This window comes from Falco cherrug, chromosome 10 (assembly GCF_023634085.1).
Source record: "Falco cherrug isolate bFalChe1 chromosome 10, bFalChe1.pri, whole genome shotgun sequence".
Taxonomy (NCBI): Eukaryota; Metazoa; Chordata; class Aves; order Falconiformes; family Falconidae; genus Falco; species Falco cherrug.
Window position 1 is genome coordinate 28067943 of NC_073706.1, and position 998776 is coordinate 29066718.

The 998776-nt window shown below is 39.2% G+C and overlaps 7 protein-coding genes, 1 long non-coding RNA gene and 1 other non-coding gene across 43 annotated transcripts; 4 read left to right on the plus strand and 5 right to left on the minus strand.

Annotated features, from left to right (window-relative positions):
* Window positions 1–7483: 7483 nt before the first annotated feature.
* Window positions 7484–76215, minus strand: PARVA (parvin alpha). Of its 4 annotated transcripts, XM_055722568.1 has the most exons (14): window positions 76080–76215; window positions 75641–75855; window positions 32334–32423; window positions 32165–32235; window positions 31449–31551; window positions 29357–29497; window positions 27275–27390; window positions 21884–21942; window positions 20815–20834; window positions 19353–19414; window positions 18583–18651; window positions 16837–16938; window positions 15966–16038; window positions 7484–12514 (listed from the first exon to the last, which is right to left on the minus strand). In XM_055722568.1, exons 2-14 carry the CDS (start codon window positions 75774–75776, stop codon window positions 12438–12440), a joined length of 1119 nt encoding a protein of 372 aa, XP_055578543.1. In that variant the 5' UTR covers window positions 75777–75855; window positions 76080–76215; the 3' UTR covers window positions 7484–12437. The 4 variants fall into 4 exon arrangements, with proteins under 4 accessions (XP_055578543.1, XP_055578542.1, XP_055578544.1 ...); XM_055722567.1 differs by lacking the exon at window positions 76080–76215 and having other exon boundaries at window positions 75641–75910; XM_055722569.1 differs by lacking the exons at window positions 75641–75855; window positions 76080–76215 and adding an exon at window positions 66763–66848 and having other exon boundaries at window positions 10803–12514.
* Window positions 76216–82014: 5799 nt separating this feature from the next.
* On the minus strand, window positions 82015–215053 carry MICAL2 (microtubule associated monooxygenase, calponin and LIM domain containing 2). 6 transcript variants are annotated; one of them, XM_055722141.1, is made up of 34 exons: window positions 214622–215053; window positions 190446–190801; window positions 170198–170405; window positions 169443–169559; window positions 168183–168284; window positions 166233–166388; window positions 165162–165262; window positions 163324–163581; window positions 162394–162509; window positions 161333–161459; window positions 161027–161117; window positions 160784–160931; window positions 157306–157505; window positions 156712–156824; window positions 152363–152434; window positions 151620–151769; window positions 150377–150481; window positions 148239–148340; window positions 147492–147623; window positions 140476–140583; window positions 138352–138538; window positions 137158–137246; window positions 136730–136829; window positions 116960–117152; window positions 113006–113178; window positions 111698–111772; window positions 107612–107709; window positions 104060–105422; window positions 95890–95984; window positions 93728–93820; window positions 92935–93028; window positions 87584–87683; window positions 86277–86350; window positions 82015–85354 (listed from the first exon to the last, which is right to left on the minus strand). In XM_055722141.1, exons 2-34 carry the CDS (start codon window positions 190707–190709, stop codon window positions 85170–85172), a joined length of 5589 nt encoding a protein of 1862 aa, XP_055578116.1. In that variant the 5' UTR covers window positions 190710–190801; window positions 214622–215053; the 3' UTR covers window positions 82015–85169. The 6 variants fall into 6 exon arrangements, with proteins under 6 accessions (XP_055578116.1, XP_055578111.1, XP_055578113.1 ...); XM_055722136.1 differs by lacking the exon at window positions 140476–140583 and having other exon boundaries at window positions 82016–85354; window positions 214622–215052; XM_055722138.1 differs by lacking the exons at window positions 140476–140583; window positions 214622–215053 and adding an exon at window positions 214243–214443 and having other exon boundaries at window positions 82016–85354.
* A 45034-nt stretch (window positions 215054–260087) lies between these two features.
* DKK3 (dickkopf WNT signaling pathway inhibitor 3) lies at window positions 260088–286077 on the plus strand. The gene is made up of 7 exons (XM_055723138.1): window positions 260088–260414; window positions 262410–262547; window positions 263057–263140; window positions 279200–279292; window positions 281309–281453; window positions 283829–283985; window positions 285524–286077. Exons 1-7 carry the CDS (start codon window positions 260226–260228, stop codon window positions 285765–285767), a joined length of 1050 nt encoding a protein of 349 aa, XP_055579113.1. The 5' UTR covers window positions 260088–260225; the 3' UTR covers window positions 285768–286077.
* Window positions 286078–288770: 2693 nt separating this feature from the next.
* On the minus strand, window positions 288771–347409 carry USP47 (ubiquitin specific peptidase 47). Of its 5 annotated transcripts, none has more exons than XM_055723126.1 (29): window positions 347226–347409; window positions 331683–331742; window positions 328403–328606; window positions 327286–327402; window positions 326014–326152; window positions 324280–324376; window positions 323548–323693; window positions 322661–322740; window positions 321659–321808; window positions 315380–315475; window positions 315144–315296; window positions 313575–313739; window positions 311187–311318; window positions 310441–310517; window positions 310026–310081; window positions 307100–307212; window positions 306079–306183; window positions 304918–305125; window positions 304335–304450; window positions 303242–303361; window positions 301161–301938; window positions 298796–298971; window positions 298530–298610; window positions 297408–297523; window positions 295781–295899; window positions 293596–293726; window positions 291416–291463; window positions 291193–291323; window positions 288771–290190 (listed from the first exon to the last, which is right to left on the minus strand). In XM_055723126.1, exons 1-29 carry the CDS (start codon window positions 347262–347264, stop codon window positions 290016–290018), a joined length of 4128 nt encoding a protein of 1375 aa, XP_055579101.1. In that variant the 5' UTR covers window positions 347265–347409; the 3' UTR covers window positions 288771–290015. The 5 variants fall into 5 exon arrangements, with proteins under 5 accessions (XP_055579101.1, XP_055579099.1, XP_055579100.1 ...); XM_055723124.1 differs by having other exon boundaries at window positions 313575–313742; XM_055723125.1 differs by having other exon boundaries at window positions 313575–313742; window positions 327286–327399; window positions 347226–347408.
* Window positions 347410–347539: 130 nt separating this feature from the next.
* Window positions 347540–676215, plus strand: GALNT18 (polypeptide N-acetylgalactosaminyltransferase 18). Of its 7 annotated transcripts, none has more exons than XM_055723132.1 (12): window positions 347540–347852; window positions 441863–442128; window positions 557235–557427; window positions 565966–566132; window positions 599515–599698; window positions 600619–600816; window positions 603271–603385; window positions 617672–617857; window positions 623144–623281; window positions 625604–625699; window positions 655932–656096; window positions 675721–676215. In XM_055723132.1, exons 2-12 carry the CDS (start codon window positions 441894–441896, stop codon window positions 675865–675867), a joined length of 1824 nt encoding a protein of 607 aa, XP_055579107.1. In that variant the 5' UTR covers window positions 347540–347852; window positions 441863–441893; the 3' UTR covers window positions 675868–676215. The 7 variants fall into 7 exon arrangements, with proteins under 7 accessions (XP_055579107.1, XP_055579109.1, XP_055579106.1 ...); XM_055723134.1 differs by lacking the exon at window positions 347540–347852 and adding an exon at window positions 412618–412940; XM_055723131.1 differs by lacking the exon at window positions 347540–347852 and adding an exon at window positions 413274–413431.
* Window positions 608481–925066, minus strand: LOC106631402 (uncharacterized). 16 transcript variants are annotated; one of them, XR_008734344.1, is made up of 23 exons: window positions 924439–925066; window positions 916149–916201; window positions 914601–914683; window positions 912179–912219; window positions 901946–902145; window positions 899861–899953; window positions 897039–897194; window positions 896077–896186; window positions 895226–895357; window positions 828505–828640; window positions 824900–825068; window positions 822688–822757; window positions 820381–821686; window positions 816952–817022; window positions 816002–816138; window positions 814902–815069; window positions 811447–811591; window positions 775847–776150; window positions 775263–775578; window positions 720564–720669; window positions 666149–666261; window positions 663692–663781; window positions 608481–609242 (listed from the first exon to the last, which is right to left on the minus strand). It is a non-coding gene; the product is annotated as an uncharacterized LOC106631402 (long non-coding RNA). The 16 variants fall into 16 exon arrangements; XR_008734338.1 differs by lacking the exon at window positions 916149–916201; XR_008734340.1 differs by lacking the exon at window positions 912179–912219.
* Window positions 925067–926579: 1513 nt separating this feature from the next.
* Window positions 926580–936561, plus strand: EIF4G2 (eukaryotic translation initiation factor 4 gamma 2). Of its 2 annotated transcripts, XM_027810434.2 has the most exons (22): window positions 926580–926620; window positions 926881–926991; window positions 927198–927263; window positions 927666–927791; window positions 928183–928285; window positions 928965–929096; window positions 929186–929252; window positions 929336–929487; window positions 929914–930024; window positions 930602–930685; window positions 930769–930867; window positions 931098–931239; window positions 931331–931491; window positions 931926–932039; window positions 932830–932955; window positions 933198–933302; window positions 933392–933607; window positions 933838–934096; window positions 934318–934522; window positions 934995–935206; window positions 935326–935447; window positions 935733–936561. In XM_027810434.2, exons 1-22 carry the CDS (start codon window positions 926595–926597, stop codon window positions 935796–935798), a joined length of 2805 nt encoding a protein of 934 aa, XP_027666235.2. In that variant the 5' UTR covers window positions 926580–926594; the 3' UTR covers window positions 935799–936561. The 2 variants fall into 2 exon arrangements, with proteins under 2 accessions (XP_027666235.2, XP_055579105.1); XM_055723130.1 differs by lacking the exon at window positions 931926–932039.
* On the plus strand, window positions 932081–932243 carry LOC114016814 (small nucleolar RNA SNORD97). Its single transcript, XR_003561513.1, has one exon. It is a non-coding gene; the product is annotated as a small nucleolar RNA SNORD97 (small nucleolar RNA).
* Window positions 936562–953102: 16541 nt separating the features above from the next.
* Window positions 953103–974966, minus strand: CTR9 (CTR9 homolog, Paf1/RNA polymerase II complex component). The gene is made up of 25 exons (XM_055723129.1): window positions 974816–974966; window positions 972630–972728; window positions 971774–972013; window positions 971225–971342; window positions 970505–970594; window positions 969040–969188; window positions 966401–966508; window positions 965804–965911; window positions 965448–965684; window positions 964594–964683; window positions 964369–964497; window positions 964081–964264; window positions 962987–963075; window positions 962549–962734; window positions 962285–962372; window positions 961901–962049; window positions 959710–959826; window positions 959376–959521; window positions 957824–957895; window positions 956518–956653; window positions 955842–955988; window positions 955273–955430; window positions 954900–954996; window positions 954452–954564; window positions 953103–954182 (listed from the first exon to the last, which is right to left on the minus strand). The coding sequence occupies exons 1-25, from the start codon at window positions 974858–974860 to the stop codon at window positions 953774–953776; spliced, it is 3504 nt and encodes a 1167-aa protein (XP_055579104.1). The 5' UTR covers window positions 974861–974966; the 3' UTR covers window positions 953103–953773.
* Between the last annotated feature and the right edge of the window lie 23810 nt (window positions 974967–998776).

Consider the following 998776-nt stretch of genomic DNA (forward strand, 5'->3'; position numbering starts at 1 on the left):
TACTCTTCATATTGTGCAGTTGCTAAATTGCAGTCTGGGTGAACAGACACATACTTGACAAACCATGCAAGAAGCAGTGGCCACAGGCTGTTTTCCGAGGCAGAACTTGTCTTTCTTTCTTAGAATAATCCTTAGGGGAGAAGAAGAAGGTATTGCAAATTACGCTGCAGAATGGGCTGGACTGTGGCAAAACCTAATTGATAGATGCTCTTTCAGTCCTACCTTTTAAAATTATAGCAGGGGGATGAGTGCAGAAGTGTTATGAGTGTGTCCATAGAACATGAGAGGCTGATGATAGAAATAAGAAGCTCTATTAGTTGTTATGTGCAGCAAGATAATAAAGAAACCGGTCAAAGCTTTTAATGTTGCTTGGAGAAAAGGAACAGGAATGACATAGTGCTTAAGACCGGTTGGCAAAAAACCAAGGTTTTGGTGAGACAACGGCATGATCAGCTGCATGATTTTGATTGATTGGATGTTGGGTTGATCAACAGACACCTAGAAGATGAGGTGGGTCATAAAGTATGATCCGATGAAGGGGGGTTTGGGAGCCAGGAGTTTTTATTCAGTTAAAGTAAGTAGGAAAAGGAGGAAATAACCAATGGAGGGGGCAAGACACCCAGAAAAGTATCTGTTGTTCTTGGATGGTGATGGGAGAGCTGATGTAGCTCTTTTAGCACTGGAATGAGAATACTCACCTGCAGTGTTGCAAGGGTTAAAAGCAGTGCAGAGACAGCACATATGTAATTTGCCATTTGGAATGAGCATTCCCAATTTAGCTTTCAACTGGTGGCAAAGCCTAGTCATAGCAGTGAGATGCCAAATATTAATTTAGGCAAAGCTATGCTGCTATATACTCTTGGAAGCTGTATGATTAGAAGAAGTCAATAGAGTATAACTGACCTAATTTCTTATTTCTATTTCATAACTAAAAGCAACTCAAGGGAACCCTGAACACAGAGACTTGCTCAACCCACACCATAATTGGACTGGCTGATTGAACTAGCTGGTTGGCTAAAATTGTATTCTGATTAAATTGTAAGACCTTTTTTCCAAATGGCAAAGCTCTCCTCCCTGAAATTCCCGAGAGCCCCATCCGAGAATCGCAATGTAAAGAGAAAGAGAGCGCATAGTGTCAGACAGCCTCTGTTGTTCCCCCCAACAAGTTATAAATAAATACAGGATACTTACAGTACTCTGTACTACAGAAAGGCAAGTGTATCAAGGCCAAGTGTCACAGTCCTCCCTGAAAATAATTGCAGCGTGCAACATAATCCTACATACTCTAGCAATATGTAGTCTAAATAGAAACTAACAGGATAGCACTGGATTGTGGGTGGTGGAATTGTACCAGACCCTGGGAATTTTATGTTAATTAAGAAACGCTGATTAATAGAGAAAGTTAAGTTTTAATATGCCAGTAATAAAAGAGCAATTGCATTTAAATAACAGGCATGTCTTGATTCCCTGGAACAAATCTTCTGATTTTTAATCAGGGGAATTCACCTAGTGGAAAATTTTGCCTGACTTAAGACAGCAGCAGTTTTCTGTTGGTGTTACTCACCGCGGTTTAATTCCTTATCCCAGAGGTCTGCCTGGGTAACTGAGCCATTGGAAAAGAGGTCTTAGAAGCAGCAGAAGTTACAGTATTGATACCAAAATTACTGGGCAAGGTTGTGTCATACTAGAGGAGGGAACAGAAGGTCACAAGACTTCTGGGGTTACAGTGTTAATGTACGTGCAAAAGACCCAGCACACAAGATAGTTCAGCTTATTTCCTGAAAGTGCTCAAAAAGCAAGTTACAGCTCTGCTAGGAAAGAGATTAATAAAGTGCCGGGACTGTGCTGCCATCCTCTATCTCACATCAGAGTACAACTGCTTCTTCCCCCTTCTTGTAGTACAACTACACACGACTTCCTTAACCACAAAGTGAAGGAGAGCCTTGGATCTTTATGGGCACCCTGAGGTCTGCTGCAGGTTTCCTTGTACTTGCATCCCAATAGGAGGCAGAGCTGACTCAGAGAAATTTGCCCATTTTATCCTACCTCCACATCACGTTCTGCACCCTGGTGCAGAACACAGTACATCGTGGATTATATAAAGGAGCTCTGTTCAATGGAGGGACATTATTGTAAGCATAAAACAGGAATCCAGACGGTTTTGGTAATCTAACCTCAAACAATGTAGGCATAGAAAATCTACTGTGGCTAATAAAAAATGAAAAGCAAGGTCTAGTTATCAACAACGGAATTTCAGAAATCAACACTCAAAACTTCCAACTGAGGAACACGTATGTTCCTGAAAAGCAGTGTAACCGTTCACAATATCCGTAGATAAATCCATGCCCTAAGTCTGCTTCCTACCAACTTGGTAACTTTCCACAGTGACTGGGAAGCGCATACTGCAGCAAATACATTGCTAGACTATCTTTCTTGCGTGGGAGGACAATGTCCCTCCAAGACAGAAAAATCTCTGAACCTGGACACAGAGCTCCGGCTAAATGAAACTGAGTCTGCTACGTGCCTTTAATTTCTTTGCTTTGATGAAAGCCATAATGTCACCACTTAGGCAATGAGAAGGCGAGTTAGGGCTTTATCAGGACTAACTGGTGGCAGGCAGAGTTGAAGGCAGATCTCGATTAAGTGCTCTAAGCAACTGGAATTAAACTGTGCGACTGCAGAGTCTGGGAAGTAGTGGTCCACACACCAGTTTTCATTTCAGAGCCCCTCAAACTAAGCCCCTTTTAAAACCTGACCTTTTTCCTCCTGCTCTCCTCTTCATGCTACAAGTAAACTCATGGAACCTGCCAAAGTAGAAAACTAACTTATTAGTCACAGGACAGTTGGTGGCACACAGAGCCTACTCCTGATTATCAGTCTAGGTTATTTTACAGCCAGCTGGCCCACCCTCATTGTGTTACATGAGCATGTTGCAAACTATAAAGTGTTCACACAAAGATACATTTCTCTCTCTTCCCCTCACCCTCCACTTTTATTCTGCGCTTGCTTCTTTGGAGATCAGGGTGCTGTGGGAAGGCTCCACCAAGCATCTGTAGGCCTGCTTCTCATTTGCATTAAGAGTCCCTAAGGTGCCATGAAGAAAGTTTAGTGTTAAGTAAGATTCAGGCCTTGATTTCTGTGAGGGTCAGAAAGGGGTGGTTTTGTTTTCTTCCATTTTTTTTAAAATTGTGTAAACACAATTAGTATTGCTTCCGTTTTGACAGGCTACACTCAGTAGTGGCTCAGATTACCCTCTCTGCAATTTATATTTGAGGACTTTATTTGATTTTGGTATTGCTTCATTAAGAGAAAGCACAGTGACCCAATTAGAAATACTGATATGGATCCTGACTAATTCCACCTTGACTTTTTTTTTTTAGGTTCCCAGATAGCAAAATTATGAAAATCACAAAGGCAGTTGCCACCTAAGACTGTATTTCTATTGAAAAATGTTACCACCACAAACTTGATTTCCACTTATCTGAATCAAGACCGGGACCAATTTCCCAGTATGTTAGAATTGTGCATTTCTTTTTTTGTTCTCTTATAGCTTGCAAGGCAAACAACCAAACAAGATTAATTACCCTACTTCAACAGTCTGTCAAATAAGGCAGTTGTGTTGCTTACTTTTTAAGCTAGTGCATTCATGGGAATCTTTTTTTTTCTTCATCATTCTCATAAAAATACACATGTAAGTTTAGCACAAGCCATAAAAATGTATTGTAGACTTCAGCTAATCTAGTGTCTTTCATTTGTAAGGAGGATTTGGGTGGAGGCCAAGTTAATTAAAACCAGAACAGAAATGTGTTCTATTCATATGAGTCATATACCTCTGACTCACAATGGAGCCTGTGCAGCTAATGGGTTAATTTGTCCCGATAACATAGAAAAAAAGAAGCTAGAGGTTATGACACTGTTTGAACCGAGTGCTGGTTTCAAACAGTAGATGTACAAGTTTTTTATGCAATTAAGAATACAGATCTGCTCTAATGATGTCCTTTCTGCCTATTTAGGTGCTGTTACAAACAGTTCAGAAAGATCTGGAGGTACAGAAGGCTTAGAAATCCAGGACTGACACCTTCAGTACTCTTATTATTGTAACAATATGCACATGAAAGTCTGTTTAAGCTACTGTCGCACAGAGGAAAGTCTAAATCACGTGCATGTAACTTGCAGTGCTGACAATTTCCTAATAGCCGATGGCCCTGTACCACTTTGATGGGAAAAATTCCTCCCCAAGCGACCTAACCAACCCACACACTCAGTTGCCTCCGTGGCCTGATGCTGAGCACCTACATCTTTACCACAGGACACGTGGTAATCTTTTAAACTAACAGCCTTTGTAATTCCCCTGGTGCCTCTTCCCTTGGGGACTGGTATTCCTCACAAGCCTCACTGGTAACTTTCTAGTTCCCTGTTTTACACCACAACTTAAAGGCATAGATAGGGGACGGAAAGGGGAACTTGGCTCCTAATCCATACCTACCTATCACGATCATCTGTGTAAAGTTGGAGAAGTTCACTTACAGCTTTCCTCCTCCCACATTCCTGCAAAACTACGAGCCTTTCAAGACCAGGACTGTATCATAGCATGCACTCATGGAACTGCTGGTACAACAAACCCTGTAGGCATGGACAGAAACCAAACAGCAATAATAAGCACACCTGAGTTGTATCTGCCTAAAACTTAGTGCCAAGGTTAAAAGCAGGCAGCAGCATTCTGCTACTCTGCAGTTAATTTAGTTATCTGATCTCCAAGGGCCTCACAAGAGAAGACATAAATTATCCTGGTTTTTCAACTGTCATGCAGGTGAAACTCTTAATGGATCCAAGAGTGGACAAGAAGCTTGTATCTTTATGAGCTAATTTACAAAGCAGCTATAAGGGATCCTTTGAGGAAAGCATGCCTTAAAAGTAATGGGTTTGTGGGTGTAATTACATAGGGTTGTGCTAGGATGTGAAAACAACACAACGCAAGCCTCCGTAAATGTGACTGAGGCTTCCCACGGCGATACAAATATTTATCCATTTCTAGGTAAAACAGACTCAAAGAAACCGCAAGTACTTTCCTCACATGTTTAAAGTTAATTCAGTATTTTGCTGAATCGAAGCTGAAGTCCTCAGCACCCTGCAGGTTTCAGACTGTGCACAGGAATATAAGTACTCTCTCCTTACCTAAGTGTTGCCACCACCACCAAAAAAAAAAAAAAAAAAAAAAGTAAGTTCTGGTTGTCGCAATTTCCCCCCACCCCCCTGCATGTAATTTAATAACTCTCATCTGTTCATCTAATATAACAGTTATAAATTTGGCATGTGATCCAATGAACTAATCATTCAGAGACATGACTGCAAGTCAGCACCATTCATTCCTCCCAGCATCAAAAGCCCTAAGCAGTGGATGGTGCTGATTAGTCACAGCTGAAGGCTTTAGAGCCTCAACATGCTAGTTTAGTAGTAATTTTCACCTAACTGGTACAGTGCAAACATCCAGGAGAGGGAAGAATAGTTAAAGCATGTTTTCAGGGTTATTCCCAATAAAATTAAGCTGAGCCAAGTAGGAAACAGTCTGTGCAGTCTGCCACAACACGGAGATCTCTGAAGGGAAGCAGAATATGCTCTTCCTGGTTTCCCTCCCCAGCCCAAGTGAGGGGCATAGCCCCAGGAAGATTTTCTGCTTTTCACACAGCATATAGGCACCAAGGTCGAAATCCTGGAAAAACTGTTGGAGCACCACCTCCCCCTGAAGCCATCTGAATTTTTTGATTTTCAATTGAAAAATCCCCAGAATTTTATGCCTGCACGTGTTCGAAGCTGACCCAGTCTCAATGTGGGACTCAGCAGTTCTAGTTTTAACCCAGCTGGGATTCAAAAGTCAGCTGTAGCACTCAGCCCAGCACTTGTGTTCAGAGAACGCCCAAGAAACCTCAACTGGCTTTACAGACGGAAGGCCGTCGTGCCTGCCATTTCCCTAAAACACAGCTCGTAGATGACGTAATGCTCACCCTCCCGCAGGAGCTCACCGAATGTCGAGAGGGCAGGTAGGAAGCAGGGGCTGAAACTGGTACTTGCTTTGCCTGAGGAAATGCAAACCTAACTCAGGCTGCAGGCTGTGCGGGGTAGGAATACCTTCTCTTGGGGCTGATTTGACAGCAGAGCCCTGGAAGAGAGAAGTGACAGTGACCAAAGCTCAGCAGGAGCTCTGCATTGAAATAGAGGTGACATTATCCTGGTTCCTCTTCAAAACACGTTTGTGTATTTTAGCACCCTTTGATTAACTAAAATACATAAGCAGGCCTTACAGGAGGGCCGGAAGACAGGTCCTTCACCCAAATCCTTTTCCACCTTTACAGCAACCTAACCACCAGTTATGCTCCCTCTTCTGCTCTCTTTGTTGGTTAATGTGGAATTACTTTATACACAGAGTTGCAACTTCAGCCTATGAACCAACAGTGCCCCTCCAAAAAAAAACCCTAAAAAAAGCATATCACCTTAAATTCATACTGCAGGTTACAGCACTCTTCTAAGGAGGAGAAATAATTCCCACAGGTGCAGGAGGGCATTAAACCCAGATCTTTTACTTTCTGAGTGAAAAGCATCAAAGAAATTGAGGTAGCCAGACCATGACCATTTTGTTGTACTGCAACGTTTGAAGAAGAGCAAGTCTGCTTGCTCTTCAGGACAAAATCCTTGAAATTCAGGACAAAACCCATAAGTATATATGACGGGGCTTAAGACTGTGGGTCCTAAGCAGAGAGAAGTACTTCTTTCCAGCCCTGAGTAATAGGCTGGGATTGAAGAATGGCATTAAAACTCACCCTGTCCTTAGTGTTCCCTGTTGATTAGGCAGATCTGCTTGGTGGTTTCAGCTTTACAAGCAGACCTAAAGATCAAGCACCTGCTCCTGGATTAATTCCAGTAATTCAGTAGCTAAAAATGTCCATCTGTAGCACTTTAGATGCCTATATTTTTGACTGGTTCCAAGTTCTGCACTGAAGTTCCTGCATTAAAGGGTCACAACAAAAACAAGTTTATAAAAAAATAAATGCAGTTATTTTCTGAAATGGACAGTATAATTTCACTCATCTTAACATTTCACTAACATTCTGTTAAATTTCAAATTAACAAAATTACTGTGCAGAAAATTGCATTATACCCAGCTGCAATATCAACACTAAAGTGTTCAGCTCAGTAATATTAAAGCAAAGGTATACTTTGCTGTTTTGAGTCAAATATGGCATTTTCCTGACCTGCTGTTCTTAATCATTTCAAGCACATGTTTACACGGCTGTTTTTGCCAACCCACTTTCAGCTGTTACCAGCCCCCACAGAAAACAATAATAAACACCTAGTACACCCACAAAGAGGTAACTGAAAATGGGCTAGATGCATAGCGAGGTCTGGAAGCTCCGAGAAAATAAACCATTTAGCCTTCCTAATTTTTTGTTATACATCTCATACTTTGACCCAACAGCAACATACAGTGTTGATTTTCAGGTGCAGATTTTATTGTGGTTCATAACAAAGGTTTCAGAAAAAGCACAGGAAAAAAATCAGCAACAGAGTGTCTCTTACAGAGTACATAAAGTATATCCTGTGAAAGCTACCAACTCTGCAGTTGAAGTCAATGCAGTTTAATTTAAACAATTCTTCTCAGATACACACATTAAGAAGCAAATTTTGCAAATATTCTTTTTTCTCAGTTAGTTTGATATTGAAATTGAGAACCAAATATTTCAGTGATACTAACATTGTTGCAGAGTGTGTATTATTAAACTGTTAGAAAAGAAAATCTCATTATTGCAAAAAGAAACAGTTACATGGAAAATATTGTCAAAATACATAAAATCAGCCCTAGTAAACATCAAATGACTCAAAACCCCCTTGGAAAATCTGTGGATGCTGAGGTATGCATAATTTTGGTGGTGCTATCTCAATTTTTCACGTGAAGCATCAAAACAAAATATCTTACTTTAAATTCATTGTAACTTTCTACAAAGGATTTCTTCAGCCTTTGATTATACTTTAACTGTAAAGAGAAAGCCCACACTAATTCTTATAGGAAAATGACAAAGGACTATTAGGGAACAGGGTAGAAAATCTTGCAAGTGGTCTTCAAGGCACTGTTTTCTCTTTGGGTGCCTGGCACACACAGAGGCCATTCATGAAGGCTGTTTTGATAGGAAGACAAGAATAACAAAAACTAGACCTAAAGCTAGTATCTAGTATATTAAATATCATATATACCTTTCTCTAATGAAATAAAATCCACTACTTTTCAAAGCCATTCTGCTTTACAACACTGTGGATTGCAGTAAGGTATCCGCTAAATTAATCTGAAACATGAATTTAAAAACATACTTTAAGAAAATAATTAAGAACAAAAGTCAACCAAGTAGCATTTATCTCAATCAATATAGTCTGCCTGCGTGTAGAACCTCCCCAAGTACTGTAACCCTCTGTAAAAGAGAATGGACCAAATGCCCTGTTGATTTAATGCCACTGGTTTACATGGAGACATGCTAATCAGCAACTTGGTCCAGAGTCCGTGGAAGCAGATCAGGACCTTACCCAGAACTCGCTCGTCCACCTGAATTCCTGAACTACGTAGCTGCAAGGGCTGCTGCCCCCCTATAACAGGAGATATCTACTAAGAAATGCCAAGAACTAGATATTCTGCAGTCAGCTCATTTAATAAGAAACTTAGTGCATCTGGACTCCACTGGAAATATAAAGTAATACACTCCTGGACTTGATGTGTTTGTCTCAAGTAAAATTATGCAGAGATTCCTTCAATACCTTTTTTCTAGAGCCTGTTCTTTATGGCAACTAAATGCCAGTCCGCTGGGAAAGGAATTTGAAAGGAGTTGACCTCAAGATGTTAGGATTTTGGGTAATTATTTAAGAATTTGTAGCTCCTCTTTGAAAAAAGTAAGTTTTTTGTGGTTGACAATGCATGCCAGGATCCATCAACAGGGAAAGGATGCCTATCTCCAACCACAAAACAAATCTGGACAACCATATTGCTGGATGCAATGGACGGATTAGAAGTCAGAGAAGCACAGAAAACTCTGTTCTTTTGGCAGTTTCATAAAGCAGCAGAAATGCTTCCTGTTTGTTACTCAAGGCAGGCTAATAATCTGATGGTTTTCAGCGGACTCAGCTCCCTGTGGGCCTTCATGGGACAGGGCATGACAGACAAGCGCCTCAGTCTGGTGGATGTGATCCAAATACACCCCTGAGATCTTAAGGCACTGGCTTGGATTCGTACCACCTGGCTTTAGGAACTAGCCAAAGCACTGAGACAGCAGCCTCCAGACCAGAGGCTCCCTCTGGGACCAGCAGAGAAACTGGCCTCCCCCCAGTGACTGTTCATCTCTTACCTGGGCTAAGTCCATTGATTTGGATCTATTTCATCATTGGAAGTCATTATAAATAAACCCAGGACTGACCTAAAACTTAAACAACTTCTATCTTAATATAAAGAGCAAGGAAAACTCTGCATTGAGCTGCACGTCAGTACACACAGCTGTGTATCAATAAAAGCATTGTAGGTGTCAGCAGAATTTGGCCCGGCTAACTTAACATTTCACTTCCCCAAAGGAAGGTGCTGGCCTACACTGATTGCTGAAGAGCAAACTGTCTACAGTAGTATTCTATATTTCTATAATATTCTGTATCAAAGCAATAAATATTAGATATAATCTGTATATTAGTTTTCATATTCATCTGATAGCTATTTAAATCTACACTGTCAAAAATATAAGCAGTGACCCAATTCCTACATGGCAGCATACACTATTTGTGTGAATGTGTTAAAACTATCACATGGGTCTATACTTAGATAGGATACTCTTGTTTATATAGCAGACTTTAATTTACATAAATTCTTACCATAGGATAGATAATTGTGTAAGGGTTGGTTATTGTTGAAATGTTTCTATGGTTCTGCATAATTGCATTTCAGCATGAGGATTTGATCATTCTGTCTCAGTTCCATGTTTTTTAAAGATGGAAAATGGAGTCTGACAGACTTGAAAATCTCCAATACTGTTACACCAATATAGCACAGGAATAGTAATTTTCAAGTCTGGGCAAAAACCAGTTTCACTGTTCCTAACCTTTTTCCCTTGACATATATAAATCTCCTCTTTAAAGAAAGTGCACTCCTGAAAACAAGGGCAATCAAAATGTTTTGGCATTGTTGAGATGTAAAAGGGTGTTTCAGCTGAGTAAGACCTGCAGAAAAACTATCATATATTTTTTAATTAACTATTAAAAAGACTACAATCTAGCTGTGCAAATGAAAAAACTGCACGTTAAACATTAAAATAAGCTGAAGTTGCTGCTGGTATATACGTGAGAAGTTCTGTCTCAGTTTGCCCAAAAAGTGCTGGGTTAATTCCTATTGTTTAGCTTCTCAGATACTAAAGGTATAATGAAAACATGTTAATTTTCATCAAGGTCAAAATGTCCAGCTATTTCCCCCTGTAAAAAGCAAATAATAGTTCTTTTCTGTACCTCTAATTTCAGAAGCTCAATTATAAATACAGAGGTAACAATATGCTTTAATAAAGATATTTAGAACTCTTATAACAATCAGATAACAACTTTTGAGTTCAGAGAACGGCCAGGTATTGTCCTTTGAATTAAATACTGACTTCCCTTTGCAAAGTTGATACTTACTTCTCAGGAGAATAATTTCTGTAGCCCCCCAGCAGAAGTCAGTATCATCTTGTTATTAAACATCAGCTAGTGTTTATCAAAGACAGAACATAATTGCTTGTCTTCCCTTTATGCTACATTAAAAAAAAGAAAAAAAAAAAGAAAAGCCCTGGAAAATGGAAAAATAGGTAATGCTTTATAAAATAAGTAACATACAGCTGTTAATAACTGTTCTTGCCAGCACTGCGTTTCTTCAGATGAACAGACTCAACAGCTGACAGACTGCTTTCCCTTTTACCTATACCAGTTCTGCCATAATTGGATGACTGTTAACAAGTCTCCCTCCTGCACTAAGAGGTCCAAAGATTTCTGAACAGTTGTCCAGTAATTTCTGCCTAAGGATTTTTTTCTCCTTACTGTCTAACCCCGGATCCCAAGATCCTGTGATTGCACTGGAACGCTTAATTTAGAAAGTTATCTAATACTAACATCAAGACTTCCAGCAAGTGATTAGTTTACTCTTCAGCTTATGCCAGTGCAGTTTTTGATGATTCAGGCAGTCTCTATCAGCTTCTTTATGGAAACATAACTGGTGCTTGACATGAGTCTTAAGGAAAGAATCAACTCTCATTTCTCTTTTGTGTCTTTGTTATAGCTAAAACCAAACAGGTAACAGCTTATAATTGGTGATGATTAGATAAAAGTATTCTTTACAGCCATGTAAAATGGCCAAAGAACCTTACGCTGTAACAGAGTCTGCAGATGGGAGTAGCTGTGACCAAAAAGCCGTGCTTTTGGATCTGAAACTCTACAAGAATGTTTCTAGAAAATGAGTCTCATGTTTTTGTGTTGGACATTATGCAGCAAAATACATTCATCATAAAAACAAAGGGATGAATTCTAAATCCTCTTTAGCAATAAATCCAAACTTGCAACCTGGTAATCCTGTGTTTAAACTAGTAAAAGAAAAGCAAGCCATTCTTTTACTTTCTAATACTATGTAATAATACAAATATTATAGGGAAACTGTGTACAGGTGTGTGTTCCTGAAATGTGTACTTTGCAAAAAAGATATCTTCCTTGAACAAAACCAAGTGACAAGCTGCAAAGTGTGCTTATGTGGAATGCTCAATAACATGTATTTAAATCAGAGTATCACATTACAGTAAGTCTGAAGGAATGAGTAGCCACTTCAGTTTGTGCCCATAAAATTCAAGCCTAATAGCACTGGAAATATAAATTAATCAGGTTAAGTGCTTGAGAAAGTGTCTTCTTTTTAGCTGTGATATGAACAAGAGTATTTAACCCTTTCTCCCCCTGCATGTTTCTCATAATTAGAATGCAACCATCTTATCATGTATAGAACATGTCCTTCCCCTCCCCAGATTAGAAAAGATATATGTAAAAAAAAATAAAATACTCAGTACACATTCTTCCTATGATCAGCTTCAAAGAATGATTTGAATTAATGTTACTAAATCTTTTTTTTCCATTCTTGCTCTACCTACTACGAAACAGTATGAAGACAGTCATTATTGAAACATTAATCCTCCCAGAATATACCCAAATACCTCCCTCCAAACCTTTTATCTTCGTAAGTAATATTAGCTTTAAATCTACTATGAAAATAGTAGTGCATGAATAACCAATGAAAAAATTCTTCAGATAAGTGGTTTAGTTCCTTTTAGGATAAAGATGCAGAGGAATACCGATGAAAAAGATGCCAGTTATGATGCTTTCTTTGTTAACACTCCTGCAGGACCCAGATCAATTCTTCACTCCACATTCCTGTACTTGGTAAACAAATTGTACAGTACTCTCAGTGTAGACTTCAAGTCACAATTTACAATATCTAGAAAAAAGACAAGGGAAAATCAATGAGTAACTTGATTAGCTCGTAATCATTTTCAGAAGAAGTGCCCATTCTCCACTCTCTTTCCTTGCCGAGATCCATATCCATGAACGTTAGAACCACAAGGATAGTAAGAAAGAGTAGAAATATAAATAAATGAATAGTAGAAATATAAATGACGTTTTTTAAACTGGCAACTCAAAAATCAGTATTTCAACCACTTTTAGTTAGGGCTACAAAAGGCTAAGGATACTGATACAGAAATGTAACCAACGTTCAGATGGCCATGAGACAAACCGTGCCTAAGATTACACATATTTATATGATTGAATCTTCAGTCAGTTGCAGCTGAAAAGTAATGATTTGGGAAAAATCATCAGGCAGGTACCAATGGAACTCTTCTCTCATATAAGAGTCGTAGGACTTGGCCCATTCTGGGCTGCAACATCCTTTATTAGGCCTAATTTCAGCAAGATAGCTAAAGCTAAGCTTAAATTTTCTAAAGGATCTAAAGAAAGTAGGTATACAAGTGCTCCTTGACACTTCTGAAAATGCTTTGAGTTAGCTGATGTACATGGCTGACCCAGTCCTTAGAAACTCAACGTCTACGGTAAAGGATTTATATGAAACAAAAAGCTAATGAATACCTTCTGTTTCGAAGAGAAGTTCTTGAGAAAGTCAATATTATTTCACAAGAAATCTATAAAACAAACTGACAAGTACTACTGCAGCAGTCTACGCTAGTGCTTCAAGGAATATTCAATCTCAAACAAGGACTCAAAATTGCCCTCAAAGAATAGAACAGGATTAGAATTGTCCTCTTTCTGTTGACTGTATAGGAACTCAATCTCCTGACTTTGGTATTTGAACTGGCCATGAAGGTGTAGAGGAGATGGTGTACATACATACTCCTATTACCTTCAAAATGTCCAAGGAAGCCTAGTAAATTGTGTATGTAATCATCAGATAGTTTTTCCATTATAATTATCTACACTGATGTTTCTCATTGATTGCAAAGGGGTTATACTCTTTTGAATTAATTCAATCGAAACTACACATGGTGTCCCAAAGTATGCAGACTTTGAAGGGCTAAAGATAATAGCTGCATGGCAAACTGACATCCACAGACAAAGGGTGAAAACACTTAAACCCAGGTTTTACGCTGAGCCTATGCACGGTTGTGAAACCACAGCCACATGGTTTTGTGGCTCTTAATAAATCAGATCAAAAATGCTTGGTATAAAACAAAGAAAAAATGCCAAAAACTACAGGAATGGCACATTGCTCCCACAACATCATGTCACACTCTGCAATACTGTTTACATATAACTCGGGACGTTTCCTCTTTCAGGCCAGCAGCAAGCTGCGTAACACCTTCCCTTCCTAATACAGAACTTCAAATGAATAAAGGGACAACTTGGACAGGCCTTTGCAAAGTTACCAGAAGACTCCACCACAACAACAGAATTCCACAGAAAGGTCCAAACTAAAAAGCAGCATGCTCCCAGAGAAACATGAAGTATTTCCATTGCTACATGTGTTTGACCAATATGCATAATGTTTTACTGGTTGCAATTTTCAAAGAGAAACTTGAATTTGGCTTTGATGCACACAATTTAAGTAATTTGAAATTACTTAATCTGAAAAAGCTTAAACTGCAAATGAATTCGTTATAGACTCAGTAGATTAATGTTCCGGCCATTTTTAAAGTAAAAGGTCAGGGAAAGCTTTTTAATACCTTTTCAATTATATTGCAAATAACCCAAATAAACTGTTGACCCCATAAAAATCACTGGTTTTCATACTCATTTAACCACATTCTTTTTTCCACTAAATATGTTTTTCATATTCTAAAGCACTTTTCAGCATATTTTTTCCTCAAGAACCTCAAAGAAACAGCGTAGGAATTTAAAGAGTATTTAGTATACACATTTAGGATAAGATCCTTTTCAATACTCTTTTGCTCACTGGAAATTTTAAGTACGGGCATTGTGCCCAATGTAACAACACATAAAACAGATGTGTTTTTCCATTCACATTGGGCAGGAAGTTTCATATTAAGCATTTCAATAATTGCACAAGAAATGGCTTATATATGCTGAAATATCCTTATGGCTTGATTTATACTGGAAAAATTAGCTGTCCCCTAGAGCAATAAATACCTGAAAAATTAAATGTCATAAGAATTTTAAACCTCCATGGGGAGTAAGGGATCACAGATACTCTCTGTTTTACTTGGATCCCTAGATTTCACAATTTCCCCCTTCTCTCTTTGACTATTTCAAACATAAAAGTGTGTGATATAGTCACAACTGGTTTAGTCAAGCATGATTGTGGATAAGAGTTCAAGCAATTAAAATAAGTGAAAAAATAGGCTGGGTAGGTCCAGGTTAAATGCATAGGCAGCATAGGCTCAATCCTGAGACCTTTTTTTGCGTGTGTGCATATGTCTGCTGCTATTATGATCTGGAAGTTGGGAGGGACGGAAAATAAGCAGAACGGAGCAGAACTTGATTCAGTGATGTGTGCCTGAATCTCCAGAAAGCCCTCACTATTGGAAGTAAAACTCTAAGCATCAGCTTGTATCACCTCCTCAGGGGATGACAATCCCATACTACAACAGGAGAAGACTGTTTACACCACAGAATGTAAATCTGCAATGGGTCTTGAAAACACATATATATTGATTACTGTAGTAAGTAACCAGCAGAAGCCCAGCTACCACCCCTGTTTGGAAGAGTATATGTCCAGCTCCTGTACAGTAAGAAGTGGTAACTTCTCACGGGACGAACAAGAAGAGTACTCTGTAACATGGTGATATCAAGGGCTCTATATCCTGCCTAAAAAGCTGGATTTAAACCCTGTATTTATACAAGCAAAGAGGAGTGGAATCCTGGTCCTACCAAAGTCAGCAGCAAAACCTTCATCTTCCCTGAAGACACATTTTACTTTCAGTTTCTAGCTCTAAATCTAATTTAAATATGGCATGATTAGGTCCTGCATTCAAAGGCAGTTATGTGAACATCTAAAATTTTTCTTCCACAACATCTACTTCTTTTGTGAAAATCTTGCAAATCACACTGCAATACTTGATGTTTAGTATGCAGATATAGGATGGGGGGAAATGGAACAATTGGAGCAATTCACATCTGCCAGTGACACCATTCACAATCGTATTCTTTTTCTTTCAGTGAATACCTGAGTATTACCGCATGTTTGGTCACACAGCTCTTACCCTGGCCATTCAAGAAAGGAAGCCTTCTAACATTTGAAAAAAAGCATGACTATCAACCGCTTAAAATACAGTTACCTGAGCACTTCAAAAACGTATCTTGCCTTTCACTCTTAGATTAACATTTTAACCTTCATTTAGCTATACCACAATCCTATGAGATATGATGTGGATCCAATGCAAATTTTTAAGGCGATACAAAAGAAGTATAATAGATACCTTCTGGTCTTGGCTTTGGCTTTTCCAATCCACCATCCTGCATTAGCTCAAATGCAAAGGATACATTGAGGACCTAGTAATATAATAATGGTAGTCATTACTGTGAACTACATACAGTATAGTATAAATGGTCAAATCAAGATGTATTTAAAGCTGCAGACTCGGATGCTCAGAAGGAAAAACTAGTCAGGGGTCCATATATCAATGGAAGAACTGGTCCATGGAATGCAGACAATCCATTGGTGTGTTTTTTCTGGGTGGTGATGGTGGTTTCAGAAATACAAAAGTATTGCAAAATAACATGTGACCTAGTATCACCCACAGAAAAATTACTTAGGAGTAAGAATAGCCCACCTCCCACAAGTTCAAAAATTGGAACATGATGGCCCATTAAGTGCTCGGCTTGAATAGACAGATGAATTGCCTGGATAGCAACAGGCAGTAAGGCAACAGTTGGTCTTAAAGTGATACATTGTACATATATGTCTTCATGCTTCCAAAAACATGAAACCTTTCAGATGTTGAATTCTTGGATTTTGGACACAAAAATATCAGTTCTGTCATCAATTCCTGTGAATAATTCCTTACACACTTAATGAACAGTAAGTCTGATTCAATGACAGCATCACACAATGGCTGCCAAAATCAGTTAATACTTGCTAACCACCCCGTTATTAATATATATTCCCTTTTATTCCAGGTAAACATGATACTAAGACCTTGAAAATGCTTGGAAATTGTTACCAGCACAGTCCTCTCTTGATTTCAGCTATTTACATCAAATTTAAGCAGGAAAGTTTATGACATCCTTGTACTACTAAATATGTTTATATGTTTATTTGTCTGTCACACAAAAATGAAATCTAATTACCTTTTGTTCAAAACTATCAGGAGTCAAGAAAAAGCTGTGCAGAGGAACAAAATAGCCTTCTAGGAGACCCATGAGCAGAACTAAGTACACACCATCTGCAAACTGTAAAAAAGACATTCCTCAGTACATTTTCTGAAGAATAACTCATTGCTTTGCTTAATGAACAAGATATATATTGTCTAATGCAAAATTGTCATCAAACTACTAACACAAATATTTTAAATTGCAACTAAAAGATCTCATCTCCCTTCTTTGATTCCTTTTATTTAGTTAGTACTTTCTGTTATGTCTTCTGCAAAACTGACATAATGCCAAAATACACACGCAGAGTAAAATCCCTGGAAAGACAGGTGGTCAGTGGCTTTGATCTAATGCCTTTGCTTTCTGTTACTAGTTGTGGGGAATCAGAACAGCCACCTTTCAAGCTCTCAAATGGCATGCATTCCCTGAGCAGAGAAACACAGAATGGAGGTGCAATCCCATGACTGCCCCAAAATTCAGTATATTGGAGGAAATGAAGGAAAAAAGAATCATCTTTGTCCACGTTCTGCAAGTCTGTGTCAATCCAATTTTAAGTGTATGTAATTACTGGGGGAAGACATCTAATTGCTATGATATATGTTCATCCTATCTAAAAAAAATAGCAACATCCATAAGATTTTGTTAAAGGCCCATCACTCTTACCCCTGTGGCATCAGGTCTATCAGTGCTCTGAGATATCCTTGCAATCAAACTGAGTTACTTGAAGCAGCCCATCACCTTCCCAAGGTCGGTAATTTCGTTCAACTGATAGAAATACAGCCTCTCATCTTAGGGAATACTGTTTCAGATAAATGCTTAAGGGGTTTCTAGGTACATTTGAATAATAAGTTTTCTCCAGAAGTAAACAAAGCAGTAAGCAGGCATAGGGAACGCCCTTCTGAAAGCCCTCACACATTACTTCCATCTAAACCTTAATTTTACCATTGAAAAATCTTTACCAGATTGATAGCTATTTAAATAAACCAGAGACTGTTAATAATATGTATCAAGACATAAAACAAAACCTGTCCTAAGACACCTGGGTTTTTTTGATAGTGCAGATACCATCCTTCCTGCCTGACCTTGTAATTTTCTTAGGATAACTGCTGCAATTGTTCACATGGGGAGGTATTAATACAGCAGGATTAAGCTTTTCTTTTAGCTTCTTTTCAGCCAATTTAGCAGCTGAGAACAAGAAAGAAGACCATGTATCACATTATTTCTGTGGTGCAATCAAGCCTGCAGCCCAACTGTACAGCTGCCTATACACTTGAGTAGCTTTACTTTTAAGAACGTATCTCACTGAATGGAGTCATTGTAATCCCATGGAATTGCCTGCTTGTGTAAAGGTAGGCAGGAAACAACTGTTCAGCTTGACATTGGAACAAACCAAGAGGGCAGAGTTCTTTCCTCATCAAAACAAGCACAGGTTCTGCTTACAGCACTTGGCAGTGCCCGAGAGGTAGCATCTGTTAATTAATTTTTATTCTAATGGAAGCACAAAACTGTTTTAGAGAAATTTAGCTGCCCTCATGATTTCTTTGCTGAATTGGTGAGGATCGTCTTCATAAAACATATTTAGAATTGAAGAGTTTCCCATCGAAATAACAATTTAGAGCTCTATGAATAATAATAATTCAATTACATTTCTGCATAAAGTTGGGGGCACTGCGCATAACACAGCACAACTATCCCTCCTCTTTAAGAAAGGCTATAAAATACTACCTGGGTCTCCAGTTCAGTCACCTCCAAATTCAATTTATTCAGATGCTTGTTCACAAAGGTGATGAGAGTCTGAAATAGGAAAACAATGTAACGAAGGCCTATTCAGTAAGGCAGCAGTTCAACTCATGCAGTATGAACTCTACCCAGAAAAGAATCTGCAGGAGTGAAGAGACTGCAACACAAATTTTAAGTTTTAAAAGTGAAATGTAGCATGAACAAAAACAGTATCTTTTTTTTTTCCCCAAGAATGAAGAACAGAAATAAAATGAACACAATGTATATAAATAAAAATACACTGTTAAAACATAGTAATACTTAAAAAAACCCTTGTAGCAGACTTACTGTAAGGAAGTGGGTAATAGGACTCCACTCATGTCTGACAGCAGCCAAAACACTCTAGGTCAGACCCTTGCCAGCTGTAAACTGGATACCTCTTTGGCATCAATCAGTACATTCAATCTACCAGTTGGGTTCTACTCAACATACGCTTTGTGGGATGGAAATTCTTTTTGATTCCATTCTTTTTGATAGAAATGTTGATAACTACGTGTTGTTCTGTGTTCCAAAGTTAAGTTCATGCTGCTAAATATTGTAAAAAGTAACATTATAATGATGAATTTGTATATTTAAGCATAAGGCTTAATTGTATTTAATGTGTGTAAACTATGCCAATTATAGATTATGTACATACACACGACATATGTACAAACAGATTCACACAAGCATGCACACAAACACATTATGTATTTCAAAAATAAAAATGTTCCAACCTTTTTCACTACATTGAGCTTGTCTGGAGCATGGTCAAATAAAGTGTCAAATGCATCTCTTTCTGAAAAACATTCAGAGATGTTAATACACTGAGCAGCAGTTGTCCAAATGCAAAATAAACACTTATAAAGGCACATACCCATTTGAGACATCACAGTCAGCAAAAGGTTTCAACATATTCTCTTTATATTCCAAATACCATGTATTTTGCATACTGCTCTCTTGCTATAAGCTGCTAGTAACTTATTCTCTATGGTTTATAAAAAGCATCGTTTTCAAGTAGGATTTGGATTACCTAATAATCCTGTTTTTCATAAATAAAGAATGATACATTTATGCATAAAAGCTTAAACAGCCAGATACAAGGAGCTAAGTAACGAAATCATTTTGTGTAGAAGACCACGAGTTTGCGTCTAGAGTCACTACACCTGCAGAGGAAGATTTTCCCCATGGGCCACTGACTGCTTTGCGGTGCGCTATATTATTAACCTCCTCAAGCAAGCTTATGATTACACAGCTGCAATATGATTCTTTGTATAGATGTTTTGGGCCATTCTGATATGCAATTTTGGACATTATCAACAGGACGGACAACCTAGGGTAGCATGGCTGGAGGGCTACTGGAGCCACCTTCTGAAGAAAACAGAAAGAAAAATACAAAAAGGTACCAGAGCCTTTTCTAGAGGAATTTCCATTTTGACAATCTCCTGAATGATAGTTAATGACTCCATAAAAAGCTGCATTCATATTCCTCAAAAAAAAAAAAAAAAAAAAAAAGAGAAGCTAGAGTAGACCCAAATGCATTTGTAGAAGGCAGACTTTATACAAAGTACGACTGCGCAGGGATACGACTGGGAGAAGTCGTCACACATGAGGCCTTTTAAATCAGCTGTAAGGCAACCACTGAAATACTGCAAGAAGCAAATGCTAAATTCTTGGTGGAACTCCACCTAAGCTCCTCAGATGAGTGTTTTCTGTTGGCCAGGCATTTGGCCAGTCTCAACACTAGCAGTAAGACATACCAGGCACAGGAACTTGCATGGTGTTTAGGCCTGCTGAATAATGACTCAAAGCCATTAAAGTGTAAGCAGGTTACATATGCAAGAATGCCAACAAGTTCACTAGCTGGTTTATGATAAGACATCATTTCATATTATGCTGGGAACTTATGACCATTAATACTATTACAGTAATGTTCTGGAGGTTAAACCACAAAGCACCTGCAAATTAACACGTGCTGAAAAGCAATGAAATGTGTTTTAAAGACAGTCAAACTGATTTTAATGCTTTTTTCCTTTTGGTAACTGCCACAACAGCTTGTGGTGCATATATTTATATATCTGCCAGGGCAACTGGAAATCCTCTACTTCCTTACAGTTTGATCAAAGTGACCACCCATTGCAGAACTAATATATATACTTTGGCTACTTCAAGAAAAAGATAATAATCAAATGAGCTTACCATGCCTTCCAGATAATGCCCTATGAAAAAAAAAAAAAAAAGAAAAAAAGAACAAACCATAGTTACATATCATTCACTTGCAGATGCTGTGCTGCAAAAGAAAACAGCATATACAGCCAAATCTTCAGCTTGGTGAATACTGGAGAATATCCATGGAATTAAGAAAACCTTCATCAAGTTACTCCTACTGAGAATCTGGATTATTCTGGAGTCCATCAGTATAATATCTCCTTGCTTGACTAAAGTCTCACGGGAGGCCAGATCTCAGATTTCCTACTATTGAACCAAATCAACGCACCTTGCCCAAGTAAAGAAGGCTTCCTCGTGTTGATTTTGTGAAATTTTTTCCCCTTTGCTTTAAAGATGCACTTTCCACATCAACTACAATACAATTCCAGCCAAAACAATGCTTGGATTGGGTTCTCAAGGACTGCAGCATTTTGCTCCAGTTGATACTTCATATAACTATTACACATAAGCAAATCGATAAAGATTAATAAGTCGTCTATGGTCTGGCTTCTCTCCATTCTATTTGAAACGAAGATATTCTACTATTGCTCTCTGTTGGTTTGGAATAACTTTTCGGTCATGAACTGTTCGGTGAGATGACATGTACAGGACTCACTACCGTCATTTTACATTCACAAAGTCCAAACACCTAAAACCAGTCTATCACACTCCTGTTTGAAAGAATCTAGTTCTCCATCAAATAAATACCAACATTAAAGAATGAAGCATTTTTGCTTGAAGGACTTTTGAATAAAATAAATAAGAAATATAATAAATACAGAAATAAATTAATAGTAGATAAAATAGAGATTATGTGTATTTTCACTCTCTTTTGTCCTGGCCTCCTTCTTTTAGATCCTCAGCTCTCTATTTCCTCACCCTTTTGTATTTTTTTGATGCATGTTTGCAGGTCTTGAAAAGGCTAAAATACAGTGACTGGCTGATGCATCGTCTTCCCTGGAACCCCAATACCAAAATCTAAATATCAGCAAATGTTTGAATTTCTGAGACGCATCTGTGTTCAATTACTGAACTGCTGGCAAAAGTGGTGTTGACATACTCAGTGTTACCAGTTATTTCCTCTTGGATTTGTCGAGACTGGAGGATTCCTTCTCGTTTCTGGGGAGAAAAAAAAAAAAAAAAAAAAAAGAGAGAGAAAAAAAAAAGTAATGTTTAATGCTTAAGGTACAGTAAAAAATTATTTGTGATCCACAAACATAATTAGATGAGAAACCTGCAAAATAAGAACTTATTTTAAACAAACTTACAGTAATATATTATTTCACCTTGCAAGTATTTCAGAAAACTCTTTTCTACATTAATAAGAAACTTGAAACTCCACCTGTAGAAGGAAGTATTTCTTTTCCTTTCTCCATTGTTCTTAATTCACTTTTCTTTTAAAAGCCCCAATTCAGCAACACATTTGAAACACCCTAACACATATGCAAGTATTTTAGTAGAGGTATGTCTAGGTGAGTTGAATTGACCGTATTTCAATGAACAGCTTGGCAGATGGTGCCCATGTTTCTCTTCTGAAAAAACGTTGCTCCCAGGCTATCCGTCCTTTCTGCCCTGTTCGTGCACTTTCTTTTTTGCCTTGGTGTTTTCCTTTTCTGATTTCTCTGCACACAAAGAGCTCTATTTGCTTGTGATGGAAAACGAAAATGGTCTGTTCCAGACCCTAGTCACCTCCGTGTTAATCCACGCATTGATTCCAATGTCCTTCAGACGCGAGAAGCCCTTCGTACATGGTGCTGAGTGGCCTGTGTCTAGAAGCTGTACACAAAATGGCAGAAGCCAACTCAAATGGTTGCTATTTCAGTCAGTTGGAAAATGAAGGAGTTTAAAAATTTGACATTGTTTCCAGTATGCTGATCAGTCATCTGGTGGCAGTGTAAATACCACACATATGTTTTGCCTCTTTTTGTGTTCTCTCTGTTAGTTCTATTCACTGGAATTAGTAAAATTTTGCAATACAGAAAGAAAAGTCAGGCAAACGCTGACGACTGCATGTACAGTCTAGACATTAGACTATTATTCATGATTCTTTACTCCCTGTCATACAAGGAAATGAGAAAAATAAATTTATGCTACTCCTAGACTTGTCTCTTATGTGGAAAAGAGAAAAGGAGAATAATCTTTTGGAAAAGTCCTTCCTGGCATGTGAACTGAGGCTGCTGCTTTTCCCTGCCTTGGAGATGATAGCACTTGAGGCAGCCCTTGGTGCATGAAGTGCTGAGGATTTGGCTAGGCTTCAGTCTATTACTTCTATACTGCATTACTAAAATATATGAGGATCAAACTTACTTTCTGCAAGAAAGTCATACATGGTACCCCCTGGGTCACTCCAGCCTGGCACTTGGAATAATCTCAACTGTACTTTTAGCCAGGCGATAGTTTCAGGAATTCCCCGTTACATTTTTCAATATATTTTACTAAATACCTTGCACATGGTTAAAAATGCATTCATGGAGGATTTAAAAATGCATTAAAAAGAGTGGAGTCCAGTGTGTTACATGCTGAAAGAGGGGGCACAGAACGGCTGCCAAGACATCTTCTGACACATACCTTGAAAGTCTGAAGAAAAACTACATCATTTAGGGCTATCTTCATTTCCAGCTTGTGCAGAAAGCAGTAAGTATTTGCACTTGAAGTTACAATCTAGTTCATGCTAGCTCAACTTAGAATTCCACTCTGAGACTTTTGTTTATTTTTCCCTTTGCTGCAGGGTGAAAGGAAACATTTACTTCCTCCTGATGATGACTCTGACAAGCCAATGATTGCCTTCTGGAGCAAAAGCCCTATCACTCTTGTCTCCTGGAGGAGTTGAGCATCATAGCAACAGCAACTGTACTTCTCGATGGCCAACCGAGTGATCTGGGAAAAGAAAAAGCTTCTGGTACTCTGCCTTCCCTCTGCAACCTTAATCCTATTGTTGATGAAAAAAAGGCAGGCCATCAAGCCCTAGTTTTGTGCCTGGCATCTGATCACTAATATTACTGGAATTTCCACACTGCCCAAACATGACACGCATCTGCTGGATGCTTATTTGACCAGCACATGTCATGATAGATTTTCCAATACTTTTGATTTGTAAAAAGACTGGTGAAAAAGTCCCAATGGCAACAATCAGAACCGACCCTAGAAACACTACTCTAAGCGCTTTCTCTGTGAAGGCTGCTTCCCACACATCTTTTGCACTTTAAAAACCCAAAATTGACCCTAACACTGATGTCACCTGTTGTAAAGCTTGTTTTATACTAGACAGAGAACGACATAATATTCTTAAAAAAACAAAGAAGTGCTACTGAGGACTGAAACATTGTCCAGTAATGTTCCTTAAAGACAACAGTGGCTATAACTGAAATAACAAATGATAAAAATGAGTATCTATTATCTGAAAGTCACTGAGAAATGAGGCATGAATTAAGATTCCCCATTGCAAAGAAAAGCTGGATGCACATTCTAGCAACCACAGAAGACTTTATTTGGACAGGCTTGACGTTTTCTTCCCTCACAGCTGAAAGACTCCAGTAAGGGCCATGAAAGATCTTCCTAATCATATTTATCCTTTTAAATTGGCGACTACCAACATAGTGACTATACATCTGAAATTTGGGAATATGTCTAGAAATGGAAAGAGTGTCTTCATCTCTCTCCATGTCAGCTGTATGTTAGCAGTTTTACGTAACTGAGGGCCAACTGCCTAATTTCCCACACAAAGTCCCACTGTGAAAACCCTCCCATTACTTGAAAGGGTTTTGCCTATGTATTGTTGCTATCCATTTCACCTGGAGGATCATGCTTTATAATTGCCCTACCAAAATGAAATGTACCACTATTCTGGAGCTTAAAAGAACAAATACATTTATCACAGGTTCAAAAAAAAGACTTCTTGGGAACCTGGAGGCAATGCTGGGCAGAAACATTTCAGACCTTCCCAGGCAGTGGAACCAATGATCTCAGATTAAGCTTGCGATGTACGCGTTCTTCTAATCTCATTAATACCCTACAATAGTTATGTACCCAAGAATTGCTGTCCCAGTATCCAGAACATGCTAAAGCCATTCTGGCTGCTCTGCCAATGCATTCTTATACTAAATTACATCTCTTGCACACAAACAATCTGTCATTTAACTATTTGTGAATGGCATAAATAAATAAAAAGAGGCAAAATGATGGCAAGATCCAGCTCTCCACAAAAGCTCTCTCTTGTTCCAGTAGAAATTATCAAACAAAGCCTGGGCTTTCTTCAAACGTATTCATGCTATCAGTATGGAAGGAAAAGAAAATAATATAACAAAATAGCTACAAAAGATCCAACTATCACATTTTTTCCCAAATCAGCTTGTAACCCAGATTTCACATTACTCTCATTGCTAACAGCTTTTGTACAAAACAGCCAAGGGAAACAACCTTTCTTAATAACTGTGCTGATTACCTGTTGGGCAGGGGCACATATTTTGTTTCAGAAACATCTTTGTTTCTATTTCAATAAACTACGCCCAGCTAACACAGCAACCCTCCCATTTTATGTGTTTCTAAACCTAACAAAATCATGAAATGAATTCACAGTCTTCCTTAAAGAGTTCATAGAAGTTCTTAGTTCTTTTATTTTTCTCTTCTCTACTATTCCCTTTATCAAACTGTATAGAGCAGAATTTAAAACCAGCTACCACATAGTCTGTTAAGTTTCCCTAGGCATGACCTTATTTTACAGAACGTATGATGGTTTAGAACATGAGGCGTGCAAGTTTAAACACTAAATTAGGCTTTAGGATCTGCTGATTGTTGATTAAAACTTTCACTGAGTTCAAAGAGCAAACGATAAATTATACAGAACCGATCCCACAGGACACAAACGTCAGATTTAAAAAATAAAAAAACCCAGACCCCCACCATAAAATTAAAATGAAAAATGTCTCCAACACAATTACAGTAAGGATACTGGCCCCCACCCTCTGCTAACAGGAATCAGCATAACTCTGGAGTTACACTGATTTGCTTTCACCACGGATGGGGTCTGCAGGACTAAATCTTCTGCAACATAACTTGGATTTTATTCTGGAGCAACTGCTTTCTCTGCAATTCACTGGCGCCTGAGCTACAGTGGTGTAGCTAAGAGGCAAAGCAGTGAGCCAGATTCTCCCACTACTTATTGTTTTTAAATTGGTTTATCTGTGCCGACTTCAGTGGATTTGCTATTGTACTACATTAGCCTATTAAACAAGGGGACAATTGCATCCATTGATTTCAATGGGAATTTTGTCTGGACATAAGGAGTGACAGCAGAATGCAGGATCTGGTTCTTTATTTTAGGACTATGCTCTTTTTCCAGTTTAGTTTCTCATCCCAAAGCTGCCCTGACTGCTGCACTCCTGATTTCTTAAGCTGTGTTTGGTAGAACTTTGAGATAAACCAAATTTATAATAGCCAAAGAAAAGTGCTTGAAAATTGTATTCCTCTGACATCTTAGACATGCAAGTGCAGATTTGCTGGGGTTCTCTTTCATGATCTGCAGAGAAAACTATGAAGCAGAATCTGAGAGTCAATGAATCATTATCAAGTGTCAGTGATATATCTTACCGGAGACTCTCCTTCAGATTCCTCCCTAAATTATGAAACTTTTCTGATATGAACAGTGGAAAAAGGAGTGGTTACTTTCTCAGATCTGTCCCAAAGATTTTCAGCCACATAAAACTCGAGCAATAGCTCTTTGCACCAGATACTTCATGGTAACATCAGTTAAAATGTATAAATAAAGACAGCTACAATGCTAAAAATAAAGGCAAAGTTAATTGGAAAGAAAGAAAAGCATATTCATCGGGAAAAGGCCAAATAAGATAGAGCAAGCACAAGTCCAACTGCAAGAAAAATGATGAGCAGAATAACATGAAGAGTTTGGATGGCTGAGGCTCTAGCAAGACTGACTGACACAAAAGATTTAGTTGACAGGGCGTTTTTTTGCATGCTTATGATAAAGCCAACGTTGTAATCAGACTAAATTAGCACACACAAGGCTGAAAAAGAATATTGTCACCTAACATGAATCTGAATGTAATAAACAGTGACAATTCATCATTCAGTGCCAAGAATGATTTGAATCTCTACACAAGTGAGAAGACCGTCAAAAATGGGAAAAAAAATAATTCTAGAGATCATATTGGGTGATAAACACATTCCAACAGTAATAATGCTTCATATATTTTTAATGTCAGAGTCTGGCCACTTCACAATCAAAATAAGATATTCTGAGCCACAGCTCAATCTGGGAAAGCACTTCTGCATTTTTCTGGTTGAAGCATTGTCAGCAGGGAAGACGCATGTGTGTTTCTTGTCAGCCAAAGAGACACACACATGCCCACCCAAACAGAAACTCTAGATGTATTTTTCAAGAAACCCATCCAGCAATTTCACAACACTACCAAGAGCTATTTAACACCTCTCTTACCTGCACAACAACCACCTGAATGGACACATGATCTGGGAGTCTGATGGGTGCTCGAAAATACTGTGATAATGCAACCAGAAGATGAAGTATTGCCACAAGACTTTTAGCATGAACAGCTGAAATAGATATTAAAAGCACAAGTTACAAACTGCAAAGTAACTAGAGCACATATTTTTACTTTTTAGGATGCAGGGATTATGGGACTCTTCTCCTCTTGCCACCTGGAGCCAGAGGGCACTTTTAAGACACCTCACCCTTACTGGTCTCCCCCTGTTCAACTGGTCATGCGAACGCAGCCCCGTCAGTAGTATGTGTCAGCACCAAAGCATTACTTTTTGCAACATGTCTGGATGCCACAGGCTTGTGTAGATGGAAATCCAAAGCTAATCCAAAAGCCAGATTTCATGTTCGGCAGTTTAAGTGCTGTCTCTGCATTCTCCTTGCCTTTCCTTTATTCCCTTTATTTCAATAAGGATTTATAGACTATCAGAAAGATATTTTTGTACTCATAACATGCACTTATTCATTTTTAAGTGTCACAATGTCTGCAGGATGATAAACGAGCCTATTTTGGCAGAAGCCTTAAGCAATAACTTACTAAACTCAATGACTCAAACATTCCTCATGAAGTTGTTATAGTTCTTGTTATTGAAGCTTTTTCACAGCAGGTTTCATATGGGTAGTTAACACTAACACAACTTACAAGATATCAAAAGCCATACTGTAGGAAATCCTTAATCAAGTATCAAACCATTGGCATGAAAGTGAATAATTTCTAGTTCTTATTATTGCCTTTCTTCTTCTTCTGTTTTGTTTTTGCATTTATAGTCTTCCCCAGAGCACTATTCCTAAATGATATTTGATAGCTACATTACAGTGCACTTAGTTTTTTGTACTTGAACTACCCAATAACGACTACTTTACTTCCCTGGTAAAGCAGGATCCAATGCATTAAAAAAATCCTTCTTCATTATCTTCCAATGCAAGTCTCAACTATGCCGTGGAGATACCCGCTCATATAAAATGCAGCACTGCTGACAAATTTTGCTGGGGTGCCAGTGGTCATGGATGAGGTGCTTTAGCAGAATACTAAAAAGACGTCTGTCTGCCTAGCACCAGCATGTGCTACAGCTGGCTCCAGCTGCTGCTGTCTATCTTTACTTTAGCTCTAAAACACATGTAAAACATTAAATTAAAACTAGAAGTTAAATTGTCAGGCCACTCTAAACACCCTGCCTCCAGCTGCATTACAGAGAATGGAAAAAACCTGAGGGGAGGTTGAAAAGAGATGGGGACAGAAAACTCAGCGGGACCACACGAAGGGGAAAGTCAGAGATGCCTCATGTTCACCCTTCCTCCCTCGAGCTATTTCTCTCCCTCTCACTAATTTGTTGGATGGAATGGGAAACAAAACAGCTCAGCTCAAGGCAGGTATAGGAGACAGGGAAACTGCTAGATACTGGTCAAGGCATTCACCCGTGTGAAATGATTCGGGTTACCAAATTTAAAACAGATTAAAAGAGGCCTAATTTTCTACAACTGATGATAACCTGCTTTCTGCAACACTTATGTACTAAAATGACTTTTGTTGGGCCACTGAGGGCATTTCTATTAGTTATTACTATATTCATTTTTAATACAGTAGAACAAGGAAGGGTACAGTCCTAGTCTAGATGACAGTTTTGTAATCCAAATCAGTGGTTCAGATTTAGCCTTAAACAGAAACATTATTCATCTCTATGTTGCAAATTTTACACAACCTAGGGCCTAACCTTCCTTCTGCCCATTTATGCAAGTACTTGCCCATTGCAACAAACCAATTTAGTAACAGAAAACTTCAGTCCATATGCATACCAGTATAAGAGCAGAAACACCATACTTCGACAGACTCTGAAAAGACAGTTTATTTAAATTGGAGGATGAGCACCAGTAAAGGGATCTGGAAGTGCCCTGCAGACCAGCTCCTGCCATAAAACCAGGTTTCAGCCTTCCCTTATCATTGGGTATTCCAGAATTCCAGATAGCAGCTACAAACTCTCGCCTGTCAACAAATGAGAACAGCACAGAAAACACACAACTTACAGTCAACGTTCCATTTAATGCTTCTTGGAGGGAGTTTAAGGGTTTCATTGATCTTTTCAAGCACTGTCTGTAGCTTCTGTTTCTGAGCAATTTCAGACTGAGTAACTTCAGCAACATTCAGCTTTTCACTTTCAAGTTTCTCTGAAGAGGTAATAGAAGAAAAAACAGAAGAAAAACCATTGTCAGCTCCACAAAGAACATAAAGACATTCCATGCACCCAAGTGTACATTCAAGAGATATTAGAATTCCTAGTTTTAAAATTATCTGGTTTTCCTTCCAGAGCCACTTTCCTCCACACTTCTGAGCTCCTGAAGATACAGCTCACATTTTCTTTTTATTTACCTATTGCCAAGGGGAAGCCAAGTATTAATGAAAACCACACTACTGGCTAACAAATACTTGCTGCAACTCCCTTCAGGGAACATCAGACTCGGAGGTAAGGCCCATTACTTCTATTGCTACTGCATAAAGGGTATTCAGTACGCAAGTGGCTTGTACAGCAGATCATCAAACCTAGGAAACAAGGTATCAACTTTAAGGAGACTTGTTTCATCAGCCTCAGCCTCCTGGCTTCTCTCTCAGACTCAGGACATACAAAAAATGTTACTTGGCCCGTTTGTGATAAAAGTGAAGTAACACCACACTCACAGAGATGGAGAATGCACCCAAGAAATGAGAACAAGTATTTCGAGAGGTATGAAAACAACTAAAAAACCCTGGGTAATTTCTTTCTATGAAACCACAGCCCATTTCTGCACTCAACACTTGCAATAGATTTTAAAATACTCTACGAATTGGATTGTTAATAATTAGTACAGATTGCTAGGTATACACAAACATGGCTTAATGCTTACCATTAAATAATAAGCAAAGAAAATTTAACAGTGAAAGCTCCCTGATAACCAGAAACAAAATGCTTGGTTGCCTATCCATTTACTTCTATGAAAGAAAATCTTCTTAAGAGGTAACTTCTTAAGCTATATCTTATTTGGTAACAGCTGATCTTGTTCTCATCAAAGCCAACCAAGGCTCTTCCCAAAGAGAGTGAGCCTGAGCTACCAGCCTACGAATCCTGCCATGGAGAGACTGCTATCTCCATGAGTTTCTTGTGCCTCCACAGAAAATCAGTCTGTGCATAGTCTCACAACAAGACCAAAGTCTTCAGTTAGCATAAAAGTGATCCACAGGGAATTAAGAGTAATGGAAAAGATTCCACTGAAATCAATAAGTGCTGGATCAGTATATGCATATTTAGAGTCAGGCTGTATCTGATATGCATTTCTGGGGTTTGGGTAAAGTCACTGGAGGGCTGCCCATGAGAATCAAATTGCTCAGTCTGGAGCATATCCAGTCCATCACCATATAGTCAATAGCTTAACCATTCATAGAGAGGAATAACCTGTGTAGTCTTATTAGAAGTGCTCACATGATGTTTCAAGATTCATTTAAGATACTGAAAAGAAATTTACTGGAGACTTTATGAGCTGTAATAACTAAGTAAATGGCTTCCAAGCCAACAGTTAAAAAAGCACATGCCAGCTCTGCATTAGCAGTTTCTTTTCTCTATCTGTTTCTCAGCTGAAGCTCAGTTTGCAATCCACTGGGTACCATTACCTCAGTAACATTAAAAGCCAGACATCAAATCAGAAAGAAATTCCAACTTTCCAGAGGAACTCTGCGATGTGAAGAAACTATAGTATGGAACCAGCAGAGATTAAAAACATCCACCGTTGTACTGAAAATACCCTTGCCTTCAAACTTACTTTCCACTTGTAACACGGTTAAGTTTGTACAGCACATATGCGGATAATAAATTTAAACGGAGTGAATACTGTTGCCAAGACAAGAACCCTCCCTCTCTAGCACCCCAGGTAGGCTTTATGCTGTTCTCATCAACTACAGAACACTACACATTGCACTGTAGCTATAAGGATTGTGTGTACAGCCTATTGCTCAAGGGTCTCATAACACACTGCTATTTTTATATCACTTAGTGGCATATGTAAGATGATACTAAGGCTCCTAAGTAGGAACCAGTGATCCACTTACTTACAAAGTGCCCCAACAGCATGCACATACATTTTTTCTTACCAAATAATTTCTGCAATACTTGTCCATCATACAGGTCTTCAGCCAAGTCTTTCACAATAATCCTCTCTCCAACCAACACATCATTAATCCAGTCAATTAATACCTATATGGGAAACACAAATTTGGCAGTATTATACACTATTCATTTGCAATTTAAAACACATGTCATTTTGTACAATGATGAAAATAGTTAGCAGAAAGAATACCAAATTTGCAATGGCTCAAAATATAATCAGTCTGAAATACCATCAGAAGAGAACAGGAAGGACTCTTCTAAAGGTGGCTGTGTCAGTGCACCGTAAGATCTAGACAAATACCTGATTGATGCAGTGCCTTCTGGAGTGTAATCCGTCCTTTGCTTTCGGTAGTATTTTAACATTTTATTGTGAAGCAAAAGGTGTTGAGGTTGATTCTAATGAAGCTTCCCGCTACAGTTCCAACCCCAAGAATCACAAAGACTATGAGGGAAGTCAGTGTGATCTTGGATTGGGAGTAAGAATCTGGACTCAAGATTTTAATCCAGATTCTTAAGACTCTCTGTGCCATACCTAGAAAGAGATACTGCAACAAATGACCTGCCCATTTCACTGAGATGTACACACAATGTAGTTTAATTAATATCTAAACAGTGCTTTGAGATGTTCAAATGAAAGAAGTGGGGAAAGCATTAAAAAATAGTTTCGCTTTCCTGAAAGTGTTTACATGCTTTTTATTACCTTCATTAGTTCTTGTAATTTTGGGTCATTTCTTGAATTTGGATCAACCATTGTTCGAACTTCATTTTCCTCTGGAAGGTTTAAAAAAAGATGTTAGAAACTATTACAGACATGACATTTTATTTTACATCAAGCTTTTATGTTGAGATGTAAAATTGTTGTGAATTACCTAGCATAGTGTCCTCAGGGTCTAGTTCAAATGGAATTGGACTGAGAGGTAAGTTAATGGCATTTATTCCTTCTTCCTGTAATTCAGATACTAGGAAATAAAAAAAAAGAGCTTGGTCAAATTTCAATTCAATTTTACTTACTATTTCACTCTTGCTAAAAGTAGCATTAATTGTCTTAATTTCTTTACAAGAACATGACTCTATTAGATAAGCCACTAGGTGGAATTACAGCAATAAAATACAGCTCACAAAAAAGGGAGGCCTAGCTAACAAACCTTTATTTGTACGAGTAGATTTTTCATGGACAATGATACTGGAATCAATGCAACTTCCTCAAATCTTTTGCAGGGTAAGGCCCATTTGTCCTCAAACTTTAAAAAGCTCACTTGCATTTTAATGGTCCTGACATTTTAACACTAATGAATCATTTTAGTGGAGGGAAACTATTATTGCTCTCAGCTATGTCATCCTTGCTCTGGACATGCTTCAAGTTTAGCTAATTGGGAAGAGCTGGGCCTGGCTGTACATTCACGCAGGAGCTGTCAGAAGGATAAACTGTTTAGAACTGGAGGTGCAGTTGCAGCACATGGCTACCTCCATCATTCAAGTCAGAGACCAGCTGGAGCAGACTGTGGGACGCTTCTGGCCTCTGTTCTTGGCCTTTCTTTAGCAGAAACTACAGCAGCAGGACGCAGGTGAAAGACAATGAACCCTCAAAGGTACTGCCTTAGTGTAGAGTTCAGACCAGGTTGAGGAAGAACTTGGACACAGGAATGGGGAAGTAGTCCAAAATCCCATAGTTTGGAGATGCCCACAGCTGTCAGGAAATATGGACAAGTTCTTACTCAGCCAGAGTCCCCTAACGCTGCAAAAATCAACGTTCTTGTCATACACGCTCTGAGAGCATAGGAACAAAGATATCCCGAGAAGTGTAAAAGCAGTCCTGCCGCTAGTGCTGTACCAGGTGCAGCTCAGAGCAACTTCATTCATTCCTCTGGGTGACCCAAACTTTAACAGATTGCAAAGACAACTTCCTTCACTGCCCCAAAATGCCTCTGTAACAGAAGAGAATAAACACAAACGAGCCGATACAATAATCCAACCACTGTGGGAGAACACACAGCACTGCCCAGGGAGGGTACCCCCTCTGATGATCAGCCAAGTTTGTCTCTTGCTCTATCATCAATAAATCAGTACACACCTGACTTACCGAACCAGGCAAGAGCCTGACCATCTTACGAACAACAAGTAATGCTGTTCTGACTGCTCGTTTTCCAGTGTACAGACCTTTAGCAGAACTGGTTGTTAGCACTACCTGTTCCAGTCGGAGTTTAAACTTAAATAATTTAATTCAATCATCCTACATGTGTCCTAAAGATTCAGGTAGCTGTATACACCTTCTGACATGAACTAAAACATATGGGTTTTGTGCAGATACAGATCCACCATCTAACGTTTCAGATTTATTACCTGAAGCTTTCCTCAGTTTATTTTGAAAATTATAGAAACAATTTAGGTTCAGAGAAAACAGAAAAGTACAGAATGACAGTAGAGATCTTGTGTTTTGTCCCTGGCCCTGTGACTGTCTCTGAGTTAGCTTTTGAAAAACAATTTTACCTCTCTGCCTTAACTTCCTGGCTGAAATAAACAGCTAAGTTTCACATGAACACTGTGATAATTAGTCAGTTGGTGTGATAACAGTACTTAAAACTTTCCAGGTATTTTCTATGCCTTGTGAGATGTTTTGTGCTCTGCCAGATGAAATGCCTGTGCATGTTTCAAGAATCTGTGTAGCTGTATTCAGGCATCTATGTAAGGTTCATAGCAATAACTGCTGTTAGAATGCTTGTTACTTTTAATTGTACAAAAATAACTGAAAAATCCACTCCCTTAAATACTGAAACACTAACTTTGCTCCATACACTCACCCTGCTTGTGTATCTGTAAAATACAAATACTGAACAGCTCTAAAGAGTCATAAAATAATGTTGACAATAATAGTTCCCTCGATTGTTGTATATCCTCTAAAACTGATGGCTGAGAGCAATGGACCAAGTTAATCCCTCGTGTAACTCCACTGAGTTCTGAGGAGTTATAGCAAGGATGAATTTGGACTAGCATATACAATCTCAGGAACTGTTTACACTTAATGGCAATTTTTTGAACAGCTAGCACTCCTTAGGGAAAATCACTGTTGGTTTTATTAACCTCTTTGATTTTTATTTTTTCCCCCATTTCAGTTCAAAACGGTTATGGGCATAAAAACATTAGTGGATAGAAAATTTCCATGCAGAGGTCTTTCTGATCTGAAATGTTTAGTTCATGGAGAACTTCTGCACAAAGGTTCCTGGGCAGAAAACGTTTTTTTCACATCAGTCCCAAGAGGGAGCACAGTAAATGAAAACTGTTCAAGCAAACTTGCTCCACGGAGCTCTCCTATCCTGAAGGGCTGGATGCTCTGCTTGGGCAAGACACACCAGAAGAAGCAGTCTGCTTATTTTCCTAGAGAAAGACAGTGGGAAAAGCCTTTGGCTCCTCTCTCCAGGGAGCGACCCACTGGCAGAGCTCATGACACTTCTCCAGCAAGACACGGGTAGACCTTTCCAGGCTGAATGTTCTGCAAGGCATTCTTTACAAGGCCCACTGAATGTCCCCATATTTGTCCTCCAATGCGCACCGCTATTACATTCTACTTTTAATAACCTGACCATCATATCATCAGAGTTTCTGAAAATAAAGCAAACAAAAATCCACCATATCTTTGCACGGAAAAGAAACAAAAATACAAATAAAATAATAATAAATATACAGGAGAAACTAATACATTGATCTGTTCTAGAATACATTGCAAGTGTTGTATTAATTGTACAGCTGGAGCTAAGTCCTGCTTTGCTGTACACAGATATACACGAGTGGTGGTCTTGTTTCCCCCAGGCAGCTCACCCAAATCGCATACATTTCTCACACCTGCCCGAGCCATTCGCAGAACCTACCCAACACGCCTCCAGATGACCCAAAGATCCCAGATGGATCCAGTTTGCCAGAGAGGACAGCTCCTCCTCAGCCACTGCATTCTGCAGTGCGCAACCAATGCCCAAGGTTGGTATTAGTCCCATAATAAAGATTCCTCCTGCCCTCCCATCCCCTACAAACTGAAAACACGATGGAGAAACCCTGAGCCTGACAGCATCTTTTTCATTTTTTCCCCAATACTCAAAAGATTTAACTACAGATTAATACCACTGCTAAAAGGAGCAGGTAAGAACATGCATTGTATCAAGTTGTATGGAAAGAGAAAGAAAATGTATTATGTAGTATAGCCTCACTCTCTAAGAATTTCCATCAAAAAAGTTCCATGACAAACCACTATTATATCCTTAGGTGTTTATAGAAGAACCACAAAAATGTGATTGAGGTTAAGAGTTTGCATACCACAGTTTCAGCAGAGGAATCCATTTTCCAGCTGCTTTTCATTAATTTGTTTTAATTAATTTTCATGAAAATCACTCTGGCAATTTAAGATTTTAGTAAAAACAAATCACACAGCTTTGGGACAATTTTTGCAGCAGCTGAAATGAAAATAAAATCATCTAAGTTCTTAAAATACTTTGAGGAATGACTTGGCGCATCAGTAGCACCTCCACTCAGAGTCTCAGTGTGTAAAGACCCAGGAAGGTATGAGGGGGGACACAGCTGCAGTTCAGCTGTACCACACCAGTCGCCAGGAGCCAGACCAGTGCACTGTGACCTGTGGCAGCATCCTCTGATGCTTAACATGAGGCATGCTTGGCCCCTAGACAACACCAGCAAGCAGAGTTAAGAGCACCTTTCTGTTCTCACCCTCTGCTGTGGCCCAGATACAGCCCCGTGCATCAGCTGCCACAAGGCTTGTTCTCGTTGTGCTTACATTGGCATGATTAGGGACTTTATCCTTTTGGATGTAAGAGGAAAATCCAGTCCTTCTGTTTTTTACAGTCACCATGCTGAGTGGAACTGGGGGTTGAATGCACTTCTAAAGCAAGACCCTTAAAAGCCACAGGGTTACACATGGGCCAGATAAATCTCTGTGGATTGGCAATGTGAAAGTCCCAGTTTTAACTCTGGATAAGGAACGGACGCTTCAGCTCTGACTTCTGATTCAGCTCCACATGCCAAATTTGTTATGATGTAATCAAGCGCAACTCCACTGCTATCAGCTGTCAACAGACTTCCTCCTATCGTGCCAGCACCAAATTTGGCCCCCCGAGCTGGGGAGCCCACAGGCTTGTACCAACAGCAACTACAGCAGCTATTTTAAGCTGGATGGAGTTCTTACTGTTTTAGATGCTCTAGGATTACAAGGTCATAAACCTATGCTATCAAATCCACGCGGGTGCTCTGAGCCAGGCTTCACCCTTTGATGCATGCATCCAACTGCCATTGAAACCGTTGGACGCTGAGCACATCTGAAAGTGGAGTACTGCCCATACGGTTTAAATTGGCTTAATTCCTCTAGTACATGCAGCCTGTTGCTCCACATTGTATTTATTAGACAGTTTCATTTGGGTTTTTTACTTGTTTATTTTGTGCGCTGAAGGCTTTTTGCTGCTCTGTTTAGTATTCAGGGCTTAATGTTATTCTGATTTGAATAAAACACATCTTATTATTTGACTGAGCTCAGAAATGCCACATCACCCAACGCACTCTCTGTGGTTTAGACGTATTTTAGCATATCTATCCAAAGAATCATAAAATAAATACAGCAAGATGTAGTGTTAAATGGTCTCTCCTCTGAGTGCTAGAGCCATGTCTTTCCATATAATTGACTCCATACTTGCAAAACTAAAATTACTCAAGTGCTACAACACTAATGGGTCTATTCTGAAAGTTTGTGATTAACTAGAACCGAACCCTAATGCTGGAGGAGCACAGCGACAACACAATGCTTCTAACCTCAATCTTTCAAAACCAGGAGATTTAAATATATGCATATACACCTGCATAAATATATATACATACACACTTCTGCAGTTCTTGAACTGCCTGCCTTTCTTTAATGTATGGGGTTTCCATTCAAGGTCATCTCTGCCATTTTTAAGGTTGCAAATATTTTGTTTTGGAATTTTTTTGGGGGGGTGTTGGGTGGGCTATTTTTTTTTTTTTTCCAGAAACTGAGATTGGTTGCCATTCACATGACTCCAGGAGTTTAAAGTCAAAGGACAAACTACCTGATATTGTAAACTACCATGGCAGACAGCAGCTTTACGTGCCGTGTCTCTATCTGAAGCTACTCTTTCTTGGAACAAGCACCGCTTGGAAGGCTAGCTGCAGACACATTGCTGGAGTAACACTGCGTATTTGTATATACACCCACATGCAAACATGCATGCTTATACAACGTATGTTTACGTATGTAGCCAGAAATCACAGCCAGTTTAGAAAAATGCTGGTTTTCAATAAGAAATGTCTTTACTGTTTTGTATAGGCCAGAGATATTGACTCAATTAGAGCTGAGCCAAATTTAGATGAATCGCTTTTGGTTTCGTATTCCTCTTACTGGGTGCAAATTTCTGATAAATGCTTACGACCTTGATGGCTGGATTTTATAACCACTCGTGCACAAAAGGTGCTTTACTTTTACTGCCTTCATAGTCTACAATGCAGACTTCAGCGTCAATGAGTGTACCTGCACCAATTTAAGTGGATTTATGATGATTTATACTAGCTCACTGGCTCAGAGTGATTCCTATTCCCCCTCACATACTCCAGTTTCATATCCTGATGTAATTCCAGTGGAGTAATTCTGAATTTGTACTGGCAAATGTGAAGAGATCCAAATTACCTAAGATAGTCAGAGAATGACAGAAAAAACAGCAAAAGCATTTTCAAAAAGTCCTAGTTCAAGCTTTTACAGAATGATGCTATTTAATCAAGCAAACTTACACAATTGCTTTCTGGGCCATCCATCCAAAATGTTATTTTCTAATGCTTATGTGTGCGCATCTTGTAAGTCCACAAAGGGAAAAGAAAATATTAATCTAAAATGGTACTGCCTAATTTTCTTGAATACATAATTCATCCAATATGGATTCTGGCAACTCAGCTTTAACTCTGAAACAAAAGAAATCCACACAAAAGACAATAAATCTGCATTACACATGGTACTAAAATGATCCAATGGATTTATAGATGTTTACAAGTTTGCAGAGTGTGACACAGCGTCCACCAGAAATTTGATATTCACAGCACAAAACATCATAAACACATGTCTGCAACTACAAAGGGGCCTTTTTATGTGGGGATCATTGTTAAAATTGTCTTCAGAACATAAACCTTAAGTTGTAAATGCTACTTCCCATTTATTCTCCAAGACATAACAAATGAGGAAAGAAAAGCAGAGATATGTTTGTAATTGAAAATGTTTCTCAGGAAATGATCTGTACAGGAACATCATTCTCATTCCATTAACTACTGACTCCAAGCCAACCATTTGTAAAAGTAAATAAATATGCAAACTGGCTGACAACAATGTGCCTGCCTTTAATGTCACTGCATTAGTACCCAGTCTCCAAAAAATAATCTATTTTCTTCTCTCATTTCTCCACTAAACCAAACATGGCATACACACAAAAAGGAGAAATGCTGTTCACAAAAGAAAAGGAAAAAAAAAAAAAAGAAATGCTATACTTTTTTCATGTATGCAGTACTCATTAAATGCTTACTGCCTTAAACATTCTTTAAAGTCCAAAATTACTCCAAAGTACCTCAGTGACTAGCTTGCTGTTGCTTTCTTTTTTGCAATTAGCAGGGAAAACACCCTCCACTGACTGACATCTCTGGTCCAAGTAGGTAAAAAGACAACAAAACAGGGAGCAAGTTCAAATCCATTTAAAGAGTAAATGTGATTTTCTTTGCCATGTCATGAGTAGCTTCATTAAGTCTTACATGCTTTCACATTTAATTTGGGATGAAGGCTCTTCCGCAGATTTTCCCTGTAGTTTCTAAGAGGTAACAAGTGGTGCCGTGTCAAGCTAACACAGATGCCAGTCATTCCATTCATTCCTTCAACACATCCTCTCAACGCATCTTTTAAAATACATAAGCAGTATCTGCAGATGTTTTAAAATGCAGGTCACCCTACAGGAGTGTCTAAAATATCACTAGGAAAAAAAAAAAAAAAAGAGAACAAATACAGACAGCAGTTCAAACTACACTGATATTTTTTCCCCCACTTAAGAAGAAATGAGGCATATGAGAAATGCTGCGACCATTCCAAGTCCCTATCAAAAGGTGCTGCACTGGATTTGATCCCAGCCTGAAAACTCCTCAGACAGTCTCAGATATGCTGGTAGCATCTTTGTGCGAAAGATACCTAGAGGTTCTTAGCTGGTCCACATGTGGTATCCCTAAAGCTAAATATCTTATTAAAACAAATCCTTTGGCAGCTAAGATTTCCAATTTATTGAGATATTTATTGAGAAATCTCAGAACTGATTTATTAAGACATCTCAGAAACACATCAAGTGCCTGGGGCTATATGGAGACCGAAGGGAGAGCACTTGTATCCTCCTCACTGCTATTTCCGTATTTCTCGAATTATAACGAAACTGCAGGTAGCAACATCCAGAAGAGAGTCAGACAGACCTCATGATATAGTCTTAACCCAAAGCAAGTGGAGGCAGTTGTTCATCCTATATGCTCACCAGCTTGCTGCAACAGTTTTTTCCCAAATATTCTGGAGTGGAGAAGATGACTTTGTAGGACTGACTTGCCTCACTCCCTGAATCACCAACCAGCTAATAGTAGCTATTCCAACATCAACAAGAGGCATTCATGCAGAAAAGACAAAACCAAAGATCTGTTCCAAGAAGTCTTTCCCAGCTCAATAAGTTCTAGCTATTCCTAAGAGAAAACCCAAAAATAGCTCTTAGGAATGTGAGGGCACAGTAGTAGCAAGCTAAGGATTTCCTGAGTTTCTTGCTCTTTTCTTCTTGTGTATCAAAGCTTTGGTTTTGAAGGAGAAAATATTAAATGTCGGACTCACTGCATCTCAATAATCTAGATTACTACTTCTTCTTGGAAGAATTAGGAAGATGACTACATTTACTGGAAAGTTAAAGTTCTTTTTCAGGGACTGCAACACGGTTTATAACATGGCCACTGTTTTCAAACTGTAATTCCTACAGCTACTTCTGTTTTAATATAAGCATCTGGTCATCTTCAAGGATGACTTTGTGACGAAGGATCAAAAGATCTGTAGTAAGTGGCCAAGTGTCTCTCCATCCCAGAAGGGAAAACCAAAACCAAAACCACCTTAACATCTGAGAGCTCCTCATGCTTCAAGACCTTTCTTTAGTATCAAAGTCAACCAAGATAAAGTTTGAGGGTGACATCAAGGCTGGACAAGTAGTAAACACAAAGAAGATGTGGTAAGAGTGACCCGAAGAAATAAAATAATTACGGATACAAATATGCAGATGTATTACTTATTTGCCTAACTGGTAGCTTGCAGTCCGTGCCTTGGTACCTTCTGCATCAATCCTGAGCACCTAACCACAGTTCTCAGATTCAGTACAACAAATGAGAATTGACTTGTGACTTCGAATTCTTTTTTGTTCCCTCCATTGTAAAGATTTTTGATTACTTGCTACATTTAGCATTTGTGCCTAACACACAGATGGTTTCTAAAAGTCTCTGCAGTGTGTCCTAGGGAACTGAAGTTTCTTGTTAAGAAATCAAAATCAGGATCTAATTTGGGAATTGGGATCTAAACACAGGCCTTCAACATGGAAAAACTAGACTGTGGCTTTGGCTGGATCAACAGAAACCCAGCTACACTCTTAAAGAAAATGGGCTGGATTTGGTGAAGGGCAGAAAAATGAAAACTTAAAATGGTAGAAAAGTATCTTTTAGCATACTGAAGAGCAAACTACCCTTTGGGGTTCTCTTGACCAACATGGAGGTTAATGTACATTTGACAGCAGAAAAACTTCAGGCTTGAGCTGTTACAGAAAGGACTACACAAAAGGTGACCTTGCTTCCCCACCCTTATTTCATAGAGTGCAGAAGCCCTCCTGTTCTTACCAAGCCATACAGCATGAAGGGTCATTTCAGGGATGGGAAGGAATATATTAGGGCTGTGGCAATCCCTGACTAGTGGGAGGCCTTTGGTTAGCTGGCATAAATCACAGTGTGGTGTGATCAATAGTATGGCTGTGGTATTCTCCTAAAACACATTTACGCAAATGTGCAAGATGATGATGCAAGACAGGACTTTGGTAGCACAGACTGGAAACTATGTCTGGCTTGGGAAAGCAGAGTTCATTCTCAATTTGCACAAGAAATAAATCAACGCTTTTGAGTCTCGGTTCTCAAATCTCTTAATCAGAATTATTTCGTTTAGCATCCCATCAACAGAAGAAAAGAGCATTAACCCCATTCTGCAGCACAGAAAGTGATGCACTTCTAGATTAAGGGACACATTTACGTATTTCCTTTCTGGAGACACAAACTGTATTTGTAAAATGGGAGCTAGGCTCTTAAAAATACAGCCTTAAAAACCCATCTATGTTATACTTAGCCTGACGTAGAATGGACAGGAATATCTGTACTTCTTGTTTCCCAAACCCATATCACAGCACAGAGAACACCCTTCTTTTCATATAACCAGTAGTAATGATTTTCATTGAGCCCTGTGCCTTGCCCTTCACAGGCACTGCCTGGTACCCTCCTGTGCATTCTCAATCTTGCTCATTTCCTTATAAAACTCAAACAGCTGCTCCAACTTCCAAATGCCCTGTCTCAAAAAAATTACCTTACTGAACTGTTCATCTGATTATGGTGCTCATATGTTTCTTATCAGGAAACAAGTTGCAAGCAATAGAAGCAGCAGCACTGTAAGGGTACACCCACAGCTCTGAACTGCGTATGCATTGCAACCGTCTTTTTCAAGAGATTTCCAGCGGGGTGTAAGTTCAGAGCAGCACTTGCTGCTTACCACCTGTCAACAGCTGTCAGACAAGGGAAACACCACCTGTGTAAACCCCTACCTGTTAAATGCATTTCATGGGTTGCTGTCATTACCAATGTATCAATTTCAGCGTGCAAAACATACCAATAGCACGGTGGCTGTTTCCTACTTCACAGGTGAATACACCAAAACCTGCAATTCAATCATCCAAGTAAATAACCTTAAATGGGTTTTACTTCATAGCACTAACAATCATAGGTTCCCAGAAATAATCTGCAGCCTTCGGGTGTTGATGTTATAAATGAGTTTATGTTAATATTCCTATTAGAAAGGGTTCAGTACTACAAAATTTTCATTTTAATAAGCATGAATATTAAAACTTACCTAATGCATGATAAACAGCCCATTTGAAAACTGCTATCACAAGCGTGTTTTTGCCTACAAATGACAATTTTCCCTGAGTGGAAATTCAGCTGATAAAAATCACTGGTTTTGCACCGGATCTAGTATTACTTAAGGACTGAATTTGTACCAAACTGAAGTCAATAGAAACACATACTTTTATGAAATAACACTAAGATGAAACAGCTAATTCTGTCTCACTCCTATTGCAGAAATATTTTCATGGAACAGCATTCAAAATTAACAAACTACTGTATTTTCTTCCTCTTACCCAGGAAAAACAAAGCCTGACAAAGGCAAGAAGAAAGCAACACTCACATCCTTATCTTCAAAATATTACAAAACAAAAAAACCAACCATTGCAAAAATATAAGGTAGAAAACAATACTTCTAAAGTATCACAGAAACGAAGATGAAAAATAACTAAATGAGTCCATCTAGTCTCCTACCTTTAGGGCAAAATGCTCCACAGCCCATCATAGGGTCGGGGGGCCACCCTCATAGTGCATCACAGGGAGAACTGCAGCCTTGAAGCTGTTTGAAGCCCCTTGCTCTGCAGGCCCCTTCGCTGCTGCCCTTCAGAGGAGCTGTATTAGCTTTAGAGCCTGTTTTCCAACAGAATGGTCCAAGCACATCACAACTCTCAGCTCTGAGCATCGCTTCAGAACAAGTGACTGACTGCCTATATAATTTAATATGATGCCACATGAGACTCATAGACCATCTGCAAAAGAAACTAAATCTGCTTTTTGCAGCTTGGTGAGTTGCATTCTCAGTGCTGGGATACGGTTTTGACTGTGCTTTTGTTATCAGTCGTATAACTGAACAAAATGCTCAAACTGCAAGCGTAAAGCACGTGTTTACCAGTCCCAGTCTGCTTCTGCTGTAGTAACTTGCACCTTTCCCCCTTACAACTGAATAAAGTCACAACTAGGCACAGACATGGTAATATTGGCAGTGAAATTTCTCAGATTTTTTTTGTTTGGTTGTTGTGGTGTTTTTTTTCTGTGAAAAAAAGGCTGGTTAACAAGAACTACAGAATGTTTGAATCCTGTTGCCAGAATTGAGATACACAGGTGATATTACCAAATTCAGGTCCTGATCACAGTACTTCTTTCTCTCTAAATACTTCCCTAATGAAGTAATTAGCAAAACTCACATGGAAGGAGGATTAAGCTCTAAACCAGGCAAAAGCATACAAAAACTAAAAAGTGGAGGAAAGGAGAGGTATGAGCCATCAAAAGAGTAATAAACTACTGGTAAGAAATGAACTAGTTTTATGGCCTATGGGTCCTTCCAGAGAGGGACATTAATGAAAAGATAATCTAAAGCAATTACTTACTCAGGCTAAAAATCAAATTGCTATGAAGTTTTCTACAGACTAAAACTTTTCAGAAGCTGTAAAATGTTTAAGTGTCTGTTTCAGCTTGGAGCAGGATGAGGTAACTGACACATCCCTGGCTCGCTGCTAGGTCGTGGAAAGTGGTTACCTTTCCAGTTTCCAATTGAACTTCATTTAAAATACCAGTGCCAAAAGGCAAGTGTGGAGAACTGAGAGGTATTTATTGTTTAGGGTTATTCAGCTACATAACATTCCTCCCCCAGGTTTTGTATCAGATGCAATTCCTTACAGAAAAAGGCACAGAGCTCTCATGACTGTTGTGAAACCACATTCTTTGCCAGTTCTAAGGAGTCTGTGACACACACTGCTCTGCAGCTACCGGGTCGCTCCTAAAAGCAGCTTTCCCTCACCAACAGTCCCATTTCATGCTGTACTCACAAGTACTAATGGGGCTCCCCATTCTGACTCCTGAAGCCCCATTGCTTTCTGGCACTGGGAAACTGGATTGCTGAACTGCTAAGTAACAGCATTCTATTACAGGACAATACTGAGCTGGCAGGTTTTTACCAATCTTTCCTTTCCTTAATTTTTGAATAGAACCATAAGCGTCCCAGATACTTTATTACGTCAATCCTGTTTGGGAGACAAGTACAGCTCAAGGAAACCCATGCTGCACTTGAAACACCAAGGAGGATGCTGCAGATAATTGTATGTTAAGAAAATCCACAATGTCTGAAGACACAGAAACCTGCATCCTCAATTCAACCTATAAGTGATTATTTATACCTATCCATAAAGTGGCACTTTTTTTGCATGCTCAAAAATAACTGTTTTACAAAAATAGTAAATTAAAGTTGTTTGGTTTGGGTTTTATGTTGGGTTTTTGTACCTACAGTAGTAGCCACAAGGTCATGCCCAGGTAAACTGTTCTAATAGGTGCAGTTACAGTACAGCAAGAGAGCTGCAAATTAGCTGAAGCAGAGCTGCTTTTTCAGAGGGTGTAACATGGCAAGAAGTTGACAAAAGCAGGTCTGAAGTGCACAGCTTGGGGACCAAGTAGAGGAATTTCTAATCATACTCTCCGTAATCCATTTTCACATGCCACGAACATCAATTCAAGTAGGACTTAATTTTTAATTCCTGTAATCTAACTCCATCACCACCATCATTCAAAAAGCCTGCGCACTTCTCCCTTCTCTTAGCAGAGGATCACTGCAGGGAAAAAACAGCACACTGTTAAGACGCTTCGGGCCTAGAGTTTCCCAAACTGTTCCTAAGGGTTCACGTTCAATCCTGCAATTTTCAGCTTTGTAAAAACAGAATTATAGCCAGGGAGGACTAAAGTCTTTCTCAAGCGGTTTTGGCCATCAATACAGGAAACAATTCAAAGGCAACATGACACTGATAGCTTAATTTGTGAAAATGGATAAATACCGTATCTGCCACATAGCACATTAACCCATGTAACAAATAAATACAGAAATAGCACTGCAATACTTGGTTAAAAGGTTTTGGTTCACAGAGGAGGAAATTTAATTAAAGCATGTAATGTCAATTACTGTCATTTGTAATTTTATTTTGCTTCCCTAGAAACAATACAGATGCAGGATTCTAAAGTTACCTGCATGTTTGATGCAAATGGGATAAAATTATCTAGGTTCTGAGAAAATCCAGATAGTAGTAGGAAAAAAAATGCATTTTTACCTAACCTCATTCACGGATCTTCTTCAAAGTGTTGATTACATGAGGACTGACATGCCTCCAATTTAAACATATAAGCCAACAACCCAGACCCGAAAGAAGGCTTTTATGTTTAAAAAATTGTGTTAAGTCATCAGAAAGGTTGTGGGGGGAGCAACAGCCTAATTCTCAGCTACTGCAAATGGGCAGCCTTACTGAAGCCAACAGAAGAGCATTGAGTGATATCAGAAGAGAATTTGGCTTACTGTTTATACTGATTGATTTCATTTGGAAAATTACAGGGCCAGGTCCTTAATACTCCTGTCTCCTTTGCTCTGCTCTGTGCAAAGTGACAGAGACCTAGCAGCCATGTAGAAGACTCCAAGAATCTCACCACCACAGTAATAAATGTGACCAAATCTCGTCAGTCCTTCTACTTCACCGTACGCAATGCACTGCAGTATCAGCATCTGTTCCTGCTTTTACACAAACTGCTTTTCAGCAGTAGAACTCAGTGCTGCACAGAAGCATCCTAGCCATATCGCATTCTGTTGAAGTCAGGAAATGGATGAATTAAACTCACTGTCAGTGAAATATGTGTCGGATACATTTCTACCTTGCAAACTATGATCTGAGCTACCACTAGAATCAGTAGGAGAAAATCTGCTGTACAGACCTCTGAGCAATTCTCCTTTAAGTACCACCATTTCTAAATATGGCGAGCATTCTGCCTTCGAAAAAAATCATACTTTCCTCAATAGTGTAATGCTACAGTAAAACCATGATTAGAATTATAGGAAAGAGCTAACAAAAGAAAGACTAAACCAATCAGATGCCTTCTTAGGTCTCTAAATGATACACATAAATTGTGTCTATCAGGTTCCCCCAGGCTATTTCAGGAGTATGCAGAACACAAAACGATGCAGATTCATTACAAAAAGTCTAAATCTAATCTACCTGAATTTAAAATGCCAGGAATCACATAAATGGAAGATAAGAAGAGAGAACTTGTATGTTATACATAAGCAGAAACAAGAGTCAAACCGGGAGTCGCGTAAAATGCTCAGTTAGCATGAAATTATAGGTCTGATCTCCAGCAGTGCCAAAGCCTACGGGTGTATAACAGCACAGAGGAAAGAGGTGCCTACCAGCTGCCTTCGTGCATTTCCCAGTTCTCGAAAGGACGACACGAGGCTGGCATCTGGGATTTCAGTGACACGTTTGAGGGGGTATGAGTGACACTTAATCTCCCCTCCCCATTCACCAGGGCTAAAATCCAGAAGTGAAGAATTCCAAAACAGACTGTGTACTGCAAAGGGAGGAAGTAGATACCAGAGTTATGTTTTCAGATGTCCAAATTATCAAACTATCCTTCCTAAATAATGCAGGTGAATGTTGACAAATGTCATTCAAAAGGGGGCATTCCAACTAGACCTAGGTGGCAAATGTAAAAAATTAAGACTGTTGACAAGAAATAAAATACCATTGACATGACACAGTTCACCTATAGTATAACTGACAAACAGCTAAAAATATGTTCACATGATCCTGATGGGATGACAGTCCCCCCGGTGTGTTACTATTATTTTAGTGCCTCTTGCAAGGTCCAAGTGTTACTAAACACAGGCAGGCCCATTACCTTTTTCCCTAAGCACACAGGAGAAAGTTAATGATGTTATACCTATACACACACTCTTCTGTGCTTTATACCATAAACAAAATCTTTCATACAACCGTACGCACCCACAAAATCAGATCATTTGAAACCATCAATAATACGCCCTTTTCTCCTCTCCTAACAAGCAAGTCTCGTTCCGTGCCATTAAATCAAGACACGCTCAGGTCTGAAACTTTCACCTAGAGCCAGGCTTGTTGACTTGTTATGCGCTGACATTTTAAACTAAAGGCAGGAATTACTCTCCTCTCATTTTCTAAGTAAGTTATACTGGATTGAAATCTAAACATCAGCAATGCTACTGAAAATACAGAAACAACCTCGAAGTCAGCAGAATCTCAGTGGCATGAAACTGGTATGCAGATCAGACCTAAATCATAACTCCTGCTGATTTCTCTTGTGCCACAAAAGTATTACTCAGCAAGCGTAAAGGCAGCACAATTGGTTACCAAATAGCTTACTCGGTGTTATGATATTGTTTCTCAAGCGGAAAACTACAGTGTACTGATTTACAAGGATGCCCAAAATCAGCTCAAAGTTTGTGCTAGAGGAAGGGGAAAGCCCCCTTGATTTATAGACCTGTGCATTAACAAGCCCCCCGTTCTTGCTCCTTTCTCTCTGCCTTCCAGTTAGTCTTCACGTTACTCGAGTTGGATTTTAGGCCTGGGTCCTATTCACTAAACCGCACTAATATACCAATTCCATCTTGAGATCTCCTTTGCTAGAATACTGCCAAGCTGGCAATATGGTTCCTGAGAGACTACTTTCCCTGACATGCAGTAAGCTATTTATTGACACACCACTGTTCCCATGCAGTTTTGCACCTAAGCAGTGAACTGGATAGCAGTTCCATATGTTGGAGCTGTTACACTTCTCTGGAAAATTGTATTACTTTGGGTAAATAAAAAGCTAAGAGCAGCAGGAAAAATATCATAAAAATGCAGCCGAATTTGTTTCATCCTGCCTCCATCAGCAAATTTGGTCTATGACCTCTGCATATGACTCATGCAAGTGCTTTAAAACTTGCAGTGATTTATACTTTCAGGATAGGAAGTTCAAGGCTTATATTTCTATTCCCCAACCATACATTATTTTTCTCCATACACAATTTCTTGATAATTATCTATGAACTAAAATATATAGGCATCTTTTTTTCTACTTTGTGGTGCATATTAACCAAAACCATTCATCTCAATAACCAGCCTCTGCGTTCTTGGCAGAGTATAGCTGATGTGTAGGTTATTCCTGGAACCATACTAGGTTGATGCTCTCATCATAGTTTTAGTCATGGAACCTGGCTTCTACCAAGACAGGCATTGTTTGTGCAAAAGGAAATTCCCAGTGTATCTGTCAGAAACAAGAAGTAGTAGGATACACCACTTCAAAAATAAAACTATATAATATCTACATAGTGTTGTTCATCAGAAGACCTTAGACTGTTCCACAAATCAAGGAAAGCTTGTTAGAGCTTAGGGCTCATACCCCACTGAGAAAGCACGCTCTGTATGTGTAGTCCCTCTGCAGCACAGCTTCACCCTTTGACTCCTATGTTTATAATCAGATGAAGAATGACAAGTCTAAATACCACACAGGCACCAGAAAAAGAGATCTTCTCACCATCACATGCACACAGACTATATCTGATTCTATGTGTAGTAACCTTACTTTCAGTTAGTTTTTCAGATAAAATCGTTAGTAAATATACTACTGTGTTGCTGTCATCCTGCTAATCAGAACCAGTGACTAACTCCCACTGAGGCAACTCCAAACCAAACCAAATCATTTCTGGACTTCTGTAGTCTGCTACAGAATTGCATGAAAGCCTTCAGTGACCTGGACAGCCTGTTTCCAAGAGTTTACAGCACTTCTATTATGTGGCACACTCTGGAACAGTGAGATAAAAGGTAACTCTACAACCTATGGTGTAAACCTGATACTTACTCTACATCTTTGAGATCTAGATTTTAATCCCAGAAATGGTGCTGCCAGGATTCAAAGCACATGGTCCACTCAAGAAGCAATGGGATGGTCAGCATCCAGGTGACCTAACACTTCCCTGCACATCTTACAGGGCTCTACCTAAATTAATATTCTACTTTGAAGAGAGCTAGAAGAGGAGACTACTTTACAGCTTCTCTAAATGTTATTAATTGGGGGTTTGGGTCCACAAGCCTGTGTTTTCCATGGTCTGTTTGACCTGTACCACAACACTTGAAAGATCACGTTTCCTTTGTGATGCACATCTAAAAGAACCACGGTCCAGATCCAGATATGTTGGCTTTACCACCCAGGGACCAAGTTAGGAACTAATGTATTGGTTAGCTACAACCAATTACGCACTCTGCATTCTTCCTATAAAATTTAAAAAATAATCCCTTAATTGAGTAAAGATATAAAAACGTATCTCCACAGCTAAATTCTGTAGGGCACACTGTCTCCAACACATGCCTCTGTAGGATACTTTATGACAGCAAAAGCAAAGCATCGCACACATCTGTCTTGCCTGTATGGTGTGGCACTGTTGTTCTTCCCGTGTGCTCTCTTCAACTGGTCCTGCCCAGATAATAAGAACTCTGGAGTGCTAACAGTGAGCAACAGTTCTGCTTTATCTAATGGGCAATCTCTGGGGTCCTGTGAATCATGTGTTGGCAGTTTAATCTAGATGGAAATCGGTGTTCATCCTTGAAAAGCCTTGCTTTAAATCTATATTCTGAAACATTCAGACTTTAATAGACCTTAGTATTTATTTCTAGTCTGAATGAGTTAAGACACAGGTGAGGCTCCCCTGCTGAACGATCAGCTCAAGCATAAAACCTGATCTCTCTGACAGATCTGGATCTGTTTTAGAACTCAGCTGCAAAATGTTACATCTATGAACATGATAATCCTAGTTTTTCTGTTAGGTCTCTGGATGTAACCAAGGACCTGAAAGGTTCTGTTTTTCTTCAAATGTTTCCATTTTCATTAGTACTACAACAGGGCATGTCAGGCAAATCCTGCCCTTTGTTACTTGTGCAGCCCAATTGCATTAATTTAACAAGTCTGTTGTAGTAGCCAAGATGGTGTCCAAACCCTTTTTTTTTCTTAGCTGTGGTTGCTCTGTAGTGTTAACAGGAAAGAGAAAGAAAAACCTTAATTTGTGACTGAGGTAAGCATGTGTGGGCACAAAGGTCAACACATCTCTGCTGTTTAAAAACCACAGTGGCACTTCAAGCCTCATGATACCACTTTGATGCAGATAATGGTCATTATCACTATTTTATGGATAAGAAACTGACAAAAAAGTAGAATTTGCATACCTCAGAACAGAACGACGGTTAGCACTCTGAGGCTGCTGGCTCCCTGACATAGGCTTAGTCCACTTCAGCATCAGTTCCCTGCCCTGCCTAAGCTTCATCATCCCAGTGCAGTATCACTCTCCTCGCACCCACTTCATCCTGATTCGAGCTGGTCACCTCCTGCACACTCCTGCTACCTTGTCCATGCCCCCCGCAAGGCCCCTGTTTGCCCACACTCTCACTCTGGTGCTGCTGCTGCCACTTCCCCCCCACCTGCACTTCCATGGCTTCCCCCTTCCCCACCCCACGACTGCAGGCACAGAGCTAGAGCTGTTACGTCCAATAAACCTGTTCTCCAGATCCTGCAGGGAGCAGAACCAGAAGTTAAACAATTAAAAACAGTGCCCCGTGCTGCCAATACAATTTATCATATTTCGAATGCAGGTATTAAAAATATGAAAAGGAATATTAACTCGCTTTTGCACCATTCACCAGCACCTTTAAATGACTCTTTGAGCTTTGCCTTAGAAGTCTGATTCCAGTGTTAATTGTTGATTTTACATTACATCCTAGACTGCGTAGTTCTCAGCATAATCTCCAACCTCCTGCAATTCCTGTAAAACACTTTTCCTGACAATCTTTTAAAGAGTCTTTAAAAAAATAACAGGAAGAGAATCCGATAGCCTATGCTTCTAGAAACCAATGCTGTCAGAATTAAAAGCACTGCATGGGCAAAAGAAAACACCCTGGATCAATCAAGGCTCAGTGTAGTAAAGGGAAGATGTTGCCTTTAACAGTCAAAGGAATCTACCACCTTGTTAAAAGAGTACCACCCTGCCAACCCACGTTGATAAACAAACAGGAGATTTTCAGTTTCTGGGCCCTCACACGCTAAACCTGTTGGTTTATAATTACAGCTTTCTTTGCCTTGCCAGGGCAGGGGGAAAAGGGCAGGCGAGAGGCTGTGCTCCACCACAGTAGCACCTGCATGCAAATGCAGCTATATCAGCTTAGGGGCTCCAAAGGGAACCACTTCCCATAAGTAAATGCAGTTTGACAGCAGCTCCTAATAAGAGGAAGGAAATGAGGGAGAAAAAGAAAAGTGATAGGAGACAAAAGGACTTTATAAAACAGGGCTTTATTGCTTTCATTTGTAGCATTTTCTCTTTGTTCTGCTTAAGCACAGAGCCTTCCAATTCCAGATACTGCACAAAAGAGATACCTGTCTAAAAAAGTTTATTTCAATCTGGAACTGTCTTGCAAGATGCTTCACAAACTCAGCAGCCCATTATCAGGAGTAACAATGAGCTACCTCTAATTAATCTGTTACAGCCTTTGCTTCTGATACCAATCAAATCTATATTAATGGGGAGCTTGTGCTCTCTTGTTACAGCATAAAACGGGCACCGATCTTCTCATGAAGACTTTTGGACCATAAACTGTGTTTGAGGTCAGCGTAGTTGGCTTCTTCCCACTCCCCTTTTTTCAACCAGGATGGAAAAAATATATAATGACGTGCTATTTAGTACCTGGATAAAAATCTACATTCAGGCTGCCTACACCAAGAGACTGAAACCAGTTCAATATGCAGAAATCTCAGTCTAAGGAAATAAAGATTTTAGTAGCTCACAGAGCTCAAATTAAACACTTAAATAGGTAACACTAGATATTTCTCATGCTGCCTCACATTTCTCTATTTATTTTTATCTGCAGGATCAGGCGTGTTAGAGAGGGAGGCCTGGTAAGAATTGCCTCAGCCATCATTCTTGGTTACTTACATCTGTGGTCAATTTTCCACACTTTCTTCCATAAAAGGTAAACGAGGCACTGTATTTGCAACAGGATAATCTAAACAATATGAACAATGTTACTGTTAAAGACCATCTGGCTCATCAAGCACAGCCCCAGACTTTTAACTCCTTGAATAAAAGTGTGGAACCCCGCAGTCTGGTTTTGGTTGTTGTTTTTTTTATCCAAAATTCATTTTTGAAGAGGGTAAAAGTAGAGTTCTTGGAGACACAAGGGATTCTGAGTGCGAGGAAATTAATTTTTTGTTTTTTATCCCTCTTGTATCTTACACAATCCTGCCTAGAGACAAACACAGACGTCACATTTTTCTACAAAAAAAAGCCCTCTAAAATTTGCTGCAAGAAGCCTCTGTGCGTAAGCAGTTTGTGTGGGGTGGCGTTTCAGAGGGAAGACAAGAGGGTTAAGTATTTCATAACTCACTTCAGCTTAATGGCCTGATCATGTCACTTCTTAAAAGGTAATAAAAGTCAAAGAAGGGTCACCAGGAATTAGAAGCAAAAAAATGGGGAGGGGTAAAGATGATACAACCAAAGAAGGCTTTTGTTAATTTTAGCGACAATTTCTTATCTGTTACATAAATCAACAAGTGGCTGGGCTCCGGGAGAAAAATGTTAAAGCAACGCAGGAACAAAATAACCTGGAAGAGGGCAAGCCGGTAGGGAGAAAACAGAGTGATCCAGAAAGTCCAAAGAGCAGAGGAAGCACTGGAGCTGGCTGTACTCTGCACCAGAAGTCAGATCATGGCTCTGTGCCTCAGTTTCCCCACCCACCCACTCACAGGGGGATTGCTGCCCACAGACAGCACTGCCAGGATCCACTGCAGCTCTCTGAAGCACTATGAAATAATAATGCGGCAGCATGCCCTGTGCCTTGCAGCAAAACTGCTCCACAGACGTACAGAAGTTAAATATCTCATACATTTAAAAGGCTATGGACTTCAAAACACACTTGCTTTTGAACTGAGCAACAGATAGAATTAAATCTTGTCACTGGTCTTTGTTCAGTTGTCTCTCAGCTCTGACTCTATGATTATTGTGCACAGCGCGGGTTAAACAGCTCCGTGGTCCCATAAGTGCTGGCTGTAGCAGAGGGCAGGGTTTTGGTCCTCAAGAGGTTTGTTTTATTCTCCAAATAAGTTTTAATGGCATTATAAAAAAAAAAAAACCACACACACCAAAAAAACCAGCCAACTGTTTTGTTGAAATACTTCAATGCTTTTTATTTAATTTCTAAAAATACTTTTGGAAGGCGAAGCAAAGAAAATGAATTAGAGCATAGTTGGAGTTTTTTCTTTTTGGGTAAACACAAAAATTAATTTTCATATTCATTGGTTCCTTGCTTGAAATTCTGCATCTTGATTTAACCAGAAACATCATCCTAACTGGTTTCTAGGTAGAGCACACACATGACTGAACCTTCCCCTACAGTAAGTTCTTCCAGCCACTCCCAGAAACATGTGCCCACAACCCTTTTTCAAAGTCTACTCTAATTTGGATCTAGTTTTCATTGAAGCTGTTATATCATAAGCCCACTGCAATATGTATCGACATACATATGCTAAATTCTTAGCTTACAAAATCTTTAAGATGCAAGCAGGGCTTTTTTTTAAAAAAAGAAATTGCATTTAATACATGCTCATGACTCATCAATTAAAAAAAAGCAGTGTTACAGTAAGCAAGATAGGTCAGGCAGTTTTATGATTAATGGGGTCAACAAGTTAGAATTCATATTTAAAGCTTCAGCTGCTCACACTGAAACAATTAACCCTATCTACCAAGCACTAACTATACACCAGCCAAAAAAAAACCATGGAAAATTTCAGAAAGAATTTTCTTTCTGATAATTATGCAATATCATATCACAAAACACTTATTTTGGTGTGTGTTCCTCCCCCTCAAAAAAAACCCAAAAACTTTCTCCAATTTATCAAGAGATTTTCTGGGTGTAACTTTTCCACAACAGATCTAGATTTTAAGTATGAGATGTCAGAGTACAATGTGTAAACTAAACGTGCCCCAGTGGCTATTTTGCTGCAGAAGCGTCCTGTTTTCTGCTGTACCAACTTAAACTCCCTTTCCTCATACTAAAGCTAATATTAGGATTTTGAAAATGAAAACAGAAGTCATTTGATCAACAAGGAGTCTCTTGCCGAAACCTCCTGTATGTTAATGACAACATCAGTTATGAAAGCATCTGCCAATTACACTGTAACTCCAAGAATAATCATTCATATTTTAAAATTATTTTTCTGCTAACTTGACTGAGTGCTCATGATAGCAAGCATCAAATGCTCTGTAAGCAACTCTTGGATTTTAATTAAGAGCATTCCACAGGAATAATACTAACACGTGCTGAGTGATAAGCGTATCTGTGCTAACACTGTTCTGTAAAGCCTTAAATTACATGCTTCAGTGCGTTAGATTTAAATCCTAGAAGACATTGGCACCAATTGCTGGGATTACAACTTTCAATTAAACCTAGAACTAAATTACTGGATTTCAAACCAGTTCTTTAAGCCACACCTGTCTGCTAAGCCTTTCACCACATTCACACTTAATAATCCTTCACATTTTTCATCTAGAAAGCTCAAATAGTCTTTCAAATTGATTCCCTGACACGGCTCCATTTCACATATCTGGAAACTGAGGCACACAATAATTAAATATCCAAACCTAACACAGGAACCTGTGCCATGTCCACCGCTTTTGAAAAGGGTGATTGCACTTTCTTCCCAAAGTTGTTGCTCATTCTTACTCCCACATGATCATCATCTCTTGCACAAACATTCACATGGCCTTATGATAAATCACATCAGGAAAGAGTTTCGGATTAAAACCAACCAACCAGTCAACAAAACAAGGCTAGTTTTAACCTGTGCCAGCTCCCAATCTCATTCCCTCCACAGCTGCGCAAATTCTTGAATTGTCTCAAGGCAGGAGACACCCCAGGGGTTACAATCAGAGTTGGACTCCCACCTTTCAGTCTGCTTGTAAGATTCATGAAACTACAGCATTAATGCTAGAACTTTCTAAAATCCTGCTGTGCACATGAAAACACGCCCACTCCGGATCACAGGATCACTCAGCAGAGAAGGTGAAGAGGGAGTGTGCACTCAGAAAACCAGAAAATACAACCGCTCTAATGGATGGGTCTTCAGAAAGCTCATGGTAAAACTGAGAAACTCCTAATGTAGCATACTGAAGGTACCAAAAACTTCACATGGTCAGAGGCCAAACAGGAAAATTCACCCAAGGAAATACTTGGAGACAGGTTTAACAAACGTACATAAAAAGAGTTGCCAATGACAAATCGTTGGAGGCTGGCAGAGCATTCTGAGAAGCCATCATATGCGTCTCATACTTGTCTACAGCTGTACATCTCTGGCCAGCAAGTGCTTGCCTGTTTCTAGGTTAACCAGCAGATAGAAGAGAGATAGTTGCTATTTATAAAAAAAAAAAGCTTATGAAGTGAAATACTAAATTAAAAAAAGAAATAAAAATCTATCATTCCTATTTAGATTACAAACATTAGAAAACTGTCAGATACTTATACCCACTGGTGTAATTCAGCTTTTCTTTCAAGACCTGAAATGGTAAGATATACCTGGAACCTTTAGATGGTCTTCTCCAATGAAACACCCAGAGGAAATACCTACCCTTTTGGGGGCAAAGGGAACAGAAATTGCACTCTGGTCCATACATGTAAATTAATACATTTGAGTCTGTAGCCATTATTTAGGAGGCATGCTCTTAGGTGGGCACATTCCAGGTTGGGATTTTCAAAGCTAAATAGTAGACTTGGCAACAGAATGTCATATTGAGTCAACACAGCCAAATTCCCTAGCTGGCTTTGAAAACCTCAGTCATGTTTCCATCTAACTGAAGAAAAAAGAAAGAAGGAAGAAAAAAAAAATCCCAAAAATACAAATGCTTTCCTCCTGATCCAGGACTATTCTCTGTTTGCAAAAGTGGTTAATTGCTTTTCTAAATAATGTTAAGCTTACTCAGACAAAATCTCACCAAGAAACATTTGGCCAACTTCATATGAATTTCATATGGCAACATACTCAAATTTTCTTAAAACCTCATGCCCCTACCCTTGGCCAAGCCACAGCTGAAGAGCTGCATGGATGCTGTGCGTGGTGGAAAAGCAGCAGAGACACAGGGGAGAGCTCTGCACACGCACTTTCACACCTGGAGTACTGTGCCCAGTTCTGGAGTCTCCCATCCATATGTCAAGAGACATATGGAGCTACTGAAGAGAGTCCAGTGAAGGGCCACAAAGGTGATTAATGGCCTGGAGCATCTCTCATGAGAGGCTGAGCAAGCTGGGACTGTTTAGCCTAGAGAAGAGAAGGCTCAGGGGGATCGTATCAATGTGCACAAGTAACGGAGGGGAGGCTGTAAGAAAGGCAGAGCCAGCCTTTCCTCAGCAGTACCCGGTGACGGGACCAGAAGTAATGGGCACAAACCAAAACAACAGGAACTTCTGTCTGAGCATCAGGAAAAACATTTTTACTGTGAGTGTGACCAAGCATCGGCATAGGCTGCCAGTTTGTAGTGTTCATCCTTGGAGATATTTAAAATCCATCTGGACACACTAGCTCTAGGCCCTGCTTGGGCAGGGGGGTTGGACCAGGTGACCTCCAGAGGCCCCTTCCAACCTCAGCCATCCCGTAGTTCTGACTCCAGGCACATTGATCTTTGTGGCTCAGCAACGACACTGCCACGAGCAATTGCGAGTGGATGGAGACACACCACCCACCTCCCATCACACTGCCTGTATGAACCCAAAGTCCCAAGGCCAAGGCTCTAGTACACATAGTGATCCTCCAACTCAGAAATGCTCAGAAGGTTCAACCATTGATACAAATCAGAGAAGACCTGCTCACTGCAATAGCACAGGATTGAGCAGAGAATCCAGCAGGCCATGCATGCCCTCAACCACTCTTTACACAAACAGACATCAAGTAACTCACGTTAAGGAAATCTAAGCCATGTGCATATACAGGAACGTCTCACTCTTTTCTTGAATTTCTACAAAGAGTTAGGTTCATCCTGTAACCTGGTAAAAAGTGGTATTGCACAAATATGCTCTGGGCACAGGATCTGTTACAAAGCAAAACTGTTGAGAATTATTTTGTCTTTTCTCTTATCTGATGTTTGATGTATTAATTAAGTACATTGAAATCCTTGTGCACACCAGAAAGTAAATTGCTTGTGTACTTTGAGATGAAACTGTGAAGCTAACATGTATAACTTCTGAATAAAGAAACGATCTTCTCCTTTTCTGGAGACTTACATCACAAAAGTGGGTGGTTGCTTTCTGCAGATGAAATCCCTGAAACTGCACATTCTAGCCCATACTCTGTAGTAACTGATGTGAAGCAAAAATAAAAACACTTGGGCTGCTGCTTCTTCTGCAAAGATTTCAACGACAGTCATGACAATGTATGCTAACACTTTTAAAGGCTGACGAACTGAAAGACAAGGAGGACTCTCCTAAACATAGAATCCTCTACAGTGCCTGGATGAAACAACTGAAGAGAACTGCTGCAGCTGATTGTACTGTCTCTAGGTTTTGGCATTCATTATTTAAGTTCAGTGGAAACTGTTCAGCCTTGAAGTAGACTGACTCATGCACTTTTAACTTCCAATTTCCTGCAAACGATCCATTAGTTTTTGGCAGGTTTCACACTGCACAGTACTTCCATGAAAAGGGCAGCTCCCAAACTCTTTCGATTTCAACAGTGTTTTTTGTAACAGAGTTTAATGAACGTAGAATTTGTATTCATGCCCATACAAAGCTGAATGTGATCCCTACCCGAAGATATACAACACACTTATCGAAGGTAAATGAATGACTTTGTTCCTAAATGTTCTCTTCAAATGTACTTGTTGGGACAAATCCTACTGGGCTATACTATACTCTCCGTATGAAGCAGTGGGCATTTATCAGAAAACAGAAGCTGGGTTTAGATGTACAATTTTAAGTTTTTTCTGACAAGTAAAAAAAAAAAATAATTTCATATTACCTACACTTCTCCCAAGAGTGCACTACCTACTCCTATGCTTCTCTGGGTTTACAACAGCTGAAGTGAGCCACTTGATAACTAAATACTAATTCCATGGTCTGCAACTACAATTGTTTTTAAATGTAACATTCCCTTCAAATATTTTGTCACCAAGTGGTATCTGAAATATGTCAGTAACTCAAAATGGAAAATAACTGTGGTCACTCCAACGCCACCATTTGGTAACTGTAGATAAAAGTGGTCTAGTAAATGGTGGACAGTAAAATTACTTTTCTTCCATCCCCAGGATATAATTATTTAAAAATATGAAAAGAAACGAAAGCATCAACATATATGTGAATACAGCTTTCAAAGTACTTGGTTGGATTCCAAATCAGTATGTGCTCCAATTCAACTGAGATAGTAGAAAAGCTTTCCCCCCTAGATTTATTTTTTTTAAAATTTGTGCACCTTGCAGAGTGTGGGGCTGAAGTCTTGCATTTATCCACGCTCTAAGAATGCTACAGTAAACAGCCACACAGATTTCCTCACCTCACCATGTAGATCAAAACTCGATCTACACAAGGCAACCACAGCTTGCAGAGTTTTCATGTTCATTCAGTTCCCCAGCCCTCTCTCCTGGGACTGTCAGCAAGCACAGATTATTAACAGAGATTTTCAAGATACTCTAATCTTTGTAAGAACTGACCCAATCTCATTCAAATAATTTTACTTAAGTGATACAGCCATCAAATGGCAGTGAATTTTTGGCCACTATGGGAAAGTTTAGATCTGACAAAGTAGGCAAGATGGTCTAGTTGCAAAAGAGTTTTGCAAAATAGAAGCAAGCCCGATTCAAAAAGCAGGTGCTGATTTCCCAGACTCCTTTCCAAAGGAGGTTATAATAATAATTACCTACTGCAGAGGGTTACTTTACTTTCGGCACAAGCAATGTGGCATTTGATGTTTCATGGTAACGCTAAGTTTGCCTTATTTTCTTGGTATGTAAGTTATTCTCCACTTCAGAAAGAACTCTCCTACCTTGCTGAAACCACTAGGAAGTATCCCCAAGGACCGGTTAAATGCTCAAACTAGCATAACCTAACCTCTTTCCTTCTTTCTTTAATGGATTCTAATTTCCCTATTTTTTTTAAATGTGTGATTTCTTGCAGCTATGCCTAAGGTTCAGTCTGACAGATCCTGTTCATGCTTTCGACTACATTTTCAAGCCTTAACGTAGTATGTGCCTGATTTAGTCCTTAAGCTCTGCACACTCTGACTTGATCCATGTATGCACCTCTTTGAGCACATGAATGGTTTCTTGACTTGTCTACTTGACTTGTCTACTTGCATGCTTATTGTTAAGCAAGGCATTAAGTGGTTTGTCAGCCTGATCCCAAGTGCTTAGCATCTGAACAGCATGAATTTTTACTCGGTTGAGTAAGAAAACCTTTCCCAGAGCTTCATCTCTCTATCCATGCTAACTGCCTACAGATGACTCTACTTCCCTGACAAAAGAATAAAATTTACAGACATTCTTATCTCTCTGGGATTTATTACTGAAACTAGAGACCAATGGTTTGAACGGGGGAAAGAAATGAACCAGAGCTGGTATACTAGTCATCTAGGGGTTAAGCTAATTTGTTAGTGCCCTTGCTGTTTCTTGCTGTTTCTTGCCATCGGCCACTATGCATCCAGTCTTCAAATTCTGAAAAGAACACCGACCTTTAATCTGTGGTATTAGTTCCTTTGACAAAATGGAAGATTATGTCTTTTTCCCACAAGCCTTCATGCGAAGCTTAGCCAGCTTCCATCTGGTCTGGCTAATTAAATGTAAGTTAACATTAAGTTAAGAGCCAGCTCCAGCCCACAGATCTTCTACTCTGCAACTGCAGATTTATTAATTGGCCAAACTATTTGAGTATTTAATTCCAATTTTTGATTACTTCTATTTTCTTCACATTCTCATGAAAACAGGGAAATGTTTTTGAAGACATATTTGCATAATTTCAGCTCAGAAATACAAAACAATAAGACATGCTAATAAGATTCTGAGCAGCCATAAAATTGTCAGGTTTTTTTCTTCTGTATTTGACATGTTAATAAAGCGCCATCATAACAGGGCGAAGGATCTGCCTATTATGCACAAGATGTGGAATCACTGGAGCTGTACACTTTTGAGCTGGCCGTGACCCACAATCTGGCCCTATATGTACTAAAACTTGAGCCAGTTGTTGTATTCCTTATTCAGTCAAAACCTTCTTTGACCTTAATGGGCTTTCTGTCTGAATGAAGAACAAAGGCATGAGATCTAATACGGGGAGTTCCTAATTGTAATCACGCCCACAGCTAACTTCTGATAAAATTTGTTTGTAAAACTGAAAATACAGATGATCTACTAAGTCAAAATGGTACTTTGCACTATTTTATTTTTAATACTAACTCTGTGTAGTTCTTGTACCTAATCTGTTTTGCTGTATTTAACATTAGAGAGGAAAACTATAAGCTTCAAGACTTTTAAAATAAATAATGTGGAAAAGTTAGATTTATGAATTTAACACCTGACATTGAGAAAGATTGTTATTAAGCAAAACAGCTTAAACCTCTTAACGAAATCCTTCTTCTCTGGGACAGACGTTAAAATCACATTAAGAAATGCTGGTTTTTCATATATTTATCTAATATAATGCCTGCTGCAACAGTATGTAAAGCATATTTAAAAATGCAAACCCCAGAAAGCTTCTGCCTAGTTCACACAAAAATATTAAAACACCAGATAAGCTGCTGTTAAAAAAAACAACACCCCCCCATGCCCCCCCCAAAAAAAAAAACCAACAAAAAAAAAACCAAAACAAAAAAAAAAACCAAACAGGCCAGTTACCAATTTGTTTCATACAAAAATCTAAACTGTATCAAGACATGAAACAGAGTTAAAAAACCAACAAAAACTGCGAACGGCACAAAGTGCTATCTAATGGACCAAGACTAAACAGTGAAATTAGGAGAACGCTGCTGGTTTCTACTTCTTACCCTACAGAAGTTCATGTAAGTAAATCAACTCAATTCACCTTTTTCTGCCTCAGTTGCCCCAAGCAGATGGTACTGACAAAACAAACATTTCTCCTTTTCTGTCCTCACTCAAAAACTCTCAGGTGTTTAGAAACGCTCAGATGAAGATGTTCTGTGTAATGGCAGACTAATAGCAGCTGTTATTATGTTGGAAATAGAAATGGACAAGTAATTCACTTCTAAGAGACTGAAAACAAAAATGCTTTTGTTACAGAGCGAAAGACCAACAATAGACACAAAGCATTTTTGATTAAGCCTGGTTATAATACAGGGTTTTCTTATCAACTAATTCTGTTCTCTCCTCTATCCATTAAATTTGAATGACCTGCTTGATAAAAACCTTTCTCATAAACCTCTGAATCTCTGTTTTATCCGTTGCCTAGCTTACTTTACATTTCTTCTCTTACTGCACACACCAACTCTTGTTTTCTCCGTAGCTTACCCCGGGAGTGCTGTTCTGTACATGAAGCTGTTACCTTTTACTCGGACAAAAGCAACATAGCTCAGAAGATCTGATAAGATCCACTAGGGTAACTCCTTCAAAAATTAAATGAGACATGCAAAATGCAATCTAAATTTACTAGGTCCTACCCTAAGACTAGGCAGAGTCTTCTCCCAAAGACCCATTAAGATTCAGTTCATATTCAAAATGCCAGACCTGCAACACAGCGAAATGCTGCACTCCATTCTGACACACTTCTAGTTGATTCCTGTGAACCAGTTCCTGGCACTTACTCCACTCACACCAGCTTTCCTCGTGAACTGGAGCCACCTTGTGCCCTATAGAGCACCTGCACCCTGCTGTCCTGTTAAGGAGAAATTTTCTTTACAAAGCACACTGGCATCCTGTGCATGAGACAACTACTCCTAAAAAATATTTATTCGGATCTATGTAAATTGTTTCATTTGTGAGTAACTATTTCAAGTCAGTTAAACATGAAGAAAATAGTAAAGATGCAAGCCAACAGGATGTTGACTATTTTTTTCCAATCCAACCCACCACTGCCATGAGTTTTTAGGAAGTATGGAAGATACTAAGTCACTCTGAACACTCGTGGTATAAGGAGGAACACCACCACTATCTTCCAGCTTATTATCTCTTCTTACCTATAACTGAGAATTATATCAAAGCAGTTATATCAGAATCCAAGACCACAAGCGGCTTCGCTGCATGTTTTATTTTGCAGTAAAACAGTAAAATCTCTTCCTCTTCAGAAATGAATTTGAGTGCACAGCACACGGTCTTAAAAAGGTCAGGCGCTACAGTTCAGATTTGGACTCTAGCCATAAAATTCAAATCCAGCTTTGAAACATCCCCAAAACTCAGAGTTGAATTTTTTTTTGTCTTGTAATAAAATAGGGATTCACATGTATCACATAGATCTGGACATTATTTCCAGAGGCTACTGGGGCAAATTCTGACTCTGAGCCAAATCTACCATATTCATGTCCTTTTATTCTAACAGGATCAGTATCAAATGTGCTGAGGGTATGACAGTACTGAGCCAATACATATCTCCTTCTCAAAGCAAGGGTGATTTTCTTTATTCCAAGTGGGGAGGAGAGATGTGATCACACCTTCTAGTAAAATTAATACATACCATTTAAACACAGGACCTGACATTTCTTCTCAAGCCTGAAAAGAGGCCACACAAAAAAACAAGACAAAAAAACCAAACAAAAAACCCCCACCCAAACCCCCCAAAAACACAACACAAAACACCAAACCCTGAACTACATAGTTACAACAAAAACTGTTCTGGGCTTTTACCATTCTTCTTCTTCATGCACCCTGACGACAAGTTAGGCATATCATCTTTTGAATCCAGCACTGCAATACATTATACTGCATTTATTCTGAGCACTCTGACATTATCATTACCTTCTTTTGTGCCCGACAGCAACTGCAGCTCCTATAATGCCATTATTGTAATTAAGAACAATCTGAGCCATTGACAGCATTGCCTCGTTTGCTCTAGAATCCCCTGTGCATTAGTGTTCTTCTAAACCAATATTTCACTATTAATAGTTTGCTGCTTTAGAACTGCCTACAGTTAAAAGAAAAAAAATTATTAGGCCCCAGCCTAACTCAATGGCCAAAGAAGAAACTTGTTAAGAAAAAACAAATTAAAGGCTGTACACTGGCAAACTGTTACGCTTTTCTTTACACACATTGAAAATGGACTCACAGCCTGCCAACCTATTCAGGCCGTTGCCCAGGTGAGGAAGCTTATTTTGGCTTCCTTCAAAAGGACCACCTGTACAGATACAAAAGAAAACATCTCTCTCTTCTCCCACTAAATGTACCCAAGGTACTTCTCTGTCTAAACTCTCCCTTTCATTAATCCAGCTCACAGTTGGATAAGTAGGGCACAGCAATTTCGACATTCTTGTCTGAGAAATTCTGACCTTAACATCCACCCTTGCTGCACACATGCTCTCTAGGCTGCCTGTACCTCTGTCCATCTGTTTGCAAAGCACGATGCCTGCTTGTTTGTCGAGCCAGGAAGGTGGTCCACCATAGCCCTACGATTGCTTAATGCCCAAGTCTTTGACTGGCTGTAATTCCAGGGAAACAATCACGAGCTAAAAAAGTGCAGGTACAACTGGCAGGACAGCGCCAGTGACGTGCATCTCTCAGAAGGTAGGGCCAGAAAGCCCTTGGCCAGACCATGAGAAGCAGCTTACCTTTTCCCTCTGCAGTAACTGAGAAGCCGGAGCATTAAGTTCTAACGTAAAAGAAAGCAGCAGTCATCACCTGCACACTATCTGAAAAGGACGATGTTCAAGTATACCTATTAAACATCACTATAGGAAAATGACCAAAGAAACATGGCTATTGGAGAAAGCTGGTATCTCCAAGTATAATACAGAAAAACACGTATGAAAAAAATTATTTCCCAACTCCCTTTCTCCATCGCATTTTCAGCATAGTTAACTTCACCTGAATTGTTTGGTTGTGCACTGCTGCAGCCACCAAAGCCGAGAGGCCAGCTCTAATTAGAGCACTTAAAAGTTGTCTTACTGCATTGAAAGCCAGGCAAAAGAGATTTGAGTACTACAGTACAAATACCAAAGATGTAGTGATGGATTTTTCTTTCTTGTGAACACACATTCCATTAAGAAATTATGAACCCTATATTAAAGAAATACTTAGGAAGGTATAATGTTTAGGCTACGTTTGGGATTTTTGATGCTTTCCAAGCTGTTGCAGTATGAGACTGTATTTTCATGTCTGGAAAACCTTTACCAGCCTGGAGATGAACCGCTCTACCACTCTTTTCAGTCCCTGCTCAGAGCTTTTGAAGGGGAAAGTGGTTGCTGACAGTTGTTGCAACCCCTCTCCTACCACCCAGACTGAAATCCCTCTTTTCCAAGCGGAATTTCCTAGGTTTCACTATGAATAATCTCACCCACCACTGCGTCAGTGCCACAGACTGCTCTTCAGTCCACAGGAAGGGAAAAGAACAGAATCAGCTCTATACTAAGCAGAAATCAGAGAGGCAAAAAAATCTTAGCCATGACTACAAATACCGAAAACTACTCACAGAAATATATATTCCAGCTGTCTTCTTTTGCAAAAATAATTATCTGAGAAGAACAAGATGAGTAAGGTACTTCATCAAGCATGGTCCACTACGTGGTACTTAACACAAACATCACTAAAGTAGTCAGAAAGGGAAGCGCAAAGACTAAAAGAAAAGCACAGACCAATGTGGTCCCTTTAATTTTTATATTAAATCCACACACATGATAAGAACATTTTATAGTACCACATGCAATTATTTCACAGGGATTATTACAAAACTAAAAGGAAAGCAGAACATTTGGGAGACTGCAGAGCCTTATTACTTAACCCTGCAATTCTTTAATATTTTGAGTAAGCTCATCACTTGGTTGAACAGTGGCACAGTCTAGAGCCAGGTGCAGGATTCGGGTGAACAGATGGTGGCTAATCTTCCTAACACAGCTCTGCCAACACAACTCACTCTTGACCAGTCACATCCTTGTTTTTCTTTATTTTTCTGGCCCATGGTTTTCTCTGGCCTGAGCACAGGTTGTCAAGGGGTAGTTGCATGGTAGGCTAAAGAGTCACATGAGGCTGCTGATCTGATTTTGCTTTTGGTCCAAGACATCTTCTGTTTGTACTTCAGTCTGGTCACCAAAGTGAATTAATTCACTGGTGCACTCAACACACACACACACACACACCCCCAATCCCAAGAGGGACAAGGGTATTCAAACCAAGTAATGTTACCTATTAATAAGTATTAGCACGCTAAACAGAGAATGTATGACAACACGTATAAAGAGCAAGGGTCTGAGTGCCTTGCTACTCAGTGCTCTGAGTACAGCTAAATACTCAAAAGAAGCACAGGAACTACTATGAGCTGGAAAAGGCACGAGGAATACACAGAGAGCAAGCTAAGCCTGCAGCCCCACCCCAGCCCTGCAGCTGGAAGAGCTGCAAGTGATAATATGAATCACTGCAAAGTATCCTGCCTTCCAGCTCATCCTCTCTCACGCAAAAAATGGCATCACACTGCTTTCAGCACAGCACTGACTGCACCTAGTGCAGCGTGAACTCTCCTTTCAAGGGTCACTGCATTTTGGTTTTGGCTGCAGTTTAGCTAAAACAGACCCCATCATTACAGATACAAGTCAACAGCACCTTCTATTTTAACAGTAACTGGTGCAGGGAGAAAAGGGAAGAGGACAGAAGCAGCAGGTGGAAAACCAACAATATTTTAGGGACACCACAACCACTGCTTTTCTGAAGTTCCACTTTGGAAAGAACTGTGCCCCTACAACTGCTGATTTCACCTTCAGTAACATCAGTATTCTGCTGAAAAAGAATGCAGAATCCTGGATTAACAGGAAGCACTGTATCCCAGACACAGTAAAGTAACAGAAGAACTGGACTGTCCTTATCTTCATCTCAGCGAGACAGAGTGCCCAGTATTAAACTATTCAGCAAGGAGGGCATGGTTTAATGGTTGCAGAAAGCATTAAAGAGAGAAAAGAAGAAGTAGGATATATCCTAGAGATTCCGTCCAAAACGGATTCACAGAAGCACAGACCTATACCTACAGGAAGCTGCCTTTAAGGTGAGGGGTTTCAGAAGATGTGCTTGATGATTACAAGCAGTAATCAAACCCAGTGAGAACTTTTCTTCTTGGTCAGAGTCTTGGTCTCTTGGTCTTTTCTTACCTTCAGGGCAGATTCCTTAAATGCTCAGGGAAATGTTAGGAGTTCTAAAATTACAGATTCTCTTGACAGCATGCTCACTTTTACTGAAGATAAAAATGTGAACTTCATATTTACTTTCTTCTACAGCTTCACTTGGTCATATCCACCTTCATGCTGAAAACTGGATGCATGTTTTTATGAGCCTGATATCAGGGAGAGCATGTTTTAAATCTGGAGATGTAAAGAAAAAATTAACATTGAAAAAAGGGTACATCAGTCTGAGCTGCTCTCTAGCTGTTCTCTTCTTCTTTCCACAGCTCTGTCCTGTAATTTGGAAGCACTGGAGGCTCTTCAACCACTTGTTTAATGTTGATTTTATTCCACCACTTTAATCTTTTTTACCTTTCATCTAGATAATTGCTATGCATCTAGCCAACTACAGCAGATACAGAAAAGAACTGACAGAGAATGCTGCCACCATGCCTTCATCACACCTGGCCAGTCACCAGCACAAGCTTGGTGGGCCTGACCAGTCCATCCTCCCTCAGCTGAGATCCTGAACCATCAGACACCCAAATTTTTAGATGATCCCCAGAGGTCCCCTCCCAACCAACCATTAACTATTCCATAATTGTACAGCCCAAGCTTGTCAGCCCCTATGACAGCACGGTCCAGCTGGCAGCTGGTGGCCACCACCCCTTCCCCACAGGTGGGGAACAGCTGCTGTAGCAACAAGCACTGCCAGACCACCAAGCACCCTCATCCTTGCCTGCTCACAGCACCCTAAGGAGCTCAGCAGGGACCACTGCAACCAAGGCAGCACACGGAGAGTGGGGGAGCAGCTGCTGCTCAAGGGGAGAGGAAGGGATGGCCACAGCCTTACCTTGCCAGCAGCCATTCTTCCTCCCCCTGCTCTCCAGCCCTGTCCCTCCTCTCAGCCCAGCAGCACTGGGAAAGCAGCTCCTTTCTGCAGCCAGACCCCTTGCTCTGCTTCTCTGCTCCTCTTCACCGCCCCTTCCTTTAACCCGTGCCACACAAGGTCAGTTTTATCTTGTGTGAAACCTACAGGCTCAGACGATGAAGAAACCGCTCAAATGGGAAAATCACAGGAAATAAAAGGCATGTTTCTGTAGCAGCTGACTTGGCCACATAATCTAAGGCTGCTTTTGGAAGTCAAATGTAAAGAGCGAGTTCAGCGGCTCTATGCCCACACACAGGTAGTCAGAGAATAACAGAATTAATGGCTGTACCAGGTCAGAACAGCAGATCAAAGTTCAGGGTCCTGGCCCCTGGCAGAAATGCATTCTTAACAATAAAAACAAACAGAATTTTCTCCCTTGGTATAAACTTCCTAATAATCGTGAATTTCATAATAGCTATTTCGTGATTTCTGAATCTGAAACGTCTATGATGGCCCACATGATTTGCATGTGGGCTACTACTCTTGTTTTCTTTTTTTTTCATCTAGAATCCACCCTGACCCACCTTTAGTGCCCCCCCCCCCCTTAAAATATGTTTCTGGCAGCCAAAACATCCTATAGAGGTAAGTTTCAGAATTTAATCACGCATAGTTAAAAAAAAAAATTCTCATTCTGTATCACTTTAGTTAGTTCAAAAGCAACTGGATATACTTAATGATTGGGGGTGCTCTTGTGGGAACCGGCAGGAGAGCCTGGCTGTATGTCCTCTTCATAGACATCCCGGCTACTGCATGCCTGGGTCCTCCTGCCTCCAGTGAAACGCCACCACGCATAGGCTCCTTTGCCTCCTTGCTGGCAGCGCTGGTTTCTGCTATTCTCAACACTGTCAGCGCATTTTATGTAGCCTGTATTTTATGATCCCATATGATCTAACTCCTTCACGTATGTATACACATGCTAGGCGACAGGCACATTAAAGCAGGCACTGATATGCTCAGCTCTACCGTGACAGGACACCTCTGGACAGGGACTCAATAACCTGTCCACCAAAAATGCAGGTTATCTGGGATTCTCATGTTCCTACACATTTGATGGCTGCAGGTGAAACACACAGACCAGGCATAACTGTGACTGGGCTCTATATGAATAGTTGGTTAAAACAATTCATTTTTCAAAATAATTTTGGGATTATCTGTGACTTCTGAGATTCAGAAATGCATTCACAGGCAATATTTTCATATCTTCCTCTGAACCAACCAGAGCCAGAGCCTATTGAAAAAGAAAAAAAAAGTCTCTTGAAAGCAAACCCAAAATGCACTAGATAAAATTCCAAACGAGATCATGAGTCTTAGCAAAACTGAAATGCCAGAAATAATGTTAAAATACAGATTACAGGAGGAAAAAAGCCAGAAAAGTATACAAGACATATAGAAAAAGAGTCCTAGGTCACAAACTATTGCATGCAGGGGCTCTTCACACTGTTTGTGAAAGTACAGTGCCTAGCATAACAGGACCTGGCCCTCAATTTAGTCACATATAAACAATAACAGATGCTTAACAGTGTCTTACAGATAACACCTAACAGTGCAGATTAATCAGAATAATAACAGAATAATCAGAGTAACAGAAACTTGTTTATTGCAGAGAGCAGCACTTGTGGCAAGAGGAGGCAGAGGCAAGAAGGCAAGAGACAGACAGACCGAAGAGCCATCAAAGGCTACAGCAGTTACCACCTCACCCGTGCAAACCCAGCGCGGCGTGGCTTGACAACTGACAAACACCTTCAAGCACGCTGGAGCTGTGATTTACACATATGCCTGCCCGAGGGTTGCACCTGGAGGGCTACTGCCATCACAGCACAAGCAACAGTTGGGCGTTCCATCTACACTGACAGAAGCATTTCAGAGGCAATTATCTTTCTTTCGACCAAGCAATCCCTTCAACTGTCAGAGCAGAAAGGCCTCCCCAGATATCCCCTGACAATTTGTATTCAAAGCACAGAAATAAAACCCCAGTGCTCTCCTCTTGAGTAGCTCCCCTCCTTTTCATACACTGCAGATGTGCTCAGAAGGCTCACAGCAATGAAATAACAAAGCAGGTGAGCCCTTCCCTCTATTTTTCTTTTCGCTTCCACATTCCTTCCACTTAACAGAAGTATTTTATCTACTTAACAGAACTTGCTCCAAGGTAATAATTATTTCAGTGGTGGTACTAACAGGTTTTGCCCAGCGTCGGCTATGCAGCTGTCTGTGATATGCCTGTGGCAGTACATCAGGGACATGTGAACATGTATATAGGGAAAGATCATATGCACGTTTCAGTTGCTATGCACTAAGATTGGCGGTAAAGAGCATTATGTCAGACATCAAAACCAGCTGTTCAGCTATTCTGATGGCAGAAGGCAGCCCAGGGTCAATGTACGGATACGCTGCAGCAAAAGACAGAAATTCAAAAGTACAGATAGGAGTGACAATAAAGCCTTCCCCATGACATTTCCTTTTCATAGAAAACACTGTATGCCATCTATTGAAGCACCAGTATGAAATTAGCATTCAGTGGCCCATTTTCATTGTTTGCACTACATACTGGCAAACATGATGCAGGAAATATACCAGTTCTTCCTTCAGCTTCATCTGCATTTTAAATACAAGAGCACCAGGTGAGAGCAGTAGAAAAGAAAAAGCCTGCAAAGTATTAAAGGTAGTCTAGAATCTCTTACATGAGAAACAGAGAAGCAAAAAATTCAAAAAGAAGTTGCAGAAACTCCAAAGAAAGTAACTCAAACATGTCAATTAAACTTCAGCAGAACCAAGAAATACACATTTCTTGCATAGTGAAATGCCCACAGCCAGACCAAGGCATGACCTCCCTGTCAGTGATTCACACAGCAAGGTATGTTAGTCGTGGATTCCAGAGAGACAAAATATTTTACTTTAAACACCTGACAAGCCCTCATCACCCTACACTTACTCTTAACTTGTATTTTAATTTATTCTAATTTCATATTATTCTGTGAAATGCATGATGGCCACAAAATAAAGATGAAGAAATTTAAGGTTATTATCAAGAAATAGCAGAATCTATAGTATTTTACACTGTTAACATACTCTTCCCTTATGCATACAGAGAATACAGCCTACTGTGACAAGACATACCAAAATTAAATCAAAACAAGACATACAAAAGAAATAGAAGAAATACTATGAGTGGAAGCTAGAAGAAAATTCATTCCTCCTCCTGCCCACCAATACCAAGTAAACTAGGCAGAGGAGCATTCAAATTAGTGAAATTGATGTCATATCAATCGGAAAAACAACCGAGCCTGTACAATTGCTCTGTACCAAATTCATGGGTCCAAGCTGTCTGTTTCCCACCTGCCCCTTCACAATTTAAGCAATTCTGAACTTTGCTCTCTGCTCCCACGTGTCACAGATTTATTAGCATGTCAGGACCAATTCTTAAGATTCTCCGCTAAGGTAAGCTATTAGGAGAAGAGAGAAATTTCTGTGTCTATATCAATAATTGCCAGGCCAGGAAAATTCAAGGAGGACAATCACCCATGACCTTACTGAACCCACCATGAAAAATTCATAAGATAACACCCCACAACCCCTTTCATCTAAAATAAGATGTCATTCGGTTCTCTCCTTGCACATACATAAAGACATGTTTAGGTCACGATGCAGACTACTATAAGGAGCTAACAAAAAAATCTAATTTGTGGTTGGTTTTTGCTAACACAATGAGCTCCACCATGCACCTTGACTCCTGCTAGATAAGGACTGGAATCCTCCAGTAGCATATATGGGGTGGCTCAGACTTTGAATGCTTTTCAGAAATGAACGGGATGGAATCTTACTATAAACTACAAATAATTTTTACATACAACAGTTCTGTTGTAAACAGGTCGTCAAATTTTAGTATTATATCACAATTTTCTCATTAGATAAAAAGCTAATTAATTCCAAACATATTTAACGATTTGTGATTTTTGTGACCTTAACAGGATTTACACAGTATTTAAAGATGCAGCTGCTCACGCCCTCACAGGAAAGACTGAAGTACAATGTTCTAATCCTTGAATTACATCAATGCTGATGAGATACTGTAAATGAAAACCAGGCTAAGACCCTATGTGACACATGACAACGCACAAAAAACTGGGCTCCAAATTTCAGATTTTATGAAATATCCTCTAACATTTAATGAAAATGTATTTTCCAGATTAACGTATGCCTTAACGTATGACTAATCCCTGCTTACATCATGTGTAGTATCTCAAGTAACAGTATCTCAGGTTACTCTGTTTTTGTCAACAGCTTGTAGCGTGATGTTAAGAGAACTAATTTAACTTGTCTAGACTATTCTCATCTTTAACATGGGTGGAAGGTATACTTACCAATGCCAAGAACTCTGAAGGTCATAAGGAAAGGCTTGCTACATATTTTCATATGTATTTATATATATAAATTAATGTTGTTACAGAAAATCCATTTTATATTGTATTACAAACTATTTCTGCTACATCTAAAGCTACATAGGCTTTACTCTCTTTATAAATAATCTACATTACTTTCCACCATAACACCACTTTAGATCCTAATGGATTTTCATTTGGTGGAGCATTGGCACCGACTCTATTGCTGCAATATATAAAAACATCCTTTTGACAACAATCAAAATGCATGTGGATGGCATAAATACAGTAAGTATAATCACTTATCATCTACAACAGTTACTACACACGTAACACAGACAGTACTGAAACATAATTAGCATACTCCCTACAAGAGATAAAACATTTTTGCATTATTTAACACCACCAATTCTTAGACCCTGTGGTAAAATACCGAAGTGGATCAGTAAGTTTCTGTACTCCATGTAAGAGCAAAAGTTATACCAACTGAAGACAGGGAAATTTTCAGTGTTCCCTCACTTATCATAAGCGCAGCAAGCCCCACTGACTTTCTTGACCTATCACTAAGCTGCAAGACCCAGATATGCTCCTGAGTTTTTGATTCCAGGTGTGCACCCTGAGCATGGCCTGGCTTAACACAAACAGAGGGGCATGCAGCAGAGGAACAAAACAGGACTGTGTGTGCTCTAGTAGCCCCTTGGTAGCCCCTGAGGGCATGCAGGCTGGAAAAAAACACCCCACAGTAGCTCTAGCCATGTCTATAACACTTGATCAGGAGACTGGGATGACAGAGGCTACTTCTGCATAGCCTACATGTATCTAGAAGAATACTTTTTCTACTGCCCATACATTAAAGCTAACAATAAATTGGAATAACCAGACTTGCTGCCTCATGAAGAAATACTGACGTAAGTGATATCCAGAAGGTGGATTTACTCTACTGGAAGATTAAAATCGCAAAGCACAAGACTAAGAAGGTAAAAGGGGAAATGAATACCCTGAACAGAAAAAAAAACAGTTTTATTTCTGAAGAGTTACTAACAGTGCATTGTATTTATAGAGACCATACGTGATTAGAGAGCAACATCCACAACAAAACAGGGTAGACATCTATATCAGACTAACAAACTGGATTAGAGAACAGATCTTGATGTTCGACAAAAAATACGAAGCAAGAGTGAAGGTGCCATCCAAGAGTACTTCATTCTAGTTTACAAAAGCTGAAGGTCTAAACATGGCCAGTAGAAAAACCAGTATTTTTTTTCAAATGCCTATGGCTTATACTTGAACATTTTCTAATATATTATGTTGTGTTACAGTTGAGTAACTGTCTGCACTCCTACGACCAAGACCTGTCTCTACAGAACACTTGCTACCAGATAGGTTGATTAAAGCAAGGGGGGGCGGGTCAAGGAACAGAGCCTAGATGAAGAAGCAACCTGACCTCCTATGAGAATTTCCCAGCTGGACTTCAAATACACCTGGAGCCCCACAAACTGTGGCAGCACAACTTAAGATGGAACCCATGTGTGTCACAGCCTGCAAGAAACAAGGTGGCTCATTAATAGTTTGCAAGCCCATATTTATTTGCAGTGGAGGAAAGATTAGGAAGTGTGAAGAGGACAGGTTTCACATAAGGATTTAGCAGCTTTGAAGCCATCTGAATCTGCCAAAAGTAAACAAACAAAAAAGGAAAAGAGTGTAGGAACAATCTTGCCTCTATACTGCTTCCACTAAAGAAACATGACAAATACACACAGAAGTATGAAGGATGTTAAGGTGAATTTAATAAAATACTTTTTCTTCCATCAGCAAATAACAAACTCCTCACAAACTTAAAAATTTCTCCAAACCACTGTTCTTATTTAAATAACTTTAGAAAATTGGGAAACACAAAAGACAGGGTCAACACTAATGTTACTACAAAATTTCAAAAGGGTAAATATCAACATGATGAGACAATGAAACGGCAGTCGCAAGCTTTAGTCAATAAATTTAATACAGACATACAAGTAATGAGAAGAAATATGATTTCACAGAATATACATTTCTGTAAGATTAGAAGATTGTGGACAAAAGTAGCTGTTGTCTCTAACAGTTTGCTGGAGATTTCTGACTTAATGTCTGTCGCTAAGGAAAACAGCATTGTTTAATAATAATAAATAATAACAATGGACATACAAATCCACTACAAATAAGATAAACTCAAGATCTCTAAACACACCTACAACAGACTCATCACAGAAAATTGTTGCTAGTTCAATGCTGCCTCAATGCACAAATACCCTAACAGAATAATATAACAAAGTGGGTAACTAATAATGTCTGCCGTTAATGTACTATTTCACCAATTTCTGGGCCATCTCCAATGACCAGAAAAAGCCAAATAAAGTGAGCACAATCCTGCAACGTGTTTTAATTGAAAAGCATGACCATGCACCTCAGAAAAATGACATAACAGCTACAGAATGAGGGGCCATACTCGCCAAGGGTGTGTGATCCTTGCCATCCACACTGGTGCTATGCTGAAATACCATGCTGGGTTTTGTTACCCACATATACATTCAATGCCAGGGTCTGCTGAACGCAACACCCTTCTTAGCACTTGCAAGCAATGAATGGTGCCTGGAAAAGTGTCGTGAAGCGACTGTTACTTTTGCTCTATTTGCACTGTACTTAAATTAACATCAGCCATGAAAACAACGGGTGAGCGAGGTTAAATTCCAATTCTCTGTCTCATGGGATTTTAAATAGGCAAATTCAGTAAGGGGTGGCCATTAGTTCGCGTGTATGAACAAAGAACCAGACTGTCCCTCGGTATCCTACAAAGGTCGACTGTCACGCGGCGAAGGGTGTTGCTCGGTATGAGAATAACCGAGCTCGGTTTTAAGCCTCTGAGGAACGATCGCCATTGCAAGCAGCACACCGGCTGCGTGCATTACGCCGGTCTCTCGGAGCAACGCGCGCACCGACACAAAGCAACACATCACGGGTCCAAGAGGCTTCGAGCGCCAAGCGCCGGGGGCTTCGCACCGCGTCCCCCGAGGCGGCAGCTCCCGCCGGGCCGCCAGGCGGGCCCGCCCCGGGCCGCTGAGGCGCTGGGGCCCGCAGGCCGCCGCCGCCCTCTCCCGCCCAGCGCCTCACTACCGCGGGGACGCGCCGCCGCCCGGCCGGGCCCGCCGCTCCGCGCCGCCCTGCCCCTCCGGGCCCGGCCCCGGCCCGCCGCGACGCGCCGGCTGGGCGCCGCCCGCCACACGGGGGGCACCGCGCCGCCGGCCCCAGCCCCGCGGCTCCCCCGCCCGTCGCCGCCGGCACAGCCCGCCCCGGCGGGGCCCTTGGCAGCGGGGCGGGGGGAGCGGCGGCGGGGCCCCCGCCCGGTCCCGGGACGCCGCGGGGACACGGCGGCGCGCTCCTCCCTCGCCGCCCGCCTGCCCACCCCACCCCGCGCCCTTCCCCTGTCAGCCCCTTCCTCCCGCTCCCCGGAGCCTTTCCCGCTCCCCCTGTCTCCTCCCCCCCCATTTCAAGGTAACTCCCAGGAAACGAGCAAACCTGCAATTTTTACCTTCTTTGGCTTTTTTCCTCCTCGCCAGCGTGCCGCCCAGCTTGCCCAGGAAGGAGTCATCTTTCTTTCTGGACGGGGGCGACTTAGGGGTGGGGGACTTGGGGGAAGAGGGGGACTTCTGAGGGGAGGTCGCCATGATGGCCCAGCCGCCGCCGGCGCTCGGGGATGGAGGAGCCGGTCCGAGGCCCCGGTGCCGTGGGAGGCTGCTCCCGGCTCTGAACGGAAGCGGAATTATTTCAGGCATTTGAGGCAGCTCCCGCTCCGCTCTCCCGGCTCCCCCGCTCCTTCCCTCCCTCCCGCCCGCCCTCCCGCCGGGGAGGGCCCGCTCCCGCGCACGGCTCCCGCCGGCCCCCCCCGCCGCCTCAGCCCCTTCCCCAGCCCGCTGCCGCCCCCCCCCCCCGCTCAGCGCCCCCCTCCTCAGCCCGGCGTTCGCCCCTACCTGCCCGCCTCGGGGGTCCCGCCGCGGGTGCCCCGTTCCACCTGCCCGCGGCACCCGGCGCCTCAGGCTCGGGGCAGGGCGGCGGGGCCCGCGCTGAGGGGCAGGGCAGGGCAGGGCAGGCCTCGCCCGCGGCCCCTCCGCCCGCCTCGGGCCGGGGCTCACCCGCACCGCTGTGGGTGACCACAGGCAGGAGGGTGCTGGCTGGCGGCACACGCGGGTACCACCACAAGGTAAAGGCGCGTATAGAAAGGCAGGACCGGGGCTCAGGCAGCTCGGTGCATCCGTGACTGCTGGTGCATGAAGGCTCCCGGCGGATTTGAGGGTGCTCAGGCGGCGGGGGAGGCTCAGGGGGACCTTACTGCTCCCTGCATCTCCCTGACAGGGGCTGTAGGCGGGTGGGGGTCGGTCTCTTCTCCCAGGTAACAAGCGACAGGACAAGAGGAAACAGCCTCAGTCTATACAAGGGGAGGTTTAGGTTGGATATCAGGAAAAATCTCTTCACGGAAAGGGCGGTGAGCACTGGAACAGGCTGCCCAGGGAGGTGGTGGAATTGCCATCCCTGGAAATGCCTAAAGAAACACATAGACGTGGTGCTTAGGGGTGTGCTTTAGTGATGGGACTCGGCAGTCCTGGGTTAACAGCTGGAGTTGATCTTAAAGGTCTTTTCCAACCTAAATGATTCTATGATAGAAAAGAACTAATGCTGTAGTAAAGTGTAACTAAGTAAGTATTGTGCAAGTTAAAGTTCAGGCTTACTACATACGTTTCAATCTTGAGCAGGTTTTGCCAAAGCAGCTCTTCCGCTGTAGGTTTCAGCTACATCTGCAGTCAGAGGCGGCAGGCACCGTCATACCTGCTTCTACAAAAAAACTCAACAGTCGTAGTCAGACCAGTATAAAAACCAGTGGGAAAGAAAGGTGACTTAGCACGATAGATTGCCTACACCAACTCTGCTTTGATTTGCAGATGAGTAGCTTGAGAGAGTAGTATGCTTAAAACAGATAATTTGCTGTGACTGGTTCAGGAGGCATCCAGGACTGGAACGGCATTAATGTCATCTGGATGCACTGCTTGCACTTACCACTTAATCACTCGATTAACAATTCAGGCAAAAAGCCACACACACTTCATGCAAATATCTAGCTATCCATTAGGCATAATAAGTGAAATGAAATTACCATGAGGATATTTCTAAATCGGCTAATAATTGTTGTGTTTTTACAAGCTGGTAACATTGGTTAGCTGATGAGGGGTAGACATCAATGTGTATTTGTTGCATGCAGTTAGTATATGCCCTGGAGAAAAAGCTTTATTCATCCATACTGCCATCAGTTAAAAGCAGGAATGAGCCCAAGTCGTTAGCACAATCTCTCCTTTCCTTAGGTTTTCTCTCCTGGCTAGATTGTGTCTCGAGGCAGTTCTCTACAGAACAGTCTGAATTTCACACATTACTCTTTTTACAGAAGTACTATTCACACAGTGTATGGATTAGGAGATAAACAGTTTTAAGTAATTTTTAAGAACACAATTATTTCAAAAGAAGAAATAAACCCATCGAGCCCTTTTTTATATGCATGTGAATCTGTGGCATTTACAGACAGATCAATGACCAAGCTAAATCTCTGTTTGGACCCAAATGACTATGCATAGATGTCAACACAGGATTTTGTGGGCACAGCAGAAGAGACAGCATTTTGGCAAGCACACTTGTGTACTTTCGTACACCTTTGTACTGCTACGTTTGTGTTAAAGACAGAACGAACAAGCCAGATACCTCACGGACAGTAACGGGTGCTGGGTTGTGCGGTACGGGAAGGTCAGAATTCAGCATGCATTTGCCAAGTCTCACACAAAATAGTTGAAAAGACTTAGTATCTTTCTTTCCTATTTCGCTATACTCGGCATATGTAAACTAATGACAAATGCAATATTACTTATTTAATAGCCTCATGTGCTGTGAGTGTTATATATCACAAGGAAAAAATACATTTTAAATGAAACTTAATGTGTTTAAAATCAACCTTATCAGATCTGGAAACACAAATACTCTGTGCTTTAATTAATAATGCTAAAGCAACAGACAGACTTAAGTCTACTGGCTTTTTTAATGGGTTTCTTCCAGAATTTATTTGCAGTTCTTTGGGTATAGCATTATCACAATGTTTCTCTACTTACGACATTTATTTTTGAGGATAGTTACAACAATTTTCCCCCCTGGGTCTCAAACTACATAAGCTACTTTCTTTCTTTTGATCTGGGAATATATATAGCCATATGACCTTAAATTAATATTGTATTCAGCACTAAAGGCCTTATAGATACACACAAAGTCTAAGTTATGGCAGATAGAGAAATGATTTTTGCTCTGCTTTATATTTGATAATGGAATACTTTCACGATCATGCTGCATGATCCCCACACAGGACACAATAGTCAGCAGTCCACCGTTCAGGCTGGCCCAGCTGCATCTGGCGTATAGAAATCTGGAGCAGACCATGGGAACTCTCACCATGCTCCCTGTCAGCACCTTGTTCTTGCAGATGAGCCAACCAGTAGCTCAAATTAATTGTATCCTGATCACATCTATACTTTTGGCAGGCAATAAAAGAAAGCTAAATACACATACTTCAAATAATTCTTATTCACCTGCATATCTGTCCATGCACACCTGGTTTTTATTTCTTTTAATGTGGGACTCAAAATGATCACAAACAGCCTTACTTTCCAAATGAGGTGGAAGAGGCAGGGTATGTAATATACCAACCATGGATGAGGCTAGTAAAAAAGCACTGTGGCAGCCAAGCTGGTGTAATAAACTATCGATTTCTCTTAGCATTTTCTCCCAACATTTTTCTTCTAGGTGAACCTCTGCTGTAGCCTTTTGACCATTAGGTCATTTGAAAGAACAGAGGCAGATTTTTCAAAAATGCTCTATTGTGCTACTGCTACTGCCATGATTGCCTTCAATAACACCTTTCACTGACTTCAGGCAGACCAAAGCCTACCCTTTTCATTTTTCCAAGTACGTGCAGTCAGCCTTCTACCGACCTGCCCATTCCCTGTGGTTAGCTGCTGAACTGCCCGCCCCACCCTGACTAATAGTTAACAGCACATGAAAAGAGCCTGCTTAGGAAAGACAGCATTTTCTTACAGGTTACTTTGTGGATGTTTAACATCTATTTCTTGATTGGGATCTTCCTGAGAGTGCCCCAAAGTACCTGGGGATAAGATCTCTGGCAGCAGCTGGCACTCCTGCATGTGTCCATGAGCAAGACACACCGGGCACCTGCTCCCTAAGGTGAGGTAAGGCCATGGCCAGCGCTGGCACCCCAGGAGGCTGGGAAGCAGGAGCTGCCTCCAGCTCTGTCCTGCAGGAGAGTATTTGAATTTGACGAGGAAGCCCGGCTCCTCTTTGCATGGCTGCGGCCAGTGGCCGCCTCTGCACAGTGCTGAGAGCAGGCTAAAGCCTGCCATACCTGCCATACACTGCCATACCTGGCTGGCATTTGTACGTGGGATCACAGGATAGTTTGGGTTGGAAGGGACCTTTGTAGATCATCCTCATCTCTCATTGCATACCTCCACAAAAAAAGTTGATACATCCCAAAGGACTTAGCTGCAGGTGATTTCAGACCCTGTAAGACAGGCCCAGGGCTGACAGATCATCCCAATGCGAATGTACACTGTAACAGCAGAAAACAGCAGTATCGGGGGTAGAAGGGCTCCAAATTTCCATTGCCACCATCATCTAAAACTCACACGTGAGGATAAATTTGTTTTCAGTTCACAAGGTGAATTTAAGATTGAGCGTACACATACGCTTCAATTTAAAACAGAGCTATGCTTTCTGCTCAACTTTTAATTTCTTTGGGATAAGAATCTTCTCTTTAAATAAATAACAAATAATAAATTAACATAGTTTCGTAAAAGTATCAGAGTATTCCCAACCAGATTCTTAAGAAGTACACCTATATTTTGCTGCACATTAAGGAGCACAGGTCATAGACTAACATGCAATGAGGGAGAACGTACATGAAAGATAAAAAATAACATGTTGTATACAGTCACACAGAATACTTATTTAGAAAGTTTTGAAGGAAAGAAAGTGGGTTTTAAACTTAGTAAGATGAGAACATCACCCTGGTATTTAATGCTTCTGATAACTTGTTCTTTCATCAGTCAGTTATTAATACATACTGGGCCAAATCTACTTGCATTTACATCTGGCCTTCTTGAGATAGCTTTAGGAGAAAAAAAAAAATCAATATTATGATTTTTTTCTTAATAAGCTTCACATGTGCCTGTAATTTTGTACAACTGTGTTAACATGAATATTCCAGCACACGCATTGCTGGCACACAGGGCCACGAGGGTCTTTTTTGGTTCATTAGAACCAACAGAAGAAACCACAACTTGTTCATAAATATTACGCAAAGAGATTTAGGTGAAATCCAGCAAATACCTCATGCATCACAAAGCATTTGCCAGGATCTAGGTTCATGAGATATGGCTGCCATGAAGACTGCAGGGATAGTATTTGCAAGCTAATGTGGCAAACCCATCGTGCTAAACTGTGCAAAAACTGTATGGTCCATGCAAAACCCAGCAAGGACAGCTTTGGAGCTTAACAGTAGCAAAGTCTTAAAAGTGTACAGAATCTCCAATCTGTTAAGCCACATCGTGTTCCTTGCTCAAGCAAGAAAGAGAACAAGAGTATGTCTTTCTGGCAAGAGACTGCTAAACTAAAGTGAAATTCTTAGTTGAAGTCAGATATGCATTGAGCTAAAAAGTGGAGGTTTCAAAGCACAAGACCTCTACATCTGTTGCCTGTTCCCAGAGAAACCTGGTCAAATACCTTAAAAATCAGTGAAGCATTCCTTTACTTTGGGGGCAAATGGATTGATCGTGAGTCAATGGCTTACAAAATCCTTTCCCTGAACTTCTCATCCAGTTGAGTTGCTTTAGACCTACGATCTTTTGAAGAGGGGACAAGGGTGTCGGTATGTGCTGTGAATAGGTGCGGAACCGCAGTATGGTGGTATTTCTACCTACACTCTGCTCCTGAGCCAGCCAAGTCCTCCAGCTGTTGACCAGGTGGCTGAGAAGTCAACGTGGCTGCAAGGTTGCCGTGTTCACATGGATAAAAGTTTGACATATTACTTCCAATAAACCCAGCAGGCAGGTAATTCCTGTGCAGTCCGAGAACTTACATGTGGTATTAATAGAGGCATCACCACCACGGCCGTTTGCCTTTGAGGCACACAAGATGGAAGGGAAAGGACATGACAATAGAAGAAAACCGTCAGTTCAAATGTGCCAAAAATTACCTTGACCTCTGAAGAGAAGCAGCTGTCCATCTGTCCTCTGCAGAAGAGAGAGCTGTCAACGAGTTCATCACCGAGCAGGGGATGACGGTGCAGACGCTAACATAAGCCCAAATCTTGGTTATCTACTTCTCCCATCTCAAGCAGCACGTTCTCTTGCTCTGTAACGCTCTCCCACTGGTAGAAAGCAACCAAATGAGATCACCTGAAAGAGGTAAAGTTGGTAAAATTTGAAAATTGGCAGTTAAGGTTTTGATCACCCGTTCTTAGTGGCCCATGCAGTGACACTTACCCTTCAAGTGTTCAAGGAGCTGTTACAATCTGTATGCCATGCCTAAGGAAATCAGGTGGTGAATTCCTGTGTAGGAATGTGAGGATGTTGTTGATCTCATGGAGTCTGCAACCTCTTGTGTTAAAAGCCGAGCTGAATAGTCTCTAACTTCAGGTTGTCATTATTCCTAAACTATAAAATGAATCTGTGAACTGCAAGACGGTGTGATTGAGTTACCAGTATATGAATTAAGAAACTGATATGATTTCTTATTATAGATCTTTCCTAGACACACATTATTACGTTGCAGATATTGTTGGAGAGAAATTGCTATGAAAATTATTCAGGGACTTCAGGGAGTGAGATATAATTTTATTTGTTGAAATAGAAAATTGCTCATATCTAGTCCATTTAGGCATAGTCAATACGTTCCAGCACATCACATAATACCCAAAAATGACAGCACCAAGGACTTAAAAATGAACAAATTATTATAAGTTAGTGAGTCAATTTACAGAAAAGATTGAGCAGCAGGAAGACTCATAACCAAACCAATGTTTAAATACATTTCTAATACAAGCCAACCACATTGAATTGACCTGTGAACAGTGCACACAGCTTCTGGGGGTTTTTCCCCTCCTCTACTGTCATAATACATGAAGACCTGCTTTAAATGACATAAGTAAGAGTTTACTATTTTTCTAAGTCACTTGCGCCGATCAATTCTGGATCTAATCTTGTGAGGTACTTAGTATCAGCCAGGGTAACAGTAGCCTGCCAGGTTTTCCCACCCAAGAGCAGACCCACAGCTTTGGGCGGAGCGTGTGTTAACAATCACATGGCATCCAGAAAAGTATCTTTTTAGCAAAGAATATTTTTGAGGTCCCTAAAATGCTGATGGTGCTCAGCTTCTGTTGACTCGAATACTTCCAGGAACTCAAATCTCTGAAGCTAAAAGGAAAACAGCCTTTCGCATTTGGTTTTACAGTTGAATAGGTATCTGCTGTAAATCTCAGGGCTTATGTAAAATTCAGAGCAACCTTAACTGGCCTGACTGCAGCACGTGCATCTCCCCGGGGTGAGCAGGCCAGACTTGGGCAGAGGAAAGTGATCTCCGCCTCAGGACTAGGGGCATCTTGTTTCTCCGAGGCTGCCCTTCCTCTTTGTACAGCAGCAACATTAAGGTGAACAGGCCTTTCTAGATCATAAAAGTGAGGTGAAAAAAATCTTTCACTGATCTAACTGAAGGTTTCTGCTGAATTCCCCTTCTATGCAAAGCACTAATAAGCTTGCTTTAAAACTTCTAAAAAAGACATTGAAACCGTTATGACTCTCCATTTTCTAAAGAAAACTGTGATAGATGGTCCTGACAGTGATGTTCTATGGGATTACAGGAGGTTTCTGATTCTGATAAAATCCAGAAATTTTCTCCACTAAACTGGAAATACCAGCAGATCTCAACAGAGAAAATGAAAATATTTATTGCTGCCCTGCCTGCTCCTACTTTGTGTCAATCTTAAGGAACTGAGCTCATTTCAAAACCAATTGCCACAATCCATCTCAATAAATATTTAATCTGAAGATCAGGTATGCTTAGCCTATGAATGGCAGGTAAAAATATCTGATGGTAATTCTGGAACACATTCAAGGATTCTGCTGTCTTTCCACTGTGATGAAAGACAAATTATATCTTGCTATGTTTTAAGGGTGTCCCTTCAAGTTATGGTAACTGAGAACATTGTTTATAAATCTTAACTCGTATTTTATTACTAATTATTTACCAAACCAATAAAGCTACCTACTCTACAACGCACAGCTTTACCTATACATAGCTGTTAGAAATACACATTTATCAATGAAAATCAGAGATAGCATCCGAACTGTAAAATTTAAACAGACATTCTTATCCTTTTTAAACAGTCTAATAAATAAATATAAATAGATAAATATCACAGAACCTTGCACCAATAGAGCTATATTGTTTACCTGTGGTCAGTAGTAGTAGAATCTTGCTTTTATCTTTAGAAAGGGTATTTTAAATTTCTTACAATACAGCAAAACCTTAAGATAATTCATAAATTATTGTGACAGGATCCAGTGCATCTGTTACCCTTCAGGTACTTACAAAAAGGGGTTTTTAATTTAAAGCTTTTGTAACAAGAATGCTTCTAGCTTTGCTGTACCATAAACAACTGCTGCAAACTAGCACCATTCATGAAATAATGAGAATACAGAATTTTCTCAGAGCATGAGGTAAAAGGATATAAAAAAAAAAACAAAACCCAAAACAAACAGTCTTTCAGTTTCTCCTTGTTTTTCCAGTTTGAAGATCTAGTGCATCATACATACAGTTGGGAATACTACTAATCTTAAATTGCAGTTATCTCAGATTGAAGAAAGTACTTAAATTACACTGAATAATAAGGAGAATTTCTACACTTCTGCTTTGCCAGTATCTACAAATGCATGTAAAAAAAGGATAGGAGACAGTTCCTTTAAACAAAAAATATGCATATATTCTTAAGCAGCAAGATAAACGTAGTTTAAATAAACCCTCAATATTTTCTATCAAACATTGACATTACAAACTTAAGATTTTTTGCAATCCTTTTGAGGAATTATTCTCAGGGAGATCTTTAACTGCTACACTGCACATCACAGCCTATAATACAATATATTTGTGAAGTATTTTATCAAGCAACTGTAAAGCTTACCCTATAAATATTAATTGGGTCTGGATTACTATTTTTAAATTATCATTTAGCATATTTTAAATACCTTAATCTGTGACATACAAAAGCTTTTTTTAGCATGTAATAGTTTTAAAGGTAGTCACCTCTTTGATAATCCCTTACAATTTTACAAAATATAGGGATTTAATATTGCTTTAATTTCTTGCTCAAAAACACATGGCACACTAAAACTTACAAATACATGGAAAATTAATTTCTGACATTGCATTTACAGCAGTTTTAATAAGTGCTTATAAGTAGTTATTAGTCAAATGACCCTTCCTTCACCACAAATAAAAACTAGCCTTATTTTTATATAAGATGCTTGCTTTCTGACCTTTAAATAGGTCACCATGGGTTGGCTGTGCCCCGATATTAACAAACCCACACACAGATTCAGACAAAGAGATGGAAAGTAGTGTCATCTCAAAAAAATTAAATTATGTCATCATGGTTCTCAGAAACTCTCTTCGCAGCATAAAAATAAAATTCCAAGAAAACAGCAGAGCTCTGATTTCCCTTTCGCAGATTCTGATGCCCACCAGACAGGTGAATTCAGTCCCATCCTGTATTCCGGTGACCCTTTTTTAAGCTGATAGTGAAACAGCTCACTCCGGTATGAGCAAAAGAACTGCTTAACAGCTTTTGATAACAAAACAACATGTTTCCCAAATAAACTGATCTTATATTTGAGTTCCTTCATTTTTCAGAAGACCATATGTCCATGATTCCGGATATTGCTGAAATCATGTATATTTGCTGTTTAAATCCTGCTCAGCTGATAGCCTCTAGATAATATAATGCTTTCAAAGTGCTGGTCTTCTGCCTTTTCTTTCACTCTCTGCTCCTCTAAGGTAGACACAAGTTTGTCCCTTTCTTCAACCACTTTCATCATCTCAGTAAAAATTTCATTCTCCTCATTCAGATCCATCTCATCTTTAAGGCTGTCTAAAAGATGAAAAAATAAGAAGTTAAAATCCAAATCACTCTGTTGTCACACTTTGCATTCTAATTGTTGTACAGCTTGCATTAATATTATAGTCCATGACAAATGAAGTCAATGGCAATTAATATTTTTCATGTTACAATTCAGGGAAAATTTCTCCTGCACTTAGGATGTTTAAGGTTGGCCATTAATGCTCCTGATATCTAGAGTAGATCTTTTAGCAAAACTTAGACTGAAAGGGGTAGGAAGAGCACTACTAGTTTACAAAACATTTAAGATGGAGATTAAATTTAGTTTATAAAGTTAAAAGCCCAATCATTAAATGTAGTATCTGTAAGAAAATGGAAAGTGTTTTTCAGAAAATTTATTGAAAACTGCTGTCACTTATGATCCACATACTTAGAATACAACAGAATATTTTGGGACTCAGTGCTATGTAATCCTCCTTCTGCCTGCATTCCTCCTCCCCATGCTCTCTTTTCTAATACCAAATGAAAGGACAAGCCCAAACTGTAAACCCAAGTACCTAAAAGCAGTTCCAAAACACTGCAGTAACCAGTAATGCATACAGTTAACATAAAAGCAGATAACCCCTTTTGTGTTCAGTTGGCTGAAGAAATTGGTTTCTGTTGCTGCCCATCACTGCATGTTAGCTGGACATTGCTGCCTGCACAGCACAGTGAGTGGGACTACATGTGCAAGCGCTTCTGATCCAGTTCCATGTTAACTAGGTAGGTTAGCTTAGCTGTCTTCAGAAGTCGTATGAGAAGATCTCACGGGCTGCATTTTGCTGGCTGAGCTGCGCTTGCAGAAGAGCACAGGAGGCAGAGCCTCAGCCACTCTCATCCTTTTTGAGGCAAACAGCGATGCATACAGGCACGGTCTGTCACTGTGGGCTGGAGCTTACTCTCCCCTTTGACTTACCATCAATGGCCATTTTCTCTCTCAGCTTTTGTTCCAACCTGCTTTGGTGGTCCTCCAGTTCTAGCTCTTGCGCTCTAGGTACAATAAGAAGTACAGTAAAGACTGAGATTTTTTCAATAAAGACTTATATGTTAATATTATTTCAGCCAAGAGATTCTGTGTTCGTTTTATCCAGTATTTTCTCCTTATGGGCAGTCAAGGTTAAAAGGCTTGCCCGTCCCTACCTTGCCACACCAACGGCGAAGTACCCCTACCACCTTTTGCATACGTACCAGATTAAGCTCCCTTATACACAGCAACGCTTCAGGCTTTAAGCAGCTGTGCTTTGTTGGTGGCACCCACAATGTAATTCTGGATAGGACTGAACGCTCCCACAGACAAAGGGCCCTGCCAGGCTCTCTGCACAGGAACGGGTCCTGCGGCACAGGTACTAACACACAGGAACACATCCAGACAACAACAGTCTATGTCCTGCAGTGATACAAGCAGCCTGCTTTTGCTTTTTTAACTCTGCTTTGGAGAATGTGAGCAGGAAGCATTGCCACCACAACCCCCAATGACAGTCGAAGAGGAAAGAAAAGTATTGGCTTCTGGCAGCATCAGCACAGCCGGGAAGAAATTGGGGTGCAGCTGGAGCTACTGGCTGGGCTGCAGCTCTGCACGCAGCACGGAAGGCTGAGTGATAGGGATAAATGATAAATGGCAACAAGCAGCCTGCACTGGTGTGAAATCCAGGGGTGAGTAATGACTGCTGCAGCTCTCATCGCCTTCCCACGTTGCCCGGAAATAGTGGAGAAAATAGCTGAGAGTCACCTCTGCCTATCTGTTGAGTGAGTTTCCAAGGAGGTGAGGTGAGGGAGCTAAAGCCAATATTGTTTCCATCAACCACAAACAGTGGTATCTGAGGCAGTTTTTATTTGCTTTGTGTATCTGCTTGTTTCATCGCTGTAGTGAATTCCTAGACCTTTTCTCCTATGTCCAATAAGAACAGAGATAGATTTGTCAGACTATTTTTCTTCTACAGGAGAAGGCACCCCAGTGTTCATTAGACCCACAATACGTAAAGGCAGAGCATCTATATGCTCTGCTGGTTTAGAGTATCATATGGGATTGAAACAATTGAACCGCTGTGAGAGGGAATGACCAGGAAGGCTCAACTGAAAGATCTGTCTTCAAAACAGATTGTAGCTACTCTGAGTACGTTTATTCCACGACAGTCTCAAACTGCAGCAAGCAGCACAGTGTTTAGCTGTACTGTGAGTACACTTTTCCCCTATCTTTAGTACTAATGCTTGTTTCTTACTTACATAATCAGGAGCTCAGACTCATAACGCATTAATTTATTCTTCTCCAGGACCAGCTCAAACCATTCATGTAGCATCTGAGTTTCATCCTTTGTGCCTGAATCTGTTTAAAATAGGAGATGTAACTGTGCGTTACCAGCTTTCCTTCCAATGCTCTTGCCACTTCACTTTAAATAGTCCTCATTCGTAAGCCTAGGTAAGTTCAAATGTACATTCCTTTGATGTATGTAACTTACATCAGTAATGTCTGGTTATAACAGGTATAACATTCTTGGCTACATTTGGTTGAATGCTGTAGTTTATTGCAGCTAAAGATGCATCAGATTTAAACACATTTTGTTTAGGCAGTTAAGTTTTTCCTTTCAAATAATGACACAGACTTGCTTTTTTTAATAAGTATCAGCTTAGTCCCTGCTTCCAGTGGGCATCAGACGCATCCTCTACAAATTTCCATACATGTGCTTTGAATGATGGGAAAGGCTGTGAGACAGGACAAACTTATTATTACTGGGTGGTTTCGTAACACTTTGGGCCAGGGCATTGCTGGTAGGCACTATACAGACACCAAACACGAGATGGTCTCTCTACCAAAGAGCTCGCAGCTTGGCTTGGCCTTGCTGAAGAGGAGGATGGATTTCTCTTTCACCAGGTGAGGGCCTTTACTGCTCTTAAAATGCCGTTTGTACAAAAATCTTTGGCAATGAAGAACCTGTAGGTGTTTTCAAGCAGCAAGTCAGAGCACATTTGTATTTATTTTCCTTGCTGTCCTTTAAGATGCTCATCATGTCACATTTTCCATTTTCTTCACAAAACCAAACCACCCCACCACTCTTTGATGCAGAATTACAGCAGCAGCAACAGCACTACAAACACATCTCCCATGTCTGCTCTTCCCATTCACCGTCTGCTGCCACAAAACAGCAATCACCTCTAGGAAGCAAGTATCTTGCACTGCTCCAGGCTGAGGCAACAATTTAGGTGACATGCTGACCCCTTCAGAAGCATAAAACCAACAGTCTGACCATGCTCCTGCCTCAGCACGTGGGAGTTGCACACCCCACCACGCTGCTGCTGCGTCTTGGAGGCAGGGACAGCCTGACCTGGGGCAAAGCAAAAGGAGGTGCTGCCAAGCAGGCAGGGGAACACAGCGCTTTCCTCCTCAATCCTTCCATCACACTGCTGGATAACCAGCATAAAATCCTCATAGATCAGCCTGGCTGTTTCTGTGGGTGTAGACTTATGTGATTCCTCCTACTTTAAGAGGACTGAACCTTTACTTCAGATGACAGAGTGCTGAAATTTAAGACCAAAGGTCTCAGGTCCAAGATTGAGAGATGGCAATTACAAGGGTATCATTAAAATAGGTTACCAAGTGGAGATAGCCAGAGTCCTGGAGAGTTCGGCAGTGTTTCATATGCCTTTCTGTTGTTGTCTTGAAATGTGCTTTGTTCTTGGCCCCAGAAATTACCATCTTGCCTGTAATTGCTTCAGCTGTCCCTCACTTTAACGTCAAAGCCAGGATTTGACTCAAGAACAGCAAGCCCATCTCCTTTGGATAGTAATGATCTCGCCCAATGCAGCCCTTCAACAATATTCCTGAGCAGGAGGGAAATTGTTGAGTGTTTGGGATCACCAGCCCATTTTCATGCCTTCACCAAGCACTGCCATCCCAGAAAGCCCGGGTCACATCCTGCCAGCATCAGAGGAATTACATGGGCCCTCACACCGAGGACAGGCCTCATGCTGGCTTGGGTGCGGTTCTGTGACTTCTCATCAGAATGTGACCCAAATTTGAAGTTACCATGAAACGGGAAGATAAAGCAGCAGGAGAGGGCAGAGCAATCTTGGTCTGGTTTCTGCCCAGTTCTGTTAAAACTTAACAGTAATGGATGTGTTCCTGTGAGACCTTCCAGATCAGCAAGCAGTGATAAAAAAATATCTTCTCCAAGCAACTGGTGGAGCAGTTCTCGCTGGGACGTGCCGACAGTGGCTTCTCACAGACCAATGCAGCCATGCAGCCGTAGTATTCAGAGCCTTAGGTCTTCATATGCCACCATCAGAAGTTATCATCACAATCTGATCTATCTTACCATCAGTAAAAACATTGCAATTGCAGGTATGTGTATGTCCTGCACACAAACAGAAGGTTACTATTCCCTCTTTGCTGTTTTCTTGATTAAGTAAAAATATTTTTTAACATTTCCTCTTTACATTTTAAAATCTCTGTATCTCCAATAAAAGACTGTGTATCATAGGTTGAGGTAAGCAAACAGTAACACACTTTGCAAAAATGCCACTCGTTTCACCAAAATCCTCAGTGCAAGCTGAAACAAAATATGTTTTTCCTCCTTCTCCATCCTGCAGAACACCCTCCAAGTGTCCCCAGGGGCATTTTTTCCCCTGAGCTTTTCAGATGTTTGTTACAAATAATGTTAACAGTTATTTAAGTCTGATGGAGTGCTTGATGGCTTCCAAGAGCAGAACAAGCCAATGAAGTCTTTCGCATAACGCAGTACAAGGGATCTGTACTGCATAATGCAAAAAGAATTTGTGAGTCTGTTTTGTGAGCCATGCTGGCTTTTTCTTACAGCCTTGCTAAAGCAAAACTTTCCTCCTGGTTTACCCAAGTCTCCTTGAAGCTAGGTCCTGTTTGAAAGTCAGATATTCTTCCAATTACATTGCAGCTATTTCTATTTTCATCGCTTTTGAGGGAATGACAGGCTACAGAGGAGTATTTACTGAACACTGTTCTCAAAACCTCAACCTTCTGTTCTCCAGAATGATGCTATGTTGTCCTTCCATACAGCAGTCACATGGTAAAGGAGTCTTGGCCCGCTTGTACCTTTTTAGGAACAACAAAACCTCATATTCCTTATTTCTACAGATTTTCAACTGATTTCTTTTGATTGTGCTGAAAGTTCTGAGAAACCCTGGATATGCTCCTTATGAAATCAAAACCTAGCTGCATCCTGCACAGATATTTGTTCACCTTCTAAAGCAATTTCTTAACATTCTCTCTACATGCATTTTTCTTTTTTACCATCATTCTTCATGATGTGTTTAGTCAACTGATCACTTATGCTAATTTCAGTGGAAAACATGTTCTGAGATTTTTATTTCTGTATTTTCTTGTAGGCAGAAGATCTCCATAAGCCTCCACAAATGTCAGTAGAAAACAAAGCGATGGTACCTCAGTGATTTATTATTTGGTATTTTGAACCAGAATAAAGGGAATAACGGGCATGAAAAATTATTCGTAGGACTGATACTATTTCTCTCTTTTTTTTTTTTTTTTAATTCATGAATTGTTGTCACTACAATTAGAAGATCATCAAAGCCTCATTTTGCTCATCAGTCTTCATGGCAGTTGTTTCGCACCCACGCATGTTCTCTTCTAATTCAGTTGAGGAGGTAATGAATAACTCCCTCTAACAAAGGGGCCATTCATCCCAGGCTTACAGAATTATTAAAGGAGAGTTGCATAAATGTCACTGAAGACTAGTGTTTGCAGGCCTGTCTCTAAATTTGGTTATTCACAACCTTTGCAGCTCAATATTATTGCTGAACTGTGATTGGTTTCTAATTACCTTAATAATACCTATTAAATCACTTGAATTGCATAAGCACAGACCTGCTTAAATACAACTTAACATAATAAACACCGGTCATTCATTAAACAATAATGCTCATTATTTTTAAGAAGGTTGAACACAATATTAAACTCACCAATTCCTGCATCATTACACGTGTGTTATTACAAGTAACAAAGCACCCACATTTTGTTTGGGAAACTTATGGCTTCATGCTTTCGCACCCGAAGAGTTGCTGAGAGACAGTAACATCCTACGTTTCAATATCTGCCCTATTTGTAACTGGCCACCTACACACAAACAATAAACAGGGAGAAAAAAAATAGTACTTTCACCTTAATGAGGGCAATCCAATTACTAAGGATGGGAAAAGAATGAGAAGCATCAATCTCTTGGCAGACAGCCTTCTTTAGGAAATGTGATTGTCAAAACAGCAAAAACAAGAGGCAGCTCTAGGCCATTTATCCTGGCATTCAGTGTCTATCCCAAGAGCTAGAAGCCTCTTGTCTCTCTGTATTTTTGAGGTTTCCAAAAAAACACCACCCTTACACAACTCAGCAGTGAAGGAAAAAAGCTAACACTCCAAATCCTCAAAGTCCCTCCAGCAGACTTTCTCACAGGTGGTAAAGGTGTGTGCCATTTGATAAAAGGTTATGTTTTTGTTTAAGAAAAAAAGACGCTAGCCTTTTAATTAACATTTCAAGTGGGTTGGCACTATCAATTATAGGAAATTAGCTAATAAATATAAAAGGCTGGGCAAATGCTCTCTTGCTGAACCAATTAGTTCAGTGTTAGGATAGGGGCAGTAACTGCTAAGAAATATGGCGTTAAAAAAGCCAGCATGCAGAGATTGTGCTGGGTTGCCTAACTAAGACAACATCAAGAGCAGGTGCCAAAATATATCTAGGTTTTCAGTGTTATGCAACTGCCTGTCATGAAAGCACGAGCTTCAGCTTTCTAAACCAGAGGTAAAGACAGACATGTTTGCAGCCAGGCTGTCAGCTCCCCAGAGTCCTTCCAGCATGGAACTGCAGTCCCCTCCGAAGTCCCTTACACACACGGCTCACATTCACATCCCCATTTTTGGCCTTGCGGGAGCCCACTGATGTTCTGTTCCTCTGCAGGAGATCTCCCCAGCTTCACCCCACGCGTGGTGGTCGTGGTGGTAGGACACCACAGTCCTGGGTGCTTGGGACTGTCAGTTCAGGCAAGGGAAAACCTTGTCTCCGACTGGGGCCAAGACAATGTCCCTGTTATCTCCTACCCACTGGGGGAAAAGCTGTGTGGTTCGGGTCTGTGTGCCTGCATGCTGCTGTTGCTATAGCATGGCCACCGGCTCTAATCGTATTAATGGCATTTCACACTCCGGGAGAAGTCATTAAGGACTCTGTTACTAGGCACAGGCTGCTGCTGGCTTGGTAACTGAGATACAGCTCCCAGATACCTCACTGGTTCCCTCCATATGATTAAATTAAGGTGAGGGTGAGATTTTAAAAAAAATGGGTGGAAAAAGTGTAGATTCAGGTTCAACAGCAAGGCAAGTAATTCCAAATCTATGATAACCAACAGAAAATTCATAGCATTCAACATGAAGGTGCTTTGGCTAACAGAATTTGAGGAAAAGACTTAGCAATTATTTTTGTCCTTCCAGTTGTTTTCATTTCAGATTTCACACTAAACTCTATTTCTGTGACAATCATTAAAACCCCTCTGCTTGGAAAAAGCTTAAAGAAACCATCACCAAACAAACACTGCTTCATTTACCTGATTCTCCTCTTAGTTCTCTCTCCAGTTTGACACCAAATATCTCCAGAGCTCTTTGTCTTTCCTCCAATTCTTCCAGTTGACGTTGGACTGCCTACAAAATTGTAATGATACAAAAGCTACAAACATAGCTTCAACATTCAGAGACAATAGGTGGCCTCAGTGGTTAGAGAAACAGCTTGAAAAGGTCTTGGAGGGGTGGGATCTGCAAATTCATTGAGAGTATTAGGTGCCTAAGCAATTCAATAATTCCACTAAGTATCTATGCACTTTTTTATGTGGGTAAGTATTATAGTATCATTTTCTGAAAAGCAGGGCCTGTTTATACATAAAGTGAAATGACTTTGCATCATTAAGAAAGAATACGGTTCTTTTCCATTGTTATGGCAGAGAGAGAACAAAAACCATCACTGTATTTTCATCCCCTCCTGTAGTACGTAGAGGTAATAGCCGAGTTTCTTACATTCTCAGGGGCTGATTTTATTTCCCCTTTCTTTCTCTTTCCCTTTCCAGTGTATTCTGCCCTCACTGCCAGTCACTCTTCCCTCTTGTTCTTCACACACAATTACAAAATTATGATGACCCTCTGGGGCACACGTGGATTTGTCACATACAGAGATGCAAGGCCCCACCACATACATCTTCCTGCTCCTGATGGCTGGGGGAGATTTCAACACAGAAGGCAGCGAGCCACCGTGAGGAGTGAGGGTGGGTGCAGAGCCCACATCAGGTACTCCCTATCCTCACTAGTCACTCTTGGGAGACAAATAGGACATGTGAGCTACGTTTTCACCTGTGCTTTGTGAAGCCTCTTCAGCTCCTCTTGTTTAATCAATTGCTTTGTCTCCTTCTCCAGCTTCCTTCTCCTTCTGAGAGCCCTTTTTGCCTTCAAAAAAGAGGGAGAAAAATGGTAATCAAAGCATAAGTACGTCATTATGTGTTTCCTCAAACCTTCCCCAGAATCACAGAACCATTGATGTTGGGAGAGACCTCTGAAGATTGTCTAACCCAACTGCCCTGCTCAAAGCAAGGTGACCTACTGCAGGGTGCTTGGGACAACCTAACTGAAATGAAAATATTCTCGTAGGAATATTTTCATGCACTTGCATACATTAACTTTAAATCATTACATGCACCTATTGCAACCCTAAGTCAGTGTGAACTGTGCCTGTCAATAAAAAAATGTCCAAATCACAAAGCTGACTATATACAACATACCACTATACATGGCTTCTGCAGACACCATCATGGCCAGGGAAGAAGCCAGGCACAGGTAGGGGGAAGCTCTAGTTTAAGGAAACTCAACCCATATCTGTTGCTGTAGCTGCTAAGTAGCAAAATTTACTTTGGATTGCTTTGAACATGGCAAGAGGGGTGTATCCAAAAGAAACAGCCACCACAGGACACTACCTGAAGCCCTGCGAAACCTTCCCCGATGCCATTTCTCTGCTGCATTACAGAGGGGGGGTTCCTTTCCCTGGGGCACCTCTCACTGCTGGATAGCACATGTTGCTGGGCTGGCCGAGGGGATCGCCTCTGCCTGCTCCATCTTGCCCTTGACACAAGCTATCTGGAAGTGCTTTGAGGCTGTGGTTTTCCCATTTTGGAGGGGACAGAATATATGAGCGCTGTAGACCAGACAACTGAAAAACTAACAAGGCAGAAAGCCACCAAAATTTTTCCCACCAAGTTTTACCAGAGACCAGCGGTGGTACTGGCGAAATAGCACTCAGAACTGGCACGAAAAGAGGTACTAGGAAGTAGCTGAGAGAAACAAGCTGAGTGGGGAATGTGCATCAAAACTGAATCACTGTTAACACCTGCATGCGACAGCTGTTCGTTCACCCCGTTTCTGTCAGCTGCCCTGGCAGCGCTGCCTTCCCCGCTGCCTGGCCCTGCCTGTCCCTGCAGCTGCCTGAAGTGTTGGGAGTTGCTCCTATCCAGTTTTCTCCCATGTCTCCCTTCTTTTCTCTATTTTGTTTAAACTTTATTTAATTCACCATAATATTATCTTACTACAGATTGTCTTTCCTGTAACAGGAAAGATGAATTCTGACATCTCAGTGCATCCTGACGGACAGCCACTGGCGGGACGTGCCGCCACATGTTGCTGCAGTTCCGCCTCACGGCACTTCAGTTCTTCTGGAGCTGTGCAACTGGATACTTAGCTTTCAGCTTGGCTCTTTTTTCAGCATACTGGGCAGCCTCTTGCTTTGCTTTCTTTCCCCCTGCTCCCCGCAAAGCAACAAATCAAAAGGCCACCTCATACTATTAATTCCACTTACTGATATTCTGCACAGGAAAGAGGTAAACACATTTCTGATGAGCTATTCAGGCAATAAAAGCTCTGTTTCTTCACATCAGAGCCGGGTATTAAGAGTTCATTGGTGCTTTAAGCCCATCGTTTCTGCTAGCCACAGGAACTGAGTTAGGGCTCAAAGACCCCGGTGTGCAGCTGGTCCTTTCAGTGTACGGGGTCTGGGTGTGACTTCATGGCACACGCAGTTGTGCTGATTAGGATAAAACCAGCATTTTCCACGCAACCTGCCTGTAGCGCTTCTCAAATGAAGTTGTATTTCCCCAAGGGAAATCTGCATCTGCTTGGTTTAATTTTTTCGACAGTTTGCTAGTTGGGCTACATATTAAGGCCACTTAAAAATGCAGCTTCAAAGTGGTTTCAGTGAAACATGTCTGTTTGTCAAATCAAGACCTCCTCTGTCAATGCTGGTGTAACCCGGGTGAATTAAAGTTCCAATGAGGAAAAAGAAATTTTTATGTTCATCTGCCTTACAGAATTTTAATGTATTTTCTCTCCTTGACACATAACCTCTCCACTGATAAAACGTTCCAATCCCCACTTAGAAAAACTGCCATGTGTTTTAGATCAAAATCATATATGAATCTTAAATACAGTCCAACTGAGGAAATATCTGTCTGTTCCCAAGTCAAGATTACCTTGTGTGTAAATGACGGCTTGGATTCAAATTCATCATCAGAGGAAGAACTAGAATACTCGGTAGCTTGTTTTCTGACAGGTAGGTGTTCGCATCCTAAAACACAGGAACAGAAGAGTCAGTGAAGCAAAAAAATATTGTTCTTCAACTTAGACACTTTGCACCTGCCCTGAGTTCTAACCAGCAGTACCTAGCACAATTTGGAAATTCGGCTGATAACAGTGTTGACAGGGATCAAAAATTTAATTAATGCTATTTGATTTTTTTCAGGTATTACAAACAAATAAATTAATTCCTTGAGCACCCTGCATGTAGCATGCTGTTCTGAACACACTCAAGATTCATTAAAATGTATATCTGAAGTTAGCCATATCACCCAAATGATTGTATAAGGCTCACTATACAGTGTAATTGAATGCAAAAAGTCTGAGCCAGCTCTTAAACAAATTACCCTTATGTGGCTTGTAGCATCTGGCACCCATTTTTACTACATGACATCTGCTCAGTGTAAAATAGTTGGCGTCAGAATGTCTGGTCATATAAAAAAATCACAAATGTAATCAGAAGCAAATGGACTAAGAGAACAAGGCTTTATCACACAGCCGCATGCAACATAAATATTTCATTAATTATGTCTAAACAAACGTCACTTATTTTCCTGCTTTAGGAATATTATCACATCATTGAACCGTTGATTAAAATGCCATAATAAGTCAGGAAAATCCATACATCACAACAATGCACTCCATAAGGAAACCTCAAAGGCTGCCTTTGGAAGAAGCATGCTTTCAGAATTATAAATTAAATTACATTTAATTGTAGCAATTTTATCATGCCTGTTTTTCCAGCATCTCATTTCAACTGGGTGTAAATATTTGAATTTCTTCTTAATTTGTCTAATTCATAGCTTCGTTCTCTTTATTTCAGAAAATAAAACCGCTTTTGGAACATCTGTCACTATGCTTCAACCTGCTACAGGGTTAATGATTAACAGCTGGGCAACATCTTGGAAATGTACATTATTTAAAGCTAACAGTGCCATTTTTCATTGTATCTGCAAGGTAACAGTTGGCTCTCTATGTGCAAGTTGTATTCAGACTGAAATAACTTCCCATTCTCCCAGTGTAAATGTTTCTTCTTTGCCTCGTCCTGGATCACAGTCCTGAAGTAGGGCATCTGTCTCAAGCCCTAATTTAAAATCAGGATCCATGAAACCTGTTTGTCCTGGATGATAAAGCAATAAAAGCAAATCCAAGTAATCTGAGGCACAAATCCTGATTTTCCTGAGCAATCTCCATTATAGAAGCACCCAGTCCTAGTGTTCGATGAAGCTGTAAGCTCAGAGGGTCCACTGGAGCAGATCTGGGTCCTGCCATCCTTTTTTGCAGGACAAGTCCTTGGGCAGCAGATGCCTTTGAGGGAAAGCCGGGAGGTGCAACAGCCCTCCAGGTGGGTCTCCAGCCTGCCAGGTGATTCCACTGCTCCGGAATTGCCCAGGCTGCCACCCCACACCTCTCCGCCTCACCTCATGGCACTTGGAGGAGGGACACAGCTCCTGCTCACTGACCTGCCGGGGATTCTCCGATGACTCATTATTGTTGGGGTGACACTGGTGCCACACACTGCCCCACGCTCTGCAGACAGGAGCGCAAATCCAGCTGCACCCCCCCACCTCTGCTCCCAGCGGTGGGGAGCTATCAGCCATAAAGCCCTTCCCAGTGCACATGATGAAGGCAGGCATGGGGAGCTATCCACCACTACTACTTTGGAGACGTAAATTCACCTACCTTGCTTCTCCCTGTGCAACCAAAAGTTTGCAGTAACTACCCTGCACTCAGACCACTAGCGAAATGAAATTCTGTAATATTCAAAGGGCAAGCTTTACAGCCCACCAGGGCTGGAAACACAAGCAATTACACACTCCCTTTCTTCTCTCAGCTGTGGGAATAAGTGACTGCTTCCCCCGTCCTCCGCTTTGAGTGATATCAATAATTTAAAAAGCATTACAAGGTCTACAGAAAAAGCAGCCTGCTATAAGACATGGGCACCTTCCTCCTCCTCAAGGGTGTGACTTGGGAGCTCTTTGCCCTTCTGGGACAGAGAGAGGGTCAATGACTTCCAAGGGCCATCTCATGAGCATAAGGAAGGCAATGTCTGCACATGGAATAGATTCATAACAGCCACAGTCCTCCCAGTGCCTATCTGCTATGGAGAGTCGGGTATTTGCACCTTGCTCTGCAGAGAAAAGCCATTTTTAGATTGCTCCAAAAGAGCTGAGCTTTTCAAGGGATGCAGTACCTAAACCTCTGTGAGATGACAGCCACCTGACTGCAATCAGCAACATCCTTTATCATCTCCACCTGAGAATCCTACAGGATGAAGGACTATGTGAAGCCACTCAGTGATGAGGCAGCTGATGGATCTACCCGTTTGCATTGACAATTAAGGTCTCTTGTCACATTTATTGCATATAAGTTTCACAGCACTGAGGCTCTCTGCTAATATAATGTGGATAATCAAAGCATGGGCTGCTCCAAGGAGGTGCCCAGAAACACACAGCAAAGAATGACAGAACTGGGATGAGAATACAGGGCTTTGGCTTCCAGATGGGTGGTCCTGCCACATTTCAGGGATACAGAAGCAGTGGGACAGTGCACTTCTTTCAACACTAGAAGGGCAGCCACTCAGTGCTCTGCTCAGCTATTTTTCTTTGGCTATTTCCTTGTGGGAGAGACTAGAAATATGCTCTAAAATGTACCCCAGATGCAAATTTCAACTTCAAAACAACTATAACAAGCACAGTAAGAAATTACCTCATGGAATGAACTTTCTTTATGCAGAGCTAGAGAAAGAATATACCACAAGTTTATTCTTTTTTTTTTTTTTTGGGGGGGTGGTGGGGTGGTGGTGGTGGTGAACAACAACAACAACAACACATGAAAAACCAAACCAAACCACACTTCTGTATTACAGCATCTGTATGTTCTACTACAGATGACTGAGCATTAATCTTTCCCATCTCCAAAGGGAATGAAACAGACAGAATTTAGCTGCCAGGTGTGAGGATCTGGACAAGAAGTTCACACCTAAAAATGTTCAACTTGGGGACTTCTACACTTACTGGATCATTTAAATCTGAAACTCAGAACTACAATAGTAAAGTTGGATAATAATAATTTGTCTACTCCAAATATATCAAGCCTTAATGCTCAATAGCTACAGAAAAGATCTCAAAAACGTATGTTTTTTCCAAATATTAACTCAAATTTTTTGGACTTGGCCTTTCTCTTTCTGGCCATCTAATTCCTTCAAAATTGGAGTTATTTATTTTTTATTTCTTAAGTACTCTAGTGTCTCCCTATCTTCCAAATTAACCTGTTACACTAGAGCTTTTTCTCCCCAGCTAACATGACTTTGGATCATGAGGAACGGTCAGCCATAGTTTTAGTTCTTAATTATAAAGGGGAAAGGAACAAATATTTCTGAAATCTTTATTAATCTAATCTTGATTTCCACCTCACAGTGGCTACTAGGAGTTTGGTCAAGAAACCTTTCCAGCTTACCTGATTTACAGCTGTCAAATCACATGAAACTGAGTATTAATTACTATTTTTATTAATTGTTATTGAATCTGACAGTGTCACACAACACACTTCAAAGTGCAAAGCTGGAGGAAACCTCCAATTCTTGATATTGGTACTTGGTATCCATGTATGTGTATGTCATAAGAGATAAGAAAAATGGCATCCATAAAATTAAAACTCCTTCCTATGACAGTGTGTTACAGCCTGGTAATCCAAAGGTGAGTCTCAAAGACACTTTGCTTCGGCCTAAGCATGCTGCCATTGAATGTCATCAGTGGTAAAACCCTCACTGTACTCAGAGGGATCAAATGACCGAAGTCCAGCACTTTTGAGAACCCCTCTTATCATGTAAATCTAACGGACTGGCTTTCCTAGGAAACTTGAGGTCCTCTGCACAAAGAGGGAGATGTCACATGAAGAGATTAAGAAGGTAATACCTTCTGTTTCATGTGGGAACACTGCTGGTTATCCTGGAGATCTATAGGGGAAAAAAACCCACCAAACCACCGCTACTGTCACTCCGCATGTCACAGCTCACCTCCCTTTCCTGGGGTGTTTTTGTGCCACGGTAATGACTGCAGTCTAAATACACGGAAAGCCTTGGAGCAGGAACTGGTTTTATAACATAATGTTATGTTAATCTGTTGGCTTCCTCTCTAAGTGTCCAAGATTGTGTGGTTTTATAAAGTCATCGGAGTTAATCATGACCACTTTAAGTATTTCAGTGTTTTACAAAAGAAAGAGGCAAAGCTACACATATCTCCTAGGACACTGATGTCCCAAATCAGATGGGACTTGGCATGAAGTAGGAGATTAAATGAAAGGACGGAAGAAATCAAGAGTGGGCTTGGCTCTTTGGCTTCACCTCTCTGCTTCTCCATAGATTTCTCATGTGCTTTTAGGTATGTAATTTAATCTTATAGTGCCTCAGTTCCCCTTCTAAAACATGTAATCACTGAGATAAGTGTCCTAGCTGACAAGAACATCACAAACACAGACTTTCAGTGGTACAAAGGTGCAGCAGTGGGAACACATATGAACCTGAAATATTTAAAACAATCTCTTTTCAATCTAAAAAGTGCACAAAACGAGCAAAGTGAGTTCATAACATATCTACTTTTCTCATCAGCTGAGCTGGTTGTCCTGCTTAATGAAGGGAGCCATGTAAAGCCAGTCACAAACTTGAGTTATAACGACTCTCATCTAAGGGGTGATTCTAGGAATGTTTTTCACATGACCCCTACTCTGTCAGGGTACATTGTACAATCTTCATTGTACAAGAAGCAAACCCAGAGCCACAAACATCTGCCAATACCCAACCACATTTACGGACTGGTCTGTAGAAGGTCTGTAAGTCAAGAGTAACCTAACCCCTGGATCCACTACTGAGTCTCATTACAAACACTGCTGACTGCAGCTCTCTCAAACAGCCTGGCTTAGCTCTCTTCTTACTGTTGTTTTTCTGTGGTATTAATGATTTTTAGTATCTATAACTAACATGGTGCTTTGGCATTTTTCTAAATTTCAAAAGGGCAAGTAGGGTTAGGAGAGAACAGTTAACCACGTGATCAATCAGTTTTATTGATCAAGTTTTTTAGGTTTCTTTAATTGCAGGTTGGAACACAAAGGAGGAATTAAAGGACAAAGATATTCGTGTAGTCAATAAAAAATCTGGATCTGCACTTAAAAACACCAGTGTGGCTATTTGGGGACATTTGTATATTTTACAAGAAAACTTAGACAGGAGTTTGGGATTTTTTAAAACCAATCTCTCACTGAAAACAGTACACGAACCCCTATTACTTCAGTAAAATTTGTCTAGGTCCCACACAGGTAGTCTGTGCAGCCAGATCTCTGCACAACCCCAGATTTCCAAGTGTCTCTGAGGAACAGCTCATATGAAACAGAAAGAAAGCGTTAGCCAGAAAGCCTTTAGACCAGGTCTGCATTTCAGAAGCTGGAATGACCTGTATGGAAGGTATAACTGCAGGTGTAAGTTTGACCAACAGGCAATCAATCTGCTGCTGAGCAATTAAGATCTCTGCTTCCCTATGCTGAGCTTCAGCTAGTGGCTGAACACTCGGCAGGAAACAACAAAAGGACAGAATATAGTTTTAGTTTGGACAGACATCTGGGTCTGAAATGCAGAAGTCATCAGCATAGGAAAGACATCTTGACGTGTATTTGCAGAAAGACGAGCAACATAACGTAGAAGTATATGTGTAGGGTGAGGCTGAAGGTCCTTCCAGCCTGTCTCCAGCAATGGATGTCTAAAAGGAATGCTATAGGTACCGGGCAGTCATATGTGATTCCTTCCCTTAACACTCACGCAGCCTCCAAGCATTTTTCAGTTCAGGAGCTTTCTAAATAGGAAGTGGTTTCTAAGCATTTGGTTACTCCTCAGTGGATTTCTCTTCAATGAACTTGCCCAGTCTCATCTCAAGCCCACGGACTTTTACCACCCAGCTCATTATTTGGCTCCACATGCCAACAGCCCATCGAGGGAGAAAACATCAGCATAATGTAAGATCAACCATACTTGCAGAGAACAAGTCTGTCTGGCCTCAAATAGGATAGAAAACCCCTACTGCAGCAAGCCAACAGGAGTAGGAGAAAAAGCCTCATTAAACTAGTTTCTGCAAGATCCTGGGAGTATTTTCATTTTTTTTTTTTTAGAAAAGAAATTTTTCGAGATTCATGATAAATTTCAAGAAAGAAAAATAATGACATGTAATGTGGGCTAAAGCTTGTCATCAGTTCATGACTGGAGTTTGCCAAGCCTGGGCCTCAGACGAATGCCAACATGAGACAGAAATGCCATTTCAGAAAGCCAGGCAGGACTTGGCTCTTTACCAGCTTGATTTACTCAAATATGAATGTTTGGAAAAGTTCAGGAAGCTGCAATGTTGAAACACTGAAGACAGCAGATTACTGGGCAAATAGCTAGATCAAAGCTGCATTTTTTTGCTTCTGAACAGACTTCGCAATGCCTATATTCAATAATTATAATAATTTAATAATTCCTCTTTTGGCTTGCACAGCAGAGGAATGCAACACATATTAAACCAGCATGGGTTTTTTCCCCCAAATATTTAAAATACAAATAAAGTATAGCATTATTCAAACCTAACAAAAACTTTTCCCATTTTAGTAGGAACACAACATACCAATTATTGTAATATATTTAGTTAAGAGCAAGTCAGCTTGGCTTAGTTGATGGGTCATGACTAAGTAAAGACTCAGAAAAAGCCTCCCATTTAAGACCACAGCATGACAAGTGTAAACTCTAGCAACTCCCTGTGGTTTCAGTGCAGTCCTTCGCATCCTCTGCCTCGATGGGGATGCCTTGTTTTGCAAGTTGTTAGATAAAGGATGCTCCAAGAATCCAACCAAAAAATTCAGGAATGAGGGCAGGAGTTATTCTGTGGATTTTAATGAGCTTCAGATCAAGGCTCTTACACCTACTGTGTATCTTCCTCACAGAATGCAGTAATTCTGAAGCAGGAAGGATGCAAAAAGGATCTGGCAGCTCACTGGGAACATTTCTGTGACTTGGTATTTTAACATACATATTGTTATTCTAATGCAGCAATTTTGAGGTTACAGTTTGGATTGCAATTTAATAGAGTAAGAAACAAACAGGTATGTCAATAAAATTCAGTAGATTATGTAGTTAAATAACTGTGACTTTCTGCAGTGGGCTAGTGGAAAGATGGATCACGGTGAAAGACAGGTGGTTGCAGCTCTCATACCTCATATTTCATGCCTGAAACTGTGCTACACTTAATTCTTTCTGAGCCTATGCTCAGATTACTCAGATTGCTCTTTGTCTGACATCAATATTTCTTAGGCTCGTCTGCAGTTTTAATACTAACCTTGTTCTTGCCAGCAAGCAAACATGAAAATTGATGCCTTTTAATCACTGCCCAAATAGACTCACAAGTAGGTCAGAGTAGGTCAAGAAGGTCCTATCTCCTTTCAAATAAAAGAACAAGGGGATATTAATGACACCGCAAAGCTCCCAAAAGTATGTCTACAGTTCAGTCACTGCAACAGCAGACAGAGCTGAAGAGACACCTGCTGAGAAAGCACATACACAAAGCAAAGCTTGCTACCGCAACCATATTGCTTCAGTCTCTGAGCTCCTTATGGAAAGGGTAGCAAACGTGCTCTATGCTGCACTGGAGTTTTCAGTGCTCATCCTCAAGCTTGCCTGCTGTACTATCCCTTCCGTAATACACTCAGTGTCACAGCAGCAGCTGCTCTGCACACCATCCCACTCTGCCTCACTGCTTCTTCCACCTTGGTGAGTATATTTTCCTGACCCAAACACATCTGAACAGCAGTAAGCAGCAAACTTGGGTCCAGTGTGCTGCGCGCTGCTTGCAGATCTGCTCTGCTCCCCTAAACCAGAAGCAACTCCTAAACCTTAAGCAGAATACGTATTAAGTCTTCCTATGTAGAAAGTAGCTATAAAGTAAACATACAACAGATATGTGTTTGCATGATCACACACAGGTCTTTTAAATTTTAAGTGCTATTACATAACAATAATAACAAGAATAATAATTCCACTCAGGTCCTCACCTGTGGAAGGATAACATAGCCTGTCTTCTGGAGAATGGTTCTTCATGAAAGGCAGGGATGACACAAGGGAGCCCCCTTCTCTGTCATGAACTTTACCTCTCAGTCTATCGAAGAGTGACCCTATACTACCCTTCTGTTCAGAGTCATCCAGATTGTCCTTGGAGGTGTTCTTGGGCTCTGGAGATGAAAGAAGGAAGTACTTTTCATTACATATAATCACGTCATCCATAGGAGCCCCTGGAGGAGTCTCTTTGAAGGTAAACTTTTCTAGGAGTCCTGGGACATCCTCCATCCTAGTGCAAGACGATGTCTGAGGTATACTGGTTCTCTGGGAAGGCCTGGTGTGAGGACTGTAGACTGGGAAGGATACCTCCTCACTGTAATCCCTTAGCAATTTCTTTTCAGAGCCGACAGAAAAATTAGATGAATTTGAGAAACAGCTCCCATTTCCTAAATATTGTCCTGCCCACTCCCCTACTTTAAGCTCCTGTGGCTGAGTGTTACTTGCTCTATTGTTGTTACTGTTCATTTGGCTTAGGGAATAGCCAGGAGCACTGGGGAAGCTGAAGAAAGCTTGTTCTGAAGAGGCTTTGACTTTGCTGTCTAAGTCCTGCTTTAGTCCTTCTGGAGACATGGTTAGAGGCTCCAAAATGGACCTTTTGATAGCATTGGCTATGAGCCTCAGTGGTGATTTGGGCCGGCCCGCTGCGTGCTCCCTGGCAACTGCATCTGGACTCCTCAGAACATCTTTAGTATCAACTGGCAAAGCTGGTGGAGCATCATCTGCAAATAAGTGAGGCACAGGACAACCAGATTGTTTGAACACGTCTTTTCTCCAGTCAGCATCCTTTTCCTCTGAAGTCCGCAGCGCTCCTTTGTTTGGACAGCCTGGACTGGTTCTGCCCAAGTCTTTCCTTTTTGAATCACACGACGAGGGTCGCTGTTGAGTACAAAGCACTAGCCTCTTTTTGGCCTCCTTTAATTCTTGCTCAAGCTTTTCTTCTGGGTGCCTTGTATTTTTGCCATCTTTCTCTTTCAAACCCAGAGATGACAGCGCTTTTGTCTTCCTATTAAAATCTTCTGGTTCAGAGGTATATTTCTGGGTTTTTTCCTTCCAGCCCTGGACTCTGTATGTCTTAATGTCACTATCCATATCTTCAGGCTCAGAAAGATCAGTAGCCAGTGTCCCATTCCCAGGAGGGGTCCATGGAGAACCTCTGGTGCTGCTCTGAGAAGGACAATGGGGCACATAGAGACAGATGTCTTCGGGCATCTCTCTGGCTTTTTCTTTTCTTTGAAATACTGGGCTGTAGGGTTTGAAATGTCCTCTTGTAACTTCTGGTGGTTTCTTGTAAGAAGCCAACTGTGAAGTGCATGAAAAAAAAGATTATTTTAGCGGTAGAAAAACACAGTTTAGTATATCTTTCACTTCATATAATGTTTTAATCAATTTTAATCTTAATTTAATACTAATAAACATAATATTTAATTTATATACATATACATACACACGTATAGATGATAATGCAATAAGAAGAAAAGCATTTCTCCCTAAAGAGTTAGTATTTCTCTAGGAGTGGAGATCTAATACTACTTGAAATGTTAATAGTCTAAAAATAATGCTATTCATGCTAAGAATCTGTCATATCTTTATGAACTGCCTTTAATATTTTCCTTTGAAAGAAACAGTCCTATCTAAAGGAGAATAAACAAGAGCAGATCTGCTTTGTTCTCCTGCATGTGTTCCAGTTGCACTACCTTAGAGTTTCCAGCAAGCACAAGAGACTATCATCCACCCTCTCTAACTGCTTTTATAATACTACATGCTTACATAGCACACTTAGGATTGAATGATGTGACCCAGAAAAGACTGTAAATGCCAAGATGGTACTTTTAAACAATTCAATTAGTTCTCTCCTATGATTATTTTTCCTTTGGTGAAGATTTAAATTCCTTACTCTAGCCACCAAAATCTTCTGCTGTAGATAGTAACAAGGATAAATGTCTACATTATCTAGCCAGTAGGCTAAAACTAGTGTATTTTCCTTCTTAAGAGGGAGGCGTTTTATCCTCAATGCTGCAGGATAATGGATGGTGTGAATATTCAATTCCTGTTTCCACTTATGTGCCAGATTCCCAAATTCACACAGGTGAAGCCATTAATCTGACTGACTTCTCATTCCCCAGAAGCATCAGGAGTAAGGCAATAATAATTATTCCCTGTTCCACAGTTGCATTTGATGACCAAAATAAATATTGGCCAGGATCTCAGATAGAAAAACATGAGAAAAACCAATAAACAAATAAACAAACACATGCCCTCTTAATCCTCTCTCTTTAGAGTAAGAAAAAGGTCAGTAAGCACTGCTTATAGAGTGGAGCTGCACAAAATCACCTCTCCTCATGCACAGTGTGGCCAGGCAGCATTGTGCAGCTTCGCTCCCCTGGGACATTGCCTTCCTGGCCCTATTGTCCTGGACCGGATTTCAACTACCACCATGGACATGGGAGACTTGATTTTTTTTCTAACACAGACCCTGAGGTCAAGGAGTTTTAATCACGTTTAACCCAAGGGTGAGGACAACAGGCTAGGACATGGAGGCCATGGACTGGTTCCTGTTCCGCCCAGCTCTGAGTCCAGGGGATGTGCTGCCCTTTGCTCGGGATGATTGGTCACGACTCCTGCTTCAGCGCTGCACTTATGGCAGGCTCACCCTTCCTCAGCCTTAAAAAAGATATACTAATTAGAAAAAAGCAGAAAATACAGTGGAAATCCTAGGTCCTGAAGGAAGCTGAAGATGCTGCTGAGCTGTGGGAGGTGTGGAGCCAAGGGCCTGCTGCAAATTAAGAAAAGTAGTCTTCTGCCCACTGGATGCAAGGGGTAAACATTAGACAGGGGCACACCTACATTTAAAGGCTGTAACAGCCTGAAATCCCCCCACCTCTTTGCCAGATTTCCTATGTGAGCTCTTACCTCAGCTCCCACATTTGCTCTCCAAGGTCAGTGCTGGCACTTGCCTTTTGTCCAGCGATACACAACGATCAAGTGGCACTTAAACCACTCAAATGTGATACCCTTTCACCCTGCCACTGCTTGTACATGTCCTTGCCCAACATGCCTCATGTTTCTACCTAGCCCTAGGAGCATGTGGGCAGACCAACAGCCAGCTTGGAAGCAGCAGGGGGCAGAGGTTTTGGGGGATTCCCACCCCTTTGGACAGAAAGTGTAACACAAAGGATATTTCAGCAAGGGCAGGGCAGAGTGGTGGTGCCTACATGCTGACTGATGCAACAGATTAGTGCCTAATTCTCAATGTGATCAAGGTCGGAGTCCCATAGCACATGGGACTTAGCTGCATGTTTTGGGGATGTTTATATCAGAACATCAAAGTCTCTTCCCTGCGTACATCACAGGCATAACTCCAACTTCAGCGGTTACTGCGAAGACCAAAACTATTTGAAAGAGCAGAGGATGCTCAGACAGCCTGCTGAGAGCAGACATGCCCCAACAGTAGCTACACTTGTTTTGCTCTGCACAATTTTCCTTCATACCTGTGTTTGGGAGTGATCCTCCCCAGGACCAGTTTGACAGCTGGCTGAGCTGTCCTTCCAGTGTAGCCCTGGTTTCTTGCTGGACAGTAGAGGGAAGCCTGCCAAAGACACAAATTTTGCTGTCACACTGGTATTGGTTTTGTCTTAAATAAAGTTTGCAATTGAAGAATGAGAGTAGAAAATTAAACAGTCATCTGGATACAGTTGTACCCGAGGAGCTGACCTACACTAATGAAGTTTATGGCCTCATGCACATGTGTGTGCATGCTGTGCCAAACATGTTGATATTTTCAGCAGCAGACCTGAACTGCTTCTACTTTTTGGCTGGATGTAGTGAAGCAGCTTTTGAGTTCCAGGAAACTTTCTGGAAAACCAGCCCTTTTCAGAGGGCTTTCTGGACTTAAAAGCAGAGGCAGTCAAAACAACTAGTGACTTTCGAAGCTTTGGGTAGTTCCGAGAAATGAAGAAAACTAATGACTTCTGAGAGGGCTGTCCAGCAGAATGGGGAAAAAATGGAAAATGCAACCACCTGCAGGCAGTAAGGACAGAAATAATCCTGTGGTCTCCCAAGCCAGGCCAACGCACCGCATGCTGGGGGCTCTCCTAGGATCAGGCAAAGTAACTAATTGCTAAAGGCCTTGAACCAAAACCAGCACAGACAGACAGACCTGCTGGAAGCAAAAGTAGGGAGGTAACTTGCACCTGAAAGGAGTCAGGAGAGCTCTCTAGTATTTGTGCCTATGGCAATTTTACATAATCAATAATCTTTGGACAGAACAAAAGTAACACTGAGCCAAGATATTACCATGTCAAGGTATAACATGACAAGTATATTTATATCTGAATTGTTAACTCCCAAACCCAGTTATTAGTTCTGAAACCCACAAAGGTTCCCAAAGCAAACTTCCATTCTTCTACACAGGGATTAAAAGCTGCATAAGGACAAAAGCCACACCAGAGAGAGAGAAGACAGTTCCTGCATATGGACTTCAGAAAAGACAAGCCAGGGAGAAAGGCCAACTTTCCTTTCCTCTCAGTGCCTCACCTATTCGTTCCCAATCTTGATGTAATTTGTTACATTTGGTCAAGAATGGAGGGAAACAATGCGCTGGTGTTTGTTAAGGAACTCCCACAGGGACTAGCAACCCGGGGCTGACCTTTATATTCTGTGAATTGAGCTATAGGAAAACATAGGAGTCCAGAATTCAAATTAAAAAATCCCACCATCATCTGTACAAGTGAACCAGGGAGGTTTAGCCTGATCTGCTAAAGCCCTGAGTCTTCTGACACAGCCCAGCACATCGAGGGGAAACGCAACTACTGGAGCACCAACAGCTGAAACACTGATGAGGGCATAAAACCCACAGCCCAGGGGTCTGCAGGGTAATGGCATGTGCTCGTGGGGAGAAGCACTTCCCATGACAGCTCTTGTGGATGTGCATTAGCTCACATGGACAGGGCCTGCACATGCGAGAACATTGCTTTGCACAAAGCCACAGCTTGCTCTCTTTCACAGAGTTAATGGATTTATTCCCACCAAGACACTGAAAACAAATTTGCAGCTTCACATTCAAAATAGGATTTAAGAGGGAAAAAAAAAAAAAGTTCCCTAGGGCACTGTTCATGAGCTACTTGGCCCAAAAGCTATTCCAAATGACCAAGAGAAATTAAGAGCACCGCATTCCCTGTAGCTGTGTGACAGGGATTAAAGATTTTGAAAGGTAATATCCTGCTCTGAGCCTTTCAGCCAATATAACCATGACACTGATTTCATTTCCTTGGCTGCGTACCTTGTGCTGTTTATGAAACATATGTGTTTTGGGAAATAAATCTGAAAAGGAGACAGATTTTTCTTTCATGTGACTGATGATCATATGAATTCTTGTAACCAAATATTAAGTATATTAAATATAGAAACTAAGATTTACTGTGTTCCTCCAGAGAGTAGAAAAAGCCTTTATTCTGTTCCCAGTATATGCTGAATGCGCTTTACACCTCGTTTTAGCAGCATGCTTGAGGTTCAAACAAATTCATGTAGCAGTCACTTCCCTCTCAAAGGCCTTTAGCTCCCTCTAGAGCCCTCTGGAGACACACGGGAGAGTTTAATAAAATTATGGGGAAATTAATTTGCAACGATTAAGTCATGCACTTGCTGAGAACAAGCTGATAATGAGTCAAAATTAAGAGTGATCCTTGGTCTTCTCTTCTTTCCCCTCTCAAAGTCTTTCTTTCCTCCTCCCCCCGCCAAACCTGGAATAAGCATCATTTTTGTTCGATCTTTTAAAAACAGATCAATTAAGGCAAGATTTTAAATCCAAGCCTTTGGTGAAGCCAACCACACAGATGCCACGAGACTTTCTGAAGGCACCCTGCCCTGCCTCCCCATCCTGGGCATGGTACAGCCTTCCCCTGGGTGGGACACCCCGTGCAGCTGCTCCACAGAGGCTCTTGGAGCATGGCAAGTCCCCACGCCTTGGAGGTGTGGTGAATCCCAGGGAGCACAGTCCCATCGTGGCTCATCTCCCTGTCCACCTGCCACAGCTGCCTCTCTGGGGATAGCCCATGGCAGGGGGTGGTTTGCTGTAGTTGAGCTTGGTGGGAGCATCCTTTCAGGACCGTGAAATAGCCCTGTGCATCCGCTATGGAAATTTACTGAGTTATCCCAGATGTGTGGCACTGGGGGTTCCAAGGGACCATGGGGTCAGTAGGGACAGCGTTCATGCACACTGGCAGGCAACTGACTGGGAGGCGAGCCCAGTGCCAGGAAGGAGAGGTGCAGCTTGGCTGCTCTGTTGAGATATAAAATTTCATCCCACAGTGGGTTCTTGCAAATGATCTTGCAGCTTGTTTGTGCATTCAAACCAAGCAAGCTGAGATGCCTCTGCTTGAATGCTGGGCCCATAACAGACACAGGGATCCTCCTTGTTTCAGGAGCAGAGCCTTAACTCCTCTGAAGGCAACCAGGACTCTGAGCAGCAGCAGAAATCCCCCTCATTGCAGAGGGCAGCTGAGGGCAAGAAAGCGGCTGTCACCACCATTCCCAAAAACACGCTGTCTCCATGCCCAGAAACTGTGGCACTTGGTCACATGCACAAATCCCTTCTTTCCACTGCTGCAGATTAGTGTTTTATACATCAGGCTGTCAACATCCCAGTCTAACAGATATGACTGCATTTCTAACAGAGTTTTGAGAGGGTTTGGGATGCTGGTAAGCTCACCCAGCTCCCATACTGGTATGATCAATCCTGGCAGCAGGTACCTGCAAGCAGGGACTGGGCAGGCACTGCACTGCAGAGGGGCTGTGCCAAGGCAGGCGGGCAACCCTGTTAGGAGCAGCAGAGGTGTAACTGAGGATGACTGGTTTGTTTTGGGACCGCAGCCCAGGAGGAAGATTACCTAGATGCAGTCTCAGCTGCGAGGGGTGAATGCCCTGTGTTTTGGAAGTGAATTGGGCACAGACCTGATCACTATTGAAATCACTGCATTCCTGTGCAATTCCCACAGGCAGAGACAGGTCAGCCCAGACCAAGTAAAACTGCTAGAGAACAAGAACTCTAACACTTATTTTCACCAGCTCACCTCGTGGGATGGCTGCTAGTACTCTCTCCCTTTCAGCAACCCAGAAACACCACCCGGGTTTCTCCAACAAAAAAAAAAAAAAAAAAAAAAAAGGTGATAGAGCAGCGGTAGATGGGTATAAATAGGCACCTCCAGGAGCATTTCTAATAAGTGATGGTCACCATGTTATACCCAGCATTGCACCTAATAAAAAACAATCAGTGCAGGCAGGGCTAGAGACAGAATACACAGATCTGGTATAGGGGTGCATGTTCTCAGCTGGAGAATTACAGCGGACACTGCTTGCTGGTGGGTGTACTCACATAGGGAACAGTCACACAGAAAGGGAATTTCATCTTTTGAGGACAAGAAAATGCAAAAGAAATATTTGGTGCATTTTAGATCTCTGTTTTCTCACCTAGTGACTCAGAAAAATTTTAAAGGAAAGAAGGAGAAACACATTTAAGAGATAGGAAAACAGAAGACAGCACACATAGAAGACACAATCACTTCTTGGGCTTTACTCACTTGTTTGGAGTTTTCTCCTCCAATTCTGATACTTATTTAATGCTGTGGTGTGAAAACTGTTGGCTCTCTGTAACGCTGAACAGAAACAGAAAAGTCACATGGTCACCTAAGGTAGCAAAAGTCAGAGAGCGAAGACAGAGATAGGAAAAAAAGAAAAGGGGGGGGGGAGAAGGCCCCCGGTGGAGAGGGGTCAGTTTCCCAGCCAGCCCCCCCCCCCCGTGCCCGTGCCGCTGGCCGGGAGGGGGCAGCGCGCACCCACCGCCCGCCCCACTGCAGGGAGAGGCTCCAAGGAGGCGGCTCCGGCAGCCCTCCGCGCTCACCCCCACACCCCGCTGCCGGCAGGAGAGGGGACAGGATGAAACGGTAAAACCGGAGGGATGCTGTAATGCAGCTGGGTGAGGATGCAGGGCTGAGAGACAGGCTGCTCATGAAGATATAGATAACCCCGGCTGGCACAGTGGGGAGGAAGGTGATGGTGCAGAGGGAGGTGACCTTAGCAGCCAGGAGTAGGGGAGAACATGACATTGAGGAGGAAAAGGGATAAAATCCTCCGGTAACTGCATGGGGTCACATGCTGCTGGGCGTGCTTTGGGGTTTGCTGCTGTCCTTTTTTTGCCCTAAACTAGGGCTTTGTTCTTCAAGAGTCAACTTAAATTACTGTATGAAGTCCCCTCTTCCCTGTTTGGATTAAAAATGCATATATGGATGTGGGGGTAGTGGGGGAAGGGAAGAAATGAATGCTGATGGCCTTTTATTTTCTGCAAAACGATTGCTTTTGCTGTTTTAGCACATCTCTTAGTTCTGACCTTCAACTCCAGAAAGGAGATCCCATTTGGAAGCAGACTGTTCTTAAACCTCTCCCCACCTCCCTGCTAGCTATATGCTTTCCTCCTTGTGTTTCACTGGAAAGAAAAACTTTAAGCAGCTACTGATAGAAATACAACTTGAACGAAGCAGAGCTCTCTAGTGCTTCCCAACATCACCCTTGCTTAGGCAATACCGCAGCTATTGCATTGACTACTAATCACTTCCAAACTTTCACTAGTGGGAAAATATTTATCCCACCCCTGCAAGCTAAGCACAAGGCACAGTTACTCCAGGTTACCCTGCATCACAGAAATGCTGTTTCAGCAGCTACAGCACCCAAATGGCTGTAACTTTGTTTACAGCCAAACAAAGACACTGTTAAAGGGTAGAACCTGGCTACACTGCCGGCAACACCCTCTGCTTTGAAACCTCTCCCCCCAGCTCTGACTTCAGCCCTGAGGAGAGGCTGCTGGAGCATCCCCAGGCTGTGCTGTTGCTTACCATCAGCAACTTTGGATGTTTTGGGGCTTTCCTCCAGTGCCACAGGGCTCCTGGCAAGTGGTGCCCACCTCTGGACAGAGCTCGGGCAGGCAGGGGGCTCCGGCAGCAAGGTCCGTCCTTCACTCACTTCAGAGTTTGGTAAGTCACCATTAAAATCAGACTCCAGCTCAGAGCTAGAGGGGAAAAAGGGAAAGATGGAAAGAAAGTGGGACATTTCAGAAGACAAACAGCATGGTGGTATTCATTCCACTTCAGTGCAACGAGCACTGGCATCAGCACTGACAGCAGTGGGGGTCACAGAGAAATAGATGTTTTGCAGCCAGAGATGACATCTTCATTTTGCTTTTTCTCATCGTCACCATTACAGGACTGTAATTTGCTGTAGGTGCTACACAGCTGAGATACCCCTATTCCCAGCAGACTTCTGCTGCCAAGACTTGCACTCACAACCACTACATTCAGCACCTGGAATCAAACTGCTGCTGAGAGAAACTTGGGGTGAAACACCACACTGCTCGGTTAGCAGGGATGAGCCCTTCTGTCTGCAAGGCTGTACACCAAGATGAAAGAAGGAAAACAACATTTGTGATACTCTAATTGGCCTAGAAGCAAGACACAAGGGTCAAAGCTACACTTTCCACTTTTTCCCCCACATATTTTTGAAATAAGAGGCATGCCATAGGGAACTGGCAGGAGGCCAAGCACAGGGCAGCCCTAATCTGTCAGGGCAGCCTGCTCCAACTGCAAGGAGGGCTTCACCCATGAATTAAATGTGGCTGTTGCCAAACGTCGCCTCATCGCCCATTTGGGACCTGGAACCAGCTCCCCTCTCCGGGCAGCAGTGGCTGCTGAGCACCCATCACCTGGCAAGTAGCAGGGAAGCTGCAGCCCCCTCCTGCAACTCAGATGCCTCTGCGCTGGCACTGCCAGCAGAAGATAAGGCCAAGGAGGGTAAGGAAATGCCTTCAGCAATTTGGAGGAACCCATGGTGGAAATCACGCAGCATCAGCTGTTTCAACCCCAAGGTGACAGATGCACTGGCACCGGGCTGAGAACCTTCTATGCTTATTTTGGTGGTTTCTAAATCAAAACATCAAGCATGATAAAAAAGCACCTTTCAAAATTAAATCTGTGCAGATATATCTGAAAATTAAGAAAATGCATAAGAACGTATTCAATTCAGCATGCAGAAGGACAGACAGCTGTAAACCTGGGGTATTTTGTTCTTTGTATTGCAATGGCATCCTTTCTCACTGCACACTGGGCACCACACAGAGCCACAGGGAGGGTTTTGAACCACAGCAATAGGCTGTGCTTGATCTTGATCCCAATTCTGAGTGCTGCAGTTCCAGAGGAGAAGGGAGCCTGGAGGAGGGGAGTGAAAATGGCCATCGGCCCGGCAAACAGGGCTTAAGCAAGTTGGAGAAAACTGTAAGCATTAATCTAGGGAGGAGAAGACTGAGTGAAGCTACATAAGCAACCTTCAAACATGCAAAAGGCATCTACAGGAAACAAGGAAACAAACTCTCCTCATTCCCAGGAGCTACTGGGACAGCCCATGCAATCATGAGTGCAATGAGGCACCTGAGCTGATGACAGAGTCAGATTTTGGCATCCCCTTCCTTAAAGGTAATTAAAAATATGCCACACAAGCATGTGTGAATGATGCACACACCGTGACCTTGCCTCTGGGCAGGAGAATGACCATTTGAGGTGATTATTAAACCTTTTTTCAATAATCATAGGATTTCTAAAGTCCACACTGTAGGGAACAGACACATCCATGCCTTCTGATGTGACCACATTCCCACTGCCATAAATAAGCATGCTGCTATCCCACTCAGCCTATTTTTAATGCAAACAATAATGCTAACCTAATTAATAGATTTATTGTGAAGATTCATAGTTCTACCTCAAAAAAAAAAGAGGAGGTTACACTGTGAGTTGTCCTGTTGGTGCAGCAGGAGAAAGCTGTTTTGTGTTTATATAGCACTGCCTTGTACCAAGTAAAGATTTATTGCAACAGCCCCAGGCATAGCCCAGTAGGCAGAAGGAAGAAGAGCTAAAGGAAAGGCTGCAGACCATATAAAGCCAGGGTAAATGCCTTATGGGTAGCGCCTGCCAGTCCTGCACGCCTGCTTTGCCCAGATCAAACCACCAGCGCTGGGAGGCCGGGGCCAGCACGGCAGCAAGGATCGCAGCACAGCTCCAGGTGCTTTGCTGTCTTGGTAGGCTGAATCAGAGTGGCCTTAAATTTCACCACTAACACATACTTTTTAGGTGTCTTTCAAGCTGCGTCAAACATACATACATACATACATATATATATATATAATGTAAATATATGAAGTCTTTGATAGTTGAGATCCTGTGTGGACAGAGAGATACCACACTGAGATTGGGCAAAGCGCCACACAAAAGGAAAAGAAAAAGACCTGCCATTAACATTGATTGATGTATTTCTGTTTTAAAGAGCAAAATGGTTATTTTCCTTGGCTGGGAAGGAGGTAAGTGCTATAGTATGAGGCTTCGCCTCTGATCTCTGCTTGATAGGTGGTCATTATTCCCGAGTACCTAAAGCCTGAACTGCAAAGCGGTGTCACCCAGCTGGTTGTTTTCCCTGTTCCACCAAGTGCCTCGCAGCCAGTGCAGCAGTGCCATTTGTCACTTGTTATTTCTCTCAGCCCCCCCGGCCCCCTTTTTAGGTAAGGACTGGCCTGCCAGAGCTGTGCGAGGCGAAGGGCACCTGAGCTGCCACAGTAGCAGGAGGCTGACCTCAGAACTGCTGGCACCAGCCACCCCAGTGACAGATGTGGTGTCGCCCCTCGCGCCACATCCCGCTGGCAGGGAACCAGGGGCCTCGCTGTCCAGCCGCGGGTCTGCCGCAGGGAAGGGAGTTGATCCCTCAGATCAGGGGGATTAGCCAACTCTCATCGCTGCCAGGGCGCCACGGGGGCACCATGAGCCAGAGGGTATTAGTGAGGGATACAAGCACACTCTCCACAGGGGGGTCTGTCAAACAGGTAGGAAACCCTTCCCTGAGCTCTTTGTCCCCCATGGGAGAGGAAGCCCGGAGAGGTTCATGCTTCCCCAGACAAGCCCCCAGACCCATGCAGCAAAGCATAAACACTATTTAAAACCACTGCAGGGAACAGCAGAAAGTTGCATTTCTAAAAGCACTGCTCTCCACAGTCTACACACAGCACCACAAAGAGGCATTGAAAGGACTTTAAACATTTGAACAAACTTCTTTACAGAGCAAAAACTTAGTGTTTGCAACAATTGGCTTTAGGTTCACATTTTTTTTCTTTTCTCTTATTTTCCCCTCCCCCTCTTTTTTAGTTCCAGTAAGGAAAACTGCTTTTCTTGGGAGATACCAATCTAACCTTTAGATAGATTAAACTCCCACAGAATCTTGCCCATAAAGCCAACATATTCCAATTTGTACACAGAAATCTGGCTTCCTCTGACAGTTCCTCAAAGATCATCCAATTTCAGATTTCTCAGGGGTGGGCAAGCCCTCAGACACCTGGAGAGAGACCCAGGGTGCAGAGCTGCAGGATGATGCCCAAAGTGGGAGGTGGTCACATCACAGGATGCACCTTTTACCACAACACACCCACTGCCCTAATCCCTGAACAAACATTTTTGGTACACGAAGAGTTGAACCCAGGCTGAGGGCTGATCAGGGCAATGTTTTTCTCTCTGATTCAGGCCCCTATGTGGGATGCAAATGTTTGAAGATTTCCTGCGAAGTGAGTCATGTGTCTGGGGGATTTATGGCTGTGGTAAAGAACAATTGTTATTCTGAGCGGTTTATCTTTTTCTTCCCCATGCCCCCCCAGTTGTCAGTACATTCAGTACTATATTTTGTTATATTTTTCCTTAGTGTTACAGAGAAAACCAAGCTGCTTTCACGGGTTTTTTAATAGGCTTACTTGTATTTTAAAGTACCTGCTTGCATCACTGGTGACCATGACTCGGATAGCAAGAAGGTTGTGCTCAGTCATCTCCTCCTCAGGGATGACCCTCACGGTGGCCCACTCCGGGGAAGGGGGTGAGAACCAGCTCTCCAAGTCGCAGCGCTCGGGGATGCTCTTCGCCTTCTTTGGAGAGGTGGGCTCATCAGTTGTGGGCAGGCAGCAGCCTGGGAAAGCACAAAGGCAATAGCAGGGTGTTAGGAGAGGAGGGAGTCCACAGGGAGGGACCTCATCCCTGAGTCCATACGGTCCTTGGCCATTGCTGGTGGTTTCCGTGTGAGGCCCAATGCTGTCCCCACAAGCACAGGCGAGGTGCACGGACAGTCAGCCTGGCACAGCAAAAACATCCCTTCAACCCCGTACAGCCCTGCTGGGGTTTGTCAGCTCGGATGCAGAGAGAAGGAAACTTCAGGGGCAGCCTCAGCTTTGCAGCTGCAGGTCCTCACTCTGCTCTGGGGGACAGCCATCAGGCTGAATGCCTGGTGGCAGCAGCAAGACATGTACCAGCCACACAAGTAGGGATTTACAGTCTTTTTTCAGGCCCCCAATGTACACGTGTGTGTGGCAGGAGGCAGATGGACCGGCCTTGCTTAGGTGGCTAAACCTTCGGCCTTTTGTTGCAACTTCAGGTCAATTTAGAACAGTGGGAGTGAGCAAGCAAAATAAACACAGGGTCTTCAGGTTATTTTTGAGTGTGTACAGCAAATACAGACACTGATTTGCAAGAAGCATCATCATCACAGCAGTTAAACAGCACCATCCCTGAACTTCACATTCAGGCAGGAGGAATAAAGAACAAAGCCAAGCTACCCCTGCTCAGGGGGGATGCCAGGTGGAGCCAAAAAAGGGAGATCATCTCTCCCTGTGAAAACCTTGAATTCTGAGCAACCTCACCTATCCACAATCTCCTGCACACACAAATACAAATGTATCAGCTGCGCAAGTTCCCCTGGGGCTCAGTGCAGAAGGGACAAATGACAAGCTCTGGGAGAGTGGCTTTGCTCGGTTCACCTCCCAGGCGTGATGCTTTCACCACATTTAATTCAACACTGTTACTTCTAATTTACACCTGTATAAGCAGAAAAAAAAATCAGACCTGTGACATGGCTTATTTTCTCATGTATTAGAGCACACTATCTAGTAAACAACAATTAAATTCCTCTTTAACTTGCAGCTCCTCCATTTATTGGAGGAGTGCACTCACCCCTGTCCTTCACCTCACAAGGGTTTTTAACTCAAACACCAGGCACTTGCATGGGTTGAACACGGAAAACAAACTCGCCGGGAATAAGAGTGCTACAGGCAAATCCCAGATGCACCAGGAGGATTACATCCACTGCAGAGCCTGAGCGCTGGCCCACAGGCCCCTCCGGAGCAGCGATTCCCCAGCTGCAGCCCCTGCATCTGTCCCAGCCCGTCACACATGGCTGTTCATGGTGCCTGAGAGGCAGCAGCCGCCAGGCACTACTGCTGCTGGGAGCAGACGCAGCAGGTACTGCAGGTGCACAACCTGCACTGCGCTCAGATCACTCAGTCCATCTACTGCTGTCCCCTCCCGCTGTTACCATTTCTGTGGAGCTGTGAAACAAGGTCCTCAAAACAAGCTGGGACAGCAGAGCTACGCCTTTATTTCACATGATTCAGGTAGCTCCCAGCCTCCCCCAGGAAAAGAAAACTGGTGTTCTGAGCTTCTGTACCTCTCCCAATTATTGTTTGTGCTCACCCCCTTTCTATGTTTGCAAATAAGCACCACCGAGGAAAGCTCAGCTGCTGGTAGCAGGGTTGACTGCTCTGCAGATACAATGCTTGTGCTAGCCAGGTGAAGTTCCTTTACTTGTGCTCACAGACCGAATAACATGGATTAAGCAGCTGGGTGGGTTTTTTTAGTTTGACTGATTACACTTTTCCCCAGTGTCACAGATCATTGCACTTCCCAAGAGGCTGTGGTGAGCTCTGGCTTTTCATCCTTCATAAAAGTCAATGTATTTTCTTGGCTTGAAAACTCCTCAAGACCTCACTACTCACAACAGCTTCGTGGGTTTGGGGTTTTTTTTTCCCAGTTCTTCTACTTTCTATGTACAAAAAGCCAAGGAGGATGAAGGAGTGGCTTGCTCCTTCTCCAGAGCAAGATTCTCCCACGTGAAAACACGTGCTCAGGCTCTTTGTCCAGCTCACTAGCACTGCAGCAGCCACGTGTTTCTTGACTGCAGAGATTTTATTTCCTTTGGGAGATGGAGGAAATTCATCCCTCTCTGATTTTTATGTCTGACTTCTACTTTGGCCCAGCCAGGCCACCCACTCCAAAGCTGCTCGTGGGCAGTGCACAGCAAGCCCAGCAGTGTTCGGGTGTGCAGCGTGGGAGTCCAGAGGTCAGTGGAGCACAACTGCCCTTTCTCACACAAACCCTCCTGGAAATGGCCCTCTCCCCCCCGAGTTGGGCTGGACCACAAACGTGCCATTTCTACTCTCCAGAAGCAAAGTAGAAAGCAGCATTGTAAGCCAACTTGTAAAACCCAAATCCTTCAACTCAACTTTCTCATTAAAAGATGCTGCATTTTATATGAAAATCACAGCAAGCAAAACTAAAGGTTTGCCAGCTCTGTCTATAAACTTTGTACCCATGCTGGCAACAAAGCGCTGCCCAAGGTCACTGCAAGCAGCTGATAAAGTCAGTTTTGCCATTTGCTTGCATGCTCAGTATGTATTCTCTTCCCATGCCGCACGTTAATGCCTTCCCTGCCACGTTAACAGGAAAGAGGAGAAAACATGTTTATGACTAACAGACACACAGCTGGAGAGCATCGAAACCCACAGACAGACTACCTAAAATGATTCCCAGCATGGTTTCTGAACGCAAACAGCTTTTTAGTCAAGTTCCTCTGCAACAGTCTGTTTCACACGCAGTTTTCAATCATTACAGACATAACAGTCAGAGCTAGTGAAGGACATCAGGATGTCATCCAGGCCACTGCATGAAGGTGATGGATGGCACCGTCACCTCTCTGTGAGTAGTTACATTTCTGTGTGGGGTTTTTTGGGGGGTGTTTTTTTGGTATCATGGTATCTCTCCTTCTTGAATTCTGCACTTAGCAGCTGACCCTCTCAGTAATCTGTTCAACAGCTGAGCCCTTTCTGAACAAGTTTGCATTCATAACAATGCTAATTGGGTTTAAGATCAGCATCCTGCATTAGCATCCACCTCTATGTAGTGAAAGATATTCCTGCCCATGGCAGGGGAGGTTGGACTAAATCTTTAAAGGTCCCTTCCAACCCAAACCACTCCAGGATTAGAAAGCAAACCCACTCCTTACTAATATATTCAATCAATATTTGTATTGTGACCTATAAGGTTGATTAAACTACATTGCACTCAACTCCATAAAAGCAGAAACTGGACCACCTCAGTGTTTCAGTGCATGGGACAACCACATGTGCACATTAATTTAAACACTGGCTTACACATTCTGCAGGACATTTGAAAAGATTAAAGTTAGTACTGCTGTTTCTCATTGCAGGGCTGCACCTTAAGTAACAGGCTCAAACAAAAGGCAAAGACCTTCCAAACAGCTATGTGTCAGGGTTTTTTGGGAGGCTCTGATGATGTTACACAATTTGATTGGTGTCTCCTAAAAAGCAGCCTTTCCTGCAGCTCTACACTGAACCGCCCTGCTCTGCAGGTGGACACTGCATGGTGAAACACAGGCTGGCAGGGCACTGTGGGCTCCTGCAAGAGATTTCATCCACTGAGAACAAGGGTACAGACCAAGCACACAGAGCAGGGACAAGCTGCTGCTGGATTCATGTAAACACTGCAGAGGAAGAGTGTGGCCAATTCAAACAAAAGCCTGGAGGCTCCGCAGGCCTGCAGTCCACCTGGCAATTATTACCTGCCTCTCCACTGCAGTGCAAACAAACCCAACCAGCCATCAGCCGTGACTCCACCACTGGCCATCGCTGCTGTTAATTTCAAAGGACTGTTAAAAAGGAGAAATATGATCTGATCTAAACAAGGACTTTGAAAAGAAAGCTGTGACTTCTTTAAAGCTCATATTTTGCACAAAAAGATGAGAATGGCTGTCTGAACTAATTTTTCCTAAATCAGCCCAAAGGCTGATTACACAAAGGTGAGGCATACATTTATGCTCCCAGACAGATGCTAGGCTAAATAAGAAGCAGCTCTCGTACCTCTCCATTCCAGCTAGAAGCCTCACAGTTCTCCCTGCATCCTGGACAGCCACCCATCCCTGCAGTACCAGCAGCCAGGTCCTTAGCAAGATGTCAGCACAGCGAGGCTGAGCAGGAGAGCACCAATTTTTTGGAAATCTGACTCCAGGGTGGAAACCAGGCTCTAAACCTCAGTGCCCTGTTTCCCATCACACTGCAGGTTGAGATTTAAGACCCTCTAGTGACCACTGCAATTAACTGGTCATGCACCAGCCTGGCTGACAAACCGGCCCTTGGGGACGAGACAGACGGAGCCTTGCTGCAGGCTGAGCTGTGCTCAGGCAGGGGATCAGCCCAAGTTGTTTGGCACTTCTGGCCACATTCAGCAGCCACCCCCACCACCTCTGCTCTCTGGGGAAACTCAAGGTGCTGCAGAAGGATTGAGGGGGACACTCAGCTGCTACATCCAAGGTGACAATTCCCACATAAACTGCAAGATATCCAATTTTGCTAGTGCTTGAGTTCTTTCATAAGTCTGTGCCTGGCTGTACTTACCACGTTATCCCACGTCTTCACCAGAGGACACAAAAGTGGCCCTACTGCTGTTCCCAAAGGGGAAGGCGTATGTGGGTAGACCAAGCCACTCATCTGGAATTACCCAGGCAGCCTCTGCTGCAGCCAGCACTCTCGTTCCTCATCAGGTTTCCTCCCCAGGACAAGAGATTTTCTACTAGAAGCTAAGAGGCTGAGTCAGAGGAATTGAACTTTATAAGATAAACACATACAATGTAAAAGCTAAAGAGACATCCGCCCTGTGGGACAGATAAGGGCACAGCCCCATTTCCTGCTGATGTAAACTGGTGCCATGCCACTGACCTCCGTGGGGCAGCACCAGATGTTATCAGAGGAGAACTCAGTCCTCAGGAAACAGTCCCTCTAAATAGCATTTGCGTAAGATCTTACTTCACTTCCATCATGCTCACTTCAGATTTTGTACTATCTATGTCTCAGCATGCTGAAGACCTGTGAGTATGCCAGATCCATAGCACAGTTTGGACTGGAGTCATTACTAATCCTTTGCCAAAACGTTCAAATAATTTACCCAGGCGGGCATGGACAAGCCCCGCATGGGAAGGCGTTAATCTTAGGTCACAGTCAGCCGACCAGATCTGTCACATGAGTACGGCTGCAGGGACAGGCAGCACACGTCACAACTATCTCACAGCACACTGCTGGCAAGCTTACATAGAAAGGTCTTAACAACAACCTACTTCTGTTTTTTAGCTGCTGAAGTTTCCTAAGCTAGTCACAGTATGAACAAACCAAAGAGCCAATGTGTTCATTTCCAATTCCTCCATGTTCTTTGGTGCTTTCCTGCACAAGGGTGAGGGGAAGTGAGCAGGCAGGGCAGCCCTCCTGGCTCTGCTCAGCAAGGAACAGCAGGTCCTCCACATAACCCGGCGTTTATGCTGTCTGTTTTATGGACTACATTTACACAACTGTAACTTGCTGTCTGAAGGTCTGGAGGGATTGAGAATGTAAGTTTTCCACTCCTTAAATTGTCATTAACCTCCTCCTTACCCTGTTTTCATCCACATATGATGCTCCTTCCTCATCAGTCACACTGCCCAGTGTTTTGTTTTGGCCACACCATTACCTTTTTCATTAATCTCCCAAATTTCCTCTCTCCTCCCCCCTGCCAAGCACACTGTGCCTTGCCTAACTGATCCCCTACCTCCTGGCTGCCTTTTCCCAGCAGCCCTTCTCAGGGTGATGTCACTACTACCATCAGGCTCCTGGGTGCTCTCTTCCAGCCTCAAACCTTGGCAGCCCTCACCCAGCTACAGCCTGGCTCTGGTATTGAGCTAGGCGGTTCCTGGGGCTGGGGACATCTTGCTGGCTCCACAGCAGGTGGACCTTGGTCTGAGGTGAGGGCTTCGGGGGGTCTCTGCTTGTCAAAGCAATGAGAATACCTCTGCGGTACCACAAAACCAGCCTCATGTTTCTTCTCCCTAAACCACATGAAAACAACGCAGGTTCCAAATGGAGAGTGGAGTCAGGCTGGGTTGAAGCACACCAGCCAGTGGCTGCACTTCACCACTGGGCACACCATGGGCACGAGTAGGTGAGGGTCTTCTCACCCTTGCTAGCCCAAGGACACTGACCACACCGACGAAGGGTACACTGCACCACGGCGTGGCATGGGCAACCAGCCTTTGGAGAATGAGCTGCCCTCCCAGCCAAAGCCCGGCGCGAGTTCATTCGCTTTAGTAACAGACTGGCAGCAGCACGTCCAACACACAGGCTCTACCACCCGTCTCCTTAGTGCAAGTGTCTGTCCTCAGTCAGAGTAATCCTGATCACAGTCCTTGAATGACTTGTACCGAGAGCAAATAACATTGTTTTAGGGTTTTTTTTAGCTTGGGGTTTTTTTTGGTGTGATTTTTTTTGTTTTGTTTGGTTTTTTTTTTTTTTAAGTAATCAGTGGAGCTTAGCTGCCTTCACTTATTTAAACAGCAGCAATACAGTCAGTGATTTCACCAGAACAATCTGTATTCATCTGGCTCTCCCACTCAAATACGATGAAAAATTTGGATAAACAATTTCTCCTTTGTCTGTATTTCAAAACCCACTTCATTCTCCACACACAGGGAGAGAAACGACTGTTTTCCTTGCAGGGCAAGGACTTAGCTAAACTGTGGTAACTGGGAAGTATTCCTAAAGCTTCATCTGCAACGCTCGCATCTGAGTCTGCACTCACCCAGAGGTCAGGACCGTTCAAAACTCACCCCAACATACGGGTCTGCAGGAGCTGTTTGTCCGAGCCCCACAGGCAGATGCAAACCTCTTTCCAGCAAAATACACTTTTATTCCCCATTAAGCATCATGCCAAGTTTTGATTCAATATTGTGCCAGCTCATCCTTACATTTGAAGCAGCAATTTTTGCACTGGTTCGAATGAGTCAGAGACACAGCCAGTGAGGGACAAAGACATTGTAAGATTTCTGCAACGCTAGGAAGGTTTACAAAACTTGGAGGTGGGCCTTATTGCAGCTGCACAGATGTGGTCAAGGAGCACAAATACTCAGTTTTCCCCCATAGCATCAATAATTCAAACAACATGGTCATTTACTTACTGAAAGTAAATTACTAAGAGCATTTGGACAGCAAGACCATCCTCATTCAGCCAGTTTGTGGCCTCTGGGTGGACTTGCAGAAATTCACCCATCAGACCCAGCAGAGATCGTGGCTGAGCAGACCAGACCACTCAGGGAAGTTTGTACCAAGGAGCAGAGAAGGCAACAAAGCAACCCAAGCCTTTGGGACAACACAGCAAGGCCCCACGCTGGACTGCCAGCCTGCACCCAGAGCCCCAGCCCTTCCAAATCCTTCACTCCACTGTCGGGGAGCACAGGCTGTATGAAGATACTCCCCCATCCCAGCACAGCCGCCGAGCAGGAGCCAGGCACGGCTGGTACCTTGGCAGGGGCTTGTTTCAAGCCGATTATCAAATCTGAGAAACAAACTGCAGTTTGTTTATGGCTCAGCAAAGTAGCAGCCTCTAATTAGGAATATAATGATGGTATTTGGAGGTCCCTGTATATACAAGTCCAGCAGCAGCCCTCCTGCAGGAGTTTTTAAGTGGCCTTTCCCTTCATCTCTCTGGAGACTCTCAGAGCCCTGCAGGCTTAAGGCAGCTTCATCCTAGCAAAAAGCATGCAAATTCAGTATGGTCTTCTGCTCACTGAAAGATCACTGCAATTGTGATTCTTTTAATGACAGACTTGTAAAATTCATGCACTTAGAGAATAACACACAGTGATGATCCACCATAACCTAAAAAAGCATTTGTGCCTTGCCTCTTTTTTTCTTTTTTTAATAACTTTTTGTATGAGCATCCTCCGTGGTCTGGATGCATTTCAGCATCTATGAAGGCCTTCAAGCAGCACTGCTTTTCTGCAAAGGCTCTGTGCCCAGCAGGAACGGCCATGGAGGGAGCATGGCAGTAAGATCCCCACAGGCATGCAGAGCCCCACAAGCCATCCTGAAGCCCAGAAACAAGGATGGAGAAATCTCTGGGCATGCAAAACCAGGGACTCAGGGGCCTCAAGTGCTTGCTTGAATGCCTTGGCTCACCTTCCTCCCTCAAGCACAAGGGCAAAGCTGACAACCAAGCAAAGCAGTGGAGAGGCCTTTCTTGTCTGTAATATGCTGCACATTACAGACATGAGCTACGTGAATATCCTTAAAGCCCTGAAAGCCTGCAATTAGTTTTGTTAGTAATTTTCTCCTGGAGTGATTTTAGGGTAGTTTATTCCAATGGAAATACAGGGCAGGTCTCCCCCACAGCTATCAGGCTCCTGTGCTGGTTCTGCTTAAGGAGAGCATGGCTGCATTGTCCCGTCTGCCTCGTGCTGGGAGAGCAAACTTCTCCCTGTGTCACAGGGTGTCACTGCCAGCCCCTGTGGGGACCAAGGGAGGGTTTGCATGAGGCACTGAGCTGTGCAGACCCAAATCCAGGACTGATGCTGTCTCACGGTCTCAGCACCACCATGCATTGCTCGGCGTGGTGGGGCCATGCCAGCTCTACTAGACCACTCTGCCAAAAAGCTCAAGCTCAGAGTTTTGAAAGCTCAAATCTCAGAGCTGTTTACTGGCCCTCCGTGACTAACAAGCCACCAAATGCAGTCTACCAGCAGGCAAGGTCCCTCTGCTACTGCAAGATGGATAAAACACATCATTGCACCCCTCCTCCTGGTCCCAGAGGCTTTGCCAACACATCAGCCCAGTGGAATAAGGGAAAGGTGCTGAGTTACGCACTGGCATCACACCCACACCATGACAGTTCAGTGCTGCACAGAGAAGCACTGAAACCTATTTCCATGTTATGCCGTGCTCAGCAGTGCAATTGCAATGGGGTTTGCTTAGCTGATGAAAACACCACAGTCCTGTGACAGCTCCTGGCATGGGTTCCCTTCAGAAACCTGCTGGGGAGCAGCGTGCCACCGCACACATGGCAAAGGAGAGGCCCTTTCCAAAAGCAGCTTAGCATCCACCCACCAAGGCTTCGCAGACAGCTCTCAGCACCTTCTATGATTACCATTTATAAGGCGTTGATTGCTCCAGCGCTTGAGCGTCCCCACTGATAACACTCATGCTAACGAACAGACTAAGCAGGAGACGTTATTCATACTGGCAAGTCCTACTTGACAAGGCAGCTTGACTTTATGGGCTGCCACAGCTCCTGAGTCATCTGTCAAACCAGTGTCAGGCAAATCACGTTACTGTGACCTGGCAAGGAGATGACAAGGGCTCGGGAACCAGCCAAATTTGGGCAGAGCCAAGCCCCCGCTGGGACAGCTGGACCGGGTTGGCCATTTCCCCCCACCTTGGGCAAAGCATGTGCTGCTCACAACAGCGCAAAGCCTGAACTCTGCCAAGCAATGTCTCCCACCCCACCAGAAGCACTGGGCCAAGTGCCTCGGACACCAGCTGCCTCAGGGCAGCTGTGCTTTATCAGCTTTGCCCAGGAGTGGCTGCTCTGTGCATGCTCTGCCCGTCTTGGACAAAAATGGTCAAAGATGCTCCACTGAAAAAAACCCAACCAAGCCAGCTGCAGCAGCCTCCCCATCAACACCACTATGCCGTAAACAGCCAGAAGCATTCATGCTTATCCTCCCTCCTCCTCTTCAGCTAGTTTTAAGTCATGAGAGGAGAATTAATTTCTAAGCAATGTACAGTTAGAGCTCCCATGGTATTTCTTGGCTAAGGCAAGTCAGACCAAATGGGAGCCCTGCACAAGCAGAAAGGGGAGCTAGTCTTGCAGAGCTAGCCAAGGTACGAAAACTTAAACTAATACAAAACCAGAGAACATCCCTGAAGGCAGATAAAAAACAGAAACAGAGCCAGGAAACAACAAATTTTAAAGCATCAACCTTTCTGCTTTGGGCCACAACACTCCAGGGTGCTGGTGGTCAGCAATAAAGTTCCTGCAGGGAGGCTGGTCCAGAAAACTCTGCAGAGAGCACCCTGATCTGCCCAGCTAGGGGTCCGTCCCCCCCAAACACAAGGTCTGAGGGCTGACTGGGTAGAGACCCCCTGGCCAGGGTCTTGGAGTGGGTAAGGAATTGTTCATACCTGCTGCTGGCGGCGAGAGGGGACCCTGCCACAGCTGCCCTGCCCCAAGGGCCGGCAGCTTGGCACCCCTCTGCAGCTCAGGAAAAGCAGACAAGAAACCCCTGATTTCTTCCAGCCCTGCCCACGCTGCATACCTGCATGCAGGCGTTGTTTGGGGGTGGGTGGGAGAAAGTAAACGTGATGGTATGGTATTAGGTGTCACAGCCTGCACTGGGGATGTGATGCTTTGGTACCTCTGACACCTCCCTGTGCCTCCCTGACGCTGCGAGGCAGCAGCAGTACTTACCCAAAGCTGCCCCAGCTGCTCGGGCCTGGCCAAGGGCTTTTAGCTCCTCAGGTGAAAAGCACCACTGACAGCCCCAGCGCTGCACCTGCCGGTGGGTACCCCGGGCAGGCTGGCTCACCTTCCCCGCCAGGCCACCGTGGTGCCGTCCCCGGCCAAGCTGGCGGCCTGCTCTCAAGGCTGGCAGCCCCGAGGGCCCTGGCCTGCCATTAGGCTGTGTCACCCCATAACTCATTCCGAGGGCTAGTGGACTCTGCCTGGCCTTGTATGGAGCTGCTGACTAAGGCAAGGACAGGAGCGAACGACTTTAAAGCAGGGTTACTCATCAGCGTAGGCAGCTCTGATGGTGAAAGCAAACACCGGCTGGGATCGAAAGCTAACGTGAAGAAATTCAGTCAGCAGACCACAAATAGACTTGCAGCACACCCAGCACACTGCACTGTCCCTCCGACTTCTTCTACTGTATGATAAACCAAAAAAAGCAATGTATAAGCCCTGCCGATAGCGCGGCAGTGCCGTAAGAACGCGGCGGGGGCAGCAGGCGGCACCTTCCCCTCAGCGCGGGGGAGGATCGGCTGGGAGGGCGGTGGCGCCGAGGGGAAGCGGCCCGCCACAGGCGGCGGGGCAGCCCGGCCCCGCTGGGAGCCCGCTACGGCTCCGGCTTCAGCGGCGCCCTGAAACGGGCGCCTCCAACACGGGGGGGGGCTCGCCCGCGGCAGTGTGAAACCGAAGACGTCGCGTTACGGGTTTCACCGATCCGCCCGAGGAGGCCGCAGGGCCCCCCCAGCCCCCCACAACTGACCTGCCCTGGCTCGGACTTTTCACCCCACCGGCCAATTTGTCCTTGGGAAAGGCCTCCTCTGAAAGATACCGCGCCTGACCTCCCGCAGATCTCCGTTCTGGCCACATTCCTCCTCCCTTCTCCTCATGCTTGCCTCAAACGCCTAACAGAAGCCACTTCCAGGCGATGGCAGCTAGCAAATGGCAGAGGGTAAGGGCAGCAGGGCCAGGCAGCCCCCAGCCCCGCCACCTGTGCCCACGGCCCCACCGCCCCTTCCCCAGCTCCTGACCCTCATCTGCTCCCACCCCACAGGGGCCCACGCCAGCACCCGCGCCGGTTCTCCAGCAGCAGAACGCTTTTTTCCAAGTATCCATCCCTTATTCCATACACAGGAACTTCTGGATTCTGGCACGACATACAAGTGGGGAATTTGGAAGTGGCGAAGCAAGGCAGAACCCAAAGCACCTGACATCTGGATGCATCCGGTACAGGGCTCATTAACACTCTTAACACTCATTTAATAATTAACACTCTAATACAAAAATTAATAAAGGAAAAAGCAACTCTGTGAAAACCTGCTGGATAAACTGAGTGTATACCTTTATGGCAAACCGCTTCTCAAACAAAACCTATGATAACAACACAATTTCTATAATTTTAGAGTGAATACATATTTTATCAGAGCAATCTGTGTTAGTCTGGTATATTAATGCATGTAGTAATTGCAAATTTGGAGTGCAGCAACAACAGTTTCAGTCTCTAGAGTGATCAGTGCCTGTCAAAATACTATTTTTTGCATACAGACTCGAAGCACCAAAAACTGTAAAGCAAAGACGTGAATGAATACCTGCAGAATAAACGCCAAAAGAGCAAATTTAAGACTACAGAAACATGCAAATTTCTTCGTAATTTCACATTTCAAAAAAAACACATCAGAAATTCCATCCATATCAAAGAAATTTGGAGCCCACCACCTGATGAGATGAGATCAAAGCCTCCCTTCTTTTTATGTTAACACAGTTCATGAAGAAAAGGAAAGAGACTTGGGGAAATATTTACATGACTAATATGGATACTCAGATCAAGCATTAACACATAATGCCTTCTGATCGTCAGCAACATAATCTTTCATGGAAAAAAAAATATCAAGTCATCTGCAAACATGTCATGCCTTCAAAAACATAAATATTAATGCAGAATTCAGTGCATTTCAGAACTCCTTTTTTTGATTGGAATGTGAGGAATAAGTGAGCCAGAAGTGAATTAAAGCCAATTATAGTAACTAATTGCCATAATGTTGTGGGAAAACGCAGACCATAGCCCTTGCTTGAGGTTGGAATACATACGGAAGCAACTTTCACTGGCATTTTATAGCTGTAGCAGTCTAGAAGAAACTGAGAGGAACAGAAATTGCTCTTCTTACTAGAGTTGGTGAAAGACTGATTTTTTAATGTGAGCAGTTTAAAGAAGTTTTGTCTGTACTCTGTTTTTCAAATCAAGTATGTTTAAAAACGGCAAGATCTTTTTTATTTTAAAGCATTAGCATAATTATAATAAAGGAAGATTACCTTCACAGAATCCCAGCACGCTTGATTTTCATTAAAAGACATCTAGGCAGGTAATGCTGCTTTGCTTTAAGATTAAATGATTACCCTGTTTTGTTTTGTTTTTTTAAAAAAGAAAGCACATCTACGTACATATTTTCAATCCAAATGGCCCTAATGGCAACAGACAAGTTCAGAACCCATTTGAACCAGTATAAAGAGGATAGAGAGAGCAGCTCCTGAGCCCACCAGACACAGCAAACACGGCAGTAGAGGTGCAAATGTGACAACGGCATTGATAACATCAAGTAGCTTTCAAATCTTAGAAAGTGTTAACTATGTAGAGGCATTAGTATCATCTGCTCTAAACCCACGATTTTCAGAAGGCACCCAGTTCAGCGTCAGCTCGAGACCTTTCAAACAAGCACTGCTGCCAATTCCAACTATGTGAAGGGACAAAGTGTTACTGCTTTGGGGTGCATTTATAACAGTGCGTGCTTGCTGGAGACTTGAGAGTGCTGGAACTTTTGGAGGGAGCGGTGGCAGGGTTCAGAGAGGTCTGCTCACATGGCCAGAGGAGGACAGGAGTCCTAAAGTAGGCTTGCTAAATTCACACAGACCTTAACCCACTAGTCTCTTCTTTTGGTAACATTTCTGGGAGCAAAACAAGGAATATTTAGTTTTATTGTGTAATCATTTTGACTGAGAGTGAGGGGACTAACACAGACTTGCTCCCCTCACATTGCTTATTTTGTCTCTTTTATTTGTTTTTCCGTACACTGTGTCCTGTCTTGCCCATGAGTGTTCCAGCGCATGGACTGTTTACTGTGAAGTATATCCCTCCAGTGATAGGATTTGCTAGTGATTTGACTTTTTGGGCCTTCTGCACCACCACAAGAAACACAATTACAACGAATTTAGACTCTAACATAATCCCGATTTCAAGTTATTGTACTGGTATTTTAGCAGGAGTAAGTGAAACTTTATGGGAACAGCATGAACATCTGATGCCTTTCAAAGCTTCAGTGCCAAACAAATCATCACCTTCTGCAGACACAAAAACCCATTCTGATGTTTCCATGCCACTGCCTAAAATGATCAAGTAACGATGGCAGAAATGAGCCTGCTTTGAAACTGTAAATTGTGCAAAGAGCAAATTTCATTTTACCCAAATTACTTTGTCCGTTGCAGTTATGGAAGAGCCAAGCATTGTCTTAAATGGTATTTTTTCCCCTATGTTTTCATCATTATGTAAATCATCTCCCCCTCAGACACCAAACTTTTGACTGTGCATGGTGGCTTTTTCTTTGGCAGGGAAGATGAAATAGTTCATCAGGAATAACATTTGCTGGTTTTTAGCAATGTTGACTTTAGCAACACTTTCAAAAAATTCATTTCTGCCATCCAAACAACCCTAGTGAGGCTCAGTTTTAATTAACTTTATAAAATTGTATCACAGAATCTTTCTGTTAAATTATTGGGACTATTCCTCCGGGGATTTTTTTTTTCTTGAAATACAAAGGAAGAGATAATAGCTTAAGCTCTGCAGAGCAAGCAAAAAAAGATCATGAAGGGGAGGGAAGACTTAGGAAAGCTCTTTTGAAGAACTTGCTGAAGAACCACACCACCAGCTTTAATAACAAATGAAAATTTAAAAAAGCTATGACAGAGCTTAGGAAGGCTAAAATAAATAAATAAATGAATGAAGTAAGGCCATTGTTAACAGATAATAGGTCACCACTAGCTGCAGCTTCCAGCGGTCCAGAACATACAGGGAACGTGCAAATAGCACTGCAGAGCCAGCAGCAAAGGTAAAGCTTTACCCACAGTTATCATCTGCTTTTGCTGTACACAATATAAAATCCCGAACACGTTAATTTAGCATGACCCTTACCACATTTGTTAATATGTAAAATCAAATCATAAGGAAAGGTAACAGAAGTCAAAGAGAAGAGGACAGGTGCCATTTGTGTATGCAATAGAAGCAACCCCCATGCTCACCAACACCAACTTATGATTCCCAGGAAGGATGAATCCCAACACCAGGCGCCTCCTGATCTGCAGCAGATGGGATAACTTGTCAAGGATCCGGGCATATATCCCTTTCAAATGGGACACAGATGTGATTTATACCAGCACAGTGAAACTCTCTGGCCTTTGGATCAGGCCATAACAAAGATAACACAACAGCATCCACCAGAAAAGGAATATGCAAAATTAGTATGAAGTCACTATTAAGTCTCTGTCCTCAGGAAATACTTTTAAAAGGAAGAGATGAAACAAGGAGACTTACGAAGAACTACATTTATTTTTGTTTACAGTAGATGTCATAAATAAAGCTAAAACAATTTTCACTGTGTGCAAAATACAGAATTTCCATGTGAAAATTTAAATACAGCGTTAAAAACTACTTAATAAAAATATTCAGTTAAGATTATAAAGTAAAATGAAGACAGAAGATTGAGGAGGAGAAGGACAGAATCCTCACTGGCCAGGAAAAGCTAGGAAGACTCTGCAACAGAGGGTGAAAAACACAGTAATGGGAAGTAATTTGAAATGGCAGACCTTTATGCCACAACCCTTATCTCAAAGCATGCTGAGCTTTGCCACAAAACACAGTAGCCCTGAAATACATAGGAAGTCACGTCCTAACCATTTGTGCAGGAAGCAACACTTAAAATACAGAGAGGTTTCTTCGTGGGCACAGCGTGGGGGCTTTCAAAGCCATCAAGACATTTTAGGATAACCACATAAATAAATTACATTGCTCTTGTCACGCAAACATACAGGTCAGCAAGATAAGGAGTGTGGGGCTCTGACCCTGCAGCCTTCTGTGTTTGTGGCTGAGGTGTGTGAAATGGGGCGAGTGGCAGAGGACGTTTGGCCCCTCCTGAAAGCTACTGCTTAATTAGATCAGTTCCTGAAAGCCCTTCCCTTTGAAAGGGATCCTCACCAGGGAAGGCTAGGTAATGACCATATCAACCAAAGCCTTAGTGCCCTTGCTTGTCAGACAGCCCTCGGTTCTTTCTTTAGATTCGTTTCCCCTTCTAGATTATCAGTGTGATCACACATACTGGAACTTATGTAAAAAATACATACAAAATAAACGCACAAATTTGTCGAGAAGAGTAGTAGCGATGGCTCATGCAGCAAGACAAATCCATTCATAGGCAAACAAGGCCTAGTTAACAAAACAATTCAAACCAAACCACTCAGGAGATATAAACTTGGCATTTTGATATTATAGACTAAAAATAGCATGCAACAGGTATTGCTGTTAGGCCTGCCTACTACATTACTTGAAGTGGAAGACAAATTTGCATCACTTTGGCTACTTTTTCAACAGAATCCTTTTACATTGTACTTTTCCAGTATGAAAGCAAGGAGGTGCTTAGAAAGCGCCACAGTGCTCCAATGTTGCTTGCTCAGTATCTGTTTGAGCTCAATGGAAATAGGTGCTCACACTAACCTGGAGAATCAGCTGGCTAACCTTGTCCTGACCTTATTTTAAATCTTTCCTTCAATACTTTGAAAGAAATAAGGCTTTAACTAGTTCTTTCAAGAAAGAATTTACTTGCCTAACTTACCTTAAAGGCACAAGGAATATACATGCACAGACACAGAGAGAAAAACATTCTCTACAGAGCGTGCAGGCATTACCTTTTCTACAACTATGAACTCAGCAACAGGTTAAATGTTCATGCCAAAGCTTGCATCCATTAACATACCAGACACACACAGTTTGCTTCAAAAGTCTTAAAAAAAAACAAACAAAACACACAACGAAGTGCTGTCAAACAACTGTGTTAGTCACACAATTTTGGAACTGGCAAGCGGAAAAAGTCACCTGAGAGCAGAAAGGCTTCAGCCAGTGAGCGGGTGCAGCACTGGAAAGATGAATTGGGCTAAAAGCAACGAGGGAGATTGACAGAGAAGACAGTAGGAAAAAAAACATAGGACTTAACTTGGTTGCATAGGAAAGCATCAGAAAGAATGTGTAGGCACAAAGCAGAACTGGCTAAAATGAAACTGCCTTTTTTTTCATTAAATCATGAATGAGGACAAATAGGTATGAATCTTAATAGCAGAATATTAAGATGAAGGGATTAAAAAAAACCCAAAATTGACCGATTATATTGATGTCAATAAAAAACCTTCCCAACAGAAACACCTGCAAAATCCCAGTGGAATACGTAGTGTAATTAAAATTCCTCAGAAAAATGTTTTCATTATGCAAGTTTCTGAATTCTGTTGTGGGAATGCAGGGATTTTATTCCCCACTTATAAATCTGCGTAAAGCTAATACCATCTTTCAATTTTTTTTGTTTATTTTTAGATTTTCTACTAGACAGACTCATTTGCTTTAAACTCATTGGACATCAGAGATTTCCAGGTTTCTTATTATATTACCTTTTTCTGTAAGTTTACCATTATGCTCACTCTACTGAAAAGCAGAAGATTTCCTAACAGCAGGAGAAAATTTCAGGAAAAAGTATTCCTAAAGACTGTGCTGTCAACAAACTATATTCAAAATTGATGGCAAGCCAGATTTTAAAACTTTACCACTTAGCAGTTTGCTGTGTTGAAGGAGTAACATGGTAAATCGCACTGCAGATTTTTTTTTCCTTTTCAGTGTGAAACAATTGCTATCATTAGCAAGTAACTAAAAAGTATACAGTGTTCCAAAGAAGTTTTTTTTAAATGCTATAAAAAAAAGGTAAAGGTGCATTTCTTTACATATATACAGATGCCCACCATGCTACTATAAAACTGTTGCTGCATCCAGTCAATATTCGAGAAAAGTTTTGCTGAATAAATGTTTGAGCATTAATGGCAATTTATTGCAGATGAATACTACCTTATACCAAAACAATTTTCTCGAGCGCTTTTTCAAGTTGCGTGTATATACTTAATTTTTTTCCCCAAAGTACAGAATGATTCTAAAATGTGAAAAGCTTTATCCTCACAGTTAAAATAGTCAAACTATCTAAAAGAAAAATCCAATTCGTGATTTATTTTAAACAGAAGACACATTTCCTTTTAATGCCTAAGAAACAATTCAGATGATCTTTTGCCACGTTATGTTAAAAAAATTTTAAAACTGCCAGCCCATAAGCAGCGCAGTCATTTAAGACCACTGGAAGGTGATCCTCAATTTGGTACTAACTGAATGCAACGTTATTTCCTACCATTTAAACCACATTCTTCTGGCTAGTAATAAACACTACAGATGCCTTTAATTGTAGGCTATACATATTACCATGTTTATGCATTTACCTATTTCCTGGTTAACTTCTGAATTTAAACATTTAAGTATTTGAGAGGCAGGGAGCATGCTTACCTCACTGGCTAACTAGGCTGAAACTAACCAGAATTTGGGATGCTGGTGTCTCCTTGCAGTTAAATAGCTTATTTAACCTGTCCTGACACCTTCTGATTAAAGTAGACCTTGTTGGGAGACATCTGAAAGACATTTACATAAATCTGCTCCAGATAACAGTATTTCACCTTTTTGCCATCAGCTTTACCCATTGAAATGAATTAAATACCGAACTAAAAAGTGATCTTCTTACAATTTGTTTGTAGGTTTTTGTTGTTTGTTCTAAAGTTGTATTTTTAAAAAATTCCAAAAGACCATAGGAGCAGTGCCTGCCCAAAGGCACAACAGCAGTGATTTCAGTTATGGATAAGTGCTCCATAAATTGGTATTCCTCAAATCAGCCACCTAGTGAGGAAGCCTCAACTTGAGGAATACATCAGATTTAATTACACTACCAGTTCCTTTGACTTACAGTTTCAGTCAAGCCTTCCCTCAACTAAGTGTTGCTCTTCAAATTTATTTCAAAACTTTAAATAAATTAGTAGTACAGATTATACCCACTATCAACAAAGGGTATCTATCACATGTCAGAAATGTAAAAGGCATGATTAGGAGCAATGTGCATTAAGTACATGTTTGTTTGCTGGTTTTTTTTTTTTTAAACATATTCATGCAAGTTATACACCTCATAAACCAAAGCAAAGATGGAAGCAAGGAAATAATAATAAAAAAAGGTATGCGCCATATTCAGGTTTCAAAACCCAGTCATTTGTCATAAATATTCCCCAAACATCTGAAAGAACACATATTCTTTCTTGGTCTAATAAAAAAAAAAAAACCACCAACAAAAAACCACCAACAACAAAAAAGTGGGTGGGGGTCGGGGACAGGGAGAAGAATGGTTTTAAAATGTACCACTCCCTCAACGGTCCAGTCACAGGATAAAACAAGAGCGGGGGAATCACAAAATATCCTTCATCCGTCTCCATGTTCTGGAAATGTATCTGGACACTGCCCTTCATGCTCTAACATACAGTTCATTTTATATTGAAAATTGTGATTGCATCTTGTCTGTATCAGAAGGAATCCATCATTCATTCAAGTCATACATTAAATTGCATGAAAAGTAAAAAAAAAAAAAAAAAGGGAGAAAACCCTCAAGAAAATAGTGAGGCGGTTAATTTTGAAAATCTGAAAGGCACAACTGAGCAAGACACATAGAAGAACTTAAACCCTGTAGAATCTTTTCACCCATTCAAGCACATTTTCAAGTGATAGCTCTGCTTCCCGGTACATATGAATAAGTACCTCTAGAAGAGCACAGAGGAATGGCACACCAAGGCTCAAGAGTTCGTACAAGTAGGTATAGTTATATGCATTGTCCCTGAAATGAAGATTGGTAGCGTGCAGAAAACCATGCATCCAGTTAGACAGGCGTCTGGGAATGTCAAGCAGATCCCTTGTCACCCGAAGGGGCCAGCTTAGCGTGCCCCTAAAGAAGGAAGTCAGGATACCTGGGGACCTGTCCTCTGGACTGCTATCAGTAGACAAAGTGTTTTCTGTGGTGGTCTCTGCGGTCTTGGGCTCCTCTTTCTTCCATGCTTCTGTTGCCTCCTTATATAAAGCATTAAAAAAAAATGTTAAACGTACTTCTAAAATATGGGAAATCCAGTTTCTGTTACTGCTTTCAAGTCTTTATATATATTTTGATTTCAAATTGCTCTGAAGTTCAACTTTGTACAAGAAAAGCTAAATTCTATCGAGAACAAGACTATAAATTTGCCAAACTCACAGAATCGGGAAGTTTTATCTTAGTATTGATATTACTACCTCTGGACATTAGGTAGAAAACACTCAGGCACACATGTACACACACAAGTATTGCACCTTGCTCCAGATAAAGCTGCCTCACCATTCCATTAGTAATACAATCAATTCATACCTTTCCTTGGATCTGTAACGTTGCTCTTCTCTTTCTGTGTTTAGTACTGATTTTGCAGTGCGTAAAATGAGGTTTACAGTAAAATTTGCCTACAAGAAAAAACATAAATTTATATATTTTAGCTGTATGTATATGAACTGAAAACCCACTGTTGTGTCTATAAAAAGATGAAATCAGGATAATTAATGGTTGGGCAGCAAAAGGAATGGGAAATTAGTCATCAACTGAGTAGCTCACAACTCTGAATGGGTTTCTTCTACAGTACACAGATTTGCACCTCTGTTAAATAAGGCAAGATGATTTATCTACCCCACAGATTTAAGACTAATAAATAGCAGAAAACAAGAGTCTGTCAATAGCAAGTCACAAACCAACACAGAACCATCAAGCAGCAAAAAGTCAAAGAATCAGTTCAAAAAAGCCTTTGCAGTCCAGAGAATCTTCTGCAAAAGAACCACCTTTGGCCTTGAGTCTTTAATCCTTTTGTAGAAGGAGATCAGCTTATAATACTCTCGCCTACTTAAATCATTTGGAAGTGGCAAGGAAATTTCAATTCAGTTTAATAATTTCCCTCTAAACTAAAAAACAAACAAACAAAAAACCCCTCAAAAATCCCAGGCAAAAGATAATTCCTCAGCCCAAACCCCAGGCTGTAGGGGGGGCCTGAGTGCCCAAGATCTTAACCTCCCATTCTACATCAGACTAGGAGACTGGAGTAAATTACACTGCTGCTTGGCCAGTGCTACTGCTTTCAACTCCTGAGCCATAACATCTTGAAAGAAATAACCTATATTCCCCCATCCATGTAAATCTGCCACTATCATGGCTTACCCTTACAGATCATGTTATTTACTGACTGGTTATAAGTAAGAGATGAGAATAATTCCGTATTGCTGGAGAAAAATCACCTCCCCCACCCCAGCTTTGACCTGTGATCGGACAAACTGCATTTTGGTCACTCAACATATTTTCTACTGAGGATTTCTTCATTTAAAGCTCAGGTCTGTCATAACTCCATTCTTTTGAAAGACAAGAACTGCAAATACAAGGACTCAAAGATCAGCATGGATGCAAACAACATGCTTGGCAGACCTCCTCCTGACCGAGCTACTCAGCCAGGTCTTTTTCTTTAGTTCCATTAAAAGCATCAATACTCAGACATTTTTAAATATTCTTAAATAGCTCCTATATTACCTTCTTCAACATCAAAGGCATAAATTCCTAAACGGAGTGTTGTAGAACATATTTCACACTTGAAGCACTCCCTGTGAAAGAAGTGGCCTTCTGCACTCAGCCGCTCCATAACATATACCCGTTTTTTGCAAAAATAACAAATGTCACTGCCCCCGATAGAGTGAGGAAATTCTTTTCGCAGAGATCCCTGTTAAGAGATAAAAAAAGAAATGTACATAAAGCCGTTGCACTACACCCAGATATAAATTCTTATTAAGTGGACAGCTGCTTTAGCTGCTTGAAGTTTTACACAGCACCCTCTACACACAATTAAAATAAGCATCAGTCAGCCGCTTTATTACTCATTTGCTGCAGTTCTGTAGGTTTATGCAGCAATTCACAAATCGGACATCACAAGGACTTTAAGGGGGGTGCGTTTTGGACTTTAAGCTGGTTTGCTTCCCTCTGGGAGTTCACCAGCATTTTGTGTTTACTCAGGTACAAACGCAGCAGCAGCCCCAAATGCTCATCCATCACCCTGCACTGCGCTGGCTCAGGCATTTGCGTCTCACGCTGCAGGCGTTGGTTTTTCTCAAAAGAGGTCAAAGGCAGGCAGACCTCACCGGCCTTGAACAACAGATGCACATTTGGGGCTAAGAAAAGACACCCTGAAGACTCAGTTTGTACATAACTCTGGAGGAAAATGTGGGCTTGTGCTGTAAGGTCCAGGAAGAAAAACTGACAACCTTCGATGCTGGTGTCTGAACTACTATTTACATCCCGCAGATGTGCTGCCCCTCTCAGCCATGTTCTTCCCGAGACTACAGCCCAAACTGAAGCTTGGTTTGTTTTAAAAATCAATTTAAGTCCTACCGTAGACATTCAGAATATTTTTAACTCATTTGACTTCACAATATGATCCATGTTAACAACTTGAAACTGTTTTGAAAGATTTTGTTGATTTTGGGCTGGCAGTTAGCATTAATTGCCACAAATCTCATCCTCTGTAGATATACATGCAAAAGGTACAGAAAAAGAAATTGTAAGTGGATTAGATGCCACTGAGCTTCCCTTTTCTTATTCGAGGCAGGTATGAGGATGTTACTTTGTCTTACTGTGTTATGCTTTGTTATAGGTCAGTACAGACGAGCATCCTGTCTCTACCACAGCCATCACCAACCATCTCCCTCCCCCTTCCACCATCCCCAACGCCACTGGAGAGGTACCACACATGGGACAGAGGTGGCACAGGCTTGGCAGAGCCCAGGCACATTCAGACAGCAGCACACGGTCCACACAACTCATCTTTAATTTGCCAGCAAAAGGTGGCCTTGGAACAGTTTTTTAATGTTAAGTGCAAGTCACAATTGTTACTGTCACATTGTCTTGTGCTTAGAAGTTAAGAATCCTATTCCAAATCTGCCATTAGCACACCATTTTACTGTGATGGATCATTTCAAAGCATGAAATTTTCCAACCAACCAACCATGCAAATGGGAAAATATACAAATGCATTTTAAAAAAAAAGATGTTAATAGAGCAGACAGTTATAATGAAGCAGAAGCAACTGAGTTTAGTGCTGGCTAATAAGTGTCATCACCACAACACAACACCCTGATTCTCTTCCCAATACCTGACAGCTCTGAGCAGCAGAGGCAGGAGATGGAGAATGAGGAATGGGGAAAGAATCTGTAGCTCTGTCCACAGACTGCTTCTGAATTCAACACAGAACAGTGTCAGAGTTTAAAAACAGCTCTCTTCAAAATGAAGCACGGTGATTCAGCATTTGTGCATTAAAAATAACAGCATAAATATGTACTATACAAAACTTTCTTTAGGCGCCACCCTGATTAATAATTGTCTTCTGTTACTAATTGTACCAGTAATTACATTTAATAAAAGCCTCCTGAAGTTTTAATTCATACAGAAAAGTAATAAAAATATAAATAGATGACATGGTGAGCAACATTTCCAGCATATCCACACATCAGCTCATTTTGCCAATATGCACTTGATTGCTTAATAAATGTTAGGCTAAGACCTTCCGTAACACTTAAAGTGCTCCCACGATCAGGGTCTTAAGTCAGGATGACATTCTGGAAACACCACTCTGAAGTTACTGTTTCTTTGTGGGTTTATTCTTACCAGTTCAAGGGGGTTAAGCTGTGGCTTGCGTCTGTGATCATTCACATACAGATTGACAAGAACTTCAGCCACAGCTCCAATTGCACATGAGACCTTTCCTACAGTCATCTAACCACAAAAGGGGAGAAGATGAAGAATAGAAGGAAGAGCTTTAGTTATTCTTGAAAAATAATTTAATGAGAAAAGGACAAGAATGATTTGAAAACATGCAAACAATTTTAAAGAGAGGCTAGGAGAAAGGAGCAGTGGCAAAGCCCAGCAGAGCACAAGCATGTTCATGCATGATCAGCATGGTCCAGCTGGTGACCCCAGAAGGCCCCCATGCACCCCTCATGCTTCTCCCTACGGATGATGGAGAAATAGCTGCTGGGAGCAAATACTGCTCCCACAGCACAAGGCCTCGCGCTGTGTCTGCAAAAGGCTGAGCTGGGAGCTACTGCCTGGCTATCAGGTGGGACCATTCTGATAGACCAAAAAGAAAACAACCTTATTGTTCACTTTGACTTCTCGGGACTTTGTTGTTATATTTCAGAATGGTGGTGGGGTCTAAATTTCACATTAATGGACCACAAACAGTGGCATTTCAGGAAATATTCTATGAAAATGTCCTAGAATTCCTGCACAGAAATCTTTTGCTGATGCTCACAGAGCAACCATTCTCCTGTCCCCCAGTGACTCATCTTAACGCCAAGGAAAACTGGAAAACTACGCTTATGAAAGGAAGACATCTTCTTTAATCTGCTCCATCCCACTATCGCAGCCACGAATGTTAGGGTGTTTCTAACCAAATTCATCAAATAGGCAGGCTTGCAAGGAGACTGCAGTTCCTTAGGCTGTGGCTGCAAATGCACTGTAGCCAGACCACTGACTGCATGGTCCAGGCTTCCTCGCCAAAACACGCGCCTGGGGACTGCAAAAGAAGAAAGGTGTGTGGGTGGGTGTGCCGGCGGCGGGTAGGCACTCTAGTTCCCGTGTTCCTAGAAAAAAAGGCTGTGGAGACTTCATAGATTTACAGAAATATTTTCTACCCTAAACCAAATTTCCTGTAGTGATTTTGATTTTAGTTTTATAGTCAATATAAGATCCCACAATGTCTCTGGTAGCAAAGGCAGCAAGGGCCATCCTGATATGGCAATCTTATACTCAGCTTCTGAAGTCTTTGTTTTTTTCTCTTCTTTTTTTTTCCCTAGAGGATCCTAATCTCATATCTTACACTCAAATTACCTCCTACAGAGCCCACATTTTAAGTCTCACACTTCTTCATGTAGTGATTTTCCTACTGCCACCACACCAAGTCTTGCTAATGGAAAGGTTTTAAAATATCAGAAAGTTACCACGAAGGATGCGATGGTACTCATGATACTTTAAAATAATTTTAAAGCATTTTCTATCAAGTTTAAAACCAACTATAAAGCAATGTGGATATGTTTTTAAAAATTATGATGGATAAAAATATTCTTACTAATAAAAAAACCTCAAGGGAACACATCCAACTCCTTACAGCTCCCCTTATCTTTTGAGAGTTATCCCATAATTAACTTAATATCCAGGCAGATACAAAATATGTATGTTAAGACAACAAAGGCCATTCAAGGGACAAATTTTTGTCCTGTTTGTTGTTTAATAGAAAAAGACTTTTAAATATTTTCCAATATCTGCACAACTCATGGGGTAACAACAGCAAAGTAAACTGTTAATTACATATCACAATGATGTCCTAAGCAGTACATTAAATTATAAACCAATACAAGAAGTACTACTTGCTACTACAGGAAAGCTACATTCCTTTGTATTCTTTAAGATCATGGAAGACAAAATTTTCACCCAAATTGTGCACCTCTGAATATGCTGAGCAACTTTTAGGCCACATAAAACTTATTACCAATGAGGTCCTGGGAAAAAAAAATAATTCCAAGTCAATTGTAGCAGAAAGTTTACCTTGAACTGGTTAAACACTGGAGCAGTCAGTTAAACAATAAGGCTATGCTTACAATGCAAGTAGTTGAATTTCAGGAAAAGTATCCTTGAGCCTGAACTACACCTTGAAATTCATCAGGTTGGTTGATTTCTGTTCTCCACCCATTGAAGCAATCTATGTCAACCTTAAAGCAGTCAAAACAAGAAAATGGCATGTTTATACATACTTTTAAAAATGTTATTAAAAGGAAATGCTCTTGTAATGAATGTGAATCCACATTCCATGTAAAAGCAAATGGGATTTCAATTTAATATAGCAACCAAAAGATTGCTGACTGCTGTCCTCTCCTGTCAACAACTAATGCACACAGAGTAGGAGGGATGGGCTGTGCAGGAGCAGTGCTGCCCTGCAAGGCTAGTGACTTCTGCCCTCCTACGACAACAGCACAACCTCTGAGCAACCCCCTGTACCTGCGTATGGACAAAGACTCCAATAACATCTTCACCCATTTAATCGTGTAAGTCTAATAAACTCCAGTTGCAGGAAAGAGGCTCTGACCCCAAATCGACACACATTTCTTTAGAGAACCTGTCAGCTCTTACATGGCTTAGCTTTGCTCGACAGCACACAGATCTCTGCCTGCCTGATGCTGCTCATGTACCCTAGAAACTCAGTATACACATAACAGGTCTTACATTTTCCTCATGCACTTACTACCCTTGAGGCTACTGGTGTATGTGAAGGCCCACACGTGCATGTGATTTTGTAGTAGTGGGGGCACTATCAATATGTGACAGGCTACTGCTCACAATTCAGGCAGGTTTATACCAGTAGCTTTAAATCCTTTGTTGGAAAGGAATCTTAAATAGTTACCTTACATGGTGAATTTCAGGAAACAACCAAGAAAACACTTTAAAATCCCAAGTGTTTGTGATTTACTAAGTCTATTGACCCGTTAATGACATGTTGCCAAAGGTTTTCAGCAGGTTGATCAGGGTGGTTATTCGTGTGGGAAGAGAAAGCTGCCTTCTGTATTTCCCTGTGCTATTATTTATAACACCACAGCCAACCAACAAGGAAGCCTCAGTAGTATTTTCATAAAACAAAGGAAATATGCTCTCGGCCTCCAAAAGCATACAACAAATCCCCTTTGTTGTTTCATATCCTTAGTGATTTTCCTGGTCTTATTTTGCTTTGAGGGTGATTTATTTACTTCCTGTACCACCTGCTACTTATATTCTACCTCGGAGATAAACAACATTTGAGTAGTAAGTTACTGTGTGTAGGAAACACCCAAGCCCTGCTTACTGCTGGTAATTAGAGTCACAGAAGGGAAGTAGTTGGTCCAAACTCTGCAGGCAGCAAAGCCTACTGATTGCAACATCTTCATAGTTCTTATGATGTGTTGTGTGGATTCACTCATGCAAAGCTCAGATGAACACAGTTTTCTGAAGGTCAATCCAACTTTAAATAGAAAACAGGAATAACCAAAGCCCAGCCTGTAATAAAATATTTGCTAATTCAAAGTTCTACTTACATGAATTTTGACAGCTGATTGAAGCTAGAAGGTAGTTTTTATTATTACTGGCAACTTGCATATAAGGTCATATAAAAGTTAATTCTTAAGAAGTTGTAATGACTGCATGTCTTGAAAAGAACCAATATGCTTCCATAGCCTTCCTTTCAAGTGCCCCTTTCAGGACTGAGGCTTAATAACAGGTTTCTGTAATAACGCAGTATGATTTCTTAGACACCATTTCCAATAAATAAGCCACCATAACTAATACTGTTCCAATGAAAGTTCAACAAATGTAAAGGATCACCATGGCTGATAATCTCAGTACTCACTTGAAATTAAAATGACAGTGCTAACTATTTAAAGGATGGGAGGTTGTTGATATTTTTAGGTCATCTCATGAAGTCTTACAAAACTCAAAAGACTTATATTATCTTCTGTTCTTCTGCTGGGAAAAAGCAGAAACACTGAGACAACGTGAGGGAGCTCTCTCTGTTGGCTTACCCATCCTGAAGCCCTTTCTCATACCGAAAGCTAGACTCACCTAGTGTTACCTCTCAGAACACAGACCAGAAATACAAATTCTGAGTCCTATAACCCCACTTGCAAGATAACACAAACACAGGCAATTACTGGTAGATATTAATAGCAGAGAGGTCTATTACTCACAGTACATGCACAGTACTTGAAAAATACACAGTATGCACCTGAAATATTATCAAGTTTTATTTATATAGTGCTGCACATTTAGTCAGTGTTTTATAGACTATGATAAAATTTTCATGTTCCAATAAGTGTGCAATCTTAAAAGATAAAACACAGACACAACAATTCAACCATGGAAGGGCCCGGACAGACTGCTTCTTCTGAAATTAAGGCTGCAGCAGGTATTCCCCCAAGATTTAATACTCTTAAAGTAAAAACAGCAGCAAGAAATCTGCTTCTGGAAGAATTTTGCTTGAGAAACAACAAAAGATAAGCCAAAACATGGCCTGTGTAACTCAAAGACGAACAGAACTGAAGTTGCTGAAGAGAGCTAAAGCTTAACTAACAGGGGTATCACAGGGCTGAATCAACTTCACAGCACATGAATAGTATGGAGAACAAAGGTCTTGCACATGGACACCTCACCAGCACATCACCAACGCAAGTAATGGTCCTGGACATAGGTCCAAAGGGCCACTGAGTCCATACCCTGGCCGCAGAGCAGGATCCACTTTGCCTGTGTAAAGTAAGCGCACATTGGCATAACCTGCTCCAAAAGGTGTCTACTACCTTTCCCACTGAAACATCTACAGTAATCCATCGTCACTTGGGGTTCATTTGGATCAGCTTTCAATTACCGCATCTGCCTCAAAGGGGAGGAAAGTAAAAGTCTACCTGTTCATTATCAGACCTGCAATTTAAAAATTTTCAAACAGCTGTGCCAAATGCACCATATTTAGACATATGTATTGCATATAGTGTACAAGAGGACCTGAGCCTTTAGAAGCCTAAGAGCAGTATAGCAGGCATCAAGATATTCATGCATGTAGAACTGCCAAAGAACACGTGTAGTCCTACCTAATCAGCCAAATATTTACCAGACGAGATGAACGTATATTTACTGTGCTTGTGAGAGAACAAGATTTTCTTGCCTCAGCTGAGCTGCATTCTGCCATTACCTCTGCAGAGAGCATTTTTCAATTGAAGTAAACTCAGCCTGGGTGAAATGAGGTCACAACAAACTATTGTTACACCATTTAAATACAATGGAAAACTGATAAAAAGTCTGTGAGTGCACTTTACAAAATGCGGTTGAATTAAAACATCAAAAAATGATTGCTCAGGCCAGACTTTCTCTTAAGAAAAAGTTCTAAAATCCCCGTAAAATTACTGCTCATAGAGCCTAGTTCTCATATTCTGAAGAGTTGTTCACATATTTTGTTGGTTGGGGTTTTTTGGGTTTTGTTTTGGGTTGGGAATTTGTTTGGTTTTTTGTTTATTTTCTTTGCAGTGTCACAATAGCTCTCCAAATCAAAAAAGCAACAGACCTCAATATTTTGGAAATCATTACTTAGCTTAAAACTCATCACACACTATACCTCCTAGGTCATAAAAAAATAAGAGGTAAATCGCGGCAAAGGAATTATTTTGAAGCTGAAGGGAATTAGGGGATTATCGCAGTAAGGCACCTGCTGGGTTTGCAGTGTCCTTGAAGGGCTGTGGTAGGCTGTGTTTTCCTGGGGAAGGAGAGGAAGGGAGTCTTTTCAACACAGCTCTGTATCAACTGAGGAATGTGCCTTTGCAAACTGCCAGTTGGTTCAGTATCTACCTGCCGAGTTACTGCTGAGGCTGTAAGCTCGATTTGCAACCAGCATTAACAATATAGTGCAAAATAACCTAAAAAGATCTAGACCAATTCCACTAAATGCTCCTGCTGAATGCCCAGCAGATGGGAAATTACCTTCAGCCGGGGGCTTACGCAAGGTTGGGCAATACTCACTGGTGTTCCTTAAGACTACTGTTATTTAAATACGACAAAAGCAGGCAGAATGCTTTGCTCCCCCTCACAGCAAACGGAGAGGGTACCCAGTTTTGTCAACTAGCACTTCCTTCATGTGTCAGGCAGCAGAGCCGCCAGCTCCAGCAGCACCTGCATTGGGTCACAACAGTCACGTTCTTGATGTTTCCACCTTCATTTCCACACCAAACCTATTCAATACTGCAGTGTTCCCAGGCTGCTGCTACACAATCTGTGAGTGAAGTAAAGAGAACCTGGGCCTTTACCTGCCCTGAAAAGCTGAAAAACGTCAAACTTTCTTCAATTAAAGTCCTTCTAAGACAAGGGGAGTTAGAAGCCAGCGTCACCTTCGCTTCCCCAGAAAAAAGCACAGCCCACCGTAACATCAGCACAAGCAGTAAGAGCTGACTATCTCCCATCCCAGTGTTACCTAACCACTTTCATTAAGAGTATGCATGTTTCTTCTTTGTAAAGTTTGCTGTTACAAAGTACTGCATTCTAGCAATTAATGCGCAGAAGCAAGTTTAAAGTACAAATAAGTAAACAAACAAAACAATAAAATCTGTCTGTATTGACAAGTGCTCAAACTATTCTAAGACATGTCCTCTAGTCAAAATAACCGTTCTTGTGCAGGTTCTCCCCTGCAGTCCAGATGGATATTCTGATTCATAGTTAGAGGGATACAAGAAAAACTACAAATGCTTCCCAAGAACAACTAACCAATCCCATAACATCCAGTTAACTATACAATGTGACTCTTTCTCTGCTAGGTACGTCTGTGGTATTACCCAACAACAGAACATTTAAAATAAGGAGCAATGCAAAATTTTCAGAATTGAAGCAAAAATTCAGTTACCTATTCACTTTATTCTTCAGCTTTATACCTGGAATTATTTTTAATGATGACTTTCTTCTTACAAACATGCAGAATTAACAACAGTAAACGAAGTAAAGCTTGATTCAAATGTGAAATACAACCTATACAACAAATCTGCTGGCAGCACCTTCCATCCAAGCCATTTCTCAAGCAGCTTTAGTGCAAGTTAGGATTTTACAGGAGAAATTTGTTAATAGAGTACCTGTCTAGAAGGAACAGCAGGGGAAGCTGAACCGGCAGATGATGGAGAAGAGGTAGCAGCTGAATCATGAGGTGGAGGGCAAGAGAGAGTTGGGGGCTGAGAATGGGATAAGCCTTTAGTAGGTAGCTTATTCTGTGTAGAGCAGAAACAGGAGAGTTATCCAAGAGACAGTGACATTAGCACAGGTTAAGAGAATAATTTCACAGTCATGCATCAAAAAAAAAAATAGAAAGATATTAGAATTCTTTCATTTTCTTTATTTCTGCACAGTGAGGAGCCATGGAAATAACCACAGCAAAACCTTCACAGCAGATGGTATTATTGTACTCAGTTTTCTTACCAAAAATATTTACAGTGGGCAGTAAGGTAAGAGAGTGCTGGGAGAAAGTGTAACGAAACATAAGAAATGCCAGACTACGCTAAGAGCTACTGCTCACAAATTCATTAGAAACTGTGAGCTACCCGTGTTTACTTAAGCACAAGACAGGGTTTATTCTAAAACATTTCTCTCATGCTCAAGTACTCTGACTGAACTTCTGATTTAGACTGGTTTTTATCTTAAATTATGCAACAACATTTAAACAAAGCTTTTTACCAGTTTCAGTGGAATCCACATAACTTTTCAGATCCACCCAGCACAAAAGGAGAGTTAAAAACAAAACCACTGCAATTTCCCAGCGCCCCCCATGAATTTTTATATATATTTTCTAACTCAGCACTTCTTTAGGTGCAAAACCTAACATTCACCTTTGGAAACTCCATGTATCCAAACATTGAGGCAAGATGCGCTGCTTTCTCTTTAATGTTCTTTTTATGGAATTCCCTATTTGCTATGGTCTGAGCTCTTTTCTGCAATAAAAGCCAGGGAAGGAATGCCAAGAAAGGAAAAAGAGAGAGAGAGATTTCGGTTAATGTCACGTACATCATCAGAACATGGCAAGTTTGTAGAAAGACTTTTTGTTGTGTTAATATAATGTAAAGTCAACAGAGAAAAAGCCAGCGTATCCAGGGAAAATACAGTATACAGATTAACATATGCAGCTAAGAGACAGAAAGGAAAATAAATCACTTGTCACCTGTTTCATTTTTTCCTCCAGGTGCTGAAGACGCTCAAGCACTCCAGAAAGTACAAATGCAGCAGAACAGGCAGATGCGAGATTTTCAGAGGTTTCTGACAGACTGGGATGGGTATCTGGTTTTTGTACAGTCTTTGCTCTCCTGGCCATATGATCAGAACCATTCAAAGACTGTTTGGATTCCCTGACCTCGTGTTCACTCCTAGCTACCACCTGAAACTGGGAAACACTCGAAGTGAAAAAAATCTGCTTTCTGCACTACCATGCATTATATGCAGCTTTTAAGGATGCTTCCGAAAGCGCAGCACAGTCATGCACATAACTAGAAATAAAATGTTCTCACATCACTCTTTGCATACTGTCTATGCCTCTCTGATTCTTGTGTACATGCACTGAAATATATCAGTCCTACGTAACTTAGGCAGGTCTTGACATCCTTCTCTAGGTTTGTGTCAGTTTTTACAAATAAGCCCAGAGAGCATCAGTACAGAAGAACATGACACTACATGGCCTTCTAGGGTTTCCAGCACAGGTCTGGGGTGTTTTGGTGTTTGTTCTTTTTTTTTTTTTTTTTTTTTTGCATCACATCTGCCTGAAACTTAACTTAGAATCAAATTGTAACAATATCAACAGTGTTTCTTGGCATAATTCTAGATCTAGTTCATAGATCATAATTCATAGATCTAGTCTGACTCAAGTCAAACTGTAATGTATTTCAGATTTGAAGCATTTTTCTGAGGAGTTTAGAATAGGTCTCTGAATTTGAATCTTGATATAAAATAGCTTTTGAAGTAAATTAAACATTTGATCCAGAACAGCTTTATCAAATTCAGGTCTTAAAAATCACCTTCCAGCTGGTCTTTTCATGACAGTTTTCTACTTAATCCTAACTGTCCAATTCAAATAAATACACAAACTTTCCAAATTTCTCAGAATTAAAATTAAAAACCCTAACACAAATCAACTTGCAGTGTGCTTCTGATGTTTCAAGGTAGCGTGCCTGCCTTTAAAGCAATTCTCAACCAGTTTATAAAACTGCATTTTTCATCAAGTTAATCTGCAGATCTCCACACACTATGCAGATCTCATTTCACTGCTGACTGCTCTTGAAATGACACTACAGGATATTTACTTCCATTTAAAAATCTAATGTAAAAAATGCATGTCAATAGTATTTGATATGAGATAGCTTTAATTGCACATACTAAGAGGAAAATTTGGACAATGTATTCAAAAATTTTGCCCCATGTATAAGATGCTGCAAAAGACCTTTCAGCAGAAATTCTTATAACAAGTTCTACTTTAAAAAAAATAAGAAAAACTTGGGCATCAGTATCAGTTTTTCAATGTAGCTTTTATTTTAGATGTTTTTGCCACATTTCTCAAGGTGGAAAACTCCCTTTGCCTTATCATTACAACAGCCCAAAGAGCCAAGTACGTGCACAGACAAATTTTCAGGCACTGCTGCAGTTTTCTCCCATGTTAAATGTAGCCATGTAATTATATTTATACAATTTGGAGTCTAGATGTGGTAACACAGAATGTTTTCACATTACACACCTATGTTTTTAGGGCTTTTTCCACACAATTACTAATTCTTTCAAATAGTTTTCTCATTGGTCAAGCAGGTGTAAAATAACCTTAAACTTTAATGGGGTTTTCACAGTTCTCAGGTAAATATATCTGTTAACTCTGCAGATTAGATTCAAATAGTGTTTTAAATATTTTCTGTAGTTACACAATAAGATTGAGTTCCCAGCGGTGAGAGGAATAGTGTGCTTGTCAGGTGTTACCCATATGAGTTCCTACCTGCCTTTTTGGTTGAGGTGGAAGAAGACTTGGATCCTTAGGTTTAGCAAAGCGAGGATTAACAGGAGGGTCAGAAGAAGGCAGGGCTGGTCTATCTATCAGCTCCTTGTGAAGCATTTTTAAAATTATAAAGACAGAATGGGGAGAAAAAAGGAAAACAGTATATAGGATTCAAAGATCTTCTGAGGCAGAAAGAAAAAAAGCTGCTTTTAAAGACTATGGAGCTTAACAACATGTTTTACAGATTTTGTTACCTACCCATTTCATTAACTACTTCTACCATCAAAGACATACTTAAAATTCAGCACATTCAGTATTCTTTAAGAGAGGTTATGATCAAAACGTAATGCATAAAGGCTTCCTTCAACATGGCCAAGCAAACCTCTGTACACATATTGCAAGCAGAAAGCTCAGGGCACTGACAAGTATCCAGGCAGAGGGCAAACAACAGTAGTTCACAAACTGATAAAGTCACTTAACATCTATAAAGCCTACACTTCTGGAGGACTTACATATCTAAATAAACAAATGGATACAAGCACAAAGAATTAAGAAAGTCACAGAACCTTGACACCTTGCTCATCCTTCCTTCAGCTTTTTTAGGTAACATACCCAAACTCAGCTGACTCAAGCCATCTCACTGGCTAAAGTGTGATTTTGAGCTTATCATGCCTATGTTGACAGCACGGGATTATTTTACAATCACCACTAGTCACACTAAGAACACACCATGAAAACACTGTAGAACATACAAATTATGTCTACTTCAAGAATGGAAATGGCAGCTGGACACATCTTGTAAAAGATTATGTTCCCTTCTTACGCTTTCTAAATTTTCCACAAAGAAAGATTCCACTGGATATGTAGTGTCATATATTCATAGAATATAGGAAAAAGAAGTCCTCCTGCCATACTATATGCAGCCAGCTTAGACTTCCACACAAAGCAAAAATTCTACAGACTGGCTTACAAGAGATTTCTAGACACTGCAATTCCCCTAAGCATCATTAATATAATAGATATTAATACAGTATATTAATATGCATTGGTCAGTCTGTATTAGTCATATTTGTTCGCTAAATATCGAGAGGAATACCTTTAATTTGCATTAAGTATTAAAAAAAGACAACCCACTTCAAATGCCTAACAAGTCCATTTTTTCCCTTGGAAATCTGCATTATGTTCAGAAGGAGGGACTAGAGTTTGATTTCAGGGATTACTTTTATGTTTGTCTATGACCTACCTGCCTCCGAAAAATTGTATTTGGAGCGTTCTCTTCAAACTTTGCCAACAGTTGAGTCGCCATTGATTTAACTTTATTCTGGTTTGTTCCTTCTCTGACATCACTCTGTTCTTTCCCAGTATTTGTCCCTTGGCTTGAAAAGCCTGAAGCCTGCAAGGAAACAAAAACTGTATTTTTCTTGAGCTTGCCTATGACTCTCATGAAGAGAGAAAATCCTTACCAGCAGAGGGTGAAAGGAAATATAGTTTACGGTATATTAAAAATTACACTGTTCAGCATGCAGAAGTCACCAAAAAAATATTTTCTTTGGTCCCAAAGTTCAGTAAAAAGGGAACATTAAGCAGCGCTGGTGATGATAAAGCAGAATCACAAGGTCTAATCACAGGGGAGCAAGGAAACAAGCTGCAACACAAACTCTTCAAACAAAAACTTGTTTAAACAACTGAGTTGGGGAAAGGAAACAAAATTAAATGAAACCAAACCCCAATACCTTAAATGGTCTTGGGTCAGAAAGAAAACTATTGCAATTGAGGTAACGGTCCCCTCCCTACCAAACGATTTCAATAAATTTAGCTCCTCTTTAGTGCACACTATAGTCAATTCAAGGTTTTAAGGGGAGAGTGAGAGTTTTTTGTTCCCACCAAGCATTAGAGGCCAAGCCCTGCCCTCCCGACTCCTGCTGCTTCCTCAGCTCTGATGCAGCTCAAGGAGCTGGATATGTGTGGACACCACTGAACACCAACCTCCTCAAAGACACCAAAAAGACCTTTTCGACGTCTTTTGTTAGTCTCATTTTCTTCCGTTTTCCCTTCAACCTGAAACGGTAAAGCCAAAACAAGTTCTGTGGGTTACCGCAGCAGTTACCAGATTTACCCAAGCAGTCCCTCCCAGGACATCAACTTTCCTAACCAGGCAAGTGTGATCTGGCCTGTGTTAAACCGGGCAAATGGGTAAGCAGCACCAGCACGTGGGGGTCTTCACTACACTGGCGCACCTCGTTAGCCCCCAGCCCCGGCTCAGCAGGATCATACCTTATGTGAGGAGCCTGGTGGCCCACGAGGCGGTTACCACGTATGTAAAAGCTGCCTGTAACCCCTGACTGGGAGCTCTCGCTGGACCCATGGATGAAAATACACGCTCGTGCACTTTGTGGAACACAGGCCCTACTACAACGCTGGTACTTGCTTTTTCCTCTTTCAGTACTGAATAGTTTATAATCCATAAAGCACTAACACATCCTTGAAGAAAAAGGCATTACAGCAGCAGCTATTCTGTGAATTTTTATCTAGACTACACTGGTTTCCAGATGAGTAACGAAATCCAGAAACCCCTCACTCTTTCACTATAGCCTCATCTCTTTCAACCTAGACATCTTCATGCAGATCATGTGTTCGTGGTGCAGACATATCTCCTTTCTTGGAGCAATTATTGTCTGCCTTAAAGGTCTGTCTCCCTTGCAACATTCATCTCCCTGACTATGGTTTTACGTTACAGTACTTAAGCAACCAAATTGCCTATTTTGTACTGAAGCCATGCACATACTTAATTTACTTCATACTCAGTTTGCACAAACCTGCACAGTAGTCAATGCTTAAAAATTTGTATCAGTTCTTATTAAATTCAGTCTTGAAGATTTGGTACAATGGAGAGAGTTTTTTTGTGTGATAAATGTCATGTTACGTTATACTTTATGAACAGTAAATTACATTCCACTTATTTGCTTTTGCCCACGCTGTAAGTTAGTGATTGTTCAGCCAACTTTAAAAAAAAAAAAAAAGAAAAAAAAAAAGAATAAAGAGAGAAAGATCAAAGAAAACAGGCTTCCTTTTTACATATAGACTGTTTGTAATAAATCATTATGCAGTGAATAGAAGTAATCCCAAACAACTTCTGGGCAAACACCAAAAGAATCAGATGACAGTATTTTGGTTACTTTGTATGCTTTGGTACATTGTCTTTCAAGCACCAGCTCTCAGTAACCTAACTTTTCACTACCTATAGTCATTAGTCTACCAAGGAAGAGTGAACAACATAACAGCACAATGTATTCTGCATAATAATCTGTACCACATAAAAGCAGAATTGCCTAAGTGAATGGAGCAAACAAGATGCTGCTTTTCAAAAAAAAAATCTTACATAAAGAACTTTCATTAACATATTTACAAAGAAGTGAAAGACAAAGCAATTTAATTGCCTAGCAAAATGCCAAGAAAAAAAGACTGTGCCCTTTATTGTGTAAACACCTCCATTCATTTATTAGTCTGGAGCACAGGAAATCTCAGTTCCTCTCCAGCCTGGCTGACACTTGCAGGAGAATGGAAAAAATTATCCAGCCCAGCACAGGCTGCCAGAACAGCCACTGCCACAACAGCACCTGGCCCCCGCGTTCTGGTCTCCCACAGCCTGAACCTGGATAAGGATCCCTCTTCCAGCCGAACAAAAGGACAAACTAGACGATATGGGAAGTTCACTGAGTGACACTCTGTTACCCTGGCTGGTTTTTGACTCTGATATTTGAGTGCTTTCCTACAGTCATACCTTGATAATGCTCTGCACACTTTTTGCAGGGGAAAGAACCATAAAACTGAAGCCACAGTCAAACTCTTAAGCAGTTGCTTTCCAAGGAGCTTCATTTCCCAGCTAGTTTCAGACAGGTCAAGCACTTGCAAGTCTCTGTCCTAACCCAAGTACTGTGTTTCTTGCTTAGCTTCATGCCCCATCCACAACAAGGCTGCAAAAAGCCTCATACAGAATAAGGTTTTGACAGAGCCGCTCCCCTAGCTGATTTGGAAAATATCACTTCCACTTCTCATGTCAAACAAACTCCTGTAGTGTGAAACCAAAGGGGCCCATCAAGCAAATCACTTCATGCTTTCATGTCATGCCAAGAACTATGCCTCCTGTTATGACAGAAGGCTTGTTTCATGATAGGAGGTTAGTCAGAGGGCTGCATGGCTTCGTAATGGAAAGCTCTCCTCACTACTAAAACTCTGTTTACTTCTGCAAATAACCCATGGAAAAACAACAACATTGTGGTGATGAAAAAAGATTTTTCTTCTAAAGAAGTCACCCGCAAGAAAAAGCAATGTTTATTTTGCCTATTTGGTGTCTCACTGCTTGCTTAGCTGGGAAACATGTCACTTGGTTTTGTTTAGATGTGGGTGGCAGGGAAAAGTTATTTTCTAACAAGGATGTATGAGTTACTGGGCAATTATATGTCCACAGGTTTTTGGATGTGTTTGGGGATGGAAAATATTCAAGATGCAAGTCAGTCTAGGAAATATCTGGACATTCTGGAGTAATTCTTCAGATGAAAAATAAAAAAAAAAAAAAAAAAAAAATCACATTTCTACCAAATCTGAGAAGATAGCAAAAAATTTTAAAAGCAACATATTAAAATACTGAGAAATGCAAGACATACATGTACATCAAAACTTCTACTAAGGATATCTAATTCCAAAAGAAGTAGGAATATGTACTTTTGCAGGCAAAACTTAAGAGTCTTTGCATAGGTGTAAATGAAGCAATGCAGTTAAGCATTAAGGAAGTCTGTTAAAACAAACAAACAAACAAACAAAAACAACAGAGAAAGAACTTGAGAAGCTTTGTAGTGGATATACAGTTTCTGGCTAGCCCATGAAACTCAAAACCTGAAACAGTTTTGCATTAAGCCGTGTTTCAGAAAATGCAGAATTTTATTTTATTTTGGTGGAATACATGCTGCAGTCTAACTTGTACTGGTTAATCTGCAACATTGAACTTGAGACACTGCTGCCTCTAAGGCAGGTTGTGCAGACACTCCCCACTTAAAATGAAGGGAAGCTTGGCTGTGAAAGCAAAGCCCCTCCTCCAGGTGTCTTTTCAGAAGAGGACCAAGTTAATGAATAGGCAGAAGGTGAAATAGTTTATTAGTCAATAATTTCATTAGAGTAACTTTTGAATTAAATCATATAAAACCTTTGAAGTTACAATCCCTTCAGAAGCACAGACAATACTCTCACTGCTCCCAGTCCTATGCCAGGCAGCATTAACTCAGGTCTCCGTAACCCTTCAAGGCCCTGGAGTCTTTAATCACAACGTGTATGGGCATGGATGTGTTTTATACAGGGACATAAACAAAGCATGTCAATAAGTTTTCATTATTGAGAACCAAGAGAGAAAAGTATATGGGTATGACCAAGAGATCATTATCTGAGAGTCATGCTGGTCAGCCTGCCCACTGTTTGTTACCATTGCAAGCTTTACACGTCTGTAATAGTTTCAAAGCTTCCCTCCAGAACCTTGACAGCATCCACAAACTGTTCAAAATCACTGCTTCCATTAAAGGGATCACCAGCACTCCCTCCCAATCAATAAGCATTTTAGCCTACCAGTGATTATTTAAACCAATATATAATATTATGGCTGCATATCTAATTCTAGGAGTACAAAACTACAGAACTATTTTTCTTAAAGGTAGAAATACCCCAGAAAAATTCTAGACTTTCCAGTCTCAAAATAAATAACAAAAAAAAACCAAAACCAAAACAAAACCACAAAACAAAGGTCCCCAAAATAAAAAACTTAGCACCTAGCATCGCACAAAACCTCCTAAAAACACCTTTTGAAAAATCTCCAAAAATAAAACATAAAAAGACAATACATGTAACTGAGCCAAGATGTAAAATATTTCAAGTTGAAAATGGCAACTTATAAACACACCAAATAAAACACCCTCCTCCTTTTACTTCTACCTGCTCTGAAGATTGACATGGGCAATGGATATGAATTTTCCCAATCACACCCAAATTTTCACTATGATCTGAAATTCTGCATTTACAGAGAATGCTTAACTGGGACTACTAATGCTTCAGCAATTTAACACTGACAGTGCTTCTGTTTTATCCCTACAAACATACTGGAGTGTGCATGTGTGTGTCAGCTTTGTTTACTGTGAAATCTTACTTAACTTTCTCAATATGTTCAAAAATCTCCTTCTACAAGTCTTCTAATAGTAGGATATACATAAAACCCTTATTTCTGAGCCTGACTGTCTTTTTTCATCTTTTTAAGAAAGAAAGATTTGTAGAGCAAGTCTTCCTTCACAACTTACCTTTGGTACTCGTTTTCTTGGTAAAGTTAAATTGATATAATTATTAAAGATGAAGTTTGATGATTTTGCTGAACAAAGATCATTATTTTCTCCATTTTGCTTGTCATCAGCATCTGTTCAAAAAACAACTGCTTAGGATATTTATTCAGATCTATTCTTTTTAATACTTTGACTAAGCCAGAACTTTCTTACATAAGTGAAATAAAAGTGAAAACATACAATGTAGGGTGGCTTTTTAAAAAAGGAAGAGAACCACCCAGGAATGAACATGCCATATGCAGTCATCCTTACCAGAGAATCACTCTAATGACCTGATACATGAACTTCATGATGTCAAGCAGCAGTTATCCAGCTGCTCCTGTTCTCTGAAACCAGCAAGGACCCACAAAAGCTTAGTCTTTCATCAAGTTTTTCCCCCTTTCCCTTTTTAAGCACAAGGTAACTATTGCAGACAGAATCAAGCATGCTCACATGCCAGAACGGCTCAGCTGGGAAAGGACTCTTGGCTCAAGAGCGGTGCTTGTAAGCAGCCTGGATGAAGTGCTTCCACTCCCCAAACTTGCACAAATTAAGAGCAGCCAGGGTTCACCTTACCTACTGCCTGCAGAGGTGTGCCCCTGAACAGTTCATAAAACTTGGAGAGGTACATGACCATGCTGAGCTTGTCGGGCTCCCCGGCCGACCCCACCTCCTTCCCCGTGGTCACAGGGGGGATCCCAAACTCCTGCTCAGCAACGTCAAATGCCAGCTGGTTGTTTTTGACAACGTCCTCTTCGTTCAGAGCATCAAAGTCGCTGTGGGGACAACACACTGGCATCAGCGGTGGTTTGCTCTCTGCTCCTCCTGGAAACACACAGTGCTCACTTGCCCTTGGAGAGGTGCAGAACAGCACCATGAATGAGGGCACAAGCATTTCACTGGGTCAAAGCTACAGAGCCTACATAATGCCAAAGGTAAGAGTCCCATACAAAGCCTGTTATTACAAATCCTGGCTTTGCCAGAAATGTAATTTAAAAGCTATATCACTGAACTGGATTTTGATGTAGTCCCATGAAAAAGGATTCTCTTACTTATGCAGAAATGCAATTCCTCCTCAGAAGTGCTAAGAAATGTTTTTGCTCTCCAAATACAGCTGTACTACTACAGATTTCACCTGTTAGTAACTGACATTTTAGTTTCAATTAGTTCTATAAATCACAGCCAGAAGGGGTAAATTTAGGCTAGCATTTTAGGAAACAAACATGTTGTATGTGTGCACACACACATGCACAGGCACTACCTTTCTTTCTAAGGTGTTACACACACAGTTTGAGTGAGGACCTCCTGTCCACGCCATAACTGAATTTAGCAGTGCACAGAAGTACATCACACATCTGGAACTGCGTTATCCATTCTCTAATCCATTTTCTATGGGACCTATTCTAAGACTCTGATCTCTTGAAAAGCTTCCAAAATTCATGATTAAAATAAACATGTGAATAAATTACAAAGCTGCAGGCAGGGTAGTTTGTTTCTCCTCATAAGGAATGTGAGGTTTTGATCCCCCAAAGAATTTCTCTCCCCCCGAACCCCACCCACCCACTCACCCTATTTCTGGAGCCAGGGGGCTGCAGGCAGCCCTCCACCCCAGCCCTGCCTGCACCTCACAGGCAGCTGCCTCTCTTGCCTGCCCAGCTTTCATCTGGTCAAGTCCTTCAGCAGTCCCATTTAATACAAAAAGCCAACAAGATCTGAACACAATGTTAATTAAACAGCAGGAGGTCTGTTAGCTCAGGAAGATAAATCTATCAACTTTCTAGAGACAGCAATGCTTAAGAGACATGCTTTCCACAGACAGCAAAGGTTACTTTGCCTTCTACACTCTCTTTCTCTCCCTCATACCCACAAAACCATCCATTATTCCCTTTTGGTTTTTTTTCGAAACTAACCCAAGGCAAAAAAAAGTATCTTATTCTTTCAATCTGGCAAACTCTTCCTCTGCAAAGCTGTACAAACAAGCACCCTGGGTATCACTCCTATTTTTTGCAACTTATCACACCTCATAAGGGAGCTCAATCATTTCTTTCATTTATCCACAATAAAGAGAAGCTGACAATAATTCATATGTGACTCCTAAGTCTGTGTAGGAAGGCAAGAGAATGCATCCACTGCATTTTGGAGACTGGTGAGAGGACAGATGAGTCACTACTGCATCAAGCATCTCCCACTGCAGTCTCCTGGAGAAACTGGCTGCGCCTGGCTGGGACAGGTGTATTTTACGCTGCGTTAAAAGCTGGCTGGCTGGCCAAGCCCAAAGAGAGGTAGTAAATGGAGTAAAAAGCAGCTGGCAGCCGGTCACAAGTGGTGATCCCCAGAGCTCAGTACTGGGGCCAGTCCTGTTTAATATCTTTATTGATGATCTGGATGAGGGGATTGAGTGCACTCTCAGTAAGTTTGCAGAGGATGCCAATCTGGGCAGGAGTGTTGATGTGCTGGAGGGCAGGAAGGCTCTGCAGAGGGATCTGGACAGGCTGGACCGATGGGGTGAGGCCAGTTGTGTGAGGTTCAACAAGGAGAAGTGCCAGATCCTGCCCTTGGGTCACACCAGCCCCACGCAGCGCTACAGGCTGGGGGCAGAGTAGCTGGAAAGCTGCCCAGAGGTAAAGGACCTGGGGCTGCTGCTTGATGGCTGGCTGACCATGACCAGCAGTGTGCCCAGGTGGCCAAGGTGGCCAACAGCATCCTGGCTTGTATATGAAACAGCGTGGCCAGCAGGACAAGGGCAGTGATCATCCCCCTGTACTCAGCACTGGTGAGGCCACACCTCAAATCCTGTGTTCAGTTTTGGGCCTTTCACTTCAAGGGGACATAGAGGTCCTGGAGCGTGTCCAGAGAAGGGCAGTGAGGCTGGTGAAGGGTCTGAAGCACAGCTCTTACAAGGAGTGGCTGAGGGAACTGAGGGTGTTCAGCCTGGAGAGGAGACTCAGGGGGACCTTATCGCTCCCTATAACTCCCTGACAGGGGCTGTAGGCGGGTGGGGGTCGGTCTCTTCTCCCAGGTAACAAGCAACAGGACAAGACGAAACAGCTTCAGTCTATACCAGGGAAGCATCAGGATGGATATTAGGAAAAATGTCCTCACTGAAAGTGTGGTGAAGCACTGGAACAGGCTGCCCAGGGAGGTGGTGGAATTGCCATCCCTGGAGGTGTTTAAAAAACATGTAGATACGGTGCTTGGCAACATGCTTTAGTGGCAGACTTGGCTGTCCTGGGTTACCCGTTGGACTTGAGGATCTTAATGATCTTTTCCAACCTAAATGAGCCTATGACTCTAAGTAGGCCCAGCAATTGCCATTTCCTTACGCCTGTTTCCTGACACACTGATCCTCTGATATCTAGCCAAGGAACCTCACAAATCAGGTCTTGTAGGGTTAAAGACCCCAGAAACACTATCAAAAGGGGAATGCTGGCTTACATTCAATCCCTAAAGCAGTTAATTTTCAAGAGCCACCCCTTGTTGCAAAGCCCACGTGCAAGGGCACTGCGCTCTTCTGGACAATGAGTTGTGCAAAACCACCATCTCCTGTGCACCTCCATGGCCCAGCATTTCCCTACATGACTGTCACAGCAACCACTACAACACACAGAAGATGGCTCATTTAAGGCTCATCCAGGTATTTCTGTAACTCAGGACTGTGCCATTATGGCTGTGGTTTTAAACATACACTAAAAACCTGTCTCCAGGGACTTGGGAATGTAACTCTCACATTCTTCAAGCACTGCAATTTTTGTTTTAAATAGCTATATGACTCCCACAAACATGATCATAAGTCATAAGGTTCAAAGCCTTCCTAGCTCTTTGAAAGCATATATATTTCATTTTAAATGGCATGCAAGGACATAAAGAAAAAACAAAGCAAAACCAACCCCACCCTCTCCATCCCCCAAACCTGGCAATGGTGTGCACCTCCATGTAAAAACCAGCAATAGAAGGGGACTGTAGAGTATCAGCGTTGTGCTAGTTGGTCTTACACTATACTTTGGTAAATGCTTAATATATCCAACACTCAACAAGATCTACAGATGCCACTTACATGAGGTCAGGTCTGAAGCGATGGATAATTGCACACAACGCAAGGCCACTTTTCCAGGAGGTAGTCAGGTCTGTGACGTTAACGTTACGGTACCCTTCTGTCTGTTTCTGACACCAGGTCAAAAGCTTGTTAGGTCGAATATCTGACTCTGCAGTTACAGTGGAGAGCAAGCATTTCAGTCAGTTTTCATATGTTCAGAAAAGACCAAACATTAAGCCACAGCCAACATGAGATGTCGCATACCATGCCTTGAGAGATTCACTGATCTTCTGATGGAGCTTACTCTTTCAAGAGGACATTGTTGTAACTCATTGGTAACGTACAACTGTCTCACCTACAAGTAAGAGCAATTAGCAGCATAATGTTAGAATTGCTTGGAGATTTAAAAAAAAAAAAAAGTTCTATTTTTAGGTTAACTTTACCAACAGCTGGTTCTAAATTAAGGAGTGTCCTGCAGATTTTGCTTATGCACTACTTGCAGCCCTATTTCTCCTGGACAAAAAAGAAGAAAGAACTGTGATTTCACAAGCAAGCCTTATAAGTACTAACCTGGTGAGGTCGAACACAGCTTGAGTTCAAGTTTGGATATCTTGTTCCTGGGTCAATTGTATACTGGTCAAAATTCTTGTTAATATTTTCAGGGGTAGTCTGAGGCAAGAGTCGATAAATGCTCTCTCTTATAGAGAAAAAAAAAAAAGATACAAGAGAGATTGATTAAAGTAAATATTTATTATAAAAAGAGTTTGGAGGATTTTGCAGCTGCCTCCACCTTATTTTGATTCTGCCAGGACAAGTGTTATGCAGTAAATGCATAATGCAGCCATTTCTTATCGCCACTCAGCAAAAGAAGGATGCCAGACAGAAAAAGGACAACAAAAAGACTGACTCTTAGAAGTTATGTCCATATTTTCCTGAGGCAGGAAGTGAGCAAGAAAAAGAAGGGGGGAAGAAGAAAGAAAAAAAAAAAAAAAAAAAAAAGGAGGTTACATCATTCAGTCATCTGGTTTTGCTTTAACATCCACCCAAAGAGTAACTTCTTTACCACATAACAGCACTAAATCCTGTCATTCTGCAATTCCTATAACCACCACAGCCTTTTTTATTATGCTGTTCAATTTTCCATTTGGGAATATGCTGTGTTTGAGTCATACCACAGGCTTCTATCTTAAAACTTCTGAAAGCACTGTACTGAGTAATCCTTCTACTTGCATTACCACAGCCATGACTATTTCTATTATATATCTGCCCCGAAACAGTCTGGGCAGCTGTAGCAGAGCAGGGGTAATTGCCATCAGGACCAAAGTCAGCAACTTCAACCATAAGACCATGGTGACACCAGGATTGCTGGTGTATTTAACAACAGATTTTTTGCTCTGGTCAAAGAGAGTTACATACAGAAGCTTATGATGCAGCATTATAGCAATTCTCCTTTGCTACACATTTATCAGTCTCAATGATGAGGGCATCATCATTTACTAAGCTAAAATGCAGTGTTAAAAATCAGGTATCAACTATGAAAGCTGTTAGTGCTAAAGTATTTATTTAGACTTGTTTCAGGATTTGGCTTTAAAGCAACTAGAAACTATGGAGAAGACAAAAGCAGCACTCACCGTTCAGCAAGAATTTCTAACGGGGGTTTTCCTTGAGCCCAGCTCCGCACCATCCATGCAGTATCAAAAGCAGCTAAGAAGCCTCTTGCACAGCCAGTACCCATTGGCCAGAAGGGCTGTAAAGAAGCATTTACATTGTAATTCCTTGTATTTCTTAAGGTCTTATTACAAAAGTAACTTGCAATGTGAATTTGGAGTCCAGAGTTCCATACTGACTTAGCAAAGTAGCCCAGAAAGAGTTAAAAAACACAGTCAACTCTAGCAGTTTTCAGACGTTTCTGTCCTCCAGCTCTTAGGTAATGAAAAAGACTGGTTTCACTTTTTCTCTTTTTAACTTCTACATTTGAAAGTAAATTTCTTAACCTCAAAAGTTAAAATCTGAGAAAAAAAAAAAAAAGACTCAATACTCAAGAATTTGTCAAGCAAAAAAAGGGACAAAAGATGCCTTTCTCTCATCTCCTAATTTTGCTTTGGATTGATCTTTTCAAACACTTCAGGCTGTCAGCGTGAGGTTAGAAAAAAAAAAAAAAACAACCCTACCAAATTTGTTGCCACATACATTTTTCACTTCAGAAAGAGAAAATATTAAGGCAAAGAGACTGCAATAAAAATGTGGACCAAGTTTTTCTCTATAATGGAAAAATTATGCCATGCACCCAAGCTGAGGACACAGCTCAGTTTTCAGACAGAAATACAACTTGCATCAAGCAAAACAGGATCTCAGCCAGAGACTGCCAGCCAAGCGCTAGTTATGACATGAACTATGGCACACACCAAAAAAAAGGAGAGAGAGGGAAAAAAAATATTCTAAAGAGGGTACCATTGTTTCAGGACATTTAAGAGAGGATGGTTTGTTTTGGTGGGTAGACTGAACGTCTGGATTAAGAAAAAAATAAAGACAGACTACTTGAAAGACATTCCAAGATATACCTCAAGCAAACTATCTCCAACAAGTGCCACCAGGAGCTGATGTCTGTGCCTCTCTCTCACTAGTGCAGCATTTTCAGATGCATACATGGAAGTGAAATCAAACATTGCTACGTCTGGTTGCCCATAGTGGTTAATTGCAAAATCCAAGGAAGGCAGCTGGTAATTGGTGGCAAAGTCAGCAGCTTCTCTGGCGTAGGACAGCAAATTGCTCTGGTTCACGTTTTCCCCACAGAGGAGAAACTCAGTATCAATATAGTCCTGCAAGGAGAGAAGCATGTAGGATTATATATGCCAACTATCCTCTCTGGATTGGAAGGTTGCAGTTCCATAGCATGAGTGGCAACCACATATCTCACAGCATAATGAACCACATGAGACTTGTCACCTCCTCCAGAAAGTTAATACACAAATGTAGATTACTGTACCATCCCAAAACAGGAACCCTCTATGCCAACACTAAATAAGCAGCTTTATTTACAATAGAGTATTATAGTGCCTCCCAGTTCCTCAGTTATGTGTTATTTGCATAACATTACTTCCCTCCCATCAAAAGATGTTATCAACATCACTGTAATGATTTTTTGTATGTGTGGACCCCACATCTGAAACCACACGAGAGCACAAATACCAACATACTGATGATATAACTTGCAGGTCTCAGCCTGAAGGTTTAACTCAACATCTCAATAACAACACATTCAAACTGGGGTCATAGAAGCTTTTCTATTGTTCTGGTTTGGGCTTTTTTTGGCCGGTGTGGTGAAGAACCCTGCCTTTACAGGTCACCCTACTTAAAGCCAGTGAAGAGGCAGTATCTATTTACAGCTTAAGCATGGATGAGACCCCTAATCACAGGGATGATTCCACAGAAATGCTGTTAGCCCAGCTGTTTTAAACTTTTATTCGACTCAGACATGAGCAGGTCAGAAAAACAGCTCTGACAGGCCACAGCTGCAGCTGCTTTTCTCCAAACTGCTCACCCACTTCTTGGGACTGCCCCCACCTACAAACACCAGCTCCTCAAGTCCAGCTGCTCTGCCCTGGGAGCCCATCCTCCAAAAGGGCAGCAAACTGTGGCACTGAGCTTAGTGGTCCCATCAGAAAGCCAAAAAGCCATCTAATAGCTCCTCAAAAGTACTTCCTTAGGGAAATTATACTTGACTGTTTTGGCACTGCCTTACTTCATACAGAAAACCTGACCTTTCTTGGGTTTCCAGGAAGAGAAATTTAAAACAGTGCCAAAATACTTTCTAGAAACAAATAAAAAAAAAAATAATACCCCTACACCTTGCAGAAGGAGGAAAAAACCAAAAAAATCAAAGAAAACAAAGTAATACTAATTAAAAAAAGGCCTCAAAGTCCCAAGTACCTTTAAAGTTCAGGCCACCATGTTTATAGCCACCTTCTACCATGTTTCACCCACTTTAGAGAATTTGCAATTTAGCCTAAGGTAGGTTTTAATGCTTCCTTATTTGCCTGATAAAACTGGACATAGCTGTGCTAAGTTCAACTTTAGATAAATGAGGTTTTTATTTTCTGGTGTAATGACCACACCATGTACTGCTAAGGTGAGTCAAGATCCCATTTCAGCCAGTTTCATAATCACAAATTTAGGAAGTATTGTTTTCAGTTCTCTGCAGAAACTTTGTGCTGACTGGAGAAAAAACCAAAACAACAAAAAAAACCTCAGAATAAGATCTAAGTGATCTGAGCCTTAATGAAGTGGTCTAGTAAGTCTATAAACACCCTCTATAACATGGAACAACATTTATGCAGATGTTCACACTTATTCTGTGCCAAGTAAATAAAATAGGGGTTTAGCCAGCATTTTTACATACATTAATAATCACTCCTTTGTCCAGAAGACTCTGCTTTTTTGCTGTCATCACAAAATAATGAGTGCTATCTTTATAGTAAACAATATTCTCCAGGTCAATTCCTGAAAAGAGATAATACATTTGTTACTAAGTACAGCCCATTGCCTGTATCATTTACTAACAACATGTGATTGATCCCCACAGGTGCATTTTCTTCTTGGTACAAATTCACTTTCCCAGCTGGGATGAAGCATTAGTGGACAATATGCTATAAAACCAAACAAAAGAAGAGACTGGCATTACCCCACCAGAGTTTGCCTCAGCATAATTTAAAATTATTTAGCACCCTTTTAAGGAACAGCTAGTTAAGGACAGCCTTAATCTTCCAAGGTAGAAAAGGGGAACCAAGGGAACAAAGTGCTTTTTAGGTTGCTAGGGCTCTGGCATTGACTCTAACCAGGAGTTGTGGTTGATATTATAATAATAAAAATAAGTTAAAAAAATAAAAGAAACTCAGCTGTAAATCAAGAACGGAATTGCTTGTACTGACAGTGGATGCAACTATTCTGAAACCTCTTTCCATAAAAATGTATTTCACAGTTTATATTTTAAGTATTTGAGGCAGATTTCCTGTCTAGTTCTTTTCAGTTTATCAGATCTACATATCAAAAAGCAAGAATAAAGTCCTCCCAGAAGGGCAGAGCCTTTTTCACAGAGTGTAAGCTGTTCAGTATGTGAATGGATACAAACAAAACAAACCATGTCTTAAGGGAAATCTCTGGGCACTGAGAACACTTCTAAATTAGTTCAACATAGCAGACATTTTTACAGTTAGGAAAAAATTAAACATTATAACAAGTCATGATGTGGCAGTGTCCAAGCTAAAAAAAAAAAAATAATAATCCCACTGTACCATAAATGGACACCTCCATCTGCAAGACTCTTGACATCAACAGCATTTAATCACTTGGGGTTTTTATACAGTATGTTTAAATCAATGTTAATAGGAATAGGAAGGTGGTCTAGCACATAAAGAGTTCCTCTACTACCTCTTATATTTGGTTGTGGAAAAAAAAATGAGGATGCACCCACCCGTTTCTTCTTTAAGATCCTGGAAGAACTTCTGATTGAAGATGAAAGCAACACCACTAATTTCTTCTACCTTGGCTTCTGCAGTTGTATTTCTGTTTATAAAATTGGCAGTGATAGCTATAGCCAGCTTTCCACGAAACTCCTTCCTCCTGAAACCTGTCAAGCAAAGTAAAACATTAAGAACACTGGAAACTTCATGATGGACTTTCAGGGAGGGTCAGCTCAAGGCAGCTCAGTATTACATTTCAAACAACAAACCATCAGCAGATTCCATCATTCCTCCAATGCAAAGAGTCATTTCTCCCCAGTTCCAGCTGCAAAACTGGAGCTGTACTGCATTCAAGATGAAGTCTCATTAAAAAAAAAAAAAAAAAAAAGTCTGGAGGGGAACTATGGAAGGCTGTTGAGCATGGAAAGAAGTTAAGGACAAATGATGACTGAAGAAAATCAGATTGGAAATAAAGCAGATCAAATTTAATGGAGGAAAACATTTTTAACAGGCTAAATAGCAAGTAAGAATTTTGTTCTATAGGTGGTAAACAAAAAAATATGCAAGAGATCAGCAGACAAAAGCAGCAGAGAAAGATCTGAAAAACAGAAACCCCTATAACAGTGCTTAGGTGCAGACACTACCAGCTAATGAGGTTCTTCAAAGACATTAGAGGTTGAAAAATATTCAAGGGCTTAACTGTTTCTACTTCCAAAGTGAGACTGACCGCAAAGTTACTTGCTCTCTCGCTCCACCCTAGCTTCCTCTTTACACAAAAAAAAGCCCGCTAAGCCACAATCTTGCAATCACACTTTTTTTTTTTCCCTCTTTGCCTTCTCTTTAAGTAAATTCTGAAGTAGGACAGAGGGTCTTTAGAGTATTTTTAGCCAATTACAGATGATCTTTCATAGAATACCTGTATTTTCTAAGAAATAAATCACCTATGAATTTTTGTCTCTGTGCTTCTTGATATGCTCTTGTTACTTCATTGGGATAGATCTAATACAACAACACCAGCTTCTGTATGTAAACAATCTTCAGTGCACCAAATATTCCCTTAGATCCTGGTACGACAATAACCATTAACTTCCCAGTAGAGTCTGCAGCTGAGGTAAGAATAATTTTGCTTTGCTGATACCTGATTATTTAAAGTCTTTTATGGGAGATAGGTGGAAAATAGCGTGAGGAATTTTCTAATAGAACATTATAAGGAATTAACTTTAAGCATATTGTGGCTGGCAGATACAAGAATAAACAGACAAACTATGAAGCAAATAATAAAAAAGGAAACGGTGTACTTAGTGAACTGAAACTAACACAGATATAATTAAAGCTACAAGGGGAATATATAATTAACACGTTTGTTCACGTGGTACAGGAGCAGCTTAGCTAGTGTCTTGCTAAGAGCGAGCTCAGGTGGTCTGAATTCTCCACAGTGACTCAAGTTCATGAAGCATTCCTGTCCTCTTCCCCCACACCTTGGAGTTACTTACTATCTTTTGGTAACCAAAAGTAACTGGTTCTAAAGTTAAGTCACCTCTATAAAGGAGCGATACCTCTGATGCCTTCATTAAATACCTGGCAGTCACATTTTAGTCATTATTTCAAACACAATAGTGCACATTTATGGCACAATAGCAAAGACTATGCAATTCCTGACATGTATCTTGTCAGCCTCCTTAAAGTTAAATCGTCATAGCATTACTTAACCTTGAAGCAAGCCCAACGGCATCATGATGCATTTTATAGGTAACGCAGATACACAGTGTATCTGCAGTATATCAGTAATTATATTAAATGTCTTTATTTTGAGCTACAAATTCACAACAAAAGCAGAAGATAACAGAATAAATAGTTCCCACACAGACTTGGGTAGATTGCTTTGTGTTCTCCTTTGACTTTCAGGCCTTCCAATATACTCTAAAGACCATTAATAAGGATAAAAGCAGGTATTCACCTACCTTCTAACGTGTTCCTGCGGCCATCTGCACCAATAATAACATCAAACTCATACTCTGACAAAGGGTGATCCATGGGGAGAAATTCAGCCCTCCAACCAATCTCTAAGAACGCAAAGAAGAATATTTATTCATTCTTCAGTCATACAATGGAGATGTGATTTCAGAGTCTGAAGAAAGGGCAATAAGATAAATGGTCCGTTTCTCATTCAAAGAGCTGAATTCTGCTTTGGTCTGATGGAGGGAAGTTCTGCTGCAGTCCAAGCTACATTCAGGCTGTATTACAGGGTGTCAGGCTTGTAAACTGACAATAAAAGAAATGGAAGGCTTCATTTGGATCACCTAATGCACTAAGCTTCCACTCAGACCCATATCACAAGAATACACTTAAGCACTTCATTCTCATAGAAATAGCCCCACAGTTACTTTATCAGGACAGTACATATATGCAGTTACAGCAAGGAAGGGCTACGTATTAAAAGAAGAAACATAGCATTTCATCGTCAATACTTTTAATTGTCTTCTAAACAGAAATTAAATGGAAGCATACTCACAAAGCTCAATTAGATCTTTGCGTTAACACAATGCTAAATGAGATCTTTGCATTAACACAAAGATGGTTATGTGAAAATGTTTTTATTGTCCATATAAAAATTAGATATGCTTAAACTACTTAAAACTATATTTATCCTACTGACACTATATGACCCTTTCAAGAGATAGCCCAGCATTTTAGTCACAGTAAAATTTTAAAATACTCTATCTGCTGCTACACCCTAAGTGCTAATCTTAGAAAAAGAAACAGAAAAAAAGAATGACAAATCTTTCTCTATTTTGTTTAAAAATCCTGCATAAGATGGCTGATAAGATTCTGTGTGCCAGTGGGAGTTATATCAAATGTGAATGCAAAATGAGGCCCAGAAAGCTTAATCCATCCTCAATATTTATATTATCAATCAAAAATTGTTTTTGCAAGAAGATACCAAAAAGCCACACCAGACTCCCTACAAAGCCTCAAACGCATGCCAGAAGGCATAGCGCAAAACCTCAACATCTCAGACTGGGTCGTATTTTAAGAATTATCAGTGCTCTGTCACAATGATACTTATCATCCTTACGACTGCATGTAGCAAACCTAGCTGAGTAAGAAGGGCAAAACCTCCCATTTCTTTCACCAAAATTCAACTACCCTGAATGATTTCATATAATGTCTGTCATGAAAAGAAGTTACTGTGAACAGAACTACTTTATGATAAACAATACTTTGGTTTTCTTGGTCTTCAGGAGGTTCCAGGACTTTCGTGAATTCTAGATTCACATGGATTTCAACTCCTAGTATAAGTGCAACTTTGAAGAGGATAAGTTGAAGCTGTCGAATACCTGTAGACAACAAGAAACAAAGTTGCATTTAATATGCAAGTAATCACAGCTGCTACTGGCATGCCACCGAACTGATATTCGTTGTCAACATAAGCATGCAGTATTATTTCTCATAGTGTGACAAATGCAAATGTAGCAGCCACCACAGGATGCTGTTCTCTTCCATCTCATTTTCCTCTTGCAGCACAGTCTCATAGGTAATGAAACTAATTTTAGTGGGTTTCTTAGAATATTTTTTTAGAGTTTTCCTTCTTAATGATATTTAAAGGATCTGCTACCCATATATTGACCATATTAGGATGGAAAATTTTAGAGCGTATTGCCCTGTAAAATAGCCCATTTTTGTATATTTTCTCATTAGATTAAGGGTTGCGTCTACCTTCAACATACCAGAATCAATATCAATATCCTTCATACTCTGTAATAAAAACTTACTGTTTAACAAAACCAGACCAAGAGAAAAGCTGCTCCATAAGACTGTCATTTGTTCAATTGTCATTTTGGATAAATGAGAGCATTTTTCTTCATCTGTGTGTGTGTGTGTGCATGCACTTGTGCATGCCAAATAAAGTCTCCACTAATCTTCTGACCTCAGCACACCTCTTATCTGAACAGTGCCCATGCCTTGAGATACTTACTGATGTGATCAATAGATCCTGCACAGAATTTTCCATAAAATTTCTTTGCTCCCAGTCCCCGGAGGTCGTGAATTGTAAAAGGCCAGAGATGCAATACATTGTTTCTTGAAAAAGTGTCCCGCTTCTCCACGACAACGACTTTGGCTCCCAAGAAAGCAAGTTCTATGGCAGTCCGCAAGCCACATGGGCCACCTCCAATAATTAAACACTAGCAGAGAAAAGAAGGAGTCTTACATGGAGTTTTGTTTTGACTTCCACACGGTTTCCAACTTACTCTATTAGTACGACCTGATAGTCAGACAGACTTACTCTACTGAGAGTGTGTTCATCTACTTAAATCAATAAACATTCAGATTTTTTCACATGTGGTGTTCAGTCAGTTTATACAAGAGGACCATCTGCTTCGTGCAGACATAAAAGCATCTGACAAAAAGCTGTAATAGAAGAAACAGCAAAAAGCCAAACACTTTTGAGCATCTCCTTGTACCTAATTCACACTTTGTGTTTCAAAAGCACTCGCAGTAAGCAGGATTACAGCTACATAAAAGGGAGGGGAAAGGAAGTAAGTGGTCTTGGTGTAGGCTTTTTTTTGTTTTAAAGGGGAAATCGGTGCACAGTGTTAGACAAATCTATGACAAGCCAGTAGCTTTACAGTATTAGCTATTCTCTCTCTCAGGCAAGGGCTTTTCCTGAATATAGCAGCCTAGTTTACCTACTGCTGTAAAGCTGGGCATGTCAAGAGCAGTCAACAGGCCTGTCGGGCTTCACCAGAGCCAGGGAACTTAGCTTTCCTATTCCATGTCACCCAGTGATCAACATTCTCGCCTTCAGGTCAATCACATTTAAATTTGGGTATCCTCAGGGAAATGGCTTCAGAAATTATTACAGAGAATTCTCCCCCAAATTTTAGTTGACAGCTGTAAGTTTTCACAGACTAATGAGCAAAGGATTTCCAGGAAGCAAACTCATTAAAACCTAAACATATCTAATGCTTATGTTTTCCTGACTGCTTACTAAAAACTAATTAGAAACAGTCTTATAGCTGGACAACATTGCTGTTCTGCACCTCCCCCAGGCACCCCCCATGGCCCCGAGACCCCAAAACCCCACACAGATTCACAAACTCTATGCCATCGGTTCAAGCACTGGGCTGGGGCAGGGAGAAACGAGGTGGCCTGAGCCGAGGGGAGAGCTGCCAGGCTGAGCTGCGCCGCGTTGCAAATCCAAACCCATTATCTCACACACCAGACATGCTCCTGTGCGTCCCGCACACATAGCCAGACAGTGATTACAGTTTCAAAGCAAGAACGGACTCTATCTGGAGGCTCGTTGGATACGAGTCTGGTTCCCATTACATTTCAATTTCATAAAATAGAGTCATTTATTCTGGTTTGTTCGTCATTTGTTTACAAATTTAACAACTTAAGCAAAAATTATCTGGTGCTGACTTTTGCCCATGACTTTTTTGTCCGACCCAACTGTAAAAGTGCAAAAAAAATTTTTTAATTTAATAAATAATTCCAAGAAATCCCACTGAAAGAAAAGTTCCTGTGAGGTGCTTTTGCTTTAGGCAAGTGTTCTGTTCACCAGAGATCTTAAATAAGTTAAAGTTAGGCTGTTGCATTAGCCACTTGGCTTTATTCCTCTTAAAAGAACATATTTAATTCATAATTTGAGAAGAACTCTCCTCTCTGCATGCTAAGTATTAAGAAAACCTCAACAGATGTAATTATATAAAAGAAGAAAATGGAGTGCAGATGTTATCCTGACTGAAGAGGATCACTGGTGGAGTCTGGGTCAGCTCTTTCCTTACACATGGTTGTTGTGATTAACATGGGAGCTCTGAGCTCTGACAACTATGTGACTGCCTTCACAGCTACACAGTTTTCCAGCAACGTTTAGCAAGCAGAAATATTTTACAAATAAAGACCATACATGGTTTGATAAGGTGAGGTTGTTTTTTTTGGCTAACAAACTGTAATGTATATAAATACAGGCAACTTTTTTTTAAAAAAAGCAGTCTTTTGAGATTAGTCATAGTAGATCCTGCCAAGTAATAAAACCCACACAGAAAATGCTGTTAGTTCCTCCTGGTGCTCTGCAACACAGTAAGTTACCATTCTAAGGAGGATTATTCCCTTTCCCCTCCTCCTACCACCACTGACAAAATATCTTCCTAATTGCCCAGAGACACTGAAAATGGTTGTATATTTGTCATCATACACGCTTACTGTCCATAAACACCCTTATCTACGTCTCAGAGCTATTTGTTCTTTGATTTAATAAGGACACTTCCTGCTGGTGTAGAGCTTACTTTTGACACTTTGTCAGCTTTTTTGAAACTTTTGGGGTCAAAACCAGCACAAAACCCTTGCAAAGGCCATTCTTACTGTGTTTGTGTTCCTACCTTTATTAAGTAAGCGAAGCAAGCATACCACTGTCTTGTTCCTGCCCTTCCTCCCCAGCTCTCTACTTGCAAAGTCACAGGAAAAACCTTCTTGTAGTCAGTCAGCCTAGAACAAACCTTGAATGGCTTTCTGTTTTCACCTCCTGCTACCTGGCTCATCAGGGCCTGCTTCTGAAATTAATTCCTTGCAATTTAACAGCGATCACAACAACTGACAGTAGGTAGGGAAGTCTCCAACATCCTGAAATGTAACAAACAGGGCTGGACAAATGCCAAGAGCTCTTGACATCCACATGGCCATTCACAGCTCAACTGCCTTTTAATGATGCCAAATCATCTCCTAAAAAGGTAAAGGGTAACTTGACTTTTCAAAGCATCTTCCGCAAATTATTCAAAGTAACAGTTGCTGAAGAGGACTGTCAAGGAGCTTTTGCATTTCTTGTTCAGGCTGGAAATGAAGGGAGAAGGACTTGTATAGATTACAGGGCAGCTTATCCAAGAATAAGATCATGACTAGACTTCTGTGATCTGCCTGAAAATCAGTATCCCACTGGATATTACAGTACCACATTGGATGTTTTACTACTGACAGTATACCACATCAGTGCAAGATAGCCATAATGAGAGAAGGCAATTTTCTTAGTCAAAACCTCATAGTATAAAGGGCTGATTTTCTGCCTGCAGATGTATGTAAATAGTTCCTGTCAAATGAGAAGCTTCATTAAATTTAATACACTCCCCAAGAACAGCACCTGTGTTACAAGACAGGAGCAAGCAGAAGTACAGAAAGAATAAATGAGGATGGAGAAAACAACAGTTTTGCATTCATGCGGCAGATTAAAGCACATGGTTTTAAAATGCTAAGTTTCCGCCTTTATCCTTTATGAAAATAACTTATCTTTGGATATATTCCATCCAAAAACCTTACAGATGTTTAAGATCTTGAGCACAAATCCCCTAGGAAGAGGGAATGCACACACTGAGAAAGGGAGTTGTGACAAGGACTCCGACCGGGCTGCTCCCCGTCCCTGTCCCTCACCGCAGCCCAGTGCTGTGCCCTCGAGTCCCGCAGCCAAGGAGGGCAAAGCTGGGCACCACGATCATGCTGCACACACCCAGACAGCGGCTTGACCCACATGGGCACGCCTGCACTCATCACCTTGTCAGCAACAGGACCATGTAGGGTTACATACATCAAATTTCTTGCACCAAACTCCAGCTACACAGTAACCAGCAGCACTGAAGAGACTGCTCATTAAGACAAACTCCTACAAGCAACAGTCACCATAAGTACTTTTCTTCAGAATTTTATGTGAGCTACATTCACCTATTCTTCCTACAAATACTGTGGATATGAATGATATTAATTACTGATTACAATAAAGGCAACAATGAAAATTTCACACTTATGATGTAAATTATCATAATTTACGCTGGTTTGAACTGAACTTCTGCAAGAGCATTTTTAGAATACCACTTACAGAATTCCCATTGAAGAGGGCTAATGCCAGTTTACAGGCCAGTAATAGTTGCCTAGTGACAAACTTAGGATTATTTCAGTTTAAAATTATAAATATTAAGTAAAGCATGGAAATTTTTGTACTTCAGAATAAAACATTAATAAGCCCATGCATATTTTATAAAAGTTGTCTACTTCAGCTGCTGAGCAAATACTACATTCCTACGGCATTGTTAAAAAGTACTGTACTTTTTCCTAAAAGATAATTACTTGTTTCTGTATAAATCTTGTGCCACACTATAATCAAGGACACTACTCACTGCATTATTTATCTTCAGACTGAAATAGAGCAGAACCTTCATGTGTTTTTTTTCCCGGTACAATTAAAAGATATCAGAAAGTTTCACTTGTAATAATATAAACATACGCAGCATTTGGTAAGTCTCATAAGCTTGATTCACTCAAAGGTCGATCTGACTGTAAGAGATGCCACTTTCTATCAGTGCATTTAAGAACAGCAGTGCCTTGAAAATCTCCAGAAAATGTTTTTATGCTGAATAAGAGCACTTAGTGCTGAGCTAAATGGCAGCACAAGTAACCTCTCTAAAAGCAGAAAAACTTTTGTGCCAGGCACAGGTTTTCAGTATGATCTCCAGTATATAATGTACAAACATATGACTTAAAAAATAGTAGGGGAGGAAAGGGAGAGGGGGACGTGACATAGAGGCCTCTTGCAACCCCTCCCACCCCCCACTATTAAATCGGCAGCCTGTGAATCCAGGCACCTATATCCCATTCTGGAAAAACCATATGCAGTTTAACAGCTGAGAATTTGCAGAACGCCTCCATTGGTTTTCATGCAGTACCATAAGCTTACAGAAACAACTGAGGTTTTAAGAGAAAGGAGGGAGAGAGCAAGAATACCAGCACTATCTTTAACAAAAAAACATTCCACAATGACCTAGTCAGAAAAATCTCATCCACTTCAACAACCGAAAGGCAGAATCTACACATTGATTTGAAGAATGTAAAAAAAAAAAATGTTCGCTCTCAGCTTTTACATGCTCACAGTCAAGGAATCTACCAGTTGGTAGTAACATGTGGGTGGGGGATGCAACTAAACAGCATCTCTTTGCACAGTTAATAATAGACAAATCCTGTTGTAGCTCAGTGCATTACACTGTATTGTCCAACTCTAAATCCCTTGTTCTCCTGCCCAAGGTACACAACCATTAAATTAGTCTGGGAACATAAAAGTGTGTTCAATTATGATCCACGCCCCATAAGTTCTTGGGATGAAGAAAGAAGCTACACTCAATCCAGGAATTCAATATTTTCTCATCTCTCTCTGCCTTTCAGTTGTTCCCAAGGTGAAAGACAGGAGATTAATTTTAGACTCCAGCTCAACAGCAACTGGATAGACACAGAGACACACTTTGTTGTCCTTTGGCACACCAAGTCAGAAGTACCACTTCTATTCTTCAGTGGAAATGTGCACATATACTAGTGAAAAAAAATAGTGAAAACCAACTGCCTAAATTACCTAGCTTCTTTTAGCTTTATATGCAATATTTACCCAAATCACCAACTGGAAACTAAAACCTATAGGAATGGATCATACTGCTAGAAACATCCACTGAAAGGTGGCTTTCCCCACATGCTGTGGGCCTCCCCATGCAGTGACAGGAGGCTCTGCCCGTGCCCAGACAGCCTGCTTGACACAGAGCGACAGAGTGCTTTGCATTTCCATGGCAAACCCTCTTCCATCATTTGCTCTGAGCCTCAGCTGCATTAATTTCCACTGCCACCAGATCTGGGACTTCACACCAGCCCTGGCCTTTGTGCAACATCCAAAGTGACAGGGAAGCACCAAGGATTCATTAGACTAACTCCACAGGATTACATCCTACATGGATTTGGGATAAATATTCCAAGTGTTTATTCGTGACAGAGCTAGATGTGATGTAACATGAGACAGGCACGAAATGTAATGAAACAATACATTTTCTGGATCAGCAATAACTGTTTCTCTGGAAAGGCTCTAAAGAGAAACAGCTGCATAAGCATCTAAGGCAGACGGCTACCAGAAGCTGCAGCAGGAAGCACTCTCCACCACAATGTTTTTCACTTCATCCCCTCTACTAGACCTGAAAACGCATCTGGCAAGAATAGGACTGCTCAGTAGGACATTCCTGACTTACAACTTACAGTTCATCTCCCATTTGTAGTCTCAGATTTTATCACAAATTCATTGACAGCTGGTGGATACAACAGTGCAGTCAAACGTACCCTGAATCCACCGAATAGCCAATATAGTTTTTATATAAGTTTGAAACATTATAATTGAAGTCACCGAAAAATAAAATTCTATATGCCACTTCAGACAACATCAAAACTGGCAAGAGCTAAAGCTTTATTTAAAAAAAATATTATGGAAAAGAAAAAAAAAAGGTTAAGCTCACAATAGGCATGACAAGGTTTGTCAATGTGGGATGTGAGACCAGTCTTGCTAGAGTCCTGGTCTACCACAGCACTTCAATATATGGTTGCTCCGCTCAACTCAACAACCCTTTCAGGTACTTGTTGCTTCTCTAGGTGAAGACCCCTGTACAAAGTGCTTGTCATCTCCTTTTCTACAAACCAGCTCAGCCACTGGCACCAAGAAGGATGTGTCACTATAAAATAACTCAGTTACCAGGCACATTAGAGCTACACGAGTATAGCACTCTCTTGACTGTAACATGCCCTGCATTGCACAAGATGCTTGTACTCGTTGCCTGTTGCCTGACTTGTTGAACGCTGCCATACCTATACAACTAGTTTTACTAAAAGGCAATACAAGATGACCCTGCCAAGAAAAGTGATAACAGCAGCTAAACATGACAGTCATTTGGAAGGTGTCCATTTGACTACATACATATATAGAAAAGGGACAATGCCAACCTAAACTAAGAATTCTTTTCTTCATTTTTACAAAGAGGTCAGATATCTAAACACATGCCCAAAATTTCTGTGATTAACAGATCTATACTATAAGCAAACATTAAAAGGAAAAAAGAAAATTAATTCTTCCATCAAAGGAAGGGGGAGGAGAAGTTATGTAAGCTAATTAAACTTTCCCTACAAAAACTAAGTAATCTTTAAAACATATTTTCCTCTATTATACTATGCTTTATGAACTCCTTATAAAATTAGAGAGGTTAAATATGTTTCATTTGACAAACACAATATTCAGTCAAATGTATTCTAATGAGAGGTCCTAACTCTCCAGAGCATTATGTGAACACTATTTAAATGCACTACAGATAGTTCCAAAATTTACCTTACAATATTATTAAGGCTAGCTGGATCGTGCTGAAGGGACATTTATGGAGCGTGAACACCACAAATATCACTGTTGGGGAAGTTCAAAGGCAGCTGGGAACAGCAAGGCTCATGCACCCCTCACTGCCCACCAACCACAGCCACAAAACCCTGTCCCGGAGCAGGAAGCGCAACCCAAGTCCACTTCTGCTTTCAATCCCACCAATATTTCACCCTTTCTACACCCAGCTGAGCACCTCAGAAATGTGCAGTTTTGCCATCTCCTGCCAAAAGCGCCCATATCAGCAACTGGCAAAAACAGAGATGTTGCTATTTTTCTTCTTAAAAGACTGTAAACATGGATTTGAGGCTACCTAATCTAGGCTGATTTTGGACAGAGCTCTTACCCCAGCACTGCACTCTGCAGTTGCTGCACTCACAGCTGGACGCAGCACAATCCAGAGATCAGAAGGTCTATCTTTATTGCCCTCCTGTTTTATTAGGTCAAAATGCCAAAAGTGAAACATTAGTACATTTATTGCATTCATCTGGCTCATCTTTACTGGGATTTTTTTCTCTCTTTTGGAAGATAAGCTTCTGCATGGAAAAAAACACGTGCCTTCATTCTTCCTGGATGAATTTGGACACACTTGTCCATCCATCCTCTCTGTCTCCTGGATATATGTACTAATATTAGATTTGCGTATAAAAACCTTTCCATAGTTTGAAATTAAAACAATGGTATGAAAGTCATCTGAAATTTATAGTCTGCTATGCAACACATCAAAGAGAGGCTGTATGCATTCAGTGCTCTAGAAGGTCAAGAGTTCCTTTGTTGATACACCAAAGCTGTCAGGACTTTGGAACTTTTCTGAAGAGCTCTCTCAGGTGGCACTGGTCATATTTAAATATGTTCACCTGATCTCAGAGCTTTTATAATAACATACAAAAATATTTTTTTTTAAATTGCAATTTTTAGACATAATAGACATATACAGAAAAGTATCTCTAGAAACCTTCTGTATCCCTGCACCAGTTACAATTATCTGAAGAAAAAATGCACATCATCTGAACAAGAAATGTAATATTTTTAACAAACAGATTGTCCACCAGAAAAAATAAAGGCAAGCCCTTTAATCCAAAACTCTCCTCAAATAATCTCCTCAAACATCCTTTGGAATTAAGAGCATATTTGCTGGTTTTTTACCTGTCTTTCACTGTAATCATAACAGGGGTAAAAAGAACCCACACCCAAAACCCAGAAGAGTTTGCTTTCTTTTCTTTCTTTTTTGGCCAGTTGCTCGAACAATCAAAAAGAAAACAAGATAAACCTTGCAGAAAGAATGTTGCCTGACTATCCCGGTCATGAATATGGTTGGCAGCATTTAAGTACCTTGTCTGTTTTTTGTAGACTTATGCCTGTCATACTGAGATAACGCTTTAAGGCTATCCTTTAAAACTTAGGAAAAAAAACAACCAACAAAAAACCTTAAAAAAAGCATGCATGAAGCAAAATAATTCATCCAGAAACAGAGAACCGGTGAACAGAGATGAAGAAACAAAGGCACTAAGAGCCTCACCTCCGAGCACAGCAAAGACTAAGCCGTGAGTCTTGTGATTAGTGACACTCATGAGATTGCAATTGCAAGAAAATAGTTAATTCTTTACATGGTTTTAGGGTTACACAGCGACCAGCCAGTAGAGGACTTGTCTACAGACACAGAGGAAGAGAATTCTCATGCTTTATGGCATTCAAGGCATGCGGGCAAGTTGGCCAACAACCATGGCTGTGCTACACAAAGAAGTTGGTAGTATGGTTTAAAAAACCCCGACAAATAGCACTGTTGCTACAGCCTGGCCTGTCTACAGAGATTAAATACTACACTGAAGCCAATTTTTTTAGCTAAAACCCGACAATTACAACTATCTAATAAGTCAGGTAAGCTTCCACTTAGAAACTGGCTTTTTAAAGTAAGTGGTGAGTCAAGTTATTTCAAGGTCATTTCACAGAATATTTTAAAATACATTCTAAAATATATTTTTATATTAGGTGAATTATTAACCAACACCCAACGAAGACTTGGCTTTTTGAAGCCACTACTGCGTAAATGAGCTGATACAGAACTAGCCACGAGGTCTGAGTCAGAATCCAGATTTTTTGTTCATTTTTGAAGAGCTGAAACATTTAATCCCACCATTTCTAACTTTCCTAAGTAGAATGACTGTGCAGTATTTTATGGCAGCTATAGCTGAGCTCAAAATGCGATTCTGTATAAGGTGGCAGCAATTCTGGGCTCCTGGGATCTATTTCCCTCCAGTTCATCAAGTAATCTTCAAAGCCACTGCACTTTCCATTGCTAGCATTCACAACCACTTAACTAGTAAAGCCAAATTTAGCTCCAAAGCATGATAACCTATTTTTTTCCCCAATTTATTTAACTGGTCATTCACACATACCAGTTTACCATGGGTAGACAATGCTTCTACTTTTTACATTTTTATTCACCATTTGAAAACACTATGAATTGGCCAGCCTGCATCCCATAGCAATATGGCATCCAGTGGTGTCAACAAGCAAAATAGACCTGAACAGTTCAAACAACTAAAATTAGAAAATGTATCTTTAGCATACCATGTTTTAAAAAGGTTTCTGGTAGCAGGGAAAGTTAACAGCACTCTTAAAGAACCAACAAACCAAGCTACTGGCAGCATATTGCACAGCAAAAATTAGATTTCAGCACCTCTAGTTCTTACTTCCAAAATCTTTTTGGTTGAAAACAAAGAAGGTACATAATAGCAGTTATTACTGAAGGAAAGAGTCTGGGAAAATAAAAGTAAAGATAAAAAAGGTGAGAAAAAAATGAAAAGGAGCATGCTTCAAAGAGACAGGCAGACAGTTGAAAAAATAAGTTTTGGCAGCAAATTACACATCACGAAGTGTAAAAGTCTATTTTACACCAACATCCAATGCAACAGAAGGGAGATAAACATACATAGAAGATCAGTGTTTATTTACATGGCCATGTATTAATGGCTCTGTTTTCACATTCCAGCCAGGGTGAAATTCAGATGTAGGCACCTGCCTCAACAGCACTGGCTGTGCTTGTTCTGCCACTGTCAGGGCTGTATCTGAGCTGACAGGCAGCGAGCTTCCTACTCCAGGTGCCCACGGCCAAGCAGGAGATAGAGCAGCCAGCCCAGCCCTTGCAGCCCTGTGGCCAGCCAGGTGGGCAGCAAGCTGACCCACCAGTCCCAACAGCCCTCACCTCTCAGGAAAGCCTTCCTACCCTATGCGCAATTATTTCCTACCTCGATAAAAACCAAACAAACTAGAGAAAAAGGGGGTGGGTGGGAGGTGGGGGTAGGAATCTGAGAGAAATGCCTTTGCCTGCCACCGAGCACTTGCTGATCAGCATAACTTGTTATTAATGATCTGGGCGTGTAGTCCTTGGCAGGAAGCTCACTGCCATCTCTTGCAATGTTTTATAATCTGAGTTGCAATTCACCCTGGGGCAGTTGTTTTATCTGAACTGTAAATCCAGCAAGGATGGCAGAGATGGGGAGGTGGACACCACTTAGAAAGGAGCATTCGTTGTTGCACAGGTCATTTTAAAGCCACTCTTGTGACTCATTCAAAGGGGCAGTGGAAGTAAGCAACACAAGACTAATTCAGTGTGACACAACCACACGGTTCCTTCCAAGTTACTATCTTAGTCAAACGAACAAATCCAGAGTGATGCAAGAGAAGCAAGGCAGTATCTCTGAGCTGGTTTCTTAAGCAGAAACAGCATGACCCTGGGAAACACAAGCTGTTCTTCAAGGCTGAAATAGGATCAGCAAACGTCCAAGGCAAAATGCAACCTTTGAGAAACTAATCAGAATCTGATCTAGCAGTATTAGCCAGACTATTAGAGAGAAAAGGTGAAGCGAATAACAGTTCTGGTTGTTCTCCAAGTAACCATGCAGTGTGCCTCTTTGGGTCTTTAACACAGATTAGGTGAAGGTATTTAACCCTCTCCTACAGGTCACATTCTCTAAAGCTCTGACCATTCTTGCTGCTCTGCTCTGGACTTGCTCTGGCTTATCTGCCTCTTGTCTCTAACACCTGCTTCAAGCTGGGCAAAATATTTTAGCTGGGGTTTTGCCTGCACCAACTAGATGAAAAGGAAACCACTCCAGTCACCAACACACCCCAGGCCTCCTTAGACAGGCTCCCAGGATCAGGTCCCCTTGCATCAGCACTACACCCAGTGGACTCAGGCTTGGCGTGTGGTCCATTATAAGCACCAGATCATTTTCCACAGCATATTCCCAATTTTCTCTGGGTGTTGCGCTCCATTAGAAGGGTCATAATTTTTAGTAGCTTTTGAACATTTTATCCTCTTGATCTCGGACCATTTTTTCCACTTTTCAAGATATATATATTATTATTTTTTTTTATTCTAGTCCTGTGTTTCAAAGCACTTGCAGCTTATTCCAGTTTGGTTACACCTGCACCTCCTCAATACAGCTCCCAGATTTTTAATAAGCATGACAAATACCAGTCTACAACAGGTATCACTGAAATCTCACTTAATGCATTTCTTCAGTCTGGCAGCAAACTATTGTTAGGATCACTGTAAGCAGAGTTCTTCAGCTGCCCAGGTGACATAATTTAATGTGATCCATAATCGCAAGTTTGCTCATTAAAGCAAGGGCTCTAAGAAGGTCAAGGCTGAATTGCAGCTTCTGCTTCCCTCAGACACTCTGGGCCAATTTCTTTTAAAGGAGGACCTGTACCTGGCTGTAGCATTCTCAGTCATCACCGCTACCCCACTTCATCCTTCATCTCCCAAGTGGTTTAGCATAAGTCTCACAGCTCTACAGAAGGTTCACGTTAGAAATACATGAGACGTGAAGTGTAACTCTTCTTCTGTTAGCTGAGTAATGCCTGTCCTCTCTGCCATCACCCAGGTCCCAGAACAAAACCAAGGCACATTCAGGTTCCTGCCAAACTCTTACAGTCCTGGAATAGTTGAAGCAAAACGTGACCAGCTTCCAGGACAACAGCTGTACTTGCAAAAGCTTTTTCGCCACAGAAATACTTAGGTCTCATCGTGACCCCCTCATCAGGCATTGTTTCAAAAAACAGCTTAAATTCACCAACATTCCCTGACTTGAGGAAAAGGCTAAAAGACTGAAGAATTAGAAAACTGTAACAATGTCACATTATGGTATAAACTGAGATTTTTCTTCAAGAAGCATTTTTCATCAGACAGCTCAAGACGCAAATATCCTAGAGACCTGAAATGGCAAACAGGTGTCTAAGACGGAAGAAACAGATTTTTTGTAAATGTAGACATATTAGGGAATGTGGGAATTTTGAGGACCAACTGACACAAAATAATCCACCTTTAAACACTGTAGCAGAGAAAGTAAAGCAAATTAACCCAATTTCAAGGGCATGAAAAGAGAATTCCTGCTTTGTCTTTACAACAGATCCCAGTTACACTGTTTTTTCACTACAAACTCCATCACTGTTAAGGCTTTTTAGAAAGAAAATTAAATGGAAAATATGTTGTTTGCTTAAGAAAAGCAAACTTCTACTAAAATATTTTGCATTTTCCCTTCTTATACAGTATCTCTTAGAACTACCAAAAGGATATTAAGAGCTACCTGCACAGATGCCTAAACCAGAAAATAACGTGGAATTAGATTTGTTCACAGAAAGAGGAAAGAGAGCAATCACATCCCCCAAACCCATTCTCAAGACAGACATGGGAACCTTGGGAAAGACCTGAACTGTAGGAGACAGGAAATTGCCTTATTGTCTGAAATCTGCTTTTTAGCAGCCAAGCGTTTAATCACTTCTTCATAGCAAAAGTTATGTATTTCCTCACTTATCAGTACACAAACATTACCAGAGCCAAGCTGGAAATGTAGCTAACAACAAACACCTAACAACCACATCTGGCATCGCTGGGGTCTCTCTGAAGCCAGGAGAGGTGCTGGACCCCAGTAGACCAGGGGCACGGGCTGCATAGAGGCCCACACAGGAGCACCCCACACCCACCGGTGGGCTGCCAGACCGACACACCACCACCCAGCTGCTTCACACAGCCAAACCCAGAAGCACTACAAAACCAGTTACTGGAACACGCCCTGTCGTAAACTTTTGTTTCATTCAAGCTTCATTAAGCCACTTGTGGTGACAATAGTAGTGTTTTTTGTGAAAGTAACTGGGTACCACTCCCTGTGGGAGTCTGTATGAAATATCTAGGAAAACAGGTCAGGGTGGGACAGTTCCCTTCTGTCTACTTGCAAAGCCATTAAGCAAGGCACAGAAAAACAGCACAAGGCTGTTAAAGCACAGATGTAAAACTACTGTTATATTGCAAGCCAAAAAATGTTAAATTCCCAAGTGCCTAAAACAGTCTTATTTAGGCTGTCTGATTACGTTACTGTGGCCAGGCTTCATTGCTTTTCATGACTGATAAAGCTGAAAAATGTTTGTGGAAATGTCTATAGGATAATAAAAATAAAGTGATTTAATTACCAAATCACATGCCAAACATTTGCTTTTGCTGACGCAATTTGGCCCAATCTCAGTTTAAAACACAACTCAAAGAGTCAAATACTTCGTTTTGTTTTCAAAGAACCCTGTTTGCTGTGTGTCCTGTCATCACCCAAGCTTCTCCCCATCCCCTCCTCTAAAATTCCTTAGGGAAACGAATGCATTGACAGTGTTAAACAACTGTGGTTTCACTGCATGTTCATAGGTGATTTGCTGCTCCCCCCTCGTCTCAAACACGTCTCCCTTACCACTCATTCCCCATTAGTTCCATATTTTCTACTACTTAAAAATAACTCTGTAAAAGTTACTTATTAAAATTGTTAAAAATAAATTTACAATGTAAATCCAGTGCAAGGCTTTAGGTGCCTTGTTCTGAAAAGCAAAAGCAAAGAAGCATAGATATCAAAATAAACAGCTTGTCTTCCAAGTATGCCAAACACAAGTAGGTGCCACTTAAAAAAAACAGTAGAATACATGGGCCTTAATAGCCCCAACAGCTCAGTAGCTTCTGGATTCTGCTATCAAAGCACTGTGTGTTTGGATTAAAAAAAAACCCAAACAAACGAAAGCAAAAAAACCCCAACAAATAAAAAAATAGAAGCTAAATGTCTTTTTGAGAAAACTCATCACCTTTTATTCACTAAACTTCCTATAAACATGGCAGTCAACTTCTAGCTTCAAGTTTTATGACCTTCACAGGAATGTATTTTCATTATAATAAACAAGTTAGCAATGCTATCTGATATATCCAAGACAAACTTGCTGTGTTAGTTATAAACCCTGATTATCAAGTTTGGAAATCTCCCCATTTCAATTATTATTTTGAAGAGATTAGTAAATCCAGCAAAAGGGATGTGCCATCTGGTTACTCACTCTTTATAGAACAAACAGGTTGAAGTTTTCATTATAATAAGGATATTTTTGAGTTGGAGCACAACTGGCATTCCCTTCTTTCACCTTACAATTCAATTACTCTCTTAAAACCCCAAATATTTGTCTCAAGGGACACAATCAGTCATGACATGTGAACACACAAACTCACTGGCTTCTCTACCAGTATATACAGCACAGGAGAAACCTGGCTGCAAATCCAAGTTGCCTCTGAAGCATCAACAAACACCAGTGCTTCAGGAGGAAATTCAGCCCCAGTATCAGCAGGTTTATACATGCTGGATGATTTGCTTAATTAAGAGACAAGTATTTGTTTAGCACTACAGAGGAAAGTGGAGAGGAGAGGAAGACACCTAGGACCCAACCTTTCTCACTCATCATGAGGAGCAAGACTGCAGGTTAGGATGTTTGTAAACAACTGAGGACTGGTAGGAAGCCAACTTCTACCTAATAACAAGGAGAGTGAGCTGGTATCCACTCCTCATCCTGCTGATTACCCTAGGGCTACATAACGTGGCAGCACCTAGCATGGCCCAGGAAGACCTCTCCCTTTCTCAACTCTGTGGGAAGAAGACCAGGTGAAGTAGGTTTTAACTCCCAAAGCATGCATTTGACAGTCTTTGGGGAATGAAAACAACATGAAAAGGAGCGGGAAGGGTTTGGCAGATAAACACCATCCCATTTTATCATTCGCAGGTACGCCAGTGTGGTTAGTACAGGGAGACGAGGCTCAGAGCCAGTGCTGAGTCAGTCGCAAAACCTCCAGCCTCTACCCCCATTGCTGACACAGGCCGCCTCCTCACCTCAGCTGACTCACACCCTGGCCCTCCCCCCCAATTCCACCGCCACCCCCCCATAAGCCATGTGCTCCCTGTAATGCTGCCTCAGCTAAAGCATCACCCCACCAGAGGAGCCTGTGGAGCCCTCCCTACAGCAGAGATACCAATGCCACCGAGCCCAGGCATGACTGACAGCACACGACGCTACCAAAAAGAGCCACTGTGCTTTTACACAAGTCCTGGAAACATGGTCATTAATAACTTCGGAGTCATTCTCTTGCAGTAAGTTTCCCAACAGGAGTTTTTGGAAGGGAACCTAATCTATTCTAAAACAAGCTTTGAAAGGCCAAGTCCAGGAACAAGGAAAACTAGAGAGGCCAACAGGGACAGAGTTCAAGATAAATTCCTGAAAAACAAATGAAGTTATATGGATCTGTATGCGCATATACCTACAAATGCACACACGTAGGTATTTATACACACAGCACTCAAAATTTCTTCGCTCAAGTTTATTTACTTGCTTTACGCTAACTTTCTTTAGTTCAGCCTGGAAACCACAGCTCAGACTGTACAAGCCCCCCTCCCAGGAACTGTGCCCAAGGTGGGCTCTACAATAGAGACAATGCTCAGAAGACCAAAGCTGTGACCAGGAATTTGCCACTGCCACCCTTCCAATGCGCAACACCATCACCTGAAACTCCAGAGAGAAATGGCAGCTACCAAGGCAGCTGATAATTACACATTAGCACTTCAAACAAAGTTTCCTTAGTTCTGAAGTGTAAGCACGCATTTTGAAAAAAACAACAGCATACACATTTGAGGGGGAAGACAACACCACATCTGCATGCTCTAGAGAATCAACACCTCCCTCAAGAGTAAATCTGGGATGTTTTCATGTGCAGTGATCTTTATTCTCCTCAAGCATAAATCTATAGTCATGGGAGAGCCAGAATTTCAGGTGTGCAGCATAGGACAGGTCCTACCCTCTGATATGTACACATAAATCTCTCAAACATCAGTGGGAGCCTCACTTATGCATACATGCACATATCTGTATCATTTACACAGGTAAACTGCCAGTAAACCAAGTGCAAGTAAAGGATTGCTCCACACAGAGAGGTTCAAATAAATGTTTATAGAGACACTCACATATGCCTTAAAAAGGCTATTGAATACACTCTGCAATGAAATGGATGAATTCTTGTTCATCATTGCATTAAATACTGCATGTTCAAAAAATCAGAGAGACATTCAAACTGCTAACATGGTGAACAACATGTGTTAAACCTTTTATCTTCAGTTGTCCAGCTGTGCTTCATTCCCTGAAGAAACAATCATTACAGATGCTGAACATGCTACTCTGCATTGATTAGTAAAAGATGAAAATAAGAGAGAAACTTTGCCAGGATCACAAATCTGTGCTCTTTTTCTAGACATATTTGGAAAAAATAAAATAAAATCAGAGTATGATTTCTAGAGTTTTGCCTACTTCGGACAGACTTCTGTTTCTCTCTAATACTGGTGAACTGTGCAAATGCCAGCTGCAGAAACAGCAGTTCTGAACAGTATTCTTTCCCATTTTATAAGTCCATGATGGAAGAAAGTATATGTTTCATACAGATTTAACATACATACAGGTAGACTCCTACAGTTTCAGAAAAAGTTGGTTTCTGCCCCAATTTTGTGCATGTCTTTCTACAGCACTTTGATTTTATTTTGGGGTGGGTTTTTTTTCCTTCTACAAAGAGTTAAAGGGAAAATAATGTCCACAGTAAGGCAACTCTGAAATAGTAGTTTGAACTTCTTGAAAATTGTTCAACTGGTTTTATTCATCCAGCTTAAAATTGTATCATTGTAGAAACTTTAAAAGCCATATTTGGCAATGTTCTTCAAGAGCAGTTAAGACACAGGATCATTGTTATTTAGTTGGAGTGGAATGTTCTGTATGTATAAAACTTGTGTATATTGTAATGAGTAACTTAAGTGTGGCCGAAGAGTTTACAAGCACAAAAATCAACAAGTACACCATTCAGCTCTTAAACAGTGTGCAAAAAAATGAACATTTTTTGGGTGAGGCAGCAGACTCTCAGTTTAAAAAAAAAAGAAAAAAAGAGAGAGACCACGAATACTTCAGATCCCAATTGCATTTTATCTCCTACACAGATTGGGATGATCACAAGAAGCCAGACAGATTGCAAAGCCAAAGAACTGTGAGATGCAGACTCAGCTACAGAGCACATGGCCACGACTTCATATAAAGCCTTGAAGTCATATTTTTTTAAGTTATGCCTACTAGCAATCCTGGCTCTGCTTACAGAACTTAAACTGCAAAAATCCACTTAGCTCATTTTGTGATCCTGCTGTAACAAGTAAGATTTTTACTCTGGGCTGATTGACTGGTCCCCAGGGGACTCCACAGAGGTGAGCACTGGGGACCACTGTCAGGATTCAGCCTGCTAACTTCTGTTTGCCTGCTTCACTACTAAAAATGGTAGTTGGCATGACATGCAAGAAACTTAAAATCCCCAGTTGGACCCAAAGGAAAATCGTGGTAGGTATATTGTAGCCTAATCTCTCTGCACTGGCATTTTGGTTGGACTGCCAGCATTTCTGGGAATTCCTTATCTCTAAGTGGGGCTGTCAGAGTACACCACCACAATGATCAGGGAGTCCATAGACTTCTTGCAACATGCCTCCCCTCATTCATGTTGCAGAGATAGGCTTTCACAGCACACTGTGATTCACGTGTGAGGAATGTTTGGTAGATATCCCCACAGAGCCCGCTGACTGTGGTTGCTGCTTTCCTTTCCAGCAATCTGAAGATTCCGCTCCTTAAATCAGTGATGACACAGTGAAGTGCATGTCTGGGCATGGTCCAGGTTCATAATGAACATCTACAAGTATTTCACAGAATATCTACACACACACCATTCACATACAGACATTCTATATTCATGTGTGATTTGATCACATGTGTGATTTGATCACACGTGCATCATAGACGTGTCCATTAATTTCTGCAAACAACTTAGACCATGCCACTAAAAATAAATCTTTATTCTCAAAGAGTAGTAATACCATACTTTCAACGTTGCGGAAGGTGTTCATTAGCCTCCTGCTCGGCAACTTTGTAAAGCATTACACAGGCTGTATTTTATGTACCAACCGCTTTCCATGTGTCTTCTCACCATATATAAAAATTAATCACTTTTCTTAAGAACTTTGCAGAACCAGGCTCTGGCTTTGTAATGTCACAATTGAGAGAGGACTACTTCATTTTTGTATTTCACATGGGTCTTAAAACCACTTAAAAAAGTGCTGTGAATACTTCCTCAAACTAACCATGGACATTTAGACCCGGGTCTGTATATGTAGGTGAGACACATGTGGAGTATCTCCTATAATTTGTTAATCATCAGACACTTTCTCATTCCTTCCCTTTCCTGTCTGTTTTCATCACAAAGACACTCAATGACATACATTCAAGGACTTTTCAAAAGAACAAAAGGGAGGAAGGAAGCACAGGTCAAAAAGGAAAAAAGGAAAATGAAAAACAGGCTGTCAGGAAAACAGTGCAAATAGCTGTAATGGCACTCTTCATTTTCTAAATAAAACTGTAGTACAGTAAGGACATTTATTACCTTAGAAAATGTTAATAATCATTGGGCGCTTATTAAAAAAGAATAAATAAAACTAGAGGCCTCTATATGTACCGAAAGTAACATGGTGTCCTTCTCCCTAATGCTTTTGAGAAGTTTCAATGCAATGATGCAAACAAGAAGAGACTTTCAACACTGCCTGTCTACTGAGTCCACAAAATAACACCTCAGTGACAGTTTTTTGATTAAGATGTCCTCCACGGCTTGGTGTCTAGTTACCCTGCAGCGTGCCCTCCCTGCTCTGTTCTACCTCTAAATGGTCAAGCAGCTTCTTAAAACTTACCCTTCTTGGGGCAACTTTTCACTGTCACTTGGCAGTAAATAAGTGAATTGCTCTGAGACAAAGCTATTAAAAACACTCTGTGATAGCTAGATGAAACAAGTGGCATGAAGTAGAATATTTTGTACAATGTTGTCAACAAGATTTATATCAGTGTTCAGTGGTTTGCTCTACCAAAATATGGTATTGCATGCTCTGCTGAAGAGAAGATAATTTCCTGTCCTTTCCACAATCAAGCAGACCATCTCCTTCAGTAACTACCACATAGCAATTACCCGCATTCTGCTTGCAGAAAAGCAGTTACAGGAAACTATTTAAATCCATAAGTAGTGCAGGATTTTCTTTTGCTGTTGTTAAGCAACTAGAGCCAATGCTAGGTGACAAAGACAGATCTCCAGACCTCCCCAAGCAGCACTTCCCACAGAACAGTTTAGGAACTGCTGTCGAAACACGTTTGGCCAGCCCCGCTCTCTTACAGGATGTACCAAGCAGCAAACTGAGGAGCCTGCTGTAGATGCTACGATTTGCACCTTGCAAAAACCTGTTTAATAAAGCAAGTAGTTATTGTGAGCCTGGAATAAATGAAGCCTAGTGCCTCATGAGTTTACATCTTATGTGTGATTGACACTGACATCTAAAGAGGGCAAAAAACGTTTCTGCCATGATGGAGGCAGATTGTAAAGCAGGGTGCTTTTAGGATCACTCTTACATGCTGTGTGTTTCCACAAAGCTTGCAGAACAAAAATACCTGAAAATTTGTCAGAATCAGTTGATATCAGCCATAGTTTCCAAAATGTATATTAAAGGGAAGGTTACATGAATGGACATATTGCATATGATGGTAGAAACCTTGCTTCTGTAGAAAAACAAGTTTAAAAGATTCTAAGCTATGAAATCCAAAAGTGAACTCCACTTACCTTAGTGTTCATACAGGATTTTCCGCGTTTATATTCTTTATGACTCGCTCTTTTATCAAGCTTGTTCCACAAAGCTTTGGCCTTCCATGTGGTCACTCTTGACTTCAGTTTGGTGTAGAAGTTTCTATTGTCCAAAGGATCTAATTCAAGTTGGCGAGTGAGAATATTAAAGGCCTGAATGGTACCTTTGCATGTTGACGCTTGTACAAAGTTTTCAAATATCTGGCCAGCTTGACTGTATTTCTCATCATCGTTTTCCCCCATGTTCCGAGAAGTGTTTGACAGGTATTAAACTGGAGCTCTCGTGCTGGGGTACAGGTGATCCACCCTACCAAGTACTTCCAAGCATGTTACTCCTAGAAAAGACAAAGACAGGTCATGTTAAAGCAGGTTCTGCCTAATGAAATCAAACCCACAAACTGCATATCCAATATGAATATAAAAACACAGCATATGGCAACTGGACAACCAGGTACAAAAACTTCATAGTGGCATCCAAGTGTTACAAACAAACAAGACTTGTGCTGTCATGGTATGTACTTCACAAAAACTGTTATAAAACCCCTATAAACTGAAAGCTACTGCTTCTAAAACAACCATCTTCACTGACAGCCTGAGGATTTCTTTAATTTTTATTCAGTGGTAAGTACGAGATAATAGATGAAGGAAAACCAGATGTCCAGATGCTCTTCACAAGCAGAGTTTATTGTCACAGCAAGTACACCTCTGGTAACGTTTTGGTCTTAAGAATTCTTAGAAACCTGCAGCCAAAAGTCAACACTATTTGAGGGAATTTTCCCCCATTGCACAAGCTAGGGCCAAGAGTGCAGCTTAGCCAGAGCAATTTAGAACTGGCACAGTCACTTGCCACAAGCAAATGCACAAAACAGGCTAAGCAGAAACATTATCACACATTACACCAGAACTGAAAAAAAAAAAATCAACAGAAAACAAGTAACCACAGAGCTCCCCTTTTTCTAACTCTCTTGCCAAAATGAGAAAGGGTTTGATGCTTTAGTGCATAGAAAGGAATCTTATCTCCATGTCTCCACATGTTAAACGCTAAAGTTATGTGTTTGGAGTCTTACTTGTCATGTGCTAATGATATAAAGAAATTATGTTTGGCCCACTAAGCCCCATTGGCTTTTCCTAGTAACATGATCGTTGTCAAACTGTGCCTGATATCCCAGATAACTACCCTTACATTCTGTAAAAGCAACGCTATTCTACATTAACTTAAGTTTGAAAGAACTAAAATACTTTTCTTGTGGCACTCCCTTATCCTTCCTTAACCTTGCTCTCAATCTCTAATGGGGAGCGTCTCAGAGTCAGCCAAGGTCCACAGAAAAGATCCAAGTGGCTTTCACATCTTCCAAGAAAATTCTAACAGGTTATGTATGAACTTGTCCTCAGAAGAGGGTCTATGTGGACAAAAGTCCAGATATTTAAGTCATGTATTCTTTCTCTTGTTATTAAAGAATTATCTACCAGTCCAAGAAACCAAAAACTAAATCAATGCTTGCCTAACCTCCCACATAATTAGTTATTTTGCTTGGAACATCATCTGTTGGCTGATAGTTTTAGAATAAATTGTTAGAAAGGCCTTTGAAGTTAGGCTTTTTAATTTAAAACTGTTCACAAACTATTCATTCTCTGCTTCCATTTCCTTCAAAGAAGAAAAGAGAAAACAACCAGTGTATTTAAGTGAAGAGACTTACCGTGTCTATCTTACAATCCTCTAATACAGAAAAATATTACGCAACTTATTAAAGAGATCCCATGGGGAGATACAAGGAAGCATTTGGAATACTTACATTCCCTGGCTGCACTCAAAATAAATAACCTTTGTGTGCATATCATCAGTCTGTTGTTGGTTTGTGGGTAAAATAAATTGGCAATGTTGAGAGTTTGTACATTTTCTTAGACCAAATGTCATGATTAAATATTTGGTGCCAAGAATAAGTCAGGAAATTTTTGTTTTCCCCTCTGAATACTTCATTTATAGTATGCTCTGTGCCCTTTTCTGAAGAGCTTTGTGGCTTTGTGAGGTAAAAGCACAAACATTTTATATGCCCCGACTTCCAGAAGGTCTAATTTGTCAAGAAACTGAGTGCCATGAACTCCCATTGACTCAAAAGGAGTTCAGGAGATCCAGCACCTTTCCAGGTTCAAGTCCTCAGGGATTAATGAGCAAACCAACACTTATATGCCAGGAGAAGGAAGCCTGGCCACCTCTGGTTACCCTGGTATGGGTGCAAGGGGGGCCCAGCATTACCCTCACCAGTCCCAGCTCTGGGAACGCAGAACCACACAGCAGGCTTTGGGTCAGTCTAAAACTGGCCAATAGATCCAGAAGTTCCTGGGGGAAGGGGAAAGGCAGGAGGCTGCCACACTGAGGGGCTGACGTATGTCTGGGCTTAAGCTTCACATATGAGTGCTATTGCAAGGGGAAGGCAACACAGGGCGACCAAAGATAGCACCAGCACACTGTGAGATGCTATAATATGGCTTAAACAGCTTGAGATACAGGCACCCCAGGATTTGAGACCCATTGGAAAAAGAAATTAAAATCAAGGATAAACACTTACTTTACCTGACTTCCATACCCACCTGAGCTATTTTTTATAATAAAAGAAAAATACTTTGGCTTTTCTATCTCAAAATAATTATGAATAGCTGCTCAGGGAGTGGGGAAGTGTCAGTGAAACGTTGCACTTTGGACATTTCAGCTAAGGGAGTGGCAGCCAAATCGGGTTTTCTTAATCGCTATGAACTCAGATTGCTACTGCTTCAGTGCTACCAAAGACTTTGACCGACTTAATAGCTATAAACCAAAACTTCCTCTCCATTGTTTTCATTAGCTCACCACAAGACTGTTATCATGTTCATGTAACACAAATATCCTTAAAAGTTAACTCCAGCATAATTGATAACTAGGTCTAATTGCAAGCTCTTTAATTTAATATCTTTTCTGCTCACAGATAGGAGATTTTTATAGCCTCAGCTGTTTCCATCCAGGAAGGAAGGGAGGCAGGGTGGAGGGGTGGGAAGAGAAAAGCTGAAAGAGTAGAGCCATATCTGAACCAACCAAAGAGGAATAGCAGCACGTGCCAGGGCTGATAACGGTGAGAATACAGAAGAGATGGTCAGCAGAAGCCACTGCAGGCAAAGGGAAGGGCAGAAAGACATTTTTAGCATGATGCTAAACCAGTGGAAGCAGGTGTTGCACACATATGCACACACACACAGCAGGCCTAGGCTTCCTCTGCCTGTCTTGCTTCTTTGGCGAAGAAAGCAGCTGGGAAGGACAACTTCCCCAGCCTTAGAACTTCCCTCCTCCAACACCACAAAGCCAGGATTGAGACTATTCTTTCCGGGCACAAAATCTACTCATGGACTTCCAAAACACTGCTACCTTGTTCACACCAAAAAGCTGTGGAATGGCATCTCAGAAGAGACATTTGCTCACTTATGAAGCATTTCTCCTTGCTGTGCCAGAGGTCATGTTCTCCAAGAAAGCCACATTTTGTGGTCAAAAAGGCAGGATGAGACAGGAGACTTTGGTTACTGGGGTTTCTGGCTTGCTGGAAACACCAGGGTTTTTTTTTTTCTCTTTTTTTTGGCATGAACATTGTGTTGACAGATGACAGAGAGGAAGGAGGTGCTCTAAGTATATGCGGCTCATGGAAAAGCATGTGGTTTTTTCTGAGGAGGCACCAATATTTCACTGCATTATTGTACACAGCTCACTAGAAAATGCAATAAACCGGACAAAAAGTTGAATAGAGTAATTCGTAACTATAATCCAAGTTTCCTGTTCTGTAACTATGTCAAAGACTTAAGAGGCAACACGAACTGCTTACCTGTAGCAGAAAAAAAACACCCCACAAACAAAAAAACCCCGGTGTTTGGGGAAATACTTGAGCTCTTAGAGTGCTACCATTTACCCTTTTTCTTCCTTCACCATCTAGAACACTCTAGGGATGAAATACACATTCAAAAGTCTCATCAAGTCAAGTATTGATGCTGAAACTGCAAACTATGTTTTTCAAAGTGACCATTGAACTTCCTCTGGAAGCACAATCCAAAAATATAATGAAATTTATTTGAAACTTTACTGAAGTGCCACAGAGCCCAATAAAATTTTGGGCTACAGAAAGCAAGAGAATTAGAGAGGAGGAAATAGTCTGGAGAAACAGTTCTTTTAAGTCAAAACTGAAGCATCCATGGGTTAGATTCACAGCTCACAAGAGCTCTCATTTTAGGTCCCACACACGATGTATTACAAGAATTTGGCCTTCCACACAGCTTCCCATGGTATTATAGGAGTCTCTGAAGGGGTCCCAGATGCAAAGTGCAGAGACTGGGAAGAAGAAGGGTTGCATTTGGATGATCTCTTCTGCTGTAGTAAGTTAGCCCAGCCTCCTTTCTGCCTCCCGTCAGGGGCAAATAAGTATGTCAGATAAGAAAATCTGAGAAGTGGTGTTCGTGCCTGGTAGCTACCCAAGGAGAAAGTGAAAATCTTATTACAACTTAAAGGAAAGCAGTGGAAAAGGGACAGGGAGAAAGCAGAAATTAAAGCAGCGGTGCAGGTACAGATGTATACATGTGAACGCAAATGTCTTCTGTTTCAGCTGATATTTCCTGTCCGTGAAACAAGCTCTGTTACTGCAGATCATTTTGAGAATACTGAAAAAAGTGTCTCCACTGTCAGGGTAATTCCGTTAATTATCTCTAGCTAAATGAATGTATGGAGCTGGTTCACATTTGCACATGAAGTCTTTCAGCATAATAGAGCAAGCAATAAAGTTGATATATAGGAGTCATTAAATGAAAATAACTTAAATTTTTGACAGCAGTACCATGTAAATTGCTTGTCAGTGGTGTTTTGAGGTAGTATACTCAAAAGCTAAAGATGTTTTTTGGTTTAGTTGCCCCACTGGAGAGAGAACAAACCTAATTTTAATTCAAACTTGCAGGACCTAAGCCCATCCTTAGCCTCGTAATGCTTCGATTCTAATATTTGAGAACATGCTCCTCGGGGAGATCGGAAAAGAATTAAATTCCTTGCATTTCAATACTACTAATCCTGATTCCATTTTCAGTACAGCTCTAATTCTGCCATGTTTACAGAGAATAAATTCTTTTATTGAGACTTCAGTCTGGCACACAGGATACAATACATCTATTGTTTGCTTAAGGTTAGAAATATCAACAGAAATAAAAGACTGGATTCTGCAGCATGTGTAATAATCATTTACTTTGGCCCTTCCTCTTCACCAGTAGTAAAAGTATTTCTGCTGTCTCTTCCCTGACATAAGTGTCTAAAATCTTAATACCATTAAAATAAGTGAAATTTGCAAGTGAGATTGGCTGCGTTACAGGACCTTCTAGGTTTTTCAACTTAGTTTCTACTCACATTAGGCACTGTTTTCATAGTGACCATTGTAAATATAAATATTTCTATCTGGAGGAAACATAGGGGTTTCGTGGTGTGGGTTTTTTGCATGTTTTCCTAGAAGTGACATAAAAGAAAAAAAAATTTAAATGTGATTCTGGTAACAACTGAAGCTCTCCCTTCCTTTGCTTTTAAAAGTAGTTAAAAAACACAAGAGCACATTTGCCTAAAATACTTGTTTTCTATTTGTCACCAATAAAACCTATATTTCTTAAGATGCACAATCCTAACAGCAACATCAATGAACAGAAATCGCTTCTGAACAAAGCCTTGCAAACAGTCCCTTTATAAACAGCCAGATTACTCTTCTGTATTTTTATAAAAAGCTGACTTCCACAGAACTCCTGCAAAATAACTTTTCAGGCCAAGTATGGAATTCAAAACAGTTCCTACTGAGACACTCTGTGCCTATGAACTTACAAGGTTACCGTACATGCTATCAGCTTGTTTTGCCAAAGTTATATGAGACATTTCAAACATAAGCCTTCCAACAAGTGCTGCTCTGCCAATTTAACCTGCTACATCTGGAATCACCCTACAATAAAATATAGCTGGAAGCATGTACATGAGTACACTAACAGTTTACAGTGAATATTTTAGATATATTCACAGGAAGGAAAAAATAAAATCCTACGGATAGCTCATTGTATCTACCACACAGACTATTTCACATTCCACACATTTTAAAGTCAAAAGCTTTAAAAATATTCCAGTTTGTTTCTTGATGTTATTGGTCTGTGCTTTTCAGTTTTACTGCGGAAATACACTAAGACACTGACAAGTAAAATGAGATCAACCGCATAAGCCAGCAGTTTGCCTATGTCTCCATTCATGCACACATACAGCGCTGGTGTGGGTAAAGCAGGGATGGGATGCTGCCCAAGGATCCACATGCATAAACCCCAGAGATGGGGGCTCAAACATCTGCCCCTGCCACAGCTGCCAGCAGGCCCAAGGCATGCTGTGCTAGCTTTGCCTTATGGCTGCTCTTGCAACCCAGATTTCAGATAACACAGAACAGAAAACTGGCAATGACAGGGTTCACACCATCCTGCCGCCTGCACAGGAAGCCCTGCCCTGTGAGCATCACTGACACCCCTGGATGCTCATTTTGCAAAGCACAGGCACAAGTATTTCAAATGAATGACAATACATAGTTTTCCAGGCGTCTGTATGCAGCATATACTTAAACTACCATCAGAGCAATACTGATTCATTTCTGAGCAGTTGTAAAATAAAGACATTTTCCTTTTTTAAAGTAATGGTGTTGTACCTTTACCACTGGAAATTGTAACTCTAAACTTTTAAGGCCAGTGTTTTTAAGGAAAAATCTCTCTAGCCCAATTATTATTCTGTGCAGGTTACAGTGGGTATTTAAAACTTATTATTTCTAACAAGGGTGTTAAAAGCTCTATTAGATATTAGAAAGTCCCAAGTTTCCTTATAGTCTGCAGCTTCGAAGCTACCTGTAGACGAGTAGGCCACAGTCATTAGGGGTTAATGTTACATATAAACAAGATATTAAAACCTGACTCTTGTTTAGACTGGTTACAAGAAAGAACATTTTTCAGCTCTGTTAAAGTAGATTAGAAGCACAATATAAACAACACTAGAAAGTTTATGCTGATGTTTTCCTAGGTTAGGATCACAAGAGCAAAGGAAAAAAAAGTATACCATAATGATAACATCAACCAGCAAGTAAGTACTTTTTAAGAAAAGGCACCTGTTATTTAAGTTAGAAAGATGTTATGAAAATACTGTCAGTGAAAACAAAAGGGCCAACTTTAAGCTCTTTGAAAATCCTGCCTTGCTTTTCCTATAGTGACACTTGCAATTTCAAGCTCACAAACTGGAACAGCAGAGATATAAAAGTTAATCACAGAACAGGCAGCGAGTTGGTTGTTTTTTGATCAGCATTAGATTTTCTACTTTAATAGGATGTTAGGACATTGGGCCAGACTAATTCAGAGAGCAAGTAATATCCTATTTACAATTACCAAAATCACATCCAGCAAAGAGGCAGCAGGGAGGGTGCATCAAGCAGGGGTGGACGACATGAGAAGATGATGGAGAGGAAGCTCAGCACCACTCCTGCCTGGCTGCCAGCAGGAGCTTTGACATCCCACTCCCTTCTCACTGTCCTGCATCCTCCTCTCTGCTCCACACCCCAGGTCACAGGGAAAACTTAGCTGGCATAACTGTGGCTGTGAGGAACATGAAAAAAATGCATACCCACTAGCTGACAGAGCCATGTCAGCAAAATCCCTGGTATAGATGCAGCTATACCAACAAAATTGAGCCACATTTGGCAGCAGCAGTTCCTCTAGTACAGCTTTCCCTTTGTATGCATGGGGACATAATTATGGAGGTAAATACACCATGAAAAAAGAACAAATGCATGAACCAGGAAAAAGCAGACTCTCCTAGTCAGCAATCATAGGAATAATGTTGATTCATGACACTTTGCGAATAGGGATAATCCAGAAGGATGGAGCGGCAAGACAGGCTGTGAACTGACACAGCAACGTGAGCCTGCCAAGGCCTCTGGCAGTGCCACCACATTTCCAGGCAGCTGGAGGCCCCCCGCAGGGACCACGGGGTAACCAGGGCCACCGGTACCGGTGCCTTGTGCTCTTTCCAGCTGGGAGCCACCCTATGCCCAGATAGAGCCTGTTCCCCCGCTGCGGCCGCTCTTGACCCAGAGGGGCTATGGAGCAGAGAACCGTGGCCAGCACTGCTGCTACTCAAACTGAAAACTACCCAAAGACATCAGCTGGAGACACCAGAAAGTGCCTTGCAGTGAGGGACCAGAGAACAGAGAATACCAAAATAGACCGTCTTTTTCCCGTCAGGATTTCTGTGAGAAAGGAAATTAATATTTGTTTGAAATTTTTTAAGCAAAAATATGAAATTATGGCTGTACTGAAGTAAACTGCCCAGGATGTGTCTGTGGGGAAGAAAAAGAACAGCACCAGTGTTAGCTTTCACAGAATACTCTGTAGAACTTTTGGCATGTAGGTTTCAGATTATCTTTCCAAGAGTGGATTTCTGGTTACATGTCTTCTCTCCAGTATGTTTCCCTCTCGTTATTTGGGCTGTGGCAATTACCCAAGAACTGAACGGGTGGAATAAACAGCCAGCACGAGGGCTGCAAGACCCCAAGGGCTTCAGGTCACAGTAATTCACTTGGCAGAGCTCATGATGGCCCTCATCTGTAGACATCAGACTTCCAGATCAGTAACCAGGATTAATCCACTGAAAACACAGACGGTACCGCGTTGCCAGTATCAAAGAAATAAAACATTCTGGGCAATATTTCATATGCATATACACATGCTTTTAGGAATCAACACATTCCACTGTTATGATTTTTTTAATGCAAGCTAGCACACGATACTTCCTGAGGCTTACTGGGGTATTAATGTTATTAGTCACACTGAAATCCATGGGAACCACAAATAAGTTAAAGGAAGAGAAAAGGAATATTTTAAAAAAAAAAAAAACCAACAGTTTTGAGTCATGAATGATGGGCTCCTTTGTCAGAGTAATGTCAATTCACTGTCAAAAACCAGCCATTAAGTGACAGTGGAGAACTGTGAAGCCGCAACCAGACAAGTCAGCCAGAGGGTGGTGGAAAACCAGAAAATTTAGGTTAAACATCTAACTCTGCTCCAGGGAACATTTACATGGGAAGACAAAAAGAAAGCTACAGGGATTGCTTTATATCTGTTTCCCTTTTTTTTTTTTTTTTTTTTTTGTCCTTGTAAACTGGACCCATAGTTACCAGAAGAAACTAGAAAAAATTGCTGCTGACAGTATTTTTGGAAGAAAACGTGCAGCACAATTTCTACCCTCTCTCAGCCTTGACTTCCCAAAAAATGAAGAAAAACAACCCAAAAAAAGATTCCCGGAGAGTTACAAAAACATCATCCATTTCTGCTGCAGAAAAATCCTCTCAAACAACAAAATAAATCTTGAAACATTAGTTTTGGGAAATCCATTAAAAAAAAACCCAAAACAAACAAACCAACAGTTGGAACACCATTAACCAATAATAGGAGAGATGACAAACACATCACTGTTTTCACAAGGCAAGCTGAGGTATAGTCAAAATTCAATTGTGATTCATCTTTTCCAGCACAGAAAAGTTTACTAGAAAATGTGAAACACCAAAAAAAGCACTTCTTAATAGTAATTGCTCATCACACAGGCTGGTTCTAAAAGCCTGAGTTTTAAACCCTCTACGTCAGACCTGTCAACAACATTGAAGTTCAGAGGTGGATGCGCCTTCTCACATTAAAGTCTTTATGCAACACTGGCCATTTGCTTCCATGAGGCAAAATGACCTATGCTTAAATATGTAGAAGATGTTACCATCAGGCTTTTCATTAGTCATTCTTTCATCTGGAAAATTTATTTTTCCACATACCTGTATTTCACTGTAAGCAGCAGACACTGCAGGAATGCAGGCAATTCTAAAGTGCCAAGGCAAAGAACCATGTGCATTTTTCTAAGAACTTACTTTTCTCACTGTCATCTAGTCCTAATATTTGCTTTACTACATAGAAGATTCAAAATTTCTTAAAGAAAATTGCTATGGCCATGGCCAACATTAACACATACATATCTGAAAGTCCACAATAGCAGTGCTTTTAGGGAGTTGAGCATGTGTTAGTGCAAAAACATCACTGCTATGTTAGACATACCAAGAACATTTTAAGACACTGCTACCATTTCATTCCCATATACTAACATGAGTTTACATGTAACAGCTACGGCTGTTTGGGAATCCTGAAATGATGCCATGTGGTGACTACATGTTGCTTACTTGAACATAAAGTTTGCAGTACCAGAATAGATTAAAAGGCACCACATTTCTTTCAGCTGTGTCTTTCTGCAACTGCAGGAAGGGAAGCTGCTTCAGCGCCTCAACTCTCAAACAGTCTGTAATTTTCAGATAGAGAAAGGATGAACTAGTTCTGGGTTTTAGAGCGCCTGGTACAACGAAGTCCTGTTTAGAGCTGGCTTTGTTAAAGAAAACAACAATTTAGGAAAGTAAGTGGTTTACAGAAACATCTTGGGTCAATTTGGTTTTGCTTTAGCATAGCCCAGCCTCCACCACCCATTTGGATGCCCGCCGGCCAGTGCCTTAGTGCTGCCAGACCCCCAGGGCCACGCTAGGGAAGCCGTGGGTTGGCTGTGCCCTCACCCCAGCTGCCACATGCTGCCCATGGCCCCTGCGTGGTCCCTGTGGCTGAGCTCACACAGCCCAACACCCCAGCACTGTGCTCATCCCTCACCGTGCCAGCACTGGGAAGAGCAGGAACTGGTGAAAGGGAACTGTCAGGATACTGAAAGTTTTTACTCAACTTCTGATCGGAAGAAAACTCAAATTCCATTCATCCAATGTACTTACATAAAGCAAACTAAGTGAAAACATGAAGATGTGTTCCTTTATTACAGTTCCTTCATATGTAGTTCGAACAATTTTAATATCCACAGCTTACAGAGATGAAGAAGGAAAACAGAGAATTGACTATCAGAAAAAGGATGAAGAGAAAGATTTGTGGATGCAAGCTATTCACAAAGGAAATATTGTTAAGTTTTCCACTTTACAAATATGATTTAAAAAAAAAAAAGCTGCTTTACTGTGCCCAAGACCTTGTATTATCTTGGATTTCTCCCAGTTCTATATCAGCACAAGTTTCTCCCTCTGTTTTGCATACAGCTAAACAGTACTGGTTTTATTTCACTGAAATGTGCAACCAGATCTTTATCTACACCTCAGTTATCAAGCTTTAGTTTACTTGGAATAGAGAGTTAGCTAATGCCCTAATACAGTGGCTGTATTACCACTGTGACTAAATATCAATGCAGCCAGTGCCCCAAAAGCTATATGCACAAAACAGCATAGGCTTTGTTGCAGCATCTCTCAAAAGCGGGATGTCCTTGGAGCTCATGACATGGGGCCCTGAGTGGTCATAAACCCATGATAACAGTGCAACTCAAGTAAAGGCTGGTTCTGTGCTTTCTCAGCTATTTCATTACAGACCTTAGCAATCTGCATGTGGCACTTCGCTCTGCCATTGCCAAGCTGAGCCTGACTTTTGGCCTAGGTGTCAGCACCGTGATGGCTGGTGATGGACAAACAGACAGAGGCAGAAGGATTTGTGTTGGGACCTGGACATCTGTGTTTGGACCAAACCGCATCCTGGCACTGCCTCCATCACAGCACAATGACAGATGCTGGTTCAGGATGAGCAGTTGAAGGACCCTCATGCTCCATTCACTCCTCTGCTGCAAAGAAAACCCAAAGTGGCAGAACACCACTAAAGATCATGTAGTACTTCTCAGCCTTGTAAAGCACTGGGGTGGGGGCAGAGAAAAGAAAAAAAAAGTATTTCAAAGGTACCATTGTACAGTTTTTCCTCCTCAGCTTTTATTTCCAGCTCAGACTTCTTTTTTCTTAAAGACACATGATTTTTTTTTTTCTCCACCCAAACAGTTGCTTGGAACTGCTACTCCAATTACCAAAGCAAATAAACAAGTGATACACTACACAAAGCAAAGAAAAACAGTGATATTTTCTGAAGTAAAAGCTGAATTACGATGCATTTAAATTGCAGTATTTCCCCTTTCAATTTTGAACTGAAGTTAAAAACAGGTTCTTCAGTACATGCTGCACCCACAGGCATGTGATCACAATTGAGTTTCAGGTATTGTGCAGTTATTGTATGGAGAGAAGAAAAAAAATGAAGGAGAAAAAGGCTTACACCAGAAATTTTGGACAGTTAGCACACCAGGTCCAAACAGATAAAATTTGTGTAGTATGAGCTCAACCCCGTGGGAAGAAAAAAAAAAAAATAAAAGGCGAGTCAACATACAAACTAAACCTCAGATGAAATAATCTGGTGAGGAAGAAGTATAGCACAAGTTTATAGCATATTTATATCAGCTCTGGAAGCAAAATTTTCAAGCAGCAGCGCTTCCTTTTTCATGCAAGTCACAGGACAGCCAGATAATACTTAAAACAAACTCAAACCAGCAGCCAAAGAAAAAAAAATGACAGAAAAGGCACAGTACCATAAAAAAAATTCATATGCGAGTCAAAACATTTCCATAATGCATTTCTAAATCAGAAATCCTGACTTAGAAATCAGAAAGGGAGCCGGGGGTGACTGCAACAGTCACAGAATCAGCCCAGTTCTTCAAGGTACAACACGAGAGTTTTTACCCCCACCCTCATTCCTGCCAAGCACAGATCACCATGAAATAGATTAAGTTCAAATAGTCCAGAATCTCCCCTGTGTGTAGCACAGATTATCACAGCAAAGGCTTTGAACATCAATGTCTATTTGGTGCCTGGTGCAGTTAGGCAGGGTGAGGGCTGTCAGATCTTGTGTTTCTATCAAAACCAGACTGAGCATGACTTTTTCACTGATGCTATCAACTTCAGGGAATTCCTTTCAAAGGAGGTCCATCAGACATACCACTGTCTGCATCTAGGGAAAATGGGCTTCTATCCAGCCAGATTAACCTGCTACCTTAAAATGCCACATTTAAAACCACACACACATCTCCAAGGATATATTACACTCATTTGGCTTGTGAGCACATACCTCAGGGCTCCTGCCACCACTAACGATGTGGAGCCTTTCATGAAAAACTCTTTTGTTGTATTTCATATGACAGCTTATTTGTGCTCCACGATCCAAAGCCTTCCTCGCCCCACAACATATAGCTGGGATTCTTCCACCTCCACCCATTGCTGACCACCCATCCTGCCACTGAACATGACCAGCACGCTGCCTCTGGGGGAGCAACACCAGCACACAGAAAAATTCAGAAGCCTTACTAGCAGAGTGTTTGCTTACCAGATGTCCTAGTGCAGCAAGTCAACAACATTCAGAACATTTTATTCATAGCTTTCTGATTGACATGATAGGATTCTTCAATTAATAGTTTATTTTTTTCACTGCAACAAAAGATGCCATAAAAGGAGACTAAAAAGAGGTGTAAGAGGTGTAGAGGTGTAAGTTACAGATGCTGAGTTACACGAGTGGCCACTACAGTCTCTTCTGTTGCTGCCCATAAGATGTGCACATGAAATGGTGCTTTGAATATATAAACTGGATCTAAGGGAGATTACCAGAAAAAAAGAGCAGAAGGCAGCACTTCACTGGATTCCTAATATCTAGCGTATCAACTAATTATGAATCAACTTTTTGCAGAGCATATTTCCCCAAGGCATCTTGGCAGGCAGCGTATGGTAATGCATGAACAGTTCACCTTGGTATTTTCAGGTCAGACTATATCCTAACTGACTCAGTGCAACATCAGGCAGAAAGCACCCTTCCTTTCTAAAAACAGAAGCTGACAGCTTTGCACAGGCCTCTTACAGCCCATCTTCTTGCAGCTGGGGCAGCTGCACTTACGTTATTACTCCTTTTACCTCGTGGCAGACCTTTACTGGCAGGGCCACTCCAGAGTAACCAGGTCTCATAGCGCTCCGGCAGAGGTCTATTAATCATCAGCAGGTCAAAAGGTCAGATTAGTAAATCTGCTTAAGGCGTATGCCTGACAGGCAGGGGCAAGGATTTCAACCAAGGACATTCAGCGCAGCCACTGCTAACGTGACTCCTCTTCCCTGGATCTACAAAATGCCCAAGCAAGCCGAAGTGCACTGCACTTGCAGGCACTACCTTCCCTGAGCAGTCTGTCCAGGCTCTGACAGCCTGCTGTAACTTTACAGGCACAGATACTTCACGTGTTAAGAAGTACAATAAATCCAACATGTTTATATTTCCAAGACAGAAGACCCAGATCATTAGCAACAGTTACCAACACAATTACCAAAGTTCTCAAATGGATTTCTCTGCATTACTGCCCACATCCTATTTTTCTGATCCCTATGAGGCTGCACACCAGGGCATCTCACAACTTAAAGTTGAAAATTTTACTGCTAGAATTGTAATCAAAAGCAACAGAAACATAAGCTAGAATATAGGCTTAGAGGAGAGGGAAAAAAAGGTAAAGTAAAAACACAACCTGAATGAGCAACTAATACACAATTTTGGTGGAAGAAAGAAGAAAGAACCTTTGGCTCAAGTCTCACTGCCACTTGACACTGTCTTACAGAAGTTCACAACAGTTTTGTGACACTGACCAAAACATTCAGGTCACAGTACCTTGAGTGAGATTTTTTGAACGTGCTATACAAGCAAAAAGTTCAGCTGTTTCCACCTCTCCTTAGCATTGGCAAGGTTATCATTACACTGTGTCACTGCTGTAAACCAAATCCAGTCATCTACAATTGCACCACTGAGAAGATGGCTCTGTTGAAAACAGGGGAGGGACTGCATCTGCTGGGGTGTGCCAAGCGAAACTCATCAGCATCACAGCACATGACTAAGCATGTATTCGGGTATGTCAATACTCAACCACTCATTTGAAAATAAAGGTAATTTCTTCTATCTCCCCCCTCCCACTGATCTGTAAATACAGGTAAAGACAGAACATTGCAAATAAAGTTTAAGAAGTCTTAACAAGAAAAAAGCAACACACCACAAGACATGAAACAAGTGTTCACACAGGACAATGACTGTTAATATTCTATTCAAGATTAAATGGATTGGATAAGGAATACTAGAAATTTGGATCCTTTTTCAAAAAATAAAAAGGTGACTGCAAATACACTTGACAGACTATTCATGTGAATACAGGACTGCAAGGTAAATAAATAATTAATGTAAATGTTGCCTTTTTTGCTTAATTCTAATTGTGGAGGTAATACTTATGTTGTCTATATTAGTTTCTAATGACTAGGTCCAGAACAACCAATTAATTTTAATTTTAAATTCCCCAGACCTGGCAGAAAAGAGAAAAGCTCTCTCTTCTGGTTATCTTCACCCAAGAAAGCAGAATAATCCTTAAAATCCTAATGAAATCATAAGTCAAAGGAAGAAAACACTGTTTGGCTTCACCTTCTCCTCCAAAATTAAAAAACATATTAATTTCAGCCCTGTATCTGGCATAATATCCCAGCAAAATATTAGACAACAGACAAAACTCATAGGGAAAGTAAAAAACTTGGATTCAAAACATAAGCTGCTTCTCAGCATGACAAAGGTGTATTTTTCTTATTAGAGAAACAGTCATTAAAATTAAATGTAATGAAGGCTTCCATGAACTCATCAGAAGTGCTGATCACAACCCCACAAAGTCTGTTGATACCTAGTGGGGAAGTCAAACAAAGTAATGAAGTAAGCTTGCATTTTACTTTTTAGAAGTACCAGTAATTCTCTCTCACACATTTTCAATAAATTTTGCACATGTGTTGGCATATTGGCTGCACAACAGCCAGTTAGGCAGATAGACAAGGAAAACCTTGCCATTCTTTGCTTCTCTGTATGTTACTTCAGTAGAGCAAATAAAACTGAAAAGTAGTGGTTCACAGTCTCTTTGTGCTCTAGAACTATTAGAGTAAAACACTTGTGATGTATCTACATCATTATTTACTTCTAAATTAGATCTTGTATGCAAATGCAGACTTGCTATACTATATATGCCATTCCTTTAGTTATCTTAGAAATCAGTGAACTAAGAGACAAATAATTATACAGCTATTTTCCAGAAGCCAGTGTTTACAGTTCTATTGGCTCGAGATTTCAAATGAGCCAGATTGCCTTACAAACTTGTATCCTATTAAGTTCTGGGTCAGTTATGTCTTGTTGAATGTTTTACTTCTCAAAGAACCCACAAAGCTTTACCTCAAAGAGCAGAGTTTCATATTGACATTGCTTTGTAGAGCTACCTGCTTTACCTGACCATCAGAAGGATGCATATAAATGCTCCGTTAGAAAAAGCTGAGTCAAGAAACTCTGTCAGTGTTTAGTCATTTGAGTCATTTTATTGAATGTCAGGCTGAACCTTGGACTTACCTTTGTAAGAGGAAAGTATTGTGAACAACGTGCAAGAATGCCTCACCTTGTTCTGAAATAGCCATGTAATTCCTTTTGTTCTCTATTAATGCATGATGAACATACAATAAATGGGGGACAAACATTTTGACTCTGTAACTGAGCTTGAAGATGCTTCTATGCACAAGTTACTAATAACACCAATCCATTCGCTGTCAGCAGCTAAAGAAATACCTATATACAGGCTCAGTGGTATATATTTAAAATGCATGCATAAAGAAGGCCTTAAGACGTTATCAAGCTTCTGAATTTGTCATGAAATAGCAGTAGAAATATTGCTGGAGCCCTCTACCTGCATGCATTCAGGAAACAATCACAGCTTCTTCCTCAGTAAAAAAGAAAATGGAGAGAAAGAATATAACCCCCCCCTCAGCATTTTTGCATAGGCAAGTGTAAGATAAAGGCGTTGTGTATCTCCTTTCCCACATAAATACACAGAGGAAAACTCCCCATTGTGGAGCTTCATTCCCAGATGACAAGGCAAGCCAGACAGAAACCATCTTCTCTGAGCAAGGGGCCAGCATCTACCTCTGCCACCTACACCCAGGCCTCTGCCCAGCTCCTGGTGCACAGCACAGATCCTCCTTCCCATGCCAGCACCTGCTGCTTTGCACCTCCCAAAGCCATCTCCCTCACAGGCCCAGGATACCTTAAGCACAAAAGCAAAAGTATTGAGGCACAAAACTGCCCGAGGTCAGCATTCCCCCAAGTCCACCTCCAAGGGAGAAGTGATGCTTCCACAGGAATAAAGCCATTCCCCTCTGTACGCTATTCTACGTTTATCTTGAAAATTGGTATGTGAAGTATTCACTAAAATTACCCCACAGAGGATACTAAAGGCAATGTTTTCCCCCTCAACATGCACAAAGCAGGTTGGCCTAGTGTATATTAACCTATTTTCCTGTCCACTTATCTAAGCATCAAAGTTACAAATAAGATGCAGCTGACCTGTAGCACTGGTTGTGTCTTACTGCACCGTACACAGTAGCTCTGCAGTATGTGCTGGGGAGTATTACATTACTCATCACCTCTCTGCTGCACTTTCAGCTCAGATACCTATTCCCAAATATATACCAGGTACCAGGACAAGACCCAGTGCTTCATTAAATATTTGGCACATTGTCTCAAATTACCTTTGACACACAGGGTTATTTATACATCACAGCACATTGCATGCCTCTGCGACAAGATAGCATCACACAATACCGTATGTCAGGAATGCAGGCAACAGATTTAAACCAATCCCCACTTCAAGACCCTTTTACTAGGAAGCAGGTCACCAACTGAGTAATATCCGTTTTATGCACTGAAAAATATATGCTATTCATTTCCAGGAAATAAAGTCAACCACCCTAATCCTACTTCCTTCTCACATACACCCCCCATCAGAACAACTGAAAGACAGTGTCTTAACAGGTTTGCTGTTGGGATGTATTTTGGTTTTTATGTAAGTCGTACTCTCCATAATGCATTTGTTAGGACACCGAATATTGACTTGGTGCAAGGGCAGAGTTTCAGAGAGTAATTACAGCAAAGGGTATATTATTCAGTATCCACTGAACTCCACTTTGAATATGCACCAATAGCTCATATTTATGGAGCTTGTTTCCAAGCCTTAAACATGCACATTTCTGATATTCATACAACCACATTAATGTTCTGAACACAAATACAGAGGAGTGTCAGCTGTTACTTTTAAAAAATCTATAGATAGAAATGGGAGGAACCTACACTCTACATTCATCCTATGAAGCAAAACTGAAATCAGAAAAATCGCTCCAGGCTTCAATATTCTTCTGTTCCTACAGCTGTGCAATTACTTAATTTTCTGAACTGATAGAAACAGTTGGCTGCATAGGTGGCAGCCATAGGAATTTGTAGCACCTTGAATTTGAACCCCTGTGAAAGAGGAAAACCAAATACTGAGCAGAAGGCTAGGAGTCTGGATCTGAAAGAGAACTCATTCACATAAATTATCCAAACCCAAATATCACATTCCATCAGCTGTTCCTTCAGTCCAGCTAGGATGGAAGTGAGACCTGGAGAAGTCAGTTCTATTCTCAGGATGCTCACTCCTTTACAGCCTCCAACAGGAGAAGAGCAATGGTGATTCAAGCATACAAGTACATACCGTGCCAGATCCACAGCTGGAGTAAAACAGCGATGACAAGATTTTTAATGAATAAATAGAAATCACCACTGACTACACGCTACGATGAAGTCAAGCCCAAGTACTTCCCACAACACAAGCCCTGAGTTTTCTACTAATCAGCTCAGACTGCTAGTTAAAATTATTCCCCAGCTCAACACAAGGTGACACAGCACAATGAAAATCCATAATAAACAGCCTGATCACAAGCATATACAATAGATGATCCCGTACAAAAGAAAGCTGATCTCATGGGCAAGCAGAAACCAAAAACTACCCGGTATCTTGCAAAGTTCATTAAGGCTAACGTTTAACCAGAGGGGGTTTGCAGCTGGAAAGGGTGTCCGCAGAGAACACTGTGCTGCGTTATGAATTTCTCCCTTGCTTTTAGCAACTGCCTTCGGAGACTGCATTTGTTTCTCTAAATCCTTCTGTGCTGCTCCCTGTGAGCTCAAGTTTAGAGGCCAAGGGTACTGGAGATCCCTAACACCACTAACAGATGGGACTCACCTCAGCCAATAACACAGATTACAGTCACTACAGTACACTCTTATCTGATTACACACAAAAAACCAATTCCACTATCTGCCCAACCTAAGCCTTCTCAAAGAGGGGGGGAAATTTGTCTTTTGTTCCTCCTGCTTTGCTTTTTTCAAAACCGTTGATTTTTTTCTGACCTTCATCATACGCAATTTACACATGATAGACTAGGAAAAAACATCTTGGAACATTCAAAAGCCTTCCAATTGGCTATTGGAGTTGCCCATTCACGTAAGAAAATAGCAAAATATGTTATCTGAACTGAGCCTTTTAATGTACTCCTTCAGAAGTGATACTATATTAAAAAAAAAAAACAAAAAAACAAACCAACAAAAACACCACACCATGAAATATGCAGAAGAGTTAAGATAAGCAATTTAATTACCATAAGACTATTTAAAGTTGATTACAAAACATCCCCACATAGTCCCAACAAAATTTTCACATGGCTTTGGAAATTCTATTTTGATGCTTGGCTATGGCAGTTACATGGAAGGATGAGCACTAACACCCCCTTGGGCACTGCCTCAGCCTACACAGGCAAGAAGCTGCAAGCTTAAAAGGTCTGAGAAGGATTTACCATGAACTAATGGACCCAATGAACCTGCTTTTTACAAAGACAAAACTCCGTAACACACACTTACGGTGCCAGGCACAGTCATTTTAAAAACCAAAGTGGTAACATCCACTTGGTTGAATGCAACAAGTGGAGAAGCCACTGGCATTGTTCGTCTAGACCAATGCAGATGAGATGCCAGTGACAAGAACAAAAGTTTAAATCTAATCCACATATTCCCATCACACAATTCAATAAATTATCTGCCTGAAGGAGTCAGGCCCCAGACAGAAAGTTTTTGGCGACAAGTTAACAAAATGTAGCAAAGTGTCCAAAACCAGACAGGCAGGTGATCTCTGAACCCATGGCTTGTCTTCATAACTATTCCCTCCTCACCAGCTCTTACCATCACAGCTCTAGGATGGAAGAAAAAGCATGAAGAAATGAATGCAAGTTTCCTTCTAGTTATATCAGTTTGACTGGGACAGAGAAATGAAAATAATTAGAACTTGAACTACATATAAGCTAGGGCATTAGTGTCTATTATAAATTGTGTTGCGGTAGAGTCTACCTTTCCCAAGACAGAATGGGGCTTCTCTTGCCCCCACCCTGCACAGTAAACTGGCGACAAAAATCTGGGGGAGATTATAAAATGAAACAAACCCCCCCAAAACATAAGCCCTCACTGAACAAGGGTTTATGAGCTCAGAGCAGGAAGAGGGCTTGATAGCACATGCAGCTCAGATTTAAGCACAAGTCTGAATTTTTTTCCTTTCATGGAACTGAGACTCTAAATATGACTAAAGATCATTTTGGGGAAGTTTTGATTTGCTTGTAAATGTAACTATGCATAGATGAAAGAGTTATTCTTAGTCATCTTCTCCATGTCAAAAATAAACCCAGCAATTTCCAGAATGTGTCACAATACAATATTAACTATGTATCTGCATGGTCACTGAATCAGTGGGACACTTAATAGCCTTAATTTAGAATATATATCTTTTCTGGAAACAGTCTAATGTACCGTGCTGGAATACCTCGAACTACTAATACCGCTTCTGAAGGAGTCTATTTGCAGTATAAACACCTCTAAACCTGGTCCTAGCGATGAGCAAAGCAAACAGTGTGCCACCCCTTAGCAGCCAGGCTGCCAGACACAGAGTAGCAGCTGCATTTTTCAAATTAATGGACTCCTCACACAGAAAGAGCTTGAAAAGAAAGAGGTGCATCAAAGAAACAATTTGCTCATACACGAAGTGCACACGTTAAACAGGTACACACATATTATACAGATAATGCATGCCAGGCTGCCGCTATAGACTACAAACCAACTCCTCAGCCTTCCCATAGTTTGTTGGCTCCACAATACACCACGCAAGCAAGCTGAGAAAACAGCAGGACCATACAGGGAGGCAGGCCTCAGTTTCAGTCATCTGAAATTGTCTTCGTTTTAAGGGAAGCAAAACACACTGTGCTCCTAAGAAGCAAAGCCTCTTCCACTAGAAAACAGAGGGTTTCTGCTGATGCCAGGGGAATCAGAGACGAGGGACTCCTGAGGAACAGATACACGTTACCAAGGACTCACAACAAATGTTACAGCCACGTGGAAGAGCCCCAATGGGAAGTATCTAGCATTTGAAAGTTTTCCCTTGAGTTTTCAAGATACTAATTATAAAATACCAGAGCAGTGACACAGCTGGAGCAGATACAAGGTACGTGCTAAAAGAGGTGAAAGACTTAAAGTATACTCATGGAGAAGCCGGATAGTGATCACCTCTCTTGTTTTATGGTTTCTTACACTTAAAGAACATCTCCAGACAAAAAACAGGCTCTCTCATCTCCGCAAGCAACAGGACATGGACACCAGGCAAGAAAACTCTGCTTCAGACTATCTTAGAAAAACCAAAATCTTTCAAGATCATATTTACTTCTAGATTCTAGACAAAACAGAAGGAAATCTCAACCCCCCCACAAACAGCAGCACAACACCACCATCAGGGATACTGCACTGCCACACATCTTTAGAACAACATTAAGGCAACTAAGAACGAACAAACAAACAAACAAGAAGCTCAGAGTTTCAAACAGAGATGGCTTCTCATTTCTGTACAATTTTCTGTAAGTTTCTGTATACTGGTTTGCTAACAATTCACCTAGTTTCACAGACAGGGCAGGAAAAGTCACATCACTTGCTACAGACCACATAGGAAGAAGAATTTGAATGCAGCAACCTTCAGTTTTCCATCAGAACTTCATTTCTCCACCACAGAGAATAAGCTGCATCTCCAATACCTTTTTCTAGCACTATGAAGAGAACAGCAGTCACCAATGTCAAGCAGCATTTTAAAACCTTCATTTGTCAGATATCAACTTGACAGCTCTGTTTAACATTTTTTGCCGCAACAGTCTTGAAAAGAACTGAATAAAACGCATGAGTGAATGCGCTGGTACCTGGCTAGCCGGCCCCATCAGAAAGCAGCCTCCCAGCACACAGCCTGGCAGCATGGAGAACCCAAGACGCAGGAAGAGGACAGAGAATTTCTCAGCTCAAGGCTTTAGCTGAAAAAGACCATTCTGCCCGTGCAGTAAGTAGGTATGTCCACTTACACCAGCTGATTTATGGAATACTGATGTCTTCTAACATATGTCACTGGTGACCCCACCACCCCAGCCCTGTACTATTGCCACTGCAGGCTCTGCTATCTGCCCGAGGGGGGAGGCAGCGAGGTGGAGCCAGATTCAAGTCAGGGGAGTAAAGTGGCTAATTACTGCTTTGGTCAGCAAGTGAAATGGTTACAAAGACAAATACAGCACTTGTATTTTAAAGACAACTTCTGTTTTCAGGCAGAGAACTGTAAAATTGTTGCAGACTTTCTCAGTTTCTAAAGAAGCGAAACATGACAAAAACCCAGACTGAACACAAGATTCAGTCTGAGTAAGACTAACATCAAGGATGTGTTGAGTCAACTTAATTCTAAGTCTTAAAATGTACTATGACCTCATAATGCACAGAGAAAAACTGTATAATATCTCCAGAGTCAGAAGCAAAAGTTTGCTGATGCTTCAGTACAGTATTTTAGAAGCACATTTTTCAGATGCATCCTCCAGAAAGGATAAAACCCTCTGTATTTAGAGGAAGACCCAGATACTTCAAACTAAGCATATGGACATACACTTCTTTAGAAGGCTTGTGCAAATGATAACAGACATGAATTCCAGTTTGGCTGATGGAAATCTGTTTTCCACCCTTGTAATATAATTAGCAATCAATACAGAGTGGCAAAAGAAGGAAGCAAGATGCCCTCTTTTCTCCCAGATCAAGGCACTTGGTGAACATCAATTAGATGTTAATATCCCTGGGAGGCAAGCGTGACAAGTCTTATTAAACCATTTTAAAGATTAGGACACTGAGTCACAGAGAGATTAAGAACTTCCTCAAAACCAACAGCAGAGTCAGAGAATGGGCAGCTGCACCCCAGCTGGGCCTGGCAACAAACTGCACTGCTCCACCTTATTGCAGGATTTAGAGTCTCTAAGGAGATGAAAAAAGAAAAGAAGGAAAAAAAAAGAAAAGAAATCCACACTCATATGAAGGTTCCTGGCCATACCAACATGCCTTAGTTTTGACCTGCAGGGTGATACAAGAATGCAGTTTGGTTTCCACAGTCAGTTTGGCTTAAAGTACCGGCAAGGTTGCCAATTGTAAACGATTTTTAAAGTCGACAGAGACCTCCAGATCTTTTCCGATAAGCTTGAGAGAGAGCTTACAACTTTTTGATACTGGTTCAACCGTATAAGCCTAGGTGCAAATAAATCTCCAGCCCCCGGTGTTCCAGCCAGCCCATGGCCAGCTGATCTGAATTCGAGTCACATGCTGGATTTACACACTGAAAACGCAGTGAAAATGGCAAGACAATTACTGTCACAGGCTAACGCGTACTTCAAAGCACAAAGAAAAACCCAACAGATGCCACATTCAATCAGCTCAAAAGGTGAGCAGAGGAGGATGTTACGCTGATTAACACACTCGTTAAGACGCGTCCGAACTAATAGCCCACTTCGGTGTTGTAACACATTCAGAAAGCATTTTGCTGCCTTAATCGCAGGGTACTCACAGAGCCGAGGATTATTCCCACTTTTCCCGCGTCGCCCTCCGCCGCAGCCCGAGGCGACCCGCCGTCACCCCGCGTTACTACAGACGCGCAGGGGGCTGGGACTGCTCGCAGCTGCGAAACGGCCACGGCCGCCCCAGACCCCAACCCGCCGGGTCGAGCCCAGCCTGCCGGGCGCGGGCACCGGTCCCGCCAAGGGCACCGGCTCCGCCGCTCCGCCACGGGCACCGGCCGCCCGCGCCCTGCCAAGGGACAGCGCGGCCCCGAACGCCACCGCCCGCGGAAGCCGAGCCCGGCCCCGGGTACCGCCACCCGCGGGGAGCCCCGGTCCCACCGCACCTGCTCCGCCGGCAGCAGCGCGCCCCCCGCCCCGTGGACCTACCGGTACTGACGGCACTCCGCATGCTGCCCGCCGCTCGGCTCGGCACGGCGCCGGGCGGCTCGGGGCGGGGCCGGCGGGCCGGGGCGGGCCAGGGCGGGCCGGGCGCCCCAGCCCCGTGCGAGCCGCCGCCGGGCGCCCCTGTGCCGGGAGCCGCGGGCCCGGGCCCGGCGGGAGGCAGGGGCTCACCTGCGGGCCGGGCCGCCGCGCTCCCCGCCGGGCACCCCGGGCAGGCGGCACCTGGGTATGGGGCAGCGGCGGGCGTGCCCGCACCCCCGGCAGCCCCTAAAGGGGGAAGTCGGAAACGGTTGCTTCTCGTCCGTTTAGGCTCTAAGTTTGAGGAAGCTCAAAGGCTGTCATATTCGGGAGCTTTAAAAAGATTTCAGACGGCAAGCACACGGAAAGCTGCCGGAAAGAAAGTTCAGGACTGACAGCTAACATCACTAACAGCGCTTGCGCTACACCTGCTCGACTTCTACCCACAATAACAACGTCTTGCTAACGGTAGAAATGAAGTTTTATGAAAAAAAAAGTAAAGAAACGGGTTTGAATTGAAGTGCTGCAACAGGGAGGGTAAAACGATCCGCAGTTAAAGCCCGTATCTGCTAACCTCAAGGTTTGATAAAAACCTCAGCAGGCCTACTTTATAGATAACTTGAAACCATTCATAAGTATTTTGACATATGCCACACAGACACTATACCTTAACCGATTCTGAGGAAGGCTGTGGCAGAACGAGGGAGCAGGACCCCAGTCTGCCACCATGACATGAGCTACCCAACTTTTTTCACACCTGCCTGCTATGCGGCAATTTTAAAGCTGCTTTGGATAACGTGGAGAGAAAACCAGTGTGAATGTGGCCCTATTTATCCATGCACGGCTGAATGTAACACAATCTCTAATGAGCCAAGCATTTAACCAAGTCTCAAAAGTAATTTGTTGACCTTGAGGTAAGAATTTTGTTGTGGAAAATGCCTCTTGTTTGGGTTGAAATTTGTCTTCTAGCTCCTTGCATCGTGCTTGGCTGAACCAAAGGTTTACTCAATCATTAACTTTTGAGTTGCAACATGTTTATCTGCTTATTTAACCTTGGGAGTAGTAAATGTACTTTTTCCTCAAAGTGATAGAAGATAGAAATAATGGTGCATACCATTTCCCTGTTATCTAAAAGACTATCTTCTTTAGCAGCCTTGAGGAAGGCAAAACCAGGGAATGAGAAAATGCTCTTGGCAAACTTCCAGTAGAAGTGATCTGTAGTTAGCAAAGGGGGTTGTGCATATGAAAGAAATGATATCTATATGATTTGCACAAAGTCTTCCTAGTTTCAGTCCAGCATTGAGAGCCACATGAAAGCAACATTCCTCCACAGAGAACCTGGAAAATACAGTAAAAAAGAATTTAACCCCTCCTGGGAAATACTCCAAAACTTCTTTAGGAAAGATGTTCCTCCTTGGCTAGGAAAGATGCTTACAGCACTGACCTCCCATATATCTCTTCACCTTTACCAGCTGTCCTCTTCCCTCCACTCCTCTCAGAAAAAGTTAGTAAGTCCATAAAAAGATAACCCTCTGTTGCCAAGTCCTTCCAAAATTTTTACGTGCTCCCTAGGGAGACATGTCAGGGGCTCCATGCAGACCACAAGGGAACTTGCTGTTCTAATAACTACAATTAGTTTATTTACTGATTATCCTTAAATATTTGAACTTTGAGCACGGCCAAAAGATGAATGTATAGTTTGTAGTCACTAATCTTAACTATTATCATAATGATCTTTTAAAATTATGTTTCATTAAATGCTACCTAAACAGAATTAAGAAAGTCTTTATTCACAGTCACACCTACCTCTCTCCAAAGGACAACATACCTAAGATACAGTCTAATCACTCTGGGGTAGAGATGAACACACTTCAGTAATGATTAGATTAATAAACACTAATCAAACCCCATGAATTTGGTATTACATGTGGCTCTGTCGGCTACCCTAGCCCACCTTCTGCTGTGTGAAGTGCAGGACATGCAACCATCAAGGGAAACAGCAACTTCCCTGGGTGCTGCGCAGCCCCCCTTCCAGTGAGACCATTCCAGTTCCTAACCCATTATTTTTAACAGTGCAGCTGCTTCGTACATTTTTTTGTTCAGTCCTAGCCTGTTCTCCCCCATTGAAAGGGATAGGAAAAAGGAATAAGAATAGCCCTTATGAAAAACAATCCAGCCTTATCGACTAGTATAAAGCCATGCCTGCTAACTCTGCTGTAGGATGTTCATCCCCTCACTGTGGCTGATTATGTAAAGCACTCCCTTTCCTGACATGTGCAGGCCTATCTATTCAAATTCTTGTAAATGTAATACTATCTACATATCCAACACAATAAAAGCCCTTCTTGTGGTATTTAAACAACCTGTCTGATCTTTCCTGATTAATTGTGGATTTCTTCAAAGTTAACTGAACGTTTTTATACAAAAGAGATGGTCTGGTTGTTATGCACAGGTCTTGGGAGACCATGCTGAACTCCCTCCTTCACCACTCATCTCCTTTATGACCTTGAGAATTCACACATACATGATATGTATCAGTTCACGATCTACAGGGTGAAGGTAACAAGACTTCCTTAACTTATGGGGGCTTATAAGGGTTTCACCTCACTCATATGAGGGTAAAAACTTGACAATCTAATACATCACATGAGAGGCCATTAGTAGCACAGGTATTCTGCTCTTGTTTTGAAGTTTTTCATCATATTCATCTCCAGTGAGAATCAGTAGTTAAATACAAATTTTTATATTCTCTTCCTTTGGTAATGCTTTTTGTTTTAAATTAACATATAAAGCCATTACAGTGGTTCTTTTAAAGGAATTTTGCTTTATAGATTGAGAAAAAGAAAATAGATCTAAGGAACGGAAGCTGAATTCTTTATGTGGGAGCATATAATTTTCTTGGAGCCTGGAATAGCTGGATTTTCTTACCACATGTGCAGGAAATAGCCCTTCCTACCCAATCCTGAATGTATCGGATAATACCCTGAGCATATAATGGAACTATTCTAGCGTGAGACCTTCTAAGCAACATTTCTGTTCAAGTTTCTAAACACATCAACAGATTTATATATGTGTACTCAAGAACAGTTCAAAACACTTTGGTTCATTGGTAAATAATGAATATTTAAACTATTCCACAGGATCCTTTTTTTTAATTAAAAAAATAAAAGTACCAACAGAACACACCTAGCTAATTTTCTAGCCCTCTTCCCACAGATGACTACAGGTTAGTTCATTTGTTAGGGAAGTTTGGGGATAGGTCCTTCATCACCCTAACTTCCGCATATCAGCTGTTTTTCATACGCCCGCTGCTTCTGCTGCAGTAACAGTAGTAGGGCACTCCCACATCACCATGGAAGTGCCAGGATTTGTATTTGCCTTGTGTTGCCTCTGTCCTTTAAGAGGACAAGCTCTAAAAAAACTATCCCACAGCACACAGATGGCCAGTAACACATTCTCAGGCTGGTAACATTAGTCTTCCTCTCTTCCACACAAATATTCTGTTATTTGGGGTTTGAACATGTGCGTGGGTGTGTAGCTGGGTTTTTTTTAGGTTGTTTCCACCCCCCCACCCCACCCCCCATCCCCCCCATATGTGAATATTTTCTCTGATATTTTGACAAAAAGGGGATAAAGCTTGTCAGATGGAGGTTACTGACACAAATCTAGGAAATTTCATTCTTTGGATCACATGTCTCTGCTGGTTAAATCTCCCTGAAGCTAAAAATTATTTTACTGATGCAGTATTTCTAATAATACACCAAATATGAGCACAGGACAATCTTTTGCTTCTAGTATCATTCAATACTAACTGATTAATTTTCTAAGCGACCTGGATAAATGCAGTCTCATAGAGACAGTAGCCAGCACCAGCCTCTTAAAAATCTTCAGTTCATCAATCCAAAAATTCCTTCTTTGAAGGCAGAAGAAATGAGCCTCACACTCTCTAGGATAACTCTCATTTTGGTAAGGCATAAAATTATAATCCTATATTTCTTCCTACAACAGTCACATCTCAGTGTCATATCACTTCATGTGAGGGATAATGTCAGCTTTGGTGATGTAATTACAAATCATGGAAATGTTTTTTCAGTTATGAAAAGCAACAACCAGAACCTTAAGAAGTCTGAAACTTCTTTTGGGGCACATATAATTTTGTAAGGTATATTTGAATTTTGAGAAGATTTGACAGATAATAAAATAAGATGGACATTATGAAGGGTAGATTAAATCATTATTGTTAAGAGTTGCATTTTCTTTTTCAGTTATTGTTGCAGCCAGACTTTTAGTCAGCTGTTAAAAGATTTAGTCTTCCGCAGGGATATATTTGGATTTTTTCCCTAAGGAATATAACTAAAAGTCTTCATTTTATTAATGCTAAGTCCTCAGTGCCCTAAGGGCTTTATTCCACAGATATTTCATATTTTCATTTCTGACATTTGGGTTTGTGGGCTCAGATACAGTTTTGATTCTTCTTTGATCTGCAGAAGTCACTACTCTGAGAAATACATGAGAAAATATCAAAGGCATAGAGCTACTTCTGCTGTTGAAATAAATGTCAACATCTCACTGACTTCAGAGAGAAAAGGATCAAGTAATTAAACATTGTTTTGCATGGATTCCAACAGGCTTTGGATCAGGCCTCATTTTCCTAGCTAGTACTTGCAGCTTTGCTGCTTTGGATTCTGCTAACAAACGACTCCATAAAACTAACCAACCAGGCTCAACAAAGCCGATAAGATTTCCTTCCTGCACTGCTGTGCTAACACCTTCCCTGAAAATGTACTCTGAATTTGGTCACACTTGACTCCAGATAAAGACTTAGCAGAGCAAAGTGAAACCTAAATGTCAGCTGAAGCGATAAAAAAATGTAAGGTAACACACAGTCTTTCAAGCCAAATGATTCCAGGCTGCATACAGCTGGTAAATAGATTCTTCTTCGTTAGGATGCTAAAACATCTACGCAAGCCAGTAAATGTCAGCCGCTTAAAGGAAGTCACATTGCAAAACAGCCATCTAGGTTGCTTCAGATTTTATCAGAAGAAAAAAATAGTGCTCTGTGATAGAGATGTTGGGGAAATTTTGTACAAAAAAACCCACCACAAAATAAAAACAACACAGAAGGCTTGTGCATTTAGCACACACCTGCATGAAAATGATTCCTAGGATATGACTGTCAGTGAATAGAGGGAATCTTCTGTAAATACATGCTTAATACAAATTAACTATTCTGTATGTGTTGTCAGCAACAACCTGAGATTATTTCTTGTCTGTGGGAAACCTCCTGTCAGAGACAAAGATCACTTTCCAGATGCTTTGATGTTAGCATATTAAATCTTAGCAGAGACTTTATTTAATTAAATGTTATTTATCTTTTCTGGGTGTTACTGAACAAAGTCTTCCTCGAGTGTCATTAATTGAAGAATGACAGAGAGTTTGAACCAGTGAGGACCATCATGATAAGCCTGAGTGCAGAGATAGTCTCTGGTGATATTTTAGGGAAATTACTGTTTCTCAGAGAGCTGAACACTCAGATGTACTTGCCTAGCTTGAGGATGAAACCACACCACTTTTTAACTGTCATGCTTCCAGTTTCACAGATTCTCATTCTTCATTTTTAAGTTAAACACTTCTACTTAGTCTGTGCTATTGTAATTGTTTCTTTAATGAATATGACTCTGTATGCACAAGCAAACTCATTGTAGAAGTTTAATGCTAAATCTTTTTTTTTTTTTACATTCCCAGGGAAGAAGGTACTTTCTTTGGCAATTCCAGAGTTTACTTTGGGAGATTCTAGTGACTGATCATTTACTGTGCTGCATTATGCTGTATTAGAGAACAGATGACCTCGCTTCTCATGCTTAGCCAGGAAGGAGCAGCTAGGAAGAAGATGTAGTGTTTTTAAAAAAATTATCGAACACAAATGTTTCTAACTTGCTCTATGGAGATAATAGAAAACAACCAGCAACTGCTGGGTATCAGTTTTGTCTGTTACACATTATTGTCTGTCTTGACAGCATAAAATAAATTACATTATTCAAACTCCCTTTGTTTAAAACATAAGGTTGCTAAGAAACAGGAGTTATGCATGTTTAATGCCATTTACAATCATAATTTATACAAAACCATGAAACATAGCCATGATGCACTTGAAGACTATTACAGTGCAACTAAAATGCAAACTTGTGGTCTCGGCAAAGAAGGAGAAGAAATGTGAATTTTAAAACTGTCATATCATAATTAGGACTCTGGCCAGTGTAAAATTACAACTTCTAAAGTTCCTTTCCATGTTCTGGATTCTGTAAGAAACGTCAATTAATGTCACTGACATTTCTACTCTCGTATTTACTCTTTCTTCAATATAAAGTTGACATGGATTTCCAAAGGATACTGTCATTAAGAGTGGAATAACTAAGGACCTATAAAAGTTCCAGAGAAACTGTACTTAGAGTGGTTATATATAGTTCAGCAAGAAACGTGTTGGTGCATATAAAAATCTGGTTTACCTGTAGGTTTGCATTTCAATCTGATTTATATGTGTTACAACTATTTGCATATGTAAACATTATTCAGAAATACTCAGTTGTTGTCATTATTCAGGAGGCAAGTGGTTATGCTCAATAAAATACGCATATTGACATTGTTCGCTAATATACTTATTGGTAAGAAAGAGAACTTCATCCAGGCTCCTACCTTTCACTGGAATCAATCCTATGCTCGTTTAAACCAATAACCAATTCTTCCTCTGGTCTCTCTCAACTGCAAAAACAACAAAAAAAGAGACTGAGACATCTGTTAAAAGCAAGGATTTTGCAGTCCTCCCTAGAAGCCAAATAGCAGCACAGCAACACAAATGCCAAAGATGTTGACAGCATTGATAGGCTACCCACGGTACAGACACAAAAGAGACTTTTTCCTAAACCTGGTGTTATAAAGTTATGAGTTGTAACTTAACCCTAGGAAATTATCCTTAAAACATTGGACTTCTTTCTGGCTAAAAATTACAATAGTGTTCTCAAACTGCTACTCAGAAATAAGTCTTGAAAGTTTAATTGCTTTTTAATTACCCAATGCAACTTCAGTTTTTTTATTTTGCATCCAGCTACAACAGAACTGAAGATTTCTCTTTCTTATCTGATCACAGAAAAAAACCACTTTATTCCTGTTTCCACCCTTTCATCCCTGGTTTCTTAAATGGGGCCTAAAGCCATTTATCTCTTTAACGTGATATGATAATTAAGTTGTTCTAGCTTAGTCAACTTTAGTTTTCCCAGTTAAATTGGCCCCTTTCCAGCATTGTCAGTTTTCCATAAATCTATAGGGAAGAGCTCAGCCTTACACAACACCTCTGTTCCCGGAGGAGCTCAGCACTGCCGTACAGATGACATCAGTGCTACAGAAACTGATTGCCAAATCCAGAGTGTCTCAGGAGGATGCAACTCTCTTTAACACTGCTTATGAGAGGGCAGACAAGTGCTATAGCCCACCTGGCAGAGTAAAAGAAGTTTTACAGCAAATACTTGACATGTTGAGACCACAGGTGGAATAAGGCTATGGTCATTCTCCTTCCTGCCAAAAATTTTGGAGATTTTAACGATGTCACAGGTAATTTAGCCTCTGCTGCAGCCTCTCCCTGAGACAGCAGACTCTGCAGCACCACATTTCCTACACCACTTGGCTGTTGGCTTAGTGCTTGACAGAGAGGTGTCATGAATTGCCACCAGCTCCCAGGGTAATACTAAGGCTTGTTGAACAGCCTCCTGTTGCTTGGGTTTTCTTAGCTCATGTAATCTCATTGGACCACAGCACAAGAAATATTGTTCTTGAAAACCTGTAAAATATTTTTATGAACTCCATAATTTAGTATTTAAACATGTAATGTTAATACTTCAAACAAGCATAGCTTAAAAAGCAATCTTTTCAGAGTTGCTCCATCTGCCAATAGCTTTCCAGTCTCAGTGCCAGCATAAAAAAAAAGGTATACTTTAATTTTTTTAAAAAAAAAAAAAAAGAAGGTCCTGTGCATCTGCACATTTGTCAACAGGGCAGCTGGCACCCCTCCACCCTTCCTGCTTGTGTATATCCAAAGTCTGAAATACCAGATTTCAGCTGGTGAAGGAGAAGGCTGAACACACTGAGAGCAAAACCACTTTAAACTCTCTGGAATGGTAACAGCAGCACTTGGGGAGAAAACAAAGCCTGGGCACAAGTGTGTTTTCACAACAGCTGAAATGAAGACATCTAACAACTGCCACATTCCCAGGGGAAATCCTGTTGAGCAGAAACTTAGTCCATCAGCTTGTTGTGTGATTGCTCCATGTTGCTCACAGAACTGGCATTTCTTTTAAGAGCCCTTTACAGGTTATTTAAAATTCATACGTAAGATTGGCCTGTGAAACTGCACAACTGAGAAGTCTTCTTTTGCCATTCAACGTTTCTGATTTAAAAAAACCCTTCTTTCTGCATGTGAAGTCCTTCTTTTGGCTATGTTGCATCCTTGCAATTTCTTAATAAGCAGCTATGCTGCTCTTTCAAGATATACATCTGGCATCACCCATTCACCAACATATTGTTTAACAATGTATGAGCTAAAGACTAAAAGGTATTTTCAGTATGAAAAAAAAGTCAATTTGAAATAACTTTACAGGATTTAAATCATTTATTTACAGTAGTGCGACACTTCATGGTGATCTAGAGATTATTATCTGGCCTTTCAACCACAGAGATGAATATTTATTGTCAGTAAACAAAAGTTTAGAAAAAGTTTAGAAATACATAGATCATTCATATTAAATTTCAATAAAATACAGTCACTATCTAACATACTGTTTCAGAGAATGGTTTACTGTGAAGCTTTATGGATTAAACTTATTTATTAAAAAAAAGTTCTACATTTCAAGCAGACATCTGTAATTAATTAATTGACTTAAATGGCTGGTATCCTTCATGAGCCTTGCCACTTCTCTTATAATTTATTCCAGGCAGTGACAGGGTTGGTTTTTTTAGTGTACAATAGTAGGATTTTTAGCTAGCACGTACATTTCAGTGTGTGCTCATGGAGAGAAAGCTTATATGTACTTTTTAATTTCACAAAACACCCAGATTTTGGAAACTCGCCTACTCGTGCCTTCTGTTTTGCATAAACATTAGTCTACAGAGCATCAATGAGCATCTTTAAACTAATGTCTGCATGTCATTATTTATAAATATGTAGGTGCTTGCCTGGAGGCAAAAGAACCCATTTGCTACTATTCACTGTTATTTATACTTAGCTTTGTATTTTTCAGTGAGGGGCTTCCTACAGCATTCCCCGCCCACCCACCCCCCCCAGTCCCACCCCCCACCCCCCCCCCAAGGTTTTAGTTTGGCCTGTCCTTGGTACTGTATGTAGTACCATTTTCACCCTATCAGCTCTGTACACTGGCCAAAGGTCAGCTGAGAGAACAAGGGGTTGGAGCATCTCCCAGGACCTGGCTGGGCTGTATTACTAGCACTTCCATGGACAAATACACAAAGTTTAATGAAGTCAATGGAAAGACACTTACTGGCTTTGGATAGCTTTGGATCCAGTTATAGACTAGGAAAGTTTGATTTTAGTTCCATTACTTGTCCACAATATTTTTTTCCTGTGTTAACAGCATAGGTCCTCTTTAAACAATGACATAACTGCTCTTTACAGTCAAATGGTCAATGTGTAAGTAAGTTACACTGTAATATGACCAGACAGGGATCCTAAGATTGATGCTAACGGGGGATGGGGAGGCAGGGGGAAGACACCCCATTCTGGTTTTGTGAACAAAGTCATTGACTTCAAGGGAATCACACAGTATCCTATTATGCTTTGTGTTCAGCATGTGGTAAAATACCATTGAGAAATGGGGAAGTAGCTGTTACCCTATCATTCCAGAAGAACAAAGTGAAGAGAAATTACAGTCCTAATTAAAACCAGGGAAATGATAGGAAAGCTTGTCAAAGGCAACTCACTAATTTAATAATTGCAGAAGCAGTAGTAATGCAGGAGTTCCTAGCTTCTGTGCCCCATTCCTTGCTCCCTCTGTATGTACGACATATGACATACACATACTATATCACAGAAGAAAGTACAAGGAAGTGCACAGTAAATCAGAATTTTGTCAGTTTAACAAGGGTAAGTTTAAAGAAATATGTGTTCTTGGAATCAAAAGCATAGGCCTTGAAAAAAAAAAAAAAAAGACAGCTATCAAGGCAGTTTATTTTGAAATTTAAAAGTGATTACTGTCCCTACACATTCAACTGAGTAAGATAAAGATGTAAAGAAATAGTAAATAAATGTGGGGGTTTTTTAAGAAATATTTTTTTCCATTAGAAAATACTGGTCTCGTACAACAGACAATGCCTATGCAGTCATGTATCAATAGAATTTGCTTTTTGAGTAATGATTTTTCTCCCTCAGAATCTTTTCTATTTATAAACCCCCTTAAGCCTTTTGCAGTGTGTTTCCTGTTCAGACACACCACTTAAGTCACTAGAAAATGACTCAGTCAATCAGTCCAGGCACTTCCCAAACACAGGACTCAAAACTAATGAGGAAATTATGAGTGTGCTCAAAACTTGACTGATGAGTCAAAATACTTTTTAAATCAATTCTTTTTTTCTGGGTCAGGAATATGTTAGAAATTGTTCACCTTGTCATTGGAAGCACTTAGGCACTTGTTCAGCAAGAATAAGAGTATTTTACTCATTCATTCACCATTAAATGCTTTCTATTTCCGTAATTTATCACAATATTATATTTCAAAAGCAAACAAACAGGCTTATGATTGAGATTGGTAACATGGGTAACTCTCCTGCTGCTCTTCTTTGGTCTGGGGTGACCATTGTTTTGAAGAAATGCTTGATCTTTTTAGCTTGCATAAGAAACTATCTTGTAAACACAGAGACATAACTGGCTAAAAATTGTTATTTCAACTTATTTACTAAATAAATGCCAATTTTCCAGCTCTAGAATATCAGAGATTTTGTTACATTTTCTATGCACAAAAATGAATGCTGTTTAAATATTCATCCATAAACATCATCCAGCATATTCATAAATTAGAGATCTAACTGGAATACTGAGCCCAAGCAATCTTAATTCTGCTTTCCAGAGCAGAAGCGTTATCAAAAATTAAGGATGGAGTTCCATCCTAAAACATCAACTCACGCATAACTACTATCTGCATTATTCATCATGGAAACAATTAATTTCTTCCACACTCCACACTGCAAAAGTATTCCTTTTGCCCAGATGTAAAAGCACCAAATTTCTGACATTTCAACCAGTTAACTTAAAGACAGTCTCACCTGCATGCATTGTCCTAATCCATATGCACCCACAAACCCCCAAAATATTCCTGACCCTCTCGAATTTCCTGAGGCACACAATCTACAAATACATCTCAGATCTATAACACCTTTGAAGCAGCACCACAGAGAAAACAGAATTTTCATTACAAAGGACAGTTTCTTATTTTAAGGACTCTTGAGTCTCACCCTGTTTTGCAGCTGTGGATGTTGTGGCTTAAGGAAATAGCTTGCTCACGGTGCAAACCAACTCCCAGGCTGCAAACGGAATTGACATATAGTCCAGCTTTCACCCTCAGACACTTGCCTCCATTATTTTCAATGCCCGCCCGCCCTGAGAGAATAACCAGTCTTTCTCAAATCCCAGTGGTTTCTTTCAAACAGACTTTTAAAACAGGTTGGAAGTGACAGAGGAACATGTTAAGTATCTAACACAAGAAGAGGCTTTCAAAATGAAACCTATTTCATATTAACTAAGCTAACTTCCTATTGAGTCTTAATATGCCATTTATGGGTAGATGTATGGCACAGCAATATATATCCCCATCTTGAACTGACCTGATTCCATGCCAAAAGTGGTTGGAAAAATAAGAACGCCATATCATCTGACAGACAATGTCATTCTGATAAATGTCTGAGGTTACATTCCAATGCTATCATTGCTGGCCTTTCATCTGCAGAAGCTGTTCTCTCACTTTCACAGCAGTACAGCAAAGTGGCTCAAAAGCAGCTGAAAAACATACAAGGATAACTACCACAGAAATAGAAAGGAAAAAAATTTAAAATACTAGAATATTTTCAGCTACAAATGCAGCTTCCAAGACATTAACAACTGTTTCTACTCCAAGTTTTGTTCAAAGTGTCTACCTTTCTACATCAATACAGGCCTACTGTGGGTTCAGTGTGGAAAACTGACAGAAGGTGTGAACAATGAACTAGCATTTACAAGAGCTTTGTATATCTCCATATCTGCAAAATGCCATGATTTCTCCCATCTCTGAATGGCATTTCAGATTCCACATTTCTCTGCCCCTGATGTCAAGTGATATTATTATGGTAGTAATGAAGCTGCTTGTCAACAATGCAAAATCTAGACATACTTTTATTTGTCTTTGCAGGAAAAAATATAAGTTTCTTAGGTAAGATATGCCTACCTTCCCTCTTTCTTTCGAGCCAAAATTCTTTCAACTGGTCCGATATGGGACAAGGTAACCTAAACTTCTCCTGAAAAATAACATTTATATAGCTCTACATTACGCATATATTTACTGGGAGAGGAGAGATGGGTCTGCAAAGTTGTAACAACTTTTCCTGCTGACCCAGGGAAAGTACATGTGACCCTCGCCCTATAGCTGTAAGACGTTTTGATGTTAAATTTTGTTTTAAAATAGATTTGGACAACTGCCTAAGTCTGAATGCCTGGGCCTGTGTTTTGCAGCAGAGGGGAAACAAGGAAAGAAAAAGGAAAGAAGAGGGAAAGAGGTAAGAAATTAGATTAAAACTTCCCAAGTAAACATAGGTGAAATAAGTAAACAGAGACCTTAGGCAACTTCATCTCCTTTAAAGTTATATAGGAGTTAAGGATTTGAAAATACATGCAAGTCAGCCAAAGTATAATTGAACAGTTCAACAGTGTACCTTTCATATAACAAAAATGCATTATGCAAATGCATTTTGTAGATTAAATGGAGTGAAATGAGATGTATACAGTGCAGAACAAAAAGTAAACTGATACCGGGCATCAGTATTTAATTTCCAAGGCCCCTGTTTGTATTCTGTTCTTAAACAACTCCTTCACCCTTTTCTGTGGAGGGTAACTTGCTTAGTTTCTCCTTTCCACATTCCCTGCTCCTCTGATATGGTAGGTTCAGAAGTGGATGCAATGAGAAAACCAACTAGAGTTCAGCTCAGTCACATCCCATCCATAGGTAATTCAATGTACCTTTCCAGCAAGGTCACAAAAGCAAACTTCATCAAGACAAGGCAGATCAAGAAACACAACAAACTGCTATTGATATATATCCTGTCAGATAGAACAATAAACACAAACACTCACCAAGGATTAATATATCAGTTGGTCTTTGGTTAAGAAATGCTCAAGAAGCAAGAATCTGTCAATTATAACAGAAATAGTTCCAAAAGAAGCACCAACACCACAGACTCAGAGGCTCTTACTTGGGTAAATTGGGAAATTCGTCACCGTAGGCTGCTGATATACTCAGGAGGGAGAGAAGACTTCCCAAAGCGACAAGTCAGATTACGGCTTCTTTCCTAACCTGGCCCTGAAAAAGTCTTGCTAGCCCCAGAGGGAACTCTGCCTCCTAACCTGATGGGATGCAGCATGGGCACATTTCTGCACATACAGGAAGCTGACAGGACTAACACACATTTAGCTTCATCCCATTTCCACTGACCTCAGTGATGCAGGATCAGATTTGTATCTGGGTAGTAAGAAAATAATTTCTTACAACAAATTATAACTATATTCTTCAATGATCTTTCAGGAAGTGCTCACAAAAAGGTAAGGCTGTAGATAGGATAGTTTAAGTGGTTTCTAAATTCAGTTACATCCTGTTGGCTAGGAGTTACTATTCCCAGAGGCAGCACCTCATCTGACAACAATGCCATTGTCATGCAAAGTTAATGGATAATCTTAAGTCATGCTTTTTACCAAAAGTTAACATTAAAGCACTCAGAGTATTGGCTTATTTTAAAACCTTTCACTGCTTTCACTGGTTCTGATAAACTTCCGTACGAATTGCTGTATGTGTATGTGGAAATAGAAAATAACAGGAATGCAGCCATGTCTTCTACTGTTTTGACATGTTGGATATACCCTTGATAGTAGAGGTTATTAATAATCAGAAGGAAAATAGGATTCAATGGAAGATACATACATAGATTAAGACCTGAGGAACTTTATCATCATTTAACTTGACTTCCTATCCAACACGGGCTATTAATTTTCAACTCTATACTTTCTGCTTGCATTATAATACTGATTTAAAAATCATTGTAGTCTTTATTAAAAAGCCTCAAGTATTAAAGAAGCTTCTGCACATCAGAGAAAATTGCAGCAAGAACTAGTTTGCCTCAGAATAAAAAACTTGCTGCTGCAGGTTATTTGTGGCTTGAAAGTATCTAGTTTCTGCTTCCAAATTTAGGGTGTTTCTTCTGCCTGATTATAGAACTGACAGTCACTTTTACTTGTGGGCTGGGCTGTGATAAATGCTAACTTTTGGATTAAACAAATAAATCAGGCTTTGTTAGACTCTTCCTCCATAAGCATTGGTTAATATTTGGAGATATATTACTCAACAATCAAATTATTCAGGTCAGGTTTTATAAGTGACTTGGAGCCTTCAGTATTTTCCATGTTGACTCTGATAAAAACAAGGTATTTCACCAGAGCAAGAACAAATTCTTGGGAGTAACAGAAATAATTCAAACTAACTTATCTTCTCTTATAATGACTTTTCCAGCCTATCAATTAACTAGCTATTTAATACTGCATTTCTGTCTCTCTCGCTCTCTTTAAAAATCAGAATGTCCAATGTCCTTAGGATGATTGAATCATATTAGATCAATATAGGTACGTTAGACACACTTAAAAATGTATATTACAAACCCATTGTCAAGCTGTATCACACATAAAACTATGTCAACTCTAATTAATTATGTTACCATAATTTTATTTTTCTTATAAACGTATCTCAGATTTTGTCTGATTTTGCCTCTAACAGTTTTAGAGTAACTACTCTGAAATTCATGATCCATACCTTTTCCCAGTCTAAGTACTGGTACATCATCTATTTGTAGTCTGTTGTAGCCTACAATCTGGCAAAAATGCTACTTGATAAAAAAATTCTTTAACCATCCCAGCTATATCCTCTGAATGATTGGACTGCAATCAAAGCTGTAAACATATCCTTGTATATACAACAAATTAAAAGCAGGCATCAAGAGGAACACAGTGCAAAGAATCAATAATAAAGTGATTTGAAAGTTTAAAAAGATGATAAAGTTCTGCTCTCAGTGTATTTACTCTAACAAACCTTTTAATAGCAATGTCTGGGCAGGAATTTTGGCAGGAATCACAGTAATCCACTCTGCAGCAAATAAAGGTGTGGGCAAGTTTCAAAACATCTTAGGGGGTGACAGGGTCAAAGCCTAGCACTCTTCTACAAATGGTAAAAAGAAAATGTTCAAATGCTTGAAATACTGTTCTCAAATGGGAAGATTCAAAAATAACAGCCTGATCCAAAAGGATACAGTAGCTGAAAAGTAATTCCATATAAAGAAAAAACCAAAATCAGTAAATTCAGTAAGTGGTTATATTTAGAAGACCTTAGTGCCAACTTTTTTTCTGGTAATGAATTGTTGCCAACCCTCCTCCTTCTAACAATAATATCAAACAGGCAGCTTTTTGGTCATAAAAACAAGATGGCTAAGACTTAACAGAAAAAGATAGTGAAAGGCTGCACTGGATCATACACAGTAGCTATGCAGGGGATCAAAGCCTGATATTGTGTATTTCTATGACAGAGTTAAATCAATCAGAAGAAACAACTTCATTAACAGCATTGACATCCTTGACTCTTGGACAGTAAATCCCAGTTTATACTGGCCCTAAGCCCATTCACCCTAGAACAAACAAATGTGACCCTAAACTAAAATCAGGGCGAAATCAGAACACAAAGCATGACAAAAAATGTTCGACTTCGAAAATTTGCAGCAATGTTTTGTCTTTTATGAAGCATCTAAATCTTCCAGAAACTTGCAGTTAATATTCTGAAAGCTTTTTCTGAGTTAAACTGTGTTCTTGTCCCATTGATAGATTTCTTTATACAGAGTGATTGAGTGGATTAGAAGTCACTACAGTTATTCATATGGGAGACTATTCATCTCGTTAAGTATTCCTCTCGTCCCAAACACTGCTGACCAATATGCCAGAATTGGTAATGCATATTGAACAAAATCCAGCTTGTGAAGAAAGCCATTTGTAAACGAAACAGACCAAACAGCTGTGATTACATGTATGACATGACAGATTTTTTTTTTCTCTATGAAGCAACAAAACAGACCTGTGTCAGCTGGAAATCCTAAATTTAAAGCAAGCAGCATCAGATTTCAGGTATGCACCAAAACCACCTATATCTCAATATTTATTGGGACTTTTGGATCTGTAGATGTATTTGAAAGGAAGAAAGATGCTTATGGAGAGCAGATGTACTGAGTTTTAATCCCAGTTCTTGTCTGGGTAAACTTGGCTTCTTCTCTCATATCCAACAGAACATAAAAGTATTTAGAATGCTGCTTCTCTGTGAGAAAGACCTTACTCATGTGATTACTGGGTTAAGAGGTACACATTAATGATTGTAAACTGCTTTGAAATCCTGAGATGAAAGGTATTATGCAAGAATGATGATTTTATACCATTTAATATCAGCTTGTTTGTGACGATGTCATGTAATGAGAAAGGAAATACTCTTAAGCTAGACACTCAGACATGGCAAGGGAATTTGTATTCTGGCTGCAACAAATTTTCCATGTCCATGTGGGGTAGCTACATCACAGACTTTCACCTTCTTCACCACAAAACAGAAGTGATAATACCTTTTTCCATTTTTTTGTCTCCCTAGTGTTCTTAAGCAGAACTGATGCCTGTTTGTGACAGATGTAAAGCTGCTTGGCTGGAATGGCCGTATAACATCTGATAACAGGACTACCATCATATCAAACAAGACAATATAATTTCTGTAGTCATGAAATAAGCCATAAACCATGTGGGGATTTTTTTTTTTTTGTTACATAAAATCTTCCAGTCTGCTTATTGCCTGCTTTTACTGGGCCTCCAGCCTTTCTGGTTCATCAGCAGATTTCTCACACACAGAAAACGGACTTACCACAAAAAATTTCTTTTTCTTTTCCTTTTTTCTTTTTTTGTCTAGTCTTCAATCAGCTGGTTCAGATTTCAGCAATACTCCACAGACATTCAGGGCACCCCTCTCCCATTGTAGGTCATCCTATACCTCCTGCCAGCTGGTGAAAGAAAAAAAAGTGACAGATACCTCCCTGCATCATTTCCCCGGTCCTGCTTGCCACATCTGTGAAATAAAGAGAAGTTTCTCCTGACACAGGGAAGGCAAAGATGTAAAATTAAAGGATACAACTGGGTGAAGGAAAAGAGAAGACCCCAGAATATTTCTGTATTAGCAGTCAAAAAATGTTCTAATATTTTCTTCCTTCATTTTTTACCAAAGCCTAATATATACAAGCTGCTGAAGCACTATAAAGTGTCACTCTACTTCTGCAATACTGCCCTCTCTAAAAAAAGTCTCAGACTCCTGGAGAGCTGCAGGCATGGCAAGGTCACTGGGACAGGTCCATGGCAGCCCGCCTATCACCTCCGTGTCGCTGCAGCAGGTAACCCACTCATCTCAGACAGACACCAGCAAAAATTTCACATTTCTCCATGATGTAGCCTCACATATCATATAAGTAAATACATCTCTCTGTGTGTAGCCATGCAGAGGAAATATTTACACTGCTGAGCATTTGGATTGTGAAAACATAAATAAAATGAAGGCTACTGGAGCCACTGTAAACCATCAGAGTTATGTTAGCCTAAGTATGGTGAGATACACTACTTAATGTGCACCGTTATATAACATCTGTAGATGTGTCAATACCAGGACACTGAACTGTGCTTTTAAGAAAACTGTATCTTCAGTAAGCGCTGGCAGTATCTTAATCCCTTTAGTATGGCTCTGATACACAGATCCCCAAAATCTAGGGCAGGCCTCTGAAGTAGTTGGATCAGACTCTAATACCCCTTTAGATCATAATCCTGCAAAGATTTAACATTTACAAATAACTTTATCATGTGAGTAGTTAAATGGGATGCTGGAGGATCAGGGTCAGTACTCAAACATTCAACAAATTCCAGCTTTGGTTATATCTATCAAGGATACAACAGAAACAAGAAAAAAGTTAGAGTGGATTCTGATAGAACCTGATTCTTAGTAATATACAGCATTTGAGGACATACATATCAGCTTAAATTCACCCACAACTATTCAGTCCTACCAGCTTCAAAGGATTTTAATCAGCATACCAAGTTAAGCAAAAGATAGAGACCTGGGCTGTAGCAGTCTTTCTTCTGACACAAATATTCTGTACTCTGTTGTGACCCAATGCCCTTTTTTTCAACCTTTATCCCCCAAACCATCAAACAGGATACCTACCTAGATAGCTCAGACTGCAAACGCTGTGAGACTTTTACCTGTAGCAACAATAACCAAAATAAGATTAGAAATCGGAGAGCTGAAAGAGAGAAGATACTCTTTAATTTAAAAGCTAAGCAATGAGTGTTTATAGTCCTCAGATGAGCTAGGCTACCCTGCCCTTGCCACCTCAAAAATTTTGGCTGTGGATTTGGCTTCTTACCTTCTGTGTAAAGCACTTGAAGTTTAATTTCAGGGAAAATAGTTGTATTTCTTGAACAAGTTTCATATGGTTTTGCACGGGGGGAGAAGAAACTGAGCAGAAAAAGAGGTGTCCAAACAAAATCTATTTTAAAACATCAGGCAGACAACAGATGTGTCAGGTAAGAAGTATTTTCTCACTCACTGCTAGGTTTGATACTGGATAATTAAAAAACATTATCTAATTCTCCACAAGTGTTTCTACCTTGGGATCTGCTATAGCCCTCCTGTGTTTAGCTTGGCATCTGTCATTGGAAAGCCTCTGCCCTGTTGCTTATGCATCTTCTCTCACAGAGATAAAGTCATATAATATTTTAGGAAAAAACACTCTTCGAAAAATGAAAAGTGTCCTGGAAATAAAAGAGAAGGAAAACAGAACTACTTGGACCTGGAATCTGGTTTACACTATTTATACATAAAGAATGAATGCCAGTAATTGCATATATTTTTTACTTTTTCATTATGAAGAAAATCAGACCAGAAAAAAACCAACAGTGATGACTGCTGGTTTTGTAGATCAGTGTATAATTAAGATTCAGATACTACTGGAAGAAAAAGTGGGCAAAAGCAGAATGTGAATGGCAAATCAAAAATTCCTGCCTATCTGAAAATTATGTATGTGTTCAAATACTGAACAGTGCAAGTATGAAATGTATAAAAGATTAATCTTTAGTATGTTATCAGGAATCTAATTTTCTGCAGAATCTGTCCTTTATTTATAAAATAAATCCATCTATTTTATAAATCACATGTAAAAAATACTTTCACTGGTAATAGAAACATTTGGTATGAATGTTTCTTTAGAAGTTATCATTTCCTATTATCCTTTACAGTTCATTTCTAACGGTTGCATAATGGAGCAACTTTTTTTTATACGCTGCAGTGATATGATGCCTGTAAAACTGAGGTTATGAAATGCAAACCATTTTACAACAGCATGTCCCTGCTATCAGAGAGTAGCTTCCACAACAAGTTCGCAGCTAAATATGTCTTCTGTGCTTGTATATTGATTTCACTCCTGATAAACAAATAAAAGTCCCTGTCTATCATTACAGGATATCTGCTGCAAAATTCAAAGTTTTGAACAAATCTTTCTTGAAAGTAATTTATTAAAAGCATTAATTTTAAGGTCTTGAAAAGCCACACAAGTCAGAAACACAGTAGCAGTGGCTAAACGCAGAAAATGTCATAGTATAATAAAAGAATGGTCATTTGTAAATAACATAGCTAGAGTTCGTCAAGATTCCTTATGTGCTTAAATTCTTTCAGATTGAAGGCCTATAGTAGTCTTTTTCCGATATTTTAAACAAGCTTCTAAAATATACTTTAGACCAAAAAAATCAAGGTACTAATTACAGTATCTTTCTATACTTTCTGATAGAAGAGTCAAAGGAAATGCTACCATTATTTACTACAGAAAACACTGTGTTAATTAGATTCAGACAGGAAATTTGAATACTAATTTATTTGTTTAAGTGACAAGGTACAAAACCAGGTTGCTGCTTCTAAGCCACACAATGGCCTGGAAGAAAAAAACTCCAGCCAAACAAAACCCTGAAATTCAGGGGTTTTTTACAATTCTATATCTAATAAAAATTTTTATCTTAGAAAAGTTTTACAACTTCTATTTTTTCTAGTCATTCTTTAAAATACAACATTCAGTGTAAGGGTTTCTTAGGAACTAAAGGCCACACCCATTAAGTAGCTCAGATATTCCTGGTTTAGAAAAACTCATAAACATGAGATCATCTGACCAGCCTGTAAAAAGAGGTTTTATTTTTATAGCAGTTGGCTAAATTATAAGTCACGTTTCTAGATGTGTTGAAAACTACCATGTGCCTTAAGACAGCACAGTCACTAAGTGTGACTAAATATTCATTAAAATTCCTAATCTGAAATTCTTCAGTACAGAAATGCAATCCTGTTGCTTATCTGCTAATAAACAACAAACAACTGTGTATGAAGTATCACCAGTCTCAAGCATTCTAAAATCATGGCTCAGCCCCCCCCAGTCAGAAGTTTTTTTCACAATAAATATGCTTTTAATCTGCTTTGCACAGACAACTGAGCAGGTTATTAAGTGCTTTTCTGCAACCACAAGAGCTTGATATATAAACTATTTTCATGTTTATTTTAGGGAAATAAATCCAGAAGTTGGAGCTTAACAAAAAGCACCAAAAATCATGACACTGATGATATTGAGAAATCTAGTGATGAGACATATAGAAAAATGAAGTGATACATTACGTTTTAAAAAGCTTACTTAGCTTACTTAGTTTCATCATGGTATGTCAAATAGACCTATCCAACAATTTTAGCATTCATGATAAAAGGGCTCTTTTATCAGAAGGAATTAAGGTAAGGCAGGCAAGCTAAAAAAAAATAAATTAAAAAAAAGAGAGGTCTGAGAGATCAAAAGGAAAAAAAATCAATTTGCTTGCCTGCAGGAAAGGGAAAGCCTCATTTAACTGAACACCCAGGAGAAAAGGCAGCATGTACATAGCTTGAGAAATTCCATCAATGGTACAATTTCTCCTCTTGATTTCATCAAATGGTAACTGTACATACACATAAGGACAATCAGCTACATTCTGTTCTTAGTTGTAGTCATGCAACCGAGGCGCAAGCGACTAGAGCTTAACCAGTGATTGCTTTTTTACCTCTCTGTGTTCCAACATGCTCATTGTTTATGTGGATGTAAAAGACAGCAGTATTTGTCCTATATTTCTTCTGCTGCATCTCAAGCCATTCTGGTGTGACAGATTCAAGGCACTGTGGAGGCCAGAACAACTGATACCATGGGGATTTTAAACGGGCTCCCCACTTCCCTGAAGAAATGCTGCAAATGTAAGCTGTAACCACTCAGCCAGTACAAACAGGCCATAGCCTAGCCCTGTCCTCACACATAGCCTCCATTCACTGCAGCAGGATTGCAGAAGGGCAACTGGGGGCAGAGTGCAGACGTTGTGTTTCAAAACACTTGCAGAATGTTTGGGTATAATTCTTTGAAGAGGATTTAATTTTCTTAATGAGTCTGAGTACATTATTAGCCTCCACGGTTGCACAGAGAATACCTGAGGTGATTTCATGAGGTATACTTTGGCAGAGCAGAACAACACAGACAAAGTCATACGTCTTGGACACAAAATTTCAGAACAGAGCGAGCTGTTCCTCTAATATTTCTACTACACAGTGTATTTTTAAAATACTGAACAAACCAATCCCACTGATTGATTTTACTGTACCAGAGACTATACATAATTTTTTCTTGACAATACAGTTAATATTCCTTCCCATATCATGATTTTACCATAAACGTGCATACTGAAGTGCCTTCATCCCTGAAACCAAATCAAGGAATTATTTTGATAAGTAGGAATGTGGAAAAGTGGAAATCTTAAGCAGATGCCTTTGGAGCCTAGTCCTTCTCCAGGTTCACTCAGCATATAACATTTATTTGTTTTCTTTTAGTGACCAAAGATCTAAACATTACGCTCTAGAAAACAACTGTCAAAGTGCCTGGATGAATTGCATTGGCCCTGAGTCCACCAATTCTGGAGTCCAAGTGAAGGAAGCATGATTTAGTTGTGCCATTCTTCACGTGCCTCCCTCTGCCTGACTCACCTTTCTGATACCTTCCCCGCCCCAACTGGTCATACTCGCACTCTTCCATCTGCTCAGCCTATCTCAGCAAAACCCATGTCTTGTGCAAGCAGCAGTCTGTTGCAATCTCTCAGTGGGAAGCAGGAGGCCCATGGGAACAGCAGGCACCCTCCAGAAGAGGGAAAAACACTTCCTAAAATAACCATATCTATGACCCTAAGTTGTAAAAACTGGCTTTCCTAGGGTTTATTCCTCGTTGCCTCTCGCCCGCCAGCAAAGAACCTGACCCTTTCAAATCAGCACCAATTTACGTGGCAGGGAGCCATAGGAAAGCTAGCACTTCAGGTTAGCACTCTCTTTCCCCTGCTTTAACCTTTAAAATCAAATATCAAAAAGAATGAAAACAGACTGTGGCTGCAGTCATTGGCACATTACATTTTCTGTTCTCACCAGCACATTTTATAGGTCACTGTTTGGCCAAAGAAACATAACATGGTGTTCCTTTACCACTTCCCCCTTGCCCTCCTTTTTAAATTTGAAAACAGGTATCTTCTTCCAAGCTAAATAATTTTAACTACTGAACTTCACAGAAAAAGAAGGTCACAAGCTGACTCATCAACAGTCGTAATACATGTGTTAAAAGATCCTGGACGGGACATCAGATCATAAAAGTTATATAAATGCCAGGTACAGAGATACTCACTACCCAAGAAAACAGGTGTATGTGTTCTTAAGGTTTACTATGATTTATGAAGTAATAAACATATTACTCCAGGCCAAAATGTCCTGGGCCTGATCTTCCACTGCTTATCATCCATGTACATTTATATACATCTACACTCATGCACAGAGTGAGCTTCCAAATAACTCAGAGGTGGTTTATCCCTTTGTTTGAGGCATAAACACACAACAGTTGACTTCTAGAAGCTGACATGCTAAATTCACTGAGAGAGAGAAGGACAGTTGTTAAAAAGTCTAAGAAACAACTGTAAAGCTGCCTTTATCCAAACAATTTGTATTTATATTCCAAGCATTCAAAATACAGAAAAAATGTCTTTTGCAGTTACTATTTGGCACCACCAGCTGGATGCTCTAAGGAACTAAGATACAGATTTTGACTGCTTAAAACTCAAAATACTGGCAATGGGATCTTATCGCTTATGGTTTTGTACACTATTTTGTCTTGCTAGTAAAGCGTCAATTGAAAATACCTTGTACCTTCTGCACAAAAGAATGATCCTGCTGAATTTTATTCATTGTGTTGAGCAGCAGTGTGGTGGGTTGACTCTAGCTAGACATCAGGTGCCCATCAAAATCGCTCTATCCCTCCTCCATAACTGGATAGGGGAAAGAAAATGGCACAAAAGGTTCATGGGTTGAGCTAAGGACAGAAAAACATCATTCACCAATTACCATCACAGGCAAAACAGATTCAACTTGGGCAAAATTACTTGAATTTACTACCAATCAAATCAGAGTAAGGTAATGAGAAATAAAAACTAATCTTAAAACACTTTCTCCCCACCTCTCCCTTCTTCCAGGGCTTAACTTTACTCGTGATTTCTCTACAGCCTCCCCCTGACAAGTGACAACCGAGGACAGGGAATAGGGCTTGTAGTCACACATTGTTTCTGCTGCTCCTTCCTCCTCAGAGGGAAGACTCATTACACTCTTACCCTGCTCCAGCTTGGGTTTTCTCCCACAGGAGACAGTTCTCCATGAACTCCTCTAAGGCGAATTCTTCAGACAGGCTGCAGTTCTTCACACCCTGCCCCAGCGTGGGTCCCTCCCAGGGGGTGCCGTCCTCCAGGCACAGCCTGCTCCAGCCTGGGTCCCCCGCAGGGTCACACGTCCTGCCAGCAAACCTGCTCCAGCCTGGGCTCCTCTCCCCATGGGGCCACAGGTCCTGCCTGGAGCTGCTCCAGCACAGGCTGCCCACGGGGTCACAGCCTCCTTTGGGCACCCACCTGCTCCAGCGGGGGGTCTCCATGAGCTGCAGGTGGGGATCTGCCCCACCGTTAACCTCCGTGGGCTGAGGGCACAGCCTGCCTCACCGTGGGCTTCACCATGGGCTGTCAGGGAATCTTTGCTACAGTGTCTGGAGCCCCTCCTGCCCCTCCTTCTGCACTGACCGGGGGGGCTGCAGGGTTGTTACTTTCACATAGTTTCACTCCTCTTTCCAGCTGCAGTTGCTGTTGCACTGGGCTTTTTTGCCCTTCTTAGATAGGTTATCCCAGAGGTGCTATCACCATTGCTAATGGGCTCTGCCTTGGCCAGCAGTGGGTCCATCTTAGAGCCAGCTGGCATTGGCTTTGTCGGGCATGGGGGAAGCTTCTGGCATCTTCTCAGAAAAGCCACTCTTGTAGCTTGCCCTGCTACCAAAACCTTGCTATGTAAACCCAATACAAGCAGTCAAGTGAAATGTTGGAAATACCGAAGAATGTCCAACTGTACGTTGTGTGCCTCTGGTGAGACCTCATGCCAGTGGATACAACATATACCAGGGTCCCACATGGAAAGGGATTGTCCACCTCACCTGCTTCCTCAACCCTATTGATGCAAGTGTTAGTGCAGAAGGAGCTTGGGCCATTGCTCCCAGCCATACCAGTAGCATGTTCTGGGCAAGCAGCTGAGCACCATGTACCAGGGCAGATGCTCCAGTGTTGAGAACATTTCACTTGGGCAGATTGCTGTAGCATGTTGGTGTTTCCTGCAGGGCTGTTTCTTGCATCTGAGCTAGTGGAGGGTGTTATCAGTAACACCAGGAAAGTAAGGAAAAGTGTTATAAATCCAGATATTACCTCACAGGGGTTTTTTTTGCAAAGCCCATCTTAGTCCAGTTGGAGTCTATGACAAATTTGCACTTTGTTACTGTCATAAGAACTTGGTATTTATCACTCCTTAGGAGGAGTACACAGCATGAGCTAAGTAGGAGCACAACATACCACTCACTCTCTTTTGCCTGCTGGCAGAAAAATCCTGAAAGGATTAAGTTCTGGGTAACAATATACTAGAAGTGTGTAACCTAAGTGATGCAAAAACATTACTTCTTAATACAGAGCAGCACAAACATGTCAATCGCTCAGCAGGGCTCTGCTGTCCTTATCCCTTTGCCAGGTGTGATGAACTGCATGAAAGGAAATAAAAATGACCTCCTGTAGATTCAGAATAGGTGTGGTGGTGGCAGGAGATTGTATCTCTACTTGCAATCCCGGAGGCAAAACTTCTGCACACAAACGTCCATTTTGTCTGAAACTGGAAACTCCTCTCTACCTAAAAGACAAAGTAGTTCTGTTGCAAACACAGGAAGGGAAAGGTGGATAACTGCCTGAGAGATGAAGTTTTATATCCAGTGAGTTTAAAGGCATCATCCCTTCCACCAACAACTTTTGGTCTGAGCAGGGTTGGCCCCTAAAGCTTTGAAAGAATCATTTCCCCTTCCCAGACTGGATTCCTGTGCCATGCATGGTGGAGGTACATAGTCCAGCCCTGAGGAAGCAGGTCAAGTGGCACAGTGACAAGGACTGAGGATAGAAAAGGATTAGAGACTGAGTCAGTCATAGTAAGCAATGATTAACTTCAGGGTTCTTTGCTGTTGACATTCAAATCATGTAAAATCATGGGATTACTTCAGTGCCGGTCAGCCCCATGTCTGGGCCTTCTGAACAGGCACCATGGACAAGACAGATCGTACCAGGAGACTAAAAAGCAAAAGTTGAAAACGAGTAAAAGGTATGCATAATAACTTCTGCTTCAGTGGAAACATTGCTATACCTATAAACAAATAAACTATAAAATTTGGCACAAGAGGGGACCAGGACTGGAATAGCAGGAATGTTGCAGATCAAGATTAATGTGCATTGGCAGAGCTACACGGAGAAACATGCACGGCACCTGTCTCCATGGTGCCTGTCTTGAGCTAATGACGTTAATCTCCTGGTTTCATAACCACAGTATTCAAACCTACATTTTAAAACAATACATTGTAAAATGTAATGTAAACTATTTTGAGGGAAATTTTGCTGAGAAGAAAAAACCATGCATACCTGTGACAAGCCAGCTGAGTAAGAAATTAATATATATCTACAAATGTGTTCATAGAGAATGCATTTACATATTCTTGGGAATATATATAAGTGCATATGTGTGTGTGTGTGCATGCGTGTCTGTGTGTCTATGTATGCTCTATACATGTTGATATTAGGATAAGCATTGAAAAGTGTGACAAAAGAGATAAGGGCTTTTTACAGTCCCAGTCACCTGAGGTGCTGCATAGTTCCTCAGAAACCCTTCTCATCTTCTACTTAAAATCCCAGAATGTGCTGAAGCCTGGATTTAAGACAGAAATTCCTAGCTTAGATGGGATGCTGGAGAATCTGAAGCCTTGCTTGCAAATATCAGCAATAGGCATCTGATTAGTTACATGCCATTACGTTATTCAACCATCCTTAAATAACTATTACACTATTTCAGCCACTAATCCTTTCTGAGAAAGACAAGTAAGAAAGCATTAATTGGGTGACCATTACATGAGTACTATACTTTCTTTAGGACTGAATGTACTGCAGGTTTTGCAATGCTGTATTCCTTCCTGAAATACTCCTCACTAAGCCCTAACTCTATTAATGTCAAAACTCCTACTAATTTTGGTGAGTCTAGGAACAAACTTTCTTTTTTCACCAGCTAAGAACAACTCCCTCAAAAAGATAGTGGAAACAGTAGATACAGGATTTTGTAGCCACGCCTCACATCAGGATAATACTGTTTTTTCACATTGCTCTTGCATGTTTTGTCTTAAAGACAATAATGAATATTGTCAAACATACCAGCTCTCAGATCCCAATGAACTCCTTCTCATGTAAAATATATCCTGAGAAAAGCAGTCCCTTTAACTATGGCAAGGGTACATCAAGCCTGAAAACTTTTCAGTATTTTTAATTTCTTTTAAAATTCATTCAGAAAATTTCTGGACAAATCATCAGAGATATTTTAGTTTATTTAAGCATAATGGACTCAGTACATGCTGTAGTAAATAAAGCAGAATAGTCTACCATTGAGAAACCATATTAAATATAGTACATGTTTTTAGAATACCCATGTAAAATCTGAAACAATTTTACAGATAATAGGAGGTTCCTAATTCTGCTGATTTCCCTCAGGAAAATATCAGATGTGGACCTGCTATAAAAACAGTGGACGGGCAGTGTCCTGGTCTGTGAGGATTCTCCTCAGCCCAATGACACCCACTAGATGGGGGTATTTCCATAGAACGCTCATGGATGGTGCCGGCCTTCCCAGCAGTGTTCAGTGTGCCACGACTGTATCAACAGCTCATATTCACACTTCAGATTCTCAAGGTTTGGATAAGACCAGTTAACTTGTCATAAATCCTAATTCAGAGAAATAACATGCAGTTTGGGAGAGCCTGGGGAGATTTTCTCTTTAAAGAGTAGCAGATCCAAATAATTTTTTCACATTAGAAAGAACAGATGAACATGTGCCTGTGTGCACACGTACTTGCACCCATAGATGTATTCAAGAGCCTAAATGGAGCACAGATCGCACTGCTTCTTAGCTGGAGTAAGCGCTTCTACAGCTTTTAACAATTAGGCAATTTAGACATGCAAGACTTTGAGCACAGACTAATTTTTCACTGTCTCTTATATGTTTGGTATTAGTTACACTCAGTTACAATTTTTTAAAATTATTTCATGCACGCTTGAAAATCAGATACTTTGATTTCGTTTATGTGTATGCTTATGCGTATGTGGTGTGCAAAAGACTGCACAATGTGAGAGACATCTAGTGTATTAAACAGTCATCAACTACAGTGAAAAAGCCACTAGAATGCATTAATGCTGTTTGCTTTTTGTAATTTCAATGGCCTGTTTTTCCAGGACTCCTTAGTACAAGTTAGAGAAATCAACTAACCATGGTGATTAACCATCCACAAGAAGCGATTAACCAGCCACAAGAAGCATCTTTTTCTGTCTGGTACTCCTAGCTCTTTAAAAACCAATATTCACCCCCATTTTAAACCTTCATGGCTCACTTACCCCTGTATGTGTTCAGCCAAGGCTGATATGACTATGTGTAAGATTGTTTCCTGCAGCCCAGTATTTTTTTCTGTCTGTAAGAATCTGATCTGTACTTCCTATGCAGTGGGATCCACAAAGACTAAGGAGTTACAGAAATGCTGAGCTTTATGAGGTCCTATTTTATATACAGGTGTTAACTTCAGAACTGGAAATATCCCTTAATTTCACCATACATTGCACAGGTTTGGAGAGCTTTGGGGATCTGCTAGATCCACTCACTTTCTGTTTGCAAGAATCATAGAATGATTTAGGTTGGAAAAGACCTTCAAGATTATCAAGTCCAACCATAAACCTAACACTACCAAGTCCACCACTAAACCACGTCCCTAAGCACCACATCTACACTTTTAAATACATCCAGGGGTAGTAATTCAATCACTTCCCTGGGCAGCCTGTTCCAATGCTTGACCACCCTTTTGGTGAAGAAATTTTTCCTTATATCCAACCTAAACACCTCCTGATGCAACTTGAGGCCATTTCCTCTCATCCTATGAGTTGTTACCTTGGAGAAGAGACCTACCCCCGCCTGCTTACAGCCTCCTTTCAAGTAGTTGTAGAGAGCAATAACGTCTCCCCTCAGCTTCCTTTTCTCCAGGCTAGACACCACAGAGTCATGATTCTGAAAAATTTCTATGGTTTTTTTAGCATTATTTCATCTGTGCTCCCTCCACCTCTCAACCTCTCTGTGTTAGCAATGTGTGATACCCAAAATAACTGAAGAACAAGTTGTTTGGTGTTTTTTTGAAATTACTTACAATTAAAATGATCTTTCCGTGAACCTCTGGCCATATATGAACTCCACAGGTCCTGTATGAATTTCATACACTCCACAGCACAAAACAGATTCCAGAGACCTAGGAAATCACACATACCACTGAGCTGAATCACTGTATACATGTTATCTTTGTTAACTATTTATTGTCTTACCCCTACAAGGGGGGGTAAGAGCACAGGAACCCACACCTCACTATCACCAGGGCCACACTGCTCTTTTTTTTTGTCTCATCCCTTTTCCATTACACTGATAACTGTGGATTTTTGCCAGCTGCAAGTGGTTCTTGGCTGGCATTTGAGAAATAACTCGGCTGGTGGCTGAGAAAAGTATGTAGGGATGGTCCACTAGAATAAATTAACTCCTTGATCTCTCCTATATTTCTTTGACACTGCTAGCTTTCCTTTAAGTATTAGGTGCTATTCAAATTCTCTGAAGCGCCTTCCTTTTTCTACCCTCATAATTTGTTTATTCAGAAGTATTTCAAATGGCAAATTAGAGGCATGCATTAAACTAGTGTATAACATACACAAAAACCAACTTACAGCCCCATGTCATTACTTGCCTACAACATGAGTAAGAAAACTGACAATTTATCCACAGCCTGCAGTTTTCCTGAAAATAAATCATCAGTCAGTAGTCAATGCAAACTTCATTCTGGACAACTTCCCAGCATCAGCAATATAATTCAATGGAACTGCCAGAAAAAGTTGTCCAAGACAAGCTAAATCAAATTTTAATTATAAGGCAAGATGCTCTTTGTAAAATCATGTTTTCAGACAAGTGTTTGCCCAGTTTCTTTGTTTATCAGCAAAATGATACTTCTTCAAACTGTAATATCCCATTAACTTTAAACACTGTGTATTCAAAACGTTGTGGACAACATCTTGTATCTCAGTTTGAGCACACACCATTGCAAGAAAACCATCAGAACCTCCATTTTAAAAGTTGTTGTTGATACTTACATGGTGTTACATGTCCTTTCAAAAAATGGCTACATTAACTTCATGCATGTGCAGTGTTGGGATCCTTTCTCAAACACGTGAAGTCTTCCAAAGACTGAAATACCATTGGTGAAAGCTTGCTATGAAGTAGTTAGACAGTATTAGATACAAACTACAAAACAGAACATTATGAACACAGTCCTGCAGCTGTGACCAAAGGAAAAAAGGCTAGCCCCATGGGAGAGACAGGATGGTAGTACCAGGAACACAGTTCAGTACTCTTTACATTAAAGTAATGGTGAGTCTGTGCATGGTGCAGACTCCTAGGTGCTGTACAGCCCTCTGAGACATGGTCAGGCATCAGGGAGCTCAGCCTTGCAGTTTGATGGATGTTACAGAATGCCTTAGAGTGAAAACCGCTTTTGTTTTCCAGTCCTGTAGAGCTGAAAAGTGATGCACAGGTGGTTGAGAATCTAGCCCAAATAAGCACATAACTTATACAGAGGTAACAGTAAAGGCAGGAATTTGTAATGATTAATTTTTTAACTCTCACCATCATTTACAACAAAATATTTGCCACTAGAAAATGCTTTTGTTGTGTTCCACACTGCAAGTGTGACTGTCTCTTGTCTTTTTATAAAAATGCTGGCAGTATCATGGTTTGTGCTGTTCAACAGCGATTCTCATTTTCACAGTTCCTTATCACACAAACACATCTCTATGCTTCCACATTTTTCCTACCACAGGGTGGGAGAAAGAGCTTTAATCAAACAAGTGCAGAGCCCATAACAACTGTTTTGACTGTCATTTCAAAGCCAGCCTCACCAGCTGAACAGCTGTAGAGATACTGATTATATCAAATCAATCAGATCCAGTTCTGACCCAGGCCTAGGTGCAGGAATGAGCTCAGTGTGCTTCACTGATCAGTCTTCAACCCACCCCTCCTACCTGAATTTCAGAGACACCTGTCCATGCCAGCCCAAGCTCTGAAAGGGAATCTCAAATGAAACAAGGAGGAGGATGTAACTGAGAGCAGCACCAAGAGTTTGCATGTTTCTTAGTTTTCATGTTAACTTCAGAATACCTCAGATAAAGAACTGATGCCACACTGGTGAAAATTAATTAATTAGGAGTAGTGTAGGTGTGCTACATTAATGTTACAGCTTCTAGTTTAATGGCATGCTTTTTGTGTCTAACCACAGGCTCCAAACGGAGCAGCCAAAAGAAAGAAAGGAGTGCTTATTCAACACAAACACATATAGGAATGACAGACTAGACCATGAAAACATCTCTATGCAAGTGCTGGCAAAAAAAGTATAGAATGATCATTGCTAAAAAAATTCAGAATAGATTAAATATAAAATAACTGCAAAAGTAAGTGACTTAGGGTGAAATCCTTTTCCTTCAAAGCTGACAGATGCATGTGCATACGCATGCAGCAAAAATATACAAACCCACCCACTTGTTTGAATTATGCTGGAAACATATGCATGTTAAAAAGTCATAGGAAAACCTGTGCTTTGCGTATAATTTTAGTGAAGTATAATATTAAAATCTTGAAAGAGATAGGTTATTAACCTATCTTTTGCCCTAAACAATGGCAATACTGTAGCCTCCTGGGAAATGAGGCACAAGACATGTCTGTTCCTTGCCACATCTGTATAACATAAATATATCATAGAAGGGATGGAGGATACAGCACAATCAGAAATTGTGCTTTGCTTTTGCAGAAGTTGACAGACCAATAACACTGTGGAAGTGACTGGAGGCTGGGGAGCAGTCAATTAGAAAGATAAGAAAGGATGCAGTCTTGTGAAAAATAGAAGCTGAAGTATAAAAATTTTATTCCAGCTAAGTAACAGTGACATCTTCCTAGTCAGCTCCTGGCCACAGGGCTGCCTGCCTCAGGCTGTGTGAGTCTAGAAAAAAAGTGAAAACTCAACTCACACGTAGCAAGGCAGTTGCCTTGAAATATGTAAGAATATAAAAATCATTGTTGTAAACCAGAGAAGATTCTTTCCATGGTCAGTGGACTGTCCTGATAAGGAGAAAACTGAAACTTCTTTCTGGGGCATTGGCTTTACTACTTGTTTTACTTCAGCAAGTACCTACAGCAAGATGTTTTCATGACACCAATAAAATAGAATTATCAGGCAATATGGTCCCGTTTAAAGGTTACCAAAACCCGTATAAACCAAACCTCTTTTTATTTCCTTGCACAATTTTGTTCCAAATAGAGATGTTAGCAAAATAAGTTCTCAACACAGAACAGAATTAACTGAAGTTCCTACAGGGCTGTGCCCTTTCTGTTTATTTACTGCACTGCAGGAATTTTGGAAGGACAATTAAAACCTGAAGTATTCACTCTAGTGAGCAAAAAACATTGCAGAAAATGCAAAAGTTCAAGATAAGTGTAGGAAATTGTTCCATCATCAGATGAAGCTGCATTAAAACAGAAATCACCTTTTAATATGCTGGAGTATAATAACAATGAGGTTCTGTAATATATGCCCTTTGAACATCCCATCAGTGCCATTGACAGGTGCCATTAGGAACAGGAGCATCCAATATAGCGCACATATGAAATGGCACACTAAAAGAAGAGAACAAAGCAGTTACTTTAATAATCTGTTTACCATAAGACACATGAAGAATGCTTAGGAAATTTGCTACTTTTATATTCATTTTATTGAAGGACTAATCATTCATGCTTTAAATAAATTTAAAATTATTAATGTGCTTTCAGCATATACCTACACACAAACACAGATACATCCATATATATATGTATATCTACTCCTTCACCCCAAGAATTACAGTTTTCTATTCCTCTTTGTCCAGCAATTCTTGCAAGGTATGAAACAAGTTATGTAAGGTTTTTAAAAGAATCCTGTACATTCTTTGGTTTTCAGTCAAAAGCAGAAACCTGTTCAAATTAGTAACCACAGTGGGTAGCATACTAAAATCAGTTGAAAAATACAGCCTACAGATTAATTAATTGAAAAAATTACACTTAAATACCGTAAAATACACACAAACTTTGGAAGTGAATGTCATTTCCATGATGAAATGGTATTAGAACTGAAAAGAATGATATTATCTAAACAAAACAGAACCAGGAATACATTTTGTTAAAATAAAAGTGATTAAACTTGAAATACAGAAAGGAAATATGTCTTCAAAGTCTAATCTTAAATCCCCAGGGAGCAGGAATGAAAGAAACTGCAAGCTGATTTTTAGGCAAGTCTGAAACAGAAGGCCAACTCTGGACCTGTTGACTAATGTCAGCAGAGATCTTCCCTGGGCACAGCCATAACGATGCCGAGGGAATAAAAGCAGAGATTTGCACAGGGGTGTTAGGGTGGGCACAAGAAAGAAAGCTTTGAAAGATGATGGTCTGTCCCTTACCCAACCTGGCTCCCAGGTGCAAGGCAGTCCGTTTTACCACAAGGAGAAGGATTTAGAAATAATGTGAAGAATTCAGAAGAATTCAGAAATCACAGAAGAATTCAGAAATCATGAAGAATTCTAGAAGAATTCTTGAAGAATTCAGAAATCTTATGAAATCTGGCCTCTACTACCTTGCATGGCATTGCCCTAAAAAAGGCCTTTCAACAATGCTGTCAGTACAAGGATTGTCTCCTAACCCCAAAGTATGGCACAAAAATCAAAGATCCTCAGCAACTGATATTCTCTGTAACGGACAAGGATATAACCTCTAGCCTATTTGCAGAAAGATGCTCAAAGGTGCTGAAATAACAAGTGTGCTCTTGGAAGACTAAGATACTTCCAAAAGCCAGAGAAGTCACAGTATTCAAAAACTGAAAGGTTTCGTAAGTGAAAAGAATGTGACTTGAGTCACTGGCCCAGTAAATTATTCACTCATCTTGGGCAAATCCCCAGTGCAGATGAGTCTTTCATTGCACTGTCTCTGCATAGTTATCTCACTTCTGCTCTGCACCCATCACCTCATCGCATTAGAGCATGATCTAGAAAGTTACCATGACTTATTTTGCTGACAACCATGCTGATTCATTAGTTTATTTTAAAATACAAGTGATAGTTGTATGTCTATGTTCAAATCAGTCATTGATTTGCTTTGCCAGACACTTTATTAATGTTCCCTCAGTTCCTCCAGATTCTGTCCTTGCTACTTTGCACAAATGGTAATTTTTTAAATCCATTCATTCATTTTGGGGAATTTATGGCTGTTTCTTCCTCTTTCGCATAAGATCATAGTAAAGTGGATATTGTTAATGCTTTTGAGAAGTTCTTGATGAATTTTAGTTGAAATCATTATATTCTTTTCTTTCAGTAATCGCTCTCTTTCCACAACTTGTACTTTTAATTCCAGTTGTTCCTATGGCTAATGAATACTCTGCTTTTCTGCAGTCACTGTGATTTTATTGTTTTTTCTTTGTTTAAAGCAGTCACTTCACCTTTTTTTATCCTTTCTGACAACCTGTTTTTGAATGATAAATTTGGTAAACTTCTTCCAACTATTCTTCCTTTTCTTTGCACAGTATAAGATCAGTGCAGGGCTCACAGCTTTCAGGCAAGCCATATTTTTGTAACTTTCAGACTAAGTGCAAAAGCTAAATGTTGTTTTAAACAGTCTGTGATCCTCTTCAACCGTTGCTGTGCTCCCACATATCTCCTGGTAACACTTAGGGCACCTGGAAACAATTGCAAATCACTCCTCCATCAGAGCTGCTTTGGTGTCACCACCCTGGCACTCATTCCTGCTGCAGCATTGCAATACCCACTGTTTGTAAAGCATCTCATTTTAAGTTTCTGGTGATCAGTTTAACAGCGTTTTATGGACAATGACAATCTTCATGTTCTGGGAGGTCTTGTCCTGATTGCTTTCATGGTACTACTTGTTTATTTTCATAGTTCTTGCAGCAATGCAGCAATTCTTGTTGCCATTGCTATCCATATGTCACTCTTTTACCTCTCCTTTGGGTCATTTGTCATGTTAATGTCACCTAGATTTTATTTTGTAGAGGGCAGGTGGATCCTGTTCCTAAAATGTGACCACAAAAATTTCTTTGCATTTTACAGCACCACTCTGGCCCACTCACATTTAAGTACTTGAAAATAACTTGCAAAACAAAGTACTTGCTGTAATTTTTGTAGTTTGGTCATTGCTTCTGCTCCCAGTTCCTTTCTGATTCTTAAATAACATAGGATTCAGGTCTCCATCAAAAGCACAATCTTTACTTGTATTGAAGTATACAGAAGTATTTGATTTTTTTAAAAAGCAAGATAGCTATGAAAACTTTTCCATGTAGATGACCCAGTCCCAATTCTGTTATTTTAGTAGGTTTATTTTTTAATACGTAAACAATTAAAATCTAGTTTCAAAATCTGCGAGAGATATCACAGTCCACTACTTTAAATTTTAAAAGATCCTGAATTCAAAAGAAAGCTGTTTAAAAATATTTTGTGTGCATAGGAATTCTGTATTAGAGCTAAATAATAACAAGAGCCCAAATACATTGCAGATAATGTATATTTACAGAGGGATATGCAATAATACTTTTTTCAAATGATATTCCATATGGATTATGAACGTTGCCCTTCATATTTCAATAGGAATTTAAGTATCTTGCGAGAAGAATATTGGAAAAATGCTGGAAAATAGCAGCTGAATATATGTTCAAGACAGTGAGAGTTCTTTTACATTATCCAGAAAGTATATCTCAGAATATTTATGAGAGTGTTGCCTGCAATTATTTGTTGCTGGTTTTGCAAGCGGGTTGGAACCAGTAATGCCAGAACGGATGTCTACTCCCAAAAGCCACTTTTTAGTGGAATCTTACTTAGACTTCTCGCATGCTTGCAGGTGAGCAGCAACTGAAATGCTTCAGGAAAGAGGCAGATCTCTCCAGGGTAGTAAGTAAGTGGAAGGTGAGGTAGGAGATGCAGGGAGGGACACAGAGAGAGTGTCTCCCAAATCTTTATGATCTGTGAGGGGGGTTACCAGGGTTTACCACCTTTTCCTTTCTCTGTGCACTTCCTGTGTCTTCAGATGTAAGAAATTGAGTCACCAGTGATCATTTCTTATCAGAAAAGGAAAACTGCAAGAGAAATTGAATGAATTGGTTGAATTGAATGAACCAGTTTCCACAGAGGAATCCTTGTTTTCTTGGCTTCAACAACAACCTTGAAAAACAGGTGATGTGGGGACATAATGTACTGAAGTAGAAAAACATACCATGAAGAAAATGGATCATGTAATGATTCACAAGCTCAAGTAAGGCAAGATGGAGGGAGCACCTATTTTTTCTTAATGAAATATATTTCTTTGTTCTGAAACATTTAATGGCTTTTTCTTGTGTACTTTAACAAGGATCATATATGCAAGTTAAATATCAGTGTATCAATGACTTTGTACTTGCACTAGCAACTCTGAGGATACTTAGTCAGCTGAGAATACTGGCTAGTCCTAGTTTCAGCAAATGGATTAGAGCATCTTTAATTTATGAGTTTTAAAAGTCAGATCTTTCCAAATGAAGGATTCATATGTTTTTGTAGCCTTGGGGAAGCAGCCAGCTGTGAATGGCTAACCTTTATTGTGGTATTTCTGTTCTCTTCTATTTAATACACAAACTTATTCACCATAACAACCACAAAAAACTGTGTGGCACGAAACTATTTTTTTTAAAAAGGCAGCAATACCCATCCTTGAAGTAATACTAATTAAAGCAAACAGCAATTTCATAATGGAAAGATGTACAAAATACCATAATTCAGGATGGCAGGCAATTTAAAAACTGGAAATACTAGAGCTGTTCCTCTTACATGGATACAAATAATGACAAATCTGCTAAAATTTGTGAAAGTAAAGTACAATGCCCAATTTTAGCTTAAATTCTGGTTTGCGTTTTGTGAAATAAATAAATCATAATGCCCTGTGAAGTTAGATACACAGGCACAGGGGAAATAGGTTCATACAATATATTTACAATAGGGAATGGAAAACTGGAATATAGGAATGACTGAGTTTCTTATAAGGTTTTATCACATTGTTTGCATTTTTCTTTATTTTGAAATGACAATGACACTAAACTAAGTTTTGACTACATACTAAACAAGAAGAATAACGATGCTCACTTACAATGTACTGTTTAGAGAGAGTGGAAATCTGGAAGAGAAAGGCTATATACGTTACAGAAGACAAATCCACAAGAGGGAAGATTGGATTGCTTGTATGATTAGGGCAAATCCTTAGACAACCTACTGGCTAGTGAGTCATCTAGGAAATTGTTGCTGTCATGCTGCAAACCTCGTGTATTTTGCCCTCACTTACTTGCTTATTGTTTTGAGAAAGGCTTGAGGAATAAATGACATTGTGCCCTTTGGGGTATTTCTTGAATGCCTAGAATCTGCAAAGGTTGAAGGGGATGGCTGATCCATGGCCTGTAATGTTCTCCTAACACAACTATTATCTCCGTGGCTTTTGGTAGCAGCAAGTGCAATTTATAACGTAAAAGAGGAGAAAACTGGTCAACGTATGACACACATTCATGGGCAAGGGATGAAAAAAATTTTATCCTCATACACAACCAAAGCATATTACACATTAGATTCCCTATGTTTTGTAAAGAAAAAAAAAAAAAAAAAAGTCAAGCAGTTTTTTCCTCAAATTAAATGTCTGTTTTTTTGTATTACATGTATGATAAAAGTTTTCCATTTCTCACTGTGCATTTGGTTCTTTCTTCTCCTATGTCCCTCATTCCATGCAAGCACATTTTCTATTTTCATTCTCCTTTAAACTAGCTTCAGGTTTTACTTCCTGCAGTCCTTTCCTCTTCTGAACTAGCTTTTTTGTTTCCCTGCTAAAGCTTCATTGTTTTGTCCATGTCACTTTCTTTCATACAATCACTCCCAAGCACTTTTTCGCCGCAGCATTTCCATCACACTGCTTCTCTCTTCCCACATCCCAAGCCAGTTTTCTGTCACTGCAGAAAATGCTCTAGGGGTTAGCTTTTCAATTCTTCTTGTATGAGTTCCTGTCTACCTTCAACCCACTTAATCTCTCCCTACGTTTGGTTCCTTCTCTTGCAGTTACATTCTTCATGAGTCACCGTTGACCTGATTTCACAGCAGCTCTTTGCCCATTTCTTGATTCTTTTGTCCCGACTTTCGTATATACATGTTATGTTTGCCTACAGTACAAATTCAAGAAGCAGAATAGGGGAACTGAGGCTAGGACATGAGACATGTACCAAGACTGAGGTCATACCTAACCTCATGTTACAAACTGCTGAAGCTAACAGGACTGCTCCCCAAGTAATGCCATGGAATAGACTAAAACATTTGAATCTAGGATAGCTTCTCTCTACATATATCACCTCTGAGCAAAAGGGGACCTGCTTCCCTATCCTATCCAGGCAACATGATTCAACAGTGGCCTGGAAGGATCCCCTCTGATAAGGAGAGAATGGCTTAATATTTGTTGATACCCAACCCTCTTGCTTTTTGGAAGTGGTATCAGCAAAGCTATCAACTATCTATCTACTGCAGACTGAGTGGAGATACTCATTCATTTAATATGAATCACTAAAAACTTTCAACTGTTACTTACTGTTCTGAAATATACTCTGAAAAAGATCAGAGATAGAGGTCCTGTATTTCACACCTTTTTCTTACCCACCAAGTCTTAAAAGCATGAAATACGACAGTCCTCACAAAAGTGTTTGTAGCTACGGACTGTCAGTTGACACCCTCTCCCTCCCTCAAAAAAATACATGTGCACACTTCTGTAAAAAGAATTTATATTTTCATTTATCAGATAATATTGCACTTCTCAGATACTTAGAATAATTTGGCATGCACAAGTTTTAAAGTGTAATTTGATTGTATAGAAGCAGAGAATCCTCTAGGTTGGAAAAGACCTTTAAGATCATTGGGTCCTACTGTAAACCTAACACTGCCAAGTCCAGCACTAAACCATGTCCCTAAGTGCCATGTCTACATGTCTGAATGCAGACACACAATACATTTGAGCAGCAGAAAGATTTCCATCCACTGCCATGGACTTACGCATTACAAATAGAACAAAATGCTTTCTTATAACTTTCAGAACCGTATTGCCACAGATCATTATTTTTAAACAGAGCCAATGGCTTGCAGTGGTATTTAAAGTGTCTAGGAAATGTACTAGAACACAGCTGTTTGCCTGTGTAGATAATTTATCCTTGTGATTGTAGAAAAGAGTCCTTACCAGGCTTTGCAGTTCACGTAAGTCAAAGCAAATTCAATATGCTATATTTCTGTGGTCTGGAAAGCAGATATTTTAGAGGTTTCATCCAGTTTCTTGTTGTCACAGCTCTAATAATGTCTGGTCAGTGACTCACTGCTCCATCTGCTCCTGTCATGACTAACTGAGACAATACAAGGCACACTAAAAAAATAGACATTGTTGATTAGTTAAGTCTTCACCAGTTAAAACCTGGAGTACCTGAAAAGGAAAATACTGTCTACAAAGCAATAAAAATTACATCAAAGCATGTTCATATTTCAAATGTGTAGCTGCTATCTTGCTCAATAATGTGCCAATAAAACTGAACAATATTTGTATTTGTATAATTCTATTTTTCCTGAGTGAAGTACAGCTGCCACACGATGACTGTGTTTGAAAAGACTGTAAAGGATTTACTGTGTGCTGATAGGTCAATATTTTGTAAGTCCTTCGCACATGACAACCTAACTTCTAGAAAATTTTAGTCATCCATGAGAAAACCAAATGGAGATAATAGAGCTTCACTCTAAACTCTGCAGATGTGAAAATAAAACTAATACAAGTCCCTTTGTTCTTTAAAGAAATAAAATTAAGCAAACCACAAATCTCTTCTTCAATCTGTTAAATTAAAGCCCACAAGGTGTTCACCTGAACCTTGATGTTACTCTGGTTCTGACATGGCGTGGAGTTAAATACAGTAACTTCATAATTAGATCTGTGTGTGATACTCTTGCATTTTTAAAATAAGGTCTTACTACTTTGTGTTTTAATTGACTTACAGAGCAAGTTAAACTAGAATGAGGCACAGTTATTCCCAAAAAGTATTAAATTAGGAATTTTTCAGCACCCATAATTCCAGGAAAACTCTTGTCTGTTAATATTCCTCTCACTGCAGTCAGATTTCTCCTAAACATATGTTAGCATTTCAGTGTCCTTAACACCTATTTACTTGAGCAAGACCTGACAAAACTTAGAATCATTAAATGATTCTGGTCTAATTGCTTTGAAATCCCTGATTCTTTCCTAAATCTTTCTTCAAGCTCCTAGATCTCAGATTGAGCTAAAAATTTTATATATGTTTAACATATAAAAATGGTCAGAAAGTTAAACACTGAGCTGACCCAGCAAAATAACTCTGTGGTTTTTTATAGTTACAGTTATTCAGTTCTGACATTTACAAGTTTCCACACTGTAAAACCCCATGTGAGTAGAAAAATATTTTTACTACAACTCGGAGCTTTGTAAATCTAAGCAATCTGACTAGTAAAAAGAGTAGACAATCAGTACTGTTATCACATCTTGATCTGTCTGGATATTCCCTCTCCCATGGAAAACTCCTAACTGATACCGCATTAATAACGCAATCAGTTTCACTGGGGAATGAAACTTACTGGTGACATGCTAAACAATATTTTTCAAGACTGTAGTATGGGTATATAAATTTACTGTAGACCAATAAGCATTTGGTTTGCCACTTGTTGTTATTTCACTTTGTCAGTTACCTACACTGAGTTTGATTTTCCCTTGGCTACTGTCACACCTGGTCTTTCCAGCTGCTGTTAGCAGGGACTCATTGGCACAACAGAGTCTCCTGCAGGACGTCAGCTATGATCCTCCACTGACCACCCATCGCTGAATTGGCCAGCTTTCCCATGAGACTCATACCAAAATCTTTATGGGCCAAGATTACCGAATGGGTACATTGGTGTAGGTGTCCTGCATACTTGGTGAGTAAGGGAAAGGAGCATTGCAGGGAGCAAGGGTAGTCAAGGCAAATTTGCTCTGCAGGTGACAGGGTCAGCCCAGCAGCAGGGTGATCCCGTGGCATTATCAGCCTCAGCAGCCCTCCTAGCCTGACTGCAGCTATTTGGTACAGCCTCTGCTGGGAAATTCACATGAATGTCTGCGACATCTATGGCTTAAAAGGGTAGAAACTGCAAACTTCATTGGTGTTAATTACCCCTCTTAATTCTGCTCTCCCTTTCTCATGCTCTCCTCCCCCTTCAGCAGGGAATTTAGGCTTTCAGTTTCTGGAATTTTTGCCTGCCGGTGATAGAGTTTCTCTTTGTTGTACAGATGTTTGATGTCATTTATATTTACATACTTCAGAAGGCTGCCTTTTCTTTTCATATTATAGGTTGTATATTAGCCAGACATCTTATTATTCTTTTTTTCTGCAGCTAATTGATTGATTGTTCCCAGTACAATTGTTGGAAAGGGAAAGAACTTGATTAACTGGCAAATGAACATGCAAAATAACAGATGTTTGAAACACAGAAAACAGAACATAATATACTGCCTTTAAATGAATAAACAAAGTGTGGGAAAAAATAAATCAAACATGCACAACTCCCTGCCCTGATGCTTTCAGGAACACGGTCTTTTGTCTCAAAACTCATCCAACCAGAAGGTGGTTTCTATTCTCCAGAATCACTGATTCACATGATGTCTGGCTTTGACAAGAATGCATTCACCATGATCGGGGGATGTTTTTGCCTCAAATCAACCTTAAGGGTCTCGTATTGAGGCTGACCTAAGTCTTAAAAATTCTTTTAATGTAATATCTCTGGGACATGCTTTTCCTACCTATGTTTCCAGCTAAAATTATTCCAGCTTATGATACCCTTTCTAAATTAATAAATTAATGTCTAAGAATGAATGATATCTTGGCAAAAAGATGATACACGGGTTTTGTGCAATGTAGGTTTTTCGTGTTATATATGTGTACAAGAAGAGATGCTCTTTAGCTGTGTTTCTCTTAGAAAAATAACAGCTTTCTGAAGGGCTGCACCTTAGCTATGAAATTTTGTTATAGACCAAAACATATTCTCTCTGATATCTCTTACCTAGCAATTTTAAACAAGACCTTGCACCAGTCCAACATTAAGAACATACTATTCAGTTAATCCTATGTCCTCAGAAGCATGCTTTTAAACAGAACAGTATTCTCAATAGATGTGACTTTCTTCCTGCTGTAAAAATGTAGTAGAGATAACCTGATTACAGGGTCCTGTTATATTAAATACAAGTGAATTTTTATCTTTTAAAATTGTGTTGTGTTTGTCACTGTTGTTTTAATCATACAAAATAAAAATGGTAGAACAAATGACCAGAAGAAGTGATCAATACTACAAGTTACTTCTGATCCTCAGTAATTCTGTTTAAAGACAGAGTGTAAGTCCCACTGAAATTTATGGGAATTTTCCTGCTATCCTCAGTGGGAGATAATCTAAGTTTAACATTCTCAGTATAAGCAATTAAAGTACCTAAGGCCCTGATCTAAGTTGTATGTCAGTATAATTACACAAGTGTAGCTATTTTTCTGTACTATTGAACACAGAGCTATAAAGGTGTAATTTTCTACATGGGCATTCAAATTCTGCTGCAAGAAAAATAAACCAGTAACAGCTCTCATGTTAGGCATGCTTTGCTATGACTTACCTGTAAATCAAAAATTATCCAGGTACTAGGAGTACATACTTCTGAGTTCATAGTAATGCAACTGTATTTGAATAAACGCGCACCTCCAAAATTTTCCATGTAGATAAATACTTTTTGTATAGGCACTGTGGACTGGGCCAAGAAGGAAGGTACAGATTAATCATTACAAAACCTAAGTTTAAGTGCTCTACCATTTATGACAATTTTTCCCTCTTAGTTTGCAACGTCCCTATATGCAGCAGACCAAGTGGTACTGAGGGGAAAAGAAGCCAGCTCCAAATGCAGGGAAGAACCTAATCATGCTGAGGATCATGTCAGGCTGCTAGCAAAGTACCACACCCTAATGTATATACCTGCCTTTCAGCAAGGTTAATGAGCTCAGTCACAACATGGGGTCACTGTGAACTAGACCTGGTTTGTGTCTTGCCAGCTCAACATATAAGCAAGGCATACCACTCCCATGCCCATGGCTCTCCTTGCAGACACAGTTGTGGGTGCAGGGGACTTCAGCAGCTCCATGGTGAAGTGCTAATCTAAGCAGGTGCTTTAGGATGCTGCAGGTTGAGCTTAGAAGACATCATCTGGCTCACTTGGCTATAACCATAGTCAGTCTAAAACCCTGTGTGCACAAGGAAGTTATTACAGAGTAAACCAAGGTGACAGTGGAAAACCAGACGAGCTATTCTGCACCGACTTCAGGTGCAGATCTTCCATTCTGGGATACAAATGCACCCTGACCACTCAGCCGAATCCCTGTCCAAAGAAAGCTCACTTGAAGGAGCTAGGAAAACTGAGTTCAAACCTGTGAAAACAGTTGGAGGAACCGTAATTGCATTGTAAGCTTATTCCACAGTAGTTTTCCATATTGAAAGATGAATGTAGTCTTAATTCACTGCAACAATACTGAATAAAGTGTATGCTGCAGCATGTTGTTAATTGGTCAAATGATGCTTGACTTTCTATCCCATCAGACCTGTCAATGTCAGGGTTGTTTTTTTTAAACCACATTTAGCAAAGGCAGCATGGGAGTGTCTTACCAAAGGGAGGGTTTGGGACTATGGCCCTCATCTCACTGTAAGAGAGGGAGATTTTAGCTTTTTTAGACCCACATCTTCCAAAGTACTTAGGCAATTGACACATATGTTTAGATTGTTTTGGTTTGAGGCCCAACGTTACAAAGATATTAAAAAGAACTGTCTAGCTTCTGTTCCATTTCCTTGGGAGTCTGATGACTAAACACCTTTGGGAATTTGGGCCTCAGGTATTTTTAAAAATGTTTTCATTCTATCTGATCTAATCTTCAGTTTCTCCTCAAAGCTAAGTTAGAATTCTAAATGTTACTTAAGTGTCACCTGTACAATGTCAATATTATTAAGCTGATTTGAGGCGGTGGATGAACGGAAAACCTAACTGTAAAGACAGAAGTGGAAAAGAGGAGTATGTTGTCTAAACATTTCTCTGGCAGTAGAGGATTGTTTCATATGCCATACTTCCTGCAGTGTGATGGAACACAGCTAAACTATTAATTCATTTCAGATAATTCCTAACATTCGTTATTACTTAAATTGTGTAGTCCAAGAGGTATATATTTTTAAAAAATCAAACGATTGTACCAATAAACTAAAATTTATGGTGCATCCAGTATGAAACCTTCTGTGGCACTGAACAGAAGTATGATGTGCTGTGGCTGGGAGACAGGGAAGGGCTTCCCTCTGGGGACACAGGGGCCTTCCCATCTCCACTGTTCCTTACTGCATTCCTGCTGGCATTCAAAGCTGACTGAAGCTGCCTTAGACGGCCAATAACACTGGATTTTGTACCGGTGATTATTGTAATAACGCACTTGCAGGAAATTTTAGGGACTGAAATAGTTTCTGCAGAAATACTTTACTCACTATTACCACTCGCCCAGGCTCCAAAATGAAATGAGACTTACAGGCCAGTTCTCTCATAGCACAACAATGTTGACCCAGAGCAGCAAGCTGACTGCAGCAAAAACTGTCCATGAAGTTCTTGGGGTGCAGCAGGAAGAAGAAAAATAGTGTGGAAATTGGGGAAGAGGCACATGGGTACAAAATGATGATATTGTCTGAATTCTTTTAGAAATAAATTTGAAAGGAAACAATCAGGGGAAGCAGGATGCTGGCCAGCCAGGTGCAGGGTATGTCACTTCGCAGAGACCGGGCTGGTTCTCAGAGCTTGAAAACATCTTTAGAAAACCTTTGCTGGAGACTGGAAAGCGAACGGCATAATGGAGACGTCTAGCAATTCCCACCATCCTCTTGGCATCAAACCTGTTAAATGAACAGAAGGCGGCCTCGGGTCTGACAGGGAAAGTCACACTGCTCCTGTCCCTCAGCACCGCTCCCCACAGCTCCCTCAGCCTCGCCCCGTTCCCGCCTTCCCGCTCCCCCGGGCCGAGGCTTCCCGCCCGGGTCTCGCGCCCTGCCTCGCCTGCTCTCCCGCCCGGGGCTGCGGCGGGGGGCGGTGGCGGGGGCCGGGCCAGGCCAATGTGGGCCGGCGCTGCGGAGCCGGCGGGAGGCTGCGGAGCCGGGCCGGCGCTGCGGAGCCGCCCGCTCCCGCCTCACCCCGCCCCACCTCCGCGCCGCCAGCCCGCACCGTTGAGGGGCAGCGGCGTGAGCGGCGGCACCGGGATGCGGCGGGGAGCGGGAGCGGGTCCGCGGCAGCGATGGCTACTGCTGGCGGCCCTGCTAGGGGCTCTGTGCAGCGCCGCGGCGGCCGGCGGCGGCCGGCGGCGGGCAGCCAGCCTGGGCGAGATGCTGCGGGAGGTGGAGGCGCTCATGGAAGACACGCAGCACAAGCTGCGCAACGCGGTGCAAGAGGTGAGGGGGCGGCGGAGGGGTCCGAGGGGCCCTGCGGGGTAGGGGGGCCCTTCCCTCCCTCACCCCCCGCGCCAGGCCGCACCTGCGGGCAGCGCCTCGGCCGCTAGCCTCTCGCCCGCTTTTGTCGATCCCTGTCAGCGGCCGCCTCGCCGCGTCCCCTGTGTGGGGCCGGGCCGATGCGTGCGATAAAGCAAGCCGGCGGCCGGCCCTCCCCGCGCCTCTCCGTGAGGAGCCGCTGCCTGAGGCGGCGACCTGCGCGCTCCGCGGCTGAGGGACCGTGAAAACCCTTCCCGCTCCGTGCCCGCCGCTGCTGCCGTCGCTCCCCTCGGGGGAGGCGGGGGTGCCGGCGCGGCCGCCCGCTGCGGCGGGAGGTCTGGCCGCCGGCGCTGGCGCGGTGCCGCTCAGGGCGGGCTTTCCCGCCCCGCTCCTCACATCGCGGCCGCGGGGCTCGCCGGGCGTGTGCGCGGCGGCGCTGGCAGCACGGCAGGCAGATCGTGAGGTAAAACCATAGGCGGATAGTCCGTCTGGATGCTCATGAGAGAGAACAATAGTCCGCGGCAAGGGGAGGAGTGAAGAGGAGTTAATTTATTGTCTTTGTACGGCAGGAGCTAAGACACGAGGCTCTCCCAAGCCAGGATTCAAAGGTGTAAGAGAGTCCCGAAAGCACGTATGGAGAAGCTGCTTATTTCTGATGCAGTTCTGTCCCTTCATCTCCTGTCGTTTGCCCAGCACTGCCCGGGACCAGTTTCCAAGCCAGGAGCTGAGCCTAGCTCCCAAGCTGTTGCCTCCTGTCGCTGTCAGGGACCTTGTTCCTGTGTTCCCCTTACTGCTGCACTTTTCTTCCCTCCGTGTGAAGAATCTTTCTTCTGAGTTCTCTTTTCCTCTCATTCAAAAATGCATAGCTCAAAAAACCCTTTTCTAACAACCCACTGGGGAAACAGGCCTCTGTTGACTATAATTAGATAAATTCTGAACTTGTACTCACCTGGACAGTTGTTGAAGTCTGCCTCTGTCATCTACTTCATTTAGACTGCAAACACATTGAGACTGCAAACACATTGAGACAGATCTTTTTTTTTTTTAGTGTCCTTTACAATGCCAGAAGTATGCTTAGTTATGAATAAGGATGTAGCAAAAAATTCTGCCTGTTTTCCTATAGTCGGTTCTGGCTTGAGGAGTGGTCTGTATACAACACAAAATGTGTGTTGTCTGAGCTGCCTCTTAGCAGAAAAATGCTTTACACTTAAAAAGGTTTGCAGCTGTCATTTAAAACAAACAGACACACCAGGAAGATAAATTCTGTCTTGGGAAAAATTCTGTTGTTCAGCCTGGCTGAACTTGTGACCTCCTAGCTCTGTTACGGCAGTTGCAAATAACAAAAGGACACAACTTCAAGAGTGTATGTGGTTCATGAGACTCATGCCCTTTTGCTGAGCTTACTCTTGTTTTCTGATTCAAAGAGCACTCATTTTCTGTGTTGAGCCTTCATCTGGCAAAGGAAGACAGTGGGAACTGAAACAGAGAATGAAATTTGGGATGTGTGCACCCTGATCTATAGGACTGCTTCTGCTGACTTCAGGGGGCTTTGGCTATGTCTCTCTGGCCTGCCAGAATATTTTCTGTTCTTTGTCAGATGGGAAAGCCTGTCTTAAGTGTTTAGTGGGAAAAATAGGAAGATGGGCTCTTGACTGGCATCAGCCTGTGCAGATACCAAATTGTCAGTAGTCTTTGCATACTTTTTCCTCCCAGGGACTGACTTTGGCTTAAACAGGCCAGAGCTCAAGGGTTTAGCTCTCCACTGTTTTTGTAGTCCATTAGAAGAGCTGCTGTGGCCACTGCCTCAAACAGCTGAGTAGGTGTTCCCATACAGGGGGATCTGTACCAACAGCATCATAGAATTAAACAGGGTGTTAATAAGGGCTGCACAAGAGCCATTGCTTGTTGTTTTCTGTGTAATTGTTGCTAATTTTCAGTTGGTTTATTTAAATTTGGCAGATGGAAGCTGAAGAGGAAGGGGCAAAAAAACTGTCGGAAGTAAACTTTGAAAACTTACCTCCCAACTACCATAACGAGTCCAACACAGAAACCAGAATTGGTAATAAAACTGTTCATACTCATCAAGAAATTGATAAGGTATGAGAAAGCATATATAGCAAACTGCTGGTTCTTAGACACCTTTTCTCAAAAACAAAAATGATTTTGCACATTTTGGGGAGAAGTAAGGTTATTTGGAGCACAAACTTTTATGATGGTAATTACTTTGGGGTTTTGTTGTGTCATATTTGCTTGCCTAATCACTGTGTAGGGGCACATGTCATAAAAGTTTACCATGAAATAATAATTTATTTTGAAAAAAGTGCCCGCTGAAAGTAGAACACAGGTACAGTTATTACAAGAAGCACCAAAAAGAATGATGATATCCTGCTCAGTTAGCTTCATTACAGTGACATTTTAAATAGACTAGGAGGTAGCCTTGTCATCTACTTTTCCCCACCAGATTAGGATTTTGTGTGAGTGACAGCAAAATGGGAAAAAAAGAGGGGGCTGAGGTGGGTTAATTATTGCAGAATGTACAACTGAGAGTGAAAAAGGACTAATAAGAAAATGTACTTTGATATTTTGTTCTTCTTTTGCTGTGTCAGGTTACTGATAACAAAACTGGATCAACAGTTTTTTCTGAGACAGTTATTACATCTATAAAAGGTGGAGAAAACAAAAGAAATCATGTAAGTGAACACATTTCTTCCTTTTGGAAATTAAACAAATGTTTTGGGTATCATTCAGAAGAAGGTGATACAGTTCACCTAGCTTATATCTGGATGCTTTAAAACACACAAAACCATTAGGGGTAAACGGTAAAAAATGTGTTTGTTTTGTTGGTTGTTTTTTTTAGTAATTTAACTTAGGAATAGTACATTATAAATTGGAAGCAGAGCTTCAATGTTGTGGTTAACTCAGGTGCTTGATATGAATATTCAATTTGTCTATCAAATGTAAATTGTTTACTCAAACAGCAAAGATAGTTACACAGCCCTTTCCAGTGAGTGTGAATAAACCTGTAGTATAACAGTGTTTCATACATGTTTTCTCTGTGCTCTTGGGTTTCATAAAAAAAAATGCTTTATAGACTTGTAAGTGTCATGTGACTTTGTGGGAAGTCGCAGTCACTTCCCAGACTGCAGGCTTCACAGACCACAGGATGGGGGAAGAATAATTCTGCTGTTTTGCTGCTTATTTTAAGTGTTAGCAATAAAGTAATACATGTATAGGCTTTGTATTCTCCAGGCAGTTAAAAATGGAAACCTTTTGAAGTCTATTTGGACATTATCTCAGTGGCTCTCTAAATACAGGCAGTATATGCTGTTCTGTAATATACATCCTTAATGCTCATAAGCGATTCGTCCTGCTGTGTAGTATAATGCAATAAGAGGTTTGTATAATTGTAGCTGTAAGTATTGACAGTCATTTGAAAAGGGCAATACTGACATTTGGTTCTGGAGATGGAGAATGGGGATGGAGCCAGCCACTAGGAACAGGACCTCTGTTCTGATGCTGCTCCGGTAGTCTTCATATTGGTGCCTCTTTAGAACGCTTTTGTTTTTCATTTCAGTCTGCCAAGTAAAAGAAATAGGCACATTGTGTCACACAAGCTCAGCTTTTATGCTTGTAGGGAAACTGAATGCTGAAAACTAAACCTATTTTACAGGTTCAGTTTATAGGCTTAGCTTATAAAAGTTAAAGATTCCCACAGCTCCTGCATTTTAGGTACAAAATTGGGTGCTAAATATAAGAATTCATCAAACAGCTTAGCAAACCATGTGCTCTGAAATGCAAGCTCTCTATAATTTATTACTACAGTAATTAGTAATAACAGGAACCCTATGACCCTCGCTTCACATTTATTCTCTGAGCTGAGTTATAAGCCACTGAAATCACTGAAAGTTTTTCCAGTGATGTTTTTGAGCTTTGAGACGTGACACAAAAGCCTCCCAGGTAGGCAAAGATGTGTCTTGGGACAGGTCTGTGTTGCAATAATAAATCCGTGCACTGGCTGGAATGAATTTCAGCACTGGAGAAGCAGCTTCATGGAAAATGGGTTGTGTCTGTTTTTTAAATCACAGCGCCTGTGCCACCCTGTGTCCTCCTGCAAACAGGTACAAATACACAGATATATAGTGCATGTAAAAATATGTTACTATGTACGCATAGGTGTAGTTCAGATACACTATTACAGAAACATAAGGCATAATCTTAACACACACACACTTTTCCCTCTCAGACAGTATGTCTTCTTGGCTTTCCATCACAGAAGTATTCTTTTAAGGCTGTGTTCTTTGTTACTGAATGGCTCACTTGACAGTATTTTGATGGCCAGAAGACTCAGTATTTTAAGTCTCCAGAAGAGTAATTGGGCTGTTTGCCATTTCTGGCAATGCTATCTAGTTCTTCAGAGGTGCTGCATAATTTGGAGGCGCCATTTACATTCCCAGACTAACATTCACTTTCTCAGATGTCAGTGAGGACTGGCAGTCACCAACATGCATGTCAGGCTTTGATCCAAAAGTCTTGTATCTTTAAAAAGGCCAGATACAGACAAGAGGTGGCTGGATGCACACATTTTGGTGTCTCTGGGGTTTTTTACATCCACTTGCTCCTGGATTTAAGTCTCAAATACTCCATAGTTTACTTCTTGGGGGAACATTGGTTAGCTTGCAGATTACTTGAGTATTTCCAGTAGTGAGCTCAAGTATAGAAGACAGGTAAAGTAACAGCTGTCTTTTATCACCATATGAAAAACAGATTTTTTTCTAGCTTGTTGACTAGTCCTATTTCAATTGTGATACATTATCCTAACTAATGAAAAGCAAGCATGAAAAATAAAAGGAAACAAAATTGCTACTGGTAGAATTTACTACACAAAGATTAGTTGCATTTCTTCTCAGTTGCATTCAGAGTAGTATTTTATAATAAGCTCTCTCTTGTAATTCAAAGCTAGCATACCTAAGATTTTTTTCTGTCTGTTTTAATTTATTTTTCCTGAACTGTAATAGAAGTACATCTGGTTGCTTTCAGTTCTCTTTCTTGGAAGAGATTTGTAAAGATGCTGATATCTAGGGAGAGTGTACTAGGGAACTGGAAGAGGATCATGCATTTCTCATTTGGCCCTGGCTCTATAAAAAACATTCCTTTCTTTTACCTGTCCTTGATGGTAGAGGATCTTGAGGGCATGACTGCACCTTCTCCTTAGTTACACAGCACAGGTCAAGTTTCCTTTGTGGGAGAGTGAGAAGTGCCTTCGGTGTGGCTCAGTGCAAGGTGCTTGCTTTCTCTGCAAAGGTGGGTGTGTGCCCGTGTGTGTACACATGTATTTGGCAGCCACCTTCCGCAAATACAGCAGCTGGTTACTAAGTAATTTTGAGCACTCTCAGGTCCTTAGGAGAAAGGCTCTGTGATACCAGGCCTTTATTTCCATGGTTAAGAGGCTGCTGTGTGGATCCGTGCAGCTCTTGGCAGGGAGGACTGTTACCACTGTGAAACTGCTTTTACAAGCTGACTTGGCAGGTTCTGGAAGTGACACAGTCAGGTCACTGGCTTATCAGCAGAGACAGAACAGATAGCATTGTCATTATAATGGGCTTATTTACAGTGTTTTTCAGTTTTTATCTTTAGTCTCACAGTAAAAGAATAAAAAGAAAGAAAATAGTGGAATAATTAAATCTCTGGGGTTCTATTTCCCCTTTTCTAAAGAAAAATCTCTTTTAAATGGTGTAGTTGTAGCACTTCATAACCAATCTTCCACTTCTCTGCAGATACCCAGAACTGATAAAATAACTGCTCGATTCCTATTTGAGAAACTTTTATATAATTTCATTAAGCATGTTCTCAGCAACATATACTGGAGTTGCTTCTTTGAGATTCATATTGCTCCAGGGAGAGGAGTTCCTCCCAGTGCTGAAGAGAAAAGGAGCTTTGAAAATTGAGAAAAAAGCATTCATAGGATGGAAATTGCATTTTTTTTCATCATTTTTTTCCATCAGCAACACTGCAGGAGAGCAGCTGATGGCAGAAATTTGAACATGCAGCATCTTAGTGTTGACTTCTGCTCCCTTTGGCCTGCTAGTGTCTCAGGGACAACACTTGTTTTCAGCATCCCAGTCCCACATTTGGGTCCTTTTTTTTGTTTGTTTCATTTTTCACAGAACATTTAGTCCCTGGTGACTTGCACTTAACAACCCTAAACTATCAATAGGCACACTTAAGTGCATTGCTGTGTTGAAATCCTGGGCTCTTTCTAGCCAAAAATCCTGTAATATCTCAATCTAGTAGTTGGTGTACACTAAAAAATTTGATTCATTAGCACTTTTATTTTGCTTTTCTGTTAACTGTCCAACCTGCTCTGTGACGTAACTTGTTACATGAATCATGTCTTGACTAGTACACCCCACCCTTTAGGTAGCAAATTGTACTTCTTAGCTAATGCTCCAGGAGAGAATTAAGAGGTCTGAATGAAGTGCATCACTGTTTTTCAAGTTTATATACTACACAGTATCTTGAATAGATTATTAATTACAGTTATAATTTGGGCTAAAGCTTTTGGGGGTGAGGAGGGAGCATGAATAGCTTACAATGGCAATCAGTTACAAAAGTGAACCATAGTTTCACTAGCCTTTTGTAAGCAGAATACCTGCATGCTCTTGCACTCTCTTTTGTCACATTCAATTGATTCTTTTTAAGTCTCAAGTGTGTGCAAGTCATAGCTTACATTTGAAAACAAAACAGTTCTTGTAGGCTAGGTTCCCATCCAGTCCAAATCAACCTAAATTCCTGCAGGAAAGCTATTTGGCATTTCTTTTATCTTGCCATGCATTGAAAAGTATTGCTTTTCATTAGAAAATCTACCCTCAGTTCTCTCAGTCTCTCCAAGGCAGTGTGATATGTGTTTTACCTTTCTAATGTTTGAAGTTTGCTAACTTGTCTGGTGCTAGGAATCTGTCTACAGTAATCTGTCTATATTAATCTGGTCTACACTTACTCCACTGGAAAGATATGAAGTAGCCACGCAGACTGAGGCTAGGTGTTGAGCTTGTTGAGTCCAGTTAGTGAAAGAGCATTCTGACAGTGATCCTGAGAGGTCTGAATACCTGTGTCTGGTTTTGAACCAAGCAAATCCATCCCCCAGGTTGTTTTAGAGAGCCAGGGCTCTTCAGCCAGGCAGGGTTCAGACATTCTGAGCATTTTACTGAAACCTTTTTTCCCCCTTTTCAGTTTCAGTCTTGGCAATGTAGAATATGAAGCTGAGGGGAGGGTGCAAATAGCTCATGAGGACGAGTAGCTTGTGTTTCTTAAGAGTAGAAAATTATGTGAAGGGCGCAAAGGAAAAGAGGATGTAGCCAAAGATGAGAAAAATTCTGCAATTACTGTTTTGGATTGCTCATACTAATCTGCAATACTTCTAGGTTATGAAGTTGTAGAGCACAGTGATGCAGCCTTCTTGTGTGAAAGGTGTGGTGGAGTGTGTGCATACCTTTTGAGTATTCAAATGTGATTCCATAAGCAGCAAATGCTTCTTAGCAATGCAAAAGCTATGAAGAGCTTGAATTTAGCTCATGGGTGATAGGATGGCCTTATTGCCAGTTGCAGTATATCTTTAAAACCAACATTTTTACTGGTCATCTGATGTTCACTGGACTATAGCCAAAAAAATCTGAATGTTAGCCTTAATGAATGGAAAGACCTGTCATAAGGAGTCACCTCTGATCCTGCACAAAGAAAATTCTCTGAGGAAGAAGGTGGGAAATCTCTGTAATTGCCGGCTGAGGTGAGTGTCATATAGCTCAGTGTACACATCTTTACTGAACTTTGTCCATTCTGAGCTGGCTTGTTTAATCAGAGAGAATGCTGTGTTGAAAGTAATGGATCCACACAGAGAGTCAGGAATGGATAGTGCATACAAACATCAGATGGTTTTGTAACACTATACTACTGCAATGGCTACAATGTGGAGAAAAGTGAGACTGCAGTTTCCATGGGCTCAGATAGCATGCTTGGTGACCCTGATCAAACAAGCAGGTGTAAACAGCTGCTAGACCTTATCAGGGTGAAGAGAAGCAAGGTGCCTTTTGCTGAGAGGTGGGGTAAACCGGGCAGGTGTTTTGGCTGAAAACAACCACCAAAGGTCAGAGAACACAGATCACTATCACCTTCCTTTTTGTCTTAAATAGTGGCTTGGATTTACAGGGAAATAACTGAGGCAACACAAAGAGACTACTCCTAATTAAAGGTATCACCTTCTGTTCTCGTTTCTATCAGTGGCAGTCTGAAGTAATTCAGATAACTTTGGTAAATTTACTTTGCTAGTGATGAGAAAAAAGTTGTGACTGGGATTTCTTTCATATTTCCTGTTGGTCTAGCTTAGCGTCTTTTTTCTGTTGTCAGGTAAACAAAACAGTGTAGAACTAGGACATCTTTTGAAAGCAATGTTCTTCATTAGTAATTCAGGTCTATGCCTGTGTTTAGGATTGTTTTAAAATTTGCCAGATCCTATAATGTGATATTTCCATTCCAGTTAAACTCCTAACAAAAATAATATTTTTAGGTAAAATCAAATTGGCTGAAGAGCTGCCTTACCATTTTTTAATCTATCTGGACTGTTACCCTTTGAGTGGCTAAATATTGAAAGGAGAAAGATTTTCCTGGAACAGATTTCTCCACACCAAATATAAGCTCTTCCTGTAACACAGTAACAGCGCCTAGAATTGATTCAGTGTTCTAGGTGATGGTCAGTAAAATCACAACGGTAAACCAGTAAGTTCTTCAGCTGGCTACAAAATGGACTTTTTCTTAGAGAGTCAGCGCCTACCCACTGCTTCATCAGTGTCCCTCTGAGAACCATGTACCACTTCTAAAGCTTACAGAATTCTTGTTAGTTGTGGAAATAAATTCTGGCTTGTCTGAAATTTTTCATTTGTGGGGAGGTATGCATCATGTGCAGTTATCTCCTCCTTCCTTGTTTGTATGTTGGTTGGTACAAGTCTGCAAACAAGCAGTGGTAAGGGAGTAACGTAAATCAAAGAGCAGTTGTTTACCTTTTCCCTGGTTTTAGTTTAACACGCTGAGTTTAGCGATCTAAGGCTGTCCAAATGCCTTTTATAGATCATGTCCAAGTTTCAGGCAGAAATAAAAACAAATCACCGTGAATGCTTATACTTTCTGCCTCTACTAGATCTACCTATTTATCCTAAGAGATACTAAATGTTTTTTTTATCTTCTCTGTAAGGTAGCATACAGTCAGGAGAGTGAATCTTTCATGTGGGCTGGTGACAATTCTGTTATCTACCGATGCCTGTTAAGAGATCATAGTATGAACTGTCTTTAGACAGCAGTGAAAGTTCATCAGCAATGTTTCTTTCCTCTGGTCAGACCCATATAGCAAAATTAATCACATGAGAGGAAAAGCTTTAAGGCAAAAGTGAATTTTTTTCCACTGATTTTGATTACATGGTTTAATTCATTGGCTCCAGCAGATGCTTATTTGAGATTTTAGGTGAAACCATGCTATCTAATTAAGCAGTAAGCTTTAGCTTCTAGGGCAGGGGTCCTCAAACTACGGCCCGCGGGCCAGATACAGCCCCCCAGGGTCCTCAATCCGGCCCCCGGTATTTACAGACACACACCCCCCCCCCCCCCGCCTCCGCCAGGGGTTGGGCGGGGGGAAACCAAGCAGCCGCCGATGACTGCCTGCCACTTCATGCGCATGCTGGTCCCCTGTTTAAAAAGTTTGAGGACCCCTGTGCTAGGGCAACAACAGTAGCAAAGGCTTCAGGATGTAAAGCTATGGTACTATGGATGTAAAGCATAAATGTTTTTGTCTTTTTATGTTTTATTTACGTCTGTTATAATCTTAGAATGATTGAGATAAAAAACATACGGATGAATGGATTAAATCTGCAGCTGGTTTACGTCTATATTGTAATCTGTAAGGTGGCAGAGTGATACCGGTTCACCATGGCGGGGAGGTTGGCCCAGTAACACATAGTTCCATATACGATAAGCCAAAGTCTTCTCTAACCTTTTCCTGGAGTGTAGGAGGGGTAGATTCACCAAAACCAGTAGAATGATACTTGTTTTACACCAGTGAGTAGGAGGAGACAGAATGAACATGATCTGTGATTGCTTGGCCTTCTGTGCAGTTGTTTATTGTTTGGAAGATGTGTGTGATGCTACTAGTCCAGCTTGATGGTGTTTTGTACTACGGTTTATTAAGGTAAACCACAGAAATTGAAGGAAAGTGGTGAACTGAAGTCTGTTGCTGTTTAGTTCTGTTTCATCAAAGATTTGGCAAATGTGAGGAAAAAAAGGCACTGTAGAATGGTAGCTTCAAATGTATTGCCTTGAGAAATGCATTTATATGTCAGCTGAGTAAATCTCACTTTGTCCTTCCTCCCATCTGATTCAAAACCAGCATTTGGACATCTTTTGTGGAGTGAGTGTCTGCCTGGCCTTTTGAGGGACTGAGTCAATATTGGATATTTAGCACTGAGCAATACCACATCAGTGAGTGCATTAGCTGTCAAATCCTGGTTGTTCATCACTGCAGCTTATAGAGAGAGCGCCCCTCCAACTTTTCTACTCATCCTGGTTCTTACCTTAATAACAAGTCCACTTCTCCCAGTTAGTAATATATCATAATATAGCATAATTGGTAAAAATATATACAGGGTGGGGTGGGAGTTTCAGATTTGTTTGCTTGTTATTCTGTCTGGAAATGACTCAGAGCCTGTTCTGTGAATTTATATCACATGAGGAATCCCTCAAACTTGTTCCTTTAGAAAGTCCACCCAGGAGGAGGAAGATGCGTCTTATGGCATGTAGAAAGGCTGACATCATGGTGTCAGGCAAAGGGGAACCTTAGTGGTGTTTCTCTGTCCAAGATATTTCATAGCCATAAGCAAGGGAAAGTTTTGGCCCCCTAGTAGGTGTTTGTCTTGGACTTCATACATAGTAAAAATCTGTAATACATTCACTTCTTATGTCCTTTGTGGAAGGACATAAAGAGCATGCTGAAGATCATTTTTTGTTTCTTCTTCACTGGAGTTTGTTTAGGAAATTGAATTAATATTCATGAATAGTCATCATCTCATGTTATTGATATCTTCTAGACACATGATTTCAGACAGAGAATTAAATTAAGGGGGTGTGTGTGTGTGTGTGCCGAAATGGCTCTATTGTGAAACCGACAAATGCCCGGAAGAGGAGGTCTGGAAGAAGCCTCAAGAAGTCAACACCTACCACCCAGATGCCTACTCTATCCTTAGGCAGACATTTATCTCATGTGTTCTCCAGATCCTCAAGTGCTGGGGATGATTTATTCCAATGCTTTTCTACACTCACTCTGAAGTCCCTATTGCTGTAATTTAAACCCCTTCTTCTTCCATCTATAACTCATGGAAAATAAATTATTCCCTTTCCTCTACAGTAACAGCTGTCTTCCACACTGTCAACTCTGCTACAGGCAAAATCCATTGCAGTTGAATTCTTACCTATTTATTTCTGTTCTGGTATTATTATTGTTGGCTGATGCCTTACACACAGTAAATAAGTCTGTTGAAACTGTAAACTACCAAAAGAGAATATCATATAAGAGCAAAGCACATACGATTCAGGGTTTGGAGTAAGGTCTGGGAGGGATTTGGCACAGGTTGGCATCTTACTCTCGGTGTGCTACTCTTAATTTAGTGATTAAGGTTAGGAAGCAGCTATTAAGTACAGAAATCTTGTTTTCAACTGTTTTTTTCTTTGCACAGCTGTTTCACATCCTTGCTGTGTACAGCTACACTGTGTTATTTTGCTTTTATAAATTTTCAAAATTTACATAGCTCAGTAGTGAATCATGGAAACTTTGTAGCTGCCAACTGTAGAAAGAAGACGCCTGCATTAAACTTCAGCCCCCCGGGCACACCACTACATGAAAGCTGTGTCTTTATATGATTACTGACTACTTAGAAAAAATGGCACTTTACTGCTTTGTAGCACAGTTTTACAGTGTTTTTGTTACTGTATCTCAAGACTTTTAGAATAAAAACCAAGATCTTTTAGACACATGGTTTTAGACACATCTGGTTACCAAAGGTAGAAGAATTGTAGTTCTTCAATCAACAGATCCACAGGTAGATGCATTTCTCTAGTAAGACAATTAATTGCAAAATCATGAGGAAAACTTTGTTTATAAACATGCATCAGTATTTTGACTTCATCTGATAATCTTATACTATGTGAAAAAAGTTTTCTTAATATGGAGCAATTAAACATGGAGCACATAACCATTGGTTTTCATTCTTGGATTGTCTAACTTCAGAATATTCCTTCTTTGTCTAATTATGGGTACAGAAGATTATAGAGTCTCTGTGTATTTAAAAATCAATGGACTGAATGTATAGCATGGCACCAAGTTTCCAGAAGGCCTAAGGGAAGATTTTATTGTCAGAATTTATACCATCCTGCTTTGCCCACAGTACACCTGACAAACAGGAGAAAAGAAGAGAAATTTCATCTTCTAACTTGTCCTGCCTACTCTAGGGCAAATGTGTGAGATGAGACGAGACTTCTGCTATTGCAGACAGTCACTGCAATATGCAGCCATATGTGTGTGTGTATATATATATATATATGCTGGGTTTGGTACCTAAAGCCAAGCTCAATTGCCTTTGGACCATCTTCAGTTATGCCATGTAGAGATATTTTGCGTACATTCATACTGCATCTTGTGGAGAGCCAGAAATGTTTTTCCAACTAAAATGTTTCTGTTTTCTTGTCAGGGGAAAAGGAAATGGATAAGATTTGTTTTATGGAGAAGTTCAAGACAAAACTGAGTGACTTGTATTTTCTTATTTATTAGTTTTGGGCTCAGAAGTTACATTCCTGCTGAACAGCCACACAAATAGCTGACTTTCCCACATAGTACTGGGATGTGACTAATACCATCGTTTGCAACTCACATGTCTGCTCTTTTTAGTATGACTTTTTTTAACAGTAGTCATTTTTATGAGTGCTGTGTACTTGGCAGGACAGCAGTAAGAGGTTTGCTCTGCTGGAAAGTATTACAGGGGTTTTGAGGTATTGCAAGGCAAATTAATTCATATCTCATTAAAGACATGCATTATGTGCCCTGTCTAGACAACTAAGAGAACAGAAACTGGAATGCTACTGCAATTCATACTATGGTAGTAGTTTCTATAAAACAATACTCCATTCTATGTAATTCTGCCTTTTTTCTAATACATTTAGTACATGTAGGATATAAAATAGGTTTTATGCTTTTTTTTTTCCTTACTACTCAGTGGTTTTTGCCGTCTGCTGCAGTAATGGAGACCAGACCTTGGTGAAATTGCTTGTAGAAATTAAAGCAAAACCTGGAAGGGGCTATGTAAACACAGAAGTAAATATTAACTCTTAGAAGTGCTCATTGCTAAGAAATGTCAGTTTCAGTGTGAACGAGTGATTTTCCTAGAGCAGTTCAGCTACGGCTGAAATTATTGTCATCTCACAGATACGGTTGGGTGAGCTCTGGAACTGTTTGTGAAGGATCTGTACCATGATCTACCATTTATGGAGGTTAACATTGAATTTTACCCAAGTTACAGGTTTTTGAAAAGGAAATTTCTTTATATAGAGAGTTTTTAAGAAACATGTAAGGGGGCTTTTTGTTCAGATAAGCTTTTGAAGCTGTGAGAGGTGCCCATCCCCATGCATTTCCAAGGTTGTTGCTGAAAATCATTTTCTAATTGTTGTACCACCTGGTTTTGTAGCATAGTTTCCCGTGTTGTATACCTGCTGGCAAAACTTCCTTACCTCTCTGAAATCAGTAAATTTTGCCTCTGTACTTTATAGTTTATGAACTTTGAAATCCATAGAGGGTTAGGAATGAACACTTTGGAATGGCTGTTTTGGCTTACAGCTGTACATGCAGTGCCAAGGCCAAAAAGATAGCCTGCCTCTCCTTCTGCTGTTAGGCAGTTCCAAAAGGTTTGTAGTCACAATAAGGTAGCAAACTGGGCCATATAGCTTACACAAGGAGGGGAAAAGTCGTTCTCCTATTTGAATCCCACTTACTGTTCTCATGTCAGAGCAGTCAGTGACCTTGGCCAACAACTTGCTACTGAGTTTCTCCACTACAGGTGCCCCTTACCTATGGGGCCATTTTTTGTTCCATATACCATCACCCTCTTAGTGTTTAGTGTCTGGCTTTGATACGTGTATTAATCATCATTGAAAAATTGTATATAATCAGCAGCGCCTTCCTCTGCTTTCTGGGGTTCTAAGCTAAGTGTAAAGAGCCTAGAAGGAAAGGAAAGCTCATTCTGGACAGTCATTTGCCTGTCCCTGACAAATACTGGCTGAAGATATGAATTTGAAGCAAGAGTTTTGCTTGAAGTTACCTTTGAAGAAGGACTTTTTGAGAATGTGGGAGGCAGGATGAGTGTGAGTGGGTAGAGGGAATAGACAAATGAAATGTCAATTTTAATTAATTAAATTAAAATTAAAATCAATGATTCCATTTTGAAATTCAGACTGTATCAGAATAGACTTGAGTGTATTTTCTAGTCTACACTTAGGGAGTTAATTAGCAATTAAGGGGAAAGAGAACAAAGCAAAATGAGCATGATTTCAGTACATACTTTATCACTAGCAAATTTAAATTTAAATATTACCATAGTGAGGTGCAGAAACCAGATGAACGCTGCAAACAAAAGTGGGTTTCTATGTGAAAGTGGGTTAACTCTGGCCTTGTAGTTCTGCCTTCATAACTTGAACTGAGAAGTTCTTTGCTCCTCCCTCTTTATCTGCAGTGTGTTATATGGGCAGAGGATAATCTGGTCCACACCGCAGCTGACTACATTAGACCAGTCAAGTACAGTTTGCCAGAATAGCGCATAGCACGTTCTAGGTCAAAGGCCATTGGCTGGAGTGTGAAGACTGTTGTATCACATTGAAAGAAAACTTTTTTCTTCTGTGCCTTTCATGTATATGTAAACATTCAGCCTGAAGGAAAGTACTCTTGTCAAAACCTGTTACAGCAGTTCTGACCTGTACACTCCTGTGCCATCTTGCACTCGGGCATCTGTTTCAGTTTTCTGGTAGTTGTGGTCCTACCAGACTTCATCGTCACTAACATCAGTCACATTTTTATTCTCAAGCGTGGAGACTAACCATTCTTTAGGAAAGCAAACAATAGCTCGACATAATCTGCCAAAGACGAGAAAATTGAAGTTTCTTTCAGCAGCAGTTGTTTTAGCAGTCTTGTAATTTCCATGGGTTTCAGTGTTTTGTTGGGTCCGTCTACTTACCCGCTGGTTCTGGAACAGAGCCGAACCCCCAGATTGCCTTCAGGTATTGCAGGATATTCGCTGCAGAGTATGATACCATAGTAAGAGCCCACAGGATGCTGAATATGTACTTATAGGTACATAGCATGCTCTTACTGGTCCTGGCTTCTGTTGTTTATGCGTCCTAGTACACCCATTCATAAATAGGCAATCCTGCTTTCATTCTGCATTATTCTTTAGCACTTCTCAAACAGCATACTCCTTTGCTGTTACGTTAAATTAACTGTTATAACATCATATTGGATTTCAGAGAGATGTACACCTTTATAAGTGTAGCTAATTCTGTCTTTAAGCTCAACTTGTATGTTTCTGCTGCATGTCAGAAGCCAGCACTGCCTCTCCTCATTTGACACAATTGCTCTGCAAAGACCAAATACTCTCAGAAATAATTTAGCTTGCAGGATTCCAGAAAAAAATGGATTGTTTAGTATTTGTTGCAGCTGAATGAAGATGTGTAGGTTTGCTCCTTGTCCAGCAACTGTTGTGTCTTAAGGTAGCCTGGTTAGAAAAGGTTTGTAGCTTGATTAAATAAATAAAAGAGAGAAGAAAAAAAAAAAAAAGATAAATGGTTACGTATCTGCATGTGTAAGTGTTCCTGAGCTCTGCTTTGAATATGGATTATAATATCTGGGTGAAGGAAGTTGGTTTGGAGTGTGGCACAAAATTTCACAGAGAGTATATGAAAGCAAGCTTTTTCCATGCCAGGAAAGAAAACAGTGAAGTGAATTTTTTCCCCAAATGAAAACCACCATAAAACTGAAAGTCTGAATTGGTGGGACACAATTCAGTAAGAGGGAGAAAAAAAGCTTTTTGGTGGAGGACTCATTAGTGTAGGAGAAAGCAGTGACTGAAGAATTGCAACTTTTGTATTAGGTGGTTTTAAAGCTAGAGAGAATTATTCCATGAGCTTAATAACAATTATGGCAAGATTTCTGCTTTGTGGAGAGGTACAATTGGAAAAACTGACTACGCTGAGACCTGGCTGTTTGCCTGAACGTGGATGGAGCAGGAATGAACAGTATAGTTTATTCTGAGTATGGTTTATACAGAGGGATTCATAAAAGAAGCTGACAAAGCTACAGACAGAAAATTGTCCAGAAATAGCATGGCTGCTGAAGAGAAGTGGCTAACTGCTAACTTGGAACCACAAAACCTCAAGCATACTGTATAACATCTGGATTTTGAACCACCTGATTGTGTAGCAACGCAAAAGCAAACAAGTGGAACACACACTGTACTGGAATAATGGAGCTGCAAAAACATTATGATAATTTATAGCAGCCTAGACCTGGTGATACTAATGTCTTAAAATAGCTGAAATGACTGCTTCTTAATCATAAACATATAACCTGAATATCATGTCACTGACTTGAAAAGAATCAGGCCCTAAACTGTGTTTTGCTTCTGTTCTGTGTGCTGGGTAATCTTAAATGTTTGAAAACATCTCAGGTGGCCCAAATATGTAACTTAGACAAGGCATTGCTCCTTACGCAGAGTAGCATTGTCTCACACAGGGCAGGAAGCTTCCATAAGGTTTCATATGGAGAAGGGCTGAAGACAGGATAGCTGTTTCACAATGTAATCTTTTCCTTTTTCGGTGATTATAGAGTCTAATTCCGCACATCACCATAACTCGAAAGTTATAAAGTAGGTATGTTTATTGCGCGCAGATGCACGGGGGATCGCTCCTCCACAAGCGTGCATGCCCGAAGTGACGAGCCATCTCACATTTATACAATAAAACAAATGAATATTCAATTAATGCCTATACATATTCGTTACCTAAACCCCGCTTCGTATGTTAATTAGCTTATCAGTCCTTTGCCTGGAATGTGGTGGTCTTGCAGGTTTGTAGGTGGTTCATGTTCTTGTGACCATCCAATCTTCTCCAGCAAGGAGACTAAGCACTCCCTCCGTCTAGATAGCATTGGAATATCTCTCATCCTTTTCTCATTCCTTTTAAATAGCCCCTTTGTTAGAGGAAGAAGGGCAGGCGGCTCCTCAAAACTGTAGTCGTCTCCTCAAAGCTGTGTGCCTATGTGACCAGACACCGCACCCATGACTAGTCACCATACCCACATCCCTGAGCAGACATATGCAATCACAGTCGGTGTCCATTGTCCCCATTTCACACTATTTCTCCATATCAATGGTAATTTAAGAGCTTCACTTAAACTTCTTGCTGAGCTAATTTTCAGGCCAGCTGAAACACAAACTCCAGCTGGGATGGGGTGGAAGAAGTCAGCAGTTTGGGGACAAATGATCTAAACCAGTAGAAATAGAAAATGAAAAGCTTATATAATAAAGTTTATATTAAATCTAAGTATATATATAAAAAATTATAATAACAACCCAATAAGGGTTGCACTTGATCTGCTCCAGCAAGTGAGCTTAATAACCTGCCAAAAAGCAGTCAAGTGGTTTCTTCAGAGAATTCAGGCCTTTTAGTAGAATTCCTTTTTTCTGGGGTTGGTTTTTTTTTCTTTGTCTGTTTGTTTGTTTTAATTGACTAATAGCAAAAAAATAGCATCAACCTTATGATGGTAAAAACCAGTGGTGGAGTACAAATGACTCAGAATGGTGCTATGATTTATTCTTCTGTTGGCTAGATTGTTTCCAGCTTGGAGAAAACACATTTTAGAGAACAGGGTTAATCACACCATTTTAAAGAGGAAACCCTTAGATGGGAAGAGGAAACATCTCCTCCCTGTGAATCAGACACATCAGGTGTACACAAACATATGCATTTACTCTTTGTATTATCCTCATTGCCATACCTGCAGAACTGTGTTTTGGCAAGAATTTCTGACCAGTTTGTACATTCAGCCTGTGCAGCGTGAGTGATAGGTGAGCCATCTCAACCACAGTGCTCGTAGGACCTCTGGGTGAAGGAACTTTAGTGTGAGTTTGTGATTCAGATGGGAACTCAGGTGTCCCTCTCACGTGAACATTTTTGTTAAGGCCATGGAATCATTCCAGGTTTGAAAAGCTGAACATGTGCTCGAGCACCTTGCTGACTTCAAGCCTACTCTAGTGTCTTAGCTGGGTAGGAAAGGCTGATGCGTTCGGGAACTGTGGGGCTTTTTTTCCCCTAGGATGTATGTGGCTCTTCAGTACTTGTTAGTACTGAACCCCAAAAGCCTGCAGAACAAGATAATTTATTTTCTAGAGGTTGGTGGTATTAATATTTATACAGGAAGTGAGGCCACAGTATTGCAGTATGCCAGGGAGATGGCATTGTTCTAATTACAGAACTGTGGTTGTATGAAGAACCAAAGCAAGCTTTTTTTCCCCTTGGTTCCCAATTAAGAAATATAATCAAACAAGACCTTCTGATATTTGAAGAAAAGGTATGGATTTCTGTGAAACAGTAGCAAATTACAGTTTTATCCTTTTCTTCAGGAGTGCATCATTGACGAAGACTGTGAAATGGGAAAATATTGCCAGTTCTCCACCTTTGAATACAAATGTCAGCTCTGTAAAAACCAGCACGCAGTAAGTCCTGAATGAGATGTGATTTTATGTAGTCCTTAGAAACTCAGTATGTTATTGTTACTAATGTCAGCAAGTCAAAACTGATAGAAAAGATGCAAAGCTTTTTGCATGAGGTTAAAAATGGATGTGTAGAGTGTTTTGGGTTGTTATTTTTTTTCTGTCTGTTAACACAATTAAGTTTTAAGGTTTCTGTTCTCACATGCTTCAAAACCTGCACTCTGCTCTTCCTGACTCAAGCTTTACTTGTTAAGTGGCCTAAGGACAGTGTAAACTAACATATTGTAGGTTGCCAGTGGGATGGGCAAAGAGGAGATACTGTGTCAGCTCCTAAGGCTCAGCTGATGGTCACTTCCAGTTCTTGATTCACAGAAAGATTTGCAGCAGCTTGCGCTCTTCCCTTCATTGACAGCTTGTGCGGTGGTGTGGTGCAACTGTTGTTGCAAATGTTCCTCTTACATGGATCATTTACATTACTTGAATCTGTGAACCTCAGGAAGCGGTAGATTCCCATCTTTTGAGCTAAAAGATAAATGTTCTTGATAGTAGCTATGGTTAGATTATCTTCTGTAGGTGACGGGTGCCTGAGGAGGGTGCCTGAGGAGTTCCGGCTTTTTCTGTGGTGAAAATCCGGTCTGTCAAAAAAGGCCTTTTATCTGACTATCCCTTTTCATTTAATGCTGATAGCCTTTTGTGAAACAAATTCATTCCTCAAAGCATTTGCAGACAGTGAAGTCTACAAGCAAGCAAACCTTGCTTAGTCATTAATCAATATGCTTATTATAATCTAAAAGCACTGGGCTGTTCATGAAATGATTTACCTGTTTACTTGGATAACTTCAGGGAGGTCTGTTCACTTCAGTGGACTGAATACTTGTTTAAACACAAGTCGTGAATATATGCTTAAGGGTCATTAAAAAAGCTTATTCTTCATATTTTAGAAAATGTTAAACTGTGCATTTTTCGTGTTGATCTACACCCCCCCCTTTTATTTTTCTTTGCAGTCCTCAGTAGAACATTTCTAAGCTAAAGAAAGAAAAAATGGGGTCCTAGCTAAACTCCTGTTGTAAAGTGAGCTCAGACAAAGTGGTGGGATCAATTCCCTGACCTAGAATTCCTACAATTGCAAAACATCTTTCTTTTTAATTAGCAGGTCTTAGTAGTGCTCGTGTAGTCCTACTTCTTGCCCTGTGTTAAGCACTTCCTGTGGGATCCACTGGAAAAGAAATTCTGAATATGTATGGCTGCCCAGACAGGGCTTTACACAGGCAGAAAAAAGCTGTTAAAATGCTGACCTACTAGGAATCTCTGAGATGTTACTCAAACTACCTAAAAAAAGAAACTAAGTGACACACCACTTTTGTTAGGCTGAATTATTAGGTGTGTATAGTTGAAACACTGCGGTAATTATTGCACAAAGCTATCTTTAGCTAGAGATTTGCATTTCTGATTTTCAAAGAGAATTTTTTTTCAGAGATTTTTTTTTTTTTTTTCCAAAAATGCTTGGTTACAAATGAGGTCTGCTTCTTATTACAGCTAAAAATTGGATTTTAGTAGGATTTTGTTGCTTTGCTCTTTGAAAGCAAGCCTTCTGAACAAATTGTAAATTTCTGACTGCATTTAACAATGGGAAAAAAACAGTAATGTTTTTCCATTGATAATATATTGTTTATTAATTTCTACCCCTTGATTGCAAAAGGCTGTCCTGAAATCCAATTACACTGAAGGATGTCTGGCTGCTCATCAGTTTTCATGTAAATGCTAAAATAAGAATTAGGTTTTGTAAGACTGGAAGTATAACGGTATAGGAGTGCCGTTACTCTACACAAGTTATGTATGCTTAAGTTGAGAACCTGAGCAGTTCTGTTTAATTAAGTTGTAATGTGACATGCATATATTTTAAGCACATATGTGCAGTTGTCTTCAGGACCAGGGCCTAACTCTGTGTTTAGCTGTCTGTTGATATATGCAGTTAGTGCTAGAGTGACAGTTTTGTTATGTGCTTTTTCCATTTGCAAGCACTGCTCACGGGATGTTGAATGCTGTGGAGACCAGCTTTGCGTTTGGGGTGAGTGCAGGAAATCCACATCAAAAGGAGAGAACGGCACCATTTGTGAGAATCAACACGACTGCAACCCTGGAATGTGCTGTGCTTTTCAGAAAGGTACAGGGGGTTTGCTTTTTATCCTACTCATTTTATCATACAAGAGTGTTAATATTTAGCACTTTTGGCCAGACAAAGCAATTACATCTCTACAGAATCAATATGTAATTCTCCCTTGGTCTGTGGAATGCACCATGTTAACTTCATTATAAAACTCTAATAGAATTGGGAGTGAGAAACAGTCTGACAGGGTGCACAATCCAAGAAAAGCATATTGGATGCTAAAGATGAGACCAGCATGCAAAGCACAAAAAAATATGTTTCTAAAGGAGAAGCTCAGACGTTTAAAAGTAGCAGAGCTCTGTGTCAATTTTTCACCCAATAGAGCAAAATTAATAGAATTAAAAATGTACAAAAGAAATCATTGAGATTACTGAAAGTGGCTTCTCCTTCATACCAGCCAGCAGACTATCAGAGTCAGACTGCAGATACATCTCATACTGTAGAGTTTTAGATGATCCTTCCAGGGCACCATGCTATGCAACACTGACCAGCCAGCCAAGATGCATAGAGGAATGATGTTCCACATTATGTTGTCAGTGCACACGGGAATGTGAAACTGGATTTACAGAAGGGAGGAGAGGAAAAGAAGGTATCAGGCCTGAAATCAGTCCCAAATCCTGTCTGGTGAGGGCCCAGCTTCTTCTGTTTTAACCCACTAGTTCCTTGCTACTTTTCTCATAGTTCACCTTAATTTTGTAGTGACAGGCTACAATTCCAACCATCTTCCCTACACCAGGTAGGTACTTCTCTAGCTTTTTTCCTGGCTCTTGCTGCGAGCAAGAGGTGACCTTGTGCCTTCACTGATAGATGCGCTGCCTGTCGGGCTGCTGGTGGATCAGGCTACTAGGGTGTTTCAGGAGAACAGAGGAGAAAGCTCCAACACCATTTAAAGACGAGTGGGTCCGCTCAGCTTTCCTGTTCTAATTTTGAGCACTACACAGCAGACCTTCAATATTAAGTAAGTTTGATTTCAGCAAGTTTTTGTTAGAGCAGGGTTCCCCCCACTCCCCCATCAGGTTTCTACCTAAAGCATTTACAGATTTTGCCAAGCTCTATCAGAGATTTCTTTGTACTTCGATTCTGAAATAAGACGCAAAGAGCACTTTTAATAAATGCCTGTTACTTTCACCATGCAGGACTTGGAATTTGCTTATGCTGCACGGGTGAATAAATTCGTAGTATCCACCCCGCAGGTGTTGGTAGCACTAGGCTAGTCTACTCTGAGGGTAGCACTGCTTCTGTAGCCCTGATTTCCTGTGGGATCCAAACAAGCTGCGTCTTCATGATGATTATTTCAGCTGCGTAAGACATTAACACTAATTTGAGTATAAGTTAGTGCTTGGCTTGAAATGAAATTCCATACAAACATGTAATAGAATACAATAGGTAAAAATATTAACTAAAACTGGAACTAAAACACGAAACTAAAAATGGAACATTTATTATTAAAGCTTTAAATAGAGCTGTGATTAATAGCATTGGATTTTTATTCTCTGTGGGTGTCTGCTTTAGCAACGCTTTAGGGTTTTTCAGGTGAAGCCTAACCTCAAGGCCCACCCCATCGCTGGAGTATTGCAAAAGGTTGTCCTAATAATGGTTGGACTCTTTACATGTATATTTTTTAATATAAAACTGTGGTAACCTATGGAGCATTTGCTGCTGAAGATAAAATCCATTTTGAAATTATGAACTGCAAAGTCATATACATGTATATGGGTATATACACACACATATATATACATAAGTATTTTGACTAAGCCTGTTTTAAATTCACATACTTTATTCTGCCATACCATATAAAAATGAGGTGAGTGAAGAGAAGAGGAAGGGAGGTGTGGTAGGAACATGTGGAAGAGCTGAATTAAAGACTGACACTGTAAGTTACTAGCATCAGGAAACCCAGACAACATATCCTTCCAAATAATATCTTACCTTGGTAGAAATTCACCCCTGTGCAGAACCAAGGGTGCTGAGCCCCAAATGCCATCAAGCTAGCTTTGCCTATTGCAGAATTAGTGTAACAAATTAAATGTCTGAGTAGTAGTTCTTGAAACCTTATTTAGTCTCTTGAACAGTTAGTTGTTCTGTATTTGTTACCTCTGCCGGGGAACGGAGTTGTGCATTACTACTGTATCAAACTCATTAAGCATAAACTTCAAAAGTCTTACTCCCACCTAGTGGAAAGAACATGAAGTTATGGCTTCCTAGTATGTAAGGGGACCTCGGAAGAGGTCAAATCTGCCTTGTTACATCTTGCATATAGACTTAAAGATGAGGTCATCTCAGTTCATTAATGACTTAATTATTCAATTTTATATTTATACGAAAAATATAATGACTTAATCGTAACATGAATTTACTCTGGCATGCAGAATTACTGTTTCCTGTGTGCACTCCATTACCTGAAGAAGGTGAACCCTGCCATGATCCTTCAAACAGACTTCTCAACCTGATCACCTGGGAACTGGAACCCGATGGAGTACTGGAGCAGTGCCCATGTGCAAGTGGCTTGATCTGCCAACCTCAGAGGTAAAGATCAAAACTGGGCAAGCAAGCTGCGTGAGGTTTTTGAGGGGTCTCTTTCTGTGGTAGGTGAGGTACAGAACTTGCAGATTCTTCCCGACTAGAAAGTGTTATGAGAGCTTTTCTCATCAGTAGCCTTGAACCTTTTTCAAACTTACTCCTTTGTGCTACACAGATGTGCCTAATTACATGTGGCAACACTTTAATCCAGTGTGAAGTAAGTTTCAGAATTAATCAGGTTTGTACTGCTTTTTAATCAATCAGAAAGTACTAACAGCTGTTGAGATGTAGCTTTCCAATTTAATTCTCTACATACAGCTCACGTCCACCAACTTTCTGTTAAATTTGGCTCGTTAGACCTTTTGCTTATTTTCATACATAAGGCATATTAAAGATACTGTAGTAGCAGTACAGGCATTTTCCTGTATGACTGATCAGCTTTACAGAAGGTTTTTTCTTTCAAAAGAAAAATAAAGGGTATCTTTGCTTGCACTTTCCTTCAGTTTTGAACTAACCTAAGAAGCCAGTTTGCCTACAACTCACTTAAGATCTGCTGTTCAGACTTGAGACATTTCATACTGTGCAGACCTCTTCAGTGTCATTGAGTTTCACAGAATAGGAAGCAGGCTGAATCCTTATTTTCTGCTGAAAGCTAAAACTTTTAGGATACCATGCCTTTAATCATTCTTTAAAAGGACAGTTATTGGCATTATCAGCGATTTCATCAGGAGAAAGTAAGGCTTCAGTTTTGCACTAGAAGTATTTTTAGAAATCTGACATACTATCTATGAAATAGGCTTTCCAAGTTTGTTCCTACACTACCACTTCCATTATATTAACTTCCAACATGACAGCGTGACTCTGACAGAGATGTAGATTAGTGTTTCTCTCATCTTCTGTGTCCAACTCTGTTACTCGATTATTTTTCATGCATGAAGAAAATGTAGAAACATTTTGTTTCCTAAATGTGATCTAAAGAAGCAAGCAGAGTTGATCCCATCCTTTCAGTACCAACATTTTAGTTGATGTGCAAGTACTACTAACCTCAGGGAAGACATGTCAGCAAATGTCATGTCTGCTAGGAAGACGCTTCAGATGAGGATACCGAAACACAGGAATAAATCAGGGTGTGAATATACCCAAACCATCCAGCTATAGACACAGGAATTTACATTTAGGCTTATCACAAATACAGTAGTACTGTGCATATCACCTTGGTATTATGACGTGAACAGAAAGGACTAGTCACCATGAGTGCCTGTAGGTAGCAGGGCCAGGTTGTGCTGAGGTCCACTGCCATCTTGTGTCCCAGTGTCAAACATTTTTTGCTATTAGGATCTTTGTTCTAGCTCTGTATGTGGAAACCTCATCTTTACCTCTCCAGCTGTCAAGCGTGTAAAAATCAGGTGACGTCTGCTATGCTCTGACAGCTTTATGCATTTAACATGCTTTCATGTGGGGAGGGAATGAAGAATTTTATTAAGGAACTAGCAAAAGAACATGAAAAGATGTACTCTATGACCAGATGTCTCTTTTTTCAACAGCCACAGCACTACATCTGTGTGCGAACTGTCCGCCAATGAAACCAGGAATAACGAAAAAGAAGATCCCTTAGTCATGGATGAGATGCTATTTCTCAGCTTGATACCCAGAGATACTCTTTCTGAATATGAAGAAAGCAGTGTCATTCAGGAAGTGCGTAAAGATTTAGAAAGTCTGGAGGACCAAGCAGGTTTGAAGCCTGAGCGTGACTCAGCTCGTGACCTGGTGCTGGGAGATGAAATTTAAAGTCCAAACACCAGTTTAGTTAGTGATTTCCCGAAATTTTGGTCTTGCTTATATAAACCCCAACCACACACTGCTGGATAGAAGTGCAATAAACAAGGTCTTCAATGAGCATCCTTTTCTGTGCACTAAACCTGCATGTTCAAATTGTCGCTGAATTCATTCTACCCTTGGATCAAATCCTCAGTCAAAACCAAGTGAGAAATAACCAGTGTTTCTTCTGATTCATACTCTCCCCTTGTACATGAGAAATCAACTCATCAGTACTTGTACTCATTAAAAAATACACATAAGCATAAACAATCTGAAGTTATTACTGACTGTAGAAGTGACTTCTGAGTATGTATGTTTAGAATTATTTTTTTAGGCTAAGAAGCGTCTCCTTTGGACAGACCTAGTCACTGATATTAAGCTATTTTTTAGTTTTTCTTTAGAAAATATGATCAGTGAAGCTGCAACATACAGATTCTGGGTGTCACGTCCCACCCCCTCTCCCCAGATTGGGGAAGGATAGAAAAGATGAAGGATGCTTACCCTTACAGATGAATATACCTAGAGCTGCTTTTTGTCTGCGTACAATGGATGCAGGCTGTCCTGCAGCAGCCTTCAGTGCAATTTGGGAACTGGTGTTTCCCCAGCCAGAGTATCCCTTGAGTTTTATACTTTCATTATACAATGATCATCAGCCTCCCTCGCTACACATAAGCGGCATACTATCAAAAATAAAAGCCCACAACGTTTCCCATATAAATAACAAATGGCGCATACATACTTACAGCCATGTAACACATTGGTTTCTATATAGGAGCTTTCTTTCAACTTGACTATTGAGGTATCTGTCTCTTAAGGTCAAACTGTACTATTTAAAATAGCAGGACAAACAGCTGAGCTGAATGCAAAGAATATAGATTCTCTGTTGTACCCCAAGTACGTAAAGTAGCAATATATAGGAGGGGAGTGCAGCTGCAGATACAAGGCCATGCTAAATACAGTGCCACACCAATGGCAGCGTTCTGCACTACGTGACCATACCTCCTTGGGCAATGGCGGCTGAAGGATGTTGCCTCTAGTCCATCACCTGCCCTTTCTGAGACAGTGAACATGAGGTCATTACTTCAGTCTAGCAGTAAGACAACCTGAGTAGCTTCTAGCATTTAGTGACTTGTGCTTCTACTACTCCTGTTACATCCAGAGATAATTATTTGAGAAATCGTATGTGCTTTTAATACACTTCATAGGCATAAATCTGTGTGTTACAAAATGCGGTTATCATTACCATCTTGATCACTGATTTCTTAAATCAGTAGCAAGAGTAAAATCCAGTTCATCAAACTCCCCAGGCTCCAGCTGTCTCAACAGTTTGCTACAATGGCTCTTCCACTATTCATAGGGTTTCAGGATCCAGATTACACCCCCTGTTACTGCATGGGGCAAAAGATGATATGAGGCTCCAGCCCAGTAACTTTTCGTAGAGTTTCTTCCCAAATAATACCCACCACTTATGTCAAATTTGGAACAGTGCAGCACCGCTAACAAAAGCGGCTACAAGACTGTGCTACTATAGCCTGCAAGTCTTTCACCACTTCTGGTGTAGGAAAGCTTTCCAGCAAATTCCTTGGGTATAAGAATTAATGTTAATAACCATTATCCTTATGAACAGGAAGGATATTTCATCAGAATGGTCTTTTAGTTTAAGGATTCATTTCCACCACCAATTCACATAGCAACACATGCACACATCATGCTCTCTGAGAGTTCACCGAATTGACCTTTCCTTGCTCTCCCTCATAAAATAACTGTGCTTTAGAGACAGGTCATCTATACAGAGTAGAAATTAGGTACCATTGCAATCTTCCTGTTAAAAAAAAAACATTTCATGAGAGCAGTAACTGTCCCTAAATACTGTCCTACATAAAGATGGTATTATCTACCCTTCAAGTTTCTTGGTGCCTCAATCCCGAAAGGTAAAAGTGTTAACAAACAACACGTTTTTACAACACTTTTTCAGTAATTTCAGTAAGATTTCTGCTGAACTAAGCAAATTAGAGACTCAAGGCTTTTTGTTTCTTTAAAATGCCCATGGCCAAACTCAAAAGATGTTTGACATGATGAGAAAGTAAAGCGGATGCTGAAAAACGTCTCCTGGAACAACCCAGAACATAGTCTAGCAGCACGCGGAAGGAAGCACACCATTGCACAGGAAGTCATCACGAGGATGCCCTTCAGTCCTCTATGCAGATTGCTGCCAAGACTCACAGGTTTAAAATTAACTTCTTCAAAGTTATCCTCAATGGAAGTTTCCCAGATAGGGCTAGAGATTAAGCAAGCAGTTTTTGGAATTCTTAACTCCACCTTATTCCATCTAGATTATTTTTTGCCTCTCCAAATGTCTGAATTGGGAGAAAATTCATGACCCATTTGATAGTAACTTTTATTCGCTCTTGCAAAACCCCCCAAGGATCCCTCAGCGGTCTATAGACATATGGCAATGGCAGTTTAACGAAGTACTCTACCTGCTGGCTGGTACTCGCTGTGCTTCCACCTCACCCGTGTTGGACAAGAGGTAGCACAGAGCAAACTGAAAAGGAAGAACAAGGGAATTCCTCTGTGCAGTGCCTGGTTCTCAAGCTGCCAGATTCCTCTGGATTTTTAGGTTGCTGTGGGTCAGCATGCAAGGAAGAACTGAACATTCAGTTTCTGACAATCTTTTTTCCTCTCTGGAGCAGAACTACGCTGCCAATCAGATCTGGAGCTCAGAAGTTTCACTGGTGAGGAATTCAATTCTGGAAAGGGAAACTTACGAGTTGAAGAAAAGTTTGGTGTAAACGTAGGTAAAGAGGAGCAGCAAATGGGAGTACAAACTCCTTCCTGAAACACCATGTACACACACTGGGTGTGTGTGTGCAGAGCCTGCCTGCCTTACCGTTCTGACACTGCCTTGGGAAAGTCTGTATTTCCATGAAGTAATTCCGTAATTTTTCAAATAAAGCCCACAGCATTTAATGATTAAAATAACACAACAGAATGAACAAATGTTTTATTGGCATGTTCATTGTTGTAAACAGCATCTGGCATGAAAAAGTTTACCAAAATCTTTTGATTGTTATAAATTAGGTGGTTTTCCAAAAACTACGGAGAATTGTTCTCTATTGATCTTTATGGACCGAAGCAAAAAATGGCTGTTCTATAGGCTTTGCAATGAAATCATGTTGACTGCATCAGTTTCTGCACCACAACCTGAACTACCAAGTCTGTATGTTGAGGTGTTAGAGGCTGCCCCAGTATTTGACTACACACAGCTACGGAATAGCTGGGAAAAACAAAATGACTTTCAGTGGGTGGAGAAGATGCGAACTTGTAATAGTCTCAAAAACAAAATGTACAAAAAGTAGCAGAACAAAACAAAAACTTCATTAACAACGGGAAATACAACCCTAACGTACCCAGCATTGTCAAACATAAAATGAATACAAATTTAAATAGGCAACTATACTTCCAAATGTACACAATGAATGTTGATATGTGAAAAGAAATACCATGGTAAATAGCTGGACTGCAGTTCTGTTAAATGGATAGGGCAGATATTATTTACACATTGAACGCAATAAAATAGAGCTGCTCATCGGCTTCCACAACCTATTAAAAACCAGTTTACCTTACAACAGCACTTCTGCAAAATGAACCGATGCTTGCTTTCTGCAGACACCTCTCAGACTACCTGTCTTATGGAAGAATATTCTAAAACCTTACACTTGCAGCGCTTCCATTTCTTCTTCGACGCTTTGCTGCTGCTTTTCTACATCCGATGTGTTGACATTTACTTCACTCTCTGATGAGGTAATGCGTGTATCAGTGAAACAAACAGAAAAAAGGATTCTTTCATGGCCTTTGCACAGCTTTTATTATTAAGCTATGAGTATCCTGTTTGAGGCTAGTTTCACTAGCTACTATGTGCACACTGTCCTCAAAAATTTCCACTCGTTTCCCCTCCCCGCCCACTTTTTAGTTCTAATCTTTTATTTGCACATCCCTTTTAGCTTTACAGTACATTTGACTATAGTGCACAACATGATTCCAAGTCAAACAGCGACCCAACGGGGCACTGTGCTTCTGGTTGGTAACAGCCCAACCAGTGCTGGTGTCAGCGCTTTACACCTAATGAATGTCCTGCCGTAACGGCACTACACAGTAGTAGTGAACCTTTTTATTTAAAACAAAAAAAATTCCCCAGGGAAAATGCTATAGCGAGTATCAGTCTTGAGTCAACTCTTTATTTGGTGCTCCATCCAGATAAATTTTTAGTGCTTTTTCTTTACGAGGAGAGTAGGTTACCCGGTGTCCAGTCTTCTGGAGTCTGCTGCTTTCTTTTTTCATCAGTTCATTTCTCTGCTCATCTGTTAATTCCATTAATTCTTCAGTTTTATCCCTAAAATGTAAGCATACGTTACAATCCAGATTAATACAATAACCATAATTAGAGTTCCGTAATTTTTTCACTTGCAGCAGCTTCACAAACAGCAGAGCACAACACTCCTTACAGATTATTTTCTTCTCCTCCAGAAACTAACGACGTCTAAACCTGCTTTTCTAACAGACACGTTCAGTATTCTGAGAGCAGACTCAAGGGCGAGCAGCAAGAACCAAGCTGATACTCCTCCATCTAACCTGGTAACTCCTAGGGTGTTCAGCCAGCTGTGACGCTGCTCTTTACCTGGTCACATGCCCACAGCTGGAAGCAGCGTGTCAGCCAGCCCCTCCCAGGAACTACCGGCTGCTCTTCCCTACCATTTGCTTCAAGGCCAGCCCGTCACCAGCCAGCTGTTTCCCCCAAGGTCCGAGTAACCATGAGTAGGAGCAATGTGAGCAATGTCATCTTGAGGTTGCCACACCCACCAAGTTTAGCAGAATTTACAACATTCAAGCTCTTAGTCCTGAAAGCCCATTGGTCTTCAGGCTACTGCTGCCAGCTGATGAAGGTTTGTCACATTTACAACATTTTCATCGTAACATCCTTTTTTCCAAAGCAGCCGTACTAGTTTCTCAAAGAAAGAAACTCAGAAAATAAAGCCCTTGCTCTCTAAAACCTACGACAAGACTCTCACGGACTCCACACGGGATATGGTTCTATTTTAAGAGGTGAAGCCCAGACACACACTCAAGCCTAGCAACTAGTTTTGCATTCAGCATTATTTTCAGTGGTTTGGGAGGAAGGACTAAGTAAAAGGGCACGATGTTTGTTTTCTTCAAAAATAAACGTAATTAATAGGTTTTTAGGAAACTGAGGAGCACAAACATTCCAGCTCAATGTTTAAAACTTCCTTTCCTCCGAGACAGCATGAGAGTATTTTTATGCTTCTGTTGATCACATCACCCCTCAAATCTTACACACAGATTTTTCCTCGTTATTATACCGTAATAAAATACATACCTATAAAATATTACTGCACCATCATCACAAATGTAGAGAGGCCAGACATTCAATGTAGATACTTTAGGATTCCAGTCCAAGTCTTGGTGAATCTCTAGTATGGAAATGTCACATGGAAACGTTCCTCTACCCTAAAAAGCAGCAATTACTTTGTGAATAAAATAACACTCGTAATTACCCACTCATGCTATTAAGAGATAAAAATAGACAAAATCATACTTACCTTTGCAAATTCTATGTTTTCTAAGGGTATTCCACTTATTTCACTCAGCTGCAAAGTGAAGAAAAATGGTTTAATTTTTCATTTCATTAATAGAGATTTAATACTATTTCACAACATTACGCAATGTCCACGTAGTCAACAGACCTGCCAAATCTAGAAGTCAATTAAAATACTTGAAGGTCCTCCAATGACCCACAAAGTATTAGTACAAAATTCCAGTGACAAGATACAAATTCTTACATTTCTGAAGTTACTCGTGTGTCACAAGTGACACTTGCCGAGATAATATTTCACCACACTTCTCAACAGTGAAGGAGTGACAGAATAAAGTTCACAGAAACAATTCATTAATAACATCCAATACACAGAGACCAAGTGCCTGATGTTAAACCCTCAGGTCCCTCAGCTAGCCCTCAGCAGCCTCCCTGTATGAAATGCAAGCCATCATCCAGGCAACCTGGGAGCAAGCAAAGCCGTAAAACACGCACAACTACAACCCATCTCCGTACACCTGCACTTCTGACCGTAACAACCCCACAATTCCCCCAGGAGCACCACCGGCTGCTCCTGCCGCTGCCCCTGGCACACAGCACGTACCACCCGCCCCCTAGTCCCCTGCTGCTGCTGCCCAGGCCCAGCGCCCATCACAGCGTCCCCCAGCTGCGCCTGTGGTGGAGCCCCCGCTCCGCTGAGCCGTCCCACGGCGCACACCAGTGCACCGCTGCCTCGCCGTAACTCCAGTGCAGGCTGCAGTCTCACCTCCGTGGCGATGCAGACACGTAACTGTGACTTGTGTTTATCTCTGGCCGCTTATTTTCCAAAAACTGAAAGGGATCTCCTCTCTAAGATTCTTGCCTCATTCAAATCCATTGTTAAAACAGACATGTTCAAATTAAACTTCATGGTGAGAAAAGACTTAACTGTCAGTGTAGTTTTCTAACTACTATAAATAAACACTGATTTATAAATCTTTAAACACTACATAATTTATATAAATCTATAAACACTATAAACCAAAAGCCAGACAAATTCTGAAATGTATTAGCCCCACAGTCTGCTCATAAAATGTGTCTGAAAGAGCTGGCTGAACACATCTGTTAATACACATGTGTCAAAATCAAGTTTCTCTTATTACTGGTGGGAGTACAAATATAAAAGCCTCTCAGAGAACACTGCTAAAATTGCTCCCTGCACGTTAATTCTTCAGACAAGAGCAGTGAGCTCTTTCCTCAGATAGACGTGAAGAGGAAATCCTGAAGACCACCTGCAAGAACCCGTAGTCATGACCTCATTTCTACCTGAAGAATACAAGAAACCCGTCTGTAGCTTCATCTCTGCATATATGCACATCCAAGGCTGTTACGTCCCATGGGAGCGAACAACGTTCCTCTTCCCAGCCTACGAAGTAACCCCTAACTTACACATGCCGAGTGTTTTAGTAAGGTAGGATTTTGGCAGACTCGACTCACAGCAGGATTTTCACTGGCCTCAACACCCAAGGCAGCCTTCTTACAGCTGCGTATTGCCACACAGAACTAACCATTTCTTTACGAGTGGGACACAGTGATACATGAATTAATAACACAGTCTCAACACGAGGCACAATTCCACTCTAGATTTCTGCTAGGATGGCACACGTCTGCTTACCTGTCAGAGGGTTCTGGCCTTCAGGAAAAAAAAAACCCAAAACACCAACACACCAAAGCTGTATTTCTTTCCACCCGAAATATAGTTCGCTCTACTTGGTACAGTTACACTCTCCCTGAGCAACAGCTCTCAAGTTCACGTATGAAGAGGCTGAAAGGTTTGGTACTTACGAACACCAAAATACTGGCTTGAAAAAACAAAGTGAAAATAGTTTAGCTTGTCTTTCATAAGTGTTTTTCAAGGATACGGGGCACAGGTAAAATTATGCTTCTTAAACTTCAAGATATGACTCTTTTTTTGCATGCATTCAGCTGAATACTTGGATACCAGACTGTTACATGAAACTCATAAGTAAAGCTAATAATTCGCATGGCTTTGGTAATAGTATGGGACAAGTTCTCAGTTCCTGGGAAGAAAACTAATCACCACACAACAAGATTTTTGTAGCTATGAGATCTCTGTGCTTCCCAACATAGGACAGCAACAAAGCTCTTAGATACCATAGGAAACCCGCATCATGTTACATGTTTTACCTTCTCCTTTAATTCCTCAACACTGCTACTTTCTAGTACTACTTCCTGGAAAGAATCTAGTTTCATTTCTGATGGCCTCCACCGTCTTGATAAAACAGCAAGCTGGGACATAGATTTCATCTTTTCTACTCCTAGGAAAGAAAGAGAAATTTATTATATTACCATCAGAAAAGATCCTATTTAAAATTAAGGATTTTCCATGGCATAAACACACTGAAATATGGAAGATTGCACTACATAAACATCCACAAACTAAGTAACCCAGTAAATGTGATGCAAGTAGTCAACTATTTAAAAAAAAAAAAAAAAAAGCAAGGGAGGGAACAACCAAAGGACCAAGATTTAGTTCAACTTTTCTTTGTTATCAAGTCCTTTCAAGGACTTTCTCATAGGCAGCATCTCTCAGAAGCCATGCCATTTATTATTCTTTAGGGCACATTTTTCCACCACCCCCAGCTCAGCTATACATACAGTATCTATCCACCTCCAGATCTTGTACTCGTGTAAGACCTTCCTCCGCAATCTGGTCTTTATTCACGCACTTCTCTCTCTCTAACAAAATAAACTTTCCATGTTTGACTTCAGGATTTCACACACTAACTACACACCTGTTACCAAAGCCTGCTTTACACCTGCTACCCTGAGGAGTTCTAGTACGTGCTGCCTCCAGCTTTTTTGTAATTGTTTCAGGTAACAGAGCTTTCTCTAGCTGACAAGGTAATACTGTTAGGGTTAAAATCAGATCATCTGAAGTGATATCAAAGGGCTGATTTTATTTTTATTTTAAACCAGTCTATAATTCTGTAATTTAGCATGCAGAACTTGTGGCTTAAACATTTACGTCTACCATTACATGCTTGATTTGCACAAAACGACCACCACTGTTTAAGCTTCTCCCTTCTACAGTCTTGCCTATGACTACGTTTGTGCCACCTTTCAACACCAAGCTATTGTCTGAAATAAAGATACAGCCACCTAACACTGCCTGGCATTTATTTCCAATCTGAAGCAGTTAGCTAAGTTTTCTTCAGAGAATAACCAATTTAAATGTGTCTGCAACAATGTGATGTAAAGTTGCTATGCTAAGAAACTGGACTGTAAATTATTCTAAGCTGATTATTTACCTGCCTAACGTTTTCAGTGTTTAGGTGAAGAAGAAGATGAAAGCCATGGTGATGGTGGAAGGTCTTACAAACCCTGACTTAAAGCAGTTGCCTTTACACTCTTCCAAAACCTCTCTGGTAGCAGTGAGTACACAAGACTTAATTTTCACAGAATATAGTGGGATCTAGCTGCATCTTCTACAACTGGATTAAAGCAGCGCCTTTGGGGCAGAGCTAGACAGTGACACAGAATATTACAGAACACTGGGAAGCCTGCTCTATAATATGGCATGGCTGGGAACTAGGTGGGCTGCAGCGATCTAAACACAGGTACCTCCAAGACCTACTCACTACAGAAATTAATCTAAAACTAACCCCAAAAATATTTAAAACCGTGACGTTTTAACTGAAGTGTGAGCTGATACATATGTCTATAGGCATCTACAGGCCTCCTGAACTTCCCATGTTCATTTCAAATTTTGGCACTTATGATGTCACAACTTTGTTAAAAATATAAAATACCAGGATTGAACACAGCTCCAAAATACTGGATTAACAGCTGAATGAGACTTCTCAAGCCAAGCATGCTGTCTGACCAGCTGTGCTGATTTAAAAACAAATTATATACCTATTACCTGTATATATATACACACACGTATTTTTTGGCTAACTCCAAACATCACCAATACCAGTCCAAAAATTAAATACAAATAAAAGTGTAACATATAGGCATTCCTACAGCTTTTATGTACAATGGAAACAGACATGTGCAAAAAGCCGCCTACAGTACTACAGTATGTCCAAAAGTTTCCAATAAACCTGCAAAAGAGCACTGCAATTAGACCTTCAGCACATCGCAGCCACAGGAAATCTGCGCTTGCACAATCCCCCCATCTTCATGCAGAGCTTTTATTATTTTTAATTCTTTTTGTTCTATTTTTTTTAATAAAATGTTATTAAAACGTCAGTAACAGTCTTCAAAAAAAAGGAAAAAGCTAAAGTACAATTTCCAATGTTCTCTAAATAAACCCCCCCAAAATCTCTGACGTTATCTTTGCTTTCCCTTGACACTGCACCATTACCATCAAGTATTTCTAGGAAGACCTCCCAATTGCTTGAAATATTGATATCTTCTTCATAGATATGATAATCCAGAAACACAGTGCCTGGGTTCTTCCAGGTTTTTTTTCGAAGGCGAAACCTGTAGATACATCATGAAGAAAACCGAGAGTTTTCATCTGCTAGTAAAACCACTGCCAGAGATCAAAACTGAGTATTTTCTGACAACACTGAACTACAACTCATTTATGCAAGGTTTGGTTAGGTTTATCAGGAATTCCTTTAACATTCTGAAATAGTCCTGACAGCAAGGTATCCACACTGGTTCCTAGTGCCAAATCATTCATAAACACAAGGAAAACACGGCTGTTTGATCGCTGTTCTGTACAAGAAATGTGAAGGGATTTAGAGGAAGAAAACAGTTTCCTACCTGGGACAAGAAAATTGGATATTTTCAGACACTTCTGAAAATTTTGCAGCTCTGCTCCGCCCCCCCTCCTTTTTTTTTTTTTTTTTTGAGGGGGGGGAAGGGGGAGAGGTGGAGGTTTAGAAGAGCATTGGTGTCTGATTGCTGTACTTAGCTCTACTGCATCAAACCAGTCACAATACAAAAGCTCGAGCTTTGATTTAGATACAGAGGTAAATAAAGGTACAAAAACCTAGAACGTGACTGAAAAATAAGCACATGAAACTTCAACTGTAGTGGTTTCTCCACACACAAAGGCAGGCATAAATTTTGTGAAATGCCCCATGATTATAGGGCACTAGAGAACATAACCCAAGCACGGCAGTCAAAAATCCTTGGACCCAGTCAGGGTGAGGAAAGGAGAAAAACTTGTTCAGGTTTAGGTTTCCACTCCATTTCCCAACAGAGAAAGGCCAAGACTTGTGCTCCAGTGTCCTGCTCCAGCTTGAATTGAGGCATACGCCAAGGCTCTACAGCTCGCTTACCACATCTTACAGGTTTTTCTTAATTCCGGTGGATACAGTGTCAGCTGTTCCACAGTAAATACCACGTTGATGGAACCAGCAGTAGGGAGGGTGTGCCATCAAGGCCCCAAAGCGCGCTCAGCCTTGAGAGCTGATGATGGGTAAAGGGACTGGCTTAGTGCTGTACGCGCCCCCCACGGTAACGCACAAGGCAGCTGCTGCAGTGACCTGCGCTGGGCCTGCACCCACATGGACATCTTACTTCTGTGCTGGGCCTGCAGCTGCGTTTAAAAAACATGTAGATGCGGTCCTTGAGGACACGGGTTAGTGATGGACTTGGTAGTCCTGGGTTAACAGTTGGTCTTGAGGATCTCAAAGGTCTTTTCCAACCTAAATGATTCTATGATCTAGAGAGAAGGTGGCTTTTTTGTGAACTGATTTCCTTAACGCTCTCCTTTCTGAAGGAGAGAAAAATACTTCTCAGATCTAAAGCCATAGACATGTTGCATACAGGCAATTATATATAAATATTATTCTCCGTATTATCCTACATGAAAGCCAAGAACTGCTAAACTAATGTTTGGATTCACAATGTCCTTCAGCGCCACAGTAACTTACTTCTGCTCCTTTCATAAACTCCTTTCTCCACAAGAGGCAGAAAACCCACATTTTGAAGTAACACTTAGTTCAAGTAACTTGAACAGCCTGCAGCCTCTTTACCTGTCAATTGTCAAGTCTAGGCCACACTGTTCTCGAAGCTGAGGAAGCAGCTCCTCTTTTGACTGTCGGACAGTCATTCCTTTAGCAAAAACTGCATCTAGAAGAAACTTGCATGGCTGTGAACATACATAGAAAGTGGTTAAAGACAAATTTTTTGAACAGAAGAACGCAGATTTGCCTACTGTTCATGTTTTGTGATCAGTCCCATTCACCTAGCAAAATGACCATTAGAAGAATGCTTTTCATGAACAAGGTAGGCAATTAACTGATTAAAATTAGGTTTAACGAATCTGTGTAGCAGCAGCCCTTTGACAGGTCGTTCAAGTACTCTGAATGCCACTGCAGAAATGGTGTCTTGTGTCTGCGTTACTAATTGCTACCGTTACATTAACATTCTAAAGAATCTGAAAGAAGCTTTTAGATTAAATAAGCCACATGATAATAAAAAAGCCACTTTCTTGGCTTTCACTGGTCATATAGACCAGAACTCCATGACTCCACTGAAGTTACTTTTAAATTTATCTTTATTCCCTGCTTTACCAGTTCAGCTTCAGACTCTTACCATTATCCATTATTAATATGTATTCTGCAGTTTGGTCTAAAAAATAAAATCAGAAATTAAGGTTCATGTCCCAAAAGATGTAACAAGGACGCGAGCTGCATTATTGCAAGGGAGGCATTTTTGTTCCACGCTTGTCTTATGCAGAAGAGGACTGCTCTCCAGCTAACCATTCTGATAAGCACTGTCTGCAGTGCACAAAATGCAACAAATTATATCACTACAATATTACTGAAAACTGCAGCCGTGAGCGTAACAAGTTTCTTATTTGGAAAGAATTCTACACGACAAAAAAGAAACAATTATTTTCTTTTGTACTCTATTTACACCGCAGAGATGGAGACACTTCAGAGAGATAACGTAGATCACATTCCAATTGTACACTTGGAACAAAATAAGCAGAAATAATCTCATGTTCGCTTTCTAAAGCCAAGAGAACTTAAAGGAAAATACAGAGAAAAGAGGATTTCCTTTTTACCCCCCCCAAGATTTCAGAGAAAAAACTCTGCCAAGGCACATACTAATGTTTTCACGAATCACTCTTGAAACATTCAACACCTTACCTCTGGCTCATTTACCAAAAGCTGATAGACTTTGACTCTGTATTCACCCTTCTTAAGGGCTCTTCCAAGTCTAATAGTTATCTAGAAGGAAAAAGGAGTATCTGTTAGAACTGACACCAAAATCAGAATTATATTTTCTAACACACTACCAAAACCAATGTAATTATTTCACTTGGCAAGTAACCAAAAAGTTGTAAAATACGTTCTCAAGTTTGTCTGTATGGTAACAATACTTTTTTAATGACTCAAAATAACTTCTGAATAACCTTATTGTCATCAGAAAATGATGAAAGTGTCTCATTCAGCCGAACACTCTCGAACTCTTGATTGCTGGCGTAGACTCTAAAGACTTTGAAGTGAGAAGACGGAACTCCAACAAAAGGCTCCAAATGTTGCTTGAAGGCAGACAGTGTAATTCTTTTATCAACATGCACCATCAGCCCTAAGCAAAAATAAAGAAATAAATGGCATGAAAAACTGCACTATCAAAAAACCCCTCACTCTAGAATATTATTCCCGTGTATTCACAGTTATCACTTGTAGTAAAACGCAACTGAAGAGTCAGAATTATAGTTAATGGCCACATTTACATTTTATCTGAAGCTCTACTCTAACCTCTAAGAGCTTTGCTGTATGTGCCTCCCCTGCCCCTGGAGTACTGCCTGTGTCCAGTTCTGGGGCCCCCAACATAAGGACATGGACCTGTTGGAGCAAGCCCAGAGGGCTGGAGCAGCTCTCCCACGAAGACGGGCTGGGGGAGCTGGCGTTGTTCAGCCTGGAGAGGAGAAGGCTCCAGGGAGACCTTACAGCCGCCTTCCAGCACCTAAAGGGGCCTCCAAGAAAGCTGGAGAGGGACTTTTTACAAGGGCGTGTAGTGATAGGACAAGGGTGAATGGCTTTAAGCTGAAAGGGGGCAGGTTTAGATTAGGGATTAGGAAGAAATTCTTCACTGTGAGGGTGGTGAGACACTGGGACAGGTCGGTTGGAACAAGATGATCTTTAAGGTCCCTTCCAACCCAAACCACTCCATGATTTTATGATTTTAAACATTTATGGGCAGATGCTCCTGGAAGACATAGCAGTTCCAAACGGCCCTATTTCTCAGTCAGTGAAGTAGTGGAGTAAAGCAGCACCTTCTCCATTCAGTAGACAATAAATGGAGAATCAGGTGGAACTTTTGCAGATAATTCGCCAACAGGTTTTCCTTGCCTCAAGGAAGAGACAGGAGGTGCTTCTGAATTGGGGCTAGCCAGGCACATGCCACCCAAACATTTTTATTTTTCCTCCTAGCTTTCAGGATTAAAAAGTTTCGTTAAGTGTGTTCTGGAAGGCCACAGGACATCACAAGGCAAGCTCGAATCTACATTAAGGGACTTTTTAATAGAGTAATTCTGTAATTACGGAAAAGCCACTGCAGTGGTATGAAATTCTGGAAAGTAAAGTAAATAGTTTATCTTTAGAAATTGTGTTTCTTAATATATGCAACTTGGACTACACTACAAAAAACAGTATGATTATATCGTGTTATGACTCATTAAAACAAAAAATGTTATTCAGAATATTTAACTGAACAAGTTATTTGAATTATAAATCCATTCATGATGTCCTACTAAAAATACATAAAAGCTTTCTCCTCAGGATAATAATTTATACAGTGTACTATGAAAGCATCAAAATTACCGTAAACAAATAACTCCTGCATACAACTAGTCCTACAAAAAAAACCAGGAAAAAATTCAAGTAGTTCAAGATTAGCCCCAAAGACAGATCCTCCCAGGCTAAAAGAGTAATTTTATTAAAATTTTAGTAGCTGCAATTAAACTTCTCTGTGGTTTTAAAAACGAAAATGTTTGTTCCAAAAACATTTCCAAACATGTTCCAAACAACAAAACAACCAAAAACCACCCCAAAAAATTTTGCTCTTTACCCATTATTAGTACAGCAGGATTTCCTGATTGATAGGAAAATCTTTGCCTTTCAAAATATTTATCTTATATCCTGCTATTCTTTAGTTATTCTTCTGTTGGTTATCAAACAGGTACTGTTCACTGATTAAATGATTTATCTTTATGGCAATTCATATACTACTTAAGACGCTTACACGCAACTGTTCAGGTATTTTCATGTCAGCCATGCACTTCATTGTACCGATTTGTACTTCAGTCAATGGAAAGCAAGTCTACTGGACTAAATGATTAACATCAAGTGCACGTGCATTTTATTTACAATCAGATGACTAGAAGTCTTCAGGTTAATCTAAATGTTAACAGAATTACTGCTCTGCGAACCATGGTAAATAACGGTGTTCTGAAAGAATCACCATCAGCAGACACAACTATTTCCCTTTCACTGGAAGACACCTCAGCCTGCCCTTCAGCAAACGCTTTCAATATAAGGAAATGGATGTATCCCAGAGACAGCTTTTCATTTTCTTAAAAACAAAAAAGCAAGACACTGTTCAAATATGTAGTCCCTTATTCCCACACCACATCCCATCTCTGGACTTCCATTAGCTCTTATTTGAATACAATCAAGTTTTTCAACACTGTCACTAGACTTTTTAACACAACATATGAATTAAATAGAAATAAAAGCTGGATTATTTTAAGGCACTTAAAAAAGAACACCTACATTTTTGCCCTTCTCCTGAACCTTCATCTGCAGTGTAGGGTTCCGACTTAAAGTACATATATTGTGCTTCTCCTCTGCTCTTGCCACTTTCATCGTATTCACTATCTGTTCCAGAATCTTCTTCTGCTGTGTCCCAGGTTTCTTTCTTCCCCTGATGTGCTTTTGATCGCCTACTACTTGTGATACTGTGAGAATCAAGTCCATTAGCCAAGGGAATTGGGGCATTGTCCACATTGCATAAAGTATCACTGCTATGACTTGAACTGAGGATATCACTGTCCACCGAACTTGTACTCCTGTCGTTATTTACATCTGAATCTGACCGTTCCTCAGACTGAAGATTTTCTGGATCGGAAATCTGAATTTGGTTTTCAAGTTCTCTGTTTTCTGCTGAAGCTGAAGAGTCTATTTCATTTAAAGGTGACTCAATGTTTTCAAAATCACTGGCTTCTGTGCTTTTGCTGCTGTCTCCATTATCTCCCTCCTGCTGCTGCTGCAGCGACAGGCTTTTAAGTTTTTCAGTGCTTTCTTCCAGAATTGCCTCTACAGATTTCATATTTACTACAGGTCCTTTAACTCTTTCACAGGCTTCATCCAAGTTGCCTGAATCTCCACTAGACTTCTGATAAACTGCTCTTCTAAACTGAGATCCAGGTGATTGCTCTGGTAGTGAAACATACAGTCTGATTGTATTTGCATGACGATCCAAAAGTTTCCATAAATGAGAATCTGTATATGCCACATGACGATCTGAAGACTCTGAGCTTTCAATAAATACCTGAATAGAAGATAACGGGTTTATCATGCAGTGTTATTTTAAATAAAAGTGACAATAGCAAACACAAAGGATTAAGCACACATTAGAAATTATGTCACTAAACCCATCGCTTTTTATAAGAAAATTAAAATACATGTTTAGAAAAGGACAGACTCAGGAGTCTGCAGTTTAATAACAATTTCACTTTTCCTTACTTTACTAATCATGTTAAGATCAAAGTGAACTGTAGCCAGAGTGACGAGCTGCAATAGACAATTATGTTGAGAAGCAGATTAATGTATCACTTGATGTGCACCCTGCACCTCTACGCTAACACTAGTTACGGCAGTAACGCGCCCCACAGCTACAGTTGCCTATTTTCTAGCATCCTAAATAAGAAATCTTTAAATGTATACATGGGTAAGCAATAGCATAAATCAGACCTCAAGGGAACGAATTTCTTTCCCCCCTTTGTCAAAGGCCACTGTGTTGCAGTGACAACGTGAACGGGCTTGAAGCAACTGAATAACAGGTCAATGCCATTGTTTGCTCAGCTATAAGCCATCAAAGCCTTCGCTAATCTTCCCTCGTGAAGGATAACGTGTTCTTGAGCTTACATTTCAGAGACAGGCGTGTAAAAGGTGCTTAAAGATGTGGTATTACTACTGTAGTAAAAAGGGCATTTTTTTGTTACGTTCCAGATGTTAAGTACCAAGTTACTCCTTTTCTGAATGCATTACACAAGTACTTACAGAAACATTATTAGAAGTCTTTTTGGAAAACCAATATAAATTTGGCTAGGGGGAATTTACATAGTAAAAGTTACTGAATTTAAGACAAAAACCCACCAAAAACTTGCTCTTAGTTTTGACATTTGTTTTTTTAATACCTTTAATACTGAGAGTAGGCGCAGCTGTTCGGAAGGTTTAAAAAACAATTAGGCAGGTTTCACAGTCATACGCCAACCTTTGTTCCCTAAGAAGGGTTGGCTTAAAAGTCTTCATTGCAAGACTGTTAACCTCACCACCACTTGAACCACTGAGTATCAACCAGATGTCTGACTCTGAATCTGCTTTACCTTGTTATGTACACTTGGTTTCATACATAGTATGTATGATATATCACATATATAGTATATATCTCTCCCACATATAGTATTCATGTGCACCACAGTATTTTCTAGTTAAAAACCCCCACAGAGTAGACAGTGAAATACATGACAAGTATCCATTACAAATTCTATGCAGACATACATACCTTTCACAAAACAACAGTGAAGTCTACAAATACATGAAACGAACAATTTAAAAACCAGAGCATGTACCTTGTTGCTTCTAAAAAAGCCTTCAGCTTTCAGCGTTTTGCTGGAAACGTTCAGAAGACGCAAGTCATTGTAGCAACGTTCTAATACTACCCGCATTGTTTCAGCAGGCAGGTGGGTAGCCTTAAAGTAAGACATTGACAGTAAGGTTAACATGCACATTATACGTTATTCAAAATACTGGAACAAGTATTTAATTTTTAAAGATCATTCATAGAGAAAGGAGAACATTTGTTTATTGACTTATAAATCACAAAAGAAACGTGGGGGAAAGCCTCTCAGACCTGCTCAGTCCCTGCTCCTTTCCTCCATCCTTTGATATGTAGCAAATTTTAGTTTTTCCAAAAGGTTAGCAGACTGAAATGGTTTGGCTTTGCACAGAACTGGTACATTGTCAATGACCAGTAATAAAAGGAATTGGTCTTTTTATTTAGGGTATGAAACTACTGAATATAAAAAAAATATTCTCGAGCATCAAGTTTTGCACACTGTTCACTTAGACTGAATTCAATTTACTGAAATCATATTTCATAACAAATACTACAAAGTTACACCAACCACTGAACTATTTTAGACAGAACTGAGTAAAAATTTTTCTTCCAATTCAATGGAAGCAGTAACATTTGCATGGTTTGAGACCATGTAAAAATCAATCTGTATCTTAATAAGAAGTGGCTACCGGGAAGAAAAGGAGGGTTTGTAGGGAGAACGTGGACAGCTTTGGATGTTAAATTTCAATTACTGAAGCCAATGGGGGAAGTTACGTATTGGTTCAGTTATACAGTAGTAGTTTGCTAGTTGTGCCACTGACTGGACCTTCAGTGCGCTGGTTCAACATTTTGGTAAGCTAGTAAGCAACATGGCCAGAGAGAGGCTAGGCTTGTGCGAAAGCCAGCGCAGAACTCTGGATGGAAGCAAAAAGCAGATCGCTGCTCGCAGCAGCAGCCAGATGAGCTCAGCCTAACCCTACTGGACAGGACACACAGTATGAACTACAAAAGGTGCAGGTACTTGCTTTAGATATTTAAATTATGATACATTTTCACAGTCAGAATGACTGAAACTGTAATACAAATCCTTAACAACTGTAAATTACCTTTGAAATCAGCTGTTTAAATTCTGAAACTGTTTGATTCAAATAAGCTCGTACACTAATTGGCGGAGCAACAGATTCAGTCTTCAGGTCAACTACGTGAACCTTTACCATGACCTCTGTGGAAAAGAGGAAAAAGAAAACAAAATCACTTTTTTTATATATATATATACACACACACATATATATATATATATATGAAAAAGAGAATTTAACAGGCAAAGAAAACACATGTACACTTGTCTGATGCATTAAGGGGTTGTACTAAAAACACATACACAGTAATGAATTTGTGCAATTTCAGAATTTCATTTTCAGACTAACTGTAATGCCAAAATGGCAAAAATGTTCCAGTTTGACAAATTTTAGAGTACCTTAGAACTGCTTCAATTAGAAACAAGTTGACAACACAGCACAGTATGTAGTTCTGAGTATTGACTTTGTGAAATTTAGTACAAAGTTTTTCTTCTTTCCTACACCATGACAAAGTTCTATGTTTTACAAGTTTTTACAAATTTTATTTTCACGTCTTCACGCAATACAGAATTTTAGTCTATCCTTGTCTCTACATAACTACATGTCTTACCGCCAGGTTTATAGCACTGGAATATTTGGTCAGGTCTTCTTGTTTCCAACAGTAAGTCAAACATGTACGTTGATTTGACACCTCCAAGTAATAAACCCATTGGTGTATCCTCTTCTCCTTCATAAGATCGTTCCAAGTAGTCATGAAACTCATCATATTTGACAAGACGGCAGCAATCCAAAGGAACAGCCTCTTCTAACTCCATTAGCTGAATCATGCACACACAAGAAACCCACCCCAAAACATTTAAATCATGGATTATTCGTGAGTTTAGTTTTCCCCTTTGTAAGCTAAAAATATCTCTGTACGTGTACATCCAGGAATCCTTTGAATTCACAATTTCAATTTGGTTTTAGAAAAAACATACACATACATTATAAATATATATACACACATTTAACATGTATACATGTTTTTAAAAACAGAAGAGAAGCCTGCATCAAAACACAGAGAAGAGGGAATGAAGACAGGTCCCAGAAGCATATTCAGAGGAATACACTACTTATCAGTTACACCAAACGGCACCTTAGAGGCCTGAGGAAGCCACACGGGCTAATTATCTTCTGTGCATCTCAAGGAGATGTTAACACATTCCAAAGGTGTAACTGCCTTGCTGGTACTCTGCCAGCCAGACACATATGGCAAGAACTAAGGAGTACAAGTAGGTAAGCAAGAATAGATGTCTTCAACTACTACCTGTTTGTGGAAGGCAAAGATTGACAGATGCTTCGGTGCTCGCTGATGTTACTGGATTAACTATGCAGGAAGTTTCTTGAAAGACTTCTCTTATTACATATTTAATACAACATTTTTACCACAATACAAATGTAAATCTTCAGAATGCTTTTAACTTACTGAGGTTGAGTCTAACAGAGCTCTCACTGTCTGATTTTAAAATAAGGGTACGTAAAATCATACTGCCTTTTAAAAGGACAGGCTATATAATTCCAATCAGAAATAATCTGATGGCTATTAACAGAAAACTCAGTCAAATAATTATCAACTAGACCATCTCTTAAAAAAACCCAAAAAACACCCAACCACCCCAAACAAACAACACACAAGAAACCCCACAGCATTCGAAATTTAAAAACTGAAGATGCACAAAGGCAGAAAAAGTTACATCTAACCATTCAGACTAGACTATGACACACAGCATACCTTGTACGCTATTTCCACAGCTTCCTGCAGTGTCCTGTCCTTATGAACCTCTAATTTGTTCTCCATCATTATTTGTTTTGTAGGATGCATGCAGAACAATTTAATCTATGAAATACAAAAGGAAGAAAAATGATCATGAAGGTATTTGCGAATTCCTTTCGTATTAGAGTACGTTTAAATGTACAACCCTATATTCAAACCATCATATAAAATACATCTTTAGCTCTACTTCAGCTATAGGACAGTTTCCTTTTCAGTCTACGGTTGTGTAACCAGCTGAAACATCAAAGGCTCAACAGATAGCATTAATGTGTATCTGTATCATCTTTCTGCCAGCTAGGATGCAACGCCTATAACCATATTTTATATGTATAACCATTATAATGCATAAATTCTAGGCACCGTGCAAATTGTCCAAACCAAAATGCACACAGGAGCAATGAATGTGAAATTCCTTTTTCCGTATACAGTTACATATTTCGCAACCACAGAGAACCTTCTAATAAAACAATCACTTGATTCATAGGTAGACAGCTGACTGTCATGCTTGTAAATCACAGATACCCTATTTTATTTGTTACTATTGAATCTACGATTGGAAAAAAGATTCCACTATTTCTGCCAAATTATTATTTTGAATCAGTTTAAGAAACATCATTTCACAACGCAAAGCATCCCTATATGACAAAATTTAACAGTACGAAGCACCTAACATACAGCGTTACATATACTTTGGAAAGCATTTAGCTGAAATCAAGTCATGTCAGATTAATTAGTTTTGTTTTGGTTTTAATATCAATTCAAATTCACACAGAAGACATGAACTCAACAAAAATCTCTGCTAACAGATGCCTCCACTGTGTACAGGCTTCCAACAGGTGTATACTTACTTTAGAAGAATTATTAATATAAATAAACTTATCACAAAAGAGTCCCTGTATTGTAGTAAAAAATTACTATTTACTGTAGAAACTTTTCATACTAGAAATGTATCATTACATCAATCAACACAAACTCTAACCTTGCAAGTGTTGCGCTCAATTTCACGCTGCCTCTTTTCTTGTTCTTCTAATTCTCTCTCTTTCTGTACCAGTTGTTTAATATGCTCTGGATACTCATGTGCCTCAAGAAACTCTGCCGGTAAAAACAAAGCAATAATTTTTCGAAATACATTTTTCCACAGTGGGCAACATCTTCAGGATTATGGGTATACTTAGCAGTTCTCTTTCCTGCCTTCTTCCTTGTTTCTTCTTTACCCATATTTCCCACTATACCATGACATGTTCTATTTATCATGATTTACACAAAATCAGAAAGTCAGCCTTTTATTCCCCCTAATTACACAGCAGCGTCGCAAGAAAATGCTATTAGCTCAAGATTAAGATTCCAGTATCAGTAAGGGAAGCTTTGCTGCTGTAAGAGATACACTAACTGATAACAGCACTTGAGCCTGGTTTTAAAAGAAAGGCAAATTCTGTTCTAAAAAGTGAACCAGCTAATAAAAGTCACAAGATACCATCTATATAAAGATAAAAACAAATATTGCACTTAATACAGATTAGTGTACTTCACGAGATTTTGTTTCATAAAGAGAAACAAAAACAGAACATGCAATACTTCATCAGGTTGGGTTTTTTAAATAAAATTAACTATTGCAAATACAGTAGTCTTCCAATCCTGGTGCCACTTCTATCGCAAGGAATTAGACAAATAATTTTTAAGATTTAAAAATAAGTTAGCATGTACAAGAAATTTGAAATAGCAGATTCAGTTTCTTTACTTGTTTGTTGAGGAATTAATAATCATAGCAATTACAGGAAAATCTATTTCCCAAGACAGCTCTTGACCCACAGACTTGAAGGCTGCTGCTAATTGTAAACTTCCTACAGTCTACACTCAGTTCTCGTTCAGAATGAGTAATATCGTTTCAATGATTCAAATATGGAAACAATGTTAATTTTTGTTGCTCTTAAGACTTCCTACTTTATCAATTTGTTAATAAAAGGCTTTACCAGTATCATCCTTGTGTTGAATCCACTTCCAAACTATATAAAGCATCTACTGCAGATACTGTTACTTTACAAATGTATTTTTTATAACTGCACCGTCCCCTGTATCATGAATTCTCAGAAATGAAGCCAGCAAAATTGATTGTGATACTCAGTTTTTCCCCTATTTCCTCAAAGAAAATACCATTGTTCAACTTCAAAGTGAAAACAGTAGAAAAGAAACAAGTAGAGAAGTAGAAAATAGTAACATGTCTAAAAGTACTCCATGTATTATGAAACAGACTGCAGCTAAAAATAAACACAGTTTGTGTTTATTAGGATGTTGGAAATGAGATGAAAAATTTGCTCCAAGTATCATAAAACACTTTTTAGAATATACTGATATAGAAGTAGTTGCAAGTCTAATTTTACTAATTTCAGGATTTCATAAAAAGTAAGATTTAGTGTAAGCTTAGGGGACTTCTTATTTTGTATTAAAAAATATTAAAGCTTGTTTTACTCATCTTTGCACTGTTAATTTCTTTCCTTGTTATTACTAATAGTCATCATCAGGTTCTTACAGTGGAATTCATTTTACCCCCCAAGAAAAAGGAGTTGAAGTATTCAACTCCCTCTTAAAATATTCACAGCAGCAGGGTAAGATGAACAAAGTGTTATTTTCAAAGATATTTTATTCCCCTCTCTACTGGGCCCATTAGAAACTAGTGTGTTAGAAACTCTCTCAAGTATACCATCTTTTTCTACGCTTGCATGCTCTTCAAAAAGAACAAGTATGCCCCAAAAGGAGCTACATATTGTGAAGTGCCAAAGGTTTCAGTTATGAGATTCTACTCTAAGTAATACGTAACTTCAGTTTAACAATTGAGAATGAAAGAAATCCAGCTATCAGAATATTCACCCTACAAAGGATGATTTTGAGAGCTTGAATCTATTCTTCAAGGCACCCAGCCTCTTGAGCATTCAATGAGAGTGGAGGGGAAGAAAAGAAAGAGAGAGGAATGCAGAGGTATTAGAGGGTTTTCACCTGCCTTTGAAAGTTTATGAGGCTTCTCATCTGCTCAAGCTATTAGGACAAATTATTCACTGGCTGGAATTTTTTTGTGCACTTCAGGGCATTGTAAGTTCTGGCAACTGGAGTATATACACCCCAAAAACAGCGTAGACTGTTCTACGTTTATCAGCTTAACTTCAACCAGGCTCCCAACTGACAAATTTCCCTTTATAAGGGCAGATTACTAAATTTTTCCTTTAAGAAAAAATAAATACAGATTTGATAATGCACGCAAATTAATCTTTGGCTCAACTCAACCATTGTAATATTAACAAAATACTTTTTTGAATCCAAACAGAATCTTCATTTTCCATGGCACTGTATCTTAAAGATCGATCAACCTGTCCACTATTACATGGAGCTGGCATCCTCTAAGCCCTAGTGAACTAAATCAATCAGAGATGAGGGAAGTAAAAGGTCACAAAAGCCCAGATTTGTTTCCGACTATGTAACTTTCAGTATATTGTCTACCTCCCAGCTGAAACACGAACAATGAGTGCTGGTTACAAACTGTAAAACTTTGTCATTATGCAGTTCTTACATAATCATTTTTAAGAAAATAGGTTTTTTACTTTACTACCAATCATGACACTATATAGCATATAGTTTATTGTGTCATCCAGTATATCTATTTTTATTTCCATATCCAAAATACTAAAATACTAGAAAATTCATTTTGTGATGACCTCCTACTGATCCATAAAGGTTTACTATAAAAAAACGTAACGAACAGCTGTAAAAGAAGGCTTCCTTTATTAAAGTCACTTTAGCTTACTCTAAAAACACCAATATCATCATCCTCACAAAAATTGATACTTATCACATGCAAACCATCTCCTTATTCTACAACAGAATCTTGTCAGTTAAGAACTGCAAAATATACTTACTTGCATTTCTTGTTGGATCCTTTAGTCTATATATCAGCATGTATGCATTTGTGGAGCTGGTGGAGAAAGAATAGTTATCTCAATTTATCAGAGAGCAGGACAACATTGATTTCAAAAGTTTTTGGTTTTGGTTTTTTTTTTTTTTTGTTTTGTTTTGTTTTTTTTAAGTAAGAAGCTATGCCATATATATCTTAACAATACACTAACCAAAAAGTATTTCATAAAAATAAATATCACATTATTTTAATGATCTGAAACAGCAGTCAGGATAGTTCTTACAAATATTTGAAGTGTTTAGTATTAATTTTGAGCTAACACATTAAGCATATGCATCTTAGCCACTCATTTGATTACACTAGACCACCACCAGAAAAAAAAAAAAAAAAAAAAAAAAAAGTATTACAGTACTACTAACCTAGCAAAAGCACTGGAATAATAGCCTCTGCTTCCAGAAGATCCACCATATGTTTTCTTAATATCTTCCTGAGTTATCTAACAGAAATACAATTAAATGATTATTTGAGAAACTTGCACTAAGCAAGAGGCATTTATTCTCATTAGGAAAAATGACATTACATAATCAACACACAATTTTAGTAATTCTGATTTTTAAAAATATTTCTGCTTATTTTCTGACTGAAAAAAACCCCCAACCTGTTTCAAAGCGATATGCCTTTCCATTTTACTATGAATGTAAACATTTTTTTAAAGCAGGCACTTCTTAGAAAAACAATGTTCAGGTTCTTGATTGCAATGATGTTTATGGATACATGTAACACCTGACATGAATTAGCAGGACAGGTTTAACAGCACTGTCTGAGTCTTCACACACATAGAAGGCAAAGTCTAAATCCAGCTCAGTCTGTACACACATAAAGGGTTCTTTATGAACCACTCCCCCTTCACCTTCAAGAAGAAACACTCCTCCCCTTCAGTGCACAAAACCCTATGAATAAATAAATCCCTAGAAATCAGTTAAGCTAACGAGTTAAACATATGTATATGGCAGGACATTAGGATGAGAAGATGAAAAAGTAAATGCTTGAAATATCTGCACCTAAACCCAGCTTCATTCTATGTTAAGTGAAAAATCACATGCAAAATAAAAATTTATTGGTTCATCTATTAATACACAAGATAACTAAAAGTATTATTTTTTACCTTGCTAACATGCTGATCATTAAAGCTGTACCAGTGGTCATCACTAAAAGATTTTATACAGGCGTAATAATGGCCACCAGCAGCACTTCCAGAATGAACCATAACGGAAAAGAGCTCATACAGTAAAGAACTCTGAGGACAGAAGAAAAAAGGTGTGATATATATTAAGGTAACCAAATGATCATTTTTAAAAGTTTTAAAACAACTACGCAAACCCAAATATATAGTTTTATGTTACAAACCAGACCTGTGTAACAGAAATGCATTACTGCAATAGCCACTGAACAACATCAGAGGTCTGACATGCTAAACGTCACACAAGAGCCTGTAATAATGGAAGTAAAGAGGGATTTTCCCTTTTGCTGGTAGGAATAGAGAGAAAAGACTAAACGACTTGGGAAAAAAATCATGGAAACATTTTTGAACTGAATGAATACATTTCTGTTGCTGCTTTTCTGTACAAGCTCTGAATTAGTGAATTCTTAGCTAGATAGACATTAAACATATCTCCACACAAGAAAAATTAATGGTCAGCTTGCCAAATAAACCTGAACTTTGTGGCAGCAGGCATCACCCTTGTCTGCATTCTCGAAGATTGCCTTCTGCCCCCTTAACGTATATCACAAACCGGCAACACACCATTCAATGCTCATCAGTACTCTACATAAATTTCTCTCACACCACTCAAGTTTGCTGTCATAAACCTTTCTTTTCACAGATAAAGGATAGAAAAGAAGGGTACTAACGGTGTTATCTTCAGTGTCATGTGTACTTTAAAACTGAACAATACCGGCTCACAGAAGTGTTGCAGGAATTGAATTTTTTTCGACTATACAGAGGAAATGCTCTGCAAATTCTTTGCATATACTGCATCCATAATTAAGATACCCAAACCAAAAAGCTATTAACAGGGCTTGACAGCTAGTTTGCCTTGAGAATAAGCAGTATGAATTAATTCGCAAAAGCTACTGTCAATATTAAGACATGACTTTGCATTGCAGATACATTACATACAGATACAATACTCCATCCCTGTTCCAGTCAATTTAACGTCTTTCTTTTTTCCAGCTCAGATTGACAGTATTCAGAACATCTACCAAAAACCCCTCTCAAATGGTTTAAGGTAAATGTAAACATTGACAGATGTGCAGATTAAAATGCAAGTCAGTCTTTAAATATTTATGAAAGTAACAGTTACAGCCAAACAGCTTCCCAGCATGTCTGTATAAAAGTTATTGGCCAAGTTTCAGATGAGTTCACTGAATTATGACACACGAAATACACATTGTAGACGTTACCACAAAACTCGAGTTTTTTGATGAATTTTGTATGGCCAAGAAAACTCCACCAGGTTTCTCTAAGATCTCTACTAATCTTTATGTCCCACAGAAGGATGACTGCTATCCTAGACTGACTGGCTGCTCAATTCATTTATATTAAACTCAAGATGACTGAATGAATATTTATCATTTAGACCCATGGCCTCATCTATATGACTGTTTTTATGAGGACCAGAAATGGATAGCTGAGACTGATCAAAACTTTCCAATATCCTCCTTAAGCTACAAGACATGTCTTGTCTGCAGCCAAAGCTGGCAGGCCTTTTGACAGTTGGCCTCAAATTAAAAACACTGCTCACAAAACAAAACAGTCTTTTAGTGTCTGCTGCCAAAACAAGTTATGTGGGAATTCTCCGTCTGAGACTGGGAAGATCATTATTCTCAGGTGACCCCCAAATTAGTTACACGTTTTCCTCAGCAGTAGTGTCAATTTTTGGAATTTGAATAAAAACATACACTTCAACGCCCTCACCCTACCCCCAATATCAGAATTTTTGTCATTTACATTTGTGGTGGGTTGATCCTGGCCAGCACTAAATATCCACCCAGTCACTCACTCCTCCCCTCAAGTAGGATGGTGGAGAGAATCAAAACAGCAAAAGTGAGAAAACTTGTGGTTGGAGATAATGACAGTTTAGTAAGTGAAGGAAACAGGAAAAAAGATACAACGAGGCAAAGGCATTACTCACCACCTCCCACCAGCAGACCAATGCCCAGCCAGTCTCTGCGAAACAGGTATTTTGGAAAGCCCCCAGGTTTTACTGCTGAGCATGGCATGACATGGCAGGGCAGGGATATGGCGTGGAATACCCCTGTGGTCAACACGTGAGCCATCCCAGCTATGTCCCACCCCTAGCCCTACTCATTAAAGGATCAGAATGAGAAATGGATTGCTTTGGTTGTGTGCCACACTCCAGCAACAGCTACCACACTGGTGTGCTATCAACACTGTTTCAGTCGCAAATCCAAAACAGAGCACCATACAGGCTGCTATGAAGAAACTCCATCCCAGTCAGACCCAGTACAACATTTTTTTTTAAAAACATACCTTTTCACTGCCAGCTTTAGAAATTCTTTCTGCTGCACTGTTGCTTTCAAGGCAGATTCCTTCATCAACTCCATCATCGTTAGAAAAATCATTGCTCATCTGATCACTGTGACAACTGCCTTCATTTTCAGCTCCACTGTCAGTGCAACTATCGGTCTGAGGAGACTTCTTAAAAAATAAGACACATGTAGTAACATTATATAACACTTAAACAGAACAAGAAGTAACAGTATGTTTGTGAAATGAAAAAATTCCAATCTGTAAAACAATGAAACTCCTCAAAAACCTAGAGACCTCTGCAATTCAGCATCAAGACCGGACTCATTTCTGCTAGTAACTGTCTTCAGTCCATCACCTAGATCAGTGCTGTCTGGACTTGTGTGCAACTGAATGGTAATTACCTGGTTTCATACCTGACAAAATTGTATCTGTTACTAACCTATTCCATTTACTAGTTAATTCAATTAAATACCTGTCTAATACCAGATAGCAAATGCTATTGTAACACGACCCTGTTAATCTGAGCTGATTTGACTGGAAATAAGTTTCATCCACAAAGATTTTTTTTTCCCCCATTTCGACTCACTGGACAGAGTCAAAGTATTACCGTAGTACTGACTGGCGTTCCATTAGCTTAAAAACGTGATGTCAACAATACTGTGAATGCAGTTCATTTAGCACAAGTCACTATATCCACCTCTTACCAGATCCTTTTTCTTCTGGATAATTCTTTTGATTTTCTGACAATTTTGTCTCAAGTTCTACTCTCACAGATGAATTTTCATTCTCATTCAGCCCCCCTAGTAACACTTTGAGAGATATCAAATTGCTTAAATGGGATACTTCATAAAACAAAGGTCTGTATGGAGTCAGAAAAGCCTCTCCATATGCCTATCAACACAGTATTTCTCTTATACCACCACAAGCTAGTTAAGTGACATAACATTTTCAGTAATGGAATTAGAGGAATAAATTTAGTCTTTAATACAGGAAGCACATTAAATACTTTTTTGGCGAATGTAATAGCACAACATGAATTTCTGCCAAACCCAGAAGAGTTAAAAGCCAGAAGATTATGGAAGTGAAAACCAAAATTTTAAAAATCTTATTTCTACAGCATACACAACACTGTGAGTCAGAGAGGAGGACTCAATCATCAGTGTTTTCTGGACTAACTTCAATATTCAGAGTTTCAAGACTTTACATCACCTCTTGTGACCAAAACAGATTCAGACACAAGTTTAAGACATATGTATACTAGATTTTCAGTACAGGTAGAAGCCCCAAGACCAACCCTTTCAAATCACTTGAAGATATGAGAAATCAGAAACAACTTCTTTATGGAAGTGTGGAAACTCTACAGTTATAAGAAAGCATGCTTCCTTCTCAGTGTAATGAAAATCCACACAGACAGATTTAAAAACTTCAAATTAAAACATTGCCATGACTAAAAAGCATTTTATGTAGATGAATAATGTTGTTAAAATGGGTTATCTGATCAACAATTAGATTTACTTAAGAAGAAACTTCAAGAAAGTTAAGACTTTTCTCTGAAACCAAACACTTTACCTCATCCTCGACATCAATGAAGACACTCATGTCTAACTCCTCAGGAAAAGTCATACGATCATTGAGTTTAATTCTGTGCATAGTGGTATAATCAAAGTCAAATCTCTTCAGCTGTAACGTCAGCAGATATGGAAAATGCAAGAACCGCAGACCCTAAATGAAGCGAAGACAAGATTATGCTACTAAGGACTGGTATTTGAAAAAAAATTATTTTCATAAATTTGTAAAGTTTTTACCTTCCTTGCATCACATTTCTTCTTACATCGTTCACAAAAATACTGATTGGGGCCATCAAGAATCTCAGGCTGAATGAAAGCATGCAGTGCTTCTTCCTAATAACAAAAAGATGTTACCTGATTTTTAAAGAATGTTTACTATGTAGGTATAAATCAGAACAATGTATTTACAATGAGATTGCAAGCACATACAAATCACTTCAATTAAATCTACAACCAACATCTGATTGATAAAAGTTTGATACAGACAGTCAGGAAAATAAAAGAAACCAACCTTTCTATCCAGTTCAGGGTTAAACAGTCAAACCACAATCACTGCTAACTCTATTTCATTCAGTATTCGATGAATCCAAATTGTCTTTGCTTTAATAAGCATCCCATATAAAATGACATTTACTCCTGTTAATCTTGCACACCACATTTAGTCACACCTGTTCAGTCAACTGCTGTGAAAATTAGCTTAGGTTTTTTACCCTGATTTGGTCGTGTTCTCCCACAATTTTGAGACAGTGGCTCTGCGTTTTCAAGAGGAGTTTTTCCAAACAGATACCATCCAATAATTACTGGAGGTGGGGGCAGGAAAAAGCATTACTCAGAGTCCTGCCTGAAGACAGCCTTAGTCCCATTCTATGGAAGCACTTTAGGAAACTATATTTGAAGATAATACTTTTAAAGTGAAAGGTGGGGAGAGGATAGAGGGAGAGTATTTGACTTCACTCCCAAGGAGTGAGAATCAGATGTGGCATCTCCTATAAAGACGGAACTAGCATCCCAGCATAAACCTATGAGGCAACTGACTGATAACTGGAATTTTGTCCTCTGACAGCTGCATAAAAGTTCTGTCACTAATGCTTCAGTCCAGGATTTTAATGATTTCTACTTTGCTCCTCTCTACAGCAAACAATATTCAAAATACAACCAAACTGATCGTAAGTCCTCCCCCTAACATAATTTGCAACAATACTGCACGCAAGTTGTATATACCTGAGAACAAACTTGTTCAAACAAAATTCACTAGAGAATACTGAGATAGGTTCAGTGAAGAATGTTACCAGGATTTTAAAAGTTAAAACCTTTAAGCCAGTCAGCTTCCAAGCCGATAGGCTCTGAGTTTCTGAACTCCAAGGGCAACCCAGAAGTTCTCTATTCACTTAAGGAGGTGAAAACAAATACAACTTGCACATGCAGACATTTAGTTTAAAGCAAAAATGATCAACAGAAACAATGTTTTTACAGTCATCATCTTTTACAATGAACTGTAGCTGCTCCCTAAGTCTGAATAAGTAAGAAGGTGAATTTACACTGCCAAGTTAAGCCCCAACTGTAACATGGCTGGCACAGAACTTAAGATTACTACCTAAATCCAAATCAGTTGTTTGGCAAGTCACACTTTGGGAGGAAATCAAAGATATGACAAATTCTTTGAAAAGCCTCCAATTCTTCCTTTCTCCCTTCTTTTTTTCTGAGAACTCAGGGAAGCAGCAAGAACAAAACAAACGTTTTACAAAAGCTCTGTTGCTGTTCTAGGAGAAAAGTATTTTGAAAATCAGTGACAACTACTGACACATGAAAAATATACCAAACTCAATAGAACATCTGTACATTGAAGGCAGTTGTCTCACTTCACCATTTTTGGATCCAGCCAGAAAAGTCTCTGAACAGCCCCGAAATCACAGCTGTTACACAGAGAGACTCTCTAGTCACATGAAAACATTTGAGAGTCTGAGCTGAACTGCTGTCTACATATTTACTTCTGAAAGGCTACAGAGGCTGAGTTGCCTTTTACTCAAGGGCAAAAAATAGATCATGTTTAGTAAGATTATGTACTGAAATGTGAGTAATCTCATTCTAAAACATCAGACAGCTACTAAGCAAATTATAACACTGCTTTAAAAGGGGAAGAAAAGGATTACTACAATTTTACTATTCTGTACACTAGTTAAGGATTAACATTCAAAACTATTTAAGTGAAAGCAAAAAATTTAATAACCAACACAGAAAACATGAAGCGTAGAAAACATCACAAGATGAGCACAGAACTCTTATCAAATCAAATACTAGTTAAGACAATAAAAATGTATTTTGATTGTAAGAAAAAGGTCGCAATCGATGCATCAGCATGCATATGAATGAATGGGAATATACAAATGATGGGACATAAATGATTACATAATGCTTACATAGATTCATGTGATGTGCAATTTAACAAGGAAACATACCATAAGTTTTTACGTATGGAAAAAAACGATGAACCTTCAGACTCCCAAAAACTGAATGAAGTATTATTACATTAGTCTTGTGGTTTCACTGCTTACCACACATAGTGAGCTGTGCTTTGAATAACCTGATTAAAATTCTTGAGAACTCCATTATTTTTGAGCTGTACAAATATCTGTATGTTTTTCAGTCCTCATATAAGGGAACGTTGGTGTTCCTCAGGTTTACTCATTTGTGTTTCCTCCACTTTTCTCCTATATAATCTTTATACCAAAGTTAATTCTGCTGATTAGGATGTTTCTTAATACAATTCCTGTTCTAATGCAGTTCACCATTTTCTACTCTGACAGTTTACTCAGCAAAACCAGTGACAAAGCTTCTACACTGCACAACCTGTCACATGACATTCCCCCATTTTTGTGCAACTCTACTTTTAGAGTAAACGTTACCTTTGAAGTTATCTTCAAAGAGGTAACTATTACGTAGCCTTAGAGCTACTAAGCATTTCCAACATTCCCAACACACACACACACACACACAAACTTCAAAACATACCATAAATGATCAAGCAATACATCAGTATGACAAAGGCTATTTCACAGAATCAAAAGAACAATATAGACTGAAAGAGACTTCTGGAGATCTCCTGATCCTAACTCCCTGCTCAAAGGAGGCCCAACTTAAAGCACGCTGCTCAGGGCCTTGTCCAGCCAAGTTCTGAGTATATCCAGCTTTTACTATTCTGATTACAACATTTATAACAATTAGCATACTAAAACACTGTAACTAACAGTTCAAACTAATTATTGTCTGGCTAAAGATAGATACTTTGGACATGCTCCTCTCCACAAAAACGCACTATGAGATAGTAGTTTGACAGGTATCTTACTGCAAGCATCTGTAAATGTGTAAACCTGTGAACAGGAGCTGTAGAATCTTTACGAAAAGTTACACAATAAATATCGATTAGGCAAAACTATTCTTCAAAAAACCAAGAAACTAACTGCCATCTCAGATTTTCATAACTCATCTAGTTTTCCCACGTTCAAAGAATATGCTCAACTAAAACCAGAAGACCTTGTTACCAACCCAGTTTAAGAACATAAAGTATCACTCCATCCACATTCTAACTGCCTTCACCAGTTTCAGTTTGGCAATGACACCTCAAAGTAAGTTCACACAGACATCCAAATTAATTTCTACCCAGAAAAAGTCTACTTGTATGCATACTTAAAACCTCAAAAGAAAAGCTAACACACAAAACATGGTGAAAACTACCACCACGTAGCAAAACAGAACTGTACTTGCTATTTTTATATTATTGTATATTATTACTATCTTCTGGTGTTCTAAAGCAAATTTCCACCATTTCCTAAAGCATAATTTCAGCATGCCAGCTAGCTCCCCATTGCATCAACTTCTCTCAGCTGTTCTTTACTCTGCAAATTTTATGTTTTGCAGTAAAAAATATTTTTAGATTCTGCCTAATGCCATTAAGTTCAGGCATCGACACAAAAGATACTAGTACCTACAAAAAATCAGTATGTCATTTGCTGCTCCTATTTACCTCCTCGAAACAAGCTATATATTTTTATGTCTATATTTCTACTAACCTCCAAAAAAGGCTGATTGAGGGTTTTTTTAAACCATGCCCTTGAACAGTGCAGATAGTTTCTGAAAAAGTACTTATGCTATCTTGACATACATACTGAGGAGACCTCAGTGCCTCAAGCTGCCCTAATGAGTTTGTAGCCATGTGGTCTTACTACATGAACTTGGGAGATGGAGCAGGGAATTAGAAAAAATTTCAAAATGCAAATCCCAAAAATATACAGAAGTATTTCAGAGTTAGTTCATATTAGGAAATAAAGAAAGCATAACGTTATCCTTCCCCGTTCTACAGTGTTCCCAATGTATTTAGAATTAATACAGGTATTTATAAATAAATGCAACATTTCAGGTATCTACATTTTTTGGTAGTACACAATGTCGAACAGTGGGATAATACAATTTATGTGGCATTCTACAGATTAACCTTACTTAAAGCTCATACATCCATTCTCTCTTATTAGAAAGTAATGGAAAATCACTTACCTCTAACTAGAGTTCTTTGAAGGTAGTATCCTCCTTAGATCCCCTATCTTGGGTTGTGTCGCCTGCTGCAAGTTCCCTCAGGAGCTGACTAGCAAGGTCTAAAACGTTTTACATTCCCTTCTATAAGCCCTATTAGCGCATGTGTGAAGTTTTTGATCTGTCACTTATACCCTTTTACCTACACCTACTAAATCATCGTCTATGGATCAATGGAGGATACTACCTTCAGAGAATTCCATTTAGAAACAGGCGATTTTTCCCTTCTCCAAAAGCAAGTATCCTCCATATCTCCCCACTGCTGAAGACTACAAAACTAAAAATTACATCTGCTATAAATAATACGCAGGGAGGAGAATCAACTGAATATAATCAGAATATGAATTAAAAAAAAAAATCTCAAAATTTGAAGCATCAAAACAAACTGCAACCATGTAACTGCATAACAAAAATCTTAGAACTATTTTCCTCACTGTAGTATACCCAGTAAATGCTGATTTACAGGAGAAATGTCAAACACTACCAAAAGTAATCAGATATTTAAGCTCTTACTTGTTCAAGCTTTCTGTGTTTTTACAAATATGCAAAGCTGTAGGGTTTGGGGTTTTTTTTTTTAGCATTCCGCTATAGACTTCTCTAAGAAAAAAAAAAAAAAATTCTATTTCAGACACATGTACAATGCATTGTTAAATGCGGAATACAACTATATGAACTGAGTAGTTTTCATTACTTCAACAGATCAGAAAAATCTCATTATCGAATAAAAATTACAACAAAAATTTTTGGTTTAGGGACTGTTTCTAGAAATTAGTTTTAAAACGTGAAAAGGGAAGCCATCTACATAAAACGTTAATCTGTATAATACAGCTTAAATTAGCTGGATAGTTCTAAAAAATTTTAATGCAAGCTTAAAAAGAATTAAAAGGACTTAACTAACTTGAATCCCTTTTGTGAGATTAACGTCCCTCATTTTTACTACTTCTCAAGGTTGGCATTTGAAGTATGAAGCACTTTGAACCTACACTGCAGTTTAACCTAATTCTAACAAATCTTTTCTTAACAGAATTACTGTTAAGAATTACGGACTGTTGGTGCTTTAAAAATATTGCCAGCATACTAAATACAAAAGGAAAAATACTTTATATATATATAATAAATAATCCTTGTAAGCCAATTACACAACAAGTGTTTGTTTGGAACAACCTTTACTGAAAGACTTGTTTGATTTATTCTTATCCTTTCTCACAACTTCACCCATAGGTACAGGTATTTTAGGCCACAAGAGTGGAATTTCACAGTCTGTAATCACTTCCTTCCAGGGGGGTGGAAAAAAATAAAACAAACTTCCACAGATTTACTGAACAATATATATGCTTGCCAACATCAGTAATGCTGGAGCAAAAGTGACCAAGAACACTGATGTATGATAGGATTTTTTAATTATCATCATTAAATCGCTTGTTAAAAGCATATGGTATTTGAGAAGTGAACTTTAAAAAGCACAGCAACAACATGGTAATTAAAACTAAGAAATTTAAGTCAACATTCTGTTCTTTCACTAAGACTTTCAACAATGCTATGAAAATTTAGCAGATGTGCCAATAAAGAGAACAACCCAAATAAAACTTTGTGATCTCATAAAAGTATCTCAAGTAAATGCTGAAGATTTTATCAGGAAGAAAATAATTGATTACTGCAGCCCTAAGGCAATAAAGTTGCATTTCCCCTCCCCTTATACATGCACCAGTAGGACTCATTGAAGGGCAAAAGAAAAAAAACCCAAAACCAAAAAATAAACCAAAAAGCCAAAAAAAATCTTCTAGAACTTGCTAGCTGGTTCACTGCACAAAGACGAACACCCCAAGATGGAGTATCTAGGATGATACTTACCATGTAACAAATTATACCACTGTCGCATTATGTATTCTATGTGTGTATGGATGCACTATTAGTCAGCATAATAGTACACACCACGCTAGCAAACGCCTGGTTGGAGCCATACGGCCTGATGACCAAAGGAATATCCAGGTAAGTGTCAATTCTCCAGCCTTCATAGCCACATTCTAGACATCTTACATAGTCCTTCAGCTTGCCTTGATACAGTTGATTTATGAGATCAGCCTGAAACAAACATATTAAACAGAGCTTTAAACAAATGAAATAGAACGTATTTCCCTTCTTTTGTTTAACAACGAAATGCCTTTTTTTAAATTAAGTCTTAATTGCACAGCTACACATTTACAATAGCATTCCGCAGCAGGACATACATTTCTTTGTTTCTTGATTTCCCTTGCCTCATCAGTGCGCAAAACATGTTATCAAATGACCTTCTCAAGCCACATTAGATGTGACCATCGAGTACACTGCAAACCTTAAGCGCAACTACAAAACTACCAAACCTGAAGTACATTTTTTTAACATCAAGCCTGATTTTGCAGATGTTATCAGATACTGCAGAGTCGCTCCCTATGTCTCCAGAGGCAGGTGCAGAAAGATAAAGTATTTGCCAGTCTACAAATCTGAAAACTGGCCTATAAGTTGGCCGCTTATCAGAATGTAGCATGTGATATGAATATATTCCATTCTCCTACACTGGAAGAGTGGGCTTGAGCTTCAAGAGCCCACAATGTAGCCCAGTAAACACTAACAGCGAGGAAGCTATCACAGGAATTAAACAATCACTTTCCAAGCTTCAAATAAAGACTAAGTATCCAGAGTTCAAAATACTCCACTTTTAACTTTTAACTTTTTAATGGGGAGGAAGACAGAAGCAACACACTCTTTAAAGTTATACATTATAGTAGCTTAACTGTTGCATCAAACAAGAAAACTGGCCACTACTGCAGACTTTCAACAACCTAGTATTTAAAATTCAGTTAACATTTTTCACAATCATCCTCAAAAAACCCCCAACAAAATGCCGTAAGAATACCACACTGCTGAATGAACGGAAGAAAGTCTTTATAAGCTTACCTGTTCTGTTTGCTTCCATTTCTGCTCCAAAGCATCAAACATGACTCTACAAAGCTCCTGTACATCATGTTGCTGCCAAGCTGTTAGAAATTGAAATTACTCTTAATTAAAACAAGAGATGTTATTAGCCCCAATACTAACTGTAGCCTGCAAATACTTTCTAAAAAGCTACTCCTTTACGTCTGTACCTATTACTTACTACACTCTTCACTACTGGGCCAGTGTTCAATTCCAGAAGCAGCTGCCTCTCAAGTTAAATTAGGAAAGTAAGCCATGAGCTCGCTCGCGATGTTCACACATAAACAAGAATTGCATACATTAGCAAGAATATGTAAAAAATACATAAATGCTAATATGTGCTGTTATAAAACTGGTTTTGACTTATTTCCCAATTTGTTTATTCTCTAAACCCCCATTTTCAACTCCATATAGTCATGTGATTACTCCATGGAAAAATCAGCAGGTTATGGGGCAAACTTACACTATACAAGTGTCAAAGACAACTACAGTGTTTGAATTTATGGAATTATCCATACCATTTTGTATGTATATGGAACGTGCATTAGACCTCTGTGATTCTAAACAGATGCAAGTTTCTCATAAAAAGCTAATCCTTTACAAACAATTAACAACCGTAATGGCAGCTTAACTACAAAAATATAAAGCTTTTTACTTTAACAGCCTAAAACTCAGATATAACTTCCTTAAAAATTAAATAGATACCACAACAAAATATCCATTTAGGATATTTTGTTTCCACTGAAACAAAGTGGATTCTAATAATTATTTTTAATTACTCTGGGGTTTTCTTCCCCATCAGCAGCAGTTCAGGCCCCTAACAGGCAGCTACTGAAGCAAATCACACAAGCTTAATAGCTGCATATTACCCTCACTACTATCCCATCCAAAACTCCGTGTAACATCTGTTGTTTCAATTGCTCTTTTTTTGCTGGTCTGCAGCAAAACAAACAGTCTTTGAAGCTGGTAGGGAATACTCGTCACAGGATCCTCTTCAGATTCTTCAAATTCCCATCTATTCACAACACAAGATATTTGACAATTAAAAATGCTCTGACAACGTTACTCAAAAAGGCATTTAAATTAGCATTTATTACATTTCAAGAGGTCTGACAGATTAGAGAAGTTAAGTGATGCTCTGTTTCTTGGGTAAAGTCAAATGAAATTGCTTTCCATTTCTGCAGTAAATAACAATACTATTCTTTAAATGTAAAAATCTAAACCAAATTAATTAAATAATTTCAAAACCATTCAGTGCACAAACACAGACATGAACTAAACTGAGTATCAAACTTGAATATAAGTTTGATGTTTTCAACATGGGGCAAATTCTTTAAAAAGGTGGTCCATACCACAAGCAGTAACATCTATTAGTATTTTACTAAAAAAAACCCACCACAAAACAAAACAAAAACCCAACAACCACCAAAAACAACAACAAAAATACATCTGCTTAAAAGCTTCTAAGTCTATCCAGGTTGCCTTCAAGTATGCTTTCCACTATCCAAAGAAGGAAATTTTGACAGCAGGAATTCAAAAGGGTCTCTGACCAATATATACCAACACAAATTTAAGAACAGGTTCTGATCCTATATACTCACTTATATAATGCATTTCTAAATTCAGGAGTCATGAAAAGTGTTTGTAGAAGGCTGTTCAAGTAGCAAGTCATTGCTTGATTTACTAGCCCCACATAACCTAAAAATGCAAGAATGAGATGGAAATAACGCAAATAGATGGGAAGTCACTTTAAGAGTTAAAACATATGACAAGAAAACTATTCTGTGGTGATGTTTACTTAAGAAATGTTGTCATTTATTGTTATTTTGCACTATAAAATTTGAGGGAATATTACAATTGCTCATTTCTGAGAGCAATGGAGAGTAATAGTTTACACAACGGAAATAATTTCCCTGAATGACACAAAGCTATTTCAGTGATAATCAATCATGTTTCACAATAACCCATATTTAGTGTTGAATACTGCACCAATAGGGACATAGGTAACTGAATATGTTAAGAGTAGATCTAAGTATTTTTACAGAAGAAACCAGAATTTGTTAACAACTACGTACTAGCTTGCTTATTGCCTGTTGTCAACTAAAAATATCCTAGTTATAATGTAAATATAATTTGTATCTGCACTGATTTGTAGTATCATCTCAGAACTATAAATTTAAAAAACCCAAACAAACAAAATCCCCCTCACTCTAAAGTGCCCGCACACATGTATATTCTAAAACCAGCTACTAAAAATCAGTGTCATTTTTATTAGCTGAAAAAGGATTTATTTACATTCATCTTACTGTAATTTTAAAATTTTCTCCAAAATATACAATATTAACAGCAATTGATAAGTAAGCAGCATATACTGAACCATAGTGTAATAAAGAAATTAAATATGCCTATTTATACTCTGAAGGTCTTAGTAGGTGTTAAAAAAAAATTCCATACTAGTAATGAAAAGGCAGCTACTCCAAACAAAACACAGACATTTTCTGTGAACACACTGTGAACCGAGTTAGAACATATATATTTTGTTACTCTATACAGATCAACTTTACAGTTACATTAAATGAAAAAGGTATGTGGCAGATGAAACTTTCTTTCTCTCAAAAGCATCTTGAACATGCATAAATTGGTGTAAAATGAATGTTGCCTTTGCGTCTGCTCAACAAACTTTCTATCAGGAGTTTGTCTCATTACCGAGCTACGATTTGCCATCCCCTCCTATCCCCCTGCGCAGCAAAGGTACCCAGACAGCCTCCCGGGATGTGCCCTGGCACTTGTCCACGAGGCAGAGCTGCACTTCCCTTCCAGAGAGTCTCCGCTCACTGGTGGGGAGCCAGGCAGCAGAGGACAAACCTCTTGGGGAATCATGGTGCAGGCAGAGAAACTGCAGCCAGGGGCTACAGCAAGAGGATTTTAGTTGACACACAGAGTGCTGAGATTTGGCAATAGCCCCTCTATAACACAGTATCGAGTGCTCATTAAGCTGTGAGTGAACACACAGCTTGAAGTGAATACTTTTGGTGATAGAATCCTGACCACTCAACTAGGGACACAGCAGTAGGTTAATACTGAAAAGGACAGGCCCTGACAGAGTTTGAAATGCACCGTCCCAAGAAAGAAAAGGATGGGCTACAGCTCTCCTGTTCCCAAAGCATACAAGAATATTGCAGAAAATATGATGTAAAAAGTAGTAGTGATGTGGGTGGTCTTAAAACAAATTTACAATTTCTTTCAAAGTTTCAAAATTATTTTGAATTGCTGGTATTTTAAAATATGTTAATATTTACAAATTAACATTGCCCTTACAAGAGAGATCACTATACCTGTCTCTGATTTGCTGAGGACTGAAGAATAAGAATAGTTCTGACTGACATAGTCATTGGTACAGCCAACAGAGCCTTCTCGTGGAAGAGGGCCTATAAATCTGTCTTGCACACTGTCATCTGTTGTACCAGACTCCTCCTGAAAACATAAATACACTAATTGTATGCAAAAGTTAGACAACAAAGTTTTACTTAAGCACCTAATAGTTTTACTTCTTTACCTTGTGGCTCAGAAATCAATTTTGCTAAGCACATCACGCAAGTTTGACAAAATTGCAGATACACAGTTGCTTGTGTAACTAATTCTGCCCTCCAAATTCTCAACCCCTTCACAAATCATGCTTCATATTAGCAGAAGCAAATACTCTTTTGAATACTGTATAATCAAATACAGTACTATAATGCATACAACAAGCAAATCTGCAATTTAGCATCTCCTATGTATCAAGTTTTTTCTGCACCGAAATAAGAGAGTCGGTTTTTTTTCCAGGTATAAAAAATGACAATTCAGTATTCCTTCAGAATCATACTCAAATTCTGATCCTGTGTACAATTATTTAACTGTGTGTGTAGGGGGGTCCCCTTTTCAGATAATTAAGTCCACAACAAAGGCTAAGTAGGCCAGCATTATGTTGACACAAGAGCTGAGTAATAAATTTTATACTATTCAACCCCCAATTTAAATATAAATAAACTGCAGCTGTGTTTATCTTTCATTGCATCACATATTTGAGAAATAGGGTATTTTCAAATATTTTATTGTGGCAGACAGTTACTTTAAGCAACACTGACAACTCTTCTTTTATATACATTTTTTTTTCCTTAAAGGTAAATTTGGAAGCAGATAGCTGCTGTTGATCCAGGACTGCAGTTTCTCAGACTTCTGTCAGTGTACAATACTGCTCTCAAACACCCAGAAGAAAAGGATTAAGTGTATGATTAAACCTGTATTGTTAAGACTTATCTCTAAACATGTCAAAGATTAATTAAATTATATAACTGTAGAAAATTACTCAAAGCATTACATAAATACTTGACAAGCATAAATAAAAACTGACAGCAAATCATCACTAATGGAATTGGTCCTACTCAGGAGAAACCTAGAAGTGCAAAATAGTAGTCTAAGTGTCTGTTGAGAATGTTCCTGAAAAAGCTTGTATGAAACATACAGTCCAATTTTATTTCATTTTCTGATCTCACAAGAGCAGTACACAATACATCTCTCTCCACCCAGCACTATAGCTTATGTACCTGAGTGAAAATTTTACTTACTGGCATTATATGAGGCTGCTCGCCATCTTTGTCTGTCAAATGCAGAAAGTTCTTTTTCCCTGGCTCAAAACCAGCATCAAGAATAGTTTTGTCACTGTTCTGATCTATTGGAGTCTGCTGAACCAAAAAACCCAAAAAACAAAAGAAACACCAAACAACACTTTTTTTGCTGTTAAAACAGATCTATCCACAATTACAGATTCCATCCAAGTGCATTGCTTGAAGTAGCTTCTGACATACTAAGATGAAATAAAAATAAGTAATTATCTAGTATAAACAAAACATATTCATTAGTAATACTGAAAGAACTTGGGAACAGTTTAAGAAACAGTGTAAATTAAGTATTACAGTGCAGTTTAATCCTTAGAAGTTGGTTAATCTCTTCAGGAGTCAAGACACTGGTCTACAAGTTTCTTGCAGAACATCAAGCCATGCAAACCATCTAGTGTCCTAGATAGCTTGTATACAGTTTGGTTTGTTTTAAAGAGGGGAAAAAAAAAAAAAAAAAAAAAAAAAAGAATTTCAGCAAGCATAAACGTGACCTGAAATAAACTAACATCTAGTTCTTAAGGAATCTTATCAAGTCTTCTAGGTACATCCGTAGAAATCATATTAACTAAAAACAACACTGATTTACAATAAAGCACAGAGATTATATTAATCGTATTTTTTTGGTATATAATCAATTCAAATAGGTGTAAGTAACATAGAATGCCGCTACACCAGATGCTTCTGTTAAGAAAATATTTCTCAAAGACGACCACAGAAAACAGAAAATAATTATAATGGGTATTATTATTAAAAATACATACTGATAATGAAAACTAGCATTACACCTGAATGATTGTATTAGTTTCTTGTGTTTACTGATTAAACACCTGTATCAATTAAGAGCACATTTTGAGATTAAAATGTAGATAGAATACAAAATAAAATTCAGCAAAATCAAAAAAGTGGTGTCAGTCTCTACAGACTTTTTACAGGAACTAAGTGAGAACAAATTTTTACAGGAATTTAATGAGTACTAACGCAATATGCAGTAGTGCTTCACATTCTTCTATAACGTGAAGATTTAAGTGTTTGCTATCAAAAGGAAATAAAAAGCACTCTGCCATACCGTATCAGTTACATTATCTCCATTTCCCCACATTAAATCAAAAGTTCCATTCACGTAGCCCACTTTTGATGCCACATCTTCAAACAGCCTTTTCAGTGGTGTGGAAGCTGGCAGGTTCAAGGTAACACGTTCATTCACTGTCTTGGAATTTGTGGTATCTTGTATTATACACAGGACCCTGGGTTCCTCAGCAGCACTTTCCACCTAAAATGACAAGCAGGCAACAATTCACGAGTAAAGGTAAGAACATATTTGAGTTTAATTGAAAAATCCAAACAAGACTTCACCAATAAAATGTAATACACTTCTACAAGCTAAGAAACCTAAAACTGTACTTTCATTTTTGAAAGCAGATGTACAAAAATTAAGAAGTTTCCAGTTTTGGAAAACATGTAAAAACAAGCTCCATTTTTCCAGAACAACAAGAAATCTTTGTGTGTGGATGACTGTAGAGAGATAAATTGCTCAAGTTCTGCACAGAATTTCAGCTAGTAAGCAGACAGAAGACTGCTTCAAATCAGGAACAGGCTTTTCAATCATCACTTCAAACTCCTATTTTGCTTTAATGCTATCATAAATCCTGCTGAGGCAGAAGAATACCTTTTGTGATTTTTAGGAATGCAAATGTGATTTTTAGATCTACAAGCTTCCAAATAATCTTGGAAGCTGACCATTAAATAAGAAGTTTCATAATCAAGCCACCAACTTTCTCCTACTAAATTCACTGCTGCATGAGTTACAGCAGAAAGTCTTCTGCCTGAATAAAAATTAACATTGCCAAATGGCTACTAGACAAAGTAGTCAGATTTAATCTAAACAGCAACTTCAATATACCTGAAATTAGAAAGTAACAATCTTGAATGAAGGTGACAAAGGAATAGTGATAAAATTTTACTGAGTCGAGTAAGCCAAGAAAATGGTACTTTCCAACACTGAAAATCCAGGAAGTTAAAGATCTAAGAACAATAAACTAATTCTTTTAACATTCCAAAGTTGTAGAACAGTAAAGAATAACTAATATTTAAAAACAGGTCATACAATAAAGCATCAGGTCAGTAAAAGGAGTAATTGGTCCCCAAGGACTCAGCCTTTTCAACTTGGAACCCACAGAAAGCCTAAGTAACGCATGACAGAGCACCCAAATCTCAGCCCATGGCTAAAGGGCACATCATCCAAAAGGGCAAAAAGATACACACAGTGTTACCCTGACTTTCAGTGGATGAAAACATAAATAGCATGAACTATGTTCATGCTGTAACTGTCAGCCATGTCATAAGCATCTTCTAGGGAATACAAAGAACATCTAAGCAACTTCAGCATCCCTTGTATTTCTACACAACCAGCCTCACAACATAGATGACCACCAAAGTGGCATAGTCCCTTACGATACGAACTCTTACAAACTTCTGAAAAAGGAACAGAAACATTCTAGGTGATGCTGCAACCCTTCATTTCACAAAAATTCAAGATGAGCTGACAAGTCTTCACACAACTATAACATAAAATGTTATCTGACTGCACCATCTATTCCCATCATCCTCAGGGAAAGGAAAATAAAACCACACCCTGGCCCAATCTGTGTTATGGTAGTTTGCTTCAGACTGATTTTTCTTAAGACTCTGAAGTCCAACTTATGTAAGTTCATCAAATGTAATGTCCTGTGTGGAGCTCTTCATTAACTGCATGCTCCAAAAAGATCCAAGGCACCTTTTCCAGCAAATCTGCAACTTAATCTTTACTGGAGAATTCTACATTTATGAACTATTTTCCAAGAAGACAGGCAAAACTGTTCCTGAAAGATTAACCACACATCAAGGAGAAAACACAATTGAGATAGTTGAAGTAATTTCAACATACTATATCCTCACTTTCACCCACAGCACCAACACAGCAGTACTTGAGTAGCCTAAAGTTAAATTTCAGCAGTGATTACTTCTCCTGGGTTCCTCCTTATAATTTCCCAGAACAGCTTCATTCTTCTTTTTTTGGGTAGGTGGGTGGTGGGTGTTTGTTTTGTTGGGTTTGGTTTTTTTTAGCTAAACAACAAGCACATAATTTGTCTCTTATCATGTGTTACAGCAGAGATGATGAAGGCTATTCAATGGTCTGCTTTCTTCATTTTCTGGAGAAAACAAGCAACAGCTAAAACCCAACAAAATCCTAAGATCAACCTACACTTATGACCCAGATTCCCCAGCAATGGCAGAGTCTTGCTCTGGCTGGAAGCCCACCCCTCCCTATAGAATAGTGTGGACAGGTGAAGAGGCATTTGCTACTATTCATACAGCTTCATCTAAGAAAATGTAAGTTAACTCAGATGTAATTATTCCCACAGTAATTTTGTACTGATGCTACAACTTGACCTGCTACCGAAGTTCTCCATTAGCGGCTCAATTCCTTGTCATACTGCCTTTACACAACCTTAAATCCCCTCCCCTCCTCTCTGCAGAAGATACCTATAAATTTAACTCCTCCTACTCACACTTTCTCCACTACCTTTGATAGTGGTCACTTATGACTTTTATTGGGAGTTGGTACTGAAAATAGTTAGACACACAGTATCTGATGAATAGAAGTAACATTAAGCAAACAAATTATAGAAGATTACAGAAGATTTGCTGGTTGGGTTGCTGGATGTTCCATGTCAGACAAATCCTCTCTTTCTTGTTCACAGATGTAATTCTGACAGACTGAACTGGTTTAATTCAGTATAGCAAAGGGTATTAAGCCATCACTCACACTGCCACTGCTCCAAGTTGTTCACAGCAAATAGGTAAAAGCAAAAACCACCTCAGTCCAAGTGTATTCATGGCAAGCATTCACATATACCATCTGAACCATCAGACAACAAAAAAATGCAAACATCTTGTTTGTGGCTACTTTACTATAAAAGTAGTGTAAAAGGCAATCCTGGCCAGCGATAGGCCTCCAAACTATTTTGACAGGCTGTTATCAAACTGAGTCCACAAAGTAAACACGAAACTTAGTTTTAGTCATTATATGATTTGATATATTATGACAGCTGCACAATTCCATTTTTTAATGAAAAGCTAGAGGGCCAAGAACCCATACACCAGTGTAAAAACATATGAACACATACTCAGTTTGAAGCTTCTTCTGTTAAGACAGCATTTAATACGTACATTATCTTTGTATTTAAGAACATGCACAAAAAATTCAACAGTTCATGCTCATGTTAAGAAATACACAAAAGCTTCAGCATCATGCTGTTACTATGTATCTGGGATATCATTTAATGAAGTTGATTTCATCTGTCTACCTGTGAAAATTTCTTCTTCATTTCAGCAAAGATACTTTGTCTGCAACTCCAAAACATATCCTATAGTATATAAAAACAAAATTAAGAAGTCATCATCTTTCAAAATGGTAAACTGACTTTTATTGTATAAAGTCAGTTTTATAGTCTAAGTATTATTACTGAGTTTCAAACCACCATTCACAGAATAACTAGAATAGCCCCCAAATACTTTAACAAGTCCTCTATTAACATGAAGTTCAGTACACAGTATTTTACCGTTTAAATTGTAAGAGCAGTGTTACATAAAAGGTTAGTTAAATTACAATGTAATACATTACATACTGCATTTCATAAAATAAAATAAGTGGATAAGAAAACATAAATAATTCAGGATATAAATCCATACCACCAAATTCCTTCATTACATTATAAAAAGCCCTCCAGACACAGGTAAACGTTTTACTTCAAATGGCTCAAGTACAAGATTAGCATGCAACTAATTCAGTTTACTATTACATTTATAAATTATGAAGCTATCCAGTTTGTATGAAACTGGTCCTTCATGTCTGAATTCTTTCCTGTAGAAAAGTTTTTATTAACATGAACCCATTTCGAAGTACACAGCTGAAGGTAATAAAGAAGCAAGTTATGATTTTTCTTACTCCTGATGCTCTTACAGAGAAAGCCTGCCTTAGTATCTCTGTTGTACCATTAAAAATGCAACAATAAACATGACCTGTAACAAAACTGTTTTCCGACTATGGACAAACATCAAGTTAACTAGTTTGCGAATCTGAAGCATTGCACTTTGTATTTTTCCAGAAAGGAAAAACAGGAAGTGAGGATGAAGATGCTAACAACATCATGCTCTTTTCCAAATTTCTTCAACTGCACCCTCAGTCAAGATTATCAAAACATAAAATACTGACATAATCTTTACTGACGTGCCCTATTTGCCCCACCAAATGACCTACAAAAATAGCCTAGACCGCTGCATTTAACTTCTCAGCAGGATGACAGAAGACAGGATTTCTTTCTTTGCACAAAGAGAGCTGAAGTTCCAGTTTTGAAGTTTCAATAATCCAAGATCAGTAATTGTATCTAGCATTTTTTTTCTTCACACACCAGCCTGTAATTTCAGATTTGGCAGAGGTTTTAAAAATAATTTAAAAAAACAAACTCCAAACACCAAAAAAACCCCAACCCCCTCCCCACTCCAAAAAAAACCCAACTGGAAAACAAACATCACAATTTAAATGTTTTGTTGCTTACCAGTTTTACCTGCTCTCAGTTGGAAGTTACATACATTTTGCTGAAGTGACTTAAAGGTTAATAGAGTCCTGGAAGCATAATTTTGAAACTGCTGATTTATAATATGACAATAGCCATCAAGTATATTGCCCTGTGCGGAAGAGCTAAGTCTTCCAATTTTCCTCTTAATCCATGTCTCCAAAGAACCCTTACTTTAGCCTGAATTCCTTCTCTCCAGAGACAGACAAGTTAAATCCAGTGTACACAGAAGCATGCATAATTTCTAATGTGCTATTTCATTTGGTGCATGTAGCAGAGGGTGGAAGAGGAAGACAGGCTCCAGACATCATCTGAACTAGACAAAAATATGTACTGGTTGCTTCCTTTACAAGAATGCTTTTATGCTGGTTTCTCAGCTCTTGATTTCTCAGTAAAGGACTGCTGAAAGATTTTCCATGAGTTATTTCACTTCATAAATTCTGAGTGGCAAAAGTTGTTTTTCAATATTCCACAGAATTCAAACAAATCAAGTTTACCAACTGTACTGCTTATATGTTGTTCAGGAATTTTAGAAGTAACTAAGAGACTTCAACTGCTCTGACAAGACATCACAAAACCACAGAGATGTGTCAACTTTCAAACGCAGCATTCCCTACTTTTCAATTAAAGCATTCACCCTATCACACTCTAAGAATATACTTTTTAACAACCACTAGTTCAACTCTACATTTTACAAAAAAGCCCCTTTCACCATGGAAATTTATGCTTTAAAGTATGATTAAGAGAACAAAGATTGTACTACACATAAAGTTGCCTAAGTTTTACTGTGATAAAAATGACACTGGAATTCACCAAACCATTTATTTATTACACCTCACAAAATAGATGAGCATATTAACTACATAGTTCAAGGGTTTCAAACTAACATACACATGGTATTCACAGGTATCTACAAAAATTTTCTACTGCCTTTTCCTCAGGAGAAATAAGGGCAACCACTCTGGCAGCAAGCCCATCTATCTATTCTGTACTTGTGAGAAGTCCTACAAAGAAATACTGTGACATTGGATGCACACCACCAGCAATAGTAAAATAAGTTGCAGACCCTCAACTGCATAAGCATCTGAAAAGGCAAATGCATACTGCCACTTAAGGTTACGATTTAGGAAACCATCCTATGATTATTTTATTACAGACATCTTTCCAAGCTAGTATTTTGGTAAATAAGTATTTGAAATCCTAACTTCAAACGTTAACCTTTTAAAAATATTAACACACTGACACCTTCACCCCAAGTCACTCCATCTTTTACACTTTTCCATTTCTAGAAAGGAGATTATGTTCCCAAATCTGCATGCAGAAGACTTCTGACTATGTATTAGACCAGACTTGCAAAAGATTAACACAAACATGCAATCCACGGAAGTCTGACACGGGTGGACATTCTAGAGCTCCACACTACATAAGTAGTTACCCCATGTACCTTTCTAAAAATATATTTCATCTTTTTTATGTTAAAGTTCTGCATCTGTAAGTTGCAGAGGATAAAATATATCGTAGTGCTTAAGTAATTCAAGCTGTAATTCTGTATATACTAACAAAGAAAGCATTGTTATTAGTGCCATCTGCAAGACTGACACTAGCTTTGATGATACATGTTCTGTATTTGTTGAAAATAGAGGAACAAAAAAATTAGTGTTACTAGATCTGTCAAAACTATATTCAAATGCTGAACTGTAGTGGTTTTAACACAGCATTTAGATGTGGCTTGCTATTTTTCAGCTCTGAATCACTGGATTAATTAAAATTCTATAGCAGCACTTGACTAACATTATGAGGACAAACCAATACAAACATTTTGGTTTTCAAATGACAGAAGATCCTCTCAAGACTAATTCCTGCTTCAGTTCTTTTATAAAATTATTATCAGAGATTGGAAGTGAAACCTATAGCTAAGCTCAGACTTCATGTAGATTCTACCCAACATTTCCAAATTCCAGTATTTCAAATAGGCAAAAATACTGACAGCATAAATCAGTAAGAAAAATCACAAGTTTCAGGTCAAGAGTTTAAATAACAGATGTGTAAAGTTTGACTGCCAAATGAAGTTAATGGCCTACTGAGACTTAAAATTATCACCAGTAGAAAAGTTCCTACATGTCCACACCCTATAAATAATTCTCACAAATCACTACAATAGAGGAAAGACAATGAGATCTGTAGCAAGTGGCAATAGCAGACATGATACTTACATTCACAAAGTGACTTGGATGATTAAGCCTAAAACAGCAATTCTCAGACTTCATGTAGCTTCAGCAACTTAAGACTACCACGTGAAATGCACACAAGTGACTAGCGCCTATCACATTACTGCTGGTCAAACTTTGGGGTGTACATTCCAAGTCTGTGTAACTGACCGGGTACACATTTCCAGCAATTACAAGTACAAAGTGAAATTTGTTAGCTTCAGTTACAAACACGTAGTTTGCACTTGTACATTTTACTTCTAAAGTATCATTGTATACAAATGTTCAGACATTAATTACAGTTCAACCAAACAGAAGCTTGTTTCAACTCTGTCAACAATAACAAATTGCTATCAAATCAGCTCCTTGAGAAACCACAACCATACTTCAAGAATTCCTTCACCTACTCCAAGAGGTCCAACCATTAAACACCACATTGGACACATACTGACAGCACTGCATTCTGCACAAAATGTGAAGACCGAAGACCTTTCAAATATACAGCAAGTAAGAGAAGAATAATCAGAGCTAGATTACCATCTCCACTCTAAAACCTTTCTCCTTACCCTGAGCATTTACAACTATGGACTTCAGAGAGTCTTACAGCCCACAACTCCCTTTTGCCCACAGCTGGGCTAGTCATGCTCTATGCTTTTTCCCAGCCCAACAAAACTCTCCTTACAGAGGCCAGCTTCCCCGATACAGCCAGATGAGCAGGTCACTCCTCTGGGAAGTAAACAAGGGGTGATAAAGTCCTTAGAATGAGTGAAGCATTGAGCAGGTGGTCTCCACTGCTTTGGACACTGCTGTAGTTACTCATCTACTGAAGAAAAGAGAAATCGGACTCACATTTGGCTTTATTTCTGAGGACAGATGCAACTTCTTAAAAGACAACTTACTAGACTAATTCTGTCAGAGCATTCTGAGTTGTTATTCAACAAAGGAGCCTCACGGCAGCTCAGTTTGAGTTAATGAGGGAACACCGCACTTAGAATTGTTACAAATGCCTGAACCAAAACATACTTCACGAAGAAGTATTTTACAGAAGGCTTGTGGCAAACTGAATACACTTTTTAAAAACACTGATCCCAGGAGGTCTCCATAAACAGAATCATTTTGAGCTGTTAACTTGATGTATCTTGTGTTGGAACATTTCCTGTGACAAAATAATTCTGAACAACCTTTAGACACAATCATTTGATTTGAATTTTACTAACTTTGTGGTATCAGTTTTGTGAGTACCTGAATAACATATTTTATCCTCAACTTCAAATTCATCATTATACTTGGAGAGACTTCAGGGAAAATCCTGAAGTGTGAAACTGAACAGAGGTCTTCTGTCCCATTACTGGTTGGGAAAAAAATGCCTCACACCAAGCCTGAAATACCATCCACATTCAAGAACACATATCCTGACTGACCACTGTCCTAATTACTGAACCTTTGACCCCTCACTTCCACCCCAACCCCCCCCACTGGGACGGGATATCAAGGATTCACCAGTCTTAGCAATGTCCTCTCTGTCTATCCTCTTGATTAGGAACAAGACTGGAAAACAGGAAAAAACTACCAAAAAGGTGTGTACCTGGCCAGGCCAGGATAGAGGTGATTTTCTTCACAGAAGCCCCTAAGGTGCTGTATATTAGATTTGTGACTAAAAAAATGCTGATAACACAATAATGTTTTAGCTCTCGCTGGGCAGTATTTTCATAGCATCAAGGCCTTCTACAATTCTTACCCTGCCCTCCCAGTGAACCAACTGGGTGGTTTGTAAGAGGCTGGGAAGGGACACAACCAAGCAGGTGACCCAAACTAACCAAAGAGATACTCCATACCACGTAACACCATGCTTTGTAACAAAAGGGAAAGGAGGAGGTTTAGCTATTTTCCATCTCTGCCTGGAAATTGGTGGGGCACTGGTCTACCCATAGGACACATGGTGAGTGACCGCCTTTGCATCCCTTGTTTTGTTTATTTGGGTTCCCCCACACACACAATTCTTTCACCTCTTCTTCAGTTAGACAATTTTATTTCAACACCAAAAGTTTTCTTGCTTTTCCTTTCCTCTTCCTCTGTCCTACAGGGGGTGGGAAGTGAGTGAGCAGTTGCATATTGCTTAGCTGCCTACTAGGGCTAACATACAACAGGGTGATTTTGCAAAATAATCTTGAAAGTGATATCTTTACATTTTAATTTTGCATAACTGAAATGAGACTTTCGTTTGTTCATGTTTTTATCACTACTGCTTATCAACTTTTAACACCCATTCACCTCTGCTGGATCACAAAGACTTCAGCCAACTTCCCCACCCCCACAATTACAGTTAGAAAGACTTCAGAGACAGTGCAAGGACAGTCAATAAAAACTGACAAAATATTGTTGAAAATTGTCAATAGAGTAAAAATCCAAGTGTCTTCAAAACGGGCTAGCCCAATCATGCTCCCCATTACAAAGCCTGAACTCCCAGTTTCAACCTCGTGAACCCTTATCTATGTCAGTTCAAACTGCTTCACTGTTTCACTTAAACACATCTGCAGCATAACATCCTTAGTTACACTGCTTCCCCTCTACTTCAATCTATGGTATTTATCTATGCTTTCCTCTCATAGTATCTGATACACTTCAAAGGAACAAAATTGATGCCTGAATAAGATAACTCATTAAGACCACCGCAATTAAAAATAATCATACACTTATACACTGATATGAACTGATATGTTCACAAACTTCTATTTTGGAAACTCAACCTGTAAGACGGTGATGAATTTACAGTGCACTAGTAACACTTCACACATACACAGCAGCTTAAAAACGTTGAACACGGCAATGCTTCAGTTACACAAGCAATTAAAGATTGAATATCAGCAACTGCTGCCAGAAGAAGCAGTCTTGCTCCCACCTGCTCATTTCCACCCCAACATTATCCCCTTTCTTGTGCTGGTCCTGGTCATGCAGCTACATGTTGAGCAGGCTCACATTGCTAATCCTTCTTAAAATTAAACACTTCTGGTTGGTTTTTCAGTGGGTTAGCTTTAACCTGAGTCAGCCCTCTAGCTTCTCAACAGAATCTGTAACTCTCCTGGAAAAGGACTGAGTGATAGATACAACAGTACCAGCATAGTAGCTGTAGTATTTTAAATGCATGTATTGTATGTAGTAGTACTTAGATTACTAAGTATCAACCACCCGGACATACTGCAACTTCCTTTGGTATCCTGAAAGATTGAAATACACCCTTCGTCCTTAGGTATGGGTCTCTGTAAACGTCAGTGCTGCTCACAGGGCAAGAGGAGTAACCCCAGAAAAGTGAAAAGTGCCATTACTGCAGCAATCCTATTGCTTTTACCCTCACACCACACTCACTATTTTCAGCCTGCTATAGATACACGGTAACTACGGGAGATCACAGAAGGTGGCTGGGGCCACACCGAGACTAACCACCTGGCTAAGTGAACCCTAAGAATGCTTTCCTATGGTGGATGACCTGATACAGAAAGGAGAAGAGGTACAAAATAGAATTCTGTAGCAGGGCCTCTGTGATCTTGTTCCTTTTGGAAACAGGGGTACAGAGAATCACAGAATGGTTTAGGTTGAAAGGGACCCTTGAAGATTATCATCTAGTTCCAACCGCCCCTGCCATGGGCATGTTTTAATCTCTGCCTCATGTAGATTATGGGTTCATTTGTTGTTTTCAAAGACTACCTCCTCAGAAATGCTTCTCTAGTAACAAAATTTTGTTTAAAAAAAATTAGCAAAAGTGTTTGCCACTGCACTGAAAAGAGTTGCATGCCAGCTGTTCACTGTCACTCCTGTAAAATGCATATGGACAGATTATTTTTATAATATATACACACTTCAAAGTCTAATACTTCCAACTTTCTGAACATGTGCAAAAATAACACTAAACCTCAGAAATAAAGAGTATGTTATGAGGATAGCATTTACCTTTGAGAGTGCGTTCCTACTATTGTGGATTGCTGGGTCATTTGTAAAAAGCATTTATAAAAACAGAAATGACAACCAGAAAAGGTTGGTATGGGACCACAGATAAGTACATGTATCCAGGGTGTTCAAAAGACTATGGAAAAGGATACGGCAACGGGGGCACATGTCTGGGGTCAGGTGAACTAGAGATCAAAACACGTGCTTTTCAGTTTTACAGAGGCTATTTTCCACTCAGGTTCTGTATTTTAGAAAACTTCAAATACATCTGTCTTAATGTCTTGTAGAACCAGTCTCCTTACACTTACCTCCTAATAGTCTTCTAAATACGGTAAATTAAGGTGATTCAGGATTAGTTACTTCCCTTAAAAATCAGATATAGCAACTGTCAATAACAAAAGCATACAGATATTTCCTGGTCATGCCTACAGATCACATAAGAACTCTTAAAGTTTGCTGTTATCAAATGAAGGAAATCAATAGGTAACAAAGAATACATTCACAGTAGTAACAGACTGAGTTTTAAAATCTAAATAGTGGTTTTTTAACCACTGGACATTTTGAGTATTTTGCTCTCTTATTCTTAAAGATTGTAATTTCAACTGATCATATCTTCTTTCATCCTATGACCCTGAATTGTTTAATTTCCAAGTTTTAGTAACCAGGCTAAAGTAATTGTGAAAACTAAATGAAGTTCTCTGTATCTGCAAACTGCCAGCCTCTGTACATTCATTACAGTACAAACTTTATATTCAGATCTGAAACAGCCTCATCGTCCTTCTGTTTGCATCTTCTCTCCACCTTCTTAATCACCATGCTCCTTGTTTTACCTTCAAAAAAAAATTATCTGAAAAACAGGGGACGCAAGAACATCACAATTACATGTTAATATATTAACCTATAACCACATCATTTGTTTCCTATGGACAGTCACACAAGTAGTGGAGATGCTTTCACACTTGCCCTCCATTCCTTCAAGGATGGAACTACCATGAGCTTTATTGAAACATTTTTCTATGCTGCTAATATTCTAAAGGACTTTTTGCTGGATTGAGTTACAAATGCAATATTAGTATAGAAACAAATTAAGAGTCCAGACAAAAATAATAAAAGACTTTTCTTTTTTTCTGGACAATTTTGAAATGAAGGTTTACTTGACTACAAAGCCACCAACAGACACGTATGCTAAAAAATTAAATTCTTGTACAGTTTAGAGATTAAAAAATGTGAATACAGTGGTAATTTTTAAGACTAATAACTCTAATTTTAAACCATCCACCTGCTGCTGAGGGAAGATGAAGAGAACCTGAAGAGCAAGATGGTCAGCAGGGATTCTTTGTGTAGTTCTCTAGCAATATTGCACAGAATAAAGGATAATAGTTAAGAACATAAGTACCCATGAAGCCTGGACAATATCTCTATCTGCTACCACTACCATAAAGGGCTCCAGAGAGAACATGCCTCCACAGAAGGTATGAATATAATAATGTATATATGAGGAAGGACCTAGATGATTTTTCCATATATTAACTGATGAAAATATTTTATTTACAAAAAACAAGTTAAAGTAGTACTTTCATCTGCTGGTTTTTTCTCTTCCTTCAGTCATTGTTACTGACCTCAACACAACACCTACACAAATCAGCAAACATAACTGCCTTCCTTTAGCTCCTGCAGTACTCTGCCAGACTTCTTCAAAAAATGCCATTTACATTACTCTGTTTGCAGACATTATTTACAGTGAAAACTGTCATATTATATCAAGTATATGTCTCCATACAGCTTCAAAACCAGAGCCTTCACCAATCCTATGGAATTCATGCATGCTTCCTCATGTTACTTAAAAAGGTTTTCATCACGTGATTATTGAAAAGATACACCTGAAACTGCAGCACAATAACCAATTTAAGCTATTCATAATACTGTCAATCTAAAAATAACGTGTTGTCATTTTTCAGAAGCACCTGAAGTATCCTTGTGGTTACAATTTCAAAGATTAAATTGAATGATGTGGTTGTTACCCATTAATTTTTTCAGAACATGGCCAAGACATCCTTTTTAGAAGTTACACCTGCTACTGCTGCGCTAAACCATTTCTTCAGCGCAAGCTGGTTACGTGCCAAACTTTGCAAAAATCCCGAAGAAAATACTACATATTTCACAGTGGCTGAAACTGTGATCAAGTTGGTTATTTTATCAGAAGTTTACAAAAAAATTCCAAGACTTACTAGCATTTTTCAATTATCAGTTCTTTGGTTACTAGTGGCATTATTTTGAGCATATTTTGTTCAAGGCAAGAAAAATAACATAATGATAAACAGGCAGCTTACCTGAAGGTACATCATATTAATTCTCAAAGGGATAAAGTGTTAAATATCAGCTTAAAGTTTTCAAAAAAGGAAACAAAAAATTTTTTCAAACTGAATAAGAAGGCTGAGTATGTATATTTAACTCAATCACCCAATTTTCTACAGACATAACTTTCACACAGTTTCTTCCATAAACCCCAATATATTTTCAAATACAATAGAGCAGGGGTCCTCAAACTTCTTAACCAGGGGGCCGGCGTGCAGATGAAGTGGCAGGCAGTCATCTTCGGCTGCTTGGTTTACCCCCCCAACCCCCGTGGAGGCAGTTGCGGGGGGTGGGGGTGGGGGGGGTGGGGGGGTGTGGCGGGTTTCTGTAAATACCGGGGCCAGATTGAGGACCCTGGGGGGCCGTATCCAGCCCACGGGCCATAGTTTGAGGACCCCTGCTATAGAGAGTAGAGCTGTGACCAGATATATCAACACCTGTACGTATTTTAGTCCATTACTGCATCAATTGTAATGTACTAGGGAAAAGGTTTAAAAGAACATCCACTCCAAGCTGAATTCTGACAGGACTAAAACACGTAAATGAAAGTTAACACAAACTCAGTCTCCACAAGTTTTAATCTTGTATTAATATCAATAAATTCTATCAGCAAAAGGAAGTTGGATAATAATGACTTTCATCAGTATTTGTGTAGTAGGACGATTTGTATTTTAAACTATGATGCAAGGCCACGTTGATCTAAATCCAGGGGTACTTGGGTTTTAAAAACAACAGAAAATAGTTGGTGGACTTCACCTAGTTAAAAATGGCAACAAACAAAACATCAGAAACTTCTGTGTTGTAGGCTGAAATTCTCAGCTCAAGGATAATAGTGTAGAATGTAATATCAACAAATCTTTGAAGTATTCTCTGCCTTCAGATAACTACTACATAGCTTAGGAAAAAGTTCATGACTAGTTTGAGAAACACTGTGTAGCTGCACAAAAAAAAGGGGGGGGGATTACATTTATACTACCGCACTCATTTGGTTTAGAAACTTGATTTAGAAGTCATCAGACACCCACAAAACACTAGAGAAAACTGTGTTTCTTGTTTGTGATGTTCAAAATGTATTACTGCAAAAAAAAAAGTAAAATCAAAGTGATAGGTCAGTTGTCAAGATTATTCTACTGCGTAGTAACTTTAGCCAGCAGCATTTAAAGACTGTGGCTACAGTACCACGTACTACCTAAGAAGCAGTTAGCACCTATTAGGCAAAAATTTTTCATCCAGTGATCTCGAGGTGCTATTAAATAATTTCCTGATCATCCTTCTCATACTATAGATTAAATACCCAGATGTATATAGCAAGGGGAACTAAACTCCGACTGGGAAACCCAGTGGCTGAACTAAGCAGTGAAAGATCTTGCATTCTACTCTCATGTCTTATTCACCAAACTGAAGTACTACTTGAATATCATTCAGAAGGCACCTGTTTGCAAGGAACAATGACTTGGTGGAATTCTGTGTGGATTTTCTGTCTCTCAAATTTGATTTTCAGAATATTTGTTCAGTCAATGAAGTAGTCAGTTTCTCAATTTGTCACAATCATACCTTTATGTTTTACAACAGAGTACATGAGAAGGAGAGCATGAAAAACTGATAAATTACACAAGCTGTAACCACTTGTAGAATCTCTTTGTACATAGGAATGAAAGAACAAGGATGTCACCAGCACTGAAAAGATCAGTACACCTTTACTAAATAGAACTGCAAAATACCTTAATCAGATTCCTGCACTTCTACTGAAGTTAGAGCGATACCCATCAAGAAACGTATTTTATTTGCTCAATGCGTAAGATTAAAATGGATTCATTACTGTAGGGGTGAAAAAACTTAAATTAGTTAGCTGAGAGAGAACTCTCACTATTTGATTTAATGGCAGCAAGTACAAAGCATATATATATATTTTGACAGGTGCACTTTGGATACTTCATGCTGGAACATGTTGAGAAAGTATCTGCACAGCATTTATTTAATTAGTGGCACAGACACTTCAAAAACCTCATGGCAGAACATACTTCTTATATTCTGACCAATTCCTTCCATATTCTGACCAATCCTGGGCAACATTCACCAAGTTCTGACATGTCTTGATTTTCAAGAAAAGTCTTAGTGAATTTCACTTACATTACCAGTAAACAAACATGCATCTAACTTCCTCACCAACTGTATTGATTAGAATATTTTATTATTTTCTATTTGAGGTATATTTGCCCAAAGTAAGTTTTAAGTCTACTTTTCCTATAAGTAACGCTGAAAGCCATAGAAGTATTTTCCCTTCTAATAGCACCATTTTTTAATTTTCATTATTATCTTACTATTCCCCCTCCCCCCCAAGGACTACTGTTTTGCTGGACTAATGGGGGAAAAATTATACCAAATAACAAGGCAATTTTTAAAGAACAAACCTAGCATTTACTACCAGGGTGCAGCAACGTCCTGTATGCTACTCAATGCCTTCTTTTTTATTGGATATAAAATACTACTAAATTAAATGACTTATCTTTTGGATGAAAAGAAGAAAGGAATTGAGGACTGGAAAAAAAAAGGAACATAGACCAGTTCACACTGAATCCCACATCTTATGAACAATTCTCATTGTCCTCACCATAAGGAATTACTGGTCACACAATTACAGAAAGTTGGGAAAGTGCTGGGCAGCTGTAGGGATGCAAGAACAAATTTACTAAATGCCTACATAACTTGGGCAAGTGTCAATATAAAAAGAAATCCCAATACTCTGTTATTAGAAACTGCATAAATACATCTGTTCCAAATGAAAAATAACTTTATGCCAAAGTTATGAGCAAGAGAAAATAACAAGGCCCAGATTACCTGTACTTCAGATACGCAGCTGATCCTATGCAGTGTCCAAAAGAAATTTTTTATAAAAGACTAATAAAAGATACTCCAAGTGAAATTACTAGTATTTTTTAATCCATAAAAACTATTAGGCTTTACAAGACCTAATAAAAAAAAAACATGCAATATACTTTAAAAACAGCAATCTGAACCATTTTTAGCATACACAGATACATATAAACAAAAACTAAAGACTTATAAACAGCCTAATACCTATCTTTCCATTCTTAAAACAGAGAAGCTGTTAATATTATAGATACCTACTACTACCATATCTACCATGGCATCATATAAACTCATAGGAAAGAACCAAAATCCTTTTCCCATCTACTCCTTCAGATGGTTAGTCATTCCCCAGACTGGCCTAAAGCAAACAACATTACATTTCTTCCTGCTCTTTTACACTGGAAGGCAAATAAAAATATGGTTGTGTACTCGTCTTTAGCAGCCATTGATTCACATCCCAGTTTAATCTTTGAAACAGCACAAGACAGTGAGCTATACAAGCAATACTACTCAGCCCATTGGGAAGGGACAAAACTCATGAACTGTAATCCTTTATCCAGCCCTAAAGGGCAGAAATGAAACTCCAAATGATCTGCTTAGCCTCCAGCTGCTGACAACGGCATAACAGGAATATTTAGAAGGCTGTTGAGAACTCGGTGACCTGGAGAATTCTGTTTACCTGTACCTCACAGTGTTCTCTGCTCATTATAAAAGTATTAATGAATAGAGTATTAATGAATCTCAGAAGGATTTAATGTGAATGCATTTATTAACTTCCTATCAATGGAATAAAAATGAGGGTATACTGAAAAACATTGGAAAAGTTGAAGATAAACTTCTATTAATATATATATATAGATGTATATATAACCAGATGGGCTTAATACAAATAGCTAATCTGTTTTCCCCATCAATTTTTCTTGTATTCTGTTCAGTGCCATTACTTACAACATGCATAGGTACAGAACAAAGAACTTGAGAAAGCCTGCTGAGAAAAAGCAACTTGCACTAGCATTATCAACGTACAAAGTTTATAGATTTCACACTGTGTGTTCAAGATATCCGTATCTATAACAACATTCATTTTCCTTCACCCGTACCTCCCCTCCCTACAGATGAAAGTGCATTCAAAATCCTAGTCCAATGAGTCAGTTAAAAATACACATCTGAATCATATGTATATTCTGAATACAACTTTAAAGCCAACAGGGATTCTATTAATACATTAACTGAAGAAACAGCCTCAGCTAGCTGCTTTTATTAATCACCTTGTCTGTTCCAGTTAACTACAACTAATACCACAAGGTTTCTCCTGCCAGTCTCCTTTATCTCTCTGTTTATTTTTAAGACAAAATATCTACGTATACTAGCTACTACCTTCTATCCCTGGTCTTCTGTTTTTGTAGGTGTTTGGGTTTTTTTTAAAGCAAATATTTAGGCATACTATCTACTACACTCCATCCTCTGTCTGAAGTTTCTGAAGGTCTCTCTTCCCTGCAAAAAAACTTAACACAGTCCTTGAAACCTTAGTATTTTATGAAAGCAAAGAAGCGGTGAAGTTACCTTTGCCCTACATACATTCTGTACTTCCCTGTACAACTGTATGCATGAAATTTGTTTCTAGAAGTCAGTGTTTGTTTCACAGTTCTGATCAAGGATACCATTTAAGGATCAGCACCTCATTTTGCTAAATTCTACAAAATTCAAGTCCTTGCCTCGCAAAGCTTCCCATATGAATACATGATGGCACAGGCAGATGCAACAAACCACACACATTTGACAAAAAACAAGAGGGATTGAATAATTTATCAGAACAGTAAAACTGTCAGAAAAGTTGGCTAAATCTGTAAGCGTACCTGCTCATGAAGTAAAGTTTCTGCTAATACTACTCTATGAATAACTGTTTCCAAACATTTAACGCCATCACTCAAAAGACTCCTTCCCCTGCACAGTATCGCTTTTACTTGACACGTGTCATCTGCCTATCGCTGCAGGACAGAGGCTTAGCCTTCCTCTTTCACGCAGGCTCTTATCTTTAGCCTATGGCCAAAAACAAGCCTTCTCCCTTCCTCCCGCAGCAGAGGAGAGATGAGGGGCCCACAATTAAGGAAACTCAACCCACTGCTGAGCCGGGCCACACTTTTTCCGGCACCCCCCGCAAGCACTACCGCCCGTTTATCCGCAGCGCTTCGCGGCGGCGCCGGGGAGGCACGGAGCTGCCCCACGAACGCGGCGGCCCCCCCGGCTGCCATTTCGCACGCCGGCCCCTTTCCCTCAACCGAGGACGTCCTCGGGCACCCAGAGACGCGCCCGGCCGCCGGGGCCTGCTCTCTCCTCTGCTCCCATCAGCTCAGGGCCGTCACCCGGCTGCCCTCCAGCCCGGGGCCGGGCTGCCCGCCCGCAGGGCTCCGCACAAGACCTCTGACACGGGGAGCGGCCCGGCCCGCGGCCAAGCGCAGGCGCCGCCGGCCCGGCCCGACCCCAGCCCCGCCGCACGCAGGCCGGCCTCCCCACATGCCGCGACACGGACAGGTGCAACTCCCCGGCCGCCTGCGGGGTCCTGCGCGGCCCGGCTCGGCCCCGGCCTCCTCCTCCCCACACCAGCCCACACGGAAAAGCCGCCCCTTCCCCCCGCGCACCCCCGGCCCGGGCCTCCGTAGGCCAAAGGCTGCCCGGCCCCCTCACAAAGACGGGCCTTCCCTCCCGCCGGGCCTCGCAGGAAGACAGCGAAGCCGAGCCAAGCCAGGCCAGGCCGGGCCGGGCCGGGCCAGGCCTCCTCCGCCCTCCCCGGCCGGCTCCGGCACCCCGGGCCTCCCGAACGCCGCAGGGGCCGCCGCCGCTACCTCCCCCGGCAGCGCCTAGTCCAAGGCTCTCCCGCCCCAACCCTGGTCCACCTCACCTCTTTGGGGACGAGCTGGTTCTCCTCACTGGGCACCATGGCCGGTGGCGCGACGCTAACCCCAACCCCGCAGCAGGCTGAGTTAAGCGTCGTCGTCAGCAGCGGGAGGCGGGGGGACGCCAGCGGCTCATCCTCCTCCGCCACCGCCCCAGCCGGCGAGTGCAGCGCCACAGCCTCCGCCCGCTCCGCCCCCGCCAATCAATGGGGAAAATGGCCGTCGGCGCTGCTCTCGCGAGAGCTGCCACAACGCTGCCGCGCCTGGGCGCGCCTGGCCGCCCTGTCCGCCTGCGGCCAGCCGGCTGCTGCGGGCCTGTGCTGTCGAGGTGCCTGCTTGTCGGCTAAGTACAAGGAGCGGTGTAGTACAAGTACAAGGAGCTAAATACAAAGAGCATAACCCCCAGAGGCGGCCACAGCAGAGCCGCACCGTCCCGTCCTTCCGCCCGCGGGCCGTAAATGGCGCTCGGTTGCCGCCACCCCCCGCACGTCTCCTTGCCCCAAAGAGCAGCGGCGGGAAGCACCGTCCGTGGGTGGGTGGCCGGCACGGGCCTCGGGGCAGGCGGGAGGGGCCGCGGCCGCGGCGCTTGCGGCGGGCGAGAGTAGCGAGTGATTAAAATGAAGTTGCGTTAGGTAAGTGAGGAGGCGTGTGTCCAGAGGTCGTGGCCTGTAGGTGGGGAAGAGCGCTTGGAAGGGCCTCCCATGAGTGAGCCGCTGCCCTGAGGTAACGGGGGGGAGGGAGGGAGGTGGAGCGCTGCTTCGCCTCACGCAGCTTTTCCCGCCCTGCTGTCTGTGAGGGAAACTTGCCGGAGTCAAGGGATTGTGCGCTGCTCTTCCAGTTTGTTTCACACAATTTTTTTTCCCCCTTGTGACTTTCTGGTGCCTGGCTGTGGGGTTAGGAGAGCAGCAGCAGGAGTCGACGAGTAAGCACAGCCTGATCCCACATGCTTGCTTCTCTGTAAATTTAGGTTTAATAGTTCATTTTCAAATGAAATAGAAGGCATCGCTTAGGTGTTGATTTTTGTCCATGACAATCTTAAATGTTGCTGGTTTTCATGGCACCTGAGGCCTGCTAAAAGCCAAATCCTAATCACTAGAACGACTAAAATACACATTACTAGAAAATTATTTCTATATTAACGTCTACTTCACTGCAAAATAATTTTTATGTGAAAAGCATTGTACTGAATGAAGAAGAATGGTATGTAGCAGTTGTACATTGTTGTACCACTATTTTTCTCATTATTTTAGTGTCCTCTTGTGGAAAAATGCAGAATTGAGGATTCTTTTTGGTTTTGTGTCCCAGAAACCTTGTGTTTTGGGGTAATTTTTGAAACCTGTTGTACTGAAGGTTACTGTGAAGATTTTGTAAAATTAAATGACCATTTTGCCGCTTTTATGTTTAAACTAAGTAACTTCTCGCTTTCCTCTCCCATCGCCCTGGTTTCTCAAAGGTGAGATAAGTAGCATATTTTGGAGTGAGGACATGTTATTAGTGTTTATATTAGTATAGTATCTAAACACTTTTTAAAAGGCTTCAGAGTGGTAAATTCTGTTAATAAAAACATCAGTACCTTTATATTTAAAGTGTGCTTTGGTAGGTGTTAAGTTTCCTCCCCCTCTCTTTTTTTTTCTTCCTCTTTTGCTTCTTGAACTAAGCACAGAAATCCCCTCATCGAAAATTTACTTAAAGCAGTTTTTAAGTGTATTTCAGACCAGATTTTTATTACATAACTTAATGGGATTTGTGTAGTAAAGGTTAGGAGGTTCTTTGAGACAGGAGCTCTTGCCACCCTAGTTTTAAAATACTCTGTACCTGAAAGCCCGTCACCTTAGACGTTTGAGTTCTAGTAAGACGAAATCAAGCATCAAGGCAGGAACCAGGGAGTCCTTTGCTTTTAATGATACTTCATGTTAAGCCCCGGGTTCTGTAGAGCTATCCCTCTACAAGAGGGAAAAGGGTGTTAAAAAAAAAAAAGTTGATATTTTAATAGGAAAGAGAGTATGGAATTAATGAACTTGGGTCTTTTAGAAGAGAGAGTTTTAATTAATGCTTATCAGCTGTGTTGTTCACTAAAAGGTTTGGGGTTTAGTTGGTGTTTTTGGGGGGGTACTTTTGTAAGCATCTTAGTGTGAGGAAAGATATCGCAGAAGTAATGAAAAATGGTGTCAACATTTATAGATACTTGAAGAAGTGCAGCTGCCTGGTGATCTGGTGTCCAGTGGTATCCAAAGATCTATGAGATTCACAAGCATTGAGTTGAAAAGCCAGAGCACAGACATAAGCTTGCAGTAGAAGGTGTTAACAATCGTCAGAGTAGTGGCTGGGAGCCTCCAGCAGTGGTATGTGACTGATAGGCCTGGTGTAATGTGCGCCCCCCTCCTTTTTTGGGGGGACTTGCACACCAAAGCCTCTGGAACGGGGGAGGGGGGGGGGGGGGGGGGCGGGGAATTCAGGAACAAGAAGCTTTCAGAGATGTTACTTTTGAAAATTCCTTTGACTTTTTAAAGTGTTATGTTTTTATGGGGCTTTTTTTTCCTGCTATTTGTGCTTGACAAAGGGCAAAGCTGTGGGATGCAGTGACTAATTAAAATGTATTGTTCTATTGGGATAAAGAGGTAGCTACCGCAGATAAGAATCTGAGGGTTTTTTTTTAAAGAAATAGTCTGTTAGATCCTCCTGCCAGCTTTTAAAACTGTGCAAACATCTAGTGTAGCATGTGTGCATGAAACATCTTTAATGAAGTAATAATCTGTAGTTAATAATTAAATCTCCAGGAGCTTTTGTAATTTGCGGATGCTACAGTATTTAATCTCTTTACATGAGACTTCTTAAAGAGGAATATTCAGAATTTGATTTTCATAAAAGGAATCCTAGCCTTATGTAAAGACTGATTTAACATACCACAGGTTTAACTTGTTATTAGTATGAAGAAGAAAAATTGATATCTCAAGCTAAAAATGATCCTGGATTTGCAGTTACAAGTAAATTTCTGAAGCTGTTGATTGTCAAACTGTTCAGAAATGCATTAATGAGAGCTGAAAGTGCTGAGGTATGTCAGTTCTCAGTCAGTGACACTTGACTAGTTTTAGTCAATTTGGTATTTACCACATTTATGTATGCATCGTATTAATGGAAATGTAGTTAAGCAACATCAGTGTGCTAGAGTAAATACCAGGCCTTCATTATAAGAGATTATGAACTTTTAAATTATTCTGTGGGAACAGGATAGCTCCCCCTTGCCCCCAGATTCTTGAAGCTTATGCTTTAATCATTTCTCCTGCTCTGTGAGAATTCACTCATTCCTGTCACAACAAACAAGGCTTGACAAACGATTTTTGAAAACTAAATGGAGGGAGTATTGCCACCTAGCTTTTTCATATGCACAGTTGTATGCTAAGAACTCTAGGGGTACAAAATCTTAAGAAAACATGTCAGAATACAAACTGTTGTATTTGGCAAAGTATTATTATCCTACCTGTTTGAAATAGAAAGAGGATTGCGTAGACTAGTACCATTAATTTGGGATGTCTTTTCTGCAACACTTCAGTTCTGATTTTTCAAATTGGCTCTTGGTGGGAGATCTATTTCTTGTTCCAGAGGTTGGTGGCTGTATTTGTAGAGTGCTTGTTTTCTTCTGTATTGTTCTGTTAAAAAAACAAACAAGAAACAAACAAAAAAACTCCACCCAAAACAAAAACTCCCCAAAAGCCCCAAACCTGAATTTTGTAATGCTTGGCAAGTTGCTGATGAATTATAAAAATGACATAGGTATTCCATATTTGCCAACAGTAGAAATGTAGCCAATGCTGATATTCTTTTAAAGCTCTTCTGCATTGTCAGCACTTCAAGGAAAAACAGCTGAAGGCCTCTCCTCTTTTCAATCTTTGGCAAGTCCACGTCTACTGATAAAAGAAGAGATGTGTGAAAGTTCAGGATATCACAGTCCAGCAGTTCATTGCACTGCTGATTACTTTGCTGTTTGAGCCTCAAGTAACTTTTCCAGAATTGCATGGGGAGTTTTGAAGCATTTCTCTGAAAATCTGCAGCTAGTGACTGCACCATCCAGCCCTTTCAATAAGGGGGGGCGTGGGGGTGCGGCAAATAAATCAGTAGATTTGGTCCTTACATGGATGGAGTGAAGGGGAGAACAGGGGAGAATTATTAAGGAGAACAAGGGAGAACAGGTAGATTTAGTACAAGGTAAAGAAGGGAAAATTATAGAAATCTGCATTTTTAAAGGTGTTTTTTGCTAGATTTCCATTTCTTTAATCTGGGTTCCCTAAATATGAAGCAGGCCAATAAAAGGCTGAAGAGTATATTAAGATCTTTAAAAAGACAACACTTATTATTTGTAATTCTTCTTTCATATTTTAGCATTTTGGACTGTTGTTGCTTGAGTGTGTTAAATACTGGAATCAAGGTATTAATTTAAAGATTAGGAATCATTAAATAATTTCCTATTATCTATATCTTTAAAAAAGATATTATAGTCTTCCATGTCTAAAGAAGTGTATGCAGAAACACATAAAAACATCGATTTCTAAGAGTTGAGAATGCTGTGGGAACTTAAAGCTTTTACATGGGAGAATTACTATGGAAAAAGTATTCTCTAGCTTTAGAAAGACCATTGTGGTAGGTCTTGTAGGTCTGTTAGGTAGGTAAGCAGCCCTCTGAAGTTAAACTTCATGAGATAAGAAAAAAAGTCAGTTTTAAGTTCAGTGCTAAACATCGTGTTCTGTTGTTCTTAAATAGTGTTTTGTGCTATAATCTATATGAGCGTGCAGCTGTCCTCTGACATGGTGATTCATGCCAAGACCTTTTCAATAAAAAAACAGTAGGGGATTATTTTAATTAATTATAAATCAGCAGCCAAGATTCATTGACATTTGTGTTAAATATTATTATCTTTTTTACTCTGGTTTCAAGGCACTGAGTGTTCAGGTAGGAAGTTAGTTTTCCATGATGGCATTAATCTTATGTATGAATTCCCAAAGGAGTTTGAGGCTGAAATTACACTTGTAAAGAGAAATGGAAATCATGCAGAGAGTTTTGCAGGACCATGGATTCCTTTATTAACAGTGAATTCTTTCATCAGCTTTACTTTGATTTTCAACATTGTGTACTTCAAACTACAGAGCAGCTTCTAGCATTAGTAGTCTTAACCAGGGGTCCTCAAACTTTTTAAACAGGGGGCCAGCGCACGGATTAAGTGGCAGGAAGTCATCTGCAGCTGCTTGGATTCCCCCCTTGACCCCCGGCGCGGGGGTTCTGTAAATACTGGGGGGCAGATTGAGGACCCTGGGGGGCCATATCTGGCCTGCAGGCTGTAGTTTGAGGACCCCTGGTCTAAACAAAATAAGATTTCAGAGTGTTTGACCTCTTGACGCACTTGTTGAAACCTTCCTGGTGTCATTGGGAGTAAAACACATGCACTAGCAGGACAACTTCCACTTGGTACGGTGGGAGTTTAGAAAGTAGTTGTGGGCTGGTATCATGTAGAGTTTATGACATCAAAGCAACTCTCACACAGAGTTTGCTGCCTTAGGCTCGTGGCCAGACTGTGACTTGTCTATCTAAAATGTGTGCAGGAGCGTGGAAATCTGCTGTCTTTTTAAATGTGCAGACTAGTAAAGTGTACTGGATGCATCCTTTCTGGAATATGAGCTAGTATGTTATCCAACCCCCTCGTCTAAGGCTTTGGGGTGGCTGGCAGGAAGCCATCTCTATGCACAGCAACATAGCAAAGGCTTACCTATGGGAAAGCAAGAAGAAAGAAGAGTTGCCTTGAACGCATACCAGGATGGTAATGTCAGTCGCCAAAACAGTTCAGTTATTTCAGGGGTTCAAAAAAAACTCACAGTGACATAGCCGGTATATTTAAAAACATTGAATTAACATTGAATTAACACTTACTGCACATGAGGAACTGCTGTTGAAAAGTCACTGTAAGAGTGCAAAGGCAGCATTAAGTAAGACTATGTAATGTACAAAAATAACAGAGTAGCTTAGCTTCATGTGGGACTGCTCTCAGTGTGGACGCTCAAAAGTATTTATAGCTGTCCTTGGGTCCAGGGGAGTTAAATATTCAGATTTGCATTAGGAGTTCCCAGTGACCCTTCAGAGTAAACCTGGTGAAGTTTAATACTATGAGCAAATGCTAATTATACTGCTTACAGGTCTTTAGGCAAGCAGGAAGTGGTTTCCCATACTCAGCAAGCCCTAGTACATAGGAAACATTCCTTCATCCCAGATTTAAGTTCCTAGATGGCCTTCCCCTGGATGAAACATGTTTTTTTCACCTTTTCCTTGTAAGGTGTCTTGATTATCAGTGTCAAGTGGTAGCTCTCAGCTGCCTGGGCTTCATCCCATCCCCTTACAGAGGGTCGGGTCGAAATTGCAGCAGTTGGCACTTCTCAGATGTGCTGGTTGCACAATTGAGTACAAGGGCAGTACTTGCAGCAGGATCTGTGCCCTGGACTGCCTTGTGGTGTGGTCTGCTTTTGGCCTCTGCAGTGCCCAGGAGTCGAGACCTGCCAGCCTTCTCTGCTGGGGCAGGAGTGGAAAGCAGGAGTGGGCTGTCACTTCTCTTCCCATTTCCCTGTGAATGCTGCTTACTGACAGTGCTTGACATCACTCTTTCTGTTTTGCTCTGTGCCTTCACTAATAATTTTCTTCCACTGGTGATGGGAAGAACTTTATATTTTGAGGAGTATCAGGGTGGTTTGAGTTATTTTATAAACTGTTCTAGGATTGCTGAGGGGAGAGGCATTGCTCTTTGCTGCGCCAGGGCTCCCTCCTGTGCATCACATGAGGTCTGTGTGTCTGTACAAGTAGCTTCCTGCTTGTGCAGACTGCATAGCATAGCAAACTTTGTGCCCCCACAATGGCAAGGGCTCAGAGTGCCCTGCACTGAGATATCTCTGAAGTAGCTTTTATGTAGTATGCGCATAGCTGTTGGGAGGCTTGGTCTAAAACCTGCTTCTGGCTCTGTGGTTCCATGTGCTCAACTGTGTCCTCATTTTGCAATAGGCTGTCCCCTGAACATCTGCAGCTTTTTTGGGCTTTAAGGGCTAGTCTGCTGTGGGTGTTGCTAAGCTCTTTCTTGCATGAATTAATGTAGCTTTACCTTTGGCAGCAGCAAAGGGAGCTGCCAGAGGTCTTGCATAGCATTTAAAATGTCAGCTGCCAGTCTAGAGCAGCTGCCAGCACTGGAGCTCTGGCAGGGGAAATGCTGTCACAGGGCAAGTGCATGGAATGTCAGTGTGGACACAGCATGAGTCAGGCTGGGCAGGGAATTGTGTACAGAGTATCCTGATGCTGGTAAAATGCCCTTTGAAATCTTCCAGCAAGTTGTCTCCTGTGTTACTTGGATCCTGTATAAGGAAATGCTACTGGCTCTTGACTCTCATGTTTTACAGTCAGACCTGACTGTAAGTAGCCATCAGAGCATGGTATCTACACTGATAAAGTAATCCTGCAAAACTGGTAGTCTGTCTTCTGACTGAAAGATTAAGGCAAAGCACTAGGTAGTGAGAGTCTTAAGAAAGAGTGTAGTTTCTAAAAATAATAATTTTGCGTAAGTGTATCTCAATTTTAAGGTTTTTTAAAATTTACTTTCTTTTAAGTGTTTGGAATTCATCTGTTGCTTGGACTGAATTAACATGGGAAAAATGATAAAACCAAAAATTTCTAACTACTGTCCTTGCTTGTCATCATTGGCTTTGTGAGAAGATGCCTCAGAAGAGCAGGTGTTTCCTCAGTGTTTTGATTAGAAAGCTTGGGTGCAGAGCTTTGAAATGTGTGCTATTTATGCTAATTTGAATCTCCTATTTACTGTTAGCATGGGAAGTAAACTTCTTTCTATACTGTTATTTCTTTGCAATGAATTGTGCCAGCTGTTATAAGATAGATTCATATCCATTTGCTTAGCACCTGTGATATAAACCAGGCTTGTTAATTGGACCTGTTAGATGTAAGCTTGTCGACCACAGATGCCCAGATAGGTGAAGACAAATTCCAGATCATTTGGATTAGATCCAAATCCATTAATGAGACTTAGTTCTTCAGCAGAAGGTTCTTTTATATGGCAATGTTAAAGGAAGAAGTCGTCTTTTTTGGGATTTTTTGTTTGGCTGGTTAGTAACTTAGGGTACATCCATGAAATACAAGGGGGTGTGAATTAAAGGGTCTCAATGCCATGCTCATAGATACAGTAACAGGTTGGGTACTGTAGTATTTACCAGTGTTTTACATATGGGATTAATCTATGCCCTTCCTTGAGCTGGAAATGTGTGCTTTTTATGCTATATGTCTTTGTATATATGCTGGTTTTGTGTTCTTATGGTAACAAAAGATTTACATTAAGCAGGCCAAACCAATTTTAAATACTAACAGGCATATGGAGCTGTGCTTTTTATACCACCACTTACTGGAAACCAGATGCCAGACTTGCTGATGGGAATGCTGTCTACTAGGGTAATAGTGAGCCAAAAGCACCCATGAAATTTTGATGTTCTAGGTTTATTTCTGTGTATAGGAAAACATTCATATACAGTAAAGCCTTCATTCTGTTCTGTGTCCAAGATCTGTGTCGTATTGCAGATTTTTAAGTCTAGGAGGGTTTCTGAAATAGGAAAATGCAAGCCTCCAGATCATCAGAGGGTTACCATCAAAACTGCTTGTGAAGCTATAAACCAAGATAAAGTCAGTCATATTTCTCTTGCCTGTTCTGACCACTGAATTCTAGGAAGAATAAAAGCCTGACTATAACATACTTTTCTAACTGCAAAACTGTTGCTAATACCCTGACCATCCTTCAGTTTGGTCTTCCCTATTTTATTGCTGCTTCTTCGGCCTATTCCTGTTCTTTCTGGTTCCAGATGTTTTCAGAGACAGGATAAAACTATAGTGGCCTGTCTTTTGTTAACCTGGTTTTTGTATTCCCATGTTGCTTATTTTCATGTCTTTGAATTTATCCATGGTGGCACTAATGTTTCAGGCATGAAGAGGTTAATGAAGCTGTAGCTACCTCATAAAAAAATTCATGTTCTTGGCAGCCTTGGGATGATAGTCATTGCCTGCAGTCACATACAAGGACTATTATCCTTTTTGATTGCCGCATTTCTATGTAGCCAAACTAGATTTAACAGAATCTGTAGGCTCTTTTTATATGTTTCTCAGCAGTAACAGCAATTTCATGGTGCCTTTTTTGAAAACAGAAAGGGCAACTTTTAGTAAACAGTTGATCAAAGCAAGAACTCCTATGGTAAAGTGAATAAAATAATGTTCCTTGAAAGGTGTTTTGAAGATGTGATTTAATTTTTATTTTTGGAAAGAAGAAATTCATGGCATAAGAAACAATTCTGAAATCCTCAGTACTAGTTGGATTCTGGTTCTTTGGCTGCTTAAACAGTGGTTTTACCTTAGGATAAAGTAACTAGCAATTTTTTTTTTTTTTAATATGAAGAAGGGGAAAAAGTGAAAGCAGTAAGAATTAAAGTGGACATGCTATTTTTTAAGATTTCCAATCAAAGTGACTATTTTGGAAAATTTCAGAGTAATTACTAGTTAGTTGTGCTATGGTGCCTATTTCAAATCACTTACGTCACTGAGAATGAGGTCACTCAATGCACTTGGCTTGCTTAATGACTTTTTTCTAGGTGATGTTAAGTTGTAAAGCAGTACTTGGGTAAGACGTTGAGTTTCAACCACACATTTAGTTTGGTACTAATAAGCAGAATGAGGAAATCTTGTTAAAACTGTAGTAGCTACGGGACATTCACAGGCAGAACTGAAGAGCTAGATACAAAGTAAAAAACCAAGGCAATATTTCATATACAGTACTCACTGCATCTGTATAGTCTTGAGGAGTGAGAAGTGTGATTTTTGAATACATGGTTCTGTTGTTTGGCCCTGTTGTTCCCATGACTATTTACTTGTGTATGTTTCAGGAGCCTGTAACTTGTTTTTGTTATATACAGAAGATGTTTAATGTATCTGAGTGTTTCTGCAGCCTTGAATCTTGGAAGTAGCTGAGATTTATGATTTTGAGCTATCAGCTTAAATTTAATCAGCTATTTTTCATATTCTTATGTGTTTAAGGGGGAGGTGGTGTACTTGTTATATGCTACTTTTTATTTATTAACATTAGCTAATACTACTTAGCAAACATATTCTGTCATAGCTGAAATATCTAAACTGTGTATCAAGTGTATTTGTATCAAGTGTGCCAATCCAGACATAGAGTATGGATGAGTGGTCCAATTTTGAAACCACAGAAGAAATAACTTGTTTTTAAAATTGAGAGTAACTGGCAATCTTTTCTACTGTAAATGAGATGTATCTATGCATTAAAAGAAACTAGGTGTTAGAATCCTGTTGTGAAATGGTTAACTGCAGCATAGTGTCCTTTTGTTTCTTTGAAGTTATAGCATGTCTTAATCATGCTTAAAACAAAAAAAACGAATGAAAGATTTTCTTGAGAACGCCATTAGACCTTCCTCTATCACTTTCCTAAGAGGCTCAATGTAAGAAGATTAACATCTCTCTGGGTATGCAGAGAGACACTTTTCATTTTAATAGTATGCCCTAACATCATATTAGCAATGTTTCCTTGTGCTTAAGCATGTGAAAAGAATATGGAAATTTCAGGTGTGGGAACAGCATGACATAGCTGCCTGTGAACACTGGAATTCACTATGCATGGTGTAAGTCATGACACTCAAAATTTTGCAAGTTACTTTATATACTAGATTTTTCTCACATTAATTTCAAGACTTTTCTCTTTTCCTAAGCTCTCACAGTTAACCCTGAAAGAAGGAACTAAACTTACTTATTTTATGTAAATTTGAAGCTTGGCTTAATGATAGAGAACCCTCCAGACATGGCAAAGTGAGAGGCAAATCCAAAAAGTTTGGACAAGAATGGGAAACTAAGGCAGAAGAAAATCTACTATCTATAAAATGAGAGAACCTGGATGCATAGATAGCTGTGATACTGATCATAAAAGGAATAAATATCTTTAAAAGAGCAAGCTTCCTTTTTTTGTTGTTGTTGTTTTGTTTCTGTATCCAAAGAGATTCTGGGATGAACCAAAGCACTTCTCCACAGGCATTTATAGGAAAGAAGAAAAAAGCAGTAACGCTACTTCCTGGTACCGCAGTAGATAGTGGTAATTAAGAAAGCTTTTGATAAGAAAACCTACTATAAAATAAAAATGTTAAAACGTTGTCGAGCAAAAGCATCTCTCTGCCTCCTTCATCACAACAATCTTTCGTTGATGAGAAAACTGAGCCTTATGTACTGAATCACTGAGGCAGTTCTAGGTGTCGGATACCTTGCAAACATGAGGTTTGTGATTCTGCTGTGAGCTGTTTTGGTGATGGAATCAGAGCATGGTTTGAGAAGAACAAAATTGCATAAGGACTTCTCTGTTGGTTGTTTACTAGTAGCCAATGCCACTGGAATAAACAGCTGTACTGGCAGTACAGTGTCTCTTTGTCATCTTGTCTAGCAGCGCTGGAGATGAAAACTTACAGCTTGGGTCTTGAATTGACTGAAGGAAGCCTAAGGGATAAGGGAGCTTGTCATATGACTTGGAAAACCGAAGCAATATGCAGTAGTTCACAGACAAGAGCTTTTTAAATCTAGAAGTTGTCTTTGCCAGTATCACTCTAAACAAAACTCTAATAGACAAACATAGAAGTTGAAACCCTTGTCCCACCCTACCTTCCCCAAAAAACATGTCCCTCCTCTCTCCCCCTATGCTGTAGAGAAAACTACAGTTTTCTTGGGTGTCTTTGCCAGAGTAACGTGTGATGGAGAGTCAGGTTTTTCAATGCAATGTAACAGAAAGGTGGGGAAAAAAAAATTCCTCAACAAGACAGTGACTGGACCTCAGTTTGCCTTGCGGAATTAGGACAAGCGATGATAATACAGGACTGCCTGTCGTCTTAGAAGCTACCGGTGCTGGTTTCACATTTTGTCAAAGTATATGTAAACATTTGGATCCACTGAATGTCTTCCTGCAGGTGTAGTTTTCACAGGAAAGGGAAAAATTGTGTTTTCATGAAGTCACAGATAATTAATAAACTATGTTCAGATACTGCTTAATTAATCTTGTTTCTTTACAGTGAAAGGTGATTCAGGTGCTGAGTTTTCTAGAATGCCACACATGAATCCAGTGCCAGAAAATAGGGGAAAAAAAACCCAACCAAAAAACAAACACACCACAAATTTAATAAGACTAAAACATCCTTGTAGTTCCGCTGCTGAGCAAGCTAAAAGGATTGTATTTACGTGGATTCGCTGGAGGTTGTTAAGGCTGAGTTATGATTTCAGTATAGTAGAATGTAGTGAGTGGGTTAGAAAGAAGTATGCTCTTATACTGAAATTATTGCACTTCTAACAGAGATAAAGAATGCTTGATTTACCTTACTGAGGTCTATATTGTCCCAAAGCCTTCTGCATAATAATGTCCAGAGATCTCTGTGCTCCATTCTGCGTCATCAGCTTTTTGATATATATACCTTTTTATAATTTCTGAGGTGGGAATAATTTAATTCCTGCTTACTTCCAGTATGCCAGCTTATGTGCCTGCCTGCTATTCTTGATCTACTTTTGGTAGTTCTTACATAGAGATAGTATTTTACATTTCTTATATAGCAACATTTTCAGAGTAGAAATTCTTCCTTTGTTCAGTTAGCACTTAACATACTGGAATTCGGATGTTTAGATAATCCTGTAATAAATTTAATAACTAAGAATTTATTCCTCTAATAGTTTTTGTAAGTAGCCATTAAATTATTCCTCAAAAGCTTGATGCCCCCACCTTGTAGGAAGGAATGCTTATTCATCCTTTTTATTTTTTACAGAGACTTTGCACTTAATTTGGAGCACTTTGAAATGAAAAGTCAGAAGGATGTGGTCTCATTTAAAAGCAAAGGATCGTCCAGATGGTCTCTTCAGTATAAAGTCACTAATGTGTCATATGGTCTTTTCAATACAAAGTCACTTACACGTTTCCACCTATCTGGTGGGACTGAAACAGATATGGGGCTGAACAAAAGTGCTGTAGAGACAGTTTCTTTCATCATCTCTTCCTATTCCCCAGTTTCTAAAGTTACAAAATATGCAGGATGCATGTACATTTTAGTTCAGAGCAGGAATATACTTAAAGAATAAATCTCCTTGTTATTACTATTTGCTGTTGCTTGGCTCACTTTGTCAGGCAGTCTCTTCAAAGGCATATAATCTGTGGATGCAAAGTCCTCCGTACCACTGATTTGTTCTGCAGACCTTCTGTTGGATGGGTTGCACTGTCTGCAAATTCCCTAATGTTATAGAGAAGTTCTACAAGCGATAACCTACATTCCCCAAAATTCAAAGTAATTGAGGATTCCTTTTCCCTTTGCTTCTATAGTAAAACCTTTCAACAGGTTTTGGCTCCTCTGTGATTATCTCTCTCTGTGTACTCAAAATATTTACTTGCTGTGGAGAAATACTGCAGCTAGGAATGGTAATCAAAGAAGAAATTAATAAAGAGAAAGTAGTTCTGTATGCAGTACAAGCCTAAGTATGAAGAATATTTCAAGTGAAAGTCATTTATTCTAGGAGTCAATGTTATTGAGCAGCCTAGTGGTCAAAAATAAAAATTGTCTTGATTTTTTTTAAACTTTTCTTTGTACTTCCGTGTCTTTAGAGTGTGTTGGGTTTTTTAAATCTCTTTTTGGGTAAATAATGTTCTTTTTAGCAGTGATACCGTTTGTGTGTAGCATTAATAATTGTGAACATGCTCAAAGGATCTGTAAGAAAATATCTTTTTAAAAACCTCAGTTTAGGGAAGTAGTCATGTTTTACTTGATGTTTGCAGTATATTAAACTATACCTGCAAGGTGAAATACTTAGTATTTTAATTTAATTCTTTGAATGAGGACCAGCTATACCCTGACTAGATCAGAATACTTAGCTTTTGATTCAGGAAATAATTTATTTTCAGAAACTCCCATGGAGATTCTTCTTAAAATTCTGCATTCTTTATCATACTCTTATAAATGACTAAAAATAATTTCAACATACACAGTACATCAGATAATAGATGTATGGAAAATTCTGACTACAGTTTTCTCAAAATGTACTCTGTGACTGTTGGAATAAGATGCATCATACTGAGTCATGGTTTTGGGTGAGCAAGGAGCTATATTTTAAATAATATGGATATTTTAAATTGCTGAATTACATTGCTGAAAAAACGCTTAGAAACACTCTCTTGCTACACAGTTTTGTGATAAGAATTCCTTCAGTTTTAGACAGTGATTTTTCATTTTGCTGATAGTAAAGAAGTCCAGTTAGAATAAGACCCAGCCAGTTAAAGTCTGAATATTCATTATAGTTGCTTCTCACTGCAGATGTGCTGGAGGTTTGGTTGAACACAGCCTGTAGATAATTTTTTAGATCCCACCAATGAACATGCAATTATAACTGACTCTCCTTCAAAAGAAGAAAAAAACCCCCCAAGGTTTTGAAGAAAAAAAAAGTCATGTAGAATTCTGTTACACTGGAACTTTCCACTTCAAGTGGAGTTGTGAATTTTCAACACTTGCAAAAAACCCTGTGGTTCCAACATGGGAATTGACATAGGAAGCTCAGGTCTGCTCAGAGGAGCTCAGGGACTCAGACCTCCCAGTTCTTGTTCTGATACAAAACATCTGGCACTGTTTGGAGCAGAGGTTGGGTTGTCTGGGTTCTAAGAGCTGTTAATGGCACTTCTGGGAGGCTTTTTGGGGCTGATGGCGAACCAAAGGCTGCAGAGGTGGGGTGGGGTGGCATAATGACAGCCAGACTCTACTAGTTGACTCCTCTGCTGGACATTTTCTGACTTTTGAGATGTTCTTAGTTGGTCAGTTAGATAAGGTTTATGGCTTTTCATTGTTTGAAGGAAGCGCAGTGTATATGTACCAGGAGCCATGTCTTGGGACTGTTGTAAAACCGATCTAACTACAAAGGCAGTGAATCTCTGACATTCTTAGTTTGGACTGCATCTTAATAGGTGTATTTTTTTTTTTTTAATGGGCCCTGTATAAACAGAAAATCTGCAAAAAATCAGAAAAGACAAATGCATTTCTTCTCACTTAATAACCTTTATTACTAAGTTCCTATTGCAATTATCCCTTCCTTTCAAGGGCTTTTCCAGATCCCAACCACTTCTAAAGATGTGATTCTCATTAGAAGGCTAATTGATTTACTCAGCTATGTGAATGTGTAGTGTAGCAGAAATCTTGCACTTTACAAAACACTTAACTGATGCAAACATGTCCTCTATACCCCACAGTTACAATGCTTCTGATTTTTTTAAGTTCAAGAAAGCAAAGTAAGCTCAGGAGTGTAGGAGAGGCAAAATATATGAGGGCAGATTAACATTCAGAGGTGAAACATACAGATAAAACATTAAAACCGAAGTCTCTTAACTGTAAAGGGACATTGTCAATACTGACAATATAAGGATGCTTTGCAAGTGCAATACATACATCTCCTGAGTCCATTTTTTTAAGAGCTCTCAGACTCCAGCAAATAAAAATATCTCAAATTGTCAACTGGATAACCAATGTGAGGGAATAGAACGAGTAATTTTTGTTTGCAAATGTGGGTAAACTCACACGTGCTTGTCACATCATCCTTCCTGTCTCCCCACACCTGCTCTTTTCTTAGGACAGAAGCATTCATATTTACAAGAATGAAAATGGTGATGCAGAGCATCACAGGATTGAGAGCCTATTATCCATGGATCCAAGACAACTTTGCAGAGGGAAAAGAAATGTAGCACATTCTAGTATCTCCTTAAATGTTTTGGGTTTTAGACTGAACAAATGAGTACAGGATTTAGAGACTCCAGATACCCTAAGTATATTGAATTAAAATAAAATTAGGGAGTATTGCTGTAGTAAATAGCAGGCAATGTGTTTTACAGAGAAATGGGTAGAAAGTGTTTCTGGATTCAGTATACTTCCAAGTAATTACTAAGAGCTGATCTTGCTGCTAATTCAAACAACAAAAGCATTTTCTAATTACATAGGGCCAGATTTTCTGGTTTACAGTTTCCCAGCACAGAGCTCTTCTTTGGGAATCCTAGGGTAGAATTTTCCCTCCTCTGCCTGTTCTTCTGCAGGAGCTGGGAAGTAAAAAAAGGTGTTCTTGGCTCACACAATGCATGCTGTGGTGGTGCTGCAAGCTAATAAACATTACACCTAGTTTTCAGCTAGGAAGTGCCAAAAGATCTGATAATTGAGGCTGTAGTGCCTTTCCTTCAGAGATATCCAAACATTTTACATTTGTGTAAATAGCTGTCTTACTCAAATATGCATGGCAAGATGGTGTTTTATTACTATTTTCCAAGGAATAAATGAAGACCCAGAGCTGTAATAGACGTGACATAGCAAGAATAAAATCGTAACATTATGCAGCAATGATGGAAACTAGTAGTCCTCTGTCTAGTAGCCAGTTGCTTCAACTGCAGAGTAACAGCTTCATATTAGTAACACCTGCAAGGAATTATTTTAATAACTCCTTGTAATATCTTAAAATGAATCTACATATTGGGAGAGCGGAGAAGTTACTGTCTATATCTACAACTGTAAAAACCGATAGCATGAAGCTGTTTGTGATATGAGAGGTTTGCAGGAAAACATGGATTTTGCTACCGAGAAGAGCAGGTGATTTTTTTTCTAGCTACACAGGAAATCTTTAGGCATACTAATAAAATTAATTTTGGAAGATTTTCTTTATTCCCAGGTGAAAGTTAAATATCCATGCAGACTCTGTGGCATATGGTCATTGTAACACTATAACTTTTCTTCTTACTTTCACTTTCAGAAAATGAAATATTTTAAAAAAATATTCTGCATTATACAGTTTAAACATGGAAATAGAAACAGTCCATTCACAAAGATGAAGTCAGAATATTTTGGTCTTACTAGAGTGACTTTATTTGTTTTCGAAACAGATTCCTGCTGAGGGTGTGTAACACTTGTTGAAGTGAGATTTTCAGCTGTAAAAACATCATTAGAAAATTTCGCTCTCGATTTCATAGCAGTTGGTGTTTCTTTAGCCCATGCTATTAAATTCAGTCCAACTGTAGGTGGTCATAGTTCTTGTCTTGAAATCTCTGTGTGTGCGTTAGAATTAGAAGATAGAGAATTAGAGAAATATAGACTACTATATTAGAATTAGAGACAGACTATAGAGGAAGGACGTCCTAACTTCCTGGAGAAAGCACAAGTGAAAACATCTCTCTGTACAATGGCCTGCTATTTGGTCAATGACTTAAGAAAAGGTTTTGTTCCCTTAAACTGCAGTCTGTCCCTTCATCCCTAATGGCAAGGATGTATGTATGTAACTTTAAGAAATGAGTTAAATATCTGACCTTGCAAAATCCATTTTTTAAATTGCTTGGATTTTCCAATCCAGTAATACAAGACACCAGCTGCATAGTGAAAGCTAAGAGAAAGAAACTGGAATTCACCAACTATTGGCATGAACTTTCTGTAGTTCCTTTGCTTTCGTTTTCACCTGAAATGCAAGTTCACTTAGTTTTGAGTTTACTATTGCAAAGTTGAATATTCTGCTTGCAACTTAAGATAGAGTTTATTTTTAAGAATTCTTAGTTCTTGGCCAGTATGGCTTATCAGACAAACGTTGGTGTTTTCAAAGACCTATTTACATGGAAGGAGAGTAAATGTCTAGTTTACATCCCTGTGGATTCCTTCCCTCTATGTCTCATATATCCCTAGTCACAGGATAAATCTAGAAAACTAAAATTTTGATCTAAGCATTTCCCTCGCAAGATGGCAGCATTGCTTCAGGGAACAAAATTGCCTGCACCATCGAGGAAATCTTGGAAGTTTTAAATATTTAAGTTCTGTCCAGTATGAGAGAGAAACTGTGACATATGCAGTCATTTGTGTTACCTGAATTTACATATCAACATCAGTCGTGGGACTGGATGAATTTCATTAGTTTGCTGCTATGTTTGCAGGCTTTGTGATGAAAAGTTACAGTTACCAGGACTATAATGAGTTTTGTGACTTGTATTAAAACTGTATCATTATTTTGATTCTTTGTTGTTGTTATAGAGACTCTAATTAATACTGTAGTTGCATTTCTGAGACTTCAGCTGCAAACTTTGAATTTGATTGCTTCAGTTGCACTAAGCAGAAATATCTTACAAGAATTTTAATTTCAGATTCATGTATATTTCCCTTCCTGTCCACTGTCTGCTTTAATTCTTTCAGGGCTTGATCCTACTCTATCGGAAGTCACTGAAAGATATTTTCAATGAATTTTCTTGTAGGTGACAAAACTGAGGTAAAACATTTGACAGTATCCTAACACTTTTGTAGAAGTAGGCTAAAAACCCAATGTAGTTTACAATGTCCTGGGGGCATTTTTCTCTTTGTTTCTTTCTCAAAATCCTGTGCAAGATTAAAAGCTGAAAAGCAGAAATTACTTGGAGTATTTGCACCAGGAGTGGTCAGCAGAAGGTGCACACAGAAGGAGCAGTCAGAAGAGAAAGGGATGTTTGTTTCTTGCACTTAAATATGGAGGGCTGTATTAGTTTCCACCACTGTCAATAGCAAGCTTAAATGGATAGAGCAGGGGTCCTCAAACTACAGCCCATGGGCCAGATACGGCCCCCCAGGTTTCTCAATCTGCCCTCCAGTATTTACAGACACACACACACACACCCTGCCAGGGGTTGAGGGGGGAAAACCAAGCAGCCGCAGATGACTGCCTGCCACTTCATCCGCGCGCTGGCCCCCTGTTTAAAAAGTTTGAGGACCCCTGGGATAGAGGTTTTTGAAAGTGAAGGGCATAAGTATTGCTATTCAGAGGCAGAGGGTACTAGAAATAGGTGCTGGAGAAAAATTAGAACAGTTTGGAATAGAAATAGGGTAACTAAGTGGTACCTGAACTGTTAAGGAATGATGAATTAGTAAATATGGGTAGGAGGCAAGAGGATGGGAATGGGAATCAGAAATTTGGTGGAAATGGAAAGAAAACTAGAATCGTCATGGAATGGTGACTGTCAATGAAAAGTGACTAGGAAGTTAAGCCATGGAAAGGAGACAATAAGCAAAGATGTTATAATCTCTGTAATCCCCAGGTCTGTCATGGAACATAGTGTGTGATGTCTCATGAAAATCCTGATTGTCTGCTCAAAGGAAAGCCTGCTAGGATTTCACATGATGAAGACTTTTACCTGCCTAAAGGAGAAGAGGTCAGATAAACCCAGAGAGTGTCCCTGGATTGAGGGGCACCTATAATAATGTACTGTCAAACAGTTCCAGACTGCATACTTTCCTTTGTACATTTGTAGATATCACTCCTGCTTCTGGCATCTTCTCCTGCTGTGTTTTGATTTCCAGGGAATCCATTCCTGCAGTGTAGCTGTAGGATGGCCCCTGTTTTTCCCCAGAACTAATTTCTGGTTTCTTATGGTTAACTCTGCTGTCCCAGCTTCTGTCCTCTGGAATTCTCCAGCTAGTATTTGTGTCTCAGGTACCTAACCGTGTGGTTGTGTGCACTTGGAAATGGAGGAAAGAGGTTGTTTTAGTACACAGAAATGGAGCTACCACAGAGAGCCACAGTTCTGACACAAGCTGAACACCTTTGTGTTTCAGTTATTCAACTCCCATTAGCATATTTAACTAAGCTAATGTTAATAAAGTTACTGAAATTAACACAAGATGTGGGTTCTGAAAACATCTCTGCAAGGTGGAGCTGTGTTACATACGCAGGAATATCTTTTGTAATTCCAGCCTCAGAGTGGGGAGAAACAGAGCTGCATACAACTGATGTATATTGATGCATGACCTTGATACTTGCACTGCCAACAACAAGAGTTTGTAGGCAGCATGTTTTGTGGCAAATATTTGAAGTAAGATTGAAAGAGCAATCAGCTGAGAAACAGAAACCTTGACTGTATTGTAATAAAAACAAGCTCTGACACCTACTGTGAGTCTAAAGCCTTTAATTGTGTTTTCCTGAAAGATAAAAAATCCCCAAACCATCCAGTATCATAAATAACTTTCAGTATAGTAGCAAAGAGTAAGCAGAACGCTGTATCTTTCATTTACAACTTGACTTCACATTTTGGAGAGACATTGCTCAAGAGTATCAGGTGCGTGATACAATATAGATTTGTAACAATCTGTGTAACAAGCTAATCCCTTGCTAAGAAATTATTTGGCTTAAGAAGACTGTAGCACCTTTATGATTTCTCTGAATGAGTAACACGTTGTGGTGAAAGGTCTGTATGTCACTAGCTCACAGATTGCTAGAGGCAATCTCAAATACCTTTTGCAATGGTGTTTGCATATAATAACCTGAAATCCTGTCTGAATACTGGCATACAGAGTTAAGCTTTACTGTCGAGGTCCTGACTTAAGACACCTGATACTTACATTGAATACGAAGTGGACTTTCCAAAACCATTTAATGTTTCTGGAGGCACAGTTTCCATGTGTTTTCCATGTTACTCAGTTCAGCTCTGCAATGTGCTGCTCAATGGAATTGAAGCATGTTGTTATGATTTGTTCCATTTGCAGGTGAGGAAATATACCTTCTAATTGACCAGCCAAAAGTTCAGTGCTGGAACCAAAAATAAAATTAGTCCTTTCTAATTTGTGTTGAGAGGAATAAAGAGTTTACAGACTGCATTCTGATTCCGTGGCAAATCTTGTCTTTGAACTGTAGATGAATGGGATGGTATTGTTAAGCATTTGAAATGAATGGTGAAGGTGCTCTGAAGAAAATGTTGTGTGGATTATATAGTTTACATTCCTAACGGTGGAGACAGTAGCTTAACAAAGATCATGTGAATATTTCTGTTTTGGTGCAGACCAGCTGCAGATGGGACACCATCAAATATATTGTTTAAACAGGCTATAAAACCAGCCTTGCTAAATCTGAGCATTGTGATGATTCCAGCGAGCTCACTGAAACAAGTTATTTTTGGCAGTAAAGAAAGAAGATAGGACTTGGGATCTGCACTGAGAACCTAATTTTCTGTTCATTTAGGGAAGAGGAAATGAGAAGCAACATTACTCATATAATGTTACTCAGGATAAAGCTAGTGTAAAACAATGAGGATGAAAAACTAAGATAAAACTGACCTCTCTTCAGGGGAAGAAATCAGGCTGATAGATGTGTCTGGTTGGCTTTGTGGAGAACAGATGATAGGAAGGTTTTATATTGGATTGGATTGCTGTCTGAAAACAGTAACCAGTGAGGTCCTTGGGGGAGTTTTGTTTAGTTCTCTTACCCATATTTTCTATATAATGTCTTGTACTTCCTGAGGTCCGTTTTTAAAGCATTGATCTAGGTAACATGTATAGTCCTGACACCTAGTGTTTGGAAGCCATGTGGAAAATTTTGATAGTAACTAAATGCCTCTTGTTAATTTAAAATACAATTATATGTTTATAGATTTCCAGTATTCTGTGCTATTGAATGTTCTTAAATTATAATCCATTAGTAAGGATGAAAGAACTGCGCTTCTGTGATCTGTGCAATGTTTTCACAGTTATTTCAGCACTGGTACTGAATTTGTAATCAGGAGAAATGAAGTTATGAAATAAACTTCAAATAGAGCAAAAGGCTAAGGAACATAGAATTTGAAAATGGATCTTGATGAGTTCAAGGAAGTTGTTATTTGACTGGCTGGGATGTTCGTGAATATTTTAGATGGATTAGGAATAGTTGTTCAATTTAGTGTCTTTTGGTTTTAATCAAGTATCTATCTATTAGTTGATGATTGCCACTAATCACCTCAAGGGTCCAAGAAGGATTCTTTCTCATATCTCTCCCTCATGCGTTATTTTTTTCATAATTACATTTGTTGTTTCTTTGTTTTCTTTGCTCAGAACTAATGATGGTAGTCTGAACATGCTATACAGTCATTCCTATGGGAAATTTTCAGGATCCTGTTTGTTTTCCGTCCATGCTTGGCAATGCCACCTGGTTTGCAGTTGACAGCTTTGAGAGAACTAAGGAACTCTCTTCTCCCCCAACCCTCTCATCCTTGTTTACGCTGGCAGAGGCTGTTGGGATTTTTATCTTTCCATGCTTTTCTGTTTTATGGAGTAAAGTTCAGTTCCTGGGCTTAGTTCAACTGCTTCACTGTAACTCCCTGACAGTGCAAGACCTATAGAGCTGCTAAACATGCTTGCTTTTTATTTCTGTGTGATGTCTGAAGGTTGGGGTTTTTTTTCATCTTTTATACTAAAGATATAACTGCTCTATATGTATGTATGGGCAGAATGGGTGTTGATGTTAAATTCTAATTTAACATCTACTATATATGTTTAGGACTTCGGTGAAAACTCAACTTGGTGATCAAGGCAGTCCCTCCCATCATTACACTCCTTTTCTGCTAGGAAATGTCTCCGCCGCAGTCATACAAGCAGCAAAATCAATATTGTGCTTTAATCCTGAATGCATTTAAAATTTTGCTTTGAAAAATCTGTTATTTTAGGCTATTTCTTTGCTATGCAATACTGTAGGCTGTACACCCTCAATCTGATTTATATGATTGCACTGGTAAAAGAAACGAACTACTTTGTCAGATTTCTTAGTAGAGGAACTAGACTTCCAGGGAGAAAATATATGAGGATGAATGATCTTAAAACTATTGTCCCAAAGGCTTTCAAAATCTAATAATCCTAACATTTTTACTTTTCAAGAAGATCAAAGCACTCCTAGCCTTTCAAATACCTTTCTGTATGGTTTAGAAAGCAAAGATTAATATGCAAATTGAGATATTTCAACACAAAGGGCATTGAACATTACATAATTGAAAAAAAAAAGGTTCATTAGTTAAAACAAGGGATTGTGTGACTATTGATGAACGGCTTAAAGTCACATTAATTTATTAATGGTCTCTGTCAGTATGGAGTTAATTTTTGAGATTTAAGGTGATATTGGGGTGTTGGACAGGAGGTTGCAGAGCACTGTGGTAGGGTAGTACCTCCTTTGCCAGTGTTGCTACATTGAAGCATAGTGCAATTAGGCAGGAGTGGGGGGGAAGCAAGTATGGTTTTGTGCTCTGCTTTCAGCAATTCTGTTTTTATACTTGCATTCATTCTCTTATAACATAAACAGTATGATCTGTTGTACTTCTAATGTGCAGATGTGCTTATTCAGGCAGTGTGCTGAGACAGTGAATAGGAGAGACCACTTTTGTCATGGAGCTTTGAACAGGACACAAAGATGCTGCATGACAGGAAATCCTAACTTTGCTCTGGCTTCGCACAGCCACCATGTGCGACCTGGAAGCTAAAGAGAACCTGTGGTGCAGCGCTAAAAATTTCTCAGTTCCCAAACATAAATTAGAGAATAAGACTCAGTTAACCACCAGCAAATAGAAGCCTTGTGCTTAGAAAAATGGGGTCTTTAGTGACTGTGATACTTGTTCACTAAAACCAATAAACATTGATATGTTTCCAGACTGAGGAAATAGGATAAAATGAGCAGGAAGAACCTATGTTGCAGATCAGGTATGACTGATTTCACTGCAGTTAAGTCAGAGTAATTTCTGTTGAAAGGGATGCCTGGAATCTGAGAATTAGCAAGTTCTTCTCTAAAGAACTGGCAAACTTAAGGAGGGAACTACAAATTGAATTGCAGTGTGATCTAGCATGAAGATAACTGCCAGCTACTGGCTAGCATGGAAGTAGCCCAGAGGGACCATCTTAATGTAAAACATATTTACACAGGATGCTTCAGAGCAGTAATATATTTGCAAACAGAAAACTATTACATCATGTGTCTGTTAGGTAAGTCAGAGACATTGGTGAGTTCGAGCATGAAAGAAAGGAACTAGGGATACTCAGGACCTGAGGAACCTGATGAGCAGCCGAAAGGGAAGAGCCCATTTATACAAGAAGCAGTAGCATAAACTAACGCCTGTGCTGACAGAAGTTTAGGACCAAATTCTTGGGCCTCGTGTGAGTGTGCAGGCATGCAGTATGGGAGCAGAGACAGCTGAAGCAGCAGTGTTGAATACTTGCTGAAATAGTGGAAGGGCAAAGCAGAACTGCAGTCCTGCTGCCTGGGAGCATGGAGCCCACCTGAGAGAGAGCACAGGGAGGTGGAAGTTGCTTTTTCCAGTCTTATTGGAGGAGATGGATTAGGGGCAGGAGAGAGTCAACTATTGCTCAGCCATTTCCCTGGCAACCTAGAGAAGTTGTTTTATTTGACTTACCTACAGAAAAACTATACTTGAACATTAATAGATGTATTACTTTAAACATGCTTGAACTAGAATCACTACAATGTGTTTTGCAACTACAGTTTGCAGCAAGTATAGATTCTGTGCATAGATGCAGAAAAGAATGCATTTCTTGAAACTTTTATTGCTTTCATCTTTGATGATGTGACATTAGAAAGACATGTGATAACACTGAAATACTTCTTGTAATAAATGACTACACCAAAAGTACACATATCATAGAGCTGAAAGATAAGCATGGACTCAGAGCAAGAAGACTCATCAGAGAAAATGATGTAGCAGATGTTTAATGCGTACTATGATGTGACAGACATTTTTCTTGTGTCCTAGTTCAAAATATATGAATAAAATAACATATGCTGAATCAGGTAAGAATAAACTGCTAGTGCTATACAGCTGTCCTTGCTGAAGGATAGCCTTTATCTCACATAATTACATTTACAGTTGTATTACAATGGAGCTGTATACTAATAGGATGATTTGGTCATAAATCCAAAAGCCATACTGAGACTGTTACAGTGTTGAGGGTGTCTTGTGTAAGTCTCCCTGGAGCACTTTCTGGTCACCGTCTGGAATGAAGCCAACTAGATGCAAATCCGCTTTTGTGGGAATAAGAGCCTAATCTGTGTAGTGGTCACACTCCAGTGTAAAATATGTATGGATTTATCAGGGGGAGTCCTTACCAACATACCTTACTACTTCTTTTTGCCTCATTTTATATACTAGCTCAAGTGGAAAATCAAGTGGCAGACTAATGCTATGTGTCTGCAATACCCCTTTGAGAGGAGCAGACACTGTTGCCCATAAATGTAAACCTTTGAAGAGGTTAAAATGGGTGAAGGTGAAACAAAGGTTACAGTGCTTACCAACACACGACTGCACTCTACAGGGCTTGATTCTTTTCCCCCTTGAAGTCAGTTGCAAGGCTTTTATTAACGTTAATGGGAGCAGGCTTGGCCTGTTTCTGATCTATAGAGGGGCTACACAGCTCTTCAGTGTTTCGGTTAAGTACAGAAAGAAAAATTAAAGGAAACCCCAAAACATCACAAACAACCTATGTGTTATTTCCAAACCATGGTACTGAAATCTGTTTTACAATTAAAGGGGACTAGGGGAAGGGTTGTTGATATCCTGTTTATTCCTGCAAAGTAAGCCATCTGGTGGGGAGGGGTGCATTTTGATAGCTGGCCTTGGTGCACTGTTACCATGGTGAATTGCAAACAATTCCTGTCTGGATTCTGGTGGTTTTGTGCACTTGCTAAAGTTAACACTGTTACTGAGTGAATTATTTAGTTCAGATTCCTTGGCTTATAACTTGTTGGTTGCAGAATTCTGGCACTGGAGTTTCAGTCTGAGAATGGTTGGCTCTTGATAAAGTAGTTTGAGATGATGTCCTATCCTTAAATAAGCATCCTCTGGAAGGTGTGAAATGTACCAAATACAGGAAATGAAAAAGAGCCTCTGGCACTGGATGAGATTTCTGAGTGTTCCTGACAGAGTGTTTGCCAAGACTTATTCAAAATAAATTGGATGGGTTACTTTTTAATAGCTCATGGGCAGTGACCCATATAAGAAAAACTTCTTAAGAAACCGTCAGTGTTTGGTTTTAAATTTAAGTACTTCACTTGTGTTACTCGCTCAAAAAATTTTTGGAAAGGGATCTGCTACAGTTTATTAAGCACACTGTAAGTTTATATTTGCTGCTGCCTTGCTATCAGTTTACTATTTCAACTGGGACGGACCAACCTGGTGAGGTTTGAGCTTCTGTTGTTGGAGAGAGGAACCAGGATATAAGCTAAAGGGCACTAGTCCACAAAGATGCAATTAAGTAGGAAAAACAGGAGCTCTTCATACAAGGACAAAAACTGGAAGCAATGAACTATAATGTTTATCTGTTCTAACACTGAAAGCAGACCAGCAGAACAAAAAAAATTTGAAAAATAGCTGGTCACATCTCGGATTCTGGGTTAATGTACAGACCTTAATCCCCAAGAGAAATCTGAAAGTCAGCCCAAAAGCCAGCTATCCAGGCTTGCTAGATATCCATCTTAAAAATGCAGGGGAGTTGCAAATAGTAGTGACCTTCATAGGGCTACTTAGTTTTGGTTTATTGTTGTGTGATTTTTTTTACTGTCCTTACAGATGAAAGAACAACGAATATGTCATCCTGTTTGTTATGCAGGACTTTGCATCACTTGGACTTGGAGAAATGTTGGATTTGAGACAGATCCGTGGAACGATGTACTTTGTCTTTCTGTGCTCCCTTTAGTCTCATCAGCCCCCAGGGCAGTGTGGAAAAAAATGAGTTCTGACTTTGAAGTTTGTAGGGCTCAGGTTGGAAATGGTTTAATGACAGGCTGCAGTAATTGGATCTTTAGGACTTGAAAGTGGGAAGAAAGCAACATTTTGTCACCAAAATTCATGGCTAGATAGGCTGTTGATACTGTGAGGAAGCACATGTGTAAGTGAAATAATACATCCTCATTGTATATAATGTTGTCTGGATAGATGGCTGTTTAATTGTATGTCCTACATTATTGTTGGCAAGGAAGTCCTGAATTCAAGTTCTCCTGTTTTTATATAATATAGAACGGGGTATTTTTTTTCTTACTTTTTTCCAGGCAAAAGTGCATGTTGTCTCAGAGTAAAATATTTAGGATACTATAAATAAGTTCTCAGCAATGCATAGTTGTTTGCATTACAATGGAACTATGCAAGTAATGAATGCTGATTTGGAATTGCAGCCAGTATGGTAATGAAATAAAGCCCCGTTAGATACAAGTAATTTGCAAATTGAGGTTGTTATCAATTATGATCTCCCTGGTTGATCTGAGGAAAGGGACGACATCAGTCAATCAAGTAGGAAGGAGGACTTTTAAATAAATGTATACTAACAAAATGTTAAATTATAGATTCATTCTGTACATACACAGCAGTAAATCCCCACTAGTAGACAGCTGTCAAGTCTGCCTTGAAAACTTTGGTTGCAAGGCAGTCTCTACAGGCTCAATTTCCTTTTTTGCGACAACATTTATTTTAAATGTGATCATTCTCCTCCTCTCGTTCTACTTTTGGGAATGCTATAAATAATTCTCTTTGTGTAAATTCCAGGAGCACCTCAGTTTATCACAATGCTTGTGTTAGTCAAATATACTTGTAATTAACTACAAGTTATTCAGGTGCTAAATAGGTACATGTATAAGGCAGCTTCTAGGTCGATTTTGACCTTTTTAACTACAGCCTTACAAAAGAGTAGGAGTAAGTCATATCTGAAAGAAGATTCATCCAGTGTATCACTAGAATTTTAGTAAATTACTTTTTTTACCTGAAGGAGATGTAAGTGAATCAAAATGTGTCACAAAGCTCTGTGAACCAAGGGAGTGTTTCGCCCCCCTGTATAATCCTGATTGTGTTCTGCAGTTGAGTTTTAAGCCGGAATTTTGTTGCCACTGGGTTTCCTCTGACAGAATAGTTGACCAGGGATCTGTACGTGACTATAGAGCATCTGGTTTGTTCTTTTACATCCCTTAGTTAAGATGAGATATATTTGTTAGAAAACATTGTGGAAAACCTAGAGGCACCAAACGGGAGTCTCCAATTCAGAAACTCTCTGCAACCCTGTGGAAACTTTGAGGCTCAAAACAATTTATATCTTTGCAGCTATCAAAGTGTATCAGTGTCACCCTGACAGGTCAGTAATTTGCAAGTAGGTATAAACAGAACCTGAGTTTTCTTACTGTGCCAGCTGAGTCCAGTAAAGGGTTTTATTTTCCAGGTAGAAGTTTATCCCATGACGTCACTGATCAAATATGCCAGTCAAATAGCTACTCAAACAGGAAGTACTTATCTATTCTTTTTCAGTAATTGTAGGTTTTGCAAAAATTCTGTTCTGTCTACGTTTTCCCCCAAGTATGACATCATATTAATGGTAAAAAAATTTTAGTTGAATGAGAGCACTATGAAACTGCCTTGAGTTTATGGTACGTGTTCTATTAGCCATTAGTGAACAGAGCATGAATTTGGCTTCCTGCTAAAACATACTAGTCTCTCCATAACTGTAGAAATACTGATAGAAGTTTGCTAGCCTTGACTTCTCACTGGCTCACTGTTTGTGGAGTCACTTATGCTTCCAAACAGAGTGTTTAAGATGCTACTAAATCAGAACACCTCATTGGCTACACCAGTGGTAGCATGAGGGTAAGTAACTTTATGAGTGTGATGATGGGGCACGGGGCTGTAATCCTTTTTTCAGTAAGGATACTACATTGTAGAATTGCCTATGAATTACTGAAAGGTGGCTCAATGTTAAATCTTCCTTTCACAATATCAAGTCAGACACCTGGCACTGGCTGGTGTCCCCTGCGAAGCTACTCTCCGTTCCAGTGGTTCTCCTGTGCAACTGGCTGTAAATAGTGTGATGTTTTTTCCAGCACACACCTTTTCTTTGGGCATTGAACACTATGGCTGAGAAGTGCAGCTGGAAGAGGAATTTGCTCATTGTCAGAGGAAGTTCCAAAATGGAAAAAGGCTGAGCTAGGAGATTCACAATGGGTTTTGTTTCTTTTCCCTAAATGGCTGCTGTCATCATGTGAGGGTCTGGGGTTAGAGTACTGAACCAGCTACTCCTGCTTGAGGTTGACCTAGCCTGGCATTACAGTGTTTTTGTGATAGTTTGAACTTACAGACTTATGGTTTATGTCAGTGTTTGGTCACTTCAGTTTGAAGCAACTGTAATATCACTGAGTATGATATAAATTGAGGTTGTGGCTGAACTGTGGAGAGTTAGGGAAAAATTCAGTTGAAGGACAAACATTTTTCCTCTCTGCATATGAGCATGTATATTCTTTAAATAGTAACCAAATGTTCCATATTATAATAGTTAAGGATGACTGTTGTTAACCACTCATCTTCTGCTTCCTTTCATGTAATATAAGAAAAAATAGCTAAAACTACATTTTAAATTTTTAATCTGAGACTACATGGCCAAACAGTTCTTTTTCCTCTCTCATGTCTGAGCTACATACCTTGACAGATACAGGTGGCCTAGAACTACTGTGATGAAGGAAGCATAATCAGGGGCGAGGGGTCAGTTACAGTGAAAGTAGATAGGCAAATAACCATGGGTTCAAATATATGCTTAAATGAACAGCATAGTTTGTGCTGTGTGTTGGCAGTTATTTTAAGATGCATAAAGCACTTGAGTTCACAATGTCCTAATTTTTCAGGGATAGATTGTATAACCATAAATCCCATGCACACTATTGAAAGGGGTCAGTATCTAATTTACAGGTCTGAAGCTTTCTGAGGTCAATGGAAATCTCTCTGTTAAGTTTCGTAGGGTTTGGATCATATCTTAAAAAAAAGTGCTGAGAGAGTGCTAAGAATAAATGAGAAGCGAAAGTTTTCCCAGGAAACATCCACTTTTTTTATATCTATCATTGAAACAGGGGAAAAAAACCTGTTTATGAGATTGATAGACTATCTCTTAGGGTTCCACTTTAACTTTATTTCAAAATACAATGAGCCTAATGAGTGAAGATGTGAAAGTATTCATTACCTGTGGTTACACAATAAATGAAGGTGCATGTTCACCCCATGGATCTGTAGTAATACATTTGGGAAGACATCCCCTGCAAGAATGTCCTTTCCAGTACAGAATGAACCAAAAGTACTGTCGGAATTGTTTAGCCCATTAAGTATACAATCCTGCAGCTATCCTCTGGCTAAAACCTTGGGATTACCTTTTCTGCTGATGAAAATGCATGCTGCTCCACTGACACTAGTGAGCTGTATCATGACATTCTGAAAAGAACTTGGCTGGTTTTGTTTGCTGCTTTGTTTAGTTGTAAAGGTCCCACTATGGACTTGGGCTTATTTGTCATACATGCTGAAGAAAACAAATGGTAAGATGAATGCAATGAAAGGCACTGTACCAAACAGTCATTGACGGTAGTCTGCATCAGCTTGCCTTGCAAAAGAAAAGTGGTCCTTAAATCAAGGACCAGAAATAAGATCCTTTTAAAAGAAGAAAAAATAGTCAACTTTGAGTGTGCTCTTTTGCAGCAAAATAGAAATTTTAATGCTTCCATAATCTCAGGCCAAGACAGACTTTGGTGAGCATAATGGGACATAAATGTATTGAGTTCTGCTGTTAGTAAGAGTAAATTGTATAGCTGTCAAGTTGTGGCATGTCTATGAAATGCTGAGTAAAACTATTGCTGGGAGTGATAAAAGTAGTTTGCCAAAGAAGAGCGAAGAATGCAGATCCATCAAGTGAACCTGTTAAAATTCTGAAGCAAGTTTAAAACAGTACAGATGCCTTGACCATCTGCTAAGTATTATGTGTGGACATAATTGCACAGAAAAACTGTCATTTCATTTTTTAAAAAATAATCTAATTTTACAGGAAGTATGCAACCAAAAGAAAGCAGCCTCTCCCTCCCTCCAAAGCCCATGCCCTTGAAATAGCTGTATGTTCTTTATTTAACACTCAGTTCCAAACAAACTGATTTATTTGTGGCTCTTCTGTTCTGTGTAAGGATTTACATCTAGCCTGTCCTTTAGAAGAAGTTGGAGCCTCTTGCAGTTTAGCATCCCTGAACATCAGAGTTTATCACAAAAGTACCAAGATACTCTTAACTGTTATGATGCTCCCAGGGCTTTGTTCTTGAGGTTGCTATTGCTAGAACCTTTGGCAGAATTATAACTTTGCATTACATGGCTGCTTGTCCATTACTTTTATTACAGAAAAAGAGAGTGTGAGCTTAGATCATGGGAATATTGCTATCCCTTTCAGTGCATCACAGAGCTGTAGAAGCCACAGAGATTATTTGCGAATACTTAAGATTTAACAGAACACAATGAAGGCAGTGGACATTTCTTACGCTCAAGTATACCTTAATGGACAATTTAAAGTATTTAAATTCACAAGTGGCCACAGTAAATTTCAACCACTGTTTTAAAGGAGGGAGTTTTCACTTCCACTTCCTAAGCACAGACACAGTTTTAGGTAGAAGCTCAGTTTTATGTGGTAGGAATAAAAAGTAAATATCCCATTGACAGACTGGCCTCTGATTAAATGTTTCTGAGCGTGGAGCATTTGCTGTCAATTGTTCTCAGTTGCTGGGTTTGTCATAGTGCCTTTGCTTATTTGTGATTTGTATGATGAAAAAACTAGAGAGATATGGGCAAGTAGGTAAAATAGTATTGTCTGTCTCACACTGACATTTTTGCATCTATGTTTTACATTTCTCTTACTTGGGTGATGACTTTGGTCTCTATTTTTTTTTTTAATAGAACATGTATTTGCAGAAACTGATGTTTTTCAAAAGCAGATCCATTGTAAGTGTAAGAAAACAATTTTAAAAATGTTTAGAGAAAAAAATGGTACTGCTGGAGAAAATGTCTGGGCTCACCCCAAGTGAGATGTTTTGGATTCTCTCTATTACTGTCTTAGCAGTTTTTGCTAGTGTTACTTTCACTTCAAGCCATATAGTTTTATCAATTTGAATTTAGCTTACTAAAATACAAATATATATAGATAAATTCTAAAATCACCAAACTGTTTCTCCCAAGATTCAAAAATGAGTCCTAAGGCTCCTGTTTTTCTAGTTTTCTTTTCCTTATGTCCTTTGTGTAGGCATTGTCTTTTTGCAGCTGGCTTTTAAGAAGTTGAATTGTTTCATTCCTTCAGAAACAGCAAAACCTGATTTAAATATTGTGCGTATAATATTATTATTGCTTTTTAAATCTCACTGAATTAATATTTCCTGTAGTGTGCTAAAGAAGGAGAAACAGTGAATGTCAAAAAAATTGTAGTCAGATTTGTTTTCCATGCAGATGTCTCATAACACCAGTGATACGGGCCTTTGTAACATGAGGCTAGTTCCAATATTTGAGCTTTCTGTTCAGAATTTTTTTTAATGACTGTGCTCTTCTACTAAGGAGAGGAGCAATGCTTGCTTCCTTTGCACCATATTTGTGTCTGTATTGCCAATATAAACTAGCAACAGCTCTAGTTTGGTGAGTTCTGCTGGCCTTTGTACTCAGATCTATGGGATGCAACAGGTAAGCTTTTAAAGTAATAGGCAGGGGTTTTACCACATGAATGAAGCTTTCTGTTTCTTCAAAATGCCTCCAACCATGACAACTTTCCAATAGGTATCTGGAAAGCCAAAGTAAGCAATTGTAATTCATACAGAAGGTAGTACAGAAATGAGAACAATACAAAAGAAAAATCACTACTGGCTCCCCAGTAAAACCAATATACATTGATTCAGCCACTTGGTATCTGACTGTCACTTTGTGCACCTTTGAACATGTAGATCTGCAGGCTCCACACTGAGCACTGCTTAACTGTGAGGATATGTTTTCCTTGTGACTGTTCCCAAGGCACTTGAAGTGCCTCAGAAGTGTTGGCGTGCTCACTCATGAGCTCTGGTCATTCCTGCTGGGGATATTTAAAAGGTTATTTTTCCCAGCTCTGTGAAGCATGGGCAGCTCAGGTGGCAAAAGGGCCATGTGTGGACTTCTGGGCTGCTGTAATTTCTAGCCTGAATAATGTGGACAACCACTGATGACATTATATATAAAAAATAGTGGCCTGGGAGCTGCAACAGTGGGGAGATCAAATTTTCACAGCCCCTGTGAAACTGAAGTGATGCAGGGATCACAGTTCCTAAACAACTTGACAGTCCTGGGCTAATGGTTGGACCCGATGATTTTAAAGGTCTTTTCCAACCTAAGTGATTCTATGATTCTGTGATTATGTCAGCTAAAACAGAAGGACTGCAGATTGGTGCCACAGATCAAAAAAGTTTCTTTTGAGTGTCAGAGCAAGATTCACAAAGAACTGCTCTCTGGAGGAAGTTCAGTCCACACATACTTAAGGAGACTGGGCTGCTGAGAACTAGGACTTTGCTACTTGAGGTATTATGCTGTACAAAGAGGCTGAAACGGGTACAAGTTTGGAGGTAGCGTGTGACTGCCCCTCCTTGAATTTTAGTAGAGCAACAGTAATCTGCCTTTCCTCCTCCTTTTTGTGTTAAACATGTAACTAACTGACTTGAATATTGTGATGGGGTTTTTTTGTTCTCTGAATTCTCTTGAGTTCAGAAGTTGGATTCAGTGGCACTGTTACTGCTGAAGAAATTAAAGAATGAGTAAAATGGAGAATCCTTAGTGATGTGATGCACAGAGCACTGTGGAAACAAAGGGTCGGTATGGGATGACCCATGTAATGCTTCCTCTGTGAACTTTCCCAAGGAAATGGAATTAGTATGAAACAGTTTTGGAAAAAAATATTTTATTTTTAATATTTTTATAACTTTATTATTAAATACTAATTTTATAAATTAATTGTAATGTGCATCATACTTGCAAATCAATGAAACAGAAAAACTTGCTTGTGGGGTCTGTGGTGTCATATTTACACATAGTAATGTGTTAGATGAAGCTAAAATAATCTACAAAGATGTCTGTGACAGATATTTAATCTTATTTAACATTAAGGAATATTGTAGAAGAAGTGCAGAAATCTCTTTTTGTATTAAAAATATTGAGGCAAATTTGCCTACATCTTGGGGGAGAAATAGTTTAAATCCTCCCTCTTTTCACTTTCTGCTTTATCCTCTCCATTCTTTTATTCTTATGTATATACTCATGCCTTAAAGATCATTTGTTTGCCATTTAAAACCGGTCATTTAGATGTAGGTGAATTGCTGTAGTACAGGGATATTTCGAATTTGTGCTAAGCCTTGAAAAAAGCTTGAGAAGGATCTCAATTTATCAGTTATATTGTCAATATTTTTTTATGAAAATGAGAATTTTTCAAAAGGTTTTACTAAAGTTTCCCAGTTCTTGAACAGCTCCAAATACCATATTTGTAATTCACGACATACTTAGGGTTATAAGGAAATGCATATTCCGTGTCACCATGTATAGAGCGAGATGCAGCCCTAGTCTAAATGGGGAAAAAATGTACCCACATGTGTATTGTATGCTGTGAGCACAGGCTGCACTTCTGGATGGGAAGGAAGAGGATGGAAAGTTTGCATCTAGCAGACTGTGGTAAGTTTCTGCCTGATGATATCACTCAGTCATGGGCCAAGTTAGATATACATCTTCATTTCTGACTTGCAGATTGTGTTTTGGTTTTTAAATAGTTAGGCACTTAGTTTGTATTTTGTAGCTTTTTTTCATTTACTGTCTTTCTGGAAACCCTTTCTGATGCCAAAATGGGCTCATTTATGCTTTCAGTCCTCCTTCTTTATATTTCTAGAATACTATCTTTATTTAAAACCAAAAAATACACTGTGGAAAGGTCTACTTTGATACTTAGCAGCAAAGATCTCTTATGCAGACTGTATGGGGCAACTGCTTAATAACGGCTTTTTATACTGACTCCAGAACATTATTTGATGGTCACCCTTGGAGATACTGCATGAGCTGGACTGTAAATCAAATATTGTACATAAACTGTGTTTCTTGTTCAAAGACACATCTTGTTAATTCATCCATTCCTGTACAGAAGCAGGGAGGAAGCCTTTGAGTCTGATCCAACATAATTTAAAAAAAAAAATAAAAATCTTTCACTAGTCACTGTTTAGAATTATTTCAGTTTTCTTTGTACTGCTGATGGTGACCAAAATCTGTGTCAAGACTTGCCCTTTTTTCCTCTTCTGGTTAAAACTGTATTTAAAGACCATGTTTAATACGTCAGCATGTTCTGTATTTATAGCTATTAATGATGGCATCATTCCGAGTTCTATTTTAGGACCACTGTTGTTGAGTTTCTTTGCAGTGCTTTATTCCCACGCCCTCCACCACCCCCCCATCCCAGTGTGATGGGGGCTTCTGTTCCTCTGCTGGTATTGTAAGTCCTATTTTAAGCTTCCTGCAAAAGCTCAGAAGATATATCTTTATCATTATGATGATTATCTGACATTGTTGAATAAATGCATCTTTTAATGTTTAGAAGCTAAAGCTGCTCATCAGACTTTTCGGTCTAAACCTTCCTCTTCTCATCTTTTGAGAAATGATACTTTGCTTCTCCATTTGTTTCTAGTATTTTGGTATTTCACTGGGTTGTTTGGTTTTTATTTTTTAACTCAAGATTTCCCAGGAGGTAAAGATGGCATATTTTTATCTAAAATATATACCAGGAGCTTGCTGATGAGGTTATGGTATGTATGTTTGTGCCTTCCCACAGGGATTATTTTTGAGCTAGAGGTTTCCAGATCAAGTTACAGAATAGGCTCCAGATGGTCTGGAATCCTTCTTTAACAATCTATAGCTAATTAAACATTCAGCAAACCTACTTTGTTTTTAAAACTGTGCACAGTCTTTCAGAAAAGCAGTATATTAATTTATAGCTTTACTTAATTTATATATTTTGTTTCATTACTTAGTGTTTTTCATTGCTGGTCCTTGCATCTATTTTAGTAGTCTCTTTTCTCCTATGGTGCAGGGGCTGCTAGGCACCTTGTATCTTACTTTTCAGTCAATTAAAGAAATAAATAATATCTTTGTGGGTTATAGCTTTTTGGGGGTTTTAAGTTCCTGTGAAGGGGAGAAGAATAAGATTGTGCTGTGGCTTGCACTTGGAGCAATCCCTACTTGCAAATCAGTATCATGGAACAAGAGAAAGAAAGGTAGATCTGTGCATCATGCTACAGAAGGTGAAGCAGATTGTGAGAATGGCATTAATTTACTTTTGTGGACCTGATTTTAGTGTAAAATATAATTGAGTTATATGCTGGCTTGAACTAAGCAGTGTCATTTTTGTATCTGAATGCAAACAGTACAGTACAGTTAGTACAGATAGTCTTTCTGACTACCTTTAGTCAGAATCATAGAATCATTTCGGGTGGAAAAGACCTTTAAGACCATGGAGTCCAACCATTAACGTAACACTGCCAAGTCCACCACTACTCCATATCCCTAAGCACTGCATCTACGTGTCTTTTAAATGCTTCCAGGGATGGTGACTCAACCGCTTCCCTGGGTAGCCTGTTCCAGTGCTTGACAACCATTTCAGTGAATAAATTTTTCCTGATACCCAGTCTGAACCTCGCCAGGTGTAACTTGAGGCCATTTTCTCTTGTCCTGTCACTTGTTACTTGGGAGAAGAGACCAACACCCACCTCACTTACAGCCTCCTTCCAGGTAGTTGTAGAGAGTGATAAGGTCTCCCCTGAGCCTCGTTTTCTGCAGGCTAAACAACCCCAATTCTCGCAGCTGCTGCTCATCAGACTTGGTCTCTAGCTTCGTTGCCCTTCTTTGGAGAGTTATTAAGGAATAAACATGTGCACTCACCTCTAAGGAGAGCAGATTCTGCTCCTTAATGAACAGGATCAAACCAGGGTTCCAAATAAGATTTTTCTGTAATACAGTCAAATCAGGATGAAGTGTTATGTATTATTTATTAAACAGTGGAAGTTATCAAACAATAAATATTATTTATTTCACTCTGGAAGCATTGTTATAGAAGTGCTTCCTCACTATTCTACAGCTGAGGGGCCACAACATTGTGGGAATATTTTTATAGTGCAAAAATAGGTAAATATTAGAAAAAGTTGTTAAACATTCTGCTTCTTACGTGCTCAAAGATTGTTCATAGCACTATCACTATTGTAACTCCTTGAACAAAGTTTGCCTCAGGTTAACTCTAGATCTGATTCAAGAGAACATTATCAGGCTTCTGTGACAAAGTTAGGACCATGCTGCTAATTTTGCTGATTAGAAGCTAGTGTATTCTTCAGTTCTTAAGATAAACTTTGGAAACAGATATTGGATCCACATAATTCTGCGGTTTTTCCATAGGAATCGTTAGTTGAGTTAAGAAAATAGCTACTGAATGTTTTTACAATTAAATACTAATACTACTAATATTCAAAAGCCTGGGGAGTGCTTGGTACATAGCATGCTGCTTCTGAAAACTCATGTCTCCTCATGATATCTTGCTGAACATTGAAACGTGGTATGCTCTGGGAATAACACTCTAGATTTGGAAAAAGTTAGGTATGTGAACATCCCTCTAAACATTACCTTAAGGCATTCTAACATTCAGGAATTCTCTTACTGCCAAGATTTCTGTTGAGAAAGTGTCTGGTACCAGTATGAACTATTTCTGCTGAACCAGTATCAGGTGTTGTGATGGAGTTAGAAAATGGTACAGAAGGACACCACCATGTCCAGAAAATCTTTGACACAAAGACAGTTTTGCATCACTGTCACTGATGTTAATGGTGGCATCAGCAGAGAGATACAGCCTTAAATGAAAATAAAGGATAGGAATTGTGAGGTTTAGCTCTTTCAGAAGGCAATGTTCCCAGGACATCCAAATAACTTCTAGAAATACCAATAGAGTCCCGCGGGACCTACCTTTTTGGAAAAGTGCTTAAACATGTATTTCATTCTGGACACAGTGTTACTGCTGACTTCCCTTATACTGCCTGCCTTTTTGAAGTTAAGCACGTGTATCTGTGTTGTAAAGATGTGAGGCTTAAATAAAAATCCTGTGGAAGTCATTGAGATAGTGTTGTCTTGAAAACACTTTTCCTTTGCAGTTGATGACTGGATATAAATTGACCACAGCAGTCCAAGGTGTAAAGATTTCACATTGTTACATGCATATTTACTCAGTTATCATCAGATAAATTGCATTTTAAAAATGTTTATTAATTACTTTTAAAATGCCTTAATATATGAAAAATTATATCCCTTATAAATGTGAAAATAAAGTTGTGTTGGGTTATTTTTTTAATGCTACTTTAGTTCTAGAGGCCTGTGGACCACTCTATGGCAATGAAAAATTGGCTATCAACAGTCTCTTATAGTGTTTAATTTAAAGTGTATTAAAGTCACTGAGAAGCCTTCTGTTGACTTGGGACTTCAGAAGCTGCATGTTGTTCTGGGACTTCTTTCAGGTTTGACCATGAAAGTGTATTTAACTGGAAGAAAAGAGAAGTTTGAGGGTAACTGGAGGCAAATTCAGAGATACATAGAAATGCAGAGTATTGTTTTCAGTGTAATTCAATGCAAGCTGGACTACATAAAGTTTCTGGACTGTTGAAATTATGAAATTGCAGTTGAGCTGCTTTTTAATTAAAAATTTAACGTACATAACATCTTAAAACTAGTTGGGTGAGATCTGAAAATTTATGACTCTCTAGCCTACAGCAAATTTTAATCACTGATCTCTGGAACAAATTCTGTTGTAAATAAAACATTGCAGTGATATATTATGAAGGCAGATTTTTTTTTTTTTTTTTTTTGCTGTGGCACTGCACCACTGAAAGTTAAATAATCTTTTGTTTTTAATAAAATGGGTGTTCTTTCTGCTCAAAGGAAATGCTTCACATTGGATCACAGAGTACAGTCAGTGAATGGCTCTCTGGGATATGAAGTGCTGGAAAAGCATTCTGGGTGCAGGCTAGCAAGGCAGGTTTCTCTGTTTATCTGTAACAATCAGTTGTATCATCTACCTGAACTGGAAGTGCAGTCTTGTCCTGGCTTACTACAGTGCTGCCAATGGCACTGTTTCCTTGCTGGTATCTTGGAGAAGATTATTCAGTTTAAATATTTCTGAGTCTTTCCTTTCTGATTCTGAACAACAGCCCTTGTTTTGCCCTTTATTATCCCAGAGTTAACCAAATGTCTCTTCTGACTTACTCTTTTTTTTATATTATATAAAAATATATTTACATAATGTACACTATGCAAATTATATACAAAACTATATAGTTGTATAATATTTACGTAATATTTAGAATATTTATATGATATAATATTTATATACTACCATGCTATAAATATATAATTATATATTTAACTATATAAACATAACACTATAAAATATTTATCTATTTATAAAAATATCTGTTTGTGTGCTACCAGTTATGAAAACAAATCAAATTCATATATATATTTAGGAGATTATCTGGAAGCTGAAGGAGAAAGTATGCTTTCTTTCTCTTACCTGAATGGCAAAACAAACCATATTCACACATGATTCTTTCTCAACTGTGTCATTGCTGCCGTAAGCCCAAGAAACTGCTGTCACTACAGACCACAAAATTCATATGGTCCCTTAACCCACAGCCAAGCCTATTCTATGCTGCAGGACCATGAGCCTCATCTGTGTTGTGTTCCAGGAAGAGCATGAGCAAGGCTGAAGCGTCATGAGTTGTTCTTGGTCTTTGCCATAGCCATGGTGAAACATCTTGGTGAAACTCCCAGAGAAGCTAACAGTAACTTGGGCTGCATCAGAAGAAGTGTGGCCAGCAGGTCAAGGGAGGCGATTCTGCCCCTCTACTCCGCTCTGGTGAACCTGCACCTGGAGTATTGCATCCAGATCCGGAGTCCTCAGCACAGGAAGGACATGGACCTGTTGGAGCGGGTCCAGAGGAGGGCCACAAAAATGATCAGAGGGCTGGAGCACCTCTGCTATGAGGAAAGGCTGAGAGAGTTGGGGTTGTTCAGCCTGGAGAAGAGAAGGCTCTGGGGAGACCTGGTGGCAGCCTTTCAGTACTTAAAGGGGGCTCGTAAGAAAGGTGGGGACAGACTTTTTAATAGGGCCTGTTGCAGTGAGACAAGGGGTAATGGTTTTAAAGTAAAAGAGGTAGATTCAGACCAGCTATAAGGAAGAAATCCTTTACAGTAAGGGTGGTGGAACACTGTCACAGGTTGCCCAGAGCGGTGGTAAATGCCCCAGTCCTGGAAACGTTCATTGTCAGGTTGGAGGGGGCTCTGAGCAACGCGACCTGATTGAAGACGTCCCCGTTCATTGCAGGGGGGTTGGACTAGATGACTTTTAAAGGACCCTTCCAACCCAAACTATTCTATGCCTCTGTGATTCTCACATGTAAACCCCACAGCAATACTTCAATGTGTGTAGTTGCCAGAAAAGTTGGTTGGCTATTCCTGCAATGTAAGTGCTTAGATATAAGTTAAAGATTTTAAGACTTGGGCCTGAACTGCTGCGAACCTGTAAGTCTTCTATGTAGTAAAATTTCTACTGTAGCATGAGTTTGCCAAACATTTGACTCCATAATACAATATATTTGTACAGAAATACCTACCGCTGTAACTCAGGTGACTTTCAATAAGGTAAGGGCATTCAAAAGGAATCAACAGAAAATCAAGTTCTTGGATAACTGCTAAAATAGTTTTGCTTGCCAGAAGTCATTAATTGCACTAGACCGTCCACATTTGCTTCTTGTTCATATTTGTACTGTTTATGTGTAACTGAAAAGGCTTGAGTATTACTTTTGCAGTGTGCAATGCTAATGAGTCTTGTGAGAAAAAAATACTGTGATTTACATCATGTTGTTTAATATGATTTTGAAGGCAGAAAAAGGTCTCAGAAGTTACTGGTAAAAATTGCAGACAGGAATGCTTTTTAGTAAAACTTCCCTTCCTGTGGGTGTTGAAATGTTACTGGGGTATTCCAGTAAATTGTAGTGAGTCTGAAAGTCCGAAGCTTGCTGTTGTGTGATGCACTTGCAATGAATCTTGTCATCTGTAAATCCAAGTTCTTTCTTTAAAGGTCAAAACTGCTAGGAAGCGCTCCTGCACCTGGTATTAACTTTCATTATTTCCATTGGCATTGAAAGAGGAGATACAAATCATCAAGTGTTTCCAAAATTAGATACAGTATTACAATCTCTCCTAGGTCCTTGAGTCTCTCCTATGAGTCATTTCTTCTTGTGTGCATTTCTGTTCACATGAGTGCGAATAGAGCCTGTACTTGTATCCCATTCCTGATGAGATTCAGAAATTGAATTAAGCAGAAAGGGTGTATTGCAGTCTGGGCACCTTTGTCATTTTAGTCCTGTTGTTAGGGGAGCAGTGTTTTTGTAGAACTCCCTCTGACAGATTATCAGATAAATGCTTCTCACACATAGCAGGGCTGAGCTGTTTTAACTTAACTGTAACTTAATCCCAGTGATTAAAATTATGTCCTACTCACTGAGCAGAAAAAGGCTTAATAACAGGTTGGTTTAAAACATTGTCCAGATAAAATGTACAGAAAGAACAGAAATGATAAATAAAATGAGGAATATTTCCTACTCTCCCTTCTTTTTATCTTTAGCTTCTTTAGTCATGTTGGGGAAATCTACCATCCTGTGCTACTGTTTGTGGAAACAGTCCCACATAAATCTGTGAAACTTGTATGGCTATTATTTTCAATGAGAGCGTTGGAGTAAGCACACTAACCAGAGACATTTGAACCACAGTTATCACATGGGTCATGCATTCTCTGTCCAAATTTTCTAAAAACGATGGTTTTACTGCTCTGAGTGGGACTCATAAGAGCTAGCTGCTACCAGACTGATGGAGTCTAAAGGTGGAAACCAGGAAGGCTCCACAATGTCTTTTCTCCTTTCTAGTTTTAATCATCAGTAAATTTCGCTCATGAATTAAGTTAAACTGTCATTGAAAATCCTAACTTTTTTCCTGCTTCAGTAGACTTCAACCTTTAATACTGTTCCTGTAGTTCTTGAACACCCAAAGACAAAGTTAACCTCTTTGGATAAATCCTTATGTAGTGTCTGATCCGGATCTGGTGTGGCACATGCCACTTGTGAAATCAGCAGTGTTGTCATTCACATGTGGATAGCAACTAATAGATAATTAATGTATTGTTTTAGTTGGGAGTTGTTATATTTTTAATAATTATTAAGTCAAAGCGTGATGACTATATATGAAAAGTAAAAGGAGCATCACCAGTGTTCTTTTGCAGGTTAATATCACACAGATCAGGAGAAAGTTTTTCATAAAGAAGTAATTTTATTTGCACACTATCCACAGGATTTTGTTTTGGTTTAATTGTGGGGTTTGGGGACTACACTAGCCAAAATTGGCTGTACATAATGGTCTTCATAATGTTACTGGCCTAAGAAGGCATAAGCACTCTGTTATTGATCCATGGAAACATATTGCTGTTCTGTATTTTTATTTAATACTTAGATGATTATGGTGTGTGGTGGGTTGCCAGGTATTTTAGGGCGAGTAGTAAACATCAGGAAAACACTACTGTAGAGAATATGAATGACAGTTTAGAAGTGGGTTGTCCTGTAACACCTATGACCATATGATTCTGAAAGATGTATGAAATACTCTTGTGAGGCTCATGGAATGGGAAGCTGATCAGCATTTGAACTATTTATATAGCCAGTAGAACTAGAATTGTTTTCTCTGGGCCATCTTAAATGTAGAAGCAACAGCTCTAGGAAATTACACTAGCAAGTAGAGTCACCCTGTATGCCTAGAACAACTATACAGTAAGAGAACAGTAAGCCCCAAAGGTTTCACAATTAATGAATATGGACATAGTATTATAACCAGAGCATGTGCTGTGGATGTCCAGGATCTCTGAGACACACGTTCTCCTCTGAGTATACTTCTTGTGTAGTACCCTCCAGACAACAGTCAAGCTTTAACTTGCCCAGAAACCTAGCAAAATACAGTAATTCCTCTCAGTCTGGATAAGACTGGGAAAAAAATCATATGTCTACTTTTCCCACAATATCCCTTCTGCAGTTAGAAAAAAAACAACCCCTCAACAAAATCCAACTGTATTTTTATAGCAGTTTCATATCACTTAATATCAACAATTCTTATTTCTCCCTACAGGCATTATTTCCTTTTATGAGCCAAATAGTTGAACATAAAACAGCTCAAGTTGTTTAACTTTGCCTGCCCCAAATCTGACTTCACTGATAATCATTGAGCTAGATGTTTTTCTGCTTCTGAGAATATTAAATTAGTTCTGAGCTTGCCCAAGCAGTGCTCACTGGGAAGGTTGCAGATATTTCAGTCTGAGTTCTTGCCTTCTTCCCAATTATATTTAGGGAAATGTTTCTAAAACTGGTTGCCTATGAGATGGAAAAAATCATGTATGTTTGCAAAGGTGATGCTTTACATGCAGTACTAGATTGAATCTCAAGAGTTTAGTTTCTGAGTGAAGTATTGTATGGTTTCATTCTGAACATAGGTCTATATGCAAAGAACTTTTCTCAGAGTTTTTTCTCTCTGTTTATGCATCCCAGGACTTCTTTCAGAGATCCTGAAATGTTGTATTCTCTGTAGGGCATTAAACTTCTGTAAAAGCTTTGGGTCACCTGTGTATGAAGAATGAAAGCTTGAGTTGCAGGAAAATCATAAGCTAGTTCTTTCAGTTAACCTTGTACTGGGTTTGCACGGCAAAGTTTTGGTTGCAGGGGGGCTACAGGGGTGGCTTTTGTAAGAAGCTGCTAGAAGCTTCCCCTATGTCCGACAGAGCCAATGCCAGCTGGCTCCAAGATGGAAAGATGGACCCACTGCTGGCCAAGGCAGAGCCCATCAGTGACAGTGGTAGTACCTCTTGGATAATGTATTTAAGAAGGGGGAAAAAAAACCCTGTGTGCAGGAAATTGCAGCCAGAGAGAGGAGTGAAACTATGTGAAAGCAACAACCCTGCAGCCCCCCAGGTCAGTACAGAAGGAGGGGCAGGAGGGGCTCCAGGCACCGGAGCAGAGATTCCCCGACAGCCCGTGGTGAAGCCCACAGTGAGGCAGGCTGTGCCCTCAGCCCACGGAGGTTAATGTGGGGCAGATCCCCACCTGCAGCTCATGGAGACCCCCCGCTGGAGCAGGTGGGTGCCCAAAGGAGGCTGTGACCCCGTGGGCAGCCTGTGCTGGAGCAGCTCCAGGCAGGACCTGTGGCCCCATGGGGAGAGGAGCCCAAGCTGGAGCAGGTTTGCTGGCAGGACGTGTGACCCTGCGGGGGACCCAGGCTGGAGCAGGCTGTGCCTGGAGGCTGGCACCCCCTGGGAGGGACCCACGCTGGGGCAGGGCAGAGTGTGGGGAGCCTCCCACTGAGGAGGAAGGAGCAGCAGAGACCATGTGTGATGGACTGACCACAACCCCTGTTCCCCATCCGCCTGTGCCACTCATGATGAGAACGTACAGAAACTGGGAGTAAAGTTAAGCCCTGGAAGAAGGGAGGGTTGGTGGGAAGGTGGTTTTAAGTTTTGATTTTATTTCTCATCATCATACTCTGATTTGATTGTTAATAAATTAAACTAATTTCCCCAAGTCGAGTCTGTTTTGCCTGTGACAGTAATTGGTGAGTGATCTCTCCCTGTCCTTATCTCAACCCATGAGCCTTTTGTGATATTTTTCTCTCCCTTGCCCAGTTGAGGAAGGGAGTGATAGAGCAGCTTTGGTGGGTACCTGGTGTCCAGCCAGGGTCAAACCACCACACCTTGCACTTTGGGTACAATCTAAGTATGCTCAGCCTTGTCCCTAAGCATACCTCTTAGTACCTGGCATACCTCTTTGAACTAGATTCTTGGGCTTGGTCTGTTAACCCTAGGTATGTATTCATATCTTAAGGTCAAATAACCTGTAAAATTTGTGCTGGCTTGAACAAACAGTCCAAATAACTTTAGCTGGTTGTTTTCCAGGCCTTGAAGAACTCCAAACTGTCAATATGTAGAGGTGCATTGATGCAGCACCCTGTCACATATCTCGCAGTATGGAACAGTAATACATTGATTATGTTACATCCTTTTGTATGGTCTGAAGTTGCACTTTAAGTTATGGCTCCTTAAAATGTGTGCTCATACATTATCTTAAAAATCTAAACCCTTGACCATGTAAAACTCACAGTTCCAGCATTTGGGGGGGGGGCAGGGTTTGGTGTTTTTTTTGTTTTGTTTTGTTTTTTCTAAATTTGGATTACCTTTCTCTTTCCTGCAGTTTAGATTATAAATCAGTCCCTGGTATTGGGAATAATCCTACAGTGGAAGGGGATTTTTTAAGGCACCTGTAATCTTAAATAGCTAAACAAAGCAGAAAAAAGTTGTAGTGAAAAAAATTATCCTTTAGCTGAGACCTTTTATACTGAGCTTTAGCCTGGAGCACATTCTTATAGCTGAGTTCTAAACCTGTAAAACAGTGTTTCTTGTAAAGGAGAAGCAATGATCTACAATAGCTGAAAGCAGACTTTATGGTCTAAAACATCCTAGAAATTGGTTTGAAATACTTGATGCATATTTTAAGCACATAAATTCTAGAGCTACGTGAAGTTTCATTGGCTGTTTGATTCTTTGGGGGACGTGTTTAGGGTGACTGGTGACTATTTGTGACAAAGTCAGCAAAAATTAATTCAGCTCATAAGAAACACATTTCTGGGGAGGTACTCCAGAGTCATCTTAAGAAGCATTATTTAAAACAAAAAGGGGGTCTCTTATTTAAAAGACATGCTAGTCATAAGTCACCATCTTAATATCGCATCACGGAAATTATGAACATGGAGAGGACCTTGTCTGTCATGAAGCTCCTATTCTTCCTCATTCAGCTGTTTTCTATATTTATTGCTAATATAACCATATATATATTATATAGATATCAACGTATATTGCTAATATAACTGCAATTTTTATTTAAAAGCTTCTGATATTTTAATCACTGTTAATTAAAAGGTAGCTTCAAATAAATAGGATGTGTAAAACAAGGGCTTATTCAACTTTAGCTTAGACAGTATTCTTCACTCAGGCAGAACTTCCACCAAAGTCGTTTCAGCTTAGCAGCGCTCAGATCCAGATGAGGTTAGCTTGCGTAGCGAGTGCAAAACCATGTCCTGCTGCTTCTGGGAAAGCTGCTTCACTGATCTGTACTAATGGCATTAAGTGGCAAAGACTATGAAGCCAAAATCCCATTTATGTTTTAGCTGGGAAAAAAAGAAGGAATAGGGAACCTTTCCTTCTACTTGCCTTTGCAAGACAGGAAGGAACACCTGGGACATCTCTTTCCACTGAATTTCTTAGCCTTTGTTCAGGTCTGTGACCCAAGCCAAGGAGGACAGGAGGAGACAGGCCAGCCCCATACCAAAATCCATCTGGTAACTGGCCCAAGCTGCGTGCTGACAGTCAGTCCAAAGACTGCCCCGGTCTTGCTGAGAGAGAGGAGCGGTCATTATCAGAGCATGGCCTGGAGCAGGAGCTGTGCAAGCCTGTGCTTAACCCCTGTGTTACAGCCTCTCACTGGGACTTACTCAAGGAAGGATGAACAGGCCTTAAATTCTACGTTTTGGCTTAATGTTGTGTTCTTATGAAGGGTTACTCGGAGGCAGCCAGGTGAAGCTGGAGAAGGAAGGGTATGGGCAGCAATTGTACAGTTTTTTCCTTAGAAAATTCTATCCAAATAAAGATGATTTCAGTATATCCCTAATGGACAGGGATTCAGGCTAAGATGGTGACAAGGAAGGGAATGATATTGTCAGTTACTTTTAATAAAACTTTTCTTCAGTGATAGTTTAGAGATATGAAACCATAAATGAGACTGTCGACTGACAAGGCTTCGCCTGCAAATGCAATATTATGAAGGTAAGCTTTCAGTGACATTACCTCAAGCTACTGGCAGATTAAGCAAGTCATTTCTATTGCTATTGACACTGATGCGGTATTGTTTCTTTCTCATATCCTTTATATGCCTTGTCAGTAAAAAATATGATAATTCCCTTCAGTCACCAGAGGTGGTTCTACAAGTGCATCAAAGGATGGTGAGTCACTTTCCTTGTTTGCAGCAGAGTGGGCACTCATGGCTAAACAACCCTATGTCCAGGATATCGCTGATGTTCTGCACTGATGACATGAAGGGCTGTTACAGGCTTCTGTTTAGGATGCACATAGCTAAAAGAATAGAGGATAGCAGACAACAATCAATCTTCTCATCTATAGTATTTACATTCAATATAATAATTAAATGGCCACAAGCTCATGACTTTTGTTTTAAAAATGCTCTTCTTTCCACTTTGTGATATATGAAGAGAAGCTTAAGTGAGGAGGATTTTTAAGCATTTTTAAAGAAGTTTTAGCAAGCAGTAGGGGAAAAATGGTATCTTGACATAATCAATGCCAAGGAACATTCTCTAGAAATTAAATAGAAAGGACTTGTATGCAAAATCCCCAGGTCTGGCTATATAAAAGGGCCCTTAGAGAGAAGAAATAGCTTAATAAATATCCTTGCCCATGGCTGTTTTTCAGACTAGAGAGGGTAACTCATGAAATGGCTCACACCAGCCCTACTTCTAGCCCTAACATAAGAAACATATGGCAGTATAGGAAAATTAATAGCCCAAGGGTGAGATGGGGATGTAGCTGAAGTATACTGTGCTGCAGCTGTTTCCCAGGGCCTGGAAAGGGGTTCTGAGAAACAAAGCGTAAGGTAGGGCTAACTAAGCCTCTGCCAGGGTCTAAGAGGAAACACAGCCTCACTCACAGCCTGAGAAACACAAAGGGGGGTTCAGAATCACTTTTTTCCTGCTTGGTTTCTGTCCTGAGCACCTCATTTGGAAGAGAAACAATTTCTTATCCAACTCTAATTGCCAAACAAATTGCTTGAAAGCTATCAAGTGTGTGTAGAGGACCTGAAAGCTTTATCTGACAGATGAAAACTAACTTTTGCTTATTTCTATGGGAAATGTAATGGTAGAAATGTAGAATCTTCAAGTTGTACAATATGCTATTTTGGTACTTTTTTTTTAAGATTTCTAGTTGCCTCCATGTTTCCAGTCTACTGCAGTCACTGTACTCTTCAGACAAAACTTGGGAAATTGAATCTGTCATAATGTGACAAGACAGGCCCATGACTGGACATGAACATTATTCTCTAGAAACGAGAAACAGTGCATTAAAGAAGCCTTGTTCATGTGGTATACCAATCACTCCCTGGCAGCCTCCCTCTTAGTTCATAAAGAGACTATTAGGGATGGTGATGAACCATGCTAGTCCATTTACTAGCATAACAGGAATTATTAACTCTAATAAATGTATTATTATGTAGACATTAGATATCAGTTATAAAACGGTTTAATGTTTGCATGATTACTTGTAAGTGGATTTGGAAAGGAGCTAAATTGGTTATTTATTGTCCATCCTGAACAGCATTATTTATTGACTTGGCTCAGTAAGTTTGATTTTTCAAGTCCAAATGAGATTGTAAGTTTGTAATGGTCTAGCCAGTGTGTAAGTTGATTCAGGAAAATGACATTTTTCTGAAAAACTGCTAAACTTATGGTAAATAGGGTTCTAGAATGAGCTGAGTTTCTTTTATCTTTCAAGTTCATTAACTGATTACTTTTAAATGTGCTCCCAAGACAAAAATATAAGAAACTAGAGAATTTCATACTAGCTACATTGAGATACTGCTTACAAGTAGCATGTGGTCCTATGAGTCAGCAGTAGCCAAGACTATCAGTTGTATGCAGCCTGTATCACTATAAAGCTATGGCACGCATCACTTTCATTTGGGCTGTCTGTTTGGCAGATCATTTCCTGTATCAATACCTTAAAATTTGCTGTTACAATGTTTTAAAAGACTGAAGCAAGTAAACAAGTTTAATTTCATGGGATGTAGTCTTCTCACTGAAGTTGATCATATTTTTCTCCACTATATAAAAACTAATTTTAGCCTGATTATTTTCTATAAAAGAAAGGCTGAGGGTACAGCCTACTGATTTAATTCTAACAGAGAAAGACAAGGCAAGAAAAACGCTGGGGCAAAGTCATCAAAGGCCAGAGTTCAGTGTTTGCTTCTTCAGTAATATTTAATACATGTTAAACATTTAGTGCATTTAATCCAGTAGGCAGACATTGCACATGCATATGCTTCTAGACTATCGGAAGAAGAAAGAGGCATTTCAGCACTCTTGAAATATGTTGAATTGCTTTCAAATGCAGAAGACTTCTGACTTTCATGGACATAATAGGGACTTGGAAGCTCTTGCATTTTGGGGATTGTGGGGTTCTGTTCAGTAGTAAAAAGAAGTTGTTCTTGTGAGGCAGATAGGTATTATTTGACTTCTATTTCTGGTGAGTACTGAGCTCAGACTTCTAATTAAACATCATGTAAAAATTTTTTACAAATTGTGGTAGGAAGGGATAGAGAGTTGACATCATAGTGAAAAGACCACACTTGATAAAGCTGAGCATATTAAAGACTTCCAAGAGGTTAGAGGGTATGTAAAAGCTAATGAAGGTCAATATTTAAATGGCATTGCAGAATTTAAACAAGCTGTTGGATGTAGTATGCTGGCAAGGTGCAGCTGCTTCCCCCTCACTACTCTTGCCTGCTCTTTTCTGTTTCCTTGCTTTTGCCTTGCAGCAGGAGATAGGGCAAAGGCCATACAGTGCTGTCTTCTTGACTGTTACAACAGCTGCAGTAAGGACAATTGCTTTAAAAGCAAAAGCAACCACAAGACCATATATTATGAAGCCAGTCCCATGTGACTGGTGTCTTTCTATTTCCCCTGGGCTGCAGACAAGGTTGCAGGTGTGTCTGAGCTGTTTCTAAAGCCACAGCTGCTGGGAAAGGATTTGAAGGCCTACAGTGATATTGCTGAATCTCTGTGAGTATTTGGCCTTTTCCTTGCCAGTATTCAGTGAAAGATGGAATAAAGTCTGCTGTTCTGGTTGTGAAAGACTTAAAAACAGTTGGAAATTTTTCAACTAAATGCTTTTTCTTTACAATGAAAGACTAAATATTTTACATGACATAGTTTCAACCACAACAAAGAAATTTATATTTTTAACAATGTTGATATTGAAATCCATCCCACCACCTCTTCTTGAAGGAAAACCTACTATTATTTACAATTTAAAAAAATGTATTTTCTTCAATGTTGAAACAAACTGGAGCAAAAAAATGCATCAAACCCAAGCTGAATATTTTCAGGTAATTGAAACAGAATGCTCATCTAAAGTTAGAGTCTCCCTACCCCAACTTCTATCTCCAAAATGCCTTGAGTTGCCCAATTTTAGTAACTCTTGAAAACAAAATCTCAAATACTTTTGTCATGGCTGATTATTCATGAGTGAGAACTGATTCTATCATTTGAAAACCTTTACTAGCTTACAGGTGTTTACAGGTTCAAGCCTGTGTGCAGCTGGCAATAGTCTGCTGCAGGCTGCTAGATAACATCTATCCTTTTCCAATGCAGTTTGCTTTCTCTGTTTCACAGTATAAAGGAGTTAACTAGCAAATGTCCTGTTGAATTTGCAGGGATGGGAAGAAGGAAGAAGAAACTCTAGACAGAAATAGCATGATATGCCAGGAACAGAGTCTTGCAAGGGAAAAAATAAAGGCGGGTAATATGACAGTGATGTATTTAGATGGAGCGAGAAAAGTACTTAAGAAATCTTGGTAATTGTGGAGGAGTTATGCATTTTACCAGCACTTTATATTTTTTACAAACAATTATAGACATTGGTAGCTTTCCGAATTCTGTAAACACAGAAGCACTAAGTGATAGCAAAGAATTATGGTTTTGCTATACATTGGGAGCATCCTTTCATGTTTTAGTGCAGTTGCACTGTTTTTAACTCCCTTGTACTGGCTTCTTTCTGTTTTAAGTTGAGCAAAATGTAATGCTCCCTGCAGACAAAAGCAAGGGCACCCAACGTTAATGTTGTAAGACTGTGTCACCAGAATTCAAGGACTGTGGCATGTAGCTAGAAATCATAGTGGTCAGATTTTCTCTGGCCTGCTGACAGGAAAAAGGAACATATGCTGTATTTTACAAGTACTTACATTTTCAATTCTGTGACAGAGCTTGTTGCCTATTATTTGCTTGTAGTTCGCTGTTAAGGTTTGAGGAACATTCTTCTCAATTTACAGCTCTATTAAACTGATAAATCAATCACTTGTGTGAGGGGAGGCAGTTTGCTGCCATTTGCTTTGCCAGCACACTGCCACCCACAACAGTATTCACAGGTCCTCAAGGATATGGTAAGAGGGAGGAAGCTTTCCCTGTAACTTCATTTTTAAAACATAAAACCTGGTGCTCTGAGCACCTTTAATGAGAGTATTTTTTAAGAACTGTCATCTGATAATCCAATATTAAACTTGCTTTGGTTTTACATTGCTGTTTAGTAAAACAGCTGCACTATAGTTTAAAAGGTAAAAGCCATTTTTTTTCTTTTTAAAAGTCCATATTAGGATTTTAAAATTCTAATTCCCAAAGGAGAGAAATCAAACCAAGTATTCTGGGGAGTTACACAGAATATTTTTGCCACTGTTTAAGTTGCCTTACCACTGTACTCTGGGATTTGCTTGTCTTTCCTTGAGTGTATGCTTACTTCTGGAACAGAAGTGTCAAGGCAATTCTTTTTAGCATTGTCTGTGGTGCTTAAGTTGCTCTATTGTATGGCCATCAGTTTAAGTAGTTGTAGACTTTTTTTTTTTTTTTTCTTAAACCGCACAGCAGTGAGGTTACCTGAGTCAAGTAGGTAAAGTTCACTGTACTGTGCAGAAGACTTCCAAGCTCTAGTTATAAGTTGCAGAACAACAGTGCTGGGGTCTGAAGTAGAGCAGAGGGGTGTCTGTTGGAAAGCAAAGTTCCTGTTGGAGCTTGTTTTCTGACAGTGGACAGAACAGATACAGCAAAGGAAAAGTCCCGTCTTATTAACTTAAACTGAACAAACACAGCCAGATTCCTTCTGTTAGCATACGCAATTTTGCATAGTCAAGTAGAAAGAATTATATATACTGTGCTGTCTGTTCTAAAACTAGTAGTCATTTCCTTAGACAATACAGATAAATTTGGTCTTAAATTTTATTATTCTGATGTACTAGTTTTGTCAAAATCAGCTTACTATTACATATTGCCTTTTAGTTAGAAATGATGAATTTATACAAGATTTATTGAAGTTGTTCTTCTTTTGCATGCGTGTAATTGATGGGAGACCTGGCTGAGTGTCTTGGAAAGACAGAATGTAAAAACATAAAATGAAGAAGCATGTACTCTGTCAGCAGGGTTTCTTATATAAATAAGTTTATGTTAATGTTATGTTTCATCATTTATCATAATGTCAGGATGAATCCTTTTGTGCCTACATAGGCTTTAAATAAAATTAGTAAGAACTTTTGTATAACTTCTGCAGAAACATCCTTCTCTATAAATTGGAGAGCTATGGGTTTGATTGATGGACTGTGGGGTGGAAAAGGAATTGCTGCATCGTTGCATCCAGAAAGTAATGGCCAATGGCTGAATGTCCGGATGGAGATCAGTGACAAGTGGTGTCCCTCAGCAGTTTGTATTGGGACCAATATTTAATATCTTCATCAGTGACATAGGCAGTGAGATCGAGTGTACCCTCAGCAAATTTGCAGATGACTCCAAGCTGTGTGGTGTGGTTGATATGACTAAGGGAAGGGATTCTGTCCAGAGGGACCCCGACAAGCTTGAGAAGTGGGCTCATGTGAATCTCGTGAGGTTCTACAAGGCCAAGTACAAGTTCCTGCACCTGGGTTGGGGCAGCCCCCAGTAACAAGACAGGCTGGGGATGAAGGGATTGAGAGCAGCCCTGTGGAGGACTTGGGGGTATTGATGGATGAAAAGTTGGGCATGAGCTGGCAACATGCACTCACAGCCCAGAAAGCCAACAGTAACTTGGGCTGCATCAGAAGAAGTGTGGCCAGCAGGTCAAGGGAGGCGATTCTGCCCCTCTACTCCGCTCTGGTGAACCTGCACCTGGAGTATTGCATCCAGATCCGGAGTCCTCAGCACAGGAAGGACATGGACCTGTTGGAGCGGGTCCAGAGGAGGGCCACAAAAATGATCAGAGGGCTGGAGCACCTCTGCTATGAGGAAAGGCTGAGAGAGTTGGGGTTGTTCAGCCTGGAGAAGAGAAGGCTCTGGGGAGACCTGGTGGCAGCCTTTCAGTACTTAAAGGGGGCTCGTAAGAAAGGTGGGGACAGACTTTTTAATAGGGCCTGTTGCAGTGAGACAAGGGGTAATGGTTTTAAAGTAAAAGAGGTAGATTCAGACCAGCTATAAGGAAGAAATCCTTTACAGTAAGGGTGGTGGAACACTGTCACAGGTTGCCCAGAGCGGTGGTAAATGCCCCAGTCCTGGAAACGTTCATTGTCAGGTTGGAGGGGGCTCTGAGCAATGCGACCTGATTGAAGACGTCCCCGTTCATTGCAGGGGGGTTGGACTAGATGACTTTTAAAGGACCCTTCCAACCCAAACTATCCTGTGATTCTACGATTATGAATTCTGAATGTTTCTCATTTCACTACATCAAAATGCATATTTAGAGAAAGATTTGTTTTGAAACCTTTTTCTGTTCTGCCTCTTCACTTGGCTGCTCTGTTTTTGTCTGTCCTAATCTGACTCTTTGTACACTGTGCAGTGAATTATATAATCATTCCTTTTCACTGAAGATTAAGCATGAGAAACCCTACTCTACTGATATTTTAAAAATCTGCCAGGTTCTGGTGTGCCTTTGCAACCATATCACCAGTGAAATTGTCCGAAGGCCATGGCGTGTGAAGACCTGTATGAGCTGCATCTTTGCCGTCTATTCTGCTACTAAACCAAAATCTTTTGCTTTCCTAACATTACTGGAGATACCATTTCCACAGGTGGAAACTCATAAACGGAGGTCTTGTTATTGGACAACATGATGTTATTTGCTCTGATTAAATACTTAGGCAGTGATGACCCGTCTCTTCAATAGAACTTCTCTGAGCTGTTGCTCAAAGGAGAATTTAGCCTTGACCACTTCGTTCTGTTACTTTCTTTGTGCTGGCATGAGCTTACATGCTATATATAGCTGCTGTGCAGAGTAATCAACAACCTGAAAAACAAGTTGAGAAATTAGGATATTTAATTGGCTTCAGCTCACCTCCGAGCCACATGAATACCAGAGCTTACACAGAGTAGGTGATGGGACTGAGTGGCTGTGCTGAAGGCAAAGGGCCCAGGTGACAAGATCTTACTTCTGGAAATTGTGTCATTGTGGCAGGAAAAATACCATGTTGGGCTGGGCAAGGAAAGGCATTGGGAAGAAATATGTGAAAATGCCCAGTGTATCAAGTATCACTGTTTCTTTATGTCACTAACAGTTTCAGGACAGACAGTATGCAACCGTGCTTGGATTTTGAGGGATATGCAAGAACTCTAAATCTGGATTGAAAGACTTAATTTTGAGAGAGTGAGAGTTGCTTATTGAGGATAAAATGAATGTTGCGGAAGGACTGAAAACTTCACTGAAACTTTCAGCTCATTAAACTCAAGAAAATCCTTCCTTTATGATATATGGGTATGATGCTGAAGTCAAAACACACATGCTCTATGCAGGCCATACAGAGATGAGAGATGGCAGACTCACCAAGATATTTGTTTTTATTAAATGTGTGGTGCTTGAAGGGAAGGGGCACAGATTATGATTATTTTCATTTTATGGCTCAGTAAGTATGTCTCTGTTGCACAACAGGCCCTTCAAAACTGATCAGTCTTCCTGCACTGTAGGCTTCATAGTCACCATTGCTTAAAGCACCCAGCTCTGCTGGCAGTTACCATCCTGGAAAATGTCACTTCTCAAATACATTGCCAGTTTGCAGGTCATACATGAATCAAAGCACACCTAATCCCTTAAACAGCCATGGTATTTTCTTGCAAAACTTTTTGAAATTATCCTTGGGCCATGAATGCAAACTGTGGCATTAAGACACAGACTTGCTTTCAAAGTTATAAATATCTTACTTTTTGTTGTCATGGAATCTGTGGCACATTCCTACAAGGAGTCACTGTCTGGTGCTTGTCACACCAGACAGTACAATCAATGTTTTGTTTAACCTTTCCCCATTCTGATTCTTAGTTTATAGCAATGCCTCCTCCAGGTGTCATGAGGGCTTTATGACATTTCTCTGACATGAAGATGAGACCATTAACTTTCACCTGTCTTTTAGAATGCTTTCTGCAGCTCTGACTTCCCTTACCTGTTTTCACTGATCTGATCTGACTGCTATGGAAATTCTTTTTATATTGCAGCAGATACTCCAAACCGCAAATTGTACCAATCTGGACCTGCAGTCATTCTAACATGCATCTGGTATTTTGTGGGTAATTGCCCTCAGAGGGCAGAAAAATCTTGAAAGACTGAAATTAGGGCTCCTAGTCAACATGATGTACTTAAACAAGACTCTCATGTGGCTCATCCTCATTAGTAAGTCACCCAGATTATATATACTACACTCCTGGGGCTTTGTGATATGATAAAATGATTGCATAGTTGATTCATATTTATACAGTTCTGACAAATTACCTCAGAGCTTTTAAGGTTTTTTAAATGTGGATGTACCTCAGACGTGTAGATGTGGCACTTAGGGACATGACTTAGTGGTGGACTTGGCAGTCCTGGGTTAACAGTTGTACTCAACAATCTTAAATGTTTTTTTCAACCTAAATGATTCTGTGATTCTGTGTATGTATTCATTCCTAGCATTCATCTAGCCCATGACAGTTACCATATGACTGAGCAACGCTGGGAAGTGATTGGATATTTTCAAATGATGTACTTTTTTTTGAATAAGATGATTTTTACCATGTATCTTTCACATTTTAAATCAGATATGCCATTGTATACAGTTTAATTAATAACTCCACAAGTTAAACTACAGAGACAAAATGAAGAAGGGGTGAAATAACTCGCCCATTCTAGTCATAGGAGCGGTAATTCTTTCAAGAGGTACAGAGATAGGATTTTGTTTATGGGTTGAACTGCTGTTGGCTACAAGCAATTACCATTTGTGGTATGCCTTTGTATAGAAGCTATACCTTTAACAGTTCTCCCTCAGCTGAAAGTGCCTGTGATTTCAGAAGTGAAGGTCCAAATGAGAACACAGATGTGCAGCCGGTTAAAATGTATCTGCTTGACTGTTAAGGAACCATTTCTGGGATGGGATACACTTTTTTCTCTTTTTTTTTTTTTTTTTTAATATTATTATTATTAACCAACTAACCTGAAGTTCCCCTTCTACGCGTGCTGGAGCGTGGTTGTCATCTTGTAAGGTGAAGCTGAAGGACCAGTGAATGTTTTTTGCCTGATATTTATCTGAACTTTGCAAACAGGCGCTAGTTATTTAACACCCTATTATTCCACAGGTTCTGGATGCTGCCCCACATCCTTTTCTCCTCTCTGAATCATTATCTGTAACAGCTTGGCATGAATGAGGCTTCACGGGACACATTACAATCCCTTTTCCCTATTGGAATTTCTCTTGGGCATGATGGAGATAAATTGATAAGAGTTGTATGGGAAAAGCTTGCACTACAGTGTTGATACTGTTATTGTCTGGATAAATAGGATACTTGAGCTGCCTGCTAATAATCTGGCAGCTGCCTGTTAATAGCCTTTCATAAAATTCAAATGTTTTAGAAATTCTGTGCTCTGGCAGCAGTCTAATCTGTGATAGATGGGGAGTTTTTAAGATGATGATGATCAATTGTTGTTCATGAACAGAAATTAACATAATATTCAGTTAGAAATCATTTAGTTTAGATATTAGGATAAGAGATTTGCATACATTAGGAACTGGGGAACATTTCAGAAGAGGAGGAACAGGAAGGAAGGGTTGAAACCTTGTTTAGAAATAAGCCAGGCTGCTGGCCCTGAAAAAGTGCTAAAAACTGGAGGGAATCTGACAGATGTAGAGGAGCACAGATGTCAGATGGCTGTGATCCCCCCAAACGGCTGTGGCTAATGTTCAGTGCATGTCTGAAAAGGCTGGGAAGAAAGCAGCACAACTGCAGTAAGTAGGGAAAGCAAATCAGGATCCTTCCTATGTCAGTTGACAATGTGTCCAATACAGTGGGCAAGAGACCAAGGGCAAAACTTGCCAGTGCTAGAAGCCTGGAAAATGAGAGAACTGGTTTCATATGATGAGCCTGACCGAGAGGCGGCTTGGAGACCTTGCAGAAAGAAGGTAATCGGTGGATGTGATGTTCCCAGGCTATCAACTTTACAGAAGTTGCCACGGGCATGTGGAGGGGTTGTGTTGGGGTTTGAGTCTAAAATGAAGCGTAACAGAATGAAACCATTGTTGAAAAAGAGAAAATTATATGAAATCCCTGTGATTGGAAGTATCATACTGTAACAATAAAAATGTAGTGTTAGGATTGTGTGATTACCCCCACCCTCAATCCAGATATAGATAGTGTTTAGAGGATGTGCAAGTTCAGGACAGGTAATTGGAATATTTCATCTACCAATAGAATTAATGCCTCATCATCTATACAGGACATAGAAATAATTTTTTTGGAGTTAGTAAATAGCTGCTTTCCTGAATATTGCACAGGAGCAGCTCAAGAAGCATGTGGGAGAACTGATCTGTCACTGCAATTACAATACAACTAGGTTTAACACTGCAGCAGGAGAGACTAAACAAAATAAATCCAGAACACCAGTGTTCACTTTAAAGAAAGGGAACTGCATACTAATGAGGCAACTGGTCAAAAGGAAGAGAAAGCATTAAGGGAGAAGCAGGCTAAAAAGCAAGAACCCTAGAGGTAGCCTAGGCACTTTTCAAAAATACTGTATTAGTATTCAAGACAAACTCTTGTGCTGAAATTTGAAAACACAGTGGTCCAGTAAAAACCCTACATGGCTCAATAGAAAATCAAGGTTATTATCATGTAGAAAGGACTGGCATTTATAACAGAAAGTTTGTCCTCCAGATGGAAACAGGGAAGACCATAACTCATGGCAGACCAAATGTAAACGGGAAATTAAGAAGGGTAAGAGAGAATTTGAGGAACAGCTTGCATAGGATGCAAAAAACCTCAAAACAACAAACCCACCCCCCCTCCAAAAACCCCCCAAAACCCCACCCCCAACCATAGTTTAAAGTGATTTCAATACCAGAAAAGCAGTAAGATTGCAGAAGTCTGTCCTGTCCACAAAACTACTCTAGAAAGTATGCCGGGAATGCTGGACCATGAGTCTGACTTTGATCCTTCGAGAGATGGTAAACTTGATAATAAAGAATAAGATTACTGATCATATAGATAAACTGGTGGGAAAAAAGTTCTCCATCAGAGCTGGATAAGCGTAAGAAATAAGAGAAATCTGAGTTTCCCAGCCACCCTTACAGTTGTCTGAATTGGCTCAAGGTCCCTGTGGTTACTGTACCAGGTTCTCGCACCTGCTACACCGTCTCACCCATGATGACTTTTGTCTGTCTTGTTTTCTTTAGTCTAAAGCAAGACAAAAATCTGTACTTTCAGGAGTCACTATGGAAATAAATTATGATATTTCTCCAGGAAGAAGGTCAAATAAAAAGAGAACAAATAGGAGAGTACCTGTAATGACACAGGGTGTGCATGTGGTTGGTGAGGAAGGACTGGGTGGGGCACAGACCAGATGTCAAAGGAATTTTGGAGAATGCACCCTGTACATAGGAAGCAGCAAAGCAGCTGGAAGGATGGATGGAGACAGAATTGTGTGTGTATGAAATGTCTGTGGCATATGCAGGAGTAAGAAGTACATGTAATATATGAAGGAAAGTAATTCTTTAGATGGGTATTTTCTTGTGTGGGGCTATCATGGCTGTCCTACATGTAGGTAGGCTGTCCTGTCCTGTCCTCCTAGGCTGTTACGTGTGGACCCCATGCCTGCTTCTTTCCCAGTTGGTGTAACTCTAGATCTGTATCTGTCATTATTGCATGCATGCAGGAGGCATGGATGATGGGTAAAAAGGATGGTGAACATAAAGCAGAGAATGAAGGTGGCTTTAAATGTATGGATGAGAAGGACTGGGTTCTTGGATCTTGGGTTTTGCCTGCTTTGGACTTGTAAATAACCTTTGACAACACCGAGCAGCTTCTTAAGAAAGAACGTTTTTACATTTGTAACTGCAGAGGCTGCTGCAGTAATTAAATATACAATGAGGTCATAAGGTCTAAACAGAGCTCAAGATCTTTGTGAAGTTGGTAAATTTAAAGCAAGCATATTTGTGAAGTATTTAGACAAATAAACCAAACACTAGACTGCAGTTATGGAATCGTCAAAGCTAGCATCTCTGGTATTCTAAACATGCTCTTCAAATAGCACATTTGTTACTCTCAGGAGGGTTAAACAGTGAATTCATTTGCAAATAATACCACAGGCCCATCAAGGAAGCATATATGTTTTTCAATCGTCTGAATTATCATTCTTATCTAAACGGATCTATTGATCATTAATGGTCTAGAAACCCTTAGGGCATGACAGGCGAGTGAGGAAAAAATCCAATAAGCTCTCCACCACTGCAGAATACCAAGAAGCAAAAATGCTGCTGTTGTGTCCTTATAGCATGTCTGTGAAACACTGCATGAATTAGTAAACAGGATCTTCTGGATGCTACAGGCTGACCTTCTGTTCTCTTAGCATATGCAGGGATCTACTGTCTGTAGCTTTTCATTCAAACAGTACCTATTTTCAAACAATATATTATAAATTATAATTGTATTTGTGAAGATAATGGAGTGTGTAACACATACAAGCATACTAATCTTTATTTAGGACCTTAGGAATACCTTTAACATGAACACAGCATTCCCAACACTTCTTTTTATTATTTAAAACAAACTCAGGCATTTTAGCAAAGTACTATGTTCACTTCTGTGAAATAAAGGCATTGCCAACAAAGACATGACTGAAAGTCACAGTTACCTTCTATGCCTTACCGAGTTAAAACTCCAGGTGTGTGACCCCCCTACTATGTGACAGTAAATGGGATGAGAAAAGCCTAATCTGATTCTTCCATCAGATGTCACCAAATACCACAATTTTCTATTGGCTTTCAGACATTAAAGCATGTTTATCTGTTTATTAAGAAGCAAGAAATTCCTGTTTTAAGGAACTGCCTTACTAAGAGTACCTCTTAGATTTACCAGTAAAAAAAAAAGTCTGGTATTATACCATAGGGTGTAATATCAAGAGGGATTGCTGTTCAAGGGCATCTGGAGGTGGTCACTCAAGGCCTGATTCAGGCAAAGAGTCTTATCTACTGCCCAGTGTCTATCCAGTAATTTTTACTGTGGTTTAGACCAATAAAAAAGTCTGTAGTTCTACAGCTCTACTGGAAAATCTCACCACTTCCACCAGAAATGCCATTTGGATTAAACCACATAAATGAAAGCATAGTAATTTTGATCTGTTCCTTAAATAATGCTTTTTTTTCTAAAATAATTTGCTTTGTAGGTGTCAACAGTGTCGAAGTTGATGCGTGGTCATAGAGTTTAAGGGATAAAACTTCCTGTAGATTTCATCCTCCCTATAATAACCAGGCTTGAGGCCAAGAGCCTGTCAGCCCTCTCATGTCAGTGCAGCACAGAAGACATTTCTCAGCCACGTTTGGCACTGCAAGGAAGACAGCATGTCAGCTCTGATTAGTTGTACTAGGAGTCAAGTGTTTTACTATGGGCATGGTGCTGCTCTAACCTGCCTTTGGTACCCAAGTTAGTCTGTCCTCTAATGTGGACAGCATGAGCTGTGTTTGCTGTGGAGTTACTGGAATAGTGCAATTAACTCTGCATTATGCTCCATTGCGTAGTACAGACATACCCTCTCTCTGCTATGAAATCATTTGTATGTAAGAGGAGAGGGAGGAAGATTCATACCCACTAATTGGCTATGTTGGTAAATTCCTCCTTTAAAGCAGTAATGGAATAGTGTGTGCTAAGTAGACTAGTGGCTTTTGCCCAGTGAACAAATAAGAACAAAATCAAATAGTGGATAGCAGTTCAATAAGACAGCAATCAATCTGCCTTAACTCTGAATAAGGCATGGGTCATGTAGAAGAAATAGTAGATGTACACGTAGTAAAGATGTATATCATAACAAAATATGCACAGTCTGAATCCTGGTATTTCCTAATTAATTAATTCTTTGCTATACTTTTCATATCCTTGTAAATTATTCTTATAAGTAATATATGAACATATTTAAGAAAGCTTAATGATACTGTATTCTTCATAATGGTTTACTTTTTTTTTAATTTTTTTAATAGTGATTTGCATGGTTTTTCTTGTCCTCAGGTACATGTGTGTCCTTATAATATACAGAACTGCAAATGAAATAAAGCTTTCTGATGTACTTTTTGCATACAGCTACATTCATCTTGGGTTACTTACTATTTTGTACAACATAAACCATGCTTTTTAGGATTATATGCCCCAAATAAACTTGACAGATTTTAGACAACAGACTGGAAAGAGGACCTAATCCTGCGAATGCAAATCAACCATGTTTTATTAAGCTATTCTACTATTAAATATAATATAGAATAAAGCAGTTCAAAAATCTGCCAGGTATGAAGCAAAACAGAAAAAGGGAACAGGTGCTACAGCACAACAAGCAGGAAATAAGGCTTGACACCAAGGTGCACGTGACAGAGTTCTTGGCTAGAGAAAGGAAATGGGTTCTGCACAGTAACTGGGAATCTTGAAGGAGTGAACAATGATAAGGGAGTGGAGTAGAAAGTGGAGCGAAGAAGATCCTGATCTAACAGCATCAGGAAACAACACAAGAACTTGGTCTGCCTGATTACTTACAGTAGCTGTTAAGTAACTTCAGGGTATCTTGTACTTTTGATAACTGTCACACAGTAATTGATGTGACACCTTACTCATTTTAGGGGCTCCAGACAAGCCAGGTCAGTGATTCACCCCAGTTATGATAACTCCTTTGCACACCTCCAAGAACCAGCTGGTGACTGGGACCAAAAATGTTCCCTCCACTGGGCATTCTCGTTGGTGAGTTTTCCCTTCTTCATCTGGCAAAGTTGGAGGGTGGTTGTGCTAATTATTTAGCATGCAACATAAGTCTAGAGAAGCCTCTTGTTTAATTTTGGATCACAAAACATTCTTTTTTATTAATGCAGTTGACTAATTCATTAATCCATACCCACTGTTTTAATTAAAGTGTGAAACATATAGATTTTTGCTTCTCAAAAAACCAAGCATTTTCTTGTTTTACTGTTTTTTGATAAATTAATAACAAGTATTTTGCTACCTCTTTGATGTTGCTGGAATCAGATTCTATGTGTGGCTTATACTCGGACCACTATATTTCAGGTAAGTTCATCTTGTTTTGACTGATTCTAATATAACTCAAATGTTTTCCTATTCTGTCTTCTGGTAAATTGTTATTGTCTTAGGCCAATATTTTTTTCCTGCTTACATGCAAGCATTAGGATAGACATGCTGCATTTGAAGAAGTCTACACCTTTCTGCAAGTATAGCTCACTATAGCATTACAATGCCTTATTAGTTCTGTACTTAGCAGATTAAGATAAATCACACACTGGGTATTATAATGAAGCTTTGGGATTTAAGGATGAAAAGGTGAGGCTGGCACCTCCTTAAGAGGCATTATGAGGCTAGGGAGAGTTTGCTACTAGAGATGTTCAAGGAGTTTTCTTGGGGCCAAACATGTAATGCTTTCATTAATGATATTTGTGCAGTAACAAAGAGTTTGCTAATGAAACCTGCTTTGGCATACAGCTGGGAAACATTGTTACTGTGCAAGAGAATTACAGTATGATAAAGAGGAACTGAATAACCTTGAGGACAGGCTAGTGATAAAAGAGTAGAAATTCAGTAGCTGAGAGAAGAGGTTCATGCACTTCAGACTGTTCGTAAGAGCTTTCTCCTATGAGACAATGTCAAGGTCAGGATCCACTAAGTTTTAGTTAGTATTCATGTGAAAAACTGCTTACACCTTGAATATCGTGGCACTTCTACCAAATCAAAGCTGATGCAGGTTTTTTTACAAGTTATATATTTTCCTGTCTTTCCTACTTGCACAGACCCCTGGAAACACAAGGGAGGTACCAACATCCAATAAACGCTGAATAGCACAAGCTTGTTTTACCTACTTAGCACAAGAAGAAGAGAGGCTTAATTCACTTGCCCATCCAATTTGAAGACAGAATCTGAGTCTCTCATGAGAGTATGTTAGCAAATAGGATCAAGAATACTCTGTTGCAAGTTTTCTGTATTCTCCAGTTGAAATACTTTCACTATATATAAAATAACTTAATACTAATTGCAACAGGAACTGCACTTGGTCTTACAAACTAATCATGCAGCTACCAAGCTGTGGGGTCATTTTCTCTTTCTGGCCCAAAGACTTATCAAACTTTTTGTTTGGTTGGTTTTGACAGGTAACTACCTTTCTCGGTGTTCAAGTGATTGGCAAATCCATTCCTCAGGAGGTATGTTTCTTGAAGAAGGGCTTGAGTGTTTGAACCTGCTAGTTTTTCTCCTAGCTGCATTAGGTCATCTCCTAAAAAGGTGTCATCTGCCTTGACAAACGTTGCTTCCTATTTTCTAGGCATGAGAAACGGCAGAGTCACAACTGGCTTCTGTGCTACTGCCAAAATCTGGGGCCTAGTTCTTACTCACCTCACATAGGCTAGTTCTATCATTTGTAGTGCTTTATGGTGAAACTTGACCAAAAAAAAAGTTATGTTACTGGCAGGTCAATTGACAAATGTTGATACTAAAACCAGAGAAGGGATGGAAATTTCTAGTTGGCAGAGTGGTACTGCCCCTTGGGCCAGCATTGGCCTCGTGGATGTAATGAAACTATGCCCAAAGGATCCTTCTTCATCATTAATGTGTTTGAAACACACGGTAACACAGTACTGTGCTGCTTATGTGCCTCTTGAATTCAGACCACAGTCTTTACAAACCAATTTTAATTTAGAAGGAAAGACCAATGAAAATGTATGAGATGTCTGTTGTAACAGCAACAGCAGTAACTCATAATCTCTGCCGACAGTAAGTACTGTATCAGTCCACAAGGATGGGACCCTGGGAACACAATGCTGCCCAAAAGATGGGTACTTATCTTTTCTGATACTTCCTTAAATATCTTCTGGCAGTGGTCCTGCAGTGTCACCTCTTTCTCATTATTTTTCACAATTCAAAGGCTTTCTCCCTTTCTCATGAAATCTTTTGTGCTGTACAATAGGTCTCAGGTTTACTGTTGTTTCAAGTTCCCTAGTGGATTTTTTCCTTTTCAGAGTTTCTAAGTAATCCTTCTTTACTGATCTTTCACAATCACTAAAACATGGAAGAGCATACAGACTGTGACAGCAAACAATAAAGTTAAAGCAATTCCCAGCTGAGGGTGATACGGCACCACAAGTCTATCACATACATTTAGGCGTTAGAGAGAAAATTAAGCAGCTTGTTAAAGTTGCAGCATTGTGCCTGGGTGTTGGCAGGACATACAACACTTTCCATCATTAAATGAGATTTTAGCATTTGGGGTACTCAAATGCTTTTAATTTTTTTTAAAACAAACCTTCATTATCATGTTTGTTTAAACAGTACAAACTGTCCTGTCCCTGCTGCAGAACAGTGGCTGTGAGGGTTTGGTTGCAGCTGCCAGTCTGTTGCAATAGGTGCTTGGACGTCATTTGCACAATGTGTCTGCTTTGCTTTGCACTGGGAAAATAAGATTTTTAGGAGGGTCAGATTACTGACTGGTGAAAACTGGAAACAGGTTTAGAAAACCAGTGGTAGTAGGTGCAAAACTGGGCCTCTGTTTTAGTTCTTTATTCGCTTTCTGCAGAGTTTTAATTTCTGCTTGCAGGACATTTTTATTCAAGGGTGGTAAGATTCTGGAAATCAGCGTTTGTAATGGAAATTGTGACCTGACTTTAATGTTCGTCTTGCTGACTGTCTGCTGAAAAAGTTGTACCTTAAGAAATACTATGACAAATCTGTCTGCAGTGAAACACACACAAAAAAGAAAACACATGTACAAGTAATTATTTATAGAGTCCAGTGTGGGACCAGAACAGCAAGAAACTTGTTGAGAAAAGCCTTAAAACTCTCCTGTGCCAGACCCTGGAAGTAACAAGCAATATTACCATGTCAATGACACTTAGTCTGTACAAACTCTGTTATTGCTACAGAACCATTTTGTGGCTTGCTCAAGGTTCTAACTTCAACAACTGCCCTAGAGAAAAAAGCAACTCTGTTTTTGCTTTGCATTCATCTGCAGTTAAGTTGTGTGCTTTGTGTTTGCTTAGGGATATCCAGCAAAATGCAGACACATGTGCATGGGGGAGCCTGAGGGTGCGCAGGTGGGCCTGCAGTGGCTGGCTGCTGGGCTAATGCTCAGGCCCACCTGGGCCCCGGCTGCTAGAACCTTCTGGGCTGCCCTGCACCTGTCACAAGGCAAACGCCTGAGGAAAGGCTCCTCTGCTTTTGCTCCAGAAGGGAGGGTAGCCTTGAGGAAGACAGTTGTCGGAAGTTCTGCTGCGTTGCCTGAAGCTGCAGAAGAATATTTTTGACCCAGAAAGATGGAGAAATGTGATTTCAGAAGAGAGAAAGCTGCTGCGTTGCCTTAAGCTCCAGAAGAACATTTTTGACCCAGAAAGATGGAGAAATGTGATTTCGGAAGAGAGAAAGCTGCTGCGTTGCCCGAAGCTCCAGAAGAACATTTTTGACCCAGAAAGATGGAGAAATGTGATTTCGGAAGAGAGAAAGCTGCTGCGTTGCCTGAAGCTCCAGAAGAACATTTTTGACCCAGAAAGATGGGAGAAATGTGATTTTGGAAGAGGAAGATATGCTGCCACACCACCTGAAAAAGTAGCTGGTAGGTGATGTGGCTAAATAATGGGGGGCAGGAAGATTTTAACCCTTAGCGTGGATGTGGAGTGTTTTGCTTTGACGTGTTGGCACTATTTTGCGGTCAGGAGGCCCCTGCGTGCAGTGGGCGACAGGCAGCGGGTGAGGCAGTTTCCCGCGCAGCGGCGCGCCAGGCGGGTTCGTGAGGCGGCACAGCCAGGCGCTGGGAGCGGGCCGCTGCCGTCGCTGTTGCACCTTCCCCGGGTACCGTGCCTGCACGGCCTGATCTGAGGGGCCTGGCAGCCTTCCGCAGGGGCCGGGCACCTCCGGCTCCGCACACCGGCGGCTCTGCGGGAAGGCCGCTGGCAATGGCTCCTCATACCGGCTCCGGTAAATCCGGATGAGGGCCGCAAGATGGCGCCGGCGGGCGGCCGCCCCGCCCCGCGCAGCCGCCTCCGGGAGCCGCCGGTCTCGCCGGGCAGCTCCGGCGGGAGGGACCTGCGTTGCCTGTTGAACTTCGTAAGTCTGACCTTCTGGAACGGTGCTTTTGTGCTTTTGCACCGTGTATGAGCACAGTCCGCGTTAAACTCAAAGAGCTGCGTATGGATGCTAGCCAGGGATTCTGCCTTCAGCTTCCATTTTTAATGCCCCTTTGCCTTAAAGCTGCAAGCAAGCTTCTTTTGAAGGGCTTGCCAAACATAAGTGCTTCAGTTTCTAAGAGCCATGAAAAGCACTTGATCACGGCTTTAAAGCCAGGCTTTCCTGTCTTGTTTGTCCTTACACTAAGACATGGTCGTATCAACGCGCCCCGGGGTGGTTTATGGAGTAGCTTGAATTTGTCTGTCGGGGAAAAGTGTTTCCTGGAGGAGAGAAGAACTTCCATCCTGTTTGCTCTTAGTTCTTTAACAGGTTTGAGAGAGGAGGAAGCTAGGTATGGAAGGTAAGGTTTTCCTTGCTCCCAAGAAGGGTTTGTTCCTCACAAGAAGAGACTCTGAGGGAACAGTTCTAATAGGTGGTTCAGCCTAAGCAGGGTGCTTATGGGGAACTGGCTGAATTCTGTCTCTACTGAGCACACTAAAGCAAAGCATCTCCATCTGTAGTAGTTTTATTCCTGTTCTTACCTTCTTAATTAATGCAGATATGGCCTATAAAGCAAATTAATGTTATGCCTTAGTCTTTATGAGGAATCTTGTCCTAATGTAGGGACCCACAGCAGAGTGGCAATGAGATTATGGAATTAATACATCTGAAGTAAAACCAACTTTAGAGCTGGATGGTAGGGCTAGGGAGGAGAGTGAGGATTTCTTTTGAGCCTGTTAAAAGAAACTGGTCTAAAGTGAGAATAGCTTAAAAAAAATAATCTTCAGTTATGACTGCCAGAGGAACATGTAAAGCAGCCTTCTGATGTGAGGAAAATGCCAAAAAATGCAGCTAGCTAATGGTGTCCAGTCAATTTAATCTGAGTTGCTGTCTGAACCAAGTTTCCTGTCATCCCTAGAGAATCTATTCCAACTCTAAAACCTCATTTTAAGAATTAACTCAACATTTCAAAACAAGCTGTTGGAATTTCAGTGGTGCTGCAATTGGCCATCTGCCTTTTTTCTAATTCTGTCTTATGTTGGAATAAATCTGGCTTATTTTCAGAAAACTATGTTCTAGGACTTCCATGTTCTGTCACTATGCGATCCTCTTGGTTTTATTCATAGTTTGTGTGGGTACCTCAGGATGAGATCTCAGAACAGAAAAGGTTTCTGAGTTCTGTTCTCACCCTTCCCTTTTCCCAAATTTCAGAAATAGTTCTAAGTAGCACATTTTAATATTCTGAAAGGGAAGTGAGAGGAGGATAAGTCATGGCAATCTCTGCCTGATTCTGTATGGCTTTTGGTGATTTGACTTCCAGAAAGAGTGCTCTGCTATCATAAACACTTAGACTGTTCCAGATAAAAGGATATGCTCCGGGTTTTCTTTCTCTCTCTTTTTTAGATGTTGTTGCTGTTAATGAATGCATGAGCTGCACAACTGATGGGCAGATTTCCAAAATGTATGAATGCTTAGCAAGGTTAATATGCCAGAGGAATAACAGTATGGAACACATCTTGATTCTGGTTAACCTAGCAGTTGTCAAGGGTTGGATCTTCTCTATGTTCCAGGTTACTGTAATAATTTCCTGTATTTCTTGCAGAATTGCACCTACCATCTTTTAAGTTGGTTTTCCTGTTACTGTATCCAAATAGATATGGATATTATGTTCTAATAGTTGCACTGAAGCTTCACAGAAAGAATAGCAATGTTTGGATCAGAGTCCTTCCCTGGTGTGTTATGCCCAGTTCTTTGGCATCTAGGTCCAGGTGATTCCTGTCCCCGTCTTCTGAATCACTTACTCTTGGAGTAACTTAAGCCTGTCGTAATATTACTTACAACTTTACCAAAGAGATAGCTTCATGAAATGTGGCAGGAAGGCCATGCTTTACTCTTTTACAGGCAGAACACCTAATCCTTTTTCCAGTCACACAGTTAATGTACTTACGGCTGCCTAAGAACAGAATCACAGCCATAAGAGAGCCAGAGCAGGATCTGTGTTTTAACTGTTGTACTATTAAACACTAGGCATATTATGTGTGAACGCTATAGTCAAAAAGCAATTTAATAGTAAGTTTTGTTGTGTAATGAAGCAAACCAAACATGTTTTCTTCTTCCCTTCCACAAAACCAAAGCCATCTATCTGGAAACTTCTAAAATGAGCTGGTATTAGGGAGCTCCTTGAAGACAAATTAAACGTGGGGTAACAGAGTTAACTGAAACTTAGGAAACTATATATTGTCCGTTTCCAAGCACAGTAAGCTGTAATATTTCATAAGAGAGCACTGAAGTTGCTTGACTGTTACAGACTTATGTGATAACTGTACATCATGAGTGCACTTCTTGTCTTGCTATAAACCCATAGCTGATGCTGTACCTGCAAACCCACACATTTTCACACTCAAAAAGGTAGACCATAGCTTTGTTTGTAAACTAGTACCTGAGATTGCAATGTAACTTATACTCATCCCCTGATGGGGGGAGCTTGTTTTCCTTGTGCCTGGTATATGAAGTAGTAGCCAGGTTACAGAGCAGTCAAATCCACACCATTCCATAGAATCTCAGCTTTTAATTGCTGTGGCTTTTGTTACTGCTTGTCACCATACAGTCTCACCCTGGCTGACTGCATCAGGTTGACTCTGAGAACTGTCTGCCAGAAATCCTCCTGAGCTCACTCATTGTTGGGTTAGACAGGTACCAGTTCTAGAAAAATTGCTGATACGCATACCCTGGGGTAGGCAGTTGCTACATTCAGACATGTGTTATCTGCCCTAGACACTGTCAAACAATGGTTAATCAGACTAAAATGGAAGAGAGGTGACTGAGATGGTCAATAAAGAGTGCTTGCTGACTATCCCCTAGTACAACTAGATGCATCAGGTGGTAGAAGGTTGGGAGAAAGAAACAACTAAGGAGGAAAGCTATTCTGTACATCTGCATTGAGCTCATTTGTCAAGGGTTGGGTCTTCTCTACATTCCAGGTTACTTTAATAATTTCCTGTAGTTCTGGGAGATTCAGGGTTGTAGGACACCAGAGCACCACCTTTGACTCGGGAACTCTGCCTACTGTAAACCTCTAGAGGCTGGAACAATATTTTAGAGAAAATATACTCTGTTGTGTGCTCCACATACTTTCTGGGCTATTTGCTGTTGGCTGCTGTAGAGGACAGGTACTAAGTCAAAGACTTGTTTGGACCCAAGTTGTTCAGACATGATGTGTTAAACACTTAGAGTTCCAGGAGTTCTGCCTTACTCATAGATGATCTCCTGTGGTAGGCTGGCTATATGCTAGTATGATGTAAGGGGTTCCTTTTGTACCCTGCTGCAGTTAACATCTGCTGGGGTTTAATCCTCTGAAGTGCTGTAGTGCACTTTATCTAGAGATGAGAAATCTCTGTACTTCAGGCATCTAAAATAAAGGAGGCTGTAGGTGCTACAAAGGAAGCAAACCATGGCTGCAAGAAGGAAATTGATTCAGCCTGTGTTTTCTTTCCCAATACCATGTTCCTTGTTTTTTTGAGGGTCATATGTAACAGTGCCTGTGCTTTATATACAGATATGTATACAGGCAGAATAAAATATTAAAATACATAAATTTGAAATGTACTTCTGAATAGTACTCAGTACCCAATTGGAGTAGTACAAAACCCAAAATCTTTGAGATAAATGAAGAGAAAAACATGAAACAAGAAGAGCAGCCTCCCAAATACTGCTCAGTTGTGCTTTTGGCAAGGTGATTTCTGTAGGTGTTGACCTTTTGCAAGGTGATTTCTGTAGGTGTTGACCTTTCAGAAGCTGTTTTGAAAGAAGCCAGCATTTGCTTAGCAAGGAGCACAGATACTTGCAGTCAGCAAATGGTTTGCAGTGTCAGGCTACCATGCAGAGGAGCAAAGAATGCATTGCTGTTTATATTCCTTTTCATTTGTGAATGTTTAAGTGCTTTGCATCATTTAAGTCAAAGTATTCCAGATGTTGAATATTTTCAACTATCAGTTGGATGTGAGGTCAGTTAAGACATAACGAGATGCTGAGCTCATAAGGTCAGTCCTATACTGACTCTTCAGAAGAAATTTTACTGAAATGCAACTGTGTTACTTTAGTTCTCATCTTCTCCAAAGTTTGTTAAAAAAGGCTACTACCTAAGCAGAGAAAATCTGTACAGGTAAATATTAGGCAAAGGAGAATGGTTATTAAAGAGCAGTTGTTGTTAGCATTGTCTTGGACACCAGTATAGTCTGGATTATCATAGTCATGTTGTGATTAATGGCCTTATCAAAACTCAGAAAAATTACAGAACTTACACAAAGGAATGCAACATCCGCTACCACCACAGAACAACGCAAAGCATGAAACTGTGTTTGATGGCATTAATAAAATATATCATGGGATGCAGAAAAGTATTTGCAACTGCATCAGTCCTTGAGGAAAAAGCAGATAAGACAGCTGTGGTGATAGAACAGATAATACATGAAAGAAAAATTAACATATCTTTGGGGATCTTTTAAGCAGGAGGTAAAGGGAAGCTTTTCTTCATGAGGGGAAACTGGAGTTGTCTGAAAGCATGGATAACGTCATGTTAAAAGTCTTCACTCTTAAAGCAAGCATTCTTAAAATAGACCTCCTTACAGGTGCCTGTGTTTTATGTAACTAATTGTTCAAATACCAGTTTCAGCTGCAGTTGTGTTTTTACCTTGGTGGCAGGTGTGACTCCTTATAAAGAATGCACTGTTTTCCTCTGTGTTTCAGCTAATAATATCCTATAGTAATGAAAATGTAGTGAGTGTTCAGGTCCTTAGTTTTAGCTAAACCATACCATAAAACTTCTTAAATCTTCAGGTCTTTGAGTCCTTGTGTGCATGTCTTGCCTAAATAGTTGTCTAGCTTTGCCTTTCCTTGAACACTGAAATCTGCAAGTTTGGGGGCCTCTTCATTCTGTATTGGCTTCATCCCTTTAAAGATTATTATGATTACATGATTGAACATACCTGTGAGATAGAAGACAATAGGCATACTGACCAAGTCATGCAAGTGCACAAGTGTCAAACAGTGCATCTAGGAATAGCCTAAGACCATCTCTGGAAGGAGGCTAATTTTAAGATCCTGCAGCTACAGTCACTTACTAGGTAAGTTGTACCCAAACTGGAAGAGAAAGAAGTCCATACTGCCTCTGGCATCAAATAAATATATATGGCATTGAGGTAGAAGCATGCCTTTCAATCACTTGAAATCTGGCACGGAATAGCAACACAGAGATTGTAGAAAAGGCACAATGGTTGTCTTGCAAAGGTAGGCAGTGCAAAAGTGAGAGAAGAAGGAGGGTCTACAGTATGCAAGATGTCTACAGATTTTTAACACCCCCTCCCAACACTGGTACAAAATATTAAGCATGAAAAAATTCAAGGATTCCCTATGAGAGGTTCATGCTGTTGTTCTCCTAGTTCTTAGTAACCTGACCACCATGTCTGGTAGTGCTGCTGATAATGATGGTTACCATGCATATAGTGTCCTTATCTTGAAGGAGTGAATCCACTTATGTCAGTTTGGCTAACAGTACAGGTACAATCAAGTCCTCCACTGGTTCAGGAAGTGAGTATGTTTGAGCCCAAATGGTCTGTTCAGTCTCATTGCTTTGAACATTCGTAAGATCACCTTGATCATGTTCAGAGGAGGCGCAGAGGTTGGTTTCCAGTGTTTCCCCTGTCAGTACATTGGTGATATTCTGTCCTTCCTAACACTGTAAACTGGCACTTAAACATCTAGTTCTTATCTTATTAATGAGGAGATATTTTCATTGCTGTAACTGAATGACTTAAAATAATTGAGAGCTTACTGGGCACATGGCCAAAGCTCTGAGCTGGAAAAATCAAATCATTTATGGATTTTTATCCTTATTCAGCCTACTTGAACCACCTACTGATGCAAGGCCTGGAGGTCACAGGTTGTCATAAAGCTGAATGTGAGATTATTTGAAATGAATGTCATCAAGTTGGCTTAGATTCATATGAGAAACTGTGGTATATTCCCTTAGCCCAGCTAAGCTCATGTTTCTTCAGAGCTTTCTAAGCTGTCTTTCTTTTTCCTACTTTCTGTTTCTGTCAGTTTGAACCATGAAGTTGCAGGGGACTTGCAGAAGGACCACACAATGAGTTGTATTTTGAACAAGATGCCTCACAACTAGTTGGTAACAGTCACACATACTGTATCAGAATGTGGGCTACATCTGTTGCTTCTTGAAACATTTCTTCAGCTGGGACCTGTTCACTGACTTCTGAAATGCTTGTCAGAAAAAAATGCCAAATGCTTCTAAGATCCTGAAGAATGCAAATTAGCTGCACGTGATAGGATTATTTCACTGCATGTCTGAAGGGGAAACGTGTCTGATAGTAACTGTATTCCTCCAAGGCAGTGAAGTCATGCATCTCAGTTGTTCTGGTTTAAATTGATCTCTGCAACCAGAAGCCAGGTTCTAGCTGGAGTAGTGAATGATACCAAGGTTGCTTCAACTCTTAGACTTACCGTTACGACAAGAAGGAGTGGAGTACAGGAGCTGTGTGCTGACCTGAAAATAGAATGTGTGGATGTTCTCACTTGATTTGCTTGCTCTGCCATTAAGTGTGGGTTGTAATGCTTTATTATTTTTTTTTTCAGTATGGCACTGTTCTTGGGCACTGTTAAACATATCACATATGCCCATCAGCTTAATTCTAGCTCTTTCTCTTCCAATTCTCTTGATTATTTTTCGGGAGGTTATAAAAAATAAAAATCTGAAAGGAAAACACACCTGCTAGATGAAGACAGATTATTCAAATGTCATGAGAGAACCTTCTCCATATGTACTGTAATAAAAGCAAAGAATCTTAAAATAGACTTCTGTGACTTGCATTATAATTGCAATACAGTTTACTAGGGAGCCATCATCAATGTAACTAAGAAACCCTCTTTGTTAGATGGCCCTGGATGAAGAAATGGTATATCAGAGTGCTTCAATTACTGCTTGAAAAGTATGATCTGTGTCAGTTGTATTAAGAATACTTTATGCACCCTCTTTCTCACCATCTGCCCAACAATCAGTTGAACTTAATCTGCAAGTGATAGAAAAGCAGCTTTCAGTAACTTGAGAACATGACATTTATCACATTTAATATCTGCTGAAGAAAATGTCTGTTAATAAAAGGGTGCCAAGTCTAACACTAAAATAATAATGGAGAAGTTCTTTGGGTTTCTGTCTTCATTTTTGTATAAAAACCATCAATGAAATGTGATCATCTTGCTTGTCAATGTGTAATTGTATTTAATTATTGGCTGCTAAGTATTCATTTTTTCACATTTGCTGGTTTCAAAGGCAAAATCTTTTCATAAGACTTTACCAGCCTGCAGGAAATGAAACTCTTTTGCTGTCTTAAATTGTAGATGTATCTATCTTAGGTGCATCTTGTGTTCACTGCAGTGAATTCATTGTTGAGGAATGAAGGTACATGCATAGACTTCAGCCATCACCATATTATAATGTCAAAACCTAGGTATTCCAGCGGATTAATTTGGAGTGGGAGGGAAGGATGAGGGAGGAGTCCGTGTTGATATTATAATTGTCAGCTGTGGCTATCTTGTAGAAGAGTTCAACTTGCCTGAAACCTTTGAGGTGAAGCAGCAGCACAACGCTGCAATGATGGTTCTTGTGAATAGAAGTCTTTGGGAAGCAGGGGTATGTTCTGTCTTTTGCCTTTCTAAAGACTGGTGTGGTAAGATCTGCTTTATGACAAAAAACAGATACGTATATTGATTTGGATTCTGAATGTTAGCAAGGAATAACTAAAGGCTATTAGCATGTGAGATGTGTTAATGGGGCAGCATTTGAAGACTTGATTTATCAGGCATTGGACGTTGGATGAATGAGGCACCTGCTCATTTCCCAAGAGGCTGGCTTCCTCATGCAAAGCTCACAGTGTGCTGCCATGGTTCTGTGATTGAACTGATGTATTATACAGGTCTGCACTCAGCATGGGATAGCATAGTGCGGTAACAGAAAGCAGATGGGAATTGATGGTAATACGAGCAGTCATCACGCTAAGTGGTGGGCATGCACTTCTGCTTTACAAGTGTGCTGTGTTACCTGTAGTATACTTGATGGTTAAAGCTATCCTGGGCTTAACTGAGGTTTTCCTTTATTTTGTTGCTTTAATTTCATTTTGGAGGATAAATGCCAAATAGTTTTCATTTGTGAAGCTGCCAAAATTAAAACTAGCTTACAGAAAATAAGTCTTGATGGCTAGGATCAGATTCCCTTAGACACCTAAACACAAAAATAAGATCCTAGAAGATGGCATAGTCTTGCTGTTCTATCCCATTACTGTGTGCAAGGAAGGTATTTAGAAGACTTTCTATTAAAATTTACTGAAGAAAAGTCAATTTTTTGCTGAAATCTTAATAAGGTAACAACACTAAGTAGTCAAATCCTGAAATTATTTTACTGAGAATTTAGCTGACCGTGAACAAACATTCCAGGTAATGATCAGTGCTTTTACAGGTCATTCACCAAGACCAGTTGTGGTGTTCTGCTGGTGCTGGATCCAACTGTAAACACTGCTATAAGCTTCAAGCTCTTAGGAGGCCAGGAACCCAAGACTTTCAGGGGACTTTCTTTCCTGGAGAGTGCTTGGACTCTCTTGATGAAACTGTTTTTTAAGGCATAATATTGAGGACAGGTTTAGCAACATTAAAAGCAATTGATTCTACTGGGAAAATTTCAGAACAGTATATGCTGTCAATTTTGAGCAAGCTATAAAATTTTCTTTAAAAAAAATTGCTAAATACTGTTCTTGCAAACTGGAACTTCATAATATTGACTCATGCTTCATCAGCTTCTCATTATTCAAGTGAACTTTGTGGCTAATGTTGGTTCATTTTTTTTTGTCTAGAACTGCATATGCAATGGTGAAAAGACGTCCACAATTGTAATAAAAATTCTGAAAGAAAGGGGGACTTCCAGCAGCTCATGTTAAAATGTGCCAAAGGGCTCATCAAACTTTAACTCTTAAGCCATTGTATCTGAAAAGTCTTAATTTGTTGTAGGCTGAAAACATAAAGCAACCTGGCTCTGTTGGATCTGAGACAGAACAACCACATAGTAGTGGGTCAGTTTTTCCCATATGCTGTGGCTACAGCAGCGCTGAAGTAATCTCAACATACTTGAATGGACATGCATGCAGTGCAAGTAACAAGAGTCTGCACTGTGGGTCTATGATGAGCACACATGTTAATTGGAACTAATGAAGTCTTCCCTGGCACAACGGAAAATTTTCTCTTACCGAGAGAAGTCCCTTTGCATTTTTTGCTTGTGTTATTATGGGTCATCTCTGTATCATAGTGACTTCACAATATGGAAAAACGACAGTCTTTTAGGGGTTTTTTTTGTGAAGCTGAGATTCTTATTAACAGTCTTCTGGGTTGTTTTGCCTATGATGCCTGTCAAAAACTGTAGAGGGAATGGAAAGGGGGGAGTCTTAAAACCAACACTGAGAGAAATCTAATTGATTGAAATCTGAGTGACATGTTAATTTTTCTGTTTCCTTTAAACAAGAAGGGTAAAGAAAACTAAGTTGAGCAATGCGGATTTGTCAGTTAGGGTCAGTCCTTACTGTGTGCATAAAATTAGTTCGAGGAACAAAGAGCTGCATACTCTGTATCTTTGGACCTGTTCTACAGTGTAAATGGGCACTCAAAACAGAAATAATCTTTGTGGCAAGTGGAAGTAAAAATGAGTGCTTTGTTGCCTGAATGAATAGGATACCAAATACAACAAACACTAGGGAAGCTACTTCTAATTTTGTAAGTAACTTTGATGTAGTCATGTGTTTTTCCTGTTCTAATTCCATGCAAGTTTTGTAAATTCATTGTTGTTTGAGGAGTAATAGCCACAGAAGGCAAGCTTCAGTGTCACAAAAGCAACATAGTATGTAAAAAGCTAAGAAAGTCATGGTTCAATCTGTGATGCTACAGGCTTGATCTGAAAGGGCATTCCATTAAAATAGGTTCTTCGGTGTTTCTGAGCAATCCTAGGTTTAATAGTACTGCAGTTCTCTAACTGTCAGACAAACTAGGAGAGAAAAGCAACAATGTTTACAGCCAGCATACATAGATTTTATGTTTACATGTAGTTAGCGGAAACTGCCCTCTGGGAAAGAAAATGCTACAAGATTAAGACTTTTCTTGTAAGCAGTGTAGGACAAACATGTAACCTTAGATTGCTGAGTAATTTTGCAGCTTAGTGATTGCAGAATCCCTTTCTTCATACTTGAGCTGTCAGCTAAACATGTTTGGATTTTTTTTTTTCTGAATAGATGTGATAAAATTTACTGTCTATTAAGTTTCTTGGTGAATGAACTCTGCTTCACTCGGAGAAAACTGTGTAAATATATACCCTCTAATTTCCAGTCTTACCAAATCTTTCATGTTCCAACCCAACCAGCTTCAACCAGTTAATGAAGTTATTGGTCTCTGATGCAGATTCATTGTGTTAGCCTACTGGAAAGAAAGCAGTCTAGTGAAATGCTCAGCAAAGTCCAACAGCAGTGATGCATGAATTGGTGGTGTTAAGCCTCCTTTAGACTCCATCTGTATCTTCTAGCTCTGCTAGATATTTATCTAGCAGGAAGAAAAAAAAATGCAGCTTTTGGCAATGGCATCTAGCAAAATTACAGTAGGGGTTCTAGATTTCTACTGCCAGTGACACAAGTAAGAAGATGGAAATCATAGCAGCTTCAGCGCTTCTTCTAATTAATGAATCAAAGTAGTGACATAATTGCAGTTGCAGGGTTTGAGAGGTTTTCCCTGGGTTTTTTGTTGTTGTTGTTGTCGTTTGGTTTGGGTTTTTTGTGTGTTTGTTTTGGTTTTTTTATGTCTCGACATAGTAATTGCTATAGTTAGGTTTTATCTGATTTAGCTGTCTGGCTGGAACTCATTAAAACTCCTAAAATATTGGGGGAATTCTTAATGGTAGTGGACAAACAGAGAGAGGAGCAGATCAAGAATTTTAAGGGAAATCCTCTTTTTGAAGAGTAAAGGGAAACAGAAACTCTGAGCTGGCAGATGTTACTGCTAAGCCACTCCATCATCTTTGAAAGCTGGTGGAGAACAAGAGAGGCGCTTGAGAACTGAAGCAAAGGCAATGCCAGTCCAGTCTTCAAAAAGAGCAGGAGGGAGGACCCAGGAAACTACAGGCTGGCCAGCCTCACCTCCATCCCTAGAAAGATGATGGAAGAGCTCATCCTGGAGGTCATCTCTAAGCCTGGGGAAGAAAAGAAGGTTATCAGGAGTAGTACTCGGCATTCGCCAAGGGGAAATCATGCCTGACCAATCTGATCACCTTCTATGATGGAGTGACTGGCTGCCTAGATGAAAGGAGAGCGGTGGATGTAGTCTACTTTGACCTCGGTGAGGCTTCGGACACTGTCTCCCACAACACCCTCACAGGTAAGCTCAGGCAGTGTGGGTTAGATGAGCAGACAGTGAGGTGGATTGAGAACTGGCTGAATGGCAGAGCTCAGAGGGCTGTGATCAGCGGGCAGAGCCTGGCTGGAGGCCTGTAGCTCGCGGTGCCCCCCAGGGTCAGTGCTGGGTCCAGGCCTGTTCCACTTACTCATCATGACCTGGGTGAAGGGGCAGAGCGTGCCCGCAGCGAGTTTGCTGATGATACAGACCTGGGAGGAGCGGCTGGTTCCCCAGAGGCTGCGCTGCCATTCAGCGGGACCAGGACAGGCTGGAGAGCTGGGCGGAGAGGGACCTCATGAGGTTCAGCAAAGGCAGGGTAAGGGCCTGCACCGAGGGAGGGACGACCCCGGGCACCAGCACGGGCCGGGGCTTGACCTGCTGGCGGCAGCTCTGCGGAGAGGGCCCTGTGTAAGTGGTGGCTGAGGCAGGATCATGAGCTGGGGCCGCTCATCCCTGTTACTCTCAATGAGTGCTCTCAGAATAGTGTCACAAATGTTAGAATACTGGGTGGCGTAATTGCTCTAAAATACTATGATCTCTACGGTTCGGGGTGTTTCTGCTGATGCTCCTTCCACCCTTCCATAAAAGCTCACACTCAGAGGGGGAACATGTCCACTAATTTAGGATCAGTATGGTCCATTCAGGTTAACAAGGCTGTGTCAGCCTTAAGAATCATTGTGTAAGAATTTTACCCTATGTAGTGTTCCACAATTTCTTGAAACCTATCCACCTAGCAGCATTGATGGACAATAGTAAACAATGCATAAAAGATTCTGTTCATGCCAATATTATGGATCTGCCAAGAGCAACAGCAGTTGCAATTTGTAGGGTTATTCCAATATGCCATGATTGCTGTCATAAAATAGCATGGTTTCTCCTTCCCCCTCAAAAAAAAATCAAACAAAAAACCCCCCAAAAACCCCACCAAAAACCAAACCAAAAAAAATCATTCACAACCCCTGCCCTTCTTTTCCCCCACTCAGTACAGTCAAGGCAAAACTTGTCTAGCTCTGTTCAAATAGTTATGCTCACTGGAGGATTCAAGCAAACTTCACTGCTTTGTTGCTCTGAATATTCCAGTGTGGACTGAATCTTGGCATAATGTGCACCTGCATGGTCTGTAAGAAGATCTTTTCTCTCCTCTGATCTTGATACTATCTCTCTCTCTAATTCTTGTAGTTGGTGCCTCTTAATTGCTCTCCCGTATATTAAAGAAAAAAAGGGGGGTGGGGGGGTGTTCTTTACTTTAATGAGAGTTTTGCTGTAGGAGTTCCTGATCTTGTCCCATGAACACCCTTTATACCTCTATAAATACTTCTGGGGTTTCTGCTGTTGCCTGTAGACCTCAATAAAGCCTTTCTCTATTGTAGGGATAATTTTTTTTCCTCAGCAGTTGTTGAGATAGGCCCATTTAACAAGGTTTTGTATATTTTCCTACTGCAGCATCAAACTTCAGTGCTCCCTAAAATCCTGTCTAAAATCAGGAGAAGCTTTGCCCTTTTTTTCTTTCTTCTAGCTGTAAGCTCTGTCTTAAGGAAGTCTTATCCTTGTGCCCTGAATGGCTATATAATGCTCCTTCTCTAAGTCAATAGCAGAAACTAAGCTGAGCTGTTTGAACCTCTGCTGCCTGAGGGAGAGGAGCCTACTTTGTTGATCAAAGCAGTAAGCAGGATCATTAATCTCTCTGTGAGGCAGTGCCATCTTTAGGGAAGAACAGACCAACACACAGGCTGGGGAGGGTTTTACTTTAGTTATTTGACCCAGGTGCCTTGCTTGGCAATCAAGTAACAATTAATAGGTATGGGGGAACATGTATTACCTAAGGTGACCCCTTCTGTGGATTGTGCGTGGCTGTATTGCTGTAAGAGTTGTAATTCAGCTCCTTGCCCAGTAAACAAACCCAGGAAATAAACTTTATGTAACCCAATTAAACTCCAGCTGCAGAACAAGAGGTATTCAACTTTGTAATGTTCTCCAACACAGAAACAGTGAAATAACTTTTTAGCCTATCTGATACAAAAGATACTCTATTTCTGGTTCATGAAGATGGGTATGAATCGCATGCCATCTTATGTCTTGATTTAGGATATCCATTAAAGATGGCTTAAAGTTTGGAAGTAAATGTTTAAGTTATTTTCTAAAAGCATTGGTTTTGAGATACAGGAAAGGAGTGGGTTTTTTTTCTTTTTTACTGCTGGTGTTGTTGTTTTGTTTTTTGTTTTTAAAAGTGTGATAGACTTACTACAGTTACAAGAAGCCTTGTTAGTATCCTACAGAGTTGTGAACCTGCTGTTGAACTAGCTTCTTTCTAAACTAGTCCATAGATTCTTTCTTCTTTATTGCAAACAAGTATGTTCTTTAACTGACTGATTTTTTTTTAATTCACTGTAAGAATGTCAAGCAGTTTAAAAGTAGTGTGGCTTAAAAGTATCACTTAACTGGAAAAAACCTGTAAGTTAACATGGTGGTAATAAATTATTATTATTATTTTTTTATTTAAAATGCCTTTTCCTACAGAAAGGAATGCTTTCTGTGGAAAAGCTTGAGGAAAAAAACCCAAAACACTAAATCCACACCTAGTTTTTAGGCAAAGGCTTTAAAATCAGATTTGAGACTAATGTTTTCTATCTTTGTTGAAATTGTCTCAGGGAAGTAATTAATAGTTCTCAATGAGCTATTAATTGTATTTGTGCTGCAGGTTGCCTGAAGTTAATGGCTTTAAAGAAATAATGTAGTTATTTGGGCCTCTTTTTTAATTCTTTTTTTTTTTCTAATTATTTGAATAAATATGTCTTCTTAACAGTAGACATGAATTAGTTTGAAATATTTCTGGCTCCCTGTTGTCCAGCTAGTAATATTCTCTAGCCTTGGATCAACAAAGTGATACTTTGTCTCCCTGTGACAGTGCTAATGATAAAATTTTTATCCGATAGCCAAGATGTAAGCTATTTCATTGCATATACCCACAAGTCAGAGGAGAAAGAGAACTTTTTCTTTCTTGTTGCTGGATTGATACATATTGCCTCATTTAAACAAAAATAATGAAGCAGTGTTGGCTTTGTAGAAATATTCTTGGGCTCTTTTACCGGACACAGAGAACTGGAAAACACGCTTTAGTGAAGGAAGCTTGTGGCACTCTGCTTTTACTCCTCCTTTTGCATTAGTCACAGCTATTAAGTTGTTTCGCTTTAAGGAAAAGAAGACAAAATAACAAGGAAAAAATACAGTAAAAGTTAAGTCCAGGAGGACTGGCTCACTTTTTTCAAAGTCTTCTGAGGGGCTTGGCATTTATATTGCCCTTGAAGAATTAAGGGCATTTAACTTCTATGGTCAGGCCGCCTAAAAAGGATGTTGCAATTGAACTTTCAAAATGGTAGAGCTATTATAGGCTGATGTCAGTTTTACTTTTCTGGAAAATGCAACAAATGGAAGTTGCTAACACCACAGAAGAAATACTGCCTGTCCCACAAGTTCTTCTCTTTGCTACAAACAAGCTTTAAAACATGTTACCAACATGTTATTACAAAACACCAAAGTCACCTTATTGCTGCACTCTGCAAGTTTTAAATGCCATTTGATTATCAGAATGGATCAGAATGCGTTTACAAGCATGAAAACAGATCTGCTGAGAGAAATGGATAATGATGAACTTGTGTTCAGATGCTGTGTAGTGAAGAGAAGGTCCTGCCTAAGAAAAACCCTAATGATGATAACTTCCAGATTATGGCTACCTATTTTTCTTATCATCAAAAATGGCAGCTAGAGTTATTACTGCTCTTCAGAGCTAGCCATGTATTCTGCAGTTTGACATCACTGAGTTCTGCAGATATTTTACAGAAATATTATTTGACTGATGAGTCATCCTCAGAACACAGCATTTTAATGAAATAATGCTTGACACGCAATAGATAAATCTAAGTTAAAACTGGTGGAAATAGCTTGAGCTGGGGGAAAAATTACATTGAAACATGATTGGGTTTTTTTCCCATGTCTTTTACAGCAGGAAGTAAAATAAATTAATATCACCAGAAAATAAACAGCAGATTAGATGCTTCTCTTTAGTCCTTCCAGTGGTCCTTCCTTTGAGGGAAAAAAACAAACAAAGCATGGAGTTGTATCTTGTGTCACTGGTGAACAGTTAATACTAAATATATTTTTTTTATTGCACCTTGGTTTTTTCCCTTTGCTTACAGGTTGAGGAGTTTTCCTAATTTTCTGATAATACTCCACCTTCTGTCTACCCTTGGCTCTTTACTTTCAACTGCAATAGCTTAAAATGTTCTTTGTATGGGTTGTTTACCATGCAAATCAGTATGTGAATCTTGATTATCACCTTGTTCTCAAGGGACTTCAGGTGAGAAGTCCCAGATGCAGGAGGAGGAAGGGCTGTTCTAAGTTAGGAAGTTACTAGTAGTGACGCTTTACACTACTTTTCCATGGCATTAGTGATTCACCAAGACTCAAAAAGAATTGACAATTCTCAGAGCTTTAACTTTATTTCTGAAGCATTTGCAGTGGAACCTTTCTAACACCCTGGTGAAAGAAACAGAAGCTTGCTGAGTCAGACCTTGGGGGAAAGTGTGAGGCTATTGTAAGTAACACATGACCCTTGAGCAGAATTTCTCTTCCTAAAATAATGATACTATTTACAAGCTACAGAGAAGCAGTGCCTACTGCAATTTCCACATTTTACAAATTGGAATTGATGGTCTATATTGCACCTCTTTATCAGCACCTAGGTAGAAGCAACATCCAAATTATTTAGCCTTAGTGAATAGTCCTCACCAGGTTTTCTAGTCTGTTCAGTAGTTGCCACTAGTTAAAAGGCTTATGGCAGGATTCAACTTTGTCGTCTTTTCTATCATTCTGATTGGAATCGTAATAAATTAAACTAATTTCTGCAAGTTGAGTCTGTTTTGCTCACGATGGTAATTGCTGAGTGATCTACTTGCCCTCACCTCAACCCACGAGCCTTTCGTTAGGTTTTCTCTCCCCTGTCTGGTTGAGAAGGGGAGTATTAGGGTGGTTTTGGTGGTTACCTGGCATTCAGCCAGGGTCAAACCACTACAACTGGGAACCTGTTTCTGCAATTCCTATACAACTGACTTTGCAATATCTTGTGGCTACCTCACCAGCTGGAAATGCAGCCAGCTTGGACACCTTACATTTATTAGGGACTTGTTACAGGATGCAATTTGTTTCTTTATGATTGAGACAATAACTACAACAAATTAGAAAATCTTTTAATGAACAGGACATTAAATAAAGGATCTCAGATTGCTAGCTGGTAGAAACTCATATTATTTTATGGTTTCAGCAGATCTATGCTGATTTATTTCAGCCGAAGTTCTTTGCCCTTCTCCCCATTGTGTAGAAAAAGGCTGTTGTGGTTAGCACTGTTTTATGGGTGAGGTTAACCTGAGTTCCTGCTGGGAAGATGGCATTAAACGCAACAGTTCATGCTTATGTTCATTACTGGTATAATGATATCTAAGTCTCAACGTGAAGCAGTATTTACAATTAGTGAAATCTGTGTGTTAGCACAGTGCTGTTTGTACATGTCACACTGCAGTTGCCTGGAGATAGGTCTGCTACACTGGTCTAATTGATGGTTGAAGATTTCAGCTTTCCTAGTCTGTTTTTGGCAAGAAGCCAATGGAATGTAATCTTATATAGGAAATTGTCTAACAAAACTGACATGATCAAACTGGGTAGCTGAAAATACACAACTAAGAGGTGCTAAGGACAAAGAGACATGGTATGATTTAAACAGATTGCACCTTACTCTTAAACCCATGTTACCTTGTAGCTTTTTTGAAACTCTGTAAATTGGCAAACATAAGCAACAGAAGCCTTTAAAGTGTTGGGATGCCATCTCAGTGGCTGAGAACTAATTATTTGGATATCTTCTAAGACTTTGTATAAGTAGTTGGTCAGGTTGTTGGATTTCAATAATTGCCATTTAATTCATTAAAGCTCTGGCAACCTAAAAAACTGAATCAATGTCTCTTACATGGACTATTTTGAGGTAACTAAAAAATAAAAATAGAATTTTTTTAAATCTGTGGAACTCTTATACCCCCTTCTGTTACGGATTGATGCTTTCTGATCCCATCCTTTGATTGGTACTACAGATCTACTGCATAAATTTATACTTCTGAATAAATTTTGCTCATGAAATTTCCATAGTAAAATCAATCTGTAGCTGACTTTATTCTTTAAACATGTGGTGCTTGGTATTTCAATAACAGGAAGGATTCCAATAGTTGCTTGAGCTCTCACTTTCTGTTCTGGACCCCAGGAGCCAGTAATGTTTTTAAGGAATTTCTCTGTAGGGCAGAAGGGGGTTTGGAAGAGACTGTTCCAGCATGTATGAAGCAAATAGTATAACAAACAGGAAGGTAAACTGGGATGCCTACATGGGAAAATTCAGCTGCTTGTTTCTTTAGAAGATCTTGTAGTGTTGCTGATTGGTGGTAACTTAATTTTGTGACTGGACATACTGTGAGCTGCATTAGCAGCAGAGGTGACTAGAAATTCATGCCCTTTCCTGTCTTGAGCTTTATAAAAGTAGGTGGTTTTATAAAACAACTATTTTTCTTAGTGTGCAGGCTATTGAAGACCAACTAAGGAATAAATAGCTTGATATTTTTCTGACATCCGGTATGAATTTAGCAACAAACAGAACTATTGCCATAATGACAATGTGAGTGCTGTTTACTGCTGAACTTGACTAGAAAAGACAATACAAGGAAGGGTGAAACCACTTGAACAAGTTTTTTTTTTAAAAAATTAAATAAATGTTCTTACTTGTAGCCTTCCGGTCAAAAAAGCCTAGGCATTTTTGTAATCCAGTCATGTGATCCTTAGAGTAAAAGCTGTATGACAGTGAACTGCTGGGCGCCAGTTACAAAATAAGTTTTGAAGCTTTTATTTGGCCTAAAGAGCCTGTGGATTGTGTGTGTTGTGCTGGTGAAAATTCAAGCTGTAAATTAAGCTTTAAATAATGTTACAACTGGAGGCTAGAATTGACTGTATCTGAAGCCAGCTTCTAGTCTGGAAATCTTCCAAATTATGTAAGAGCATTTTATTTCTACCTGTTGTACCATCAACCTACAGAAGTACAATGAAGCAATACTCTTCCTTGCTTCAAATAACTCACAATCATCTCAAGTTGTCATCCAGAGGTTTTTACACGGTTATGGCAATATTTCCAGCTGCATGTTAACTTTTCCCTTTCAAATCCTCATGTTGTTTGGTTTCACTCCAACTTTTGATGCTTACACCTTCAGTGGCCTGCTCCTTTTAATCTGAGCCAAATGTCAGTGAAACTGGTGGTCCATTTCCTTATGTCACAGGTACCAAAGTATTTTCCTTGCCTTTTTTCTTTTTGAACAGTTATAATTCTTTAGGCTCAAAGAGATACGGTAAGTCTTTATAAAAGTGAATGCTACTTTATGCTTCAACTTGCTTTGATTTGTTAAATCCCTTTGCTAGTGCCCAGTTGGTTTTGATTATCTCAGTAACTGAGAATTTGATTGTTTATATGGACCATCCAGAGATTTGGTTAACCCTAGGTCCCTCAGGCCTTTCTTCATTTATACAAGTAATTCTCACTTATGGTCTGTTTTTCATTTTTGAAACTAATGCCTGATGGGGCTGTGGTCACTGGTTTTATGTAAGATATCCAAATTGCATTGCAGACTTCAGGAAGCTTTTCAGTAGGTAGTTATTTTTTCTTCAGCCAGTGTTCGAAGGCTCCTTTTCCTTGGGCGTATTGTGGCTCTGCTGCTAGCTGTGCTGGATATGATGTAGAACGGAAGATTGATTTTTCAGGAACACAAAGACACTTAAGTTTCAGAAGTAACTGCAAAGGTTTTGGTGGTGTAGGTTTTATTTAAGTAAGAATTCAGATCTGTTGAATCTGAATTGTTCAGATTCATGAACTATTGCATCATGCTTGATCTTCCTGCTTGAAACATGAACTTATTTGTGCTTCATTTCAACGTGTTGAAGGATGTTTTTAATCTGTGCTGAACTTCTCAATGCCTGTATCAAACACTTGAGATCTTTTGATTTGTGGCTTCATGAAGGCATGGCAGAGGAAATATTTCTGTTCCCAGAGGAATGCAAGTTTTTAATTAAAGGTGTTTTTAAAGTGCTTTTTAGAGCCACGGATTCTGAAAATGTAAACTAGGAATTTGTATCTAACTGATGCAAACATATTGAAGCCAGGGGTTATATGGTAGCCTATTGCTCTTAATAATCTAATCATAAATCCTTTTTTGACCTGCTTTTTGAAAATGCAAGTGATATAAGCTTACCCAAGGATGATAGGTTAAGATAAGGGACTGCATTAAAAATGAACTTACTCCCATGTTGTAATTCAATACTTCCACACTTTTGAACAGTTCTAACATTGAAGGAGGTAAGCTTGATGTTTTTTTATGTTGAAGACCATAAAGCATATGTATTCCACTGTAAAAAAAAAAAAATGCAAGAGATGTGATTGTTACACATGAAAAGAGTATGTGCATATGACTCAAATGTATACCGTCTGGAATACTGTAATTTAGTAAGGAAAAAATCTGGTTGGAACTGCAGGTGAGATTCTTAATATTTTTTTATGAGTACGAGCCATTAGTTAAAAACAAAGAAAGGTTGTAAGTTGTCTGAAGTTTATTCTTTGAAATATTCTTTTCAGCAGTTCTAAAATCAGGAGTGCTACATGAGGGACTAAAGATGTATACATTCCTGAATCATACACTGGGTGAGCTGTATTAGCTGGTACTGTACTGGCTGTTGAAACAGCTCTTGGATCTAATCCATTTCTTCCTCTGTGGGCTTCCTTTTTGATTACTTAGCTAACTTTTATAAGTGTATGTCTCTTTAAACAGAAAGAAAAGTTTTTTGGAAGTATTAGTATGTTGCTTACTTTTGTTAGATGTTCTTGCTGCATAGACTAGTGTGATATTCCAGGCCCAACCAAATAAAACCTTTCTTTTCTTTTCATACTGTGAGAGTTGTTAAAATACCAAGCTGGACTGAAAGCTTTCTTGTGGAGTGAGTTTTGTTTAAAAGTGGCACAAGAATATTTTTGTTTGTTTCAAGGTGGCTGTTACTCCTCTTTATGCAGTGAATGGATCAGAGAAGTTTACTCCTGGACATCATTAAACCCCTGAAAAAACAAACCCACACCTAAATCTGAAGACTTTTTCATCTACAAAAAAAAAAGATAATGAGTTACCAACATACTCTAGGTATTTTAACATAGAGTGGTGGTTTGCTTAAGCTGTACCTGATGAAAGAAGGTGTTATCCAGAAAATTACTTCAACAGCCTCTAATTTGTAGGATCAGTCTTTCAGCAGAATTACATGCTTGGCCATGAATTTGGCAAAAGCACATCAGCAGAGGGTCCTATGCATTTACTCTGACCACTGGCTGAAAGGCATCTGGCCAAAACTTATATTGAAAAAGACTGGGATAATGTTGATTGGGAAATGGAAGAATTAAACCAACTGATTTCACCAGCATTGTCCTTCAAAGGGTGTCTGTCCTACCTTGCATTAAACCAGTAAAGCAGAATCATCCAGCTTCTTTGTAATTTCTGGTTGAACAATAAACTGAGCCTAAAGACATAATAATTTTTTTCTAACCATCAATTCAGATTAAAAAGGACAATTACTTTAATGTTCCATTCTCTCGAATCTCTGTTTTGGGTTTACAGTCACATATGAGGTTCCAACCCTTAACTCAGTAGTGGTTTTTATTACCTGTCTTTACTCTGACATAATGATCTTGAATGCCTCTGTATCCATTCCTCTGAAACAAAATGAAGTTCTAAGCCTCCAGAAAGAAAAAAAATAATTAAAAATAATCTTTGTAAGAAGCCTAAAAATCTGCAGTACTCTTTTTTTCTCCTGTACCTGTAAGACAGAGGATGATTATTTCTTCCATATTCTCTCTAGATAAATAGTTCTGTTAGGAGCAATTGAAGGAAATCACTTTACACCTATTTACTGATTTTTTTTTTGAGACCTGGGAGAACATATGAATAGTGGTGATACAGTTGATGCTGGATTTAATTGGCATTTGGGCTGCAAAGCCTTCCTAGGAGTTTGCTTTCCAAAGGCTCTTGATACCCATGCATAGGGAGAAACTCCACTCATGCAGTAAAAGCTGATCAAGACAGAAAGAACAAAGAATAGGAATAAGTCATTATTTTCCAAAAAGGAGAATCATGAATAGGGAGGGGAGGCTGGGATCTGCATTGTTAAGCATATGTAGACATGATTAGACAAGCACGTAAATAGTTAGGATACCATACTCACTATAGTAATTTCTAAGGCTAACTGCAAAAAGTTGGAGAAGCCATAATCCTGAATGACAAGTTGATGAAACAGCAAGATGTGAGGCAGCCTACACCTAGAAAGACCTGCAAAACTACATCTGGTTTATTACTGGGTTTTATATGTATACAGCTGAGGAGGAGATCTTTGTGACTAGTTCACTGAGGTTAACTTGAGTCTTGGTGACAGCTGAGAAAGCTGAACAGGAATAAGCTTGAGAACAAGATAGCTTACAAAATGATGCATCAGCCTGGGCTGCCGTGTCATCCCGTCTCAAAAAAGAAAGAAAAAAAAAAAAAAAAGGTGAAAGTAGAAAAGGACAAAAAGTAATTGAAGTATGGAGTTCCTGTCATGTGAGAAAGGGCTGCATATATGAGACCCAGATAAGCCAATAGCCATACATAGACCTATACAATCACAGATGGAAAGATGACTGCAAGGTGATAGTTCACGTTCCTTTGGAGTATGAGAAAGTACAGGTTCAAAAAGGGATTAATTTGTGAATTTGTAATTGCTTACATAGCCATTGTAGGCAATCGCTTGGTTGCAACCTCCAACACAGGAAGGGTTTAAGTCATTAAATGTGTTGAAGCTTTGCCAGGCAAAGCCTGTCAAAAGGACTAGTCTTGTCCCTCAGTGTTCAGAGCTAGATGGTATTTGGAAATAGGATATTCAGCTACATCAGTTTTTGGTTGACATAGTACAATGATTTGTATTATTATACAATATATTTACTTTAACTATAGTTAAAGATAGAAAAAACAGCACTGAGAACTGGGTTGAGAAAGCCAAGATTTTTAGATATCACAAATGATTTCGTGTTTACTAATTTTTTTGGTTCTGAACGTAAAAATATTCAGAGATTGAGTGGGCTGCAGTCTCTGGAAATCGACTTCGGCGTATCTGAGGTTTAACACAAAAAAAGGAAGATCCTTGAAGTTGCTTAGGGACAGAGTTGTCTTTTGGGGGGTGGGGTGGGTGGTGTAGACACATGACAGCTTTGTAAAGAACAGAACGTAATGGTTTTCTGAGTAACTGTAGACATGCCACTTGTAAAGGACCATATGTTGTGTCTTTTACTCATACTGGTGAATTGCTGGTCACACAATTCACTTGAGATGGATTAACTGAGAGCTTTGCGGCAAAGAGTGCAGTGTAATGGTGCCAGAAAAAAATGAATCACACCAGCACATAAAACTAATAAAACAGCATAGCAGAGATCAATTAAAGTATAAAGTGATTTTTGATGTTTTGGATAGAAAAACATTTTGGAAGGACAAATGGACAAGATAAGCCTGGCAAACACTGACAATGGAAAATGCCATCTGGAAATGAGACAGACATAAATTTTACAGCAACTGTATAAGGGGGATGGAAGATGTTTTCTAAGGCATGAATCTGATGATGAAGAAGACAACATGCACCCATGTGCCCCTATCTCTTGCAGGTTGCTTCTGTACATAGGTTCCATTAGATGTTTTAATGTTTCTGTTAGCTTTGTTCTGTTCCCTTTGCATGAGGTGTCTTCTCATTGCCTTACGCAGTGACAGCTCAGTGCAGAAGACAAGATCCAGTTCAGTTTTCAACTTGAAATAGTACACGCTCTCTTTCTTGTTTCTGTAGCGTCTATGCTGTTTAATTTCTTCCTTTCAATGCTAGGTGAATGATTTCGAAATGATGCTTCATGGATGTTAGCTATCTGAATGCCATTGAATGTCTGGGAGTTGGGCACCGCGTTACCTTTCCTCCTTAGGAGACTGCAGTATGATAATATGGGGCTGAATGTTGCTGTAGCTGATGCTTTGCTGAGCAGTCTTTGCCAAGCAGTGAAAAGTGAGGAGTCCTGCGTAACCTAAAGGAACTGATGGTTCATAAAAATGTCACAAAGGGTGATGTGTAGCACAACTAGTGTAAACTTAAAAGTGGTTATTTTTAAAGAGATGGGAAAGATGACAGGGAATAATAGGAAAGGAAGAGAGCAAATGTGGACCCAAAGAAGGCACACGAGAGAGTTAAAGTGCAGTGGGGAAGAGAGAGAACACCAGAGGAGTGAGGATTATGATAATGTATCCCAGCATAACAGTGAAAAAGCAATTTTAGTTTTCTCTTGTCTTCCTCCACTCCACTTTTCATTTCATAAGCCTTTTTTTCCTCCCAACCGCCTTTTTTTATGCATTCAGTTAATGTTCATAATCTACAACATCCATATAACAAATCCCTGCTACAAAACCCAGCTCCAGAATATGGAAAGGTATCTCTGCAATATCTGCATATGCCTTATGATTTAGTAAAAGTTTTGAGGTTTGTTTAAATTTAGTGAGAGGAGATGATTAGGGACAATAGATACCAAAGGTCATCAGATTGCTTTCCTGGGAACTGAGCTCATGACTTTTATCTCAAAATACAGAAAGCTGCCTCTTTGGGGGAGCTAAAAAAACAGCTTCATAACTTGAACTGTTGGGAAGAGCTTATCTGCAGAAGGGATAATCTCTGCTCAAGAGACAGATAGTTTTTGATTCATGTGTATGCAGACCCAGACATCAGAGCTTCAAAAATAATTACCTATTCAGGGTAATGCAGATTTTTCTACATGTATTTGGCCGTCTCTTCCCACAATATAAAATGCTGCGTTGCTTTTGAGTGCCTTTGGAATTTCCAAACAAAAAATGTGATCATTGTGGGTGACAGGGAAGGAATAATAGAAGAAAATCTACTTGTACTAGATAATAATGAAGATCATACCCTCACAACTACTAGGATTTCAGCTAAGAATCTGACTAGAATGCAATCAAAAATGTTAAAAAGTTAAGTTTTTCCATTGATTTCTAACCAGGTGTAAGAAACCTGTTCTTGTAAAATGGCGTGTAAATACTGTCGGTTCTGATGTTTTGCTACTGCTTTCTTGAAGGACCCTCTTACTACTAAAATATATTTTAGCCTGCATCAAAATGCACCAATAATAATGTAGTTCTTACACACATCTTTCTTTTGATTATTTCCATTCCCTAAACCTTAATGATAGGTAAGAAATACTAATTGAATTACTTTCCTTATGGGACATTTTAGTGCAAGATAAGTGGCAGTGGTATTTACTAGGTTATGAGGTTAATATTTCCTCAGCACTGGTTGATATAATGTCTTATTACAGTAATGTAGTTGGGAGCAATCCATATTGAAGCCTGTGATACATACAAATGTTAAGAAATTATTTTTTCCGTTATCTAGAGTGAAACAAGTGAAATAATTTGCATAGCATGACACAGCAGATCAGTATCAGCACAAGTATAAAATCGGACACTTATTTTAATGACCCATGCAGTAGATTGTAGTGCCTTAAGCTTAACTGCCTGAAGTAGAACTTTCAAAAACAGCACTGTGATTTAAGAGAACAAATATCATAGATCTTGTACTCCCCTGTAATTTAAGTATTCAAAAAAATAACCATTTAGGAATGTTATCACTTAATTTTCTCCCTGACTTTAATGTGAGGCTGGCGGTATTTCTGTTCTGTTGTTCCTTTTCCTGTTTTGTTCCAATTAAATTTTAAAAGTGGACTGCTTATGTATTTGTATAATACCTTGCACAAAGGGGTCTCATCTGGGTTATAGTATTATACAATAAATCAATGTGACAAAACCAACCAATTTCTAAACAGCATAAACTTGAATACCTCTAACTTTGTATAAACTTGTACAAGAAGACTTCTAAAGGGGATCAGTCTAGAATATTGTTACCAGAGACAAGAAAGCAAGTTTATTTTTCATGTATTAAAGCATCTGGGGTTTTTACTGTGAAGTCAGAGTTTTAACACTAGCTTCAGTAAAATCAAGGCTTAGATGAAGAGACAGGGAATTACTGTTCTACTGTTGAGGAGTGTAGCTTTGGTAGTAGGAGATTCTAGTTATAAATGAAATTTTATTTTAAACATGATCAGAAAACTGTTGGGAGCAAAGATCTAATGAACTATTAATAGTTACTGTAAAAAAAAAAAGTTAATCAATTATGTGCTGTTATAAGCAACCCATTAGGCCTGAGGCACATTAGCCATCTTTTTTTCAAACCTTTATATCACTTACAGATGTACTGACAGTCATTAGTAACAAGTACTGTTCATATTTGTTTATAAAAGCAGTTAGTTGTTTGTTAATATTTTATAAACTTCTATGGACAATATGACTTATTAATGGTTGTTACTCATCTCTTATCTGGATTGATTTCAGATAAGTTTTGCTTTAAATCAAGAAGTCTAAGGCTAAGTCCTGGATTTTGCCTAAATTGCCTGGGCTGAAGAATTGTATTTTGTGACTACAGGCAGAGTTTACAAAGATTAAAGCAAGTCTGGATAACACTATCATTAAAGACTTCAGCAATACATACTTAGTGCTGTCAGTTGCTACCACATGCAAAGCTGTAACACTTCAGTAAAAAGATAGGAAATAAATGGTGCTGTAGACAAACGTTCATTGCGGGCCAAGCAGGATAATTGACTGTTGTGATGGAGCTGTACTGGTGTATTCTGTCAATATTTTGTCTTTTATAAAGCTTGAAATTGTTTATTGACTGGTTTGTTGAGCAAACTTCCCTGTATTACTAAAAATATTTATTTTTCTTAAAACATAACTGTATACTCTTTTTTTCCATTCAAATACTTTGTTTTATATTTTCTAATTTCCAAATGAGTTCTCTCGGGATAGCCTCCTTTAGCGTTATCGCTAGGGAAATGGTTACAGTTTGACTGAAATGTCAGTGAATTGTCGGAGAGGCTTAGAAGACTAAGGAGGCAGGGTTTTTTTTGAGCTTCATTGGCAGAGTTTACTGCCACTTCTATTGGTGTTGGTTTTGTAAGTGTTTGAGTATCTGCAGTTTTTACTGTTTCTATGTGGTATCAACTGATGGAAAGGACAGTTGCCTGCCTTTTGTCTTGAATACTGGGTCTTGCTTATAATTAATTTAAAAATAACACCCCCAAACCCTAAGACAAATAATCTACTTGTATTTCTTTTAATATATTTAAATGTACGTTCAAGGTATCACAGGGTTTGAATGCTCATATGTGTTTGCTTCAGAGCAGTAGGTCCTGGTATCTGCTGTGCTTTCTGCACACACAGGATAACCCCAGTGTAATGGTCAGTTGTGGAGGGTGGCTACATACTATGGTATGGTCCACAACATTTGTTACTACTTGCTTTCAATGGATAAGTACTTAATTTAAGTATGTTAATTAACGGGTGCCTCATTGCTCCTAATACTGGTCATGCTAATGTTAGATTTCTGTCTTAAGACTATCAAAGTAAAATTACCTTATTTAGTACGAAAGTCCCTGTCTAATAGGAGTGGAAGAGTTTAATTTATTGTGTGCCTTCTCTCAAATCAATATGGCTTCATATTGAGAGGAGTTTGCCTTGTTAGTGTGTTTCCAAAAGTGTACGTAAAATTGAGGTGAAGAGAGGAAAGCAGCATGGATGTACTGAACTAGGTTGTGAGTTACCGATACTGCCCCTGACACTGGCGGGGTGTGCTCTGACGGAGCGTACGGCTGTGGAAGTGGAGGAGAGGGATGGATGGATATTGGGGAGCTTGCTGGTGTGGGTGCAAGCATCAGTTAAGCTATTAAGAATACAACCTCCTCGGGGAGGGGGGCACGCCAGCAGGCTGAAAGACAAACATACTCTAATAGTGGGTGGTCGCTGTATCTGGAGCTGTGGAACCGATAGCTCCGAAGAGCCAGAGGCACGTCTCCGGTTTCACCCCTCCAGGCAAATGGATGACTGTCCGTGTGAGCATCTATCTTGATGATACCGGCTGCTCCCTCCAGCCAAGCGTTCACCTAGCAGCAAAGGGGAACTGGCTGCTGCTGCTGCTTCTTCCTGTGTAGGCTGGAAATCCTTTGCAGCCAGCTACAGAAATAGCACGGAGGCCGCCGTCCCCGCCCTCCCAGCACGGCGGAGGGGCCCCGGCGCCCGTGTGTGTGCGGGGAGCAGGTGGGCCCCGCCGTAACCCCGCCCCGCGCGGCTCCCCGTCGGCCATACGGTGATGGCAGTAACCTCCGTGCCAGAGCAGGCGCTTTATTGGAGGAGGGGGCTGTCAATCGGCGGCCGAGCAAGCCCCGCTCTTCGGCAGGCTGCTCCCGGGGTCTGATTCTGGAGCTGTGGCCGGTTGCGATGGGAAGCGGCGTCGGAGGGAACAAAGTTTGCAACACTTGGGCACTGGGCTGCTCGCGTCCTTGATGCCCGTGGCAGGAGGCGGCGCCTAAAAGCAGCGGGCAGCCGGGCGGCTGGCACGCCTTGCCGGGCTGCTGCCGGCACTGCTATCGCAAAGTTTCAGCTATTTTAATGTACTAAAATCCAGGATTCTTAATTATCAGCCCTCCCCACCCCCACCTCTCCTTCTAGGTAGGCGACAAATATTTTTATTCTGTGGATTAGAGAACTTTTTGCATGGAAATTTACTGACTTCGGAGTGGTCTCCGTTTCGGGGAAAGGGGGGAACGGATTTATTTTCATCGCAGTTGATTTTTGTTTTTTTGGATCACAGGATTTTTGGAGCTATATGGAGGGATCTCAGGATGGTGTGCACCAGGAAAACCAAAACTTTAGTGTCCACTTGCGTGATTTTGAGTGGAATGACTAACATCGTCTGCCTGCTGTACGTGGGCTGGGTCACCAACTACATTGCCAGTGTTTATGTGAAAGTGCAGGAGCCGATCTCTGAAAAAAAGTTAGAGGAAGACAAAGGGGACACTTTAAGGATTATAGAAAGACTGGACCATTTGGAAAATGTCATCAAGCAGCACATCCAAGGTACCACCTTATCCCCGCTTGCCTTCCCTCCTCACCGCGCCCCGCCGATTGCCGTGTGCGGTCTCCATCCCCTCCCGCCGCGTTTGGTGTGTGTGTGTGTGTGACATTTCTGTCGCGACCGGGGAGAGCCATTCCTCAGCCCGGAAGAGCCGGGGGCTAAGCGGAGGCTGCGGTGCGTGTGGGAGTCCCCGGCGGTCCCCTCCCGGCGCCTGGCGAGAGGAGCGGCGGAGGCGGGCGGCGTGGGGGGGCCCTGCCCCGCTCCCCTCCCTCCCGCGGGGCGGCGTGCCGGGGCCGCTGGCTGCGGGAAGTCGCCCCCATGCCGCGGGGAGCCGGCCGTGGGCGGCGGGGCGCGGCGGAGGGCGCCGGGGCGGCTCGGCCCGGGCAGCCGGGCGCTGGGCAGCGGCGGCAGCCGCGCCGGGCTGGGCTCGGCCTGGTGCTGTAATAAACCTGACCTCAGCTCCGTGCCTGTTTGTGCCTTGCTGAAGTAGGGGTCCGCGGGGAGGGCTCGGCGCGAAGGGCACGGGAGCCTCTTTCCCTCTTGCTGTTATCGACATTGTTTTGTATTTGTTGTTTTTCTTTTCCAAAATGGGTTGCTGCGAGGGGATTTTTCGTTCTCCTCCCCCTGTAAACCTGACTCCGTTAATCTGTGCTGAGAGTCTGTGTGTGTCCGGGTGTGCTGAAGGTTTTCCCTTAGTGCTGCTATAATGCTGGGAGCCACTTGGGATTATAACTGGGGCAATCTCTCATTTGTGTAATGCTTTTTTAATTTGATCTGTTTTTGATGGGAGCTCTAGGAGAAGGGTTGAAGTGAGCAAACGGAGAGGAAGAATATGATTGTTTCCTGGGAGTTTGGGATTTCACATGACTTTGCTTTGCTGGGTGATCTTTAGTGTCTTCCTTTGTATTTTCATCATCTGCATGGCATCATACAGTCATTCCCACAGTCTGCTAAAGTGGGTTGGATAGTAAGGAGGCTGGGGGTGGGGGTAGGTGAGAGCTCTTACCAAATCTACAGGGACCATCTTTTCCTGCTTTCTATGTAACCTCTACTGAGTGTTCAAATCCCAAATCTAGTTTCTCCTGAATCTGAAAAGGGAGAGCAAGCTATCTGGCAAAGGATGCCTATCAGTGCAAAAAATCTCACTTGCTTCCATGCAGCTTTTGCCAGCTGGGCTTCTGGGAACATGAAGACATTTGGAGCAGGCGGGGTGGCTAATCCTGTGTGAATTGGGCTTCCCCTGCTTGTCAGTGCTTATAAATTTGCAGCACTATCAAAGCCCAGCTATTTTTCTATGACTTGTATTAATAATTTTTTAAATATGATGTATCACCGTTCAGTTTGTGTATGCCTTCGTTTCTTAGATAGTCTTGTCATCTTGAGTAGATCAGTGAAATACTACTGTTTTTTTTCCTGAAGGATGAGTTACAGCAGCTCCTTCAAGTTTTAGGTTCTCTTATGGAGTCCCTAAATTTCTCTTGATTCCTGAAATGGATTTTGAAAAGAAAATATATTCTTGTCTGTGTGCCAGTGGAGTGCACTGTGGAAGCATGTATGAAGGCAGGGATTTTCCACAAGGCGCTCTTAGGAGTTAGATATGTGAAATTAATTGGCTTTCCATATGAATTTGGAGCATAACTCCTTCAGGTTTGTTGTTGTGAAGCTCAGATGCTCTTACTTCTTTTCAAGGAAAATAACAATGTCCATATTGGCCTGTTTTTTGGTCGGTGGTTCTTCTCAGGGCAGTAGAGAAAAGATATACTTAAATCAGGGGAGACTGTAGCATGGCGTAGAGCATAAACTTTTTTTGTGACTTTTTGTGACTATGCATGAACCAAACCAGAAGATATTTTCTTTAAATAACATTGTGTGAAAGTTAAAAAGAATCTTCTAAAAATACTTGAGTGAATAGTTTGGCAATAAATACTAAAATATATTAAGGGGGGGAAAAATAAAGTTTACAAAGTTTTCATACCTTATTGAAACCACTTACTCTTTAAGGTAAATAAATAAATGAAATAAAAGGCACAGACCATTATCCCTAAGTGGATTTTCTATGCTTTACTTGCCATATCATAATAACTGGGGTTCACAAAGAATTCCTGTGGCAGATATTGCAGAATAAGATGTTATTTTAATCAGACTGTGCTTAGCACTGTGAAATGTTGTGAGTTCTGGGTCATGGTGCAAAACTCACTGAAGTCATTGGAAGGAATATCCCAAGCTTTACTGGGTTTGGGATGAGCTTGAAGGTCAGTTTTAAGAAATAAGTGTGAGATTCATTGCCATAAATTGGGTCAGCTGCCATAATGGCTCTGGACAAGGTTATAGGGGTTATCTGTAGTTTGTTGTTAAACTCTTCCTTGGACCACTTCTAGTTTTATGTTGGAGAGAGGTGTTAATAGCTCAGATGTTCTCCAGTGCTGCGCAGGCATGAAATTAGCATGGGTAATAGAATTGCATTCTGTAGGATATCCTGCAAATACCAGAGAGCTTTAACTGCCACATTTTACACATGGGGTTACGGTAATATTTCATTTTAATTTGTTTTCTGATTGAATTGTTTAGTTAGATGCCATCTGGGAATTCTTTTAGCATATAAATTGCAGTCTTGTAATATTTTATCAAGTGTCCTGGAAATGAGAAGGAGTAAAAGGTGCCCTCATATAAAACACTTTTTAAAGTATGTATTTTTAGATATGTTCATGGGAAGAAAAGTATCAGAGTGAAAAGAGATTTTCAGATATGAGAACTTTAGAGACAATGAAAGTATGCATGTCTCATGTTTGGAAAGAACAGTATGGAAAGGGAAATATTGGTACAATATCGGCTAAGAATAGAAAAGTTTGAATGCACATATATGTACCTGCCATATTGCACATCTTACACTGCTGTGTATTCATGCTGCTTCTGCAAACGTTGAAGGATAATAATTTCTCTGCACACTTTCGCTGGATGCTAGAAATGGAGTAAGAGCATGTATGTCTGCTCTGCCTGTGTGGTTCTTCTCTGCTTCCTTCTTTCCTCAATATGTGTTGTGTAGCCTATGGGTGTGCTGCACAAGAGTCATGCATCTGTATACTGACTTCTGTGGTAGGACACTTTGGGGCAGGACTGGCAGCACTGCAGTCTAGTTGGGCAATATGGACCCCAGGAAGAAATATTTGGTGGAGTGGAGGCATGATGCTGGAACTTGAGCTCAAGCCTGGAAATCATGAATTCTTGGCTTATGGCCTGCCACAGTTTACAAGATAGTTTTGGTCAAATCATTTTACCTTTTTACAATGATGATAACAACCTGCATGCTTTTCTGTGGCAGTGCGTGGTGGTGATTTGGTGTTAATTATATTTGAATGCTACCTTGCTAGTACTACAGAGATTCTTCTCTCCCACCCACTCCCCTATGTTTTATGCTCTGAGAACATATCTACTGAGAAACTCAGTTTCCAGTTCCTTTTGAGTTTGCCAACAAGGTGGTATATTTTTTTGAGATTAGTTTTATGTGTGTGTTTTGATGTGTGTGAAAGAAACCAAGGAAAAGAGCAGATGGATAGTTTTATGCAAAGTGCAGTCTTTTTTTATGTCTACCAAAGGTGTGTGGCACATGTATAATCTAGTTCTGTTGAGCTTTTTTACCAGAAAGAATACCTTAAAGGACTAAGGTTAATGAATATCGTGTAAAATGAAATATCTGTGGTTCCAACCTAGAATTCGAAATCAGTTTTTCTCAATTTCATTTGAAAATAGTATGTTATGTTGAGCTCACAAGAAACATACTGGTTCAAAAAAAACCAACCCCACACTCTCATTTTATTAAAATCAATACAAGAGTGCTCCAGACAGATCACAACACCTTGTTCATCTTAATAAGGCATCATGCATTGGCTCTGTCACTAAAAAACTGCCCTAAGTTGCATGTGCAGTTTGAAGCGCACATGAACAGGCAGGCTGCTTATAATCAGATACTTAGTTTGTAACAATGACAAGTCAAAAAACGCTAGCCATAAGGGAGCAATTTATTTTTTTCTGCAGCCTAGCTTTAGGCCATCGTAGGTGGTGAGTTTAACCTGTTTCTTGAAAAGCTATGCAATGGTTAAGCTGATATCACTTAAAACACCTCATGTGTACCATCCTGTTTGTTGTATTATGCAATGTCATGTTAACTTCCTAGTTCTAATAAATTACATGCAGTTAATAAATAGAGTAGATCTGAGTTAAATTTGAAAACACACAGTTTGTTTCTGGATGAATTGGATTCCTGGTTAAGATCAATGGATGATTACTAAGACATCTGTGTTGTACTAGGTTTTTGGTTGCTCATCTTTGCAAGCTCTTGCATCTGTTATAAATGGAATGTCAAGCACTGTGTGGACTTATTTGGTAAAATTTGTAAGAAGGGAAATGTATGTGTTATCTCTCAGCCTGCTGCTTAGAATGATTTGCTCTGTGGATTTACTTCAGCTAATGTTAGCTATCCCATAGCTGGATATGCAGTCACCCTCTGTGGTTTAGCTGGGGAAGAGAGAGATCTCCAGTGTGAGATAAATTCCCTGGTTCGTGTACAGGTGTTAGGGTGGAACAACTTGCTTTCAGAAGTTGCATATTTTGAGGTTTGGGAGAAAAGTCAACCCAGATTCTTAATTTTAGCCATCTAAAGGTTTGGGTAAGTAAATTCTGGTTTTGATATCTACCCTTTATTTTCTTCTTGATCTCAAACATGAGGAAAAATGTTGGTATATAAACCTCTGGTTTGTGATGGCTATCCTTTGCAGCCATCTAGATGGCTAGACAGCTTGGGTTCATTAAAGTCAAGCTCCCTAGGATTTGCATGGGCACTTCACCGTGTATCAGACTTGCGTTACTTTCCTTTTGGGAACGATTAATTGTTACCCCCCCCAGCTTATTTCCCTAAAGCTCAAAAGCAATTACGCATGTTTATCACTCACTGCAGTGTATTTATTCTACTGAGAAACACATCAGCAGTAGACAGTAGTCCTGGGAACACAGCTCTTGCTCTGCTACAGAGGGCACTATATTTACAGTCTCTGTAGAAGCAGAGAGACCTGCTGTCCCAATGTGACTAATTGTAAGAGAAGGAACTACTTGGATATGTAAGACATGCAGGATTAATCCCATTATTTTTTCTCCTTAGGCTGTGACTTCTGAAGTCACTCTAGATTGTTGCATGTCGGTACAGATTAATTTGAATTTAACTGTCATGTTCTTCCATGCTTAGGAATGGGTGCCTTAAAGAGAACCTTAATATAGTGATTTCAGCTGGAAGACTTAAATTGCTGTAAATTTGCAAGCATTGCTGGAGGTGCAGGTATTTCAAGGGCCATGTACTGAAGACTTAATGATGTTGCTTATGTTGACCACAACTTGGTAACATTATTACTATTTCTCATGGTTTTAATATCTTTAGTTCTTTTCTAATTATAGTCTTTCTTGGTGGCTCTTCCACCAAGGATGTATTTTGCTATGGTTAGGATGCAGTGACCGAAACTGGGGACTAGTAATCTGGCTTTATTGAAGTAACTGTATTTTATTACTGGAGATTTAATGATTCTTTTAATATTAAAGTTGTTTTTTCAGAGTGAGTTCTCTTGTCTTCTTGATTGTCAACTAGATTGCTCTATGAATTCTTCAGTTTTATACAATGGGAATAGCATGCCAGTTGCTTTTTTTTTTTTTTTTGAGATTGTGTCTTTTGAGCCAGAAACAAGAGAAGTTTTATTTGGCTACAAAGTGATGACGAGTGGTAGCTTTGTAATCGGAAAGGGGATTGACCTGGAATCTGTTTCCTTCAGTCTAGACAATTTCTGTAGTTCACATGAAAGTCTTCAATGAAAGGTTAAAAAATGAATTGGGAGCAGAGGCTGGAAACTGACTTCTCTGCCCTCCACAAGTTCTCTTATTGTGAAACTAGAGAATTTTGCCTTTTCTCTCTGAAAAAGTTCATTTTTGTTGACGTTTTTTATCTCTGCATAATGGCCCAGCTTCATTGGGAAGAGTGGATTGCATACTACAATCTTTGAGCGGATGATTTATGGCTGTGTGGAGATGGAGACAGCTATTCTGCTTAAGGTTCTGGAATCAGCTCAGTGCTTCATTTATGCTGGCTAGGTGTCACTTTGGAAAATGTTGCTCTGATTGACACAAGCAGCCTTCAGCTGTGCAGAAATTCAAACGTAGGTCTTTTGACTTTCTGCTAGACTGTTACGCCCATTTTGTTATTAACAAGTGATCTTATCTACATGACCAAACTATGGATAAATACATGTGAAAAAATAAATACACATGAATAAAGCAAGACCTATGCATAGCTGCTGGAAATTCTGTATTATACGTGAGATCAGCTCAGTCCCAGTATCACACTCTCTTACGGCAATATCTGCCTTAGCAGTCCAGTGTAAAAAACACTCTTCTACTTGGGCATACCATAGCCTGGGATTGATTTTGATCTGCCAATTAACTGTTCTGCACACAAGGGCAGGCAAAGAGAGCAGTGGGAGGTGTGACGTCTCTCAAGGCCTAAAACTCAAAAGAGCCTTTGCTTAGAGGAGCCTGGTGCTGAGGCCACCGTATGATGTGATACATCTCTTTGTTTACTGGGTGAGAAAAAGATGGCTGTATGTGTACACAAGGTACAGTGTCTGTATTTCTGAAACATATGCAAGAGTGTTACTGTACACGTTTTGAGAGGTGGCTCCGACACGCTAGTTATACTCTCAGTGTTTAAGGAACAGGACAGAACTCCAGAATCACATCTCAGTGTTTGTTTGTGGCTGAGGTAGTTTATTTTTTTCTCTTGCATGAGCTGAGTGCTGATGAAAGGGTCTAGCGCTCTGCAGCCAGTAGTACAGGATCTGGACCTACAAGTGCATGTGTGCAAAATACAGGGCTTTCTTTCCATTGTATTACAAAAGGAGACTACAAACACTTGTAGAGCTTGGCATGGGCTGTGTGGTTTCTCCATTGTCCATAGAGTCAATAGGTTGATGTCTCTACCTAACATTGCTCCCTTGCCTGGGACCAGCCACAGAAGCTGTTTAGTTTAAATCTGTGTTCAGCAGAAAGGTCTTGGTGTCAACATTACACTATGAAAGATGCATAAGCTGCAGTATGATGAGGCAAGCTAGTATTACCTATCTGGATGTTAAAGACATGATACATAAAGAAAATCTACTGTCATTTTAAAAAGTGAATGTTGGGCTCAGATCTTGAGACAGTGGTGGCAGTTGTGAAGGTGGCTTAGCTGCCTTCCCAAGGATGATGGGGAATCCTTGGTTGCCATTAGAACAGCCCAGGAACTTGATTATCAGCTCTTAGTGAATGGATTGTGGCAAGGGACGTAATGGGGCATTAGCTGGTTGATGGCTGTCCTCATTTATTGCAGCCATGGGATTATGTTGTTAGCTATGCTTGGCCTGGAGATTGGAGGCTGGACTTAGGGCAGCATGCTGTGGTGTTTTGGGATTGTCCCTGAGTCCAGAGTAGATGTTGTGTAGCTGCTTTTTATAAGTCAAGTAATTTATTGGTCCACAACTAGCAAAACTACTTCTTTAATGAAATTATTTTTTTGTCTAATGCAGAAGTGAAAACTAACTTCAGATCTTGTCATGCCCCCTGAGATGAATTCTTTTTTCTCTGTCTGCTATATTATTTTCCTTTTAAACCCCCCCCCCCCCCTTTTAAAAAATAAATATTTAAAAATGTTATAGTCTTCCTTATTTTGTTCACTAAGCCATATTATGACGAGAGTCCAATAGCACTTCCATCATCTGTGGAGGAATCTTTCTGTGCTGCCCTTCGCCTTCCAGTGTTCTGTAGCCTCTTCAAAAACTTCTGGGCTCCTTTATTTTAGGGACTTGAGAAGTAGCTCAGAAACAGGCTGTTTGGTGGGACAATGTGGACAGATACACTGAGTAGTCACTGAAATTGCCAGATAACCAGAAACTTAATGCTCTGTCTCCATGCTGCTGTTACCATTAAATCTGACTACAGTTGTCCAATGCAGGATGTTCTCTGTGTAACAACATTGTTTCCATTTTCTTTGTAAATTTCCTCTGCTCAACTGATGTTTTGTAACCAAGGTGCTATTTTTAACACCATATCTGAGTTTCCTGAGGCAAAGGCTGGTATCTTTAGGAGCCAAAACCATGACTGTAATTATTACAGCTCTCCAGCACCTTCTATACTTGGCTTTGAAAATGAACAAATGAGAATATTCTGATTTCTTTATAATAGGAAGATGGAAGTTCCAAGTTGCTACTTTGAAATGCCTTTAAAATGCCAGAATGTGTCTTCTGAAGTCCATAATGGATTCTTAGTATATTCTTCATTTAAATTATGTTTTTAAAAATTTATTATTTCTATGACAATAACACTGTGTGCAGGTAGCTGAAGTCCCAGCTGTCTTGTGATCAGTGCTGTAGAAATGTGTAGCAGAACCCTTGACTTGGAGATTTTTTTTTCTCCATGGATAACATTGGCCAGAGCTGGGCAGAGGAGAGGCATATAGAGGGATGATATGGGCAAATTTATACAGACTGTTGGTGGCAGTTTTGACTCATTGCTGGAGCTGCTCAGATGAATCAGACAGAAGGTCTCTTTTCCCATTAGTAACAGCCCAGAAAGACTGTGAGAATCCTGCAGTAGGCAACCGTCACCATGTTGTGTAGTAGCCATGTCTGTTCTCCCACTGTAGATCTTGGCTTCACTGATAAGGATGAGAGACTGATGTGAGCTCTGAAGTATGCAATTAGATATCCATGCATGTTATAATTGGCGTATCTTAAATACCACATAATTGCCAAATTCTCTGCCTGTATCTTGAAAATTTATGGTCTCAGTGACCTTGTCAGTAATGTCAGTGGGGGTGTAGAAATCCTATTGTATTTTCGTATTGCTATTTCCTTCCTCCTAAATGAAACCCCTTATTTTAAATGTGAATGTTTGAATTTTCCTTTTATTAGAGCTGTCACAGGTGATCTGTGAGAAAAGAGGATTTCTATAAGCAGCTTTCTGAAGAATGTAAGAAAAAGAGATAGTGTTTCTGTTTTTTTCTTCATAAATAGATGGTCATTCTAGGCTTCATTTTAGGGGGATGATACAGATTTTTAGGCTGTGTTACTTGTCTGTATGTAATTTGGATCTAGCTAGAGATGTTTCATGAATCGTGCAATTAATGCAGTGAATTACCTGTCCCTGCTTTCATGGTGGAGTCAAATTCCTTTGAAGCTTTTCTTTCTGCATCGAGTCATGACTTGCCAAAGGTTTTGCAAGAAGGTTTGGCATGCTGTAGGTGAAAGAAAAACTGTCAGATAAACTTTTCCAGCACAGCAGGCTCAGTGAGTCTGTACCCATCCATTACAGTATTATCAATGCAATAAAGTTATGGTTAGAGAAAACACCTTTTGGGATTTCTCTGTGCACAGAATAAATAGGTCTTGCAGAAGAGAGCACAGAATAGCTTTTAAAATAACTTTGTTCTATTTCTTTTTTTCTTTTTTTTTTCCTCTGAGGTATTTATAATTTTACCAGCTGTATATTGTATGATCACACGATGCCAGCATTTCCTTCTTCTACTTGTGCTAACAGGAATACTTTAAGTTGCCCAGATGAAGGATGAGGGAGTAGTATGCTGTAATTCTTAAGGTATTTCTGATTAGAAGACATGTTCACTTCACGTGTAGTTATTTGGAGGATGAGAAGAGTCAGGGAGGAGAGAAGTATAGGAAAAGCTAAAGGCTGCAGAAGTATACCTGAATGTTTTATCCCTTTTTAGTTAATATGAAACTACAGTTATTGACTGGAAAGTCTCAAGTTTCTACTAGTGTTTCTGAAACAGGTGGAACTAGTGTTACTGAGTTTCCATGGAGTGGAAAGAAGTGATGCACCATTTCTGATTCTATTCTGAAAGCTTTTTACTTTCTTGTTGCTCTTAAAACCAGTTTCATGTAATAGACTATTACAAATATTTGCTTGTTAAATGAACCAAATCTAGCATTCAAAAATGCAAGACATATGTATTTATTTAGTTTATATAGACCTTTTAAAACATATAGTATCTTTAATGAAGTAAGAAATATTTGGCTTGATTACAGTCAGAATATCATAAGCAAGGTACTGGTCTTGGCACCAAAACTGTACTGCTGTTGGTTTTGAAAATTTATAAACATGTGTTTTTCTTATGCCTCTGGTTTTTCAAGAGGCAGTAGAGTTAGTAGAGTTAGACTTTAGAACATGATGTCGGCCATAAAGGACTATGACATCATTAAACTTAGATGTAATTGAGATATTTCAAGCCTTTGTTTAGCTAATATTTTCACATTGTTGTAAAGCTGTGTAAGTTTAAAATTAATTTCAAACAGTTAGACACAAACCAAGAAAACCAACAGTAAAAAAGCCCCCACAAGTTCCAAAGGGATGTATAAAGCTATACATAATGCCGGGAAGACTAGTGAATTTATGCAGTCAAACTAGCAAGGCCAGAAAAAGCAGTAGCAGAATGATGACAGAAGACTTATGTTTGGATAGATCATTCCCACTTGCAGCTTTCATTTCTCTAAACGCAGGCATCGTAACAGGAATGCTTTTAGCATAGAAACATTTTAATCTCATTGATTTATTGTTATACTTCATAGAAGTGCAATTCTGGCAACATGCATGAGTTTTTCAGCACAGCTTATGTCTTTCTTACGTGAAAACTTTAAAAGCACCCTGATAGTACTAATTCTACTACTCTATTTTCATTTAAGTACTGAGAAAAAAATTGCATGCAAATGAATATGGAAATATATATACAAATATTTAATATATAAAAATATTCTCTTTATAATAATATCTCTCTATAAATGTATGTATGTTTTTTTAGTGGTTATGCTAAGGATCCATATGTCTCATCTTGAAGGTGGAAAGGGTGTTCACTATTGCCTGATACGGGCTGACATAGAAGAGTTTGTAAATGGTAATACAAGCACTGAAGCAAGAACATTATTAGAGAAAATAGGAGCATGTTTGCACAATATCTCAGTATGGTGGCAACAGGAACAGACCCCTGCAGTCTGGAAATGCAAAGGACAGACGTATTGCCTGAAGTGTGTTAGAATCAGGTTTTCAAACAGTTGTTAGTGCTCTCTGCAGTAAATGAGTAATAGCTTATGGCTAGAGTGAACCCTGCACATTTCCTGACTTATTAGTGGAGATTCTTTTCAGGATGACTGACTTCTGTAGAAGCAGGTAGAATACTGGGTCGTAGGGAGAACAGGGAGCCACACTATTGATTTCTCATTTGAAGAAGTAAGCAAAGGTAAAGCTTTTTACATTGCAACTTGTAGCTCTTGAGGGTAGATTTTAAATCATTCAACTCTGGATTCTTTTTCCATAATTAAGAAATAAGCTGCTGTTGGAGAACTTTAAAATTTGTGAAAGAGTAAAATCCCTTGTTATGAGGAAGCCTGGAGGCTTGAAAACACGTAAAAGAAAATTTCATGTTATAATGCATGAAACATTCTTTGGTTTCTTGCAGTTACATGTCAATAAGTTTTTGTCTGCATGACAATATGTAGGAAGTGCCTTTGATTTTGTAAAATGGCATATAATTTCTCAACATTCCTTTTGATTCTATTGATTAAAGCTTTTCTGCCTTGCCTAGGGACATTAAATAGCAAACCATCTGCTAAAAAATGCATTGGCAACATTCCTGAAAATTAACAATTTTAAAAAAAAGGTTAGTCTAAATATATTTCGAAGAATCTTCCTATTTGTGTTCTGAGATTGAAGAAGAAAACAAAATCTTCTGTTATAATCTGGCAAGAGCTTGCAGTACCTGGTCAAATACTGGTATTGTCTTCATACTGTGGAGAAAGAGGCATTGACCATGGCAAAAAAAGCACACAGGTTCCAGATGACATAGTGTAAAAGTGTCATTGCAAACACTGTCCCATATGGCCGCGTCTTTACCACCTGTATCAGCTATACAGGAATCGATGGGTAATCAGCCGTTCAGCCACAGTATTCTTTGTATGGCTGCCAGCAGTGAAACATGCTGATCACAGGTCACTAGCTCTGTGGACCCAAGTGTAGGTTACAGAGTAATCCCCATGTTTTGTTAATATAATGAGGTGGAAAATATAAGACTGGTATGATCATGGAGAGTGATTTTTCTTTAGTTATTCTTTGTTATACTCAGCAATGACTTTCTGATTACCCTTTGGTTTTATCTGTGTGAGCAGCTTTTAGGCTGTGAGTGGCTATGCTGAAGTTGAGAACATGCTTAGGTGAAAAAGAACTCTCAGTATGTTTGCAGTATTGGGACGATATAGGGAAGAAGTTTCTTGGCAGGTTAAGACAAAGAGTTTGTGCATTTAGCCTAGCTTTTGTGGCTAGTTTTGCCAGGTAGGAGTGCCATCTAGCTTCCATTAAAAAGTCGATTAGCTGTCCTAGGGAAAGAAGGTACAGCGAGGAAGAAGGATTACCCAAATACTGTGTGTGGCTCGGCACAGATTCAGTGGAAGATAATTCTGGACATTTGCTTCTCCAGCAATTAAATTATCATCTTCACTGTTCATTTAAGACAAACTTTAAATAATAAAGCCATTTATGCAGGTACTGCATTTGCACCCTGCCTGCTACTAAAAAGATATGAGGTCTTTATGTGAAAGTGAGAACAAGGAAGCCCTGGTAGGGGCTGTTCTATCCTGAGATTTTTCCTTACATTAAAAAAAATAAGATATTGATAGATATTGAATTATTTTTTTTTATTACATTCTTTCCACATAACAGAGGGTGCCTGGAATGAGTTCTCAACCAGTGAATGTACTCAAAGTTCTTGCTCTAAGTTCTTTCCTCTGTTGGACTCGCATAAATTGCTGTCATTGCCATGCTGCAGTAAGTCATACACCTGCGGTATTGCAGGGCTTGGAAGTGAGCGGAATGATCTGTCCAGAACCTTATAAAAAGCAATAACTTATTTTCTCTGTCCTATCTGCCACCTCAGACTTCTGCCCTGGGTACCCATAGGCCAGGTTGGGATCAAGAAGGGTGGCTCTTACTTGCCTCACAACTATGGGAGTTATCTTTCTTATATCACCATGTAAGTGACCACGTCTGAAGCTTAAAGAAGGGGATGGGAAAGAAGAATCAAAGTATCCACAAGTATAAAAGATAATGTAATTACTGAAGGGGTTATGTAAAACAGTGTGTCAAATTACAGGCAATGGTAAATACTTAGCAGTGCGTTCTCTATCTATTTTTAAGACTTGTGCTTAGCTAGCACCTAGCTACCCAGGCTGTTCTTGCATGTCAGTGTGTAGCCGTGTAATTGTCTGGCTGTTCTTACAGTGAGCATGGTGCAGAGAATGAGAGTTCTAGCCACAATGACAAATTGTGACAGTGCAAAGTATGGCAGAAAGAAATGATAAATTAACAATGTAGGCTGTATCAGCTTAGCTTTGCTACATTAAGCTAATAAAAAACCCACATATTTTCCTTTTTTTTAAAAAATAAATATATCTGTTTTACTGTCTATTTAATATTCATGCTACAGATTTATTAAGAGCGACTTTGAATATGGCTTTCTGCTATTTGATGAGAACAGATGTTATTTTCTCCCAACTTCTCGACACCTGGAACTGGCAAAATTCCCCAAGCTCATTCAATTATCATCCAAGAAGCAGGGTTTATTCAAGCAATTTACCTACAAGGGCCAATTCAACACAAGGTGGAAAAAAAATACTCTTTTCATGGAATTTAAAACAAACTCAAGAGAAATCTTACTTGTTTCATCAGAATGAGTAGCTGTGTCTTTTAGATTAAAAAAGAAAGGGGGAGGCAATTTTATGAAGTTGTACTCATGCCCTTGTTCAGTACGTGAAGTGTATGGAGCTGAATAATTTTCTCAAAGCTCAAATTTAAACATAATAAACCATAAATTTTTGTTGCTTCTTGGGATAAACAAAAGTTTCCTTTCTGTAGGGTGTTGCTTCTGACTGAACTGCACACCTGTATAAAAACAGTGCTTGAGTCATTTCCTGTTTACACCAGTGAACAGTGAAAGCAGAGACGGGAACTAGCCTTCTTGAGGTAGAATGATGGGATATTCAACAACTCTGGCATAGCTTTAATGCTGTTGGCACAGCCCCTCCTTCCTGCAGTGTCCGGAACCTGCAGCCACCTCAAACAGTATGAGTAACGCTGGGAGTAGAAGGCCCTGGCTGAATGAATGAATGAACTTGCACACGTTAATTTCACACCTTTCAGTTAAAAATTCTTAAGGGGAAGTCATATATTCTCCTTAAGTGGACAAATGACAGTAACAATCACAGTATTTAATTTTAGGAAAATTGAGACCTGAGTGTAGTGTTCCGTCCACACAACTTTTCCCAGCACTGTGCAGGCTATCTGTTTTCAAGATACCTCATGTGTAGCAGTGTTGCGTTACAGCTTGCTTTAGCACATCCAAAACCAAATTATAAGCTACAATATATATATATGAAATATACAAACAAGGTTGTAGTCAAACCATTAGGATTTGGGTGAAAATTTGTTTAAAAGACAGCAGCAGTACCATATGGCAGGATGCGCTTATGGCCTAGTGGAGAGCTTGGTGACATTTTTTTTTCTTCTTAATTTATTTATTTTGCCAGACTCTGTTAATATCTGTCTTTGTTTTCTAGGAGTGTTATTTTCACCTCTATATTAACCCTACTCTTTAAACATTGTGGACCCGTATTGTGATAAGTTAGGAGTTTTCAGCTAGTGGACTTTGGGAACCTGTAAAAGCAGTTAGGAAAAGGTAAGTTCAGCTATGGGATGTCTCTTACAAACATGTAGGAGTTCCCATACTGCCTGTCTGTTTGAAAAAAGATTAAAGAGATCTTTTAAAAAACACTAAGTGGCTGCTGAAAAGGTATGTTAAACTATGTAATCCATCAAATTTCAGTGAACACTTATATGGCAAATAGCATAAGTGGGAATGAAAATTCATTTTTCTCTATCAACTTCATCCACTTTATCAAAAACACAAACCAAAAAAGGACCCAGAAATAACAGTTAACCCTTGCAAGTGGTGGCAGATTTCCTCCGTGGTACTGGAGGCTCCAGTTGAAGAATCTTATGAAAGGGACAAGGATCTTGCTATAGCGTGAACTTCTAATAAATTATCTTTCTGTGAAACTTGTGTTCAGGTTAATTCTGCTTCTTCAACATACTTTCTTTCTTTAGGATTACCTTCAGATTGTGAGTTCTCCTTCCAAGATAGCTAAGTCCCTGTTCAGTTCATAGTTTCTATAGGACAAACAGGCTGTATGTATAGATAAGGTCTTCCTTGGTAGATTCTCTCACAGGCAAAATGTCTGAATACTCTAAAGCTTTTGTAACAGAAATGCCTGCCCCCTCGTACTTAGTCTACTGTTCTTTGCCAGCCAGAGTAACTGCATGCTGCTTAACCAGGAAACTCACTTGTATTCTAAAAAGGGAGAAAAGGACAGGGTGGACATGGGCTTGTTTGGGGCCTTACTCTGTGTGCCACAGTGCAGTTGCCCCTCTCCTGTATGTACCTTCATGGAGGATGGACTCATGCATGTATAAACAAATGGTTGGCTTTACTGCAATACTGTCAAATTATTCTGGTGCATGTGTGTATGGTTCTTTCCAGTTGTGCAAAATAAGCGCATAACTTGCATTATTCATGGATTGAATTAAAAATTTAAGCTCCTATTTCTTGTGTGTTTGAAGGTAATTTCTTGTGTGATTGTCTTTTGTTCTTGTTACAACTCCTTTTCCAGAAGTCTGGAAGCAGCCTCTTTGTCCAACACACTTCCTTTCTGCTTCCCGAAGAATGCCATTCTGTAAATGCCTCAGTCTTGAAGACCTGTGTAAACAACTACTTGCAACAAATACTCTGAGGTCGGAATGCAAAGTTGTTTTCCTAGTTGCTTGGTTTATGCAACTTCTTGAATGAAGTTGTTTGTTTATATATGCATTTTAAATTGGTTTTTGATTGTCTTGACATGTTTTAGCACTGCCTTTTACCTGACAGAAAAAGTGCAGTCAAATCAGTAGACAGTATGAGTAAACATCTTCAGATCAGAAATGATGACAAAACTCACAGCTGTCAGAGGAGCAGGCTTTCAGTATAATGTTTTTTAAAAACTTGTAAAACCCATTTCTATGAGTCTCTTAGATACATTTTGAATTTTTTTTCTGTGAGTTACTTTGAAGCCTCGACTGCTTAACATCCTTTAATGCATGTTACCTTTCCAAGAAAAAAATAATATTAATCTCTCGAATTACTTAAGGCATACCTCAGAATTTTTCCACATGCATTACTGGTGTTGCAGTTCAGATGAGAGAAACCCCCGTAGTTAAACCATTTACAGTACTCTTTTTCCCTATCTTACGTACGTGTATGTGTGTGTATACACGTGTGTATAGGTATATTTGTATATAGTCTGTAATATTAAAAAAAAATAAACAGAAGATTTAAAAATTACTGTAAGGATGTCGATGCTTCCTTGGACAACTGTGATGTAGTATACTAGATTCCACTGCTGTCCTAGTAACACAACGATGAACTTTCTGTTTACAGACAGATATTTGGTTTGTTTTGGACTAAATCATTCAGGAGTAAAGTGTCACTCCAACAGGAGAGGAGTGATTTCCCTATCCCAGTAGGTGGGCTTTTTGTCTATGAAGTTGGTGGCTATCAGTAGTCTAGTTAGCACGCAGTTAGCCAGCCTGTGTATTTTTCCTGCTTCAGCAGCTGCCTGAACTGTGACTCAGTAGTGATAAAATTTACATCGTTGCGTTTCTCTAGAGCGCAAGGGCTGACAGTTGTGCTAAATATTGTTGCTTTCGAGGACAAATTCAGAGCTTGTGTCAGCAGTATGGTATAATTCCATTGTGTCACTGGAGGTGCATCTGCCTATGGCCAGTTCACATTCAATGCTTGCTTATTTGCTGACTTCAGAGATAATCCTTTTATCTCAGATTTGAAAGTTGTAAATGCACTATATTGCCATGCTATGTAGCTATTCCTATTAAGAGAATTGCAGGTGGGAGACCAACTAATAGAAATTTAGAGGAATACACCCAATAACATTTGGTTAATATGTAATTGTTTAAAATCATTGAGTAATATTTGCATTAAAAGGAGGAATTGAATACCTACTGGGTTATGTCATAACCTCTTCATCTTCTACTTCTGAATCTGAATTAATAAGAAAATGTTTCGTTCATCAGTGCACCTTTCTACTAACTTTGGAATCTAGTAGTCAAATTGATGGGAAACAAATTTAAAATCTTGTCAATAATTATATCCATATGAGTTTCCTACAGATAATAGAGGGAGACTCTGTAGGTACTCTCCTTGTGCCAATGGAAAGCTTCCTTTATTACTATCTACCATCAGAGAACACCCACCTGCTCCCAATAATTTCATAAACATTGGAAAAATTTCAAAAGGGCTCAAATAACCCCAGAAGTAAGTCCAAAGGAAACCTGGTATTCTTATGCTCAGAGCTCTAATTTATTTAATTGTGTCCTAGGTCCTTTTTAAGCTTCTTGGACAGAATTCCTGTGCAGAAGAGGGACTATTCACTCTCGTAATATGACTGCAGCTTCCTGGTTTGTACTGCAGTATATTTGCTTTTTTATCAGCTAAAGTGAATTCTGATTGCAGATGGTCAAAATACTGGAACACAACAAAATTAGCAGTAGTATTAATAAATGAGACAGAAAGTGTATTTTGCTATCATCATATATTGTGTAGAACATCTTCTGATATGATTGTCCATTTACCTCAGCTTCAGGATTTCCTTTGATGAAGGGATCTTACAGTCTTTTAAAGGTCGTGATAGGAAGTACAGTGGCTGTTAGAGTCCAGCACTTCAGAGGGTGGGGTGGTGAATCATTAAGCTGGTTCTTTCATCATTCTAGTTGTAGTTTCAGGAGCCCACTGCCCCATTTGCAAGTATGAGAATGTAAAAATAAATGAAATCTGGATAGTAAATTGCTAGGCTGCATGCGCATACTTGCAGAGCTTGGGGGCATCAGTCAGTGCAAAGGGGTGTGCTTTTGACAGGTTTTGAGCTTAATTATTGTAAACTTGGAAATGTCAAAATATATATTGTCCCTATAGACAGATTATCTTCAAATTACTTGATTCTCTGTGTGGCCTTGCTGGGTACAGGCTGAGACATATGTATTGTTGCAGAATCTCACTGGTATTTGATGATCATGCTAGATATCTCTAGTGTATGTGTTGGTACGGACACATACAACCTGGAGGGAGGGAGGTTTTCAGAGTGGTAGGTAAGATGTATAAAACGCAAAGGATCATTTTATGCAGAAACTATCGTGAAGCCTTCATGAATATTTATATGTGTGAATATATGTATATATATAATAGCTATGTAAAAATCATACATTTAACAGATGTGAAACTTCAGAAGACCTGGTTTGAAAAAAAAATAATCTTCAGACATGATGTTCAGTGGTTTGCAGAATACTTTATATAGGATTTGTTTTGCTTTAGGAGTGTGTAGACCTATCACTTTAGAAGATAGAACAGCTACTATCACAATTAATTACTTTTCTTTGCGGTCTGCAAAGCCTCACATTGTGGTCTGAGGTGAGTCTGATAGATAAAAGTTTCAATGTCTGAATTCGTGGAGAGCAATTTCTTTCATCATCTGAAGATTTTTCCTGTTTGCCCAGGATGTATGATACCCTCCTGTAATAAATCAGCATTTTACAGCTGAGGATGGCATTTTGGCATGGTTCAGACCACTACTTCACCATTTAAGTTAGCCAGTTGATTTTTATGTAATCATTTGCCATTCTACAGGAACCTGAACTTGAGAACAGATCTTCAGTAATGTTCTTTGCCACTGGGCAGAAGAATGCAAGAATGTCAATAGGACCTGCTGATGGCCAATCTGCAGTTAAAAAGTTTGATGTACTATTACCTGACATCTAGTTTTTCTAATTATTCTTAAATTAAGGTTGGCTTTTTAGGACATAAGGATATTTTCAGTGTAGTCAACACTGTCTTCACTCTGTATTAAGGTGCAAATGCAGGCCCCTGGACCAGTTTGGAGGGGAATTATTAGCATCGGGATTTGCAGTTCTTCATTTGCAGAAAGCTGTTCCACATTTCAGTTTGGATCCCCACAGCCATTAGAAAAGGACCATTTTTGCTAATAGAGTGATCAGTTACAGGGAAGATGATTGGTGAAAGCTTGCCACGTTAAATAGCCGGGATCTGGATTAATTCTTTCAGTTAATGGTCCTGCCTCGGTTTGGTATTGCTGATGGCTGTTCTGCCAGCAGGTGGGAATGATTTTTTCTTTCATTTTGGCCCAGGTGACATGTTTGGCTTGCTAAGCTGATTAATATCCCTAAACAAAAGCTTCGGTGTTTACTGTTCTAGGAGGAGGCTTGTCAAATCCAATCAATCCTTATACTTATGTGGAAAAATATGTTTGGGTTATATTGCAATCATCCTGTGTATGAATATTTTTATGAAACAAAGCACAGAAACTTGATGCAGTTAGGGGCCCTCTGCAACGTATGGAATTGCTGAAAGAACGTTGGCAGCCGGAAGATACGTGTTGTTACGTTTTTAATAAGTACATTTTTTACTTCCGTAATAGAAATTCTGTCCCTGTTTTTTGTTAGGAATCCTCTTTGTCAGGGGATGTATTTTTCTTGTCTTGCTTAGGGTCAGATTATATGCTAACTGCTTTGGTAAAATGACAATTCACCTTGTGACCATTGTGAATATAGGCATTGGGACTGGGGCACTTTTGTTCTTTTCTGTCACTATGTTGGCTGAAGTTCCTTTTCTTGCTTTGCATTGTGCAGGAAATACTACCTTATACTTTTAAATTAGTAAATAACAAGGGTTTGCAAGAAAGGTGCTGCGTTTCTATTTGAGAGCAGCTTTTATGGTACAGAGGTAGTTTTATTCCATTTTTGAAATTGTGCTCTACACTTCAAGGTAGTTAAGGAGGCACACTTGCAGGGTAGTGTTACCATGTGTGGTTCAGAAAAAAAGTAGTAATCGTGAAGTATGGCATAGCAAGGAAAGCCCTGATAGGTGTTGTCAATTCTGCTACTTTGTCTTACATGGGCAAAATTTCAGCTAGCAAGCTTTTGTAGTGTTACGAATTGTCTTGACAATGACTGTAACTTCTAAAAAAACCTTACTTCATTTGCTGACTACACTGTGGTTGCTTTGTAAAGCATATGCTTTCTATGATTTCCTGCAATTTAATTTAGTGATATAGCAAAGGATTTATATCTTGTTAGGAGAACTTCCTCAAATGAAGTCTGAAAAATCACTGTAAAGGCCACAAAGCTATTAAGAATTGTAGTCATACCACACATGAACAAGAATTCCTGTTCTTCAGGGTAAGCTGATGCTTGTCACAGTAAATCCCAATTTAATTCATGCCTTAGCAAGAATAGCCTAGCAACTTATTGACAGAAGGCAATTGTGTTTCTTTTCAAAATTCACTTTAAAAAAGTCTTTACGTGTAGATCACAAAAACCCCCAAATCTTTGGCTAGAGGAACAAGAAAGAAAATTCTGGTATATAGCTAGGTATATTTGGTAAGTAACCACTATCTTTAAAGATAAAAGTGTAAGGAACTACAGTTTAAATTGTCTTGAGGTTAGCATTAATTTCACCTAGTAATGACAGATATGAGAGATGTAAATAGAAATTCTTATGTGTGAATAAATAACCTCTGAAATCCATGTTTGCCAAATTTTCAAGGAATGTCTTATCTTAATGTATATTATTGATTGTTTTTTTCAGCACAGAAGCTCTGTTCAATGAATAGTACATCTCTCTCCAGGAATCACTGATTTCTAATGTGTGCTTAAATGGAAAAATTTTCCTTCCTCCCACTGCCTCTGAAATCCCTGAAGCACTGACCCTTATGCCTTCATCTAAGATGTTGTTTTCTCTCAACTTCAGTATAACTTACAGAAGAGCTGGGTTACCATTTACTCTGTTATTATCTTAATTTGATTAAGCTTGTGCTGATGGCCTCAGCTCCTTGAACACTTTCGTTCTAATAGAACGATTCAAGCTATTGATTCTTCAGCTGACTTTATTGTATGCTATAATGTACAAAGTCAGGGGTGTCAGCTCTTTGTTCCATAGATTTACTCCAGAAACGCCTCTGTGAAGTTCAGAGTAATTATTTCAAGTCAAATGTGTCTACCCCCAAGTTTTACTAAGTTTTAGGTGCTCCAGGAGTTTAATAATTGCGCTTTACTGAGAAGGGAATTTAATTAATGAAAATGTTTATTCTGTGCATCCTTTTCATCTTCCACACATAGAGTTTCCCGTAATGACTCTCCAGAATATAAGCATCCCAGATTTGCATGTTTGATTTTTCTGATCTGGAAAATGTATGCTGCATTAGATTAACATCCTGTCAGTCACAGTTCCCTACTAAAAGTTACTTATTCCAATTTATTTTCCTTGTATTGGACCTGGAAGTTTTCAAGACAAAATATTTTCTTTTCTGTTTTGCATAGTACTTTACTCTTTCTTTAATTCTTTAAATTCCTCCAGTCCCTACTGCCTTGGTCAGTAAAGTAGTAGTCAGCATAAGGGAAACTAGTATAATCAGCTCCACTATACATTTTAATAGAAATTATTTCCACTCTAACCCTGTTGCTTTTCCAGAGCAATCTGTAGCCTCTTCCTTCACTAATTTTTGGAAAGGTGTGGCTGGAGAAGTCACTGGTGTTTTTATGAATATGGGAAAGCCTGGGTGGTTTATTCTGTATATTCCATATTACTATGAACATGTAGTATTTTCCTTCTTCTTACAAGTTTTCCTTTCTCAGTCATGTAAGAATAAGAAAACTAATGTGTGTACGGAACTAAGTTAAAATTTATTATGACAGTCGAATCGATGAGTTCAGCTTATCCGCCTGTGCCACTTAAGATGGAAAGGGCAAATGTTAGTCATTCACCTTGAGAAAAAGACATTTATTCCCTTGAAAAAACTCCACAGTAAACTTTGAAAAACATTTTTATGTAATAGCCATCTTAAGAGAGAATTCCAGTGCAGCATTTCTACATCTTTATTTACTTGTGCAGCTGAGAGGAAGAAGGAAAGAAAAATACCACACACAAATGTACTTGTATAACAGAATGGAGAAAAACACATACTAGGAGCTTATTTTCTTCCTAGTACATTTACAGAATCAAATCAATAGTTTTACTGTGATATCTTTTAGAATTTTGCTCTAGGTTTTTAAATCAACAACTTTAGACACTCCCCATCCCCCTAGTCCACAAATTTGGCCAAGAGTCTGTCTCGTCCTTTTGTTTTTTTTGTTTTGGTTCCCCCCCCCCCTTGATGAAGACCAGGATATTTTTTAAGAAGTCTGTTTAGCCTGGAGTTATCTTTAGAATTTAATTTCTTCTGCCTTGAATGCATGTTAAAGCCATTGTATGTAGCTTGGGAACAGTATATAGTTTTCTGGACGTGGCATGCATTTAACTTTTCTCACTTTTATTGCTTGCGTGTATGAGGTCCTTCATGATTTGCTGTTCTAGGCAAGTGTGGAATTAATATTATCAGTAGGAAAACAGTGTGTTTCTCTCCATTTCTATATTGTATGGTGTAGTCCAGTAAAAGTGAAAAGGAAGACAAGGAAGTCCCAGCGTGGCAAGGGTCTTCAGTTTCTCTGTCATCTCTTTCTTCCTGAAAGTTTCTGTGGACCGAGACCTACCTTAATGCAAAGTTTTGTTATAATACTCCAGTGACAAATGTACTTGGGTCTTTTGCTACTTCCTTGCACGAGTCTGCTGAATGCTACCCTAAATGGATTAATTTTGTGTGAAAACATAGAAGATAGGAAAGATCATGGAAATGAAAAAAACTCATTTCTTGTTTAAGCTCTTGGAGTTTCTTTTGGTTTTTTTTTAATTTTAGGAGGAAATATATACTTGTCCGCTTTAATTTTAATGTGGTTTTGGTTAGCAATTTGGGTGACTTTGCTTCTCGCTAACATTTAACTATCTTGTTTAGCTTGAGTAACTAATTATCTTGCTTGATAACTTTAAAATTACTCATTTTAAATCACTGCTTGATAGGAACTCTTCTGAAGCAGCAGCAGTCTTTATTCTGCAGAATGAAAAGGGGCAGAATCATGCCCAAAGTCGATACTTTTTAAAAGGGCCTCCACAGGTCTAGTGTGGGCTCTGCTTATCTTTCTTCATACTCAGAGATGTCTTTGTTCATAATGGAAAAGAAAGGGGAAAAGGCTATGCTTTGTATTAATTGTTTTGACTTAAACCCTAAATAGCACTCTGTGTTTCACTTCTGTTCCCCTTATTTGAATATTACGGAGAGTGGGAGAAGGATTTCGCTGACTGAAAGTTTGTGTCAAGACTCCCTGTAAACAAATAGGCTCAGCTCAACCCAAGGTAGAAGCATCTAGGTTTCTCCATAAAAGCATCAGCTTCTCTCCACAAACTCTAAAGGGGACTAAAGTTTACTAACCCGCATGTAGATATCTGCTCTAAAAGGAGCTTAAGCTGACAAACCCTCAGGTGCTTACCCACTTTGTAAATGTTTCAGAGGTGAATCCCACTTTAAAGGTTGTCAGTCTAAATCTTTTGAAATCAGTAGAACTAATTATATGAGTGAGGTTGGCCAGTTTTGCGCTGTATCCTCTATCAAGTGAACGAAGCTTGCTCTTTCTGCTCTGTATGAGCTAACCAATGTTTTGCAGCGTGTTACATTAGATGTAGCCTTTGTAGGTTGGCTCAACTGACCATATATAAGCTGTATTGTTGAAATAAATACAGTCCCAAGATGTTTATCTCAGTATTTCACTGGTAGTTAACAGTCTTCATTGTATTGAGCCTTTTACTTGGGACGCTATGGGTCATTATATATCCTCTTATAGGATGTGTTATGCACAGTTGCAGTAATGCTGCAGAATCTGGACCAAAAAATCATACATAAGACAGGAGGCTAGTAAGCAAACAAAATACTTCTGTGCAGATTAGAGATATTAAATTATATTATATGAGAACTACAGGAAATTATTTTTATTGCCATTTGGTATTTGGAATGACAAGCCATTATGAGTGCTAAAAAGCAATTTACAGTAATGCTTCTGTTCTAGCTTTTCCTTTAGGCTGCTGGTTCCACTGGGTAGTGGGAGTATTAAATTGGGTTCATTATTTTGTGTGGATTTCAGTGCAGCATCACAGAGATGACAGGTTGTGCACATAGCACACATTCTCTCTCACTTTTTTTGGTCTTTTTTCTTCTCTTTGATTTTGAATCCTAAAGCTGTTTTGGTGGTATTTAGCATGAGATTTATATATAAACAGGTGCATAGATCTTTATGGTGGGTATTATCCTTTGAAACCTAATGAGCTTTCAGTTAAAGTAGCAACACTTTGACAGCTTCCAACTTCATGCAAGAGGTGAGATGGAAAGGAGCCCAGTGGTGGGTTAGCAGGAGTGTTATGGTAGTCTCAGGGTCAGTTCAGCATATTGTTACAAGCTTACAGTTAGGTCACAGCTTAGTTAAAAAAAATCCCAGTATTATAAAGAACTAGTCATGAACATGAGGGATTTGTTGTGTTTCATTCCTTATTTTGGAAGTTACTAGGAATAGGAAGTCTTTAGTCTGTGAGACGGCAGGGATGGAGGCAGTGTGGGCTTCTGGTTTGTAGCTTAGAGCTGAAGCGCGCTTCTCTTACCAAGGTGATCATTTCTGCTGGTGAGTGGTGGCTATATGAAGTTACCATGTTATCCCTTCTCTGATAGTGTGGGAAAAGTGAAAATGCAAAGCACAAGGGATCAGGACCCTTGACTTCAGTGGGAAGCAGATTCTGGCTGTTGTGGGTAACCTCACTGCAGTTTGGGTGGTTGCCATCCTCTGTTTATGTAACGGAAAAAGGAAGTCGCACAATCTGAAAACAACTTAATTAGACTTGAGTCTCCAGGGCTACTGATCTGGTGCCTTTCACAAACACTAAATGATTTATTCCATTAAAAGATGAAAGCAGGAAAAATAAAAAAAGTGGCAGGAAAAAGAAAGCTTTTAAATGCTGCCATTTTGAAGGAGTTTGCAGTGTAAAGATTATGGATTTTTTTTTTTATTTTTAAAGTCTTTATCTTAAGTCCAAAGTGGGACAAAAGGCTTGAAGTATCAGCTGTTACACAGATAACTTGAACCTGTTTTAAGGTTGTTTTAGTATTTTGTGTGTTGTCTCTTACCCACTGGAGATCCAAAAGGGCAGCTGTTACTCAAGCGGATACCATATGCTGGCATTTGAATGTGCATATTGTTTTTAAGGAGGATAAAACCCCACAAAACCAAGATGAACTAGAAGCAGCTGATATGCTGTAATTAACGTATTTTAAAAGTCTTTAAATAGCCTCCAACTCTCTTGAGAGCAAGAGAAAAATAAATTTTAGTCTACACAGTTAAGAGTACATTATGCTTGGTATAAATCACTCTGCCTTTTTAATTTTCAGGTTTTTATATTACAGTCATCTAAGTGGTGGTAAATTGAAGCCTTAACTGGGTCAGGCCTCCTTGTTCTAGGCCTTCAGAAATCATACGATAAGTACCTGCTCCCAGAGAACTTAGGCTTTGCCCTCAGTTTGCAATGCAGTGGTGATAGAATACATGGGCTGGCTGTGCAGCTCTGATACCAAAGGAGAGGGACTCTGCTATGCTGCTGGACTAACCAGACCTACTCCTTGACAGGCTGCTTTCCTAAGGGGGGTGACACCCCTGCTTCTTGAGATCCAGCCTTGCCCTGTGCTATACCTGCAGACCAGCCTGTTCACAGCTAGCTTGGGCTTCTCTGTGTTAGGTTTTAAATACCCCTTTAAAATCAATGCAATCCAAGAAAGGTGGTTCCAGTAGTTACAATGCTAGCCTGCAATTTATGAAGCCTGAATTTAATTACATTCTGTAGGTGTGTATATATTTTTTTTTAATCTGCAGATAAAACAATCTAATGAGCTGGACTGGGTAAAGACAAGATGAATAAAAATAGGCCTGTGCTTTAGAATAGCATAACATTATGCACAGATGCCAGCTGGTTGTCGCAACTTGTTACCTGCTTTGGCAACATCAGATTACAGTTTTTGATGTGTTTATGACAGGAGAGAGCTGGAAGGTCATGCAAGTCTCACCTCAGTGCTTTTTTATTAAATATTTATCTTTCATATTTTTTTTTTATTTCCCTGAAGATCCATTTTAAAGGTTTTTCTTGTGTCAAATTAATTTTATTCAGAATGTTTGTTTAATTCTAGGATGGCTCCACATAAAATGGGAAGATTCAGGGCAGGAAAGAAAAAGAAAGCAAGCACACAGCGAGAAGCAAGATTTTTGCACATTGTACACATTCAGGCTAAATGGACACATAATTTGAGATATTGCGCAAACTGGAGTTGGTTCTATCCACTTAACTGTGGGTGTACACAAACAGTTAAACAGTTGCTGTTTGCTATACAAAAGATACTAATTAGGTGTGCTTAAATTATGGGGGAAAGAAAATAACACCTAAAGGAGTTTTTTCTCATCATAGGATTCATTTAATATTTAATAAGAACATTTAATTTATGGACATCACAGAATGATTTAATTTATATTAATTTTAAGAACGTTTTATATGTCGTCACTGCACAGGTGATTGTCCAGAGTTGCTGCCAAAATTTTAATCTAAAAGTTCTGTGAGCATGCAGCTTTTGATATCTTTCTTTTCTTCAGGACTTCCTCAGTACAGAATGAGTTTAGTTCATAGTGTTCCAAACTCTTAAGAGCATTAGGTACATCAATCATCAATGGAAAAAAAGTAAGTGATGATGTCTGCTGGTGTAAAATTAAGGCCATCCAAGAAATTGGTAACCAGTCCCATAGAAAACAATCAGCCTGTTTTTCAGGGACAGGTGTGACATCATGGCTTCATTTAATTTCAAAAGTTTTGTTGATTAGGTCAGATTATTAAATTCTGTCCCTTCTGTTTTCTGGTTAAGGCTTCCTGCCCCACCAGTCTGATATAGGAGGGGGAGGAAAGTATGTCTGTGGGCTAACTATGCATCTGTACTTTAGGCCACCAGGTTTTTTTGTTGGTGGTGTTTTTTTGTGGTTTGTGGGGTTTTTTTCTTTTTGTTTGTGTGTTAATTGGCTGCCTGTTCTTAGAAGATACAGCAAGATGCCATTTCAGAAATCAGGTTGGTTAGGAATGAACTATTGTTTAAATTCTACTTCTGATAAGGAATGTTTGTTGAATTTCATGGTTTGATGGGGCTGAAGAAACATGGGCCTTTCTGAGCTCTGTGTGGAAGAAAGTGGTGGTAAAAGGTTTTAAAGTGCAGAAACAGGTTACGCTCTTGGCATATGACATTAAGGAAGAGTAGCTACTTTTCACCTATGTACCCATATGTGACAAAACACAATTCTCCCTGAATGTGATGGGGATTCCTGAGAGTGTTGTGATACAAATAAACCAGTTTGTTTTAAGAAATTAATTCTGCACAGTTGGGGCTTTCCTATGAAAATCTTGTGGAATTGCCAAATTTTGGTAGATGTTTCAAGGCAAGGAGCTACTCTCTGGTTATTTTGAGGCTGGCAGCTGCAGTTGTCTGGGGCTTTCCAAGAGCTGCTTATCACAAAGTGTTCTGCCTTGTGCCCGCCATAAAAGTTGTTATTGAAATGAAAGATGTTACAAAGATTCATCAGGAGATTTGCTATGCTCTGACTTTATTGAATTTCTCACCTCAGACAGACAGTGACCGATGTACTGACCTTGCCTCATGGGATTTTCTGGAGATTAATGTCTTCTGCAATTTTTCTCCTTCTTTCGTCCTTCATCCTTCCTTTAAGTCCTGCCAGCTAACTGTCAGTGCACAGAGATATTCATAGATGACAAGCCCTTGAGATTTTTATCCCAGCAACACCTGAAAAACAAGTGTAAATTCTGAGTTTCAAATTGATGTAAAATATAATGTAGGCCTCTAAAGATGAAATAAAAAAAATGTGCTGTGGTTGATGTAGGGTTTCCTTTTGTTCACTTTGCTTTTGACTACTCTATGTTGATACTCACCTCACTGCTATACTCTTAGGTTAGGTAATTGGGCAGTGCTAGTTTGAAGCACCTGCCCATCTGGACTCCTGATGTAATTAAACAAATAACTTGCATTCACCTGCAAAAAGTTATGAATTCGCTAAGAAAATTAGTTTTAGTTTGATGCTACAGTTTTAGCAAACTGAAAAATCAAATCCTTCCCATTTGCAGAATGAGCTTGGGAAGGAAGTGGTTTCTCTAAGGAAATCATCCAAAGCTTCAGAGATGTTAGTATTTTTATGGTATTGATCATTAATAAAGTCAAGGGGGGGAAAAATGTATGACTAGATATTTGGTTTTAAAAGGAACTTCAGGTCGTTTGCAAAACATCACCATTATTACAGAATTGGCACTATCCTTCTGGCAGCTAAGAATACACAAAAATAAAACCTGGGTTCTAATCATGCTTGTAATAAAACAAACGTCCTCAGTTAGTGTCTGCCAATTTTTGGTATTTCTAGAGTGCAAATCAGTTAGAACTCTACATGCTGCAATATCTAGGTGAGTACATAAACCCCCAGGCCCTTAGTTTAGTAACAGCGACAGTTTTCTTTGAAACCTGCATTTCCCTTGTCTTTGTACGCAGTCTTCTCAGAGTCTGGTTTTGCAAGTCTTGCCATTGAAGTCTCACTGTGATCTGCCATGGAAGTTGTACACACAGAGAATGAGAGACTTGTCTTTCAGTTTGTGGTTTTAAAGCAGTCTGAATCCCTTTTTATAAAGTAAAAGAAAATTGCATATAAATATGAAGACCTTTTTATACAGTGGAGATGTTGTACAATGAATCTGACAAATGCTTCCTATTGTATAGAATATATTAATCTTATTTACGAGCATTCTAAACAGAATGATCTTGATTTCATTAAGCAGTCAACAATTAAAAAAAAATGAATTCCAGATTAAATGTAGGTGATTTGAACTGTAAAACAAAAGAAGAGAGAAATTCAAGGTGGTATAAAGTTTGAAAGTGTTGGCTTCTTCTTACTAGAATATCAGAAATCTTTTAGCAACCTACTTGAGGTTATCATGGCAACTGTTCTGCATGCTAGCCACTGATTACAGAACAGTTCTCTTAAAAGACAGTGTCAATAAGAATTAACTGGAAAATTAATTGTAAACCCAATTAAAATTAGGGACAATATTTTTAGTGATATCTGGCCCATCAGTCAGCATGTCCCTTTAGAAATCTTAATATTATTGTGACATTAGATTTCTTAAACTGTTTGTATGGTCCTACCACAGCATTATGGATGGAAACAAAATTGACAATAACATCTTTTGCTGAATGTGTAATGAAATTACTTTGTCAGAAAAGATAAATTCTACAAATACTTAATATATACATTATGGATTTATATATGAAACATGTAAGCATTTACCTATATTTATTATGCTGTATTAATATTTCTGTGTGACAAGATCAGTTTACTACTATGACCTTAGTCTGGTGCAAAATGATCTCATGGTTACAATACAGTGCTTTAGTAGTGATCTGCTTCAGAGGGACCTTTTGCAACTTAATTTATGGATGTTTGTAAAGGGCGTGGTTTGTCTAGGAATGGAACGTTAAAGAATAAACAGAAAACTTGAAAGAGGACCTGAGTTTGATTAAAACGTGCACTTTTTTTTAGCTCAGAGGGGAAAGCTTTTTACTTGAATACTTTCAGAACTCAGTTTTGTAAAGAAGTGCAAATTGACTTATTGAGGGTGGGACAAAAAAATAGACAAGCTTGCATGGATTGAACTTTGTAAAAAGCATGCTACTGATAAATGTGCAAAAGGTGGTGAGTATCAGAGCATAGGTAGTCCAGAAGAAATATTTTTAATGCAGGTAGAGGTTGTTTGAATATTAAAAAAGACATCTGAACTGGGTGTGCTGTATTTAGATATGTTTAGTGGTTCAGTCATAAACCTGCAGGTAAGAGTCTGCAGCTGTTGCGTGTTCCATGGGACCAAATTGTCATGTGTAGGTCTTGGGCTTCAGCAAAGTCACCCAAGCTCAGTCTCTGATTGTTTGGAGTCGAGTTCTGGAATGTTTTCTCCTGTGGAAGAGCTGCTTTTCCTTCATGACCTCTAACTCTGTTCATGTTTTGTAGCAAGTACTTGACCTGTTGGATCTTCTGTTGCCTAAGAGGGCTACGCTATTGGGCTGTTGCCTGCACTGGTACAGTATTTCTACTTTGAAATGCAGGGACTTGGTCATTCTGTGATTTTTCTTGTTTGCAAGCTTCGAGTAAAAATGTTTGCATTTTGCTTAACAGCTGTGAAAGTGTGGTGGTATTCTGGAATTGGTCAACATAGTTATTTCAGTATACTCTATTGGTAGACTGGGTTTTGAATGCTGTCTGTCTGTTCATTTGTACCATTTTGAGTTGAGGATCCCTTCCTCTTACATGCATACATTGAATTCAGGATCATTATATTCATACTCACATGTAAATTAATGCTGAGATTATACTGTCCTATCTGGCATCTGAATAATTGAGGTGGGGGAGTGGAATTACACAACAGAGCTTCTGTTTGGAGTTCCCTAAATTTAAATCTCTACTTCTGAATTTAGCACTGTACATTCAGCTGCATCTCAAGCCTCCTTACAAATCCTCTTACTTCTGGTCATCACCACATAAAATAAGTATTTTCACATAACCCTACTCTAAAGCAAATATAGCAAAATTGTCTTAAATTTAAATGCTTAGGAAATAATTTTGTTTCAACTGGGAACCACAGAGTAAGTTGAAGGGGGAAAAGTAAAAAACTAAGTTGTCTGTGTTGTATAGCATTAGCCCATGGAATTGTTTTAATTTTTACTGTGTGGTGCTGAAACTTGTTATTCAAAACACATTATCCATATAGGCATACACATTTTATTTTTATTTTAAAAAATTATTACAGCGCCCAGAGTGACAGGTATATGAATGAGGGCTGCACTTTGGGCTGAGTACTATTGCTTAGGTTGGAGGTTAGGCTGGAGGAGCAGGGAGTGGCTCCTTCCTAACAGCTCTTTGATGGCATCAGGTGGGACCCTTTTGGAAGCAGCCCAGCCTGGTGAGAAAATGGGCCTGTGATGTGACAGTCTGTCCTCCATGCAGCTCTTGAGTAGAGAGCATGAAGACTGTGCTTCCTGCTTAGGGCTTTGCAATAGTCATGATTCAAACCTTCAAGTAATCCAGCTCTCAGTGGGAGATTTTTCCCAGCTGCAGTCTAGCTTCAAATCTTATTATACCAAAAGTAAACTCTGAATCTCAGCAAAAGATGCTTGAAAGTAGAGCAAGCATCCTCCAGGTCTTAGGGGTCAGAACTGGAATAGTAATTTGAAAAAAAATCTACAGTGAACAGGAAGTATAGCACATCACACTTACTGCACGTGCACTCCATATTTTTTATATGAAACAATACTTTATTTTAAAAGTTCCCTTAATTTGACCAGAATAATCTTCTTAAAATAAAAACAGTTAAAGAATTAGGACTAGAGAAGCTTTTGCACCCCGGTGTTGTTTTTTCCTTGGACTGAATACTGCTCTGCATCATGGGAGTAGCTACTGACAGCTGTAGTGTCAAACATTTTTTGGTTCTTCATTCAACTATTCAGCCTTACAAGTCAACTCAGTCTGGCGTGAAAACAAATCTCATAAATCAAGTGTTTCCTGTGTGACAGACATCTGTAGTTTTACCAAATTCATTATATAGTACCAAGATCTTCAGTTAATTCTGTAAGTATAAACAGTGTTTACAGCGTAAACAATTACGCTATGAGCCATGTATTGTAGGTATTGGTACCTACCCCATTATATGAAAGAAAGAAAGAAAGATGCAGCTTACTTGAGAAGCTGCTGAATGTTTGGAAGAAATTTAACTTGCAAGATTCAGGTGTTTGGGGTTTGGATTCTTCTGGTAGGTCATACTAACAAACGGCAGGGGTTGCCTGTGAGAGATTCGGAAAGATTTTAGGAAAAAAAATCTTCTTTAGGTAGTAACACAGAATAAAATTTTAAAGTAATGATAGCTCTGGTTAAAGATGATACTTTTAACTGGTATTGGTTAGTTACAAGAGAGTATATATCTAATACACAAGAGAGTGTGTATTAGAGTTTGCTGATGCTATGAAGACTTTGTATTCAATTTCACAGATTCAGATGGCTAGAGAAAGTGTTAATTCAGTGTTATTTGTCAAAAATATGTACTGTGCCATTTTTTCAGGCCTGTCTTTGAATTTATTGTGATATTAGACACACATCTTGGGGGCAAATGAAAAATAAGGTTGAGAAGACTGCATGGTTAATTTTATGTAATTGAAATTCATTTAAGGCTCTACATTTGTTCAGCCAGATCTGGTAGAGATGTACCTTCTTTGCAGGGCATTGCAACTTAGAATAGTACCTGTTAAATCATTGAGATTTCTGTTCCTAACAAATGAGCAATGTGGCTTTAAAAAGAGAATTGCATTCAGAACTGCTGAGTAGTCTGTGCACAGGTCTTTCTGTTGGATGGTATTCTGCTCAAATTTCCTTTTACATTTTTTCACTTAGATTGGATTTCAGTCCTTAAGATTTTTTTTTCAAGACCATCAAAGCTGCTTATTTGCTAGTGATGGCTAGAAAATCTGCAGCATTAAAAATACAAATACATACACTTGAAACTAAACATTTCAAGTAGAAGTAGACACTTGATGAAGGCTGGAGGAAGAGCATTTGAAGAAACTGCACAGTTACACCATTTGTGGAGAACTCAAATAGTTAATAACAAAGAAAAACTCCACTTAAATATGGTGATAGCTGTAGCAGTATAAATAGAACAGTATATTAAAACATTCTTGCTTTTAAATAGTTAATTAGTGTTTGCACAGAGGTGACTGAACAAAATTTATGTAAACAGAGATTTTGATGAATAGAAGAGGTTTACTGGAGGATTATGATACTTAGGGCATGCTTTACAATTTTCTGCTGCCAGTCAGTGTGGATAGAGGTAAGATTATTAGTTGCAGCCACTTAGACTATTCTTGCAATCTGTGTCTAGCTCTAGTGGGAAAATCACTTAAGCTCTGTTCATTGCTGTGTTGTGCATGAAAAAGTAGAGAGAGGTTACTCTGCCTTTGGTTTAGTCAGCGTGGGATGGCTGGTTGGTAGGTTTGATTATTTGGGGCCCTTTTGAAAGTGCTGTTTCAGGACTCTGGAGTAAGACAGGTAACATGATTATGGATCTCCAATTTTTCTTCTGTGGAAGGCCTAGCAAAAAAGAAATATGTTCCTTGTATTGCTAGTAGAGAGTTCAGTTCTAGTAATAGTCTTTTTATCTTACATCCATTGGTATGATTCAAAGCATACTGAAAGAATGAAAACATTCCTTCTGTGTAGTTCAGGGAGTGCTGAACCAGATCTTAGATGTGTCACTTCAGCCAATGACTTCTGGTTTTGCTAACTATTAGAAAAATGTTTAAGTAAATTACTTTGGTGGAAAATTATAATTAAAAAAGTGTGCAACAATTCAGTTTATGAATCAAATCTATAAAATTATCTTCATTTATTCCTGTGGTGAAGCAGATCTTTCAGATTGATGTGGTTTAGTTATGAGGTACTTCTGAGGTAAATTGAGGTTCTGACTTTTGGAAGTGCTGCCATTCATACTCATCAGCAATCATTGCATTCAAACTTTTGCAAGCACTTGACTGAATTAATTGCTCACAGGAAGGTAAGACCTGGGGCAGAGCTGAGTTCCGGGGCTTCCAAAGAGCAGCCCTGTTAGTAAGGGTGTTTTAGGGTGCTACTGCTCTTCTGCGTCTATTTGCACTTTCATTTGCAAAGGTGCTTAGGTTCAGTGGATGGTGGGGTGACTGGTCTATGTAATTAGAATATAAGGTATATATTTTCCTAGTGGTTTTGATGTGAAGTGTGTTAAATATTACAAAAGCATCAATGTATTGCTTCTGATATCTATTGAAATGCATATTTAAATCTTGCACTTGTCTGTAGTAATTTGAAAAATAAATATTTGACTTTTCCGAAAGTATTGCTTCATCTTGAGCTCTGTTGAAATTTGAATAAGTGGTTCTCTTAATGTAGGCTTCCAATTTCTAATTAGAAAAGGCAGCTGAAAAAGGTGTTTAATATATTAGGCTTCATAGTAGCTATAGGAGCAGGTATCTGTGAGTCTGGCTTTTGAAAAGTCCGTAAGTTCCATAAGTAAACAGTGCAGTGTTTTTCTGATGTAGTTGGTGGGATTTTTTTTTCCATTTAAATCTTGGTAGTGCTCCATTATGTAATCATTTCACACCATCAAGGAAAGTAAATCTGGGGGGGGGGGGGGGGGGAAGAGTCATCAAAGCAAAATATCCTTCACTAGTAGGTAAAACAGGAACCTTGCAAAGGTATTTGACCATGTTCCTGTTGGGTAACTTCTAGAACATTGTAATAGGTATTAAATATGCACTTTCGTAAGTTTGCAGATCGACTAAGGGGCAATACATACAGATTAGTACCACTTCTGCGTGACAGCAGTAAGGGCAGCAGTGCTTGCTATGTCGTGTTCAGGTTAGCCCAAAGAAGACAGGGCCTACATTTTTGAAGAGCAGGCTTGGATGTGATAGATGAAGCAGTAATGGTCTCTTCCTGTTGTGGAGGTCACTGTGCTTTGAACAGGAATGGTGGAAGAGAAGGTGTATTCAGTGCTGAGAGACCATGGACTCTTTGAGGGTAACAAATGCTAGGAGAGGGACATGGAGAACAACAGGTTCTCTAACAATTTCGGCCATCTCAGAAATACTGTCTGTGAGTTTGGGTTATGTTCTTCTGTAGTGAAACCACCCAGATGAATTCAAGCGATGCTGGAAAGTTGGACAACATGAAATCATGCCCTATTTTTAGAGACACGGTGTCTCTCTGACACATGCTTAGATGTTTAGAAGTATAGGAAGGGAAAGGAGCACTGTATGTCCCAGTACAACACTTAACTGTTCTGCCTGTTCTAGGGCTGTGTTTATTCCTGCTATTGCGATGTCTGAATGCCTCACATGTTTGTAATGTATTTATCCTCACACCATTCATCCTGAAATAGGAAGATGTTGTTCATTGCCATTTTTCTGATAATGGAGTAGAGATTCCTGGATATAGATGTCGTATGCCTGAGGATGTCTATAAAAGTGCTGCAAATTGAATCCAAGTCTCTGGACTCTGAGATTGATACATTTAATTGCTGTCACATCTCTCCACCTTTGAGCTATCCTGTGTTGTTGTGAAATTGTAATCCTGCTGAAGCGGGCTTGTTTTTCTATTGCTTTCTAAACTTTCTGCATGCACCTGAGCATTGCTGAAGTACTTAGAGTCAAAAAAATGATTCATGCCAAGATATGTTATCTGATATTCCATTTTTCCCCTTAGATGTTTTTGAGAACCTAACCTTGAAATGCACATTTTACACTGAGCTTTTGTGAACTTAGTAGATTTCTACCAAACTGCAGAACTTCTCTGACTGATGAAATTCCACTTTTCTGGGTTGTAACTTATGTCTTTACCTGCTTTATCTTCCTAGTTGTCAATTTAGAATTATTTATTCATACTAACTTGTAACAGGGTTTTTTTTGTTGTTTAATGAGGGTCTCAGCTTGTTACCAACCTGTCAATGGAGAAAGCTTCTGAAAGTGAATCAAATTAATGACTGAGCAACCAATCTTCTGCTTGGGTGTGTGAAGCTACTTCGATATTACAGAAGGAAAAATATTTCCATAGCAACCTATTAAAAGCACAGAATGTTTTTGCGATGTAGGGGTTTTGTTGTTGTTACAGCCTTACAGCGGAGATTTTTGACTGCTGTAACTGAGCCATAAAAATCGCTAGTGATAGCACAGCAACATGAGTTTGTTTAATTAGGAGTTAGTACTCTATATATACTTTTAGAAATGAATGTAAACAGTTATTAATGAAATTAACTCATATTTCTAAACCACTAAATTTTGAGATAGCTACCTTTTTTCCACATTATTAATAATTTCTTTTGAGCCCTGATATGCTCACATCATCAAACTTGCAGAGCAGAAGATGGTAAAACAAAAAGATGTTCACCATCATGTAGATGTGTTCAAATAGCTGGATGAGCTACTCTCTGGTCTCCCAAAGCAGATCTGTGCTTCAGCATTTATTTTCACATATGGGGTGCATGTGCAGCTACTGTACCTGTGGTAGAGTACCTCAGGATAATGAAGTGAGCCTAAATGTTCACGTTCTACTTTGGTTAAATAAAGTAGTATTACATTCCTATTTAAGGCAGCCCTGTTGAGTCCTATTTTTCATGGTGTTCCAGGTCATTTGCTACAAAAATCATTATGGATGGGCAGTAATAACAAGTTAAGACTCTGGACTTTTCCAGTCATACGGAATGCTTTGATACATTGCCAGATTAAAGAAAATTGATCAACCCAGTTGCATTTGGCTACGTAAGCAGAGTAACAAAACAGTGCTGCTCATGTACTTCTTGTTCATGACCCTGTTGGTTAGGTCTGCTGTTGTGAGAGGAGCAGTTGCTTGCCTGATGGGTCTTCAGTTTCATGCCAATCAGCCTCTCTTTTTATTAATTTTTGCTGCCAAATTATACTATTATTAACATCCAGTTTATTTAAATGTCTGTATCAGGGACATTTTGGTTTTAAAACTTCTTTAACTTTTAAAACTTCTTTCCTGAGAAATTCTGTATCTGCTCTCTGTTGTCTCTTGCTTGTTACCATACTAACCAATCCTTTGTTTCCTATCTTACACCTCTTTACAGTATCCCAGATGCAGTAGCACTGCCCTCACTGGATTTACATCTCTCTGTATCAATATAGACATGGCTTAGCGGTGAACTTGGCAGTGGTTTACGGTTGGACTATGATCTTAAAGGTCTTTCCAATGTAAATTATTCTATGATATGGGAGAATAATGAAGACACAGAAAAGGCAGTGTGCAATTTAAAGGCTCCGTTTGTTTTAAAAGATACACAAATAGTATTAATTTGGCTTAAATAAATAGTTTCTTTGTGTATTGAGATTATTTTGGTAGTAATAACTGAAGTATGTGAGTTCTGCCCCAAAGTCTTGCAGATGACTTCTTTATGGAACTCTAACCCTTTGACCATTGCAAAACTTAATATCCTTGCATAAATTTCTAAGTAGGTAGTGATCTCAGAAAAGAGTTGATTGAAGAAGTGTGGCCTCATTTTACATGTGATGAAGTTAACTGATTTAACAAAGAATGTGAGAAGGCAGGGAGTGCTACACTAATCTCATAATTTCCCTGTTATGGTTATATGGAGGACTTGCTGATTTATTTCAAATTGAAAAACTTTTTTTTCCTTTAAATTGATGTCGGTGTTTGTTTAATTAAAAATGCTAAGGTGAAGTTCAGAATAGTTGGGTTCATTGACTGTGTATGTGACCATTTTGCAGCAAGTTACTCAGTATAACGAGAAGATGCTATTAATTTTGGTTTTGCACTTCTCTGTAGATTCATAGGCTGGTATATTTTGTGATCAATACAGAAAATAAATACTTGTCATTGCTCAGCTCGGCCGTAATACCACACCACTGGTATCAACCAAATGACATTACATTTGTTTCTCTGTTTAGCTTAGAAAAGTCATGGTGGTGGTTGATGCTGGTTATGTAGCAATAATACTGTTACATGTATGCTTGGCTGGTGTTTGTATACTGATATGACTGACAAATCAAGATGTTTGCATCAATTAAATTTTGGACATGATCTATAGATTCTTACTGAGTAATTAGTTTATATGAGAAATTATTTGCAAACTGCAGGAATTCGATCATATGTAATTGGCTTTTCTGAACCTTGTTGACAGTGAAGATTTAGGCTGAGAGAGGTAGCTGTCTGTATGTGCTGGGCTCTTCACGTGGTCCATTTGTGAGCCTCCAGCTTAACTCAGTTGCTATTAGCTTTTTTTTGGTATCAGTGTCCAGAGACATCTTTGTAGAGCTGTCACTTTAGCTGTCAGGTGTTTATGCTGCAGTGGCATTATCTCTGAGCAGTGCTGATCCTTATTTTTAAATAGCTGTGACACCAGAAAGCTCTTGGGCTAAATATTCTGAGAGTAAATTCAAATAGCTTGATCCTAAAGACTGCAGAATATCAAGGGAAAACTTGGCTTCTGGAGATCAACTGTTAGCTTAGTAAATGGCTAACATGGCCTAGTCTGATGTCTGCTTGAATTGAGACTCCATCCATAGTTCAGTGATCATCTCACACTTGTATGTAAGGCTTCTTCCACAGGAATCCTGGTACTCTGCTACTTCCATTCACATTGTGGGGTTCTGAGAAATGTATTTTCTCGTATCTGAAAAAGAGTTCACTCTCTTATCTTTTTAAGCTGAAGATTTATTTATTTTTCTTACAAACTCTTCTCTCATGGTTGTTTACTATTAACGAATCTCCTTTATTTTCCTTTATCCCATTGGGGGAGTTAGCTACTAATTAGCTGCATTTTATACCTGGAATATGTTTATGTAGCTGAAACCACTGAAAACACACGTAGGGTACGGGAAGTCACATTATGGAGAAGTAAGTGGATTTATGAAAACAAATACAGACATATTTAAACTAAAAATGCAGTCAGAGCTTTATTCTTCTCAAAAGATTACCCTGCTCATAGTGTTTTGAGCCCATTCGTTTTCAAGTTGATACTCTCCGTTCCTGCAAGCTTTCAAGGTGGTGAAAATGTGTTAAAATTAAATAGACAATGTTTTTGGCAGTACATACATAATGCCAAAAAAATGACATTGCTTTGTAGATTAAGCAGCTGAACTTCATCCCATGGTGAAATGCATGCGTAGTGTGCTTTGGTCTGTAGAGAAACCATGTTTCATGGCTGTACAGTCTAGTTAACATAGTTCTATTACAGTCACTAGGAACCCTCAGCCTTCTTTCCTTTGAGTTAAACACAGACTTTTCTAAGATTCAGAGTAATGTGTAATTTTTCTTATTTTATCTTTACTTTCAGTATCTGTTAATACTCCCACAGCTGCCTTACATGTCATTCTACTATTCTCAGAGGTATCCAGGCAATTCCACTTTTTTTTTTTCTCTTTTCTCCGAGGAATTTTAAAGATCCCAAACCAGAAACACAAAGATTGGTTCAAGTGATGACAGAGTCTGTCTGTATTCAGGTTTACATTAGTTCTCTTTTCTGCCACAGACTTTTAAAGGCCTTGATCTCTTTGCCTGCACTCTCCACATGTTAAATTTGTGCTTGTTTTCATGAGAGAATGCTGAATTCTTGTGTGATGTCCTAATGGGACTCACTAGTGTGCCTTTACTGTGGTTAGCTGCTGACTCTTCTCTCAGTTCTGTGTTTTCACATTGTCAATCAGACTCCCCAGGTGTTCTGACTGATCAGAAATCTATTAAATATGGTTCTGGTTGGAAAAGAATAGTAAAGTAGGAATGTAGTAATGATTGAACAGGAGACAGATTTCGGTGCATGCTACAGATCAATCTCTTTGTGGTCATCAAGAGCTGTTCTATGACCAGTACTGGAGAGCAAGAACGTTAATCAATTTAGAGTTTTAAAAGTATCGTATGTGAAATTTGAAAACTGTCTTCTACAGTCTGAGAAAGAATACTCAAGAAACCAATCATAAATTGCTAATGCATTTTTGTAAGAGTGTGTTCCCCCAGCTCATTCTAGGCCCCTAATGAGAGGCATGCCAGGCAGTTTTGCATGCATGACAATTGTTTGAATGTAGCAGATGTGAAAGTTAAAGGAAAACTGCTGTGAAGCAATTTCTCTGTTCTGACTAGCATTCTATGTCAGTTAATAATCTGCATCTTCCATGGGTGTATAAATATGTGTAGACCATCCAGGGCACTTGGAAGTATCACTAGAAATGGCAATGCTATGTGTTTCAAATATGCCAAAGGTTGGAGATACATTAATTCTGATTCAGCCCTTGTAATTGGGATTGATATATGTGATTTTTCAGGTATAATTTTTTTTTTCAAAGAACCTACTTGCAAAATTGTGCTCAGTACTCTCTTACATCAAGCAGACCTTGCTTGTATGAATCAATTGTATGTTTCCATAAAACAGTACAACTCCTCCTCTCCTAGTCAAAATAGCTTTTATATCATATGTGTGAGAGGGAACAGCATTATAGATTTGAATATATTTGAATACATATGAATAACATATTCAATATCAACGTTTTTTTGCTTGATAATTGCTTGGATGCTTTAGCAGCCGGTTGGACTAGACCTCCTGAAGTCCCTTCCAACCCTGATGGTTCTGGGATATTATATCTTAACTAATGCTGAAAGTTTTAACCAAAGCTTTTGCCTGTTTCCTTGTATGTGTAACCTGAGGCAGGCAGAGTCCAGCTCCTTCCTGATGTGGAATACACTGTGGACAGTGCCTTGAGTAAGTGAAAGATGGACAACTTAGGAGACATTTAGGTTTGGCTTTTAAGTCCAGTAACGTGCTGAAGTTGGGATCTATCCTTTCCGCACTCAGTGGTGATCAGACAGGTTTTCTTTGGGACAGTATGCTGCCTGCAGGTCCTGTGGGGCAGTATATATGTGTGTGTTAAGGTGTGTGGGCTGGCAGATCATACCGTGAAAGAAGAGTCTATGGCTGTTTCTTTGATGCCTTTTGCTTAGCTGCACACCTGAGGCATTCAAACCAATGAAAGCTGAGAATACCATAGGCTTCTGTTTTGTTCTTTGTGCTTTTTTAATCAATCAGTTTGCTTAAAACACTTTTATGGTTTAAGGTAAATGGCCAGTTACTCTAGGCTTTCATAGCAGCTTTTCTTTTCAAACTTTTGGTTTGTTTTTTTTTTTTCAAAGTTATATGCCGTAATCCCTGTATTTCAGTCAACAGAGTAAATGCTGAGAGCTCTTGTGGGAAAAAAAAACCATGCGTTTTTTCTTTTCCCCATTGTAAATTCAGTAGGGTTCACTTCCTCATCATTTGTGGTCTGTTAACATGAACCCAAACTCCTCTGCATCGCAGCATCTTTTTTTGGAAGCTTTGCCTACAAAGTTGGCATCATTCGTCTCTGTCCTAATTCCCTTCTGACTCTAAATGCAACAGGAACATTTGCAAAGAATAAATCTTTTCAGTGTACTGACAAAGCTTTTTCTGTAATTGTGTTAGTTGAACCAGACAGTGAGGCTGAAATCCTTTTTGAATTCGCGTTTATGTAACTCTAACCCAATTCCTAGCTAAGCCTTGTAGGCTGAGCCAGAACAGCGAGCACTGACCACTTGTGTTCTGCTGCAATCTGAAATGTGTAGCCTAACAGACTAAGTCTGGGGTTGTTCAGTCTGCTTTTACCAGCTTGGTTCTGCCCTGCTTTACAGTCATTTCCTTGTGACAATGTTACCTGGCAAAGAAGGAGAAAAGGCTCAGTTGTACCTGGGTGTGTAATCATTTCCAAGTGTAACAGCTGAGGATGCAGAGTGGAGGCTAGAGGAGCGTGGTTGACTGCTAGAACAACTGAGTTGTTGCTCTCCTGTTGCTCAGAAGATCTACATGGATAGAGCTAAGCTGACATAAGAAAGTACAGTCCACTCCATATACGCTTTTATCTGAAAGCGTTCTTTCTTGAAAGCAGGCTGAATGCTAACAGAGCATCTGTGATGCCATGTGAGAAACAGTGGCAGATCTCACATATCAGTGAGTGGACAGATCACTTACAGGCTTAGGAGTAAAGGCCTTCTGTGCTTTGCTCTCTTTAACCTCCTAGTGTTATGTTCCTTGACTGTTGTATTGTTTAGGAAATGGTGGTGACAAATAATGGAGCAGTGGCTAGGCAAAGGTGTAGTCAGGAGTGAATACATAACCAAGTTGAATGGAAACCATAAATACACCAGTGTTTCAAAACAAAGAGAAAACACAAAGAAAGAAGTCCCCCAGACCTGCATCCTGACTTTGCTGAAGCTCTAGAGTTTGGGATTTTTTTAGTTCAACCTTGCTTCTGTTTCCAAAATATCATTGTAATAGTGTGTTCCCTGGTTACACAGAATTACACAAAAGTCGGTTGCACAGTGAGTGAAATACCTGATGACAGGTATTAGGAAAGAGGAATGGGTTTGATGATACAGATATCTTAGTGGGACTGAAAACCAGTAGCACTCGTTAAACAAACAATTAGAGTTTCATGCTTGGTAAAGATAATAAAAAGAAAAAATGTTATGAAGAAGCTTCTGATGGTCTGCATTCTTTTCCATTTCATAGACTTAGGCATATGTATTTTTCTTAAAAAAGAAAACATTTCTAAATGGTCGGGCCATTTTTTAGTTTTCAACTTTTGCAAAAGAATAGTACTTAGAATATTGCAGTCTTTCTTATGGTATTTATTTGGAAATATTACAAAGTTAAAATGAAGTTATTGCAAAAATGAAACTTTGTGGACAAAAAGCGATGTTTTCTTGCCAGATGTTACTATTTAACTTTTTTAAATTCCTGAACATGAGAATTTCAGTACAAAATAAAAAATATAATTGATCTATTCAGCTTCTCTGAAAATGTTAGTACATATCCAGGGCAATAATTTTGGTACATGATTAGTAAGAAGAAAATCAGCCTACTTTTTCACTTGTTCAGTATTTGACTCTATACTTGGGAATTGTAAATAATCATAAAAATTTCAGAAAAATTGGAGAACTCCCAAAACTTCCACAGTCTGTATTTGAAAACTGAACTCCTTATTTGGTTATGACTGGTGGTTTTTCAGCTTCTGAGGAAAGAAGGGAGTAATTGGAAATGTCAGGCTGGGTTTGTTGGGGTTTCGATGGGAGGGTCGGAGTGGTGAAGGGGTTATTTTTCCTCCCACAGTTTCATAGATGAGAATCTTTCCAGTTATAAGTGTAAATTTGTAGCTGTGTTTAAACTGATTCTTGAGATTCACATACATAAAAGATTTTCACAGAAATCATTAAGAGATCTGTGAAATTGAATGACATTCTCATGGGAGTTAACCTGGCAGTGCCAGGCAGCACCTAGTGTCAAGATACTGCTTAGGAAGAAAATGGAATAGAAAACTCCATCTCGCATCTTAAGTTTACCATGTGGTAATCGATTCTGTAGTTTGAGGATGATGCTGATGATGTTTTTGTGATCAATATTAGCAAATTATTTGGAAGGTATATTACAGGTGTATATATTACAGGCTTGCAGGAGGGATGTGTGATTACTTTTTTTAATTGCACGTGATATTTATTAAATATTCTGACAAATTATTCTGTCATCCTTTTGCCTTGCTGAAAAGCTGACTTCCTCAGATTTTGAGTTACTAAAAGAGGTGCTGTAAGCATATTTCTCAAAGGTTTACAGTGGTGTTGGGTAAAATAACAGCCAGTCTTTGACAGTGCCGAGGAAAACAAGTCAATCCTTGTTTTCAGTGTCACTGGACACTGACAGCAGCATGTCTGAATTAATACACAGAGTTGCAGCTGTATTCCACAGGCCTGATAGTCTCTTCTTATTGTTTTGGCTGAGAATATTGTTTTCCACATTCAACCTTTTCTCTATTTGCAGTTGTTCACACTGCTAATCTAATGTGATGGTGTGAAAAAATGTACTGGAGCTTTTCTTTAAGATTTCTTGGGGCTTAATATCTTCTACCTGCTGGGTCTTTGCATAGAAAATGACTGCTTGTTGTACTGCAATTTTGCATCACTTTTCTTCATGTTACACACAGATTTCATATATATTTTGTATGTATAATATACATACACAATGTATCAGCATAAATTACATACATTTATTTAAAATACATTTACTACATTGCATGTATAGTATAACATGCATATAATATTAATATAAACATATATTTTCCTATATAATATAGGGTTTTGTAATTTATTTCTTCACATTTCTTTTAATCTGTGTATATATATACACACATAATTTCTATGAATAATGACATCTTTTATGTATCTTCACTCTTGAGTTGTTCTATAGAGAGTATTTCAGCAAAATTGTCATCTATATGGAGTATTTCCTTATAGTCATTTACTCTGTAATGTGTCACCTGCTGGGACTTCATTACGCAAATGTTAAATCGGCTGGCTCAACTCCATATTTTTTCTGAAACTGTTTTGTTCATTGCTTTGGAAAAAAAAAGTTCTGGCGGGGCCCGTATTCACTTCTTTCCTCAACTGTTGCCCCTCTCCTTCCATTAAGAAAAATGAAAGCAAATTACTTTCCCTTGGTTGGATAAATATGTCCTAATTACTGCGTTGCTTCATCTCAGTAAGGGCACTGAATGACCACATGCAGATAAAATCAAAAACCTGCTGTGAGGATGCAAAAAAACCCTGCAGAGGTAGCCCTGTATTTGAAAATACCTTTAGGGTTCTCATTATAAGGTCTAATGTTTCATTCCTGAGCAGCAGTCAGCTGGAGACAGAAACATCAGTAGCTGAGATGTAGTTAGATCCATGTCCAAAGACTGAATACTTTGGCTATGTGTACTTTTTTCTTTTGAGACGCTACAACACAAATACCTGGACTACAGTAGGAAATCTTGATGATGAAATGGGAGGCTAAGGAAAGTTACTATTTGCTAATATTTTTTGAATTACAAAATTTGTTGCATAACATTGCTTAAGAATATGCTGTAGGCAACGAGTCTTAAAATTACCCTATTCTAACACAGACATTTTCCTTCCTTAGTTTTATAATAATTTCTTGTTATCACTCTTTAATTTTAAGATCAAGATCTTGATAGCCGCTGTAACAAGTAAGTGCAGTTAGTGTGATCTTTGACTTTTCTTGTGGCTTTGTTATGGTCTGGATTAATTATTGATTTCTGTGTTATCATAGGGCTATGTAAAATACACTCTTTTCTCAATGTATCCACCCATAGAGCAAATGGATTTTGTTTTGTAAATTTTTAACTCCATAAAATGGGTACAATTCCTGTCTATGGAAGTGCTTTGTGTTATTTAAAAAAACTCTTGCCTTTTACACATCACTTACTGTCTGTCTGTATTTTTGTCAAAAGTATGACATCCAATCTGATCACTGGTGTGACTAGTGACAGACCAGCTATATGATTTGACAAGCATTATAGGTGTTAGACTTTTCATTATACATCATTAGCGCAAAACCTGCTGCGTGGTGTAAGGACAGCCAGGAATCACTGATCTGAAATAGAAACTCTCAGCTCAGGCCCATAGTAAGTACCTAAATGAGGTGAACCATACTACTATGCTAATCAGTAAGGATTCAGCACCCCGCTGCAATCGTTTTCTGGTGCTCTGACTGGATCCTTCATTTCAGATGCACTTCTGAATGAGACAGAACAGGTGGTGCCTATTGTTCTGCTCCCCCTGCCCCGGCAGATGATCCAGGCTGTATTGTAAGCTAAGCTTCCCCAGACCGTTCAGTGAAATAGAGGTGCAAATTCCATAGCTGTTCACTGGTCTGGCAGTCTGTGCTCATTTAGGGCATCTATCCCAACTTTCTGCCACCATAAGGAAACAAATCCATGTGAGTGTTTTGCCTGAGGCTTCAGAAATCAGTTTCGGTTACCACTTCGGCAAGCTTGGGGAGGGAGCCAGAGCTCTCTGTACAGAAGGGAGGGTGAGTGATGAAGAACAGAAGTTTAGTGCAGGGTTTGGTTTATTTATTTACTCCTTTTGGTGATGAATGTCACTAAATCAAGTGAGATGATACATTTTATTTTGGAAATATCGACAGCCTTCAAGTTGTCAGTGTTAATTATAATCCACTTTTTTGGGGTTTTTTTGTTTGTTTGTTTGTTTTTTATGCTTCTCCTTGCTGTCATTTTCCCTCTGATAGCATGAGGTATTGCTCAGCTTTAATAATATTGCTTTGAAAGCTTTTATTTTTGTCATTTTGTTCATGTGGTAACCAAGTCTTCTCGCTTCATTTGTCAATTGGCTGTTCATAAAATAATGTTTCTTAGTTTGACCCTATGGCGGCTGCTTCTTGCTGTCTAATTGCTTTCCAAAGGCAAACAGTAGCTCCCTGTATTTTTTGAATAAAAGTGATTTTTTCTTCAAAGTGTTACAAAAAGACTGTATAGCAGAGGGTAAATACTTGAGAGGTGACGAGGATCAAACTTTTTACCTCTCTGGTTGCTTGCACTTATTTCAGAGAGGTGTTACGGACAGTCTTCAGAATAGGAATAGAGAGTGAGTTAAAAACTGCTAATAACTAAGAGGCCATGTGATAGTCCCCTTTCTGCTCACTTTAAAAGTATGCTAAAAATGCCATGTATGAGAGAAGAAGATACACTACCTTTTATGCCACTGGAAAGAAAGCTTTGTAAGAAACTAGAGTAAGAATGAAGAAAAACAATAGCACATTTGTTAGGGAGACAAATCAGACAAGTTCTCTTTAGCCACGTTACTTTCAGACATTGTATATCAGAGGATTTGAGAATGGCTTTCTGAGGGATCATGTCCAAAAGATGACTTGTACACAAATCTTAGAGTTTAGGAATGGTGGGGAAGATGATATGGGTTTTGTTGAACTCCGACTGGGAGCTTAATTCCTCTCTGCTATGTAGCTCTTGTTTGATCTTACCTAGAGAATAAGGTCAGTAACACCAATTTCAAGAACATCTTGTGATGTTACATTAATATAAAGATGTTGGAATCTACTTCTGTTTGGTAACATGTAAGTGATACAGCACAGGGGGGATTTGAAGAATAATAAGGCCCAGAAACTTAATGAAATTTTGAAAATATTTGAAAGGAAAGCTGTTCAGAAATCTAAAAGCTCTATGAAAGAGCAGTGTTCAGTTGTAAACCAAAATTAGAGCTGATATGAATTGGTATAACTTCACAAAGATGGATGAAATTACATCAGTCCCTAATTTCTGCACTGGTATATGAGATTTGAAACTAATTCACATCATCTCTGATTCTCTAAGACAGAACAAGTAGGGATGTTACATCAACAGTGTTGTCAAAGCAGCCAAGCTTAAAAGTGTGTGGGTTTTTTTTATTTATTATTCTTATTTTTTTACATTATGATGTAAACCAGGATGTGCAGCAAGATTGTTTTGTTTGGTGATTTTGGTTTTGTTGTTGTTGTTGGGTTTTTTTTCCTTAAACACTGAAAACACAGTTTTCCTGTGATGTGCTTTAAAGAGAGACCATAGTGTTTCTTCTGTAAATTGTCTTTGAACATTCTGATCAGAGACAAAACAGTGTTCCCTGGCTAATTTTTGTACTTGCTTCTTGAGATGTAAGAATGCTAAACCAAACTGAGATCTGAGGAGGCACTAAACCTGGACTTTTCTATGAGCAGTAAAGAAAACTAGAATGATGAAGTTAGAAGCGCTGTGGATACAAGGCTAAAAACAAAAGCAAAACCCAAACAAACCAAACCAAACCACCACCACCACCAAGAACAAAAAAGAACCAAAAAAGAAAAAAAAAAATCTTTATTTGGAGTCAGTGGCAGGCAAGTTCTCTGTGTGTTACTGTGATGCCCAGTTACTGTACCAGTTCTATTGCCTTCTGTGCATTAACACGAATTAAAGCGAATTAAAAGTGGCTCAAGTCTTAAGTTTACCTTACAGGCAGAAATAGAATAGCCCTTTATTTTGTCTTCAGTTAGGCTGAAGACAAAATGGAGCAACAAGAGATGTGGAAGTGAGAAGCAATCAGGAGAGAAATTGGGATGTTGCTGGAGGTGATGAGCATTCAGTTAACAATAAAAACTAAACTTGGACTTTATTATGCAGCTGATTTTTTTAATATAGAGTAAGTGAAGTTGTGGAACATGAACACATTACCTTTCAGAAAAAGTGAGTTTTAAGAAAAGGCTAAAGTATGAGGCATGTATCCACATGTCAGAGGTAAAATGCCTTCTGCATTTGCTAGTCTTTCTGTTCTTCGCTTTAGCTCTAATGCTGCTTTCAGAGAGTTCAGAATAGCATCATGCGATTACCCTCAGCTGCTATCCTCTCTTATTTTCTATCATTCTTGTTTTGGTAGTGGCCAGAGGCTTCCACTGAATGCTGCCTACTGTGTGAAGCCCTCTTACAAGTATCAATGACAGTTACTGCCGTGAACAATTTACACTGCACAAACAAATCATAGTATGCAAATGAAACAAGAAAGTGGATGGGTGAAAGGACAGAAAAGAGTGCAGACAAGGTTATAGGGTGCTTTATTATTGACCTTGCTATGTGCACAATTCTTTTCAACAATCGTGTTAGCCCACAGAAGGCTACCTTACCTGTCTCTTCAGATGGTGATAGGATGAGGCATGTTAAGCTTTGTCAAATTGCCACCAACTTTCATTAGATTTGAAAGCCATTTTGAATCAAATGTTTGGTGACAGATTCTGTGAAATTTTGGAGACTTCCATCTGGATTTTATCTTTTGTAGGCAATGGTGTGATGCTCTTTGTAGTATCTCTATCCAGTCTGTTTACTGTTATACCATTTTTCATTACCTAAGAACATAAGAAAGGCGGTACCAGATCAGACAAAAAGATGTCCTGTCTTGAACAGCAGCTATAAACAAAAGGAAGAACAAGAACAGGGCAAGCATGCAAATAATGCCTTCCATTTCCTTCTGAGATGTCAACTGTGTTCAGCCCATGGATTTACTGAAATGAGCGTGGCGTATGTGTTTAATAACTGGTAGTTTTCCATGCCCTGAACTTGTCCAGCCTTGCCTTCAATCTGTGTAAACTTAGTCTCCTTTACCACACTGGACAATCCCCTCCAAAGCTAAGCTATAGCATAACATTTCTTCTGCCAGTTTTTTGGGGGGGAGGATCAGTGATATTTTATACAAATCTGATAGTCTGGCTAACAGACAATAAAAATGCATGTCACTGATCTTGTTCACATTAACCTGTGAAAATATCTAAGGTAGTAATAATTTTGTTTGGGGTTTTTCAGTTGCTGTTCCATCCCTGTGTCATATAAATCTGGCCTGTGCCTATTCACACTTGGCTCAAAAACTCTAATTTAAATGGATTTTTTAAAAATATTACATCTTGCTTTATATAGCTTATGCTAGCATTGACAGCTAAGGATGGCATGCAGAAGAGGGTGACTCACTGTTCAGTGTAGCTTTCTTGATGATGCTTTATATTACATAAAAATTATATTACTGACTCCTGAATATATATCACTAGGTACTCTGAATTTTTCTTAGTCAAAACTGTGTGGCTCAAATATCTCTAAAGCTTAGGATTGAAAAGTAAATGAAGTTAAGCTGTAGTCTCTCCTAGATGTTAGATTTTTATTTCAAATGGCTTTTTTATAGCTTTGATTTTTATTATTCTTTGTTTCTCAGAATTGCATTTCTTCACATATTCTTTTCATATAACCTGCTCTCTGCCACAAAGGATGAAAATATATTTGCTAAAAAGAAGATTAGCCAGAAAACTAACAAAACTTTTTGCTTTTTTGGTGAGATTTCACTACAGATGAGAAGATAAGGCTGTATACACCTGAAAAGTTCCTATAGAAGAGATAAATGCTTGCATGGAAACTCATCCTGCTCAAGATTTTGCTGTGTAATTACCTTGATACATATTTCATCTAAATGTACATTAAATTTTACAAAAGATAGCAAAAAAGGCTTAAGTAAGTAGTAATGTGATTGAGAAGCCAATGGTGTCTGCAGGAGAAAGCTGGTGATGCCATTCTGTTTGCCTTAGGCTGTTGTGCTGCCCTTCATTCCTGGAAGAAATGTAGAAGCCTTAATGCACTGAATGTATGTAATTCTGGGGCTGGTAGGTTGCAGTGGAGGCTTTTCATTGAGAGATAGTTCTCACTGCTCTTGTTGCAGTGCCATTTTTTCTTTCATCCTGCATATTTGGGCTCCATTTTTAAGTATGAGAACCTGTGAAGGAAGACACTGCAAAATGTTGATCTGTAGATTTGTGAGCTTGAAAGGATGTCACAGTTCTTTGAAAAAGCAAACATTATTGTGGCATTCTGGTGCCTGTCATTTGATACCCCAGATGAGATAAATGAAATGTTAGAAAACATGTAACATCTCCTTTTTAAAATAGAAGAGCGCTTTTGCTGGCTTTTAGCGTATGGGTGGCTGTGAAGTTAGGCTGATATTGAAGGGTTTTTTTGGACTGAGGCGCTGAAGACAGTGAACAAATAGCATACAGCTGGATAACTACTACTGTTTAGTTTTGCTAATGTACCCTTATGCCGTTTGCAGAAGGCTTTGTGCCTCTTCCCCCTATTTTAAAGAGGTGTAGCATTTTGAACAGATTTTCTGAGCAAGGCTAATTGCATCAGAGTGCACAATACTACGTGTTACTTTAAAACTGGCTTGTTGTATTAATGCAGGATTATTAGAATAATTATGCTTTGTTGAAATCTTTCTTGCATCTGTGAAGCCAAAAGAAAGAACATTAAGATCTTTTAGGATATCAAGATATGCCTTTCTTTTTCTGTCTGCATGTTTAGTTATCCTTTCTTGCTATTCCTTGTCAGTGATTTAGCAGCAGCATTATAAGTGGAAGAATCCACTCAGAAAGAATAATTGTCACTAAGCAAAAGCAGCTTGTGTACATGAAGTGCCTACTTAAAATAACCCTTTTTATTTTATTTTTTTAATATATATTTCAGATTTTTTTACTTCTCTAGCTTAGCATATTGCATGAAATGCAAACAGAGAAACTGAGTGGGCAGGTCATTAGCAAGTCATCAGAGGTATGTGAGCAGGACATACTGGGGAGGATGAGCCCCTGTATCATGCTCAAAAGTTGGAGAAGGTGGAGTACTTAAGTGTTATTCACAGCAGAAGCTGATGGACTAGATTTTCTGCATCATGCCCTTATTAAGGTCCTAGAAAATGTACTTGAGTGGGGGCCTAAGAGGGTCTTCAGGGTTTATTTATGAAGCCTTTTTACAGTATAACTTATTTTTAGCTTAAGAAAGAGCAGAGGCATCATGTCTCTGTTAGCATTAACTGTTTATATCCAGAATCTAGAGTAAAATAAGGATTAAACTAATCTCAAGGACCAAGAAAAAGTTAGCCAGACTGTTATCAGGAAGAATGACCTTTTTGTGCCTTGAATGTACACTTTTTCTCCTTGTTCTCTTTCTGAAATGTCAAATGTTGACAAGTAACAGAATACTCTGTTGGATCAAATCTGGTTTTGGGCTCTCCTGTTCATTTTGTTTGGTAACAGATTGGGTTGTGGCCTGATGATTGATAGATGTTCTCTGGGAGTGTTAGTAGGTACCTTCCCATGGAAGTTGAGCACCTGTTGGAAAAAATTAAGAAAGGTGTTATTAGCGTAAAAATGACCCTAATCTTTGCTGAAGTCTCTTAATGTTACTGTAAGGCCAACAAAGACAGGAACAATATGTTGGGCAGGCTGATACCAGACCAGTACTAGGTGTTAGCACCCTGAGAAAGCTTTATATGAAAAAATAGTGCTAAGGAGATGCAGGGAAGAAGGATGATTACTGGACAAGGGGTAAGAACCTGCTCTGAATATAGAGGACATCATGAAAAAAAAAGCAAAAGAAGACATTCGTGGAGGTACAAAGAGAAAGAATGGGTTTGAAGGCATTCAGAGAGCAAAAGCATCAAAGTTAAAAAACATCGGTTAACCGAGTTTTCTACCTTCAGCATCTTTTACACATGTAGAAAATTCTGTCATTACTAAGGATGGCACCTTAGTTACCTCAGGTGACTGGCTACTAAGAATTTAAAAGCTTGTAAGTGGGTAGCATTTGATAGAAAACAGAGATGGTAGCCACCTGTGTTCTTCTCAGCATCACTGATTGCAGTGAGGTGACTCCAGTAAATTGAAGGGGATATGAGCAATGAAGAATCTGTTCTTCCACCCATAATTAGCAGCACAGTATGGTCTTAAGTGGGAATACTTTTAATGTAACTGCCCAGTAATGACACATTTTGTTGGTAGGAATTCACTTGGCAGTTCTCTGGGTATGTTGCATGTCTAGGAGGTGCTCTGCTGTGATTAGCAGTTACTGATGTACCCCTGCGTGAATATACCTTTCTTAGCAAAAATGGCAAATTAAGGCCTAAAACATTGTAATGATGCTTCATGGTGGACTGTGGTACAGAGACCAAAGATAAACAGGAGTTGAAATTCAGAGTCAAGTGATGATCTAGCAGTAGCATGGCAAGTCAGACTACTAATGCAACTGTAGCAGTATTGTGGGAATATTTAAATTAGTGCATTAATGATACAAAAAATGAAATTTGAGTGTTCTATGTTGGTCTCTTTTATGGTTTTGGGGTTTTTTTGGAGAAGCTCTGATAGGTAGAAACAATGGCCTTGTGACTTTAATCAGGCAGCCATGCCAGTGTTGGTTGGATTGAGACAACATATGCAGAGGCAATTGGTCAGCCTCTCAGAGTTTGAGGCTAAAATTAATACTATAATTAATCCTCCAACTGGTTAAGATTTCTTGTTGCTTATTACTTTTATTCATAAGTAGATGTAAAAAACCTTGCGTGTATAATACTTGAGAATAATTTTTAAAGCCACAGTCATGTCTGAATGCCTCCTGGTAAAATGACTTCCTGAAGGTTGCCTTGTGAACTGCTCTGAACTTAGTATGGAACTGATGGAGTAGCATCATTGATTTAATGATGTGCAGTGAAAGCTGTGTTTGAGTGAAGTGTATGTTAGCTAAAACACAGGCTGAGTGATGGTGTGTTAAATCTTGCTTTTCCATTCTGTCTTAGCTTAGCGCTCTCTGGAAAAGGTTACTCCCTTATTTAAATCAGATCTGTTTGAGGACTGGTGTTTCTTTGGCTTCAAAATGTTGCCATGGGCCAAACTGTAGGGGCAGTTGCACTAGAAATTGTTTCTGGGCTGCAAACTCTCTTGCTACACTATGCTTTTGTTTCAAAGCTGCTAGGGAGTTACTAGTTTAGCAGAGGAACTGGTTGTCACAGGGGCAGCTGCAGTGATTCCAGGGCCAGCTTTTACAGGTATGTGGTATAAAGCCCTGCTCCATTCTATGTGACTTGTAGGCTCTTAGAGGCAGAGAGATAGCAGGCATGTGTTAGTGATACTGCTGTTACGATAGTACTGTGCCTTCTGATGTGGGCAATGACATGGTATCAGTGATGCACAGTGCTGCTGCTGCAGTACCAATAAATCTATGCTTCTGTGCCTCAGCCTAGGCCCCCAGCCTGGGTTTGTCTCTTACCCCTCTCTCAGCTGTTTTACACGGAGCTTGGTGGTGCATGCGTGGGGAGACCAGCTCAGCTGCTGAACAGAGCTGGGCTGCTGGAGAGCCAGTACAGTTCCCCTAACACACACCGGTCCATGTCCTTGACACTTTGAGTAGCTTTTGCCCTGGGAAAAAAATAATAATAATGCAGCAATAGTGCTGTTGCAATACTTTTGTTGTTAATTTAGAAAGATCAAACGGTTTCTTCTGTCACTCCTGTGTACAGAGTGGGTCGTTGATCTGGCGCACCAAAGCACTAGAAATACTAAAAAGCATACCGAGACTGTAAACTTACTGAAATGTTTCTTAAAGTCCATTATTGTTGCAGCTGAACATGTTTCCTGTCTTTAGTTACAGAAACTTGATGGTTTTGTTTTTAGCATTTCCTTTCATTCGTTTTTTCTTTGGAGAAAGCTGATTTGTTCTGAATTTCTGACTACAGTCTTTAGAGTCTGTTTTCTGTTTGCTTGACAGAATATAGTCTGAGGGGTGATAACGTGTGGGCTATGTGCTTTCAGACTGGAAGGCTAAATGTTCAGGGGCTTGCAGTGTTTTTGCAGTCTGCTATGTTTGCAGTTGACAGTCTTGAGTTTCCAGCTGTTGGTTTTGCAGTGTTCAATGCATGTGTTGCCAGTGGTGAAAAGCCTGGAAATAAGAGCCAGCAACACAGAGACAACTTGTTACAGCGCTTAAGATGTCTGAACATGAATCAGATCTCTCTGCAGAATGGCTTGTTATTTTCTGCAGGTTTAACTGTAAATGGCAAGCTTGTGGGCTGTTTTTGTTTGGTTTTTTCCCCTTCAGATTTGACTTGTTCTCACCTTTGTCTCAAGACCTTTTTATCCCTTTCTTAACTACTTCTATATGCTAGGGAAATGCAAATGTTATTGGTGTAGCTGGTAGGGGGTGTGGGAAAGAAGAGGAGACATTTACTTAACCTTCAGCTGTTCTTCACTTCTTCAAATTTCGTTACCAAGTACATTAACGTTTCCTGTTTCAAGGATGGCTGCTTAATATGTAAGTAGAGGACAGAGATATTTTCCTTCTCTTTATTTATATTTCAAAGTTTAAGAGGTGCAGACAGTGTCAACTGTTTTCATGAAGTCAGCCTGTAAAGATGATATTGCTGTAATTGCAAAGCATGTGATGTGATGGGAATGAAGATTAAAAAAAAGGGTGGAGAGTTTTTTCTATTTTTCACCATTATGGGAAAGTAGATAAAGTGCAATTTAATGTCCTGAAACTGTAACGTTGCCTATGGGTATAAGAACATGTGTTCATGTATAGAAGCTTTTGAACCTGGCTGGTTGATTTTGAGCTGAACTTTACAAAGGGCAGATTGCAAAGTTGCCAGGTTTTTACTGCTTTTTGGAAAATAGTTGTCCAGATGTAGAATGGCCTCCTGATGTTGTCCTGTTGCAGAAGGTGTTGTGGTGTGGGCTTGTACTGAGAACAAGAGTTTGAACACACATACACTCTTAACCAGTGCCTTAGCTAACAAGCAGGCTTAGCTAGAGATTGTATCTTATTAGAGAATCGAAATAGCAAACAGAAAGTGGTGGGAAACTAGGTGTCATTAGTTCTAGTCATTGTGGGCCCACTTACTTATGTTAACTTTTCATCCGTTTTGGCCTTCAGTTGACTTACCTTCTGAATTGCTGAGACAGAGTTGAATTTCTGTTAAATGTACCAGTTTTCAGGGTAGTGAAGAGTGGAACTGGTACCTTAGATTTGGCATATGGATTATTTAGTGCTTCATGTTTCTGTTTTGGTTTTGGCTGTTAGCATGAAACAGGCAGTCTTGTCTGTGAACTGTTCTTCAAAAGCATGTCTTCATTAGCAGTGCCACAGCAACCCAGAGAAAAAATAGATCTGAAGAGTAATATGCAAGTAGAATTTTATAAAGGGCAAAGGGCCTGGGATTGTATTACTAAAGATTTTAATAAACTGCTCTTCAGCAAGCGTCCTTGCTTTTTTTTGGGGGGGGTGGGTGGGTGTGTGTGTGTTTCTTTCAATTTGGTCTCTTCTCTAATAAATTATAAACAGTCTTGGATTTAGATTGTGCTGAGTACATACAAGAGTTACCATTGTACGTGCAGGACTAATGAATTTAACATGCATAGCTAGGTTTACTCATTTAATATTGAACCCTCAACTGCTGTTCCGTAAATACTCTTTAAAAATAGACAGTGATAGTATCTGGCAGGTCAAGCCATCTGCATATTTTTTTTCCCTAGTTTCACACACACTCTCTTTCATGTTCTGTGTACTACAGAATTAATTCATATAGGGGCTGCAATGGAATCTCTACTGCTCTTGTACAGACTGTCAACTTTGGATTGAAGATAGTATCAAATTGCCTTTTTAAAGTCAATAGAGAGTCCTGTCACTGGCAGGTATATAACTCTCCTGTTCCTCTGGGTTATTTGTACCTGTCTTTAGCAAATCTATTTGCTTCCTTTTGTACTTTACAGAGGGGAAGAAGTTTACTTTAGATTTTATTACATTGTTTTGTGTTCTCAGTAAGCTATTGTCAGCTCTGTGGCTGAGACCTTCAGTTTGTTGTGCAGGGTTACAGGTATAGTCTCACCAGCACTATACGAACGAGGAGACTAGCAGAAAACCTACTTTGTTACAAGAAAACTAGGTAGATGTAGGGGAAGGTGCATTGTAATCATTATTTTTGTGATATGCAGTCTCACCATAATAGTTGTAGTAACACTTAGTTACACTCATCTTTATTTCAAAATTTATATCAAAATGCTAGAGCTTTTCTTTAGCTTGGATTCCTCTTATTTTCCTTTCCAAAAGAGGTGTCACTAATCAGCTTTCCTTTCAGTGGCTTAGTCGTGTGCTTGTCTGTCTTTGAGGTTTCTGTCAGTGGGGTTACTCACATGATAAGCATTATACATATCCTCAGGCAGCCTACAGCCTGGAAAGATGTCTGTTAAGGCTGGAAAGGGGGGGTGGGGGGGAAGGTCTGCAATTGTAACGTTATTCCCATTAAAAGGATGTTATCAAAATAGTTCTTCAAAAATAGTTCCCCTTGATGGCTCTTCACATGAAAAAAATTATCTTGAGATTCCTGTGCACTGAACCAAATTCTAGTGTAATTATTCCCATGTGATACCACTGAAAGGAATATGACTGCAGAGATAAAACTTAAAAGCAAAATTTCTCTCCATATTTTTGGTCCAGAACTGAGGAAAGCGAGGGCAATTTAGTTGACCTAAAGAGGGTTTATGCACAGGCTGAATCTGGTTTGTGATGCTCATCTTCTTTACTGTTGCAAAACAGTTCTGAAACTCAATTCATTTGCAGCAGCAACCTATGAGCAGACTGGCATTCTTAAGGTTTGCTCATGAGAGCCCTTAGGGCTGCTTTTTTGCCCCTCCACCCCCAAGCTCACTAAGGAAAATCCTAAGATGAAGGCAGTGACATGGGCAGCCTTTCAAGATGCATCAGATTTTAAGTACTAGTAACTCAGACTCCTTTTAATGGAGTGACATCCTACCAGGTGACTGATGGTACTGCTGCCAAATGATCTTGGGTACGTGAAGGAGGTGCTGTAGAAAACAGTGGTTGAATTAATTATTTTTGCGATTTGAAGGCATTTGTGGTAATTAAAATAAAGAAGATTGTACAGGACTTCTTGAAGTGTAATTAATAGTTCACAAACAACATCTTGCTCCTTACAGGAGAAACACACACTCAGAGATGCAACATGGACCTCATGACCAGTGACCTGGGTCACTTCCAAATGTTTGACACTCGTGAGACCACCGTGGTTTTGTGCATAGTTTACAGTACTGTTCTTGTTTGTACTAGCGAATGCTGCTTGTGGAGAAGGCAGGCATTAAAAATATAGGTCTCTTTATTTTTAAAGAATATTTGACAATAAATGTAAAACAAAGATCTCTAAGCAGTTCCCACTGAGAACAATTAGTAAAGTTTCAACCTTGGTTTTGTTGTTTGTTTGTGAGATGTAAATGGGAGCAGGGGCATTGCTGAACCGCTTTTGAATGCATGCCTTCAGCAGGCCGATAAGAGTACAAGCTGGTTGGTGCCAACAGACAACCTGGAAATAAAGGTAATGCCCCTCCGTGTTCTTATTATTGTTTGCATTTTGAATATGGGAAATAAATGGCACTTCTCAATTATCTGTGTGCTATCTCCCTTTGTACGCAACTGCTACAAAGAATCTCACTCTTACTTTTTAAGACATACGAATTGGTAAAAGGTTATAGCTCTTACTACATAAGACTGATCTTTATAGAGGTTCCCCAGACACTTTCTATAGAAAAGAAATGTTGCCAAAAGGAAGGTATTTATGAAGGAGTTTCAGGGGGCTCATTAACTTGCAGAACATGGGTGAACTTCAAGTAAAATAAACATTAAAAGGGCAGCCTTGCATTTTAAGGGACAGGTGGCAAGAGTAATTTGTGTCTGCAGTTACATTTATAAACATGGCATTTAAGAAACATCAAAAGCTGTATAAAAATTTGTCATCACTGTATGGTTGCTTACTAAACAGGGGGAAAAATTGCTAATAAGGAAATTGTTAAAATAAGAGGTATGCGATGTCAAACCTAAGGAGCAGAAACAGGTAATTTGTTTCCAAGATTGCATTAAAAAGAATAACAGCAAATCAACATTTTTACTCGCCTTCCCTTGGTTTTGATTTTGATTTTCTCATACTTAGACTGGGTAATGCTACAAAGAAAGTGGAATATTTTTGAATTGTTAGGAAGAGATTTTGATGGGTCTCATTGCCAATGTTAGCTTTACAGCAATAGTACCCATATTCATGCAAAATGAAGAGCAAACTAGTGATATTGGGTTGCTTTTTTTATTTTTGCTCTAGCTATTTTTGCATCATCATATCTGTGACTTGAAAATAAGTACTGGATTAATACCTTTGCACATTTTGCAAATTGTTTCTTGTAGGAAGAGAAAGCCTCACTTGTTAACACTTAATGTCTTTAGCCAGTGTCTGTTGGAAGAGGCCGACAATCTGATTTGCCAAGTGAGGTGGTTCTCTATTTCTGGCTTTTATGTCTCCCGGTGTTGTTAAATGCTCAGTGATGAAAATCTAGTTAACAATTTTGTTGAAGAAATACTGGTCAGTAGAGAATTTGGTTTGTTTTTTCTTTCCAACACTGGCATTGGCTGTGGAATGCTAGCACAGAAAAATAAATCCAAGTCAGACTGTCATCTATTCTTGTTTTCTGTCAAGTCTGTAGCGTAAGAATAGCCACATATTTGCTATGCAAGGTGTTGTTTATAAAGCTTTTTTCTTTAGGATGTAGCTATGGTATCAAGGTTTATTTTTGTCCAATGTTTTTGCTTGCTGTGTTGGTATTATAGATTACCAAAGGCTTAGACATCATCACTTGCAATGTCTCTTGAAGTCAGAGACTTGAAATTAAGTCTATTTTTAAATTGAAAAACACAGTTTAAAGGATGACTTTATCGCCCTTTACCAGAGTGTTAAATGAGTGAGGGGTAATTGTTCATTAGGTAAAAAGTATAGCAAGATGCAAAGGTTTGAACCTTAGACTAAGTAAATTCATATCAGAGGCTAATTTTTGATGATCAATGACAGGAGTATTTTTTAAATCTAACTTCAGTCCTTAATTATTTTTGTCCTGAAGTAAAGACTGCCATATTTGAAACAGAGTTTGATGCAGAATTGACAGGGTAAGACCTGATCTGGATTAAGCTTTGGAAAGACTGTAAGATATACTGCAAGTTACTTGGGTCAGTGCAAACCCGGCTGAGACTGGAGAGCTTCTATGTGGGAGGTAGAATGTAATGAGCGGTGGGGCTTTCTGGCCTTAGCCTGTAAATATAAAGAACTCTTATAAAATTCCTTTGTGTGTGAAATTGAAGTATAATGTTTTGCAGATATAGGGGGTTTTGGGTCAGTATAAGGACATCGGTTACACTGTTCCAAATGAGTTAAATGTTAAAACAATGCCATAAATTAAAGGTTCTGGTTTTGTTGTCTTTGTCGCGAAGAAGCTGAGGTGTTACTTGTGGTGAATTTAATGTCTACCTAACCATCAGAACGGCTCTACTGCTGTAACTTTTGTAGGTCATAATTGTCTTGAAAAGTAAATAGTGTATACAAACAAAAACCTTGAGGGATATTACCGGAAGCATAATGGCTTCTTGAGATGCATGCCTTTGCATCGAGCTGTGCTTTTTTTTTTCTTCTTAAAAAAAAAAAAATCCAACACAATTAGATTGGTCTGTTAGTTATCTGTGAAACACCCCCCTCCATTGGAATCCAGCAAATTGAAAATGAGTGCTCATCCAGTCAGAGCAGCAGCAGCTGTTGATAACACATCTGAAGCACTATTTTCTAGTTCCAGATTGTTTTACCTAAGAGCAGATGAATGAGTCTGGTGGTGTATATATCAGAGAAATATTCTACAACATAAGACTGAAGAAATAGAGGCAGAATTTTCTGGCATTTGGAGTAGAGAAATGGAAACCAGCTATGCTTTGTTTTACTGCATGCCTGTGTACAAGCCACTGCCTCTTTCTGCCCCACTACCTTCCCGAGTTTCTCAGTCTTTAAGTGAAGTTAATGGTATCTAGTTTGTTAAGTGCTGGAAACCTCAGTGTTAAACAAGGCTGAAGAGGTTGTGGATAAGCATACATTAAACCAAACTTTCTGATGGGGAGACTGTGTAAAGGAGGCTGTGCAAAAAAACCCTTTCTTTTCATGGACAATAGAAGTTCAGATTTGTAAAATTCCTTCATGTAATCCCCATACCCTCATGGCCAGAATGTTGCTGTAAATATAGTGGTGGTAGTGTTTGTAGTGTTACTATCAGAATGTTCCAGTTTGAGGGAGGGGAGAAAGGTGTCTTCAAAGATATTATTTTCTTCCCTTCTTTTTAAAAAATAAGAAACCAAAAAAACCCCCCACCAAACAAACAGAAAAACCCCACCAAACAAAAAAAAAAACCAAAACGCCAAACCCAGGAGGTTAAATAAGAGTCATTCTCTGCCTGAAATTTTCTTTGGATTGTAATTAGAATTTAGAATAAAATGGAGAGCTGTGGTTAAAGAAGATGACTATCACCAGCTAAATTAGCTGAAGGGCCCTGCTCTTGTCATTCTTGAAGGCATCAGAATTGTTACTGGCTTTATCCCCACTGCAGGTGGTGATTTGGGGCATATGTAGCACTGAGTATTTTACAGAATTGGATGCAGTGAGCTATAGTTGCAAAAGATGTTCCCAGTGCGTGGTCTTCTCCAAATTCTTTTTCTCCTCTGTGCTCTTTTTTCTTTCTGCAATATGATTTATATCTCATTTCTCTTAACCACGTTCTTGTGTTTTCCTTTTGTTGTTCCATGCCACTTTTCCCCACATGCTGAGGGTTCTCCCAAATTTCTTCTGACCCATTGAACCTCACTTGCTGAAGTAGAATCATTTGTTTCCTGTCTTTCTGGGAGAAGATTATCCAGACAGCTGACATCTTGGAAGATGGGGTGCCTAAAACTTTTACCAACTACATAATTCAAAAGTAATCCTGTTACCTCAGTTGACAAAGACTTCTCTTGGATGACAGCGTAAGTGAGCAGGATCTGGCTGGGTACTGCTTCTAAACTTTTCTGTCAGTCTTAAACCAACCCTGATGATGTCCAGAGTCACAGCTATCCTTTTTTTGCAGAGCTATTTAATCTAAGAAGAGGGGGGATTAATTGTGCTTATACTATCTCTAAGCAGACAGACATGTTGCTCTCGGAGGACTTTTAGGATAGGATTTTTAGGGTCTGATTGTTCCCTGCTGTGGTGTAAAATATTCCAGGGGAATTGGATTATGTAGATAGCAATATATCATACACTGCATCCTCAAAAATGGTTATGGAACATAAGACCAAAAAGAGCTTGTACGTTATGATTTTTTCCCGGTTTTTGCTTTCTTGTGGCCTGCATCTAATCTTGCTCTGTGTGCTGTTAGCACATGCTTCATATTCCTTATAGCAGCAAATTCAGTTTGCTACAGGGGAATCATGGATATTCTTATAACAAAAAACAATGGGTAATAGACTGTAGAGGTTAGTGTAGAGAATTTGCCCCACTCCACACACCACCCACCCATTTGTGTGTTGACTGCTGTAAGAATATGAATATTCTATATGGATGTGTATGAAAATTTGTATGAATATATATATATATGCATCTCCCTAATCCATTCTTCAGTGTACATGGGAAAGAGGCCTTCAAATCTGGAGGTGAAATCCAAGGAAAGAGTGTATTAATTAGTTTCACACATACATGTAAGTTGGAGTGTAAGGATTGTTAACCATGTATCTGATCACTTTAAACTTCTAATTTTATTTGAGCCATTTCCATTCTCTGTGAAGCTGGAAAATTAAGTGGGCTCTCCCTGTGTAAAATCTGGGTGCTTAGAGAATTGTAGAAAGTTGTATGTAAATCCATTGCTGAAATAACATTTGTACAGGGCAGCTATAGGAGTGTCTTTTGAGATACCACCAGCTTACTATGAGATGCACAAGGAGATGATATAAATGATCACCGAACTGCAGTATGTAAAGTAAAGCTCTTCAGCCATTCTCTATTTCTACACCTATTGTGTTTCTCAGGGTAGTAACAGACATTCAGTGGGTTTTTGTGCTTAGGCCATTGGTGTTGGGAAACAAAGTGAAAGCAGTTCTCTTTAGCATCTTGTTACAGTTCTTTTGGTTCATTCTCATGTTATTAGAGTATGTCATGATTCACTCACGTATGGGGCAAACTTAAATTTTGCTGTACAGACTTTTCTGCAGGTTTACCCCAGGCTGTGTCCTAGGGAGAAGTGTGAGACTGAATGCAAGAAGCTTATGTACCACCTTTCTTTTCAGTCTGCAGTTTATACCTTCCGAGTAGTGTGGTGCGTCTAGCAGCACTGGGGTAAGAGCATTTGCTGATTCGCTGACATTTGAGATGAATGCAAGACTTGCAAATTACTGCAGCTAGTTCTTTGATCTTTTCTTGCTCTTGTTCGAACATTATTAAGTTATAATGTTTTTTAATGTGAAAAAGGGGAAAGCCACATAAAAATGTAGTGTAAATGAAGAAGAAAGAAAAGACTGCAAGATTTTAAGGATGCTTGCTGAATGCGTGGCAGCTGGCCTTAGAGGATTTACTGTATCTCATCAAGAGACTGCAAAGCAGTCTCTCGTATCTGTAAAGAGAGAACCATCAATGTTTGTTGTCTTACACAGAAGCTGGTAAGAAGCCAGATGCTCTGTATCTTCTATGTTTTTCAGGGGTGTCCTTGACTTTGTGTGAGAATCTGTTTCTAAACTGTGACCTGCACCAGTCTAGACTGATGGATGACTCGTGCTCTGTCAGGTAGCTGGGAGGAACAAAGCCAAGAAGCACTGCTCACTCTCTCTTTTTTTCTTTTTCTTTTTCTTTTTTTTTTTTTTTTTAGCACTAATAAGCATTGAATACGTGCTTACCTTCCTCATCATCTAGGGGATTCTGATTCCCAGCCACAGTGAGAATAACTTATAGTAACTTCAGGATACCGACAAAGTCACTCTGAGTTTATATTAGTTTGTGAAACCATGTTATTATAGTTTCATATCTTTACTGGATCCCAGTTCCTTTCTGTCAGATGAGAAGTGGGAAGGAGGAGTCTGAACAGTTGCTGCTCTGTTTTCTGAGGGTTTTCTGCCTGTCTCCTTTCTCTGTTGGGTGTTTTTCTGTGCCTGTTCAGTTGACTTTGCTGGGAGACATCTCAAGATAAAATTCTCTTAGTTCATGTTCTACAGAATTTATATTGTTCTGTATTTTATAAGCTATATAAATACCTCAATGTAAAGATGTTCTTAACTATATTAAGCTTTTTATATATTAAAACCTTTGGCAATTGTAATGATGACAGTTTAGAAACCACTTAATTTCTTGACAAGTCTACTTAAAAGTTTCAGCATTTCATTTCCATGAGGAACATAATATTACAATTAATAATATATGCACTATAGTTTAACTTTGGACAAAGTACATTATTCCCAGAGTTGAAATGGTAATTCATCTTCTAAGGAGTCAGTATGTCAAGTTTAAATCTTCGTAAATTCATAATGGAGATGGTTTAGCATCTGGTATCCTTAAGGCATGCCAAGAATCGAATGCATCTTCAAGATTTTGTCCAAGTTAATATTTGAAAATATTGTGACTTGGGTGGAATTGTTATGTAAGACTAGTGTTAAAATAACCCAAGTGTATTCTGAAGTAGCTAATTAATAGGTGTAACTTGCAAATTCAGATATATTAACAACCAAACCCAACAACCGCCACCCTTACAGGTCTGAGAGGTGGAGAAAGGGTTGTTTCCATAGGTTAAGATATCTTTTTAGTGATCATTTTTTCTTTCTCCTGTCAATACAGATTTTCAATAGGATAGCACTGAAAAAAATGGAACATTCCTATTTTCTTAGAAGCGCAGGTTGTATTTCTATCTTAATTCTCCTACTGGGCAAACTTACAGTATTTCCTTTAATAACTGTAATATTTCCATCTAATGAGTTCAATGAATGAAAATATTAAAAAAAAAAATCTGAGAGTCAGCAGTCCGTTTTGATCAGTTTTGGTTGGTCACAGTATTATGTAGAAGCTCATTAACTATCACTGTAACCAGATTTCGGATGGTATTCAGAGTTGTATACGGACATCAAGTCTATGGGAGTTCTGCTTACTCCTGATGAAGGACAATGGATGTCCTCTTCCATGCAAAAATAGATTTTTTTGTAAACATAAATCCATAATCATAAAGCCTGTGAACCACTTAACATAGTGTTTTCTTTCCAGTCAGCAGTCACATTTAAAACCACACTACTTAAAAACTTAAGACAACCCTTTTTCCTGATACAGATGTAAACAAAGTAAATGCTTATTTATTTGGTGTGCAGACAATAGAGAGGTCATGGAGAAAGAGAAGATGCATTTCTTAAGTGATTTTAACTTCAACATAATAGTGAAATAATTGACTTGTGCTGGGGATGGGGACTTCTGTGATCTGTTTGGGTTTGTAAATTTGAAACTTTAGACACACTAGGCAAAAACAGTGATATGCAATACTTCCCCCTTTGCAACACATGGAACCCTTCTATAGCTCCCCCCCCCCCACCTTCAGTAGAGGGTGCAGCAAACAACCTATGGAAAGCTCTTGCTTTTCTGTTGTCCTCTGTTGGTCTGAGGTTTTTTTGGATTAATGTAGCATGCTGAGAATCTGTGGCTGGACTTGTCTGAGGTATTTGCTATGTACCTACCCCCAGCCTCTCACACTGACTGACTTCCTTTGAAAAAGACTGCAAGTCAATCAGAATCCTCTGGTAAAGTTGATAATTTTACCATTTGTTACCAATGCTCATTTCTCCCCCCCCTTCAAACTGTTCTGTGCATCAGCTTCTGCAGTGCAAAAAGTGAGAGTTTAGTGATTCTCTTTATTCTATAGTTGAGCCATCATCTTGATGGACATCTTGGGTGGATACTGGCTTCCTGGCTGATGTTCTGTGAAAATAATATACTGCATTCAGCCTTGATTTGGCACAAGGTGTCCTTTAAGCAAGGTCAGCATTTTTTGCTTTTTGTTTTTTGTTTATTTTCATTTTGAAATGCTGACATTTGCATAGTATTTTTCCTTCCAGTTTTTTCCAGTTGTCTGTGGCTTCAAAATCATGGCACAGCCACAATGAGGCTCATCCTGTTCATGGTCTGTGAACCACTTAATAAACTGGTGATATTTTGCAATGCTAAATAATATTTACCATGAAAAGAGCAGACCTAATAATTTCTGAAAACGTACTTGTACAGCTTTGCCTCTCTGATATACTAAAATACATTTTACAGTGTAAAATAAAAGATTGCATTTCTTTCTGTCATACTAGTAACTTGCTTTTAGCCTTTTCATTTGTGAATGTATTGTACCAGTTTTAACCAGGTGTAGCTCATATGCCTAAGAGCATCATTGTTATTTTACAAGCATGCAGAAATTTCCCTGTGTTTCCATTTGGTCATTGGAATAGGTGACTTGGGGGAATCTTCTCTGGGTCAAATAGGCTGCCTGTTTTGGTTCTACAAAATACTGTACATGGGTAATATGTCATTGCTGTTTTATCTTGTGGACTATGTTGGCTTTGTACCTGTCTTCCATGGAAAGCACAAACTGGATTTTGATGCTGGTGTGCAGAAGGTCCTCTGTTATGTATTGGAAACATCAGGACCTCTTTAAACCTGCCAGCAGAGAGATTCATATGTGAATGTTGGCTGTTCTGCGTGGAAGGTATGTCAGGGGGCAGGGCAGGTTGTTAGGCATATGGCTGGCAAAGCACACTGGGCAGGACTGGGGTGGCCACAGCAGTGACCAGGCTGATCCTTTGTATCTGAGAGCAGACCAGCAGTAGGAGACTGTTTTGAGCAGCGGTTAAGAGAATTCTTGACAGGTATTGCAGTAATAAAATTGGAGAACAAGAATCCCATACTACAGTAGCAGTGACATAGTGTTTTTCTGTTGCTAGTGTCATCTTTGCTGCTAGAAAAACACAGCAGCACTAGACAGCTTAGGACATCCAGTCCACAGGCTCAAAAAGTGAACACTCCACCTCCTCAGCTGGTAGTGTGAGAGTCTTCTCAGTTTGGGGACACTTATCATTTGCCAGATTTAACAGAGATGTGCAATAGAGAGGACAAGGTAGTCCAGTCCCCCCTGTTGCTTCCCAGTTGCCTTTACACATCCTTTGGATTCAGTTGGTTTAATTTCTGAGACAGTGACTCCCATTAGCAGAGGCAGTAGTTCATTTAGTGTAGGAGTTACTTACAGTACAGCTGTGCTGCTTTGATGATGCCATCTGCCATCTGTGGGTAAAAGCCAGCTTCCCGCAGCCAGCACATTGCAAGAGAAACTTTTCTTAAGACACCCAAACATTCACGCATAGGGTGTGCATGCCTCATAAAACATAAGAGCAAAGTAAACTGGTGAGCTGTTGGGAATCACTTAGTTGAGATCTGTATCTTCAAACTGTGGTGTTAGGATCTGGAATAATTATGTCTAATTGAGGTGGAATCATCAGAAGCAACCCTGCTGGCCAATTTTAATTTCCCCACTTTTAGATTAGCTACCCAATTCAGCTTTGTAAGGTACAGCCAGCCGTGTCTGTCTGGGCATAGCTAGAAGAGCAAAATTACAAATTGCTATCTAAATATATCATCCTCTTAATTGCAGCAGGCCTTAATTCATGTTTGATGGGTGTATTTTTGCATTATTGCTTAATCAAAAAGCTGCCAGAACAAAATATTTTTGTGAATGTATCTGTGTCCCAGATCTCTCCTGGTGTTTGCTATACTGTCTTGTGTCAAGTAAGGGTTTCCAGTGCTTTTAAATGGATATGTTGCTGCCAGGGCCCAGTATCTGAGGAACTGGATGTGTGCAGCGCAAGCAAAGCTGTACCATTATTTGCCATTTTGTGGGCCAGATGAAGCTGATGAAGTGAAAGCACCTGCTGATTAGTTCAGCCGCTCAGCTTATGCTACCCTGTGCACTGGATAGTGACCAAAAGGACACTAGGACATTAGGACCAAAGGACAGAGCCAGTGAGAATCGTACATTACATTGGTCACAGACTAAAGCTGTTGATTGTTACATGCTTATTTTACGGTAGTATAGAAGATTATGTTCCAGAGTGTAGACTGAGAACTGTCTTGAGCTATACAAGTCAAGGGAGGAGGTTAGACATAATCTAATACTCATAACAAGTACTTAAAACTTGGTTGGTTTAATAAATGGGAAAATAAGTTTTGTGCAGTCTGTGTTTCAGAGAAATCTAGTGAATGCTTTTAATCAAACTTTTTCTTAAAGTCTTGCTTCAATTGATTCTTTATTTAAAAAGAAGATATTTTTTTTCCTCAGTTAGTGAGGGTACTGCTAATTTTCCTCGTGGTTTGGCAATGCTTACGTATTTTTTTTGTGTCAGCCAGAGCTTGCTGAGCTGAATTGAAATAGATATGAAAGTTTTGTCTGAAAAGAGTTGATTGATTGACCTTTGCTCTGAATACTGTTTGTTTGAATGCACTTTAGCTTCTTGGCAATAAAATTTACATTAGCCACTCTCCTCATATTTTGGCGTTAATCTGCCCCATCCCCAGCATGCAGGACTACAGTCCCTGGACTGAGGAAAGACTGTATGTTACTGCACTATAATCCTTCTTCAATATAGTGCAATTGCAGAGTTTTCCCAGTGGAATGAGGATCTGTTTGTGGAAAGACATCAGCATGGAGAGTAGTGAGTGGCGATTCAACTGGAGGCTGATTAGGTACATTGCAGACAAAAGCTGATTTTTCTCCCAAAGTGTAAGTTTCTTTGCTGTTGCTGGAGCCTATTGACAAAAAACCTCATCTGATATCATAACTTTTTTGTATTTTGTTTATAATACTGAATATTAGTCTTTGATGCTTGTGTGAGAGCAGTGTCAGTTTACAGTGATGATTTAAGTCATTAAGAAATGGCAGCTATTCCATCTGCCATTTATGACAGCCCAGAACCCATACACAACTTAGAGTTGGTTGAGTGGACTAATGTTCTCTTAATATTTTTTCAATAGCAAGCAACCGTTTGTCCCATTTCAGCTTTGGGATTATTTTTTTTTTTTCCTCCTCCAGATGTGGTTCTTGCCACTTTTGTGAGAAAAAAAGACACTGGGCATATGAGCTGTGTTGATGATTTCCATGGGACTTGTTCATCTTCCAAAGCAAATGCCTGTGTTTCTCCAAGAGGGTGAAGAAGGGACCAAATGAGGCTTCTATTTCCAGCAGCCAGGCAGTCGCAGAGCCTTGCTGTCCCATTTGCTAGTAAGATTCAGAATCCTACAAAACTTGTGTAGGATGGGGGCTATTGAGGTCACTTGCAGCTGAGTGATTCCAGGATGCCAATTCAGCTGTTATGGAACAGCTGTTGTGAATCTGAAAACAGCTTAAGGGTGTCAGACCATTAATTTCCATAGACTGAGTTCCTTAGTTCAGTGAACCAGCTTAGAGAATACCTATTTCTGATTAACTCTGTCTTGGGCGTTACAAGCCAACCTACTCTTTCTGGAGCTCTGTACCATTTCCAGAACTAATTAGGCTCTCCATCTCAGTAATGCGATTACAGTGGCTCAGGATTGATGGAAGAAGCATAGCTGAATCCCTATCAGAAAGTCAGCCATGAAAACACTGCACCCTGGGGTAACTGGGAGATGAGCTCAGCTGGCTTTGAAGTTGTTGCTCAGGTGCCTTACTCCCAGTAATCATTTCAAAGATAACTGATCTCTGGTGGCCACCCAGTAACGGCCTTCAATTGTGAACATCAGTCCAGCTTACTCAAAGTGTAGCTTCATGTCATTGTGAGTATACTCGGTACGGAAACACTGTTGCTTTCAGTAAGCATAAATGGATGTAAGAAGTGCTTACAGAGATAATTTGGAGTTATACTTAACTGGAATGGAGATAATTAAGGTGTGACCGTATTTACACATACATTTTTTTAGAAAGCAATATATTATTCGGTCTGCAAGGAATTCAGCCTGCACTGCTAGAGTTAGCTATTCTTCAGCTGCCCAAGAGCCTGGCATTGCTTAGGCTGGTTGTTTAATTTTGAGTAGCATCAACTAAAAGAGTTGCTGTCCTGGGTAACAATTCTAATAGATTTGTGTGAGAAATAGAAAGGAACAAACCCTCTGCTTAGCAAAAAAACTTGCCTAATTGCATAAGCACAAGGGACAAATTAATGATTTTTATGCAAAAAATATTGTAATATGTCAGCTCTGGTAGTAAGTTATTTAAATTATGCACCCCAGAAATAGAAAATAACCTAAGGTATGGTATTTCAGACTGGGAACCTATCTTAGATGGTTAAAAAAGGGCACAAAGTGATACTGTGTAGTTAGAATTTTGGACTCTAATGAGAAGTGAATTAAAAAAATGATTGTGGACTCCTATAGGCAGCTGTTAAGTATGTTTTTTAACACTTACAAAAACTTTGACTAGCAAAACCAGCACGCTGTATTAATAAGAGTTGCAATGTCAACCTTATGCGTGATTAGATGTATAGATATACTTCAATGGTATTTCTGAGGGTGGTTGTACTAACTGCCTTCATTAATGGTCTTTCAAAGCTAAGCGAAGGCATTATTTCAGGGGTTACATCATTCTCTAAACAGCACAAAGCTAAGAAGAAGGAATTTTCAGTTTAGAGGATTTTATGTTGGTGGTAGATTTGGAAGGCTGCTTTGTAAAGACAGCACCAAACTGTGGAAGTTCTTGGATATGGTTGCAAAATCTCTGTAGACTTAAAAGCCGGTTTCTACTGTGTCTGACTTTTCCAAGGAAATATAAATATCTTATTGAAATCAACCTTGCTGGAAGCAGGAGGATTAAAGTTAGTGGTGGAACTAATTCTTTAATATTTGTATAGTGTATTAGTGCTCCTAAGAAAGCAAATAATAACTAGAGAAAGTGGCCCAAATCTATCTCCTGTGAAAACTTTTTATCTTCCAAAATGAAAGCTGCAAGTAGCTTTTGATTGATTCCCACCCCCCACCCCCCCCCCACCGGGCCCACCGCCCCCACCTCCCCCACCGCCCCCACCTCCCCCACCTCCCCCACCGCCCCCACCGCCCCCACCTCCCCCACCGCCCCCACCTCACCTTGTTTGTTTTTGGTTTTTTTTAATCCCTTCTGTAAAATGAGAGACCTCTCTGGCCTCCACTGCCTTTGGTTGAAGTATAGCACCGGCACTTTATGTGACTGGCCTTTGGCCCATCCTTAGTATGTTGAGACATGAAGCATTTTAATTGGAAGTAACTAATGATGAGCCCCGTAATATGGCCACATAATAGTGCATGGAGGAAATGTTACCCACTCACCTTGCAAAGCAACTGCAGTTTAACCAAATTGGGACAAGGCATGGAGAGGGCCCAAATCTCTGATACTGATCTCTGTCTTTCTTCCACTAAATGTACACGGAGACCCTGAAACACGGAACATGCTATTGGTTCTATAACAGATGCAGTGCCACTAATAGCATCACACTATTAAACAGGGAGAGGACTTTTTTGTCCATGGATCTTTAGCTGTTGTATTTAATTGTGATTTAGGGGATAGATCAGGATAGTGTCTGACATCCCATAAATGCACATGAATTCAGCCATGGAACATGCTTCTAGGGAAATCAAATTAATTGCCCTGTAGATAACAACATTTCCTGATTTTGCAAAGTAACTTAGCACTCCTCTTTGATTTATCAAAGGGACTTAACCCACAAATTACATATTCCTGCTTTTTTAACAAGCATACTCTTCAGGCTGTGTTTGAGAAATAGTGAGGAAAAGGTAAATTTGAAAGTATGATAGTGTAGGTCACTATATAATTAAACTATTTAAAAGTTTACATTGAAATGAATAAAAAGTGAAGTAATTGTTTTTAAGAACACAGTCCATTTTGATTAGAACAGGTACTCTGTTATTCTTAGTTTTGATGGCATAGAAATGTATTGCTGTTTAGTAGGCAGTGCAAAACTGTTGAAATGTTTATGCTGTGACTCGAGTCCCCTGTGTTTTCAGTGAATGAAACCTGGGCAAATTTCCTGAACAACTTCAAGAGGGACATTAAGCCTTGTTGAAAGCAATGATGTTTGTAAATGTTGAAATTGTGAAATGCCCTAGGAGTGGATGTCTGCAATTTGTGTTGTGTTGTTTTCTTTCAAGTAAAAAATTACCACTGAAATACAATAATTGCACATTTTTAATTATAGAATTAGTCCTGTATTTTAGCTAATACTGCGAATACTTTCTAATGGGCTTAGTGCATTCAATTCAATCTTCTCAGGCACAATAAATGACAACACATGGTGTTAAGGACTTAGAGCAGGCAAGGGGTAAAAATCTCTGGGATGAGGCTTTGGTGTTTTTGCATCCAAGGCGCTTAAAGCCGATCATGAGTTATATACTTGATACTGTATCTAGATATGCTTAATGACATTGTAAGACTGAGGCCTTAATCTGTCAGTGTACCACAAGAGCTTTATCTTGATGTGAGTTTTCAGAATGTATTAATTAATTTGAGGCTTGTAACTCCATTAATTTTGAGTCTTTAAACTGAGGTCTAGGAAAAGCGCCAAGGGATTATATGCTGTTGGAGAGAGAGGCTTTTCAGTGTCGTAGTGTATTTTACTGCATTACCTCCTATTCCACTAGTGTAATGCTAGTGCCTTCAGTGTTTTAGAGAAGTTTAGTTATCGGGTGTGTGCATATTCAAGAGATCATAAACTACTACCGTAATAAGAAAGTATATGTTTTTATACATGTCTGTTGTCAGAGTAGTTATAGTTTTAATGTGGTCTGTGAAGTGTGGATTCCTTTTGCTTCATCTGTGTTGGTTTCAGAGCAAGAAAATGCAGTGAGATATGCTGCAGCATGAATTGAATTGTCAGGGCTGCTGTTTGTAGGGTTTCCTTGTTTTGTATCCCTTTCCTAAACAAAGATATCTAAGCTGTGTGGTTTGTGCTGATTCTCATTCCTGGTGGATCTCATTACCAGCCCTCAAACCAGCCTGTGATTGGGAAAGCATTCTACATATCTATTACATCTGAGAATAAATAAAAATAAAATTACACTTTGCCTCTCTGCTTCCTCCCCCCAGCAGTTAAGGTTTCATTCTAAAGGGAACTGATAAATTCAGGAATAGCTGGAGTGAAAATTATTTTGGAAGGAAGGACAAAACAGAGATTTTCAAAGCAGCACATACAGAGTTGCAATGTTTTTACAAGTACTACTGTAAAATGAGTATGAGCAAATAGCATGAAGATTTTTCCTGTATCAGTGACACACATTCTTAGTAAATACCAGGAAGGAGATCTTTGCCGGATGAAACTATTATGCTGAAGTTCACAGGCATTTACTTAAGTTCTGCTTTAATTATGGAGAGTTTGGGCTGTAAAGTTGCTTTTCAATTCTTACTAGATACATTTATGTAGATGGAATAATCCTGTCTTCTTGAAATAGAATTATTAAAAAATAACTGTTAGTAATGCAAAGTCATCATGGTTTTTAATTTAAGAATCTTGATGTGCAAATGTCTTTAATAAAAAGAAGAGCAAACTCCATGTAGAGCACTTAGTTTGCAAAGAATTCAGCATCAGAATTTAGTATTGCTCTTGAGTGCACTTATGTGGGAGTGAAATGTGTGAAAACAGTCAAATATGAATACAATACATTTTTATAGAGAAGTCAGACAACTTAAAATGGAAAATATTTTAATTAATTTTTTGCAAAATCATTCATTAAAATTTGTAAGTGCTTAACTAAACAAAACCTTAATTGAAAGTGTCAGAAGTGATCCATGGCTGCATTTCAATTTTCTTGTTCATGCATCGTTTCCTTTACCATTTAGTTGCATAACAACCACTACTTATCCAACCTACTCAGTCTGGACACAAAATGCTCATCCTGGTTTCTTTGTGCTCTTTAAGAAGAATTAACATAGGCTTGGATTGAAAAAGATAATGGGTTTATTGGCTATTTTTTTTTCGAAACCAAATTCAGTGTTCTGAAAAGATGGCCACGGGATGGTTTCACTGATGCAAAAGGTTTTATTCCATTTGTACTCTTTTTTTATGCATGAGTCTGATTTACAGTAAAACATTTTCTGCAAAAGGTGAGAGAAAGGTATTTTAACTCCTCTAACAATGGCTTTGTTAAATCCAGATGACTGTGGTAAAATGGATTATCTAAAAATCCTTAACTGCCATAGATAAAGATAGCAATCTAATAAACTATAATTGATTCTAATTAATTTTAGCCAGTATATCTTACTATTCCTGAATAGATTTTTTTTTGTGTACAGCATAAATTTTTCTCAAAAGAATGTTAATGGATACATTTTTTTAATGAGCATGCTACTCACTTTGTAAATTTATGAAGCAAGTCAGTTATAAAGCTCATTTTGAATACATATGTATAAAACCTTTATACTGCCCTATACTGTAAGTTATTTACTGCTTATTTAGATACAGTAGGTTCTCATCAGGCTCTCTGTGTAATTCTACACAGGTGGAATGATCCTGCTTTATGCCAGCTGAGAACCTAGACACATTGCAGTGTAGCAGTCACACAGTTCCAAGAGAAGGTTTTTTTCCTCAGGGATCTCAACCTCTGAGAACACTGACCTTGTGTGTCCCACTACGCTTGTGGAGAAACAGTACAATGAAATATAAGAAGCTGTTAAGTAACCCACTTTGTAATACGTTTTTGGGACTTTCCAGACTTTGATGCTTTCTTCTGAATTAGGTGTGTATCTTATAAATGTTTTGCAGCCTGTGTGGCCACACCAGGACAAACTTGTTAGGAATTTCTAACGGAATAAAATTTTTATGTGTTGGAAGCTGTCAGGCAAGTTTGCCCTGTGCTCACGTGCGCTACTTGGCTCTGTAATGGTTAAAATTAGCACAGAAAAGTTTTCTTTGAGATGTCAGCATGCAAGGCAGCCCTTCATAACCCAGGAGAGGAAATTTATCTGTTGTATCCTCACTCTGCTCTGCTTATCACAATATTTTCAAAGACTCATTCAGACATAAGAATATTTTAAAGGGAAATCGCCTGAGTCTTGGCCACAAACAGTCTTCCTCAGGGCAATATAGGATTCATCTGTCTTTTGAAGCTGACAGTTCTATCAATTTACATCTTCCATTTTACAGATGCTTTATATTTTAAAGAAGAAAATTCATGATCAGCTTTCACAGAAAAAAACCTTTGTGGTTGTCTGTGCAGTGAGATAAAGAATGAGTTTTGAAAATTGTAATCATGGGACACCAGGCTGGCAGGAAAGTTTGCACTATGCTATTTTGTTGGAAAGTGTGGAAATTGAAGGTTTGAACTTGAACGGAATAGGCATGAATTCCAACGCTTTTAACCCTAGGGTTCATTAGGCACCTGTTCTCACAAATTAATATAATTATTGTATTCTCAATATGCAGTTTCATAAAAATACTCTTAGGGCTTAATACGGTGAAGAAATCCAGTTTTTGTTGATGGCTGATAAATGCCGTGCCTTTGTTTCTGAAGTAGTCCTACACTGTCCACAGAAATGGTCCTGTACCATGCATATTCCTTAACTGTAAGCTTTACTGAGAAATGAATGCAAACTGTAGTAAACACTAGATCCAGGTCTCTGCATATTGTGACTCTTAGAACAAATGTCATTTGGACTAAAAGTAAATCCCAGCTGGAACATGAGATCTAAGGAAGTTGGATCCTAGAAAACACTGAATATGGAAAAGCATTGTATAGTTGGATCTGTTTCAGATGGAGGGTGGCGAGTGCAGAAAAAAAGAAAGCTTAAATCAGTAATTTCACATTCTGGCATGAAGATGCATGTAATAAAGTCCCTGGGTTATAAAGAGTTTGGCATGTGGAGTTCCATGAAGAAACTGATAATCATCTCTCTGTGTGCCTAAGAAAAAAACCTTTTATGTATAAAGCAAGTTTAAACCAGGAATTGAAGCACATTGCAGGTATATAAACTGTTCTTTATGACTATTTTAATGGCACTTGATGGAAAGCTATTTATACAAATCAAATAGCAGGCTTGTGAGTGTGACTGCCCTCCTTGGAGCTTTTTGGCTGTGTGTATTGCTTTGTTCATGGAGACAAGGAAAGGTTTACTGACATACCACCTCTGAAAGGTGCTTGCTGTTCATTCAGCAATGGCCTTGGGATTTCCACAACAAAATTTATTCATGAAAATCCTTAAGTGGGCCTCTACTCAAGAAGGAGGTGAAAGTTCCCTTTGAAAACAAAGGGTGTTTTAAATTTGCATCCTTAAGAGGCTGTTACTAAACTTGTCTTTAGAACCATGGAATGTTGTACCCAGAAAGGCATAAAAGCAAGTTGCTGTTGGCTTGCATTTGAATGCAAGTATGCCCAAGTGACATATAAATTCAGTAAGATGTACTTTGCTTGGAAATCTATCTTATTTATGCTGTCAGTTCCACTTTTTATGAGGTGATGAGTTGTGGTGAGTGCCTCTCGCCCCGCTTCCAGTGAAAACATTAATCTGCAGGAACTTGAGGTCTTCTTGTGACTCCCAGTGCTGACTGTTTTGTGTCACATGGTAGGAGTCACTGCAGGCAGGTCACACAGATTAATGTAATCTGTGTTGATCTGAAACACCACAGCACATACTGCAGATTAGTTCCTCACTTGCTGATTGCAGCTGACCCCTTTTTTTGACATATTCTTACATTTTACCTTCTAAAGAACGTAAGGAACAACCAAGCCTCATACTAATTACCCTCTTTAATGTCTTTAATACCTGTCATGCTTTGGCCTTTTGGTACAGCCTCACTAAGAAAGTAAAATACGGAGATTCAAAAGGATGTGTTTTGCAAAACTGGAAAATCATGTGGCACTCTGCTTGTTTTGATTCATAACTAAGGCTCTCATCAATGAATATCTCACTACTGTGAATAGTTAATACCTTCCCTCTCACTAAAGTGAGTAGTAACAGAAATACAGCTATATCATAACTCACTACTGTAACAAAACACATTAATAGCTCTCCCATTTAAGATAAAAAATGCATATACTTTCACTTTATTTAGCCTGTTTCAAGCCAGTACACAAGAGCAGAATGCTAATCTTCTGAATTAAGTCTCGGTAAATAACTACAACTAATGTGTTATATGCATTTATTTTGTGCATGACCAGCATTGCATGAGAAGCAAAGGGGCTTGTGTTTCTCTGGCCAGATATTCTGATGAAAATACAATTCTGGGACTTCAGCTACAGCTTTTGTGTATCTGACTCTTGGTGTCAAAAAAATGTTTTTTACCAATTAGAAGTAGATCAAGCTTCTATTCCCAATTTTCTTTTTATTTTTTAACTTTTAAGAAATGCCTAATCACGTGTGTTTCACAGAGTCAGAATTTGCTGCATGGATTTTGATTGGTAGGTTACTGATTGCATAGTTACTGGCTTCTGAAATTATTAGTGAGTTATATAATGTATGCATTGTGTAATGAGCGCTGCATTGTACAGTGCATAATACATTGTATAATGTTTGCATTATATAATGAATATAAAGCTAATCATATGAAGGTTTTTCTAGTGTGTTTCCCTGTTTCTGGCAGCAGCCAATTAATGTGGAGGAAAGAAAAAATATGTTAAGTGCTAGTTTCCCTGGAATATTCTTCTGGCTTTCAGCAATCAGTACTTCAGGGAATTGCTGAGGTGGATACCACACACGGTGAAAATAACCGCCTGATGAACCCGAAAGTATCTGTTTGCTTGTGAATTCATATATATTATTTGTCTAAACCAGCCTGTGATAATGAGCTGTATGATGTAGGTTACACTCTTTGTAGTACTGATACAGTTCAGTGGGCACTAAAGTAGCAATAAATTGGTAAAGTAGACACACTTGTTTCTTTATAGAATGACCCCACAGGGCAATGTTATCATGTCATGCTTTCATTGTATTTTTTTATATCACATGCAATATTTTAATTAGCATAGTGTAGAATCTGAAGCTTATGCCTGTTAATTTCTTCAAAATTACAGAGAAAATGGACAGAAAGTTTGGAAGATTTCTCATCCTTTGCATATTTTTGAGTTAGTTTTTGAAATACAAACAAATAAGCTTTAGTGTAGACTGTTTACTGCACCAAGTACTAGTAGGTGTATTTGCATGTGACATGCATGCTAGCCATTATAGTACCTTACAATCTTCCTCAAGTGGAGCTAGATAGTGGGCAGAAATACCTTATGTGAAAAAGAATCAGAATATCAGCTAGAAGAGAAAAAAGTGTGGATTTCTCCATTAAGTTTAATGGGTAAGTATAGAGGGATAAGTTTTTGTGCTGTTTATAAGAATCATGGAAGCACAGAATACCTCAAGACTGTTGAGGCCGACTCCCCTGCTCCTCACAGAACTACCTTAAACTAAATCACATGACTAAGAGCATCATCCAGACATGCTCCTTGACCTCTGGCAGGCTTGGTGCTGTGAACACTTCCCTGAGGAGCCTGTTCTAGTGACCTCTTAGTGGAGAACCAATCTGAACTGCCCCTGATGCAGCTTCATTCCATTTCCTTGTGACCTGTCACTGGTCACGAGAGAGAGGAGATCAGTGTCTGATTGCCCCTTGTCCTTCTCTTCTCCAAACTGAACAAACTGAGTGACCTCAGCTGTTCCTTGTAAGTCTTGCCCTTGAGACCTTTCAACATCCTGGTTGCCCTGCTCTAGACACACTGTAATACTGTGACATTCTTTTTAGATTGAGGTGCCCAAAGCAGCACATGGTACTCGAGGTGGGGCTGCACCAGTGCAGTGTAGAGCAGGGTAATCACTTCCCTTGACTGGCTAGCTGTGCGGTGCTTGGGGTGCCCCAGGATGTGGTTGGGCCTTTTGGCTGCCAGGGCACACTGCTGGCTCATATTCAACTTGCCGTTGACCCAAACCCCCAGATTTCTTTCCACAGTGCTGCTCTGCAGCTGTTTGTCTCCCAGTTTGCACCTATAACCAGGATTATCCCATGCCAGCTGCAGAATCCTGTTCTTACATTTCATACAGTTGGCAATTGCCCGGCTTTCTAGCCTATCCAGATCTCTCTGCAAGGCCCCTTTACCATCAAGGGAGTCCACAGCTGGTCATAGTTTAGTATCATCAAACTTCAGGTACATTCGATTTCTGCATCCAAATAATTTACAAAAGAGCACTGGCCCTAAAATTGATCCTTAAATTCCATCTTTTCTGTTGTGTTGCCTTGGTACTCATGAAAATAAACGGCAGTTTCTGATCTGTAATCTCAACACTACTGATGTCTTGGTACCCTGTCGTTCCAGGTGAATGGACAGTCAGAAAAAGAGAGCCTTACAGAGACCTCAGGCTTAAATAGATATTCCCTATTCCTTGCAGAAATTTAAAAGAAGGCAAGACTTCATATGTTTTATTTAAAATTAGGCAGACTCCTTCCATTGGATTTCTGCAGCAATAAACAAAGGAAAAAGCACAATGTCAGGCTTTTCAATTGGTAATATCAATTATCTGCTGAGGTTATGGGAAAACAAAATGAAGTAACTGTGTTTTCATTTTATCTTAGTTTGTGTTTTCCTTCTGTTTCAGCACACAAGATACTTTTCTTTTGCTTTTTAACATTTTATCTGGAAAATTGTCAAAGAAAATCTAAAAGTTTAATTTATGTTGTTAGGAGTTTATTCCTATATTGTTTCTTTTTCAAATATGAAAGAATGCTCTCCCTTTTGTTTTGAAAGCTCTGACCTACCATTTTGGAAGAAGAAGAAAGAAAAAAGATGCAATATGAAAGAAGAAAAAACACTAATGAAAGAATTATTTATTTTTGCAGAGAAACAAAAGCTATAGAAAAGAAAGTAACTTATGGAAATACCTGTCCCTCCAGAAACAGCTACTTTATCACAGAAGCAGTGTTTAGAAAATCTGTTCCTCTCTTCTTGTTCTGTAGATGGTTTCAGCTTAATCCATATGAAAGTATCTGCAGTGTTCAGACTGACTGAAAGAAAATGAATTGTGGGTTTTCTTTCTGAAACATTTTAAAAACTACTTTCTTTTCTGATTTCTTGAGGTTACAGATCACTTTGAAGCAAAACAGCCAAATATCAGAAGAACTGAATGCAGGCACTTGATTCACTTGAACATTTTCTACAAGTTTCTTCCTTTTTTCCTGTCTTGCTAGCTAGGATTTAAGGTCCGCCTAGTTCCTGTGATATGGCACAGTCTGTATAAGTTTCGGCAATGAGAGTGAAATTCCATTAGTTCTTTCCCAGTTGCTGTTCTTCAGAAGATTAATTTTGGTTCTGTCTGGGGATATTCTATCAGACTGCAGACTATGGGTTTGGTATATAACCGCGTGCAGTTGAATTTTGCTTTGGTAAAACAGTGTGTCAGGTGAAAGGGAATCTCTTGTAATTATTATTATGGCTGCAAGATAGAAATATTGCCCTACCCTTAAGAAGACTGTACTCATTGTAGCTCTGAATAATGGCAACATGGTCTAGATTAATTTCTTTGATCATGCAACTGTGAAGCTGGAAGAAAAAGTATATGTACATTCATAAAGCGGAAGAGGTGTTGTATTAAGCCAGTCAATAAAGGCAGCGGTAGGGCTGCCTGAATGGTAATGCATTTCTCAAGACTGAAATAAAGGTAACATTGAATAGAATCTTTTATTTGAGGGTGCTGGTTCTCAGTTGGACTGCAAGATGCAACTCAAAATTTGCCTGAGGAGCCTAGCTTTGTAGGGCATGTTCAATTCATTCTGCCTTGAGGTGTCAGCAAGATGTTAGCTGGTAATTGAGAGCATCCAAAGATGCTATGTAACTTCAGTGGTTGCCTCACCTGGTGGGTTTTTATTTTCAGAGTACTTAAGCATACACATCTTACACAGCTCTTAGTACTCAGCACCTCCTAAGAATTTTTCTGTTACTGTTAGTCGGATTTGCATTCAGTCATTCTCTTTGGTTCAATGTAATGATGTTCACGTCACAGACATTCTGACATCTGCAACCTTTTAGTAAGACAAAGGACTAAACCAATACATATCCAATACAAATTCTGAACAAAGACACCCATGAAAATACATATTTAGAGTTGTGTTACAGGGAAAGAATAAACCTGTGGTAGCATGCCTAGATGAATGTTAGTATACCTTTCAAGGAGGATATGTATTTCAAATTGTATGTTTAATACATTCTGTGTTGCATACAGTCTGATGCCAACACCAATGGTAGGTGCTGGCCTGCCACCCAGTAGTAAGCTGAAAATTTGCAAATTGCTTTTCCATTATTGCTCTAATGTGTGAGAATTCATGATTTAATTTAAGCCAGAGAATGTGACATTAGAGCTCTCTCAGTAACTGAGAAATATATGACATCCAAGTCTCAAGAATTGTATCCATTTTGCATGTCTTGTTCTATTTATTTCTTTAGCAATTGGTTGCATTTATGAAAAGCAGACATGTTTGGTTCATAGAAAGAATTTTCTTTGAGCTTTATTACCTTGAAAAAACCTGTAAAATAGGTAAGTTGGACCTTTAAAATAACATACATAAAAGTACAGAGCATTACTGCTTCTCTGGGGTAATAGGAAAGATGCTGCTGTTTAACAGACTTCATAAATTGATTCATGCTACTCATGTGTACCTTGTAGGAATGTTTTCAATACTTTGGAAAGTACATAATCATTTAAAAATTTAAGACGTTCTGTCAAATCTGATCTGGTGGGATCAGATTTTGTGTATTATCCTAAAGTGTACAGAAATTCTGCTTTGGGTCCTTGTAAATGTTGAGATTAGAAGAAAAGCAAGCTCTGAACAAGAGCTTTGTGAAACTACTGTGATTTGCCTTTTGTAACTATCTCATAAAGTTAGATAGTTCCCTCTCCTCAAGCAATTATAACTTAATTTCTTTGTATTAATTTTGATTCTTATTCAGAGTGTTTTATCTTTTCATTACATACTCTAGGTGTAATTTAGCTTTTAAAGCATTGCTGGTTAAGAAGAGATTTATTTCACTGAGTTCAACATTGTTTTAAAATCGATATAGAGGCATCTGTTAGCACGCCTCCCTCAATATTTTTCACTGGATGAGTAGAGCTATGCAGAAGTCAATTTTGTCATTACCAGAAGTTTTCAGGGATTGCAGAATTTTTCATTTAATGACTTTCAAGAGGTTTTTTACTTTTATCATTAAAAAGAGGCTTCAGGATAGCTTGATTCTTCAGGTGGTCATGTGGGATGTGATTTTGAATCTCTGGTGTTTTTTTTTCCCTTCCTTTCAGTTTAGGGTTTAAACATATTTTTGGTGTTGAAAATTTAGCTTCTAGAGTTAGAAAAATCATTCTTGATGGAGGATCATGACTGAATATATTTCAGCAAAAGTTTTAGTTTTTTCTGGTGATTTATTATTATTTTACAACAAATATTTTCTTGAAAATTTTCTGATAGGCTATAGTTACAGGCAAGATAGCAGCTCATATATTTATTAGACTGCTCTAAATATTTAGTGAAAAAATAAACTCCATGGATGTGCCTTTCATTTTGGGTATATTAATTGATTACTTGTAATTTATTTATTTATTTATTTTGTGGTGGATGAAATGCTCTTGTGTTTCATGTTCACGTTTTGGATAGAAACAAATTAATGAAAGACTTGGTATTTAGCAAAAGGAAAAGAGTAGCAACATATTTGTAGCCTGAATGTTTGTTTCACTTATGTAGTCCTTGGGGAAGATAGTCAAATCAGAAAATCAATCCAAACTGTATAGTCTGTAACAATTTATAAAATTAAAAAATAGAGGAATATTGTATTTCCATATGGAATCTGCCTTGGAAAACTGGGTGTGCAATATGAAATTCAGGGCACTCTCCTGTAAAGGGCATCAAAATTGAGTTAAAAGGAAATCTGAACTGCCTAGGTATGTAGCTGAAACTCCAGTGCTAGACTTTAATAGGGAAACTTCTTCTTTATTTGAGTATACCTAGTATCTTACTCTTTTGATAAAATGTTGGATTTTAGCATTAAGGAATCTACTTGAATGATAGCAAGACGGATCGGTAAAATAAGTAATGTTGATACGCATCAGGCATATGCCTCAAAAAGGATCCATTTGTATGTCATCTCCATTAATAGGATTCTTTAAAGTAAAAAAATCTAGTACAATGCCTTTGCTACGTGTACAGAAAAAAAATCCATGTAAAGGATGTTAATTAGAAATTTTGTCTTGCTGAAAGATTTATCTACAGACCATTTTTTATAAGGTGAAATTAAAAGTAATTAAAATCAATACCTAACTTCATTAATAGTATGCTATCATACTAATTTAGTATCTTCTGTTGTGTTTTAGGGTCAGTTCTGTCTTTGAAAATGAGCGAAGTGCCAGCATTTTATTGTACCTTGTGCTACCTGTTGGAGTTGTGTAATTGTAGATGATTCTGAATGAATCACACAACGACCACTTTGTTTTTACAATGTATCTCACAATGAAAGCATATTGTGTGGAAACCTAGTGAAAAATCTTAACACATTGAGTGCACACATGAATATGAATAACAGAAAGTGCAAGGTGAAATGTTGTCTTGTCTAGAGACTTGGTGTCCCTAGCGGAATACTTTTAGTACTGCTATCAGAAAGGCTATATAAAGGTTGTTGTTAAAGGCTATATAAAGGTAGCCTTTAATGTTGCGTTCTGCATCTTGGGCCAGGTGCTTACTTGCTTACATTGTTTGGATTGGAATGCCGTGAAATGACCAGCTATAGTATTGCAGGCTTTGAATTTGTGAAGTGGGTATAGAAGACCAGCAGACTAGTATTCTTCAGTCCTGGCCACTGGTGACAGTATATCACATCACATTACAGAAGTGCAAATAACTTAAACCAGAAACTGTGCCTAAAACCAGAGATATCTTTGTTTTACTTGCCAAGATATTGTATAAGCCACTAAAAGAATCTTATCTCCTTAAAGACAATCTATCCTTCTGTTTTAATAAGGAACAAGTTATGCTAATTATAAAATAATTAGTTATTGGCACTGATATTTTGTTGACCAATAATTTTGCTATCTATACCACTGGAAAGTAGGGGTACAGAGCCAGGTAGATACCTGGTTTATGCTGTGTTGTGTGCTGCAGATGATTGTTAACAAGTAATGTAGCATAACATAATTATTAGTATAGGAAGGAATTACTACAAGTACAGCAGGCCCCACAACTTTCAGATCACTGCTATTGTAGAGTGCTTTTTCTGGGTGAAAATCTGAGAAGGCTTTATTTAATGAATTTGCTGGTGATTGCAACATGACAACTTGTTTGCTCACAGTAGCATTTTCTTCTCTTACACAGTTGTGTATATCAAATCATAATAATTCCTTTTATATTAGACAGGTAACCGCTATATTTTAAGTTTCGCTAAATGCAGTGATAATATAATTGTGTTTGTGAGGCAGTTATGAAATTAAATAGAATGAAATCAAAGAATGCATTTGAAGCAGCAACACAGGGATGGTGAAACAGCCAGTGAATCTGCCTCTGGGCCTATTGGAGCAGGTATAATTTTAAATGTAAACAGTACTGATGGCTTTTCATGCAAGAGAGTAGGCTGAGACAGGTAGAAGGCTTGTCATTCGAGTAAGTAACTGGGTCTCTTGAGCACCTTCCCACAATGATTGTTGCATGGGCTAGGGTTAGGTTATGAGCCCTCTCCCGGGGACATTTTGAAATGGCTTTAGCTGTGTATGAAGAACTGCTTGTCCTCCTGCACCATAAATAACAAAGAACCCGGCAGAAAATCAGTGTGTTCTTGTCAAATATTTTGTGAGCTGCACAAATAGCTATTGACAAAAATGAGATGGGGACTGGCAGAGAGAGCAAAAAGACTGCAATAGTCTTGATACTGGCACAGGATGCCCGCAGCGTTTGTCCTTTGGTAAGAGGATGGTGGAAGAGAGACTGGGGGAGAGCAGACACAGCAAGGGACTGCTGTGGTTGGAGCAAGGAAGAAGATGCAGTTATGGAGACATCCTAAAGTTGGGAACCCTCTGTATGAAGGAAATCTGGCATGGGCAATGAATAGTCAAAAAGACAACAGACTAGTATGCAAAACTTCTCTGTTATGTTCATGCTCTTGTTTCAAAAAGTATAAGAGTTTCTCAGGAAGAAAGGGACTGCTTCGCATCTCAGTAATGGCATATTAATGATGTGCGTGGTACTAAAGGCTAAAAATGGCTTCTGAAGGCGGTATACTTTCATTTATTTACAACCTGGAGTCAACTTTGGTGTTAAAGTGTAAGCATGTTGTATGCCAAAATGAAATATTGTGATTAATAAGTATAGCATTATAAAATCTAAGCATTTTTAAGTCAAATACCTGAATCACAAGATTGACCTAAAAAGGTAGGATTTAAAAATACTGAGTTTCCATGGATGCATTTCAGTTTGTGAGCTCTCTCTGTTACACTTTCTAGGACTTGCAGATTAACTCTGCAATAAGTGCTAGAAATTGTCTTTTCTTAAGGAAAGCTGGTGTTGTCATAAATTTTAAGTGTTCGTGGCTAAAAGAAACATTACTGAGAAATAGAAAGCTCACAATAAAACAACTAGAATTGGTTTTCCTACATATCATACATTGCATGCATGTGAAGCACTGCATATGCTTCATTTCTGACTTGGAATGAAAGCTAACCCCGAGTACTTCGGCTGTCACATTTCACTCTTCATTCACTGTTGTCTGCTGTGTGAAGGGGTCACATCATCTGTGGACTTAGCAGGAATTAGGCTGTTTCTGGTGCTGGAGTAGTGCCAGTTTCCAACAGCTGAGAATCGAGAAGTGTGGTTTTCCAGTTTGTAACTGACAGAGAAGATGAGAGGTTGCAGCTTCTTGAAAACAAGCTATTGGTTCAGAATTAGCAGTAGAACATCTATGAAAGTCTTATTGAAAGTTTCTGTATTGTTTAATAAAATTAACTGAAGAGTTAGGATCCCTTCTGTGTCATTCAGTAATGATTGGGCCCTGTGATACGGTGTGATCCAGCCCATTTGACTCTGCAGGTGATCAACACACTTGTGTTGCTCCTAATTACTCACCATTGCACATGTCTTTGAAGAAGCTGACTCCTTGTCCTCCTCTGATTACATGCTTGGCCTTTTTTTTTTTTTTTTTTAATTATTTATAAAATTCTCTTTCAGTTCTCTTTCTTGTTGGAGCTTTCTTTTGGTCATTGTTCTAGGCCTGGATCCCAGGCTTGATACTCTTAATCCATGCTCTCTGTGGTTTGCTACCCCTGCTCCAAATCCTAAACTTGTGTGGGAAGTAAGCCCCCCCTCAGTGGGCTCATGTTCTCTTCCAGCGTGGTCCTCTGTAAACTAACAAGAATCCTCCTGCTTTGTGCTCTGTGAGGTACAGTAGGCAGCTTTCACCACCACTGTGTCTACTGACCTTTTGTATACCTGTCTTAAGGGTATCATTGAGATGGGATAGTTTGAACTCTGAAGGGGCCAGACCCTCTGTTGCAGACACCTATGCTCTTTGGCTTCTCTGAAAATCCACTATAGATCAAATCAACTGGATGTAACTAATATAGAAAAAAATTAAAAAAACACGGGAGGGGATTGCCTCAGTGGCTTAGTTCTTTCAACAGTTATCAATAACTTAATTAGGTGTTGAATAAAAAGTATTCTCAAATCATTTGTGTGCTCCCAGTTTAAGTGAGTGTCAACTAAGTTCTCCTTTTTGTAGTATTTCAGTGAATTCCAAGTGTTTAGCACTGAGTCCTGCTACAAAACCCTCCGTAGTGCACTTCCTGAGGGAGGGCTGCTGCCAGTTAAAACTGGAAACATTTCCCCTGGGGTCAAAGGGTTCTGAGCTGGAGCGTAAAAATCCTCTCTCTCAGGACCTTCCTAGCTGTTATGCATTGGTGCGCTGCCTTCCCTGCCTCACAGGGTTGCTTTTGCGCAGGAAATCTTACCTGAGTAGTTATGTCAGCCCATTTTGAGACAGATGGCCATCAATCAGCAGCATCCCCTGACCCTTCCCCATTGGGTCTCATGATGAACTTGCAGCAGAAGATGTAGCTGGGAGAGCTGTCAGTCTTCTCCATTCTGTTTGCAAGGACTACTGCTGGGGAAGTTACAAACTGTACCTGAATGGAATGGCACGCAATTTGATTGTGTGTTGAGAGAAAAACAGCTGTGAAATTTTGTGAAAGATACTTAGGACAATTTTTTCTTTGCCCCACCACTTTTTCTTGATTCACCTTTCCAGCTGGAAGGAGTGTATGCAATTGGCTTGCGCGATCATGAAGTTCCAGATATGGAACCAACTCCTGGTCCCTGGAAAACCTCAAGTATCAAAGGAAAAGCAGAAGTCTGAGTTTAACTATAAGGCAGAGCTCCACAGAAGGGCTGCAGATTTACTGAGTGCTAAATTTCAGTACCGATGTAATAAAGATGGCACACAGTGCGTGATGAGCACTTTTCTGAAGAAGAACCATTTTCAGTAAGTTGTCAACCTCTCTGGAGCTGTGAATTATTATTAAAAAACAAAAAGACAAACCCCCAAAAATAGGTGGGGGAGAGAATGGAAGCACCTTCTGAACTGCTCAGCTTTCAGAAGCATTTGTGCAAGCTTAGTCCTATGTCTGTTAGTGTGGAGTGTTGATCTGTTTTGATGATCCACTGCTTTGGGAAGGGGTCTGTTGTCAATCTGTCATGTTTCACAGGTATTTCTTTTCTTGACCAGAGGGGCATGGGAAAAGCACAGTATAGATTTTCAGTGGTCTAGGACCTAACTCTCCATTTGCTGGCCAAGGTAGGGGAATTTGGGATAGGATGGAGCTGGCAGATGCTGTGGTTGGGTCGTGGTCAATATTAGAGGAATCCATTTGTAAAAAGGCTTGCTGAGATGAGGCTGTCCATTACCATCTGTGGCTGTCAAAAAGCAGAGCCAGAGTTTCTGTTCCTTGCAGGGAAGGATTCTGATTGAGGTTATTCTTCATTGTGTGAAATCAAAAAAACACTGTATAACTTAAAACCTTCTCTACTCACAACTGTCTTTCAGTTTTGTAAACTCTCTGGACTGATAATAATATTTCTTGAGTTTTTTTAAACAAAAAAATTCCATTTGATCTTCTGAAAAGTGCAGGTGACTGCATGAAACAAACCTAGCATTTACAAAAAATGTATAAATACACATATTGGCTCAGCTAAAAATTTTATTTTCGAGTATGGAGGTAACTCTTGGATTTTTCATAAAAGATGCTAAATTTTGATTTGACAGCCTTGTAGAGTCCAACAGATTGAGAAGAGAGCTGTTAGGTAGGTACAGCTGCATAATGCTTGAGGCTCTTTCATTTCAGTTGCTGTATCTCATTTACTTTCCCAGCATTTCTTCTCTATTTCTAGTCCCAGGTTACTTTTTCAACATAAATATTAGGAGCAAGAAAAGCTAAATTAAAAAAATCCTTCTTATAGACCATATTAAAGACATTATTTCTTGAAATGGTTGAAATTTACTGCCTTGTCCACACCAGTACCACATACTAATTATTGGTTGTTTCAGCAGCAACAGCAGGCTTCTTTTTTGGAAGGCTCTGCCTACTGCTTGAGCCTGAAGACATTTCTGTGTTTTGATCACTTACACTCACATGCCAAACATACCTGTAGTTGTAGAAAATAGATCTCGAAAAGAAGAGCTCTTTTATTTACCTGAGCACCTGATAGATGATATTTTACCACTAAAGAACAAGCAAAGTATTCGAGAAATATAGAGCTTTCTGTTAAAAAGGAAAAACAAAGCAATATTTAATGTCGTGGAGTGGTGAGGTTAGTAGCTGTAGTGATAAAAACGTTTAGCTGAAGATGAAACTGGGCAGGAAACTGAGGCAACCTGCTGCTATTGCTTGAACTGGAAAAATCAATATATTTGTTTTGCTGTGGGGAATACTGGATGAGGCTCTGCATTTCCAGCTCCTGGTGGGTGTCATTAGGAGGCACGAGTACAGCTGAGCTGTACAGAGGTAGCTAGCGTGTATGTTTGATGAAGAGAAACCAAGGATGTTTGTCCTGATACTTGAGACTATGAGAGCACATTGGAATCTGTTGTTCCTTATAGCATTTGCCAAAATGCATTCTTAATCAAGTCACTGAACAGTGAGGATTTAGTAATGCTACAGTTAATAAGTGAACTCAGCTTTCTGTGTGGAAGTGGAAATGTTTGGGTACAGCACTAAACTTAATATTATGGTTGGATTACGGGTTGAAAGGATCAAACCTGAATCCAACCCAGCAAATCTGACTTAACAGAAGTTGCACTTATGTCAGTTAGTGTTCTCTGAAAACAAGGTTGCTTGTTAAATGCTTGGGTCAAGACCTGATGCTGCTGGTCAATATTAGAGCACTGCTGTTGCTCCCTGTAGGAGAGTTACCTAGCTATCAAAACACCTCAGGATCACTGTAGGTATTTGGTTGACCTTCATGATGCTTTGGAATAGTTAATACGTTATCTGTCTGCATCAGCTGCTTCTTCCACCCACCTGCCAAATTGATGTGTTTTTGTGGCACAGCTTCACAAGCCAGGTGTATCTCCTGGAAGATAACTTCGTTCTGCTGTCACTGTTTCTCACATTGTCAGTGTTTTTAGTTGGCCAGTACCTTTTTGAAAGCTATTTGTTCAAGTTCAAGTTCAAGTTTTGTTTGCTGGCAAGAGTGATGGCTATGCAAAAAAATGAGCAGATAATAAAATATGAACAATTTCCCATTCTCAATCAGTAGAAGGAATAAATTTAAAAATGTTTTGCAAGTAAGCACAATCAATAGCTGGTCCTATAAAAGGCATCCTAGTGCTCTTAACACTATTTTTTATACAGTACTGGGTCTTGTTCAGCATGTCTTGTGGGATTTGGGAGTATTTTAACAAGCTGCACAGAGTTTTCTGAATGGTACCCTTGCAAGTTCTGTCCATGTGTGAAGACAAGATGTTCTGGCAAGTTGGACAGAACTGGTATCCCAGGACCACATTGCACCTGTCCTTGTCCGCATGGCACAGTGGAAATTAAGGCACTTTTGCTCATGGAATGAGGAACTGCAGATGGCAGGGATCTGCACAAAAGCTGAACCCCCACCCCCACCCAGAGCTGTTTTCTCAGGTGGTTCCTTTAGGGGGTACAGCAGCTGCAGAAGACAGAGCCTGAAGGGAAAGAGAAGGCAATGTGTATGTCTCCCTTAATTTATGATCTGAGTCTGGGCTTCTCTCTGATCTAAAATGATTTCTTTAAGCTGGAGTAGTCTGAGGGTTCCTTTGTACTGGGAGCAAAGGATTTATCATCTTCCTGTGGTGTTTTTTGTGCCACTGGAAATCTCCTCCAACCCTTTTCAGATGTATTATAGCCACTATCTTTTGGAATGGTGTACAAAGCCGGTACACACACCAAAATAAGGTCCTGATCTCTTCAGGGGAGAACAGGCATGATTCCAAAGAAGACTGGAAACCTGACAAGTGAATCAAAGAAAAGAACCATGAGAAAGCCAGCCTAACTGGTGGTATAGGCTGCAGAGAAGACTATTGCAGAGAGCAGTATTTGTGAAGAGATGAGTTTCAGGTGGAGTACATAAGTTCAGGTTAGAGGATAAGGAAGTTTACAGTGTCTGCAAATGGAAGAGTAACTGGAAGAACAGTGGGATGAAGGTTCTGTAGTGCATATAAAACAGTAGGCATCCTAGTAACGTTGAATACTGGGGAGTAACATTGAATACTGGGGTGTAAAAAGGAGGTATGTCTGAAGGACAATAAAAGCAGCTTTTCTGCTTTTGGGAGGGAAATTTATTTGTTTCAAATTCTATAGGAAAGTATCAACATACCTTGTTTAGCAGAGCTTTGCTTACTTATTACCGTGTCAAACCTTTAAAATTATATGAAACTATTCCCCAGTAGGTATCAACTTTCCAAATTTAATGTCCATCAAGTAAAATTTTCAAGTCAGAGTTGGGCTTGGGTTATATAAATTAACAGTAATACTCTCCTGAAAGACTGTTGTCACAAATTGTCTTTGGCATAGTTAATAAATATGATAAAGGTTTAAACGGCATATTGAGAACATCACAGAGCTATAGAGATATTTCCGTTGTACAAAGACATTTAAAAGTAAGCAAAGCATAATTGCAGTTGCAGAGTATGTGCCAATTAGTAAGCTGATGCGTCAGCATCATCACCAAGTTGCTCAGTATGGGAGGCCATAGTTTCACAAGTTGCTTTATGGGCTTTTAAAAAGAGGCATAAATAGCATCATCAAACTCATGGAAAATGCTTTTAATACTTTTTTTATAGATTGCTTTAATTTTTCAAAGTACAGAATAGATAATTGCACTCTAACTACTAAAATCAAGTAATCTTTTCTTTTGTATTCTGGGGAGTACTCTGTACATCTGATAGTCTGACCTTGTAGATAAAATCTCCGGCTTTTGCGTGTTTTGCATCTCTTGTAGCCATTGACAGAAAAATCATCATCAGTAGTGTCACCAGAGACCATTCTTGACTTTAAAAGATATTTCTTCTGAGTTGCCAGTTGGTTTTACTGGCTAGATTGCCCTTGTTAAGTAATGAGCTTGAATGAGTTAGGAATGCAAACGGCTTTCTTGACTTGAAGACAGAATTCTCAAACCTAATCTAAGTTGTCATTCAACAGTTTCTCATTGGCTTTTCATGATGGCGTCCATTTATTAAGAGAAAAATCTGATATTTAATTTCCCAGAAAGAATAATGATCTTTCTAAAAGTTTTTGAATTTTCATCCAAATAATTAATCCCTTCTATGTGTAAGCTAAACACTTGCATAAATATATTTGCTTCCATGAATTTTAACTGATTAGAAAAATGTTTTCATTGTAGCTAGCTATGCCTACCCTTTTTTTCTATTCCAAATTACACTTTTAACATATAGGTAACAAAACTTTCTTAAATATTAGACTGTCATAAATGGATTATGATATACCTAATCAGTCAAGCATAAATTAATATGTACTTAAATTGCTATATGATAGATCTCCAATATATGTAGCTTTAAAAATGGCTATTTTTTTTTTTAAATAAACACCAATATTTTCTTGTGGCTCTCATCCAAATGTTTTTTTCCCTCAGTGTCTTTGGTTACAGTAGTTTCTTTGCTTAAAACAAGCTCTCTGAAACCTTTCTACCTGATGTCTCCTTTTTTCACACATTCAGAAGCAGCCACATTTCAATTTTGATGGAAACGTACATCGCCAAGAAACCAACATGCAGCAAGGTTGTAGGTCATGGCATTCTGTAGGATGTAGTAAAGACAGCCTAGTAGATTCAGACATACGTAGAAATAAAAGTTGCATTTTTGCCAAATCCATTTCTATAAAGTAAATGTAGTCATGGCCAGTCACTGGAACAGGCTACCCAGGGAAGTGGTCATGGTACCACGCCTGTCAGAGCCCAAGGAGTGTCTGGACAATGCACTTAGGTGACACTGCTGCTGCTTTTTCTGTCAATCGCTACAAGAGATGCAAAACATGCAAAAGCCAGAGATTTTATCTGCCAGGTCAGACTAGGTGGTCCTGCCAGGAGCAGGGAGTTGGACTCAATGATCTTTATGGGTACCTTCCAACGTGAGATATTCTGTGATTCTGTGAAATAGTTTTTAACAATAAAATGTATTCTAGGACTGCAATAGGAAAACATATCCAAGTCAATTTTGCATTAAATACTGAGTATAAAATAAGCTGTGAAAAGGGTAATTTTAGATATCAGAGAATATTTGTCTGAATGGAAACTGACCCCCCCCCAGGCCCTGACACACAGTTTTGGTTTTGCTGTTAAGATGAATTCTGGGGGTGAGGTTGTTCTTTGTGGTAACAGAAATTGAGGACAGCTATGGGTTTTTTTTTATCAGCTAGAGTCATTAGCTATCTTGATCTGAGGGAACAAATTCATAGATAGGACATTGTTTAAATAGGCATTAATCTTTAATAATAATGCAGACTGGCCTCCCTGACCTTGAAAGGAATCCTGAGTTTGCCTGGATTTATCATGGAGAATCAACAGCAATTACGATGAAATTGCAAACATCCTTGTGGGGCCCTCAGTCCTCTGGAGCTAGTTTTTCATGAAGTAGCATAGGAGAAGTATTTCAGCTTATTACAGTGACTTGTATGGAAGCTACTCTGAGGAAAGAGGGGAGTGAAAAATGAGGTGGGGTGCAGAAACCCCAGCTTGATTGCCTGGCCAAGGAATCCATATGTGTTTCCATGCTCAGTTAACTGTGCTTATAGTCTTGCCTTTGGATAAATACTTTTTTTATTTAATAGGTAGAGTGTAATTTGGGCAGCATCTGAGATAAAAGAAATAGTAATAATTTTAGATCCAAATGTAGACCTAATTCCCTTACAGGGAAAGGCATTCTAAGTATTTGAAAAGAGAAAAGCCCCAACAACTTAACCTATGTGGCTGTTTTTAAATGATGCACGTGGAGCCTAAAGTATTACTAAAAGCTGCATGGAAACCTATTTAGGATGGTTGGAAATATCACCCAAACATTTGGGGTGTCGGATGATACAGTACAAGTTTTCTACCCTGCTTTTTTAAGACCGTTAATACTTCCCCCTGACACTGACCAGCTGGAAGTGGCTCAGATGGAAGGTGGAAGGAACAAGACTGTAGCAAGTGAATGCTGGCAGGACCTGAAATATCATTACCAGCTATTTGAGATTCAGTGGCTGTAATATGATAATGAACTATTAAATTATGCAGATAGAAATCACTGAAAGAGGAATGACATCAAATAGAATTATATGACAAATATGACAAAATCTCATTCCTCATTCTCCTGTTCTTTTCTAATGGGATATATTAAATAAGAGATTTTAATTCTATGTTTATAAATGGACATTCCATGAAGAAAGTAGCATAAATCCAAACTACTTAATTTTGTTTGTCAAGTATGACTAGAAGACAAACAACTGATTGTGTTAAAAGATAGACCTTGGAAATCCTGTTAAGCATTGGGAAGACATGATCATCCATCAGTCAGTCACAAGTGAAACAAAGTTCTGGGTTATACCATAGTGTCCAGCACTGTTTTCTTCTGTCAGTATGTCTTGTTATCTCTCACGGAAGACATAATTGTATCTTATTTTGAGCCTTGTACTCTGAATATACTTTATGTAAAGACGTTCATTTAATTGATTTTCGTGAAAGAATAGCTCCTTTACCTTAAATGTTAGAACAACGTAGGAATTACTGTTCCAATATCCCTTTATGTTTTGTATTCTCCATTAAGGACTGTTTGCCTCAAAGGGTGTGGTTTAGAAATCAGTGTTTATCTACATTAAGAACTAGCAAGGCCTGAGTTGGTCCCCGGCAGGAGGATCTGAGTAGTCATCGCTGAAAACTCAAGGAGGAACAACGCTGTGGCATGTAGAGTGTCCTCTTACTCCAAGAGAAAACAGATTTATATTGACTTTTTCCCCTGCATAATTTACTACTTTCCATGAAGTAGCTCTGCTTTGCTGGCTAGTTGGTTAGTATATTAGAGGGAACGTAATGAAAGCACTTGCTTTTCTGCTCTTACCTGTCCCTCTGCTTCTACCATTGCCTACACTGGCACCAATGCATTGTAAGAGATATATTAAGAGATATCCTGATATTTAAGGTTAAGATGAGATTAAAATTATTAACAAGAAATGCAAGTTCAAAAGAAGTTACTGTCATAAAACATGGCTTTTCTTAAGGGTTGGAAGCTGTGAGCATTATTGTGTGCGTGCTGCCAAAAGAAAATGCATTTAATAAGAAGCTCCTCTTGAGTCTGTTGAGTATATTTAAATTAGATTTTTTTTTCTTCCCCCCAAACAAGGAAAAAAGGGCTCTTTTAATGAGACACATTTTAGCTTTGGTCTATGACTTTGCTCCAGTTGCAACATGTGTATTTTGTTGTAAAGCTGCAAGTCTTCTTTACCTGAGTAGTATTCAAAGTAAGGTTATGTCAGTGTTTCTCTTTTAGTAAAAATAGTCTTGTTTACTAAGGGCATGTTCTGGCTGGTGGTATGACTGTGTAAGTAACATATCACTTTAGGTATAGTATTTGTACCTTTATTAATTTAATTTAAAAAATAATATGAAGTATTTAATGTAAATTTCTAAACCAGATTCCCAAAATACAATCTAAGAGTTAACAGTTAAAAAACTTTCAATGATGACAGGCACTTGCAGAGGCTGTATAAACATGCTCTGTTTTTTTGTGGGCCAAGGATGTATTCTTTTGACCCTGTAATCTTCCTCTTCAGAGATGGAGAATGTAAATCCCTTGGAATTCCTTTAATTATCCTGAACGCTTAGATCTTACTAGGAAAAAAAAAAAATCAAAACAACAATCTGTAAAATTAAGCATATGTTTCTGTAGTATGCAAGTGTCATGAGAATAAAATCGAAGTATTTTTTCAGTAATTTTTCAGAAAAGTTTTTAGTGGTCTAGTATTACAACAACAAATCAAAACGCTTTTTATTAGTCTTTTTGAGATGAAGATTTTTCACTTCATCAATCAAGGGAAACAGTTATAAAAAAGTATTAGATATAGTTTGGTGGTGAGCTTGGCAGTGCTAGGTTTACAGTTGGACTTGATTTTGAAGGTCTTTTCCAACTGAAATGATTCTATGATTCTGTGATTAGCAAACTGCAACATATATGGAAAATATACGTACTGGGCAGTATATTAAGAATAAATGCCAATATTTCTATTTAAAATAGATTTTATTAAAGTCATTGGAAAAAACTGTTCTTCAGGAGTTCTCTCAGTAAGAGTCTGATATTTGCCGGACATTGTCTCAAAGAAATGAGAGATGTGAAATATGTTATTTTTATGTGTTATATATCTGTTAAATATGTGGAATATTGGCATTTAAACTCAATTACTATGCTGTGGTATAAAGAAAATAAAACAAAATAAAAATGTGCAGGTATGTTTGACCCAAGCAGAAGTGGGACCTGTAGTGTCTTAAGATATTTTCATGTGTTGCCTGAGTGGGGACAGACAGGGAGCGAGCAAATCGGAGACCTTGTGATGTGCAAGCCTGCACTCCTGCAAGCAGCTGGTATTATTTGGCCTTCCAGCTTTGGTAATGTCACTTTCAGGGAAACAGATTTGCAGATAGTTATTAGACCATGTTAGCTGCACAGATGGTTTGCATACCTCTGAGCAAGAAAAAAACCAAAAAGGGGGAATGGGAAAAGAGATTGGTAAAGCAGGCTGTGTAATTAAGCAAAGAAGTGCAGATTTTGTTGAGGCTAAGAGATATAATTTAAAGAAAGGATTTTGCCTGAACAAAATATTTGGGTGCAGTATATTCTAACTTGAAAATTAGAGGGTTTTGCTTCTTTCCATGCTGTACGATTAGGTCAGTTGGGAATGAACATCCTCTTGGTAACAATTTGTAGTTCTAAGAACCAAATTTTTATTAGGCTGTAAGACAATGAATATCAGGGTCCATGTGTCTCTTTGCAGGGAAGACAGTTCTACTGAAATATTAAATATTCCTCACAATCCAAACTCCAAAGAGGTTGGAAAATCTAGTTAATCTCCTTATGCACAAAACAAATCCACTGTTACCAGTTAAGGAAATGGAATTGTAGTAAACATCTGTTCCTTGTCATACAGAGAGTGTTAGAGGCAGGTGGCTTGGAAACTGTGAAACCAGCATCTTCAGTATTAACTTCTTGTGGGACAGGGACAAGAAGTAATTGAAGATCATTGGTGATGCAAACTGTCTGCTGATGCGGAGAAATTTGTGAAAAAATGGCTGCTTTTAACATCTTTGCTAATGAGAGGAGAGAGGATTTTTACTGTTTTTATAGGCATTTCAGTGATGGTTGATACCGAATAGCTCAAAAGTGTAGCTTTATTTTAATACTCCTGCAAGGCAGGGGAAGCAATGCTGTTGCTGTTTTACAATGGCAAGATGAGATCCATGGGGAGAATGTTCTGGCTTTTCTGTAAGTGTTCAGTTGTACAAAGATAATTAAGAAATTATTTTAGGCAGAAAATTAAATCCTCTTTTTCTTCTACCACTGTTGAAAGATACTATGAGCAGCAACAGGAGAAAAATTACCGTTAGTGTAAGTCCCTAGTGCAGCCGTCATCCTCTACAGGAGGCCAAAGAATGTGTTGTAGTTGAGGACAGTTTGGCTCCTAAGTTTCGCCATTTTCTCCTTTCTTTTCTGCTCTGAGGCAACAGGCTATCTTAGGAATAGCTCTTTGCATTGAAGGTTAGGTATGCTTTTTCACGTGGAGATGTTCTGGTGTTTAAGTAACCTGCCCAGTGTTACACAGCTTTGCACATTCCATGTGCCCATGGGTGGTTACTTTTTGCAGCAGTTTAAGGCAGGACAAAGCCAGGATGTAGAGATGTCAGGAGGAGCAGATGAAAAATACCAAGAATGTGTCATGAACACAAATAGAAAGTTCTGCTTATGAAGACCATGTAAAATTAGACGGGAGACTATATGGAAAAATCTTCCACTGACTGTAGGTGAAGCTGAGGACCTAAGTCAGTGGAAATCTGCTGTCTACAGTTCCATTTCTGAGAGCGTTGGGGAACTGGAGAACCTGGTGGTAGACAAAGCCAAAAAAGTGGTGATGGATAAACAGACATCTGTTCCTCCACAACTTGATAGGTCTTTGGCAGGAAGATACACAAACAAGAATGTTATCAGAGCAAATGTCTGAAGGGACAGAACCTTTTATAACAATATTCGCTGGAGAAGAAACCGTGCAAGATTATGCTCAGTTCGCTGATTCTGGTTAACCTACTCTCATGTAAATTATATGAGACAAGAAAGGTCTCATCAGTATTTCCTTGCGTGTATTTCTAAACTCCTGTATTGTCATAGGTACAGCTGCAGAGAGACGCTACAGTCAGAAGCACTCCTTCGCTGAACCTTTTAGCAGGCCACTATTCTGAAACTCAGAGTGAAAGTAGCATAGGAGTTTTCTTAGTGTTGGTTTCTACTTCTTTTCAGCAGCGCTTTGGTAAGCATTGGAAAGCTTACTGGCCCTGGGTAGCGTACCAAAAACTTGCTATCTGAGAGCATTAAGCTCTTGAAAAGGAGACATACATTTTTCTGGTAAATTACCTCAAAATGCAAAAGCAACCTCGGAGTTAAGTCTCCAACTCCCTTGTGTGTGTGCTGACCTCTTTCAGACAATGACTGTTGGCTAAACATCAGTATGGGGCAGAAAAGCAACCTTGACATAACTTTTGATCTCAAGATCACACTGAGAATGTCTGAGTCAATAGTATGGAGAGATGGATTCCATGTACATATTTTAGTCAGATGGAAAGAGAAGCAGGTTCATTACAGTGTTCCCAGCCACATTGTGGCTCGGTTCATGGAGAAAGCCATGCCTCCTTGGCAAGCTTACCAAATCACTCTTCCCCAGTGATACAACGAAACACTGTCGAGCTTCTTCAGGAAACTTTTCTGGCTAAGATTTGGAGATGATAAATTCAACAAGCTTTAGTTCTTCTGCCAGGAAAATTACCTCCTGCTTTCTATTTGGCTTAAATTTCTCTCATAATTATTCTCTTTTCAGAGATAGCACTTAGAAAACTACTGGGGTAAAACATAACATTGGATTAAAATGTCCCAGATTCCACTTTCCAGGTAAGAAATTTAATTCGCTGGCATTGCCTTGAGCTAGGATTTGTTTGCAAGATTCCTGGACCCTTTGCTGATTTCTGTCAATCTATGCCAACTGTGTTTAAAAACTCAAAGTATTAAAGGGCAGCTTTTTCCAGGAGTGAAGATTAATTGGAAACAAACTGTTAAGGATCTTCATTTGCTGTTAGAGAAAATTACTTCTACTGCAGATGCAGAAAAATCTTTAATTTCAGTAATGAATAGTTATTGCAAAGTAACATCAGCTCCTTTCAAGTCTTCTCTTCAGAGATGGCTGCTTCTAGAATTTCTTCCTTCACTACTATTCTGCAGCTTATGTCCTAACTCTTTTGGTAAAATAATTTGTTCATTCTTTTCTTTTTCAAAGAGAATTTAATTAGCCCATCCCACCCTAGTGACTCATCAGTAATTAACTTGCAAGCCCTGCAGATTTCAAACACCTGCTGGGCAGGTGGAGCAAATGGAAAAAACCACTGTCTTTCATTTTGGACATAACCTCAGGTTTAATGAAATCTGTTATCATGCGTAACAATTTCTAAAAGCATTATGTAAATTCAAAAGTGAATGTCTCAGAATTCTCTGGTGTTTTATCAGAATATATTCTTCAGCTATCTATTCTAATATTCTCTGCTAAAAGTAATGATAATAAATAATAAAGTCTCTGGTCCTCTATTATTAAAGGTGTTCTACAAAATTGGTGAACGCCTGTTTTTATTACCCAGGTTTTTAGGCATTTTGCTAACATTCCTGGATAATTCTGTTTCTACTTAGAACAGCTAGGTTTAGTAACCACAAGTCTGAGATTACATGTATATGAGAGATCTGCTAAATGCACTACTTTGTTTAATGCACAGACTGTAGGATCTGGGTACGTTTCTGCTCTCATACAGTGGAACAGAAGAATTGGTAGGAAATACTTCTGTGCAATTATATGAAGTATTACTGTGGTATGCTTCGGCAGCTTTTTGAATTTAAGCAAATTCTGCTCCTGTCTATTTTGCTGTAGCTGAGATGAGGATTTATCCTATAACAGACTATTTGAAGTGTTCTAGATCTTTATCTGGTATAAATCAGTAGGAGCACTGGTATTCTCATTCATTTAAGCAGCTTTGTGATGGGGCCCAGTACAGCCTTGATGTACATCAAATCACTTTATGCAGGAGAGAAGTAAATCTGAACGGTTTGTATCCTGAAGACATGCTCTTGCTGCGTAATACTGGGTAAAGAGGAAGACCTTTTTCTAAATTGTTTAGAGAGGAAGGTCAGGCCTAGGGGACTGTTTTAAAGAGGATGCGTGGACACTGTAAATCCATGGAAGCATTTGGAGCTGTAAATTGCAAGTGAAAGAAGGCACTTTCTTACAGCAGGAAGCCTGTGAGTCATTGCGGGAGACAGGATTCAAGGCAAGGCTCTCTGCCCTTTACATTTTCTCTTGTCTGCCTGAGAGGCTTCATAATGGGCATGTTAACATCTGAGTGTCACTTGTGTCCCACCTGAGGGGGGTGAGTGTGGTAAGATCATTAAGTGCCTAGAAATTAAGCTATTTCACAGTCACTATTAGTACTGCCTTTCCAGACTATTTTCTGTTATATGAGTGGGTTTTTTTTCTGGAAAACATAAGAGAATGTGAAATGTAATGTTTATCAGAGCACTGGCACCACTTCCCAGAGAAGCAACATGAGAGTAAAAATGCATTTGTTGCCAAGTGCAGTCTTCTGCTGTTTAAAACATACTGTAAATGTGATTAATTTAAGTAGCAGCAATCAAAATTATGCATTTCTTCCTTAACATTTCCAGCTGTGGTTTTTTTGTCAGTGTTTCTACAGTAAGTAGGTTTGGACCATACTGGTGATAAACATAATTTAAAGAACAGGCTTTCTGAAGAGGTACTGTGACTAAGTAAGTAACACACTTTCTGGTGTTGATGTTTTTGGAGGTGTATGCAGTGGGCACAGTACTTCTTTGCCTAGGCTTAAATTGGGGTGCAGTACTGGTGAGCAGCATTGAAAGGTCTGGAATAATTCTTATTAGAGAGTCTCAATTTTCATCTTAGACAAAATTATCAACTGTTAATCTTTAATTAACAATTGTATTTCCCTTCAAGATGTATGATACGCAGGGTTATTAGGAGAAAATATAAAAGTAGAAAATTCCTTGTATAACTTCAGAATATATGTCCGCTAAAGGGGGGGGGGGGGGGCTTTTTTTTCCCCTTGTCCTTTTTGGTTTGAGGATTACTGAAAGTTGATCTGCAGAATTGGAATGAGGACAGGAAGAAAAAAGATACAGCTGAATTTTGGGAAATTATAATTTTGTTTTATGTTGCAAGAAAGATAATAAAAATTTTCATAAGGTGTTTCTACTTATGTTCTTCTGTGTGGATTTAGCACATTTACAAGAGGTTGATTTGTGAATTTCAGCCCTTTTCAGTAACTCTTCTCACACTGAAGCCATAGAAGATCCACAGGGAAATCTGTAGTCCTATGATGAGAAATTACTAACTAAAGTGTCCATTGTATCTTGCATAATAGATTGAATTTTCCTTGATCTTTGCTTAGTTTCCTTTTTTTTTGTCAGCAATTTAAGTTTTTCCTGGCTTCCTCATTTTTTTGCTCATTTTTTCTGGTTAAAACTGAATTTCTAGCTATAAATTTGATACATACTCTAGCTGTATTTTTGGGGGTTACAATTCTGACAGGGCTGTGATGACTTTAAAAAAAAAAAGCACCCAACCACCTCCATATCTTTTAATTTCTAGTGTAAATGGTAGTGGAATTTGCCTGTCATTTTGTAGCAATCAGCAACTCTTTAAGTTCCTCCTATGTTCTGAGCTTTTAGATCTCTTTCAACAGTAATAATCATGTCGCTACACCCTTCCCAGCTCCCCCTCCCCCAGTGATGATTATTCATGGTTTCGTAACGCCATCCATAAAACTGCACATCTGCTCTGAGGAATCAACCTGGTGTATTGTAAAGAGCAGTATAAAACAGGTACAATTTTATCTCTGTAAACCGCTTAACAAATATTAACTAATTGAGCTTTGCTATTCTGCAGGGTTTATTAGTTTCATTGCCTTATTTTCTAAAGAAGGACCCAATTGTCAATGCAAAGATAAGACTTTTAAAACCTGTGTCTCTGTTCCTTTACTCTGAAGGTCATACTTTTTGTTGTGGAGTGACGCTCGGTGTCTAGTTCTTGCTTCATGTAATGGTCATCACAGTCCATGGGCAGTTGTATGCTTTGGTGAGAACTGAGTGCTGCTTTTTCCTCTTGTCTGGAGGGATCACAGTGCTTGTGGAGTTTTCCACTCTTGTTTTTTCTTCATTACAGTCCAATCTTTAGAGAAGTCTCTTGACTTTGACAATGGAGAACATGGGGTGAGATACCCTCTGCCTTAGTGGTTTTTTTTGATGTGTTTATCAAATTTTGGAAGTATTTGTGTAAACTCAGAAAAAATTAAAATTTTGCTAATGGAGCAGAACCCTGCAGAGCCAATGTTGGTCAGATGCTTCTATTCTTCACATGACTGAAGCAGAGGAAGAGTTGATGCAGCTTCCAAAAAAATATTTGTGAAAGTTAGACTTGTTTTTAAAGTTGCAAAGGAAATGCAGGATGTTGTAAGTTTTAAAGCCGTTATATCTGCAGTTCTTAAAATAAGACAGAAGAAAAAAAAAACAACCCTCAGGTAGTAAATATTTCTCAAAGTTCCCAGTTGTAGGATAGACTGTGCATACAGCTGAGAACACCAAACAAACCAAAGTACTTGCTGGGTATGATCTAGAAAATCCTCTTTGCCTTCTATTCATGCAGACTGCGGATTGTCTGCATGACTTATTGTCATCTTCTAACATGTTTTTCACTTACTATCCTTTTTCCAAAACTAAGTTCAAGATAAGGGGTCATATGGCATTTACCAAATACCTATTGAACCTGAAGACTTCATTTGATTGTGTCTTCTTTTAAGTTTTCTTACTATTTCAAGGAGAATTCATGATATCTTGACAGTCTCAATTCATTATTGCTGTTAAATTAACACAAATCTTGTACTCGGTATCAAAGATGGGAGGGTGTGTTTAACCTGTCATTCATGTTTTTCTGCAAAGAGGAGAAAGCTATATTATGCTCAGTTTTCTTTTCCTATTGCAGTGTACTTTGCAGATCTGTAAAACAGACTTACTCCATGCTACTGCATATGTGTATGTGTAGTGCTTTAAGCATGAAAAGAGCAATAGCAAATGGGGATGGAAGATACTTTTACAGAAGCGCACGCATACTCTTCTTCAAAACTGCCCTGCTTTTCAGATTCCTTCACGTTTCATTTTTTAACTGAAGCTCATCTCTGTCTCTTGGGGTAGCTTAGGAAAAATCTTGAAAGTGTGAACTAGCTCCAAGCATGTGCAATTACATCTGCAAGTGTTTGAAGGGTACTTTTGAAATAGGAGCCCTGTCGAGTGCAGGTCCACTTACCAAAATGGCTGTTTACTGAGATGCCAGTGATATACTTCTGTGGAAGTGGTAAAACAGCTTACAATGTTTATCATGTTGAAAGCATTTATGAAAAGCGAAAAGGCTGTCTTGAGTGGGGGAGCTGCTGCTCTCTTTCTGTGTTTGTGAAGAAGGGGCCAAAACAAAATTCCTCAGAGGAATGAATGGAAATTGGTGAAGGAGGACTAATCTGAGGAAGTTCAGTACAGCCCAGTAAGCAGAGAAAATCTCATTTTATGTAATTACTGAAAAAGGAAGCCTATTTTTGGTGCTTTGAGTTGAACGAGTGTAGAAGAGAGCTCGCTTCTGTTTCCTTATGTGAACTTTACTTTTGGTGTGACTACTCCGTTTTGTATAAAAGCTGTACATAGGACTAATTAGTGTCACAACCTGAAAGCTCTTGGCAAAATAAACTTTTCAAAATAGTTAAGTGCTTTCATGTTTACTTCAGGTGTCAAAGATTTGGGTTTCTGAGATAAAACACACTGAGCTTTTAAATCCTCTCAGCTGCACAGATGCAAACTGCACTAATCCCAAAGAAAAATGTGGTCTGCTATTCATTAAATGCAGATGAGATTCCTTTTTTAGTAAGCACATAAGCAGATGCCTAAATTTAGGAACGTGTACTGTTACAATCAGGGGAATATTCTGAATCTTTCTGTCTCCTTTCCTGTGCTGGAACTCACTGTGGTTTGTCTTTGAGAGGTCTCTGACCCTAAGCTTTACCGTGGAACCTGGTTTATTCTGTCACCTTTACAGAGTGCTCTTTATATGTAGCTTTTATTGACTGTACATCTGTACCCTTTGAGCTTGCTTTGTGAACCTTTCCATATTTGCTAAGAACTGAGGAATGCTAGTGCCTTGTATGTTCAAGTATTTGTTCAACTGTGATGACAGGAGGATGTAATGAACAGGAATTTTCATTATTTATTAACTGTGCTGAGAGGAATTGGTTGGGTGCTAGTGGGGGAAAGGAGAGCGGAGGAGGCTGGAAGTCAGCCCAGAATGGCCACTTCTTTCCCTGCCCACTCAGTCCAGGGAGTCCTGCTGCGGGGTCCATGGGCTTGCTACAGCTTCTCCTCCTCCTTTTCAAAATCCATTGTTTTCCTCTCCTTTCTGTCAGAGAACCTCTGCTCACCCTTTTGGCTTGCTGGGAAGAGGAGGGGAGAAGAAAGAGCCAGGATGGGGTCGGGTCAGGAAGCTGGAGGAAGGTCTGTGGCCGGAGCAGTAATTGCAGTAAGCTGTCACCGCACAATGGGCCATTAGTGGAGAAAGTAATCCCCTTCCTTTTGAGTAGGTGAAGTAAGGAGCCTGCCACCCTGGGCAGCTATCCACTCTGTTTAAATTTAAGCTGTCCTTAAACCATGGTAATTAAACACCTAAACCTCCACAAAAAAACAGCCCCAGTTATTTGTTTAAGTGATAAACTTTATTTTAGTTCTAAATAAAAAATACATTGCGTTTTAAAACAACCTTCACACTTGTTAACCATTCAACCAGTAATAATAAAATTACCTATTGATAAAATGCAGTTCATCTGTTTGGTGGAACAGAAGTTTAACAACGTGCAAGAACGGAGCAAAGCAAGTTGGGAAAACAGGAAATAGCATCCAGTGCCAATTGCAGGATGACTTTTGGCATGAAGAGTTTTCATTCTGTTGGAATTTGCTCAGAGCATTACATGACCAACATGTTAGCTCCTCAACAAAGAATAAAAGATAGGGATTTTAATGTTCACAGGAATGAAAATTTAAAATAACGTAGGAAGCCTCAACATTGATCATTTGACCCAGAATAAATAGTTGTGTATATTAAATGTAAAATATCTTCAGAATCTGAATGTCACCTTTTGAAATGATGTTTTTAGAGGACTCTGTGTCCACTGTTTGCTCATCCTACAGTGGTCAGTGATGAAGTTTCCACTGTCTTCTGTGACAGCAACAATTGCGGAGGAGTAAAGATGTGAAAGCCCTGCCTCAGTACTGTAATGAAAGGTCTTCTTCCATCTGGTGGCAAAAATGGTCTGCATTTTGAGCAAAAAATCTTTATACCTTTAATCCGGTGACCAGTGCTTAGTTACTGGTCTTACCCAAGAATGTTTGATAAATCCTACCTGACTCCACTTTAAACTGAGGTAAATCTCTGAATTGAAAATAACCAAACACCAAAGCAGAGTTCCACAATAATTCAGTTTTTACATCCATTTACAAATAAAAAATGCTTGTAAATGCAGTAGTGTAATTGCATAATACGAGGTCTTCTGTGTTTCTACTTATTTATTCCGCGGTGATGAGGAAGTAGTTTTTAGAAATTTCAGTTTTGCTACTGAGCATCAGGTAGAAGTAGTCTTTATTTCTGGTCCTCTCTGTTTCCGGATGCAAACTGGTGTCTCATCTGTGAATTTCTGTTCTCTTCAACTCCTGCCTGGAAAAAATACACAGTGTAATCAGCTTACTTAATGACAAATGGTTAGGCAAGCATGAAGTTGTAGACATGGAAGTAGTTTGCTCAAGTCCTCCTGAAGGCACCAAAGTCAGTGGAACTTCTTCTCTGTGAAGTTACTGAACATTTATCTGTTCGGTAAAATGTTTAATTTGTACATTGTTCTATTTTTTTTTTTTGTACAGTGCTCAGTGTAATGAAATTTGATGAGAATTTTGCAAAATATTATCACAAATAACTAAAAAATTGATCATTATATATGATAGCATGCTGTCTTTTTGATCCAAGACAGGAAATGATTTGACAGTCTGATCTAACTAGCGTGGGGGGAGTGGTATTCATGTGAACCAGAACCATGACTTGGAATGAGACAGTCATGCTGCTTACCTGAAAAATTAGATTGGTAGTAGTGCCCTTCTCATTCCTCTGGCCGTTACTCGTACCCCTGTGAGTTTCTAGCAGTTGCACTGCAGTTTGTGGTACACAGATCTCAATGTTACAAACAGAAATAAAGTTGCCAAATTAATTTTCAGGCAGTTTTTAGCAGATTATTATTCTGTCTTTAGCCTGTTATTCCAAAAACTGATGCATGTTTGCCTACAGATTAAGTTCAAGTTAGTGCTTTAAGTACAAAATTTTCTGAAATGAGAAAAATAATTTTGCTTTTTAAAATTTATTTCTTGTAATGAAGACAACAGTAGTCCTTTAAGTGATAGTAAATCAGTAATTCTTCTGACAACCCTTTATCTCAAAGGTCTTAGTTAATCAATTATGTGTTACTTTAAATAAATTGATGCTTTTTAAAAATCTGGTTTCCCAGTATGAAGAGCACAGAGAGGTATTGCTTTGGGCAATCTTAAAAATTTGCTTTAGAAAACCTGAAGGTTTGGAACTTGTTGTCCTTAGTCTTCAATATCCTTATAGTGTATTTTTAAAAAATCAGCCTTTTACCCACTTGAGAAGACAAAATTGGTCTTTGTCAAAATATTGGTGTCAATGGATAAAGACAGTCTTGAAAGTGCAGTATTGGTACCTGTCAGACAGCTCAGCTCTATGTCTTCATCTGGTAAGTAATATGAGAGGAAATTGATTGTACTTGAAAATACGTATTTCCTTGGATATTCTTTCCAGCAAGTGAAAAGCTTTTACCCTAGTTTCAGGTTGTCCAGGCCTGTAGTAACTTTGTTAACTTTGCCAGATTGATGCAGAGACCTGTCTAGCCTGATTCATATCCATGGCACAGTTATGGCTAGAGGGGAATTTAATAGGCTAGTAGTGAGAAGTTATGTAGTAGAAATAACAATGACCAGGATTTATAGCGTTTTCAGATCAGAGCAGGCTATTTCTAGTGTATACAGGAGAGATATAGAGCCCTTACCAAGACCTTGTTCCTATAAAGTGTTGTTTGCATGCACCTATACAATATAGTTCAGCATTTACTTGATGACCTAATAATAATTTTATTTTTCTCCTATGTGTTTTCTTACCCGTAGGAAATAACCACTATAATAGAATTTTCTGGTTAATTAGCGGTTTATAAGTTTGCTACTTGCAGTTCTGAGAGCTCTTTAACAAGTTCTGAAGAAGTTTTTAAAACTTCAGATTTCTCTTGGAAGACAAATATTCCTGTTTCTTATACTGCCCTCTAGTGCTGAGCGTATTTTGAGACTCATCTTCAAGTATCTTCAGTGTAAAGTAATTTTGTGCAGTGATTTTTTAGGAAGTGTTAGGAAATCAATGTCTGCCAAAGCAGGAGACGTCCACCTTCTCTGCATGAATGTCTGCCCTTTTTTGGATGAACATACTCACATATGTATATCATGTAGAACAGGTGGTTATGTACAAATGAGACAAACATCCCATTGTCCAAACCCAAAAGCTGCTGATGTTTTCAGCCTGACACCACTACCAGCCAACAGTCAAATAAAATTAAGTTCAGGACACATAGCCCGGGTAAGTAGAAGGTCTTGCAGTATTCTGTATGAGTGACTTGCAGCCTTCTGGGACCAGTGGCTTCCCCTATGTCTCCTCCGTGGGAGAAGCATCTGGCTCTCTTACATTTACAAGTGCCTTGATCCTGAGCAAAGTGAAGCCGAGTCTTAGGGGACTAGTTAGCAGAAGTGAGCTGCCTTCTGACGTTTTTGTGAGTGGATTCGTCACTGCAACAACTCACATATTGTTGCTGTTCTACCTGCATTACTTGAAAACCAAACTTGCTGAACCCAGACTGCCCATTTGCTGCATAAGACCTTGAATCACTGTCATCGGCTTTCAGTAAGTACATATTAGCATCCCTTTTTCAATCTCTTGTGATGTGTTAACTCCATTATTTCAGATCTCAGAAGACTCTGTAGTATGAATTTCTCAATCCAAATTCAAAGATCTCATGGATCTTTCTATCATCAAACATCTAATATACCCAGATATTTCTGATAAGAAGTGTCTGAAAGGACTTGACAAATTGGTACATTATTGAGAATATGTTGCACTGCTAATCCCTTTATGAACGCATGCTTGATAAATAGTTCGCTCCCACAGTCTCCTCCAGTGAACAGTTAATGGGAAAATCTAGGTGATGTAAATACAGGGGAGAATGCTATGGGGACACAATGTGTGGCACCCCTGCCCTGGGGAGCTGTTCAGGCTCTCTGTGCAGTGCTCATGAGCACTGGTGTCAGTGTGGCTCTGGGGGAGACCTGGCTGGATCTGTCCAAGGCTTCCCGAGGGCACAGGGTTCCAGGATGGCCTGTTTGGTGTGGGTACGAATCTGGATAAAGATTCCAAACAACTCTCTCTGGCTCTTAGTTTCTATCTACTTGCCTCATTCATATAGGGAAAATACAGTTTGATGGTTATGTCTCTAGAACTTGTAAGTGACTTCAGGGAGAGGAAGGGCTTCCGCTAAGCAGCAGAACCAGACTGGATTTCCACCTTAATACACACAGTAAGCATGAGATTATTTCTCATGAAAAAAACTAACCTGAATTTCTCTAAAATATTCTGGGTTTTTATAAACAAATGAAAAAAAAATTAGCAGCACTCCAGTAGCTTACCGTTATGCATGTATATTGGCTGCATTAAAATGCAATAGTGGTAACATACCAATTAATAATAATGAATTGTGTTTCAAGTTCTCAGAAATGTCAAAAAACTGTTGAGAGTTTTGGATGTTTCCTGCTGTATGTGCTATTATATACACTTTAAAGTACTGATTGTATACTACTCATAGGATAATTGTGGCTTCTTGGCAGTTAGCTTTACAGGAAAGATTCACCTCTTTTTTTTTTGGCATGTTTTTTCCCATCCCATCTCTCTAATCTTAGTTGTCAGTGTTTCTTTCATCACCCTGTACAAACAAGGAGGTAATGTAATTTCAGAGATTCATTTACCTCGTAGAGGATTTATAGCAGTGTCCTGCATGGCATCAGCCTTCCAAGGCAGGAATTGTCAGACTGTAATTATTAAGGATGCTGATAATGTGTTTGCATTAATTACAATAGACCTTGAAAGTGGGATCTTCCTCTGTATATCTTCCTGTGTGACAAAATTTAGGTGAAGTTTTCACACTTCTAAAAATTCTATCAAGGCTCTATGACCCAATGCAAATCTGGGATTTTTACCTGTCATGGGGAATAGCCTCTGGGTATGGAGGGTATATGTTGGCTAACAGGGGAAGGGCATATGTAGAGGAAAAGGATGAAAGGATCCTTACTTCCACAGTAAGCTGAAATGCTATTGCCTGCAGGAAATCAAATATAGATATTATTTTTTAATTTTTGAGTGCTGGGAGCCAGAGTCTGAGGCCATTAGGCCTATGAAAAAGTCAGTACTTTATATTCCTGAAACAATTCCCAAAGTACCAGCAGAAGCAATCTAACAGATAAAGTTGCTGTGCGCTTCTTCATGATTGACTCAAGAACCTGAAGGCTGCTGAGGTTGTGAAAGTCAGTTCCTTCACTTTCTTCAAACTATGGTACTCTTTCATAAAAGCATTTACTAGATTATCTTGACTTCCTAAAAATCTAGCTGCTGAACATCAAAGAGAGCTGAGGTTTCTTTTGTCTTTAATGATAGTTTTCTTAGATTCACATCATGAGTCCACCTTGTAAGGTAAGGCATATTTACTGCGTTACCCCTTTAATCATTGCATGCTCCTTCCTTTCTAGGCTGATAAATTAGCGTCATGCACTGGAGAACTCTGAAGAGCATGTGATCAAAGCCCTTCTGCCTACATCCTGGCATCATTTTTCTTTTGTAAGCCTTTTACACCTGAGTGTGTGTAGTTTTGCTCAGTTATTGATGCATTATACGTGTCTTCAGCTGACATAGGGGTATTTTTGCAGATAGGGTATTTTTGCTGACTGACTGTTTAACCCTTCTCGTTACTGGCACTTACTGAAATCAGCATATAAGGTTACCCTGCAGATTTTGTAAAGCACTTCTGATACAGTGGAAGCCATTTTTGCAGTGGTTAAGCTTTGATATGAAATACTACCGCTTTTGTGAGTAGAGCTGCAGTCAAATGAGGGGTAGAAGCAAACAGATCTTACAGACTAGTAACAACAAACAACATGTCTGAATCTGTCTCTGCAACTATATTTGCAGCCTTTTTCTGGCTTGATCCTTTCTCTTAACTGTAAACCTGTTCATAGTAACCTTTCTTAGGAAGCAAAGTTGAAATCTCAATGAAGCTGGAAAAAAAAGAGTATTTCTTAATGAGTTTGAAAAGTTTTCATGGAGATGGGAGTTTATGATGTCAGTGTGCCTTTCTGGTGAAGCTGGCTATTTTGTTAGTCCTGTCATTCTCAGCAATGTTGGTCTGAAGAGATTTTATTTTCTGAGGTATGCAATACAGATGTGAGGGTTGGTTTTTTTCCAAACCTTACTTTCAATTCTTACCATTTAATCTGCTAAATGCCAGCTGTTAATGTTATTACATGACTTCACAAACTTATTAGTTAAGGTGATCAGAAACTGGAAGCAGACACTGATTCTCTCATAGTTTTTCGTAATTCTTGATAAGGAAGTATGATTGGGCAGGATCAGCACGTGCATAGCAGATATGCAAGAAATATGTTGATGTAACATAAAATTATACTGGTGACAAAACTGAAGACAGTCTTTCAAGGAAGGTCACTGCTAGACCTTTGCATAGCTGATGCATCAGTGCTGTTAGAGGTGCCGTTCATGGTTCTGAAACAGATATAGGCATTTGTTCAGTAGAAAATATCCCTATTTTTATACATTATAATTATAATTTATACAGTATAGTTACATTATGCAGTGTTAATTAAATAATTGTATTTTGCCAAGATGCTTGAAGACTACTACAATAACAGTTGGATACAATACACTTCATTTCCTTCCTTTCACAACTTAAGAATGCTGTTGTAAATTAAGTGGTTGTCTTGTACTACCATGGAAATAATGGTTTTCATGGTGGGCACAATGATTCCTGTGCTATTATTAGCTGTTACCTCATGATGCTATAAATACGGTTGGTGGTAATCAAGAAAATCCCCGCACACAGAGAATCACACAGAATAATTCTTCCTTGAGCCCAGGTTCTGGCTTGCAGTGTCATTTGTGCCCACGTGAAAGAGTAGCAGAGGATACTGGTCCATGCTCTTGACAAGTTGTGGCACCCTCTCAGCCACATCCTGGCCCTTAGCTCCCAGAAGGCAGCACACCTCACATGGCTCCTTGTCAGGCTGGCAGACCGGTGCCTCAGTGCCTCTAACAGAGTCACCCACAACAACCACACAAGGTTTATTTTTGCAGTATCCACTGTGCGCTGCTGGTACGGTTTCTCCTTGCAGACCTTGCTTGTGGGTGCCTAGAGTTAAAACTTCATATCTGATTTTGGTTGTGATGCTGGAGGGTGGAGACTGAAGCAGGGTTCTGCTTTTGTGGGTCTGTGGGTCACAAGGATCCAAGTTGCCTCATTATCTGTGGAGTCCACTACAGGAACATGGTTCTGAAACCACCTATCTATCTCCATCTCTGCTCCTTTAATCCTGCGCAGCCTTTTAACTGTTTCTGCAAATCAGCCTCCTTACGTAACGCGTCAATAACCTGTGCCCACTCTATGGGTACTTTTCTTTTCTCCAGGAGGGCCTGGGCCCTTGTGACAACCTGCCACATGTATGGAATTCTCCTTCCTTACCAGTTCTGTCTGAGTGGAAGCATCAGGTATCTCAGGCGCTTGCTCTGCAGAAGCACTGGTTTTCACTCTGAGGCAAGTGTCCACCAGTATGGCAGAGACCTAGAGCACTTCCCTGGGCTGTGGGCTGGCAAGTGGGGTGCAGTGCCCTTTCCTGAATTGCTCCTCACTGTCTGGTCATTTTGTCTATCATGTTGTTCCTTGAGTACCAGTTGTATGAGTTGCCGTATGAAAACTGGGAGAGATAAATGTGTAGTGACAAAAAATAACAAAGTGCAAGTTATAAATAGATAGTGAAGGAAGGGAGAGGAAGGAAAGGGGTACACAGGTACACGTACAGCAGTTGAGATCAGTGAAAATAAATGCGTAACTTGATGGGATAGGGACTACCTTGAGTTTTCTTGTTGCTTCTAACACATCGCTTGTCTGTAGTTCCGTAGTAAGGGATAGAAATTTTGTTGCCTGTTTGCTGCTTGGTTGTACGACCTCTGAAGAAAACAAGTATTTAATTTATTATCAGTTAACACAGAAATTTAATTAATAATTTGGGTATTAGGAAATGAAGACAACGTGGGGCACCTCCTACTCTCCTGAAGTTGATCTTCTCTAATTTTCTTTTGCCTCTGTTGTTCTCTCTCTACCCTTGCTCTTTCTTTCTTGTAATTTTGTGCCCTTTCTGAAATACTTTTTCACATAAGTGCCACTAGTTTCACTGATGGGCTTAGCTTTGGGCAGCTGTGAGTCTGTTGGGGAAATGGCTACGTCTGGCACAGGGCAACACCTTACCTTCTCTAAGCTATTTCTACAGTCCCTCCACTACCCAAATCTTGCTATTTGTACCCAATACACTAGAAAAGGCTGTTGAAACCTCTGTGTGTGTGTGTTCCGTTCAAGAGCCATGTTAACGCAGGTTCATTCAGCTTCAATTGCTAATAGAAGTATCTTTTAGTACTAGGAGAGGATTGCTTTTGTGTCACGTACAACCTGGATTTCAGTGGCGCCTTCTGATTTGGTGTCTCTGACTTATTCTATATAACGAGCACTACAAAGAGGAATCAGTGAGATCAGATGAAGCGATAGATTTTATATGAAGATTAATTGCATAACTAGTACACATGATCCAGAAGGTATGAGGTAAAGATACACGGATGCTTTTAGAAAACAAACTTGAGGGTTTTTGACTCAGGTAAGCAGTGTGTGACCCACCCCGTGCTGATGCCATGAGCAGCCAGGCTTCTGGAAGGAGACTTCCTCAGCCCATGTGTACAACCAGCTGACAACTGTGCGATTTATCTCTGGTTCCAACTGATTTAACGTCAAAGTTTCAGTCTGCCAAGAGTTAACACCAGGCTCATGTCTGTGTACAGTGCTGCTCTTCATATTGTGTGAAAAGTTAATGTGGAGAAGACCCCATATTAACATTTGCGGCAATGTGCTGCAGATGGTAAGCTTTCTTCCCACAGGAAGAATGGAACTGATCTTTCGTGTTCGGTAATAACTGAGCAGATAAATGTGTCTACCTTTGTATTGCTTCAGGCAGTACTACTTACTGGCTCACCTTTGAGCCTTGGCTTCCCATGATCATTCTGCAACTGTAGAAGCAAGTGGTAAGAACAATGGGCTGTGAGACTTCAGGCCAAGATCTATTTACAGAGACTAAGGCATCAAATACACTTGTTGACTAGTTGAAGGGCAGATTATGGTCTTATAATAATTGATTTTATTTCTTGTGAGAGACTGCCAGAATAAAGTCACTTTCCCCAAGGCTTTTCAGCCAAATAAAAGGAAGAAAGACTTTGTCATCAGAGATATGTGCTTAATGCCATTGATTGTAATTGAAAGTTCTTGTTAATGCTTTTTTTCCTGTAGAAGAAAATATTGAAATAACATGTTTACTTAGTATGCAAAAAACAGCTGTGACAAGTGGTCTGTTAGAGCTTGTAAACTAAAATCACAGGTAGCCATTGCTGGAAAATCTTAGTCTTGCAGCTACAACATGGATTAATGAGTGCTTTTGCAATCGGAAAACAGCAAGAGATTCATAGATCACTTTAGGCAATATCTTGCCCTCAAAATCGGTGGATAGAATTCAATAGATGCCTGTGTGATTCAGTGAAGGTGGTTGTTCGTGGGATGGCTCTTCATCCATGGAAGATTACCCTTGGAACTGTCTTTATTTACAAATGCATATGCATGCACTACTCTTACCATGAGTCTTATTTTTTTTCAGATGTCTTCATCCATTGAGGTGCTGTTTGCATGTGGGTGGATCCTACAGTCTTCTGCCATGAGTGTAATAATAAATATAAATAATATTTTAAAATAAAAATTATTTTAAAAAATATCAGGGAAAGTGTACTTGATTTGGAGAAATCCAGATTAATGTAAGACACAACAGGCGGAACAAATACTTGCATAGTTTTCTTGATTAGCGTGAATGTAGATGTTCTTGAAAAGTGCCAAGCTACTGGCCAGGATCAGGAACGTACCTGATCTAAAGATCTCTTATATGTGAAGATAGTTTGTGAAATTCTTTGTGTAAATTCAAGTTGGTTTTTTGGAGTTCATGTAGCTGTCAAACAACAGAGATATCTGTGACTTTCCCCATTGCTGTGATTTTTGTACAGGTATTTAAACACTATTCTGCATTTTTCAAGTTAGGACTTTCTAAAATGATCTGAATTTATCAAACTTTCTTAATTTCCATTGCAGAGAGCTGACAATCTCCACTCTTTACATGTTCATCTGTGTGGTAGCCAGGCTTGTCAGAGTAGTTTCTTAATTTGACTGAGGGTTTAGCATGTCTTTCATCTTTGAAGAACATGAGCCGAATCCAGAATTCAGGCTGCAGGACAATGCTCTGACAAGTAAAGAAACAGTATGTATTCACAGAGGTTAGATTGTAGTGCAGGGAAGCAAGTGTCATTAGCTTCCTGTCAGTATTGTAAGGGGAAAAAGGAAAACATCTTGAATGAATGAAGCAACTTAGTTTTCTCAATTTATGTTTACACATTTTTGGGTTCTTTTTAGTAAAAGATCAAAGAATGTGCTTCCTGGCATTCTTTAGGAGTCAGGATTCTGGTGGTGTATACTATTAGTACATGAGCTGTTGTCTTTAGGTGTTTCCATGCAGCTAGCTTAAGCCACCTGTCAGATCCGTAGGTGACTGTGTGGGTGCTGAGGACGATTTGGACACAGTTGAAGTTTCTGTCTATTGGACACATTTGAAGACTTTTCAAAGATTTTATTTTAGTTTTATAAGTCTCTGATGAAAAAGTTATGGTTTGTGGGTACAGCTCGTCAGGAATGAGAGTTTTATTTAGCTGGTTAGTTGTTAATGTCTATGGAGACTGTTCTTAAGTAATTAGAACTTCCAGAGAGTTAAGATTTTTTTTTCTTTGTGAGGCTGTAGTTTATGGTGACAAATTGGGGTCGTCTTTCTTTATTAGTGTGCTGTATATCATAAAACATTTACATAGACAAGAGATTTTCCGGATTAGATTGTGTGGTCCAGTGCAGGAGGACAGAAGGGCTGACTGGAGGAGTGAGACGGTGCTGTTAGAGAGCGCCTTACAAGTCACCTTGAGCAGGCTTCTTCAACAACTAAATGTTGCGAACAAATTCTGTGTTTTCATTGTACTGGAGTGCTTCTTAATTTCAGTTCTACATGTATCATTTCCCATCTTCTCTATTTGTTCCAGCAGCCAGAGATGTGGCCTTGTGGAACAAGACAAACCAAGCAAACAAAAAAATTTATAATGACACAAATACCACAAAGTGATGATTCCAGTAGATCATTGCATGCACATAAATATGGACTAAAAATTTGAATAGGCTGGATTGGTAAACCGGACCATAAAATTATTGTGTGACTGAAACTGGTTTGCTATTTAAGCATGGATGCCATGTGCAGTGCATTTTTTGTCTGTTGAATCTGTAGTTTGAAATAACTTATTTTACACATAGACTTTGACAGCCATTTTGTGTGTTCTGTACAGACTCTTGTCTTCCTTCATCTTTGCTTTTTCTCTCCAAAACTTTAATCTTTTCCTAGCAAGATAATTCAGGCTGAAATTAAATAGTTCATCTTTGTGTATAAAAATAAAATAACATTCCTGTTGTCTGATAGGCCTTCTTTTGAAATTTAATTCATTTAGATTTATCAGTCCTTATCTTTAGTCTGATTGTGATGAAAAAGAATTGGTTTTAACTAACTGTATTTAGAATATTAAATTTTGAGCCTTAGGTCCTAATAGTTACATTGCCACAAGAGGTATGTGAGGGCATGTTATGTGAAGACTTACAGGCTGCTTTAAGATGACAGCATGTGCTGTTCTGTGTGCTGTTCTCCTAAAGTTAGGTTTTTTTAAAGTAACATACCCTAAATCCTGTTGGAATGAAAGTCTAAAATTGTTTCTTTTTGTCTTTTGTAGAAGCTCCACCAAAACTGGAAGAAAATCCTGCTGAAGCGTTCACTGACTCGTCTCTCTTTGCTCACTGGGGCCAGGATCTCAGCCCTGAAAACAGGCGTATCGCACTTAAACAGTTCCAGTATTACGGCTACAACGCTTACCTGAGCGATCGCTTGCCGCTGGACAGGCCCTTGCCTGACCTTAGGCCCAACGGGTGAGTGCTGTAGTTCAACATGGCATTGTAGGTCCTGAATTTGCAGAGTCTGTTAGCTCCTTTTCACCTGGGGGTTATGTTATGTGATCATGTAGAAGGTAGGTTACGTACGGCGGCCAGAATGAGTCATTTCTATGCAATATATGAAGGCTGGAAATTTCAAATGTATCCTGGAACACCAGTGTCGAAATTAAGTCCTGTTAAAATCCCACTAAGTATCCATTAAAATTTTCCCGAGATTCTTTGGAAGCTTAATTTCACCTACAATTTACATTAGATAGCAAGTGTTTGATTGCTAAAAGAATAACCTTTTTTATGTTAAATTTGAGTTTTATCGTAAGATCTGACTGAGATAGGAAGAAAATAAGAACTGCTCTTTCTGAAAGCCCCGAAGTTGAGCTCCAGTGGTGAAATACGCAAGCGTTTAGCAGCTGAAAGTCCATGGAGCCTTTTCACTGGGCTGTTCTCTGTTAGGATGCACGCATGTCAGGCAGGGTGAATGCATCCACTTTTACTCCGCGATGGCTTGGTGAGAGATGGGTAGGACCAAGGGAGTGAACAACCTTCCCTTCAGAGCGTCTGAGGCCTGTTCTGTTAGGACCGTTCAGAGACAGTTAATGCTCAGCTTCCTTCAGCCTTGGAGATACATCTGAGCCTTTGAACAAACAGCAGCTCTGGGGATGGGGAAATGGGTGAAGGGAAAACTACTTTTTTGCAGCTCATTGAAATAAACATGATGGGTGCTTACTGAATTGACCATGTGATATTATTAATTTATTTTAACCAAATGTTTTAGTAACTAAAGGAGCAAGCAGTGCATTTTGCCATATATTAAGTTGTCTGATATTAATGAAAATATATGAACACCATCCCAGGCAGCACTTCAGCAATCTTAAATATATATATGCTATATATTATTGTATGTTACATTTTAGAAGTGTTTATGTTGTAGATTTGTAGAAATAATGACTTTAAGGAAATCAAAGTCCATGCAATTATATTTGTAGATTGGTTAAATCAGTTTAGCACTGTCTGTAGGGACAATCTCTCTTTCTTTCTTTTTTTTTTTTAATAATAAACTAATTTAGAGGAAAAATAAATCTTCTGTCACTAAAAGACATCAATGACAGAAAAGTTTCTGTTCTTATGTCTCTTTTGAAATTACTCTCCTAAATTACTTCAATCTAAATTTTTTATAATTGTGGGGTTTAAAAATTAAAAAGACAGAGAAAATGAATGTTACTGTAGCTGAAAGAAATAAATTATGGTTGTGATTTTAAAAGAAACTCCAGTTAGAAATGAATCATGATCCTAATTTCTATGCAGTTTTTGATTCTTAGTTAACTATTTGCCAGAAACATGTTAGACATTGCAATATGTTTATGGATGCATGCATACAAAATAACAGCTTAGTAATGGTAGCTCAGGAAGATTCCCCCCCCCCCCCCCCCCCCCCCCTTTATTTTTGTTCAGGAGCAAGCAGTTATCTGACACTGAAATGCAGTAAATTCTGAGACTGAGGGAAATTAAGCGTGTTGTCAGGTAGTCTGTAAACTGTTTGCTATGTCTGGAGCACCCTGTGGAGTACAGAGCTACAGGGTATCCTGAAAGTCATGTTGCTGAAAAAAGAATTCCCACTCCTGATATGCAAATTCTCATTTGTGTGAGAGCACATGTGTGGCTATTGTGGGGAAAAAACCTACCTTGCAAGAGTATGTTTTCCACTATAATAATCAATTTTAGGCATTTGTAGCACCTGTTTTTAAAGCAGATTGCATTAGTCAGTTCTAGAGTCTATGTAGATGTGTTTAAATTATCCATGGGCAGATACTAGGCTCAAGCGGCATGGTATGAAAGCCAAGGATATCTTGGTCTGAAGAGAGCACGCAGCAAGTGGCATGGAGACCGAGTTAATGAGCTTTCCTGGACCTTAGTCAGTTGTGGTATTCCTGTTCTGACTAGAAATGCATGAAAGCACAGATACAGCAGAGGTACAATAGCTCTGGTCAAAGTTAGCCTAGGTCTAACCAAGCTCATTAGCCTGGATTTAGCAGTGGTTCTGCAAGAGTCAGCACGACATTCAAATCCCAGAAAGGCTTGTGGACACGTAGCTAAAGGAACAGAGTTCATATAGATATGTCTGGGCTCAGTTGTGGTCTATCATCTGTATTCATAACCTGTGATATGAAGTATGGGAAGTTGGAAAGATGACATAAATATATGTATAACTGAAGTCTAATGTAATTCATATATGGTTGGCCCCAGCTGATACTGGGAGAGTGATCTGCCAAGAGTGTATGGTGTTAGTAGCCCCTTTTATATCATACTGGTATGACTCAGCCTTGACCTTCTTTCTGCCTGCAGTGCTCTGAGAATTCACATCAAAATAACTTGGCAGAGGAGTTCAGCATTTCTTTGCAGCGTTCTGCAGTAAGAAAGGCAACTCCACATATAACCCTGTTTTATAGCATTGAGGATTTTCTAGGCTTGTTATTGTCAATATTTAATGCAATGAGAAAACCAAAGAACAATTAGAGATAGCTGAGCCACAAAACGTGTGAAGGAGAGGCAAATACTCGCCCTTGCCCAGTCGTCCAATGTGGGTGGCAGGCAGAGGTGGGAGACCACATTTAGTAGTTAGGGCAGTGCACTCTGCCCAAGCCCCTGAACTCTGGCTTCTCTTGAAAAAAATGGCCATCAGTCAGACAGAAGCATCCAGCAGACTGTAGATGCGTCAGGCTATGGCAGTTGTCACATCTTGCAGTGTGACCTTCTCGTGTTTTCAGTACTACAGAGTGGTTTCTAACCCTTTGCACAGCCATGGGCCTCATGTTCTGTCATAAAACGTAGAATTTTATTTACTTTTCACGGTGAATATTTGTGCTAGTGCAGTGGAGTCCCCAGCACAGCCAAAGTAATCTGTTACAATACTGACTGTAGTAAATAACTGCCCTGGATATCCCAGCTTCCTGAATTGGTGCTCACGTTCTGAGGTAGGCTCCCTTTTTGCAGTACTTAGTAGACAGTATAAGCAGTGTTGTGGAGTATTGCTTATACTTTCTCTCCCAAGGCCTTCATTTATTTTCTGCTGCTGAAATTGGGTGCTCTGCTGTTTACCACCCTTATGTGCATCTGTTAGCCCGTAAACTTATCTACATCACAGACTAACAAATAACTACTGGCTCTAATGAGCTTGGAAGCACTGAGGGAGGCAATGTTGCCCTTAATGCATGCAGGAACAGGATAATACTTCTGTGTTAGATATAATTCCATTGTGCTCATTATTTGAAGTACAGTAGGCAGTACCCACAAAGCTTCTTGTGAGTGAAATATTGAACAAGCTTACACATAAATACATTATTAAAAGGTAGGTTGTTTGGGAATCCTAAAGGTGTATACCAAATTTCCTTTCAAGTGGATGCACTTAGGATTCTATTTTGTTGGCTTGTAAATTTTTGTTGCCTAATCCAGTGTGCTGAAGCACATGTGAGAAGGAGAGATAACATTCTTTGCTTATGTGATGAGAGAGTGAGGGGTAGTGGAAAAAGAGGTGTGCAGCAGGAGCCCCGCAGAGGAACTATTTTGCAGTTTTGCTCCTGCATTGCCCGTATGATACAAAGAAGCTGACCAGTAGGTGTAGATCAACTTTTTCAGTCAGTATAACTGCAGTCAGCCAAAATTCTTTTGCATTGGTAAAAACACTAATTGTATGAAGAAGCAAAGTCAGCAAGCGTGGAAGGGGTAGAAGAAACATTTAAAGCTCAGATGTGTTTTCTTCTTTGGAGATCACTAAATAGTATGGTATAGCGTTTGGCTTGCACTAGGTTTGCCCTTTTCCTAGCTGAGTCAGTGTGCTGTTTGATGTCTAGACAAGTGCAGAGGAGATGTCCTGGTTCCTGTACAGAGAAAAGCTATGGCCATTTTTTAAGTGCTTCTTGTTTCAAATAATTCACAAGTCCCACATTGTATTACTTTGAAGCTTAATTTGCAAAGGACGATGGCAGAAGCCTTGAAGAACAGCAGAATGAGCTTTGTGGTGAAGTGGGCACAAACAGAGCAGGCAGGAAATCCACTGAATGCAAATATGACTACACAAAGGGGGGAAACTAAGCATTAGCTTGTTGAGTAGAGTGATGTGTTTCAAGACAAAAGTGTTTATGTGTGTGTATCTGTCCAAAATGTCCATCAGTGTTATGGTGGTATATGCAGTTCTGCATGTAGTGTGCAAGACACAAGACTTCTATGAACCTATAGGTTTTCCTTTATTAAAACTGATGGAAGAAAAACATGAGATCTCAAGTTGTGAGGCTCAGGCAGGGCAATTGCATGTTAGCTCTGCATCTCCACATGTGTCTGTGAAACAGTTCTGTTTTGCTTGCCTTATGTTAGTGCCAAAGATGGCTCCATATTCGTTTCTGACTCTGTTCTTTTGTTTCTGCTCATGAAAGAGAGCATAAATATTGCATGTTGTATTTGATGCTTGAAAGGACACCTTTAAAAAGAGCACAAAAGCCTGGTACTTCACCTATTCTACTGTTTTGGACAGAAGTCCTAAAATCACCAAATTATTCAGCATTCTTGTTAAAAAAATAATGTTTAATCCTGTCATATTTCCCACTCTCTTTTAGTCTCTACCTTTTGATTCTTCTTTTTCTTCTCTCACTTTTGCCTGCCTTCAAACTGACTCACAGCAGTGGTGTGTATTGTCTGAGTAGCCACCCTCTGTGATTCTGATCTGTGCTTCAGTTTGTTCTGTCTGGATGTATCTTCTCAAATGGCTGCTCTAGAATTATTTAATATCACTAGCAGTGATACTGAATCAGCTGCAGTCTTCAAGCTGGTATAATATCGTAAGTTACTAATGATACACACTTGGATTTGATCTTCCCCATCGTCTCCTTTTACTGAAGGAAGGTGCGATGCAGTAATCTGCACACTCTCTCGTTCTTAAACTGTCTCTTTTTAATGTGTCATAACAGATGAACGTTCTTTCACTTGGCATACTCAGAATAATCCCTGGCATAATACTGAGAGGCTAACAATTTTTGGCTAAATAGCTATGAAGAATTTTTCTCATGTTCATCCAAATATGAGTTTTATTAAGTTCATAAAGTCCCAGCTTACTGTTCTTATTGCTTTATTCAGAGAAAGATCTTGGGTTTAAGTACGAAGAAAAAAATGGACCTTTGTTGTATAATTTTATTGACATTAACAGCTTTTATTAAAAGGAGTAGGGAATCAATCTGATAAAATTAAACCTATGTTGTAAAATGCTTAGGAGACCAAGAACTAATCAGTCTTGTGTTACAATCTTGGAACTTACCTGCATATTTATCAAGTTGCCTGTCTGCTGTCCAATCTTTCCTTATTATAAAGTTGTTGTTTGTTCTTGAGGATTGTTGCCAGGAGAAAAAAAGTCAGCCACGTTTGCTTATAGTTATATATGCCAACTGTATATTCAAATTCATCATATGATTGTATGCCTGCCTTTGCTCCCTTGTAATAGCAGATGATGACCACAAACAAAGATTTCTAGATTTGCAGCAGAAGTGCTGTCTTGCTGACTGTAGTTCTGTAATAATAGATTGAATCCTCAAAGATCAGGAATAAAGCCATTTTTATGTTTTGTTCAATGCCAGCCTTGTTGGCACAGTTCAGTTAACACTTAAAATACTGGTAATAGTGAAAGGAAAAATGAAGACTGATGACAAAATGAAATTATAAACGTAAATAGTTGAGCTGGAATTCTTACAAGGCTCAGTTCTTTTGCAAGAGTTTTAGTGCTATTTATTCCACTTACGGCAGAATGGGATTTTTTTTCCTCTCATACATCCTGGACTTACATTTGCAATTTGGCTGATGACAAAATGTTACCAGATACTGAAAAAGGTACAATTCTGTTTATGCTTGTGCTTCTGAGAAATTCTTATTCTGTTAAAACTAAAACACCCTCCTGCGTATGTTCTTAAAACAATACTTCAACCTCAAATGTTTTAGTTATGTGCTTTATTGCATCCTGTTTTAGAAAAACAGGAATTTAGTGTTTAAACCAAAAATGTGTTCTGTTGCCATTGTCGGCTGCAATACCTGTGTAGCTCTTGGTGAAAGGTTCTCAAATCCTCTAGAACATAATTATTTTTCATTATCTATTTACATATTTGTAGAAGGACTCAGAGATAAGTCATTAATACAGGAAATCATTCTTGCTCTTTTTCTTACTGCATAGTTACGCTAAACTAATTTTAATGTGACTGGCTACATTGTCTTATCACAATGCATGTATTTTAGAGCAGTATTTTCTGGTGGACAAATATTTGAAAGAAGATTCATAATGTATGCTGTCCTCTGTTTACCAGAGTTGTGCTTGAAATAGAAACCAGGAGTTTCTCTAAATTTCTGGTAACCATGACAACTGTTACTTTAGGGTTATTAGCCCAATGTAATTTAGCGGAGTAGGTTGCTAGAGGTAATTTTGTAGCTACATTGGACTGATACTGATTATTTTAATTCTAAATAGTATTTAGAACTTATATTTAGAAATCACTTAGTCGTAATACTGAAATATGCTCTGTGCTTTGTGGATTTGTTTTTTTTAGCAAGAGCCTCGCTTTGTGGAGGGGCAGGTTAGGGGTCTTTTCTGAGGCCCCTGGGTGAGTCTGAGGCAGAGCTGTCAATGAAGCTCATATGTTTCTGGTTGCCACACAACCCTTCAATTCTTAGGGCTTAATGGATCTAAGGTTTTGATCCATACAATTTCTTCCTGTCTTCCCCCCTTTGGCCTGTTTTATACACATGTACACGTACCCTTTTTCTGTAGCTATTTCTTGTTCATTCCTAAAATTACGGATTTTTATTCCTTATAAAACTTGATATAAAGAAGACAGACATGTGAAACTGCGCAAGTGCTCTCTGTTCTGTGCGTGATCCAAGGTGTGTGGGTTTAATTCTGATTTGATGAAATTAAAAAAGTAGGTAATTTTTATTGTCATCATCTGATATGAAAAACAATGTAGGCAGGAAAATGCAATTTTGAAAAATTCTACACGTATTGAAAAAGAAGTTAATTCAAGCTCGAAGTAAAGATGATAAGTGAGTCTGAATGGAAAAAAGAAAACATGAACTCAATTTAGCAATGTACCCTCATTGAAGATGAGTCCATTTGAAAGGGCTAAAGAAATTAGAGACAACAGGAGCCTAATTCTATTTTCTTGTATATAGTTATCTTTTAATTTATGGTGGAGCAGAAAGAGAGTCAAATGACATTGACAGCACTAAATGCTTTGCTCCTGTCTGCGCAAGGTGCCAGACAATGGAAAATCTTGTCTGGTGTGATCTAATTTGAAAAGATGTAAATGAATGCAGGTGGGAAAACCAGTGCAAATAATTTCCCTTAAATGGATGGGAGACATGTTAGAAACAGAAATTTTGTTTGGATGTTTCAGTTTATGCATGGATTTATGGTAGGGCAGCAGTATTTTGGGAGCTGGTTTTGTCATCTGGAACTATTTGGAATATAGTTTGTCATTAATTTCTTGCAAAAGTATATTTTACATATATCTCAGCATTAGCTGAATTGGCAGAGGAGACAAAACCCCATTTTTTTCTGTTTTTTCAGAGAAGCGACTTTTTCAATCTATTTTCAATGTGTTTTTGTTGTCATTTAAAATACTTTCCAAAATCACTGTGTAGCTCTTTATCTGATTGGTGACATATCTTACCCTTTTTGCTAGAGTTTCACTTTTATCTTCTTTGTACATTGATACTGCAAGGACTACAAATATTACTGTGCCTAAGCTAGACAGCTAAAAGATAGATTGGCTGTAGCATTGTTTGCTGGACCATTTTATATCTCGATGCATTTTGGCTGCAAGTGAAGTGACTAAAATAGGCTTTGTAGGTTCTTTACAGGATAATACTGAAAATTATTTCAGTATATTTAAGCCTGTTAACTACTTTATAGGTTTTTTTGAATCCAAATTTTCAAAGCTTGGGTGAAATTTCAGTTAATTACATCAAACAGAAATGCACTAGCTTTATAAAGATGTACTAAGTTGAGAAAGAAGCCTCTGATTCTGACTGAGGTAGTGGATTCTGTAGCAGAAGTAATTAATGCGGCTATTAAGAAGATCCTTTTCAAAGTAAGGGGCTAACTCTGTTTATTCCTGTCTGCCATGTCCAGAAAGACATTGTGAAAAACTGCTGTTGGAAGTGGCATTTAAACAAGATTTTGTACCTGATTCACAGTGTTTTGGGCGTTGGGTAGAAAAGTGAGCTCACTCTAGGCCTTGGTTGCACAGACACATTCGGGAGGTTGTTCTCAGGGATTCCTCTTTTCAGGTTGTAATCCATCTGGTTCTTATATATATGTGCTTTGAACAGGTATAAGCACCTTCTGATCCATATCTACAAAAGCTCTTTTATCATTCTTATAGTCAGGGGTAGATTTTTCTGAAACTTTTTCTGTTGGCTTTATGAATTCCAAAAGCTTACATTTTTTTTCTTCTTCTTTTTTTTTTTTTTTTTAACCTTTTTCTTCAGGTGCAGAAACCTTACGTTTCCTGACAGTCTTCCTGAGGTCAGCATTGTATTCATATTTGTCAATGAAGCGCTCTCGGTGATTCTGCGCTCCATCCATTCAGCCATTGACCGGACTCCTGCTCATCTGCTCAAAGAGATTATTTTAGTTGATGATAACAGTAATAATGGTAAGAGGTTTTGGTTTGTTGTTGCTTTTTTTTGTTGTTGTTTTGTTTTGGGTTTTTTCGGGTTTTTTTTTGGTTGTGTGTCATTGTCATCGCCCCCACCCCTCTGAGGTTGGATCATACATGAGAATCCTTGAGTTTTGGCTCCTGCTCATCCCATTGGCATTTCAAATGTCAGTATATTTTCTCCCTTCTCATCCCACAGTCTTCCTGTGTTGCCTTCAAATACACACAAGCGGGGCATGTTAGTGCTGTTTCTGTTTGTTTAATGTGTCTGGTAGTCAGCATTTTGAGTGTAACAATAGGTTAGAGACCTAAGAAGTTTTACTCCTAGTGCTTCCGAGTGCCTTTGAGGTTATATGCTTTCTGTGCTCTTCCCGTTTCAGTTGTATGATTGCACATGTGTAGTCACTTGATATTTTGTATAAAAAAATCTTTGTGTTTCTTAGACACAACCTTTAGATTTCCAGTTCTCCTCTCCTCATTGGCAGCATTTACCTTGCTGCTTTTCTGCTCTATATACTCAGATTTTGTTCTCCATGATCTGAAGGACTGGACTGCCCATATCTGATTGTTCAGTACTTGCCTATGTGTTTGTCATTGAGTCTGTGCTGGGCATTTACGAGTCTTATATTCTGGCAACTTTAGTGATGAAATTTTAATAAGCACAGGATGCTGAACTTAAAATTTTTGCTCTGCTGGGGGGTTAATTCTGAACTCCTAAAATACAAGGAGAATCTGAATTTATCCTGTTGAAGGAAAATGCTGAACAAAGGGTTTCTTTTATCCTTGCCATCATTACATCTGTTATGTGATCCCTGTAGCTAGATTCTGTGACTTGCTGCTGATCATAAATGTATCTCAGATTTGTACAGAAAAGAAACTTATTGGGAAACAAGTAAATAAGTTTCACACCCCCGGGCTATGCACTTCATCATCGCCTCTTCTGCTGACTATCAATGAAGAAAAAGTAAAATCCTGACTAAATTTAAAGTACACACAAACTCCAACAACTTGATCTAGGCTTATGTCAAATATAATTCCAGTCCCAGTGAATAATATGATGTTTAGAGTTACCTAAGGCTGACCAAGCTTTTCTTGAAACACTCATGGAGCAATGTGGGTAAATTGACATACAAGATTTATGAGTTGCTGTTCTTAGTTTATGGCACAGTTTATGATGTAGCAATACAATGAAGTGAAAAATCATATGAAGCAGTAAACTATAAGCAAAGTAAATAAAAAAAATCAACATGTGTGCACACACGTACACATGATTCAGAAACATTTTGTAAGCTAAGGTAGACTTCTGATTTGCTTCAGTATGCAGTTCAGTCATTTGACATGTTGTTCTACTGATGTGCTCTTTGTGGCCTTAATTTTTGACCACTCCTTCATGCAATACATAGCAGTTTGATAGGAAAAAAAAAATTGAAATGCAGCTTTGACTGGCGGACTTGGGCTCTGGAATGTGTTTATAGAAATTCACTCCTGCATCCTTCAAACAGGAGCTCAGTGAATCTGAATGGCTATTGGTGCTGCAGGGCCTGAGGCCTCTGGACTCAGAGGAACTGGCCACAAGGCAGCCATAGAAGAAGAAAAATAATCTGGCTGAAAAATAGTAGTTTCTAGAGTTTTGAGTCTGATTTTTTTTTTTTTTTTTTTTTTTTTTTTTTTTGTAATTTACAGTCAGTTATTCCAGCTGGAACATTGCAGAGCAATGTCAGAAATATCAGTGTTCCTGAGAGCCTGTCATCACTATGACGAGCTCACTAATAAATACACTTTGCACTGTGCTCTACGGGCTTGTCAAAATTACTCATTTTCATTATTTCTTACCTGAAATAGATAAGAAATCACAGGAACCACTTCATCTTTCAGGAAGACCTGTTCAGACACATTTTTTATTAGTACCAACACTGACACTGTACAGTATCATATTTTTATGGTTGGCTGTGCCTTTTATTCGGGCTTGCCTTTTTTGCCCTTCGCTGCCTTCAATTCTTAGGTTCCTGGCCCCAAACAGGAGGACAGAAATTGAAAGAAAGGTAACCTTTGGCTTGGCTGTCTTGGCTTGGTGTTACATGTCGTTCTATACAAAATCACACTGTGCAGAGTGATACGTAGTCTCCTAGAAAAATTCAGCTCTTTCTAGGATTTTCTGCTACCCTTTCTCTAGCATCTCTTCCCTGTGGTAGTAAATTAGATTCCTACAGTCCTCTTTATCCCATAATGTATGCTGAAGACCTGGTAATAGGCATCCATTTGGAGAGGGTGGATGTTTAGCAGGAAAGGGAGCAACTGTGAAGATGATTTGTGGGCTTTTCTATTATTAGTTTAAATCCTGAAATATTTATTTTACAATTTACTTTTGCTTTTACAGTGTTATATTTTTCAATTTTTTTCTCCCTCCTAGCATTGCTGAAACGAATCCTTTATATTTAGTGTCATTCTATGTTTTTGTTAGTAGCTCTTTAGCTTGCAAGTGTTGCTGCTTGTGAGATAAGTGGGTTACTCTGGGTTTCCCTGTAATGTTACCTGAGGGGGCAAAAGCTTGTTGTGTGCTTGCATCTGGCTACAGACTCTGCTTCTCACAGGGCCCTGTCAGAATCTTAATTATAAAGCAGTATGTTTACTCTCAGGCTCTCGCCGAGGATGGCAACTTTTATAACTAGATGTAAGATATTTTTTTTTCCGGGATGCCACAGTCATGGATTTCACAGGCAATAAATGTTGCACTGTGGGAAGTGACTAGAAAGAAAAAGTGAGGACAGAGATCAGGCAGAGTGCAAATGAACACATATTTTATTTTGAGTCACTTGCATTATTTGTTTGGATTCACATAGCATAATGGTTTAAAATAAAAGCAGATAGGATGATTGGCCCTGGAGGAAGGCACCAGAATTTCCGGCTTCTGAGGGGAAGTGTTATACTGGAAAACTGTTATAAATTCTTATCATGGGCCAAATTCTGAATCCATTAATGAATGCCTGAAAAGAGCAATGGAAGAGGTAGTTGCTTTTTAAAATTCCAGAAGGCTGATTTCAGAAACAGTTCAAGTGTACGGCCAAAGTCTGTACATTTGTCTTGAACAACATAAGCTATAGTATTTTATTTCATGCACTTCAGGGTATGTCAAGCAAAGTATCTATGACTTTGTCTAAACCTCAGTGCAGTTTTTCAAGTTCCCAATTATGTTTCAGGAGACCTCAATTAATCTCTATCTGAAGCTTCCCTTTTTTAACATAAATGTTTCAAGTTAGGAAACTGAAAATGCCAGTGTGTGCCATTTAAAAGCAGAAAATATATTTAATAGGTCCCAACATTTTGAGCCTTTATTTTAATAAAGCTGTTTGCATGGCTTAATTTATGTATTTCACCATACCTTCTTTTCTGATGGAATTTTGACAAGCATAACACTGAAATGTTTCATATATGCTGTTAGGTACATTAGTATTACAATTTAATTTAATTGAAGGTTAAAAAAGAGTGCATTTCAGTGACTGTCTGTGTACTGGTATAATGAGAAGAAAAGATTTTTGTTAAAAAAGCAAACCAAGTATCAGTGTTGTTCATTTGGATCTCATTCAGGTCTCTGTCACATTGGTGTGAAATAGAGCAACTGTGCAGATTTCAGCTGTTTTACTGTAGTTTTAAGTGCTGTCTGTCAGACCAGAATCCTCTCATTCTCCTCAGGAGCGCTGTTTGCTTTTTGGAGATAATGTGCTCATTAGTTTATAACTTGGCAATAAAATAATTTATTCATTTTTGCCTTCAGAGGTAGCAAGAGTTTTCCAGCTGACTCAATGTGTGACTTGTGGAGAAGAGGCTTTAAAAAAACTTTTAAGTGACCGTGCCCATGACTGCTGGTAGTTAACCAGACATCAGAAATGTGTTTAGAAAAAACATTACCCGAGCTGGAGACTACCAGAGTAGTGTTCTAGTCACACAGTGGCTGCTTGTATCCTGCCCTCTGGGGACAGGGTGGTGACCTGCTGTGCCATTGGAGTTCTGCCTTGGCTTTTGAGTCTTTTTGCTGGCATTGAGTCCTGCTACATAATGAAGCACGTTTTGAAGGTATTTTAGGATGATATGACATCTCTCTAAAAAAGCTCATTGTGAGCCATGATGTGTTAAGTTTCATGGGGAGGCAGTATGCATTAATGTGTCCAGAGTATGCCTTACAACATTTTATATTATAGCAATAATTATCATCCTCTATGTCATTTTTTCATATTACAGTTAATAAATGTTGCAATAGAGGCTCAGATTTCATAATCTTCTTTTTCATAAAAAAAAATCATAATGTCTTCCTTTTTCTTTGAATCATTACTTATGAATGAAATATTCTAACACGTTCAGTTTAACAATTCTCATTTTGTCCTGAGATTTCTATGAATACAGCTATGGAATTGCAGTAATAATGCCAGATACATAATTTTATGACTTGTAATGTTGAAGAGACTACCTCAGAGTGGTAGAAAGTGGGTCAGATGCAACTGTATCACCCATGAGAGATTTGCAACATTGTCCTCAAAGCACTGAATAAAAAGAAACTTTTCAAAAAGCATCCACAGCTTTTCATTAGAAAGGTGTATTTCTTCTTGGGTTACTTTTTAAGACATACTTGGGAATAGAAGATTGTCTGATTTATTTTTTTTCTTACAAAAGCAGTGATGAATAAACCTCAGAAGTACTGTTCAAATGCATGCTAGATTTCATATTACAGCATGATTTGAAGATTGCTTACTTGTACACCAGACAGCTATGAATGTTGACTTTAAAAGCCTGTTAATAACAGTATGCTAGGGAAGACTTTAGGACTTGCTGTCCTTCTGTTTGGCTGCTTGTTCTTTTCTTACCTGAATGCCAGCAAAATTCAGACAAACAAAAACATTTAAAACTAAGGAAAGAGCCAGACTTTATTCAAACCTGCATTCACTTTTGGGCCATGGCTTATTCATTGTAAAGGCTTTGCTATACCTGCCTAGATTCATTCTCTCCATTAGTTAAAATTCTTGATGCTGAAGTCCTTATTGCAGCCTTTACACAAACAAGCTTTCAGGAGTGTTGTCAGGGATTGACATGGAAGAGGACTGTGTAATGCTAGTTAGGAATCAGATGCTAAAAAGCATAACTATAGACCAGGAAATATTTCTCTGTTTTAGATTTGAAAAAAATGCTACCTGTTGTTACAAACCATGCATTTTACTTGAATAGTAACATTTGGCACTGGAACTTGAATAAATAAAGACAATTCTTCGAGCATATGTTTACTGTTACATGTTCTGTGCTGATGCTAGGACTGCAATGAGGTGTGTTGTGGTTTGTGTGCCAGTGAATGCATCTGAAAATATGTAAGAAGAAAATAACCAGAAACAAACCATAGTCCACTGGCCATCTGTTTCAGCAGTCAGCAGAAGTTAGCAGAATGAGGAATGTTGTTATTCTGAGGTGTGTTATTCTGAGAGAGTGGAGTATATGAACACTTTGGTTCATGCCCCAGCGATACCTGGTCATGCAGCTCAAAACTCTTGTGGGAAAAAAGAGAAACACTAATGTAAATAGGACTGTGAGGAATGATGCCCTACAGTGGCTGCAGACTGTTCTCTCTTCTTACTTGTCAGTCCTTGTGACATTGTATTTGATTCCTGCTGTAAAGGGAGGAGATGGTGGAGCAGGATATCAAAAGGAAGTGAGCAACAGAGCAGAAGACGGACACTGCTGATGAAGGCCGTCTGTCCCAACTATTCGTTCCACTCCCTTTGATTTATCGCTCTTCACACCTTTTTCTTCTCCTCCTGTGTTCATTCCTTCTTTTTTCATCCAGGGGTGGTCTATATCCATGGTCTTTATTCCCTCATTCCACTTTCCTTGTCCTCATTCCACCCTGGTAGTCTGCTCTTTTTGGGCGTTCACTTCCTCACATCCATTCCGTATACCTTGTCCTTCTTTATATGAGTTTGGTTCCTTCAGCTGGGGTCTCCATTTCTCATGTTCTCAAATTCCAGTGTACGCAGGCCTCTTCTCATCTTGTATCTGTCCTGCGTGACTGATCCCTCCCTCCCTTCCTCCCCCACTCAGCAGTATTATGCTCCTTGATTTGTGGCATATTTTTTCTTTCATTTAAAAATAATTATGTAATATTCTTTTACTGCGTCAGACTCGAATGTTGCCTTGCATTCAGTCACAGATGGGGGCAGGGATAGCATCCCTTGCTGGAGGCAAGACTGATTTTTGTAGCATTGTAGTTACAGTGATATGAAAGCTGTTTGATAACCAGTATGCTGTGTGCTTTGCTTTATTATGGGAATTGTCACATTCTCCATTCTTTATAACTTATGTGGAAGGTCCTTAACCTTCATTTTCTGGAAGGATAGGAAAGTTCCAGCGCTGAGAGAGTGAGGTGGGGCTGAAGGACCACTGCAGCTTAGTGTGGCTCTTCTGGTGCATCCCAGAGAGCTCTCACATCTCTTGGGCCATTTGTCTCCGTGGAAGTGTGTGTTCAGCAAGTGTTTGCAGTGACAAAGTAGCCTTTCAAAAGAACAGTTGTTTTAATCATCTGCAATATAGTATAGTTCAGTCCTTTTGAATGGTTGGAAAAGCAAAATTTCAATGTGTGTGCAAGCGGATAGCATAACCTCTGTCCTCATTAGGGGTCAGCAGTGGGCAGCAGAGCTTTTATTGCAGTCTTCTGACATCAGAGGTTTTGATTCAAATGTTCATATAATACTGTGAACTGAATCTTCCCTAGCCAGCAGTTGTTAAAAGTTAATATATGGTCATCTTTTTTTCTGTCTACGAGGTAATTTAACTCATTCAGTCCTAATATGCTGCAGTGTTGCAGTCTAATACATACCTTTCCCTATGTCAGAATCATCACAGCATATCCAAGAGGACTGAAATTTTTTTCATAGTCGTTTTGTTTTAGCTCGAATCCTGGTATACCAATTAAAACTGTGTATCTGTTTCATATATGCTCTGTACCCTGTATATGTCAAGTAGCACAATGCACAGTGGGTATTTTCTTGTTCTTCATCCCTGCATGTGTTCTGCTGTTCTCTAATGACATAACCCGTAGTGTGAGCACAGTCATATGTGCTCTCAGGTTACTCATCATACCACAGACAATACAGCTGAAGTTTCTAGGCGATGATAAATAGCTGCACATTGGCACTTTGGAATCTTTTGGAAGAATGATTTCAGAAAATTGCATCACCTGTGTCAGGTGTGATTCAGAAACTTTATGTAGCCCACAGTGTTTAAGACCGCAGTCAAATACAGTAAAAGCAGGCTAATTTGAAGCTCTTCTGGTAGCAATGAGGAACTTGCCCCATGTGCATTGGAAGTGCTATGGGCTGGTGACATCCTGACTGAGAATGCCAGTGGATAAATGCTGCCTTGGTCCACTTCCCAGTACTGTCACTGTGATTTTAGTCTTAAAAGTAATTACTAGAGATCTGTGAGAAATTGCTTGATTGAACCCCCTGCCCTTCCCCCCCCCCCCCCCGCCCCCCGTTTGTGGGATTTTTTTGCCTTCAGGAATGCTTGAACAGTTTCCATTGATAATGTTCTCAAATGTACCTCGTTAAATTTAATATTTATATTATGGATATAAAATAATATATATATGTATATTATAAAATATACAAATATTATGTCTATAAAAATAAGACATATGTATAGATGTAGTATATACAACCCGAGGGAAGTGCTGGTATCTGTTGTCGGTAAGGTAACTCTGCTTTGATCAGATTATTTCCTTTTGACATCTTTTCCCATAAAGTAACCAGAGAATCTCTTTGAATCCGGTAGAACTTGTATTTGAGATACTCTGGTAATTTAAGCAGGTAAGAGCCTGAATGACTAGAAAAGGTTTTCTTCCTCTTTCCTTATCAAGAGAATGGTAGCGTTGGAAGGGCTTGACAGGGGGTCGGAAAATACTCTGTAGTGTTAGGCAGAGGAGTTGAAAGATCATATCCTATATAAAGTAAGAAAAACTAATTGCTTTTCAAATTAACATTATCAAAATTTACCTTTTCTTCCTAACCCAAGAACACTTTTCTTAAAAAGAAAAATTATTAAAAAATCTTTTCATAAAATTAATGCTGATTGCTTAAACTGGTGGTAAAACTTTCTGCCACCAGAGCTAATAATTTTAAAAACTTCAATGTGTTTGTGATAGAACCTGAAAATGCTTAATATGCTGAAGGGTCCAAGGCATGATGAGATATTTGCCTGAGGAAGTATTCAAGGGTGATTGAGTATATCACCAAATTATAAAATTCAGTTAGCAAGAATGTATGAATGATTACAGACTACTCTTGTGTTGACCCAGTAGACATACAGACAAAGGCACATGTATGGGCATTGCTAGACACTCTAAAGACATTGTGAAACCTACTGCAAGTCTGAAGTTCAAGTACAGAACCTTTAACAGGATATTTCAATTCTTGTGAATAAAAAAATCAGTTCATGTTGACTTTTCTTTTGGTATACTTTTTCTGTAGATATGCTTGGTATATAATTTTTGAAAGTGTTCTCCAAGTATATTGGATGACCAAATTTAAATTACTTTACTCGTTTACTTTTAGGTATTTATGGGGCCATTGCTCAAGTGGTGTGCTTTCCTTTTGCACTGGAAAAGTAACACTTTAAGCAGTATGGTTCAAGTAGCAACCTGGGAAGCTCTATTTAAAACTTTATGGAAACTGTGATGAAACTAGGTGTAAAAGCTAAAATTTCCATTTATAGTGAAGGAATTAACATGGGAAAAATTAAGACTTAGAAGTTAGGCCATGAGAGAGTTAAAATCTCTTGTCTGTTTTTCCTCACCCAGTTTATTTGGAAAAGATGTTTTGTTTTTCTTGGGCCTCTGTAATCAAAGTCCTTGTTAACACTACTTACTGGAAGTCTGTTTTGAGAGTCTGGGTAGAGAGAAATATAGAGGTGAGCCCCTATGGAAGGAGATACAGGTTATATATGAAAAATTCATCCTTTGTGTTCTTTATGATCTTCACAAATGTCTAGAAGTCTGTCTGTTCTTTGAGTTCAAGTTCTGCAACTGCCTTCCTACAGGACAGGGCATATCTTGCTCTCCTGGCAATCTGTTAAGCGAAGACTTCTGACCGAGGGGCCTGCATGGAGCTGTATTCCCCACTAGCCTCCTGCCACATCTCTGTGGCATTTTGCAATGGAATTTGTGAAGAAACTGATGATTTTTTTTTTTTTGTAATATTAGTTCCCCTTCAGGTGTAATCTGAGAGGACTGGTAGATGCTCCAAAGCTTTCTCACAGATGTTTTTGATGCCAACTCAAGGAACAATTTGCCTTTCATTAAATTTAACAAGGTTTTTCTGCACTGCAGTGTAAACTCTCCAATAAATGATTTAGAATCATGGTGAATGCTTAATAATATGGCAGCATAAATCACTGTTGTTTTCATTTGGCAGAAGAGAAAATCTTGATGGAATTGCTGAGTGCTCTCGGTTCTCTCAAGATAGCTTACTGTCAGCTGCTGTATTGTTCCTTTGCTCCCAACTGACACGCTCCTTTGGCCCAATGCCTCTCTAATCATTGTTTAAGGTTTCAAAAGCTGCCATCTCCTATCTGAGGCAATCTTTTCAAGGAGTAAAAATACCAGCAGATTTTGCATGCAGTAGAAATAATTGGAAAAATGAAGTAAAAAAACCCTAACCAACCAACAAAAACAAAAACAACTAAAACCCCAAGAAAATGAGATGCAAACAGCATTAATGTTTTATGAAGCTGGAAAATATATCATATACCTAATTGAATTACGGTAAAGTTTTAGAAAGCTTAAAGATATTTCTTTGGCTAAATACATGATCTACCAGTAATACATGCAATGGAATGATTATTCCTCCTTACCTGTTGCTCCTAAACTCAATCCTTGCTCATGTGCACGAAGTGGAAAGAGAACAACAAGGTCTTCTAAAATGGAAAACAAGTTGAGAACTCATTTGCCAGGAAATAAACAATGATTTCTCATTTTCATTACCATGAACAAGTGCAGTGTCAGTACCTAAAAAATGTACTTGCATCCCCATGTCAAACAAGTGACTATGTTCTCCCTGCCTTGTAGTATTGTTATTGCTGTATGAGGAACAAGTTTACAACATTTCCCTGCAGCCTGCTTCTTATATGAAATGTCTAGAATGACTTTTTAGTGATACTTGTGCCCTTGAAACTTTTTTGTGCTTTTGATAATCAGTTTTGAACATGCAAGCAAAACTGTGTAGCACTAGGTTCGAGTTTGTGTTCTCTCATCAAAACTCTCTCAATTTCCAAGGGAACGTTTCTTCTTTTTACTCATTTCCCACACATGCAAATAGATGAAGCTTATGGAATACTGTAGCAAAAGTTGTGTGAGTCTGTGTGTGGTTTATATCTCACAAGCTGGATCTTATGTACTGAGATTAGGCCTGATGTAAGACAAAATATATTCCACGAATAGCATTAATTTTTATTAAAGTTATTTGTGCTACGCAGTTTTATATAGAAGGGCAAGAACTGAACGTGGATGTGCCATAAGAACCTCTGGAATGCCTTGTGTCCAAAACAGATTCTTGCTGACACCACCAAATTGTCATCTCTGGGAACACTGTCTCCAAGATGTGGGAAGCTGGAGAACTGCTAGACGTTGAAGGTTCCCATTCAGCTAGGAATAAATCTTATCGCAGCTCAACTTAGAGCATTAGTCCGATGTTAGAAAAGGGATTTGAGGAAAGCTTTTTCACCAGAAATTGAGCAGAGGGGTTAGGAATTCATAATTCTTGTTTACCAGCTCCTCTAACAAACTGAAGAGATTGAAATGGACAAGAAGGCAGTAGGCAAAGCAATGCAGCATGCTTTCATATCAGAGGTGAATGATTTAGCTATAGCATAGGCAAGAAAAAAGGTAGGCTGTGTAAAAGAAAGGAAGAGTTTATGACTTAGAAACAAAGCCGTGTCCAGAATTCCATTCTCTGGGGGACCCCAAAGACTATAAGGGCAAGAAAACCACAGTGAGGGTTATTTAGCCTTTTCTTTTTTTTTTTTTTTTTTGTGTCTAGATCTGCACATTGCTAGAGCTATCTGAAGTAAGCAGGGTCTAATTTCTGAAATTTTCATCTAGTCTGTCTGCTTCAGCAATTGTGTCTTCCAGAAGAGAAGAACAACAGAAAATAATGAAGTTACAGGAAACCTCAGATGGCTTGGTAACAAGAGCATCATCACATGTGGACATAGATGGCATTCCAGGAGAATGATCACATAGGTCATAGGAAGAGAGTTGTGTTAAATGAAATAAGAGAATTTGTACTTTAGTTTTATCCTACAAGCCTGAGAAGATCAGTTGTTATACAGTGATACAGCAGTACTTTACAGGTTGCCTGGTATTGGGTTGACCCTGAGTCAGAGCAGCATTTTATGACACTGACTAGTCTTTCACTGATCCACTCTTCTCTTGACTTCACATATGAAATCTGAATAAGTGGCTCTGTTATTGTATGCCCCAGTAGCAGCTCCGGAAAGAGTTTGGTGACAGGAAATATTGGTAGTTCATATCCTTGAAAATACATTGAGCATATGAAGTACTTCAGGGTTTCTCCCTTAGATGGTCCTACAACTGCCTGGAATACTCTGCAGCGCTTCAGGCGTCATGCAGGCATGAGCACTTCAGCAGAAGACAGATCAGTAAATCCGGTTTAAGGCAGCCAAAATTACCATTTTACTGCACACTGTAGAACTGAATTTTCTGTTGGTTTTGCAGATGTATATTCATAGTCCCTGAGGTGAGAATAGTACAGTAATTGTAGAGTTCTAGCTTTCATCACAGACAGCTCTTTTTAAGTTCTGGTGGGCTTCCGTTGTCGAAATGATGCTGAGTTTAAACTAGGCATGATATCAAATCTAAAGAACAAGATTAGATACATGAAAGTTCCCAGTTGAAAATTATCCTTAAAAATGAAAGGGGCAAAAAGAGAGTATTCCCTTACTTTAAAAGTTTGTTGGGGTTTTTTTTAACCTTTTTTTGTTGTTGTTTTTGTTTTCCCTATAGGAAGAGCTTTTTTACAGTTTACTTATGTCAGCACTACACCTTTACCAAATGTCTAAAGCTTTTGGGTTTTGTTTTTTGTTTAAGAGCTGATCTTCAAAGGTGTTGACTGCCTCCTAGGACTTCCTTTTTCATTAATAGGTTGAGTTCTACAGTGTGATACAGGTGCTTTCTTGTGACATAGACAAATATTATCCATAAATTCATATAATTAGTCCAGAGAGTGTTAGAAAAGAATCAAGGAAATCCAATCCTTCAGTGATGTTAGGTCAGTATAGAAGCTCACATAGCCCACCTACTCAAATTAGAGATGGTTCATCACTAAAAGAAAGAATTTAATTCCCAAATGGATGTAACTGGAACCTCTGTGATCCTATCAGTTCTTATCAGAAGCTTCCACTCCTTGGAGCTCCTGTCTGAGGGAATGGCCTACAGAGACTACCAAGAAGATGAATGCAAAGCTAAGCCTCAGTCGCTTTCAATGATATGTAATTCTGACTGCACGACTGCTGACTGACTGCTCAGCATAGCTTGGCCATGTCCAATATTTGTTCTTTTTAGCGCTCTTTTAATAAGGTAGAAAAATTAGGAAGTCAGGGGTCTTTTAAAATATCTAAAAAGAAAAACCTCAGGGGAGACGAGTTAATAAAATGGTCTGTTAAACTAACCTTCATTTTATGGCCCTAAACTAGGAACACTGAGAGAGATGGCTTACAGTAAAATGGAAAAAAAGGTCTAATCAGCTTTCCTTATAATGTAAAGTACCCTAGAAGAATATGCCTGTTGCATCGGAATATATCAGCCTGAGTTTAATCAGCTGTGGATTACTGCACAATAGCTCAATCAACTTTAGGTCAGGAAGAAAGAAAGTAGAGAAGTTATTTAGTAGAACTGTGAAAAAAGATGTATGTTCAATAGTTCATTTGACTTCGTGGAATTGGTTAATATTATCAACGTAACATGAGAAACAGCAGTGTGTGATTTATGTCGCTCACACAGGATCTTATGTCCTGAGACTTAGCCTTGATATATGATGAAATATACTCCACAAATTGCATTCATTTTATGGTGCTGCACAGTGTTGTATACACCCCTTGGTTTAGAGTTCATATACAGTATTTTCTGGAAAACTGCAAAGCTCTCCAGATGGACTATCCTTTGGTACACTGCTATTCTGGCTGACTTTCCTCTTCTTTATTAGAGCAGTAATAGGGATGATTTATTTAATCCAGAGCAACGATCACTTGATTTATACCACATACAGCCTGAGTTAGCAAGTCTGTATGCTGGAGGTGGATTTTATTTCAAATAAGTTTCAGTCCACACTCAGAAACTTTTAATTGCAGCAGGTTACTTGGGTTATCAGGGCCAAGGTTTCTGCGGGCTTAACTTCCCCTACGTACCCATCCCCAGTTGAACTAAGTGAATTTCTGATTCTGGGAGTTACTAAAGGCTCCTATCAGTGTGAGAACTGCATTTCTGTTTGTGCCATGTGTGCCCATTGCAGTAGAAATTCCTGTGATTTATATAACTGGCTGTGATAAGGGAAACTGTTTTCTCTGCTTCTGTATTATATTTTTAAAGTTTGATACCACTTTCAGTATCACGTAGTTATCTGTGTAAATCAGTCATCTGTTCAGTAGTTTCCTGACTAAAAAAGGCTCATAAAAACATCAATAAATGTAAAATAAGTATGTTTATATTTTTTAAGGGATTATTTTAGAAATGCAAGAGCATTCTTTGTGAGTTTTGGATAATCGGCTTGAAGATATTGCTGAAATCGAGGGGTAAACTCTGTCTGCATTAGCCTATTAACAACAGAACCCTTGTTGACATAAGCTTCAGCCCAAGGCCTCAGCAGCATTCCAAAAGAGGCTTGACTAGTGACAGCTGAGAAATACACAAATTATATAGAATAAATAGCCAGTTTTTGAAGGGAGCATTGAACAGATTCTTGGCCTGGCACTTCATTTCTAAAAATTCCGCTATAGGTGCTGTACATTAATCCTGCGAGTACCTGCATATCTGCCTAATAGTCCTGTTTCTTTGGTAGTATGAGGCTCCACCTATGCTCTGTCTAGTATTCTTTTGGCAAAATTTAGTCAGATGTCTCTAAATATTCTGCAGCATGTACTTTAATACAATTCTGATTCCAGCTGTTCATCTCCCCTCGGAGACAAAACTTCACGTTATTTCTGTGGGTGGACTGCCTGGAGAGTGAAGTGTGTGCACAGGAGTATGCAGGACCAGGAGTGCTAGGGGATGGATCTGCAATGCACAAGCTGCTTGGAGTAGGTGAGCCTTCCCAAGGCAAGAAGGGATGATGAGTAGCTGTTGTGGCTGTGCAGGATATTCCTTCCTTTCTCCCTAGGAAATAAATGCCTCTCCAATATGTGCCAAATCACAGTTCTGCTGAAGAAGGCTTGAGGAATTATACTGCTTGCTCAGATCTGTCCCTGGAGTCAGGTTCCAGGCTCCTCAACATGTTTATTTGGTATTTCTGTCAGTAAACTCATTTGCTATTGTACTGTTTCTAGCACAGATGCAAAAATGGGAATGTCTGCTCAAGACAATCTCACTTAAAATTTACTCTTCTTTTGAAAAGTATCTAACCCTTTTAACTGTCCTGGTTTGTTCATCAAGGACTGAACACTATGCCACCCTAATCATAAAGCCTAACTAATTCCTGATAGCCAATGATGTATGTTTATAATAGATAGTAAGACTGATTTAGTTGTGTGACTGTGAGATATCACATGGAAACAGCAATGAGGTACTCCTTGGTTAAGGTGCTGTTTTAACAGTCAGACATAATGGTTCCCATCCTCTGTGATGCCATTGCATTCAATGAAAATATTTACATCATATGGTACCGTAAGTCCTGAATAGGAGCATCAGTGTCTTGGCTTCCATAAACACAGTGCAAGTTTACTACAGATTTGGTATGCACATGGGAAAAAAAAAATCCAAGGGACTGTAAGTACTGTGACAACTGCCTGGAATATTTATTAAACAAGCTACAGATTCTTGTCACCCTATTTCTTTTAACATAATGAGGAATAATTGAAATAACCAAATTATTTTTTTATCTGAAAGGGAAATCAATGTAAGTCACAAAGCAGCTGTAGACTTCTTGTCTGAGACAGTAGATCAGTTTAATTCTTAATCAGCTGATTTTAGTACATTTTGAGCAGTAGATTTTTTTATGAGCAGTAAAATAACTTTCCCTGAATCATTTATGTCTGTGGTGCAATTTGATGTATTTGATTTTTTCTGGTTTAACCTTTAAGTCGTAAATTAATTTATTTTCTCCTTTTTTAAAAAATTTTTGTATTGATAGCTTTATATCTTAACACTTTCCCTGTATTTCTCCTGCACTTAGTATTTGAAGTGTTTTTTCTCTAACTAGTTCTTTGCTTTTTTTGGTTGTCTTTGTAATTTGGCAGTGAGGAATTTTGGACTGTTTTTCCGTGTTCTGTATAAAAGCTGTTTTTTAAATGTTACTGATGACTGTGTAGTGTTTAGAGCCAGCTATGCATCTTGCCAAATAGTTAAAGCTATCATCCCTCTCACTGGCTGCTGGTGTGAGTATTCAGTATTGCTCATGGGAGGATTCTGCTTTTTCCAGTGAACTTCTGTTCAAAAAAAGATCTTCTAGCTTGGCGATGGGAGGTAATTGTCATTCCATTTCTTCCATTGAAGGGTGATCGTGAAATACCAACTCTAAAAGCAAAGTTGCTACAAGGAATTTTCCATCTGTAACATGTTAATATTTATGAATGCTCAAAAGGGCTTGTTACACAAGAGTTCTTCTCGGTCTTCAGATTTATGAGGAAAAAACATTCTTGTTAGTGGAGAGTTGCATAAAGAATTTTAGATCTTTTACTGCAGGTGTTTTGTTTTATGGCTCTTATAAGTAGTTAGTCTGCAGCAAATTATTTTTATGTTTTCAAACCCAAATATCTAGATTTAATCACTGTAAGTTTTGGGGTATTGTGATTTTTAACTGTACCAGACAAACTAACATGTACTGTTAATATATTTGTCTTTACTGTGTGCTTCATTTCATCCTTCTATAAAGAGCATGGGACAATATTTGCTGAGTAAACCTGAAAAGAGATGAGACAAGCTTCTGTCAGGATTAATTGAAAAATAGTTCCCTGTGTGTTGGGGCAAGAAGGGCTTCTCTTGAAGTCCATTCCATGCTGCAGTCTTTGATTGTCTAATTTGTCAAACTGTTTTTGGTCTGTAAATGGAAAAGCTCAAAGGTGCAGTTTATAGACACTCAGTGATTAGTCAGCATGTGGATTTTCAGGGTAGGGATTTCATATTCTAGGAAACCTGTTACAGTTGCTGATCATCATAAACAATATCTCAGGAGCTGTTCTCCCTGCTGAAGGGAAGGTGGAAAAGTTGCAACCAGTAGTAGAAAGTTTTCCCTGTATTTGACAGATTTATTCTACTATAAATAATTTCGACCACAAAATTTTGCAAGGCATAGACAAACTGAAAAACTAGATCCTCTGAAAGCCCCTAACAGTCCTGTGAATGTTCCTGTGCCAATAGGTGGAACCAGAGATATCTTTAGTATCTTCTATGTTGTAATATTCAAAGTAGTTAGTAAACATTGGCTACCAAATTTTCGTGAGATGTTCTTGTAAACAGAGATCACTATATGTGATAGAAAAACAATCAGTCAGGCTCTGTGATCCATTTTAATTGTATACGGAGATTATACGTAAAGAGGGTCACAGCTTGTGAGCATGAAATCACCATATTCCTTTGTATTAATGCTTTCTCATTTAACATCTGCAAACAAGTAATTGCATAGCTCAAATTCTTCAGCAAACTGTTGCTGTTGGAAGACTTGTGACACAGAACAACTCCAGTTTGATTTGTATTTATTAACTGTTGTATACACTTTGAAAATGGAAGGGATTTATGATTTTACTTAGTCACTGATACACAGTTTCATAAACCTGAAACAGGCTCAATCCTGTTATCTCACTACTGGTGAACCTGTGAATTCAGCTAAACGCTGTAGTGTTTAGCCTCTGTGCAGGTCTATGAGAATCAGAACACTTTTATTCAATCACCTAAACTTGGGCTTAGAGTCAAGCTTCAGATAACTATTACTAAAACCTGGACTCTACAGTTTGAGAAACATGCATTTAGTTTCTTGGCAAGGTTTTACTTTTTCTAAGAAATCGAAAAAGATGATTATTGTTGTTATTAAAATCAGGTTTGGTGACATTATGAGTGGATGTTGCAAACCCATAGAACTGTTCAAGGGCTAAATCATATGCATCCCGATTCCTGTATTGCTCTCAGACCATCTGTTCTGTGTTGTCATTTGTTCTATGACTGCTTGTTTGTTTTATCAGAAGATAGGTGTGCATCAAAAGAAATGAATGCATTCTTTCCAAGGCAGATGTGAACTCCATCACAGAATCACGGGATGACTGGGATAGGGAATGACCTCTAATGATCATCTAGTCCCACCCCTCTGCTCAGAGCTGGGTCAGCTAGAGCAAGTTGCCAAGACCATGTCCAGTTAGGTTTTCAAAATCTCCAACATCACTAATATCTTTGTAATACTAGCAAAAAAGTTTTACAATGACTGGAAATTTAAGCCAGAAATATGAAGTTAAAACATAAAAAAAAATTGACTGCATTTTGCATGTGGACATAGCCTCTTTTGATCTATGAGCCAGCTGAGCCCCACTGGCTATATTTGCTTAATTCAGACACCGAATAGTTCTCACCAAAGCTGCTCTTGTCATCTTAATTCACAGAAGTATTTCTGATGGCTAGATGCTAAGGAGTTGTGTAAGTGCCTTCTCTTCACCAGTTAAAAGGACAGAGCTTCACAGCTACGTCTCATATGACTAAAATAGTTAGTAAAAATACAGATTTGAAGAGAATGGTTAATAGTATTTTAAGAATGGCGTATTGGCATGAAAAATTAAAATGATACTGCACTTGTCAAGGACATGGGCCTGAGATAGCTGTGCATGAACCAACTCGGGTGGTTTTATACCATGCCTCGGGGTCTGGGTAAGTAAAGTCAGCGTGAAGGGTGTGCCCGGCCACAGGTAGGAGCTTTCCATCACTCCTTGGCTGGACAGCTGTACTGAGATAGGCAGGGGCCACATCTGAGGGAGCTGCCACTGATTCAGAGCACTGCCGAACGTTTCTTCAGCCACAGAGCTGTGTTATGTAGCAGCTGTATGTAGCAGCTTGTCCCATGTGCTCTGCATGAGCTTCTTTTAACAATTTGAAGTGGATCTAAGGTCTCAGCCTCTCTCCAAGGTGTGCTGCATGGCCTGGGTCCAGGATAATTATTTGTCTGGCATTCCAGGTGGAAGACCATAGCTGACAGGTCCTATCCTCTGGCATGACAGAGCTTTGTGCCAGAGCTCTAACACATGTCTGGCTGGAGTACAATCTTCCAAGGGAAACACAGTCAGAACCTATAGGGTGGATTCCTTTGTGAACTACTGCTATTACAAATGTTCTCTTATACTGGGAAGACCGTTTCTTTGTCATTGCCACCTTAAACATTAAACATCTACAGACTCTCTTCCCAATCCTGTACTGTAGGCTCAGTCTTGCAAGTAAATCAGTCAGGCTGCTCCTGGACCTGGAGGCAGTACATCTGCACAGCGCTCCATGTGCAGGCGTAGCAATTCATTAGTGCTAGCTCAGGTGGCTGCACGTGCTGTGAGCTGCACGAGCTGCACAGTGTAGCTGTGTCCTTGGATGCCGTGGTGCCCTGTCCTTATAGCCACCGCGTCTTCACTTGCTGAGTGGTAAATCTGGTCACGTATACTTGATTATACTGTGCTAGTGGATATTTTAGGCTTTCAAACACAGAGGTTTTAATGGTCATTTGTCATGCAGTAGTGAAATACAGAGTGTTTATGAAGAGAAAGAAATGACTGGATTTCAGTGAAGAGAACAGTGAAGAACCTTTAAGAGGTATGCCCTCGTGCTGCTGCTGATTTTGTTCAGTACCATGTAAATCAAAGGGAACAATGAGTTCCAACACCAAAGTAGCCGAAGGGTAGAAGACAGTTTGACAATTAAGATGTTATGTGTGGATACAGACAAGAGGAAACAAGAGACATAGTTCATCCAACTTCTCATAAATTTTACATTCATTTGATGCTAGCTAATTTCGGGGGCATTTGTGAGCGCTAGTATATATCAAATAACAGGTCTGTTTCCCATCATTAGGGAAGGATAGTCTTGATGAGCAAAAGGACAGGGAAGGCTAGTTCGTTAGCGAATGGTCACATGGAAGCAGTGATGGCATGGTTAGTATTGGAAGGATACACAAACCAGTTTTGTTTTGAGATGAGGAGCAACACTTTGTGTCAGTAGAGTATTTCAGAACCTGCCAGCTGTGTTTGAGGTGGCTGATCACACTGTAGCCACAGCTCATTTCCAAACTGTAACCAACCTACTTGTGTGGCTTCTGGCACACACTGATACCTTTCTGAAAGTGGCATTGCATGATCGTCTTCCCTGGGAATATGCTTTCCCAATGGTGATCTTGACATCCCTTTGTTTGCATTGTATGTATCTGGGAATAACTTGTACCAAGGCCACTAATTAATGGCTTTAGATTTAACTGTAAAGAAAGTCCTTTGCTTAACAGAGAATTGCCACTCCCTCTTTTGTTAAGGTACAAATGTTACATTCTTTGTTTATCTACCTGAAGGGATTAAACAAAGCATGTACAAGACAAATCTTTATTAGGTTTTGATACAAAAACCCTTTTCTGAAGCACGATTGCAGCACAGCAGTTTTAATTAGTTTTCGCAAATGCTTCCAGTTAGCACCCACAGTGTTTACTTTTTTAGCTACAGGGAAGATTCACTCACATAGCAAATAAAAAAAGGAACTGTGACATAAGTTTTCATGTGCAGCTTAGCGAAAAGACTGAGTAAGTTCTTGCGAGTTGGTGGTCTTCTTGCATTTCATAAGGTTATTTGCTTTTGCTGTGGAGTAGGTTTGGGGTATTTTGTTCTTCTGGACAGTCTAACATAGAAAAAAAACCATGTGCCAAGTTTTTCAAAGAGATGTTAGGAAACCTACTAGCTCTCTGTGTTTTTTTTTAATCACCCAGATTTGTCTGTGGTGAAAGACAGGAACATTGACTAGTCTCCAGTTTGTAGTATTTGAACGGTGACCACTTCTTGTCTACCTCTTAAGGCATTTTGTCGTCCTACGTTTATGGCATTTACTGGAGTTTCTTATTTTCCTGGTTTGAGTTCCCTAATTGGAATTGCAGCACATGCTTCAGGTTCTTCATGTGAGCTGCAGATGTACAGCTCTGGTAGCAAACCCTGCCGGTTCCTTTGACAACAGCTTTGCAAATAGCTCTTCTGAGAAGCATATAAACTTCTTTGGTGGAAACACAATGCAGAATGCAAGTGGTCAGGGACTGTCTAAAGCTGGGCCACTGGACAGAGATTTTGCATGGGGATAAATTAAGTGTAATTATACCCTGATTTTAGTAAGCAGATGTGTTATTGCATAGAAATTTTTTTGTGCTTTGTAGATGGAAGTAGCAGCTAGCCTGTGGTAGTAGATCAGTGGACATCAAGGCATCATCTCCTTTGGTTTGGTCAGATGAAATGTAACCTGCTGGTTCATGTCATGGGTGAAGTGACAGGGATCAAGGCAGAATCCAGAATGTCCATATTATTTTGATATTTTGATCTGTCTTGCCTTCTCTTAGTGTGGCATGGTGGCTACGATTGTTATCTCCAGTGTTGGTGACAGAGTGAGAACTTGGGGAAATGCATAGGCTGGCTGGCTGTGTGACACTCATATACATTTATTAGGTTGACTCACAAAACATCACAGAAATTCTATGTTAACCTGCAGTTTGTTTAGGCCGCTTGACTCTTTCCAGCATAGGTAGAATGGCCATGTTTGCTATGTAGAGTACAATTTACACATTTGTAACTTCTCATATCAGGGCAGATTTGGAAAGGGGGGTGATGTGAGGCCCTTGAAGATGGAAGTCACGTGCCTTGAGGAGCTTTTAGCTCTTCAGCTTTCAGAAGCATCCATGTCTGAGGCTTTTTGAGCTTTGGAAAGATCACCAGAACTTCTATGGAATAAATGCTGCTCAGGATTTAAAAGATTTGGATATTAATTATAACTTTTAGTTTACCTCCTGCAACAGTCTCCTCCTGTGACATAATAAGCATATAGCTGTATAATAACCCTCTAAGATTAACTAAGATGAATGCCATATAGGAAAATGAGATCATTACCCGGTCTGAAGTTGTCAGGTGGTCTTCGGTACAACATATTGCAATATGCAGACAAGGTGGAAATTTAATGCTCAGAGTTGGAAAGAATTTAATCATGGAATTTCATTATGAAATTTAACTATGCAAGAAGCATCCTTTTGAAGATGCTAAAAGGTTTAAATCTGAGAAGTCAGACAGTAACTATTCTGAAATATGTGGATATACTGCAAATCAGATTGCAAATCAAAATCCAGCCCAAGGAAATTACTCTGTATCTGTGCAAAATTATTATTAACAATGAAAAGTCAAACGGGTATACTGGAAGAACTGGATAGAGGGTGATGGGTTCAAGCCTTTGAATCGCTATAATAAATGGAGTCTTGCAGGTTTACAGTGCTACAGACCACATCGTGGCTAGCTAAGTGAGATACCAACAGTACTTAATGCTAACAGCTCTTCATAAAAAGATCTCCTGGTAAAGACCTTACAATTCCTAAGCAATATTTTACATAAATGTCAGGATTCAGAAGTATAATGTGTATAAGAAGTAATAATGTCTGTAAAAATTATGCTGGGAGGTCTTAATGAAGTCATTTAAATTTGCTGCATTTATTGAGAACATGAAGCTATTTGAAAAATGTGGTAGGGGAGGGCCTGGGTACAAATGCCTGTGTGCATGGTTTTCCACATGAACAATAAGTCTGACACATCCTGAGTTGCACTTACTGGGAAGTGGCTGATGGCTCCCGAGAGACTCTCTGCTTTGACCACAGGGGTAAAGTGTTGCTTTAAACAGTAAATTTTGAAGTAAACAGCTAAAATTAAGTTATAAAAAATAATGAGAAAGGAAACAAACTAAAATTATTGTAATCTTTCCTAGAATAAAAACACTGAACAACCAGTTGTAATATGTCTAAATATTAGTAGGAGAAACTGTAATTCAGGAATATTGTACTATACTCTTGTTTGCCTAATACTCAATGACAAAAAATGAAGTTAGAAGCTATTTAAATGTTTTTGTTAAATGTAGGCATTGTCTTCACCTACGGAAATCTTCTTCAGTGGGATCTCCCAAGATTTAGGTCATTTCAGTACCCAGTTTGTGCTTTTTTTTTGATTTCAGTCCATTTTCTGTGACCATTAATCCTTAGCATCTCATGAGCTGCTGTGCTCGGCAGCCTCAGGTGTTGATGCGTGACTGATTCGGGGAGAAGGACTGCTGTGCTGAATCTCAGGCAGCAGGTCCACAAGTGCTGTGTGCTTCCTCATGGGTTTTTCAGCCAGTGACCACCAGCTCTGCCTCTGCTGACAAGATGAGAGCTTGAACTGGTAGCCCAGCCTGCTTTTCTCGTGGTCTGGAGCAGGTACTGGCCTTCCCTGGCACTTGCAGCTCACTCGGGTGTAATTCCAGGAGGGAGTGCTGTGGTCAGTGGAGTTCTGTCCTGTCTCAACACAGCGATAAGACGTTTTTGCTGCTTATAATATCAAAAAATATTGACACTACTGCTGTTTTTTTCTGGGGGGCAGGAAAGACAATGCTAGTGTGTGTTCTTCTGTGTACGTGTTTTGTGCGAGCAAGGCTTCCACCCTGCTGGCAGGCATACTAATAGCCAGATTAACATATTTCAGTTTTAAAATAACATACTTCAAATTAATCAGGATTTAACTGAATCTTTGCCAGACTGCACTAGGATGCTAGTAATAATGCTGTTACTGTATTGTGAATTGAAAAGGTGTTATGAATTTTAGTTTCAAGTTAATGCTTGGGTTATTTTTAATGCTTTCAGAAAATGTAAGGGTTGCTGCTGCTGTCCCTTGCACATTTCTGATGCAAAAAGGTAGGACATGAGCAACATTTGCAATATAACAATTGAACCCCAAACATTTCTTTTAAATTGATGCATAGATTGTGCTTAGATGCCTTGGAATAATTTGTTGCGTGCTGATACATTTCATCTAAAGATACAAACTGTGATTGTGTTGTCTTAAGGCTTAGAGTCTGGGATTTTTAGGAAGGAGTGGATGATACACTTATTATACTAAGCAGTCCTCTACTTGGAGATCTTATGTGCCAGATTTAGAGTTTTTCCACAGCTACCAAATGGCACGGTCCCAGCACTGTGTTACTCCTAACGAGAAATCAAATATGCTGTGAAAGAAGCAAGACATAATTTGTTGCTTTAATTTGAAAATGTACATGGTTAATTCATCCAAAAAACCAGTTTCTATCTTTAGATAGAAACAAATCCTGCAGCTCTTATGGTATTCAAACCAAATAATTTCTGATTTGAATGGGTGCTTTACAGGAGTAAGAACTATTTGGGTTTTGTCCACATTTTTAGGAAGTTTCAAAAAGGAGAAGTTGTACCTTCCAAGTTATTAAAATGATGTAAATTAAGCCCCATGACTTGCATAGCATGGTACATACCTACCAGCCCCTCCCAAATGAACTTGGCAGTTATGTGAGGTGACACTCCTCCTAGGATTGTAGTGGAAGCACACACTGAAGGCTCTTTGCTTGCTTGGTAGGTGGTGGGATAGGTCCTGCTCCTTTTTTTTTATGCCATCTTAGCAGACTGATGGATGTGTGATATAATACATTGTGTTAGGCAGAATTTTTCAAGACTATGTGGTATAATATGAGGGCATGTGAGAGCTGGCTTTTAAAAGAGCTAATTATAAATTGCACTTGCTATGAGGTTATGTGTGATGTTGCATTCAGGGCCTGGACATCTAAGTTTTTTCTGAGAAGTTCTTATTGACTTCAGTGATACCAGTATTTCACCCTGTAAAATTTTTACTTGCAAGTGGTATTACTAAACCTATTCTTGTTTGCATTGCCAGCGTTGTATTAGCGTTGTATGTGGTTTTTTTCTTAACTGCAGTTTGATTTGTAGAGTAAGATCTCAAAAGGAGAAATACTGTCATTGCTGTCCTGACCCTCAAGGATGCTCTCACAGTATCATCAGGTTTGGTGCCTGGCAGCTACTGTTTTGCTCCCAAGGAAGTAATTCTGTGCAGTGGGTATAAAGTTGAGTTATAATTTCTGATATAAAGTAAGATTTTCATAAAAAACAATGTGGCATGCAATGTGAAGTCCTTTTTATTAAAACCAAACCCTATGTTTTAATGCACTCTGGCATTCTTTTAAATAACTTTTTAATAGTGAATGCTACTTAATATTATTTAATTGGACCTGCTTTGAGTCAAGGCTTAGATTGCAGAGGTCCCTTCCAACCAGAAATATTCTGATTACTTTGTTTCCTCTTCCTTTTATAGTCCTGTTCTCAACTTCCTTGCTGTTAGAGTTTTGATCCAAAGAGGAATACAAGCGGCTCTGTTCCATACATTTCTAACTGCATATTTGCATATTCCACTTTTAATGCAATTTATGCGACCGAACTCCAGAAATAAAGCAGTTACACTTGGACTAGGGTGTTTTAATTCGCAGTTTCCTTTTCCTTATGATTCTGTTATCATAACATGAACTGCAACACTGTTTCTTGGAGTCACAATTGTTTATCAAGTTTATGGTACAGCAAGAAGCTTGCTGCGTGTTATGGTTATAGAAATAACAGAGTATTTCTAATGTGCTCTTTCAGTTTTATTTTTCTGATTTTATATAGTCTGCTCTGGCTCTGTTCAGGCATTTATTTTCTTTTTCTGAATAGTGTTTTTTCTGTTCCATACACGTCCAAGAAATGGATTAGAATTAAATACTGTATATTGGGGGGGAAAAAAAGCCACCTGGATTACTGGAAACAGCTGCTACCCAGCTGGGACTAGAATGTATTTCTCAGGCACTTTGCTTTAACATTTAAAGGTCATTTTACAAATGAATCCAGGAACAAATGAAACCAAGAAATGAAATTACGAACTCAGAATTTTGGCAGTGGATATTTCAGCAGTGTATTATATTCACTGTGTCAGCTCTAATGCATGGTCTTGGTGGTTGTGTACTCGCTTTATGGCTGCTTTTTAAAACTATTCTATCTAAATAAACACCAGAAGTTGTTCTTGCATCAGCTGTGATATGAATGTCTGATTTCAGTGATAGCACTCATTCATGGCCGGGTTTAAGTATTGTTGTGTTCCCATTATTGTAGCCATAACATACCCAGTAGCAGTCCCTAAACAGGTAGCAGTCACATGCAGTGAACTGCTGTGGAGTAGCGTTCCTGCTGACAGTAATTCAAGCATCCAGCATCAGAAAGTTGAGTGGAACAATTAGGATTATATAATTACAGATCTGCATTTAAAGATACTTTGAAGATTTAAACACCTTTCTGTTGAAAGGGTTCTAGGTATTGCAATGAAGAGATGTGTAGCAGTGCAATTTGTATGGCAGTTGGTAACTATTGGCAGTGCTCGGTAGGTCTGCATTCTACTTTTAGCTTGTGTTTGCATGTTTGCTGGTATAAGCGCATACACACCCAGCTGGCTTTTATTGTAGTTGTGAACGTTCTAATTTGGGAATTTTGTAATCTAAGAAAAGATACTTTGTGCTTTTTTTATTAGTCCTGCCTTGCCACATAACTGTAAATTCATTAAAGAGCTGGAAGCCATGTTCACCTTAGAGCAGATTTATTTTCTTTTCCTCTCTTTATGTTAACACTTACCTTTAGTAAGCTCTACTCTGTACTTAGAGGTAAGCATGTGAGTTTCTCCCATTGTTAGAGGAACAGAAGGGCCGTGTTTAATTCCTTTGTTGCCATGCATTTCTGTGGACGTTAAGAGCTCCGGGTATCAGCTGCCTCTTAATCCTGACCCAGCAATGTGGATGAGCTCCTGCATCTGCACGGAGTTCTCAGGGCTCTGTATGAGCCATGGCTCAAACTGCGGAATCACAGCCTTGGCGAAATCATGCAGTGTTAATGTGCTGCCCTGGGATTTGGGAGACCCAGGTTCTATTCCTCCCCTTCTGCAACTTCTGGTGTGACCTTGCAAATTCATCTGGCGTCTCAATTTACCTCTCTGTTTCGTGAAGTGTTGCAAGACGCTCTACTGTTATAATGTGGGCTTGGTGATACTTATGACAGGATGCACTTAGGACAGAAATTGAGTACTGTCTTTAAACACTACTCAATAAATAACACAAGGAAAATAAAAGGGATTTACAGCTCTTATTATAAAAGCATTACTACAGGAGAATAGTGATGATAAAAAATAGCAGATGTAATATTTCTTTCTCCAGTATCCTTCTCCTCCATAATATAGCGTTCAGCTGTCACAGTTTCCAAAAGATGATTTTAATTTTTCTTCCCATACTATTGGGATTTATTAAGGTGCAGCAATATTGCTAGGTAGGGCTTAATGATCTGGAGGGTGGGATTAAAACTATGCATCATTTAGAAAAGAAGACAAAAGGAACCCAAGTAGTTTATATGCCTGTTAGATTGCTCAAGGAATAGTTGTTGGCACAGGTCTCTTCTGCAAAGGCCGTTTTGTGTAGGGATGTGTGCTATTTTTTTTTGAAGTGAAATTATTTGCTGGTATGTGGTTCCCGTGCTGTCGGATTCCCAGGACTTAGAACCAGCAAGAGGATTCAGTGAAGTGTCCACCTAAGCTCCTTCCATGCATAGACACGGTGTTTGTGAGAGGACCTGAGAATGGATCAAAGCAACCCTCATCAAACCCTTCGAAAGCAATCTGTGCTTCCCACTCCCCTGTACTGGATTCTCCTGGGCGATTGAAAGGGTGTGTAGGGGCTGAGATGGGAAATGTATTTTTTTTCCTCCTTTATTGTGAGCAAAGGGTACTGTTCATGTGCTAGACTAAAGAAATCCTTGGCTCGTGGTCTGAGGTACAAGCTGGAATGAATTGCTGTAGGCCTCATTTATCTTAATAGACGTGGTAAGATTTGACAGCAGCTGAGACTTTGGATTGCTGAATGCAAAGGTTGTGACTGTGAAAGTTCATTATGCTATCTGGCTTTACATGTGGATAGCCTGAACTTCCGAGATTAGATTATGCATCTCTGTCAACAATACAAGTTAGGTAAAGTAATGGAGGAAAAGGGCTATGCTGCTTTTTTGTTTCTGAGGTCTGTCCACATCAGTTCCTTGCATCACATTGGTAATTTCCCTTGGGTGGTTTATCTATTACCAGATAACAGGAGGTTATTAAATACGTGTGCACAGCAGGCCCTCGTTATCTGTTTGTGCATTGTTGCCCTCTGTTGCAAGCATTCTGTATACACATGTGCATTACAAATGGCATGCCTGTATCTGGTTATAAATATTTTCCATTTGGAATTATCTGCTTCTGCTACAGAGATGAGAGGTGATCACTTCAGCATGAAAGATAAGGGGCTAGAGAAAAGGAAAATAAAATTTATGAAGCACTGAGCTGCATACGCAATACGTGACATGATCCAATGTACAAGCCTATTAGATAAAGTGCAGGAAGCAGTTTTTCTTACATGCCTAGCTGCTGCCATGAATTCAAGTTATTACATGAATTCAGGTTGCATGCCTACAGAGTGACTGAGAGGGAAGAGAGGTTATGGGTTGGGATGTTTTGGTTTTTTTTTTTTTAGCAAACCTGGTATAACAGGCTTTCTTCGTTTGTCAGAAAGGAAGTTAGCTATGTTAATACATTCTGTTTTTCTAAAGGCTATAAAATTGTTATTGGAAGAGTGGAAAAGCAGCTTTTTCTGTTCCAAAGACTTTGAGTCACAAATAATCAAGAAAATGAAGATGGAAAAATCTTCATTTAAAATTAACTGGTTTGTGTGAATTCTGTCTTTTGACCATTTACTTGCCTTTAATGCAGAACCAAGATGTACCTGATGAGATGCTCCTTGTATGGCAGCAACTCTCATGGTGTTACTGACTTGTGCTCTGCCAGTTGGCTGGTTTGCCTCAATGCAAGGCAGTGGATCCCACTCTGACCTACTGCATGGGGCATTCAGGAAGGCCCAGGGATCCTTGCCAGGAGCGAACTGACCAGTGGTCTCTTGACAGGCAGAAGCTCTGCTGTATTCCTGCAGCTGCTGTGATGATTTGCCTTTAAAAGTGTCATTTATGATCCAAGAAAATATCCAACATGGTTCTTTACCTGGGGACCAGAGTGTGCCTTCTACTTAGCTCAATGAACACAAAGCAAGAGCATAAAAATAATGAATTGGCAGGATTTTATCCCTTTCATACAATGTGTCAATCCACAATTTCTGGCACAGGGAGGACAATTGTTACGTTAAAACCCATTCTGTACTGAAGAACAATTTCTTTCCCTTCACAGTAAAAGAAGCCATGTTTGTGCCAAGTGCTGAGGTTAAAGAGGGACATGGTAATTCCTGGGCCTTTGACATGGAAATAAATTCTTCCCTAAAGGTAAAAGTGCAAGGCTTGCAGGATTCTGCTGCACTGAAGTCAGCAGGGACTTCTAGGCTTTAGCAAATTATTTATTTATTTATCATTTTAGGTCTGTTGGCAAATCTACAGCTAAGAATGAGTTTTAAGAAGTCAGTAAAATTCATCTGTCTCAGCAAAGCCTGAGTGTCAGACTTCACAAATGTAATTGTTCTGAGAGCTGTGAGGACTCATTTAAGCACTCGGAATGAGAGTACAGTAAAGCATGAAAGTTATTGAAAGTGCGGCTTAATTGGCTGTTCTTTAAGCTACTTCTCTGTGAATTTGAGGCAGTAATTTATTATTTATGACAGTGCTGTATCAGTAATTTTAAAATCTGAGGCCTGTGGACGGACCCATAGCTGCTGTAGGGCGCTGAGGTAAGGGGCTGAGGCATCATCGAGCATCTGGCCTGGGAACTTCCCAGTTTCGGTAGGGTAGAGGCATTACGAAACCATAGCGTGCTTCCATGTGACTGGATGAAGAGGATGATCTGTAGATGGTTTTCCTTCTGAGAAACTCCCTGAGGTCTGAGAAGCCTTTTCCTTATTGTATGGCCTGCCACAACCCACCAGTGTTCCAAGAGGAGGCAGGACCGCAGTCCAGGTTGCCCCTCTGAGCAAGGACTGGCCACTCCCACAAGCCAAGCAAGCCACAGTATTGCAAGGGGAGCAGCTGCATTGCCAGGGCCTCCCTCAAGCCACCATTCTCTCAGACCATATCCGGAAAGCAAGATGGCTTGTGAAGGGATTTTCATGAACTAAATGATCCCTTCACATCCAGTTTCTGTAGGTGTGGGATGGCTGGCATCTTCTGACTGCTTATGCTCCCTGCCTCCATCCTGCCTTGCCTCTTGCTTCCTACGGAGGCAAAGTTGCACGAATTCTTTAGCGCTGCTTTGTCGTGCTGAATAAGGAAACTTGTAAAACAAAATCTTTTTGGATTTGTTAAAAACAAGCAAACAACCTCTTAGAAGTATTAGAACTTAATTATGTTAATATTAAACATAATTATGGCACATTAATTATGCATTTATGAGGAGAGTTGTGCTGTGCTGTACCGTATAGAGACAGGTGGTAGGCTGCAACATGTCCAAGCGCCAGATCGGCACTGTTTTCCTGTTCCATATACGGCTGCTCTTTCTCTTCAGTTGCAGATACTCATTCAGCTTAGTCCAATTGAGTCCTTTTTGAGAGATTCTGCACTGAAAGGCAAATGCATCTATCTTTATAGGCCTATTTGTTTCCATAATTAGAAACCAAATCAACAGTGTATTGAAGATGACACATTTGCTCATTCCCTTTCTTCTCCCTACGGTGGCATAAAGCAGTGAAGCACAATAATTAATGAAAAACACTGTTTGTTATTCAAGCAACATATCTAAAGTGGAAAAAAAAACGGAGGGTGGGTTAAAAATATATTGCTGAAGACCATCCAGTGCCATCACAAAGTGTACGATCAGTTCTAGGGTGAGAGTCCCATCATTCAGTCCAGTTGGACAGGGTGCTCTAAAACTGTCAAAGACAACTGAACTCAAAATTCCTCATGTAAAACTCAGCAAAATGTGGAATGCATGAAAAAACCTGACTTAAGCATCCTGCTAGGGCATCTTTAATGTTTTTCCCAAAATAGTGACTTTTTAAGCTTCATTTACATGTCTGCTGTATCCTGTGGCTAAGTGAAAATGTTACTTTTTTTTAGTAGACTTATCTTTTCTTCTGGGAGTCTGCCCAATAGGTTTTGTAAAACAAAGGGTGCACATAATGCTCTGCTCAGCACTCTGCCTTTGCAAAGCAAGGCTAATCTGTTTTGAATAACAAAGGCCAGAAAATGCCTGACTGCAAAATACTGCTTTGTCTCCTGTGGACATGCTACAGAGTAAGTCCCTGCTCCTAGGCCAGTATTGAAGATTAGGTAAAATGCAGCAGTTTTCTCTGCCTCCTGAGGCTGATACTGAAGTCCAGGGAAGGATTCCTCCATACTGACTGAGCATGAGTAAGCCTCCAAGGTTCCCCTGAGACTCTCTCAGGCCATTCACTTAATTTGCAAAAAGCTGCAGTGTAACCAGAAAATTAGAAGTGTGTACTGCCTAGTAAATGTCACAGCTATAATGTGCAGCTGAAGTCGTGCTGGTGGCAAGCCAAGATTTGGGTTCTCTTCCATTTCCACTTATTTCCATCTTACACCTTGCTATTGAAAAGATTTTGTGTTTACTCAAGCTTATAAAGTCAGTCCACATTAAGAAAAGTGCATGACAGGAGTAAGAATAGCCACTTGCTAAAAATGAAGGTGATTGAGAGAACAATGACTCTATCAAGGGTACTGATTTTCAAGTCCTTGATTAGAGCCTGCTTTCCTTTTATGTATTTAATACTCAGTGGTGATGCTGTATTGTTGTGGCAAATAAAGCTTCCTGGTATTGTAAAGCTATGAACAGCCACTTACACTGAGAACAAAGCTTTGATCATCGTGTTTTGATATTCACCCTCCACAATGTTACGTTTTGGGAATAGAGAACAGTTTTGCACTATTTTTAGGTGGGCACAATTTCATAATGTCTTCTTTTGAATTTAAAGTGCTGTTAGCTAGTGGTTGGTTTGATAGTTTTGTGCTTGCTACAAATTTCTTGTGTGTTAAGGGATGAACAATAAGAACACGTGGCATTGCATAAGCATTAGAAAACCTGAATGTGATTTTCTGCTTTATGAAGGAAAGTGTATTGATCAATATGCAGCAAATCTAATAGAAAGTAGAATAGTGCTCTGTGCTAGGTGTGTAAGTGCCTCGTATTGTTTATTCAAGGCAATGCAGTAATAGGTAAACAATTTGAATAGCTATTGGCAATATAACATAGCAAATTGTAGGAATATATTGAGTCCATTCCTAAAATATAGCTGCGGTTTAAGTACTGTGATGGACATGGTCATCAGATTATTTCTTTTTAATTCTTGTTCTTCATGAAAAACTGTAAGTATCAGCACTTTTTTTTGGTTTTTCTCTCCCTTCCGTGCAGAGTCATTTACACAAAGGTATGTGGCATGCACACTCCTGCAAAGCCAGTGGAAGCAGCTGCAGGAGCATCACGCCTGGTGGCTGTCTTTTTGAAGAGGGGTGAATTTAAGGAGTCTTTGCACTTGACCATCTTGTCCTTTCCTCCATATCCTCAGAGAAGTAGGTCCACTAAGGGCATGTCTTCAGGTTAGAGGACACCTTTTGAGACAGCTCTGTTCCTCTGTCAGTCTAAGAGAGGACACATCCATCTCCTTTCAAGGATGAACATTTACTGTGGCTAGTAAGGTGTGCCTGTTCTTAATTTTCTGTTACATTATCCATTCTAGTGTGAATGTTATCCAGATCTGTTTGAGGCAACCAGTTCCCAGAGCAGCTGGCTTATGTTGAGAAGCTACCTGTGCTCAGTGCAAAAATGCCCCCCTGACACATAGCTAGGAGCAGATTGCACAGCTAATGGTAGCAAAACAAAGGAAAAGGAAAGGAAGGTAGGTTTAAAAAAAAAGAACCATGTCGTATTTTACCAGGAGGCAATGTGGGCCAGCCAATGTGTCAGAAGCTGTACTCCCTCCCAGGGTGCTGACTTACAGGGTGCTGCTCCTTCCTCTGCTGGGCTCTGGTGCCACCCCCTGCCTGATGCAGCCTCCCCTCAGCTCAGTGCCCTGGGGCACTAGGCACTGGCCAAATGCAGAGAAAAAGAAAACTGCTGTTCTCTAGAGTTTTAAAGTCTAAATAAACTGAAAAGAAGAAACAGGCGTGGTGATCCCGTTTTGCAGGTGAGGAATTGAGTATGGAGAACTTAACTGGCTTGCTCCAGTTTTCACAGAAAGGGCTAGACAGAATTGAGCTTTTCACGCAGATTTTACGATACCCTGTTCAGCATTGTAACAACAGGAGCATTATTCTGCATGACAGCAAAGACATTTCTGGATTTGCAGAGATTTGGAAGAAAGGGAACTTAATAACACCAAGGGAATTCAGAGTGGTATCATGACATAGCAATGCTAATAAGGAATAGTAAACTGTTTCCAGTCAATAATAGTGAACAGCATATTTCAGCTCTACATATTGGAATTTCTCGTGGAAAGGTCTTTAAACCAGATATATGATAACTGCTTATTTAAAAGTGATCATATTTTAATTGGGAATTGTTCTCCTCCAGTACTTTTACTGGCCTTTGTTCTGCTGAGAACTTTTTAGTAGCAATAGAAAAGAGCTGTTGAAGTTTAGAAAGAGAAATGGAATAGGGATAAATAATTAATTTTATTATTATTTTTTTCTTGAAATATTGGTAAAGAAAGTTTGTGAACAATACTTGGGCATATATTTCTGGAAATGTAAGATAGTTATCTTGTTTGTTGCTACAGTAACATAGTATGCACTTAAGTAGCTGTGGTACTTTAACATGCCATAAAATAAAGCACTCAATCATAATGTTAAACAGTGGCAGGGTTCTGATGTCAGTCATGTAGGCTAAATAGTTACACCTAGAATTTTTTATTACTATACAATTTATGGTCCTAGTTTTTGTTTGCCTCCCTTTAGACTTGATACTTGAGAATTCTTACTAGTTAAATCAAGAGGGAGGATTTCCATGTATGAAGACTCCTGAAGGAGTTCTGCTGAAAGAACAGGTTTTTACATCTTGTCAAGCTGGCACTTCTTGCTAACAGTTAATTCTTTCTTTTCCACAGAAGAACTCAAGGAGAAACTGAAGAAGTATGTTGATGAAGTGAATGCCCGTAAGCCTGGTTTCATCAAGGTTGTTCGACACAGCAAACAAGAGGGGCTGATTCGATCTCGAGTTAGTGGATGGAGAGTAGCCACAGCACCAGTAGTTGCTCTCTTTGATGCCCATGTGGAATTCAATGTGGGATGGTATGTGTCTCCTTGAATATCTCTGACCAGGGGACCTTTTCTAAGCACTATTTATAAATTACTGAATGGCATTTCGCTTGCATATAGAGGGTGAGTTAGCGTTCTGATCTTTTTAATGAAGATTCAGACACAGTCATGGGCACAAGCATGAAAATATGTTTGTGCTGTGTAACATACCTAGATCCATTTTTATAGTATGAGTTATCTCCTGGTATAATTACAATGTATTTAAACTATATTGGAAAACTGCATGTTAAAACCCTCTGATAATGTAGCCCTTTACCCATAGGGGAAAATTAATCTTCTTTTAATTAAAAATATTATGTTTCTTTTATGTTCTACAGTGTAAACAAGGAAGTATAATTTTTGCACTGAGGCTGCTGCTCTGTGAAAAAGCACGTAACTAAACCCATGTATTTCACCTTGTTCAGTCTGGATTTAATATCTCTGTGCTTCTTGAGTAAAAAAGATGGTAAAAAGGCAGGAGCTTCTGTCCCTAGGATAGATCTATTATTAACTCTGATTTTGATGTCCTTGATAATATTGAGAGCCTGAAGTTATCATTATTTGGTAGCAAGGGTGTAAATGTTCTACGATAGGCAGATACTCATTTCTTCCATTCAGTAGGTCACATCAAGGTTAATAATAGGGCATCCTAGGTAAAATATTGCAGTGTGTTATTTTGGGGCAGAATCTTCTGTCAAAAATCCATCTCAAAGCGAAGGTAGCTCTGAATGGGTAACAGGTGTAGACTTTGCCCCTTCTGAAATATGCAGCTTAACCTGCTGTTTATTTGGGGGGTTAGACTAGATGGCATTTAAGAGTCCCTTCCAACCCAAACTATTCTATGAGTCTGTGATTTCCATCAGTGCTATACTTCTACTGTTAAAGACATAATCTTTAACACTTTTTTTTTTCAGGGCTGAACCGGTGCTCACTAGGATAAAAGAAAACAGAAAGAGAGTAATTTCTCCATCATTTGATAACATTAAGTATGATAATTTTGAAATAGAGGAGTATCCCCTCTCAGCACAGGGGTTTGACTGGGAGCTGTGGTGCCGATATCTGAACCCTCCTAAGTCATGGTGGAAACTGCAGAACACAACTGCTCCAATAAGGTAACATGCAGCTGTGACCTAGATTGGTGTGTCCCTGGCAATGCTCGTCTAGGTATCACAGATGGGGGGTGGTCTCAGCAGGTTTTCCTGACTGCAATGTTAAATTAGTTAAATGTCCTTGAACTGTCCTCTTCTGCTTTTGTCCTTGACCCCCACACATTCTTCAAGAAAACTGCTGTTTTCAGATCTTTTTTAAATAGGTTTCCTTGTTACTAGCTTGGGGCAAAACATAGCCACAGTGAAATGGTAGACTTGAATGCTCAGCAGCACTGCTTTCTCCAAGTGTCGTCTGCTGATTTAGTGGTAATAGGCCAGAAACAGAATTTGATTTACAAATGAACTGATCTGACAGTTGTATTCTTTATAATACTCATAGCTTTACAGCTGTGTTATGTCCTAGGAGTTAATGCTGGTCCGCTACAGTGTGTGAGCAATGGCTATATTAGATCCTTGCCTTGGTACAATCTCGCTCTGTACTTTCGTATCATGTCTAGAATATTGTTAGGCTGGTACAGAAGAAAACCCTTATCTTGGGGAGGAGAGTAGGTACCTCTGGATTCCCTCAGCAGCTCTGCTGAGATTCCAGACTGTTCTTACAGCTATGCATTCATACCAAGGAGGTCACTGGTACCTATACTCTCACTCTTTGCAAAAAGAAAGTGTGAAGACTGTTTTTACCACCTGCAAAGCAGAACCTTAGATAGTAGTAGAAGCTCAAGGGGGTAATCACCACCAGTCAGTTTCCACGCAGTCAGTGTAGGGGGTATCTTTCATCCAGTAGTTCAGTCTTTTCAGGCAGGCAGCTTTTTTCAGGCGTTGTCAGCTTAAACACTCTGAACTGTACTGACCAACATGTTGATCATTAGGACAGGCCCTAGAACTGAAAAGTAGGACATAAAAATTCACAGGTTTGCCACAGACATATATAACAGGGGGTGGTAATTGCCCCATCATTAGAAATGGTTATCGGTGTTAATGAACTCTGTTAAGATTATGAAAATGCTTTAACGTTTTCTACTAAGTCCTGGAGAGGCAAACCTTCTGTGTTAATTATGGTGACTTTTAAAATGAAAAGTGTTTAAACTCAGAATAAAGAGAAAATCCACTTTTCCATTTTACCCCAAAACTCTGTTCTATGTGAGGATTGTGGAGTGAACGTCCTTTATGAATATTGGATGTTTAGATTTGTTCCCCAGCTCTTTCCCTGGAGCCTTTTATTTAGTACAATACATTCCATGTGTGTACTGGATAATTAAAATGAAGAAAAATTGTACTGATTGATGGCTTCTATCATGCCTCCAATATGCTTCTGGAATTCTAACAAAGGGAAGCAGGTACTCTGAAAAATACTTCTAAAACAACACCAAAAGCAAAAGTACTTTGTCATAAAATAAGCACAATTTTTGAAGTGACGTTAACTGCTATTTTCTTCATTAATAAATACATCAGAAACAGCCTTTCATTGTTATAAAGTGGGTACTATAGCACTTCAAGTTAAAGGTTTAAATGTGTAGATTTCTGTAGAATTGTACAATTTGCGATTAAGACGTCTATAATCTCTTTGAAAGCAGATGTCTACACTTACTGCAGCTTGAATGTTCCCAGTAAGTGCAGGATGATTTTCCCTGTACTGCTAATTAATATCCTGTTGCTACCATAGTTCCCGTTACCAGCATAATAATCAGAAAAGACATTTTTATTTCTTGCCATTGTGGATTATAAGGTAGAAGAAAAATGAAAAGGCCAAATTCCTCTGTATTGTCCTCCACTGCATCTCATAGAGGTAAAATTGTACTCTTTGTGCCTGAATTCTTACCTTCGTAAGATTAGCTCTGCACAGTAGAAGTTGGTTGATTCGTGTCATGACATAAAACAAGCTTACCGATTGAGTAAAGATTTTTGACTTATTTAAATTTGGCTGAGGACAATGGGCTAATGTTGCAGTATGCTGGTAAGGGCAGACATTTCTTGATTTTGTATTACAAAACTTTATCTGGATGTTCCTGTTCAAGAAATAGTATCTTCTTTTACATAAGCTTACAGACAAGCATTCTTAGCTGTAGATGAACCTGACTTGCATCGTTGGGTATCCTTGTTAATAATTACAGACAGAAACCTGAGGACTTAGCAGGGACAGAGACTAGAATGGCTGGTGCCTCAGAAACAAATTTGAGGCTCCTGGCTCTAGTATTGTTAGCACTGAATTCTTAGCTGTCCTGGTGAATATGTATGTCAAATAATTTTGAGTCTGTTTTCCTTCAATGGTACTTATTTCACCATAGAATCAAGAACATTAGAAGACAAAGCTGAATAAATTTGTTTGAGAGACACCTCTGTAAGAATTTGCCCTGATGCACAATTTGAACCAGCAGTTATAAATATAATCTATGTCTGAATAGTAAAATTGTTCATATTCTATCTGCTAATTTTGTTGCTGCTGGTTTATTCTTCCAGAAGTCCTGCGTTGATTGGATGCTTTATAGTAGATAGAGAATATTTCCAAGAGATTGGCTTACTGGATGAAGGCATGGAAGTATATGGAGGAGAGAATGTGGAGCTGGGAATCAGGGTAAGGAACGTGACCAACCAACACTGGTGGCTTACATTTAAAAATACAGCTTACTTCTTTTTGCAGGGGGAAAAAACAGTCAAAAATGTATGGATGATGGCATGCAAAGGAGATCCACAGCTCTGCAGTAGTATAAATTGTATTTTGGTGGGGCGGTGGGGGGAAGAGCACAAACTCCTGTATCTTTTTAAAGAACTTACCTGGGACAAGAATAGAAATACAGAATTTGGTATTACTCATTCCTTCAAGTAACAGTGCTAGAATTCTGCAGAGATGGTACCTAAAACTCCCTGCTTACCTGTTATCCTAGATTCAGTAAAGGAGAATAGTTTCTCACAGGCATAATGGGAAAAGCCTTTCTAGATCGCTTGGTTAATTTGAATTTGGAAAATCATTATGGAGCAAACTGGAATATATAGGCAGTTATGCTACCTTCCCTCTGGAGGGAAATTAAGATATTTGTAAAGTGCGTAAGTGGACATACTTTCTTCTTCCATCATACAGTCTTCATCTGTTTACTATACGCAGTATTGGGTGTGATTTGTATACTACTTTCTGTGTCTCTTCACAGCTAAATACCATTCTGAAAATACAGTGCTTTTCTGTCTGAGGATCTTTCAGATTTTTGATCCAGGAGAAACTCTTAGATAGGTGGTAATGAAAAGTGGTATGATGTGTGTTATAAAATTAAATTCTGAACTCTGCTATGAAATGGTAGTGGAAGCTTGTATTTTGTGCTTTTTAGTTGCCAGAATAAAAGCATACTATTGTACAATATCAAAAAAACAAACAACAACAAAAAAGAATTTATTTTGAAAATACAGAATCCTCTGCTGAGACTGACAGATATAACAAAAAATACTCATTTTTACTCTGGGGTCCTGAAATTCTTTTTCTCCCACCTGTCAGAGATAAAGCGTTATTGCAGCAAGACTGAAGTGCAGATCCCCTCTCAGTTACATCAGATCATGGTTTTAAGGAAAGAGAGAGAGAAATGCAAGTCTGCTGCTTTTATTAACACCATTCTCCTCACTGTGAGGGCCAGAGAGAGCCGTCTTCTGTTCCTGAAACCTGATTTTGCAGCTCAATGTTGCGATGAGTTGAAAATTAGTATCACTTTGATTTTTTGTTTCTTTTTTCAACTGACAAAACTATTGTCTCCTTGTGTGAGCAAGAGGAGTTTTATCTAGTTTTGCATCATGAAATATGTGCTGTCCAGTCTGCTATACTTAGCCTTGCAGAAGTTGATTGGGAAGAGCACTTTGATAGGCAAGACCAAGAGAGATACAAATCTCTGCGTAATTGAAACTCTGGAGTAGACTGGATCACTGGAATAAGGCCCAACACTTCTCTGATTTCCTTATGGCTTTTTGTCTGTCTCCAGGGAAGCAGTGCCTGACCTACATAAAATACTTTCATCTGTAACAGATTGTAGTGTGCAAGGTAGCATAATGTATGCTGCCTCGTCTGACTTTATTCTGGCTTGGATCTGTGTTCCTGGCTATATCAGAACAAATTACTGAGAGGTAATGAACAGATTTTTCAGCAGTTTATTACCAACTCTTCTCACAATTCTCAGCATATCCCAGATAATACCAGGATGAATATAAATGTACAGTGCAGTATTAGAGCTTCTGGGAAGCACAATATTATGTCTACAGATGTTAAGCTTGAAAAGCAAGCTCCTTCCCGCAGCCACCTGCTTCTGGTGCACACATGGGGCCGTACACCGTGTCCTGGCAAAATCCAGGTGGCTGCTTCGAGTGTGCTCTTGTATGACAGTGGGCAGCCATGTCATTCCCCTGCATCCTAAGCACTCATCCCTAGAGGTGCAGCTCCAAGGGGTTGTCTTTCATTTCCTTTAGACAGGGCGATGTGGAAAGCTGTAGTCAGCAGGTGATTTCAGGCCAGATGGTCTGTCTCTGCTGCTGAACTACGTTTTTGTCTCTGCAGCACCAAACAGCCATCTCTAGATTACTTGCATTGTTTTCAGCTGCGAGGCCCTTGATGAATCACTTAATATAGTCATTGTTCTACAAAAACTACATTATAATTACAGTATTAGTGCAATAAATAATTTTTCCATTTTAAAACGGTGCTTTCCAACCCATGACTACGGATTGCTCACTGTGCTTCATCTTTCATTGCCATTTTCCTTTTTTAAGAAATATCTGGTTTCATCTAGCATTCTGCCGTGTGATATGCATTATCACATAGGGGTGAAGAAGCAGGCGCTGCATGCTGATATCCAGGCTAGCCAAGAAGTAGGATGTTGTGTATCACATTTTCTGATATGATGGAGCTGCTACCTAGTGAAATTTCCTTAATTTTCTTTCATAGCCTGAATTTCTAAGCAAATTTCACACAGCCTGTTTCCATTCTTTGCAGTATTTAGGCACTGGAAGTAAATTCTTTCATTGGGAAATTTTATGTAACAGCACGTAAGACCAGATATCTGCAGGAACAGGAGAGGTTACTTTCAACTACAGAAATAGCAACAAGAGTCAGGATCATTTGAGCTACCTGTTTATCTTAAACATGCTAAGCAGAGCCTGGTCCTGTGTCCTTATATTACTAATTTTGTTCCAGAGGATGTAAAACTACTGTGAGCCAAGCTCATATGCAGACCAGCTGCAGCAGCATGTGATGACAGGACTGGGTGAATTGCTGTCTGTGCCTGTGCACAAATTCTTGTTTTCGTTTTGTTAGCAGCTGCATCTTCAGTGATGTGAGATAAGATTTAATTTCCCAGCTTAGAGGCTTCTGAGAAGCAAAGTCTACCTATTTAGGATTTCTTTTCATTATAAAGGAGAAACCATTATAGTGTCTTCTAAAATTGTGAAATGGTTTGGTTTTGGCTGAACTGATGGAATTTTCACTGTGAAGGGACAGAAATTAGACCCTGATGAAATGGAGACTTATCCAACTATCCTGTCCCAGGAAGTATTTTTGTCATCTCATCATCTGCACAAATATTTAGTTATTTGTGTTACACGAGTGCAAGAAAATCCCCAACTATTGGAAACTGTATCTGAAGCGTCCATTGCTGGTAAACCGTACCAAGCTACAGAAAACAGGTCTTTGATTGGAGCATTATTCTCTGTGACTCTAGTGAATTAGTTTCTCTACTCAGTTCTATTTGTCTCTAATTTGGTGTATTATTTTAACTTTGAAGATTTTTTACCCTTGTCTGTGGCTTTGTAATAGCATTTGTAAAATATTAAACATATATTATTAAATAAATATTAATAGAGTTCTGTTGCCCTGAGCTAGAAGCTGACAGATGAGTTCAAAATATGAATGCATTTTGAATCTTAGAAGCAACACTGTATTTTCTCCTCAAGCAAATATTTTCTTGCAAAGCTATTTTATTTTTTGCCCCATAAGAAAATAAAGGCAGGCTGGTTGATGTAAGACTTGACAGCATCCTTTTTGAGCAGCTCAGTCACTTCATCTGAGATTTTTGAAAGATTCATTTACTGTGCCCCAGAACCATATTCTTAAACTCACTTTAGGATGAGTAATACTTCTTTGTGGTTTATGTTCAATCATTCCCAATTGAATGGACTTAAGCATGCTTTTAAGGGACCAGATCGCATTTGGAGGGCAAACTGGAATCACATTGCTTATCCAAGAGACCAAACAGGAGGTGTGTTGGCAACTGCGTTACAGCAGAAACAAAACGCAAGTGTAGATCTGTCGTTTCTCACTGTCATTTAGGCTCTGCTTCTGGGTAGTGCTTGCACAAGCAGTAGTTGTAGTTACAGTAGCCCCTACAAATCCATCGCAATCAACTGGGTGCAGTCAATTAGATCCTGCATTAGATTGTTCAAGTCTAGTTTTCAGCAGACTTAAAAGGCCTATGCCAATCATCACTGAAGTCAGCAGAATTTCAATCAAGGGCAAGCCTGTAGCAATCATTTTGTCTTTTAAAGCAGCCTACATGTTTGATAAAGCTTCCAAATATCTGTTACAACAAAGTTGTTTGTACCATTTTTAGGGATGCTTGAACAAATATTCAGTGATTTGCCTCAGGTCGCAGACTTAAGTCATCATCAGAGTCAAGGGAATGTAAGCCCAGGCTTTTACTTAGAGTAATTATGTATGTCACAAAGACTTTGTGCTTGCAGATGAATTAGTGTTCACAGGGATATAATGGCCCTGTTAAATGGGTAAGAGAAAATTTTGTTAGAAGGTAATAGCCCTTTAAGGGAAAAGGAATGGATCTTGTTCCCACTAAACAACATATCAAGACTTTACATCAGCTGACCCAGGAGGAAAATTGCATTTATAGTTCAGACTGAGTACAGCACACTACTTTTATACTGTATATTGCCATAGTGCAATTAGTTGTATTTGCAATAAAATAATATTGTAATAAATGTATCTGCTTCATTTCTGGTTAGCCTGGCAGCTTTCCTATAGAACTTACGTGTTGCTGATGCTTTTTCTGTTGGTGGAGAAATAGAGGAATGCATTTTTTGGACAGAGATGAGGAAATGAGTTACTGGACCAGAAAATTGTCCCAGCGTTCTTTGTGGTGTTGTTCATACAACAAGGTCCCTCTGTTGCAGAGCAAGCAGACATGAAGTCTGTCATGCCTCTCCCTGATCTATTTTTTCTCAAATTCCAGAGGTGACTTCCTTTTTGCTTGCTTGTTTGGGAGTGTGGGTTGTTTGTTTTTTTCCTGAAGGTGTGTGTGGTGCTAACTACCTGTCCTTTTATCTCTTTCTTTTTTAACTTCCCCCCACCCCAGCTGCTGGGATCATGATTCTTCATTGCTGACTAGTTAACCCAGTCTCTCCCATACGGTGCATGGAAGCTTGTTGCTGGCTTACATGTCCAGTCATTACCAGTCCAAAGTGTTTGTGTATCCTAAGTGTTTCTCACCCGAGATCCCTGTCTTATGCCCTTGCAAAAGTGTTCTTTTTGATAATCACAAGCAAGTGCAGATGTTTACATGTGCCCCAAATCTCTGTATTCATCTGAAAACATTTTGGACTTTTTCCTCTTTCCCTAGAAGCTTCCCGAAATTTACCTGCCAGTGTTTATAGTACAGTCCATAAATTATATGAAATCATGAATATATCACATGTAAATAGATGTCTGTTTTTATTAAGGAAAGCCTCTGTACAGTGTACAAGCTAGGGTGTAGTTTCACAACACATAGGCTTAAACAGCTACGCTGATTTGTGTTTTCTCCTTCCTCTCCTCCTCCTCCTTGCCATCCTCGTTAGCACTCTTGCAGCACACCGGTGCTTTGGCACTGCCAACGTAGCTGGCTGCAAGGCCACCCCGTACCCACTTTCTATGAACACCCCCCGTTCAGAAGTAAACCTTGACATTGTAATTTATTTTTTTTTCAAGCTGACAGGTTGATTTTAATATTAATCAGTTCATGGTTTACCAAGCTGCCTCACAAACTGTTGTGTTGGAAAAATTGAGTGGCTAGTGCACCAAGAGGTGGAAAGGACTGGGAGGGAACAAAGAAACCAAGAGGATTTTTCACCGAGCTGCTGTGCTGAGGAACTGTTTGCACAGAGAGCGAGCGGTGGGATATGCCGTGTGTGCATAGCATCCTCTTTTGTCCTTGCTGCCGGGTCCCCTTTCACGGCACTCCACTAAGCAATGTAGATATTCCCAAAATACCCTTCAGGAGAATGAATCTAGATGTCCCCCATTCTTGCACTGACAGCTATCGTCACTTGCTGCGGTCTTGAAGCCATGTTTTCACTTGATTTTATGAAGTGGGCCATAGCCCTTCCCACCGGGGAATGACTTGCTGTACAGAAAAATTCCTGAGTGTATGATCATGGTGCTGCTCAACAGTGCTGGGTTGATGTGCCAAGGGGAAGGCCTGAGAAGTACAAGAATAAGAATATTCTTAGTGTCTGCTTTTAGGTAAAATTTAAATACTGCTATTTAAGGTAGTGATTTCTTTTTAACTTTACATTAAAGCTTTAAATAGGAAGATGTCTATTTTATTTTTATCCATTTTGTGAATTAAGAAGAGACCCTTTCTAGACTGAACTCTGCAAGAAAAATTTGTAAAGATGGACCAAATGTTACTTCTTACAAGATGTAGCCAATGCTTTTCATAGCCCACACGTTCACCAAGATAAACCCAATTCTTCGACAGTGTCAGTATGGTGTAAGTACTTGCCTCACGCCCTGTATAACCTGTAGTGGCTTCTCAGCAGGGCCAGAATTATTGCTAAGGTTGATTTTGTTTTGGAAAGTACCTCACTGTGTTAACAACCTGAATCCCAAGATGACACAGACTAAAATTCTGTATTTACAGGGTTGTAATTCCAACAGGAAAAAAACCACCACAGCCTCTATTGAGAATAAAATAAGAAATGTCATGCCTCCAAACAGGTGCCAGTCATGACATCAACAGAAGCTGTCTTTCTCTGGCTTGTTCTGGTTTTGTGTCAAACCTACAGTGGAATAATTGGCTTTTCCCCCCCTGTTTTGCCCATGAATGCCTCAGCAGGTAACCTGCAGCTACAGCATGTGTAATTATACATACAGACAACATTACCAGTGAATCATTTTTGTGGTTTTGCTCTTTCTGGGGAGAGAACATTTTATTAGCTGCTCCCACAGGAAAGCAAATGATTGATACAGCACCAGCTAATGCACGGCATCCCTGTACCCTACAAGGAAGGAGGATGAGGCCTTGAAGATTTCTCACAGATATTTTTTCACTGGTTGTGCCTGTGTGGTTGCACATCACCAACTGGGCAGTAATACGCACATCTTGACGTTTTATGATAGAAAACTGTTTATACTGGTATGGAAAGAAATAAAACAGTTTCAGGCAACATGCATTCACAAATCAGTGGACCCAGGTGAGATGCAAATTAATTAGTGCATTATTATAAGACAGTCTCATGTTTAATATGTTTCTGCACTTCTAAGTCACGGCATGGTGGCAATGCCATTGTAGTTTCTGGTATAGCAATTATTCATGGCCTAGTCTGTGAAGATTCCGTATTTGTTTTAACATGATACTGAGGTGAGATCTCTCTAGAATTTGATTTCATGGAGAGTTTTTAGTACTCCAAGACTGATTTAGTAATCTAACAAAGATTAGAGGAAGACCAGTGAGGAAGAGGAAGGGATTGCTGTGGTGTAACAGAACTGACTGGATGACTGGGATGGATTCTATGATAAGGTCACCTGCGTAGTGGATGAAGGGAAGGCAGTGGATGTAGTTTTTTGGATTTTAGTAAGGCTTTTGATACTGTCTGTCACAGCACCCTTCTGGACAAGTTGTCGAGCTGTGGGATGAGCAGGTTCACGTTGTGCTGGGTGAGGAACTGGCTGAGGGGCAGGGCGCCAGGGCTTGTAGTGAATGGGGCTACGTCTGGGTGGCAGCCAGTCACTGGCGGTGTTCCTCAGGGTTCAGTTCTGTGCCCAGCCCTGTTCAATAGATTTATCGGTGCTCTGAGTGCAGGAGTTGAGTGCACCGTGAGCAAAATTGCTGGTAATGCCAAACTGGGAGGTGCTGTTGAGTTTCTTGAGGCACAGGGTACCTTGTAGAAGGATCTAGATGTCTAGGAGTATTGGGCAGTGATTAATGGGATGAAATGTAACAAGTCCAAATGGCAGACTCTGCACCTAGGACAGAGTGACGCCGGGCACAAGTACGAACTGGGAGAGGAGTGCTGGGGAGCAGCCCTGCAGGAAGGGACCCGGGGTGCTGGTCAGTCAGCAGCGTGCCCTGGCAGCCGGGAGGGCAAACCCCACGCTGGGGGGCATCGAACACAGCATCAAGAGCAGCGACTGTCCTGCTGTATTTGGCACCTGGAGTGCTGTGCGGTTCTGGGCCCCACAGTTTAAGAAGGATGTGAAGGTCCTTGAATGCGCCCAGAGGGGGGAACACAGCTGGTGAAGGGGCTGGAAAGCATGTCCTGTGAGGAGCAGCTAAGGACTTTGGGTTTGTCTAGTTTGGAGAAAAGGGGGCTGAGGGGTGACCTGACTGCTCGCTACAGCTTCCTGAGGAGGGGAGGTGGAGAGGGACGTGCCAGTCTCTTCTCCCTGTGTCTAGTGATAGGGCATGTGGGAAGGGTTCAAAGCTGCCCCAGGGGAGGTTCAGCCTGGACATCAGGAGGCATTTCTTTACCGAGAGGGTGGTCAGACACTGGAACAGGCTTCTTGGAGAGGTGGTCGATGCCCCAAGTCTGCGAGTGTTTAAGAGACATTTGGATAATGCCCTCAATACCATGCTTTAACTTTTGGGCAGCCCTGAACTGGTCAGGCAGCTGGACTAGATGATCGTTGTAGGTCCCTTCCAACTGAAAATACTGCGTTCCGTTGTGTTGTGTTCTGTTCCTGGTATTCTGGTACTACTGATCAAGTCTTTAAGATTAGTGCAAGATTAGATCAGGTGAAGTACAGCTGTGGTAAGGGAGAGAAAGCTAAAAACATAAAAGACGGGCAGTGCAGTAAGTTGCTCCATGAATACTAAACCAGTGGTGATGTGGTTATTCAGTTTGCTGCTTTTTTGCCTTTTAAGATGAAAAGCTGTTTCTTTTACTCTTCCTATTCATGACTTAAACTGGGCAGTGTAGTGATTTATATGTTGGTTATTGCTGTGCCTAGCAATGAGATAGACACGTTTGAAAGAGACCTGAATGAAGCACATGCCTTTAGTGACCCTTGAAGCCTATTATCTCCTAGTAACAAAAAGCACAGAGTCACTCCTGCAGTTGTAAACCAGCAACACAACATTGGGTTTGACAATACATTGTAAAAGTTTCGCAGCTCATGAAGACAGTGCAAAATTAATCCCTGCAGAACAAAACAATTTGAAAAGAACATAATAAAGCAATTAGCTAAAAGAGGAAGGAAACTACTGACAATTTAATATGGGAAGAATATTTGCATGTATTTTTCAATGAGTGTGTTTTATAAAGGCACAATTAATGCAAAATGAGGCCTATGAGGCAATTAATGATGACTTCAAAAGTAAGATTTAAGGGATAATTTACATTTAAAAAATTGAGAGCAGCTCCAGTTATGTTAAAGCCTTTTATTTCCTTTTTTAAAGTATTTTAGATTGTGGGGGTATATTTCTGTAGGTTGCTTAGAGTTTCACGTTAAGAGTATCAGCTCGATTATGGAAACAAGCTATTCTCGCGCACAAATAGATAAGTTTACCTGAAAAGGCTTATATGATGATAAGAAATAGAATAGTTTTCAAAAACCTCACAGGGCTTCAGTAAAACAGATGAAGGAATTTTAAAGATATCTCTCTCCAGTCTCTGATTTCTCTATGCCTACTGTTCTGAGCTGTGACTATAGGCAGTCCCTCCTTGAAACGAAGTTGTGCCTCGATTTCCCACCCCGCAGGCATACACACCAGTGACATGATGCTCTTTTCCAGCCCGTTCAGCACTGGGAACAGGCAGTAAACCAGAATCATGGCTTCAGTAAACAGTGTATTTTCTTTCTGTTTCTGTCCATCTATATTCTCATTTTTCTAATCCTGAATTTATGTGACTCAAGCCAGAACTCTGCATTTAATTCTATTGTTTGGGCAGGCTTCTTCAATGGGAGGAAGCTATTTGAGACCAGTGGAAAAAGCAAAGCTGTGCATGGCTTCTTGCTGAATTTGGGAAAGTTAGCCAAGTCCATCAGTACTTATTGTCGCTACTGCAATTATTTAGTGAAGATTATCTCACTTCGGTGGAGATATGACCTAAATAAAGATTAACATATATCCAGTAACATAAATATAAATAAAAAAATGCCCAGTACAATAAATATTTAGTAACATATATAAATAGTAATGTATTTCTAGTGAGTATAGTTTCTAGGTTGAGACAGACAGATACCTAAATGTACGTGACAATCCAAAGACTTTCAGGGTGCAATCCAAAACCCACTTATTGCTGCTGAGAACATGAACATTGATGTCAGTGGTCTTTGTATCTGACCATTCTCTCTGTACCTTCTGCAGTTACCTGTCAAGTTGCCAAAATAAAAATGCAGACCCGAAATAATCACAGACTTGGCTCATGGTATTGAATAAAAACAGTTCATTCATACTTGCCTGTAAAACATCAAGCTCATTACTGGTTATCAGTAAATGATTAATGGTAATGACAAAGGTTAACAAGATTCACAAATATTTTTGCTTTAAAGTGTTCCCCAAAATATATTTTAAAGATATTGGTGACTGTTTGTTTGTATCCACAGTAGTAATTAATTCACACTGACTGTTACTATCTTCAGGGCATCTTTAATGGGTTCTTCTAATTTTGTCATTTGCAGATTCCACAGAAGCTAGAAATTGCTTCAGCTTTTAGGGAACGCAATTATTAAAAAGTTTTGTTTGCAGTCCAAACGAAATGATGGTTTCAAACATGGTCACATCAGTTCTTGGAGAAACTGCGTGATCTGTGTAAATTTAATGAATGCAGTACATGCTAATAAAGTGCTCAGCATCATGTAGGGTTTATTTTTTTTATTAGATTTAGCTTCCACAACTTGAAATGAAGTCAGTCATTAAAGAGATAAAAAGAAACGCTTTTAATGGAGAAGTGTTCTATCATTTCTATAATGAAGTATAAATTAGATATTCAAGAGGGGATCAGATTCAGAGTTGTAATTGTTTTGATTAATTACGCAAATTCTAATATGTTTAAATGCAATAGAAGAGGATTTGGAATTAAAAATAAAACTAAATAAAAATGGAGACCCTTGGTCTAGTGAAGTAGATTTTCCAGATGTGAATGGAACTTGCTCTAAAAAAACTATAACCAGCTTTAGATGTTTCTAAGGATGTGTGAGTCACCCATCTCCACCGCACACTGAAGGCTGTACAAACGCTGTCGCTACTGCCCTCGTTTTGGTGGGAACGAGTGCGGGATGACAGCATAGCAGTATTAGGGCATACGCCTTCGCAGAATCCTTAAGGAAGCCATGTGGTGCGTCACTGCTTCAGTAGCTGCCTGGCTTGTGCCATCCCGACGGACCACCCAGTACTTGGGTCCTTTACTCTTTTAACAGAGCGAAAGTTACAGCGGATCTGTTGTGCCCCCACCTGTGTTCTCTCTGCAGTTTTAAGCATCTTCTGCTTTCCTGGCTCTTCCAGTGCAAAGAACATGTTTTCCGTTTGCTCTGTGGGGCTACTTTAACCTTGATGAATATAAACTCACACAGATGTAGGGCTGCAATTATAGTTTATGTGTAAATGTACTTTCAGTAAATTAACAGTAAGAAGTGCTTAGAGCCTGGACAAATTCTTCCCATGAGTCATAACAACTGAATATTTAAAAGGGAGGCATGTCCCTGCCCCTTTTTCTTTCTCCAAATAGATTATCAGTATTCATTTAATGTTCTTATCTCCCACTTGTTTTTCTTAGTTTAGGTGATAGGCTTTGCTGATTTTAGTCTTTCAGCTTTTTAAGTGTTAGAAGTTGCCTTGGCATTGCTACTGTCCCTCTCCACCTTGAATTTTTTAATGGAATTTTACTACCTTTTACTACTGATGAAGGAACCCTTTCAAGAAGAGGAAGCCCTCCAAGCCCTTCTTGGGACTATACCAAATGTATGTACCTCCTCAGGAAATTCAAGAATAAAGAGCCCTTTCTGAGGTCTCTTGGAAGGAAGCACTGAAAACACACTGAACTGGATTCTGAGAGCTGAATTCTGGACAGGGAACTCCAGTTGGTGTGTTCTTCACTTGATGTATGGAAACTGTTAGCATAGAGCTCTAGTCCAGCCTTGGCACATGCTAATCAGATTTTCATGAATTGCAGGACATTTTTGTTTAGAAATAATGGAATCTGTTTTGAAGCTGTTTAATACAATCCACCTGTTCTGTCAGTGTCTGTATTGACAGCTCCCTCTTAGCATCAAGTTTTTAAGTGAATCCATTGTTCTTGCAGAGTAATTAATTAGTGTTTGGAAATAGAACAAAGACTGACAGTGTCTGAGAGAAAGGAGTGGCCACCAGGTATGATTAATTGGTGTTTATTCAGGTAGTGGGTGTTATTTACAAACTATATTAAAGACTTTGTCATCTCAGGATGTTTTTTGAAAACACATATGACTTCATTATAAAGTCAAATTAGATTTTACTGATTACTGAATCAGTACTAAAATTATAGATGAGTCTGCTTTTCAGATTTTCAGATCCTAGAAAATTACTTGGAAATTCAGCTTATTATAGGTTGTGAATTTTTGGCTCAGCTTGTTGTCAAGATGGTATTCAGACCCAGCTCTAAAAATCCCACAAAAGATTTGGTGTTCACATGTTGGACTTGGATCAAGGCCATTCGTAGTTAAAATGAGCAAAGATGAGGCAGCACACGCAGTATGTGAATTGTCGTGTCCTAGGCTAAGTTATGACCATCTCTACATCTTCCTTGTCTTTTATGATACTAATTTAAACAGTGTGCAGTGAGTAACTCTGAATCAATTTATAGCTGGATGTCAATGCCGTGCTGAGAAACGGGCTGGACTGAAAGCAGGCATTGTGTGAGCAAAGCCTGGTGATATTTCACATTTAATCTTTATTAGGAAGTGTAGTCAAACCATTTAGAATTAGATGTTTGACAAACTATTATTTTTGTTAGATCATTAAACTGGATTGCTCACTGTATATGACATCTAGAAAGAAAGGACGCAAATGCTGTTTCCAGATTATTTATTTTTGTGCCAGATCAATTGCCTATTTGTTTAAAAATATTTATGATCATCTCAGTTTTGCTTGGATGTTGGTAGTGGTTATGTTTATTTATTCTTACGGGTTTCTAAGTTCTGAACACAGAGACATGCTGAAGTCTGTTCAGCTCCCTTCTCTACTGTGCAGCAGGTTTACGGGATAGCTCATCTTCCAGAGCGCTCTGAAAACCAAGGCTCTATCTCTTTTCCCAGCATATGCTGAATGCAATTAGGCACTTGTTCAGAAAAGGCTTTGTAAACACTGAACCCACGCCACATTTTCTGGTCTCAGGAGCTGCCAAATGCCTAAATGCTGTATTCAAGCCAGATGTCTAAATTTATAAAATGAATGACTGAACAAAGTGCCTCCTTAGTAGAGCATATGACTATAGGATGGACAGACCTGAGGGGTCTGAGATCAGCTCCAGAACATGGTGTTCTGCCAACCCACATCCCTGGCCACCAGGAGGGAGACCAGAATATAGTCTCTCCTGGATTAGTTGCATGAGGAAGGAGCACGCTTGGTGTCATATTTTGCTCTCTTGGTATGGGATACCAAGCCTCGGCAATCTCTGCTAGCAGGACTGTAAGGTAAATTCCGTCACTTCTCAGTGAGTACGCATGCCTCTGGGACACCGAGGTACTTGTTCAGCAGGATCAAACAGAGTACGTCTGGGTTTTCACCTGAGCTGCATCCACGTGACCATTATGAGCGGGACGCCTTGATCTTGTTAGGAAGTTTACAATAATACAAGATACACAGAAAAAGAGCTTCCATGTAAAATAATTCAAGTAAGTACTTCACTGATTGTCAAGACTGCCAAAGTAGTTGTCTCTTTTGCTAAAAGCAGAAAGAGACAAAAGCAGAAATAAACGTAAAACTTAGGTTCAACATTATGGATGTTAGCTCAGCTGTGGTAGTGGGCAAAACTGAAACGCACTGGAGCAGGTACAGTAACCTACATTATAAATGTATTATCATTTTTGAGAGTAGTCTGTGTTGAAGTTGTTCACAGTACATTTTCACCAGGCAGTCTTAATCACTCCCTCTCGAAAGAAATAAACCTGGTCCTTTCTGAGCTATGCTTAAAACAAAGCACAAGATGGATTTATATTCCTAGTCTTCCTAGAACCTGAAGCTTTAGTGATTTTAAAAAGTTTATTTGCTTAGTTTCCCTTTTACGTAAGGCTGCCTAGTTCAAGATTCTGAATAGAGCATGTACGCACTGAGATCGACTGTGCACAGTCTTAACAGAAATGCCTTCAAGGCATTAAAACTTGAACCCAGATGCTATTGTTTTGGATTCCCTATAAATGATTTTATTAATCTTGAGAACAGCTAAATTGATCCAGGATGACTGTGGTGAGAGGCTACTCGTAATGTAATGATTCTACCATAAGGTTAAGTAGTACTGATAATTCATGGTAAGGCAAGGTGTAATAACTCTCTCCTCTTACAACTGTCTAAAACCCCCCTCTATATAGTCAAATAAGTTCCGCATAGTTACTCTCCTTCATAACAATAAAACAATTTCAGTCTATTTATTAAAAGACAGCAGTGGTGTAGGGAGCTCTCACTAGCAGAATGTCTTTTTTTTCTCCTAGGTATGGCAATGTGGAGGAAGTGTTGAGGTTCTGCCTTGCTCCAGGATTGCCCACATTGAAAGAGCACATAAACCATACACAGAAGATCTAACTGCTCATGTCCGGAGAAATGCACTAAGGGTGGCTGAAGTCTGGATGGATGAATTTAAGAGCCATGTCTATATGGCATGGAACATACCCCAGGAGGTGAGTCCAGTGTTTGCAGTCTTTGGCTTTAGATCCTTTTAGGTTTGGTTCCTACTCTGAATTTTTATTTTTCTGCTAGGATTTTGTTATTTGCGTACACATATATATGTATTTATGTCTTATATATAGGTATAAGATATGCCTATACATACACACTTATATAAAAAAATATATTGTGTCTTATTCTAGAATAATTTCTTTATCTTCAAATTATCCTTACAAATTATCAAGTTCATCATTCTCGCTGATGACTCTTCATGGAGATTTTAATCTAGTAGCTGCAGAAATGTGGAAAACAGCAGCATCAAATCCATATTACACACCTTATTTTGAATTTGAATCTCTCATTTACTATCACAGAGAGCTATAATTCTGCCACATTTGTGAGGGGAATTCTGCCAGGGGCCAAAGGGTGTTAACATCTATTGATTCAAGTGTGAGTGTTTCACTCTTGAATCATTTCACATCAGAGTAAGGTGGACGTCATGACAAACTGTAGAATCTAGCTGCAACTCCCTTTTGGCCTTCTTGTCCAGATTTCTTTTCCACAGATGAGCAATGGCTGGTCCATTATATTGAAAAGATAATGTTGGACAGCTAACCTGAGAGTTCAGTTTGATATCTGACTGCAGTTGTTCCTCATCTCTGTAGTCAATGGTATTTTGGCTGTGAACTGTTAAGAGCTATAGTGATCTGAGAAAGGGCAACTGTACCTGTTCTGAAAAATTTGCAGGATCCATGCAGAATAGGTTGTTTCTTTGATTTAGAGTGCAGTTATCATCAGTATAGAAAAAGCAAGTATTCTAGACTTAAATGAACTTGGACAGTTTGTTTTTTCTTTTAAAATTTGTCTGAGTGATTTTGCAGCTGTTCAGAGAAACTCATTTTGCTGCCATTAAATAAAATGCCGTACTTCGCCTTTAATAAGGAAAAAAGGTTAGAAACCAAAACCTAGCTAGATATATGAATACTGATGTTGACTCAGCTGGTTTCAATAGTTTCCTTTATCTCTCATGGTTAAAAACTAGATCATTTTGGCAAAGTGGGGAAGTCATTGTCCTGTTTTTAGGTTGCAGAATTAGCCACATAATATACCATGGAAGTGCTAGGAAAAAAATCCTTTATGACCTCGTATAGGGAAAGGACCTTAGTCCCATGCTCACAGAATCCAAGCTACCCTTTAAGTGTCCCTGTTTTGAGTAGCTGCACAGCAGTGCATACAAGAATGAAGACATTTCTAGAAGATAGGGTCACTTTTTTACATCAAAACAATTTCAAATGAATTTTATTTGTGATTAGCCTGATAGATCTAAATTTCAGTTTCTATTTTTATTGTTATTTTCCTAAAGATTGGTTGATCTTCATTGATTGATTACATTTCATTTTTTGACTTGCAAACATAGCATTAGCACAAAACTCAGAAGTCCCTTTTGCTAGACAGGATATACAGTAGTATACACGTATTTGCATAATATTCATCCAGAAATTATGGTGGTGGTGCCTAATCTTGTGAAAAGTTGAGATCTCAATGCAATTTGGAAATCAGTTTCGTAAAGAATATGAAGATAAGTCATTATTATTATTTTTAAATGGAAATTTAACAATAATAACACAGTCTCGACTGTGCCGATAGATCAGAAAAAAATAAGCCTGTTATAATAAATTTTAAAACTCATTTATTAAAGGAAAAAAATACATGTTATTAAACAAAGGAAAAATAAATGCAGTGAGTGGATTGAACCAGTTTCTTCAGGTCACAAAGTGCATCAAGGTGTTTTCATGGTAGATGTTGTACTGCTAAAACTGATGTTTTGTATAGTCTTGAAGAGGAATAACGAGTTTTCTTACTACTTCAATCTCCAGTCATTTTCCCACCACAAATGTACTAATCATTGCACTGAACTGCTTGAATAAATTGCAATGTAGATTATACTCTCTTCATCTTCACAAAGGCTACTGCTGTCAAACCGTAGTGCAGAGTTAAAAGCTGGAAATGGCAAGCACTAAATCAGCTTTTAATGGTGGTAGCCTCTCCTGCAATGTAACGAGATGCCTCTGTTGTTGGGAGAAATCTATCAGTATGTATGTACAGAACCTGTAGCACAAAGAACCTTCATTTGTATTTCTCACCACTGCAGAAAACCAAATAAACACACACATGCCCTCATACTTATTTAAAATATACTGGGAAACAGCTTAGTTTTCACAGTTGTAACAGGCTTGTAAAGCTGGATTCTGGTCGTTGCCTAGTAATTGCTACAGGATGTTCAGAGACAGTGTGGCACCTATGTGACCATCAGAAGGTTTTCCTGTCAGATGGCGTCTGTGACTTACAGCTGGGTACATTCAAGTGTTCACCCAGCTTCTGTCTTTTGCCACGTGGAAAATAGGGAAGGACTTAACAGTGTTGGGGCTCTGTTTTGTCTGACAGCGTGACATGTGCTCGAGTATCCCCAATCAGTTGTGTAATTTGAAGCTGTTCTAAGCATCTTTGTGTTCATCATGCGAGGCCTGCTGCCGAGAATCAGGGGAAGAGCTCCAATGACCTGGGAATTCCTTTTTCTTTCCCATGCTAAACTTTGTTAAGTACTGAACTGACTCTAGAGCAGTAGGAAGCAGGTGCATGTTTAAGGAAAGCCTTTGACCTTTTTAAGGGAAAGAGGAAAACACAGTACAAAATTATAGTCCCAAGCATTGCCATTGAATTAGTCAGTCCAAGGAAAACCTACATCGTTAGTGGGAATCCTTTTTTATTTTTTTACATCAAAAGGTTAGAAGCAATGCAGGCTCTGCTTGGTATAGAAACATTAGCAGAAAGAGCGAGTATTCAGTGTAAAGCAGCAACCTAAAAAATAATTTAACCCTTGTGGGACACTTCCGATACAGACTTGCAGTAGGCAGGGAGCAAAGAAATGGTGGATGAGAAAGGCTGGGATGGATTAGATCAAACTTGGATATCAGATTGGACGGCAATATTCTGTTTCATCTTTGCTTACCTCAAAATCAAATGAAAGGTGAAAGACCAAAGAGGGGCAATTTTCAAATCAAACCTAGTTTCAGCTTAAGCAAAAAGACGTTGAGATGTCATTGTGAGAAACATGCGGAGAGGACAGACAGATAGCATGGCCAAATACTGGTACGCAAGTGGCTGACTGCAGGAGTAATTCTCTGTCTGGAAGCTGATGAACCAGTGCACTGGTAATGGGCTGTGTAGGTAATAGAAATGTATTCAGTTAAAACAGTCGGCCTTTCCATGAAATATGTTATTCTAAAATGTTAACCACAGGACCTGTTTTTTTCCGTGGAACAATTCCCAGATCTCTGAGAAGCCCCGTAGCCAGATGTTTCTAAAGGGTTTAGTCTTTGAGAGCTAATAATCTAAAGGAGTTAAGAGTCATTTGGCAGTGTGCTGTGACTGCCGCCTTGGGATCTCTGTGGGTGGATCTGAAATACCAAGGGTTTCAAACGGGGATCTCAGATACCAGGGTGATTCCTGCATCATAACTACTTAGATAAATAGATTCAGAAAAGCACTTAAAACCCAAAGGAAAGTTTTTTTCAAGTCTCAGAAGCAAGAACTGTGCTCTCCATGTATGCTCCCTTATGTTTTGGGGTTTGTTTTTCACTTTTTTCCCCTCCCAGCATGTTCTCAGCTTTGGGGAACACACTTTATTGTTGCTGGTGATAGAGCCAGTGTGCTACAAGCGAGCTGTTCTCCAGCTGCATGGGAGGATGTGATTACTGAGGCACCAGATGCTCACTCTTACCTTACACAGTAAACCGTGAGGAAACAAGCGTTGGTGCCTGTAGGGTTGCATGTGAAAGGAGCTGGGATGCACTGGACCAATTTAGTACCTGATCCTAGGAAGCCTGGTTAGTGCTGGCAGTGGAATGTCTGTGTGCTGGCATCCTCCTTTTCCCTCCTGTCCATGGGACGTGGACATGCAGGATTTGTCCATGGGATTGGTTGGTTGTCTTAGAGCAGCCTACAGCATGTTCCTCTGTCCAGTCACTTGCTAGGAGTGTCAGGAAAAAAGCATCACTTAAGGAGTAGTTCCACATAAAGTCTTATGAATGATGTAGGGCTTAAGGGGAGGAGAGCCATCATTTTTGAGGATTAATCTGAGTTATGCCTGTTTATGCCAGACCTCAGTTTCCTACTTTTTAGTATACTTTGCTAATGTGGAAATCAATTTTACTTTAGTTAGAAAATGCTTCCATAGTAAAATAGACTTGTTCCAGATTAATTCATTAATTCAGTACTTCAGGATGTAACAAGCAGTTGTTGCTTCAGCTGCTCAGAAACCTAGATACTTAGAAAGATACCTTTTTGATGTGTAACTAAGAATATTCAGTGCTTCCAATGCTATTTTTAAATCGTATCTGGTGGCTGACAAAGTCTTTCAGGCACTTATGGCCCAGTAAAGGCTGCTGTTTAAGTAGATAGATTATAGGATTTCCCTATGAAAATTATTTATCCTGTGTTTTGTTTGAGGCAGAAGTGCTAGAGCACAGTGTGGAGCAAAATGTCTCATTTTTACTTCCTGTCAAACACAGCCATGAATTTATGCTTAGATCCCTCTCTAAAAAATTCCACTGTGTGATTTTAACGTGATAAATTATTGATTTTTATATACAGGACCTTTACAAAACTCACGCTTTATCCTCTGCTCTTACAGTAAGTACAAATTAGGTTAGCTAGAAATTGTAAAGGAGAATAAAAATTAGGGGAGAAAATATTTTGCAATTGCTTTTAACAAAAATATCAACTTCTCTTTTTACATTACAAGAGAAATTTAGTAAGTGCTATTTCAGAAAGGTGAGCACGGCTTCTGCTCTTTGCAGGGAAGCAGTAAACCCAGGCTTCAGAACTGGCCAGAAAGTGTCATATATTAATGATTAGGCCGCAGTGGGACACAAGCAATAAAGTTGTTTCTAGGGCAACTTGCTACTTCCTGCCAATTACTGCTGGATCTGGAAAGTGCCAGGGAACTGGAGAACAGTGATCCTCCTTGCAAGTCAGCGCTGAACCCCACCAAAGTCAGCAGGAGTGGCTCCAATGACCAAAGCAGGCTCTGGAAGAGACCCCGCCATGGTGACCCCTGTCCGATTTAATGGGGCCCTTACGGCGTGCGTGTGGGGAGCAGACTCGCTCCACAACCAAAAGCTGATAATTATCATAGGTCATAATTGTCTTTGCAATGAGGGAGATGCTGGATGATAGTTTACACAGAAGTGTATCACTGATGTCTTTCCTGCTTCTTTTGTCCTTTGTTTTATGTGCAGGACTCCGGAATTGATATTGGTGATATTTCTGAGAGGAAGGCCTTGAGGAAAAAGCTCCAGTGCAAGACTTTCAGGTGGTATCTCGTCAGCGTGTATCCAGAAATGAGGATGTATTCAGATACTGTCGCCTATGGGGTGGTAAGGATCTTTTTTACACTTCCCATTCTTAAAAGGTGGGGGAGAAGGGTGTAATAGCGGAAGTAATTCACAAAGACAATGCATGGCTCTAAGTAGAAGAGTCAGATAATCTTCAAGTCCCTAGTTAAGTAATTTGTTAAGACTGGATAGTTGACAGAGACAGCTGCTCTGCTGTAGTTTATGCCAAGGTTATTCTGAATGTTACCCTCCTCCCTGATTTTTCATTTGTTTCGTGGATTGCATTCTACTCAGAGATACTCAAGGCATGATTTTTTAGACACACTGGAGCTGTCAGCTGGAAGGTTTGTGGCAGCAGCTGAATTAACAAAACAGGCTCAGTATTCCAGCTGCAAGCTTCTTAATACTGTAGCCAAACCTTAATTCATGACCTCAAATGCCTGTATTTTGGGATCATCATCATCATTACTTGGGTGACAGTAGTACACTTGTCTATGTCGAAAACACTCTTGAGTTGTTCTGTGCTAATTAAAGCGGGGGCAGTTCTGGCCTGTAGAAATGTCAGGCGTGCCTGACACGGAAGACGAGCGTGGCAAGTTAGTATGGACCCACAGGAAGCTAGTAGAGCTAGGACGTCCTTTTTACATTCTCTATCTGGCATCATATTCACAAAAATTGATTCCTGTAATTAAATTAGACTGTTTTCTGTAGGGGTCATTTCTCTACAGGTATTTTAAGTTATTGTAGAGTTGTGACTGGGGTAAGAGCTTGAGAAATTAAGTCCGAGGAGCTAGCTCATTTTACAAGGTTTGTAAGAAGAGGACTGGTGTGAAAAGGAACACACCGTTTCATCTCTTTTGCTTTAACACCTCATCACCACAGCTGCTGTTAGGGTTAAGGTCGGACTCTCAGATCTTTGTATCTATTTTACTGCTGGGTCAGCCCTCTCAGCTAAGTCACATGCTGATGTTGGTCAAGACAGATGATTTTTTTTTTTTTTTTGCTTCCTTTATTCTGGAGATGGTTGTGGAAAATGTTGTAACATTAGGACTAGTATTAGAATCTGAGTTGGTGAAAGAGGTTTTGAAAAGCTGAAGGCGGTGGTGGATCTAGGCATGAATTAATAAGGCTGGTATTTATCATTGTTTTGGGTAGAGGGTAATGCCTAACATCTGATTTTAGAGTCACGGTCATGGTTATGTTTATGCCTAAGAAATAACAAAGGTTTGAGAGAGGAAACTTTTAAACTTTTTAATTCTCGAGGCTTGCAGGTAAGAATAAGGCCAGTCCTGATACCTAATGCATGTTTTCCCTTTTATGTTGAGATTTGTCCTGTTTATTACTGAATTTAGAGTTACGTTTAGAGTTGGAAATCTTGTAGAGATGAGTTCACGGTTGTGATTTTATTCACTGCCTGGCTTCAGTCTCTGGCTTTTCCACACTTAGTACATAGTAGTGCACTTCTAGACTTCCTTTCTAAGCATATCGATTTGTCTTCCTCAAAGGAGCCCCCTGTACACAACTGACAGGGCTGCTCAGTTAATCACAGATGGTTGCAAACCACATCACCTCTTTGCTCCCTCCATCAGACAATTCTTTAATGTTCTCTGAACTTCCCTTATAGCACTGAGCACCTTTATGCATGCCCATGGGTATGCAGTCCACATCTTTGGCCTCACACTCAAAAAGACCTTCCAGCTATCTGTGCTCATTAATTTAGCACTTCACTTTAAGAAAATTCTGCCTCAGCATTGCAAAGCTTATATATAGGGCCCTGTGATGAACAGGGCCAAGTACTTTGCAGTCTGTTCATAGCTAGATTGCTGTTCGTGGCTTAGCCTGGAATAATGCAAAGTAGAGCTAGTGCATACCAATTGGCCAGAAGTCTCCAAGTGTCAGCAGAAAGGACTTTTTGGATTATTTCCAGAAATCAGAAGACTCTCCTGGAAAAAGCTGTTTCATTGCAGGGCTTTCTCCTGTGTTTGGAACTCCATCCATGCTGCTCAGCTAGCTGCACTCTTAAAAAAAATTGTCTTTTGTATATAGTGTATACCAGAGACTCATTAGACTTAGTATTTTTAAAATGTATAACAAGAATTATTGCTATCTCTGAAGGCTTTTTGAAATCTACCTTCCCTGAAACCTTTTATAACATTGTTGAAACCAGTGATGTCAAATTATTTACAAGGAAGAATTTATTCCAAGTGCTCTCTTTTCAATGTTTTCACTGCAACAAGTATTTATAATTTTGCTTATTTCCTTGCTCAACTACATATGATTTTATTGCAAAGAAAAGAAAGTAATCACACCGTCTTTTCCTCATGTAAGGCTTGTTTGATTTCTTTTTCTTTCTGTTTATTTTAGCTGCAGAATTCCCTGAAAAGTGATTTGTGCCTTGATCAAGGGCCAGACACGGAGAATATCCCGATCATGTATATCTGCCATGGAATGACACCACAGGTTAGTCTAATCTCTGATATTGATGCTGCTCTTGCTAGGCTGTGTAGGAGGAACCATCTTGTACCTGTCACTGTATTCTTGCAACAATACCTCCGTAAGCTTTTTGGTATCTCTTTTATAAAGCCAGAACATTGTTTCTGCAATACATTGAGAATCACTGGTATATTAGCACTTTGACAGTGAGGTTTGTTTATTCATTTTGGAAGAATTTAAGGAATACAAGAGTCAGCACTGACCCACATTTTCATTTTTCATCTGTAACTGTGCATGTCGTATGAATGAAAGTGCATTTTAAAACACATTGCATACATACATATGTATGCTCACAGTTTATATACACGTTATCTGAATGAACAGCTTTTTGACTTATGTACTGTCTCATTTTCACAAATCTGAAATGTACAGCCACCCTCTTCACGCCATACAGCTGTGTCAAATTTCAAACCCTGTTCTTTTGGAAGCCCTTCTTCTAAGGCTCCTTTTTCTTCTTTCTCTGCTGTTTTCTTGTTGCTCTGGTTAGTGCCAAAACCTTGAATTACCCCAACCTTTCTATTTCATTACACAGCAGCTGGTTTTATTAACTTGGCAGACAAGAGGGTTAAGACATTGTATCTCTCCAAAGTGGCTAAGTATAGGGGCACAGGTGAAAGTGTTTCTAGGCGAATCTTGATGGTAAAAACGTTATGCGGCCTAGAACATGCTTGTCAAAGACAGATGGGCAGATTACCGAACTCCGTAAAATAACATAAGCAAAAATGACACAAAGGAAATAGATGTTTGTGGGAGTGAGTGGAGAAACTGAAAAATCCCTCCAGTTTGAGTATTTTTTTTTCTCCAACTACCTTTTATATTTGCTTCCTCAAAAGGACCCTATTGTGTTCCACTTTTAAGTTATGGATGTGGTTTCAGCCATGGAATATAAACACGGAGAGACAAGGGAGTCTTGTCCTCTGTACATGCATCTCACAGTGAGCGGGACACGTGAGTCTGGTGAAATGCAGATAGTATTCTGTATTTCCTGGCCAAGTTACACATGCTGCAACTGTGTTCTGTGCTGGCTTCCTTCATGGAGGCCCTTTAATATTGATCACTAGTGCCATCATGCTTGAGTAAATTATGAATGATGAAGACAAAAAGATCTGAAAATCCCATCCATCAGACTTGCTCACTGCATGGGCTGTGGCTTATTTGTCACATAATTATGTGGTAACTACTGTTCGCCTCCAGGAGGTTTTTAAGCTAGTTCTCAGTGTTCGCTAAGGAACTGTGCAATCCGCCTGTGAGCCAGAGCCATTATTCTTCATTTTCTGGGAGAGCATCATAACTCTCTTCTGGCATATCATCTGTGATAACAACACACTACAGGCACGGCTGTAAATTCCAATTAGAAATTTTAATTATAGTTAAGATAGAAACAACAACAACAGCAAAAAAAGTCACTTCAATTAGCACAGTTCAGTATTCACCAGATCGAGAACTGCCTTTGAATGTCAGCTGAAGCTCTGTATAAATGAGATAGCAGCAAATACATGACAAAGGGAAAAGAGGCAAGTTTTCTTGACGAGATTCTGCTCCTTTCATAATTATAATGTTGTGTCTCCTTCCATTACTATGCATTTAATTTGGTAACTAATGGTGTTAAAAACAACCCCCAAAAAGGCCCATATTTAAGCAAGATCCCAGTAATGAGTGAGAACTTTCTTTAAAAGCTGAGTAGACTTGCTCTATATTAGGGATTAGGGTATTAACAGGGAAAGCACTAACAAACATTATCTGGCATACTTCAAGATTTCCATTGCATATGTTGCATCTCTTGCTTAAGCAGAGCTGCAGCCACTTACGTTTCCTCTAGCATATTGGAAATATTTGAAAAGATGACTCCTTTTAATCTTGGTGAATGTGCCAGTAACCACAAAAGATAACTAGCAAGATACTAATTTTATTCTAGTGGTGGTGAAATGCTCTATAAAGGGGGTTATTTTTCCCACCTGGCAGTCCTTGCCAAAACAGGTTAGTCAAAAAGATTAGTTCCCCAATTCAGGACTGCTTGTATGACCGAGGGTTTTGGCGATGCCATTCTTAGCTCTGGTGCAAAGTTTTACCATTGCAGTTACACCATTTACAGCGTTAGAGCTGCCAACATGGATGGCTTTGTACAGTTGCACCTAGATGTGCGTTAATATCTGGCTATCGGGAGGCATTCCCTTGTGCGCAGTTTAAGTTGCTGCTCTTAGTTACTGCTATAGCCTCTCTTCTAAATGGGGTAACAGCCTCCTCCCCCCGACTAACCTTTTTCAGATGTTTTTGATTTTTCATCTTTTTGCAAGGGAGATGGCTTAGATGAGGTGTTTGACATAAGGTAACAGTTTCAGAATTTATGTACGCCTACAGTTTCCTTTTAGCATATTTTATACAAGAAGGAAATCACTGAAGTCAACAGAAAGGGAATTGGGTACCTGACATTAAAAATCCATGCTCCATTTTTTACACACAATATTGAGAACATCATGTGTAGCTTCATAATTAAAAGCAATAGAAAATGGCAAGGAAATATCCTTAAATATTGCAATGACATTATCAGAAATAATTTTCCCTGCAGTGCTTCAGTTTAAATAGACATCACAATTAGTGATGGTAAGACTTCTAAGATTCAGATTCCTCAACCTTTCTGCAATCCACTCCATATGTCTACTGCAACTAACAACAGCATATTTGTAATTCATTCCTGCTAGTATCTTAGAGCTCTTTATAACTGTGGTTATTTTCTAGTACTGTACTAGAAATAGAGAAAATGATGCAAATCTTACATGTGGTTAAATACTAGGATGGAATGGAAAATCAGAGCATCATCTGTCTGTTTCCTTAGTCCTCTGATACTACTACTGAGAAAGAATTTCTCACAGCAGGGTATTTGGCTTGGTTTGAGAAGACAGGGCACTTGAAAAACTAGAATCTGCAATTGGTTTTTGTACCCTCCTGGCTTCAGACAGTGCTTCCCAAGGTAGATGTATTTTGTCCTGGTGCCCATGAGCCCGGACACTTCAGGGGTTTGATACCATCCACTGAGTAGAGCAACTCGCATGTTCAACCAGTGAAGAAAACAAAATGGGTGTTGTTCCCACAATGATGCGTTCCCATGAGTTTAAGGGAAGACTTGCTATTACTTTAGTAAGAATTGTTTCATTACAAAATGTTGCCCAGTTAATTATAGGTTCTGTTGTTAACTTCTTTGTCTTTCTAAGTGATAGCATCTGAACAGTGTAACTTTCTAAGTTGCTCATCCTTCCCCAGTTCTGCTGCCAGAGCATATTGCTTCCTAAGCATCACGTCCTTCCATTTCTGCCTTTAGTCACTGACTGTCCAAAATCAACACTGTTGTTATTAGTCCCAACAGCAACATACAGGGTGTGTTGGTGCAACTCCCCAGACTCGTCAGCAAGAACATCGGCGTCACATCTCAGCATCTGATACTACTTCTTGTAGTCACCGTGGGGACGGGCAGCTATTAGATATGCATGAATCAAGGCCATAAGGTGGTTTTGGTACTTTGGTGTGCTGGTGGTCAACTGCTTGGAAGGGGCTTTTAGCATATGTTTTAGCCTGTCGTATCAAGCCCCTTCTGCTGTGCATTGCTGCTGCTGCTTTGAAACAGCGGAACAAAACTGACTTCTGCAGCTCAACTATTAAAATTGCGACCATAGTAAATGCAATATGGTAAAATAGTTAACAACGGCAGTTAAAATAGGTTCCTACTACACCGTTCAGCGGTGGTAGAAATCACGTTGCTTTAATTGCATGAGGACAGCTCAGAGGCAAAGCACAACAGCCCACAGTTGGTTCTGGCCAAAGGGACTACGCTGGAGCCAGCTGGGGGGTGTGAGGAAGCAGCCCTCCTTCAGTGTGATGATAGAGGGAAACGGGAAAATTGGGACATGAGGTGGACTGGCAGTAAAGGAGAAAGTGGGAGGGCATAAATGTAAAGAAAAGAAGGGAAGACAGAAGAATAGTAGCAGCAAAACAGTACAAAACATAAAGTTCATGTGAGGTTGTGGGGGTTTTGCTTTTTTTAAGTGGTTCATGCAGAAAAGGATAAAGGTGCTGTTTTAATTCTTGAAGTTGTTGAAGCAAAGCTAGAATTAAGCCATCCATTTAGGCCTTAAAAGGTCCATTTTCAGCAGTGCCCCTATTCTGCATAGTAAAGACGGTTGCTTATAGCTGGAGTAAGTACATGCCCCAGGCCTGACTGCATTCTGTTCTTAATTCCGGCCCCACCTGGGCCTGGATGTTTGTTGCTGTTGAAGACTGCTGTTTAACCAGGCCTGTAATCTTGAAGGCAGACTGATGACAGCGTGTCACTTGCATTAAAACTACCCCCGAGTGATAATTTGGAAGATTCTTTGCTGAGAATGAAAGACCACGTTATTAGAGACTTTTAACTATTGTATAATAAGTGCCATCAGTCTATGAAGTGGTATTTTAAGTGCAGACTTACCTTGAAAAGTGCTTGTGATTGAGGGGATAATGGGCAGTTCTGTGTTCCCTTGTTCAATAGCTTCTGGCTCATATATTTCTCAATTTATAAGCAGTTAAGCCACAAAGCTCACCCAGGGATGTGAAAGTCAATACAAACCAGTTAGATTTTGAGGAATTCAAGTTGAGGACCAGGGTCAGAAGACTATACTGGGAGAATTACTAGAAAAGAAATGCAGGTGAGAAGGGACACCCATTCATATCCTTTCATATTCTTGCAAGAGACTGCAAGACTGACTCTCGGAAACCAATGACTACAGCCCTGTCTGGTGTGACTTACTGCATCTCCGCTGAAGGCAACGAAAGGAATTCATGCCAACAGGTAGAGCTATGCCAGGTTACGCTGTGTAATACTCTGACCTGAAAGCTTAATGTTGTATTCTAAGCACAGTGTGCAAAGTACTGGAAATGGCAGTTACAAAAACTTCCGTGAACTTCTAAAAACTCTTTGTACAAGTCATGAGTGCTCCTTTTAAAATGTTATTTATACGTATTTTTGTAAAAAACATTTTTTCTTCAGTGAAGCTTCTTAGCATGGTGGTTGTTCATAAACAATACTTGTTAATTTGTAACCAAGAATATATATGACTGAAAATGGCTATCACTGAGGGAATTCATGTTCCAGTAAAAAACTACTAGGTTGACCACAAACACCATATGGTTCTTAGTCCAATCTGTAAAACACAGGAGAGGAGAAATTCATAGATGTTCAGCAGACACTTATCAAAAGAAGTAAAACTACTTTGCAAATAATTGTGTGTGTGTGTGTGTGTGTGAGAATCTGTCTGTTTAGAGATGTCTAAATTACTCATGTACAATAGAACAGATTTAGTGTGATCTTATGGTTATCAAGACATTACAAATATAAACATCTCAAAATTATATTTTAACAGAGCCTTAATTTTAATAAATCTGTTGCAGTGTTAAAAATTTTCTCTAGATTTCTGTGCCTAATGAAATTAATGTTGTATTGGACCATTTTCAGTGCCAAGGAAGGCTGGGAAAAGGACCCCATGCTTTATCAGAATGAGAGTTAGGGGAATCTGGAAGCACAACAGGAGCCTTCTTAGGAGTGGCTTTCTGTCTGTGAAGTATGCTGACCAAGAAGCATTAGAGACCATTTTAGAAGGAGAAATTAACAGACAAAATGTGATTTTATCATTTATGACATATCAGTCTTTCCATGACAACTTCCCACTTGATTAAAAAAAAAAATAAAAAATCATGGAAATACTGAATACTGCAGCTGCTTTTCCTTGACAGTCTCACTGCTGCCAACAGAACACCACCATGCTGCTGTCCTGAAAAGTTTTTGATAAAAGGAGTTTCTGTCGCTCAAGAACAGTGTATAGCTGTGACACCTCAGATCCAGAACTGGCTTATGGATGAATACGTATCCTTCTTCTACAGCTGAAAACTGAACCTATAGTGAAATCATCATTGTTCTAGCCAAAAATACAGCATTCTAAGAAACTACTATGAAATATATACATTTCAGAAAACAAGAAGTCTTTTGTTATTTAGAAGTAGGACCGTGTTCTTAAGTATGTGTGTAAAACACGTAAGCATTGCAAACCGAGACTGTGCAAGGAAACAGTTAGACAGAAGGCCCCACGTCTAACAGCTGCTGTAGCAGCACGTTTCAGTGGTTGTCAGGGAATAAGGATGAACAGAACAAAACCTGCTGATGTGGATCAATGACTGACCCTTCAAACTTGAAAAATCGTTGCCCTGAAGATGAGATGTCTACAATAAACACTGTCATGGAGTCTTTTTTAAGCAATAAGAAGGAGCACAGCAGCTGTTTTAACAGCTGTCAGTCACGTGCAAACTCAGGGTTGATGTTCATGTTTGTCTTCAAGGTAAATGTTAGACACATTCGATGTCTGTGTAAAAGACAGTCTGATCTGACATCTGCTCTGTGTAGTGCCATTTCTTTCTAAGGACATGCTAACATATTGGTCTGAAGTTAGCAAGTGCCTGGTTTACGATGATTATTTAATGTATGCAGGCACATACAGAGTCCTGTACAGAAACTGAACTGTACAAACCACCCAATTACATGTTGGTCCAGATACTCTGCAGTGAAAAGTCACACCATGCGGCAGACAGTCGTCATTCCTGTCTTTGTACAGCCAAAGTGAGTGTGTCATTATTCATACAGAGTGAAACAGCTGCATCAAGTGAGCGGCAGCTTGGCCGGTTGGCCTGATTCTTGGTGTCCGTGCACAGGGGACAGGGGGCTGTGCTGATCTTCAGCTTCTTCAGAGGCTGCACCTGACATAGCACAGTCAGGCTTCTTGTTTTCCTTGGTCTTTTTCACTAAACCTTGTAGAATGATCTAAGCACCGGGCCTAACACAAACTGTATGTACATGCTTCCTGGGAATAAGGGTATTTCCACCATAAATGCTTCTGAAACTAGAATAGCTTGCTTTTTTTTTTTTTTTTTTTTTTTTTTTTTAAACCTAGGTTGCTCAGTTCAGTACAGGTCCAAGTGACAGAAGAGAGAAGTTACAGAGTAAGTGAAACTGCCTAGCAAGGATAGTTACAAGTATTAATGAATTCTGATTTTTTATTTTAAAAATATTCTGTAAAGGGCCTGCTTGCTGTGGCAATTAATGTCTTATATAAGACATCCCTGCTGAGTAGTTTGTGGAGGCTATTTATGTTTCTGTTAATTTTTTTCAGTGCATAAATCCTGATTTTGATCACTGTAAAGTTAATAGAAACTGTGACCTTGTTTGCAATGGAAGCAAAATCTGGTGTTAGTTTTTTGCAATCCCTTACAAATTAGAGAGTTTTTCTGATGTATGCCTGAGAAGCTACATCCAGCAAACACTTTTTCAAAGCTGCAGCCTCTTTAGAATATAAGTGTATCAGGGAGCTACAGAAATCTTTCAAAGGTTTCTAAAACCAACCAGTCCTTCCTTGGCCTAGCACGGGCAGCGCAACACTTTCTTCTTGGGGACCTATAGTGGATGAAGACTGTAATATATAATTTCAAATCGTATATATTTTTTTTTTAAAAAAAATTTTTTTAAACCCTCTTTTTCCTCAAGTTTGAATCTGGCCGAATTCACTTGAATTCAAAAGAATGAGCATAAACAGTCCTTCTTCAGGTTTCAGACCTAGGCTAGCTCTTTGGTGTGTTCCACTTCACTGATTAAAAACAAAAGCAAAGAACACAAGCTGCAGAACTGCATTATTCTGGATCAGAGGAAATATCTTCTGCATCCCTCAATTTGGAAATAATGGAATGGATATTGTTGTTTATTTATTTTTGCGTTTGAAACTATGTAGTGTAAAAACATTGTGTATACCTGTGAGAACTGATCACTTGGAATTGAAACTCCAACCATAGTGAAATGAAATAGTGGAAAAGCAATTTTTTATTTTTTTTTTTTCCTAAGAGTGACATTGATTTTCTCATTTGGAGCATATAGCTTTTATGTACTCTTGGAGAAATGTTTTTGTTTCAAAGTGATTTTTCCTTTGTTTTAGTAGGATGGCCTAGAATTAAAGACTTAGAAATGCCTTAGATGCTTTTGAAATCTTTATTCTTGCCTAGTGTACAGGATCACTGCTGAAGGTGAGCATGAATAAAGAAAAAGGAAAATACTAATATAAGCTGAAACAAGTGATTTGGCTGAAGTAGTAATCTCGACGTTCAGGTTCCAGGACGTGAGCTGAAGTTAAAAAGCAAGAATTCAAAAAGTAGCTCAATTCTTTTAAGAGTGTTATGAATATTCAGGACCAGAAGAAAGAACATTAACAACCTGAATTACTTGAAAACTTAAGAGCCAAAAGGTCTTTTTTAATTAATATCAGCTAATTTATAAGCATGTTTCTGACTGAGAAATAACTGCTTGTTTTGTGCAGATAGATGGAGAAGAAGAATCAAAGGTAACTTGGCTAGGGCTGCAAATGACGTGTTTGAAAAAGCAAGTAAAACCCCTAACCACAAAACATGACAGGAATAAAAGCAGTTGTCTGTAATGCACTGTATCTGTTCAGCCATTCTTGTAAATAAAAGGGAAATGCTCATCTCAGAGAATGGGTAAGAGTTCTTTTAAGGTACCTGTGCTATTTAATATTTTACAGCAAAGGTACTGGTGCAATTTTACGTAGATTACAAGATATGAGGAAAAGATAGAGAAGCATAAATTGACCTTTAATGGGAGGAAAGATTACTAATGCTGATCAGAAGTAATGTCAGAAGGGTACTCAGAAAATGCTGTCAAAGACATTCAGTTGTAAAGCTTTTGCCTAGTAAAGCAGGATTTCCATTGAGATAATAGAAACTTCCAACTGGCAAAAATTCTGATGTCAGGTCTAGGCAGGTTACAAACTTAGTTTTCATCGCATTACTGCAGAAAAGAATAAAGCATCATGTCAGCAAAAAATAGTAGTATGCAAACTTGTGGAGTGCACAGAGAATATGCTGGCGACCACAAAGAATGCTGGTGCACAGAAACAACAGGGTTAGTAAATTAACTCCTCTGTTCTTCTCTGTTGTACAACTCACAGATCTGGGGCTTTTTCAGTTTGGCTTTGTTTGCTTTTGTGTTTTGGGACTTTTGGGGAGTTATGGTGTTGGGTTTTTTTAAAGAAAAAATGGTTAGTTATTGCTGTACATTACAGAAAGTTCTTCTCAGAATTTTTTTTTTCAATAATTTATGAAGTATTTCCACTTCATGTTTTGTGCGTCATGTTATCATTACCATGCATGTTTTCTGCATTGCTTTCATTTTTGTGCTTGCCTCTCAGCCCTTGGATTACCCTCTTCATCTTGAATTCTGTTGCCTTTTTATATGATTAAATCCTACTTTAGCATCATTGTTATCTTTCCTGGTTATCTTGTCCACTGTTGGTATGCTTGTTACTGATGTAGGAGGAGAAGGACATATATCTGCTGTCTCTAGAGTTTGACTGGAAACACTTTAATCAGCATTATGTTAAATAGTGTTTACTCGCTGTGGGTATCAGAGCCACTGAAAGTAGTAGAGGACTGCTGCAGAGGGGCCATGTATCTTTGGAAAGGAGTCTGGCTTGTAGCTCAGCATCAGTGAAGTGGTAATCACTGGCTTGAGGCCATCAGACATGTTGCTACCAAGGCCGTAAACACCTTGCGATCTCTTCCTGCACTGCACTGCGTGGTGCTCGCACCCAGCAAGGCTCAGCAGAGCACCCAGCCTTGGGAGCCGGTTAACGGGCCGTAGGTAGTGTGCAGCCTGCGGCCGGCTTTACTCCATGCAGAGGCGTGCGTCTGGTGTCTGGGCAGAACCACTTGTCTTAGGTCTTGCTTGTACTAGAGCGTTGCTGCCAACAGCCCAGCCCTGGAGAGCTGGCTCTGGGCTTGGCCTGATGTGACTGGTGCAAAGTGTGCTCCATCGTATATGTTAATCGCTTCACTGGGCCTTCACAAGTGTCCGTGTATTTTTTTTCTTTTAACAAAAATGTATGAAGTGGCTGTCCTGAGGCCACATACTCACAGTACCCTGATATTCCATAGGCTACTTTAGTGTCAAGCTGAAATATTTTTTTAACTTGAAATTAACTTCCCATTGTATTCTACTAACAATCTTTCTCTGCTAGGTGGAATAGATATAAAAATTTCCATACTTCAGCTGACTTTATCAAAAATGTATAGTACAATCAAAAAGGAAGGACAGGGCTTTCTTTCCTTTGCTAAGTTGAAAACGTTTTTAATAAACGTGTTTGGAGAAATAAAGCAGCTGTACTGGGTACCTGCAGTGTCTCATAATCTAATATTATTTGAGCATTTCACATTTTGTAAGTGCATTAATTTCAAATAGATCAGAGTTGCATATTAGGTAGCAATTACTAGAGTTGTCTGTATTTAAAAGATGTCTCATTGCAAATTGGCATATCAGCGGGCAGTTTTTAAAACTGATCGTCGCTTGCAATAGAAATTCAGCGTAAATCCAGCAGTTATTCAGAACACACGTATAGCGCTTGGAGATATATGTTGTTGTAATTGTTGGATGGTTGTCAATTCAGTACAACATCGTTCAAAAGAACGTTTATCTCATTTGTTACTTCATCAGAGGTAAAGTTCTTAAGGTTGGATTTTTGTTTCTCAAATTCTTGACAGTATGTGAGTAACTGTTAGAGAAGGTAGTTAATACAGTAGATGGAAGAGTCACTTTATTCAGTTTTATTGATAATTTTATTATGCCATTCCATTAATTGAAGTCATCCTCTGGCTCATTTAGAATTCATGGACCAAATTTAGTCCCCATGAAAGCATATTTAACTCCCTCTGTAATTACATGAGCTGTATTACTTTCATTCAAATTCTGATCAGCAATTCAGTTTCAGCTTAGTTTCTCTCTAGTATTGTTCACGACTTGCAGAGTAGGGTTATTTGCAGAAATATTTACGGAATTATTCTATCCACAGTGTGTTTCTGTGAACCAGGGATTTTTTTTTTCTCCTGTTCATTAACCATCATTTGTCCAATCAGAAAGCAGAGAGAAAATGAGAAATTATTTGCTTACATAAGATCCTGATTGAATATTTATGAGTAACTGAAAAAAAAAGTGCATTGATTTGTAAGCCAAGAAAAGATCTGTTTATCAGATGATTTATTTGAAATCAGCAATCAAACTAGCTCTTAGCAAGACCTGAGTTCAATCTAAACCTGGTTGTATTTATAGACTAGAGGTTTTTTCCCCAACAGAAAATATGGGATACTAGAGACTTTTAATTTAACATTGTTTCAAGAACCAGTGGCTAGAAATTAAAGCCAGTTGGATACAAATTAGGAAAACGGTGCATATTCTTATCAGAGGAGATGACTAGCCATCATAAGAAGCAGCGATAGTAACTGTTGAAGTCATCAAAGCTGATAAAATTCTGGAAACTGCGATTTAATGTGAGACAAGTTACTGGACTTAAGAGGTAAGCAGGTGCAAGTATATAGCCTGTAGCATATGGAAGATCAAAGTAAAAAACCTAATGGTCCTCTTTGGCTCTTAAATCTACGAACCTGTCAACTAAGTGGCAATCACAGCTGGTACTTCTTTGAATATTAATTCACTTTAGAATGTACAGAAAAAACACTGATGGTTACACTATAGGAATAGGGGTGTATGCTTTTAATGAAATCGGTGATTTTTTTACATGTTTTTGTAAGGTAAAGAACCTTATAGCTTTAAAAAATACTTGCTAAATTTCGTGAATCATTTGCCCTCATTCTTTTTTTTTTTTTTCCTTTTCTCTTAAAGTGTGATTAAACTCATTATGCAGGGATAGCTCTGTTACGCCAGGCCTATCTTCTCAGCTGGCTGTCCATAAAGGCCTAGAGCAATCAAGTGAAAAAGCCGATGAATGCATTTAAGTCATTTAGATGTTACTGCAATATTAACTTTGTATTTGTTTAGCAGGGAACTGCACTGATTGCGAACCTTGGAGCTTTGTTGCTCTTGCTATGTTAAAGTTGTAGTGATTTATTCAGCATGCATTTTACATTTCAGCATGCATTTTTAGTGCTTTCAAACTCTGAAATTAGTCTCAAAACTGCATTGACTTACTCACTAATGGCATCACTTTGGGAAGGAAAAAATAATAGCACAGCTTATGAACTCCTAAGTTTAAATAAAAAACTGGAGAAAAAGATAGGTTACCACATTAAACCTGGAACCGTTACAGCTCATGCTGCTTTGCATTTAGTTTGGAGGTCTGTCACCAAAGGGCAGGGACAAAACTCGGTAAGAAGGAGATCATGCCAGTGATGGTAAATCAGAGCTCTGAATTCAGGTCAGGTTTAGGTTTTAGTCAGATCTATTTTATATTAACACAGAACCAAATCCTTAAATTTTTCTTTTGTCCTCAAGTGTGTTCAAATGAGGAAGTCTCCCACTGTTCAAACAGAAATTATCAAATACCATTGCATTAGCGTAGCACAATGTGATAAAAAAAATTTGTTATAATGTGCCTGCACAGTGTTTTCACGATATGGGCATACAGTGTGTGTACCACTTGCCTTCCAAATGTTGTGTGATGTCAGCATAATGTAAACATCATGTCATTACTTTGTGTTGCTGGACAGAATTATGACAGTGACTGAGTAACTGTGTTTTTATTTATTTGTGCCCAAGGTAGTCAAGACACTAAGTCCTTTCACCTACTGGATTGATTTAAACATGTCATCAAGTTTAACCTCTTTCTCATTAGTAAGTGAGAATTTGGCAATTTTAAGAATTTCTGGAGCAATCAGATTGCTTTTTTCCCAGATTGCATTTTTTAATTCAATATGGTGAGTAACGAGTAACTGTAAGTATGTGCATAATGATGATTGGGACCTTCTTGAGCACTCCAGGCAAATTTTAATGTGAACTGTCAAGCGAGCTAAATGTTATTCTGCCAAATGAGTGACATACGTGGTTAATACTCTGAAGTACCTAATTCCACACTTTCAACAGGAACCATGCTGAATAATTATGAATTAACTGTTTGCTGCAGAATGCCCATTTCTGGCTTCCAAATATGTTTCTAATACCCTATTGTAGGTTGTTTTCAAAATCTTCCCATTGTAGACTACTGCATTTATAACTGCACATAAATAATATGAAGGAATACTCTCATCTAAGCAATACTACCTGAGATGATAACTCTGTAGTTATGGTCACTAAGAGGAAAAAAAAACACCACCTACAGGAACTGTGGCAGGTTTGATGTTTATTTCTCTTTGACTGCCTTAGCACTCTCCAAACTTCTGAAAATCAATGCTAACTAACTTTTTTGGTTAATCAGATAAATATTACCTCTTAGAATTCTTCCTGTCCCTCCAACTTTGTTGCTCTCCAACTGTTTGCAGTCCTGTGCTTATGGGAAACTATTTCCCAGAGTCATGGAACACTTGAGGTGGGAAGGCACCTCTGGAGATCATCTAGTCCAACCCCCCTGCTCAAGCAGGGTCAGCCCTCGCAAGTTGCCAGGGAAGATAGCTCATGATACTTTCTTTTCCTGTTCTGTCTGTACAAAGCAGATGAAACCCAGCTCATCTTGGGTAAGTGAAGAGTCTCTTATATGAGCAAATATAAGTGGCATTGAAATTATTCTGTCTCTTCCTGAATTTGCTAACTCCAAGCCAAGGATTGTGCTTGGCCAGGGCTGCAGAAAAGTTCCTGTCAGGATAAAAGTACCATGGCCTCATGTAACCATCACTTCCACAAAGGCCAAACGTTCCCCAAGAACTGAGACAGATACAAAGGAAACTGCAGTATTTCTGACACCTGTTGTTACCTCTTGAAAGTGAGCAAGCCAAGCATTAAGGATTTAAGGTAACTTTAACCAAATGGAGTAACCCATCAAACTGTTTCACCTTCAGTACAGAGCAGGCTAACAGGACAATGACTAAAGCTCTGATTGCACTAAGCCTGGCCCAAGGATTTCAGTCACTGCCTAATGAAACGCTGTCTGGCTAACACCCATGAAATGTGGATCCGGCTTTAAGGGCAGAGCAGCTTCTGACAATTCAGAGATGCTTTGTGCAACCAGACGAGCAAATCTGGTGCCCCATGTGCAGTAGAGAATGTAGGGTCAGTAACAGTTTCATTAAGAGAGCGCAAATCACTTCATGTACTATTTTGAGATAATGAAATCTGAGGATGTTTGAGTTTGTGAGTATTAAGTTGATTGTTGAGGAACAGAGCATAAAAATACTGTAAATAAAGAGCAGTGCTCCTGTGAACAGGAAATGTTTTGTATCACAAGTGCAAATGGATGCAAGTCATCTGAGAAATGCTGATTAGTTAAGAGGGTTCCCTTGCAAAAACAGGCTTCGTGCAGGAGATTCAGGAGTGCTCATGAAGAGGTGCTTAGGGAGAGAAGTCAGAATTTGACCTCTGCTACTCAAAGGTACAACAGCTAAGTGAAAAACCTACATTAATGTAAATTAAAAGGCTGCTTAGGACTAAGGTCTGCATACATGAAGCTCTAATTTTATGAAATGGAAGAACTTTTTCTCCAGGTTTGTAAATTGAAAGCTGGAAAGCTGGGTCAGTTTCACTTCCCTTTGATGTAGTAACAGATGGACTCAGATTTTTTTTCTGCCCGCTCTTCAAAATATTTTTCTTCCCTTTAGTGAGTACAAGCACAAAATTACAATAAATCTCTACAGTGAGATCGTAACAGGTCAGATTGTGCTCAACATTATATTGGGATCAGGTACATTAGTCTGATCCAGCATCTCAGGTGAGGGTGTAGCCTGTTGCCTCAGGTTCCTATTCACCTCCTAAATTGTTCTTTGAACGTTGCAGGAACAAAATTTTCTGGTACCTGCTTTTAGGGCCAATGTGGTTTGGCTCAAAAGGAGAGGTCTCTGTGGGCTTGAAGCAGACCAGGAGATGTCACCTGGAATTTCCCAGAAGTTTGTAGTGTCATTTTTGACTCTCCAAGTTTCTTTCCTACTGTGAATCTGACAAATGCGAGTCACGGAGTGAGCTGCACTGGAGATTCTCTGACAAATTGCTCCCCTGTGATTCTGCTTATGAGGACAACAGCAGTGTCTTTGAAAGGTGCATGCTGGCCAAAGGAAATAACTTGTAGTTGGTTCTAGTTCTGTCCTCCAGATGCATACCAAGGCAGGGTCTGGACCAGCAGTTTGTTGACTGAAAAACAGACATTTTACTCCAGTCTGTTTTAGTCTGGGGGAAAAGTTAAATACAATTAATGTGGCTTTGAGTTAAACTTGGCTCTGCTCTTTTGTGGTTTTGCTACACTCAATGCAGGGTGCAGACCAACATAACGTGTACAATACAGAACAACCCACTCAGTGAAATGGATATTCCCATGCAGCAATCTTAAGGTAAGCAGAGGTTCAGTGTAGGAGAAATCTCCCTTTTGCTGAGAAATCCAAGAGCCCTGAATCAGCGTGAGGCCAGCACGTGCCTATGACAGGATGGCAAGGTTTCCAAAAGCCACAGCAAAGGAGTGTAGACTCTGCGATCTGCAGTTGCCTCCTCCATTGGGGTACTCGGGGGATCTGACGATATGGCTGCTGGTCACTGGATTACACTAGCTCTGTGGGCACAACAGCCCGGCTGTGGGTAAGGACGGTTTGTGAGTCTTGCATTCTCTCTTTCGTAAACTTCTACCTGGGCCTTGGAGCCCAGTGTCTAGGAATGGGGAGGGTCACTGCCCTCCTTCCCGGCAGTTTGGCGTGGGGGCGTGGGTCAGGACTGCAGTGGTGTGTCTCGCCTTGGCAGTTCCTCTGTCATGGCCATGGGCCATCGCCCCTGCGAAGGAGCAGGGAGGGCGCGGTAATCCCCAAACCGCTGTTTCCCTGGTGCACATCCCTGCTACCCCTGCACTTCTCATGGGGATCTGGTCCCAAAGGGCCCCTGCAGGGACACAGATTGGCACTTTGGGAAGAATCAGCTCTGCGAAATAGTACAAATGACTAAACAGTTTGTTGGACCATAGACAATTGTAATAATCCTTCTTGGTGTTTTTATTCATATGCAAATTTGGAAGCTGCTAACAATTGTAGTGTTGTTGTAGTGACACTCTGAGTGTCATTTCTGGTCACCCTGTGAACAGGGGAGCCACTACTTCAAGGTGTTTGGTTGTTGGATCTTGTAGAATTGATTACTTAAGAGCCCTGAAAGAACTGTACTATTTATATTGCAATTATTCAGTGACTTCTAATTATGAGTGACTGATGTGCCTGGTTTTTGTATTAATTCTAAACAGCGAGACAGAGGGCTTTTTCTTTACTTTAGGTCTGTGTCCTGCAGATACTGTTATAGGATAATCTACTTCAGATAATAAAATAAAGGCTGCTAAGACAGGCAGAAAACGCAGGGGAAAATCTGTGACATAATCTGCCTTTTGTGATGGAGGCAGCTTAGCCTCACAGCCTAGCCATACCTCAGCAGCCTGAAGCTTAGCATAGCTATTTAAGCTATTCACTGTTGGACTTGAAGGTCATTTAAACAACCTGGTTTTTTAGAGCTGTTGATTTTACTTTGCTGCCTTTCCACCTGATAATCTGTTACTCAGAAAAGCTGAGCCTTTTCTGCTTGGCCTGTGGATACATTTAAAGCCTAAGTTTATATGCGAGCCTTCACAGCATGATTGAAGGCCCCAGAAATCAAGTCCTAATTAATGAAAATGGGGGTGGGTATCATGCTATTTGCACGATTAAGCAATTTACTGTTTCATTTCTTGCCAAAGCTTACAGCCTGATTTGTGCAAGGGGCAAATTATGAAGCTAGCAGTGTTCTGAGTCATAGGAAAAATGAAGCTCACTTGGCCAAGCACAGTAAGGCTTCCCACACAGCCAGGACACTTGGATTGGTATTAATGTCCTGCTTGACATGAAAGCAATGTTCTGCTTTTTCAACAGCTTTATTCATTTATTTGTTCCTAGTCTAGAAAGACTTAAGTACTCATGGTAAGAAATCTTGGTGTGTGGTTATTTCTAATGTCCTTCCTCATTTCCATTCTTCCTTTAAAAAATGTCATTAGCACTAAAAGTACTTTCAGTGATGAACATGTATCCAGTGATGCTTTTCTTTGCCCTTTTCTTGGGGACCAGAAGAGCAGAAGAAAGGAGGAGTCTCTGGGACATGAGCACAGTATTCCAGCCTGAGACACATTTTATTTGCAGAGCTTTGTGAACTTTGCAATTTATTCATGAACACAGGCAGGACCGAGGTACAGGTTTTACATGAGGTTATAGTATACAGACTCTTCATTTAAATTCTAGATGCTGATTTTGTCTGAGTGTCGTTTGTGGTCACCCTGCAAACAGTGGAACCACTACTTCAAGACATTTGGTGGGCAGGAAAAATGCCATTTCTATTAAGGTACATACATTTCTCCACTTGCCTTGGAAAGCTTAAAAATGTTTCAGGAAAGAAATTTTCTTTTAGGATACAGTTGGGTTGGATGTAATTTCATAAGCTTCTGTCAGTCTCTACAGAGAAACCAACAATAAAGATTGAAACAAATCAGTTGAAGTGATAGACCTTATTGCTTGAAATACATCCTCTACAGCTAAGGAATAACCTTTTTACTTTTTGTAGGCTAGTGTTATTACGGATTTGCTTTGATTTTGATGTTGTCCATTTAAAATGCCAGAAATTCTTGTATCCAGCTTAATGCGTTTAACTTGGTTTAAGAGGCTAAATACTATTGAATGTGCCAGGATAGGAACACTGAAAGAAACTTTCCTTGTTCTCCATGGGACTGAAAGCTGCACCAGTCTGCATCTCCAACCCTATCCACTGAATAATCACCCCACAGGCTCTCATCTGTCAAAGCAATTAGCACAAACTTAAAGAGAAATTTAAATGATGCTTTGACCTTTCATAGAAAAGATAAAAACTTTAATGTTGATGGCAAAAATGACCAACAAAAAACGGTACAGGTCCTCCTTCTGTTCTTTGGTGGTTATCAGTCCTGTCTGCATCAGTGTTCAAACTAACTCATCCTCCATTAATGCACTGTTGTGAAGTTGGCTGTTGAGTCACATTAAGTCATTTAAAGAAAAAGAGATCACAGCATAGACATCAGATGTCTGAAATTTTATTCATGTTATGACAAAGTGCCACTGGTGCTTTTAAATCCTAAATGTATGGCTACTAAACCTGGCAGAGGTTTCATTTGCTATAGAATAGTTTATTAAAAATAATGCTACTGAGCATGAAAGTAGGGCATATATAGTATTTGCCTGTTCTGTAATTACAGACTGTATAAGACATGAAAACCTGAGGCAAAACCTCTGCAAACTTTAAAATAGTGCCAGGGTTTCCCTCTGAAAAATGACTAATTCTAACCTGGGAAAAGACTACAGAAGTTTCCACTGAGCAGCTCAAGTGGCAGAGCTTGGGAAGAGAACCGCCTACACTGAAACTGCAGCACTAAATGTTCCGTGTATGGAAATGCATGCTGTACCTGCAAGTAATGAGCCCTTAAGGTGGAGTTCCCAGATGGCAGTATGTCACAATCTCAGCTGTACGACAATTCCTGAAGCCATAGGAGAGACTAAAAACTGAAGAAAATTGTCTGTGTGAGTGCTGTGCATCTGTGCCGAGTTTCTCTCACACTTTTGCATTTAAACAAAATAAAAATCTTCTGCTCGTTTTGGTGTTTGAGGTCCTCTGCTGCACTGCAGAGGTTTTCCTAATTAGTCACTGTGCATTGATAGTACTCCGGATAGTTGGTGCTGCTCATCTCATGGGTCAACATATTGCATTCCTAACTAATTCACGAGTTTAATAACGCCCATAATAAGATGTTTAGAGTGTAATTATTTAACACCAAGCACTGAGAGGTTAGGAGGTCAAGTGGAGGTTAAATCTGCTGCTGAAGGAAACGCTGCTAATAAGACTAGGTGAAGCCTTCAGGGCTTCCTTTTTGTCAGAGAGCGGTGACAGACTGTGGGATGTCCTAGGCTATTATTTCAACTTTCATTTGCACATTATTTTCAGTGTATTCAGTCCATTGTAATATAAATCTCCAGATGGGTTCTTCATAGATCAGTACCAGCTGCTTTGCCAACACAGATTAAATGGAATGACAGGGAAGCCCAACTTCCCATAAAATCTGGGGTGATTTTAAAAATCTCAGTATGAAGTACCTTTCACTGTTCTACGTTCTGTGAGTCCTGCAGGATCTTCAGGTTCCAGCTTCACCTCAGTCTCAACAAGACGTCCCACTTACATTGTGACTGCAGCCTTTGTAGAGTTTTCATTTAGGTCAGTGTATTGATGTTGCATGTTATACATCATCTATAAACTTCATCACATGCAAAGGAATAGGGGGAGAAACTTGGATCCTGACAGTTTGTTCGGTTTCAGTGGACATACGTCAGACTTACTCTAGGTTTGCTGTGAATGAATCAAGCCCCATTTTTCTTGCTGTGGGATTTACTCCTTTGTATGTTGCAGAAACAGGCTAAAATACTACAAAGACTTTTAAAAGAGCAGTTTGTTTTGCATTTCAATTTGTTCTTCTCTCAAAGGTGCTGGCAAGGAGGTCACTTTACAAACTTAAGTTTGACTAATGAACTCTTATGGGTGATTCATTTTGTTTTGTGGGGAAAAATAAGTATGTCCCTGCTGGTAACCTAAACGAACAAAAGATAATCAGATTTTCACTGACCAGCAACGTGGTTCACATGTGCCGCCTATCTTTTTGTTATCATTTTCTGTACGTAATGCCTCACTTCCATGCAGATGTTTTAATGTCTGTATTTTATTGTCTTCAGCAACAAAATAATTAATTTTTAGACAGTTTTCTTGTATTTGCATATGTTGGTGTCAATGGAGTGCCTCTGGAAACCTTGTATCAAATGCATGCATGATCCTAAGAAGAATGGGTGAGATCTGGCTCACCTGAAATCAGAAACGGATGTTGTGATTGCTTTCAGTGAAGCCAGGAGAGCCAGTAGGTGTAGGAGTGAAGTAATGTATCTGTAGGGAGCTGGGAATTCTTCTCAAAGTTGTGCATGTAACTACCTACCTTTGTTCCCCTCAGAAAATCACACAAGTTCACAGCTCTTCTGGAACGCAAGAGGAGTTAAAGGGCCTCTGTATCCAGAGTCACTGGCTCACTACCACACAGGATTAAACATGATAGGACTGGATAAAAAAAAAATAATAACACCCCCAAACTCTCAAGATTAAGATATTACTAGAGTATCTTAATAAAGAAGGTGTGGCACTTGCTTGTAATTTGTTTGACCTGACTTACCACTTGCAGACACGTTTTATCAAATTCAATTTAGAAAAGGTAATAGTAGAAATAGCACAATTTATTTTAACAAATATTCAGAAGGTTATACTGCCAGAAAAAATACATTTTTCCTGAGAAGTGGTAAGCTACTTGTCTCATCCCTGGCACCAGATTTTTTTATTGTTATGATTAGAGTTCTAGGCATCCCAATAATGACCCAGAAATCTATTACATTAAGTGCTCTACAACCTCATAATAAAAAGTACACCCTTGATTTGAAGAGCTAAAGTCTGCAGATAGAATATTAGGAACAGGAGGTCGTGGCAGAGCGGAGAAGGGAATGCTATGAGGTACTGACACAGAACTCACTGCATTCTTGAGTAATGCTTTTGGTACATCAGCAAGTCTTTTTTTTTGTCTTTTTTTTTTTTCTGAGACATCTGAGCAAAAGTGCTATCCATGGAATGTGCAGAGGAAGGTAAGTTCCTTGGAAGATGCCAGCATTACTTCTAACTTCCAGGAATATTTGCTTGAAAGATGTGACCAATCCTGACCTAATTAGGAGCTGGAAGATAACCTATTGATACTTGCTAAGCTGATAAGCAATGAGAGGAAGGGTTAAGAAAGGTTTTGAAAATGAGGACAAGCAGTTTATGCAGCATGGAAAACAGAAGTGGAAGGATACTGCCTTCCTGAAAGGCAATCTGAAAACCAAGTTTTCAGAAGCATTCAGAATGGGTTTGAAAAGAGCATGAATTCTGACATCAGTGAGGAAGCCAGCAAGGTTCAGCTCTGAGTGGAAGAGCTGTATTTTAGAGATGTTTTGCAGGAAGAAAGGGCTGTATAAAAAGATCTGACGATTTTGGAAGAGGTTCAAGATGAAGCTGTGTGTTAACACACGTGTGTGATGTGTCTGTGCCCACAGCACTCTAAAGCACTTGGGTCTACTGTGAGAAGGTAAAAAATCTGCTTCTATACTTGTTGATGCTGAGCTACCAAATGCTTATACACAGTTGGCAGTGAGCTAGCTCAGATTCTGATTTGGCCGGGAGGAGTCAGCTCTGGTGTAAAGGATGGACCAGTGCATCAGCATATGGGGACGATGGGTAAGTCTGCAGGTGAGCAAGTGTTGAAGGAGAGAAAACGGGGTAAGATAGACATGGGATTCTGTAGGAGACCACAAAGAAAACTGTGAAGGGTAAAGAGGGATTGGTGGGAGAGGGAAAAGGAAAATTCAGATAGGACAAAGTCACAGGAGCCATAAGACAGCATGCTTTTTAAAAAAAGGACATAGCTGTCTATGCCAGAATTGTTCTGAGACAGATATATAGATATCTATATATACACACTGCCTTTTCTTTCTTTCCCATGGAAGAGTTGTAGAGATCTTGTGCAGACATAAAAGCAAAACCAAGAGAGGCTTTAGGAAGTGAATCAAGTAAAATTTTAACTTATCCAGGTCTTGTTAATTCTGTAGTTACCTTCATCAGGAAAAACATGGAAGTAAATGCTGAATGCATATATAAAACCAAGGATTGACAGTTCTGTTCAACTTAAAAAGTGGAGCTCAAGTAAGCAGATTTTTGTTTGCCGCTTTTAAGCAAAACTGAAGCAGAATACCAAAATAGGCAACAGCAGAATTTGGTATTCCGCTGCAATGTAGGTTCATGAATTTAAATTAAAAAGAAGTCTGACGTGGGGTTCCTGTTTTCTATTAAAATAATATGTTAACATTTTTGTGTCTCTAAGCCTGTATTTATAGCACCACACTGTATTATTTAAAGTTCCTGAACACCTTGGCTTTATTGCTGTCAAATGTTGTTGTTTAGAGTTCAGAAGTTAATTAGTGTATGGGCATGAAGAGGAGCAAGTAGGTCAGATAATCGGCATGCTGGTGAGTTAATTCAGTAGATACAAATCTAAGCACTGAAGTGAAATAGCAAATGGTTTCCTTCTTACACACTTTACAATTTAAGTCTAAATTATGGTGTTGCTACACTTGATACTAGCTGTTTGTCAGCTCATCTGTAAGCCAGGTTTCATAGTGAATAGATCCTCAACATAGATAAAATACAGTTATAATTGTTTTAAAGTTGTATCATCACTCTGCATCAGCTGAAAATCTACCTCAGAAAAATAACATCAATCTTCTAAGGGTTGACCTGTGGCTTAGGGGTAATATTCTGTAATTCTCAGCCTATGCTCTTATGCTTGCACTTCTTCAGCAGCAAATTTTGTAGGGCAGCACGGGATGCAGTGGTGCTGTTCATGGTGGCTGCAGGACAGCACACCCTCTCTCTCCTGTCACTTCCTACATGAATAGTAAATGGGGAAACACTTGATACTTATCTTGGTGATGTATTTGTTTGTGTTATTCGTAATGAACTTGGAATCTGTCGAGATTTTTCTTATCAGGTTTGGAAAGTTCTTTTGTTCAGATGTGTTTATGTAACAAATGCTGGAATAAAACGTCAGGAATAATATAAATAGCCAAGTAACAGCAAAGTTAGCTAAGTCTGAATTTATAGGAATCCATCAGACTGCTCTTTAGTTAGAGTTGTAGTCAAGTATGAATCTGCTGTGAGACTTTGGACCTAATAACTGACTTCATGGATTCATTTGAAGAAAAATACGGTTCAAAGATGGAGTAAAGTCATGGCGAATGAGGTTTATCCCTTGTAGTTACTATGCCAAAAGCAGGGTAGCAAATGAGTACTGCTGGTGGTGAGCATTAAGTTTGCTCATTATAAATGCAGAGTCATGTACCAGTCTCCAGCATGATTTCATCTGGGAACACTGCCATAAGGATTACAAATGGCTTTCAGCCTGCAAATTGGTGTGTATTGCTTTAAACTTCCAGTGGGGAGTTGGCAATTTATCCTTCAGATAATCATCTTGTGTTAAGTTGAACATCTTACTGTAACTTTTTGCTACATGATAAATCAGCTCCTATGAATAATTTACTGCAACTGGCAATCCACTTCAGCTCTGAAGTCTTTATCAACTCTGGCTTTTCAAAGTTTATTATTAAACTTGGAGCCAAAAATCTCATTGTACTTGAAGTCAGTGGAATTTCAGTGTTAACGGGAATCACAATTTGACCTCTCTCGGGGCAAACCTGTCGTGAATAGATAGAAACTCTACATCAGATTGTTGTGAGGACAAAGCTGTGTATTTGTGTCCAAGTAGGCAGAGCTCATTTACCTTCCCTTGTACTTTACATCATCACAGGGTTTTGTGCAGATTTTGTTTTGTGTAGGTGTTTGAAATATTTTCACTGGACAAAAATGCTGGCTGAATTACCTGGCCCTTCACTGCTCTCATGGCAGATTTAGGATGTGTTCTGTACTGCACTACTGCAGCACAGCACATAAGATGTGAGTATCCCACCAAAATTCTTGTTCTAGCCCTACAGCAGGAAACGTGCCATGGCAATCGAGTTGGTAATTTTCTGGAAAGTTCTTTCAGACTGCCAGGTCCTGACTGGCTCATCTGTACCAGTGATCCCAAGCTTCTGGTCTGCTCCGGCTGGGCTGGGCTGAGCCACCAGGAAGGAACCGAAGTACTCAACTGCAGATTTTGCGAATTGTGTTTGGCGTGATTCCCCCCCTGGAAAGCAAGGTAGCCAGATCCTGTCAGGGGATCTCTAACACCAGGGAGGAAGTACCTGCTGCGGGTATATGCCAGATTCAGTATGCGTGATCTCAGCTCTAACCTTTCATAAATCACAACAGGGTTGGTTTTTTTTTTCCGATTTTGAGCATTCTTGCACAGATCTGCTTTTCACTACACTCACTTTATGCCCCTGGCACTCGCATGTGCTGTACATGTGTTTTTCCCAGTGAGCACTAGCTTAGCAGAGGGTGAACTCTGGCAGTTAGATGGCTGGCTGTGCAAGTGGCATTTCAAGATTATAGCTGAAAGCAGAATTTGTCTCAGAGGAGACAGGTGGAACAGAAGGGCAAAAGGACCCTTTGTTCTGCATGCAGCAATGGAGATTTAGGGGAGACTGTGGCTCCAGGTTGAACTCCTCTTTTTCTCTTCCATGCAGACATGCCATGTGAGCTTGCATTAAGAGGGAAGGAGAGTCCCTGCATTCCCTGAGAAGGAGCAAGGCTATGGCCTGGTCCAGTGGCAAATAAAGGGTGAAGCTGTTTCTCCTTTATTCTGGAGTCAGTCTGAATAGCAGTACTGTACACAACTTTTGTTTTCATCGCAATATTGTACTGTGTGTTTTCCTGATACTCAAGCAGATTTTCAGGGAAAGTTATGCTTAGAATACTAAATAGAACAGCAAATTATTTCATCCAAAGTGCAGGCAGGGAAAACATTTAGGACACCAAATTTTCGCCAATAGTCCCTTGTCATCATGATTTCTTGAGAATCCTAGGCTATGCAGCTCTCAACTACCATTCATTTGTGTTTTCATCTTTTAGCTGTCTTGTTAGGAAAAATAAATTTTGTTCTTAAAAAAAATAATTGTTTAGAAAAAAATAACAAGTATTCCTTGACTAAATCTCACTGGTTTTCACTTTATAAAGATTTTGGGAACCATTTTATTGGTTTTATTAATGTGATACCAATCTCAGTTTGCTTGTCTTTTTGTCTTAATGTGAATAATCAGAGATGATTAGGCGGAGCAAACAGGAAATGAAGTCATGTGCTCAGACAGGACACTTCTAGGAAAATAAATTCAAGAAAGCTACAGAGTAATTGATCCTTTAGTTGGAAGATGCCATTTTACAGGCACAAGGCTATTTGCAGGCCGAGTTTCTCAGCAGGTATTAAAGAAACTGGTAACAGTTTATAAAACCGCCCACCTTTTATAGTCCAGAGGAAGATTAGCATGAAGGTGATTAGTTATGAGGCTGTTCTTCAAGAACACAAGAGAGACTGAAACAAAAGCCTTGTGGCAGAAGCCTGTGTCAAGTTTTGCAGGGAACCAATATGCTTTTCTTCAGACCCAGGTATGAAGCTTTTGTTAATTCAGTCATTTGCTTGCTGCAGATCTTTAGATTAATAACACCAGGTTTTGTTTTGAACAATTTCTTCTGCATCACTCTAATCTGCTGCAAGCCCCGGGCTTCCAGAGGAAGTTTCTTGAGGATACTGAGTGCAGCTTGACCTGTGGTAAGGGCAGGGAAGGCAGGCAGCCTCCAGAGCCAGCCTGTCAAGTGTGTGAACCGCACTCATCCACCCTTGAAAAGCACCTGGCGGGAGTGTGGTTGAAGGAAACGTGGAAGTGCCTAAGGCTCAGGCCCCTTGTTGACTCTGACACTTCTCAGATCATAAATCCTGTCTACATTTTTATAGTTTATAACCAACAGTAATGCTGAACCCTTGCAGTTTGACTTTTTGAGAAATGCCTTTTGTCCAGCCTAACTGATTCCTGAACAAAGGTGCTCCCTTTGTTGCCCAGGAGATGCAGTTGTACATCAATACTGTTACAGTTGGTGAAGTGCTGGGGGCTAGAACAGACTAATGAAATGTAAGGAGGCTTTTTTTTTTTTTTACAACATAAGGGAGATGAGTTTTGGGTTAGTTTTTGGGGGGTGGTGGTGGTGGTGATTTTCAGTTTTGTTGTTTGGGTTTTTGTTTTGGGTTGGGTTTTTTTTTTTACTTGTGTACTTCGATACGAGTATACTTGTAACAATATCGAAGCAAGACTCTTTCTGTGAAAATTCAGTAGCTCCTTAGGGAGTATGTACGAGATGGTGAGATGATAATATGTGGTTGTGTCTTTAATGAAAGTGCAAAGGCACTTTGAATGAATACTGTAAATCGGCATACAGCAAGTGTCTTGCCTTCAGTGGAACTAAGCAAATTTTTGGCTATTGAGTCTCCAGTCCCTTGAACAAGAACTGCTGTGACGTTCACTGCTGTAGCAGAAATTAAAGGTCCAAGTTCTGAGCAAAAAGTTACCCTGACAACTTGATAGTACATATTCAATATTCAGTCATTTGGAGTTCCAAGGCAGTACTGGAGTGATTGTTCAAATATCACTTTCTTAAATTACTGCAAAATTTCAGTCCTGGTGTGTTAGTCGGTGGTGGTGTTGCAATATTGTAGGAACAAATGTGATGGTAAAATGTGTTTTCCCTGTATCTTCTCAAGTGTTTTAAACAGAAGTGCCTCAGTCGTCCATTTTGTGCTGAAGTGGACTGTGGAACAGCAAGCGTACTTGTTGATGCTTGTTAAAAGCATCCTCTTGAAGTAATGCTGTGGGCATTTATCTATTTAGCAACTTATTTAAATCACAAGTTCAAACTTTTTTATAAGGCTACACATAAGGTGATAAAACATGAGTATGGTTTTAGTCTGTAAGATCATATTTTACCTGCAAGTCAGTTTAAAATACGATCAATAAAAAGTCATATATATGCATACCTAACAAGTACATTCTGAGAAGGTAATTCAGTTCATGTAACGCAGGTGGTTAATGTCCCACGGCCCACTCCAGTCAGGTAATTTGCAAACCATCTTTACACTAAAAAAACAGAACAAAACCGCAAAGAAAACCCCAAACCAAAACCAAAAAAGAAACTCCAAAAGTGTATTGGAAAATGAAAATAATCAAATAGAAACAGGGAAATACAGTGGAAAGCAGGGTGGGGTTTTTTTCTTAATATGTAAAATTATTTAAAGGGAGGCATTACCATGGTTTCATGTTTCATAGCTTTAGGTCTCAGGCTAGAAGAGCATTATTCAGTGGTGTCCATAGTTAATTCTATTTTACCAAATGGATGCCTCCCTTCATCCTGACATCACTGCTGTTATGCTGTCTCAGTGCAGGGACTGTTCCATTCTTGGGCTGGGGCAAAGGAGCCAGGGGCTGTTGATACGTTGTAAGAAAAGTTTCCTGGCCAAGTGCAACACAAACCACTACCTCGCTGTTTGCCAGCATGCTGCTCAAGGAGAATTTGTAGAGGTTATGTGCTTCTGATGTGATGCCTCCATTAGAAAAACATAGCAGTCAAATTACCAGGTTGTGCAATATTTTCAGTTCCGAAATAAGATAGGGTATTATTGGGTAAGATGCTAAAATATTTATGAAAATATATAGAATAATTAATGATATTCGTATTATCGGATACGCAAAACAACATCCCAAAGGAGCCCAGTTAGACAGACTAACTGCCCCTGTACCACAGCCTGTCTCAGCTGGAGCTTATTTTTACTTGCCACTTACAATCTGAAAGGTGCCTTTCCCAGTACTAAGTGAGAATCCCAGATTTCACACTTTTTTTTCTAAACTGGTCCACAATGAAAAATGAAGTGCTATTAGCAGGTAGGGTGAGCTGTCTAAAGATAAGCAACAACCTGCTAATTAAATCTATTAGGGATAATTGCATTTGATTGTTCCGTTTCGGTACAGTTTTGCCAACAAACAGAAGTGAATAATTCCCCCAGCCAGAGCCATCATTCTGCTTCTGCCCAGAAAGATGCTCAGACTGAACCGTTGCTGATTTGACATCAAAAAAAGCTGGTGGAGTTGCACTATGAATTGGGCTTGCTTTATCTGAGATGAAACGATTACCTGGCGCCTTCAGGCCACGCTGTGAAAGGCTGAGGAGACTGAGCTAATAAAAACAGCTCAGCCCTGAGGGTTTGTAGGTACACCACTTTTTTTTGCACAAGCAACCCTAAGCTATAGTGTATATTTCTCAGAGTTGCAGCCAGGCCTGCTCAGTTGTTTTCAATGACTGATGTGTATCTTTTAAAAAAAGGGGAAAAAATGCAGACTGTCTTGACTGTCCTCTACTATGTTTTCTGTGGTGACAATGTGCTGAAAAAAATGAAGTTAACAAATCACCACCTATTAGTAAGAAATGCAAGTAACTGACAATTTCCCTCTCATTTTTCTAGTAGTAATTTTAGGTAAGAGGCAAACAAGCTGCAACAAAATGTTCATCTGTAAAGTCAATGTGTCCTAACAATCGCCGTTAAAGATCTTCTTGATCTTACCGCCTTGCTATACCATTACCTCCATCTCTCTCTCTCACTCGCTCTCTCTCTCAAAAAAAAAAAAGCATCTGGATAGATCTTAAATGTACCTAAAATAGCTGCTGTTGGTCTGTCTAGAAAGGGCATTCTAAATGTTTATTGCTTTTCTGCAGCATCAGGTTTGTTTGCAGGAATATTAATTAACTAACTTGTGGAAGGAGTCTGTTGGGGTGTGGTCTTGTTAGTCTTTCCACAGTTCTTACAGTTTACTTAATTAGTAATAACCAAGCACTTTGGAAATGTGCTCCGCTAGATCCTTTTATTTACCCTCTCTCGGCCTGTAATGCACAACTGAAGTATTCAACTGTTCTCTGCTCAGACTCTTAAAACCTAGACTCACCTTGGCTCAGCCAGCTCAGATTTCTGATAGCATTTCTGTGGTGTAAAAAGAATGAAACTTGATAAGGGGATCAAACCTTTGATTCGTCTAAACAGTTAACAGCAACTTCATTAACTTTTATGCAACTATGTCAGTTTATATCTGATGTGGGTCTATCCTAAAGGCGTTACAGGAGGGTAAACAGAGGACATGGTGTTTTGGTGCAAGACTACCATTTGTTTTCATCTGCATTTAATCCCTGCATTGACTGATTTCAGCATTCTAATTTGGGTTTTGTTTCCTTTTTTTTTTTTTTACATGAAACACCCAAGTCTCCCCTCAGTCCTGTTTGCTTTGTTTCTCTGCTTTCTCCCCTATTCACAGTTAATATTTTACCAGAGTTTTCACAAATAAGAATACGCATGTACAAAACAAGCTACATCAACAATAAACAGATGCCAGGAGATAGTACCATCAACCTCTGGCAACAGAAGGGATTCCCAAATATACACAGCATAATTTCCAGCTCCTGTTTTGTTACAGACACATAGACTGGATACCATAAATGACCGGGATGTTAATTTGGAACTTCTGTCCAGCTCTTGTCACTTGTAACTCTGATAGCACTGGAGTTGTCAAAGCTTTATGCCTGCCTGCTGCTAAAGCACAATGTTGCCATTTCATCTTTCTCACAGTCCTCTGAAGAAAAAAGGTCTGATTTTAGCAACATAAATTCTATTTGGGATTAGCAAACAGACTTCCTGGGTTTATATGTAACCTGTTACCATTATCAACTGTCTGGCAAGCTCACCTTCCTTCCCCCTCTTTTTTTTTTTTTCTTCTAGAGAAACCTCACACCTGTCTTTGTAGTCAAACAGAGTGGAAACAATTTGTGTAATGTAACTGCCTCATGCCTTTGGTCGTAAGTGTAATCACTGAGGCCTGTGAGGGCGCTCCTTTGCTAGAAATTGAGAGCAGCTAGTATCTGGTCCCTTTTTCCAGTCTCTTGTGTCTGTGTGTATTGACATATAAAATGAGAACAGATAGCCCGAAACATGGCCATTCTGTTCTGTCTCCTGCCATGTGTCTGTCACCAACTGCTAATAACTTTTTATTGTATATACTGGATTCTGATTAGCCTGTCTCAAATTTGTTTTTTAGCATTTGTTTGTAGAAAACATTCATTTATCTTTCCATCTGTCATACAAAAGATTGAGATCCTTCCTGCTGAACTGCTGTGTTGCTGTTCTCTTTTCTCACCTCTCCAGTTAGGTATTATCCTCAGATGAAACAGCCTAATCAGAGTTGATGGCAGTACTCAAACTAATCCGACTTGCTGCTAGAAAGTGTATATCTCACTTTTTGAAGACCCACGGTGTATAACCATAGGAAACAGCAGTAAAAAGGGACACGACGATACAACAGTTTTGTTTGTGTATTTCCTATTAAGTAGTGCGCCAACATTTACTTGTTGGTACCAATTAATTGTTAATTTAGAACAACTTATATAATGTTGTGTTGCTTCCTGCATGAAAAGAAGTAATTTAAAAGTCACTATGGGGTCAGCCTACTGCTATTCAGCATGTTTATCTTTGCCACTAGCTTTGTGGTAGAAGTGCTGTTTCTGTCTAGAGGCCACAAATCTTGTTTGTGCTTCCTGTTGCAGAATGTTTATTACACAAGCAATCAGCAGCTCCATGTGGGTGTTCTGAGTCCCACTATCGACGATGATGACAACAGATGCCTGGTGGATGTGAACAGCAGGCCCAGGCTCATTGAATGCAATTATGCCAAAGCCAAGAGAATGAAGCTTTACTGGCAGTTTACTCAGGTAATTCTTACTCAGCAGATATTTCAGAAAGTTCAAAAGCTCCGTTTCTGTCTCTAAAGGGTAATCTGTTTACTAACAGAACAGAACCAGATTTATTCTTGCTTTCTTTGCATAGAGCCAGGAAGCTGTATTTACATTTGATCCCAATGTCAACTACCTCAGGAAGTTATAAAGCTTTATTATACTTTCTGAGTTCACAATAAATTACTTGTTTCTAAGACAGACTACTGTTACAGGATTATCTAAAAAAAAAAAAAAAAAAAAGTTATTTTAGTAGAGACAAATGCAAAGTAACCTATTTAGGAACAAGAAACAGAAAGCTGTTTGTTTAGAAGTAGCAACTCTGAAGAGGGGGTATTGGGTCATTGATGACACACGCAGCCTCACAATAAGTACTTCTGCAGTTCCTTGCTTTAAAAGGCTAATGCTTTGTGTGTGTGTGTGTGTGTGAGAGAGAAAGCACCTGCAAGTAAAGGCTGAGAAGTGATTTCACAGTGATGAGAATGCTGATAGGACTCTGAGTTCCAGGCCTAATGTCCCCACTTCATAACTGATTTAGGCACAGAAGAGAGAACTATAAAGAAGCCACAAAAGTTCTGGGGCTAGAAAACCTGCTCTGCAATATAATGCTTGTGGAGATCACTCTGTTCAGTTTGGCTAAGAGGAAGTAGCAAGGTGACTCCAAGCGTATCAGTGTTTCCACAGAGGGATGTAGGTTATCCTGAACACAAAACAGGTTCCAAAGGTTGAAAGCTAAAGATAGTCAAATTTGGTCTTTGAAAGGAAGGTAAGATTTTCCTAAGGTAAGAATTAAGACATTGGAAGCTTACCATGTCAGGTACTGATATGTGTGTTGCTTCAGATAAATAAAATGAAATTACAGTGCTTTCTAAAACAAGTCCCTGATTTAGCTTCTGGAAAGAATTTAAGAGTTAGTGTGAGTCTGACTGGTCACAGTTGCTCCTCTGGAGTTTTGCGTCTACAAATCTAGTTGTGTGCTCCAGCCCCGGGGCTGAGGCTTACCATTAAGGTGATTTTTTTATTCCTGCATTTAATTTTTCTGTAACATCCATGTGGATTTGCAAATATCTTTTCTGCCAACTCAGTTTCTTTTTCTTCCACCTCAACAGCCATGATCAGTATATTTTAGGACATTGGTAATACAGCTGAGCATCTATCTTAGAGAGCATTTGGACACTAATCAGTAAAGCATACTATTAACGTAATTTGTATTTGCACTAGAAAAATCCAGACCTTTGTCTTTAAAGGGTAACTCTCAAGCATCAGACCTTAAATCTCTAACCTGGATAGACATCCCAGCTTTCACTTTTAGTCTCTTCAAGGGACTTTTTTTTTATTTATTTTGTTTTAGTTATGTCTTCTCTCAAATTTTAACGATAGTCTTGTCAAGAGGGGGCCTCACTGTGGCCATCTCTGCACTTGATTTTTGGCACCATTTAAAAAAACTGTAATTAGCATATTTAAATAGTATTTCAGTAACATTTTACTATTGCCCACCTGTTCAGTGATTGCTCCATATAACCCAACCCTTTGGTGACAATTAAGTTCCTACTACTCCAGGATACTGCTGCTGTTTTGTAACATTGATTATGTTAGATCTGGTTTGGGGGGCAGCAGTAGAATGCATTGGTAATTTAACTATTAAAAGCTTCAGAAATGGTATTTAACTATATTAGGTTTGTTTTCTGTCTGCATTTCCATTCCATGTTGCAATTACAATCTCCCAGTGAAGGTGCAGTGTTGTTAAACTAGACTCTATGGACTGTATTTAAGTCTTACACAAAGGAACTTCTGCCCAGGAGAAGTGTAAGCTAATTAGTTGTTTCCTTATGATAAATTAAGAGACAAATGAAATAATTAAAAGCTTTCTGTTCAAAAAGGATTTTGTTAATACCCAATGTAATTAAAGTGCCATTATTTCTCAACATACAGCATGGTACACAGCTCCTTGTATGTTCTTTAAGCTAGAACAAAGCTGACAAAAGTAATCAAGGCTTGCCAAGTTCAGCTGGTGAACTCCATCTGAAATGCCCATTGAGGCTGGTAACAGGATGTGTTTCTGTGAATAAGCTGCAAGCTGTCCACCTGAAAAGAGCCTTTTTTTATTACTTTTTGAAAGCTCTGGTATTTTCTGTATTACGCTGTGAGCAGAACTACTGAAATAAGCAGGACTGTAAGTACTGATGCTTATGTAGTCTTGAAGTTTGTGAAGTATTAACTAAAATGTGGGTGCTGCTCATAGCTTTTCATAGCATCTTCCTTCGGCTGCAAGTATGCTTTGAATTCTCTGGATTCTCTAGCCATTCAACAAGAATGACTGATGATAGATAGATAAAGATACAGCAGTGCAAGTGGAGGATTGTCTTACAAAGGAAATGGGAAACTGACTTACCAACCAGAGTGGGGTAAACCAACTGAACTAGATTTCCCTGACCAGCACAAAAATCAGTATTTGCCCTTCATTCCAGACGTGCATCTTACAATTTGAATGAGGAAACTTTCTCGATTTTCCGCAAATCACACTACAGTCTGAGAGGCACCGTGATAGTCTGTGGTGGGACACTGGACTTCAGTCTGGTTGGTATAGGACTGTACGGCTTTTTGAACAAAGTACTCTTCAGATAACATTCACCTCCTCCCTTGTAATGATGCGAGAAATCAGTATAACAAAAGTAGAAAGTGGGGGTCATCCTCAGCTAGCAGTCTCCTGTAGATATATTACAGAATTATTTCATTCTTAATTTGCATCTCTGTATGATTAGAAGTGTATGTATACACATACGTAGATGTGTGTATATTTCTTTTTTTAAAATTTATCTTTTACTTTAGTTTTAAAATTTTCAAGTTCCATGGCTCCCTTCAATTGTAGGCAGCTGGAGTCAGACACGCAGATGTCCACTGCTACCCTGTGGACAAGAGAGTGGCTTAATGGGCGCTTAGACCGAGGGAACCACCACCATTACCTCAAACTATCTTCATCATACGTCATGCTGGAGGACCGGACAGAGGCCTTGGGAGACTACGGTATCCTCCTAACAGGACAAATTTGCACTGAGCATTCAAAGCTCGTATCATGTGTTAGTATAATCAGGATCTATCTGAGCACATTTCCACGCTCCACAGTTTTGTACAGCTGCCAAATGCAATGAGACCCAATAAAATGTAGGCTTCAGTGACATTCTTCCTTCCAAGGCTTCTACAGTGTTTATAACTGTAATTATGTCAAATTATGTAAATTAGCCCTGAAAAGACTCCCATCAACTGTGTAGTGTTCAAGAACTTTATTGTTCAGGTTGTTTGTCAAGTCTTCTCTTAGGGAATTGCTTATTTAGGGAATACTTTTATGCTGAAAAGTCTTAGGTGTTTGACAGTTCACCTAGTTCAGTCTGTCTCACCACTTTTTCATTTAATCAGAACAAAATTAGACCTTGTAGCAAAACAGTAAGCAGTTACCAGAAATGGCATAAGGCAGAGAGAGGACAGAGACAAGAATTACATTGTAGTAAAATGCTCAGAATTTTACGAAAATATTAATTTTAACATGGTGTCAAGGAAGCTGCTCTGGCATCATGAATTGTTAGGAATGCAAAACCTAACCTCAGTTGCTACTGGGTACCCCTTATTTATTAATAAAATGATTAATCCTGCTCTCACCCCGTGAGCTCTTTATGGCAAGGAGCAGGTGCACGTGCAGTGTGCTGGCAGCAGTCTGCTCCCCTGTGTAACGGAATGCTTGCAGGAAGCATCAGGTCAGCAGTACGTCTGTACCACTGTCCACGTGCTCGGTAAAGCTGCTGCCCTTGGGACTGCTGTAGTGATGACGTTACATGGTCTGGTGTGACAGAGAAGGGGCTCCGAGATGTAGGAGATGGACAGGTAACTGCTTGGGGCATCCTTCAACAGGAAGTATTTACAGCCAAACCCAGGCTCTTCCAAACTGACTGTCTGCTACTGCGTTTGTTCTGTCTGCTAAGAAGTACATTCTAAAGGCTTCAGTCAGGTTGTCTGGAGGGGGTGTATTGGTATGGGGTTTTTAAGAAGTTTCTCTGTCTCCAGTCTGCTTTCTCAGGTTTATTGCTAACAGAAAGGCAGTTGTGGTTTAACGCCTGCCCTGTAAGTAAAATGCATCTCTACAATGTCTGACCTGGTCATCTACAAAGTACACTCACGGCATGTTAGGACTCCTCCCGCAGCACAATGAAGGCAAAAGGAGGAAGGTTTTCTGTAATTACTCTTTATCTTAAAGTGTCTTCAACTTTATCTTTAGTCGGATAGGGATGTGACTGTTTCTGATGCTTCTGACTAGACTAGCTACAGTGTCACGATTTGCTGTTGTGCGAAAACGTGACTGGTGGAGGGATCTACGGAAAAAGAGGTCTAAGAAAGGCAGAGCTAAAAGCCCAAGAGATTAATATTTTTAAGGCTGTTCCATGTTGAATTCTTTTCAGTACAGCAAGCTCTGTTAATTTAAGTAATTAGACTTCCAGCGTGGTTGCCATGGAAAGGTAAGAAGAGTATGTGTCTCCAGGGATAGATAGTCATCGCAGGTCTCGTGGGAGGGAGAGGCTGGGCAGAGCCTATGCTCAGCACTGTCATGTACCCATGTCTACTAGTCGTTGCATCTGCCTGCGATGCTAACATAGCTTTTACATGTAACAGAGATTTGTGACTCTAGTCAGTGCTGGAGGTTTCCGCAGGAAATCTTCCAGTTCAGAAGTGTTCAGAGGGGGTGGTTTATTCTATCTTGAGAAGCTGTAAATAAAATTTGTTGCTGACAACTGCAGTTACCATATGTATAATTTCCCAAATAGCATAGTAGGAACTGATTTTGAAGGAAAAGGGAAGACAGATGAGAGCAAATGAATTAGTTGTTAACAGTATTCCACAAATAAACATGATGATTCAGATCTCATTTAAATAGGTATTGGATAATAGACAGATCGAATAGATATTCTGTGTAGCTATATAAAGAAAGAACAGACTTAAACTTACTGAAAGCATTACATCTTATTCCTCCTACAGATTTTGGCCTTTGCCAGACAGTCATTCTGAATTATTCTTACCTGCTTTTATCTTATGAAATTAAAGGATGTGCAAATCTACTCCTAGCTAGTACCATTGCCCACAACCACATCCCAAAGAAGTACGGGAATGCAGGGCGCAGACTGCAAGGCAGGATTAAACTGGAGGCCTGTGAAGCAAGCAGAGTCTCTACCAATTTCCTATCAATTTCATGTGCCCCCCTGCTGAGCACACATAGCGCAGAAGTGGAGGCTAACCCCATTAAACAGCAGTCAGTTTCGTTCTAATGCCCACTCTCAGTTTTCAACCCATACATTAGCCAAGGACATCAGTGTACAAAAGGGATTAATTTCGGTAGAGCTGTGTGTCTAAGGGAACAATGGTTGCCATTAACTTCTTCAGATTCTTCCATTATGAGAGCCATGGGGTAGAAAACTAGCATCATTAATTTATCAAGAATTTGAATTTGCACTGTACTTCTAACCCCAAAGGATGCAGATACACTCAATATGTATTTGTAGTATAAGACAAGCTGTACTGCTTGCTATACAGCTATATAATTATGCAGTGCTGTCTGCCTCGGCTCAGAGTAGAAAGTGATTGGTGATCCTGTTTAAGGAAATACAGATTTTGATCCTGCAGGAGAAATATAAAGAAAACCAGAACCTAATTATTCAATTAATTGAGCCAACAGGCAAGGCTAAGCCCCACATTTTTAGTGAGGCTATCCGATTTTTAAATAACCACTGTTGCCAAGTGTAAAGTTTTAAACCTCCACCGTGAAAGAGTTTTCACAAGCCCCAGGGGCCCCCGTGCAGTATTGGTGTACGGGCCCAGTATGTCAGCAGCACTTTTTTCTATAATTAGCTACACCTCTCTGGTCAAGTACTAGCCTAGCTTGCCTGTACTTAATATTTTAACTAAGTAGGTAACTGCACAAGGTGTTGTATTTGGCAGACAAGGAACCTGATCCGCTGTTCTGCTTAAACGTGAGGAAGCGATAGTTAATGTTCTAATTTTCTTTTTGCCCTAATAAATTTGTCCCTAAATAAATCTGTCCCTAATTCATGTGCAACTTTGTCACAAAATGAGTGCTTTGGTCACTTAGAGAATTGCCTAAGGTATAAGCAAAATAGTTTTAATATGAATTTGTGGAAGTACAACTTCACAAAGTTTGATAGCAAGGGTCACTATTACCTATTACATGGATAGAACACACAAAAATCAAATTAAAACTGAGTTAGAATTAAGTTGATACGATTTTACATAGGAATAAAAAATGTAAAAGTGTAAGAGTGATCCCTCCATTGAGTCACAAGGTTTAGAGTGGACCCCCTTGCTTTCTAAACTCTTAGGTGCAGCTAGATCCAATCTTAAACCCAGACTTCACCGATGGTTTACATCTAATGGAGGAGATACAAAGAGTAGGACGAAACTGGAAAGGGAGACCTTCCTGTTGAGTCATGAGGTTCAGAGTAGACCCCCTTGCTTTCTAAACTCTTAATAGAGCTTAGGTGCGGCTAGGTGCAATCTTAGTCTCAGACTTGGACAACAGTTTATATCTACAGGTTTACTCATAGGTTGATCATAAGATTTTAGCAGCGCTTAATCTATGACCACTTTAACACTTACAAAGAGAATCGAAAGGATTTACTTGAATTACGGAAGTGGTTTACTATGGATTCAAGATGGTAATACTTATGCTTACTATAAGATACCTAAAACAATTCACACACACATGCACACAAGGAAAAAAGAGATAGATAGGATTTAGGGATTTTATACTCCTTGAACTGTCTTACTATCAGCCTACAAACTCTTTCGTTCCACTTATGCAGAGTGAAATTGTTTAGAAGTACGAAAACCTGAAAGCATTCAGTCTTTCTCCATTTTTAATACTTGATTTAACTTAAATATGAAAAAGCATATGGAAAACATCCAGAAAAAATATTAAATACAAATATTGCTATATACTATTGTGTTTTAACAGCTAGTGTTAGAAGTTGTTTGCATTTACTGCTGTAGTTAGTGGTAACCAAAATTTCCTTGTGTCAGTTTAGTTATCTATTTGGAGTAATTTTCTAGCAGCAAGTTTTAATCTTTGCAAATTAGTGTAGAACTTGCCAGCTAGAAAGCCTGTGTGCAAATACAGCAGTACAATGAGCTTTCAGTGGGTGCATTTCAAGTCTTTTCCACCGTATCACATTATGCAGTGTTCGCTCTCCTGAGGACTACATTTAAGCTCCAAAGACACTTGTACTGAATTAATTTAGAAGGAAGTTAACACATACCCATGTTTTTCCTTCAAAACAGATACCCTATTTGCATATTTTAGCATATAATTTTAACCACCACATTTATTTACAAAGACATTATTTCTTCTGGTTCCACCTGATTTTTCCTAATTTCAGATGTCCAGGTAGGCTCCATCCAAAAATCGCAGATGACAGCTGCTGCTGCCAAGGTACTGCATGGCATTATAATGACAGGCGTGCAGCAGGATGGCCTAATCCAAAATGTTTTCTACAACTTGACTGACAACCAAAACTTACCAAATGAAGTTGCTGGGTTTCAGGAGATCTGTTCTCTGTTCCTCCTTTGCATTACTGGACCAGTCACTTCTTGGGTTCTGCGTTCCTCAGCTGCGAGAGATGGAAGAGAGTACTTTTACCTTTAGCATAGATGTTTTGTTATTTCTAAGTTCCCAGATGAAAACAAAACTCTGTCCTGATCAAGTCAGTAGAAGCTGCATCTTTAATTCCAATGGAGACAAGAACAATATGTATGTAAGCAAGGTCTGGCTACAGTAATATCCTGCAATCCAAGATGCAAATACTTGAGAAAAAAAGTTCACTTGGAAGGCAATTAAATCAGGATGCAATAATGATATAGATGACAAGAAGTCTGTTATTTAGTGAGATGATCAAGCCATCAGGTCTGGTATCCTGAATCTGACAGTGACGAAATCCAGTATAACAGATGAAAAATAGATGATTTCCATTACTGTCCAAGTAAACTGTGCAAGGTTTCTGCTGCAGCTGCGAGGACATTCCTTTCCTAATATCAATTATAATCAGCTAACAGATTTGTGTGGTTACTAGGGAAAAAGCCATTTTCAATAACTAGATATTCGTGACCAAAGTCCCAAAGAGCCCAACCCAAATTCCCATGTTAGATGTGCAGATCAATTGAAATACTAGTGCAAATTTGTTTCTTAATTTTCTTCAGTTGGCACTCAATTTACTTCTTAGTCTCTAGAGATCAGTTTAATCGTAAGCATATAATGCCAATGCAAGCAGTTCAGTTTCTGGGTTAAAATGAGTTAGGAAGCCTTCATATTGAGCACTCAGGTGAGAAAACCTAGACTAATTGAATATACCACAACACACCCAAGAAGTAAAATTGTCATTCAGTATTTTTGTTTTCCAAAGAGTTATATTTCAGTAAGAGTTACATCTCACAAAGAAATAGGAATGCATGTTTTGTCTCATCTAAAGCCCATAAATCTTTGGGAATCTGTTAAGATGTCTAGGCAAAATGTCTTGTCTTTCCTAGGGAAAATATAAAAATCTTGGGGTTTCTAATTGGGCTGAAAGGAGTTTCTTACTTGTCTGGCCGCAGATGAATAACTAGGGTATCCCCTATGCGCAGGTTGGTAAATAATAACAAACTTTTCTTCTTTACATTAGTTTTCTATGTATGCCATGTTAGCACAGTATTTTATTCCATAAGGAGAAAGCCAAAGAAGGAGGCAGTACAGTACTCTTAGGCATGATTTCAGGCGCATGCTGTCAATGCATTTTCATTAGCAAACTAATACTGCATCTTGTGCGTACTCAAAGTGGGGAGGGAAGACATGTTAACAAGAGTCTTGCACTGACATGCAACGCAGAACAAGGCTTAGAAAGCAACATATCGGGGCCACTCCTGTTTAATATCTTTATCAATTATCTGGGTGAGGGGATCAAGTGCACCCTCAGTAAGTGTGCAGACACCACCAAGCTGGGGGAAGCATTGCTATGCTGGAGGGCAGGAAGGCTCTGCAAGAGGGGTCTGCGCAGGCTGGGCCGATGGGCCAAGGCCAATCCAAAACAGTGTGGCCAGCAGGACCAGGGCAGTGACTGTCCCCTGCACTGGGCACTGGTGAGGCCGCACCTCGAACCCTGTGTTCCATTTTGGGCCCCTCACTGCAAGAGAGACACTGAGGTGCTGGAGCGTGTCCAGAGACAGACACCGGCTGGGGAAGGGTCTAGAGCACAAGTCTGATGAGGAGCAGCTGAGGGAACTGGGGTGGTTTAGCTGGGAGAAAGAGAGACTCGGGGGGACCTTATCGCGCTCTACAATGACCTGAAAGGAGGCTGTAGTGAGGTGGGTGTTGGTCTCTCTTCCTAAATAACAAGTGACAGGATGATTGGAAAAGGTCTAAAGTTGCACTGTGGAGGGGGTTAAACTGGAAATTAGGAAAAATTTCTTCACTGAAAGCATGGTGAAGCACTGGCACAGGCTGCCCAGGGAGGCGGCTGAGCTACCATCCCTGGAGGTATTGTGTTGATGTGGTACTTAGGGCAGAGGTCCTCATACTTTTTAACCAGGGGGCTGGCGCGCGGATGAAGTGGCAGGCAGTCATCTGCGGCTGCTTGGTTTCCCCCCCCCAACCCCCGGCAGGGTGTATGTATGTGTGTGTGTGGGGGGGTGTGTGTCTGTAAATACTGGGGACTGGATTGAGGATCCTGGGGGGCCGTATCTGGTGGGGAGCAGTATCTGGTGGGGGGCCGTATCTGGCCCACGGGCCGTAGTTTGAGGACCCCTGGCTTAGGGACATGGTTTATCAGTGGACTTGGCAGTGCTGGGTTAACGGTTAGACTCAGTCTTAAAGGTCTTTTCCAACCTAAATGATTCTATGATTCTATATACACAAGTGATGACTGCTTCAAAACCAAACAAAATGGCAAAACCAAGGAATACACAATTTGCCACAGATCAGAAAATTAATTAACTAGATGAATTACCTCATCTAGAAGACTGCCTCAGACAATGGTCAATGCTTGCTGTTGCACAGAAATGAGCTCTATTCTGAGCCAGCAGTTCACTGTAACACCAGGAGGAGGATTCCCTTCTTGACCTGCAACGTCAAGGCCGAGATTTGATTTTTCTGAATGATCATAACAGCATGCCTATAAAAAGCTGTTTTGTCAGCGCTCTTAAAATTCACCCAGCCCACTAAAAACATGTAGTCATCACTGAACATTGACGTGCATGACAATGAATTCAACAGGTTTCCTATAGCCAGATAAATCACAGTGGTTGCAAATTTCTAACTCTAAGCATCCTTTTATCCTCAGAAAGTTCATTTACCAGTTTCACACTGGTATTCACAGGTATTCATACTTTTGATCACTGAATTCAGATCCCACTAATTCTCATTTATATCCTAAGTAAAGTCCTATCTTTATTTCATTTTAGTATATTTTGTAATTCCCACCATCTGAATATTCCGTCAAGCTTTAAAGCATCTTTGTTGCCTTTCTCTGTCTTCTACTTTAAACATCTTGAAGCAAACCTAGATCAGGGCAGATAAATCAGGCCTGACCTGTTTGCAGAAGTCTTTTATATGTCATCTTGGAATGAAAGAGAAAAAGGTAACTTTTCTAAGCTTATCGCAAGAAGTATTTGTAAAACATGCAAAAGAAGCCAATAGATCCAGCATGCCCATCTTTTCCCTAGTTATGTTATAATGTTTCTCTACACAGGCAGCTACGTATGGCACAATCTATGAAAGAAAGACTGTATAAGAAAAAAATATCTATTTTTTAGTTAAAGCGAAATTACCCTGCAGAAAACACTGGTGTAGAGCATTACATTTGGATTTTTTTCTATAGGCCAGGTCTCACTCAAGACTCCAGAGATACTCAGAAACACAGGATTTACCTATATCTAACACTCCTGCTATAGAAGGAGGTATACAACATAGCATAGTATTTATTGTTGTTTGTCCTGGTTGCAGTTAACTTACATAGTGTAAAAGCACATCTTAAGCTCTAGTTCAGAACTTCAGGGTATCAAAGTTAGAGCACTGAGTAGCCAGTGACTACTCAGTACCGTGGGTTCTGTGTTTACAGTTTTCTGAATGCTGCCAAGTAGGACAGGAGGCAGTAACACTGGTAATGGTAAAAGGAGGATGCAGGAGAGCGACTTACAAACAGCATGCCCATTAATAGTGAGAAAAAAAACTTCAGAAAACATCAACCTGTGAATCATCTCTCACCAACATGCATTTTTGGAGCTTGTTCTTTTACAACTGTCAGTTCTCAGAAAGGCATTCCATTTATTTCTAAATGAATTATCCTGTTAACATGTTACACAGGACAGCAGCTGTAGTAAGAAAAGCCACGTGCATCATTATCAAGGCACAGCATAAAGCTAGTTTTTCCTTCTCTACAAAGGAATTGTTAGGTAATCCTAGCTATCAGAGATGAGCATAATACATCATCATCTGGATTTGTTGCCATAAGAAAACTAATGGACTTCCTCCCTACAACACCACCACCACCCTGGAAACAATGCTCAATAATTATTTTTTAAATTGCATCAAAATTACAGTAAAAAATATACATCTACATTGTATACCTAGAATATTTGTTTCTGCAGATGTTTTCCTAATATGTCAGAATGATTTCCTGGCCACCACTGATACAGTAATCATTTGTGTTTACCCTCTGAAAAATCCCTAATGATCCTTTCCAGTCTGGCTAATGTGTTCTACTACAAAGCCTCCTTCCATTTTCTTAGTTTTATCACCATTTTCTGTAGTAAAATGCCCTTTCACAGCTATCATATCCTGAAGAGCTTCTTTGTGTTTCAGTGAAGGTTTAAATTTATTTCTGTGCAAGATATTTTCTTAATCTTGCTATTAACACTGGGTCTTTGTAATATGCTAAAATCTGTGATAACACTTTATAGATATGTGGAAAATACTACTGACAGGATAAATCCATACATTCCTTGCCTGATTTTTATGCTGTTTCTCTATAATTTGTTTTCTATTCCAATTACATTCTCTAGGAAAACACACTTCCTTTTACCAGGTTTAATTGCTTTTATTTAAATTAAAATATTCTTACTTAAATTTAAATTAACACTATTGTGTATTTCCACATCCTGAAGACTTAACTATTATACCTTTAGAGGGCTTCACTCAGAATCTAGACTGCTTTACATTCATGTAGCCAATCCAGATTGAACAAAACATTAAATGATTGCACCGTCCACTAGTTACTAAAACCTAGTTTGGTCATAGAGCTAAGGCTGCATCGTTTGATTTTTCACAGCTGCAGTATTAAAAATCTGTTGCGGCAATACAAAAATTTAGCATTTATTATCATGTAAACTCTGAACGCTCACTCAGAAGTCTGGGTAGTGGAATGAGGCAAAACATGATGTAGACATTAAATTGTTGTAACTGTTGAATGATGCATCCAATTCCATTGTCAGAGGATGTTTCACGGTATTTACTCACTGGGTACGACTGAGTGAATGCAAGACCAGTGCTCAGATAGCTACCTGACAACAGAACCTGAGTGCAGGAGGAGAGGGAATATAAATAATTTTATCTTTTTCTTTAAGAAATGGTTTGGCTGATCCCTATTATAACTCCACCTAAGTTTATGTTGTACACAGCAATTAGTTTTGGTTAGTACTGAAAATATAAATTCCCATTTTAAAAGTGTCTGGTACAGATTCTCATTTGCCTATCTAATTGTAAATGGTGATATGATCAGCTGACAGACAACACCCTTTTAGTATATAACACTGCTATAGATAATCTTTCATACACGTAGCAGTTAATGCACCTATTTTTCACAGTAGTCATATCAAATATATTAGGAATCGAGTGCCTCTGAAGAAGAACAATGGCTAACAGTATACTTCACTGAGGAATATTTCAATTTAAATAGTTTTAACTATTTTTGAAATATGTGAACAACAAAGAGTATGCTATAGAGTCTGCTTTATTTACAGAGCATCTGTTCACCAAGAGTTGGAAAATCTGTCATACTTCTTTAGATATGAGAAGAAATTAATCTATTACCTATCTATACCTATATCCTTCATGCAACTATAAAGCAGAAATTCTAAAGTCAGTAACATCATCCAATATTTCCAAGCAATGGGCAATACTGAAAATACATTAATCACTGTATGGGCTAAATTATTCATTTTTTCTTATGAAGAGTCTTACTGCAGCAACATACAGAAGTGACCACGTAGAAGACAGAAGGACTTTTGTAGAAATTAAATGATTTCTTTAGGACTAAGTTTGGTGTACTGAAAGTCACTGAAAATTTGCCGCAGTATTCTGGGGAAACACATGAGAAGATCATGCATTCTGTTTGGAGATTATCTATGTTATGTATACCTCAGTGTAATTCTTTGATTCGAATTATCAAAACAATAGTGAAGATTAGAGTTTCTGCCTCAAAAGGAGAGTGAACATGTAAATATTTGAGGTCACTGATTGAGGTACAAATAGAAAAATAATAGCTAGTGAATGCAATGATCTATACAGCATGTGTGATATGAGATAGGATACACTTACTAACCTTGTAAGGCCTATTTCTGAAATAGCCGTGGTTAGGCAAGCTGGTAAGAGCACTCCTTTTATTTCCTCTTTCAGGTAGAATAACATGAGCTTTAAGTGACGAGCAAAAAGTAGATTTAATGTAACAAAAGTGTATGCTTTAGGGTAACTTACCAACAAGAGTAATCAGTCTGATTTTCAGTAATTCTGACATCCTCAAGCGTTCATTTAATATTCCTCATTTTTACAAGTGATCAAACCCTGTCTTAAGTTCTGTTCCCAAGCGCTTTTACTGGCTTATGGAGCCCTGGTTCTGTCTAAAGCAACAACCTCACTTCCCTGTGTTCTATTTCTACATTGCTTTTTCTGGGAAATTTGGAAACCCAGTGTAACAACTTGCAGCTCACAGAACCCAGCACACCTACCTAAATGACTGGAATGCCATAGATCACACCTAGCAGATATGCCAACTCCAATGACTAAATTGACCAAGTCACTCAAATCTTGTGAATTATTTTTTCAGTTTTAATAATGCCACATATGCATATTGAAATCCTTCCTTTAAAATACCTAAACTATTCTTTTCCTGCTGAGTGCTTTTTTGTTCATATATCAAACCACAACCTTGGCACTCTGACCTCAGAGTAACAAAGAACAGAGAAGTATTTGGTTCTTGCTGAAAAGAATTCTTATTGAAGAAAATTAAGAGAGTAAATATAATAGTAAATTTCCATTAAATACAGCCAGAAATAAAAATAAAAGATTTTGCATTGCAACCAATAAAATGCCATCTCATTAAAGGGCCTGTCATTCAGCACAAAAGGTAAGTAACTATAAGCTGAGATTTTTGGCAAGAAAACCCAGGAGCTGTTCAGAACATTTTTTCTAGGTGTATGTTCACAGGATCTTCTTATTGCATCTTTTGCCAAGTCAGAACATGCTTTTTTGTTGAAGGTAGTTTTTCTGAGGAGCACTACACTGTATACAACCCCAGTGCTGCAGCAGCAATGGTATGGAGGGGCAGGAGTTCCAGGTTACATGGTGTGTATACATTATACATAATTTCTTTAGAAAAATACTGTATTTACATCTCTGGTATTTGCAAAGAAAGCTGTACCAATGTTCTGTCCCATCTGCAGCGTTCTGCATAGGACACCTTCTAGACCTTAGAGAAGCTTTATGGCAGCTTTCAATTAATCCTGGCTCTGCAAGGACCAATAATCCAGAAAGGACTCATCCCACTGCAGTGCCTTGCAGAACAAATACGGGAAGGGGGAGGTTTGGGAACTATGCATCCACACACCACACTCCCCGCAATAAACCAAAACAGAAAACCACAGAACAGTTCAAAGACTAATTACTCTGCACAGCTTATTAGCAGCCCAGCTCTAACCTACAATATATAAGCATATACTTACAACATGCTGATCTTTCTAAAAGCAAGTTGGGTTTTATGCACAACAGACTGGCACGGGACTGCCCAATAAGCACGCTGGAGCATCCTTTACTGCAGTGGTTTGGAGGCACATCAAATGGTGTTCTCAGGTGCCATATTAGTGGATAAATTCTGCTTTAGTGAAAGACTTGAAAGGAAGCCTCTTACAAATGGCAGGTACACAGAAAGTACAGTAATTCTAAAGGAAGTAAAAAGTACACTTTCCAGTAGCTACTGGTCATAACCGGATGCGTGACTTGAGATAGAGTTAACATTAAAAGTACATTTATGAAGCACTCTATCAGTTTTATGTGCATCTAAGGCTACCAGCATGAGATCAGAGCATTTGTGCTTCTCACAGGAGGTGCCTCAATTTGCGTTGCAAAACACATCAAGTTTTCAGTCAAACGTTTTCGTACTGTCATTTTCAGTCTATTTTTATAAAATAGTTGACCTGGAAATTTATTTATCCTCTTGAGACTTCCACCACCATTGGGCTGCCGCCTCTCATCATCAGTGATCTTAATCATAATTCTGTTCAGCTGGGCAGAATTCCTCTTTACCTTGTTTCAGCAGCCTGTAGAATTATATTTTAGGTATCATGATGAAAGACATAACCCTAGGCAATCAACTTTTCACCTCTACATTTCAAGTAGAAGGCTTACCTAGGATAGGGAAAGGAAGCCAGAGAGCAAACTTGCCTTTCACTTAGCCTGAAGTGTTACTATTACAATAAACCATTTTGCTGAGCAAGCAGTAAACATGACTGTCAAGAGTTTTATATAAGTTTTACTAAATGGTTACGGGGGGGGAGGAAAAAAAAAAAAAAAAAGAATTAACTAAAAAGGACACCTTTGTCTGAATTTGGCTTTAGGGTTCCAAACGCTAACAATGACAGGCTGCAGAAACCATTCAGGAATACTGTAATTTGGAGGCCAAGGCCAAGCAGCAAACCACAGTTTTAGTTTTCAGTGCATCAGTCCTGCTTGTTTCTTTCAGTGGCATTACTCAGTTCACAGGCTTTAACAATTAAACAGCCCGCTAGTTCAGGCCTTGCAACATACAGTGGGTGCACTGTCAGCACCCTGGAGATAACAAACCAATACCACTGTCACGGGCTTGCATTGGAGGGGGGAAACAAACACAGGACACAATTAATTAGGCCAACAACAGGAAGTTTTAAGTGAGCACTATACAAACATTTCTCCCTGTACTTCAGAGCAATTTTTCATTTATGCACTTCCTGAAAGGAGCCAAAGCTGCACAGACTGCATCCTGAGGGATTAATCTGTGGTTCTGCACAGACCTCACATCTCTTAGAAGAGCTTGGCTCCTAACAGGACGTGAGCCTTTACATTTCTCTTTTGTGGGGGAAAAAAATGCATCCTGTTAAAAGCATCCCTGCTCTCTACAGCACTCAATTCACACATATTAGGCACTACTTAACTTGGGTGTCTCTCTTATGTTCCATACAGCACTCCAATGTACTCAGCAGGGTGATTTTCAGTAGCCACCGCAGAGTGCTCTGCAGCACATCAAAAAGAGCTTCCTTGGCTTTTTATCTCCCAAGTCACTTGTTTCTGTTAAATAAAAGCAGGATTCACATAAGGGCACATCAGGAAAAGAGAAGGAAGGGAGTGGGCTTTTTGAGTTGTTTTTTGGTTGCTTGCTTGTTTTGTTTTTCCTTAGAAGCAGTTTACACTTTGTTTATTTAGCTGCCTGTATTAAAATATTTCACCTGAATACATTTACTGTAACACCTATGTGTGCTCCACATGATGTAGAATAGAGGAAGAGCATTGTCCCCACTGTGAACATCCTCCTTCCTGTGCCCCGGAATCCTCAATGGGAATAGAAGGCGTTTGGGCCATTCAACTGACAGAAAGCCTTGACCACTGAAACAGATGGGAGTTCGGCAGAAAGCTCCAGCTCCGGATGGCAGTATTTAAGCTGTAGTGCTGTGGCTTCCTCTACCTAACAGAGCTCTGTTAGATGACTGGGCCCCATACATAGTCCTTGGGGAGAAAAAATAGGCACCAAAGAATGCAACTGACAGAGTGCACAAAGCACAGCCAGCAAACTAGGTGATTGCCCCAGCCCAGCAGCTGAAGCCAGCTAGACCTAAGCATCCTAGCTCATTCCTCTTCACGGGCATAAAAGCTGTTCTCAAGATGAATACCACAGAATTCATTTCAGAGTCTGGACAAGAAGAACTGTACCAGGGAAACACATGTTTTAGCTGTTAAGCTTTACATAAAACGGAGAGAATTAATTCTGTTCTTTCATTTACACTAATAAATTAGAAATGGCAGAAGTTCTTGAAGTACCATACCCAGATTCATATTCCAGGTCCAAAAATCAGCCAGGTAATGGAACTGAACTAGCCTTCCATAATGGGTTAGTTTTCTGACAAGACAGAAAGTGGGACAGCTTCTTTCTCCTGCTTCCTTAGTGCAACACCTGAGCTGAGGATGTCTTAGACACCAAAACTGAGACAAGGGCTAACTGGTAAGTGAAAGATACAGAACTAGTTTAACAACAGCAACACAAGCACCTCCATCATCAGTCGGAAGCCCAAGGAAGTTGATCCCAATTTTGGGTTTAAGCAGAAACATTTGTAGCAAATTCCCAACCTAAACCCAGGGAGCTGACCCTGGGTGCCATGCAACACTGAATCTATGCAGAGAAAAACCATAATCAACAGTTTTCATTAGGAATAGAAACCATTTGTTTTGCTAGAAGAAAAAACAAACAAACAAACAACAAAAAAAACCCCAGAGAGAACACAACTGTTTTTTCTGGCAACAAAGAAATATCCATTACCTTAGAGTTTTATAGCTTAAGGACCTAATTCAAAGCTCATTGAATTCAAGGGGGAGGGGGGGGCATACACAACACAGACATCTCACCACAGTGAGCTTTAGAGGGCGGGGGGTGTGTTTAGGATAAGGGAACAAGTAGCATATAATAAAGCTGTGACTGATTTTCCATCCTAGTTTCTTCAGATTTCTTGTATGTCAAGCAATTTTATTGCTTTTAGAGAGCTCAGAGTTTATGCTCCCACCAGACACCCAAATTTAACTAACTGTTATTAATATGAGTGTCAATAATGATTATACAGCAGTGGGAAAATACAGTTCACTCAGCATTTCGTTACAGAGGTATATTAAAATGCCTACTGTATGCCTGCCTGTCTAGGAAAGTAATCAGTGAAAATTGTACCTAGACTGCAAGCAGGCCTACCAAGGAGGATTTACGGGAGCCTCATGCTTTGAATTTTGCGGTTTATTCTAGAAATGGTCTCTCTCTTACCCAAAGCCGTATTTAAAACCTAAGGCTTTAAAACCTAATTCTGTGTTTCATTAGCCAAGTCCAAAAAACGTTTCTGAAAGTCACTTCTCAGAGAAAGTACTTACTGAGTACTACCGGTAGGATAGGAGGGGAGGAGACCCCCCGTCACCTCTCCGAACAAAGCACAACTTGTACTGAATGGCACGAGCTGCCCTTGTCAGAGGAACAGGCAAACTCAGCATCTCTATCGGATTTATGCCAATATCCTTGGGATTACAACAGAAATCTATCCCAGTTACTACTTCAATACTTTTTTTTTTAATAGCAACTATTTCTTTCCCATTGTACAATTAACTAATTTAAATGTGGCTGCTGTTTCCATACTTCAGCTGTACTAATCTGTACTGATTTACAGTCAGTTCTTTGATTTGCAGATGAAGCCAGTAATTCTCTACTATACAAGTCCAAGATACTGTAGAGAAAGTCAGACTTTTAGACTTCTGTGTGAATTACTCTGTGTATCTTGGAAGAAACTTCCCAGACACTAATGTGTACAAGTTACCTATTATCTTTATTAGGCAGGAGAGAGGGCAAAAGAACCAACTGAAACTAGAATTAAAAAATAATTTATGTTACCTACATGACAATTTAATTGTAATTTAGGTCTGTAGTTAACTGTGTCATAGCCCTAATGATTTAAGGTTGGCTACAACTCAATAGTGAAGGTAGGACTTTAATATGGCAGTATTAAGATGAGAAGTGAACAGTCAATACCATTAACAACATAAGATTCCAACAGACAGTTCATTTGGGAATTCAAAAAATAAACAAATTTTGCATTTTATTCTACAGCAGCTACATATAGGAACTCCCTGGCCATGGCACTGTTCCTCTTTTGCCTTTTTCTGATGTTTCAGGGGTGCAGCAGAGCCACTAAGCTAGGTAACTAAAGCAAACAGGAAAGCATTTGGCTCGTGGTTAAAAAGCATGGATAGAAACACAGCTTGAGTCGAAACCCCGATTGCTGAAACGGTAACCAGGCAATTGAGGCTATTCTAAACTGCACCAGAGATTAAACCAGCCCGTGACAAAGAGAACCTTCACTCCAAATCCAGCCTAGCGCTTATCTTGTCTCTAACTGAAACATTTTTCACAGTAGCAGTGGACTTCAGTAGACAGACATTGGAACATTCTCTAATCTGTATTACCACACAGTAGGAACGCAACAATTTCACAATGTGTAATCCAAACTCCTCTTTTTCTCCCCATCTTTAAAGGGAGGTCCAATCCAGAACCGAAAATCCAAGCGTTGCCTGGAATTGCAGGAAAACAATGAAAATGAATTTGGATTTCAACTCGTCCTTCAGAAATGCACTGGACAACGCTGGTCTATAACAAATGTCCTGAAAAGCTTGTCATCATAGCAGACTAAATTTTTTTTACCTGTTTCTTTTGCTACTGTGTAGCAAATATTGTATTGTTGCCTGCTGTACTGTATTCCTCTTGCCTACCCCCCCACCCCACCCCCCACCTTCCTTCTCTCCTCTTTTTTGTCCCTTTGATTTTATTTTGTGAGTGTGTGGAAATTGGGTTTGTGGTCTGAAAATAAGACTATGTTTTTATTTCACAATGATGTTTTCATGGCATTTATAGAGACATTGAATGACAGGTGATGGGTAGGCTATCCTAAAATATTTTACAACTGTAAATAGGAAACAAATGGAGAATATTTATAACTCAAACTTTTATTGAATAAAAAATTCCAAACACTATTACTGTTTAGCTGTCTCCATGGAAATCCATTTGGAAGTTAAGTGGCAGTTTCATTGTTTTCATTAACCCAAGCCTGATCTCGTCAAATCGTTGCCAAGTATCAGTATTCTCCAGACTTGTGGCACCAGCAGCTGCAACGATGGAAGATTTTTTCCTTTCTCCCTCTGGGAGACACCAGCAGCTGCAGTGATGGAAGATTTTTTCCTTTCTCTCTCTGGGAGACCTGTCCAGGTCACTGCAGCTAGCAGTGTGCAGATATGGGGGGGAGATGTGGCATGGCATGTGGAGGTGTACAACATGCACCCAGGTACTTTTTCCTCACCAGTACTACTAAAAAAAACCAGAGAGAGAACCGCAGGGCTCAACTGAGGTAGGGAAAAGAATTCATCAACAAGAGGGGAAAAAAAGCTACAAGAGAAAAGGAGCAGCTACTGGAAGAAAAATACAAAACCCCTGACGTTTCTCAGTGTGGTGGCCTCTGTTTCAATGACTGCACTTTCCTTCCAGTCATTCATAGTTGTTACAGCTTCTTTTTTCTTGTTCTGAATGCACTGTTCCCTGGCTACCACAGACTTGCATAAAAATGGCTCCATCCAAGAGCAACAGCAAGAAGTATGAATTCACTGCCTTTCTCCCTACCTTCAAGGAGGTGTGAATGCAATGCCGCATCACTTCGTCTCAGCTAAGCCTGGGAAGAGGAGGGGAAGAAAAAGGCCTACAAGATAAACCAGAACACTAGGATTACTGGCCTCTTTACTTCCAGCTGCTTTTATTTGTATGTAAATTCCCTCTCTTTTATTACTCTATTTGTTCTTTTTATTCTGTTGTTTGTTACGTTAAGTAACAGTCATAACCTCTTTTGGAGCACGTCATGTGCCAAATTGTCTTTTACAGACTGGCTTCACATTCAGGACCAGCTAACAGTATTGCTTCTTATGACTGTTAAACAAGTTGTGTGGCACGTTAATTGTATGTGTTCAACCTTCTGCTAGATATATTTACCACGCATCTGCTTCTCAGAGAGGAAAACGCTGAGCCAACAACAGGAAAACTCTTAACAGCCAATAAAGATGGGCTTAACACCTGCACTTTGACCGACTTCAGAGGTCCCTTGGGCCTGTTTGAGTGAAAACTCCCATTAAAATTAGAACCCTGAAAGAGCATCAATAACCTGTGCCAGGGTTCCACAGCTAGACAAGGTAAAGCAGCTTTAATTTTGCCTTGTAGAGAAAACAGGAGGGTGCTGCACAAGCAAGCCAAGCCTCCTGCACACTCAAGCATGTGCAACGTCCCGACAGGAGAAGGCTCGGCACACAGCATGCAGAGCCGTTCTGAGCCTTCCCAAGTTCTACCACTGCCCAGCTGGACTTATTTTTCACAGGCATTCCAGATGAATGAAGAGGAAACTGCACATTCAGACAGAAGAAGAGCAGAGCACTCATACAGAGTAGCATGAGACAAACTAAGCTTCCTTTCAGAAAAGATACCAAGATTTCAGTGCATGGAGACGAAGCCGTAAGGGAAAAACAAGTGGTATGGGTCAAACTGGTCTCCTCTTGATTCTTATGGGCCTACTGTACACTTCTGCGTTTCGGTTTTTGTTGGGATGGGATGTGGGGGTGGTATGAGTGCTAGAGGGAGGTATCTGGCAAAGACTCCACAGAAGTAAGAGGAAGGAGCTGAGCTCGGAACTGTTGTATTTCATACCATGTTGAATATTGAATGTCTAGCATCTGCCCGAAGGCGACTGCAGTTATTCCCAATTACACTGCAGCAGTGTGCGGATGTTCACCGCTAAGTAGAAAAACACCAACCCACTTCCATGAGCTGTGCAGTGTCACCATGTCACGTCTGGTGCTGTACAACCATACCTCCCCACTACACCCCCGATCTAAGGCTGCCGCTCCACTTGATTCCCGTGGGGCCTGCACTGAGGAACGGTCTTCAGCTTCTCTCTAGAACAGAACAACATTACTGGGAATCCCTCGGTGGTAAATGTGGGTTTAAATTTGATTGCACTGCAAGTCTAGTAACTACAGTGGAATTACCAAAATAAACATTGTGGGGGGAAAACCCGTAAATCCAGACTTCAAACATTACTTTATACTACACCAATTCAGCTATATGTAAAATACACACATTATAATATACTGTTATCTTTGTGTTTTATCATGGACTAATAATTTTTATGTGGTAACGTACAGAAAAAAGGAGATCGGCGGATAAACCTACTAAAATGGTAGAGTATAAATTATTAATGCACATAAGCAGTACCGTTATTCTGCACTTTCTGAGACCTTAGGTCTCAGAACAGATTTTCTTTGCCATGCCTCTTCTCCTGGAACAGAGAGAAAAACAGAGCAGAACAAGCAGAACTGAAGGAAACAGCCGTCTTTTGCTAGACATGCACTCGCTCTTAGTCATTAACTGCCTCATCGCCACTTTCTTTTTCAGATACAAAGGAATTACACAGATACAGCAGTAGTGCCTCGCACTTTAAAAGACAAATAATCACTATATTAAGTGAAAAACAAAACTCATCTTCACTTTCTGGAAAATTATAGAATAACATTCAATCATCGGTTGCCTCAATCAAAAACATTCCCAAGTCAGCCTTCGCAATAATTATTTTATTTTTAATTGTCTTAAAGAGGGAGAGCCAGCACTTAAGGATAAAAAAGAATACTGTTCTAGAAGTCATATACCTGCTCACCCAAGTATGGTCAGAGACGAAGATAACCAGAAAAGATCCAGTCAGCTCCTTCTTCCTCCTGCTGCTATAGAACTGTTCCCAATATATTTTGATGACTTTTTTCTTGACAAGTAACAACACTGTATTTACTAGCTGATAAGGATATTCTGACAATTAAATGAAAAAGAAAATTTCAAGCAACATGGACAACATATACTTGTTTTCCTCTATCTCCTCAACTATCATTCAGCCAAATTGTTCATACCAGGCTGTCACCCACAGTGGTTTCTCAAGGCTGTATGAATTCCACTATGTCTTCTCACAACCTCTGCACATGGGGCAAAGCACCAGCAACAAGAAGAGGAGCTGTGCTGACAACATGAGCACAACATGCAGAAAAGAATACTTTCATGTCCCTGGGGAGAAGATACTAGGGTTTGGCTTGTATCAGAGACCCCTAGGTAATACTTGTGGAGATGGGCTGTACAGTCTTCAAGGGAGATACAGGTTCTAGGAATTTATTCATTTATTTGTTTACATATTTATTTTTACGAAGCTAGAGGTATTCAGGAGCATGGAGTACCAAGACCATACCTGTTCATTCCCAGCTAGAACTCAGTCGAGAATTCAAGAGTGCCCTCACCTGCCTGGCCTTTCCAGGCTTGCTGACATCTGTTGGGAGTGACTATGCAGAGCACGGCTTAGCATTGTCCTCTTTTGCTATGGAAGAAGCAGCTATTTTTGGTTTCACCTTTCTGACAGGACAAAATTTATTCCTCCAGCATCAGGCCTTAGATGTACTACCTTCCGTGTCTTTGCTAAAAAGAAGTTCATCCATCAACACCCATCACTAGGCCTTTTAATACATGCTGATCAAGACGGAGTTGCAAAAGTGATAATTAAACAAGTAGCTGTCATGTGTCATTCTATACTGGGTAGCACTGAATACTCAGCTGGAGATACAGAGAAAGGGAAACATTGAGATTTCAAGGTCTGGCATCAATAGATGCACCATAATTTTGTTTACACCCTAGATTATGTGTATATATAGATCTACAGCACCATATATATATATATAAATAACATAAGCATGTATCTATAGACTCACATACTGTTTACTGGCCAAAAAAAAATATCACATTAAAGTGCACTCCATCCAACCACAATCTTAAAGACAGGGAAACAAGACACCAGGAGAAAGGTTTGAATCACAGTTTTATCACTGTGCTACCCAGAATCCCTTCAGCACTACTTCTGTTTTTAACACTGACAAAAAGGCAGAACATAATGTCAGCATATTTCGGCTTTTGTTCAAACAAACATTAAAGCTTTTCCACAGGGTTAAGTCAGAATAACTTCTCAAATTCAGAATACAAAATAGTTGTGCTAATGCAGAGGCTCAGGGGGTAATCATTAAGGCTTTTGAATAACTGCATTCTCTACTGATTTGCTGTAGTTATTTCCTGAATTACACACACCCCCACCCTTCGCCTTTATCATGAAAATACTTAAAAGTGCAGAACGTGATGATCAGTAATGTCATTCACTGATCATCATCTGTATTCTGAAACAGCAAAGCAATTTATTTTTGTTTATTGACCAACATTAGCTTTGCATTGTCAGGTGAAAATTATTTTACCCGAGTTCAGTCTTGTTATGCATAGTCTCAGAAGGGGATCTTTGTGATAAACGATCTGAAAACTTCTTGTAACACCACAGAAATACACTTTTTGTCATAATACAGTATTTCAGTGAAGTAGCCTCGTTTGAAGTACATATATGATAGAACAGAATTTTCCAATTAAAAGAATATATAGTTTCATCTTACAGTATGAAAACAACAAGCATATATTACTTGCAAAAGGCCAGAGGTAAATGCAATTTTCATTCAGCTTCTCAAAGGAAGAATAATTGTATGATTCTAAGGAAATTCTGAACCACAGTTTAAAAGATAATGACTGCTCAAATCTAAAAGAAAGATAATAGGTTAAGCCCATTCTTTAATCTCTGCTGACATCCTTGGTCAGTGGTCCTCTGTGTGGATGGTACAGATTTTTTATTAACAACAGTACAGAAATTGTTTAGAATACTGACATTTCTTACTACTAGAAAGCTCTCTAAAATCTTACCTCTTCTAACAGGTAAACTTGGTGTGTCCCATAACCCAAGTCCACAGCTATCCAACAATCTCTTGCTCACTCATTTATCCACCAGAGGGAAATCAGATTGTCCAGCTAAATCTAGGGGGATATTCACACCTCAGCTTTTGGGGACATAAAAACACATCTCCTTGGCCAAAGGCAGCAACTTGGTAAAGCTGTAGTATAGTGAATCTAGTCCCCAAGCCTCAAGCACAGCACAGAGCACGCTGGCTGCAGAAGTTTGCCACCTCTCAGCTAGGCCAGAAAATGAAGAAAAAGTTCTGGTTGGCACACACAAAGAACACGGTAAGCCTCAGCTTGTCATCTTGGCTGATATAGTTCCCTTAACCTCTCTCTCTGTTAACATCACTCGTATCTGTGTTGTATTTTCCCATGTTTAACACTTGCTCTAGTACTGGCACACTAACAGTTAACCTCAGAAAGACCTGTTCATTTACTGAAAACACAGACAGGAAACTAACTACTTGTATTTAAAGTACCGCTATGTGACAGTGATTCTCATACCAGTTGTGAGTATTTTGCTGCAGATGACATTGACAAGAGCGCACTCATTTCAGTTCACAACAAACCACCAAAGGTTACGATTCTTATCTTCAGCCTCTGTTAGTTAAGAGTTTGCTGTGCATTGTGGTTTTGTTATTTACCATTATAATTTTCTATATTCTCCTTGGCATTGTTCAGCTATACAGAGAGAAGTAAGGGGTTTACCACTCGAGTTCCAAATGCTCTGGAAATGCTCACAATTAAAGAGGAGATACTAAAAACAGGTCTCAAGCTTCTGCCCACAGTATGTCCACAGATCATCTTGAATAACCGGTGACAAATCACAAAATGAAAGCTCCTGCCACTTCCCACAGTGTGAAGATCACTAGGCAGTTCTTACTCAAATCCAGAGCCAAACATTAGCATGAAATTACTGAAATGCCGTGCAACCTGCTGTGCCAATACCTGCTAGCAACAGGCGTGAATCCTCACCTAGTACAAGTTAGCACACATACCTTGACTTTGAGGAACAGCATCAATTCTGTATCAAGAGGAGCTGGCCTGGAGCCCAAAGTACACCTCAGGACAGACTCATGCTGAATTCCACAAATAAACCCTGTTTATACATGCGTGTAAGTGGTGTTTCGAACTCACACATGCACTGTAAACCTATACAAAAAACTGATTTAACAGCCAAACTGATGCTGAGAATACCTTTCTAAAGAAGTACAACACAAGCACTGCAAACACAAGAATTAGAAGCCATCCTATGGACAGCAACTCTCCAAAGCAGATCTTGTATTCTTAAGGATCTATGCTCAACACATCTTGTCAGATTTGGCAGCCATTTGGAGAGAGCTTGTTTTATTAAGAGATGAAGAATGATGACCATCATGCTAGAGAAGTGAATCACTTGGATTTTTACTGTTCCTTACATGCTTTGCTACTGAGCACACTTTGTCTGGGTACACATCACACAAGAAAAAATCCCAAAGCACAAAAGCAATATCGGGAGTAACTTCAAATTTCAGGTATCACCTTTCTAATCTGTCACACTTTCCTATTCTAAAGAAGCAGACGCCAAACTTAGACTGAATTACTTCGAAGCCACACTGGCTGGTGATAAGATACCTAATCCTTCTGCCTGCAACTGAATGCAATGCATGCCACCTCCATTTTTCCAATCTGTATATTGTGCTTAGGCATCTTACTGTTGTGATTTCTGAGTGTTTAGCAGTCAACAAAGTTAAAGACAAAGCCTGTCTGCTCTCAAATTTGATAGCAGAGAGACAGAAATATTCAAGACGACACTTCAGACTTCAAACAGTTCATATGTAAACCATTGTCTTGTTCCATAGGATGACTTTGTCTACTTGGTTCAACAATCAGTAACTGTTATCAAGGATGGCAAATCTAAATAATTCTGCTTCTTAAAAGTCATGCTTTCAGGTATTAAATCCTTAACTGAAGTTTCCTGGGAGAAATTAAATCACACTGAACTTTCATCATCTAAAAAAAAAATCTGAAAAGAACATTGTGTATCATATCTAAGCTCACACAAGTCAAGGTTTACTGCTGTAGTTTCAGAAGCCTGTCTATTCACTTAGACTTCAGATTATAGCTTCTGCAGACAATTTACTTTATGGAAAACATTCCATGCCCTTTCATGAAAATTAATACTATCAGATAATCTGATTATCTAGAGAGAAACAGAAATATGTCTGTTTCTGTGGGGATATTTGAAGAGTCACATGCTTTCCAGAAGGAACATGGTTATTAAAACCTGACTATTATTAATTGAATTATGCCTATTGATCTATGTCTTTCTTATACCTCAACACAACGTCTAGCACTGTTAAAGGCACTGTAGAACCAGCAAGACTATGAAAGATGACTACATGAGTCAGAGGTACAGGACAATTGAGTTTTCCAGCAGATTTGCTGACAAGTCACACCTCACACTTCCCCACAGAGCCCTCTCTGATCCATACCTATCACTGAAGATTTTCAAAAGTATCAGCTGTGTCAGAGTTCAATGGTATCTTGAAATCACAGCTGCTAATTTGCCTTTTTGATAGTGGGACTGCTGGAAGGAAGCTGCAGGAGTATCACCTGCCAGCAAGTCCCTCTACATCCCAGCATGGTTGGGACTGCGTGAGGAGGGAACAGGACAGAGTATGGGAACACAGGTGCAGGTTGCTCCATGGTGCAACTTCGGAATCCCTGGATGCAACTACAGTTTCTTCCATGTGTGATTACATACTGCTGCACATCTTGCTCTCCAGTTTGATCAATTAATCTTTCCAAATCAAAGTAGGAGCACACTAGCCTTAATTAATTTTGTCCCACCTCTTGTGCTAAAGGAACATAAGTTTGTGCTTGACAGTTGTTTATTAAAACACTGAAGAACAAAAAAGTTAAAGTCTGCTGAAAACTACAGCCTACTCAAAAAGCCGAACTTTACAGCTCAGAATGCACTTTGCTTTTTTCCCCACCATACCCAAGAAGCTGTAACGTATATGACTGAGTGTTCCAAGATCTCTAGCTTCTTCAGTACATTACTTATGGGTTCTGTACATCTGGTCATAGCTTTTCTCCTTTACATTGAAGGGATGTTGTTACCATGGGTTGAACAAGGAGGTCTGCTCTCAGACTAGAGCTCACTTTTGCCTTCTAAAACATTCAAGGGAATGGCTTTCATGAATGCTAATTTGTGAAAAACTCTGCATGTGGCTCCCAAACTAGCGTGTATTACCAGAGATCACCCTCCAGTTCTTTGATCCAACAGAAAAGTTTGAATAATACACAGCATATGGCAAAACACACACACAGTTTATGTTTTATCATCTTTATAAAAGTGGTACTAGCATGATGGATGTGTCTTCAAAGTGGTCTGGAATTTCTCATCTACGCAAAGACAGAATGTAAAACTTGGAAGTCAGAGAGCAAACAAGAATACTTTCTTTTGTTATCACAAGTGTCCCTTGGAGCTCATAACCGAGGAAGCAAAGCACGGTTGTAGATACTGATTACTTAATATTTACTCTAGCAGAGAGGCAGTTATCTAAGTTAGAATGAAGGTGCAGAAAAACAGTATGGTAGAGAAGATGACAAGGCTGATCAGATAGTTAACACTTCCTAAAGCTAGTTTATTTCCTGACGTAAAAGTCAGCACAAAACTAGGTATGGCAAGAGAAACATGCGCTGGTATTTATATAGCTGCTGAACCTCTGCAACTTGGGCATTTTCCATCCTTCCTCCAGGCTTTTAGTGTTAAACTCCTTCTGATGCTAAAGGTAGAAATCCATCACAGTGCAGATGCTGACCCTAGCTGTTCTTCCACATTGCACCTTACAGGTGTCCAGTATTTAACTCTGAGATGGCATCTATATCACCTTTGCTTTTAAAAACTGAGCAGAAATCCCTCTGGCATGATATGTGCCAACAGTTGCCTGTGAAACAACTATGGTTTATACAAGACCCTTCTGACCTCTCCAGGTGCTCCACTGTTAAGAGTAATAACCACCACAAAAAAATAGTGCAAAACAAAGTTGACAACCACAAAAGGAAACAACCAACTTAAACAGAAAATTGAGGAAAAAATAGTCCAAGTCAAACCTTGAAGCCAAACAAGCACACACAGGTTTGCAGGTAAAGTGCAGACAAACATCCAAATGCCAAGCTAATTTCACAACTGGAAGGTATTGCACTTGAGGGACTACCCACAGAGGTAATACAAACACTGCTGCAGAGTATTCTTAAATTACCCATTAGGCACACAGGCAACAGTTTGTCTGACTCTTGTCAGATATTTGGATAGGACCTCTAGACAATAATGACACACATCACACTTCCCTGGGAGCTGCCCATAGAGATTTGGCTACCAAGACTGACTTGTGAAACCACCTGGCTATACCCTCAGCCAGGCCTTCTGGGTACCGCGAGGTTTGGAAATAGTGTTTTGATCGCATTGTCTATCTGTGTGTAACCTGCATTTATGGGCAGCCCTTGCTTCCCTATCCTTAGGGAGGGGGGAGGTTAACTTAAAAACACCAGAATCCTCATCTTACTACCTGGGAGCATCTCAGTCTCCCATTTTATCAGTCACATGCAGTTAGGCAAAAGAGATTTTTGCCTCTCCCAAACAGTACAGTAGAAATACTGATAAAGAGACTGCAATAGTTGCCATAACAACTGCTTTTAACTGCAATAGTAGTAAGGAATACAATTTCTTTTTTGTCCACAGACTAACAATATCTTTATTATTGCTAAGCAGACCTTTGTAAAAAGCTGAATTATTTTCAGACTGTTACTCTTCACCCTGTATTTTAGATTTGCAAGAATAAAAAGGGGGTGCCTTTTGCTCTTCAGAAAAGTAACAATTCTAATTAATACCTTTGGGTCTGGTACATGGTTCTCCAACTTGCAGCCCACATACATACATAACACCCAAGAGTTTTTCATCAGTTGAAATCTGGCTGTACTTAAACAGAGATAACATCCCTAAGCTTGTAGTAGGAAAACACTGCTTGTACTTCACAGGTAGCGGGAGTCCATTTTTGTCCTCTGCGTAAGTTCCAGTGATCAGTAAAAGTCCAAGGCGACACTGACCATCAGAAAGATCAAAATATTTTCCTTTATCTCTTTATCCACCAGACTATAAAAAGGGGGCAGGGGCTAAATCTCGCTTTATGTTGCCATTATTGAAGACTGCACTTTTCAGAGATTCAGTTATTCCCAATCCACTCTACAGAAACAGGGAATGCTACTGTGGCCGCTGGTTTGGCCCGAAACAGTTGCTACACACCAGGAGGGGAGAACCATGTACAATTACAGCTGCAGACACTCACTCCTCCTCCTTAGATAGGGTCAGAGAGAGAGAACCAAGAAGAAAAGCAGATTTGTTGGCAAAGGGTGCGAGACACACAGGGGTAAAAAATCTGTCCTCCAAAGTGCAACATCTTGCTGGAGAAAGATGAAGTGACAGCTTCATAGATCACAAAACACAAAATTATTCACAATTTTTAATGGCAGGAGGGATACTCAAATTGTTCAGCCTTACCTCACCACACATAAGACAGGGTGCCAAGGATGAAGTGATACGCGAAAGTAGTGGACACAAAGTGCGTGAGATATGAATTCCACTTTAAGGTGACTGAAAATTTTCTGTTAAGTGTGTGATGGAGAGAGGGACTGCACACAGATTTTTGTGAAGTCCTGGAAGAACAGAACACATTTAACAGCAGGTCACAGAGAAAATCCACTAACACAGCTTTCTGGTTATTTATTTTTTCATTTAAAGTCCCAAAGGCAATTATCTCTGTAATTATCTTGCAGATTCTTTTTAGGGCTGTGCTCTGTCTACTCATAGCACCTTAGAAAACAAATAATTCCTAAGTCCCTTAGAAACTGCAAGCACCATAGCCACTGGCTATACACAGCGGGGATCCAGTTGCGTTTTACAGCTGTTAGTAGAAGTAGCTAACATCACAGTTCTGCAAATAACCATTCTAACTTGGTAATTTGGGGCCAGCCCTGCTCTCCTCACTCCTGCAGGTACTCAGACAACTTCACAACAGTGCTGTCATTTCTTGTGCAACAGAAGACAATACCATTTTATTTTGTTAATGTATTTTGCAAACTTGTAATTTACCACAGCCTATGCATTCAAAACAACTTCGTCTGGGAGAAACTCCCCAACAAATCATCCCAAGGAACTGTTTCATGGCATCCCTTATATCTTATTGCTATATATATTTACATATAGCAATTAGCAACTGCTGTATACAGAATAGCATTTGCAAATGCATTTGAAGAGACAGCAATACAATATGTATGAATTATGAACTATTGTTTTCTACAAACCTTTTTTCCCAGTAGCCAACCTAATGGACACTGATAATCTAATAAGAGGTTCCTTAATTTGTCTATATTTAGTCTGTATGCTGTCCAATGTGCATTAACACGCCAGATCACTTATGCTACTGCCTTCTACATCAAGAACACTTCATAAATGCTCTTCTGTGACCTGTACCTACTAAACGTCCAAAATTATCTGCTCTATAGTGATGCATTCAGACCAGTTAAAGCAACATACCTAATTCCAGTTACTTGCTATTGAATGAGAACACCACATTTTTTGTAAATAAGCAAAATAGAAATAGTCATTCAGGGTCTTCCTAAAGACAGATTGGGCAAGAACCCTGGACAGATGTGAGGATTCAGCCTCCAACAATGCTATATAATTATGTCTCTAACAACGTTACATAAGACCAAGCACTATAGCTCCTTTCACTTAGCAATCATTTACCTTTTCAGAATTGATACCTTGTAATTGCTGAGCATTTTGGCAGCAATTCCACAGAAATACTGAACTTAATTTTATATTATTATAATGAAGTATTTACGATAGATTAAACAACAGAAAGGGCACATAGCAATGTTTAAACCTTGGGGTCAAGGAACTGGATATAATCAGTCGGGGGAAAAAAAAAGAAGAAAAGAATAAAAAAAAGCTTTTGATCTTTTTTCCCAAAATTCAGATTGTTGATAAACAGCAGTATTGTATGACATTATATGGTTTGGAGTATTTCTGGAGAATTACTAAACAGGCCTCACAATTTTAAAAAACTGAAGTACGTCTGAGTATCAAGCTGCATCGTTCTGAATTCCTTCTAAGACCTTAGCAAATACAGATGCTCAAGCCCACGTGAAGTATTTTCTCATTGAGGTTTTAGTCACTGTTATCTACTGGCCAACTGCGCTTTGCAGGCCTTCTGTGAAACCAAACAGAACACCTGCAGATTTTGGTACGCGCAAATTGTTAGTGTACAAGGAGTTTCAGAGAAATGCGTAAAGAAAAACTCAGTGAAAAAATTATGCTAAAACATTAGGAAAGGAAAATTTTCAACTAGTTTGAAGGAAATAAGGCGCTTTCAGTCATTAGTTGATTAAGCACTGAATCCTGCCCTGGCCCAGGTTTTGCTTAGTACATGCTCATCTTTTTACACAGAAAAAAGTCTCTGAGGCATCTGGTTCCTTTGTCAAGCCTCAGGTTCATCAAAACTTTATTAGGTACAGAACTATGGGATGTAGTTCCTGAAGATGTAACCGGGTATGTTCTCTGAACCCTCATAAAGGTATAGTCACTGCTCAAAAATAGCTGGAGAAGAAGAAGGTGTGCCTGTTTTCCCTTTTTATCAGCAGTTCAGGCCATCACAGTGAAGTGGCAGTTATATTAAATAGCCTTCTTTCTGGAGGAATAAAAGCCCATTTTCCCCAATTTGCAGGGGAGTGACTTTCCTAACAACACCTTTTCAAAACAGTCTTGCAAGTGTTTTCTCCTCTTCAGTGTATTTCATCACACTGTTTTTAAGTTATTGCAGTGGAACCATACCTCATGAAGAAAAATTAAATCTACTGCTGCCACCATCTCTGCTAACCCACAGATGTTTGGTGCAGCATTTTATCACAAGCCAAAGGTTTCAGGGGACCTAAGTTTTAAGAATACTGTCAGCATGTTCCTATTGTTAACATGCCAAAACATCCATTCATCAACATTATTGATATACTGTGAATAACACCGCTAGCTAACTGATACTGTGGAGCTAGCTGGCAGAGTGCGGTGCTAGAGATGCTGAAAGTTCTCTGATCATCTTTTTTCAAAGTCTAATGTTGGCCAGGAAAAATATCCATATGGAGGGAAGTTCTCCTCCTAATTACGCTACTGTTAATTTGACCCCCTTCTATTGACTCCAAGTGTTTTCAATTCTGAGAATCTGGACATCTTCTAAGGCATTTTGAACAACTGACCCCACAGTGTTCTTCAACCACTGTATTTAACTTTAGTCATGGTTGCAGCCAGATAACATCAGAGTAGTTACTATGTTGTGTGTAAAATGCATGTTAAATGAGCGTTTAAAATTTTTTTTTTCCCTCCCATTCGAGTAAGATGTTTAGCTTGGTTTTCTCATCTGAACATCTTGAAAGAAGAGTACCAGAATGCTTGATTTCATGGTTTCTTTACCATACAGAGGGTAGCCGTAACATAAGGATGTGAAAAATAAATCAATGTCACTTCTAAGACAAGTGTGGATCATATCCTCAGCACATGCCCAGTTCTCTGCCAAGTAACTTCAGAGTATAGCATAGGGTATGTTAATTAATTAGTAAATTTGGTATTTGGAAGAGAAAGCATCCTTATCACACAAGACGAAGCACAAGCCGAAACATTTTCAAAAAAGTCTCAGATGACTTACAACAACTCTAAAAAGCTCACTGATAGTGCCCCTCTCATCTAAGGATTTCAAAGCTCTTTGCAGATTAAATACCTTTGAGGTACATCATTAGTCTTCCCATTTGGCAGAGCAGTTAATAGCTTCCCCCAGGTCACATGCTATAGCAAATCACTACCACCAATAGCCAGGGGAAATTTTTCAGCAGCAGAAATGGCTGTTAAGTGTCCAAATGCCATTTGTGCATCTGAAGATCTTCACCATTAATACTCATCACTGACTTATATCAGTGCTTTGAAGTGCTGCCTAAATAATTTATTAGTCTTTTTAACATCCTCATGAAATAGGTAACTAATTTATCTCTACTGTATGAGTTAAAATGAGGCATAGAGAAGTTAAGCACTTCGTCCAGACCATTCAACAATCTGTGAACTAATCCATAGTAAGGAACAGTAGGCCATGATTTTTTAAGTTTACGCCACTGTAACGACCCTACTCTAATACTTTAATAATCCCTCCAAACATACAGATGCTGAGTTTCACCTACAAGCAGTGAACCAGAATTTTAAGAAAAAACCTGTCAGATAATACATACAACTACTGAAATACATGCATGCTGTATTATGCAGCTAAAAACATAAGTAAAATTACACTTTCCTAGGGTAAGAGACAGGCAAGCTCATCCAAATATATTTCACTGGAAAAAAGTAAAGCAGTACAGAATGATTTTATACTTCACTATTAATGGTAATTAGACTCAGAAAGAAGTACAGCACTAAAATTTGGCTCTCCTCCCTGAAAGCACAGAAATACATACCCTAAGCTTGTAAGTGACTGAAAACTACAAAAAAAGGGGGAAGAAGCAATAGCTTCTCACACCTGTCACATCAGGAGGCAGGTTTGTGGGGGTTGGTTTTGGGTTTTTTTTTCCAGGGGAGGGAGGTCTCCCAGTGGGGGATTAGAAAGAAGAAAGATACAAAATGACATGGTTATCTATTTCTTGCATGGCACTTCCCTCTGCCCTCTCCTAGAGCTAACACCATGGATTAAAGCTTTTACGATTACACAAGAAGTGCATGGAAACTTGGGCTGGATGTTTGTTGTAGGCATCTCAAATACTATGAAGCTCATACACTCACCCACTGCGTTCACGGCACTATAAGCCAGTGCTCCTTTGTCACAGAGGAGCTGCACGTAACTGACTGCACAGGCCTGCTGGGAAAGGGTTGCCAGTGGTATTTCAGCAAGAAATCCAGAACTGGAGAGTTCTGGTACGTTCCAGGGACGACAAAGTACATTATGCATTGAACTGACTCCTCTCAGGGCATTCGGTCTGAGAAGAAATGCTCCTAATACATATTATTGCAATAACACTTATACAATGCCCACCAATATATGAGGCGTCATCACCCTTGCCCTGAGGAACTCACAATTTGAAAGATAGGTAAAAGCAGAGAAAAAGAATACCGTGTGCACAAAGAATGAAGAGTGCTGGCTGGTCTCAGATGTTCTTTGCAGGCAGGCAGGCATACACGAGCACAGGCACAAACTATCCCTGCACTTACATTTCTAAGTGAGTGTTATTCACTTGGACAATGAAATAATAACAGAAGAGTACATCCAGCCAAGATGGTAACAAAGACAGAAATGGCATATGAACCTTTGGGAAGATGTTACAGATTTGAAAGAAAGCAAAAGATGACCATAGTAGCCTGCCAAGATCAAAAAGAAAGTAGTAGTGGTTATACTGAATGCAAGCAGGACTAGCAGAGAAAAAGCTGACAGTACCACCCTAACAGAATCTAAAAGTATTTTTAATGTACAACCCTTTATTCTGAGAAACTTGGCTCAAATACAAACACACTACCAGCACTAAACGAACAAGTCAAGCACTTGCATGATCAAGAGGAAATGCTATTACTCAGAGCAAGCCCTTGGAAGAAAATGTTATTTGTATCTGCTAAAAAAGGATGACAAGACAGAAGATGAAGTTAAAGAGAACTTAGATTAATGTTCTCTGGTGTCTACAGCTACAGGAGAAAGAAGAATAAAAAGCTGAAAGACAGAAGAAGAAAATTCATTAGTTCCAGACTGCTTTTGTTGGTTATTGGTTTTGGAGGTTTTGTTTTGTTTAAAAGAAGAATAACCGATGAGACACTACTAGTTCTAAAAACAAAATTACTCCGAATTCCCTCTGGTTAAATAAAAATGTATGGGCAATACATGTACAATATGTACACGTACAGTGTGTACCTTAATGTAGTACATGGTAGTACAGTTGCTGTGCTGCTGTCTCATGCCAATAGCAGGAGAAAATCTCACCAAAATTGCTGCCAAAGACTATATGTGACCTCAAGCAAAGTAAGTGGCTTATTTTACCCTCTATTTCTGCATCCTAGAAAAAAAGATTAAAAAGATTTCCCTCATGGTTTGGAAACTAATTAATTAAAATTCATATAGAATGATCACCACTATTCTGAACACCTCCAGGGATTAAACAGGGGACCTTCAGAACAGAATGCAAGTTTACTGACTGAACTAAGGGACATTTTCTATTACCAGGATCTTTAGTAGATCCATAATCCATGACTGAACTCTACGTATCAGTACGAACTGCAGATCTTATGCTTTATAGTAAATGCAGAGGAATGTTAATAAGACAGGGCCAGAAAAACTGACAGTGAATGTACACTGATTATTTTTTATTATTATTCATTGTTATGGGATGATGGCAATCCCCATGTGGAATTAATTTGGTCTTCTGCTGCATGTGCCATCTCCTAAGTAGCATGATCTTCCAGTTACCACCACTACTGTCTTCTTCAGAGCATTCTTTCTATGTGTAGAAATACACATTCCCCTCTGTAAAATCTAGTGTCTTCCAAGAACCACTGTTATCAGCACTTGTCATTCTGACTCAGCCTATTGACACCCAAGTTGGTCTGTCTGGATTTACAAGGAACCATTCTGTAAAGAAAGTATTTACTCTTGCTGTCCTCCACTGTTGAGGGAAGTGGGTATCTCATTCATAATTAGAGCTACTGATCTTTGAACTGCACCTTTTCAGAGCTCCCTGAATTCTGAAGATTAACCAAATGTTTCTTTGTTCCCTGAAGAACTCCAGTTTTGTCACTCAATGCAGTCCTAACTAGGAAAAGTTTCAACAACACAGACTTAAGACAAACCTGTAAAGCATTACAAACCTCCAAAGAAAACAGTATGTGTATGACTTACGGATGCAACATGAGGGAAATTGTCTTGGTTTAATCTAAGACTGTTCATAAATAACTTCATCCAGCACTTAAACACCCACTTCTAATGCTGCCAAAATGCCTCCTCCATCTGTGAGGTCCTGTTAAGCTGTAAGCCTCTAAACAGCAGTGTTCCAGTTTGACCTCAAGGCACAATACAACCTAACAGAGTAAATAATCGTAAGTATTTCCAGTGGTTCACTATGCTAAGCAAGCAAGCAAGCAAAACAAAGCACAGGGGATAAGTCCAGTAAAAGATCTGCCAGTGAGAAGAGGTAACAGTAAGGAGCACAAAGCATAAATAGCAACTTTGAGAACTCCATCCAGTTTCTTTCTCCAGCTTACAACAGCTCAAGAACAATTAGCACATCAGTAGGGTGCAAATGGAAATTGTTACCTGGAATTTCTTTAGCATGGATCCATAGGCAATGCCAGAACAGCAGCTCACTCGGCAACCTCAGTGCGTTGGACCATGCCCACTTAATGGAATTGTCCCTCTAACACAGTTCAGCCAAAAGCAATTCCAAATCAAGCAAAAAGGGTGGGAGAGCAAGCTTCCCCTCTCAACTTTTGTAGAGTGAATAATTTGGCATTAGACATCTATTACTTTGCTTAGGAAGTGATGCCTTCCTGACTAAATGATACTATAGGCAAAAGTGGATGAACTTCCAGACATGCAAGAACCTCACCAGGTTTCTTTGAGATGTTTGAGGTAAGAGACAATTAGAAAGTGAAAAACATGAGAACAAAAATGAAAGGAATAGAGAACTAACAAAAACGAGTTCAAGCCCTTGCAGATGCAGAAACAAACACCACAACTAGCTGACTCGAACACTAAGCTTGGTTCACTAACAGAGAAGAACTGAAGTCTGACATACCAACCAACTAAGAGCAGAGCAATTCTCACATCAGAATGGTACTTTTGGGCTCTGGTGGAGGAGTGAAGTGTTACACTGCAGAGAAGTTAGCTTACTTGTTGGAGCTGCTTTCAGCAGCTGATAGCAAATCAGCCCATTTCTTGTCCTTTTCCAAAAAATTCAGTACGTATGCTTGCAGAGAGGAATTCATGCCATGTGTTGTACTTTAGGCATTTCCTTCCTCTCTGAGAAAAGGAGAATAGCGAAAGGTGAACGTATTTCCCTTGCCATTTAGCACAGCTTAAAGCAGAACTGGTTATCACAGACTCTATAGGTTACTTCCACTTCACCCAGGAATTCTGTTATTACTATTGTTTGCAAAATTCCCGTATCGCTTCTTTTCATCTGACTTCATCAGTCTCTTTTGATTTGCCCATATATCAGATACTAAAACCTGCCTTTTATCCTTTGCAAAATATGGCTCACCTGCAAAGCTGTTTGAAGCCTCAGAATACAAAGACCCCGATATATGCATTGATGTTCTGTGCCCTTAGTAGAGAAGTAGACCTTTCCTGCATCAGTGTGATTTTCAGCTTGCTATTTTAACATGTTCAAAACTCTGCAGCTGGACTAATGACAATTAAAATCAATGCATTAATCATAGGAAGGTCTCATACCTCTCTTCTGCTACACCACACCACCTTCTTAGTTCCTCTGCATAAATATGGCACCAATTAGCCACTTTCATCCATGAGCAGACTCACTGATTTTAAATACAAACCATTATTCTGCACAGATACATAAGAAAATTAGGTGATCAATGTTTTCTCTTTAGTTTTCAGAAAAAGAATAGCAGTTACAATGCCATAAACTAATTTGACAGGATTCATCAATAACAACACTATTTCATATAGAGTATACATAGATTTTTGGTAGTTTTTCCCCTACAAATAAGAATTTAAAAGGAATATATCAAATAGGACAGCCTCATACTTCACTTGGATTTTGCTAGGGGAATCTTAAGGAACACAGTATTTTTACAGTGGTGTACAGGTGCTGCTGCTCCATAAACAGGTCGCAATTCCACCCCTCCACCTTTGAAATCTCAGGCTTTTCTTGCAGGGAATCTCTATCAAAAAAAGACAATTTAGATAGCACTCATTCCCAATCAAGTAAAAAGCTGTCAATATTATCAGTATGCATAGGACTTAAGCACACACTCTGGTGTACCTCACTGAGTTACATGGTGTACTTAGGTGTGCAGCCATTGGTGTCTAAGAATTATCTAGCCTTAAAACATTAGTTAATAATCTTTTAGGGAGATAAAAATCAGGGTTAATACTTCATCCATGAAGCTATGCATAGCTTAAGAAGAAAAAAAATGATGATTTGAGCTGGTTCCAGAACCTTTCAGAAGCACTCATAATCCGATGAATGTCAAAATTGTAAGTTTTTAATCATATGTATCTGTTCTCATAGCAGATTATTGCATATGTGCAGTAATATAAGAGAAACCCCCTTTTCTGTCTATGCCTCAAGACAATGTCTGGTTGCAGCACAAGTGTCTCCAGAGTGTCTATTAAGTTATTACAAAAGGGAAAAACCTTTTCCACTGCATACTGATCAGCTGGGAAAGTCTGTCTCCAAAAATCCTCCTGGCTACAGCAGAACTAGGGTATCATCCTGGCATCCATTATACCGGCTCACTGCACGCTAGTATATTGTGTATGTCTATAGTCAGCCTTTGAAATTAAACACCACTGAATAGATAAGTATCGTGCTTACCCAAAAAGCAGTAAACAAAAGCAAGCAACCATGAGAGATGCTGTAGATTGAGAAATCTGCAGTGCTGCAGCTCTGGGGTTTATGTTGCTCTAGAGACTATGATATCAGAGAATAATACTGTGGGTGTAGATTCAGGGGAGAAAACACAGTTAGATTAGACCCAGTAAAGGACAGGCAGATGATACTGCCATCCCCATCTGCAAGCTTTCTACATCACAACACTGATTTTAAACATGACAGGAAAAGCTATTCACTTGCATGAAGTCTCTGGCTTCTATACATTCTGATGAGGTTTTCCAAAGTACTTTGATTTTTTAAAATTTATTATTAAACACAAAATAATAAATAAGACAATATCCTTATGGAAGTTTGGTATTTCAGAGCTGAGACTAAACCAAAACCTTTTTCACCACAGGAAATCACAAAACCTGAAACATTAAGGGAAACCTACAGAGCAGAAAGCTTCTAGGGTTTCTGTTCTGCCTTATCCATGCTTTAGCAGCAGCTACTTGCATTCAAAGGTATATAGAAGATAGCTTGGGAAATAGTGGATGCATGGAAAGGCAGCAAAGCCAAAAGAATGTTTACTCATTCAGGAAAAATTGAGGCTAAGAGATCAATATTAATTTTCACGGTATTTTCTCATGTATATGTGTGTACATATACGTACATATGTTTTCAGTGTGTATTTCCAAATTAGTTGGGGGTATGGGGGGGGAGGCATGAAATACATTTAATCTTAAAACTTTGCTTATCTAAACTAACAAGATGCCAAGGGCTTTTTACTGAAGTTTCTTTCACTGACATTATTAACATCAGCTTTTTAAATTTTAAAATGATGTGCCTTGTTTCTATTCATTCTTCAGCCTGACCTTCCTAAAATGACCAAGCTGATATTGTGATTAATGAGCCAATTATTTTCATCTGAGACATGGAACAAAACAAATAGCCTATTCCCCTCCAATTTACTCTTCTAATAAATAGCTCTCCCCCCTTCTTTTTTTAACCACTGTGTTCATATCTGAAAGTTTATGATGGATTTCCTATGCAATTCATTTCCTAAATTAATAGGGCCTGCACAGAGCAGGCTCGAAAGGTATGCTTTTTACTTGCCCTTGGTATTAAAGCAAGATGTAAACACAACTTTACTATTTTTAAGTGAGAAATACTCAGAACAGAGGCTGACAGGAGTTCAAAAGGAAAAAAAACCCATGCACTGGAAGACAGTCTGCCTCCATACAATGCTCTAAGTTCTGAAGGTATCAGCCTTCTTTCCCTGTGATTCTGATGTCTATTTTCATAATTTATTCCAAGAAGTGCACTTGAAGAATTTAAGAAAAGTACAGTCGCCAAAAAAAAATAACATTTGAAAATTTTATAAATTAATTCTAAGCCATGTGGATGGAGACTGTACATTTAAAGGAGAAAGAAAAAAAGGGGAAGAAGGAAAAAAAACCCACCCAAACCTGTGGGAAAAGCTTTCGTCACCCAAGGAGCACTAAAGTTAAATAAATATCCTGGAATGGCATCAACGGAAATGTATTACATTATACGCTTGGGAGACTATTTAATAGCAATAATACAAACTGTACAAGGACCATGATTTCTAAGCTACAGGTCTTGAGAATCTCATGCACCCTTGAACAGCTGCAAAATACCAGTTCCTCCTTCCTCATTCAGCTATGAAGCCTTTGACAATTTGGTATCTGCTAGCGTTTACTGCAAAAGAACTTGACTTTTGATGAGTACAGACAGTTGTACAGACAGCACTGAGTCTGCCTGTTATAAGAAAGAGATGGATAAGCAGAGTTAACACATTGCTTTTCTTTAGCATTTCTGTTTCTTCTGGCTAGTAGTTTACTTTTTGACAACTTAGGAAAGACAGGAGAGAGACGCACCTTCTAGGAAGCTTCTCTTCAGTTCAGAAGAGTTCAGAAAAATTACTTATTATACTCTGTGTACTGCTCTGAGTACCAGGCCCTGGTACTTTCAGTGTCTAATAAAAGCCCAGGGTCCCTGTCCTGCAGCTTTTCATTTGAGGATCTAGTTCTCTGTTCTTGTGGTACCTTCCACTGGAAGCTTTCCCTTTCTTCTACAAACTACAATGACCTAATCTCCAATATATCTGTCAGACTGACAGTTATGAGTTTGACAAACATCCAACAAAAAAAAACAAACAACAAAACCCCAGCAAAGCACAGACTGGGGAAATACACTGCCAAAGGTCACTCATCAAGTCTGCCAGAGATAACAAAAATCAGACTCTGTTTAAACAAGAGACAGCCACAAAACTTCCTTTCCTCCTGAATCTTGGGTAGTTCATGTAAAACATAATCTGTTTGTGAAGTCAGTGCTGCTGTTTGCAACATGGCACAGGTGGGAGACCACCATTTTGAACAATTCCAGGTGGCTCAATAGTGGTGTCCTTGTTTCAGCTGGGACAGAGTTAATTTTCTCCTCAGTAGCTGGTACAATGCTGTGTTTTGGATTTGGTGTGAGAGTCATGCAGATAGCAACAACTAAAAACATCAGCGTGTTAAGTGATGTTTATACTCAGTCAAGGGCTTCCCAGTTTCTCAGGCCCTGCCAGGGGGAGGGCTGGAGGGGCACAAGACACGGGGAGGGGACACAGCCAGGGCAGCCGACCCGAACTGGCCAGAGGGATATTCCATACCGTGGAATGTTGTGCTCAGGGTATAAACTGGGGGTGGGGGTGGGCGAGGTGTGTTGGCCGGGGCCTGTGGATCGCTGCTGGGGGACTGGCTGGGCATCGGTCAGCGGGTGGGGAGCAACTGTGTTGTGCATCACGTGGGGGAGCGTTTCCTCCCTCCTCCCTCCCTTCCCTCTCCTTTTCATTATTATAGTATTTTTTATTTTCCTTCCATTATAAAATTGTTCTTACTTCAACCCTCAAGTTTTACTTCTCTTTTTTTTTTCCTTCAATTCTTCTCCTTATCCCACTGGGGAAGGGGAGGCTGTGAGCGAGTGAGCAGCTTAAACCTCAACAAGTGGATGCAAAATACTCAAGGCACAAACTTAAGAGTTCAGATTTAGAAATACCTTTGAATACAAAGGAAAACCTATTGCTTTCCCCATCTATTTCACAATCCAACAAATAATTTGTTCCTGTTCAGTGTTGCAGACTGCCTGGATAGCAAATTAAAATATCCATCACCTTTCTGTGAGCCCCTAATCAATTCCACCTCCCTCTAAGTGGGGGGGACAGATACACAGCACAGCAGTCAATCTCTTCCAGCTCTGAATGAACAAATACACAAAGAAGAAAAAAACCACCTCTGAAATCTTTCTTTTCCTATCTACTAAACATAGATCCTAGAAAGTACTGAGCATTTTAAGACTTTTGGTTCAGAATTACAGTTTGGATTGTGTATCAGCCCATAAGGTGTAAAGAATATGAAGTTACTGAAACTGTTTTAGAAAACTTGTATCTCACAGGAATAGTTTTGCTACTGACACATAAAACCCACCTGTCCTCTTTTATTCTTAGCACCCAGAAAGACTCCGATTTCATACCAGTGGCTACATAATCCCTAAGCAAAGCTTCGTAATGCATATTCGAGGAATTGTGCTGATTAATAATTTGTTCCTTGTCAATTAATAATCAATATGCGTGCTAAAGGCCAGCCTGTCTTCTTAATGTTTGCATTTGTCAGTGTACTAAGAGTTACACTTCTACATCAAAACTTGACAAGTGTTTTACACAGAAAACAGTAAGATTCTGAAAAGCACACAGACAGATGAGATCAGTACTTGGGCACTCAAGTGTCTTCCACTCAGCACTGGAGAAAAGAACTTTCTATAGAATACTAAACCATAAAGGAAAATCCTCCTGACCTTTCAAACACTTCAGCTGAAAGCAATTCAACTACTCTTTTTGATGAACTGCAAAATCCTATAGCTGAATTAAGTAAGCCATGCATAGTCTTTAGGAAATGAGAAAAGAACAGTTTGAACTTTGGAACTTCATTGAGAAATTAGTAGAAAACTCATCTTAATGGAAAGCTACTATTCAGGGTGATTCTGTTGTCTAAATTAACACTGACTCTTGAAGAGTCCTAGAGAAATACGTGCCACTTCAGCAAGCACTGATTGGTATCTAGAGTGCTGCTGCGTGGGGTTATGCACCATTTTCAACAGCTCCAAAAATCTGAGAGATAAATTGCAAGTTGAGGAAGCCTTCTCTTCTGTAGCTCCTTGATGTAAGTGAAGTTAAGGCTCTGAAATGGCTGCATTTTAAGAACTACAAAATTAACAGAAATACTAGTAACTGCCTACACCACCTCCATGGTGTAGACCACCTCAATGGTGAAGACTAACCCGTTTTAGAGGAAAAAGCAAGACGGTCTGCACCAAGCTGTTAAGAGACAACCTTTCCAAGTTTCCCACGTAACCACACAGGAGTAGTCTTTCCCTAAAACTTCAGATTTACCACCTAGCCTGAACCTGGCAACCAAAGTGACCCATTTTCAAAAGAAAAACTTAACGTCATTAGCAATTACTGAAAATTTTAACCACATACTTTAAATAAATAAATGGCCCGTTTAGGACACAATTACCATTTGCTAAAATGCTAAGAGATGCAGCCCTTCTCTTCATCCTTCCCCCTCACCACCTGAACACACTAGCTGGATCAGTATTATGTTAAACCTCTTATTTTCTGTGTTCAGCATCTTCATGTTTTAGCACTCTTCCAGTATTCAAAAAGCAACCATTTTCTTCTTAGACATTACGCCCCTAAAAGTAATAACACTGCTTTTATTTTGTTTGAAAGAACAAAACATAAGCCATTAATACCAAAAAAACAGAAACAAAACAAGAATGCCCAATTCTGAATCTCTATGCTCAATGACTTCTGGAAAACCTATGAACACATTCTGGCGACAAGCACATGATTTTAATACACAATATGGTTAGAGAAAGAAGTTGGAAAAAAGGGTATGACGTTCAAGTGTGAGATACATTAAAAGAAACAACATACGCAAAAGGTTTAGCTTATTCTATAAGGACATCACAAAAACAACTTTGACTTTTATCCATGGTGTGTTGTTCAAAACCAGCTCTGTTTCTATGTCACATGGCAGCACTGAAATGTTTTATAACAAAATCAATTACCACTATACTTTAAAAACCAAGGAAGGTTTTACATGTATGGAATGGTTCAGAGACTTCCCTCCGTAATTGTTTCCCCCCCTCATTTCTTTTTCTGTTGCTGCATATCTTAAAGCAAATAAAATGCTCCTCTGGATAAATGCTGGAAGTGAGATTTTTTTGAAAGTCCACACTTACTAGGATAGCTTTTTCACATTCTTGTTGGGAACTACCCTTCTTTAATCCTATGAACTGCAGTTAAAGGAAAAGACTCCAAAGCATAGCAAATAAAAACAAGTAGGGGCGACAGATCTTTAAAAGTAACACAAGGACATCAGATCAGCAGACTGGTTTTGATAACTATTGCCTTTTAGTCAAGTGCTGCTCCCACAATGAGGCAGGACATTTAAATGAGATGTGCAAACACTGCAAGATAGGAAAGCAAATTTTTCCAGTGCTCAGTAGTTTTTAGGAGGAATATTAGTAGCTGCCTGACAGCCTTAACAGTTTGACATAACTCTTGCATTAACAACAGAAAATACATACACACACACACACACCCTAAAGCCTACAGCTCATCACTGTGGTTCAGTACAGAACCCTAATTTATTCCAAATCTGACTTTCTGTATTAGAAGAGGAGAAAACAATGAGAGCTTGAACGCACGGCAGAGCACTGATAAGCAGAGACAAATGACATATAACACATCTTTTGAAATGAAGTCCCCAAAATACAGAAGTTAATTCTGCTACAAGGTAGCACAGAGTATTTAATTTGTTATAAACCAGGGTCTTTACCATGCTGGCTTATTATCTGAGATCTGCAAATCACTGCAGCCCAGTCTTCCCAGGGGTTTGAGCTACAGGCTCAGATCTTCAGAACCTGCTACATTCCTTATTTATGAATTGATAACACTTTGATCAGCCATGCCAGTTACTCTTTCCTCCTCCCCATTTTCATCTTTCATCAGTCCCTTGAGAAAATTCTGTTTCACACAAATGTATAGAGCAACGTTACATTCTGGTCAATACACTGAAGATTATTTTCTATGTTCATTTCAAACAGATAAAAATCAAATAGACCCCATTACCAAATTTTCCTGGCAGTCCCTTCCTTCTTACAAAAAAGCCACACCGCACTCCATAAAGATGAAACTCCTCCTTGCACCCACTTGTAGAAAATACACCTCGTCTTTGAACATGCTGAGGATGTAGCAAACAACATAAGCAAATTCAATACACAGTATAAACAGATAAATTTAGCTGCGTATTTAAGTACATTTCTTAACAAGAGCAGTAAAAGGCTTTTATAAGCAGTTGGCAGATTTTCTGGTTAATTTACTGTTTTCTGTGGTGATGGGGTTAACTAACAGCGTGACTGAGGCTTGATCAGATGGCAATCAATACTGCAACAAAATCAAAACATACAGAATACAGAAACTGTATGAAATGTACAGCCAAATGCAGTCGTGACTTCACAGCCTAACCCTCTGCATTTCGCATGACAGAAATGGCGCTCTGAGTCTCCAGGGCTTTTTTTTGCTTTTATTATTTTATAATACTGTGAGTTCCTTAGACAAAGAAAATGAGAAACTATGGAATTAAGTGCATTTCAGAGACATGGGGCTGAGAGAAATTTCCCATTTCCTAAAATGTTCCCCAGTTAGAGGCATCAGCTGTGCATAACCTTATCTCAAAGACCAAGAACAGACAGTTTTTTGTGGTTATCCTTTTCTAAATAACAGTATAACAAGTTGAATTTTAACTTAATCATAGAGAATCCGCTCATTATTCTACTGGCATTCAGATGTAAGGAGGTACAAAACAGATGCGAACTACAGTTGCTTCTACCTGTTGTTGCAGCTTTTGGTGTCTGATAAAAAAATATTTTTAAAAAGGCTTTCAATTTTGAGAAGAAATACTGTGGATCTCAGGTGTGAATTTTCAAGTTTCCAGCACCTTGTCACTATTTGGAGAGGAGGGGAGGAGAGAAAAAGTGTCTCATCTTTCTCTCTTGAAATGGGAAGACTGTTTCCTTCCCAGCTATAAATACAAGGGAAAAGTAGATTATAGATGTTTTGCGCTCTTTACCTCAATGCAGCTTCTGGGAGAGTAGGCACTGGCCCAAGAAAAATCAAGGCAAGACCATCTCCACTTCTTATATACAGAAATACCTTCTTACCTGCCTCATTTCCCTTTAGGTGTCGTAAAACTACACATCAAAAACCCATAGCTCCATAAGAAAACTGTATCTAAACTACCATAGACACCGATATGACTGCCATGTTATATGGATGCTACTGCCATCTTGACAAGGCATGACTGTCTTCACTACTTAAAGCTGGCAATTTAATTATACTGCCAGAATTTAGAGTGTGTTGTGGTTTAACACCAGCTGGCAACTGAGCACCACACAGCCACTCGCTCACTCCCCCCATGGTGGGATGGAAAAGAGAATATCAAGAGTAAAAGTGAGAAAGCTCACGGGTTGAGGTAAAGACAGTTTTAATAGGGATTAAGCAAAAACCATGCACACAAGCAAAGCAAAACAAGGAATTCCTTTAGCAGTTCCCATGGGCAGGCAGGTGTTCAGCCACCTCCAGGAAAGCAGGGCTCCATCACACATAATGGTTACTTGGGAAGGCAAACGCCATCACTACAAATGTTACCCACCTTCCTTATTCTTCCGCAAGCTTTATATGCCGAGTGTGATGTTGTATGATATGGAATATCCTTGGATCAGTGGGGCTCAGCTGTTCCAACTGTGTGTGTCCCTGACTCCTTGTCCACCCCCAGCCTCCTTGACTCTGTGTGAGCACTGCTCAGCAGTAAGGAAAAAACCTCTGTGTTACCAACACTGTTTCCAGCACAAATCGAAAACACAGCCGCATTCTAGCTACTATCTCAGCCAAAACCAGTGAATGTGTCCATTTCCCTCCTACAGATGATGGGCCTGTCAAAATCTTTAATCAAGGTTTCAGTTGTTATAGTCCTATTAGAGCTTCAGCAGCATGAAAGAGAGAAGAATAATGACACCGTTCCTAAGCTGCTTTTATTTTACCCTGAAGCATCATAAAAAGTCATCTAGCTCCAATTTCCCTGACAAGGCATCAAATAATGGCACAATCAGTGTCACACTGATTAGAGAAATCAGACAAACCAGTGGCCACTGTTGTGTTTCAGAAAGAATAAAGTTAATTCTACCATACGGCTACATTTGGGATTCTTTTGCCTTGTCCACACACAGTAATTACAATTCAAATTTGATATTTATTTTGCATCACAACTAACATGTTCGGATATGGGGGAGATGTGGGATCCCTTCTATCTCACTGAGACAATGACTGGCAAACATTGTGAATATCTACTTTTTCATCAATAAAAATATAAAGTGAAGTTTCCATGTGACAAGTTACACTGCTACGACTCTTCCTTGTTCATGCTCTCAGATAAAAGCTCACCACCAAAAAAAAACCCCAACCAATAAACCGAAGTACAGAGCCAGCTCCTTGTGGAAGAGTCAAGAGTTGGAGAGCAGGCAAGAGTCTAGCTGCTTATGAGTGCAAGACTTCAGCATCAGCCAGATCATGGAATAGTCTCTAATCTCCAAACACAAATTGTCATATTTATCACAGTAGATTATAACCCTAAATCTAAGATAAGATACCCTTTAAAATCTTTTTAAAGGTTTCATTGAGACGCTGTTAGCCCAGAAAACATGTAGTGTCTAATAAAAGCTTTCCAAGAACTGAAAATGAAATACCTATGTTTATTTACGTAAACATTTTGACCACAGCCTACAGGGACCTCAGCATACAATGCAGTTACTTGGAGACAGATGGGCACATCTGGTCCTGCAATAAATCACAACAGTTACTCTTGACCTTAAAATACAAGCTACAGTTTACAACAGTTTTTGAACCTGCATTAGTAGGGAAGAAAGCACCACTGCTGTTTTTCTGATAAAGAACCTTCTTGGTTTAAAAATGCATTTGTACATACAGGGCATTTGCTAGACCCGTGAAGCATTACATCTGTCTAGAATAGTTGGCACTGTTTATTTGCTCAATACATAAATATTAGAAGAGGAATATGGTACAAGTCCAAACACATGAAGACTCTCAAAAAAAAGTCCTTAAAGTATTAAATATATAGATAGATATATTGGTGTATCTGCCTCTGTTTTCCAATAAATAAAACTAAGCTCTTAAAAATAAATGTCTTTTGTGCTTATATATACATGTATATGTTTTATGCATTTATGTATGTTTATCAGACATATATACACATATATATAGATACAGACACACATATATATGTAAACCCCAAGCAAGAGCCTTAGCTGTCTGGAGCTATAAAAAGTGACATTCATTACTGATGTGTTACAGGAGAATAAGTCAATACACCATCTTGTTCAGTATCTCAGTTCCTTATTTCAGATGCTCCACAGAAAATGAGCTTTTATCCCATCATACCCGAAGTAGTATACGCTACAGTGGACTGACATTACACTGGAATCCAGTCCCTTAGGCTGACTAGATGTACTAATGCTCAGTGGTCAACATTCTCTGCAAACATGATCTTAAGAAAAAGATTTGCAATGGCATTACCACATTTCTACCAAAATTTCTTCCAAATGGTACCAGCTTGCTTCACTGAAGTTTCATGCCAGTGGTTAATTTTAAATTTTCTTAAATTGGTAAAAAGAAATATCGATACAATGTTCTCCCAATTCGGCTGGGCATTTTTTTTGAACTGTTCATTAAAATGAGGAGTTCTAGCTGCGTGGCTTCCATCCATTAAGCTACCTAAGCTTCTTAAGAAAGCAAGCCACCAACCATGACTTCTGAGAAAAGAGAAATAAGAGGGTAACTCAGGAGCCTAAATGGTTGAAAAAGCAGAGAGAAATTGATACAAAACTGAGCAGCTGATCCAGAGAAAAGAAGTTAAAGCCATTTCCTGCTGCAATGAAGTGGGACACTTTCCCAAGAGAAATACGTTAACATCAGAAAGTTGAAAGAACACCTTATATCAGTATAGAGATCAAGGCATGAATTCTGGTTTCTAATGTGTGGTGTTACAAGAAAAATAAAGAACACTGGCAATGCCAAAGTTTATATACTGTCTGAAGTATGTATGCTTCACATACAGAAATTAAGTCAGACTGCAAAATCCAGACTGTATTCTGAATATACCTGTGCCAGGTTTGCATCTAGCTCAATGTTTTTTGTTGCTTGACCTAATTTTTAGCCTTGTTGGATATAAAATCTATTACCCCATTAAAATAAATAAATAAAAACCTTTCATATAATCCAAAGTATTCACATGAGTACAAACCTCTGGACTCAAACTCTAAGGCTGCTTGAAGCAGCCCGCTCAGAAAACTCAACAATACTCATAAAATACAGTCTTTTTCAAAATACGTACACAGTCACTGTCAGCATGGATATGGGAATGTAGAGGAATACCTGCTTTGATAAATCCAACATACACGGCTCATGTTTTATAAAACCAATTTGTCATATTCTATTAAGCCATGAAGTGGCAGGATATCGCTTCTGCCCTATCAAGGTGTAAATCTGACTTCAGTGTATGTATTGAAATTGATCCTGTGCTTCAGAAAAAACCAGCCCTCTGCCATATATGCAAGTCATATTTTTCCTCTGAAACTTCCCACCATAGCTGTTTCTTTTTCATTTCAGAAGCATTTAGACAATACCACGGTTCTAAGATATCACCACATGATGGCTAAATAATGCTTTGTCATATTAAAACATGACATTAGTAGGAGTCAAACTAAAAGCTCTTCCACTGTATTTTCTAATGTCTCGTCATGATTTTTTTAAAAAAACAAACACCGCAACACAAGACGAAAAAACCCTAAGAATACACTGCCACGTAAACCAAGGTAGAGTTTCAAAGCTGTAAAAATAGAACAGGCACCAAGCTGTTTTCCCAAGCTGTAATTGAAAGCCAGCTTGGCAGGAGGCTGTGTTCTACATGACAACCCACACAGCTTGTTTAGTCTTTGCCATCACCAACACAACTCCCTATCACAAAGCTGGGGACTTCGGAGGCACCTGTGGTGCTTCTGCCACTGGATGTGCCTTACACCATCACAGAAGGAAAACAGCCATTTCCTTCTGAAGCAGCTTGGAATACTAGTATCTTCAAACAAAAGTGTGCTGCTTCCATTGGGGGTGGGGGGGTCTGGATTTTGGCTGGTCTCGTTTTAGTGTTGTGTTTTTGTTGGGGTTTTTTAATGCTTCAGGAATTGTTACTCATAGGCTTACTGCAACAGTCAAATAAAACCAGGACCCCAACTTGCTAAGCAATTAGCTTAATAAACCCAAGCTATTGCAACACTGCAGTCATTCTTCTATATTGCATGCTCCCATACTAAGAATACCTGCCCATGACAGTGCTAAAATCTGTTATTTATTTAAACAAGAATAAGAACGATAATGATGTGTAAATGGCATCCCTAGAAATGCCTAAATTTCACAGAAAGTGAACAGATTCATTGCGAAAAATACACCATTCGTGACTAGAGGAAGAACATCGCTTCCCATTTGTTGGTTGTTGACTACTTCACTAGTTAATACATTAAGCGCCAAATGCTCTCACAGCAGAGGATTAGTTCAAACACCCTCACTGGATGTTATTGCAAGTCTTTAAGGAATCTAAAAGATTGGCTAGTCAGATAGGATTTGAACCAAAATTCACTAAAAGCAGTTGAGATCTGGACACTTACTTCTAGGGAGCTGATAATGCTTCCAGCAAACAAAAACAAAACATTGCAATTGACAACTATGTTCAATAAGAAGAAAATTGTGTTTACTGCCCAAGAGGGAAACACCATATATTTTAACAATTTATAAACAGGATGTTAATCACCTCACTTAGCTTTCTCCATGCACTTTAGAGGAAAACCCATCCACTTCATTTTTGAACTCCAGCTTAAGAGTGAAATGAATTGCCCTTTCCAGTCAACAGAGAGAAGCAGATACAAGTGAGTCAAGAAAACTGGTTAAGTGCCTACATGTGAACCCATGAACGCTATTGATGAGCACCCTGAGGTAGCCCATAGCTCAAGAATACCTTTTCCTCTGTTAACTGCACAGCACGAGAAAAGACCAGATATAAAAGACGATACAATCTGTCTGGAGTTTCACTCTAAAAAACAAATAAATAACGAAGCTCAGTTTCATTGACAGTTTAATTTTTGTCTCTTTCTGCCTGTGGAAATTTTTTTAAACCTCCCAGATCATGTCTGGGGCAGCTTTTTGACCTTACAAGGACTCCTGCCATTCTTTTGCAAATACTAAACCAAAACAAAATTAGTCACAATCACATGCAAGAGAGCTATTCAGATCAGTATAAGTTAAGTTTGATGCATCCCAAATAAAGTAACACCACCCCAAAAATGTAATAATGATTTCCACTACATAAACTGTGACTTCACAAATGTAGTTCCCAGGACATGCTGAGCACATGCATGGATGCCTCTTGTCAGTCCCTTATAGAGGCCCTCAGTTCTGTAGTGCTGATACGAGAAATTGGTTTAATTAGTGATACAAGCCAAATAGACAAGGAACTGATTTCTCAGAACCCATGTACTGATCCATCACTGACAGCTGGGCCCAACAACATTGCAGTAGGGTAACCTGGGGCAAAAGACACTGGGAGAAAAGGGAATTTAATCCGTTATGTGCCCAGCTAAAGAAAGAATAACTCCATTTTCAGTGCAGATACCAATATAACTAGCCTAAAGTTTGCCACCACAATTCAAAAAGATATTTGAACTCACATGACATTTTAGGAGTGGTGGGAGTTTTTTGTTTGTTTTGTTTAGTTTTTTTAAATTCTATTTGTTAAGACCAAAAATGCTGACATGGTAGATCCTTCAAATTCAGGGCACATCAAAGTGAAAGGTTGCCTACAGAGCAACAGCACTTTCTTGACCTCCTCAGGACTTCCATGTGTCTAGCTGATCCTGCTTTCCCTTCACTGAATCACAGTTCTGTAGCAACCCGAAGTTAAGCTGACCTACATGCAAATCCTTACTCCTCAACCATCTCTCTCTACAGACAGGTACTTCCCACTGGAGAACAGAACCTTATCAACAAAAAGCCATTCTCTCTGCACTTGGATATATACTTCTCTGTATTGCACAGGGGTGAAGATCTCCAGAGAGCAAATCAAACAATCAAACACTCAACTTGCGGCAAGAGCCTACAAGTCTACAGTAAAGAAAGAACAGATTGCGATGTACACAATCTTGTGTTACTACACCGACACAGGAGACAAAAATTCAATTTTGGGGGTTTGTTGTTTGATTTTTCAACAGCATGTTCTTCCCCAACATAAATACAGTACTCCAACAAGCTTATACTGTATTATATTTACACACACACACACATATATATAGTCGAACTATGTTTTTTCATGATCCTGACAACTTTAACAGAACTGAATCTTATTAAAGAAATATTCCACATCCAACACAGGATCTTCCTCCCCTAATACTTCTATAAACACACTTACAAGTTAGAGAAGAACATGCTCATGTTGAACTACATATCATTTTCAACTGTTGCCTTCACTCATTTGATTTCCCACTATATTTGATTTTAAGTGCGTATTGCTTCCAGTGAATCTGCTAAGTACAGTTATCAAATGCTCTTACAGAATATTCCAAGTGCTATACAGCAGCAGTTTATTTCCATTTATTTAAGCACAGTAAAGTCATTCCAGTATTATTTGGTTCCCATTAAATATGCAGAATAGTAATCTTCAAATGCCATGCAGGTTAGTCAAAGAAAGGATACTGACAAACTTGGGAAACACCAGACTGTATTCAGAGTACTAAAACAAAACTAAAATACTAATAAAATTTAGCACTTATTTTAAGACTTTTCAGAATTAATCTAAATGATATTTCACAAAGGTAACAACTATGTTCATTTCAGAGACTGAGAAAGCTATCACTCAAATGGTACAACCAACAGCAGAGAAAACAGAGCACAAATCCTCAGACAGCACGTCTCTGCATATCCTCCACAGCTTTACAGCCAGGGACTTGAATATACCTGACAAATGCAGAATATTAACTTCTAGCTCCAGTCACACCACCTGTCAAATTAGTGAGCACATACCAGTGGGTGAGTCCATATTCTTCCTTCTCTAGAATTATCATCTTACTCTTTTACAGCTTATTGCACCACACCAACTCTGAGGTTCAGATTAATTAAAAATAAACCCCCCAAAAACCTAAAACCACCCAGACTCCTAACTCTTCCAATAGTATTTACAATTCATCTTTCTTAGCTCTGATTGGTATCATGATGCATATTTAGTCACGGTTTCTTGTAAGATTTACAAAACATGAAATCAAGAAAGAAGAGATAGATGGCATCTGTGCTTTTGAAAATGCACCTAGCAACAATCTCTACACAGTCATCAATAATAAACACCAAGTTACATGTCATTACTGAAGCTATAACAGAGATGGATCAGAAAAACCTTTGTCATGTCTGGAAAGGAAAGAAAAGACCATAACAAGCTTTTGATCCATGTGTTTTGTCCCATATTTTTATATATTTAGTTTCCTCATTCTGACCCCACTACTATCCTGCTATTTTGAAAACAGGTGCTGGTTTTAGTAGGCACAGTGTGACTATATAATATAATCTTGACTTTCTTTTAAAATGAGCATTAGGAAGGGAAAAAAAATTGTAAAGGCCCTTTGCAAGTCAAAGTCAGACAGTCTTAGTTGCACTTTTCACACATTCTGAATGTTATGTGTCTAAAAAAACCCAACCAACCAAGAAAATAACCCCCAAACATGCCCCCCAAATAGTCTCATCTTCACTTTTTCTACTTTAATCTACAGGCTGAGCATCTGTTTTTCTCGGAGCTCATTCCACATCAGTTTCTACTGTCTTTGACTACATACACTGAATTAGACTTTAAAATTTCTATCTGATCATTAACAAAGCCACCAAAAAAACCCAACGCTACTAAAGCAAGAGTAATATTCTAATTCAAGAACAAAACATTTAGGAAGCACTCCAGCCATAAAATGCTAATTCAGACCATTTGTGTGGAAAGAAATAATGAAAAGACTTTTCTCCCTATGAGGGAGGGCCCCATGTTATACAAAACTTTGTTGCATGTTCATCTCACGTAGCTTCTCTCCTAGCTACAACTATGCATGTCAGCAAGTCAGCTGGACTGATGCAGAGTTTGCAAGTGTGTGAAAATCTAACTCCCAAATTAAATGGTAAACAGAAAACCTTGAGGTAAAAGGTGGGCATAGGCTTCATTTTTGGTAGAAAAACAGGAGTTGCAGTTCTTCCTGAGAATCCACCTCCTTCCCTTTTCTTCTAACTCTTCAAATTGGGTCCAAAGCATGAGCCATACAAACAGCAGTGCTGATACCTTCCCGTCTCTTGGTGGCACCTCTGAAGGGTCACGACTGAAATGGATTTTATTTAAATGCATGACATTGCAGAGGTAAGAGACAAAGTGAGAAGGACTTACGCTCTCTTTGCAAATACCAACATGCATTTAATTGAACAGAGAAAATAACCAAGAAAACAAAATTGCTTGTACTTAGATTCTAGAAGATGTGCGGGTTTAGAGGTATTATTCATAATTATTTTTTCCCTGCCAGTGTGAATAACGGCCACCAACTTCTGTCATGGAACCCGAACGTATTTTTCCCTAGTTCATTTACTATTTGTATCCCTTATTCCAAACTGGTTTTCACACCAAAAATATATGGCTTATTTTCTGTGAACTGAAAGTACAAAGCACAATGTTCTCCAGACATTAACAAGACACTGATATCATGTGGTGGTGCACTTCTCCGGGCTGTCCTATGCCCCGGGAGCTGCCGGCTACCCCTCAGTAGTACTTGGGCAGTTAAGCACCCCTGACTGTATCAACAACTCTTGCCTAACTAAGGCAGAGAACAGCACTGCCCGTACCACGAACTGCGTGTAAGGCCTCAACACCTTGAGTGATGAGTTGGGTAGTTAAGCAACCCATTGACTGTATGAGTAACTACTACTCAACTGAGGCAGAGTGGCACTGCCTGTCTTGGAATTCCTGTTGACTGGTGAAAACAGGGAAGAAGAATGGAAAAGATGAGTTATTCCCTGACAACCCCAGAATGTTCTCACCAGTTCATAGCCCGAGTGGCAACCAAGTGGAACAACATAATGTTCCTGGAATTTTTGAGAAAATTACCAGCTCAGGTTGCAGTTGGGATGGAAATTTGCTGGTGAGTAAAACCAATCATCTCACAGCCTTATGAACAAGGGTTCTAATGTAAGGCCCTATGAGCTCTCCTGGACCACAGCGGGCTGCAGCCAGCATCTCCATCTGAGTGGGACACCACCCAGAGCTCACAAACCACTAAGTCTGCAATAACAGGGGAGACCATCATGGAAAGTAGATGACAGAGCCTGGGCTGATTCCCCTGCTCCTCGAGGGCCAACTGTTCACCCATTGAGGAATGTGACAGCATTCAACGTGACTATTTCACTGAACTTGAGGGCAAGTGTTTGGTAGGTATACCTTTGCTGTAACATACTGCAAGCTTGAAGTAGTTAGGTTATGTAACTTTGTGATCTAAACCAAACTGATTTGCTGCTAAAATCTTACGAAATGTGAGTAAACTTTCTTTTTTTTTTTTTCTCTCTCTCACCTTTAGATCTAATTGTTGTCCAAGTCTGAGACGAGGAATAGATCCAGCAACATCTAAATGCTGCAAGAGTTCAGAAAGGAAGGGGGACTATTCTGAACCCAATGATTTAGTGGAAGGGTCTCCCTTATTCTTTACCCCACTTTATGTATTTCTCCCTTTATAGTCTCAGGCTTGGTCAGTGGTCTAAGTTTGGAACCAGCCACACCTAAACTCTGTGAGAGTTTAGAAAACTAGGGCGCCCACTCTAAACCTCGTGACTCAACTGAAGGATCTCCCTTACCCATTTATACCTTTGATCTTTAGAAACTGTTTCTGCCTCTGTCCTAATTTGATTTCAAATTGATTTACCTCTGTCCCTTTACTCCATGTAAAAACTAATAGAGTGAATCTTGCCATCGAATCCTGTGTAGTCATGGTTCCATGTATTCATTTTAAGCCCATTTCATTTAAACTTTTTGGCGCTAATGCTTTAAGCGACCTGACCAACCGCTCATTTTGCCACATAGCTTGAGTCAATGGCACTGCCTGATCCCCACTGGAGGGACAGGTGCAAAGTTAGCTTATTTCCCTCTGTTAGATCATTCACAGAAAAGGAAAACCCAAACAGACACTCCCCTGCTGACAGAATTAATCACAAAGGATTTGTCCAGTCTGATGCTGAAGAAAATGAAGATATGAGATACTACTGTTAATAAAAGCAGTGACAAAAAAAGTTCCTAAAACTGAAACCAACAAGACTAAAGCATCTAAGCAATGAAATAGTTGGGTAAAGAAAAACAATGTAATCGCTTCCAGGATTATTTTAGCTTAACCATGTTTGCGACTAAACACAAGCATTACTGTTTGAAGAGTCAAGAGTCAATTTAACAACTAAACTACCTAACAGAAAGAACTATTTGACCACTACTAAGCATATTTCGATTGTGAAGGCTAATATTTATAAAATAGTAAAGAGAAGCTTAGACTCTTGCCACCATTTCAGCTCTAAAACACAAGCTCCTCAGTAGTCTTTACAACAAGAGTATGAGTACAAAATTAAAGCAGTATGTCTTGTCTGTATACAACTTTGTGTGGTATCTGTGCAAATTAAATAGAACATTTTTAAGCTATGCTCTAAAGGGTGGCCTACAAAGGATACATCCTTTCAGAAATAATCTGAGATGCTGTTCTGCAGGATAAACAGTCCGACTCACTGAATTAAAAGAAAGGGATACAATTGAGTCATTTGGCTCGTGTTTCTATCTGAAATAATTTTTTTATCACTTCAAATTACTCTATAACAACAGAATAAGGATTTCAAAGGAAAAAGGAAGACACTGATTCAGAAATGCAAGCTTTGCTTTTACATGGATTCCCTAGCAATACAAGACACAAGGGCATACATGAGAAGAAAGTTACATAGATGTCAAATTTTGTAAGCAGAAAATGTGTAGAAATAGAGTGTTTCTCAAATATTTCCACTAGACAACTGTAGTTCTTTAAGCATGTATCAGCTACTGTTACTGATACTTTTCACCATTAAGTTTTTATTTTGCTGGCTGTACAGAGCTTTAATTCTTGTCATCATTTCTGTAACTATTCACCTTTGTTACTCAGTTGAGTTTTTAAGTATTCTAGGTAAATGTATGCCACTTAATCTGCGGATATACTTGATTCAGAGAGATGGTCAGCACTATTTCAGTGTGGGGCGGGGGGGAAACAGGGAATGGAGAGAAACCAATCTGTTCTTCCTGACACCTACTTTGTTAGTGTTCCATCTGTCTGCCTTCGCTGCACAGTAATACCTACCCTGATTTTCACACAATTTACATACTTTGAATAGAGAATTACCCCAGTAACTTGCTACAATTCTGAAAAGAATAAGAGAACCTCAAATAGTCATTTATTGATTTTAGCACTGAAAATATTCCACCTCAGATTTTAACTTCAAGTCCATCTTATAATCACCCCTCCAAATACTAGAAATACTCTAAATAAAAACTAATGCTAAACAGTTAGAACTGAGCAGCAAAGATGCGTAAGAAGTCTGATTCACTCCTATTTTCCCCCCATGTGGAATTTATTTTTTTTTATGAAGTCCATTTTCCTAATAAGCTAAAGTACAGAGGTTATGTTTTTGACTGTTTCCAGAACATTTATCTTTTTCCCTGTGTTAAGCCAATCATCTTCTTTTTCCCAGTACTTCTACTCCTCATTTTTTTTCCTCCTTCCCAAAAAGATCACAGCCTGCCCTGGTCCCCTCCCACAAAAAGGCAGGGGCGGGGGGGGGGGTGGGGGGGTGGGGATGGAACATTGGGTTCTTAGTTCAAAGGTCAAGGATAGGAACACCAAGAGGGATTCTTGTCATCCAAAATCCAGAAATGCAGGCCACTGGAGCTTTTTTATTTGCTACCTGGCACACTGGGAGGAAAATTCATGGAATGCACAGGCTCTGCCTTGCTAAAACTCAGGCAAGTAAGGTGACAACGAGCTATCCCCTCCACAGCCGCTGGAAGGCCACTGCAAGGATGCACAGCTGCAATTCTTTCAAGTGTACCATACAGCTGGTGTGAAAGAATAGGATTAGACATTAATGGAGATGCTACAGAGAGCTTTGTTATTTCAGCAGTACAACAGACATTAAATTTATTCACCAATACAGAACTTTAGCTTAGAAGTTTATTAGAGGGAAGGAGAAGCAGCTGAAGGAATAGCTGCTGGAGATATTTCAGTCCTTCCACTCTAGGCTAGTAATTCACTGGCACTGACAGGCGGGTCCTTCTAAGATTATGGTGGCATCTACATCATCATAACACAGCATCTCTGCAGGATAAGCATTGGACAGATAAGTAAGTACATGGAAGTCATCCTGTCAAAATACCCAGGGCTGGGCTTATTATCTGAACCACTAACTAAGTTGATGAGTCTAGAGTGTTTTTCCCTTTAACCCTTTTTACCTTCACTTTTCCCCCCAGCTATTTCAAAACAACAACAAAAAAACCACACAAAACCAAAACACATAGAACTCCAAACCAACAAATACACACACTTCCACCATCTACTTCTGTGCCCAAATCTAGACTGGAGGTATTATCAATGAGCCATATCAGTTTAATTTGGATTGCAGACTCTAAGAGGCAAGAATAATATCTCTTATCATTATTGTAAGCTCCATACTCTCATACTGTTCATCTTCCTTATATTATTATTCATAAAATGTTGCAACTGCATGACTTAAAGGAGAGAAAGATCTGAACTTCCTTGTACTTCAAGGGAATTTAGCACTGAGTGCTCATTTTTTCATTGACATAAGTAAGCCATTCTCCAAATTGAGATCTAGAGATTAATTCAGCTAAAAGACACACTTTTAGAGTTCCTGAGTGGCTCTTTCATTGCCACTTACAGATATTAGCAGGTGCATATTTTCCAACTATTTCATGGCTTCAAACTTGCACACAAACAGAGATTTGCTGAGCTATACAAGAACTGGGGTGCCTCAATTGTGTGAGGTCTAAACAGTAATATCGAAAAAACACTTATTCTGAGAGACTTTTCTCTTTCTCCAGGAGTACCGCATCAGATGAAACACTTTTCTATAATCCTTTCATATCTCTGAACGGGTCCATTGCTTTTTCCTTACTCTTCTAGGAGGACTAATCTCATTGCCTCATCTACATTAATTCCTATTACTTCTCTGTTGCTGTGCTACTGCAGAACTACTTCCATTTGCAGTTACGTACCATGGCTAATGACATTCCCCATGCTTTGCTATATAGAGCTTCTGAAGAAATACCTAAAACTTATTTTAAATTGATATATCAGTATTTCATCTTTTGAGATTTTGTTTTCCCCGTTGAAAGATTTAATCGTCTTCATAGCAACACAAATTCAGACTTTGATGCCAGAAAGGGCCTAAGTAGCTGTTCTGCTAAACAGGATGTAGACTGCAGAGATTCTCCAGATGATTCTCGTAGCCAATCCATAACTTTCAGGCAAACAAAAGCATGTCTTCCAGAAAATTGCGTTTTTCTAATGCTTAAGAAAAAACACAATGCCAATCTGCAATGAGTTACCGACTTGCATGAGCACACAACAGTCACTTTCTGCCTTCCTACTTCACCCACTTCACTTGAAAACCAAGGAAAAAATACATCCCTCAAGGGAAGCAGATTTTGCATCCAAATTATCTTTTCAGGCACATAAAAAGACAAATCAAGAATTTAAGAGAAACCGAGTCAGCATATTTTCCAAGCAGTCTGCTTGAAATCTGGTCTGCAGATTTATATAACTACTTGCTTTCAGATACAAGGATAATGAGAAACCCCCTGAAGGAAGTCCCTTATGAATACCCCAGACATCATTATCCAGGGAAGAAGAACTGAAGCCACATGAGATATAATTATTGATGTTTTCTTGCAATTACAGAGAGCTGTAACTTATATTCAATAAGCTGAGTTTTGCAATGTCTTTCAAGTAGAGCATAAACAGTAATATTTCCAACAGTGAAAGCCATGCCAGTGATTAGCCATATTCTTTGTTTTAGAAAATACATTCCAGGTTCAGTAAAAACGTTTTGCATTCACTAGAAAAATTATAAAGTTTTCAGCCCAGAAGTTAATCTAATTTTTTTAACTTGACATGAGATCCCTTATGGCATTGATCTCGGTGAGGCTTTGAAAGACTTTACTGAGGTAACAATGAATTAAAAAGGACACCCGTAACTTCTGACATTGGAAAAGTGTTGGGTTTTTAATTAATCTAAAGGATTTGTGAATCTGGAAAAGTGGCCATGGTTCTTATGTTAATTCATTTAATGAACTTTGCTCAGAGTTTGTTTTAAGTGTTACCATTTAATATGAGTTAATATTGATTTTATTTTTTTAAAAATAAACACATTCACTGTCAGAACATAATACAGTTTCAGATTGAGAAAGTGGGGGGAAAACAATACATGAAGTGATTAAGTAGTTTTACATACTGGAGCACATGAACCCTTCTTTGTTGCCCAGCTTTTAGCATGACAAGTACATTTAACAATTTCACATGCAAAAATCTGTAATCAAAACAACAGGCAGAAGAAAAATTCAATACACTTATTCGTAAGTTTTTCCTTGAGGTTTACAAAGTCTGACAATATTGTATAAGACCACCAAGACTGGAATTTTACTTCTTTTCTTTGTATTCTGCACTCTACTTGGGCAGTGATTCTAGGTCAAGTCCTGCATTACTTGGTCAGGCAAAACTCCCCAGAAACTGGCAAACAGGTGTGTCTCACAGCTGTTCAATATTATAGTTAAGAAACAGATTTGTGCTTTAAATAACACAAGGGCACCTCTCACAGAATTCACCTACTACTTGGTGTGGAATACTGCTGTCATCTCATTTCATATTACAAGATTCATGTGTCAACTTTTCTACGTGAAAAAAGATATTTTCCTATGCTAAAGTTAGATAAAATGATAGTTTAGGATGCAAACTTTTCAAGGGTCAGAGAATTACAAAGGTATCATCCCTTGTTCAACAATAACTCTGTATATGTGTTAGATTTGCTCTCACAGAAGCCCAAACTCCTTAAGTTTCGCAGGCCAGACCATACACGAGGCAGTGGCTGTGCAGGACCAGTTCTCCAGGTCCATTACCACCTTCTTCTGCCTTAGATGGCATCTGTCAAATATAAACAGTCCTCCGTATAGAAAACAGTATAGTTCTCTATACAGAGGTGTATATATATATATATATGTAGAGAGAGGTATACTATAAAGTAGTATAGACTCTACTACTAAGAGCTATGTAGAGGACTCAGTCTTAATGAGCCTTATGGTATTCCTCAGATAATCCCCAAATTGTTGAGGCTGGTCATTGAACTTGTTACTGCAATTAACTATTTGATACTTCAATTCTTTCTTGGGGAAACCCAGATGTTTATGGAGAAATGCTTGTACGTTACTTAACTGCAACACACAGAAAATCAGAGACTCTAACTTAGCATCCAGATGTTTTACTGTAATTTCATCTTTTAATTTCTATAGCAAGTAAGACTTTAGGTTTATGTGAAAGAGGTACTCAAGAATGAAATGAAAATGCTCACACAACTCAATTCATTTCATTACACACCTACATACTTTGTATTACCCAGAGATTACAGAAAAGCATATATAGTTTAGTGTAGAAAAGACAAGGGAAACCTGTGAAAGAAAAGAAGAATAGATAGAAGGGACATGCTGAAATCACCAACAGAGAATCACATACCCTTTAACAGCCACCTAGAGAGAGGCTGCCAGAAAGCATTGACTGCCTGAATAGAAAAGGATTACTACCAAAACCTGCGCTTTCATATGTGACCAGGGTCAACATGAGGCCAAGGAACAGCTTCATGAGCTATCACATCAGGAGACTGTGGCATAATACATTTGGCCATATCATGCCTGTTTTCATTGGTATCAGACCCATTCTACCGCACTAGAATACTACAGCTTCACCAAGGCCTGAAGTTTCAAAAATTTGCTATGCTTCATTTATCCAGATACCGGCGCTGGGTTACATCACAGACACTGTTTCTAATACCTCTTGGCTTTCACAAAAATGTAACTTTCAAACAAGTAACTGCTGTTTAGTTCTCATATACTAATTATCATTGACTGAAACAACAATAACTTTTTAGACTTCTATCATTGATCTAAGGAGTCAGACTAATAAATCCGGGGTTTTTTAAAGATATTTCAGGGAAATAGATCTATTACTATGATTTCTTAACCCATCTCCAGAGCAGTATTTAAAAAAAAAAGCAATTATTCCTTCTCACACATTTTCATCACCATGTACATGACTGTTATTCAGCTGAGACAAAATGTAGAATAAAGGAGTAAGCGCATGTCACTACCAGATGTTACGTGAAGTAGGTTAAAAACCCTAAAACATGGTCATGACATGTTTAACTCCTTTCTTCTACATTTTGATTCAGCTGATGAAACCATGAAGTGGCCGTGAGAACACAGGTTAAGATAGTCTCCACTTTCTTTTAACCACTTGAAAACCTGAAGCAAACACCCTGGGGCAAGTTAGTAAATGGTTAATTTAACATATAGCAGCAGTATTAAGTCACTATCTCCAAAAAAGGTTCCTGTCTTATTTCACCTGAATAATGGCTCCAATTTCACAATTTATTTTATCATAAAAGCACCAATGCAGAAGCAGCAGTATAGAATTGTGACATAGTTTTATACACATATTAAATTTTATACAGCTTAAAACTCTATGTTGTACTACAGCAGTATTTCATTACTTCTAAATTAATTGCCCAACCAGGAAGTCATATATCCCCAACTAAGCTTTCATGACAAGTACAAAATAACAGTATCAACACTACAAGCCCACTAATGACAAGCAGCTGGCATCTGCAAAGATTAAAGAATCCTCACCCTCCTTGAGCCTTTTCTTTGGGAGTAGTCACAGAGTTTGAAGACAAATAAAATGACTTCATAGAGCTTATAAAAGAAAAAGAGAATGAGAGAAAGCTAGCCTTCTGGAAAGAAAAAGCAGGGAAAGATAAAGTTCCCTCTCACAACAGGGTAGCAAATTGAATGTACTTCTTTATCTTCAATTACTTAAATACTTAAATTCATCTTGCACTTCTGTTCTCATCAGAAACTCATGCAAAAGTCTAAACGGCTGTGGGCCAACATCTCCTATTTCTCTTACCTAGGATGAGACAACTAGAACCACAAATAAGGGGGCCATCACCCTATTAAGATCAGCAGCACAGCTCGCTGTCAGGGCAGCAATTCAGTAGATTACCGGGTGTAAACAAATGATAATAAAAAAACTAAGTGGAAAGTTGTGATAATTTTTTTGTCTTTTTGGGCACACAACAAATAGACAAGATTTTTTGATATATGATATAATGGCTACTTTATCCAGTAGTCGCAGTTTTCTAAATTACCTCAGCATATTTTTAGATTTTGTCAGTTATAACATTACTTAAGAAACAAGCTTCACTCATTGTGCACTCTGAAGCTCCTAGAATTATAAAGGCAATGTCTGAAAACACAGTCAAAAAACCAGATACTGATCAGTCACTAACCTTTTTATCTCTCTCCAGTCTCCTCACAAAGTGATGCCTTCTCAATAACTTAGCAGGGTCTCAACTTGCAAGGATGGGAAAAAAACGCCAGTGCAACCAACAGGTCCTAAAAAAATAAACAATCATCACTCAGTACTTAATGAAAATACCGCTTTCAAAAGGCTAGACGAAGGAGAGTGAGGAAAAAAAAAAAAAGACTACAAACAGAAGTGGAAAAGTACAGGCAATCACAAAAAGCGAAAAGGACTCTTAAGTAATAACTAGCCCATCACTATAAGGACACTTATCTTTTATATAGGTCTTGATCCTAGAGCAGGCTGAACTGGAGAGGATTTATGATTAAGCTAATTTTTCTGCCTGGTTCCCAGAGCAGAAGGATTTAGCTGTAGTCACTAGCACCAGCGTACAGAATCACCCAATGCCCTGCCAGGACAGGACAGCTAACAGTACAGATAATGCCAGACTACAACCTACTACCATACCACACTAACAGTAACAATGACAAATGAATCATTTGACAAACATTGGTCTGTCAAACACAATACAACACAACAGAACACAACACAAAAGCATACATACTACACCTTTTCCCTCAAAGTTCTACACCAGCTCTGCTCTCCAGTCCCCACAGCAATGCCCTGGCTCCTGCAGCTGTGCCTGCCGGCGGCCTCACCCCAGCTGCATGCCATGATACCTAACTCACTGCACCTGGGGCACTCCTTCACTCTCCTTCCCCCCACTGCTTCATAACCGACTTTTGGAGGTCTCTGCAGCTTGCAGTCTTTGTTGTTGATCTGAATTGGTTTACTGTAACAAAAGAGGTACACAGGGCAAGTTTTCCTGTGTTCAGACACAGCAGCGAGAGATACCTTACAAAACTTTTCCTTTGGGGAGATTAAGTACCTAAAATTTTTTTGTGTGCCTACTCTAACAAAGAACTTGCTGCTTTTAAGTATCTCATGAGTTCTGATTTTGAGTAGGTCAGTACAAGAAACCCCTTAAGGATTTATGTTCACGTTTCTGAGACTTTACCAAAAGGAAAAATTTTAAGTATGAAGGACAGACTCATTACAGTCTAAAGCTACGAAGGGGTGTAAAGCAAGAATGTGTTCTACGTGGATAGAATTGTTTTGGCTCTTAATTACTACTGCTTTCCCTAAAAGCTTTAAAAGAACCCTAATCATGTAACATTAAAATCTCTAGATTATTTTAAAAGAATTTTAATTTAGGCCTGCAGTTGAAAGATTAATGGGAAAGCTGGCTATAAAACACTACTGAACAGATGCTTTTTGTTTGTTTATGTATGATGATTTTCCTGGGACAATTATTTTTTCAAGGTTATTTAATGTTTACTGATACCTGCAGTTTAAAAAAATCAAGAGAAGGCACTGGTTTATATGTGATATTTTAGCTTGTGTTGGGTTTGCACGGCAAGGTTTCGGTAGCACGAGGGATGCAGGGGTGGCTTTTGTGAGAAGGTGCCAAAAGATTTCCCTATGTCAGATAGAGCCACTGGCCAAAGCTGAGCCAACTGGCGACAGTGGTAACACTTACATGATAATGGATTTAAGAAGCAGGGGAAGAAAACCCAGCCCAACAGCAACTGCAGCCAGAGAGGAATGAGAATCTGTGAGAGACACAACTTTGCAGCCCCCCAGGTTAATGCAGAAGGAGGGGCTCCAGGCACTGGAGCAGAGATTCCCTGGCAGCCCGTGGTGAAGACCGTGGTGAGACAGGGTGTCTCCCTTGGCCCATGGAGGCCAAAGGTAGAGCAGATATCCGCCTGCAGCTCGTGGAGACCCCATGTTGGAGCAGATGCCTGAAGGTGGCTCTGACCCCTGGGAAGCCCAGGCTGGAGCAGGTTTGCTGGCAGGACGTGTGACCCTGCGGGGGACCCAGGCTGCAGCAGGCTGTGCCTGAAGGACAGCACCCCCTGGGAGGGACCCACACTGGGGCAGTTTTTGAATAACTGTAGCCCATGGGAAGGACCTGTGTGGAGAAGTTCACAGAGGACTGCTGTCCCCACTCTGGAGCGGGGAAAGCATGTGAGGAGGAAGGAGCAGTAGAGACAATGTGATGGACTGACCATAACCCCCATTCCCTCTTGCCCTGAGCCCCTCGGGGGGAAGAGGCTGAGAAATCGGGAGTGAAGTTAAGCCCAGGAAGAAGAGAGGGGTGGGGGGAAGATGTTTCAAAATTTGGTTTTTCTTGTTACCCTACTCTAATTTAACTAGCAACAAATTAAATCAGTTTCTCCAATTTGAGTCTGTTTTGCCTGTGATGCTAATTGGCGAGTGATCTCTCCCTGTCCTTATCTCAACCCACGAGACTTTTATTGTATTTTTTCTCCCCCTGTCTATTTGAGGAGGGCAGTAACAGAGCAGTTGGGCACCTGGCTGCCAGCCAAGGTCAACCCACCACACAGTTGTTCAAGTACCTGCACTGGTTACCAGTGTTACGCGTGTCAGGGCTCCCACAGAACTAAACTGACTTGGGCGTGTTAAATGTGTGAAGTCTCTCCTTGTCTGGAATGAAAATTTGCCTCTAAATTTTTACGAGGCACAAATGCAAAAAATTTAACGATAAGCTACAATAGTGTAATTAATTCTCAGGCTGACAATGGAGTGAGAGCCAACGTGCTGTTTGGCTGACAAAATGATCAAATTATGATCTACTGGTGTGAATTCACTGTGCAGGCCAACAAAATATTAGTGGAATGTAAGGTTAAGGCAAGATTAATGTGTAGCGATATTTAGACAGACATATGCTGTTTGTTACTGTAAGTCTGAGCAATGATTTTCAAAATGAAAACATTCTTTATCTGTCATATTTTTTTATCAGAATTTCAAGAAGTTTTTAAGATGAACATGTATATTTTAACTTTAGTTGAACAGAAACTTTAAAAAATAAATAAAAATAAGGGAATACAAAGATTAACTGTTACCTCTATTCATACAATAAATGTGAGGAGATACATTCAGCACTAATGACATAACTTCTTGATTGAGTAATATATTTTTCCATTGTTCATTTTGATGACAATAATAAATGGGGGGAGGGGGGGCACTAAAGCTTCTATGACTTCCTCAGTTGTGTTGGCACCATGTTTATGTGCCTGTATTTCCTAGCTCAGCAGCTATGTGAACAGCAAGTCAAGGAAGGAATGTGTGTTGTAAGTTGAATAAAACATTACCTGGAAAAACAACATTAATAGAATACAAATGCTCACTGACAGGGTAGATAGTGGGTCAAATGTCATTATTAAACTAAAACTCCCTCAGAAAGAGGGATGGATAGTACTGAAGAGCAAAATCTATAGCTCAGTTTATTTTTCTATTACTGTCCGACACTTGTGGTCTTCCAATATTGTGGGAAAATGATTACGTCTGTCTTTTGTAATAACGTGTTCATTACATGCATATGAAAGATGTGTTCTCTGTTTTGCAGGTAGAATCCAGTGTCAGCCCTTCATCTCTTCTGAAGAAATTAAGAGGGTGCTGAATGTGTTGATTTAGCATAACTTCTCTTGATTCACTGCATTTCTCTTTTTGAAATGTCTGCTTTTTTTGCAGTTGCACAATGAAATGTCACTTTCTTGCTAGCTTTGAGATAAAACAGAAACACTTGTCCAATGATCAAAAAAATCCAACCTATACATTAGAACACAAGATCCATTTTCACACTTTTTAAACCAAAACCTCCCGTTCCTTTTTTTCCAGTTTTCAGTATTTAATAGGATGGGTTACTTCACGAGCCATATTCCCCACCTTATCTCTTAAGTGCATAATAATGTCAGAACATGTACAGCCAAGAGAAATTCAAGGGTTTCTCTTTAAGTGTGGCGAGATTTCAGAGATTTTCTTTATTATTCAGCCTGCATATTTTCTGCTACAAAGCTGTGTACCCTCAGAATGGTTTTCTGCAATATTTTTGAAAAGACATGAACAGTTTGCAAGTTGATATTTAAAGCAGACTTAAAAGAGCATAAAACTAATAATTGCCACATCTACATAGGGCTGTCAAACATGAATAGTGATCACTGTGGTATTAATATCAGTAATTCTTCTTGGAAGCATTTAAACTTGGCATTGCTATCATTACCAAATTTGTTTGTATCAGCTACTGTAGTATTTCTTCTATTGCTGTAAATTTCTTAATTTAATTATAAACAAACTGGCATACTTAATTAATGGGTCCTACTAATACTACGTATCTCAGATACGTGTGAATGATATCCAGTTACTAGCAGTGATGCAGCTCAATTAATGATGTCAAACACTAAAACCTTGTTAATACCAAAAGGCACACTAGTATTCCTAGAAAAGAAAATTAGGTGTCTTCAATATAGAAATAAAACAAGAGCGCACTGAGGGCAAAATGCTGCTGTCATGTTAAGTTTAAGTAACTCCAAACTTACCCAGTATAGCAGAGAAAAATCTTGCCTAATACTTCACTTCTCACAGAATAAACAAAATATACACTGACTGAAACAAAGTGTCATGTCACTTGTCAGCTCAATGGGAAATAAAACAGCTATGGCTTTGCTCCTGTGCAGAATGAAGAAACATAGGGAAAACTAGGCCTACAAAATTCCTTAATTCTGTTTAGCAGACCTTTGTTAATCAGGATTGATGAACAATCTGTTTCTAAAGCTATGGGGACACAGCTTCACAGGAACATTCCTGTCTGTCTAAGTTAGAACTCAAGGTTACACAGGTGGTTTCATGGGTGAGAGAGGTATCACAGGGCTTGTTCTTTGGTATGGTTTGATAGCAGGGCCTCATGAGTGGTAGGATTTGTACCGTTCAAGGGACAGAAGATTTCCACCCATACCAGTGGAGAAAATAGGGTGTCACCTACTAGGTCACTAAAGCTACCAGGCTGAGGCAAGTGACTTCAGGTAGCTATGAAGAAAACTATGAAGAAAAACTGAGAGAGATTTTGGTATAATAAAACATGCTTTTCTTCAAGATTCCATGACTAACTTTATTTTGAGAAGGTTTGATGATTTGACCCTTTGTATTTATTACTTCAGTGGCTAAAACAAAGAGGAAATCTGGTCTTGGTGCCTAATTCTGCCTGAGGGGTTTTTAAAATCACATTATTTCTCCAGCAAAGGGATTAAATGGTTATTGGCCCATTTAGGAGAGGAAAAAAGGAAGCATAGGGATGCTCTCATAATTCTTGATGGAATATTTCCATTTAAAACCACCAATTTTTATTACAAATTCTCTCTGTTTCCAAGTATAACCTTTACATACTGCTTAAACAAAGATAAAAGGAGTCTGGGTCTTGTTTTGCTGTCTTCCAAGTAAAGATCTCAGCCAACCGGTGCAAGAATTTTTTTCTGATGCCCCATCTTGACCTTCGGGCTTAGTGATACCTATCAGTAAGCACCACAACTCCATGAATAAGATACAATATATAAGCAACGAATTATGTATCCTTCTACAAAGGTCATCCTGCATTTTTCCTTTGTGTGCTAGCTCATACCATTTAAGACAATTCACCCAAACCTTATATGTTTAAAGGGCACAAAAGTCTCATCCTCCAACAGCCTCATCTAGTCTATTATGTTGCTTCTGAAAGACAGCAGCTTTTATTTTATTGCATTTTATGCAGTTCCTGGTTTTTTACAGTTCTGTATTTAACAGTATCAACTCACTGGTTTTCGCTAAATTCAAGCTAATTCATTACCGTAATGAGTAATGCACAAAAAATATGAAATGTCATTTTTGTAGCAAAAATTATCAATTTCAGGTACTTTCCCCAGAAAGAATAATCTGAACTTTACAAATTGCCCCAAGTGAAACACTACAAGACAAAAAACCTTGGGTTTCACATCTTCTGATAGTCATAGAAACTGTTCTGTAAACTTTATGCTGGTAGACCATAACTGTTTATACCCAAGTGCTTTCGGTTATCTATATTATCATTTAATCCTATATGTATCTGTGAAGTACCTAGCACATTTCTGAGTGCTATAAAAATTAATACTTGGAGGAGGACAATAAATGACTGACTTAGCAAAATTATTGCCTAGTTCATGAAAATTGCTTGCAACTTAGATCAGCCCTTTCCATTTAGAAGGCAAGGCCTTCCAAGTCCTTGTAATGACAAAATGTCATAAGATGTCTCTGCATCCATGCAATTACTCTAGTAGGCCTTTGACCAGTACCAATTTTTGACAGCCAAATGGATTTATTTCTCTCTGCTTGCAATTTATTAAGAAAAGCACAGTATTTCTGAACAGTAGCAACTATTGGTATTCTCAAAGGACGAGCTGTGTGTTGACATATATAAATCTAGTAATAAATTAGCAATAGTCATTAATTTGCAGAAAGCAAAATGAAATCAAGTTACCTTCTGCAAGCCACCCAGCCTGAAATTTATCATCTCTATGTATTTACGAAGAAATAAACATCAATGGCTTTCTTGCGCATCAGGTGCCACATAACTACACTGCGTGCTCAAACTGTCAGCCTGGAAGGTACCACTTGGAAAAATGGAACAATACGCAAAAGAAAATACTATTGAAACCATTCCTACACAGTCTCCATTCTGCCACGAATGTCATGTCAAGATGCGTCTACTGTGCCCTCCTCCTTCTAGCATGCATGTAAAATTACACTCTCCTATTCCAAATGGGAGCCCCAGAAACAATGTGAACTGTTTACAGCTGCTTTACATAGAGCATCCTACTGAACAGATCTTGTGCTAGCAATTTCTGCTACAAAGTCAAAACTATTTACATCATTAATAACTTTTCTTGTATTTTCTGTCTTGGGAGAGCTGAACGCATGACCAGGTGTTTGCCTTTAATTTGTCTATTTACCTCTCTCACTGGATATAGAAGAGTCAAAACAAAATTGCTATAGGCTAGGTCCACCTTGAATATTTCTGTCACTGCACAGAGATGCATTTTCTAAAATGTCTGGATCTAAGTTTCAGTAACAAAGGTAATTTATTTAGAGGTTTAAGAGCCAGTGGATTCTGGTATGTACCAGCCCGTTCAAAATTTTTAAACTTTGTTAACTTTAGCATTTATTCCACTCAGAACTGGTACAATTTCATCCTGTCTCAGCATTCTTAGAACAGTCAAGTTCATTATTAGGCTCAGAGATTTTCTGTCAAAAGTGGATGTGAGCCATGCACATCTGTCCTTATTCTCACCTGTTTTCAGTTCAGAAAATGTCAAGGTTTTTTGGCAGAAGCAGCTGTCAACCTTTCTCTATCATCCATTATCAATTATCAAGCTAATAGTTCTCATAGACAGATACCCTACACTTTAGTTTTTGAATCCTCAGGTCTAGAGCTACAGTCCCAATGCACTGATTCATTGCACTGTTTGTTACAGATCAGATACTGCTGTTGTCGTTTATTAATGAAGTCCACATGAATAACAGCTGCTTTCCCTGCCTTTTTGAAATTACAGACCTGACCCAGAACATCTCTTACTTTTATTCTCAGAAGAATAGAGAACTTTTTTACTAAAAAAGTACTGAAAAAGACAAAGCATTGGCCACAATCTACCCACAAACAATGTTTTATCACCACATTTGAACCTAAATTAAGTTCCAGGCCTAGTCATGTCAAACAGGTATGTAATATGAAACCCGGTTTATTTTGAAACAGATGTTCTCCAATCTCCTTTTAGTTTGCACTGATTCCACATTGCTCTTGCCTGACCTACTTTACACCAAGATTTACTCTGCTTCTCATGAACTGCACTCTTTGTCACCTCGTGGGATTCACCTGAGCCACAAGAACTGTTACATCAACAGGATGACTAATAAATAAGGGAGCTATTATATCAAATGAAGCACAAAGAATCTCAGTAATGCTGTAGAGATACAAGAGAGGTATGACCTTAGCAAGAAGTTTCCGTGTTTTCTTCACTTGGAGAGTAATCTGGGCTGAATGAGAATCCCCCTGAGTTTATGAATAGCTAGATCTCCCACTTCCTACCAGCAACAATTAGGTAGCATTTAACATTTTTAGAAGAAAAAAAAAAAAAAAAAAGGCATTTGAAAATAGAACAGTAAAACTTCCACAAAGTATCTTCATTAAAAGATATGCATAAACGTTTCACCATGCGATAACCTGCTTCACGTACATGAAAAGTAACATGCTTACTGCTTGTACCATCAGAACTGCCAGCAGCATCTATCTGTGAGCCACCAATTTATACTGACTCCATCGCTTCTTATCCTTCCTCTTCTTTTCTGCTTAACAATGCAAGAAACCTGCTGGTAAAAATATTACACAGCTTTAAATCACTAGGTTTACCATAGCAAATAATTCATGCAAACACTGACCTTCCTATAAGTTGTTTATATCACATACTGAGGGGGAAAGTCTTCCTGGCACAAAAGTAGACAGCAAGAAAGGAGCTTGACATACGGTGTAGATTTAAATAAGAAACAAGATTCAGTTCGCTACCTGTGCATAATTTCATATTTAGGGATTCAAGAGTGCCATCAGATCTGGTTTACGAGTACTGCAGACCATCCGATGACTCTGTTCTGGTGCGCTGCACAGTACTAGAACCTTCATCAGCTATGGCAAAGACTAAGCAAGGTGTCATTTAAAATAGCTAGTGTTGCAATGTCATACCTCTACATACTTCAATCAAAGCCAGAAGGGCAGCCTGCTTCTTGCATACTATCAGTCTATAATATAGCCTGTTTACTGTTTGCCTTCTGTGTAGCAACATCAACAGAGAAAGCAGTTGAAGGGGATTCATATTTACGTTTCTCAGCAGGGTAAACAAGAACAGGCACTGTGAATTGCATGTTTAGGGAGCTGTATTTGGGAATGCAGCACTACAGTCATAGCTGGTTTTCTTTTTCTGAATCTAGAAGTAATGCCTTGAAAACACCAACTATATTCTGTTCATACGTGTACAATATAAGGATTTAGAATGCAAGTTAAAAACGTTTAAGGCAACATAATGGTCGTTAGCGCCTCAGGCAGCATAAAGATCAAAATTTTACTGAACAACTAGCAGTGCGAAATATTGAGACACCAGATTGTAACTCCACGCAATCATCTGATCTAATATTTTTCATGAAAGGCTATCGTTTTATGCTCACTGGCAATTCTGCCTCAAAAACCTTAAATGCCAGAGGCTGTCGAATTTATACTGATTTAAACATTCTATTTTAAATCACTTGTGAAGTTATGTATAACAGAAATACATGCATCAGAATCAAGCCCTGGCACAAAATGGATCTTCAGACTCAAGTAGGTTGCTTATCTATTTCCTCACTACAGTAAGAATTTACTTCAAGTGATGAAAATTATCAAGTGATGACCAAGAAAGAAATTTAATTTTTAAGTCTGCAGACACTGAGGTTCAAACTAAAGATTAAAAGGTAAAATGCCTCAAACCTACTCATCACAGAGACTAACTGCTGATACCTTTACACATATGTGTTTATTAAATAAAGTTCTGTAGTTACTTGTCATAATTTAAAAGACTGGATACTAATTTATGACCTAGATTCTCCTGCTTTTGGACCCAATCCTTCATTATTATGACAACCTACTTGAAAAGTATCCAATGAGCATTACAGTATTGGTAAAAAGACATTAAAAAAGGGTAATCAGTACTGCCTCACAGTACAAAAAAGAACAAATACATGTGATGAAAGACGATATTACACACAGTCCATGATAGATAATTCCAATCTGCATAATTGATATCAAAGACAAGCATTTTCTTTTCACTGATGATCTGTCTGAAATCTTGAATTACTACGGTATCAAGAATAAAGATTTCAGGTTTTATACTAAATAGGTACTGGAATACTTTATCTCCTGTCATTACATAAACTCTGAGAACCTGGCCATAACTTGTCTGGTGATAAGCCTTAAATGCTTTTGCAGCTTTACAAACAACTGCATCCATGTAACAACAGGTATTTTGTGCTGCACAGATTTGTTCAGTGGATCAATGATTTGTGAAATAACAACTCAAATTCTTCCCGATATTAAAAGATAATAGCATCTTACTCAACATTTTGACATAACTTTCTTCATCAAACTAATCCTGCATACAGAGAAACCAGTTCATTCAAGTGGCATGAAAGCTTTACAGAAGCTTTTGATGGTGGAAGTTTATATTTTATTACTCCAAAAGTATTTGAGCTTGTATACTAAATATTTGATCATATAAGACCTCAGATGTCTAAAGTACTTCACTGAAAAGCTATTTTAGGAAAATTTTTCCATCCACTAATCATTTATGACTGTTCATTTATGACTTAGTTCCTCCTAGAATTTATCAGACCCAGAGTACTTTCTCAGTAATTTATTTCTATTTGTTTTTCTGTTGAATAGAGGACATGACCCTGATGAAAAATAAAGTTCTAGAGCAATCCTCCAGAATGGGCTATTCCCATTATGGTAAACACTGTTCCCTGGTCTGATGAGATTTTAGTTACTACAGGATTTACTCTTCCTCTTTTATTATTAGAAATATAATACAAAAATATATAGGGTATTTTATGTATTTAGTATGTATAAATACATAAAATATAAAACAAAAATATATTTATATAGTATTAAAATAACTTCTATCAGTATACAGAAGAGATTTTGAGCTTTACTTCTTAGCGATCAGGATGTACAAAAGAGATGGAGTAGGTTATGGTGGCTGCAGGTTCTAAGGGACTTTTTCTGCAATGCCATGGTTCTTTAGTTGATTTAGAAGCAGCTGAGGTGCCCAAGGCCTCCAACAGACTGAAGGCTAGGGTGTGCTTCTGGACCACTTGAGAGTTATGGATTAGGCCCTCAAATCTTTGGATTTCCTCTGCACCTTCTTCCTGTGGCCAGATAACAGACTTTTAGGGCATTTTTTACTATATGCTTGTATTCCTCAGCAAAGACAAAGAAGTAAGAAGTAATAATTACAAACAGCTCTCAGGAAGTCCATACAAGCAAAGTCAATTCTTTTTCTCACCTCTTCTCGTCCCTCTGTTCATTAGCTTGCTATTATGAATGTTTAAAACTCTGCTGTCCTTTTCTAATCGTTGCCCTTTTTTTAGATTAAACCATTTACAGAATCTCCTCACTAAGGAAAATGCTCCTCATCTCTCTTGCTTTGTCTATTTCAATAGCTGTGCACAGGAAATAATGAACAATATTTGTGCTTTGTTATCTTAACAGCTGTGCACAGGAAATAATGAACAATATTCCTGCTTTGTTATTTTAACAGCATGGAATAAAAGCCATTTTCGTCCCGTATCTTTTAATTGGACAAGTGGCAAAGTAAGGGATGAATCACTAGAAAAACGTTAAAAATTAACAAAAGGAAATACTTAGAAATTACTTTGTCTCAATAAAAAGGCAGTCACAAGACTGCAGATTAAATGTACACTTTAAAAAAACTCTTTATCAACAATAAAAGTCTTTGAAGTGTGAATAACATCCAGAAGAAAACTCTTTTTAATAATCGTGAATCTTTTGGAATCTAGTCACATAAGCTGATCTGTTCAAAAATGCAACATACTTGGATTTTAACCACCTTTGCAAACAAAAGAATCATTCACTTGTGCTTTGTCTACTTTTTGTCTCATGACACCATCAGTTCACACATTTCTGGCACCTCAGCTGTGTCTGGAGCTTAGAGTCCAGAAGTAAAAGAGGTCACTCCTCAGAGCAGACTGCCCCCTGGACTATAGCCCTTTTGTATGGACCTTCACCATCACGTGATCCGACAGAGCAGAGAAGATGTGTGACAGCCTTCAGGTGATACAGTGTGCACTCTTCACACACAAGACAATTAAATAGCTGGTCTGTCTTCAACCAGAGAAAACTTTTTATCATCAAAAAACATGATAAATGAAGACTTACCAAATGACAAATTCTAGTCACATCTTATAAAGCGTTTCTGAGGAAGGAAGGGTCTCAAAAAAGTCTTTTATTTAACTATTGTACTGGTGGCTTAAGGGCATGAGCTAAGAGTCAACCTAAACCTGCCCTATAACTGTCTCCCTCAGGTCTACTTGTTAGATACTTGCATAGTTCAGAGCCTGGCCCTGTGCCACAGCACTTCTCACAAAACAGCAATACCACTGATGTCTGAACAATGTCATACAAAGGTCAAGAAATTGCCAAGGCCTATCCACAATTACTTACTTACCCTTAAAAAACAATTTCCTGTTAATAGATGAAGGTAGTTTTGTAGACACATCCACACTGCTCTACCTTAAACATGCTTAAACTTAGAGTTTCCTCCCCCCCCCCCCCCCGTTTCAGTTATTACAAATACTGTAACATAGAGACTGTGACACAAGGCTATGATGAAAAAGAAAAGAGAGTACAGCTATACCATAGGTAACTGTGTAGAATAACAATAGTCAGAAGCTCAAAACCCCTCCAGTAAGAATATTAAAACATTATTTTGGACAAAGATGTAAAGAACATGAAGTCAAGACATGTATTAACACAAATTCATGTTACAGAACTGAATGACTGTCTTGGTTTAACCCTAGCCGGCAGCTAAGAACGACGCAGCTGCTCGCTTCCTCTGCACCCTACCCTGGCGGGATGGGGAGGACAATCAAGAAAAAAAAAGTAAAACTTGTGGGCTGAGATAAAAAAATCTAATAATTTAAATAAAATATAATAATAATATAGTAACAACAGCAATCATAATGAGAAGGAGAGAGAGGGACAGAGGAATAAAATCCAAAAGGGAAAAAACCCCACGTGATGCACAACACAGTTGCTCCCCACCCGCTGACCGATGCCCAGCCAGTCCCCCAGCAGCGATCCACAGGCCCCGGCCAACACACCTCGCCCACCCCCACCCCCAGTTTATACCCTGAGCACAACATTCCACGGTATGGAATATCCCTCTGGCCAGTTCTGGTCGGCTGCCCTGGCTGTGTCCCCTCCCCATGTCTTGTGCCCCTCCAGCCCTCCCCCTGGCAGGGCCTGAGAAACTGGGAAGCCCTTGACTGAGTATAAACATCACTTAGCAACAACTAAAAACATCAGTGTGTTATCTGCATGACTCTCACACCAAATCCAAAACACAGCATTGTACCAGCTACTGAGGAGAAAATTAACTCTGTCCCAGCCAAAAACAGGACAACGATGAACAGTACTCTCTTCTGAGTCACAGGTACTTGCAAGCATTGGGAAAAACGATTCACGAGAAACAGCACACCTACTTATTTCATGTGATCTCTCCCTAAAGGACCACCACCTATGACTGGTTCAGTTTCTTCTTCCATCACCAATCTCTTAGAAATTGCAAAACTGTTAACGAACAACAGTTTGAACAATTTTCCTTTGGAAACACTAAATAGTCTTATTTCAACCTTTTCAATGAAAACTAAACTTCCAGCAAGGGATCCACTTGATTTCAATCCTGTTAACTGTTAAGCTCCATTTTCTAGATGCAATATGTCACAACTGGAGATCTACTTAGGAAACTTCTTAAGTCTTTTTTTCCTATATAGACCAGGGTCCATGGACAGCTTACCTAGCTTATGATTAAAACATGCAATGACAGACTGCAGAAAGTAAAGGCAAAGAGAAATGCCCAGGTTGAGACATTTGAGGTTTGACAGATGTAAACTTGAATTTTGCCAACAGGGAAATTCCGATTCATCTGTTATTTAGTGGATTTGAAATGAAACATTTCAGGGTACTTCTACAAAATATAGTATTCAAATTTACCAGTAGGGAAAAAAAGAAGTGTGGTTTGTTAAAAATCTCAATTTTCACAGTGAACATTCTGATTATGTACTTCAGAGTACTAACTGGCATTCTGTTGCCTTTAAGCAGAGTGTTTCGTTTTCCTCTTTAGTTACGTCAGTTACTCACAGCTAAAGTTCATTTCTCTGGACACAAGAGTGCTGACTGAATAGAGGCATCCACCACTTTATCATATCTTCTTCCAAGTGGTGGAAGATCAGCCTCAGGAAAAAAACTGTAGGAACATACTGTAAATGACTGCTCCTTCTATTAAGAGTTTGCCACATCAGCAAATACTGTGTTGCTATCTTTACAATTGGGATAATCAGAGAGAGAGAACACAGGTGTTATCTTTTTCTTACAGAAAATCTTTAACAGCTGGAAGACATAGCCATGTACCTCAGCCCTCTGAACAGCATCACTATCTTTCCTTGATAGCAAATAAGGTTTACACTAGAAGTTTGGATTCACAGTAAGGAAACAAATAAAAAAAAGTGGAAAACTTCTAGTTTAATTCCTTACTTCAGTCAATCAGAACAAATGCATACACCTATTTTGCTAAATTATCACCTACCCATTATCATTTTAGTAGCCTCTTCAGAGATCATTCTCCCCTCAAACCAATTAGTTCCTTTCCTATATTGTGCAGTCAACAAACTTCCCTTTACTTATTACCTAAGTCAAGATTTCAACTCAGATCCAAGAAACTAAATATCAGCACTTATTGCACCATCCAGCTTCAAGAAGCAATTTTCACATAGCAAGATAATTAAAAGCTACCTTTCACAGCACAAAATTTCTGTGGAATAAGTATGGCAGAAAGAAAAAAAAATAATATTCAGGAAGTAGGGGTTTTTTTTTTATCAAAATAGCTTTCTGTGGTGGTTTGACCCTGGCTGAATGCCAGGCACCCACCAAAGACACTCTATCACTCCCCTCCTCAACCAGACAGGGGAGAGAAAATATCATGAAAGGCTTGTGGGTCGAGGTAAGGACAGGGAGATCACTCACCAGTTACCATCATGGGCAAAACAGACTGGACATGGGGAAATTAGTTGAATGTATTACCATTCAAAGCAGAAAAAAAGCACCTTCCCCCCACCCCTCCCTTCTTTCTGACCTTAACTTCACTCCTGATTTCTCTACCTCCTCCCCACTGAGCGGCTCAGGGCAATAGGGAATGGGGGTTACGGTCAGTCCATCACACATTGTCTCTGTTGCTCCTTCCTCCTCACACTCTTACCCTGCTCCACTGTGGGGTCCCTCCCACAGGAGATAGTTCTCCATGAACTTCTCCAACAGAAGTCCTTCCCAAGGGCTGCAGTTCTGCACAGCCTGCTGCAGCCTGGGTCCTGCCAGCAAACCTGCACCAGCCTGGGCTCTTCTCTCCATGGGGCCACAGGTCCTGCCTGGAGCTGCTCCAGCACAGGCTGCCCACGGGGTCACAGCCTCCTTTGGGCACCCCCCTGCTCCAGCGGGGGGTCTCCATGAGCTGCAGGTGGGGATCTGCTCCACCATTAACCTCCATGGGCTTCACGGGCTGCCAGGGAATCTCTGCTCCAGTGCCTGGAGCCCCTCCTGCCCCTCCTTCTGCACTGACCTGGGGGGCTGCAGGGTTGTTGCTCTCACATAATCTCATTCCTCTCTCTGGCTGCAAGCAGACTTTTCATGCTTCTTAAATACATTATCCCAGAGGTGCTACCACCATCACTGATGGGCTCGGCCTTGGCCAGTGGTGGGTCCATCCTGAAGCCAGGTGGCATTGTCTCTGTTAGACATGGGGGAAGCTTCTGGCATCTCACAGAAGCCACCCCTGTAGCAGCCCCACTACCAAAACCTTGCCATGCAAACCCACTACACTTTCCATTTAACAAAGAAGAAAGTTGTTCTAGAGTATGGCAAAGAAATATACTTTATCCCTTCATAATCTTTCACATATATACTCTTCCGTATACAAAAACCTGGGTTTTGTGTACAATTTTAAAATATAAAATATTTTAAAAGGAATATATACAACATAAAGGCTTCTATAGTGTGGGAAGAATTTCAAGTGTAATTGGTTTTAAAGAGTACAGACTCAGGCAGATGCAGACTGCTTTTGAAAAATCCCGTTGTACTTACACATAAAATGGTGAGAACTCCTGACATGACAAACGTCAGATACAAGTGTGGAATTACTCCCCCTCATTGTCTCTGTGTATCATTTGACACATAAAGATAAGCCTAATGACTCAGATGAGACTAAGAAAATGAACAAAGGGAGGCTTCAGTAAGAACAACCTGCAAAACAAAACACACAGAGGGCTCTGCTGCCTCTGTAAGCATCTAAACAGAACAGGAAAACACTGCCAGGCTAAGCAGGCAAAAATAAGTAAGAAAATCTCCAGAGCAAGTCTATAGCTGCATTTTTCTCAAAACTCTCTGGGACTAACCCTTTACAAACAGGTCAGTCAAGAAATCTGGGTTTGGATTCCAAACCAAATCCATGTACATCTTACATGAGCTCAAATACAGCATTCAGGCCTTTTCCAAGGATATTTTGGAACTTTTTACAGTATCACACTCACTGAAGCAACAAGTCACATACATCTTAGGATAATAATGTGATAAGGTTAGTTTGCCAGCTAGCTGGCTACCAAAGACAAGTCTTCAGTGATGTGCAGGGCTTGGCAGCTCATTCAATACTCATCACAACTTGAATTCATCACAGACAGCCATGACAGCTACTTCTTTCAACTATACTGGCTTTTTAAAACGAAAAGAGAAAGGGTTTTATTTTGAAAACATTAACATCTTTTCTCCCTGCACATTACAGTTGGCAGGATACCCTGTGCTGTCCTAATAATACCATACAAAAGACATCTTGAGGAGACAAAAGTACAAAATTAAGTAAGAACAAACATGGGATTCTGCTCTTCTGTCTGATAAGAGTCTCTAAACAGAGAGAAACCTGGGGTTCATAGGCTGCTGTTAAGATTGTTAGCTAAACCAGCTGACTGATGCAATTAGCTTATAAGGAAAAGGTCCTATACAAAAAGTGAGGAGTAGCAATGAAGAGAAGCTTTGCCTCAGCAGTACTGAACACTTACAGCCACTGCCACAAAAGATAACAAAAAATGTTTTAACAAATACACTGGAAACAAAAGGAGGGCCAAGGATAATCATCCTTTATTGGATGCAGCAAGGAACATTGCCACAAAGGATGAAAAGGCTGAGGTACATAATGCTTTCTTTGCCTCAGTCTTTTAATATTAAGACCAGTTACCTTCTGGGTACTCTGCCCCCTGAGCTGGAATACAGGGACAAGGAGCAGAATGAAGTCCCCACAGCCCAGGAGGAAACAGTTGGTGACCTGGTGCTCCACACAAGTCTATGGGGCTGGATGGGATCCACCCATGGGTACTGAGAGAGCTGGCAGAGAAGCTCGGCAAGCCACTTTCCATCGTTTATCAACAGTCCTGGCTAACCAGGGAACTCCCAGAAGACGGGAGGCTGGCCAAAGTGACGCCCATCTACAAGAAAGACAGGAAGGAGGATCTGGGGCATTATAGGCTGGTCAGCCTGACCTCGGTGCCAGGGAAGGTTATGGAGCAGAACATCCTGACCAACATCACGTGGCATGTGCAGGACAACCAGGCAATCAGGCCCAGCCAGCATGGGTTTAGGAAAGGCAAGTCCTGCATGATGAACCTGATCTCCTTCTATGACAAGAAGACCCACCTAGTGGATGAGGGAAAAGCTGTGGGTGTTGGACCTCAGCAAAGCCTTTGACACAGTCTCTCACAACGTTCTCCTAGAGGAACTGGCTGCTCATGGCTGGGATGGGTGTACTCTGCACCGTGTTAAAAGCTGGCTGCATGGCCGAGCCCAGAGCGTGATGATGAATGGAGTTACATCCAGCTGGTGACTGGTCACAAGTGGTGTTCCCCAGGGACCAGTCCTGTACAGGGGCCAGTCCTGTTTAACACCTTTACCAACGATCTGGATGAGGGGATCGAGCGCACCCTCAGTAAGTTTACAGATTACACCAAGCTGGGTGAGAGTGCTGATGTGCTTGAGGGTAGGAAGGCCCTGCAGAAGGATCCAGCCAGGCTGGACTGATGGGCCGAGGCCAACTGTATGAGGTTCAACAAGTCCTGCACTTGGATTACAACAACCCCATACAATGCTACAGGCTGGGGGCAGAGTGGCTGAAAAGCTGTCTGGCAGAAAAAGACCTAGAGGTGCTGGCTGACAGCTTGCTTAACATGAGCCAGAAGTGTACCGAGGTGGCCAAGAAGACCAATAGCGTCCTGGCTTGTATGCGAAGCAGTATGGCCAGGAGGACAAGGGAAGGGACGGGATTTGGAGGAGCAGACATTGCTCAGAGACTGGGTAAGCCTACTGTCTACTTGGGGGAGGTGGTTAGTGACAGACTTCACAACATTAGGTTGGGAGGGGGGGTGGGTGTCTTCCTTTTTCCTTTGTTTATTAAACGTCTATCTCAACACACAAGTCTTCTTACTGGGGCGGGGGGGGGGGAAGTGTGGTGTTTTGCTGCTGGCTGAGGTAAACCCATCACACAGATTAAAAAATAAATTCGTAACTACAGAGTGGAAGCTCCCACACCATATCAGTCTCCTGTAGCTACTAGGTTTGCAAGACCCCTTTCTGCCAATGCTTAAGATCTCCTTTCCTCCTTTAATCAGTCTGTAATAGTGAGACACTATGAGGCTGTGCTGTTTTGGGCTGGGAGAGAGTTAATTTTCTTCATAGTAGCTAGCATGGGGCTATGTTTTGGATTTGTGCTGGGAACTGTTGATAACAGAAGGATGTTTTCATTACTGCTCAGTGGTGTTTCCAAAGAAGTCAAGGCCTTTTCTGCTCCTTACCCCATCCTACCAGTGAGGAGGCTGGAGATGCACAATGAGTTGGGAGGGGACACAGCTGGGACAGCTGAGCCCCACTGACCTAAGGGATATTCCATACTATACAGCATCATGCTCAGCATACAAAGCTTGGGGAAGAAGGAAGGGGGGGGACATCTGGAGCGATGGTGTTTGTCTTCCCAAGTAACCATTATGTGTGATGGAGCCCTGCTTTCCTGGAGGTGGCTGAACACCTGCCTGCCCGTGGGAACTGCTAAAGGAATTCCTTGTTTTGCTTTGCTTGTGTGCATGGTTTTTGCTTAATCCCTATTAAAACTGTCTTTACCTCAACCCATGAGCTTTCTCACTTCTCTGATCCTCTCTCCCATTCCAACGCGGGGAGAGTGAGTGAGCAGCTGTGTGGTGCTTAGTTGCCAGCTAGGGTTAAATCACGGCCGAGGCCTAGGAAATAAGTGACTCCGAGACACATTAGGAACAGTATTGCCTTAGGTGGGACTTCAAAATAAGCAGAACTCCAAGTTCTCTCTGGAGAACAACTGATATGAACTAATCTTAGTGCCATTCATTGCTCCATCTCAAGTGGAAATACAGTGTGTTAATGAGACATTCACTGGAGGGCACCAACCACATGGTTTGATGGAAAATGAGTAAAACTACAGTTTGCAGGTGTCCAGTTGTTTTTCACACTGTCATTCCTCATATGACCACTCTGCTCAATGGAACCAGTCACACAAGACTTTCAGGAAGATGTCCAAACTGGCTAAGAAACAGCACAATTTTCAGTTTAAATCTCTTCAGAATGTCTCTAATTTTCAAAGATGTTTGCCCAAGATTTTCTCTTTCTACTATCATTTTACTGTGTAGATATTAGCTCAAGCTAAACATACTGCTTCACTTGCTGAACATAAAAACAAATAAAAGCAAACGCTCATTATGCATTTACCAGCCTTGAAGAAACAGCTATTTATTAACACTGGATCTTGGAAGCTGCACTTGAGTCTTGCTATTGGAATTCTTTGAAAGCTTTGCAAATATTTGTGATTTATTGTTGATATTTTACTTATTTAGTGCCAAAAAAAGCTCTAAATGCCTTTTTGCATTCCCATGTCAGCTTATAAATTAAATACAGAGCAATAAACGAGAAGATCAAATGATAGATCACAGGAGATATTAGTATTCCTATTGCATTAGCAGCAAGTTCAAAATAATGGGCCCCACGTACTAATGCGCTTTTGAAGCAGACAACATACTTCGCAATACTTGGGAATCTACTATGCAAGACAAAAAGCACCTAAGGGAGATCAATGGTAAGCATGAGAAAAAGCAACAACAGTCAATCACACAGTTTGGTTAATCAAATTAAAAATTTGTTCCATATATCTTTTAATTTAGTTTAGTTTATTGTTCCTCAGAAAATTGATTAGAAACATCAAATGCAAAAAGCTCTCAAAAAAGCTCTTAAGTATAAAACTACATCCTTTATTACATTCTTCTTTTAATTCTCTCTAATTTAAACCCCAAATTTGAACATACATCTGGGGAAAAAAAATCACATGGTCAGAGGTTTCTTTTCTCCTTCTGAAAAAAACAGATTTAGACTTCCTCTTCACCTTTCTGTGAACACTTTATTGTAAAGTTAAAGAAACTATTCAAAAAACAATCTATTCAAACCACAATTCACCTCCACAGTTTATATGTGAGATAGCCCATCCTCTTCAATGCTGTGGTTCATTAGCACATCATACCTGTCCCCCTCCATTTTTTTGTCAGCTTGCTGCTACATCACAGCCCTCTCCACTCTCCTTATACAAACAAGAGCAGACTCTGGAATTTGAAAAACCGTCCCTGAAGTTAGGAGATGCTTTGCAGAAATTGGTTTCCTCTGTAGAAAGCCCTCTAAATGCTGCTATAACAGAGACTCATCATGAAGGAACTGTGCAAAACTGAGAGTGTATCTATCTCTGAAATCACAATCTGTCCAATAAAGCCACCAAACCTGACAAACAGCTACAAGGAAGTCTCCACATAAACCAACTTTTAGCTTTGTGCCCAACATTATTCATGCACTGGATACTCATCTGAATTGAGTATGATACCACTCATCTACTGCCTATACATGAACATACTATCTGTGGAACACAGCTTCAGTGAGTAAAATGACCTGCGTATGAGAGATACAGCCTGAAAGGTTGACAGTCCAAGGAAATTCACCAAGGGTAATTTCTTCAGGGGATCCTTATGAGGGCAGTGAGCCTGAAGTCTCCCTTCCTATGAAAAAAACTAATCTAGTTAATGATACTGTCATGACTTTATGATGCTATTTATATTTTTATTGGAAATCCAACTCAGGTGACTGTTTTCTATTTTTTTTTTATTTTTCTATGCCATAATAAGAATCTTAAAAACATACACCCAAGAAAATAAACTGTTTAAAGACATATCCTCACAGAATGCCTGCCTGAAGGTGTATCTCCTACAACAAAAGGTGAAGATCCTTATAAATGTTCTACTTCTGATGATGATCCTGTGTCAAACCTCTTCAATCTTTCCTCACTAGAATCAGCTCCTAATCTGCTTGGTACTGTATATATACTCTGCATATCAACCACATACATGCCTTCTACATATAAATTGTAACAAGAAAGCAGAGACAGCATTTCAAAGGTTCTGATATTTTATTTAAAAATTGCAGCAATGGAGTGAAATTATTCTGGGTATGTAGCCAGTCATAGCTGGAGGCAGCAAGTTATATGACCTAAAGTGGCTAATGAAATGGTGAAGGACAGAAAAGAACCGGGAGATCAATGGATGTGCTACAGCTAGGTTGAAAAAATACATTTCTGGGCACACCATGCTGGGCTGTTGTCAAACATTCGTAAGGGAGCTAAACACTCAGGGCTTGATCCCATAAATGAGTCCAATACCCACACATTCAGAAAGCGAATAGGGAGCAAGCATATTTGCTGTACAGTGACAATAGCAGGAAGAGTTATCTATTGTGTGCCCAGAGAGCTAAAAAGTGTCCCGTGGAGCTCAGAGGAGATTCCTGATGGGCAGCACTGAAGCCTGAATCCATTCTCCACTGAACAGACACAGCAAGAGCAGCAGCACTGTAGGCATTCCCTGATGGCTCTTCTAAGGCACCTCTGTTCTGAGCTCCTGAATAAAGGCTAGGGCATGAGCCAGCTTTAAGAATGCTTAACTCCAGATTTTTTCTGCATTGCAACTTACATGTGAGACTGCAGTTCCTGCAAACATACCCACCATCTCTTAGAACTATCTAGATTAAGTGATCATAAATGAACCACTGTGGAAGCAGTGTCTACCACATGGAATAAACAAAACCTTTACGCAGGCATTGCAAGTTTTTAAAAGTACCTGAAAATGATCAAAACCTGCACTATTAGTGCTCTAGTGAAATTTGCAGTCTTAGACACATCTTTACAAGTAGCAGTTACACCTCTGGATTTTGGTGTACATGTGCCCACAACAGGCCATCTATATTAATGTTTTAGTTCAAATCAGTAGCATACTTTTGAAACAAATATCCCCATTATTACCACTTAAGGTGTTTTACTTTAAATTATGGATCAGTCTTTGAAACTCATAAAATGGATTTTTTCAGATTACAATAAAATGGAAGATGTGTTTCAGAAGGTCACCTAACTTATTAGAGGAGTAAACGGGCATTCAGCCACTAGAACCTGACTGAAGTTATTGGATATAAAAGAACTCCGCAATTTGTATGGTAGTATGTCAGGTCTGCAGCTCTGTTTTGCTCTAAACATCTGCTCCTTTTGGTTGAAACTGCTGCTTATTTATACAAATACAGAGACTAGAGGACAGGCATTCAGTTGCCATCAGGATTCTGCTCATTGACTAGCACTTATGACTCACCATTTTTTCCACGTTCCTTTGCACTCATTCGCTAAGAACAAAGTCCACAAATCCAAGTCCAAAAGTTATACAAACTGAGAATGGAAATATAAATAGCTCAAGAATTGTCACTACATTCTGTGCTGCCTTCCCTCCTCCCAAGTTCTGCATTAAAAGTTAAATTTATTCCTAAAAAGAGCTGAGTTTTATTTTCTCGAAGTATAGTACAATAAGAACATTGCAGGGCTGCAAGCAAAGACAGTGCAGAAGCACTCAGAAAAAAATCCAGTATATGAATACAACATATTTACAACAACCTGAGAGTAAACATTTGTAGAACTGAGAAGAATAAAATCACGTATCTTAGATATATATAGAGATTTAAATGGTGACTGGCTCATTATGTCGCCACCTGCAGCAGCAAAATTTTTATTCTTTGAGCATGGATTATGTAATCAAATACACAATTGGAAAGCTGGCTAGGATATTCCAATTTCAACACATATTAGATAAAACTCAGAATTGTGGAGGAATAGAAAGCAGCAGTATAAATGATGGAAGATATTAATACGTTAATAAAAAAAGGACACATGAAAATTAGCAGCATCATTGGAGAATTTGGATTAAGGTTGTAGATGGAACGGTAAAAAACAAAGATAATGGAAGTGGTTATAGACCTCTGGGGCATGACGAAAAATGTATCTGCCAATGTTTATACAGCTAACAGAGATTTTTAAAGAGACTGTATCATTGATCATAGGGGATTTCAATTACCCTGAAACTGACATTACAGATAATGGCGTAATATCTTAGGCAGGTTCATGTTTCTAAATGTGAAAAAACTGTTTTCCTGCACAGCCTGTTGAGCAGTCAGGAAGATCAGGTGTTATTTTTAATTCAGTTCTGGAGAAACAACATGGCATGATACCATGAGGACATGCATCAAGGAAAATCAGGGGTCCAGTCAGCGTCCAGATCATCACATTTTAAGTTACTTGCACACAAAGAATGGAGTTTGCCTTTCAAAAGGCAATTAGAAGAACAATTGGAAAACAGACACCGAAATACAGGAAATCTTTCAAAAGAAATGGTGAACATGGGTGAGAGAAGTGTGAGGTTACCTCCACAAGGAGTACCTGCTAGCCACAAAGTGATTTATTTTGATAATTTGCTCGAGGACTATTTTTCTGGGAAAGTACAAGTTCCTGCTTCCTGACCCTGCTAGGTACAGCTCCCATAAAGGAAAAATCTCAGTTTTGCAGTAAAAAGAAGTGAAGGGGGTATTACTAAGTATCTTGAGATGTTGGGTTTTTTTCACTTATTAAAGTGATCTCAATTTAAATGTACATTCCTTTACCAACTTTCGGTATTTGTCTATACTATAACTAGGGTGCCCACTCTTGGGAGATGCTAAGCATGTTCTAAGTCCTGTACCTGCATTCAAAGCCCTTTCTGTGTAGATTTAGGATAGTACAACTGCTCTAGAAAATGGTACAGAGTCAGAATCCTCTATTTCAAGTGTCTTCTGTGAACTAACAAAATGTTTGAAGTAAACCTGAAGGGTCAGTGGATACAGTAACAAATAATCCTCGGTTTTTGGTAGCCCTAAAACAACTGACAAAACTAGAATCTTGTTGTGCACAGGTCCTTATTATACAAAATAAAAGACAACTCTGCTGGATTTCTTGTGTGAAAAGAAAAAAACAAAACCAAACTGATAGGCTCATGAAAATGCAATCCAATATACAAAATACTAGGACCAGCAACGGAAGACACGCAACATAATCTGCAGTAAATTCTTCTATAAATGTAGACTGTTTCAGATCTGGATACTGGTTGGATTCCATAAAGGAGTATGAGATGCATGACCCAGCATGAAATTGCTTTTTACTTGTTCACACGTAACAAAAATACATATGATGGATTTTTTGTTTCCGTTCATACTTTTCAGACTGGCAGAAATACTACTGTATTATTTCAACCTCGTAAGTGTGTATTATTAATCAAAGTCTAACTGCTCTTTTGAAAATGAAGTGGACCTCTGATTGTCTAAACACAGAATTATCTAAACGATGTTCAGAGGGAAGACAACTTGACAGAACAGTATCAGCCCTAACTTTTGCTGAATCAATATGAACTTTGCTTAGAAACAGATATTCAGGTATGAAGATGTTTAGCCTTTAACAAAAGTCAAGTGTTTTCACAGAAAGCCATAAACCTCATGTAGCCAAAATAATCTGTATGAATAAATACCATCCCACATAAAAGCAAACATCAGGCAATGCAAAAGGCACTTTTAAAAGAAACATCCAGTTTCTTCTTGAAAAGCACGTCCAGCACATAGAACAGAATCACTTTGTCAGAGCTGACAAAAAGAAGCTAAATTCCAATAAAATTTTATTTACCCAGACTTGCAAGTACTCTTAAATTAGTTTAAGATAATCTGATCTGATGGATAGCTGCAATAAAATGAGGAAGGTTTCCACTTATTCCTCTTTCTCCTCCCACACTCCAACTCGTCTGCCTCACTGTTACACTATTTTCTCATTGACCTGGCTCTTCTGCTTCCAGAATCCTTCTCTGCACCAACTAAATTCACCAAAATGGCAGGAAACTGTCAATCTGTATTTTTTTTCCTATTACTTTTTTTGCTATGTAACGAATGAAGCCACATCACCAGCTACAAGTTATAGCTGTCCAGAAATGGATCCCTGAAATCTAGAGCTGACACATGGTAAATGCTTGGTGCATGAAGTGAGGAATAGGGGGAGAACGGGGTGAAAACACAGCAGGGATAAAAAAGCCCTTCCCTCTTCATGTGAATTAGCCGTTACATTGGTGGAACTGGTGTTACCAACAGGTGGCATTATCCTGATAGCTTAGGGTTAACCAAAAAGACCAGGAAAACAAGAACATAAGTAGCACTTGAAGCTGTGCCTCATGTTAGAAAGCGAAGATCTGATAGGCTCATGAAGCAAAAGAAGAAAAGAATTAATAGCATCTTTGCAACAGAGAGGGCTAAGTAGATTACAATGGGCTGTAACACAAATGCTTCTACTGCTGCCCTGGTTTTTCAGTAAGCAGGAGTTACAGATTTTACTTGCCAGACTTTAAAAGCACTTTGTGTATCTCCCTTGAAGACTGAGGTTTAGATTTGAGGAATGGGAGGTCTGACTTTCAATATATGTGAAAAAATGTTCTAATAAAGCTATCTATCCTTTACTGTTTATTTGTGTACCTACATTCAGGATTTTACCCATCTATTCCTATTCCCATCTGGATATATTTCAAGAAAGAAAACCAACACGCTTGGAAGGAATAAAGCATGTAGCAGTACAGAAGAATGGCAAATTTTCTCTCTTCTGCTGTAGCACCAACTACCATACTGAAGTTATGCAGCTAGTAAATTCTGTCTCATCTTTTATTACTATGCAAATAAGAAATAGGCCAGAAATACATGTACACTATTATTCCTGCAGGCTGATTTGAAACAAATGCTTTTTATTTAATTAAAAAAAAAAAGTTAAAGTAAGATTAACTTTTGAAGTTAATACTGTTATTAAGCCAGTAACATAAGGTAGGAATACTATGGTGTTCAGTCCAGATTATGTTGGAGAGCTCTGTATAATGCTGACACAGAACTGTCTAACGAAATCTTTCATGTGGTATACATTGCCTTTTGCTCTGCACATGGACGTATTTAAAAGTTCAGATACTTTAAATAAGCAATGAGATTCTATTTGACATCACATTCTGCTGAAGTTCCCCTAAATTATGAAAAGTAACCCTGTTTCTGCAGTGATACAAACCTATGTGTGATTGCTAAGACTTCCCAGATATTAAATACAGTTCCTTCAAGAGTCATATTAATTTACAGAAAACATAGAGATTGGGAAAATATTATGAATGAATTAATATTTTCATTTTCTTCAGGCCCTCTAACATTTAACCTAGTTAAATACTGCTTGAAGTTAAATGTGACCACTGAAATATGGTAAAAAGTGGCAGAGAGAACTCCAGATGAATGTTACCATTTGACATCAACTGTACTTTAAACACACTGTAATTTAATACAGTTCTGTACCTGGGATCAGTAAGTCAAAGTCCGAAAATACTGTAGCACACTAAGACAGTGACATGATAAAGAAATGTGCCAAAATTTAAATTGCTGACAACTCAGAAGCTCTTAGAACTATGTGGGAAGCGACTGGATGCCTGCTCTGAAAATCTATAGTTCATGAAATTATCTTCTACTCCATTCTACTATTCACAATGTTATCTTTATTTATATGACTTTCTAGTTTAGAAGAACATCTGTCCTGTCTTCCTACTATGTAGAAATAGAACCTACTAGGAGCAGCTCCTGGGTACATGCTGGAGTATCTGTGATTTAAATGTGTAAGTGCTGAATAACTGAAATGAAACATGGTAATGCAGTGTATCCTTATCAGTAAAAATTCATGATTTTGACTGACTAATTTGAAATACCCTTAAAAAGGCTTGATTTCCAAAGGTAGGTGCTTAACACTTTCTAATAAGAATCTCACCTCTGCCACGTTTTTCAATATGAACAATCACACACTGGAAAAAAAAGTCATTTCTGAAAGTCTTGAACATACTGTAAAGATGCAAGCCTCAAAAACATAATGTTCAAAATTTGTTCTGTTCTTCCTAGCAAATTACCACTCTGCAGACAGGCCTCAATTACATAACACTTCTGGGGGGATTCCTATCCTCTAACTTCAGGAATCACACTCACCCATAAGAACTGTCGGTGAGGAGTGATAGGTAAATTGAGGTGGCAATCCACCCCACAGATTCAGACTTCAGGGCAGGACAGATTATTCTCCCTAGGCATCTCTCAGCTAACTGAACTAGACAGAGAGAGATTACAGCTAGAAAAAAAAGATTTCAGACACACAAATCCTTTGCATTAAGTAAAAAACCAATTTCATCGTAAGTAAATAAAAGCACCACAGAATAAAGAAAGATGAAAATCAATAATTAACATATTTAATACATTCATTTGATAGTCAGACCTAATTTAAATTTCATTCAAGCAATGTTTCTTTAGTTTAATAGCACTGGTTAATAAGTATTAGTAAGAAAGTGGGGGTTTGGGGCTGGGGTTTTTTGAGGGTTGGGATTGGTTTTGTTGTTTGTTTGAGGGGGTTTGTTTTTTTCAATATAAAAGTCCTGAAAAATCATGAAACACCTCATAGAAGCACAATAGTTTTCAGGATACATTAGCTTTCACTACACAAGATTCATTAAAAAACACCACCTCCTTCACTGATTGTTAAAAGCTGCCTTGAACCTTTCAAGAAAGTGTCATTTCATGAATATCTGTGACTGTTTCACCTGAGTGCATCCAGCATCAATTTATGCTTGAAAAGATTTGCTTTATAAGGCAAAGCTTTTTTAAAATTATCTCCTTGAAGCTGGCATAGATGTGTGTAAGAAATACATTTAAATAATAAGACAATGACAGACAGTCACCTGCTTCACTTCGTTGTTAATGCAGAGAAGCAATAAACACAAAAAAATACCTGAAGATAAAAGGTCTCTACAGCATGCATGAGAAGGAGAAAAAGTCAGGACTGCAGTTCCTCTGGCCCCTCTCCTACTGGAGAGTAGGAAAAGGCCAGTTCTAGATGTCCCTTAGGGCTTCATGGCTTTAGACAGGAACATGTGGAACAGACTGTGCTCTCTGGCCTGAATTCAGGCAGCTGCTCTTTACAGTTAATGCCTCACACCATGCAGCAACCATGGTTTCTACAGAAAAAAGATCTCTAGGAACCTGTTCCTAAGATGGTTCACTAGCATAAAATCTATCCCTTTAAAGGTCACGTGGAAAGAGCAGATGTATGTTTTATCTGTCTCAGAGTTACCGTAAAGGTGACTGCGGAATATTGCCCGAGATAGCTATTTAGTCACAAAATTGACTGCAATAGTTTGAAGGGAAATCAATTCACACCAAGTAAACTGTACTGCTAACGGCAGCACGGAACCCACCCCGTGCTATTTTTTCCACTGTGATGGCATTAACAGCTTCTTAGCAGCCCTTGGTAAACAGGTTACCACTGAGAAAACACTACTAATAGGACTTCACCATTGAGTGAGTTTGAATGCCACAACAATACAAAACACAAAAACTTTGGTACTGAAGGGAGGGAAGAAGGCAGGGGGGCAGGGGGAATAAGTGAGGTGGTTTTCTATGTCCTTAAATTACTGCTCAGTTTTTCATGTTTCCTGTTAACACTTTCCTAGGATTTTGTATCTTCAGTAAGGCAGTGCGACTACAGCATTATAGATATATCAACCACACGAGTGGGATCTTGCTTGGCTCAGAAGAGAGAACAAAGGTGAGGAGAAACTTAACAAGAATCAACAGCTGGGTGTGTGGTCTGTAAAAATTTTTTATATTCTATGGATAAGCTTGGGTCTGTGTCTTGAAAAAAGGGGAAGTCCAACAAGCATTAACCGATACTGTTACCTGATTCTAATTCACTACAAGACACTTCTCCTTTTCCACACCTAAGAATAAACACGTGCTGAAACAATTGGTTTCATAAAGAAAATCATAAAGAAAGACTACTTTATAAGACTTCTGGATTATAACAGGCTACGATAACTGTTACCACAAATACAGTTTGCTTTCACGTGTCAGAAGGGCTCTTAAAGGTCCAAATGAAAACAAAGATCCCTTAGTTTCGTAGCTGTGCACACAGCAGTAGGACAAATGGATAAATGGATAGTGGAGGACACACAATTTCTCTTTCTTAGTGACTTTACTGTCCATTGTCAAAACTGCAATAGCTATTATGTGTGTACCAGTGTCCGCTTTGTAGATTTTAGCTCTTTATTTCCCCAGATGCGTGTCTTTAATCTCCAACTGCTGTACCAATGAATGTATTCTGAACAGAATTTAAACAAATAAAGTATTAATACATCATGATACAGGAGAATATAAGATTTGCTGTAAATGTTTGCTTATGAAGACGTTCCTCATAGGTATAGTAGTAGCATATTAACTGCCAAGATACTTGACAAATCAAGAGCTGTATTTACAGCTAGGGTAACATGTAAGAATAAGGATTAAACAAATCATAAGAATATGAGGCATAGGTAAAGCATGACTGAAAGGGAATGGTTAGCTGATCCCAAATGTTTTAAAGGTTTTCAGCTGGAAGGCATAACCAAACACGTAAGTTTAATGCATGCATGTACCTCTCAGAAAATAAATTACTCCTGTAGGCAAGATTTCAGCAGTGTACATAGCTTGCTATCTCTGAGCACAGTGCTTAGTACCACTTTCCTTTCTGCTCCCTTTGGTGCAAAATCAGCTGCCCAAAATGTTGAAAACCAATGTTAATTGAGATTCCACCAGTTACTATCCCCATGAGCCTCTAACACCACCTGTCCTTTAAAGAGGCAATAAAAATAAAATACAACAAAGTTCTTTATCTGTTACATAGTCCCGCTCTCAAGATTAGCATGCATGCAGAAGCAGATGCACAGGTGTCTCAGCCAGGATTTTTGAGGTAAGTGGTGAGCCAGCTACACAACAGCCCCAGTGCTAGAGAATGTGAATAGACCAAACAGTTTTCTGTAGCACAGCGTTGGAATAGTTTGCATCTGCCACCAGAGCAAACTCCGTGAACCAGTGCTACGTCTCCTGTTCTTCCTTTGATTCCCAGACATTTGCCATCCTAATGTTATGCATTTTTAAAGGCCTGCATGTCTTTCAGTCCTTTCCTCCTGTCTCCTGCTACACACACTTTGGGAAAAGTTAACATTGAAGTGAAAGAATGTTCTTGCATGCATTGGTAAGAAGTGAAATAGTTAACATCACCTTTTGCTGTACTGACACTGAGCAGCTCAGTTAGCACTCTTGAGCTTTAACATTATTTCCCACGTTCAGAAATGGATACGGGGGGGGATGGGGGACAGTTAAACCCAGGAAAGAACATCATCTATTTCTCAACCAGTATCCTTGTCTTGCCTCCTCCTTCACAAAAACAAAAAAACCAAAACAAAACAAAAACAATAAAAATATATCAGACTGGCATTAAGTTTCAAAGATGGAAAACAATGTCAGATTCTGACAGTACATAACATGATACTCTTAAGAAAAAATACACAGTGGAGAGAGAGATGAGAAAAAGACTGGCACCCATAGCTTCTGCTGCTCATGTTTTGTGGTCACATTCTAGTAGATTACAGATGTGCCTGGCCAAAACCCTGATTCATAATGCATTTGGTTCTACTTCAGCCAGGTTGATAAAATGCCTGATTCTCAAACTCTGAACGACATGTTCAAGACTTCATAAAAAAAAAAAAATAGAATAAAATCATTCTTTCTACACTCTTTTTAATAAAAAAAAATTACATTTTCATTCAAGTTTCCATTCTGCATAACCCTTACTTGGCATGGCTTACAATGGTAGTCTTCTAGGCCCAACCGTGGAAATCCTTCCTAAGTCAGGAACTTCAGAATTCAATTACATTCTCAAACACTGTAAACTGGGCAGACATCACAGTCCACTATTATGCCACCTGACAAGGTCATCTGTACAATATGGGGTGTGAGGTATATTATAATAACATGGTAGCCACTGTTAGAAAACCACAACCACTACTCTTAATGGAGACCCCAAAAGGTCAGTGTTTGACATCAAAAGTGTTACGGAGAAACCAGTCAGATCAATTTCTACTGACAGGTGTTTAAGCTTAAAGGAGGCACATAGCCTCCTTGAAAATCTAGATTTTCTGCCTGTTTTTAACTGCATTTGAGAAGATACCCAACCAAATTCATAAATATCCACTATTTTCTTCCCTGCAGTAGAAAAAGCGACAGGTTTTATTCCTCTCCCATCCCACCATACCTGCTGTGGTGAAGAAAGCATCACTGGAACTAGGCATCATGCCACACACAACCTTCTACCCAATATCACAGTCTGATCAGATGAAAGTTTGTCAGATCACATTCTGATGAAAAATAAAATCCTTGATTCAGCAAAGTGTTCCCTTCATGGTGCATTAGAATCCCACTGCAGGGGTTGAGCTCAGAAACCTGCTGTATACAGCTTTCCTCTGCAAGTGACTCTTGACTGGATTTCAGTGTAAATTTGTATGAGCTGCTTGCTCCTGCTTTACCACCATTTCACTTTTGCTATTCCTCTTGGTTTTTACTAGTATTGCACAACTCATTTTCCACTTTTCTTACACTGATCTTTGTCTTTGTCTTTTATGTCTGGTTCCCATCATCCTCCTAATCTGCAATCAAAATGCATGACCTCTGCTGCTTCTGACTTCTCATTCTGACAAGATACAAGGCTCCTGGTCCTTTATCTTCTTCCATCCCAGCTGCCTCACCCAAGTTAAAATAATGAGGACTTACTTACTAGACTTCCCAAGCTTCAGCTGGCCACAAATCTAACACACATTACCAAATACGTTTATATCACAATACTTACATACAGTGCCCAAGACACTGTACAGGTATCAGTAACAAACCAAAACCAAGCAAAACATAAGGTATATAGGTGAATAATTATAGTCTCCCTGAATACTACTGCTGTACACAGTTTACACACACAAGCTACAGTCTATTAAATGAATGAAAAGGCATTTTTCAAAATTACTTCTACCATACAACTTACATTTTTCATTTGGAGACCAATTCAACTCCTAATTTCCCTGCACAGAGGTTTTGCTTGATGTAGCAGCAGAATTTTGAGCATTTGCCATTCTTTCTTTCCAGATGTCTACCACATCTCAATTACTTTCACCACATGTGAATTAAATCATCTTTCTTTTCCAATTTCTCTAAATGTATTGAAAGCTTTTGCAGACTGTCATCCTCACTGTTCCTTGATGAAGGACTTTATAAAAAAAATCCTATTAGGTTCTTAGATTTTCTGTTTAATAGTTTGTTTTATAAAACTCACCGTATTTTTTGCAAAGTTCAACAACTTAATCGGCGAAGGTCCCAAAGAACATACCTGTGTAACTCTTCCCTGACAATCCTCTAGGTAAAATCATACTACAAACAAACTCAGTAAGAAACAGGTCTCTCTCATGGTTTTAACTGAAGAACAGAACTGTCATATTAATAAAATGCCACACTATAGCAAAGAAATTTCAATGAAACAGCCATCATTATCTTAAGCCTGCTTTGGACAGGAGCAACATATTATGGATCATCTCAAAATCAGAGTTAGAACACTCTGGGAATAATAGTAGCTGTTACGAACATACGACTCCCTCATAAGAAACTTGGTGAATTAAGAAAACTGGTTTATATTGTATATTTAAAGTTGACAGAAGAATTTAGTCTTCTAAGTTATAGTTACTAACTGCAGGGTACTACGTAATTAAAAGTCAGATTAGTACTTTGTCATGTTTTTATGAAAGACACTTCTTTCAAATCTTACTTTGATTTACTTGATTAAATATTTACTTGATTTCTGTGATTACTTGACTTAGTTCCTCTAATAGAGGACAGGAAAGAGATCTTGGCAGCATAAGGGAAAAAATCTCCTCTTACAACACTGAAAACTGCCATGACTTATGATTCACACACACACAGAACCATTCTGAAATGACCTGAACAACGACTGGAAAGGCTCACAGCTCTAACATCAAATGTTGAAATAGCATGATACTGTAAATTCCATGAAAGGATAGTACAATGCCATGTGCCACTCTACCACTTCTAAAAATGTTCAACATAAAAAAGTAACAAATGTTTTTTTCTTTTTTTTTTATTGTTTAAATATTGTATTATGATTGCCCATTGAGTAGGGGTTTTTTTAGATTTTAAAGACATACCTGTAATGCCAAAAATATTTAACTAAAATTGCTGTGGCAAACATGCAATGTAGGGGCTGACTGCAATTCTGTTCCTGGGTACAAATATGAATGCTTCCAAAGCTCAGAACTTGCTTTTGGGGTTGGAGGGGAGGGAGTGGTGGTGTTATTTCTTTTCTTCGCAACACAGCGGTTCACTGTTTCCATCTATAATAGATGTATCAGGATCTGCCACACATTTGGCTTCAAAGAAACTAAGAAAAAACTGCAGCTGAATGCTCCTTTATTTAATTTAAATTGCCATAGGACAATTTAAGAGTCCTATTGAATTTTCCATTTAATTTCCTTCAAAATGAAAGGATTTATCCTGGCAATGTACAGCTTTCAATACACTGCTTTTTCATAATGTTTGTTAGCTGACACTGCTGTTGAGATTCTCCAGCATCATTCTTACAATTCTTGATTACTACAGCATTTTTCATACTACCTTTTCCTCACATGTCAGTGTAAACTATTTAGAGCAGAAAAGGAAAACTCCTAATTTGCTTCCTCCTGTAAGCACTGAGATCTTTAGCTGGCATAAATCAGCTGATAAATACCTGCTGAAACCTTGGCCCATAGGGAGTTTGGGATTTAGCTGAGATAAGAGGGTTGTGGGGTTTTTTTTTAAGTATTTAAATATTTTTCAGTTACTTCCAATTCAATTAAAAAACCCACAACAACTCAATCCTGTAGTTTTCATTTATTTACTAGACACCAACTTAGACATTCTGGGTTTCAGATTACTAATAAGGCTACTAATTTCTGATGAAGGACACATGCTCCAGTAGGTGCTGATTTAAAATCCAGCTGAAAGATCTTTGGAGAAATCAATTTAAAAGAAGCATTTAAAGATATGATTTTGGCAGCTTCCTAAAAAGAAAACTGACAGATCACCATTAAGAACATTTGGTTTAATATTGATTACTGCTTGGACTGTTCAGTTAGGCTTCTAGTTAGGATTGATCTGTTGTATTCTTAGCAATGAAAACAAAGGTGGCACCTGAGAAAAATAAAAGGGTCAGTGTTGGTTTTTTTTTTAATTCATATGAACATGCATGCCATGTGAAGCAAGCAAGAATTTGTTATATCCTGCAGTTCTGTTCATGCACACATATACACAGCAAGCTATATCATCTGAAAACGGGCTGTATCAGATTCATGCCACATGTACATAACCAGCTGCATCTTAGTCAGAAACCTCTTAATGTGATTCTATCTGAACAGAAAGCACCAGGAGAATGCAATGCTTCTTTCTCATAGTGCCTGAAACGACACCTCACACATTTAGAGGGGAAAAGAGAGATTACCAGGCCCTTAACTCTCCTCACAACTGATCCCCATGACATTGTATACTATTCTTTTTCTGTTTTGTGTCCTGCTGCTATCAGCTACCTCATTAGAATTAAAATTCACATGCAAGAGGATTAAGATCCACAGTAGTTCCAAAAGAAATTTGTACTCTTCTTCCTCATTTCTGCACATGTATTTTGAAGCAACCATTTCTGCCTCAAGCGACTTACTTGCTCAGAAGAGGCACACAGGCTCTAGCCTTACTGTAAGCTCTATTACTTAGCTGAAAGCAGGGCCATTCACAGGACTTTGAATTGCCAGTCACTATCCAGATGAATTTCCAGTCACTATCCAGATGAAACCGTATACAGCACTCACTTCAGTCAGGTGCCACACTTCCCCCTCCCAAACTAGACATCATAATTATCCACACTGTCTTTACCTTAGCTTGACACCGTCTTCCAAGATCCTCTCTTCTCAATAGTTTTCCTTGGCCTCCTGCAATAATTTGCCAATTTCTTCAAGGTCTGGGGAATTGCAGAAGCCAAGTCCTGTCTCCAGCTCCCTGCACCACAATTATCCTGCTGCCTCACTGTCTTTGGTAATCCCACTATACTAACATTTATTAGCTTCCAGTTAGCTGGAGGCTGTGATCCTAGAAGCACCTCTTCATTTATATACTTCAAAACCAAGACCCCATAAACTTCAGACAACAGTGGATTCCTTCATCACCTTAACATAGCTTTCCTGGATTTGCACTGACATCATAAAACTTGACATACTACAACACTGCAGTAACATAAACCCATATAAAACTGATTTTGAATGCATAAAAATTTAAGCATTTGCTAATAACCACATTCATTTGGGTCCCTTCCAATTTTGAAGTATACTAGCATTACTGTGGTGACAGAAATTACTGCTATCTTGTGTTATCTTGAGAGCTGGTTAATTGACTTGGTACTGGCAGGTAAGTGTCATTAGCTTAGGATGAGGATGCACTAACTGTGCAAAGCAGTCAACTGCAGTAAGTAGCTTTTGCTTTCTGGAGTATTTAAAAGCAATTCAGGGATTTATTCTCATTAATGGCAGTAACATTTGTGCATTCAGAGTAGAAGCAGAACCTAACTCTGTCTATTTAACGTTATAATTGGATGAGGTAGGCTGTGATAAGCCACAGTTTATGAACCAACCTCAACTTGACTTAAAATTCAAAATCCAAAAAATGTCTCATTTTATATGCTAACTGAATCACATCTACAACAGTTACAGACAGATCCAAATAATTTCAGTAAACTTTGGAAATCTTTAGTATCTCTCACTAGAGCTGTAAACATTATTCTTCAAAGGCTAATTTCTATGTAACTGAGCATTAAGGGCTGACTGAACCACCGTAATACCAGACAAGGTTAATCTGTCCTATTATTTATGCTTTATGAACTATTCAGACTATGGAAAACTAGCAGTTTTTCACATCCAAGGACGGAGCAGATAAAGCTTTTTTTAATTTTTTTTATTTTTTTTTAATTTTAAAATTATTTCAACAGTGAAATTTGTTTATAAAATTTGGAATTAACTTGATAAATATTTCATAGGTAGAAGTTCAGTATGTAGTGTGTTATTAACCTGTGCTTCTCAGTGCTCACCAATTTGAGTAAAGTCAGAGTAAAGGTCTCAAAGGTCTTGAAAGTCTTTGGGTTTATACTGATTTGGACATCACCACCTACGTTTTCTATAGGAAACTGTAAAGTAATTTAACAAAACCTAGAGGACTTAAAAGTATTTTAAAAACACAAGCCCCCCTACGAAAAGTTCCACTCCGCAGTGACCTTTCATAGAGCCAGGTATGCAAATCACTGCAGGTGACTCTTCGAGAATTTAAGATATCAGCCTCAGAGTAAAACTTTCCCCTCAAACCCAGAAAGGATTTTTACTTGCCATTGGGTAGGCAAAGAAACATACATAAGGATCTGACTAAAATAATCCCTCCTGTAAACACTTAGAAATGCAAATTTACAGCATGTAGGAATAGAGAGGACAGGAGTAGCCAACAAGTGCTAGTGTAAATGAGAGATAACTCAGTTTCATATACACTAGCCGCTATCAGTTTTCACATCCACTGTCATCAATCCAGCTTCTTTTGCAGTAGGTAGCTCTTTCCTATCTGTAGCACTTTTGCAGTTGACTAGTCTGACATCTGCTAGTGACAACTTTGAAAATGATCCACAAAACCCACAGGTGGGTACTTGGCAGATTTACATTCACTGCTGCTGTTAAGCAACAGCCAGTAACAAAAATCAAAGAAGCAAGAAACAGAGTTATCACACTTTTGAAAATGTGTATAACTAGTTCCACAGAAATAAAAATGTTTTCCTCTATTAGCAATATTGCCTAAATGAAAGAAAACCTGAGCTCAGCTATATCTCGCTCAATTTTTGTTACAATATGGCTCAATCTGATGCACAATTCCATGTCAGTTGGTTGCTATGAATACTATGGCACAACATAGTAACACTGCACACCACTACCTGGAACTGCTTGAGCTGTAGATAAAAGATCAGCACTTCAAGAGACAGTGGTAAGTTGGAAGCTCAGAAGTACTACCCCAAAAAAGAACATATTTTAGGCTATCTGGCCATCTCGTAAAGCATGCTGTGTTGCCAGTACTCTGCATGCATGCATTTGGAAGTAGCTTAATACCAATGATACATGGGAACATTATTACATGACCAGTTTTAATGCATTGTTTACATAGACACAAATCTCCTACAAACACTCCAGCAGTAACTTGCATCTTGCAACTGAAGATCAATGAGCTGTCACACTGGCCAAGCCTCTCCCTTTTATCAGGATATACTGAGTGGCACTCTAGTGCTTCCACAGCTGATTTTTTCCATGGTAGTAAACAAGCTTTACGATAGTCAGATAGTATAGGGCTGAGAAAAAGATAGCTAGAGATGAAAGATTACACAGAAGTACTCACATTCTGGGTACAGCTATTTATATATATATATATATTCGTTTCTAATCCACTGAATATTCTACATCCATTCACTGCGATCCTCTATTATTACTGGAAGAGCCCATTACACATTATACAGCTTGATCTGATAGTAAATAGAGAAGCTGGGCCCCATTTTGCCACAGACTTACAATTTCATGGTGTATTTGCCCTTTCACATCTTTTTAAAAGACTTATCATTTTTTTTAGGTTTTCCAAAAAACCCCACAGGAAATAATTATTGTGAGGTATAAGTTGTGAAAATTGTCAAGTTGTCAAATTGATTTCATTCTGCAGACATTAAAGTCCCTAAATTGTTCTTTATTAACAATATTTTTCAGGCAGATCCATCAGGGATAAAACAGATAATGGCATGAAGAATTGACACCTACAGGTTCTGTGAGAAAAACCTGAAAGAACTAGCATTGTTCAGCCTACAGAAAACAGGTTTAAAGAATATACGATGACAATCATCAAATATATAAAACCTGCTGCAAAAATAAATTGTTTTCTAGCTATACAGTGGACACGACAAACAACAATGAGCTAAAATTTCTACATGAAAGATTGATATGGGACACTGGGGAAAAGATTTCTGATAGTAAGGCTAATGAAGCACTGAGCTATATTTCCTGCAGAAAATGGTAAGTCTGAAGAAGTACTGCTCTGTATTTTCTGCAGAAACTGTGGGGTGTCTAGTAACTATCAGAAAAGATGACAAACTTCTGTATGGAATTACACCAGTCCAGCTGGATTAAGTTTTTGGAGTGTCGCTATCACTATGTACCTTTGGTTGCAAGTAATGAGACAGTGAACAATGACAGAGACACTTGTTTTCTGATAGGCTTCAACTTTGATGATGAAAGTTTTTATGTACCTTCCTGATCCTGGCATTGAAAAAAAATAGTTTGTCTAATTAAGTTTTACTTATCAATCACACTTCCTTTTTTATGGGGTTTCTCTAATCACCCTCATTATAGGAGGCACCAGTGATGTGAAGACTATGTAAAAACATATAATACTCCTCTAGTGTCTTTCTTTTACGCTTGAGGTCATTCATCTTTCAGTTATCTTAGTTGTAAATGAATACAACAGAAGGACTCCAGTGTAAAGTTAACCAATATGCAAGATCACATTCGGGTTTTTTAACCTCCAGTAATAATTAAAGCGTTTTGATGACTACACTTCAATGTTAATTTATAATTAACTGCAGGTGCTTCTTTGATCTTGCCAATGTATTTTTTCCCCATTTTCTTATCAAGAGTCTCCATGTAGTCTGTAATTACGCTTTAGTGTGACAGCAACTTCTAGTAAGTAGATGCATTAATATATGCTTTGGGAAAATATCTGTTGAGCCAAAGCAAGCTCTTGCCACTGAGCTGGAGTATCATCTGAAGCACTGCTGATTAAAATCTTAGTATTACCTAAGTTTGTAATATGTTTGCCATAAAAATAAAACCATGATTCTCAATTTTAAGGTAATGGATGACAGAAACAGTAAAGCTAGCACCTTGCCAACAATACACACATCAAGGTATTCAGTGCATTAATATCAGAACACTACAAAATGCCAAGTGTCATGTTTATATCCATCTAGGCTCTTCCTCTAAAGTAGACAGTATTTCAAACTTTTTCTGAATAATGAAATATTAAGCCAAAAAGCGTTAAAAGCTATTATAACAACAGAATGATACAGCCTAACCTAGCTTAAGCAACAAATAAATACAAAACGCAAGGGAGCAGAGCAGTAAAACTCATCTCCTCAGCTAAAGGAATGATCTGCAGTTCTCAGAAGACAAACTCTAATTTCCTATTTTCAACATGTAAATATGACATGCACCAGGGACAACATTACTGAGATCCTCATATTAAACACTTTCTGAGAAACATTAAATGAAAATTGCAACAGAAGTGCTAGGGGCAGTTCTTCTGTAAAGACATCGGTCTACAGGTACAAATTGTGACTGGTATGACTTCTCTAGTCATGGAACTGATGCTTCACTGATATGCTACTCCAAAATAAAAAAATAGCCACAATTATGCAGGTTATAAAATATACTTTATACCATACATTTCTTTTCCCACGCAGAGAAAGCCTGACTGCTATAGAGTAGTTTTACGGTAACCACACTAACTTGCAGCACGGATGAGCATGCATGCACAAATGTATCTGGTTGGTTGGAGAGGACACAAGTGGGGAGGTTAGTATTACTCTTAACTGTAGTACAGTACAATCTTCTAGTGCATAGAAGTTTTAAGAAAACTAAACTTCCAGGTGTATTTTGTGATGTCATTTCACAAACTTATGTTTTTTAACTTATTGCTAAACATGTTAGCAGCACAGGTACATACTAATCCTAACATACTGCACAATTACTTTTTCAACTAGCACCACCTCCCCACTCTAGGACCACTTTCATTCACATCAGTAATTGTGACAACACTTGAAACATTCATGAATCAACTTTCTGGGCTCGGCTCTGACAAAAGGATAACTGCAAGGTGTGTATGACACTTGCGCGTTTGTACCAAACAGTACCAGTACCTACTCTGTCCTACCTCTCCTACCAGGTTCTGAGATGCATTGTAGAGACAGGACTGCACAGCATCAGCTATCGAGTCACCTTCTGAAAAGAAGAAACAAACGTCTGATGCAATAGCACTAGCTCCCTTCAGCTTCTGCCTCCTTGACCGCAGAAATGGAAGGCACCTAAACTAAAAATGGAGTCACAGCAAAATAGTTCAGTTTTCACTGCTTAATTATCATCTGGAGTACCCCACTGATTGTGCTTTCCAAAAACAGTCAGAGAATCATGGTCAGTAAGTATTGCTATATTGAAATGAAACACCAATACATCCATTTTGCAAGAGAGTAATGTTTTTGTGGAAACAAAGATGTTCCATAAAAGACAGAGAAAAAAAAAATTCTAGGATGTGAGAAATTCACAAACTGAAGCTTAGATAGATGGGTGACTAAACATGAAGCTACATCTTTCATTTTATTAATTTTTTCCTTCTGCACAGCTGAGATAAAACCAGACAAAGTAGCACAGAATTTTCTAACATTACAGATACAGCAGTCTTCCCATCATATATCATCAGATGAAAAGCATGTTGTGCTTATTTTACTGCGGATCCATTCATTATTCTACCTAGCAGCAACCTGGATTTTTTAAAATAAATATCCTTAGTAGTCTTACAGTCATGCCACACAACACAAACTGCAGATCTGCCAAGTGCAAATCCAGTGGTATGAAAAACTTTTTTCCTGTGCTGACAGAAGCAGCTGTCCATCTTCATAAAATCTATGTGAGCTATTATATTCTTCTGCTTAAGAGCCAGGATTTTGTTGTGTGCCTTTCAGATAAAAGGTTGAGTGTTGTCCATAATGGAGCTCCCTCTTCTGCAGAGCAGTACTCAAGTACCCCTACAAGAACACTTGAAATGACCGACCTTGCCAAAGGTATTTTGGGAGTGGGAATTTTTTGGTCTATTTAGAAAAAAAAAATAATGCATTTGTCCCTTTCTCAAGTGCTTTCAAAACCCTGTTCTGTTCAAAATTACTGCAAACCTTGAATTATCATGGCTTGCATTCTGACATGATCATAAACAGCTTTTATTAAGTGTTAAGAATATCCACACAGTAACCTATCTAGAACCATAGAACCATAGAATTGTTTAGGTTGGAAAAGACCAGCGTGCATGGCACGAAGCTGAGAGACAATGGTCAAAACACGACACATGGAAAAATAGTTCAGCTAGAGGACAGTCAAACACTAGAACACATTGCCCAGAGAGCTTGCAGAATTATCCGTCCTTCAAGGTTTTCAGATCTAAACTGGATAAAGCTCTGAGCAACCTGCTCTAAATACATTCATTACCCTGCCTTGAGGAAGAAGTTTTAGCTCTTAATTTGAAAAAAACAACACCAAAAAAACCCGAGTAAAGAAATATATATCAATCAATAACTGAAGCTAAGACAAATTCAAATGCGGTATCAGTCTCAAATTTGTTAACAGTGAGTGTGACCCTTACACTTTCTGAGTCTATTCACTACTCGATAAAATCTTTGAGGTGTTTTTTTGTTTGGGTTTTTCTTTTTCATAGGCTTTTCATTAGTTACTTGAGCTGAAAAATGTACAGTCACTGTCCATCACAAATATTTTTGTTGAAACTAATCATATGAATAAAACAATGTTTGAGCAGGATCTGCAGAAAGTGCTGCAATATAGAAAAAATCCTCCAGACTACCCAGAACCAGAATGGCTTGTTGCCTTGGGTAATTATAGAACAGCCTTTTATGACAGAAAATTTCAGCTTCTAATCTCTCAAAATAAATGCTTGTTTTCTTAAATGCATTCAGTAGTACAAAGCACAAACCAAGAAGCAGAACGAAAATTAAATACCAATTCAAATAACTGAATGGGTTAGATTCAGTATGGTAACAGTTGTATGATTCAGTAAGGATACGGTCACCTGAAAAAGTTACCACAAGCTAAGCAAAGGTATGAAAGTACAGCACCTCTGCTAGTTATTCACAGACATGCTGCTATTCTGTGCTAAGAAACATCATATTAATAATGAGGTGAAGCCAAGCACCAGAGAATAGCAGCACACTAGAAAATCCATACTTCATTATACTCATGAGGTAGGTTTTATATGCTAATAACTTACTGCATATTTTGGAAACAAAAGCTCCTAATTAAAGCCAGTTTCTTCTCAAAAGTAGTTGTAGCTCTGGATGCATGCACACATTATCATAATGAACCTCTGCCTCCTCTGAGGGAAGAAGTATACAAACAACAAGACTAGACAATCAGTGACAAAAAACAATGCAAGTTCCTTGCATGCATTGTATTAGCAACACATGTAAACGCCGCAGTGATCTTTTCAGGCATTTCTGCAGCTAAATACTTAAGGGAACAGATCAAACATTCTAGAACAAATTTTGCAGTGCCATAAAGAGGAGAAACGTAGACTGAATCCTTGTGACTAAAGTAAATGCCTCAATATAGACACATACAGGCTTACATAAACAGAGACAGATATCTGACCTGCACAAGTGGATTTAGGCTGACATCATCAGGGACCCAGTATCTTTAAACACATATGAACACACATTAAAATTAAGCCGTTCAGGAAAAAGTCTTTTGCCGGCAGCAAACGTTAAGGTAAACTGAGAATGAAAGAAAAAACTGATACATGGTGACAGTGTGCAGGAATGGATGTATGTGACTGCATCAAAATGTTGTTTGATACACATTAAAGAAAGATCAACCTAAGGCCCTGAAACATATATATATATATCTATAAAGTAACTGGCTTTTAATAGGAGTCCTCACAAAAATCTAGTTATCTTCCTCCAAAAGCAGTGCCATTGCTGATGAAATAATCCTGAGACAATAAAGCAAGGGTCAGGCTAGCTCTGAGGGCCTTCCACAAAACCCATGACAAAATTCCTGCTGAGTTCAACAGGGCTGCATGTTCATTTGTGCCTTTGCCTCAAGTCTGCATCACTGGGCATCTCTTTGGGCTACAACTTAAAAACATTTGCAAGCTAAAACCAGGGCAAAAGCAGCAGCCTAATCTGTGATCAGAATGCCTTGTTACAACGTACTCCTGCCTACTTCCTGAAGCCGCACTGGCTGCCTGAGAGCTCCCAGCTTGCAGCCTCTCTGTGAGAGGTCACTTTGCCATTCTGAGGTACTGACACAACAGAAATGCTGCAAAATGGCAGCACAAACCCACCCTCAGTTTAAAAGCTGGGAGAAGGGAGGTAATGCATGAAATACACTAAACTACAGGTTTATTTCCACTACAATAGACAGTGAATTGTTAGAGGCAGCACCTATAAACCGTAGTTTCCTTTATTCGGCGGAACTGTATGAAATATCTCATCCTACAACTGTGAGGGTAGCAATTGATCACTTTGCACTCCTACAAAAACAAATGGACCAGAGAAAACAACCAATACAACAAGAAGCACTGCAAAACATACATATTTCTTTGTAAAGGGGGAGAGAAAAGCACCACCGTCCAGCATCCCGTATTTTCATCATCAACCTTTTCCCCAATGTCCGTGAAATCCCTACTTAGCCATAAATCACCATGCATCCAAGAAGCAGTAAATATAGTTGTTTCTGCAGCTTTTCATCATCTTTGGGTAAGCAGGTGTGAAGGAACTACCATCAGAGAAAAAAAGACCTCTGTTTACAGGGCCACTGTCTCCCTGCACAGCTATGGTACATATGATGCTTCTATCTTTATTGTGCTTTCATGCTGCAGATAAAACTGAAAGAGGTCCCATGAATAAAAGCACATTCAAAGCAGATCTCAAATTTGAGGTTAAAATCAAATATTTATTCCAGAATAGAAATAATATTTTCAGCAACCCTATAGAGAACAATTCTACAACAATTATAGGAAAATTAGCAACAGCTCTAGTTCTTTACAAAAGAAGAAAAAAAAAAAAAAAGACCTTCTCTCACTATCACAGACATCTCTAGAGACAGCTTGGCCTCACAGCACCCTTCTCGTCAGAGACTATTCAACTGCAGGCCATTCCAGATGCTCACACCTTTAACTCGAATCCCAGCATGGCAATAGGTTACATCCAGCATGCCGCTATGTCACTCCACAAAGCCATTAACATAGCTCCACAGATATAACCAACCAGCATTTCTGCACTTCATATATGTAACCCCAATAGCATTAATGACAATAAAAAGGCAAATAACCTACCTACTACATACGACCATGTGGCAATTAGAGCCATACTGTACGCTGCAAAGGAGAAATGTAGACTAATTGACAGTCTTTGCTGTATAAAGAGGTATAAAAAAAAGGCTGTGATTACCAAAGGAATTGGCCTTTTCAAAGAAAAACGCATGGTGAGGCCTGGGGGTGGGGTAAGCAGTTTAACTTTTCTGGCCCATCCCGAGGGCAGAAGGCAGCCTGCGGCACCCAGCAGTGTGGAGCGCTGGCCCCGAGGGCTCTGAGGGGACACTGCCATCCTCTCAGAGGACCCCCAGCAATCACCTCTAACAGCCACACCAAAGAAGTTTCTAAGAATATGGCTATTTGCAACAAATGTGTTTTGAACCACAGCCTACCTCCAGCTTCCAATAACTGAGGGCAGGTAGGTGGCAGCATAATATAGTGGCGCACCACAGGTTTTTTTAAGGAAAAATTTATTAATGGGAAATCCTTTGTACCCACAGCCGGAGCACACAGAGTGCCACAGCCTCACTGCACCTCATGGTGTGCTGAAGGCTGCCTGTGAGGCACCTCAGCCACCTGTGTCCTGCTTTAACGCATTCCTACAGCAACCGTTTGTTCCTAGGGTGATTTCCCAAAGTGCTCTTGACACAAACGCCTACTTTACCTACCGGCTAGGCGCCATGCTCGCTTGCTTCTCAGATTAAAAACATCAGGAGGCTCGATCGCACTTCCCTGGGCTGTTCTCTGCCTTGCGAAAAGCTGACGCGCCACAACCGCCCGCCGGGGAGCGGCACAGGGCAGCCCGCCGCCGCCTGAGGGGGCGCTGCCGCTGCGCGAACCTTCGCGAACGTTCCGCAGGCGACCCGTCAGGGGAGGGCAGCGCCGAGCGCTGCTGCCCTCGGCTGGGCTCTGCGGCACGGCGGGTGGGCACCCGGCGGGGGGGTACCACAGAGCCGCTGCCTCCCGGTGTGCACTTGAATCTCTCTTTAAATGGCGTCTATGGGCCCAGTGGCAAAGGAGCGCTCAGCCCTCGGTGCTGCCCACACCCCTCTGCGCCACCTGCACCCCTCAGTGAGGTGGGCGGCAGCGAAGGACAGGAAGGGCGGCAGGGCAGCTGGAGCGGCATTCCTGCCCCTCTGTCTCCCCAAACCAGCAGAGATCTGTGCTGGCAGCTGCTCCTTTCCTGGAGGCTTGGATGCTGTGTGCATCCCACATCCAGCTGCAGCTTAAATCCCCAGCCATTTGTCTAAACTCCAGCAGGCCATGACAAAAATAAATGTGTCTAGGTAATCTTTATATCTAAATAGCGCCCATTTATAAAATATTTTTTATAAAGTCAGTGATACTATCAGTGATCTGTAATATGAGTTTAAGCAGTTATTGGTTTTGTTTGATGTTAGTATTCACCTCATTAAGTGCCTGGTTTTATTCACAATAAAAACTGGGAAGTCTTATTTGCAAAGACATTTAAATCTGTAGTAACCACTTTGCAAAAAGCCACTATAAAGCAAAATTTCTTTTTATTGGTTCTACAGTTTCAGTTTTGTTGAGAAAACACAGTTTTATGTGTACACGCTGGGGGATATTTGGATTCAGAGCTGTACCTCCTGCCTGCTGGAGGGCTTTCAGCCATCCGTTGGTTGTGAATTGGCCACCCCAACAACTATTTCATTTTACTACGGCCTGGGAAGGATTACCTGCTCGCCCCATGGCTTGCATGCCCTGTCCTGAGCCAGCTGACAATACACCCCACAGAGCCTGTCCCAGCACCTCAGCACCATGTCCCAGTAACCTCTCACGCCGGCCAGCCACGCTGCAGGAGCCAGGGAGCCAAATCCGCAGCGTAACCCGTCAGGTAAGGTTAGACTCTTGAAAGCGATCAGGCTTAATGCCCATAACTGAGGTTCACATTGAGCCTTATGCAGACACCACCTTAGAGATGAAAACTTTTCAATTAAGAGGTTTTTATACTCACTGACTGGCAATTCTCTGATTTTTCTGAGCCTTTCATTCAGCAAAAAGTTTTGATACTTGGACATTTTCGTTAGTTCAACACCGCTGAAGTAGATTTTCCCTCAGGAAAGATTATACTTTTCAGTCCTTTCTAGTTATTATTTTAATAATGACTTTTTCAAAAAGTTAAATGGCCTAGCTAAGCATCAAACAGGGAATTGTTAGAGAAAGTATGCTCTGACTAACTATTTCTCCATTTCTCAAAAATCCATTTATAGGGTTGCAAAGGTATTTGCTTTTATATGCAGCCAGTGTTTCTTTCTGCTCCCACCACAATTTTGCTCTATATCTGAACTAGCACTTTAGGAAAGAGAAAATGGAAATACTTACTTTCTGCCCTTAGATTTTAAACGTTGAAACATTCTCAGTCTTCTGTTTATAAACAAGAAATGTACTTGGTTCTTTACGGCCTGCTTTCATTTTACTGAGAATATCTTGTGTTCCTTTCAACTTTAGCTTTACTAAGAAAAAGCCCCTGAAATACTTTCATAATCAAATGCATTATAGTTCAGATACAACAAAATATTCAGCCTTTTACTCTGTTTGATATCAAGACTAAGTTAGAATCTACAGAGAAACTTGGAGCCAAAGTACTTCAATGAAGCTGAGCCCAGCTCAGCAAAACACTCAATAATGTATTTTTGCCTCACCAAGGACAATGAGAATCAAGCATAGACCTGAAGTACTATAGGTATGGATATACTTAACCACTCACAGCACGTAGCTAAGTACATTTTCCTGTAAGCTGCACAGGCTCATTTGCCATTCCTATCCAAAAATAGTTGTTCTCAGGAAACTGAAAGAAAAGTGGGTCCTTATATCTAGGTAATTTATAGAGTTTGAGTAGTTGCACTTCTAGCTCTGTTATGCAACTAGACCTAATAAAAATGGTTTCTTAATATATCTATGAAAGTAATCTCTGTAAAGAAATGCCATTTACAATGCAAGAAAAGAACAGCTAAAAACTTTCCTCTGTCCCAGTTATTCCAGATCAAAGCCATACAGCGAAAACCTGTTAAAAGAGAACCACTTAAAGAATAAACCTGTTAGGCAAATCAAACCAGCTAGTGGTAAGATGATAAAATACTGAAATAACTATTAAAAAAAATGCATCCCTAAAACTCTCAGCTAGATGAATACATATTTTAATACTGCTTGACGAAGTATGCCATCTCTCATTTTTCTTCTACCACATAGTATGTATGAAGAAATTCTTTTCAAGAATAAATCTGTTCACCAGCGTGTTCATTTTTCATTGGCATATGTATCCCCATCCTTCTGGTATGAAGGAAGTTTTATTCACAGATGTTTGGAGCTGGAACCTAACATTTTATTTACCCTCCATATCACAGAAGCAGTTTCCCCATCATTGTGTATACTGGCCCCTAATCCTGTTCCCAGAGAGAAATGTACCGGTGAGGGTAGACAGCAGCCCTCTTTATCATCCTACCATTTTTTTTTGTTCAGTAACTTTTCAAGTTTTGGAAACTTCTATATGTATTCTGAAAGCAGGTATACTGCCCAGGAAATTCTGCAATTAGAAATGCCCTTTTCCCAGAGTTTAATCAGAAATACCCTTTTAGAAGCTGTATGTGGTCATTACATAAATGCTATAGAACATATGTAATATTAATATCACTATATATATTAATAAACTATGATTTGCTAATCCCAGTAATTTTTAATAATTTAACTTTTTTAATTCTATTAATATAAATTTTTGTTTTCCATAAAATATGTTGGTTCCTTACTGGATGTGAACTGATTTGGTTTACTAGTTGATAGGCTAGGCCATAGCCTTCCTTCACAATTAGGTCTTAAATTTAAATGATTGAAGAAAGGAGAAGGGTGACCTCAAAGGCAGTTACTTTTAACGAATAGGTAAAGAGTGTGTATTTGAAGCAGTTTTATGATTCAACACAATGCCAAAAAGCTAAGTTCTGTCACATCCTGGTTCCCTTGTACATATGTACGTATGTTGTATTTCTGTGAGTGTGGGTATGATTTATTCTATGAAACGTGTACACAAGGTGGCCTTATTGCCTTTTATCGTTCTGCATCCAGAACTGCATATCTCCAGTGATTAGATACACAGACAGTTACAAATTACATCTAATTCACAAGATAAATGATTAGGCGGAAACTTAGAGACAAGGTAGTACTGAAAGATCGGAACCCTCTAATTCATTCCAGTATATACCCATTTTAATTCTATGACTTGGAATGCCTGCTTCCCCGAATAAGTAAGTCAGGATTAAAGATAGAATTGAATTATTAACTATTATTCATTAAGACTCCAGTTTACATGTTGTTGGGATACCATCTTTACTCGTCAATACATAAAAACTGTGTATATAAATTCAACATACTGCATATTTGCAAGTATTAGCGTACAAAAAAAATCATCGAGTTCTCTGGAGTTACCAACCTAATTTTGAGACAAGCTAATTGCTACCACTACTGCAACTGACATCAGTGGCAGGGGTTTATTAAGCTAGACTGAATGCAAACACGGGTTTTCTGTCCGTACCTGCACACAGACACATATTCACAGACAAACACACACACACAAATACAGCTTCAGGTAAAAACCATCTGTGTCCTCCATTCACCTCAAACACGAGCTATGTAAAAGAAAACAGGTTCTTGCCCTCTGCAAACAGAACAGAGAAAACTTAGTTCTCTTACTTCACTCTTCTATCTCATCTTCCTAACACAAACTCACATTCAGCTTCATCCAGTTTACACATGAATTTCAGTTAAAATTGTAGGTATTTTCACATGACTCTTAGGAAAATCAAACCTATAAAGACAATGTGTAATGTCCGCATTAATAAGCTAATGCACACATGTACTTCGCAAAAATAATATGAAGAATGATCACTCACACATCTGCTATTTGCAAGTCACCTATATTCGTCCATATGAAGTTGTTTTTCTTATCATTATTGCTATTCTTATGTTCCTTTTATCACCATAATAAACTGCCTCTGCCAGGAAAACTCTATCATTCTATGCTTGCTGGCCTTAGCAGAGAAACATTTCACTTCTATGGGATGGAAATATGTTTGTTTTCAGGTCAAGCAATCAGTTCTACTTCTTAAACATCATCTCTTCAACCTTCATCCATCACTGCTAGCCTTACAATATCTTGCTGTGCAGTGGACCAACCCCATTGGGCATTTTTATTATCATAAACCCATACTGTGCTTAGCATAAATATTGCCAACCACAGACCTAGTTTTCTAGTAACTTATTAGGTATGTCATGTTAGCTAATCTGCCATAAAATATTTATCCCCCTACAGGGATTAAAAGAATGACATGCTGCTGTTGTGAAAGTATGAACAAGAAAAGTGGTGATTTCCCTGACAGGCCTGGATGGCTTTTGTGAGTTCAGCAACATTAATGTGCGGAAAACAGAGCTTCTATGCTCTACTTTGTCTAGAACATGTCAGTCTATCATGTTAAAAATATCCACGACTTTAGTCAGCAAACATAAGTACCTTATCCTCCTGCCTCTGATCTTATAGCCATATTCCACTGGAGCTCATCTGGGGAAAGACTGGACAGAAAACTGAGTAAGCATAAAATTACTCAGAAACTCCTCTGAGTCTCTGTGTGTGGTATTTCTTCCACTACCATTAGCAAATCCCTCTTGTCTGTGTCAGCTATATAAGCATATTTTAATCTAGAAAATTCACTGAACACCATGGTATTGCCATTCCTTATACTATTAATAAGGATAGTAAGGGAACTGATGTATATAGCGCACATTCTTCTTCTTCTGGGAAAGTAAGACATTTTTTAATTATATGGGTATATGTACTGCTAGCTATTTTCACATTTTAGCTGTCAAAATTAGTAAACCAGATACTTTTGAAGAAGGAATTAGAGGTCCATTTGCTAAGCTGAAGGCACTTAGCATTCCTATCATATCATATCTTATTAGGGAAACCAGAAAGGATAACAATTGTTAGACACAGTTCTTATTTCAAACTTATGCTGTTAAAAATATTTTATATTACTTTTCTATCTCAAAAGACTCTGGAGTGACTGCCAGAGAGAATAATGAAATAACTTCTGATAAGTCAGTTTTCCTTTTCCATTCCTGTCACCACTGAACCTGAAAGGTAGAAAGTTACATGACATAGGAGGCTGACACCATATACGCTTCCTGCATAAAATACAGTTCCATTCTGGGTTGATTTTGTAAGCAAATAGTGCACTCAGGGTGATAATCTGTTACCACATCACCTGCTGCTTGAGTAACTACTTAGGAGACAACATTCTGTCCCCCACCATTCCAAGCAACCCTCAGTAAGGCATGGAGTAACTTGAACACTTACCAACTCTATTCCCTCAATTATAAAAACCTCACTCAAGATCTTTTACAGAGTTGGGTTTTTTTACTTACTTGTGAGGCCACTCATCCAGCCCACCTACCTTTAGCCATTTAACTGAAGCACCCATGTTGAGGATGCAGTCTAAGCTAAGACTATCCTGCAAGACCCAAAAGACTATCCTACAAGCACCAAAAAAAAGCCAAAAGAAAGTGTGTCTTGTAAGTCTGTTCCACTGGGTAGATTAGAATTATAGCTCTCATTGAAACTAAATGTCTGATAAGCCATGCAAATAATAATGCCGCTACTTCTTTCTCTCTCTTGAAAAAAAAAAAAATTACTTTTGTCATTTTGCAGATCTTGTGATGAAAAGCCATGCTTGAATCTTCTTCCTTGCAGGCAGGGCAGATGTGCAGAATGCTTGGGGAAAAGCAGAGGTCTTCTCTGCACAGTGTTATTCCTGGAGGTACGTGTTTCTGCCTTAGGATATCATTGCATGGCTCAGCCTCCTCTGTGCTTCTACTTGACTCTCCTCATATTTCAGACTCAGACATTTCTGGACTCTGCTATGTTTGATTGAGCCCCTTTTTGATCCTCTCTGTAGGCCACAGGGAGCACAGTCCATATATCACTCTTGTAAATTAATTAAGTTAATAGGTGAAGAGTGGAATCATATCAAAAAGTGTGCATGTACCTCTGAAATCACCTAAGCCAAAAGACTCTTTCCTTACAGAAATAGGGTCTCTGTTTGTGAGAAATCCCGAGGCAAAACCTGCAAGACTACTGGGGATACATCCCATTGGCTTCCTTATTCATTAAGTCATTTGAGAAATAGTAGCAGCTCGGTAGCACTGGGAACACCCCATACAGTCACTTTTTTTTATTAACGCTGCAGCTTCTGGTTCCATTGTCAGTGTTAGTGCTGTCATTATGTGTTTCTGCTTCCTTCCTGTCCCTTTACCTACACCACTAATCACCACATGCCAGACCATAGCATTTATTTTAAAATCCTTTCAAACCTTACTCACCTTGTAACAAATAATCGTGCTCTGGTCATTGAATAGCCACGCTGTTCTTTTTATACATGTGGCCCTGTAAAATGACTGGATTAGCTCAATCGGCAGATACTCAGCTGTGCTAAATTGAGATTGCATCTGGCCACTCCATTTCAGCAAACATCAGCATTTGTTATATGTAACTACTGTTTTAAGGGCCACTTCACAACATAGCTTCTGAAATTTAGTATTTTACTTTTTCCAGATACAAGGGTTTCCTTAGAGAAATGTGCCATTTCAAATGCACTTTCCTTTCAAGACACATTCCTGCATAACTTACCTTTGTAACAGCACTATTTACTTTTTCAGCATGCCAGGGAAACACAGAGGAAAGCGTAAGAAAGCTGGTGTAACTAATAAAACAAATAACAACAGTGTAGCACAGTTTATCTCCTTTGATAGGAGAAAGTGTCAGGAGAGATTTAATTCTTGGGGAGTGGTGATCGTTTTGCTCTTCATCCTAAGGCTTTTTTTACATCGAAAGAGATTTTTACAAGATGAGAATGAATCTTTAGTCGAACTTTAACTACAGGGCATCAAACTACAAGCGGAGGGAAATGAAGAAATAATGTGACAACACTGCCAGTTTTTTGTAAGAGACCTGCAGCATCTCATTGCAAATGAGATGTCAATCCTGTAATTAGCAATTCAGTCAGTATTAATTGTGTGTATGTTACTTCACATCAATCACTGTCATTTCCATATAGTCAGGATATATTATAGAACCTCATTTGTAAACAATGTGCAGAAGTTCAAGCCACTTTAAATTAAACTTGTCAGACATCTAGCATAACCTTCAGTGAATACAGATAGCTGTGTGCAATTGTGTTTTGGCTCCTAAGTAGGAAAAGGGAATGTTTTAGCTATTTGTTTTTATAAATAGACTTTTCAAATCCTAGTAGGTCCTAAGGGAAACACAAGCATGCATTAAAGACCATTAGTCCACATTCAAAGCTATTGTAACCAACCTGCAATACTCACATTCCTGTCAAGAATAACACAAAACTGAAAAAGCAGTGGTACTAAGTTGAGAGTCAAAGGCAAAACTCCTTCCAGCAATTCATATTTTATGAAGCAATATCTATTCTTGATTTAAGATGTGTCCAGGGAAGCATAATCCATGGCTTCCCTGGCAAATGGGTGTCCAATTATTAAAAAAATATTTAATGCTCTGATTATCAATTTGTCAATTTCAAACATCAAGACTTTATTTTCATCTGATAGATTTCAGAAAGCCCCCCATAGGAAAACTGTATTTCTCATATATTAAGAGAATATATAAATTATATTTCTCATATCATGAATACTATAACCAACCTTTCACCTTTAAAGTTGATATATCAAGTAGATTGGGCTCCTGGAATTCTTCCTCTTTAATACATTTTTTTCCTATGCTTTAATTATTCCACTGGCTCTTCTTACTGGTGATCAACAGCCTTGCTGAATTGTGAACATTAATCTTCTACTGGGAGACCTCCTAAAGTGCTAAATACAACAAAACTTCTACTTAATATTCTCAGGATTGCATTAAAAACTTTGTTGCAAATGACGTTCCTTCTCTCCTACACCATAACTACTTCTCACTCAAAATTAATTGCTTGTCCATTGCTTGTGAGCCACTTAGGTCCTATGCTTAATATGGGCAGCAGGTTCCTTAGGTATGTTTCTCACTGTGAGGATTCATAAACACTGAAGCACAAAAACAACCAGAATTTTTTTTTCATGTGGTTAAAAGAACATCATGAAATGAAATGAATCACAAACTGTGACTCTATCTTCAGTCTGTCTTCTCTGGAGAGCTCAGCCCAGACCACAAACTGTAACTCTTGTGTGAAGCTGCCAAAAATGCAAATTCCAAACTGGCTAGCAGCTTTTCATTCACTTAAAATCAAACTTAATCTAAAAATCATATACATTGTACAGTTTAGGCATGGTTTGCAAGGTTTTCAGGTTGACTACCTGTTTAAAAGTCAAACTTTTTAATAACCTATTACACTTGTGACAGAAAATACCAATGTATACAAGTTGTCAGAAACAGAGGGGAATCTTTTCATATTGAAACCTTAAGTCCACATACTTTCTAGGATGAAAAATAATATAGCATGAGATGAATAAAAGGTTTACTTACCTTCCCAACTAACAGACAGGAACATAGTAATTTTATTTATATCTTCTGTATTCTGATATGCATATATATTTTACACCCTTTTTTTACTGTTACTTATAAATAACATGATTTATCTATAAAACACTCTTGTAAGCTTTGGAATCTATTTTAAAATATGGATAAAATAATGGAGAAGATGGCTGGACTGAGGAATAAAATTGAAAAGTTAACAAAGTTTTGGTATTTCAGAGGCTTATGGACAGCATTCACGGGAAGCAACAAGATTTATGCGAATAGTAATTTACTGTGCTTTTTTTTTCCCACTAGAGGTACTACTACAGCAAAACAAAAGGGCCCCAAGGAAGCCTGAGCTGATGTTGTTCTAGAGTTGCTGTTTAGAAAGATACCTCATTATTTAGTTGGCTTCCAGCATGATTAATATTACTTTCAGTGGAACTATTCACATGCTTCAGTTAGGCTTCCTGAAGAGAGTATGTTTACACAAAGCAAAAGGGAGGGGAAAAAACAAACAAAACACTGCCTTCCAGAGCTTCAATTGCTCACAAAACTCATTAAACTAGTATGTTTCTGTTACAGCTTCTGCTCTTGGCTGGCCTCAAACAGCAATACAGCAATCTCATCCCCTGAGTTTAAAGCAAGCTATCATCACTCCTTTTCCATTATGACTGGATTCCTTGCATATACCCTACTTCTCACTTTGGCTTCTTCCACTTCAGAGGATGGACTGCCACTGAGAATTAGCCTTCTTATGATTCAAATGCAGAAGACATTTTACAGTGACACAGGAGAGCCTTTTCAGAAATAATAATATCTATCAACTACTTAGAATACAGTACCTTAAGGTCTCTAGGTCAGAATGTACAAGCAAAGAGGACATTCATGTCAATATCTGCAAGCATCAATTGTTCTTTTCCTGCAGAACAGTTTGTGATTTCTTCACTCAGTTTTGCTTGCCAGTCAACTCAGCTCTGCATTTCAGCCTGCTCTTGTAGAGATTTCTTATCTTCTGTATCACTTACAAGCAAATATCCAGTCATGGACATGTGTCTGTTGTATCTTCCATGGTAACATTGCTCATTTTAAGATCTTGAAAGTTCACTTGGATTTGCCTTTCTGACCAGCAGCTCAAGAGAGATATTACTACCGTCTGTCCTGTTGAGGCACAATGCAAAAGTAAATGATAACAGCATCAGGTACATCTTACATAAAAAAGAATGCAGGGATTGGCTGTTACCTCTACAGCTGTCATTTCCCCTTCAAGTAATTTCAATGTCTTTGAAAATATTATGGTGAAATTCTATCCTTCTGAAATTATGGGCACTTTGAAGCAGTCAAGACTTTATACATATTTGTTCCCTCCACCCCCATATATTGATGTCTGGCCACATATATGTTACTAAGTGAAAAGTCTGGTACACACCTGGGTTTTTGTTCTGGTACTTCAGGATCCAGCAGCAGAACTGTGATACCACCTCTGGATATCACCTCCATGCTTCCACCCCTCCTCCAAAATGAGAAAAGCGGGTTTTGTTTCTTTTGTGGCTTAGAACAAATGCTATTCCACAAGTGACAAAAATAGTCTCCAAATCGCTCATCTCAGAAAGAATATTAGAAATCCACTGGGCCAAATTCTTCCTTGAGTTCAGATTAAGTTGCAAGAGAGAGAAATGTTGACATTCTGCTCCAAGTGTAAAGACAGCTTTCCAAGGAACTAGAGTACTCACCTAGAACATAATAAAGTAGACCATAAGCTATGAAAGTGTCCTAGAATTTTGTAGCAACTACTTTACGTGAATGCTGTGATATTAATAATCCAGTTTTGCATATACAGTTAAGCAATATTCCACACTGCTTTGCAACATTTCTGCTTCAACAACCTCATCTGCATAAGCTAATATTGACACAGGAACTAACAAAAAACTCTTAAAGCAGAGGTTTGTGATTAGCTTTGGTATCCAGTTGCACACACAAATACAACAACAGATGGAAGATTACTAAAGTCTAGAAGAGAACAAATTTTCCATGTCATTATCTTTCAGAGACAAGAAGTACAAAACAACACCTATTCTGTTACACACCTGGTACAATGGGCTTCTGTCTTTGGGCCAGATGTGATGTGCTTTTTAAAGGAAAGTGGAAATCTAATTAGAACATACTGTGGAGAGACTGACCTTACATTCATCTGAGTTTTCATTAAAGTAGCTATATAAAGCACTTGATATGTTGCAGGCTGCAGCTGTCAGCTTCAAGAGCTACTTCTGAAAGCCCTAAAGAAGAATTAATTGCAAGGTAATGATTGCAGCACTATGGTTAGCGCAGCTTGCAGTTCCATTGCAAGAATAACCATTTAATTACCAACAGTTAAAAGAGGCCATTCCTACAGACTCTGGGTCAAATTCTAGGAAGTGGTAAGTATGCGCAATTCCCATTAATTTCAGAGGACTTTGCCAGCGTTTATCACCACCCAGGATTTCACCCAGCAATAGCAACTGGATTTTTTAAACCAATACTTCTGAAGTTTCAGATATCCAGCCATACCTGACCAGGTCATTTGTTTGAGTTTCGTTGGTTTGTTGTTTTTTTTTTTTTAAGGTGTATTGGCTTGTAAAAATATTTACTTTAAACAGCCTACAGGTCTTTTTTTACAAATGCACTATATTTTGGGATAATTATATCAATATATCTCATCTGCTGGTTTTGCCCTTCGTTATGCAAAATTATTTGAGAGGATGTCGCAAAAAGAACTGAGTACAGAGTAGTTGCCAGTTCATCTCATCTCCCAATTAAATTCATATTTTTCAGAATCTAGACCTTTTTGTTGATCTGACAGGTAGCAGAACAAAGCACTTGTATTTTAGGTGTTGTCTGTCATGTTTTATCTGAGGAAGACATTTACATACTTCAACAATGCCAAGAATACAGGCTTCCAAATTAATATACAAAAAGCTTTCATTAATCACCGATTAACTAGGCAGCAATCCAGAAGAGCAGCTTGCTCTAAGAGCTTGATACCAACGGAACATCCATCAACAGATTTCTAATATATCTGAGAACATTTTGTAGTTCCACTAAAAATTTCAGCAACAGAAATGTCAAGAAGAGATTGCAATAATGAATAATTATTTGTTATTACTGCCAACAAGTTAATATACTAATGGATCTCTACTTTATTCCCCACTTGTAAGCTAACTGACTGTTAATGCATGTTTTTATGTGGTAACATTACTCAGACTCCAAAACATGACATTACTCTTAGCAAGGAGATTCTGATACTTTGCTGACTAAAAACACTGTAGCGTAGAATAAATGCTACCCCATTGTTTTATTGCAACATTGCAGTTCTGCAGGTAGCTGTGTTAAAAGCTGGTGTCTCTTGGATACTGAGTTTCTAAATTAAGATCTATACTGAATGTAAAACCATGAGAAAAAAAAAAGGATTTATTTCTTCTATTTTGCACACAAAAAGGCTCAAAAGAGACTGAATAATGACCATTGTCACTGTAAGTCCTTTAGCATCAAGTACTGTGGCCCATAGTAGAGGTAGATAAGCCTAACTGAGAAATGCAAGATTGTCCATGTAGGTACAAGTGATGGAACACTTTCACCAGATACACAGTGATATTCACCTCTTGATCAGGTCTGTGGCTTCATTCTTCATCCAAGGCTTTTGCTTGGACAAACCAAGCCACTGCCATTGAAAAAGGTTTGTTATGCCATCTCTAACACTGGCACTTCACGGCTGCCTGTTGGTAGCTATAAGCACGAAATGTTAACCAGAAGTTTGCTGTCAATCTCTTTAATAGATAAAAAGCTGGCTGGATGGCCAAGCCCAAAGAGTGGTGATGAATGGACTTAAATCCAGTTGGCAGCTGGTCACAAGTGGTCAGTGCCGGCTCCTGCCCTTGTGTCACATCAGCCCCACGCAGCGCTACAGGCTGGGGACAGAGTGGCTGAAAAGCTGCCTGGTGGGAACGGATCTGTGGGTGCTGGATGATGGCCGGCTGACCATGAGCCAGCAGTGTGCCCAGGTGGCCAGGAAGGCCAACAGCGTCCTGGCTTGTACCCAAAACAGTGTGGCCAGCAGGACCAGAGCAGTGATTGTCCCTCTGTCCTCAGCACTGGTGAGGCTGCGCCTCAAATCCTGTGTTCAGTTTGTGGGACCTCTACAAGAGGAACATAGAGCTGCTGGACCATGTCCAGGGAAACGTGATCAAGCTGGTGAAGAGTCTGGACCTCAAGTCTTACAAGGAGCAGCTGAGAGAACTGGGGTTGTTCAGCCTGGTAAAGAGGAGGCTCAGGGGAGACCTTATCACTCTACAACCACCTGAATGGTTTCAGTCTCTTGTCTGTCTCACCTATACATGCTAGCATATTTTTCTGTACTATATTCTTCTGCACTGATACTTCATATTCTTCACTTCCATCAACCTGTGTCATAAACTTCAACTACCTCAAATTTAACACAAGCAACATTTATGTCTCTCAGAAAAATGAGGGTAAGTACATTCAAGTAGCCACCAATCCAGCCAGCATGGCCAGCTTGGTTGAGGTAATACAGGATCTGAGTCTGGCTTAGTGATGATGTGAAATGCCTCACAAAGATCATACAAGAGTTTTATAAATGAAAGAATAAGCACAAGCTTGTCTAGCACAGCCAAAAGCAGGAATTCTAGGGACGTAATATTTCACTTGGGTGGTAATTTTCTCCATTGCTTAAGAGGTGAGAGATATTTGCAAATCACTTTGGCTCTGATTATAACCTGGTCTAACTCTTAATGGAAAAAAACCAGCAACCTTTTTTTTTTTCCTTTAGCAAACATATGGAGCTTGCTCATGACTACAGGAATGGATAGATATGAACTGCTGCTTAACTCTCCCTCAAGAAATGACCAGTGGTCAGGAAAGGGAAGAGACTAGAGCTTTAACTTCATCTTCCCATTGCCCAAAATAGTACCGAAATGTCCTAATTTCTGATGTTACAGGGCAGGAGTGAACAGGTCATGTGGGGAGCCAGGAATGGTTCTTAGAACATGCAGTTGGTCTGGCAGACCTGCTGTACAGCACAACTCGTGCACCGCACTCCTGCTTTGGGTCAAGCCTCACAGGACAATCCAGCCCATCAAATAGTATGGAAATCCAACTTTTTCTCCAGTGAGCTGCAAATAATAAGTTTTTCAGCCCTGCTGCACCTTGCTAATGAAACCACAGACTCTGCAGGGGCAACTTTGTTCATTTTCAAAGCTTTTTGGAAACACTGAATAATCTTCATATTCCTTCTGTGGGCAGAAAAGTGTTAGTATCTGCCAATTAAAACTGTTACAGAAATAGAGGCACAGAGAAGCTGTAAGATGTTCTGAGGAAGACTGCCCACGCATTCTTGAGCTAGAGAACATTTTGCTTCATTTGAAGTTCTGCTTTTTTCCTTTGCTTTGCTAAGAGCCAGCAAAACTGGTATAAAGATGGGGTTCTTACTCTTCCCAATTCAGTTGATAGTAATAAATAGGTAGGGAGATAAAACAAAAGGCTTTGAGCAGCATTTGGAGCATCAGCTCTGTTTTACCATCTTCTAAAATTCACAGATAAAGATTGCCTGGCTGAATATCAAAGAGAAACTCAGCTGTGCCTTCTCTAGGAACACCATGAATCCACTGCAGCTCAAGAACAAAAAATAAAGAAGAAATGGGGCATGCTCACCTCTGAAAATTGTATCCATAAAGACGCCCTAACATACTGCTTCCTGCAATAAAGGACTTCGTCCTATTCCTTCTCACCTTCCACAGAGATAATTCAAAATGCATTTTAATAATTTGAAGTACATCAGTACTGAGGAAATACATGAGAATTCTTAAATCTGGCTGCAATATTTTGAAAGATAAAAAAATGAAGATAACTGCATGCCATTCACAGTTCTGAGAATCTATGGTCCATCACGCTAACCTGCTGTTCAGAAAAAGTAGTCATTAACACACAAATGTGAAATCTTGCCTACCAGTTGTAAGGGAAGGAGGGGAACAGGGAGAAGGGAATAATTTTTCACTGTTCTATCCTGAGTAACAGTCATTGCACAGATGGAAAAAAATCTGCATGTAGAAGCCAATTTTGCCTGCCTAAACTACGACTTCTGCCTCACAGCAGGAAGAAAAGAGTAAGAGCTGAGATTCACCTTCCTCTGCATATAGATGCTCAGTCAGAACTTCCATCACCAAACTACTGCGTTAGGGTAGTTATTTGTCAAATAATGCTATTAGCTATGCAAATCACTGTATTTAAAGATGTATCAGGTCTTACTATTTTCATGCCAAGTTAGGTTACTTAATTTTTTCTTGCTTGCTGTGTCACTACAATTTTCCCTGCTGTATTTTACCACCCAAACACATTCAGAATGCATAGCAGATCCAGGTATCATATACAATTTCATACATCACTGAAAAATTAAATGTATGATACTATAACGGAATCAGAGGAACAGCTGGAAGCTCCAACACTTATTTGAGCATACAGCTGGTAATGATCTGGTTTCCTAAGTTTCCTAAGTTGAGAAGAATGTATTTTACCTAACAATGGGAGGCAGTACCTTCCTAAGGAGCTTTGCCTCACATACCCATCAGCACTGACTGCCCAGGACACACAGCATTGGTTAGTTAAAAGTCTGGCATGAAGGAGATCTCTACCACCTAAAAGCTGACTTGGTATGCCCTTATTTTCAGTATTGTTTTCCAGCTTCTACCATCATCATGCTATAGTGAAAAAAAAATGGTACACTCCATTCTGATTTTCTGCCAGTGTGCTCTCTATGCTTTCCTATATCTGGATAACTCGATGCTGGCCCGAAAGAAAGAATGAATATTCAATCTTTCAAAATGAGAATGGAAGAAGGTAGGCACTGGGTGTGTGTGTCTATCACAGGATTCCTATTTATTCTGCCTTCTACATTTTGGGATATGTGTATTATGAACTCCATGTCAGTCATTTACATCTTTTCATTGAGCTAGTCCTCAGTGGATTCAAACTGAGAGCACTTATATACCAGTTAACTCTCCTGGCCAGCTCCTGTGCGTGTTCCAAGGACATCACCACATCCTAATCTATTCTTGCAGAGTCTGATAAATATATTAGTACTACGACCTAAGTCTTTAAGAAAGTATTCCTTTATTTTGTACAGCTAGATACTGTAGATACTGTAGAACTAGATACTACATTCACCAGCCATGTAGAACATAGTCCTACGTTTGCTTTCTACTGCACTTGGCTTAGCTCTTTGTGGTTTGGTCTTAAAATCAGCTAGAAAATAAATGTATTTGAAACTGCACAGGTAGAACTGGAACAACTCCATCAAGAATTCTTGAAACATGAAATTTCATAGGGCATTCTGCCCTGATGTACATCTGTCGGATTCTGAGAAATGGAGAACAGTAAACTGTAAAAACAGAAGAACTTGGCATAAACTGTAACCTATATTTTAAAATGGAGTTCACAGTAGCTCATTCCAGCCTTAATGGAAATGCTTGTATTCATTGTGCAAAGAATTCTGCCTAAGATGATATTTGTGGTAATGCCTGGTTCTTGCAGATAGTAGAGTCTACTGAACAGTGGCAACACTGCATTAATTTTTATGATTACTATAATAATGAGGACATTTTTACAGAAATGCAGCATGAAAAGGCATAATATTAGACTATTTTGTCAACATTTTTACTCAATTACTACACTAGTTAACATCTGTGGGCTTTCTGTCTTGAGTCACGAATTGTAAAATAATGTTCTCCTGTCTGGTCTACCCATTTTCCTTCCCTGAGTGTTTATTTTAAGGTGAAGATACATTCAAGTATCTATATTATATATGTCATAGGCCATCTAAATAATAAACTTTTAAACAACAGAAGCCAGGATCATCCAACAATCTGCAAGTCAAAGTTATAACAGACTTCAGTGCTTATCAGCCTTACTACACCTTGAGCATCTAACAAGTCACAACGATGGTCTGCCAAGTTTTACAGCATGATAATGACTAGAAAAAATAGCATTAGCAAGCGATCCTCTACTTTACTTAACTGGTAAATGGACAGATTAAATTGATTATTGTTTATTTTATTGCACTAAGGTCACAACCAAGATGAACATTGCCCTTTAGAAGATACGTGGCACATTAATACCTCACAGAAGAGAGTCCTCACTCTCCTTAATTAGCAAAAACAGCCACAATGTAGAAAAAAAGAGACTTACTGAAGCCAAACAGCAGATGAATGATTAAAAAGATCCCAAGACTCCTAAACTCTAATTCATCAGTGCAGCCCCCAGACTACAAGGTGCTCAAAGTATTTTTCTGTGACAATAAACTACCATCTCAAAACCTACTACTAACATTAATCAGTTAAAACCAACCAACCAAAATCAACCACCTAGAAATAAACTGAAAATGCATTGGGGAAATCTAGCAACATTTATTTACAAGCAGCCAAAGTAAATTCTTTATTTGGTTCCATCTGTAGCAAGATAGCATTGTCTTTTTCTGCATGATAGTTTGCACAGCTACAATAACACTTACAAAGTGAAATGTGAATTGCCTATGTACATTTAGGCTAATTTATTGCTGAGAAATGTGTGCTCTGTTTACTATGAATTCCATGCTATCCTTTGGCTTGCCAAATGCATTTCTTCTCAGGGAACCGTTTTGTTTGATACTGTGCTTTTGTTTGGTTAACAGACATGTCCTCATCCTGTTTCTTTTGATAAGAGTGATAGATTGCAATGTAATTAATGGATAAATACACAGTGAAGTTTGCGGACCTGCCCCAGTATGCTGCAATGTAGAGATGCCAAGAGTTTTACCATACAATTACTTTGAATGCTACTGGAATCCTAAGAACACACTTCACAGATCCTGTCTTTGCATCTCCCTGAATGGATAAAGTGCTGCAATTATCTTAAGAGTAAAGATTTAAAAAAGAAACCACCAACAAAACAACACTTTGAAATAGACATGTTTTCTTCCCTTAAAATTAGGAGGAACCCTCTGAAACCATTCCCAATATACCGAATGGGAAGAGCTTGATTCCTCCAGTCATTCTCTTCTGAATACCTGCCAGCATCCTGCAACTTTGGCAACCATGTATAGAAACAGAAGCATCTTCTATCGGTCCTTTCTGAAACACCAATTTAGTAGCCTGTCATGAGGTACAATGATCTCTGAAACCTCAACATCTACCCTCCATTATCACACAGCAGTAACTAAGATAACACAGGGGGAGAGATACTGCTGTGTACCTGCCTGCAATCACAGCAGCTTTTTGTGATGATAAAGATAGTGAAAAAAATTCTTATAAGTAAATCCATATATGAGAAGGAAAAAGAAGAAAGGAAGATGTGAGAGAGGAAGATTAGAGGAAGAAAAAAGTAGAGAAAATGGCAGCTGGAATAAATCATGGAATGACAAGATAAAAAGCCAAATACAGGAAAAAAGAAAGAAGGGGGTTGTGATAGGTAACTGCAGAAAGAGGCAGAGGCCGATGGAGGTTTCCGAGCTGGTCTGCAGATGGAGTATGTTACAGGAAGGAGGCTTTCTGTAGCCATACAGACAGTCATTCTGAACAGTCTGAACAGGTCTGGAGTGGTAAACTCCCTAATGTTTACCTAGCTCCACTGATTTGGAAAAAAAAAAAAGAAAAAACCAGAAGGGTGCGGGGGGGGGGGGGGGGGGGGGCAGGGCTTTTTCTCTTTCCTGGGTGGAAGTAACCGTACTGGGAAAAAGAACCTTTATACTGTCTGCAGTGAGGGTGATGGGAAGTAAAACTTTTGAGGGTGTACACCACTTTGCATATCACTTATCTTATACTATTAGAGCTCAAGAATCTTGCTTCCTTCAGAGGGATATCTAACTGTCTGTTTTCCTGAACTGAAAAGGAATCAGTAGAAGTATTTTCACTAAATGTGAGCTTTCATTGTGCATTCTCAGCTATCATCATCAGAATTGCTTCTTTTAAACAAGGGGTACAAAAGATAATCCTTAGACAGTTATCTCAGAACAAGAATATTAATTCCCAACATATATTTAGCCCTGAAGTAGCAGAGTATACAGTTGCAACAGCCGTGTTGTGCAGTTACCAGGTTTTTATGTGTTTCTTTGTGCTATTGGCACCTGGTTTCCCTGCTCCTGCTCCTTGCCTCTTTTCCTTTCTCTCACCCTGTAATTAGCATTTCATCTTTACTTCGACAAATCCATTACACAAAATGTCACTCAAAATAAGAGGACAGACCTCTACTATCTCCTACTAAATATCTAAACAATTAGCTCTGACCATTCTTGAAACTTTGAAAATAACATTAGAACTGAAACTTTCCTTGCTATTTTGTTTTAAGCATGCTGAATGTAGTCACTTTCCTTAAAAATATATTAACTGTACAGTAGCTTATTGTGTCTAACACAGGCTTTTAATTGATTCCATTTGATTTTTTATTATTTAACTCTAAAGTGCTATAAGCTACTGTCTTCATTAACAGGCTTATTGGACTAAATTCAAAGACTTATAAGGATAATGTTTAGAAAATGGCTACTTGTTTAGGCTGTCTATCCTCCCCTGATCTTGGATTCTGCTACATTAACGTCTCTTATCAGCCATGGAATGTTTTAGAGTAGCCAGTAATGGCCGTCAAGGGACTTAAATATCACATGAGGTGCATCCACATAACTGAGTGGAACACCCAAAGAGGGAAGGATCTGAGTTCATTTTGATGCAATTTATCACAATTGCAGGACAAAACATCCACGTTGCATATTTACTAGCAATGAGTGTAGACGGGATGCTGCCTGCCTGCCTGAGCGCACCCCATGCATGACAGCTAGCTGCTGGAGAACCCCACATCCAGATTTCAAGTGGGTATTCCCGGTGGCAACCAGACACACAGTTTCAATCTCAGTTCTACCATGAATGAACTCATTTTGAGGATGCCACCAAGACAGCTGAGTGCATATCCCAGGACTGACACAATGCAAAGTTGTACGAAAAAATATCCCTACTTCACCCCGAGTTACTAATGTAGATGTACATGTATACTGTGTGTACTCTCAGGTGTACACTTAATCTGTGTAAACCCTTCTTCTAAAAACAGTGCAATACATAGAATCATTACATTATTTGTTAGCTCCACATTGAAAACAGAGGTACTAAGTGGCATTACTCACAAATACTCTTAAAAATTCTGCAGGAGTGTCTGGTTTCTTCAAAACAGAACACAAACATGTTTCAGTTATGTGATCAAAATATAAATAAATTATCATCTCGTTTTGTGTATAATGTTACAAAAAGTTAATCTACTACCAGTAATTTCCTTAAGTGCCATATATATTTCCATTTGTATACAAATTAATTCACTGTTGTCTCTGATTATTTCCTCTGCCAGTTTACTTTCCTTTTCTTTAAACCCCAGAATAGTAAGACATATCCTTGCTATGTCAAAAGGCTTAAACTAGGATTTTCAGAAAGATGTGTATATCCAGGACCTGGAATTTCAGTAGAGCTAAGCTCCCCTTGAAGTACAAAGTAAAAGCAGGCAGCTCGCCACATAAATTCACTGCCAGGAGTCTGAGTACCTTGTAAGAATGTCAGATGGTGAGAGATGGACTCGTTAATATTTAGCCATCGAAAATCTGACCCTTTGGCAATAACATTGTTTGCTGTAGTACAGGGCTTTCCACGCGTTCCATATATACCACTAACTGTATGCGAGCTACACCGAAAGTTACACACTGCCTAAGTATCCAAAGCCTGCCTGAACAACCTACTGCTTTCTCCTGAGACTGCCCAGTAGCTAAAGCAAAGCTGAAAACTGGTACCTCAAAAGAGGATGGGTAAAGGCTCACATACTTTTTCTTACCCCTGCTCATCATTCTTCCCAGTCACAATACTGAGGAGCTTATGTTAGAGCACACAAAGTGCAGTAACCCTGATGAAATATGCTTGTAGAAAGTTCACTAGTAAACAACTGAAAAAAACACTGGATTTTAACTTGCAAGATGCCCAACAAAACTAGTCTTATATCTAATACAAACCAAAAATTTCAGACATATCACAGTTAATCCACATATCATTAGCCTCCTCCACAGCACACATCAGGGCAACAACTGCTTCAAAGTTCATCAGAATCCAAACTCCTTTTTTCCTCAGTTTAGCTCTAAATGAGTTTTCAAAAATTTACCTCCATGATTCAGAAGTGATTCAGGGTGTCCAGCTACTACGAACTGACAATAACAACATGCACTGCCAGCGTAATCAGCTGCATTTCAAAACATATGGCATATTTTTATGCTGCTATTCTGAATGTTTTATACCTCTGGGCAGGTTTAACTGTTGAGGAGCAGCTGGCACCTTTTAAAAGTCAATATCCTTTTAGATGAAATATCCTGGGTAAACCAACAAAATATGGAATCAAAATCTGGCTTCACACTTGTAATGCTGTGAAATACGATCATCTGAATAGGACCTTGTCATGGTTTTAACCCCAGCTGGCAATCAAGCACCACTCAGCTGCTTGCTCACTCGCTCCGACCCAGAGGGGTGGGAAAGAGGATCAGAAAGGAATGCAAAACTCAAGGGCTGAGATAAGAACAATTTAATTGGTAAAGCAAAAAGCCACGCATGCAAGCAAGGCAAAGTAAGAAATTCCTTCACCACTCCCCATGGGCAGGCAGGTGTTCAGCCATCCCCAGGACAGCAGGGGTCCGTCATGCGTAATGGTTACTTGGGAAGACAAACGCCATAATGCCAAATGTGTCCCTCCCCCTTACTTCTTCCCCCAGTTTATATACTCAGCATGCCGTCATAAGGTATGGAATACCTCTTTGGCTAGCTTGGGTCACCTGTCCTGCTGTGTCCCCTCCCATTTTCCTGTGCGCCCCCCCCAGCCCTCTCGCTGGCAGGGCCCAAGGAACTGGAAAGTCCTTGATTCAGTATAAACATCACCCAGCAACAACTAAAACCATCAATGCCTTATCAGCATTGTTCTCACATCATAGCCAAAACACAGCACTGTACTAGCTACTAAGAAGAAAATTAACTCTATCCCAGCTGAAACCAGGACAGACCTACATCACAAAAAGAAAGTGTGAGCCATGTCACAAAATAGGCTCCTACACTGTTAAAATGATGCTTCAAATTTGGTACAAGAAATGTACCTGAGAATACCCTTCTTGTCATTTTGCAGGTTGTTGAACATTTTACTCTGTGAGAATTTGACCTACAGTGGAACAATATAATGAAAGAAGCTTTTATTTCCCATCACAGCAGAGAAACAAGGTCATAGATGTTTTTTTATTCCTGATCCATCTTGTAACTCATAATGTGTTCCAGTAACAGGTGAGTCTATGGTTACAATACTGTCAGTAAGTCAGCATGAAATCATCTCGGTGGAAGGAGATTATTTGCTGACCTATCGTTCTTTTCTTAGCATGATTCATGTTGCTGGCATTGCAAACTATCTTTGGGCAAGCAATATTTCTGCTTTTATAACAACTTTGCCAAAAAAGGTGGTGTTCAATTTTTTGTTGATTAGAATACCAATATAGTTAGGCAAGAGTCATTAGAAGAGGCAGTATCTTCTCTTATACCAATTGGTAACTCCTGGAGAAAAGCAATACATTTTCAGAAACACACCCTTTCTCAGATTTGCTTCCTCACTCTGCCACTTTTCATCATGCCACTTAGAAAAGCACTTTTGACTCCTGGCTATCACCAAGAACAACCACCTTGATACACACTGTCATATTTGCACAGAGACTGTTGACCAAACTAGGCTGTGAGCAATGCAAAGAATGTAAAGAACACAGATGTTCTGACCCCTCCATACATACATTTATGTGGGAAGACTGCACAGAAGACCAATCCTTAGTGAGACTCCGAAGTCTTATTGCTAAGCTCAATGAAGATTTTCCATCTAACACCTTATTTGACAATTGTCCTTGGGCTTTAAATGCACACAGGGACCTTTTGTCTCACAAAAGAGCATACCATTGTGCCAAATGCTGCACATATGAAAGAGGCAGACCCTACACTGAAAAGCTTATAATTCATATGTGTGGAACAGATAAATTGTAAGAGAATCCTTGTACCCCCTTCATGGAAGGACATTGAGGCACCACAGAGTAAAAGATGTGCCTGAGGTCATGTAAGGAATTTCTACTCTGGTTGGGAATTTAATCTCAAGCATCTTGAGTCCTAAGCTTGTGCTTTAATCACCGTACCATTCTTCTGCTATACATCAGCAGGCAAAACTCAGGATCAGTGGTGCAGTGCCTCAGGACTGATACTGATTTTTGGCATATTTTGACTCTTGCTTCTTTCTGTAGAATTTCAAGGGGTTGCTAACACAGGTGATACTCTTTGTTTAGATCCTCTTTGTTTAGATCCTGAGGTTAAATTCTTTCACTGCCACACAAACAATAATGTAGCTGCATTGACCACTACACAGAAGCGAGTGCTCAGTGCCCTTATGGTAAATAGTGCATCTGCTTTAAGGTCCCACTCCCCTTACTTAGTGTATATACTTGCATAATTGTCCATATTTTACCATTTTCTCACTGTTTTGCACTTTGATCACTTCATTAACCTACATATTTTTATTTTCATGTCTAGAAAAATAACTGAAATGTTGATGAAAAATATAACCACTTACTACTTTCATCTTCAAAAAAAAATTATCAGAAGGAATCTTGAGATACATCCCTATGTCCTTGCAGAAGCGATTTAAATATATTTTTAGATCAATTCAGTCAAATGCTTCTTACAATTCCCTGATTAAAATAATCACTGTCTCTAACCAATGCAGAAAATTCAAATTATTCACAACCTAATGATTTTATTGTTTAACATAATCATCCTTGAGCTATTCCAGGAAACCAGAAGCCTGCTGCATAGTTATGTGTAATTTGACTCAAACCAGGTGTCCTGCTGAAAAATCCATATAGGAAGCTGGCATAAAAAATAAATTCCAAGAAAGTAACAACAACAATAAAAAAAGACAACATCTGGGGGGAAAACTGCATCTGGAAAAAGAGAGGAAGCTTCTGGAAAAGCCAAAGACATGCAGGGGGTGGTTTAAGACTGACAAGACAACTGAGTATGAGCATACACTCAAGCTGGCATGCCCCCTTCACAACTGAATTAGCCACAATCTATTGCAGGCGTCATGCTACACAAAACAATAGTACAAAATAACACAAAAAATCCAGAATTCTCATGACTCGTTGGAAAAAATTAAGTGTAACAGATGGAAAAATAATGTAAAGCATTATATAAGGTACTAACATATGAAGGAAATTACACTGACTGAAAGGAAGACTTGGTAGAGAATGGGGGGAAATTTTCAGTTTCAAAAAATCCCTAGAAAGCTCAATCTAGTACTTTGATAAATTCTTCAATGCTGAATTTGCTACAGGGCAAGAACAAATGGCTCTTTTTCAATTAATTATCTACAGGAAATGCAGCTTCAAAGAGATTCTAGTATGATCAGAAATAACAAAACCATCCATTTTTGACAGTGTTTCCACTGAATTGTTAAAAGCAATAATAAGAAGAAATAATACATAGTAATAATGAGGAGTAATAGGTAGAAAACTTTACAAATTAATTCTGGTGCCCTACACTTCAGAAATCAGGCCCAATACTACAAATACATCTTCTCCTTAAAGCAGCTTTTAAAATCCTAACTGAAAAAATAGGGTACGGAGTAAAGACAGAGGGAATCTCAGTCTGGACTACAGACATATTAGTACAGTGCGAAAAAAATGTTTTAAATTCATGATAATTCAATGAAGGAAAGGCACATGTCAGAATGCAGAGATTTTCAGGGAAAAACAGAAAAAAATAATATATTGTGAAATAGTCCTTATATCACTGCAGGGCATTAAAGAATCATTATTACATATTAAGACAGAACAACTGCTTGTATATAAAAATTGGTGTGTAAGAGTAAAAATTTATCTCATTTAATACCAGTATGAATGTAATGAGGAGAGATTCCCTATCATTGAAACTCTTTAACATGACCATGGAAAAAGTAATGACTTCACTCTGCCATTTTCAGAATGGGGTGATTACAAGTAGATTGAGCCAATACTTGCTGATCAACTGCCTGCTTTAGGAGTCTGAAAATACTACGCAGGCTCCAGGAAAGGGGGAAGAGAAGTATGACTTAAGATCAAGAGTAGAGCTGTTGACATGATGAAGAGATATTAATCAGATTACTAATCAATGAACAACCAAAAATATTAGCATGTTAGTTTAAATACCAAGAAGGAACGATTATTCTTAAGAGACTGGAAAGGAAGCTAAAGCAAAGGTTCAGACCAAGAGGGCCAATTATTTTGCTTTATATACAGGATGCAAGGCATAGACACTAAAATTGGAAGACATGTAAGGACTTTTATAAATAGTGTGCAAGGGTGTTAGGTTGAAGAGAAGTTCTGAGAGGACATGGCATAAAAATATACGAAGAACTAAGCCTAGAAAATGCATACAGTCCTATCGACTCCATGGGCAAGACTTACAATAAGGACAGCAGAAGGCTGGTGTCCTTGGAATCTTACATGACTCTGGCAAAAGCTTCAGAACCAACCAACCAAACACAAACTGCTCTTGAAAGTAAGAGCTTGCAAACAGGAAGACCTCCTACTTAGGTAGGCTTATATTCTTTGTGGTTTCTAAGGCAAGCCTAATAGACCAGAACTCATTGGACTACGTACCCAGATTTTGTTTCAGATGGATATATAGATGATAAAGCAATCAGAGAACACCTAAGGATTTGACACTTTTTTTGCTTCATTAAACTCAGTTTATGAGTTCAGCAGAAGATAATTCCTGATATCCTTATGTTTTAACTATAGACTTTAAGTAAGAGATTCTTTTGACCAATCTTTTGACACCTAGAATTTAGACATCTATCCTAAGCTGGATGTTACTGCTCAGGGAGGGAGATCTCCCTCTCCAGTCAATAGAGAGAGAAAAAAAAGAAAGACACTTCCATAGCAAGTCTAATGCCAGCTTTCTCTGACATTATTGTGTCTAGTTAAATATTCAATAATATAAGGCTACATATAAGTAAAAACTGGCTTATACGTATATTTATGCATGGCTTGCTTATAAAACAAGTGTGCCTACCCAGCCTTTCTTCCATTAGAACAGTATTCTGTATCTCCAGAAGAATTTCTTGGAAGCAATCACTTCCTAAATTGGGTTATTGCATATTTTTACAATATGTTGGCTCATCACTGAAATATCTGTCATTCTAATGTGATGCTATTTATCAGACAATGATTTACAGCTCTTTGATAATCTTAAATAATACATTCAGTAACAAAGTATTGTCACTAGTTCAGGCTTCTTTTTTTTTAAGAAACCTTTAACTTCAGCATGAATCCAGTATCCTGTGACAATATCTTACTACACTGAAAGAAACAGAACTGCAAATTCAGCTGGAAACAGACAGTCAGTTTCCCTTCCTGAACACAAGGTGACATTTTTCAGGTAAATCAAAAGCTAGTGCTAAAATTTTCCACAATCATTACTTTTTACAGTCAAAAGTCAGCAACTTGTGTTGGCACTGAGGACAAAGCAGCATTTTAAAATGTAAAACTAAAGGATGCTATTCAGCAAAAGGTGACATGTGAACTTTGGTTTAGCAGCTGAAGAGATGCTAGTTACCTACATTGAACATGCAATGCTGTTGTAGTCATAGACAGTGATATGTTAAGAACAGTGAATCCAATTAGTTTATGTCAAAATAAGCAGCTATTTCTGTTACTTGTTCTCTTCCTACACCTCCTTCCATCTGTTGTTTTAATTTATCTGCTCTGTCTCATTGTTTAGACTGTATCTGTTGAAGACTAAAAACTCTTCCTTATATATGTCTAGTGTGTAAGTATGCAGGCCCCCAACCTGGATGGAGTTCTGAGACATCCAGCTAAAAAAAATTAGAATACCAGTTAAAGGGTTAAAGTGGCTTCCCTTCTTGCAGCCTGTCTTTAGTTTTCCGTGCCAACTGACCCATGCAACCCTTGACACCTTCCCTCTAGGGCACAGGCTGCTTTCAAAAGAACTATCCTTTCTCAGGTCTAAAGTTATTCCTATTAAAGCTTTAATCTTTTTAGAAATTGAAATAACTTGAATCTCAAATACCTTGAATAAAAAAGTTTTTAACCTTTGGACCAAACCAGCCAGTGTGTTCAACAGATACAGCACATGTAAAAAGCTGTGTAACCAGGAAGCCAATAGCATTTGTCAGGAACATTCAGTATGACACTCAGCACAATGACAATGGAAATCTGAAAGGTTATAAAACGAAGTCAACATGGACATGGAAAATAAAATGTGTGGTCATCTGTTTGTTTTAAACACTCATGAAGATTTCAGGTTCTATCAGTGCCACCAAATACAATACACAAATTTAACTCCAGTAGGTCTAATACACTCCATTTCTACAGTGTTACTTGAAATATTAAATTACCAGTGTCCCTTGCGCATCTGAAAGATTTCAACAGAAGTTGACTCACATTATGCATTTCTAAAGTAGGACAGAGACTATATATTACCTTTGGAAAAACTGGGCTGTTGCTTTATTCTCTTAACATATACATGCTTCTAAATGGAAGCTACTTTCAACTACCTAGACCTGTGGGTTAACAGAAAAAATGCATTTTAATAAGCCTCTAGTCGAAAAAAAAAATACTATTATTTTAAGTCTATTCTTTCTGTTGATCAATAGTCTTGACTTTTGGAAATTAAAAAAAAAGGATAAACAACTGTATAGGCACTTATGTCCAGAAGTACCTCTATTTTATGGGATTAGCTATTGTAAAGAAAATAAAAACAAAAAACAAACCAAAAAACCCACCAAAACTCAAACATATCCTGCATCAGGCATAACATAATTTATAGTGTCTGATGATAAAGTGGTTAATTACTGCTCTAAATGAATTGGTTTTTTGCTTTAAATCACAAAGCCACATTGGTGATACAATACATAGTTTAGTAATATTAAATACCTCTTCAGAACAGAGCCTGTCTTTGATACTAGAACACAATGTGCCACCAGTCAAGATAAATGAGACTGTTTGACTGTGAAGAGGTGGCGGAATTTCTTGAGCATTATCTGTTGGGTACCCCTTGTGTTAATTCTGTCATCCACATAAATTCCAGAAACATTTGACACCTCCATAAGTATCTGCTGAAAAATCAAAGAAAACTTGAAAAGTAAAATAACACAGACAAGGAGTGAAATGTATACATCCTGTTCCAGCCTGTTAACATTTCCAATTTTCTTTTAATTCCAGGGTGACTGAAACAAAGATTAAAAATCAAGGAAGAAAGAAAATGTAATTTCTGCTATCTGAAAACCTGTGATTTCTGAAATGCTGTTCATCACAGAAACAGCTGTCCTCTCCACCTGAAGTTTGTTTTTCATGAACTCTAACACATATAAAGTTTCCTTTAGAAGTTGCAGAGTTGAGAGGTGAAAGCATTACCACAGATTGCTTAGCTAATTTTGAAACAATTAAAGACAATGCCAAAACAAAACATACTGACCTGCTGGGCTCTGAACGTAAAGGGAATTTTATTTCTTTCTCACTGTTTTATTGTAAGAAAAGAGCGAAGAGCTGGACTATACTTAGCTCTTGGGCAAACCTGTCCTTTGAACATTCTCCCGAGTGCAATGCCCACAGACCCATGGATGCAACAGGCTGAAATCATTCCTGAGACTGCTGTTGGCTCTTGTTCTGGCTGAATATGGTTTCTAGATTCTATTATGAATTCTGCCCAAGTAAAAATTAATAAAAAGGTCTCTACTTTGTTATAGCACTGCCATCAAGATAGAATGTGCAGGTGCACCCTGAATTATGACACTGCAGAAAATAATTACACATTCTATAAAAATCTTATGAAGTTACCAGACACCTGAACATTTCCTCAGTTGCATTGTTTCTGCATATTGTCAGAACTCCACAGAAGTGCTAACTTTATAGATGTGCTATTTTTCACAGTGATATCAATCTGCAAGCTTTCTTAAAGACTGGGGGGGAAGGAGCGGGTTTACATCCTTTGATATATGATTATTTGTCAAACACTTCAGCACATTTGCATTTTGTTTCCCCAGGTAATCTTACATACTTGCTTGTTAAGCTCAAACCTGAGAAAAAGCATATTCATTCTGATGTGAAGATTTTAAGAAACAAGTATGCAAGCTAAATGGAGGCACAGTGGTTCTGAAGCATTGTGAAGGCCTATCAAATCAATCTTTAATATCAAATAGTCTGGCTGGGGAGACACATTACACAGTAAAAATGCTTCCATAAGTTTGAGAAGAAAGAGGTGAGATTATGAGAGATTAAAAGGGACCAAAAGGGATTTGTTTTTAATACAAAGTACAAGGAGTTCATAATATTTAGAGTATCACACCAATAGGCACTTTTACATAGAAATAAAAGTAAAATGTTCAGATAAAAACTCAAAGAGTATTTCATTAGAATATCTAAAATAAAATATTCCATTTTTTAAAAAAATGGAAATCTCAAAACAATAGAAGCAACAAAACAGTGGAAAATGTGGTAAATAATCCAATAAAGGATGCAGCCACTTCAGACATATTTCCTTCACTAATCATTGTCCCAGCTATGGAATATACCCTACTAAATCTAATTTTATGCTGACCTTTATTGGAACACTGAACACAGTCAGATAAATCTACCAGCTGTTCACAGTAACGCGTCTCATTTGGAGAATCTTTAAAAAAATACAGATGGATGTCAGGACTGGAATCCTAAGAGGAGACAACGTGCACTGGACTTTCTATAGTCTAAACAGGAAAGGATGAGAGAAGACTTAAAATTTATGAAAAAACATTAACAAATCCCCATGTCCTTGCTTAGATAGACAGGAAAGCGTGTGTTCCAAATGCAAGAAGGGGGAAGGGGCTACATAAAAAACTTAGTAATAGAAAGAATAGGGAAGTACAAGATAACACTGCTCAGCAAGATTGTGATTCTCCATAGCCACAGGTTTTTACAGAGCAGACCAGATTTCTCACACAAATTCTGTAAGAATAGTTCATCTTACCCTAGAGAAAAGGAAAAGGCTATATGATTTATTGATGTCTTTTCTAGACATATTTCATCTAAGACTATACAATGCAGGGAAGCTTGTAATTTTTTACTACATTTCTGCAGAACTTTCCTAAGACAGGGTCTGACAGATTCAGCCAGCGTCGGGCCTGAGAAGGGACTGGCATTAAGGTTATATTAGACTACCCAAAATATTCAATAAATTACTTAACTCTTCACTTCCAGTCCCCCTGTAAGGGACATGATCACTAAAATTTTCCCTTTAATCTCTGAGGCATAGATTGTACTACAGGACACAGGAGACACAATGCGCTGTCAAGACAGTGCCCCCACACAGTACACATTTACTATTTCCTTTTGATTCAGGCAATTGTAAAACAAGAAAACCAGCCAGACCAAAATCTAGTCTCTCTTAGATGCTTAAGAAAATATAAACACTTCTAGTAATGCTTCATTATGTTAATTTTGAAAAGAGGTTATTTTACAGAGGGAGAGCCCCATGTTTTAAGCACTTAACAGAGCACCAAATGTACTAGCCCTGAACAATGCTCCACCTCCTGTCTCCACTAGTGTCACCCTTGATCAGGAAAAAAAAGTGTCTGAACTATAACTAATGCTTTCCTCACATATGGTAAGCATCCCACTGAGAGTCTGTCACCGGAATAGCAATCTTCCCATCAAAACAACATCTTACTTATCAATCCAGTTAGAAGATTTTTTTGCTAATCCTACTTAGTCTGTTCTTCCTCTCCCATTCTATACAAACCTTTTTTCAGTACCACAATGTGCAGTAGTGGGATTCAAGTTTCTTGTTAGCCTAATCTTTGTAATGGCTTTGGAATATATTTAATCCACCTAGAAGTGCATGGCCATTTGTGCATAACAAAAAAAAACACACTTGGAGAACAACATTGTTGTTTCATTCAGAATATAAAACTTTCAGATAGTTTATATACATCCAGATTTGATTATGACTTGAGTGTTGAAAATTTTGATGCAGTCAAATTCAGGATCATTCATTTCAGGTCAAATGGAATGTATCTACAATGAAGGGGAAATATCAGTCACTTACTGCAGTACTAGGGAACATAGGTGATTAATATGCCAGCTAAAGAGCTGAGAATATTGAAGAGACTTAAGGCTGGCTCAATGGATGTTCACGTTTGGAATCAGTACTACCGTCTCTCAGGTGAAAATAAATTACAGCATAAATATGATGCTGGAGCGGCTCATTTCTGCCAGCTTTGATGCAGAGACCAGAAGACACAGAGACACCTTATCCCCCTGCAGTTTATAAACACACTGTAAAAGATGCAGTGAAACTGAAGTTAAGATGTTATTTTTGTCTTGGTTCCCTGGATGTGCACACAACAGATGACGCTGCAGTTTTGTAAAAACATTTTAAAATGCGTGGATCTACTTTATACCACATCTTGCAAAGCACAAGCATGATCTGTTACAGTAACTTTCATGCTGCAGGCAATTTTAAAGGGAAGACATACACTCTGCTTATTGTTTTCAGCCTAAACATACATAAATAATCTGTCAGATAACCACATACATAAGAAAGAAGTATTTTTTGTATGCATAAAGCACCAGACTAGGACTAAGAATGTATATATGTACATGCACACAGATACATATGCACTGCTTCAACTGGTTGCACAAACTTTAGAATTAACAATGGCAAGTTCTGTCACATAGTAAAACTGTTAGGTTAAAATAATTGTTCATTGCTACTTCACCCAGTCAAACCTTCCAGACCCATGACAATGCAGATTGACATTCAAATAAATTAAAATTAAAAAGAAAGAAACCACTTTCCTGAAATTGATTGGAATTCTACCAAGAACTGTATATTCCTTAATGGTTGTTTAAGATTCAACTTTGGAAGATGACAACAAAGGTTGTATTGGGTGTATGTGTCTGCACTGGGGTGACAGTTGAATATTCAGCCTGTCTTTTTGGAGAATCAGAATAGTCAAGACAAGTACATACAGTACTTTGCTCCGATACCAAATTTATGTTATGCAAGAGACCTCGCCCTTCCTCTTCTCATCCCCACCACCCAGCTCCAGAGATACTGGGTAATTCGCACAGCACCAAACCCTGATACTTCTAAGCCAATGGCAAAACTCGCAGTAATTTGAACAGGACAAAGTTCGTTCCATTAACAAACTACAACTGTAAATAAATAAAATTAACATGTCCTCAAAGTCAGAAACATGACTCAGCTAACAAACCTCCTGGAGAAGATGAGTCAGTGGCAGACACTCCCATACTAATGTGAGGTTATCAAATGCTCCACAACTTGTTATTTTTCATTTCAGCAGGCAGTCATCTGTAGAAACTAAACTGGATTGTCTCAGTCTGCTACATAAACAAAAAGTTTTAAAACAATAATGCCATAATAGCCCTACATCCTTCAGGTTTGGAAAGTCAGAAGATTCTCTCCTGTAGCCAAGTGCTACTCAGCACCAGCTGGGACCAGAAAATCTTTGACAGCAGGTTGCTGATGGTGTATTGCCCAGCCCCAGCCAAAGTTAAAGCAGCTCTCAGTTGCTTTTAACCTAGCATCAGTAGGGGCACAGGTTCCAAAAATACATTGCCCTTGGCACCCTAGGGAAAGCTAGGATGTCAACTGACAGCACATCAACAACTTGACAGTAACAGTCTGTGTTCACATTCTAGTACCACAGAAAAAGTGAAGCAGATCAACCACAGTGATAGCGACATTGCATTTACCCAGAGGTCAGAGTATATATGTACATAGTTATCACAGAATCAAAGAATCATTTAGGTTGGAAAAGACCTTTGAGAACACCAATCCAACCATTAACCCAGGAGTGCCAAGTCCATCACTAAACCACGTCTCCAAGCACCACATCTACATGTCTTTTAAATACCTCCAAGGGTGGTGATTCCACCACCTCCCTGGGCAGCCTGTTCCAGTGCTTTATGGCCCTTTCAGTGAAAAGATTTTTCCTAATATCCAATCTATGTGTCCCCTAGTGTAGCCTGAGGCCATAAATTATCATGGACTAGTTGACACAGAATACATTTATCTATTGTATTGAAAGCTAAGGTGCATTTGTGTGCATGTAAGTCTTAAATCCTGAGGGGAAAATTGAGAGAAAGCTCTTATCAACCCATTTCCTACAAGTGTCAAAGCCAGAGTATTTCCTTTTTATCCAGTATGGCCCATATGTAGAGATGGAAAATGTGTAGAAAAGAAGTGACTTACAAGGGAAGCTGACTACCTCCAAAGGTAACATAATATAAACAAAATACTCTGAAGAATACAGCCCCACCACAGCAAGACTGAACAAAACAAATTTTAACCCATCCTGTTTTCCTTTGCCTAAACTGTAGATTGCATATTGCTAAAGAGTATCTGCTGTTTTAAACTTCTTAGAGTTGCCAGGCAGAAGAATGAAGAGTTACGGCAGAGTCTGATCCCTTATCTGAAAGGTTTTCTGGAAGTACCTTTGGAATTACTTAGTGCTGACCAATTTATTGGCTGCTTAGGGTGACCTTAGTGGGTCTGTTCCTGGATAGTATAAAGGTGCTTCAGGGCTTTTCAACAGGAAACAGTGAGTCAGTAAAGATCCCAAAATAGTATAAAATAATAAAAACTGGAATACTGAAAGAATTCTTCATTAAAAGCAGCACTGGATCATATGGTGATCATCAGATATCTAAATGTCATAACCGTCTACAGTAAATTTAAAGTTAGAATAGACAGATGCCTACAAAACAATTAAAAGGTACAAAGACATGCAGACTACATATACCTACCTTACAATAAGCGTTTTGCATAGATTTCATTGCAGAAACTATTACATAAATTTTCTAGAACAAATAATCTCCAACATCATGATGTGCCAGTATGCAGCGCAGTTTGAGGAAAATAAACAGAACCTTGTTGTACAAAGATATGTTTTGCCTTGCTGTGGCTGCATTTATATAATTTTCAAGGCATATTCTTCATATCTGAGTATGTTCTGTTGCTATATTAGCCATGTAGAAGGAAAAGGGAAGTTAATATAGAACAATTCTTATAGCTTTCTCTTACAGCTCTTCATCCTTTCACATTGCACAAAAAAAAGTCCAGTCCTTGGAACGAATTTGCAAGGATCTTAATATTGCCTTTTCCAGTGTTTTGGGAAAAACTACACTTTTTGGTAAATATTTCAGACTGCACTGAGTTTATAATTATTTATTCTGTGTGCATTCAGAATGTAAACTAATGAAATGTCTATTTTGGCACATCAGGTATTATATGCTTGCTCTATTGAAGAAATTAAATGCAACTAAGCTGAATGTCTGATGGTTGATTAGGCTCACATTTTGCAATTTATTGAAATAAACAGAATCAGAAGGAAAGTATAAACTAATTTTTCTTCAAAGACCAACAAGTCTATACCAATAAAGTGGTAAAGCTGTGGTAATATTAATAGCATAATTAAATTATAGTTGGAAAGTTTGATATTATTTTCACTTCTTTGCAGGTATACCAAGCCTGGAAAGGAGACTGTAATTTTGACAAGATTTGATACCAGTCATTTTCATTAATTATTCAGTAGCAAACCTCATTAGGCTTTCTGGAAAGTTGACCACTGTATGTTTCTAATTTCTAATTTTAATGTCATGGAAGAAAAAAATATAAGGAAAAAAGAAAAACAGGATTTACACCAAATCAAATTTTGCTTTTTGTAGCAAGATAGCTATGCTGTATCACTCTCTGCCTATTGTGATGGATTGATCCTGCATTTAGTCATTAAACTTTGTCACTAGTTTTCAATGAGATTGGTATAGAACTTTAATTCCCAAAGCAACAAACCCTGAATCTCTTCACAGGCAAGAATGAAATTTGCAAGGATGGGATTGGTTTTCCACAGCAGGAAGTTTTTAAATTCTTTACCAGAGGAGAGCCACAAGACTTACTGCATTCAGAACAAGACAGAAGACACATTTCAATAAACATAAAAAAAAAAAAAAAAAAAAAAAAAAGGAAACAGAAAGGAAACAAAAATGATGGGCACACTGAAAAAATGAAGACAAAAAGAGGTGAACAAATCAAAGAAGGGGAAAACCCAGAATTTTAAGTGGCCTGTGAAAAGCAGAGAGAACTGTACTACAGGATCAGCACTTACTTAGACATTGTTGCTTTGAGTACTCTGAAATAATTAATTGACTTTTCACAGAATCACTGAATGGCTGAGGTAGACTGACCTCTGGAAGTCATCTTGTCACATGCTTGCTTGAGCAGGGTCCCCTAGAAAAAAGTTGTCCAGGACCATGACCAGACAGTTTTTTAATATCTCCGAAGACGGAAAACTCTGGGAAACCTGTGCCAATTCTCAGTCATCCACTGTCTTTTCAAAAGAAATGTTTATTTTCGAATTAAAATAGAGGGGAGCCTTCCTTAATGGAGTGGAATATTCCTTACTGAAAGTATTGTTGAAATTGCTTCATGTGAATGAACAAGAAATGTTTCTTTTCAAAAGAAACAATTTTCAAAAAAAGGCGTGTTTTGAAACATTGCCACTGTAATTAATTTTTTGTGTGTTTATATGAAAATTGAGATCATAATTATGCCGTGAATTATTAAAGTCAGAAATTACATTAAAAAAACCTTTGACTGTCGTTGAATCATAGATTGTTGAGGTAATGACTATGAAATTTTGAATAATATTACATGAAAAAATAAAATGCTTAAAATGTTAAATATTACCTTTTTTCTTGAAAAGGCCACTGGCAAAGAAGAAAATAAGTTCACAGGAAACATTCTGACCCCTCTACAGCAAGTCAAGGAACCATTCTCTTTACAACTCAGGTCCTCATTATTTATTTTCAGACAGAAATGCACCTCTTTCTCCAGGAAGTGTACTACTGCCCTCACGTTCTACAGAAAGAACTTTTCAAGGCCTAAGAGCTGCCATGTATTCAATCTGGGTTTGTTTCCTTTTTTTATCGTAGTCATAGAGTCACTTCCACCATCTGAGTCTTCCTTAGTATCTCATTTCCTTTACCATATTGGAAAGGGTTTAATTCAATTGGTTTAGTCTTCATAGACAGCATCCATGAGGAACATCTACAGAGGTTTGGCTTTATCCTACAGCCTCTGGAAATTTTGCAAACTACTAGAAGACTATTGGGGGTGGCAGGGTGGGGGTGTCTCTTATCCCCACAGCTATAAAGAATATTTCAGTTCTTGTTCTTATTATCCTTTAGGTTAGCACGCTGAATATATTGGCTTCATTAGAATCCAAAACAGTAAGTGACAAATTCGTACTCACATCTAGTAGTATTTATGGAAAGCCACAGGATTATAAGCTAATTGTTGAAAATTAAGCATACTTATCACATTGCTATTTGACAGTCTATCCTTCTCAGCTTTGTTGGCTTTTGTCACATCAGAGTTCTTCCTGAGGAATATTTGCTGATCTTCATAGAAGATGGGTCTCAGAGACATGAATTACAAGGTTAGTCAAACTGCGCAATACTCTGACCGGAACAGGATGGGAGATAAATACCACTTTCTTAATGCAAGTGTTGTTGAAATTGCTTGATGAGAATGAACAAATTAAAGTGAACTCCTAATAAAGTTTGTTTTCAGGCAATTCTGCAAATTATTGCTGATGACTATGTAACTTGTTCCTGGCTACAGATTTAGTTAATAGCAATGTACATAAGAAACTAGGAGTGGTCCCACAAGACACCAAAGTCCAAACGAGGCTATGTGGCAAGTGACAAGAGTTCTTTTTTCCCCTTTCTCATTTACACAGCAATAGCTTTTATTCTAAGGCAACGTAACATTTTTGTTAGATGGTTAGGTATTAGTATGAAGTAGGGGGATTCAGAAAATAAATTATATGGATCTCTTATTGAATCCTTTTGACTGAAATGTATTAATATATTTCTTACTGTCATTCATCTCAAGGTTTAGAAAAAAAGAGCAGTGTGAAAAACCTGGACCCCTCCATACAAAAACCTCTGTAAAAGAAAAGAATAAATCTCTGGTTGATGTTAATAGACCTGACTTACTCTGATACACCAGTTTTATACAGATTTCACAAAACTAACATGTTGATTCCACACCACAAATATGTAGATTTAAACTTAAGATTTAATAAGATGTTGCTAAAAGACTGAACTCTCTTCTGCTCACAAACTGTCTATGGTCAATAGCAAATCTGTGAAATAAAACTTCAGCATGGTATTAGAAATAAGTGCTATGTTGATTACTCATGTATTTCATCAGCAAACAGAAACAAGGCTACAGTGATATCATGAAAACAGCTAAGCATATATTTAAAGTTTGAAATCTAACATTCATAATCGGGCCTGCCTTTTTAAAAATGCAGTCATATTAGCTCAGGGCCAAATACCATTCACCTGAGATCTTACAAGCAGACCCTTTTCTCCCTTTAACTTTGCTTTCCATGTGGTCCCACTTTTCACATAACACCGTGTCTATGCCAGTCAGGTGAATGAGACTGTTGGTTTTATTTGTCAGAAAATACTGGATTACACTGATTTTTAAGGAATTTTTACAATTTACTGAAGGCAAAAGTGAGTGAACGGCCCATGTGTGGTTATATAGAAAGATACCTATTTGAAGGAGTGGGGAGAAGAGAAAAGCACCTAGCTGGTACAACCAAGGCTGGTTCTAGGGGTGCACAAAGCAGGTGCTTGCCTGGTGCTACGGAATGACCACCCAGGGCCTAAGCACCCCCAACCACAGCCCTAGCTGATCCCCTCCCCACTCCTGCCTTTGCTGCCAGGGCGGGAAATGCTACACCGAGTGAAACAGGAGCTCATCAAGGAGTTGGGATTGAAAGAAAAGACTTCATCCACCAGTAAAAGTTACATTCCCGTTCCATCCCTCAGCACTAGCATGAATATGTCAGGCCCTATCTTTCCCTTTTCCCCCCTGACTCCCCCAGGGTAGCCAGGAAAAAAGTACTTTAAAAGTCTTGGTCTACCTTAGGGCAACCCCTCTTGAACCATGGAGCTCAAATCCACATTATGCCACATTCTCTCTTATATTGACGATCTCAGCCAGGTGTAGTATAAGAAATATTCTAACATCTTGAGCGTATGAGAAATATTTTTGTCTACTTTCATATACCAGTGGTCCTGCATTATTTCATCTCACTTCATTGCTTGTTTAATCTAACACAGCAAACCACATCTTACAGGATGGAATACACTAGACATTTCAAACAACCATTCACTGTAGCTTGAAAGTTTACATAAGGTAAGGACTGCATTCTCACAAGTCTTCTATTTAAGTTTCAGCATTTGTATGTTTGTTTATTCAAAATTCACGTGCAATTTCAAATGCATAAGTTTGTGGCGGACATTTTTTTTCCAGCTATGATAAGGAACAGCTTTTCTACTGACAATACAGTAAATAGAAAAAGCTTAATATTTTTTCCACTATTTCTCTGGCTTGCATCTCAAATTCAGAGTAACTGTCAAAAAATTATTTCACCACATGCAAAATCCCACTTAAGTTGCAGTAACTATCTCACTTTACTGTACTGCTTATCTGCTTACCTGCTGTTAAAAGAAAGGTTTGTTGAACCTAATCCTCTCATCTTTGAATCATGACAGAAAATCAAGCCTCAAACCAGTCAGCTGAAAACCTGGAATAATTTATAATTGGAAATGCTCCTCTGCATACATCATTTTCTCCTCAGAGATCAAGGAAAGACAGGAAGAAAACCAGCCTTATTTCTAAAAAATTATGCCCAAACTAACAGAACTCAAATGATCTCTCTGTGGAGCTCATACGTAGCTGTGTTGGTTCCCTTATAAACACTTCTGGAGCGAAGAAGACAGAAGATTTTGTAACAAGGAACTTAACATTTCCTAAAACATTGGTGCATGTTGTTGCAAAACAAAAAAAAAATGAAAATGGTGTAAAGATATCAACAGAAACACTGTCTAAAACAAGTTTATATTCAATTGTTGTCTCATTTTCTAAGATTAGGTGTGACAATAACAGAAGCTGTAAATAGTTATGCAGTTAAGAGAGATTTTCCCATAAAATTGGAAAATAAATAAAGGTTTTCCTTTAAGAAAAAAAAAAAGAGAAACAGATCAAATTTCTAAAGCTACTGCAATATATTTATATAAGCAGGTTTATTAAAATTATGTTTAACATTTCCCAAATATCTATCAACCTAAATATTCTCCTTGATCTGTTAAAATTCACAGAGGCTCCAGAGAAGACAGAGTTCCCAATTTGTTCAAAGCACACAGTGAAAGAAAGTCCTTCTCTAAGGAGATTACTGTCTGTAGGAAAGAGGGCAGGATATGGGTCAGGATCCTCACCCCATCCCACTTACATGTATTAAGGAAAACAGAGGTACCGTGTGAGGGCTGTGGCGTCTTGAGACATTGAGTTTGGGTTAAGAAGCCCTCGATATCGCTGGGCCTGAGCACTCATTCCTCCCGTTACACTTCAGCTCCCTCCTCTTAGCTGCAGTGACGAAGCCATTTCTGAAGCCACACTGTAAATCAGATGATTGAAATGATCCAGACTAACTATTAACCTGGTTTCCATTTGGAAAAGAACTGAAAGGTCTTTATAGCTTTAATGGTAGTGGAAAGGGAAGAAACAGCAGGAGAGGGAACTTCAGGTTTTGACTGGAAATGTTACCTATCTAAATTTTAACTGGGCAATTCACAACCACAATATTTCTGCATCCTACAGTTGTACTACAGTTCCCCTCCAGCCCTAAGCCTTTCTATAAAACAGAGGGAGGATAAGTAATTCAAGTGATCATCACCTCTCTATTCTGAACAGCCTAATCTGGTCTGACACAGCTACAATGGATGTCCTCAGACAAATGTCAATCTACTCTGTCACATTTTTAGTGTTCTTTCTGGTAGCAATATCATTTTTATACCCCTGACTATAAGAGCAACAGTAATGTCACACATTTTAGGCATAAAACATGCTAGAAATATATCTGTATTTTAGGCCAACAAACAGCTCTGCAGAACTCTTAGCACAGAACAGATACTACCTGGATGTTTTGGGTGTCGATCAGCAAGATCGGCAGGTCCCAATGAAATTCTAAAAATGCAAAATGGGAACACAGAAAAAACCTGAATCTACAATATCAGCAGTTACGTCCCTAGGAAGGGAGAATTTTTATATACTTCAACCAAAATGCATAAACTCAGAAAAATTATTCACCTGCTAATTCACAGCAAACTTCTTTAACTGAAATCCCGATCTTATAAGCCTCCCTTTCTAACCCAGGGAAGATTTCATAGCCTCCTGCTTCACTGGGTTAAAGATTCCCTTGGTTGTAAAGATTTCTCTAAGCTGCTTCCCTTCATGAGCAGTAGATTGCAGTGGAATAATTTCTCTGCAGTATTTTCTTAGTGAAAAGGTCCACAAATTGATTTTTCACCCTTCACCCTCCCTATCAAGATACAAATTCAAAATAAACAAGCCAGACTGTCACTGAATGTATGTACATCTTGTTCCTCAAGTGGCTTTATAACAAAGCAATATATATAAAGTATTAGACTTGCATTAATAATAAAACCGACATGAAGAGCTCACAGATGCATTGGGGTGTTTCATAAAATTTCAAATAAAGACCCTCAAAAATTTACAAAACCCCACACTTCACTAAACTGGGAAACCTAAGAAGATTGAATGTATTTCCTCCCCCTTAAACTAAAGGAAGGCATTAGATCTCTTGTCCAGTGGGAATGCCCAAACAAAATGTTTCACTATGATATTCTTAACACTGTAATATTTTTTACAAATCTGCTGGTGCTATGTATGCTCTGTAGTTAAAATATTTCATCCTGCAACTATGCCATAAGAAAGAGTGCATTCTCAGAGGAAATCAGGACTCAAACTATTAAAATGTTTCATACATTTAAAGAAATTTCTCAAATGACACCTTGAAATGAAGCCCACAGGTAGAATACATTCCCTCAAGAAAAAGTACCTATAACTGTCAGTTGCATTCTGCTGAACTTCCTGACTGCAGCCTGGAGAGTTGATAAAATCTGTTAACTAAATGCCTATTTTCAGGCTAAACAACTGTGACAACAAAATGCTCGGAGATATTTTCAATACACATGACATCTTTCTTCATAAATATCTGTTCGTACTCAAAAACAAAAAAAAAATCTAGTACTGGATGACTTTGCATCAGATACTTTATTTTAAAGAAAATGTAAAATGCAAATTAAATTTCTATGTTATTATGCATAAGATTTCCAAAAGATGTCCCAATTTTATATAGCTCTGAGCATTGTCCTACAGAAAGTGCACTGAAAATTGGTACTCTGTGCTACCACCCACTAGCCTAGCTCTCACTGTGATTTTGACCAAGTCATTCTACCTTTTTCTTTTTCAAAGACTGACTGAACCTTCCTACTTGCAAAAATGAGATTATAAAAAATATTTAACATCACAGAGAACTGATGTGACTTGTAGCATGTGGAAAGCCATTTGTAGTTCTAGAGCACTAGCGAATGCTAAGTCCCATCTTTTTCTTGCACAAAACATGAAGTAGTGACCTGCAGCACTTGAGAAATATGTGAGACCACAAGTGTGGGCACCCACTGTTTCAGAAGAATGATATGCCATAAATAACTGGCACTTTGCATCCTTATGACTTTTTTCACCTGATATTCAGAATGGTTGTTTGCCTCAAAAAGAGCACAAACATGTAACTTGTACTTTGCTGAAATAGCTTTTCAACTGCAACAGCCGTCAAGCAGTCTGAATTTGACAAGTTTTACAACATGACAACTTATTAAGTTGGAATACGCTAGTCATTTCAAACAAACATTCCATTGCATAAGCTAAGGATTGGATTCTTCCAAGTTTTCTATTTAAGATTGAGCATTTGCATATTTACTAATCTTAGACTAGCACTTAGAGCTCTGTCTGACCACAAAGCTGTATCCTTTGATACACAATAAAAAGCTCTTTAATCTCCTTCACTATTTGAACTGCAACAGCAAAACTGAAGATTTTGCTAGGATTATTCCTTCATCTCTTCTATAACATTAGAAAGTTATTTCAAAACTTGCCCCCCCCGCCCAAGAAAATCCTTATTCATCTATTAAGTTAAAATACATTTCATTAAAAGAATGTTGATTTCACTTGAAATACCTCTCCCAGTAAAGACTGATCCCTCTCTTGTCAGAGAAATTTTATACTAATAACATTTTATGGGTCTTTTTCAGTATTAATTAGGGAAATTGTTGCAACTATATCAATTGTCTTTAAAAAAAAAAAAAAAAAAAAAAAAAAAAAAAGCTATAGCTTGTGGGGATACATATACCTTCTGGCATATCCCAACCTGTTCTGGACTCAAAACAGTACTCTTACCTCAGCAGTAGAGACTACTTTTGTCAATAAACATTCAGCATTTTTCATAGTTCCAGCTGTACAGATCGAACTCTGCTCCCAGACCAGCATAAACAGGAGTCAAACCCCAATTTGACAACGTTGACAAATTTTAGACCATAAGAAGAAGCTAACTCCTGGCTGCATTTACACTGGGAAATTCAGGCATGCTTGATACATTATCATGTTGGTACAGAATTAGCACTAGTTTGCAATTAAAACTGTTCTAGATCAGTTTAAAAAGATTGTCAGGAACACATTTCTTCTAGCTAAATGACCTCTGAACTAAATAAATACAGAATTCCAAGATGAAAAGATTACAGAGGTCTCATTTCATGGAATATCAGAGTAAGGGAGAAATTAATGTCCTGCTACTTACTTGCCTATCACCAGATTTTATTTTGATGTATTTCCTGGTTATGAAAATCTGGCAAATAATCCAGACAGTAGTCCAAATTCCTGCAACTGCTATCAAAAGTTTAAGGACTCTGTACCATACTGCAAGGAGTTTCTCGAAAGGCAGTCCAAGTTTTACATTTCAAGCCTTCTGGAACAGAAATGTAATCCTTTACAATATTTAGTATTCTTCCAGTTTTGCCCCAAGGCAAATGAAGGACATAGCAAATACAGACGTGGAAGGGCCTTTAACACACCCTCCTTCACTTGCTAGTGAACCTTTTCATTTAGGTTACTCTTGTATTGACAAGCCCCAGTAGTCAACCCTATAACCTATTAATAAATTCACTGCAGTTTCTGCGATAGCATTAGATGCCAGTAATTGCCCAATTTATAGCAGTAGATGCCCTAAAATACTGTGAATCTTACTGGTATCTAATGATTTACCTGAAGCCAAATTCCACTGTTAAATCCATGAAAATATTTTTCCAGTACTAATTTTCACTGTAGGTATTTGCTATGGCAAATAACCAAGCTGCTGATCTTTAGTTTCCCTCCCAATAACCAATTATTTTGAGTCTCTAGGACATCAAAGGCTGTGACTTAGAGACAAGAGGAGCATATTAAATATATGCAGAAAAGCTTTTTTTAGAGCATGTACTCACACCTATAGTCTATAACCAAGCATTATTTTAATCAAGTGAGAAAAACAGAAAAAGGAGGAGGTTTGCGTGACCAATTAGAACTAGCCAACACTATTCAAATATTGAATGAGTAATAGTTACTCTGCACTGAAAAGTTTGCAAACCAGAACTTATTCCTTGATATTGGTAATTATTATGGAAAGACTGCTAATTTCAAGAGAATACTGCACTCCTACACAAATTGCAGAAAAGAAAAATGATGTTAAATTAATTAGCTATAGGATAAGGTATGAATTATTTACTAAGCTTGATTCACGTGCATAATTCTTCAGTCAAGCATGCAAATCAGATCAAGTAATTCCACACAATCATATGATTACTAATTTCATATGCAATTACTTCATCTGTGTCTGTAGTTGCAGTATTTAGAAGTACAAATGTGATATATTCTTGTTTACATATTTTACAGATGGCTAATTCATTTTTAGAGCCTATGAACATAGAGTTCCAATACCCAATTTTGATACTTCTGATATTAAGATAAGGCTGCATGTTCACAACAAAAGTTTTCATCTACACTGCAGAAGAGTACCTGCAACTCCTATCTTTCTTTGGTTTGTAAGGCATAAACAGTAGTGGGTTACATATCAGAGGGATTTTTGTTAGTGTCAGAAAACATATCGCAATTATTTGTTTGGGAGAGGGTAGAAAGAAATGCAGAGCAGCCTTTCACTTAAGTCCTAACAATTGCTACCATTAAGACTAATTGCTGCTACTACATTTGACAGACTGCTAACAGAGTTTACTTCTGAAATGTTCTTTTAGATTCCTACGTAGGTATGAACTTAGGAGAACTGTATTCAGTGTTCAGAATTTCTGCTGATGGTTATATTCAACAGTCTGTTCTTATTTTCAGTTTCTATGACTACTGGAGCAGCACTAATTTCTTGAAATTGAAAGGAAATAGAATCCAATTGGTATATTTAAACAAGACATGCAGAATTTTCTTGAAAGCTGTTCCAGCAGGGAGAGCGTATATATACACATATATCTCCATTTTAATGCAAGAACGCAAGCATGTATCTCCAATTTCAAAGATTTAACAAAGCAGAGAAAAGCACAATTTAAACTGCATACTTTTTATGTAATACTAAGAAATTTTAGCCAGTATTGAAAGATTTCTACTTTTACCTTTTCCAAATGTTCACTACAAGCCATGTGATTTATTTTTTTTAGTCAGATGAAATAACACAATAAAAAGAACAGCATAAATACTGTGTTTCTTTCTCAAAGGTTTTCCTATACATCCTATATGCTTTCAGCTTACACAGCTTAGGATCATTTTTTTTCCTGTATCACACCTGTTATTTACCTTGAAATCCCCGAATCTAACACAAGGAAGCACTAATATATATGCAGATGTTGTGAGATTATGACTCATTGTATCGATCTCAATGCTACTAGTCATATATTCGTGTAATGTCTTTCCTAGTAACTCCAGTTCCTTTAAATACATTGTGGTCTTAGCCACAAGAAGCCTAATGACACCAGAAAAGCACACTGCCAGAATAAGCAAAATTCATCACACCTACTGAAGGTATTTCTAATTGAAGAAACAAGTTATTTTTTTATGCTGTTCCTATATTTTTACTTGGCTTTAAGCTATCAGCTTTTAAAAATAGATTTAATTTTACTGCATTTTAAGCATGCACTTACTGGTTTCACATTCAAAAGAATCCCTCAGACACAGAAATTTTAGGTACAAAAAATTATCCCTATGATGAGCCTCATTGCTGTGCACTGGGCAGGCACACAGCTGCCACCAGCCAGGCAGCCAGCACATGAGACAACCTGCAGCACTGGACAGCCTGCACAGCTGCCAGTTAGGGAACTCGGAGTTCTGAATAACCACAACACCTCCCAGCCAACCAGCTTGACATCCTTCATTTCATGCCAGCTGGCTCACCTGTCCAGTTTCCCTTCAAATATTGATGAATTGACATGAAATACGTGTATGTTAAATCAACATTTTTCAAGGTACAGCTGTACTGCCAGAAAAATCATAACTGGATTTAAAATTAAGTACTGGAAAATAAATTAGGAGTTTTCTTATTTAAATCAAAACATGAGTGAATCCATCCTTTCTCCTCTAGTAATTCTCTCATCCCAGTTTTCCTTTGTGTCAAATTACTTCTTTTCTTTGAAAAGCCCTTCAGAGGGAGCAGACAATACAAAAAACATCTTCTAGGACACAGTGGCGGAATGTTCCTCAGTTCTAGTTTCTTTCAGTGAACATCCTATATTAAACATTATTCTGCAACCCTGAGCCTGACCATGTACTACCTTATAGAACTTCAGACACATAAAAAGCTTTCCTGGCTAACAGTGAAATATATTTTCTTCTTTATCAAACCCTCAGCTATCAATATCATGCATCAGTTGGGTAGCTCCATGGAGACAGTCTTTCTTACCTTTTGCTTGTCCTGAGGAAGAAAACGGTGAAGGCCAGTCATCTCAAGAAAAAAAAGTCATACCACATTTGGACTCACTGCTTGGCAGAATGGAACACCACGTTCAATCAGTTGTTCTGAAATGGCTTCTAACAGGTCTGGGAAGCTAAAACCAAATAAAAACCTGTATATTAAAATTCTAACAGATAGCAATCATCACATTAGTTGGGAAAAAAAGAAAAAGAAAAACCATGTATTTCACAAGCACTCATATGTGTGCATAAGTTAGATCACTAGGCTTCTCTCACCCTACAAAATTTAATTAATATGCTAACAAGTGCTTATCATCATCATTAGCTGAAGGCTGTGATATACATCCAGTCCTATGGCTTCCATCTACGTTAATGGAAAACAGTTCAGACCAAGCAGCCTAAAGTTTTATCTATTTTTATTTTTGGTAGAATGAAAATAAAATTCTGCTGCCTTCCATTGTTCTCCTTCTCCCACCTTCCCATCATTTAGCACCCAAAAACCTTGACAGGCTTTATGAATGCGGTCCACCTTTTCCTCTCATGTGCCACCTTCCACTTTGGGGATGGTGAGGTAACATTGGTCTGAATTTTTTTTAACTCTTTCTGCTCTGATGGACAGAAAACTTGGCGAGTGCTGCATGGCAGAAACCAGTGTTCTCTTCACTTTATTATGTCCATCCATCAGTCTTACTCCACCTGAGATGGAAAAGCAGTGTTTGATAAGAAGTGTCCATATACAGTCTTGCCATTTCTGTAAGTGCTCAGAGAAGAAACTCTCTATAACTGACATTTGTAACCACCTAGTTACAAATATACACTATAACATCTATAGACACTGAAGTGTTTTGTTTTTTTCTGACAAAAACAGAAATAAAAGCTTAAGCAATGAAATTTCCCTTTTTTACAGATTAGGTAGCAATATATTGTTATGCTGCTATCAAAACCAATCAAAATATGTAAATATAATATCTACACATGATGACCAAGTTAATATGCCCATTAGAACTTTAATATTAATCTTTCCCCCGCCCCCCCCCATATAATTCATACAAGTCAGAGTAAAATCCACAAGTTTCAAGATATTTAGCTTAAGCTTTTGAGCCCAAATCCAGCAAACAACATAGGAATTGTCCGTTTGTTTTAGTTATACATGTTAAACATCTTCTGTTGGATTGGAAACTTGGACTTGTAACTTTTGTCATCAACATCCCTTTCACTGGTTATCAAACAGCTCTTGAATTTGGCAACTCTTTGGAGAATCAATCAGATAAAGATAATCACTTGCTCTGAGGAAGAATAAGGCTACTGGGTTTACCTCTACCACATGTAATACGGGAACTCAGATAACACCATTCTGATATTATGTTTCCAAGATACATACAAACATTTTGCTAGCACAGGCTTATCTCTGGCTCAAGGCTTATATGTAATTATGGCTCTAGGGTAGAAATAGAGGAGCTTTCTTAAACAGTTGCAAAGGTAACAGGCTGCCAACTGAAAAGGAAGGTAGGAATCTTGACAGATATGAAATGCAAGAACTTATGCAATAATGGCATACCGTAAGCATGCCACGTGGTTTGTTTGTGTAACAGCTAACAGAAGATTTTACACAGCAAAGTCTCTCCCTCAGGAGACAAAAAGAATAAAGCCGACTACTGACTAGAATTTACCATCTTACTTCAAAATCTAAATAATAAGCTGTTGTGAAATGTACATGTCATTAATTACAGTTAAAAATAACTATGTATGTAATTTGCTTTTGAGATGCAAATAATTAAGGTGATGTTATGCTTTACTCTCACAAACCTTAACATTCTCCCCATTTCATTAAAAAATTTACTATTGGAATTTCAAAGACACGGAAACCTATGATTGTCCAGGAGAGGCAAAGAAACAAAATGAAAAGCAAAGAAAGAAACAGTAAAAGGAGTTGTGAAATTAATCAGTCAAATGGTTTATGTTAGGATAAATAATTTTGCTCAATGTGGACTCAAAATGGAAGATTAATTTAGTTGACACAAACATTGTTCTAAATGTATTTCAAGAGTAGTAGGTGTTTCATGTGAATCTTTGATTCCACATGATGGAACTTCATCTAAATCACAGCATGGCGGGCAAGTAGCCTGTGCTCCCTACTCCTATGGCTGAACCATATGTATTACATTATTTTTCCTGAGAGATGAATACCAGCAACAACTGCATCCCAAAATTTTTACATCCTGAAGATATGGAGGATTCTTCCTTCTGTCAGCCCTTGACCCACTTCGCCGACAGAGACACCAACAAAGGCATTTAACAGAGCTCTACACCACAAAAGCTGACTGTTTAGCTTTTAGGGAAATTAGACACTTTACCACATAGATTTATGGCTTTGTAAGTTTGTCATTATTCCACCACGTAGCTTTTACACAGCTACAGATGAGTTCTGGATCTCAGTGAAAGACAATGGGATACATGGTCATTGCCAATGTCACTTTGGAAAATGAGATTGAAATTACGTTACTTCAACACTTTAACATAACAGCTGGCAGTCACAGCATTCATAAAAATTAAGACAGAATTTTGTTGTAGACAGTTGACTCAAGACAGTTTATCATCATCTTGAAAGGGATAGAGAAGAAAACACAAAACATCCACAGAATTCCAGCTTTTTAATCTTATTAGGCTTTTCTTAAGAAGAAAGCCTGTTTTAATGTATTTACTTAAAAACATCTTAGCAAAGAAAAATAGGATGAAAACTAAATTATCTAGAGTGCTGTCATCGAATCTGGCTCCAGACAAATCCACCCAGCTTATCTAGTCCTATTGAAACATTTGTTATTGCTCTAAACATGAGAAAATGAATTCCTGATTAAAGAAACTCCAGGATAAAGTAGTACAGGAAGCAGAAAGATATTGAAAATCCAAAATACGGATTATAACCCTGCACAGTAAATTCATAAATTACTAGAGCCCATTACTACATGACTGTATTTCTCAATCCAGAGAGGCTGTCAACTGTATCTGACTAATTCAGTGTGCAAAACAATCTCATGAAATATGTTGGTGGCATTACGCCTTTTCAAATTATTGGGTGGGAGAATCCATGGTTTTACCCAACTGCAGTGGAGAATAATTATTGCTAGTGCATGTAGAACAAAATGTAATTAAAAATTTAAAAGTCATAAGACATTACAGCTACTACACCTCATCTAATTTCCGTAATCTCACAAGTTCTGCATACAGAGTAAACCTAGGCACAAGAAGGTTTCCTGCACCAAAGTTACAATCTGTTACAACCTTTTTATATTGTTTGGGTTTATGCTATGATTATGCTTACCACTTGTACTATTGTCTATATACTGAAGTCTGTGTCCTTTATGTTTTCAGAGACGTATGATTCAGTATTATTGACCTTCATGAGGCACAGAATAGAATGTTCACGAAATCACACATACTACTTACTGCTTGAGGCCAACAGGTTCACTCTTTAATGAATTATTCCAGCTCCAGTGATATATCAAAACCAATCTGTTTGCTATTTTCGGTTACAAAGACACCTCCCCTCAACTACCACAGTCACAGAGTGGCTAACGTGGAGCATGTTTGATGTTTAGATGATAAAGATGAAAACTGCAGTCAGGAAAACAGAAAACAAAATGGAACTTGAGTTAAAATGCTAGCTTTCATTTCCATTTCACATTATGATTATATTACTGGCCTTGAACATGTTTTTTCTACTTTTTTCACTCCTTTCTTCTTTCTTTTATTTTTTGGGGGCCTGATTGCCCAAATAACTATTTTTAATGAGACTTACTTGTTCTAGCTTCTCTTTCCAGGAGTCTGTTTTACAACATTAACAGTAATAAGCAAAAAGCAGTAGATGTTAAAATCATAATACGCACAGGGTGAGACAGAGATTAAGTCTGAATGATAAATCCTTGAACTGAAGAAATCCACAAATGGATGCCCAGGTTTCCTTCCTGGTATCATTATACACTAAAGTTATTAATAAAAATGAATTACGACTAAGTAAGAGAATTTCAGTCCCACCCAAAGACTCTCTTCACTAGGATATGATTGAGACATCTATAAAGTTTTGAAAGATTTCTTATTCTAAATCACAAAACATTTCATGAATCAACGTCTTCTGGTCATAAGACTTAAGATAGGACCAAATTAAATTTCTTTTCTCTTTTGCCATGAATAAGCATATTTTAAAATGCACTGCTCTTTCCAAATTAAGAATGAACATCAGTTTTGTTCTTATCTTTGTCCCAAATCCTATGGTTCATCTGTAACAAATGCAACAAGAACTAGGTAACTTGTATTTTCTGGGCTCCCAGAGAACTTTCCTAACATGGATCACATGCAATTAGTCACAGTCAGGTAGGTTTAACATTGAAAGCCATTTCTGTTTAGTTAATTTATATATTGGTAAGAGTATAGTAAAGTTAAACTGTGCAAAGGAATAAGAGGTACTGAATTTCTGATATTTTAAATATTGCTTGTTGTTGTTCACTGCTGAGCTACTATCCACCTTTCACAGGCATTTCTCAGCATACCTGTAAACCCAGCTTCTGCTGTGGTGCAGTTTGTATCCAAGATGATAACTATGTTTCACCTTTTTCAGATTGAATCAGGTAAGAAATAGTTTGATGTTCCAAAGGCCCTCTGACATGTAAGATGGTAAAGGACAGACCTGCAGCAAAAAACAAGAGAAGTGGTTTTCTTGTAATAATATAGTCAAGAAATTCCAGATTATCCCCTTAAGAAGTTTAGCACTACCACTTAGTTCATGAGAGACGAATACTTTGTGAATCACACCTTGTCTCTGGCTCTATTACAGATGGCACAATGGTGAAATGCCTCACTCAAAAAGGAAACCAGGACCACTCTTAAGAGAAATTAACCGAGGACTTCCAGGAGCTTACTTAAAACAGCATTCTCAAAAAAAGTGGTACTTAAAAATAGAATAGAAAATCACGGATCTAAAAAAGTTTTTTGCAACAATTCCCTTAAAATTTGTTTCAATCTCTCTCAGAGGAATTTCTAACATTTACTTGATTTGATAGTCTCTACTATTAATCATGAAAGGAGGTCCATCACATTTGTCAACATACCAGTTCCAGATCATGTAATTTATAGAAAGATCATATCATTCTGATGCCAGAAGTGGTTTCCTCATCTCAAAAATAAGTATTTTGGATGGTCTCTGTTTCTACCCAATCTTTTTTAAGGAAAGATCTCTATTTATGTAAGCAGGCACAGTACCAAATGTCACTGGAATCTTTTTCATTTATACCGCCAGTCCCACATAATGTCCTACTAATAACAAAGCTGTTAATTTTAGCAATTAGACTGCATATTACAGGTTCAAAACAAGGTTTACATGAGATTGGACAAACTCATGAAATGTAAAGCCACTGAAGATTACTGAAATTTACATAAATTTGGAAAATTGCTGAACACAGGGAGAGGAATTGGAAAAAGTTTTACTACAGCTTTTACTTACCCTTACAGCCTTCACTTTTGGTCACAGATGCTCATGTATGTGGTCTTTCGGTCTGGCATAACAGAGTCATCCTTGTTTTGTTAAATGACATGGAGAAAGAATGAAAACATCGCTCCTCTTTATCACCCCAGGAATCATCACTGCGTCACTGATTCAGTGTCTTACTCCCAGATTTCCCCAAATTCCAGTTTCAGTTCAATTTTTTTAAAAGGTTGACACTCTTAGTCAGGGTAAAAGAGATTCTAAATAGTTTTACTATTTAAGTTTAAAGCATTTGAAGCTTGCCTTATTGCTGCTTTCCATGCTTTATTTTCAGCTGCTGACTGCTAAATTAAAATACTCGGGCCTGTTGCGATTAAGTTAAATAGCTTTACACTCAGACTACTGGCAGCTGCAAAGTATGCAGCAAGATTATTTTTTTTTCTTTCTAATTAAGTTTCTTAGCATAAGTGCCATTTGTAGAATCAGAAAAGGAAACACTTAAAAAGACTGCATTTGCCAGGCTCCCTCTCCCCAAGGCAACTATGCATCTAGAGGTGAAGCTACATAAAGGAAAAGGACCTGGAGGTGCTGGTTGGCAGCCGGCTGACCATGACCAGCAGTGTGCCCAGGTGGCCAAGGCCGCCAACAGCGTCCTGGCTTGTACCCAAAACAGCGTGGCCAGCAGGACCAGGGCAGTGATCGTCCCCTGCATTCGGCACTGGTGAGGCCGCCCCTCAAATCCTGTGTTCAGCTTTGGGCCACTCACTTCAGGAGGGACGAAGAGGGGCTGGAGCGTGTCCAGAGAAGGGTGACGAGGCTGGGGAAGGGTCTGGAGCATAGCTCTTATGAGGAGCTGCTGAGGGAACTGGTTGTGTAGCCTAGAGAAAATGAGGCCCGGGGGAGACCTTACTCTCTACAACTGCCTGAAAAGGCCTGTAGGGAGGTGGGGGTTGGCCCCTCCTCCCAAGTAACAACTTGTAGAACAAGAGGAAACGGCTTCAAGTTGCAGCAGGAGAGGTTTAGGTTGGATATTAGGAAAAAAATCTTCGCTGAAAGGGTTGTAAAGCACTGGAACAGGCTGCCTGGGGAAGTGGTTGAATCACCATCCCTGGAGGTATTTAAAAGACGTGTAGCTGTGGCGCTTAGGGACATGGTTTAGTGGTGGACTTGGCAGTGTTATTTTAGTGGTTGGACTCAATAATGTTAAGGGTCTTTTCCAACTTAAATGATTCTATGATTCCATATCTGCCCATCTCCTAAATATTTCCTTGAGTTCTCACTAGCAAGCTCAATTGGAAAATGTCTGCAGGGAACAGAAAGTGGGTTTTGTCACTCAGAAATGTCCAAGTTGTTTATTTTAAAAATCTTCAGTTCAGTATGTCGTGCTTTTAAAGTCCTTTACTGATCATCCATAGAAGTTTATAAGAGTATTCACATTATTTTTTTCATTTCGTGCTAATTGCTATGCTTCAGTTTTGTACAGAAGTGCCTGACATAATGATGCCATTGTTCAGAGTAAGGATTTCATTTGAAAAAGCTGTATTTACTGAGGAAGAGGCATATTACCAAAACCTAGATAAAATGAAATGTGAATTCCATTGTTGATATCTATTTTTCTACAATCCAAAACATTATTATATCTGCAATTCTCAAATTATTTCAGAAAAAGTGCCAACATCATAAAATACAGGAAACAATAATGAGAAGCCCTGTTGCCTCTGTGGTGGCACCTTAAATTATTTTTGATGAACGAGGCAGTCTTCCAAAATTTCCTTTTCAGAAATCCAAGCCAGTACTCAGATTGAATAAAATACACTTGGCTCAGTGGCAGGCAGTTGCAGTCTGGGGGGAAAAATAAGCCTTCAGTTTCCCTTCCCTTTCCCAAGACACTTTCGCTTAATAGCACAAACCCACAGGACCCAGACTGTTAGCTCACAAAGCCATATGCTTTTTAATAATCTGTGGGAACCATATGAGTATTTAACTAAATGCTATTCTACTTTAGTCAGCTTCCTAGTCCCAGATTTCTTTAGCTTTTCCTTCATTAATATATTTAAATCTAAGCAGCTTTCCCTTTCTTTCTTGTCTTTACTTAGCAGTTTAATAGTTTGAAGGACAGACAGCTGAATGTCTTGTAACTGATTTTTCTTTTTAAAAGAGCCACCAATAAGTTTATGTTTATTCACTGAGAATAAAATAAGCTTGTGTTGCTCATGTCAAACAAACAAGAACAAGAAAGGGCACATACTACATTTTATTTCTATCTTTGCCATAAGAAAGAGAAGCCAGTATTTTAGTGCCTCATTTACCTCTGAAAGGATGGCAGTAAACTTTATTACTGTGACATTTTGTATGTTCCTTAACTTGAATTGCTTGTCATTCCCTGTTCTTCCCGTTTACAGCATTGGTAATCAGCACAGGGGCATGTGAGCCAAAAAATTACAAAATAGCCACTCAAAATACAGAATACTAATTCTTTAAAATTTATATTTACAGTTCTTTAAAACTTCATAGCTCTCCACTGGCTTTTTTAGACAGTAGCTTGCTTCTACATCACTTTTTGAAGCAAATCACCAGCAGGAAGAGTAAGCTATTTTGCTGTACCACTGCCCTGCAACATCCACATGAGCTGACATTCTGATTCACAGGAGTACAAGTTTCCAGTGCAGATCAACCACATCAATGGGACAGCAAAGGAGGTATACTTTGCAACATGTGCTAGAAACATAAATAAGTAAATGATATGATTTACCTCAATCTTTACTGTTCCTCTACCATTGTGACCTTGGTGTAATCATTAGATAATGAATTACAAGTTGTTGCATTCACTGTGTTTTGTTTCTTACTACCTGGTGACATTCAAATAAATTACGTTTTCCTTCATCTCACAAAGATTATATCCTGACTTTGTCCTTCATTTTTCTCCACATTGGTAAACTGCTAACATACTTGGAAACAGAGCTTATCTGCTCAGCCCTACATACCTCTAAAATTATAGCTGAAAAAATCTGAAAACAAAACTAAACAAAAAATGCCATGGTTTTGTCTACAAATAAGCATAGACTGATCTACAGTGATGAATGTATGAAATAAGATGTGCATCAAGACCAATGATTCACAAGTCAACAGAAGATGGCAAACATATACACCTTTTGAAACTGTATAAACTGGTTCAGTTCACCCAGCTACAGTTTCAGTTATACGCCATTCTATGGATCTGATCAAAGAGTAGAAAAGGATGAATTCTAAAAGCTTAGGGAAAAGCATAAGTAATATCTTGGATTATTCAGTTTGTGAAGAAGAAAAGTGTCAGAACTAAGTGGCTAAACTGCTTTCTCGGGTGAAACAACAAACCCATTTGTAGCATTAGCAAGGTTTAAATATAAATAATATTTCTTTGAATGATATACTGAGTTACAGCAAGCAGTGGTAAATAACAGTACTTACTCCTCCAGAACTGTCCAGATGTGCACTCCACACACCTAGGTTTCTTCCCTGTATTATCCTCTGTGTTCAGACAGGCCCATGGGCTATATCCTAAGATGTCAGCAACATGCAGGTAACTAAGCTGCCACATCAAATTTGAATATTTGCATTTCTTAGCACTGCCAGGAGCAAAATGAAAGGTTCCTGATTAGAGTAATACAGTGAAACTACACCAAGGTAAGACTGAAGGGACATTAACAGGTGTACAAGCAAGAAGGCGTAATCTGTCTCAGAAAAGGGCATGTTTCATCACTATCAACAAAATCACACATAACCAGATGACTCCTTTACACTTCCAAAATAATACTGAACAACCCTAGCAGGAACAACCATGTAAATGGCTTCCTGTTATGACTGTGACAGAAATGCATGTCATATATAGAATTTGGGACAGAAGCATTTCTAAATCCAATGGAAGGATGAAGATATACACTGTTTTTAAATATATCCCAAAAACTAGAAATGGCTGAGAACACAAAAACAAAATTCAGGGTTTTCAGAAAAGCTTTTTCATAGCTCTGTGGTTTCCTTGTACAAATTTACTGCACATAGGACCATATTCCAGACCTATCGCTTTGTTGTAATCTTCATCCAGCAAACAAGCAATAAATTCCAGTTCATGAAAATGGTAAGAAACAGTGCTCCTTTTGACCAGCTAGCTGTGTTCAACTACAGTTAGCACTGAAAAAAATCAAGTTGTGTCATCAGTAAAATATATTATAAAACCTTATCTGTTCCCACAGAATTAATTCAACAATAATTGTATTTGATTCTCATCCAATTCTATAAGATTTTTCCAGAGGCATTTAAAAGAAGTGTAATTATAATTTAGGATTAACTATAAATTTTAAGGAGAGGAAGGAAGGAGAATTCATGTTACCATGAAATAAAATAGAAATGTTATACCAAGAAAATAAATGAGTCTGAAATAATGCAGACAGAAAAGGCACATGTGCTTTTCCATTTTTCTCTGGTAATTGGTTGGTAACTTGGGAACTTTCTTCATTTCATTCATGCCAATTATTCTAAAATTTCTGCTGCCATTACTGACCATGAGCAGGGAGCTAGCTGGTGTGTCCAGACTGTCAACAGCTCACAGTAGCACGTTTCTAGAAAACAATTTCTAATACTTAATTTGAGTCTGGCTGCTACTTAGTTTGATAAGGAAATCTTCCCACTCAACTTGGTCTTATTTTATCTTCTCCAAGGAGCTAGGCATATGTGAATCTTTCTAGGTCTTGTATCTTCTTTAATAAGGAATGAGTCTCTATGGGGGAAAGAAACAGCATGAATTAGACAGGGACAAGAATAGGAAGAAATCCAAAGCCACTAGAAATTTGAAATTCAGAATAAAAATATCTCAGTTTGTATAGCTATATATCAAAAGGACATGTATAATTTGAAAGTCAGCTCATCATTAGATCTGTATTATACAATGAAGCATAAGCTTATTTTTATATAAAACACAGAGTATTGGTCCTTTTCCTCACAGATCACCAGAACTGAAAGATGTCTGGTTCAATTATTTCTCCAAGATTTTCTGCAGATATTTCATAATCCGTAAATGTCACTTACCAAACTGCAATTACATCGCCTCTTTGCCAGCATCAGCATTTGTCCTTATCAGCATCTTCTTTTCTGTCCCTCTCCAATTCTTTTTTCTTTTCCCCACTTTCTGTCTCTTATTCCTTATTAACCCATGAGACAGCAAGAGTGAATGCACAGAAAGCACGATGATACACTGTCACTTACATAAAAATTTTGCAAAGAGCTTTCCAGCTAAGCAACTGAAGTGGTTAAGTACCACTTTGAAAAGACATTAGGTTCCCAGCTGTCCATGTCACCCCTTTGCAAGGAATTACTGCCCCACACCAAAGCATAGCAGGGTACATGCATGCAACCCTGCTCCCCAAGTTCACCCTATAGCATATTAGTGCCAACCTAGCATAAACTGTAATACTAAGCTGTGAATGAGAGTGGCAGAGGCACTGGCACACAACTCACGCTTCTGAGGCAGGAACTTCTAGCAAGGACTGGAGAGTAGAAAGGTGACAGCAGAACTCCTAAGTGCTCCCACTAAATCACCCAAGTCCATCTGTCAAAGTCCCCAAATTGCCAAGTATGTCTCCAAAATGCTAGTGCAGGGTTTGGTAACAGAAGAGCCAACAACCATGACACACAAAGAAAGCTTCTCTTTAGAGTAGTTAGCTCATGCTGACACTGTGACTGCTACCAGCACAAAAGAAAGCTTTGAGCTAACTCTGGTACCTTTACAGGACAATGCACTGAAAAGCCTGAATGCCACCGTCCACTGAGATTTCAGTTCCTCACTGCCTACCTGAAAAACAAAGAAAGTTCATAAAATCACTGTGTGTTTTTGCCAGAATAAAATAGCCCTAGTGTACTAGGAAATACAGCTTTATGTGTCAACATTTCTTAATGAAGTGTTCTAATGTGCACTGTGGAGGCACAACTTTCAGTCTCATTCCTGTGAGGAGAGGGGGCATCTGTCAATCTCAGTGACAAGCCATTCAAAATTTTAAGCATTGCTCTGACACCAATCCCTTCTATGAGGTTTCACCAACAACTGCTTCAGCTTTTTCCTGGTAAAAAGTGAGGAATTCTCCCATAAGAAGGAATATGGGCTAGTAGGAAGTACATGCCAGAGTAATTACGTTATTTGATAGGTCTTGAGAAAACAGCAACTCTTTTCTGACTAGTTTTATAATACATCACACTTTGAACTCTCCATATGCAGAGGGACCCAGGGGCATCACTGCTGGTAGTATTTTCTCGTAGTGGCAAAAACATATGTACAGCAACCATAAAGAAGTCAAAACAAGATAAACTGTAGGGCTACATTGGAAGTTGTAACAAATTAGGACCCAAAGACCACAAGCCAGTGAGAGTCAAAAGCTTCTGAGGGTCATACGAGCCTGAAAGTTTAGTGAAGTACTGTCAAGTCTAAGCCCTCCTCTCACATTCTCTGAAGATTTCCTAAGAATACAATTTGACTGGTTTCCTGAGTCTCTACTTTTCAGTGCATACTACAATGCACGTTCAATTTAGATCAGCTACCTTCTTTGTTTTCCCTCTGGGACTATTAAGGATGTGCCAGTGGCTTCAAAATATTGCTTAAAAGACTTAAAGTAAATTCCTGGTCAAATATTAAGCTCCATTCATCTTCCTGTGTTTTTTAAGCAAAAGAGGGTTCTGGAAATATCATTTGGGAGACATAATAAAGACCATGCAAGCAATAACAGAGTTGATAAATCATTTATGAAAAAAGTAAAGGGAGAACATTCCCAATGCCAATGCAAGAAGCATTTCCACTAACATATGAAGCATAATAAAAACACTCCATTTTAAAAAGGACAATTAGATAACTGCCATACCCAAGCATGCGCTGAAGTGGGAAGACGTGAATTATGACAGAAAGCAAGCAATCCAGTTGTCATTCAGCCAGTTTCCTTAAGAGGCGAACTTCTCAGTGAGAAAATACGAGTATACTTATCTGATACGATACAACTCAGTGAATGAACTCGGGCTTCTTGAGAGACAGCCTCAAACGTTATTGCAAAGACTAATGTACTTTATGAAATAACAAACCGTGTACTTGTAGTCTTTCATCAAATGAGTAGACTGCTTTCATCAAATGAGTAGACTGCTGTTCATCTACAAATACTGTCTACCAATAGCAATCGGGAGACATGGGTTGTTATTTTTATTTTCAGAATTTCCTTTATCAATGAAGCATTTTTTCCACAGAAACTAAACAGAGTAATGACAGTGTCATAGGAATCTCATTCTTATGAGGCTCAGGTCTTGCAGTCTCAGATGGTATGCTTTAGCACACTCACACCTATTTCACCAGTCTTGCAAGTTCACTCCTATGAATGATCCCAGCCCATGGTGTTACGAGGTCACGTTAACTCCAGATAAAAGAACTGGCCTTTAAAAAGTTTTGGCTGCTTTCAGTTACAAAACGAAGCTTTCCAGGTTAAAACGTTACCACAAAAATTGAAGTGTTGTTACCATCTTTGAAACTTGTGCTCAGTGGACATTCAGGAATGAATTAATTGCAGGCTCAGCATCAATTCCTGACACCAACCAAGGAAAGACTCCATACAAATAACATTGGCAATATGTAGTAACAGCTACCTGATTTCCACGGACAATGTTACATGAATGGAACCCTTCCTGCCTTTATGTATGTGCTAAATGGTGATTTTTACCAAACACAAATCCTCTGTTGAGTACATTTAGGTTTGCATTATTTAAGAATCATTAAAATTCACTGAACTTTACGCAATTAGTCATGACATTGTATAATTATTTGCCCTTTGTCTTACCCACTGTCAGCCATTCCAAATTTGCACATATTAAAACATTCAAATAAATCGCAAGTGTATATGTAAATTTAAAGCAATTAAAGGGATTTTGTTTGACCTTCACTACTTCATAAAACAGGTTAACTCACCTAAGAAAACCACAGGAATCAGATGGCAATCTAGAATTGGGATTAGCACTTTGCTCATGTGTTCAAGTTCTGATGTTTGTTAGTAACAAGCTTGATCCAAGGTCTGCTTAAACCAACAAAAATAATGTCTTCTTCCTTTAGAAGCGTTTTGGATCTGACTTTACATTATCTGCGAAGAAAGAACAAGCCCATTTCTTACTTTAAAAAAGAAAAAACTATCTCTAAGCCAAACAAAATAGAGCAGTCCTCTACATTTATCAGTGAGAATTAACTTGACAGAAAGACATTAAGGATTTTATTAACAAAACAACTGTGATAACAAGATTGAACCAACAGCAGTGCTAGAAATCCTTCTACAATTATTTCCTGTAACGTGAATATCTGCATTGTACAACCATAAGGTCTGTTGACTGTCTGAATTGCTCAAAACTGAGCCTTGTTCCAGAAAAAAAACCCTCCCAGGAACCTAGTACAGAATCAGGGAAAAGATCACACAAACAGATGACCTCTTTCCTGCTTACAATTCATAATTTAGTTAGTGTCAAACAGCAAACCAGACTTAAATAATATTCTTCTTATGAAGATCAAACAAATGAGGAAGTATAATTAGTAAAACTATAATTATCAGTGCAATGTTCCCATTACAGCTATAAAGGGAAAGTGTCTGTAGAATAAAGTTTCATTTCCTTTCTTCCAGGATAACCTACCACTCCAAAAAATGACAAAACCATGAATAATGCAGGATTTCACTTGCTTTATGTAAAAAAGGTCCCTGCATGTAAATTTCAGATGAATCCCACAGTCACTGAAAAATCGACTCGTTTGGTTTCAGAATAGTAAATGGAGAAAATAATACTTTCCTTTTAGATGACTGCACTGTATGCCTATTTTGCATCCTGTTGAACACTCAGTGAAGAATTAACTGGCATAAACATCTCAGCCCCTTACCCTCAAGGTGCAAACAGCACTGCTAAGAGCCTTCTTCATTTTCAATTTCGCTATTTTATTCAATAAGCATACTTGCATTGACAAGATTGCCAAAAATTAGACAGCAAAACATTAAATAATAAACGAGGATAATTAGATCACATTTGAATACCACTTTTTGTAACTCCAGTGAGAGGAAAGGAATGGAGTGACAAGGTCTCTGATGCTTTTGTCCCTGAATCTAATTCTATTAAGTCATTTACTTGCTTTTGAACAGCCACCAAAAGGTAAGATGGAAGAGCATCCCACATGATGCAAAATTACCATAGTTTTACATTTGTCTTGGAAGAGAGTTTTACAGCACACACCAGGGAAAGCAGCAGAGAACTTGGTACCACATCCTGGTGTCTGTTTACAGCAATCACTAAACCAGACCAGGTCCGAGAATGATCTACTCTACACCGTCTCTGACAGCAGGTCTGGGCAGGTACAGCAGAGGCAAGCACAGAAGCCTGCCCAGTCAGGATACAGTATTTTTGCTGATGAATTCTTCAGTTCACATCTCTGCAGGACTTTACATTAAAAACAGGCATCCTGTGATGTGCCTTAGCTATTAAACCACTATGCAAAAGGTGGATGCAACTGGCAATATGAGAAGCTAAAGAATATTACGTGTCATCCGTGCAGTCCTAAGGAGTTAACCCTCATCTGACCACAGAAACCCTTGCAGGTTTTCTTCAGGATTAAGGCTGCATCATTCTCTTAGTCACAATGGAGATCTGTCTTCTCCATGTCTACAACTCAAGCTGATTCCAGCCATGTCCAACAGCCCTTACTTCCACCCCTAAAACCAGTCTTGCTTACAAATAGATGAGCCTTGTCACATCTGTTAATTCTAAGTGTGTTCAGGAGTACAATGTTGTTTGCAGACAGTCTGAATCAGTCTTAGCAACTAAAACCTAAACATTTTTAGCAACCTAGCATTGGTGATACAACCTCATATCTGTTGATGTAGCATTGGGATGCACACAGGATCCAAGATAACATGTATTTTAGCAGCACAGAGAGGCATTAGTTCAGTCATACTCTTAATTCCTATGGTTCCAGTTACTGCAGTTTAAGTTTTTCTTTACGACATTTAAAAATATCTGGATTTCGGACAAAATTTGAGTTTTCACAATCAAAATTTTAATTTCTTTTCCAAATATCTGTGCTCACATGAACATAAAGAGTCATTAAACATCTGAAATAGTTTCCTAGCCATGGGATTCTTTGATATAAAGTCTACTGTCTGCATCTTGAGACAAAAATGATACACAAATTTCATTCACAGGAGAGCATCTGAGAAGGCATCCCATCAGTGTGTTTTAACACAGGTCTCCAGCTGAGAAGGAGTAAAACCTAGACTATATTCATGGGCTTTCTTACTTGGAACTAAGCCATTCTACTCTGGAATGTAAATCCTCAGGTAGCATATCAAAGTGAGTATTTTGCTGGTTGCAAATTGACCACAAAGACCATTATGATAAATGGCTACGTCAGGTGAACGGCAAGTTGTAACAACAATCAACAGCACTTGTAAAGTTTGTATTTGTTGTTTAAAACCAAACAGAAGAAAAACTGTCTCCTGGCTGAGGACAGGGGCACCTGAAAGAAGGTCAAAGAATACTTTAATAAGTTAAGATGAAGGGCTCTCAACACCTTAATCTTCCTACCTGTGACGCTTTTGCATGAGGGGAGGAATTACAGGGGATTCCAGCACATGTGTATCAAGTACACAAGCCGTTTCACAGTCAGTATTTTATCTGCATCACAGACTTCTTCAAAATTCTAACATAGAGGTAACAAAGAAATGGTGGCTGCCAAGGAGAGCTTCCTGTTGTATACTGTCTGCAGCTGCCCATTTCTGCATCATCCTCTACTCATTGTCAAACGTTAATAGCCACCAAGCCATGGATAAAATAGAACTACTGAAAATTATCAACATATAGAAAGGTTCTAGACGCACTAAAATGCAGAAAAAGACCATTTAGGGGGAAAACACACAACATCCATTATCTTGTTTCTGTCACTTTTCCTTGTATGTGCTTAAAAGAAAAAAAAGTCATGCAGAGGCACACATGCCGGATATTTTTTCCTATAAACACTTCAGGCAGTCTCCAGAGCATAAATGGACTGTTACTCCATTTCACCCATAGAGCTAAACAAAAAGGCCAGGTGCTTATGGATTTGACTCACTGAACTCAAAAAACTGCAGTGAGTCATATGTTCCCTGCACTCACTGTCAGGTTGTCATAGTAATGATTTCTCCCCGTCGTTTTTCACTTTACAACATGACTCCATGGGATGGACTGTACTTAGCTCAGCACGGGTAAGTGTGTGTATGTATATAGATATATAGATATATTAGGCAAGGGAATGGCATTGCAACTTTTGCTTTTCCCCTCACTCCATTAAAAAGCATCCCTCCATTCAAACGGCAGCCTGTGAGAATAGTAGTAGTGTTCCTAAATGAAGTGAGGCAGCTACTATAGGCACATAAGCTGGCCCAAAGCAAAAGAGAAAACCCAGTTTACAGGGCCACAACCAATTCACACACCTCCAAGGAAGGTAAAATACCTAATTTATTCTCAGGTATGTTCTTACATACTCCAAAGTATAGGTGACTTGCTACTTACCTTTAGGCATAATTTCATGATTCTCTTCAGTCTTCTGGAGGAGGCATATCACCTTCACGAACTGCTGAGGATGGTGGTAGCTGGTACAGTTGCACCTTCACTGTGGTACAGGGTCTTGCGTTAGTTCACTTGTTAACTGAAAGGAAAACAGTGATACAGAGTCAAGATATTTTCTAGCATCACATTTTTCTTTACCCTGTACAGAGAGACTTAGAAGCAGCATGCAGACGCTCCTTGCAGAAGCCACAGTTACAGCATTAGCCCTTTCAGGCATTGTCAGACCTGGTTTAGCTCCTAACTTTCTCATCTTAGAAGTGCCCAGGCCGAAGTTACTCATCTTAAGGTATGTATCCTGGGCATAACTGTGCTTCAGAAAAAAAGGAACTTCAGGTAAATTTGCCTGGAGCCAGTGTCTGAATGAAGGAAAGCACTTAACTAACACAAATTCTCTCAGTGATCAGCAGCATACAATTCTTCTGTGGGTTCCTACATGTGAAGGTGACCAGGTTTAACACTAAAGTTCCACAGTGTTCACAGGTGTTTTTCTTTAAGACTGAGCATTTATTATGGTACTCATACAAAAAGTTTCACCTGCCCATTTAAAATAAATAAATAAACAAAGCATTATATTTTCTTTCACTAACTCTACTTGCTTTTAACCAAAACAGTTGTGAAAGTACTGTGTCAGAAAAGAAAACATCAGAGCAAAGTTAGAGAAACATAAGGAAAATGGGTTTAGTTACTGAAAGACAGAATCATACATTTCAGGAAATGAAAGGCCCTTCTGGGTCATATAGCTTATATCCCTGGAAAACAGTATGGCTGCTGCATGGTCTCTAAATGTTTTTTCATTGATTTTTAAAATATTATTATTATTTTTAATACTCTAGAGAGATGGCATCTCATCAAACCACCTATGATAAATTCCTCTTTGTCCACTTAATTTTCTGCAGAGCTGGAAACCATTTCTCAGCGTCTGCAAACTTTCCATTCATTTATAATGATATCTTTAAAATAATTTAAATAAAGTTCCTTTCTTTTCTGATTTTAAAGTATGTTCTGACTTCAATACGACAGTGGAAGCTGCGCCAAGTGGCTTTCACATTTCCCACAGGAGTATTTGTGATCTGGAGTTCATGGACTGTGCTGCAGTTTGATACAATAAACAGCACTTTGGAACATGCTTTTCAGAAGGACGAGCAATCACAGACTTACTTATTCAAGCATATTACTGAAACCAATTAATCCCAAAGTTACTTATGTAATTTTACATGACCATTTTCAAAATATTAGTTTGGAGTTTCCCTGTCATCCTCATTAAAAAATGCTTCCATAAATACCACATGTTGCAGACGTTGCAAAATTTAAAGAGTCGAAAGGCAGTATCCAAAGCCATTTTCAGATTTGGCTGTTCTGAAAGATTTAGAAGCTGCATACTGGCAGTTTACTTCACAAGTCATCACTGGTTCATAAACTGAAAGCTACAGTTTCATAGTCACCTACAGTCAGCAATTAATCCAGCATAACGATGACAACTATTACTAATAATGGTACCAGAAGTGGTAAAAATAGAAAAGGTGTCATTAGCAGGTTAAAGTAATCTATTCGGGCAGTAGAACACAGCTGCTGCCAAGTTTCTACCCTTAAGCAACCAAGTTTGAAATTTAGAGACTAAATGTAACTTTTAGATGTCTACATATTAAATTGTTATTGCATAAAGACAATAAATCAGGTTCTGCAATCCATCAGAATTTTCAGTGGAATTCACTGTAAATAAAATCAACCATTATTAATAAATTTAAAATTGGTAATATGCAGAAGGTCTAGAATAAAAAAAAAAAAAGCACAAGAAAAGAAAATACCACTGAATTATTCAAACTTACAGACTGAGTTGGTCATATTATGCTACGCTTTCTTAACATATAATACGAAAATCTTTGCCTCTAGCTATTAAATCAGGAGATACCATCTCCAGGATCTTGAGACGTCTCCTGCCATTCTAGTAACATAGTTGTTAACTAGAGTTACAAGAATCTTCCGACATTACTAAATCTTTGTGGATCTGGATCTCCAATACACATCACAAAATAGACAGCAAATACAGACAGACTTTACTTAAAGTCTTCAGGAATAGAAAGGAAAAAAAAAAAAAAAACCCACACACATACAGTTTACCACTTAGGTGCTTAAAAAACCACATCAGTTGCCTCTAAGAAAATCTGCTTAGAAAAGATTAAAGTATCAAGCTGTTTCTTAAACCAGACTTGAGAGAGGAGATGGAGCATCTGCCGTGCTTTGAGTGTTGCAGTCATTTTGCAGCACACCTCAACACCACTTGGTTCTTCCAATGACAGGAATGCAAGTGTCCTAAACCAATTCATGTGATCTAACCACCCTCACGGTGGCTACAATATTACTGAACAAGGTAATCTGGACACCAGATGAAAGCACAAACAAGAAGTAAACGTTTCCATTTCTAAGTCTGGGAAACTCAAGTGTGATGGGGAAAATTACTGAACACCAACGTGATGGGCTTTCTGTTCTGTTCTGAGATGTGCTCCCAGCAGATAGCAGTGTCTGAAGCAAGTAGTTTAAATTACAGCTTCATATTTTTGCTTATGAAGGACTTCATCTTTTTGGCCACATATTTCAAGCATTACTGTAAACTGAGTGCATATGCAAACGGTCTTAGAAACATTCTGACAGACTTCAGAGGGAAAAAACCCAACTTGTAGGTGTGCATTTATTGTATTTCAACATGCAAGTCGTATTGGTTTCTTTAATTGCTTATTTGCTTGAGGAACTTTTACTCAGTTTTGAAAATATTTGTGGGCTTCACGAATATTGCAGATCGCATGTCTGTAGCCCCCAGTGCAAAGCGTTCCTTCTCTGTTGACTGAAATTACTTTTTCTTTTCTTCCTACATTATTCAAACATCATAATTTAAACCTTACAAAACCTGGCACACTATTAAGACTCAGAAACAGTAAATGATGACCCAAAATGTTTTTGAGACATAAACCCCTGAAGGTAACTATTTCACATAAAGCCCCATATCCCAAATTTCAGGAGTAATTATTTTTGTCATTTTTGACAGGCATTATGAATCTGAGTTAATTATATAAGGAATGTCTGCACACAGAGTAACAGCTCAAAGGAAATGTATCTTTTTGATAAAGTTTGCCATGCATTTTTGATGCTGAAACACAGGGCCAGGTTGGGAAACTAAGCTAAATATACCAAGAAGATTAATTATATAATATTACCTACACTGGTTAATATGTTTAAAAGACTGGCTTGTAACACAGAGTCATGAGAAAAGTGACCTGTCTGATTGTCAACAGTACTACAATCAGTGCTGGTATCTTAATAAACATATGGCCTGCCGTCCCAGAGAAACTCAGGAACAACTGACAGTATTTATCAGCTTCAGGGCTGGCAAAACATCACAGTTTTCCTTGAGAAAGGATGCAAGTCTCCAAAATTCCTTCCGCCAGAACATAAGTATAGCAACCACTCTGACATACAGGAAATGAAGATTTATTCATACCTGTGTATTTAGACATCCTTCCATAGTAAAAGCATATGATGGCTAAGACTGTTCAAATAAGCATTTACAACAATTTCAGAAATCAGACATTGTCTCAAACTGTTCCATCAGTACATAATATTTTGTCTTGGACAAACATTTCAAGATCTGATTCCTTACAGCAAGCAGAGAATCCTACTTGAAACTGAGTAACTTAAGTGCAGTTACATTAAATTATTTATCAATCCTCACAGCAAATGTTTATTTTAGCAAGTATTTTAATTAGGTCCCATTTTAATTTATTTAGCAACTAACTCAGCTAACTGGTTTGGGGAGTTTGCCTGACCCTTTCCAAATATGCTGGAACTTTATGGTAAATTATAAATGCTTGAGTCTTCCAACAAAAGTTTGTGGAAACCACGTTAACTTTTACAAGCATATTAGTCAGATTAAGATCACAAACTCTGAGACGAAATATTAGATGCCCTAGATGGATCCAAAATGATGAAGCATCAAGGTTCATAGAGGTTCAGTGCCATCTATATGAGATAAAGATGGGGTGTTTAAGAGCCCAAGTACAAAACACCAGAAATGACAGAACAGATTCAGATTAACTTCCTTAACGTGAGACACTCAATACCAGCCCAACTGTGCAAGCCATGGTTACGTTCCACTATCCACAGAGATGTCACTGCCAGGTTTTAGATGTCCAGAATGTATAGGAAATAGCCGGAACTTTGAACTAATCATTGCTTTAAATTGTTCAGACTTCAGCAATGCCAGAGAGTGCACCAGTAAACTGCCAGTCCTCTTGCACAATATGAGACTCAAGGTAAATTAGTTCACTATCGTTCTAGATTGATTTATTTTAACTTTCTGCTATTGTACAGTATCTTTCCCTCATTTCCACCTTCCTTAAGCAGGAAATACACAATATTGAATAACGGCCACTAGTCAACCTGAGAGTAAACTAAATTTATTGGCTTCATTAAAACAAAATCCAAAGGTCATTTCTAAGAAATCAATGGAACAGTCAGATAATTTATTTTCTCATTTTTTTGACACTAATGTTTAAAATAAAACTACTCAGACCTTTTCAGGTGATGACCAAGACTTCAGTTGCTGTGACAATGTTAATGTTTCCATAATACAAATGGAACAGTCTCCTGAGTAGGAATCAGAAGGACATGGGGAACTTCAGAACAACATAAAATCATTATGGAATTTTTACATTAAATCCCAATTGCATGGTCCAGTGGCATCTGGTTGTCATAAAGTTTCTTCTGTCTTCTGCAAAAATGACTAGACTGTTACTATATGTCAAAAAGTTCCTACAAGATTGCTTATTTGTATAAAACAAAGTATTATCGATCCAAGTAAATGATTGTTACAAAAGTAACTCTTTCAAGTGATGCAAAACAATTGTATTAGATTACCATCAGAAAAAAACCTGAACATATTTTCTTAAAGTGCAGAATGTTACCAGCTTCTGTAACTTGTAACAGTCATTAAGGTTTTGTCTCTTTTGAATGTTAGAAAATTTACAGGTTTGACTAATTTTGTTCTAATTAGTATTCACTTCAGGGAACAATCTCCTGGATACTGAAGGAATATCAGAACTATTTTTTTAAAACTTTTAATTTCAGTATGTAAAAAAAAACAAAAACAAAAAACAAAAAACAAAAAAAACCCCAAACCTCTAACTTTAGACAGTTCATTCCTAAGAACACATACAGAATGTTTTCAAGGCTGTTTTATACTGCTCTGGAACATTTCAAGAATTTCCTAAAAACACTTTAAAATCCTTTCCATAAGAAAGGTCAGGATTTTTCCATGGAAAATAAAACCCCCAGTCTGCATGTAAGATCTTTTTGAAGGGAACATGTAATGTAGTTTCAGCACATACACAGTAACAAGTCAGTCTAGAATCTACCCTGAAATTCCCACAGGATGCTTGCATGTTGGCCATATTTACACGATTTGATGTGTAAAGGCCCAATATATGTTTGAATAACATTTGAGAGTTTTGCTCACAAAGGATGGGGTGCTACACCAGTACATACAGATATATACATGTAAACCTCTAAGCCCTTCGCATGGCTATGAAGAACTAAAAAAAAAAAAAAAAAAAAAAAAAAAGTGAGACTGAGCATGCAACTGAAGATGGGAGTAAAAGGTGTAAAAGGTACTAACAGAGTCTGCTTGCCTTCTTTTTCAGCCACTGGGGATGAAAATCAGTTTTTACTCATTTCTTTCTCATTGCAGAAAATATAAAACTATTGATCTCAGGAATATACTTCTCATGAAGTAGTAAGCATAGCAGTCTAAGAAACTGCAGAGGGGTACACACACTGATTCTTTAAATTATATGAGTCTTGCTTCATGAACCTGAAAAAAACACCGCAATGAAGTGTGTCTCTCAAACCAGAAACCTTTTTCTAACATTTTCTTCTCCAAAGACAACCTATTAATCCTGGCTGCTGTCAAGAAAGATTCTCTGATTTGTTACTGTTTGCTTTTTCAACAGATATTTCACAAAAAGCTATCTGAAACAGCCCATTGAGCAAGCTTACTCATCAAGATTTTCACGTACCTAAGATCAACTTCTGCTCTCTCAACAGCAGAAGTTAATTATACTGGCTATGTCTCAGTAAAAAGAAATATGTATGTAAAGCAGGACACAAAAAAGGTTATAAGAGACATACAAATATACATATAAATATACTTCAGTGTTGGCTGTTTGCCTTAGTAGCTTCTTTCATAACTGCTGTATTTGTCTTCAGAGCATGAACTTGCAAATTATACTTCGTATCATATGATCTTTCGCTCGCTCCACTTGTATCCATTCCCAACATATAAAAGAATTATCCATGGGATAAAATATTCACTTAAAGTCCAGACTAGTGTTCCAAGGCTATTCATGCTGTTTCATTAGCACAATGTAGTTTATGTTTTGCAATAATTCCCTATCAAAATTAAATCAGGACAGCTTTATTTACTTGTCTGCAAAATATGAATGAAACACCATCATGCTGATTACACAGTCTATTCAATGCTCAATACATATGTATGAAATATGGTGAGTACAGTCTTAAACTACCAATAGTAAATGCAGCAATCAGATTTTAAGAAGGTTCTGAATAGGGTGAATCTAGGTTGTCATTTATATTTATTAAATATAAATAACAATACTTTCATTACAGGTCAAGCAAACCTCCCCACTGAATAACTAAATACTGCTGCAGATCAAAATATTTGCTTACCTCCGGCACCTATTGGGACCATTGTCTGAAAAGATTCAAAATTCCCCATTCTTACAGTCCTACCATGGATACTAATAATTTTGAATGTCAATGATCATTACAGATATGGTTGCTCAAGCCTCTGCATTCTCACCATGCCTTAAGGCTACATATATCCCCAAAACTGTTACCTGAAGAGCAGCAGAGAACACACCATAAAGTGCTTTAGGAATCCTGGGCGTGGGGTGGGGAGGAATGATAGCTGGGAGTTCGGGGGTTTTGGGTGGGGGGAGATTGCATTTAGTCTGACAGCCAGATTAGCCTGGGGAAATTCCTATGTCTATAGTATGTCACTGTGTATTGCAATATATTTCCTTCTATTGTCTTGCCAGCTTCTCCCCTTTCTGATCACTGGTTTTTAGTTTCCAGGAAAAAATGAAGAAAAGAACAGAACAGAACAGAACAGAACAGAACAGAACAGAACAGAACAGAACAGAACAGAACAGAACAGAACAGAACAGAACAGAACAGAACAGAACAGAACAGAACAGAACAGAACAGAACAGAACAGAACAGAACAGAACAGAACAGAACAGAACAGAACAGAACAGAAAAGAAAAGAAAAGAAAAGAGAAAAGAAAAGAAAAGAAAAAAAAAGAGCTTAAAGGATTTTTTCATCAGTCTGTCATATCACTTCAAAAACCCTGAAGATTTCCAACTAATTAATAATCATCTTTACATCTCTGGACCAGTATCAGTCCCCTTTATTACTCCTATACTCCATTTCCGATTTGGCAAATGTTATTGATCAAAGAGGGAACCATCTATACCAACTTGATATAACAAGCATGGAACGGCTTTAAAAAAAATTACTTTCCTCTAATGTATTCCTTTCAATTAGTTCTGTTGCCTCTCCTATTCCACTGATTCTTGCATCTTCATACAGCTAGTTTTATACTAATAAACTTTCCCTGTAAGATCAGCTTCTGCCCTTAACACTGTTGTTTTTTCCAGCCTCTAATGGTGTAGTCACAGCAGGTTTAGTGCAGTGGATTTCTTTTCTCCACCTCTGCTTTGGGACTTGCTAATACTTTATTATGAGAGTTGTTTCAATTTCTAAGCTATTTTTGGAATATATGACACATTAAAGTAAGCCAAAGCCTGAACTTAATTGGGAGAATTAATCAAAAAAGAAGAGAATGACTTTTCAGGAATGATGAAAAGCTTTTCTCATTTAAGAGCATAGATCATGCATCATTAAGGCATCTGGTCAGACACAGAGCAGTGCATATGCAAAAGGCTTCATTGTAGAGATCACTTTAACGACAATGTCAGTATGGAGGTAGGAGGAAATTTAATAAAGCACAGGATTTGAGAGGGAAACACGATTCAGATTAGCAATTCAGGAAGGCCAGTCTTAGAGCCTAGCTTTTAAAACATAACCACCTAGTATTTTCTCAGCATACTTTGCTTGTCATATTACACTAGCACCACAAAATTCACTAGCAGAGCTCAAAGTATTCACCACACTAGCTCCCCTTCAGCAGATATGTTGCTTCAAATGGTAATTTAGTTTCCTGGAGTTAAAGACAAGCTTTTCAGGGAACACCACATAGAAGTCTACAGATTTTCTATTTTGAAAGTTAACAGAGTTTCTAATAGATTGGTATGATCTTGTTATAGACTGTTAAATTTTATTTCCATCCAATACAAGTTCAGCCATTAGAAACAAGCATTATTTATTAGAGAAAACAGCCTTCTCAACACTCATTAGCCTTCTTTTGTCACATACGAAATTTCCTTTTTTAGGTAAATAAAAGCTTCTGGAATAAATCACCAATGGGGAAACTATGGCTTTTGAAGAGTATTGAGGTTTTAAAAAAATTTTTTAAAATCTATAATTTGCAGTTATAAAAACATACAAATGTTTTTAACAAATGGCAAGTAGATTATTTCTGTGCTACAATGGGATTACAATTTCTTTTATTAGGTAATAAAGTGCAGAGGTACCAAAGATTATAGCCCATAAATAAAACTCAAGCTTTGTCTTTGGAGAACAAAGGCTATTACCAGATCATTGAAAAATGCTTTAGTCACTAACTAAAAGCTTTTTATTCACCTGTCAGGCAATACACAAAAGGCTAACCTGATCTCAAATCTCACTGTAAAGGAATGGCTCTCTTCCCTTAGTATTACACAAGCAATGGCACAGAACAGCTCAAGTGTTGCAAAAGGACTGGTTGCAATTCAAAGACTTTGTGAGTACTAGAACAATATTCCAAAGTGGTACTAAGAAGCTGGTGCATGAGTTCTCCTTTGAATGAGACATGAAAAGTTTGCTGTAAGACACATTTTCAACTTTTTTCAGTGCTGTCTTATGTCCCACAAAGGTGCAGATTATACGAATATAGTATGTGTTAACTGCTGTAGAGCACATATTACATTGACTATTAACAATCTTCAGTGTACCATTTAGAAAGAATCCACATACTTCAGATAACAAATCAAACCCCATCTCTACCTGTGGTATCCAATCAAACTTTATTGAAGCTGGATAGTTTACTCATCCTTCATTTAAACAGCTGTCAAAAGCAACATAAAAGCATGTTGCCCCACCACCACCCCCCCAATATGTAAAACTACGCAGATGTTTGGATGCTGAGACACCTCCTTGCAGTACTGCATTCAGCTCTGAAGCCCCCAGCATAAGAAGGACATGGACCTGTTGGAGCGAGCCCAGATAAGGCCACAAAGGTGACCAGAGGGCTGGAGCAGCTCTCCCACAAAGGCAGGCTGAGAGAGTTGGGGTTGTTCAGCCTGGAGAAGAGAAGGCTCCAGGGAGATCTTATAGCAGCCTCCCAGTACCTAAAGGGGCCTCCAAGAAAGCTGGAGAGGGACTTTTTACAAGGGTATGTAGTGACAGAACAAGGGTGAATGGCTTTAAGCTCCAAAAAAGGTACATTTAGATTAAATATTAGGAAAAAATTCTTTACTGTGAGGGTGGCAAGGCACTGGCACAGGCTGCCCAGAGCAGCTGTGGATGCTCCATCCCTGGCAGCGTTCAAGGCCAGGCTGGACGGGGCTGGGGGCAACCTGGGCTGGTGGGAGGGGTCCCTGCCCATGGCAGGGGGGTGGGACTAGGTGATCTTGAAGGTCCCTTCCAATCCAAACCATTCTATGATTCTATGTTATTCAAGGGACTTTTTCTGATGTTCCTAACTACAAGAGAGACATTTTGATTCCGGCCAAATAGTGTAACTGTGAGAGGTAAGACTCTTACTGGCTTAATTCCTTCTGCTTCAATTGCATTTTGATTGCACAAGTTAAAATATCAGGAACTAGTACATAATTCAAATTAAATCAATCAAGAAATTATTAACCCTTTCTGGAAAACTGATCCAGGTCACTCTTGGCTAGTCATGCAGACTGTATCTGAAATTACTATGTTGAGAAACTTACTCTGAGCAAGCCAGTGGACAGATGTACACAATAAGCCAAGCAAGATATGAGCTAGTTTTCACTTTTCAAACTTACTAAATTATTATTCACACAATGCTATTGTTAGTGTCAGAAAATCATGTATTAAGCTTTTTGGCAGAACTCACAAGTTTGCAATGCCAACAGTAACACTGAACCTGTGTAACATGCTATTCTAAGCTCAGCTCATCAATAACACCATCATGAAAAAACTTTATAGTCCTTAGTGTCCGTCTTTTTTCATAACTATTTCAAGCAATTTTAAGGATTACTCATTAAGATTATAAAAAAATATTATTATTCTTCGATACTCCTTGCTCCAGATATTGTAACTTTTTTGTTTTCCACCCCCGCACTGTGCGCTCAGTGATCAATGGCAAGATACAGATACAAAAGAGCATGCCATGCTTCCAGCAGACAACTTAGTGTTTTGGGGCAGCAAGCTCCTGGTCTCTCCAGCTACCTTCTGAAGATCGGGTATTACTGTAGTGACAAGAAAGCTACTGTTCATCATCAGAAATCTAGAGATCCAGTTGGATAGAGGAAGTTTTGGAAGCATTTGCATTTTTGGTTCTGCTTTGAACAAATTAAAAAGGGTAAAATAGCTGTAAGGTATTACCATGCAGAGATCAGGACACACTAAGAGGAGTCTGAGTGACTTGTAAGATGAAACAATGCTTTGAAAGTCAACACTTCTCCTCAAGACAATTCTTGTCTATTTTTTGAAGTTCTTTTGACACCACATGAAATGGGAGTGCTAGAATTTTGGCTTTGCATGCAAGTCAAGTTTCCCAAAAAGTCAGAGTTTAAGAGCTGCAACTTAAGTTTTAAGGAATCTAGAATAGTTCACACAGCAAGTTAAGGTGGTTTTGAAGTTCAAAAGAAGGCTGCACTACCTGTTTGGATACTAGACTACTAGCAATCTACATTCAAGAAATGTTCTTTCTTTGGAAGCTTATTTCTGAAAATTTTGCAGAAACCATTCTTAAGAGATCATGAAACCATTAATTGAAACCATTCAATTAGACACCATGTGGTGGCAAATAATTATCATTAGATGAAAGTTATTTTTAGCTTTTCAGATTTACCCCTTAAATATTAAACAAACTGCTCAGAAAAATATAACTTTTTTTTTTTTCTGTTCCTCCTGGCTAGATCCAACTGCATGTTAGTTTTGAAAACTTACAGATGGTACTCAAAACCATCACTTTTCTCCTTTGCTAAAAATCACTCTGTGCTAATGGACAGCATTAGAGTCTCAGAAATAAAATGCCAAAGGAAAAAAACCACTCCGGTATGCTTATATTTTGGAGATGGAAAAAGCAGTGCTGCAAAGTCACAGCTGGACTGAGTGGTGCCAGATGCAATAATATAAAAGCTCACTAAATCTTTTCCCCATATTTTTGATTTACATTTTTCCTAGTCGAGGTGTAGGGTTTTTTCCAGTTATTCCTCCATTTAAAACCGATATTTTTAAACCAAGGAGAGAGTTTTTTTTCACATTATATTTACCTCCGTAGTTCTACTCTCCCTGTTTAGTCTTCTTTAAAAAGGAGAAAACAAAACCACCAACCCTGTTTTGAGCTTCAACTTGAGCTCTCATAGCATCTTTTCTACCTTTGCCTCACAGCAAAAATAGTATTTCAATGGTTTGTTTCATGCTCAGGCTGCCTTCCTTTATTTTAGCGATTCTGTTGCTCAAGTTTAACCAGACTTGCCCTTGTACTTCTTTCAATATGACATATTGTCAAGACATTTATTTGATCATTTCAATTAACAGAAGTATCTATATCCTTTAACCATTTAAAATCCTGTGACAGATCAGCATGTGAGGCCTCTGCAGACATCTTTTTTCCTTAGCTACTATCTCCCTATGTAGCTCGCGGTGCCCCCCAGGGTCAGTGCTGGGTCCAGGCCTGTTCCACTTACTCATCATGACCTGGGTGAAGGGGCAGAGCGTGCCCGCAGCGAGTTTGCTGATGATACAGACCTGGGAGGAGCGGCTGGTTCCCCAGAGGCTGCGCTGCCATTCAGCGGGACCGGGACAGGCTGGAGAGCTGGGCGGAGAGGGACCTCATGAGGTTCAGCAAAGGCAGGGTAAGGGCCTGCACCGACGCAGGGACGACCCCGGGCACCAGCACGGGCCGGGGCTTGACCTGCTGGAGGCAGCTCTGCGGAGAGGGCCCTGGCAGTCCCGGTGGGCAGCAAGTTGCCCCGAGCCAGCGGCGTGCCCTCGCGGCCAGGAGGGCCAGCGGGACCCCGGGGTGCACGAGGAGGCGCGTGGCCGGCAGGTCGAGGGGGGTGATCCCGCCCCTCTGCTCTGCCCTGGTGAGGCCGCACCTGGGGTGCCGCGTCCAGTGCTGGGCTCCCCAGTTCAGGAGAGACGGGGAACTGCTGGAGAGGGGCCGGCGGAGGGCGGAGAAGATGATGAGGGCACTGGAGCATCTCCCTGATGAGGAAGGGCTGAGGGAGCTGGGCCTGTTCAGCCTGCAGAAGAGAAGGCTGAGGGGGATCTTATGGGTGTCTACAAATATCTCAGGGGTGAGAGTCAAGAGGACCGGGCCAGGCTCTTCTCAGAGGTGCCCTGCGACAGGACAAGGGGCAACGGGCACAAACCGCAACACAGGAAGTTTCTTCAGAATACGAGGAAAATCTTTACCCTGAGGGTGACAGAGCCCTGGCACAGGCTGTCCCTGGAGGCTGTGCAGTCTCCTTCTCTGGAGACATTTAAGACCCATGTGGATGCAATTCTGTGCAACCTGCTCTGAGTGCACCTGCTTTAGCAGGGGGTTGGACTAGATGACCTCCAGAGGTTCCTTCCAACCCTGACCGTTCTATGATTCTGTTGGTTTTTTTGCTGCCACTATGTCCCCCTCATCCTAACATACCTATGCCTGTTGGATTTCATCACCTAACCTTTACCTTCCTCCTTTGAGGGCTCCTTCTGCTCAAGACTTGTCTGCCTCTCTGAGAACACTAGTCAAACTAGACAAAAGACAACACTGCATTGAAATTCTACACAGATTAACTTGTCACCCTGAGATGGATGCTACAAGTCATCTGCACTTCAAATGGAGGGCAGTTGAGGCTGAATTCCCAATAATCCATTTGAAATACATAAAGTGTCAACACGTTTATATGTATTTGTGTGAAGTCGATAAAAAACTGAAAGCCAAATTAGCCCCATCAACAGGAGTGATACCTACTTGCAAAACACTATCATCACTGGAACAACAGCTATGTCTTAGCAATATTGTCATTAAAATCAAGCAAAGATATGCTCCCTGTTTTTCCTCTATCCCTACAACACACATTCTTGCACTTTGTTTTGTATACTGAACGTGCACTCAGTTTTACTGTCCTACCTCCATAATCAATCATTTAATTTCTCCTTCAAATGTAAATATCTCAGAATATCAAGAGAAAAAAAAATCAGTCATCAAAGTAAATCTTAAGCAAACAAGAGGTACCTATTGTATCACCTAATAATGCTTTTAATTGACTTATTTTAGTGCAGATGTTGCTCCTTCAGTTTCCCCTGGTTAGTATTCAGGCAAAAATGCAATAGCCCAAATTCTGAATTTTTCACATTTTAATGAGTAGTCTTTACTAATTCAATATCTTTAAAAAAAGGTAAACTCTTCCTGTGGAATATATTCAGGATCTGACAGAGTATAGATATCGGGGGTGAGGGTGGGGAATCTCTGAAGCAGTAGGAGCTCAAATGTCTCTCTTAAAATGAAGCAGACATGTAGGCTAATCAACCAAATAATAATAGATAGATTAGTGCTTAATAAAAAATAAAAAAATATAACTTTTAATCTTTTACACATGCTCTATCTTGTTATTATGGTGGACCATTAAAGTTCATCAGACTTAAAGCAACTATCAAGAATTACCATTTTTAAGACTGTAAATATGCATTGCACTGGATCCTGTAAATTCTTCTTAATATCTAACTTCATTGTCCTTGGGAGAAACTATTTTTACAAATCCCAAGCAGTATAGCCTCCTAACTAACTACAACAGCCCAATTACCTAGATATATAATCCAGATTTTAGCCTTCAGATTTTTTCATTGAGTTAAAAGTAGTTTGCAATAGTCTAGTCATCTTCTAGCTCCACAAATTTTTTTCAATACAGGATTAGAAACCTGCCAGGCAGCAGGGAATAGATTCCAAAGAGAAAGTCTTTCATGGTCTAGGATTACATAATTCACTAAGTTACAATGGTTTCATGACTCCTTCTGATAGCACCTTATCTTAGAAATAGGACATTAAATTTGTTGGATATCTAGTCTTTGTTCTCATGATAAACTACATATCTAATTTTCACTATTACATCCCTGAGCTAAATAGTAGTATGCTTTACAGAAATCTACTGTACCTTTAAACTCATTTTGGATCATTATTCTTACATAGACTTCCCTCTATTTATCCTCTAGTTCCTGGTAGCGGAATTTCTCATTTATACAGTGGAATCCATAGCTTTCAAGACTGTATTTGTTTTGTATAAAAGGCATCAAACCGGTGCAGTATGGGCCAGTTGCAGTCTCTGGGAACACTGAATCTCATCTTCAGCCTCTTTTCGGCTTTTATTCCTCAAGGCCCCCATCAGTCTCTCAGCAGTTACAGGATGGCAAGTTCACCCATCCAAAGTGCAGGCATCCCCCACGCAGGCTGCAGCTCTAAAGAGGTCATAAAGAACAACTGCATTGTAGTTGTGGGACACCTTCCAGTTACACAGTAGGGAAAGGAATAGGAAATTTGGTCTCTAAGTGGCTCCTTGAGATGCTATATGGCCTTTTCCAGACCCAGCATAAGTTTGTATAGAAAGACTCACAGCTCACCACTTCACAGGCAGCCAAGTCTTGAAACAAAAATTATTCCCCTCTTCTCAATCAGCTTTCCCTTCACTTTAGATACTCGAATTTAAAACAATTGTCCCCTTGTACTTTACTTATTCATATATCCACAAATATCCATCACTTGACAACCATCACTTGACATAACTAACTCTGCAAGATTCAACATAATATGAGAGCAAAATTATACTCTATTGAACAATTATTTCTCCTCATTTTGGATCAGGTATGTAGGCTACAGATTACATTGTTACTTTAAAAATCAAGAGACTACTTTTTTTCAAGGTCAATTGGAAAAACAAAATCAGAATTTCCTTAAACTTGGAAGACTTATAAAATTCAGACACAAATAAGACCGTCAAAGCTTGGACCTCTCTTTGTGAGTGACTGTTTTTAGGAAAAGAGATAGCCACAGTCATCACAAGGAAAAAAACAGCCTAGTGAAAGCACTTTCTTAAATATCACAAGGTAAAGTTAGCAGAACAAGAAGCTTAATGATAACGTACATTTCACCCACTCCTGTCCCATGAATGTTTAATACACATGAATGTTTAATACACAGATGCAATCATTAAACTGCATAACAGCATGACAATTATTTCCAGTTCAAAAGACAGCAGAAGCTATTGTTTCTCAGACACACCTTCTGATAATGTAACAAATGCAGAGTTTCTAATCTTTTGAATCACAACTGCCATAAACAATTGTCTCTAAAGCAATATGCTACTTCGTGTGAGCATAACAAGACTTGTTCACTGGTGGAACTGTAACCTTTGTTGGGCTGCACATATACCATATTACTGAAGATGATAGAGAAGGATCCTGGACAGGGATTAGAAACTTATAGCTGAAGTACAATGTTGCACAGGAATACACAGGAAAGTAAGAAGGCTTTTTACACGTAGCAACGAATCTCTCCATTAAGAAAAAACAGCGAGGGTGGGGACAGGGAAAGAAAAAAATCACTGCTAATGTCCTTCATGGTGGTCCTCAGGGTGATCCAAAGTGGGTTGAGGTACTCCCCTTCCTCCTCCCAGTAACTACACAACTTTTGCAACCAAATCAGCTTGTCATGTGCTGATTTTATGTTATATCTGTTCCTAATTAAATCCCACATATAGGTACTTTCTGTCAAAAATGGTCTGGATTCAAACATCAACGATTTGGCACATTAGCATACAGAAATACATTCTGATCTTTGTCACTACTAATGCTTCTTATCAGTTACATCCCTCCAACTGAGCTGTCTAACATTATGCTTTTGTCCTAGAGTTTTGCATTGCAGTCTTTTCATTTCCACTGTCATCTAATGCTTCTATTTATGCAAATATACAAATATCTTCTCATCCCTTAAATCCATCACCAAGCTACCTAGTTTATGCAACCAAATAATCCCATCACTTCTAAGGCTCACCCATTTTGCATTTGCTCTACCCATTCGCTAAACTGTATTTACTGAATTTTGGTTTACAGTAGCAGCAGCCATCCCACAGCCAGCTCTGCACTACTTTCCCCCTTTCTCAGCTGATATCCACTGACTGCAGTAGATCAGATGCACAGATCTCAAACCCTTTCTGTATGGATCTGTTTACAGAACCAAGGCCGATAATTTAGAAGATTTGAGACAAAAATCTGTGCAACCACATTGAGCTCTTTGAAGTCTGAGCTCTGCCTGGACAATCAGGAGAGTAACTAAAGTGATAAAGCTCAAGTGAATTTCTTAACTAACCCCCTCTCCCAAAAGCACAAGCAATTTGTAAAATTGTTTAGCCATATAAAGATATAAGAACTAGCTGACAGTTACATTAGCTACAGATCACTTACTCAAGGCCCTAACATTGTCAGAATTGTTCGTGATGAGTGTTTCATTGCTTCACAAATTTTCCCCTACAATTTCAATCAGTTGCTCAATGATCAAGTTAAATGGTATGCAATAAATATGCAAAAAAATGAACTATAGTAGGTAAAATCTGTAGGCATAACTGTTCTAGAATAACAACAGAGGTACTTTTTGCCTTCAAATAATGTCAAGAAATTTTCCTAATGTTTATGTGCTCTGTAATCAAATTATGTGACTCTCAGAGGGAATGACTTGCTAGTGCATAAATTTAATAAGGTTCTGCCCCCTTCTGATGTACCTACTATACAAACAGGCTACTGATTAGCCATAAAGGCCTTATATTAGCATTAATTTTCAAACATGCAGCCCAGATGGGCTCAAAACACTTGATGAGCTCCCACAGCTCAAACTGACCTCAAACACAGCAGTAAATTCTTCATCTCACAGACTGGTCACTGTGTCAGTACATCATGCCATAAAATGTTACCCCAAATTGTTCTTTTTTGTATAAAGACAACTTGGACTACGCATTTTTTTCCTGATAACTGAAGTACCTTCAGAATGAGATATTTGTCTTCAATTCATCCTCACAAAATATTCAGTGTAAAGTTAAACCATGTTAATTAAAAAAAAGAGATACAGCAGCTTCAGTCTTCATCTAGTTCCTATGATCTTTTCCCAGTCTTGATTCTATCTATATAGACCCTGACTGTATTTTGTAACAGCCCTGAGACTATTCTGTGTTTTACCCTGACAAGTATTATCCTTAAGAAAGAACAGCACAGTGAACAGACCCATGCTCACACTGGAGTCCATTTTTTTTTTTTGTAATTCTGTCCAAGTCCCATGTTCCGTAACAGCTTTCCATTTGAAAACATGACAGACAGCCATGACTGTTAAGAACCAATTCTAGCATGGTTAGTAAGCATCTCCAGTTTAAGAAAAAGGGCTCAGCATTTATGCAAGACTTTTTCTATCAAAAGATCTCAGTAACAATGGATATTTATCTTTAACCCTTATGTGTCACGAATGTTCCCATCAACTTTAATGGTCCGTATTCTATACTGAGTCACAGTGATGTAAAAAAGAGCAACTTGTCTCAGATTCATTTCTGAAAGCACTAATTCACAGAACTGAAGAAGGATATAGAGCACATTTCTGGTATATGATAAGTACACAAATAAGATATTAGGGCTATTTTCAAGAGATATCCAAAAGATACCAAATGTCTGCCATAGAACATTATTGGCTGTATCTCTAAAGGCATTTCTGTCATAATCAATGGCTATGCAGGTTTCCATTTCTTGTCAGTCAGTCATCTTGCAAATAGCATCATTATTGGCTCAGTAGGATTTAGACTGAGGAAATAAATTCATTTCACAGATGTTACTCAGAATTCATGACCAAGCTGTCCCAAATCCCAATCCTGGACTGAAAATAAAGATCTGTGTAGCTTGTACCAGCCTCACATCATTCATAAGAAAAACATCAGATTGTCTTTGATTGTTTTATTTTGGTATTTTCTCAAAGATTTACCCTCTAATAAAGAGCCAGTATTCAAAAATATCATCATTTGGTAAAAGTATTCATGAAGAAGAATAGATTAGTCCCTGAAAGGCCCCTGCTAGGCCAGTGGTAGACTTAACATAAATCTCAATAGAATCTATTTTCATGTAAAACACCATGCATATTTCAGCGCATTCACTAATTATAAAGCAATATTCAAGCCCTCTGTCCCTTATGATAAACCTCGCTCTCTATATTCACTGTTTAGCTGACCAAAACCTTTCTGAAAGAGGTCTTCAATTAGTTGCTGAACAAGAAAGCTGTGTTGGATAAGCATGTTAGTATTTGGCCAGCTCAAGGTTTCTCCAAATATTCCTGCCAGGAAGAAATTTTTTCCTGGAAGGTCATAGAAAACTGTCTTAAAACAGAACATCAAATAAAATTTAACAGAAAATTCTGTATTAAGCTATGCATTTACAAAATTAACCCGCACCCCTTCCATTCTATATAAACAGAACAATTTTGTGCAGTGTATTCTTTAATGAAACACACTAAAGAAACTTCACTATTTTCTTCAATTTTAACTTCCTTCATTCTTTATTTTTAATTACTTTCTTTACTGAAGCAAATTAATGAGTCTTCCATCCATTCAGCATCACAGCATGGGTTCACAAAGAAACAGGACAGAGTTCAGAACGATAAATTGCAATGTCTGAGCCTTCAAAAAATAGCATCAAAGACAATATCCCATAGACATATCTAATTCTAATACTGCTATGTTCAGAGGGTTTTGCCTAGATCATCTTTTGTCTGAATTACATCTGATAGTATGGTCCTCATACAAAGAAAAGAACAGTTAGACTAGGGAAACAAAAAAATCTGTAAGATGTCGACAATCCAGTAAAAATATCTGGATCTGCTGACTCAAAGAACATTAAGAATTTATGATGTCAGTGGCCTAGAAGATTAAATTCCTCTTTTGAAGACATTTAATCATATTTTCAGATATGCAGGGGAACTGTCATAGTATAATAAAGGAGGCACTAATTGTGCTTTTTTATTTAGAAAATAATACATTCCAAACATCTATGACCTAATGCAACGATACAAAACCAAAGTGACTGTGACTTCATGAAGAACTGTATATAGCATTATATGATTAAACTAAGTGATAAAAGCTGAAACTATTAAAACTCATTTCAAGACTTTATCTTTATATTGACTACAAAGAATATACAAGTTTTCCTTCTTGCATGTTTTAACTTTAGCAATTAAGAAAATAGCTATTTGATTCAAAAAATACATGGCTTCTTTAGCTCCTACCTGTGTCAGCAGAAGGTACAGATGTCTCTGAATCTTGAATTAATTCTGATTAGAAGTTTAAAATACACTTACCAATGTCTAAATTTTGTGCAGTGTATATAAATTTACCCTCCAAGCAAGAGCCATAGTTATATCCAGCGATTTATGAAACAAGGATTTTGCACATTACTTACATTGACATCCTTTTTTATCTTTTTATCTTTTATCTAGACACAAACAGGTATCATTAACACATAACACAGGAGTATATTTATAGATCATATAACAACGAAGTTCAAGACATTTATATACTCTCAGTTCTTGGCACTAGGATTAACTACTGTTTTTCGCAGTGAAATATGAGTATTTTAATGGGTGTCACTTGATTTGAAAAAAGATACTACCTTGTAAACAATACAAATTTCCCCTCAGAAACCTTACTGAATCACAGCCTTGTTTATCCACAAGGTAGCTTATTACAGCAAGATGCACATTTGCCAGTCTGACAGCTCTGTTCTCTGCTCATTTGGTCCAGCTGTTCTCTGCACCATCACCAGTGTCAAACACCCTGTGGTGTGAAGAGCAGGGTGTGACATGTTGGGGTGCGAGAGTCAGAAGGCTGACTCTCTGAGACAGTGTGAGATGAAGACTACACACATCAGAAAAAGAAGGTGGATTTTTTTTTTTTTTTCAAATTTAAGGTGGAACATTCACAACCATTTTTTCCCCAAAGGAACTGGGCTTTCTACTAGTCCAGAAACACACTGTGCTGGGGTGTTTGCTGTAAAAGTTTTAGCAACCTTGAAGGCATCTGTTGTTTCATGTCAGCAGGAGGTGCTAAAAAAAAAAAAAAAAAAAAAAAGGCAAGGCAATCCATTCATTATAAAGCTTCCAACATGTATCACCATGGCACATTCACAAAACTGTTCTATTTTGGATGTTTGGAAAGCAGGTGCAAACTGAAAAATTTGATTTCAGGGGATCTTTGAGAAAACACACTGTAGTCACATTTACTTAGCAAAATAAAAACTAAAAATTCTGGATAGAAACTATGAAAATAAGGCTAAAGTAAAAGCCAGGAGCCTAACAGGAAGTCCAGCTCCATCAGGTGCCAAATTATGCTTGCTTTTAATTCTACTGTCCATTTGCATGTGCATTTTTGTAAAATGTTATTCATCTACTGATTGCATTCTTGGTTTAGGTTAAGTTAATTTTATTGATGCCAAATTCAGCCAGCTAACCTTTATGTGATAGACTTGATGCAATACAGTTTTATTGCTAAGTATCGATTAAAGCCTCTGCCTCCACTCCCTTTGATTACCTCAAGTAATTAGGAAGTCTAATAAGAATATGCAGTACAAATAACATTTTACATTTGCACGTAGACCTTGTAATGACCTTTACAAATTGAATATACTTGAAAATATACCTGTCCTTGAGGTAAAGGACAGCAAATAAGCAGGAAGCCAGTGGACATCTCAAGGCATTTAAAAAAGGAAGATTCTATAAAATGCCGCAAAGTAACATGTTATTGACAAGTTCTGGACAGAATAGAAAGGATTCCCATGAATCAATATAACGTGCCCTGCCTAATGCAGAAAGCTAAATTTATACCATTTAAGAGGATATACTCCTGATATTTAAAACTGCAATTTGAAGTTTTTCAAGCAATGCAGCAATTCCAAAACCTCCAGTCCTACTCAAAGCTGTAAGATATAGGTGGGTAGTCACTAAGCTAAGCTAAAATAGTCAAGGGTTTGTGTAAGTGCAGAAACACAACTACAGAAAGAAAAGAGCAAAGTCGGGGCCCAGGACTTTCAAATAGGCAGAGAAGATTTGCCATAACTGACCAGACTGTTTATTCCTGTGAGTCAACATCCTGCCAGCAGCAGCTGCCAACGCTTGTTGGCTCAGCTGCGAATATAAAGAAGAGGAATGTCTGATGAAGTTTTTTTCCATATCTTCTGAAAACTAAAGATCAGATTTGTCACAGATACAACCTTGTTTGCTAGATGATCTCCCAAGTGACATTATAACAACAGTTAATGAGATTTGGCTTTTATGGAATGGCTGATTAGTCTAATTACAAGTGCAAAGAAGAGAACTTTGAAACATTCTGTGATTGGATACAGAATATGTTTTCAGATAAAGTATTTTTACTTTCAAAAAATTGTTCAATTCATTTTATGAAGTCTGAGAAATCAGGTTTGGAAAGCACCAAGCAGGCCCATTTTCCTTCTCTCACCTACGGTGGGATGCATGACTCATTTACTATACTATATACTATGTTTTCTAGCCCTATTTCATTTTAAACACAATTTCAGAGATATGAAGCACCCCACACTTCCCTTGGGAAACTACACCAAAATAGTACAGAGGTTTATTTCTGACATTTAATATAATCCCTCTTCCTCAACTTCATCCCATTACACTCAACTCTGTCACCTCCTAACAGGGTTTGAAAATCAGCACACACAGATTTTTCTGAAATCTTGTTTAAGTTTTGGACACTGTTATCCATATTTTGAGGAAAACATGTTACACCACCCCAAGCCTATCCTGACTTATTTCTAAAATGCCACCCCCAAAGCCATACAGACAGACTAACTGCCGATTTAGTCTCTCAAGGAAGAGGAAAAAGTGAAAAAAGAAATTAACAGCTTTCTTCTATAGCCATGGCTGGGAAAGGGTATATAAATATGATAGCAGTCAAGACATTTTTCCATAGCCCTTCATCAATCACAAGCAAATTCACCTACCAGAGACCTCTGCTGATCCATAACAGTGGAGGAAAAGTTAGTATGGAGTATCCTGCTGTAAGAGTAAATTTGGTTTTCCAAAGGAAATCTGATCATGTACTCTGTGACACAGATTCATTTGACAATGATATCCAGCCATAATAAGAAAACAATTATTTCATTGAAACAAAGGTGAAACAGGTTCTGAGGAGATCTGCTGCCTACCAACAGCTGAGGTTTCCAGCTCCCTGACTGCATAGCTGCTGCATATTGTACTGCATGTTACGTAGCAGAAATTCTGCTTTTTACATCTGATGGACAAGAAAATGGTATTGCTTTCTCCAGTTTGCAAGTACAAGTGAAATCAGGAGATAAAAGAATATAACGACCTTGGATGTGGAGGATTTATAAGAACTTACTCCACCATATAACTTATCCAAAATGACATTTTTAAAGCAGCATGCAGGCTGTACGATACCTTTCTCTACTGTGAAAATGCTTATGGAAAACAGCAACGAAAAGCTCTTTAATATGTAACTGTTCTATAAGCTCCTTATGTGCCACAGGGAGAACATACATGCTTCTGCTTTATTTGTTTGATAACTGCATACCTTAAAGGGGATTTGAAGGCACTTTAGTGCACCAAGAGTTGCACAAGAAAAACACAGTGAAATGCAGCATTTATTTACAAAAACTACAAAACCATCAGATAAATTAACAACAGTTGGTAAGGGCAAAGCTGCCTGTATATAATCTGGTCCAGAGTAAAAATCATTGTACTGTTGCCCATGGAGCAACTAGGAAGGAGACTATGACCTGAGATTATCTTCCTCCTCCTCAGGGATGAAGCAGTCTATCACATTTCTTCACGGTGTGTGGTGACTGACCTGCTGCTGTAACTGCAGTGTGAAGCGTGCAGGCAGCGAAGTGTCATCAAAGTTCTGGCCATTCTCTGCCCTGTCCATTCCTTTCCTGCCTAACTGAGGAGGCATCAGAGATGGCATGATAGGAAAATCTGATACAAGTGCAATTATTCCAAAACAAAAAGAATGTTTTTATTTCAAAGTAGTGCATGTGATGCACAGTTTCCTATTTGCCTCAACAGGTTTTTATAGCTCTGCAATTGTATAGTTTTGGATAGTAACACAGAAGAATTCCAAACTGGTAAAGCTCTAATAGTGCTGTAACCACCGTTAACATTCCAGACTTGTGCATACAGGCATATTTCTCCTGCTACCTTGAAACTAACTGTAAACAAACTCACATTAAAACACACAATGTAACTCACCTACAATCTCTTTTGGGAAAAAAATCTTACCAGCTGCTTGTACCATTACATTGACTACATCTCTATACATGCATTTTCTGCACAACAAGTCCTTGATTTTAAAAATGAAACAACCCTCAAACTGTGAAGCCTGTTAGCCAGAGAAAGCTTAATGTCCTATTATTCTATTAATAGTCCTGAATAAAAAAGGCAGATACGTAAATATATCTGGTACATATCTAGCTATATTTCATTATGTCTCTTTCTCTGCTCCTCCTCCCCTTCAGCTTGGTAAGCTTTTCATTTGAGCCATTTTCCATACTGTTTTCACTGTAATAATTATGAGTAGCAACTAAGTGAATGACAGACACAATGAAACTCAAAGCAACCTGCAATTCTGATGCCTATGTTACAATTAAGGTGAACCCCAGCAGGTAGTGGAGGAAAAATTAACATAGTCAGGGGACCTATGTGCATTACATTCAGTGAAACCAATCCCACCAGGTAAGAATGAGGACCAAAAGGAGGAGGAAGGTACTACCTCTGGTTTTGCCTACCGGTTTCTCATTATTTTCCCCAGTAATGCAGGATCATATCCCTTACAGCCAAAATCTCCCCATGCTCATGGGGAGTGCTGGTGGCATTCTTACTGCATGTAACACCCTTACCAAAGGCAAGGAAGGGCTCTTACTTTTTTTAGGGTCTTCAAAAAAGAGCAGCAAGCCAAGAACATTCAACTTTGAATTAAACTTTCCAACTGACTATTCAATTTCCAAATGAGGAGAAGGCAGGCATGTTAAATCAAGCACAATGTGTCTTGTAGTGTCTAATTGGAATATAATGTATAGTTTTACCTACTGTAAGCAAAAAATTTATCAATACCATTCCATCAGTCCTCTTAAAAAGTCAACATGAAACAAATTCTTTAAGGTATATAGGGTATGAGAACATTACAGGAGTAAAATAGTCCCCCATCCACTTCTGAGTTTAAAGAAGTTGTCTACATAAGGATTCTGAAAATACAGCTGTACCCTGTCTCTTAACAAGTCTCTTGATTTCAAGAATTTCAAACAAATTTAATTTACTTCACTAGTTCATTAATTCTGAAAGAATATCAGATATATCCTTTCAATAGCAGAGCATCTAACATCAATTCCAAATCAAATATTTTCTGAACATATTTTTAGTTGTGGTGCTGTTAATACCCACAATGGTCTAGCAGAAAGCAAAATGCTTATTTTCCTAGTAGTTGTATAAATAGAAGCAAATGCTAAAGCATGCAGGTTGCTAAAACCTTGATAACTTCCCTTTTTAAAACATTCATGCTGCTCAAGTTTTTCTAGTAATGCAGTAGTGTTACCTACAAATACATGGAAGTGATTTGCTTAGGTACAATTAACTGACTTTGCAATGGAGTTCAGCCTTATTTTCTTTTAGTTGTTCTTCTATGAATCTGAAAGATTATGCTTTAGTTGCCCTCAAACTGGATATAGCTTGAAGAATAGTATCCTATGTTCCAGCACTTATTTCACTTGCACTGTATTTTTTACACTCTGCACCTTGCAGGGGTCATTTGTGCTACCACAGCATCTCTATTTCCTCACTTTCCTCTCTATAGCCATTCTTTTATTCACATCTTCATTCCCTGCAGAATATTCTTTTCTGTGTCTCCTGCTGCCTCTATGAGTCTGCATAGATGTACAGACTCTTGATGACTGCTCTCACAGGTGGCAAGTTGTTGGGTTTGGGGTTTTTTTTTATTATTTCCCTGCAGTCCAAGCTCCAAGTATCCAGATTACCCAATGATTTCTCTTTAACTAAGTCTAAGAATCATCTCCTGCATCTTCATGCTCTGTTTGATGTCTGGTTCTGGCAGTCAGACATGGTTTTTCTCTACATACGCTTTGCAATTTGGGATTCTGCTCTTTAGCTTTCTTTGAATGCTTTCTTAATTTTTCATTTCTTCCTGTGATCGCTGCCTGATACATATGACTGTTCTGGTTACTGCTTCTACCTTTTCCACTGAAGACTGGATGCCATACCAGATGAGCTACAACCCACCATTTCAACAATGCTTCCTGTTTCCACTACTAGCAATCTCCACTACTGACTACTTCCACATTAACACCAAAGACAGGAATACTGAATTGAAAGATCTCTAGCTATCATATGCAAGGCTCCATAATATAATAATTCCTTCTAAAGCACATCAAGCTCCATCCTAAAAGTAGTCAGGGTTTCTTGGCCGTATTGACCTTATTACAGAAGGTAATCTTTAAGGTATTCCAGATCTTCACTTCCCTGAATTTCAAAACTTCTAATCACATCACATCTACTTAATTCACTCCAAATAAAACCGTATTTTCTATTATTATTAAAAAAAAAATCTATATGGTTTTAAGTTGCTGTCCCCATAGACACAAAAAAAAAAGACTACAGAGAGAGAATTTAACTAAATTTAATCACAGGATAGTTAACAAACAGAATAGGCAACTCGAGCCATTCTTCTACCATATCATGGTGTAACTTTAGAAAAATCTGTGGCCTCATTTGACCTAGCTGGAGTTCAGAGAATAAGGCCTCTACATGAACAAACTGAATCTGAATATAAACTCTACCAAAAATTAGTAGAAGGATGACAAAGTAAGTTTCTTAATTCGGCAGATCTCAAGTATGTACCTACATGTCAAATATTTGCAAAGGACACTTTTCAGTTATGGCCCTTACTTAACTTCTATAGACATGCAAATAAATAACAGCTTTTGTATATACAGTATTTTGGATACCCATAAGCTGACAGCATTGATGCCCTGAGTCTTGAAAAGGAGGTATGTAACCTTCAAGTAGAGTTCTCTAATTATCTAGCATTTTTAAGTCTCCTTGGAAACTATGAGACATGCCTAGAGGAACAGAGCATAACTACTTGGGTTTGGTGGCATTTACAGATTTACGGTTTAGTTTTACCATACTGCATGTTGAAGTGAAAATATAATAGGCTGCAACAGAAAAATGTATGAATGGAAATGTTGCATAGAAATGGGAGCAAAAGGAATACATAAAGGTCCCAAGGGTACGTACATATGCAAGCAAAAATGCAGCAGCCAGTAGCTGACATAATGACATTTTCCTGAGATAGGATAGAAAATCCATAAATAAGAGAATAAGGAGAAAAATAACAAAGCAGCACACTATGAATCCTTTGCTTTGGACAGAGGAGTATCAGACAGAAATTGCGTAAAGGGTGTAGGGTTTGATCTCACTTTACCCAATAGAATTTCCAATTAACAACTCTTTACCACAATGAAACTAGCATTGTGAGATCTATAAAGAGGTTAGCTCTGTTTGAAGTGCAGCCTTTTAAATTCTGTCAGCACTACCACTGCAATCACAATAAGCTCAAAAGGAATGACTGTAAATTTTCAGAATCATTATGGAACCAGAGGACAGACTGGTACTAGATTTGGGGTGAACTGATGTCCCACTGAACTTCTAAATTCTCCTAGGAAGCCAGAATTTCACTTTTAAAAAAAAGTCAACAGAAGTGAAAACTACCAAAATTAAGAATTACGAAACCTTCAAATGAACCTGTTGTCTGACTTCTCCATTGCTTTTTTTCCTTCAACTTTTTTTTCTCCAAAAGAACAGCACAGAGCCTACCAGTTGCAGTAACTTCCTTTGACACACAAGATAATGATCCGATCAGGGATTATTTCAGGGGTTATAGCCGTGCACATACGAGGTTTCCGGATATACAAAGGCAAACAAATAATTCTGTTATCTGCAGGTACTAAACAGAGGTAGGGAGTTAACTACATCAGTGGTGCGTTTTAAGTGTGTGATAGTGTAACAGCACTAAGCAGGAGTACTATCTTTCTTATATGAAAAGAAAGAGTACTGTTAAAAAATAATAAAAATCAAGCAAAACATGAATGCCCAATTTTTTTTCTAGGAACACACACTGTTTATATGCAGCACCTTCAAAAACACACATAGAAGTGATCAAATGATATGACTGCCTGCAATGGCTAAGAAAAGTGTCTAGCATGTCATAAGGTTCACTCATGTTCCTCTATACATGGTAACTTTGATACTAGTTTCTAATACAGAAGCACTTCCTTCCAGTTCTTAACAACACTTAACACTGAAACTGGACTGTTTTGAAAAAGACTGGAGTACAGAAATGGAAGCTGTTTCCAAATTTCTGAGATCTTTCAGTTCTCTAGATCTACCACTCAGGGGACAATCTCAAGAAAAAGTTACCACCTGTTAAGTATTTTTATTTAATCTTGTCATTCCCACTGGCTTTTCATTGCATTTTCATGGCTCCGTGTTTCAAGTATGCCTGCATGCAGAAATACCAATATGCTCTGAAATACCAATATACTCAGGAGTACTTTGAAAGATCAAGCTCTAAGTGAATATAGCATTTGAAAGCTTGCTCACACCTATCCTTGACATATTCTGTGTATTCTTTGAGGCAGGATTATGAGCTGTGACAGTTATCTGAAATACACTGGTACAGACATTTAGTACTGATAAAATAATACTGACAAAGTAAAAGTCATGTAATGAAAACAGTATTGAAGAGGGAAATTGTAAAATAATCAGAGACAAGCATACACGGCCTGCAAAAGACTGAGAAACTTCTCAAAGGTAAAAAGGTTTACTGACATGGAGGAGGAGGGGTGAGGGAAGACTTAATGCAATTTTACAATCTCCAATGGTTTAAATTCAGAATTTAGAATGTAGGTTGGAAGATAAACCAAGCAAGTATTTTATGGGAAAGTTTTCACTGACAAATCACCTCCTGGAGGCTAACAAGCACTTAAAGACTTCCAGCAAGCAGTCTACAGGTTTTGTCAAATCAATGGGCGTGTGCTGAGAAACCTAGAGACATGTCTGTTCCAGTACTTTTGCAGCCTTTGATGTGGTAGCCAGGCTAAAGGCCCCTAAAAAGGCTCAGTTATCAACCATCTAAAATTCACATGCTCAACTTGGAGCTCTTTATGATCCCCGCAGACTGGGCTTCCCTTAAGTGTATGCACCGATAATCATGGCAATGAAGTATTAAAGATAAGAATATATCCCAAGTAGAATTAGACACACATCAAAAACACAGCAGTACTCCAAGTGAAGAAGTGCATGCTGATGCACTGGGTCAGGCTCTGTGCAACTTGGGGCACTCTGACAGAATTACAGAATAACTTGAGGTGAAAGGGACCTCAGGAGGCCTTGTAGCCCAGCCTCCAGCTCACAGCAAGGTCAGCCGTTAAGATCAGACCAGGTTGTTCAGGGCTTTATCCAGTCAGGCCTTGAGAAACTCCAATGGAGCCTGCTTGGCTTTCCTTGTGGTGAACCTTATGAGCAGTCAGAACTGCTCTTATTTCCGTTTGTGCCAGTTCAGTCATGTCCTCCCAGCCTTCACCTCAAATACATGTTTTTAAAGAATTAATCTCTGTCCAAAGTTTACCTTTGCATTTTAAAATACAATACTTCATACAGCGTACAAACCTGTACACTGAAACATACACCTTGAGCCCAGGATAATGCCCCCCTTAGTATCTAATACCAATCCTAGGTCTTGTGGCTTAGCTGGTAGATTGTCTGAACTGCTGCCAGAGGGTTCCAGTCCAGTTGCTGCTTACTTCACCTATTTTCCCAAGAAACAGCTGGATGCTAATGACGAGAGATGAGCTAGTGACACATAGAAAGTGCTCCAAAGGCAAGTTAAATCACTTAGTAACTTTCAGGGTAACAGAAGCAACAGCAGAGCGACATATTTTTCATTCAAAAATTGTGTCACGGAGGAGTAACTATCTAATTTTATTAATGTCCCTATACACATGGATAGTGCCTTTTCCCTCTTACCTGTTTAAGTATAATGTTGTGATATAATACCATCCTTTCTGAATTCTGACACAGATGACACTGATGCAAATTATGCATCTCAGTGAGATTGCACTGCTGAAACTGAGATTACAGATACACAAATGTTTTTCTCTTTTCCCACAATTAATTAAAATTCCAGGACTTAAGTAACTGTTATCATGTCCAGAGACAGAGATAAATGGATGAATACATAGAAAGCTCTGTATCACACATGCATAGAATAACTTTAGAAGACAAGAGAGGGCAGAACTAATAATTGTTCTCAAATTGATAACAGTCCTAAAATGCCAGCAGTGCATTGCTTCTGCACCCAGCACATCCTTTTATTTATGCATCTGTAGCCTATAAAAGAAAAGCTTATTATAAAATCTACTCAAGGAAAAATTCTTAAATTTCTGCCAAAGAGCTTTTAGAATAATAAACAGGCCTATACATGGAGATTTGACCTGAAGGAAATGTGTTCTTTTACTAGTCCTCAGTATTAATATATTTAATTTGAAACATGTACATACATTATATTTCAGCATAATTATATGATTATAGACATCTCATTCCCATGGACTCTTTGTGCACAAGTAGTTCTAGTTTACAAATAAAGATAATATGGGTATGAATCTGTGTTGTGGTTTAATCCCAGCTGGTAACTAAGTACCACACAGCCGCTCGCTCACTCCCCCCTCACCCGGAGGGATGGGGAGGAGAATCAGGAATGTACACTTGAGGGCTGAGATAAGAACAATTTAATAATTGAAATAAAATAAATCAAAAGCAACAACAACAACAATAATAACAGTTATAATGCAAAAGAGGAAGAAGGGGAGAGAAATTTAAATCCAAAAGGAAAGGATAAAAGAAAACAAGTGATGCACAATACAATTGCTCACCACCCACTGACCAATGCCCAACCAGTCCCCAAAGAGTGATCCACAGGTCCCAGCCAACACACACCCTCAATTTATATACTGAGTATGATGTCCCACAGTATGGAATACCTCTTTGGCTAGTTCAGGTCAGCTATCCTGGCTGTGTCCCCTCCCAATGTCTTGCGTCCCTCCAACTTTTTCGCTGGCAGGGCCTGAGAAACTGGAAAGTCCTTGACCGAGTACAAACATTACTTAGCAACAACTAAAAACATCAGTGTGTTATCAACACTGCTCTCACACCAAATCCAAAACACAGCACTGCACCAGCTACTAAGGAAAAAAATTAGCTCTATCCCAGCTGAAACCAGGACAATCTGACAGATGGGACTTCAGACAGAAGCATTTATGAACTAGCATGTGATTTTCAAGAAGTCTGAAGCTGTAAGTTCAGATGCTGAGCCAAATTTTATCCAGTGTGGTTTTGTCTAAAAAAGCCAAACAAACACTTTCCATAAAAGCATACTAAACATTTGTTAGCTTCTTCCTTTTTGGAAAAGGAGCTGCACAGAAATAAAAGGGAAAGAATCATTTTCACTTTCAACACCCATCAGTTAAGCAAACTTCCTAGATATTCAGGATTTGATTCCTATCTTTTCCTCTGGAGTTTGAATAAACTCAGAAATTATACCGTTTCATGAATGTTCTTTGTATCTTTCTTTTCCTTTCAGCAGTAGGATGCAAGTGGAGACTATATATTGGTTTAGTTAGAAAGCCAAAGCCCAACTAAACCACACACATTCTTTTACTCTTTCTGAATTGTCAATGTGTAAAATGAAGGTATTTTCCTTGCAGATTTCCCATAGGTAATTTTTTTTGTTGTTGTTAAGAAACCATTCTCTTGCATCATATTACAAAGGGTCAAGATTGAATCAACCAGTGTAATATTTACTTGTGCACAAGTTCCTTTAGGGGGAAAAAAAAACCAAAAATGAAACCCAAACAAGATTAGTTTTCAATGAAGCAGCTGAAGACAAACTAAGTAAATTAGTTTGGGGATTTACCTGTCACTAGTGGAGAGTTTTCTTACAGAAATCAAATCAGAAGACTGAAACATTAGGAGAGCAGACACATTCCCCTTCAATTTGTTGTTTTATCAATCACAGTTTTCAAGTTGTTTTTCTCTACAAGTTTAAACTTAAGGATTAAGATGGCAACGAGTGCAATAACCACTGCAGAACACCAAGATATAGTAGGGAAATTTTGCTCCCTGCTAATGGCAATGTGCTGAGAAATCTGTTATAGAAGTAAATCTGTTCTTTGATTAATATTATAGCTTGTCATGCAGTCTGCCACAGACCCTAGTGTTTTCTTTTTCCATGTTGATAGTCACAAAGAAATGGCTTCCTACTATATTAGTCAGTTTAAAAAGGGAATACAGGGTCATATTGATCTTGCAAGACAAAAATAAAAGATTTTCCCCATTATGATATTTTGGCTTAAAACTATATAAGAAATACCAGCAACAAAAAGGAATTCCCAGTATATATTTAAAAAAAGAAAACGAAAGGAAAGTAAATTACATTAATTTATGGGTTAAGATAGCTTTTTTTCTAGATGATGATAATGAACACATGCAACTTCACTTACTTGCTTATCAAAAGAAGAAAAAACATTTTACTCTGGCCCAGCCACACATCAACACCTGAAAGCATTTGTGATGAATGACATTGTATCAGACTTTGATTTGTGCTCTTAGTATACAGTCCAAGAGCGAAATCCATTTTTTCTTTCCTTTACATGTTCAACACGTAAGAAGGAAGTATAGCAAGATTAAAAATCCAACAGAAGATGGAGAAGGAAATAAAATCTGTTTTTTAAGAATAGGCTGCGTGAAAACACCTTTTGTTCTCCAGGACATTTCCTAACAATTATTTTGTTCAAGTACTTGGATTCTACTGACTACAACCCGGTAGGCAGTAGATCTAATGCTACAGCACACAAAGGAGTAATGCTATTTACTATTTTACATATATCTGAGCACACATCTGAAACTGTTACACCATGGAGTATATAATTTTTCATAGATCCTGATGCATTGAGATTTCTAGAAAAAAAGGACAGTTTAAGATAAAATCTGTATCAAGACAGAGGAAGCAGTACTCCCATTTTTCTATTTTCTAACCTTTAGGACCAAAGAAATCCCAAGCTGTAGCAGGTGACAGCCATCCCAAAAAGAGACCCAAGGGTAGACACATCATCTCATCTCCTCTTTCCAAGCCAGCCAGCACGAGTGTAAGGAAGAACAGCTGTTAAACCAATTTCTTGGTTATTTTTTGCTAGGCTCCCTTGACACTGCTGTCTGAATCTCCAGGGCACCTTTTCTGTGAGTTACAGTAGATGACCCTCTGCCCTCACTCCACTACTATCTGTTAGCAACAATACTACCTCAGACAGCTCTGTATTATTCAGCTTTATTTTATTAGGTCATATCACCTACAATATATTTACCATTATATTTCAGACCTCTCCCATAGGCATCTGACAGGACGAGGATGTTTTCTTTCATACAGACTAGTTTCACTGCATATCTTGGACTGCTAAAATCATTCAACCTGGGGGGGGGGGGGGGGGGGGGGGGCGGGGAGGGTAGCACTATTTCAGTGTAATGCTCTGCTGTAAACCATCATTACACAAATGCTTGCAGCTTTCAGCAACACCACCTTTCAAGACATACGCTTCTAGTTAATATGAGCATCCAAATCAAGATTGTCATGTGGCTTACAGCTTTACTGCCACTGCTTCATAGGGCACCAATTCACAACTCCAGCGTCAATGACTTTCCAAGACTAATGATGACTTATTACAAAGATGGAAAAATTGAAGTCCCAATATTAGTTCATATATCATAAAGCCTACAGGCATCCAAAACACCCATCAGGGATGTTATACAATATAGTCTCAATTTTGGAGCCATAGGCAAATACATAATTTTCAGTAGCCAGGGATGGAAGCTGAAGACTACGCTGAATAATCACGCATCTTTGTGGCACAGATGGTAACATACCTTGATATCTATCAGGTAGTTTACTTAAAAATGAATCCAGAAGTCATTCACAGTTAAAACATTCCTAGATCTCAACACAGTAAGACTTTTCACACCCCATCTAGCTAATTAGAGTTGTAACTGCTGCAGCACTCTGTTGTTATGATGGTTTCAGTTTACACTAAAAGAGCAAACAAGGTCAAAAGCACAATACCTAACCATCACTACGGAATTAAAATGTAAGCTGAACACAAGGGAGAACAGAGGGAGCCAAAACAGAGTCAGGCTTCAATTAGCTGAATATCTCAGCAGCACAAAGTAAGGTGACTCCAAGCCTCTTTGAATCACTTTCCTGGCAAATGTCTCCCTCCTCACAGCATAAACACATTCTTCCCAATATGCCTCTGAAAATTCAAGTTCCTGAACAATTAGGTTTACAAGTACTGCCTGTCTACACAATGTAACTTTTGATAAAGCAAAACACACTTTCTAAAAATTATTTGGAAAATATAAAGCAAATTAAGTATGTTTTCTCTCTGCCAGGTAATCATAAGACATTGACAGTACTTAGCTGGAAGCCAGGCTTAATCCACGTAAAATGTTTTGCTTCATTTATCATTCTGCAAGTACGTGTTCTACTGCACTGTAGTGTCTTGCAAGCAAGAGTGTCTATAGTAAAAGCTGGCATTTTGGAATAAAAGCCCAGCCCATTAGACACACATACACTCCACTAAAAGACACAGTTCAAATACTTTCTTTCCTCTGTATGTACAGTTGATCTGCATTAAAAGTTGTCTTACTGTCAAAGCTTTATCAAAGCCTAACCAGAATCATAATCTCACACTTGTTCTGTGCCAGAAAACAACCTAGACTCACACGCAGAAAAGTACAACTACAGGCATCTGCTAGAATGGTCCTGATAATCTGCACCAGTAAAGTAACCTCAGAACTGGAGTGATTATTTGCATTCATACTCCACAGAGCTGAATTGTAACTTTCTATCTCCAGATTCTTTATATCTTACTTTCAGGCAAAACCAGGTTTTCAGGAAACTGCAGATCCATCCTCTATCTGAAGAACCATGAACTAAGCACTAAAACCTGTTATTTCTAAGTCTTGACGAGAACAATCTCTCTCTTACTGGAGCACAGCAATGACAGTGATTCTTCAAAGTCCCATGGCAAATGAGTTTGGGCATGAAAGCTGGAAGCTGCTGCTTTTAGAACAGCAAAAAAGATGAAGGAAACCATCTGAATGCCAAACTTCCTGTTAGAAAACTACTGCCTCTGTGAGAAACTTTTTCCTCTCTTTATTTTACTTTCCAGTATTACCAGAGACATCTCTTGACAAGCTCACACAAAGAGTGCAAAGAGTGTCAACACTGATGCTGCAATGCTGCATTTTCTACAATCCCTACACTAACTCAGCACTGGAAAGACCAAGGATGCTCCAAAGGCTCTGCAAAATTTCGTCCTCATCCAGAATGTAAGAAATAGTCCACAGAAGGTGCTGTATGAGCATTTTGCACAAAATAATGCACAGAAGTGGAAAGACTGGAAAACCAAGGCATGACCTGTTTGAATAACTTCAATTCCTTGAAGCCATGCATCAGGGAATAAATAGAAAGGCTCAGCTGAACCTCAGCATAGCAACATTTACTTATGATTACAAAAGAGAAAAAGGCACACTCTCAGTGATGCAGCAGCTCCACAGGATCCCACTCAGCAGCTGGCACAAGTTGGGAAATGGCTCTGTATGGACTGCTTATGTAGGCAGTGAGAACACAGCAGCAGGGACTAAGCTGTACTGTTGGTCTGTTATGCAGGCAGATCTGAGGACATAAGAAAAAAATCTTAAGAGTGTCATTTGACGTCCCCCAGCACTATGAAGATAACTATCCCAGCAGCCTGTTGAGATGCTGCAGCAGCCACATAAGTACATCAGAAAGAGCTGGAAGCCCTGCCAGCACCACAGGATTTTTTAGCAATTAGGATGTACTTGAGATAATGGGATTATGGTATGCCAGGTCACAGAAGCACAGTCCACATCACTTTTCCTGGTAGCCTACAATAACTCTTAAAGAGACGGAATCTGAGGACAGGGTGTCTAGACTGCCCCCAGGAATACACAGGAACATTCCAGGTAAGCCACGTGCACCAAACCTCTTAAAGGCAAGACAATGTGTCTGTCTACAAAATTTGTACCCAAGAAAGCCACCACAAAGGCTTTAAGAAAGGAATGTAAATACAGACCTGTTGTACAAACTTTTCTCCATGATCCAATGCCTTCAGGTATTGTCAGCGAGTGTGGAAACAACCTGGGTATAGGCATTATCTTTCCTGCCAGTTCTACCAGAGGTTGGTGAGAAGGCTAGGGTTTTCATGCTCTGTTTCTTTCTTCAAGAATCGTGTAATAGGCATAAAGATGATTTCAAGTGGAATCCTAAACCCCTGAATTCTCCTTTCCAAAACAGGAACCCTTGAAAAGCAGCCCGCTGATAGAACCGCAGTTTTTTAGGGCAAGAAGCATTTTGGCAGTCTGAACGCTTACACGCAGATTGACAGCCAAGTCAGTGTTTACAGGCAGGTTATAAAAATCAGACTAGCATGTGCCAATAGGCTAGCTACCACAGTGAGAATTACACAGGAACACACTCATAAGTTGTCTGCCAAACTAATTCCCAGAAAATCACCATATTCTCAGCTCTTCCCCCAGCCCCCAGAAGCTTACAGAACACCAGCTTTCTCTGTGCTGTTATAGGAACTGGTCCATTGATTTTGTATTTGATTTCTACAATCCCCTGCTGAAAACCTCTTTCAATAATAAATGCAGTTTCATGACAGACATGAAGTGATCTGAAATTGACTGCAAAACATGAGCAAACTTGCATTCCCCTGAAAAGAGAGGTATGATTATCTGAAGTAAGCCTTTTGCATTAGTGTTAAACAGACTGAAATCCTGAACTAACTTGGAGTAATTTAAGAAAGGTATCATAAGGGTCCTTCTTTAGGAACATTCTCCTCATCTACAAGTGCATTGAACTTTGTATTTTTTCTGCCACAATTTGATTACCACACCAGGTACCCTTAGACTCTGGCATATGGTAATAGAATGCATCAAATGCAGAACTATGACCAGATCTTTCTTGCATTTTGCATGTGACTGGAATTCTTGCAGCCTCATAACAGTGAGAGATTTGGGTGTCCTCCCATATCTCTCACATTTTATTTTCAAAATTACTTACTATGTTGAAATGTCTGTATAAACTAGCAGCCTGAGAGAAAAAGAGAATTGCCTTCCTAGGAATACCCTTACAAATGAAATCCAGTTCTCACTGCTGCTCATCAGTGCCCAGCAGGGTTGCACGTGACATCTCATACTAAAGCAAGTGTTTTGCACTTCAAGCACCCTTGAGCTCTGTGGTTGCAAGATTCTGTTTATTGTAAGGGATGTTAATGTTATGTCCTTAATATGACTCTTTAGCTATTACAAGAAAGGCATCTATATGTCTTTGAAAATCTCCCTTGAAGTCATTATATGTAGATAGTTAATTACAGGTCATTATTACAACCTGAGAACCCATCTAAAATAAAACATCCTTAATAATCCTCACTGGAAGCACCACTACAAGCCTTTTAAAACCCTTCACAGTCATTGAAAATGCTTTTTGGGCTGATTTTTTTCAGTAAAGTACCCAAACTGTCCCATCTTCTACAGGTGTGCAAACTACAAGCAGCTTCCTCCTCAGGCTCTGAACTTTTCTTCTGAAGTCTGTTTATCTCTCCTACTCCATTAGGGTCACAAATGGGTACCTATTACCTAAGCATTTTACCCAGTGCATATTCAGTGTGTTATCCATAAACAGGTTTTGGCAAAAGGACCAGAAACCAGGCCTGCTCTCTTCTAGGTAACATCACTGGGATATGGGTTCAGACATCCTTCCCTCTCTAGCCCATGCAATCCTGCCCTTTTTGCTGCACAGATGCAGCTTTAACAGGATCAGCAATCCCACCTAAGAAGGGCATACCACCTGGTAAAGGAGACTTTTCTGGAAGCTTGAGAAACATGCGTGAAATTCATCAAGGCTTGAGGTAAAAAAAAAAAAAGCATTTGAATCAGGTTTCACATACCTAAGACCACGGCAGGCATGAAGACATAGGCTTTTTCATAGTCTTTCAAAAATCAATGGGCTAGACAGATTCCAGTCCTTTCTACCCCTATTCCAGCATCTATCAATCCTACTTCTGTCTCCTGACACAGTTCTCTCTCATCTTGTAATCTGTTATAGACTGAGTATGCAACTTTTATGTTTTTCACAATTTTTGCCTAACCAACTCCAATTCCTGAGCTTTAGCCCCAGCATGAAATCATTCACTGACTCCACCAGGACCCTTCCCTCAAGACTAACCTCAAAATATGCTCCCAGGAAAACAGGGAAAGCATACCATAATACACTGGAGAAAAAAAGCAAACAGGACATACATGCATTACAGAAATCAAGATGCCAAAGACTTCTGTGAGCATAGATAGCCTGTCTTCTGCTCTAAATAATTAAACGTAAATGTGATGCTCTCCTTATGCCTGATCCAGATCAAGTTTGCAGTTAAGTGATCTAGCAGTGCACAAATCCATTATTAATGGCTGTGAAACCATTTGTGGCTTGAGTTAATTTATGTACCTAGCCTTAGAAGTTGAGTACAGAGCCCATTAAAAAACAAAGGAAATACCTTGACTGTATTAAATGCTAAGAGAAAAAAAAAATCACATAAGAATAAAAATCTTTGGAAATACAAGAAAGTTCATGTTTAAAGCTGACTATTCAGCTTGAAAGGAAGAATTTTTTAAAATGAAAATACGTATAACACAACCAACTCTAACTGGCTCTTTTGCTCAAAACCAATTTTAATTCCTAGCAATTGCAATGTATTCAGTAAATACAGCCATTTAAAGAAGCGCATTTTATACCCTACTATCATTTAAAGAAAACAGAGAATGATAGTCACAGAACTGCACTCTGACTTCTTAACTTGAGAATATAATTTGTCTAAAATGAACTAAAGTAGAAGAATCTTCTGATGGAAAAGGTACTAAAATTACCACTATGAAAATATGAATCCAATATCCAGCTTTGCCACCAAGTTCCCCCATGACCCTGTTCTCTCCATCTCTACAATTAAAATCTTTTTTCTTTTAACTGTTCTGTCTAATTAGACTTACAATCTTTCCGATATGGTCTAACCGTTAGTCCAGATGTGTAGTGCCACACAAAGCAAGACCCTGGCTCTCAGAAGATTTATTGAGTGCTACTAGAATATGGTAAGTCATGTATTCTTTATGTATCTACACAGTAAACCCCTAGGGCTCCCCCAAATAATTAAAAACTAATTTGGAAATATATGCTAAAAGCCATTTAAAGTAAATAGATTTTCTAAGAAGGTTCCTTTTACATCATGTTCTTTGACACAGGAAAGGTAGTAAAACATAACAAAACTATGCAAAAATATATGTTCTGTTCTTTAAGAAACTTTTAATGGCTTTATCATGTAAAGCAGAAGGCCATATGCTGTCAGCAATATATCGGGACCTTGGACCATTTAAATCTTCTAAATAATACTACACAATGTATTTTCCCACGTGCCCCAGAACACACACAACACAAAATAACTCTTAAGGATTTCACTCAACTGAGACCATTAATCTAGTCTATGGAGGAATTGCATCTAAAGATGCCCATTCCTGCAGGTTGCAAAACCACCTCTCTGCCATTTAAATAAGAGCTTAGCAACATTCCCAAGACAGAAACTGTGACATTTCAGATGACAAACACCAGTATTTTTCCCAGAACAACTGCCCTGAATCAAAATAATAAATTGATCTCTTATTTTATATGTCAACTCATATCAAAATCATTCTAGGAAGTAGGAAAAACAATGGAGCTATTTGAAAGAACAATCAAATATTTCTCAAAATTTCTCAGAAACGTCTATTTTCCATCAGCTTAAGGAGATCTGGGAGTCACTCTCCACCCCTGTAACTGGAGTCTGTGACACTAGAAGGAACAAGAAGCACTGCTTCCCGGAACATGCCAAAGCCAGGAAAACGGACTTGTCATGCACATGAAACAGTATTAAATCTTCTCTTAGTTACTATTTGTTGCCCACTCCACCATTCCTTTCAAGGAGTCTTTAAGCATTTTTTACATCTATTAGACAAGAAAAAAATAACTTCTAGAGATGGTGTGGCTGATGTCTGGTTTCTTTGCAGTTTAATACTTTTCCTCAGTTACCAGCTTCCTAAATTGTCTTTGGTAAAATGTCATCAGAAACAAACTTACCCCAAGGAACATGCAATGTCAGTTGGATAACTTAGAGCAGTAAAAGACCTGCCTGAAAGCATGAAGAAAAGATTTGATGCTAATCAATGTGCAATCCTGAAATCAGACAGCGCTGACAAACATGGTGGAAGCAGTTTTGTAACCAAATTTTCCCAAGCAGAGGGTAATCCGTCTGTTTGGTGGGAGTAGAGTTTATTTTCCCAGAAGTTTCTTGGTATTACTTATTTCTACAAGGAAAAACTTGCCACAGCTGTCACACCCAGCAGTGTGCCCGTGGTGCCAAGGCCGCCGACAGTGTCCTGGCTTGTACCCAAAACAGCGTGGCCAGCAGGATCAGGGCAGTGACTGTCCCCTGCACTAGGCACTGGTGAGGCCGCCCCTCGAACCCTGTGTTTGGGTTTGGGCCCCTCACTACAAAAGGACATAGAGGGGACGTAGAACCTGTCTAGAGAAGGGCAAGAGCTGGGGAAGGGTCTAGACAAAATTCTTCTGAAGAACATCTGAGGGAACTGGGGTTGTTCAGCTTGAAGAAAAGGAGGCCCAGGGGAGACCTTACCAGCTCTCTAAGACTACCTGGAAGGAGGCTGTAGTGAGGTGGGTGTTGGTCTCTTTCCCCAAGCAAGAAGTGATAGGCCAAAAAGAAACAGCCTAGAGATCCACCAGGGGAAGTTTAGATGGGATATTAGGGAAAAATGCTTCACCAAAAGGGTTGTCAAGCACTGGAACAGGCTGCCCAGGGAATTGGGCCTGGACAGGCTGGAGAGCTGGGCAGAGAGGGACCTCATGAGGTTCAGCAAAGGCAGGGTAAGGGCCTGCACCGAGGGAGGGACGACCCCGGGCACCAGCACGGGCCGGGGCTTGACCTGCTGGAGGCAGCTCTGCGGAGAAGGCCCTGGCAGTCCCGGTGGGCAGCAAGTTGCCCCGAGCCAGCGGCGTGCCCTCGCGGCCAGGAGGGCCAGCGGGACCCCGGGGTGCACGAGGAGGCGCGTGGCCGGCAGGTCGAGGGGGGTGATCCTGCCCCTCTGCTCTGCCCTGGTGAGGCCGCACCTGGGGTGCCGTGTCCAGTGCTGGGCTCCCCAGTTCAGGAGAGACGGGGAACTGCTGGAGAGGGGCCGGCGGAGGGCGGAGAAGATGATGAGGGCACTGGAGCATCTCCCTGATGAGGAAGGGCTGAGGGAGCTGGGCCTGTTCAGCCTGCAGAAGAGAAGGCTGAGGGGGATCTTATGGGTGTCTACAAATATCTCAGGGGTGAGAGTCAAGAGGACGGGGCCAGGCTCTTCTCAGAGGTGCCCTGCGACAGGACAAGGGGCAACGGGCACAAACCACAACACAGGAAGTCCCATCTGAATATGAAGAACCACCAGAGAGGCTGTGGAGTCTCCTTCTCTGAAGACATTCAAAACCCGCCTGGACGCAATTCTGTGCAGCCTGCTCTAGGTGCACCTACTTTAGCAGGGGGTTGAACCAGATGACCTCCAGGGGTCCCTTCCAACCCTGACCACTCTGTGATTCTGTGGCTGAGTCACTATCCCTGAAGGTATTTAAAAGATGCATAGATGCGGCACTTAGGAACACAGTTTAGTGGTGGACTTGGCAGTGTTAGGTTTATGGCTGGACTTGATCTTAAGGGCCTTCTCCAAACAAAATGATTCTATGATTCATAGCCAGATGAGGAGAAACACCAGTCTGCACAATAAATGTCTGGATAATTAATCATTAATGTAAGTGTTGGATTACAATTGTAAGAAACTCAAATACATAGATTTATGTTTTCACTACGCCTTGAGAGATGTGAAAGGATGAGGGTCTTTCTTTTTAGAAAGGTTTATTATCTATATTGTCCATTTTTCTTCCCAAAACCTTCTTTATTTACGTTTTACCTTTGGTAGGATAAAAACAAACTAAATAAACTAAATTTAACACAATCCACGTCTATTTAAACTGATAGTTACTTTTTTAATGTCTCCCAACACTACAGGCAACCAGTTCCCAACTGCGATATACAAGCTACTTCCAAATTACATTAAATGTTTCAGCAGACTAATATTACAACCTTTACATACTGTTAGGAGTAGCTCCTATCACTTCCATGACAGGCTGTGCCCAAGGGAAAAAAACTTGTAAAAGTCAGCTAATTTAAAGAGGACTCATCTTGTTCCCTTTGAAGTTACTGGAAAAGGTACTGTCTGAGTAAAAGTATTACAATTATTTTAAATACTCATTTTCTATTCTTATGAATATTAATGTATCTTTATTCTACCCAGATCATCTTATCAGTAATATAACTGATCTTTCTCTTGCCTACTTTTGTGAAAGACCTCTTTTGATCTTCATGAATACCCAACAGAATCATTATGTTAGCCTGTGAAACCTTTGGAACACTGATGCTATCTTTCAACAAGTACCACTGTCTCTGTAGAAATGATAACATACAGGAAGCCCATGAGCCACTAAATCGTTAAGCTTTTCCATAAAATAAACAAACTGTAGTGATGAAGTACTAGAGTAGCTTTCAGGCCATTTTAGCCATCTATGGAACATTTATTCCCATTAGAGTGTCAGATTCTATATTTGCTGATTTCAGTTAGCGGTCACTGCTGATACACTGACATTAAGAAAAGGCATATAAATTGTAATTTTTTCAGATGTGAGCTACTGAGGTTTGGTAATGTAAACCCTATGTATTCTTAAATGCACTAATTTTCAAAGGTGTTCAGAGATCCTACAAATTTATTATTTTTTTAAGAGAAGCAAGAATTGAAATGTGAAGCAGTATTACACAAATACTCATGCTGATTTTCCCATAAAATGCCCTGCAGGTTCAAAAGAATGAACTGATCTATCTATTCCAACCGAGTTCTGGTAGAACAGATCAAATTGGATGTTTGCAGAGTTTCAGTGCTCAGTGGCATGCCATGACAGTTTTACTTCACTTCTGCAGGTTGCTGAGCAAACAGAAAGCCCTTCAGAAAAACTGCTGGATTTTGTGTTCTGGTGGTTTTGAACCAGTACATGTCTGAAATGCAACCCATATGAAAAAATCCCAAGTCTTTGTGCCATAAAGTACAAATTTCATGATAAACACAGTCTAGAGTTCGGAATTCCCTGCACTGCAACTAGCGGAGAGTTACACTTTCACTGTCAAGAGCATGCCATTTATATAAAGACCCTGTTAGCTAAAACATTTGTAACCAGGATGAGGACTACTCCAAGTCCTTACAGCATGATTTGCTAAGCAGTCTAAACCTGCATTTGAGATACTTTGAACTAATTCAAACTAAAGATTAACATTTTGCATCAATGGACAAAGCACATGACTAATTCAGTATGTTATATTCATCACAGCACTGAGTTTAACTACCGGCTCAATTTAGAGTTCTACCATCCAGCTCTACTGACATATGGTTGTTGGCTGTATATAAATGCCAATTTTAACACTCCCTGACTTGGATTTTTAGTAAGAGCATCTTTTGCTTCTCAGTCTCAGAAGCAGGAAGAACTGCCAGTGGCTGGCTGTGCATATTGATAGTTTTTTACATTTTCCTCTACATTTCTGAGAATCCTGTTTTATGGAGCTTTTATAAATACGCATGTGAGAATCTGCATCACAGGCAATGTAACAGCAGAACTGTTAGATACTAATAGGGAAAATCATCCTTTTTGAAAGATACCATTCTCACTCTTTGCTCAGAATGGATCACTTTCCACAATGCAGACTGCTATTGGCCAGTAGCCTCTTTTCAAACCATATGCAATGCAGCAACATAAGCAATAGAGATTTGTAATGCAGGCACAAAGGGTTAACTGAAGAAGAGGGGAGTTATTTTTTTTTTTTAATAAAGGAGAAAAGAAACCATTCAGTACGCCAGGAGCTTGCACACACCCAACTGTTTTAAGGCAAACAAGCTCTGACATAGAGCCAGTCTTTAAAGGACCACCACAACAAAGGACACAAAAGACAGCTGTTTCTCCTCTAATCAAGCTATCAAGGCAATCATAGTCTTCGTCAAGGATCCTCTGTTCGTAACTCACTGATCAGCTGGATCTAAGATGAATCATGCTTTAGCTTCAAGGCTGACAGCCCAACCACGCTGGGGGGCTGTGGGTGTAGGAGGAGGAAAACATAGTTCAAGCAAACTCCTAAATTAATGAAGGAATACACAGAGCAACTCACAAAGTTTTATACTGAAATGTGTTTCTCTAAATTCATCTATGAATGAATGGTAACTATTTTCAGAGCTTCTGCAGTTACGTTTCCTATTATAGATGGCTGTCAATCTTTATTCTTTAAATGAAACTATATAAAAACAAGACCAGATTAATAAAGACAACATAATACTGTTAATACTTCATGTCTGATGGGACAAGACTGTTTTCTGACAGTGCTTAGTTGAAGTAGAACGGTTATTTTCTTGGAAGCCTGGCAGCTGCCTTTCTAGTTAAAGAAGGCGACAAGTTTGTGACATCCCTTTTCACTATATTTTTTTCCAAGCCAAACAAAACCCACGAACAGTCTAATGAGACATCCTGCAGGCTTATCCTTTCAGACACTGCAGAATCAGCTACGTCTACTTAAATGCAATTTTTAAAATAGCACTGAAATAGAAAAGCAGTAAGGTATACCATCTCCACTGTGTTTGAGGAGCAAGAGTCATTCTAAACACACTATAAAACAGACGTTTATGCACTGGCATCAGGCACTGGAAACAATCTTGTCACATAGCGAGAAACCATCAGGATTTCTCCCAGGGTGTACTGCAGGGTTCTGAACCATCAATCTGGAAATACTGCATACAGACCTGATGTAAGTGAACAGTGCTGCAGCCCCACTCAGCCTCTTTTTAAATGCTTTGTGCAACTGCTGCTTAAAAAAATATAAATCAATCTGTTTCATCATCCTTGATGTCCCACCCCCTTGACATTTTACTTAGGTTGAGGAAATGCAAAAAAAACCAAAGACTTTGAGATCCCTTTTGCATGATAGAAACATTGCAGATATTCAATAATCCTCAGTTTAGTCATCAAGCGCCCTTAGGCAAACTACACAGAGCTTCAGTGTTACTTTTAAAAAGCAGCGTACTACTGAAACAGGAAACTGCTATGTACTAGTTGCCAAGAATATGTTATTAAGGAAAAAAGGAGTTAAGTCCTTGAAATGTAATAAGAAGGATTATTGCAACATGAAGCCACCCTCTTGAAAGAGATTATATCTGGAAAAGAATTCATGTCCCATTTGAAAGCAATGGAATCAAGTTTCAAACAGATTGCAAAGTAATTTTCTTTCAAATTACTTAGTTAATTTAAATGTATTAAACCATTAAATTAACAGAACATTTTTTAAGTTACAGAGCTTCCTTTAAAGTAACTTTGAAATCAAATCTCACTGGATTCAAGCATGGTCTAAAGGTTATTTAGCTTTAATTACCACATTAAAAAAACCCAAAGCTTTATCTCAAAATATATATACTTTAATGTTTTAGGGCCCAGTCTCCCATTCCATATTATTTCCTTCATTTCTTGGTCACACTATGACCACCTGATTGAATGAAAAATGAGCTACTACACACTAAAAATATAGGAGTCACTCTCCAGTAAAGCCAGCTTGGAGAAAACAGGACTAGAGAAGAACAAGACTGAAGAACTTCAATAGCAAAGCAAAAAATGACAAAAATTCATGTGTATAGAAGTATCAAAAAACAACTGAATTTCAGGTTCATTCTGTCAAATATATCTAAGGTACTCGGTACAATAGGATACCAACTACTAATATTTTTTAAAAAAATATTTCAGGTGGAAATATAAAGCAACAGATCATTCTAGGATTTATGTTCACATACATATCCATTAAAGTAGCACAAGGGTCTCCCATATAAATCACCCATGTAAATAAAAGTGAGAGTTTAGCTTAAGGTTTTTTTTACCTATGCATACTACAAACCAGTAAGAGACACAGATCTTTTAATAACTCTTGGCAATTGTACGACAAGGATCTCTCATAAAGGTAAATTAAGTGATCTGAACAGTGTCATTCCTGTCTGCGGCACCATTAAAGAACAGCATTGAAGTTCATGAATCTTAGAAGTTTAAGGAAGGTTTTCACAGTTGCCTGGCCATGCTCTCACTCTTTCAACTTGATTAAACTCCACTGCCATGGAAGCTAGTTAGCTCAGTGCAGAGTTCTACATTTGCCTGTAACCCCTCCCGAGATCATTTGGCTTGGAGGAGGTCATTCCTGTCACTAGCATTTTCTTGAGCACTTGCAACTTCTGAACCACTATGGCCCAGGGAATTCTTCAGTTTCTAAATACAGCTTCAGTGATGTCTGAAAATGTAAGGAGAACATGATCCAAGCTAGTTGTTCTACCTACCTGTGTTAACATTAATTGATTTAGGACCTTCTATACTGGAATCAGAATTACCCAAACCAGACCAAAGATTACAGTTCAGTCTTGTTCTGCTTCAACAAGAATTTCAAAGCTCAGAAATCAAATAGGAAATAGGCTTAGAATGTCATATTACTCTCATCTGGGTTAATAGCCTAGTTATGATTCACTTTCTTTCCTGTTTGCTGGACTTTATCTGCAGCTTGAGCAGCATCACAGTTGTTTAATATAGTGCCAAGGAAAATGCAAATACTGTTAAATCTTAACTAGAAAAATGAGCTTGTAATGCTATTGTCAGCAGCAAGCTTTGCTAACATCCCTTGGTTCAACACACTAGGAAAATTTAAGTTGACTCAGTTGTGCTTCTTACAGCATTAGCAGTAATCCAGACATGTATCACTGCACACAAGAATATCCACAAAATCTTCATGACAGCATGTTTGTCTTGAAGCTCATTGCGAACTTTTTAGCTTACTTAACATTCCTATTCATGCAAAAAACCCCAACACATCTTCAACAACAAGGTCCATCTTTTCAATGAGTCTAGTATTTTTAACAATTTACACGTTCATTAGGCAACTGTAAGCTTTGCCTAGTGAATGGAGGCCATTTCTCACTTTTTCTAGAGGGAGGCTAGTATAGAGCCTCCTCCCTATACATAGGGAGTTTTATACACCCTATGATGTTCTGTCCATTTTGCAAATATCCTGTTGCAGCAAGCCAGATTCATAATCCAAGTAAACTGACTACTGGGGGAAAAGTCAACACTAAAACCAGTAAGATAACCCATGCAATGACACCTGATTCACCTCTAAACATGATAAATGCAACTTTGTAAGCAGAGTTACAGATTAGGACCACAGCACTGTAGAAACTTCTAATCCCACTGCCTATTAGTAGAAAATAGACAATATAACCTGGATTATTTCCACACACACATTATCAAACAGATTTATGTGAAAATATCTGATAAAACATCTGACTGATAAGACCAAATGTCACTGCATGCATTTTATTTGGAACTGGATTGGTTGGAATTAGAAGTGCTTAGGCAATTTTCAACAAGAAAAAACTTCAGCAGAAAATGTTTGGAGCGTGGGGATGACATAGAAAAAAAACCACAGATTTTTCCCTTCTTTTAATATAGCTTCTGTCAAAAAAGGCTTCCTTGTGTATAAGAAGAAAATCTGGTCCTGCATATATGTGAGGAAAAAGGTTGTGGCTTCTCTTCTCCACCATTTAAAAATTTCTCCCTATCTCTCAGCATCACCCCTTAACCCACACTCACTCCCACCTCCATTGTGTTGATGTAATTGTGTGGGAAGTCACTTTACAAACCAGACAACAGAAATACTTGAGTTGAAGGTGCAAAAAGAAGAGCTCAGTGGTTAAATCATCTCCCCAGAATGCAAGAGAAATTCCAAACAGGATTTGTGTTCAAACATTCTCCTGCACTGTGCATCATATAAGCAGTGATTCTTTTTTTTTTTTTTTTTTTATTGAGGGAATCTCCAGTTTGATAGTTTTTTGTTTTGGGGGTGGGGTGGGAATGCGGGTGCAGAAAAATATTTGTCTGAGAAACAGCGTATGAATTCCTGTGAATTCTACTAGATTTGCCGAATGTGGAAAGGGGAATCCTCCATTTCTTCATACAATTAGCACCTGCTAGATACTAGCAATTTAATTTAACTCATGTATCTTAATCCTGGTCCAGGGAGAGCATTTCTAAGTTGACATCTACACCCAGTTTAATTTTAATAGTTTAATCTGTGAAGTCATTAAAAGTGCTAGTCAGAGCAAGATTACAGATGCCTGCAAATAAATTCAGTGTCTAAATACCCTAAATATGGTGTCAAACCCACACACACACACCTTGTGCCCTGCTGCTTCACATTTCCTACAGCCCCCACTGACAGTACCAGGAACATATCTTAATGATTAATCTTTTCCTACCTACAATTCAGGAAATCATCTGATAGTTCAGTTACTACTGCATCAGGCTTCTTTCTTTACGTGATGCAGAAAGCACAGATGCTGTTAGCAATACTGTGCTGCATTTCCTCACATGAATATTTCCTTCTGAGATTAACTAAATCATTTCTCACAGACTGGTGTGTTTCATTCTTAAAATGACTCCCACGGTGAATTGGGACAGCATGCTGGACCAATACCTTCCAGGCTGACTCTTAGCACCAACCTCCTGGCACTAGCAGAGAGATTCACTGTGCTACTGATCCATGTGTTTGGATCACTACCTCTGGGAGGAAAATTTAAATGTTGCCAGTGTGTACACACATTTAAATCCCACTACAGTATTTGTTTATGATCTGTTGTGCGATTCAAGTGTGTGTGTGGGGAAATACAGCTTCCATTGCTGTGCAGGGAAATTCTTGCCATTAATTTCCTGAGTAAGAGATAAGACATAGTTCTTTGTATATACTGTTTTCCCTTCCTTAAAGCACTTGTTCATGACCTTTTTTAAGCCTGTATTTAAGCCCTCTTTCCCTTCCAGGCCTTCGTTTATCTGGCTATTTCAGATGAAGCAGCTACTCTTCAGAAGCCTTATCAAATAAATATTAACAACTATGTATTTTTTTGCAATACCTAGGCACAGTCCATTGCTGTTACTACTACATCTGAATTCACACTCTAAAAAATACTGCAAGAAATACTCCCACATGTAAGAAACCAGAGTGCAACTTCTTACAGTTTAAAAAAGTAACAAATCAGTTACAAGTCTAAACAAAATACTAGATACCCTGTTGATGAAGCATAATCGAACTTAACAAATGAGTAGTATTTAATGGAACAACTGATCTACATGACTGCACTGGAAAGCATCACTGTATGTCCAGCTAAGTTCCAGGCCTGCGCACGACTCCATCACCTCCTTAGGCTTCCCTCAGGCAAGGTTCAGACAAAATCCACACACTCACACAAGAGATGCTATTTGAGCACAGAAGCAAATACCAAGCACAATCTGTGATACCATGCTCAAATCACATCATTTTTCTTTATCCGTTGTGCACAGTTTTGTCTTCAATATTACAAGTGTAAAGAAGTAAGTTTACAGTATTTTTTGAAGTCTTAATGAGCATATAAATAAACATAGCAAGTAGTGTGAATACAAGAAATAGCCCTTCAAGAGCTTCCCTTTATAAAAACTGATACCAGACTGTTCTGTATAGCTGTAATACACCACTCAGTTCACGTGTCTCTATTTTGCCAGAGGGAAGGTGAGAAAAGGAGGGAAGATCGTGCTTACAAATCTGCCTTTTAACAGCAAAATCATGATCACTGATATTATGAGGTAATCACACAATCAAACCCATTAACAATTTGCATTTCAATGCCTAATGCAAACATATGTTCACACATCCTGAAAATTAAGTAATTATGGATGGACACGGAGAAGGGTTTTAGGTTTACATATTAAATGCCTTATGAAAAAAATGAGAGGGATAATTTTCCCAGTTTCACATAAAGGTTTATATATTCAAAGTGTCTCTTCTCATCAGTAAATGACTGTTTGATCAGACTATTTATCAGCTTCACATTTTTAGTGAATTACCCAAATGCACATTCTGAGCACAACTCTGAAGGCTTAAGCTGCTCAGAATATAATTATCTGAAGATAAAATTTTTATTTTGTATTTCAAAATACAAGCAGGAGTTAAAGAGTTAAACTACCTTCTAAATAATCTGTAGTTAGATCATATGTTATGCCCAGAATTAAAACCAGTGCAAGACTCAACTACTGGTAGCCACGTACTGGCAACCAACTACTGGTTGCTACTGTTTTGCTGAAAGTTACTCCAAGATCAAAAAAGACAGCAGAACTAGAATGGGACATCATTTATCTTGTAACTTCTAGGGAACATGAACTTCACAAAATAAATGCAGAAGTCTATGCTTTTTACAAAGGATAACGTAACAGTTTTTGAAAACTAATGATTCAAGAGAGAATGAAAAATGGTTTAAGCTGCCTTGTACTCTTTCACCTTTAAACTGGACAACTTTTTTTGGCAGGAGACCAGGCATGAAAACACTGCTGCAACATTTACCAATACTCCCCCCAAAATGGATCAGACTGTAGGGTATGAGTTGTATTTGTAGATCCTGAATACTCAAGTGCTATCATCAAATGCAATAATCATCATCGCCAACATTTTCAATAGAAACATCAAAGAAAACCAAATAGAAATATTAAAAGTATATTCTTCCAAACAGGAACAAAAAGTCTGTACTCTACAGAAGTAACATGAAACGAAAGTACCATAGTACCAAAACACTTAACTTGGCATGAACAAAAAGATGCTAGATTCCTCACTGCATTTAGTAGAGCAGATACTGCAACAAATGATCCAAGCTGCTGCTCTCTGGGTGGCATATTTCTTAGCATTCATGCAGATGTTCTACAAGCCCAGGTTCTACATCCCACTACAGAGGATGTACAAAGGGTCAGGTGACCATGTACAAACTGTCACCCATCTCTTTAGCAGACATGGACTAGAAATCAGCCTTGTCAGTGCCTAAAAGACCAAGGCAAGGAAGGCAGCCAGGGTCGTGTATAAGCTGCAATAGTTTAGGCCTGGTTATGATTATACAATAATTCACAGATGAGACTGGAACACAAACACGCTGATTTGGCATTTATGGGACACATATGGAGTAAACATTATGACAACTTAAAAACTTACTAAATTAAAACAGATTGGCATACTTAATCTCTGTATTGTTTCTAGCTGTTCAAACTTGCATCATCTGTTTAAACTAGTTGTGTGGGAGGAAAGCCATCATGGTACAGGATTTCCAAACTCAGCCTTGCTGCCTCACTTTTGGCCTGTGTTTTTAGTGTAACATGCGGTCACCAGGAAGGGAGTGGAGGTCCCTGCATCCATATAAATTTTGTCCCCTCTGCTCTGACTTTGAATCAAAGTAATGTGACATTTAAGTATCAAAGACATGAACTTCACAAATCACCTTAAAGGAATGTTAATTTCAAAGCTCATTTGTGACCAATATATGCTGACATTGTTAGTGTCAAGCCAAAGAGCCAAACATCTGAGTTGTGTCATTGAAATGTAATTATAGAGGGACTGCTATGTGCTGTTCTGTGTCACCCTGAGGAGGAGTAATGTAAAATAAAATGCCACAGAATCAGAAGCATCCTGTGACAACTTAATGGAACACAGGCAAACAAAACCTATGTGTGATATATTTTAAATCACTGCTTCTAGTGGAGCGTTACAAAACACCGAGTAATGAGCTCATTGGCATAACTTAAAATGACTTTCAGGAGTGTGTTTACTAGGGTCAAATTTATCTTGTATACTATATGTATGAAATGGGCAGCAAGTGATGGAAAAGAATGCAATTTTGTCCACTCTGTGCCAGCCACTTGTGTCTCAGGACTGTAGAAAAGCTACATCTCCCACACTGGAAAAAGGAATGGCTTTATTTGTGCATGCTCCAAATGAAACAGTAAACACATATTCATGTGCACAGAGGCTCAGCTGAGGATTATGAGATGCAAATACTATTGGTATCCTCTCAGTCCCACAGTATCCCACTATGATCCGCAGAGATCCTACTGTTCCAAGGGCAGTAAGTAGAAAGAGGATCGGCCTATTGGCCAAAGGACATTGGAACATCCTTTAGCCTAGGGAAGGACACCCCTTCTGAGTCAACAAAATTATGCTCCCTGCAATCACTGGCAGTCATTCTCTGAGCTATAAACTGGGAAATTCAACATCAAGGATTAGTGAATAGCAATACAGTATGGCAGTATGGCAGGCTGCAACATTTTTCCCATAGACAGGAAAGAAAGCTATCTTTGGATATCCAGTTAACACCTAGGTTCCTTCCTTTTGGGGTTTTTTGTTTGGTTGGTTGGTTGGTTTTTGTGGTGGTGGCAGTGGTGGAATAAGTAATTCTTTAACCTCAGTGGATCTGGATTTTTTTCCTGAAAGGCACATAAAATTTTTCTCTCTTACTACTAATTACTTTATCCACTGCTAAAATTAGAGATGAACAAATACTAATGAATACAAAATATAATCTATCTTCTGAGACTAAAAGCACTTAGAATTCATGAGAACAACATTGAGTTTTATAAATCTTTAAAGACAAAATTAAATTTTCCATTGATACCCACATCTGTATACCTAAATGATGATGTGTTAGCAGAATCTTTTTATCCACTAGCTCTGTTTAAAAAAAAAAAAATGGAACAGAGACTAAATAAAGAAAGGTTCAATATCAAATGAAAAAGACAATTTGTTGTGGAGTATCAGGTCTACCAACCACAGGGGAATTGCTTGCAACAGACTCATATTAATATATTCTCTGAATACTCAAAAATCTTATCCAGGTGGTTCTCTAAACTATTAAGCTTCACAAATTCATACCCTTTTCAGAAATACATTAGAATCACACAAGTAAAAACTCAACAGATCTTTAACATTGTAAGTACTTCTTCCTTAAGAAAAAATTCTTAAAGACATGAGGTTAAATAAAACTCTTTAAAACTTCATCTTAAAAAGAAAAACAAAACAAAAACGAGGTATCAGGTTTATGTAAAAGATATCTTAATATTAAGCTACCACAGATCTAAGCTAAGAGTGACATCCAGTGGAAAGACATTCTATATCCTCTTTTTTCTTCATGCTATTGTGAAGAAAGCTTTTAGCTCAGATAAAATCTATCACAATACATCTACATTATGAATATTCAGAAACATATGTCTGTCTTGTATAATACATGTCACTGGGAAGGCAGAGGTGTGTGAGAATGACAAATAGCACTAGATTTCCAGAGCTGAAAGTTGTGCCACACCTTGATTCATCTGGCTTAAGAGACAAAACTCCTATCATTGTTTCATCACCACAACAAATTAACTGCCTTAGAGTTAACCATTAAACCAGCAAGTGACTCAAGATTTTGCACTAAAAAGTGACATGCTTCTGATAATACATTTGCAAAGATATTTATTGTCATAGATAACTAATTAAGTTATCTTTGGTAATACTCTACCCAACTTCCTAACGGCAAATAATTTTACAAAGAGAGAGATGCTGTAAACGTGGAAGCTCCTATGTTTTGATCTAATGGAGTTGTACTGTAAAAAAGCTAGGCAAAAGTTGACAAGATGAAATTTTTTTGTACAAGACTGAAGCAAATCCCTTGTATGTGAACAAGACTGTTTTCCCAATTCATCTCTTTGGATAGACGCTCTTCTTGAGCAAAGGAAAATTAAAAAAAAAAAAAAATAAAAAAAACCAAACACAAAACCAAGGACATACACTCCACAGAATCCCAGGTACATTTCCCTACACTTGTGAGTTGTGGGAGGTGTGAATACTTCAGCAGAGGGAGATGTGCTCCATGTCACCAGCATCCTCTTCCCTACTTCCTTTCCTATATACATAGGAAAGAAGAGGTATCCATGATGCTATTCTCCTCCTGACTCTCTGGAGTTCCTAACAGTTCCTACACACTTGTTCTCATTCTGTTACTATCTGACCAGACTGAGAAGACATTTTCCCACTACTCCAGCTCCTTTTTCACTATCTCTGCTTCCTGCTTTGCTTGATCTTAGATTCAACATAGCTTGAGAGAAAGGCTTGGGAGGAAACAGTGCTTTTGCTTTCCACCATATCCCTTCAGCTACTGGTTCTTACTACGTCAGGTCTCACCCTCTGCAAACTCCTATTTGAATCAGTGAAAATCTCTTCGTTAGACAGTATCTGCTGCAAAAGTCTGGTAGGCATGGGAGAGTCTCCTTGCCCCATCAATAAAGGCACTATGTAGCTAACTGGCACCGATTAAAGACAAAATAAACTAACCACATGGTGACTGTAAGAAGCTTCTTGCCAAGATTTCTGTGCTCCTGAAAGAATATCTAAGTATCTTCTAATCCCAGTTGCAAAGTAAATCCGTACTCAATATAATTAGACACTGTTTCTAAGTGTCTAGACTCAAATCCACAATCGGTAGCTCTTATTCTATCACCTGCTCACTGCCGCTGCCCTACACATAATATTGCCTCTCCATGAAAAATGACAGTATTTAACTTCTAGGTTTAATGATAACTACCCATAAGGTATGGCAGAAAGTTTCTTCTTTTGGTGTCATCATCTTTACCATATTCAAAAGCACTACCTTTTCTCTGGTTACAACTTCAAGTAATTTTCCCAATATACTCTCTGGCTTACAAAGCAAATAAACATTAACAAAGAAAAGGTAACATTTATATTTCTACCATTTTGCAACACATTTCATGTATCAAAAGACACTGAAGTAATTACAATGTTGAGTATTATTCCAAATTCTTCAACAAAGAAGGTAAGTCATCAAAGCAAGAACAAGTACCTGTCTTATTTTAAGAAAGGCACCTTTTCAGTCCTTACCTTTCCACACACAAAATCTAACAAGGGCTTAATGTACAGACAATCTTTATTCAATCATATTCTTTTTTTATAACAACAACTATGCATATAATCAGGTAATGTAGCATAAGTGTGTGTGGGATTTTCATTATTCAGAATAAATCATATGTTATTCTCTCTAAAAGTAAATAGTAAAATCTTTTCCTTCAAAATGCCCTTTGAGTAGTAGGAGCTCACTAGGGTGGTAAAGGAAGCCTAACCAAACGATCAATGGCACCATCTAAAAGGAGAATTTCATTCCACAAAACCAGTTCCTACAGACATAAAGGACCAAACCCTCAAATATGCAACTGATGAGGTGCACATCTGTATACACAGACTCTCATGTCTAATCAGTATGTGTACTTCGTATGTATTACTAAATGGGCAACCAGCTTAGGAATATGTCATAACTAAGTAATATTGCATAATAGAGTATAATCTAAAATACACAAGAAATCAAGTAAAACAGAACAATGAAATAGAAAGCATGTTGATCTTGTTGCATTGGAGAAGATTGATCTAGTTAAACCAGGAACATGACTGGAAATGTGAATAATCAGGAAGATCTTTCCTCAGAGACAGAAATAGTGGCTTTAATAATAAAGACTGATCATACGTTTTATGAGGGCATTTTGGGTGGGAAACATGGAAGACAACTTAGATAAAAATAAGAAGGCATGCCTTGATGCACTGAGCACGCTAGAATTATGGTGAAATCTACCTCAGTGGGAACAAAAAAAAAAGACAAACCACACAGTTCTTGATTAGTGACTCCTTTGAAAGCAAATTGGTAATTTTTTTTCCCCATCCATTTATACCTCAGTCCTTCAGCTAGAGCTGCATGAAGTGCCATTTATTCTTTTTGTACTACACCTTTATTTTAGTGGAACATTTAATTTCAGTGTAAAATATATCAACCTCAATATCTAGCACATATACAGAACAGCTCAAGAAATATTCCTTCTCAGGATACAAACATAATCTGGGGGGTTTTTGACTGAAATTGTCAGAAGCCTACTGTTGTATCACTGTAATTAAAAGCAGTCTGGAAAGTAAAAAAAAATAAATGAAAAAAAAATAGTCCCTCTCTAAACCAGAAGTAGTTACATAAAAGTAAAAAGAGATTATGAACCTAGTACTGAAAACATTGTGCACATGTTAAATTGTAGGCACTATGAATAGCCCCAGTCACTTTTGTGTGACTGCTTAAGTAGCTACAGCATAGCAAGTACAGTTTAAGAATCAGAAACACATTTAAAACAGAGGATGGTTCTTTCATTGGTTCAAAGCAACACAGTTCCATTTAAATCAATAAACCTGTGAATTCTGCATCAGTTGAAATGAGAATTTGACATAGTTAGAAAGGCAGTTGGTCACAGATCTACTGTTTACAGGTGTTACCTTATCAGACTGGGAAAAATTACACCAACAAGGTGCTGATGCCACCTGAGTAGCCAGTCACATCATATTAAACAGGCTTCAAGCTACAAACACTGATGCTAAGTTCTTGAGCCCAGGACACTGAATCAAAAGCCATTCCTAGGAAGTCAACATTTTGAATTAAGCAGAGGAATAGAGCAACAAGACATTAGGAATGACTTGCATAGGCAGCACAGAGCAAGGGACTAGAGCCTCCTAAGTAAACAGAATACGAGATCAGAAAAGCTAAGGGATAGAAAAGGATGTTTCTGGTCCTCGACTATCTCATAACAACAGAATTAAAATGTTTCCCTCTGGTCCAAATTCTGCATTAAGCAAAGAGGAAAGATCACTGTGTCTGCACCAAACTTTCACCAGCCTGGGCTGAGCTTTTATACACCCAGTGGCTTGTCAGTAAAAGCTGACAAGACTAACTATATGGGACAGAGGGCAGCAAGTTAAAAGAAAGAGTTGTGTAACCAAATTTAAAGAACTGTATATTAAAAGACAAAGGGAATTTAATTTCACAGTGCAAAGTACACCACCTAGGGACAAACCAAAAGAAGAAACTATATATTAAACAAGACAACTGTACCACAAAGTTGGTAAAAAGAACAAACGAGGCTCCCTGAAGGCAATTCCATGAAGTTACCAGCTCACACTGACAATATAAGAAGGAAAAATGAGTACATAGATTCACTGTTCACACAGAAAGACAGTCACAAAATATGATGCAACTCTCAAGGCAGGTTTATGTTACTGCTAAAACGAATTCTGGGTAAGTATGATCTGCCTGTACCTTACCCAAGATTCTGAAGCTTTGAGGAACAAGCAGTCATTAAGTTCAGAGTGCTAGGTTTTCACACTACCTCATGCAGCATGACACACAAATCTGAACAGGGACCCTGTAACTACTCACCACAAAAACAGGAGGAAGCATCCATCCTTCCTCTCAATTATTTTCTCTGTATCAGGAATGCACCCCAAAAACACTGTGAATAGCATTATGCAGAAAGTCATTGTGTTTTGCTTGTCAAAATAGCTTCAGAGGGAATGCAAATCAGACTTACTCTTTCACAGCAAGAATTCCACTGGAACTATAATTAAATACACAAGCAGCAAGATAAATCTACTGCTGGTACCAGGAAAAGCTTAAAAACCATCACAAAAATAACAACAAAACATAAAGGAGGACATGAGTCTTCTAACAATGGAACAGTCTTTAAACGGACTGGGAAATACATTCAATTTGCTGTAAATTATAGCCCTGATAGAATACTGCACATTAAGTAACAACACTGAGTGGCTGCTATAACAGGCATAAATTCTTCAGAAGTGCCCAGTACTGCAGCACTGCCAATGAAAGTGAGTGTCCCTGAGGCACTCTGGAAAATACTGTCACATGAATAGTCACTGCAGACTGCCTGTGCTGAAACAAAACTAGATTAATTCAAATAGTAGTAACACCCTTGATCTGCTGTGTTTGCCCTACGAATTAACAGTCCAGGTTAACACATTCCACAAGGGTCATAAATAAGGGTGTTGAGAAGTTTTGGTACGTTGGGGTGGTTGTCGGTTTTTTTTATTGTTGGCTTTGGTTTTTGATTTATTTTGTTGGGGGGATTCATATATGTATTGCAGGAGCATCCAGAAGCACCATCAGGGGTTATAGCTCCATTAGACTATCAGAGCAAAACATTAAAAAAGAAAGAGTTCTATTAGTTCCATGCAAAGTTAATTTTAAGGGGGAGAGGGGGGCAGAGCAGGGAGGTGACTTGTGAAAAATGTCATAAAAGCAGCTCCAAAAAAACAGTCACAATTTGCCTTCAAAAGACTCCAGATCTTCATTTACAAGTTGCAGGTTTCATTTTTGGCCTAAACACATGACAGAACAGACTTCTTCTGCGTAACATTTTAATTATGCTGAAAATACTTTTGTTTACATTCTATGCTTAATCACTACTCATAAAATTCATAATCTCATATAACACAAAATATGATTAGAGAATGCAACAAACACTAAGGAGGCACACAGAAAATGATAGTAACTATTGAAAGTACCTTTTGAAGTATCTGTATTTTAATATTTGTCTTGCTGCAGCCTAGGTTTCCCTTAAACTGCCAGTTTATCATCTCACCAAGGCTGCTAATTTCTAACCTGAAACCCAGTTCCTAAATCTTTTATTCAAGATCACTAATCACATAACTAATAACTGTGGATTTCTGCAACAGGACAAAATACATTAGCAAAACAGAAGTCAAACATCAGATCTAGATCCAAAACTTATTCCGATCTGAAGAGTATAGAGAAAGCAACTCCAAGACCAAATGTCAATTACTCTTTTCTTACAAGCTTTTGAGAAATCTATGTGGTAAGGAATCAAAATAATCTGTATTGTATTTGATCACTGAAATGAGTGCATTAAATGTTCTAAGTTTCTTAAGAGAAGGCCCACGCTGCCATCAGAAGTTTTGTGATTCAAGAAATCTGAGTCCAAAAGCTCAGAAGACTAAACAGTATGTCTAATTTTATCCTCTGACTGTATTAACATAGTGCTCAGCTTAATAGAACAAAAACATGTAATACTGCAGAACATTGGTCAAGAGATTAAATTCCTTATATTCAGTCTATTAACCAGCCATTGTCCACCAGAGAGAATATACATTATGTCGTATCATAAAATGGCAAAAGGATATTCCATTAATCTATATGTACATGGGAATAATTATTTTATCTTAGAGAGAATTTAAACCATTTAAATTTTTTCCAAATTGCGTCAGAGACTAGCTGCACAAAAACGTCTATAATATTGCCAGCTTGCCAATGACATCTATTCTCTACAAAGGTTCCAGCAGGGCCTCAAATGCACCAGCAGCCCTGAAATGCCCTGACCCCCTGCACCCACACAACCACTGCCCAAGGGCCCAAAGACTTTGTCATGGGACTATGCCGTGGCAGCCAGGGGCACCGTCCTGCCTGTCATTCTCAGCTCCTGGCTCATCCTCCCTCCTGGGACAGCCCACACCTCTCTGCTCCCAAACATAACTTGTCTTCTTGGGAAGGACAAAAGGGGACAAGTACTAGGCATCTATTTAATCTCAGTGGCCAAAATGTCAATTTAAAGCTATTAACAGGATTCCCTCTTTCACAGCTACAGCAATTTCCTTCGCCCAGAATTAAAAATGTAGAATCTGCCTTCCCCTTCCAATTAACTTGCCAGCTCTTTGTCTCATCCTCCACTTAAAAAAATATTCAAACCAGCAAGTTGGAAATAATTGGAACAAAAGCAGAGAATGCAGTCAGTGTCCAAGGCCTGTCAGAGATCTCAGTACAGGATCAAACCCATCTTTAAAAAAAGTAAGGTGAGATGAAAGCACTATCAGTATATGTTTAATTTCTATCTCCTTTCTTACCACATTCAGTACCTAAATCACTTCATAACGCTTGCTTATTAACATCTTGTTGTTCCTCAAATTAACATCAAATTGTGTTCCTGAATTAAAGCATTGATTTTTTTATTGTCATCTCAAAGCATGAAAAAGTATCTATTGAAATGTGATACATGGACTGAATCTCCAGAGACCTTGAAACATCTGTTCCTTTGACACTGTACTCTCCCAGTCGTTTGACTGCCATGATAATTCTGTTTATACAATTAAAAGATCAATACCACTGGTTTCCTGCTAATTATATTACTAAAAAAATAATAATAATATTCAAGTTGAGGAAATCAGGCACTGTTTGAGATGCTTTTACTATGCACACTGGAGAACACCTGCTACTCTGCAGGATTGTGATGGTGAGAAATAGGGAGCTTAAGACATTATCTTTCATTCCAGCACAGAATGCAGTGCTGGAATGAATGTGGTGATTAGTGTTTGAATAAGGACTTTATCTTTCAAGCAATTTCCCACCCCCTCACCCCCCACCCCCCCATTTCATTACTCAGTATATAATTTGGTCTTCTGTGATGCAACCACAATAGAAATGGTAAAAGTGACAGTAACAACTTTTCTGCAGAGCCAAGGAGGGAGGGAAAAGAACAGGCTATCAGAAAGAAAGGCTGCTTTTGGAAATTACTATTTGTTTTTCTGGAGGGTTCTTTCACCAGACATCAAGTAATTTTATTTATTTTTGTTGCTTAGTCTTCCAAGTTTCTTCCACTGCAATTTACCCTTTCAGATGCATTTAAAAAAGATTCCAGTGTTGAACAGAAAGCAAGCTAATTGCTTGATAATGACCTTTGAAATGCGCAGATTAACCTTACTGGCTTTAAATGGAATTTTAATGAGTTACTCTGAGTATAACTAATTATTTGCTATTTATACACAGACATGGACAGAGTATTTTTGATTAAATTAAATTTTAGCATGAGATGTTGTTTTAAGCTGCATTCTTTGCACAGATATACCTTAGAAGAGGCATACATATGTACCTATTCACACACACTCATGCTCTGGCTTGATAAGCCTGTCTAATGGCACGGTTTGAAACAGGATCCATATTCAGGTCCATGCTCTACCTGACTCCGGGTAATGCAAGATAAAACTTGCATAAAAATGCAAGAAGAAAAGAGATTTACATCTGTATCTCCCACATTTCATGCTAGTGGTCTGTGCATGATATGTTGGTGACATGCATTGGACACATGGATTAATTCTTACTAAAATCCAAAACTTCAGTTTGTGAAACTGAAGTCTTCCAATTTTAGCTGGCTAAAGTGACCAAAGACATTTCAGCAATTTCAGTACTAGTGCAAGCTTTACCTGATTGCTGCATTACTCTTAGCCGTTTGTTAAAAGAATTCAAATTTATTTCACTTTTTTGGATAACTTTTTATTTTTGCTATATTCATATGAACAATTTTGAACATATGAACAGTTTGACAATCCCATGAACAGTGTCACTTTATCATTAGAAAATAGTCTAATGGAAATCTTACTCTTCATAATACCTTTTGGATACAAAGAATGGTTTCTTCTTCTGACTAGCAATCTGTTCATCCCTTTATCTGTTCATATTTATAAAATATGCTCCTGGCTACACTAACTTTTTTTTAATTTCCTGCAGAAACGTATGCAAATGTCATAAACAAAGCTAAAGTTCAAGTAGTTCTATTAAAATTCATGCATTGACTGAAGTAACAGAATAACTCCAGATGAATTTTTGCAAGCTTTGTAAATCTGGTTCATACAGTTCCCTAGAACAAGATTAAAAAAAAAAAAAATTCTCATACCTTCAGGTAGCTAACAAAAAAGCAATGCAAGTTTAAAAGTCAGCTTTAATAGGTTCTTTATAATATATGTCAGCAGATTTCCTCCAAGTAACAGTACTTGCTACTACATTGTTCTGTCACACTTCCCAGACTTCAAAGATAACTTTACCCTCAGAAGTTCACTGGACAAATTTGTATACAGAAAAAAAATGTTTTTTCAAATAATCTAAAGGCTGTAAAATATTCTTGTCTTTGCCTGACTGACAAGTTCATGATCCACATTTCTCGTACAGCAGACAGACTGAATAGAACTGAAGCGGACAGAAAATGTGAACTATAAATCACCACCATTAAGGGTTTTCCCAGACAAATATAGAAATTTAGTTCATGAGGAGTTTGGCAGAGTGACGCATTTCTCATTTAAGCATTCTTGTGCGTGATGTTGTGCAATGAACAACAATATGGCATGCACAAACGATAAACCAGAGCTTCACTGAATAAGTACACACTTAGTCACCTTGGTAAGCTGTAATCACCTCATATTTCTATAATAAAAGGAAGCAGAAAATTGGTGTGGAGTAAATAGAAAAGATTTCTATGTGCATTATGTGCTTACAAGCAGAAAAGGGAAGTTAGCTGACCCTCAGGAGTAAAGCCAAACTGCTTTACTTCACCCTCATCTCCTTTTGTTTTCTCATTTTACCCCCATACTTTGTACAATACAACTCGGTATTAGACATTTTTTCTTTACTCAGAAGGAGGATCATAGATAACATCAGTCCATTACTTGACAAGATCAGTCACCTCACAAATATGGTTGTAGACAGAGTGACATTTAACATGCTTTTCACCTCCATATTTAACACTGATCATGGGCCCTGGGACCCCCAGAGCCTTGTGTTAGAAGAGTGTGACTGGGGACGGGTATGATAAACTCCAGCCAATTTGGAACTCGTCTGAGCCTTGCTGTTCCAGCCAGACACATATAAATCTATGGGGCCCAATGGGATTCATCCCAGGGTACTGAAAAAGCTGGTTGACGTTAGTGCAGGACCTATCTCAACTATTTTTAAAATGGTCTTGGGCAACTGTAGAGGTCCCAATCGCCTGGAAGTTGGCAAAGGTGGTCCCAATTTTCAAGAAGGATAAGAAGGAAGACCCTTGTAATTACAGGCCTGTCAGTCTCACTTCAGTGCCCGGTAAAATTATGAGAAGGTTATTCTGAGAGTTAGTGAAAAACACGAGAGAGACCATGCAGCCATAGGTCATAGCTCCAGCATGAGTTCACAAGGGGAAAGCCCTGCTTAACCAACTTAATTTCCTTTTATGACAAGGTCACTCATCTAGTCAACCAAGGGAAACCAGTAGATGTGAGGGTTTTATTTTAGCAAAGCTGTCTCTTACAGTATCCTTCTGGACATAGTGTCCGGCATACAAAGTCTACAATACATGAGGTGACCAATTAGCCAACAGGTTGGGCTCTAAGAGTTGTACTAAATAGGGCTGCATCAGGCTGACAACCCATCACCAGTGGGGTTCCCCAGGGCTCAAACTTAGGGCCAATGCTCTTTACTGGTTTCGTAAATGATCTGGACACAGGAATTGTACATACATTAATACATTTTCTAATGATACTAAATCAAGAAGTGCTGTGGACTCCCTTAAGATGGGCAATCAGCAACCATATGAAATTTAACACAAGTGCAGGGTTCTGCAACTGGCATGGGGTAATCCCAGTTATAGGTGCAAACTGGGAGACAAGCAGCTGCACAGCAGCCCTGTGGAAAGAAATCTGGGAGTTTGGGTCAGTGGCGAATTGAATACGAGCTGTCCAGCTATTGTTGAAAGGTCTCAAGGACAAGACTTACAAGGAACAGTTGAGGTCACTTTGTTCAGCTTGGAGAAGGCCGAGGGGTGACCTCATCGCAGTTTACAACTTCTCCAAGGGGGGCAGTGGAGGGGAGACACTGATCTCCCCTCTGATGACCAGCGACAGGACACAAGGAAATGGAATGAAGCTGCATCAGGGGCAGTTCAGATTGGTTCTCCACTGAGAGGTCACTGCAACAGGCTCCTCAGGGAAGTGTTCAGCACCAAGCCTGCCAGAGGTCAAGGAGCATGTCTGGATGATGCTCTTAGTCATGTGATTTAGTTTTAGGTAGTTCTGTGAGGAGCAGGGAGTTGGTCTCAACAAGTCCTTATGGGTCCCTTCCAACTTGAGATACTGTATATGCATATCTGACTGTAGTTTAGAATATGAGAAGTCCCATTCCCCACCTTAAAGTTCCTCCTATGAAATGCTCACAGAAATCGCAAGCTATAGAAAGAAGGTGGGAATACAGCAACCAAATTTCTCAGAGCAGCAAACAAAATAGATACTTTAGAATTTTACTACTAAACTGGACTTATGCATTACTGTTCTGAATAACTATATGCATGCACCAAATGATCAGCTACATAGTACGATATAGTATGGTCTCAAAAAAAAAAAAAATTAGTGCTAAGTGTAAAGCCATAAAGGTTCTTCCATAGAAGCTCCTTAATGTTATGAGCAAAAGAATATTGTAACACAGAGATTCAAGAATTACCAGAAAAATAAATGCAGCATGGTTCTTATGCTTACAAAACACCATTTGCCTATTTCATACAGTAAACTCTTACTAAGCATTTAATAATGCAATTCTAAAATGGAATTTTCACAAAAAAATATTTACTGTCCTGGATGAAAGCGGAATAAATGTCAATTTCTTTAAGTCAAACAAAACTATGACATCTGCAGTCTAAATAGAGCTAATCTTCTTTCACTATTTATGAGTAGTATGGCATTTAAGTAACTCAAATAAGTAAGTCAAATATCACAAACTACCTGGACGGGACAAATAAAATTCTACAGTCAAAATACAAAGAAGTTACATTATTGGCCATGCTTGGGATCTTTCTAGTCAGATTCCAATATCTTGCAGTTGGAATGTATCCAGTGTTTGATAAACAAGATTTGAGAACATGCAAAATAAAAGTATATGAAGCAACCTGCTTCTGATTCAAGGTTTCTTCCTAACCGTCAAAGTTCACAGCTCTGTATAGTCACTCAAATTATCATACTTCAATACTGTTAACCTCAAATACAATTTTACTTACTGTAGACAATTATGGGTTTGCAAAATGTATTCCTTTGAATAGATTTGTCCCCCATTACATTAAACAAAAAAATGCATTCTACAATCCTCGTACAAGGAAAATATATTTTAAAATAAACTTCATGTGGAATATAGCTGGTAAGCAGAGGAGGACACAGCTAGCCTAAATCCTATGAGGACCTAGGTTCTCACTTATATAGAACCTGTATTTTCACTGTAACTGATATATCCTGATATCCTTAGTCTTCAGCACAGCTGATTATGAGGCTGCAACATTCAGAAAATATTCTTTTGTTTGGAAGTAGAGCTGTTCTTTAGACAAACATGTATTTCCCATCTTGCCAGAGTACAGTAGTATGTGTCCTGACTAAGTCTTCTAGTTTCCTTTTCAGTAAAGGGACAGAAAAAACCCCAAGTTTTTCCCATTTGCAATCCTTCCAAACAGAGGATATAGTACAACCTGAAATCAAAAAGCTGGATACTTCCTACACAGAAAAAGTTGTAATTCTTCTGTACCAGCATTGGCAGAGCTGTAACACTGCTACTTGCCCCAGAATTCTTATAGAGCAAATAGCAGTAGAGAATGCTATTAATACTACTTCAAATTTCATGCTTAATTTATGAAACCTTCATTTAAATCTCCTTGTTAGATGGCTAGAAATTCAATATTATTTGTGCTTTTTTTATTTCAATTTAAATTAAGCATATCTTTGGTAAGTGGATCAGAGGACTGGGGGGGGCATGGTTTGGTTGGGGTTTTTGTAATTTTTTTTTTTTTTAATCGTCATTACTCTCTTCTTAAAATTTCAACCAATCAGTCTTTGAGGAAGGGCATCTGAAAATCATGGCACAGTAAAGATAAAAGCAATTCAACAGTAGCAGCAGTTTTCATACTAAGAACAATTAAACCTGAATTAGAATAAAGTGATCAATGCAATTAAAGTCTTACATACAGATGCTGTAATAGGCATATTTCGGTGCTTAGTCTCAAATAAGAGTCCGTGACCTAAACAAAAGCTGCCACATGCCTTACACAATGCTCAAGAAGGGGTTAGAACAAATTTAAGTCAGCAGAAAAAGAGTAGCATCACCAAAACCTACTACAGACAAAACTTTTTAATAAACAGTATGTCTCTAAATATCTTTTCCAGGTGTGATGGAAAGCATTTTAATTCACTAGAGATCCATAGCCTAGATCTCCCTCCTCTAAGAAAGGTACAGATTCCTTAAAGAGCTGACTGGCACCTGCTCTACTCATGTAAAAAACTACTTGAGAAAAAGAAGTTTCTATTGTTCGTGGAAGAGCCTAGCAATCACCTTTAAAATATAAAGCTTGACTTGAATTTTCTCCTCACAATGAAGGAGCTCAAATTTAGGTCTTTATTTTCCCAGAGAACATATTAACAAGCAAGCTACAATATTCAGATGAAGCTGCATTACTGTAAGGAAAACAGTTCAAGAATCCTTGGGTCAAGTAGAAGGCTCTGCATGAGAGGGCATCTCAGCATCTCGCTAACAATTCTAACATGTGTTATTAGCGATAATAAACTTTACTGGAAGCCAGAACAAAACCCTCATGGTAGTCCTCTTTTCAGACAGATGCTCTGTTGAGTGGAATACAAAAATATCATATATTTTCTTGATGGCATATGTACAATTACATATGCCTTGAAGCCTGCTCACCACGTAATCACACAAAAGTAACAATTCCATTAATTTCTAATGCTCAGCTGATGAAAATTCAGAAAGTTTTAGTCATGCTAGAGAACTTTCAATTACAAAAGCAAAAAAAATCCAGACTCCACACACCACCAGAAAGTACTCACGAGTTTTATCAGAACTGCAATTTAAACATGTAAATTTGACGGAAATTATGCCTTTAAATGGCTAATATTTTATGAGCAGGAATAAGATTCAGGCTTTTACTTGTAAGATACTGAACATGTATATACAGAAGATAGCCATGGAAAAACAAAAAGAGCACAAATTCCAGAATGTTTCAATATGTTACAGTCTCCCGCCGTTAATCTTCTGACAAATGTTTGGTGTTTTATGGAATTAAAGGTCAAATACCTCCTATAATGTTTAGGAGGAGCAGAGGCAGGTCACTCAGAAACACCTAAGTTAAATTTCTACCTTCTATAGTCTCATTTTCAATATGCAATGCTACAAGGAAAAAGCCATATCATTTTTCCACACATCTATCCATTACACACAATCCTCCTCCAATGCAGACTTACCAGGGAGAAAGGTGGCTCGAAGCTAACACCCTCAAGTACCAAAACATCTCATTTTTGCTTCCTACTACAGCTCCAGGCTTGAAATTCTTCCACAGTATTTGTTACCATCTGCTGAATAATGGTATTCTTTCTCTGCCATAATGACAAAAAGTATTTTCAGGACCACTTTCTGGAACATACAAAATAACCACACATCTGATAATGCAGCAGTAGTTCTACACAAAGTAGATGCTGAACTATTCTCTCTACCAATCTGTCAATCATCCACCAACAATCTGCAAGATCATTGCTTAACATTAGACCAAACACAGGCCCTCTGGACAGGCAAAATGACATGAAGTTCATTTAAAAATCTTCCCCCATTAAGTGTTCTTACCTCAGGTGATTAGATAACTGCCTGAGTAGTAAAGATGTCCAAGACAGTAATCAAACAATTGGACTAACAAGGAGAAAAATACCATCATTGTTTAATGGAAAGTTAACTTAAAACCAGCTGTTATTTCAGCAAAATCTGGGGGGAAACGGTGTGTTGATAATACTAAATTAAAGGAAAATATCTGGCATTAAGAATGCCCAAACTGTTCATGTTGCTTGTCACAATAACATTCTTGATAAATAACTGAATAAATCTGAGTCAAGCTCAGTCTACTGCCTCTGAGGAACTAGAGGCTCATTACCAATATCATTATCTAAAACTAATTAGTAGTTGGTGATTGTAGCCTGCTGGCACTAGAAAGCTGATTAACATTCCTCAGAAACAAACAGGGCTGGACTGGGGGAGGAGAGGGATATTTCCCTTTTTCTTCAACCTCAAATAGCAGAAAGGGAGTTAAATAATTAACTATTTATACCTGTGCACGTTGCAGCTTAGTTTTTTCCATTAATCTGTGAAACACAGTGATACCGGATGTGCTTGAGGCTTTTTCATTGCTTGGCGTACATTGTGTTCTGAATTTTTTGCCTGGTTGGGTGACAGAAATAGAAATCAAGTGCAATTAAGTATTTTATTACCATTGTTTAATTAAATAAATACTGGATTAACTTGTCAAAGCAGATTTCGCTGGCACGCTAGAAGAGCATTTTCGTTTTTCTTCATGAATGTAATCTGTGCCTAAATACTGTGATGATTAGTATAATTACTTTGAATAATACTGGGTGTATTTAGGGGAGAGGGATGGACCAATTATTGACTATTCCATAGAAAACATTTCCTTTCATTTCCCTAATAATATTCTATGTAACCATTTTTCTCCTTTGTTAACTGAAGAATGGGTTCCTTTAAAAATCGTAAAAAGAAGTTCAGGACAAATTTCCATAGTGGTCAAAAGTTCCATATCAGAAGAAAGCTCTGCAGTGTGATGTAAGTCTTGGTGTCTTATTTAGTGGACACAGTAAGGGTCATATTTGCAAGTAAATTTTCAAAAACCTGTGTATTTTCAAATATGTGTATTGGAAAATTTTCCTTTTGCTACTATCCAGCTACCTTGTAAAACATGTGTTATTAAAAGTAGTTTATTCCCAGTGTAAACCTCTACTGTAGTAAAAGATCAGATGAGCAGGAGGAGGTAAAGTTTTACTTGTACCTCTGCTGGTTTCTATATGGTGAAAAATACATATCTATGCATATACATATATATATTAATATACACAGATACACATTGATAATGTATGGAGAAAAACAGATTTGTCAACTCTGCTGCAAACAAGGGGGGGGGGTTTAAATCATTTCTTTGATGTAATATTCTAGATTTAATCACTGCGACACAGCTAAGAGGCGATGCTCAACAGGCACTGCATCCAGCGCATTACTGACCTCCAATGGATGCAGGTGCTCAGCTCTATCACCAAAAGTATTTAAGGCTGTTGAGATTCTTCTTCAGTTTAAATATTTTCCTTTATTTGGAATAGCAGGATGTGAGATTATCCCTCTACTTTTATGAGCCATCAGAAAACCAGCATTCATGAAGGCCTAAGCACACAAAAATATGCTACATCAGTATTATAAAGTATACTTGGTTTTGACAAAAAAAATTACTTAAAACAAGAAGTAACATGGCACAAACTAAAGGACAAGTAGTATGCTATATCTAAATTTAAAGTCTGTACTTGTGCCATACCTCAAACAGTAGAAATTTTGTTCAAAGTCATTTATTCGTAACAAGATTAAATACAGCTTTGACATAATGTGTGCAACATTTAAATTATGCCTTGGTGCAAAAACTAGCATGAAATATTTGTACAAAGTAGTGCGTAGTAGCAGTAACACTAAACTAGACCATGTTCATTACAGTAGAATAAAAGGAAAACACATTTCTTAAGCTTTAGATTTCAATAGAGGCATTTCTATGGCTGTATTTATAATACTCAGACTCAGAAGAAAAGTTCACAATTCATATACAGCAACTGAAAAAAAACCCTAGAGATCTTTCTGGTTAGAGCAATAGTCTGTAACAAGGTTGATACCTTTTATATAAATACATGTCTGAACGTTACAGAATTTTACAGTTGAAACTGGAGTTCGTGCATTCGATGTAGAACATCGAATAACCTAGGTTAGGAGGACATCATGTGGTAGAATAACGTATGAACACTGTAACTCCCAAACAACACGCCGTCTACAGCTGCTGCCCCTTGCAGCCAAAAATACTAAATACTGTTGACAGACTCTGACTCTAGAAGCAATCTCCAATATTCGATATTAGGATAAAAGAGAGAATTATTAAGATGATCTGCAATTCTGTTACAAAGGTGTGGGTGAACGACTGGATTCAGCGCAAGTTTCCTCAGTTACTAAGCCCTAAGCAGCCATTTTAAAATTTTAGAAGTACACAGTCCCATTTACAGGATTAAATTTCACCCTTCCATGCACTTCGCTCAAACGGTCTTTGCCAGAGCCCTACCAAAAGCAGTAATTTGTGCATCTGTGACCTGAAAGCATCGATAAGCAACTCCACGGAATATACGCAAGAGCTTCATCCTATCTCATCAGTAAAATCTCTCGTGAACAACTCCATCATTACTAGCACATGAATCCAAAAAATGTAGCTCTAGACAAGTATTTCTGGAACTATGTGATTTATGTTGCATTTCTCTAAAAAATCCATATTATTTCCCTTGTCAGAGGCCGATAATAAATCCTTAGAATATCAGATGAATCTACTTAAACCTTAATTTTAAAAATTAAAAATAAAGCAATCCACTATAGTTATAATACTATCCATAAATTATGGAGTCAGTTCAGATTGTTATGGTATCAGTCCAGGAAATCAGAAAAAATTGCAAGAACAGAGAACAATTTAATAGAATGGCTAAGGATGGACAAACCTCTACATGTTTAGAATTTCATTTCAGATAATCACTGAAGACAATGGAAGTTCTGAACCAGGAAAAAAAAAACCTGGAAAACAGCAATTCTAAGGGGATTTTTCTCTTTCCTATTTCTGGCCAAAAGATATAGGGTTCAGATCATGCTATTTCCTTTCACAAAATCATAGACTCACTCTTGAAGTATTTTTTTTTTACTGAATTAGAAAAGCTAACATAGAGACATTAACAGTACTTTTCAATGTGTTCTAAAATTAAGTGTTCCCTACGGATGACAAGAATTCTGTAATGCTGACTGCAAACACACAACTGAGATGTCCTGAAATACTTCTGTTTACAAGGCTTTTGTAATCAGTCTCAGCCTTAATACTCAGAAGAGCCAAGCATTTCTTCCCCTACTACAGCATCATTTAGCAACCCTGGATCTTCCATCCTATTCCAACATTCTTAACAGAATACATATTTACAAAATAATAGTCTGTGAACTCCCATAATTCACCTCAGTGAGCAGTCTCAGATATATCTTAAAGCTTTAAACCAACCTCCCCAGAAGAGTTTTGAAAACCCAAGAACCTGCACAATCAAGTCTGCAAGCTGGGTAACCACCTTTCAAGCACAGGTTAACTAGCCACGAAGGCTGGACAAAGAAACTGGGTTTCTAATCAGTGGGATCCCAGAACAGCATTCTGGCAGGAGTAGCTGGAAAGAAACAAACACCTACACGCCATGTTTCATATGTATATCCTGCATTTTATCAGTTGGAAAGAAGCTTACTTAGCAGCGGCGCTGTCAGAGGAGGGGAAGTTTATTATGAAAAGAGGCATCTCTGCTATCAGTGAGCAGGGCTGAGGCGTCTAAGTTCATCAACAACATTTTTAAAACAGTGTAGGATATCTCAGTACAGTTGAGATGGCTGAAGAAGTAGTTTCAAGACTGAGCTTGGTTGGTTTTGGTAGGATTTATGAGATGGGATGCCTGCTGCAGAAGAGAGGTGGATTCTGTGATACAAAGAGTCACTTCCAGTCTCACATTCCTATTCTGCAGGCAAGGCTGGGAAAGTATTTGGAATGTAACAGCATCAACTTGCACCAAGACCATAGTTGTTCACCGCCTTGGTGAGAATCAAATACAAAAGAAAAGAAACCTGCTTCTCAGGTTACCCTGACACAGCAAAATGGAAAACTGCATGGCTAAAATCACACCACACAAAAAGGGTCACAGGGTCACCAGGTCTCTTTGTGGCTACATTAAGTAAAACTCATAACTGACTCAAAAAAAAAAAAAAAAAAACCAAACACATTTTGGCCTTACCTGCTCTCATCAAACCTGCTGTTGAGTAGTCAACAGCGTAACATTGTTCTGTCACACTCGCTTAATCTCTACTTAATCTGCTTTTGCTTTTTCCTAAGCAAACACATGAACAGACACATACAAAAGGGGAAAAAAATCAGTATCAACGAAAGCACATTGGTGTTGCAGAGGAGGCTTCTAATTGAGCAATAGATCCCTCCAGATCTGTTCAAGTGAAATTACAGAAGGTTTACAGAGAATGTACCACCAGAGCATTATTTTATCTCAGTGAATGGGGGAAGGGAAAAAAGACGTGTATTTACCAAAGAAAATATTGGGTTTAGAACCCTGAAGGAACACTTCCCAATGTCTATCTACCAAATACTCTCTGTGAGTAACAAAGAAATGTCTACATGCCAGCAAGGGAGCTAACACAATGGGATTTCAGTCTCACCTGCTTCACCAGTCCTGTCTGGTAAAGCCAGTAGGACAAGCAGCAAATAGTAGGAATGCAAATTTCTTCAGCCATGGTGCTTAGACAGCAAGGAAAAGGCTTCTATCAGCCAGCATCCAAAATAACCGAAGGTCAGATTTCCTGGAACTCAGCTGCAGAGGGCATGCACTTGAGCATACAACCCCTCTGCCATTCTCATATCTCCTGATTCTCTCCAGGCTACTGATTTACATCTCCCACCTGCTGGGAAATCATATGCTATCTATCAGTAAGATTTGTTCACAGTGTCACACGGATTGTTGTTTTTAATCTCTGAGTCCAAAATCTCAGTTGACTACCCTCCAACACAGTTTCAAATGCAATCTGAAGGAGTTTCTAGTTGCCCCAAGACACGACTGCACTGTCTTGCTTGGCAGGTGTTTTGAAAGGATTTTCCATCTCATCTTGTTGCCTCTCAGCAGTCAGATGAAAAATTTCTTGAGCATCTGGGACGACATGTATTTGGGGTTTTACACTTAGTCAAAAAAATATTTATCCAACAGATGGAAACATGACAAACTAGTCTCTAAAGTAAGCATGCCTTTTGAAAATCTCATGCCTGAGTCAACATCCATAGTTGGCAGTAGATTGTTACAATTTCAAAAGTGTCACTGCACACAACTGAGAAAATGTCAGGATCAATCCTCCTTCTTTACATTAAAAAAAAAAATGTGTTTATAACCTAAGAAACATATGGGTAATCTGAGTAATTGAGAAAAATCCAATACCTTAGAGGAGCTATTTATACACAGGATGAGGGAAAATTACATTTGCTTTATGTACTTTAATGAATTAATCCAATTTCTGCAAAAATCCTCGATAAGGCCTGATAACAATTAAAAGTTTTTGCCATCCTAGCCAGGTTGTCCAAAACGATGAACAAAAAAAATCACAGCCCTACTCAGATCAGGACTTTTATGCAGCAATGCACTGCATAAAGACATAACTGTATTTGAGAAAAGAAAATTGCTTTTGAGTTTATTTTATTAAGCTGTAGAGGCAAAATAATTATCTGTTTAAGTTCATTTTATGCAAGTAGGGATTGCCAATGTAAGCACAGAAAACTATGGCAGGAAACAAACTAAACGCTGGACCTAAACTAAAAAACAAATTTAACTTTGGCCATCTTTGATATTTAGTTCCAGATCTGAACTCTGCAGACAGAATTTTTATCTAACTAGTAAGAGGTGGTACAGCTGTGTTTGTATTAGCAGGCGGAAACACCTCGATTTCCTTTACTTCCACCACATATAGTGGCCTCAGGGTTACAGAGAACTAAAAAACCTTATGGGCACATAGATACAATAAACTCCTTCCTAACAAAAAATTAAGTCACCCTAACATTTTGATTGCATGATTTACCACAAGCCACAGGAAAAAAAAGATGTGACATTTCATCCTGAAGAGCCTTTTGTCAACAATTATTCATGGAGGCAAAGTTCAGGAAAAATTGTTTTCTAATTTCTCAGTGGTATCATTTATGAATATCCTAAATTAGATTGTAAGAGTATCTTTAAAGATTTTGTTCTACTTCGAGGGAGTTTACAGGGTTATCTGTACACAATAAATTAACTAATCAGTAAATTTAATCGGTGTATATTACCAGAACATACCTCTTTTTATTCTTCAAACTTTTTTTTTTTTTTTTTTAATTTAAATACATACTGCTGCCTTCTGGAATAGAAATCCATGAAAATATGTCTTCTCAAGACTTCATAAACATGACCATGCACTTGGAAATCAATTACTTCTGTAACACCTAATTTTCTAGTCTTATGCAGGAGCTTCAACTTGACAGATGCCAAATATCACCCTGAAGAAAAAAAGGATAAAATTATGCCGTCTTTTACTACTAAGGAGAAAAAAAAAGAAAGCATTTTCTACATGAGTTCTTCCATCATCAGAATGTATCATTTTGAGAGTACAGGTTATGGTCTTTCTGGTAAGGTGAGGACAAAAAATTCCAGAGGTGAGTGAAATTCGGATTTTAAAGTGTACCAGGTTCATACAAAAAACTTGATTTCCAAAAATATCAAGTCAGTTTCCTTAAGTACTCAAAAACTTAAACTTTCAGTGATCTTGACTGTTCAGCACTTCTGAAAACTGCAATGACATTTGTCTTAGACCCCCTCAAATTAGTAATTACTTCCAAAAGTGTTTTTTTTCACTTGTCCAAATACACACAGTGGAATAACAAGCAAATGCACTCTGGTTTGCAACAACTTTACTTCGCCTTTACTTGTATACATCTGTTACATCTGTCATAAGATGTCTCCTTTGTCCAGAATACAGCTTTCGAGTAGCATAGACGTCTGCACATGAACTAAGCATGTTGCATCACATGTATTAAAATGCACCTAAGTCTATCTGAGAGCCAGCTATTCAATTACACTAACATAAATTTCAATAAACAGAAATCTTTTGGGTTTAAATCTTTTTTCCTGGATCTCACTTATCTGCTTTTCAGATCAAACAATTCAGCCCAATTCTGAGGCATTTTGCATTTTTTAAATGCTTTAGTTTGCAGACTTAATGTTTTCTTTTTCTTAACATATAAATATACCTTTTGGGATGATTTCTGCTTTTACTGTAATTATCCCATTACAAGTGTAATATAATTCCATTTGTACTTGAAGTTAAGTAAGTTTCATGGAGCTAAATAATCAGATTACAACCTTATGGAACTAATTAAGTTATCCTCAAGCACAAGTATTTTTTTCCCCAGGAAAGTCCCTCTGAGTTCTACAGGACTGCTCAGTGAATAATTTTTGTAAAGGTGAGTATTTGTGGGGTCAGATCTTAGTACATAATGCTGTATTTTCTTCTTTGCCGCTTTCTCAAAAATGGTGCTTTTAACATGCATACTTACTGCATAACCACTTACTCACTCCTCAAAAATTGTCACATCACATAGAAATTGTTGCTCTCCTTCATCTGTATCCAAAATTTTAAAGTAACCTCAGATTTCACCAGCAGACACAGAGGAGCTCTCACAGATGTCACACATACTTCAGCAGAACTATGTATATTTTGCAGTACTGCTGATAGATGTTTCAGCCTTAAAGGTGTATTGAGAGCCATCATTTCTCAAAAGGCTTCAGAAGAAACATACTTCTAAGCTTCATTTCAATCGATAATAATGAACAATGGTGAAAAAAGATCATGGGCTAAAAACATTGTTCAGTTATTTGTTCTCCTAGGTCTCAAATCAGCTGGCAGTTACCCTATGAAAGGCTGGAGGAGGGAAATGCCATTTTGGTATTTTACAGTGACCTGTTCGGGTTTTTTTAACCACAGTTGCTTAGCTGCTGAACACATATGAACATGCAGAAAGGTCCAGAAAATCAGACTGGGAGTTGAAGAGAATACAAAGACCTGCAGGGAATTAATTAATCCTTACATATGCCATAGCTTTTTTTCAAAAAAACAACCCTGAGGGGCCAAGTTGCACTTAATAATCAAACAATGGTTAGAATTACTGAGGCTCTAAATATGATTATAAATCAGATGTTCATAGTAAGATGTCAAAACTCAAATGTTCAAGGATCAGTGACTTTTCAAATGTGTTGCACTAGACTATACTCTTCTTTCCCAAATAAGAGGCTGAGGATGCTGACAGAAACCTAGCAGAACTTAAAAACCCCTCCAACCCAAACAAATGAAACACTGCTCACCAGACAACCTTAAAATCAGCAGTATGATGAAGGGACTTCCCAAGGCCAGGATTTCTGCAGAGTTCTGAAGAAGGTATTGGTTCTGTCTGCCAACTCCCTCAATATGCTATGGCTCCTAACCCCACGCTAGCTCTGCTGCCAGCCCTTCATAATCTGCAGTCACGGGTTGCCAAAACCTGCTTTAGACTGTTCTCTGTCAAAACTCCCACTGACCAGCAGACTGCTGACATAATGCTGAAGGAAGTAACACGTGTGGAACGCCAATATATAGTGGTTCAGAAAAGGGAAGAGAAAGTCTGAATTTAAAGAATGCTCATTTTACACACATTTTTTAAAATATGGGTTTTTTTAGTTATGGATTTATTTCCTTTATATAAAGCCAGTAATATTCATGTTTAATGCTACAGAAATGCTGCAGCTATTGTGCTAAGGCTTGTAAAAGATCTGGAAACAAATTTCTGTATGACTCATTACCTCTGCTCACTTGATCAATTACTTATTTTTAGCAAAGTCTGTGTAAAAAATGAAATGGCCTCTGTCTTTTTGGTTTTACCTACGCGGTGTATACTATGTTACTAGTTTCCATTGAGAACCATACCAAACATAAGTGCAATAAAGCATTGTGTGTTCAGTTATTTAAATGGAGTTTGAACACGAAAATGTAGTGTTCGATTCCATCATGCTTTAGTATTGCATTACTAGACTACCTCATGGAAATGAACGCATTCACTGCTCAGAGCAGGTCCTGCTTCATCTGAGTAAGACTGCAGAATCAGCCTCATATTGTCTTTCCTGATGGGTTTCTGCGCTAGAACTCCTGTAAACAACTAGTCTCAGAAGACAAGCCTTGGCAAGAAATCCTAATTCTACTAATTTCACAAGTGCTTGAATTACATAACCTTCTTCAGTTCCATCAGAGCTATCATATTTCTCTGTATTCACTGCTGTAGTATTTTACAGTAATGACTCAGAAGAATTAAGGTAGCCATAGTCTCATTGTATTGTCTGCAACTAATGCTATGGAGTTAAGTGACGCACTGGATTTCATGCAGTGTCTTAAATTTATCAGTTTTCAGATTATGGAGATTAAAACATCTGAAATCAGGGAAAGTTCTCTTAGTTGTGGCTTTATAAAAAGGTAAATAGTGAAAGATTTCAAATAGTAAAATCACATATATAGAAGATAAATTTCTGTCCAGGTACCCTCCATTTTAGTTGTGAAACTGAATGTCATCACTTACCAGGTTAGTCCTTTGTTATTAACGTAACAAGTAGCTTCCATTGTGAACACCCTTATATTCTATCCTGTTTCCCTCTCTCTCATCCTAGCACAGAGAATATATACTGGCATAATTTTTTAAAGCATCAGTGAATACAGAGATAATTTATTTTCAAAGGAGAGAAGGTACTAATTCCCTGCAGTCTGGCTGAATATGTTAGTTTTTCAAACCATCCTATCAATGGATGCATCTACATGAGACTTAAACTTCAGATCAGGAGTGTGCTTTTGAAGTGAATGTCCTGTTCGTTCCCCCTAGCCTTACTTTGTTTCACACAGCACAGATCAGGGAGTACAGCTAGATATCCCCGAGTGAAGCAACGCTGAAAGATGCACTCTACAGAGAATCTAATATGCTCCAACTATTAATGGACTTCCCGTTCGCAGGAGTAAACTGGAACTAGTTCAAAGCAGATTCCCTCCTTTCCCCCCCACTCACACATAACGTGGACATCTCGTATATACATATACATATAACGTAGGCTCTCAGCACCAGCTCTATGGATTGGCTCTTACTGCACAGCACTACTTGCTAATGTAAGCATGGACAATATTAGCTCAGGGCGGTGGGGAGGCTGGAGCATTTTGCATGACAGGATGTATTTCCTTCTTCCATCTCAGCTTTCCTCTTAATAAAATTTCCTTTGATGAAATTATTTTAAAAATAGATCTTTTTGTTTGCATAGGAGGAATGGATGCAAGTTAAATTCATGCATGTCAGGAACTTCAAGATTGAAACTCTAAGTTCTAGCAATCACAGGCTGGCATGTTACATGCATGCATGTACGCGCATATTATCTGCATGTACAAAGATGAATATACTGAATGTACAGTTTACATAGTACTTTTTATCATATTTAGAGTCTGCTATCATGCTTATCCTGTGACTCCAACACATTTTATCTGAAGTTTAAAAACCTATGCACTTATTTCAGAATATTTTGTGGCAAACAGCTTCATGTCTCCATTGAAGCACTGTAAAAAAATGCAAGTTCAGAAATCTCACCTAAACCAAAGAGAGAACTAAGAAATTCATGAAATGCACTTATTTAGTCTGGAGATGAATTCACTAATAAGATGAGTTTTGCTAGGCACAGCAAATAACCGACATATAAATCACTGCATTGCCCAGTTTAAGTCATGAATAGGAAATAAAAGAAATCACTTTTCATCTTAAAAGGCAAAGAAGCAGCAAACTGAATAACCACATCACCACTGGTTTAGTATTCATGGAGCAACTTACTGCACTGCCCATCTTTTACGTTTTTACCTTTCTCTCCATTACTACAGCTGTACTTCACCTGATCTAATCTTGCGCTAATCCTGAAAACTAGATCAGTACCAGAATACCAAGAACAGAACACCACACAACACAAAAGAACACAACACAACGGAACACAGTATTTTCAGTTGGAAGGGACCTACAACGATCATCTAGTCCAGCTGCCTGACCAGTTTAGGGCTGCCCAAAAGTTAAAGCATGGTATTAAAGGCATTGTCCAAATGCCTCTTAAACACTGACAGGTTTTGGGCATTGACCACCTCTCTAGGAAGCCTGTTCCAATCATATCTTCACAGAATCTTAGCCCATAGAAAATGCAGATACAAGTTTTTTATAATCTAGAGATTTGGTGATGTAGGTTAAGAAAATTGTCCCATAAGAAACCAAAACAACAGGGTTTTTTTAGTGAAACCAAGCTAAACTCAGTCCTAAGATATAGGATTTTTAATGACATAAACCATAAACATATTACTAACATTGCAGGTGTTATTTGCAATTATTTAATAACGTACTGTTTGCATGGTTTCATCTGTAACATCTTAGAATTGGCTACACTGCAACAGAAATCTCATATTAGAGGAAAACAAAAGACTGGCTAGAACCAGTAAGAGAAAATAGCCCACGTTGCTACATCTGATCAATCTGTATCTGCTATAAACGTTATTCTCAATTTTATATTATATTATGCTTATATAAATTATATTTTATATAATATATAATTTTTATAAAAGTGTATTATATTATGCTTATAAAATTTTATATTATATTATGCTTATATAATTTATATTCTATATAATATATAATTTATATAAAAGTATATTATATTATGCTTATAAAATTGAGAATAATGTTTATAGCAGATACAGATTGATCAGATGTAGCAACTTGGGATTTAAACTGAAATGTATTACTGAATAAAAAAATATTAAACGTAACAACATCATTTTGGGGCTATTGGACAGCTTCAAGGACCCCTAATGGGAAGATGCAAAAGCTATTTGGTGGCTTATATGGAATATATCTGTGTTGTTACTTTGGTGTACACCAGAGATATACATCACCACAACTGGCATTATCTGTCACCTACCTTTGCAGTTCAAGGAGAGGCTAATTGCTGCATAGGTATGTAAGAGTGGGATACTATTTCCTCTTTAAAGTGCTTTCTTCACTTTAAAGTGGTGGAAACCGCGGGAGAAACTTAAGCTATTTCCACATGTTGTGTCCTCTGCTACACAGTCTGCCTTCTTTGTGCACTCAGGCAAACTGATACAGGATGACGACAAGCTGTCATGTGGGCTAGCCTGAGCAACAGCATGCTATCCCTGCCGCTAGCACACTTGAGTGGCGGCTCAGCCCCATCAGCCTGTTTCCCTTCACTCAAGAAAAGTGACAGGGTATCATAACAGCACAAACACCTGTGACTGTGCATACTTCCAGGAGAGCAAGACTGAGAGGGCTTCAGCATCTCCCTTCCAATCTCCCACATTCTTGGCACAGCTCACAGCATCACTAAAATACTAAATATAGTGCAGACCTATAGTTTTTCTCCATCTCCTCAACTGTACTTGCCAGATTGCCTCAGTTCCTAAATACAGCAAGTGAGGTTGAAGAGGTGAGAAAAGCAGTAGTGCTGTGTGGGAAACACAAATAATAGCAGTGCTATGACAGCAGAGCAGAAAAAAGGCTCCAAACCCTACCTCCACCTGAAGCCCCATTCCATGGGATCACCCACAGCATGCAATCATTTCTATTTTTAAAGCTGTATTTTCTAACATGAGTCAGTTACCAATCTATTTCTGACCTGAACAGGAAGGACAGCGGAACAACTTTAATCACAGCTGAACCAAAATTAGAACAGAAAATGGATCAGTTCAGTCCCTTTATTTATACTAACCAACTTTAGGTGTACCTATATGAGCCAATTAGAATTAAAAAAAGAGTATCCATAAGCTCCTTCTGTAGATACCGAGTACCGCAAGCTGGTTTGAAGTGTAGTTCAAAACACAGAACTGGGTATTGGCAGGGGCCTGTTCTCTCCAAAGCTTTAGCTTAGAAAACTGGCTAATTCAGCCAGCCAAATTAAGTGACCATCTAAGGGATGGTGACGGTATGCCTGTAAGATTCACCTCTCTGTCACCTCGGTCTCTTTTTTGTTTGGTGAGTTTGTGAGGATCCAAGCACACCGAGGCCCTGACAGAGATGGGAGCTTCTAAGTACCGGTATAGCACAGGGCAGCAAGTTGAACATAGGTCAGCAATGCTCTTCTGCAGTGATGAAGGCAAACCACAAACCCGACTGCATTAGCGTGGGCATAGCTAGTATATCGGGGGAAGCTATTATTCCCCTTTGCTCAACACTTGTGTGGCCACATGCAGAATATCCTTTACTGGATTACTGTGTCCAGTTTTAGCACTCAGGACAGGAGAGGGAAAGACAAACTGGAAGGAGTCCAGAGGCAGCCTCTCCCAATGGCTAGGGGACTGCAGCACATTACATGAGCTAAGAGAACTGGGTTTGTTTAGCAAGTAAAAAATAAAAGGCTGCAAGGAACCCAAATGTGGTTTCCTACCACCTAGAGAGCAGTTACAGAGAAGACAAAAGCAGACTCTTTCCAGAGGTGCACAGGGAAAGAACAAAAGGCAATTCTGACTACGCACAAGGAAAAAAATCTTCATCATAAGAGTGTCTAAGCACTGCAGCAAGGCCCTGGAGAGGCTGTACAAACGCCATCTGTAGAGATTTTCAAAACCGAACAGGACAAGACCCTGAACCTCTGAGATTAACCATGCCTTGAGGAGGCCTGTGAACTAGATGATTTCCACATGTCCCTTCTGACTTTAATTCTACAATTCTAAAATTGAGACTCACACATCATATGTATGAATATACACGTTGAAAGCATGACATGAACTGGTTAAAAATCATTATAGTTTTTTTTAAAAAAGTCGTGCCAATGTGTGACATCAGAAGCCTTCTTCTCCATGGCAGAACAGTGATACTCTAGCTACAAAAATTACACTGAAGAAAATAAGAATAAATCCTTAGTAATAAGACTATGATGTTATTGAGGACATCTTATTATTAGATGAGCAACAAAAAAAGCTGCATGGCACTGAAAATGCAATCAAGCACCAAGATGGCAGATATGAACTCATTAAACGTATAAGCTTTGTTAAAACTGCAGAAAGACTGCTGTCTGTACAATCTGCTGCAGCCCTGCTGTTGGTTTTTCAGACTGCCTGATCTGTCTCATAATTCCTTTGGAAAACTTGTAAACAGAAAATTAGAGTAATCAAAATCTTACAGATATATTTATAAAAGTATAGAAGTATCCTGATGTAAAAGCATATAGAATCTATAGGTCAATATATAAATAGCTCTTATTTTAATACCCCAAAATAGAAAAGTAATTTTCAGCGCCAAGGCTGCCCTTAAAGCTAGTCGCATATGAGGAAAATACATCTTAAAAGGGGGAGGAAAAAATCTGTGGCTTTTCCAAGCTGTTTTGACTACTAACAGCTCAGTTTCAAGATAAATGCAGTATGCATAATATATGCAGCATGTTTAGATTTGACATTTACAGCTGCAGTTAGGTAATTTTACAGATATATGTATGGATAAGTACAGGGTTAGGCATGGATGCAGCAAACTGCTTAATATAAAGATGGAGATTTCTTGTTTAGTTGCCTAGCAATAAGATCTGACTCCTGGAAGCTAACAAATAATGATTAGAGAATGGAATAGGATTATTTAATGTATCTAATGTATCATACAAAAAGGAACACAAGGCTATTGAAGACAGGGAAATGCTAGGCCAGAAAAAATCAATTCTATCCAGTGAAATCTATTCAGGAAATATGTGATCTGAAGGAACTACAATATCTAAATTAAAGAAAGCCTCAGTCTGTTCACTCTGTCAATATTTTTCATAGTTCTTCTTTTAGCAGAAAGTCTAATTCCATCTTGGCTAATGGATCTGGCTTTCAAATTGCTGTGTTTAACTTTGCCCAGCCCACTCAATAGTGTTTGGAAGCTGGAGAGAGATTTTTAAAAATGGAAATGGATGAACATGATGACATTTCTTGGAAAACACAGTATGATACTAATGGAAAATTTGATGACATTTACTACACTGGTGGAGAGGCAAAAGTCCGCACTTGTTTTGTTATGAAGAGCTTTAAAATTGTACTGATGCCTTTTAACACATTTACAAGGTTTCATCTCTCAGTTGTTTCAATATTACGTATGTTTTTCTCTCAGTACTTCATAAGTAGATCAGGAAGGTCACAAGCCAAGGATAGGTAGCATACAAGTCCAGCATAGGTTAGAAGTACTTACTTCTTAGAGCATTACTGACATTGATCTTTTTCCATTATAATCTAAATTTAAATAGATGTCTACATTAAAAATGGGAAAACAGAGGCCACTGGATAGTATTCCAGCATAAGCGCTGTGAACTTGTAATGCACTATTCATGTATTATTTAAACTTGAAAGAAGACATGTGATTCCTCTTTCTGCTATTTCCAGTCTTTAAAACATTCTTCTTTAGCAAACCCTTTAAAACAGTACTTCCCAATATCTGCTCCTGTTGGAGTTGTCACTAACAGTATTCCGTCTGCTCAGCACAGAAACTGTCTTGAAATTTCTCTCATGTGTCCTGTTGCGCCAGCATAAAACTAGAGCGACTCCACAGATTTCCTGTGTGACGCACTTACTCGGGGTTTGTCTACACAAGGAAGTAAACATAAAGGAAAACTAGCCTCTATTCAGTGCACAGTATCAACTCTGAACTAACTCCTAGTATAAACATACTTACCACACAGAAAGCCAAGGCAGTTTTTCCCACTCAAATATGGATCAAACCACTTTGAACAAAGACAGTCCTACTAAAATTCAAAGGTACAATCGCATTCCACAATGCAGTGCTTCACAAAAATAAATCAAAGTTTCAGTATCAGAAGCAGCATGTCTTCCATCTAGTCATATATATCCTGCTTCTCGACAGAAGATTTATTTAGGGGTAGTTTTAGATACTGTACACTGCTTTGCATTTTGGCATGAAAATACCCTTTCACTGTCCATAAGGTACATTTGTACAAAATAGCCCATAACTTAGTACTTAAACAGCATGAATTCTTCCATGAAGACAATGCCTTTATTTCTTAATATTCCTTCCCCAGCTGCAGACACCGTTACACTGACTAACTACATCTTGAGTTTGTCTTGTACTGTGGCTCATTTGTCCTTGTTACAGCAGTGTGAAAAACCCTTAAATGGGACGTAAATTATATTTACTACACGAAAGGTCTTAACAAACAGGAATTTACTGATTTTTCTATGTTGTTCAGACACTATAGAGATGTAAACCACACAAATATCTAAAAAAGCAAAAAACAATAAAAAAGAAGGACATGCAAGTGAGGATTTTGACGTATGAATCGTGGTAAGTAATTCAATCAGTGTTAACTTACTGAGATGCAAATTGATTGGTTGATTCATTACAGTACTTTCTGTATAATAATAACTTACAGGTTTCTAATAATTCTAATGAAACCTATGCCCCTACCACCTACATGCTAAAAAAGCTAAGAGACAACAACAGTACTTACCTGCACACATCCCTTAGAAGACACTTGCTGTTTACAGATATCTGTCAATAAAGAATAGACGGTCTGGGATGAAAAGCATTGTGCCTAGGCCTTACTACACCTCCCTGCAATACTGAGACTGTACAAAACCATGCAGTCAATCCTCTCTACCCATCTCTCTCACAGATCCCCAGAACAATCTGGCACTAAAAAAATCCATGTGGTCAACATAAAAAATCATAATCTCACCGAAAAAAACCTGTAGAGGGAGTAGGGACACAGAGTTGGCTCTGATCTCTTGTTGATTCTCACAAGTTTATACACATTCAGTGGTATAAACAATGATTTCAGAGAGTTTCTGAAAAAGAATAAATTTGATAGAAACCTCCAAGCTGGAAGTAATTAGTTTCCTCATCTGGGGTGACGTGGTAATCTTTGCATCTATTCCGATATTGTAAGTACAGAATCCAACTTTTTTTTCCCCTGTCACAAGAAATAATAGCTTGAGCTATTAATTTCAGTCACATGCACCTGTAATTTGAGCTCTGCCCTTCATTTTTTATTTTTATCTCTTTTGACAAGTCACAAGAAATGTAGTATGTTAAGTTTGAACTCTTAATTCATTGTGAAAGTAGTAAACCGTCTGCCTCACTTTCATATTTCCACATCACTATTGGCTTAAACAATATTCAAAGATCTGCTGCCAACTACGTAGCAAAAATCATGTCTATTTTGTAAGATGAATTGAAAGGAACTGTTATTTATGAACATACTTACTTACAACACTGCCGCTTGCAAACAAATGTATGTTGCCAATGTACAAGACAATGTATCTTACTTGCTGTACTGTGACAGTAACAGGTTTCTGCATTTGACATTTTCTAATGCTTCACACTGCACAAGAAACCAAAATACTTCATGTTCTCACTCAAGATCCAGTAATCCTGCTTGCTTATGGCTACTCCAGTGTGAAGAATGTGAAAAGGAGATGCTCTGGTGAGTAATTATACACCCCCTGGATGAAGTCTGACTACTCTTTTCTATATTTTTATCTAAATTAGACATCAGCAAATAGCCAAGACACTTTCTTAGCAATCGAGTTTTATAATAAAACATATGTTAGACGTCTATGTAGCCCTAAACATTTTTCAGTCTGGCCTAATAGCAAAGGCTATCAAGCCAAATACACTATAAATTCCACTCGTGGTATCATAAGCAAAGTAGTAATGCCACTCTTTCTTCAATTAGATGTCAGTATGGTGTACACTCCTTTAGGTAGTCTTACCTTCTTCCTTTTTTACCACCCAAACTACAAACCATGCTTTCACTGTCTATTTCTAAAATTGCTTTCAAAACTTCATAATTCTAAGGCCTGCATAAAGCCTGCAACTGAATAACAAAAAAGACATTTTGATGCAAGTGTATTTGGTATACTTTTATCTACATATTTGAAGATTTACACTCCCTAAGTAACCATACTCAAAATTGAGATAAAGCAAGTGCTACACTCTCTCACTGTAAGAAAGGCATATCCAGCCCACTTTCTGTGTTTGTTGTCCTCTTAGCCAGGTACACCTCAGGCATATCCCACCTGTGAGGCAAGATGTTGTCCTTGAAGAAAATCCCTTTGAAATCTCCCTCTTAAAAAACAGTCCATGAAAGCAGAACCAATATTATACTAGTCTGATCATAATTATTTAGATTACAGTTAATTACAGCTGTTATCCGTAATAGGTTGTAACACCATACAGAGGAGATGGCATCCTATGATGCCAGATCATCAACTGACATCAAAAGGAGGCCAGCAGTGTTCTCAGTTCTTTTTTTTCCACGCAGCCCTAGTTGCATTAGTAGTCATTTTCCTTCAAGAGCTCAGTGACAGCAATTCTGAGGGGACAGAAGTGACAACTTTGTTCTTGTGGAAGAACAAATGGTTTGAAACATCAGTGCCAACCAATCCTTTTAAGATCAGCCCTAGCAAGACTGAGGATGAGACTTCTGACATCAGTTTTGTTTGTTTACTTTCCAGCAAAGTTTCTAGCTGCAAAAGCTTCTTTTGAATCCTGAGGTTCACTCATTCTGAGACCTTGCTGGTCTAGAGTATAAATACTGATGCGTTTTTTTCCCTTTTCTCTTTTTCTTGGTAGCTGGCTAAATCACAAAGAAAACAATGAATGCTTCTTGGTAATATTTACAGGGATTGAGGGCGGGGGAGATACTAAATTTCATCAGCTACAATACATAGATAATATTCTTTATATGAAATCACAGCTGAAAACATAAATATCATGGTGATGTCCTGCATATATTTTTTTCATTTTTTTTAAAGAAGCCTGAAGACTTCTTTTAGATTCTTTCTGCCTAAAACATGTAAATCAATGAAATAGCAGTTTGAATAAAGGAGCAGTAATTTACTGAATAAAGAAACAATAATTTTCCATACCAACTAGGGTGTGTTTGCTGTTCAAATATCCTTGATCTTGATGAAAACTTGTAACTTGTGAGACCCTTCTGTCCTGTAAAGATCTGTAGAAAGAGACCACTGTAAGACTGGAGTAAGTCACTGATGAGTTTAATCTATCAGCAACACAAATATCAGTTCTCCAAATGCTGTACTTGACACTGTATTTCTGCAGATCTGGGCAGTCACTGGACCTGAACCTGAATTAGAATTTCTTTTAAAAGGCTTTTTGTTCTTATTTCCATTCAGAAGTGACAATCTCCAGTAAGCAGAGTTACATTTGCTGTCCTGGTTTCACACAGGTGCTCAAGGCAGGGTAAAGAGGCTGCCCTGAACTAGGTAAGATTACGTTCAAATGTTCTGGGGATCTATTCAACTTTGATAAGAGGAGAGAAAGGACTTCAGAAGGAGCATCCAAAGCGTAGCTCCTAGAAGGCAGAGTACATGTCTGGGTGGGTTGGGTTTTTTTGCCTGTATTCTATCTTATGTTTCTATAGCAGTTACGATACAATTTGAGCAGGATGAAGCCTGTTACAGATAAAATCTGTCTTCTGTAACTCGGCTTCTACTGCTTTGCAACTTTTGCTAACATAATAAAGAAAAAGCAGTTGAAGGGGAGCGCTCTGCACCCAAAGTTCACCTCCAGTCAATTCAAATGGAGTATAACTGGTTTTGGCATCTTTCTTTGCCTTGCCTCTTCATTTTGCACTCCTGCTAGTAATTCATGGAGCGCAAAGCAACCGTCAGTCCCTTTAAGCATAGTCTTAAAGAAATTCTTTTCTGTGAGTGACCCTCTTGGCAATGCATTATCTGTAGATATAGTTGTGTGTTAAAAGAGGAAGAGTAAAACGTTCATTGATTAGAGGCAGGGAGGATAGATAATCTCCTTTCCATGATATAATCTAGCTTTGTACTAGTTCTTCTTCATCTTGGTCAACTGATGTGACTACACCTGTTGCCTACCAAACTTCATTATCTATTTCCTGGAAAATAATGCTTACAATGAAGAAAGTAATGGTGTCCACGGTCCATGCTAGGAAAATACAGAGGTTAAGGATGCCACCTGAATTTGTTGCTAAAGAAACAAACGTGCATTATATTTTTACTGTTAACGGAAGGGCACAAATATGAAAATAAAGAAGCTGTTTCTTTTGTTTATGAGGAAAATGTAAGTCAGGAAAAGACATAAAAGGCAGAACAAAAATGAAGTTTATGCTAAATAAAGCACAAATTATCTTTTTTCCAATTTTAGTCTACCCAAACACCATAGCCAACATCACTAATATTTGTGAAGGCGCAATGTACCAGTTGTTTTCCCTCTTGCAAATGTTAGTGTTACCAAAATAAGGGGGGGGGTGTTTTGGTTTGGGTTTTTTTAACATATTCTACTTGAAATTAATCCCTTACAGGTTCTGATTGCCATGAAAAGTGAAACTGGAAAACATAGCTTAGAGTACTGAAAAATGACTCACAAAATATAGCTATTGTTTCACTCCACTTTAAAGGCAGACGGCTTTAGTCCTTATTTACCTGTATGAGGTGAACTGCTTTGCTCTAAGTCCTTGGATTCTCCTCTGTGGCTTCTATGTAGGCATAAACAGGAAAAGTAATCTCAGTTATCTTCCAAAATTACCAGTTATACCATCCCATATTTCTAGTTGGACATTCTTTATTGCTCAAAATTAATATGGTTTAACTGGAGTATTTTTATTATTTACTTAGAAAGTGCTTTAATAATGTGATTTAAGACACCTGGCTGAAAGTATCCAAATTCTAATTTCAATTAATCCATAAACCTATGCATTTGGACTCATCTTCCAAAGCTTTCTCCGGCTGAACATCCTCAGCCTTGTACTCTTTCTATTTGTCACAGTGCTATCATGATTCTATATCTGTTTGGCTAAAGGACATAATGTGAGTGTATTTACAATGTGGTTCCTGGAAGCCAAGATGAACAGGGAGCTAGCTAAGAATGTATTTATTACTTAAGAAAATCAGGACCCAAAAGGAGAAGGACAAGTGTAAGGCACACCAGAAAGCTTTTACCAAGCTAACTGAGGATGGAAATAGCCATTGGCAGGAATAGTTTTGACATAATTTGTGTATTTGTGTTTTGGCTTCTCTAGGTACTTTAGCCCTTTAGAGGAGTAAGAAGCTGAGCTCTTACAAATGTTTGCTGTAGCTTGTAATCTGCAAAGGTGGACAAACCAAACTGTCTTCTTTAATCAGAACAGACTTTAAACTTAAATTACTGACTCCTATTTTTCTTAAGCTTTCCCACCAACATTATTTAGGAAACAACACTAATAAACCTGTTATTTTCTAATGGAGCTAGATGAAAATCAGAGTTAGTATATTTGAAGCAAGCATCCTGTAGCTCTGCTTTCAGCTAATTCTTGGGGAGGTGCTGCATTCAATGAACAAGTCAATCAAGTATACAATAGGGATAAAATGCTGAGTCAAATTCATCCCTAATAAAACTAACATAACGTCAGTAGCTACAAGGCTACATCCTTTAGTGTTTGTTTAGGGCCTAAACAGAGTTCCACTTGCTAAAAATGCAGTACTGAGCCTATAGAAGGAATGAAGGTTTTTGATTAGCTCACAAGTGGGTTTTATGTCACTGTCTTAAATACTTCAATCCCAGCAGGCTCAGCTCGCACCGTACCTGAACAATGCTGAAACCAGAAATTATCTAGGAACTTAATCTCTAGAAAATTTTGTAATTCAGCCCAGTATCATCTCAATCTAGGGATCCACCTATTTACATCTGAAACAAACACGTGTCTGTGGGCAGATGTGTTACTTCCGATGCAGTGTATGTGACTTCTGTTTCAGACACACAGTGTGTAAATGCCAAGCCTGGAATCCTTGCAAAATCAAAATAATTACAGTAAACCATTTATATTAACCAGAATAACTACCTAGTATGAAATTATGCTTATTCATATTCTTTTACTTTTAAAAAAACCCACAACAAAAACCAACAAAAAACCCAAAACAATCAAAACAAAACAAACAAAAACCCCAGACAGAAACCCACCTCTATTTTACTAAGGAAATCCAGGAAAAAACACCCCAGTTGGAAGTGCTTCTGATTACAGGTATTTTACAATAGGCATACATACAGCTTACCTCCCCCATGCCCCCCCCTCCTCCTTGGCCTTGCAACCCTCCATGACATACCCGCAGCTGCACCTGAGGCTGTTGCCAGGTGGCAAGGCCAATACTAGCTCAGAACTCACAAAAGAACTAAGTTTTCATTATCTTTTTTTTTTTCAGACCTCCCATTTTTACTCAGAATTGCACAACAGAGAATCCACAGAAATAGGATCATGTTACCAAACACATCTCTGAAGTCCTTTTTACCTTTTGTTAATGATTACTTGTTTCTTAAGTTCACTAAACTTGTGGAGCTGGCTAATAGGAATTAAGTCTGTGGTGCTGAAATGGGTTGTATTGCCCCAGAGAATTAAATATTTTCAATCTGCAGAACACATTTGACATTTTTATAGAATGATAGAACAGTTTGGGTGGGAAGGGACCTTTAAAGGTCATCTAGTCCAAACCCCCTGCAATGAGCAGGGACGTTTTCAACCAGACCAGGTTGCTCAGAGCCCCCTCCAACCTGACCTTGAGTATTTCCAGGGATGAGGCATCTACCATCCCTCTGGGCAACCTGTGCCAGTGTTTTACCACCCTCATCATACAAAATTTCTTCCTTGTACCTAGTCTGAATCTACCCTCTTTCAGTTTAAAACCATTACGCCCCTGCCCTATCGCTACAGCTGTGTTGAAAGAAATCTGTCGCCATCTTTCTTATAAACCCCTTTAAGCACTGAAAGGCCACAATCAGGTCTCCCCGGCATCTTCTCTTCTCCAGGCTGAACAACCCCAACTCTCTCAGCCTTTCGTCACAGCAGAGGTGCTCTGGGCCTCTGATCATTTTTGTGGCCCTCCTCTGGACCTGCTTAACTTTTACTGTATGACATAAAATCATGCCACATGAAGCCAGAAATAACTACTGGTTAATAAAAGCTACCTTCAGAGTCAGATCTAGCTTTTTTTTTGAAGATCGGAGAATATTCAGATGTTAGGGCTGATGTAGGTCACGTTCTGATAGTTCTCAGTTCTCTTCCCCTGATTCTCTTCCCGAAGTAGGTATAAGTAACGATTTGGGTACGAACGGGAGAAAGCCTCCTTCATGCAATTTTGTTAGAAAACAAACCAATTTCACCAAAATAGGGAAAAACTACATACTTTCAATGAGTAGCTGCACTTGCTTTAAATGGATTAAGGACTACAGAATGCCAATATAAAAATAATCTACAGAAATGAAAAACAATTTTAACACACTGTAATTAGACTGGATGTAATAAAGGGAACCAGAGGGCAAACCATGGAAACGCTGTTTATTGTAATCTAATGGTTTCATGTTCCTGAACCTATTTAATAATACAGGTTTGTAATAACACGCTCATATGTGCAAATAATAATCTTTGTATATTAAGGAAAGGTTTTGAACTTTTCAGACTGTTAACAAGAGAAAACAGAAGGACTTTACTGACATCCAAAAGGTCAACCTGGATTTATAACTATTAGCCCGATTTCCCTGTATTTGTGCTTCCCCTTGATGACTGAAAAACACTAAGTAGCTTTTCCTCACCCTTTTTTTAGCTTAAGTGCATCTTTGATCCCTAAATAACAGAAAATCTGGCCCTTACAGAAACCTAACAGAGTATTAATGCTGTCCTTTGTCATTAATAAAAACTGTATTAACGGCAACCATTGATAACTATTATATGTGAATATTACCTTAAATTGTAAGAAGGGACGCTATAGCTCTGCCCATGAAAAATAAGGCAACTAGCAAGTGCTATTTGTAGCTAAGTGTAGCTCACTACATCCAACAAAAGCCCTTTTCTACAAGCAACTAAAAGTATATACATGTTCTATAGGGTATTCCTAGTGTTTCCTACACACACAAACCATGACACAGCATTTTCTGCAATGGAAAAGACAATACAAGATTATGTTGATAATACCAAGCACAGCATTTTAATAATCGTAAGTAATTTCCAATCCATGCTTCTGAGTTCATCAATAATACGTTTTTATAAAGATACGAGTAATGCAATGCAGCTATAGGACACTGATGCTATTCCAACTCAATCAACTGTAATTTGTGTTCAGCTCCAGTAGGTGTTTATGAATATGACAAGTATTTCATATCCAAGATGACGGCCACAGAACCACTTAAGTAAACAGATTACAATGGAAGCAAGGCAATAAATTTTAAAACTGATACAAGGATTGTTACTTCTTAAACATTGTGCAATTAAACCACGGAACTCACTAAGACATGCTATTGGAGAGGCCTAAAAGATGTCAAAATTAGACGTGAACATAGGAAATTGAAATACTAATAACCGTAAAAATTACACATTATATACATGCTTTAAGGTAATTCAAACGAGAACAGGCAGTGGTTAGGAGAAAGAAAAGCTCTTGTCTTGGCAAATAATAAAAATGATAAATTTAAAAGCTTTCTTTATTGTTAATCTGGTGCTAAGCAATGTCAGAAACAGAACATTGCAGTACAGCACGCTCACTCTGCTGATGCGAAAGAATATGAACAAATCTGTCATTTCAGATGACTAGAGAACATAAAAATTTTGCAGCTTACATGTTTCATTGGACTAGACCGGCTGAGAAGACAGTCACTGTTGGGTTTGGGTTGTGGTTGGGTTTTTTTCCACAAACCATTCTGGGAATACATATGCAATCTTCTTTGAAAGCTATGATGATTATGCATTAGTACAATTGTATCAGCTAAAAATATTCCCTGTTCTAAATAGGCCTCTGAAAGCAAAGCAAGCTGTATTGTTATCGGCACTGCCTCACTTTCCTTAGTTGCTTGTATAAACATTCACTGATGGAATATCAGTATCTCTGACACTCGAGCATTCCAGGCAGCTTTCACTGGCTAACTGTAAACTCACACCCCAAATACCTTTCCAGTCTTCTGACAAAGAACCACCGTAGGAGTCCTGTGCGATTATAACTGCCAGGCTAATTGTTATACTTAATAAATCTAGCAAGTCTTCGGGGTCTTAAATAGATAACAAGGAGATATTTTTAATTTAAAAAAAAATTATTTGATAAAGTATAAAGGACCAGTTCTGAGCAGCAGGAAATCCAGGTGCTAAGTTAAAGTATAAGGAACAGCATTTCAGAAGACAACTGGATGAAAGCAAAATCATTGGTTTTATTAGAAGACTCACTGAAATGTACTGCAAAGGATTTTCCAAAGAAAAGGAAAAAAGAAGTGACCTCCCAGGTGGTTAGAAGTCCACCACTGTTTCGAAGGGTTGAAATGCGCTTGTCTCAGTGCGTATTGTTAAATCAGCCTAAGGCATCTCTACAGATATTCAGAAGTTTAATACCAATATATACTCTGCAACTTAAAAGGCTGTATAGAACTACCACAAAGCCTTCTGCAACACTTTCACACCATCCGTGCTATATTACAAATTAGGCACATAACTATTAGTGTACTTTTCCAAAAGGCAACCCAAACAATTCCTGTAATAGTGCATCTGCACAGTATAAACAGGGTTGCTGTTAAGAGCATGCTGCTTCAGTAGAAATGCCAAAAAGTTGTTTAAATGAAAAATATAGGTGTGGTTTTGAGATTGGTTTTGGGTTTTGTTGGTTTTTTTCCTTTTCCCAGGCCTTTTTTTTTTCTACAGTACAGCTTTCCTTGAGACAGACTTCTGTCACAGGAAAAACTCCGTACGTTTGGTTCAATGTCCATGTCAGCTGCTTTATTCATGGGATGGGTCAGGAACTATATATATATATACATGGCTTTGGAGAAAAATGAGGCTCACTTTTTGAAAAGACAGGCAGAAAAAACTCTCTGGAAAGTAAGAAGGTGCAGGAGGTGATTATGTTGGAGAAATTGGGTAAACTAGGGTGTGGATTTTCAGTGAATTACTTACTCTGCAGTAATTCTCTACATGAATGCTTTGGTTCGTATTATATGCATGTCTGTACTACATTAATGGGGCACTCTGCATAAAACCCAGCCTAGCGACATCCACAACCAGTACAGTGATGAGATGCAGTATTTTTACTGGAGATGGTACAGTGCCACACTGCTACAGCTACCCTGTCATCAGCACTCCGGAATCTCCACCCAGCAGGACTCAGCTTTGTAATCACTGCAGTGCAACCTACTACACAGTGTTAAGTCACAGTGATTCCAGCTTGGCAATAGTAAGGAAAAACTCCCAGTTCTGCAAAGCTCCTTTCCCACATTTTGTGGGTTGTTTTGGTAGACGACAGCAGCCAGGCCAGATTCTGAGCTATGCCATATGCCCAGCAAGAGGCATTCCTCTTCCTCTCAGCTAGATGCTGCATCTGGGGCAGCAACTCTTGTTTCTGTGCCAGTCTGCAACACAGTAGGTTCCTCATGACACTTCACTGACAACCCTTCCCCTCCAAATAACCAGTGGCAGTGCACTCAAGTAGGAATTAGCCATAGATTCTCCAAGTGCAGACTTGCAGAAACAAATCCAGTCTAAACCACTATGTCAATTGTAAACCAGCTTATTTGAATTAAAGCATCAGTGGTGTTCAGGGCAAGTGGAAGGGAGAAGGGGAAAATACAAAGGCAGGGGGGGTAATTTGGACAATGCACTATGGTGACCGATGGGTACAAGGTGATATTGAAACTGCTAACTATTAAATTCCATTTGCTGATATTTTTTTTTAATTTTTGTTAAGTCAAGGGGACAAATTAAAAAAAAAAATAGGTAAATTTGTTACTGAATAATCATATAAACCATTGGGCTGCTACATTCTCAGACATGAATAATGGTGTCCGCCACAATAGTTTATGGAATTTAAGAAGTAGGTGAGATATATAAAATAGAAGGCATTTCACAATCTTTTCTGTCCTCTGTACTACAGTTCATTGCCTTCATCAATTGTACTAGCGCAGCTGGTCTATTAGGCTGACAAAGTGTGGCACAGATGTGAAGTTATGAGCAAAGCAGCCAAGTGCAGAAACTTCCTAGGTTCCCACCTGTCAAAATCAGTGTGAGCTACAGGATAGCATATATCCTGCTGGTCTTAATATAATGCCGGATTCAGTCCTAAAAAACTAAACACAGTTTTAAGAAAACAGCGGTCTTTGCTGCTATTCTCATAACAACCAAATGCTGTGGGTTTTTCTGTTGTTATGGTAATAAGTATTTTATGGTATGCTTTACAATAAACAAAAAATGTCAATATGTACCTACTGTGTTTTGCAGGTTTTCCATTCTATTCTCCTTTTCCTCTCGTCCACCTCCCCTCCCCCCAAAGAAAAAGACAAATTCTCCTGAATTTTCACTTCCAGGGTCTCTGCCCTAAATGGTGTTGGAATGCTTTATGCTGGAAGCACTGCATGAGAATACGCTGCCATCCAATGCAAAATAAAATCCTTGCTTTCACTTCCGTTTTTAATATTTGCAAGTATTTTTATTACTTTTTACTTGAGAATGTCCATTTCAAGAATATTAACTGGTTTTAATATTGTTTTAAATCTTGTTGACTTTGCTGTTCCCTCTGTGCCCATTGACCCCTTTCTTTCAAACTGGATCCCATTGATTTCAATGGAGTTCTGCACAGTGCTGTTCTTGCAGATGCGTATGTGAGGTCCAAGCTCCCACAGTAATATAACTATTGTTAAATGCAGGGAAGTGTCATTATATAAAAATTCCGGTATGACAAGTACCTGTCACAGTTATGTTCACCCTTATGCAACACGTATGTGCTCAAAACTTAGTTCCAGGTAGTTTATTCAAGATTTTTCATGACACAATCTGATAAGTAAACTGTCCTTAGTGCTTATGGGTACAAGGTGGGGAAACCTATATTGAACAAACTTCATCCCAGATAAGATGCGATGGAAGACGTATGACAGCCTTTAGGTTTTATATAACCCTTGGGACATTGTGGCACACTGTGTTGAAAGCATTAGGAATGAGGTTGGCTCTGGGAAACTATTAAGTTCTGCAATACCATTTGTTCGGACTTGCCGTCTATATGGTTCAAGAGTTATTACATGTATCACTTTCTCCCAGTCATCTGAATTATGAGTCATACAAACCGAAAGCGGAAGGCGTATGCACGAACAAAGCAGATGTGGAGGTTTGTGGAGTTTGTTTTCTGTCCTGCCCCATCCAGGACAAGTAAGTTTGAATCTTTGGCAAGTCCAGGTAGCTGCTACCTCAGTGACGATCAGGGCCTGAGACCTGACATTAAAAGGATAAAACCTCACACTGCCGAGTCTTTGGAAGTCTCCCTCGACTCAAACTTCCACCTACAGCTAAAAGCCTGGCCATCTTTGTTTTGTTTAACTGAGCAGGAGCAAGAAAACCCCACCAGCTGTGTGCTTAGCATGACAAATACACGAAAATGTCTCTCAGGAATCCTGGTTGCCCATGGGTTGCCTGGAGGACACCCTGCCATGGACCGGCCAATTAATACCTAGAAGCACATGCAGAGAGAGAAATAGTTTCCAAACCCAGAAAGCAAACCTGAAATCGGATCCGTACAGACAGGCTCTTGGAGCACGAATGGCAAGTCTCCTCCTTCGGATCTGATTGCAAGCTCAGGACTACAGCCCATAATCAGCTAATCTTTTACCTCAACCAAATTTGAAATGTGGTCTGCCCGAAGGGAAACCTAGCCTTAAATAAATGCATTAAATAAATAAATAAAAAAAGACAAGCCAAAAAACCTTACGAGAATACACATCTTAAACTACCTTTCCAAGAACGTGGCAGGATCAACTGTAACTCACACTCTAGGCCTCTAGAACTGGGGCTCTGTGATGGTTGAAGTACAGGAGCAAACAGCGAAGGAGAGTGGCAGCCACACTGCCGCCATTAACCGGGTACGCCACTTGCGCAAATTTCCCTTCCCTCCTAGGCCCTACCGCCAAGCCCGTGGCGTAACGGCTTTCGCGAATACGGATGCTGCACTGCGGCGGTTGCACAGTTCAACCAAACTTCCTCCCTCCTCCGCCCACTTAGCTCTTAAGGCCACCCCCTTTCTCGGCTGTGATTGGCAAGACGGGCGGAGCCCTTGGCGGCGATTGGCGGTTGTTGGCGAGAGGTGGGCTAGGTTGCGTGAAGGGTAATAAAGTTAGTGGGGCTGCCTCGGTGCGCTTTAGACGCGGCAGCGAGCCGGCTCTCTATGGAGGTGGCGGAGGGAAGTGTTGGGTTGCTGCTTCTGCTGTGGTGACTCGGAGACTCGCCCTGTCCCGCGCGCTCCCCCCTTCCCCTCCCCAGCCCCGGTCCCCGGCTCCCTTCCCCTCCCCCCCCTTCTTTTGCCTTTTCCCCTGCCCTTGGTAGCCGCCGGGACCCGGGGAAGCTGACAAGGCCTTAGGGAAGGTGAGAAATGCGGGAGCGGCGGGAGAGTTGCTTTGGGGGTTGGGAGGGAATGGGTACTGCTGCAGCTGCAGCTTAAAATGGCGGCGGCCCGAAGTGGCCGCCATTTTCTCGTCGGCTTCTCGTTTTCTACCGCACAAAATGGCGGCTCCCGTCGACGGCCGTTCCCGCTGTTCGCGTTCGGGTTAGCGCGGGTGCTAAGCGGAGGGGTAGAGGAGATTGCCAGCCCCTGTTAGGCGCGGAGGGGAAGCTGAGCAGAAGCGTTTGAGGTTAGAGTCGCGTATCTGTAGCGGGGGAGGTGAGGTCGGGTAATGTCCTTCGGGGGATCGGATCGGCTGCAGGGTCCTGTCTCTTGCTGCGGTCTCTGGGGGCCCGGCGGCCCGAGAGGTTTGCCCTTGGAGGGGAGTAGTCTAGGTACACGTGGTGGGCTGCGGTTTTTTTTGGGATCTTTTAAGGATCCGCATTGCTGGGAGTGGGGGGGTGGTGGTGGTGTGGAAGTTGGCTGTTCCGAAAAGAGTCGGTGGCGAGGGGTTTTAGTGGTTTCTTGTAGGGGTGGGGTGGTTTTGTGGTGCATTTATCCCTGTGTCTGTATCCCGTGGAAGGGGGAGCGGACTGCCGAGGGGCCGTGATGTTGGCAGCAGCCTCACCCGTGTCTCCTGTTGAGGCTGAGGCGGCGAGTAAAGCGAAGGCGCTGCTCGAGGCCGGGGGGCGATGCGGGGCGACACCGACCGCTGCCTCCTCCCTCCCGGCCCGGGGCGGGTGGCGCCGTTTTCCGCCGGCTGCGGAGCGGAGCGTGCTCGCCTCCCTGGCGGAGAACAAAGAGCCGGCCGGGCTCCTGGCGGCGCCTGAGCCTGGAAACGGGCGGCGCCTGGGGGGGGAAGGGGGGGGGGGGGCTCGGTGCGGCCGGAGCCGCCAGCTCCATGCGGCAGGGTAGCGCCTGCCTCCTGCGGGGGGCGCCCCTCCCGCTCCCGCAGCCCTTTTGTTCGCGGCGGCCATGTTGGGAGCCGTTCCTCGTGCCCGCGCTGGCGCCGCGGCGACCGGCCGCTGTCGGGGTGCGGGGTCTGCGGGGCGGCCGCCGCCTGAACGGCGAGAGGCGCGCTCTGCTAGGCGTTCCTCAGGCCGGCTTTCCCAGGAGATGGCTCTGTGCCCAGTACCCCCATGTCTCTAGGCAGCCTGTGGTGGAGCCTCAAAATGCCCGTGGGTGGCTTTTCCCTCCGTGTTCCCCAGGCGGTCCTATCCCCGAGATCAGCTTTCTGCTGTGTGAGCAGTGCGGTGACGCTTTCTTCTCGCTGCTGTTTTGCAAACTAAAACTTGTGGTGCAGAGGTCCGATGTTACTTCAGTTACTTAGTAGCTTAATCGGCCGTTTGGACTTGACTGTAGAGTACGTAACTGCTGCTACGCCAAATGCGCGTTTCGTGATCTGCTGATTCTCGAGACAAAGCAGTCACATTCCGCTCATAGCTTGTAAAATGTATCACTAAAGGAATCATTTAATCATGCTGTACTTGGAGAAAAAATGGCTTTTTTGTAATGCAAGTGCTTCTGGGGCGTGGACGGTAAGTTTGAGGTTCTTACTTTATCAATCACTGATTCCCTTGTCTCTCCTCCCTCACCCTCGTTGGAAAACGTGGCTGTAATGGTGAAACTGAGCTTCCTGTGAGTGTAGCCAGTATGGCATAAATTTTCCTCCCTTTTATGAAGTTTAGTGTTTCAGGGCTCCCATTCTCTTAACAAACGTTTGTGCTTTTATTGTAAGTTAGATACTATGGCTGCTAGTAAAACAGCTATAATATGAATGCTTGATTTGTCTTTCTAGGTTTTGTTTTTCCCCACCCCGTCAATTTAATTTTATTCTTTTGAAGATTCTTCGTTGTCAAGCCGCCAAAGTGGAGAGTGCGATTGCAGAAGGGGGTGCTTCTCGTTTCAGGTACTAGTGTTTGGTTTTTGCCTTTTTTTTTTTTTGCCCCTTCATTGGTTGGTTTGGGGTTTTCTTTTTGTTTGAATACTTGGCGGTGGAAACTGTCTTTCAAAGAGAATTTAAACTTGTTCTAGTTTTATACCAAAACTGACATGTAATTGAAAGCATGGGGATTTTGAATTACATAAGATTACATGACTGTTTTTAATTAACAGTGCTTCTTCAGGCGGAGGAGGTGGTAGGGGTGCACCTCAGCACTATCCCAAGACTGCCAGCAACAGGTATGTCATCTTGCTTTTTGCCTTGGCATGATTTTAAAGCCAGAGAATGCTTTGTGGTGAATACAGAGTTGAAAATAGAGTATCTTTAAAGCTGTGCTGGGAATATCTACTGAGTTCACAATGTGTTGATGTGCTCCAGTCTGTGGCCGGATAGCATATGATCTGTTCAGAGTGATAGGAGGTGCGCAGACTTCTTTCATGCCTTTCGCTTTAGAAGTTCAGAGGGTTTTCTTGAGTGGCTGTATTAAGTGAATACTTGTAAAGAGATGTGGTGTTGGCAGGGTTAAGTGCATGCGCTTAACAAAGCTAGTAACAGACTTAGCCTAAGTAAGGCAATACTGAAAGGTTAAAAGGTCAGTTTCTGAAACTTTCTGGTTTACAACCATTCCTAAAACTTTATAGCGAGTTCCTGGGGAAAACCCCAGGGCAAAACGCTCAGAAATGGATTCCTTCACGAAGCACTAGACGAGATGACGACTCCGCAAATGACAAAGAACGACATGATGCAATCTTCAGGAAAGTAAGAGGGTAAGCTCGTCATAAAATGTCTCTTTGGGTTTTTTTTCTTTCTGTAATGTTAAATTCAGCAACATACATCTCTGATCAATGGGCTGGAGAAAAGGAAGACATATGGGTCTCAAGTTCTGGGGGTGGGGGCCATGTGGTGCTCTTTGGAAGAAAGGCAGAAACTGATAGGCCAGTAGCAGCAAACACTTAAGATGTAATTCTTGTGAGAGGGTTGGTCTTGTTGATAGTGTTTCGCATTCTAAATACCTCCTCAGAAAAAGAGCGGAGTGGAAAGTATGTCTTCAATTTTTATTAAATAGATTCAAGAAGTAAAGGTAGATTTGGGTCTAAACTCTGCTGTAGCATACATGCAGTATCTTACGGATTCTTATTTTTGTTTGTTCCTCTTCAGCATACTAAATAAGCTTACTCCTGAAAAGTTTGACAAGCTATGCCTTGAGCTCCTCAATGTGGGTGTAGAATCTAAGCTCATCCTAAAAGGGGTCATACTGCTGGTATGTTGGCTGCATTTCTTTTAACTACATTTTGCTTGCATGTTAAAAACAAAAAGGGTTGTCTGTTTTTTAATGGGATGCAGAAGTAACAGGGCTAATGCAATGTTTAATGATCCAGACCTACAGAAATGCCATTCCTACTTTGTGCAAAAAGGATATACTGAGGAAGGAGTAGACCTAATACTCCTAAACTTTGAGTTTTAGAAGTCTCGGGAATCATTAGATGTCACGAGTATTTATTTTTTTAATTGAAGATGTTAGTCAGCAGTCTCAGTTTCCTGGCCTCCCCTCTTAGTGTTACACTGATAAACAAGCCTAATGGTCTTGGAAAAGCTACCACAGGTGACCTCTTGGTATGCTGATCATTAACTGTCATGTCACTTTGTTTAATCTGAGATCAGATTGGCAATCCTGATGTGGGTGTTCTGATGCTGAACTTCAAGTTTGTCTCATATGTTGGTTAAGGATCCAGTAGCATAGAACAGCTTCTTTCCTTTGCCTTCAGCATTTAAGATCAGTGTTAATGCAAAATCCACTATTTCTGTGTGCTTGAAATGGCAAAAAAAAATGTTGTAGATCACATAGAGTGGTAATATTGCAGCATGTGTCTTGCAGCTTACTTTTCTGATAATGGTTGCATATTACTATGTCAAACCTTACTCAGAATCGCTGTATTTAGATCGTAGACAAAGCCCTTGAAGAGCCCAAGTATAGCTCACTGTATGCTCAACTATGTCTGCGACTGGCAGAAGATGCACCCAACTTTGATGGCCCATCAGCAGAGAGTCATCCAGGACAGAAGCAAAGCACAGTGAGTATATCTTTCAGCCTGGAGTAATAAATTTGGCTGGCATATATAGTTGCACTGATGGACTCAAGTGTTCTGTTTTCTTCTCCTAGACATTCAGACGCCTCCTAATATCTAAACTTCAAGATGAATTTGAAAACCGAACCAGAAATGTTGATAGTAAGCTTTAACACCACTTCAATATGGAACTTACTTACCTTTTCTTTTCACAGCCATGTTAAACATGCTTCTTTGTTTTCCAGTCTATGATAAGCACGATGGTCCCCTCCTCCCTGAGGAGGAGGAACAGAGAGCCATTGCCAAGATCAAGATGCTGGGGAACATCAAATTCATTGGAGAACTTGGCAAGCTTGATCTTATTCATGAATCTATCCTTCATAAGTGCATCAAAACAGTGAGTATTCAGATTGGGTGGGGGCAAAGAACAAAATAGGAGTTAAACTAAAAAACTTAAATTTTTAGGCTGCTCTAGGAATCTTGGAACATAAAATGCCCCAAAAATGTTTCCTGTCAGTTATCTAACCCCCACTATTTGAAATGAAAGATCTTGGTGTGATGAACAATTACAGTTGGCTGTGTTCAAAGCCATGGGAATTGTCTCCATGTAGTTTGGCCTAGACAGGAGTATCACAGCTACTATAAAGCACATACATGTATGAGTAATAAGTACTTGAGTTAGCAAGTCTTCAAAACCAATTTTCAAGTCCATTTGTCCTTAAGAGAAGATGGAAGGTTTCTGTGTGTGTCTATAAAATTGTCACTTACTATATACTGTTATTTATAATACATTGAAATGGCCAATTCTCCTTTAATATTTCAGCTTTTGGAAAAGAAGAAGAGAGTCCAACTCAAAGATATGGGGGAGGATTTGGAGTGCCTCTGTCAGATAATGAGGACAGTGGGACCTAGATTAGACCATGCAAAAGCCAAGGTATGTGCATATCTGCTGCAGCCATCAAGCTAGTGAAAGTCTATAGCCAAGACTTCTAATTGCCTGAACATTGCGTACCGAACATCGTATTGATGAGTACAACACTGAGGCTGTGACTTCGAGAAAGCAAGAGTAGAAGGTCTTCATAGCCAGAGGAGCCAGTCTTCAAAATGGGCTTAAATGTCTTTCCAGAGTGCAGTTAGGGACATAAGGAGGTCACAAAAGTGAGATTTGTTTCCTAAATGCTACTTGAAAAGATGTGGTGAAGAACAGTGTTCTGAACACAGCTAGGTGATCTGACAGATGGCAAGGCTTTGACTTGCGAGTTCTGAACGTAAACTTGAAGTGGTGTCATAGTAATGAGAATTCAGCAGGCTGTCATCTCTGACTCGGATGAGATGTCTTACGCTTTCCTTAAGCTCTGCTACTATCAAGGACACTGACATGGCAGGAAAGGGCAGTCTGGTTTATTATTTGATCTTGGATATTTGTCTTGAATGTGGTCACCTTTCCTAAAAATAAGCAAGACATTGATACACTTAGCCCTTAACTTGTAACATCACTTTTGTTCCCCCAGTCCTTAATGGATCAGTACTTTGCCCGTATGCGCTCCTTGATGTCAAGTAAGGAATTGCCAGCAAGGATTCGTTTCCTGCTGCAGGTATGGTGATAAAATGGCTTATACTTCCTTTTTTGTCACAAATTTATCTTGAATCCTTTGCTAATAATCTGTTATGTTCCAAGGATACTGTGGAGTTGAGAGAACACAACTGGGTTCCTCGCAAAGCTTTTCTTGACAATGGACCAAAGACTATCAATCAAATCCGTCAAGATGCGGTAAAAGTAAGTCTTGTGCTTGGCTTCTGCTCAAGTGTTAAGTGGATCCTTATGCTGTTTATACTCCATGTCATAAAACCTAGGCTGTGCTCCTAAGATTAGTTCTTGGAGTGTAGTATGACAGTAAGGAGTTACGGGTTAAAATCGGATGGGCTTACATAGTTCAGGGCTAAAAACTTGACTTCCCGAGAGGCTATTACTCCAAACTGACCAAAATTATAATTCCTGTTTTAAAGGATCTGGGAGTTTTTATTCCTGCTCCTATGTCTCAAGGGATGAGAAGTGACTTCTTTCTGGAGGGACCCTTTATGCCACCCAGGATGAAACTTGACAGGGACCCACTCGGAGGGCTTGCTGATATGTTTGGACAAATGCCAGGTACACTAAAACTGCAGGGCTGAGGTGGTGACTGTGGCTGTACTGTGCTAAACAGGAACTAAAATTGTCTTTTGTCTCCCATATGATACAGGTAGTGGAATTGGTACTGGTCCAGGGGTTATTCAGGACAGATTTTCACCCACCATGGGACGCCATCGTTCAAACCAACTTTTCAATGGCCATGGGGGTCACCTCATGCCTTCTGCTCAATCCCAGTTTGGAGAACTAGGCAAATCTTTTCTGAAAAGTCAGGTAAGGAGGGTGTTCACGGCATGACTTCAGCTTTTTTAGAAGCTCTTCTACAGATGCGTATGTTATGGATTGTAGTCTGCTTATGTTGAAAGACTTCTCAGATTTGAGTCTGATTAAGAACTGATGCTCAGCTGATATAAAAAAATTCTAAACTCACTTTTTAAATTGTGCAAGAGATGCAAGGAATACACTTTTTTTTTTTTACTGCAAGAAAAGGTGCATGTGGCTTTGGTGGGTCAGAATGGTGTGTTTTATTTAAAAGATAGCCCTGTTTTTAGGGATAGGTGCTACTCTCCCACCACCCCTGCTCCTTCTTTCTCCCTTCCTGGCAAATAGAATCTTTGTTCCTCTGGTCCCTCTGGTACTACTTACCATATGATGTACGCCACTCCATCATCTGCACTTCTTTCTCTATATCTCCCTTTCTGAAATAGGGGCAAAGCCAGCTCTACCATAACCAGAATCAGGGACTCTTATCCCAGCAACAAGGACAGTCGAAGGATATGCCACCTCGGTTTTCTAAGAAAGGACAGCTTAATGCAGATGAGGTACATTACATGCCTACATTACTTAAAGCCTATTCTAAATATTGCCCAATGATTATAGCAAGACGCGTTATTATGAGGACTAATGCTGGAACTCTTTCTCCTCCTCCTCCTCCTCCTCTTCTTTGTCCCTTCCTCTTTCACCTTACCCCTCACTTTTCTTAGGGTGTCCAGCGTCCTATGAGCAAGACTGAGATATGAGGGCAATTTCTTGGGGTGTCCCTTCCTTCCCCCACACCTCCCCAAGAACACTACTCTGACATCAGTTCCCATGCATCATATTGATAACGATACGTTTAGTTAAAACTTACGAAAAAAACTAAACTTTAGAAACCATGAAGTGCTGGACCAGGCTAAATTTTTAATTTTTTTTTTAAGAACTGGCTAATAACAAAAATGTCAAACACAAAGTAAACTGCATTGTTATTTCGAGTGATACAAGAAATCAGACTTGTATCCTGATTTCTGAGCAATTGGTAGAGTTTTATCTTGCCTCTGAAATACATCAGCAAATATGCAAAGTATCTTCTTGGGTCTCTAACATACTGCATCTAAAAGGAGCAATTCCAGATACTGATACCAATGGAATTAAATACCAGTGATTTGCAGCAAGTTGTGATTCATAGTCATGCTTGTGGGTGAATTAAGCCCACAGTACACATGTGGCTTAATCTGTATTTGAGTGAACAAGTCATGCTTTGGTGGGATTGGTTGCTGTGAGTCCATGGCTGTGTATACTTGGTTGGAATACTTGAAACAGTTTGAGGTCTTTTTTCCTGACTTATCTCTACAGATTAGCCTGAGACCTGCTCAGTCTTTTCTAATGAATAAAAACCAAGTGCCAAAGCTTCAGCCCCAGATAACTATGATTCCTCCCAGTGCTCAACCACCACGCACTCAGACACCACCTTTGGGACAGGTAAATACTAAAATTGCTCTGTTTTGTTGGCCATACTTGATTTCTTCATGCATGTAAGACTTGGATCGGTTTTTAATAGCGGAGGGGAGAGACAGGTGTCACTGCACAAAGCAGAAATATGAAACTAACCTGAAAACTAATCTGGCTGCTATCTGCCTTTGTATCTGTTTGGTGTTTTTTAAACTTCACGTAAATGTAGGTAGGTGTACTGCAAAGAAACTAATTCTGGTATGTTTTTTCAGCCTCCTCAACTTGGTCTTAAAACAAATCCACCACTTATACAAGAAAAGCCTGCAAAGACCACCAAGAAACCACCTCCTTCTAAAGAAGAGCTACTTAAACAAACTGTAAGTTAAGTATGTAATAGTGCTGCTTAAAACTGTGTGTGTTTTTTAAAAAAATGAATGTATGTTTTTAACTAGGCTTTTTTTTCTAGGAAGCTGTTGTGACTGAGTATCTGAACAATGGAAACGCTAATGATGCTGTCAATACTGTGAGAGAGATGAGAGCTCCAAAACACTTCATTCCTGAGATGTTGAGCAAAGTAATCATTCAATCCCTAGATAGGTCAGACGAAGACAAAGAGAAAGCAAGTACTTTGATCAGCTTGCTCAAGCAGGAGGGAATAGCCACAAGTGACAACTTCATGCAGGTACTGCAGTCTGATAGGCTGCTGTCCTTGTTGATGGTCTGTTCCTGGTGTTTAGCTTGCATAAAGGCAGGATGTAAAGTTTTCTTAAGTCCTGTGGATGTAACAAAAATGGGGAACCCCTTGGCAAAGGGATATAACGCAGAAAATAAACATAGGGCTCCTATGTAGTAGTATTGTGCACAACAAAATTCCAAAATACCTTATTAACTTGTGTGTTTACCATTTCTTAGGCATTCCTGAATGTATTGGACCAGTGCCCCAAACTGGAGGTGGACATCCCATTGGTGAAATCCTACTTAGCACAGTTTGCAGCTCGTGCCATTATTTCAGAACTGGTGAGCATTTCCGAACTGGCTCAACCACTGGAAAGTGGCACCCATTTCCCTCTCTTCCTGCTCTGCCTTCAGCAGTTAGCTAAGTTACAAGATCGTGAATGGCTAACAGAATTATTCCAACAAAGCAAAGTGAATATGCAGAAAATGTTACCAGGTAAGAGTTACCACATGGCTCTAATGACACCTCATGTTAGTGTATGCGCTACTCCAGGGTTTTCTAATGGCAGAGTAAAATAACATAGAGTGGTGTTTAGATGCAATCAGCTGTCAAGCTTCCTTAGGAATGGTGTTTCTAAAGAGGTGCTTAGACCTATGAACCATTGATTATAGATTTGATTAGCACTGGTGCTGAAGTGTGTCTGTCTGTCTTCTCAGAAATTGACCAGAACAAGGACCGCATGCTGGAGATCTTAGAAGGGAAGGGGCTTAGTTTCTTGTTCCCACTTCTGAAACTGGAGAAGGAACTGCTAAAGCAAATAAAATCGGATCCATCCCCTCAAGCCATCTACAAGTGGATTAAAGATAACATTTCACCCAAACTTCATGTAGATAAAGGATTTGTGAATATATTGATGACCAGGTGAGATACTATCCTGACCTAGCGCAGGCATGTATTTCGTTAAGCTACCAGTAAGTCACTGACTCTGTAAAGGCTGACGTGTAGCTCTGTACAGAAAGGGTATGAAGGGAGACAAATTGTTCGGAGTGAACTTCCTTTGTATTAAGCACCCATTGTATTTACAAAGAAATGTAAATCTCCAGGCTTGGATCAGTGAAGTGTAGCTTCTCCTCGGAAAGAAACCTATACCTGTGTATTCTTTTTTTTTTTGAAATGTTTCAGAACTGTGAGCACCACAGAAATCCTAGTTTTGCTTCTGCACAGTCAGCCACAATACTGATCTGCTGTGCATGCGCTTAACTGCTGATAAAAGCAGGAAGGCGTTTTTAGTAATGGCTAGTAAACTGAGCTTGACAGTACTCAACGTTTTTGAGAACATGAAATTTAGCTGCTATATCTTAGTTCACAGAGCTTCACTGTTGTTGTTGTTCAGTTTCTTGCAGTATATTTCTAGTGAAGTAAACCCACCTAGTGACGAATCGGATTCTTCATCTGCTCCATCTAAAGAGCAGCTAGAGCAGGAAAAACAACTGCTTCTTTCCTTCAAACCGGTAATGCAGAAGTTCCTCCATGACCATGTTGATCTGCAAGTGAGTGCTTTATATGCACTCCAGGTGCACTGCTACAACAATAATTTTCCAAAAGGTACGCGCATCAAGATGTTGCTGAAATGTAACTTGAGTAGTCATGGCTTTCAGTTTCTTACTCAGCTAGGCTGTTCAGAAGGCCATAAAGCTAACTGAAGTTTAAATTTACTTCCACAGGCATGTTACTGCGCTTCTTTGTTCATTTCTATGACATGGAAATCATTGAAGAAGAAGCTTTCTTGGCATGGAAGGAAGATATTACTCAAGAGTTTCCAGGGAAAGGCAAAGCTTTATTCCAGGTAAACTTCCTAATATTAAGGACACTTGTGATCTCTGCTGGACTTGAGTGTTTGAGAATGCTTTCAGACAGCGTTAAAAGACTTAGTATTTTAGTTATGGAGCATTTCACTAGAAAGGAGTGTGGCAAGATAAACTACATCTGTAACTAGAGACATACATGTAGTGCTGAGTGTGGCTGAAAGACGTTTCAAATTATTTGGGGGGCAGGGGGGAGCAGTGTTTTGCAGAAGTATACAGTGGGGAAATAATTCCTGCTCCCTTAAACCCGTTTTATGTAACTGCAGGTAAACCAGTGGCTAACCTGGCTGGAAACTGCTGAAGAAGAAGAATCTGAAGAAGAAGCTGACTAAAGAACCAGCCAAAGCCTTAAATTGTGCAAACATACTGTTGCTATGATGTAACTGCATTTGACCTAACCACTGCGAAAATTCATTCCGCTGTAATGTTTCACAATATTTAAAGCAGAAGTATGTCAATAGGATATCCTCTGCAAAAGGTTTTTGTAGTATGTCTTAATAGTCTACAATAAAAATATTTTAGAGTATCTTTAATGTTTAGGTAACAGTGTATTAGCAGCATGCAATAATTACATCATAAGTTCTCGAGCAGAAGCAGTCTGTTGCAAGGGTCTTCTTTGCTGCCAGTTATCATAGGCTGTTTTTAAGTTAGAAAACTGAATAGCAACACTGAATACTGTAGAAATGCACTTTGCTCAGTGTAATACTTGAGTTGTTGCAATATTTGATTATCCATTTGGTTGTTACAGAGAATCCTTAACTGTAATCGATGGTTGTTGCCGTAATAGTATATTGCCTGTATTTCTACCTCTAGTAATGGGCTTTATGTGCTAGGTTTTAATATCCTTGAGCCTGGGCAAGTGCACAAGTCTTTTTTTTAAAAGAAACAGTTTACTTGCACAAAAACTGATCAGCTGAGGAGATGGTTTAATGCCCTTTTGGAAGAGGTTTTTGTGGGTGTGAAACATGACATCGTGAGAAATTTGAATTGGTCCCTCTATTATAGTACTGAAATTAAGTCTACTTAATTTATCGAGACATGTTCATGCCCTGATTTTATATACTTGTATCTATCAATAAACATTGTGATACTTGACTTGTTTCTGAATGTCTCCCAGTAGAAAAGCTTTGATTGACAACTAGGTTACTTAACAGAAGGAAGCATCAGTGGGAGTTGACTTAGACTGGGACCATCCTAAGATCCTTTATGTACCAATTGTCTTAATATGCAAGTGAATTCGAAATAACGTCACAGACAAGACTAGACACTACAGATTTGCTGTGACAGGAGGAAAATTAAGAAATTGTGCTGAAGGTAATAGTAGGAGTTTGCCTTGTGGTCCAATGTATGTTTTATCAGTGAGTATGTGCTTTTTAACTTCCTAATGCTTTGAACTTCCCCAGGTCACATGCATGTCTTTAATCAAGTGGCACTGACTTATTAGCTGCCTGTTTCTCAAATCAAATTGGCAAAAAGGAGAAAGAAAAAAAAAAAACCAGAACTGAAAAGAGTTCAATGTTGCATTGTATAGGCTTGGAATGTCATCTATTAAATACTCAAAATATCTTACTTCCTAGAACCTTGTCCCTAGTGATTTATTTCCCCCCCCCCCCCCCCCCCGCTCATTGATACTAAATACTTTCAACTCCTGAGAGCTGGTGTGTTTATAATAGCAAAACGGGAGTGTCTCTGAAACTTGGTTTTGCCAGTGGTGGAAGTGCTTTAGCTTACAGACGGTCTTGTGCATTGCAAGTGGAGCATGAGAAGACTACTAGAGATGGTGAATGGGCTTGCTTTGAGGGAAGGGGCGAGTTGCGCTGATGCATCTTAAAAGTGCTATGGCTGGGGCAGTGGCTCTGTTTCTGGCAACTTGCTGTGGAAGGCAGGCTTCCTAACCTGCCTTTTATCAAGTGTTGTAAACCTCTTGTGCTTGCAAGTCGGATTGCTTCAGTGAGTTCCTCCAGATGCCTCTGTAGCTTGCTGTACAACGTATAGCCCAGTAAGTGGATGTACTGTGATTCAGTAAACCATATTTATAACTGGTATTTAATTCTTGGATTGCTGAGAAAAATTCCATAATACACCGCACTTTGGCAGTGCAGACTGTTTAGTATCCAGCAGTGAACAGGAGAACAAGGTAGTTCTGTGGCCCCTAGCTCAAATAAGAGAGGAGGGCCCTAACTCACTTAGGCGGCTTGAAGCAAGCTCTTGATGTAGCTGTAACTTCTGTGTAACAGCTGTGAGCAGTAAGATCATGGGGCCTTAAACCCCCCACGTGTTCCAGTCACTACGCAGTGTAATATTTCATAAATTGAAGAGTTTCTTACCTGTAGAGTAACGTATTTGATGCTGTAGCTATAGGGGCTGCAGGGTTTACCCTCATTTCATGTCTCTGTTCGGGTGGTCAAAGATGCTTCTCAAATAGATGTCATCATGGTTTAAACACCCCTTATTTTGGGATACAGGAACACAAGCGTAGTTTCAAGGTTCACTTCTAAGCACATTGCTGAAGGTGGCAGTGAGCCACAAGTCATGAAGGAGCGGTCCTGACCAGTAGCTTCAACTGAATTTTCTGTAGAGGTGAGAAAAAGGCAATACTAGGAAAAGGAGGCACAAGTACAACAATTGCAGATCAAAACTTCAGAAGAAGAGAAATGGATCCTGCAGCTATCTTTTGACAAAGTATGGGAGAAGGTTGAGCTGGCAGCTGTAGATTGCTTCAATAGCATAACTGAGTCTTGTATTCTTGCCCAGTCAAAAAAGTTAATTGCTGCAGGCTTCTGTACTTAATGCATGGAGGCTTTACTGCTTGGCTTGTTTGTAGCTAGTCACTAAATTAGGAACTCGCAGAGAAAAGTAAAACTCGAAGAACCTGACCAAAAGTGAGGAATGGAACTTTCCGTGTGGCTTTGAACTATGAGTTGCATTGTACCTCAAATGTAAATAGAGCATACTCAGTTTAAAATAGTGAAGTCAGTCAAAATTAAAACAATATAGCTGATCAATGATAATGGCTTCTATTAGTATTAATTTTGTTAAACGTTTTACCAGAGAATTGGGAAAGTTGCATGTAAAACGCATTTTTGTACCAGTTACAGTCGTAAAGTCCCACCTTCTGAAATGCTGTTGCAGTTACCTTTTGAAGAAATTTCACTTCCACGTGTCAGAGTTGTCTGGTGCTTTGGCAGCAAAGCAGCGCCAAGCATGTCTGCTGGAACGAGTCAGTCCATACTGGATTACCAGATTCCTGCAGGAGAAGTTCCAGGTTGGTTATTGGAAGTGACTAGTCACTGTGAATGCTCACCTTTTCCAAAAAAACCAAGCATGATAGTCGGACTGCTGCTTGTTGTTGCTCTTTATACCAATAGAAGACTAGATCTCTCTTAAGCAGAAACTGTTCCTTGTGCTTAGTTTTGTATTGAATCTAGGTATTTCAGGAAAGTTTCCTGATCAAAATTTCCAAAAGTCAAAAACCATAATTCTGCACAGGCATTATTTTTCTTGGGGGAGAACTACAGGAAGGAGCCTTATGGGGGTGAGGTAGAGGGTTGGGTACAGACCAAAACATTTTGTGAGTGTGACTTAACTGACTTCTTTTTTTCTTTTTTTCTTTTTTTTTTTTTTTTTGCAGATGGAAGCTTCCACCTTAGTGCTATTTGGATTTGGAGTATTTTTTTGAATAAATCCAAGTGACAATTGGATAATTTCAGCACAGTCTTGAAGACTAGTTGCTGTGAATTCGTACAATGCATCTGAAGTGTAAATTATCACAGTTCATGTCACAATCCAGACTGGCAGCTGCAGTGACTAGTTCAAGTGAGTTAATGCCATTTAATGTTCTTCTCTTGAAAGCGGTTACAAGAGAGCTGATGGAGCGAAGTGAAGGGTGAGCTGACAGGCCTGCCTGGAGAAGCTTCTGTAGCTGCTGCTTGCTATGATGTTCCTTCAAATACTGCTCGTCTAAGGTCTTAACTACAACAGACGGGTACGTTGGCTTGCCACCGTCATGTGTGTAAGGGGGATTTAGTGTCAGACGCGAGTGTTCCCCTTCCCTACAGTAAATCGTGAGAAGGAGGTTGGTAGTTTTGAGAGGTGATGAATACCAGTAGTGCAACTCCTACAGTTCCCCACCTCGCCCACTTCTGGGTGGGGAACTGACGTGGGGCTGCTTGAGGAGCTCCGTGCAGCTGATGTTTGGCCGAGGTTAAGAGCTGAAGGGCTGTGTGGGGCACAGTGCCACACTGAACTAGGGAAGCGAGGGTGGGTGATCGTGGAGGGCGTTGGGGAGAGAATAAAGCAGGAGTACATGCTTTGTACCCTCCTGGAAGGAGCGGGCAGGCTGTAGAAGTGGGTGGTGATGTATGCCTTACGTTGAGGGAACACAGGATTGCTGAGGCGAAAGAATACGCTGTGGTTAAAGCAGGGCCTGAGCTCAAGTATTTAATAGTTCAGCATGTGAGACCCACATGTTAATTTTGAAGAGTTGCTTGTATAATTGGTTGCAATTGGATAAAAACCAGTTTTGAAGCTGGTGGGTGACTTCATACAATTATTATTTGAACAAATAAGGAAAACGGAAATTGGAATGTGAGACCAGGGGCAAAATGCATCAAGATATCACACAGCGTCCTTCATTATCAAAGGTACTTGTGTGAAGCTACTTCTTCCCTTGCCTCACACAAATTGCTGTATCTTCTTGTAGGTTTATCGCTGGTGCTTTTTATCTTCAATGATGTTGGCCAGAGACCAGAAGTATTTAGCAGGCATCTTGCCTCTACAGGCAGATACGGTCTCACTTCAGGGGTAAAGCCTGAAAAATCTATAAATTGGTACAGTTGCTCACATGTTGTATTTTCAAAATCACAACAAATAACCATATGCAGATGAGACCAGCTGCTTACTGTGACAGGAAAGAAACAAATTGTACAGCAGGCTATAGTTGCACATCTTGGGGTTTAGTAGAACTACTCAAGGTAACTTAAAAGAGACTATATCAATAGGGCTTAGAGTTCTGCAGAGTTGTTCTGTGTCTGCTTCCAGAACAACCCAGAGAAGACATCCAAAGAAGGCTTGGCATTTCTTCAAAAACTGCTGCATGGAAAAATTTTTCTTATCTAGTAAGACACAACCCACTTAGAGTATCTCCCTGGATCCAGTCCTATTCAGGTACCGCAGAACAGGCTTCACTTTTAAATGACAAAGATCTCTCTGGAACGATCAGGCCTTTACCTCTGAAGTTCAGGGAGTGAGTAAGATTCTTCAGACAGGAGTTCCTTCAGAGGTGTGGCTTTTACTGCGGTGATGTGAAGTGATGCAGGCTCATCTGGATTCATTTTAGAGAGCCCACATCTTATTTCCTCAGATTACATTCAGCTCATAGTTGGAGACCAGCGAAGTGTTACTTCTAATGAGTCTACTAAGCAGCCATGACAACAGTTAGGCTTGGCATGAATATATGGCTGGAGCGAGGAAATGCAACCATCTGAGCGGGGTTTTTATCTTCAAGTATTTTGGAGTTTATAACAATTTAGACCTTGCATTTAGTTCTTGTTTAGGTTAGCAGTGAAAGTGCCTGAAGGATCTGATGTGTGAAGTATGCCCAGAATTTTATTATCTAAGGAGCTGTGCAACACCACCTACGTTTGTGAAAGGAAAAGGGATCTTGTTTGATAAAGTACGTGGAGGATGAAGAGTTTATACAACTTGTTCTGTTACAAAACCAGATGTTTTTCTTCCTGGTAGGATAGTGGAATCTGAGAAATGAAGGGTAAGCGAGCAAGAACATTAGTAAAAACTGAAATAACAGGTGAAAGCTTGATTTGCATCTCTGGCAATTTTGTTTAACCCTCCGAGTAATGATTGCATATCCTTTCACATTTCATAGACGGCTGAAGCTTTAATCACTTCAGCAGTATAGAACACTGGGTGACTGGCCTTTCTCAGAGAGGAATCTTGCAGACTGGAATTAAATGATCAAAACAATACCAAGTTACACCAGAGTTCAGTGTGGTAGAGCCTTGCTTAGTTTCTGCTGTTAGGCAGGACTAGTACTGTCATCTCTTACCACGGGTCCCTAAGCTTTTATGATCAGATACCAGAAAAAGTATATGATTGGAATTGGTCTGTTAACAGGTTTCCTATGTATTAATCAAATTATAAACCCAAAGCCTAATAGGCTTTCTCTTCCTTGGGAATTCACGTGATGAAGAAATGAACCTGGCACATTGCTGTGATACTACACTGCCATTATGATTCAGTGATAAGGTGACATCATACAAATACAAATCTGGAAAATCAGTGCACAGCTGCTCCTTCAGAAAACAGTTCTCCACAGCGAAGTCACGAAAGAAGTGCCAAACGTGTGTGTGAGGCAGTCTCCAGCATTCCTTCTGAGCCAGAGGCATAAAGCAGGGGAAGTACTTAACACCTTGCTTCTTTTACATGTGCATATATACACATACGTGTGTATTTTGTATATGTACATTAGAGACATATCCCCATTTATTTGTATTTCTTGTGTTTTGCTTAGACAAATGCTATTCAATTTTTACACTTCTATTGCTTGCTGAGTTAATATTTCAGATCCTGATCAATATGATTAATAGTACGAGCATTACTACTAATCCCTCTTCCCAATATCGCTACAACAAAACGACAGGAACTGTACTGGGGTACAGCTGACAGCTTAACCTTAAATATTATCAGAAGATGTAGCACAGGGAGCGGATCAAGTGTAGGACTGTCTCCATTTTGTATGAAGAAAACTGTCGGGAAGCAGAGCCCTAGCCAAGACTGCGGAGGAAGTGCCACGCGAGACAAAGCAAGGACCGAGGGGGGGTGTACTGCGCTGCTTGCAGGAGGGCACAGGTAACTGTGGGTACTCGCTAGATCAATACATCAGTTTCATCTCCTGCTCTGGTAAGCGTTTCCATGGTGACTTGCTATAGAACTTCCCTCCTATAGAACTGATGTAATGACACTAACGGCTTGATTAACTTTCAAGACCATGACGTATTTAGATACGATGAAAGGCCATTCATAAACTGATTTAGATAAATAGCTCAGTAGATTTACAGTGTTGGTAGGGATCATAACACAATAAAACCAAGAACCCCATCCCTATCTCCGTTTTTGCAAATACCTGCTCTAGCTTAAGCCTGTGACAGCCCACTGAACTCAGGAGGTGTGTTTGTGTAACCTACCAGAACTGGTAGATGGATACCGACTGTATGCAAGCTTGCTGGAAATCTCCCTTTTAAGTTTTACAGTTTATTGTGTAAACTTGACCCTACCTGATAGTTCTTGAGCGGGAGAGGGGATGAGAAAGGTAAATTATGTCTAAAATTGGAAAGCAATTCACATGAGTAACAATGATGATGTCTGTTTTGTTGGGTGCCATTCCTCTTAAATGTAAGTATCCGAATGTGGAGTGTCTAGACATCTATACACTCCTTGGGCAACAAACAGGTTCCTCAAAAAGTGAATCATTCCACCTACCTTAGATCATTATCTTGGGATAGGATGATCTGCCCTCTGGGGATGTCAGTCCAGGAGCCTCCATGGGCCTGTGCAAAGCGTCTAGACTGCTAATTTTTAGATGTCTGAAGATAAAATCGCCTGGCCATATAACTTGGAAAGCAACATGGAGATTTTCTCTATACAGCACTTGGAGTAACTCACTTAATTAGCATTTTATGTTTAGCTGTGTGACTTATAAGAAAAATGAGATGCAATACAGGAAATGCATACATCTCCCCAGGAAAAACAAAAATAGGTAACAATACACGTAAAGAAAATCTTGACCATAATGTGTCTCAAGGCCTCTAAAATTTATCGAAGTGGTAATTGTTATGTACAGATATATTTTTGTCTTTGTCTGTCTTGGTTTTTCTTCTGCTGGAGATGCTGGCAGTTTCTCTAAACCGCTGTATTTCCACATCTGTAACCCACATTCTTTCCCCATTTCTTCTTGGTACTGTTGAGGAGTTTCTGCCTTTCAGCCTCATATGTCACGCCCTGGACTCTCTCCCCAGCCTCTCCAGCCGCTGCAGGCAGGCCTGTATCTTTGAGGCAGTCCTTTAAGTCCAAGGGAGACCATTATGGAATTCAGTCACCCTAATGGAAAAAAAAATTCTACGCATACTTCTCCATGCATAATCCTTTATATGTGCTATGTCTCCTCTCTCCTTCTCAATCCTAACCATTCAGAAACATGGGATGGGTCCATCAAAAACTAAATCCAGAAGGTTTGAATTGGAGATTTTGACACATAGTAAATACTGGTTTGTTTTCATTTGCTTTTCTAGTTTTGTATCTTCAGGGAAGCTTTGCTTCAGGTGGCCAAACTTTCCACTGCAACCACAAAGGCTAAACACTTAAAAAACCAAACAATGAACAACAAAACAAAACAAAACAAAAACCTCAATCATACACAACAACAACAACCACCAGCACAGAAGAGGGTTAGTTTTTGTTACTCTTGCAGGTGAAGTTTGGAGAAAGCACCAGATAAAACAAGAACGAGGATCAAATCAGCTGGCAGTACTGAAGACAGGAGCTTGGTGCCCTATTTCCTAGGTACAACTGTGTCAGTAACTCGTGTGAAGTAGACAGTAGGTAAAGAAGTCTTACAATCTGACAAAATGCGGTAGATATGTATCTATACCTCTTAATTAGAAGCTTACTTTTCTTCAAATTTAGAATTTTCCTAAATTCTCTCAGCTGGATTTTTAGATTATTCTTTTCGAGCTCTGTGACTGTTCTCAAAGGTAACTTTTTTTCATGGTTGTTCCGTGCAACTGTAACTTGCTTTCAAAATAATTCTCTTGACATCAATTGTGGCTGTAATTCCTTTAACCAAACCGAGCCGAACATTCCCTTCTACATCCTTAAACTTCATAGGTTAACACGGAGTTATACAGTGGCAATTTAGTTGTCAAATTACCATTACTGTTTTTGTTAAAAAAAAATACTAAGAAACTGCCGAGTAACAGGTTTCTAAACATCATTCCCAAGATTAAGCATGGATTTACCATCAGTATGAAGAGGGGCTACAGCACGCTGTGCCTCTTGAGGTGCTGCGTGTGCCAGTTCACACAGCAGTGAAGAAGGTTAACCGGTTAACCAGTCTTCCTCTGACCTTCTTCCCCCCACTCCATCAAACTGCCGTCGCATCCTGCACCCTGCTGATGGTCTGGTCAGTTGAGTTTAGTTAAATATGTATCCCATGAGCTACTTGGAGCATATACAAGAAAAGATAGTCCGCGTGTCGATCAAAATCATCATTCCCGTTAGATAGGTGCAAATCTGAAGGATTTCTGTTGGCTATGGAAGAGCCAGCTTTGCCGTAGCTTTTCTCCTGTACTCCAAAAGTTGTAACATTAGTTCATTTTAGTCATACCGGATTTACCAATTCTTAAAAGATCACAGAAATGCATCCTCTTAACTATTGATGTGTGATGTCTGTGCTTGTGGCAGTTGACAGGATCCTAAGGCAGTTGACCAGTGAGTTCACAGCGAAGATGATTACAATTAGATGTTCCGCTAAATCGAAGCAGAAGGTGGGGGGAAGGATGCTAAAGACTGGGCTAAGCCCCAAAGCGTAGGGGGAGACATTCGCTGGACTGCATCAAATGCAGTTCTGATACTGTGAGCCTGCAGGTTCATCTAGTGATGACGCTTTTCCAGGTCATCCATGTAACAACATTTATGTCAGAATCTATGGGTTGTTTGAAAGTGAAGCATTCTTGATGTGAAGCCTACACCTCTCCGTTTGGTGGCAAGTTTTCTTTTCAACTGTGCCAAGCACAGCTGCCTCCTTTTTCTCTTGAAATTGCCGCTCCTGGTCAGGAGCGTCTGCCTAGAATTTCTCTGCCGCCGCTAGAGCCAGCGCTGCCTCCACTGAGCACGAAGCACAGACCTGCTTTCTCCTGGGAAGCACACAACTTTGGCCCCCACTCCAAGAGGCCCCAAAGATGAGATGAACATTTCTGTAACTCTGCCTCAAGCACAACTCTGAGACCGAGGAGAAACATCCCAGACAGTCGTACGGTTGGGCAGCTTCTTCAAGGAATTCTGAAGGACAGACCCAAGCTGAAGCACGGCTGTCGTGTCCCCTGCTGTCAGGGAACGAGGTTACTCTGCTGCCAGTGGAGTCATTCAGGGCACCACAGGTGCCAGCCCCTGAGGAACTGGAACCTTACCCGTCTTACTTAACTCAGGCACTGGGTAAGCCTTGGCACGCTTCAGGTGCCAAGAAGAATCTTCTTTTTCCTTTATACGCTGGAAAAAGCTAACTACAGCCTGGTAATTCTGTTAAGAGTAACTTCGCTCTCAGTCTTCCAGTCATTTATAAGCTACAGGGTTTGGGAGGGTTTTTTATGGGTTTTTCAGTTCTGCTTCCCATCTCCCCTCCTCCCATGGTTGGTTTGGAGCATTTTTGTTGTTGTTGTGTTTTGAGATGTTTTGTTTATTGTTGTTTTTGTTATTGTTTTGGGGTGGGTTTCTTTGAACACATCATCATGGGAAGTTTCCACAAACAAAATAAACACATGTGATTATTTGGTAACCTCAGGGGATTGTGCAACTATGAGCACAGCCTATGCTGAAGCTTTCCAGAAGATACTGATTAATTGCCTACAGAAAGTACTCTAAAACCAAAGCAGCTTTGCAGCAGTTTACTTAAGCCAGGAATTGACTCAAGGCCTGCCTAGCCCCAAACCAAGCTCTTCAACATAGAGATCAACAATGACAATGAGCTTTTAGCAATAAAGGTTTAATTCTGTAAGACAGTTCTGGCCCTAATTAGTTTCCAAGTCATAATCGTGGCTAGGACTTCAGCCTTTCTAATGGTAAAATGTGTTAATATTCTCTTTTTAAATTAGGCCATTCAAAATCAAACCCAGATCATTTTCACTAGCCTTTCTACGTCGAAGGAGAAGGAAGCTGTTGCATATGTTGAAGATAGCATCCTAATTATTAATAAAGCAACAATGCTTGCCCTTTCGTAATGGAGTAAGATATAATTATGCTCCAAGGACCACATAGATCAGACAAAAAGGGCCCGACATGAAATAGAGGAGGCTGTATTCTCCTGTTGTGAGTTAATGGATAAAAAAAGGTCAGTCACCTTGGACTAGGAATGAAAAACATTGACCTAATCTGTATTATCCTACTTTTTGAAGTTATTTTTTTTGCCACAGTAATGATTATACATGCTTTCAATAATCTAATAAAGTAGAAGAAAATAAAGGGTTACAAACAGTTTAGCAAAATGTATTATTGCATTATTATTAAAACCAACCACCCTAAGAATTAAAAGAAATAATAAATATGATTTTAAAATAGCACCTGGAAATCTGAACAAGTTGGGATTCCAGTATTTTAGGTACCATACAACTCACTACACAATCATCCTGGTCCTAAGCAGCTTAAATTCTATTCAAGTCACACAAATTGCAAAAGGGGTAAAAAGACTTGAGTGGTTGTTTGCCCGCACAGAGGCAGCGGTGAGAATGTGCTCCATGTAATTCAGGTCTCCTGATATACAACCTGCAGCCCGCCGCTTTGCCTGTCTCCTTGTCCACTGCACTTTCTTACACATCTTTTAAAAGTCACATTAAGGACAAAAAATTACGAAAACAGTAAAAACCAAACACTACACGACTTTGGCTGGAACAAAGCAATGGGACATCCGGCAGAAGTACAACTGAAGGTAACTAACTGCTAATGTTTGCAGGCAATTTAGAACAAGTCAGCGAGCAACTTAAAATTTGCAGTTTTTTTTTACCAAGCATAATTTCTGTGGAAATACTATAGATGTTGCAAGCTTATACATGGAGAAAGGCTGGTATTGCAGCCAGCTGACGTGAGCCACGGGTTCTTCTTAGATCACAGCACACAGACTGAACCGGACAGAGCAGCGTAGATCCATGCTGTAGATATACCATGGCAGCTGGGACCAAGGTGTGTTTTTCTCCACATGTTCCATTCAAACCTTCCATGAGGAATGCACATAACTCCGCTGATAATGCTGCTGCTTATACATGAAGTGCCTCTGCAACTGCAACCCTGGAGCGCTGTTCTTATCTGCAAGTGACTTTCCATCTCTAGATTGTCTTTTGTGACACATTTTTTCTATTTTTTTTAATGTATATTTTGCTTGATTCTACTCCTACACTTTCCTCTCTCTGGTTGTACAGTTGAATAATCAATAGCTCTTGCATCTACACTGAAAAAAATATCCTTTCCCCTACACTGTTTATATATAGTGGAACTTGAAACACTGACAGGCAAAGCAAGGGTCGCATTGGGCATTAACTAGTTATATGTGAGTACAGAGCAAAAGAAAGCCAAAATAGAAAATCTAAGTAAGAAATAGAGACTCAATTAAAGTAAAAAATAGAGACTCAATTAATTATGCATCAAGACCACAAATAGAATCTATTTGAAGCACCAAGCTGACACATTGTGTCTTTTTGTTTCTTTCCTTCCCTGTCCCTTTCAATAATATAATTTTGTTTATTTAACGCTACCTCATTACCTTATATCCATAACTCAAGCTAATGCCTGTAAGGCTCTTGTGCCTTGCACACTGAAGAACAAAATGAGGAACACTCCAAGAAAGAGTTACGGGTTAAGAGTCCTGCAAGCACACATTAATAACTCTCCTGATGCAGTGACCATAAACCAGAACAAATGCATGAAGATGAGAGGGACAAGGCAGAAGCCCAGTGCTTCCCAGTATACATCCAGGGAAATGCTTTTGACTGCCTAACCAGCACAGTCTTCATCTATGAAGAGCATTTAATAGATACTCAGCTAAGTGATAACAATCTAAAGAGAGAAGATCTGACCAGAAATAGTAACTCTGATCAGAGAGACAAATTCCAACTTCCTGTAGCTCTGCAGAACAAGTCAAGCACCCCTGTTAGGACATCATCAAAAGCAGACAAATGCGCCCCAGAAGCAGCCTGTACTCACCATTAAGTGCAACCACTCCTAACAGGCATGTCTTTGCTGAAATTTAGAAGTAGGTATGCTGGAGGTTACAGTTGTATGTGTCCAGAGAATCAAGACCATTTTTAGTAAAACCACCAACTTGATTTTGTATGTGAATATGCTTACTTCCTGCAAACCCTGATGAGACATAATTCCTCTTTCCTTTGTAGTATTAGAAAATAGTTGCTGACAATAATTCTTCCTCTCCAGCTCATCCAAGACAGCTTCCCACAAGAAAAAAGAAAGTTACTTTTTGCTTAGACAGACTCCCATAAGAACAGGACACGTACTAGACATAATTTAGTACATCACGGCAGATACAGAAGAGTTAGTTTACAGAGTTCAAACTCTATTGGAAGTCGGAACAAAACAGTTATCTGTCTTGAAAGAGTGGAGGTGAAGAGATGTTTCATACTCTGTGATGTATCTTCAAAATAGGTAGCAAACTGTCACCCGTGCAAGGAAAGTCAAGACTGAGATCAATTAGTATCTTGCCTCTGAAAGCGTCCTGCTTACAGCTGCCTGTCGATATAGCCCAGTGCCTGTATAGCCAGAACATTCAGGCGCAAAGGGCAGAGGATTCTAAGGGCAGTTTTCTCTGAATGGATTTGTGGAAAGAGCCAGAGGGAATATAGCATTGCAAGAGATTCTTCTTCAACTACCACCTCCTCTGTCCTGTTGTTACAGGATGAGCAGCTAGCAAAGATTCAGTTCTTGACTACCGCTCTGTAACCTAAATTAGAAAGTCACTTAGGCATTAGAATATAGGTCTAAGCAGATCATTCCAGACTCTATCTATAGTCACTGAAGGTATTGTGGGACCAGTGAACTGCACCTGTGACAGGAGGCCAGTGATCCGAGCCATAAAAACCAGAGCAGACCCACAATATTCTTCAATGCATGCAAGAAGGCTTTGGATGTTGCAATTAGCGTATGGTATTCACAGAGCCTTAAAGAGAGACAAGAGAAGAGATTCATCCAAGAACTCTGAAGGGCTCAGAAAGGCTCAAAGAGCCAGAGCACTGCCTGGACCCTTTTAAGGCAACAGAAAACACCGCAGAAGTCACTGCCACATGACACTCACCCTAAGGTACTAAAAGAAACTGCTTCTTTGGCTAAACCAGGGCATTTGTGTTTTAATCAACACGGAATGGGTGGGAAGGTACGAGGCGCTTGTAAACTTCCGAGCAAACACAGCCTGCCCGATGCTGGGGGCATCTCCAAACAGCCAGATACAGAGACATGCACAAACTAAGGAGGATACGTATTTAGAAGCTGCAATATGGACTCTGTAGCATGTATCTTTTCAAATGGAGCTGTAAGGAAAAGGTAAACTCAATTAAGTCTGCTGTTATGACTTAAGTTTGCAGGCCAAATACTTAGGCAGCCCCAAGCTCTGGAGGTTGCAGAGAAAGGAGGAATTTTTGCCTACGGGTAAAGGAAAAAATAAAAAAGGGCATGAGAACAACCCAGAGGGACAGGTCTAGCCCTGACAATAAAATAAACTTAATTCAAAGAACATAACCATGATGAGCATTCTTAACTTCTCTAGTAGTTCCAGACCAAAGGAATAGGAGACATGTTATGAGCTGCATGACTATACACCTGTACCTTCTACAGTTTCTGCCAAGAATAATAATAATAAAAAAATCTTAAAGTTTCAAATACTTCAAGTATAAGCTGCACAAAAGTTTGAGCAGATGTAGACTGAAGTCACAGACAGGATAGAAACCTACATGTTTTAGATATTACTTACCTGGAATTTCTCTCCTAAGTATTCCTGTATTCGGTATCCTCTAGCTTCTGTCTCCAAATCCTCCTGTAGAGCAACTACAGCGTTTAGCTAAATAATAGAAGACTGTTATTAGGAGAGTGGTAAGTACTACCAGCTATGAGAAGTAGTAGCATTTGGTCACATACCCTTTTTCACATCTGTCTTGTCACCTATATTAATACTGAATTTGTCCTTGCTGACTGCAGCTCCAGCTGTAGGAATTTTTCCAGGTAACCTGTGAATTCAAGATTCATTCACTTCAAGTCAGCTACTACTATCAAACAAGAGGATCATCTGAGCACTACATTGTAAGAACAAAGAGCAATACAGTTTAATACAGTAATAGTTTAAATCTGTATAGGAGGAAAAGGCCCTGCTACAACAAACATTGCTCTAAACAGGGAGATATTTAACGTGGAAAGCAACTTATTCCCAAGAAGAGGCCCTTCCTTATGAAAATAACCGATACAATTTTAGCTGTATTGCTCCTACCACAGGTCTTGCCTTGTCCAAAGCATTCCTTTGGCAGTACATTCCCAAATATATTCCTGCACCTTGCTTCTCTGTGGATAGACTACTTTTGTTTCCCCAGTTAAATTAGCCGAAGTGGACATTTAGAAAGACAAAGAACCAATTTAAGCACAGATGCCTTATTACTCAGCAATGACAGCTACTCTTTCCCACCAAGTACTGACTTGGAAAAGTTTCTGAAAGAGAAAAAGGTGAGTAAGTGGATTAAAAAAAAAACAAAACAAAACTAAAACCGCAAAACCATGCAACCATGCAACTGAGCAACTGTAATTATTTTTAAGTTGTATTTAAAGTGTTTGTTCTGTGAAGTCTAGTCTGTAAGTTTCAGGAATGAGGTGGTTTTTTTAAATCAACAGCTTGCTAACAGCAAACTTTACATGATCCTTCTCTACTGCATTCTAGAGAAGACATGCTCGCACGTGAGGAGAGCAAATTGCTACGCTGCATTACAGCTCAACAGGAAACACTCTTTTCATATGTTCATGAAAACTTGTTAGTGGATACATACCAAACTAGGAATAAAGTATTTCTATAGCAATGCAGTACCACGCTTCTAACTCCCGTATTTTATTCTCAAATACATTAGTGCTATAAATAAAAGAATTTAATAGCTGGCAGCCAACCACCTACTTCAGAAAACAAGGCATGCTGCCAAGGGAGAACGATGGCAACATTGTACCACTGCGCTTTCAAAAAACAAGCATGAGAAAATATGAATTAAGCTAAAACACAGCCTCCTCTCCAATTATGGCAACACATCACATATATAACCTTAATCCTCCCATTAACCCTCCTAATCAAAGGGAAGACGGAAGGCAGAGTCCTGGGTTTTGGGGTCTGTGCCCCACCTTCTGCTCAGCAAAAGCACGGTAAGAGAAGCCGCAGCAGCTCCTGTCCCCCTTCTTTGCCGGCTGGTTGGCCTCTACTATATCACGCATTTCAAGTCGTTTTGTAACAAAGTCATAACCTCTTCCTACAAGCCTCCTTTCCAACTGTGGAAAGCTTATGAAACGCACTCATTCCTCAGACAATAGACATATGGAAACCACTCTTGGCTTAGACATACTGAAAATATTTCTCTCCAACTGGATGTTGGATCTGAAGACCCACTCAGCACTATCAAGAGCCAACTTTTACCTACAGAAAATACCTTTTGATACATACAGCACCTACCCAAACCCTTCAGCCTTTTACAATTAATAACATGATACAAAAGGCTATGATAGTGGAGAAGCATTTGAGGCAGAAAATTTTTCTAAGATCCCATAGTAAGCGCTATACATTTTCTTTCTTCCTATTGCTAAAAGCTGGTTACTCTCACACTTGCCATTGCTGAATTTGTCTCTTTGCATGTATTAGCTTTCCTTAGTTGCGTTAATTTCCTCATACTTCTTTGCAGCTTCCTAAGTGAAGCAGTGAGACATCAGGCACACACACCTCACCTACTCACTGCTTGCTTGTGACTCTGAAAGGGGTGAGAACCTGGGTCATGATTCTCTTTATCAAGACAATAATCTTCTGTAAGGGCCACAGATTTCCCTCAAGCGTATGTCTTCAAAGCTATCTAGCTTCCAAGTCTTGGACTGTCACAAATCTTCCACCTAAGTGACTATATCAACAAGAAGACTCAGCTAACATTGGCTCTAATCCAACAAACACGATAGCTGTTCTTCTACTGTGCACGTTACCAAACAGGTTAAGTTTTAGGTAAGACCACATACAGAAACTTGATACCAAGCTGAGCCAGAAAGAGAGACATCTCAAGGGTCCTACAGTCTGTTTTGGCTGCTATGGTTACCAACAGCCCATAAACACATGGAAAAAAAACCCCCATACACAATGAGAACAGCTAATGCTCACAGCAAACCAGAAATAGCAGCATGGGAAAACTAACTTTCAGTTTGTACTTCAAGTGAAGTATTAGCAGTGACAATCCAGACCTTCTATAAACAAAGCAACATAGTTTAGGCTATATAGTCTATTAAAAACAGTATTAATACACTATCCAGATCTACATAATCTTCTCTTAGCAAACGCTTCACAGAGGACTTGATGACCAGTGAAAAAAGTTGGCGGGGGGGGGGGGGGCGGGCAATATCTTTTTCAGAACTGCAGGGAGAAATCAGATTCACTTTTGTCTACAACACAGCAATTTTTTTATTGTTGTTCCTGAACACATTGTAACGAAAGGATTTAATTCCAAAATCCATGTACTTAAGCTAAAATAAAGTTAAGATTATTTCTACAGAACAGATTCCTTTGTTAAATTTAACATTTTCTGGGTTTTTTTGCTTATACCTTCTCAGGGGCAGAATAGATCACTCCAAGCAAATAAGCAGGAACAGTTTATTGTGATACTGGCAGCTTTATCTTTCTCAAGTAATACGGAGTTCTCTATTTTTTAATCTGCCAATTTAAGTATTTCATCTACATCTGGATCGTTACTTTATAAAATCTCTTTAGTATCTGCACCTTTTCACCTGATTTAACACAAAAACAGAAGCAAAAGAAGAAACTCTTGGAAATACAAGGAGCTGCATCATGGCAAATGTATTCTGTAATAGAAAGTACGAAAAACTTCCTACTGACTTTTATTCAGAATGAGGGAAAAGATAAATATCCACAGCTTTTTGTTCCATTTGATAGGATTTTAAGATCCATCTATGCATGTATAAGCACAGAACACACAGTTTTGGCCACTCTGGAACCACCTAAACAGAGATTTTACCTTCCATAGTTTTTCCATGCATTCCATCCTTGGTGTGCTGATTATAATACAGGGATCCGTTCACCTACGGCACTTTCAATTTAAGAATACACCATAAGCCACCTTAGAGAAACATCCATTAGTTGCTAACAGAAATAATCACAGGAAGGTCTCACAACAGTTTACTAAAACATTAAGGTTTTTTTAAATCACAGTTTTCAAATATAAAAATTGGATTTTCCCCATAACTGAAATATTTACATGAACGTTTTAAAAAGATGGTCTGTAATTTAGACTTAATCACTGTCATCTGAACCCCCTTCAGACCCCTCATCGTTGGATCCTTCTGGTTCAGACTCATTACCAGATCCTCTGCCAGAACCCTCATTGTCAGATCCTCTCTCAGAATCTCTGTCGGAGTCAGCACTGCGAGAAGCTGGGCGAGATTCATTTTCTGATCCACCAGATCGACTTCTCCCCGACTGTACAGACTCATTGTCAGACTGCTCCGAATCTGACCGCCTCCTTTTTCTAGCTGGCCTGTCACTGTCAGAATCTTCCTCAGATGGGTGGACACTGGACCTCCTCGGACTACCTGCCTCACTACCAGATTTGTTTCTGTTATCAGAATCACTATCAGAAACAATGCGTTGTTTGTGCTGCTGTTCCCCATCATCTGAATCACTGTTGCTATTCCTAGCGTGTCTGTAGGGAAGAAAAAAAAGAAACATCAAAACCAGTATGAAAAAGATGCTATCCTTAGCTTAAAAATAAGGTGAGACACCAGGATTTATGTAATGCTAGCATTATCAGAATGAGAACAACGAATGGAATTAATTTGCAATGGAAAGCAATGTTGTGAGTACAATGAAAGGCTTCTCATTATCTTTGCATTATCTCTTCATTATTAACCCTGCAGTTTCTCTTGAAAGCATGCGTTGAAATTTTAGTACAAAGTTAATTAAGGTTCTTACCCATCATCAGCAATTTTGAGTTTATCCTCATCAGAAGAATCATCACTTGATGAAATGATGGCTTTTGATTTGATCTTTCCTTTCATTGAAGGAGGCAGACGTTCTGGTTTGGGCTGTGTTGGGGAAAAACAAAGGCTTGCTTGTTCATGTGGCTGGTTAAAAAGTCCTCAAATGCAGAAAACATATGCAGAAAAGCAGGCACACTTTTAAAAAAAAAATTCCATTTACTATCACTTAATTCTTAGATGGCTTTGGAAATATTCTTTTCATCCTTTCACCCAAGTAGCAATAGCAACAGGGGAGAAGGATAAAATTAAGCTCAAAGGCAGTTTGCTACGAGAAGTTTTGTTGTAATTTTCAACATTAATAAACCTCTCTTAACTAGGATAGTGCCGAACTCCAAAATGTGTATTTAGGAAGTGATGCAGTTACTTAGGGTTTAACTTACTGCCTTCTTTTTCTCTGCCTTAAGTGGACGCCGTTTTTTAGGTCTTGGACCATTTTCATGTTCTTCATCATCACTCCCCTCTTCTGCCTTCTGGGGTCTTAAACAGAAATGTATTTTGTATGACATAAAACATTGCAAAAAAACTTAATACATGCAAAACCCAGCAGTCTCACAGAATATCTAGTTAATCAGGTGTTACTCATACTTCTTTTGCAGAGTTGCTGTTCAAGCCTTCTAAGGTGCATGTGGAAATGAAAATTAATTACATGACCTCTTGACAACAATTCATTTAACAATTACGAAAGACTGCATGAGAATATGCTTGAAAGCCATGCTATTTCCTAGAGGTGTCTAACGTTAAAACACCAGTTACCTCCTCCTCTTCTTCTTCTTCCTTTCACCCTCCTCTTCTTCCCCATCTTGTTCACTACCACTGCCCTTCCTCTTCTTTTTCTTTCTAGACATGGGCAGATCTTCATCACTGTCATCGTTGACGAATTCATCAAATTCCCCTGCTCCTTTTTTTGAACGCTGCAATAAATAAAAGTTCCACAATACAGTCTATCATTCACCTTTCATTTAAAAAGCTACCAGAAAAAATTCAAAAGAGAAATTATCTGAACATGTTTTCAAAGATACAAAAATACAGACCTTCTTGTGCCAACTTTCCCATAATCTCTAGACTGATGTCATCGGGAAAACGATGCCAAATTTGCATATAAAATAATAATCTTCTGTTATTTTAACAACTGAATAGAACAGAATTTGGTGATGCCACTATGCTTGGAGCTTTTAAGTATTAGCTTCCAATTTTTACATGTGAATATTAAACCTGTTCAATTTTACTCAGTGGAGCCCAAGAACTTGAAATTAAAAACCTGTGCTACTGAAAAAGACCATATAACAAAATGGGAAAAGGAGATAAAAAAAATTCTGTTCTACCCTGCCTCCGCCACCACCACGTTTTTTCTCCTTTGATCCTTCTACTTCACCAGTGAACATCAGAATATTCTTGGTTTTCTCCACATATTGAGCTCTTTGTTCCAGAAGTTTCTTCTGTTCTTCTTTTTCTCTTAGGCGTTTCTCTTCCTGAAACGGAGAGAAAACTAATGGTTACTATCCTATTTGCAGCATCGCAGTGATTATAGTCTCTGGTGTATACAATATTTGCTCGCAAGGAACTGGAAAACTGACTTTTGAAAGTCTATGCCATAGTAGAAGGTCCATGTGGCAAAAAAAAAAACCCAAAAAATTTCTGCAAGCCTACACTACAATAAGCGAAATTCTAGAACAACTATTCCACCAAGTGCTTCCTCATCCAACCCGTCAGTACAGAAATTTCATGGCAGACCTTCTGGGGCACCAATTTTATTTCATTGTAAAAATAAATATCTATTTCTGAGGCCGTGGGGAAGAAAGAATTAGTATCACCTGTTGGCTATAATGTTTTCTGCTAGCCCTTACTATAATTAAGAAGAGTCTACTACACATTTTATCAGTAACACCAGGTACCACCACAGACCAACAGGCGCATACATACTGTTGATACGTATGCTTGCTTAAAAAGATAAAGTACGCTTTTTTAAAATACACTATGCATAATATAATAAAATAAAACCTGTTCTTTAAGCAGTTTTTGGCGAAGCAGTTCCTTTTCTTGCTCTTGTTTGGCACGCAGTTCCCTCTCTTCTTCATCCTGCTTGCGTGCCCGAGCCACGTGGTACTGTGCTTGACTCAGTAAATCAGAGCACTGCCTGTAACATGCAATGATTTCAAGTCAAGGAAGGTGGCAGACGCATACTACAAGAAATAGCTTTATGAAGGGCATGCATCACACCACCATGTCTATAACACCGACACAGAAAAAAGCAGCTACTTGAAATAGCACAACAGAAGAGTAACATAGATTTTAGAGTAAACTAAAACACTTTCTAGTAAGCTAATTTACCTTGTAATATGCTATTTCACAACATACTGCTCTCCACACTTAAAATTTACCCAACTCATATACAAAACTGCCACAAAAGGAATCATCCCAACTAATTTGGGGAGTTTCACAAGTATAGTTAATATGAACTTTCTTTAAACACAACATGCTAGCAAACCGAATCAGAAAGACAGGCAGAAATTCTATCTTGAAAATCCCAGTTGTTCTAAGAGTTAAGGTTGTGTTACATGTTCAAGTCTTGTGAAACATTAAAGCAAAGGGCTTTCAACACCCTCCTAGTTAACATTACAATGACATTTCTTTAAATATTAAAATTTTCTTCTCTGTACAAAGCGCTTTAAATGATACCCATTTACAATGTACAGAGCATGATGGCCAACAGATGTTATTTGTATATGGCTATGAAAATCTTAGAGGAACGTGCAGTAAGTGAAACACAGGGCATACTGAGTGAAATAAGCTTCCAAGGAAACCGACTTGAACAGGCTTGTGTACAAGCTCATTACCCTGAGCAAAAGTTAAAGCAGACTAGACTCTGGAAAACAAAAAAAATTCGCGTTTCAGTAACTGACCCATGCTATTCACTCATGAGCTGCTTGAAAAAAAAATCTCCATGAAAGCAAACCTGCTGTTAGATTATTACAAGTCAAAACAGTGAGAGCTAGAGATGTTAAATAACTGTCACTGCACTCTCATCGACAGAAAATTTGCCATTAAAACAGCTGAAGTTTCACAGGCTCCAGCTAATGGCAGGCACCACACGCTGAGAGTTTTAGACCACTCAAAAATGTTAGAAAAGAATGAAACTGTAGTAAGGAGTAACCCTGCACTTTTACTTCTAATGTTCCAATTAGAACTGTCAGCTGAAATTTTGGAATCCAGTTTTCATACGAAAAAACAAGACAAAAAACCATTCCACTTGGCATCTGAATGAAGGATTTGTTTGTGGGTGAGATTTCGTTTTGGTTTTTTTTACCTGGCTTCCGTAGCAGCAAGTGCCAAGTCAAATCTCATCTTATCACCTACTTTACTCAAGTAACTGAAGTACCTGGAGGAAAAAAACAACAAACAAAACTAAGCAAATCTGGCATTACTTACATATTAATTGTAATTTTGCCTTAAACCAAAGCATTTACTCCTGGATTACAACCATATAAAACTCAACAGATGAGAAAAAACCTCACCAATTTTCTGAGTGCAGCTCCTTTTAATTCAACAGTATCAAAGTACAGAGTCCTTCAAATTTAAAACATTCTAAAACACCACTCTAGAGGGGAACGAAAACCTAGAGAAATTCTAAAGAGAGTTCTAAGATTTCATTTACTGGCTCCTAGCAGTAAGTACACTGCTGATGCCAGTAGATTTATTCCTTATCTGTCATAGCTTAAGTGCTTGAAACCACCATAAGGAAAGGAAAGAAAACCTATTTTCAAACCTTCAAGTAGATGGGTAAGTGGTGATGACCACTGTTTGATCAGTGTTTCTCTAATTCATTTTAAAAGAAAATTACTAACTTTCAAGGTTGCCATGATTTCTCCCCATATTCCATCACGACATTTTAAATGAAGTATTTTCGTGCTAGACTGAACTCAAATTCTTGTGCACATTAAGAAAGTAATTCCCTGCTCGAGTTTTAGATTACAGAAAATATTTTCCAAAACATGGTTAGACATCTGAATTTTTACTTAATGGGTAAAAATAAGTACTTTCATGCAACTTTCTCAAGACAATAAGCAACAAGCTTTCACCTGAATTTAAGTTAAAATTTGTGTTTGAATGCTTGGTTTGCATTATGTAAAGCACTTGGATTGTGAAATGCTTGCTCATATGAAAGGCTTGCTTCAGTTGACAAAATTACTGAAAGACATCTTTCCTTGACGTAACAGCAGAGCTAGGAATGCATAAAGCAAGCACCAGCTACACCAGCAATACCTAGGAGCAAAATAAATGGTTGAAAGTTTTCTGTCAAAGATGGTGATGATTGGATCAGATAGATCACAGTTTTCACCCAGAAATCTCTTTTTTTAAAAAAAGAGAACTAGAAGATCTCAAATGCACTTAAGAAACTGCTTCTGCTCTTAAGCTATAAGAGTATTTAGGCTTTATTTGCAAACAGGAGGGTGAAATCAGTTTTCAAGGACTACCAGTCATTAAAGGTTTATATTATATAACGAGATACTGCTTCTGAGCCTTATAGGTTGTTTACAAGAAATCATCAAAACAAGTGTTAAACAACGTTTTTTTCAACAACGCTTTTCCAGGAAGAAGTGCATCTTGGTCACAGTAAGACAAAACCCTTTGAGAAATACATATTGGCCACCTGGCCAAACAAAACTGGCTCTGGAGCGAAGTCTGAATCCACAGTTTTGTTAGGCCCAACCTTCCTTTTCCTACTAGGAACTCTAGAATCACACACAGAGCTTCGTAAAAAGATTGCTCTTCTATCCAGATCTGTGACCTATACAGCAAATTTACTGTAAGGGAACAACAAAACAGATTAAGAATGATTAGAAGTAAATAATTTTTACCTGTGGGCTAGCTCCAGTTCTTTCACAGCATTAAGCACCTCCTTTAGATTGCTTTTTTCATCTTTGAGGACAGAGGTAGCTAGTCTTTGTAGCACTAAAGCCACATTAAACATAAGGACTGTATCACTTGGTGCTACATGCCTGGCCTGTAAATAAAAAGCATTATTTTTTTTTTTTTAAGATATGCTATAACGTGAAACAGAAGTATCCTGAAGTGGCATACAGAGAATAAGCACCATTATTTCAATCCCAGACTACTGAATTTAAAAAGACACAAACATAAATCGACTTACAGTAATTTTATTCTGTGATATATGATGTTTTATATCCGTACCTTCAACAAAGTTTGTTTGCATTCCTGTAATTTGCCACATTTGAAGAGTGCCCGGGCCAAATATAACAATACTTCAGTATTTTGATGCTTATAGAACTTTCTGAGGCAGTTTTCATACTGGAATGGGGGGGAAAAAAAAAAAAAAATCAAATAAAGAGGCAACAACAGTTAGTGATTTTGGTTGGCTAACTCCAGAAAATATTCCTATTCCTAAAAAGCATTACTGCTAACATGCCTCCTGTTTTCTGAAGTGTGTCATGCTACATGGATGCCTCCTTTTCACTGACGAGAACATTCTTTCTGCTATTCCAGAGCAAGTATGATTTTTCTGGAAACTGGCAGCTGTCTGGGAGGCTCTGTAGGTCTTAAAATGCAACAGAATACAAGTACCATCTACTGTAACAAAGTCCAACAAACATGACTCATTTTAAGAGAGCTCAATTGTTCTCCACAGTATGGATGTGTGTGTGTGGAATCTATTTTCTTTATTCACATAAGATATTTTACAAACTGAAACATATTTAATGTAGTAATTCCAAATATATTATGTAATCATTTAAAAAATCCCCATCTTTCAGGCATCTCAACATCAAATTTATTCTGTCCACCTAGCTGAGTAACTTGGCATGTCAAAGGGTATCTAGTTGCTCTGAAGTGTAAGACTTGTTACTGTAGGTTTTGTGGGTCTAGAATTAAAGCTTCAAACAGTTATGAAACTTAGCACTGAGTGACTTCTGTTGGACATACTCTTTTCTCAAGGATTCATTCACCTTTTTTCTAAACCTCCAGAATACTAACAAATACAAAGAAATTTTTATTTCCAGCTCAAATACAGAAACTGCCCTGAACTGTAATATGCCTGAAGTCACCACCTTTGGATCGCACTGTGTTGCGAGCGCCTGATTTTCACTCACCTTCAGAGTCAAAGGTTTTGTATTTAGCTTAACTCTGCCTTGAATCTGTATGCTTTATGGTAGAGAACTTACTAGAAAAGTTGTTGTGGCCGCAGTAAGCTAGACTATTAAGTTCATTTCTGAATTTAAGTCTGCCTTTGAGTCAAATATTGCCTATTTCAGACCGTGGCTTTTACTAACCGCACAGCAGAGGCCAGGGAACAATAAACCACCCCAGTAAAGAAACACATTTCTACTAACAGCTTTATATAAATATATTAGCAAATGAGTAAAATACTTTTCTGACAAAAAAGAAGGTGGAAACTATACCCAGTTTCCCACTGTAATTCACTGCTTAAACAATTGCTATTATATTCTCATCAGGCTTTTTGTCAACAGAAATAGACTAAGCGTTAAAAACCAAAACAACCCCAACGAACAGACTCCATCCAAACATAACAGAATGAATCCCGTTGTTTTACCAAAGCTTGTTACCAGTAGTTCACTGGAGGATAGCAACTACTGAGGTCCTGATCAGGTAAGGAAGAGATGCTGGGCCTTTCTTATAACCATCACAGAAAGCTTCAGAATAACTCCAAATTAAGTATTTCTGAGCCTCAGTATGGACTCAGCCTTAATCAAACAAGCTTGTTCTAAGCTTCTGTCCCATTCAACATACAAGTAGGCTTAAAAAAAGTGTATGCTTTTGATCAACTCATTGAGTCAACTTAGTTAGCATCTGTTGGATACTTGGAAGTTGGTTTCTTTGGGCAGGTTGAACTAGATGACCTCAACAGATTTCTTCCAATATTAATTACCTTGTAGTGTTAACTGTGGTGAAAGAAATCATGGCACAGTCAGCTTTTTAGATAGCTCTGATTTATTCTTGCAAATGATTGCATAAATAACAAAGTAGGAAGCACTGCTATTAATCTTAGCAGCAAATTCTATTTACTTATTTCAGTAATATCTGGATGTAAATAAATCACATACAGTAACTACACTGACTGAAACCTCTCTGACTAAAAATTAATTCCAAGACCAAAATTCTAACCCATTTATGTTTTAAAACACTGCTACAAAAAAAGCACAGAAAAGTTGGTAGGTGCTTTGTTAACCCTTACCCACATTTGGCAGTTTGTTTTTAGATCTAGACTTGACAGCCAGCAACATGCTAGGAATAGACCTGTAACTTGTTAAAATACTATTCAGAAACTTTCACAGCTGCCATGACAGCAGAGAAACACCCAGAAGTCATCTAACCCAACGTATTATATAGTTCAATTTAGAGATGTTACCATCTGCACAGCACTGATGTACTGTTTCTGTTCCACGTAGATATGTGCCAAATTCAGCCACACATCACTGATATCTGCTGTTGCCTCTCTCACTTGAGCAAAAACATCACGAGCTTCACGGAAATATCCTTTATGCGCCAAGACAGCTCCTAAGGGGAAAGTAATATGTACAGCATATTACTTCCTTACATACAGAACTTCCAGGTTCACCTACTCCTACCGAAGAAAACTAACTATTGCCTGAGTAAAGGTTCCCATTAAAAACTAAGTGATATAGCTGCCATATGAAAGCTATCCTTTCCTGTGCTCCGCTACACAGCGTTCACGCCCTGAAGCATAAGAATATCATCACTTTTGAAGGAAAATTAAGAGTCTAATATTCACCTATGCCATTAGCAGCATACAAATTCTTTGGATCATTTCTGAGTACTTGCTTGTAGATTGCTAATGCACGGTCTTGATGACGCTTCTCCTGCAGAAAGAAATATGCCAATTGATCACTCATTTCTATAATGGGGTATTAAAAGATCTACCCAGAAGTTTTATGGGATGTAAGAAGCCAAACAGGCATCAAGAAAAGGCTCTGAGTAGCTAACAGCATTTTATACATAAATAAAACCACACACAGGGCAGACAGACACCCATTACCTTTTCTCTGTCTCTTGTGGGTTGATGTAGAGTCTGCAACCAGACGTTGCCAAGAGCCAGCATGGAGTAAGTATCATTTTGTGTGGAGGGCTGTTTCAATATCCTTTCAAATTTCTTCTGTCCTGGACCCCACTCTTGTTTAGCCAAATGAAGATTGCCAATCAGAGACCATGCATCGGGATGGTCCTAAATAAAAATTCACTTTAAGTTGCAAAACCAGTTTCCCTTTGCAAGGTTACTTTCCCAAGTATAAACTGCTACTTTTCTTAAGCAGAAATCCATATTAAAAAACCCAGCAAAAAAACCATAGAGCAGATTATGGTAGTTCTCTCTTCTTCCCCTACTTTTTGTGAACAAACAAAATAAAAATGCAACAAAAGGAAAATAAAATTTTAAGTTGTTTGTATTTCAAGTGTTTTAACTTTAAGGGTTACAAACCTGATTTATCTGAAGTGCTTCTTTAAACCAATCAGAAGCCTCATAAAAATTTCCTTTATCCCTAGCCATAGCTCCCAAGCGCAAGTAGCCTAAAAATAAAAATAGAAAAGAAAATAGAAACCAGGAAGAAGGTTAGAAGTAATCTCTAACAAAGAAAATACTGGCCATGCCTGAATTTCAAAAGCAATCTTTTTCTTCACCAGCTAAGAACAGCAAACATTAAGACACCTTTCCTATACTAATTACAATGAGACGCACCACGTGAAGACAAATGTCCATCCACAATGGCCATAGAGAATCTGCAGATTTCTAACAATTAAACATTTACATTTTTAATTGGTTTCATAATTTTCATGAGAAACCTCAAAGAAAGAAGGATACGTCAAGTTACATAATTCTCTTCCCTCCACTTTAAAGAGCTCTCCTGTCTCCACAAGCTTTGGGAAGAATACCAGTTAGCAGAATGACAACAGAAAACAAGCAGGAAAGAGGCTATAGATTAGGCAGGGGCATGCCATATGCTGCAGCTTCGCAAGAGCTACCACCTCGCCTTTGCAGAAAACATCACAGGTCAGCTCTTTGGGGACAAGAGGAAGAACAGAGTGCGGATAAAAACCAGGATGTGAAAAGAAGCTGTGCCAACACCCTCAACAGCCCTGCTTCCCTGGAGGAAGGCCAAGGTCCAAGATAGAAGTGATTCTCCCAAAGGGTCTCTATTTTTCACCCACATAGTTAGAATTGCAAAGCGTGGGCATATCAAGTGGATGGCCTTGATTGCACCCAAGGGCTGAGGTGCTAAGGCTTTGGTGGGGGTGGGGGGTGGCCGATGGCATGCAAGTCTAGATAAGCCAATTTTGCTAGATTTTTGGAGCACGGTAAGATTTAACAATAATTAGAAGGCTTAAACCTGGAGACTGAACTATAAGGATGATGCAGGCCTTAAAAAAAAACAGTAGGGGAAATAGCAGGTAGGAAAGCAGGCCCCAAAACTGCTATGAAAAGACGACGACAGATATAAAGAAAGACACTGTAAATGGGAAGATTTTTGGTATTATAAGGAGGACTGTGGAACTAAAATACTAAATGTTTCTTACAATCAACGTAATTAGGATGTTCTCTTAAAATGTTTTTATACAGCTTCTCCGCTTCATGAAATTCACACATCGCCTCATATAGTCTGGCAAGGTTATAGGACGTTGTTACAGAGATAGCATTGTAATAATGCTCATCATGTTCAGCTTCTGCTTTTGCACGATCCAGTGATGCCAAAAAATATTTCTAAAGTATAAAAAGAAAAAAGGAATAAAGCACTCCAGAATATTCTTAAAGGAAAACTTCTGGGTGGTCAGGAAACTCAAGTCAAACTTCAAGCAATTACATACCTTTGCTTCTCCTAGGTTTCCCAGCCTGAAGTGCAGAGCACCCACATTATTCAAAATCTCTGGTGGGACATCAGCCTGTACTTTCTCTTGCAGAATGCGTGTGGCTGTACCATAGGCTGACAGTGCACCCTTTACAAAGAAAGAGAAAGTGGATGAAAGAAATAATGAGTTCTATGTGCTTTTAGGAAAAGCACACATAATTCACCAAGCATGTATTAATAATACCTGTATATCGGTCTGTTCTAGAATTTGGGCTAGCTCAATCCATGCCTCTACATCATCAGGATATTGTTCTGTGACTTTCTTGAGATGTCCCTGAAAAACAGCAGAAGACAATTAAGCCTCTTTGTGGACACAAACTGTTTAAAAAACGTAAACAAAATCAAAACAAAGAGTAAAGGCATTAATCTTAACACTACAAAGACATACCATAATGTAAAAGAAAACATCCTAAACATCTGCACGGTTTGGTCACACACAAAAAAATCGTATTGGTTTCCTTCCTTTGTTATTGTATTTTTCTTGTAGACCGTAACACCCACTTAAAGTCTTAAGAGAAGCAGAAACTTTTACCCAACATGAGAAGCCAGAAAAGCGATGTCTAACATATTTGGCATTTATTTACCCAATGTTAGATTTAAAAACCCTTCCATTTAAAAAAAACAAAAAGCATAATATTGTCCTTCCAGACAAGCTAAGACAAGTGTTTTCTGGAAATCACTAGCTCATTCACCATCTTCAGGAAATCACTAGCTAACTTACCATCCTCAGAGAATTTTAACATATATGGGAAGAATTCTGCCCTTTTCATAGCACTAAATACAAACATGAGGCTGGGGCTACTCTAAATTCCTGGATGTGCTTTAGCCAGAATCCACCAGGAGTCTCAGTTCTGACCAGAAGTTGTGACCCACCACAGTTGGGAGGATCTCTCATGACTGTCAAATATTAAATATTCTGTGCCTACAGCCAAGTAACCCTGAGGTTTATGCAACTTAAGGTACAGTCTGATTTCAAGTCTGATTTTTAAGTTCTACTCTTGTATGTAGAACTATGATGCTGGCAGAAGCAAAGCTCACCTTTGCAATATCCCGTTTCTCCTGGTCTTCTGAAGCCGCATAAAGAGATCCAAGGATTTTCATAGTCTCATAATTGTTAGGATAGGCTTTCAAAACTTTTTCAAAGCATTGTGATGCATTCTCTTTGTCCCCTCGATAAATGTACATTTGACCCAATCCAAAGAATGGAAGTACAAAAGAAGATGAAGCAAACTGCGTGGCCTGGTAATAATACTGGAATGCTTGATCATAATCTTCCTAATTAAAAACGAGTAAATAAAGAACAGGTAGTGTTTTCAGATGTAGGCTTTGTATTAACTTTTGTAACGCATATTTTTAAGTGTAATCTCAAAGGGGGCTTTTAAAAACAGCCCTACCTGTACATGAAAAGACCTAGCCAGCTGGTAACAACTCTCTGCCTGCATTGCTTCAACTTCTGTATTATGGAAAGCATGAAGAGCCAAGTGCTGTACTTTACCATAGTCCTGAAAAAAAAAAAAGGGGAGGTTAAATGAAATTTGAAAAGCCTTCACTTTTTTACGGTCAAGTGATATATTATTCGAACAAGGATAGCTGGAAAGTACAAGAAAGCTTTAGCCATAGCACTGACTAAATAGGTAACAACAGATTTAGTTCTAGTGGTTACTGTTCTTTTCTCTATTTCATATTTTAATGCATGGAAGAAGCGGGAGAGGGAAAGAAAACCAAACAACCAAAAAAACCCCAATATACCACCAAAACCCTTCAGGACACAAAGGTGACCTTGACATAAGAAGTAAGTGTACCTTTTCTTAGCTTTCTTGAGAAAGGTTTATACATGATTTAAGTCAAAAACTTTACACTTGTCCATCTAGATTAACAGTTCCATATTAGGCACCGCTTAGCCTGATGAAATGAGATTGAATCTAACACCAGAACGCTTGCTGTTCAGAGGTTACCAAGTATTTAACTGTAAAATTTCATAGACCTCTTACCTTCTTGAAGAAGAAGTGATTAGCCAAGTGATTCAACACCATGGGATTACTGGGATCAATTGTGTAAGCCCTAGAGAGGAGCTGAACACCATTCTTGATGGAATCGGCCTAAATGAAACAATCACACATATCAGCAGCATCTCAATAGCTGTATCTTATTATCTTCAAAATTATATTCTTCAGTCTAGACTGCAGCAGGATTTCTGACAAAACTTTGCCAGGCTCACAGGAAAAAAGTAAATTCAGCTATTAGCTTTTCTCCCTGCAGCATACAGATGGAAAATGGGAAATGAAGCCACCACGCAGGGATGGAAAAAAGCAGAGCAGAACTTTCCAGGAAAAAAACTCTAAAATTTAGTCTTGGAGTCCTTTGACATTTCACACACACAGCCTGATAGCCTTCCTTCTACTGTCCACTGTCTCCAGTTCCTGTCTGGTTTAGGTTTCAACCCTTTACACAATTTGTTCAACAGTGAAATGAAAATATTCTCATGTTCAAATTCTGAACAGAAACTTCAGATGTTGAATTAAGAGCTACTACTAGAACTTCAGTTCTAATTAAAAAAAAAAAAGGTAGAAGTCTGCAGTATTTACGTAAGGATATAATTACATCAACTTTTTTCTAAAGAAACTCTAGAATTTAAAGAACATTTTCCATGGGTATACATTTGACTTACCTACAAGTTCAAATCCATAACTGGTAAAATAATTGCTATTTATTTGGGACACCCATGAAATCTCTATCACAAGTGTGTCAAGTTAAATCTGTATTTACTTCTGAACAGAAACACCAAGAATGGTACCTAGTAACCATGTAACATCTGTGCTTTACTTTAGGAGAAAGCTGTCTTACTGAACAGATTAGGTTTTATGAGGTTGTGACACAGGACGAAGTCCAACAGAAAGCTAAAAAACACAACTTCAGTTTGAAAAGGCACTCTTTCCAAACCTAGCATAATAATATATCTGGATTAAGAGATATTGAATCACCCAGTTCAATTTTCAAAGGCAAAGAGGTTTTATAATCACACTATGTGTATGTCTGAGCTCTCCAATAATTTGAGTCTCGCATCCTATTTCAACCAAATCCAATAGATGGTTAGAGGTCTCAAAGCTCCTAAGTGCTTTTATTAAAGAAAACCAGAGATAGGAGAGAGCTCAGTGAAAACACAGTGTGATCTCAACCCTGATTTGACATTATAACATCTTGTGGACGACAGAAACATTAGAAATATCTCAGCACAGAAAAGACTTTGGTTACTTTGCAACTCAGAGAAGAATCTTTTCCCAGAGAAAGTGTTCTCCCTCCCCCATGTCAACTCTTTGATGTTATACTAACTTTGCAGTGCAAGTTGTGAAAAAAGTTTGAAGTAAAGCACACATGATACTTTCTCACAAAGAACAGAAAACATATTTGAGTGGGTCAGCTTTTAATCACAGCTTTTTGAAGCTTAAGGTGAATGAGTTCATCCCTTGACTTTAGTCAAAAGACCTTCAGGAAAAAAAAGAAAGATACCAGGTTTCATTAGTTTCTCACCCATTGAATTATTTACAAAATCTTGACTTTAGAATATTGTTGGTTGAGAGAAAACTCTCATGCTCACATTTTTTGGAATTTTTCATGGAAGTCTTAACAGTTATTTTTTTCCCCCATGATATCGTAAACCAAGCAATTTTCAGGCATTCTGTAATACCAAAAGACCTTTCTAGTGAGCTATGTGTTCTACAGATAGCATAGCAATAAATTTTACCAGCATTAAATTATGTAACAATATAATTTTTTTTAGACACTTAAAAGGTCAATTCTTCCACTGAAAACTTCCTTAGCATGCATTAACCATCTCAGATTTTATGATCCCAATTAACCGATACGACCATATGTATTTTTCTAGTGATACAATATCTAGAGAGGTAGGATCACCACTTTAACGTGGTTTCATCAGTCTAGTTAAAACCTGTTCTTGCTCTGGTTTACCATGTGGCATGCACACCCAGGCAGCTTGAACACAACTTTTAACAGTTGTTTGAAAACTTAAGTTCCTTAAAGCCTAAAACTAATCTCCTGGGACTGTCTTTTGCCTTGACCTTCCTGTCAGCATGATGATCTTCCAGAAAAAATTCCTTACACTCTGGAACAGAGCTGTCATTGCAAGCAAGATCTCTAAGTATTTGAGGACTTTCACAGCATCCTGAGTACAAACTGATTTAGTTAACCTTGACAGTCACAAATGACTAAGAAAGGCAGGCTGTTATATAACTATTGCTCATTAAAGGAAGATTTTTAAATCGACACTTTGGGGTTTAAGTGATTTGACATGCTTTCACACATCTCACCATGGATTTTTAGTATTTTAATTAAAACAGTTAACCTAGCACTGTTTTTTCTGTACTTAACACCTCTATAAAGCAACAGAATTGAAGTTTTTTAATAACAGAAGAAAGTTATTCAGAATGTGCTGCTCACATCACAAGCACGTACCTATAACATCATTCAATAGTGACACAGATTTAAAATAATTTAATCACAAAAAGTCATTACTCCTTTTAAAAACTGGACGACCTTTCAAAAGATAAAATGTTTGCTTTTTCAGGTAAGAAAAAAGTAAACTGAGTATGGACTCTTGTTAAGTCAGACTCACCTCTTTATTATTGAGTTCCAGAACAGCCAGTCCAACCAAAGCCCCTACGCATTTTGAATTGAGCTCCAGAGCCCTGCTGAATGCCAAGCGAGCTTTTTCCAACTTGTTCAGCTTCACGAAGCAGTGGCCCATACCTAATCGGACCTCAGCTAGAGAAGACAACACTATTCAGAAACCCAGAATTTCACTTTCATGAGTTTGTTACATTCTGGACATCAACTGAAGCGAAAACAGAACTTTTAGTATTTCTTCAAAACCTGTAGAGCCATTCAAGGATTTGGTGTTTTTAAAGGCAGTCTCCCACAACTGGCAGCAAAACTAACTTTAACAGATTAGTAAGACTATTTTTTTTATACACCCGAAAACATTGCTCTGTATCTCCAAAAGACTCTGATACTAAACAAATAAAAAAATTACTTTCATGGAACTGTATTAAAAAAAAACAGAGAAAGGCATTAAAAAAATTGCCAGATGAAATGGCTGGAAATTTCTTAGGCAGGGTAAGTGCACCAGAGACTAGCAGGCCTTCAGAAAACACAGACAAATACATGGGTTAGCTAGACATTTCTCCTCAAATAAGCAAGAATTCACTGCTAACAAAATGCTGTTTATCATCCTCCAACTTCTATGATCATGTACAGATGAACTACTGCAGAGAATCCACATCACACTGCCCTTTCAGTCTGCTTGTGAACTGCAAATACAGAGACATTTATATACAGCAATTTCAAATCTGTATCTGTGTGAAAAAGGGAAGTGAGTGAAAGATGTTTGTTTCAAAGTAAAGCTTGCATTTCTAAATCCACTTTTGCAGCAATGTTCTTACACTAAACCAGACCACAGAATATATATCTCAACTTTGAAACAAAGCGTGTTTCAGGCAGGTTATGGCAAAGTATACCACATCTCTCAAGAGACTTCAGAGTATTTATGATCCTAATGCAAATACCCTGAACTAGTATCTCTAAATCACCTGCATCGCTTTTACAGCCATTACTGATAGCTTTCCCAGATTTCTGCATTAAATCACACAACACCAGGAAAACTCACATCATGCGCTACACATAGAATTGTACTTTTCAAGTCTTGTTTCATTATTAATGCTAGGACAGGATTTTCTTCGCCCTTATTCCAAGGGTTCACAGACAGGTTCTGAAACAGTCTTAAACAGTTCCCTCCCTTGCCATAAAACTTAAACTTCCCTTACATGCAGCCTCTCATCTTCTAGTGGCTCTTTAGAAGGTAATAATTAGACAAAGTGAGAAGTATTTTCCTAAACACAATTTCCTTCTCTAACAATTAAGACAGACTTCAAGTCAACAAATGCCTGTACTCTTCTATGAGGGTTGAGGGTTTTTTGACAGATACATATCACAAAAAAAGCCCTTAGGTATTTAATAACAAACACCTAAGTTAGTTGGCAAGCACAGCAAATGCTTCCACCAGCAAACATTTTCTGTCTTACCTGGGCAACCTGGATTGGTACGCAATGCTTTCTTGTAGTACGCAAGGGCTCCTCTATAGTCCTTCTTGTTGAAAGAAATGCATGCTTTACCTGTTATAACATACCAGTTACAAATAAATCAGAAATATAGAGAGCAGTTATAAATCAGAAGCTCCAAAGTATTATTTGGTAAATTTGTGCTCTGCTGATTTTCAGATTACGGTTAAAAGCTAACAGAAAATTCAGAAACTTTTATTGTATTTGATATCAAGTATATAAAAAAAAATCAAGCATGGGAACACATTAAATTTACATTTTTATGGTTTTCTGCAGAAACTTAATTCTCTTCTTGTCCAGAGGAAAAACACTTACTATGACTAGATTAGCGAGCACATTAAAGTGTAACTGTTACAGCATGCTGTACCCTCACTACTGGTATCTTCACCTTCAACAGAGTACACAGCTTCATTGGCATCATCAGGGAAATATAAGTAGTTGGACTAGGTGTATGCCCGTGGGTCTCAGAAGATGCTAGACAGCATTATACTTTTTCCTATCTCTTCTGCTTACATATACTTCCAAGTCTAAAGTAATCTCTGTCATGTTTCCGGTCAAAAGTGCACACCACTTTATCACATTCCTCCTCTCTACTCACACACCCACCCTCTTCTTAGGCACATAATTTATTCCAAAATCAACTGGAGAGACAAGGTTTTTACACAAATACCCATAAACTCATACCGAGAAGAGCAGGAATATTATTTGGAGACTGGTTGAGCACAAAGTGGAACTGCGCATCAGCTTGGTCCATCTTATCACCTTCAAGCAGACAAAAGCAGGCTCTTCCCAACAAGTGATTCTAGATAAGAAAAGACATTTGTGATACATTTATCTTTGTAAAATACAAAGATTAGACTACGTGAAAGATTAACTCGCTATGCTATAATGCTTTCTACAATTAATTTACTTCTCTTACATCAGGAAGAAAAAAAAAAAAACATCATCCCCTTCTAAAGCTCATGTATTATCAAGCAAAAGAGTAACAACCAATCCTTCCTTTTCAACCCCTGGAAGTTGACTGACATATTTCTATCAGGTGTTCCAAGCAAGAGATAATTATTCACAGTTGCACTGCACACATTTCAGATATAAGTTTTGCTTACATGTGCCACACTAACAGACTTTAAAGCCTGAGCAGTTTCTATCTTCCCTTTAACAAATCAATACTTGTTTTCTTTACAATCACTGAATAATTTGAAGATATGGATTTTTAAACAGGTTTTGGTTTACCTGATCATACATGATAATTTTGTCAGCCATAGTATACAATAAGGTAGCTTGTGTAATGAGCTCCTTCTTGTTATCTTTGTTCTTCTCCTTCCGAGCCTGCTGCACATAGTATGCTGCCAGAGTATCCAGACATGTCATCTGATCCTTTTCATGGTCCCTATAGTCCAAGTTACCATCTATGCGTGCAGCTTCCAACAGCTTCACAAAGTCTTCTGTTTTCCCTTGTTTGTAGTATTCCAGCTATAAAACACACAGTTTTAACAGACAATACTACCCCTGCAAGTAACATATCAAGTTGATGCTTTAGGTCACACAGATTCTTTTTTCAGAAACATACAGATAAAGCAGACATAAATGTAGGGATAATCTGACAGGCATTCCAATACAGTCAAATATTTTCCTGTCATCATCCCAACTTAGTATTTTTACATTAAAACACAAATCTTAGAACTCTCTGTAAATGAAGAGTCAACTGTTCTTCCTCTGAACTTCTTTGACTTTTAGCACATTTCACCATACTTTCCATAGTATAGATTATGCACTTCATAAAAAAGGAGGGGGCAGTATCAAAGGCACAAACAAGGAAAACTATGATTGACAAAAAAATAACTTGACAAGCAGGCCTTAAGCATCACTGTTTAATGAAAAAAGATGAAATTAAAATCTTAATATGCATATGTCAAACCAGAAATATCTGGCCTAGAATCAGTATCTGAGTAACCCCATTAAGTTCCTACTCAGAATTCAGTTATCCCTGGTCATAAAGGTAAAGAAGTGGAAATTATTATTTGATGATCTGAATAAAATATATATTTAAAACCAGTATATTTAAATATATGTATATATATGTACTAACCGCTAAGGCAATCCATATGTGCAGCTGAGTGTGTTCCTGTTTCAGTATACTTATAACTTCATCACCTTCAGGTAACTGATCGAAGTCAAGCTCAATAACCTAGAACCAAACAATACAGATGTTCTTTTCACAAAAAAATTAACAATGTTATCTACCATTGAACTCAATGAGAGCTAGACATTTCAGAGCAGAAAAAAAAATAATTACTTGTGTTTAAACAAGATTACAGACAAAGAAAGAAGTGATGATGTATTGCATTCTGTACAAGACAGAAGTAATAGGCTCTCACAAACATCAGAGAAGACAGCTCGATGTTTGTGATACTACTCAGGGAGAAATAAGAAGAGATGCTCACTCAACTTCTTTTGCTATAGACTTCGAGCTCAGAATTTTTACAGTTCAGCTAATAACCAACTGGAATGCACACTGCTGAATTTCTAAAACTTTTCCTACATGTAAGACAAAGATCTAGGATACTGTCAAAACCTTCCAATAATCAGGTGTCAGAGAATCAATACTACCTAAGACTTATCTCAGAGCTGAAAATCTGTAAAAGTCATCTTTATGTCTTTTTAATGAAGAAAATTAAGAGACTACTGAAGTGGCAAACATGATAAAGAACGGACTAAATTTCTGAATATTAACAACCATAGTCATCATGAGCAAACATCATCAACTTTTCATCATGCAAGCAATCTTTTTTGCAAGTACTGTTTTCCCATGTTGATCTACTTTTCAGATACGCAAAATGAGGAAAAAGGAACAGATACTCCCAAGGTGGGACATTTGGGAACACAATTTAACTGCATTTTAGTTCACTTACTACTCAGTCATACTGCCTTTAATATTAGTCATCTGTTACAATGTAATTTTACAGAAAGGAAGAGGTGCAGTTGTTGTACCCAGGCTTGCACTTCAATTGCCAGTGCAAGGACTCTTTCTTTGAAGACTGAATTAGAGCAATTCAGTTTATGAGGGCTTATAGTTTTGACTATGCAAAACTAGAGAATACCGGCAAAAATATTTCTGCTACTACTGTTATCTTTAGTTTGAGTTTGTCTTGCACAGTACCTCCTGTCTGACAAATAATCATATTTTTAGGTTCAGGTAACCCTTATCCACAAACTAAAATAGTTATTAATGAAAAACAGATATTACCAGCACAACAAATAAATACAGAAGTAAAAAAGAGCAGTGAAAGTTATTTTATAGCAATCCTTAGTGATTAATTCGGAACTTCAGGATTTGAGTAGTCCTAGCCATAACTTGAACAGCGGCACCAAGATCAACTGTTCACGTTGACACCTCAAACAGAAGTTTCTGTCTCAGGGGAAAAAAAAAGTCCTCCAACATGTAACCTAGAGAGCAAAGTACCTTTACGAGACAGAGTTGTTTAGAGTATGGATACATACGTTTGCAGAAAGCATTCTGCAACCTCTAAGTGGTACATTCCAACACCTTATTTAACTATAGTATTAATTTAGTACCCCCTATGCAATGATTTAACTTCAAACTCTCTAATACCCTGCAAATTTTCAAATACTTCTCTCAATTTTTTTCAACCTTGGCTTGTGACAGTCTACCTTAAATAAAGAAAAGTTAAATACATTTCTAAACCCACACTGAACTTTAACTCGGTAACTTTACCGAGCGGCCCAACGGCCCCACCTGTCTGTGCGCTGATTTACTGACAGGCATACTGTTTACAAATCAGTGCAGTCCGAGGAATCAGCATCTAACGAACTAAGGGGAGAATTTAGCTGGACAAGGCCACTGCACACAAGCATAAACTACAGACTGCTGTTCCCTGCAGGGTTTTCTCTCCTGAGGGCTGCCCCTTCCTCACAGGCGGGTGGTACCTCGAGGACCCCCGGAGCGCCTGCCCGCCCCCCGCGGCTCCGCCTCACCAGCAAGGGCTAGGCAAGGACGGGAGGTTACGGCTAGCAGGGGGCTGACACCGATCACCGAGGAGCACGGGCGAAGGAAGGCTTGGCTTGCCCTCCGCCAAGCGACACAGCTGTGACCCCAGCAACTCGTAGCGCTCAGGGAAGGGAGCGACGCTCTCCCTCGAGCCCGGGACAGAGCTGCCAGAGGCAGCCACAAACGCCCGCGCCCCGGCGCGCCCCATACAGCGCGCCCCTTCCTCCCCATCCCCGACTCCCAGTCCCCCTGTCCCCGCAACTCGCCTCATCGGTGTCCCGGAGCGGGATCTCGATCGACCCCCGCGACATGATGGCGACAGCGCTGTCCGCCGAGCCGCCAGCACGCAACGGCCGCCGAGCGCACTTCCCCTCACAAACACCGACTGACCCGGACGTGCTCGGGCCAACGGCGGGGGAGGGCGGGCTGGCTCCTCCCGCCCTGCGCCACGAGCCAATCGCAGCGCCGCGCGAGCCTCGAGGGCCGCCTCGCGCCCGTGCGTGAAGGGGAGGGGGGGCGCCGCCGCCGGGCGCGCGCCGTCCGGTTGCTGCGGCAACGGCGGGCTCGCGGGCTCCCCTCAGCGAGCGGCCGGGCAATGGCGGGAGCCGGCGGCTCGGTGCCCGCCCCCGCCCGCAGCGCTACGTGTTGCGCTGAGTGACGTCCCGCGCGGTGGCCTTTTATAAACGTGAGCAGTCTCCTCAGGACAGAGTGGGGGCTGCCCGGGAACTTCTACGCAGGTATTTGTCCCGCTGATTTATACATATCACATACCTATAGAAATCCATGTATAATACCAAGAGATAGCGCTTCGTATTTATACACGCACACAGCGGTAAATTGAATAGATTTACGCTTGGTTTCTCTCAGGAATGAATATCACAGCTCCCTCAGGCTATGCCTCTCCCCATGTCATTTTGAAATCGTTGAAGGTTTCCAACCAAATGAGTTAAAACGTGTGGATTTTCCCAATCTTTGCGGTCTGAATCCAAATACCTAATATCTGACTAGCTTAGGTGGTGTGATATTAATACATACTTAACAATATTTTAGCTGCAGCCTGACCAAATATTTATCTAAGTGTTTTTAATTACAAGTACCGAATCTGATAAAATTCTGAATCCTGAACCTAGGCCCTGATCCTGGAACTTATTTTGTGTAAGGCATTCAACCACGTAGAAGTACATAAGTAAAGAAGAAATTATAAAATTGGATTCCTACATTGGTTTTTTCTAATTATAATGGCAGATGACCTGATGATTTTGGATAAAACACAGCGTGCACGGTAACATATGACTGATCTTAGACAATTTTTGCCCTGTACCAAGGGAAAATAAAGGGTAAATAAGACTGAAAGTTCCTCTGGCACATTTCTACTAAGAAGTTTTTAAAAATAATTAAAAGATTAAAATATTTTAAAATTAAATGAAAACATAAAATTAAAAGAAGATTTAAAAGAATCTGTAACATATTACTTACACAAACTTTTAACCCCTAAAGCAAACTTGATTTTGTCCTGTAGCTAACCATCCATAGACTACAGAATTTTGATTGAACTGATGGTCACAACCATAAAGCATTAAATTACTAAATTTTATTTTAAAAGTTAATCGTGACTACTATAACAGTATACATTATAGTGGTAACAAGTAACTTGCAGTGTCAGCTGTTCTCTGAAACCAAAGCAAATAGTATTTTTAATTACTTCATTTTTTGAATCTCAACTTTTGGTTTTTATTTATGCACTAAGTATTCTGAACAGTTACCTGCTCCAGTGAAGTATGACTCTTATTTCTCCCACTCATATCACTCTTTGAGTAGGTATGTGCTGTAAAAACTTTTTTGTAGTGAAACTTTTGCATGTCGCAGGAAAGTGGAGTGACATTGTTATTAATAGGAGTGAAAGTATGTGGGTTTTTCATTAAAAACATGCCAAAAACAACGTTATGCAGAGCAAGATGCTAATTAATGACATTCCTAAGCCTACTTTTCTGTTTTATAGGCTGATTTTTCATAAATACTTTTTAGATATTTTAATTAATTTTGAAGAAATTTGGACTGAAAAGGCAGTCTGTTCCCAAGGTCCTTGTTCACCAGTTAGTATCTGTAGTAAACTAGCTTTCCTCACGGAAAAAAACTACTTTAAATGAAAGATTTTATAGTGTCAAGCTTTAAGAATATTAAATCAAAGTTAAAGAGGGAAAACAATTCTTGCTTCCTGGTATAAACCGACTAGAAACATTTTAAGTTGTTTAAAACTTTATTACTATACAATGTAAACTATTGACTTTTATATTGCTTGAAGCAGGAAGACTCCTTTTTTCCATATGCACTGATAACAATTCACAATTGGGTAGGTAGAACCTCTTCAATGTATGAAATACTGTTCTAGTGAAGACACCTTTTTCTTTTTTTACATTTTGAGACCCTAGGAACATATCAGGAAAAGAGACTTGTTTTATCTTGCCATCTCTTGTTTTTATTTCATTGAAATTTATTATGAAAATTTAAATTACTACTTTAAAACTTGGATTATTCTCAATATCAGAAATACTGATATACATAGAAAGTAATCTATAGCAAACTGAACTTCCACTTGTTATATTTAAATATTTAAAAACCTCATTACCACATATAATTACAAGCCTTTTGCAGGAATAAACATTGAGCTTAAATGACCTGCTTTAATAACATAATGAAAAAGACCTCCACCTACCTGACCCCTATTCGTTGCAAGCAAATTACCATTTATGTTTGTGTATGCTTAAATAAATCAGCCTCCCTTTAGTACACTTGGGTGGTTAGGGCAGGGTATTCTAGTAGCAAAGTTTCTTTACTTTAAATTGTTAGAATAATATTTTTTTCTTCGGTTTTTTTTAGAGTAAAGAGAGGTATGGTTACAGAAATGTTCAGAGTGCAAATTATTTCCATTCTAACCATATGAACCACCACTCCAGTAGTCACTTGTTGACCTTCCTGTTCAGAGCCGTAAAAAACAGAAAGAGATCCTACACTGGTGGTGCGAAGAGCTCAGCCCCGTGTCAGGGAGCAGTGAGGGCTGCAGGGAGGGAACCCAGGAGCTGAGCGCATACAGCGAGCAGGGCAGGGGCTGTGCCAGCAGTTGGCAAATCCACAGATAGGCAGGTCTGAGGTCAAGCTGGAAGTGCTAGTCGGTGAGGCAGGGTCTGACACAGCCTAGCGATTATCAGGTAGATCCTTACTGACAGGGCAAGTTGAAGGTCAAGGTAGAAATCAGTCCTCAGGCAAAGGTCTGGATGAGAAGAGTATTTATAGGTAGATAGGAACTTACCTGTGACTGAGCTAGAGAGCAATATTTTAACAGTGTAACTATTTTACAGTATAACAGCTTGAATGGGGCTCCTGGGCTGTAGGCAGGGGTTTGGCAGGATGCACCAGGTGAGGCTGATTAGCACCATTGAAGTTTATTAATGCACTTAAAGCCCTGATACGGTATGCATATCTTGAAGAGATAGTAAGTAGGTTTAGTGAATTGATGGGTGGGTGGTTGGTCCAGAAAGTGCTAAAAATGGTGTTAATAGATATATACATTGATTAATTAGATAGTTTAATATTTTGTTAGTTCCAGAGGTTATTGAATTAGCTGTGCATCTCAAAATTGTTGCTGTCAGAAGTTAGAAAATTCTATCCTGCCGGTAAGGAATGCTGAAGCAGACTCTACTAAATGTACTTTGAGTAATACTGTAGGTATTCTTTTCCTACAAAACTAGCGTTTTTTCTTTTACAGAAATGATGTGAAATGTAACAAGACAGAGCTGTAATAATGGATGGTCTTTGCTGTTTTATGTTAATGCTTTACTTGAAGGTGTAGTATTTTTTACAGGCCAAGAAACATTTTTGTATGGCTACTAAAAACTGCATTATTTTATGTTGCCAGGATTAGTAACTTCTTTTGCGTGTTGTTCACACTTCTTCACGTGATTGTATTTGCCTTATTTATCTGATAAATGTAGTTATATTTTACTGATTTAGTCACCTAATCATAAAGAATTGTTTTGCAAGCAAAAGCTTTAAGGGGTGTCTGTGACAGTTTGTGTTTTGCAAGCTAGCTGAGTATTTGAAGAGAGGATGCTTTTGTATTTAAAGTACAAAACCATGAGACGTTTACATTTCATGCTTAACTATACTACTGACTTCTTTCTAATTGCTATTTGCTAATTAACTGGTTGCTAGCCTTTATGAGCACTCTCATTTCTATTAACATAGGCTTATTTGAATTCCTAGTATCAGAAACACTAATAGTGAAGTAACTGTAATTTTAATTTCTAACATCACCACCTAGCATTAAACATTTCTCTTGTGCCTTTCAGACCTGAAAGGTACAAGTAGTTTCACAAAAAATGGTGTAACGCTAGACTTGGTCTAAGTACTGTAGTATATTTTGTGACATGTAACACTGTTACCCTGTAGATCCCCTTACCTAGCACTAACACCCTAAGCATTTCTGGTTTGTACAGGTCTGTTTCTGTTTACTATTCCTTTGGTTGTGTTTGCCTGGGTTGCATAAAATGTACCATCTGTGTACTCAGGAATCTTGTGGAGCTGAGACTATAGCTGCGCTTCTTTTCACATTCCCTCTTCTTATGGAGTGTAGGGAAGCATTTCCATTTATTTTTCTGTGGATGCAGATCCTGGTCTGACCCCAGTGTGGTTCATGGTTGGTTTTCAAAAATGAAAACATATTTGGTTGCTTTTTTGAGCTACCACCAAAAACAGTGACATATTTGGTAGCTTTTTTGAGCTGATAGCCTTCTACCTGCTGTGTATTGGATTTAGCTTTGATTAGTAGGTATATAAGTGTGATTTAAAAACAAAAAACCAAACCCAAATCACTGAAGTAGTCATCTGGATTTTGCTTAGCTTTATAGAGTTTCCCTTGGAAAACTCTGTAGAGAGGCTACTGTAGGATGCAGATTTCCATTCTGTTCTCTGTGAGGCTCATGGAAAATGCATAGTGCCATAAAAAGTTAGCAGTACAAGTGCTATGAAAGTAATTTTTTAACATGTAAAACTTCACAGTTTCTAAATGTAAAACTCAATGAAAAGCTTTGTATGTACGGTATCATTATTGCCACCTTCAGGCAACAAAAAGAATGATTCATTTTCAGAGTCACTATCCAGCATTCTGTTTACAGAGTCTGGGCTTTTACCATGGAGTTAAGTTTAGTACTTTTTTTTGGTTTTGTTTTTTTTTGTTGTTGTTGTTGTTGTCACAGCCTTGCATTTTCCTGTTGGAGTCATCCTTTTTTCTTTGGCTTTAGTATATTCCAACATGTCAAAAATATGCTTACTTGTTCCAGAAAGGGGTGATAGATAAACACTGAATTGTTCAATGATAAATTCTATTTACAAAGAGCAATTTAGCAAAGGCAGATGTTTGGGGGGAGTTTTGCCATTCTCTTCCTGGTGAAGGCTTTTTCAGGGATTATGCAGTAACATTACAGATTTAAAATGCATGTCAGCAATTAATAGGACAAGCAAGGATTATACAAAAGACTGTAGAGGTATTGGATGAAATTACAATGCTGAAAGGTAAAGAATGAAAGTATCACTGATTTCTAATATAGTTTGTTTGCTAGGAACAATTATTGCCTTTAAGTTTTTAATCAGATTTATGCCTAGAGATTTTTATTTTTTTTTTTAAGTTACAATCAATTCCAGGAATTTTGCCATTCTGTGTTCTCTCTCTTTCTGAAATACTTAGTTTTACAAAAGCTTGTGCTTGAACAGAACAAAAGTTTTAAAAACAAAAAAAAAAAGTTTAAGATGGAGACAACACTAACTCTGCTTCGCCAAAGCTTTCTTCCAGGAGGGCTCCTGAGTTCTTTCCCATTCTACCATGTTCTTTAACATGTAATTGCTTAACACATAGATCAAAATTACCTAATGTTTTAAGAGATATTAGTAGCTTACCCAAGAATGTTAGGATCTAGCTTCTCCATCATACTCTAGTCTTTTAAATAAAATGATTTTTCATAAATTTTTTTACATAAAATAATGACATTTAATAACGGCAGTTAATTTTTCAAAAAATGCTTAAAATAAAATATGCTCTCCATATTCAATGGAGTGTTATTTGTGTGCTGAAAATCAAAGCTAAGAAAAAACCACAGAATAGGTACAGGAATCAATGTCTTCTGCCGCTATAATAGTACTTTTGAAAATATTACAAAATTAGTGGAGGGACGTATTTCCTCCTTGTTTTGTATCACTGTTAAAACAGTTATTTTAATTCTGAAATCTGTGCATGCTCTCTAAAAACCAAGTTCTTAACAGGAAGTTTAAGGAAAGGAAAACACATTATACAAGCAAGGACTTGCGTGTAGAAGTCAGTTCCAAAAATAACAATGAACATGTGCTGAAATTCTCAAGGAGGATGAAGCCTGAGAATCGGCTTGAAGATGAAGAAAGGTTTTGGGAATATGTCAACAAATCTCTTGCTGTTTCCTGGGGGTAGCTGGCTGTTTTCAATGCCCTTTTCATTAATATGGTTTATAATATAAACTATATACTTAATTCTGTACATAGACATTTAATAGCAAAAGCAATTAATTTTCATTTCTGTAACACAAATAGTCTCTTCTCTCATGATTTACTACTGTCTCTCCCTTCTCTTTTTCTTCACGGAACCCTTTCTACTTTTGATTTTGACTTAAAGTGACACTGTTTAAACAGATCAATACCCTTTTTGTGGGTGGAGCTCTCTCCTGCCAAATGAGATCTGAAAGATCTGTTCAATAGCCTGTGACTGCAAATATCCTCTGATCTATTTAAAAAAAAATAAGTTAAAAGTTGATATAAAACTCTCCTGCAGCACACTGAATTCTTCTGAAAACTTAAAGCCTATTTTTAATATGCTTGAAAACATGGAGAGCAAAACCCCAAGTCTGTGTAAGGACTAGTTTGAATGTCATGGATGTTGCAGAAACTGAGTATGTTTTTTTTAAAATTTTAATTCAGAAGTGCTGTGGAGTTCCTGCCTGTGTAAATGTTCTGGATATGTAAAGTTTAAGATGTAGAAAGGAGACCCAGGCTTGGAAACCTGTCTTTTTAAATATTTTTCTGAGTAAACATTTAAAGCTATTAAAAGTTTATTCCACAACCTTTTAAGATTGGTTTGTTTGTTTTTTTTAATGAGGAATGTAAAAATAAGTATTTGTATTTTGAAATTATGTATATGTACACACAGATATATATTTTCCCCTTTCTTAAGCATGTGTGCATTACATTTAATTAAATATATTTAACAATATACTATATAATAAATTATCTAAATATTTTAAATAATAAACTGTAAGTTACCTAGCTCTTCTGTCTGTTATAATATCCATGAACTTAGATTTCATGGATGTTTCCTTTGACCTTAATTGAAACACTGCTAGAATACATAGCCACAGATTGAACCGTATTTACTCCTAACCACAGCATTAATTGTCGGGGATGTTGGGACTTCATTAAGATTTACTTTATGTTCTCACCAGTGTATTTTTATGTAACTTAGTCATTGTGTTCTGTCTTCCCCCCGCCATCCTTAATGGTTCATTAACATCTTTCTTACTTTTCACATATAAGTAATTAATTTTTGTTGAGCACTATAATAACTTTAGGTCTGGGTAGGGTAGAAAGGAGGGAATCTTTGGGGGGGGTTGGAAAAAAAGGCAGTTTTAATTTGTTTTTTTCCCCCTGAAGATGGAAACTGTTATTCTATTGACTCTAATTACTAGTTGTGAAGTAGGTATATTTTCTGTGATTTATTTCATGCCAAGAGGAAAAAGTGAACTTTTAAAACTTGACATTTATGCCAATGATTCTATATAATGTCTTTATTTTTTATCATCACTTCATTTTTTATTATCTTACATTATGGATGAAAAACACAAATTACTTAAATTAATAGCTAGATACACATTGTGCTGTTACACTAGAATTTTTATTTAAGAAATGTCGGTTCTGTGTTTCTGTTTAGCACTTCATGTGTTTGTTTCCACATTTTTCTTAGAAGGCCAGGGACATTTTGTTCGGTTATTTGAGAAGTCATGTGGATGGATGCCATTTTGAGGATTGTTTTCATACCTCATATCAACACGTAACAAGTTTACAATTAGCTTGATCTATGCACATGGAGCCATTGATTCTTAAGGTGACTAGGCATATGCCTAGCTACATTCTTGAATTAAGGCCTCAGACTGGAAGAGAACCAGTAACTGTTACCAGCCAGAAGCAAATGTTATTTTAAGATGTGAGGAAGTATTCTGGGCACTGGTGCGCTAGATAATTTGGAATCTATTTCCGTATATTGCTCTGAGTATACTTTCTTGCTCAACTTCTAAAGGCATGTGGGAAGTGGATAACACTGGTGTGTGAGCAGTGATGAATATCAATTTAAAAGCAATTTAACTGAACAAGAACTTGTTAACTGTAACTTCCCAGAAGCAGGTAACAGCACTTAAAAAGGAAAATAATGTACAGTTGTAAGTTTTCAGGCATTCCTTCCTGCTTCTTAAGGCATCTTTTAAAATCGGCGTTCTCTTGATATGTCAGGGTGGTTATAAAGGGAGATACTGGACTTAATATTGTCAATCTATGTTGTTAATGGAGTCTGGGCTACAGTTCACAGCAGTAGCAAACAACCAGGCTAGAAATACTGTTTTGCAAACTGCCTGCAAATTCTTGAGTTTGCATATTAATAGAACAATATCTATAATCGTCAAAGTGAGTAAGACTGAATAGTGAGGAGCAAAATGGGCCTCTCTGTAAGCTGCATATGGATGTCTGCCTGGAGTTCAAACCTGATTTCATCTGCTAAAGGGCAGTAGTGGTACTCTTAGTTCTTGTAGTCCTCTGCTGCTGGAATTGCCATCCCTGATGCATTATGTGTATAAATACAATTTGTTTCTATCTGCAAGCTCAGCCTGGGATGTAAAGTCAAGTTGTGTTCTTTCTGGCTTGCACATCATCACTAATAGAGCTGCTGCTGGAAGTTAGTCAAGAATTCTGTTGTTCCAGAAGCCAGTAAAGAAACTCCCAGAACTATGTTGCTTCTGCAAGTATGAGTAAAAGTTTATTTATATCAGTCAAGTGACTATGTATACATACAAATCAGATCGCTTAAATGAAGGAAGATGCAACTTTCACAAGTTACTCCTTGTTATTATCTCACTGGGTGAAGAGGGGCTCCCATTTGCACCTCAGCAGATTATTTGGCAATTTCAAGGTGTATGTATGGTAATTCATAATGTGCTGGAAACAAAACTTCTAAGAGAAACACTTTTAACTAGTTAATAACTAAATATTGTTCAGGCCTAAGTCCTTTCTCTTAATCAAATGTAACACAATTCAAGCAACAAACTAGGCAACTCTTGGAGGCAAAATTGATAGGCCTAGTACATTTGACAGCTATGTGACTCAAGTCTGGAAGAACATGCTTCAGATTCTTGGTTTTTTTTAGTCAGATGTCCTTCTAATACTGAGTCCTTCTTTTAATCGTACCAAAAGTGGTTGTGTTTTCTTAAATGTATATATGTTTGATTCTTATTTTAGCTATGACGTTTTGTGTAGAAACTGTACGCAAGGAGTATGTTAAACTGACTGAAACTGTAGTGATGGGAACCCTTCAACCCTTGTGGTGATCAGTTTCATTGCTTAACTTTGCTGTTAAAGTTGTTTGGAAAGTTTAGCTTCAATTCCCCTTCCTGGTGTTTAATGCTATTGTATCCCATTCAGCAGTACACAGAAAAAGATGGGGGTTTTTTCCTTTCTTTAGGGTAATTTATGTTTTAGCTTGGGCGTGTAAATGGAGCAGTCTGGTTCTTTGTAAACAGATGCCCTTTATGAAAGGCTTCAATATACCATCATAGGAGATGTGAAAACCATGAATCCTTTGAATTTATATACATGTGACTGGTAATGTCACTTCTGCAAAAATTTCTCCTAGTATCTTAACTCTAATATAAGAATACCTATATTACCTCCCCTCAGAAAAACTAAATCATGGTGATTTCTAAGAGGGTATTATTACACCTTAACTAGGGAATACAGTCAGTTTAGTAGAATCTCTTATTGGCCCTTGAGACTGTAGGAGTACAAGAGAAAAAACAAGCTTATGCACAAATTTAACAATATGTCTAAAAATAAGACCAAACAGTTCTGCAGAACACTTCAAAGATTTGACATTACTGTAAGCATTGGAGAAAATAATTATTTTGCTTAGAAACTAAAGTAGACTGAAAGTTTTTAAGGCAATTTTTTTTTCTTTGCAAAGCTTTATAGCAGATTTAATAACAGTTAATTCTCATCCAACTCAGAAACTTCTAACGTAGCCTGAAAAGCTGGCTTTCTGTCATGTGTTATACTGTTGTGGTTTTTTACATACATCCATTTTAATTGTGTCTTAAAAGCACTTTTGATGTTGCCCTCCTAAGTAGAACCTGCTAAGACTTATGACAATAAATTACACCAAAATCCTTTCTTTGCTGAAGATGCTAAATGCATCATTTGCATAGTTTTTTATATATAGAACTATAGCTCAGACAGCTGGAGATGAGTGACTGCTAATTCTTCTGATAACTGATCCAGGTTTGGAAGGTTTCTCCAAAACATCCTTTTTAATCTCCTGCAAGTCACCTGCATGGACTTGCTATTGTTGTAGCAAGGAAGGCCGATAGCTCTCTTGGGAGCTTTTTACATTTTCTGGATAGGGTTGTTCTGTAGCTCTGAAGACTCCTGTAAAGTATCCTAAACTGTTTGGCATGAGGGAGGAGACCTACTTTGACCTTACATAAATGTACTTTCCAACTGACCTGGTAAAGGTACTGATCACTTACGTTCTCTGCCATAAACCTAGACATTCAGTCTGCTGTACTTATTTGAATCTTAGAGAACAGGAACATTCTTCAATTGTTTCCTTCATTTGCAAGAAATGTGCTAAAATATTTGCATAACAGCCTCACGGGTTTCCATGCAAATAATCAAACAGTATAAGCATCAGCAGAGGGCAGTATTGAGGTATAAATGGAATAATAATAAATGGATTTTTTTTTTTTTAAAGTGTTACCTGTGTTTTCAGTTTTCCTTCATAAAATCACAGAGTAATTTATGATGAAAGGGGTCTGTGAAGGTCATTGGGTCAATCCCTGTCTCGGAGAGCCAAATTGAAAGTTAGATACAATCAATATAGGTCATGGTAATATGTCTGCATTGTTGGATATTCTGTAACAGCCGGTAATCTGATTAGTTTTCTCTCCAAACCACTTTTATAGCCAGCTGTGAGACTGGATGCAAAGCATGCCCAGTGCTAAAGTGTAGTTATTTTGACTGAATAATACTATGTTTAGCTATTTGTGTTTACAGGGTCAGGAAACAGTATATTTTAACAATTGTTCTTGTGTTCTCATCAACTTTAATAGTAGTAAGCAAGCATCTTAAAAAAAATGTTAATGTGTAGTCCTATGAGTATCTTGTCTGTTGAAACAATGTCTTATTGTTGTTTTTTTGTTTTGAAATATAGTTTCTGTAGTATTTGCTACTCAGTAGTATGATTATTTTTTTCCTACACCTTTATTGGAGAGCCAAGAGATAGACAATGACAGGAAGAATTTACAAAATTGAATATTGCTCTCATGATTAAAAGCTTTTTTTCAAGATCTGCTGTATTAAATTTGTGGAAAAATTTATAGAAATTAGAGGCTTCTCCAAACTGGTAAGTTTTATTAAGGGATTTTTTTTCTTTTTTTAATACAAATGCAGTTTCAGCCTGTCATCATTACTTGCCTTAATTCCAGTTCCTTTTTTTCAATCTGCTTGCTTATATTAAGTAAAATTTTATTAGCTAAAATGGTAAACTGTTGAATTTTGTAGGATACAGCATTGTCCTTCAGTTTATCCAATTCTGCAATGTTTTTCAAGAGTGTATTTGAGACAAAATTGCAGACTTCTGAGCTGTGGAACAAAAAGTCTATGATAAAATACTAAACACAATGCTATGTTAGGGAGTTTAGACACTGAAGTCATGTAAAAGCACTTCTGACATTTACTTAAACTATTTAGATGCACTAATAATTTGTATAATAGACATTCAGGCAAATGTTTTGCTATATGTCTTCAGTCTTGAGAAGCAATGTTACGTCTCAGTGTCTAGCTTTTAATCTTGTTTTAACAAACTATTAGTTGCAATGTTTATGTGGACAAAATATTTGTGATTATAGATATTAAAATGGAACTGGCTAAAAAGGACAAGATCTGTTTTTTAAATTCTCTTTTTGCCTCTAGAAAACTGAGAGTATTGTGAAGTCACTCACTAGTAACCCAAATGTTTGCATATTCCTATTGATGCAAACTGGAACAAGTCAAAGATACCATTGGCATCTTAAAAGCACTTTTCCCTCTCATGTAAATCAACAAGTTTTGAAAGCTGTTTAGCTAATATTCTAGCTTGTCCGAGATGGCTAGCTATGCCATTAACATAAGCAGTAGACTTTAATTAAATTTGCAGTTTAGATTCCTGGCAACTATGCAAACCACTTAGTTTAAGCTAGCTCAGTCAAACAGTAGCATGAGCTACATGCATTTTTCAGTGTTGCTCTGTATATATCCTTGCAAGAGAAATTACCAGTTGACGTGGAATTCAGTGAAGGCTAGAAGTGCTGTGTGGGGACCTTAGGTGGATGCAGACTAGGCCTTAACTATTGTTATCAGTACCCAGCAGAGCTTGAGCATGGTATGTATTTTGGTTGTGGTCAGAATGTTGGCAGGGATTATATGGTGGTTTATAAACATAGTTACACTGCTTCAAGGCCTGCACAGCTTGGGTGGGCTCAGTTTGAGTTATCAGCACTTTGCTTCCCAGTGTTTCCAGTTCCAGAAGCAGCATGAAACTGCTCTTTTTGCCACTGTTAAAATATCTCATTAGTGTAAAAGCTTAAGGCAGGTCCACATGAATAGAAAATGTATTCCGGTCACAGGTAAGGAGCTTCTGTCCTTGGATGGAAATTTTTGTCATGTAAGAATAATATAAAGTCAGAAAATGTGCTCCAAATTATTAAATTATTTAAATTATTAGTAGTTATTTGAAAAACCTCACCCAATATTTAAAAAAAATCTGAGATATTCTCAATTTCAAAACACTGAAGTTCCCTTTAATTTTTTGTTTAGATAACATCAGCAGAGAATTTTTTCTATTTTATTTCAGTAATAAAGATTTCATATTAAACATGCAGATGAGTAATGCTAACTATAGAACAGGAGTAGGCACAAACATTTGTGAAGGTCTTGTGATAGCTGAGTGTGATGAAGATGATGGTATTTGGGTGGGAAGGTACTTCTGTAGTGAGTTTTAAATGGTGTACAGTATGGAAGACTTGGGGCCTTCCATACTTGAGAAAGGCACAGAAAAGGAAAAATTAGTTTAGGACAACTGCTAATGATAATACTGTCTTTTCTGGGTATTAATGGCTGGGCTTTAAGCAACACAAAAATTGCAACTTGCCAGTCCCAGCAGTGCTGATGTGGGAAGGGCCCTTCTGTAGATTTTTCTCTCTTCTGCAGAAAATGTACCTGGAAATGGATTATCGGGGATAATGATGAGGGATTGACCAAACCTTAACAACATGGAAGCTTTGAACAGCCTTTGTTTAATTTATTGCAGCCTTTGTTTAAATTATTGCTCTTAACACCCAAGTTACAGGGGTGAACACCATTGTAAACAATAGCACATTTACGCTCCTCCTGACAATCTTTCTTGCAGTGCTCGGAGCATTCTTGGTGAAAAGGAATGCAAGGCCATGCATTGTATCATCCAGTAACAATAGTTGAGGTATGTGAGATTGTGTGGGAAAGTGGCTGAATTATACTTGGTAGACTGCAAAAGGATCATATGCCTACTGCTTTCTGAGGTAGGTACTAAATCTATTAAAAAAAACCTAAGATTTTTTTTTTAATTATTTTAGTCATGCCCTTGTGAGATCAAAGTTTTTCTGATTGGACTCAAGCACTAGCACTGCAGATCCTTCATGTAATATCCTGTTTTGCTGTTCCTTTTCCTTGATCCCACCCCAAACCCTAGCACATTGCCCTCAAATGCTTGGCAAGCACTTTTGTACTTGCATAATGAGATACTTTTTATTTATTTATTTATTCTTTCAAACAACAAAAAAATTGCATATCATCATGTAGTTTTACATGACAGGTTTTCCTTCAGCTTCATAGCAAGTTATAGGGTGATTTTTATGATTTTTTTTTCTTTTATGTTGATATTGTAAAGCTTAGGTGAGACTCTTGGTGACTTTTCCATGAGGATGACCAATTGCTGTCTTGCTTAGTTTATATTCTCTTACTATTCTAATGGCATGAGTGAAGAGAAGAGGATATTGTTTATTTTTACTTTCATCTGTAGGGCTTTAGTTTGTGATACTTTGTGAAATTATCCATATGTTTCCTTAGCAATTCTCAAGGAAGGGTTAAGTTCATTATTATACAGAAAAAGATGACATCCAAGGTTCTGCTCTTGTTTGGCAATTTGAATTTTGTTCCAGAAATTTTGTTTAAAATAAGAACAGTGGGATTTACTGTTAAGGTTATTTAAATGCTTCTTGTATTGTGGAACAAGGTAGAGTGAATTTTAAGTGCTTCCTTTCCCCAAATTTATTCTGAACCTTTAAAAAAACAAAAGTGTGAGAGAGGGGAATTTCTTTTAAACATTTGTAGGGGCACTTATAAGCATATGTTTTTTGGATTCCTACAACTGGAAGCAACTGCATATAGTGCATCTTCTCAAATCCATGTAGTTAATTATCTACAATAAACTTGCTAAGAGCAAACAGATTAGATGTGTACATCTCACAAGAAAAGTTTTATGTTTTATATCTGCTCTGGAAACAAAATTGGTAGGAATTTTCCATTTAATTTGGAAAGACTGAAACTGGTAACAGTGGATTATCTATGGGTTCTTTTACTAGTGAAACATAGATGAAGCAAGTGTGTAAAGGAAGGAAGCCTTTTACCTTTTGCCTTTCATCTATTCAACTGTTTTTTAAAAAAATTATAAATTGATAGCTATATTTCCAAAAGTGAGGAGGTGTGTTGGTGCTTGGTTCTGTTATAATGCCTGTCATAATCAGCTTCTGTGCTTGGTTAAGGTTTGTAAATTCTACTATATTCTTGTAGTCAAGTTCTTAACCAGTAACTCAGCTCACAGATACTTAATGGCATATTTTTGCAACTCTGCAACTAGGAATGTAGGTTTAGTACTGAGCAGATGGTACAGCACTGGGGAATAATGGGCAAGTTGATAATATTTAAGTAATCTATTTTTAAAGTTGTATTTTTCTTTTCCCTGAGATTCTGTAAAAAAAGAAAAAAATAATTTTCAGTTCTCTAGTGTTGAATGTCTGGGCAGTTTATGCACAACTAGAGCAGCAGGCAATGGCTACCTTACCTTGCTGTGTGGCAGTACGCTTGATTTTTGTGGACTACTGATATAGCCGAATCTGTTACATTTTTTTCCTAGCATTTTCTCATGTCTGAGGACTCAGAAAGAACACCAATTCAGGGACCCTCCAGAAAGTCTTCTGTATCTTGACTTGAAAGTTCAAAACCATAAACCTTCAAAGGCCTATGCTAACCCTGCTTACTCGTGAGGAAGATAGTACCATGCTCAGGTAGCACTTAAGCCTGCTAACTCATTTATTATGGATTTTCTGCTAATGGACTTAATGTGTTTTATACAGTATGAGTTCTGTGTGGCATCAGAACAAACAAAACCTTATATGTAATGGAAAGGATCAATATTTTGGAGGCAAGATTAGGAATACAAGATGGTTTACAGTCTGAGTGAGAAAAGGGCTTACATGGGAGTTAAGCACTGTGGACTGCAGGGCAACTTACTGCAGCTCCTAAAAACTAAAAGCGTATGTGAACTAAGCTGGGTGCCCTGTGAGCAGCAATATCAGTGTTGTTTTGCTATGACTGCAAAAATAATAAGGTTTTTATTAACATATTCACAAACCTTTGTCAAATTTGTAGAGTTACTGCATACAATGTTATGTGTGGTGCTGAAAGCAGTGTATTTGTTTGAAAAACACAAACCTACTACTGAACAGATGAAGGGGGAAAGCAACTGGAAATGGGTGAAATTCTACGCTGAATGCTTAAATGTCGCATCTTCTTGTTACTGTTATGAAATGCTAACTAGTTTGTTAAATCTGTTCTCAAAATACACGACTTCATACCTGAAGATGACTTTAAGCCAATGCGCGTGCTGGTGGGTAGGAAGTGACATGCAGCTGCTTCTCCAGATAAAAAGCTGGAGCCAGCAACATGGAATATACGGAGTAGTAGCATCTGTTGTATTGTTTGTCTGGATCATGTTTTCTCCCTCATTAGGTCAGGTCCAAGGAATGAGGCTGACTGGTTTAAGAAATACAGCTTCTTAAAATGGTTTTGTTTCCCCGATGTGGAAAGCTTGGAATAAGGGGACAACAAAGCAGTAGCGTAGACAGATGGGAAGAGGGATGGGAGGGTGAGTCTGGTTTCTTGTGGACAGGCAAAAGATGAGAAGTCTGAATTCAGAAGGGATGGAGGTGGGAAGGAAAGATTTGTGCAGTGAGGTAGTGGAGCTGATTTTGTTGTTGTTGTGGGAGATTGGTTCCCTTTGTTTTATAGTGGTCAGATGTGTTCGGGAAGCTGAAGGCTTGAGTTTTAGAATCTTAGGCCTAGAAATTTAGGTTTGTTCTAAGATGGGATCTGGTATACCCAATTTGTTCCTGTAAGTGATCGTGTTTGCATGAAAATAATGAGATGTAAATATTATATGTATGCTTCTGGCAGACTATGGCTTGCCCCATGTTACATATTATGTTACATACATATGTTTGGGGGCTGTCTGGCTGTTGAGTGTTGCTTTTTGTGGTGTGGTCTTTTTCTTGGTTTGTTTTTTTTCTCAAATGAAACTTGGAAACTGAATTTGCAGTTCAGTTCTGAAGTGCCTGTAAAAGCATTAATGGTGTATCATGGCAGAGCCTCTCTTCTGACTCTGTTGTTTCTATTCATATGAATGTTAGACACTACTGCATAAATAGCTGCCAATGCATGTGCTGCCTCATTGTTTACGAAATACTGTGGAACATGCCTGCTAACCTTTGTGTCCGTGTTTTGATATTTTTTTATTTTTTTTTACTTGACTAAAGTTTCTGGGTAAGGCTCTAGCAAAAGAACAACAGAAATTATATATACTAGGAGCATTGCATGCCTGGAAAACTTTAAGGACTACATATTATGAGTATTCAATTCTCTGCCAACTAATGCAATTGAAATGAAAATTTATGCTTCCCAGTTTGGAGGCTGCCATCTTATTGACTTAAGTAGATCGCTACCCGCTGCTCTTTTTTTTTTTTTTTCTTTTCCCTTTTTAAAAACTGTTACCTGTGCCTGCTTATCTCCTTAAGTCCTGTGGTTGAGCAGACAAGTGCTTAGCGCAAGCATAGAATTTTTCTTAAACTTAAAACTGACTAGATATTTGCTTTATGGTAAAAACCTATGTGAATGCATTGTTCTTAATACAGAATATTTAATAATACTTGCCCACATTTAGGAGGGGAAGTGTGCAGGTGGCTTTGAGTGTTGATCTGGTTCTTTCCCAACTCTTCTAAACTTTCTGTACATTCAATATAATGTAAGAAGGAAAAAAAAAGAGCTGGGATGTTGAATAGGTTTGCTTTTGACCTGTTATCCTCCAGAGAATTAACTGTTGCAGTTCTCGGCTTTCTGGAAGGGTAGAACATTGGAGTAGCTGTGGATTAAATTCTGATGGGGTGCTTGTATTGCATTACAGAATCATGAATTTGCAATCATTGGAGGTGGCACAGGACACTGAAGGCACCTCTAGGGTTCTGTGATTACCAGTTGAAATGTAAAAGAGCATCTTCAGGGCTTTTTGTCCCTTCTTGCTCTCATAACTTTCCACCAAAGGAGCTGATCCTCCTCCCTCGGACATATGTAGAAACTTGTGTAATTTTTTCTTATTCTGACTCATCAGTGTTTATCCTTTATATATCTCCTTTTTGTCATCTGCAGCCATGCCCACAAGTTTCTGTTGTAGAAAACTGATGAGACATGGACTTTCAAACTTGTAAATGCCTGTGAAGAACATGAAACAGATTTAATATTTTTTAAAAAAGACAGATCTTCAGAACTATGTTCTTGTTGTCTCTGTATATTAGTTCTGCTTAAAAAGCTGGGCATTGTAAATTTTTATTATTTTTGTACAGGATTTTTCTCATTTGTGAGCACAGTTGTCTACAGATAACATGATGGTCACAAAAGGTCACACCTGGAGGGGCTACAAGCCATTTTCTTTTTATTTAAAAAATAATTTTAATTGTCTTTGAAAACATCTGGGAACTTCAAATAGACATCAAAGGAGCGTTAGTCACAATAGAAGCTTTTCAACAATCTGATTTTTTTTTCCAATTAATATCAGGGTAGGCTGCTTACTTGAGTACTAAATGGTGATGGCTGAATGGAGGAAAGAGAAGTAGACTTATGAGATACAAAGTGCAAAGTTTTAAGACCTTGAAAGTGGTACAGGTAAACACATAGAGATGTGTGTGAAAACAGTGTTTGCACTGCTGTTTAATTTTATTAACAAAACAGAATGCATATTACATAAATTTTGTAGAAGCAGTCTCCTAGGAACAAAGACCTGGAAAAATACTGACAAGCTTCAGAAGCACTTACTGTTTAATAACTGTAGGTTTGTATCTTTTCTAAGACTGGAGAAAGAGGACCAAGCCTGGTGGGGATTGCTGTGGAGGGATTCAGTTATACCAGTAAGGTCTTTGAAGGTATATGGAAGACTTGAGGGTACAGGGATAGGAAATGGGGGAGGAAGGGAGAGAGATAATACAATAAACTCCATCCTGGTTTAGCTAGCATCTTTGAAAAAGAATAAGCAAGACAAAACCAGCTGTGGATAACAATACTTAAAGATGTTGACCACAGTTTATTATATGCAGTGAAAAGTAGTTAAAAGGTGTTTACATATAAATGAAATGATTGTGGGGTGACTTACAACACCAAAAAGTTATGATGACGACACAGTGAAAAATGGTAATACTTCTATGAAAGCTTAAGGCCAGGTAAACTTTCTCAAACTTTACAAAAAGAAGTTTATAGCAGATATCTTAGACGGACCCATGTAAAAAGAGAAGGCTTTTGGAGATCAAGAGAAGTGCTTGTATGCTTGAAGGTTCAGGTGCTCCTTTAACTTACGAGTTAATGTAATAAGTATCTCCTGTATAGGAAATGGAGTCGTAACTGAAGCAATTACAAGTCCAAAATACCAGCAGAACTAGTAAAGCTGACTGTACCTCTATAGGGTAAAAAAGTCCAGATTGTTCATTAAGAGTGATATTTGTCAGACACTGATTTTTAAGATGATGAGACTGAACACTCAAATACCTTGCAGCAAAGATATAACAATATCAGCAGGCAGTTGGTCTGGATTAAGAAACAGATGCTCAGATGGTAAACTGTTTATGACAATAGCAATTTACAATATAATTAAGTGAAATATGTACAGAAGTGAATACTATAACTGAGAAGTTCTGAAGATTTTTGCTTTCCAGGTATCACATGGCATGTGAAAGACATTGGTTTATCCAATTATAATCTTCTGTGACCTTCTCTTTACCTTATGACCCAGCCACTGTAATACTCAAATAAAATGCAGTAACTTATAAATCATAATTAAGATGCAAGTTTGGTCCTCTGATTGTTGTACTGATTGCCCTCTTCCTTTTGCTGTGTACTCATGAATAGCTTATTAATCAATATTATGAAAAAACAAAAAACATACATCTACCCAGAAAAAATACACCCTAAACCCCCTCCAAAAAACTCCAATGTGAAACACAAAAAAATTTGAAAACATATTGCAATAAAATTAAATTCTAATTTTTTGCCTTTTTTTTTTTTTTTGTCAAGACAATTGTTAAAGCTTTCATGTGAAAGTCACTGGTTTAGAGTTATCGCTAAATTTCAATAAACTAAACATTTGTAAATGAAGCCCATCATGATGGGATAAGTAAACACATTTTAATAATGTAATGTTCTTCCCTGCCATCACTGCCTCCCCCCCACACCCTGTGAATAGTCTTCCTGACGTTACCACTTAGTAGGATACTAGTAAATGAGCCAAGAAAGCTTTGCCTTGGCACACTTGCAACTTCATTTGGGTTTCAGTGACGAAACCCAGAGATGAAATAGAACCACAAGAGTTCAACAGTCTATTAATAGCACAGTGTTGCGAAGCATCGGATGTATAAGGAATCCTGCTACAGTAATGTAACTTTTCCTGAGACAGTCCTTTTTTGAGAAGTTGTTTTTGTGGGGGTTTTTGTGTGGTTGGTTTTATTGGTTTGATTATTTATTTATTTATTTAAAACCTGAGGTTGAACTGCAAAATCTGTAGCACATTAAAACCTAAGCTCTTTTAACAGAAAGTGAAACAGCAGTATAAGGATTTGTCTGTGTATCAAACTAGTAGAGAAAGACAGAAATTATAATTAAGTGTGATTTTTAGAAATTGGGTACTGTTAGTTTATCGCAAAGAGCATTTTTTGGTGATGTTTGGGTTGTTTTTTGTTGTTGCATGTGTATTTTTGTTGGTTTTGTTTTCATAGGAGGAATTATACCTGTGTTTTCTTGCTTGTTTAGCAGACAATATTTCTCCTGCTCATAACTATCATGAGATGAATTTTTTATAGCAATACAGTCATGTTACAGCAAGTGTAACAAAACCCCAGAGCGATGACAATGCTAACTGGTGTTACAGCCAGTTTATTTGTAGCCAATAAAACACATTTTTACACTTATTTCAGTTGTCCTGTCACACACTCATTCACATGGCATATATGTGTTTGGTTTTTTTCCTAAAGGAAGCAGTCTGAGAGTAACTGTCTCAAGCAGCAAAGGGAGAAACTTAATCTGCTATTTAACTTTTTTTTTTTTATGAGAGGAGAAAATGAGTCATAACTAAAGCAGGGGAAGAATAAGATAAATAAAAGCTGCTCACAATAGCTAATAATAATTACAAAAAGTACCATGCTGGTCTCAAGATCTGGCTGTTGAGAATGATACGTTTAATAGCAACATTCCCTGGTAAATTTGTGAGAACGAGTGTCAAAATATTTAATTGGGAATGCAGGCATTTCTTCTTGTAATGGTATATTTAAAGGCCTCTTTTTCAGCAAACAGTGCATAAAGCTGTGAACAGGACAGTAATTTTCGTGTAGTCAGTCACTTGAGGCTCTAGCGAGCTCTCAGTAAAATCAATGGCAACATTTTTGCTGACTTCACTGAAGTGGATGGGACCTCAGATGTATGCATTCCCCTCCCTAATGAGGGATAATGCTTGCTTTCTTTTCCCCTGTAAAGACTGAGTAGTTTTACCTACATATGAGAATGAAAATTGTGAAATTTCTAAGTTCTAGCACCATCTTTATTTATTATTTTCAATTCCTCTTCTGCTTCAGCTGCAAAAGGCCTACATCCAGTTGGTATATCCATAAGTGCCTCTATATTCCTGTCTTGAATTTGCATCGATTTCACTTAAATGTAGAATTACCACCATAATGTGTAAGTACATATTATAAAATTTGAACCTCCACATAAGTTTCTTATTACCTTAATTTTGTAGAATGCGTAAGTTTAGTGTTTAGCAGTGAAAGCTGGTTATTTAATTTCAATGGGCAGTGTCAAAAGGGATAACTTTATTAACATATACTTATTCTCTTTTTTTTTTTTTTTTTTTACTCTTTTGGCATATAAGATAATCATGACTATGCTTTTGATTAAAGGCTCTTGTTAGGACAGCTAAACATAAATGATATGTGGTCTGAAATTTAATGGCAATGGCTTTTTGTTCTCGTCAGCTTTGCTTCTGTTTGAGGTGAAGGGAAGAAATGCAAGCTTGTTCTTTAGTAATTTTCAGGAAAAAAATATATTTAGAACTTTCTTATTGCTTTTTTGTAAACAAATCCAAACAACTTCAATAAATCGTGGAGGGAGAAGGAGGAACAGGCAGAGTGCTACCTTTTGATCATACTTCTCCATCTACCTTATCCAACCAAGTTCCTTATTTAATTAACAGTAGGGCACAAAGATCCTAATGTTGCTCCTGACATAGTAAAAATATATCCCTGTCCTGTAGAGCTTGTAGTCTAAACATGCTCCCTTCTTGATATATTTAGTCAGTAAGAATAAGTTGAGAGAAAATGACTTAAATAATTTTACCAAGCAGATAGCTTTGCCAAGTAAATCTATTTAAAATGTTTACAAGTATGATGATGCATTATCAAAGAGAGGTATATGGCATTTATTTGCTTCAGTCTCCAGCAGACTTTTTATGCATGACTCAGTGGAGGTTGTACAAATACCTAACATTTATAAACATAAGGACTTCAATATTGTTGGGTTAAGTCTAACCAACTACAGTCTAACAAATAAGCCATTGGAAAAATGCTGTAAGCTAGCAAAGGTGTCATTCAAGATGTAAAACAAGCATCTGTCCTCAAGGGCTCAGTTCTATATTTTAAAGAGAAAAAATTAAGATAGTTTAATAAAAAACTCTTAACGAAAGTAAATAAAAGTAAATATTGATAAATAATATTGTTCTATTTATACAGCAGCAAAGGTCTTAAAATAAAGCCTCTGCTCTTGGAGGAAAAAATCAAATGAAACAAAGAATTTGTCAAACTATGTAGAAGAAAAGCACAAAATCCAACCATTACTGAGACTGTGATAAGTAAGAATAACTTATTTCTGCCATCTTCCCAGGCCATCTGAACTTAAGTTTTCAAACTAGAACCATAATCCAAGATCAAATGTCTCTATTTCATACCTCATAACAACATTTAGGAGAGGTATGTAAAGCAGTAAATCTAAAAGTCTAAAGCAGACTAGGGTGCGAATGCCTTAAGCAGCTCAGTTGCAGCTTTCTGATAGTGAAAAAACTTAAGAGGTTTCCACAATTCCTGATAAAGGTCAAAATCCTTTTCAGAACAATGAGGAAAGAGAGCAGGTGTTCAGCAGGTAGAAAGTAGTACTTGTCTTCCACAAAAGCATTACCAGATAAATACATAAATTTGTAGGACTTTAGCTATAGTAAATTAAAAATATACGTTCAGTGGAATAGACAATACATGTTTAACTGATCTCATTGAAGCTATAGTATCTTAAGAAAGCAAACAACTTCTTGAAAAATTTAGAAATGGCTAATGTGCTGAAATATTTCAAGTAGAATAGTCACCAAACAAAGTAATTTGAAATCTGTATGAAGACTTTATGCATAAACTTTGCAAACAGAGGAAAAGATTCTTTGAGTGGGAATACTTTTTTCATGTCTTAGCATGAATAAAAATATTGCTGCTTCTTAACTATATAATGACATGTGAGGCTTAAACTATTATGAAACCTGCTTTTTTTCAGGTGACAAATGCTACAACATTTTTTTTTTCTTGGAGATGGTACCTTTAGCTGTAAGCATGCAAAAGGGTTGTCACAGATATTGCGTGCTATTAGTAAAAATTGTATCCCCCAAAAGCTTCAAACAAAATGTATTTTTAAAGAAGTCAAAGACTGTAAAATTAGGTCCTCAGTTAGGAAGTGATATGTAGAAGGCTTTTTGTGCTTAAAGCCTCTTAACAGACATCAACTACTGCAGTTGCAGACTTGTGTTTGTGGATGTGTTGTACGGTTTACATCAGTGCCCTGAATTTTATAAACAATTACATTTAAAAGCCATTCTTCTGGCGTCATACTGTCGCCCATTGTCAAACATACCTTTATTCTCAATGGTTTTGGATTAGTTAGTGTTATCTCTGTTTAAAAGGAAGGAGTGTTTAACTTGTATAAATCTTCAAAAATCTCTGTTAATGTCTCTTAATGGCACTTTCTGGACTTGTACCCATGCTGTTCCCAATGCTTGACAGCCCTGTCTGGCCTTAGGAACCTTCCTAAGTAATTGAATTTTTCAGTTTTGTAGGAAATAAATGGACCATGTGACTCCATGGGTTTGGTTTTGCTTAGGTTTTCTTGCAACATGCCAAAAGAGAAGCTCTGTTAATCTTATCTTTGTCTTCCAAAATATCTCAGCCTGATGTTTTTCTTCCCTCAGCTTTCAGCTGAAGAGGATTTAC

Bases quoted from the DNA above. Each gene is read 5' to 3' on its own strand.
- PARVA (XM_055722567.1), bottom strand. From the start codon at position 75,884: ATGCCTGAAATAATTCCGCTTCCGTTCAGAGCCGGGAGCAGCCTCCCA. The intron at 31,552-32,164 runs GTAATAAAAAGC...TTTCCCATATAG, and splicing joins AATTACAAGAACTAATGAAG to GTATTAATTGACTGGATTAA. The intron at 16,939-18,582 runs GTAGTATTTTAT...TCTTTTTTACAG, and splicing joins TGACTGAACTGGAGACCCAG to TTTGCAGATGGTGTGTACTT.
- GALNT18 (XM_055723132.1), top strand. From the start codon at position 441,894: ATGGTGTGCACCAGGAAAACCAAAACTTTAGTGTCCACTTGCGTGATT. The intron at 442,129-557,234 runs GTACCACCTTAT...TGTCTTTTGTAG, and splicing joins CATCAAGCAGCACATCCAAG to AAGCTCCACCAAAACTGGAA. The intron at 617,858-623,143 runs GTGAGTCCAGTG...TTTTATGTGCAG, and splicing joins CATGGAACATACCCCAGGAG to GACTCCGGAATTGATATTGG.
- EIF4G2 (XM_027810434.2), top strand. From the start codon at position 926,595: ATGCAAGTGCTTCTGGGGCGTGGACG. The intron at 930,868-931,097 runs GTAAGTCTTGTG...CCTGTTTTAAAG, and splicing joins TCCGTCAAGATGCGGTAAAA to GATCTGGGAGTTTTTATTCC. The intron at 931,492-931,925 runs GTAAGGAGGGTG...TTTCTGAAATAG, and splicing joins AATCTTTTCTGAAAAGTCAG to GGGCAAAGCCAGCTCTACCA.
- CTR9 (XM_055723129.1), bottom strand. From the start codon at position 974,860: ATGTCGCGGGGGTCGATCGAGATCCCGCTCCGGGACACCGATGAG. The intron at 959,522-959,709 runs GTACGGATATAA...TTTTATTTACAG, and splicing joins GCAAACAAACTTTGTTGAAG to GCCAGGCATGTAGCACCAAG. The intron at 954,183-954,451 runs GTAAGAACCTTA...TCTTCCCTACAG, and splicing joins CTCAAAATTGCTGATGATGG to ACACGCTAGGAATAGCAACA.
- USP47 (XM_055723124.1), bottom strand. From the start codon at position 347,264: ATGGTGCCCAGTGAGGAGAACCAGCTCGTCCCCAAAGAG. The intron at 331,743-347,225 runs GTGAGGTGGACC...TATATACTATAG, and splicing joins ACCAGCTCGTCCCCAAAGAG to GATATGTTTTGGAGTTGCAG. The intron at 290,191-291,192 runs GTATGTATTTTA...CTTACATTTTAG, and splicing joins GGTGCAGTAATATTTTATAG to GGATAAAACTGAAGAATTAA.
- DKK3 (XM_055723138.1), top strand. From the start codon at position 260,226: ATGCGGCGGGGAGCGGGAGCGGGTCCGCGGCAGCGATGGCTACTGCTG. The intron at 260,415-262,409 runs GTGAGGGGGCGG...TAAATTTGGCAG, and splicing joins TGCGCAACGCGGTGCAAGAG to ATGGAAGCTGAAGAGGAAGG. The intron at 262,548-263,056 runs GTATGAGAAAGC...TTGCTGTGTCAG, and splicing joins CTCATCAAGAAATTGATAAG to GTTACTGATAACAAAACTGG.
- MICAL2 (XM_055722141.1), bottom strand. From the start codon at position 190,709: ATGGGGGAAAACGATGATGAGAAATACAGTCAAGCTGGCCAGATATTT. The intron at 168,285-169,442 runs GTATTGTTTATC...TTGCGTTCTTAG, and splicing joins TGAAGACCAAGAAAACCAAA to AGATTGGTTGGAGGGCTGAA. The intron at 150,482-151,619 runs GTAGGTCATAGA...ATGCTTCACAAG, and splicing joins ATACAATTTTTCGGAGGCAG to GAGCTGATAGATAGACCAGC.